Source organism: Phocoena sinus, chromosome 18 (assembly GCF_008692025.1).
Source record: "Phocoena sinus isolate mPhoSin1 chromosome 18, mPhoSin1.pri, whole genome shotgun sequence".
Lineage (NCBI taxonomy): Eukaryota > Metazoa > Chordata > Mammalia > Artiodactyla > Phocoenidae > Phocoena > Phocoena sinus.
This window is the reverse complement of record NC_045780.1, coordinates 32,763,183-33,916,615: the sequence shown is the minus strand read 5'-3', so window position 1 is coordinate 33,916,615 and position 1,153,433 is coordinate 32,763,183. Positions and strand designations below refer to the sequence as shown.

The window sequence follows — 1,153,433 nt, the reverse complement described above, 5'->3', positions numbered from 1 at the left end:
TTAATTTCATTTATCATTTCAAAGAACCAGTTCTTAGTTTCATTGATTTTTTTTCTTTTTACTCTTTATTTTATTTATTTCTGCTCTGGTAGGTGGGTCCAGTTCCTGACATGAGTGGCTGTAGGGTTCAGGGTGTCCTGAAGCTGTTCTCAACATGCTGGTGTATGGTCCCAGATCCTGAAGTGGCTGGATGAGGAGACCAAAGTGTCCCAGAACTGGTGTGCTGTCCTGTTGGTGGGTGGGGCTGGGGCCCAGGGGATCCCAAGGTTGGTGCCACCCACTGGTGGTTGAGGCCAGGTCCTGGGGCTAGTGCTGGCCCACTGGTAGGCAGAGCCATGTCCTAAGTTCTCTGGCTGTTGGGCCCGGGGGTCCCAAAGCTGGTGTCAGCTCACTGGTGGGTAGGGTCGAGGCCCAGGTGGTCCTGAATCTACTGCCAGTCCACTTGTGGGTGCAACTGGGCCCTAGGGTCTCTGGCTGCAGGGCCCTAGGGGTCCCACAATTTGTGTGTCAGCCCACTAGTGGGTGGGGCCAAGGCCCAGGGAGTCTTGGGGCTGGAATCTGCCCATTGGTGGGTGAAGCTGGTCCCAGAGCTCATGCTGGTCCACTGGTCCTGCAGGGGATGGGGTTCCCAGAGTTGGTATTGGCCTACTGGTGGGCACACTGGTATGCAGGGACAGGTCCTGGGCCCTCTGGTGGACAAGGCTAGTTCCCAGGCAGCTTGGTCGCAAAGGGTCAGGGCTAGCGTGTGGGGCTGTGTCCCTACTTGGGTAGCTGCTTGGTCTCAAGTGTCCCAGTACTGGTGCTGACAGGCTGGGGGGTAAGGCCAGGTCCCAGTCCTAATAAGCTAGAGGGAGGATTCAAAAATGGTGCTTGCCAGGACCAGTGTCCTTGTAGTTAAACGAGCTTCCAGAAATGGTTTCCAGCAGTGTCTATGACCCCACGGTGAGCTTCAGTTGCCTCTTGCCACTCCACGAGGCTCTCCAAGATAAGCAGCTGCGTTCCTTTAAAATTACTGCTTCTGCCCTGGGTCCCTGAGATTTTGTGAGAGCCTGTGAGATTTGTATGTGTGCTTTAAGAGTGGAGTCTCTTTTTCCCACAGCCTTCTGGGAAGTCCCCCTTGCCTTCAAAGCCAGACTTTCTGGGGGCTCATCTTCCTGTTGCAGGACCCTCGAGGTTGCAATGCCCAATGTGAGGCTCAGACCCCTAGCTCCTCAGGGAGAACCTCTGCAATTGTAATTATCCTCCCATTTATGGATCACCCACCCAGGGTATACATTGACTATATCACTTCCCCACACCTCATACCCATCTTGCTGTGGTTCCTTCTTTATATCTTTAGTTATAGACCTTTACTGCTAGTCTTTCCATCTTTCTCATCAGTGGTTGCTCTGCAAGTATTTGTAATTTTTGTGTGTCCATGGGAAGAGTTGAGTTCAGGGTCTTCCTACTCCACCATCTTGGCCATTCCTCCTAGACCTTTTTTTTTTGGTGGGGGGGCAGTCTTAGGCTCATAACAAAATTGATCTACAGGTACAGAGATTTCCCATATACCCCCCCATTATCAACATCCCCCATTGGAGGGGTACATTTGTTTCAGTCGATGAACTTACGTTGACAAGTCATTATCACCCAGAGTATACAGTTTACATTAGGGTTAACTCTTGGTTTTGCACAGCCCATGGATTTAGACAAATGTATAATGACATGTATCCATTAATTTGGTGTTGTACAGAATAGTGTCACTGCCCTAAACATGCTATATGCTCTATTTATCTCTCACTCTCACCCCCGCTTCTATGAATTTTATGTAAGAATGATAACTGTTACTCTAGATTTTGAGCTCAAACATCCTTGACAAATTCTTTATTGTCCAAAAAAAAGTCACATGAATAGAATATTTTCAGATATTGTTATAGATACTTACCTAAACTAGGCAGAACCTGTCTTTTATAATCAACATCTTTGTGCACATGATGGGAAAATCAGGTAGAGCAGCTCCTTGAACAGAATTCAGCCTCAAAGAGGTTTATTTCTGCCTGTGCATGTCACATGCTAAACAGTACCCTTCATGCCTCTGTACTTTTACACATGTTGCCCCCTCTTCTCACACTGCTGTCCCTCTTTTTTCTATCTGATAGAATGCTACGCATATTTTAATACTTTAGGTAACACATCGCTCTTCTATAAGGTCCTCTTGGACTCTCGAGTGAGAAATGAGTTCTCCTTTCTTTAGGCTGTACATTCTCAGTGAGGGTGACATCACATCCAAGTACGCAAACATTGATTTTGGAGAGCCAAACAAAGTCTTTTCTGTATAAAGTAGAGACTTCTATGAGGTACATAAACAGATATATAATATATGTTTGGTATAAAAATTTAATATCAGAAAAAGTGATTAGGGAAAAAATGTCTTTTAAAAGGCTCTTTTAGGGGGGTGATAATGGAAAAAAAACAAGGTTGAGAAATATTGTCCCAAGCTGACATTCTATCTGCACATAACTGAATTTCAGTCCTATAATGCTTTATTGTATTTGTTTACTTACATATCTCTATCCCCTGTAAGATTCCGAGGACAAGATCCAAGTGTTCTCTTTTCAGCACTGCCTGACACACACAGTAGACCCTTAAATACATGTTGACTAATTAATGAACAAATCATCTGAATGACTATTTGCAAAACGCAGGATGAGAGCTCTGTTGATCTGGGAAAACAATCCCCCACCCAACACTCATCTCCAGTTTAGAGAGTTGAAATTCCTGGTCCCTGAACCTCCCTTGTCAGCCCCAAATCTTTCTTTCTCTTTCTTGAAGGATGTTTTGGGCAGGGAGCAGTTGAGGGACTAGCATCCTCATGAAATTCCTGAGTGCTTTATGCACATGGAGAGTTCCCAAGGAAAGCATATGGGCTGATTACTTTCCTCCTTTCTTCTCCCCACCCTTTACAATGCTAGGTATTAATTCGGGTCATTTTAGGACAGGACTACTTGTAAGTATAGTTTTTCAAGTCATCACTAACAGCACAGAGCCAGGTCCCAAATTACTTTCCAGTTGAAAAATAGCTGAGGTCCAAAGACTACACCCTAACTGATACAATGTGTCCAAGTGAAAAAAGCAGGAACACTGCTATCAAATTGGATTTTCTGTGTCCCAAAGGCAGTGTTGTTTTCGACAGGGCTCAAAACAAAATACTTCCACACATGAAAATGTACGGCTCCCAGCACTGTCTTTACCCACAGTGTGTGGGAGGGCAACATCAGAAGCCACCCAGCGCTCATTAAAGACTGCCCTTAGAAAACATGGAGTCGCCTCCACCAGCCAACAGTAAATGAGAGACCGAGCAATATCCTCAAGGGTTTCCAAACAAGCAGTCGTCCAGCCGCCACTATTTGCTGTGCTGCGGGTAGCAACTGTCTCTCAAATGGGAATGTGCACTTGGCCTCAGATAAAGAGATTCTGAGCACTTGATGCAGCAAATGATATTAGAATAGAAATGCGGCTCTCATCACACTGTTTTGCTTTCTTGGAGAAGCCAGACTGGGGATGTGCAGGTGAAAAGCAATTAACCTTTTAATACAGACGTGGAGATTGGTGCTAGAATTGATTCTAGAAATAGCTGATTCCATTCCTTTGCCAAGATGAGAGAAGCCACTGGAGCAAGCTAGCTACCCTTTTCCCACGGAGGGAAGGTAACCTCCACGGCTCAGCCTGGGGCCTTCCTTCACCCCACACACCCCTTCCCCCACCTACAGCGGCGCTGAGCCTGTGACACGCACAGGTGACACACAAGCACAGGTGCAGGAGATTCATCAGAGCTGAGGTGGGACTGTGGCCTGTGTGACCTGTGCTCCGCGGGGAGCACAGCTCCTCTGGGCTGGAAAAGGAAGTGACCCAACCGAGGCACAGATGATAGGAAAGATTTGCTCCTTTGTTCACCCAAACTTTCATATATTCGACACTGTGCTTGATCTTAGGAACATAATAGTGGAGAGATTTTAAAAAAAACAATTTTAAAAAGTGGTCCTTTCATTCAAGGTGCTTACAGAATAGATGCAGAGATAGGAAATAAGCAGAACACTAACAAATGAGGTCATTTTGATCAAGGAGAGAACAATGAAGAAAACAAGGTGTTAGGATTGAGAGCCTAGCCTAAGTTGTTTCCACCCTGAAATTCAAGCCTTGGCAGGCAGGGGGCCTTTTCGCGAGAGCTGGCTTCCTTTGGGAAGGGGTCTGTGAGCATAAGCTTTCCCCCAGGCACCTGAGGGAGAAAATGAACATGGGAGACAGAGAAGTATGTGTTTCCTGCTATAGCCACAGACTCACCACTGCACCTGCAGAGGAAGGGGCTAAAGACAGAAGCTAAGAAACTTAGCTTCTTAGCAACATGAATGGCTGTGCTTGGGTGCCAGGTAAGAGGGAGATTCAGGGTGACAGAGGGGGCCTTGGACCCCTTCCGTGGGGAACTGGCATGGTGGTGATGTAGTGAGCTGGCCAGGGCATGCAGCGCTCTGAGCAACACAGACAGCACCCCGGACACAGCCGTCACTGCTGGGGTCACCCTGGGACTCCACTGACAGCTGCGCCCAGAGGACTTCACCTGGGTAGCTGGAGGGAAGGGACACAGGAGGGCTGTTCGTGAGCTTCTGTAAGACACTGTCCTGTTCTCGCTGTGCAGCAGCCAGGGGTGATTTTGACAGGAGGACTCATCATATTAGAGACAAAACACACTAAGAATTGCAAATACAACATAGCTACTGGTATCGTGTACCTGGCCTTTGTCAGACACTGGTAGACTTTTGGACATGTATTAACCTTCAAAGCAACTCTACGGTAGATATCAGTAGCCCCGTTTTTTGGTAAGAAAACTGAGGTTCACGAAATCCTCCAATATCACAGAGCTATTCAATATTAAGTGACAGCAAATATTCAAAATTGAGCTTTGTGCCTTCACTTCTATGGTGTGAAATAGCCAGTTCTTGGGGAAGGAGCAACACAGAGTCATGTGAAGTTCTCCTCATTAAGTCCCACATTCCTAGTCTCTCTCAGCTCCCAACTTAGACTTCAAACATTCAAACACTAAATAACAGTTATTTGTTTGATTTTCTCTCCCTCACTCTCCAGCATCCTGTCTCCTCTGCTCTGCATTCAGTGAGAACCAAAGCCTTGGTGTGAATCCTCCTTACATCTTAACTCCCTTCCACAGGACAGACGGTTATAAAAAGTAGCACGAGGATGGGCCTGTTGTCTGGTCTCACTCTATGAACTGGTAACCTCGGGTCCCAAGAAGCCGCTTTCATTAGATGGCCACCTGATCCATCTCTTAAAGAGTATGCAATTATTCTTACCCTCCATGGAGTCCATAGATTCCTAACGAATAAAGTCCCAATAAAAGATTTCTCAATCCTTCTCATTTCCTCACTCTTCTATGATGATGTTTTACTGCTTGACTTGTTTGTACAGAATCTAGAATGCCCTGTGGTATTTCTATGTTAATACATTTAAGGTCTGAGCTTGAGCCATTTTGCTTCCTTCCATTCTGCCTAAAAATGAAATAAGGATGCCATTAAGGATACACTTCTTCACAACATGGTAAATCAACTCTACTTCAATAAAATTTGTAAAAAAGAATGCACATCTTGCTACACCAATATTTTATATTCCTCTAACAAGTTTGAGGTCTAATACAAAGGATTATAGACATTACCAAGTTTTTTTTCAGATTGCATTTATATTATAGATAATATTGCATTTATATTATCTACTATATTTTTGCTAGGAAAGCACTTTACAATGAGGAGAGTCTGGAGATTATGTAAAGATGGCTATTGCCCAAAGGTCGAATGTTGCATAAAATAAAACTGCCAATTTGCAGTTGATTTTCCACAGTTATGTAGTGTTTCTACACTTGATACCTGTTATTAAATATGTATTCCTTTGCTACTATGTAATAGATGTGTGGATGATGATGATAAGGGAGATAAACATCAGACAAAGTGTTCCTGAATACCAGAAAGATAACAAATTCTTGTCCAAATATGAGTATAAAGATCTAAGAACAGGACAAATCTTCCACCTTCCTCTCTGGGGGAGCATGTTGAACCAATGTACCAGATCACCACCATCAAGCACCAATTTGTCACACAAGAAATTCATTATGAAATTAGCAGTGTTTGCTTTTCTTTAAAAAGTTGAACATCAATTCAGAGGTCAGAGTGGAACAATCTAGTAGTAGTTGGTGCATTAGCAGGAGGCTCCTAAAAGGCAGAAATAGTATAAACGTAGGAATAGATTCAGGAATCGAACACAGAAGCTTATTAAAGGCTATCAGCCCAGATGTTCACTGACTCCCTGCTACTTCGTGTACCATCTCTAGCAAATGTTCCACATGCCACAATATGAGCAGGACCCTGGTAGCTGATCAAGGTAAAAAGTGTGCAAACAGGGCTTCCCTGGTGGCGCAGTGGTTGAGAGTCCGCCTGCCGATGCAGGTGACACGGGTTCGTGCCCTGGTCCGGGAGGATCCCACATGCCGCGGAGCGGCTGGGCCCGTGAGCCATGGCCGCTGAGCCTGCGCGTCCGGAGCCTGTTCTCTGCAACGGGAGAGGCCACAACAGTGAGAGGCCCGCGTACTGCAAAAAAAAAAAAAAAAGTGTGCAAACAACCCTCTAGTTCTATATTCTCAGACAATCAACTCATAAACCGGGTACCTACTGACTCCAACACTCAGAGCTTGACTCCAGCTGACACTCAAGGCAATGAACCCACTCTTCCTTAGCCCTCATCTCTCATCAGCAGCCCCAGGAACCCCAGGACCTCCCTGATTCGTCAGCTTCCTTACCTCTTGATTTTCCCACCCATTCCCAGACAGAGTTAGGCACAAGCCACTGCAGTATACACAGAGACACACAAATATAAATAAATAAATATATATACACACACACGTATGTATATATGTAATATATATATTACATTTTATAAATAATACTTATGTTTCATAGGTGATACATATAAATATCTAAATATATATTCATCTAAAAGTATATTTTCATATTCTCTTAATATGTGCATAATCACTTATATAGCTTCGTTTTAAAAAGCAGCTGATACCAGTCATGCCCTTTCATGGATGTCAGGTATTAGTGAAATCAGCAGTTCTGCAAACACACTGTTTCTGCTCTTAGTTTCTTGGCTACTTTAACCTGCAGAATAGTTCCTGGTACATAGTGAGAGTTCAACAAATGGTAAATCAAAAGGAATGGCACAGAGGAAACATTAGACTTGGAGACAGAATATCTAGATTCAAGTTTGAGCTAATTCGCTTCAATTCTTCCTTAGCTATAAAATGGGAATAAAATCCCTTGGTTGGCTCTGTCTTCCTCAGAAAGATATTGATGATAGAAATAGTAATAGTTTCAGTAGCAGTAACAATATCAGTAGAATTGGTTTTCAGTATCAGGAACAGTGACAATAATAAGGTAGAAATTACATCTACTATAAATAGTACATTGGTATGGATTCATTGATTCAATTATACCAGGAACAGAAGACAGAGCTCCTACCCCAGGGGATCACCATCTAGATAGAGGACAAAATAGTGCATGACAGGGGAATAACTGTTTCCACATAGATACACATGGAAGTTTTCTCTGCATTCCTTGTCAGGGTGAAATGCTATAGCATAATTCTCAAGGATAGGTAACTAGCCTCTTCAATGTATTTCTTTTTCCCGCCATTTAAATTGGAACATGTTTTTTATCTTAGATAATTTTTACCTCTGCTCCTATTCACCTAGGTAAATTCATTGATTCCCCTAAGTGCCAGGCACTTTACTAAACCCTGAATTTCAAAGAAAAAAGATTCCTTCCTCTTAAGTAAAAAATTTTCCTCATTGCCAGGAAAGCAATAAGAATTCACCAAAGGGACCACTTTGAAGATAGCTAAAAGGTCACTTTGCAAATGAAATCTCAATACTGAGAAGTGAAATGTCATGATATCTAAAACTTACCTTCAAATGGCACAGCAAAAAATATGTATGTACATAGAGAAAGAGAAAATAAATACGACAAAATGTTTACAACATTGGAATGTTGAAGGTATAAGTTAATTGTATTATTTCAACTTTTCTCAGTGTTTGAAACATTTCATTATAAAAAGTGGGAGAAAAGGAGAACAAAACCTTCAATGGAGTCAGATCACCCTGGGTTGAGGTCTGGCTCCAAACAGTCAGGCAGTGTGAACTGGGAGAAGCTATTATATTAACCTTTCTAGACCTCAGTTTTCTCATCTCTAAAATAAAGACTACCATTGTATATACTAGGATGGATTGTGGTAAGCGTTAAATTAGATTACACATGTAAGTCACTTAGCAGAATCTTGATACTTAAGTAAAATAAATAAATATTAGCTACTATTATTTTAATTTAAAAACATACTTCTGTGAAGTAGTTAAAATGTTGAGATTGGGAATGTGCTGTGAATATGTCAGACTAGATGTCCAGAAAGCCCTTCTAGTACAGACCACCTGAAAATATTTTTTAAAAATCTTTATCCCACATTTTAACTACATGGCTGAGCTAATGGCAAGCTAAGGGAAATCTACAGATGCCAGGAAAAAAGTACAAAGTGTGTTTCCTAAGAGGTAAGCAAACTCTGGAGCAGGCGTTACTTTGAGAGGATATGACAATCTCTGGTGGTTTTGATCTCAAGTTGTAAAGGATCCCATGACTGAGGGGACAGGAGACAAAGCCTGGGGTTTGAAGAATGCAAAAGTTTGTATCAGAGATAATCAGATGAAGCTAGGGTTTTCACAAGGCAATATCAGTGAGTAATCTAGAGAAAAGTCCCTTTGGACAAATTGAGATGGGGAAGATACTTGCTTAGGTCTGAATAGAGCCCACATCACACACATTTAAAACTAGAAGTTATATCCCAAGCTAAAATTATTTGAAAATGGACTCAGGTTGGTAGTATTATCTAGCACTTGAAACAAACACAATCCTACAAGAGAAAAGGTACTTAAAACTCACACTTCAAAGATTTTATAGAGATAAGAAACAAAATTCATAAACATGTGAGGACCAAGGTAACATGAGCAAAAGTCAATCATAACAACAGACTACAGAATAAGATTCACAAAGCTATAAGTTTGTTATAATTAGTTTAATACATTTTAAAAATAAAAGAAGTTATTAAAAGTATGCCAATGGAACAAAGCACTTCAGAAGCACTAAGACACAAATTTGACCACTAGACATAAAAATCTAACATTAAATTAAAAATTAAATTATAGATTAAACAGCAGATAGGACACAGCATAAAAGTGATATAATGAACGAGAACATAGATCTGAAGAAACTGCCCAGAATTTAACACAATCAAAGATGCAGAAAGTACAGAATTTCAAGTGGAAAGAATGAAAAGAATAGACTAAAGGGAATATTCAAGGTGAAAATGACTGAATTTTTCCAGAATTGGTAAGACTTGTCCTCAGATTCAGAAACAACATATCTTAAACAAAAATAAGTGGAAATAAATGCATGTTATATTGTAACTGCAGAACACCAGGGACCAAGAGACTATCTTAAAAAACAGCAGGAAAAAAAAAAGAGACCAATGGCATAAATAGAAATTACAAAAGAATGAAAGAGAACCTTAATAGTCGCAATGGAAGCCAGAGGAAATGCTTTAGCATTTCAAAATGCTAAAAGAAAATAATAAAGAATTATGAGAACAAGAAAACTGTGTTAAAAAAAAAAAAACTGAGTGTTTAGTGTCAACAGAAACTCCAAAGAAATTTCCAAAGAAGGAAGAACAGAAAGAAGAAAAATTATTTCAGAAGGAAGATCTAAAATGCAAAAAGAAATCGTGAGCCTAGAAAATGATAAACATGAGGTAAACATAAATATCGACCATACAATAATCAGGAAAATGTTTAATTTTTAAGGTTTTTATAAAAGCAAAGTAAAACTAGCATACCTCAATGGCATAACACTAGCAAGCTATTAACAAGAATGCTTCCTAGGAGAAAAATAATGATATTAACTTTAGACTTGGCTAAGTTACAAAGGAACTTTAAAATCGTTAGTGAACTCACTAAGAGAAATGCAATATATAACTTCCTCACTTCACAGAGTTTTTTAAAACTTTGAAAAAACTCTACAGTTAAAAGACAAATATTTTCAAACTGGATTAAATAAAAACAAAACCCAGTACATGCTATTTCAACATCATATCAGAGGGTCTAATAATTACATTGAACATTTATTAGAACATTATCATACAAGGCACTGATTTAAGCACCTTACAGAAATTAATTTATTTAATCCACACAACATTCTATGAGATAGATGTACCTTCATCCACTTTTGCAGATGAGAAAACTCAGGTTTTATAGCTTGTCCAAGGTTAGATAGCAAGTGAATAGCAGAGGTGGGTTGACACAGACAAACTGACTCCACAATCTGTGCTCCTAACAACTAAACAACACCCTCCTAGCAAGCAAAATAGAAACAGAAGGAAATTAAAACAAAGCTCGTAAAGGAAGAAACAAAACTCAGTACCAGATGACTGCCTGCATGTAAACCCCAAAGAATGTACAGATAACATATGGGAAATACTAAGAGAGTTTAACAAGATCGATGGATACAAAATCATTACGTAAAATCCTATTGTATCTCAGTAAATCAGTAGAAGTTAGAAAAATCTGCTTTTAAAGCAATGTCATTTAAAATTGCAACAAAAAAGTGAGATGCTTAGTAATAAATCTAACAAAAGTTGTGTAAGACCTTTATTTAGAAAACCATAAAAACTCTTTAAAATATTAAAGACTTAAATAGAGAGATATATCATGTTAATGGACAGAAATAAACAATATTGTAAAGCTATCATTCTTTCCAAAATGTTCTGTAGGTTCAATGCAATTGCAATAAAAATCCTAATAGTATATTTTGTGGAACTTGCCAACCTGATTCTGAAATTTATGTGGAAGATCAATGGTCTAAGAATAACTAAAACACTCCTGAGGCAGAGGAAAAATAAGATCAGAGGTATTTGTTCTTCTGGGTATTGGCTTAATTATAGAGTAATTTAGGCACCAAAGTACTGACACAAGGATAGACAAACCATTGAATACAGTAGAGAACCCAGAAATAGACCATGCATACATAAAAACTTAATATAACAGAGAGTATCATTATAGCTAATTAGGCAAAGAATGGACTGAACAGAAAAGCTGGGAAAATTGTTACTCTTATGGGAAAAATGGATTGAAATACCCACTTCACCATTCACAAAAATCAATTCCAGATGGACCAAGGACTAAGAAATGTACAACTTTCAGGAAAAAATATCAGGGAATAACTTGATGACTTCAGTATAAGAAAGAATTTCTTTTAAATAACTCAAAAAGTAAAAATTATAAAGAAAAAGATGAATTCAACTACACTTAAAGACTTTTATTCATGAAATCTCACATACATACACAAATGCACACACACACATACACACACACACAAACAATAAAGGTAGTAAAAAGCCACACTTTCCAAGAAGATATTTGCAACATATATAACTGCTAAAAGGTTTGAATCCAGAATATATTAGTAAGTCCTACAAAACAATAAGAAAAAGATAAATAATCCTTTATAAAAATGGTCAGAATACATCAACAGGAATTTTACAGAAAAGGAAACACGAGAGGCCATTAAACATATGAAAAGATATTCAAACAATATTAATCAAGAGAAAGCAAAAAAAAAAAAAAGAGAAAACAAAGTAAAAGCACAGTGATATATCATTTTATTTCTCATGAGATTTATAAAAATTTAAAAGTATTGACTAAGATGTAAAACAAAAATATAATCTGAGACATCATTAGTGAGTTTAAATTGGTACAACTTGCAAAATAATCAGGCATTCTCTTGTAAAGTTGAATATATGCATTTTTCATGACTCTTCAATTCTATATGAGTATACATCTTAGGGAAATTCACATATGTCTACCAAGAGATATACCTAAAAATATAGCAATATTATCAAATATTTTATTATAAAATCAAAAAACTGAAAACAACCCAATTGTCCAAGTAGAGTAAAATGAAAAAAAAAAAAAAATCAGGTGTTGTAGTCATGTGATGGAATACTGTACCACAGTAAAATTGGATGAACTATATGACATTTATCAAGACATGAATGTCAAGAGTTCTGTTGAGTGAAAAGAACTAGACACATAAGAATATACACAGTATGATTCCATATATTTAAAGGTCAAAAACAAAATTAAACAATCTATTACTTAGATAAACATACCTGTGTGATAAAAAACATTTTAAAAAATAAGCAAACAGTAAACAAAATTCTGAATTGAAGTTCCCTTTTGGAGGGGAGAAGAAAGGGATGAAATTATAGAGGACATACAAGGGTATTCAAAATTAATGTTTTGTTTTATTTACTAATGAATCTCATTGTTCATTTTGCTATTTTAAAGGTATACAAACATGTTAAATATTTCTTTGTGTGTATGACCTATTTCTCTAAAATAAAATAAAAATGGAAGCTATCTGAAAACATGTACTTTGTATTTTGACAGTACTTTCTATGGTACTTAATAAAACTAGCTCAGATTTCAATATAAACTTAGTAAAAATCAAATTTTTAAAAATAAAATGGAAAAAATTTACCCTTTGTAAAATACCCAAAAGATCTAAAGAATTATTATCATTTTAGTACCTTGTCAAGTAGCTTGTGTTTGACACCATTTACCACTTGGGTAATAAAGGGAAGATGGGAACTCCTGGCTCAGGGTCTCTTCCCTCTGCTGTCACTGAACTGCCCCAGAGCCCAAGGGGAGGGCGGCCTCACTGAGGCTGCTGGCTCAAGAGGGGCCCCAGCAACTAAAGCCGTGACAGTCCTGGGGACCGTGGGCCAGATCTCTCATCCTGGGGTAAGCCAGCTGCCATGTCATGAGAACACTCAAGCAGCCCTAAGGAGAGATCCATGTGGCAAGGAACTGAGGCCTCCTACCTACAGCCACATACTTCTAAATATTTTCAAAACATTTGTATGAATTTTCATCCTCAGCAGCAGTGAATGAGATTCAAGTATTATACACATGCTTGCCAAACTTGATAATACCAGTCATTTTCATTTGAACTTTCTGGTTGTATTGGTGATGATGGAGTGCCATGAGAGATATGACTTCATTAAACAGAATAGCTTCAAGATGGTGGAAGAGTAAGACATAGAGATCACCTTCCTTCCCACAAATAAGTAAGAAATACAACTACATGTGGAACAACTCCTACAGAACACCTGCTGAACACTGGCAGAAGACCTCAGACCTCCCAAAAGGCAAGAAACTCCCCATGTACCTCGGTAGGGCAAAAGAAAAAAGAAAAAACAGTGACAAAAGAATAGGGATGGGACTTGCACCAGTGGAAGGGAGCTGTGAAAGAGGAAAGGTTTCCACACAAAAGGAAGTCCCTTCGTGGGCGGTGACTGCAGGTGGCAGAGGGGGGCAAGATTCGGAGCCACAGAGGAGAGCGCAGCAACAGGGGTGAGGAGGGCAAAGCAGAGAGATTCCCGCACAGAGGATTGGTGCCGACCAGCACTCACTCACCAGCCCGAGAGGCTTGTCTCCCCACCCGCTGGGACAGGTGGGTGCTGGGAGCTGAGGCTCCGGCTTTGGCGAGATCCCAGGGAGGGGAATGGGGTTGGCTGCATGAACACAGCCTGAAGGAGGCTGGTGCACCAGAGTTAGCCAGGAGAGAGTCTGGGAAAAAGTCTGGAACTGCCGAAGAGGCAAGAGACTTTTTCTTGCCTCTTTGTTTTGCAGTGCGCGAGGAGAGGGGATTAAGAGCATCACTTAAACGAGCTCCAGAAACGGGCGCAAGCCATGGCCATCAGCACAGACCCCAGAGATGGGCATGAGACGCTAAGGCTGCTGCTGCAGCCACCGAGAAGCCTGTGTGCAAGTAAGGTCACTATCCACACCTCTCCCCAGGGAGCCTGTGTAGCCCACCACTGCCAGGGTCCTGTGATCCAGAGACAACTTCCCCAGGAGAACACACGGTATGCCTCAGGCTGGTGCAACGTCACGTCGGCCTCTGCCACTGCAGGCTCGCCCCTCACTCCGTACCCCTACATGCCCCCAGCCTGAGTGAGCAAGAGGCCCCACTTCAGACCTAGGGACACATACAGACTGAAAGTGAGGGGATGGAAAAAAATATTCCATGCAAATGAAAATCAAAAGAAATCTGTAGTAGCAATTCTCATATCAGACAAAATAGACTTTAAAACAGTGACTATTAGAAGAGACAAAGAAGGACACTACATAATGATCAAGGGATCAATCCAAGAAGAAGATATAACAATTTAAATATTTATGCGCCCAACATAGGAGCACCTCAATACATAAGGGAAGTACTAACAGCCATAAAAGGGGAAATCGACAGTAACACAATCATAGTAGGGGACTTTAACACCCCACTTTCACCAATGGACAGATCATCCAAAATGAAAATAACTACGGAAACACAAGCTTTAAATGATACACTAAACAAGATGGACGTAATTAATATTTATAGGACATTCCATCCAAAAACAACAGAACACAATTTCTTCTCAAGGGTTCATGGAACATTCTCCAGGATAGATCATATCTTGGTTCACAAATCAAGCCTTGGTAAATTTAAGAAAAGTGAAATTGTATCAAGTATCTTTTCCAACCACAATGCTATGAGACTAGATATCAATTACAGGAAAAAATCTATAAAAAATACAAACACATGGAGGTTAAACAATACTCTATTTAATAACCAAGGGATCACTGAAGAAATCAAAGAGGAAATCAAAAACTACCTAGAAACAAATGACAATGAAAACACAATGACCCAAAACCTATGGGATGGAGCAAAACCAGTTCTAACAGGGAAGTTTATTGCAATACAATCCTACCTTAAGAAACAAGAAACATCTCAAATAAACAACTTAACCTTACACCTAAAGCAAATAGAAAAAGAAGAATCAAAAACCCCTAAAGTTAGCACAAGGAAAGAAATCATAAAGATCAGATCAGAAATAAATGAAAAAGAAATGAAGGAAATGATAGCAAAGATCAATAAAACTAAAAGCTGGTTCTTTGAGAAGATAAACAAAATTTATAAGCCATTAGCCAGACTCATCAGGAATAAAAGGGAAAAGACTCAAATCATTAGAATTAGAAATGAAAAAGGAGAAGTAACAACTGACACTGCAAAAACACAAAGGATCATGAGAGATTTCTACAAGCAACTATATGCCAATAAACTGGACAACCTGGAAGAAATGGACAAATTCTTAGAAAAGCACAACCTTCTGAGACTGAACCAGGAAGAAATAGAAAATATAAAGAGACCAATCACAAGCACTGAAATTTAGACTGTGATTAAAAATCTTCCAACAAATAAAAGTCCAGGACCAGATGGCTTCACAGGTGAATTCTATCAAACATTTAGAGAAGAGCTAACACCTATCCTTCTCAAACTCTTCCGAAATATAGCAGAGGAAGGAACACTCCCAAACTCATTCTATGAGGGCACCATAATCCTGATACCAAAACCAGAAAAAGATAACTACAAAAAAATAAAATTACAGACCAATATCACTGATGAATATAGATGCAAAAATCCTCAACAAGGGCTTCTCTGGTGGCGCAGTGGTTGAGATTCTGCCTGCCGATGCAGGGGACACGGGTTCGTGCCCCGGTCCGGGAAGATCCCACATGCCGCAGAGCACTAGGCCCATGAGCCATGGCCACTGAGCCTGTGCTTCCGGAGCCTGTGCTCTGCAATGGGAGAGGCCACAAAAGTTAGAGGCCTGCATACCGCAAAAAAAAAAAAAATCCTCAACAAAATACTAGCAAACAGAATCCAACAACACATTAAAAGGATCATACACCATGATCAAGTGGGATTTATCCCAGGGATGCAAGGATTCTTCAATATATGCACATCAATCAATGTGATATACCATATGAAAAAACTGAAGAATAAAAACCATATGATCATCTCAATAGATGCAGGAAAAGCTTTTGACAATATTCAATACCCATTTATGATAAAAACTCTCCAGAAAGTGGTCATAGAGGGAACCTACCTCAACATAATAAAGGCCACATACCACAAACCTACAGCAAACATCATTCTCAGTGGTGAAAAACTGAAAGGATTTCCTCTAAGATCAGGAATGAGACAAGGATGTCCACTCTCACCACTATTATTCAACATAGTTTAGGAAGTCCTAGCCACAGCAATCAGAGAAGAAAAAGAAATAAAAGGAATCCAAATTGGAAAAGAAGAAGTAAAACTGTCACTGTTTGCAGATGACATGATACTATACATAGAGAATCCTAAAGATGCCACCAGAAAACTACTAGAGCTAATCAATGAATTTGGTAAAGTAACAGGATACAAAATTAATGCACAGAAATCTCTGGCATTCCTATACACTAATGATGAAAAATCTGAAAGAGAAATTATGGAAACACTCCCATTTACCATTGCAACAAAAAGAAGAAAATACCTAGGAATAAACTTACCTAGGGAGACAAAAGAGCTGTATGCAGAAAATTACAGGACACTGATGAAAGAAATTAAAGATGATACAAATAGATGGAGAGATATACCATGTTTTTGGATTGGAAAAATCAACATTGTGAAAATGACTCTACTACCTAAAGCAATCTACAGATTCAATGCAATCCCTATCAAACTACCCCTGGCATTTTCCCAGAACTAGAACAAAAAATTTCACAATTTGTATGGAAACACAAAGACCCTGAATAGCCAAAGCAATCTTGAGAAAGAAAAACAGAGCTGGAGGAATCAGGTTCCCAGACTTCAGACTATACTACAAAGCTGGGACAGTAATCAAGACAGTATGGTACTGGCACAAAAACTGAAATATAGATCCATGGAACAGGATAGAAAGCCCAGAGATAAACCCACGCACATATGGTCACCTTATTTTTTATAAAGGAGGCAAGAATATACAATGGAGAAAAGACAGTCTCTTCAATAAGTGGTCCTGAGAAAACTGGAGAGCTACATGTAAAAGAATGAAATTAGAACATTGTCTGACACCACACACAAAAATAAACTCAAAATGGATTAAAGACCTAAATGTATGACCAGATACTAGAAAACTCCTAGAGGAAAACATACCCAGAACACTCTGTGACATAAATTGCAGCAATATCTTTTTGGATTCCTCTCCTAGAGTAATAGAAAAAAACAAAAATAAAGAAATGGGACCTAATTAAACTTGAAAGCTTTTGCACAGCAAAGGAAACCATAAATGAAACAAAAAGACAACACACAGAATGAGAGAAAATATTTGCAAACAATGCAACCAACAAGGGATTAATCGCCAAAATATACAAACAGCTGATACAGCTCAATATCAAAAAAACAAATAACCCAATCAATGTGCAGAAGATTTAAATAGACATTTATCCAAAGAAGACATACAGATGGACAAAAATCACATGAAAAGATGTTCCACATTGTTAATTATCAGAGAAATGCAAATCAAAACTACAATAAGGTATATCACCTCACACCAGTCAGAATGACCATCATCATAAAGTTTACAAATAATAAATGTTGGAGAGGGTGTGGAGGAAAGGGAACCCTCCTATACTGTTGGTGGGAATGTAAATTGATGCAGCCACTAGGGAGAATGGGATGGAGGTTCCTTGAAAAACTAAAAATAGAATTACCATATGACACAGCAATCCCACTCCTGGGCATATATCCAGAGAAAACCATAATTCAAAAAGATATGTGCACCCAAATGTTCATTGTAGCACTATTTACAATAGCCAAGACATGGAAGCAACCTAAATGTCCATTGACAGATGAATGTATAAAGAAGATATGGCATATTTATACAATGGAATATTACTCAGCCATAAAAAAGAATGAAATAATGCCATTTGCAGCAAGATGGATGGACCTAGAGATCATCATACCAAGTGAAGTAAGCTAGACAGAGAAAGCCAAATATCATCTGATATCGCTTACATGCAGAATCTAAAAAAAAAAAAATGATACAAATGAAATTATTTACAAAACAGAAACAGACCCACAGACATAGAAAATATATTTATGGTTACCAAAGTGGAAAGTTGGGGGAGGGATAAATTAGGAGTTTGGGATTTACATATACAAACTACCATATATAAAATAGATAACCAACAAGGACCTACTGAATAGCACAGGGAACTATACTTAATATTTTGTAATAACCTATAAGGGAAAAGAATCTGAAAAAAATAGATATATATGTATGTACAACTGAATCACTTTGCTGTACACCTGAAACTAACACAACATTGTAAATCAACTATACTTTAACAAAAATAAATTAATTTTTTTAAAAAGAAAAGAAACATGATGCAGGAGTGGAAAATAACAGTGAACAGGTGTTTAGAATAGGTTGGATCCTTCCACAGGTTGACCAGGAAGAGCCTCTCTGAAGAGAAGGCATGCAAAGTCAGATCTGAAAGAGGAGAAAGGGCCCCATTTGAAGAGTGGGACAGGCAAGGAGTTGGAGGCAAGAGGAAGGAAGATTCCAGGCCAAGAGAAGTGCACCTACCAAGGCCTGGAGGAGAGGTTTGGCATCTAAGAACTGAGGAACAGAATGGTGGAATGCTGAGAATGTCAAAAGTAGGACTGAAAAAAAGGAGGCTGAAACCAGATCATGCAGGGCCTTGAAGGCCATGCTAAGGAGGTCTGATTCTTTTTCTCAAAGATCAATAGGAAGAAATGGAATGAGTTTAAGTGTAGAAGCCACATGATTCAATTTGTGCTGTAAAAGATTACTTTGTTATTTGGTGAATAGTAGAAACAAGAAATTACTGTGATAATAGTAGAGTTGAAGAGAAGTAGAGGGTAGAACTAGGATTGTAGCAGTGTCAGAAACAAAGTGAGGAGATTGAAGGTCTGTTCTGAAAATAAAATTATGTCAGAGAAAATTACATAAAACAGTAACAGATCAAAAATGTATACAATTCTCATTCTCTAAGGATGCTTCAGTTATTTCAACTGATTTCTCTGTCTTCATAAAGTTCTACAGACATTAAAAAATAAAAACCTCCTTATTATCCATAGCACTGACAGTACTGCCCAGGCCACTCTAAGTCACACAACTTCTTCCTGGGGAAAAAACATACAACTATCAGAAACATGTCAGAATATCACAAACACTTTCGATCATCTGCATAAACTGTAAAATGTGTTATTATTTTACTTGTTCCCTAAGTTTCAAATTTTCATAGATTAAAAAGCAAAGACTTTCACTACCACAGCCAACTAACCTGTGCCCCTATTTCCCAACACATTTGTTTCTCTCTGACCCCGCTTCCTACAATAATAAAATAAGCCAATGCTTACTAGGCACCAACACTGCTCGTAACACTTGTAAATATTAACTGGTTTAACCCTGAGAGGAAGTTACTCTTAATTATCCCCATTCACTATACATGAATTCAAACATGTTTTTTGTTGTCCCAGCTTTAGGTTTTAGAAGGAGCTTGAAGCCACACTGACATCAAACAGTGCGTGTAACCTGCCTTAGTTGAACGTGCTTTGATCTTAAGTGTCTTTGCTGATTAATTTTGGTAAAAATAGCCGATCAAGATCAACAAAAATTTAGAAAACACATTGGGTAAAAGAATCAACATCTCCCCCAGCAGGCTGAGAATGAACGATTTCTCTATTACAAGGAGATAAATAGGAAATAGAAATGCAAGCAAATTTCTAAGCAAATAAACTCTTTATTACCAAGTATTTCAAATGTTGCAGAGCATACAGAACGAAACCAGCCAGGATCCAAACATCTCACTTAAAACTGGGAGAAAAAAAGAGTATAACATCTGAATATGTAAAACTCAGCTTTTATTTCAGTTTTGTTTTGTTTTTCAGCTGTCACACTCCAAAACAGATTAAACTGAAATCTCTCTTAGGAGCCGGGAGACCCACGGGAGCATGTTGACAGCCAGAGGAGCCACAGCCTTGGCACGAAGTCCTCACTTACCAGCACTTAAGTACTAAGCCTGTAATGAATGGTTCACAGTGGTGCTAAGTCTGTAAAGCACAGTTCATCGTGATTCTCAACCTTGGCAACACCTTAAAATCACCTGGAGTGCTTTCTTAAAATATCACCCCAGAGATTCTTTTCAGCTGCCCTCAGGTGGGCCCTGGGAACCGGTGCTTCTTACAAACCCCTGGGTGATTCTACTCTGCCAACAAAGCTGGAGAACCACCTCTGGAAAGCTGAGCCTCAGGGGTTGCCATGCTGCAACATGCTTTTGGGCTTATCCCTGCCTGGAAAGGCAAGAAAATCACAGGACGCTGAAGCCAGCTTCTGAGTTCCTGCAGTCGCTATAAGCACGGGGCTGAACCTCTCTCTCGCTGCTGAGCTCCCAGCGGGAGAAACCACTAAGAGCACCACCCTCTGGAAAACTTCGCTGTCAGTCAAGCTAGCCGCTGCCCACAACTTCCTCCAAAACTTACCTGCTTCAACATAACATGTTAACAATCTTTGAGCGCCAATAAAAGTATAGTTTTCTTCATTGCTAGTATGAATTAGGTAACTGTGAATTAGAGAGAGCGCTGAGTGAAGAAACTGAGTACCTAATATGTGTTAGATGTTTTACTTACTTTGCTTTCAATCCTTACCACAAATCTGTGAGGAAGGAGTTGTTTTATTTTAGTCTTCCAGGAGGAAACTGAGGCTCAGGGAGATGAGTCACTGATTTCTCAAGGTCACGGGGCTCCTGAAAGGAACAATGGGAGGAGACCCAATCTGGATTTTACTATCCCACACTGCCCCCTATGGCAGCAGGGGTCAGTGCAAGTGCAAGTTCAAAGAACTTAAAATGCTTGAAGGCGGCCAGCTTGAAGTCTTCCCGGTGGACCTAATTGGCTGTCATTGCTTTTTCCTCCCAACACTTACAGCCTTTCTGTTGGTACCACTGGCTTACAGCTGAACTCTTACCGCCTTTGGTTAATTGCCAGTTCATGTGCTTTCAGCTCATCGCGATTACAAGCAAGCTCAAACCAGTAAAGGCCGTCTTTGGTATTTTTAATCCACCTGAGAGCCTAAAATTGCCTTAGGCAATGCTTCTCAAACTATTATGGCCTTATGAATCACCTATGGACCTTGTTAAAATGCAGATTCTCATGCACCCCTCCAACCTCCATCTTACCAGCTTCATCTGTATGCCCCCATCTTTCTATGTCCCTTTTCTTTTCAGAAAAATTTGCCTGTCTCTGGCTTTTCCAGTTGGGATCCAGTCCCCTTAGAGACAGCAAAGAATTAGAAATAACAAATAACTTTACATGCACAAACACTCAGTTCTCTGTAAACACTTACTAAATTAATAAATGGTTTTGCCCTCCTGTAAACAAGTCAACCCCAATGGATCCTCAATATTGAGTTCTAGAAGTCTCTACTATTAAAAAAAAAATTAGGTGTGAAAATACGAAGAAGTAACAGGTATCTATAAAAATCCCTCTTAATTGGATTCATTTCAACCTCTTTTCACAAAGAGAAAAGAATAAATCAAAGGTACCACCAATATTTAGATGGAATTTCAGAAAGAGTGCAAGGGCAAGGACATCAGGATGTCAGAAATGCTGTTTGATACTCTTAAAGCACACATCTTCCTATGATAGTCTTAAACTATATAGAGAAACATGTAGGAAATGCCCAGCCCCGTGCAATTTGTATGATTCACTTGATACATACTAAAGTTGTCTCATGGGTGAACTGAGGATATTACCACTTCAAATATGGGTTTGTCATAAAGAGTAAAGGAAATGGCAGATGTGTTTCTTAGTAGTTACCACTAAGTAGATACTCAGTAAATGTTCAGTTACAGCTTATGTTGGTAACTGTTTTCATCCCAGGGGTATGGGGAAGAAGGGTAGCAAATACTTAGTCAACATGTTTGTTGAACTTAAAAAAAGCTCTGACCATGGCAAAGATTTTATATGTTGGGGGGGACCTTGAAGATGGCGGAAGGGTAAGACGCGGAGATCGCCTTCCTCCCCACGGATACACCAGAAATACATCCACACGTGGAACAACTCCTACAGAACTCCTACTGAAGGCTGGCAGAAGACCTCAGACCTCCCAAAAGGCAAGAAACTCCCCACGTAACTGGGTAGGGCAAAAGAAAAAACAGAGACAAAAGAATAAGGACGGCACCTGCACCAGTGGGAGGGAGCTGTGAAGGAGGAAAAGTTTCCACACACTAGGAAGCCCCTCCGCGGGCGGAGACTGCGGGAGGCAGAGGGGGGAGTTTCGGGACCGCGGAGTAGTGCACAGCGACGGGTGCGGAGGGCAAAGCGGGGAGATTCCTGCACAGACGATCGGTGCTGACCGGCACTCACCAGCCCGAGTGGCTTGTCTGCTCACCCGCCGGGGCGGGCGGGGCTGCGAGCTGAGGCTCGGGTTTTGGTTTTGGACGGAGCTCAGGGAGAGGACTGGGGTTGGCGGCTTGAACATAGCCTGAAGGGGTTAGTGCACCACGACTAGCCGGGAGGGAGTTCGGGGAAAAGCCTGCACCGGCCGAAGAGGCAAGAGACTTTTTCTTCCCTCTTTGTTTCCTGGTGCGCGAGGAGAGGGGTTTAAGAGCGCTGCTTAAAGGAACTCCAGAGACGGGCGCGAGCCGCGGCTAAAACCGCGGACCCCAGAGACGGGCGGGAGACGCTAAGGCTGCTGCTGCCGCCACCAAGGGGCCTGTGTGCGAGCACAGGTCACTCTCCACACCCCTCTTCCGCGGAGCCTGTGCAGCCCGCCACTGCCAGGTTCCCGGGATCCAGGGACAACTTCCCCGGGAGTACGCACGGCGGGTCTCAGGCTGGTGCAACATCACGCCGGCCTCTGCCGCAACGTCACGCTGCCTCTGCAGCTGCAGGCCCGCCCCGCACGTAGTGCCCCTCCTACCCCCATCCCCCAACCCCCGGCCTGAGTGAGCCGGAGCTCCCGAATCAGCGGCTCCTTTAACCCCGTCCTGTCTGAGCGAAAAAACAGACGCCCTCCAGCGACCTACACGCAGAGGCAGGGCCAAATCCAAAGCTGAGCTCCTGTGAGCTGTGAGAACAAAGAAGAGAAAGGGAAATCTCACCCAGCAGCCACAGAAGCAGCGGATTAAAGCTCCACAATCAACTTGATATACCCTGCATCTGTGGAATACCTGAATAGACAAGGAATGATCCCAAATTGAAGAGGTGGAATTTAGGAGCGAGATCTATGATTTTTTCCCTTTTCCTCTTTTTGTGAATGTGTACGTGTATGCTTCTGTGTGAGATCCTGTCTGTATACTCTTGCTTCCACCATTTGTCCTAGGGCTCTATCCGTCCATGACTTTTTTTTAAAAATTCTTTTTCTTAATAATTAAGTTTAATTGTAATAACTTTATTATACTTTGCCTTCGTTCTTTCTTTCTTTCCTTCCTTCCTTCCCTCCTTTAGACAACGAATCACCCCAAATTGAGGAGGTGGTCTCAGGGAGCAGGATTTATGATTTTTCCCCCTTTACCTCTTTTTGTGAAGGTGTATGTGTATGCTTCTGTGTAAGATTTTCTCTGTATAGCTTTGCTTCCAACATTTGTCCTAAGGTTCTATCCGTCCCTTTTTTTTTTTTTTTCTAAATATTTTTTAATTCAATAACTATATTATACTTTATTTTATTTTTACTGTATCATCTTTCTTTCTGTCTTTTTTCCTTCTTTCCCTCCTTCCTTCCTTCCTCCCTCCCTCCCTCCCTCCCTCCTTTCCTTCTTTGCTTCTTTCTTCCTTCCTTCCTTTCCTCCTTTCCTTCTTTCTTTACTCATACTTCTACTAATTCTCCCTACTTTTTCTCCCTTTTATTCTGAGCTGTGTGGATGAAAGGCTCTTGGTGCTCCAGCCAGGAGTCAAGGCTCTGCCTCTGAGGTAGGAGAGCCAACTTCAGGACACTGGTCAACAAGAGACCTCCCAGCTACACATAATATTAAACGGTGGAAATATCCCAGAGACCTCCATCTTAACACCAGCACCCAGCTTCACTCAACGACCAGCAAGCCACAGTGCTGGACAACCTATGCCAAACAACTAGCAAAACAGGAACACAACCCCACCCATTAGCAGAGAGGCTGCCTAAAATCATAATAAGGCCACAGACACCCCAAAACACACCACCAGACGTGAACCTGCCCACTAGAGAGACAAGATCCAGCCTCATCCAGCACAACACAGGCACTAGTCCCCTCCACCAGGAAGCCTACACAACCCACTGAAACAACCTTAGCCACTGGAGACAGACATCAAAAACAACGGGAAATACAAAAGTGCAGCCTGCAAAAAGGAGACCCCAAACACAGTAAGATAAGCAAAATGAGAAGACAGAAAAACACACAGCAGATGAAGGAGCAAGATAAAAACCCACCAGACCTAACAAATGAAGAGGAAATAGGCAATCTACCTGAAAAAGAATTCAGAATAATGATAGTAAGGATGATCCGAAATCTTGGAAGTAGAATGGACAAAATGCAAGAAACAGCTAACAAGGACCTACAAGAACTAAAGATGAAACAAGCAACGATGAACAATGCAATAAATGAAATTAAAATCACTCTAGATAGGATCAATAGCAGAATAACTGAGGCAGAAGAACGGATAAGTGACCTGGAAGATAAAGTAGTGGAAATAACTACTGCAGAGCAGAATAAAGAAAAAAGAATGAAAAGAACTGAGGACAGTCTCAGAGACCTCTGGGACAACATGAAACGCACCAACATTCGAATTATAGGGGTTCCAGAAGAAGAAGAAAGAAAGAAAGGGACTGAGAAAATATTTGAAGAGATTATAGTTGAAAACTTCCCTAATATGGGAAAGGAAATAGTTAATCAAGTCCAGGAAGCACAGAGGGTCCCATACAGGATAAATACAAGGAGAAATACACCAAGACACATATTAATCAAACTGTCAAAAATTAAATACAAAGAAAGCATATTAAAAGCAGCAAGGGAAAAACAACAAATAACACACAAGGGAATCCCCATAAGGTTAACAGCTGATCTCTCAGCAGAAACCCTACAAGCCAGAAGGGAGTGGCAGGACATACTGAAAGTGATGAAGGAGAATAGCCTGCAACCAAGACTACTCTACCCAGCAAGGATCTCATTCACATTTGATGGAGAAATTAAAACCTTTACAGACAAGCAAAAGCTGAGAGAGTTCAGCACCACCAAACCAGCTTTACAACAAATGCTAAAGGAACTTCTCTAGACACGAAACACAAGAGAAGGAAATGACCTATAGTAGCGAACCCAAAACAATATATAAAATGGAAATAGGAACATACATATCGATAATTACCTTAAATGTAAATGGACTAAATGCTCCCACCAAAAGACACAGATTGGCTGAATGGATACAAAAACAAGACCCTTATATATGCTGTCTACAAGAGACCCACTTCAGAACTAGAGACACATACAGACTGAAAGTAAGGGGATGGAAAAAGATATTCCATGCAAATGGAAACCAAAAGAAAGCTGGAGTAGCAATTCTCATATCAGACAAAATAGACTTTAAAATAAGGACTATTAAAAGGGACAAAGAAGGACACTACATAATGATCAAGGGATCGATCCAAGAAGAAGATATAACAATTGTAAATATTTATGCACCCAACATAGGAGCACCTCAATACATAAGGCAAATACTAACAACCATAAAAGGGGAGATCAACAGTAACACATTCATAGTAGGGGACTTTAACACCCCACTTTCACCCATGGACAGATCATCCAAAATGAAAATAAATAAGGAAACACAAGCTTTAAATGATACATTAAACAAGATGGACTTAATTGATATTTATAGGACACTCCATCCAAAAACAACAGAATACACATTTTTCTCAAGTGCTCATGGAACATTCTCCAGGATAGATCATATCTTGGGTCACAAATCAAGCCTTGGTAAATTTAAGAAAACTGAAATTGTATCAAGTATCTTTTCTGACCACAACGCCATGAGACTAGATATCAATTACAGGAAAAGATCTGTAAAAAATACAAACACATGGAAGCTAAACAATACACTACTTAATAATGAAGTGATCACTGAAGAAATCAAAGAGGAAATCAAAAAATACCTAGAAACAAATGACAATGGAGACACAACGACCCAAAACCTATGGGATGCAGCAAAAGCAGTTCTAAGGGGGAAGTTTATAGCAATACAAGCCCACCTTAAGAAGCAGGAAACATCTCGAATAAACAACCTAACCTTGCACCTCAAGCAATTAGAGAAAGAAGAACAAAAAAGCCCCAAAGCTAGCAGAAGGAAAGAAATCATAAAAATCAGATCAGAAATAAATGAAAAAGAAATGAAGGAAACAATAGCAAAGATCAATAAAACTAAAAGCTGGTTCTTTGAGAAGATAAACAAAATAGATAAACCACTAGCCAGACTCATCAAGAAAAAAAGGGAGAAGACTCAAATCAATAGAATTAGAAATGAAAAAGGAGAAGTAACAACTGACACTGCAGAAATAAAAAAAATCATGAGAGATTACTACAAGCAACTCTATGCCAATAAAATGGACAATCTGGAAGAAATGGACAAATTCTTAGAAATGCACAACCTGCCAAGACTGAATCAGGAAGAAATAGACAATATGAACAGACCAATCACAAGCACTGAAATTGAAACTGTGATTAAAAACCTTCCAACAAACAAAAGCCCAGGACCAGATGGCTTCACAGGTGAATTCTATCAAACGTTTAGAGAAGAGCTAACACCTATCCTTCTCAAACTCTTCCAAAATATAGCAGAGGGAGGAACACTCCCAAATTCCTTCTACGAAGCCACCATCACCTTGATACCGAAACCAGACAAGGATGTCACAAAGAAAGAAAACTACAGGCCAATATCACTGATGAACATAGATGCAAAAATCCTCAACAAAATACTAGCAAACAGAATCCAACAGCACATTAAAAGGATCATACACCATGATCAAGTGGGGTTTATTCCAGGAATGCAAGGATTCTTCAATATACGCAAATCTATCAATGTGATAAACCATATTAACAAATTGAAGGAGAAAAACCATATGATCATCTCAATAGATGCAGAGAAAGCTTTCGACAAAATTCAACACCCATTTATGATAAAAACCCTCCAGAAAGTAGGCATAGAGGGAACTTTCCTAAGCATAATAAAAGCCATATATGACAAGCCCACAGCAAACATCATCCTCAATGGTGAAAAACTGAAAGCATTTCCACTAAGATCAGGAACAAGACAAGGTTGCCCACTCTCACCACTCTTATTCAACATAGTTTTGGAAGTTTTAGCCACAGCAATCAGAGAAGAAAAGGAAATAAAAGGAATCCAAATCGGAAAAGAAGAAGTAAAGCTGTCACTGTTTGCAGATGACATGATACTATACATAGAGAATCCTAAAGATGCTACCAGAAAACTACTAGAGCTAATCAATGGCATTCCTATATACTAATGATGAAAAATCTGAAAGTGAAATCAAGAAAACACTCCCATTTACCATTGCAACAAAAAGAATAAAATATCTAGGAATAAACCTACCTAAGGATACGAAAGACCTGTATGCAGAAAATTATAAGACACTGATGAAAGAAATTAAAGATGATACAAATAGATGGAGAGATATACCATGTTCTTGGATGGGAAGAATCAACATTGTGAAAATGACTCTACTACCCAAAGCAATCTACAGATTCAATGCAATCCCTATCAAACTACCACTGGCATATTTCACAGAACTAGAACAAAAAATTTCGCAATTTGTATGGAAACACAAAAGACCCCGAATAGCCAAAGCAATCTTGAGAACGAAAAAAGGAGCTGGAGGAATAAAGCTCCCTGACTTCAGACTATATTACAAAGCAACAGTAATCAAGACAGTATGGTACTGGCACAAAAACAGAAAGATAGATCAGTGGAACAGGATAGAAGGCCCAGAGATAAACCCACGCACATATGGACACCTTATCTTTGATAAAGGAGGCAGGAATGTACAGTGGAGAAAGGACAGCCTCTTCAATAAATGGTGCTGGGAAAACTGGACAGGTACATGTAAAAGTATGAGATTAGATCACTCCCTAACACCATACACAAAAATAAGCTCAAAATGGATTAAAGACCTAAATGTAAGGCCAGAAACTATCAAACTCTTAGAAGAAAACATAGGAAGAACACTCTATGACATAAATCACAGCAAGATCCTTTCTGACCCACCTCCTAGAGTAATGGAAATAAAAACAAAAATAAACAAATGGGACCTAATGAAACTTCAAAGCTTTTGCACAGCAAAGGAAACCATAACCAAGACCAAAAGACAACCCTCAGAATGGGAGAAAACATTTGCAAATGAAGCAACTGACAAAGGATTAATCTCCAAAATTTACAAGCAGCTCGTGCAGCTCAATAACAAAAAAACAAACAACCCCATCCAAAAATGGGCAGAAGACCTAAATAGACATTTCTCCAAAGAAGATATACAGAATGCCAACAAACACATGAAAGAATGCTCAACATCATTAATCATTAGAGAAATGCAAATCAAAACTACAATGAGATATCATCTCACACCAGTCAGAATGGCCATCATCAAAAAATCTAGAAACAATAAATGCTGGAGAGGGTGTGGAGAAAAGGGAACCCTCTTGCACTGCTGGTGGGAATGTGAATTGGTTCAGCCACTGTGGAGAACAGTATGGAGGTTCCTTAAAAAACTACAAATAGAATTACCATATGACCCAGCAATCCCACTACTTGGCATATACCCTGAGAAAACCAAAATTCAAAAAGAGTCATGTACCAAAATGTTCATTGCAGCTCTATTTACAATAGCCAGGACATGGAAACAACCTGAGCGCCCATCATCGGATGAATGGATAAAGAAGATGTGGCACATATACACAATGGAATATTACTCAGCCTTAAAAAGAAATGAAATTGAGCTATTTGTAATGAGATGGATAGACCTAGAGTCTGTCATACAGAGTGAAGTAAGTCAGAAAGAAAAAGACAAATACCGTATGCTAACACATATATATGGAATTTAAGGGAAAAAAATGTCATGAAGAACCTAGGGGTAAGATAGGAATAAAGACGCAGACCTACTGGAGAACGGACTTGAGGGTATGGGGAGGGGGAGGGGTGAGTTTTGACAGGGCGAGAGAGAGTCATGGACATATACACACTAACAAACGTAGTAAGGTAGATAGCTGGGGGGAAGCAGCCGCAAGGCACAGGGATATTAGCTCGGTGCTTTGTGACAGCCTGGAAGGGTGGGATGGGGAGAGTGGGAGGGAGGGAGACGCAAGAGGGAAGACATATGGGAACATATGTATATGTATAGCTGATTCACTTTGTTATAAAGCAGAAACTAACACACCATTGTAAAGCAATTATACCCCAATAAAGATGTTTAATAAAAAAAAAAAAAAAAAGATTTTATATGTTAAGCAATCTTAGCTCTTGTAGCCTTCCAAAATCATATGAAAGGAGATGTCAAGTTCTAAAAAATATAGTTGTCCATGTACAATCAAATTGCACCCAGGGGCAGGGAAAGAGGGAATGATGAAAACAAACTGATGTTAGAAAAACTCCCATCACTGCAAAAAAGTTCATAGGAAAAGATCAAATCATAGCACCAGATAATAGGCACTCTAGTAAAGCAGTGACATTAAAATAACTATAAAAGAAAATCTGAAAAAGAACCTTACCTAAGGGAAAAGTAAGGAAAAGGAAACAATGATTTTTAATTGAGCAAAATTTAGCCTATATATTTAAGATAGGCAAACAAGATATCATTCTCAGAGAGAAATTATTAAAATTAAAGTCATACATAAATTGTCCAATTGAGTAACAGTCCCCACAAACAAAACTTACAGCAAGATGTCAGAGCTAAAATACTCATGGCAAATCAAAAACAAAACAAAACAAGAAAGTGCAAGATATTTTATATTATATTACACATTTACTTAGCAATAAAATCATCTTTTCTATTTCTTCCTAAAACTTTTGAGCATTCAACTAGTAATTGCCCTTAATGTACTATTGCATCTATTCAATATTTTGTTAATTAGGTTATACACAATAAAATCCAGGGGCTACAGAGAACACATTCAAAGTCGATGGGCTCAACACAAAATTCTATTATATGTGATTACATTTCTAAGGCCAGAAAGAAAGCCCATGGGAATGAAGGTAATTGCCACACTTTACACATGTGCAAAATGTCATACTATCTCCTCTCCCGGAGGTTTCTGAGGAGTGTATTTTATTCCATGGGAAGCCTGAGGCATATTAGAACCCCTCAGCCTGTGTGTACTCCCCTCCTTTGTCTCCCCTCCACAATGAGTGCGGTGCCTTAAGTGTCTATGCTCAAGACTGTACTCTAGTTTTGGTTCTGGTTTGTTTTGTGTCAGATTCACATGCCCATCTTCCTGCTGATTATCTTACTAATGCTGTAACTTTGATGAGTTACCACCACCTAGAGACCTGTGAGGTCTATTAGAAAGCGTTCTCAAATCTTGAGCCAAGAAAGAAAAGTAAGAGCTAGTTAAACATCATTAAGGACTGTTGTCTCAAAAAAGCCATTAGAGATGTACCACAGCTCAGCACATTCATTCATGTTTTCTATTGAAAAATGAAACTTTAAAAAAAGAAAATGTTAGTATTAATAATTCAAGTACTTTGTCTAACAAAGACCAACGTAAAAACTGGAGATGTCAGTTCATCTCAAGTTCAATTTCCGGATGAGGATGGGGAATCACGCCCTTGACTTCAGAACAGATCTTATGACTTCCCAGAAGAGTTATTCACCTACCTGGTAAATTCCAAAGGTTCTGGAAAATCATCCCCAACTCAACTACATCACATACCCACATCTACCAAAAATGTACTTTCTCCACATCTTGAATGATATGTATATTTTTTTTTCTTTGGTCGGGGAGGCTGGGTTTGCTCTTCATTGCTGCACACGGGCTTTCTCTAGTTGTGGTGAGTGTGGGCTACTCTTCGTTGCAGTGCACGGGCTTCTCACTGCAGTGGCTTCTCTTGCTGCGGAGCACAGGCTCTAGGTGCACGGGCTTCAGTAGTTGTGGCACGCAGGCTTAGTAGTTGTGGCACACGGGCTTGGTTGCTCTGTGGCATGTGGGATCTTCCCGGACCAGGGGTCAAACCCGTGTCCCCTGCATTGGCAGGTGGATTCTTAACCACTGCACCACTAGGGAAATCCTTTGGATGACATTTTTATTATTGTTATTAGTATTAGTATTATAGCTGCTTCTCTTGGTTTCCAGTTGTCCTCCTCTTTGATGCAGGTAGGCTTAGAAAGGTAACACTTCAAGCCTTATATACTTGCGTATTCTAAGTTATCTATCCCTTTACTGAGAGCTGCAGTGGTGAACAGATCTAATGAGGAGTGTGAGGACACAGATACCTGAGAGGAGAGCAGGAGCAGGAAGGAGCACTAAGGGTTCTGATCTCCCCACAATTTTACCTAAGGCTTCAGCAGGGCAAACACTTACGTAAATGAAATCATAAATAGAACAAAAAACATTTAAAAGAGATAAGCCCAGAGCTGTTCTGACTGATGCCACAATTGAAGCCTGGACCTCTGCCCACTGTACTTGTCCTTCCAGACCCTGAGGCAGTTCAGGGAAATGCTAGGCTCTCAGGAAAGATGCTTTGAAAACCACCAGTCCATCGGAAGTTGATATAATGAAAGAAATCCTCTCTAAGAACCATTCCTTCTCTTAAATCTTTAATCAATAATTTATGATTTCAGAAGTTAATATCTGGATAAATGGTTGGGAGGATGAATGCAAGAAAGAAAGGCATGATAAATTGTTGTTTTTCATCCAGATCCTTTTTGCTATTAGCATCTCTATTTTCAAATAACATGGGACTAGCTTAAGCAAAGGTAAGGTAGAAAGAAGGAGTCTCTCCCATCCAATGACAGGGAGGAACACTCCTCACGCTCAGATGCTAAAGACCTATGGAAACACAGCCATTCCCTTCTCTCCGTATCCTGTTGCTATGTCTGTTTTGCTGCAGAAGGGGTTTATTCTATCCTAAGTGCATGTGAAGGAAACGGTCACTGTAACTAACCCCTGATTTATACCTCCGTTCATGAAATCAGCCAGAATAATTCCAAATCCAAGTTTTCTAAAAAGTACTTTGCTCAGCCCAACTTGAGTGGAGCATCCCTGATCCAATCAGAAAAATCTGGCTGACAATTCTGCAGTGGGTAGGGCAAGTTTCAGAAAAGAAAGCAGGGCTTCCCTAGTGGCCCAGTGGTTGACAGTCCGCCTGCCGATGCAGGGGACACGGGTTTGTGCCCCGGTCCAGGAAGATCCCACATGCTGCGGAGCAGCTGGGCCCGTGAGCCATGGCCGCTGAGCCTGCGCATCCAGAGCCTGTGGTCCGCAACAGGAGAGGCCACCGCAGTGAGAGGCCCGCGTACCACAGAAAAAAAAAAGAGAGAGCAAGCACAACATTGTAAATCAACTATACTTAAATAAAATTTAAAAAAAAAACAGAAAAGAGAGCAAGGTGTTGAGAAAACTAATAATAGCAACCAACGCTTCCTTCCTGGAAGCCTATGACCCCTGATACAGCAGTGATGTGTTGGACCAGCTTGTACCAGTTGGTGAGAACTGATTCTACCCTCACTTCCCAACTCCATGTTCAATGATGTCATACTGGTAGCTCAAAATCAACTATGGTAGGAGTATTTATACCATGAAAACTGGCAAATGCTATAAATCAGGGATTCTTTTTTCAGAGAATCAGTTTACCAGCACACTGCTGTCACATAAATCTCCATGATTTGTGATTTTGGACACAGCCACATTAACTTCTACTCACACACTGTGAAGTTCTGCAGATAGCCTTAGTATGCTTTTCCTCACAAGCATAGTCCTCTAGAAGGAACTCTGTCCACCTGTTCACCCAGGTATGTTTATATGTTTAAGAAAGAAAATAAAACAAGACGTGCATCACCATGAGTCAAAGGCATCACATCTGTGATTCAACACAAAGCCTTTTGTCTACTATACTTATTATGAGGTTAGATATATGTTAGAATGATCTTGAAACTTATCCATATTCTTGGTTAAAATAGAAAATAGCAACTGGAGAAATCTAGGGCAGAAAGTATGAAGAAAGAGTAGAAGTCAGAAGAGCACTTACTGGAATACAGTAGGAGATCAATAAAGGTTTGGGAAATGATGAAGGGAAGAAAGGAAGTGGGAAAGAGGGGAGGAAGTACGGGGCAGAAGGGAGAGAGGGAGGGCAGAGAATACAAAGGGAAACAATGAGCCATTGATCAAAGGAGAAAACCTCTCACTGAGAATAGAAGCATAATAACATATTAAATGATAATATGAAAGTAGTCATTTATTCAACAAACTGTATAAAATGCTGAACCTGTGTCAGGGGCTGGGCACACAATGCTTAGTAAGACATGGTCCTGGCCTTGGGCAATGTAGAGTTTAGTGGAGGAGAGCTGCAAGTAACATCATCTCAATACTGGTAAATGTTATGCTTAGTTAACCAGGGGTGCTGAGGGAAACCACAGAAAATCTTCTACCCCAAACTTGGGAGTCAGAAAAGACCTAAGAGAGAAGGGAGCACCTAAACCAAGCCCCAGAGAACACACAAAAACTCCGTAAATGAACAGGATGAGGCCAAGGGCATTTCAGATGGAGGAGGAAAAGCAAAAAGGTTTGGTGTGAGTAGGAATTGGCAGTCATGGGTCTTAAGTAAGCTTAGACTTGCTGAGTGTAGTGTGCGAGAGAAGAAGTGGAGATAAAATCCACTGGGGGTCAAGAAGGTGTTGCGTGCATACTGTGAATTGGGACTTTAAGGACAAAAGTGAACTATCTAAGGGTTTAAAGAAAATAACACTTTAGAAAAATCACGAAGTCCTGATTATTTTATCTCCTGAGTAGCTCTCACATTAGTCATTTTGCTTCTTCACCATCACAACCTTTCTCTTTCAACAGGAATGACACCACAACCTCCAGCTGGCCTCCCTGCCCCGACTCTGTCCCACTTCTAAACTAGGGAAAGACGGGAGACCAGCTGATGGCTGCAACATCAGTTGCGTTGAGATAAAAAGATTGTGGTCGTGAAATAGGGAGGTGGAACAGTTTGAGAGCTATTCAGGGGATAAAGTAAGCAGGATTTGCTGAGTAACAGGACTCGGGAGGCAGGAGTTCAGAGAGGTTCCCAGGTCCCTGACTTGGGCAGCTGGATGGATGGTGGTGCTTTTGACTATGAGAAGAAAATTTCGTTTTAAATGGGTTTAGCGGGGTATATCAGGAATTTAATTTTGAGCTTGAGGTGCTGTGGGACATCCTGGCAGAGATGTATATAGTAGGCAGTTAACTAGAAAAAACACAAAAGAGGAATTATCATCAGTTTTTTATATCTTGGGTTTTGAGAGGTCAATTACAGGGGCATGAACAGACAGAAAAAATATCCCCTTTGATTATAGACACATGCCATGCTCATGTGAAAGGATTTCAATCTAAAATGGAACCAGAGGATATGAAATAGAGAATCTCATACACGTACCCCCAGAAGAACAGAATTTAAGAATGGAAGGACTGATTTCCTTTAAATGCTTGATTTATGGAAGACTGAGGTTTATCTCCTGACCAATGAACATCTGCCAAGAAGCTCTCCCCATCTCCAAGTCAATGAACTTACCGCTTGTGCTCTGGCTGTACTTCCTCCACTTTGCACTCCATAAATATATCCTACCCCCAACACTCAAAGGACTCGCCTGTAACTTGCTACAGCATGCGTTTCCAGAATTGCAATTCCTCAGCTGTTCCCTAATAAACTCAATTTCTCATAATTTCATCTTGCCTCAGTTTAACTCTTTACTTAGGTTGACATTTGGGAAACTTATGTTGCCAATGTTTCCTTCCTGATTTAGAGAGAATATGGTCGTCAGTCTCCAAGATGGCCCCTAAAGATCCCTGCCACCTGGTATGCATGTCCTTGTGAAGCCTTCTCCCACACTGAACAGGGCTGACTTGTGTGACCAATAAGATACTGTGAAAATGGCAAATGTGACTTCTGAGGCTAGGTTATAAAAGACGTAGCAACTTCTATCCTGCTCTCTTTTGGATCTCTCACTCTGGGGGACATGTCACGAGGTTACCCAAGCAGCCTGACAGAGAGACTCACATGGTGAGGAACTGGGGCCTCTTGCCAGCAGCCATGGGAGTGAGCCATCCTGGGAGAGACACTCCCAGTCGAGCCCCTAGCTGACTGACACTCAACCATCATCCTGACTGTAACCACATGAGAAATCCTCAGCCAGAACCACCCAGCTAAGCTGCTTCCGAATTCTTGACCCACAGAAACTGTGAGATAAAAATGTTTACTGTTTTAAGCCACTAAATTCTGAGGGTAATTTGTTACACTGCAACAGATTAATAATACAGAAACTTACTTACCAGGTCATAGCAAAAGAGCTGGAGAACTGTAGGCCTCACGGAGGGGTTCCTGCCCTGTAAAACTTAGGCAGTAGTAAAACTTCAGCATGCAACACAATCAACTGAAGGGATTATCAAAACACAGATTTCTGGTCCCCAACCAAGAGTTTCTGATTCAGTGGATCTGAGGCAGGGCCTGAAGATTTGCAATTCTGTGGTGAGTTCCAGGGATCTGATCAAGGAAAAAGATGTGACCATAAGATCATCAAGCTTTATTTGAGTGACACTTTGACATGTTTGCATGTTGGAAAAGTCCCTCACAGCATAAGTCAATCCAGAGGCTACCACCCAGAAAGGGGATCGTGTGTCTATCTGTTGTTGCTTAGCTGCCCAACAGAGAGTCTCTGGGTCACAGAGCTCTGAAGGTCACCAGGAACTTGGAGCCTTATTTATAGTTGCAGGATTTACCTTATCTTTTCTGTCGTTAGCAGAAGGGTGCAATTTCATGGGATAAACAAAGCAGGCAGGATCTATATGGCTAAAAGTCTGCTTATTAGGGCTGTACTTTAAAAAATGGACATGGGACTTCCCTGGTGGCGCAGTGGTTGAGAATCTGCCTGCCAATGCAGGGGACACGTGTTCGAGCCCTGATCTGGGAAGATCCCACATGCCGCGGAGCAACTAAGCCCGTGCGCCACAGCTACTGAGCCTGCGCGACTGGAGCCTGTGCTCTGCAACAAGAGAAGGCCGCGACAGTGAGAGGCCCGCGCACCGCGATGAAGAGTGGCCCCCGCTCTCCACAACTAGAGAAAGCCCTCGCACAGAAACGAAGACCCAACACAGCCAAAAATAAATAAATAAATAAATAAATAGATAAATTAAAAAAAAAAAAAAATGGACATGATAAAGAAAGTGTGGTGTGTATATATATATGTGTGTGTGTGTGTGTGTGTGTGTATATACATACACACACACGATGGAACATTACTCAGCCATAAGGAAGAATGAAATCTTGCCATTTGTGACAACATGGATGGACCCACTTGGTATTATGCTAAGTGAAATAAGTCAGACAGAGAAAGACAAATACCATATGATTTCACTTATATGTGGAATCTAAAAAACAAAACAAAACAAATGAACAAACAAAACAGAAACAAAGTCATAGATACAGAGAACAAACATGTGCTTGCCAGAGGGGAAGAGAAATGAGGGGGAGGGAAGAAATAGATGAGGGAGATTGAGGGGTACAAACTTCCAACTGCATAAAAATAAATGGGTCCAGGGTATGAAATGTACAGTGTGGGGAATATAGTCAATAACTATGTCATATCTTTGTATGGTGACATATCGTAACTAGATTTATCCTGGTGATCAGTTTGAAATGTGTAGAAATATTGAATCACTAGGTTGTGTAACAGAAACTAACATAGTGTTGTAGGTCAATTATACTTCAAAAACAAACAAAGTCATAAAAAAAGATCAGATTTGTGCTGCCAGAGGTGGGGGTAAGGGCAGGGAGCATAACTGGATGAAAGCATTCAAAATGTAAAAACTTCCAACTATAAGATAAATAAGTACTAGGGATGTAATGAATTAACCCTGCTGTACATTACATATGAAAGTTGTAAAGAGAGTAAATCCTAAGAGTTCTTATCACAAGAAAAATAAATTTTTCTATTTCTTTAATTTTGTATCTAGATGAGTGCTTACTAAACTTGTGATAATCAATGATGTATGCAAATCAAATCATTACGCTGTAGACTTTAAATGTATACAGTGCTGTATAACAATTAGATCTAAATAAACCTGGAAGAAAAAAATGGATAAGTAAAAATGGAGCTGGGTGCCAGTGTACATTTATGTTAACTGGTCCCAGGCTGCTGTGAAAAAGTAAACAACATAGGACCAATATACAAAGGTCATCTTTAGCTCATTTATACAACCTGTCTCCAGGGGATCCTAATGCTGCTGGTTCAAGGACACACTTTGCAAACCATTGACCTAGAGGCTTCTTGTGGGCAGAGTAGCTCTGGAAATGAGGGTGAGGGTCAGTTTCTTCTCCCAGACTGACATACCAAATAAAGTCTCGTGAACTGGAGAGAAGGAACAAGGGAAGGAGAGAGGTGTTATTGTAGTAGTTCTATGCACACAGAAGGAAGCATTAGAACTGAGGAAGAAATATTGTCCTCATATTCTAAAAAAACACACATATTTTTTTATTGGAACTTTTTTTCATTGTTGAGAAGCAGGAGCTCCAGTGGGGACTGCCTAGTTTTCTATAAACAGAAACCAGTTTCATTACCCTGACAAACAACAGTACTTTTCCTGTGGGTGGCAAAAGCTGTTTATATATTCTTACCTTTATTAAGTAATCACTGACTGAAAAGGATTATCTCACAAGTATTCTCAACAGACTTTCTTTAAATAATTCCAAGAAATACATCTATTTTCAGTGTTACAAAAGGTATATAAACTGAGATCTCCTATTAAAGCTGTTTCCTTAATTCAGTTTTTAGTTTCTTTCATTTGTCCTTCACAACATTCACGTCCCCATAATCATCCATTAGTTCAATCACTAATTTATTCATCTAGTCTTGCATTGAGAACTGCCCTGGGTGCTTTGAGCTGATGGATGTTGAAGCCACAGCTAGGAATGAAAAAACAAACAAAAACTTTTTTTTTTTCCACTGAGACCTATATAAAGAGAATTCAAGAAAATTTGGTTACTGGAAGATTTTGACATGCTGCTGTCAGCTATTTTTTTCCTTCCCTCCTCCCCTTCACATTTAAAGGAATTAACACTAAATTAGCATGAAAAATTCAAGAGGGAAAAGACAACAGAACCACCATCCTAACAAAGGAAAACTCCACCATGAGATTTAGTGAAGAGAAATGTGTCGCTTTACATGGTAGTTTTAATGACAGATGCTGAATCTTCAGTAGGTTTTGTACTTCTTCCTGGCTGAAATCTCAAGCTGGCAGGAAGCTCCAGCCTCTTCGTCCTGTCCGTGTTGATACCAGTTGCCTATGTACTGGTCATTATCCCCTATCAAGTGCCTGCTCTCCAACCTTGAACATTTCTTCTTGATTAATTATAATTAAAGAGCTAGTGTAGCCATTCAAGTTCACATTGTCAATGACCATGTAATCATCTTCCCTAGTGACCAGAATTCTTTTCTTTTTATGAGGTTACAATTCAATTTCTTCCAGCCATAAGGTCAAAAGAATCTGGAACAGTTAGCCTTCCCAGTGACTAATTACACACCTGTGACTCTGGTGCATATAAAAAAGACCTCTTAAATGGAAGGTGTCAAATTAAGAAATAATATACATTTGACTACTGAAGTCAATTAGACATAAAAATTAAAGACTGTGGATTCTTTTCCTGTTACTGGAAGTGATGCTTGACACTCCACTTATCAATTTAAGACACATCAGTGTCCCTTAGAAATGTTAAAGTAATTTGTAAGTTGGAAGAGAATTAAAATGGCTCAAAGCCTGGGAGAATACTGGCCAGGAGATTAAGATAATGTGCTCATGTCTGTTCCATATAATAACTTGTCCATCACTTTATTTTTTTCCCTTCTCAGATTTGCTTAAGTTCTTCTAAAATAGATTCTGTTACTTTCCCTACTAATGAGGCTTTTTACATTTTGTAAAGGATTCTGATTATTAGATCACTACACATGGCTAAGTGCCACGAGCAGATTTAGCCTCCGGCTTCCAAGACGTTAACACTGACCAGGGAAAACTTCTCTTTTTCCTATCATCCTGAAATTTACTATGGACCTTCCTCTTCACCTACAGATTTCAGTTTCACTTCTACACACAAATCCCTCCCCAACTCCCTGTGCCTTTATCCTTCTTTCACCTCCAAGATAGTTGTTTTCAGCAGTGAGGCTGGAAGCCTTGCAGGTCTAAGTTCAATAGGAAGTCTCTGTCAAGTCTCCATCTCTGTGTCTCAAGGGGATTTCCAGAAAGGAGGCTGCCTATGGTAGCCACAGTGCTCCTACCACCATAGCTCAAAGGGGCTGCTGGAAGGATGAGGTGTGTGACCCACAGCCAGCAACCTCCAAACTCTGCATTTCAGCTACCCTGAGATTCCAGGAAGTCAAATCGACCACCTCATCAGGAACAAAGGCAGGTGATCTTCACTCAAAAACATCTAAGTGATGACTCTGAAGAACAAACAAGATCCAGCTCCTGAACTTCTTGAAGTTGTTGCTGGCACCTCTTGGTCTCATAAGAGAAATAACTGTTGTTACTACCACCCAGAATCCACTTATTTTTCTTTAGATAACTATACCTCAATTTCCCTGTGTAACACGTTTTCCCTGCTTTCAGCCAACACGCTTTGGATCACATTTTGCATGGCTGTGGGTGCCATGCAAAATGGACTGGGTGATATGAGTTCTCTGACCTGGCAGTTCTTTGACCTATTCCTGGATAGTAACTTTCTCCTCCAGGCTATCCTTTCCCACAGCACACCATGAGCATAGATTTTGCCTGGATCTTCTGTACCTTTGAAATAACGAACCCAATACCCCATTCTCTGAGTACAGTATCAATCTTCCCAGTTGTTTCATTTAACACTTCCTCCAGGTCATAGACCCCTCTCCTCTCTATGACCATGCTCTATCTTCACATCTTCCCTACCCACCTACAATCCTTAGACCCTTGCTTCAACACTTACCTGTATCTTCCTTCCCCATTTTCCTTCTGCCTCACCAACCTGACATATCACTTATCATATATTATCCTAATTGTCTATTTAATTCTTTATCTTCCCTGTGAAACTACAGGCTATGAGAAGCATGGACTTTTTGATAACCATTGGATCCTCAGTGCCCAGCATCACTGTGCTTGACAAATAGCAGACAATTAACAAACTTATTCACCCAAAATAGATCTCTTATGAATTGACTATGGGATGGAAATTATGCTGAGTACTGAGAATGTGATGATCAGAAAATATTCAATAAGAACTCAGCCCTGCCTCACAGAGCTTAGTCTATTGGGTATAAAAGCAAAGCAGTGGCAACACTGCACTGAGTAAGACATGGTCCTGCAAGTCCAGGCAGTGACCAAGAACAAAGAGAGTGGTGTTCACTGCAGAGCAGTTTCAGAAGAACTTGCAATTCAGAGAATTAGCTGCCAAGTGGACAACTCACAGACAAATACATGATAAATAATTTCTTTCCCAAATATATTGAGGAAGTTGTCTCTTGAAATTAGAGACATTGACGCTTGCTACATATGTACTCAGAAATGGCCAAAGATCTTAAAATGAAATAAGTTTTGATATGTTTCCTTGACAACAGGGATAAGGGAGCAATACCAAAAAAGGAAGTGGCAAAACTTTTTAAAACTTTTAAAACTATTTTACTAATCTGGAATCATTTTCAACAGATTGCACTGAGCACATGTATTATGTTTTCCCCTGGGATTTCCAGACCTTGAGCCCCTCAAAGATCCATAAACATTGAACACTACTAATGGAAAAGGAGCATATAACACACCTGATGAAACATTTAGATGATAATAAACTGGGAGAATATGCAAATGCCTGAGAAAGACAGAAGAAAAAATTATAAATGGCAGTTATATAAATCCAAATAACAAAGTAACCAAATCATAAGCACATGAATTAACATATTTTAATGGCAAAAAGAAAATAGTAAAATGAGAACTGCACAATAACAAAGGCCAAATTAGATAAAAATCTTAAATACAAAAGGGTAACCATTGGACTGCTTTAAATTTCAAGGACTCAGAAAAAAAATATTGAAAAAGACCCCATGATCATATCAGGATGCACTGGTAGTGTCCCAGGAAGGTACAGGGTATTCTTGAATCTGAGTCTGGGTAGAATTTACAGTTAAATGAGGTGACGACTTAAAATACTAATTGATATGTAAACAAACAAACAAACAAATCAACGAAGAAGGGATCAGAGAGTTTCTTAGGGATTCTAGGAAAACCAAAATTCCCTGGACCCACTAGGAACATAGTATAAAATGGGCAAACTGCAAAGCGCAAGACGAACAAGAGAAAGGATTAGACAAATGTTAAGGAATTAAAGGAGATGAATATTTATGGTCTAGTTCAGGATTCATATCAAGCTGGAAAACTTGACTTTGAATGATACAGAGAAGGACTCAGACATCAGAAAAAGAGAGAAAGATATCCTTATTGGTTCTATTTCTCTGGAGAACCCCAATTAATACAGTAATCATTCTTTATATGTGTGTGTGTGCATATATATATACATATATACATACATATGGAAAGAGAGAGATACAGGGGAATAGGGAGAAAAATACATGTATATATATATAGTGTAGTTCAGTTCAAAGACCTGAGAATCAGGAGACTAATGGTAGAAGTCCGGGTCTGAGTCCAAAGTGCAGGAATCTAAAGTGCTGATGTCCAAGGGCAGGAGAAGATGGATGTCCCAACCCAAGTGAATTCAAGAGAAACTGCCTTTTGGTTCTATTCAGGCCCTCTGTGAATTAGAGGATGCCCACTCACATCTACTGACTGAATTGCTAACCTGTTCTAGAGACAATCTCACAGACACACCCAAAAATAATGTTTACCAGCTATCTAGGTATCCTTTAGCCCAGACAAGTTGACACTCAGAATTGACCTTCCCAGCTGCCATCTTCCTTCCACTGCCTTCCCCCTTTCTCTCATACTTCTGTTGGAGAAGTACCCTGACCTCCTCACATACCTTGTGTTAGGGCCACCCAAAAACAGAGCAAGAAGGAGGGCTAGCACCACTCAGCATGCTGTAGGTGAGCTCTGTGGTAGGCCTGTGAGAGGTGGAGCATTGCTCTTATCTTATATTACCAGGTGTGTGGTCTTAGGTGAATCACTCAACTACTCATACAAGATGGGGATATGACAGTTCTATTGTTTAAATAATAGTGCTTGACATGTAGTGGGTGCTCAATAAATGTTTGTTCTGTTTCCCCTTTTAATTCATAGAGCAGATCAAATAATTAAAAATGTATTCATGACAATAATACGGGGAAGAGTCTAGCATTTATCTCTATATAGATGATTTATTAAGTTCTGTTTGTGATTATCACACTGTGGGGTAAGAAAGAATGAGATTCATATTCATTATATTCTAATTATTATGTTTTGGATTATTGCAGTGAATCCGACAGCGTTTGGAACTTGTTAGCATTACCTGGTCATAAAAGTGTTTTAATTCCTAGGTAAGATAGTGTAATTGAGCCAATAATAATTAAGTCCCTGTCTCTGAATGAGCCTTAGGAGAAACTAATTTAATGAAAGCAAAACCACCACATGGGAAGTGACTCCATGCTCTGATGGAGAGAAGCAGAAGTCTATTCAGTGCAGACCTGGCCCCAAGCAGGGGTGCTCCCTCGGAGGGCACTCTGAGCCCTGACACCTCACTGGGACTTCTCCTGGGCCAGAACAGCTCCTGAAAACGGGAGCCCAGGTGGTCAATGATGTGACATTGGTAGTGAGCAACATCCGTCCTGAAGAAGGACTTTCCTGACAGACAGACAGAGCCAGGTATACAGGAGCCAGGTGTAGAGAGGGGAGTGGAAACAAATCCCTGCCATTTGTTTCTTGGGTTTGTTTCTTTTTTGCTGACTGTAGTCAGTAAGTGCATGGTTCTTGGAGTGCTCAAATCTATCAAAACATATGGATAAAAATTCACAGTACTAGGTTATCTAAAGTTATTTGCTCTTACTCTGAATGTAGGTGATATGCCTCTTTCCAGGAAATATAACCACAGCACATTCCACATCCTGTAACTGAACAGGCGCTAGTGGTGGGACGCTGAAGTGAGCAAGAGCTATTGGAGTGCAGAGCTCTCCACATGGGGACAGCAGAAGTTACCCAACAAGCCAAGGCCACCCCCTGCCCAGATCCGACAGACAGCTGGGCAGTGGGCAGCTTGGTCTTTGGCTTCCCGATGCCAGTCTCTCCAGTTGTTGCCCAGCATTCGTCCACCTAGTGTGGCACTTGCGTAAGTCCTCAGCCAAAAATGTCGCATGTGATCCTTGGCCTGAGACAGCCAGGCTGACTGACCTCTGCTGGTTCTAGCGCTGAAGGTCCTATGTCCTGAGATGTTCCAGAGTCCTGGGAAAACTGGGTTGGTTGGTCATACTACACAGCATAGTGTGTTCTGAGACCTCTCCTTAGACAGATTCCTCATGAAGTGGGATCCCCAGGCCTCACACATTAGGACATTAGGATTCGAGAGCAGATCAGACTCCCTTGGCCACTGGAGTCACCATTCACATTCTGGCCTCTTTGTTGGAGCAGCAGAGCCTGGAATGAAAGAAGCTCTGCCTCACAAAAGCCTTGCTGAGCTGGTGAGGATGTGCTGTCTCTCCTTCTGGGATCTGGTTTTGAATAGGATTATGGAATAAAAGGAGAAGAGAGGGAAATAATTTGTCCAGATTCTCGCAGTTAATTAGACAAACATACCAATTTAATTTTGCAATGAAACATATTTTCTGCAACTGAAAGATGGGTGGTGAGGCAAAGCATCTGCTTAATTACAAACAGAGCTGTAAGTCTGACTTTAGTGTTTAAGACAAAAGGCAGGCACCTAGCCACGGAGTGTGATTCATTAACATTAAACTAGTCAGATTCCATTACCGTGAACTTCCACTGACACAGAAACAAGATAGGCATTAGCTACGCCTTGTTAATCATTCGGGGGTACAGAGATTTTCAACATAAAAGCATCCATAGCTGTAGAATCCAATTGGTCCCAATTATACCAGACACTCAAGTAATGCTGTACATTGTTGATTTGTTTCAGAATGTCAAAGATGTTGATGTCAGGATTGGAGACTCTTCACCTGATAGGTATATTTATATAAGACATTAAAATAAAACCAGTGGAGAAAATAGACAAGCAACCCATATAAACAAATACTTCAAGAATATAGAAACCTCTAGACTCTAATTTGTTACTTGCCTAGAGTCATGTTTATCAGAGATAAAGTTCTGTAGAAACAAAATATTAATTTAAACCTGTTATCACAAACTGGCAGCCCACAAGATAAGGAGGCCCAGACAGTGTATAGTTCTGGTTTATTTGTTTTTAATTTCAATTAGGGTTAAACATGGCAGACCAAACACATGTGTTTACATCTACTCACTCATAAAATGTCACTAAAGTGATAGTAAAGTAATAAAAATAGCATGAACCCTGATGATGAAGAGGACAGGAAGAGAAGTGGTAGAGTATAAGAGATGTCAACAAAATTTTGGAAGACAGAAAGTGAATTGAGGAGTGCTAACAAATTTAGCAAAGAAAAAGCTGAAACTTAAGTGCTTTCAGTTGGCAACAGTAGTATTCATGCAATATGCTTTTTGGAAAGTTATAAGGTCTTAGACCTGAAAAGCAACACAGAGTTCAAAGTGCACTTGAAGTCTTAATACTGGGATGGGTGGAAAGCCTCTTTCAGGAGCAACTGGACCCTCAAGTCCCCTTTCCCAGTCTGTGTGGTTAGGCAATTCCCCTTATGCTCACCCACCGAGAAGATCAAATGTTTACTCTTTTGGGGAATTGAATCTGAGCCATCCTTGACTCAGGGACATCTGTTCAGTGTAGGGCTGAGGCAGGGGGATTAATTGAAAGTCTACATACAGAGCTATTGAGAAGTTCAAAGCCTTCTTCTCTTCTCCTGCTTAGTCCTAGAGCACCAGTAGCCAGACTCACACAACTAGGAAGTCTTCTCTGAAAACCTGAACCACCCCAAAGGAAAGACATAATGATGTTAACATTGAAGAGCTCCAAAGAAAAATCAGGTGTCGCCCAATAACCCCATGGCAAACCCACCAACCAGTCAACCCTGCCCTTGCATATAGAACTTATAAATGGCTTCTCAATGTTTCACTTTAAGTATCAATAGACCACCAAAGAGCAGCAAAACATTTGAGAAAATCCTACAACATTCAAGAGATCAAAACAAACAAAAATATTAAAAAATTAAGGACTCCAAAAAACAATTCAATGGGAGGAGCAGAAGAAACAGATAAGGATGAGATATATAACTGTAAAAATGAAAAATCAGAGATCAAGAAAGAGATCAGAAATTTTAAAATTTGAAAGCTGAAATTTTTCTTAAAAATCAATAGACGAGGGACTTCTCTGGTGGCGCAGTGGTTAAGAATCTGCTTGCCAATGCAAGGGACACAGGTTTGAGCCCTGGTCCAGGAAGATCCTATAGGCTACGGAGTAACAAAGCCCATGCGCCACAAGTACTGAGCCTGTGCTCTAGAGCCCGCAAGCCACAACTACTGAACCTGTGTGCCACATCTACTGACGCCTGCATGCCTAGAGCCCCTGCTCTGCAACAAGAGAAACCACCACAGCGAGAAGCCTGCTCACTGCAGTGAAGAGTAGCCCCCGCTCACTGCAACTAGAGAAAGCCCACACACAGCAACAAAGACCCAACGCAGCCAAAACTAAAATAATTAATTAATTTTTTAAAAAATCTATAGAAGAGATGGAAAATAAAGCCAGGAAATCTCCATGAAAGCAGAGCAAAAAGATACACAGATAGGCAACAGGGAAGAGGTAATAAGAAAGTAAGAGAATCAGTCCAGGGGATTCCACAGTCAACGATTCCAGAAAAAAAAGACATTCCAAAAAGTGATGGGGAGGTTACTATCAAGAAATTAACACAGGAAAATTTCCCACTCAGGAGTTTTTATACCTAGGGCCAACCAAGTGCCCAGCACCAATAACGAAAAGATGCCCAGGCCCCAGACATAAATGTGAACTTTCAGAACAACCAGAATAGAGAGCTTTTACAGAGGAGAAACTCAAACCACCCAAAGGATCAGGAATCAGAAATCAGAATCATTTTGGAATCCTCGATAAGAGTATAAGATGCTAAAATCCAGTCAAGTGGCCTTCAAAACTCTGAGTGAAAAAAATATTTTTCACACTCAAGTTCTTTTACCCAACCAAACTACTAAATACATGTGAAAGTAGAAATCTTCAAACATGCAAAGACAAGAAATGTCCCTCTCACACACTTTCTTTAGAAGCCAGCAGCAGCGGCACTTCAACAGAGCAAATGAGGGAACCAGACACAGGAGGAGGAGGCACCGGGATAGAGGGGCCCTAACACAGGACCTGCTAAGGGCAAACCTAGGAGCAAATGTGCACAGACATGACGAACATGACCCACTCCAGGGAGAAGTCAGGAGTGGGAGAGGGTGACCTGTCTCTATTTTATTACAGTATACATTTTCTATACCATGCGATTTTTTAACCAGTATGTGCTATTTTCATAAAAAAATAACTATCATTTTTAGAAATTTTCATTGGTTGTAATATGTAAATATTAGGAGATTTCACATAAAAATTAAAATGTATGGTTTGTATCAGTCAAGATGGGTTAGAGACACAAATGACCATAAACTCAACATTAAAGAAAAAATTCCACTTATTTCTTACTCATGCTATATGTTCTCAGTGGGCTGAAAGAGCCTCTGCTTATCTTACCACTCAAGGAGACTGACAGAGGCTTTATCCCAAAACATGTCCCCATGATTTGAAAGGAAGGAAAAAGAGCATAACAGAACCATCACTGTTCTTAAAGCTTCTGCCTGGAAGTGACACATATCACATGCCTGAGTTCATAGCATAGGATATGTAATCCATTTACAGAAGGGAACATCACTGGGCCCATGTTTATTTTTAGCAGGAGTCTGCAAGAGTTGAGTAGCTCAGCTTTATTAAATATGTCTTTATTTCTTTAAAGACATATGCACACGCAAATTTACTAAAATCTTCTTCACTACACTCTAATGTCTCCCTGACATGGAGACCAAGATTAGTTGCCATTCACTACTGCACTTGCAATTTTTTATAGTATAGTATATTTTTAAAGGTAGCAATAAGAAGAAAATGAAATATTTCTCTATACCCATAGAGGAAAAACAAAAGTAGAACAAGAGAATTGATTGTTTCAAGAAAAATGGAATAGATCTTATTTCATCATAGAAGTGAAGAATACTCCTAAAATTTCAGTCTGCAAACAAGGCATACTTTCTTGCACACTCATTTGCTTTACCTTTTTGTTATGGTTTGAATTGTCCCCCAAAATATATGTTGAACTTCTAACTCCCTATATCTCAGAATGTAACCTTATTTATAAATAGGGTCCTTGCAGATGTAATTAGTTAAAATAAGATCATCCTGGAGTAGGGTGGATCCTTAATACAATATGACTAGTCCCCTTAAAAGAAGGAAAAGAGACATAGGAGAGAATGCCATGTGACCACAGAGGCAGATTGGATTTATGCCACACAAGGCAGTGAACATCTGGGCCACCAGAAGCTGAAGGGGAAAGGAGGGATCCTCCTTCAGAGACTTCAGAGAGAGCACGGCCCTGGCAACACCTTGATTTTGGTCTAGTGCTGTCAGGGAATAAATTCCTATTGTCAAAAGCCAGCCAGGTTGTGGTACTTTTTTACAGCCGCCCTAGGAAACTAACACACTTCCTAACCACTGCAGGACCAGACCCTCCTACTTCCAATTTAGAGCACTGCTGAACCACAGAGCCAAGAGAGTTCTGCAACTGTCTCTTTGAGTGAAGACTTCCTTCTTCCATTGTATATTTAATGGTAACACAGCAGACTGCAGAAATCATTCTGATCCTGACAGTGTCAGTCAGCAAGCCATGAACCATTCACTACCAGTTAGTTCAGCTGCACATAGGACTGTGGACTTTCTAGATTAACTGCTATACAATTCACAATCCCATTAGAAAATGTGGTTCTCCAAGGAAGGACTTGTGAGCACTACAAATCACAAAAGCATGCTAAGGTCAGAGTCAAGAGTTCCGAGCAGCTAGTAGGGAGCAAGTATTCCAGGTTAGCCAGCTGGGGTTAAAATCCAAGCTGAAGGGCATGAACCAAAAGTTCATTCCAGAGGGTGAGGATGGAGTGTAGTCTAAGGCTCAGAACAAATAAGTAAATCCACATAAGGAGCACAGTGGATGATGACAATTTCTCCTAGGACAGAGACCAGCTGCCCCCTGCAGGAATAGATCTAGCAGATCTCCACTGAGAGCAGGTAAGGCAGGTAAGGCAGCTTTGCGGAGGCCCAAGGAGCATGTCCTCAGGTGATCTTCTTGCACTTTCCTCAGTGCTATTTCAGAGAAAGTTCACACCTATCAAAGCGAGGTGAGCATACTTATCTGAGTCAAGTAACTAAACCACGGCCTGGAGATTCACTAACTTACAAGATGCTATATTGTCAACAGGAAGAAATAGCTTATTTTGCCTGTAAATGCCATGTTGCTTGGGAAATGATATTTTAATTGCCTGTTGGTAGTCTAGCCTTGTTTTTTAGTCTTACAATTCAGGGCATAATGTCTTCTCATTTGTGTTGTGTCAAAACTATCCTCACAGGGCTTCCCTGGTGGCGCAGTGGTTGAGAGTCCGCCTGCCGATGTAGGGGACACGGGTTCGTGCCCCGGTCCGGGAAGATCCCACATGCCGCGGAGCGGCTGGGCCCGTGAGCCATGGCTGCTGAGCCTGCGCGTCCGGAGCCTGTGCTCCGCAGCGGGAGAGGCCACAACAGTGAGAGGCCCGCGTACCGCAAAAAAAAAAAAAAAAAAAAAAAAACTATCCTCACTGCATTGTGTTTGTTACACTTTCTCTTTTTCACAAATCACATAGTTTTTTATTAAGGGGTTCAGCTTTTATCTTTATTTTCCATGATGTTCAATCAGTTATGTCTCCTAAATCATTTCTTTCTCCTATACATACAAAGACACATCAATACTAAAGGGCTAATTAATTGGGAGTTTCATCCTGTGTTGCTTGCCTGTGCTTTTTAGTAGAATGGCCAGAGCACAGCGTTTGCTAGTCACTTTTATAATAAGCACTAATTTTCATTCTTAAATAGCTATTGATCTAAATAGCCAACCATAGGAGAATCGTTAAGAAAACTAAACTAAACAATTGCCACAATATGGAAGATTAGGCACTGCTAAGCATGATGCTTAAAAATAATTTCTCATGTCTTGAGAAAAGATTTGCAATATGATAAGTGAAAAATCAGAATATAATATACAATAATGGTATTGTTCTAATTCTGTGAAAAATGTGTGTGAAAACCTAGGCAGTATTTCTTTTGTTCATCCCTTCTCTGTTTTTCAAAATCCCAATAATAAGCAAGTATTATTTTTATAATCAGAAAAAGATAAACTATAACAAAATGTTTTGGAACATGAATGGTATTTACAATTACCTTATATTATCCTGTATTACCTCAGAAGAATTCATATTAGCATTCAAAGTCATTGAACAGGGGGCTTCCCTGGTGATGCAGTGGTTGAGAATCTGCCTGCCAATGCAGGAGACATGGGTTCAAGCCCTGGTCTAGGAAGATACCACATGCCGCAGAGCAGCTAGGCCCGTGAGCCACAACTACTGAGCCTGCGCGTCTGGAGCTTGTGCTCCGCAACAAGAGACCGCGACAGTGAGAGGCATGCACACTGTGATGAAGAGTGGTCCCTGCTCGCCACAACTAGAGAAAGCCCTCGCACAGAAAGGAAGACCCAACACAGCCAAAAATAAATAAATAAGTTAATAAATTTTAAAAAAATTATTGAACAATTTTCCCAATAAAAGATAAATAAATCTTTACATTTGTATTTAGGCCACTACATTCACACTGGGCATGTGATCTCTCAGGGAAGTTTTCCCATAACAACCCTGCAATCCAAAAGCAGAGTCTGCAAACCAATTCTTAAAAGGTGAAATAGTAAATTTTTTTTTTTAATCGGGGCATAGTTGTTTTACAATGTTGTTTTAGTTTCTATTATACAGTGAAGTAGAGTTCCCTGTGCTATACAGCAGGTTCTCATTAGTTATCTATTTTATACATATTAGTGTATATATGTTAATCCCAATAGTAAATATTTTAGGCTTTGCAGTCTATGTGGTCCTTGTTGCAACTAAGTCTACTCAGCTCTGGTGCTCTGGCCCCTTAACAGCACAAGCAATGCTTAACCAAAGGACATGGCTGTGTTCCGATAAAACTTTATTTACAAAAACAGGTGGTAGTTTGCCAATTCCTACTCTAGAGCAATGCATCTCAAACTTTAATGGGCATAAGAATCACCTGGGGATTTCGCTGAAAAGCAGATTCAGATTCAGCAGGTCTACACTGGAGCCTGAGAATGCATTTCTAACAAGCCTCCACTAGATGCCGTTGCTAATGGTCTGAGGACAATACTTTAGCAAGGCAGAGCATCCATTTTATCAGTCACATAACATATAGATTTTCCCTTAAGACAGACCTCAGTAGGAGACAATAATACACTGTGTTTACCCACAATACATTTGCATATAGTAATAATATTTTGCTTAATTTTTTTTTACCTTATGCCCTGTTTTATTGGAAATAATTAAGGACATTAAGTGGAAGATAGATGATTTTAATTTTTAAAAATAGTTTACTTAAGCAAAATGATTAATTGATTTTCATGTAGACAAAAATTCATTTATTTGTTCATTCAATAAGCATTTACTGGTTGCTTCTAGACACTAGATTGCCAATTGCTTGGAAAACAAGAATAAGGAAAACACAGTCCCTGCCTTCAAGGACTCATCATCAAAAGGGAGAGGCAAACACATGAAAAGACAATTTTATTAAAGAAAATAAGTGGGTCCAAAATAGTTTTTTCTTGGAAGAAGTCAGATCTTTTTACAAAGTTTTTAGATTGCAGAGAGATGTCATTACCCAATGCTGAAAATCCAGCCACTTATCAAACTGTGTCATGGAGGCATCCAACTTATAACAAGTCACAGCGGTCACTTCTGCAAATATTCCTTCAAAACTTGCTATTTTAAGGGCATGTTGTGAATGTAACCCATATTCCCTCAGGATTAATTACATGAGGTACTCATGAGTTCACGCTAGCTGAAAATCAGGTCTTGACATTCCAAACTCAATATGGGTAAACCAAACTCCCGAACCCCCCAAATCTGTACCACTTACATCTTTTTAACTCATCTGATGGCAACTCCATCCTTCCTATTGTTCAAGTCAGCCATCCTTGACACCTCCCTCTCTCTAGCACAACAAACTGTCTTATAGCTTTACTTGCAAAATACATCCAGAATCTAACTAGTCTTAGACTTCCACTGCTTACCACTTCCTCTGCTGCCAACTGGTCCAAGCTTCCATCTACACGACTGCAATATCACCTTAGCTGGCCTCCTAGATTGGACACTATTCTCAGCACAGCAGCCCAAGAGATCCTTTTAAACTTATCAATAAATGTGATCCTGTCATTCTCTACTCAAAACTCCACAGTATCTCTCCGTTCACTCAAATCAAGACCTTACAAAGGCACTTGTGATCCAGCCCCAGATCATTTTTCTGACCTCGTGTCATTCTACTCTCCCCCTTGTTAGTCCCCTCCAGCCACTCTGGCCTCCTTGGAGTTGCTAGAATATGCCAACCACATTCCCACCATAGGGCCATTGTTCTAGCTATACCTGCTGCATAGAACACATTTCCCTCAGGTACCTGCTTGACTAATTCCTTCACTCCTTCAATTCTTTGTTTAGATATCCCCTTCTTAATGATTCCTACTCTGACCACCTACTTTCCCCACAAATACACTCATAATCTCACTATTCTGCTCTTTAAGATATTTATTGCACATATCACTGCCTAACATACTAGGTAATATTATATTTATTATTTATTGTATTAATCAGTTTGGGCTACCATAACAAAATATACTATAGACTAGGTGACTTGAACAATGGAAATTTATTTCTCACTGTTTTGGAGGCTGGGAATTCCAAGTGAGAGCCCTTTTCCTAGTTTGCAGACACTACCTTCTCACTGTGTCCTCACTTGTGGAAAGAGAAGAAGCAAGCTCTCTGGTGTTTATACTTAAAGGGCACTAATACTATCATGAGGGTCCCACTCTTATGACTTTGTGTAATGTAGTTACCTCCCCAAAGCTCCAGGGTCAAATGCCATCACACTGTGGGATTAGGACTTCAACATGTAAAGTTTAGGGGAGCACAGTTCAGTCCATAGCATTTATCATCTCCACCCCCCCAAAACTTTGTGTAAATTCCACAAGAATAGAAATCTTTGTTTTGTTCACTGCAGCATCTCCAACCCCAAGAAAAGTGCCCAACCCAGATTTGTCAATGATTGAATGAGTTCTATCCCACTGTACCAATATAGGACATTTTGCACCCCTTGAAAGTCTTTCCCAGTAATTTGGAGAAGTTTTCAGGAGTGACTCCCATGAGTTCATGAATAGCCATTTCAGGTCTTTGCCCTGCTGATGGTTGCTGTTCATAATCATTCTTGAGGGCACCTCCCACCTACCACTGCTGCCAGCCCCACAACCACTATAACCACCCTCTGCCTATGCCGAGGACGGATGAAGCTCCTGAATCTCCAAAGCAGTAAAGCTGTGGCACATTCCCCACAGCCCTTGCTGAGGTGGACATTGTGTTTTGGAAGCAGTGGAGAGAATGCTCACCATTCTCATTTGTGGCCATGCATTGTCACTGGGGCACCACAATAGGTCTGTGCACAGAAGCCTATAGACTACTGGACCTACAGACTCCCCAAAAAGTTCAGAAATATCTGAATTCCACCAACAGAAGCAACTTCAAGTTCATCCATTCTTCAGTTCCAAGATGGTGCTTCTAAATTTTGCTGATGGATGGGCAGATAATGTAAATTTGTTACTTTGTCAAGATGTTGTCCCTTGGGTTATTGAGTACTACTCTTATAGGCTCAAGCCATTGCTGTGGTATAAAAAATGTGAAGATTAAGTGAAAAAGCGTGTATCCAACAAGCCACAGTTAACCTGAAGTGCATAAGGCATTTGTCTTGTAGTTCCTTGAAAGAAAGGCATTAAATGTATAAAGAAAACCTTTCTTGTTATACATTATTCAAAGGCAATTTGGATATACATCTTGTTATATACATTATTTAAATGTAATTTTTCGGGGCTTCCCTGGTGGCGCAGTGGTTGAGAGTCCGCCTGCTGATGCAGGGGACATGGGTTCGTGCCCCGGTCCGGGAAGATCCCACATGCCGTGGAGTGGCTAGGCCTGTGAGCCATGGCTGCTGAGCCTGCCCATTTGGAGCCTGTGCTCCGCAACGGGAGAGGCCACAACGGTGAGAGGCCCGTGTACTGCAAAAAAAAAAAAAAAAAAAAAAAAAAAAATGTAATTTTTCACAGTAACAAATAAATACTCAAAAATGTCTCACTGCCAAAGAATATATCAATATTGGATGAAGTTCATTCACAATTTATTTATTTATTTATAATTTTATTTAGAAACAACTTAAGAGTCTTTCTATTACTTTTATAAATGTAAGTTGGGTGGCTTTTTTTCTTCATTGAATTACATTTAAATTCCCTTTTCCTCAAACCAATTTAACTGCAGTGTTTCTGTTTTCATCAGAGGCAAGATAAGTGCATCAGACAGAGAATCAAAGTCCTGGCTGTGGTAACAGTGGGCTGTGTGACGGCGGACAGTCTGTGTCTCAATTTCCTTGTAGATAAAATGAAATGTTTGGATCAGATCATCTCTAATACCTTTTCCAGCAATATATTTTCTTGATTCCATGTTTTAAGAAGAACCAAAATAATTTTAAGGGTTGGAAATGACTCATTATCAGTGCACATTCAAACTCACCATTAAGTAATATATTGCAATTTCAATTCATCTTTAAGAGTTCAAAAATAATTACTTACATTGTAATTAAATTGTTTTAAATTTCTACATATATTATAGGAGAATCGCTTCTTGAAGTATGCTATACTAACATAATTATTTACATTTTACAGATGCATTTATTTGGTCAACAATTTTTGAGCACCTAGTATGTGTCAGGAATTATGTTAGGTCTTGTACACATAGTTACAACATAATCTCTGCTTTTAAGGGCTAGATGAGTAAGATAAGATAACAGCAATAAAAATGCTGTAAATCTAGGATGAATTCTATATAAGGTCCAGAGTGGACATAAGGGAAAGAAGAAGTCAATTCTATCCGGAGAGAGGGGCTGAGGAAGGCTTTCCAGAGGAAATGGGCTTGACCTGAGAGTCTTAGTGAGAAGGAGAGTGAGAAGGGTGAAGGTGTTCTGGGAAAGGAAGATACACCTGCAGAGATAGTAAAGCTTAAGGTGGCACCTTCGGGAAGGAAGATACACCTGCAGAGATAGTAAAGCTTAAGGTGGTACCTTCGGGAGGACAAGTACTCCACTAAGCATGGGGCTTCAGCAAAAGAAGAGTCAAGCAAGAGAAGATAAATGAGGACTTTCCATCTCGTGCTAAGGAGCTAGGTTTTAACTAGCCGTGATAGGGAGTCATTTAAGGATTTTAAGCAGGGAAATAATGGTTAGATGTACATTATTGGAAGCTTCCTTTAACATTGTTTTGGAAGATGAATCAGATCATGGCCAAGGAAGGCAGGGAGATGATATATTAGTTTGTCATGGCTGCCATAACAAAGTACCACAGACTGGGCAGCTTAAACGACAGAAATTTCTCACAGTTCTGGAGGTTTGAAGTCTGAGATCAAGGTGTCAGCAGGGCTGTTTCTGTTTTTTTTTTTTTTTTTTTTTTTTGGGCTGTTTCTTTTGAGGCCTCTCTGCATGCCTTGTAGACAACGGTCTTCTCTTTGACTTCACATAATCTTCCCCTTGTGTCTTTCTCTGTCCTAATCTCTTCTTATAAGGACTCAGTCATTTGTGGGATTACGGCCCATAAATATGACCTCATTTTACTTTAATGACCTATTTGAAGGCTCCATCTCCAAATACAGTTGCATTCTGAGGTACTGGGGGTTGGAACATCAGCATAGGAATTTCAGGGGTATGTAATTCAACCCATAACAGATAAATTATGTAAAGTATGCTGCAATGGTCCAGCTGATAGGAGCATGAACAAGGCAAGAGCCCTGGGGATGCAGGGGTAGTGATGGGTACAGGACACGTTAAGAAGGACCTGGTCACAACCTAGATCTGGGAAGGAAAAGCAGAAAGAGAAGAAGGAGGAATCCTAGATTTCTGGAGGATGGTAGTGCTCTCTAAGAGAAGGAGGGCCAGGTATGAGGAGGGGATTTTGAATTTTTATATGTTTTTTTAATATGTTATGATATGATATGTGTTCGTCAACTTTTGTACTTATCAACACATTGTATATACCTTAAAGAGTCACATATCACAGGTTTAAGTCAAAAAGAAGTCTTTGGCACCCACCCACCTTCTATGCCTTCTCCCCTGATCAGAAGCAATCACTTTCAACTCTTAGCTCTTTCTTCTGGTATTTACCACGATGTTTCTAAATAATACTAACGTTATGTTGATGGGGCTTAACATCATTCTGCCTTCTGAGTTCAGAACTGATTGGGAGGCAGGCACAGAAAGTCAGATGGCTGAAGATCAAAGCATCAGCTTGATTACTGACCAAAGCAGATGGGCTCCCTAGAAGTCCACCCTGAATTTAACTTGCCTGCCCAGGCATGGCAGAGGTGGACAAACTGCAGGCAGTGCATGCCCTGACAGCTTCTCTTCTCACTAGGGCAGAGGTGCAGGACTCTTGAAAACTGGATACTGTTCAAAAGATCTCAGAAGAGCCTGACCAGGCCTGGCTCCAACTCCCCAATTTACCTGTAAGATAAGGTCCAGGTAAAAGAAACAGAAAAATATTCCACCAACCAAAAAAACAATCAAAAGAGTTAAAAATAAAATCAGGAAAGAATGAAGTTGTTGATACTAAGGAATCCTTGTTAATTTTTATGTATAATGATGATACCACAGTTATACTTTTTATTTTTTTTATTTTATTATTATTTTTTTAATTTATTTTTGACTGCATTGGGTCTTTCGCTGCTGTACGCGGGTTTTCTCTAGTTGCTGAAAGTGGGGGCTACTCTTTGTTGCAGTGTGTGGGCTTCTCATTTGGTGGCTTCTCTTGCTGCAGAGCATGGGCTCTAGGCACACAGGCTTCAGTAGTTGTGGCACACGGGTTCATTAGTTGTGGCTCACGGGCTCTAGAGCGCAGGCTCAGTAGTTGTGGTGCACGGGCTTAGTTGCTCCGCGGAATGTGGGATCTTCCCGGGCCAGGGCTCAAACCCGTGTCCCCTGCATTGGCAGGCGGATTCTTAACCACTGTGCCACCAGGGAAAAGTCCTGCGATTATGCTTTTTAAAATATTTATTTTCTTTTGGCAGTACAAGCTGAAATATGCGTGGGTGAAATGAAACGATGTCTGGAATTGCTTCAAATTAATATCAGAGGGAGTAAATGAAGGTTTAGACGAAACAAGATTGGCTGTGAGTTGAAGCTGGGTGACGCTTCCGGGCCTTCATTATTTTATTTTTCTTACATTTGTATCCATTTATTAAAATTTTCCATAACAAAAGTTTTAAAGAGAAAGAGAAAGAATTAAGTTACAAAACCAAGAGATAGTGAGTTTCAAGATGGAAGCAGTCAAAAATGACAAGGCTATTGAGAAGTAAGATAATAAGGCAAAGTTCTTTGCTTTGATGATTAGAAAGATATTTATTCATTTCTTGAGCAGGTATTATGTACCTGGCACTACTCTGGGGACAGAACACACAGTGGGGAACAAAATAGAGAAGACCCCTGCCCTCTTAGAAGTTACCTTCTAATGACAGCGACCTTTCTCAGAACAGTTTCATGCAGTGGTGAAGTGTAGCTGCCTAACAGCAATAGGCACAGAGTTAGAGGGAAGTGAGGAGGTAAATATAAGGCAGAGTACACTTTTTGAGGGAAAAAGAAAAACAATGCTGTAGCTGGAAGAGGCTCTTTCTTTTTTTTTTTTTAATTTTATTTATTATTTTTATTTATTTATTTTTGGCTGTGTTGGGTCTTCATTGCTGCGCACGGGCTTTCTCTAGTTGCGGCGAGCAGGGGCTGCTCTTCGTTGCGGTGCAAGGACTTCTCATTGCGGTGGCCTCTCTAGTTGCAGAGCACTGGCTCTAGGCACGCGGGCTTCAGGAGTTGTGGTTCGTGGGCTCTAGAGCGCAGGCTCAGTAGCTGTGGCGCACGGGCTTAGTTGCTCCGCGGCATGTGGGATCTTCCCGGACCAGGGCTCGAACCCGCATCCCCTGCATTGGCAGGTGGACTCTTAGCCACTGCGCCACCAGGGAAGCCCTCTTTATTTTTTTTAATGTGAGACTTGAGAATATGGGCAGGCTATGAGGATGGAGCTGGTAGAGGGGGAGATATTGTAAAAACAGAAAGAATAATTAATAATTTCCTGGAATCGCTGGGAGAGAATTGCATCAGACCTCAGTGGAGGGATCTTCCTTGAATAAAAAAAGGCCACATTTTCCCTAAGTTTAGTGTAAAGGAGAAGGTGGATTCTGCGGAATGAAACTGGCCTGAGAAAAGTTAGACTGGTCCAGGCTATATGTATTATGTAGGAAGTGGGCACAGATGTTCCTACTCCTAAACCACCAGGAATGCTCATCTTTTCCTTCCAATTCACACCTGCTACTTAGATAACACCTATTTATATCCCATTCACTTCCTCAGAAATTCCATCCCAGACTCCATAGTTTAAATACGGTTCTCTGTATATCAGGTAGAAATGCATTCAGCTGCAAGTAGCAAAAAAAGTGAATTACTAATAACAAGGAAGCCTCTTAATGATGCTTTTAAGACTCTAGGCTTCCTCACTCTTTCTCCTCCACTATTTTAATTGATGTTTGTTTCATCCCCATGGACACAAAATGGCCGCTGTGGCACCAGACATCATGTCTCAAGTAGGAAGAAAGAGGAAAGGACAGTGCCAGAGGCATCTGTCTCTTTTATCAGAGAAAGCAAAAGGTTTTGGTTATTTTTTTTCCCCCTGAACCCTCTTACAGACTTCTGCCCATACATACTGGCCAAAACTATGTCAGCTGGCCATTCCTAGCTGCTAGAGAGTCTGGGAAAGTGTTTGCCAAACTGTAGAATTGTGAAAAAAAAAAAAAAAAAAAAAAAAAGCTAGGAGTGGAATGGCTGTAAGAAGTGATTTAACAGTATCTGTCATACCCTTATTGTACTTTCTTACTAAACTATATGCTCCCAGCAAACAAGTCTCATGTCCATGCCTCTCACCAACATATGCCATTACTGGAGCAATACCTAGAGGGGAAGAACATACCTAGAGGGGAAGAACATCTGAAATTTTTGCTGGCCGAGCATCCGTCTTTTGTGCCTTCTTTTGGTTACAGAACATTGATTTTCCTTTGGGGAATGGCCCCAGTGTATGCAATTGTGGTAGGACTGTCAGTCAAGGGGTCCTATCCTTCCCACCAAGGTGTGAGAATTGACTCAAGTTTGTCATTGTCCCATTTTCCTGGAAAGTTAAATCTTCACAGGGTGAAAAGGTTGGAAGCATGGATGCCAGGAAAGCCTCTCTCTAGCTCCTGCTGTTAGACCCTTGGAGCTTCCCTGGGTCTCGTCTTGGAGGCCTACTTGGTTCAGCTTTGCCTTCTATTCTGTGAGCCACCTTCTATCTTGACCATAAATTCTTCTATTATTTTGTTCCTTTATCAAGTGCATCAAAGAAGCCTCCCTGATAGAAGCAGGCATTTAATTATTTGCTGAATGACTATTGTTTTGACCAAAGTTAACCTATAAACCAGAGGATCCTGAAACCAAAATTAAATAAACTGAATAAGATTCCAACATTCATTTGGGGCCAAACTTCTTGATTGGCAATGTTTTACTTAAGTGACTACAAAATGTCCCTCTTTGTTAATCTCTTCATTTTAAATGTCAGTGATTATGTTTTTTATGATCTGATTTACTCTCCCATGGTGCTTCTATCCTAATCCCCACTGTCTGCCAGCCCATGCCCTCTTTGTCCTCTCTCCTCATTCCTCTTGAAAGGCATCTGTTACCTCTAGACAAGCAGCCATCAAAGGAATCTCTCTTCACACACATCTGCAAGTTGTCAGAATGACAGTCTCAGAGGGATGTTACATCGCCACCTCCAACTCTGAATGGTACATTTTCTTTTCCTTCAGGTTTGCACCTGGATGTACAGTTCTGAAGTCATCTTTGAAAACCTTTTGCTCACAGCCAAGTTGTTTCTTCTAAGGGAGAAACTTTGGGGATATTCTGTTCCAACTCCTTCCCTTTGAAGAAGAGGAGGGATGCCCAGGGCATGCTGTGACCATCCCAATGGCACGCACTCAGTTCTTAATAAAGCCAGCATGAGCACTGAGTCTGGAGACTCCCTGATGATTATTCTTTCCAGCAGACTGCACTATTTTCTTGGTCTTTACATTTGTTTATACTCCTCTAGAACTCCACACTAGAGGAGTAAGATATTAAAATACTTCCCCCTAAAATTTCTACCTCCACTTCCTAATTATTTTGTATCCTCAGCTAAAAGTGATTGCAGGTGGAGTTCTCCATGATACAGACTCTTTCACTGGTGAGTGCCCTTGGGAAAAACATCTGTGGAAGTGAGGGGAGGAAACAGAAGTGGACACAGAGAAAAGTCGAGTGGTGAGGCAGGCCCCCGAGAGCTCGGCCAAGCCCACGGAGAAGCTCTGGAGCTAGAGCAGCCCTTCAGAGTTCCCCCAAGCCGACCCAGGATGGTGGCCCCTGTCACTGCAGATCGGCCAGCCAGGAATGATGTGACCTTGGTCTCAGATGGGCTGAACGCTGAAGCTGTTGACTGACAGCACTGTGGCAGCCAGGATAGAAGTCCTCCTTTGAAGGGGATCATATCCACTGACACTCTCACCCTCCCAACAACTAACCCTAGTCGTACCAGTAGTCCTAGAAATTGTCATGATTCCTGCCCCTGAGGAGCTTGTAGTCTGGTGAGAGAAACCTTAATAAATCATGATGATAATTGAAGCATAAAATTAAACACATAAGAAAACAGACTCACAAGGAGGAGGTGATTATGTACATGCAGAAGAGGGGTGACTGAATCAGGATAGACAAGACCCAGGAAACACAAGAGCGGAGGAAGAGCCAGCAGCAGCTGCCTTTCTTTTGTTTTTTTTTTTTTAACATCTTTATTGGAGTATAATTGCTTTACAATGGTGTGTTAGTTTCTGCTTTATAACAAAGTGAATCAGCTATACATATACATATGTCCCCATGTCTCTTCCCTCTTGCATCTCCCTCCCTCCCACCCTCCCTAACCCACCCCTCTAGGTGGTCACAAACCACCGAGCTGATCTCCCTGGGCTATGCGGCTGCTTCCCACTAGCTATCTATTTTACATCTGGTAGTGTATATATGTCCATGCCACTCTCTCACTTTAACCCAGCTTATCCTTCCCTCTCCCCATGTCCTCAAGTCCATTCTCTAGTAAGTCTGCGTCTTTTTCCCGTCTTGTCCCTAGGTTCTTCATGACCATTTTTTTTTCTTGGATTCCATATATATGTGTTAGCATACGGTATTTGTTTTTCTCTTTCTAACTTACTTCACTCTGTATGACAGACTCTAGGTCCATCCACCTCACTACAAATAACTCAATTTCATTTCTTTTTATGGCTGAGTAATATTCCATTGTATATATGGAATATTATGGAATATATATGGAATATATATTCATATATATGGAATATATATGAAATATAAAGAAGATGTGCCACATCTTCTTTATCCATTCATCTGTTGATGGACACTTGGTTGCTTCCATGTCCTGCCTATTGTAAATAGCGCTGCAATGAACATTGCGGTACATGACTCTTTTTGAACTATGGTTTTCTCAGGGTATATGCCTAGTAGTGGGATTGCTGGGTCATATGGTAGTTCTATTTTTAGTTTTTTAAGGAACCTGCATACTGTTCTCCGTAGTGGCTGTATCAATTTACATTCCCACAAACAGTGCAAGAGTGTTCCCTTTTCTCCACACCCTCTCCAGCATTTATTGTTTCTAGATTTTTCGATGTTGGCCATTCTGACCAGTGCCTTTCTTGACAAATGGAATCTGCTCACGTTTACATTGGAAAGTCTCCGTTTCCTTCCTTCCTTTTAATGTCTTGCTCTCCCCAATACGTTTCCTTTGAATATAATCCTCTTAATTTCATTTCTCACTCATTTCACGCATTTTCCTTGTTTCTTCTAATGCCTAGGGAGTTATTTTTCTCTACCTAAAAAGCTAGTCCCTCAGCATGTTTTAAGGTAAACTTTAAAAACTAATTGTGTGACATTTTTGCACATTCACTGTGATTGCACACCTGGCAAACAGCATTTTCAAGGGATCTATAGAGTTAATGGGTTCAGGTTTCAAATATATATATAGTTAAATTTCTGATGTTAATAAAGGAAATATTCGAATGCTAATTAGAAATAAAACCCTGAACAGGGAGGGAAGTGGGAAATGGAGTCCTTTAACAAGTATTTACTGGTAAGGAGATTTTTAACAGGTGATGCTGCCAGATCTGAAATTTGTTATGTTGCAAATTTGACAAAGGGAATATAATCAGGAAATGCAAACTGGGACTTACAATGCCGTGGCCAAAAAAAAAAAAACAAAGGGAGGGAGGGAGGAGGGAAAGAAGAAAGAAAAAGAGACAAACAACTTGCCCTATTCAGACTTGAGAATTGGAAGAAGGGAACACACACTGAACTGCATTTGAAAATAACTGGCAGAGGCCTCCTCAGAGAGCCTGGCCACTTTCCACTTGCTGGTGGAGCTGGCCTCAGACCCACAGCGGAAGATCGTTGAAAAGTCTGGCATGCCAAGCCACCACCTCATTTCCCAGGGGAACTTCCCACACACAGTGAGAACGAGTGAGGGCAAACCTCAAACCCACAGCACACTACGCTGGAACGCTTTCAAGCCAGGCACTTGAACTGCACGCTGGCTGCAGCCTGCTGGCAAGTGACAAATGGAAAGCGGCCCGAAGCCATTGCTGTCTGTGCCAAGAAAAGCCTGTGCAGTCAGGGACCGACCTGGGTCCTGCGCCTAGAGGGTTGGGGGGGGCGGGGGGGGGGGGCAGGTAGGATGCAATCATTACAGTGAGCCAAAGTCCTCCCTCCCCTTTGACAGTGGAGTCAAGCCCAACCTGTATTTGATGGCCTGTAAGAATGGGTAATACTATTTACAACGCTTTGGGGGTGAAATGTTTTGTGAGTTGTTCGGGCCCAACTGGAGGGTTGGTAGCTGCCCTAGGCCACAGAGTCATTTCGTTAGAGCAGCTTCCGAGTAGTTTGGCCTTTACATTTGGAATCTTCTGGTTCTGAAGATGAATTACAACCTAATACAGCTGAAAGGTGTGGCAGGCCTCTCTAGATCCATGAATTGTGTGAGCTCCTGAGAGGAGGAAGCAGAGATTATTCGCAAGTTAAGGCTTTGGCATCTGTCCCTGTTGCCTCTGAGCTCGGAGTCGTACTGCAGTCCAGGAGCCGACTTTGTGACACCGAAAACCAAAGCCAAACCTCAACCACCAGCACCATGTGCTGTTAAAACAACAAAGAACAAGTATGTGTGTGTCTGTGTCCATGTCCAGGTTACCGGGGATGTGAAAACAAAGCCAAAGGAACCAAACACCCAGCTGGTACCAGAGAATGACATGTTTGCATTTAAATACTTCAACTTAAAAAGTGATTTTAAAAAATTTTTTTTAATAAATTATTCCTGAACATGGCTTTGGTGCAGGTTGCATTCATATATATAACTTTACTTTTACATTTAAACATCATTTGGGAACATCTTTTATGTATCAGGTATCATGCCAGGTGGTAGGGAAGAATAAAAAGTAAATAAATTTGGGCTTCCCTGGTGGCGCAGTGGTTGAGATTCTGCCTGCCGATGCAGGGGACACAGGTTTGTGCCCCAGTCCGGGAAGATCCCACATGCCGTGGAGCGGCTGGGCCCGTGAGCCATGGCCGCTGAGCCTGCGCGTCCGGAGCCTGTGCTCCACAGCGGGAGAGGCCGCAACAGTGAGGCCCACGTCCCCCCAAAAAAAGTAAATAAATGTAATCTCAAAAGAGCTTATATTGTAGAGACTCGTGGGAAATCGTGTTCAGAATGGTCGTAACTAAACTTTGAATCAAAACACAATTATGTCCTTCAAAGAGGCAATTTCACAGAGGCTTCTGCTCCTAGGACCTCCCTAAGTATGACCAGTTTCCCACTTTATAGCGGGGTAACTGTTTCTGTGAGTGAACTTATGAGGACAGGGAATAGTAGAGCTTTCAGTAGAGCTTTTTCCTTTTCTTGCTGCTTCCCCAAAGTAGCAGTGTGTCACACAGAGGGAGAGCAGGTAGCCCAGAGAACTTGTGAGTAACAGGCTTGAATGGGTCTTTTTATTTTTGCTGTTATAAATGGAACATGTTTTTAAAATAAGAAACCATCTATTTTAATGTTTGTGAGAATTCTTAGACAACAGCTAATACTGACTACTTAATACCACAGAGTTCAATGTTTCACATAATTTTTTCTTCTTTTAGTAGTCAATGAGGTAGGTGCAATTATTATGTCCAGGTGAGGAAACATGCTCAGAGAGGCTAAATTACCTGCATAAGGGCACACAGTTAATAAAGAATGGAACACGGATACTGACCCAGGCACTTGGACTTAGCAATTCTGCCTTCGCCTGTGGTTGGGACTTCCTTATCACTTTTCACTGGTGTCTAATAAATGGGAGAATTCTTTAAAGAATTACTAGGACCGTTTGGTTGAAAAAAGTCTCCATTTGGACACATTTATGGAGTAGCAGTTGCCAAGGCAGCCACAGATCTATGATATATACCTGCCCTCACCTTCCAGGCAGGGGCAATGTGTTCTCTTCTGGACCCCTGCACTGTTCTATTCTTCTATTATCCTCTACTGTATTATTTATTGGTATTTCTCCTCTTGTAAATGATTATACCCAGCAGGAGGGATTTTGAATTATTTATCTTTGGATTCCCAGCACCTATCACAGTGCCAGGTGTATTGTATGTACTCAATGAATGTTTAAATGACTGAATAAATGAAATAATCCAGAGACTTAAATATTAATAACATAGATCAGAACTAAAAGAAATCAGCTGAGTGGGGTACAAATGGAATTTATTGAGACTTACTATGTGCAAAGTACTGTGATTTGCTTATTTTAATTCAATTAATCCTCAGAACAAACTTGTGAGGTAAAACTATATCTCTCATTTTATAGGCAAGGTAATTAAAGTTTGGAAAGTTTTAGCAGGTTGCCCTGGGTCACATAGCTAGCAAAGAGTAGCACTGGATTTAACTCAGGTCTTCTGCTTTCAAAGCTCCTGTTTTTTTTCTGTCCTTCTTCGTCCTTTAAAGATGATCTCTACCTTTCCAATTGCTACCACCAAGTTCAAAGAATTCTGTTCTTCTTCAATTGCACCATACCTCGTTTTCTTTCTTAAACTTTGTAAGAATAGTCTCATAATGTTAATTCCTTTATAATCTAGCAGTCTCAAAAGTTAGTTAAGTTTTGAGGAAGAACCAAGATGGCGGAGTAGAAGGACGTGCTCTCACTCCCTCTTGCGAGAACACCAGAATCACAACTGGCTACTGGACAATCATTGACAGGAAGACACTGGAACTCACCAAAAAAATACCCCACATCCAAAGACAAAGGAGAGGCCACAATAAGATGGTAGGAGGGGTGGAATAACAGTAAAATCAAATCCCATAATTGGTGGGTGGGTGACTCACAGACTGGAGAACACTTATACCACAGAAGTCCACCCACTGGAGTGAAGGTTCTGAGCTGCACGTCAGGCTTCCCAACCTGGGGGTTTGGCAATGGGAGGAGGAATTCCAAGAAAGTCAGACGCTGAAACCTAGTGGGAATTGATTGCAGGACTTTGACAGGACTGGGGGAAACAGAGACTCCACACTTGGAGGGCACACACAAAGTAGTGTTCACATTGGGATCCAGGGAAAGGAGCAGTGACCCTAGGGGAGACTGAATCAGACCTACGTGCCAGTGTTGTAGGCTCTCCTGCAGAGGCGAAGGGTGTCAGTGGCTCACCGTGGGGACAATGACACTGACAGCAGAAGTTCAGGAAAGTACTCCTTGGTGGGAGCCCTCCCAGACTCTGCCATTAGGCCCAGGAAAGAGCCCAGGTAGGCTCCAGTGTTGGGTTGCCTCATGCCAAACAACCAACAGGGAGGGAACTTAGCCTTACCCATCAGCAGTCAAGTGGATTAAAGTTTTACTGAGCTCTGCCCACCAGAGCAAACCCAGCTCTACCCAACACCAGTAACTCCCATTAAGCCTCTTAGATAGGCTCATACACCAGAGGGCAGAAAGCAGGAGCAAGAAGAACTACAATCATGCAGCCTGTGGAACAAAAACCACATTCACAGAAAGATAGACAAGATGAAAAGGCAGAGGGCTACGTACCAGTTGAAGGAACAAGATAAAAACCCAGAAAAACAACTAAATGAAGTGGAGATAGGCAACCTTCTGGAAAAAGAATTCAAAATAATGATAGTGAAGATGATCCAGGACCTCAGAAAAAGAATGGAGGCAGGGCTTCCCCGGTGGCGCAGTGGTTGAGAGTCCGCCTGCCAATGCAGGGGACGCGGGTTCGTGCCCCGGTCCGGGAAGATCCCACATGCCGCGGAGCGGCTGGGCCCGTGAGCCATGGCCGCTGAGCCTGCGCGTCCGGAGCCTGTGCTCCGCAACGGGAGAGGCCACAACAGTGAGAGGCCCGCGCGTACCGCAAAAAAAAAAAAAAAAAAAAGAATGGAGGCAAAGATCCAGAACATGCAAGAAATGCTTAACAAAGACCTAGAAAAATTAAAGAACAAACAGAGATGCACATTACAATAACTGAAATGAAAACTACACTAGAAGGAATCAATAGCAGAATAACTGAGGCAGAAGAACAGATAAGTGACCTGGAAGACAGAATGGTGGAATTCTGCTGTGGAACAGAATAAAGAAAAAAGAATGAAAAGTAATGAAAACAGCATAAGAGACCTCCAGGACAGCAATAAACGCAACAATATTAGCATTATAGGGGTCCCAGAAGGAGAAGAGAGAGAGAAAGGACCAGAGAAAATATTTGAAGAGATTATATTCGAAAACTTCCCTAACATGGGAAAGGAAACAGCCACCTAAGTCCAGGAAGTGCAGAGAGTCCCAGGCAGGATAAACCCAAGGAGAAATATGCTAAGACACATAGTAATCAAATTAGCAAAAATTAAAGACAAAGAAAAATTATTGAAAGCAGCAAGGGAAAAACGAAAAATAACATACAAGGGAACTCCCATAAGGTTAACAGCTGATTTCTCAGCAGGAACTCTACAAGGCAGAAGGGAGTGGCACGATATACTTAAAGTGATGAAAGGGAAGAACCGACAACCAAGATTACTCTACCCAGCAGGACCTCATTCAGATTCGATGGTGAAATCAAAAGCTTTACAGACAAGCAAAAACTAATAGAATTCAGCACCACCAACCCAGCTCTACAACAAACGTTAAAGGAACTTCTTTAAGTGGGAAATACAGGAGAAGAAAAGGACCTACAAAAACAAACCCAAAACAATTAAGAAAATTCGTCACAGGAACATACATATCGATAATTACCTTAAACGTGAATGGATTAAATGCTCCAACCAAAAGACACAGGCTTCCTGAATGGACACAGAAACAAGACCCATATATATGCTGTCTACAAGAGACCCACTTCAGACATGGGACACATACAGACTGAAAGTGAGGGGATGGAAAAAGATACTCCATGCAAATGGAAATCAAAAGAAAGCTGGAGTAGCTATACTCATATCAGATAAAATGGACTTTAAAACAAAGAATGTTACAAGAGACAAGGAAGGACACTACATAATAATCAAGGGATCAATCCAAGAAGAAGATATAACAATTATAAATATATATGCACCCAACATAGGAGCACCTGAACACATAAGGCAACTGCTAACAGCTATAAAAGAGGAAATTGACAGTAATACAATAATACTGGGGGACGTTAACACCTCACTTACACCAATGGACAGATCATCCAAAAAGAAAATAAATAAGGAAACAGAAGCTTTAAATGACACAATAGACCAGATAGATTTAATTGATATTTATAGGACATTCCATCCAAAAACAGCAGATTACACTTTCTTCCTAAGTGCACACGGAACATTCTCCAGGATAGATCACATCTTGGATCACAAATCAAGCCTCAGTAAATTTAAGAAAATTGCAGTCACACCAAGCATCTTTTCTGACCACAACGCTATGAGATTAGAAATGAATTACAGGGAAAAAAACATAAAAAACACAGACACATGGAGGCTAAACAATACATTACTAAATAACCAAGAGATCACTGAATAAATCAAAGAGGAAATCAAAAAATACCTAGAGACCAGTGACAATGAAAGCACGATGATCCAAAACCTATGGGATGCAGAAAAAGCAGTTCTAAGAGGGAAGTTTATAGCTATACAAGCCTACCTCAAGAAACAAGAAAAATCTCAAGTAAACAATCTAACCATACACCTAAAGGAACTAGAGAAAGAAGAACAAACAAAACCCAAAGTTAGCAAAACGAAAGAAATCATAAAGATCAGAGCAGAAATAAATGAAATAGAAACAAACAAAACAATACCAAAGATCAATAAAACTAAAAGCTAGTTCTTTGAGACGATAAACAAAATTGATAAACCTTTAGCCAGACTCATCAAGAAAAAGTGGGAGAAAACTCAAATCAATAAAATTAGAAATGAAAAAGGAGAAGTTACAAGAGACACAGCAGAATAAGAAAGCATCCTAAGAGACTACTACAAGCAACTCTATGCCAATAAAATGGACAACCTGGAAGAAATGGACAAATTCTTAGAAAGGAACAACTTTCCAAGACTGAACCAGGAAGAAACAGAAAATATGAGTAGACCAATCACAAGTAATGAAATTGAAACTGTGACGAAAAATCTTCCAACAAACAAAAGTCCAGGACCAGATGGCTTCACAGGTGAATTCTACCAAGCATTTAGAGAAGAGTTAACACCCATCCTTCTCAAATTCTTCCAAAAAATTGCAGAGGGAAGAACACTACCAAACTCATTCTACGAGACCATCATCACCCGGATACCAAAACCAGACAAAGCTACTACAAAAAAAGAAAATTACAGACCAATATAATTGATGAACATAGATGCAAAAATCCTCAACAAAATACTAGCAAACAGAATCCAACAACACATTAAAAGGATCATACACCATTATCAAGTGGGATTTATCCCAGGGATGCAAGGATTCTTCAATATACGCAAATCAATCAATGTGATACACCATACCAAAAAATTGAAGAATAAAAACCATATGATCATCTCAATAGATGCAGAAAAAGCTTTTGACAAAATTCAACACCAATTTATGATAAAAACTCTCCAGAAAGTGGTCCTAGAGGGAACCTACCTCAACATAATAAAGGCCATGTAAAACAAACCCACAGCAAACATCATTCTCAGTGGTGAAAAACTGAAAGCATTTCCTCTAAGATCAGGAATGAGACAAGGATGTCCACTCTCAGCACTATTATTCAACATAGTTTTGGTAGTCCTAGCCACAGCAATCAGAGAAGAAAAAGAAATAAAAGGAATACAAATTGGAAAAGAAGAAGTAAAACTGTCACTGTTTGCAGATGACATGATACTATATGTAGATAATCCTACAAATGCCACCAGAAAACTAATAGAGCTAATCAATGAATTTGGTAAAATAGCAGGATACAAAATTAATGTACAGAAATCTCTGGCATTCCTATACACTAATGATGAAAAATCTGAAAGAGAAATTATGGAAACACTCCCATTTACCATTGCAACAAAAAGAATAAAATACCTAGGAATAAACTTACCTAGGGAGACAAAAGACCCATATGCAGAAAACTATAAGACACTGATGAAAGAAATTAAAGATGATACCAACAGATGGAGAGATATACCACGTTCTTGGATTGGAAGAATCAATATTGTGAAAACGATTATACTACACAAAGCAATCTACAGATTCAATGCAATCCCTTTCAAATTACCAATGGCATTTTTTACGGAACTAGAACAAATCATCTTAAAATTTGTATGGAGACACAAAAGACCCCAAATAGCCAAAGCAGTCTTGAAGGAAAAAAACGGAGCTGGAGGAATCAGACTCCCTGAATTCGGACTGTACTACAAAGCTACAGTAATCAAGACAATATGGTACTGGCACAAAAACAGAAACATAGATCAATGGAACAAGACAGAAAGCCCAGGGATAAACCCATGCACCTATGGTCAAGTAATCTATGACAAAGGAGGCAAAGATATACAATGGAGAAAAGGCAGCCCCTTCCATAAGTGGTGCTGGGAAAACTGGACAGCTACATGTAAAAGAATGAAATTAGTACACTCTCTAACACCGTACACAAAAATAAACTCAAAATGGATTCGATACCTAAATGTAAGATCAGACTCTATAAAACTCTTAGAGGAAAACTTTGGAAGAACATTCTTTGACATAAATCACAGCAAGATCTTTTTGATCCACCTCCTAGATTAATGGAAATGAAAACAAAAATAAACAAATGGGACCTAATGAAACTTCAAAGCTTTTGCACAACAAAGAAAACCATAAACAAGATGAAAAGACAACTCTCAGAATGGGAGAAAATATTTGCAAATGAATCAACGGACAGTAGATTAGTCTCCAAAATATATAAACAGCTCATGAAGCTCAATATTAAAGAAACAGGGGGGACCTTGAAGATGATGGAAGAGTAAGACACGGAGATCGCCTTCCTCCCCACGGATACACCACAAATACATCTACACGTGGAACAACTCCTACAGAACACCTACTGAAGGCTGGCAGAAGACCTCAGACCTCCCAAAAGGCAAGAAATTCCCCACGTACCTGGATAGGGCAAAAGAAAAAAAGAAAAAACAGAGACAAAAGAATAAGGACGGCACCTGCACCAGTGGGAGGGAGCTGTGAAGGACGAAAAGTTTCCACACACTAGGAGGCCCCTCCGTGGGCGGAGACTGCGGGAGGTGGAGAGGGGGAGCTTTGGGACCGCGGAGTAGTGCACAGCGACGGGTGCGGAGGGCAAAGCGGGGAGATTCCTGCACAGAGGATCGGTGCCGACCGGCACTCACCAGCCTGAGAGCCTTGTCTGCTCACCCGCCGGGGCGGGCGGGGCTACGAGCTGAGGCTCGGGTTTCGGTTTTGGACGGAGCGCAGAGAGAGGACTGGGGTTGGCGGCTTGAACATAGCCTGAAGGGGTTAGTGCACCACGACTAGCCGGGAGGGAGTTCGGGGAAAAGCCTGCACCTGCCGAAGAGGCAAGAGACTTTTTCTTCCCTCTTTGTTTCCTGGTGCGCGAGGAGAGGGGTTTAAGAGCGCTGCTTAAAGGAACTCCAGAGACGGGCGCGAGCCGCGGCTAAAAGCGCGGACCCCAGAGACGGGCGGGAGACGCTAAGGCTGCTGCTGCCGCCACCAAGGGGCCTGTGTGCGAGCACAGGTCACTCTCCACACCCCTCTTCCGCGGAGCCTGTGCAGCCCGCCACTGCCAGTTTCCCGGGATCCAGGGACAACTTCCCCGGGAGAACGCACGGTGGGGCTCAGGCTGGTGCAACGTCACGCCGGCCTCTGCCGCAACGTCACGCCGGCCTCTGCCGCAATGTCACGCCGCCTCTGATGCCGCAGGCCCGCCCCGCACGCAGTGCCGCTCCTTCCCCCCCCCCCCACCCCAGCCTGAGTGACCCGGAGCCCCCGAATCAGCGGCTCCTTTAACCCCATCCTGTCTGAGCAAAAAACAGACGCCCTCCAGCGACCTACACGCAGAGGCAGGGCCAAATCCAAAGCTGAGCTCCTGTGAGCTGTGAGAACAAAGAAGAGAAAGGGAAATCTCACCCAGCAGCCTCAGAAGCAGTGGATTAAAGCTCCACAATCAACTTGATATACCCTGCATCTGTGAAATATCTGAATAGACAAGGAATGATCCCAAATTGAAGAGGTGGACTTTAGGAGCGAGATCTATGATTTTTTTCCCTTTTCCTCTTTTTGTGAATGGGTACGTGTATGCTTCTGTGTGAGATCTTGTCTGTATACTCTTGCTTCCACCATTTGTCCTAGGGCTCTATCCGTCCATGGTTTTTTTTAAAAAATTTTTTTCTTAATAATTAATTTTACTTGTAATAACTTTATTATACTTTACCTTCGTTCTTTCTTTCTTTCCTTCCTTCCTTCCCTCCTTTAGACAACGAATCACCCCAAATTGAGGAGGTGGTCTCTGAGAGCAAGATTTATGATTTTTCCCCCTTTACCTCTCTTTGTGAAGGTGTATGTGTATGCTTCTGTGTAAGATTTTCTCTGTATAGCTTTGCTTCCAACATTTGTCCTAAGGTTCTATCCGTCCCTTTTTTTTTTTCTAAATATTTTTTAATTCAATAACTATATTACACTTTATTTTATTTTGACTGTATATTCTTTCTTTCTGTCTTTTTTCCTTCTTTCCCTCCTTCCTTCCTTCCTCCCTCCCTCCCTCCCTCCCTCCCTCCTTTCTTTCCTTCTTTGCTTCTTTCTTCCTTCCTTCCTTTCCTCCATTCCTTCTTTCTTTCCTCATACTTCTACTAATTCTCTCTACTTTTTCTCCCTTTTATTCTGAGCCGTGTGGATGAAAGGCTCTTGGTGCTCCAGCCAGGAGTCAGGGCTCTGCCTCTGAGGTAGGAGAGCCAACTTCAGGACACTGGTCAACAAGAGACCTCCCAGGTCCACATAATATTAAACGGCGGAAATCTCCCAGAGACCTCCATCTTAACACCAGCACCCAGCTTCACCCAACGACCAGCAAGCCACAGTGCTGGATAACCTATGCCAAACAACTAGCAAAACAGGAACACAACCCCACCCATTAGCAGAGAGGCGGCCTAAAATCAGAATAAGGCCACAGACACCCCAAAACACACCACCAGACGTGAACCTGCGCACTAGAGAGACAAGATCCAGCCTCATCCAGCACAACACAGGCACTAGTCCCCTCCGCCAGGAAGCCTACACAACCCACTGAAACAACCTTAGCCACTGGAGACAGACATCAAAAACAACGGGAACTACGAACCTGCAGCCTGCAAAAAGGAGACCCCAAACACAGTAAGATAAGCAAAATGAGAAGACAGAAAAACACACAGAAGATAAAGGAGCAAGATAAAAATGCACCAGACCTAACAAATGAAGAGGACATAGGCAGTCTACCTGAAAAAGAATTCAGAATAATGATAGTAAGGATGATCCGAAATCTTGGAAATAGAATGGACAAAATGCAAGAAACAGTTAACAAGGACCTAGAAGTAATAAAGATGAAACAAGCAACGATGAACAACACAATAAATGAAATTAAAAGTACCCTAGATGGGATCAATAGCAGAATAACTGAGGCAGAAGAACGGATAAGTGACCTGGAAGATAAAATAGTGGAAATAACTACTGCAGAGCACAATAAAGAAAAAAGAATGAAAAGAACTGAGGACAGTCTCAGAGACCTCTGGGATAACATGAAATGCACCAACATTCGAATTATAGGGGTTCCAGAAGAAGAAGAGAAAAAGAAAGGGACTGAGAAAATATTTGAAGAGATTATAGGTGAAAACTTCCCTAATATGGGAAAGGAAATAGTTAATCAAGTCCAGGAAGCACAGAGAGTCCTATACAGGATAAATCCAAGGAGAAATACACCAAGACACATATTAATCAAACTGTCAAAAATTAAATACAAAGAAAGCATATTAAAAGCAGCAAGGGAAAAACAACAAATAACACACAAGGGAATCCCCATAAGGTTAACAGCTGATCTCTCAGCAGAAACCCTACAAGCCAGAAGGGAGTGACAGGACATACTGAAAGTGATGAAGGAGAAAAACCTGCAACCAAGACTACTTTACCCAGCAAGGATCTCATTCAGATTTGATGGAGAAATTAAAACCTTTACAGACAAGCAAAAGCTGAGAGAGTTCAGCACCACCAAACCACCTTTACAACAAATGCTAAAGGAACTTCTCTAGACAAGAAACACAAGAGAAAGAAAAGACCTATAATAACAAACCCAAAACAATAGAGAAAATGGGAATAGGAACATACATACCAATAATTAACTTAAATGTAAATGGACTATATGCTCCCACCAAAAGACACAGATTGGCTGAATGGATACAAAAACAAGACCCTTATATATGCTGTCTACAAGAGACCCACTTCAGACCTAGAGACACACAGACTGAAAGTAAGGGGATGGAAAAAGATATTCCATGCAAATGGAAACCAAAAGAAAGCTGGAGTACCAATTCTCATATCAGACAAAATAGACTTTAAAATAAGGACTATTAAAAGAGACAAAGAAGGACACTACATAATGATCAAGGGATTGATCCAAGAAGAAGATATAACAATTGTAAATATTTATGCACCCAACATAGGAGCACCTCAATACATAAGGCAAATACTAACAGCCATGAAAGGGGAGATCGACAGTAACACATTCATAGTAGGGGACTTTAACACCCCACTTTCACCCATGGACAGATCATCCAAAATGAAAATAAATAAGGAAACACAAGCTTTAAATGATACATTAAACAAGATGGACTTAATTGATATTTATAGGACACTCCATCCAAAAACAACAGAATACACATTTTTCTCAAGTGCTCATGGAACATTCTCCAGGATAGATCATATCTTGGGTCACAAATCAAGCCTTGGTAAATTTAAGAAAACTGAAATTGTATCAAGTATCTTTTCTGACCACAACGCCATGAGACTAGATATCAATAACAGGAAAAGATCTGTAAAAAATACAAACACATGGAGGCTAAACAATACACTACTTAATAATGAAGTGATCACTGAAGAAATCAAAGAGGAAATTAAAAAATACCTAGAAACAAATGACAATGGAGACACAACGACCCAAAACCTATGGGATGCAGCAAAAGCAGTTCTAAGGGGGAATTTTATAGCACTACAAGCCCACCTTAAGAAGCAGGAAACATCTCTAATAAACAACCTAACCTTGCACCTCAAGCAATTAGAGAAAGAAGAACAAAAAAACCCCAAAGCTAGCAGAAGGAAAAAAATCATAAAAATCAGATCAGAAATAAATGAAAAAGAAATGAAGGAAATGATAGCAAAGATCAATAAAACTAAAAGCTGGTTCTTTGAGAAGATAAACAAAATAGATAAACCACTAGCCAGACTCATCAAGAAAAAAAGGGAGAAGACTCAAATCAATAGAATTAGAAATGAAAAAGGAGAACTAACAACTGACACTGCAGAAATAAAAAAAAATCATGAGAGATTACTACAAGCAACTCTATGCCAATAAAATGGACAATCTGGAAGAAATGGACAAATTCTTAGAAATGCACAACCTGCCAAGACTGAATCAGGAAGAAATAGAAAATATGAACAGACCAATCACAGGCACTGAAATTGAAACTGTGATTAAAAATCTTCCAACAAACAAAAGCCCAGGACCAGATGGCTTCACAGGTGAATTCTATCAAACGTTTAGAGAAGAGCTAACACCTATCCTTCTCAAACTCTTCCAAAATATAGCAGAGGGAGGAACACTCCCAAATTCCTTCTACGAGGCTACCATCACCTTAATACCAAAACCAGACAAGGATGTCACAAAGAAAGAAAACTACAGGCCAATATCACTGATGAACATAGATGCAAAAATCCTCAACAAAATACTAGCAGACAGAATCCAACAGCACATTAAAAGGATCATACACCATGATCAAGTGGGGTTTATTCCAGGAATGCAAGGATTCTTCAATATACGCAAATCTATCAATGTGGTAAACCATATTAACAAATTGAAGGAGAAAAACCATATGATCATCTCAATAGATGCAGAGAAAGCTTTCGACAAAATTCAACACCCATTTATGATAAAAACCCTCCAGAAAGTAGGCATAGAGGGAACTTTCCTCAACATAATAAAGGCCATATATGACAAGCCCACAACAAACATCATCCTCAATGGTGAAAAACTGAAAGCATTTCCACTAAGATCAGGAACAAGACAAGGTTGCCCACTCTCACCACTCTTATTCAACATAGTTTTGGAAGTTTTAGCCACAGCAATCAGAGAAGAAAAGGAAGTAAAAGGAATCCAAATCGGAAAAGAAGAAGTAAAGCTGTCACTGTTTGCAGATGACATGATACTATACATAGAGAATCCTAAAGATGCTACCAGAAAACTACTAGAGCTAATCAATGAATTTGGTAAAGTAGCAGGATACAAAATTAATGCACAGAAATCTCTGGCATTCCTATATACTAATGATGAAAAATCTGAAAGTGAAATCAAGAAAACACTCCCATTTACCATTGCAACAAAAAGAATAAAATATCTAGGAATAAACCTACCTAAGGAGACGAAAGACCTGTATGCAGAAAATTATAAGACACTGATGAAAGAAATTAAAGATGATACAAATAGATGGAGAGATATACCATGTTCTTGGATGGGAAGAATCAACATTGTGAAAATGACTCTACTACCCAAAGCAATCTACAGATTCAATGCAATCCCTATCAAACTACCACTGGCATTTTTCACAGAACTAGAACAAAAAATTTCGCAATTTGTATGGAAACACAAAAGACCCCGAATAGCCAAAGCAATCTTTAGAACGAAAAAAGGAGCTGGAGGAATCAGGCTCCCTGACTTCAGACTATACTACAAAGCTACAGTAATCAAGACAGTATGGTACTGGCACAAAAACAGAAAGATAGATCAGTGGAACAGGATAGAAAGCCCAGAGATAAACTCACGCACATATGGACATCTTATCTTTGATAAAGTTGGCAGGAATGTACAGTGGAGAAAGGACAGCCTCTTCAATAAATGGTGCTGGGAAAACTGGACAGGTACATGTAAAAGTATGAGATTAGATCACTCCCTAACACCATACACAAAAATAAGCTCAAAATGGATTAAAGACCTAAATGTAAGGCCAGAAACTATCAAACTCTTAGAGGAAAACATAGGAAGAACACTCTATGACTCTATGAGAAGACAGACTCTATAAATCACAGCAAGATCCTTTCTGACCCACCTCCTAGAGTAATGGAAATAAAAATTAAAATAAACAAATGGGACCTAATGAAACTTCAAAGCTTTTGCACAGCAAAGGAAACCATAATCAAGACCAAAAGACAACCCTCAGAATGGGAGAAAATGTTTGCAAATGAAGCAACTGACAAAGGATTAATCTCCAAAATTTACAAGCAGCTCATGCAGCTCAATAACAAAAAAACAAACAACCCAATCCAAAAATGGGCAGAAGACCTAAATAGACATTTCTCCAAAGAAGATATACAGAATGCCAACAAACACATGAAAGAATGCTCAACATCATTAATCATTAGAGAAATGCAAATCAAAACTACAATGAGATATCATCTCACACCAGTCAGAATGGCCATCATCAAAAAATCTAGAAACAATAAATGCTGGAGAGGGTGTGGAGAAAAGGGGACACTCTTGCACTGCTGGTGGGAATGTGAATTGGTTCAGCCACTGTGGAGAACAGTATGGAGGTTCCTTAAAAAACTACAAATAGAATTACCATATGACCCAGCAATCCCACTACTTGGCATATACCCTGAGAAAACCAAAATTCAAAGAGAGTCATGTACCAAAATGTTCATTGCAGCTCTATTTACAATAGCCAGGACATGGAAACAACCTAAGCGCCCATCACCGGATGAATGGATAAAGAAGATGTGGCACATATACACAATGGAATATTACTCAGCCTTAAAAAGAAATGAAATTGAGCTATTTGTAATGAGATGGATAGACCTAGAATCTGTCATACAGAGTGAAGTAAGTCAGAAAGAAAAAGACAAATACCGTATGCTAACACATATATATGGAATTTAAGGGAAAAAAATGTCATGAAGAACCTAGGGGTAAGATAGGAATAAAGACGCAGACCTACTGGAGAACGGACTTAAGGATATGGGGAGGGGGAGGGGTGAGTTTTGACAGGGCGAGAGAGAGTCATGGACATATACACACTAACAAACGTAGTAAGGTAGATAGCTGGGGGGAAGCAGCCGCAAGGCACAGGGATATTAGCTCGGTGCTTTGTGACAGCCTGGAAGGGTGGGATGGGGAGAGTGGGAGGGAGGGAGACGCAAGAGGGAAGACATATGGGAACATATGTATATGTATAGCTGATTCACTTTGTTGTAAAGCAGAAACTAACACACCATTGTAAAGCAATTATACCCCAATAAAGATGTTTAAAAAAAAAATAAATAAATAAATAAATGCTGGAAAGGGTGTGGTGAAAAGGGAACCTTCCTGCACTGTTGGTGGGAATGTAAATTGATACAACCACCATGGAAAATAGTATGGAGGTTCCTTAAAAAGCTAAAAATAGAACTACCATATGACCCATCAATCTCACTACTGAGCATGTACCCTGAGAAAACCATAATTCAAAAAGAGACATGTACCATAACATTCATTGCAGCTCTATTTACAATAGCCAGGACATGGAATCAACCTAAGTGTCCATAGATAGATGAATGGATAAAGAAGATGTGGCACATATATACAATGGAATATTTCTCAGCCATAAAAAGAAATGAAATTGAGTTATCTGTAGTGAGGTGGATGGACCTAGAGTCTGTCATACAGAATGAAATAAATCAGAAAGAGAAAAAAAAATACCATATGCTAATGCATATATATGGAATCTAAAAAAAAAAAAAAAAAGGTACTGATGAACCTAGTTGCAGGGCAGGAATAAAAAGGAAGACACAGAAAATGGACTTGGGAAATGGGGTGGGAGGGCAAAGCTGGGGCGAAGTGAGCGTAGCATCAACATATATACACTACTGAATGTAAAATAGTTGGCTGGTGGGAAGCAGCAGCATAGCACAGGGAGACTGGCTTGGTGCTTTGCGATGACCTACGGGGGGGGGATAGGGAGAATGTGAGGGAGGCTCAAGAAGAAGGGGATATGGGGACATGTGTATGGATATGGCTGATTCGCTTTGTTGTGCAACAGAAACTAACACAGTATTGTGAAGCAATTATACTCCAATAAAGATCTATTAAAAAAATAAAATTTAATTTAAAAAAATTTTTAAATGTTAGTTAAGTTTTAACTAGTGACTGAATGAATAAAATGATGGATGGACGGATGGATGGATTCATTAACACCTCTCTTATTCTTACTAATACAACAATTTAGCGGGGAAACTAGGGTTTAAACATTCAGCTGTAGAGCAGGATTTGGGTCTCTATTTGCAGAAGCATAATATCTGCAAGATTTCCTTTGGTATTTTTTAATTTGTTTAATTGATTTTACAGTAAGCATGGAAATTAAAATTTATTTTTGCCTCTATTTTCCTTAAACCATAAAGTTTGTAAGAAATTTAATTGCATTTAGCCACTTTAAAACAATACATTTAAATGTCATAATTTTAAATGAAATTGCATCTGAATTTAATAATAAAATCAAATTTTTCATATATTGTTGGAAAGTGCTAGTTAAATGAATTCTCAAAAGACAATAAGTTGCTGTTTAGTACTTTAAAAACCTGGCAACTTCTGCCTTGCTATTTGTTAAAATGTACTTTAGAATATACAATGCAATTTGAGAATTTTAATTTTGGATCATAAAGCAGTATTAAGATTTTTCTCCTGAAATTTGTTCAGTAAACTTTATTAGGTCTTCTTTTGACCCTCACTAGGGAGAAAGAAGATAAGGTCCACTCAGTGGGTGAAGACACACAGCAGAGAATTGAAATTGACAATACAAAACAAGTGGATCATTCAGACAGCAAAAGACTGGGAGTAAGTGGCAACAGGTGATTCCTTGGAGCATAAAGCATAACAGACAATGGGTTTGAGGGGGAATAGTGAAACCTGTAGTCCCTGAGTATGGGATAGTTGTCATATATGGGACATCATTAATATTGGACATGTGAGAGGGCTCAGTTTAGAGCCAAGAATGCCAGGCACTGAAGGTATGATCTCTCTTATATGTGGAATCTAAAAAAAGGAAAAACCAAGATCATAGATACAGAGAACAGACTGGTGGCTGCCAGAAGTGGGGAGTGAGCGGGGGAGGGGTTAGATGGACAAAATTGGTCAAAAGGTACCAACTTCCAGTTATAAAATGAAAAAGTCATGGAGATGTAATGTCCAACATGGTGACCATAGTTAATAATACTGTATTGTATATTTGAAAGTGGTAAAAGAAATTGTTAAAGTTCTCATCACAAGAAAAAAAAGGTAATGTTTGTTAACTAGTTATTGTTATAATCATTTTGCAATATGTACAAATATCAAATTGTGTTGTACACTGGAAACTAACATAATGTTATGTCAGTTATACCTCAATTTTACAAAATGCCGGGGGACTTCCCTGGTGGTCCAGTGGTAAAGAATCTGCCTTACAATGCAGGGGACGTAGGTTCGATCCCTGGTCAGGGTACTAAGATCCCACATGCCACGGGGCAACTAAGCCCGTACACCACAACTACTGAGCTCCTGTGCCTCAACTAGAGCCTGCATGCCACAAACTACAGAGCCCACACTCCCGGAAGCCTGAGTGCCACAACTAGAGAGAAACCCACCTGATGCAAATAAGACCCAACACAGCCAAAAATAAACAAATAAATGTTAAATAAATCTTTAATAAATAAATAAATAAATAAAATGCCGGGCACTGGATGATTAGACTGGGCTCTTGCCAGAGCGGTTACCATCTGATATGTATCTACTTCCATTAAGCCTCACAACCACCCTCTCAGTGGGTATGATTATTATGCCCTCTGAACTGAGGCTTACCTGTGAACAATGTCTCGTCAGGGAGTGGTGGACATGAGAGTCAAACTTCCAACTGCCATCTCCAAAGCTGTACTCTACAACTAAAGTGTATTCTACCAAGTTCCACTATAACCAGTTCTGCTACACTATGGAGTGTCTTCCACCAAGATCCACTCTACTGCTGAGACTTACAAGTACACTTAGTTTTCTTCTAGGTTGTCCAGATAGTTCACTGGAATAAGAATGGAGGTAAAGCAAAAGATCCTGGGATGAAGATCTATTCAGGTGTTCTTTCTTTAATACTTGAGTATAGTGATTATGGTAGTAGAATTATGAATCCTGAAAAAAAAGATATATTTGATGGATAATATATCTGTATCTCATATGATAACAGAGCATGTGAAAAAATGCTCGCAATGTTTTGCAAAGTTGTAGGAAAAATATTGGTATTAGTTTTTAAAAGGACACACACACACACACACACCAATGTTGTCTTACAAATTATACTAAATTTTTTCCACATTCAAGAATTAACTGTAGGGCTTCCCTGGTGGCACAGTGGTTGAGAGTCTGCCTGCTGATGCGGGGGACACGGGTTCATGACCCGGTCAGGGAAAATCTACATGCCACAGAGTGGCTAGGCCCGTGAGCCATGGCTGCTGAGCCTGCACGTTCAGAGCCTGTGCTCCGCAACAGGAGAGGCCACAACAGAGAGAAGCCCGCGTACCGCAAAAAAAAAAAAAAAAAAAAAGAACTAACTGTGATGAAACTATGTCCACAATAGTTCACCTGAAACATTATGGGCCAGATGTGTTTTGAATTCGAAATTTTTTGGATGTTAGTAAAGTAATAGAGTACTATATCACATGACACCTTCAAATGGCATATGAAATGTTGACCTGAAATAGACTGTCACATATTTCCCCAGCAAAGATGGGTTTATTCAGAATCAACAGTGAATTGCAATTCAGGGTCTGCAATCCTGGTGAACCACCTACAGGTCCCGGCAAGGAAGGAAGAATACTTTCACAGAGAAAAAGGAACTTGGGAGGGATATAGTAAACAGAGTCCACAGCTTTTCATTGGCTGAGTCCTTGCCAGGAAAGAAAAACTCTTTCTTCTTCCTGTTGGGCTCTGCTATTGTTGCAGGGTGTAAGCGCTCCCCATTCAGTTTCTCAAGTCTATTTAATTGAGGTCTCTGTTTATTAATTTTTTACAGAAGCAGCATCCATATCAAATATTAATATTTCTACCATGAAATATGAATATTGACACTAAGTGGGATAAATAAGTTCTATGTGAAACTTCGTGTCATTTCTGGTGAGGTTTTTTTTGTTTTTTTTTTGTTTTTTGCGGTACGCGGGCCTCTCACTGTTGTGGCCTCTCCCGTTGCAGAGCACAGGCTCCAGATGCGCAGGCTCAGCGGCCATGGTTCACGGGCCTAGCCGCTCCACGGCATGTGGGATCTTCCTGGACCGGGGCATGAACCCATGACCCCTGCATCGGCAGGCGGACCTTTAACCACTGTGCTACCAGGGAAGCCCTCTGGTGAGGTTTTGATGCCAAAAATGTTTGCCACAAATTTATTAATAAATTTTTCAGAGTTTTTTTAATTTCAAAACTAAACATATGGGGTTTTAGACTGGTATTTTCTTGAAAGACTTTATTTTGTATACATCATTAAACACTGGATTTTGTCAAAAAATGTCCACATCAAACTGCATCTTAGAGCAAATAAACATTCATTCCATTAACCATTTTCTAAATTCTTAATTCAACACATGTGACAACCTACAGAAAATAAGCCAGTTAGATCTGATACAATATTTGTGCCTTAAGACTGGTAAAATTATGAAGCTGTAGAAGTGTTTCTTCCATAACTCTTTCTCTATACTGTCAACCAAAACACAATGCAGGAGGCTGCAAATAAGAAAAGAGTTTATTCAGGGTCTTAAGAATTGCAATTCAGGAGACACAGGTTCAGGTAAAACCGAAAGAGGGTTTCAGGGAATAGAAAGAGTCAGGGGCTTATAAAGACCACAAGGTTTTTCAACTGAAAAAATGCACGACCTAAAATTTGAGAACTACCTTTTATTTGGTGGGTTTAGGATTTAAGCCCAGGATACAGCCTCTCAGGTAGCTCTGAGGAACTGTTCCAAAGAGGTGAGGGAGGAGCCAGGATATATAGGAGTTTTTGCTGAAAAAAAAAAAAATGTAGTCGAACATTAAAAGATTATTGCCAATCACAAAAAAAAACAAATGTCTCAAGTTAATGATTTTAGTGCTTTTCTATGTATGGGAAGATGCAAGAGTCTGGTCTTATTGAAATCATTCCTTTGAAATGTATGTTAACTATCAAGGGCCAGAATACTGTTTTTCTCCATCCTGAATTCCCCTCTGTGTGCACTGTTGGGGGCGGCTGCAGTGGCTGCTGGCTTTATGACCATGATATCCTTTGTTTACTGAAACGGCAGGTACCATTCTTGGTCCATAGTGCCTCCTCTTGGTCATAAATTCGACCAATGTTTGGGAGGCATTTCATGACAAATTTTGTTCCATGATGCCAAGAAGGCTCATTCCTAGATCAGGCAAACATTCTGGTGATAGACCCCTCAAGTGCTAGTTTTTGGATTAGGCCCTGTTTATAATCCAAAATTCTCTGGATCACCTGTCTTACTAGTCTACTATGATTCAGGAAATGTCTTCCCTTATTGCTTCTTCCCATATCTAGAGTTGCACTATTAAAATTATTCTATGTAGAGTTATATATGTGATTGATTGTCTCGAGACATTTAGCCATCATTACTTTTGTTGGAGGCCTGGTTACACATTGGGTAATGCAAGAGACAACAATCTTATAAAATAGACCAGATATAAGTAATACAGCTGTAACATTAATAAAGTCACAGTACAGCAGAGACAGGCACAAGGCATAACTAATTTGAAAGCAAGAGAAAACAAATTAAAACAATGTTTAGTATAACTAGTTGTAATCTGATTGCAATAAGCCATCAAGTCCATAGGGGAGCTGGCTGGAGAAACAAAATTCTGGAGGGATCAGGTAGAAAGAAAAAGATAAATGTTTCATCTTTGTTTACAAAAATATACTTTATCAAGTTGTTGTAGGTCATAGTTAACATAAGAGGAAAGTTTTCCTGGAAAACAAATATTAAATGCCAGTATTTTTCAGTAAAAATGTCATAAAATAATAAATCATATTGATCAGTTCATTCAGTCCAATGTAATTAATTCCTGTTGATCTGGATGAACCATCAGGTTTTCCATTAGAATTTTATAATTTCTTACCAGTTCAGTAATATGATCTAAGAATCATCAGAAACTCATATTTGTCAAAAAGTCCTTGTTATGAATCTTCTTGAAGATCTTAATTTTATAAAAACATCAGAGTAAAACAGTAATTGTCTATAAATGATAAAAGACTTAAAATACCATGGTTAAATATCTGATTACAATGCAATTGACAAGAAACTTGGTTATTTCTGTGACATACATTTTACGATAATAACTAGAATTATGACTAATAATATTATACCAGGACATAACAGACTTTTAGGAATTCCACATAAAATTTGGAATATCTGTTTGGACATTTATCCAAACAATATAACCAAAGATTTTATCACCACTTCTTTGAAAATGGTTCCCATGTGATTTAATGTACCAAATAAATCTAAATTGTTTATATCTCTCTTTGAGATGTTTCTGGGACTCTTTGAAGCAACTCAAAGTTAGCTGGAGGTCAAAAGAATCTTAATTAGAATTTGATATTTGGGAAGTCTGTCAAAAAATATTATCAAAAGATTTCATTTGTTATTTTTAAATAACAAGTATAATTAAAAGTATTTATTATATAATAAATAATAAATTTATTTATTAATTTATTATATTAATAATAAGTGTTTATTTATTATGTTTATTTTATTTTTTTTTTTTTTGCTGTGCTGTGTGACTTGTGGGATCCTAGTTCCCTGACCAGGGATCTAACCCAGGCCCTCAGCAGTAAAAGCACAGAGTCCTAACAACTGGACTGCCAGGGAATTCCCCTCAAAAGTTTTTTGAAACAGTTGGTCAAATAGGATCGTAGGTCACTGTGAAACAATACTTATTCACTCAACCAAAGTAACAATAAAAGTTTCTTTAAGGCAAATACAGATCATTTAGAAGGCAAAGAAACTCACAATCTGCTATCAAAAGTAGATCAACATTGCAAGAAAACTTTGTTCTCTTAACAGAGGGAGAAACCAACTCCAGTCCTGCACCAGCCCACTCTCAATAACTAAATTCATTTACCTAATTCAATTCAATTCAATTTCAGCCTAACCATGAACAAGGACCCTTTTTCAGGGCTCTCTTTCTATAAACCTTCTACAACTTTCTGTATCCATATTAGTTTGTCCCTTATTTTTCCATCCAGAAATAACCAGCTATAGGACAAAATTAATCTTTCCCCTTAACAAAATGTATTTCTATTCTTCATACCTTGTTTTGCTGAAAACACACATCCTACTCTCCTTGCAAACTAAAATGTTTCCCTTATTATTTTCAGTAGCTTTAATTACATATTACAATTTTAACCCTTAAAAACTTTGAGCTCCAGAAAAAACCTACAAGCAGCAAGTAATTGTGAACTGTTTGTCATACCAGTATTTCTTGATTGGCAAACATTTAGGAACATTCCAAAACCTCTAGAAATGTACACCTTTTCATAGTATAATTTCTTTCCTCAATGTGGTATAAGATGTGCGTCTAATAAACCTAAACATCTTCAGTTTCCCTCTCATAAGGAGACAAAGTAGGTAAATTTAGACCTGTTTAGCAATTAATGTTCCAGTATTTCATCTTATTTGAAATGACCTAGATACTCAATGAATTCCCATCATTTAACTTAACTTACAAAAACTCTAAAATTTCAACTTACCAAAAATCTGGAGAAACTATTTTAGATAGATGTACCCAAAACATAATTATTCCTAAAGAGTTCACCTGAAAACTCTTATCCCATTTACCATTATTTTATAACTTATGAAAATATCATACCAAGTTAATTTCTCCTTTCTGAAAGAACTCTGTAACAGAAATAACATGAATTTATTGACCTTTAGTAAACCTAGGTACAATAAAAGTAAGACATGTCTATATTGATTAACCCAATAAGTTTAAGCTAGTTTTAATGCAAAATATTAATTTAATATTGTATATTTACTGGATAACCTGAAATTCATTCTGGCCAGTTTTCTTTATATTTAGAAATATTTAATTTGTAAACTCTTTTAAGTCAATTAAATAGAATTCTTCTATAAATTTAATTTTGATAATATTTTCCAGAGATAGAGACATCTCATATGTATAATGTACACACAAACATGTAAACAGACAAAACTTGAGATCTCATAGCTTCACTTTAACATTTATTTAGTGATGAATAAGGTCTTATAATATAAACTTATTAGTTTCTAAAGAACAGTTGGAATACGTTAAATTTATTTGCTCAGATGACTAAGTCTTTACTATTTGTGGAAAAGACTTTTCAGATATATATTTGTTCTTGATAAATTCTTAAGGAAGCTGTGAATTAGATTTTGTGTTAGGGAGTCTTTCCAGTGGTTTGAGTTTTAAAAGGAAATTTTTTCCTTTTTCAAAAAACTTTGGTTTCATGATTGAACTAATTATACTCAGTCTCAGGTTATTGTGGGCTATATCTACATTTCTCATTTGCAAGACAAAGACAGTTGCTTTAATTCCCCAAAGAACTGGTCTGCCACATAAATGATATTAAAAGATTGATTTGCCCCACTATATTTTCATTAATTTACTTTTTTATATCAGTGAGAAGATTCCCAAATAAACTGAAAATCAAGAGTTCTATGTTCTAGAACTTTAAGGATCAATTTATCACGCTTTCAGAATTTTGCACAAGGCATTCAACAAAGGACCTCTTTTTGAGGGTACAAGTTAAACCCAGAGCAAAATAATTTCTATTATTGTATTCATTAGCCCCTGAATATTAGTTCTCAGTTTTTATTTCATATTGTTCAGGCTCAAGTAATCCTGTTGTTTTCTTTTAGTATTTTTAATTACTATTGTCTGAAGGGCACATTTATATGCCCTGTCTTATAATACCAAGGGGAGGTGAAGTACCCCAGTGAGACATAATGTCTATCCACACAATATAATTAAGCAAAAGTAATGTAACCATTTTATATAAAGCCCATTTAAATATACCAATTTTTATAAATTTTCTCAATTCTGTCAACTTTAATACCTTTAACTTTAGTTTCCATTAAGACTCCATCAACAAGCTTTGGTCTTATAAGGAATCGTAGAAGCTTTCCTTTTAATTCCCCAGCCATTTTATCTATTTTTGTATAAAGGCTTTGGGATCCCCAGTGAAAGGTTGAGCCGAGGGACTCAGGTCTTTTTGTCAATCTCTTAACTTGATTAATTGGCCTTTTGCCCCAAGCAATTGTTGATCAGATATCTCAGTGTAATTTTCTTCCAGCCTTTTAAAATATAGATTTTAACTGGGGTCAATACAGTGGACTTGTTTGGGGCCCTTTAATGTTGGGACCAATAGGGAGTCCCTTTGGCCCATCCAACCTTAGGTCATGTTGTATAAAAACCTTTTGTTTTAATCCCATTAATGTTCATTTTATTTAATGTCCTATTTCTTAATAACCATCTAAAGATTTTTATTCTTTTGAGATGAGTTCCTTTAAAATTTCCACCTTCCTGGGAAGAAGTCTTTAGACTTTCTCTTCAGTTTTTTCTTATTTCCCTGTTAACCCAGTTAACATTAATTATCCTAATGTTTTTATTAGCATCTGTAAGGCCCATTGAGGGGAAGAGGAGACCACAAATAAGGCTTCTCAAATTGGTTTTTTATCTGTTTTAAACTAAGGGAGTTCTAAGGTTAACTATATATAGAGAGAGATAGACAGATATAGATAGATAATATATATCTATATATATGATATATAGGTATATATATGATGTTCTTCTAATTTGTTTTTTTCACCAATAGGTACCAGCTATTTATAATGAGGGCTTTCTAAAAATTTACCAATTTAGAAATTTTTTCAATTTAAAGGATCTATCATCTGGTCATTGATGAGATGTATCTAAATAGCAGCTCAGGTCACAGGAGGCATCCCCACAAGAGAGTGCAATGGATGCAGCCTTCACAAGATCTAGAAAGTTTACTCCCCAAAATCACCTAAGAAAGTAAAGGGCCTTTGTTATACAGGTAATGCAACAAAAGTTAAGGTGACAAAGACCCCTGTGAGCTGGCAGAGCCAGACAAAACACTGCTCAGAATCCCAGTCTATTTGACTGGCTGCCAAATGTACACTATATGTGTACTTTCTGGATGGTAGAGATCAAGCTCTCAAAACACAGAAAAGGAAAAAACAACAACAACAACAACAGCAAACAATGCCTAAGATCTGGTAGAACATTTACATCTCAAAGACACAGGGAGAGAAATGTAAGGGTTTTTGTTTTCTTTAAGGTCAGAATTCTGAAAAGATGTTTTATGAAGCCAGTTTTCTCTAACTTAACTGTGTATGTAATAAAAGAGCCACATCTTGGGCATTTTCAGGGCAAGATTTCCTTGTAAATATAAGTTTTGTACATTCATACAAAAGCCTGGCTGGGGTATTAGTTGGAAGCTGGCAATCTGTCATTCCTTTTCTTTTGTTTTGAAAACTTTGTTCTCCATTCCAAGGTCTGCCAAGATAAATTGCTAGTGATGATCATGCAGTGGACCAATGTGCTCTTTGTGAGCTTAACTCCTCTAGGAGTTTCAGCCCTCTTACATGTCTCAGTTTCTCCCTTGGGTAGTATAAGACCACTGTGGGTGTTCAGATCACTGAGTGGCCAGCTCTCATGCGTGTCCCCAGCAGAGCAAGTTTTTAATTAAAATGAGTGGGTTTCTCTATAGGGACAGCTGCATGGTATGAGGACTTGCTGCCACCACTTTCAAAAGTTTCTCAGTTCCCAGAGAAAGCCTTCATCAGCTGGGAAGAAGATGTTCCTTATTCACAGCTGAAAGCTCTCATGAGATATCTTCACTTTTATTCCAACAAACCCTATTAAAGTAGCCAATTCAAGGAAAAATGCCAGGCCAGTCTCCCATCTAATTACCCAGACCAACCCTACTCATTGTCTAAATTAGGCAAAAATCTTCTCAGTGTCTTTCAACTGAGGATAACCCAGGTACCTCTTCTTGAAACTAAGTTTCAAGGATAACTTACTCCTCCAGAGAGGAATTTAATACGACTGAATAAAACCTAGGATCATCAGCCAATAATGGGACATCTGAAAACCAGGAGAGACTCACACAAATTTGTCTGGACTCCCTCAGGAGGCGGACAGACCCAAGAGGCCTCTGCTTGTGCCAGGTTCCAGATCTTCATAGAGTTCAGGCAAAGGAGAGACGTCTGCTCTGAATCCCTTCACTGGTTGCCAAAACTATCAACTGAAAAAAACAAAAACAAAAAAACGCACAACTTAAAAGTGGAGAATTATGTTTTATTCAGGGCATTACTGAGGGTTATAGCTTGGAAACAACCTCTCAGATAGCTCTGAGGAACTTTTCAAAAGAGGTAAGGGAGAGCCAGGATATACAGGGGTTTTTGCTGAAGAACAAAACAAAACAAAAAACATAGTCAAACGTCAAAAGATTATTGCTAATCACAAAAAATCAAACATCTCAAGTTAATGATTTTAGTGCCTTTCTATATATGAAAGATGCAAGAGTCTGGGCTCACTGAAAGTATTCCTTTGATAGGTATCTTAACTATCTAGGGCCAGTATCCTGTTTTTCTCCACCCTGAATCCCATCTGGGTGCGTTGTTGGTGGTGGCTGCAGCGGCCAATAGCTTTATGGCAGCAATATGCTTTGTTTACTGAAATGGCAGGTGACCTTCTTTGTCCATAGGTTGTTAAAAGTTGCCTGGTGAGAACTGTGATAGACTCTGACATGAATCAGAAAATATTTACCCTTAAGGAATCACAAGTTATTTTAGGGTTGGGAGTCCAACAAGTAGATAGGATGTCACCAGTTATTTTAGGGTAAGGTTCTATTAAGTATCTTGAGTTTCTGGCAGATGTTCTGGATACCTTCATTAGGACAATAATAAGTCACACTTCCTCAATGGCCTTCCAGCTCCATTCAGAGAGCTCGCTTAGCAATACCAACTCCAGTTTGATTTTCCTCCCACAATATCTCTTCTCCATCTGAGGCAAGTTTTCCCTTCATGCTGACCCAGCTGTTCCCTCAGTGGTGACTTAGCTCTTCTCCAGCTCCTCAGCCCTGTTTCTCATTCAGCACCCTCAGGGGCCTGCTCTTCACCTGAAGAGGAGCCAATGCATGCTGTCTGGTCTGAGCCTCTGCAACATCTTAGTTACTCTAAAAGCACTGATTTAGGGCTTACAAGAGCAAGATGGGTAACCATTTTAGAGATGAGAAAATGAGGTTAAAAAACAAAATAACTTGTCCCCGTTGGCAAATAGCTAGCCTAAATCTGAACCCAGCTTTTCCCCCTTCTCATATAGCCTCTAAAGTGCAAATTCATCTGGAGATCCTCTTTGTGCTGAAAGGCAAGTTGCTTAAAGTGCTACTGTTCCAGAATACTGAATTTAGAGATTTGGAGGTGGGCGGGCTCAGTACTCCTCAAATCAGACTGTGTGGATGTCCCTGACCTGCCAGTATTCAGCTCCATCCTGCTTCCCAGGGAAGCGCTGAGCCCAGGATGCAAGCAGAGTCCCAGGGTAAGGATCAGGCAGGGAAGGGAAGTGCATAGGAGGAAAGGGAAGTTTAAACACGGTGAGGTCTTTTTTAGATTTAATGTCCACTGAGAGAATATTTTAAAACATGTCAGCGAAACAAGGCAAAGGCAAGCTCTGAAGAGGGGAAAAAATAGAAAAATCACAGAGAAAAGACTTGTCCTTCCCAAGAGATGGTCGCCCCAGCAGTATTCTTCAAGAAGCTTTCCTTCACAGCCCAAATCACAGAGTTCCCACAAAGCAGTTCCCATGGTGATGAGGAAGCCGCCCACTGAGCCAGGGAATCTGGAGGCTGAGATATGCCGTCAGAGCCAACTCTGAGAGGCGGTTGTCAGGAAAAGCAGTGTGTGTCATGTCAGTGCTGGCCCTGCATTCACTAACTGGTGCCCTGGTGCCTGGATTACTACAAGCAAGTCAGAGGACGTTGTAACAGGGAAGAGCAAAATGGAACTCTATGTTGGATCTGTTTCTTTTACTTTAACCTCTGTTTTTCATTGCTTTTGTTATTATAATCACACATAATGGCCTGCCTCAGGGAGCCCTGCCCCTCTGCCTGAATGTTAAACTAAAGTGCCTTTGTTCATCTCACAGGGAGACAATCTGACCCTGTCCACCTGTGAATGGCTACAGAAAATAAGAAATTAGCACATTCCCTTCCCTGAGGCTGGCCAAGCCAGGCAAAACTAATGGCCTTTTTACTTCTTCGCCTCCTCTCCCTCTCTGTTCTATAAAAGAAACTGGCATCCAGACCCGGATAAGATGTTTTTTTGGGGACCCTAGCCCCATCTTCTTGGATGCCCAGCTTTCCAAATAAAGTCGCTGTTCCTTGCCTCAACACGTCGTCTCCCAATTTATTGGCCTGTCGTGCAGTGAGCAGAGCAAGCTTGGACTTGGTAACAAGATGACCCTGTGGCCCAAGGGGAGCCCTCACAGGCTGACCCCATGGGCCTTCAGGCAGTGGAACAGAGCTTCCCCAGTGCTGTGGATTCCCAGGGGGGTCAGGCTTACTACTTACCCTGGGGAACCTGTGTAAAGAACTATTTGCACCTGCTGGGGAAATAGCATTAAAAAAAATCTTCTTCCAACCCAGAAAACCTCTCCACAAAGGTAGTGGAGACAGAAAACAGGTACATTAATGAATAAAAGTTAAATCAGAATGTGATACACACCACAGGTAGTCTGCTGAGAAATTGCAGTGACAGAAAAAAAATCCGACCCCCTTGTATAGCCAAGCATAGAACCCATTACATACATGTTCTCAGACAAACAATAACTCGTCCTCAAGTAAGGGTACTTGACAGCACCATTTGTCACACATAGTTCATCCTTGACTTACATGGTAAATGGGGTGACTGTATTAGCTTATCAGCCGTATCTAGTGGAGAAAAAAAACTTCTCATATTTTTATGGCTGGAGGTAGTTTTGCAACTTGCAGGGGGATCCTGGAGCAGCTAAGCAAAGAGAACTTGGCCATGAAGTACTCCAGTTATCTTCTTTCATCATGACAACAAACTCACAGCCAGGCTCCATCTATCTTAGAATTCAGAAGTGAGGTGAATGTCTTAAAAGAAAGGTATTGCCATGTTTGTTTGAACTGGGGAAGAAAATAAAGTTAGGTGCTTTCTGATCCGCCAAACCTTATGCTTTTATTTGGCTGACTGGTCTGACCTGAGGACTGGCTTTGGCTAACTGATGGAAAATGACAACACTGTCCAAAAACGGAATGAGTTAAATGTGTAGCTCCAAAGCTTTGAAGAATATATGTTTCTGAGTCCAAGCTCGCTCTGCTCACTGCACAATGGCCAATAAGTTGGGAGACGAGGTGTTGAGACAAAGAATACGACTTTATTCGGGAAGCCAACTGACCAAGACGGCAGACTGAAGTCTCAAAGAAACCATCTTATTGGGGTTTGGATGCCAGTTTATTTTATAAAACAGAGAGGGGGAGGAAGTGGGGAAGTGAAATAAAAAGGCCATAAGTCTTGCCAACGTCTCCTGGAATGGCCAGCCACAGGGAGGGGATCTGTTAATTTCTTTTCTGCAGCCTTTCACAGGTGGACAGGGTCAGATTGTCTCCCTGTGAGCTGAACAAAGGCACTTTAGTTTAACATTCAGGCAGAGGGGCAGGGTTCCCTGAGGCAGGCCATTATGTGTGATTATAATAACAAAAGCAATGAAAAACAGAGGTTAAAGTAAAAGAAACAGATCCAACATGGGGTCAAAATTGGCTCTTCCCTGTTACAAATATATAAAGATATTAAAAGTACATATAAAAATTTTTTATGTCGACTTAACAATATTGTTAAAAACAAAATTCAACCAAGTAAATCTGAAGATCTAATTGGCTTTATTAGGCAATTCATAAATCAGACAGCATCCATTCTAGCAACTGGAAGAGCCTTCTGAGGGGTTGTATAAAATGGAAAGTTTTTATAGAAAGAAGGGTAGGACAAGGGAGCTATTAGCAAAAGAAAAGAAAGGATTATTTTTAGGCCAGGACATCTGCTTTTGTGGGGAAGAGAATGGCAAGGGTTTTATCATGCAGGTTGCCTCTTCTTCCTCTGGGGGATGAAGAGGGCCCACAAGACCTACTACCTCAGTGGTGCTGACCAGTAAATTTTAGACTAGTGATTAAGCTTATACTTCTGGTGACAGTTGAAACTGCAGTTAGGTCAGGTATTAAATCTAGGTTTGGCTTTAGCATAAGTGACACCATTTGAGGTCTGCAGTTTTTCTCTTTAACTGTATGCTAGAAGGTATATAGTTTTTTAGTTTTGTTCTATTTTCATGTTCAGGGAGTATGTGGACAAACATGTTATAAAGCATAGCCTGAAAGATTGGAAGGCTTGAGACCTTAAACAAACTTAGTGCCATAGAGGGCAATACAGCTCACAAGTAAAAGAGATCAAAAGAAGGAAGCATAACAACCACCCCATGGCACCACTAGCAGCAGCATCTCTATATTTGTGGTAAATATAACAAGTTCTTGAAGGGTCCTAATAAAACACTGAGAAAATTAGCGACAGTGTCAAACAATAATCAGTAACCATGGCAGCACCAGAGGTAAAGGTAAATCACTTAGGATCCCACTTCTGACGTCATGTAATGTCAAACAGTAATCAGCATCAAGGCTGCAAAGGACAAAGAGCTTTATCTGGGGTCTTAGGAATTACAATTCAGGAGACATTTATTTGGGTAAAACTGAGAGTGTTGCAAGGAAGAGAATGAGTCAGGGGCTCATAAAGGCAAATCCACAAGGTTGTTAAAGTTGCCTTGCAAGAATTATGATTAGCTGTGATGCAAAAAGGAAGATTTGCCTTTAAAGGATAGGATGTCACAAGTTATTTAGGGTAAGGAGCCAATAAGTATCTTCAGTTTCTGGAACTTTGGGCAGATGTTCTTGATGCCTGATAAGTGGTCAAAAGTTCAGATTCCATCCGGGTTGAGAAGTGCATAATTCTCACTTCCTCATTAGTCCCCCAGCTCCATTTTAGAGAGCTCTCTTAGCAATACCAACTCCAATCTGATTTTCCTTTCACATTTCCCCCTTTTGATTGAGATCTTTCTTTGGAAAGCATTGATGATCAACCAAGGACCAGCCAAAGACTTCCAGAAATATACCTGTTGTTGAACAAATTTGGTTTATTGGCTCATTGCAATGAAAGAGACCATATGTCATGGAGAACTGTGTGATGTCTTAGTAAGAAGATGCTAGAAAGGACTTGTTATAGGTATTTAAAAATGTACCTGGGATTTTGGTTTTACTCAAATTTGGTGTGGACAGCAGATTAGAAGACAAGTGCCATTGAAAAAATAGTCTATTATGCACAGTTTCCAAGAATAGGAGGACACGCCACAGGAGAGAACACAAAGGTTGGTGGCAGGCAGAGAGAGAGTGAGGGAAACTAGGAAGAGCTTTCATGTATTGTGGTTTTCCCAGGAACGGATGGGCTGACCAGGTTTACAATAGTTTAAATAATTTCAGTGGACTCTGGGGTGTAGAGGATGTCCCTATTTGTCTGATGCCTAGCCCTGGGAAGATTAGGGCAGGGGATTAGTGTCTCACGAGGGTAAGTGGACTTTGGATTGGTTAGTTTTCGTATGAAAGCAATGTCCCAGAGGTCAGCACATCAAATACAGAAACCAGAAAATGTGGTTAACACAGTAGAATTTGGCCTTGTATTATGGGACTTTTGGAATGGTACAAGAAAAGTAGGCTTTGCTCAGCGTTGGATGTTGTCAAGAAGCAGGAAAAGTCTTTGAATGGATATCTTCATACTTGTTATCTTGGTGGTGGGATGAATGAAGCAGAGCTGAAACTCTACTTGGTAAAGGAGCAGCAGTCGTTCAAATTAGCCAGAAAAGGGAGAAGTTCAGTCATTTTTGTGGTTTGGACAAATTCTTGTTTTGGTTTTGGCTCTTTAAATTATTTCTCTGGTGTTTTGGTTTCTTTTGATATTCAGACACGATTATAGAGTGTTTTTGTTTTTTCTTGCTTCTTCATTTTCCAAGTGACTTTAAGTGACTTTGTCTGCTGTTGATATTCTGTGAAATTGTGTATGGGCAAAAAGAGAGATGAGAGTTCCAGGCCAGCATCTGGCTGTCAGCAGCTGCTTCTATCTGTCTCACAATAATCCTACAAAGCAAGTCCTACTATTTTCCAAATGGGGATTAGAAAGGTTAAGCTACTTAAGTTCACAAGTCAAGAAGCGGTAGAGACTTTGATCCCAGCTACTTCATGATTCTACTTCCTCCCTGCTGTAAATAATATGCAAACATAATGCTTCTTTCTGAAAGTATGAAAGATAGGGGGAAAAGCAGTGCCAAGAGAAGGGGGCTGGATAAACAATCCAAAAGGTGTCCACTTTCTTACAAATGTGAATTAGTAAGTAATTCCACTGGTGCAGTGTTTTAGTGTTACTCTGATAGTATAAGTAGCTTCCTTTTTTTTCCCCCCCACCCCTTTTTTTTTTTTTTTTTTTTATGGTACGCGGGCCTCTCACTGTTGTGGCCTCTCCCGTTGCGGAGCACAGGCTCCAGACGCGCAGGCTCAGCGGCCATGGCTCACCGGCCCAGCCGCTCCGCGGCATGTGGGATCTTCCCGGACCGGGGCACGAACCCGCGTCCCCTGCATCGGCAGGTGGACTCTCAACCACTGCGACACCAGGGAAGCCCAGTAGCTTCCTTTTATTGGTGTCTAAAATCTAAGAATCAGATTCAGGGGTTGAAGTAGAAACATTTGAACCCAGGAAATATTAACTGAGCAACTGGACATGACCATGACACTTAAGTAGGAACTGTTCACTGTAAGGAGTCCAAGAATTAAGTTCCAAGAAGTGATATAAATGTCACCTGGAAGGAACAATTCCTGTTGGAAAAAGCTGGTTTCATATAAGCAGCTTATTTACAGCATATGGCACAATTTTCTTGTATTAAGTTGATTGAATTATTCACAGAGGAAATTATTTTAGTAGATGTCTAAACTGTAATCCGGCTTACCCAGAATCTGTTTCTACCCATGTTCATGAACGAGAAAATAGTAAATGGCCTGAATTCCCTGGGCCTTGTTATTCAGCAGGACAAAGAAATGTGTTCCCAAAACATTTTTAAGAGATACGAAGAAGAATTTAGTTGGAAATGTTTGTATATAAAGGGTATCGTTTTGCAAATACCATGAAGACATGGAAAAATTACCATGTTCCATCTCAAAATAAAGTGTTTCCTATAAAATGGTTATAAGAATCTTCAACCTTGTGATTATCACATGCATCTGAGTTTATGAGTTTTAGCATGTTATACATTGAAAGCAACAGGTTAAGACAAAATGTACGAGTTATTTATTCAGTGCACATAAACCTGAGTACCAATAACAGAAGAGTTACGATAGTGTGTAAACGCTACCACATAAATGTATTTATTTTTTAAATAAATAAATAAATTAATTAATTTAGTTTTGGCTGTGTTGAGTCTTCGTTGCTGCACGCGGGCTTTCTCTAGTTGCAGTGAGCAGGGGCTACTCTTCCTTGGGGTGTGTGGGCTTCTCATTGCGGTCTTCTCTTGTTGTGGAGCACGGGCTCTACAGGTGTGGACTTCAGTAGTTGTGGCATGGGCTCAGTAGTTGTGGTGCACGGGCTTAGTTGCTCTGTGGCATGTGGGATCTTCCCGGATCAGGGCTCGAACCCGTGTCCACTGCATTGGCAGGTGGATTCTTAACTACTGCGCCACCAGGGAAGCCCACTGTCTTTATTTTAGCATGTATATGTCATACAGATGCAATGTAAGATAGGAGGGGGAAAACTTACTTCATTTTGAAAAAGTGCCATGTAAAGTTTAGAAGAATTCAATGTACTGTAAAAATGCCAGAGTTAACCACTTATGGGTTTATTTTCCCTAAAGACCTAAAGGATTTATGAAATCAAAACAGGTACCTATTAAGTAGCAAATTAGGCCACAGGTACTAGAGTTACTTCTGTCAGTTCTTGAAAATTGTATAATAAATAAAAGGAAAAAACAAAAGGGCTCAGACAAGCAAATGTTTTCTATTAAAAACCCTAGTCCTTTTAAAGAAATGCCTGAGGCTTCTGAAAGATAAAAGTCTGAAAATAGAAAATTTAGGTACACATACATATATATAAAACCCAGGCCCCAAGAAGCCTTAGTTTAAAAGTCTAAGTAGTACTAACACAACAAAAATAACAATAATTATAATGACCTATCTGGCCTCTGAGAATTAAGAGCTTTACAAATGACAGTGGCAATTTTAAAGATTCCATATCTCTAAAATGATCATAAAGAATTAATATTTTTGAGGTTAAATATTTTCTAACAAAGCCAATTATATCTGTCAGAATACTGTCACCACAACCCAGTGAAGAGTAAAAAGTTATAATGTGACTTTTTCATTGAATGCAGCAGTAGTGTCCAGTATTATTTCAGTGAGTTAGGGGAAGAGCAAGAAAACATCCACATTGAGTTTACAATTTTTTTAAGATGTTTTATTGAGGTATGATTGGCGTATAGAAATTCTTCTCCCCCCTCTTTGTCCCTCCTTTTCCCCTCCCTCTAAGCAGGAGCATCTAGCCTCTTTCACTCAGCATAATTATTTTGAGATTCATTTCTGTTGTTGCATGAAATATTGATCAGCTCATTCCTTTTCATTGCTGAGTGGTATTTTATTTAAGGATATACTACAACTTGTTTATGCATTCACACGTTAAAGGACATTTGGGTTGTTTCCAGTTTGGGGCTATTACAAGTAAAGATACTATGAACATTTATATACAAGTCTAAGTATGAATATCTGCTTTCATTTGTCTAGGGTAAATAACTAGGAGTGGAATGACAGGGTCATACGATGGATATATATATGTTTAACTTTTTAAGAATCTGTCAAACTGTTTTCCAAGCAGTTTGTATCATTTACATTCTCACCAGCAGTGTATGGGAGTTCCATTCCTCCACATCTTTGCCAACGCTTGGTATGGAGGGTCTTTTCAATTTTGGTCATATTAATAGGTGTGTAGCGGTTACCTCATCATGGTTTTAATTTGCATTTCCTTAATGACTAATGATTTCGAGCATCTTTTCATTGTCTTATTTGCCATCTGTATATCTTTTTTGGTCAACTGTTCAAATCTTTTGCCCATTTTTCAATAAGACTGATTTCTTATTGTGTTTTGAGAACTCTTTATATATTATGTATACAAGTTTTTTTTTTTGTTTTTTTATTTTTTAAAATTTTTATTTATTTATTTATTTATTTAACCATCTTTATTGGGGTATAATTGCTTTACAATGGTGTGTTAGTTTCTGCTTTATAACAAAGTGAATCAGCTATACATATACATATGTTCCCATATGTCTTCCCTCTTGCGTCTGTATACAAGTTCTTTATCAGATATGTAATTTGCAAATATTTTTTCCAAATCTTTGGCTTGTTTTCTTTTAAATTTTCTTAACAGTGTCTTTGAGAAACATAAGTTCTTAATTTGATTAAGTACTATTTATCAGTTTGTTCTTTTATGGAGCATATTTTTGATGTTATACATAACAACTCTGTCTAAACACAAGGTCATGAAGATTTCCTGTTTTCTCCCAGATCTTTTATAGTTTTACATATTAGATTTAGGTCAAACAACATTTCTCTGGTATTCTGCCCTGCAAAATCTACCATCCCTGTCTTCCCTAAGCTCTCCCCTCTATCTCTCAACTCACAGAGACTGACAGGTACCACCTGGGTTCCTCCTCCCTTCACCATGGCCTTAAAACTTCCTCCAGGCAGTAAGCTGAAGCAATTGTAAGGCTCACCCAGTTGCTTCTCATCTCTCGAGAGTCACTGTACCTTGTTGCCCATGTCCAATGTCTTGAGTTCCAATGTCTCATGTATTTAGTCCAGTTCTTTATGTGTTTCAGGCAGGAAGGTAAAGCCTTCCTCTGTTGCTCTATCCTGACACAAGCAGAAATCCTGTGAACTCGAACTTTAACAAAATTGCCTTTCTTTTGTGACGAAAGGGCAAGAATATGACACCTGAAGTTGGAATATGTCACCACATTCCTTTTTGTTCTTTGCCTATAAACCTCAAAGCATTTAACAGCCTGTGAAAATTATGGGTATTTCTGTATCTCTTAAACCAGATGACATAAAAATAGGTATCAAAAAAAAAAAAAGTTCTGTCTGCCCTTTCATGAGGCTACATTTCCTTACTATTGCTGTTCTAAATTTATTTTTTAAAAAACTATCTAGACCCTGCAAGGTGGGCAGCTAGTCTCTCAAAGCCTTTTATAAAAGTTTCATTGAGGTTGAGCCCAGCAATCTCTGAACTGAGTCATTATATGACTTCAGTTAAGATCATCCCAATATGAAACTAAATATGATGCCATCATAATTCTCTCAAATTATAATGTCTATGACTCTGGATTATATAATGTGGACCTGACAATACCAGCAAGCAATGTCTTGATATTTTTAACCTACATGGTCAGTCTAACCATGGTCATAAAATTGACTTTCTATTATCTGGAAAGAAGACAGATGGAAAAATTAGCAAGGAAAAAAGACCTCACCATGTGCCAGAAGAATCCACGCTACTGCCCAGAGAACACCCTCAGATGACTCAGAAAAAATCTCATAACATAAGAAGTTTTAATACCAGGATTTCTACGTTCTGGATGGGGGTGGGAGTTCTCCATTATGCAGACAACCTGCCCTCTTGGAAAATGGGGGCTGAAAGTGCCTGTCTTCATTTTCAAGTATTTCCCTAAGAGTTCTTTCCTTTATTTGTATCCTTATTTTTAACTTTCCATTTTCCCTTTGACCGCTGTTTCACCCCATGCTCTTGTGGGCAGAATCTCTAATATAAGCAAATAAACAACAAAACAAACAAATAGCACCTCTTTAAGCCCCATATTCTCTAAGTAGCAACCCAGTTTTTCCTGGTATTTCTCTAGCCCAGAAGGATCCCAAATCCTTCAAAGCAGTCACTGTCCTACTAGTATGTTTCATACCTGTGCTCTCAAAGGAGAGAAATTGAATGAGAAGGAAAAAAAAAGTTCCCCAAATATGTCTCTTTCTCATTCTTGTCATTTCTCAGATTAGGAAACACTTAAAACTAATTAGTAAGCTTTGCTTTGAGAATGCAAGAGACCCTTTCAGAGGCCTCTCTTACTGAAGCAGTTGTTGATAACCCTATGTTCTTTTTTTAGTCCAGTTTTATTGAGATATAATTGAAAAACATTCTGTAAGTTTCAGGTGTATAGCAGAATGATTTGACTTACATGCATCATGAAATGATTACCACAGTAAGTTTGGTGAACATCAATCATCTCATACAGATATAAAATTAAAGAAATAGAAATATTTTTTCTTTCTGACAAGAACTCTTAGGATTTACTTTTTTAACAACTTTCATATATAACTACAGCAGGGTTAATTATATTTATCATATTGTACATTACATCCCTAGTACATATTTATCTTATAACTAGGAGTTTATATTTTTTGATCACCTCATCCAATTCCCTCCAACCCCCTTCCTCCCTCTCTGGTAATGGCAAATCTGATCTCTTTTCTTATGAATTTGTTTTTGAAGTATAATTGACCTACAATACCATGTTAGTTCACAGTACACAACATAGTAATTTGATGTTTCTGTGCATTTCAAAATGATCACCATAATAAGTCTAGTTACCATTTGTCACCATACAAAGACATTACATAATTATTGGCTATATTCCCCACACTGTACATTTCACACCCATGACTCATTTATTTTGTAACTGAAAGTCTGTACCTCTTAATCTCTCTCACCTATTTCTTTCCTCCCTCCACTCCCATTCCCTCTGGCAACCACCTGTTTGTTCTCTGTATCTATGAGTCTGTTTCTCTTTTGTTATGTTTATTCATTTGTTGTGTTTTTTAGATTCCACATATAAGTGAAATCATATGGTCTTTGTCTTTCTCTGTCTCACTTATTTCACTTAGCATAATACCCTCTAGGTCCATTCATGTCGTTGCAAATGGCAAGATTCCATTCTTTTTTTTTTTTTTGCAGTACGCAGGCCTCTCACTGTTGTGGCCTCTCACTGTTGTGGCCTCTCCCGTTGCGGAGCACAGGCTCCGGACGCACAGGCTCAGCGGCCATGGCTCACGGGCCCAGCTGCCCCGCGGCATGTGGGATCTTCCCGGACCAGGGCACGAACCCGTGTTCCCTGCATCGGCAGGTGGACTCTCAACCACTGCGCCACCAGGGAAGTCCTCTCCTTATTTCTTTTTAACTACTCACTTCTTACTTCATAGGACTAAGACTATTATTTTTGTCCTATTAAGAGTTTGTAGTTTAGACGTACTGGTTCTCTGTAATGTACATTCTGGTTGCTTCTCCAACACCTCTCCCTCTCCTTTCGGCAAGTATCCTGACTTTCAGATATATATCCTCTGCCTCAAATCGAATATGCTTCTAGGAAAGCAGATGGCCCCCACTTGTAAGGCTGGGACACTTGGATTAGGCCTAAACTAACCCACAGACCCTTGTTGAAGTTTCTGGTTCATAGGTTGAAAAGTCACACGATACAGGTAAATGTGGCCTGAGTGTGAAAGCTTCATTTCTCTTCTAAGTGCACTTCTGGAAGGGACCCCAACTGCATCCCTGGATTTAATAGCTCAGGAAGCTGTAGCCATCCTGGGCTCACATGGGGCAGCCTGCTGTAGAATGCTTATGCCAGAGAAAGCAGAAATGAGATGCAAAGAATCAGGATCTTTCATGACAACTCTGAGTCACTAAATTAAACCAGCTGAAATCTACTGTTCTTCTGGTAGTGAAGTCAGTCAGTACTTTAGTGTTTAAGCCAGTTTGAGCTGTGTTTTCTGTTATCTGCAACCAGATGCATCTTAAAAGATCCACTGCACATTTTATAAGGAAGGGAATGCCTGTTTTTCAATCAAATTACATTAATAGAGTGCTAAAACAACATATACAAGTTTTGAATATTTTTTGCTGTCATATTTAGTAGTGTTACCATACTAAGAACTGCTATTTGGCTTCAGGTTGTTTTGTAAGAAATGTGGCAAGCTGTGTAAGTCAGTTTATTCTGTAATTACAGGGAGGCATCAGTATGCTGTAATTGCCATTCTACAGAAGGCAATTAGTATGGGGTTAGTACCAGATGAACGAGAAAAATAACATTCAGCAAATAAAACATACAGCAAAACAATGTATTTAATAGTGCACTGGTTTTATTGATGGCAGAAGAAAAAATTCTTTCACTTGTAAAAGGTATTTGCTTAATTTATTGTATTTTTTCCCCCATTCTTTATGTGGGTTGAATTTTTGCCCCTAAAATCTGTCTTTTAGTTCTCCAAATAATAATATCCACCATGGCTCCATCTTATTCTGAAGGGCAAGTAGGAGGTCTATCAACAGGTTTTGACCAGGATGTTTCAGTCAAACAGCTCCTTTCTTCACAAAGACTCTATTTAAAAAGAGAGGAAGAAAGTGAAACTGGACCCTCAAATTGACTTTTCCATACGCAAGATACACTGCTGAAACTTACCTGTAAATGTGAAGTGTTTGTATAAGTATCAATAGATCACAAGTAGAGCAAATTGGACCCTGTTAATTCATAAACATACTGATTTATAAATAAACTGATTTATAATTTCTATAAATCAGTATGTAAACAAAAAGCAAAATATTTTAAATAATTTTTTCATCTAGAAATTCTTGAAGTACATATCTGTCACTGTTAGTCCCTCTATTGCTAGCATGTGCACTTCAGGAATTCGGATTAACTGAGTAGAGTTTAACAGAGGATGACCTAAAAAAGATGCAGTCTGCCAATGCACTTCTACCCCTATTCTACCCACCTCCATTTCCCCTTTGAACACCTTTGAGCTGGTTTAGTCTCACAAGTAATTTACTTGAGTCTGTCGCCTCCCCCTGCCTGCCCCCCACCTTTATCAGATACCACTCTAGTAGAAGCACTCTGGGTGGTGACAACAGAAAAGGCTGAGAGAGGTGGTGAGAGAAGCCTTGTTTGCTTCAGTCCTATTTCAGTCTCATGGATGAAAGAATGGTTGGGCAGGGATGGGTAGCATTCCCACGGCTGCATTCAAACAGCGCAAAAGTCTTCTGAGGTAAATAGTCTCCTGATTAGAAAATAAAGAGCTTTGGGTACTATTATCCTCACACGATGCCTATCCAGCTGGCATCACGGGGTCCTGTAATAATAGCTATCTTTATGGCAATCACTTCCCTGACCTTGATTTGAAAAATTTTGCAAAAAGATGCTGATCTAGATTGCCAAAAAAAAAAAAGCCATTTAAAAATCCATCTTTTACCAGCTACAAATGGTGCTAAAACCTGGACCTTAGAAAATAAACAAAGTCATGGTATTTATATAGTAGTCTATGCTTAGCTATTGGTTTCAAGGTTTCTGGTTAATATGCAAAACTGTGAAGACTACTCTTTCATGAAACAAATAAGAAACTAGAGATAAAATTAGAAGTGAGTCACCATTTATTAAACCACTTTGCATACTTAGCCTTAACCTCCATGGCACTAGGGAGCTTCCTGCTGATGTGTGTGACAAGGTCTTTCTACACAGGTCTGCCATTTCTCTCCTTTTACAGCAGGACACGAGGCTGTAACTCTTTGACTGGACCAGTGCAATAGCTTCTTAGATTCTTTCCCTCCTGGTGTTGTAATCCATCCTACATCCAACAGCAATATTTCTTTTTTTTTAATTGAGGTATTGTTAATTTACAATATTGTGTTAGTTTCAAGTGTACAGCAAAGTGCATCAACCATATGTATACATATATCTCCTCTTTTCTGGACTTCCTTCCCATTTAGGTCACCACAGAGCATTGAGTAGAGTTCCCTGTGCTATACAGTAGGTTCTCATTAGTTCTCTATTTTATACCTAGTAGTATATATATGTCATAACAGCAATATTTTTTAAGCTTAATTTTAATCATATAATTCTTATTCAGAAGTTCATGATAGCACCGAACACATCAAAGTCAAACTCTTAACGTGTCTAAAGCCGTACTCTTCTGCCACCACCAATAACTGGTATCTAATTCCTACGACTCCAATAATGTCAGAGACCTCTCCAAATGCACATAGTTCTGGTCATTTTCATTGATTAAATAACTATGTATACTTTCTCTATCCATATATGCTCTTATCTCTAAGTTGTCTGTAACAATGACGAGCCCATGAACTAGAGGTTTTGGGCCCTCTCTCCCCTCAGGGGGTGAATCTGACTTGCCAGCACTCTCTCAGACCTAGGCCTATTTCCCACATTGCCCCCAGAGACCTCCTCCTCCACTGAGCCCTAACTCCCAGCTATCTCTTGCTTTTGCTAAGCACTGATGTTGTCCTTAGTACCAGGCTCAAGCAGAATCTAATTCCCTTTCCACTTTTGGGGAAGTATATGAGTATGTAGGGGTGGGCGGTGGTGGCGATGGTATAGAAGGCTTGTAAAAAACCTTCTTAGGATAATCAAAGAATGTAAATTACACATCAACAACTTTAAATCTTTGATTTAATACATTGATTTAAAAAACACTTACTTCACAGCTACTATGGGTCATTCATCACCTAGCAAAGTACCCAAAACATAAAGATTATGACTACGAAATTATGTTCTTTGTAAGTGATAAAAGAAAGTGTCTTAAGTGTTTCTTACTATCTTGAATAATTTTAAATAACAAGATCTTACAAAAATTTCAGCATATATTAGAATTCATGCTTATATTTGCTGGAAGTCAAATGGCTGGATACAGTGTATATCTTCTTTTTAAATGTTTAAGTTAAATGGAAACCAGGAATGAGGAAATAAAAACAAAATACACTACCAAATGTAAAATAGACAGCTAGTGGGAAGCACAGGGAGATCAGCTCCGTGCTTTGTGACCACCTAGAGGGGTGGGTGGGATAGGAAGGGTGGGAGGGAGATGCAAGAGGGAGGGGATATGGGGATACATGTATGCATGTGGCTGATTCACTTTGCTGTACAACAGAAACTAACACAGTATCGTGAAGCAATTATACTCCAATAAATATGTATTAAAAATAATAAAAAAATAAAAGGCCTATGCTAAAAACCTTTCATTTAAAATTATATCTTAAGAAAAAAAAAGTAATAAATATATCAACTTAAAAAAAAAGAAAATAATATATTCAGTTGTGTGACAAAAGCAAAAAGTATAATTCTTATTGCTGAACCTCCCATTCAAAGATAGTATATTTAATTCTACTTCATAATTTTTCATAACATATGTTTGAACTAAGTACAAAAATGAATAAATTTTTTCAACCAAGATCACATGTGTCTTACTAATTAATTTTTAGAGTAAATTTTGCAGTGAGGTTTTTCTAGTGATACCATCATGGGACTGTCCCCCACCAAAATTAATTTTCTTACTGTGAGGATTTCCATGTCAACAGTATAATCCAAAGCAAGCATCTGGGAAAGATGGAAGTTTTAGCTCAGGGAACATAGAGAACCACTTAGATTGTAACGTTTTAGTTGATTAGGAACAATTTGCACTGTACAGTTTGATACGAATAAGCTACAATTACCCCAGGGCTATGGTTTATAATTTACTTTTAAGCAGTGTACTCTTTTTCAAAGGAAATTTTTGATGGAACCCTAATGTATAAAACATATGAAAGACACTAAAGAAGAGGCCAGAGGACTGAGAGTTCTACCCATTGGCTACACTCTTACTCACTCCCACCATCTTCTCTCTACTTCTAGCCCTCCCTTCAACAGCCCTAAGGCACCCTTGAAGAGCCCTAGAGTCCTGCATCCACTGTCCTAGAGCAATCAGAGGGTTGAGAACCTTTGGCCTCATTTTAAAACCTGTTTTAAACAATTTAGAAGACCCTGGAAAGCTAACAGGGAATTCTGTTTTCATTTACCTTAAATAAGATTTAATTATAAGCACACTGAGCTTATTTTAAAAGTGGATGTTCAACCGTGCACAATGTAAAGTTGCTGAAGTCCTTACGTATACTTTGATTCTGCTTTGGTCAATTCTTGCATGCTACAGAAAAATGCCCAAAGTCAAGAAGTAGCTCTTCTGTGATACTGTGGGCAAAAGGTCACGTTTGTTTACTTGACAGCCTTGTATTAAGTGCAAAGAAAAACCAACGATAAGAGGAAAAAGGTGCTATACTGGCTTACTCGGGTAAATCAGAAGTCAAATAGCATCAGGCTTCTGTTCCAGGCACACTATTACATAAGGAGCAAAGGGCTAGAAAATACAGGAAAACATTTCTTCATTTAGGATGACAGAACTAATTTTTAACCAATGAAAGAGCTTTGGGGAAGCTGCAGGAGATATAAGGCTCTGGAACAGTGCTGTCCAGAAATATAATGTGAGACATACGTAATTCTTACTTTTCTAGTAGCCACATTAAAAAGTAAAAATAAACAGGTGAAATTATTATAATAACTTTTTATTTAACCCAATCTATTAAAATATTATCATTTTGATATATAAATAATAAAAATTATTGAGTTTTTTTTCAAACTAAGTCTGAAATCTGGTATGCATTTTTTATTTATAGCACATCTCAATTCAGGCTAGCTGCATTTCAAGTGCTAAACAGTCTTGGCTGGTTTGAGAGTCACACAGTAGGGGACAAATACAATGTGGATAACAGCATTATCAGAATGAACAGCTGAAATAAGGAAATAAGGAATTGGGAACAATTTCTTAAAAATTCTCAATAGTCTTGCTACTAAGAAGAGACTAAGAAAAAAGATATAAAGTCTAAAATAGTCTTACGTGATGTATAACAAAAGCTGTAACAGGAAAACTCTAATTATTAAAAAAAAAATATTCAAAAACCCTGGCATAAGGAAAAAATAGAAATGTTACCAAAGATGGTGAAAGTATTTCTTTCTAAAAACATATTAAGAAGTAAGGTCTTTGTTCATCAAAATGAGAATGTCTTAGATTGGTCCTATAATTTGCTGACTTTGTTATATTTCTCTTCCTTCCTACTGAAGATGATTTTCAGATACCACCTCTCTTTCTGAAACTCTAAGATGAAAGTTTCTGTACTGACAGCATAAGGCCCCAAAATTACATCTCAATAAGCAGTCATGTTGTCTTCATCCAATTCCTGAAGATATATATGAAACATTTCCTCTTTCTTAAAAAGGACTGAAAGCAATTAAACAAAAAATAAACTCAATTACCCAGGTTGATAATTATTTAGTCCTTTGTTTTCTTTCATCTTCTTCCTGCTTTCAAACCTATAGTCATTTCACTGATTGTCATCACCTCCAATAGAAAAGAGTAGGTATAGAGAAAAAAGGGGATTAGGGATAGCATTTGCAGGGAAAGGTTTGGAGAAAAAGTAGTTTGTACTATGGTATTATCTTAAATACTTTATAATTGAAAGTAGTTTTAAAACATTAGTTTTCTTCTATTACAGGCAAACCCCAGAGATACTGAGGGCTCAGTTCCAGACCACCACAATAAAGTGAATATCGCAATAAAATAATCACCCTAAGTTTTTGGTTTCCCAGTGCATATAAAAGTTATATTTACACTATACTGTTGTCTATTGAGTGTGCAATGGCATTATGTCTAAAAAGCGATGTACATGTCTTAATTAAAAATACTTTACTGCTAAAAAGTGCTAACCATCATCTGAGCCTTCAGTGAGTCATAATCATTTTGCAATAGTAACATGAAAGATCACTGACTACAGATCACCATAACAAATATAATAATAGTAAGTTTGAAATATTGTGAGGATTACCAAAATGTGACACAGAGACAGAAAAGTGAGCAAATGCTGTTAGAAAAATGGCACTGATAGAATTGCTTGATGCTGGGTTGCCAGAAACTTCCAATTTGTAAAAAATGCAGTATCTGTGAAGTGCAATACAATGAAGCACAATAAAATGAGGTAGGTCTATATGTTATTATGAAATATTATATATATATAATATTTATATATTATTACATATAATAATATATTATATATAACTGGACTTATATATTTAACATGATAGTATCTTTCTTTACATGGAAAGCTCCTCACAATGTCAACTTTACCTTCTCACATTAGGTCCGAGCCCGGGGAGGTTGGTAGAACTGCTGGGTTGGCCGAGTGGATCGTCTTGGCTGGCCATCACCTCCTCTACGGAATTCAAGAGTTTGGTCATAGGTGGCTTCTTCTTCCTATTTGCAAAGAGTAGTGATTTAACATGTTCAAAACAGTTCCAAGTTTCCTACATTAAATACATTTTATGGTCCCCATTTTGATATACCCTCTTAGAAGCTGCCCTGGGATTCACATCTATCAACTTTTATAATAGTAGGCGGCAGGGGAAAGAAAAAAAAAGGCAAGGACATTGTTAAAACTCTTTTGGTCCTTGTTAATAGAAGGATGAAATTTATAGTAGTAACATTAGAATCAAATTTAATTCTAGAAAAGGAAATTATTTCCACATAATATTATGGTTATCTCCTCAAATGACTTGACACAATGTGGTGAAAACACAGAAAAGCGAGCAATGTAATACAAGTTTAATTGAATATTTGGGCTTCTAAATATTTCCAGGTATTTATCATGGAAAGGGGTTTTAGTAAGATATGGAAAAGGGACTGAGGAGCCAGAGAATGTTCACCAGCTGTTTGTCCTCATCTGATGAAATCTCCAACATCGTTAAGAACCTTACATCTAGAGACAGGAAAAAAATAATGGATTGGAATGAGGAGAGAAATACAATTTACATATAAAGAAAGCTTCATGCAAGACACAGCAATCGCCACAGTAAGACGCAAACTGTTTTCTTCTCATATTCTTTCTTACTAAGGGGGTAGAACCAGCAACTCAAGGAATGGCATGGATAAATTAGTATAAGCAGAATAAACAGCAGAAACAGTATAGTTAATTACAATATTTGAAAAGGACTTAGAAGCAACAGAAATGTAGCCAAAAGCCACACTGGTTTCTTACTGAGTGCTGCCACCCTGTTATTTTAGTGTTTTAAATTAATGCAGCTGTGAAGTATGCTCCCTTCATAGAGAGAAAAAAATTGGCTCTCATTTTTGTTTATGAAAGAAAAAGTATCTATTTCAAAAGCAGAGTTTAAATTCCAGCTGAATTATCAGAGTACAATAATTTGCATGATTTAGGAAATTTATCCTATTTCTTCCTCTTCCTCCTTAATCGTTGAATCTTCTGTCCCAAAAGATTGCTTTCCTTTGACCCTAAAAGCAAATGGAGTTATATGAAGGACTGAGTTCTATTCTTTAATTTTTACAGATCAACTATTGCAATTATACTTGATGCAAGTAGAAAGATGCTATGATAATTTGATCAAATCCTATTATTTAGAAATGATATTTAATATTTGGCACGAACATATCACTCATTAATAGGCATTCTCCACAGTATTCTTAAGAACCGTTATCTCCATTTTATATAAAGGACACTGAAGTCCAGGAAAGCTTTGTGACTTTGCCCTAATACTTCGAAGATAAATCTGAGTTTTGATTCAGACACTGATATTTAAATCCTTAAGTCTCCGTCTGCATGTAAAAGAAATAAACTAATTGCCCCAAATTAATGATCACCCTTAAGGGGCCATCATCACCTAAATAAGAGAATAGAGAAATCTGACAAAATATCTGTCATAACTCAATAACAACATTTTAGAGACAAACTTCCAGATTAGTTCTCCTTTCTCTATGCCCCTTTCATTAATAATCAATCTCAAAATGGTTAGAAGTATCAGATATTGTGTCTATAATTTAGTAAAGCAATCAAGATGCAGGAAGAAAAATTAAAGTGCTCAGGAAAGAAGAGAAATATTTTTTTATTAATATGGTCACTGCTCTGAATGATTATTGTCAAATCTTATAGCTAAATTTGAAAAGAAACTATTTATTTTTATGACATATGACATTTGCAACTGTGCATATTAAGTGAGAAGGATAAAAATATGTTTGCTGCTGTAGAAGGTGAAGTAATTATTCTAGGAATTAGAATGGAATATTATTATTCTCCACACCCAGCTGCAAAACTGGTTAGAGGACATCTAAAAACCTATATACTTTATCAATAAAATATAGTATTAAAGGTAGGACACTACATTTACTGAGTGAGTGACCTGGATTTATATAATAAATATGACATTGCTATTTGAAAAACTATCTCTACTGTTTAAAAGAATCTCAGACTATACTAGCCATAACCGATTAAATGGTTCTATAGAGATGACCAACCATGAGATTTCTTTCACATTATTTGATGTCTTCACAATTATTTTATACAAAATGGAAGCAAAAAATAAAAATAATTCTGACAGCTTGGTTTTCAGTTGTCAAAGGCACAATCTTCCTCTTTTAACTTTGAAATATTCTTCCCACAGAGTAGTCGGGGGCAAACCTGGTTACCCACAAAAATCACTTCATACAGTTTAGAGCTAGTAATTTTTAGCACTGAATGAGCACCTCTTTCCATATAACACACAGCTCAATTTAATAGATCAGTTTATTTGGAGTCATCTTTGAATGAAATTTATACCTTTATCTTCTTCCCTTAGTTTCACTACTCTGTAACGGTTTTAGAACTAAAAAAAAAAAATTAATTTCACAGTTCATGAACATTTAAAAAAAATCTGACAGTATTTTGAGCTGGCACAGCCCTGGAAGGCTATCTGGTCTGTCCCCTTAGATTTGACAGATGAGGAATCTCTAAACCCAGAGAGGTGATTTTCCCAAGTCACAGAGCTCACTAGAGGAAGAGTCCAGACCAGGGCCATTTTGTTTCTAACTCAGACAAGGTTCTTTAAAAGACTGGTGATAACGTTCATAAAAATGGAACTGACCAATGCCATCTTCACCAAAGCTTTTGAGATTTAGAACCATTTTATTGGGACTCAGATTTTTGCTCACCATGCTATCAGATTTACCTGGTTTTAAAATACTAAATAAATAATATTCAAAATGCACCCTCTTTTATGCCAATATTTAGTAGTTTATTACTCCTTTTAATGAAAAGATACATATGCAATAATCATTGTGACACCAAACATGAATGAAGTGGTATGTTGAAAGGAAAAAAAGAGTCACAGCACCAATGCAAAAAGGAGATACACAACTTCACCTATAAAACACATTTGATGGGTCACAACTACACCTTTCCTGCATATCATTTTTAGTCTCTCGTTAGCACAAACTACATCTTGAGTGAGAATACAGACAAATACATTATTTCCTCATTTATAAATGAGCTGTTGGAAAAGCTCATTGTAAATCAGTTACTTTGAACCTGGAACATACTTCAGTAGGAGGTATGAAACACATTTAAATACAGGTCAGGTTCTCTGTTCCACAAATAAAGGTGATGTGCAGATAAGCATATAAACCACCACTCTAAAGAAGGTGGTGGATCTGGTGTTTCTCAACTGGGAGTGATTTCCCTACCCCACAGTGGGGGGGTGGGAGAGGTAGCCAATGTCTGGAGACATTTTTGGTTATTACAAGTTGAAGGAGTAGGTGGGGGGAGTTGTTACTACATCCAGTAGGTAGAGGCCAAGGATGCTCTCTAGGCAAACGGACGAGGAGGAAACTTCCTATTCCTAAGTGCCAGAACAGCCTGGAAAATAATTCTGAAATTCAGGAAGTTTGGGTTTGCCACCCTTTCCCTTTTCCTTTTTGGATATTTCTTCTGCCTCTATCTCTAATGCCTAAAAGCTGCGTTTATGGAACTTCTGTGGGGAGGTCTCTATTCGCTGACAATACTATGTTTTCCTCTGCTTCAGCAACATGTTCATACTTACTTAACTTACTGAATTGCCTTATCTTACATTACCATTTCTTCAGCATTTTTGCACAGTCATGACTTTGTAAGGAGAAAACGATTATTGATTACTGGTGGGAGTAGGGAACAGGGATGGCAATTCTCTTCACAAAAAACTTGGAAAAACTTACTGATATTGTCACCTCTAATAGCTACTTTGTGTGAAATTTAATAAAAATTTTTCTAGTCAGTTCCTTTTAACAATTTGCACAGTAGTCACAAAAACACAAGCCAGCATACAAAATGTATACAACGTACCCTCAACAATAATCCTTGAACTCTGAACATTTTGAACACTGAAATCTTAATGAGTACATATCTCCTTGAGTGATTCACATATGAACTACTTATGAATTTCCAGACCACCTTTGACTGTCTGGTTAACTTGTGTAGTCAGTTTATAGAAATAGCAACTAATTTTAATATAAAACCTAAGCAAACAATAATTTTAAAGACAAACCTGCTTTCCCAAAACATCATGTAACAAAGGCAAAATAGGGACAGTAAAAAGATCATTGGTTGCCAAGGGTTGGGGGGATGGAGGGATGAATACGCAAAACACAGTAAGATTTTTAGGGCTGTGAAACTATCCTGTATGATACTATTATGGTAGATATATGTCCCAATACATTTGTCCAAACCCAATGTACACCATGAGTGAGCCCTAATGTAAACTATGGGCTCTGGAAAATAATGATGAGTTAATGTAGGTCTATCAATTGTAACATATGTACAACTGATAGATGGTGGGGGATGTTGATGAACGAGAGAGGCTTTGCATGTGTGGGGGCGAAGAGTATGTGGGAAATCCCGTACCCCTCTCAGTTTTGCTGTGAATCTAAAACTCCTCTATAAAATAAAGTCTAAAACAAACAAAAAAAAACAGGCTGTAAAGTAGGCCACATCAGTGGGATACTTTGCGCCTCATATATTGCTGATGTGGTAGATATTTGATGAAATATTTGTTGACCTGCCTTATTAAAATGGCACATCTTGATCCATTCAGATTCTTCCTGTGGTTATCCGTAACTAAAATATGAGAATTAAATTTCTTTCACCCTTGGGATGCCATCAGCATTAATTAATGTAAGAAAACCACTTTGAAGATTACTGAGCTCTCTGAATTGGCTCTAGGTTGTATATAATTTTGATTATACCTTGGATATTCATAACATTTCCTCTTGGTTTCCACTGGAAAACTCTGACCTTTGATTTTACTTTTTAGTCCAAGTAGTGAAATAAAGTACCTCTGCCCCATTCAAAAACAAAAACAAAAATTCATGTAATGGATTCCAATAGTAGAACTTAAAATATTTTAAGTAATCTATTTTAGGTCAATTATACTAATATTCTATTATATTAGAGCAACTGAAAATTGGAGAGTAATAAAGTAATTGAAGATTATGGATAACAGCTGTGCCTACAGGAGTCAAGTATTATGATTAACACTGAACCTTAGTTTACCAATTATTCTTGTTTAAAAATATATTCCAATTCCATATTTACAACTCCACCCCAAAATAAACTGGGTCTGTCTGTGGTAGCCTGGAACCACAGACTACAAAACAGATAGTTTCTGTAAAGAACAGTTAGTCCAAAAAACTAAGAAGCTATAATTTGCTCAGGTAATTAGTACCATAACTTGAGTTAGTAGGTCTTCTGAATCATAGTCCTGTCTGCCCTTCACACTATGCTTCCAAGTAATGAGGACAAGAAATACAGGCACAGTGAATGCCAGAATTGGAAGAGGATTTGGGGATAATCTAATTGAGCAAATTTAAATTTTAAAAATCATCATTATCATCATCTATTTTTGGGGTAAATGTGACACTCTTCTTTCAAATGAAATTTTATACAGAATTCCAATATAAAATAGATGGGCTCAAGTTACAGTGGGTGTTTTTACATGTGTATGTGAGCAGTATCCCCTTGGCTTTCTCTTCTTTAGTTCTTCCAAGTTCTGTAACCCCTAAAGCACAAAAACTAAAACCCAACCTGGTTCATCCTCTGCTGTACACTAGGAACCAGCTAGGTTGAGTGGCTTGATTAATATAAGAAAATGAGCTGCTGAAAGAACAGGAACGGGAACACAGGCCCCTGACTCAGTTCAGAGACCGTTGTCTTTGTGTTTTATCACAGGGAAAATCTAAACCGTGCTTTTGACTTCTATGAATTAAAATTCTCATTTGACAATACAAACTCACCTTCTATACCTAAATGGGGAAAAATAAAAATCTCAGCCTTCATTAAACATAAGCAAAATAAGCAAATTTTATGTTAATAAACTAATTTAACTGTTTTTGAAACTTTGAGTGAAATAAGATACCATTTTAGAATAAAGTGTAATGCAGCATTATAATCCCTCTTTCCCTCAGAGCAGTTCTAAGATAATCTGTTTAATATACCACATCTGGTAATAATTTATTTTAACCAAATATTTTGTGGCAGAAAAAAACCCCACACTGCTACAAGTAAAAGAATGAAATTAGAACACTCCCTAACACCATACACAAAAATAAACTCAAAATGGATTAGAGACCTAAATGTAAGACCAGACACTATAAAACTCTTAGAGGAAAACATAGGAAGAACAGTCTTTGACATAAATCACAGCAAGATCTTTTTGATCCACCTCCTAGAGTAATGGAAATAAAAACAAAAATAAACAAATGGGACCTAATGAAACTTAAAAGCTTTTGCAAAGCAAAGGAAACTACAAACAAGACAAAAAGACAATCCTCAGAATGGGAGAAAATATTTGCAAATGAATCAATGGGCAAAGGATTAATCTCTAAAATATATAAACAGCTCACGCAGCTCAATATTAAAAAAACAAACAACCCAATCAAAAAATCGGCAGAAGATCTAAATAGACATTTCTCCAAAGAAGACATACAGATGGCCAAGAGGCACATGAAAAGCTGCTCAACATCACTAATTACTAGAGAAATGCAAATCAAAACTACAATGAGGTATCACCTCACACCAGTTAGAATGGGCGTCATCAGAAAATCTACAAACAACAAATGCTGGAGAGGGTGTGGAGAAAAGGGAACCCTCTTGCACTGTTGGTGGGAATGTAAATTGATACAGCCACTATGGAGAACAGTATGGAGGTTCCTTAAAAAACTAAAAATAGAATTACCATATGACCCAGCAACCCCACTACTGGGCATATACCCAGAGAAAACCATAATTCAAAAAGACACATGCACCCCAATGTTCATTGCAGTGCTATTTTACAATAGCCAGGTCATGGAAGCTACCTAGATGCCCATCGACAGACGAATGGATAAAGAAGATGTGGTACATATACACAATGGAATATTACTCAGCCATAAAAAGGAATGAAATTGGGTCATTTGTAGAGACGTGGATGGATCTAGTGACTGTCATATAGAGTGAAGTAAGTCACAAAGAAAAAAACAAATATCGTACATTAACGCATATATGTGGAACCTAGAAAAATGGTACAGATCAACTGGTTTGCAGGGCAGAAACAGAGACACAGATGTAGAGAACAAACGTATGGACACCAAGGGGGGCAGTGGCGGGGGTAGTGGTGGTGGTGTGATGAATTAGGAGAGTGGGATTGACATATATACAGTAATATGTATAAAATGGATAACTAATAAGAACCTGCTGTATAAAAAAATAAAATTTAATTTAAAAAAACCACACTGATTCAAGACAAGAAACAAAATCGGATTCAAAATCTAATTACTAAGCAACTGGTCCAAAATGCATGGCTGAGAATATAATGTTTTTTTTTTCTTCCTTTCACTGCCATTTTAATAGAAAAAGAATATAAATTTCTATATTACAAAATATATTTCATGTTTTTTTCAATAGAAACTTAAAAAACACTAACTTTATAAAATAAATGGATGTTTAAAAGCAAATTCTGGATGGTACTGCATCAATGTGGGGAAAAAGTGTATTAGGGTACAAATACCCATTTGACTATGGGTACAAAGTATCAGTGAATACAGAGAAGAAATTCCAAGTGAATAGTGTTCTGACCGCTATGATCTTTTGATCTCTATACCACCTCAATTATGATTCAGAGGCTGATCTGTAGATCAGTTCCCCCAAATAAGCAGTGATTGCCTTCAATCTATTATTAAAGTTTTGTTCTATTTCCACTTGCCCTCCAGGCCCAGCCAAGGACGCCACCTGGTTGATATTAGCATTTCTTGGAAGAAAATAAATGATATTATTAGTCATCTTCTGGGAAAGTCTGAAAAATTTCTAAGCCATCAGGAGACATCATGGTGCTGATGTCGAAGATCTCAGCGGTGGTGTAGTGTGGTCCTCCCCAAGGAGGGCTGAGAAACACGACATCAGCCTTTAAAACGAGAAGCCAGCTGCAGGAAATCTCCACAGATGAACTCAATCTTGTCCGCTACCCCATAAACTTCTGCATTACTGTGAGCAAGATCGATCTTAACAGGATCAATATCAATGGTGATCACTCTCTTTCCTGCTAAGGCAAACTGAATGGTATTTCCTTCAACTCCACAAAATGCGTCGACTACGGTGTCACACTGGAAGGACGGGCTGACCCTGCCAGCAATGTGCTCCGTGATCTCGGGTATAACTGAAAACCAGCCCTCTCTGTCTAATCTAATCCCATCGTCAAAGGGAGAGAAGAGCCTGTATCTCTGGGCCCAGTACTTTGCCAGCTCGGGCACAGCAGTGATCTCAGGAGGCAGACCAATTCCCTTTCTTTTCTTGCTCTTCTTCTTCTTTTTATTTTCAGCTTCGGTTTCTACCTGAAGACGGTCTGGTGCAGCCTGGGTGGGGCAGTCACCCTCATCTGTCACTGCTACTTCTGTGCTGTCCCTCTCAGTTTTCTCTGTTCCCACTTCCCCAGCTGGAGACATGGCACGACGCTTTCCAGGTTCTGGCTCACTCGTCTCCGGTGGGTCATCCCCTTTTTCAACAGACACTTCTTGTTCCTCTGAACCACTGCTTGTGCAAGTATCTTGCACATTGTTATGAGAAACTGACTCCTGCGATGCTTCCTCATCCATTGGTTCATTACCCATTTTAGGAATTTTTCTACCTTACTCAAAGTTTTGCTTTTCTTGAAAAGAGTTTTTCCTGGCTCTTCAGTGAAGAAGATGTGTTTGTTTTTCATATTGACTTGTCTTCTCATGTCCAAGTACTTTGACTCGTACTTCACATTCTTGTGTGGATACCTGACCTGCCGGTGATTGAAATTTGAAATTCCACCATATTTTTGTCCTGAGCCATGCTTGAATCCTAGAAGGGAACCGTCAACATCAAAGTCTGAATCCGGGTTTTCATCAATGTCCATCCAGTTCGTGGCTCCTCTTGAATTTGCTTGGCTTCTGTTCAGGTGGATCTTTGCCATTCTCATCTCCATCAGTGCCGATGAGGTGTGGTCTGTCTTTGATTGTGTTTGCTTCTGATGACTCTTGCGAACCCTGAGCTGGTTGGCTTGTGCTTCTGTTCCCAGACAAGCTGCTTTCCTTGTTCCTCCATTACATGGTTCACTTTGGCCCTAAGCAAGGCATTCTCTTCTGCTGTCCATCACAACACACAGAGGGATCTAATCGGCTCTGTTCTACATTCTCTGAATTCAGACTTATATTACTAAGTCCATCAAGAATTTCATTATGATCTTTATCACTTGAACTAGAGCTTTCGCTATCCATTGATGAAGATGGAGAAGAAAGTTCATCTGCTTTCGTGCGATTTTCGTCTTTCTTGTTGTCAACTACTGTTTTAGACACACAAGTATCCGTATCACAGCTTTGTGAAGCATCAAAAGTCCAACCCTGGGCTTCCCAATACTGCAACTGTTCCAAATAATACCAATACAGCTGGCTATAATGCTGCTCCCATTCCGCCTTTGTATTAGGGATGTTCCAGGGTTCTGAGGACGGTGTCTGACCTGCATGCTTTTCTTGCCAGCTTTGCCACAGCAGTTCCCCCCGGTATTCCTTCCAGTACTTCTCCCAGAGCTCCGTAATTTCCAGCTGTGGAGATAATGTATTTTCAGCAGGAAGATTCTCACCTTCAATGTCTTTTTCGGTTCGAAGTTTATACCTTCTGGTGTTCTCATTCTCAGATGAAGATGGATCATCTGAAGCCAAAATGTCATCTTCCTCACATTCTTGTCTCCAAGATTCTCTCTTAATTTCATCTAAGTACTCCTTTTGATGATTTTTCTCTTTTTTAACTTTGTTTCTAGTATTCATAGATACCTCAAAATTCTTATGTGCAGAAACCCTACCAAACTGAAGTGGCAGTCCCATACTTCTCATGAGTTCAGTCTCAGAATCAAGTTCACTTTCATCTGGGCTTACGTCTTTGCTGTCACGTGACTCTGCAGTGCCCTGGGAACGACCACCTTCTTCCTCTTCTGTAGCTTGCTCTCCTGCACTGTTGCCATCGTCTTTAACGTAGTAGCCTTTTAATCCCAAACTGCACAATTTCCGATCTTCCACAAACGCCCTGGAGCAGAGGCAGAGGATGCAGGAACCCTCCCGCAGGTCTTCAAGGAAGAGACACATCTCCACCCCGGAGCTCTACTTCTCGCAGTACGTCGTAGCACCGCAGAGGAGGCGGCCACGCAGCAAACGGCGCCGGAAGGCCTCCCAGCCGCTGTTCCGCTGCTGGGGACCGAGGGGAGGACTGGAGGCGCGCCTGGCTGCCAGGGAGGAACGGCAATATAATGTTTCAGGAGAACTCTGAGACATTTCACTGTGTTCTGATATTCTCTTTTTAGAAAAGAGAATATTCTCTAAAGTTACATAAGAATTAGGCAAGGATTATTGATGATTCTATCAGATATTAGGAAATCATCTGAATCCCTACCTCAAGGGTTTTATTCTGTACTCTGCCAACTAAAGCACTACCTAAATAAGACAACTAAACTTTAACATGGAAGAAAACTGGATGTTTCAATGACAGTTAAAGCAAATACAGTACTATCCACCATTGTCTTTCCTCTAACATCGCTAAGATCTTCTACTATTTAATACAAAGTAAACAAACTATTTTTGGCAGCTTAGACACTCAAGAAAATGCAACTCAACATCAAAAGGCTGCATCCATATTTCAACTAGGAGAATATACTACAAAAAAGAGACTAGAAAATGTCACCCTTTTCAAACTTCAAATAATAAAAGTACTGATACTCTTCCATTCAAAAACACACCCAACTTTATTTAAAACTTGGAATAGAAAAAAGGGGAATGATTATTCTACTATGTGCCTGGCATTTTATCTCATTTAATCCTTGCAACAATGCTTTGAATTACTTAATCTCATCCTTCTACAGATGAACAAGCTAAGGCTCAGAGTAACTTACCCAAAGTTATGTAAGTGGCCATGCTTCAATAAGACCCCTGGGCTGTCCACTCCAAAGTTCTTTTCATGGCATCACATAGTGTATATTTTAAATTTCTTGCCTCAGACAGTTTTGCTTATTTTTTTCTAATAGCTAGCTAAAGATTAATTTTAAATAAGTAGATGGCTTCTGCCCTGAAGCTAGTATAAACAACATTTAATGGTCAGCATCTTTGTTAAAATGCTATAGTGAAGTCCAAAGAATGAATATATGATTTGTAAAAATGTGTACCTCTCTCCAACTCATTTCCTCTTTTAAAGTTAAGGTTAAATAGATTACAAAGCTTGTCCAGAAGTCAGGGTGGGAAGCATATTTCTGCTCCAAAAGATGTCAATCTACTCAGATTCCCTTGAGAGATACCTTATCATGGCATTGGTATTTAAGACCTCAGTCTGTTAGGTCAGATCTGAGTCTGAGTTTAGACTCCACCACTTCCTACATGTGTTACTCAACTTCTCTACATCTCAGTTTTCTCACATAGACAGCAACTCATAGGTTTACAAGGAGCATTACATGAGATAATACCCAAAAAGAGTTTAGCAAATAAGTCATATATGTTGTATATTATTCTGAATTAAGTAATTCTTTGACAGTAATATATACATGCTCACTTCAATTAAACTATCAAGACTCACAGATTTTGCTAAAAATCAGGTTTGCTGTAAGAATATTCCTCAAATTGCTTTGGTCAGATAAGGAAAGTGGAAAAGCCATTGAAGAAAATGAAAGAGCCAATGCAAGGAGAAAGACTCTTGTCACCTGCTTGCCTTTTATTTCTTCAGAAATTTTAAAAACATCTATACACAAAAACTAATAATTTCACATTATAAATCATTCCATTGTTACCACTGTTTTTGTTTCTTTTAGGAAGAGGTCTTCTTTTTTAATTATAGAGAAAAAGGGCAAATAAAACAAAGAAAAGGAGAAAATTAGCAAAGACACATTACTAAAAATGATTAATCAAAAGTTAAAGATATTATTTGCCTAAAATATGAATATTTTAAGAAAAAGCTAAAAATAAACGTGATTAACCTCTTTGAACATCTTGCCTTAATACCAAGACCATACCCTTAAAATTTTATCAAATGCCATAAAAAACAGAAACACTATTTAAACAGCAGAGGTATAGCAATGATGATTAATAATGAAAAATGCTTATCTATGCCTGTTGATATGTTTTCAGGTGATTGCCTATAAATTACCCTTGCAAAAGCAACTGCTTTCCCAAATATGCTAATTGAGCAAATATGTTTTAGAATATCTTACGGTTAAAACTTATGAGCACTAATCACAAGTGGTTAATCATTTCACTCCCTCATAAGTTACACTATTTTTACATCTTAAATTTGTAACTAATACAATATACTTTAAGAATGAATTAACTAATTCTTTCTCTGAAAGTAATAATTAGCACATCATAATGCCAGACTGCTTTTTATTCTAAACAGTCAGCCCAGTACATTTTATGTAACTGACCACTTGAGACAAGTACTTATGGTATGCTTCAGTGACCTGTAATACAGACTAAAGAAACAGAATTAGAAAAAAAAACTCCATGTCAAATTGATAAAATACAGGCCAGATCTTTGCCATTAAAAAGTACTGAGTGTTGGAGTAGGGAAAGGAGACGACTTGACATGCTTTATATAACTTTAAGAAAAGGTTTGCAATATCTAACAGTACAGAAAATAAAATCACTTGCTAATGTTTTCACCCCTAAGGAACATAAGATTGACAGGAAAAGAATTAAAATTTTGAATCTTATAGCAGCTATATATAAGGTTATTTATAGTTATTTATAAATTATTTATACTTATCTATAAGATTACAATGTAATAATCATTTTCACATTTAAATCCCATACATACCCAGCAACCCATATTAACAATGTCTGCATAATGAAGTAAAATGATTTCTCTTTAGTGAAACATAAAGAAAATATGTTTAAAAGTCCTTATCAATTATCAGGCTAGTTAATAAAAGCTGTAGTTTAAGAACTGTGAGGTGCCCCAGGAGTCAATGATCTGATCTACAAGGTACAAAATTCATCCCCACACATCACACACAGGTGGTGTGATGGTTCTGTCTCCTTCAAATAAGTGGTGAAGGATGCTAAGGCTTTCTCAGGCAGCCAACCCCACTCCTTTGTATCCTTCTCTAGAAAGTGCAAACTACCCGGGCTTTCTAGTTAAGCCTATGTCCTTTGCCATATGGAAGATTTTAAATTATTTTAAAACAAGTATTATGCCTTTCTCTTAGTCTTCTATTTTGTAAAATCAAAAGACTCAGTTCCTGGAATCATTTGTCAAATACCATTATTTCCACTATCTCCCATCATCTTGATCTTATTTTCCTTTATACATTTTAATATTTACTATTCTATGTAACCTAGTATTCAGAATAATATTGCATGTATGGTCTGCTTGCAACATAATACTACTATTTCCCATGATGAGCAAACTCTATATAATCATTAGTGCAATCTGACCTCGCTTTAATGTTTTTAGCAGCTGCTTGATCATTCCTTGCTCATACTGTACTTGTCATCAAACGAGATGTCTATAACCCACTCCCAGGTCTATTTCGTTATATATTTGAAGATAATTATTTTCCCAACCTAAAGTTTTAAATTTAACTGTAATTGAATATATGCACTATTGAAAGATACTACTTTGGCATAGTGTTATCATTGGTGTGTTCTGAATAGCTATATAATATTAAGTCAGTTTTTCTAAAATAATCTTGGTAATTGGTTAGTTTTTTTTTTTTGCCTAGTGGAAATTGGAGGATTACCACCTAAAACATACATGGGTGGCTAAAATGTAGTTTAACCCTGAAACTAGATTCCAGTGAAATTTAGAAGATAAAAGGAGATTCACAGTATAAGATTAAGCTCTTAGGAATAGAACTGTAGGTTAAAGGAATAGGTTGATTCTTTTTCTACTCTTTGTAAAATATTTTCTAGCCCCTTGAGAAATACCTCTTGCACAAACATCTTTGCTTCTCAATTTAAAATTCTCTAAATTTTAAGAGAGAATTAAGACTGAATGAACTAAATAGTTGATAGTTACTTTACCAAAACTGTGTATCACATATTGAGTACAAACTTACTGCTATGATGAAATTTTTATATACGTTATACAAAAAGTAGGTTGGTATCATTTATCTCCATTTACAGGTAAAGTGTAAAATCATGTGCTATGATGTCAGCAAGTCTGCAAACTGAACATCAGCTCTACAACTTACTAGCTCAATGATTTTAGGCAAGTTTCTTAATGGCTCTGAACTTGGATTTGTACTTTTTCATGTGTATTAAGTGGGAATACTAATAATTATTTCATAGGGTTCCTGTAGTTATTAAATCAGCTAACACAGACATATATGGTGCCTGGCGTATATGTTCCAGTTATAAGCAGGCATTGTATAGAAGGAACTCCAATCTTCACATTCTCAATCATTTATTCTAATTATTTCAATATGTTGGTAAAGATATAACATATCATCTTGCTGTTACCTAAGTATAAATTACTCTTAGTATGCTTAAATTTATGAGGTTTTTTTCCCTCATGTTGAGATTTCAAAATGTTCGGTATATGAAGTTAGCTTTTTTTTAAAAGAAATCATTTTCTTTCCAAGCTTAGCTTCTTTTCTCAATCATTTTTGATGGTTAGACTGTTGAAGAAAGAAAAGGTATCACAAAGCTTTTCTCCAAGAATAATAAGGGAGATAAACTCTTTTCCATCAACTTAGGTAAAGAAAAATTAGACAGTATATATCACCTGATTTAATTAAGGCTACTAAATGTATTATATTTTGCTGTAATAATACTATTTCTAGGTTTATTGAAATTCAGGAACCATCTTTTTAGTCACATGTAATTCCACACCTGAAACATCTGAGATGTTCAATAGAGGCTGGGGGAACTGATAATATACTATGGAGAATAATTTGCTCATCATCATACCCAAAGGAAAAGCAAATAAATGTTTGTTCCTACTGAATATGTAAATATTCTTGTAGTTCAAGAATGAAGCTATTGTTCCTTCTCCATTCAGCCATGGCTGGAACAATGATGGTAAGAAAAAATCAGGAAGGTACAAAGTCTCTGCATTAGAGTCAAAAGATTTTCTTGGGTGCTTCAAATACCCAAGAAATAGATCAAAATCAAGTGCTTATACAAATAGATCAAAATTTACATTTTAAATACATCATAAAATTAATAAAACAAAATGGATGTGATATCATTTAGGTGCTACAGTTCTTACTGTAAAACACAAATTATCCACAATGCTTAATATGTACCTTCTAGAAAGTATTAAGGTAAAACAGTTAACTTTTTAAAAATTCTAAATTCATCCATAAGATTATTTAAAGTGTACTCATTTATGCAACTCGAAACTCCTTCCCCTTCCTTTCACTTTCTCCCCCACATACAATGTAAGCTGCTTATTAAAATAAAAAGTAAGGCAAATAGGTCCTCTGGACAAGAAGGGACAGTAGGCTATCAGTGATGGTGTCTATATTGTACAAGAATTGGTAACACTGAGAATTACTAATTAGGGCTTAATGAGAAATCAGTAAGAGGACTTCCCTGGTGGCGCAGTGGTTAAGAATCCGCCTGCCAATGCAGGGGACATGGGTACGAGCCCTGGTCCTGGAAGATCCTACATGCCACAGAGCAACTAAGCCCATATGCCACAACTACTGAGCCTGCGCTCTGGAGCCCATGAGCCACAACTACTGAGCCCGTGTGCCACAACTACTGAAGCCCGTGTGCCTAGCACCCATGCTCTGCAACAAGAAAAGCCACGGCAATGAGAAACCCATGAACCACAACGAAGAGTAGCCCCCTCTTGCGGCAACTAGAGAAAGCCCGCACACAGCAACAAAGACCCAATGCAGCCAAAAATAAATAAATACATTTTTTTTTAAAAAGAAAAATAAATAAGACTAGTAAAGTTTATGGTACTCCTTCAGAGTGTAAAATGCATGATAAAATAGTCAAATTTCACTTTCATTATCTATGGATAAGAGCAGCACAGTCTCTTAAAAGCTGTATTGAAATGAGGAGGAAAAGCCTGTCCAGGGTTAAACACTAATTTATGCAAAAGCCCCATTTTGACAAGAATCCTGTCAATGTCAAGCAGCACGTACACAGACAGCAGGACAGGCTGAAAAGCTCTGTGTCAGAGCTGGGATGGAAGTCGCCAATTTATGAAGGCTGTTATAAACCATAGGATTTCAAAAGTGTGAAAGAAAATGATGGAAGTTTTTATAACTTTGCAGGCAATACTATTAGCTTAAAGGGAATGCAGTTCTTTCACTTTATGAGAAAAACTAGTTTACTTTAAAAGACTTGTGAATTTTTCTATTAGAGCTATATTGTAAGACTCTTAATACAAAAGTCTGTTATCCTAGTAACATTCAAACAGAAAAGAAAACTTTAACAGGAAATATAAAAGGAAAAAAAATTAATTCAAAGAAAAAGATGGTACAAGGAAGCAGTTTCAGTTTCCTTCCCAACTCCTGATCTGGAAGTCCCAAACAGTAATTGCTGCGGCAGTCAAGGGTCAACAAATATTACTCTGAGGAAGTGAACAATAAGGGAGGCTGCTATTTCTAAATTCTTGAAGGAAAAGTAAAGAAATGGAAACAAAAGTAATTAAGAACCTATGTGCCAGGCATTTCAATCATTTGATGACTGAACAAAATATTTATTGAGGAGCTACTATGTTCTTTAAGACAACCAAAAGATTATGTATCTTGCCCAGGTTATGCTGGACTCTAAAATCCATGCTCTTTCCACACATCCCAGTAGATACAGAGGCTGAAGGAGAGAATTGCCTATCATGTTAAACTTTTACAAGGCTTATATAAATAGGTCAAAATCAAGTGCTTTCCATCTCATTTACATTTTAAATACATCATGAAATTATAAAACAAAATGGGTATCATTTAGGTGTTATAGTTCTTACTATAAAACACAAATTATTCACAATGCTATCTACTCTGAGCACCGCCTACTATGAATCACTCAATGAGAGAATGAACTACCCTGAAATGGCTACACTATCAATAAGCAGCTACTATACTTTAAATAAATTAGTGTTAAGTAAAGAGCTTAGAATAATGTTGGGTACAACATTAAGTGTTCAATAAAGTTAGCTATCATTACTCCTTCACAAGTGTAAAGTTCCATTCTTTATAATGTCACATACAACACAGTTTCTCTTTTATTGGTTTGAGTCAAGCAATTTGCATTATTCTAGTGAGTTACAGAGGTTGAGAACACATAAGGCTAAACGAGCCTTGATGTGGCACTCTACATTTACAAAGTGATTTTACAATTATTGGTGCCAATAACCAATGTAATACGAAAGTGAGGCTGAGAATCTGGTCAATTAGCAGAATGTTCATTTTTCTTCCGGTGAAGAAAGGAACCCAGAGGCAATCTTCTTTACTGAGACAAATCCTACTAGCTTACCAAATACAGTACATTTGTCCTTCAATACCCATAAGTGACTGGCTCCGGGACTGCCCCATCATATCAAAATCTGTGCGTGCTTATATAAAATGGTACTATAGTATTTGCATATAACTGACACACACCCTCCTGTAGACTTTAAATGATCTCTAGAGAACTTATAATATCTATTACAATGTAAATGCTATGTAAATTGTTGCCTGCATGCAGCGAAGTTAAGTTTTACATTTTGGAACTTCCTATAATTTTTTTTTTTTTAATATTTTTGATCCACGGTCGGTGGAACCTGTGGATACAGAGGGCTCACTGTAATTGTCTTTATGAAATTCATCCAACTTAATGTCCCCCACCCTTGGTATCCACAGACATGGAGACTCTTCTGAAAAATATTACTAATGAGAAGGAAAAGTATAATAAAGCAGTAAAATTCACCAATACAAATATTTTCACACCAGATCTTTCCCATTAACTATTACATGTTCCAAGACATTTACCCTCAGAGGCTTAGATGAATACAAACAATTCTGCTTTGTATATGTAATTGGCAAGTCCCTAAATTTACCTAAGAACTTATAATACATTTTAAATAAAGGATGTTCATCAATTTCATAATTTGATAAACCTCATAGTATTGTTTCTGTTTAATGAGTGTTATCACATTCTGTGGCATAAACTTTGAATCAGACAACTTTCCTAAGCTCTCTTAGGAAAGTTGAAAGTAAGTTGTTGAGGCTCTTTTTTCAGAAATCTTTATCAATATCTTGGTATGGTAGCAATGAGAAAGGGCTGTCCACTTCAATAGCAGAATAAGAATATTCCATGGTAGCTTATAAATTATGATTGTGAACAGCATGTGTTCTTAACTGGCTTCATATTTGGATTTTGTTTTATAGTTCCATAGCTAGACAACTTTATAACTGTCATACAAATATTATGATGAGCATTTAAAAATTTTTTTTCCTTATTTAAAACTGTGTCCATGTTAGGAAAATCTCCTCCTGTAAATAGGTCAGTTAATAGAAAAGTCAATAGGTTAGGTTTTAAGAGATTAAACAGGAGTTTAAAATTTTTCTACCTTATTTTCTTCTTTTCTCTTTACTGAGATAAACCACTCTAAATGAACATTTTAGTAACTATCACAAGTTTTAAACAATGATATCTCTCACATGCTTGCACACCCAAACACACACAGGGTCACTGCATCTTCGAATGTTCAAATACCTAATTAACATTTTTATCTATTTAATGTATCACTACCTGGAATGAAGATTAGCTCAAGAAGGCCTGAAACTTTTGTTAACATTCCTAGGATTATACTAATGTTACTAGCAAGAGCTTAAAGCCATTTTCACAGGGCATTTTCCAATACTGAATTCTGCTGAGGTCGTAGGGTAATAACATAGTCATTATGACTGTGCAGACTTTCAAATATCAGGTCCTTAATGAGAACCTCTACTGAAAATGGGCTGAGTGGTTAACTTGTTAGTTTCTACTTAATAAACTTGTAAAGTTCTTCTCATTTTTATATCCACTTAAACTTTTCCTGCAGCTACTAAAAGACCAGAAACTGAGAATGAACTCTCACAGAATGCTTTGCGCGTTAAGTTTTACTAAGGGCTGAAAACTTCTGCTGTGAAAATACATCCTTGGTCAGCTTCTTCTCCCATTTTCCTGGGTGGTTGCTAAATCTTTACATCTCTCTTCAAAATTCCTCTCCTATTCTTGACCTCATTACTTTGAACAGATGACCTGCTTTTACTTGACAGAAAAGAGTTCATTAGTGAAGGATTATTCACCTTCCTTCCCTGAAACCCAGCTTACTCTCATCCACACCTATATTTACTTCCTTCCTCTCTTCTCTTTAGTACTCCTCAACATACCCAAAGTCACCCAAAGTGATCGTACCCCACTTTCTCATCACTGCCTGGATTTTTTTTAATCCTTACACCTATTTTTACAACCTCTCTTTCTCTCTTTTCTTCACTCTGCCTTTGATGTAAACATGCTTGGATTTTCACCCTGAGCTCCTTTACTCCTTATTCTCTTCTTCTATCCTCTTTATCTTCACAACCAAGATCCTATAAGTAGCCTAACCCTCATTTTCTTATGTCCCACTTACTGTCAAGAAACCACAAATTGTCATGCACATCCACCATTCCACTGAAAGTGCATTCTACAGTTATAAGAACCTGTTGATTGCCAAATCCAACAGCCACTTTTCAATTCTCATCTTCCTTGACCTTTCCAGCATTTTATACTGTGGATTAAGCATCCTTCCCCATCTGCCCAACCCCTTGTCCTCCTAAACTACGGCTACTTCTCAATGTCCCTTCCTACCCCTCAGCTGTGAAATTCTCTGAAAGTTGACCCTTGCCTTCGTCTTTTCTCTTTTTACACACTTTCCTTTTTCTTTTTACACACAATCTCACCCATACTCTTTACTTTTGCCTAGACTCTGACGACTCCAAAGTCCCCATCTCTTGCCTTAACTATTGCAATAACTGGTGTCCTTGCTCTCTGCTTTCACTGAAACCCATTTTCTATACCACAGGAAATAATCTCTTAAAGCAAAATCACATCATGACACTCCCCTACCCCAAATCCTTCATTGGTCCCTATTCTCAGATATAAATATTCCAACTCCTTACTGTAACCCACCTGACTCCCCATCCTTCAAGCCACCTGCCTTTGCAGCCAGCCTCATCTGCTGACACTTGCTACACCCAACCTATACTGCTGCCAAAATACCTCACCCTACCATGCCCTCCTACACTCTTTGCTATTCTCTCACACATGTTTTTCCCAAGCTAAGTCCTTTAAAACTTTCGAGACTCACATTAAACTTCATTCATTCAGATTTAACAAGTACTTATTGAAAGCTTTATGTTTCAGGGACTGTTCTGAATGCTCAAGTATTAGCTGAGACAAAGTCCCTGTTCTCACATTGCTTTCACTTAGGGGTTGGAAGGAGGGGCAGGATATGCAGAAAATAGAGCAGGCAAAGGGGATAGAGAGTTTGTGTGATGGCACACTGCTGTTTTATAACACGATAGTTAGGGAAGGCCTCGCCTCTTCTATGAGTCAGTTCCTGACTGAGTTAAACACGCTCCATCTATGGTGCTTTACTTGCTGGGCTCCTCTGCTAGTCTGACTCTTTTAGTGTGGAGACTGCTCATCTATGCATTGCCATTGTCCAGCATGCAATCATTCTAAGGAAATGTGTTGTGCTGGGCACTGTTCTGGGTGGAGAGATAAAGTCACATAGTAAGTGCTCAAAAAGTTTTTTGAAATAGATTAAAATATATATGAAATTATAAGTTAATAAGAAAACCTCAAATATAAAAATATCACTTTACAGTTAATATTTTAATAATGTATCAAAAAAAGGGACAAAGAGTCAAAGTATCATAATTATATACTAACATATTCCCAAAATTATGAATGTTAAGTAAGTACAGGCATACCTCTGAGATATTGCAGGTTTTGTTCCAGACCACTGCAATAAAGCAAATATCACAATAAAGGGAGTGACACTAATCTTTGGTTTCCCAGTGCGTATCAAAATTTATATTTACACTACACTGTAGTCTTTAAATGTGCAACAGCATTATGTCTAAAAAAAACAAAGCACATACCTTAATTAAAAATTACTTTATTGCTAAAAAATGCTAACCATCATCTGAGCCTTCAACGGGTTGAAATCTTTTTGCAGTAGTAACATTAATGATAACTGATCACAGATCACCACAACAAATATAATAGTAAAGTTTGAAATATTGTGAGAATTACCAAAATGTGACACAGGGACACAAAGTGAGCAAATGCTGTTGGAAAAATGGTGACAGTAGACTTGCTCGACACAGGGTTGTCACAAACCTTCAATCTGTAAAAAAAATGCAGTATCTGCAAAGCGTAATAAAGTGAAGTGCAATAAAAAAAGGTATGGGGCTTCCCTGGTGGCGCAGTGGTTGAGAGTCCGCCTGCCAATGCAGGGGACGCGGGTTCGTGCCCCGGTCCGGGAAGATCCCACATGCCGCGGAGCAGCTGGGTCCGTGAGCCATGGCCGCTGGGCCTGCGCGTCCGGAGCCTGTGCTCCGCGGCGGGAGAGGCCACAGCATTGAGAGGCCCGCGTAACGCAAAAAAAAAAAAAAAAGGTATGCCTGTACGGATTAAATAAACATTTCATAGGAGAAATGTATTTTGCTGTGCATTTGAAAGCACTTGGGAGAGACTGAATTCTGAAGTGTTCTGTGGACAGTGATTAAGAGAGAATTTTGCAAGGAATTGGCAAGTAGGTTGTATGGATAGACTGAATGAAGGTGGTAATTTGTATAGGTAAGTCTATTGGTTTAGTTGTAGGAGTATTTCATTTACTAATTATAGACAGGAACAAGTTCAAAGATCATAGTATTTTATCATGGAAAACCATAATCATGTTGTTGTTAACTTCACTGAAGGCAAAGGGCAAAATTAGAAAGAAGTTATGTTTTTATTCATATTTCTTTTTTTAAACTCCCATATTTTCAGATCCTTTTTGCAAATTTTAGGGATTTCTTTTTAAGACTAAAATTCCCTAATCATGATCAACTTTCTTCTTGCTAATTTTATTTTGCTTGCTGTTACTTTTTCAAATAAAAAATGTAATACAAAATTATAGAAAGTTTGTAAAATTGAAAAATAAGTGTATACACATATACAGAGTCTGTACATAATTCTACTACACTAAAACAACCACTATTTTGAGGGCATTCTCAACTCTATAAATTGCTTTCATTCAGTCATCATAAATATTTCCCATGATATTACAGCCTTCATAATGATCTTTTATCACAGTTGTAAAATATTTTACCCAGCTGATGAATGATGCTTTATTTTACCATTCTTATTGTTAGGCATTTAAGTAGTTTCTAGTTTTTCCTGTTATTGCTGCAATGATCATCTCTCAGAAATTCACTTATTCCTTTGATCTTTCACTAGCAGAGATGAACAACTGTGGGATTGTTAGTTTAAAGGGAATGAACACTTTTAAGGCTTGGAGAAAAATCAGAAAGATCACACCAATTTACACTGCCATCAGCAATGTATAAAAGTACTCGTGTCACTGCATCTTTGCCAGCATGAACATTATCATTTAATTTTTTCCCATTAATTCACACATTTAACATTGTTATTGTTTCAATTTGCATTTGATTGCCACCAGAGTTCAATATTTCTAATTTTTAGTTAAGAAAGATGACACTGCTACTTCAGCAAGAAACCATATTGAGCATAAGTCAATGGTTCAAGGCTGTAAAAATAAAATAAAATAAAAATTTTAAGAAAGTTAATCTAATCATGACATGAGTAACTGTTATTGAGCTCCATGGTAATTAGGCATTAATGGCAAGCAGTTAACATAAGGGGCTATTATTACTATTATTGACACATAGCCAAATCAAGCATTCTTAGATTATGTGGGAAGGCTGGATCAAGTACAGCTACAAGCTCTCGTTATGGCCTCTTAAAGATCCCTTGATCTGAAACCAGACGTGATGCAGAAGGCAAATTCTCTTTCCTCCTTAGCTCCATGCAGGCTCTATCAACTGAGCGCCCAGTAAAGACAACAGGTGTTATAAATTTAGTTTGACTGAGGGTAGGCTAGAGTTTACTGAGAATCAAAGATGAGGCCAAGTCAGATATAACTCAAAGAGCTGACCAAAGAAATGGCCACTAAATCCCTTGTCTTCTCTCCATGATTATTCCTCAACTTAGGATCTAGCTTATCAGTGAGATTTCAGAAGAAGTTTTAACTCTGAACTATTTCCATCTCCTTTCCCACAGAGAAAAAGAAAGGACAAGAGACACAATCATATTCCCATTTACCCAATCAACCTTACTAACTAATGGATAAGTGATCTGGGTAACACGATTTAAGGGACTTCTGCCAACACTGTGCGAACTTCTATGCACTGGAGATTTTTCGACGTTTCTAAGTGCACAATTCTGAGAAGATTAAAGAAGAAAGGTGAGAGTGGAAAGGGTAAAAAGGGGCAACACAATCCACACTCTACAATGAAGATTAATTTAACCAGTCTGGTTTAATATTCTTAGAATACTTAAGTCTGAAGCATGCAGAGGACAGGAATAAGAGTTCCAATATGGAGAGGATACAGGGAAAAGCAAAAGGAGTTGTCATTTTGGGCTGCTTTAAAAATGCATAGCCAAGGATACCAGACTATGGAAGAACTGGGAAGAAGAAGGCCAGGTTATGATAATAAAATTTTAAATTTCTATAGACCTTGGGAGTTTACAAAGCACATTTCCTTTGATCATATTACTTAGTCCTCACAATAACCCTGTACTGAAGCTGAGACCCAGAGACATTAAATAACTTACCCAAAGTCACATAGGTAGTAAGTGGCAGAGCCAGGACTCAACTCAGGTCTTCTGACTCCTTCTGTGCATTTCCAGCTCCCCTGGAGCTGAAGCAGGGGCAAAAAGGGAGGTGGAAGTAATTTGCCCAAGACTAGCCCTGCCCTCTCCCCTTCTTTCAAAGGCCAAGCAGAGCAGACATTTCACTCTCTCAGTGACCCCTTTTCATCAAATTCTTTCAGGATAAAGCACACAGAATCTGAAAATGTTCCTCAGCCTCAGGTCCAAGAATGGCAACTGGCAGTAGACAATGGCAGAAGTATTTTTGCCATTTATGTGAAATTTATTGGAACTTCAAAGAATAGCAATTATCATTTCAGAAAGCAAAACTTGTTCTTATAATTGAAATTATTTAAAGCAGTTTGTTTAAAAAATTTTTGTTTAGCAGTTTAAGTCAAACCTTTTAAATTATACCATAATGAAAATTATTTTGAAAAATGCTTAAGAATCAAGATACCAAATCTACATTTAACCTACTCTGTGGTCATTTTTTTTCCTATCTTAAATACCTTCCCTCAGTCATTAATTTCATTAAAGCAAATATAATCATTAGAATGAACAGAATATTCAGTCTTTTTGTAGCCAATTTTAAGTATTTTTAATAAATCAATAGGAAAATGTGCATATCATTTTCCTGAAATTTAAATCTTATATTCATTTCTAAATTATATCTAAAATGCTTTTATTGTAGCCTTTTATAAGTAATTTTCTATAAAAAAATTTAGAGTTCTCAGTCTCAAGTTTCTTGTATCATTCCTTAATTTTTCTTAGGGAATTATATATTTTAATTTTAAACACATTCAATGAGAATTTTTCTTTGCTTTGCTTATTTCCTAAGAATACAAGGATACAATTTAAATGGACTGGGCATGTGACCAACGTTTTAGCATTTCTAGATCATTTTGTAATCAGCTCCACTACATCTCAGTCTCAAACAGTCTTTCTATTTATGAGAACTACTATCAGTAAGGCCAAGTGCTTAGTATGCATTAACACTAATCAGGGCACATAAAAGATCAACCAGGGATATCTTTATTTGTGCCCAAAGCTTTTAGAGGCTTTCTGAACTACTACTCTCAAGTTCTTGATCTGTCTCCCTTTTCTATTTGCTTTAAGACTTCAATTCCATATTTTAAAAATCTAATTAAGTCTAACATTCGTTTGAGTACTGATGGTCAAATTCAGGAATTCTTAATAAGATTCATATTAACTGATCACTTTATAAGGAAAAAAATACACTAGAATACTTTTCTCCACATTATTTTAAGCCTTATTTACTTAAAACTTTTCAAGATAAAATGCTCATTATATTCTCCTTAATCATTCATTAAATAGTATCAAAAATGGCTACCAACATTAAAAAAAGATAACAAGTCCATAAATTTTAGAATTTGAACCATATAGAAACAGAATGAAACTGACTTCTAGTATCTTACTTTGAATAATAAGCTCTTGGGTAAGCATGACCAGGAGGGTTGAGCCTAATCTCCCAATCACATGATCTGGGGGAAAAAATGAGCACACTTCAGGCAAAATAAAAATTCCAATAAAAAGTTGTTAAAGTTAACACTAGTTTTAAAAAGTCAACTTTGGCCTTCCCCACTTACTTCCTTCACACCATACCATTCATTTAACAGGCATAACAAAATTATAATCAAGAACCATGCCAACAATGGTTCCCAGACTGGAACCATGCCAGCCAGATAGAGGCCTTATTAATATTTATTATGTGGCTTCTGGAAGGAAGGAAATTTATCTTCTACTTGTCTTATATCCTTTTAATTCCTTGCATATATAGGCCAATCTATTTTCTAAAGTAGCTTTGTTACAAAAAGCACTCAGAATACTTGTGGAAAAACTATCATATTAAACTGTTACACTCAGGCTTCATGTCTGAAGTAATAAGCGTGACCACTAGGACTACATTAATCATTCAACAAATAATTACTGACCTCTTTCCACTGTTTCAGCCACCAAGTCAGTTCATATGCTCACTTAAAATCAAATCCCCTTAAGCTCTAAAACAAATGGTACTTATAGTATATACCTACTGCTTATTAACAGATTCCTTTGCACTTTCACTAGCTATTATCCAACCATACATTCTGCCCTTGTTTATAATTATAAGTGCCTGGAAAGGATATGTTTCTTAAAATAAGAATTTTTTCCCCTCTAGATCTCTCAAGTGAGCTCTGGAGTTAGATCCAAGATTATCAATTCATCTTAATAACTGTTACAAGGAAAATGAGAGATCTTCTGATCTCTTGAACAGAAGATCAAGAGCAGTTAAGTTTAATAGCTTGTTTTCTCTGAGGCTTTTAACAAGCTTTTAATTAATTGAAATAATACTAGTCAAAGGCTTGAGAACACACTAGCCTATTAGTAAAGGAGCGATACAAACGTTGAAACAAAACAGAATTTTTGGTATTTTAGGAGTCCTCTTTTTCATTTAAGAATGCCCACACACTCAGTGGAATTAACTTGCTTTGATACTTTCTTTTGATTCAGTAGCCAATGTCAGTTTAACAAAAAAAAGGATTTCAGATTTTGCTTTAGGCTAGATTATTGGAGAATAACAATTACAATACCCAAACAAATCATGACAATGCCTTACTGCTAAAACATATAAAGATCATGTGGGTTATTAGGCAAGAATTAAAGAAACAGCAATATTATAAAAGCTACAATGGGAGTTTTCATGAATGAAAATTTTAAAACGTTAATACATAAATGTTTCTAGAATTAGAGTTAAGTTAAAATTAAATTAAATGACCAGTGAGTTGTGTATAATTACATGTAAAAGAAGATCTCAAATTTATTTTTATGTAATAAAACCCTACTACTAATGGCATAAGTACTTAGAAGGGACATAAATTTTCAGAAGTATATTTTGTCCTCTATTCATAGAAAGGTAAAGAATCATGGAACATGTTTGAGGAAAAATTGCCTTTTATATATTTAGTCTCTATTTATAACATAAAAGTACAATATTATATTATTAAGAAGAAGTCTGGAACATCTAAAACAGTGTTTCTGAAGATAAATCTTCACCCTATTTTAAAAATGTGAAATTTGAAAACTACAAAGAAGAAAAGAGGTACAATGTTTTTCAAAGTACCTCCTGTAGACTTTCTATAACAAATTTTATACAGGAAAAAAAAAGGGTCCCATGAGCAAATAAGTTTGTGAAGCAATAAACACTATATATGTCTCTCTCTTGGAGATTTAAAATACATATTAATCTCTTACTGGCTCAAAGAAGTCCTGTAATCAAAAAGTATACTTAATTTTTTAACCCAGCATTTTCCAAATTTATTTAACCAGGAAACAGAACTAACCCTGAGCTAGATGGACTAGGCATGAAGAAGTATGTACAAAAAAATAATAACTTTTAAATTCTTATGATGGTCTGAGCTACTTAACTAGAACCTCATCATTATGTTTACTCTTAACAAACTATATGGGATTTTTTTTTTTTTTTAAGGCAAATAAAATGTACTCACTGTTGCAGAACGTCCTGTCCCTTCTGAATGGAGCTCTCAGCCAACGACAGGCCACTACTAAGGGAGTTATTTCAAACTAAGGTGTAAAACTCTTGCCAGTATTTCCCAAGTTTAATGGAACTGAAAGCTATTAACACCAGAGTGTTTCTCATAAGGAGACAGATCAACTCCACTCTTTTTCTAGAGGTGTGATAGTGAAGCCTACTGCACATGATTCTAGAACAAACAGCATAGGTCCAGTAAAGTTCAGGAAATTAGGATCAGTAGGAAGGGGTAATAAACAAATACATCAAGAGATACCACCCACTAAATGTGAAAAGAAAATAAAGTTTAAAAAACAGAGTCAAAAGGATACAATGATGTTTAAGAAATAGAATGAAAACACAGAGAGATGACTAATAAATAAGGTGACAAAAGCAAGAGTACAGAAAAACACAAATAACCATGTAACGTTAAAAAAGAAAATGGACAACTGACGACTTGTTATGGTACGCAATCAAATGTGTATCATAAATCCTCTTTTAGCCTATCACCAACAAAGTTCACAACCACTGACTTTAGAATTGGAAAGATGCATTGTAGAAGCTCCATCTGAAAGGGAATAAAGCAACATATTTTTCTGCCTTTTTAGGTATAGATGGAAGAGGCTCAGAATTTCACTAGAAACTAAAACAGAACTGTGTGCACTGTTTTGTTTTTTTTTAATTCAAGAAAGATGCCTCTTCAGATTTATAAAAATCTTTAAAACATACTGACATGAGTGCCTAGTCAAGGCACATGCCCGATATAATACTTTAACATCTTTGGGAACAAGAAATAAAACAAAACAAAAATATTCCTCACATTCATTTATTTTACTACTTTATTTCCTGTGCAATGAGTATATTAGCAAGTCTTCTGCACACATATATAAAGGAATGTTAAAATTCAGTGCAGTTTGAAATTACAGTTTTAAAAATCCGGGTAAGTAAAGTAAATGAAAAAATAAAATTTACACTTGAAAGAGAACAAACCGTGGGTCTATTAAATCAAAAATGTCAAAGGAAAAAATAAGTTCATCTGATAATCTTAGCCCCCTTCAGCTGTAGATCATACCCAGGATGCCTCCTCAGACTACGTTGAAGAAAAAATAAAAATTATACAATATTTAGCATAAGTCTAAAGCATCTCGGAATTTACTTCTCAATTGGCCAACACCATAATTCAGGAGTCCATCCTTTAAGTTGCTATTAATAAAGGGGAGACTTAGAAGATAAAAGATTAACATAATAGCTATAGGTATTATTCATGTACACAAAAAAGATTTTTCAAACAGTTATGCTAACTTGATTCTTAATATTTAAATAATATAAGACTTAAATTGTTTTATGAATTGTAATTAAAGTTAGAAACAAATCAAAAAGACAGCACATCTTAAGTAATACCCTGCCATGTTATTTCACTTTGGGAGTTATTTTACCTTCAGTAAAAAGGAACATGAAATAATAACATGATGTACTTTCATTGCTCAATAAAGGAAAACTCAGATTACCCAGAAACCTTTTAAAGATATTTTTTATATACAGTTCCTTTGAATAGATTACAATACATTAAATTATCAAATAGCAAAATTCAAGCAGTACTTTTGTACAGGTTCTTAAAATAGCATACTATTTTCTTAGTATTAATTTAATGGTGAAATAAAATGTCTCTTGAATAATTTAGCCCGGTCAAAACTAGTCTCGAGATTTTCATAATAATCTCTTAGGTTTCATAATAATCTCAAATTCACAAAGAGAATTTGGGATTCAGGAGGTAGATGTCAACAGTATTTAAGTTGATATATCAATGTATATGGCATCATTTATGAATGAATCATCTCTCCCTCTATGTCAGAAGCCTTCGTATCTCTAGTAAAGTCCTTCTGTATAATCCACAACCTCCTGTGCGAATTGTGAAAAGCTGGGTGATAGATTAAGAAATAAATAAAGCATATCAAATACAACCAAACTTTATTAAAACAGAGCTTAAAGATATTACATGGAATCCCCCAAATTCCATCACCTATAAGGTGAAAATTATGTCCTTAAATGGGGCTGAACTAGCTGTACAGTTTCCTTTTGATTTACTCTGTGTTTACACTGCAAAAGAAAATGAGCATTGCCTATATGGCAATCTCAGAAAGGGAAGTGTCCCAAAATATGTATAGTGGAAGAAAATGTATTTCAGTATTTCACTGACCTTACTCAAATTATGCTTTTAGTGCAGAAATTTAAGTATGGTAAATTATACCCACTAATTTATTTAAGAACTTATTATCAGAAATGAAAAACCTTCTGGACTATGATCAAATAGGTGTCTGCACTTTTTACTCGATACTAATTGGCAGAACCTCACTGTTACATAATTCTAATTTCCCTTTGAAGTTAATGGTTTCTATAACAATTGTCCTCTTTTTAATATCTATTATGATCTTTGATATCAAATACAAACTAGATATAGCCTAACTTTATTACTATATCATTAAAATTACTAACATGACCTTGTTCTAATACATTTAGGATCCATTTTAAGTCATTAATTTACATATCAAAACTCTCAATCTCCTTCCTCATTAAATAGGTTAGGGGTTTTTTGGGGGGGTAATATGTTTCTCTTTAATATTTTTATTAGTGGTAGAATACTTTGCTTTTTTCCGAACATTATTTGAATTTGAAAAGGTAATTTTTAAATGTGCTTCCCAGGATGTCATTATAAAATAAATTTTGCACAAAGTTACTTCAAAAGTAAAACTTGAAACTGATAGTTCTTTTTTTAGCTAAAACTGAAAAAGATATACATTGTAATTATTTTTAAAAGAAACCCAAACCCATTTAAAAAGAAACTTACTTTTTAAATCAAGTAGATAAATAGATAGGAAATTTTAAATAGATAAAATTCATTAAACGACACTTCCTTCTGTAATAATTTTATCTTCAAATAAGGTGAAATAAAATAAAGACCTAAACATTATTTAAATTAAAAATCAGTAAACAAAAATTTTCCCACTTATATCTTGTTTTAAAGCTTCAAGAGGTAAGAATGAACACTCCCATGAGATATTTAAGTTTGTTTCATATAACTGGAAATATAACTTTCTTCTAACTTTGTGGGCAGGACTTTTGTGTGTTTTGAGTACTAACATATATTCCTCACCCAGAACAATACCTAGCACCTAACATACATACAATGAATATTTGTTGAATAAATAAATATGCTACAGAAAAACATTTAAGGTAGGTTAAAAGACAATAACGATCCATCTGTCACTTTCCAGAATTACTACCCAAGATGATGTGTATGCTAAGGTCTTAGAACTAACCATTATCAATACAATCATAATTTTTCTAGTTGGAACATTAACTGAACAAAGATCATTTCCTGATACTATGAACCTTTAAAAAGAAAGTTTAGAAATCAGCATGTTCTAAAACATTTCTTGGGATATATAAGTCTCAGTGGCATATAAGTCATAAATATTCTGGAAAATCAGGACTTGACACTGTCCTTCCAGGTTTAGAAAAGTGATTCAGAAGCAACAACACTCTAAAAACACAAAAGATTTGTCTGAGCAGCAACGCCAGGGTATTTTACAGTAATTCCAAATTGCCTGAGGCATCTTTTTACTGGTTTCCTGATATTAGTTTTAGAGTTAAAAAGAATAAATTTGAAAAGCATCTGCAGGAAACACAAATAGGTTTCCTTTGCCCCTAATGTTTTCCCATACAGTGGTCAGAAATATAAAATAATATTATGGTTTTCTCCCTACATAGTTTTACAAATAATATGAGATTCCATAATGCTTCATTTACTTTGGTAAAATAAGGAAAATCCTGCAATATACAAAGAACATTTAAAAAAAACAAGAGGATTCATCCAGTTAAGAATGAGCTGTGGGCTTCCCTGGTGGCGCAGTGGTTAAGAGTCTGCCTGCCGATGCAGGGGACACGGGTTCGTGCCCCGGTCCGGGAAGATCCCACATGCCGCGGAGCAGCTGGGCCCACTGAGCCTGCGCGTCCGGAGCCTGTGCTCCACAAAGGGAGAGGCCACAACAGTGAGAGGCCCGCGTACCGCAAAAAAAAAAAAAAAAAAAAAGATGAGCTGTGAATCTCACATTAATATATGATAGAGTTTACTATAATAAAGACACTAAAATTAAGACAGAATATTTTACCATAGTTAAAAGATCCAGGTTTAATATAGCTAGAAGAAAAAAGTCAAGTATGACATAACATAACAAAAAGTTCAGTAGATCATTTTAGAGGAAATAAAGTATTTAATCATAATCAGAACATATATTTTTACCATCTAAAATATCATCACTGAGTATGTTCTGGAAGTAAAAAGGTACATCCAGATAGAAGGGGAAAATAGAAATTTGTCTACAGACTGATTTAAGGCAATTAGTTCTTAAACTTCATGAGAAAAATATTAATAGTTAAGATTTAAACTATTAACTTGATTTTTATTCTAATTTTCCATATAAGAAACTATTAACTTAGTCATTGAATCTCATTTCATGCTTTTTATTTAATAATTTATCCTTACACCTTTAAGAGACAATACAGACAACTGATTTCTATAAAGATTTTTGGTTTATATGCAGGCTTCTTGGTTATTTTTCCTGCAAACTATTAAAAAAATTTCAATGAATGATCATTGCTACATTTAGGAAAAAAAGAGGTTTTCCATAACCTTGTGCCAATAACAAACATAAACCTTAATAAAATATACAAAATCATTTCATAATTAAAAAGAGTAATGTACATATGTAGTGCAAGAGTTAAAAAAAATTAAAAATTACACAGTCCATAGTGTGAGTGAATAATTGTGCTAAGGCTTCTAACACCTCACTATACCTTTGCAGCTCTTTAATTTTTCTAGTATGACTTATCAATTAGAGTTACCTTCTTATTGGTATAGTGAATGTTTTGCTTGGATTAACTTAAAACTTGTTACAATTCCCAAGTAACAAAAAGAAAAAGTGCTCATAGACCCCAACATCAGCACTCTCAGAGGATAAGAGAACTCTACACTAATTCTATGTTAAATGTACTGACAGCCACATAGATTTTCTTCAGAGGCTTTTTATGTATATGCGCACATATGTATTTTTTTTTTTAATGGAGATGCGTGGGCTTCCCTGGTGGCGCAGTGGTTGAGAGTCCTGCCTGCCGATGCGCGGGACGCGGGTTCGTGCCCCAATCCGGGACTATCCCACATGCCGCGGAGCGGCTGGGCCCATGAGCCATGGCCACTGAGCCTGCCCGTCTGGAGCCTATGCTCCGCAACGGGAAAGGCCACAACGGTGAGAGGGCCGCGGACCGCAAAAAAAAAAAAAAAAAAAAAAAAAGGAGATGGGTTAAGATACGTTAAGCTGGTGGCTTTTATTTATCAAGAAGGAGCTGCTTCTACAACTAAGTCAATTATTCACACAGATAAGGAAGAAAGGATGATCTTATCCTCAATAACACTGTTCATGATCCAAAAATATTTGCTGTATTAATTTATGCAAAATCATAAAACATCAACAATCACTTGGTTACTTGTAAATAGGAGAAAAGAAATACCAGAATCTCCAAAAGATTTAGTAATACTATGCTGCTTCTACCTGAAAAATATTTCACGTATCTTATGAAAGATTTTTAAGTCGACTGCAGAAAAAGTAAATAGGTTAAAAAAAAAATAGCACAATAAAGCCTAGAAGAGTATTCACAAGTAGGCAGGAAGAATATGAAAGTATTGCTGTGGTTCAGAATCACTACATGGGCTGTCACGTGATAAATTTATTGTCCAGCTAAGTTTACAAAGACCTAAAATCAATAATAAAGCAATGAGGACTATTAAGGGGAAAAAAGGAAAAGTCACTGACTGTAGAAAAAAAATGATCAGTTCAGTACCAAACACCTCTGAATGGAAAAGCTACAGTGAGGAATGAGAAATGTGCTCATAAGTTATGTCCACTCTGGAACAGAAAGAGGAAGTAGAGAAGAAACAAAGTAAAGAAACTTAAATTTTTCTTTAGGGAGAAAAGAATAAAATTAATCTTTTATTAAATCTCCTAAAAAAACACTAAATGTAAAAATTTTATTTTGACTCTGACTGTAATGGCCAAAAACACTGGGATCACATGATGAATAGCAAACTAGGGCTCAACTTCTACAAATAAAGACTCAATAAATACTTTTACCATCAAAACTACATTAAGATGTATTAATGAAAAAGAGAATAAATGAAAAGAGAATAAAAATAGCCATCACATGGGAATCAAAAGGGCAAAAGATAGTTACATCAAGTTTCTCTAAGAAAAGATATAAATTAGACATTGATGGTATTTCAGTCTTTTAGGGAAAAAGCAGCTAAACTTTAGAGGATGAGAGTAAAGGAAAGGATCTCTTAAACGTATGAATGTTGTACTGTAAAACATGAAACAATAAGCTACCTAGAAAATGATCATTTTTCTAGAAAAAAAGGTAAAGAATAAAGATCTATGGACCCAAATATGATTGCTGCTACTAGGCTTTTTGTTGTTGTTTTATTTATCTTTTTTGGGCAGGCGAGAGGGAGCAGTGACACAGAGGTCATGACAGAAAAATCTAGAAAGACCAAAGCTAAACTAAACTAAAAGCAGCTCATGAGAATGTATACTTCAATGATGAAGGCTACTGTCTAGATGATATAGTTTTCTAGTATATTTTTACATTTTAGGGAAACAGCAACAAATTAGGCTTCTAGTGATAAGTTTATTAACAGGTATCCACAAATTACAGAAAGGAAATAAATTAAAAAAAAAAAACTTTATGAAACAAATTCTAATATGCCTTGCCCTCCTGTTTTTGCCTAAATGTAGCTGAGAATCTATCTATGTAAAGTCACATAAGTTCTGTATAAAATGGACTCCATGAGGCCAATACAGTCTAAATTACATCAACAAAATCATCACAGCTTTGACATAACATTTGGCAACAAAATTAATCAAATAATTATTAAACAAAGATATTTAAATTTAATCTGCACATATACATATATAAATATACGTGTAGTAAATGGAGTATGAGTTCATATATAATTTAAAGTGTTTTTCTTAATTTTACATGTAACTAAAATAATAAAGAATATACATGTATCCAACAGAGACTTAAATTTGACAACTGCTGGACATAATTTAGTCAAATTTAAAGTAACAAACTCGGAAAGAACAAAATATGCATAAGAACCCATAAAAACATATACACATTTTTGGCCAACATATAAATAAGGGCACCTATTTCCAAAGCATAATATAACAAAGCATTATACAAGAGAAGAAATTGCAATGCATTCATTTTTACTGTAGTTCAGTGTAACTATTAAATTAAAATCTTACTTTAGGAGTAGCCGGTTTTAAGCAAATTCAAAATATTTTTCCACTGGCAAATTTCGTATTACTATGACTAATCTTTTAGAGCTATGTATTTCCTTCAAAACAGCTTATGCCTTTGTACAGAATTTGGATCACGTACCCATGCCTCTGTCTGAATGGGCCTGATGTTGCTTAGTAGCACCTCTTCATAGTTTCCATAATCAATGAATTTAACAACTGCTGTCATACCTGAAGAATGAAGAGCTTCAACTTCTGCTCGGTAAAACTGAGGAGACAAAAGGAGTTTTAAATATGACAATCAATATTGTCTACAAAGGGTGATACATGATGGAAATGTAAATACTCAAAATGTTACAATATTTGTATTTTTTGAAAGCTCATTTTTTAAATCAATTTTTACTGAGACATAATTGACATATATCACTGTATTAGTTTTAAGTGGACAACATAATGATCTGATATATGTATATATTGTGAAATAATTACCACAATCAGTCTAGTTAGCATCCATCACCACACAGTTACATTTTTTTTCTTATGATGAGAACTTTTAAGATTTACACTCTTAGCAACTTTAAAATATACAATATTTTAAAGAAAATAATTTTTAAGAGAATAATATTTTTAAGAAAGAAAGCTTACCTTTGGATAATCATAAATTGGCTAAGAAAAAGAAAGAAATTCTCTCAGCCTTGTGAGTTCTGACATACTTACACTGAGCAGTAGTAAGATTTCAGAACTAAGAGGGTCAAAAGAGAAGAACATTCACATGCTAATGGGTGTAAAAAGAACTAGTGTTATGTTTTGTTGTTAGCCATTGAAGCCCTTTGACTAACACTGGTAAGATGATTCTTATGTACTAATCAGAATATTTAAGTATGGAGCAATGTATTTAAAAAACAGAAATATATGACAAAAAAAAAAAAAAACAAAGTAAAAGGCTCATTGTTGCAGTCATACAGGCAGCTGTGGTGAAGGAAGGTTTTCAGGTAAAAAGTAAGCACATTACTTATATCCAGGATTTATAGGATTTGAGACATTGTAAGACCGGACACTTTTATTTCATCTGTTTACCCAGTGTTCCTTGGCTCTTGGAAGCAACACACATTAACAAACTCACTAGGAACTGAATTTACGTAACAACTACAATTTTTAAATTTATCTGTTGAGGTAACTGGGAGTAGGTCAACTAATTGGAGTATTCCCTCCACTATAGGTCAACCCATTCAGGACTCAAATTATACGTCTGAACGTTGCTTAGTGAATATGATATGGAAACGAAAAACTCATAAAACTCTTATTTACTCTTAAGAAATGTTTTCTTCAAACTAGGGCAGTTGATGCTCTAATATAACACTCGAACAGTAACTCTTAATATAACAGGACCCTATAGGACCTTCCCAGGACAAACACCCCTCTCCCTCCATGTCCTCCACCTGCCTCTTGTCTGCAGAGAAACTTTAGCCAAAGAATAAATTTAATCAGAGAAGTGAGAAAATGCAGAAACAAAAGAAAACAGTCAAGCAAGACAAAAAAATAATATTGATAGTTTAGCCATTAAGCAAAGTCAAGGACCTTTAGTTTCTCCTCCAGGGCTATAGATAAATATTCTGAGCTGTATCCTTTGGGCTGTTTTGCAGATACTGAAACCCCCACCAGGTAGAAAAAGTTAACCACGGGCTTCCCTGGTGGCGCAGTGGTTGAGAGTCCGCCTGCTGATGCAGGGGACACGGGTTCGTGCCCCGGTCCGAGAAGATCCCACATGCTGTGGAGCGGCTGGGCCCGTGAGCCATGGCCGCTGAGCCTGTGCGTCCAGAGCCTGTGCTCCGCAACAGGAGAGGCCACAACAGTGAGAGGCCCACGTACCGCAAAAAAAAAAAAAAAGAAAAAGTTAACCACATGATGACTGTAGCCATGACATAAGCTGTTCCATCTTACACAATTCCAAGAACTGGCCTCAAGAAAATGGGAACACACCAACGCTGGAGTTGAAGATTACTTGTACTTAAAACAATCATATGGTGCTGATCAGATCACTGCATGACCAATTTCAAGATGACTGCTAGAGCTGACTACTGTTCTGCATGTAGCTCCCCTCCACCAACCCCTCCCTCCACCCGTACATCCCTGAAAGTCCACTTTAAAAGCTCTTGCCCCCTGATCAGCAATGGAGAGTTAGTTTTTTGGGACACGAGTCTATCTTCTTCCCAGGACTGCCAGCTTTCTCAATAAAGCCATCTTTCCTTTTACTCAACACTTGTCTCTCGAGATTTGGCTTTCAAGCTATGAACAGAAAAGCCTGAGTTCAGTAACATTAATAGGCTCACCAGAATCAAAAAATACTAAACACAACAAAAACTCTTATTCTTAATCTTCTAAAATAGCAGTTACTCTGGGTATACCAGGAAAGAACCTGCTTTCACTGATTTTTTTTTTAAATAAGTGATGCTTTTATTTTTTTAAGTCTTTATTGAATTTGTTACAATATTGCTTCTGTTTTATATTTTTTGGTTTTATGGCCCCAAGGCATGTGGGATCTTAGCTCCCCGACCAAGGATCAAACCCGCACCCCTTGCATTTGAAGGTAAAGTCTTAACCACTGGACCACCAGGGAAGTCCCTGTTTTCACTGATTAACTAGTACACTTCATACTACAAAAGTTATTAAGTTAATCCATCGTATTTTCCTTTCCAGATCTGGATGCTAGCAAATTTAGAGATACCATGCTAGAATTTTCCTTATCTTAGAGTTCTTAATATACATTCACATCTCTCCCTTCCTCCTTTATTTCGTAGCCTTACTCTTCTGTGTTCTGTAAATTGCTGTATTTCTGGACCCATGCTTCAGTTGTAAGCTTCTTAGATAATTAATGTCAGCTCAGGTAAGTTCAACAGGTAAGTTCAACAATGACAGCCAGTCATAATACATCCTAGGAAAACAAATAACTTGACATCCTTTCAGGAACTACATGTGAAAAGTGAATTCTATATAATGTGGATATAATAAAGGTGTAGTGATATGGCACTTAATAAAGCTGAGGAGTTCAGGAAAAGCTTCCTGGGGCAGATGACAATGGATACGGTCTTCAAGGATGAAGAGTATTTAGCCAAGTTAAGAACTGAGGAGGGTGTTCCAGGGAAAGTTACAGAGACATAAAACATGAAGAAAAGTATAGGAAACAACAAGCAGTTTTAAATTAACTATGGCATGATATAAGAAGGGTCAACCGACAGGACAAGAAGGTAAGGACCAGCTGATAGAGGCTCTATATGCATGCTAAAGACTACAAGTGAAAGATTTTAACTAGGAAGAATGACATATGCTCTAAGACCAAGATCACAGTGTTGGCAGTTTCAGTGACAAGTTTACGAGTAATAAGATTTAAGGCAAGGAGACCAGTTTGGAGGCTGTTACAATATCCCAGTTGAAAGAGCTGAAAGAGCTGAACTAGTTATGGCAGACATACAGGGAGAAAAAGTATTGTCCCAAATGCTCAAATCCTTCTATGGAAGTAAAGCTTGAGAGAAGGCAAGATATCATGAGGAATATTTTAAATGATACTAACTGATTATTTCCAGAACATCACTACAATGCAATTAAGATTATGCTTTCTTAATGACAGTTATAGGCAATGCTTTTCTTAAATCTTTACCTTAGTCTCTGGCTAGAAAATTGGAAAGTTGCCTATTCTTGAAAAAACACTTAAAAGTTATCTCTTAAATTAGGTGGTTTCAGAATATAACTAATGCCATCTCTTTCAGAGAGTGAATATTTATCTTATTTGCTTAAAGGTGCATCTATACAGAGCCTACAGTCCTTCACTCTAAACTGAATGTATACATCCACGTAAACTCAAAGTAGTCATCTTAGACGATCATCCAATTATTCTAAGAATACTCTAAAAGCTCAAAACATTTTGGGAAATATTAGGCACTATCTTTCAGAAGCTATATGACATTAGTCTGAATATATTCATTAGAGGCAATAGATGAATTCAGTATCATTGATTTTCTGAGAAAATTACAATTGAAAGTAAAGCTTTAATAACAACCTCATCAGGTATTTGAAGGCATTTGGGTAATAGCACAGACAAAACTATCTGATATATCCCAAGCACCTAACGCTTAGCAGCTACTCAATTATGGTCTGTTGAATACTCAATATTTGTTGAAGAACTTGTCTAAGTGTAATATCTGAATATCTTAGGTCTGTTATTCTCTGTTGCTTTATTTGTTTCTGGTTTTTCGTATTCTCTCTCTCTCTCTCTCTTTGTATTTTTAACCATGCCTCATAATTTTTTATAGGATGCCAGACATTGTAGATGAAATACTATGAAGAGGATCTGTATAGAAAATGTTACTTTTCCCCAAAAGAGGATTATATTTTGGGGGGCAGGCAGACAGAGTACAAGGAGATATCCTTAATCATGTAAAGGGTTGATTTTAGGCATTGTATTGGCTTGTTTGTATTTTGCACTTACTACTAGGGCACAATCCTTATGGGATTTCAATGGAAAGCCTGAGGCTTTTAAAAAGCCTTTCAAACATTATTAATGATTAATTATTAATCATTTACTTCCTCTGCTCGTCAAGGTCACCATCAACTCCACACTGTCCAATGCAAACTAAAATTTCCATCCTCATCTTAACCTTTCACAGAAGCATCTGACAGAAGTGAACCCTCCCTCTAAGGTAGACAATGTTAGTTCTATAAACTAACACTGATTTCCAACTACTTCTTGCCTCTACCATAATGGAGAAACAGTTAAGCATAAGTAACCCCTCACTAGCCAAATCAAACAGTTGTTGTATTTTGGAAAGTGAGTGGTATCAGCTGCAAGAGTAAGAGTCTAGATAGTGAAGAATGCCTGTACTTGCTTTCCAAGTCTCCCTAATAGCCAAGGAGAAGCCAAGTGAAACAGTTCCAACCAATGAAATTTGTCTGTTGGTATTTCTGGGAAGGCTTTTGCTTTTCTTGAAAAAAAGAAAAGACAGCTAGCGCTGTCTCCTCCTCTGCTTTTAGCCTTGAATAAAAACTTGACAGTAGAGATTCTGCTTCTAGACAAATGTTATCTCACATTCATACCAAAACCTTAGAAGACTATGCCATCTAGTTGTACCTGGACCCCTCCTTGCTGCTATCATTAGATAACACCTCCTGATCCCAAGCCCTACAGCATCTTTTAAAAGATACAACCACACTTCCTAGCCTGAATTTCAGTTCCTTGAAATTTTTAGTTAACTTTATTTCCACCACTCCTTTTAGCCACACACAGGCACACCCTTATCAACTGAAACTACTCTACATAAGAAATATTTATTTCAAATATTTTTTGACTTGATCCTCACATCCACCTAGGTCCCTCACACTATGACTCACCTCTGTTTTTATTACCTTGCTAATATCTCCAGTCCCCTAACTACTCGACTTTTTTCCTGTGTAAGTGCCCCCTTGAGAATGAACTAGTTAACAAAGTCAACAAATAATTATGAAATCCCTACACTATGAGAGGAACAGGGCAAAAGAGGAAAAACTAGAGATACATGGTACTGCCTTCAAGGAACTTAGAATCATGGTAGGGGAAACAGTTATCAATGCAGGAACCAAAACCAAAAATACTTACAAACTGTAATAAGTTTTAGAAAGTGAACAAGGCACTGATTGAGAAAGACAATAATGTAGAAGGGATGAGGGGGCAGAAAAGAAGGGCTTCTTCTAGAAAGTATCTGAGCCAAGTCCTCAAGGATCAGAAGAGTAGTTGGTGGAAGAGCATGTTGGGCAGAAGGGGAAACACGTACAAAGGCCCTTCTCTCTGAGGGTCCCTCTGTCCTCTTCCCCCTCCTGTTTGCACTGTGTTGGTCTTCTCCCTCTCAGCCAGGCTCTTTTATCTGATGCACTGTATTCCTTCTCAACCTCCTCTTCTTCTTCTTTTTTTTTCACGATTTCCCTCTTTCCCTTTTAGCCAGAATATAATGTAGAACTGAAGATTGTTTAAATGATTTGTTTCTTAAATTATTTATTATTAGCTAAATAATTAACCTTCCTGCTCTTAATTTTTTTTAAAGTAGGCTGACTGTGTATTTATCTTTAAATTAAATGAAATCTGCAGAATTTGTGTCATTCAACTGATTTTCTCCCTTGTGAATTAGTATAATTTTACTAGAAAGAAAATATTAATAGTTCAGTTGATGATAACTGAAGTAACTCATCAACTTCACTTAATCACTTTTACAATACTTTTCTGATATGCAGGTGAAAATCAAACCTAACATAACCAAATCCTATGGGACTCCTAAGCCTCCATAAAAAATATTAAATATTTTGTTTTCCCTTTGATAAGTTATATATGTATACATCTATTCAAAGACTTTACAAACTAGTACAATCATAGAACACAACTCAGTCCCAAAGTAATGGCTTTCTATGGTCTCACTAGCCTGTTACATTCAGTACTATTAGTATTTAATAACTTTATAACATGCATACCTTGTTGTCTTCCCAATAAAGTGCTAAACATTCATCTCCAGGTTTCCACAGTTTTGCATACTCCATAGGAATAGATGATTCAAGTACTTTTTCTGGTTTAATTGGCCCAGATCTTCTTTTGGGCCCACTATTGTAAAATATTTTATCATCATAGGGTGTAGCTGTGATGGGTCCTGCTGGCTTAATAGGTCCTACTCGCCTTCCCTTCAGTGGCATTTCTGTCTCTCCATTTGGAACACCAATGAGACTATTTGTTCGGACAGGATTCTGGTAATCAGCATTTACATTAAAATGTTTTTCAATTTTTACACCACTAAAAGCTTCATTATTTATTGTTCGTGCTTTCCTATCATAAAAATGATCAGGATTTGCTATTTGGCTTTCTCTTTTCCCACGTTTTTGATTATTATAATCTATGGATTCTTGAGGAAGTGGATTTTCTTTTGCCTCTGCATAGGATGGAACTTTTCCTGATTTGCTTTGCATAGAGTTATCCCTTTTTTTAAATGCAGCATCATTGTGCTGGGAACTTAAAGGGTATGAAGTATCTTTAGTTCTATCATATCTAGAATATGGTCTATCACACTTGATTCTCTCTTCAGCCCATACTTCAGATCCTGAAGAAGTACTTGGTCTTTCAGAACCTCTGTTTCTAGGTAATCCACTGCCTTCTAAAACTGACTTTGAATTTTGGATGTCTCTTTGAAAACGAGGAGGTTTTTCATTCCTTGGCTGTCTGGTATCATTTCGAGGAAGATATCTTGGTTGATTATTATCTTTTACTCCATTTTGCTCAGTATTTGACAATCTGTGTTGTCCTTGATGAAGCTGCTGTGGCTGTGATTTAGGTTCTGAAAAGTAAAAGTATATCATATGCATATTAAAATGAAGACTCTGTATTAATACTTAATTATCAAACTACTATTTTAACATCTTCCACTATCTTCCCACCTCATTATCTTAATCCCTCTTTACTTTGTTAGAGTCCTGTATTTCCAATGTACAGGTTGCCTGGTTAGCCACATTAGTGAAGTAAAGCAATGATATGAACCATGAATAAATGGTGGATTCAAAAACAAGTTGTCTTTGTCACTGAATGTTTGCACTGTTATAACATAGCCAATCTATATATGCTATTCTGGTAATTCATTTCCCAAGCCAGTAATGAAACAGAACTGCAACCTGATAACACAGAAGCTGCTATAAAACGGTACAAGTACAACCCTTGCTCAAGTCCTTTCTGAATCCCAGTCCCATTTAAAATGTATAGCTATCATTGTCAGTCAAGTTCTAGTCTTTGCAAAAAAAAAATATTTCTCAAATCTTTCTGGATCTGGAATTGCCAAGTGTTTGGATTACAATTAGATATTTACTATAGACCTATCAAAGTAATTAGGAACAGGTACTACTTGGAAATACAGAAAAAAGTGTCAAAAATACGATTAAGCAAAATAGTGCAGATAATGTACAATTAGAAATCAAAATCAGTAACATGGTAAATATACACTCATAATCTGATGGTTATATTTCACATAATGATTTTTATTCTACTTCAGTTTGTACTATGTCACTTACTCTTTCTTCCTCCATTGTTTCACATAGCATGTCTATAACACTATAACCAATCATATTGACTGGTCTTTGGTGTACACATCTTGTTTCTCTTGTCATACACTATAATCAATATGCAGATCAGGATTATTCTTACATTTCTCCACGGTCACAATACTTCTTAACAGAGGCACTATTGACATTCTGGGTGAGAATGTTTCCTGTATTTGCAAGAAAATTAACTTCTTTGACCTTCAGATACTAAATCCTAAAGCATTCTCCCTCAGGATTCCTAGTCACTGTGACTACTCAAACTGTCTCCATACATTTCCAAACACCCACTGGAGAAAAAAAGGTACCAGATAAAATGTTTAGATCAATAGGAATAAAGAGAAGACCTTTAAAAGTTCCTGAATGAGAAAGCAAGTCAAGACTAAAGATCAAGGCTCAAAATGAAAAGAAACTTCTCAATGGAACCACTGGAAGCTAGAAAGCAATCTAACAGACTTTAAATGTCTTTGAAATTAAAGGAAAATTATTTTCTAAGTACAATTCTATATTCAGCCAAACCACCCATTAATTGTGACTAAGAATAAAAATTTTTTCAAATATGCAAGATCTCAAATAATAGCCAAGACCATCTACAGAGACATTTTTACAAAATCACTTTTTCCCAAGATGGGCTTTATAAATATAACACAAATATCTTATTTTTAAATCACTGTAGTCGATATTAATTTTTTCTTTAGAGAGAAGAAAAATGGACACAAATGAGCATTTTCAGCAGAAAGCATGTTTTGGCATTTGTTCCAGTCATTATTAGAGAATAAGGGCAGCAGCCGTCTCTTGCTGACAATCTGCTATGTATTAGGTACCCCACACTAGCACTTTATACACATTATCAATAGTCCCCATAGTAGTCATACAGGTATTGTGGGGTTTATTTAATAGAGAGAGGTAAAGTCCTTTATATATTGAATTGAAGAAATTTTTCAGCTTCCAAAATAAATCAAATATGAAGGCATTTTATTTCCTGACAACAAGGTTTGAATAGATATTCGGGGAGTAAGCTTTTTAGATCTGTGTTTAGGGATCAATTTTTCAAAATTATTCCAGTTAGGGACACCAAAATCTATGATGATCAGGAAATACAAATAACTTAAGTCATCATGAGAGTAACTGAGTATCCTGGACTACAAATGGCAGTTGAATAACCATATATACGGAATGAAGGCTTCAATTAGGCTTGGTAGGTGTGGGAGAATTTGATTTCAGTTCTTCTAAAAGAAGAAAAAAAGTAAAGATTTCTTAATCTATTTTAACTGAAGATGTACATTAGATTACAGAATAAAACAATTAATTTTACTACTAAAGAATATGCTTTATTTACATTATTATGCTGAGGCAATATAGTGAGAGAAGAATCTATAAAGGAAACTGCTTTTAAAATAAGAACGCCTTAAAAAAAATAAACTCGATGAGGCAGAAGATAAAATTGTGCTTTTAAAGAACATAGTTTTCGGGCTTCCCTCGTGGCACAGTGGTTGAGAGTCCGCCTGCCGATACAGGGGACACGGGTTCGTGCCCCGGTCCGGGAAGATCCCACATGCCGCGGAGCAGCTGGGCCCGTGAGCCATGGCCACTGAGCCTGTGCTCCACGACAGGAGAGGTCACAACAGTGAGAGGCCCGCGTACCGCAAAACAAAAAAACAAAAACACATAGTTTTCATATACATCCATGTAATTCCAAAATAAAATAACAGTAAGCCAAGGAAGGTCCTTAAAGGTTTCATCATTCTTGGATTTCCTTAAACCTAATACCTTTTATCTTAGGTAGTTAAGTAATGATGTCAGATATAAAGTAAATATTTTGAAACTGAACTAATCTATTAAATAAATAAAAAAATATGCTCAATCACTAAATTCTGGAACGGTGATTTTAAATAAATTAAGAAATAGCCCAAATGTCAAATAGAAAGCTCAACTCTGCATCATTCAATTCTGAATCTGCAACATTCCTCAATTCTGCATCATTCAATTCTGAATCTAGTGGCTCTCTGCCACCTTTCGTGAGGAGGCATGATCATCCCAAGCCACCAAAATACTAATTGGCACCAGGGGCCAGGTCTACAGTCACTCTAATAGGAATATACTGAGACACTCTTCTGTATAGGAAGGGGAATAAAATGCATCACTATTTTTTTCTTTTTTTTAATGACCTGAAGGGGAAAGATGAACCAAAACAAAAGCATAAATGGAAATTGGTAACATTTAATATTAAATAGGAGAAAAAAAAAAAAAGAAAATCAGCAAAAAAATGACAGAAAAATTCATCACAAAATAGACAAAACTGTGAAAACATCTAAAAAATTAAAGTGATACAAGTCCATATGATAAAATTAATCAGACTACTACATGAGTTTCATTTGCCTTGTAATAAAATGTTCCTATTAGACCAGATCATGAGTTTCAAAATTCATCTTTACAAGATAATTGATTACAATGTTTTACAGCCCCATGATTTGAAATGCAAGGATCATTAAGAACGAATTTACTAATTGTCACAAATTATTTGGGTTTGTACATAAGAATATGCTTAATTAATCAGGTATCTTAAAATATTAATACTTCTTTGCAAAGTATTCATTCTCCAGTCACAGTTGTACCTGCTTTTTATAGTAAAAAAACAGGTATATTTTGTTTCCCAGGATGACTCTTCATTTTATTCTGAGACACCTACCTGAAGAAATGACTTCATTAAGACTTTACTACGTACCTGACTCTACTTTAAGGTCTTTTGACTACATTACTTCATATAATTCTCCCAACCACGCTGAAGGGCAATATTATTATCCCCATTTTACAAGTGAATTAACAAAAAGCAAGGCTAACAGCTAGAAAATGTTGAAGCCAGAGCTTAACTCAAATCTAACTGAAGCAAAAGCCCACAATTTTCTCATTATGCCAACCTGCCTGCCCACAGGAACAAAACAGAATGTAACCAACATGTTAACTACAATTTTATCACCTACATTTGTTCATTTCTGGTGCGATGCAGAAATCACAAAAGCTCTTTGGCAAAACCAAAGGAATGGCCATTTATGGGCTAGATGCTATTTTTAAAAAGTCATAGTACCGCAGTACAACAGGTTACCTACTAATGCAGACATTAATTCAAGAAGAATGGTTAAAATTACTGCTGAGTAATCCTCAACAAATAAAGCAAAATAAAAACAAATCATTAAAGATACTTGTTACAAAAAGATGGTATTAACTGATTAGTACATGAATTCACATTAAAAAAGAAGCATAACATTTTCTAATATTTCTATGTTTATATATAAACCCGATTACATTTTTTTCACATCAAAATTTTCAACTCATTTTCTCAGTTATACAAATCAGGGCTTTTGTGTAAAATATCATTAGATATTGTGTATATTCTGTAATGATCACAAAACTCTTTGGCTATAAAATTTTATCTATCAGCTCAAAATTTATACTTTGTGTCCTCTGTAAAAAGTTACTTCCTCTATAAATTTATTCTGTATGAATTCTGACTTAGATTAAAAAGGTTAAGACAAGGAACTATGTTTCATTCTTAGCAGGTACATATAAACACAAGTGGTTATTAAATGATTATGTTCTCCATATAGTAAAAAATAAACTGTAGCCTTTAAAAAATATTATGTTATAGGAAGAGAAATTGCCCATCACCTCAAGCCTAAAGCATAACTTTTTCATGCTATATTAAATATGTCCTTTCTTACCACTCTCTTCAAAATAATCACTTTAACATCCATAGAACATTTATCTACTGGATATCCTTCAGCTTGTCTTCTAACCCCACTACTTCTCTGACACTATTTTCGTCAAGGTCTCCAATCAGTGGTGTGTTGGAGCCAGTCTGAATATTGAACAAAAACAGATTATTAAATTTTCAGAAAATCTGCAATCTGGTTGCAGATTGAAACTAGCTAATTTTTGATAGCTTGGAATTAGCCATAGTGGAATATTTACACCACAGAAATCAGGAAAAGCTAAAAATCAGAGCATCCCTCCCCTGCCTCCCACCTCTTCCCCCACAGCCAGTTGTTAAACATTCACCAGCACACTCTTAATGCTATGTAAACCCAATGGACACCTCCCATCCTTATCTCTGTTTCTACTCCTCCTACTTTTTGGCAGCTGTTTTCTCAGTTTCCTTTGCTGACTCTTCCAGCTCTATTCAATCTCTAAATTCTACTGCCTGCTGAGTATCTCTCCTTGATTTTTTAAAAACATATCTTTAAAAATTGTATTTCAAATTCACAGTAAGCCAATTTTCACCAACTTTCTATACATTACCTTTAAATTGTTTCACTAAAGTTATCCCTAAATCTACATGTAAATTTCTATATACAATTAATTTTTAAATTCAAATAACTACTAACTTTACATTAATAATCCGGACATTACCTGTGCAGCACTGTGGCATATTTTCACTTTCCACCTGCTATTTTATCTAGAACCTTAAACTACCTGGATAATGTCAGGTGCTATGCTGTCAGAATGCTTAAAAATCTAGGGACCACAATGTCATAACAACACAGATCAGAGCATTTCAAAGTAATTCTAGCTAAGGACCAGGGTTTTTGTTGTAGTTATTGGTTTTGGTTTTAATTTCCAATCAACTGTTGACTGTCACTTTTGTAAAATGCAGTAACAAATATTGAGGCATTGACAAACTGCTAAAAGAGTTTCTGAATACTTACTTCTCAATTTCAGTATTTATCTGTACTTATTCAAAATCAGACACTGTACCAGTATAGACTACAGTATCACTGGTACAGACTATTCACTGTTAAGGTAACAAGTCCACATTACAGAATTAAAAACAACTATCTCAAGTTAATCTTAAAGCACTATCTAGATATGTGGGGTAAATTTGCACTTCAAAAAAAAAAAAAAAGGAATGGTAGAAAGAAATCAGTCCTATAAGAAAAAATCAAGGACTGGGAAGGTCATACTGGTGGTTAGGGGATAGAGAAAAATTGACAGGCAGTGGATAGATAACTACACATAGCAGTCATTCATCCCTGGCTTCCAAGTAAGCATTCCACCATCAATTTCAATCAATCAGTTGCATAGGGAAATGAGGAGGAATGTTGTTTGATGCAACTGGATGTAAACATGCACAATACTCAATACATGGGCGATGTAAACATACACGATACTCAATACACGGGCAATCCTTTCTTGAGGAAATCCTTCACAAGAACATCTAGGCTAACACATACACATTCTCCTTGTCTTCTTGACCTAGTTTTCTGGCCTTCCAATAAAACTGTTACCATTCTATCACATTCCCTTCCTGTATCCCTATTCTTCATTCTTTAAAATTCAAGCTATAAATCTATAAATCAAACTATTTAAACTGACTTGAAATTTGATTAAATGAAAATAAAACAAAACCAAAAGAGACACCTACCAACCATCCAAAAAGCCTGCGACTTCATATGCATTACTCACCAACCATTAATATTATACCTGCTACCATCTAAATATATTACATCTGAATATTATGTGGAATTTGAAATTATGCAGTACCATTAACCAAGAAAAATGCTACTTCTCACAAAATCCACAGAAAACAAAGAAATGGAACTCCACAAAAATAGTATATGTAATATAATCTGAATTTTATTCTGCCAACAAGAAGAGTCAATGGAGCATTTTAAGCAAGGGGGTAGTGGGATCAAACTTGTGTCTTGAAAGATCACTGTTTGCAAAATGGAGGATGAGATGATAAAGTTCTGCAAAAAGTCAGTGGAGGGTTGATGAGGGCCTCAAGTTGGGTAGTAGGGGAGGAGATGAGGACACAATGAGTGAAGGATGCTATTGCTACTACTGCTAATCACAATGATGTTAACGATGATAGTGGTGGTGGCGGTGGTGTTAGAACTACCATTATATGGAGGCCTATGTGCCAAACACTGTGCTTAGCACTTTTATGCATAATCTAATTTGATCTTCTCAATAACTCTAAACTTAGGTGGTGCTACTGTTTCCCCATTTCCCAATAATGAAATTAAGGTTTGAGAGATTATATAACTTTCCCAAAGACATACAACTAGTAAAATACAAGAGCTGTGAGTTAAGTTAGTGGTAGAATCAGTTGTATTTATCTGTCACAGCATCCATTCAATTCTCCTCTTCCTTTGGTAAAAGAACTCTGCTTTCAGTGATAACTACTCCCTCCCCTTTAACATATAATCCAGAATCAATTAAGATGTCCTAAGCTCTCCTGACTAAGAAGGAGGCAGATATAGACATTAGAAGATGGAAGGTCTTTTTTCTGTCTGATATTCCAGGTATAAGGGCCATTTGATTGTTTCTGAGAAATATTTTTTTTTATTACTTTTTCATATTATGAATGGAGATTTGACACCAACAACTGTCAAGCAGACCATCCAAGTCTCTTTGTACTCCTATTTCAGCCGCTTCACACACACAAATGCCAGCATCTCCACTGGGAGTTGACCTTGGGGAATCAATAATCATATGATGAAAGGTATTTATCTTTTCCCAGAAAAAATGTGCTTGGAAAATTAAGATAAGTGTTTTTACGTGCCTATCTTTATATGTCATTATGCCCCCTTATATACATTGGCCTTATGCTATACCTGGTGCTACCTGGGCCAATCTTTGCTACCACGTGAAGACAGCCCATCAACACACAATTCAGAGACAGAGAAAGACCTTCCACTTATATAAGCCAATACATTACTTTTTTTGCATATTTGGATTTCTGTGGCTTACAGCTTAATGTAAACTAATTCAGAAATTAGTGCCAGGAAAAAGAGTGATACAAGTGACAGACCTAAAATGTAAAACTTGTTTAGTAAAGGAAGGGTGCAGGGTAGTGAAAGCTGCTTCATTCCCTAACAGAAGTTGGCACTCCTCATTGTTTGGTTAAACTGTAGCCTATTGTCTTGGAACTGAGACCACCTAACTAATGAGGCCAATGCTTTAGAGAACTCGGTATGAAAATGTCAGGGCAATGAAAGGTGTTGGTTACTTCTTATTGCCTTCAGTAAGTCCTACAAGAAAGCAACAAGCTGGCAAGCTTGAAAGTAGAAAGGACACAGATGGAACTAGCTATGAGGTGCTCTTCTCAGTTATACCAACAAGCCAAAAGGACTGTGACTCAGATAACCATGCTTCTTGAGAGATTACAGAATTCTATGAACCAAGGAATAAAAGAGGAAAAGTAGAAGATGAGACTGGGTCCTGGGGAAGCTTGATCACCTATGACCATGTCCAACATTTATGAATGTTGGATGAGTTCTTAGTTCCTATAATTGTTTAATTTAAATCTTATCCTTTTCATAAAAAATATCTCTATTTGAATTCTGTTCATATTTTTCTAAGTGTTTACCCTTTATACAACTGGGTCATATTCTCTAGTCTACTTTCTAAAATTTTGACACAAAATACGGAGAAACATAAATAAAACTTGTAACACATACTTAATTTACAAAATAAGCTATAGAAACAAGGAAACAGAGGAGTATGAATTTAAGAAAGTTACTCTGTCCACTTTTCTCACAATGCCTCTTGTTCCCCATTTGGAAAAATGAAGGTTTTCCTGGTTTCATTTAGATGTAAAAAGTTAAAACAGTAAAGTTACTGTCTTAAGGCAACCCCTCCCTCTATCTCTGGCCAACCCAGATATCTTCCATGATAATAGAAAGAATAAAACCTACTCTTTTTGTCCCAAGTTGAAACTTAAAATATATATTTCTAGTGGGCATTGTTTCAAATGGTAGTTATGTATTACTGAAGTAATATATTGATAAACTTAAGGTATGTAAAGTTGAAAGTTGGCCTGATAATCTGGCAATGAACTCTATCTAGTCTATGAAACCAAAAAAATTTTTAAGAGCCTATATATGAGCCTTTCAAACACAACCCTATCACAAACTCATCAGTTGAATACTGACATCAACCAACTTGACATCAAATTATTACATATCACATAGAACACTTTAGTGATCACTCTCATAAAACAATGTAATCCAACATCATTTTTTTTTTTTTTTTTTGCGGTACGCGGGCCTCTCACTGTTGTGGCCTCTCCCGTTGCGGAGCACAGGCTCCGGATGCGCAGGCTCAGCAGTCACGGGTCACGGGTCCAGCTGCTCCGCGGCATGTGGGATCTTCCCGGACCCGGGCACAAACCTGTGTCCCCTGCGTCGGCAGGCGGATTCTCAGCCACTGTGCCACCAGGGAAGCCCAACCTCATTTTTTTCAGAATATTGATAATAATGTCAACTAGAATTACATTTGACTTGAATTAAAAGACACAACAAAAACATTAATGATACAAGAAAATCTCTAGGAAAAGTACATGTGATGATCAATTATAGGCACTACTTATTTTATTGCATTTCACCTTATTGTACTTTGCCAATACTGCGTTTCTTACAAACTGAAGATCTGTGGCAACTCTGAATTTGTTAGATGATGGTTAGCATTTTTGAGCAATAAAGTAATTTTTAATTAAGGTATGTATATTGTTTTTTTAGACATAATGCTATTTCATACTTAACAGACTACTGTATAGTGTAAACATGACTTTTATACGACTGAAAAATCAAAAAAAATTTGTGTGACTCGCTTTATTGTGATGTTTGCTTTATTGTAGAAGTCTGGAACCAAACTTGCATTATCTCCAAGGTAAGCCTGTATCTCTGACGGAAATTTCTAAAAATCAGGATAAAGAAATGATAGTGCCCTTTGTTCTTTTAGAGAAAATTATATAATACAATGTGAAAGTAAATGTGTTACTTACCTGCATTAAATCTGTAAGAAACATATTCTTAGAGGATGTATTTTTTTTTTCCAACAAGCCTAACACATTACACAGAATTTGATATGACATAACAAGTCCATCCAGGCCTAGGCTTATTCAGCTAAACATGACTTTTAGGGTTACCTGAACTAAACAAAATCCTCAGACAGCTTAAATGATACAAAACATAGAAGCAAGAGAGGTTTGATAATTCAACTGAATTAGAAACAAACATTAAAAAAAAATCCAAATATACACATCATTGAATAATGATAACTTCTTTATAATCAATTTAGGTATGTAACAGACACAAATAATGACACTGATGATACAAACATGAATAAAGTTAAAAGCCCATAGTTATTTTCATTAGCTGTCCATAAGGCATTTAACCATTAAAATTTATGGAGACTCTATCCTGAAAAGCTTTCTAGATTTTCCTTAGAAAAATGGCCAATATTTTCTCCCATCAATGCAGAGTTAATTTTAGAACGTAAGATTTATGGAACAATGACCAAATTCTGAGGGAAAACCAAAGTGGAGATTCAAGTTTACAAAAGTAAGAGGTTATTCTGGGCTTTATTTTCAATTAAAAAAAGAAACATGAAATCATGAAGTAAGCAGAAAAACAATTCATTAACTTGCCTCAACTGTTTATTTTACTATGAACCTCAGCTCACCTAGGAATACCTCAATAGTACGAGAATTAATAAGAGAAGGAATAACAGAATGACCTTTTTTTTGCAAGATACCTGAGGAGGACAACACATCAAGCATTTCCATTAATCCTGTCACCTTTATTGTAACAGGACTGCATGAAGACAGAGCCAAGAGAATACAGGCACACCTTGTTTTATTGCGCTTTGCAGATATTGCTTTTTTTTTTTTTTAACAAATTGAAGGCTTGTGGCAATCCTGCATCAAGGAAGCCTACTGGCACCACTTTTCCAACAGCATTTGCTTACTTCCATTCTCTGTGTCACATTTTGGTAATTCAAAATATTTCAAACTTTTTCATTATTATTATATTTGTTATGGTGATCTGTGATCAGTGATCTTTGATGTCACTACTATGACTTGCTGAAGCCTCAGATGATGGTTAGCATTTTTTTTAACAATAAAGCATTTTTAATTAAGGCATGTACATTGTTTTTCCAGACATAATACTATTGCACACTTGACAGACTACAATATAGGATAAACTTTTTTTTTTTTTTTTTTGCGTTACGCGGGCCTCTCACTGTTGTGGCCTCTCCCGTTGGGGAGCACAGGCTCCGGACGCGCAGGCTCAGCGGCCATGGCTCACAGGCCCAGCCGCTCCGTGGCATGTGGGATCTTCCCGGACCGGGGCACGAACCCATGTCCCCTGCATCGGCAGGCGGACTCTCAACCCCTGCGCCACCAGGGAAGCCCAAACTTTTTTTTTTTTAAACGTAACTTTTATATGCACTGAGACTTGCTTTATTGCAATATTCACTTTATTGCGGTGGTCTGGAACCGAACCTGCAATATCTTCCAGGCATGCCTGCATAAGAAACATCTACAAGCATGACAATCTTCAGTCCATATATGTATCAATTTATTGTCCCGCTGCTTGTGCTCATGTTTGTTATCATTAATCTCCCCTGATGCGATGTCAGCATCATGAAAGAAAGAGTTTAGGGTGAGAAGAGCTATTACTGAAAGGGTAAGTTTCTCTGCTCAAACATTTAAAACAATGAAATAGCAAACCAAGCAGTATTTTCAAGGCTGCCTGTTTAAAGGATTTCTTAGCCATTCAAAACAACTAGTTAGCCTTATTTTGGCAATAAAACTTTGAAATAAAGAATGTAATATTATTACAGATTACAAAAATGCCAGATCAGATTTGACTGTTGTATTCAAAATACCTCTGCTAAGTCTTTATATTTTGTTTAGTGTTGCTTACACTAAGTAAATGATAAAAAGGTTTACACAAAGTAAATAATAATATTCTTTTTAATAAGCATTCCTATGACCTTTTAAATTTGTGGTTTCTTCTGTCTCACAAACTAACAGTAAGCTTCTTTGGGGCAAGAGCTACAAAATCCATCTATTACCATGAATTTTCTGAATGAGGTATTTTATTAAATTTTGTATCCCTGCTGCTTATCATAGACCAGGTACAAATAAATACTACATAAAATACTGCATATACAGAATGAACAATTTCTTACAACACATACACTTGTAGCCTCACTTCAGTCTCAATCCCATTTTCCACCTTGCCAACGGACAAATTTTTTTTCTGAAAGCACCAAACTTTGTTACTGTCATGCCACAAACCCTTTCATGGCTTTACACTGTCATTTGGATACAGTAAAAACTCCTTAGGACAATATCCTCTTGATCTGGCTCCAGACTACCACTTTTACATCTGGCCTTATACCTCTACCTCTCCCTTAACCTCCCAGGCATAGGAACTGGCGTTCTGCTGCCTCCAAGCCTGGACACGCAGAGTTCCCTACATCTGGACCGCCCTTCCCCCAACACTCCTCCTTTGACCTGTCTAAATGCCACCTACTCTAAGAAGCCTCTGCCTATCTCCCATCTTGGTTAGCTGGCCTCCCCACACAGTATTTCTAGGAAAGAACAGAAATTTGCTTCTCTGAGAACAGTGGTTATCAAGTAGGACAGAAAACTCTAATGTAAGTTGGAGAGGGTAATTTCTGGGGTTAGGATGATCAAAGGAACATGTGAATTTGGATAAAATTTAAGAGCCTCTACAAACATTAGAAATACCTAATTTTTTTTTTTTTTGGTACACGGGCCTCTCCCTTTTGTGGCCTCTCCCATTGCAGAGCACAGGCTCCGGACGCGCAGGCTCAGCGGCCATGACTCACGGGCCCAGCCGCTCCGTGGTATGTGGGATCTTCCCAGACTGGGGCACGAACCCGTGTCCCCTGCATCGGCAGGCGGACTCTCAACCACTGCGCCACCAGGGAAGCCCCAGAAATACCTAATTTTTTAATTTGGGGATTTATGAAGGTCACAGGTTATATTCCTTGTGAAAATCTAGGGTGTGAAATACTATTATAATGTCTATATCTTTCTCATATTCTAGCTGACTCTGTACCATATTAATAACAATAATGTAAATACAAAACAGTCTACTAAAACAATATCCAATATTAACATATGTGTTTATAAATTTCTGTCCCCTCAAAAGTAAATCTCTCTAACACTGATGTTTAGATTTCAGAGTATTATTCATGTCATGTATGTTAATTAACTTTAATACCTTTTCCCAAGTGGAATGCTAGTATACTACATTTTGTTGGTATAGGATATGTTCTGTGAGAACTGAAAGCTGATAGACACACAGGTCACCGTAGATTACTATTCTTGGTCTCAACTTCATTAGGATTTAGTAGAGACTCTAGGAGTCAAAAGCAAATGTAGGGAGACAGAAGGATAAAAGGAAATCAAAGGAGCTCTGATTGGGATAGTATAAAGGAAGGTTGGGACAAAAATATCTAGAAGTCAGATTTTAAGAAGCAGTAGAGATTCTCCTGCTAACCTTGCAGAAGCAAACATGTGAACTGCCTAGGGAGGAGGTCATGTGGCAAGGACCTGAGGGCTTCTAGGAGCTGAAGGCACTCCCCAGGAAACATCAAACAAGAAAGCAAGAATGTCAGTCCTACATCCACAAGGAAGTGAATATTGCTAACAACTAGCTAACTTGTAAGAGGACCTTAAGCCTGAGGCAAGATCACAGCCCCAGCTGAAATCTTGATTTTAGTATGTGAAACATTGATCAGAGATCTCAAGTAAGCTGTGTTTTGACTCCTGAACCACAGAAACTATGAGATAGTATATTTGCATTGTTTTAAGCCGCTGACCTTTTGGTAATTTGTGAAACAGCAACAGGAAATGAATTCATCATACTTTTTTTTTTTTTTGCGGTACACGGGCCTCTCACTGTTGTGGCCTCTCCCGTTGTGGAACACAGGCTCCGGACGCGCAGGCTCAGCGGCCATGGCTCACGGTAGCCGCTCCGCGGCATGTGGGATCTTCCCGGACCAGGACACGAACCCGTGTCCCCTGCATTGGCAGGCAGACTCTCAACCACTGCGCCAGCAGGGAAGCCCTCATCATACTTTAAAAGCAAGAAAATATTGCTCTTACATGTGTCTACTTACAAATCTCATCTACATTCTACATCCAACATTTGTTTTTCAAACAATGCATTATCTTTTCTTTGTCATCTAACAAAAGATTCCATTTTCATGAAATCTGTAAACTTCAAATTTGTTATAAAAGCGTTTTATCTCTGAGCTTAAATTTAATTCGAAATATATCTGAAAGAGAAAACTAAATCTAAAAGAATATTTCCCTAACTTTTTGGAATCATATATTAAAATCTTACAATTCTAGAAAATATTTATCATATTCCATACTTCAATTAAAAAATAAACATTTAACATGATGATATCTCTTTCAGTATTATGTTAATCACTAAAATATATCATACTAAGAAATATATCACAATGTGGGAGCATACTCACTCACTGTGCTCATTTAAACCTAACCATAATCACATATTTTCATACAACATGTAATATGTAGAGAAAAAAGAGACCAATTTCACAATCAAAAAAGTTATATAAAGTTATATAGTAATTTCTCCAACATAACAATATGTTTTCATAGCTAAATCTGTCATCTAGTAAACTGAGGGAAAGAGTTTGGTGATATTGCCCATCATACAGTTAGAGGGCAAAATAAGCTTTAATATTTTCAGAATGCAACAATTAAAACTTTCTTCTGTACTTTTGTCAAACAGGAAATTTGTAATTAAATAAATTTGTAAATACCCAAGAGTAGACATTCACACTGTCAGTATATTATACCTTTTTTGTACAATTCCAAATAAAGTTTGGTGTTTCAAAAAGAAATCTACTTTAGGGACTTCCCTCATGGTGCAGTGGTTAAGAATCTGCCTGCCAATGCAGGGAACATAGGTTTGAGCCCTGGTCCAGGAAGATCCGACATGCCATGAAGCAACTAAGCCCGTATGCTACAACTACTGAGCCTGCGAGCCACAACTACTGAGCCTTCATGCCACAACTACTGAAGCCTATGCGCCTAGAGGCCATGCTCCGCAACAAGAGAAGCCACCACAATGAGAAGCCCCCGCTTGCCACAACTAGAGAAAGCCCACATGCAGCAACAAAGACCCAATGCAGCCAAAAATAAATAAATAAATAAATAATAAAAAAGAAATCTACTTTAAGCTGGCTTACCTTCCACACTCAAAGTCCCCATTTTAGATTCCAAGAAGTCAAATAATGTGCTTGGTGCTGATGGCCTTGCATTTCCCAGTTCCTCTTCATCTTCAGATCTTATTCGCCCCCTGCCTTTTCCTTTACCTTAAGAAGTAAAGCAAGACATATACATTATACATGCAAAAACAAAAGAAGAATATACACTAAAATATAATCAGCAGACATCTTAAGTAGAACTTTATATATATCTTTTCATATTTTTCTGTATATTCTACATCCATTAAAACAAAAATGTTCTTAAATGACTATATTAAGTAGCACCTTTAATCCTATAAATGATCTATCTGGAAATTTGAATTTGTTCATGTAAATTATCTTTTAAGGAAAATAAATCATTTTTATATGATTTTTCTTTAACCACTTATTTTTTTTTTAATTGAAGTATAGTTGATTTACAATGTTGTGCCAATCTCTGCTGTATAGCAACCACTTTTTTTTTAAAAGAATATAGGACTGGGACTTGAAAAATCACATAATACATTTGACCATACAATAATTTTAAAATAACATTAAATAAAAGTCATGTTCCTATTAATTATTAAAAGTTTATAGACTAGTCATTTATACAAATGGCCTAGTTCTAGAAATAGTTAATAGAGCTAGTTACTTCATATTTTCTGTATTATTCATGGCCTTGTTAAATAAGGTATTAGACCTACTTTATATAAAGATGAAGACAATGAGACTAAGAATAACCTATATAAGACTGTGGTTCCCAAACTGCTGCTCCTTCCACTTACCATAATGGTAAATGAAGTTACAGCCTTCACAGCAACAAAACCCAGTCTTTGTCGACAACATATATTTCTCTGAAAATCAAATAATACTGTCTGGCACATTGCTTAATGAATTATACCTCTCAGAGGTGGACCCGTAACAGGTTTCTGTTTATTGCTGTTAAGAAGTACATTCAGTGCTGCTTCTAAGTTGTTGCCATTATCCATGAGAGCTTGCCTTGATGCTTCTTTACTAAAGCCCATTTCTGTTATGTGTCTCAGAGCCTTCTCATCAACCTGTAAAGAACGAAGAGAAAAGTTATGCTGATAGCCAATAAACAAGCAAGGTATAAGTTTTTAACTACATGCTGTTTTTTAACTAAAAATTACATCTGATGTTTATGGAAAAAATGTGATATTAATATATCACTTGCTGTTTTTTCATACCAAGAGTCAAGGAAGGATCTGTGATATGCAGGGTTGTGCCTTGAGTACTTTCTCTGTATCATTACAAATGCAAAACAAACAAAAAAGAAATTTTATATGTCAGAATAAGGCTTTTGAAAATAATACAGACAGTGAAAACTACCTAATGAAAAATTTTCATGGTTGATACTTCTCTGTCCTATGGAAGTGCAATTTATATAGCACCTCTCCAAGAATGCAAAGTATAAAAAGAAGCTAACAAAATGGTACCATCTCAGTAGCTTGTTTTTTTTTCTACTCTCTATTGTTTCAGTACTCTGCTCTATATTTATTAGCAATACTATCTATGAAGCTTTGACAGCCTGTACCCCAAATAAAAAATCTACTTTACAAATGTCAGAACCCCAAATCTTGAAAAATCTAGACCTGAGTAGAATTAAAGAACTGTTTAAGTAACATAAACATATCCCATGAAGAAATTACTGAATCATAACCAGCTGAGGAATACATAACTAACTTTTATACATTTAAGAGTTAAGATGGATAAGCTTTAAGATAGCATTACACATGGCATGCATGGTGCAGACAGCTACTCTGATACCCATGTAGACGTTGTTAAAAGCACAGCACTTTTAAAAAAATCCTGTTTTTAAAACCCTGACTTTTTTTCAAACCCTGATTTTGTGACTTCCAAAGACAAAATCCTTTCTAAATATAGTAGCAACGATCACAGATCAGAGCTGACACGTAAGAGAAAATTTACATCCCTGCTGTAGATATACTAAAGTAAATGTAAAAAGGATTAGACATTAAAACTATAATTCATCCTTCTTATTCAAAAACTTATCTAAATGTAAAAAAAAATCCTTCCAAAGCCTTTCCCTCTCCTAATGATCTCCCAAGTAAATATCTAATTAAGAATATTATCCCATACATAGAATTTAACCAAACACACTCAAGAATCAATTAATATCCAACCTTGGTATAACTTATTGTACCTTTCTTGTTAACCTGATTTGCAGTTAACCAGTTAACTCTCATTCAGTGCTGTTGGCAGGGCCATGCTCTCTCTGACAGATTTAGGGAAGAACCTTCCCTGCCTCTTCTAGTTTCTGTTATTTGCTGGCAATCCTGGGCATTCCTTAGCTTATAGATGTATCACTCCAGTCACACAGCCATCTTCTCACTGTGTGTCTTCAGGTCAACTTCCCTCTGTAAGTGTCTATCTCTGTGTCTAAATTTCCCCTCTTTATACGGAGATTAAATTAGGGTCATATTGGCTTAGGGCCCAACCTAATGACCTCTTTTTAACTTGGTATCTCTGCAAAAATCCTGTTTCCAAAGAGAGTCAGTCACATTTTAAGGTACTGGTGGTCAAGACATCAAACTATCTTGTTTGGCGGGCGGGTGACATGGGGGTGATGGATAGGACACAATTCAACCTATTATACCACCTATTATCAAAAATTATTTTAAGAACCTGTCAACTGACATCCCAATCAAGTCCTCTTTCAATTGTTGAAAATAAAGAGCTGAATACCATGCAACATGCAAAAGAACAGGGTTCCTGGTCATTAAAATTTCAAACTGTCCTTTTGATAGTCTCCTTCATTCTTTTTTTTTTTTTTTTTGCAGTACGCGGGCCTCCCACTGTTGTGGCCTCTCCCGTTGCGGAGCACAGGCTCCGGACGCGCAGGCTCAGCGGCCATGGCTCACGGGCCCAGCCACTCTGCAGCATGTGGGATCTTCCCGGACCGGGGCACGAACCTGTGTCCCCTGCATCAGCAGACGGACTCTCAACCACCACGCCACCAGGGAAGCCCTCCTTCATTCTTAAATGACAGTTTTTCTGAATACAGAATTACAGGTGAACAGTTTTTTTTTCTTTCCGTACTTTTAATATATCACCCCACTGCTTCCTTGCCTCCATACTTTCTGATGAAAAATTGGCCATTTATTTATTGAGGATCCCTTGTATTTGATGAGTTGCTTCTCTCTCACTGCTTTCAAGATTTCCTGTCTGTAGCTTCCAACAACTTGATTACGTGTCTTGGTGTGTCTCTGAGTTTATCCTATTGGAGTTCACTAAGCTTCTTAGATTTGTAGATTTCATCAAATTTGGGAATTTGGGGGCATTAGTTCTTCAAATATTTTTTCTGTCCCTTTTTCTCTTCTATTGGGAAGAGAACATACACAACATAATGTGTATGTTGGTACATTTGATGGTACCTCATAGGTCCCTTAGGCTCTATTTTTCTTCATTTTTTTCTCTTTCTGCATCTTAGACTGGGTAATTTCAATTGCCCTATATTAAAGTTCACTGATTCTTTCTTCTGCCTGCTCTAGTCTGATGTTGAACCTGACTAATGAACTGTTTTATTTCCACTACTGTACTTTCCAGTTCCAGAATTTCTATTTTGTTTATTTTTATAATTTATCTTTATTGATATTCCCTACTTGTTCATATATTGTTCTCCTGATTTCTTTTAGCTCTTTGTCAATGGTTCCTTCACACCTCTGAGCATTTCTAAGACAGTTAATTTAAGTTCTTGTTTAGTAAGCCCAATGCCTGAGCTTCTTCAGGGATAGTTCCTTTCAATTTCTTTTTTTTCCTATGAGTGGATCATACTTTCCTGTTTTATGGTATGCTTTGTAATTTTCTGTTGAGAACTTAAAATTCTGAATACTGTATTGATGGTAATTTTGGAAATCAGATTCTCCCTCCTCCTCAGGGACTGCTGTTGTTACTTAATGAAGACTGCAGCTGTAAGTTTGTTTAGCAGCTTTTCCAGATTTTCTTTTGTAAGGATTTTATTCCTTGTGATATGTGATCACTGGAGTCTTTGTTCCATTATCTCCCTGGTCAGCCAATGACCAGCCTCTTTCTTCATTAATCACCACTCTGTATGCTGCAAGAGTCTGCCTTGACTCCAGAGTTGTAAAATAGTTGCTTCAGACAATGTTTGTCAGCTTAAGAGTTGTTTTGGTGGACAGCCCAATTTCTGGAGCTTTCCATTCTGCCATCTTTGTGATATCACTTCCTTCATATGTTTTTACTCCTCACAACAATCCCAAACTGCTGGTCTTTGGTGTTCTATGGCAAGACATCCCTAGATAAGGGTTCTCAATTCACTCAAGTTTAAGAGCTTCTTGAGTTAGAGACTGTGTAGTTTTCAACTTGCTGTATCCACTCAAACCTGAAAACTGAGTTTTTTTTTTTTTTTTAAAGAAAGAGATGATCATGTATTCAAGGAAAAGATAGTCTGGCTCTGTTATAAACCTATTCTCCTTGGCTAGTGATTGATTTAGGAGTGGGCATGTGACCTAGTTCTAGTAAATGAACCATAGACGGAATTTACTGGAGATTTCCAAAATTATTTTTTTATCTGATAAAACAGATCCACACCCAGATAAATGTCCCCTTTCCTTCTTGCCTTTGAACTTTTTGCATGAAGATTTAACACACAGAGAATCCTGTAACCCAGAGAAGAAAACCAAGAAACTAGAGAGATGCTCACCAGAGCTCCAACACTGTTATACTGCTGAATTTACCAATCTTTGTAACCATCTATCTCCAAATTTCTTGTTATATGGGGTGATGAAACCCCATTATTTAAGCTAGTCTTAGCACTCTACAGACAAAATCACCCAAAGTCATTTAACCTTTAAAGGCAGGGGAAAATGAATTCCTGTCAGTTCCCTTATATCTGAGGACACTGTAGCATACCAGAAATATCTCTGACTCCTCCCATTATCTCAAAAATCCAGGAATATTTTGTAATTGAGTCTATAATATACATTTTCCATTTCAATATATTTTTCCTAAAGAACACAACAAAACAAAATCACTTTAGACAAAATTTGAGAAAAGATGTGGGGAAGGTAGGGAACGGCCCATAACTGTATGGTTCTGATGCATCATCTTTTAGAATATAATTTCTATTGAGCGTTTTCTGTTTAATTTGATGACTTTTTATCAATCCATTCTAAAAGACATCATTCAGACATTAGAAAGTTAAGTAAAATGTAAATTTTACTTAAGTAAATTATTTTTCAACCAATCCAAATTTTCCATGGAATAACTGGAAATTATTAACTGGACTCCTTAATGAAAGCCTTCTTAGAGTTATGACACCTATTTATAATATACTCAAAAAGCCAGTGGTGGTTCTGAGAAAGAATTTAAAAATCCAAGGCTATTAAAGAAAAAAAGACATAAACTTTGTGGTTGGTTCTTCAGTCTTACCAGTTCTCTATAGACACCTTCATGTTTTCCCTCTGATTTGTTTGACTTTTCTTTCTGTAAAATCTCCCTATTTCGGCTGCCAGCAGCACTCATGTTGAGATTACTTCTAGCACCACCACCACCTCCTCCAAATGTCTTGGTCTTCAGATAACAGAAAGATAAAAGAAATGTAAATAAATAACATTTTAAAAAGCTCTAAAGGCTAAGCTATGACTAAAATCTGAAGTAGTTAAGTTTCTTAATTATGTTTTACAGGAAAAAAATGAAATGTTAACTAATTCTTTCTAAATATCTACTAGTCATAATCTCACAAGTCCAGGTGAGGCAATTAAAAAAATTACATGATTATAATCTTTAAATCTCCAAGGCAAATCATCAGAATAAACTTAGGTAGACAACAATATAAAAGAAAAGAAAATAGTACAAGTATTATGGAGATTAGGTGTCAAAAATTATTCTAGGGTAAAATACTTGACTGATATCATGAGACCTGAGTTACAAATCCAGCTACATGGCAAGGCTTTCTTTAGCAAGGCACCAAACCTATCTAGGAATCTTACATTATGTTCATGATTCTATGTTCAGGATTCTAGAATGTAAGAAAGCAGACAAATAATACAAATTTTAACATGGGATTAAAAGTCTCATTACTAATTTATTATTTACATTAATTACCACATATGCTATATCTTACCAACTATGTATAAAAGCTTTAAAGTCCATATTTCTTATTTTGTCTGACTTATTTGAATAATTATATGTGTAATTAAATTTAAATTTGATCTCATTTTTGTTTTGTCAAAACTACAGTGGAAAGACTAGAACATAAACATCGGTTAGGAAAGATACAAATTCATGACTGAAAAGCATTCCGCAGTTATTTGTACAATATTAAATTAAATATCTGGTTATATAATATCTTTATAGTTTTCTAAGAGCTAATAAAAGCAGAAGCCAAGACTTGATTTTTATTAGATATAATTATCAATATTTTTTAATGTATCTTAAAATGATTACAATAAGAAAACATCCTAGATATACATTTATATGAGACTGGGAAATTATTTTGAATCAGATGAATATGTAAAGAAATAGAACCTGAAAAATAGAAAAATGATGTGAGATAAGCATCAATGGACAACATATTAAATACCACTATTAGGTAGTTGATACACCACAATATTTAAGTTTAATTCAAATCAAAATTAAAACTACATCTTCAAAGACCAAAGACCCATTACTGGATTCATTCAGTTTCTGGTTTCTGCAATTCCAGCAAAAAAAGAAAATAAATAGCTTTGAAATGTCTTGATAGCCATTGCTTACATAACCACAAGGAAAAATGTGAGTTTATATTAATGTGATACAAAGTTTATTAGATTGGGAGACAATGTAGTACAGGTAAGAATACAGGCTTAAGAGCTACACAAGGCTGGGACTAAATCTGTACTGAGCCACTTCCTAGTTCCCACCCTCAGGCAAGTCACTTAACTTCTACCCTCTGTGAACCTCGGGTTTCTCATCTTTAAAACAGGGATGAGAGAATTCCCTTGTGGTACAGTGGTTAGGACTCCACGCTTCCACTGCAGGGGGCAGGGGTTCGATCCCTGGTCAGGGAACTAAGATCCCACAAGCCACGTGGACGGCCCAAAAACACCTACCTCACTGGGATGTTGTGAGGATTAAGTGACATCATCAACATGAAGTGATGAGTTCAATAACTGGCACATAGTAAACACTCATAACAGATGGCAGTATTACTGTTTTGCTTAATATATTAGAACATAGTTACCTGAAAAGTCTGGATCCTGACCTGTTCCAAATTAAATATATTTCTGGAATTTAAATTATGTAACTCCAAAAGTGCTTTTTATTTTGGTGCCAGTGAAATAGTCCCATCTTCTGGAGGCATTTCCTTATTATTTTCTTTCCATTTTATGGATTAAGGAATAGGATAAATAGCATTTTCAGAATTGCTTTTCACTGCTTTAAAACAGTTGTTACCCACTAAACATACAAATATCTAGAAACATCACAACTTAAACATTACCCATAAGGTAACTGATGTTGTCGTGTATGAGCCACACCATCCCGTCCATATTATGTGAATTAGGCATCTGTGACATCACCACCACCATAAACCCCAAGTGGGCCTTGCTGTCTTGCAATCTTACTACATTTTCTTAGCCCATTCACCCTCCCAATCTTCTTTAGCAAGGCACCAAACCTATCTAGGAATCTGTTACATTATGTTCATGATCCAGTAATAGGATTCTAGAATCTAAGAAAGTAGACAAATAATACAAATAATAAAAACCACTATTTTACATGTTCTCCTCACTCCTCAAATCTCAAACATCTTCTCCCTCATTGTGCCTGTTTGACCATGCTTACTTCCTCACTGAAAAAATGGAAATAATCACTAAAGAACTTACATAGATTTTTACCACATCAACCCACCCACTGATATCTGCACACTTATACTTTATCTTACCAGCATCTACATGAATGATAAAGGAATGTGGAGAGAATGAATGACTCCTCTAACTCTACATTAATTCTCAGGCCACATCTTACATGAATTTTCAACAGTCTTTGATACATTCAATACATCATCCTCCATGAAATAATTTCTGTATTCTCTTGTTTTGATCCTGTCTTAGTGGTCACACCTTGGCTGGTTCAACTTCTTTCATTCAACTGGTAAGGTTGAAATGCTACAGGGTTCATTCCTTCTCCTTTTCTCTTCCCTTCAGCTCTCATTCCCTTGGTGATCTCATTTGACCTCATGATTTTAAATATAATCCATACGCCTACCACTTTCAAATGCATACATCCAATCCAAAACTCACCTTTCAGCTACACTCTTCTCTGTATTACTGCCTATTAAACATTACCACATGGATGCCTAAGATGTACCTCACTATTAATATACTAATTATATTAATAACACCCTGTTCCACCCTGGTCTTCTCCAGTACGAAGTAAGCAACTCTAACCAGCCAATTTTTCAGGCCAAAACCCTTGAAGTCATTCATGACACCTCTTTTTCTCTCAAGTTCCATCTTTAATCTCTCAGAAATTCTGATGGCTGTATTTTCAAAATACCAGAATCTGGCACCACCTACACAGCTGCCATTGCTACCAAAAAATTTTCTCCCCCTGTATTACTTCAGTAATTTCCTAACTTGTCTGATTCCCATCTTCCAGAAAATAGACATCAAACAAGATTTTGGAAAGAAAGTTTGTCTGAGAAAAATGTAAATCAAAAGAACAACTCTCCTATAATCATTAAGAAACTGATATACTCCCAATATCCTTTTCTGAAACTCCATAATTTTAACAGCTTTTTGGGAAAGAAATGCATTTTATGTAAACCGTGCAAAATGAATTAATTTCAGAAATATTAAAAATGATTTTTAAATGTCTTAGAATAGAGAAAACATTGAGGAATAGCAATAGTCACATTTACTGAAGGCTTTTAGCAAAGGACTATTTTAACTGAGGCAGTGAGACTATAATTAGGGGCTCTCAGCTTCTCAGCATTATTCCAACTCTATTTCTTAGTTAGGATATGGCTGTGATCTTATGTTTACTATGCCTGACTTCTACCCTAGTTTACCATTAACTTAGCTTAGCTTGTTGGACGAAGAAAGCTGTTGATGTATATCGAGACTGAAGATTAGTTATTCTATAGGCCTCACCCTTGTTCCTTATTCTCCAGGAACAGCTAATCAAAGATTTATGACTTAATGTTCCAACCACAAGCGAGACTTGCTAGCTACTTAGAATCATGTGATCAAGAAAAACATCCTGAAAATGGAAGACAGCCCCCTCCCCATGAGCATGTAGCCCTTTCCTCTTTCCCCTATATAATCTCCAAGCAAAACTGGCGAGTTGGGAGTTGGTTTTTTGGAACATACATCTACCTTCTCCCCAGGATTCCTGGCTTCCTCAATAAAGCTATCTTTCCTTTAACCCAACACTCTCAGCATTGGATTCTTGAGTGACAAGCTGCAGAACTGGAGTTCAGTAACTATATCATGATCTGTGCCATGCAGTATTCTAAATGTTTTAAAGATTAGCAATTTTAATTCTCACAGTTTCATAGATAAAGTAAATATGGTACAAAACTTAAGTAACCTATCCAAGGTTGTCAGCAGGACATGTTTCCTGTCTGCCTGATTCCAGAATTTGTGCTCTTGTCCCCTACATAAACAGGACAGAAAGACACTGCAGGAAGAACTACCAAAATTCAAGAAGTCTCCTACTTAAAATTTGAATTTAAATAGGAAAACAGCTGTTAGCTAAGATTTATTATTGGTTCTGAACAAAGAAACCTATTTCAATACCACTGGTTAAGAAAAATCTATCTAAGCAACGAATTCATGAACTAAAATTTCTTGTCAAAATCTAAAAATCAATAAATAACTACAGAAAACACCTATTTCAAATAAGCAAGCAATTACAAATAATGAAAAGAAAACCTTTTGATAAAGGAGGGTATGTATAAATGCACATATCATCCAAAGATAAAAATTATTTTTTTACTATACATTAGATTTAAGAATGTTAAAAATGTTAATCCTGAGCCATTGATTTACCCTCTAATGTTTACCTGAATTCCTCAAAAATTTCTATTATAGGGGAAAATTATCCTCAAAAAGTATCATCTATCCCAACTAATAATGGGAAACCCTCTGCCATTAAAAAAAAAGAAAAAAAAAAAAGTTGTGTTCATTTGTATACTGTTAAGAAGAAAAGAAAGTGGGAGAAAAGAAGGGTGGTTTGCTAGCAAAGGTAACTTAATGGAATTGTTAAGGAGACTGGAAAAGGAATGTTTATGAGTAAAATGTGTAACTATAAGACTCCAAAAGGCACCAGGGCATTTTCTACTGATGGAATGTGGAAAAAGAATGTCAAAAGTTTGTTCAATTAGTTACTTTATGTGAAAAGACAATAATGATTGTGAGTAATCTAAATAGAACATAATGGCAAGGAATAAGACAAATTCATAATGATTTAGTTTCTTACTTCTTTGCTCTTTGCAACTTCTGCAATAGCAGCAGTCCTTTGCTTTTCAAATTCATCATTATCATTTGGAGGTTTGACAGGCAATGTAACTTGTAATGTCTTTCTTCGATCAAGTTCTCTGCTATCCACTTGGACATGAGATACACACTTCTGGCAATAATAAATAAAAATAAATTGTTTCAGTAGTTCCAAAAGAGATGCAAGTTTTTCATAAGAAAGTAATGTCTTCAAAAGAAATATTTGTACCACAACAGCTAAGAGCCCATAAAAATACAATTATTTCCCATAGATTTAAAAATAAAGGTAGAAAGCTAACTGAAGTAACTTTTAAGTAATTGTAACTGGTAAATGAAAGCTACACTAAATGTAGGCAATCTAAAACAGGGCACATATTGGGTTGGCCAAAAAGTTCGTTCGGGATTTTCTGTAACATCTTATGAATGAACATGTTGGCTAACCCAATATTTAAAACATACATCAAACTAAAAGATCTAAGTTTCATTTTAGGATAATGACTTAAAATAATGTTAAATTTCAAACAGTCTAGACTATTGCACAAGAAGTAAATTCAGTTTTTTATTAAGCCCTTGATTTCCACATTATGCCACAATATCCATGAGGGTTTATAGTTATTTTAACATATAGAAAGATGTCTCTCATCTTATAAGCCGAAAGCTAAAAACATACTCCCTCCCCCTAATCAGGCTGCAAAGTTTTAGGTTTTTAGTCTCTTAAGACAAATTAAGGAAGCCATCATTGTTTAAAAATAAGTCCTGAATTCTGTTCTCTCTTCTAATTCTAGCAGCAAAAATCCTATAAAATGAACCTTTTTCAACTTGATAATTTTAAAGAGGAATAAAAATATGCTCTCAAATAAATGTGTTATACAAATATACAGATTTTTGATTTTCAATAATATAAATATAAAATAGCTGACTCTAACACACAGCCAAGCATATTCTGTCTTTAACCCATGTTCAAGGCTAAGATGCTGAATAACAAATTTTCACAATGGACTTCATAAACAAATAATATTATTTAAGCTATAACTTTTAATATACTTCCTAATACAAAAAAAGCTATAAACACACTTCAAATTCTTGAAAATAATTAAATCATAAGTCTCTGTGAGCAATTTTTGAAAGAAATATTATCACCAAAATGTTTAAGGGGAAAGAAAATTCTTACAAACACAGCATTTGTTATTTTCAAATATAAATTATTAAAATGTTTACACTCTGTTTTCATTCTTGGGGTTTTTCACTGATAGAAATAAGAATATCATCAGCACAGATCATGCCTCCTTTTATCTTGACTGTCCCATGTTCCAAATCACAATAAAAAATGACATATGTTTTAAATACTTTCAAAATAGCCACGATGCAAGAATGTCTTATTTAATTTTGAGTAGACCCTCCAAAAAGGGTTTTGAAGAGGATGCCAGTCAATTGATCCTGCCCACTTATTTTCTGATCAACTAGGTATCTGTTTTTTATACCAAATTTTTTAAAATTGTTATTGAGATATAAGTCTGTTTCCTAGCTGTTGTGTCCCCAACTCATCTTCACTTTGAGCCAGCACTCTTGAAGGAAAATAAAGCACAAATGCAAGGCAGATTACCAAGAGCTAAATTTTAGTGGCATCATGTGGCAAAGAGCAAGCAGCCACAGGGATTATTCTCAGATTCTTCAGTTATAAAGCAGGGACAAGCTGGAGGAGATTGTTTTAAAGGCAATTTGAGGCTTAGCACAACCAGGAAGACACACGATATTGGTCAGCTGAGGAGGTACCTCAAGGTAACATTTTGCAGCAAGGGGGTTGAAAGTTAGGAAACAGAAGGAAAACCTTTAGCTTATGTGAGAGAAGAATCAGGGCTGCTGTAGTTGAAAATGAAAATACTAACTGGAAATAAAATTAAGTACCTGACTGAGATGGGCATTTGGATCAAGGCTGAAGAATAGAATCTCGGAAGGGGTAGCTGGGACAGCAGGCTCTCCTAAAGTGCATTGATGCCCTTCCCTGCCTCATGTTCTCACTCTTTTGTCTCCTGTCAATCTTTCTGTTGATGCTTTTATTTTTTCTCCCTCTTTTGTTTTTAATGAACAAAGTGAGAAATTATAGCATATTTTTGTCTTCTTACTTTTGCATTTCTCTCTCAAAAAAAAATGCCCCCACCACCATCTGATATTAATTTTAAGCTGCATTTCAGGTGTGTCTCTTAACTGTTTCAATCTTTGGGTTAACAGCTTTTTTTTTTGCGGTTCGCGGGCCTCTCACTGTTGTGGCCTCTCCCACTGCGGAGCACAGGCTCCGGACACGCAGGCTCAGTGGCCATGGCTCATGGGCCCAGCCGCTCCACGGCATGTGACATCTTCTTGGACCGGGGCACGAACCCGTGTCCCCTGCATCGGCAGGCGGACTCTCAACCACTGCGCCACCAGGGAAGTCCTGGATTAACAGCTTTTGAGAAAAGAATCTACACAAAAACTTTAATTACAATAATGAGAAAAAAACCCATAATTATTGATTTCCTGTAGTTAATATATTTCCATATAACTCCTATGACCTCTGAGTGAACAGTTCAGCACAAAACTAAACACAGCTTGAATACAAATGAAAAACATTTTTTGCTGACTAAAATTCATCTGCCAAAATGAAAGTCATTACCTGTCCAAAAGGCACAAAAGGAGGTGGTCCACCTTCGGTTCCAATATTGCTTCTATTGTGCTTTGACAAGCTCTGTGAGAAAAGTTGAGTTGTAAAACAGAAATTATACATTAAAAATATATTTAACAACACTTATAATGCACCAGGAATCTACTCATTTTAGTAGATTCTTATAGGAAATAGAAAAAAAGCCTTCTATTATTAATTTCAAACTATATAAATTATCGTATTCCTAACTTCAATAACTAGGCAAAGACTCTCCGTTACTTCCCCTTTCCAAAACCCAAATTGATATGATTTTCAGAAGTATTTGCCAAGTTGCTCCCATAAGAAGAAAACACAGTTAAAACCTCTCAACAAAGATGATAAACTTTGGTAGCAAGAATTTCATTTTAATTAATTTCATTTTAATGCATAGTAAAACAATAATCTGACAGAAAAATATTATCTGGAAATTATCTTCAAAATGAAATTTTTAGACATAAAAATCTATTAGCAAAAAACATATTTGTGATACTATTATATAATAAGAAATATATATTTGGTCTTTGTCCCCAGTTCCTGGAACAGAGACCCTAAAACACTTGAAATTTCCTGAATCACAGGGTTAAGGAGCACATTTTGTTCTTCATAATAAGCACCTTTGAGCATCCTGAGTTTATATTAATGAGGTGACTATTAATGGGCCCCTAGCAAGCTCTAGGGTGGGGACTGGTAGCTGGAAAAACCAACCATGCGATTAGAGGGCTAGAGATTGAGTCAATCACCAATGGCCAGTGATTAAATCAAGCGGGCCTATGTAATGAACCTCCATTAAAACCCCATAAACGATGGGGTTCAGGGAGCTTCCAGGCTGGTGAATACATCCATGTGCCAGAAGGGTGGTACACACCGAAGTCCACAGGGACAGAAGCTCCTGTGTCCAGGACCCTTCCCGATCTTGCCCTATTAAGCTCTTCATCTGGCTATTTATCTTTTATAACATCATTTATAATAAACCAGTAATAGCAAGTAAAGTGCTTCCCTAAGTTCTGTGAGCCATTATAGCAAATTATCAAATCTGAGCAGGGGATCCTGAGAACCCCTAATTTATAGCCAAGTTGGACAGAAGAGTGGATAACATCAGGACCTACTACTTTCAATTAGCACCTGAAGTGAGGGGCAGTCTTCTGAGACTGAATTCTTAACCTACGGGGTCTGTACTAAATCCAGGTAGTTCATGTCAGAACTGAATTAAATTTTAGGACATCCACCTATATCCCAGTGGAGAGAACTGGAGAATTGCTTGATGTGGAAAAGAAAACTCCACACTAGGTGTCAGAAGTGCTGTTAACTAGAAACAGTTCATAGGAATACTGATAAAAGTGATTTCTAACTATTTAAAGAGATCAGACTGCTATAGTTTATAATATGGAGGATAATTTCAATTACAGTAAAATTTCCTTAATAAAAGTCTTGTTTTGCAAATCAATGTATACTTAAAAGAAGTATTCAACAGATTGTTCTTTAATTGAAAAAAAAAAGCTTCCAGGGCTTCCCTGGTGGCACAGTGGTTGAGAGTCCGCCTGCCGATGCAGTGGACACGGGTTCGTGCCCTGGTCCGGGAAGATCCCACATGCCGCGGAGTGGCTGGGCCCGTAAGCCATGGCCGCTGAGCCTTTGCATCTGGAGCCTGTGCTCCGCAACGGGAGAGGCCACAACAGTGAGAGGCCCGCGTACCGCATGAAAAAAAAAAAACCCTATAAACAAATGACAATGAAAACATGATGACCCAAAACCTATGGGATGCAGCAAAAGCCGTTCTAAGAAGGAAGTTTATAGCAATAAAATCCTACGGTAAGAAACAAGAAACATCTCAAATCAACAACCTAACCTTACACCTAACACAATTAGAGAAAGAAGAACAAAAAAACTCCAAAGTTAGCAGAATGAAAGAAATCATAAAGATCAGATCACAAATAAGTGAAAAAGAAATGAAGGAAACCATAACAAAGATCAATAAAAGTAAAAGCTGCTTCTTTGAGAAGATAAACAAAATTGATAAACCATTAGCCAGACTCATCAAGAAAAAAAGGGAGAAGACTCAAATCAATAGAATTAGAAATGAAAAAGGGGAAGTAACAACTGACACTGCAGAAACACAAAGGATCATGAGAGATTATTACAAGCAACTATATGCCAATAAAATGGACAACCTGGAAGAAATGGAAAAATTCTTCAAAAAGCACAACCTTCCAAGACAGAACCAGGAAGAAACAGAAAATATAAACAGACCAATCACAAGCTCTGAAATTGAAACTGTGATTAAATATCTTTCAACAAACAAAAGCCCAGGACCAGATGGTTTCACAGGCGAATTCTATCAAATATTTAGAGAAGAGCTAACACCTATCCTTCTCAAACACTTCCAAAATATAGGAGAGGGAAGAACATTCCCAAACTCATTCTACGAGGCCACCATCACCCTGATACCAAAACCGGACAAAGATGTCACAAAGAAAGAAAACTACAGGCCAGTATCACTGATGAACATAGATGCAAAAATCTTCAACAAAATACTAGCAAACAGAATCCAACAGCACATTAAAAGGATCATACACCATGATCAAGTGGGGTTTACACCAGGAATGCAAGGATTCTTCAACATACACAAATCAATCAATGTGATACACCATATTAACAAATTGAAGAAAAACCATATGATCACCTCAATAGATGCAGAAAAATCTTTCAACAAAATTCAACACCCATTTATGATAAAAACCCTCCAGAAAGTAGGCATAGAAGGAACTTACCTCAACATAATAAAGGCCATATATGACAAACCCACAGCCAACATTGTCCTCAATGGTGAAAAACTGAAACCATTTGCACTAAGATCAGGAACAAGACAAGGTTGCCCACTGTCACCACTATTATTCAACATTGTTTTGGAAGTTTCAGCCACAGCAATCAGAGAAGAAAAAGAAATAAAAGGAATCCAAATCAGAAAAGAAGAAGTAAAGCTGTCACTGTTTGCAGATGTCATGATATTATACATAGAGCATCCTAAAGATGCCATCAGAAAACTACTAGAGCTAATCAACGAATTTGGTAAAGTAGCATGATACAAAGTTAATGCACAGAAATCTCTTGCATTCCTAAACACTAACAATGAAAAATCTGAAAGTGAAATTAAGGGAACACTCCCATTTACCACTGCAACAAAAAGAATAAAATACCTAGGAGTAAACCTACCTAAGGAGACAAAAGACCTGTATGCAGAAAACTATAAGATACTGATGAAAGAAATTAAAGATGATAGAAATAGATGGAGAGATATACCATGTTCTTGGATTGGAAGAATCAACATTGTGAAAATGACTATACTACCCAAAGCAATCTACAGATTCAATGCAATCCCTATCAAACTACCACTGGCATTTTTCACAGAACTAGGACAAAACATTTCACAATTTGTATGGAAACACAAAAGACCCCGAATAGCCATAACAACCTTGAGAACGAAAAATGGAGCTGGAGGAATCACACTCCCTGACTTCAGACTATACTACAAAGCTGCAGTAATCAAGACAGTATGGTACTGGCACAAAAACAGAAATATACATCAATGGAACAGGATAGAAACCCCAGAGATAAACCCGCACACATATGGTCACCTTATTCTTGATAAAGGAGGTAAGAATATACAGAGGAAAAAAGACAGTCTCTTCAATGAGTGGTGCTGGGAAAACTGGACAGCTACATGTAAAAGAATGAAACTAGAACACTCCCTAACACCATACACAAAAATATATTCAAAATGGATTAAAGACCTAAATGTAAGGCCAGACACTATCAAACTCTTAGAGGAAAACATAGGCAGAACACTCTATGACACAATTCACAGCAAGATCCTTTTTGACCCACCTCCTAGAGAAATGGAAATTAAAAGAAAAATAAACAAATGGGACCTAGTGAAACTTAAAAGCTTTTGCACAGCAAAGGAAACCATAAACAAGATAAAAGAGAACCCTCTAAATGGGAGAAGATATCTGCAAATGAAGCAACTGACAAACGATTAATCTCCAAAATTTACAAGTAGTTCATGTAGCTCAATATCAAAAAACAAACAACCCAATCCAAAAATGGGCAGAAGACCTAAATAGACATTCCTCCAAAGAAGATATACAGGTTGCCAACAAACACATGAAAGAATGCTCAACATCATTAATCATTAGAGAAATGCAAATCAAAACTACAATGAGATACCATCTCACACCAGTCAGAATACCCATCATCAAAAAATCTATAAACAGTAAATCCTGGAGAGGGTGTGGAGAAAAGGGAATCCTCTGGCACTGTTGGTGAGAATGTAAATTGATACAGCCACTATGAAGAAGAGTATGGAGGTTCCTTAAAAAACTACAAATAGAACTACCATACGACCCAGCAATCCCACTACTGGACATATACCCTGAGAAAAGCATAATTCAAAAAGAGTCATGTACCACAATGTTCACTGCAGCTCTATTTAAAATAGCCAGGACATGGAAGCAACCTAAGTGTCCACTGACAGATGTATGGATAAAGAAGATGTGGCACATATACACAATGGAATATTACTCAGCCATAAAAAGAAACAAAATTGAGTTATTTGTTGAGTTATAGTGAGGTGGATGGACCTGGAGTCTGTCATACAGAGTGAAGTAAGTCAAAAAGAGAAAAACAAATACCATATGCTAACACATATATATGGAATATAAAGAAAAAAAAAGGGTCATGTAGAACCTAGGGGCAGGATGGGAATAATGATGCAGACCTACTAGAGAATGGACTTGAGGACACAGGGAGGGGAAAGGGTAAGCTGGAACAAAGTGAGAGCGTGGCATGGACATATATTCACTACCAAATGTAAAACCGATAGCTAGTTGGAAGCAGCCGCATAGCCCAGGGAGATCAGCTTGGTGCTTTGTGACAACCTAGAGGGGTAGGATAGGGAGGGTGGGAGGGAGGGAGACTCAAGAGGGAAGAGATATTGGGATAGATGTATATGTATAGCTGATTCCCTTTGTTATAAAGCAGAAACTAACACACCATTGTAAAGCAATTATACTCCAATGAAGATGTTAAAAAAAAAAATGCCATACGGAATCTTTTCACCCATCTAGTCCTCCTATCTGTTTTATCTTTGAGGTGTTAACATATATCTGTTAAGCACTGGTTGTCACTTAATACACCTTCTCGACTCTGAAGTTTTTTGTGCATTTTTAATGATTATTGTTATAGAAAATGTTATGTTTAAAATATTTTAAATGGTGAAAAATAAGTTAAAAAATTACCATATGTACCTTATACCTACTCTAGAGTCCCTGCATTATAAAAGGAATACTATATATTTTGTATAAGTTATATAAAAAAAACTAAGACTAAAGACAACAGTAATATTCAGTTAATTAATCAAAGAACAATTTAAACTGTATATGAATATCACATTTCTTGATAAGCTGTATTTAAGATGTTAACCTAGTTTAAGAAAAAACAGCAAATGCATAAACTTATCTAGGGGTCCTTTCCCCAGTTTTAATTTAGATTAAAGAAAAAGACCATTCAAAGAGCAATAAATCATTTCAGTTTATGCCATGACTTCCTTAAAAGTTCACATAAGCTGCCAATAATACCATCTCTCAATACACAGTATATAATTAGAAGCATATTACAGGATTTCTACTTCCCATCCTATTACTGTGTAAGAGACAAGACTTAATCTCCCTCTACAACTAGTAATCTGGACAACATGTAGGAAACAACTGTTTTAAGACATAGGGCAAGAAGTAGCACAGGACTGTAATCCCAAAGAGAAAGAGAAAAAAACAAACAAACAGGTGAACTCTGCCTTTCTGCTTGGAGGCATAATGCAGACAGACAGCACAGAGATCTGAGTTGAGAAAATGTCTCACAGCTCAAGCCAGGCTGAAATAACTGGAAGCTCTGGGGCAGAGTTTTGAAAAAGAGAGGCCTGTACAGAAATGAAGCTCCAGAAACCTGTATAGGAATTCCCTTAAGTCACTGCTGAGAACTAGGCTAAGCAAAAAGCAACTGCAAGTTATAAGCTTCCATTTATACTAGAATAAAAAAGAATAAAATACTTAGGGATAAAATTACACAAAGAAGAAGATCTATACAATGAAAACAACAAAAGATTGCTAAAAGAAATTAGACACCAATAAATGAAAAGACATCACATGGTCATGAGTTGGAAGATTTAATACTGTTAAGATGGCAATACTACTCAAACAGATCTAGAGATTCAATGCAATTCCTATCAAAATCCTAAGAATGCTTTTTGCAGAAACAGAAAAATCCATCCTAAAATTCATATGGGATCTCAAGGGACCCTGAATAGTCAAAATAATCCTGAAAAAAGCTCATACTTCTTGATTACAAACTTACTACAAAGTTACAGTAGTCAAAACAGTACTGGCATTAAGACAGACTAATAGAATAAAGAAATAAAGAAATAAAATAAAGAAAAAAAATATGGTTAAATGATTTTTGATGAGGGAGATAAGGTCATTCAATAGGGGAAGGAGATTCTCTTCAACAAATGGTGGTGGGAAAACTGGATATCCATATGCAAAAGACTTAAACCATGTACAAAAATTAATTCAAAATGGATCAAAGACCTAAATTTAAGAGCCAAAGAGCTAAACCCATAAAACTTCAGCAAGAAAACATAGAGAAAAAGCTTCATGACATTGGGATTTTGCAATTTCTTGGATATGACACCAAAAACATAGACAACAAAAGAAAAAAACAGGTAAAACTGAACTTCAATAAAATTTAAAATGCTTTTGCATCAAAGGACACTACCAACAGAGTGAAAAGGCAACCAATGGAATGTGAAAAATATTTGCAAATCATATATCAGATAAGGAACTGATATCCAGAATAAATCAAAAACTCACACAACAACAAAATTTAAAATAGACAAAGGACTTAAATACACATTTCTCCAAAGAAGATATACAAACAGCCAGTAAACATATGAAAAGATGCTAAACATCACTACGCACTAGGGAAATGCAAATCAAAACCACAATGATATTCCACTTCACACTTATTAGGATGGTTATTATCCAAAAAACATGAAATAACAAGGGTTGGCAGGGATGTCAAGAAATTGGATCATTTAAGCATTGCAGATGGGAACATAAAATGGTGCAGCTGCTGTGGAAAACAATATAGCAGTTACTCAAAATATTAAACAGAATTACTATGCAATCCAGCAATCCTACTTCTGAGTATAACCTCAAAAGAATTGAAAGCAGGAACTCAAGCAGATATTTGTACACCCATGTTCATAACACCTTTATTCACAATAGCCAAAAGGTGGAAACAACCCTAATGTCCATTAGTGGATGAATGAACAAAATGTGGCATTTACATACAACGGAATATTACTCAGCCTTAAAAAGTTAGTAAATTCTGGCACATGCTACAACATGGATGAACCTTGAAGACATTATGCTAAGTGAAATAAGCCAGACACAAAAGGGCGAATACTATATGACTATACTATTATGAGGTAGCTGGAGTACAAGGTGGCCAGAGATTGGGGGGGGATGGGAAGTTATTGTTTAATTGGTACAGAGTTTCAATCTGAGAAGATAAAAAATTCTGGAGGGAGGGGGTTGTGTAACAATAAGGATGTACTTAATGCCACTTAATTTTACACTTAAAAATGATTAAAATGTTAAACTTTGTTATGTATACTTTACAATTTTTAAAAACAGAAAAAATTTAAAAAAAATTATCTGTCATAGGAGGTGAGGGGCGGAGCACTAAAATGTTATAGAACTATATTACTTTACAAATTATATCTGCTACAGAACTCTCCAAAACCTATCTTTATCATACTTTGAGGTTTGAGTTTTTCTTTTCGTCACCTGTCTATATCCAACTTGCTAAAACTACTACACCTACACATGCTTTAAATACTATCCAATGTTCTCTTCCCCCTCTATTTATTTTGCAAGAATGCCTAGGACCCCATTACTTCCAAAATTAACTCTATGGTTTATTATTTCTATGTGTACATTTGATTTCTATGTGTTTCACCTGCCAGATGCTCAAGTAATTTGGACTCTCCATGATTTCTACAGTATTACAGTTACCAAAATCAAAAAAACTATAAAACCAAAGAGAACTATTATCATATTAAGATGTTTTTAAACTCTTTTTCATGTAAATTTTTACTGCCCCCTAACAAGAAATACTAGCATGGCTTTCAGGAAACAAAGTGCAAAAATATATAATAAAATATTACAAGAATAACTGTCAAAGTACTACTGATCCACGTATGTGTTTGTGTGTGTGTATGTGTGTGTGCTGGAGGTGAGGAAGTTCCTAGGAATGTCTGACTGACTTTACAATTAGTAAGGTAGTTCTGGCTGGGTTGTAAAAATCATGTATAATATGTTGGTCTGACTTGACAACATCTTAACACACTTTTAAAAATCTCTAATGATAATAAAAATACAATATATCAATTTGTGAAAGGAAAAGATTACATGAAATGGGTGGGATTTCTCCAGGAAATTCTAAGTTCATAAACTTGGCTATTTATATAAAACTATCAAACCACTTCTGATTTACTTGCTTGTGCAACATTTTCAATCAAACAATGCAGTTATGGAATATTATCTTATATTTCATAGTATCTTATATAGTATATAATAGTATCTTATATTTCACAGCAGCCCAAAGTGTAGCACATTAGTATCATAAGGAATGAGTACTAAGGGATAAAAAATGTGCCTAAATTTCCTTATCTATTTACATCCCAAACAGAGGCACTTCCAAACTTAGAAGATAGAAAAGAGTAATTTATCTTAAAATACCAAAAGCTTGAAATATTGTTGGGCCCCTTGACTCACTTTAGACAACAGACAAGATCTGAGAGTGGCACAAAAACATGAATTCTAACTCAAAGAGTAATTAGTGAATAGTGAAATAATTTATTTCACTATTATTTATTATGATGTTTATTACATATAAGACTCAGGGCCACCACTTTGGAGATACAGGAAGGCTCAGATCCATCACCTATTAGTGGTCTAATCATAAAATAAGTTTAACGGTTCTTAAAGCCTATTTTCTGATCCATATGGACATAACACTCTCTTATAAGACTGCTAGGTGAATTACATGATATACAGATACAGGCGCCCAGCTCAAGATCTACACACTGTTCAACAAATATTTCTAGAATTGAATAAAGATAACACAAACAAGAATTCTGACCTCAAAAAGCTTACAATCAAAGGAGATAAGAAATAAATATAATTTTAGTGCTAGATAAAAAGTAATATACTTCTTAATACAATGAATAAAGTATTCTAATAATTCAATAAAGGAGCAATTATTTCATTTTGTGAAAAAAACAAGCACTTGTTTTGAGTCTAAAAGCATGGGGATGAGAGAGAAACTAAGATGAATGTCTTAAAAGTGGGAAAATCTTTTTTCTTTTTCAAAAGTGCAACTGAGGAAAGCTTAGAGAATCAAAGAAAGAGTAAGTAGTTCCATTTAGCTAAAACAAAACCTATGTGAAAAAATTAAGAAAGTTGACAAGGTAAGCTGGAACTAGGGCTAAATTATAAATGACCTGAATCCCAGATTAAGGTATGTGAAATAAAAGCAGGGTGTAGCATGATCTGAATTATGTTGAAGATAATCTGGCAGAAGTACAATAAGTTAGAAGATGGAGAAAGGGTATATGGTGGAACCAGTTAAAAGGCTGCAAGTAGTCCAGGCCAGAGACTTAAACTACAATAATGGCAATGGAACCTGAGAGCAAGGGATTGACAAGAGATCTGACTGCAGAGGATCAATAAAACTGGTGGCTAGAAGCAAAGTAGAAGGACAATTACTAGATAACCTAGATGACTAGGAGGATAAAGATACTGGTAACATAAATGGTGAAAACATCAACTAATGTGACTAGGAAGACAAATGCAACAAGAACTCTTTCATTATAGTGAAATTCTAATTTGCTTTCACTTGTATCTGTGTGTGTGTGTGTGTGTGTGTGTAAATAAGACAAATACACATACATTATTCATATATATGCACAAACACTTGTTTTCTGAAGAAAGAATTATATACAGATACATTACACATATCTTACAACCGGTATCTTGGCAGTTTTGAAAACTCCTCAGTAAAGAATGGCCTTTAAAATATGTAATAAAATGTAACAAATACTGAAAATGACATCTGTTTTAGAAGAACAATATGGTTAAACAAAGGTAGATAGTTTCTGTAAAGATCACTGTGTTCCATTCTATTCAACTCTGGCATAAAGAACTAATTTTACTAGCCATTATAGAAAGATCCCTTAAAACAGAGAATACAATAAAAAGAGTGCAGTGTTTTAAAAGTTCAAACCATTCTTAGTTTACACTTACTCTCTGTAACTCCCATTTCTCAATAAGGTGTTCTACTTCACCGCCAAGAACTGTGGTGTTAGAATCATTCAAGAGCAGGAATCCATTTTTTATGTCCACAATGCCTGAAAGCTTAACTTTAGTTCCAGGTGGTGTGTTCAGGCTAAAGCAAAGAGAAAAAAAGAGTTAAAACATATTTAAGATCCTTCCCCAAACTGGAATTCAGTCTTATACTGTGACCTGGCAAAATTCTTCAAAATGCACTAATGTGAAAACTATTTTTCAGGTGACTGGCTATATAGTGTGAATAGGTCATCATGGAGGAAGTCAGAAGACCAGGTACAAGACTGTCATTTTCTATCTTAATTTTTTTCTACATGTAAAAAAATATGGATAGGGACTTCCCCCTCGGTGGTCCAGTGGGTAAGACTTGGTGCTCCCAATGCAGGGGGTCCAGGTTTGATCCCTGGTCGGGGAACTAGATCCCGTATGCATGTCGCAACTAAGAGTTTGCATGCTGCAACTAAGGATCCTGCATGCTGCAACGACGATCCCATGTGCTGCAACTAGACCCGGAGCAGCCAAAATAAATAAATAAATAAAAAATAAGTAAGTCAGTAAACAAACAAACAAACAAATAAAAAAATCTGGATAATAAAAATCACAGCTCACACACTTATGGTAAAGATAAATAGAGTAAAAGATATGAAAGTACTTTCTCAACCATGCCATGTTGTATAAATGTAAGATTTGCCCTTTTGTCCCCCCTCTGAGCTTTGTGCATTATTGCAAAGATATACTATATTATAAAATTAAATTTCAATACAGAAGAGATATCAAACCAGTAATAATCTTAGACATTGAACACCTATGTGAGTTACTGTAATCCACATGAAACAATGCTCTTTTTGGTTAACTATCCAGTTAAAGATCAAATGAGAGTTATTTACTCTAAAGCATACTGACTTCAAAAGTATTTTTTCATAATAGGTTAACATTATCAGATGTGGGGCAAACATTAGAACACCATGGCCCCTTTTACAAACACCAGAGAAAACACCTCCTATCAATCTTTTAATAAAGGAAACAGTGGAAGAAATCCATTCCATCACATAGGTTTATTCTAAAGTGAAAGCACATATACCAAGCCCCACTGCATCTCTTCGCACATACAGCAAGGGGTAAAGAACTCCATTAGGAATAAAGATAGTCCTAAAACACTTGGGATAAATTAGAAAATCATGCTGAAAGACTTCACATTGTCCAATTTTTTTTTTTTTTTTTTTTTTTTGCGGTACCCGGGCCTCTCACTGCTGTGGCCTCTCCCGCTGCAGAGCACAGGCTCCGGACGCGCAGGCCCAGTGGCCATGGCTCACAGGCCCAGCTGCTCCGCGGCATGTGGGATCCTCCCGGACCGGGGCATGAACCTGCGTCCCCTGCATTGGCAGGCGGACTCTCAACCACTGCGCCACCAGGGAAGCCCCCTACATTGTCACATTTTTAAAAGCTTATAAAATTCACCATGTGCCGATAAGTGCAATAGCAAATCAATGAAAGCACTGGTATCTCTGGTCTGTTTTTAAGAAAGACGGTTGATTAAATAGTTATTAACAAGAAGAAATAGAATATGCCTATTTTAAAGATTTCTAAGAGCCCATATGGAGTAAGACATTATCTGGTAAAAATTATTCTCAGGACTCCAAGCTTAATCATTCTTAGTCATCCTATGTAACTTAGAAAACAAATGGTCATAGACAGCCTTGCCTAACCTAACGCTTAAGTAGAGAGCTGTGTGGTGGTAAATGTAGGCAACTTACCACAATGTCTATCAAACTTCAAGATCAGCAACAACTGAATACACTTACACTAAGTGAAGTTTTTCCCAATTCCAGGTAATCAGCAGATACAGATTTTCTAACTCTATAGTCATCATTTAGGGATAAATAAAAAAACTAAGCACCAAGGGTACCAGGCTGCTATACTCTTTACCTCTAAAGAAATTATTAATGAATTACATCATTTATATAAGACCAATATATGTTCTTTAAAACCATTTTTCGCCAATAATTTCTAACACATTAGTAAATTGGAAATGAAATGAAAATGTAAAAAACACAAATTAGCAACATAAACTACAAAAGACCTTAAAAAATAGCAAGCAAATTACAAGGGCATTTAAATTGTGATTTTTAAAACTAAAAGCTAATCTGAAAGCAAATAATGAGCTAATTTTTTCGTAAAATAACTGTACCTTTCCCAAACTCTTTCTCTAACAGGTTAAGAAGGAAAACATGGTGAATTACTTGAAGTTGGACATACAATTTCATTAAGATAATTGATAAAGACTTCTATTCACCAAATTAAATTACAGTTCTATTCCCACAAAAGAATAAATAGGTGCTAAAATTTTAATATAATTTTTATTACATCACCTTCAGGACCATAACTAACTCTTACTCAGAGAGCATACTGTGGCTTAATTAATACTTTATTCACACTCCAAAGTTCCTTTATTCTCTCTTCATTGAAATTAAAAACAAAAACAAAAAACAGAACAAAAACAAAAATACAGTGAGAAGTGGGGCTGGAGGTAGGATAGATGAATGGAAAGAAGCACCCCAGAGAAATGCAATGTCCAGTAGAGAAAACACATTCTACACCAGTTCCTGGTTTATCCTCTCTAGTGAGTTCTTCTACCTTCCTTCTAAGATAACCAATAATCAAACTTATTTTGAAAATGGTCTCCCAGATTGTTCATATGTGAGAACACTTCTGTAAGCTGTTGTTTTAACAGCACCAAAAGTAGACATGCTACTTCAATGATGAGTGAATGAGAAAGTAGCAACATTTTTTTTTTCAACTGTCAAACTGTAATAAATTCAACAAAAGAAAACAGCATAAGGGACCCTCCTCTCTGGGTTGATCCTGTGTTTTCATTTACCTCAGAGAAATATACAGCAGTAAAATGAGAGAATGAGCCATTATATGGCAAGTCTTTCTTCTCAGGCATCTGTGAACTCCCTTGGAGGGGAACTGATTAAATTTGTCAAAGGAGGAAAGGCTGTGTTTCCTTTTATGGAAGTTTCTCCATAAAAGTAGGACTCTTTCTACTCTTCAAAAAAAAGACAACATAATCACAAAGTTAATATACGCCCCTTTGTATATGAAAATCAACATTTTAGACGAATAAATATATCTTCTAAGGAAGGAGCCTCCCTCACTAAAGGCAGACACTAGTTGAAGAAAGAAAAAAAGAAATCATTGAACATGGCATACAAGGCCTCAACCTACCACATCTCCTCCCACATACCACAATGCCAATCACCTATGCTCCTCCAAGTGTAACTTTTCACTCATCTGTTATCAGGGTACCATGTCTAGACTGCTAAACAGTATAATGGATACAACTAACTGTCAAGGAAGAAATTGTGACATATTTAAAGAAATTTTTGTTCTGAAAAGATTTTAATGACCTAAAATTTAGTGATAAAATTGAAAAGCTTATGTTCCTTGTAAGAACACCTTAAATTTCTGTTTTTAATTATTAACTTTAAAAGTAAGGAGCAACTAACTCCATTTTAAACTATTTTTCTTTACAGATAAAGTAAAAATACAAACTCTTTAATTTATTCAGAAAAACTAACATGCACTTAAGAGTTCATTCCTTCTTTTCAAAGGTCTTAAAAACAAAATCCAATGTGAACAGTACCTTTAAACACTTATAACAAATGTACACCATAAAGTGCCAATTACCTTATTTTGGACATGTAACTAAATTCTACTGCTGTACAACTTATATGACCATCAGTCATCTGCAAACGCAGCATTCTTGGGGCAGCCTGAGATTCTTCATTATCCTTTGGTGCAGCAACATTGCGAATTTTTTGAATTTGCAAAACACATGGACCTTCAAGCTGTCAAAAGACAAAGGAATAAATAGCACTTTTAGCCATAGCTTTGTTTTCACTTAAAATGTTTCTCTTTTCCTTACTTTATTATTTATAATGATAATTCAATAAAATAAGTTCAAAATTTAAACTGTTATATACATCAGGGTGGGTTTTTTTTTTCTTTTGTATTTAAAGATAAAACTTCAAAAAAGTCTCCTGAAGAATTTTTTAAATATAATTCTGAATTCATTTTCAGAAAATAACAGGAAAAAACTTCAGGGAAAAAGTTACTTTTCTGAATTAAAGGTATATTAAAAGATGTTTTCAGTCTTATGTGCTCTAAATTGTTCACATATACCCCCCCGTTCCACCCATGTACATTAACAGACATTCTAGAATTAAAGAACTTGGTAATTTTTTAAGGGACATCAATAGTTGAAAGGAATGTTTTCTGCTCAAAAACATCAAGTTTAAAGTACACCTTCTTCTGGCATTAAAAAAAAAAAAAAAATTCCAAAATTTAAACCATATAAAATCTAAGAAGTGTGAACTATACTTGACTTATTGTCACATTTCCTTTTTAAATGAGTTTAATGCTATGTTGTTATTCATTGGCAGTAAGGAGACTAAACATCCTATCTAGCCATATTTTAATCAAAGACAAAAAGAAAATTGATGGGCTAACTAGCTATTGAATATTAAGTTAAAAGTTTTTATATAATAAAACACTTATGGTATAACTGGGGAATGAGAGCAAAATCTGCTTACATGTCTGAAAAATAAATTTAACATAAAGTAACACTTTCTACATTATAAAATATTATATCCATTAAGTAGTATCATACTTACAAAGAAAAAAAAGCTTTTTGTTATAGCTTTTTAAGTAAAATCTTTCTGTATGCATTAGTTTAATTTATATTTTCAGCAAAGAGAAATGTGAAATAACATTTACACAATTTCTTGAGCTAGCATGTTCCCAGGTTGACAAATTTCTACTTCATATTTACCAGTTAATCTTTCCTGAAAAGCAGTAATTTTGTTATAAATTTAGCTCTAGAGAATATAATTAGAGAAAAGATACGAAACTTACATCTAATTTTCAAGTATGAAAAAAAAATTCTAAGTTGAAATAAGTCTAAAACCTTTAACAAATGTAAATAAGCTACTAATTCAGGATAAACTTTTTCTTTTACTTTTGCTAATGCCATTAAAATAAAGACATTTAAATTAAACCAGAGGCATATTAACGGTTCTTATAATGTTCATCATTCTCTATATTCTACTACTCCCAATATTTTTAGTCTAGACACTGACAAATATTTAGCCTTCGCTTTACTAACCACATATAACTATTTAAATTTACATTTAAATTAATTAAAACTGAGTGAAATTAAAAATTCAATTCTTCAGTCACACTGGTCACATTTTGAGTGTTCCATATCTGCACAACACATATACAAACTGTCCTACATCACTGCAAAAAGCTCTATTAGACAATCAGTGGTGATCTAGACTTATGTGTTCCACAATGATACTAGGGAGTGCACATCCATTGAAGTGTGGGAGGAAAACAATTGTTTCTATTTAATTCTTAGTAAGGAAGAAATTAAATGTTCCTAATACTTCATAATCAAAGCAACAAAGACACTCTCATTCAGTCCATATGACATACAGGTAACAAGGCATCTTTATAGAATTTGGGGAAATCTACATCTCAAGGGTGTTGACATGGCACCTTCACTGGTTTGTTTGCTTTCAATGTATTGAAAAAACTGAGAAACTGACATTTATTTGTGTACAGGTAAATGGATATACAGATATTACCTAGTTTTAACTATTAATGATCACAAAATGGACAAGTGGCTTTAAAAGATTCTGCCAAAGAAACACAAATTGAAGATAATGCCAACAATGCAATCACAGAGTGGGGAACAGGACCATTTTTGCTGATCTCCTACAACTGGTTGACTATGAGAACAAAAAGCTAGGAATGCTAGGGAGGAACACCTGCTCCCAGATCTTGATGTTTCCTAGCAAGCAGCAAGTTTACTTATTTAACTACTCCAACTCCTGGCCTCTCCATCCCTTTTAGTGTATTAAATAGTGGTCCTGCCAAAAGATATATGTCTACCTGGAACCTGTAAACATAACCCTATTTGTGAAAAGGGACTTGGCATACCTAATTAAGATCAGTATCTAAAGATGAGATGATCCTGGATTAGGAGAAATACAATGATGAGCTTCTTTAGAAGAGAAGGGGAAATAAACACAAAGACACTGGGTATAAAGGCCATGGGAAGAAAAAAAATGGGGGCAGAAATTGGAGTTACACATCTACAAGCCAAGGAACACCAAAGACTGCCCACAGCTACTGGAAGCTATGCGAGGGGTATGAAACAGACTCTCCTTCAGAGCCTCCGAAAGGAACCAACCCTGCTGACACCTTGATTTTAGACTTCTGTCCCACAGAACTGTGAAAGAATAAATTTCTGTTGTTTTATGCCACCAAGTTTGTGGGAATTTGTAACAAAAGCCTCAGGAAACTAACACACCCATTTATGAAATGACTTATCTGACTGGGAGGAATATACTGTATATTTTGGGCTCATCCTCACCCTTCCTTTCTTGGGATCTAGGTAGGGACCCTGAGGAGGAGGTACCTACTCAGCCTCTTCACTGGATTGGCACCGCAATAAGTGAGTGTACAAATCTGTCAGGTTTGTGGTTCAATTAATGCATCCATTTGGCTCTCCCACCAAGCCATATCTTCCAAATTAATTTTTATCAGTAGTAAAGTTGATACTTTGGCCCACATCTGCCACTTCTTTCTTTCTCAATCGATTCAGAACCAAAGTAAAAAAGAAGGTACTGGGCTTCCCTGGTGGCGCAGTGGTTGAGAGTCCGCCTGCCGATGCAGGGGACACGGGTTCGTGCCCCGGTCCAGGAAGATCCCACATGCCGCGGAGCGGCTGGGCCCGTGAGCCATGGCCGCTGAGCCTGCGCGTCCGGAGCCTGTCCTCCGCAACGGGAGAGGCCACAACAGTGAGAGGCCCGCGTAACGCATAAAAAAAAAAAAAAAAAAAAAAAGAAGGTACTATTTATTAGACTCTCCTTAGAAACTCCCAAATTACACACAGTCTTTTTATAATCAATTCTCAATTTGAATCAACAGGGCTTAAGACTAGTTCCACAATTCAGAAAGATTCTATAAGTAAAATTGCAGATATAACGATTTTTTTCATTATTACGTTTACAATATTCAGTTTATTATCCTCTGTAGTCAAAAAATAAATAGGGAAGTACTGGATCTAAATAAAACACAAATAGCAGAATAAAATGTTAAGATCCTAAATCCTAACTTTAACCCTAAATCTAAAATCATCTAAAAGCATCCACAAAACTGAATGAGAATTAACTTCAAAATCCTTGTTCATCTAGTATCAAGAGCAACCCCAAAGTGAAAAAAGATATCATATTTAAATGAAAATAATAAAAATCAAGGATTAATTTTGCCCAAGATTTCTTTAATGTCTGACTTTCACCTTTACATGAGCAATAAGGAGTAAGTAAAAGAAATTATTGTAAAAAATTTAAATAGTTAAGAAAAAAGATCTCTAATTCTTTTTTTTTAACATCTTTATTGGAGTATAATTGCTTTACAATGGTGTGTTAGTTTCTGCTTTATAACAAAGTGAATCAGCTATACATATACATATGTTCCCATATCTCTTCCCTCTTGCGTCTCCCTCCCTCCCACCCTCCCTATCCCAGCCCTCTAGGTGGTCACAGACCACCGAGCTGAAGATCTCTAATTCTAATAAACAATATCAAGTATACACCAGAGATATTCTCTGGGGCCAGAAAAAGTCATCCAGGCTTCATTCCTTCCTTTCCCTAGGTAGATGGACCTCTCTATCATATGACCTCCTAACTAGTCATATCAATTGACATGGAATGTCAGATTTAAATGACTGTATTAGTTTATTAATTTATTGATCATATTAAATAACATTCTTGTTTACAATCAGACTCTCCAAAGTTTGGATGACATGGAACCACTTATCTATAGTCTGATTACACCTAGATAAATGGTTAAAACTGAGAATTTTTGAGGAATCAAGAAACTATCTAAATTTAGACATTCTATGATACTATGAAAAATCTGCCAGCCATTTCTTTTTATAATCTTATCAATTTCCTTGAGAAATAAATTTCTCACTCTATCTATACCTAACAACATAAGCATCACGTTTTCCATCAACCCTAGAAATGGGGCCATATACTCAGAAGGAATCTATGAGTATGATTAAGTTCTGATAATTCTTCCATTATTATTGTAAAGTGGGTTAAAATTAAGAGAATAAAAAAGTTTCATTCTCCACAGTCCTTTATAAGTACTTAAAATCATAATTTATTTCTTTACTCTGTTACTACTTCCAAAAGCATTTCCAGTGGCTTCAGCAGAGATTTTCTAGGGCTCGTTTTTTCATCCACTCATATTTATATCAAGAGAAGTTTTTGCTGGACTATTCACATCTCTACCTGAGGATCCAAGCAACTGGGTAATGATTCAAGTAAGTTGCCTTGGAATATGAAATAGTGGTTCTGCCTACAGCTGCTTTAAACGCCTGAGGGATAAATTTTTATGACACCCTCTTTCTCATCTACTTCTTTGCTCTGTTGAAATAACTCAATATCATTTTAACAAAATTTGATATTAATAAACATGGAGGTGGGACAGGAAGAAATCAGAAATAAAGTATCATTTGTCACACCCTGTACCATCCTAAGGATAGTATCAGACTCAAGAAAACTGGAACAAAAGAGAATTGTTTATTATAATGTTAGAAATTTCAGAACTTTCCCCATGTCACCCATGCAGGCATCTATGGTAAGCTTCAATTTGGAGGACATTTTCCTCCAGAGAAAATCTGTTTGCTTCTGATCGAAACAACACTGCAATTGAGACCCTCAGCTTTCAGCTTATGGAAAAGTAGCAAAGTTAACCTTAGCCAGAATCTCAACTCACTGTCAGTTAGTAGCACCACACTAGCTCCATAATCCTTTCTATCAGCTTTCCTGATTCAGGTGCCCAAGATTTCCATGCAGAAAGATAAAGAAATATAAAATTACAAGAACATATGATACAAGGAAATAAGCTACAAAATCTGAGAATCATAAAAATATTAATGTTTAAAAAAAATTTAAGACTCTAAGGAGTTGAGAATTTGGAATTATCAAACACAGACTATAAAACAATAAGCCTAATCTAGAGAATTTATATAGAACTGTGAACCTAACAACTAGGGAAAAAATATTCCCCTTAAGCAAGCATGTGACATATAAATATATACCAAGCCATAACGTAAGCATCTTCAAATACAGCTATCTTTCAGTCCAAATTCTCTGACCACAATCTAACTGAATTAGAAATCTGTAACAAAAAGAAAAAAAAAAGATAATGTTCTATTATTAAAACAAAGAAGAAATCTTAATATAAACTGAAAAATATTTAGGACCGAATGATAATGAAAATACCATGTGTAAAACCTTTGGGATATAGTTAAAGCAATGGTAGAAGAAAAATTAATAGCCTCGAGATGCTTATATTAGAAAACAAAGTAAATAAATGAGTCGAACTAACAAGTTGGGAAAAGAACAATAGAATGAGTTCAAATAAGGTACAAGAAAGAAGAAAATAAAGATAAATTAATGAAATAGCAAACTAAAAATACAGTAAAGAGGGTTAACAAAGTCTAGCGTTGGTTCTTTGCAAAGACTGATGAAACTGATACTGAGCAAGACTGACCAGGAAGCAAAGAGTAATAATGCAAATAAACAATCTAAGGAGTAATAAGAATAATAAAAACACAAACATACTTTCAGTAGCAATGAAAAAACAATAAGAGACCTATGCATACCAATCTAAATGTCCATCAACTAGAGAATGGAAAGGAAAAAGTAAAGTCCATACAATGGAATACTACTCAGCAATAAATAGTAACAGACTACTGATACATGCTACATCATGGATTCACCTCAAAAACATGACAGTAAGTGAAAGAAGCCAGATACAACAAAGTATATATTGTGTGATCCCATTCATGTGAAGTGTCAACAAAAGGCATATTTATAGAGAAAATGTAAAATAATACACAGATATATTATTAAGAATAACAAGTACAAGATAGCAAATTTAAGATTAGCATACAATTATTGGTTACCTTTTTATGTACCCCTAACAGAGAAAAAAACAGTAATTTTTTTAAAAAACACCATTTACAACAACAAAAATAGGAAGTTCCGAGCATAAAGCTTGCATATAGATACACAACCTATATACTTTCAATAAATTATAAAACTTCATGGACAAAACTAAATAAATGAAGAGATACATCCAAAGGTGTGCTGAAGCCTGCTCAGGCCAGTTCACAAGCGCCTGTTATGAGCACTTCTTCCCAATTCCGGCTTTGGTGATTTCATAGTATAACTTATAATCAGCCACTGCAGGAATTTTTATACTACAAATAGTGGCAACTACTACATATTAGGGCTTTGCTTTTTTCTCTTCAGAGAGGCAGCTTACCAGCATTTCACTTGTAATTAGTTATCATAAAGATGTCAATTGTCTTTAAGCTGATATGCAGATTCAATGCAATTTCATTCAAAACTCTGACCCATTTTAAGAAACTTGATCATTTGATTCTAAAATGTATATTGGGGAAGGCGGTCATCAGGGACAGAATAGCCTGAGAAAGAATAATGTATGTTACAACCAAAAGATTAGAAAAATTTGATAGTATCAAGTGCCACAAAAGACATGGATCAATGGGATCTCACATACACTACTGAAGGTAATACAAATTGGTACAACCACTTTGAAAAATAATTTGGCATTATCTGGTAAAGTTGAACACTGGCTTACTCTAGCATACAATAATTCAATTCCTGGTTATATTCCCTAAAGAAACTCTTACACATATGCATCAGAAAAAATATACAATCTTGTTCCTAGACGTAGTAGTAGTGCATCTATTATTTAAAGAAAAAAAAGAAAGAAGAGGAAAAGAAACACATCTAAATATCCATCAACAGGAGAATGAATAAGTAAATTATGGTATATTTAGATAGCTTAATATTATATAAAAGTGAAAATGAATGAATATTAGGTATATACAACATGGGCATATGTTACAGCCATCACACTGAATGATAAAAGCAAGTTACGGCAGACAATCTGTTAACATTTTGTAAAGGTTAAAAACTAAACAGAAGGACCTCCCTGGTGGCGCAGTGGTTAAGAATCCACCTACCAATGCAGGGGACATGGGTTCGAGCCCTAGTCCAGGAAGATCCCACATGCCGCGGAGCAACTAGGCCCATGTGTCACGACTACCTGAGTCTGCACTCTAGAGCCCGTGTGCCACAACTACTGAAGCCCACGTGCCTAGAGACCGTGCTCCGCAACAAGAGCAGCCACTGCAATGGAAGCCCATGCACCGCAAGTAAGAGTAGCCCCCGCTCGCCGCAACTACAGAAAAGCTCATTGCAGCAGCCAAGACCCAATGCGGCCAAAAATAAATAAATAATTTTTTTAAAAAAAACCTCTCTCTTAAAAACAATATATTATACAGAAATAACTACATATGTAACTAAAATATTTCTTCTAAAAGTCAAGAAAAGCTAAAGTCAAAATTCACAACAATCATTTCTTGGTGTTTGGGAGAGGAAGAGGTAGGACAGAATGGTATTGTAACGTTCTAGTTCTCACATCAGGCTGAGGCTTCACAGGTGCTCACCTCATTTTTAAGCTTCAAAAGAGATATGTTTGTATATATCCAATATTACATTAAAATTGCTCAAATAATTTACATAACATTTTGAAATTAAGACATTGGGTAGTTCACAGAAGTGCCAGGAGTATTAGAGAACTAAGTCTGTAGACTTCACAGCAAGAATAACAGTGAAAATCAAACCACAGACTGGTTTAATGGCAGTAGTACGTTGATGAAACATTTTGGGATACGAAGGGTAGAGAAGTCCTAATTTGTAGCATTTGCCAATTTCCATGGCTGATTTCAACTACTCACCTCTAAACAGGGAAGAGATGCTGACATTCGGCCTTCATCAGTTGGAACAAGCTAGATCCAGCACACTCAAGCATCTAGCTCTACATCTTGTACTATCAATTTCACTAGCCCTGGACACTGACCCCAGCACTGTTGGCAGCTATTACCCTAGAAACTCAATCCTGCTGTAGCTTCTGCCACTACCAGAGAGGATTCACCACAGTTCCTGCTTTTTTGTGTGACTAACCCATGTCCTATGCAGCTATACCTGAACTAGTAAAGCTGAGGTACATGTGCACGGCATAGGCGCAAAGAAGGCTGGGGAAAAAGTATCCGGCATTTTCTTTTCCACCACGAAGACTTTGAAAATGGGACATTCCCCCAAACAAAGGAAGAGAATTCAGGTTCTAGGAAGTATAAATGTTACCTTACTTATCTTCCATGTATTATTATCAGGCAAGAAGATTTTGTCAAGGTCTATTTTCTATAGTTTGTATAATAAAATACCTTTTTTGGGGTAGTTTTATTTTCTAAATATAAATAATACATGTGTGTGTGTATGCATGTGTATACATATATAACCTTTACACACACACCAGATACACTCTCCCACTGTAAGATGTTAAATAGTCCCCCAAATGGGGATTTACCTATTATTCCCTTACTGAGAATTACAAGTCTAAAAACTAACAGTCTAGCAAGAAAAGCAACCTCTCCACCTCATCTCACTAAGCTTAACAAGCTGAGATGGCTACCCCTCCTTTGTATGTACTTCTGACATAGCATTTGTTCCACTATACTGACATTGTTGGTTTCTTGATCTCTTATTAGGGTATATGCTTCAAGAAGGCAGGGGCTGTCCTGTTGATCTCTGCAGCCCCTGCACTTAGCACATATATACATTCAAAAATTGCTTGATAAAGAAGTTACCTTGTGTTTTTACTATAATTTATTTAGCACTTACTAGATACACCAGAAAATGTGGCAGGATTTTTACATGTTATATTTTTTAATAAATTTATTTACTTATTTATTTTATTTTTGGCTGCATTGGGTATTTGTTGCTACACATGGGCTTTCTCTAGTTGTGGAGAGCGGGGGCTACTCTTCGTTGTGGTGCACGGGCTTCTCACTGCAGTGGCTTCTCGTTGCAGAGCATGGGCTCTAGGCGCACGGTTTCAGTAGTTGTGGCTCACAGACTCTAGAGCACAGGCTCAGCAGTTGTGGTGCAGATTTAGTTGCTCCACGGCATGTGGGATCTTCCCGGACCAGGGCTCAAACCCATGTCCCCTGCATTGACAGGCGGATTCTCAACCACTGCGCCACCAGGGAAGTCCTACATAAGTTATTTAATTTACCTCCAGAACTAAAAAGTATATTAGGATCATTTGTGTGTCTTAAATGAGAAAATTGAGAGCAGAGGATAAAGTATTTTGACAGAGGTTACCCAGCCAGTAAGAGGCAGAATTAGAATTCAAACTCAGATATGCCACACACCAAAGTCTGTCTTCTTTGTTTCATACATTCTAAAACTACGATAAAATTTGTTACATACTAAAAACATGTAGGTATAAAGGGCAGTGGGAATAACTCTTAAAAATTAATTCTGTTCAAAAGAGGTCAAGAAAATTAGAAGAGAAGTGGCATTCAAGTTGGAATTTGAAGACTAAATAGCAGTTTGCCTGACAGCTGAGGGAAGAACATTCCATTCACATGGCAATTATTAAGGCCCTATAGCAACAAAAGACTATGATTTTAGAAAAGCTGCAGTTCCCTCATCTCTAAAGTAAAACAGAGATTGGTAATGATTTCTATTTTGCAATGCTGTTCTTAAGATTACACAGATTATTTAACATGGGACCTGGCACAAAGTAGGTTATCAATAAAGAGAAAGAAGAAGTGTTTACTGAAAACCAGGGTTCTCTTAGGTAAGTTAGGGGCTTGTACCAATAAAGGGCAAGAAGAAAGCAGGTTAAAAGCAAAAGGAGGGCTTCCCTGGTGGCACAGTGGTTGAGAGTCCGCCTGCCGATGCAGGGGACACAGGTTCGTGGCGTGTCTGAAGCCTGTGCTCTGCAACAGGAGAGGCCCGTGTACTGCAAAAAAAAAAAAAAAAAAAAGCAAAAGGAACATTGAAAGAAATAGCTTTGGGAAGGTAGTCCCTAATCCTGATTTCAAATTTTTCAACTGATATTCATATACGTCAAGAGTTTAAATGGATAAATAAATAAAAATAAAAGAAAAACTTCCTGAGTCATAAATATGGTGGTATACCTACTAGAAGATCTAAAAGTTTCTACCCCTTAGAAATTTTAAAAACAGGGTATTATAAATGTCTAGTAATAGACAAAAAGACAACAAAATATTGAATAGGTTTTCCCAAACTTGAGATCGCCTGAAAAAACATCACTTTATACATCAAAGTAACAGCACAGCAGATAATTTGCTTTTATTCAATCAGGGCAAGTACAGCCAATCAATTACAAGAAAAACATTGTGGGACTCCAGGCAAAAGTAACACTTCTTTCAATGTGTCATTTGCCTATTTCCATCCTTCACTGCTATAGCTTTTCGTTTTCTGGGAGAATTAGGAAAAAAAAAAAAAAGTGAACAGTTTGTTTTTCAATTATTATTAGAGTATCTAATATATATTCTATAGATTGTTTTGTGCAGCTGTTTTCAAACTACACAGAAGTCCTACTAATAATTACCAATAAGTGCTTGTAAATAAAGCACAGTAATATCAGAATTTTAGTAATCCATTTTTCTAAAATTAAAAGTGCATGTTTAATTTTAATAACTCACTAAAAGAAACACTGGTAAATTGTATTATTTATTAACATATATAAAACATGACACAATTTATTTAACTTAAAACATTTTTCAATTATTTTTTTTCTGAAAACATCCAAGTTCTATATTGTCTGAGGGTGAGAGGGCATTCAGTTTGAATTTTAAGGCAGTGAAGCCATCTTGTGGTTGATGTTGGTGTTGCTGAGGCTTTGAGAAGGTCACTTCTATCTGGAAAAATTAGGCCTTTAATCACAGTTTCACATTTAAAAACGCATATACAGGGCTTCCCTGGTGGCACAGTGGTTGAGAGTCCGCCTGCCGATGCAGGGGACACGGGCTCGTGCCCCGGTCCGGGAGGATCCCACATGCCGCGGAGCGGCTGGTCCTGTGAGCCATGGCTCCTGAGCCTGCGCGTCCGGAGCCTGTGCTCCGCAACAGGAGAGGCCACAACAGTGAGAGGCCCACGTACCGAAAAAAAAAAAAAAAATGCATATACAGCCTGTCAGTCCTAAAACTTAGATGAAAAAAATAAACACAGATCTGGAAAGCCTTTCCTGTTAGGGCTTCACAGTAATGCATTAAAGTTCTCACACAGCTGGACTGGTAATAAAGCATTTTTACATTAACCTGTATTTTATAATTAACTTCTACACCTTGGTTCAAAGGCTAAAGCTATGAAAATAACTACAACAAAATATTAAACTTGGAGAAGAATATGAAAAATATTAAACAGTTTTATAGGAAGCATAGTTTTACTTCCATTTTGTCATGACTTCTTTCCATGATTTTAACCTTACAAGCTAAATATTCCAGAACCTTGTAATATCTAGATATACAAAGCCTGCCCTGAAAAACTCATAAGTTGCAGCACATAGCTTCCTCGGCACATATTGCTCCACTCTAAAAACCTTTATGGCCTAAAAGTCAAACATAAACTGCTTATGGGAAAATCTAGCTTAGGCTTAGAACCCTGGAGAAAAGTGTCATCTTCCCACTCTCACTACTTTTTAAATTTGTCTGAAACCTTTGCATCAATTGAGGTTATAAGCAACCTTAAGGAGAAAATATGCGAACTGCAAAATAATATTAAGAAGAGAATGGTAGAAGGGTGGGATAGGGAGGGTGGGAGGGAGGGAGATGCAAGAGGGAAGAGATATGGGAACATATGTATATGTATAACTGATTCACTTTATTATAAAGCAGAAACTAACACACCATTGTAAAGCAATTATACTGCAATAAAGATGTTAAAAAGAAAAAGTATGGGAGGAAAGAGAAAAGAATGTGAACAGAACTATTACATTAATTACTAACAAAGTTACTTGCATTTTTTTGGCCATCCTACTTCCTCACAAAATAATCAGTGATAACAGAATTATTAAGACTTCAGTTTCAAACTTCAGATGACAATGCCCTTCTGAAGGTTCCAGTTTGTCTTAGGACAAAACAGATGTAAATACAATGTTCCAGGATTAACTGTCTACTCCTAACTACAGACCTACCATCTCTCCTACCGGATCATAGCTCTCTCCACACTTCCTTTCCAAATGCTGTTATCTAAGTCTTATTAGTTATGATAATAACAATACACAGCATGTAAGCATTTACTTTTGGCCTCTCAGGAGAAGAAGTTTGAAGATTCCTCTCTACATTCCTTTAATCTACTTCTAAAGAGGATTACTGCTCTGTCTTGCAGAATCTCTAGTACATTGGATGGAGCCTGGGGCCTAATGAATAAGCTTCCAAGGGGGATAGAAGACACAGGGCTACGGCTCTTTTAAAGGACCCACACAAAACTAATGGAAGTAGCTCCTAAAAAGACAGCCTCCTCTCTTCTCTTGCTTTTTAAGGATTTGCTTCTTAAACACTGGGGCAAATGCGCTCCAATTCTTTTTTCTTTGGCTTTCTCTCTTAGGAGTGGTAATATCACAGGCAGGCATGGAACTTAGTAGAAATAAAGCAGAAATTTGACCTACTTTGATTCTATTATACTAAGATCAACCTAGCTCAAGTGATAAAGTTCTGCATTAGGGGCTGGGGCTAAAACACAGTCAATAATGAAGTATCCATTTGCCTTACTTCATTTACTGCATTCCCTTGGAGATCTCTAAGTAACAAGAAAACAAACTGAGGTAATAAACACGCACTCTTAGATCTCCAGGACAAAAATACCATCCTAAATGTCTCATAATGCTCAATACTTGCCATACACATTGCGCTACATTTAAGATGTCACATAGATTATGTCATTTAATTCTTCAATGTCATAAGGGACATAATATTTGAATGATAAGAAAATTAAAATCTGGCAAGATTAAATAACTACCAGAAGTCACAAAAACATAATAAGCAGAAGAATGAGAATTTAAATCTAGTCCAATAATTCTAAAATCTGTATCTGTCCAATATGTTACCAGCCCCTACTGTTTTCTGCTCCCTCTCCACATCGTATCTGAAGCACAGCAAAACCATGCCTCTGCTTCCTGGGACAGCTAGTCTATCTCACACTTTAAATTTTCTGTCTAAATTAGTTTTTGCAAAATTAGTTTCTAGTATGATCTATTTGGAAAATCACTAGGTAATACAGTTCTTTCTTTCATTTGCTATTTTTTTACTATTAAAAGAAAATTAGAAAATAATATTATTTTATACCAAAACCTGACATGTTCAAGGAACAGGAAGATTACTTATTCAAATACTCTGCTTATCTTATGCACAGATTAAAATAAAATTTATTTAAAATTTTTTATTTAAAATTTATTTTAAATAAGAACTATTATATAATTTTAGTGTCTAGACCCATGTCTTAATGACTCTGTCACCATTAACATGATGAAGTGCTGAGTAATAAAGCTTTCCAATAAAGGCACAAATAAAGCAACTTTTACTGTATTAGTCTTATTTTACAGATAGACACACAAGTAATTCATGTCAAAAATACATTCCTTAAACATTTACTTTTGCCTGAAAGTAGTTATATTTTTATATAATGTATGAAGTTTTAACCAAAGGCAAATAAAATGAGTAATTCCCGTGTGTTGGCTTCTAAAAATTCTATTAAAATTAATTTTCAAAACATTTTCACGAATAATGTGAAGAGAATTATACTTGGCGTCTGAAGGAAAAATATAAATGGGAAGAGCAGAAAGGCAGTTAATCCCACTCTACTTCTGTTTCATGTGAACAGAGTTTATTTTCTATCTTTTCATTTTATGTATAAACTAAATCTACATCAGCATTAAAAAAATTTCAAAGGATAAAATTTGGCAAAGAAAATTCTAGATTCAAATATTCTAAGTTATATATATATTTTTCTTAGCTACATTCAAAGGAAATTCTGAAGAGACCACTTATAAAACTTTGTGAGAAGATGGCAGAGTAGAAGGGCGTGCGCTCACTTGCCTTTGAGAGAACACCAGAATCACAGCTAACTGCTGCAAAATCGACAGGAAGACACTGGAACTCACCAAAAAAGATACGCCACATCCAAAGACAAAGGAGAAGCCGAAACAAGACAGTAGGAGAGGCGCAATCACAATAAAATCAAATCCCATAACCACTGGATGGGTGACTCACAAACTGGAGAACAATTATACCACAGAAGTCCACCCATTGGAGTGAAGGTTCTGAGCCCCACATCAGTCTTCCCAACCTGGGGGTCCGGTGACAGGAGAAGGCATTCCCAGAGAACGAGATTTTGAAGGCTAGCAGAATTTTATTACAGGACTTTGACAGGACAGGGGGAAAAAGAGACTGCACTCTTGGAGGGCACACGCAAAGTAGTGCGTGCATAATGACCCAGGGGGAAGGAGAAGTGAACCCATAGGAGAATGAACCAGACCTAGCTGCTAGTGTTGGAGGGTGTCCTGCAGAGGTGGGGGGTGGCTGTGGCTAACCACAGGGAAAAGAACACTGGCAGCAGAAGTTCTGGAAGGTACTCCTTGGCATGAGCCCTCCTGGATCTGCCATTAGCCCCACCAAAGAGCCTGTCCCTTCCAGTGCTGGGTCACCTCAGGCCAAACAAACAACAGGAAGGGAACTCAGCCCCACCCATCAGCAGACAAGTGGTTTAAAGTTCTACTGAGCTCTGCCCACCAGAGCAACACCCAGCTCTACCCACCACCAGTCCCTTCATTAGGAAGCTTGCACAAGACTCTTAGATAGCGTAATCCACCAAAGGGTAGACAGCAAAAGCAAAAAGAACTACAATCCTGCGGCCTGTGCAATGAAAACCACATTTATAGAAAGATAGAGAACATGAAAAGGCAAAGGACTATGTACCAGATGAAGGAACAAGATAAAACCCCAGAAAAACACCTAAATGAAGTGGAGATACGCAACCTTCCAGAAAAAGAATTCAGAATAATGATAGTGAAGATGATCCAGGACCTCGGAAAAAGAATGGAGTCAAAGATTGAGAAGATGCAAGAAATGTTTAATAAATACCTAGAAGAATTAAAGAACATACAAACAAAGACAAACAATACAATAACTGAAATGAAAAATACACTAGAAGGAATCAATAGCAGAATAACTGAGGCAGAAGAATGGAGAAGTGACCTGGAAGACAGAATGGTGGAATTCACTGCTGTGGAACAGAATAAAGAAAAAAGAATGAAAAGAAATGTAGACAGCCTAAGAGATGTCTGGGACAACATTAAATGCATCAACATTCACATTAAGGGGGGTCCCAAAGGAGAAGAGAGACAGAAAGGACCTGAGAAAATATTTGAAGATATTATAGTCAAAAACTTCCCTAACATGGGAAAGGAAACAGCCCCCAAGTCCAGGAAGCGCAGAGTCCCAGGCAGGATAAACCCAAGGAGATACATGCCGAGATACATAATAATCAAACTGACAAAAATTAAAGACAAAGAAAAATTATTGAAAGCAGCAAGGGAAAAACAACAAATAACATACAAGGGAACTCCCATAAGGTTAACAGCTGATTTCTTGGTAGAAACTCTACAAGCCAGAAAGGAGTGGCACAATACATTTAAAGTGATTAAAGGGAAGAACCTACAACCAAGATTACTCTACCTGAAAAGGATCTCATTCAGATACTATCGAGAAATCAAAAGCTTTACAGACAAGCAAAAGCTAAGAGAATTCAGCACCACCAAACCAAGTCTACTACAAATACTAAAGGAACTTCTCTAAGTGGGAAACACAAGAGAAGAAAAGGACCTACAAAAACAAAACTAAAACAATTAAGAAAATGGGAACAGGAACATACATATCAATAATAACCTTAAGTGTGAATGGATTAAATGCTCCAACCAAAAGAAACAGGCTTGCTGAATGGATACAAACATAATACGCATATATATGCTGTCGACAAGAGACACACTTCAGACCTAGGAACACATACAGGATGAAAGTGAGGGGATGGAAAAAGATATCCCAAGCAAATGGAAATCAAGAGAAAGCTGGAGTAGCAATACTCATATCAGATAAAATAGACTTTAAAATAAAGAATGTTACAAGAGACAAGGAAGGACACTACATAATGATCAACAGATCAATCCAAGAAGAAGATATAACAATTATAAATATACATGCACCCAACACAGAAACAACTCAATATATAAGGCAAATGCTAACAACTATAAAAGAGGAAATCGACAGTAACACAATAATAGTGGGGGACTTCAACACTGCACTTACACCAATGGACAGATCACCCAGACAAAAAACTAATAAGGGAACATAAGCTTTAAATGATACAACAGGCCAGATATTTAATTGATATTTATAGGATATTCCATCCAAAAACAGCAGATTACACTTTTTCCCAAGTGCACACAGAACATTCTCCAGGACAGATGACACTTCGGTTCACAAATCAAGCGTCAGTAAATTTAAGAAAACTGAAATCATATCAAGCAACTTTTCAGACCACAACACTATGAGATTAGAAATAAATTACAGGGGAAAAAACATAAAAAACACAAACACATGGAAGCTAAGCAATACGTTACTAAATTACCAAGAGATCACTGAAGACATCAACGAGGAAATCAAAATATACCTAGAGAAAAATGACCAGGAAAACACGATGATCCAAAACCTACAGGATGAAGCAAAAGCTGTTCTAAGAGGGAAATTTATAGCAAGAAACAAGAAAAATCTCAAATGAGCATACTAACTTTACACCTAAAGGAACTGGAGAAAAAAGAACAAACAAAACCCAAACTTAGTAGAAGGAGAGATTTCATAAATCAGAGCAGAAATAAATGAAATAGAAACAAAGACAACAATAGCAAAGATCAATAAAACTAAAAGCTGGTTCTTTGAGAAGATAAACAAAATTGAGAAACCTTTAGCCAGACTCATCAAGAAAAAAAGGAAGAGGACTCAAATCAATAAAACTAGAAATGAAAAAGGAGAAATTACAATGGACACTGCAGAAATACAAATCACCATAAGAGACTACTACAAGCAACTCTATGCCAATAAAATGGACAACCTGGAAGAAATGGACAAAAATTTAGAAAGGTACAACCTTCCAACACTGAAGCAGGAAGAAATAGAAAACATGAACAGACCAATCACAAGTAATGAAATTAAAACTGTGATTAAAAATCTTCAAAAAAAAAAAATCTTCCAACATGGATTCCCTGGTGGCGCAGTGGTTGAGAGTCTGCCTGCTGATGCAGGGGACACGGGTTCGTGCTCCGGTCCGGGAAGATCCCACATGTCGCGGAGCAGCTGGGCCCGTGAGCCATGGCCACTGAGCCTGCGCGTTCTGAGCCAGTGCTCCGCAACGGGAGAGGCCGCGACAGTGAGAGGCCCATGTAGCGCAAAAAAAAAAAAAAAAAAAAAAATCTTCCAACAAACAAAAGTCCAGGACCAGATGGCTTTACAGGTGAATTCTATCAAACATTTAGAGAAGAGCTAACACCTATCCTTCTCAAACTCTTCCAAAAATTGCAGAGAAAGGAACACTCCCAAATTCAGTCTATGAGGCCACCATCACCCTGTTACCAAAACCAAAGATACTATAAAAAAAGAAAATTACAGACCAATATCCCTGATGAATATAGATGCAAAAATCCTCAACAAAATACTAGCAAACAGAATCCAACAACACATTAAAAGGATCATACACCATGATCAAGTGGGATTTATCCCACGGATGCAAGGATTCTTCAATATATGCAAATCAATCAATGTGATATACCATATTAACAAACTGAAGAATAAAAACCATATGATCATCACAATAGATGCAGAAAAAGCTTCTGACAAAATTCAACACCCATTTATGATAAAAATCTCCAGAAAGTGGGCATAGAGGGAAGGGAACCTAACTCAACATACTAAAGGCCATATATGACAAACCCACAGCAAACGTCATTCTCAATGGTGAAAAACTTAAAGCATTTCCACTAAGATAAGGAACAAGACAAGGATGTCCACTCTCACCACTATTATTCGGCATAGCTTTGGAGGTCCTAGCCATGGCAATCAGGGAAGAAAAAGAAATAAAAGGAATACAGATTGGAAAAGAAGAAGTAAAACTGTCACTGTTTGCAGATGACATGATACTATACATAGGTAATCCTAAAGATGCAGCCAGAAAACTACTAGAGCTAATCAATGAATTTGGTAAAGTTACAGGATACAAAATTAATGCACAGAAATCTCTTGCATTCCTATACAATAACAGTGAAAGATCAGAAAGAGAAATTAAGGAAACAATCCCATTCACCCTTGCAACAAAAAGAATACATTACCTAGCAATAAACGTATGTAAGGAGGTAAAAGACCTATACTCAGGGCTTCCCTCGTGGCGCAGTGGTTGAGAGTCCACCTGTCGATGTAGGGGACACGGGTTCGTGCCCCAGTCTGGGAAGATCCCACATGCCGTGGAGCGGCTGGGCCCGTGAGCCATGGCCGCTGAGCCTGCGCGTCTGGAGCCTGTGCTCTGCAACAGGAGAGGCCACAACAGTGGGAGGCCCATGTACCACAAAAAAAAAAAAAAAAAAAAAAGACCTGTATTCAGAAAACTGTAAGACACTCGTGAAAGAAATCAAAGATGACACTAACAGATGGAGAAATATACCATGTTCTTGGAATGGAAGAATCAATATTGTGAAAAACACTATACTACCCAAAGCAATCTACAGATTCAATGCAATCCCTATCAAATTACCAATGGAATTTTTTTTACAGAACTAGAGCAAAAAATCTTAAAATTTGTATGGAGACACAAAAGACCCTGAACAGCCAAAGCAATCTTGAGGGAAAAATACGGAGCTGGAGGAATTAGGCTCCCTGACTTCAGACTATACTACAAACAGCAATCAAGACAATATGGTACTGGCAGAAAAACAGAAATATAGATCAATGCAACAGGATAGAAAGCCCAGACATAAACCCACACATCTATGGTCAACTAATCTATGACAAAGGAGGCAGGGATATACAATGGAGAAAAGACAGTCTCTTCAATAAGTGGTGCTGGGAAAACTCAGCAGCTACATGTAAAAGAATGAAATTAGAACACTCCCTAACACCATACACAGTAAATTCAAAATGGATTAAAGACATAAATGTAAGACCAGACACTATAAAACTCTTAGAGGTAAACATATGAAGGATACTCTCTGACATAAATCACAGCAAGGTCTTTTTTGACCCACCTCCTAGAGTAATGAAAATAAAAACAAAAATAAACAAATGGGACCTAATGAGACTTAAAAGCTTTTACACAGCAATGGAAACTATAAACAAGATGAAAAGACAACCCTCAGAATAGGAGAAAATATCTTCAAAGGAATCAACAAAGGATTAATCTCCAAAATATATAAGCAAACAAATCAACAGACAAATGATTGATCTCCAAAATATATAAACAGCTCATGCAGCTCAATATTGAAAAAACAAACAACCCAATCAAAAAATAGGCAGAAGACCTAGGTAGACATTTCTCCAAAGAAGACTTACAGATGGCCAAGAGGCACATGAAAAGCTGCTCAACATCACTAATTATTAGAGAAATGCAAATCAAAACTACAATGAGGTATCACCTCACACTGATTAGAGTGGGCATCATCAGAATATCTACAAACAACAAATGCTGGAGAGGGTGTGGAGAAAAGGGAACCCTCTTGCACTGTTAGTGGGAATGTAAATTGATACAGCCAAATTGATACAGCCACTATGGAGAACAGTATGGAGGTTCCTTAGAAAACTAAAAGTAGAATTACCATATGACCCAGCAATCCCACTACTGGGCATATACCCAGAGAAAACCATAATTCAAAAAGACACATGCACCTTTTGGTCTTCCCTGGTGGCACAGTGGGTAATAATCCACCCGCCAATGCAGGGGACACGGGTTCCAGCCCTGGTCCAGGAAGATCCCACATGCCACGAAGCAACTAAGCCCGTGTGCCACACTACTGAGCCTGCACTCTACAGCCTGTGAGCCATAACTACTGAGCCTGTGTGCCACAACTACTGAAGCCCACATGCCTAGAGCCTGTGCTCCACAAGAGAAGCCACCGCAATGAGAAGCCTATGCACTGCAAAGAAGAGTAGCTCTCACTCGACACAACTAGAGAAAGCCCATGCACAGCAACAAAGACCCAGCGCAGCCAAAAATAAATAAATAAATAAAATTAATTTTAAAAAAAAATACACATGCACTCCAATGTTCATTGCAGCACTATTTACAATAGCCAGGTCACGGAAGCAACCTAGTTGTCCACAGACAGATGAATAGATGAAGAAGAGATGTGGTACATATATACAATGGAATATTACTCAGCCATAAAAAGGAATGAAATTGGGCCATTGTAGAGATGTGGATGTACCTAGAGACTGTCATATAGAATGAAGTCAGAAAGAGAAAAACAAATATCGTATATTAACGCTTATATGTGGAATCTAGAAAAACGGTACAGATGAACCAGTTTGTGAGGCAGAAATAGAAACACAGATGTAGAAGACAAACGTATGGACACCAAGGGGGAAAGCGGGGCTGGGGAGCGGTGGTGGGATGAATTGGGAGATTGGGATTGATATATACACAGTAATATGTATAAAATAGATAACTGATAAAGTATTTTTTAAAAGATGCTCTGAGAAGTTGGAGGAAGAGAAAACTCTTATCAGTACCTTTCCCCATGAGCTTATAGCAGAGATAGGTTCTGAGAATCCCTAAAGACACCCGAAGAAACAATGGAAAATCGATAATCCAGAATGCTAGTTTTCTTAAATCAACTAGCATAAGGATGCGCAGCCACTGCTTTGATGTTAGTTACTTTTCCTGTAAAGAACTGCTGCATTCATTAGACCTGTCCAAGACTGCTGCATAATTTGGAGTTCTATACCCCAGAAGTTTTCTAATTATGGTTCCCAGACCAGCAGAATCAACATCCCACAGAAACTTGTTCATAATATAAATTCTCGGGCTCTATCCCAGTTCAACGGAGACAGAGGTGTGGGAGTGGGAGAGGTTAGAGGCTGGTAATGTGTGTTCTAGCCAGGCCTCAGGATGATTCTGATGTATGCTGAACTCTGAGAACTACGACCACAACCAGAAAAAGAAATGTAAGGAACTGGAGAGGACTCTGAGAAGAACAATGAAGATGAACGGAATGCCTGAGACAGAATAAACAGAGGAACCAAGACAGATGGCTTTAGCAAGAAGAAACCTGTGGTACTGACATTTACAAGGCTTCAAGTATATGAAGACTTATTCACAAGGGAAGGTAACCAGATGTTCTCTATTTCCCCTGAGGGAAGACAAAGAAGACGTTATGGACTTCAAGTTGCATCATAAGAAATTTAGGTTAAAATACAATTAAAGTTTGCTGACACAGAGTGTTGTTAAACATTAAAATGAATTGCTGAGGAGTTTGTAGAACTTTCTTCTCTGAGTATCTACTTCAAAAACTACTGTAAATTATAAAATAAACTCTTGTTTTCTTTCCAGCTAAATGATTACCATCTACTGCATAAGGGAAAATGTGAAAAATATGTTGTTACATTTCAGACCTTTTAAAATTATCTAAAATTTAAAATATCTGAGGTACAGCAACTATCTTAAATATCTGAGTGTTAAAATGATAAGAATACTTATTCAAACACAAAACATATACATTCAAAGTATTTCTTTAAACTATAGATAATGATGTTCCGTAATAGTACAAAAAGTGAGCAGTAACACATATAAAATTCTTGGTTGATGCAATTTACATGTATTTTCAAATAAAAAGAAGAAATTGAATACAAATGAATAAGAAGTAAAAGACTGACTAGTTGGTATCTAAAAATTGTATCCTTGTATTTTAAAAACATCACTGAAAAAATTCATAACATGAATACATATATGTGTTACACAAAATGATAGCAGCAACCAAATGCACAGCTTTGCCAAATTGCTCCTAACACTCTTTCCCAATCTTATAGTTTTATATTAATAAGTTCATTAAACAAATACAGTTAACAGGTAACTAAAATAAAAAGATACAAAAAGGTCCTTTTCCTGAGCACCAATAATATCTGATAAGTCTCACATGTAAAGTAAGTGTGTCATAGTTACAATTCCTGAAACAAGTTTTTTTTAAATATTGAAAAGTCACCAAAAGTTTAAGCTTTAATAATTTTCCATGTGTATAGGAAGTCACTATAATGATAACTCTGTGACTTGTTCACCTCCAAAATATTTTGAAGTTGCGGTCTTCATTGACAAAAAACAATTCCAATAATTTAGTAGATGTTCATATTTATTGTACTTAGCATAATTCAGGAAGTTAACATTTTTCATTACCTTTTCCACCTTTCCACCATTGATGTCACTGGGGAGGAATTTCTTGCCAATTGTTCTCAAGTCTGTCTAAAATAAAAATATTATTATTAACATAAAATTATAGAGAAAAGTGAATCTAAATCTAATTTCACTCACCAACAAAAGATAAAATTACTTAAGGTGTGTGGAACAAACTTTAAATAAATGTCTTTCAACTGATTATGAGATCTATATATATATAAAATCAATCTTTTCTAATAACACAGTCCCATACATACATTGTTTAAAGTACATCAAAGGCCTTATTTATATCTGGTCATACTTCTCTAGATACCCTTTTAACTGACTAAGTCTTCTTTATTAAAATCTAAAACTTGATTTTATGAAACTATATAGTCTTACCAAAAAAACTAATGCCACAATCCAAAACTAAATGACTACTTTGAACATATAAACAGAGTGTATTTTTGACAACTAAATTCTATCTAACCTTGATATGCAGAGACATGAAAACACATTACTCTATAGGTTGTGATACTTATGACATAACAAAGCTACACAACATAAAAATATCCCAGAGAACAGTACCACTCCAACAGCAAGAAATCATAAAACTATACTGTAGTAAATACTTATTTCATTTGCTTTTTAAACAAATTATAGAAACAGAAGTTGTGAACAAATGACTAACCACATGAAAATTCCCAAGTACATATTATTCAGCAAACTAAAGCAAAACAAAAAAGAACAACATAGGACTAAGATATAGTTGTAGGATTTCTGACATAAAAACAGAACTTCAACTACACAGTCTACATAAAAAAAACAGACTTTTTCAGGATTTTGTCTTCTTTAAGTAAGAAGAAGTGAAAACTAAAGGAAAAGTAAGAAATTTGTTCAGAAGAAAACTAATACTACTCATGAAAAAGGCCTAATTATTTAAGCTAAGAAATTATCTCGCTGCTTGAGATAGTGAGGTTAGATTAATAACTAAATTTGTACTGTTTTGTTATCCCTTAAATATAGTAAAGAGAAGCTCTTCATTGCCTCAAGAGCAAAACAAAACAGACTTAGAGTGCATTTAATCACAAAATTTATAAGGGAGAAATTTATATTACACTTAAGGAGAAAATACTAGATGATTAAAATTACTGTATTATAAAAGGATTACATATAGAGAAGTAGGATACTCTTCTTTGAACATCTACAATAATAGAATATCCTCTTACTTGAAATATCCATATATGGTCAGCTTAAGAAACAAGCATACATGTTATACAACCCTCACAGATCCTTTCCAGTCTTTTACTACAATGATTTATAATTTATTTCTCAATGTAATGCAAGGATCACTCCTAAGTAAAACTCACTGAATGGAACTGCCAAGTAAACTAAGCCCCAAATATTTGTTTAACAATGTTTCAGGTTTATCCTTTTTGCAGCCTCCACCCAATAATAGAGTGAAAGAATTATAAACCATACCTCAAGTTGCATGGCTTTGACTTTGAAAATACTAAGCAACATATGGGGAAAAAAATACTTTCCTATACTAGCATTTCCTATATTAGGATTGTTTTGAAGATTAAATAATGCATGTAAAGCATTCAGCACAATGACTTGCAAACAGTAAGCATTTAATGAATGTTAGCTATCATGTTTACTTTAGCGAATATAAAACATGCATATTGTTATCATCTGAACGTGTACAAGTCAATAATACAACTAACAGTTCATAAAAACATAAGTATTATCTTGAAGTCACTCAAAAGCTGAAATATTTAAATATGTATAAAAAACATAATATATAAAAATTTTATGATGCATCATGGTCCTTCATTTCTGGTTTTTATCACTAATTAAAAAATTAAAATAAAATGAGGCATTAATATAAATGAGAAATGAGCACTAGACTAAAATCCTAAACTTTGATTTACTACATACTGTAATTAACTAATATGACCTGGGACACGTCAGAAATTCTCTAAATCCAGTTAATTTATTCCTCTGTAACATGGAAAATATATTACCAATTCTATCTTACAAAGCTGTTGTCAGGCTAAAAGGAGACAATATATTCAAAGTGCCTTACACACATATAAGGAATGTTATTTCATTGTTCTTTTAGCAAGATGAAAATGACCTACCAAATCTTTAAACATCCTAAATTCAAAGTCAATTTAAGAGTTCTGCAAAGGCAATTCTATGATTCAGATGCTGTTATATCAGGGTCACTAGGATAACTGGGTCCAAAAATAAATTTATAGTGAATAAGCAATTATGCAGGAGAAATATTTAACCTATAACACGCACTTGTGCACATGCACACAAGATTCCTATTTCTTCAAGTAATTTCAACAGAATATCTATTTGGCAAATCATTTTGTATTACACAGAATCTTAAAACAAATTTAAAAATAATCTTTTAAAATTTTTACTGTTACATATTACTTAGTAATTTAAGACTAGGCTATCATTTAATTTTTTTCTGAATAATTCAGGAATTTAAACGCAAAACTACATGCTGAATTTCAAGGTTATTTCTTAATATCCTTACTCCTCATTCTACAGAGGAAAAAATTAAGAACCTCCCTCCTTTCAACATAAAAACCCATGCAGAAAAGAGTTACACAGCAGCTCTGAGGCTGCTATCTTTAGAAGGGCCAGCTTACAAAGTCGGCCCGAAGGTGTCATCTGGGAACTTGGCACTTGAACCATTCCTTAACTGAAACTGTGGTTCACTGCCTAAATTATTTGTGTTAACAATGTGATCTATGGTAAACACCTGCTTTTAAAGGGGGGGAGTCTGGAATTTTATTTCATGCTAAGCAGAGAGTACCTTCCTAAGCAGCCCAATAATAGCCTAATGGACTTCCCTGGGCAGGAAAACCATATACATACCACTGCTTTGTTCACTGCTAGATAAAGGAACAAATTCAGTGTGTTCCCACTGGCGGAAGAGAACATAAGCAAGCTTATGCATGGATTATTCTCCCAATATGTAATAAGTTATATGTAAGAACTAATAATGCAAGTCTTTCTCAATTAGTGATTAACATCCCACAATCACTCGAAAGTTAAAAAACTTCAACAGAGGGCTTCCCTGGTGGTGCAGTGGTTGAGAGTCCGCCTGCCGATGCAGGGGACACAGGTTTGTGCCCCGGTCTGGGAAGATCCCACATGCCGCCGAGCGGCTGGGCCCGTGAGTCGCTGAGCCTGCGCATCCGGAGCCTGTGCTCTGCAACGGGAGAGGCCACAACAGTGACAGACCCGTGTACCGCAAAAAAAAAAAAAACTTCAACAGAAACACTGTATATACCTGATTTTATTTAAAGGTTATAAACTTGAACCTTAGATTATTTGTCTGGTGTAGACTTCATCCCGATTAAAAGTATTTTTTTTTAATCCTATTATATCGCATAATAGCTTTGGACTGCAGTATTTAACTATATATTTTAAAGAAAATTATAAAGACAAATTAATTCACTAAGATAAAAATAATCATGTACCTCTTATGCACACAGGACAAATACTTCATGTTGACTTATTTTACTTAGTTTCATACCCAATTTATACATAGCTCAATGCTATTTACCTATGTATATAAATAAGAAAAATAAAAAAGAACAGAAGATTGTCACAAAGCCTTTTCCCTATCATCTTTAGGACTTTTTTTTAATAAACAAAGAAACTAGGGTTCTTTTTTTTTTTGTGGTATGCGGGCCTCTCACTGCTGTGGCCTCTCCTGTTGCAGAGCACAGGCTCCGGATGCACAGGCTCAGCAGCCATGGCTCACGGGCCCAGCCACTCCACGGCATGTGGGATCTTCCCGGACTAGGGCACGAACCTGTGTACCCTGCATCAGCAGGCAGACTCTCAACCACTGCGCCACCAGGGAAACCCGAAACTAGGGTTCTTTATACCATTTTTTGAAAATAAAATTCACTAATTTGGGTGCAAATCAAGGAAAGTTAAACTGTCTAGCAAATATTTCCATTTGTAGTCACAGATAACCTGTTGGTCTTATTAAATAAAATTTCAAAGCAGCTAAAAAAATCACGGGTTTCAAAATATAAATTTTATGTTTAAACCTAAGTTTAATTATGTAAATATAAATTTAAGTAATTTGAAAAGTTATACAGTTATAAATTTATTTATATTTCACATGTTCTTATCAGTTGTCACCCTTTCTGCTTTATGCTAAACCTACTTTGCAGTGACATAATGGATTTATCAGACAGTAATTCTCTTCTGAATTTCAGTGATTATGTATCATAGTATACGAAGTTGATTAATAGACTATGACTGCAAAGGTGATACAAAAAAAACTCCCATAGGGTAACTGCAAGATTGAAAAAAGAATATTAATTTACTTACATCTGTACTTCAAACAATTTTTATAACTCTTCAAAAAAATCCAAAAGTCAATCCCAATTATAGATAAGATACAACTATACAAATGGGTAGAGGGAAAGAGCTTGGAAAGAAATATACACCAAAACATTAATGGTAATTATTTGGTTTTATTATCTTACTTTTCTATATTTTCTGAAGTAGTCGTATGGTACCATATATACTACTTTTATCAACAGGAAAAGTTACTTTGAAAGAGAAAATACAACTGTCAAGAAGCTATAACCTAGCTAGAGTTTCTATGTAAATTAAATGTCAATTTGTTTTCATGAATATGATCAGTTTTTACTGCTATTACATAGCTACTGTAAATGTAATGAAATTCTGTAACTGATCACAGGGTGAAAAAAAAAGGAGTTTTAACTGCATTTTTCCCTTTTTCATTGAATTCTGAGTAATAGATGTTAAAGAAATATATATTTCTAATAATTGGCTTATATGAGATTACCAAATTCAACAAACATCCCTGCAACTTAAAATGGACAATAAAAATGCAAGATGATTTATGATTTTTTCTCATCATAAAATTCAGTTTATTCTATGAGATATTTTTCATAAATATAGCTTCCAGATTTAAAACATTTATAAGTTAATAAATAAAACTTACATTGAGAGCAATCAGGATGATGTCATTTACATTGACTTTGTCAGGAGAACTTGTGCATGCTTCAATGCCTTCATCTGAAAGATACCTGTTAAAATAAAATAAATGGCTTAATATCTTCTAAAATCAAAATTAACCAAAATTATTTTCTTAAGTCTACATGCAATTTTGTTCTCTACTATAAAATGCTTCCACTACAAATACGAGGCAAAAAGCGTCCTGGATACTCCCTGTTTATTTACTATCTGATAGAATAGGATAGACAATGCGTATTTTTCCTCTTTTATATCTTTAAAGGGATACTGTGTTAATAAAAGTACCCATATGTTTTCTGAGAAAAGCTATTTAACCATCAATATACTTCTTAAGGAATGAATGAGCTCCTCTTTACTATTATACAAATACAATATCCAATTTAAATATTTAGTAATACAGTAAACTCTTAAGAGATTGAGATGTGCTATAAAAATAGAACCAAAAACAACATAGATTTAAATATATATAGTCCAACAAACTTTCTTCTGGGCTCCTTTCTCACATTACCTTCTCAAGTCCCCTTTCTCTAACATAATGTTCCCAAGAATCTTTCAATAAATACTACTGACTCCAAATAGCACAAAGATAGGCAACTTTTTACCTTACATCTTTCACTTTTCCTGTCCCTTTTCAGATTTTTTTACTCATTGTCTTATTGCCCTTTGTTATTTTTTATTCAGTCCAAACCAACCATACATCTGTAGCAGACAATAATTAATTCAAGAGTAAAAAGATTATTGAATCCAAAGGGGGGAAAAATCATCCCTACCAATTCACCCACACCCAATAAAGTCATTTTGAAATTCTTTGATAAATTCTACAATTCAGATATCATCCCCCCAAAAGTCCACCTGTAAAAATGCCCATTAACATTCAGCATCTTTTGTAATCAGTATCAGATACTCCTGTAACCAAAGGTCTGATGCTAGCATTGCCACTGTAGACATTCTCCCACTAAAAAGATCCCACTACTGGGCATATACCCTGAGAAAACCATAATTCAAAAAGATACATGTACCCCAATGTTCCTTGCAGTACTACTTACATTAGCCAGAACACAGAAGCAACCTAAATGTCCATAGACAGATGAATGGATGAAAAAGATGTGGTACATATATATACAATGGAATATTACTGAGCCATAAAAAGGAATGAAATTGAGTCATCTGTAGTGATGTGGATGGACCTAGAGTCTGTCATACAGAGTGAAGGAAGTCAGAAAGAAAAAAGCAAATACCGTACATTAACGCATATATATGGAATCTAGAAAAATGGTACTGATGAACCTAGTGGCGGGGCAGGAACAGAGACACAGTCTTAGAGAACGGACTTGTGGACACAGGTGGGTGAGGGGAGGGTGAGCTGAACTCAGAGAGTAACACGGACATATATACACTACCATGTGTAAAACAGATAGCTAGTGGGAAGCTGCTGTATAGCACAGGGAGGTCAGCTCGGTATTTTGTGATGACCTAGAGGGGTGGGATGGGGAGGGTGGGAGGGAGGCCCAAGAGGGAGGGGATATAGGCATACATATAGCTGACTCACTTTGTTGTACGAGAGAAAGTAACACAACATTGGAAAGCAATTATAATCTAATAAAGATGAAAAAAAAAAAAAGATACAGGAGTGCTAGTCTGACAGAGCTAACTCCAGCTCTTCCTGATGGCCAGCAATTCCACCATCAACCCCCAACCTTAGGCTGATTCTAAGACACTTGTCAATGTAAACTTTACCTGAAGACAGCAACCAAAGAGCATATACCTTTAAGAAACATAGGATGAATGATTTCTCAAAAGTAAAAGGGCAAGTGAAAAGAAATGTGAATAGGAGAGTACAAAAAGCAATAGAAAATTAAAGCTGATAAACCTATGCATAAGATCAAGGAGGTAAAAGAAAGGAATGTGTATATAAATCAAAGCAAGAATGTGTTAAAAGAAGTTAGATACTATTAAAAGTTGAAGACCATGGCAGTGCTAAACTACAATGATGAATGAAGGCAAGGAGTTAAGTGGGCTACAGAGAAAAATAGAAGTGTTAAGTATGTAGATGAGTCAGTAAGAATGAATGGATGGGAGGCAGGAATAAATAGTACATGAGTGACCATGGAATACAATGTTTGCAGTCAGCATAGATGGCTAAAACACTGCTTTAATTCAGAATGGCTAAGTTCATTTCCTTATTACCCTGATAATTTTTCACCATTCATAGCCATTGACTGTATCCGGCACTAACCATCTTACAAACTCAGTTCTACAAATATTAATTAACTCCCCCTTTATGTGAAAAGCACTATGTGAACCAGTAATAAGATCAGTAAAATGATGAAAAATAAACATCTTTCTTCAAGGAGTTTACAGTCGCACATAAAGAATAACACAACATGTAAAAAGCTATCATACAATGCCAAAATAACTATAAACAAAATGTTATGGGGGCTCAAAGTGGCTGCGGAATGGAAAAGAGTGCACAGAAAGGGAATAGTGTGACCAACAACATGGAAGTAAAAAAGTATAAAGCACATTCTAGAGGTAATAACTTGGAACGTTATGGCTGGAAAATGGGGAAGAGATGAGAAGTCAGTATAGGTTGAGACATATTTTATTTACTGTAGGAAGCAACAGTGCATAGAGGGATATGGGTGCTATGTTAAATGTTGACTGAGTAATTACAAAAACACAACTTTCAAAATTCCTACAGTGGGGAAATAATATGCAATGACTAATAAAATACTTTTGTTTTCTAGAAAGGCAACTCTTTAGAATTAAAAGATTATATAGGATGTCACATGAACTGGAAATGATCTTAAAACATAATCAAAGTTTAACTCTTCAATTTTACAGATGAAGAACGCCCAAAGATGTTAACCTAAACTTGCCCCAAAATACAAACTTAAGCTATGAAAAGTTAAAACAAAAATGCCTCCTGATTCCCAGTTTAGCAGTCTTTTCATTACAACACACTATTTTTATATATTAACAACTAATGCTAATATCAGGAATATGATTTTTTTCTCATAAACAAAAGTCAACATCTATACAAATCAATTTTTTAATCAAGTAGACACTTTACCAACACACACAAAAAAGCACAACTAGGTAAATTCAATCAGTGTCTCCAAAGTATATTAAATAAGAATAGGCCTAGTTTCATAGTCAAAGATCAGGGAACTAATATTAACTATGATTAAGAGATTCAAAAATTGTTACAACAATAAAAATACCTATCCTGCAAAATATAAAAAGGAAACATCTATCTAACAAAAATTCTGAAGGCAGAAGAGATAAGGGGGGTGTAAATTTGACTTCATCCATGTATAAATCAAATATCATGTGATTTCTTCCAAACAATGCCTGGAGAAGGCTTCCAAATTATAAAATATGGCTCAGTCTCAATTTCCAAGTTTTACAAGTCTCCCTTCCTCACCCTTCACATTAAAAAAAAAAAAAAAAAATCAAAGGACTTGAGCCTCACAGTTTTACTTTGTAATTATCAAGAAACAGGAGACCCATTCACAGGTCTCCCCAGTAACATCTTGGTGATCCTTCTGTCAATACTGGACCATTTTCACAGGACTAAATCTAAATTAACTGTAACTTGAGATTTACAAATTAATCTTTCTGTTTCTGTAAACATTTAAGACTCCAATATCATCAATGAATAAAAAATGTGATAAAACTAAGGTATTATGTCCAGATCAGCTTCAAGATGCACTACAGGAACACAGCAACTGAAAGAACAAAACAACACACAATTCACCAGCCTTAATGTGGTCACTGGGAAAAAAAGGAATTGAAAATTGGCACAGGCGTGTCAGATCTGATCCCTGTGCACAACTGCACGATGGACCTCAAGGGAAGTGAGTCATAATCAGTTCCCATGTGCCGTCTTTGAGCATGCAAACCCAAGGGCATGGGCCTTAAAGAAGAAACAAACCCCAGAGAGCTCTTGACTACAACAGCCCCCAAAGCACATACTTTTTTTCTCCTCTGGTGGAGATTTGAGAACAGTAACATTATAAAACCACTCATTACTATTCTGAACTAAAAATACATTGGAATACATTTTATTGACAAGCAAGGCACTAAAGGGCTAAATTTCTACATGATACTCACAGAATAGACTAATATTTCTCCTTAATTTTACCTTCAAACAATTCCATTTTAAATCACAGTTTAATAAACACTCAAATTTTTTTAAAAGGTTTTGGAAAGTGCTTCTTATTTTCATAAATAAATGTTAAAATTCTGACTTTCTCAGAGTCATTTAATTTTAGTCCTGAGCAACTCTTCTTACTTAAGAAGTAAAAGCTTTAAAATTAAATACTATCCACCAATTTGGGGGAGAGGTGGTTTCCTATTACAAATAATGAAAATATATTCAATAAGAAGGGTCTCACTGCTAAAACCATCTTTACCTCATGTTCTAAAGTTACTTGGGCATATAAAACAGACATTCCCAAACTACAGTTCAAGAATCTCAACTGACAGAAAACTGTGATAAAAACAAATACTATTGTTTCAATATCACTTGTTAGATCCAGATAGTGGATCACCATTACCAGTAAGTGGATTCCTAACTGCAAGGGAAAAGAGTGCCAATTTTCCTTTGATCCATTCCTCTGGAAGTAGGTAAAATCCTTGAGTCTAACTTAACTACTGACTATGATGTACACATAATGAGGAGGTCAGCAACAAACTGAAGGGTACATGCCCGTCTAAAAGGGGCAGCTCCAGTGACTATCTGTATGAGGATAGGTTAAGCAGCCATTGTCAGATCTTCTCATTTTTAGCTTTTAGTTTTTTGCAAAGCAATGTACAAGCCAAACAAAACAGGCTTCAGTCTGCATGTGGCACACACACTTTGTACGTATTAATCGTATTGGTTTATTTCAGTTATCTGTTTGTTTGCTCTTATACACTTTCAACTTGTCTTTGACATGCAGGGTTGTGCCCTAAGTGTCTCTCAAATGATATAATATCCGTGGCTGACATCCTTTTCAAGCAAAAGAGGAAAAGAACTGTCTTTTAGGTCACTTTGTATGACCCCTGGACAGCAATAAACATATTTATGCATGTAAATAGTGTTCTTACCGGATTTATCATCAAATCATTTACTTTGGCCTAAATTATCTTCAAACTGCACATATGATAACTCATCCTTACCTAGATTTCCAGACTACATATATTTTTTAGGGGGAAAAATGTTCTAATTGGCCAGAAATACTAAAAAAGCACACTGAAGTTTTCTTCCCCTCCACCTACCTGTACCCGTCCAAGCAATGAATACCCATTCAAGTCTGAACTGAGACATGAATTCCTAAGATAATCAAAAACAGAATCTATCATCATGCATACAAATTAGGCTGATGACACATGAAAATTCTTTAAAATGCCAATAAGAAACTCAAGAGTGAAAACATTCTTCCCAAATGGATAGGGACTCAATCAAAAATAAAGGACATATCTGGACAATGACTGCTACAGGATGGTCTTAACTGTCTCTGAAGAAAACCCAAATCACATGGCCTCATGTGGTTTTTGTCGTCTCTGATCTATACATGATTATTTGCTGGTACATTGAGATTACTAGCCCACATAGGTTATCCAAATACCAAAATGGGAATTTTATAAATGAATCCCTACTTAGCTACAAAGAAAATAATAACTAACTCCCAATTACTCAAGCCAATAGAGGGACAGGAGAGAATAAAACATGACAGGTAATTTTTAAAATCACTTATATTAAAAGGTATCTTTCATCTTAGCAAATATGAACATTGCCAACCTACTGAAAATTCCCAGGACATTAAAAAAATAATTTTTAAAAACTACCCAAACAAAGGTCTCTCTGCATATCCTGTTTCCAGCCCCACAGTGTAAGTGGTCTGTAACATGCCTGCTGAAAATTTTGGTTTTTGCTATAGGCTTCTTATAGGCTTTTGCTGTACCCAGTCAAAAACACAGAAATAATAACTTGCTAATTCCCTCCTTTAGGATAAAGGAAAATGGCTTATGAACTCCTATTTATGAACCACAGAGTAATAAGATTAGTTAAGGTAACAAGGCTAATAAAAATTTGGGCTCAAGGACTTCCCTGGTGGTCCAGTGGTTAAGACTCCATGCTCCCAAAGCAGGGGGCCCGGGTTTGATCCCTGATCAGGGAACTAGATCTCACATGCCGCAACTAAAGATCCTGTACACGGCAACAAAGATCCCACGTGCCTCAGCTAAGACCTGATGCAGCCAAATAAATAAATATTTTTTTAAAAAACTGGGGCACAAAATTTGCTTCAAATAACCTGGTACAGACTAAATTAATATACTCAATACAATTTATAAATACATTGGTGAGGGGGCGTGGGGGGGGGAGTCACCAACCAGAATATAACTTGGTACACCAGCATTAAGTTGAATGAATTTATGGTATTAAGCACAGCAAACAGGAGGATCAGAATTCTATTAAAAGTAATTCAGAAGGGGGGAGTCCTATGACCCAAATGGCAAAAAAGGAAAAAAGAGGTCTTTTATTTCATTTCCCTAAAAAAAAGTACCAATTCTATCACTACCATTTTCTTCCCTTCTTTAGGTTAAGTGGCCACCTACTATGCCAAAATGAATACCACAATCTTTATTCCAACAATTACAATAAGGACCTGAGTCAACACTAGCTTAAAATTTAATTTTCTCTATGGTTTATGTATGAATGGATCAAATAAAGATATGTATTATATAAAGGACCTCTAAGTAACAATTAGTGTTCATCTTAGTGAGTGAACTATTTTCTATATAAGATTTATTTTATTCAAATATAAACTATCTTTAAAAATGCACCTTTTTCAGTTTTTAGTTTTTATGATTTCTTTGCATGCACAAATGTATATTACTTCCACCATTTAGTTAATATGATATTAAATTTTTTCTACACATGGGAATATCTATTCTAATTTCTTCTCTGCTAACTTTCCAAATTTTTATATTACAAAAATAAAAACACCAAAAGCAAAGACCTTAAAACCTTAACATTTTATGTGCAAATGTTTCAAAAAATTAACCTGCACAGAAATGGAAAGGATAAATATGCAAAAAGTAAAAAAAAAATCTGCTTAGTACTATATAAGGATCTTTTTTCTAAGCAAGTAACTTCAGTAGAGACGTGAAGCATTATGAAATGCCTTGATACATCATGATTAACATCCGTATTACTCAAACTTCAACATTTCAGTGGCCAGACAAAAATCTGGGGGCCCAATATTAAAGATTAAGATATGGACATCAGAAAAGCTTCTAGGGATAATCCTCTGTAAAGTCATATATAATGTAAAATATTTTAAAGTGTTTAAATTCTGAAAATTTGAAACCTAGATTTGTTTTTGTTAAGCATTTCCTTTAAAATGCTAAAGATGTATTAGAGAGCTAATTCTGAAGAATGTACTACTTGCAAACACCACTAGATGACAACCTTGCTTCACAAGCATAATATCATCAGCCCATTACTGGAAGCTAAGACTCCAAAGATGTACTAAACTGGCTTTCAAATAAGGGTTTCCAACATTTATTGGGTTTTTTTGGTGGCTAGTAGATATATCAAAAATAAAATAGACTGTTATAATTTTAGAATTTGTGTTTGCTATAAAGATCACTCAGGATTTAAAAAAGAAACTCATTTAGCAGACACTTGAGATATCTCACATGGAAAAAAAAATTGAAGCATATCAATAGACAATTTTCTCTCTTATTCTCTCCTATGCTCATCCTTTGGAAATAGAAACTTATAAAAAGTACACATAAATTACTAGAGATTAATGCTTTTTTGCTGTGGAATAGTTACAAAGAGTATTTTCAACATTATTTCAATAGTTGTTTTTCTCTGACATCAAAACAAATAATTATGACAATTTTAAGATAACTATAGGAAGACAGGTGACAACAAATCACAAACTTCTATTTTTTGATCCTTTTTCAGCAATATTTTCCCTATACATAATCCAACCCATGAAGACATTAGTCCTGGAATGTTTATTTGGTATTAAGTAATTAACATCTGAGCAAGTAAAAATTCCTTTGAAATTCCATAATTGATATACTACAAGGATTAGTGGCAATGGGAACCTAACTATGTTATTATTCATTTTTGTAAACCAAACCCTCACAACATTTTTAAAGTATAAATGAAGGCCTGGATATTTTTACTTTCATTAATTTATGTCCTTCCTCTAATTCAACATTTTCATACTTAAATTCTGAAGCAGAGCTGAAGTTAGTTTTTAATAAGTCATATTTTAAATACGTGATTTGACACTTCTGTCATCTCTACTTCAGCACAAAGGTGACAGCTATAAAACCATACATCAGGTGGAAAGACTCACTTTAGGCCTAATGCCTGTGCACTGACTACTGCAATACAGAATCAGGGCCTGTAGAGGCCAGGCCAAAGGCCTCCCAGGATTAACCCCAGACCGTGTACTTAGTTAGGTTTACATGAGAGCAGTTACTTTAAAATGTAAGATATGATAACAAATATTAGAAGGCATTTTATGAATAGCTTGGAGAGACTGTCATCTGATCTGTACTTTTTAGTGAGACGGAACTAGATGCAAATCTCAGTCTCAGCATTTAATAAATGTGGGATACAAAGCAATTTATTCAATCTTTCTGTGCCTGTTTCCTCCCCTACTTAAAAAAAAAAAAAAAACTACAGAGTTGTTCTAAAAAAATGCTAATCTTTAAGAGCTGTTCTAAGAATAAATGAAATACCTGGCATATGCCTCATATGAAGTTAGATGCTAAATAAAAACTAGTTTTCTTCCTTCTTAAACGCTGTACTCTTTGTGTCTATTCTGGAAAATATTTCCAAAACATAATGATCCTTAAAAATGCCTTCTCTGAAACTAATACAGTAATTGAATCTACTATAGTTCAAAAAAAAATTCTTCTGGGTTATTAGAAGGGAGGAGGGTGGTGGGATAAATTGGGAGATTGGGATTGACATATATACACTAATATATATAAAATAGGTAACTAATAAAAAAAAAGTAACACATGAAGTATGATTCCACTTTTGATGGGGAAAAGCTTATATTTAAAAAAGAAAAACAAAAGAAAGAAAAAAATGAAGGGAGGAAAAGAATGAAATCTGCCAACCAATAAAGGGAATTTACTTGAAGGCTACAGCTAATAGTCAAAAGTGTGTAACCTTCCTTATTAGAAAGCCTAAACTACATATTTCCAACATGCTCTTCATATGGAGCTCACTAAGAAATGAAGGAAGGTGTCAGCAAGATGAAAAGATTTTTATTATTCAATTTTTTCCAATTTTACATATTGGATGAATAGACATAGTTTTTAACAATAAGAAACAAACTTATTCCATGAGACTGTGCAAATATTTCTGCCTCAAAGAGAATTTTCAGTGCAAAATATACTGCCATCATTTTTGCTCAATCTGCCATTTATGTCAAAATTTTAAATAATGATGTCAAGAAACAGCTGGTAAGTAATAAGTTTAATATTCTATAGCACAGAATTATATTGTATTCAAATTACAATTTTAATATCTGTTTTAAAATTAGACATCTAATAATTTACACTCATAATTTATTTAAACTAATGCCATTTATTCAAAACTTTAAAAATGAAAACCTACTACTTCAATTATCATAGGCAATTATGACAAATACCTATGTTTCTATTGCATGTCATCATATAGCTTACTGTTTAATAGCATAACAATTCTCCAAAAATTAAAATGAAATGAAAATAGAATGCCTAAAATAAAAAATGGCAGTCACTTAAATATGCTACTAAGCTAATTAAGAAAATATAAATGAATTTTTTGCAAAAGAGTGAAATAGTCCCTCATACATATATCTTAGTCAATAAATATGAATAATTCTAATTTTCATTTCTTTAAAATGCATCTTAAAATATAAAATGCTTGGTGTTGATTAAATTTTTGAAATTGAAATGCTGCAAAACCATTAAAAGTTTTCTTTTTCCAGCTTAGAAAACATAATTTAAATGTATACCCATCTCTTTGCAGTGGACTGAATGGTGGTACGCCAAATGATATGTTCATATCCTAATCTCTGGGACCACTGAATGTTACTTTATTTGGAAAAATGATCTTAACAGATGTAATTAAGTTAAAGATCTTGAGACAATTAGCCAGGTGGGCCCTAAATGCAATGACAAGTGTCCTTATAAGAGAACAGCAGAGGGAATTTTGAGACATAACACACAGAAGAGACAGACACAGATGGACACAGAAACTGGAGTGATGAGGTCTCAAGCCAAGGAATGCCAGCAACCACCAGAAAGCTGTAAGCGGCAAGTAACTGATTTTCCCCTAGACCCTCTGCACACACCTTTATTTCAGACTTCTAGACTCCAGAACTGTAAGTGAGTACATTTCTATTGTTTGAACCACTCTGTTTGTGGTAATTTGGTACAGCATCCACAGGAAACTGATACACCTATTACAAATTTAAGTAATTTGAAAGTACTCATTCAATTAAATAAAAACCTATTTTTTGAAAAGCCATCCTTTAAATTAGAATCTAAAAAAAGTCCTCTATTCATTTTAAAATGCCCTGATTCATTAACTCTCCCTGAATGATCAAGTTCAGTGAACTTGATCAGTTTAAGCCTATAAATAATAACAATAGGGCTTCCCTGGTGGCGCAGTGGTTGGGAGTCCACCTGCCAATGCAGGGGACACGGGTTTGTGCCCCGGTCCGGGAGGATCCCACATGCCGCGGAGCAGCTGGGCCCGTGAGCCATGGCCGCTGGGCCTGCGCGTCCAGAGCCTGTGCTCCGCAACGGGAGAGGCCACTAGCACTGAGAGGACCGCGTACCACAAAAAAAAAATAATAATAATAAAAATACAACTTTACAGAGGTATAATAAAAAGTGAAAGTGGCCCCTCCCCAATTCTTCCAAAACATAATTATTAACAATGTTATTAACAACATTATAACAACATCCTTGTAATACACATAAATTGGGGTGGATTTTAGAAGGAAATACTTGTTTATAAAAATAGACTCATATACGTAAAAGTTTCTGCAATACATCTTTTCCCTTAAGAACAGATCATGGCCAACTTCTATTTCAAACATAGATTTCCCAATCTCATACTGTTCAATAGCTGCTTGTCCCTCAATATCTGAGCGGGACTGGTCTGAGGACCTCTGTGGTAACCAAAACTGGCAGATGTTCAATGTTCAAAATGGTGTCTAGAAATAGAACTTTCAGGATAAACTCATGATTTTATATATCAATGTATTCATTCTCATGTGTGTGCACTGTCTAGAAACAACATGTGACTCATGTAATAGTTGTATCTTCATTAATCTAATCATAAAGAAGCCTTGGTATGACTTTTAATTTTAAAAGAGCAATAAAGCATTGTTTTATAATATCTGACATATATACAATAAATTAGAAAATGCTACAGATTAATAAAATCTCAATTTTAAAAAACTGAGGTAACATTGATTTATAACATAATATGTTTCATGCATACATTGTATTTCTATTTCTGTATACCCTAACAGCATGCTCACCACCAAAAATTTAGTTTTCTTCCTTCACCATAAACTTGATCCCACCTGTTCCTCCCTCCCTGGTAAATACAAATCTGTTCTCTACATCTACATGCTTGCTTTTCTTTGGTTTGGTTTGCTTATTTATTTGGGGGGGTTTTGTTTGTTTGTTGTATATTCCACATTGAAATGAGATCTATACAATATTTGTCTTTCTCCATCTGATATAGTTCACTTAACATAATACCCTCAAGGTTCACACATATTCTCAGAAATGGCAAGATTTCATCCTTTCAATGGCTAAGTAGTATTACATTGTACATACATACTGCATCTTCTCTATCCATTCATCCACCCCCTGATGGACACTTCTGCTGTTTCCCTATCTTGCATATGGTGAATAATGCCATGATGAACAGAGGTGTACATATATTTTTTCAAATTACTGCTTTCATACTCTTCGGATGACCCAGAAGTGGGAAACCTGGATTAGTGATGTTGAGTAATTTTTCACGTGCCTGTTGGTCACATGAATGTCTTCTTTGGAAAAGTGTCTATTCAGCTCCCCTGCCCAGTTTTTAGGTTGGTTTTCTTTTTAGCTGACTTTATGAGTTCTTCATGTTTTTAATTGAAGTATAATTCACTTACAACACTATGTTGGTTCCAGGTGCACAATGCAGTGATTCAATATTTCTACACATTACAAAATGATCAAGATAAAGTCTAGTTGCCATCTGTCACCAAAGTTATTACAGTGTTATTGACTGTATTCCCCATGCTGTATATTTCATCTGCATCACTCATTTATTTTGTAACTGGAAGTCTGTACCTACCAATCCATTTCACCCATCTTGCCCAAACCCCCATATGCTTCTCCTCTGGTGACCACCAGCTTCTCCTCTGTATCTATTAGTCTGTTTCTCTCTTGTGTTGTTTGTTTTGTTTTCTAGATTCCACATATAAGTGAAAACATATGGTATTTGTCTTTCTCTGTCTGACTTATTTCACTTAGCATAATACCAACTGGGTCCATCCATGGTATCACAAATGGCAAGACTATTTTTTTTTATGGCTGAGTAATATTCTGTTGATTCTATAAATCACATCTTCTTTATCCACTCATCTATTGATGGACACTTAGTATCCTTCCATATCTTGGATACTGTAAATAATGCTGCAGTGAACATATGAGTGCATATATCTTTTTGAATTAGTATTTTTTATTCTTCAGAAAAATACCCAAAAGTGGAATTGCTGGATTGTATGATAGTTCTGTTTTTAATTTTTTGAGGAGCCTCCATATTGTTTTCCATAGTAGCTATACCAATTTACATTCCCAACAACAGTGGATGAAGTGGATGAAGGTACACTTTTCTCCATATTCCCAGCAACACTTAATTACTGTCTTTGATAACAGTCATTCTGACAGATGTAAGGTGATATCTCATTGTGATTTTGATTTCCAATTTCCTGATAATTAGTGATGTTCAGCATCTTTTCATGTATCTGTTGACCACTTGATGTCTTCCTTGGAAACATGTCTATTCAGATCCTCTGCTCATAATTTTATAATCAGGTTTTTTTTTTGACATTGAGTTGTATGAATTCTTTGTATGTTTTGGATATGTTTGCAAATACATTCTCCCATTTAGAAGGCTAGCTATGTGTTTTGTTGAGAGTTTCGTTCACTCTGCAAAAGCCAGTTTGATGCAGTCCCATTTGTTGATTTCTGTTTTTGTTTCCCTTGCCTGAGAAGACTGGTCTGAAAAAAAATTGCTAAGACCAATGTCAAAGAGCATAATGCCTATGTTTTCTTCTAGGAGTTTTATGGTTTCAAGTCTTATATTTATGTCTTTAATCCATTTTGAGTTTATTTTCATATATGTTATGAGAAAGTAGTCCAGTTTGAGTCTTCTGCATGTAGCAGTTCAGTTTTCCCAAAACCATTTATTAAAGAGGCAGTTTCTTTCCTCCATTGTATATTCTTGCATCCTTTGCCATAGATTAATTGACCATATAAGTGTGGGTTCATTTCCGGGCTCCTTTATTCTGTTCCATTGACCTATATGTCTTGTTTTATGCCAGTACCATACTGCTTCAATGACTATAGCTTTGAAGTATAGTTTCCAATCAGGGCATGTGATACCTCCAGCTTTGTTCTTCATTCTCAAGATTGATTTGGCTATTCGGCATCTTTTCTGTTTCCATACAAACTTTAGAATTATTTGCTCCATTTTTGTTAAAAAAAAAAAAGGCCATTGGTATTTTGAAAGGGAATACATTGAATCTGAACTGCTTTGGAGAGTACCGTCGTTTTAACAATATTAATTCTTCCAATCCATGAGCATGATATATCTTTCCATGTGTTTGTGTCATCTTCAATTTTTTTCATCAATGCCTTGTAATTTTTCAAGTACAGGTCTTTATTCCTAGGTATTTCATCCTTTTTGATGCAAATACACGTGGGATTGTTTTCTTAACACATTACTGACCAGGGGATTTCTGTAGAAACTAATGCCTGTGGCTGGCAATTTGTTATATAAGTGAATATTGAAACACCCGCATTTGAGTAAATATCAACAACTTTTTTGCACTTAATGCATTTATTTGATACTTTGAACATGTCTTACTACAGCATTCTAATATAGAGTGTGACAGCCAGAATAGCAGGCATCTCTATGCAGGGGAACAGAACATCTATTACAAATATACTATGGAGGCTTCCCTGGTGGCGCAGTGGTTGAGAGTCCGCCTGCTGATGCAGGGGACGCGGGTTCGTGCCCCAGTCCGGGAAGATCCCACATGCTGCGGAGTGGCTAGGCCCGTGAGCCATGGCCGCTGAGCCTGTGTGTCTGGAGCCTGTGTTCCGCAACAGGAGATGCCATAACAGTGAGAGGCCCGCGTACCGCAAAAAAAAAAAAAAAATATATATATATATATATATATATATATATATATATATATATATATATACTATGTTTCACTGTGCTTTCCCCTGGAAGAGCAGACTCTACACTTTCTGGCAGCATTTTTTTTTTTTTTAGTCCTGTGGCTATTATTTCCTCTAGAATATGTTCTTTTATTTTACCTGATAGTCGACAAGGTGGATCTTTGTGGAGGGCTCTTTTAGAAATGCCACAGAAGGACCAGGTGCGGGATCACCACTACATTCACCAGAATGGTCAGTTACCTATTCTCTAACACTGCTAACAAAAATTGTTTGTAAGTCATTTTATTCTGTTCATTAAGGCTATAATACATTTAAAATGCATTAAATAAACTGCAATTACTCAAATAGAAACCCGCTTTCTTATACCATTTTTGTGTTTTCCAGAGGATACTGAAGTTTGCAAGATATTGATCAGATCGATCAACTCCTTTCATATATTTATTATACTCTAATATACAAGTGGGCTTAGTTATCTGATGGCCAGTCCTCCTGTCTTTCTTTCCTGTAGATGCTATGGAGGCATCATGAATAGTTGTCACCATGCGGACTAGGCCTCTTGTCTTTCCATATAAGAAGAATCACTTCTCCCTTCCATAAGAATGTCATTTCTCCCCTCTATAGATTTTTAGATTTCTCCTTTAATTAGTTTGGTAGACCATGATTCTCTCTTACAGTACCATAAACTCTGGTTTTATTTTTCAACAATATTTCAGATGTGGACACACTGTTATAACAATTGTCTTGGTAAATATGGTGCCATGAACCAAGATAAGGTTGTAGGACTGATAATATTGTTTCTTGCAGTTTCTTTCCTTCACGCATGTGAATCTCAAGGTTGCATATATATCCAGTTTCACTTTCGCTAACCATCCTGACCAAAATTCCATACTTTGTAACTTTTCCAGGATTATAGGTTTTGAATCTGAGTCGTCCTGTCCACTTTATCATTGCCTTCTCAAGTGATAGCTCTTCTCTGGGTATATAGGTCGATGGAAATTTTGGTAGAAGATAATCCAAAAGAGGTTTAATTTTTGAAATTCTGTCTGCAGGAAGTGGAGTTTCTGAGATATCATTAAAGTAAAGAAATGTCATTATTTGTTCAAACCCTGCCTCATCATAATCTTTGGAAAGATAGGTGTTTCAAGTAAGGGATCAGTCAACCAGTATTCTTTCCAGTGTGACTTTATTTGTCCCATCAAAATTATTAATCCAAGAAACTTCTTCATGTCACTATGGGTTACATCAGTCCATTTTAAAGCCTTATACTTTTTATATGATTTTTCATTCTGTTGGTGACACAAGTTTGTTTGAGAAGCAACCAACTCGAAAAAGTCATTACCAAAAATTAATTCTGTTATTTCACTAACACTTGGAGGGTTATTACATTCAACAGTTACACCTGACACACCTGTAAACTCTTGCAATTTCTGTGAAACGTTGTCTTCAATCCACTCTTCTGTAGAAGCAAAGGAGCATTCTCCAAAACCGTTTCATTTTCACTTTCTGCATCAGAGTCAATCACTAAGTTTTTTGTCTTTTTGTTGGTCTAATATTCACATCATCTGAATCAGAACTATCTTCTGAAGAACTATCATCTTCTGAGACACCAGTATATATGTCACTTGGACAATCAGAGAAAGTATCTGCACAAAATTCACCAAAAAATTCTTCTTCGCTCAATTTCGCGATGTGCCATTTTTGAAAATTTTACGGTAATTAACTTGTATTTATAATATACAAGATTGGGACAAAAACCTACCAGAGCAAAATAAGTTGTATAATGAAACCTTGATCAATTTTAAGTGCTAACAACTTCGCATGGTGATGTTAATTGTATCACTCTCTAAAAACGTATTGATATGTCTCTGGTCAATAACATTTGGGTAGCAAAAGATGTATTAATACTTCTCCGGTCAATAAATTATTAACTTCTCTTTCTGAGAGTTTGTTGTTGGTGTATAGAAGCACAACAAATTTCTGTACATTAATTTTGTACCTGCACCTTTACTGAGTTAATTTACTAGTTCTAACAGTTTTTTGGTCACACCTTTAGAATATTTTATACATGGTATCATGTCATCTGCAGTGATAGTTTTACTTTTTCCTTTCTAATGTGAATTCCTTTTACTTCCCCTTCTTGTCTGACTGCTGTGGCTAGGACTTGCAATACTATGTTGAATATAAGTGGCAAGAGTGGGCATCCTTGTCTTGCTCCTGATCTTAAAGGAAATGTTTTCAGCTTTTCACTGTTGCATCTACGGTCATCAGAGATATTGACCTGTAATTTTTGTGTGTGTGGTATCTTTCTCTAGTTTTGGTATCAGAGTAATGCTGGCTTCACAGAATGAGTTCAAAAGTTTTCCTTCCTTCACAGTTTTGTGGAATAGTTTGAGATAGATGTTAAATCTTCTTTAAATATTTGGCAGTATGCATTTGTGAAGTCAACTGGCCCTGGACTTTTATTTGTTAGGCATTTTCTGATTACTGATTCAATTTCATTACTGGTAATTGGTCTGTTCAAATTTTTATTCTTCCTGATTGAGTCTTGGAAGATTAGACATTTCTAGGAATTTAACCAGTTCTTCTAGATTGTCCATTTTATTGGTTTATCATTGTTTGCAGTAATCTCTTATGATCCATTATATTTCTGTGGTGTCAATTGTAACTTTTTCATTTCTGACTTTATTTACTTGGGCAATCTCCTTTTTGCCTTGATGAGTCTGGCTAAAGGTTTATCAATTTTGTTTATCTTTTCAAAGAACCAGCTCTTAGTTTCCTTGACCTTTTCTATTGTTTACTCTTTATTCACTTATTTCTGTTCTGATCTTTAGGATTTCTTTCCTTCTACTAACTTTGGGCTTTGTTTATTGTTCTTTTTCTAGTTCCTTTAGATGTAAGGTTAGGTTGTTTATTGGAGATTTTTTCTTGTTTCCTGAGGTATGCTTGTATCATTATAAACTTCCCTCTTAGAACTGCTTTTGCTGTGTCCCATAGATTTTGGATTGCTGTGTTTCCATTTTAATTTGTCTCAAGGCATTTTTAAATTTCCTCTTTGACTTCTTCAGTGACCCACTGGTTGTACAGTAGCATACTGTTCAGCCTCCACGATTCTTTTTTGTTGTTGTTGTTGTTGTTGTTGTTTTGGCTGCACCACATCGCAGGCAGGATCTTAGCTCCCAGACCAGGGATCGAATCTACGGTTGTATTTTTTGAAGTTGTTTTTTTTTTTTTTCTTGTAGTTGATTTGTAGTCTCATATCATTGGTTGGAAAAAATGCTTGACATGATTCTTAAATTTATCGAGACTTGTTTTGTGGCCTAACATGTGATATGTCCTGGAAAATGTTCCACGTGCACTGAAGAGAATGTGTATTCTGCTGCTTTTGGGTCAAACGTTTTATACGTATATATTTATCCCATCCTGTCTCATGTGTTGTTTAAGGGTAGTGTTTCTTTATTAACTTTGTCTGGATGCCCTGTCTATTGATGTAAGTGGGGGTGTTAAAGTCCCTTACAATTATTGTGTTACTGTCAATTTCTCCCTTCATTTTGTTAATATTTGCTTTATCTATTCAGATGCTATGTTGGCTACATACATATTTATAATTGTGATACGTTCTTGTTGGACTGATCCCTTTGTCATTATGTAACATCCTTTTTGTCTTTTGTCAGTCTTTGTTTAAAAGTCTATTTAGTCTGGTATGAGTATTGCTACCCCAGCTTTCTTTTCATTTCCATTTGCATGAAATACCTTTGACCATTCCCTCATTTTCAGTGTGTGTCTTTACATCTGAAGTATCCTGTGGGTGGCATATATATGGGTCTTGTTTTTTGTTTGTTTTTTGTTTTTATACATTCAGTCATTCTACGTCTTTTGATTGGAGTATTCAGTCCATTTACATTTAAAGTAATTATTGATAAGCATATACTTATTGTCATTTTGTTAATTGTTTGGGGTTATTTTTGTAGTTCTTGCTTTTTGTCCCCTTCTTTTGCTCTCTTCCCTTGTAATTTGATGACTATTTTTAGTATTATGTTTGGATTCCTTCCTTTTTTATGTGTCTATTTCTCATAGATATTTGATTTGTAGCTACCATGAGGGTTATATATTACAACCTATATACATACATGATTATTTTAAGTTGATGATCTCTTAAGTTCAGACTCATTCTAACCATCCTGAATTTTTATTCCTCTCACAACGTTAAATGTTATGACATAATATTTCACATATTTTAGTTTTATGTACCCCTTAAATACTTACTGTAGATATTGATGGTTTTACTACTTTTGTCTTTTAATCTTCCTACTAGCCTTATAAATAGCTGATATACTACCATTACTGTATATTTGCCTTTACCAACAAGATTATTTTACTTTCATAATTGTCATATTTCTGGTGTGCTCTTTTCTTTTCACTAATAAAATCCCTTTAAAATTTCTTGTAAAGCCAGGTTAGTGGTGCTTATCTCTTTTAGCTTTTGCTTATCTATAAAACTTTTATCGCTCTTCCAAATCTGAATGACAGGCTTGCCAGGTAGATTATTCTTGATTGTAGCTTTTTTCCTTTCACCCCTTTAAATATATCATGCTACACCCTCTGGTGTGCCAAGTTTCTGCTGAAAAGTCAGCTGATAGCCTTATGGGAGTTTCCTTGTATGTAAATAGTTGCTTTTCCCTTGTTGCTTTTAGCAGTCTCTCTTTATGTCTAACTTTTGCCATTTTAATTACAATGTGTCTTGTAGTCCTCTCTGGGTTGATACTGTTTGGGACTCTGTGCTTCCTGGACCTGAACATCTGCTTCCTTTCCCAGGTTAGGTAAGTTTTCAGATATTACTTATTCAAATAAGTTCTCTGCCCCCTTCTCTCACTCTTCTCCTACAATTTGAATGTTAATATGCTTGATGTTGTCCAAGAGGTCTCTTAAACTATCCTCAGTTTCTTTTTAATTCTTTTTAGGTTTTTCTCTTCAGTTTGAGTGGTTTCCACTACTTTGTTTTCCAATTCACTGATCTGTTCCTCTGTATCATCTAATCTACTCTTGATTCCCTCTAGTGTATTTTTTATTTAAGTTATTGTATTCTTCAGCTTTGGTTTTACTTTACATTTTCTAACTCTTTGTTAACTTTGGAACTTCTCACTGTGTTCATCCATTCTTCTCCTGAGTTTGTTGAGCATCTTTAAAATCATTATCCTGAACTTTTTATCAGGTAGATTGCTTAGTTCCACTTTGCTTAGTTCTTATTCTGGGGTTTTATCTTGTTCCTTCATTCGGAACATTTTCCTTTGTCACCTCATTTTGCCTAATTCTCTGTTTTTACTTCTATGTATTAGATAGGTCTGTTACATTTCCCAATTTTGGAGAAGTGGCCTTTTGTAGGAGATGTCCTATGGGACCCCATCACATACTCCCCTCTGGCCACCAGACCTATATGTTCTAGGGGTTCCCCCCATGTGGCCTGTGTGGGCCCTTCTGTAGTGGTGGGGCTGAATGCTGTGGATGCACTGGTAGGTGGGGCTGACCCTGAGCCTGGTTGACTGCCTGGCCTTGCCTCTTGCAGATGCTGCCCACCCAATGGTGGGCAGGGTGAGGTCCTAACACAGTAGTAGGTAGGTAGGACTGAGGAAGTCTTGTGGCTGGTACCAGACTGCTGGTTGGCCAAAACAGGTCCTGGTATGGTTGGCTGCGGGGCTTGGGGGGCCTGGGGCTGGTGCTGGACTGCTGTTGGGCAGGGTTGGGTGCTTGGGAAGCTGGTGCAGGGTCAGGGCTGGTGCTGGCCCACTGGTGGATGGTGCGGGGTTCCCACATAGTTGGCTATTCAGCCTGGAGAAGGGGGGTGGGGGCTGGACTAAGTCTCAACCTTTATAAGCACAAAGTCATCACCATTTTCCAATGAAAAACATTTTTCTCACTTTCAAGTTGTACATATGAACAAAGATGATATTTAATCAAATAATACACATAAGTAAATATGTGTATTTCTATCAAACAATTATGGTAGTAACAATCCTAAAATGAATAAAGTCAAACTGGCAAGAGGTCAGGTTGTTTGAAGAAGTATTATTCTAAAGGCATGCCTATACAAAAACTGTATGTTGACAAAACTGTATTTTGTGAATCCACTTTTTTAGCTATTATAATTTAGAAAAATATGAAACCCATATTTTTACAGTACATTTATTGTGCAGGTAATTTTAAAGACAAACCTTGTTATTCTATCTGTTAAAATTCTGGTATTTCATTGAAAATGGATATAGATGCAAATATATTTCTAGTGTGTGTAATGGTACTCATATGTCAATTAGGGCACAAGAATTTGGCCTTTTACATGGCCAAAAACTTTAACAAAGGAATTTTTTTCTTTTTTGTCTCCTTTAATTCAGTCAGTCTCATGAATTCTTTTCTCCTTCCTTCAATAAAATTTTTATTTGGGACTTACTTGGCACCAAAAGCAATTCAAGTTAAAAAGCTCAGACCCACTTTCAAGAAGTCTATGATCCAGTGAACTGGTAGACATGAAAACAAGACACTATAATAAAAAGGAGCAAAAATGTTCTAAGGTACCCTATATGAATAAGATGAACTGGGCAGCTAAGTCTGTGTGGAAAGATCAGGGTAGGCTCTAAGGAGGAAGTGGTATAATGGGCTGAGATTAGAAAGAACACAACCCTGCAACTAGGACACCAAAAATGTAATGCTCAGTTTTCTTTCTCATTAGTAACAAAACTGTCAGTCATTCCTGAGAATGATAAACCTTACACGATAAAAAAAAAGCTCAGGGCTGTGAGATAAGTATACAAATTGTAGTAGTCAAAAGTATATTCTATGTCCAAACTGCAACATCAGTAATATATTCTATAACTGCAACGTTAAAATGGACATAGCATCATAAAGTCTGCAATAAGTAAGAAAGGTATCAGTTGTGAATTTTATGCCTTCCTCAACTGAACACCCTCTGCCCTAATAAAGGAAGATCTCACTCATAAATGAGGCATATTAAAACAATTCTAAGGCAGTTGATTATTATTCTACAAACTCCAGTAGATCACCATATGCTAAAACAACCAGCTTCAGGACTAAATAAGTTTGCTACAAATCTTATTGCCCTTTAAGAAAATCACAAGATAGGATAACATAACATATTAAATTCCTTGAGGAACCTGAAATAAACAACCTGTTTTCTTTCTATTTTTTTTTTTAATGCAGAGTTAATTAGATAAGGGAACCTACTTTCCCATTTAACATCCTCAGAACATATTTTGTATTAGCATTTTAGTATTTGAGGATTTAACTATTTGTAAGTAACCCAAGACTCAACATAGTAATGTGTAATTTTGCTAAAACACAAATGTGAAGCACATCTGCTGAATGGCTGCTTTGTGGGAGTGAGTCACAGAAGAACTTAGCCAACCACCAGATTATCCACATCTCAGTGCCACTTTTCAGTATTCTATATGGTAGTCACAGAGAAATCAAGCCATATCCTTCACTAATATCAATATCTACTGTAATTCCTATAAAATATAAAAACTGTATTATAAGCACAATGGCTATTTCCCTATATTTCAAAATGAAAGTATGAAGTAACACAACGTATAAATTATGCCACGTATATAACTCAACTCAGGATGCCTTACAGTAACAACAACAACAGCTAACACTGCTTGCTAGACACTGGTCTAAGTGCTTTATGTATATTAACTTAGTTAATCCCCATGACAACTTTATGAGGTAGGTAATATTATTACTCATTTTACAGATGAGGAATCTCAGGCACAAAGAGCTTAATTAAGTTGCCCATGGACACACAGCTTGCAAATGACAGAGCTGGCATGCTAACCCCAGGAGTCTGGCTCCAGTCTATACTCTTGGTAATGACACTTGAACCCAGAGTTTTAAAAAATACAGAGTCTGAAACCTGGATTCTGCACTAACTCAGTGGGACATAAGGAATTCACACTGCTGTGCTTTAGGTTAGTCATATATAAAGTAAGAGAGCTGGGTGGATTCAAGATGGCGGAGGAGTAGGTGGACATGGAGTTCATCTCTCTCCACCGATGCATCAGGAATACATCTATAGATGCAACAATTCTCACAGAACGCCAGTTGAAAACTAGCAGAAGACCTTGGACACCAGAAAGGACTATAAAGGTCCCTGCATAACTGGGTAGGATGGAAAAAAAGGAAGAAGGAGGAGGAGAGGAAGCAGGATGGGACCTGCACCCCGGGGTGGGGGAGCTGAAGGAAAAGAGAGATTCCCGAATTTGGGGAAACCCCCTCTCCGATGGGGAAACAGATTGGGACAGAAGGGAAGCATTTGAGGCTGTTGGAAGAAAAAGTGGCCAATCTGTGGCAGACAGGACAGAGTGAAAACTACACAGATGGTCCATACTGTGGCCCTACGTGCCCCGGATTGGGACGTGTGTTCACAGGTGTGCAAGGGGGCTGGGAGCTAGTGTGTGGGAAATGAAGAACAGGCCCGGAACAAGAACTGCTGTTGGCTGTGGGGAGATGGAGTGAGGGGACAGGAGGGAGGAAATCTGCAGCAGGGAATGCCTACGGAGGAAGACTGGACTGCCAGGGAAGCAGGGTGCTATTGCTGAATCACAGGCAGGGAGAAGAGTCACTATTGTAGCCTCTCTCTCCCCACATGCCAGCGCCTGCTGACGACAATAAAAAAAGCCCCCTCAGAGCTGGCCCTCACATGCCTACTGCCAGGTGCCAGAAAAACCCTGGCAAGGGCTGGCCCTCACATGCCTTATGCCGGGCACCAGAAAAGGCCCTCACTAGGGCCATATCTTTTGCGCACATGGCCACCAGCTTCCCTGTGCATTTGGCACCACTAGTGCTCCCGTGATCCAAGCAGTCATACCACCTCTGCGCCCGGCCCTCACAGAGGCAGACCCAAGAGTTCCAAGGCTGCCTCAGGACCAGACTCCTATGGGTGGACCACACAAAGGTGGGGATAAAACCAAAGTTGAACCCCAGGGATAGGGTGACTAAGGAAGATCGAAAATCTTTCCATCAGCTGTACAAGCTGCAGATAAAATCCCCATGATCAGCTAGGAAGACCCTACATCTATGGAATATCTGAATAGACAATGAGTGTTCCCACAAATGAAAACTGTCTATCTCTGGCAGCTGTGGCTTTTGGGGGCAAGCACATGCAGGAATCGGGCCAGATCAGAGTCAGAGTGGTCCCCACAAGGCACAGAGCAGGTCCAGAGACCAGTCCAGAGGCAGAGGAGGGCCTCTTGGGGAGGCGGAGGTGGGCTATGGCTCACAGTGTGTACAAGGACACTCACAGCAGACACCCAGGGAAACATAATTATTACTATTAATTTTATTATGTTTTGATTCATTCTGTTGTTGATTCTAGCTTTTTTTTTTCTTGGTTTCTTTTTCTTTCTTTTTTTGTTTGTTGTTTTTTTGTTTGTTTGCTTTTTTGGATTTTTTTAGTCTTTTGGGATCTCTGTGTTTTATAACATATTTTTAATTTTTTTAGGCATTTCTATTTTCACTTTGTTTTTCTGTTGTTCTGTGCTCTTTTCCCATATTTATTTTCCTTTCTTCAATATATTTTTCTTTCTTTTCCTTTTCATATTTCCATTTCTACTTTGCTTTTCTGACGTCCTGTGCTTTTCCTTTTAGTTTATTACTATTATTTTCTTAATCATTTTTATCCATTTCTTCTGTTTCCTTGCTTTATTCTTTACTTGGTACACTGCTTTGGTTTTGTTTTAAGATTATGTGTTTTTGTTAGTTTTAATCCTAATTGTATGATTTCATTTTTGAGTTCTTCTATTTGTCTGGTTGTTTTCTTGCTTTTTGTTTTATTTGGCTCTATTTTTGTTTCTTTTATGTGTGTGTGTGTTTCCTCATTTTGGTTTTTGTTTGTTTGATTTTGTTTTTACCATTTCCCCAGGGTTCTGTTTGTCTTTTTTTTTCTTTAATATACCCTCTATTTTACTTTTTTATATATATATATTTCTCTTTCTATGTTGCTATTCTGTTGTTCTTTTTTCCCCTTGCTCTTTTTTTTATATATATATATACATCATTTTTGCTGGTATGTTTTGTTTCTTTGCTTCATTCTTCAGTTGGAACTCTGCTTTGGTTTTTTGGTTTTGGGTTTTTGTCAGCTTTCCCCTTACTTGTTTGATTTCGTTCTTGGGTTCTTTTGTTTGCCTGCTGGATCTCTTGCAATTTACTCGGTTCTATTTTTGTTTCTTTTCTGTGTGTGCCTGTTTCCTTCTTTCTATTTGTTTAATTTTACTTTTCAACCATTGGTCTGGGGTTTTCTTAGTCTATTTTTCTTTTTTTTAATGCCCTTTATTGCCATGAAGAATGACTTGTGGGGTTCAAAAGTAGGGCCTGAGGCTCTGGAGTGGGAGCACTGAGCCCAGGACACTGCACCACTAGAGAATTCCTGGTCCCAGGAGAAATTAATTGCCAAGAGCTCTCACAGAGGCCTCTATCTGAATGCAAGAGCCAGCTCCACCCAACTACCAGCAGCTCCCAGTTCTGAACGCCTCACAACAAACAACAAACAAAAACACAAACCCACACATCAGCACACAGAGTATCTAAAGTCATATTAAGCTCACAGACACCCCAAAACATACCACCTAACATGGCCCTGCTCATCAGAGGGAAAAGACTCTGCTCCATCTATCAGAACGCAGGCACCAGTACCTCCAATAGGAAGCCTACATGAGACACTGGACTAACCCCACCACCAGGGGCAAAAACAGAAGCAAGAGGAACTACGACCCTGCAGCCTAGGGAAATGAGACCTCAAATACTGTAAATTAGAAAAAATGAGAAGAGAGACAAATATCTTACAGACAAAGGAGCAAGATAAAAAACCACAAAACCAAATAAATGAAGAGGAAATAGGGCCACTACCTGAAAGAGAATTCAGAGTAATGATAGCAAAGATATATTTAAATTGATGAAAAGGAAAAACCTACAACCAAGATTATGTTACCCAGCAAGGATGTCATTCAGATTCAATGGAGAAATCAAAAGTTTTACAAACAAACAAAAGTTAAGAGAATTCAGCACCACCAAACCAGCTTTACAACAAATGCTAAAGGAAATTCTCTAGGCAGGAAACACAAAGCAAGGAAAAGATATACAAAACCAAATCCAAAACAACTAAGAAAATGATAATAGAAACATGCACATCAATAATTACCTTAAATGTAAATGGATTAAAGGCCCCAAACAAAAGAAACAGACTAACTGAATAGATACAAAAACAAGACCCAAATATGGTGTCTACAAGAGACCCACTTCACATCTAGGGACACACAGAGACTGAAAGTGAGGGGATGGAAAAAGATATTCCATGCAAATGGAAATCAAAAGAAAGCTGTAGTAGGAATACACATATGAGACAAAACAGACTTTAAAATAAAGACTATTACAAGAGAAAAGGAAGGACACTATATGATGATCAAGGGATAAATCCATGAAAAAGATATAACAATTGTAAATTTCTATGTACCCAACATAGGAGAACCTAAAAACATAAGGTAAATGCAAACAACCATAAAAGGGGAAATCCACAGTAACACAATAATAGTAGGGGACTTTACCACCCCACTTACACCAAAGGGCACATCATATAAACAGAAAATAAGTAAGGAAACAAAAGCTTTAAATGACACATTAGAACAGATAGACTTAATTAATATTTATAGCACATTCCATCCAAAAACAACAGAATACACTTTCTTCTCAAGTGCACATGGAACATTCTCCAGGATAGACTACATCTTGAGTCATAAATCAAGCCTTGGTAAATTTAAGAAAATTGAAATCGTATCAAGTATCTTTTCCAACCACAACGTTATGAGACTAAATATCAATCACAGAGAAAAAATTGTAAAATATACAAACACATGGAGGCTAAACAATACCTACTAAACAACCAAGAGATCACTGAAAACATCAAAGAGGGAATCAAAAACTACCTAGTAACAAATGAAAATGAAAACACGACGACCCAAAACCTATGGGATGAAGCAAAAGCAGTTCTAAGAAGGAAGTTTATAGCAATAAAATCCTACATCAAGAAAGAAGAATCTCAAATAAACAACCTAAACCAATAAGACAAAGAAGAACAAACAAACAAACAAAAACACCCCAAAGTTAGCAGAAGGAAAGAAATCATAAAGATAAGATCAGAAATAAATGAAAAAGAAATGAAGGAAATGATAGCAAAGAGCAATAAAACTAAAAGCTGGTTCTTTGAGAAGATAAACAAAATTGACAAACCATTAGCCAGACTCATCAAGAAAAAAAGGGAGAAGACTCAAATCAACAGAACTAGAAATGAAAAAGAAGTAACAACTGACACCGCAGAAATACACAGGATCATGAGAGACTACTACAAGCAACTATGTGCCAATAAAATGGACAAACTGGAAGAAATGGACAAATTCTTAGAAAAGTACAGTCTTCCAAGACTGCAACAGGAAGAAACAGAAAACATGAACAGACCAATCACAAGGACTGAAACTGAAACTGTGATTGAAAATCTTCCAACAAAAGCCCAGGGGCAGATGGCTTCACAGGCGAATTCTATCAAATTTAGAGAAGAGCTAACACCTATCCTTCTCAAACTCTTCAAACATACAGCAGAGAGAGAAACATTCCCAAAATCATTCAATGAGTCCACCATCGCCCTGATACCAAAACCAGACAAGCATGTCACTCGAAGAGAAAATTACAGGCTACTATCACTGATGAACATGCATGCAAACATTCTCAATGAAATACTAGCAAACAGAATACAAGAGCACATTAATAGGATCATACACCATAATCAACTGGGTTTTATCGCAGGAATGCAAGGATTCTTCAATATACGCAAATCAATCAATGTGATACACCATATTAACAAACTGAAGAATGAAAACAATATGATAATCTCAATAGATGCAGAAAAACTTTTGACAAAATTCAATACCCATTTATGATAAAAACCCTCCAGAAAGTGGGCATAGAGGGAACCTACCTCAACATAATAAAAGCCATATATGACAAACCCACAGCCAAAATCATTCTCAGTGGTGAAAAACTGAAAGCATTTCCTCTAAGATCAGGAATAAGAGAAAGGTGCCCACTCTCACCACTATTATTCAACATAACTTCGGAAGTTTTAGCCACAACAATCAGAGAATGAAAAGAAATAAAAGGAATACAAAATGGAAAAGAAGAAGTAAAACTGCCACTGTTGGCAGATGACATGATACAATACATAGAGAATCCTAAAGATGCCACCAGAAAACTACTAGAGCTAATCAATGAATTTGGTAAAGTAGCAGGATACAAAATTAATGCACAGAAATCTCTTGCGTTCCTAAACACTAACAACGGAAGATCAGAAAGATAAATCAAGGAAACACTCATTTATCATCACAACAAAAAGAATAAAATACCGATGAATAAACCTAAGGAGGCAAAAGGGCTGTATGCAGAAAACTATCACACTGATGAAAGAAATTAAAGACGATACAAAAAGGTGGAAAGATATACCATGTTCTTGGATTGGAAAAGTCAACATTGTAAAATGACTATACTACCCAAAGCAATCTACAGATTCAGTGTAATCCCTATTAAACTACCAATGGCAATTTTCACAGAACTAAAACAAAAAATTTCACAATTTGTATGGAAAAACAAAAGACCCCAAAGAGCCAAAGCAATCTTGAGAAAGAAAAACAGAGCTAGAGGAATTAGGCTCCCTGATTTGAGACTACACTACAAAGCTATAGTAATCAAGATAGTATGGTACTGGCACAAAAGAGAAATATGGATCAGTGGAACAGGACAGAAAGCCCAGAGATAAACCCATGGACATATGGTCACCTTATCTTTGACAAAGGATGCAAGAATATACAATGGAGAAAAGACAGCCTCTTCAATAAGTGGAGGTAGGAAAGATGGACAGCTACATGTAAAAGAATGAAATTAGAACACTTCTTAACACCATACACAAAAATAAACACAAAATGGGTTAAAGAATTAAATGCAAGGCCAGTCACAAAACTCTTAGATGAAAACAAGCAGAACACTCTGACATAAATCACAGCAAGATCTTTTTTGACCCACCTCCTAGAGTAACGGAAATAAAAACAAAAATAAACAAATGGATGGGACCTAATGAAACTTCAAAGCTTTTGCACAGCAAAGGAAACCATAAACAAGACAACCCTCAGAATGGGAGAAAATATTTGCAAACAAATCAACAGACAAAGGATTAATCTCCAAAATACATAAGCAGCTCAATACTAAAAAAACAACCCTATCCAAAAATGGGTGGAAGACCTAAATAGACATTTCTCCAAAGACGACATACAGATTGCCAAAAAACACATGATATAATGCTCAACACCACTAATCATTAGATAAATGCAAATCAAAAGCACAATGAGGTATCACCTCACACTGGTCAGAATGGTCATCATCAGAAAATCTACAAACTACAAATGCTGGAGAGGATGTGGAAAAAAGGGAACCCTCCTGCACTGTTGGTGAGAATGTAAATTTATATATATATATATATATATATATATATATACAATTGATACTATGGAGAACAGTATGGAGGTTCCTTAAAAAACTAAAAATAGAACTACCATATGACCCACAAATCCCACTACTGGGCAAATACCCTGAGAAAACCATAATTCAAAACGATACATATATCACAATGTTCATTGCAGCACTATCTACAATTGTCAGGACATGGAAGCAACCTAAGTGTCCATCGACAGATGAATGGATAAAGAAGACGTGGCACATATATACAATGGAATAGTACTAAGCCATAAAAAGGAATGAAATTGAGTTATTTGTAGTGAGGTGGATGGACCTAAAATCTGTCATACAGAGTGACGTAAGTCAGAAAGAGAAAAACAAATGCAATATGCTAACACACATATATAGAATCTAAAAAAACAGTACTGATGAACCTAGTGGCAGGGCAGGAATAGAGATGCAAACATAGAGAACAGACTTGAGAATACAGGGGGCGGGGAGAGGAAGCTGGGACAAAGTGAGAGAGTAGCACTCACATATATACACTACCAAATCTAAAACTGCTGGCTAGTGGGAAGTTGCTGCATACCACAGGGAGATCAGCTGATGCTTTGTGAGGACCTAGAGGGGTGGGATAGGGAGGATGCGAGGGAGGCTGAAGAGGGAGGAGATATGGGGATATATGTATACATATAGCTGATTCACTTTGTTGTACAACAGAAACTAACACAACATTGTAAAGCAATTATACTCCAATAAAGATATTTTAAAAATAAAATTAAATAAGAAAGCTAGAAGACATGATCTTTTATGTCCCATCTGGTCTGATTAAAGCTTTCAGAAGTCACAATATATCTTATGCAGCTTCCAACAACTATAGGTTCACCTTCTAGCCTTGCTGGTCCTTTTCCTTCTTTTTCTTCAATCATTTCCTTGAAAGCACTTCATCATGCCACACTAAAACTTGAATTTTACAATTCAGGATAATGTTGAGAAAAATCTTTCTTTTGAGAAATAATCCTTTCCTCACTGAGGTTTCTATCTTTTTTTTAAACTACCAAGTGAATCAACTAGGAATGTTTTTGGCTGCATACAACAGAAAACCAGCCTGGAGGGAAGCAATACTGGAGACCGACACCAATTGGAAGGCTACTGCATCAGTCCAAATCAAACATGATGGTGGACTAGATTAGAGCAGTGATGGGGGTGGGGGGTGATATAGATTAACAGAGGCAAGAGACATTTAGACAAAAAAAATTATAGCATTTGGTGACTCAGGGGAAATGAGGGAGAGCGAGAATGGATAGTGAGAATCATTGGTGAGGAGCAGCTTTGGGAGAAGGATGATGATTTCAGTTTGGGGCAGGTTTGATTTGATATGTCTGCAAGTCAGTCAAATGGAAATGTCCTGCAGATGGCTGATGTTCAGGAGACTATTCTCAGCTAGAGAGAAACAGTGGAGAATTGTCAGCATGAAAACGGCAAATATGGCTTAATAAGATACTACGTAGCCCAGAGCAAGCATGTAAGTGAGAAGAGAGAAGCCTCTAGAACAGAAACTTCTGGCATGTAGTAGTCCTCAATACATATTCATTGAATGAATAAAAGAAGACCAACAAAGGAAAAAAAGCCGGCAAAGTCATCTACAAGGCATACAAGAAGACAACTACATACACTTTGGCTCCAGTCATCCATTCCAGCCTCATTCCCAGACGTGTCACCACCGGGCCCTGACCAACAAGTTACCTTAGACTACACTAAGTTACCAACTACTCCAAAACCATGTCATTCACCTTTACACTTTCTTTTATTTTCCCCCTTCCCTCACCCCATCTCCAACAAATCCTTAGTCGTTCCTCAAGATGTAGTTTAAAAGCCTCCTCCTCTGTTGCCTTTCTTCGATCAGGATTGGGCTTCAACTGAACATTTTTCTCAATCACTGCTCTTTCACAATTTGTCACTGTATTTTGTTACTTGTATAAAAGACCAGTCCTCTCCACTTCAGAGTTCCTTAAGGTAAGGTATCCTTAGTACCACGCTTGCCTCACAAGAAGTAGTTAATAAATATCTGATAAACTGAACACATTTTGTGAAAGGGCATACGTAAAGAAATAATTTTTTAAAGGAACTAGTTGATTTCCTTGAGCCCCCCTCTGTTTATTATCTGTAAAATGAAAATAGTACTACCTTCTTCAACAAGGTTGAAGAATAAATGTCCTAACATGTGAAAAGTGCTTACTTCAGTGCCTGTCTCACAGAAGAATTTAATAAATGAGCTTGAAAACTTAATAAATAAAATCAAGCCTGAGAAAGTCTGGCATCAAATTATAAAGTCCCTAAGAGCCCTTCATTCAGTTTGCCTCTTTTCCCAGATGAATTCCAAAATGTTAAGGCCTGCCCTGATACAGAACCCTGTAAGGTATCCCATTATTAATTTCCTTATTCAGAGCGGAATCCAGACATCCTTGACACTTTGTTGTGTTTCACGCATTTGACAGTCACACTGCCATATGATATTTCAGCTTGGGGCTTTACCCATCACTGGGGTGAAACTTCTTGAAATTTTTAAAACGTCTATTATTTAGTAGACTGGAATATGGATTCAGGGTGGGATTATATGTGAAACAAAAGAGAAGTAGGGAGAGGAGAGGAATAAGAGGGGAAAAAAGGTAAAGAAGGAAAATGGTCAACATTCTCTCACCCTCCATTACTCAAGGGCAGACTCGCAAACTCTGGCAACCAAGTATTTGTCAATAAAAAACAAAAACAACAAAAAAGAAAGGAATACACACACAGTTTTTCTTTAAAGAAACTGAATTCTCTCTGGAAAGAAACAAGATAGCAAATATGAGTACCAGGTACCACAGAACAAATAAGCCTACCCCAATTCTAGCTTTTACGGGTCCTAAAGTGAGTTATTAAGTGATCCACTTGTTCACTCCAGAGCAAAGCCTTTCAGGCTAAAAGCCCCTCCCAGTGATAAAGACTGTTTCTCCTCATTCATTCTCAAATGTGAACTAATAACCAAATACCATGGATAATTGGGGAACATCTGTAACATGAAACAGAGATCAAGAATAAAAAATAGAAAAAAAAGAAAAAATGGCACTAGAGGAAACAGAAGTAATTCAGAAAGGGAGAGGATCTCTGATTACCTACCTCAGAGAAAGTCAAGAATGATATCAAATAAAAACAGAGTGTCATGAAAATTATTAAGCATCTATAAAAGAAACATGAATAAAAGAATAGGGTGTTATGAAAAACATTAAAGAACAAAGAGGATTCCTAGAAATTAAAAATACTTACCGAAATCAAAAACCCAAGAATAAGTTTGGAAAACATCAAAGAAATCTCTCAGGGAGTAAAAGAAAAATGAGAAGCAGATGAGAGAAAATGGAAGAGAACCATTCAATTGTCCACTTTAAAATGGTTAATGTTATGTATATTTTACCTCAAAAAGTTATTTTTTAAAGGGAGGAATAATTGGCAATATAACTTAAATATCAAAGGTTAACTCTTCTAAGGATTTCAAAAGAATGGATCCTGATGCCTCACATAATCATTTTGAAAAGTTGATAATCTGAAAGGAAAAATAAGATAAAACTATTGCTCCAGGGTGCAGAGCACTTAAAGGAAGAAAAAAAAATATGAAGAGAACTTGTTTTAAAACCATGATTTTAAAACCAAGAAACTATGAAAAGTAAGTTCACCGTATCTAGATAAATATAAAGTTTATTTTCTACAACCCTGCAACTCCAACCCTAGATAAGCACTCTTGATAAAAATCTCAAACAAACGTACAAGGAGATGCATATAAGGATATTCTACAACAGTGTTTGTAATAAGAAAAATGGAAATTAGAAACAACCTAAACTGTCAATCTGTAAGGGAGTAAATTAATAAAATGTGAAATGGGGTATATTCATACAGTTGACTACTACTTAGCAGTTAAAAATAAACTATATTACTTTACCTAAGAAGTACATATACTGGGAGGACCTTCAAGATGGCGGAGGAGTAAGATGTGGAGATCACCCTCCTCCCCACAAATACATCAGAAATGCATCTACATATGGAAGAGCTCCTACAGAACACCTACTGAACCCTGGCAGAAGGCCTCAGACTTCCCCAAAGGCAAGAAAATCCCCACGTACCTGAGTAGGGCAAAAGAAAAAAGAAAAAACAGAGACAAAAGAATAGGGATGGGACCTGCACCACTGTAAGGGAGCTATGAAGGAGGAAAGGTTTCCATACACTACGAAGCCCCTTCACTGGTGGAAACAGGGTGGGAAGTGCAGGAAGCTTCGGAGCCATGGAGGAGAGCATAGAAACAAGGGTGCAGAGGGCAAAGCGGAGAGATTCTCACACAGAGGATTGGTGCCGACCAGCACTCACCAGCCTGAGAGGCTTGTTTGCTCACCCGCTGCAGCGGGCAGGGGCTGGGATCTGAGGCTCGGGCTTCAGAGGTCAGAACCCAGGGAAAGGACTGGGGTTGGCTGCATGAACACAGCCTGAAGGGGGTTAGTGGGCCACAGCTAACGAGGAGAGAGTCCGGGAAAAAGTCTGGAATTGCGTAAGAGTCAAGAGACCATTGTTTCAGGGTGTGTGAGGAGAGGAGATTCAGAACACCACCTAAATGAGCTTCAGAGACAGGCAGGCGCTGCGGCTATCAGCGCAAACATCAGAGACAAGCATGAAACGCTAAGGTTGCTGTGGCAGGCACCAAGAATCCTGTGTGCAAGCACAGGTCACTATCCACACCTCTCCTCCCAGGAGACTGTGCAGCCCACCACTGCCAGGGTCCCGTGATCCAGGGAAAACTTCACCTGGTGAACAAATGGCATGCCTCAGACTATTGGAACATCACACTGGCCTCTGAGCCAGAGGCTCTCCCCCCATTCTGTACCCCTCCCTCTCCCCAGCCTGAGTGAGCCAGAGCACCCTAATCACCTGCTCCTTTAACCCCCTCCTTTCTGGGCAAACAAGAAATGCCAGAGAGCAACCTAAATGCAGAGGCGGGGCCAAATACAAAGCCGAACACCAGGAGCTGCACAAAGAAGAGAAAGGGAAATTTCTCTGTGCAGCCTAGGAGCAGCGGATTAAATCTCCAAAATCAACTTATGTACCCTGCATCTGTGGAATACCTGAAAAGGCAACAAATCATCCCAAAATTAAGGCGGTGGACTCTGGGAGCAATTGTAGACAGGGTTTGCTGTATGTGCCTAACCAGTTTTTGATTTGTATGTTTATCTTAGCATAGTTTTTAGCATTTGTTATCATCGGTGGATTTGTTTATTGGTTTGGTGGCTCTTATTTTTAAATACATTTTTATTTTTTATTTTAATGCCTTTTTTTATTTTAATAACTTTATTTCATTTTATTTTATTTTACTTTTTTCTTTCTTTTTATTCTCCCTTTTCATCTGAGCCATGTGGCTGACAGGACCTTGGTGCTCCGGCCGGCTGTCAGGCCAGAGCCTCTGAGGTGGGAGAGACGAGTTCAGGACATTGGACCACCAGAGACCTCCTGGCCCCACAAAATATCGGTGAGAGCTCTCCCAGAGATCTCCATCTCAACGCTAAGACCCAGCTCCACTGAAAGACCAGCAAGCTCCAGTGCTGGACACCCCATGCCAAAAGCTAACAACATAGAACCACAACCCAACCCATTGGCAGAGAGGCTGCCTAAAATCATAATAAGTTCACAGACACCCCAAAACACACTACTGGACACAGTCCTGCCCACCAGAAAGACAAGATCCCACCTCATCTCCCAGAACACAAGCACCAGGAACCCTACACAACGCATAGAACAAACTTTACCCACTGGGGGCAGACATCAAAAACAACAGCAACTACAAACCTGTAGCCTACAAAAAGGAGACCCCAAACACAGTAAGTTAAACAAAATGAGAAGACATAGAAATACGCAGCAGATGAAGGAGCAAAGTAAAAACCCACCAGACCAAACAAATGAAGAAGAAATAGGCCATCTACTTGAAAAAGAATTCAGAGTAATGACAGTAAAGATGATCCAAAATCTTAGAAACAGAATGGAGAAAATGCAAGAAACGTTTAACAAGGACCTAGAAGAACTACAGAGCAAACAAATAATGACGAACAGCAAAATAAATGAAATTGAAAATTCTCTAGAAGGAATCGATAGCAGAATAACTGAGGAAGAAGAACGGATAAGTAACCTGGAAGATAAAATAATGGAAATAACCACTGCAGAGCAGAAAAAAGAAAAAAGAATTAAAAGAATTGAGGACAGTCTCAGAGACCTCTGGGACAACATTAAATGCACCAACATTTGAATTATAGGGGTCCCAGAAGAAGAGAAAAAGAAAGGGACTGAGACATTATTTGAAGAGATTATACTTGAAAACTTCCCTAATATGGGAAAAGAAATAGTCAATCAAGTGCAGGAGCATAGATAGTCCCATACAGGATAAATCCAAAGAGAAACACGTCAAGACACATATTAATCAAACTATCAAAAATTAAATACAAAGAAAAAATATTAAAAGCAGCAAGGGACAAGCAACAAATAACATACAAGGGAATCCTCATAAGGTTAACACTGATCTTTCAGCAGAAACTCTGCAAGTCAGAAGAGAGTCCAGGACATATTTAAAGTGATGAAAGGGAAAAACCTACAAACAAGTTACTCTACCCAGCAAGGATCTCATTCAGATTCGACAGAGGAAATAAAACCTTTACAGACAAGGAAAAGCTAAGAGAATTCAGCACCACCAAACCACCTTTACAACAAATGCTAAAAGAACTTCTCTAGGCAGGAAACACAAGAGAAGGGAAACACCTACAAAAACAAACCCAAAACAATTGAGAAAATGGGAATAGGAACACACATAATTAATTACCTTAATTACCTTAAATGTAAATGGATTAAATGCTCCAACCAAAAGACATAGGCTGAATGGATATGAAAACAAGACCCTTATATATGCTGTCTACAAGAGACCCATTTCAGACCTAGGGACACATACAGACTGAAACTGAGGGAGTGGAAAAAGATATTGCATGCAAATGGAAATCAAAAGAAAGCTGGAGTAGCAATTCTCTTATCACACAAAATAGACTTTAAAATACAGACTGTCACAAGAGACAAAGAAGGACACTACATAATGATCAAGGGATAAATCCAAGAAGAAGATGTAACAATTATAAATATATATGCGCTCAACATAGGAGCACCTAAATACATAAGGCAAATGCTAACAGCTATAAAAGGGGAAATCAACAGTACCACAATAATAGTAGGCAACTTTAACACTCAACTTTCACCAATGGACAGATCCTCCAAAATTAAAATAAATAAGGAAACACAAGCTTTAAATAACACATTAAACAAGATGGACTTAATTGATATTTATGGGACATTCCATCCAAAAACAACAGAATACACTTTCTTCCTAAGTGCTCATGTAACATTCTCCAGGATAGATCATATCTTGGGTCACAAATCAAGCCTTGGTAAATTTCAGGAAATTGAAATTGTATCAAGTATCTTTTCCGACCACAACACTATGAGACTAGATATCAATTACAGGAAAAAAGAACTGTAAAAATTACAAACACATGGAGGCTAAAGAATACACTACTAAATAACCAAGAGATCACTGAAAAAATCAAAGAGGACACCAAAAAGTACCTAGAGACAAATGACAATGAAAGCACGATGACCCAAAACCTATGGGATGAAGCAAAAGCAGTTCTAAGAGGGAAGTTTATAGCAATACAATCCTACCTCAAGAAACAAGAAAAATCTCAAATAAACAACCTAACCTTACACCTAAACCAATTAGAGAAAGAAGAAAAAAACCCCAAAGTTAGCAGAAGGAAAGAAATCATAAAGGTCAGATCAGAAATAAACGATAAACGAAAAACAAATGAAGGAAACGACAGCAAAGATCAATAAAACTAAAAGCTGGTTCTTTGAGAAGAAAAACAAAATTGATAAATCATGAGCCAGACTCATCAAAACAAAAAGGGAAAAGACTCAAGTCAACAGAAATAGAAATGAAAAAGGAGAAGTAACAACTGACACTGCAGAAATACAAAGGATCATGAGAGATTACTACAAGCAACTATATGCCAATAAAATGGACAACCTGGAAAAAATGGACAAATTCTTAGAAAAGCACAACCTTCTGAGACTGAACCAGGAAAAAGCAGAAAATATACACATACCAATCTCAAGCACTGAAATTAAAACTGATTAAAAATCTTCCAACAAACCAAAGCCCAATCAGATGGCTTCACAGGTGAATTCTATCAAAGATTTAGAGAAGAGCTAACACCTATCCTGCTCAAACTCTTACAAAATAGAGAACAGAGAGTAACACTCCCAACCTCATACTACTAGGCCACCATTACCCTGATACCAAAACCAGACAAAAATGTCACAAAAAAAGAAAACTATGGCCAACATCACTGTTGAATGTAGATGCAAAAATCCTCAATGAAATACTATCAAACAGAATCCAACAGCACATTAAAAGGATCATACACTGTAATCAAGTGGGTTTTACCCCAAGAATGCAAGGATTCTTCAATATACGCAAATCAATGTGATACATCATATTAACAAACTGAAGGATAAAAACCATATGATAATCTCAATAGATGCAGAATAAGCTGTCGACAAAATTCAACACAGATAAATGATAAAAACCCTCCAGAAAGTAGGCATAGAGGGAACTTACCTCAACATGATAAAGGCCATATATGACAAACCCACAGCCAACATCGTTCTCAATGGTGAAAAACTGAAAACATTTCCACTAACATCAGGAACAAGACAAGGTTGCCCACTCTCACCACTCTTATTCAACATAGTTTTGGAAGTTTTAGCCGCAGCAGTCAAAGAAAAAGAAATAAAAGGAATCCAAATCAGAAAAGAAGAAGTAAAACCATCACTGCTTGCAGATGACATGATACTATACATAGAGAATCCTAAAGATGCCACCAGAAAACTACTAGAACTAACCAATGAATTTGGTAAGATTGCAGAATACAAAATTAATGCACAAAAGTCTTTTGCATTCCTATACACTAATGATGAAAAATCTGAAAGAGACGTTAAGGAAACACTCTCATTTACCACTGCAACAAAAAGAGTAAAATATCTAGAAATAAACCTACCTAAAGAGACATAAAACCTGTATGCAGAAAACTATAAGACACTGATGAAAGAAATTAAAGAAAATACAAACAGATGGAGAGATATACCATGTTCCTGGAATGGAAGAATCAACATTATGAGGAATGGAAGAAAGTATCTGCAAATGAAGCAACTGACAAAGGATTAATCTCCAAAATATACAAGCAGCTCATACAGCTCAATATCAAAAAGACAAACAACCCAACCCAAAAATGGGTGGAAGAACTAAATAGACATTTCTCCAAAAAAGATACACAGATTGCCAACAAACACATGAAAGGATGCTCAACATCACTAATCATTAGAGAAATGCAAATCAAAACTACAATGAGGTATCACCTCACACCAGTCAGAATGGCCATCATCAAAAAATCTACAAACAATAACTGCTGGAGAGGATGTGGAGAAGGGAACCCTCTTGCACTGTTGGTGGGAATGTAAATTGATACAGCCACTATGGAGAACAGTATGGAGGTTCCTTAAAAAACTAAAAATAGATTACCATACAACCCAGCAATCCCACTACTGGACATATTCCCTAAGAAAACCATAATTCAAAAAGAGTCATGTATCACAATGTTCACTGCAGCACTATTTAAAATAGCCAGGACATGGAAGCAACCTAAGTGTCCATCGACACTTTATTCAAATGAATAAAGAAGATGTGGCACATATATACAATGGAATATTACTCAGCCATAAAAAGATACGAAATTGAATTATTTGTAGTGAGGTGGATGGACCTAGAGTCTGTCATACAGAGTGCAGTAAGTCAGAAAGAGAAAAACAAATACCATATGCTAACACATATATATGGAATCTAAAAAAAAAAGTTCTGACAAACCTAGGGCCAAGACAGGAATAAAGACACAGATGTAGAGAATGGACTTGAGGACATGGGGAGGGGGAAGGGTAAGCTGGGATGAAGTGAGAGAGTGGCGTTGATATATATACACTACCAAATGTAAAATAGATAGCTAGTGGGAAGCAGCCGCATAACACAAGATCAGCTCCGTGCTTTGTGACCACCTAGAGGGGTCGGATAGGGAAGGTGGGAGGAAGACACAAGAATGAGGGGATATGGGGATATATGCATACGTATAACTGATGCACTTTGTTATACAGCAGAAACTAACACAACATTGTAAAGTAATTATACTCCAATAAAGATGTTAAAAAAATTATTTGAAATTTTTTAAAAAGTAAAAAAAAGTTTAAAAAAATAAATACATACATCATACCTACTATATGCCAGATACTGTTCTTGGTGCTGGGGATTCCACAGTTAGTAAGACAAAGGCCCTGTCCATGGGAGCTTAGAAATAGATCTATATACACCAGCATGGACAGAAGACAGAAAAACAGGCTGTAAAACAGTAACTATATAAATTCTTAAATTATCTACTAAGCAATCCTACATGTTATTTATTTACACATATAGATAAATACACTCTTTAATGACCTTAGAGAATACATGCAAAAATCATAACAGGGTTGCTTCTGGAAAGGGAAAGAAGGGGACCAGACTGAACATGTGTAAGGGAAAGGGTAAAGGGAATTTGTATCTGAAACTTCCCTTTTTTATTTAAAATTTTAAAAAAGTCATTGAACTAGCTAACAATAGTCAATTTTGGGTATTTAAAACACTGACTTTAGTATATTAATCTCTCTGCTTTATTTATTTCCAGAAAGAAGAGAACGTAAAGGACTAATCCAGGGAGATTCTATATCCACCTAATAAAAGTTCTAAAAACAAAAAACAGTATTGAAGAAACTAGCAAAGAAAAAAATAAATAAGAGAATTTCCCAAAGCAAACATAAGACATAATTAATGACTTGAGAAAACTCAGTAAGAAGGGAAAATTCCCAATACAGTAAGTGGGGGGGGAGGGGGAGACCCCAGACATGTAACTGAATTTTCAGAATGCAAGGGATATAGAGAGGGCATACTAAAAAACTTACAGACAAAATAAAAAGAAGGAGGAAAAAGGCAAGAAGGAAGACGAGTGAGGCTGACACCAAATTTACTCTGATTAATGTCCTCAAAAAGATGAAAGAAAATGATTTCCACTTATAACCCCATAGGTATCCAAAATATCACTCAGGTGTGTGGGCAAAACATAGTTTCAGATATGGAATACCTCAGGAAATTGACCTTTATCCATTCATAGGAAATTAAATTCCATCACAGGAAATTAAATTACATAAGGTTGTAATCTAATGAGGAAATGAAATAAACTAAGAAAGAGAACAAAACCAAAAAATGGACCCAACCCAAGAAAGCTGCCCTGTGCAGAGCAGCATGTTTAGCAGCAGTCCTGAGCTCTACACACTAGATGCTACTAGCACTCCCCAAGCTGGGACAACCAAAAATGTTTCCAGACATTACCAAGTGTCCTGAAGGAGGCGGAGAGTTACGGAAATTGCTAATTGAGAACCACTATCTTAAAAGAACTGAAGGAAATGATAATACCAAGCAATGCAAGGGGAAAAAAATGGGAATTAGAAACTCCAGGAGATACAAAAGGCTGTTTAAGAAAGAATATAAAATCAGAGCTTATTTACATGATTTTTTAAAAAGAAAATTTATAGTCACATTAATAAAAACACTATAAACTTAACTGCAGCTACAGTGTCAACCAGTAGGAAAAATAACAATGATTTAACTGTAGTTACATGACAAAATGTACATATCATCTACCTTGATACTATATAAATACAGATAAGTAAGAAGGGAAGCAAGTAATTGGCTCCTAAAAATAATAATATAATTTATTAGAGAGGACAGATAAATCATAGAACAAGGCTAAATATTCATATATGGCAGATAAATAAAATTAAAACTTATAAAGTCAAGACAGCTTGATAAAAGCATATTATATATTAAAAGAAGACAACAACCATCAGAAACATTTAAGAGTTAAAGTAGGATGGGGGAGGGGGAGAAAGATGGTTAGGCCAGGAACTACTGTTTTTCCTTACAAGTCCTTCAGTATCATTTTATTTTTTTTAAAACTATAAAGGTACATTACTTTGATAGAAGTTCTAACAATCATGTTTAGAAACAATTACATTTAGAAAAATCAATGATTACCTTTTACAAGAAGAAATTTACATAAATGAAAACAGAATACTAACATAAACCACAGATACACTGAAATTGCACTGTAACCTAATTTTTAAGTGCTATAATAGAACCATTGATTCAACTTATTCAACAAATACTTAATAAAAATCTAATATAAAGTTTAAATAAGTAAAATGACTTATTTGAATACCAAAGCAAGATTTAAGTCTATGAGCAATGCAGAGAGACTCTTGAACTGGGCAGTGTCCTGATTAAAAATTCTATTTTAGGTAGATTTGTCTGAAAAGTATAAATAAACCACATGGATGGGACAGAAACTGGAGGTAATAGTATCAGTTAGGAGGCTACTGCACAAATTTAAATGCAATGTGATAAGAACTAGTGTGTAAAATATGATAGTAATTGTCAAAACAGACAAATGGAAATGATGATGGGGTGGGTATGATGATGATGCTAATGATGATAACAACTGTGACGACAATAATATCAGCAAGTATTTACTGTGCTTTTAAATGTCAGATAGCACACTAATCATTTGCCATGTATTATGTCATTTAATTGTCATAAAAGCCCTGTGAGGAAAGTACTGTTTTACTCCCATTTACAAAATAAGAAAATAATAATACCATAATAATATGGTATCTGAGAGAAATGGCAAACTCAGTAAAAGAATGGCTAAAGAATTATTACTAAAACTTTTAAGACGCTGATGAAAGAAATTGAAGATGACACGAACAGATGGAAAGATATACCGTATTCTTGGATTGGAAGAATCAATATTGTTAAAATGACCATACTACCTAAAGCAATCCACAGATTCAATGTAATCCCTATCAAAATACCAATGGCATTTTTACAGAACTAGAACAAATAATTTTAAAACTTTTGTTTTTTTATTTTTAACATCTTTATTGGAGTATAATTGCTTTACAATGGTGTGTTAGTTTCTGCTTTATAACAAAGTGAATCAGTTATACATATACAAATGTTCCCATATCTCTTCCCTCTTGCGACTCCCTCCCTCCCACCCTCCCTATCCCACCCCTCTAGGTGGTCACAAAGCACTGAGCTGATCTCCCTGTGCTATGCGGCTGCTTCCCACTAGTTATCTATTTTACGTTTGGTAGTGTATATATGTCCATGCCACTCTCTCGTAAACACAAAAGACTCCAAATAGCCAAAACAACCTTCAGAAAGAACAGAGCTGGAGGAAACAGGCTCCCTGACTTCAGACTATACTACAAAGCTACAGTCATCAAAACAGTATGGTACTGGCACAAAAACAGACACATAGATCAACGGAACAGGAGAACAAGCCCAGAAAAAACTCACACACTTATGGTCAATTAGTCTATGGCAAAGGAGGCAAGAATATACAACAGAGAAAAGATAGTCTCTTCAATAAGTGGTGCTGGGAAAAATGGACAGCCACACATAGAAAAATGAAATTAGAACATTCTCTAATACCATACACAAAAACAAACTCAAAATGGATTAAAGACCTAAATATAAGACCAGATGCTATAAAACTTACAGGAAAACATAGGCAGAACACTCTTCAACATAAAGTGCAGCAATATTTTTGTGGATCCACCTCCTAGAGTACTGAAAATAAAAACAAAAATAAAAACAAAAAAAGCAGTGGGACCTAATTAAACTTAAAAGCTTTTGCACAGCAAAGGAAACCATCTACAAACGAAAAGACAACCTACTGAATGGGAGAAAATATTTGCAAATGATACGACCGACAAGGGATTGATTTCCAAAATATAAAAACAGCTCATATAGTTTAATATCAAAAACCAAACAACCCAATCAAAAAAGGGGCAAAAGATCTAAACAGGCATTTCTCCAAAGAAGACATACAAATGGCCAAGGGGCACATGAAAAGATGCTCAATATTGCTAATTATTAGAGAAATGCAAATCAAAACTGCCATGAGGTATCACCTCACACAGTCAGAATGGCCATCCTCAAGAAATCTACAAACAGCAAATGCTGGAGAGGGTGTGGAGAAAAGGGGAACCCTCCCACACTGTTGGTAGGAATGTAAATTGGTACAACCACTATGAAGAACAGTATGGAGGTTCCTTAAAAAAACTAAAAATAGAGTTATCATATGATCCTGCAATCCCACTCCTGGGTATATATCCAGAGAAGACTCTAATTCTAAAAGATACATGCCCCACTATGTTCACAGCAGCACTCTTTACAATAGCCAAGACATGGAAGCAACCTAAGTATCCATTGACAGATGAATGAATAAAGAAGATGTGGTATACATATACAATGGAATACTACTCAGCCATAAAAAGGAATGAAATTTTGCCATTTGTAGCAACATGGATGGACTTGGAGGGCACTGTGCTAAGTGAAGTAAGTCAGACAGAGAAAGACAAATACTGTATGATATCACTTATATGGAGAATCTAAAAAATAGAACAAACTAGTGAATATAGCAAAAAAGCAGACTCACAGAAAGCAGAACAAACTAGTGGTTACCAGTTGTCAGGGGCAACATAGTGATAGGAGATAGTAAAGGTACAAACTATTGGGTGTAAGATAGGCTCAAGGATGTATTGTACAACACAAAGAATATAGAAATATTTTATAATAACTGTAAATGGAAAGTAACAGGAAGGAAGGAAGGAAGGGAGGAAGGGAGGGCTGAACACTATTCTATTAGCCTAAGGAACTGTATCAACTGGTTACTGACCCAGTAATCATACCTCCCTTCATACCATAAAGGTTTTGAGGCAGAAGGAAATAAGCAGAGTTAACTGAAGGTAGAAGGAAAGTGGAAGGAAACTTTAAATTCTGTAAGTATATTTATGGCAGATACAAGAAAAAAACGTCACGGTACTGCAATGTTCTCTGTAAAAGGTACATGAGACTCTAGTTATCTAAGGCCACTTATAACTCAGTCAACATTTCTTAGAAAAGAGTAAAGAAAAGATTGGGCCTGTGGCTTGTTTAAATAAATACATAAAATATATTTATCTTATATTTAATAAGATTTAGCCTTTATTTGCAAATATGTGCTCATTGAAAGATCCTCCTTATCTTTATTCCCATGAATTTAGCATTTTACCAGTTAGAAAAGCTTTTGGCAACCTAAAACTTTTTCTGCTGTCTTACACTCTCAATCATTTATAAAACTATCAAACAAAACTTGTGCTGGCATCTATTCCTGAAAGACTGCACTTTATATTTTTACCTTTCTCTGACTAAATAAGTGGCCATTCATTCCTAACTACTTGTTACATATCTGAAATGAAGATTAGCTTATTCTTATAATTAAAAGAAATTTAAATTATTTGCACTGGAATCATATATCTCAAAAATTAATATCACTGAAAAAAATCTAACTGGTAAAGGCAGGTATACAGTAGGTAGTAGATCAACCACTTATAAAGTTAGCATGAAAGTTATAAGTCTAAAGTAGTAAAATCAACTATAACTACAATGTTAAGGGGTACACAAAATAAAAAGATATAAAATGTGATGTAAAAAACAAAACATGGAGGGGGAGTAAAGTATTGCTGGGGGCATGTGAAATAAGTGAAGGGGATTACAAAGTACAACTTCCAGTTATAAAGTAAATAAGTCATGGGGAGGTAATGTGCAGCATAGGGAATATAGTCAATAATATTACAATAACTTTTTATGATACAGATGGTAACTAGACTCATCATGGTGACCATTTCAAAATTCATATAAATACCAAATTACTACGATGTATACCTGAACCTATTATGGTATGTCAATTATACTTCAATAAAAAAACTAATATCAAAGTCCAATTTTTGTGAAAAAGTATATTCTGCTGCATAAAACAATTCAAAGGAAAATATTATTCATGACTACTATCTATACTTTAATAACCCACTACATTCACAATATTATGTACTGTTTTAGTAAATATCTATATAACACAAATCCGTTTATATGTATATCCCATTTATATTACAAGAGATAAACACTAATAATTAATACTCCAGAGAAATAATCTGTCTTTTCTAAACATTTTAAAATTCAAATTAAATTCTGAATAAATAAAATATTCACCACAGATAAAAATCACAGAGTAGAAGTCTAAAACATATAAACATTGTGCTAAAAGACAAAAAAGCAATGGCTATAGATAACTAGATAACACACTCAAACTCATTATGACCAGCTAGAACATAAAGATATTTTCCCATGGGTAAAATAAAGGGATTGGACAACATGACAAAGTAGCTTCCTGTTCAGAACATCCGAGTCACAATTACGAAGAGATACATTCAAAATAACATTACTTTGCTCAATGATACTCTAGGGCAATGAGCTAGCCTTCGTTTTTTTCAAATTAAGAGTAGACCTAGTCAGTATTCTGCTTCAAGTGTACAAAACTTGAAACATTTAAGGAAACTGTAAGGAAATTTTAAAAGTTAAAAGAATGATTCATTGGTTATTAATTCCACATTCTTTTACCATTAAGAAAGTTCTACAAAATTAGAAATATAAAGAGAAACACTGTGTTCCACAAAGCAGCAAGAGACGGTCACTCTCAACCAAATGAACAAAATAAATTGAATGAACTACAAAATCACAGGTTTTTAAACTCATCAGAGCAATGAGGCCACAAAGAAACTTACATGAACTAAATTCTAGAGGGTGGCCAGTCCTTCATAAAAGAGACACAAAATTGTTCCATCCTTTCTGAAGAAAGAGGAATTTACCACACTTGAAGAAAGACAAATCGGCCAGACTTTCAACTTTTTACAGCCACATACAGTCTGGCTTCACAGATAAGAAAGAGAAAAACAAATATCGTATGCTAACACATATATATGGAATCTAAGGCAAAAAAAAAAAAGCATGGATTTGAGGATATGGGGAGGGGGAAGGGTAAGCTGTGACAAAGTGAGAGAGTGGCATGGACATATATACACTACCAAACGTAAAATATTTAGCTAGTGGGAAGTAGCCATATAGCACAGGGAGATCAGCTCGGTGCTTTGTGACCACCTAGAGAGGTGGGATAGGGAGGGTGGGAGGGAGGGAGATGCAAGAGGGAAGAGATATGGGAATATATGTATATGTATAACTGAATCACTTTGTTATAAAGCAGAAACTAACACACCATTGTAAAGCAATTATACTCCAATAAAGATGTTAAAAAAAAAAAAAAAGAATCCCAAGGATTTACAGCCACAAGCAAGTCTGCAATTAATGGCCAACTCTCACACAGGCTTTTACCAAGTGCTCAAGCATTGTATGCCAAAAGCTGGAGGCGGGGGAAGAGGGGGCATGGGAGGTGGTGGGGGTTGGGGGAGAGAAAGTCCATCAGAGGCAATCTGGGCTTTTAGGTACAGAAGGCAGAAGGCTGGGTCCAGAGCAGGGTATCTGAAAGGTACCCTCTGAACACTTCAGGCTTTCAACTGCAAATAACTATGGGCAGGATAAGAGAGAAGCAAGAACTTCTCATCTCCTCCCACCTTCCTCACTCCCACATCTCTAGGCACTCCAAGTTTAAACTACAGGCAGTGAGATAAGAGAGCTGAAAGAAACTATTCCAAGGCTCTCCAGGCTTTAACAGAGTAAACAGGCAAAAGGGTTTAGAGAGCAATAGAAAGTAGAACATGAATCATGAATCTGAGAGCTGGGCAGCAAAACAGAGAAACAGATCTCCCACAGTTTCATAGCTGGCAGCTTAGCTGAAGGAAGAGCAGAACTCTGGAAGTTAACACTGCTAAGATCCCAGGTTCTGCCGAAGAGAAAACTGTGATCCTATCCTCAAAGCACCTGAAACCAGTGGTGACCTGACTCAAACTAACACTGAAAAAAAGCCATCGTAACCTCAAATCTCATTACCTCAGGCTTCCCCATCCCACCCCTCTCCCAAATCTAGAAGAAGGGTATGGAAATGAATACTATTTATTTCATTTTCTACAGTTCTTTTATACAAAAAGTCTAGCCTGCAATCAAAAATTATATGGCATACCATAAAGCAAATATATATATATATATATATATATATATATATATATATATATATATAAAACAATCAAGAGATGAAATAGGCAGTAGAAACAGACCATAGATAAAGCAAATGTCAAAACTGGCAGGCACTTGAAGCTAGCTATGATAAAAATAAAAAGATCTCATGAAAAAACTGAACAGTAAGCAGGAAGAGCTGAGGATTTTCAAAGGATATATAAACTATAAAAAATAGAAATGCTAAAAATAAAACATACAAGTTAGAAATAAAGAATTCATAGATAGGTTTTGCAGTAAACATGACACAAAAGAGGAAAGGATTGGTGAACTTGAACATAGGTTAAAAAGGAAGTAGATAACTAAAAAAAGGTAGAAAATTAACAGAATGGAAAATCCAAGATAACAGAGTCTAACATGAAATGTCAGTGGAGTCCTAGAAAAGAAATAGAAGTGAAAATGAGGCAGAAGAAACGTATGAAAAGATAACACCTGCATAATTTCCAAAACCGATGAAAGATACCAAACCAAAGATGCAAAAACTCAACACTGTGGGGTTCACAGTGAATAAACACAAAGAAAACTACAGCAAGGCACATCTCAGTTAAATTGCTGGTGGAAAAAATAATAAAAAACAAATCTTAATAGAAGTGAGAGAATTAAGACACATCATATACTGAGAAAAAAATATAAGAATTTCCACTAACAATTCATTCTGGAGAAAATAAAACTGTATCTTTAAACAACTGAAAAAGATAACAACCTATAAATCTATATCCAGAGAAAATATCCTTCAAAGAGAAAAATGAAATAAGAGATTCCTAGATAAAAGCTGAGAGAAGTTACCACTAACAGACACACAATACAAGAAATGCTATAAGAGGTTATTGATCTTAAGCAAAATAATACAAGATGAAACCACAGGAAAGAATTAAAAGCATCTGAAATGGTAAACATGTAGGTAAATATAGAAAATCTTTTTAAACTACCTATGACCAGCTTTCCTGTGACCAGCTTTCCCTGACACCTTAGAAGGTAGATTTAGAAGTTCCAAAGGAGTGATTTCCAGCAGGTTCTGCCAGTGCAGGACCACAGCAACTTCTCTCCCATTCAGTACCCTCTTCAATGAGGAATGAATCTCAGACCCCAGGACAAGGCAAGTTCTTCCTCCTCAGGCGTAGTAGCTGCTCCTTATATCCTCTATTGCTATATTTTTTTAAATTCTCTTTGCTTCTTAGAACTCCTCATTACTCCAATCTCCTGTTACAGTTCATAATGTTTATATGAAATTTTCTCTGTTCAAGTTACCATGTTGGTTTCACTCTCCTTATTGGAACCAGACTGATACACTACCTTTGTCATATACTAAGTTTCCATTGTTTAGGTGTCTAAACAGGAAGTCCAATTCTGGACTTTCTGTTCTAGTTCCCCTTTTACCAAGGAGTTGTTCAATCAATTTTTAAATTTCTGGGTGGAAGAGGCTGTTTTTGCTTTTGGTAGTAAAACCTAGTTTTATTGCATTGTAATCAATAATTGTAATACTTCTACTTTATGAAAATTATTGTCTTGAGACCTAATATATAACCAATTTTGTCAATGTGTCATGGGCACTCAATAGAAACATGTATTCTCTGTTTTCAAGGTGTAGTGCTCTGTATACACCAAATACCAATCTTATTGACTCTATTATTTAGATCTTCTATCTCCTTTTTTTTTTTTTTGGTACACTTCATCTGTCTACTAATGAAAGTGGTATATTAAAATCTATTATTGGTATGTTTCTATCTATGTGTCCCTACATCTCCTGTGGGTTTTATTTCTGAAAAGTGGTTGATAAACTAAATATTCATAAGTGTAACATCTTAACTGTGGAGTGTGGGTTTAAGCATTAACCTTCTCTGTCACATTTAATGTTCTTGGACTTGAATTCTGCCATATCTGATATAAAAATCACTATCCCTGCTCTCATATTGTTTCCATTTGTCTGGTATACTGTTATCTATCCTTTTATTTTCAGCTATTCTGAATCACATTATGTCTCTTACAAACAGCATACTGGGTTTTGTTACATGAACCAACATTTTTTAAAAATTTTTCAGTAAAGCTCATTTACGTTGATCGTTATGACTGATATATTTGGTCTCAATTTCATCATCATAGTTTATAAATTGTGTATCTTGTTATTTTTAGCATGTTTCTTTATCCACAGGATGTGTATTCTTTGCTATTTTGTTAAAGAAAGTTTTTTTGGTTTTTACAAAGGTCTGTATTTTTGTTTTCATAGTGCCTTTGTACTTATACCTTTTTTAAATTCCCTTGAGTCTCATTTTCTCTTTTAAATTTTTAATGTATGATTTATCATGTTGATATTCTTAAATACCTACTGTTGATATTCTTAAATACCTAGTGCCCTATTTTCCCCCTCCCCTCTCCTTTCCCTCCTGTTTTCCAGTTACATTATTTCTAATGCTGTCACAATATATAATACTTTTATATTAGTAGTCCATTCTCACACCAATCTTGTTTTAGTGTTATATGTATATTTATACATTTTTTAAATGCTCATCATCAGTCCTTTTGGTGAATTTTTCCCAATCACCTGCTGGTTGGATGAAGCTCACCTTCTAGATTCCTCAAGAAGGACTGAGGGGTAGAGATTTCCCTAAGTTCTGGTTTGCTGAAAACTATGTTTATATAACCATATTTAAAGGCCAGCTTCACTGTATATAAAATCTGGAATTATTTTTTCATTGACTTTTTTTAAAACACTGTTCCACTTTGCCTTGCTTTGTATGTTGGTTTTGAAAAGTTTGATGCTAGTACAGTTGACCCTTGAACAACATGGGTTGTTGCTTACTTATACACAGGTCCACTTATACACAGATTTTTTTCAATAAATATTATAGTAATACTATACTATCTGTGGTTAGTTGAATCTGCAGATGCAAAACTGTGGATATAGAGGGCTGACCATGAGTTACACATGGATTTTCAACCACGTGGAGAGTCAGTACCCCTAACCCCCACATTGTTTAAAGGTTAACTATAAAATTTTTTGCCTTTCTAAGTTATTTGGGTTTTTTACATGGAGTCTTAAGGAGTTTATTATCTTTGATATATTAATATAATAATTTTACTAACATGTATTGGAGTTACATGTTGTGGATTAATTTTTCCAGGTTCTTGGTATACTTTCAATGTGTGGATTCAGATCTTTTCTATCTGGAAAGTTCTCTTGAATTACAGTTTCAGGTATTAGCTCTTTTCAATTGTTTTGGTTTTCTTCTTCAGAGATTCCAAGAAAACAAATATTATTCCTTCCCTAACTAATTCTTCCATTTCCACTACTTTTTTTCTGACATTTTTTACTTCCTTATGTCATTTTAATTCTCATGGTTACTTTCCTTTTTTTTTGATGCTCATTAAATTTTCATATTAGTCTATTATCCCTTTGGCACCTTGGAATATATTCTTCATTTCTGGAATAATTTTGACATTTTCTTCTATTTCTTTTCTGAACTCCATCAATTCTTTTTTTAATTTCTTTTTTTAATGGACAATTTTATTGTCCATTTCTGTTTTCAGTTTTTGAATTTCTGATTAAAATGATTTTTCATATTCTCAAATGTTTATTAGAGTAAATTTAATTGTGTTTGGAGTATCAACTTACAGTTTTTTTAATACTTCATGGTGTGCATTTGAGGAGAATTTTCCTCAGTTAATTTGTGTACAAATTTGTTTCCTGATTTAGAAACTTTTTTTTTCATTTTTTGTGCTGTTGACCTGTTTTACAGTATTTCTAGTCTAATGTCACCCTTTCTTATCAATACCAGGTACTATAATGGGGTGGTTGGTTGGTCTGTTTCCTTAAGTGGTGGGGAGGGGGGGGCCGAAGTAGTTTTTGTAAATCCTGCAATTTGTGATTCAGTTGTCTTGTAAGATTCTAACTTTCCCCTTATTTTTTTCCTCTTCACTATCCAAATGCCAAAGGAAACTACTTCCTACACTTTTGCCTTTTTTGTCTCCCAGAAGCTATGTATTTGTAAGATTATGCATTTGAATAGTGCTTGCTCTTTGAAATCAATCTTAACCCTTTAAATAGAGTCTATCCCTTTAAATCACATGCCTGTTCCTTTATATAACCATCTATCTCTTTAAGTTGCATGCCTGGCCCATTATACAACAACTATCTCTTTAAATCTCCCACCTGGCCCTTTATTTGGAACCTGTCCCTTTAATATATGCATAATTTGAAATACCTTCCTGACATGTCAAGTTACTTTAGTATTTTCAGTTTTAGGGTAGATTTCATCTTTCTGGTTTCACTCTCAAGCCACTGGCATCTCTCCTCTGCTTTCCCTATAGCCCTGAATCATCAAGCCCCACAGTGGGACAAGTTTGAAGTGGGAATGTGTGGAACAATGGTACTGGTGTTTGTTAACTTTCTTTCTTACCCTCAGCTATTTAATAGTTTCAGCATTCTCCACCTTCACATAATGTTGAGAGTAAGCTTTTACATAGAATTTTCTTAGGTATAGTTTGAGAGGCGATTTTGGAGGCTGTTAACTACACTACCATCATTTTCTAACTATCATAAGTTCCAGCAAGCTTTGTTCAATAAATAGGTAAGCTGATTCTAAAATTCATATGGAAATGCAAAGGATCAAGAATAGGCAAATTATACTGAAAGAAGAGATGAAAACTTGCACTAATTGATATCAATACTACTATAAAGCTTCATCCATCAAGACTGTGATATTGGCATGAGGATAGTCAGACAAAACAATGACACAGAATAGAAACTAAATATAGATGCACAAAATATGGTCAATAGATCTTCAACCAAAACGCCAAGTCAATCCAATAGGGAAAGAAAATCTTTTTAACAAATGTTACTGAAAAAAACTGAATCCTGTATAAAAAATAAAACTCAGCCTCTTTCCCACTCCACACACCAAAATTCATTTGGTCATATACGTAAATATAACCCTAAAGCTTCTGCAAGCAAATTTTAGAGCACTTTCACAAACTTAAGATAGGCAACAATTCTTGGACAGGTCATAAAATGCAATAATCATAAAAGAAAAAACTGATAAAATTGATCTTCACCAAAACTAAACATTTCTAATATCAAAAAATAACATTAGTGAAAATAAATTGAAAACCCATAGATGGAAAAAGTATTCATAGTATGTGTATCAGTCAAAAGATTTGTATCTAGAACATATAAACAACTTCTACAAATCAATATTAAAAATCCAACAATCCGGCCTTCCCTGGTGGCGCAGTGGTTGAGAGTCCGCTTGCCGATGCAGGAGAAAGGGGTTCGTGCCCCAGTCCGGGAAGATCCCACATGCCGCGGATTGGCTGGGCCCATGAGCCATGGCCGCTGAGCCTGCGCGTCCGGAGCCTGTGCTCCGCAACGGGAGAGGCCACAACAGTGAGAGGCCCGCGTACAACAACAACAAAAAAAAAATCCAACAATCCAATTTTTTAAAAAATAGGCAAAAGACTCAAATAGATACTTCAAAAGAGAATATATACACATATTTACGAAACAGACTCACAGATATAGAGAACAGATTTGTGGTTGCTGGTGAGGGGGCAGGGGGGTGAGAGAGGGAAGGATTGGGAGTTTGCAATTAGCAGATGCAAATTAGTATATACAGGATGGATAAACAACAAGGTCCTATTGTATAGCACAGGGATCTATATTCAATATCCTGTGATAAACCATAATGGAAAAGAATACAAATAAATAAATATATATATATATATATACACACACACATATAGCTGAATCATTTTGCTGTACAGCAGAAATTAACACATTATAAATCAACTATACTTCGACACAATTTTTTAAAAAGAATGTATACAAACGGCCAATAAGCACATGAAAGCATACTCAACATCTTCAGTCATCAAGCAAATGCACATTAAAACCACAATGTGATATCATTTCACTCAAGCATGAATGGCTAAAATTAAAAGGACTGAAAACACTGGTGAGGAAATAGAGAAACCAGAACTCTCATACATTGTTGGCTGGAGTGTAAAATGTCACAGCCACTTTGGAAATAAAGGTAAACATAAATCTACCCTATGGGCAACTATTTCCACTCCTTGATATTTTATCCAAGAGAAATGAAAACACACGCCCACAAAAAAACACTTGTACAAGAATGGTCACAGTCTTATTCCTAATAATCAGAAACTAGGAACAGCCAAAATGTCTATCAAGAGGAAAATGACTTAAAAATTATGCTATACTCAAACATGTAGTACTACTCAACAATAAAAAAAATAATGAACTACTGCTACAGGCAAGAACATGAATGAATCTCAAAATCATTATGTTAAGTTTCTAAAAAATCAGACAAAAAAATACTCCATTTTTATGATGTCCAATTACAGGAAAAAATTCAGGATGACAGATGTCAGAAAAAGATGACCTGGGGGCAACAGGCCAGTGGAAAGGACAGAGCATGAGAAAGCTTTCTTGGGTGATGGAAATGTTTTGTCTCTTGTTTGGGATGGTGGCTGCATAAGTGTATACAACTATCAAAACCTATTGTACTAAACACTTAAAAGCTGCACATTATAATGTATGTTAATCATGCTGAAATTTAAAAAGAAAAGTCCAATCACTTTATCTTTTTTTAATTTTATTGGAGTACAATTGATTTACAATGCTGTGTTAGTTTCTGTTGTGTTAATTTTTGCTGCTGTACAACAAAGTGAATCAGTTATACATGTATCTGCTCTTTTTTAGATTCTTTTCCCATACATGTCATTACAGAGTATTGAGTAGAGTTCCCTGTGCTATACAGTAGGTCCTTATTAGTTATCTATTTTATATACAGTAGTGTGAATATGTCAACCCCAATCTCCCAACTTACCCCTACCCTCCATTACGGCCCTGGTAACCATAAGTTGTTTTCTACTTCTGTGACTCTATTTCTGTTTTGCAAATAAGTTCATTTGAACTTTTTTTTTTTTTTAGATTCCACATATAAGTGATATCACATGATATAAATCTAATCACTTTATTCAGTAAACATCTGTTGACTCCCTACTCTGTGACAGACATTGTTCTTAGTCCTGGGAATTCAAAGATGAAAGGAACATGGTCACTGACCTCGAATAAGTTCAGTTCCAGTGATGTTTAATTAACCTGAAGAGACACATACAAATAATTATAACCCAATGAGTTAGAGCCAGAATGTTACAAGAGCTCAGAGGAAGGACCTCCCATCAGAAAAGAAGTCCAGTAACAGGTGACAGCTTAAAATGATAGGCAAGAGTGAACTCAAATGGAGAAAAGCATTATGAGAAATGGTACAATGGCAGGACACAAGATACCATATACACAAAAGATTCACAAGCAGGTTGATGTTGTTACAGCACACACTACAGGAAGAGAGGAGCAAGAAAGGAAGCCGGAGAAAGACAAGAGGCCATATAAACCTGTGTAAGGAAGACAGTGTTCATCCTGTATGTAACAAGAGATCTGAAGATTAGACAACCATTTTAGATAACTCATACTAACAGCCATAGAAAAAATGGATTTAAAAGAGGAACCAAAAAAAACAGTGAGGAGGCTACTAATGTGTTCCCAAGAATGAAGGCCTGAAGTGGAATAATATTTAGAAGGTAAACTGGCAGGACCAACACCTAATTTAAATGTAAGAGAATGGTATGAGTCAAAAATGACTCCCATGTGACTGGTAAGATGAGTGTGCCACAAACTAAGACAAAGTGTAAAGAGAAGAAGTGGGAAAGAGAAGCACAGTTAGAGGCATGGGGAGTTTGAAGTGCCTCTGTGATACCTAGTTAAGTAGCAAGTGTTTCATATACAAGGGTGCCTTTTCAAATACAGGCCTAGGCATTAGGAATCATTAGCATATAAAAATTAGTTTCAATATGAAAACAAATGAGATTTATCAGTTAAAGTAAAAAGAACGAGAAAGTGGAACAAAGACATAGTTTTGGTAGTACCAACAGGAAAGATAAGAAAAGGCAGAGAAGGGCGGGACAAGAATACCATAAAAAGACAGCAAATGAATAATCAGAAAGGGATGAAGAGAACAAGAATTCTGCAGTGTTAGGGGATACAAGGAATAGTGAATTTCAAGTAGGTTGACCAATACCATCCCATGTAGCAGAGGTCAGTAAAGAAAGGCCTGAAATGTACTTCACTGGGAGGTCACTGGTAACCTCAGCGAAAGCATTTCAGTAGCATGGAAGAAGCGCAAGCCAGACTGCAGCAGACAACAGATGGAACAGTAAATAAATAAAGATAAAAAGGTAGAAAGTAATATAAAGACTGGTTCAAAGAATTCTACATATGCACACAATCATACATGTGCTCAACATTACAAAAGTAACTTTCAAACCAAAGAAAAATACCAGAAAAGGCATTCACAAAATAATTTTTCAAAAAGAAATTCAGATCTTGAAAGAAAAGAAAGTCTTGCTTAATAAATATCTACTTATTAAACGAATGTTTTAAATATAGCCTCACTCACATATTGGCCTGGAAATAGCACTAAAATAAGAATGGAATTAGTGGTTGATCAGTTAAGAAAAATAATGTCCCTACTACTTTTCAGAAATTTAGATCTAAAAACCATTATTATGGACTTCCTCATCTTCCTTTACACTTAGAGAAATACGTTATTTATTGAAGGGATCCTTTGAAATAAAGTAGGTCATTTTTGCCATGACTTGACATCACACCATGTTAAATCTTACATCACTACTTATCAACTTACAAAGCACAATTTTTTAGGCATCCAACAAACTTATAAATCCTTATGAAAGGACACCAAGAAACAACCAGCACTAACACTAACAGAGTAAACAGTATTAACTGATTTTAGTTTTAAACTGGGGCAGAGTAGGGTAGGGAGACAAGTCAAAGACACTGACAGCCAACCAGAGTTTTCCATTTCTTCAATTCTTAAGGGAACTAAGAAAAAATTCACTGATGACATTTACCTCTAAAGACTGTTTTTCTTCAAATTGTCCCTGCCTGACAATTAACCCATGCTTGAAATAAAAGCCAGAGTGATCTTTTTAAACCCAGCAAATCTGATCTTTTCATTGCCCTGATTTAAAACTTTCCATGGGTCTCTGGACCAGGGTGGTTCCCAGGAGATCCATCAAGTCATCCATACAAAGTTTGGCCATTTGAGAAAAGAAGGCAATTTTATTTGTTTACATCTCACAATTTGACATGTAAAATTAATCATGATTTGTACAGAAAAACTAATGTATTCTTCAAATTTATTATATTATTTGTGTGGATGAATTTGTATTCTTCAAATTTATTATATTATTTGTGTGGATGAAAGATTGCCTTGGTATGTTTAACTTAGCTAGAATTCAAGGCCCAGTTTTCTCAATAATGGCATTTGCCTGTTGGTTACATTTGTTAAACGGCATGTTTGCTTATAATCACCATATTAGTTATAGCCCCAGTACACCAAAGTAGTTAGATGAAATGTAAAAGTTCTGATGAAACAGTAACTTCTGTAATCAAAGTAGTCAAAAAATGGATATTGTGCACTGGATCCCAGCAAACATGAATCTACATGGTGGGACTGGTAATTCTACAAGTGTGAGGACACATTTCCAAAAAGGAAAAATATGAATGAGGATGGCAACAGATATTGAAAAACTGCATTTTATATTAGACTGTTCATGCCTAGTCCCTGGACCACTGTTAGAAAACTTCACCAACTTTGTCAAATCAAGGCATGGAGTTATTTTTTTCATAAGTTCAATTTCTAACCTAAAAGAATCAGCTTGTTACAGATAAAACAGGCTAATTTAAATGACTGGCTACCACATATATTTTATTTAAAGACAAACTTTTATATTTTACTCAGGATTGATATGTTTTAAGAGGTTTTTCAACCTCACACCGTTTCCTTCCCTTCAGCAGTACTGATTTGATTAAAAACTACCTGTGCTCTAGGTTTTCTATAAAATCCAAAAGTTGTCCAGCTGTGATAGAAATTCTCAGTTGAAACCAATGAAGGATTTCTACCTGTCCTAGGACATAACGGAAAAGGTCTATTAAAATCATTAGACCATTTCAAAAACACCTGACAATTCTGTATTTGATAGAAAGCCCCATTGCAAGTACCGGCACATTCCTATCAAATAGTGAGGATTTACTAATCTGTGAGCCAGCACCATTCATACCAATCATTAGTAGTGAGGACAAGAACAAGAATTGTCGTTGTTTTGGAAAGTTATTTTTGCCAAATATTGGACAAGTAACATGTACTAGTTGTGCAAACTTCAGTGTTTTCTAAGTAATAATGGACTATTTTACTAATTACTTAAGGCAGACACCAGCAAACTTTTTCTGTGAAGGGTCATAGAGTAAAAATTGTAGGTTTTTGAGGCCATATGATCTCTGTCACAACTACTCAAATCTGTCCCACGGCCCAAAAGCGTGGTCTGGTTGTGTTCCAATAAAACTTTACAGAAACAAGCAGCAGGCCAAATTTGGCCCACGGGCCATAGTTTGCCAACTCCCTACTTAAGGTAAAGCTACACAATCTTTCTTTCTTCAAAAACTAGACTCAGAAGATACCTCTCTCAAAATGTATTTAATTTAAAAAAAATTATATTGTCCCATAAATTTACATATTACATAGCTGATTCCAAACATTTAATTTTTGAGGAGGACATCTCATTACTCAAGTAAAAACCTTATTTACGGGCTTCCCTGGTGGTGCAGTGGTTGAGAATCTGCCTGCCAGTGCAAAGGACACAGGTTCGAGCCCTAGTCTGGGAAGGTCCCACATGACACGGAGCAACTAGGCCCATAAGCCACAACTACTGAGCCTGCGCGTCTGGAGCTTGTGCTCCACAACAAGAGAGGCCGCGACAGTGAGAGGCCCGCGCGCTGCGATGAAGAGTGGCCCCTGCTCGCCGCAACTAGAGAAAGCCCTCACACAGAAACATAGACCCGACACAGCCAAAAATAAATAAATAAATAAAATTAAAAAAAAAAAAAACAACCTTATTTACAAAAATAAAGGCAAATACTTACTAAATTCAAATCCATAACAAGAGACTGCATATTGATAGTTTCCTCTCTCAAATGTCTTTCTATTCTTCCTTTACAAATGAAATAATTAAATATGAAATAAATATTCTATCTCTACAATTTTATCTTTAACTTGAAACACTAATTATTTATAAGATTACCAAATGATAAGAATATACTTATGAGATTCAAAATCCTTGACATAAATATTTTTTTATCAAAGGATCCCTTTTAGAGACTATATAATGTATTCTAAAACAGAGTAAAGGACAGCTTTTCCCAAAAGTGAAACAATATCAGAAATCCATATATGTGCAAATCACCTAAGTTATGAGAGTCCAGGCTTAACATACAATAGGAAGAACTGCAAGTATTTACTGAGCATTTAGCATATGACAAGCAATGTTCTAAACACTTTGTGTGTATTAACTCACTAATCCTCGTAACTATACTATGGGATAGGTGCTACAATTGACACCATTTAACAGATGAGGAAACTGAGGCAGCAAGCAGTTAATTACTGTGATCAGGCTTACAGCTGCTCAGTGGCAGAACCAGGATTGACCCTGGCTCAAGAGACGTGGACTTCAGAGCCCTTGTCTTAACCACCAACCATACTGCTTCTCAAGAAATAGGTATAAATTTGGAAATTCCCTGGCAGTCCAGTGATTAGGACTTCGCACTCTCACTGCTGAGGGCCTGGGTTTGATCCCTGGTCGGGGAATTAAGGTCCCACAAGTTGCAAGAGCACAGCCAAAAAAAAAAAAGTAGGTCTAAATCTAACTGAAGATCAAGGGTACATAGTAGTGTTTTTGTAATATTTTTTCCTCAGTAATCCCTCATGATAATCCAGTTTTGTGATATAATTCTAATTATCTAATTCTAATTAATAATTCTAATATAGACTTTTAACTATTCAAAACCATGTAATTTATTAATCTCAGTTTCAAACAAATTGATTCAAGCTTGCAAGCCTGTTTCTAGGCAATTTCACTATGCAGACTTTCTGCTGACCTATTAGTTCATGTACACTGGGTACTTAGAGGGGAAAAAAATTGGTGCTGCAGGACAACACTGGGCAGGCCAAAACAACAACAAGCATGTTGAATATAACAAAAACATTTAGTCAAACATTAGGCTACTTTCCACTTTAAAAGTATGTGTCTTTAATATGTAGAAATACATAATCATACATTTTTAAAATATACTTTTGCATAAAGCATTACCAATAACTATAAATAATTCAATTTACACATGAAAGTTATTGTGATAAGGTAAAACATTTTAAAAGACTACCAACAGTCCAATTCAATTTTATTTTCCATAAAAACATTTTGAGGCAGGAATAATTCAAACCATGTCAAGCCAATATGATAATGACACAGGTAAGTCTCATAACACCAATTGTAAATTAATATTAGTTCGTATTAATTCATAACTAAAAGTATAAGAAAGGTACAAAATACATTAGAAAGGTATCTCATAACAAACATGAACATCCTCCTTTGACATGCCATACTAGGTATCAGCAACATGATTAAACTAGGAAAGCTTACAATACCCTTTTATAAGCAAATATAATACATACATACTACTTTTATGGAATGACATATAATTAGGGAAAGAGGGCTTTGCAAGCTGAGAAGTCCTTTACAAACATAAGATTATCATTTAAAATAATATAATTTTTCAGGAATTCCCTGGTGGTCCAGTGGTTTCACTGCCGGGACCTGGGTTCAATCTCTGGTCCAGGAGCTAAGGTCCTGCAAGCCGTGCAGAGTGGCAAAAACTAAATAAAATAATATAATTTTTTAAGTAGAAGAATATTAGCAAGTAAATCAAATCAAAAAGTATGAAAGGCCAAAAATACAGTGCCTCATTCATTCATACCAATTCATGTAACATTACCATAATTTGAACAGCATCAATGAGTGAAAAATTGAAAGTGTATCCAGGTAGAATACATGACCCGTGTGTCCATGCGTCGGTGCAGTGCCAATTCTCAAACTCTTTGTTAGTGCACCATGATGGGATAAGTACAGAAACTGAGGTAAGCATTTAGAAGCAATCTGACATTGCTGAAAGATTTCACAGTTTACAAAATTACTGATCTGTGAGAAACTGGATATTTTTAAAACTGGCAGATAGTTTGAGAATCACTGAACTAAACCACATTTCTGAGAATCCCTTACAGGCAGATTGAGACGAAAGTTCTTGGAAACCAAGGACATGATGTGTGCCACCTTCCCCAACAGGGAACAATGACTCTATGGCTCTCTGCTGTCTTTCCTTTTCCTGTTACCTGAAACTCAGATAAGGCTTTGAGCATGATGACAATGACAAGGCCCTAGAGCAGTGCTTCTCAAACTTTAATGTACAGAAGAAACACTGAGAGAATCCTGTTAAAATGCAGGTACTGATTTACTAAGTCTGTAGTGGAGATCTGAGATTCTACATTACACATAAACTATAAGGTAATGCCAATGCTCTTGGTCTGAGGACCTCACTTGAAGTAGCAGGGGTAAGAGGACAACAAATCAGTAAGATGGAAGGAACCCAGGTCCCTAAATGACAGCACAAAGCACAATTCCCCATCACTTTGTTTTGTGACAGAAGAAAAGGAGGCTACATTCTTGAGCCCTCTGTAATGAGGGGCCTCTATTACAGCAGCCTAGCCTTCACTCTAACTAATACAGAGCGGTTTTCTAAATATTACAAGTGTCTATCTTGGGCCAGTTTTTGCATTTTAATTAAAATAATATCATTGTAAAATGTTCATTCACATAAATATAAACTGGCAAAAACTTCGAGGCCCTACTGCATTTTCAATCAGACTTCAGTATGTATACATGATTTCTGTCATGTATCACTCAAATATTAAGTCCTTTCTCATTACCCTGTACCCATTAAATTCTATACCACTACACTGGATTATCTTTTTCATGATGTCAAATCAAAATTTCAATTTGTTAAACTCTCAATTTGTTAAGATGTACATCTAATTTTATGAAGATAAAATTTAATTGTGAACTATCACTACAAAACAAACCTTGTCTATGTAACTGGTAGAAAATGTAATGAGTATAATGGTAGCAAAGAGCAGCTAATTATGTCTACCAACAAAGTTAAAAGTTATGTTAGGTGATCACTTTGCAACAATAAGGATGTAAACAAAGACACAAAACAGGGCACCAAAATTTCATGGTATTGGTATAGCAATTAATTAGGTATACATAATACTTTATTATTTATCAATTTTTAATTATCAAAGAAACACCTAATTAATATATGTTCATAAGAACTTCTGATGGATGTGTAACTAATTAAGTGAACAAGGGAAAAAATAGTAAAAACAAAGAAAACAACCACAGCCAGAAAAAGCAAGTCAAAAAATTTATCAGCAACCAAAATAAGGAAACAGTACATGCTGGTCCTGTAAAACTTCCAAACGTAGCAAGGAAAGAAGATTCTGATGGAGCATGGGTATTAACGTACCCCATCCGTCCCCAAGAAGCTCAACTGAGAAAAGATGTCAAATAAACATAGCCCTGAAGGAATCTCACTATTGCTCATAGATGACAGTGACACAGACTGCGAAATCAGCAAGCAGCCTGGACAAAAGATCATGGGAAACCAATAAGACTAGGAGCCCCTTTATACCAACTTGGGCTCTCAGCTCAGGCAGAAAGGGCCACTGAAAAAGGATACTGAGAAGGAGCCTATTTCACATGCTTTGTATTCTAACTAGTAACATGTACATGGTCCTTTTTGGTGTTCATAATTTAAATAACAAAAGAGCAACGTGTGCTTGGCAGTGTCTTCAGGTGGACAGGGAGCCTATGCCAGCTTACTAGACTACAAGGTGCCTAAATGCCTACTTCTTTGCCTCATCAAAGGTCCTAGAAGGAATTACAATCTCATCATCCTAACACCTTTCTAACCAGGGACCCAAAGCTAACAATTCTAAAATATCAAAAAGACAAGTAAAAATTAGTAGCATATCTCATAAAATATCTAATGTATAAAGAAATAATTAGGGCCTAGGACAAACATATACTAACTTAATGAGCTCTGAAAAGTTTCTAATTAACACTGCTTTGAGAAAGAACATTTCAAAGCCCCCACAGAAACAGCTGGTTGTCCCAAAGAAATTTTATCAACATATTCCAAAATTTACATCTAAACTTGTAAGTATATGTCTTTATATTCAGTTAGAAATAAGTATCAATAGAGAAGTATTTGTGTAAGATTATTTCCTATATTTCTGAGGAGATTACGTTCTTTATAAAACTTGTTTTTTTTTTTCATTTCACAACATTCACTTCAGAAATAACAATTTTCTACTCTACAAAAAGCTTGAAGAAATTTTGTGTTCCTGGAAAACACAAAAACAATATGATGAAAGATACCGAGACTAATTAAGACGACACTAGCATTCATTCCACAAGCATTTAAGTGTCTACTGTATACCTCACACCCTGCTAAATGCTACGAATACTACAGAAAAATGAAAAGACTTGATCCTTGCCTTACTGGAGCTTACAAAATAACAAGGCATCAATCAAACTACTTTAATTAGAAAAGCCAAATATTCATTTAGCTTGAATATAAAATCAAAAATATATCTAGAGAAAAATGTAAAATTATTTCATTAACTTTATCATGATTACCTATCAACTTTCTGGACACTTAAACTTACATACATCAACTATTTCTCAGTAACTCCCTAGCTGTCCAGTGGTTAGGACTCTGTGCTTCCACTGCACGGGGCGTGGGTTCGATCCCTGGTCCGGGAACTAAGATCTGACATGTCGCTCAGCATGGCCAAAAAAAAAAAAACTCTCTCTCTCTCAAAACAATACAATTCCAATATCCGTTATAAAATGTTGGCTTAACTTATTTAGCAACTTCTTCCATCAATACTTATGTTTAATGTCTCACATTAGGTATTTATCAAACTTCTCAAGGTCCTGCTTAGAAATTTAGCAAAATAAAAATGTTTTTTCTTAACATGTTCACTTAATATTTATGATAGATTATCTTCTGAAAAGCTGCAACTGAGTTTTACTTGCATTTTATATTTAGAGGAGTTTTGGGGGGAATTGGGGAGAATTTTTTTTAAATGACCTTCAGATACCTTAAATTTATAAAGACTGTCTTAAAAACTGCTCTCAATCTATAATACCAGCAAGTCAATAAACTAATGATGACCTAATCAAATAATCTTGTCACAGAACTCTTAAGAGATTATATCCGTTTTCTCTTCTTAGAAAAGTCAATGACTTCATATGCTTTTTCCCCCTCTGGCAGCTCCTTAAAGGCTAATTGTCCTCTAAAAATGCTGAAATACATCATTGCTTGAACCTAGCCTCTTCCTACTCAAAGCCTGGTCTTTAGATGATAGATGACTGCTGTCTAACAGAAATATAATGCAAGTCACATATGTATTTTCAATTTTCTAGTGACCACATTTTAAAAAGTAAACAGGTTAAATTAATTTAATAATATGTTTTAACACAATATATTGAGAATATTATTTCAATACTGTAAATAATATAAAACTTAATGAGAGATATTTACTAGTAAGTCTCCAAAATCAGTGTGTATTTTACATTTACATCACATCTGAATTTGGACTAGACCCGTTTCAAGTGCTCAGTGGCCACACATGGCTAATGTCTACTATATTGGACAGTGCAGCCTTAGATGACCTCATCCATGCTCTGCTTCACCATCAACTATACTCAAATGACCACAAATGTATATCTCTAACCCAGTCTTCTCTGCTGAGTGCAAGATTAGTATTTAGTTGACCAAAAAGTTCGCTTCTAAGCTGTTACGGAAAAACCTAAATGAACTTTTTGGCCAGCCCAATATTTCCTAATACCCAACTGGCATCTTACTTTAGATGACTCAAAGGCACTTCACACTCAAAAAATGTCCAACTTTGATTCAAGATCCACCCCTCAAGAATGTGGTCTACTTCTAATAGTCTAACTGTACTGTATTCAGTTCAGGTATACAAGCCAGAAACCAAGAAATCAAACCCTTGACACTTCCTTCTCTCTTACTCACATAAAGTTCTGTCAATTTTACCTCATAAAGTATCGCTCAAATCAATCTACTGCTCTCCATCTCAATCATCACCACCATCCCGTCCATCTACTCTTACCTAGCTCCAATCCATTTTCTTCAGTGCAAGGATACCTCAAAATGTAACTAAGATGTCGTTCCTACTTCAATCCTCCCACTCCCTAATAAAACTTTACGACTGATTTCTGTTGCCTAAAACTAAAAATGAAACTTACCGTGACCTACAAGGCCCAAGCTACATGATCTAGTCCCTGGGTATCTCCCAGTCCCACCTTACTACACTGCCTCTCTGTCATGACCTCCATTAATACTGGTAACTCAGTCCTTTGTACTCACCATGCTCCCTACTGCCATATGATCTCCACATACGCTGCTTTTCCCCTACTTGGTCTAAATGCCACTTATCCTCCAGGTCTCATAGAAGCATTCTCTGACCACCAGGAAGACACCAAATTTCCCTTTTATATGCTCTTATGGAGCCATATCTCTTCTCCTCTCTAATATATTTTACGGATGCAATATGTTTGAATATATAATTAATGGCTTTCTCCCCTAAGACTACACCTGATCATACTAAAAGAAAGTGCCTCGAGTGCAGACAGCAGAATCAAGAAGAACTACAATCCTGCAGCCTGTGGAACAAAAAACCAGATTCACAGAAAGATAAACAAGATGAAAAGGCAGAGGGCTATGTACCAGATGAAGGAACAAGATAGAACCCCAGAAAAAAACTAAATGAAGTGGAGATCAGCAACCTTCCTAAAAAAAATTCATAACAAAGACAGTGAAGATGATCCAGGACCTCGGAAAAAGAATGCAGGCAAAGATCAAGAAGATGCAAGAAATGTTTAACAAAGACCTAGAAGAATTAAACAACAAACAAACAGAGATGAACAATACACTAACTGAAATGAGAACTACACTAGAAGGAATCAATAGCAGAATAATTGAGGAAGAAGAAAGGATAAGTGACCTGGAAGACAGAATGGTGGAATTCACTGCTGTGGAATAGAATAAAGAAAAAAGAATGAAAAGAAATGAAGACAGCCTAAAAGACATCAGGGGCAATATTAAATGCAACAACTTTCGCATTAGAGGGGTCCCAGAAGAAGAGAAAGAGAAAGGACCAGAGAAACTATTTGAAGAGATTATAGTCCAAAACTTCCCTAACGTGGGAAAGGAAATAGCCACCCAAGTCCAGGAAGTGCAGAGAGTCCAATACAGGATAAACCCAGGTGAAACACGCCGAGACACATAGTAATCAAAATGGCAAATATTAAAGAAAAATTATTAAACGCAGCAAGGGAAAAACCACAAAGAACATGCAAGGGAACTTCCATAAGGTTAACAGCTGAGTTCTCAACAGAAACTCCACAAGCCTGAAGGGAGTGGCATGATATAATTAAAGTGATGAAAGGAAAGAACCTACAACCAAGATTATTCTACCCGGCAAGGATCTCATTCAGATTCAGTGGAAAAATCCAAACCTTTATAGTCAAGCAAAAGCTAAAAGAATTCAGCACCACCAAACCAGCTCTACAACAAATGCTAAAGGAACTTCTCTAAGTGGGAAACACAAGAGAAGAAGAGGACCTACAAAAACAAACCCAAAACAATTAAGAAAATGGGCATAGAAACATACATATTGAAAATTACCCTAAACGTGAATGATTAAATGCTCCAACCAAAAGACACAGGCTTGCTGAATGTATACAAAAACAAGACCCATATATATGCTGTCTACAAGAGACCCACTTCAGACCTAGGTACACACAGAGACGGAAAGTGAGGGGTTTGAAAAAGATATTCCATGCAAATGGAAATCAAAAGAAAGCTGGAGTAGCAATACTCATATCAGATAAAATAAACTTTAAAATAAAGAATGTTACAAGAGACAATGAAGGACACTACATAATGATCACGGGATCAATCCAAGAAGAAGATATAACAATTATAAATATATATGCACCCAACATAGGAGCACCTAAATACATAAGGCAAATGCTAACAGCTATAAAAGAGGAAATCGACAGTAACACAATAATAGTGGGAGACTTTAACACCTACCTTACACCAATGGACAGATCATTTAAACTGAAAATAGATAAGGAAACAGAAGCTTTAAAAGACACAACAGGTCAGATAGATTTAACTGATATTTATAAGACATTCCATCCAAAAACAGCAGATTAAACTTTCTTCTCAAGTGCACATGGAACGTTCTCCAGGATGGATCACATCTTGGGTCACAAATCAAGCCTCAGTAAATTTAAGAGAACTGAAATCATAGCAAGCATCTTTTCTGACCACAATACTATGAGATTAGAAATGAATTACAGAGAAAAAATGTAAAAAACACAAAAAAATGGAGGCTAAACAATACGTTACTAAATAACCAAGAGATCACTGAAGAAATCAAAGCGGAAATCAAAAAATACCTAAAGACAAATCAATGAAAACACGACAATCCAAAACCTATGGGATGCAGCAAAAGCAGTTCTAAGAGGAAGTTTATAGCTATACAAGCCTACCTCAAGAAACAAGAAAAATCTCAAACAATCTAACCTTATGCCTAAGGAACTAAAGAAAGAAAAAGAAACAAATCCCAAAGTTAGAAAAGAAAAGAAATGATAAAGATCAGAGCAAAAATAAATGAAAGAGAAACAAAGAAGACAATAGCAAAGATCAATAAAGCTGAAAGCTGGTTCTTTGAGAAGATAAACAAAATTGATAAACCATTAGCCAGATTCACCAAGAAAAAGACAGAGAGGACTCAAATCAATGAAATTAGAAATGAAAAAGGAGAAGTACAACAGACACCACAGAAACAAAAAGCATCCTAAGAGACTACTACAAGCAACTGTATGCCAATAAAGTGGACAACCTGGAAGAAATGGACAAATTCTTAGAATGTTATAACCTTCCAAGACTGAACCAGGAAGAAACAGAAAATATGAACAGACCAATCACAAGCAATGAAATTGGAACTGTGATTAAAGATCTTCCAACAAAAGTCAGGACCAGGTGGCTTCACAGGTGAATTCTATCAAACATTTAGAGAAGAGCTAACATCCATCCTTCTCAAACTTTCCAAAAAATTGTGGAGGAAGTAACACTCCCAAACTCATTCTATGAGGCCACCATCACCCTGATACCAAAAGCAGCCAAAGATACTACAAAAAAAGAAAATTAAGGACCAATATCACTAATGAATATAGATGCAGAAATCAACCACAAAATACTAGCAAACAATCCAACACCACATTAAAAGGATCATACATTATGATTAAGTGGGATTTAACCCAGGGATGCAAGGATTCTTCAAAATACGCAAATCAATCAATGGGATACACCATAGTGACAAACTGAAGAATAAAAACCATATGATCATCTCAATAGATGCAGAAAAAGCTTTTGATAAAATTCAACACCCATTTATGACAAAAAAACTCTCCAGAAAGTGGGCATAGAGATAACCTATCTCAACATAATAAAGGCCATATATGACAAAACCCACAGCAAACATCATTCTCAATGGTGAAAAACTGAAACCATTTCGTCCAAGATCAGGAATAAGACAAGGATGTCCACTCTTGCCACTATTATTCAACATAGTTTTGGAAGTCCTTGCCACAGCAGTCAGAGAAGAAAAAGAAATAAAAGGGATACAAATTGGAAAAGAAGTAAAATTGTTACTGTTTGCAGATGACCTGACAGTATACACAGAGAATCCTAAAGATGCCACCAGAAAACTACTAGAGCTAATCAATGAATTTGGTAAAGTTGCAGGATACAAAATTAATGCACAGAAATCTCTTGCATTCCTATACACTAATGATGAAAAATCTGAAAGAGAAATTAAGGAAACACTCCCATTTACCATTGCAACAAAAAGAAGAAAATACCTAGGAATAAACCTACCTAGGGAGACAAAAGACCTGTATGCAGAAAACTATAACACACTGATGAAAGAGATTAAAGATGATATCAACAGATGGAGAGATATACCATGTTCCTGGATTGGAAGAATCAATATTGTGAAAATGACTATACTACCCAAAGCAATCTATAGATTCAATGTAATCCCTATCAAATTACCAATGGCATTTTTTATGGAATTAGAACAAAAAATATTAAAATTTAGATGGAGACACAAAAGACCCCAAATAGCCAAAGCAGTCTTGAGGGGAAAAAATGGAGCTGGAGCAATCAGACTCCCTGACTTCAGACTATACTATAAACCTACAGTAATCAAGACAATATGGTACTGGCACAAAAATAGAAACATAGATGAATGGAACAAGATAGAAAGCCCAGAGATAAACCCACACACCTATGGTCATCTAATCTATGACAAAGGAGGCAAGGATATACAATGGAGAAAAGACAGTCTCTTTAATAAGTGGTGCTGGGAAAACTGGACAGCTACATGTAAAAGAATGAAATCAGAACACTCCCTAACACCATACACAAAAATAAACTCAAAATGGATTACAGACCTAAATGTAAGACCGGACACTATAAAACTCTTAGAGGAAAACATAGGAAGAACACTCTTTGACATAAATCACAGCAAGATCTTTTTTCATCCATCTCCTAGAGTAATGGAAATGAAAACAAAAAGAAACAAATGGGACCTAATGAAACTTCAAAGCTTTTGCACAGCAAAGGACACCATAAACAAGATGAAAAGACAACCCTCAGAATGGAAGAAAATATTTGCCAACGAATCAACGAAGGATTAATCTTCAAAATACATAAACAGCTCATGCAGCTCAATATCAAAGAAACAAACTCAATCCAAAAATGGGCAGAAGACCTAAATAGACATTTCTCCAAAGAAGACATATAGATGGCCCAGAAGCACATGAAGAACTGCTCAACATCACTAATTATTAGAGAAATGCAAATCAAAACTACAATGAGGTATCACCTCACACCAGTTAGAATGGGCATCATCAGAAAATCTACAAACAACAAATGCTGGAGAGGGTGTGAAAAAAAGGGAACCCTCTTGCACTGCTCGTGGGAATGATACAGCCACTAAGGAGAACAGTATGGAGGTTCCTAAAAAACCTAAAAATAGGGCTTCCCTGGTGGCACAGTGGTTGAGAGTCCGCCTGCCGATGCAGGGGACACGGGTTCGTGCCCCGGTCTGGGAAGATCCCACATGCCATGGAGCGGCTGGGCCTGTGAGCCGTGGCCGCTATGCCTGTGCGTCCAGAGCCTGTGCTCTGCAACAGGAGAGGCCACAACAGTGAGAGGCCCACGTACCACAAAAAAAAAAAAAAAACTAAAAATAGAATTACCATATGATCCAGAAATCGCATTATTGGGCATATACCCAGAAAAAACCATAATTCAAAAAGACACATGCACCCCAATGTTCATTGCAGCACTATTTACAATAGCCAGGTCATGGAAGCAAACTAAATGCCCATCAACACACAAATGGATAAAGAAGTTGTGGTAGGGCTTCCCTGGTGGTGCAGTGGTTGAGAGTCCGCCTGCCGATGCAGGGGACACGGGTTCGTGCCCCGGTCCGGGAAGATCCCACGTGCCGCGGAGCGGCTGGGCCCGTGAGCCATGGCCGCTGAGCCTGCGCATCCGGAGCCTGTGCTCTGCAACGGGAGAGGCCACACGGTGAGAGGCCCGCGTACCGCAAAAAAAAAAAAAAAAAAAAAGAAGTTGTGGTACATGTATACAATGGAATATTACCCAGCCATAAGAAGGAACGAAATTGGTTCATATGTTGAGACGTGGATGGATCTAGAGACTGTCATACAGAATGAAATAAGTCAGAAGAAGAAAAACAAATATCGTATATTAACGCATATATGTGGAACCTAGAAAAATGGTATAGATTAACTGGTTTGCAGGGCAGAAATTGAGACACAGATGTAGAGAACAAATGTATGGACACTAAGCGGGGAAAGCCGTGGTGGGGTGGAGGTGGTTGTGTGATGAATTGGGCAATTTGGGATTGACATTTATACAGTGATGTGTATAAAACTGATGACTAATAAGAACCTGCAGTATAAAATAATATATATTATTCAACTCAAAAAATAAATAAATAAATACTACTTTGTAATAAAAGGAAAACGTTTCTCCTCGACCTGATCTAGTTCTTTCTCTAATTTCAGGAAAGTGAGTGAAAATGCAGTAGAACCCTGAAAAAAAAAAAATAGAAAGTGCCTGCCAAAAAAAGATGTTCAATAATTATTTGATGAATGAGTACATCAATGAATCTGCCTTGTTTTTTTTCATAGACAAAGACTAGACACCACATTGAGTTGGCATATATAACATACCCTACTTATACATCACTAGTTTAGAAAGTCTTTCATACTTCCCAAGTGGGGGTTAACTGCTCTCAACAACACCCTGGAAGCAAAATACCAGTGTATAAAATGTTTAAATTCTGCCTGTCTTGTACATCATCCTAACAACAAACACAGTGCCTTGTGTATAAGAGGTACAAATATTTACTACTTGTATTTCAGTATACACATTACTATAGAATTACATATTTCCCTGCATTACTGCAAAGACTTACTTATTGTTGTAAAGATATCATACCTTCAGTAGCACTATACTGAGATGAAGGTAGCTATTTGTCTCCACGTTAAAGGCTGTAAAACTGTGAAATGAGTGAGAAGCGCTCACATTGCGCAGACTCACACCCATCGAGCAAGGGTGTGAAACATGCAGAGATTACAGTACTAAGGTACATGTAGGCTCTGTCCAGCCCCAGAGCACAATGTTGTTCTTTCCTCTTTCTCTACATCGCAATGTGCTTCTGCTATGAGTATCTTTGACTCACTTTATTACATTATCACCACACATTTCCTGCTATCTCTCTGCTTTTCTTTGTCATTCTATGACTTCACAATGTTTTCTCAACTTTTACAAGAAAAATTTTGCATTGCTGAAAGTGCAGTCTGCTTCTTCTAAAAATTATACAGAGATAAAGTGTTCTTCAGCTAGTTCCAGATTCTATACCTTTCAAAAAGTCAGAATTTCTAGATACATGGGACTTAACATGATAAGACAAAATGCCAATATTGTTGTTTTGTCAAAAGAAGAAAGCATAAGCCAAAATATATATATGTTATATTTTTATGGCTCTTGAAATGTTACTATGCAATTTTTACTCGATCTAGCAAATGTTGCTGTATGAGGAGAAAATTATTTTCAACTTGCTGAGGTAGCAAGTTTCTTTTTATACCCCCTTTATGCTTGAGGCAGTCAAAGACAGGCAGTTAAAACTAGATTTATAGGTTATTCACCAAAAAAAATACTGCAAATAGCACCTTCGAACCTGAAAACTTGCACAACTTAACAGAATACAGTCTTTTTTGTGTATTAATGACACTTTACAATATCAACAGAAGCAACCAGGTAATATGTAACATATTTTGAGACAGACGGTCAATAACACTTATTACATTTGAACATTATAACTTCACAAACAACATAAACCAAAGATACAATAACAAATGCTCATTAAAAAAACAGGAAATATTTCAAAATGGAAAGATGTCTCCAATAAGCTCTCCCCAAAACCAAATATAAAGCAGCTGGTTTCTTCTAGTGTTCTTCAGCACAGTCTATTATTCTGTTTCACCTAAAAAGTGTCTTAATGTTTCTGATCCTTTCCAAAAGAGAGTACCAAGAATACATGTATATCAAAGTGGTAATGATGAAGTATTTTATAATTCTAGAAAATAAAAGAATCCTGCACTTAGCACATAACCTTAGAAAGAACTACCAAAATTCTTTACAAATACACTTATGCCTAAGAGTTATGCTGGAATAATATGAGGGAACAAAACTTCTGATACCCTTTACATAAACTCTTATGCATGACTAGTACCAACAATATATTATATGAAGGTATAGTTATATTTATGACGCTACAAAGAGCGTTTCTCACTTGAAGATTGAGCTCATTTACCAGCAATCTCCTGGGGAATTGGTGTGTTTCTCAGAAAAAAAAACAAACAAGATAAGTGCAGGGGTGGCTACAGAACAGAAATCTGACTTTCTTGGTCTTGATGTGTTTTGGAGGAAGTTTCTAGGTGATGGGATGTAAAAAACAGCTCTCCATCTGTGGGTAGGTCAAAAGCTAAGAATCAGAAATCCCAGCAAAATATCCTGAAGTTGTCCCACCTCTCTAGAGCAGCTATCTCAAGGCAATATGTGGAATAGCAGGGCATGCTCCTCAAGACAAGAGAACCATCACTTTATAATCTATGCTGCCATTGTGCATCTTTTTTTCTCCATTTATCCCATAAATAAATATTCTCCTCTAGTAGTGTTTTGATACAGATATTTATACTTGTAGCCTTTCTTAGTTGTTCAAAGGTGAAACCAAGGGAGTGAAGTTTGGTATACACTTGGGCCAGAGGATATCAGTATGGGGGTAGTACCAGTAATCAAGGAGAGAGAACTCCAAAAGGGAAGGTGAAATTCAAGGGGGACAAGATAAGAAGACCTTTGTGTTCACACTCTCTTCCCCCTCCAACTTCGCCCTACCCACCAAAAAAAAAAAAAAAAAAAACCACCTCAAAGCGCAACAAAGTTAAACTTCAGATGTTAGAAACCCAGGGTTTCTTAGAAAATATGTTCTTTCAGAATAAAATGGAAACACACTACTTCTAATGCTTCCTTATGGTGTCTGCAACTCAAAACTTCTGGGTAAGGCAAATACATGCAACAGAGTACCTTACTTTTTCAGATATTCTTAGACTTCAAAAAATACAGAATTAAACAGATTTTTAGACAAGCCTAATCAGCAATTAGGTAAACCACCAAAAGGTAAAGGTTTCTTTGATTCCAACAGCATCACTCCTCAGTATAAGCACCTATCTTTCCCAAAGAGGAAAGGAAATTTACACATCACAAAAAATGCTTTAATCCACTTTTCAATTTTCAAATGTGTTATATTTGACCAACAATTTAACTTAAACATGGTCACCAGGACTCAGTGGAAATCAGTACTGAATCTTTATTCCAGACATTTGGGCTGTATTCATGGTTCTGCCGCTTATATTTCTGAGCAAACTGTTGATACCAGTGTTTCAGCTTCCTTATTTGCACACTGAGGGAGTTAAGCTATACAATCACTAATTCTATTAAAAAAAAAACTTTTTCAAAATTAAACACAGCTGATTATGTTTCCTTAACATGTTTCTATTTAAAAAAAAAAGTTCTGAAAGGCTTTAAAAAAAAAATCCAAAGGTTAATAGAAGTACAAAATTCACCCTTAAGGAAATCTCAAGAGAAAAAAAAAAGGCAAAGAGTGAAGTAAATCTGTTATGCAGACAAATCTAGAGTCAAATATCTTCTCTCAGTAGTCATTCCATGCATATAAGTAAGCATTACAAAGGACCAATGTACAATTTCCTGCAATATTTAAACATAATCACTATACTGGAAAAGTTTCTAGAACTTTTCAGTTCAGATCAGCAAACCTAACACCTTCCGTGCTACTGGCTACTAAGGAAGAACATTATTGTAAAGTCAGCCAAGGTGGCTCCTATTAGGAGTTACATTTTAAAATATAGATTTTTATGGGGGTTATAATGAAGATTAAAGACTTAAAAGAAAAAAATGAGCTCAAAAAATAACATAAACTAGAATATAGATCAGTCTATACAGATCATCTGCACCCCATGAAGATCACATTTTCAGAAACATAAGCTTTTCAGCACTAAATATTTCCCTAACCTGCTATTTTAGGTGAAGCTGACAAAACAGATAATAATAGTGTAAGTGCTTTAGCATCTATTACTTTTGAGGTCCTGCAAATAATTAAGTGAGTACTAAGTACTAAAAAAATGATTTTGTCAATGACAATAACAGAGAATCCCAAGAGTCAAAGGAAACTCAGGATGTCAGAACTGGAATGAGTTGGTCAAAGCTGCTCTATGGTCAAAAATTCTCCTTCCAGTACTCTTCTCTGCACACACCTTTGAGATTCTGTATGTTAACATAACAAATATCTACTTAAATATAAGATCTAATACAAGTCACGGATAAGACTGGGACATTCTCTTGTTTTCTTCACAAGTCTAGTGGGTTCAAGACCCATCAGGAATTACTCCTAAACTTGTAGATATATAGTCTTGTTAGCCCCACAGGTTCTTCCTGCCTTTATGAGTCCCTGCCACACAAAAGGAGCACTCTAGAGTAAGAAACATGTAAACAGATAAACTGCAACACAAAATGCCACAATATAACATTGCTGACGGTTTATAACAAAATAACAAAGACAGGAAGAACACTAAGCTTGGGTAGAGACCCTGGTTAGAGAATTCTGACTGGCAGGAGCATGGGCATCCAAGGTCCATTTCTATCAGACTTTATCAAGAATATACAAGGTAGGAGATAGGTTCAAGATGGTGGAGTAGAAGAACGCGCACTCAGAACCTCTTGCTAGAGCACTGGAATCACAACTAACTGCTGAACCATCATTGACAGGAAGACACTGCAACTCAGGAAGAAAGATACTCCACATACAAAGACAAAGGAGAAGGCACAATGAGACGGTAGGAGGGTCACAATCACAATAAAGTCAAACCCCATAACTGCTGGGTGGGTGACTCACAAACTGGAGAACACTTATACCACAGAAGTCCACCCACTGGAGTGAAGGTTCTGAGCCCCACATCAGTCTTCCCAACCTGGGGGTCCGGCAACAGGAGGATAAATTCCTGGAGAATCAGACTTTGAAGGCTAGTGGGATTTGATTTCAGGACTTCAACAAGATGGGGGGAAAAAGAGACTCCACTCTTGCAGGGCACACACAAAGTAGTGTGTGCATCGGGACCCAGGGGAAGCAGCAGTGACCCCATAGGAGACTGAACCAGACCTACCTGCTAGAGTTGGGGGGTCTCCTGCAGAGGCAGGGGGTGGCTGTGGCTCACTGTGAGGACAAGGACACTGGCAGCAGAAGTTCTGGGAAGTACTCCTTGGCATGAGCTCTCCCAGAGTCCGCTGTTAGCCCCATCAAAGAGCGGGGCAGGCTCCAGTGTTGGGTTGCCTCAGGCAAAACCACCAACAGGGAGGGAACCCAGCCCCACCCATCAGCAGACAAGCAGATTAAACTTTTACTGAGCTCTACCCACCACCAGTCCCTGCCATCAGGAAGCCTGCACAAGCCTCTTTGTTAGCCTTATCCACCAGAGGGCAGACAGCGGAAGCAAGAAGAATTACAATCCTGCAGCCTGTGGAACAAAAACCACATTCACAGAAAGACAGACAAGATGAAAAGGCAGAGGGCTATGTACCAGATGAAAGAACAAGATACAACCCCAGAAAAACAACTAAATAAGGTGGAGATAAGCAACCTTCCAGAAAAATAATTCAGAGTAATGATAAGTGAAGATGATCCAGGACCACGGAAAAAGAATGGAGGCAAAGGTCAAGAAGATGCAAGAAATGTTTAACAAAGACCTAGAAAAGTTAAAGAACAAACAAAGATGAACAATACAACTGAAATGAAAAATACACTAGACGGAATCAATAGTAGAATAACTGAGGCAGAAAAACGGGTAAGTGACCTGGAAGACAGAATGCTGGAATTCACTGCCACAGAACAGAATAAAGAAAAAAAGAATGAAAAGAAATGAAGACACCCTAAGAGACCTCCGGGACAACATTAAACTCAACAACATTCACATTATAGGGGTCCCAGAAAGACAAGAGAGAGAGAAATGACCCAAGAAAATACTGAAAGAGATTATAGTCCAAAACTTCCCTAACATGGGAAAGGAAACAGCCACTCAAGTCCAGGAAGTGCAGAGTCCCAGGCAGGATAAACCCAAGGAGAAACATGCCAAGACACATAGTAATCAAATTGACAAAAATCAAAGACAAAGAATAATTGAGAACAAGGGAGTGGCATGATATACTTAAGGTGATGAAAGGGAAGAACCTAAAACCAAGATTACTCTACGTGGCAAGGATCTCATTCAGATCTGATGGAGAAACCAAAAGCATTACAGACAAGCAAAAGCTTAGAGAATTCAGCACCACCAAACCAGCTCTACAACAAATGCTAAAGGAACTTCTCTAAGTGGGAAACCCAGAGAAGAAAAGGATCTACAAAACACAAACCCATAAAAATTAAAAAAAAGTAATAGGAACACACATATCAATAATCACCTTAAACATAAACGGATTAAATGCTCCAACCAAAAGACACAGGTTCGCTGAATGGGTACAAAAACAAGAACCATATATATGCTGTCCATAAGAGACCCACTTCAGACCTACGGACACATACAGACTGAAAGTGAGGGGATGGAAAAAGATATACCATGCAAATGGAAATCAAAAGAAAGCTGGAGTAGCAATACTCATATCAGATAAAATAGACTTAAAAATAAAAAATGTTGCAAGAGACAAGGAAGAACACTACATAATTATCAACAGATCAATCCAGAAAGAAGATATAACAATTATAAATATATATGCACCCAACATAGAAGCACCTCAATACATAAGGTAACTGCTAACAGCTATAAAAGAAATCGACAATAACACAATAATAGTGGGGGACTGTAACACCTCACTTACACCAATGGACAGATCATCCAAACAGAAAACTAATAAGGAAACACAAACTTTAAATGACACAATAGATCAGATAGATTTAATTGATATTTATAGGACATTCCATCCAAAAACAGCAGATTACACTTTCTTCTCAAGTGCACACGGAACATTCTCCAGAATGGACCACATCTTGGGTCACAAATCAAGCCTCAGTAAATTTAAGAGAATTGAAATCATATCAAGCATCTTCTTTTCTGAGCACAATGCTATGATATTAGAAATCAATTACAGGGGAAAAAAAACGTAAAAAACAAAAACACATGGAGACTAAACAATACGTTACTAAATAACCAAGAGATCACTGAAGAAATCAAAGAGGAAATCAAAAAATACCTAGAGACAAATGACAACAAAAACACAACGATCCAAAACCTATGGGATGCAGCAAAAGCAGATCTAAGAGGGAAGTTTATAGCTATACAAGCTTACCTCAAGAAACAAGAAAAATTTAAAATAAGCAATCTAACCTTACACCTAAAGGAACTAGAGAAAGAAGAACAAACAAAACCCAAAATTAGTAGAAGGAAAGATATCATAAAGATCAGAACAGAAATAAATGAAATAGAAACAAAGAAGACAATAGCAAAGATCAATAAAACTAAAAGCTGGTTCTTTGAGAAGATAAACAAAATTGATAAACCATTAGCCAGACTCATCAAGAAAAAGAGGGAGGGGACTCAAATCAATAACATTAGAAATGAAAAAGGAGAAGTTACAATGGACACTGCAGAAATACAAAGCATCCTAAGAGACTACTACAAGCAACTCTTTGCCAATAAAATGGACAACCTGGAAGAAATGGACAAATCCTTAGAAAGGTATAACCTTCCAAGACTGAACCAGGAAGAAATAGAAAATATGAACAGACCAATCACAAGTAATGAAATTGAAACTGTGATTAAAGATCTCCCAAGAAACAAAAACCCAGGAACAGATGGCTTCACAGGTGAGTTCTATCAAACATTTAGAGAAAAGCTAAACCCATCCTTCTCAAACTCTTCCAAAAAACTGCAGAGGAAGGAACACTCCCAAACTCAATCTATGAGGCCACCCTCACCCTGATACCAAAACCAAAGATACTACAAAAAAAGAAAATTACAAACCAATATCACTGATGAATATAGATGCAAAAATCTTCCACAAGATACTAGCAAACAGAATCCAACAACACATTAAAAGGATCATACAACATGATCAAGTGGGATTTAACACAGGGATGCAAGGATTCTTCAATATACGCAAATCAATCAATGTGATACACCATATTAACAAACTGAAGAATAAAAACCATATGATCATCTCAATAGATGCAGAAAAAGCTTTTGACAAAATTCGACACCCATTTATGACAAAAAAACTCTCCAGAACGTGGGTATAGAGGGAACCTACCTCAACATCATAAAGGCCATGTGTGACAAACCCACCGCAAACAACATTCTCAATGGTGAAAAACTGAAACCATTTTGCCTAACATCAGGAACAAGACAAGGATGTCTACTCTTGCCACTCTTATTCAACATAGTTTTGGAAGTCCTAGCCATGGCAATCAGAGAAGAAAAAGAAATAAAAGGAATACAAATTGGAAGAGAAGAAGTAAAACTGTCACTGTTTGCAGATGACATGATACTATACATACAGAATCCTAAAGATGCCACCAGAAAACTACTAGAGCTAAACAATGAATTTGGTAAAGTTGCAGGATACAAAATTAATTCACAGAAATCTCTTGCATTCCTATACACTAATGATGAAAAATCTGAAAGAGAAATTAAGGAAACACTCCCATTTACCATTGCAACAAAAAGAATAAAATACCTAAGAATAAACCTACCTAGGGAGACAAGAGACCTGTACGCAAAAAGCTATAAGACACTGATGAAAGAGATTAATGATGATACCAACAGATGGAGAGATATACCATGTTCCTGGATTGGAAGAATCAATATTGTGAAAATGACTATACTACCCAAAGCAATCTACAGATTCATTGCAATCCCTATCAAATTTCCAATGGCATTTTTTACGGAACTAGAACAAAAAAATCTTAAAATTTGTATGGAGACACAAATGACCCTGAATAGCCAAAACAGTCTTATGGGAAAAAAACAGAGCTGGAGAAATCAGACTCCCTTACTTCAGACTGTACTACAAAACCTACAGTAATCAAGACCCTATGTTACTGGCAGAAAAACTGAAATATAAATCAATGGAACAGGACAGAAAGCCCAGAGATAAACTCATGCACCTATGGTCAACTAATCTATGACAAAGGAGACAAGGATATACAGTGGAGAAAAGGCAGTCTCTTCAATAAGTGTTGCTGGGAAAACTCGGCAGCTACATGTAAAAGAATGAAATCAGAACACTCCCTAACACCATACACAAAAATAAACTCAAAATGGATTACAAAACTAAATGGACACTATACAGTCTTCGACATAAATCACAGCAAGATCTTTTTTGATCCACCTCCTAGAGTAATGGAAATAAAACCAAAAATAAACAAATGGGACCTAATGAAACTTAAAACCTTTTGCAAAGCAAAGGAAACTACAAACAAGATGAAAAGACAACCCTCAGAATGGCAGAAAATATTTGCAAAGGAATCAATGGACAAAGGATTAATCTCCAAAACATATAAACAGCACCTGCAGCTCAATATTAAAAAAACAAACAACCCAATCAAAAAATGGGAAGAAAAATAGACATTTCTCCAAAGAAAACATACAGATGGCCAAGAGGCACATGAAAAACTGCTCAACATCACTAATTATTAGAGAAATGCAAATCAAAACTACAATGAGGTATCACCTCACACCAGTTAGAATGGGCATCATCAGAAAATCTACAAACAACAAATGCTGGAGAGGGTGTGGAGAAAAGGGAACCCTCTTGCACTGCTGGTAGGAATGTAAATTGATACAGCCACTATGGAGAACAGTATGGAGGTTCCTGAAAACACTAAAAATAGAATTACCATATGACCCAGCAATCCCACTCCTTGGCATATACCCAGAGAAAACCATAATTCAAAAAGACACATGCACCCCAATGTTCATTGCAGCACTATTTACAATAGCCAGGTCATGGAAGCAATCTAAATGCCCATCATCAGATGAATGGATAAAGATGTGGTACATATATACAATGGAATATTACTCAGCCATTAAAAGGAACGAAACTTTGTGGAGACGTGGATGGATCTAGAGACTGTCATACAGAGTGAAATGTCAGAAAGAGAAAAACAAATATCGTATATTAACGCATATATGTGGAACCTAGAAAAATGGCACACATGGACCAGTTTGCAGGACAGAAATAGAGACACAAATGTAGAGAACAAACGTATGGACACCAAGGGGGTAAAGTGGCAGGGGTGGGGGTGCGGTGGTGGGATGAATTGGGAGATTGGGATTGACATATATACACTAATATGTATAAAATGGATAACTAATAAGAACCTGCTATATAAAAAAATAAAATTCAAAAAAAAAGAACCTACAAGGTAGTGAGCTCCCTGGCATTACAGATATACAGAAACATAAGATGCAGTTTACCCACCCTTAAGGATCTTAGAGTCCAAAAAACAATTTAGTATGTGTTTGGAATCAAAATATTGAGACTGGCCTTTCTAACAGAGGTGAGATCATGTTGGAAAGCAGTAAAAGACTGTAAACGAATTCATACAACTAGTTTGAAGAACTAAGCGTTAATCAAACGAAGAATGGGGAAAAACTCAAAAAGAGTGATCCGAGATTTTTCAGGATAGCGTTGTGAGGTAAACAAACCGAATGTAGAAATTCCAGTTAGAAGAACAATAATAAAACTGAAAAAGGTGAGTTTTTAACGCTACAGTTTGTTATGTCAATGGTGTTCTAAGCAAAAACTGTCAGAACAGTAACAGTTAAAAGCAAATACTGTCAGAACAGTAACAGTTAAAAGCACCAGAGCTGGAACCAGCCCCTCTGTGCTCACCATTCAACTCCACCACTTTCCAGTTATGTCATTTTTTTTGGAAAGTTACTTAACAATTTTGTGCCTCAATCTCTTCACGTGTAAAATGAGGTGCCAGTAGAGCCAGGCACAGCGTCTTCATAACACAGGTGTTACAGCCCTCTAATCAAAAATTTCATTCACAAAATCAAATCCATCCTTTAGGCACTTGTAGGCTCCATAACCTGGCCACAAACTTTTAAGGTCTTAATCTTCACTGGACACCCTTCTACTTCGAGGAACCATAGGGATCTAATATCAATTCTGCAAACCAATAAGCACTTTCCTACCTCTGTGCCTCATCTCCAGCGGCTCTGTATCTATAAAGCCTTCTCCTCACCATCTCCCAAAGCCCAGTTCTCCAGGAAATTAACTCTCCTTCCTCTCCAATTCCATACCACATTTGCCTGCACCTCTGTACAGTTTACCACAATTTCCCGTTTTTGTGTTTGTTGTTTTAATGCCTCCTTCCCCTCTTTTCGCTAAGATAGTGAACTTCCAGAGAGCAGGGGCAAATCTTTTTCAACCTCCTTCCCACCCTTCATCCCAGACTGTGCCCATGCAGGCCTGTTAAAGCGTTAGTAAATTAAACTGGATGTTTACAACCCTAATGGCCGAAGTTGCAGAAACTGCTTAATTCGCATAATTTTTTTTATTGTTTTCAGATCCTAAAATCTTGACATGTCTTTAAAAATCCGAACACCGTCATCTTTTCAAGAAAAGTTCTACGGAGCATCCACACGAGTTAATGTGGTCATTCTCTGCTTCAGAAGTTGTGTGTGTGCCGCAGAGGGCGGCTTTCCCCTGCTCCGTCCTGTACTTTGGAATAAGGAGGACGGAGGCGGCCCGGCAACAGCCCGGGCTGTGCTGTGCCCTCAACTTCCCGCGGGCCCGCGGGCTCCGGCCGTGCTCGTCCCTCTCCGCCGCACCCCGTTCTCCAGCCCTCGCCTCCTCTCGTCCAGCCGCGGCAACAACCCCCGGAGCGGCGCGGTGGCGCTGAGCGTCCGCCCGCTCGGCTCGGCTCGGGCCTGCGTCGCCGCCCGCCCCGCCGCCCTGCCCGCGGCCCCCGGCCTCTCCCCGGAGCGCCGCCCGCCTCCTGGGGCCCAGGCCGCGCCGCCACGCCGAGGGAAGCTGGGGGACTCGCTCGGCTCCGCGTGGCGCCGGGGGCGGAGCCGGCCCGGAGGGCCCGGGGAGAGGCCGGGGGCGGGCGGCGGCCTCCGCCTACCCCGACACGCACCCCACCGCCCCAACCCCAACCCTACTCCAGCCCGGCCCGCGCCCGCGGCCGATTATACTCGCCACTTACCAACCCGCCTGGGACAACACCGCGCCGGGGACCTCGGCCATGGTAGCTGCTTAGGCCGGGGGTGGTGGGGGGCTCGGGTGGGGGTGGGGAGAAGGCCTGCTGCTTGAGACCAAAAAAAAAAAAAAAGAAAAGAAAAAGAAAAAAGAAAGAAAAGAAAAAAACTCCTCTGGTCGGCTCTGCAACTGGGCATGCTCAGTGCGCCGGCGCTTCCGCGTGCGGGTTCCGCTCGCCGCGTTTTCCAAGCGGCCGCAGGGGCCGGCCTGGCGTGAGACTGTGAGGTTGTGGCGCGCCGACAGCGGCGATTCGCTTAGGACAGGCCGGGGCCTGCAGGTCGGGGCCAGTTTGTCAGTAAGGAGCACGGCACGGCCTCTCCGCCGAAGGCCGGTTGCTTTTCGTTCGGGGTCACTTTTCTGAGTTGCACACCGTGGAAACTAGTGGGGCGGTTCTTTGTACAGCAGAAAGTAAGGCAGCGTTTCCAGCGCCCACAGGCGGCCACCTCCGAGAGGGCAGGAAAGCGCTAGAGCTGAAACGCTCGGGCGGTGGCGGAAAAGCGCTTCCAGTTAAACGCTAATAAGGCCACATTTCGTACAGGGAAAGTCAAAGGAAGGGTGTTCCCAGTCCACTCTACACAGGAGAAAAGTTTACTTTCTTATTAAGATTCGCTCCATTTGCTCCCTTTTTCGATCTGCCCGGACACAAAGAAAAGAAATATAATCGGATTTTTTCGACTCCCCACAGCTAAATCGTACTGTCCAACTCCCACACTACGATAAAAATGAATGGGTCAACCCAGGGAAAACCTGCACTTAAGGAATATGGGGAAATCGGGTAGTTCTGTCGGTGCTTGTTTTTCCTGTCGTTCTCCCACTGGGCCCATCCAGGTCCCGGTACGGCCTTCTGATATTGGCACGGGCACTGCCAGGCCCAGTTCCCACCCGCCGCTTGCCGGTGCCCTTCTGTGGCTCTCCCGGGGACTGAAGCGTAGGGGCGGCTCTCGAGTGGGCATGCGCGGCGGCGCCGCAAGCCGCGCAGGAGACACTCCAACGCGATTGGGCGGCCGAGACTCACGCCAGCCAATCGGAGGAACAGGCGGAAGGGGCGCTGGGCCCGGGAGACGCTCACTGAGAGCTTGCTCCACCCTCCGCGGTTTTCCAGTCTTGTGGCTGCTGGGGAGAAACATTCTATCGAGTGGCTCTGGTCGCACGTGGCAAGTCGTTTGGGGAGACTGTTAAAACCTTCAACCCTATAGCAGGGGCTGCCTCATCAACGTGGACTTAGAGCAGAGACTGCGGAATTGGGCAGAGCCGCTCCTGGGACTGGGGAGGAAACTGACAGTAAGGAAGAGGATAATTACACTGGGTGGAGTTAAATTCCTTAATGCAAATTTATTTCACGATGCTTTGCTTAGTTAGCTGTGATGCTACTGAAATGTGCGTCCGAGCACGTTGCTTAGATCCTGATTTTAATGAAACATGTTTCCAAGCAGTTTTAGAATCAGAAATAACTATATCTTTGTCTCTACATTTTGCAGTAGTATACAGTGTTTAGTTCATAGATATACTACATGTGTATTTCAATTTATAGGCACCATTCAAAATATCCAGGAGTCAGGAAAAGATTTACCATTCTGAAGCTAAATAGATGACTCAAAATTAAATTGCTAATAATTTTTATTGGTTGTAGAATTTTCTCTTACCAATTGCATTTTTCAACTAGTGTAACTTGTTAACTATGAAAGTAATATGCTGTCCCAGGGCTTCCCTGGTGGCGCAGTGGTTGAGAGTACGCCTGCCGATGTAGCGGACACGGGTTCGTTCGTGCCCCGGTCCACGAAGATCCCACATGCCGCGGAGCGGCTGGGCCCGTGAGTCATGGCCGCTGAGCCTGCGCATCCGGAGCCTGTGCTCCGCAGTGGGAGAGGCCACAACAGTGAGAGGCCCGCGTACCGAAAAAACAAAAAAAACAAAAAAAATGTCCCAATCGTCAAAATTCTTTGCTGGTTAAATGTGAAGGCTTTACACATTTGGTCTCATATGCAGTGTGTACAGTAAGAATTTACCATTGTGTGGTACTTAAAATAACTTTCATAAAATGCTCCACAAAACACTAAATTCCCTTACTTCAAGAAGTGCTTTAAAGAATGGGTCAAAGATTCCCACTGGAGGAATTTGGGATAATATGAGCATCAAAAAGAATAATTACAATAGTTGAATTTTTAAAAAAGGATAAAGAAAATGCAAGAATTCAGAGTGCCAGTAAAAATAAATAAAAGGAGGGGGGATGAAACTTTTCTTTCAAAGAAATACCAGAGAATAAACATAGAACAAATAATAGAATTAGAAAATCACCATATTCCAAGTAAATCTCAATTGATTCAGCCAGAGTCCATCAGAGGATGCTAAAAGGCACTGGGTGAAAGATTGTAGGAGTATAGAATCTTCAGATGGTCTCAAAGTATCAAGCCATAACTTACTTCTTACAAAAGGGAAAAACATACCTTTACTTTAAAGAAAAATAATCATTGCCTTAAATAAGCGATCAAGGCTAGAATCACTAATGGCACAATCTGATATTATGTGCTTAGTGATATAATGCAATTAGAAATACACGTCATCTGAGAAATATTCTTTCCAAAATTGTTTAACCTGAATTTAAGCAAGCTTCTAGACAGTAGTTCACAAGCAATAAGTGGATCCCTATCCCACCCCCATTTCCTGGGCACATTTGGCATGTGTGGAGACATTTTGGTTGTCACAACCTGGTGGGAGGGGCATTCTATTAAACATCCTGCAATGAACAAGATAGCCACCTGATCCAAGATGTCAGGAGTGCCAAGGCTGAGATATGTAGGAGATGTTGGAACAAGTAAAACATAAGGAAACAGGCAAATAAATCTAGAATGTGGCATCTTCTACAAGAAACCTGGCCTGGGCTGTTCAAATGAGCCAATGAAACTAAAAAAAAAAAAATTATTCCAGATTAAAGAGAGTAAAGAGACATGACAACAACATGCAACCCTGGATTTAAAAAGAATAAGGAGAAGGAAAAGGAGGAGAGATTTTTGTAGCCAAAAGCACAAATTTAAATGGACTAGATATCAGATAGTACAATGGAATTATAATTTTCTTAGATGTGATAATATTGTCCTTAATGTTAGAAATTTTATGTCAAACATTTATGGCTGAAGAGTTGTGTCTACAACTTATTATTATATATATGTATGTTTGTATATATATATATATATATATATATATATATATGAAAGAGAGGGAGAAGGTAAATGTGGCAGAATGTTTAAAATGGGTGAATCTGATTGGAGGGTCAGGTGCTCATTATATATTTTTTAAAATTTGTATCTAAGTTTGAAACTTTTCAAAATAAAAATTTAAGGAAAAAAGCATGGATTATACTAATTTCTTTCACATCAAAAATTTTAAATTGGAATTATGTTCTGTATTGATAAGTTAGTGCCATGGGATATGGTAGGAGCTGACTAGACAAAAAATTATATTTCCATTTTTAATAGATGAATCATTGATTTACAGAAAATATAAAGTCTACAATGAACTGAAAGCTGGGGGAGAGCCTAAGGATGACAAAAGAGCTTTGTTAGGTACAAGAGGACAAAAAGGAGGAGTTAAACGTATTGGAGTCAATGGTATAAATTAACAGAAGAGAGACTGAAAATCCATTCAACTATGTTTTGCCCCTTTCGTTTCGTTCAGTTTCGTCAGAAACTTCAGGAAAAGTTTCTCAGATTGAAAATGATAGAAGACCATGGATGAGGAGGTAAAAACCACAATTAAAAAAGTGGTATTTTTACTAGCCCCTCGGAGGCACATTAAATCTTTTGACCTTAAGCCATTTACAACCCAGAGAATACTAAAATAACCTGTGAATAACTTAGATGAGCCAATGCCAGGGAGGTTTGAAGAACTGCTGAGCTTTTCAGGAAATGTGCTAGAAACCTGTAAACAGGAAAAAACTATTTTCAGTTTTAAGAAAGGGAAGAGAGTCTTTTCAACAAATGGTGCTGGGACAACTGGGTATTCACATGCAAAATAATAAAGTCAGACCCTTTTAACATCATACATAAAAATTAATTCAAAACTGATTATAGATTTAAATGCAGGGCTAAAAATATAATACTCCTAAAAGAAAATGTAAAAGCAAATCTTCATGACGATGGGTTAGGCAATAGATATGACATCCAAAACAAAATTGAAAAAAAGAAAAATTAGATAAGTCAGACTTCATCAAAATTTAAAACTTGTGACTCGAAGATCATCAAGACAGTGAAAAGACAATTTACAGAAAGGGAGAAAATAGGGGTTTGTATCAAGAATATATAAAGACTCTTAAAATTCAATAATAAAAAGACAACTCAGTTAAAAATAGGCAATGCATTTTTAACAGATATTTCTCCAAAGGAGACATACAAATGGCCAGTAAGTAAATGAAAAGGTACTCAACATCATTAGTCACTAGGCAAATACAAATCAAAAGCACATGAGATACTTCACACCCACTAGGATGGCTATGGTTAAAAAGATGATGGACAATGACAAGTGTTGGTGAGGAGAAATTTGAACCTTCATACATTGCCAGTGGGAATGTAAAATCATGTAACCACTTTGGAAAGCAGTTTGGCAGGTCTCAAAAAGTTAATGAGTTTTCATATGACTCAGCAACTCATATATACTTCTAGGTATGTATACCCAAGAGAAATGGAAACATGTCCACACAAAAACTTGTAGGTGGATGTTCATAGCATTATTCATATTAGCCAATAAGTGGAAAAAATAATCAAAGTGTCCATCAACTCATGAGAAGATCAATAAAAGGAGTGGGGTTCCACAAACTAAAGACCAAGGAATTTGCTGTTAACCCATTTGTCATGGTTCTAGAACTCATAATTTAGGAAATGATTTAGTAGGCAGAGGATTGAAATAGCTGACCTCTAAAGATTGTTTGACTCGTAGAATTCTATGAAAAAATGAACTTATTTCTTTAAAAAAAAAAAGTTTCTTAACTACTGAGTATAAGAAATAGGTGGCCATCAAGAGAGTCTGGGTTATGCCATGACAAACAACCGCAAAATATTAGTGATTTGTGATCAAAACATGTTTATTTTTCTTTCATGTTATATGTCTAATGTGGATGTCTAGAGAGTGGGGAGAAAGGCCTTGATCATTCTCACTCCAGGACCCTGACAAAGCACTAACCATCTGGAACATTGCTGATTGAAGAAGTAGGAGAAAAGAAGACTCTGGAGGATCGCACACTGGAAATTAAATGCTCTGCCAGGACTGGATATATGACAACACAGGAAGTCAAACACCAGGATCCAGAACTATTCAGTGAGCAAGATTAATGGCTGTGGTAGTCAATGTGGTGCAGTAACACCACAAAAAAAAACAAAATCCAGAAGATAAACAAAATATCTATCAAAAGGGAAATATTTAAATAAGTTATAGTGGGTACGATTGTAGACATTACCAAAAAAAAAAAAAGAAAGAAAAAAATTTAACAGATCACTATGAACTAAGATATATTAGTGAGATACATATGCGGAGTAAAAAAATAAAAGCAAGTTTTAATGTGATGAATTACTATAAATCATTAAGAAAAAGGCAAAATTCCAATAGAGAAATGGGCAAAGTATATGTATAGTCAATATACAAAAATAAAATCTAAGCATTCAGTAAATATGTGAAAATGTTTAACCACATCTATAAGCACAAAATGACAGTTAAAACAATGGGATAGGGCTTCCCTGGTGGCGCAGTGGTTGAGAGTCTGCCTGCCGATGCAGGGGACACGGGTTTGTGCCCCGGTCGGGGAGGATCCCACATGCCGCGGAGAAGCTAGGCCTGTGAGCCATGGCCACTGAGCCTGCACGTCCGGAGCCTGTGCTCCGCAGCAGGAAAGGCCACAACAGTGAGAGGCCCACGTGCCGCAAAAAAAAAAAAAAAAAAACAATGGGATATCGCTAAAATTCCATTTTCACCAAGCCAATGGTAAAAACTAGTAGACAATAATTAAACGTTGGCAAGGATATGGGGAAATTTTTAGTGCACTGGTCATGGGAGTAAAGTCGATACAACCACATGGGAGAGTATTTTGGCAATATCTGACAAAACCGAAAAGGTGCATACCTTATGATTGAGCATTTTCATTTTTAGATACGTATTCCAGAGAAAAATGTTCATTGATGCATTGTTTAAACTAGAAGAATGAAAACAACTCCAACGTCCAATTGGGGAGAAATGGATTTTAAAAAGTGTTATATATATTTTTTTCTACCAAAAAATAGAATGATCTATGCCAGTTTAAATAAATAAACTAGACCTCCTTACATGTCAGTTTGGGTGGATCTTGACAACATAATGTCAAGTTTTTAAAAAAAAAAAAGAGCAGCTTGATAAACATACTCAGGGTACTACCTTATGTGAAATTTTAAACGCACATACTAAAATACATATATTACAACAGAGCTGTGTGCAATGATGGATGTGTTCTATATCTGCACTAATATACTAGCTGCTAGTCACATGTGGCTAGTGAGCACGTGGAATATGGTTAGTGCAATAGAAGAACTGATTTTTAAAACATTTTTTTAAATTAATTTAAATTTAAATAACCACACTGGCTAGTGGCTACGTACTGGACAGCATAGATATATTTATGTTTGGATGTATAGGTGCACACAAATGTATTGTAGAAGGATGAAAACACATTTGAAGGATACCCAACAAACTCAGAATACTGGTTGAAGTGGGGAAGAAAGGGAATACATCTGAGGGGAAGTTGCCAGAGAGGAATTTTGCTTTGTTGGTAAGGTTAATTCCTTTAAAAGGAATAGAAGCAATTATGACAATATATTAGTTACTGTTCCTTGAGTAGTAAAAATATGGATTTTTAAAAATTATTATTTACACTTTTGGTTGCATTTTAAATATATCAAAAAAGCAAGTTGTAACACTGTTGTTTTACATGATACTTTAAAATAATATATGTAATACACTTTCATTTTCTACAGCATATTGTTTTATGTTGTTAATATAATGAACATATAATCAGTGTACATATACATATAATCAGTATAAAAATAACAAGGAAGAAAAAAATAAAAGGGAAAGGAGGGCAAATAAAAAGACTATAATAGTGACCTTAGAGATTTGAAATGTGGAAGGAAATAGACTTGTTCTTGTCAATCCCAGATGATAGTCCTAAGGACTATCCTAAGGACTATAGTCCTATAGTCCTAAGTCCTAAAGAAAAGATTTCAGCTTAATTTAATAAAGAATCTTAATCTAGAGGCAGTCCAACAAGGAAACAGGCAGTCTTAGAACAGGGTGAGTTCCCCAGAGTTAGACGATTCAGGCTTCCGTTAGATGATTAATTGGTACGAACATTACAGAAAAGAATCCAAGCAGTTAGACTGGTTCAGTGGATCACAAAGGATTTTCTAAGGAGCCCTAGTGGCTCCACTTGGTGCCTGAAGAACCACAGTATGTGGCAAAGAAAAGGGGCAGCAAGCTGGAGTCTAAGCCCCTAAGCCCCCTCAAAGCAGAACAGCACTTCTTTAATCTGCTTTAATTTGAATAAAGGATTCAACAATTAAAAAGAAGGTTTAGGAACCATGAGACTAGATGAGTAAGCCATTCATTCATTCAACAGGGATTTTTTGAGCCCACACTATGAGCCAACTACTGTGCCAGGCACTGCAGGTGAGATTAGCAGTCATGAGCCCTGCCTTTGAGGTTTATAGTCTATCTGAGAATAAAAACGTTAAATTAATTATATGCAGTTACTTAGTTACAATTGTAGCAAGTGCTATGAAGATATCAAACCAAACCTGAGATCTTCTGTGTAATATTATGAATCCATGTTTTCATTATTAAAATGACTAATTTTTAAGGAATTTGATTTTGTGCTATGTATTTTATGTGTGTCCTTGAATGTAACTGTTGATTGTCTATTTATGCAAATATCCTTTAACAAAAATTTACTTAGGGGCTAAGCATGGGGAGATAAAGTGATTAAGAAAATGGAATCTGCCCTCGTAGAGTTTTCTTTCTAACTGTTTAGGGGAGAAACAATTTGTTTTACTTAGTAAGTTGAATATTTTAGGTGATCACTATGGTTTTTGTCAGTTATTAAAAAATAATACAATTATTTTGCATTATATGAGCATTATATGAGCATTATTAGACACAAATACAGCAACATGAGTTGTAGGTGAAGAAAAAGATTGAAAGGGCATATGCATGAATGTTACTAGTATAGCCCTCTAGCTGATTATAGGAGGAGGATTTTATGTCCTTTTTAAATATATACATATTTTCCAATACAGTGTTACTTTTATAAGAACCAGTAAGTATATGGCAGAGTGAATTTATATGGCATCTTTTATTCTATGGAATCTTAGAGTTTCACATATACGTGCAATACTGTTGGTAGCTGTATCAATTTGAAGATTCTTCTATCTACCCTTGTTAAGGATTTTATCATCTAATACATTGCAACACTTCTTATGACATATATTTTATATTTCTGATTATGCTATTTCTCTTTGTTATGGGTATCATGAATTATATTTATATATTTGAAATACTATTTTTCTAGTTTAATACTTTACTTGACCTAGGTATTCTACATAACCTTTTTATGTAATCATTTCCTATAAATCACTGAGTCCTTCAAATATCTTATATTTCACTAAACATTTCCATAGCTGTATTAATGTAGTTTTGATATACCACTGAAAGTGCAGAACATGCAGTAGGAGTTGTCTTAGGGCTCTTTGGTTTCAGTAACACCTAAGGGAAAGTAGAATGTATGTATAAAGACAGAGGGGATTCTATTCAACCCATGAGCAGAGAAGTAGCAGACCTTAAGAAGGACTGAAAGCAATAGCTGAAAGCCACTGTATTCCCAGGCAAAATTTTGTCTCTACATCTCTGCTGTTCCATGCATACTTCTTTCTTTCTTTTTCCTTACTTCCTAATTTGCATGACAGCATATGTCCTTAACTCCTGAGTTTACATATTACAGTTCCAGGCCCCAGAGAGATTAACTCTCACTCTTGACACCAAAGGGAAATTTCACTAAAAGCACTCTGGCATGCCATGGCATGGCATGGCATGGGTAAGAAGCCCACCACAAGTTCAACCAAGATGGTCAGATGATGGGGTCACATTTCACACAGAACTGCTAGAGGATTACTACATGCAAGAAGCAGGTAACTAAGGGGATATTTACCCAAGCAGACACTCCAAAAGATATCTACCACAGCTGTATTCCTTCTAACTATATAGAAATCGATGTTTTGTCATGTATTATATTTTAAATTACTCAAAGAAACTTCCATTTAAAAGAATGCTAGTTGCACCCACTTATAAAATAAGTCACCACAATTTTAATGTATCTTCTGGATAACTTTCAGTTTTCCAATAATCACTCATTTAAATAAAAATCATTGGCAGTCACTTTCCAACAACTTTTCAACATGAGCAAGTTTCATAAGTATGTTAAAGAGGAATTAGCCTGTTTTGCTTTCATATCACAAAATTAGATTGCACATATTTTAGTTATTTCATTTAATGCACTTCAAGTACTAAATGTTGCCATATTCCTTAGAGCCATTGAACTTACCTTTTAAACTATTTAGGAAAGACACCATATGTATTTTACGTTCACAGCGTGATCTGATACAGTCCACAGGATGATATGTTTTTAAAGAGAAGTGAAAATGCTCCCCAAAAAGTCTGTAGTCTTTCAGTGTCTGATGATAAATCCTCCCTTTAGAATGGCCAGTTAAGTAATGAAATTCAATGTAAAAAGTATTTTTATCTACATTTCTTTACAGACTATTTCTTCCAGCATTCACTTTTCTTGAAGTATTAGGAAGTTTGGCCAAATATATATATATGAATCTTGTTGATGAGTAGTTTTCAGTTAAGTTAGTAAATGGTAGAGCCAAGATTCCATAGTATTCTGACTCCAAAACACATGCAGTTAGGCCTCACACTCATAAACTGGAAAGTGGTGGGATCCTTGACAAGGAGAGGAGGATGAAATGGATGTGCTGACTTCAGTCATGTCTAATCTAAAGTGACAAGATGTGCCAAATATCGAGTAGTAATTGGGCTGTAAACAGCTGAAGAGCAGATTTGGAGATACTGATGTTTGGAGTCATCTTCTTACAACAGATTGTTAAAGCCTTATAAATGAGCAGGCTTCTGAGGAATAATGTATAAACTGAGAAGAGGCTCAAAGATTGAACCTAAGGAAAAATCACAGTAAAATGTAGGAGAAAGAGGAAGTAGCAGAGAAATAGAGGAGCTATTAGTAAGTTAGATTGCTAGAAGGACTATGATGCTAGGAGGACAAACAATATGGATGGATTTTTAAAACAAAGGAACTGAAGTCAGAATGGATTTGCTTGACAACCAACCTGTAGACAATGCCTTAATAAAACAATAGAAATATATCTATAGTCCCTTCCTTAGCACCTCCTGTACATTTTTACCTTATGAGCATTATCATTATCATTTCATTATCATTACAACAAAATTTATTGACTGTGCTAAATGTTTGCTTAAATACAAATGAGAAAACAGGATTATAGTAGTAAATTTACCTTTCCATGATAGCTGTGCCATTAAATGACAAAGCTGGGATTTACATCCATGTCTATCCAGCACTCAGACCACCCTCTTAACCAATACACCATTCCCAAAATATGGGACAAGTGGAGATGGAGAACATTTCTAGATTTCTATCATGAAATTTCTGTTTCTATCATAAACATCTCTATCATGTTTGTGAACATGATATTAAATAACATTAACTTAGTAGGTATTTATTAAACCAATCATGTAGAGGAAAGTTATACCCCTTTCCAATTCTCTTTCAGTTTGTCTCATGGCCTCAAAGAGGAGGTATCAGTTTGGAGCAAGTGTTTCTAACATCCCTCTAACACTTGCCAACCTCCATTTTTAACAAAAAAGATAGCAGGCCTTAAGGTCAAAATCTTCTGTAGATGACAACTTCTAACTATAATAACATTGCTTTGTTTTCTTTGTGTTTATTTTTTATAGTTTCTGTTTATGGCAAATTATTCGGGTTTTCTATTTATAGTAGTGGGTAAAGTTTCCTGTCTAAATACACATAAGATTTTTAACAGTGGCTCTGTTCAAAAACTTATATTAAGCAAACAAAAATACTGGAAGCATGTGGATATGGCAGAATTTTGAGGGTGGCATGTAAATGACTAAAATTAGGAAAAACTACATTGTGTTAAACATCTTCCCCATCTCTGTGAAATCCTTAATCATAACCTTGGTGCCAGTGATCAGTTACTTATTTTCCTCCCTACATTCCTGTCACTCTTTCTGTAGCACTGATCCAAGCAATGCCTTCCATGTGATTATCCTGTTCATACGGTAGATTTTTTCTTTTTTTTCTTTTCTTTTACTTTTTTTTTAACCCTTGCAAAGTATAAAACAATAAATGGGACAACCAGATTGAAGAGGTTTTGGATCTCTAAATTTCAGCAACAAAAAAGCATATAATGATACTTTCAAATAGATGCTTCAGTAAATGTTTTTGAAAAGGGTAGTAAATGGAGTAATTTTATAAAACTTCTGCTTGACTCAGAGTGAATGGAAGAGAAGGTAGCAGTTCATTTTTTTAGACATAAGTTATCAAAATCATTCCTCCAAATATCCTTCAAAATTCTAAGAAGTCAAATAAAATTATTGCTAATTAAATGATAATTATAGATAGTTTATTAGTGTGATCCAAATTTTCAAGGACCTTATCTGCCAGCAGGTTCAAATGCATGTACATTAGCATTTCTACACCAATTTTACTATCACTCTTCACAACATAACTACAGGGGACTTAACGCATTACTTATTGCCACCGCAGCAAATAACAAATTCTAGTTTTGCAAAGACTCCTCAGGAGCTGCGTTAACACTTGGGCAGCAACATTCTTCCACTGTCTTCTGTTCTAGCCTCTTGTTTCGTCCACTGGCTCAAAACCCACTAGGGGAAAGTACTTGGATATTATAATCATCTCATGACCTCTCTTTTTCTCTGTTTATCTGCCTAGGAGATTGTTTATTACTGACCCCAAACCAGCAAAACCTCAACATGCCAGACCGCAATGTGTTCCCACCACCATGTCCTCTGCGTCAAGTGGGGACTGCCCCTCTCCAAATCCTGGTTGCACTTGGGACATCTGGGACCCAGAGAAGCTCTGCTTACTCAGTGGGTCTTCACTTTCCTTTTGAAACAGCAGTTGCTTCAGCCCTCAGATTCCCTAAAGCTCAAACAAGAAACTGCACAAAACAGGGTTGAGGAACAGACACTGCACTGTCCCCTCCACTCTGCTGTCTTGCTGAAGCCCCGTACCTCTCACTCATGCAAGTAGATGTCAGGGAGGTCATGAGTCAGCCTGTTTATCAGGCACATCTACACTTTTTTAACCCCAGCTGGGAAACATTCTCCTCCAATATTAGTTTCAATAATCTAGTTTTCTCATATATAAGAATTGTAATTTTTTACACAGATGGATAGTTTTAAATACATTAAGCCCATTTTTCTAATCAGTGGACAAACAGACAAATTTTATGGGATATTCATATGATAAATTACTATAGAATTGAGATTCAACAATCCTGGGTTAAACTCCTAACACTAGAATAACCAGTTGAATGGCCCCACTCAGATAATTTATTTCTCTGGGACTCTGTTTTTTCTTTAGAGGGTTTGATTTCCAAATAATTGGATTTTAAAGTCCTGCAGACCTTCCTAATTCCTATGATTTCAAGTGTAATTTTATTATTTCAAATTATTGATAGGTTGACAAATTGTTTTTTCAAAGATGGCTGCACCAATATATACACATGCTATATGCTCTTCTTACAGTATGGCACTCACATGCCTCCACTGACATGTGGAATTGATACTTCCTCCTTCTGAGTCCCTGTAACTTCCTTGACCATTTAAATGTAGCAGAAGTAAGGCTGCTTGATTTCTGAGACTAGATCATAAAAGGCAAAAACAAGCTCAGTGTAGTATCTCCCCCTCTCTCAATATCTCCCTATCTATCTTACGTGCCCTTACACCCCAACCATCATATTGTGAAGAAACTCAGGCCACACAGAGAGGGCACGTGTAGGTGTTCTGGCCAACAGCCCTAGTAAGACCCTCCTTCAGTAATCCCCAGCAACTTCCAGACATGTGAGTGAATAAGCCTTCACATGATTCAGGCTTCAGGCTTTGGCTCTTCCAGCTGAGGCCTCAGACATCATGGAGAAGAGAACAGTTGAGTCTATGGTGCCATGTCTGATTTCTGCTTCCTGACCCACAGGAACTGAAATAGGAGGGAAGGGGGCAGGGCACAACCTTTAAAAGAATGACATGACATAGCCATTAGGATAAACATAAACTGGTTAGAACCAACTAGGCCCAAGATGGTGGAAGATTTGACATCCAGGAGACTTTGAGCCTCATTAGATGCTCACTGTAATGCACTACCATGCTAAATGACACACCCACAGGGGCCATGACAGTTCCAAGGCTAAGCATAAAAAGGCCAAAAAGTGGGCAGGGCCCAAATCCTGGAAATCTCCTCCCCTTCTCCAAAATAGTTGGAATAATCCTCCCACTTATTAGCCTATGGAATTACCCAGCCCATAAAAACTAACCACGCCAAGGTTTGGGGCCTCTCGCTTCCTGAGATGGCTCACATGCTGTCTGTGGAGTGTGTTTCTCCCACGGCCACTCTCACTTTCCAAGACGACCATATGCCCTGGGGCCACACTTGCCTTTTGAGACTGTCCGCATTCTGTCTATCAAATGTGTATCTCTCTAAATAAATCCACTTCTTACCTAGCACTTTGTCTCTCACTGAATTCTTTCTGCGATGAGACATAAAGAACCTGAGCTTCAGTTAAGTCCTGACACCAGATGAGCAACTTGGACTAAAGGACAGTAGGTTCAAGTCCCAGCCCATGGGTTCAAGTTCCATCTGAGTTTTCACTGGGTTCAAATCCCATCGGAGTTGTGTGGTTTCAGAACTTTAAGAGAAAATAGGTGATTATTATTATTTTAAGCCATTAAGTTTTGGAGTAGTCTTTGAGGCAGCCAAAGTAACCAGAACCTGGGATATGAGACGCTAACATGTATGGATTGCCTACTGTGTGACAGGAACTTATTTGCATCATTTCCTCTAGTCTGCACCATGACTCAATATTTGCTTTTATGCTATATTATTGGACATACCTGTGATTTATTTTAAGCTAAGTTTTTGTCAGTAAAGCAACCCCCAGATATAACATTGTCCCTTGGGAAAAATAAGACTTTAAGATGTTCCATTTCCTAGTGCTGTCCCCGGAAATGCCCTGTGCCACCTGATTCTTACAAAGGAAAACCTACTGTGAGGTAATGAAAACTCATTTCAGGGTTAATGATCAGAGAGAATGTTTTGATGTTTTGAAAAAAAGATTTTTAAATGATTAAAATTGAACTCTAAACTGCCTTCCATCTCTAAGGTTTAATTCTGTAAAATTATCAATATATTTATTTTTGGGGTGCCACTTAAAAAGAGGAATTTTAGTTTTATAAAATATTTCTTCTTCTACCTCTTCTTTCACAATAACTAATATCCATTTTTCTTAAGCTTTGCTGAATCTAAGAAGTATAAGGGGAAAAGTGGTCAAATGAGATAGAAATATTCTCATTTATAATCTTTTAAAAATATGTTTTATAGCAAATCCTGATTTTTTACAGAAATGCAGCTGGGCTTATAGCTAGTGTTTGAAGAAGATACCTATTTCCCCCACTCAATCTCTATTATGCAAAAAAAAATCTTTATTATGCAGTAAAATTTTATGTATACACACATAGATATTGATATATATGTTTAATTTTATGCATTCATTATGATTGGTGCTAATTAGTATCAGACACAATATTATTATTTTTAATAAATATCTTAAATATTTATTACAAATATCATCATTATTATTATTGAAATACTTGGGGCAGAAATTCAACCCATGTGGAGTTCAAAGCAGCAATTCAAACTGCTTTGTTTTATCGGTCATCAACAAATGGAACAGATGCAGTGTTTTGTTGACAGATAATAGTAAGTGGTATATTGGATCTTGCGCTAGTAACACTGGTGAATATTAAAGTCATAAATAATTCAATCCTTTGTAGTGTCAGTGTATGACCTCAAAATAACCCTGTTCAATCTGAAGCTACTGGTTATGGCCCAAAGTTCAGTAAGGCCAAATCATAGCCTGCCATATATAGTAACACACTGTAATATAGAGTTTCAACAAAGAAAATACAGTTAGCATAATAATGAGGCATTAGCTGAAATGCACACGAAGTTGTTGACCTGAAACAAAAAATCTACAGAAAGGATGTGTTCTGAAGGATGCTGACAAAGTAATTTAAATAACTAGAGAAATAGACCTAGCTTAAAACTTAGCAAGTCATAAGTACTGTTTTAGTCACTTAACCTTTAGCTTGTGCTCCCTGATCCTTACAGACTATTTTAATATTCAGTTATTCAATAGAGTAAATTCAGAGTATTGTCGTATTCAATTCCAATGCTCCTGCCACAAGCACCTCTACCCCAATGCCAAACTTTGCATGATTTACATAATGTGCAATGTCTTTTCCTCTTTAGCGGCTCTTTACTTACAATGCTCTTAGCCTTGAATACCCTTCTTTTCCTTTGTGTCTCAGATTTCACATCTATGAACCCTCACTTGATTTACCCAGATACAACTGCTGCCTCCTGTCTCTGTGCTCACATGCCATTTTGTATATCCATTTTCTCCAGTTCTTACTGTAACACATTGATATCATTTGTGTATACATCCACCCATTTCTCCCTTCACATTGTGAAGTGCTTAAAGGCAGGCACTTTGATTCATCCTTTTCCTACCCAGTTAGTCACAGAGCTTGGTGGTCAACAGTATGGACTTGGAAGTTATACATCCAAGTTTGAATTCTGGCTCTACCTTTCATTAGCAGTGTGTTCCTGGAAGAGCTACTTAGCTTCTGACCCTCATTATCTCCTAATGGACCACACTAACAGGAATCCTTGAAAGATTAAATGAATTAAAACACACATACACAGAGTACTCAATAAACATTGGGTTACTGAATGTAATAAATGTTTGCTGTCATCTGATTAACTTGAAATGTTTACTCTAGGTTAGATCAGACTAATGGACTGAAATTAGTTTACAGATACCATTTGTCTTCTCTGGATTAAAAGAACTGTATGCACTTATGAATGTTACCCAACAAATTTCCAACACATCATGGGCAATAATAAAAAGAATCCATGGAGATATTATTTGACTCAATACCTTAACCTCTTCTAGAACACCCTCAAAACCACGAAATGATCATCATCATCATCATCATAGTTATCAACTTATACCAAATTCACTCCCCACAGTCTTTCCTTATTAATAAGGAGGGAGGTACATTTAAATTAATTTGGTAAAATTTAAATATAAAAATATTTTTCTATTATAGAAAATATTATTTTATTATATATGAAATATTCAAAATATATCAACTATTTAATATCTTTAGAAATAGTGACTAGTGGTAAAGAAGTAGGAACCGCGAAGGAATAGTTTTTTGTGTGTTTTCTTATATAATAGCACTGGCACCATGCTTAGCCTTATACTAAAAAATGTGGAAGTCATTATTCCAGAATATGCATCTACAGGCTCACAGGAAACATGATCACACAGTAAAAGCCACAATCAAGTTTGTGACCTGTTTGGTGCAGGAGAGCAAGTGAACTCTGCCTTGAATCTAATCATGCTCCTGCTACAGGGCCAGGAGCTTGAAACATTTTGCATTTTTCAATATCAAACTCACCTTAGAGTGAATTTAATCTGGATAACTGACTGGATCTAATCTTATTCATGGCTCTGGACAGTAATAATAGTGGGCTGCCAACTGCTCAAGCTATAGTCCTGAACAGGAGAGTGGCTGAATGAGGTGGAAATGTCTATGTAGGGCAGAGAAGTCAGAAGTCCTACTCAGGGGAACTGGAGAGTGTAAGGAAATAGAGCAAAAATGAACCTTTCTCTCCCATCCATGCCAACATTTTCTTGCATAGGGACTGAAGACACTGTTTTCGCCTCCACATGAAAAAACTAAGTAACACCAAAGACAGAGCCTACTACTTAAAAACAGCTTGGAAGAGGTAGGAGGTAAGAACAGAGCTGAATAATAATACTGTTCAACATTTCCCTCCATTATCACTGCTCTTCATTTCTTCTTGTACTTAAGCTCTTTTCAGAAATGTCAAGCAAATAGCCAGTATGGTATTACTTCGAAATGCACACTCTATCTACAAATAGTGAGGGGGTTTGATCCTTATTATATATAAACTGTTAAGGCCTTTAAAATTCAAGGCTCTTAGAAAAACCTAAGTAAATTAATTCATTCTCAAATTTAGACCTCCCAGCAAATGATAGCTTAAAAATTGATATTCTGACTTCAACAAAATGAGATTTCCCAGTAAGTATTAATAGGCAGAATTAAATGTAATGAATAAAAATGTAAATAGATTAGTATTGCTTTGAATTTATATCATTTTTGTCAACTATACCTCAAACTATTAAGTATATTTTTTGTTCTTGTTGCAGCATTGTATAGGTAATCTTTTAATCTTCATTTTAGTAATGAAAAAGTTTTATACATATATGTGTATATATATACATATGTATATATATATATTTACATATATATATATATGAAGTTAGGTAGCTGTCTTTTGGTAATTTTGATGGTGAATGCATTAAATGGAGAACTCAGGTATCCTGAGCAATTCAAGTCAATAAATGTATTAGCTCTCACAAATTCTTAACCCTAATCCTAGCTAAGAGCCTTGTTATACTAGTGACTAATTGAAAACAAGTAGGGTTGTTTTTTTTTTAATTCATCTTTGTACCACCTGTGGGTGCCATCAAGTGGCAATAAGTTAGGACTCACTAGACTTGTTACAGGAATGTAGAAACACACCTTTCTCATCAAAGAAAATACATTCAGGGACATATAGTCAAAACTTCACAGAGCTATAAATAATCTTCAAAGCTCTTCTTTCCCAGCAACACCCTGACAAAGACTTACTTTCTCCCGTTCCTCTCATCCCATTCTCACTTAAACCCATTCCATTTTGCCCCCATTACTCCATTAAAATTGCTCTTGTCAAAGTTATCACAGACCTCCATATTGCCAAATGCAGCGCTCAGTCTTTCTTTCTCACCCTTTTTGACCTATCAGCGTTGACATTTAGCACATTGATTTATCAGCCTTGACCCTGAACACAGTTGAGCACCTCTTCTTCCCTGGTACACATTCTTCACTGGGCTTGCAGGATACTACACTCTTGATTTTTCTCCTACAAGAAAAACAAAGAACTTCATAGCAATTGAACCATTTGAAAGATAAAAAAAATGTATCTATGCTCAGAGAGGCAGCCTTTGCCAATCTCCTATAATCTGAAATGCCTGAGGGTCTACTGCTCTGAAGGTTTGAAATATTATAAAAACAAAGTTCTCCGCACCAAACCAGAGAAATGCAAACAAAGCAAGAGATGGGAAAACTAGCATGAGAAGAAATTGGCATTTAAAAAAAGTCTGATGCTCAGGTTCTTCCCTAGCATCTCTTGTTATGAATTCTCTTCTTGCGAAAGGGAATAATCATTGTAATTGCAAATATTCAGTGGGCTTGCAGCTTGGGGGCTAAAAGCTGCTTAGTTATTGCCTATTCACTTGCAGACCATATGTTCACTGTGCTGTGAGACAAAGGACTAGATAAAGGTCTTGACACTGAGATCTGGGCAAATAAAGAAGAAACTGAAGGTGGTTGCTAAGAAGTACCAATCCCTGCTCAGATTCTAAGTTGAATGACTAACAAGATTAAACAGATTTGGTGATTAACCCATGGAATTGCAGACTCAGAGTCAACTAAATTTTTAGATTGCATTGCTAGAGAAATCTCAAATTTAGTAAAGAAAGGTGGTGATTGCTTAATTCCTAAGTCCTAAAAGGTGATGATTGCTTAATTCCTAAGTCCTAAGTAATCCTTAGAACTCCTCTCAGTGATTTCCTGATAAGTGGTAAAACTGGCTGCAGGGAGGGGGACCTTGATTCATAGCATTTGCTGATTTCTGTAGTATAAATACTCCCACCATGGCCATTTCAAGTTGCCAATATATGTCACTGGATTCAGAGTTGGCAAGAGATATACACAATTAGCTCTCACACCCCTGCCTTCTTTGCACCAACAGAAAGTCGGCTGCTACAGACATAACTTCACCAGAAGGGGACTTGTCCTTAATGGTCATTATCTATGGAGGATACTAGACTAGGGAGATCCTTCCAGAGAGAGAGCTAGCAGATTGTATATGACCAAGGATTTTCTTTTACTCCCCAAGCAAAAGTCCATATTGGTCCTTACCTGAAGGATGTGATATATACTACTGAATCAATGACCAGCCTTGGTCGTTTCCTATGCTATCCCCTTCTCTATATGAATTCTAAATTGAAATTAGGCTATTTTAATCTACAATTGCATTTTGAGTTAATTGGAACTACTTAGGTTTTGCATTTATCCACTGGTTCTCAGATCATGAGAATTATATCAAGATCTATTTGAAAACATGCATTATCCAGATATCTTAAATTTAGAGTTAGATGCAGTAACTGGACCAAACTCTCAGTTGTCTCCCTTTGGGAAGGACAGGAGTGTCTTTATGTGCCAAGCTAAGACATGTTTGGAAATTTATATTTGTGGAGAAAGATGAGTATTGGAGCTGAGTTACCAAAAGGTAGACGCCGCTTGATTTTCTCCATCTAACAGTCATTCTCCCTCTTTTGTTAACAGTGTTATATTTGGATTTCTTTTGGGTGCCCATTTCTCTTCATTCTCATCCATGCAGTGTGGCATAATTTTACCTTTTGTTCCAGGGAAAAGTACGTGACTCAGGCCCTTCCAAAGAGACTTCTGCTTTCCTCTAGAGAATAATTTGATCTACCATGAGAATGTGACCCCAGTTGGTCCAGTAAGAATGAAGTCTATCACGTTTGCTGAGTTACTAGCAAGAGGTATTTTCCCTTATCTTCTGGACTTGAATCTTGGAAGATATAAGCCTGGAGATCCAGAAGCCACTATTCAGTGCCTTAAAATGATACCCCACAATGAATGGCATGGTTGAAAGAGATAAATTGATTTATTTTAGCCACTAGATCAAGCCAAACCTGAAGAAATTGTTACATGGGCCAATAAGTTATTTAACCAGTTTGAATAGGATTTTTTTACCTCTTAAAACTGTTTCAAGTACATGTTTTTCTTAGCTAATTTCAAATTAAAGAGAAAAATTTTACACTAAATTATATATATTTTTTTATACTTAAGTTTTCTCAGATTCCCCTAGCCACAATCTACTTCTTTAATTAGATGGAATACTAACATTTCAAAAAAAAAATCAAATCACATTTAGGAAAGATAGAATACCGATTACTTGATTCCCTATCTGCTACCATTTCAAAAACTCCAAAAAAAATAATGCATAAAGCAAAATTTGCATATTTATGTTTATTGAATTAAGCTGAAGAATTGAGATTTCTATAGTGGCTAGTTTCTGTGATATCACCGCAGCCCTGTCATCTATTGTCAAAAATCTGTTGCCATCAAGATCTTGTCTCTGCCATGTTCCATTCAATTTTATTGACCCTCAGACCTGTCAGATTTCTTGTCGCTACAAAAATCAAGATAATAAATATCAATAGCTTATATAATTAAATAATTTATATTATTATAATAGGAGAAGAACATGCTCTAGTAAAAGATCCCTTTTTGCCATGGCACATAGAAATATTTTGGAACAACTTGACATTTTGGTGTCCCTCAAACCAAAATTGTAGTGAAACTCCCACTTTGCCAAATTGTTGCAACAATTGTAGTGACTTCTTTTAAAGGCATAAGTTAAACAAAGTGTGTCTTGAAAGAGCATGAAATTTTGATTATGACAAAGCTTTACATAAGGTAATTAAGTATCATCTGTTACAGGTAAATTATAATCCATACATAAATTAATACATCTGTTTCTTATATTTAATGATCTATAACATAAAATATATTTGATCTTTCAATGAACAAAGACATTTTTCTTTTTCTTAAACAATGAGTTTCTTTAACATTTCATCTTCCCATTCTCATACTCATAAGGAATTTTTTGTTCCTTCTAACACATAAGGGTCAGATTAATTCTCGGATTTTCTCTTGAACTATCAGAACTCAGTTGGTAGTCTCAGAAAGACATCTGTTTGAACAGAAGAAATTAGTCACCAACTTTGTATATTAAGGAAACTTAATGTAGGCACTGAATGAAATGCAGAAATCCAGGGAACATTTGTTCTTAGTCTGCTGTGCTAGGGCTAGACCAATACCCACTCAGAGCTCGGAGGGCACTTTTCAGAGCATAGATAAAATTAAGTAAAATGCTACATCTAGTCCTCTAGCTTCAAGTTCCTTCCGCATGAGATAGAAGTTGATTTACTGTGCCCAGTTTGTAAAATTTTCTAAAGAAGGATATTTTAATCTCAATAAGTTAAAACCACTGTCTCCTTCTGTTCTGCATTGGAATTCTACATATTGGGGATTTGCCTAAGGGGAACTGAGTTGGGGGTACATTTAGTTTGGGTTTGGAGACATGTATTTATGTAGTTTGTGGGCACTTCCCTGGATAGCTGTTATTGCTGGCTGTCCCAGTGTGGAATGACTTCCCGGAATCTTCCTTCATCCCACTGTGCACACCCACCCAGCATCATAATACAAGAATATCAATTACAAATTGGTTAATGAGTGCTATCAGATCAGTCACTGCTTAAGAGATCTTGAAATGCCTTGAAATCCAATAACTCATGTATAAAAGAAACTTGATAGAGGATTTTCCAAATTTAGCAACAATATTAAAATTGTATATGGACGTGATCTACAGGAGTTGTGAAGCTGAAACTTTTCTAAATTTTTAGTAAGAATAAACAAGTTTAAGTTAACTATGCTAGAGGAAAGTCTGAATTATTTTTCTATTCTCTAGATAAAAAACTATATTCTGAAACTATTGTCATATGAAGAGACCATTAATGAGTATGCTGCTAAAAAGTGTAGGGAAAAAAGTATTACAGAGATGTATCAGGAAGTCCATCAATTAAAAGAATTTTGTTAATTTTCTGGATTTTGTGATTTTTTGGTATTTCAGGCTTTTGAAATTTGTAACTTGCTGCAATTTCTACTATCTTTCTAAATTTTATATTCACAACTTTGTATTCTTTTTCTTAAAGAAATCCCCCTCCCCAAATTGCATAAGCTTCAGGATACAAAAAACCTGGATCCACATATACCTTCAAAATAAATATCAATACAATTCTATCTATTTGAGTGCAAAGTAAGAAATTTTATTATCCAGGAGTTTCCAAATATCTGGATGATTTGCTGTATTTTTAAAAATTTCTCATCAGGATGACTATCTTCTCAGATAGTCATAATCAATGAATGACATTTCAGAATTAGAATGTGATTTACAGCCTCTGCCAGTTCTCCAGGCTATGAAATCTCATTTGTTGTGAGGGTTCAATCCCACTCAAAATTAAAGAAAGTTTTAAATAACTCTGGTTATCATGGAAAATAATGTTCTGGCTCTTTGTTTCCTTATCATATAGTTCTTCTCATCTAAACACAGTAAGTTCTTCCTTTACATTTTTATTCAATATCTTTTGGCTAAGAATAAAACAGTCGCTATCAACTTCTCACCAGTTCCTGAACATTCCTAAGTTGAAATTATTTTAGAGTAGTTATTCATGGGGCTTGCAAGTTGAAATGAAAAAGCAATGAAAATCAATTTCATTATAAGCTTTGAAGTAAAGGGATGTTACATCAAAAAACTTGACTGGTTGGTAGGTGGTATTTACTTATTTTTTTCTGGAATGCTATAGAACAGCAGCTTTTAAACCACTGAAAAACCCAGCTGGTGATTTTCTGAAATGCATTCCCTGTACATAATCAGGGAAGTCTCAGCTTGACTAGGTGTTTGCACAGAATTCACTGAAAAGAATACATCGGTATTATTTCATGGCAGTGACTTCACTTATAACATTATGCACTTTCCTTCTCAGAGTGGATGCTTCAGTTAACAATCCTGTTCCATAGCAGGTTGGATATTTTCCCTGGTGAGTATCAAAATAGCGAGACTAACAAACATTTCTCAAAACCCTGCAGACAGTTCAAAACTCAACGTTTGCAGTATTTAATGGGCCAGAAGCCTAAGGTTTAAAGCCTTGCATACACGAGCAATGTGAAGTAGAGAATAGCAATTGACACTCAGAAATTTTAATAGCCCCAAGTGTTACTAACTTCTATGGGAAACCAGAGTTCTTCCCAAACCCCTTGAAAAGAGTCAAGGGCAAAATGGAGTCCCAAGTACACACAATTTATGTTTTGATATCAGGAGAGGACAATTTGGTGGAAATCACAAAGATACAGTCAACAGAATTCAAATGAGACCATCATCCTGCCTTCCTATGCCACTGAGCTGGCTTTCTACATTCTCTTCCCCCCACTGGATGAATACATCAAGGTAAAGCCTGAGGGTATTTCCTGTATGGGAATCCTACCCCACCCCAATTTAAACAGTGTAGTCCTTTGTGGGTGCTGGGATATCCAAAAGCAAACAGAGGGCTGTTTACCAGCAGAATCCTTATTGAGGATGCCCTAACTTTGTAAGGTCTAGTGGACGGCAGGGTGGGACCAGGAAGAGGAGACAGGCAAGCTCCTCTCCAGTCCTTAAAGACAGGGCTCTTGTTTTCTCTGCCATGCTTCACAGGGAAAATTTCAGGTGCTTAGGGTCAATCAAAGAAGACCTAGGAGCAAGCCCCCAAACTACCTCTGGTGTAATCTGAAGGAATTCTCATGGATCTCACGTCCAACTACTTCACCAAGCACGTGGTCAGATAGGAGTTTTGACTAAAACCCAGGCATCAGACTTGCATATTACAGTGGCTGTGGGCATCTGGCAGATAACATGACTGATCCAGGCAGCCCAGGCCTAAGGAAAGTAAAGCATGAGTGCCCTGATACAGCATCAGTGCCACCTACCTTTAAGGTCAGGGGGACAGGATGAAGTTGGGGAGCTGCCCCTCTACTCCAGGGGATTGCTGCCAGCCATCCTGATTTTTCAAGTGAAATTGGAAATCTGGATTTTCATGTGAAATCTCCTGATTTTTAAAGTTTTGTCAATTAACTGAAACTTTTTAAAAAACATGCTGGCTGATACCATGCAGGTCAAGCAAAAAATAGCTGTAAACTGGATGTTGTTTATGGGCCACCAATTTGTAGTCTCTTCCAGGTGTTTACCATATATGGGATCTTCATGTCCCCATGACTCTGTGTGGCAGTAAGTTGTTGTTTCAGGAATCAGAAGATCTGGGGTTCCTATCTCTTTATATGAGATGGTGGGACTAATACTACCTACTTAATAACAATAGATTCTAAAAACAAAATGGAGAGATTCAAATTCCAAGTAATATAATTATTATATTGCATTGAATTGGGATTGGAATTGGAATTGAAGGTGATAATTTTGCTCTCATTTTCATCTCAAAAGCTGGGTAGAGAGACAAAAACCAATAGAGAGCTATAAAATACTTAGGTTGTAATTGCCTCATGTGGATGAGATTTTGAGGATAAGTTTTTATGTAGGATAAATTACTCAATACTCTGATTTTTAGAATAGGTAATGTTAGTACCCAGAAAAAAATAAATTACTTTAAATTTGGAAGTAAGAATACGAAGTTCTATCTATAGAAAATCTGAAAGTGTACCACTATCATATGAGCTATTATAATATGATTCAACTCAGGAAAACCCAAAAAAACTATGGTACCTTTACTACATGTTACAAATATAATGAAACAAGTGCATTTATTATGGAGAAAACATGGATTAATTTCATGGAAATAAGCCACAGGCTCTTTGCAGATAATTTAAAAATAACTCACTGGAAGCTCAAGAAAATGTGTGACGTGAATTAAAAAGACCAGATTTCTGGAAGAAAAAAATTCTTCATGGTTGATTGCAATGTCTAAAATAATACAATATCAAAGATGCTGTCACAGAAAGGAATAGAGCATTTCTTTAAAAATATAAAGATTTCTCATGGGAAGATCAGGTGAAAATAAAATTATGAGAGGAAAAATTATCCAAGGCTAACTGTGAATTAATATCTCAATGATGTATAGAAGAACACACACCACAGGAGTACCAGTAAAATGGGAAATCTGAATAAAAATTGATGGATTGCTTCATGTTAACATGTTAATATCCCGGTTGTAATATTGTACTATTGTTTTGCAAGATGTTACCATCAGGGAAACTGGATAAAGTGTACATGGGATCTCTGCATATTATTTCTTACAACTGTTTGTGAATCTACAACTATCTAAAAGTAAAATTTTTAATTTCAAAACACTAATAAAATTGTAAAATATCAATGACAAGTTGTTAAAATATTGAAAGATAGGAATCTTGCTAGAGAGGCACTTAATAACCACAGTGTGATACATGTACAGAGGAGAATAGAGAGAGAATAAGTTAGTTGTTTGCTTCAATCAGAGAAAAGACTTAAGGGAACTTCTCACTTCCATGGTGTCTTTGAAAAAGAAAGGTAGCAGGTACTATATCAAATATTGGCAATCACATGTACTAGCCTCAACTTAGTAGTGAGTTCTGGTAGTTCAAGACTGTAAGGTGTCGCTGTCAGCTATTAGCCACCATGAGCCCGAGGACAGGCACACTGCTCTATTATCTTTGTATACCTATTGCCTTTGAGAGTACCTGGCACATAATAAGCATTCAATAAATGCTTATTTTTCTATAGAAAGAAAGAAGAAAGAAAGAAAGAAAGAAAGAAAGAAAGAAAGAAAGAAAGAAAGAAAGAAAGAAAGAAAGAAAAAAGAAAGAAAGAAAGAAAGGAAGGAAGGAAGAAAGAAAGGAAGGGGGAGGGAGGGAGGAAGGGAGGAAGGAAGGAAGGTGAGGGAGTAAAGGCCTGAGGATTAGTGAAATGCCAGAGCAAACATTCCTCAAGAGGCAATATAACTCATAATTAAGAGGATGGGCATTTGACTTGGACTAACTGGGTTCAAATCCTGGATCTGTTCCTAACTAGCTGGGGGGTTATGCAAACTCTTTAATCCTTGGTTACTCACCTTTGAGCTGAGGATGATGAAATAACACCACCAACTTCACAGGTTTGGGAAAACTCAGAAAAGTTTAATGCAGCAAGAGTGCACAGCACAGAGCCTAGGACACAATAAATGCTCAGTGAACATTAGCTGCTACTCTCCTTAAGGAAGAGCCCAGTGCTAGCTTTGAGCATTACAGGCCAGTAATCCTTCCATACTCAGTAAATTAGTTAACAGTGGAATAACGGTAATGACTAGCAACTAAGATAAATAGAGCAAATGCAAGAAGATAATCCTTGTGCATCTGCTGGAGTTCTTCATGAAGACAATTGTTTACTAAATACCTAGTAAATGCCAGATGCCTTATGAAGTGTTTAACTTAACTCTAACAATAACCCTAAGAGGTAGGTACTATTATTATGCCCAGTTTACACATGAAGAAAGCAAAACCAAAGAGTTCAACTAGTCAGCTAACAAAGTCAATCAACCTGAAATTGGGAAAGCCAAACTTTAAGCTGATGGGCTGCCTTGAGAGCCCACTCCTTTGGAGGATAAAGAAAATTAAAGTGTGATCAAGGATCTAAATACCAAAGGACATACTGTAGATTATCAGGCAGTACATACTTTTTTAGATAGCAAACAATAAAAACTGTGGAAAGAGGGTCTCAGGTATTAATAGAAATTATTTCTAATGGCTGTCTAACTAGTATAGAAACAGTCTTATAAATAAAATGTATGTATGGATTAACTTCCTAATGGCTCAATGATTCTAGAGAGAAGCAACTAAAATGATCAAGTAATTTCTGGAAAAATAAACAGAAAACTAGTGACTTGGCTGCCTCTGACAGAACCTGAGTGACTGGGAGGCAGAGAGGGTCAGAGATTTACTCTTCATTATACACCATTTAGACTTTTCTAATTTTTTTTTTTACCATGTATGTATTACATTTCTTAAAAAAAAAAATGAACAGGGCTTGAAGAGTATGTTTGGGTATCCAGTTTGATACTATAAAATGCTAAAGTCTCAAACAAATTATCTCTGTGTAGTTACTGGATTAGATAGACCTTGGCTTCAAACAAATATGGCATTTATGGTTTTTAAGCTTGAATTTTATTAATTACTATATTAACCTTAGACTTCACATAATCTCATTACTAAATATCTTAATATTTTTATTTCTATGCAACTTCAGTCTTTTAGTTAATATTAAAGTCTAATTAACCTTTTAGAATCTGGTCCCAATTTTATATATTTCTTTGCTTGTCTGGTATAACAGTAATGAATTTTGTGGTAGACTGAAGGATGTCCCAAAAATGTCTATGTCCTGATCCTCAGAAAGTTTTAACTTATTTACCAAGAATTTTTGTGTGTTAGCTTGTTCAGCAAAAGGGACTTTGCAGATGTGATTAAGTTAAGGACATTAAGGTGAAAGATTGTCCTGGATTATCTGGGTGGACCCAGTATAATCACACAGGTAGTTATATAAAGAAGACCAGATAGTCAGAGAAGGAGATGTGAAACAAAAACATAGATAAGAGTGATGCAGCCACAAGCCGCAGAATACAGGCAATCTCTAGAAGCTGCAAAAGGCAAGGAACAGATTTTCCCCTAGAGCGTCCAGAAGGAATGCAACCTTGTTGACACCTTGATTTTAGCTCTGTGAGACTCATTTCAGACTTCTGACCACCAGAACTGTAGGATAATAAATCTGTGTTATTTTAAGCTCCTAAATTTGTGGTGACTTGTCACAGTAACAATAGGAAACTAGTACAAATGCTTTGTTTCTAGTTCTTTTAAAACTGTAAATCAGTGAAGAGATATATGGATAATTGTAAAATCTAAAGACAATACAACACAATAAATAAAGATTTTGCTATAAACAAGAGGTTTATCCACAAAATTCAAGGTTATTATAACAGGAAGAAATAATCAACAAAATTAATTATATCAACAACAAATTTGTAAACACTAAATGTTTATCTTAGAAGTGAAAACTCATTATTACAATTAACTTTGGTTAAACAGAGATTTACTGACTTAAGCTAGGTGCCAATAAAGGCCTGAGGCCCTGGTGAGCTGATCCAGATCTACACGGCTGAGTGGAGAGCAAGAGCAGAACGTATATGAATGGGTCAGTCATGAGGCCGTGAAGGATAAGGGGGTGTTTCTGGAGGCAGAGCATGGAGGGTGGCCAGGATGCAACAGAGTGCACAGTGGAGCGAACCTGTGTGTAAGGAGAGAGCCTGCACCCACACATGTGGGTAAGGACGGAGTCTTTAGGATTTTCCCAAACACCTAGAATGGCCACAGTGATTTGCCCTGTTCAATTCATGGTTTTATCCTTTAGCTGTAACTCAGTAATCTACAGAAGGCAAGTAGACTTTTCCCATTAAGATCTACAGTATAAGAATAATTGATCTCCACAATGACCATAATGTCCATACAACAGTAAGTACATGGGAATCAGAACATGGTTTTATAAAAGAATAAAATAATCCTGACAGTTTCTTTAACTTTTTGTGTCCCTTTGTTCCCTCCATCCCCTGTCATTTGTTCTTGAGCCCAATAGACAGACTGTGAAACATTTATATGAACCTATTTGACACATCTTACTTTTAACTTTCTTTACCAAGACTTTTTGTAAATATAAGCCATAAGTGTTCCAAACATTGTATTCAGTTCAGAGCAGTTTACTGGTAATTACTCAGACATATCTTCTCTTAGAAATTAAAAATGGAAAGAAGGGAGTGTTGCTAGGTAGAATTACAATTCATCGGTAAAACAATTAACATTTGTAAGGTGCAAACACAGAGTTAAATTTCATATAGACTAATAATTTCTATTTCACTGTTTTGACTTTTCAGACAAATTTACCTAACTTTTAAAACAAAATTGAAAAAGTTAGCAGCCTTAACTCATTTAAAAGCAGGTTAGGGCTTCCTGGTGGCGCAGTGGTTAAGAATCCGCCTGTCAGTGCAGGAGACACAGGTTCGAGCCCTGGTCTGGGAAAATCCCACATGCCACAGAGCAACTAAACCCGTGTGCCACACTACTGAGCTGGCACTTTAGAGCCCATGAGCCACAACTGCTGCGCCCACCTGCCACAACTACTGAAGCCCGTACGCCTAGAGCCCGTGCTCCACAACAAGAGGAGCCACTGCACTGAGAAGCCTGCACACTGCAACAAAGAGTAGCCCCCACTCACCACAACTAGAGAAAACTTGTGCATAACAATGAAGACCCAACGCAGCCAAAAATAAATAAATTAAATAAATAAATTTATTATTTTTAAAAAAAGCATGTTAAATGTGCCATGATTAAATGGGGTAAGTCTTTAATGGATAATTCAGAGAAATATTTATATACACCATAGGGCTGTTAAAACTTAACTTGTACTTACTGTGCTCAAAGTAATCACCCTATTATCTTCATTTTACAATTCTCTACACTTAGTTAACAACCTGGCTCACAATATATTAAAGAATGATGCCTGGGCTTCCCTGGTGGCTCAGTCGTTGAGAATCTGCCTGCCGATGCAGGGGACACGGGTTCGTGCCCCGGTCCGGGAAGATCCCACATGCCGCGGAGTGGCTGGGCCTGTGAGCCATGGCTGCTGAGCCTGCGCGTCCAGAGCCTGTGCTCCGCAACGGGAGAGGCCACAACAGTGAGAGGCCCATGTAACGCAAAAAAAAAAAAAAAAAAAGAATGATGCCTGAAAATAAGAATTAGATAAGCTTATGATCAGTAAATCAAATTAAGTTGACTCTAGATTAAAGATAATAGGAGAAAAACTATTCTTACAAAGAGATAATGAATCAAGAATGTTAAGTACTGGGACTTCCCTGGTGGCACAGTGGTTAAGACACCACAATCCCAATGCAGGGGGCCTGGGCTCAATCCCTGGCCCGGGAACTAGATCCTACATGCATGTCACAACTAAGAGTTCTCATGCCACAACTAAGGAGCCCACAAGCTGCAACTAATGAGCCCACGTGTTGCAATTAAGGAGCCCACCTGCAACAACTAAGGAACCCTTAACTAAGGGTTAAGGGTAACTAAGACTCAATGCAACCAAATAAATAAATAAATATTTTTTAAAAAAAGAATGTTAAGTACTTAATACTTGCTGTGTTGTCATTTATGGAGTATTTGTACCCTACAAGTAAGGCTGAGATTGCCCCTTGACCTTGGCTATAGTTACAGGTTAATCAAACCTTTGCTCCACCTGACTTGTTTTAGAAACAGAGAAAGGTTTGTATGTTGGGCTGCTAGGAGGTATCTTGCTAGGTCCCCCTTCTGCCCTATGAATTGATTTCCCTGGCACAGTGGTGGATCCGGGCATGAGGGCGCTATTTGTGCCACCTTATTCCAGGAGATGGACAAATGACTCAAGGTGAACTCATCGAAACTTCCCCATGATCTGAAATTTTTTTTCTCCTGATAATATAAATAATTTTAAACAACCTGAGTCATGGATCAAAGAAGAGCTATAAACTGAAGTTGCAGAATTTCTAAAATGCAATGATAATGAAAACTATATATCAGTGCTCAAAAATGTCATAACCCTAAATATTTACATTACTTAAAAAAGAAGGAATAAAAATAAATGAATTAAGCTATTAACTTAGAATAAGTTAATTTTCATTTTGTAAATGGCTGTCAGCCATGAGTCATTCTCAACCTTGAGAGGCCCCTGCAGTTCCTTGCTATGTTGCCCTCTTAGAGGACCTCTAACAACAGAGAGTTTTGCTTCCTTAAGGTCAGCAGAAGACTCTCTGACATCTAAACCCCTTATTAAAGGGCTCAGCTGATTAGGTCAGACCCATTCAGGACAATCTTCCTCTTTATTAATTTAAAGTCAACTGATTAGAGACCTTAATAACATCTACAAATCTATTCACTTTTCCCATGTAATCTAATCTAATCACAGCAGTGACACCCATCATATTCACAGGTCCTGTCCACAATCAAGTGTAGGGGATTATACAGGAAGTGTACATTGAAAGGCAGGAATCTTGGGGGTCTTCTTAGAATTCTTCCTAATTCCATTTGAAGTTAAGTGAAGTATCTCAATTTTATCCAGAACGCACCCCATTTTTTCCAACACCACTCAATGAATAATTCTCTTTTTAACAGATTTCAGATGCCACATTTATTATATATTAATTTATAATATGTTTCTCAGTATCTATTTGACTGTATTTCTGGAATTCTTATTCTGATTTATTGGTTTGTCTGAAGACCTTGTAATATTTTAATATCTGGTAGGGCTAGTTCTATATCACTATTCATTTTTTTTTTAAAGAATTTTAAAAGAATTCAAAAGAATTCTAAAGAATTTTAAAGAATTCTTGCTTTTTAATTTCCTAGGTAAAATTTAGCAATAACTTGTATAGAAAAAAAAAATTTTGTTGTATTTTTACTAGGACCACATTAAATTAGCAAATTAACTTAGCAGAAACTGATTTGAATCCTAATCAAGCATATGATATGTCTTTCCATTAATTCAAGTGCTCTATATGTGTCTTTCCTTTGTATTTAAATGTTTTATTCATAGAGGACTTGCAAACTTATGAAAAAAATAGGTTTGGGATTTTACTTTTTTCCATTCTTGGAATAGTTCCAATAGCATTGGAGTTACCTTATTTTTTTCTTTTTTTTTTTTTGGTATGTGGGCCTCTCACTGTTGTGGCCTCTCCTGTCGCGGAGCACAGGCTCCGGAAGCACAGGCTCAGCGGCCATAGCTCACGGGCCCAGCCGCTCCGCAGCATGTGGGATCCTCCCAGACCAGGGCACGAACCTGTGTCCCCTGCATTGGCAGGCGGACTCTTAACCACTGTGCCACCAGGGAAGCCCGGAGTTACCATTTTTTAAGATTTTATGAAATTCTTGTAAAATTGCCTGAGTCTGGTAATGTTTTTAGACGATCATACTTTGACAGCTGCTATTTCTTTTTGAAAATTGGTCTGTTTATATATTCATTATTTTTTATGGTAATTTATTCATTCCATCCAGGTTTCTCAATTTGTTTGCATAGAGTTAAGCAGAGTAATCTCAGAATTCTTAAAAGTCCTTTCTGTGGTTACTTTCCTACTGTCATTTATCAATCTATGTAGTTATACTTCCCTTATATTTTTCCTTAACTCATTTATGTACTCTGTTATTTTCCACAAAGACTGAGGTTTTAAATTATTTATCACTTCAATTTTCTATTTTTTTAATTCATTAATTCTGCTTTTATCTTTACTAATACATCCTTCTGTTTTCTTAAGTTTATTTTGTTTTTCCTTTTCAAACCTTTTTAAGTTAATAGCTTAATGCATTTATTTTTATTCCTTCTTTTTTAAGTAATGTAAATATTTAGGGTTATGACATTTTTGAGCACTGATATATAGTTTTCATTATCATTGCATTTTAGAAATTCTGCAACTTCAGTTTATAGCTCTTCTTTGATCCATGACTCAGGTTGTTTAAAATTATTTATATTATCAGGAGAAAAAAAATTTCAGATCATGGGAAAGTTTCGATGAGTTCACCTTGAGTCATTTTGTCCATCTCCTGGAATAAGGTGGCACAAATAGCGCCCTCATGCCCGGATCCACCACTGTGCCAGGGAAATCAATTCATAGGGCAGAAGGGGAACCTAGCAAGATACCTCCTAGAAGCCCAACACACAAACCTTTCTCTGTTTCTAAAACAAGTCAGGAGGAGCAAAGGTTTGATTAACCTGTAACTATAGCCAAGGTCAAGGGGTAATCTCAGCCTTACTTGTAGGGTACAAATACTCCATAAATGACAACACAGAAATTATTAAGTGCTTAACATTCTTTTTAAAAAAATATTTATTTATTATTATTATTTTTTTAATTCTGTGAAGAATGTCATTGGTAATTTGATAGGGATTACACTGAATCTGTACATTGCTCTGGGTAGTATAGTCATTCTCACAATATTGATTCTTCTAATCCAAGAACATGGTATATTTCTCCATCTGTTTATGTCATCTGTGATTCCTTTCATCAGTGTTTTATAGTTTTCTGAGTACAGGTCTTTTGCCTCCTTAGGTAGGTTTATTCCCAGGTATTTTTTTCTTTTTGTTGCAGTGGTAAATGGGAGTGTTTCCTTAATTTGTCTTTCTGCTCTTTCATTGTTAGTGTATAGGAATGCAAGAGATTTCTGTGCATTAATTTTGTATCCTGCAACCTTACCAAATTCATTGATTAGTTCTAGTAGTTGTCTGGTGGCATCTTTAGGATTTTCTATGTATAGTATTGTGTCATTTGCAAACAGTGACAGTTTTACTTCTTCTTTTCCAATTTGGATTCCTTTTATTTCATTTTCTTCTCTGATTGCTGTGGCTAGGACTTCCAAAACTATGTTGAATAAGAGAGGCAAGAGTGGACATCCTTGTCTTTTTCCTGATATTAGAGGAAATGCTTTCAGTTTTTCACCATTGAGAATGATGTTTGCTGTGGGTTTGTTGTATGTGACCTTTATTATGTTGAGGTAGTTTTCCTCTGTGCCCATTTTCTGGAGAGTTTTAATCATAAATGGGTGTTGAATTTTGTCAAAAGCTTTTTCTGCATCTATTGAGATGATCATATGGTTTTTATTCCTTAATTTGTTAATATGGTGTATCACATTGATTGATTTGCATATACTGAAGAATCTTTGCGTTACTGGGATAAAAATCACTTGATCATGTATATCATTTTAATGTGTTGTTGGATTCTGTTTGCTAGTATTTTGTTGAGGATTTTTGCATGCATGTTCATCAGTGATATTGGTCTGTAATATTCCTTTTTTTTGACATCTTTGTCCGGTTTTGGTATCAGAGTGATGGTGGCCTTGTAGAAAGAGTTTGGGAGTGTTCCTCCCTCTGCAATTTTTTGGAAGAGCTTGAGAAAGATAGGTGTTAGCTCTTCTCTAAATGTTTGAAAGAATTCACCTGTGAAACCATCTGGTCTAATATTTTTAATTTATTTATTTTATTTTTAATTTATTTTTGGCTCCATTGGTTCTTTGTTGCTGTGTGTGGGTTCTCTCTAGTTGCGGCGAGTGAGGGCTACTCTTTGTTGCACTGCATGTGTCTCTTGTTGTGGAGCATGGTCTCTAGGCACACGGGCTTCAGTAGTTGTGGCTCACAAGCTCTAGAGTGCAGGCTCAATAGTTCTGGTGCCCAGGCTTAGTTGCTCTGCAGCATGTGGGATCTTCCAGGACCAGGGCTTAAACCCGTGTCCCCTGCATTGACATGGATTCTTAACCACTGTGTCACCAGGGAAGCCCCATTTCTAATTTTATTGATTTGCGTCCTCTCCTTTTTTTTCTTGATAAGTCTGGCTAACAGGTTATCAATTTTGTTTACCTTCTTAAAGAACCAGGTTTTAGTTTTATTGTCCTTTGCTATAGTTTTCTTCATTTCTATTTTATTTATTTCTGCTCTGATCTTTATGATTTCTTTCCTTCTCCTGACTTTGGGTTTTCTTTGTTCTTCTTTCAGTAGTTACTTTAGGTGTAAGGTTGGATTGTTTATTTGAGATTTTTCTTGTTTCTTGAGGTGAGACTGAATTGCTATAAACTTCCCTCTTAGAACTGCTTTTGCTTCATCCCATAGGTTTTGGGTCATCATTAATTTCTATGTATTTTTTTAATTTCCTCTTTCATTTCTTCAGTGATCTCTTAGTTATTTAGTAGCACACACTGTTTATCCTCCATGTTTTTGTGTTTTTTATGGGTTTTTTCCTGTAATCGATTTCTAGTCTCATAATGTTGTGATCAGAAAAAATGCTTGATATGATTTCAGTTTTTTTTAATTTACCAAGTCTTGATTTGTGACCCAGTATATGATCTATCCTGGAGAATGTTCCATGTACACTTGATAAGAATGTGTATTCTGCCACTTTTGGGTGGGATAACCTATAAATATGAAAATCTGTAGCTTGATGCAACAAGATTCATGGTCACAATAACTTTGAACACATTCATTTGCTTTTGGAGTGTGGGGGAATAATTTAAATTTTTTGTATAAATTATTTATATGTTGAGTCCAAGATGCAGTGCAATTATGACAACATTTTTTAGAAGTTTAAATTTATAAATACCTCTTTACATTTTGGTGGCACTAGATATTGTTTTCTAGAAAGCTGTATATTTTGTTTGAATAGCAGTTAGCTGTTTTCACTTTCTTTAACAGATGGAACCAAACCATTGTGAACATTTTTATTAAAACAACAAATGAAGCTATGAAAGAAGTGCCAAGTATTCATCTTGCAAATTAAATTCTACAACTTAGCAGGTGGTTTAAGTTCCCTTTAGAAATTTAATATCAGCTTATTTCATTTATCTGTGGTTTAACAGAGACACAGGTTCACTGCTGTATTCAGTTTCACAGAATCTCTTTGCATGTTTCTTAGAATTGACAGTTGGGAAAATATTTGCCAACTGTCACTCAAAACAGCTCACAAATGCCACATTCAGATGGCTGAGTCTTTGATTTCTTTCACTGTTGAAGTCTACTATTTGTCTCTGTAATCAGTTTCAAGGCCCGGATGGATCCAAAAATTTAAAGCCCACACTCAGTATGTTTTCTGGGGATTTTTTTCCTACCATTTTGATAAACATTACCATTCAGGCACTGACACTATATTATCCAATACAGAAGATTCCAATATTAGATAGTAATTGCTATAGACAGAAAATTTGTGTCTCCCCAAAATTCATATGTTGAAAACTTAATTCCCAGTGTGATAGTATCAGAAGTTGGAGCCCTTGGGAAGTGATTAGGTCATGAGGATGGAGCCCTCATGAATGGGATTAGTGCCCATATAAAAGAGACTCTAGAGAGTCTCCTCTCTCCTTCTGCCATGTGAGGACACAGTGAGAAGACATCATCTATGAACAAGGATCTGAGCTCTCACCAGACACTGAATCTTCTGGCACCTTGATCTTGAACTTCCCAGCCTCTAGAACTTTGAGAAATAAAATTTCTGTTGTTTATTAGCCACTCAGTTTACAGTATTCTGTTAGAGCAGCCTGAACCGATTCTAGCTTGGAGAACAACAGTGAAGCAATTGACACTTCCAAGTCTCTACAGGGCTGTACTGATGAACTATAGTAAATTAGATATATTAAAGTACTACCTTCTGCAGTCATTTCAGAGGTGATGAAGTAAACCTACCTTTTCAGCTTCTAAGTCAGTGCCATAAGATTAATTTCACAAAAACATCATTTTTCCTCCAAAAAAGTTTTTAATGTTTTCCCACTACCTACAGAATAAAACTTAGATTCATCATTCACAGACTTCAATTTTGCCTCCAAACTCTTTTTACAACTACTTCTCAAAAGATCTTCTTGTTCCAGATAAACTGGTCTATTTATTAATTGTCTCCCAAGCAAGTTGGTACTACTTTGCCTGCCCCTCTTTTCACTTTTTATATACCTTCCTCCTCCTCTTTGATTGTCTAAATCATTCTTTTCCCTGCAGGCACAACTTAAATCACAACACAGTGAAATCCTTCTTAACCACACTAGATTATATTTATTTCTTCTTTAAACCTCTCTAGCATCACTTATTACATGATAGCTTGTATGGTTCTTTATATTCCATGTATACATTCTACCTCCCAATTAGAATGTAAGATCCTGAGGGTAGAGATGCCATTTTACACACCAGTACCTAGGACATAGTAATCAATAATATGTGTTGATGTTGGCAGGCTACATCAAAAATATAAAACATACTTATTGGTAGCTCATAGCCCTTGGGGTTTAAAATTATAGCTGAAGTTTTGCTTGTCTAGCATCCTTTCTCACTTCCTTTCTTCAGGCTTTTTTGGGGACTTCACCCTCACTCTATGTGGAGTGTCAATTTTAGTGTTGAATTTTTAAGAACAGGCTAGTACATGAACTTGGTTATGAGTAAATTCAAGCAAAAGTTGAATTCTCACTCACACTGTGTCCAGAGTGCTTTGGTTCTGAGCTTTTCTCCACATTATCCTTACTGTGGAACCCAGGCTAAGATTTCAGCCCCTATCTGGAACAATGAAGAAGCAAAGAAATAAAGTGTGGCCAATTGTGCACTGGCTCTTAAAACTTGCTAAGGAAGTGACACACATGAACTGGCAGAAGGCTAAACATCAATGACATAGAACTGAGAACCCAGAATTAAATCTTCACATTTATCATCAATTGATTGTTGACAAAGATACAGAGAAAATTCAGTGAGAGAAAAATAGTCCTTCTAACAGATGGTGTTGGGACAATTAGATAGCCGCATAAAAAAGAATAAAGTTGAACCACTACCTCATACCATATAGAAAAATTAATTCAAAGTGGATCATAGACCTAAATGTACAAGCTAAATGTGAAATATGAAATAAAAGGTAAATGTAAAGTTAAATGTAAGAGCTGAAATTTTAAAACTCTTAAAAACAGGACTAAATCTTCAAGACCTCAGGTTTCCTCTATATGATACAAACAAAAATGTTTCCTTATATATGGCACAAACAAAAGAAAAAAAATAAATTAGACTTCATTAAAATGAAAAACTTTGAGCTTTAAAAGACTCTATCAAGAAAGTGAAAAGACAACCGAAGGAATGGGGGAACGTAATTGCAAACCATATATCTGACAAGGGACCTGTATCCAGAATATATAAAGAAGTCTTACAACTCGACAATAAAAAGACAATCCAGTTAAAAATGGGCAAAAGATTTAAATAGACATTTCTCCAAAGAAGATGTACAACTGACCAATAAGCACATGAAAAGATAGATATTCAACATTGTTAGTCATTAAAGAAATGCAAACCAAAATCACAACAAAGTACCTTCAAGAATAGTTAAATTTAAACGATAAAAAAATTAAACAATAGAAAATAAGAAGTGTTGGTGGAGAAATTGAAACCCTTATACATTGCTGGTAGGAATGTAAAATAGTTCAGCTTCTTTAGAAAACAGCTTAGCAGTCCCTCAAAAAGATAAACATAGAGTTACCACATGACCCAGCAGTCTCACTCTTAATTATATATGCAAAAGAAATAAAAAGAAACAAAAACCTGTAAACAAATGTTCGTAGCAGCATTATTCATAATAGCCAAAATGTGGAGACAATCAAAATGTCCATCAATGGGTGAACGGATAAACAAAATGTAATAGTAAATCTATACATTGAAATATTACCCGACCATAAAAAGGAATGAAATACTGATTCTGCTACAACTTGGATGAACCTTGAAAACATTATGTTAAGTGAAAGAAGCCCGTTATGAAAGGCCACACATTGTATGAAACATCCGGAATAGGCAAATCTGTATAGACAGAAAATAGGTTAGCAATGTGCAGTGGCTGGTGGGAGAGGAAAATGGGGAGTGACTGCTAATGAATATGGGGTTTCATTTTGGAGTGATGAAAACTTTCTGGCATTTGATAAAGGTGACAGATGTACAACTCTGAATATACTGAAAACCACCGAATCATACAATTGAAGATGGTGGATTTTATGGTTTGTGAATTATTCCTCAATAAGGCTGTTATTTTTTAAAGTGATATCCATTACTTCTGCTCCCTTTCATTGGTCAAAGCCACATGGCCATAAGTTACCCCCAATGAAACAAGGAAGTGCAATCCTACCTTGTGATGGAAGGAAAGTGGAAATATCTTGTGAACTGTATTAATGACTATAAGCAATGCCCTCAGCCTTTAGTTATACAGGTAAGCATGAGTCTCAGGGTAGGCCAATCATGACACTACAACCTCCTGGACACAGTGATTGGTCCTGCAGTGGGCATGTAGCATAAGCAAGGACAACAAGTCCTTTTATGGCATGGATGTATGTTACAGACAGAAAAACTGGGGTATTACTAAACAGGAGGATGGGAGTCGGGGACTATCAGAAGCCATATATAAGATACAGCCTTGTGGAGAGAACGTTCATCCAGCTATGACTTTTCACCCCCTGGATTTTCAAGATGCAGAAGAATTCTGATTAATGAGTCATTAACAAAAAAAACGGGATTCTAATCTTATAATTCTTTGCTTAACAGATGTCTCACGTTTCCTGAGAAATTCTGACAGTGTTCCTTCTTTGCCACCTTCCAGGATCTGCTCTCTTCCCCTCACTGTTTCCAATGTCTTAAGGGAAGGATTCTCCTTCTACCCAAGCTCTCATGCTCCCCCTTGCCTACAACCTCAGAATCCATCTTTGATGTTGCCCCAGATTGAAAGATTTCTAATGGGGCTCATTCCTCCTGTGTTTTACTGTCTTTGCTGAACAGCTTCTAAAATTGCTCCCAATGATCCCTAACTCTTCACATATGTATGTGTGAGGAGGGGCTGGACCCTTGAGAGTAGGCTGGACCTGGTGACCTGCCACTAGCAAATAGAATGCCGCAAAAGTGATGGGATGCCACTTCCAAGATCAGGTTAGAAATGACTCCAATTTCTGATTTGCTTGCCCTCTCTTGCTCTCTCTCTTGCTCACTCCGATAGATGGAGACACCATGTTGTCAGTTGCCCTGTGGAGAGGCCCACGTGGCAAGAAACTGAGGGCTGCCTCCAGCCAAAAATCCACAAGAAACTGAATCCTGTCACCATCACTTGGGTGAATATGGGAGTGGATACTCCCCAGTTGAGCCTTGAGATTTCTGTAGCCCAGCTGATACCTCGATTACAACCTGTGAGACACCTTGAAACAGAGGCCCCAAATAAGCCATGTCCAAGTTTCTGACACATACAAACTGTGAGATCATAAATATTGTTTTAAGTCACTAAGTTTTGGTGTAATTTGTTATGCAGTGATAGATAACCAATATAGTGCCCCTTCCTCAAAATCTTGCCACAAGATTGGGAGTCCTTATGTCTTTGTTCTAAACTACTCTCAAAAATGATCCATTCTGGGATTCCCTGGCAGTCCAGCGGTTAGGACTTGGCACTTTCACTGCCTGGGCCTGGGTTCAATCCCTGGTTGGGGAACTAAGATCCTGCAAGCCACGCAGCAAGGCCAAAAAAAAAAGTATCCATTCTCATTGACTCCTTATTCAAGGCCCTGAACCAAGCAGATTTAACCTGCTTCTCTTCCTTTGACTGAACTTCTTCCTCACCTCAGTATGCTGCCTGGGGAGATTAAAATGGGCCTCATGCCTCTTTCCTTGCTTGGTGGTCTTAACCCAGAGTTTCAGCCCAACGTGCCCCATAGTTTCTTTTCCCAGATGCCGCAAGGCTACTTTCATACTACTAGAGCCTCATTGCTCCTGGACACTCTCCAAAATGCTCCAATTTTCAGTGAGCTGTAGCTAATTACCCATTATAGGAATCTCATAATAATAAGTTTGGGGACTGGATAGAATCAGGATAGTAGTAAAGTACAGAATAGGCTTAAGTAGGCTTCTTATATGAGCAGGTGTTGGTTCTACAATAAGCATGTGATGTCATGGCTACTTTCAGTCCTCTGGTGGCCCATCCATCTCTACAGTAATGCCCCAGCTACTCAGCATTCTCCCTCTCATGCTGCCCCCACCATCCCTCCTCACATCCTGGGTCCAACCATGCTGCATTCCTTGGCGATCCCTAGACTTGCTAGGATCTCTCACGTCGGGTGTCTGGCATATGGTTCCCTCTGTCAAGAATACTCATTTCTAGATTACCGTGTGCTTCCAAACTTAGCTCATACAGCACTCTCACACTCTCCAGGGATGTCAAGGCTCCTCTCCACCCTGTCCTTCTTCCACAAACTCTCCCCCAGGGTAGAGCAATATTGTTAAAATTGGTCATTCAAAGGCATTTTACTGATCACCATGAAAGGAAAGGAGCTTTTCCTTGAGCTGAGCAAAGGGGTCAAAAGGTGAATCCACATAAGGCAGTACTGTGGTCTCCTGATGTACTGTGAAGAGGTGCAGAGAGCTCAGAGCCTGCTCCTGTAGCCTTAGCCTGCAATGACCTGAGCTAGGTGTCAGCCAGGGTGAAGGATAGAAGGAGGCAAAGGAGGACTTTGAGGCCACTTTCGTTCTAAGCAACTTGGCTTATATAATTCCCATGGTCTGTCCTAACTCATTATTTCAACTGAGTTAGGGCCAAATCTGATCATTAGTTTCTGTGCATACATTTCTCTGTGGAACATTGAAATGAAGGACTACTGATTAAAAAAGGATTGAGTAATCCAGGTCCCAGCTATATCTTTCTATGTAAACGTATATGACATCCCATTTGATGAGACTTTCTTCCTCTGGGAGGCTCTCTGTGGCTCCCAGGCTGAGCTGGGTTTGTTCGCTGGCTCCTGTAAGACTTTGTACTTACATCTGATATAACACATTACACTTTGATTATTCTTTAACTCATGTGTTTCTCCACCAGATGAAGAGCTTCTTGAGAGAAATGATCATATCATTCAACTTTGTGTCCTCAGTATCTCGTATGGTTCTTGTCCCATGGTATTTTCTCAACATTTAAAATATTTAATATATGAATTATACATATATGAATATATATATGTGAATATATTTAATACAGGAATCAATACTATATGATTCCTTAGTTCTTTTTTAAATTTTTATTTATCTATTTATTTACTTATTTATTTACTTATTTTTATTTTTTTTATTGGGGTTTAGTTGTTTTACAATGTTGTGTTAGTTTTTACTGTACAGTGAAGTGGAGTTCCCTGTGCTATACAGCATGTTCTTATTAGTTATCTATTTTATACATATTAGTTATATATGTCTATCCCAATCTCCCAATTCATCCCCCCCCACCCCAGGTGCCTTATCCCATCTTTGTCACGTGATAGCAATTGATCATTACAGTATCTTGACTTGTTCTGTTATTAGTTAGCATTTACAAGTCTCATCCCTCCATTCAGAAATCACATTCTGTCCATTTCCATTTGATGTCAATTCCTGTTCCTGTTTTATCCCCTTTCTAGGTGGTCTTGATGACTCCTCATGTCTACAGTCTGCTCTGTGCTGCTTCAAAATTAAATGAGATGATATTGAATCTGTATATCAATTTTTTCATCCAAGGAAACAATATGAGTGTGAAATATTCAAGCCCGAGACAGGGTTGGTGAGTGAGCCCATGAATCTATCTAGGAGAACCCTGTAAATAATTGGGGTTGAGGCTGCTTAACTGGCTCCTTCTGCTTGGGTTTCTAGGACTCCTCTGTCTTGGCCAACCCTTCCCACACACGGATGCCCACTCACACATTCAACTTGAACCACAGTGGTCAGAGCCCTGGCTCCCCAGGGAAGCTCAGCCAACGTGTCCTGCCAGCAGCTGGGATCTGCCCATTACCCTGCTCCTGCCAGCCCTACCCCAAGAGGATTGGGCCCAGCCTGCCCTCTCTTGATTTGGTGTTACTAGTAACATAAAAGACTTAGCCAGTGTCTAAAATATAGTAGACAGTTATCATTTCACTTCTCTCGTGTAACAAAGTGGTCAACTGGGGCCGCTTCCCCTCAGACAGTGGAAAGTCCTGTCCACAGGCCAATGCCCATCTGGACCTTCCCTGTGGTTCCCCACAGCCTCCTTCCTTCAACTCCTCTCAGAAGGCTGAACATCCATCTCTGCATTTACACCAGTTTCTACAAGAAATCCAACCAAATGAAATAGGTTGTGATTGTCTGTGGATTTTTATTCAAGCTGGGAAGCTCTGGGAGCATGAGGGTCTCCAATGCAGACTTTACTGTCTGAATCCATCTGCCTTTTTCACCCCCTGGTGTCCTCCCAGGTGACCTAACATGCTCAGCACACCCCCAGGGACGTGTGTCTGGCCCTCGTACTCACAGCAGTGCCTCTGCCAGGAGTTTTGGTTTAAAAAGTTTCCTCCTCCTTCTCGTTATACTTGTTTCCGATGTACTTTCGAGTATGATTTGGCACTGTGTCTGATAACAGTTCCTTTTCTCACCTATTCAACCACCTTCCTCCCTTCTTTCTGATGCTGGTTCTAGAATTAGGCTGCATTTGCCATGCCTTGGGTGTGTTGGCCTGTTCCCCAGCATTTGGCATCCCCTTCCCCAGCTAATCCTGAATTGTTTACCACTAAACCCCTGCTTTGGGAAAACCCTAACAATTGACTGGGACAGCAAAGCTTTTTCCATTTCATTGATGTACATGCTGAGCCCGAGGCAGTGTTTTCTCCTAGATCTGCAGCAGGGAGGCAGATTAATCAAAAAGATCTTAAGCAGGCACTGTTTGTTTTGCATGAACAAACAGCAATTGTTCTTTGTTTAAATTTAATAGTTAAAAATGAACAGTTCCGGTGATAATTACCACATATTTATATTGGTATTTTACTTTTTAAGCTCTAGAAGAACAGCAGTTTAACTCGATTGAATCACATTTATCAAGCCAAAGGTTAAGTACTACTACTGCCTTTTAACACTAGAGAAGACAGAGGATTTAGTAAGAAAATGCTCAATAATTATGTGCAATATACATGTCTTTTGTGTGGGAGGGAGTGAAGCGAGAGCTAAGAGGAACTAACAGTAGATCAAAGGAAATAAGTATAACATTTGTCTATTAATATTGGGGAACATACATAGGAAATCATCTTTGTTGCCCACATTTGCATATGGCTAACTTCTGTCATTGGATGAATGAAGCATGTTTGTCATAAAAGACACTGCAGTACAAACCAAATACTAAGCACTTCACACCACAAAACTAATCCTGCTGATGCAGCCCTTATCACGCTGTGAGAATGTCGACAGTGGCGTTTTTAATAAGAATATTGTTAATGATAATCTCATGAGTTATGAAATACATTGCTGGTTTTAGAGTCATGCTTAATTTTAATCCTGTTTCTAGGCACCAGAAAGAGGAAAGTTTCTTTTTTCATTGTGACAGTCTATTTGCACCTCTCTTTAAAATATGTCTTTCCAGTGCATGGCACACAGGTATTTAATTAAAACTCATCCATATGAAAGCTTTCTACATGCTCCTAGTAAATAATTACAAATAGAAATATTTGAAAGAGACTGAGTTACGAATTGAAAACAATTACCAATTTGGAATTAGAAATAGAGTAGATTACATAGAACACGTTTATAAAAATGTGCCTTTAGTTATTTTCACTTTAGGGATTTAAGATAACAATTTAAATTATAGAATTACAGAACTGGAAGAACTTTACAGGTTACCAAGATCAACCTCTCCTCACTCTCCTTAGATAAGGTAACAAGAGGTTAATTATATATCTGAGACTACAGACCTGGTGGGAAGGGTGGAACTAATTCAAAAAGCTCCTGATTTCTAGATTAACATTCTTTCTACAACCTCCACTAGTGTTCCAGTAGTAAATAAAGTTAATTTGAAGTATTAAGTTTCATTGTATTTTAATAGATCGATTTTCTCAATGAAATTAAGATATCAATATTTCAACCAGTCAAACCATTGACTTTGTGTGCATATATTTCATGTTTATAGTATTTTTCATATTTAAAATTCTAGATGTTCTTTTCCTAGACCTAATTTTCAGTCCCTACAATTACTCAAGGTTGAGGGAGGGATAAGACATAGACTTTAAATATTTGCATTTTTCTGCCAAATGAGAGTTCAAAAAATTAGTTCCACTGAGGTTTTAATATCAAAATATGACTTGAATTGTAGAATACATTAATAGGAAATATATATGCATTCTAAGGTAAGTAAAATGCTTAATCAGTTATTCCTAAGCTGATTTTTTTGTAGTTGTCTTGTAAGATTAGGTTGTAGATTTCCTTTTATTAGAAAAGTGCTTTACAACACTGGTTGAAGAATACTTCACGCAAATAATCTTTCTTGAGAATTTGTAATAAATCGGTGACTGTCTGACAATTAACAATAGAAATCGCCTTCATATGTTAAAAAAAAAAAAAAAAAGAAATCGCCTTCATATATCACTGTATCAGATAAGCTGCTTCCAGCTACAAGCAACAGAAATCTTAAATTAAACTGATGAAACAAGGAAATGTATTAGCTCACAAACAGAAAGGTTGCTTCGGTTGATTTTGCAGCTCAGCCATGTCATCAAGGGCTTTAGTTCCTTTAATCTCTTTGCATGAGTGTCCAAAGTGCCAGCTTCATCCTCTGTGCGGTAGATACTAGCATTATCCCCATTTTACAAATAAGGAAATTTATGACCTTAAAATTATGATGTCATGGTCCTTTGTGGTCATGATATGACCTCCAGTAACAACAAGGGCTATATTATTTCCATCCAGTGGGAGAGACAGACATTAGCTTCCTATTGTTCTCTATCAATAGAAAGGAAGGGGGGCTTCCCTGGTGGCGCAGTGGTTGAGAATCTGCCTGCTAATGTAGGGGGCACGGGTTCGAGCCCTGGTCTGGGAAGATCCCACATGCCACGGAGCAACTAGGCCCGTGAGCCACAACTATTGAGCCTGTGCATCTGGAGCCTGTGCTCCACAACAAGAGAGGTTGCGATAGTGAGAGGCCCGCGCACCGCAATGAGCAGTGGCCCCCGCTTGCCACAACTAGAGAAAGCTCTCACACAGAAACGAAGACCCAACACAGCCCAAAATAAATAAATAAATATTTTTTTAAAAAAAAGAAGAGAAGGAAGGATATTCACATAACTCACTAGTACATTTCTAGGATCTTATTGGCCAGAACTGGCCTCACATTCATTCTCGTAGCAAACATTGGTGGCAGGGGGTGGAGGACGTGGGGAGGGTTATTTTAACTTAGTCAGACCCACCCTTGAGTGAGGGTCAATTGTTCAACAAGGCATTGCTGCTACTCAGTGAGGAAGGGAGAGGTTCTGCATTGAGTAGAGGGGCCCCAACTTCCCCTCTGAAACACTCTACCCTCTTAATTTCCATGACCTCACTCTTAGCTTGCTTTCTGCCTCTCTCGTCCCCACTTCTCAGATTCCTTTTCAGGCTCCTCTTCCCCTTCCCTTTCTCTAAATGTTGGAGCTACCCATGCCCCAATCCTCAGTCTTCTTTTCCTTCTTCCTCTGACTCTCTCCCTTGGTTATCTCACGTGTTCCTGTGGCTTTGAATAGCACCCTAAATTGATAATCTCCCACCCACAACTTTCTCCTGAGCTCCAGATTCATATGTACAGCTTTATGCCATGTGGACATTCAGGTACTTCGGTTTCTTCCTTTTATGTCTCCTCTTTTGCCTAAAATAGTGGTTCTCAAACTTGAGCATGCACCAGAATCACTTGGACTAAAACATAAATTTCTTGCCTCCATCCTCAGAATTTCTGATTTAGTAGGTCTGTGTTGGGGCTAGAGAGTATGAATTTCTGACAAGCTTCTGAGTGATGCCGACACTGCCCATCTGGGACAACACTTTGAGAGCAAGTGTCCTAGAGTGTTGTCTTCATACAACCATCCAATGCTGAGTCACTGCCACAGACAGGGTGCAGCCGGTGGGAAGGGATAAAAAGAGAGGATAAAGGAAGGACATCCATTGTCTGAGGCATTGTCTCTAAAGGATTATCCAATCGTGCCTACTGACATTCTATTGGCCCCACATAAGTGAAATGAACCTGGGAAACACAAAGCAGTTGGGCATTCGTTTACCCAGCTACATTGTAGTGCTATAAAAGAAGAGGAGAATGAGTTCTGGTAGACAGCCGTAAGTCTTCACCCTCTCCAATCTTGTAATACCAACTAGTCAAGAGCCACACTTGCTTTCTTTTATTTTCTCCAGTGTTCATCAAGTGTATTTGCACTTGCTTCCACACTGCTTAGTGCCCAGGTATTAATTTATGAAGGTAGCTAAGTGACAACATGGAGAAGTTAATGCCATTGAAAGAAGATTTTTATTACTTACATTTCCCAAGAGAGAGGGGCACACGCACCACAGCACTCAAGGCAAAGCGAAAGTGCTAGGCTTTGGTCAGAAGGCAGAAGACAGGAGCCAGAGGAGAGCCTAGACCAAAGCCTTTATTGATGTTTCCACGGGAAAGACAAGGCAGGGCAGAGTAAAGAGTTGAGGATCAGCTAGTTTGGCAGGCTTTGGGCTAGAGGAGTGGTCTCTAGTTGCCTAGTACCTGGCCCTGGGATGATTTAGAGCAGGGGAAATATTGACTTGGTGTCTGAGAACTAGATAAAAGGGGGTGTTTGGGTGTATAACTTGAGGTTGGTTGCTTGGTTTGCATATGAAAGTCATGGTCCCAGCCCAGCCCTTTGCTGTCTCTAAGAATTGGCCAGGCTTGGGAGGGGCAGCATTTCCCTGGGTCTGTAAGAACCCAGAATTCGAAAACATCCTAAGACGCAAAAAATATAAAACATGATTCACACACACACACACACACACACACACACACACTCCTCTGTGCTCTGCATATAGCTGATTCATTCTCATCTTTGGTCTTAATTTATATGACCTCAATAGAGAGGTCTTTCCAGAAACACCTTGCTTTAAGTAGACATCAGTCTACTTCACAGATCCTTGTTTATTTCTTTCTCATCATTCATAGCAATGTATAATTTTACTTTTTAAAAAATTTTACTATCTTGCCAGGAGTCAGCTTCATAAGGACAGGATTTATGCCCCTTTTATTCATCTCTGTATTACTCATTTGGAAAAACAATTTTTGTTGGTGACTGAAAACCATTTCCCCTCCCCTCTTTCTTACATAGCAGACTCTGAATTTAGCTCAGGTTTTAAGAGATTCTTGATCTCAGGGAAGATGGGGCTAGTGGTCTAAGAGCAGGTAAGTAATCCAATTCTAACCATTGAGATACAACAAGAAGTTTGGAAAATCTTCTGTAAGTTATATGAGGGTGTGATATCTGGAGTTGCAGCAGCCGATTGTAATCATGCGGGAAAGTTCTAGCAAATTGCAGAGATACCAATCCTGAGACCCAACATCATTAAGCTGCTGCACATACCTAGCAAACACCAACCAATTGTTAAGGGAGATAATAGAGACCACTGTAGTTTAAGCTGCTTTCTATTACAGTGGTTAGATGGAGCCCAAAGTATTATGGTTTAGCACACTGCTTGACACATGCAAGCAATATGTGCTCAGTTAATACAGGTATTTGTTTTTGTTGAATGAATAAAAGACTACATAGCTAAGGCAAAATGAGAAAGGTTGTGAGAGGTATCCAGATAATATAATCTACATTAAAAACACAATTTTGTTTCTTGGGGTTAATCTTAGGCGGGAGAGAAGCAGGTGCAGGGCACATATTATGCAGACTGGTGATATTTATTAGCCAACTTATACAAATATTCTTTCATTCATTTAAATAAAAATGTAATGAGGACTTACTGCTTTGAAAAGTATTACATTAAGGAGGCACACAGTGTACTGTTTGAAAATACAGGCCACTAAATACTTAAACACAACTGCTTAAAGTCTGGTGACCTTAAGTTGTCACCGAATCTCATTTAACTTCAGCTTACTCCTCATCATAAAGGAAATATTCACACTTTTAAAAGGTTAGTGTGATGAGATGATACATGTAAAGTGCTCAAAATGTCCTACATGCCCATCAAATAGTAAATAATAAAGTTTTATAATTGTTATTATAATTATTAAGCATAGCTGAGAGAAATGGGACATAAAGGTGAAAAATATATCGCCTCTTTCCATAATAAAAATAACACAGAATATTTAAATAACATAAAACAACATGAGGAATGTGAAGGAAGGAAAGGTCTTTCTGCTTTGGAGGATAAGACAAGTTTTCAGTAGAAGAGAAGGCATTCGATCTGGACCTTTAAGAAAAGGTTGCATTTTCACATGCAGAGATGAACAGGGAAGCATGTATGTCACTGTGGTTGGAAAGGGAGAACTGACAAACATATTACAGGCAATAAGACATGGGGAGAGGAGGGCAGGAAAATATAAGGCAGTGTAGGTCATGGCTGATAGGATGGCTTGGCACCAGAATAGACTTAAGGAAGAGGCCCATAGAGGTGAACCCATGGAGAAAATGGAAGGGCCACATCTCATGGAGAAGTCTCAATACCTAACTAAGAAGGCTAGAGCTTTTTTGGCAGGCAATGATGTGCCATGAAAAGGTTTTAAAACAGGGCAAGAAAGTGACTTGATGAAAGTGTGACAGACACTATTAATACCTCCCCACAGCCATCCTTCCTTTGGTTTGCCCAGCCTCAAGGGATGAAGACCACCAGCTCTGACAATGTAACCCGAGTCTGAGCAATGAGTTGTAAGGAAAATCTACTGAGTGCTTCTGGAAAATAAAATTTTTTAAAAGAGGAAGATATACAAAGGGAAAAATCATTTTGCTCTCTCCTCCATCTGGTTCCGCTTACTGAACTCATCCTGTGAATACTGTTGTGTACAGATACTGTGCTTAGAGCTTCAGCAGCAATCTTGAAGAAAGATCTCTCACACACTGAGGATTCGAGAAGCCTGGGTCTTTGATAATATTATTGAACTGTTGAATCAATTCTTGGACTTCCTACTCCCAGGTGACCAGTTAAGTAAACAGTAGATACATTATAGTTTAAGCTGCTACTGGTTAGGTTTCCTGTTATTTGTGGCCACACCATTCTAACTAATGCTGAGAGAGGTGTTTTAGGAAGATTCGTAAGGGATCAATGGGATGAATTGATGCAGTGATGAAAATAAGGACAGCCAGTAGAAAAACAATTATTGAGCACATCTTGTGTACATTTTTTAAATTAAGAAACATATGTATAGCACTTACAATGCACAAAACACTATGAAACACTTTGCTAATTTAATTCTCATTAAACCTTTACGAGGTAAATACTATCATTATCACCATTTTTCAAATAAGAAGACTGAGTCATGAACTGGTGATACAGTTTGCCTAAGGACACAGAGCTAGCAGTAGTGGAGCATTTACCCAAGCAGTTCAGCTCCAGAATCTGTGCTCCTAGCCACTAATATACATTTAATTTACACACAAGCACTATCCTACCCCTATGTGACAATTCTGTGAGGGAAAATGCCACCATTATTGCCATTTTTCAAATGAGGAAACTGAAGCAGAGAGGGTAAGTAATTTAGGGTCATGCATATAACAAAGAATGGAGCAGGAAGTCAAGGCCAGTTCCACCTGACACCAGAGACACAACCTTGGTGCCAAATTTCCAACGATGAGACTGTTCCAGACTTCTGAATCAGAGGAGCGCCTCTACAAAAGTAAAAGGAGAAACTTATGCAAGACAGGGATTAGGCAAGAATTAAGGGTAGATTTTATGTTAGGGGAAAGGATGAAAGGTGATTCTGGTTTTTCAAAGCTAAGCTAAAACACAGGGATACTTAAAAAATTTATTGAAGTATAGTTGATTTACAGTGTTTACAATGTTGTTAGTTTCTGGTGTACAGCAAAGTGATTCAGATATATATATATTTTTCAGTTTGTTTTCCCATATAGGTTATTATTGAGTATAGTTGAGTATAGTTATAGTTGAGTATTATTGAGTATAGTTGAGTATAAAATATTGAGTATAGTTCCCTATCTATACAGTAGGTCCTTGTTGTTTATATATAATAGCAGGTCTATGTTACGCCCAAATTCCTAATTAGGGATACAGTTTTTAAAAAGGAGGTCTGGAAAATGAACATTTTAAATTTATATTTTGAGAGAACACTTCAAAATCCTGTCAGTACACCCCAGTGAGTTAGGTTCAACTCCAAAAGCAGATATTAAGATGAATTATCTTGTTTAAGCAGGAATTTCTATGTGCATCTAAAAATGTGGTCCAGGAGGAACGGGTTAGGGGCCTCTTCCACTTAATCCTTCTGCAATTTCAGATCCCTGAGGCAATTCTCTAAACAAAGCTCCCTGATAACCTACCTCCTCTAGAAGTAGTGCGGGATTGCCTGCCCCCCACTCAGGCCTCTGCCACTACCACACAAGGTCTCCCTCAGTGTAGGACACAAGGAATCATTTGTTTTAAGAACATAATACATGTAGTGCTGTGGAAGGAGTCTCATGATAGGAGCTATATTCCCAGGGTCTCTGTGGGCTATTTCCTGGGCTTCCCTCACAGGGCAACCTGCACCCCAGCTCCAACCCTCTATTTTTCCTCTTACAGAACCTTATTTCTACACCTTGTACAAGGCAGATGAATTTTTTTAGTTTCTGTAGTCACTGTAGAAGTTTAGCTCTAGGTGAAGGCTTTGGTTTGGCGTTAAAATGCCTTTTTCCATCTCCACCTGAAACTCTGTTTGGTGGTCTCCAGAAATTCAACTTAATTCATTCAATAAACTTCCGTTAAGAATTGACTAAGTGCCAGGCACCATGCTAGAAGCTTAAAGTTTAGGAAAGCAGTGCTTCTCGAACTGTGACTGCATAGGAAACACCTGGGCATTTGTTAAAACTGCAGGTGCAAGAGGTCAGAGGTGGGGTTGAGACTCTGCATTTCTAAAAGTCTCCCAGGTGAGTCCACTTTGAATAGCCATAGAGGAAGATTGAAATATAAACAAATAATAAAGAGTTACAGATGCTATGATAAATATGTGAGAAACTGAGAATGGAAAGAGGTTTCCCAAATTTCTCTGGTCTGCACTGCTTCCTCAGTAACCTCCCCTAGACTGCTCCTGATTCATTTCAGTATTTCTGGTCCTGCTTTAAACCTCTGCCATCAACTCCTACTCTAAACATTTGCTACACACCTGCTCCAACTATATTCTCCTGTGTCTACAAAAGCATCTTTCTGCACCACTATTTCCCTCATACTTCTCCTTTGTTTCACTTAAAGCTTTGCAGAATTCCTTCATCCTGGCTTCTAATTTCTCATCCATGGTTATCAGCCACCCTTAGGAAATTCAATTTTCCAGGCATACAATGCCAGATTCTATGATCTCATCCTCATGAACACTAGTAGTATATAAACATATATGTGTTATATATTTACACTTATATGTTGATTCTTTGTATATAATCATAATAATAGTTAACATGCATGAAAAGCTTAAAATATGCCAAGCACTGTGATATCTCATAAAAGCCTATGAAATGGGTACTCATATTATCCCATTTGAATAGAACTGAAACAGAGAGATTGAAATCACATTACCATTAACTGGTGGAACCATAGTTTAAATATTGTATCAGCAGTTAGGTCTTCAGAGGATGGTGCCATTTAAAATGAAACTAGTTACAACTAAATCTACTCACTACTGTGGTAAGTTTGGGAAGGTGTGTTAGCCATTCCTGTGGTGTGGGAAATCTCCTCCATGATGTGGAAGGAACTGGACATTTTCTCCTCTGCCTATGAGTAGAAGGAGATCTGGTGTCTATCAAATGTGCTTTCAAATCTGGTTAAATGGCTGTGTCATGGCAACTTATGGCTCTAGATGAGTCAATTAAACTCTTAAATGCAGCTCTGCCTTATATAGATGAAAGATTCACTTTTATTTGATGCTTTCTGCTCTGATCAAGCCTTTCAGTCAAGTGTCTCAAAATGCAAATGCAAATACAAATCTTGGTTTTATAAAATCATCTGGGTTTAGCAGAAGATCTGATCTCACTAGAGAATTGTATCATGTTGGGTTTCTTTTATGCTGTCTCTATAATTGAATTGCCTCTTCACCAGAAAGATTATTTTGAACTCATGGAAAACTTCTTAAAAAAATAAATGACAATGAAAGCCCAGAGGACATTCAATATGAAACCAAATTATTATAGCATTAAAGGATCTCAGTTAAATCCATGAAGGCAAGAAAATTCAAAGCAAGTTTTTACGAATAAAATTCCTTCAGTTTCATGCCTCACTGCATGTGCAGGACCACTTCCTTAAACATATAGGAGGGAGTGGAGGCAGTGAAATTATTTATCTGACGACTCCCATGGACCTTCAAATCAGTGAAGGAACTCAAAATATTGGTAACAGGAGTGGGATCAGATAATCCAAAAATAATCCAATTTTTTTTTTTTCAAACGAAGACTTTCATTATTACTATTCTCTCATCTTTTCTTTATCCTTGGTGTTTTCTTCAGCATACTTCCCAGAAGCTATCTTTTGGCCATAAAAATGATACCACAAAAGTGAGATTCCATTTTGAGTGCTATTACCACCCGTTCACCTGACCTAAGCACCTCCCACCTCTGACCCTCACTGCTTCCCAGATTCTGTCTTCTTGTCTTTATTTTCTTTCTCTCTGTTGGCCCATCCTAACAAGAACAATTGTAAGCAGCTTTTGGCAGGAAAGAGCCCTTTCTCTACAGGAGCCCCCTTCTGCTTTGTCACTAACCTTAAACCAGGCGCCCCTACACTCTAATCTTCCACTGAGCACACCTTTCAAATCTTTTGGTCACACAATACCTTGCCTAACCTGTTAGTTCTTCCCACAGATAAAAGAAGTAGAAGTAAAGAAAAAGTAACTAACAGATGACAAGATCTCTTCCCTAGCTTTCCCTTCAGTAATCTTGCCAACTGTGTGAACAAACTGAGTGAACAAGAGAGCATCTAAAGAAAAATAACAAGAAGTCAATAAGCCTGCACACAAGCCTGCACACAGTGGGGGATGGCAACGACTCTGACCCCCATCTCAGTGATTAACTGAGATTACTTCTCTTTTTCCCTTTAAATCTTTCATGGCCAAGCGTAATCTTCGGAGGTGTTTTTGGGGGACACTGAGTCCACCATCTCCCCAGATTGCCAGCATTCAATTAAAAGTAACTTTCCTATCTACCAACATTTGCCTCTCTCGAGTACTGATCTTTGAGCAGCGAGCAGCCAGATCTGATTTGGTAGCACAATCTTTCTTTGTTCTTTCCCTTTAGCCCCCTGTTGAAGCTCAAATTCAAATCCTTCACCAGATCTCCGCACCACACCGATGACAATGTCCAGCTGTTTCAACACGCGTGCATGTGGGGGGTTCTAATATAAGCAGGCAAGAAGAGCACTCCAGAATCAGCGGGCAAGTAGCAGTTTGTATCTACTGCATCAAATCATTCAAAGGCCCTGGAACTTAGTGTGCTTCATATTGAGCCTAAAAACAAATATTTCCTGGCTCTTCCTGTAACAAAGTAAATATTCTGGAGTCACTTTTATTCGTATAGGATAACTCTTTTCTGTAAGTTACAATAACCTCTGTCAGCTCCCCAGATTTCTTTTCTATGACAAGTAGAGGGTGTCCTTGCCTCATATAGGCTCTGGTGTGTACACAGTGCGGGCGTTTATCCAGAGCAATTCTCTTTTCTCTCAATTGTGTTTAGCAACCACTTTGGTTCAATCATGTACACAGCTTTGTAATTCAGAGCATCAGGCATAATTTATTTATCTTCTTCTTTCTCCCTTTGGAATCAAAACGGTCTGAAATTTGGTAAGTCCTCTTGCATGGTTTCATTCAATTCAGTACGTTAACCTTTCCTCTTTGGCTATTATCCATGCTGCAGAAAAATGTGGGAGGGTGGAAAACCCACCTACATTCTATTTCTTTTAACATTAAGTCTAGCTAAGTTAACAGAAATACGCTGATTAATCTTTATTATACACAACTCTAGCTCTAAAGCCCTTTCTCCACCTATTTCAATTTAGTCAAGTAAGGTAATACAATGCAGTTCTGCATCTTTTTCACAAGATGGCACTATAACTTTCTGTATTTATTATTGAGCAAGGAAATACAATAGAATTCTAAAATTTATAGTTTAAATTACATAAATTGTAGTTGAATACTGAAGAGAATATAATGGCATGCAACTATATTATGATCTAATTTTCTTTAAGATATTTTAATTCCCTTTAAAAAAGTAACCAGTGAAAATCAGAACTTTTTAAAAAAATTTCTCCCTTGTTTTTAATATCTATTAAATCAGTAAAGCCTTTTTTTCTTTTAGAATAATATGATATGGTATTTCCACTGGACAGAGATGCTAGACTTCTATTTAGTTTCTGCTTTCTTCGTTCAATTTTTCCAATATTGTAATAAATTCTTACCTGGAGTTCCATTGTCATTAATATACAAAGTGTCAGAATTTTTTTTTCCCAGAAATTTAAGCTGGGGAGAAATCAGAACTATGAATTCAAATTGGGATCTTATTACCATCTATAAGCACAACCCTATAAAGAGTAGACATTTTTCTAAAGGAGATAGAGATAATGGAAGTGATAGGGGAAATAAAAGAGAAAGTAAAGAATACATAATTACTTAAATTCTTCTATGTCCATGCCCTGAGGTGTGCACTACATGTAACTCCATGCAATATAATAGAGAACATTTATTGAGCTCTTATTCTATGCTAAACATATGTTGGATTCTTTACATGGACGAGCTCACTTGATTCTCAAAGCCCTATAAGGTGGTTACTATTATTATTCATATTTTAATTGGGGCAAACTGATATTCAGTAAGATCATTCATTCATTCATTTTGTCTTTCAGCAAGTGATTATTGAGTGCCTATTATGTGACCTGAACATTTGAACATGGCACAGTTAGAGTTAAACCCAGAATCTACTGAGACCAAAGCCCAAGATTACTTCACTTAATTACAGAACTATAAAGAATCAATTTCTCAGATAAGCCTAACGGGCAATTAAGTGGTGAAAAAGAGAAAAAGAAATTCCATTATAAAATGAGTAAACAAATTGACACCCCACCAAATCAGCACTGGTTTCTTGCTCTATGTGTTTTTCATAATGTTGATTTGAAGCTCCTTTATACAGGTTCAAATTGACCAGAATACAGTGTATACATTAATTATAGAACAAGTTGACAACCATTTCTTGTACACCAAATCTCTCTCAGAGTATAAAACATTTTCGGGTAGAAAAAAAGGCCTGGAATGACTTCCAGTTAAAATGGTAGGCTACACAGAAGAGGAAAACTCTATTTCTCCAACAAAAACAAAAATACAGCCATCTTAATAAAACATTTTACATCACTTTAATAGTATGTAGCCAACCTCAACACTAGAAAAAAAATCTCCAGGTTACATAAGTGAAGAAGGAATTTAAAGACTTAGAGTAAAAAGAAATAAATTTGCACTGTCCACGAGGTACCAGGATACCATAATCAGGGTCTTGATGCTTTGTGGAGATGAGACTCAAAGTGCAGATCCTTGCACAGCACATTCTCTGCCCAAAGGTAGAAGGTGAGAAGGCTGACAGCCCCGGGACAGCCATCTGCCTGGGGATGAGGAGGAAATAGTCCACATGGAGGAATCAAATCCATGCTCAAGTGAAAGGATCTAAATTCACTCTACCCACAATATGCAAAAAAACTAAAAAACATGACAATTAGTTCAGAACCTCAGTCCAGGAAATGTGAAACCACCCCTGAGGGATGCCTTCCAGGTCCATGTGAAACTGCCAGGAAAAAGGAGTCTTATGGAAAAATGAGTCTTATAAGCAGTAATTATATAAGAAATGTAGTGGCCAAAACAAGAACCCAAAGTGGAGAAACCAAAGCCCCACCAAAAACTGGAGATTTCACAAATATGACAATAAAGAAATCTAAAGTGGACTTTAATATAAACAATTTTAAAATGCTCAAAAATATAGTGTGGGTATATATATATATATATATATATATATATATATATATATATATATATGTATATTTCAATGAGCAGTTCATTAACACTGAAACAAGTTGGACTATTAAAAAAAATGATAAAAAGGAAAGAACAGAGTCACTTAAAAAAATCAATAGGGCTTCCCTGGTGGCGCAATGGTTGAGAATCTGCCTGCCAATGCAGGCGACACAGGTTCGTGCCCCGGTCCGGGAAGATCCCACATGCCGTGGAGCGGCTGGGCCCGTGAGCCATGGCCGCTGAGCCTGCGTGTCCGGAGCCTGTGCTCCACAACGGGAGAGGCCACAACAGTGAGAGGCCCATGTACCGCAAAAAAAAAAAAAAAAAAAAAAAATCAATAGATGCTAAATAGTAATTTAGATCCCTTTAGATAGAAGAAAAAATTAGTGAATTGCAAGACAAATCTATGGAGATAACTCAGAACACAGCACAGAGAAATAAAAAGATAGATGATATTAAAGAAGAGTTAGGAGAAGTAAAAGTTAGAATAAAAAGATCTGGGCATGAAGACAGATGGCTAAGAGATTTCCAGAAGTAAGTAAAGGAGCACACATTATTCTGAACAAGATAAATAAAAATAAATTACTCTTAAACACATAGTAAAATTGCAGGATAAAGTAACCAAACATAAGAACCCTATGAAAATCTTAGAAGTAAACAGAGAAAAGACAGATTAGCTTCCAAAATGGGCATTAATGTAAGCACTGGCTTTCCAGCAGCATGAGAAGATGCACTGAAAAAAAAAAGTGCCAACACTGCTAATTATCAGGGAAATGCAAATCAAAACTACAGTGTGGTACCACCTCACATGGGTCAGAATGGCCATCATTTAAAAGTCTACAAATAATAAATGCTGGAGAGGGTGTGGAGAAAAGGGAACCCCTTATGCTGTTGGTGGGAATATAAATTGGTGCAGCCACTATGAAGAACAGTATGGAGGTTCCTCAAAAAACTAAAAATAGAATTACCATATGACCCAGCAATTCCACTACTGGGCATATATCCAGACAAAGCTATAACTTGAAAAGATACATGCACCCCTATATTTATAGCAGCACTATTTACATAGCCAAGACTTAAAAACAACCTAAATGTCCATCGACAGATGAATGGATAAAGAAGATATGGTACATATATATACACAGTGGAATACTATTCTGTCATAAAAATAGAATGAAATAATGTCATTTGCAGCAACATAGATTGACCGAGAGATTGTCATAGTAAGCGAAGTAAGACAAACAGAGAAAGACAAATACCATATAATATCACTTATATGCAGAATCTAAAATATGACACAAGTGAACTTATCTGCAAAATAGAAACAGACTCACAGATGTAGAGAACAGACTTGTGGTTGCCAACGGGGAGGAGGAATGGGGGAGGGATGGATTGGGAGTTTGGGATTATCAGATCCAAACTCTTATACATAGAATGGATAAACAACTAGCTCCTACTGCATAGCACAGGGAACTATATTCAGTATCCTGTAATAAACCATAATGGAAAAGAAGAATATATATATGTAATATATATGTATAACTGATCACTTTGCTGTACAGCAGAAATTAACACATCATAAATCAACTATACTTTAATAAAATAAATAATTTTTTTAAAAGTGCCAAGAAACAATAACTGTACTGAGCTAAATTTTATCCTAAAGTGAGGGCAAATTAAAGACACTTCCAGATTTATTTATAACATCTAAAAGAAGTGTAAGTTGAACAACATTTTCCTCTTGCACAACCATGGTTTTCTTTTCAATGGAAAACTTGCCCAAAGTGGAGATAACTGACAAGTACATACAGTAAAGCCACTTGTGGTTAAGGGAATGTGTATTGTCTGTCCTGCTAAAAGAGGTTGTTAGTTGCCTTCTTAAGAAAACTCCTGTTGCATGAGTGAAAAGTAAACTAAAAAAAAAAAAATTTGTTTCAGTGAGAAAGAGGGTTAGAGAGCCATAGACTTTCAGACTTCAAAATGTCAGCAATAAAGGTTTTCCTTGAAGAATTTTGTGTATAGCTACAAACCCAATGCATTGCTTTTTTCCCAGGTGCCATATCTATCCTTTGGGCAGGACTAGACTGGGGACCTGCAACTTTTGGTGTTTTAAATTTGAAGCAAGCCAATTCTTCCTTGTGTAGATCTGTTCTGTGCATTGCATGGAGTTTGGCATCCCTGGTCTCCACCCACTAATTGCCAGTAATTCTCTCACACCACACCAGTTATTTTGACAACTAAAATTTCCCCCATATTTATGGAGACCCAGTTCCACTGCACCACAGGACTAATTGCTTTTCTTTACCAGAACTACCATCAGCACAGTGCTTATCTAAAGACCTTCTTTAGAACGTCTTATCATCTTCATCATCCATTGTCTTATCACCTAAGCATTTAAACAATGCTGGCTGCAACCAGAGCAGCAGTTTGGTTCTGATTGATGCTACTTCCCAGTCTCGGCCCAATTATAGCCAATGCAATCTATAAATGTAAATAATGTTCCTAATTAATCAATCATACTGAAGTCAATTCAAGTTATGAAAACTCAGGTTGTAGCTGAGAGGTGTGCACCCTTGTCACCTCTGCACTGTTTCTGTTCCCCGTCCATTGACAACAAGTCCTTCAGCTTGCCTTAATTCTGAGCCCTGAGTACAAAGCCTTTCAACCTCTTATACCCTGTTTGCACCTAGAAATTCAGCCTCAGATTCATATTGTGTAGAATAAATTAGGTCAAGAGTCTGGAGAAATCAGTATGTAAGCCATTTGAAAGTCGGTGAGAACATTTGGGAAGTGTAGCATTACCTCGCTCCTAGGGTCAGAGAGCATTTTCAAAATCATAAATAAATAACAGGCAGAAAAGAGGAAATGTTTCCTGCTGACCCCCACCCCCACTCCATTCCAGGCATAACCGAGCCAGGCAAGTAAGGATGTGATAAAGATCCTCAGACAGAAAACCAATCTGTCCTTTTATAACAATCTTTCCTCATGCAGATAAACATTCTCTCCGGTTAAAGAATAGAGTGAGAAAAATGCTATTGGTGAAATCAGTAACAAAGTGATGAGGTTGGCTTACTTCAGCAGACAGGGTCTTTTTGAGGCCTGTTGAGACTGTGCAGCCTTGGTATCGGAGACAGATAACACAGAAAGACCTATGTAAATAAAGGGAGAGGAAATGCAGCCAGGTGTCAGACTGAGCCGAAGCTTAGGAAGAAGCCTGCACGGGGATGACGGAGGACAAAGTAGCAGCCCCTCCATTCTGTGCTACACAGGTAAGGCGAGTATCCAGGACAAAACATGCAGGAGGACTAAGCTGCTGAAGGAAAAAGAGAGGAAACAAAATTGTGCCTACATCCAGGACATGTATACCTAGGACATCAAAGATGAGGTAATATCCAATGATTCATTCTTTCACCCAGCCATTCATTTATTCATTCAACAAGTTTTTATGGCACTGTTATTACATGCCTGGCACTGTGCAAGGTGCTGCCCAAAGATGAGCATAATAAAATCCCTGTCCTTCAGGTTTTAGTGAGGAAGACTGACAAACAAGCAGGTACAAAACAATGTGATCAAGTGCTTTAGCAGAATATAGGATGCCATGAAAACTTGGAGGAGAGAATGACTCTTTCCTGGAGTCACAGAGAAGGCTGGAAAATACTTCAGAGACCATGTCTTTACAGGGTGAATAGAAAAGTGTAGGACAGGATGCTGAGATGTAGGAGCTGCAGTTGATCAGAAGCCAAATTGCCTGTGAGACAAGGTAGAGAATGAAGCTAGAGAGGTGGGCAGAGGAGGTCTTTCATGAAAGACTTGTGCCATGATGAGGAGTCTTGATTTTATGTTGTAAGAAATCCAGAGAAAGTAAAGGATTTCAAACAAGGAGTAATATGGCCAATACTGATTAGAGAACTAACCAACAGCCGTTCCCAACTTCCTCCTTCCTTGCCCAATTCTCTCTCTCTCGAAGCTGAAAAAAACTATATATTTTCCTGGTCTCTCCTGCAGCTTACATAGCCATAGGACCCAGTTCTGGTCAATGTGACATTAGTGGAGGTCTCATGGGTAGGCTTCTAGGAAAGATTTCCCTCCCTGGCAGAAGAAGACAGGCATGTGCGAGGAGGTCTCTCACCACCCTGGCCGCTCCGTTGCTTCTTAGTTCTGAGGCCTGGAGACATGATGCTTGTGCTGCGGGAGAGAAACATCAACTAAGTGCCCTAAAATTTGAGGCTGTTGATCTAATCCCCAAACCATGTGCATCCAGGTTTTTATTACATAAACAATATTCTTATGGCTTAAGCCCTTTAAGCTTAACTCCAACTTAAGCTGGAGTTTTCTGTAATGTGCTGCCCAAAACATTCCCCTTACAGAGAATTACTAAAATGTGGTAATTCATAAACTAAACTAAACTTATTCTAGAATTTACTGAGCATTCTAAATCAGTATTCTAGTGGCTCTTATCTTTGCAAAGTGTGTTGCAGATACCTGAAATTCCTCCTACTTTCTGAAAGCATCCTTTATTGTCAGTGTGTCAACTGTGTGATGTTGGGTTGGTCCCAGTTCTCATTCACTACTACTCTTACTCTTTAATTATAGGCATACCTTGAGGATATTGCAGGTTTGGTTCCAGACCACTGCAATAAAGCGAATATCACAGCGAACACACGGAGATTTGGAGAGAACAGCAGCCTGGAAAGGGCGTGGGAGCTACAAGCCCTCTCCCTATACCTTGCCCTCTGCATCTCTCCCACCTGGCAGTTCCTGAGTTTTATCTTTTGCAATGAGCCAGTGATCTAGGTCTAAATGGACCATCTTTAAAACCATATCTATGGGAGAGGACCTTCAAGATGACAGAGGGTTAAGACATGGAGATCACCTTCCTCTCCACAAATACATCAGAAATACATCTACATGTGGAACAACTCCTACAGGACACCTACTGAACCCTGGCAGAAGACCTCAGACCTCCCAAAAGGCAAGAAATTCCCCACGTACCTGGGTAGGGCAAAAGTAAAAACAGAAAAAAAAGAAGAGGGGCAGACCTGCTCCTCTGGGAGGGAGCTGTGAAGGAGGAAAAGTTTCCACACACTAGGAAGCCCCTTCACAGGGGGAGACGGGGGTAGGTGGGGGGGGGGGGTGGGAAACTTGGGAGCCACGGAGGAGAGCGCAGCAACAGGGGTGCGGAGGGCGAAGAGGAGAGATTCCCGCACAGAGGATCGGTGCCGACCAGCACTCACCAGCCCGAGACGCTTCTCTGCTCGCCTGCCAGGGCGGGTGGGGGCTGGGAGCTGAGGTTCAGGCTTCAGAGGTCAGATCCCAGGGAGAGGACTGGGGTTGTCTGTGTGAACACAGCCTGAAGGGTGCTAGTGTACCACAGCTAGCTGGAAGGGAATCCGGGAAAATATCTGGAACTGCCTAAGAGCCAAGAGACCATTGTTTCGGGGTGCGTGAAGAGAGGGGATTCAGAGCACCGCCTAAATGAGCTCCAGAGACGGGTGCGAGTCGTGGCTATTAGCGCAGACACCAGAGACGGGCATGAGACGCTAAGGCTGCTACTGCAGCCACCAAGAAGCCTGTGTGCAAGCACAGGTCACTCTCCATACCTCTCCCCAGGGAGCCTGTGCAGCCCGCCACTGCCAGGGTCCCGTGATCCAGGGACAACTTCCCCAGGAGAACACATGGCGCACCTCAAGCTATTGCAATATCACATTCTGCAGCTGCAGGCTCGTCCCGCATTCTGTACCCCTCCTTCCCCCCGCGGCCTGAGTGAGCCAGAGCCCCCTAATCAGCTGCTACTTTAACCCCATCCTGACTGGGGAGGAACAGAAGCCCTCAGGCGACCTACACGCAGAGGTGGAGTTAACCCAAAGCTAAACCTCAGGAGCTGTGCAAACAAAAAAGAGAAAGGGAAATTTCTCCCAGCAGCCTCGGGAGCAGCAGATTAAATCTCAACAATCATCTTGATGTGCCCTGCATCTGTGGAATACCTGAAGAGACAATGAATCATCCCAAAATTGAAGCGGTAGACTTTGAGAGCAACTGTAGACTTGGGGTTTGCTGTAAGTGACTGACTGGTTTCTGGTTTGATTTTTATCTTAGCTTAGTATTTAGAGTTTATTATTATTCATAGATTTGTTTATAGATTTGGTTACTCGCTTCCTTTTTTTAATAATATATACATATTTTTTATTTCCTTTTTCTCTTTTTGTGAGTGTATGTGTATGCTTCTTTGTGTGATTTTGTCTGTATAGCTTTGCTTTTGTCATTTGTCCCAGGGTCTCTGTCTCTCCTTTCTTTGTTTTTGTTTTTTTTTTTTTTTGGAGTAGTTTTTAGTGCCTGTTACAATTGGTGAATTTGTTTTTTGGTGGGGTTACTCTCTTCTTTCTTTTTTTAAAATTACTTTTTAATTTAATTTTTAATAATTAAAAATTTTAATAACTTTATTTCTTTTTATTTTATTTTTTCCTTTCTTTCTTTCTTTTTTTCTCCCTTTTCTTCTGAGTCATGTGGCTGACAGGGTCTTGTTGCTCTGACCAGGTGTCAGGCCTGTGCCTCTGAGGTGGGAGAGCCAAGGTCAGGACATTGGTCTGCCAGAGACCTCCCAGCTCCACATATATCAAATGACAAAAGCTCTCCCAGAGATCTCCATCTCAAAGCTAAGACCCAGCTCCACTCAACAACCAACAAGTTACAGTGCAGGACACGCTATGCCAAACAACTAGCAAGACAGGAACACAAACCTACCCATTACCAGAGAGGCTGCCTAAAATCATAATAAGTTCACAGACAACCCAAAACAACACCAGATGTGGTCCTGCCCACCAGCAGGACAAGATCCAGCCTCATCCACCAGAACACAGGCACTAGTCCCCTCAACCAGGAAGCCTACACAACCCATTGAACCAACCTCACCCACTGGTGGCAGACAACAAAAACAGTGGGAACTATGAACCTGCAACCTGTAAAAAGGAGAGGGCAAACACATAAGTTAAGCAAAATGAGAAGACAGAGAAACACGCAGCAGATGAAGGAGCAAGGTAAAAATCCACCAGACCAAAGAAATGAAGAGGAAATAGAGAGTCTACCTGAAAGAAATTCAGAGTAATGATAGTAAGGATGATCCAAAATCTGGAAATAGAATGGAGAAAATACAAGAAACGTTTAACAAGGACCTAGAAGAGTTAAAGAGCAAACAAACAATGATGAAGAACACAGTAACTGAAATTAAAAATTCTCTAGAAGAAATCAATAGCAAAATAACGAGGCAGAAGAATGGATAAGTGACCCAGAAGATAAAATAGTGGAAATAACTACCACAGAGCAGAATAAAGAAAAAAGAATGAAAAAATTGAGGACAGTCTTAGAGAACTCTGGGACAACACTGAATGCACCAACATTCGAATGATAGGGGTCCCAGAAGAAGAAGAGAAAAAGAAACGGACCGAGAAAATATTTGAAGACATTATAGTTGAAAACTTCCTTAATATGGGAAAGGAAATAGTCAATCAAGTCCAGGAAGTGCAGAGATTCCCATACAGGATAAATCCAAGGAGAAACGCACCAAGATACATATAAATCAAACTATCAAAAATTAAATACAAAGAAAAGATATTAAAAGCAGCAAGAGAAAAACAACAAATCGTATAAAAGGGAATCCCCATAAGGTTAACAACCGATCTTTCAGCAAAAACTCTGCAAGCCAGAAGGCAGCAGAAAGACATATTTAAAGTGATGAAAGGGGAAAAACCTACAACCAACACTACTCTACCCAGCGAGGATCTCATTCAGATTCAACAGAGAAATAAAAACCTTTACAGACAAACAAAGGTTAAGAGAATTCAGCACCACCAAACAAGCTTTACAACAAATGATAAAGGAAGGTCTCTAGACAGGAAACACAAGAGAAGGAAAAGACCTACAATAACAAACCCAAAACAATTAATAAAATGGGAAAAGGAACATACATATTGATAATTACCTTAAAGGTAAATGGATTAAATGCTCCAACCAAAAGACATAGACTGGCAGAATGAATACAAAAACAAGACCCGTATACATGCTGTCTACAAGAGACCCACTTCACATCTAGGGACACATACAGACTGAAATTGAGGGAAAGGAAAAAGATATTCCATACAAATGGAAATCAAAAGAAAGCTGGAGTAGCAATTCTCATATTAAGCAAAATACACTTTAAAATAAAGACTAGGGCTTCCCTGGTGGCGCAGTGGTTGAGAGTCTGCCTGCCAATGTGGGGGACACGGGTTCGTGCCCCGGTCCGGGAAGATCCCGTTGCTCCGCAATGGAAGACGCCACAACAGTGAGAGGCCCATGTACAGCAAAATAAATAAAATAAAATAAAGACTATTACAAGAGACAAAAAAGGACACCACATAATGATCAAGGGAGGAATCCAAGAAGAAGATATAACAATTGTAAATATTTATGCACCTAACATAGGAGCACTTCAATACATAAGGCAAATGCTAACAGCCAGAAAAGGGGAAATCGACAGTAACACAATCATAGTAGGGGACTTTTAACACCCCACTTTCACCAATGGACAGATCATCCAAAATGAAAATAAATAAGGAAACACAAGCCTAAAATGAAACAAGGTGAACTTAACTGATATTTGTAGGACATTCCATCCAAAAAAACAGAATACACTTTCTTCTCAAGTGCCCATGGTACATTCTCCAGGATAGATCATATCTTGGGTTACAAATCAAGCCTTGGTGAATTTAAGAAAATTGAAATCATATCAAGTATCTTTTGCAACCACAACGTTATAAGACTAGATATCCATTACAGGAAAAAAACTGTAAAAATACAAACACGTGGATGCTAAACAATACACTAGTAAATAACCAAGAGATCACTGAAGAAACAAAGAGGAAATCAAACAATACCTAGAAACAAATGACAATGAAAACACAATGAACCAAAACCTATGGGAAGCAGCAAAAGCAGTTCTAACAGGGGAGTTTAGAGCAATACAATACTACCTCAAGAAACAAGAAATATCTCAAATAAACAACCTAACCTTACACCTAAATCAATTAGAGAGAGAAGAACAAAAAAATCCCAAAGTTAGCAGAAGGAAACAAATCATAAAGATCAGATGAGAAATAAATCAAAAAGAAATGAACGCTATGATACAAAGATCAGTAAAGCTAAAAGCTGGTTCTTTGAGAAGATAAACAAAATTGATAAACCATTAGCCAGACTCATCAAGAAAAAAAGGAAGAAGACTCAAATCAACAGAATTAGAAATGAAAAAGGAGAAGTAACAACTGACACTGCAGAAATACAAAGGATCATGAGAGATTACTACAAGCTACTCTATGCCAATAAAATAGACAACCTGGAAGAAATAGACAAATTCTTAGAAAAGCAAAACATTCCGAGACTGAACCAGGAAGAAATAGAAAATATAAGCAGACCAATCACAAGCGCTGAAAATGAGACTGTGATTAAAAGTCTTCCAACAAACAGAAGCCCAGGACCAGATGGCTTCACAGGCAAATTCTATCAAACATTTAGAGAAGAGCTAACACCATCCTTCTCAAACTCTTCCAAAATATAGCAGAGGGAGGAACACTCCCAAAATCATTCTACAAGGCCACCATCACCCTGTTACCAAAACCAGACAAAGGTGTCACAAAGAAAGAAAACTACAGGCCAATATCACGGATGAGCATAGATGCAAAAATCCTCAACAAAATACTATCAAACAGAATCCAACAGCACATTAAGAGGATCATACACCATGATCAAGTGGGGTTTATCCCAGGAATGCAAGGATTCTTTAATATATGTAAATCAATCAATGTGATAAACCGTATTAACAAACTGAAGGAGAAAAACCATATGGTCATCCCAATAGATGCAGAGAAAGCTTTCGACAAAATTCAACACCCATTTAGGATGAAAACCCCCAAGAAAGTAGGTATAGAGGGAAGTTACCTCAACATAATAAAGGCCATATATGACAAACCCACAGCCAACATCATTCTCAATGGTGAAAAACTGAAACCATTTCCTCTAAGATCAGGAACAAGACAAGGTTGTCCACTCTCACCACTATTATTGAACATAGTTTTGGAAGTTTTAGCCATAGTAATCAGAGAAGAAAAAGAAATAAAAGGAATCCAAATTGGAAAAGAAGTAAAGATGTCACTCTATACAGATGACATGATACTATGCCTAGAGAATCACAAAGATGCTACCAGGAAACTACTAGAGCAAATCAATGAATTTGGTAGAGTAGTAGGATACAAAATTAATGCACAGAAATCTCTTGCATTCCTAAACACTAATGAGGAAAAATCTGAAAGAGAAATTAAGGAAACACTCCCATTTACCATTGCAACAAAAAGAGTAAAATACCTAAGAATAAACCTACATAAGGAGACAAAAGACCTGTATGCAGAAAACTATAAGACACTGATGAAAAAAATTAAATATGATACAGACAGATGAAGAGATACACCATGTACTTGGATTGGAAGAATCAACATTGTGAAAATGACTATACTACCCAAAGCAATCTACAGATTTAATGCAATCCCTTTCAAACTGCCAATGTCATTTTTCACAGAACTAGAACAAAAAAATTCACAATTTACATAGAAACACAAAAGACTCCGAATAGCCAAAGCAATCTCGAGAAAGAGAAACGGAGCTGGGGGAATCAGGCTCCTGGATTTCAGACTACACTACAAAGCTACAGTAATCAAGACAGTATGGTACTGGCACAAAAACAGAAATCTAGATCAATGGAACAGCATAGAAAGCTGAGAGATAAACCCACACACATATGTTCATTTTATTTTTGATAAAAAAGGTAAGAATATACAATGGAGAAAAGACAGCATCTTCAATAAGTGGTGCTGGGAAAACTGGACAGCTACATGTAAAAGAATGAAATTAGAACACTTCTTAACACCATACACAAAAATAAACTCAAAATGGATTAAAGACCTAAATGTAAGGCCAGACACTATAAAGCTCTTAGAGGAAAACATAGGCAGAACACTCTATGACATAAACCACAGCAAGATCCTTTTTGACCCACCTCCTAGAGAAATGGAAATAAAAACAAAAATAAACACACAGGACCTAATGAAACTTAAAAGCTTTTGCACAGCATAGGAAACCTTAAACAAGATGAAAAGACAACCCTCAGAATGGGAGAAAGTATTTGCAAATGAAGCAACTGACGAAGGATTAATCTCCAAAATATACAAGCAGCACATGCAGCTCAATATCAGAAACACAAACAACCCAATCCAAAAATGGGCAGAAGACCTAAATAGACATTTGTCCAAAGAAGTTATACATATTGCCAACAAACACATGAAAGGATGCTCAACACCACTAATCAAAACTGCAATGAGGTATCACCTCACACCTGTCTAAATGGCCATCCCAAATATTCTACAAACAATAAATGCTGGAGCAGGTGTGGAGAAAAGGGAACCCTCTTGCACTGTTGGTGGGAATGTAAATTGATACAGCCACTATGGAGAACAGTATGGAGATTCCTTAAAAACTAAAAATAGAACTACAATATGACCCAGAAATCCCACTACTGGGCATATACCCTGAGAAAAGCATAATTCAAAAAGAGTCATGTACCACAATGTTCATTGCAACACTATTTACAATAACCAGGACATGGAAGCAATCTAAGTGTCCATTGACATACAGATGAATGGATAAAGAAGGTGTGGCACATATATACAATGGAATATTACTCAGCCATAAAAAGAAGTGAAATTGAGTTATTTGTAGTGAGGTGGATGGACCTAGAGACTGTCATACAGTGTGAAGTAAATCAGAAAGAGAAAAACAAATACTGTATGCTAACACATATATATGGAATCTAAAAAAAAAATTTTTTTTAAGTTTCTAAAAAAGCTAGAGGCAGGACAGGAATAAAGATGTAGACATAGAGAATGGACTTGGGGACATGGGTAGGAGGAAGGATAAGCTGGGATAAAGTGAGAGAGCGGCATGGACGTATATACTCTTCCAAATGTAAAATAGATAGCTAGTGGGAAACAGCCGCATAGCACAGGGAGATCAGCTTTTCGCTGTGACCACCTAGAGGGGTGGGATGGGGAGAGTGGGAGGGAGATGCAAGAGGGAGGAGATATGGGGATATGTGTATATGTATAGCTGATTCACTTTGTGATAAAACAGAAACTAACACACCATTGTAAAGCAATTATACCCCAATAAAGATGTTTAAAAAGAAAGTGAATATCACAATAAAGCAAGTCACACAAATTTTTTGTTTCCCAGTACATGTAAAAGTTATGTTTGCACTATACTGGAGTCTATTAAGTGTGCAATAGCATTATGTCTAAAAAAGCAATGTACTTGCATTTAATTAAAACATACTTTGTTGCTAAAATATGCTAACTATCATCTAAACTTTCAGCAAGTCATAATCTTTTTTCTGGTGGAGGGTCTTTCCTAGATTTTGATGGTTGATGACTGATCAGGTTGGTGGTTGCTCAAAACAAGACAATAATGAAGTTTGTCACATCAATTGACCAATTGATTCTTCCTTTCATGAATGATTTCTCTGTAGCATGTGGTGCTGTTTGATAACATTTTTACCACAAACTTCTTTCAAAATTGGAGTCAATCCTCTCATACCCTGTCTCTGCTTTATCAACTGAGTTTATGTAATATTCTAAATCCTTTGTTATCATTTCAATAATCTTCACAGCATCTTTATCTGTAGTAGATTCCATCTTAAAAAACCAATTTCTTTGCTTATCTGTAGGAAACAACTCATCCATTAAAGGTTCATCATGAGATTGCAGCATTTCAGTCACATCTTCAGGCTCCACTTCTAATTCTAGTTTTCATGGTCTTTTCACAACATCTGCAATTACTTCCTCCACTGAATTCTTGAACCTCTCAAAGTCATCCGTGAGAGTTGGAATCACATTCTTCCAAACTCATGTTAATGTTGATATTTTGACCTTTTCCCATGAATCAGAAATATTCTTAATGGCATCTAAAATGTGGGATCATTTCCAGAAGGTTTTCCATTGACTTTGCCCAGGTCCATCAAAGGAATCATTATCTATGGCAGCTATAGCTTTACAAAATGTACTTCTTAAATAATAAGACTAAAGTCAAAATTACTCCTTGATCTATGTGCTGCAGGCATAAAAAACAACATTAATCTCATGGTACATCTCCATCGGAGCTCTTGAGTGACCAGGTACATTGTCAATGAGCACTAATATTTTGCAAAGAATCTTTTTTTTTTTCCTGAGCAGTATTACTCAACAGTGGATTCAAAATATTCAGTAAATCATGTTGTAAACAGATGTGCCATCATTCAGGCTTTGTTCCATTTATAAAGCAAAGGCAGAATAGGTTTATCATAATTCTTAAGGGCCCTAGGATCTTCAGAATAGTAAATAAGCATTGGCTTCAACTTCAGGTCACCAGCTAGATTAGCCTCTAACAAGAGAGTCAACCTGTCCTCTGAAGCTTTGAAGCCAGACATTGACTTCTGTCTAGCTATGAAAGTCCTATATGGCATCTTCTTCCAATATAAAGCTACATTGAAAATCTGTTGTTTAATATAGCCACCTTCATTTATTATCTTGGCTATATCTTCTGGATAACTTGCTGAAGCTTCTACATCAGCATTTGCTGCTTCTCCTTACACTTTTATGTTATGGAGACAGCTTTTTGCTTTGACTTCATGAAACAACCTCTGCTGGATTCACACTTTTCTTCTGCAGTTTCCTCGCCTCTCTCAGCTTTCATAGAATTGAAGAGAGTTAGTTAGGGCCTTGTTCTAGACCAGGCTTTGGCTTAAGGGAATGTTGTGGCTGGTTTGATCTTCTATTCAAACCACTAAAACTTTCTCCATATCAGCAATAAAGTTGTTTCACTTTCTTATCATTCATGTGTTCACCAGGGTAGCACTTTTAATTTCCTTCAAGAACTTTTCCTTTGTGTTGACAGCTTGGCTAACTGTTGGTGCAAGAGGCCTAGCTTTCAGCCTATCTTGGTATTCTACATGCCTTCCTCACTAAGATTAATCATTTCTAGCTTTGGTTTAAAGTGAGAGACATGTGAGTCTTCCTTTCACTTGAACACTCAGAGGCCACTGTAGCATTATTAATTGGCCTAATTTCAATATTGTTGTGTCTCAGGGAATAGGGAGGCCCAAGAGGAAAGAGAGAGATGGAGGGTGGTGGGAAGGGAACTTCTGGCTGGAGCCATCAGCACACACACATTTATCAATAAAGCTCTCTGTCTTATAAGGACATAGTTCATGGCACTCCAAAACAATTACGATAGTAACATCAAAAGTCAGTGATCACAGATCACCATAACAAATATAATAATAATGAAAAAGTTTGAAATATTGAGAGAATTACCAAATTGTGACACAGAAATATGAAGGGAGCAAATGTTGGAAAAATGGCACAAATAGACTTGTTCTACACAGGGTTGCCACAAACTTTCAATTTGTTAAAAACACAGTATCTATGATAAACAAGTGCAATAAAACAAGGTACGCCTATCAGGACTATTGGCTTAATCGTTATCAAGTTAGTTTGTTTTGCATTCTTTGGTTAAGCTTACAGTGTAGGCTTATTTTCATTTGATCTACAGTTTTCCAAATACTAGGCTTTTGTTCAGGTGTGCATTGCGGTTCAAATAGAACTCAACCATATTGCTACTGATAAAGCAGTACCTCTCACCAAAAAACTGTTCATATAAGGGTACTTTATTGGTGATGAGCTACTTCTGGGTTTGTGATTTTTTTTAATTTACAAATATTATCAGGGTGTCATAAAATTACATATAATTACATAAGCTTAAATATGAAATCATGCTTATATTCTTCTCCTAAAGTAGAAGAAATTCATGTGAGTTATGAAATACAAATATTTGGGCTTACATTTCTCTAGAATTCTTCTCTAAGACTGCTCCCACTGGGACTGCCCAACAGCACCGCTAATCATTACTTGAAACTCAGACCCAACAGTCTACTCAATAGGCTGATACCATCTTGCTTGAGGCCACCATGTTTTTTTGGTCACTTCAGACAAGTACATCACACTGTGCAAGTATTTGAAAATTTCTCTACTGGAGCACTGACAGGGAAAGAATAAGTTTCTAGCTAACATAAAATTTTTAAATTTTGGTGCCAAAAGGAATGGCACCAGAGACTTCTATCTTCACAAGGAAGTCGGTCTTCCTTCATAGCCCATCTCTCCTGCTTACAGGACAGGTCACACCCCCTTCTTCAGCTTTTTCCATCTGAAACTCCACTCCCTTCTCCTAGGAACACGCCACATCTTTGCATAGTAAGAGACCCCATTTCCTGATTCTTTCCCTCTTCCTATCACACAATACTTCAAATATACACTTCAATCAGATGATTAGGGTTAAATCCTATTTCCGCATGTGAACATAGATACAGATTTTCTATTTTGAGTAGCTGTTTACTTTTCTGATGGTTCCTTCACCTGTAACATGCAGATAATAGTATGTATCTCACAGAGCGGCTAGGAGGATTAAGTGATAGCTCACAGCTTATAATAGTGACTGACACATAGAAATTGTTACAGAGAAGTTTGTTTTAAAGAAACAATGTGTTTCTTTGTGTTTCACTAGTGTGTTTCACACTAGTGAACTCCTTTCACTAGTGTATCTAGTTAAGTATAACTCTCAACAACAAATACTGTTTTGTTTTGTTTTCTGAAATAGAATGGTTAAGTCCTGTGCTGGGGCTATTAGTTTGTTTAAATAAGTGAATAAATAAGTAGTGAAAGGTTTAAATAGTACTATTCTAAAAAATATATATATATAAATGGGGGGGAAAAGCCGAGGCTAGAAAAGGGCATTGGGTTATATTAAAAACAACATTAAAAGAATATTTTTAAAAAAAGAATGTATGTATGTATAACTGAATCACTTTGCTATACAGCAGTAATTAACACAACATTGTAAATCAACTATACTTCAATTAAGAAAACCACAATAGTATAAATAAATGTACACTATACAATGTATTATTAGAAAACAATAAAATATAAAATTGCACACTGAAAAAAAGAAAATAATGAAATAAAAGTGAAACAGCAGAAAGGGAAAAATAGTAAGAAATTATATTATGGAGGAACAAAGAGAAAAGAGGAAGAAAGTCAAGTTGTTTGTTTCATTAAGCAAGCCTCAGAGTTAATGAATCTAGTTTCCTGTGGATTACGGCCAGGAGAAAATGAACAGTTTAGGTAACAACCAATCCTCACTGGATGCAGAGGTCCAGAAAATTGCCAAGGCAATAGCAGCTATTTATGACGTTCTGAGAAGAAAGGATATTGAGAATTTCTTTTTATTAAGTAGCTGAGACAATGGCAGGATACCATCAAATGGTGGAGGTGAGGAACAGATCATGTCCAAACCTCAGCGGAAATGCAGTCAACAGCAATACAAATGTCAAGGATGCTCTAAGTGTTTTTTTTCATTCAATTGAGTTGAACAATAAAAGAGGTGTAAGAACAATGTGAAGAAATATGGAAACCAAAGGAGAAACAGAAGGAGAAGCTCTGTGCTTTACAGCTTCTGTAAAGATGGGACATGGCTTTTAGGGCCAAAGAAAAACTTGAACTTGGCTTCAAATCCTGACCATTGGGTAAATTACTTAAATGTGAACTTCAGTTTCCTCACCTGCAAAAAGAAGATAATATTAGAAGATTGTTACAAATATGAGTGAAATAATTTTGTTTTCCCTGCCTGTTTCATTGTAAGTGTTCTATAAATTTTAGACCTCCCCCCCTTTCTGTAACTAAATAAGAAACATTTTTATAGTAGAATATGAGACTATTAAAACTTAGAAAGCATGAAACAGAAAAAAATGTTTTAATGGTTTGTGTTTGGACTACAATTAAAAGTGGAAAACAACTGAAAGGAGTCTGAGATTTATTTCAGTTCCCTAAAGTCAAAGAATTACATTACCAAGTTTAATCCTCCATGCTGTATATATTTGTAGATTTAGACTAATCTTAGAATATGATTGGCTTTTTATTATATCTAACTCAAACTTACACATCCTTGTTCTTAACTACATCTTTGCTTGAATATCTCATAGGAATCTCCAACTTTACATGTTCAAAATCAATTTCCTGAGTCTCTCAACACACAGATCTCCATAGGGATTTCTCAGAAGGCTACATGGCACCATGTTCACTTAATTAAAACACCAGACTCAAGAGGTTTCCTTGATTCATTGTTTCCTTCAGTCCCCACACCCAAGTCACCTTGAGGTCCTTTTCATCTTACCTCCCAAATCTGTCCATTATTCTTCACATCTCTTGCCATGTCTCCGCACCAAGCCAGTACCATCTCTAACCAGAAATACTGCAATAGGCTCTACTCAGCTTCTCTCATCCAGGTTTGGTACCCTTTACACAGCCATGAGAGTGATCTTTTGAAAACATATATCTGATCATGTCATTGGACACTAAAAGCCTTAGAAGGATTCCCTTTGAACTTGGAGTAAAATTCCTCTCCTGCCTACAAAGACCTAAATGATCTGACCCATGACTACACTCATCCTCATCTCCCCCAGTTTCCACCAGGCTCACAGACCTTTCACGGCTTCTAGAACCTTCCACATTTTTTTTCTGGCTTTTTATATTTGCTATTCCCTTAGTCTGGAAAGTTCTCCCCCAATTCCTGATGTAGCTGACCCCACCCTTCCTTTGGTTCCCAGACAAGCCTTTTCTGAACAACCAATGTAAAAAATTCCTCCTTTTTACTTTCAATCACGATCAGAGCCTGTAATTATTTATTGATTTATTACTTTAATTTTGAGTTATCTGTCTCTCCCATGAGAATTTTGGCTTTATCAGCACAGAGACTGTGTTTGTCTTACTGTGAAGCGGATCTCTTACATTCAGAATTTTCCTAGCACATATTAGACACTCAATAACGATATATGAAATGAAGGAATTTTTACTATATTTCCTATATTTCTATTTCTTTTAATATGTGTATGTGGATATACACATTTACACATATACTCACTGCTTAAAAAAAACAAAGTAAACCCCCCTGAGAGTGTAACCAAAAGTTTTCTTTCCTTTACTTTTATCATCAATTAAGAAATATTTGCCTTTTTTTGTTTCCATGGTTATTCAAACCAAATATGAAGATTACTTTCTCCCACAGTAGTTAGCTCCTTCTGCGAAAACTTTTCTTTTTTTTTTTAACATCTTCATAGGAGTATAATTGACTTACATTGTTGTGTTAGTTTAAGCTGTATAACAAAGTGAATCAGCTATACATATACATATATCCCCATATCCCTTCCCTCTTGCATCTCCCTCCCACCCTCCCTATCCCATCCCTCTAGATGGTCACAAAGCACGGAGCTAATCTCCCTGCGCTAAGCGGCTGCTTCCCACTAGCTATCTATTTTACATGTTGTAGTGTATATATGTCAATGCCACTCTCTCACTTTGTCCCAGATTACCCTTCCTCCTCCCTGTGTCCTCAAGTCCATTCTGTACGTCTGCATCTTTATTCCTGTCCTGCCCCTAGATTCCATATATATGTGTTAGCATACGGTATTTGTTTTCTCTTTCTGACTTACTTCACTCTGTATGACAGACTCTAGGTCCATCCACCTCACTACAAATAACCCAACTTTGTTTCTTTTTATGGCTAAGTCATATTCTATTGTATATACGTGCCACGTCTTCTTTATCCATTCATCTGATGATGGACACTTAGGTTGCTTCCATGTCCTGGCTATTGTAAATAGTGCTGCAATGAACATTGTGGTACATGACTCTTTTTGAATTATGCTTTTCTCAGGGTATATGCCCAGTAGTGGGATTTCTGGGTCATATTGTAGTTCTATTTTTAGTTTTTAAGGAATCTCCATACTGTTCTCCATAGTGGCTGTATCAATTTCCATTCCCACCAACAGTGAAAGAGGTTTCCCTTTTCTCCACACCCTCTCCAGCATTTGTTTGTAGACTTTTGATGATGGTCTTTCTGACACCTGTGAGGTTATACCCCATTATAGTTTTGATTTGCATTTCTCTAATGATAAGTGATGTTGAGCATCCTTTTACGTGTTTGTTGGCAATCTGTATATCTTCTTTGGAGAAATGTCTATTTAGGTCTTCTGCCCATTTTTGGATTGGGTTGCTTGTGTTTCTGATATTGAGCTGCATGTGCTGCTTGTATATCTTGGAGATTAATCCTTTGTCAGTTGCTTCATTTGCAAATACTTTCTCCCATTCTGAGGGTTGTCTTTTCATGTTGTTTATGGTTTCCTTTGCTGTGCAAAAGCTTTTAAGTTTCATTAGGTCCCATTTGTTTATTTTTGTTTTTATTTCCATTTCTGTAGGAGGTGGATCAAAAAGGATCTTGCTGTGATTTATGTCAGAGTGTTCTCCCCATGTTTTCCTCTAACGGTTTTATAGTGTGCGGCCTTACATTTAGGTCTTTAACCCATTTTGAGTTTAGTTTTGTTTATGATGTTAGGAAGTGTTCCAATTTCATTCTTTTACATATAGTTGTCCAGGTTTCCCAGCACCACTTATTGAAGAGGCTGTCTTTTCTCCATTGTATGTTTGTGCCTCCTTTATCAAAGATAAGGTGACCATATGTATGTGGGTTTATCTCTCTGTTTTTGTGCCACTACAATAATGTCTTGATTACTGTAGCTTTGTAGTATAGTCAGAAATATGGGAGCCTGATTACTCCAGCTCCATCTTTCTTTCTCAAGATTGCTTTGGCTATTCGGGGCCTTTTGTGTTTCCATACAAATTGTGAAATGTTTTGTTCTAGTGCTGTGAAAAATGACATTGGTAGTTTGATAGGGATTGCACTGAATCTGTAGATTGCTTTGGGTAGTATATTCATTTTCACAATGTTGATTCTTCCAGTCCAAGAACATGGTATATCTCTCCATCTGTTTGTATCGTCTTTAATTTCTTTCATATTTTTCTGCATACAGGTCTTTTGTCTCCTCAGGTAGGTTTATTCCTAGGTATTTTACTCTTCTTTTGCAATGGTAAATGGGAGTGTTTCCTTAATTTCTCTTTCAGATTTTTCCTCATTAGTGTATAGGAATGCAAGAGATTTCTGTGCATTAATTTTGTATCCTGCTACTTTACCAAATTCGTTGGTTAGCCCTAGTAGTTTTCTGGTAGCATCTTTAGGATTCTCTATGTATAGTATCATGTCATCTGCAAAGAGTGACAGCACTTCTTCTTCTTTTCAGATTTGAATTCCTTTTATTTCTTTTTCTTCTCTGATTGCTGTGGCTAAAACTTCCAAAATTATGTTGAACAATAACAGTGAGCGTGGGCAAACGTGTCTTTTTCCTGATCCTCTTGGAAATGGTTCCAGTTTTTCACCATTGAGAATGATGTTGGCTGTGGGTTTGTCATATATGGCCTTTATTATGTTGAGGTACATTCCCTCTATGCTTACTTTCTGGAGGGTTTTTATCATAAATGGGTGTTTAATTTTGTTGAAAGCTTTTTCTGCATCTATGGAGATGATCATATGGTTTTATCCTTCAGTTTGTTAATAAGGTGTACCACATTGATTGATTTTTGTATTTTGAAGAATCCTTGCATTCCTGGGGTAAACCCCACTTGATCATGGTGTATGATCCTTTTAATGTGCTGTTGGATTCTGTTTGCTGGTATTATGCTGAGGATTTTTGCATCTATGTTCATCAGTGATATTGGCCTGTAGTTTTCTTTCTTTGTGACATCTTTCTCTGGTTTTGGTTTCAGGGTGATGGTGGCCTCGTAGAATGAATTTGGGAGTGTTCCTCCCTCTGCTATATTTTGGAAGAGTTTGAAAAGGGTAGGTCTTAGCTCTTCTCTAAATCTTTGATAGAATTTGTCTGTGGAGCCACCTGGTCCTGCGCTTTTGTGTGTTGGAAGATTTTTAATCACAGTTTCAATTTCAGTGCTTGTGATATGTCTGTTCATATTTTCTATTTCTTCCTGGTTCAGTCTCGGAAGGTTTTGCTTTTCTAAGAATTTGTCCATTTCTTCCAGGTTGTCCATTTTATTGGCATAGAGTTGCTTGTAGTAATTCCTCATGATCCTTTGTATTTCTGCAGTGTCAGTTGTTACTTCTCCTTTTTCATTTCTAATTCTATTGATTTGAGTCTTCTCCATTTTTTGCTTGATGAGTCTGGCTCATGGTTTATCAATCTTATTTACCTTCTCAAAGAACCACCTTTTAGCTTTATTGATCTTTGCTATTGTTTCCTCCTTTTTTTCTCATTTATTTCTGATGTGACTTTCATGTTTTCTTTCCTTCTGCTAACTTTGGGGTGTTTTGCTTCTTCTCTCTCTAATTGCTTTAGGTGTAAGGTTAGGTTGTTTATTTGAGGTGTTTCTTGTTTCTTTAGGTAGGATTGTATTGCTGTAAACTTCCCTCTTAGAACTGCTTTTGCTACATCCCATAGGTTTTGGGTCATCATGTTTTCATTGTCATTTGTTTCTAGGTATGTTTTGATTTCCTCTTTGATTTCTTCAGTGTTCTCTTGGTTATTTAACTTGTGTATTGTTTAGCACCAATGTGTTTGCAGTTTTACAGTTTTTTTCCTGCAACTGATATCTAGTCTCATAACATTGTGGTTGGAAAAGATACTTGATACGATTTTTATTTTCTTAAATTTACCAAGGTTGATTTGTGACCCAAGATATGATCTATCCTGGAGTATGTTCCATGAGCACTTGAGAAGAAAGTTTATTCTGTTGATTTTGGATGGAATGTCCTGTAAATATCAATTAAGTCCATCTTGTTTAATGTATCATTTAAAGCTTGTGTTTCCTAATTTATTTTCATTTTGGATGCTCTGTCCATTGGTGAAAGTGGGGTGTTAAAGTCCCCTACTATGATTATGTTACTGTCGATTTCCCCTTTTCTGGCTGTTAACATTTGCCTTATGTATTGAAGTGCTCCCATGTTGGGTGCATAAATATTTACAATTGTTATATCTTCTTCTTGGATTGATCCCTTGATCATTATGTAGTGTCCTTCTTTGCCTCTTGTAGTAGTCTTTATTTTAAACTCTATTTTGTCTGTTATGAGAATTGCTACTCCAGCTTTCTTTTGATATCCATTTGCATGCAATATCTTTTTCCATCCCCTCACTTTCAGTCTGTATGTGTCCCTAGGTCTGAAGTGGGTCTCTTGTAGACAGCATATATATGGGTCTTGTTTTTGTATCCACTCAACCAGTCTATGTCTTTTGGTTGGAGCATTTAATCCATTTACATTTAAGATAATTATCAATATGTATGTTCCTATTACCATTTTCTTAATTGTTTTGCATTTGTTTTTGTAGGTCTTTCCTTCTCCTGTGTTTCCTACCTAGAGAAGTTCCTTTAGCATTTGTTGTAAAGCTTGCTTTGTGATGCTGAATTCTCTTAGCTTTTGCTTGTCTGTAAAGGTTTTAATTTCTCTGTTGAATCTGAATGAGATCCTTGCTGGGTAGAGTAGTCTTGGTTGTAGGTTTTTCTCTTTCATCACTTTAAGTATGTCCTTATACTCCCTTCTGGCTTGCAGAGTTTCTGCTGAAAGATGGGCTGTTAACCTTATGGGGATACCCTTGTATGTTATTTGTTGTTTTTCCCTTGCTTGTTTTAATATTTTTTCTTTGTATTTAATTTTTAATAGTTTGATTTGTATGTGTCTTGGTGTGTTTCTCCTTGGATTTATCCTGTATGGGAATCTCTGCACTTCCTGGAATTGACTGACTATTTCCTTTCCCATATTAGGGAAGTTTTCAACTATACTCTCTTCAAACATTTTCTCAGTCCCTTTCTTTTTCCCTTCCTCTGTTGGCACCCATATAATTCGAATGTTGGTGCATTTAAGGTTGTCCCAGAGGTCTCTGCAACTGTCCTCAATTCTCTTCATTCTTTTTACTTTATTCTGCTCTGTGGTAGTTATTTCCACTATTTTTTCTTCCAGCTTACTTATCTGTTCTTCTGCCTCAGTTATTCTGCTATTAATTCCTTCTAGAGAATTTTCAATTGCATTTATTGTGTTGTTCATCATTGTTTTTTTGCTCTTTAGTTCTTTAGGTCCTTGTTAAACGTTTCTTGTATTTTCTCCATTCTATTTCCAAGATTTTGGATCATCTTTACTATCATTACTGTGAATTGTTTTTCAGGTAGACTGCCTATTTCCTATTCATTTGTTTGGTCTGGTAGGTTTTTACTTTGCTCCTTCATGTGCTGCATATTTCTCTGTCTTCTCATTTGCTTAACTTACTGTGTTTGGGGTCTCCTTTTTGCAGGCTACAGGTTTCATAGTTTCCATTTTTTTTGATGTCTGCCCCTAGTGGGTAAGTTTGGTTCAGTGGGTTGTGTAGTCTTCCTGGTGGAGGGAACTGGTACCTGTGTTCTGGTGGATGAGGCTGGATCTTGTCTTTATGGTGGGCAGGACCACGTCTGGTGGTGTGTTTTGGTGTGTCTGTGAACTTATTATGATTTTAGGCAACCTCTCTGCTAATGAGTGGCTTTGTGTTCCTGTCTTGCTAGTTGTTTGGCATGGCATGTCCAGCACTGGAACTTGCTGGTCGTTGACTGGAGCTGGGTCTTAGCATTAAGATGGAGATCTCTGGGAGAACTCTCGTTGATTGATATTACGTGGGGCCAGGAGGTCTCTGTTGGTCCCATGTCCTGAACTCGGCTCTCCCACCTCAGAAGCTCAGGCCTGACACCTGGCCAGAGCACAAAGATCCTGTCAGCCACACAGCTCAGAAGAAAAGGGAGAGAAAAAATGAAAGAAAGAAAAATAATAAATAAATAAAATAGATAAAGTTATTAAAATAAAAAAAATAAAAAATATTTTTAAAATAAAAAAATTAAAAAGTAATTAAAAAAAGGAGAGAGCAACCAAACCAATAAACAAATCTACCAGTGAAAACAAGTTCTAAAAACTATACTAAGATAAACATAAAAATCAGAAACTAGTCAGTCACATACAGCAAACCCCAAGTCTATACTTGCTCCCAATGTCCACTGCCTCAATTTTGCGAAGATTCATTGTCTATTCAGGTATTCCACAGATGCAGGGTACATCAAGTTGATTGTGGAGATTTAACACCCTACCCCTGAGGCTGCACTGAGAAATTTCCCTTTGTGTTTTTTGTTCACACAGCTCCTGGGGTTCAGCTTTGGGTTTGGACCTGCCTCTGCATGTAGGTTGCCCTCTGGCATCTGTTCTTCATCCAGACAGTAGGGGGTTAAAGGAGTGGCTGATCAGGGGGCTGTGGCTCACTTAGGCCAGGGGGAAGGAGGGGTTCGGAATGTGGGTCAAGCCTGTGGTGGCAGAGGCCAGCACATGTTGCAACTGCCTAAGGTATGCTGTCTGTTCTCCCGGGGAAGTTTTCCCTGGATCATGGGACCCTGGCAGTGGCGGGCTGCACAGGCTTCCGGGAAGGGAGGTGCAGATAGTGACCTGTGCTTGCACGCAGGCTTCTTGGTGGCTGCAGCAGCAGACTTAGCATTTCATGCCCATCTCTGGTGTCCGCACTGATAGCCGCGGCTCGCCCCCATCTCTAGAGCTTGTTTAGGTGGTGCTCTGATTCCCTTCTCCTCACATACCCCGAAACAATGGTCTCTTGCCTCTTAGGCCATTCCAGACTTTTTCCTGGACTCCCTTCCAGCTAGCTGTGGCGCACTAGCCCCCTTCTGGCTGTGTTCACACAGCCAACCCCAGTCCTCTCCCTGGGATCTGAACTCTGAAGCCCAGGCCTCACCTCCAAACCCCCACCAGCCCCGGTGGGTGAGCAGACAACAATTATTGCTGTAGGGATGCTGAGGCAATGTCCTATTGCCCATAAGAGCACAACCTTTGAAGTTGGAGAGAAGAAATTGAGGCCCAGATCTGTTATTTATTAGCCATGTGACTGGACACTTCACTTGACCTCTGTAAATTTTCATTTTCTAATCTCTAAAAATCATAGTACTCCATAGGACCAAGAGGAGGATTAAATGAAACATCAAAGTAGAGCACTTAGCACAGTACTTGGCACCTAGTAGGTGCCAAAAATTAATATTATAAATTATTATTGCTATAATACGAGACCATACAAGTGGCAAGGCCATCAATATTTAGAAAGGATTTGTGTGTGAAAAGCCCAAGAGCCTGGATGACGTTGATCTCAATATGTCCTATGTTGGCAGCTGGATCAACAATCCATCATTAGGTCCCATGAATTCTACATCCAAAAATATACCTTCATCTATAGGTTTCTTCCTCTCTCCTTGGACATATTCTCCTACCTGGATGACAGTGATATACTCCTAACTGGTCTCCCCTATTCCTCTGTTTAAGACCCTACTGTGAAGCTTCCATACAGCAATCAAGGTAATCTTTAAAATATTTCAAAAGACCAAATCACTCCCCAGCTTTAACAACTTTCAGTGGCTTCTCACTTTATATGAGATTCAAGTATTTTACTATGACCTACAAGGCTCTGTCTATCTTTCCAACCTCATCTTCTCCCACTTCACATTGTCCTTTTGACTCAGCTTGAGTCCTTGACCTTGTTAAGTTCCTGCATGCTTCAGGAGCTTTACATGTGCTCTTTTCCTCAAATGCTTCATCTTGCTGACTCCAGCCATCCTTCAGGTCACAGCATACATCATTCCCTCACTATGGGCTTCTGTCACCTTCCTCTTCCAATTCAGTTGTGGCTTTTCCATTATTATTTCTTACAGCATCTTACTCCTCTCCTTCGCAGTTTATAATTTTATTTAGTAGGATTATATGTTTAATGTTTGTCTCTTCTGAGCGGGTTGAGCCGATGTCTGTTTTAGTCCCCATTTTATGTTCGAGTCAAACACAATCCCTACTCATAGTGTTTTTTGTTTTGTGGTACGCGGCCTCTCACTGTTGTGGCCTCTCCCGTTGCGGAGCACAGGCTCCGGACGCGCAGGCTCAGCGGCCATGGCTCACGGGCACAGCCACTCCATGGCATGTGGGATCTTCCCGGACCAGGGCATGAACCCGTGTCCCCTGCATTGGCAGGCGGACTCTCAACCACTGCATCACCAGGGAAACCCAGTTTTGTTTTGTTTTTTTAAATGTTATTTCTATATATTTTGAGAGACACTTAAGTACACAAGGAAGTGTGGAATGTTAAACAATAATGGGGGCTTGTCTAATGGAGAATCCAGTGTCCTTTCAAGAAACTGAAGATACTCAAAAGTCACTCCCCGGGGCTTCCCTGGTGGCGCAGTGGTTGAGAGTCCGCCTGCCGATGCAGGGGACACGGGTTCCTGCCCCGGTCCGGGAAGATCCCACATGCCGCGGAGCGGCTCATCCCGTGAGCCATGACCGCCGAGCCTGCGCGTCCGGAGCCTGTGCTCCGCAACGGGAGAGGCCACATCGGTGAGAGGCCCGCGTACCGCAAAAAAAAAAAACCCAAAAAAACAAAAACAAAAAAAAAGTCACTCCCCAATTTCTATAAACAACCTTCTAAAAATGAACCTCTCTATTTGATACAAATATACAAATTTAAAATGTGTGTAGTTCAGAAAAGCCTACCATTTTCAGATTGCTTATGTCCCAGAAAATATACAGTTAAAAAATACCAGAGATGTAGAGCCAAAGGCTCTCTAGACCTATACAGCAAAAATGAACATCACTTCAGCAGATAGCAATTTGCGGAGAACATGGCATCCTTGGAAACCAGTAGTACTGAAAGACAGAAGATCACAAATCTTCCAAAGATAAGATGTATATTAAGGTTCATTTTCCCCAGAATGATATTCAAGGACAAAATCTCAATACTTGAAATGCAGTGTATATCCTAATACAAAACTTCTCTCCTTAGTTGTAACACCTAACCCTACCTTCGGCATTATACCCCCCATTAAAATAGGCACATAGCCTCTCCATGTCTCAGAAATGTCTATGGGCACTAGAAAACAGCTTTCTCCTATTTCATTCCACTTTATCAGAATAGTATTTGATACTTTCTAAAAGTACTTAAAGAATCAGAATAGCCTAATTTTTAAATTTTATTTTATATTTTATCTATTAGCTGAAATAATAATATTGAGGGATTTTCATATAGTTAGATCTTTCAAAGATATATACAATACTTATAGATGAAATGACACAATGTCTAGGAATTACTTCAAGTGATTTAGGGCATTGGTGGGGGCTACAAGTTCACATGAAACAAGACTGATAATTTTTGAAGTTGAGTGATGACACGAGAATGCTCATTACGTAACAGGGAAAGGCCAGTTTTGACTCCATGTTGGATCTGCTTCTTTGACGTTAACATTTTCTTTTCATTGCTTTTGTTATTATAATCATATATAATGGCCTGTCCGGGGAACCCTGCCCCTCTGCCTGAATGTTAAACTAAAGTGCCTTTGTTCAGCTCACAGGGAGACAATCTGACCCTGTCCACCTGTGAACGGCTGCAGAAAAGAAGAAATTAACACTTCCCCTCCCTGATGCTGGCCAAGCCAGGAAAAACTAATGGCCTTCTTACTTTAATTCCTCACCTCTTCCGCTATTCTATAAAAGAAACTGACATCCAGACCCCCATAAGATGGTTTTTTGGGGGACCCTAGCCCACCATCTTCTCGGACACCTGGCTTTCCGAATAAAGTCGCTATTCCTTGCCTCAGCACCTCGTCTCCTGATTTATTGGCCTGTCGTATGGCGAACAGACCGAGCTTGGACTTGGTAACAATTTTACCATTCTCTTTATATTTTTGTATTTGAAATATTAATAATAAAAAATTAAAAAGAATTCTTACAAAATATCATTAAAGCTCCTAGATTCTTTACGCCTGGTTTTCTTTTCCCAGCCCCACCTTAGGTCACAATGCTGACCATATGGTCTTAAAACTCTAGTAAATTGAGCTATTTGTAATGAGGTGGATAGACCTAGAGTCTGTCATACAGAGTGAAGTAAGTCAGAAAGAAAAAGACAAATACCGTATGCTAACACATATATATGGAATTTAAGAAAAAAAAATTGTCATGAAGAACATGGGGTAAGACAGGAATAAAGACACAGACCTACTGGAGAACGGACTTGAGGATATGGGGAGGGGGAAGGGTGAGCTGTGACAGGGCGAGAGAGAGTCATGGACATATACACACTAACAAACGTAAGGTAGATAGCTAATGGGAAGCAGCCGCATGGCACAGGGATATCGGCCCGGTGCTTTGTGACCGCCTGGAGGGGTGGGATAGGGAGGGTGGGAGGGAGGGAGACGCAAGAGGGAAGAGATATGGGAACATATGTATATGTATAACTGATTCACTTTGTTATAAAGCAGAAACTAACACACCATTGTAAAGCAATTATACCCCAATAAAGATGTAAAAAAAAAACAAAAAACAAAAAACTTTAGTGACTGAGAGTACAGTCTGGTCAAAACTGCTACAGTTCCAAACCTGGCTCCACCACTTACTACATGTCATATTGGTACATGTTGAAAGAGGCAGCATACCCTTTCTATGGCTCAGTTTCCTTTTCTGTGAAGTGGGGAGAAAAATATCAATCTCAAATTATTTTGAAGATAAATAAAATAATGAATGTTAAATGCAGAGTCTAGCAGGTAGTAAGTGCTTATTCAGCTAATAATGACAATCAATTACAAATTAATTCAGTTGATTATTTATTGAGTACTTTTTGTAGGTCACTGTTATAAAGATAGCTATTATTATTCTCAGACTTAGCTATCAGCTGTAAATACACAGGAACACTGAATAAGAGGAGAAATTTGCAGAAACTCTAGAGTTGGACTGAAAAAGGAAAGGCATTGAAGAATCAGAATGAGGGAAAAGAAAATAAAGTCATAGGTGATAGTTTGACTATGTTTTCCTCCTTTGTCCCTGTCTCTTTATACAATGAAGGAAAGATAAGAGGACATCTTTGGTTTTTGAAGGACTTAGAACTTCACGGGCAGAAGATGTCCTTTGAGGGTCCTCTTTATAATGGATAGGAACACAATTGCCTGGTTAAAAAAAATACATCTATTCACTGGGACCCTTATCCATTCTGTAAGAACAAACCCAGGAGAATTTTTATCTCAAATTCAAATCCTTAGGGGAAAAGATTCATGAGGATTTGATATGCATTTCTTTTTCAGGCTACATCTAAGGAAAAAGCCCCTCAGCTCAGTCATGTGTCTGCATTGCTTATTTATCCCATAGCCACCTTGTCTTGAGAGAGACTCAGAAGCAAGGCAGACAGGAAGTTTTTTCCAAGGATAAAGCTACTCTGATGTGGTGAGTTCCTCTCTTCTCCATCTGCAGCTGCCCAGTCCTGTTCCTGTGCACTAATTCTCTCCAACTTCCACCTCTGGTCAGTGGCCTCAGATCCCAAGGTGTCTGAGCCCTAGTCTTCTTCTGCCTGCCTGTCCCTGGCCTGCCTGCTCTGGCCCTGCAGCCCTCCCACCCGGCACTGTCCACCTCTCTGCTCTCCAGGTCAGCAGTTCTATGCACCTGCTGCCACCTTGGGCCATGCTGCTGTCTAGAGAAAGTGTGAGCAAGAATCATAGCCTTGGAGATTAAGGCCCTTACCAATAGCAGAGTTATTGGGAGTTGTGTCACAGTCAACAAGTACAAAAGAAAAACTTTTAAAATAGCATATCAGTTTCTTAAAATGTGGAAATTTTGTTTAGGAAAATAATTATTTTAGAATTCTTTCAGAGTGCATTTGAAAGAATACCCTCTCTTAGAAAAATATAAACTTTTACAATAAGTCTCAACTACATTACCTAATTTGAGGTGAATGCAGGGCAGCTTTGCTTTTCAGGGAGTCAGGCCTCCTCTCACCTCACCATGTGGTATCTGACAAAAGAAGTTGACTACTGTATTCTTTTAAAAGTCATTTCCTCCTTTTTGATATGTGTCAAGATCTGAATTAAAGACTTTTTCTTTTAATTTCTTCTTTTCTTTCTTTGACTTCTTAAGTCAACAGTTAGGGAGAGAAGGAGAATGATCCCATAGTATTGAACAGTGACAATTATTAGCAGTTACAGGGGAGAATTTGAAACTCAGTTTGGCTGGTGTGATCTTTCAAATGTTGCTTGGAATTTTCTAAAATAAGTGATGCTTTCAATGACATATTTCCTAATTTGGGTGTAGGGGAGTAGTGGGAGTTAGTAAAATGCCCACTTTTAGAATCTTGGGGGAAATGGAAGAATTCAGATGTCTACAGGCTCAGTGTTGGTCAGTTAATATCCATCCCATGTTGATTTCCTTCTGACATCACCATTGCAGCCACTGTGGATATTGCCAACTCTCCTTAACACTCCCAAGTCCCCCTACTCCTTCCACTCTCTGCTGCTAATATCACCACTTTTCTGGAGAAATCCGGTCTCTAGAAAGTGAGCTTTCTCAGCTTTCCTCCCCTCCACTGTGATTTTCAATTTCTATATCATCTCAGTGAAGATTAAAATGTATGTGTGTGGGGAAGACAGGTGAGAATTTTTCAAAAATACCAGCAGTGATATTCTCTAGTGGGGATATTAACAAGGGATTGCTACTTCTTAAAATTTCCATCCCTTGCAAATTGTCAAGGAAGACAGTTGAAAATATTTTGATCAGAAAAAAACTCTGTTTTGCAAATGACCTGAAGAAGTATTTTTTTCTCTTCTCTTCGGTATCTCTCCCCTTTTACCTCTTCCGGCAACCCCTTCATCCCTTAAAAGACAGCCAGTATCAATTTCAGAGCAAGGGGGGGTGGGTGGGGAGGGACATTTATTTTGGAGACCTCAGAAGAAACCGTCCTTTCCCCTTGGCTCAGTTGTCACAATTTCCAGGGGCCCAATTTCCATTTATAGTCACAAGACTATCTCCCCTCCATTTTTATCCCTTGCCCCCCGGTCTTGCTCTCAGTCCCTTTTCCAGACTCTCTCCCTCATACAGCGCTGATCTTGCCCAATCCCTCACCTTTCCTGCTCTCTCTCAGCCCTTCACATGCCTTGAGGATTTCTAGATCCATGCTCAGCAAACTCCTCTCTGCCTCTAACTACTTGAATATACCTTGCACTTCTGGTCTAATGAAACCTGGCAGTTCCCTGAGGACACCACTCTTGGCAACCCTCACACTCTTTTTATCTCAGGGCTAGAAGTAAAGCATAGAGTGCTCCTCATTTCCATATGTAAGCCTTTTCTCCTCCTTTAAAGCCCAGATCCTTTGATTCTCCTGCCTTCCTTTTTGCTACATTTTCTTCACTCCTTTGGCTGTCATCTACTGACCCCCTTCCTAGGCTTCTCTCTTTGAAGATTTTTGCTCACTGTCTTCTGATGCCTACAATTGTCACCACTCTCACTGATACTTGACATCCACAAGGATGACACATCCTGGCTTTCTTGGTCTTGGCCTCCCAGCTCCAGTAAGCATTTCCTTTACCCCACCTCAGAGACCCACACCCAAGGTCAGAGTCTAGTCCTTGACCTCACAGTAATGGCACCTAAAATCAAACTTGAATATGCTTCTTCTTAAATACCACCTCCTACCTTTCCAGCTCACTTTTCCACTACATACACTGTACTAATACTTTGACACTCTTAACATTTTTAAGTGATCACTTTCTACCGTTCATCGTTCCTCTTCTGTTTTCATGTCCCTGCTTCCCAGTTTAGATTTCACGGTCCGTCACTCCCAACAACCACCTTACACACACTTGCCCTCTCTTCTTCTATCACATTCGCCTGTCAAAACCCCAACCTACTTAAACACATATCAGCACCGAAGTTGCTAATGGCTGCTAGGAAAATGATGCAGAGGACTTACGTGGTGACTGGTGGCATCCAACTCATGATTACAAACACCTGTTGAAATAATTTTCCAGGCCCAAGATGGAACTGCTTCTGCCTGGGGTGCACATCAGCAAACTGAAACTTCTTAGATAACTTTTGTTTTCTTGTAAATCCTCCCCCTGACCAGAAACACAGTCTATTCAGTCAGCCAATCCCTAGACACCAAGCTGACTCTGGGCCTTCTCACCCCAGAGTTGACAATATGGGCTCGGCCAATCAGATATTTCATTTGTCTCTTCCTTAGTCTTTATTCTTTATCCTCTACAAGCTTCCTGCCTTCCACCCCATTTTGCAGTTGTCCGAAAGGTGACTATCCACATCATGAAGTGTTACACAGTTTGTTTGCATCATCTAAATTGTCTTTTTAAACCATTTTTTTAACACCCTAACGGGCATCCAATTTCACCCAACAATCCCACTACATTTCCCTGGCAAGTTTTCTGCCCCGATATCTGAAACCGCTCTTTAGTTCACACTTTCCCCTCTCTTTCCACACTTTCTTACTCCTTCACTCCAGGATGACCTTTCCTGATTCTTCATGGGTAAAATAGAATTAAGAACTCTCTCTTCCTTCATGTTCTTTGCCTTTCTCATTTCCTCTTCCTCTTACTACCTTCCTCTTGTGTCTTGGCCACCATCTCTCTTTTTCTCAGACTTTGTTCCTTTGACTATTTCCTCTCACTGCAGCAGTATCAGTCTCTCCATTTCTACTGGCCAGTTCCCATCAGCACAATAGACATGCTCTGGTGTGTCCTTTTTAAAACATCAACCTTCCTTTACCCAACATCTCTCTCCAGATTTCTCCTTATTTCTCTTTTGCTTTTCACTGCAAAATACCCCCAAACATGTTCTACACTTACTTTTTCTCACTTCTTACTTTTTTTTCACTTCTTCATTCCCATTTTCTCTTCAAGTAATTTCACCCTGGTGTCTGCCTCCACAGTTTTTTCTACTTCAATGTCTACTGTGCATCTAAAAACTGACTTGTTCAAAGCCTTCCCCATCCCTTGAAATCATCTACCTTCTGGTCTTCCACAGTTTGGACAATGGAACCACCATCTGCCCAGATGCTCAAGCCAGAAATCTAAGGGACATTTTGTTTCATCCTGTTTTCTCCTCCTCAATCCAATCCATTAGCAAATCCTGTCATTTCTTCCTCCAAATATATATAGAATCTGCCCATTCCTCTTCCTATTTACAATTTCCACTGTCTTCCAGGATAATGCTTTCTTTCTTTTCTTTTTTCACTTTTGGCTGTGTTGGGTCTTCATTGCTGTGCACCGGTTTTCTCTAGTTGTGGTGAGCAGGGGCTACTCTTCATTGTGGTGTGTGGGTTTCTCATTGCAGTGGCTTCTCTTGTTGCAGAGCATGGGCTCTAGGTGCACAGGCTTCAGTAGTTGCAGCATGGTGGGCTCAGTAGTTGTGGCACGCAGGCCCTAGAGGGTGCAGGCTTCAGTAGTTGCAGCACGTGGGCTCAGTAGTTATGGCTCGCAAGCTCTAGAGTGCGGGCTCAGTAGTTGTGGCTCATGGGCTTAGTTGCTGCACAGCATGTGGGATTTTCCTAGACCAGGTGGATTCTTAACCACTGTGCCACAAGGGAAGTCCCGATAATTCGTTCTTAAGTGGACTTATGCTTCCACTCCTCCCCTTCTTCAATCCATTTTGCACAAAGCAGCCAGGAAGAGTGATCTGTTTAAATGAAAATTGGATCTTTTAGCACATCCTTTAATGGCACCCATTATACACATACAATACACTCCAAATCACCTTACCTCTTACTCTTCCCTTAGGGCGCAGCCCAGATGTCAATTTCTCCAGACCTGTCTTCTTTCACTCCACCCCAACTCTGAATCAGTTGCCCCTCCCAGAGTCACATAGTAGCCTTTCCTCCCCCCATAGCTCTTCCCCAACCACTCTATCCTACTATTTTTTCTTCTTTTCTGCCTCTCTCACTATGCTAAAAATTCTTTTAGAGCTGGGAATATGTTTATTTGCTCATGATTACATTGAAATCTTTTAGCAGATTGTCTAGCAGACAGGATGTCCTTGGTAAATAACCAGAATATGAATAGATAAATGTCCCAGACTTTCCTGGTGGCTAAGTGGTTAAGAATCTGCCTGCCAATGCAGGGGACATAGGTTTGATCCCTGGTCCGGGAAGATCCCACATGCTGCAGAAAACCTAAGCTTGTGTTCTACAACTACCGAGCCTGTGCTCTAGAGCCCATGAGCTACAACTACTGAGCCTGCACATCGCAACTATTGAGCCCACGCACCACAACTACTGAACCCACATGCTGCAACTACTGAGCTTGCGTGCTGCAACTACTGAAGCTCACACACCTAGAGCCTGTGCTCCGCAACAAGAGAAGCCACCACAATGAGAAGCCCACGCACCACAACGAAGAGTAACCCCTGCTCACTGCAACTAGAGAAAGCCCGCCAACGGCTATGAAGACCCAGAGCAGCCAAAAAGAAAATAAATAGATAAATGTCCCTCCCTACTATGTATGTCGCTCCCCTGTAACCACTGAAGTTCACCTATAAAAGTCACTCTGGTAGGTGCTTCTCCTCATGTTGTCCAACCCAATGATGAAATAAACTTCATATTTTATGGCAAGACAAGAAAATTTTACACATAAAATTTTTCTCTGCCCATTTAGGCCTCCGCCCTCCCTTTTAGTGTGTGTTATGCATCTGTACAACATTCACCTTAGGAGATAACCTTCCTTCTGAATCTTGTGAGGGCCCATGAAGACACATGCCCCACTACTTGCTCTGTACATGTAGACCTGAGTTGTGTAAACTGTCAATGTCATTTAGTATACAGCCCTCTTGTTTCAAAATCTCATATAACTGTGCTTTGACCACTAATGGGCAAACAGTTCTTGGAGCTTTCTGACAGGCTGTTCCTGGGTTATAGCCCAGGCTCAAATAAAATTTTCCATTTCTCTCTTAGATCTACTGATTAATGTTTTTGTTGACACCAAGTCCATGTGCCAGACTTGTGAGGTCAAGTAAACCAAAACATTGAAGCTTGGAGCAGAGAAGTGTTTATTGCAGGGCCAACCAAAGAGAACGGTTGGCTCCTGCTTAAAAAACCCAAGCTCCTCAATGGTTTTTGTGGAAGAGTTTCTAAAGGTAACATTTGGGGAAGGACTGCAGGGTACATGACTTTCTTCTGATTGGTTGGTGGTGAGGTAACAGGGTAGAGTTACAGGAATGTCAATCATCCACCTTCTGGTTGCAAGCAGTCTAGAGTCTCAGCATGTAGTTACCATCCTCCACCTGGGTGGGAGTCTTAGTTCCTGCAGAATAACTCAAAGATGTGTGTCAGATTGTTACATATATACATACCTCCCTTGAGGAAGAACTAGGACTCTTTTATCACTGAACTAGTGCTTCTTAACTGTTTTTCCTTTGTTTCTGCATTCCCTCATTTCCCTAAAGAGTAACTACTTGAATCCACTCTTTGGAACCAAGGGAAGGTCTAGGAGACTAAAGTCTTTTACTACAAACAAGAAATGGAGGACACAGAAAGGCTTTTGTAGCTGGGAGGGCCTTGTAGGGTGGTGCTTGGTTTCACTCACATGTAATTGATAAGAATCTCGTTACTGATTTAAGAGAATGTTTAGTCAATATAGGTTTATTGACCTTTATTTGTTGAACATAAGGCAAAAAACAGAAGCAAGCAACTTTTTCAGTCTGTTTAAGATTTGGAGACATGAAGGGGTCTGTGACAGAATTTTCTCCTGTAGTGCCAGCTGCCATAATTAAATGTGAAATGGTGACAAATAATTAGGATCTTTACCTTTATGTTGCTAATCACACAAAGATCTATAGGCCTACATCCAAGAAAGAGAACCAGTGAAAAAAGTAAAATTATAGTCACAACTACAAGAAAAAACTTTCAGCTTGACAGATTTTCTTCTAGGTGTTGAAAAGAAAACCACAAACCCAAAATGGCATCACTCATGCTGAAAGCCCAAGATACCAAACCTAGATTTAATACCTGATCTAATTGCAGTTTCAGCTTCTCCCAGAAATGTAATCTTAATTGACCAGTCTGGAATTTTCTAGTCAAGCACCAGTAAGGTAATTGGTCATGCAAGCCCTTTCCATTCCCCAGAGAAAGAAGAGGTAATCTGCATGATAAATCCCTTGTCATTCCCTTCCCCCAAAAAAGAAGATGTCCTGGCCTAAAAATAATCCTTTCTTTTCTTTCACTAAAATCTCCCTTGGGTTCACCCTTCTTCCTATAAAGCCTTCCATTTTGTACAACTGAAACAGGAGGGAAGAAGGCAGGAAACAACCTTTGAAAGAATGACATAGCCTAAGGACACAACATAAACTGATTAGAACCAAATAGGTCCAAGATGGCAGATAATTGACTTCCACTAGACCTTGAGCCTTAGTATGCGCTCATTGTAACACATCATCAAGCTAAATGACACACCCACAGGCGCCATGATATTTCCAAGTCTGACCATAAGAATCAAAAAGTGGGCAGTGGCCCAATTCCTGGAAATCCCCACCCCTTCCCGAAATAGCTGGAATACTCCTCCCACTCATTAGCCTATGAAATTATCCACTCCTATAAAACTTATCAACCCCATACCCTGGTATGGGCTCTTGCCTTCTGAGATGGCCCACACTCTGTCTGTGAAGTGTGTTTCTCTCTAAATAAATCCACTTCTTACCTACACTTTCTCTCACTGAATTCCTTCTGTGATGAGACATCAAGAACTTGAGCTTCATTAAGTCCTGAAACCAGGTATGTGATCTCAGTTGGAAGACCGTGGGTTATGGCCAGGTTCAAGTCCTGGACACTTGGGTTCAAGTCCCAACCTGAGATGCATGTTTTCACACCCCCTTGGATCATCCTTCCAGTTTTTCTTTGGGATGCTTCTGGATTCATGAATCTTTGAACAAGCCAATTAGGTCTTTAAATTTACTCTATTTAATTTTGTTTTTTAACATAGGTATAGCTTAAAATTAATCCAAATCTCAATGAAAAGTACATTTGAGTTCTTTTGAACTCATTTGAGATCTTTTGAACTTTAATTTTTTAAAGACACCTACAATATATATTAAAGTAGAAATAGTTTATTGTTTTAATCCATTCATTCATTATACAATCAATAAATATTTAATGAGAGCTTCTACATGTCAGACATTAGGCCAGGTACCAGTAATAAGCAGAGAAAAAGACCTAAAGTGTATCTGCCCTCAAGGAGTTTACATTCGAATAGAAAGACAGATGTTAAACTACTAATTATATAATTCATTTTTTAGCTTTAATTGTGACAAGTGCTATAAATAAGAAACCAAGAAACTATGAGTGCACATGGGGGTAGACAATCTCTCTTTGCTTTTCATGTGAGTCCTCTCCCTGTTACCACAGATGTTTTTCCAGAATCATACCCCTGCCTCTCCCTCCAATAGAAACCAATTACTCTTATTAAAGTTTCAGGAGGAAGCTGCAAAGAGAAAAAAAACAAGAACTGGTTAGAACCAACTGGGCCCAAATGGCAGAAGATTCGACTTCCAGTAGACCATGAGCCTCATTATACCTTCACTGTAATCCATTAGTTAAATGACACACCCACCAGTGCCATGAAAGTTGATGATTGCCATGACAACAATAGGAAAAGCCCAGACAAGGACTGGAAAGGAGAGTTGCCTCAGTTCTAGGTCCAAACCACACCCCTGTTCTCAGAAGACTCATGAATATTCCTCCCACTCTTTCCAAATCCCTCACTTTTACTTTGACCCTCTTATATATTTGGTGTCTCTGCCCAAATTGGGTTGAGGAGTTGATTTGTGAACTAGGTTCCAGCTTCTCCATTCTTTGGCCAGTGAATCAGCTTGTGCTCTTCCAGTCTCAGCATTGGTTTCATAACTGGCTGTGTGAATCTGATCGGAAAAAGAACCTCCCTGGCGGAGACAAGGGTCTCGGCCTGGGCTAGGACCCCAGCACGGGTCCAGTTGACTGATTCAGTAACATCCCTTCTCTGCTCTGCTCTGGTCTGGGAGGCTGACCTCTTTGGGCTACACCCATGTTTCCTTGCTCTCTGGCTTCCCTTTGTGTTCATGAGGATATAGGAGAGCAGAAGGGGATCAAGGTCAGGGTAACTACCTCCTGGGCCCCCTCTCAGTCCAACCCTGGCATGGCAGTAGTTATACTGCTCTCTTTAGGTCCTGGGAACCACTTCCTTCCCTTGTCACCCAGGCCTAGCCATGGGCACAGCTCCCACGTGACAGTCTGGCTGTCCTCACTGTACCGTAACCCTGCGTGCACGTGGTGAATCATCTTCTTCTTGAGCTCATCAGTTTTCCACGTTGAGTGTGCCACCTATTTCCTGTTAGGCTCCCGAGAACTCAGAGCAGATAGCTGGGGAATCTGACCAAATTTATTTATTTATTTATTTATTTTTCAAAATTTAGATAGAAAGGGTGAGGACAAAGAAGGCTTCCTTGAGGAAGTCATGCTTAAGCTGCCGGCTAAAGGGTGTTGCTCTCCTGGTTGGTTCTTCTTATACCTCCTCTCCTCTCCACATTAACATCCACGAGACCAGAGAAGAGTAATGGCGTCCGTCATCAATTGTTCTTTATCCCTTTGATTCCACTGCCCTCCCTCAACCCCAGCAGTGAACTTTCTCTTTCTATTTTCACTGGAATGACCCCTCCTGGGATAGGTCACCATGCGCTCTGAGATCTTTCCCCCTCCTTACTCTTTCTCCTTAATCCTCCATCTTTCCTGTCCTGTCAATATCCCTAAAATATGTGCCCTCCATGTGACCCATGCTGTGACATGTATGCCTTCTCTCACTGCTCCTGTGTATTCAGCCACACTAGACAGTTTGCTGTTCAATGCCTTTGTTCACAGTTTTTCTTCTGGATCACCCTAACCTCATCTGTCTCTTCTGTTGAAATCCCTTCCAGTTCAAATGCCACCACTGTGCAAAACCTTCCTAAAGGTCTCAGTAGGAAGTATGCACGTCAATTATTTTTTGTTCCCATAAAGACTCTTTTTTTTTTTTACCTTTTTTGATCTTCTCACATGATTTATAGTTTTGATATTTGTGAAAATGCCTTATTTCTCTCCCATGATTTTCAGCTCTGAGAAGGCAAGGACTAGTTTGCCTATGGAACATCTACAACACTGTATCTAATACAATGCCCAGCACTTAGTAAGAGACTCTGGCTTTTAGTATCCATTGATACATATTATTTGTCCTCTGTTGTAGAAAATCATAATGGAATCATTCCCTTACACAACAAAATAAATGAAAATGTTAGTGTGCTCTCTTTGTGGCCCCTGGCATGGTTACTTGCATAGTGTGCTTTTTATTGCAATGTAATTAAATTGTACAGTTAAAAGAAACATAACTAAGGGAAATAGAGCTAAGAATATTGCCTCCAGTTACAACTTGGAAGGCCTGATTTTGTCCCACCATTTCCAATCTTCTGACATTCAAGAATCAGTTATGCCACAGTATTTATCATCTCAGGAAAAAATAAAATAAAAATCTTTTAAAGCCCTCCAGATACCATATAGCTGCATAGAGTTGGATAAATAGGGACAAGGCATAGACAGATTAATTCAGGGGAAATAAAAATATGTTTCCCTGGGCTTCCCTGGTGGCGCAGTGGTTGAGAGTCCACCTACCAATGCAGGGGACATGGGTTTGAGCAGCTGGGCCCGTGAGCCACGGCTGCTGAGCCTGCGCGTCCGGAGCCTCTGCTCCGCAACGGGAGAGGCCACAACAGTGAGAGGCCCGCGTACCGTAAAAAAAAAAATAAAGTTTCCAACTGAGATTTCTAAAAGTTCTCCCCTAGGAGGCTTTTGTTATGTCTATTGTTTGGTTTGATAATGTTGGAAGATAAAGAATTTGGGAATTTTAACTCCAAAAAGACTTTTCAATTCTATGTATTCTGTGAAATTGAACTTGGTTTTAAATGGTAGTTTCTATACTTTAAAGATATATTTAAAATAAAGTTAATACTAACTACCATTTATTAATCATCCAATAACTCTTTTAACCTTATAACTAGCTCCAAAGCAGATATTATTGTCCCCATTACATAGATGAGGAAACCGAGACTCAAGATGTTCACTGCCCTGTTCTAGGGCACAGTTTTCAGGTGACAGCTCTTCCTTGGTCCAATGCTCATGTTCTTAAACACTACTGTATACCTCCTCCTGGCAATATCACTGGGGTGATGCACAATTGTTTGGCAATCCTCTGTATAGGGTACAAATGTTCTACAACCTTCTGAAACTTGTATGGTCTCAGAAAGCATCTTCCTTAGGGAGCAGAGCTTCACAAAGAGCTGGAGAAGTGATGGCCTGGAGGAAACATGACAGGGAAATGGACCAGCCCTATTCAGAGTACTGCTAGGGCTTCCTTTGCCTTTTAAACCAATAACAGCTGGGAAATGAGTCTGTTAATCTGCTGGGAAGGAGAGTCACTGGAAGGACAAGGAAGGACTTTCTGCCCTGCACACATAGGTAAGCATGCTCTGAGAGCATATATCATCTTCTATTTTAAAAATCACTCCCGAGAATGTGTGTTTTAAAGTGGTTGGGTGGTAGATTTCTTACGTTGCTTTCTGTGCATATTTAAATACAATATTTGGAGAATACAAAGGAGAAAAGATAGTCTCTTCAATAACTGGTGCTGGAAAAACTGGACAGCTACATGTAAAATGATGAAATTAGAACACTTCCTAATACCATACACAAAAATAAACTCAAAATGGATTAAAGACCTAAATGTAAGACCAGACACTATAAAATCTTAGAGGAAAACATAGGAAGAATACTCTTTGACATAAATCACAGCAAGATCTTTCTTGACCCACCTCCTAGAGTAATGAAAATAAAAACAAAAATAAACAAGTGGGACCTAAGGAAACTTAAAAGCTTTTGCACAGAAATGGAAACCATAAACAAGATGAAAAGACAACCCTCAGAATGGGACAAAATATTTGCAAATGAAGCAATGAATAAGGGATTAATCTCCAAAATATACAAGTGGTTCATGGAGTGAAATATCAAAAAAAATAAAAAACACAATTCAAAAACGGGCAGAAGACCTAAATAGACATTTCTCCAAAGAACACATACAGATGTTCAAGAAGCACATGACAAGATTCTCAACATCACTAATAATTAGAGAAATGCAAATCAAAACTACAATGAGTTATCACCTCACAACAGTCAGAATGACCATCATCAAAAAATCTACAAATAATAAATGCTCTAGAGGGTGTGGAGAAAAAGGAACCCTCCTACACTGTTGGCAGGAATGTCAATTGATATAGTCACTATATAGAACAGTATAGAGGTTCCTTATAAAACTAAAAATAGAATTACCATATGACCCAGCAATCCCACTACTGGGCATATACCCTGAGAAAACCATAATTCAAAAAGACACATGCACCCCATTGTTTATTGCAGCACTATTTACAATAGCCAGGTCATGGAAGCAATGTAAATGTCCATTGACACAAGAATGCTTAAAGAAGATGTGGTACATATATACAATGGAATATTACTCAGCCATGAAAAGGAATGGAATTGGGTCATTTGTAGAGAACGTGGATGGACCTAGATACTGTCATACAGAAAGAAGTAAGTCAGAAAGAGAAAAACAAATATTGTATATTAACACATATATGTGGAATCTAGAAAAATGATAGAGATGAACTGGTTTGCAAGGCAGAAATAGAGGCACAGAAGTAGAGAACAAACCTATGGACACCAAGGGGGGAAAGTGTGGTGGGGGGGGATAGTGGGATGAATTGGGAGATTGGGATTGACATATATACAGTAATATGTATAAAATAGATAACTAATAAGAACCTGCTGTATAAATAGATAAAATTAAAATTTAAAAAGTAAAGTGGCTGGGTGGTAGAGTTTTTACATTGCTTTCTATACATATTTAAATACATTTTTCTCCAGCTGTTAATGAAAGTTGTTTAAACATCAAAATCTTCAAAGACATAGAGACCCAAGAAAAACATTTTTTATTGAACTGAAGCTATATTTTTTTCATCGAGAAAGCAGTCATCTAAATGTTTTTTTCTATTTTCTATCTCACATATAACACCTCAATAGTAATATGAGAGACAGTATTCAGAAAGCAATTCCAAACACATTAAAAAAGCTGCTTTGGAAAAATGAGTCAAGTGAGTTTTTTCCCTCTGAAGGCCACAAAAAGAAACACCCTTCTCACAGGGCAATAGGTTGTAAAGGGGATAAGCGCTGGGACTCAATATCTCATCTAAAATCTTGCAGGAAAGAACGTTTATTACTGCAGGAAGCAGAAGGTGAGCCTAGATTATAAATGAGATCCTGCAGACAAAGGAGATGTATCTTGCTGAAGTATTACTGTACAGAACGAACCTTTAAAGCTTGGACTCTGAAGGCATAAACCGCTGTCAAATAAATCTAAACTGATGTATTCATTTTTAATAAAAGAAAATGCAGCATAGCATGGCCACAATAATACGTAATTTCATCCTTGCATTTCAGTTTGCAAGGGTTATTTAATTTTCCTTAAAACATTACAGAAAATACAAAGAGTTAGATGAAAATAAATATTCTCACCTAGAATGATAATTATTTCTCAGCATTTTCCCCACCAATGAGAAACAATAGTAGAATAGGTATATATGAAGGCCCGTCTATAGTTTATCTATACAATAATTTTAAATACCCCGATTGACATATAAATAGTTAAGAGAAGGGATGGCTAATTTTTTTCTTTTAAAATTATTTAAAGGTCTTTTATTTGAATATTTAAATTCTCTATAAAGAGGGTAAGTCCCACAGGAAAGACAAATATTAATTGTGAAAAATAAAGAGAACTGAACTGGTATAGAAGTATTCTATTAAAAATGGTTCCCATGTGAATAATCCATGGGGTTAATTGCAGCCATGAGACGAATGACTGCCAAAGCTGTTATTAAAAAACGTTTTCTTAATGTGACATTGAGTTTTTGATCTCAGTTTTTTTTCTCTCTCTCCTTTTTCCTCTTCACTGTTTTCCTTCTTGCATTCTTCTCCTGCTATTTTTAAAGTAGGGCTTAAATTAGTTATATTAAAAAATACATAGAGAAGGTGGTAAATAAAATAGAAATAAAAGTTCCCGGAAACTAATGACTTTACTACAGTCTTCTACGAAGATTGTAGAATCTTTCTGTGTAACAGACAATGCAGCTGAGTGAGTTTTATGGTGACCCAGGTAGATGTTAGGCATTCTTTTTTTTTTTTTTTTAATTGAGGTATAGTTGATGTACAATACTATGTATAAGGTGTATGACACAGTGATTCACAACTTTTAAATTTATAGCTATTATAAAATATTGGCTATATTCTGTGTTCTGTACAACATATCCTTGTAGCTTATTTTATACATAGTAGTTTGTAGTTAATCCTCTACCCCTATGTTGCCCCTCCCCTCTCCCCACTGGTAACACTAATTTGTTCTCTATATCTGTGAGTCTGTTTCTTTTTTCTTATTTTCACTAGTTTTTTGTATTAATAATGCTGCTATGAACATCGGGGTGCATGTATCTTTTTGAATTAGTGTTTTCCTTTTTTTCAGACATATACCCAGGAGTGAAATTGCTGGGTCATATGATAGTCCTATTTTTAGTTTTATGAGAAACATCCATACTGTTTTCCACAGTGGCTGCACTAATTTACATTCCCACCAATGGTGTACCAGGGTTCCCTTTTCTCTGCATCCTTGCCAACATTTGTTATCTGCATTTTTTTGATGATAGCCATTCTGACAGGTGTGAGGTGGTATGCCACTGTGGTTTTAATTTGCATTTAGGTATTCTTTTTTAACGACCAGAATCATCAGTTACTTCCTCTTCACCAGTGCCCAACATACCAGGGGAAATTCTATTATATAATCATATTTAATGTAAGGATGTCCTTCTGGAAGCTTATATCATGTGTCACTCAAAGGAACAGATATAATTAATGAAATAATGAGTTTGATTCCAAAAATCTGGACACAATTCAAGGGATATTGACTTTCAGGGATATAGTGTCTACAACTTTAGTTTTTTTTTTTTTTTTTTTGGCTCACAGGCCCAGCCACTCCGCGGCACGTGGGATCCTCCCGGACCAGGGCACGAACCCGCGTCCCCTGCATCGGCAGGCGGACCCTCAACCACTGCGCCACCAGGGAAGCCCCTACAACTTTAGTTTTTATGTTGAATAGAACCTTAAAAAGTTAAAGAGGAAAACAGCTTGGCAGCTTCTCAAAAAGTTAAACATAGAATTACCATACCACATAGGAATCCCACTCTTCAGAGTATACACAAAGGAACTGAAAACAAGTACTCCAACAAATACATGTACATGCATGTCCATATCAGCACTATTCCTAATAGCCAAAGGTGGAAACAGCTCAAATGTCCATCAATAGATGAATGGATAAACAAATGTGGTATATAAAAATACAATGGAATATTATCCAGCCATATAAAGGAATGAAGTACTGATACATGCTTTGGCAAGGACAAACCTTGAAAGCGTTGTGCAAAGAGAAAGAAGCTAGACACAGAGGTCACATATTGTATGATTCCATTTATGTGAAGTAGCCAGAAGAGGTAAATCCATAAAGACAGATGCAAACTGGTGGTTGTCAGGGGCTGGGAATGGGGAGAAGCTGCTTAATAGGTGCAATGTGATAAAAATGTTTCGGAACTAGATAGAGGTGGTGGTTTCACAATATTGTATGTGTTCTAAATGTCCCTGAAATGTTCACTTTAAAAAGTTTAAATGTTATGTTGTATTAATTTCATCTCCAAAAAAAAAGAAAAGAAAAGAAAAGAAAACCTTCCAGAAAAATCAGGAATGAAAACTCAAAGTCATTGAAACTTAAATTATAGCTCAGAAAAATATGGACAGGAGGCACTAGACAGTCAGAATTTGATGTAAATGAACATGTGATAATATCAGGAGATGGCGAAGAAAAGTGAGCCCAATAGCAAGTATATTATGAACAGAAAACTTTAATAGAAAGACATAATCAAACAAAAGCAAACCCTCTCTAAAGCAAACTTAGGAAAAGCTCTTTTTAAATGAGTGAAATATAAATAGTAGATATGTTTTTAAATTTTATATTATTGAATCAATTACATAGTAAAAGTCCAAATTTGATTTTTGTGGTAGATAATAGATAACTCATTTATAGTTTATTAAATTACATAATTATTATCAAATGTATAGTGTAATTCAGTGAGTTGGAATATGCTCCCTCAATCTATTTCTTCTGAAGTATAGTTGATTTACAATATTGTGTTTCATGTGTACAGCAAAGTGATTCAGATATATATATATATATGATATTATAAGAATATATAATACATATATTCTTTTTCAGATCCTTTTCCATTATAGGTTATTACAAAATATTAAATATAGTTCCTTGTGCTATACAGTAGATCCTTGCTGTTTATTTTATATATAGTAGTGTGTATCTATTAATTCCACAGTCCTAATTTATTCCTTCCCCTTTTTCCCTCCTTTCATCTTATTTACAGTAGAGTTTTGCTTCATACGGCTTATTTTCAGAGAGTAACGCAAAGGAAATTTTCAGTCTGTCTTTCGTCTGTTGTCCAAAAAAAAATAATCTGAGTAAGTTATGTTTAAATATTTATAGCATGCAAAACAAAGAACTGTATCAGAATAAAAGATGTAGAGCAATTCTTAAATACAAAAAGGGGACTATAAAAGCCCACATGTTGTGTTTGAGTTATAGAGATGGTATGATATAGTTATTTCAAATAATTTTAATGATTAGGGTAAAGCTAATCTGAAAAAAGGAGAAAAACAGTTTGAAAAACTGGAGACCGTGTTGAGTACAATACAGAAGGATAAGAGAGCAAATGGGAAAAGGAAACGGAAGTGTTCAGGAAGCAATTACTCGCTCTCCCAGGGTTCTGTGAATGATCTAGCAGTAGGTGCCCAGGAGTGGAAAGGGGCCACTGTGAGTGAATAGGACCTGAAGGAAGTAATCAGAGATAAGAATACGAGTATCAGAGGCACAGATACAGAATTGAGAGAGAGGATGACAAAGTTTACAGCCTGAACTTAAAGACATTGCACAATGGGAAAGAAAGCGAAAGCTGAGAATGGAATGAGGGGTCTGCTCACAAATATTATGAAAATTTAAGATGATGGAATACAAGCGCACTGAAGGAGGCAGTAAGGGCGTGTGAGAGAAGCCAGAATGAGGGGCAAAAATCAGTAGCATTATCAAAAGCATAAATGAATTTTTAGGTTTCGTGTTCAAATGCGTAGACAAGAAAGGTGAATAGGTGCTGTGGTTCAGAATATAAGTCTCAGAAGAAACAATTTTGGAAAACCACAGTCTCATTTTAACTGAAAAATAGAAAATTACTCACGGGCAATCAGGGACATACTGGGGCCAGAGTTTCTGTTCTAGAAGTTTCACAGAGATGCACTTAACAGAAACTAAAACAGAAAAACTTAGAGCCTTTCCCAAACACTGACTCTATATTTGGGAAAATATGAACAAATAGCACCAAGTAAATATTGGGGAGCTAATAACTAATAAAAATTCCATTAGAAATCATTTATTATCACATATCACATTTATAAACAAATGTGAAAATCAAGGAGCATATTTAACTATTTGAATTATACCAGAAACAGTTCTACCACCTTACAACCCCTTCAAAAATATTTATTTATGTTTTACTGTTTTAAATGTCAAATGATATGGTCTTATATACAACCTTGACTCTTTCCAGCTGTGTCCCTCATATTCCTAAGTCTCAGTTTTCCTATCTGTGGAGAGGAGCTAACAACACCTGCATAAATGAATGTCACTTGTCATTGAAAAAATGGCATGAGATAATGTCAAGATGCACTCTGCAACTTGAGAAAACACTACATCACTATTAACTTTTTTGTCACTCATCACTAATGGTCATATTGCCAGTATGCCTCAGTCAAATAACATGGAAAGGGAAAAAGGTTATGGCCCAAAACAATTGTGTCTATTTATTGTAGACTTAACATGATAGTAAAGAAAATAACAAGCTCACTTTTTTTTTCTACAGAATTTTAAATTAAATGTTATATTTTTATTAATAACCATATTTTGGCATAAAAGAGGAAAGCTGCACATTAAAAAATGCTTCAGAGAGAAATTAGTCCAGTGTAATTACTCTGAATTGTTGAAATACCAGCATATAAGAGTATATGTGCCCTATTATAAAAACCAGGTGTTTATATAAGATAAAATTGCCTCCTGAAAACAATAGGGGACTGGAGTTGAGTTGTACTTTTCAAATATAGAAAAGATTGTTTCTAATTTCTTTCTCCATAGGTACCAAATTTGTGCATTTTATAAAGGTGCTTCAAAAAGAAGTTATCAATGCAGTTGTGAACATTTGTATGCGTTTCAGCCACTCTGGATGTATCTTTGGCCCTAAGAAAGATAATTTAAATATCAATTTAGTATAGAATAATAGATGGAAAAATGCTAACCAAAATAGACAGGAAAAAATTTCCCCCAGAATCTTGAATTTAGCACAGAAATTTCTTCATAGCTTTGGACCTTAGGAAGGACATGTAAAGATGGAACAAGGTCCTGAAAGAGAGAGAAAGAGAGTGGCTCAAGAGGCAGGTGGTGGTTTTGACCTTATTAAAGGAGAAGGAAAGACAGGAGCCTCTGAGACAGGCTGAAAGGAACTGAGTGCAGATGTGAATGCAAATAGTTTATACATAGCAGGTCAGGATTTAAGAAAGGTCATGCTCAGTGGCCTCAATTTTCTTGATTAATTGGGAGGTAAGATTGTCTTTTGAGAGTGGAGCAGGCAGGGGCAAGTGGGGGAGGCTAAAATCAAAAGCAAAACCAAATGAAGCATTAGTCATTGTCACAGATCCAGGACTGGGATTAACCCCAAGAAATGGTAAACTTTCTTTTCCCTTTTATATCTTTGCCCAAAGATGTAAAAGATCACACTCTTGACTAATTTTTTTAGTCCTTTAACTGTCTATGTAGATTTCACATGCTTTCTCTCTTATATATTCTTCACTAAACTGCTAGAGATACACATAGTTTGTATCCTGCTCTGGTGGAAAAACCAATGCATTCATCTCCAGTTCTGCTGTGTTATCAACTATTGCAAAAATTGTTCGCCTCAGATTGATAAGAGAGGTCATTCCCAGGGCCCCATATATGCATGAGTCTGTCTCTCAGCAATCACATCATCATGAAACCTTGGTTCCTCCTGAATGTCTTAGTCTCTGAAGATAATATTCTGGGAGAAATGCCTGCAATTTCTACTCTAATTACTGCAGTGCTCCAAAGGAAACTCTGTTTGAAGGTGAAGTCAATTGCCCTCCTCTTTCAGTTTGCCAGGAAACAAGGATCTTGTCACTTCCATTTTTACCCAAAAAATTGCCAGATAAAGAGATGTTTTAAGTATCCTGCCAACAAAACTTACCTGTTCATTTAGCAATAACAAGCATCTTTTCACATCTCAAACATTGACAAAGATTCTCTTCTTGACCAAACTCTAATCAGGCTCCTCTGAGCTCTATTTCAACTAGGTCTCAACTTTTAGACTTCTCTGCAATGCCCAGTTTTAACAAGAATCCTGCTAAGTCCAAGTTTAGCCAGAATCCCTCATTCTCCATATCTGATCAGCCTCAATATCTAATCTCATCCTCCCCCATCAGGTGATGTCTCATCATCCTGATGCACCTTCAGCAAGAATCCTGTTAGGTCAGTTTAGCCAGAATTCCCCTCTACTCCTGATGTTTCCTCACAGCAATTTTCCACCCACTGACCCCCACCCTGCTCCTGGACTCTAAATTCCCACTTTTTGTTGTTGTATTTGGAGTTGAGCCAATCTCTCTCCCCCACTGCAAGGCCCCATTGCAGTGGTCCCTGCAGCTATCACTATAGTCTCCTGAATCAAGTCTGCCTTACCATTCTTTAGTGTCATCAATTTTTTTCTTTAATAATATCAACAGTTTAATGTGGATTTAGAAAGGTGATCCAAGCCTCAGTTCACATAACATAAACTGGACAAACCACAGTGAAGTGTGACCCATGATACTGTGACACCAGGTGAAATAATTGTCTTCCTATTGGACAAGTCCTTTAGGTGGATCCAAGATATTTCTATCAGTTTATGGCTACCTTCAAGGCAAACAAGATGTTGAACCCTCCAGGAGCAAATGTGCCACTTCTACAAGGGAGCCCCCTTGAGTCTTTGCTTAATCTTCATGAAGTCCTGGAAGAGCTGTTCAAAACAGCTGGTGCAAGAAAGCTTTTGGACTTCAGGGGCTGTAATGAATGTGAAACTATTAAACTTAAATATTATACATATGTGAGGAAGACAGGAAAATATATACCGCCTGAGTCTAACCCATACTGAAAGCACAATTTTATCACCCACCTCCATCTATAGCCAATTCACATGGAAATCAAATTTGTGGGTTGTATAGACTACAGTCATAAAGCCTAGATGGATGGTTAAGAGAAAGGAAATGATGAAGCTGCATGATGTCCTAGAAATAGCTGGGGCTGATTCAAAGCAATGGAAGCTCCATTAGTTAGAGCACAGCTTGTTCTTTACTAACAATCAGCCCACGAAGGACTTGCTGTGGCTGGTCTGACACATGTCTGAGCCTGGGACTCTGTGGCTTGATAGTGAGCATTGACTTGAGAGTCATGCATCTCGGAGATCAAGAAAACCCCAACCAAACGGCAACACCCAAGGAGAAGCAAAATGGGATGCCATAATTGGGTTTAAGCACATTTACTAACTCACCTTCCAACCATCCTTTTTTTTTTTTTTTTTTAATTTAGTAAGAGAGGAAAATGCAGAAAAAAGCCTGCAGCTCGGGGAGTCCCTTTGTTTTACCCTAGGCAAAAACAAGTGTAATCTATGATGGAACTTCTTCCTTTTTCCTTATAAAATAAGATCCTTCTGTCTGTTAATAGTAGTCTATCAGTGTCAACTTCTTGATTTTAATAATGTATTATGTTTATGAAAGAGGCTATTGACAGGGAAAACTGGGTGGAGGATACACAGAAACTCTTTTCCAACTTCTTAAGAGTCTTGTATAAAGAGGTTTTAAAAACCAACCAAACCAAACAGAAAGATCTTTCTGCATACAAATTTGTCTCAATCTGTCCCCAGTGACCTATTAGTCAGAAAAAGATTATCAGCAGAGGAAGTGGTTCTCTTTCTATCCTCCTTCTAGGAGATTTCCACCTTATTCATTTTCTCAAGATGACATAAAAGAGGTGTGAGGAAAAGGACTGGGCTATGTGGGTGCAGCTTTGGGGCAGAAATGTATTAGGGCTTTTATGTATTTGTCATCTGTGGGGAAACAAAGTTCACAAAGCCCATGGTTTATGAGGAGGTGGCACAGCTGGGCCTGGACTGAGCACAAAATATATGTCCCATACCAGGGACTGGCATCCCTCTCCAGGGTCAAGGAGAGAGGGAAGGCCAACCTGTCAGCACTTCTACCTTTTTCATTTATGTCCCTGTCCTCCCCACACACCCCCACTCAACCTCCCCAGCTAGACAAAACCAGCCCAGGACTCAGTGGCTCACCCCATTGCCCAGAGACTGGCAAGAAAGTGTCCTTCTCTGATTGGGTAATGCACACCCATTAGGCTCCTGTGGAATCCCCACTGCTCAGTACTCCAGCCCCACCCCATGACCAAGCCCTTCTCCAATTTCCCACCAGGCCAAAGCAAGGCCCTGTTATTAGTCAGGGTCTAGCTGCACATTTTTTTTTTTTAATTTGGCCTGTCTTGTCTGTGATTACTGCATTTGAAAGGACTGTACCCCAGCTACTTGGATCACCTGGTACACATGATCAGTTCATCAAAATATGTAGAAGAAAGCATTAACACTGTGCAGGTTAGCTGGCTATGTGGTTTGGCCAGTGTAGACACTGGTCCTGAGTCTCCAGGAATATGCAAGAGAGATTAATGGTAGAAGTAGGGGTCTTCATCTCCATATGCATCTGACTCCCACAATATTTTTACAGCTTAGTTACCATGTGTGGCTGGTGTGGGAAAGATCTCAGAAAGGCCATGACTAAAGCATTGGAAGAGAGTATCAGGAAGCACACTGACCAAGCCAGTTCTTCACTGTGATGATGGTATTGAAAAGTGTTGGGTGAGTATGAGGAATATAAACCAGAAATGATACAAGATGTGAGAAGACAGAAGGAGGCAACAGATAAGAAACAGAAGGGAGATGTAGACTAATAAAAGGAGGCTTGGTATGGTCTCAATTATGATTTACTACAAGAAATAAATAAGCTATGTCATGTCATTGATTAGCTCATTTATTTTGTCATTCATTTAACAATGATTTATTGAGCTTCTACTATGTTCCATGTAACATTCCAGGTGCTGGGATTCAGCAGCAAGCAGGACATCCAAGAATCTCTGCCCTCACAGAGATGACATTCTGGTAAAGAAAGACATGCAATAAATAAATTATACATATACATACACACTGAAAAGCATTAAATATACAATATGGTATGTTGGTAACATATATGTACACATATGTATGGTTAGGCCACTCAAGATGGCTGCTCTCTTGCTCTGTACATCCCCTGCTTGACCAATGCCTGCCTCACTTACACCCTACTCACCTAACTGACCTTCCTACATACTTGCCCCAGGCCCCAGCTAGTGATTGTTCTTATCAAAGGGGCGGTGAGGGCAGTGCCCCTCTGTTGGTTTCCCTGGTAACCGATGAGCCAACCTGATGTCAATTCCCCTATAACTGGCAATCTCCCCTCCCCTCGGAAGTGAAGACTGCCATGTGCTGCCCACCATCTGCTGCACATGGTGAGTGACGCTCCAGGACCTTGCTTCAGACGTGTAAGATCCCTTTATCCATTAAACCATTGATGTCTCTGTTGCTGACTCTGGGCTCTTTCTTTGGTCTTGAAGTTGGGCAAGCAGAGGCCTTGTGGGCCTGTGGGTTGCAGCCCAACAATATAATATTACTATCTATCATAGAATTTTTTTTTTTTTTGCAGTACGCAGGCCTCTCACTGTCGTGGCCTCTCCCATTGCGGAGCACAGGCTCCGGACGCACAGGCCCAGTGGCCATGGCTCATGGGCCCAGCTGCTCTGCAGCATGTGGGATCTTCCCAGAACAGGGCACGAACCCGTGTCCCCTGCACTGGCAGATGGACTCTCAACCACTGTGCCACCAGGGAAGCCCTTATAGCATTATTATCTAACATAAATCTAACACTTTATATAGCATACATATGTATATGTACATATATTTTTGTATATATAAAAATATATATATATGCACAGATAGTAAAATGTACTATAAAGAAAAATAAATAGGAAAGGAAGATACAGAGTGACAGGAAGTTATACAACTGTATGCAATTGTAAATAAGGTGATTAAGAAAGGCTTTATTGATAAGTTGACCTTTGAGCAAAGATCTAAAGGAGATAATAGAGTAAACAATGAGGATGTTTGGAAGAAGAACTTCCAGGAAGAGGGAACAGCAAAAACACTAGGTGACTCCAATGCAGTGAGCAAAGGGAAGAGTAATAGGAAATGAGTTCAAAGAAGTCAAGGGAGCCTATCCTGTGGGGCACTGTAAAGATTTTGTCTGTTGCTCTGAGGGACAAGGGAGTCATTGGAGGGTTTTGAGCAGAAGAGAACTATGCTCTGACTTACATTTTTAAAGAATTCTGGCTATTCTGTTGAAGAGACTCTTTAGGAGCAAGGGTGGGAGCAGAAAGAGGAGTTAGAAACTGTTATGGTGATTGAGGGGAGGGAGTGAGTGGTGGTGACGGAGATGGTGAGGAGTGGTCAGACTCGAGGCGTATTTTGAGGGTTGAATGAATAGTGTTTGCTGTAAGATTGGACATGGAATGTGGGAGGAAAGAGGGTCAAAGAAGACTGAAGATTTTTGTCGGAACAACTGAAAGTGATGCCGAAAGTCGGCCTCTGTGCCCTGGTGCTGAATCAAATCTTGGAGACAAAAGTTTGGGGTGAAGTAGGAAAGAATAGCTTTATTGCTTTGCCAGGCAAAGGGGGACACAGTGAGCTCATGCCCCCTCAAAACTGTGTGCCCCAACCTAGGAGTATTTGATGAGAAGTTTTTGTTTTGTTTTTTTTTTTTTGGCTGCGTTGGGTCTTTTTAGCTGCATGCGGGCTTTCTCTAGTTGCGGCGAGCGGGGGCTACTCTTCGTTGTGGTGCATGGGCTTCTCATTGTGGTGGCTTCTCTTGTTGTGGAGCACGGGCTCTAGGCCCTCGGGCTTCAGTAGCTGTGGCACACGGGCTCAGTAGTTGTGGCGTACAGACTTAGTTGCTCCGCGGCATGTGGGACCTTCCCGGACCAGGGATCGAACCTGTGTCCCCTGCATTGGCAGGCAGATCCTTAACCACTGCACCACCAGGGAAGTCCCTGATGAGGAGTTTTATAGCAATGGTGCAAGGGTGGGTTTGCTGATAAATATCAGGGTGTGTAAAGAGCCTGCATTCCTTTAATCTGGTCTCAGGTGGTCTCCTGCTGAGTTTCTGTGGTTCTCAAGGTTATAAAACTCAGCAGGACATTCTCTCTGGAATGAAGAATGCTTCATCAAGTAGTTAACATCTTCCATCTGTTGGGGGTTTTAGCTCTGCAGAAGAGCTGGAAGATATTGTTATGTGTATCCCTTGAGGCAGGACCAAGATCCTGTCCCAAGGCTGCACTATTGTTTCTTAACTGCTCTTCCCTTGTCTCTGTATCCCCTCCTTCCCTCATTAGCAACTTTTTGAACCAGCCCTTTGGAACTCAGGGAAGGACATGGAGGCTGAAAGCCTACTCCCTGAACAAGAAACAGGGAACACAGAAAGGCTTTCATGCCCAGGAGCTCCACAGGATCCTTCTCAGTTTCAAAAGCATGAAAAACTGAAAGAGTAACATGGGGAAAACTGCCATAGAAGTGAAACTGCAACCCTCAGATGGTACTTGAACCCACGTCTAGGACTCAAACCCAGCCAAAACTCAGATTGGGACTTGAACCCATGGGCTGAGAATTTTACTCAGCCAAAATGCAGACTGGGACCTATGATCTTTTAACTGAAATCACACACCTGGTCTCAGGACTTAATGAAGCTCAGGTTCTTTATGTCTCCTCACAGAATGAATTCAGCAAGAGCCAAAGTGATTGGTAAGAAGTAGATTTATTGAGAGAGATACACACTCCATAGACAGAGTGTGGCCATCTCAGAAGGTGAGAGACCCCCAAATATGGGGCGATTAGTTTTTATGGGCTGGGTAATTTCATAGGCTAATGAATGGGAGGATTATTCCAACTATTTTGGGGAAGAGGCAGGGATTTCCAGGAGTCGGGTCACTGCTCAGTTTTTGGCCATTTATGGTTGGCCTTGAAACTGTCATGGCACTTGTGGGCATGTCATTTAGCACATGCTAATGTATTACAGTGAGCATATAATGAGGCTCAAGGTCTACTGGAAGTCAAATTTTTGCCCATCTTGGACCTAGTTGGTTCTAACCAGTTTATGTTGTATCCTCAATGGCTATGTCATTCTTTTAAATGCCCCCTTCTCTCCTGTTTCAGAAGCATTTCGAGGCAGGGTGAGGGGAAATAGACTCTGAAGAGTTCGGTTTAGATTGTGTTGAATTTGAGGCATCTATTAGATATCTAAATGTTACCAAACACTAATGGTCAGTGAGGCCAAACACACTGAAACATCAGAGTTTGGAGCAGATATGTCTATTGCACGCCCAAGCAAGGAGAAAGGGTGGCTCATGCTCAAAAACCTCAAACTCCCTGATAATTTGGGGGGAAAAGTTTTATAGGCAAAATTTGGGGTGAGGGCTGCAAGGTGTGTGACTTTCTTCTGATTGGTTGGTGGTGAGGTAACAGGATGATGTTCCAGGAATTTTGTGCTCAGTCTGAAATTACCATCCTCCATCTGGGTGGAGGCCTTAGTTCCTCCAGAAGCACTCAAAAGTATTGTTATGTATATTTCTTGAGGAGGAACTAGAACCCTGCCCCAAGGCTGCAGTATTGTTTGTTGACTGCTCCTCCTTGTTTCTGCATTCTCTCCCTTCCCTGATCAACAACTGTTTGAATGAGCCCTTTGGAACTAGGGGAAGATCAAGGAGGCTGAATGAAGCCTATTTTGTACAAACAAGAAACTGGGAACATCGAAAGGTCTCCCTGCCCCAAACAGGGTCCTTCTGGGTTTCATAAGGGTCATAATATTGCTACCCCAAATCTGGGTGTGCCTCTTGGTGGGTGTCAAGCCAAAAGACACAACCAAGCCAAAGATGGGGAGAAGGAAGGATGTATTATGTGCAGCAAGTAAGGGGAACACTGGGGATCTTTCCCAAAGCTGTGTCTCCCTGAACAGCAAAGTTGGGGAAGTTTTAAGCTAAGGGCACATGGGTATTCATGAAGGGGCTTGAGCAGAGGAGAAATCAGCATAGAATTGGAGCAAATGTTGACATAGTCCAAGCTTTAGTTGATTGAAGTCACAAAGGCCAGAAAGGGTCAACATCATCATTCCTAAGGTTCGACCAGTCTGGGGTCTCAGCAAGTAGTTACCATCCTCCACCTGGGTGGGGCCTTAGTTCCTGCAGAACTCAAAGATATGTATTAGATTGTGATGCACATCCCTTGAGGAGGAACTAGGACTCTGTTTTATATCACTGAACCATTGTTTCGTGACTGCTTCTCCTTTGTTCCTGCATTCTCTTAAGATCATTGATTACTGAGACCTGTTCAAAGGCAAGCATTGTGGCCAGGCTTAGATCACAAAATGACTTAGGCCAAAAATGGCTTCTCTTATGTTAGGAAAACCATTCCTGGTTCTTTCTCAGGGGACCTACTAACCTAGACAGAATAACCTACTATTACAAAATGATAGTATTCATTCCAGAGCCAGGTCCACAAACATTTTCATATATTCATAATTTTTAAGCCCCCTCTAATTATTGCTTATATGGTTATATAAATATCTGGTGGTTTAAAATTAACTTCATTTTCATGTTAGCCCATAAGTTAACATATTCTTTTCCCAAATGAATAGGAATTATAACAACTGTCTGCAAAGAGTGTTTACAAGAATAAGAAAAGGTAGAATTTGATCCAACTTACTTTTCATACTAATCACATAATTTGGAAATCTTTGCATTAAAAAAACACACACACACACATTCTTCCATTCTGATTAATGCTGATTTCACTTCCAGAGTCATCTGTGTTGTCAAGACTATGGAAATTGAAAGCTATCGATCCCAGTTTATCCACATGTACTTGAGAAATAAAATCTGGCTCATTTCTAACTTTTTTTTAAATTCATGAGCTTATATCTGGCGTTCAGTCATGCAGGACTGTAATTTGTTACTCTTATATTCTCTTCATTTTAAAGTCAGCTTATTTGACTCTCTGGTGTCAGAACAAATGTGTCCAGAGTTCCAAAGCATGTACATCATCCCTTTCATTTCACAGAGTCCCAGAGAAGTCTAGATATGAAGCTACTAAGAAAACGGATTGTGCTGACCCCAGGCCAGTGGGTCATGGTAACCCTCATGCCCATGGATCACAGACAAATGGATCTGTAAAGCAGAAATACAATTATATTCATGTCATTATTTCTGTGATTCAACAGATTTAACTTGGCATTTTATCACATTTTCATTTGTTTCAACAGCCTTTAGGTAAATAACAGAAGAACCTTGGATTTCAATTAGCAGGAGAAATTCTTAGATGGCAAAAAGAATGAAGAGAGAAATAAGGGAAGGATGCAGTTCAGGATAAGGATAGAATATTTTTAAAAGAAAAGAATGAAGGAAGGGGGGACAGAAGGAGGGAGGGAGGGAGAGAGGGTGGAAGGGAGTGAGGGAGGAAGGAAGGAAGGAAACCAAGGACTCCTCCAAAACCAGCTTTGTGTTTATTACATTTTCCCATTTTTTTGCTGCCTCTCATTTCCTAGCCACTACTGTGCTACGTAGTTTTCAGACTCTGACTAGGCTGACTTTGTGATTTCTGTCCATTTAATCATTCCCTTTTTTTCCTATTAACCCTCCGAAAGCTTTGAAACAGATATGTTTGCCTATTGACCTAAACATAACATTTTGATCTAAGCAAAAATCCAGAGTGAATAGCTGATTATACAATTAACAGCATACACCAAATTAACCTCAAGATTACCAGGGGTTCCTTCCCAACCTCCGAAAGAAGAAACAGGTTCCTCCTAGTCAGCAAGAACAGCAATAAATCTGCAATCTTATGCTTGGGCTGCTATATGAGAATAAAACGTGTTTGAACAGGGAAGGCTGCAGACTGGTATTGTTAAACTAAATTATCCAGGTAATTGCACAGTTCTTCATATCATTACGCTATTAGCAGCTTAAGCTAAAGGCTTGTCTGCAATGCTAACTTTTTATTCTGCTTAGGTACAATCATTGAGCTTTCCTATGTTCTTTTTTAGTCACTAGACTTAAAAGTAAGGAAGAAAAAAAAAGCTAGAAAGAAGAAGGAAAGATGAGTGATTTGATCATCACAAACCCCAGAACCCTGTTAAAAGGTATTTGTACTTTAAAAAGTCTTTTTTGCTGAAAGCTTTTTCAGGAGAAATAAATTATACTGACTCTATATAAATAAAAGCAGAAAGAGCAAAGACGAACATGAACATATATTACCAATGCCATTCATCAAATATAGTTGACACTTCAATCTAATCCAGCAAATGAAAACACAGAAGTTTATAGAGTCATAGGAAGTAAGCAATTTAAACAGACCAGGGTATGAGTTCATCTAACAACACAAGAAGGAAGATGTTCCCTTTTCTTTTCTGTTTTTCTCTTTTGCATCCTTCCACTTCTCTCAGATACTGATAGATATCCATGTTTCTTGCAGGGTAAGGTGATCTTCAAATCATATAATTAATAATAGCAGTCCAAATGTTCCTGGACAATCCACCGTCCTTTAATGTCATAAAATAAAAGGACTTTTCATGCATTTCACACCATCATTATGGTGCAAGGTTTCTCTCTCCATAATAAAGTGATACATTTCTTAACTAATTAGGTCACTAATTTTAAATGTGATTCCCAGTAAAAACTCTTGGAGATAATTAATCTTTCTTAAAGTGTGTGAGGTTGTAAAAAACAGTTCCCCAAGCACTGTCACCACCAATCATTAATGGTCTGAATAGGTGAGGAAATACAGAGCTGCAAAAACACATCTCATTTGTTTTTGAAAGAAAACTTCCAAGGCCACTTTATAACCAGAAATCATATCCACGTCATGAAGATGCTGTGGTAAACTTTACAGTTCCAATTAGGAACAGACAGTTTTCAATGCACTGTTCAAACGCTTTGCTAGTCTATATGTGAATACTTCACTAAAACCACTGAACGGTGATGGTGTTCAATATTAATATCACAAATTAAAGATGACATCTGAATGCCTACTATCCAGAATAGTGATCAGAGCTCATGGCAAGGCAATAATCAGCAGCTTAAGCAACTTTCAGGCACCAAGGGGGAAAAAACAAATGTGATGGAACTTGGAAATTGCACTGGTGCATGAAGAACATACCATATTAAAGAGCAACTGCCGATTGACCTGGTGATGAAGTGGAGGATACGCCCATATGCTGCCATAAAGGACATTTGGAAACAGCTTTGAGATTGTCCCCCGAGAGCTCATGACTATTACCTGGTGGATTCCCATTAATTGACAATGTAAACTTGATCTGTAACTATGAAATAAGCTGTCAAAATAACTGCCTGTCTTCCTGGGAGGAAAGAGTTGCCTGAATAATTATCGCGCCCAGCACATTTTCCCGACAGAAATACTGAAGGTTTATGATGTCTGGATTTACCTTAAGTTCTGTAATCATTGCCTTGGAGAAAGAAATGGTTTTCACTTCTCTTTATTCCACGGATAAACTGGATGGGGAAAAATAGGTATGTTAACATGGAAATAGAAATATAAAGTCATAAGAGAGGTAAGACACAATCAATGAAAAGTTTATAATCCCAAGCACGAGGCCCTTTGCCATATGCTAAGGATACTACTCTGGGCCTGCTTCCTTTGGTAAATCATGTTTTACTTATAAAAACCAATCATACAAAGCAAGTAAGGGATTAGGCACTGATGGTCCCAGACATGAGGCCTAAATCCAAGAATCTCCCCAAAGGAAGCTATGAATCTCCCAAGACACTGCTCCCCCATTTCGTCCTTCATGTTGGGAAAACGTCAAGAAGTGAAAGTGAGCACAAATGTAAATAGACATTATTTTCTCATGACAGTGTGTGCTGGGGTCACAAGAACAGACTCTGCGGGAAAGGCTGCTGGAGTTCAAATCCTGGCCCTGCTACCTCCCAGCTCTGTGGCCTTGGGCAGGTTCCTTAATCTCTCTGTGCTTCAGCTTTCCTCTGTAAAATGTGGCTACCTCACAGACCAGGGCCTGCTCTATGTCCTATAGCTACTACCTCTTATTATTGTCTTCCTGAACCTAGAACAGTGTAGGGACATGTTGAGAGAGCAAATAAAGGATCAAAGTTTGTTCTGGCCTCAGTTCATCCTCTCTGTGCTTCAAAAATGAGAAGGGGAATTATTTTTTTAATGTCCAATGGATGAGTTGTTTTTCTTTCTTTTTTAAACTATTATTGTTGGATTCCAAATTCCATTTATTTATTTACATACTTACTTACTTATTTTTGGCCACACTGCAGCATGCGGGGATCTTGGTTCCCTGACCAGGGATCAAACCTGTGCCTCCTGCAGCGGAAGCGCAGAGTCTTAACCACTGATCGCCAGGGAAGTCCCAAGAAGGGGAATTCTGAGGCTCTCTCATGATCGCCTTTGCTGTGTCTACTGGAGAATCCTCATCCTAGCTGCTGAACCTGGACCCAGGCAGGGATGTTCCTCCACAATACCCTTTCCACCTGGGCAGAGACCTGGATGGCTGGCCAGGACCACAGTCACCTCTTCTCCTGCTGCCCTTCTCTGCACTCTGTCTTTCCACGACTCCTCTACTCCCAAGCAGGGGGAGACAGATCCAGCACCATGTGGAAAGTGGGGCCATTCCACCACTGACACCTGTTTCCCCCATGTCCCTTACCACTATGGGAAGCTGGAGTCGTTGGATTCCAAATGGCACCACCTCCCCTGGCTTCCTGGGGAAATTTTCATTAGAATCCTTGTCTCAGAGTCTTCTTCTGGGGAAACCCAAACTAAGACCTTCAGTGGGTGTCTTCTAGTGCTGTCACTAGAGTGTGAAATAGGTTAGGGAACTCCAGCGGTTACACTGGTTTGGGTGTTACAGATACTGTCAGCAGCAACCACAAAGCAGGCACCTGTGAGCAGGTGAACAAAGTAGGAAATGACCATAGACACTGGCATGCTATACTAATCCTCATGACTTTTGTCTGTGGCCTACTCTTTTTCCGAATATTCTTTTGTTCCAAGAGGCTTTCAACTAGGAGTATGAAAAGAAAAGAAACGAGATATGGAAACAGTACCAAGAGAACGCTGCTTTATGCTATAATTGCTTGAGCAGAGAGGCTATGAAGAACAGATGCCATGTCGGGTTGAGATTCTCTCCCCTGCACCTTTTCCAGGAGGCTGACGCAAATGGGAGGATGTGACACGAGAGCAGTGTCCCTGTAATAATAATCTACCATGACTGTACAATCCATAATAGCTGTAATAGAGAAAGCAACAGTAATAAAGGCACATTACCTTGCCTCTGTGAGATCAAACAATGCTCAGATTGATGGAGGGTACACTTTGATGTCTCCTGAAAAGTCCATATTTCTGGATATCGCTGAACTACCAAGGCTTTTCCTAAGGTAAGGTTAAAAAAATAATTGTGGTTTAGGCTTCTATTTCAAAAGGAGAACAAACTGCTATTTAAGTTCTGTGTGAGAACAACAGAGACCCCAAATACAGACAGTGTCTCTGACCCGCTGTGCAGCAGAAGAATAATAAAGCTGGGCCATCCATTAATACCTGCCTTGAATTCAGGAGTAGTTGGAGTGGATAGAATAGGCAGGAGGTATTATCACTTTACAATGGCTACTTTACCACAGATGTACACATGAGCATTCTTCTTGGGGAAAAAGCTCCTATTCTCTAAGACACTTGTCACTCTTCAATTAAAAACATATTTATTGTCAAGGGGTAGTAGAATATTGGTTTCCTTCCACCTGTATCTTGTCTATTGTTGAAAATCTTACATAAAGAAAAAGTTAGATGCCAAGATGAGCTTTTTCTAAGTCCAGAGTGGGGAAATACTGCCACTTAAAAAATACCATTTCTGAAAGAAAGCAGAGGTGTCAGAGACAAAGAGAAAAAGGGGAGATGTGTCAGTCAGTCAATAGTCTTTATTGAACACTCACTGTGGGGGGAGAACACAAAGGGCATAATATACACCGTGCTTGTTCTCCAGGAGCTTGGAACCAGATGGAAGGACAAGCATTAACACGAGGAAACACGCTGAAAGCATACGACTAATTGCAACTTTAGTTGTGTGTGAGTGAATGAGTGTGTATATGTGTGTATGTGTGTGTGTGTGTATTTAAAAGGAGCTTGAAAATAAGACACAGACATAGTAATGAAATCAGAGGATAAACACCATTGAACATAGGAGAAATAATACAAGAATACAAATTATCCTGTAGTACTTTTGTCTTTCAGTTGACTCTTCCCTGAGTGTAAATCAGAAGTAGAAATATAACACAAGATACCTTTCTTGTCATTGGGATGTCAAGTAACTGGCATCCTCCCATGTCTGATAGCTAACGCTTCAAAGATATGCATCACATGTATTACTGTTCCACCTCATGGAAGTGACTTGACTTGAAAATGCAATGACAGGGAGCCATATTGGGGAACAGAAATTGTTTACATAATTGCTCGGTCTGTTGGTGAATGCAGGCCTTCATTTAGAATTCATTATTTTATAAACTGCACAAAGGGATTTCCAAGTTGTCAAGCTTGGTTTGTAAAAAATAAAATAAAGATATGATAAAATGTCTGACACCAGCTTTTCTGACTTTAATTTTTTTTCCTCCGTACTATTCGTCTTCCCAGTTATAGCGGGTACTCCATCAGCTGTGATAGCTGCTATTTTCTCTGGATTTAGATCAAACAACCTCAGAACATCCATCAGGGCCATTTTTACATCCTTTCTCCTTTGATGCCAAACCCCAAAGATTCCCCATCACGTAGAGTCTGAAAGTTGTTGGACTGACAAGCATTAGTAACCTTGGAATGTCACCCAGACACCAGCTTTCATACTGGAGAAGGCTAATGAATTTTGCTGCAACCAGCTTGGTCTTGAAATGATTTTTCTTTAGGTCACCTTTCATAGTTAAAATAGTTTGCTTTCTCATAGTTTACTTTTTGTCTGCCAAGCGAACGTGGCAGAGAGGACTGAGCTGGAGGACAAGAGTCTGGAGCACAAAATTCTGCTAACATGCTTTTAACACTGTATATTTTTAAATCATCCCAGCAAAACCCTAATTTCTTACACACATATATCAAAATTATATTAAATGTATGTATATTACATGCTTTTATTATTATTTTTTTTTTTTGCGGTACGCGGGCCTCTCACTGTTGTGGCCTCTCCCATTGCGGAGCACATGCTCTGGACGCGCAGGCTCAGCGGCCATGGTTCACGGGCCCAGCCGCTCCGCGGCATGTGGGATCTTCCCAGACAGGGGCACGAACCCGTGTCCCCTGCATCGGCAGGCAGATTCTCAACCACTGTGCCACTAGGGAGGCCCTGTACACTTTTATTTTTAAAGGAGATCTTATGCTTAAAATATTGAAAACTCTAAAGTGTGGACTATACTTTTATAATCATATTTAGCAGATGAGGACCATCTAAGAAATTTAAGTATTGTCCAGATGATTAAAAAAATACAGTGTTAATAGCACATATCAGAATTTTGTGCCCCAGACTCTCTTGCTCTGGGGCTCAGTCCTCTCTGCCACCCTTACTTAGCAGACAAAAGAAAAAAACTAGAAGAAAAGAAAATGATTTTAAGTGAGAAAAATGACCTAAAGAAAAATCATTTTACACACACGCACGCACACGAGACTTTTAATTGTCAATGCAATTTTGGCATGCATAAAAATTGGCATGTCCTTCAAAATAACTGAGTTCCACGGGTTTGAGAACCACTGGTCCAGGGCTATAATACACAACTATTTCTGGTCTATAATGTACTCACATAGAGAAAAGTGCCCATGTGGCCAAGTCAAGAGTTGAAGCTTAGGATTCACTCTTTTATGTAATTAATAATATTTGTTGAAGACTAACCACATTCATTTCATCCACCATTGCTCAGGGCAGAAGAGGCGCTCAAAATTTCAATCAAAATAAATTAAAGAGTATATGTAACCTAAGTTTTCTTCTCTCTCTCCAGTTTCTAGCTACTAGCCAAGTTACCGGAATAACGGGTTCCCGCCCTCACCACCGTATAGCAGGCCTTGGGCCACTTGAAAGACCCACCCACCGGCTCTGTCTTTCTGCGCCTGCGCCCTGCGCGCGGCTCCCACGCGGAGTCGGGCCCTTGTCTCGCTCAGTGGCTCCCCGGGTCCACTGGAGGGCGCCAACGCGCTCTATCAGAAGGCGCACTCGCCCGGCTTCCAAAGCCGCAGACTAGTCATCTCAGAGGATTGTCGCGTTCTTTGCGTCACACTTTACCTGCTAGGCATCCAAAGAGGAGATGTCTCACCTAACCCCGCGTGAACAGGGCTCCCACAGCTTTGCCTGCAGCCAGTATCTCACGAGCGCATGAGGAATATCTGAGGAACCCAGATCTGAAACTCTCCAGAGCTCTCCTCCCTATGCCCACCCCCTCCCCCTGCTGCCACTTCTGGGGCAACTACAGCAGGGCATCGGAAGCTTTTATGCATCTCCATCACCTGGGGATCTCATTAAAAAGCAAATTCTGATTTAGTAAGACTGGCCTGGGCCTGCATCTATCAGGGCTGGGACTAGGCACAAAATTTAAGGGAGTGACAAAAAACTTAGTAATCAAGATAGATAATATTTTAATGCAATAGTATTTAATGCAATACTTTGAAATATATTTATTAAAATTAAATCTTGGGCTTCCCTGGTGGCGCATATGTTTGTTCTCTACATCTGTGTCTCAATTTCTGCTCTGCAAACTGGTTCATCTGTATGATTTTCTAGGTTCCACATATATGCATTAATATATGATATTTGTTTTTCTCTTTCTGACTTACTTCACTCTCTATGACAGTCTCTAGATCCATCCACATCTCTACAAATGACCCAATTTTGTTCCTTTTTATGGCTGAGTAATATTCCATTGTATATATGTGCCACATCTTTATCCATTCCTCTGTCGATGGACATTTACGTTGCTTCCATGACCTGGCTATTGTAAATAGTGCTGCAATGAACATTGGGGTGCATGTGTCTTTTTGAATTATGGTTTTCTCTGGGTATATGCGAGGCAATATTGATCTGACCACATTTTTAGCAGCAAGGCCCCATAGTCAAAAACATGTTGATTTCCTCCAAGAGGTAACACACACCCCACATTTTACCAACTGTGTACCGATCTGCTTAATTTGAGCCCATGCTAGGACCACTGATACCTATACAATATCTGTCTCACCCGTATAACAACCATGTGAAGTGGTAACTACAACTAGCTGAGGTAATACACTCTAGAGCAGTGGTTCTCAACTGGGGCAGATTTAGCAGTGCCTGGGAACATTTTGGGTTGTCACAGATCTGAAGGGTCTACTGGCATCTGGTAGGGAGATGCCAGGGATGCTACTGAGCAACATACAATGCACAGGACAGCCCCCCACAGCAAAGAATAACCTGGCCTCAAATATCAGCCCTGCCACGGCTGAGAAACCCTACTATAAAAACAGTATACCACATGTAGATTACACCCCAGATAATAGGGGGCATAACTGAGCTTGAACTCAATTTTCTGACTTTTAAATGTTTTTCTCCTCATCATCTCTGCTCTCTAGAAAGAAAGTATTTCTACTCCTGACGCTGGACATTGAGTCAATAAATAACACCTCTTTATGTATAAAGGGACAATGTAAGAAGATTAATACTCTGGAAGTTTTAGGGGAACAGCCCACTGGATGAAAAATAGAAGAGGTTAGGAAGAGTTGCTACATGTTACTAATTTAGAGCCAATTAAGGATGCAAGCTCATTGTGGTCCTGTAGAAAGTTGGCTTCAATGATGCTTAATGAAAGTAAATCTTGAACCAAGTTCTCTGGTGTGGAATTTGGAAAGTTTAACCCTTCCTGAAATTTTGTAGCATGTTATATTTGAAGCCAATAGAAACTCATCTAACTTTCTAAAATGTTGTTGTATCTGTCAGCTGATTCATAAGATCAGGTACAAAAAAAAGTTTAGAAACATAATTTAATATATATGATATATAAATATTATATGTATTATTGCATAATATATAGTTATATATACTAATTTATATCTAATACATAACCTTATTTATAATGTTAACAGAGTATTTTCATCTCATAATAATCTTTTAGGAGTATTACAAATGATGCATTTAACCTTACTCTGTACCCTTGTGATCCCAAAGCTCCAAGGCATAAAACAACTACAACTGGTTTTAAAGTCTTAAAGTAAATTTTGTCTGCTCTGTACAAAAATCTAAACACAAAGGTACTATATTAATTAATGATTATTGCAAAGCTCTGGACTGGTGATTTGCATACTGTCTCTCAGCTCCAAAGCCACCTTTCTGTGACCTGCTCTGTGATGCTGGGGCTGAGATTCTATGAACAGCACTTCCCAGGCTACCCTGGGTCCACCTTCTGTTAGGTTCCCTAATGGAGGCAGGAGGAAGGGAGAAGGTATCTATCTTGTTTTCCAGCTCCAACAGCCACCAGTCCAGCCTCAGGCGTTTTTGGCACTCCCAGCACCTCAGGAGACCAACACCAGCTGTGGGGTGAAGTGGAGGCCGCCCCTGAGGTCCTAGGTCTTGATGATCCCCTTCCCCTCTCTTTTGTTCCCCCAGGCCTAGGGATGGTAGCTGCTTCCAGAGGTTACTAACCCTAGGGCTACTTCAGCATTTTTCTCTCTGCTCTTTTAGACTTCAAACTCGTGTAAATAATTCCCTGTATGAAATTCCTCTGCTTGAAATACTTATTCTGGCATCTATTTTCCTGACTAAAAACTAGCTGATATAGGCTATTTTAACAATAAAAATAGGGACTATATAAGATACAACAACAAAATGCATGCAAGTGTGACCTTTTCAGATACAGCTTATCAATCGTGCATTTCTTAGTGACCCTACTAGAAATAACATATGTAAAACATTACATTGCATGCTTGGAACAGAGGTGTTCATAAAAGGGGTATATTTCTTTGCCAATTGTACTGTCTTTTTTCTCCACCAGAGGAAGCTGAGGATTAGGCAGATCAAAATTTTAAGAAAAAAAAAAAAAAAAAAAAAAAAAAATATTTCCAGCTGTTTGCCCAAAAAAAGCAATGTCTGGAATGTATTTCAATAATGTACCTCAACCAGATGTGAACTAGAGTTTTCTCCTTTTTAAAGAGCAACGATGCCTGTCCAAGAGGAAACACTTTAATCATCCCACTCTCCCTTTGGGACTGTGGAAAATTGTTGCTTGCAGATGCCACAGGCCTCATTGATCGTGTGTGGGTATATGTAAGTGACTGTGTGTAACTTCCATTACTCTATTTCTGACTTGCCTGTTTATTTTTAACAAATACTTGTCCACTTTTCTATATATCCTAGATGTCCTTAAGTCTTAAGGAAATTTGAATATATTGGCAACCTGGCTTCAGTCATTTAAATTATACTATGCACAGCTGTGAATGTTTTTCCTAAAATACAGAATCCTAGGAAAGTTGAAATTTTATGAATATTCTGACAATCATTTCATTTATACAAACACAGCAGTTAGTGATTTTTATACCATTCCAATGACACTTGGTAAGTAGGTAGAAGGTAAATAAAAAACTGCATTTTTATAAAGCCAGTTAGACATCTTAAAAAATATAATACCCATTGTTTGTAATATTCCTGTTAGAGGAAAATGGTTTTTTGCCTCCATCCACATTGACTGAATTGAGGGAAGTCTACAGTTCTATTTATACGGCCACTTTCTGCAGGTTACCAGTGGTCCAACACCATAAACTATCCAGTGAATGTAAAACAACATCTTGGATGCTAGTACGAGTACCAAAGGGACATAAGATATGGGCCCCTCTTTCTTAATCAATAGTCTCCAGCAGGCAGTGATGGGATAACCGTGTGTCTTTATATCAGTGTGGTAAACTTTGGAAATATATGCACATGCAGAGGGCTCTTTGTGTTGCACTGAGACATGCTTAAGTGATAGATAATTCATGGAAGAGAGGCCATGTGGAACTTAGGGGAATAACTACAGTGACCTGGGATGTTTGCCTGTAGTCTTAACCCAAGTTCCTCCTAGGAAAACAAAGCCTGAGCCCTAGGCTTTTGTGCAGGTAGTTTATTCTGTTAAGTGATCCTAGGGACCAAGAGTGAAGGACCAGAGAGAGTGAAAGCAGGAAGGAGGAGAGGGCAAATCAAGTGTTCATGACTGAGTTGGTCACAACTCTGGAGTTCTGCCCTGCGGGCACCTCCTGAGTAGCTGTGTAGAACGGTCCACCTGAAGGATCACAGCCTTTATCCACTGGCTCTAGGATCTCCCTTGGCACTCCTTTGGTTGAGAGTTGTCCACTGGGAATTAACTCCTTCTCACACCCGAGGCCTTAGATGTCGCACACTACAGGCAGGGATCCCACAGCAGGTGAGAGAAGCAATTCCTTCAGCATGCATCAGAGCTTGTGCAGACCTGTCCACAGTAGCCATGGCTTCAGCGGGAAGCAAGAAAGAGGACACGGGGCAGGGCTCAAGGGGGAGTCTGATAGGGCCAAGGAAGTCTCCTACAAAAGAGATTTCACCCTCTATGCTACAGTAAGTGTTTTCATCATAAATGCCTATCAGTAGGTCCTGATTTACATTTTCCTTTTTTTTGTAAAACATTTTATTTTCCCAGACATTTCACTACTAAGAATTAATTTACTTCTTAGCTCCTGTGTAAGTGATATCTCATCAACTTTGAAGAAGGGGAACCATTCTTGTCTTCTTTTAATCTGGCTAGAATTTTAATTCTTGTTGTTTACCACAGGGCCATCCCTACCTTGGGATGGGGGAGACAAATATTTTTTCAAAGAGAAGCTGTCTGTATAAACAACTTGAATTATCCAAAATCATCCTGGCAGCATCATTCTGGTAGCCCATACATTCCTTTGACAGAAAGACTGAACTTTCTGCAAGAACAATTTGCTCACATGGCTGCCCTCCAGGAATGGGCAACCAGCCTCAGGGCCCCAGGACAAGCCTCACCAACGTGAGTCCAGCAGTTCCCCAGAGCATATGGCTGACCCCACACTTGGGGGTTGGGAGGTGAGTATTGGAGAGCACCCCAAAGAGGAGCGATGGAGCCTGGGGCCCACACAGAGTGGTCTGGGGCAGGGCACCCTGCTGGGATGGCACTGCCACTTGGGCTGGTCACAGCCACCGGAGGAGGACTTAGATCATTTGAGGAGGTGCTCCAAGCACAAGGGGGAAGGAAGAGGAAGCAGCCGAGGTCCCCTGGCCCAAAGCCCAGAGCTTTTTGTCCAGGTCTAAGGGCAGAACTAGTTCTCCTAGTCACCTGCTTTTTCAAAAGTATCTTTTCTTGGGACCAAACCACTGTTATCCTGGCAGCCTAGACACTTGGAGAAATGGACTTTTTCTTTGTGTGCTAATGCCAAGTGTTTATAAATTGGGTTTCATGCAGTACAGAAATATGTATATATATCGGGAGCCCATTTTTATCTGCAATACAACCAAGGAAAACTCATTAGCAGTATTGAAACACCATCTTCATGCTTTATATATTACTCTCCAGGATTCACATTACACTTAGAAGACATTCCTGGTTTGAACAGAATGGAATCTCATTTTCATTTGATCTGTAACAAAATCAATAGGTAACACTGTATATTTTCTTCTTTAAAAGATGCCTCTTTGTTATTTTAACACTTGGTTAATATTTCTTCCAACCTATATTTATATCATAGATTCTACAGAAAACACCATTATCAAGGTCAGACAGTGCAGATATTATCACATACACCCTTTCTTAAGAAGACAGCGTTAATGCTGCTGTTATTGTTGAACTGTTTCTGATTTATGAGGTTAACATATAAAAATGTATTATTCATGAGATAAAATACATTACATATATTTGTCAATTGTTACTATTGTTCTAGAGGGGGAAATAAATGAAAATGGTGGTAGTTGTAGAAATGCATCCTTATTAGGATCTTAATATACAATACCTATTTAGACTACTTACCTTCTTCAACTTTACATCTTCCATTAAACTGCAAAGCTTGATGTCAGCTAAACTCTATAAATGTTAATTTAAGGTCAAGGTGCTCCTGGGAAGCATTTGAATGCTTAGAGCAGGGCCAAAGAAAACTTCTTTTCAAAGATTTATGGGATGATATGGCTCCTTTCTGAAAAATAGGAAATCTATTTCTACTTTTTCTAATTACTTTCTATTTCAAGCTCTAGGACACACTTTCTTTTATGGACCTTTCTTAGATGTTTAATAGCATCCTGGAGATGTTAAAATGCAAATATTTTCCCATGTGTAAGGTATAGAGTCTCTTCAATTTAATCTTCAGTTAGTAATGGCAAATGCTCTGTATAGTAAGGAATGAATCATCCAAAACTCGGGAGCCCCTTCGTCCATAAAGTAGCCAAGATACAAATGCATCATTTTCAATATCTAAATTATCATGAGGTAGGGTTTTTAGCCAGTAGTCTCTTTTTCTGAAACTAAATCACATACCAAAATGCATTTAAGATTTGGTTCAAAGAGGCCCAGGGTCCATTTTTCTTTGTTGCCTAAGTTACTAAATGAAATAAAGTTGGACACACAGGAATCTATACATGTTCCCCCTTTTTAGCCTACCAAAGGTTCTTTCAACCGGGATCTGGAATATTTCTGGGGGGTTGTCAGGGGGAGCAGAACGGTTTATTATTTGCCTGGAAGCCTTGAGGTCACTCCGTTCTATGCGTGAATGCAGGCTGCTGAGAGGGAGGAGAAGCAACATCGCCTCATCCACATGGCTCTTTGGGATTCGGACCAGACAGGCCACGTTCACTGCTCTCCTAGGAATCACACCCCCTGCCCGTGCCCCACCTCAGCCATCCAGCTGCTGGTCAAGGAAGGCAAGTCTCGATGGTCCCTTAAGCATTTTATATGACATTTTATGTAGCACACCATCTCCTAGAGCAAGTGACGGAAGGCCAGAAAATATTTAGGTTCCCCAGAGGTTTATTAGGTGGTTTGACACAACAGCTTTCTCCAAAAAGGGATAAGGCAGGGCAATGAGATTTTTCTCGCAGAAATTTGAAAGTGAAAAAAGCAAAACCCAGAACTGAGCAATTAGCAGAGGGGATAGAGGTGAAAGGATACACAGAGAAGGCTGTTTGGAGCGGCCATGAGGGCAGTAAAAGTTGTAAATAAGCAGAAGCTCTAATAATGCCAGAGTCATAAAGCAGGAAATGGACATTGGAGAGAAATTCCTACAAAATACCAGAAAACAAACCGTATGCATGAGGCCTATTTGTAAACCTTTTCTTAATTCCCTGAAATACTCGTTGTTCTCATTCTCTCTTTCTTGTTAATTGAGATGACCTGGATTTTTTGCTCAGGACCAACAAAAGGGGGCATGCAGATAGCTTAGTAAGCTTCCAGGTGAAGCTTGGAAATTAACTAAGGAATCTTTATCTTCTGATGGAGGACTCTTGGAATCACATGACTGACAAGAGGTTGAATCAGGCAGACTTAACAATAGTCAGTGCGTTCCTGAGGAAAGTTCTGTCTAAATAGCACCTCTTTGCTTGGTGGGGCTGCGGGCAGCTGGGGGTTGGCATGGATGTGACTACCCACAGCAGCTACAGGAATCTGGAGACGGCAGAGTAACCAATACCCTGTGGGCCTGGGGAAAGGATGCCATCCTAGACACACCCTAGTTGACACTATGAGGCCTGGCTTTCTAGATAAGAGTACATCTTACAGCCTCTCTTGGTTATCTGAGAGTGGAAGAAAGACTCCAAAATGAAATAGTCTCTTGGAGGCCTTGACACTACAAATTTGCTGCAACCTGCGTGGGCTGCCCATTAGGAACTCGTTCTCTCAGGGAAAATCTGGTCTATGATCAGAATCAAGAGGGTAGGAGTGAAAGTCCAGTGACCTCATCCAGCCTTGTTTCTGAGGTTGGGGGATGTGGTGGAAAGAGCACTGGGGCGAGAACTGGGAACCCACTTGGAACTGAGAGCACCTCACTGCACTTCTTGGGCCTCGGCTTCATCACGGGTACACTGGGTGGTGGGATTAGATAAACATTAAGATCCCAGTTCTGAGGTCTCTGATTTGACGCTGACACCTCCACAGGTTTTAGAGTTCTGTTCACTCTCCCTGGCACAAGCTCAGGCCTGGAAAGGAATATTTTTCTGCTAAGAGCTTTGTAATTGCCGGCTTTCATTACTGTACAGTAACTTCCGAGGTTGTAGACAGGTATGTAAATATTGATCCATAGTCAGCTCAGAGTCTACAGTATTTTGGCCTAATCAGGTTTGAAAGATGCATGAATATGAGAAAGGGTAGGGTTTCCTTTAGTAGGCAACATAAACGGCTGACCATCACACAGGCTAGAAGAGCCGGGGAATTGATTCCCCTCTTGAACCCTCAAGCAAAGTCTGACCAGAGCTGGTATATAACCGCCCCTCAGGTAGGATAACTTTAAGGCACATGGCCTGCCCTGGGTCCCAGAGTTTTCCTAGTGGGATTTGGCTCCAGATGCCCACAGTTTAACCACTTCTGTAAACCTGGCCCGCTGAGCCAGGGTCCACCCCCAATCTCCTGCCTGCCCAATATATCTGTATGTGTGAAATCTGAGGGCAGGTTAGTTAGTTTCAGAGAGAGAATGCACATGTGCAGAGGCCCAGGGCACAGAAAGAGATGGTGAGTTAGGAAAATGGCAAGTAGATCATTGTAACTGGAGCTTAAGGTGAGAAGCAGTGAAAGACGAGATCAGATATGGAAGCAATGGCCATTTATGCCTAATAAGCCAGACTGAGGGTTTGGATTTTAGTATGTGGCAATGGGGAGTGACTGAAGGCTTTTTAGGGGGGAAATGACATGACCAATTTTCCTTTTTGGAAAACTGCTCTGGCTGCAATGTGGATAAACAAGAGGAAGCAGCAAATGGGAGACAGGAAGACCAGCCCTGAGTCACCTGGAGAAGTTTAGATGAGAGACTCTGGGGTTTTGGATGAGGTGGTGGCAGTGGGAATGGAGAAGAGTAGACTGCTAGTCAAGCTTTCCTTGGCATCCCCAAGCAGATACAGGTGGGCTTCCTCTCTCTCTTTGAAAACTATTCGTCTCTCTGTGGTTATATTTAATGTGACCAATTATAATTGTTTGCTTGCATGTCTATTTCTTCACCAGACAGTAATTTCCTTGAGGTGAATAAATGCTTATTTTCATCTTGTGTCCAGTCTGCCCACTCTCTCCCTGGTACAGAGTAGTTTCCTAGATGTTTGTTGAAGGAGAAATGTGTATCCCTTATACATTCCACCCATTTTTCTAGTTCTACCAGTAGGCAACTGTAAGGAATATATTTAAACCCATTTTGAAAGATACATGCACCCACTATGTTCATAGCAGTACTATTCACAGTAGCCAAAACATGGAAACAACCTAAACGTCCATTGACAGATGAATGGATAAAGAAGATGTGGTATATATAGACAACGGAATATTACTCAGCCATAAAAAAGAATGAAATAATGCCATTTGCAGCAACATGGATGCAACTAGAGATTATCATACTAAGTGAAGTAAGCCAGAAAGAGAAAGACAAATACCATATGTTATCACTTAAATGTGGAATCTAAATATAGCACAAATGAACCTATCTATGAAATGGAAACAAAATCACAGACATGGAAATCAGACCTGTGGCTGCCATTGGGCGGGGGGGGGGGGGGCAGGAAAGAGGAATGGATTGGGAGTTTGGGGTTGGTAGATGCAAACTGTTATATTTAGAAAGGATAAACAACAAGGTCCTATTGTATAGCACAGGGAATTATATTCAATCTCCTGGGATAAATCATACCTATTTGCAGGGTAGGAATAGAGACATAGACATAGAGAATGGACGTGTAGACAAAGTGGGGGAAGGGGAGGGTGGGACGAGTTGGGAGATTAGGTTTGACATAAGTACACTACGATGTGTAAAAAAGATGGCTAGTGGGAACCTGCTGTATAGCACAGGGAACTCAGCTGTGTGCTCTGTGATGACCTAGGTGGGGACGGAAGAGAGGGGCAGGAGGTCCAAGAGGGAGGGGATACAGGTGTACATATAGCTGATTCACTTCATTGTACAGCAGAAACTAACACAACATTGTAAAGAAATTTTACTCCAATAACAAAAATGGGACACACTAGCCCCTTTTCAAGTGCCACTACCCACACATTGGAGGTGCAGATAAAAAATAATATCCCAGAGCCCTGAACCAAGATAGCAGAGTAGAAGGACATGCTTTCGCTCCCTCTTGTGAGAACACCAGAATCACAACTAGCTGCTGGAAAATCATCCACAGAAGGACACTGGAACTCACTAAAAAAGATACCCCACATCCAAAGACAAAGGAGAAGCCACAGTGAGATGGTAGGAGGGGCCCAATCACAGTAAAATCAAATCCCATAACTGCTGGGTGTGTGACTCACAGACTGGAGAACAGTTATACCACAGAAGTCCACCCACTGGAGTGAAGGGTCTGAGCCCCACATCAGGCTTCTCAACCTGGGGGTCCGGAAACAGGAGGAGGAATTCCTAGAGAATTAGACTTTGAAGGCTAGTGAGATTTGACTGCAGGACTTTGACAGGACTGGGGGAAACAGAGACTTCACTCTTGGAAAGCACACACAAAGCAGTGTGCACGTCGGGACCCAGGGGAAGGAGCAGTGCCCCAGGGGAGACTGAACCAGACCTACCTGCTAGTGTTGGAGGGTCTCCTGCAGAGATGGGGGGTGGCTGTGGCTCACCGCAAGAGCAAGGACACTGGCAGCAGAAGTTCCAGGAAGTACTCCTTAGTGTGAGCCCTCCCCAAGTCAGCATTAACCCCACCAAAGAGCCCAGGTAGGCTCCAGTGTTGGGTTGCCTCAGGCCAAACAACCAACAGGGAGGGAGGCCAGTCCCACACATCAGGAGTCAAGCGGATTAAAGTTTTACTGTGCTCTGCCCACCAGAGCAACAGTCAGCTCTACCCACCACCAGTCCCTCCCATCAGGAAACTTGCAGAAGCCTCATAGATAGCCACATCCACCAGAGGGCAGAGAGCACAAGCAAGAAGAATTATAATCCTGCAGCCTGTGGAACAAAAACCACATTCACAGAAAGACAGGCAAGAAGAAAAGGCAGAGGGCTATGTACCAGATGAAAGAACAAGATACAACTCCAGAAAAACAACTAAATGAAGTGGAGATCGGCAACCTTGAGAAAAAGAATTCAGAATAATGATAGTGAAGATGATCCAGGACCTCAGAAAAAGAATGGAGGCAAAGATCGAGGAGATGAAAAAAATGTTACAAAGACAAGGAAGAATTAAAGAACAAACAAACAGAGATGAACAATACAATAACTGAAATGAAAGCTACACTAGAAGGAATCAATAGCAGAATAACTGAGGCAGAAGAACGGATAAGTGACCTGGAAGACAGAATGGTGGAATTCACTTCTGTGGAACAGAATAAAGAAAGAAGAATGAAAAGAAGTGAAGACAGCCTAAGAGACATCTGGGACAACATTAAATGCAACAACATTCGCATTAGAGGGGTCCCAAAAGGAGGAGAGAGAGAGAAAGGACCCGAGAAAATATTTGAAGAGATTATAGTCAACAACTTCCCTAACATGGGAAAGGAAATAGCCATCCAAGTCCAGGAAGCACAGAGAATCCCATACAGGATAAACCCAAGGAGAAACATGCTGAGAAACATAGTAATCAAATTGGCAAAAATTAAAGACAAAGAAAAATTATTGAAAGCAGCAAGGGAAAAACAACAAATAACATAGAAGTGAACTCCCATAAGGTTTACAGCTCATTTCTCAGCAGGAACAATACAAGCCAGAGGCAGTGGCATGATATACTTAAAGTGATGAAAGGGAAGAACCTACAATCAAGATTACTCTACCTGGCAAGGATCTCATTCAGATTCGATGGAGAAATCAAAAGTTTTACAGATAAGCAAAAGCTAAGAGAATTCAGCACCACCAAACCAGCTCTACAACAAACGCTAAAAGAACTTTTCTAAGTGGGAAACACAAGAGAAGAAAAGGACCTACAAAAACAAACATATAAAAATTAAGAAAATGGTCATAGGAACATACATATCAATATTTACCTTAACTATGACTGGATTAAATGCTCCAACCAAAAGACACAGGCTTGCTGAATAGATACAAAAACAAGACCCATATATATGCTGTCTACAAGAGACCCACTTCAGACCTATGGACACATACAGACTGAAAGTGAGGGGATGGAAAAAGATATTCCATGCAAATGGAAATCAAAAGAAAGCTGGAGTAGCAATACTCATATCAGATAAAATAGACTTTAAAATAAAGAATGTTAAAAGAGACAATGAAAACACTACATAATGATCAGGGGATCAATCCAAGAAGATATAACAATTATAAATATATATGCACCCAACATAGGAGCACCTCAATACATAAAGCAACTGCTAACAGCTCTAAAAGAGGAAATCGACAGTAACAAAATAATAGTGAGGAACCTTAACACCTCACTTACACCAATGGACAGATCATCCAAAATGAAAATAAATAAGGAAACAGAAGCTTTAAATGACACAATAAACCAGATAGATTTAACTGATATTTACAGGACATTCCATCCAAAAACAGCAGATTACACTTTCTTCTCAAGTGCACACGGAACATTCTCCAGGATAGATCACATCTTGGGTCACAGATAAAGCCTCAGTAAACTTCATAAAATTGAAATCATATCAAGCATCTTTTCTGAACACAACGCTATGAGATTAGAAATGAATTATAAGGAATAAAACACAAACACATGGAGCCTAAACAATACGTTACTAAATAACCAAGAGATCACTGAAGAAATCAAAGAGGAAATCAAAAACTACTTACAGACAAATGACAATGAAAACATGACGATCCAAAACCTATGGGATGCAGCAAAAGCAGTTCTAAGAGGGAAGTTAATAGTTATTCAAACCTACCTCAAGAAACAAGAAAAATCTCAAATAAACAATCCAGCATTACACCTAAAGGAACTAGAGAAAGAAAAACAAACAAAACCCAAAGTTAGCAGAAGGAAAGAAATCATAAAGAACAGAGAAGAAATAAATGATATAGAAACAAAGAAAACAATAACAAAGATCAATAAAACTAAAAGCTGATTCTTTGAGAAGATAAACAAAATTGATAAACCATTAGCCAGGCTCATCAAGAAAATGAGGGAGAGGACTCAAATCAATAAAATTAGAAATGAAAACAGAGAAGTTACAAAAGACACCACAGGAATACAAAGCATCCTACGAGACTACTACAAGCAACTCTATGCCAATAAAAAGGGCAACCTAGAAGAAATGGACAAATTTGTAGAAAGGTATAACCTTCCAAGACTGAACCAGGAAGAAATAGAAAATATGAACAGACCAATCACAAGTAATGAAATTGAAACTGTGATTAAAAATCTTCCAACAAACAAAAGTCCAGGACCAGATGGCTTCACAGGTGAATTTTATCAAACATTTAGAGAAGAGCTAACACCCATCCTTCTCAAACTCTTCCAAAAAATTGCAGAGGAAGGAACACTCCAAAACTCATGCTATGAGGCCACCATCACCCTGATACCAAAACCAGACAAAGATACTACAAAAAAAGAGAATTACAGACAAATATCACTGATGAATATACATGCAAAAATCCTCAGCAAAACACTAGCAAACAGAATCCAACAACACATTAAAAGGTTCATACACCTTGATCAAGTGAGATTTATCCCAGGGATGAAAGGATTCTTCAATATATGCAAATCAATCAATGTGCTATACCATATTAACAAATTGAAGAATAAAAACCATATGATCATCTCAATAGATGCAGAAAAATCTTTTGAAAATATTCAACACCCATTTATGATAAAAACTCTCCAGACACTGAGTATAGAGGGAACCTACCTCAACATAATAAAGGCCATATATGACAAACTCAGAGCAAACATCATTCTCAATGGTGAAAAACTGAAAGCGTTTCCTCTAAGATCACAAACAACGCAAGGATGTCCACTCTTACCACTATTATTCAACATAGTTTTGGAAGTCCTAGCCACGGCAATCAGAGAAGAAAAAGAAATAAAAGGAATACAGATTGGAAAAGAAGAAGTAAAACTGTCACTGTTTGCAGATGACATGACACTATACATAGAGAATCCTAAAGATACCACCACAAAACTATGAGAGCTAATCAGTGAATTTGGTAGAGTTGCAAGTTAGAAAATTAGTGCACAGCAATCTCTTGCATTCCTATGCACTAATGATGAAAAGTCTGAAAGAGAAATTATGGAAACACTCCCATTTACCACTGCAACAAAAAGAATAAAATACCTAGGAATAAACGTACCTAGGGAGACAAAAGACCTGTATGCAGAAAACTATAAGACACTGATGAAAGAGATTAAAGATGATACCAAAAGATGGAGAGATATACATGTTCTTGGATTGGAAGAATCAATATTCTGAAAATGACTATAACACCCAAAACAATTTACAGATTCAATGCAATCCCTATCAAATTACCAATGGCATTTTTTAAGGAACTAGAACAAGAAGTCTTAAAATTTGGATGGAGACACAAAAGACTCCGAGTAGCCAAAGCAGTCTTGAGGGAAAAAAAATTGAGCTGGAGGAATGAGACTCCCTGACATCAGACTATACTACAAAGCTACAGTAATCAAGACAATATGGTACTGGCACAAAAACAGAAACATAGATCAATGGAAAAAGATAGAAAGCCCAGAGGTAAACCCATGCACCTATGGTCAACTAATCTATGACAAAGGAGGCTACAATATACAATGGAGAAAAGACAGTCTATTCAATAAGTGGTGCTGGGAAAACTGGACAGCTACATGTTAAAGAATGAAATCAAAACACTCCCTAACACCATACAGAAAAGTAAACTCAAAATGGTTAGAGACCTAAATGTAAGACTGGACACTCTAAAACTCTTAGAGGAAAACATAGGCAGAACAGTCTTTGACATAAATCACAGCAAGATTTTTTTTGATCCACCTCCTAAAGTAATGGAAATAAAAACAAAAATAAACAAATAGGACCCAATGAAACTTAAAAGCTTTTGCACAGAAAAGGAAACCATAAACAAGGCAAGAAGACAACCCTCAGAATGGGAGAAAATATTTGCAAATATTTTTGAATCATTGGACAAAGAATCTCCAAAATATATAAACAGTCATGCAGCTCAATATTAAAAAAACAAACAACCCAATCCAAAAATGGGCAGAAGACCAAAATAGACATTTCTCCAAAGAAGACATTCAGATGGCCAAGAAGCACATGAAAAGCTGCTCAACATCACTAATTATTAGAGAAATGCAAATCAAAACTACAATGAGTTACCACCTCACACCAGTTAGAATTGGCATCATCAGAAAATCTACAAACAACAAATGCTGGAGAGGATGTGGAGAAAAGGGAACCCTCTTGCACTGTTGGTGGGAATGTAAGTTGATACAGCCACTATGGAGAACAGTATGGAGGTTCCTTAAAAAACTAAAAATAAAATTACCATATGATCCACCAATTCCACTACTGGGCATATACCCAGAGAAAAACCATAATTCAGAGAGACACATGCACCCCAATGTTCATTGCAGCACTATTTACAATAACCAGGTCATGGAAATAACCTAAATGCCCATCGACAGATGAATGGATAAAGAAGATGTGGTACATATATATATTGTAATATTACTCAGCCATAAAAAGGAATGAAATTGGGTAATTTGTAGAGACGTGGATGGATCTAGAGACTATCATACAGAGTGAAGTAAGTCAGAAAGAGAAAAATAAATATCACATATTAATGCTTACATATGGAACCTAGTAAAATGGTAGAGATGAACGGGTTTGCAGGGCAGAAATTGAGACACAGATGTAGAGAACAAAGGTCTGGACACCAAGGGGGAGACCAGTCGGGGGGGTAGTGGTGGTGGTGTGATGAACTGGGAGATTGGGATTGACATGTATACACTGATGTGTATAAAACTGATGACTAATAAGAACCTGTTGTATAAAAAAATAAATAAAATTCAAAATTTAAGAAAAAAAAACATTATCCCAGAAAGCCCTGTTAGATAGCACTGATGCTTCACATGTTTGTCTATTTCATCAGTGAAGGCAGTGCTCTCTGTGATTGGATTTTTCAAGAAAGTTATTCCAACTTTATGTTAAAAAAAAAAGGAAAATAAAAAATCATAATGAAAAAGAATATTAAAATAGAATGTCTGTATTTGTATAACTGAGTCACTGCTGTACAGCAGAGATTGGCACAACATTGTAAATCAACTATAATTTAAAAAAAATTTTTTTAATAACCCATTTTGTATTTAAAGTCTCTTCAGAGTTCCCCTTTCCTCTTCCAGGTTCAACAACCTAATGCTTTCAATGGTTCAGTGTCTGACTTGGTTGTGAATCCTTCACCATCCTAGATCACCTAATTATGCTAAACTCCTAGGACTGGGCATTGCACTTCTGGAAACTTGAAAGAGAAAAGTCATGCTCCAGAAGATAAGTGAAACTGAAGACTCCACCCAGTACTGCCCTGTTGATCACTGTCCATGTGCTGCCTGCATTTGTCCAAGGGCCAAGCTAGAGACTAAAGTGAAAACGAAGTGAACTTTCCCAGGGAAGTTCTCCCCATGGAAGTGAACAATTTCCCCATGTATTCTACAATACTGTCCTTCATGTAAAGATTGGGGAGGGGTGGGGAGACTGTAGAGGAAGGGTCAGATGGGCAAGAGTGGATCTAGCCCCTAGCAAAGAGGACGAGGACGAACAGCCAGTTGAAATAAGAACCCCAGGGGGTCTGTGTTGTAGTTCATCCCTTTGAGGCCAAAGCACAGAGCATCAACTTCAAGCCCACTCACAAGTTACCAACCCTCTCTTTCCCACAAAACTAAAGTATTTAACATTCCTTGTCATTTTCTTTTAGATATACATGTACAAGCACATACTTTTGACAGGAGAAAGAGAGAGACAGCAATATTGAAGAAGAGAAGTTCCATTGTTCTGTTGCTTCTAAAGTAAATGATGGAAAATTATAAGCTAATTTACATATGGGAGATTAGCAGAGTATCCCTTTATTCCTATTAATATATTTTCTCTTCCTAATTATAAAGATTTGAATCTTTTTAAAACAACTTTATACAAAACATTTGTGTGGATATAAGAACTGCATGTTAAATGTTAATTCTGGATGAGTTATTTGCATAATCTCCCAAAGGAGCTAAATTGCTTGTATTTAATAATAAATAGAGAGTTTAAAAGGATTGTGGATATCTTGAGAGAATGTGAAACAGAGAAAAAATTTGCTTCTATTTTAAGATATGGACTGTTTTTTACCACTTTGAATTTAAAACTACTTGCCGCCCTCTAGGGAAAACTTGTCCTAACTTTTCGATAAGCTTAATATTTCAAGGCTCCGACAACATAACAATTCAAATACATTGAAGGTGAAGGGCTAATATGTTTTAAAATGAACAGGATAATTTTCAAAAGATAATAAATTGCATCTAAAATAGTTCTACATTTGGAAAGTGGAGACTTTTGAAGACTGTAGATTCTGTGTATGACAACAAAATGGAGAGAATTGTAGAAGTTATCCAGAGAATTCAGGGAGAATCAAAATTCATGAAGAAAGAAAAGATGGGAGACTTTTCTTTAAAGAATGTGATTTGACAGTGTTATGACTCAGCAGTTGTTATTTCTGCAGGTGAGCAGGAAAAACATGTTAGGCAGGTAAAACACGTGAAATAACAGATGCTAAATATATCTAATTTTGATTTGATGTTTATGCTTTTTGAAGTCAAGAACCAGTCTCCGTGGCATTCAATACAGCAGACCATTCATCTTTCTCCTTCTCCTCCTCTCCTCAACTCTTTGTTTTCTTGGTTTTCCTTCTGTCTCTTTGCCAATTCCTCTTCGGACTCTTTTGCAGACGCCTCTCTCTCTCTTTGACCTCTCATTCAGTCCTAAACCCTCTTTCCTTTTCTCTTATACCCTTCTCTGTTGGTGATCTTTTCAGTTTCCATGGCTTTCAATTCTATACCTATGCCTCAAATACCAAATTTACATCCTAAAACCTGTCCTCTGAGTCCTGGTTTACAGATGCTTGTCAGCCTCCTCGTTCAGATGTCTGCCCGCATCTCAAATGCAGCAAATCAGTTTAAAACTACACTCTCGATGTGGCCCACCACCCATGTCTCCCCAGTCTTCTCCACTTCAGCAACTAGCACCACATCCACCCAGTCTAGCTGCTTGATATCAACACACTTTCTCTGTCATTTCATTGAAAAAGCATGTCAAATCCTTTCACTGGTCTTCATTTTCACCACTGCCACCATAGTCTAAGTCACCATCTCACGTAGACTATTTTGTTGGCTTCTCTGCTGGCTACTGACACTCATGTCTCCTCCAACCAGTTTTTTCTCCAACCAGCTTTTCCCACAACAACAACAAAAAGTAATCATTATATGTCATTAATTATTACCAGGTGCCTTTCCTTAGAATTAACAAGCAGATTCTATAGCTACTGTAAAATAGCTACTCTGGGTTGGCACAAGTCTGACCTGGTCTATGAACATGTCACTTTTCTATTAAAACCCTGTCAGCGGCTTCCTATTACATAAGAATAAAATATAAACTCCTGACAATGGTGTTATATACCGAATGTTTGTATCCCCCCAAAATTCATATGTTGAAATCCTAACCCCTAACATGATGGTGTTAGGAGGTGGGGACTTTGGGAGGTAATTAGGTCATGAGGTTGGAACCCTCATGAATGGGATTAGAGCCCTTCTAAAAGAGACCCCAAAAGCTTTCTCACCCCCTTCTGTCATGTGAAGACACGGTGAGAAGATGGCCATTTGTCATTCAAGAAGCTGACCCTCACCAGACACTAAACCTTCTGGCACCTTGATCTTGGTCTTCCCAGCCTCCAGAACCATGAGAAATAAATGTTTGTTGTTTAAGCCACCCAGTCTATGGTATTCTGTTATAGCAGCCCAAATGGACTAAGACAAATGGTCTACAAAGATCTCACGTGATCTAGCCCTTGCCTATCTGACGAAATTCATCTCCTGCCCATCTACCTTTCTCACTTTCCTCCACCCACACTGACCTTTCAACCCCTCAGATGTTCTGTGTTTTTTCCAGTCTCAGAGACTTTACACATGCTGTTCCTTTACTGAGAATAGCCTGTCCCCTACTTTTTATGTAACTGACACTTTCAATTCTCAGCTTAAATGGCACTCCCTCAAAGGTCTTCCCTGCCTACCAGTCCTGAGTAAGCCCTTCTCTACAATGTACCATGTATCACTCTACCCTCTTTGTTTCTTTCAAAGCACTGATCATAAATTGTATTTTATATTTTTTTAATTTACTTGTGCATTGACATCCTCTTCTACTAGACTGCTAATACCCTAAGGACAGGGATTGTACATGTTTTATTATCTAAAGAGCTTAGTACAGTACCTGTCACAACCTAGGCCTTCAATAAATATTTGTAGAATGAGTGAAGAGTAAATCAGTGAGCTGAGGGCAATTACAGAGATAATGTTTTCTATAAAAATTTTTGGTGAGTGAGCAAAACTAGTCAGCTGCTCGGTATCTGAAAACTCAGTGGTGGATGGCTGTAGTTTGCTACCTGAAAACTTGATATATACTTTCGACACAGCGATCTTTCCATGTCTGGAGAATATTAAAAGTTTTGGGAAGTAGCCTTTCAAAATGTCAAGTGCCTATTGTATTGAGGTTTTTAATGTTTTCAAATGATTTAAGCTAATTTGCATTCTCATTACTTATTCCCCAAGCACTTGCATGGCCTGAAGGAATAGAGTCAAGCCCAAAAAATGAAGACACAAGGACAGCACACAGAGACTGAAGTGGGCCATCTGTGCCAGTCTCAGATTTCCCTGAGAGGAGAGGTAGAAACACCACGGCCAGGTGACTCTGGAGTAGAATTACTCACCAGTGTGGGTTCAGACCAAGTGGCTTGAACTCTGAGAGTATGTGATTCAATGACTCTCAACATAGTCAACGAGTTGATATAGCTCCTTGGACTTCTATGCTATTTTCTCTGTTCCAGTAAAGTTTTTCCTTGAGTTTTAAATATTGCTTCTGTAGTTACCTAATAATTACCTATGCAAGGATGATGTAAAATCCTTGGCAATTCCAAAAAAATGTTTTGCAACCTGCCAGGGAATAGCCTCTGCCCTGCTGATTCCACTGAGTGACATTTCAAAGCTGATTACTTAGTCCTATTCAGATAGATATCCCACTGCAATCAACATCCTTCTTGTGTTTACCTCAATAGGGATTTTGCCTTAATAAGAAATATAGAATTGGGTTCTTAGTGATAATTATGATAATAATTTTCAAAGGACAAGTCTTTCCCTTAATAAATAATCCTTCTCTAAAAGCAAGCATCCTTGAATCTTATCTCTGCTGTTTTTCAAATGAACATTCTTAAAAATCAGTTTTGATACTTGAGACTTATGCAAGGATAAGTGGAACTCATAAATGACAGATTCTGTTTTCATGTGGCTATAGATGTTTTTCTAATGCCAACAGTATGGGAAAAATAAACAAATTTGTTTACTAAGGTCCTCTTTAATCTTTCACTGGCAAAGATAACCTCAGATTCATATTAAATAAATATTTCACCATTGTCCTAAATTAATTAATTAAAATCAACAGAGGCTGCCATATCAGCATATTGTTATCGTTGGAGTTTAATACAAGGCAGGCAATGTTTGGATGGCTTGAGGCTATTTAGCACCTCCTATTTCCATCCATTATCCCCATCCATCTCCAATAATATATAATTAAGTAAAAAGAGAGCATTTGTTAGTGTTTAATTCTTCAGCCCTCCCTTAAAGTAACACTGCTGCCTCGAAGCTGTTCATATGTGGGAATTATGGACCCATCAGTGAAGACAGCAATATAGTGAGTTAGCTAAGACCATGTAAAGGTTCTGAAGGAATACGTGTAAAGTAAAATACGTGGCCAGGAGGCAGTGAGAGTCTGTACAGGATTCTCATAACACTGTCTCTGCACCATCACAGTTCAAGGCAGATGCCTGCATTTCATTGTTACAATGGTGAGAACACTGAACAAAGAGTTGAGCAAGCAGGAATCTAATTCAGTTATGCCACTAGTAGCTGTGGATCCTTACCCAAGACTTCAATTTCCTCATTTTAAAAATTGAATGCATTGTATTTCTGCTCCTGGGAACATAGAGTAAACATCATTTCCCTGTTTGTCATATAAAATAAAACTTTAAAACCCTGAACATTTTATATAAAACACGTAGGATGTCACTGAAAGGTAGAGAGAAGAAGGCAGACAAACAAGAGACTTTGGGACATGAGACAAAACATGGTGGTGGGTTCTCTAAGTTTTCTTTTAACTTCATATATCCAGACCTGGAGCTGAAGAAGCCAACAATATGGGAATGCCAATGGAGGCAAGGAAAAAAGCCACAACAAAACCTGCTTTCTCTAGCCAAGCAATAAAAAAAAGGGCAACCCATCAAGACAGAAAACAATAAAAGCCAAGCACCATAGAAAAGGCTGTGGCCCTACTCCACTAATGCTGGCAAAGACTGAGTGGAGTGAGGAGCTGGGACTTCCACTCACACACACTATAGCAAAGTGCCCCAACACCGCTACTAAGGGGATATCTGAGAAGGCCAAGCAGGAAGATGGAACATTTACCCCTGCTGACCAGTAATAAGCCCCCTCTCTTACACAATATTCCTGGAGACCATGTGAGAGTCTGTAGTTCCACCCGGGTCCAGCAATAATTAGGCACTCCTCCTCCTCCCTGTTTGGGCAGTGTCAGAAGAAGTCTAAGGAAGTGTGAGGACTTTCACCATCAACCAGCAGTAACAAGGCCATCTCCACTGTGATATCAGTGGAGATCGCAGCTGAGCTGAAAGTCCCACTCATCCAGCGAAATGAGGATCCCTCCGACCAGGTGTCAACTGAGCCTGGATGGCCACACAGGCTACCTCTATCTGGCATTAACAAGGAAGTGCCCTCCTTTTTCCCCAAAAGAACAAGTGTGTCAGAGAAAGAGAGTTAGAATAAGAGGAGTAAATAAGATCCAGAGTCTATAACAAAACAAAAAAAGATTCAGGTTTCCACTGAAAATTACTCATCATACCAAGAACAAGGAAGATCTTAAAATGATTTTAAAAGACTATTGATAAATGTCAATGCTGAAATGGCAGAGATGTTAGAATTATCTGACAAAGATTTTAAAGTAGCCATCGAAAAATGCTTCAGTGAATGATTACAAACACTCTTGAAACTTTTGAAAAATAGAAAGCCTCAGCAAAGAACTAGAAGATATAAAAAAGAACCAAATGGAAATTTTAGAACTGCAAAATACAATCACTGAAATAAAGTGGACAAAACAGCAGAAAAGAGGTGACAGAGTAAAGAATCAATGAACTGGAAGATAAAACAATAAAAATTACCCAATTTGAACAAACAGAGAGGAAATAAGCTAAAAAAATACAATGAACAGAGCCTCAGACACCTGGGGGACTATAACAAAAGATCTAACATTTGAGTCCTCCAAGTCCTGGAGGAGAGAAGAAAATGATGAGATTAAAAAAGTACTCAAAGAAATAATGATTGGAAACTGCCTAAATTTGGCAAGAGACATAAAACTACAGATTGAAAAAGCCCAAACAGGAAAAACTCTATGAAATCCATGACAAGACACATCATCATTAAACTTCTAAAAGCTAAAGACAAAGACAAAATCCTGAAAGCAGCCAGATAAAATAACACATTATCAATGAGGGAAAATAATTCAATGACAGTGGATTTCTCATCAGAAATCAGGAAGGTCAGAGGAAAGTGGTAATCGAAAAATACAATGAACAGAATGAAAAGGAAAACACAACATAAAAGTTTTGTGTGACACTCCTAAAGCAATGCTGAAAGGCAAATTTATAACACTAAAATCTCTGTTAATAAAGAAGAACATTCTCAAATCAGTAATTTAACATCCCACCTCAAGAGCCTGGAATAAAGAGAGCAAAGTAAATCCAAATCAAGCAGAAGGAAAGAAATAATAAAGAACATAAGTTGGTGAAATTCAAAACAGAAAAACAATAGAGAAAATCAATGGAACAAAGAGCTGGTTCTTTAAAAAGATCAGTAACATTGGTGAACCTTTATTATGACTGACAAAGAAAAAGAGAGAGAAGAAAAATTATCCATATCAAGACTGAAACAGAAGCTATCACTAAAAACCCCACAGACATCAAAAGATAATAAGGGAATGTTCATCAACAAATGAATGGATAAAGAAGATGTGGCATATACATACAATGGAATACTATTCAGCCATAAAAAAGAATGGAATTTTGCCATTTGCAACAACATGGATGGACTTGGAAGGTATTATGCTTAGAGAAATAAGTCAGACAGAGAAAGACAAATACTGTGTGATATCACTTACACGTAGAATCACAAACTAATGAATATAACAAAAAAGAAACACACTCACAGATATAGAAAACAAATTTGTGGTTACCAGTGGGGAGAGGGGAGGGGGAGGGGAAAGATAGGTGTAGGGGATTAAGAGGTGCAAGCTACTATGTATAAAATAAACAAGCTACAAGGATATATCGTACAGAATAGGGAATATAGCTGATGTTTTATAATAACTATAAATGGAGTATAACCTTTAAAAATTGTGAATTACTATGTTGTACACCTGAAACATATAATATTGTAAATCAACTACACCTCAATAAAAAAAGAGAAAAGAAAAATAAATAAACATTTACCACCCCCACCCTGAAAAATAGTTCACCCTTGAACAACATGGGTTTGAAGTGTGCAGGTCCACTTATGCATGGAATTTTTTCAATTGTAAATACTACAGTACTACACAATACACAATAGGTTGAATATGCTGATGTGGAATCATGGATATGGAGGGCCAATTATAGGTTATACATGGACTTTTGACTGCATGGAGAGTTGGTGCGCCTAACCCCCATGCTGTTCACAGGTCAACAGTACTAAAAACAACTCTACACAAATATATTTGACAACTTAGAGAAATGGACAGATTCCTCAAAAATCACAGATTACTACAAGTCATCCAATATGAAATAGATAATGTGAATTGCCCTAAAGCTATTAAGGATATTGAATTCATAATTTTTTTAATTACCAGAAAAGAACTCTGATCTTCGATGATTCTACTGGAGAATTCTACCAAATGCTTAAAAAAAAAAATTATCACCAATTCTACACACAAGCTCCTCCAGAAAATAGAATACCAAAGGATAGCTCCCAATTCATTTTATGAACTAGTATTACTCTGATACCAAAGCCAGAAAAAGACAGTAAAAAATAAGAAAACTGTACAACAGTACAACAATATGCCTCATGAATATAGATGCAAAATCTTTAACAAAATATTGGCAAATAGAATTCAGCAATATATTTAAAAAAAGAATTATATACTATGAGCAAGTGAGATTTATTCCATGGATGCAAGACAGTTCCAATACTTGAAAACTATTCAATGTAATCAATTTGACATAATCTACTATATTAAAAAAAGAAGAAAAAATAACATGATAAAATCAATCAATGCAGAGCAACCATTCAAAAAACTTCATGAAAAATAAGAATAAGGGGAATTTACACAACTTGATAAAAAACATCTACAAAAAAACCCTACAGCTAACCTTATGCTTAATGATACATGGCAAGGATATCTGCTTTCACCAATGTTATTCAACGTAGTGCTGTAATTTCTAGCCAGTTAAATAAGGCGAGAAAAGGAAATATGAGACATACAGATCAGAAAAGAAGAAATAGAACTGTCCCTATGACAGAAGACATGATTGACTTTGTAGAAAATTTCAAATTCTACCAAAAAAATCTCATAGAACTGATAGGTGAATGCAGCAATGTGACAAGATACAAGATCTACATACGAAACTTGATTTTTTTTTATATACTAGCAATGAACATATGAATACTGAAAAACACAACACTTGTACAATAGCTTTACAAAATCCTTATGTGTAAATCTAACAAGACATGCATAGGATTTGTATGCTAAAACTACACAATGCTGATATAAGACATTAAGGATTTAAATAAGTCGATAGAAATACAGTGTTCAAAATCAAAAAAAAGAAAAAGAAAACACCAGGTACATAATAGAAACTATCTTATTAACATCCATGAACAGTAGTTTGATTCCTATAAAGTAATTGCATTAAAAAAAGAGGGATTTCCCTCATGGTCCAGTGGCTAAGACTTCACCTTCCAATGCAGAGCGTGCGGGTTCAATACCTGGTGGGGAGCTAAGATCCCACATGCCTCATGGCCAAAAAACCAAAACATAAAACAGAAGCAATATTGTAACAAATTCAATAAAGACTTTAAAAATGGCCCACATCAAAAAAAAATCTTAAAAAAAAAAAGAACAAGAAATACAGTGTTCATGGATTAGAAGAGTCAACATAGTAAAGATATCAATTTTCCCTAAAGTGATATACAGGTTTGACACAACTCCTATAAAAATTCTAACAAGATTTTTTTGTGAGGAGATATATATATGTATGTATATATGTATATACACACACATACATATATATATCTCCTAAATTTTCTGTGGAAAGGCAGAGGAACTAGAATAGCTAAAACATTTTTGAAGAAAGAAGAATAAAATTGGTGGAATCAGTCTACTCGGTTTCAAGATGTATTACATAGCTACATCAATCAAGACTTTGTGGTATTGTTGGAGGGGTAGACAAACAGAATAGAGAGCCCAGAAATAGATCCACAAAAATATGTCCTATAGATTTTTGACAAAGATGCAAAAGTAACACAATGGGAGACAGAAAGTCCATTCAACAAATAGTGCTAAGGAAAGTGGACATCATCTGTAGAAAAAAAAAGACCCTTGGCCTAAGTATCACACCTTGTTCAAAAAAATTAACTCAAAAGGTATAACAGACAAATTTAAAGCTATAAAAATTTTAAGGAAAAAACTGAAAAATCTTGGATAACTAAGACTAAGCATAGACTTCTTTGAGTTGATGCCAAAATCATGATCCATAAAAGGAAAAATTGATAAATTAGGCTTCATCAAGGTTTTTAAATGTTTGCTTTGTGAAAGACCCTGTTAAGAAGATGAAAGGACAAATTACAGCCTGGCAGAAAATATTTTCAAATCACATATTCAACAGAGGGTTAGTATCTAAAATATATAAAGCACTCTCAAAACCAAAGAGCAAAATTCCTATTAGAAAATTGACAAAAGACATGGAGAATGCTTCCCTGGTGGCGCAGTGGTTGAGAGTCCGCCTGCCGATTCAGGGAACACGGGTTCGTGCCCTGGTCTGGGAAGATCCCACATGCCGCAGAGCGGCTGGGCCCGTGAGCCATGGCCGCTGAGCCTGCGCATCCGGAGCCTGTGCTCCGCAACGGGAGAGGCCACAACAGTGAGAGGCCCGCGTACCGAAAAAAAAAAAACACATGGAGAGACATTTCACCAAACAGGATATAATGTGGCAAATAAACACATGAAGAGCTGTTCAACCTCATCTGCCATTAGAGAAATGCAAATTAAATGACAGTTAGATATCACTATATACCTATCAGAATCCCTAAAATAAAGAATAGTGATAATACCAAATGCTGGTGAAGATATGGAGAAACTGAGTCACTCATAATATTACTGGTGGGAATGTAAAATCGTACAGTCACTGTGGAAAACAGCTTAGCAGTTTCTTAATAAAGTAAAATAAACATGCAACTACCATATGTTCTCTAGTGGAGAACAGATTAGTGGTTGGCAGCCGTTAAGGAGAGGGTGATAGTGGAGGGGACGAGCGGTGAACCTATACAAAAGTAACATATAGAATACTTGTGGCAGCAGAAGTGTTCGGCATCTTAGTATTTTGATTGTGACATTGCATTATAGTTTTATAAGATGTTACAACGGGGAGAAACTGGATAAAGGGTACACAGGATTTCTCTGCATTTTTTCTTACAATGTGAATTTACATTTATTCTGCATGTGAATAAACTGCATGTGAATTTACAATTATTTCAAAATAAAAAGTTTAACAAAAGAAGGTATCAGCTGGGTAGTTTCTCACATAACTTCTCAATTCTGAGGGACTGTCTCTCAGTTATCATTTTAGTTGAACGATTATAAATACACAGAATTGTAAACATAAGACACAAAGCTAATTTAAGCTAATACATTTTGGCATTTATGATTGAAGTAGAAATAGGTCACTAAGTTGAAAATTAATAGACTATATTCAGAATGGTAAATTCTTGCATATTTATCTCAGGTTGAGGATAGCAAATATAGGGTCAGCTTGTGAAATACTGTTTGGAATAACGCAAAAATGTCATGTTCATTTCATATAATCCTACAAAAAGCCTGCAGAAAAAAATTCTATCACAGGCATGTGGCGTAGGGTTAGACTAAGAAAGAATGAAATGACAATTTCCCATTCTCCACAAAATGTCATTCTATTTTATTTTTATTTATTTATTTTTTTGCGGTACGTGGGCCTCTCACTGTTGTGGTCTCTCCCCTTGCGGAGCACAGGCTCCAGATGCACAGGGCCAGCAGCCATGGCTCACGGGCCCAGGCTCTCCGTGGCATGTGGGATCTTCCTGGACTGGGGCACGAACCCGTGTCCCCTGCATCGGCAGGCGGACTCTCAACCACTGCACCACCAGGGAAGCCCCCACAAAATGTCATTCTAAAGAAACACAAGGTTATATAAATACTGTGTTAATCTGGCAAAAGCAAAGATAAAACAAACTCTATACATCAAAACAATATAAAAATAAAACAACGACCTATTTCCACAGCATAGCTTTCCCTAAACATAATCCATCCACTCCTGACTGCACTCTTCTCTTTCATTAGCCCAATTTGACTAGAGGGACTGAGGACCAAGGAGCTCACGATGCTCTCTGTCTAGTGCTGAACTGAGGTCAAGAATCGGCACTCAGGGTCAAGATTAATAGATAGAAAGTCAGGCAGGCAGTCTAACTGGTTTCAGCCCCAGACCCCAAAATGAGAGGCCAAGTCCAGATATGAGACAGCAGGTAAGAAACCAGGGGGAGCAGAAATTCCATCCAGAGCAGAAGAAGCCTGGAGAGACTCTCCACACCATCGGGGCAAAACCGAAGACACATTTACAAGGTGCCTGCGCTTTCACTACAAGTGAGAGAACTGCTAAAGGTTCAGGTCAGTTCAGACACATTTATTCGACAGCTATTTACTAGGAACCTCCCTGTGTGCCTGTGCCAGGCTTTGTGCTAAGTATTGAGGGAGCAAAGGCCTTTAAGTGCTTACAGTTCAGTCGAAGAGAGGGATAAGGTAGCAATGACCAGGACCTGTGAAAAGATGGAGTAAGCACTGGGTGAGGTGGGTGCCCCCAAAGAGGCATTTCTGTTGATCTGTGGGTTTGTGATGGTAGAGGGATGGAGAGGGGGGCAGGCCAGAGAAACTGTTCCTGAGATCATACCACCTGAACTGGGTCTTGAAAGGATGCATGTGAAGGAGAGAAGGATTGGGAAAGAAATTTCAGGCAAAGGAAAGGAGAAGGAATCTGTATGAGACACTGAGGCTTGAAAAACTATGATGCCACAAAAAATTTCATTTCTGAAGAAATCGACCACATTGGGGACTTGGGGGACACTAAACAGAGACCCTGATGAGAGTGAGGCACAGAACCGAAAGCAAGGGCATTAAACTGCACAAAGAAAGGTGGATCTTCCAGCCCTACTCTTCACGCAGAATGCCAGCCTCTAGGCTCTTTCGCACGAGGGAGAGGTTCATTCAAACGTTAACGCATGGACATATATACACTACCAAAGGTAAGGTAGATAGCTAGTGGGAAGTAGCCGCACAGCACAGGGATATAAGTTCGGTGCTTTGTGACCGCCTGGAGGGGTGGGATGTGGAGGGAGACGCAAGAGGGAAGAGATCTGGGAACATATGTATATGTATAACAGATTCACTTTGTTATAAAGCAGAAACTAACACACCATTGTAAAGCAATTATACCCCAATAAAGATGTTAAAAAAAAAAAAAGTTGACGTATGATTCTCTAGGGGATCTTGCTGAAACGCAGACTCTGATGCAGTAGCTTTGAGGATGGGCCTGAGATGCTGCATTTCTAACAGGCTCCTGGGATGATGCTGATTCTGCTAGTCCATAAACCACAGTATGAGCAGCAAGGGTTTAGAGCACACTAGTCTCCAGAGTGGACATGGAAATGCTCCACTGGAGTGAGGGAAGGAAACGTCAAGACATATCTATAGTCTTTATCAAAAAAGTAGGAAATTAGGAGAAGGCTGTGGTGGCGCAGCTCCGGAGGCCACAGCTGCGATGCTGGCTTTGGCCCCAGCAGCACCATGGTGACGCTCGCTGAGCTTCTCGTGCTCCTGGCCGCCCTCCTGGCCACGGTCTCGGGCTACTTCGTCAGCATCGATGCACACGCAGAGGAATGTTTCTTCAAACGGGTCACCTCGGGCACCAAGATGGGCCTCATCTTCGAGGTAGCTGAGGGCGGCTTCCTGGACATCAATGTGGAGGCTACAGGGCCTGAAAATAAAGGAATTTATAAGGGACACAGGGAGTCCAGTGGGAAATACACATTTGTTGCTCACATGGGTGGAACATATAAGTTTTGTTTTAGCAATAGGGTGTCCACCGTGACTCCAAAGATAGTGATGTACACCATTGATAATGGGGAGGCCCCCTAAGGACAAGACATGGAAACAGAAGCTCACCAGAGCAAGCTAGAAGAAATGATTAATGAGCTCGCAGTGGCAATAACAGCTGTAAAGCATGAACAGGGGAGTTTGGGAGAGAATACACAGAGCAATCAATGACAACACAAACAGCAGAGTGGTCCTTTGGTCCTTCTTTGAAGCTCTTGTTCTAGTTTCCATGACATTGGGACAGATCTACTACCTGAAGAGATTTTTTTGCAGTCCAGAGGGTTGTTTAAAAAGCCTTTTCCTGATGAGCCCAAACTCATAATTCACTGTTTACCAAACATCTTGGTCATAATAATGTCATTAGTTTCTACGTTTTTATTTTCTGAACTGCACACTCACAGCTTCTGTTTCTTTGTGATTAAGAGATATTGCGGGAAAACACTTTTTTAGGAAAGTTATAGTGAAATTTGACATGTGATTGGCATGATTTCATATTTGAATTCTGCCTTCATTATACATGTCCTTCCAGAACTCAAGCACTGTAAGTGTAATATAGGTGTATAGTCCTTATTATATCTTCTTTCCTCTTGTTTTCATCATAAAATACAGTTTGTTCAGGATAGTACTTTACTAAAATGACTGCATTCTTGGGATCCCTTGTCCTGCAGTTCAAGTCATTAAAGATTCATTTTGTTGAGTCCTTATGAGAAACAACAATCTGAATCTTGACATTTTCTATCCAGCCTAATGGCAGAGCTCTGTGACTAGAATATGCTACCAGGTTGGTACTTTTATACCTTGTCTATCTTGTTTTTGCTTTAAAGATAAGACTTAAGCCAACAACCTTTTTCCCCTTATAGTTAACTTTGAACCCTAGAACTCAATCACCTCCACTTAAAATTGTTGACACAAGCAGCTAATGACCCTTGTTTTGGTTTCTGCCTAACCTTGTAAGAAGTATCTATTAAAGCCAATTCTCTGGGTGTTGCAGTGAACGATAGTTCTTTTTCTTTCTATGCTGGCACATCCACTTTCTCTACTCTTGGCACATAGGAGGTATGCGTTCAAGTAATTGGAAAACTCTGGATTTCTGACGCCAAAGAGTTAAAAGCCTCTTGGATTTCTTTGCAGTGATATACAGCCACTGTTTTATTTTTGATCAGTGGCATTTGGCCACTGTTTAATTAGAGTACTGAACATTACTGTCAGTATTAGGGTTTCTGTTTTTGTTTTTCCTGGGTCTTTCTTTTATGGTACATGTGAATTTTGTTTTGTATAAAATAAAATGACTTTCTCTTGGTCTCTGAAGATGGGTTTGTACATTTCTTTTTTTTGGATCTTTGCAAGGGGAAAACTACAAGTAATGAGTTTTATACAACTAATTTAAATTTATTAAAAGTTTTTATGTTCAGGATAAGCAACTTTTCAACCTTGGGTGAAAATACTTGCAATAGTTTAAGGTGACTGTGTTTTACCTTAGGACAACTGTTGCATGCCAATTTGTGTGCGTGTGTGTGTGAAAACACTGCAAAACTGAGTTAAAAGATGTAAGTTTAAAATTGGTTGTGTATCTAATCTGCCCAAGGTTCAGTAAATAAACAATTATTTTTAAAAACAAAAAACAACAAGAACAAAAGTAGGAAATTAAATGTTGTACAGTAATATACGGATCAAATCTGATATCTTCACTCACTCTGTCTGCTGGACAATGGCATGTGTAATATGTAAGAAATCCTGTGGGGTGGTGGACATTCTGTAACTTGGAGGAGTTGACAATGGCACCTTTTCTCCTATGTCAAATTTCAACTTATAGTTACATACTGCAATTGTATTACTCAGTGGATTTCTGGATTATGTTACCTAATGTTAACTGAGCTTCATAAAATGGACAAGTGGCATAAAAGGATTCCTACACACAAACAACTGATCAAGAATTACACTAGGAATATAAATACAGGTGAACAATCAAGTGGCAGTGATAATGTTTCTACTATTCCTGGAATGAGGTCTTGGTAGCTACACAGTAACATCAAAATAATGATTCCAAGATCTGACTCCAAGTTTGTTAAAAATAAATCTAAATTATGAATAAGACTATTTGCACTATGTGTTTACGTGTACAAGTGTTAACAATTAACCCCACTATGACTGTATCTTGTTCCTTGGGATATTAGTGAAGCCATCATGATCAGCAGGACTTTTCAAAACAAAGCATTTCCATGGAGCAAACCTGTACTATTTTTCAGCTACATTTAAAGACATGCAACTCTCAATCTGGTACAAAATTTTTTTAAATTTGATGTTACATTTTTAGAAACCACTTTTGCATTTTCTTACATAATAGCGGAGACAAAAAGTCATGCACTGGGGAGCGACTTAGTCTTTCTGGTGTATTTCACCACCAAAAATGTACATGAAAAACAGTATGGCAACCAACACATAGAATACCAACAGTGACTCAAGGACTCCCCATCCTCTAGGTGCCAGGGTCATCTCCATTCAGCTAAAAGTTGAGAATAGTACACAGGATATTTTTGATGGGCCTAAAAATTGGCTTACATCACTTTTGCTCAGTTTCCATTCACCTGAACTCAAAACTTGACTGCAACCAACTGCAAGAGAAACTGGGAAGTATTGTCTACCAAAATTTTTAAAAGAGCTGTGTTTGAAGCCAGTATCTCTGGTGAGTAAGTAAAGCTGAGAAGAAGTGAGCCAAAGAACTATTGTATATCATTATACTTGATGGTTAAACTGTGTGCATATTGGCTTTTTGAAAATTTTTTCAAAAAATAAATAAAAACAATAATAAAAGTATAAAATAAATGGGCATCCAGTCAGACATTTAGGACTAGCAGCCAATCTGATTTGTGTATGTGATTTTCTTTTTCAGAGTTTTGTTTTGTTTTTGAGGATATAGCAGTGTCTAGCCCTATTTGAAAAATGTACATAAAGAAACAAACAGGGAAAAAATGCTTAAGGTCAGCTGGCATCTTATTCAAAATACATATAAATGACTTTTTACCAGATTCCTACAAAACTAATGACACATTACTAGATATTAGAGTGTATTATGGAGACTAAACATCAAAATGTATGAATCTAGGTGGGTTTACTTTCTTTTAAAATTAGTCTATAAACTAGTATATAAAATATACATTTCTGAATGCTTAATTGGTATCTAATAATATTCTCTAGAATTTAGGGAATTAATCTAATTAATTTTGCTAGGCTGACAACAAAATCACAGAAGACAACTCAAGAAGTGCAGACCATATAACAGATGACTGTTCTTATTATCTCTGGATATAATAGTCCCAGGGAAGATAAAACATTCATTATACTGTTGTAAAATGAATGAAAGCTGCAAATTAAAATTCCAAATCCTGATAACATAACTGTACAAGAGGGAAAAAAGTGAAATTTACAAGGAACAATTATAAATACTTAGGTTTTCAAAAATTATTTTATAATGTATTTGATTGCTGAGCTATTAAGATTTTTCTCTCATAAAATTACAATAAATTCTAGGCAGTCTGAAAACCCTATCAGCAGGAAGCATGTGTCTTTTTTTTTTTAATGCAATGTGGCTTTAAAATGAGCAATTCCCAATTATTAACCTTAAAGCCTCCCACCAGACAGAAATAGAGATAAATGCTTTGTTTTTCTGGAGCCTCACACCATGCATTTTCATCCTCTCCTCCTTCCTTCATAGGAAGCAATTAAATCTTTTCATAGAAGATTTACAAGTCTTTAGAAAAGCAAAATCATTCGAACAAAACAGTGTGGCCATTTGAAAAGCATATCAGGGTAGGTAATAACAACTGAACTTTCAGTTATTAAAGCAATAAATTTTTTAATCAATTTGGGAAGTATGAGTATCTGAAATCTTTACTTGGCATTAAATGACTTTTCTTTCCTAAGACAATCATTCTGAGACTGACCTCTTAAGGTTTCTCCAAGACCTAACTCAATTATTATTTTTTTCCTCAGACTTTCTAAAGAAATAATGTACTTTTGAAAATCAGTATGGAACAGAGTAGTAGTTACCACTCTACTAGTTACCACTAGTTAGAGTAGTTACCACTCTACTAGTTACCACTCTAGGGAGAAGGGTGTGGAGGGAGGGCAAAATGAGTAAAGGAGGTCAACTGTATGGTGATGGATGAAAGCTAAACTTTTGGTGGTGAGCATGTGGTAGTGTATACAGAAGTCAAAGTATAGTGTGGTACACATGAAACATATAATGTTATAAGCCAGTGTTACCTCAACATACTCATTATGGTATTTGTTTTATTTTGTATAATTCTTTTTTTTCTTTTTTTTTTTTTGGCAGTGCCTTGTGACATGTGGGGATCTTAGTTCCCCAACCAGGGGTTGAACTCATGCCCCTTGCAGTGGAAGTGTGGAGTCTCAACTACTGGACCTCCAGGGAAGTCCCTATTTTGTGTAATTTTTATAGAAGTTAGCTATCGTATAAGTCTTAGGATATTTATAAAAACACTTCTCCTTTTTAACCTGATGCAACATTTAGAGTTGCTAGAAGCAAGAACACCATCATTTATTGCTCTAAGCAGAGTTAAGGTTAATACATGATGATGTTTGGCAGGTCATAGTTGATGACATTATGGTGAGATGGTCCCAAAAACAAAGGAATGAAGCAAGGTACTTCAAAGGCCCAGTTTTAAAGTAAGCATACTTGAGGTTGCAGACAGGAGCTCAGAAACCAAGATTGGAATTTGTTTCAAGTCTCCTGGGAAACTCAGCTAAAGAGAGTGCAAACACACACACACACACACACACACACAAACACACACACACAAATCTTTCAGTTGTTGAACAGCTGAGTGCTGATGAATGTACACCTGAAGGGCTCACACCAGCAGATTTGCTGGATATGGTCCTGTTTGGGGGAGTCAGCACAATACTATGTACTTACGACCTGCCAGAGTCTAAGGATGGGCCATAGCCCAAAGATATGGACAGCAAAAGACACAGTTCAGAAACACACGACTATGAGTCAAGACCAATTCAAAAATGCCTCAAAATATTTTCAAAGGGATTGAACCATTTATTTCACGGTTACTTTTAAGAAACAAATAAAAATCCTGAAAATACTGCCTCTATCTTTGGCCTGACCTGTATTGGTCTAATTTGTTTTGTTTTGTTTTTTAATTTATTCATTTATTTATTTTTGGCTGCGTTGGATCTTCGTTGCTGCATGTGGGCTCTCTCTAGTTGCAGCGAGTGGGAACTACTCTTTGTTGTGGTGCATGGACTTCTCATTTTGGTGGCTTCTCTTGTTGTGGAGCACAGGCTCTAGGCACACAGGCTTCAGTAGTTGCAGCATGCAGGCTCAGTAGTTGTGGCTCATGGGCTCTAGAGTGCAAGCTCAGTAGTTGTGGCACACGGGCTTAGCTGCTCCGCAGCATGTGGGATCACCCCGTACCAGAGCTCGAACCCATGTCCCCTGCATTGGCAGGCAGATTCATACCCCCTGCGCCACCAGGGAAGTCCCGTCTGATTTGTTTTTATCCCCCCAAGCTCATATTTTAAATCCTAACCTCCAAAGGTGATAGTACTAGGAGGTAGTCCCTTTGGGAGGTGCTTACGTCATTAGCTGGAGCCCTCATAAATGGGATTAAAGCTCTTATAAAAGGAACACCACAGAGTCCTTAGCCCCCTTCCACCACATCAGGACACAACGAGAAGGCACTGGCCATGACCAGGAAGAGGGCCTTCACCAGAACGTGACCAAGCAGGTGCCTCTAGAACTGTGAGATATAAATTTCTGTTGTTTATTAGCCGCCCAGTCTGTGGTTCTTTGTTATAGCAGCCCAAACAAAGACAAACCCCTTATACCTCTTACTAGGATTATTGATGCAGCTCCTTATCTCCTTCAGTCTCTTCCATGACTTCTCAGATTTGAGTGTGAGCTCTTGCCAAGCTAGTCTTCCTAAAAATATATTTTCCCTGTTTCCTTACCTTTTCACAATATCTGTACCTCAGTGAGGTTGACCCATGTGGAAAACTGTTTACAAAAATTGCTACTCCAGGGGGCTTCCCTGGTGGTGCAGTGGTTGAGAGTCTGCTTGCCGATGCAGGGGACATGGGTTCATGCCCCGGTCCGGGAAGATCCCACATGCCGCGGAGCGGCTAGGCCCATGAGCCATGGCTGCTGAGCCTGCGCGTCCGGAGCCTGTGCTCCACACGGGAGAGGCCACAACAGTGAGAGGCCCACGTACTGCAAAAAACAAAACAAAAAAAAGGCCACTCCTTGTGGTCCACACCCTTTGCCCAGTGATTTTGCAGCTCTTCCTATTAAGAGGAGTGTAATTCCCCACCACTTTAGTCTGGCTTTGTGATTTGCATTGACCAACAGAACGTGGCAAAAATGATAGTGTGCCAGGTGTGAGTCTGGGCCTTGGCATACTTCTGCTCTTCTCTTCTCCTCTGTACCCCTACCAGGTGGGGAGGAGCATGGACTAGCCAGCTGGAGTATGAGAGACCACCATGTGGAGACCAGCCATAGCCCTTCAGCCAACAGCCAGCAAGCCTAACATGTAAGTGAGTTTTTCCAGACTAGCCAGGCCCTAGCTGACCTCTTAGCTGACTACAAGCCTAAGTGAGATCCACTAGGCCTGGCCCAGATCAGTAGAACAATAGGCAACAGCAAATGGCCTAAAGTTGGGAGGTGATTTGTTACATAAGCAACAACGGATGAACGTAGCCCCCACACATCCATGCTTATTTCCACCTCTTTGATTCTATCCTTACATTGTTCTTCCTAGAATGCCTCCTTCCCTCTCCTCCACCTTTAATCTGTCCAAACACTTCTAAGACCCAAGTCAAGTGCTATCTCACTAAGCCTTCTCTGACTACTTCAATCTATACACATATCTCCTTTTTGTTTAGTAAAAAAAAAAATTTTTTTCTCCGTAATATTTCATGTATCCTATATTCGATTATACAGACCCTGAGTTACCCCAGTCCCTAACACAGAGCTAGCTCATATTGAATGTTTAATAAAAATTCACTAGCTGAAAGCAAACAGATCTGATAGCCTTTCCACCCATCCAACCTGTGGCCTGGTTTAGGCATCAATACAATTCCCTCAACTTACCGTGTCTTGGAACTGATTAACAGGTGCAAAATTTTCCCTGTTGAAGCTCTTTATAAAGAGAATTGATGGCTATATAACTACAATTTACTTAAACCATCAATTTCCTTTAAATAAAAGAACTGTGTTAATAGATTTTTCATATATATGTATATAAAAGCTTAAGGGAATTCCTCCTTTATTAGGGCTATCAGTTTCTGTTTCTGCTTATTAAGGATGTACTTCATATTCACTTAACTTGACACTACAGGAAATTGTGCATGTCTCAGGCTACATAATTCTGAGCTTACTTCTGAAATGCTTTGTCTATTATTTCAAACTGTCACAAGGCCAGTTGACTCTTAACATATGTCAGGTAAAATAAGAAATATGTATATACATACTAATTTAAATTCCATAATAAATTCCTATATTCAGTATTATCCATGACCAACTCATGTTGTAATATCACTTATTTTTCAGAATATATTATACTTACACAAGATACTGCAAAAGTTACAACATTGGAGTTTTAGTGCAATAAACAATTATAGCATATTTACCACTTTGGATTCATTCATTACCTCAATACAATTCCAACAGTGAGACTGAGTAATTTAACTATTTAAAAACTAATTTCATTCAGTGTAGTTTTTCTTTTACTGGCTTTTTCTTAGAAATCAAGAAATGCATGCTTATTTCTTTTTTTTTAAAATAAATTTATTTATTTTATTTATTTATTTTTGGCTGCATTGGGTGGGTCTTCATTGCTGCGTATGGGCTTTCTCTAGTTGTGGTGAGCAGGGGCTACTCTTCGTTGCAGTGCACAGGCTTCTCGTTGCAGTGGCTTCTCTTGTTGCAGAGCACAGGCTCTAGATGCATGGGCTTCAGTAGTTGTAGCACGCCGGCTCAGTAGTTGTGGCGCACAGGCTTAGTTTCTCCATATCATGTGGGATCTTCCCAGACCAGGGCTCAAGCCTGTGTTGTCTGCATTGACAGGAGGATTCTTAACCACTGCACCACGAGGGGAGCCCAAGAAGTGCATGCTCATTTCTAAAAAACTTGTCTCAGCTCAAAACTCTTATGATAAGATTAGTGTTAAATAATGATATCACTGAATATTATATAAAGGCCCCTCAAGAAGTCAATCTAAGCCAATTTACAGTTTACAACTTAGCTCATGCAGAAATAGTCATCTGTTAGAAGTAGTGCTAGTTGGAAGGAGTAAGAGTAGCTCTTTCTAACTTGTGGCAACAATTTACTGAGTATTTACTATGCGTCAGTACATGGAAAGAACTTTAGCTTTATAATCTGATACAATTCTCACAATAATTCCACAAATAATATTAGTCTCATTTTTGCCAATAAGGAAACTGAGGTTCTGAGAAGTTAAGTCACTTACCCATAATCACACGGATAATGAACCATGTTTTTTTTTTTTTTTTTTTTTTTTTTTTGTACGCGGGCCTCTCACTGTTGTGGCCTCTCCCATTGCGGAGCACAGGCTCCAGACGCGCAGGCTCAGCGGCCATGGCTCAGTGGTCCAGCCGCTCCACGGTATGTGGGATCTTCCCAGACCGGGGCACGAACCCGTGTCCCCTGCATTGGCAGGCGGACTCTCAACCACTGCGCCACCAGGGAAGCCCATGAACCATGTTTTTAATATTACATTCCTCTCAAGTTGCTCTTGTTTTCCAGAAGTCCAGAACTATCTTTAAGTTTCCTCTTGAGATCATTGTGATGGCAAGTCTTCTTCCTGTTTTCACACCGTATCCCCTTTATCCAGGTAACTGCTGCCTTCTGTGCACAACCAGCCCACGAGAGTGGGTCTGCTGCATATGTAGTTTCTTTACACATATAATTTTAATTCTTATGTCTTGATATGAGTCTGCTAAACTCAGTGCTAAATTATTAGAAACTTGAGTATTAAATTTTGAAAAATACTTATGTTTTAAAAGAAGATATTCAAAGAGGAATTGCTTATCCAAAGGAAGCAGTTGCTAGTAGTAGAATTTTAGGCAGCTGTGAAGATGTAGGAATAGATCAGTGGTTCTCAGTCTTGGCAGCACATTAGATCACCTGTAGAGATTTTTTAAAAAATCTTTATCCAGTAATCCCCAGAGGTCTGATTTAACTGTTTTGTATGGTAGATTACTAGGTAGCAGTCTGTTTTATAAAAGCTTCAAAGGTAATGATAATGGTGAGCCAGGGCAGAAAACCAATAGTTTGTATAAAGAGATCACAAAATACCTACATATCTAAAAAGTTGGATTTGGTCTTGGTTTTCCTCAAATGGTGTGTCAGTCTGTGGCACTGAGCTTGCTCTCCCAATGAAACACAGATTTTTTTACCAACATTTGGGTAGATGCACTTCAGAATTAAAAAAAAACCTTTTTCTATAGTGCTAGAAAAAAACACGGGGAGAAATGTTTGTAATGCTGAAGTGTGAAATATCTGAGTTAGACATAAATCCCAGAAGCCAAGACAAAAATTTGATAAAGCTACGATACGAGCAATTATTTTTGCATAGGCAAAATAACCATAAATAAAGTCAAAAGAAAAACCTCAAACTAAGAAAAGGTATTTGCCACATGTTGACAAATGGATAATTTCTCAAAATATAAAGAGCTTGAAAGAGCTGAGAGGGCTGTGAGCAACAACACCCCAACAGCAATGAGCACACTTGGAAACCAAATCTTGGTTTCTAAATACCATCCTCCATTAAAAGGATCTAGGCTCCTTAGAGAAATGGCTGATTCCAGCACGAGAGCAGCAGAAGGATGAGGTAAGCCTGGAACATTTTTGTGCCAGAAAGTAATGAAATGTTAAAAGAACTTTGATGAGATGTCAAAAGGACAGAGGAACCAGCTTCAAGAAGATCCCACTGGCTAAATCTGGGACAATTTGAGTATCAAAATAAATACAGTAACTTATTATAATCCATTTAATAAAATAGGAGTCCACAAGTCCATGCTGAAATGAATGAATGAATGAATAAATAAATAAATAGAAACTTAGATGAGGAACAGGATATTTTTGTAATCTTAAATTATCTCCCCACAAAATACTTATTAATTAAAAAGGGAACCTGTAACTTTACAGACACCACTGTAATCAAATGATCTAAGTTAACATTTTCAGTAATGAGATAAATCAAAATCACATTCCATCTGATAGAATGCAAGGAGAACAGAGCTCTGTTTTGTGGTATTCCTGCCAAAGATGTGTAACATCAATCTTATCATGGGGAAACAAAATGAAGGGGATTCTGTTTAAAAAAATTAAAAAAACAACAACAACAAAATCCCCACAAAAATCTACTGGATTGTAATCTCATAAGTGTCAGGATCATGAAAGTCAAGAAAAGACTGAGAAACTGTTCTAAACTAAAGGAAACCATGGATACATAACAACTAAATGCCACACTTCATTTCCTACCAGATCCTTTTTCTATAAAGGACATCATTGGGACAGTTGGAAAAACTTGAAGGGGATCTGAGGACTAGATGGTAGTAAAATATCAATTTTGATCTCCTGACTTAGGTACTTGTTGTTATATAGGAATATAACCCATAAAGTATTTGGGGGATTTTAGGACATCAGGTCAGCAACTTAAGCTCAATGGTTCAGAAAAAAATCTTTGTACTGTATTTGCAATTTTTCTGTAAGTTTGAAATTGTTTCCAAAAAAATCCAGTGCACTGGAATTTATTAGGAAAGCTCAACGAGGTAGAGATGTGAATCTACATATTTTCCCCCAAGAAAAGCAGGAATAATAACAACTCTCTAGATACTAGTTATGGCTAAACTATAGAGAATTTTCTGGTATCAAAAATCCTACCTTGAGGTTCCACCAGTGATCTTACCTTGCCTTCTAACATTTAGGACTGCTGGGAGTAGAGGGATTTCTTGTAAAGGAAATGACTTTTATGTCCTCCTCAAAATTCAGTGGAAGAAGGAAGGAATCTATAAAGAGAAATATATATAAATAAATAAAGCCCCAAAGTTCCATAGTCTGAACACTTTATGTAACTGCGGTTTTTAAAAAATGTTTTTTTAATACAGACACTTATGAAGTTTCAACAAATATTTCACGAGTACAATTTTTTTTTCAGAAGTACACTAAGTTTTTTTAGAATGCTACCTCTTATCAGAGATAAGAAAAACATACTGTTCATTGAATTAGACCTTAAAGAGACCTCTGGAGCTCATCTGACCCAAATACCTCCTGCTGGATTATAACCCCCATCACTTTGCTCTGTCCTGGTAAGAGAACAGATAGAAGTCATCCTCTGATCCTGTGAGCTCTGGGGTCTGCAGGCAGAGAGCCTGCCCCCTGTGCAGACCTGTGCAGGCTTCAACCATGCCTGATTCCCCGCGGATCTCCTCCAGCCAACGTCGATATTGATGTTACGTGGTTCACAAGCTCCACGGGCAGCAACCTCTTCAGAACAGCAATGCTTACCTCCCAGCTGGTGTTGTTAATCTTCTTGAACTGTGTGGCTTGTGGACCAAGCTAAATGCAAAAGGGCAGAAACTGCCTTTCATTAAACTCTGAGGATATCTATGGGACACAAAATGGTCATATTTCACCCCTTCCCAGAGTGTAATCATCTTTCAAACAAGATTGCTTCTTAAAGTTACCTGTCCAGCTTCGCTTCCCAGACTTCACATACCCTGCAAAGAGGACATGCGTTCAATTTCATGCTCCTCCGTCCTTACCTATCCTTCTGTAAGATGTATTAACCAGTCACCCATCAAGTGGACTGACTGAATTATCCCTACATTTTTTGCTGTCACCTGATAGGAAATGAGGGCCCAATGTGGAGAGCACCACAGGAGAGGGAAGCCAAAGACAGAGATAATGGTAAAAATAGAGAAATAACTGGGGAAATCTCTCCCTGGGAATTCTGAATTCAAATGTTTTATACCTGAAATAAACCACAGGAAATCAATGAAGCTTCATAAAACCACAGAGTGGGAAAAGAGTTTATAGTCACTTGTTCTGGCTGAATCCTGTTCACCATGGATATTTACAGTTCTTGAGCTATAATCTATACTCTTCATTAGCAAAAGCTTTTTTCTTTCCTCCTTAGATCCAGAAGAAGCAAGTTTGTGTAGTGTGGCCTGTCCCTATAATTTATTAAGTCCTTAACTTATGCCTGGATAAGGATGTATAGATTCTATATCTCCTAAGCCTCTCAACCTCCTTATGAATTAGGAGCTACTATTTTCCCCTCTTTCTCAGATGAGAAAATTGATTCTTAGAAAGGTGAAGTGATTTATCCAGGGCTACACAGCCTGAGTGGCAAAGCCAGGATTTGAAGCCAAAACTGTCTGATTCTGACAAGTTATTTTAGTAATCTCATTTTGAAAAGTAATTGTACTATATGATAGGTATAGAAGATATATGTGACATATTTATAATATTCTGGTTATTTATTGCAAACCATGTGGCTTAAAACAGCAGTTTATTACTATGGCTCACAATTCTGAGCATTGATTCAGCTCAGCAGGGCAGTTCCCACTTGGGGTTCTGCATGTAGTTGCAGTCAGATGGTGCCTGGGGCTGGTGTCATCTGCAAGCTTACCTGTGCTGGGCACCCATGATGATTTCTTCACTCATATATCTGCTGCCTCAGCTGGGACAGCTGGTCAGACATCACCTTGTCTCTATGCAGCCTCTCCTTGGTTAACTTGGGCTTCCTCACAATATGGTGGTCTTGGGGTAGTTGGACTTCCTACATGGTGGCTTGCTTTCCCGGTGTGTGTGCTCTAAGAGACCAAGAAGGCAGATACAAAGTTTCTAATGACTTCGGCTTATAAGTCACATAGTGTCACTTCGGCTGCATCCTCTTGATTACATCCCCAGGTTCAGTGTGGGAAGGGATTATACAAGAGCATGAATACTGGGAAGCATGGTGCATTGGAGTTTCATCTTTGTAGACTAGTTACCAAATATAAGTCATAATGCATAATCAAAACACCAACAGCCATCAAGCCACCCTTCAAATAAAGAAGCAAAACATTACTAACACCATTGAAGCTATCGTTTGTTTCCACCTGATGCATCTTTGCGCTCTACAAGTGGTAAATACTATTCTAAATTGTGTGTTTTTATTCTCTTGCTTGTTAAAAACAAAACAACAAAAAACAGTGTGTGTGTACAAACTGTTTAATAGTGCTCACCTTAAAACTATTTGAATGGTATCATATAATGTGTAGTCTTCAGTTACTCGCTCTTTTAGTCTCAGAACTCTATTTGTAAGTTTCACCTATTCTGCTGTATGTAGACAATACTCACTCATTTTTACTGTTGTAGAATATTCTGTTTTTTGAAAGATATCACAATTCATCCATCCTTTTGTTAGTGGATATCTGGGTTGTTCCTGTTTTTTGCTACCACACGCATCACAGCTATGAACATTCTTGTGCTTGTCTCCTGAGGTACATATATTGGATGTTTTCTCAGACACATACCCAGGAAGGGATACTGGGTCATAGATCACTGGGAAGATAGTCTTTCAATCAGTTTCCCTGTCCCAGACTCACGCCCCTCTAGTCCATTCTCTACACACATGGTACAGTGAACTTTCTAAAATACAAATCTGGTGTTATTTCCCTATTTCAGGACCTTCAGTGGATGCCCACTGACGATACCAGTTATTTTCAAATTTTGTGTATGTTGGATGCAAACTTTGTGTATGTTGTCAAAAACATTAGTGTCCTGGTCCTGCCACTGAAGATTCTGATGCCATTACTAAAGGGAGACATGTGTGTTTTAACAAGTTCCCCATATAATTCTGTTGCACATCAAAATTTGAGACTCACTGGATACATGATAAAGTCCCAACTCTTTACTATAATGTTAAAACCACTCCACAATTTATTTCCTGCCTACGACTCCAGATTTATCTTTATCCCACCTTGTCAAACTCTCTCAAAGCCAGCCAGACCAAAGGGCTTAAAGTTCCCAAAATGTCTCCTCTTGCCCCAATCCCCATCCTATCTATTTCATATTGTTGCATCTGTAATTCTACAGTGTGATTATTTTTACAGTCTCTCTTTACTAAGGTGAAAGAACTTGGAAATCAAGGAATCTTGCCTATTGCCAAAATATCTCCAACATTGTGTATAGTATCTGGGTGCTTAAGGAATATTTGTCAAATTCATTGATTTTCTCAAGGTCACAAAACCAGTTAATGGTGCATCTGGAGCAAGAAACTAGAGGTCTTCATTTCTAGTCCAACGATATTTCTACACCATGTAATCGATCTTAATGACCAAATCGCACATTATCATAGTGTTCCTGGTATCTGGACCAAAAGAATGGTGACATTCATCCCCACTCTTAAGAAAGGATTGCATATTCACTCCTGAAGGAGTATATTGAAAAGAGTATGGGAATCTATGTAAATCCTCAGACCTCAATTTCTTTCCCATAGACTAAATTATGATTCTCCAAATCATAGGAAAGTTTGGTTCTATTAGCTTTGGTAAATATTTTACTTTTGAAAATTTATCAGTGCTTTTAAGGTTGCCTTTAGAAAGGTCCTATCTGCTTATTTTATCACCTTATACATTTCTCTGTATTATTTATAGTTGTTTCCATCATTTTAATAAAAACCCAAGCAGACATGTAGGACGTATACAAAACTGCTCATATTTAATAATGCATTTCGGGGAGAGGCTTTTTGGAGATTCCCCGTAGAGCAGAATGTGAATGGAGTTGTTGATGTTGTTGTTGTGTTGTTATTGATTTGGCTTCTAGCTTTAGGATTCTCTCCAAATTCTTTCTCAGTCAGACTTCTCAATTCTTCTATAATTTAGTGTTTTCATGTTTCTGAATTGCTGCTTTGTAGAAAAGCCATGCTGTATGCAACTTCAAAAAATATATAAACAACAAAAAGATTTTTCTGAAAAATCAGTTAAGGTGATTTACTGGTTAAATGAGGTTAATTCCACGCTGAAATAAGCCAAGATATTTCCCTTTATCTACAGGTCCTATTTTAATAATATGAATTCTTACCCTGACAGTGAGCCACAGAAGACAATTTGAGACAAGAATAATTAATTAAAAGATACATTTCATGAAGCAGATGACATTGACAGAGTAAGAAATGAACAAAGCAGAATTCACAATCTGAAGATGAGGCACTAAAAAAAATTCAGCCCCTTCAAGTGGTATAGGTATTTTCTTCTGATGCACAAAAATGCAGAAGGCAATTCAACCCTTTAGAGGTCTGTTTTTCATCAGTTTTGATCTTAAAATTGAGACAAGTGTTTGGAGTACTGTCGCTGATAAGGAGCAAAGTGAGGGCTGGAAGCACACTCGAACAGAATGTGGTTACTCACACCCGGAACGATTAAACACTCACGCATTTTTTTAAAAGCGAATTCCACAAGTCACACAGTTTCAGAAATCATTACTGAGAAAAAGAACACCACACACAGTACTTTCATAAGAGCAAAAGCTGTCATGACCACAGAATACCAAAGCATAAGCTCTGCACATATTCCCAGTTTCAGCTTTAGTTTTTCTTATTTGTTTCTAAACACTGTTTTCTCTGCCACCGACAGTGTTTACAGTCCCTGCCTGTCACATAATGAAACAGAAGCAGAAAGTCTTACTATGGTGCTAGTAAGGCTTTAGAAAGATACCAACATAACTGGGTATCGGATTTCCTTTGTTTTATTTTATTATGTTTTAAATTCTCTCTCCTGGGACATGCTATTTTCTTGAGCTGAGGATTCTGAGGAATCCTAGGTCAGCAGGGTTTTGGTAACTGAAAGATCATGTTCATAGCCAGTTGCATGGTTGAGATGCAATCCAGTGAGAGACCTAAATTATTAGTTTGTCCCCTAGAAGAGGAAGAGACATCCCATAAACCAACCCCTCCTTGAGTTCTGAAACCTTAGTGACCAGGCAAGGGGTAGATTGATACAGAGTGGAACTTCCTCAACTGTCCATTTCATTCAGTGCCCCTCTCCATTTCAGGGAGGCAATACTTCATACTCCACAGCTGAATAACAGAAACTTCTCACTTAGCTATTGGGCTTTAGTTTCCCGTCTTGCATTAGCAGAATGTGTGAAACCTCTTAGTGTTTGTACCTTTTTGATATTTGTGCTAAATGTGCATGTGAGACAAAGAAGTATAATTCATGAAATCATTTAAACATTACTCAGCACCCACCATGCAGCAGATACTGCAAAGCTCTGGAAGCACAAAGGGGAATATGACATAACATGTCCGGCCTCGAGCAGTCAAGGTCTAGTCAGGGAGACAGAATGGCAAACACCTAATTACAACGTAATAACAGAAAGTGGGAAATGCTATCATAGGGCCTATGTGGGGAGACGGAGGAGCAGAGAGAAGCATGAACTCATTCTGCTGAGTTTCAGGGAGAAAGGAGCCCTGGACACTGTGACAGAGGAAGAGATGTCTTTATCACCTGAGCTGAGCTCTCCAGGAAGAAAAGGCATAGAAAGCCATTCCAGAAACAGCAAACTACAAAAGCCAAGGCTAGTTGAGTGTTTGAAAAGGTGTGTGGGAAACAATTCGTTTGGAAAGTTTGTTATCAAGTGACCTTCTCGGGTAAGGGGAAACCTTGAAGAAAAGAACTAATTCCCATCTCTAACACTGGCATCCAGAGGAAAGCAGACAAAATTGACATTAGAGTTGCTTTGGAAGGGGAAAGAAGAGGTAGAGATGGTGCAAAGAGGCAACAGGCGGTGTGGGAGGGAGGGAGGGAGGAGTGTAAGAGGAGGTGAAACTGGCCCCAGGCCAGTGCCCTTCTGTTTACATACTGTTTCCATGTCCAGACCTTTATCTGGTGGGTTCTTAAATTTATTTATTTATTTAGTTAGTTATTTAGTTAGTTAGTTAGCTATGGCTGCATTGGGTCTTCGTTGCTGTGCGGGCTTTCTCCAGTTGCAGTGAGCGGGAGCTACTCTTGGTTAGGGTGCGCTGACTTCTCATTGTGGTGGCTTCTCTTGTTGAGGAGCACAGGCTCTAGGCACATGGGCTTCAGTAGTTGTGGCACGTGGGTCCAGTAATTGTGGCTCGCAGGCTCTAGAGCACAGGTTCAGTAGTTATAGCACACAGGCCTAGTTGCTCCGTGACATGTGGGGTCCTCCTGGACCAGGGCTCGAACCCGTGTCCCTTGCATTGGCAGGCATGTCCCTTGCTCTCTCCCACTGCACCACCAGGGAAGCCCTATCTGGTGGATCCTTTTTCATTTCTCCACACATTACCCTGGTGATGTGGCCTCTGAAGCAGCACTGACCCCATGAGTGACTGGAATCAGAGATGTTCCTGGCTTTGCCATATCCTAGGGACAGTGCTGTCTAAATCCTAAGAGAGACCTGTAGGCTTGAGATCTCTTCAGAAGAACAAAAATAGAAGAGAGACAAGCACTACCTCCATAGAAGTTGGGATCCTGAGGAGATCAGCTCTTTGGGAGAACCGAGCCTTTGACAGCAGTGAAATTGGGGAGAAAAGCAGAAGCCTGTTACCTGAATGACCAGGAACACTCGGCCAGACTTACTACTGATGATGGGAGCAGTGACTGAGGAGAAAGAATTTCCAATCCAATGGGGACTCGCCAAAAAGATTCAGGACAGATTGAAATTTGAAAGGAAGAAAGACATGTTCTCACTCATGTCCAGGTCTTGTTACTCCTTCTACCCCAACTGACACTGTATTACTGGTTTTTGTAAATTTAAGTTGTATTGAAACACAGCCATGCTCATTCATTTAAACATTGTCTACTGCTGCTTTTTCCCTACAGTGGCAGAGTCGAGTAGTTGTGACAGAGCTTTGTAGCCCATAAAGCCTAAAATGTTTACTATCTGGCCCTTTCCAGAAGTTTGCCAACCCCTGCTCCAGATCTATCTTACAATTTTCAGGAAATACCGTGGATATAAGATCAAGTTAAAATGGTACAACAATGATGCAATCAGCCAAATCCAGAATGTGGCACATTCTACCCAAGTTTCTTCAAGAAATAAACTGCATTAAAAAGAGGGGAGGGATATTGTAGTACACAAAAGACTTAATGAACACAAGTGCTTACAAGGGGACAAGGAGATAAGTAAATGGGTAAAATTTGCCAAATGTAAGCAAGAAGGAATGGGTGGCAGGACCTAAGTGAATTCAAATGCAGTTTTCTAAAAATGTAATGGACCCAACAAAACATGTTGACTGAATTGACCAGGCACAACTTGTGAGCTGTTTGTGTAGGTGATGAATGCTCCTTAATGCAGTTGATTATTATTATTCATTTATTTCTCAAGCTTCTTCAACTTAAATATCTGTGATTTTACGGTATTAGTTATTAATAGGTCTGTTTGTCACTCCCAAGCCCTGTAGAATTTTATCCACTTGGATTTCTTTACACTTGAAATACTAATGTTTTCCCACAATGAACATTAGTTGGTGTTTTCCCAAGATGAATCACGTCATGGTTGTTTACCCACACGTTTCTAACCTTGTTAGTTCCATATGTACCATGTTTCTATTCTTTCTTCTGTTGAAAACATCTCATTTAGTACAATCTGCAAAGTTTAATAAATTCTTTATTTATTCTCTCATAAAACTAATAAGAATATTAAATGAAACCTTTTAAATAGTAACCAGAATTTTCACAGCTCAGTCTTTGACTCTGTACGCGATCTTAGTAAAGCTGTTTAATCTCTACATACTTCTCCATTTTGGTACTTTTCACCATTGCTTTATGTTTTCCACTTATTTTATTTATTACCTTGAGTGCAATGATTTCTGAGGCTTTCTCCTGCTTTTTATAAGAATGAGTGTCAGAATTATAGAATGGACAAGTTGATATACCTTCTTCTTTAAAAATAATTTTTTGTTTGTTCTCACTAAGTAAATATCTCATGAAGGCGTTGCATGAGGGAGTCGTGCATGAATTTGTTTCTTTGATTCTGCTGTTGTCATTTAGCCACATTGTGATCAAAATGTGTTTGTAAAGTGCAAACAGTATAACTACAAAAAAATATGCAAAGTGCTGCTCTAAATTCCTTCTAAGGGAAAATATGGATTATATAAGTTAAATAAAACTATATAAGATAAATGAAAGTTTATCACATAAGCATCAGAATGTGTACAGAATTTCAAATGACACACCTATAGAAAGAAGCCTAAATTTCCTCTTTGAAAATTGAGCAATAAAGGACTGAGAACTTCGTAGAAAAATGGAGAAAAGACACAAACACAATTCACCAAAAAGATATAAAAGTGGTTCATAGTATATGAAAATAAGTTCAATAAAAATATAATGATATTATAAATATTCATTAATTAAGTGTTTTACTCATAATTAGAGAAATTCAAATTAAAACAGCACTAGAGATACAAGTTCTCACTTATGTAATTGGTGATATTACAAAGTATGACCGGGCTTCCCTGGTGGCGCAGTGGTTGAGAGTCTGCCTGCCGATGCAGGGGACATGGGTTCGTGCCCTGGTCCGGGAAGATCCCACATGCGGAGCGGCTGGGCCCATGAGCCATGGCTGCTGAGCCTGCGCGTCCGGAGCCTGTGCTCCGCAACGGGAGAGGCCACAACAGTGAGAGGCCCACGTACCGCAAAAAAAAAAAAAAAAAAAGTATGACCAAAAAATAAAATTAAATTAGAAATATGACCAAAAAAAAAAATAAATTAAAAAAAAAAAGTATGACAACATATCCTGTTGGCATAGCTATGGAGAAATAGGAACTCTCATACATTGCTGGGAGAAATTAAACTAGTACAACCATTTTGGGGGAATTTGGCAATTTCTAACAAAATCATATATATGCTTACTTTTTGACCTGATAATCCCACATCTAGGAATTTACCTTGATGATATATCTCCAATAATATGAAAAAGTATACTCACACAGCTATTAACTTCAGCATTATTTTTAACTGCAAAATATTTGAAACAACTTATGTGCCCACACACCAAAGGGTGGTTGAATAAGTATGGTATAGCCACACAGTGAAGTACTATGCAGCTGTAAAAAAAAAATGAGGAGGATCTTTATTGACTGAAATGGATTAATTTCCAGTATATACTTTTTTTTAATTTAATTTTATTTATTTTTTTATACAGCAGGTTCTTATTAGGTCATCCATTTTATACACATCAGTGTATACATGTCAATCCCAATCTCCCAACTCATCACACCACCACCACCACCTGCCACTGCTTTTCCCCCTTGGTGTCCATACATTTGTTCTCTACATCTGTGTCTCAATTTTTGCCCTGCAAACTGGTTTATCTCGACCATTTTTCTAGGTTCCACATATATGCTTTTGTTTTTCTCTTTGTGACTTACTTCACTCTGTATGACAATCTCTAGATTCATCCAAGTCTCTACAAATGACCCAATTTCGTTCCTTTTTATGGCTGAGTAATATTCCATTATATAAATGTACCACATCTTCTTTATCCATTCCTCTGTCGATGGGCATTTAGGTTGCTTCCATGACCTGGCTATTGTAAACAGTGCTGCAATGAATATTGGGGTGCATGTGTCTTTTTGAATTATGGTTTTCTCTGGGTATATGCCCAGTAGTGGGATTGCTGGGTCATATGGTAATTTTATTTTTAGTTTTTTCAGGAACCTCCATACTGTTCTCCATAGTGGCTGTATCAATTTATATTCCCACCAACACTGCAAGAGGGTTCACTTTTCTCCACACCCTTTCCAGCATTTATTTTTTCTAGATTTTCTGATGATGCCCATTCTAACTGGTGTGAGGTGATACCTCATGGTACTTTTGATTTGCATTTCTCTAATAATTAGTGATGTTGAGCAGCTTTTCATGTACTTCTTGGCCATTTGTATATCCTCTTTGGAGAAATGTCTATAAAAGTTTTCAGCCCATTTTGGATTGGGTTGTTTGTTTTTTTAATATTCAGCTCCATGAGCTGTTTACATATTTTGGAGATTTTGTCTGTTGATTTGTTTGCAAATACTTTTTCCCATTCTGAGGGTTGTATTTTTGTCTTGTGTGTAGTTTCCTTTGCTTTGCAAAAGCTTTCAAGTTTCATTGAGACCCATTTGTTTATTTTTGTTTTTATTTCCATTACTCTAGGAGGTGGAACAAAAAGGATCTGGCTGTGATTTATGTCAAAGAGTGTTCTTCCTATGTTTTTCTCTAACAGTTTTATGGTGTCTGGTCTTACATTTAGGTCTCTAGTCCATTTTGAGTTTATTTTTGTGTATAGTGTTAAGGAGTGTTCTAATTTCATTCTTTTACGTGTAGCTGTCCAGTTTTCCCAGCACCACTTATTGAAGAGACTGTCTTTTCTCCATTGTATATCCTTGCCTCCTTTGTCATAGATGAGTTGACCATAGGTGCGTGGGTGTATCCCTGGGCTTTTTATCCTGTTCCATTGATTTATATTTCTGTTTTTGTTCCAGTACCATATTATCTTAATTATTGTAGCTTTGTAGTATAGTCTGAAGTCAGGGAGTCTGATTCCTCCAGCTCCATTTTTTCCCTCAAGACTGCTTTGGCTATTCAGGGTCTTTTGTGTATCCATACAAATTTTAAGATTTTTTGTTCTAGTTCTGTAAAAAATGCCATTGGTAATTTGATAGGGATTACGTTGAATCTGTAGATTGCTTTGGGTAGTATAGTCATTTTCACAATATTGATTGTTTCAATCCAAGAACATGGTATATCTCTCCATCTGTTGTTACTATCTGTAATTTCTTTCAACAGTGTCTTACAGTTTTCTGCATACAGGTCTTTTGTCTCCCTAGGTAAGTTTATTCCTAGATATTTTATTCTTTTTGTTACAATGGTAAATGGGAGTGTTTCCTTGATTTCTCTGTGAGATTTTTCATCATTAGTGTATAGGAATAAAAAAGATTTCTGTGAATTAATTTTGTATCCTGCAACTTTACCAAATTCATCGATTAGCTCTCATAGTTTTCTGGTGGCATCTTTAGGATTCTCTATGTATAGTATCATGTCATCTGCAAAGAGTGACAGCTTTACTTCTTCTTTTCAGATTTGGATTCCTTTTATTTCTTTTTCTTCTCTGATTGCTGTGGCTAAAACTTCCAAAACTATGCTGAATAATACTGGCGAGAGTGGACATCCTTATCTTGTTCTTGATCTTAGAGGAAATGCTTTCAGTTTTTTGCCATTGAGAATGATGTTTGCTGTGGGTTTGTTATATATGGCCTTATTATGTTGAGGTAGGTTCCCTCTATGCTCACTGTTTGGAGAATTTTTATCATAAATAGGTGTTGAATATTTTCAAAGATTTTTCTGCATCTATTGAGATGATCATATGGCTTTTATTCTTCAATTTTTTAATAGGTATATCACATTAATTGATTTGCATATAGTGAGGAATCCTTGCATCCCTGGGATAAATCCCACTTGATCATGGTGTATAATCCTTTCAATGTGTTGTTGGATTCTGTTTGCTAGTATTTTGTTGAGGATTTTTGCATCTATATTGATCAGTGATATTGGTCTATAATTTCCTTTTTCTGTAGTATCTTTGTCTGGTTTTGGTATCAGGGTGATGGCCTCATAGAATGAATTTGAGAGTGTTCCTTCCTCCACAATTTTTTGGAAGAGTGTGAGAAGGATGGGTGTTAGCTCTTCTCTAAATGTTTGATAGAATTCACCTGTGAAGCCATCTGGTCCTGGGCTTTTATTTGTTGGAAGATTTTTTTTTTAACATCTTTATTGGAGTATAATTGCTTTACAATGGCGTGTTAGTTTCTGTTTTTTAACAAAGTGAATCAGTTATACACATACATATGTTCCCATATCTCTTCCCTCTTGCCTCTCCCTCCCTATCCCACCCCTCTCAATTTCATTACTTGTGATTTGTCTGCTCATATTTTCTATTTCTTCCTGGTTCAGTCTCAGAAGGTTGTGCACTTCTGAGAGTTTGTCCATTTCTTCCAGGTTGTCCACTTTATTGGCATAGAGTTGCTTGTAGTAGTCTCTTAGGATGCTTTGTATTTCTGTTGTGTCTGTTGTAACTTCTCCTTTTTCACTTCTAATTTTACTGATTTGAGTCCTCTCACTCTTTTCTCTTGATGAGTCTGGCTAATGGTTTATCAATTTTTTTATCTTCTCAAAGAACCAGCTTTTAGTTTTATTGATGTTTGCAATTGTTTTCTTTGTTTCTATTTCATTTATTTCTGCTCTGAGCTTTATGATTTCTTTCCTTCTCCTAACTTTGTATTTTGTCTGTTCTTCTTTCTCTAGTTCCTTAGGTATAAGGTTAGATTGTTTATTTGAGATTTTTCTTGTTTCTTGAGGTAGGCTTGTATAGCTATAGACTTCCCTCTTAGAACTGCTTTTGCTGCATCCCATAGGTTTTGGATCTTCATGTTTTCATTGTCATTTGTCACTAGGTATTTTTTGATTTCTTCTTTGATTTCTTCAGTGATCTCTTGGTTATTTAGTAATATATTGTTTAGCCTCCATGTGTTTGTGTTTTTTACATTTTTCTCCCTGTAATTCATTTATAATCTCATAGCATTGTGGTCAGAAAAGATGCTTGATATGATTTCAATTTTCTTAAATTTACCGAGGCTTGATGTGTGACCCAAGATGTGATCTATCCTGGAGAATGTTCCATGAGCACTTGACAAGAAAGTTTAATCTGCTCTTTTTGGATGGAATGTCCTGTAAATATCAATTAAATCTATTGTGTCATTTAAAGCTTGTGTTTCCTTATTAATGTTATGTTTGGATGATCTGTCAATTGGTGTAAGTGAGGTGTTAAAGTCCCTCACTATTATTGTGTCACTGTCGATTTCCTCTTTTATAGCTGTTAGCAGTTGCCTTATGCATTGAGGTGCTCTTATGTTGGGTGCATATGTATTTACAATTGTTATATCTTCTTCTTGGATTGATTCCTTGATCATTATGTAGTGTCCTTCCTTGTCTCTTGTAACATTCTTTATTTTAAAGTCTATTTTATCTAATATGAATATTGCTGCTCCAGCTTTCTTTAGATCTCCATTTGCATGGAATATCTTTTTCCATCCCCTCACTTTCAGTCTGTATGTGTACCTAGGTCTGAAGTGGGTCTCTTGTAGACAGCATATATATGGGTCTTGTTTTTGTATCCATTCAGCAAGCCTCTGTCTTTTGGCTGGAGCATTTAATCCATTCACGTTTAAGGTAGTTATTTATATGTATGCTCCTATGACCATTTTCTTAATTGTTTTGGGTTTGTTTCTGTAGGTCCTTTTCTTCTCTTGTGTTTCCCACTTAGAGAAGTCCCTTTAGCACTTGTTGTAGAGCTGGTTTCATTGTGCTAAATTCTCTTAGCTTTTGCTTGTCTGTAAAGCTTTTGATTTCTCCATCGAATCTGAATGAGATCCTTGTTGGGTAGAGTAATCTTGGTTGTACGTTCTTCCCTTTCATCACTTTAAGTATATCATTCCACTACCTTCTGGCTTGTAGAGTTTCTGCTGATAAATCAGCTGTAAACCTTATGGGAGTTCCCCTGTATGTTATTTGTCATTTTTCCCTTGTTGTTTTCCATAATTTTTCTTTGTCTTTAATTTTTGCCAGTTTGATTACTATGTGTCTCGGCATGTTTCTCCTTGAGTTTATCCTGTATGGGACTCTCTGTGCTTTCTGGACTTGGGTGGCTATTTCCTTTCCCATGTTAGGGAAGTTTTTGACTATAATCTCTTCAAATATTTTCTCGGGTCCTTTTCCCCTCTCTTCTCCTTCTGGAACCCCTCTAATGCAAATGTTGTTGCATTTAATGTTGTCCCAGAGGTCTGTTAGGCTGTTTTCATTTCTTTTCAATCTTTTTTCTTTATTCTGTTCTGCAGCAGTGAATTCCACCATTCTGTCTTCCAGGTCACTTATCCGTTCTTCTGCCTCAGTTATTCTGCTATTGATTCTTTCTAGTGTAGTTTTCATTTAATTTATTGTATTGTTCATCTCTGTTTGTTTGTTCTTTAATTCTTCTAGGTCTTTGTTGAACATTTCTTGCATCTTCTCAAGCTTTGCCTCCATTCTTTTTCCGAGGTCCTGGATCATCTTCACTATCATTATTATGAATTCTTTTTCTGGAAGGTTGCCTATCTCCACTTCATTTAGTTGTTTTTCTGGGGTTTTATCTTTTTCCTTCATCTAGTACATAGCTCTCTGCCTTTTCATCTTGTCTATCTTTCTGTGAATGTGGTTTTTGTTCCACAGGCTGCAGGATTGTAGTTCTTCTTGCTTCTGCTATCTGCCGTCTCCAGGATATACTTTTAAGTGAAAAGACCAGGTGCAAAAGAGTGTCATAGTATGTGTAATATACTGTGAGAAATATTCCCATATCATCTCATTCGTGCAAACAGAAACACAGGAAGCATAAACCAGAACTAATTAATTTGGTCACCTAAAGGAGGTGGGTGGGCCTAGATGGAAAGAATAGGAAAATGCGGACAGGGGAAAGGCTGAGGGAAGAATGACACTGCTCAGGGTGTAACGTTTTTGTTTTTTTTAAAGCTTTGACTTTTGGCATCATGGTAATTCTAAATGTAAGTTATACTCAATAAATAGTTAAAATGAATCAGGGAGTAGAGGAAACTCAAAGCACACACAGCAAAAATTTGGAAAACAGTGTTTGGACTATGTATTGTAAGGTTAACTACAAAGAACTGAACAATAGTAAATATTGTTACTAAATTTGTTTTTCACTGAGGTATTGGTTAGCAATTCAATAACTTCTTTACATGCCTTCCAGAATTGATTAAATAAATAAATATGTTGTGGATAATGAGAGTCTGGTTTCTCACTGCTGGAGAAAGAAATGAGGCAGGCTAGGGATTTGGAATCAGAGGTATCAGTGTGAATTCACAGTTTTTAATATATTTAGAGAGAGAGAGAGATGTAGAGGAGTGTGTGTGGAATATATGTGTTAGGCACACATGTATTTCTTATCTTTTTTCCCACAAGAGCCTAGAAACAGTGACATCTCAGCAGTGAGCCCACCTGGCACTCAGATCTTGGTTTTGTTTTTAAACCATTGTCCAATAAAAGCAGCGTGCATATTCTTGGTTGATTCCAGGACTGAGGCAAGAAAAATGCAAGAGGAGCCTGAAGTATATATTGTGGTGCCAGAGAGTGAGGAAGTGCCCCAAAACTGATGGGGGCATGTGAAAAAGACACAAGAGTTCACTTGAGGGAGCTCCCCTGGCCAAAGCTCGGGAAAGCCACAAAATAAATAATGAGACTAATAGAATATAATCTATAGAAGAAAATAAAATACCATGATCCATACTGAGAGAAAGAAATCATTAATATTTTTATGTGGACCTTTTTTCCCCCACAATATATTCTTCGATAAAAATAGAGCTAGAAATATTTACCTTGCAGTATTGTTTTGAGGTTAATTGAGGGACAGGGTTTGAAAGAACAGTTCAAAATACATGAAATTTACTATAAATTACTTTATAATTTATAAATTATTTTATTTATAATTTATAAATTATTTATAATTTATAAATTATTTTATTTTATAAATTACTTTATTTTTCTGCCTCATTTTCTTTTTACACAGAAAACCAGAATATCACAATTTTGAAGTTGAATAACTGTAGTTTTGATTTAGTTTTAGAAACATGGTCTTAGTTTATTTTTTTCTTTTAGCAGCTTCCTTCAAAATGGAAGCATCTACCTATTGACTTGTCAGTGATAGATAACCTATTGTAGAATAGTCTTTAGGAATTCATCGTCATTTCCCTGTGCATTCTGCTCCAGCTGCTTCATCCCTCCAGGTGAATTGTGGAAGTGATGCTGAGACTTGAACGGTCAAAATGCTGTGATTCTGCGGCATGCCCTGGACAGCTGGCCATTAGGGAGCACTGCAGGCTTAGAAGAGGCAACTTGTTCCCTGCTTGGAGTTCCACTCACTAGGTAGGCAGCTGTCATCTGAACAAAGACGCTGATCTCCCGCTGAAGGAGTTTCAGCTTGGCTGGAAGAGGCCTTTTTCTGTCCTAATATTTGGGTGGTCCACTTTTAGGGTTGTTAAAAGGAGTTTGATGAACATGTATTTTCTATGCATGTCGTCCTGTCCTTGAAGTAATATAATCCTTGAAGGCAGAGAATGTTTCTACTTTTCTCTGATAATCCCTTAACATCTAATTTAATAATCTGCACACTGGACTTGATGCTATCAATCCAGTTTTGGATGCAAACTAATCCTAGAAAACAGATATAAATCCAGTCTTCCTTCTGTTAGAGGGAGATAACACTACCTGCTTTTTACCTATTATATAGAGGTGTGTGGTAGCATCATTTCTAAAGTTAGACAAACACACTGTGATTTGTGAATAAGTGCTTTGGACTCTGGCATAAAGGCAAATAACTCATTGAATACACTATTACTTCACTTATTCAAAATTATATTATTATTCAAAAATATTTACCAAGCTTTCATGATACCCCTGGCACTGTTAAGTAGTGAAGATGAATAAGACTTAGGGACAAATAAATGACAGCATCTGCCCTCAATGGACTTGCAGTCAAGTAGAGTGTGATGGTCGTGTAAATATGTGTAGCAAAGTGCTGTGGTATATGTGTCATGATAACCACCTGTACAAGATACACTGGGACACAGGGAAGGTCCAGCAATTCCCCTGAAATTATTGAAAAAGCTTTCACAGAGAAACTATCAAATTGAGCTCTGTTGGAAAGATAATCTAGCAACAGCATGATGAACAGGTAAAAGGGAGGCTTGACTGCAAGCAAGGAGACCAGTGAGGGGAAAATTGCAAGAGTCCAGGCCAGAGAGAGTGAGGTCTGGAGCAGCAGATAGGTGAACACCAGCACTGTGCAGGGCTCAGACGAGGGCCTGAGTCAACATTTATAGAATGTGTGAAAGGGGAAACTAATAGAGACAATACATGTTAAAGTAGACGTGACAGGAATTAATCATTCATTTATTTAACAAATATTTACTATGCATCTACTAAATGTCAGACAGTTCTAGGTGATAAGGATATAGAGTTTATAAAACAGACTCTGCTCTCAGGAAATGTACATTCTGATGGGAAAGGTACAGTAAACAAACAGACAAATAAGTATAAGTCAGGTGTGTATAAGTGGTGTGACGAAAAATGAAGCAGGATAGGGCACTAGAGGATAGCAGGGGAGTGAGTTGCTGATTTTATGTCAGGTGGACAGGGACGGCCTTTCTGATGATTTTTGTATCAGCAGAGAGCTGAGGGAAGGAAAGTGGGGAGTCATGTGAGCATCTGGGGAAAGAAAGGTCTGGTGGAAATAAGAAGGCTAGTATTTCTGGCACAGAGGGAGTGAGGTGGAGAGAGGCAGCAGATGAGGGCAGAGAGGAAGAGTGGGATGACCTGGGCAGATCATCGTGAGATGTCCTTCCAGGAGCACAGGAGTTCTATGGGTCTGTGCGCAGATATTGAAGGGGATCCCTGGGGGTCTCCGCTGGCAGCTCCATTGATGGTGGAGGTGGCGTCTCCTAAAGAACATGGGGCTCCAGAGCCCTAGACCATTGAAAGGGGAGACTCAAGGGTGACTTCTCCTTCTTTGTTGGATTTTAGTGCCATTCAACCAGATATGTAATATAGGAAAAGCAGACTGGGAAGATGGCAAATGATTTCAATTTGGATATTTTGAGTTTGAGGTTTCTAGGGGACAGCCAAGAGAGTGAGTGGGTGGTTTACGTAGGAATCTGTAGCTCAGGAAAGACTTCAGAGCTGGAAAGGAGAGTCATGTGCTTATTAGTGATAGTGATCTCAGGGGAGTTATGTGGTCACCGAGGGAGGGAGGAGAAGAGAGTGAGTGCTGGTGTCAGACCTCGAGGATTATCAACATTTTAAGACAGGGCAGGAATAAATGAGCCTGCAAACAAGTCTGAGAAGGAAAGTTGGAAAGCAGGAGGGGAATTATGGCATCATCGAAGTCAAAGGAGAAGAGATTCCTCAAGAAGACAGGAATAATCAACATTGTCCAGTGAGCAAATGCCAATGGGAGGTGAGAACACAAAGACATTGAGCACAGACTCTTTTTCAAGAAACTTTGGTATAGGGACTTCCCTGGTGGTGCAGTGAATAAAACTCTGTGCTCCCAATACAGGGGGCCCTGCATTGGGTTTGATCTCTGGTTGGGGAACTAGATCCCACATGCATGCCACAACTAAGAGTTCACATGCCACAGCTAAGGAGCCCGCCTGCCACGACTAAGACCCAGTGCAACCAAATAAATAAATAAATATTTTAAAAAAAGAAAAAAGAGTTTCAAAATCAATATTAAAAAAGAAAAAGAAACTTTGGCGTAAAAGGAAGATCAGGGAGGTGCCCGCTGTAGCGGAGTCAAGGCAATTGAGGTGAGGCAGTCTTAGCTTTGTTTTTATTTTAAAGGTAGTTGACACTTAAGCAGTTTGTTGGCTTTGGGGAGCAAATCTTCCTTAAGAGGAAGCTGAAGATCTAGGAGAGAGAGGAAATAGCTAACTGGGCAAATTCTCACGAGAGACATGAAAATGGGAACAAGAGCTGTCCACTTGGAAGACTGGTTTACAAGTGAGAACACCCACTCTTCTTACTAAACAATAATGCTGTCATTATTTAAAATTTGGATATTTCATAAATTATGGATTTTTGCATTAATTTTGATATCTTGAAACATTGCATTAAAATATTATTTATCTTGATTATGAAGTATTTTGAAGTTTTTTCTTGCCCCTTAAATTTTGCACCAGAAGCAAGTCCACTTGCCTCAGCCCAGTCCCAGCCCTATTTGAAACAGACACACCTTATCTACCAAGGAAAATATTGTTAGGATTAATCATCCAGGAAAGAAGTTAATTCTAGAAAAGCACTGGGGAATAGGGATACATTATGGACTTAGGCAGAGATGGACACTGTCTGGGATTCAGAGGTGTGAAGAGCTTGGATTCCAGGAAAGCAGAAACGCTCAATTCCATCCCTAGAAGGACACTATACAGAAAGGCACCCACAAAGAATCCATCCCCCCACATACAAATGGGCCTGGCTTTGAATGTGAGCACATATGATAATAACCATTAGATGTCCACTAAATCATTCTTTTATGATCTAACCCTTCTAACTTCAGTAAAGTCTTCTTTCTACCTATGACAAACTGTTTACTGCCCAGCAAAAATATCCCAGACTCTAGCTAATGAGTTCACATTATTACCAAATTATGAACCCATGCAGTACATTTCTTTCTTTTAATACATTCCTTTCCTTTCACACAACACAATTTATGTCCTTCCTCTTGTGATAGCTTCTTCTCCATCTCTGTCTGATATATTCACACAATAGATTTATGAGTTTCATATCTTTACCACTTTTCTAACAGTATAAGGTGCTACCCACACAGTTGATTGATGTAGTTTTTATTTCTTGTTGAAACCTAACTTAATTCTTTACTGCTACTGATTTACAGTGTTCATTGGTGAAAAAGAGAGAACAAGGGACTCCACTTGTGACTATCGGAGTTCACAGCATTATAAAAACAGCTAGTTGATGGTGAAATGTCCCACTAGCTAGTCATGTCAATTTAACTCAGTGTTTTGTTGGGCATCTGCAAAGGAATAGACATCCATTCATACTGTCTTTGCCAAGAATGTGATGGTAAACATTTAACAACTAGCTATCCAGAAAATTAAGAAAGCCCTAATTTTGTTGTGTTCAACAATTTCCATGGTATAAATGTTCTTACCATGATTGATTTCAAGTTGCCAACCTGACATCGCTGAATGTAGAATGGGAAAGAGTCAAAAAATAGCATAACTGTCTATGAAATTTCCACCATACACATACAATGAATGCATAAAAGTACAGGTAGTTGTAAAATAACTAGTAAGTATTGAATTTTGAGTGTTTATTAGTTTAAAAAAATTTGCTTAGTTCTAAGTTTACACAATTTAATTTTTAAGAGTGGCTTGCAAAAATTTTGAAAATTTAACAGTCAGCCCTAATGAGCCTTTGTGACAGAGCTCCAGGACAACCCTACTCCTTACTACCCCTAGTGAAAAGGAGTAGGTTATGAGGAGACAGACCTGAAGCAAAACTTCCTTATTGATAGGACTAGCAGCAGCTTGGAGGGATGGTGGCTGCCTGCATTGAAGGAACAATGGCAGAGGAAATGCAAGACTGAGGAAAAAGAGATTTTTGATGCAAGGGTTCAAGAGTAAGATACATTATCATGACTGTCTTACCCTCTGAAAAATTCTTGATGCTTTGACATATCGAGTTTTGTGCTGCACACGTAGGACCATGCTACTGTATCTGCCCTACTCCACTAGTCTGCTGGGTAACTTTGTTTAGAAACGAAAAATTTTCCCCTCTAGGTTTATAAAAACCAAGGATCCCACTCTGGAGTTGGAAAATGGGAGCTCATCATAAAGATGGTTAATTTTCTCAAAAATAATACAGGGGGTTGTTATTATAAAGTAATGCCTCTAGGATCAAAGCTCCTTTTAATGAAATAAGATTTAACATCCTTGGGTTGAGGAAAAGTTCCATTCTCCCCAGTTTTATGTCAAAGTCAGAGCAGTTTAGGAAAATGTCTTTGTACCATCTCTGCTAGAGGTTCCTTCCAGATGGGCCATAATCTGGAACCACATTTCCAGTAATCAGTCACCAGGATTGAAAGGCCTGGACCTAGGACATGTACAAATTCTAACTACTGGGGGGATGCTCACTCAGGAGAGAGGCAAGAGAGCATACTGCTTATCATGGGTTGTTCCAGAGCTCCAGCCCGTCACACCTGAGGGAAAGTAGAGAATGCAGACTGGAAAATGCAGTCTTGAACCTGCAGCCATTTCTATTCCTGGTGGCAAGGCATAATACTGTAATGCAACTTTTTCATAAATGTAGCTATTATATTTTATTATGTTCTATTTATGTGCTACTTAACAAATTTCCATACTTTGAGCAAATTACATTTTGATTGCTTCTCTATTCTGGCTATGAAATCTGCCAGTCAAACAAAGCATTCTTAGCATAGGGTAGTGGTTTTCCAATGATCTTCCTGATAGCAGATGCTTCCTGAGCAGTTCCTTTCGGCTGTTGAGTTCTGAGTAGGGTTTTATTTGATAAAAGAGTTTCCTCAGCTCAAAAGTCAAGTCAGAAACCACTGGTAAGCAAGAAAAGAGTCTGTACCTGTGTTACATGACAAAAGTAAGAAAGAATTAATCTGGAAGCATTGGAACGTCATTGTTGGAATTTAGACTATGATACAAGCCAGTTGGTTTAAAGCTAAAAGAGATGTGAAGAAAGCCCTCAATATTAAATTGAAGATTGTTGTCCTGATATCATTCTTACTCTAGGACTATTGATTTTTTTAAAAATCAAACTGTTTAAAAATGTTGTGCTAAGGATGAGACCGTATTCAATGACAAATGGACTGCATAAACTGTCTTCCTGGGGCCTTATCAAAACTTTTCACATGGTGCTTGGATGGTTTGATGGGCAGAATCTGAGTCATTCACCCTTATCTGGCTTCATTATTATGGATATGAACATGGTTCCCGAGACTCTCACTGGTTCCACAGGATTTTTTTAAAAGACAGCCCGGGGGGGACCTTGAAGATGGCGGAAGAGTAAGACGCGGAGATCGCCTTCCTCCCCACGGATACACCAGAAATACATCCACACGTGGAACAACTCCTACAGAACTCCTACTGAAGGCTGGCAGAAGACCTCAGACCTCCCAAAAGGCAAGAAACTCCCCACGTAACTGGGTAGGGCAAAAGAAAAAACAGAGACAAAAGAATAAGGACGGCACCTGCACCAGTGGGAGGGAGCTGTGAAGGAGGAAAAGTTTCCACACACTAGGAAGCCCCTCCGCGGGCGGAGACTGCGGGAGGCAGAGGGGGGAGTTTCGGGACCGCGGAGTAGTGCACAGCGACGGGTGCGGAGGGCAAAGCGGGGAGATTCCTGCACAGACGATCGGTGCCGACCAGCACTCACCAACCCGAGAGGCTTGTCTGCTCACCCGCCGGGGCGGGCGGGGCTGCGAGCTGAGGCTCGGGTTTTGGTTTTGGACGGAGCTCAGGGAGAGGACTGGGGTTGGCGGCTTGAACATAGCCTGAAGGGGTTAGTGCACCACGACTAGCCGGGAGGGAGTTCGGGGAAAAGCCTGCACCGGCCGAAGAGGCAAGAGACTTTTTCTTCCCTCTTTGTTTCCTGGTGCGCGAGGAGAGGGGTTTAAGAGCGCTGCTTAAAGGAACTCCAGAGACGGGCGCGAGCCACGGCTAAAAGCGCGAACCCCAGAGACGGGCGCGAGCCGCGGCTGAGGGCGCGAGCCCCCGAGACGGGCGCGAGCCGCGGCTGAAAGCGCAAACCCCAGAGACGGGCGCGAGCCGCGGCTAAAACCGCGGACCCCAGAGACGGGCGGGAGACGCTAAGGCTGCTGCTGCCGCCACCAAGGGCCTGTGTGCGAGCACAGGTCACTCTCCACACCCCTCTTCCGCGGAGCCTGTGCAGCCCGCCACTGCCAGGTTCCCGGGATCCAGGGACAACTTCCACGGGACAGCGCACGGCGGGCCTCAGGCTGGTGCAACGTCACGCCGGCCTCTGCCGCAACGTCACGCTGCCTCGGCCGCCGCAGGCCCGCCCCGCACGCAGTGCCCCTCCTTCCCCCATCCCCCAACCCCCGGCCTGAGTGAGCCGGAGGCCCCGAATCAGCGGCTCCTTTAACCCCGTCCTGTCTGAGCGAAAAAACAGACGCCCTCCAGCGACCTACACGCAGAGGCAGGGCCAAATCCAAAGCTGAGCTCCTGTGAGCTGTGAGAACAAAGAAGAGAAAGGGAAATCTCTCCCAGCAGCCACAGAAGCAGCGGATTAAAGCTCCACAATCAACTTGATATACCCTGCATCTGTGGAATACCTGAATAGACAAGGAATGATCCCAAATTGAAGAGGTGGAATTTAGGAGCGAGATCTATGATTTTTTTCCCTTTTCCTCTTTTTGTGAATGTGTACGTGTATGCTTCTGTGTGACATCTAGTCTGTATACTCTAGCTTCCACCATTTGTCCTAGGGCTCTATCCGTCCATGACTTTTTTTTTAAAATTCTTTTTCTTAATAATTAAGTTTAATTGTAATAACTTTATTATACTTTACCTTCGTTTTTTCTTTCTTTCCTTCCTTCCCTCCCTCCTTTAGACAACGAATCACCCCAAATTGAGGAGGTGGTCTCAGGGAGCAGGATTTATGATTTTTCCCCCTTTACCTCTTTTTGTGAAGGTGTATGTGTATGCTTCTGTGTAAGATTTTCTCTGTATAGCTTTGCTTCCAACATTTGTCCTAAGGTTCTATCCGTCCCTTTTTTTTTTTTCTAAATATTTTTTAATTCAATAACTATATTATACTTTATTTTATTTTTACTGTATCATCTTTCTTTCTGTCTTTTTTTCCTTCTTTCCCTCCTTCCTTCCTTCCTCCCTCCCTCCCTCCCTCCCTCCTTTCCTTCTTTGCTTCTTTCTTCCTTCCTTCCTTTCCTCCTTTCCCTCTTTCTTTACTCATACTTCTACTAATTCTCCCTACTTTTTCTCCCTTTTATTCTGAGCTGTGTGGATGAAAGGCTCTTGGTGCTCCAGCCAGGAGTCAGGGCTCTGCCTCTGAGGTAGGAGAGCCAACTTCAGGACACTGATCAACAAGAGACCTCCCAGCTCCACATAATATTAAACGGTGGAAATATCCCAGAGACCTCCATCTTAACACCAGCACCCAGCTTCACTCAACGACCAGCAAGCCACAGTGCTGGACAACCTATGCCAAACAACTAGCAAAACAGGAACACAACCCCACCCATTAGCAGAGAGGCTGCCTAAAATCATAATAAGGCCACAGACACCCCAAAACACACCACCAGACGTGAACCTGCCCACTAGAGAGACAAGATCCAGCCTCATCCAGCACAACACAGGCACTAGTCCCCTCCACCAGGAAGCCTACACAACCCACTGAAACAACCTTAGCCACTGGAGACAGACATCAAAAACAACGGGAACTACGAAAGTGCAGCCTGCAAAAAGGAGACCCCAAACACAGTAAGATAAGCAAAATGAGAAGACAGAAAAACACACAGCAGATGAAGGAGCAAGATAAAAACCCACCAGACCTAACAAATGAAGAGGAAATAGGCAATCTACCTGAAAAAGAATTCAGAATAATGATAGTAAGGATGATCCGAAATCTTGGAAGTAGAATGGACAAAATGCAAGAAACAGTTAACAAGGACCTACAAGAACTAAGGATGAAACAAGCAACGATGAACAATGCAATAAATGAAATCAAAATCACTCTAGATAGGATCAATAGCAGAATAACTGAGGCAGAAGAACGGATAAGTGACCTGGAAGATAAAGTAGTGGAAATAACTACTGCAGAGCAGAATAAAGAAAAAAGAATGAAAAGAACTGAGGACAGTCTCAGAGACCTCTGGGACAACATGAAACGCACCAACATTCGAATTATAGGGGTTCCAGAAGAAGAAGAAAGAAAGAAAGGGACTGAGAAAATATTTGAAGAGATTATAGTTGAAAACTTCCCTAATATGGGAAAGGAAATAGTTAATCAAGTCCAGGAAGCACAGAGGGTCCCATACAGGATAAATACAAGGAGAAACACGCCAAGACACATATTAATCAAACTGTCAAAAATTAAATACAAAGAAAGCATATTAAAAGCAGCAAGGGAAAAACAACAAATAACACACAAGGGAATCCCCATAAGGTTAACAGCTGATCTCTCAGCAGAAACCCTACAAGCCAGAAGGGAGTGGCAGGACGTACTGAAAGTGATGAAGGAGAATAGCCTGCAACCAAGATTACTCTACCCAGCAAGGATCTCATTCACATTTGATGGAGAAATTAAAACCTTTACAGACAAGCAAAAGCTGAGAGAGTTCAGCACCACCAAACCAGCTTTACAACAAATGCTAAAGGAACTTCTCTAGACACGAAACACAAGAGAAGGAAATGACCTATAGTAGCGAACCCAAAACAATATATAAAATGGAAATAGGAACATACATATCAATAATTACCTTAAATGTAAATGGACTAAATGCTCCCACCAAAAGACACAGATTGGCTGAATGGATACAAAAACAAGACCCTTATATATGCTGTCTACAAGAGACCCACTTCAGAACTAGAGACACATACAGACTGAAAGTAAGGGGATGGAAAAAGATATTCCATGCAAATGGAAACCAAAAGAAAGCTGGAGTAGCAATTCTCATATCAGACAAAATAGACTTTAAAATAAGGACTATTAAAAGGGACAAAGAAGGACACTACATAATGATCAAGGGATCGATCCAAGAAGAAGATATAATAATTGTAAATATTTATGCACCCAACATAGGAGCACCTCAATACATAGGCAAATACTAACAACCATAAAAGGGGAGATCAACAGTAACACATTCATAGTAGGGGACTTTAACACCCCACTTTCACCCATGGACAGATCATCCAAAATGAAAATAAATAAGGAAACACAAGCTTTAAATGATACATTAAACAAGATGGACTTAATTGATATTTATAGGACACTCCATCCAAAAACAACAGAATACACATTTTTCTCAAGTGCTCATGGAACATTCTCCAGGATAGATCATATCTTGGGTCACAAATCAAGCCTTGGTAAATTTAAGAAAACTGAAATTGTATCAAGTATCTTTTCCGACCACAACGCCATGAGACTAGATATCAATTACAGGAAAAGATCTGTAAAAAATACAAACACATGGAGGCTAAACAATACACTACTTAATAATGAAGTGATCACTGAAGAAATCAAAGAGGAAATCAAAAAATACCTAGAAACAAATGACAATGGAGACACAACGACCCAAAACCTATGGGATGCAGCAAAAGCAGTTCTAAGGGGGAAGTTTATAGCAATACAAGCCCACCTTAAGAAGCAGGAAACATCTCGAATAAACAACCTAACCTTGCACCTCAAGCAATTAGAGAAAGAAGAACAAAAAAACCCCAAAGCTAGCAGAAGGAAAGAAATCATAAAAATCAGATCAGAAATAAATGAAAAAGAAATGAAGGAAACAATAGCAAAGATCAATAAAACTAAAAGCTGGTTCTTTGAGAAGATAAACAAAATAGATAAACCACTAGCCAGACTCATCAAGAAAAAAAGGGAGAAGACTCAAATCAATAGAATTAGAAATGAAAAAGGAGAAGTAACAACTGACACTGCAGAAATAAAAAAAATCATGAGAGATTACTACAAGCAACTCTATGCCAATAAAATGGACAATCTGGAAGAAATGGACAAATTCTTAGAAATGCACAACCTGCCAAGACTGAATCAGGAAGAAATAGAAAATATGAACAGACCAATCACAAGCACTGAAATTGAAACTGTGATTAAAAACCTTCCAACAAACAAAAGCCCAGGACCAGATGGCTTCACAGGTGAATTCTATCAAACGTTTAGAGAAGAGCTAACACCTATCCTTCTCAAACTCTTCAAAAATATAGCAGAGGGAGGAACACTCCCAAATTCCTTCTACGAAGCCACCATCACCTTGATACCAAAACCAGACAAGGATGTCACAAAGAAAGAAAACTACAGGCCAATATCACTGATGAACATAGATGCAAAAATCCTCAACAAAATACTAGCAAACAGAATCCAACAGCACATTAAAAGGATCATACACCATGATCAAGTGGGGTTTATTCCAGGAATGCAAGGATTCTTCAATATACGCAAATCTATCAATGTGATAAACCATATTAACAAATTGAAGGAGAAAAACCATATGATCATCTCAATAGATGCAGAGAAAGCTTTTGACAAAATTCAACACCCATTTATGATAAAAACCCTGCAGAAAGTAGGCATAGAGGGCACTTTCCTCAACATAATAAAGGCCATATATGACAAGCCCACAGCAAACATCATCCTCAATGGTGAAAAACTGAAAGCATTTCCACTAAGATCAGGAACAAGACAAGGTTGCCCACTCTCACCACTCTTATTCAACATAGTTTTGGAAGTTTTAGCCACAGCAATCAGAGAAGAAAAGGACATAAAAGGAATCCAAATCGGAAAAGAAGAAGTAAAGCTGTCACTGTTTGCAGATGACATGATACTATACATAGAGAATCCTAAAGATGCTACCAGAAAACTACTAGAGCTAATCAATGAATTTGGTAAAGTAGCAGGATACAAAATTAATGCACAGAAATCTCTGGCATTCCTATATACTAATGATGAAAAATCTGAAAGTGAAATCAAGAAAACACTCCCATTTACCATTGCAACAAAAAGAATAAAATATCTAGGAATAAACCTACCTAAGGAGACGAAAGACCTGTATGCAGAAAATTATAAGACACTGATGAAAGAAATTAAAGATGATACAAATAGATGGAGAGATATACCATGTTCTTGGATGGGAAGAATCAACATTGTGAAAATGACTCTACTACCCAAAGCAATCTACAGATTCAATGCAATCCCTATCAAACTACCACTGGCATTTTTCACAGAACTAGAACAAAAAATTTCGCAATTTGTATGGAAACACAAAAGACCCCGAATAGCCAAAGCAATCTTGAGAACGAAAAAAGGAGCTGGAGGAATAAGGCTCCCTGACTTCAGACTATATTACAAAGCAACAGTAATCAAGACAGTATGGTACTGGCACAAAAACAGAAAGATAGATCAGTGGAACAGGATAGAAAGCCCAGAGATAAACCCACGCACATATGGACACCTTATCTTTGATAAAGGAGGCAGGAATGTACAGTGGAGAAAGGACAGCCTCTTCAATAAATGGTGCTGGGAAAACTGGACAGGTACATGTAAAAGTATGAGATTAGATCACTCCCTAACACCATACACAAAAATAAGCTCAAAATGGATTAAAGACCTAAATGTAAGGCCAGAAACTATCAAACTCTTAGAAGAAAACATAGGAAGAACACTCTATGACATAAATCACAGCAAGATCCTTTCTGACCCACCTCCTAGAGTAATGGAAATAAAAACAAAAATAAACAAATGGGACCTAATGAAACTTCAAAGCTTTTGCACAGCAAAGGAAACCATAACCAAGACCAAAAGACAACCCTCAGAATGGGAGAAAACATTTGCAAATGAAGCAACTGACAAAGGATTAATCTCCAAAATTTACAAGCAGCTCATGCAGCTCAATAACAAAAAAACAAACAACCCCATCCAAAAATGGGCAGAAGACCTAAATAGACATTTCTCCAAAGAAGATATACAGAATGCCAACAAACACATGAAAGAATGCTCAACATCATTAATCATTAGAGAAATGCAAATCAAAACTACAATGAGATATCATCTCACACCAGTCAGAATGGCCATCATCAAAAAATCAAGAAACAATAAATGCTGGAGAGGGTGTGGAGAAAAGGGGACACTCTTGCACTGCTGGTGGGAATGTGAATTGGTTCAGCCACTGTGGAGAACAGTATGGAGGTTCCTTAAAAAACTACAAATAGAATTACCATATGACCCAGCAATCCCACTACTTGGCATATACCCTGAGAAAACCAAAATTCAAAGAGAGTCATGTACCAAAATGTTCATTGCAGCTCTATTTACAATAGCCAGGACATGGAAACAACCTAAGCGCCCATCATCGGATGAATGGATAAAGAAGATGTGGCACATATACACAATGGAATATTACTCAGCCTTAAAAAGAAATGAAATTGAGCTATTTGTAATGAGATGGATAGACCTAGAATCTGTCATACAGAGTGAAGTAAGTCAGAAAGAAAAAGACAAATACCGTATGCTAACACATATATATGGAATTTAAGGGAAAAAAATGTCATGAAGAACCTAGGGGTAAGATAGGAATAAAGACGCAGACCTACTGGAGAACGGACTTAAGGATATGGGGAGGGGGAAGGGTGAGCTTTGACAGGGCGAGAGAGAGTCATGGACATATACACACTAACAAACGTAGTAAGGTAGATAGCTAGGGGGAAGCAGCCGCAAGGCACAGGGATATTAGCTCGGTGCTTTGTGACAGCCTGGAAGGGTGGGATGGGGAGAGTGGGAGGGAGGGAGATGCAAGAGGGAAGACATGTGGGAACATATGTATGTGTGTAGCTGATTCACTTTGTTGTGGGGCAGAAACTAACACACCATTGTGAAGCAATTATACCCCAATAAAGATGTTTAAAAAAAAAAAAAAAAGAACCACCAGAAGGAGCTGATGGAGCCCAACAGGCCTGGCCTGGGAGGTGGACAGCAAGTCCCAGGGTCACTGCTTCTCAAATCATGTCCCCTCACTGAGTTTCAAAGCCCTCACTGAATATAAGGTAGTCAAGGTCTCTATCAACCCAACATTCTCTAATTTTATGCTTCAAGACTGAGCTTTTTAAACTTTTTAGTATTTTCCAGAGGCAGAAGAGTGGCTGTAAAGTCATCCTTCTTTCTTGTTTACCTCTCTCCTGCTGGGTGGCCCAGAAATTGACCAGCCCCCTTAACACGCAGGTCCTGCTAGAGGAAAAATGTCCTCCGGGCCTGTTTATCCTGTTCTTGAACAAAAGGCACAGGGGCTTTTCCAAGGCTATGACTTGGGGCAAAAGAAGTGAAGTTGGTCATATCAGGAGGAAGTAGAGAAAGAAGCTTATTTTCACTTCATTCCACGCTATGAATACCAAGCACACATTCTGGTGGTTTCTCAGGCAAACGGGATGAGTGGGAGGGGGTGAGGAAGGCTCGAAAGGGAACCTGGACCCACCACCTGAGCAGTCCAGGCTTCTGTCCTTACACTCATTCTGGGTCTTTTATAAGTTACTGTAACGCCTTCTCACACATCTCCCCAGAGTTCATTAGACACTAGAGTACGTCCAGCTGTAAGCTATCTTTAGCTGCTCTTGACTTTTACTCCAACTGGACTTTGGTAAAATGTTGAATTTGGCCAGCGTTTGTCTAATCTCTTAAAAGTTGTCATGGAACATGGAATGCCAGGGAATTGAATTAAAATAAATGAAGACCTTGCTTCATTTAGGTCAATGTTGACAGGGGAGTAGGCGGGGGAGATAAGATGGGGATGGACACGTGCCTTGGTTATGTTCCTGAGTCCAGCTCTCCATCTCTGCCCTTTGGCTGGAGAAGAGGATTAAGTCCATTCTGGCTTGGATTTTCATAGTGTAAATGGGGTAGTGGTTTGAGTGATTGGACAAATCAGCCCCTCACCCCATTTAATTCACTCCCATGACCAAAATCTGTTGAGTGCCTTCTATGTTTGAGGCATTGAAACAGGCCTTGGGGACAACAGAAGGAGCTCCCTTTACCTCTCAGCAAGTACATAATCTAGTTGAGAAGAAGCAACATGTAGTCAAGTAAATACAGTTAAAATCAACATAGGATATATTGGCACAAAATGCTGCTGGAATTCAGAAGTAGTTGCATCTGGTTGGGGGCCAGCAGGAAAGGTGGTCATGGGGTGAGTACAGGAAAGTGGCTTGGGAAGGAGACCATCTGGGTTCAATCTTGGCTCTGCATCTACTGATTGGGTGGCCTCGAGCTTGTTACTTAAAGCCCTGTCTGGAGCTTAGTTTCCACACCTGTAAAATATGACAGATTTTTAAAAGTTTTAGCAGAACTGACTGTGGTGAGGATTGAGGGTTTTTTTTTTAAGTCATTATTGAATTTGTTACAATATTGCTCCTGCTTTCTTATGTTTTGGTTTTTTGGCCTGGAGGCATGTGGGATCTTAGCTCTCTGACCAGGAAGGCATTGGAAGGCCAAGTCTTAACCACTGGACTGCCAGGGAAGTTCCTAGGATTGAGTTTTAAGAACAACAAGAAACAACAATAACAAAAATTACAAAACTTCTTAGACAGTACTGGGCATGAATGGCATGAACTTTTTTCTCATGTGTTAATTATCATTCTGTAATAATGAAATTACATTTGAAATGGACTTTGGGGAACAGGCAGGTGAATACTGAGGCATCCGTCAGTACTTCTTTATCCCAAGTACTTCTTCTGTAAAATTGGTCCAGAATTCTTCATAGCAAACTCTAGTTGCTTTTGCCCAAAGTTGGGGTTTTGGACTCACAAAAAGTTCAGACCTCTTCAGGGTTTAGAACCCAAACTGACCTAAACCAGACAGTGGGATATAAAGAATTATCTGGGACAGTCCTCCGAAGACTGTTCTCACTCTGAGTTTCTTGTGGTCTAATGCTTTCCACCTACTCCAAGTCTTCATTTTATACAACAGTTTCAACCTTGGTGTTCAATCTTGCAACATCAGAAAGAGCATTTTCTTTTTAGAATTTATTTTATTGGAGTGTGGTTTGTTCACGATGTTGTGTTGATTTCTGCTGTACAGCAGGGTGGTTCAGTTATACATATATGTATACTTTCTTCTTCATATCTTTTCCGTGATGGTTTATTATAGGATATTGAATATAGTTCTGTGTGCTACACAGTAGGACCTTGTTGTTTATCCATTCTATATATAATAGTTTGTTACCAGTTACATTTTGTCAGCCGTCTATAATTAGCACATTATTCTCCAAAGACCATGGATAATAATACTTGAAAGTAAACAAAATAAATTGAACTATGCTCCTGGCTAAAAAAAAAAAAAAAAAAAAAAGACAGCCCGATAAATTCCCCATTCAATAAGAGCCGAGAACTGTTTTATTCCACTGTACTGCAGTTTAAAGGCATGTGACCTTAGTTTCTGTAGGAAGTTGTTTTCACAGGGAGAATATTTAGGTTACAAACCTTGACTATTACTCTCCCCACCTTCTCCTCCTCCAAATCTGATTTAAGTGCTTTCCCCCCCACATTTATTTATGCAGGAGAACCTGGAATGAAAGAAAGGGATCAGCAAAGAAGGAACTGAGAACCCTTTCAAACACCTGGAAAAGCATTTTAGAGGAACCTCCAGCTCACTTCATCGCTGTATGAATTCAGATCCATCCAACTCACTTCGAAAAAAAAAAAAGAGATTAGTTTTTGATCTGAAGCCCCACAGGACCACATTTTCTACTATTGATGCTCCCCAGTTTGTGCTATTGATCTCTTATGCTTTTTTCATGACTCAGAAGTTGAAAAGGACTTAAGTTGTAGGTCAGGAAAGAAAGAAGCCTGTTACTGGGGTGAGTAATATCAGGCAAGGATATTCATTACAGGCTGGGCATTATGCAAAGGTTATCTGATTTGTTTCTTATAACAACTCCAAGGAAGGAAACCTTATTATCTCTACTTTGTAGAGTAGGAAATTGAGATTTAGAGAGATTATATGATTTACCCAAGGTCACTCAGCTAAAAAAAGGATGTGACACCCCTAGCAGTGGGATCCCAGTTCTGAGCACTTCACTGCAGATCCTACCACAGTGGAGTAAAAGGAGATGGAGGAGGAGTGTGACTCCATCAATGCAGGGATTAAGAGACAGCAGAAGGGGAAGAGCAATTGCCCTTTTCCTCATAGGGGCTATTTTAGGCCTTGCTTCTTAGCATTCATCTATGCACTAAAATACTTTTCATTTCCACACATAATACAAAATTTTCTGTGTCTCTAAAATTTTATTATGTGCCTTATGTAATAATTTGTATAAAGTCAAATTTGCATAAGTTGAGTGTTGAGCAACCCAGTGAACATCTGTACAACATTATGTGTAACTAAATAGAAAGGGAAAGGAGAAAGATGGGTAGAATAGGTTTTTTATTCGGAGGCTGAGAGAGGGAATTTATAGGGAATAAAGAAGTAGGGATGGAGAGGAAAACAGAAACTATGAGAAAGGAACCGGGTTGAAGGGGAGAACGAAACTCTTACTCAATTATAAACATGTATGTGCTAACCGTGATCCTGCTCATTTCTTTCTCTCTTTCTTTCTCCTTCCCTCCCATCCTCCCTCCCTCCCTCCCTCCCTCCCTCCTTTCCTTCCTTCCTTCCTTGTTTTGTTATTAAGCTCTTTCAGATTCTCAGGAACATAAATGTGCTCAGGGCATCTCAACTATGGTAGTTACTTGTAAGAATACTGGAGAAAATAAGGAAATAAGAAAAAAAGGGACAAGTCCAGCATTTAAACTACAAGGTCTTGGGAATAATAGCCCTCCGTTCACAGAGTCAGACCTTGAGGAGAACAGGAACAGCGCTTGTCTGCTCGCTGGGTCGCATCTCATCATCTGCCCTCCCCCACATCAGCAAAGCCTCTGGAGTCTCTGTCTCAGCTTCTACTTCTCTTGTAACCACGTATTCTACTTACTTTCTTCCTACCTCATGGCTTTTTCTTACTCTTGACTTTGACTGCCTCATGGCTTTGTCTTCCTTCTGTATATATCACAGCTTTTGACAAACCATACAAGAAAGTCTAGTTTACTCGTTCTTTTATTCAAAGAATATTTAGCATGAATTAGACACCTCTCTTATATGTTCCCTTGACACCCATTTCTTCCCTGTATTAAATGTTTTTTAGAACATCTGACCAGTTCACAAGAATCCCCTTAACTATCCCATCTACCCCCTTGTGGACCCAACAGTCATTTTGTACATGCCTATCAGACAGACCAGTCCCAAGATCAGCCAATCAGAGTTTCTTTTCTGGCAACATGAAATAGGAGCAAAGAGAATGAGTCTCTCCAGGTGGCTGGGACACTAACTTGTGTAACTTGGCTGTCTTCCTCTTGCCTATTCATGGACTGTCTCATTTTGCTCCAACCCAGACAGAACTCAGCTCTCTATCACCATTTTCATTACAAGTATCTGGTCATTGAGTATCTTTTAACTTTTGTAGTCTTTGTTGTTAATGAGGTGAAGGGTAGAGAGGTCATTCAGTCTCTTCTCTAAACCCTCTCCTTCCCAACTGTCTCTCCTGGGTCACACCCATTCTTCTTGTTTTATGCACAGAGCTGACAGCAATCAGCTTGTGCAACTCGAGCATGCCCTGAGGGCTCACCCACTCAACCTACCAACTTATCCAAGGACTACTTCATACTAGATATTCCTCCTCAGAGGAATTCTGGTCAGTTTGATTATCTTCCTCAGACAGGTTTGTTCTTGGAAGCTGTGACCAATTTTATAACTGTGACCTGTGCTTTAGAGCAGCACTCAGACTGGGGAGCAGTCATTGGGAAAAGATAAAGAGAAGCAGAGAGGAGAGTCAGAAAGAACACTTCTGGGTGGACAATGTCTCTCCAGTTCTTGTCCCTGTCCTCACTAAGGCTAGGCTGCATTCTTCCCCTTGGGTTCTGTGAAATAGCCCGTTAGTTAATAATTCCCTTCTTTGCTTAGATTAGCTACGCTATCTATTTGTTGCCCAATAACCCTAATTAAATACTCCTCTATCAAGCATCACTTTTTATTACCATTGCCGGTTATGTCTGTGCTCTCTCTTGATTGAAATCTTCTTAAGGAAAAGGACTGCAATTGTCTTGCTCACTGTTTTATTCCCAGCACTTAGCATGTTTCCTGGATACTTAATAAATGTATTTGGAATGACTCTGCAGTTATTGATTACCAACAGTACCAAGCACTACTTCACGCACTGCGATTATAAAGATGAAAGACATGATCCTTGACCTCACATTGCTCAGAGTCTAGTTACTTCTAAATCAGTCCAGTTCTGCTTCTACTTTAAGTGCCCCTTGTATTAGTTAGGACTCTTTGAGCTTTGGTGAAGGGGGCAGGGTTGGCTCAAGTGACCAAATCTCACAAGGGCCAAGGATAAAACTGGGCCATAGGAACAGCTAGAACCAGGGACAAATGTGGTCAGGACTTTTCTCCCTCTCTTGTTTCTATCTGTGGGTTGACTTCTCCATGTCAGACTTATTTCCTCCTGAGTATGGAAGAGTAAAAACCAGTGGTTTTCACTCTTACATTCTTCCAGCTTTACCATGATTTTCCATGTTTCCAACTTGAAAAATCCTGGGGAGGCCTTCCAATTGGCTCAGATTTTGTTAAGAGTACTTCTCTGGGCCAATCACTGTGGAGAGAAGGCACCAGGATTATTTTACTTTGGGTTTCCATCCCTACACCAATCAGAACCAGCAGGACCTGTCAGATGGTAGCATGCTCCAATCTTAGCCACATGAATGGGGCCTGACCAGAAAGGGGGTGGGAACTCTTCTGGGAAGACAAACTAATAGATGTCTGCCTACTCCATCTCCTTAGCCTCACATGCATCAACTCCTTTCCCTGACTTTAACAAATATCTATTAAATGCTCATTTAATGCAAAGCATTGTGCTAGGCCCTTAGACTAAGCATTTACATTTTATGTATCAAAATTAATTTTTTTAAAGGAAAGCAAACATCTTTCCTTAATCCCCACAGTCATAACCCAATCTTTCCTGCATTTATTTTTCAGAGTCACAGTATAGCAAAACCTTCAAGCACTGGTTTATTTGGACCATCCCAGTGCACATGAATCAGGTGATTTTTATCTTTTGTTCCTATCCTTGCCATGCCTAATCTGTCAGGCAGTCCTAATCTATACAATCAGGCTTGTTTGTTCTACTTCTCTATTCTTTTATCATGGTTCCATTAACTCACGTCCAAGGATGTCAAGAGAATAAATAGCCCAATAAAACAAAAGAATATACTTCCAGATTTGAAAAGAAAGAAACATATAAGAAATACATAAATCATACTGTGTGACAATAGCCTAGAAGATTGCATGGGAGGATTTTCGTGTTTTTTATAGAAGAAAAGAAAAATGGAATTTTCATGCCTTGCATCAACACTTGACAGCTGTATATTGGACACTAAAAGGAGGGATGGGCATTAGGAATAATTTTGCCTGAAATACGCACAATTCCATGGAGGATGACTGCACATTTTCTCTGGTGATCATCTTATAACTCAGGATAATTTAAACATGAGCCTAATTTTGTCTAAGAAATTCTTAATCATGAACATTTCCTCCTCATAAAACATGGTCCCTTACAACATGGGCTTGGCATGCCAACTTCCTATCACTTAACGTCACACCTACGTAATGGACACTCATGTCTCAATGAACTCTTCCCAGATAAACAGAAGGCTCTTGTCCAAGAGTAATAAACACCTGGTACACAGGTTGCTAAGAGCACAAATAAAGGTAAATTTGTTAGTCTGACCTAAATGTTCTCTGGATCTCAAATTAATCTAATGTTATCTGACATTCGGCACTTTATCTATCTATCCCAAAAAGACCACTCTATTGTCAGGGTCTCATCACTCTTTTTCAAGAAGTAATTGTTCTTTTGCCTCCTGGTTCTTCTCTGCCGCTTCAGTGGGGTACATTGTGAGCTCCAAATGTAGCACCCAGATTCAAGCAGAATGTAATTCAAGGTTATTCAAAATCAAATGTTTGGTTCCTGGAGTCAATGCTGTTCTAAGGCTAAGCCTAACATCTAAGGGGAATTTTTTTTCTCTTTTGAGATTCTCTACATGGCTTGAATTAGAAATAAATTATATCAGCATTTAAACATGCACTTTAGCGTTCTCAATTTAAAATCATAGTTTTACAGTTGAGGAAACTCAGACACCAAGATCTAATTTCCCCAAGGTCACACAGACCTTAGTGAGTGCCAACTTATGCTAGAACATTCAAAATATGTTCTATACATCTTAATATGTTTAGTTATGACAAACAAAGAAATTTTCTCTTTCAGTAGAAAGCTGGATTGGTGAGCAGCCAACAAGGTTACCTGCCAGCTTCTATAGATTCACAAGTCAACAATTACTTTACCTTTCTAGGAAATAAAGATTCTGTACACCAAGTTCTGAGAAGAAGAGAATGCAGAGGTGAGAGGAACCACTGAGAAGGTCACCAGCTGTAGGTACAGAAAACACATGCTCCAATCTCCCCATTAAATAAGAACAGACTTACACACTAATATTATTACTACTATTACTATTTAACATAATCTAACCTCTGATGTCCTCCCAGAGCAAGCTCTGAAATGTGGTTTATAGCTCTTAGAAATCGATTCTCCTTTTCCAACCTAAGTCTGTTAGCTGTAGTCTGAAAGCCTGGTGTTTGAAAACAGCAGCTTACTGACAGCTAAGACTGAAATGAAACCTTTTCCTCATCACTTCTATTTGAACCTAATCTAATCTTCTGCCTGAAACAGGCAAGATGGCTGTACAATAGGACAGAACAGACCACTGGAGTCACACTGCATGTGCCTCAAACCCACAACTCCAAAGGGCTGTGTGATCACTGTGTGCTCCCTGCAAACCCTCCTGGACTTGCAAATTTCCCTTGTTTACCACTTTGGCCAACTGGTCAATCCCTCTACTTCATGGTTCTGCCTACCCTCTCCACAGGATTATCATACAATGCTACAGATTTTCCCAAACATCTGCCCATTTTATTTATTCAGAAGCAACAGCTCTCCAGCTGACTACATCTGACGTCTTATCAAGACCAAATAGTCTGAGGGAAATTCTTTTTTTATTATTTTAAACTTCCTCCTCTCAAGATAGTTTATTTAATCATGCATGTGTTTAACATCAGAGTGAAATTTAAATAAAAGGAAATTTGTTAACCTTTCTACATTCTGCAGGAGGCAGATTACAGGAATTGTAAATCCACATTGTAAATTGACAATACTACACAGCACTGAAACAGAATGGATTCTAGACACATGCATATCATGGAGGAATCTCCCAGTTGTAATACTGAGCAAGAGAAGGGGGCACAAAAGAGTACATGCTGAATAATCCCATGTTTGTCAAGTTCAAACGCAGCAAACCTAAGTCTATGGTGATACAGGTCTGATAGTTGTTGCCTTTGGCTGGGTTATCAACTGTGAGTGGGCACCAAGAGCCTGATGGTACTGCCAGAAAAGTTCTGTCTTGATCTGGGCAGTGGCAAAATTAACTTATACTTATGTAAATATCCACCTAGTTGTAGGCTTGGATTGTGTACTTTTCTATATGTAAATATGTATGCAATATGCTGTAATATCAAAAATTGTAAAAACATGTTATATCTTAAAAACTTCTGTTAAAAGATCCAGTGATGTGCTCCAGTCTCTGATTCATATAAGGAGCATTCCTCAAGGTCACCATTCCTGTAATTATAAATTTCCTTTTCATAGTACACAGTCTGTTGTCCTAGCCTTGGTCAGTGGGAAGGCCCACATCTCACCCCCCTGGTCTGGCTGCACCTCCAGGAGACAATCTTGGCCAGGCTGCTCTGCAGAGGATGTAGGCACCCTACCTCACTGCACTTGGCTACATCTTTCAGTGTTGCTATGATCCTGGTCAGAATCATTTTCTAGACTGAGTATCCACACATCTTTCTTTATATGCTAGACATATCCAAAGGAACACTCAGAAATCCTCCTTCAAGTATTTTCAAAATGTTTTAAATATAACGACATCACAATACTAAAGAACATTGTGGTTGATTCATAATCTTCATAATTAATGCAATTATGAGGAGGAGTGGGATACCAACGATTATACCATGTTAGTGAATCACTTGGTTTCCTGTGTCCATGTTCTTTGTCTCCTTGTATATATATAAAAATAATTTTAAAGATATAATCATATATTGGCATTAAAAATAGGCACATAGATCAACAGAACAGAATAGACAGCCTTTCCAATTTGGATTACTTTTATTTCATTTTCTTGCCTACTTGCTCTAACTAGTACTTCTAGTACAATATTGAGTAGATGTGGTAAAAGCAGATATTCTTTTATTATTCCTGATCTTGGGGGATCTAGTTTTCCATCATTAAGTATGATGTTAGCTTTGGATTTTTAGAGATGGCCTGTATTAGGTTGAGGGAGTTCCCTTCTACTTTCAGTTTATTGAGTGTTTTTTTCATGAAAGGGTATTGGATTTCATCAAATGCTTTTTCTGCGTCTATTGAGATGATATGTTGCTTTTTCCCTTCATTGCATTAATGTGGTATGTTATATTTACCCATGATTTTTTGAGATAAATCCTACTTGGTCATGGTGTATTATATTTTTATATGTTGTAGGATTTCGTTTGCTAGTATCTTGTTGAAGATTTTTGCATCTGTATTTATAAAACATATTGGTCTATAGTTTTCTTGTGATGTTTTTGTCTGGTTTTGGTATCAGGGTCATACTGGCCTCATAGAATGAGTAAGAAAGGGTTCCCTCCTCTTCTATCTTTTAGAAGGGTTTGTAAAGGATTGATGTTAATTCTCCTTTAAATGTTTGGTAGAATCCACCAGTATATAATTTCCTTGACACATTTAAATGGTACGGTATTAACACAATGTATTTTAACTGGAATTTCTTTGGTAACTAACAAGGTTAAACATTTTCCCATATGTTTGCTTGCTAATTATCTCTGTTGGTATGTCCTGTTTGTTCATATCCTTTGCTCATTTTTATATTGGGGTCTCAGTGTTTTTCTTATCAATTTTAATGAGCTTTTAGAGTAGTAACCCTCAGAACATTATATTTTAATCTACTAATTTTTCATCATCCAGAAATGTTAAAGTATTTTAGGCATAGGGAGGATAAATCAGGTTTTAGAAGCACTTCTGCTTACAGTAATTTTCTCACAACTTTATCCTGTTGGCATGCAAAAGTATTCCATATTTAATGGGGAAAACAGGAGGTCACAAATCTAATTAAAAATAAATTTAGATTCCTTGATGCCCAGGCCAATTTTTTTAAATTTATTTTCTTGAATATTTATTTGTTTTTACTATGCCAAGCCAGGCACATATATCAGACATACCCAACCCATAAGGTTTTATCCTCCCTCTGATTTCTTGCTGATGGTTCCATTTAGTGAGTCTGACTTACTATCATGCCTACAGGCTCAGTTCAGCATCAAATTCAACTTCCCCAACTTTTTTTACCCCAGGAAAACATCAAAATGAGAACCAATTTAACCAATAAGTACCTTGAAAAATTAAGTCTGTTCACTATTCTAATGAAAAACTCATGAAGAGGATTTGATGAGTCTCCTATAGTGTCAAGCATTTGATTAAGAAGGCCAGTTGGCATAAGGTCTGCTTAAAGGATTTTTAGCTAAAATATCATTCCTTATAAGCCTATCACAATGCCTGGACATCCCCCATTAGAACTGTATTATTTGTGATTAGATTTAGAGAAGACTTAATCTATATATATTTTGTGTGGGTTATGTGTGTGTGTCTGAGGGTGAGTGGATTGTGGGTGTGTGAGTTTAAATGAAGGAAAAGGGAATAAAACACACAGAGGCTCAAAGGTGTATTTTTGCTAGCACAAAGTAGGAATCAAATCACTCTTAAAGTCAGCCTGAAGAAAGTAATTTAAACTACCTAGTGTAGATTTTGCTTGGCTCTTTGCACTGTCATTGGAAACAAAACTGCTGTTTGTGTTAGGAGATTTTTACCTCCTACTCTCTTGTCATTTTAGATGAGCACACAGACCGTTACACAATGTCTTTTCATTCCAAACCTATAGAAATAATACACATGCTGAATATATGGAAGGTGTTTTCATCATTCTTGGGTTTTTCACTCCTCTTTGGTCCATTTCTTGTGATCATAAATTGATGCTATTCGTATACATTTTATTCCTTGAAGAAGTATCCCCACATATTTTTATGTGCAATTTAATAAAGTATAGCTATCTCTAGAAGCTTGCTAGACAATGTATTAAATAAAATTCTACTTTTTACCCCTAAGTTATCATTCTCATTCCATTTTTTGAACTATACAAGGCTGCAAGCTCTGTCATTTATGTCTATGTGATCCTTGTACAAAGTACCTAACCTCTCCGGGTCTCAGTTTCCCCATTCATAGTAGGATGATAACTCTTTCAAGATTGTTGAGAGGTTCTACCAAACTTTTGCTCCAGCCATCTTAGCAGACGTTGCAAGAAGAGAGGACACTTTCCAAAGGGCAGCAGCATAGGACCAAGGAGCATCATCAAGGAAAAAACCCTGTCCTCTCTGCTGTCCAGATGATTCATAGTCCTTGCCCATTAACTGAAAAATCACCCTGGGTGAAAGGAAGGAGAAAAGAGAGAAATAAAGTGCTGTGTCTAGGGCAAACCATGAGTAACCAAGAAAACACTGGATTGACCAAGTCCACCATGAATTGCCCAGATTGACTTTTCTACATTAACCTGCAGTGGTGAGGCACCTTCCTTAGAGACCAATAAATACCAGCGGTCTATTGTCTTCAGTCACAGCTGGATCTAGTTTGACGGAATGGTTGGAAGATTTGGGAAGGAGGTTAATTAAAGACTGTTTCTGTAGCCTTTCCTCTTATTATTATGTCTTTCATGGATACCCTATCCATTAGTAGATCCGAAGTGTTGACATTAATACATAGACACCCGCTTCTTTTTGAAGCAGACAACTGTGTGAGTCACTGCTGGAAAACTTTTCTCCAACCTTAAGTCACGAGGAGCTTCAAGACGGCAGAAGAGTAAGACATGGAGATAACCTTCCTCTCCACAAATACATCAGAAATACATCTACATGTGGAACAGCTCCTATAGAACACCTACTGAATGCTGGCAGAAGACCTCAGACCTCCCAAAAGGCAAGAAACTCCCCACGTACCTGGGTAGGGCAAAAGAAAAAAGAAAAAACAGAGACAAAAGAATGGGGACGGGACCTGCACCAGTGGGAGGGAGCTGTGAAGGAGGAAAGGTTTCCACACACTAGGAAGCCCCTTCGCGGGCGGAGACTGCGGGTGGCGGAGGGGAAGCTTGAGAGCCACGGAGGAGAGGGCAGCAACAGGGGTGCAGAGGGCAAAACAGAGAGATTCCCACACAGAGGTTCGGTGCCGACCAGCACTCACCAGCCCGAGAGGCTTGTCTGCTCACCCGCCGGGGTGGGCGGGGGCTGGGAGCTGAGGCTCGGGCTTCGGTCACGTCGCAGGGAGAGGACTGGGGTTAGCTGCGTGAACACGGCTTGAAGGGGGCTAGTGCACCACAACTAGCCGGGAGGGAGTCCGGGAAAAAGTCTGGAGCTGCCAAAGAGGCAAGAGACTTTTTCTTGCTTCTTTGTTTCCTGGTGCGTGAGGAGAGGAGATTAACAGCGCTGCTTAGAGGAGCTCCAGAGACTGGCACAGGCCGTGGCTATCAGCACGGACCCCAGAGATGGGCATGAGACGCCAAGGCTGCTGCTGCCGCCACCAAGAAGCCTGTGTGCAAGCACAGGTCACTATCCACACCTCCGCTCCCGGGAGCCTGTGCAGCCCCCCACTACCAGGGTCCCGGGATCCAGGGACAGCTCCCCCAGGAGAACGCACAGCGCGCCTCAGGCTGGTGCAACGTCACGCTGACCTCTGCCGCCTCAGGCTCAACCCGCAGCCGTACCCCTCCCTCCCCCAGGCCTGAGTGACACAGAGCCCCCGAATCAGCTGCTCCTTTAAACCCGTCCTGTCTGAGCGAAGAACAGATGCCCTCAGATGACCTACTCGCAGAGGCGGGGCCAAATCGAAACCTGAACCCCAGGGAGCCGTGCAAACAAAGAAGAGAAAGGGAAATTTCTCCAAGCAGCCTCAGGAGCAGTGGATTAAATCTCCACAATCAAGCTGATGTACCCTGCATCTGTGGAATACCTGAATAGAGAACGAATCATCCCAAATTGAGGATGTGGACTTTGGGAGCAAAGATTTTTTTTTTCCCTTTTTCTCTTTTTGTGAGTGTGTATGTGTATGCTTCTGCATGTGATTTTGTCTATATAGCTTTGCTTTTACCATTTGTCCTATGGTTCTGTTGGTCCATCTTTTAAATTTTTTACTTAAAAATTTTTTTTCTTAATAATTATTTTTTATTTTAATAACTTTATTTTATTTTATCTTCTTTCTTTCCTTCTTTCTATTTTTTCTCCCTTTTATTCTGAACTGTGTGGATGAAAGGCTCTTGGTGCTCCAGCCAGGAGTCAGTGCTGTGCATCTGAGATGGGAGAGCCAACTTCAGGACACTGGTCAACAAGAGACCTCCCAGCTCCATGTAATATCAAATGGCGAAAATCTCCCAGAGATCCCCATCTCAACACCAAGAGCCAGCTTCACTCAATGACCAGCAAGCTACAGTGCTGACCAGCCTAAGCCAAAAAACTACCAAGACAGGAACACAAATCCATCCATTAGCAGAGATGCTGCCTAAAATCATAATAAGGGCACAGACACCCCAAACAAACCACCAGACATGGACCAGCCCACCAGAAAGACAAGATCCACCCTCATCCACCAGAACACAGGCACTAGTTCCCTCCACCAGGAAGCCTACACAACCCACTGAAACAACCTTAGCCACTGGGGACAGACACCAGAAACAACGGGAACTATGAATCTGTAGCCTGTGAAAAGGAGACCCCAAACACAGTAAGGTAAGCAAAATAAGAAGACAGTAAAACACACAGCCGATGAAGGAGCAAGGTAAAAACCCACAAGACTTAACAAATGAAGAGGAAATAGGCAGTCTACCTGAAAAAGAATTCAGAATAATGATAGTGAAAATAATCCAAAATCTTGGAAATATAATAGAGAAAATACAAGAATCGTTAAACAAGGACCTAGAAGAACCAAAGAGCAAACAAACAATGATGAACAACACAATAAATGAAATTATAAATTCTCTAGAAGGGATCAATAGCAGAATAACTGAGGCAGAAGAACGGATAAGTGATCTGGAAGATAAAATAGTGGAAATAACTACTGCAGAGCAGAATAAAGAAAAAAGGATGAAAAGAACTGAGACAGTCTCAGAGACTTCTGGGACAACATTAAATGCACCAACGTTTGAATTATACGGGTGCCAACAGAGGAAGGGAAAAAGAAAGGGACTGAGAAAATATTTGAAGAGACTATAGTTGAAAACGTCCCTAATATGGGAAAGGAAATATCTAATCAAGTCCAGGAAGCACAGAGAGTCCCATACAGGATAAATCCAAGGAGAAACATGCCAAGACATATATTAATCAAACTATCAAAAATTAAATACAAAGAAAAAATATTAAAAGCAGCAAAGGAAAAACAACAAATAACACACAAGGGAATTCCCATAAGATTAACCGCTGATCTTTCAGCAGAAACTCTGCAAGCCAGAAGGGAGTGGCAGGACATATTTAAAGTGATGAAAGTGAAAAACCTACAACCATGATTACTCTACCCAGCAAGGATCTCATTCAAATTTGAGGCAGAAATTAAAACCTTTACAGATAAGCAAAAGCTAAGAGAATTCAGCACCTCCAAACCACCTTTACAACAAAAGCTAAGGGAACTTCTCTAGGCAGGAAACACAAAAGAAGGAAAAAACCTACAATAACAAACCCAAAACAATTAAGAAAATGGGAATAGGAACATACATATCGATAATTACCCTAAATGTAAATGGATTAAATGCTCCAACCAAAAGACATAGACTGGCTGAATGGGTAGAAAAACAAGACCCATATATATGCTGTCTACAAGAGACCCACTTCAGACCTACGGGCACATACAGACTGAAAGTGAGGGGATACAAAAAGATATTCCATGCAAATGGAAATCAAAAGAAAGTTGGAGTAGCAATACTCATATCAGAAAAATACACTTTAAAACAAGGAATGTTGCAAGAGACAAGGAAGGACACTATATAATGATCAAAGGATCAATCCAAGAAGAAGATATAACAATTGTAAATATTTATGCACCCAACATAGGAGAACCTCAATACATAAGGCAAATACTAACAGCCATAAAAGGGGAAAACCACAGTAACACAATCATAGTAGGGGACTTTAACACCCCACTTTCTCTGATGGACAGATCATCTAAAATGAAAATAAATATGGAAACACAAGCTTTAAATGATACATTAAATAAGATGGACTTAACTGATATTTATACAACATTCCATCCAAAAACAATAGAATACACATTCTTGTCAAGTGCTCATGGAACATTCTCCAGGATAGATCATATCTTGGGTCACAAATCAACCCTTGGTAAATTTAAGAAAATTGAAATCATATCAAGTATCTTTTCCGACCACAACGCTATGAGACTAGATATCAATTACAGGAAAAAATCTATTAAAAATATAAGCACATGGAGGCTAAAGAATACACTACTTAATAACCAAGATATCACTGAAGAAATCAAAGAGGAAATCAAAAAATACCTAGAAACAAATGACAATGAAAACACGATGACCCAAAACCTATGGGATACAGCAAAAGCAGTTCTAAGAGGGAAGTTTATAGCAATACAATCCTACCTTAAGAAACAAGAAATATCTCAAATAAACAACCTAACCTTACACCTAAAGCAATTAGAGAAAGAAGAACCAAAAGAACCCCAAAGTCAGCAGAAAGAAAGAAATCATAAAGATCAGATCAGAAATAAATGAAAAAGAAATGAAGGAAACGATAGCAAAGATCAATAAAACTAAAAGCTGGTTCTTTGAGAAGACAAACAAAATTGATAAACCATTAGCCAGACTCATCAAGAAAGAAAGGGAGAAGACTCAAATCAATAGAACTAGAAATGAAAAAGGAGAAGTAGCAACTGACACTGCAGAAATACAAAGGATCATGAGAGATTACTACAAGCAACTCTATGCCAATAAAATGGACAACCTGGAAGAAATGGACAAATTCTTAGAAGTGCACAACCTTCTGAGACTGAACCAAGAAGAAACAGAAAATATGAACAGACCAATCACAAGCACTGAAATTGAAACTGTGATTAAAAATCTTCCAACAAACAAAAGCCCAGGACCAGGTGGCTCCACAGATGTATTCTATCAAACATTTAGAGAAGAGCTAACACCTATCCTTCTCAAACTCTTCCAAAATATAGCAGAGGGAGGAACACTCCCAAACTCATTCTACGAGGCCACCATCACCCTGATACCAAAACTAGACAAAGATTCACAAAGAAAGAAAGCTAAAGGCCAATATCACTGATGAACATAGATGCAAAATCCTCAACAAAATACTAGCAAACAGAATCCAACAGCACATTAAAAGGATCATACACCATGATCAAGTGGGGTTCATCCCAGGAATGCAAGGATTCTTCAATATATGCAAATCAATCAATGTGATACACCATATTAACAAATTGAAGGAGAAAAACCATATGATCATCTCAATTGATGCAGAGAAAGCTATCGACAAATTCAACACCCATTTATGATAAAAACCCTTATTTTTGACCTATTGCTAATGGAAATATTCTACCCAAAGTCCAGGAAAAATATACCCTTTATTCACCTTACTCACATAATCATCAAATTATGAAAGTATCTACAGTCCTAAGCATATCAACATTGCCAATAACTTCAACTAGGTCGTCAGAGCTTGAAATTGATAATAAGCATTATCAACAGCAAGAGCCCATAAAGCAGAGATCAAGAGTTAGTTAGGTCTTCATACAAACTAAAGGCTTCTAAAATCTTTAGCATAGGAAACTGTTTATCAGCTCTTTCCATCCAGTGACATGGATATGCTTTATTCATCTATGGAGTACACATTGATGCTGTGAAACAAGCACTTCCTTCCCTGTAGACAACTTTCTTATCACCATCAGTGATGAATCTTCTGTTAAGAGTTAACACAGTGTCTTCACATTATCTCTTTCTACAACTGTGAGCCCTTCTCAGCACATCAGCAAGAGCAGGAAAATGAAGAGCAAATGAAAACCTGAAAACAAGTTGGAAATGGAAGCACCTCATTTAATTGAACTGAAAAGTTCTTCCTAAGCTTGCTGCAAACTCACTTGGCAGCAAAGCCTGAACTGATATAAGACTGTTTAAAGACTATTTATCCTACTTATAGTATGACTATTCATTCAGTTTTCTGCAGAAATAACAATACGGTTGATTATAGGGCACAGACCTGTTGGGGAGGTTATATTACATATCAGCACATTACATAAGTTATATGCATTTAATTACCTTCTGAAACTCAAAAATCTCTGAATTCTAAAATACTTGTAACCTCAAAGCTTTGAGATAAGGAAGTATGGATTTGTACTCATTTTTCTAATTAGGTTATACAGAATTATTCTAGACACTTTATTTCATATGGCAATATACTTGGTCCATATTCCTGATTCTAGTTTCCTCATCTGTATCCATAACTTATATCTCATCTTAACTGGAATACTAGGTAATTAATGATAGCTAAGCACTTAACATGATAATATGTGTATATACATATATAAAAGATATATATGTTTATGTGTTTTCAAATACACACACAGAACTGCTATGGAAATCACTTCAAATTTAGTAAACACAGGTTTATAATTGATACTTTCAATCAACAATCTATTTCTCAGAAGCGAAGCTTAAATCAAGAACCCTGGCAGTGATAGGATACCACTGAAATGTCTGGTTTTAAAGAGGCTATCTTCAGGCGGAGAACTCCCAGATCTCTCTTCAAATTGCTGAATACCTTAAAGGAATTTGATCGTCATACTGGAAATCAATCTATCTGTATATTGTTTAAAGAGCTTCTATGTGACATCCACATCTACATTTAGCACTGCAAGCATTTCTTCTTGATTGTATTGCAGGAATAGCTTAGGTTTATATTATGTTTTTCAAAGAACTGTAAAATGTATTTTCTATATTTGATTTTGTATAATGAGGGTAATAATAGACACAGGGGCTTCCCTCGTGGTGCAGTGGTTGGGAGTTCGCCTGCCGATGCAGGGGACACGGGTTTGTGCCCCGGTCCGGGAGGATCCCACAATCCACGGAGCAGCTGGGCCCGTGACCCATGGCCGCTGAGCCTGCGTGTCCGGAGCCTGTGCTCCGCAACGGGAGAGGTCACAACGGTGAGAGGCCCACATACCACAAAAAAATAAAATTAAAAAAAATAATAGACACATCAAGAGTTGTTTTGAGGGTTAGATAACACATTAAATGTCAATCCCAATGCATTCCACATGGTACCACTGTGAGGTAGTATAGCTAGCATCATTGTCCCCAGTTTCCAGATGGCGCCCAGAAATTGTAGATGGCTTATTCAAGGTCACATGACTAGCATACTGGAAAACTGACACTTGATCTCATTTTGCCAGCAGCTAGTTCAGTGTTCTATCCACACCGTCTCACTATCTAAAATAAATGATAGTATTTTTACCATAGCTTTTTGCAAAATGGAAACAGCTTTGTTATTTTTGCTGATTATTCAAATAATACATGCGCATTGCAGATCTAAAATTGGATAGGTGTAAAGAAAAAGAGTACAGAAAAATCACATCCTCCAATCAGCCAGAAAGACCCATGTTTAAATTAATTAGGAGCATAAACTTTAAACGTTTTTCTATGCATAAACACATGTAAATACAATATAGCAATTAAAATAGGATAACATATTTTTATAGTGTGTTTTCTCATATAATAAATTATAGCTATATTTACATATTAATAAAGGTAAGTTTTAGTTATTAATTTCAAAATATTTACTGAAGTGTATGAAACTTACAGTAAAATACTGCTTAATTTATTCTGAAAACCCACAGCTAGTAGAAAAGTCAACCTTGGCAATTCATGGTAGACTCAGTCCACTGTTTTCTTGGTTACTCATGGTTTGACATAGTCACAGAACTTCAGGATTTTTTTTTTTCTCCTTCGCTTAACCCAGGGTGACTTTTTGGTTAATGGTCAAGGGCTATGAGTCATCTTGGCAGAAGAAAACCAAGGTTAGATCCTTAATGATCCTCCTCTGTCTTATGCTGCCTTTTATCTGCCCTTTAGGCAGCAGTTTTCATTCTTGTCACATCTGGTCAAAGGTTTGGAATCATTCCTTGACATCTGGCTGTCAGATTGTACATTCTCCATGCACTTTATACCAAACACAAGGTCTCTTCAAGTCTGCCCATCTGCCTTAGCCTGCTATATCTGAATATACTATAGACTGAGTGGCTTAAACAATAAACAGTTATTTTTCACAGTTCTGGAGGCCGGGAAGTCCAAGATCAAGGTGCCAGTAGATTCAGTGTCTGTTGAGAGCCCACTTCTTGTTCATAGACAGCTATCTTCTCACGGTGTCCTCACATGGTAGAAGGGGCAAGGCAGCTTTCTGGAGCCTTCTTTATAAGGGCACTAATACCATTTATGAGGGCTCCACCCTCATAACCTAATTACCTCTCAAAGACCCCACCTCCTAATACTATCACCTTTCAGGGTTATGATTTCACAGATGAATTTCGAAGGGACACAAACATCCACTGCTTAACATCACCTGTGCCCTGTCAGCTGTTTTTCCAATGCCAAACTGACATTACCCTTGGGACCACGTGCTGACACATCTAATACAGTCATTTCTATTCTGCTGCTAGTGTACCATGTTATAATGGCCCCCAAAGATATTCACATTCTCATCATCAGAACTTGTTATTATGTTACTTTACATGGTAAAAAGGACTTCACAGGTGTGATTAAGTTAAAGATCTTTACAAACAGAGATGATATTGGATTCTCTTGGTAGGCCCAACATAATCATAAGACCCTTATAAAAGGGAAGCAGGAAGATCAGAAGCTGAAAATGAGATATAATAATAGAAGCAGAGAGAGGGAGAGGCTGGAAGATGCTACACTGCTGGCTTTAGAGATGAGAAAGGGGTCTTGAGCACATGAATGTAGGTAGACTCTAGAATCTAGAAGAGGCAAGAGATAGATTCTCCCTTAAAGACTTCAGAAGGAATGTAGCCTTCCCAACAACCTTGATTTTAGCACACTGAGACTAATTTTGTTCTTCTGACCTCCAGAATTATGAGGTAATAAATTGTATTGTTTTAAGTCACCAAGTTTCTGGTAATTTGTTATAGCAGCAATTTGAAACTAATACACACACTAAACATAGAGTTTCTTTAAAAGACCTGCAGTGTCCCTGGGGTGTACTTAGAGAAGTAAAACCTAGGTACCCTCTTCATTGGTGCACCTTAAGTGAAATTGGATTTCTATTCTCCCCACTCATCCCACTTTCAAAGCTTAGTCAACAGGAATGCAGAGAACTATATTCCTTATCAGAGACAACTGATAGCAGCCAAGTTTATTACTCTACTCTATGTCTGTGAAAAATAAACTTGTTTCTTTGCCCAGAAAGGAGAATAAACTCACCAGACAATCATCCAAATCTATCATTTGTTTGAACACTTCAGAGCTTTGGCTTCTAATATGCAAAGCCAAACTTTTCAAGCTAAACATCGTTCTCTCACAAACTCCAGCTCTTAAAAACCTAAACTTTTTATTTTTTGCCTTTATTTTATTTTATTTTATTTTTAAACGTCTTTATTGGAGTATAATTGCTTTACAATGGTGTGTTAGTTTCTGCTGTATAACAAAATGAATCAGCTATACATAAACATATATCTCCTCCCTCTTGCATCTCCCTTCCACCCTCCCTATCCCACCGAGCTGATCTCCCTGTGCTATGTGGCTGCTTCCCACTAGCTATTTTATATTTGGTAGTGTATATATGTCCATGCCACTCTCTCACTTCATCCCAGCTTCCCCTTCCCCTTCCCCGTGTCCTCTAATCCATTCTCTATGTCTGCATCTTTATTCCTGTCCTGCCCCTAGGTTCTTCAGAACCACTTTTTTTTTTTTAAGACTCCATATATATATGTTAGCATATAGTATTTGTTTTTCTCTTTCTGACTTATTTCACTCTGTATAACAGTCTCTAGGTCCATCCTCCTCACTACAAATAACTCAATTTCATTTCTTTTTATGGCTGAGTAATATTCCATTGTATATGTGTACCACATCTTCTAAAACCTAAACTTCTTGATTTAAGTTTAAAATTTCATTCACATGCATATGTATTATGTTATATTTGCCCTCCTCCTGAGCCACTAAATGCATTGATTCAATGATATGTGGAGAGAGAACCTGGGTTAATATAACCATAATTTAACTCTGTTTATATAAACCTCCATCAACATTTTTTTTATTGAACTATAGTTGATTTACAATGTTGTGTTAATTACTGCCATACAGCAAAGTGATTCAGTTTATATATATATATATATATATGTATATATATAATATATCTATAGTATATATATTCTTTTTTAAAATATTCTTTTCCATTATGGTTTATCATAGGATATTGAAGATAGTTATCTCTGTTATACAGTAGGAACTTGATGTTTATCCATTCTATATATAAAAGCTTACATCTGCTAACCCCAGCCTCCCACTCCATCCCTCCCATAACCCCCTCCCCTTCACAACCACCCATCTGTTTTCTATGTCTTTGATTCTGTTCCTGTTTCATAGATAGGGTCGTTTTTTGTCATATTTTAGATTCCACATGTAAGTGATAGAATAAGGTATTTGTCTCTCTCTTTCTGACTTACTTCACTTAGTATGATAATCTCTAGGTGCATCCTTGTTGCTGCAAATGGCATTATTTCATTCTTTTTTATGGCTGAGTAGTATTCAATTGTATATATGTACTACATCTTCTTTATCCATTCATCTGTCATCCATCAATATTTTTAATGATAGTAGAATATTCTCTATTATATGGTTACTCTGGAATTTATTTACCTAATTCCCTTTTGATGGACATTTTGATTGTTGCCAAGTGTTTATTAATATAAAAATGCAGGGACTTCCCTGGTGGTCCAGTGGCTAAAACTCTGTGTTCCCAATGCAGGGGACCCGGGTTTGGTCCCTGGTCAGGGAAGTAGGTCCCACATGCCACAACTAAGAGTTAGTATGCTGCAACTAAAGGTCCTACATGCCTCAATTAAAGATCCCACATGCCACAACTAGAGATCCTACATGCCGCAACTAAGATTGAAGATCCCATGTTCCATGACTAAGACCCAGCACAGCCAAATAAATAAATAAACAAATAAATATTTTTTTAAAACGCAGAAATGAATTCTGATCAGTTATGAAATCATTTATTTAAAAAAAAAAGCCTTAGGAACAGATTTTCTAGGTCAAAGTGTATGCACATTTTACACTTGGAAACTTGTTACCAAATTGATTTTCTTTTATGGTGGAAGTAAAAATGAATTGTCCCTTTCATTGTACCAATTTTTCTTTTGTGTATACCCAAGTGTATGAGAGTCCTAGTTTATCCATGCTCTGTCCAATCATAGGAGTTAATAATTTTTCTTTATGCACAATGGATCAACAATAATATCAAATTGTTATTTTACTTTGTATGTCTTTGATTATTAGATTAAATATTTACTGGTCATTTTTATTCCTTCTCTAGATTCATCAATCATATCCTCGGTTCATTTTTTTACATTGCCTTCTTCATATAAGCCTTTACATGCCATCACAACAGTTTTCCCCATCCTTGTCACTTATCTTTTTCCTTGTATTTATTTTTACTTTTCATTTTACTTTTATGGTTTCTCTGCCCCCATGAGATTGTCAAGTATGTCAGTCATTCTTTTAAATGTTCTGATATAGCTAGTACTTCAGCTTTTAATTTTAGTACTGTTTGTGATTTGCAGAATGTGATATCTGAATGGATTAAGCAGGAACATTTAGAAATAAAAACTTTTCCTTTTTTTCCCCCCAGAGAATATTTATTTATTTATTTATTTATTTATTTATTTGACACAGTTGCATTTAGGTCTCCAATCTTACTATTACTTACTTTCAAAAATTGAATTATAATTGACATACCATATTATATTAGTGTCAGGTGTACAACAGAGTGATTTGATATTTTTATATATTTCTAAAATGATCACCATGCTAATGTCCAGTTACCATGTCACCATACAAAATTATTGCAATACCATTGACTATATTCCCTATGCTGTATACTATATCCCTATGACTTATTTATTTTATAGCTGGAAGTTTGTACCTCTTAATATCTCTCACTTATTTCACTCAACCCCCTACCCTTCTCCCCTCTGACAGTTTGTCCTCTGTATCTATGAGTCTGGTTCTGTTTTGATTCACTTGTTCATTTGTTTTGCTTTTTAGATTCCACATAGAAGCGAAATCATATGCTATTTGTCTTTCTCTGCCTGACTTACTTCACTTAGCATAATATTATCTACATCCACCCATGTTGTTGCAAGTGACAAGATTTCATTCTTTTTTATGCTGAGTGAAATATTACATATATATGGAATATTATTTATTTATTATATATATACACCACATTTTTTTCCATAGTGACTGTACCAATTTACATTCCCACTAAAAGTGCATGAGGGTTCCCTTTTCTCCACATCCTCTCCAACACTTGTTATTCATTGTCTTTTTTTTTTTTTTTTTTTTTTTTTTTGCAGTAGCGGGCCTCTCACTATTGTGGCCTCTCCCATTGTGGAGCACAGGTTCTGGATGCGCAGGCTCAGCGGCCATGGCTCATGGGCCTAGCAGCTCCACGGCATGTGGGATCTTCCCGGACTGGGGCACGAACCTGTGTCCCCTGCATTGACAGGTGGACTCTCAACCACTGCGCCACCAGGGAAGCCCTCGTTGACTTTTTGATAATAGCTATTCTGAAAGGTGTGAGGTGATATCTCATTGTGGTTTTGATTTGCATTTCTCTGATAATGAGTGGTGTTGAGCATCTTTTCATGTGTCTGTTGGCCACCTGTTTGTTTTCTTTGGGAAAATGTCTATCTGGATCTTCTTCCCATTTTTTAATCAGATTGCTTGCTTTTTTTATGTTGAGTTATGAGTTTTTTGTATATTTTGGATACTAACCTGTTATCAGATATATTGTTTGCAAATGTCTTCTTCCACTCAGTACGTAGTCTGTTTGTTTTGTTGAGTGTTTCCTTCATTGTACAAAAGCTTTTTAGTTTGATACAGTTCCATTTGGGTTTTTCATTTGTTTTCTGTCTTTTGGGGTTTTGTGTCTCTGTGTGTGTATGTATGTGTGTGTGTGTGTGTGTGTTTGCTTTTGTTTCCTTTGCCTGAGGAGATAGACTGAAAAAAAATTGCTAAGACCAATGTCAAAGAGCATACAGCCTATGTTTTCTTCCAAGAGATTTACAGTTTCAAGCCTTACATTTAATTCTTTCTTTCATTTTGAGTTTATTTATGGATATGGTGTGAGAAAGTAATCAGTTTGATACTTTTGCTTGTAGCTATCCAGTTTTACCAATGTCATTATTGAAGAAGTTGTCTTTTCCACATTGTATATTCCTGCCTCCTTTGTCGTAGACTAATTGACCATATAAGCATTGGTTTATTTCTGGGCTCTCTATCCTGTTCCATTGTTCTATATGTCTATTTTTATGCCAGCACCATACTGTTTTGACTACTGTGTCTTTGTACAATAGTTTAAAATCAGGAAGCATGATTCCTCTAGCTTTGTTCTTCTTTCTCTATTCGTGTTTCCATAAAATTTTAGAATTATTTGTTCTAGTTCTGTGAAAAAATGAGTTTGGTATTTTGAGAGATATTGCATTGAATCTGTATTTTGCTTTAGGTAGTACGATCAATTTAACAATATTAATCGACCCATGAACACATTTTCAACATCTTACAGTTTTCCAAGTATATGTCTGTTACCCCCTTGGTTAGATTTATTCTTAGGTATTTTACTGTACTTAATGCAATTGTAAATGGGATTGCTTTCCCAATTTCTCTTTCTGATAATTCACTGTTAGTGTATAGAATGCAGTAGATTTCTGTATATTAATTTTATATCCTGTAAATTTGATGAATTCATTTATTAGTTCTAATAGTTTTTGGTGGTGTCTGTAGGAATTTCTATATATAGTATCATGCCATCTGCAAACAGTGACAGTTTTACATCTTCCTTTCCAGTTTGGATTCCTTTTATTTCCTTTTCTTACCTGATTGCTGTGGCTATGACTTCCAAAGCTATGTTGAATAAAAGCTGTGAGAGTGGCCATCTTTGCCTTGTTTCTGATCTTAGAGAAAATGCTTTCAGCTTGTCACTATTGAGCATGATGTTAACTGTGGCCTTTATTATTTTGAGATGTGTTCCCTCTACACCCACTTTGTTGAGAATTTTTGAGAAATTTTGCATTTTGTCAAAAGCTTTCTCTGCATCTACTGAAATGATCATATGATTATTATCCTTCAGTTTGTTAATTTCGTGTATCACATCAATCAATATGTAGATGTTGAACTATACCTGCATCCCTGGGATAAATCCCCACCTGATTATGGTGTATGATTCTTTTAATATATTGTTGAATTCAGTTTGCTAATATTTTGTTGAGGATTTTTGTATCTGTATTTATCAGTGATGTTGGCCTGTAATTTGTGTGTGTGGGTGTGTGGGTGTAGTGTCTTTGTCCGGTTTTGTTATCAGATAAGATATAAATTCTGGCCTGGTAGAATGAGTTCAGAAGTTTTCCTTCCTCTGCAATTTTTTTGGAATAGTTTGAGAAGGTTAAGTGTTAACTTTTCTTTAAATGTTTGGTAGAATTCACCTGTGATACTTTCTGGTCCTGGGCTTTCATTTGTTGGGAGGTTTTTTTGTTTTGTTTTCTAACTCAGTTTAATTCTGTTCATATTGTGTATTTATTACTGACTCAGTCTTAGGAGATTTGTAAGAATTTATCTATTTCTTCTTGGTTATCCACTTTATTGGCATATAACTGTTTGTTGTAATCTCTTATGATACTTTGTATTTCTGTGCTGTTGGTTGTAACTTCTCCTCTTTCATTTCTAATTGTATTTGGGTTCTCAATCTTTTTTTCTTGATGAGTCTGGCTAAAAGTTTATCCGTTTTGTTTATCTTTTCAAAGAAACAGCTATTAGTTTCCTTGATCTTTTCTATTTTTTTAAGTCTTTATTGATTTGTTATAATATTGCTTGTTTTATGTTTTGGGTTTTTGGCTGCAAGGCTTGTGGGACCTTAGCTCCCCAATCAAGGATTGAACCCACACCCCCTGTATTGGAAAGCAAAGTCTCAACAACTGGACTGCCAGGTAAGTCCCTCTATTTTTTTTAAGTTGCTATTTCATTTAATTCTGCTCTGATCTTTATGACTTCTTTCCTTCTACTAACTTATATTTGGTTTGTTCTTAATTTTCTAGTTCCTTTAGGTGTAAACTTAGTTAGTTTATTTGAGATTTTTCTTGTTTCTTGTGGTAGGCTTGTATCACGATAACCTTCTCTCTTAGACATGCTTTTGCTGCATCCCACAGATTTTGGATCATTATGTTTTTGTTTTTACTCATCTCTAGGTATTTTTTATTTCCTTTTTGATTTCTTCAGTGACTGATTTGTTGTTTAGTCACGTATTATTTAGCCTGCAAAAGTATACACACACACACACACACACACACATATATATATCATTGTTTACTATATATATGTAAAACAGTTAATATTATGTAATGTCTTTTGTGTCTTATAATCTTTCTTTTTTAAAGTCTATTTTGCCTATTATCAATATTCCTACCCTAGCTTTCTTTCCTTTCCTTTTGCATGGAATACCATTTTCCATCCTTCACTTGCAGTCTGTGTGTCTTTTTTTTTCCCCTTTGGTCATGCCACATAGCAGGTAGGATCTTAGTTCCCCGACCCTGTGCTTCCTGCATTGGAAGTGTGGATTCTTAACCACTGGATGGCCAGGGACGTCTCCTGTGTGTCTTTAGATTGAAGAGAGTCTCTGGTAGCACATATATGGGTCTAGTTTTTATAGCCATTCAGCTACCCTATATCTTTGGATTGGAGTATTTAATCCATTTACATTTAATTATTCATTAGGTATGTACGTATTTTCATTTTGTTACTTGCTTTCTGGTTGTTTTTGGAGTTCTTCTCTGTTTCTAGCTTCTCTTCGTCTCTGCCATTGTGATTTGATGACTTTCTTTAGTGCTATGTTTGTATTCTTTTTTCTTTATTCTTTTGTGTATCTGTCATAGGTTTGTGGTTACCATGACATTCATATATACAAGCATATATGTGTGTGTGTGTGTATATGTATATCATCAACTTAAAATAATTATGCATATATATACATAATTGTATTATACAATTATATATAATTATATATATTATATATAATATATATTATGCATATATGTCAATATTATTATGTACATAATATGTTATGTACACATATTATGTATATTTCATATGTATATTTTATATATACATATATGATATATATTAATTTATAATATTTACATATATTTTATTATACCAATTATATAATATATATAATATATGAATAATATACTACATATTATTTATAATATATTATTTATAATTATATACTATACTATATATATTAAAATAATAGTAATAAAATAAATATATAGTATACTATATATACGAAAATAATATTTTAATTACATAATTATATATTATATATAACATTAGATATTTCATATAATATATGATTATATATTATTATATGTTATACAATATAATTATATTTTATGTATACTTATATATATCATATATATTAAATATAATATATAATTTTAATGATATATAATATATATAGCATAATATTAAATATATATTACACATACATAAAATAATATTTTATATATAATGCATATTTATATATAAATATTGTATATACAATATGTTTTGTATATTATATATTATATTATACATTATTATGTATTATATATAATATACTGTAGATAATACAGTTTTTAAAATATATAGTATTGGGCTTCCCTGGTGGCGCAGTGGTTGAGAGTCCGCCTGCCGATGCAGGGGACACGGGCTCGTGCCCCGGTCCGGGAAGATCCCACATGCCGTGGAGCGGCTGGGTCTGTGAGCCATGGCCACTGAGCCTGTGCGTCCGGAGCCTGTGCTCCGCAACGGGAGAGGCCACAACAGTGAGAGGCCTGCATACCACAAAAAATAAATAAATAAAAAAAATAAAATATATAGTATCATATAAATATTATATATTAGGTATATTATTTATTAATATATTATTATATAATATATTATAAATATAATGTTTGCATATTATATTTCATAATATACAATACTGTATAATATTATTATGTTATATATTATGATATATATTATATATTACAATATATAATTATATATAATATATGTTATAGTATATATAATATCTATTAAGATATAATATCTAATATTAGTGTATATTTAATTTTTATTATTTGTATTATTAATATTTATAATATAATATATTAATATATAATATATAATTATCACATTATAATGTACATAATATACAACATATATGACATTATGCAATATGTATAATATACATAATATATATTATTACATTAAAATATATATTACATATAGTTATATGTAATACTTTATATTATTTATAATATAAGTTAAATTATATTATAATATGTAATTTACTTTATTATACATAATTTATACATAAAAATTTATAAATGCTTCAGAAATTATATATATAAATTATATATAATATATATAGATTATATATATAAATAAATTATGTATATAAATTATATACAATTTACTCATTATATATAATTATATATGTAAATTATATATAATTATATATACTTGATTATTTTCAGGTAGTTATTCCTTAAGGTTGAACAAACTCTAACAACCCTGCATTTTTACTCTCCACCTCCCTATGTTTAATGTTTTTTAGTTCAGATTTTAATGTTTTGTGTATCCCTTAACTACTTATTGTGGATTTAGATGATTTTGCTGTTAATACTTTGTCTTTTAACTCTTCTACTAGTTTCCTAAGTGGTTTTTCTACTACCTTTATTATATGTTTGCCAGTGAGATTTTTTCTTTTCATAATTTTCACATTTCTAGTTGCAGTTGTTTATGTTCAGCGAAGTTCCTTTAACACTCTTGTCAATCCAGTTTAATGGAGCTGAGCTGTTTTAACTTTTGTTTGTCTGTAAAATTCTTCCTTTTCTTCAGAGCTGTATGATGGCCTTGCTGAGTAGAACATTCTTCTTATAGTTTTTTTTTTTTTCATTACTTTTATTATATTATTCCACTGCCTTCTGGCCTGAAAAATTTCTCCTGAAAAGTCAGCTGATAGTCTTATGGGAGTTCCACTTCACCAAAATAGTTGCTTTCTCCTGCTGCTTTTAAGATTCTCTCTTGATCTTTAACTTTTGCCATTTTAATTAGAATGTCTTGTTGTGGACTTCTTTGGGTTTATCTTGTTTGGGATTCTCTGTGCTTCTTGGACCTGGATCTTGTTTCCTTTCCCAGTTTAGGAAAGTTTTCAGCTATTGTTTATTCAAATAAGTTCTCTGCCCCTTTCTCTTTCTCTTTCTATTTCTTGATATTTTAACACACTGTTGCCCTTGGTTCTCTGAGGTTTGTGTGTGTAAGTGAGTTTGTGTGTGTCTGTATGTTGGGGAGATGCAAGTAGTAAAGAGAGAAATTCAAGCATGTAATTGTTTTATAGATAAACGTGTTTTGACATGGGATTTTTTTTCAAATATCAGTAACTCCTTCAAAGACAGTCTTGATGAACTGATATGAATAAACAATTATCTAAATAAATACTACTATAATTATGTTCCAGATAACTTACATGTCCCTACTTAAAATAACTAAGTAAACGATACTGTAGAATATTACATAGCTATTAAAAAGAATGAACATAAATTTAAAATTCATACTTGTTGAACTTTTCCCTCATGTACGTCTAACAATTGAAATGTACTTCAGCCAGCTGATAAACATATTCAAGAATTGTCAAGCTGTGAATGGAAACAAATTCCACTTATTTTTAAAAAAATAACTTTGACTCAGAAACTATTATATTGAATATTTCTAATTCAATCTAATTGAATTTCTGATCTAATTTCTATCTTCAATACTAGAAATCTTTAATTTACTTTTGCTAAAACAGCTTGGTTAAATATTGAGTAGTATGTTTTTTCCACAGATAAATTCAAATAGCTTGTATGAAAACTATCTGATATATTTTCATCTTATAATCTTTACTACAGACATTCAGAAAGCTTTGATTTCTCTTGGCCACATTCCATTTAATCAAACTCATTTTGTCCAATAAAACGTTCAGGAAGGCTGCATGGAAATACTATGAATGTTGAAATACCAGACATTTTCTAGATAATTCTATAGAAAAGATAATTCTGAATAGGATTTTTTTTATCTTGATAATGTGCTGTTATTCATTTTTCTTGGAACCATTTTTTTCTAATACATAGTTTTCCTCCTGTAGTGGTGAAACCATTATTTTGTTAATAGTTAACAATATATCTCCCAGTTGGTCATTTCCCCTGCTTTGGTTCTTTGACCTTTCTCTTCAGCAGCGAAAAATTATTTTCAACAAATTCTTTCTAAAGATATCCACTAGCTTTTAACAATGAGGTTTGCAAGGAACTCAACAAACTCTGTCTAATTGCTTTTCACCTCTGACCAGCCAGTCATTTTAGGCTGCTGATTTATATGTGTCCAGAATACCTAAATTCCTTATCATGCTTGTTATCACTTGTTACTTTGACAAGATCTTCATTATTTCTAAATTGCAAAAATTCCTCTTCATTTTCCTTGTTAAAGAAAAATAAAAAAAAACAATTTCAGTGTCATAGGACATAATTGATCTCATGCTTGTCCTCATTTATTAGTAAGCTTGCTTACTTTCTTTGTAATTCCTCCCCCCGATATATTTGTTAACACCGTGCTGATTAGTGTTAATCCTTTATATTATTAGAATATTTTGCTTGCTTGCAAACATATATCTTTTCAACTAAAATTGTCTCCTTATGTGTTTACTTTGCTTCCTTGTCATCTCATTTCCCAAATAGATTTCATTCGTCAAAATCTTTTAGTGGTATGTGCTCAAGACACTTGTTCTATAGAGTTCTCACTCCTTAAGGAGTTAAATGTTACGCTGGGTTTTCATTAAAATCTCTTAGATTGAACATTTCCTTCACACCTCTTGATTTTAACATATTTTTTTCTCTGCACTTGGATTAGTTGGGTATTTTTTTTTCATGAATCATTATATAGTCAAGTCTCTACTGTTATACTGGAGTTGTTAATTTTCTCTACTCATATCTGCTTTTATATCCATAATGTTGTATAAAATACTTATATTTCAACAACAGTATATCTTTTAAAAATTCCTGAAAAGACAGGCATTGTCTTCCATCTCTTCTGTAACACCTTAAGAATCTAAAATTTAAGATAAAGAACTAATTTAAGAACATAATGATTCATCTGAGGATTATTTGGATTTAACCTGTTGAAATGGAAAAATCACAAAATCTATTTTAAAAAATGTTTGAGTCTTAATACTGCAATTTACTAACTATTATCTTGGTTGGGTTACATAAGTGATCTGTGTCTAGTCTTCATCTATAAATGTTAATATGAAGTAATTTTGAGAATAAAATAAGCACACGTTATTGAAAGAGCTATGTAAGTTGCAACACATTCTACATAAATTAAGTTTTATTAACACTCCCTCATTGTTTATGTAAGGGATCAGGAAATCTGATGTTAATTGATTTATAGGTAAAGGTTTGTTCTGGGGGAAAGTGTACACATTAAAATAAGATTAGGTGTTAGTTACTGAGGTTAGAGAAACAAGGAAAAAGAGAGGCCTTCCCTTCTTCTTTTGAAGACTTAGTTCTCTTTTTTTCTCTTCTCAGTAGTTAAAGTTAATTAAGAGAGCTTCTCTATTCTCTCCCACTATCTCTCTTTTCTACCTAGCCCAGAACAGCTGTTACCTCAAGCTGGAGAATGCAGCCAGGGTATACTGACTGTATAGGACAGGGTGTCACTTTCCCTGCCCCAAAGATCCTTTACATACATTTTATACCTAATCACCTCTCCCACATGAAAGTTTAGTAGTACAGATTTAGTGTATATCTGTTTCTGTACTGTGGCCATTTAGACAGCTACAAACCATTGTAACTAGTTAAATACTTTTTTGCCCTTATGTACCAATTTTCACCCTCTACAAGGTTATTATTGCCTCTGTGGAGAATTTGTGCTATGGGGGACACATGGGAGGATCAGTATTTCAAGCTCATCCTCCCCCTTCTGTCCATTCTCACAGTAAATCTCCCCTTAGCTGAAAACAACTGAAAGCAGGTGACAGAGGAGTTCACAGATATAGTTTATGCAGGTCACCCTCCTAGGGCACAGGGCTGGGTAGAGAAGTGTGATGAGTAGACCTGGATGGGTGAATAGAAGATATTAACACAGACAACACACCAGTAGCCATGAAATACATCTTCTATGTGTGGTGGCTTTGAGAACAGGCAAAGTCGAAAGTCAGAGGAGGTGTGTTCTGAAGGAGACAGAGCAGAAAGGCAGTCAGAGTAATAAAAAGAGAGCTTAACACAAACAACAAGCTAACAGAAATGGCTAGGATATTTCAAGACCTAGTTCTTCTTCCCAAACTTTAAATGCATGAGTCCTTAAGTCTCATTCCAGGATTGACACTCTCCTGCTCTTGTCTTGGGCTCTTAGTTCATTAAGGTTCTGTCAGGGATGTGGTACAAAACGGTTGAGTACAACATTTCATTTAATGAAAGGATTAATGAGGCTTAAGAGAAGATGTGATGTGGAAGAATTAGAACTTTTGTCTAATCTCTAATAGATCCCAGGACCTTCCTGGTATATCACATTATACCACTACATTTCTCTGACTGACCCAGATTTCCCAGCTCCCTCCCTTCTACTTAATTCTTTCCCATTTCACTTGACTTCTCTTTAGATTTTACAAATAGTATTGACAGTTATAAACTTTTATGTTGGGAAATTACGCCTAATAAATTATTCTCAAGCATTCACACATTTGACTTTTTCACTTATCACTAATTATGAATGACCTCAAATTTGCATGTCATATAATAATTTGTCATTTTGCTGCAGGTGTTATTTTTAGTTCTTTGTCTTATAATGTAGCTGTCCCTTAGCGAGTAAGTAAGGCTAGCTTACCAACCCACATACACATTTAAATCAGCCTTGTGTTTAGCAACTTTCAGGGCCACCCACAAAGTGATTCATAAACACAAAACATTTGTGTGCAGTGATTTATATATTCATTTTCTGGTGCAAATTATGCATAAAGGTGGTTTTTAGAAATAGAGCAATTTGCAGAGATATAGTGAGGGTCCACTACAGTTGAAAATCTAAGGTTATAAAACAAAAAAGAATGAGATTTCTCACAAGATTTTAATTTTGTTATTTTTTTTAGATGGCACATAAGAGAAGTCTTCAAAAAATGTAGGTAGAAAGAAAAAAGGAGAGAGTCTTAGTCATTATTCTCTTTCTGATAAAGTCCTAGAACAAACAGAGTTTTCTCAATTTATCTAACACTCTTTATAAGAGGCACAAAAATGAAACAAATGGTAATTTTAAGAGAATAAATACTGACTCTTTTCTGCTTAAAATAAAATTACATATTCCCTTGTAAAAGAAAAGATGTCAGAGTTAGCACAGAAGAATGAATTCATGTTATTAAGGATTCACAATTAAAATATTAAAATTCTGACATTATAAAAATGCTCATAAACCCACAACCATCTTTTGATGTCAGGATGATATTATAGTCATTAAAAAGTAATATTACCTAGAAATTCCATCTGAACAAAGAAATTACACAGAAGAATTTTATTAAATAAAATTAGCATTCCTAAAGATTTTTGAAATCTACTTTGAGTAACTTTTATGATTGTGAACTGTAAATATGAGCATTAAGTACATATTTCAACCTGGTGAGGTACAATCACTTTTTATTTTGATACATCTTGAGATCTGCAATTTGTAGGAAATACTAGCAAACTTATATTCAGATCAGCTTTCAATGTTTATGAGTGTATTTAAACACGTTAAAGGTACAATTCTTAGCAATGTGACACCTCAGTAGGCACTATATATAGTGAACTTAGCACTACGGGTGAATTTTATTCACCTATATGCTCATCAGTAAAATACAGAACATGCTTATTTATTTGTTTTTGTCTGCATGGTACAGTAGCATTGGCAGATGGTCAACCTTTAAATGAAAGTCTGAACCTATCCTTTAGCTTTACTTTACCTGGCATTAGAAGCAAGAATTGACTAGTGAAACAGTTTATACAGAGTTGGAAACATGTAGTATAACTGCAAACTTATTTACTAACACAAATGATAGTATAACAACAATAAATGGACATTTTAAAAGTATATTTTTCCCTATGCCATGTAAAATAGAAAAATTCATCTACAGACCATTATGAAATTTCATTTGCCAAGTTTCCTTCCATTCTGTGCTGTATGTATTAGCAATGAAATTCTCAAAATTTGTTAATGGAGGTATTTTTCTGTGGAAAAATGTCTTTTTCCCTTACGACGGAGAAAATGATATTCACCACTTCACAGAATATGACACTTGGCTTTATCATACTGCAAATGTGGAAATAAGGATTTTATGATTTTAGGGGATGGTTAAATTTTGTATAACAAAATTATCATTTTCAATATACTCCAGTAAACTGTTATTTTCACTATCTTCATACATATATCGACTCTCTAAGGAAACATTTGAAATCTCAGGGTTCATATATTCAGTTTAACCAGAAATATCTTTGCAAACCTTACCAAATTAATTTTTTCCATGCCTACTTTTAGTCCTAGTAGTATACATTTCTTTGAGGTAACTATCTGCCTTAATTTGTAAATGAGACAAATTATAAATTATGCTATAAGAATATTTTAGTTACTTATAAGTAAAATATGTGAGACATAGGACATCCTGTCCCCAGTTATTTATTCTACCTCTATGATTAAGAATTAATGTTCTATGTTTTCATTTTCATTGCCACCTACATAATACCTTGCTCTGCTTGGTCAAGTATATTCCTCACCTTCTTCACCACCTTACTGAAATCATATTGAGGCAGGAGATAGATGGGCCCCAGGTTAGACATTTACAACTGCCCTTCTGCTTATATTTCATGGGGCAGGAAAAAGTGGACTTCAGGCCAGACACTTACAACTAGTCTCCTGTTTGCATTTCCTGAGACAGGAGATAGATGGTCTCCAGGTTAAACATTTAAAATCAGCCTCCAATTTACTCTCTGAAATGGAAGCAACAGAGACAGGGTAAATAGCCAGGCTTTGTCTCTTATGGATGTCTTAATATAACAGTCATGGTAAGAACAAAGAGGGGGCAAAACCTTGTTTGAGTAAAGGATCAAGGGCTCTCCGCTTCCCCCCTCCTTGGGGCAAGGGAAGCACTACATATGCTCAGAAAGGCTCCTCGGGGGTCAAAAGTCAGGGGACAACACCAGGCCATAACAAGTCTTGCTTCCCCCAGACTCCTTTGCATCGAGATCCATCTTGGCTGAGAAGTGCATGTGCACCTAAGGGAAGGGTCCTGAGACAGACTAGGCAGGGAAGACAAATCAAGATGATTGGCCAGAAGGAAGACAAAGACCCGGAAAACTGCCCCCTTATAAAGGATTTAAACTTCCCAAAGGCGCGACTTTCTAAGTTCACCTGTGTGTCTTTCCGCATGTACTTTGCTTTTCCAATAAACTTTTTACTTTTCTCTTTACCTTCTGCCTCCTTGCCTGAATTTTTTCTTGACAAGGCAGGCAAGAACTGGGGATCCAGGTCCTAGCCGCTGGCCTCTGTGGTCTAGTGGTTAGGATTCCTGGTCCGGGAACTAAGATCTTGTTTCCAGCTACTGCTCCCTGTTGCTTGTGTGCATACGAAATCACTATCACACTTCCATAAACTTTTTCCAAAACTGTAGAATTGTACAATTGCCCTTCCTGATAAATGGCAATGGGTATTGACCACTGTGGAAAGCAGAATAATGGCCCCACAAAGATGTCAATGTTCTAATCTCTGGAATCTGTGAATACGTAAATTTACAGGGCAAAAGAAAATTCAGGGTGCGGATGAAGTTAAAGTTGCTAATCAGCTGACCTTAAAATAATGAGATTATACTTAATAATTGGGGTGAATCCTTAAAAACAGAGGACAAGACTAAGGAGTCACATGACTGCACATGACAGATGTTATGACACATGAAGAGGCAGGTGAGATTTGAAGCATGAGTGGGACTTGATCTGCAGTTACTGGGTTTAAGATGGAGGGAGAGGGCCATGAGCTGAGGCATGTGAGTCATCTCTAGAAGCTGGGACCAACCTTCAGTTGACAGCCAGGAAGAAATGGGAATCTCAGTCTGCAACAGAAAGATATGGATTTTGCCAACAACTTGCATGAGTCTAGACATGCCTTCTCCTCCAGAGCCTCCAGAAAAGAATGGGCTCTGTTGACACCTTAATTTCAGCCTAGTGAGACCTATTTTGAACTGACTTCCAGAACTGTAAGATAATAAATTTCTGTTGTTTTAAGCTTAGTTTGTGGTAATTTGTGTGATAACAATAGGAAACTAATACAATCACATTCACCTCCAACCATTAATGTATTAATTAATTTAGTTATTCTACAAGTATCCATTAACTGTCTTGTAGATAGATAGGGTTGGTTCTGTTCCACTGTGACCAACTGGGTGAAGGGATTTAGCTCCTATTCTTCCCAGAATTCTATTGAAATATTAGTAAAGAAGCAAATAGGAGAATACATTCATTAAAGAATCAAAAAGAAGAGTGGGAACATCAACAGATAAGAGAGTTTAGAAGACAGAGAGTAGTTTGGAGCATATTTATGAGTAATCTGGACTGGAAGAATCTACAGACCAATACCTGCACAGGAAATCTTATAGGGGGAATGAGTATGGTTATTTCCTGCCAAGTAATGGGAGACTTCAGATTCTGTATTGGACAGTTTAAAAATAGAGTGAGAGGGAAATCAAGGTGATTATGTGAAGCAAAGTCTATAGAACAGCTGTGCAATTTTCCTCATTTGCATCTCTACGTTAAAAATAAATGGGGTAACCTGCCAAAGGAGGGCTAAGGATCTAGTGTGGGAATTATCCACCAGAATAAGCCTCCCTCAGACTGAAAGATGGGAGAGAAGAGGACTCCCTGCCTATTCCTTCCCTTAAAGTGAAGAGAGTCAATAGATGTAATTATATTTGTCAGGTAAATGTTATAAATGTTGACAATGTAAAGACAGTAGTCTAAATGATAGAAACGGCGGAGGGGGTGCTGCTGAGAGAGGTGGAAGGAGCTAATTTCCTCATTTTATGGTAGTTGAGAGATGTCATCTAAAGATGTTGAAATAAGAAACAAGATTTAAGTATGCATATTATTTAAAATTATGAATGTAACATATTGTGGTAGGCAGCCTCTAAGTAGCCCCAGTAATCCCTATTTCCTGGTATTCACATCTTTGTGTAATCTCCTAACCTTGAGTGTGGGCTAGGGTTATTGATTAACTTCTAATAGAATACAGCAGAAACGACAGGATGTGAATTTGAGATAGATTATTAAAAAAAGACTGTGATTTTAACCCTGAGTGCTTCCTTGGATTGCTCAGCTGCCAGGTTGTGAGACAATGTGGTGAAAAGTCCTGCAAGTGATCCTTTCCCCATCAGTGAACCTTCAGACAACACTGATGTCCTGGTTGGTAATTTGACTGCAACCACAGGAAAAGTTTTAAGTTTTGTATAGTCAAATAGATCTCATCCTTTTTGCCAGAAATTTTATTTTCCTATCCATAGATTATACATAGAGTATCGAAGATTTTTGTGTAAGAATGTTTTTTTAGTTTTACAGCTATAACTTTAATTCATATGAAATTTATTTTTTGTCTAGAAGAGTTTCCAATTTGACTTTTCCTGTAAGCCTAGTCAGTTTTACCAGAAAAATTTATTAAATAATCCATCATTTTGCCACTTATGTAAACAAACAAAATAAATTTAATCAATTATCATATGTACTTGGATTTGTTTTTGAAGGCTATTCTGTTATGCAGATCTATTTGTTTCTTCCTATACCAACCAATATCTTACTGATTTGCTGAATGCACATTCTAGCTAATTAGTAAAGCAAGTTCTGACCCCATCCAAATTGCTTTTCCTTCTACATTTTTTGGCTAGTCAAAATATAATGTACAAAGAGCTCAAGATGGACAAGAAAAAGACACCTCAATTTTTTAAATGACCAAAGAACACAAAAAAAGGTTATTTACAAATAGCAAATTCAAATGACCAACAAACATAAAACTCTCCAATGTTCAATAATAGTCAATTAAATTAACAATAAGATATAACCTTACCTTATCTGACTGACAACAATTTAAGAGTTCTAATTTCTATTTCCAGTGAGAATGCAAAGTAAAAGGATACTTACCTTAGTGACAAGGGACTGAAATATGCATTGTTACGGCCTTTGGTGAAGCTATCTAGATATCTAAGAGTATACATTTGACCTAGCAGTTCCACTCTTGGGAATCTATATCATAGAAATAAATCAAATAGTACTTAAGACTATTTCTACAAAATGTTTATTCAGCAATGATCATTGTGGCAGAAAGCTAAAAACGTTTTTCATGACCATTAGTAAAGGCATGGTTCAAGAAATCATAGTACATGTATATTATGAAATTTTCAACTAGTTAAAAAGAATCTCTTACAATTATACTAATCAATTTAAAGATATTTCCACAAAAAAATGAGTGAGAAGATGAAAATGCAGAAAAGTGTAGGTAACATGATCTCAATTTTGTAAAATAAACAATGACCAGAAGAACTTCTACAGTATCATCTCTTTGCATGTAGAGTAAGACCATAAAAAATGACTGTGCAAGCTGAAACCATACGCGTTGGTTTAATAATCAATAGAGAAAACTAAGATTGTTCTGAAACCCTTAACAAGTTTAGTCAAAACATTAAAATTGCTCTTACTGTCAATTAGGTATAGAGAAATTAGCAAATGTAAAACGATATATTTAGTACACTGTAAGTTAAAACATTAGGAGCATTAAGAATTAAATCGTTTTATCTCATTGTAAAAAACTTATAAAACAAACTTATCAAGGATGATTGGAAGACTACTGCCTTCTCCATTGGATAACTTACTATATGGAGTAAGTATCTTTTCTATGCCTTAGCAAATTATCATTCTTCTTTTTTTTGAATTTTTTTCTTTTGGCCATGCCGTGCTGCTTGTCCTATCTCAGTTCCCTAAATAGGGATTGAACCCGGGCCATGCCAGTAGGCCACCAGGGAACTCACGTCATTCTTCTTTTTAAGATTGATTCAGCTTCTGACATTTTATCCTTTCAGTGTTGTGAAATATCTCCAGAAATGCTTTTAACGTGAAGTTTTTTTTATTGGCATCACTTCCTCAGGGATATCATTCTTTTTATTACAATCACTTTCCTTATTTATGTTGATAAGTTCATCTTCACTAAGTCCTTCTGGCTGCACAGCTAGAGTCTCTTGAATGGCAGCAGTGTCAGCATTCCAATGGCCAGTTATTTCTTTCACGACTCGATTTATGTTCAGTTGGAATTTCACTACCAGCATTATGACTTTTCCTTTTATGGCTGCACTTTGATCTTTGTTGTCCATTTCCATTTTTGATTATTCATTTTGTAAAATGTCGTGTAGTTTTATCACGGGGAGACAAGGACACAACACACTACATGCTTTGCTGCCTGTGCATGACCTGAATAAAAGACGTGCAGTGACCAATCAAACAACAGATTTTGAAAAAAGTGCCATGATTGGTTATGATCATGGTGTACAGTTGTTATTTACAAGATGGTTTGTAGACTGACAAGTTAGCAGTGAACTTTATACTTTTTTTAATATAAAATTATTTATTTTTGGCTGCGTTAGGTCTTCGTTGCTGCTCGCGGGCTTTCCCTAGTTGTGACAAGAGGGGGTTACTCTTTGTTGCGGTGTGCAGGCTTCTCATTGTGGTGGCTTCTCTTGTTGCAGAGCATGGGCTCTAAGCGTGTTGGCTTCAGTAGTCGTGGCATGCAGGCTCAGTAGTTGTGGCTCATGGGCTCTAGAGTACAGGCTCAGTAGTTGCGGCACATGGGCTTAGTTGCTCCCTGGCATGTGGGGTCTTCCCATACCAGGGCTCGAACCTGTGTCCCTTGCATTGGCAGGCGGATTCTTAACCACTGCACCACCAGGGAATTCCTGAAGTTTGTACTTTATGCAATCATTCACAGTTAATATACTGTGGCAACTGAAATTTAAACCATGTTCTTGGGAGACTGGTGTTATTCAACTGAACTGGGGTAAGTGAAATTTGTTTATGTAGGAACTGTGCAAAGTGAAGACTTCCTATATATGAACATATGTGTATGATTATATAATCATGTATTTTTTAAATTTCTAAATTTTGGTAAAAACACATAACATAAATTTTACTCATTCCAACCATTTTAAGTGTGTAGTTCAGTAGTGTTAAGCATATCCACATTATTATACAATAGATCTCCAGAAATTTTTCTTCTTGCAAAACTGAAACTCTATATCCATTGAGCAATGTGTATGTTTTACATGATTATAAAATCATGAAGAAATATCAAAAGATTCTTTATAGGCTGTAAACATTTGTTAATGGAAAGGGACTGTGTTTCTGAATAAAGGGAGGGAAAATTAGGCAAAAAAAAAAAAAAAGAAAGAAAAAACTGCACTAAGATAAAAGATATACTATATTATCACATTTATGTATTATAAATGTAAAAATATTTGTGTATATATGTAAATAAAAACAAAGGTAACTAATTAAATAGAAATAAAAGTTAAATTAGCAAACCTTGGAGTGAGGAGGTAGTAGAAGGGGTAGCGGTAAGCTAATTTTCTCATCTTTCATAATTGAGTCAGTTGATACTGTTGAGTACTTATAAATTGCAAAAACAAGATGTAAGTGTAATATTCAGTATTACAGAAGTAATGACCAAAGGAACTTGAAATAAAAACAGTTAAATGTGGTTATCTCTGCTAAACAGAAGTAGGAGTAAAGAATGGGAGATTTTTGCTTTGTGCTTTATAATCTTCTGTAAACTGGATTTTTTTATTACCATATTTATTTTATTTTTATAGCTTAAAAAAATGGTAAACTGAGTACATATTCTCTGGGTGATTACCATCAAGTTACACACCACATAAGAATTAAAGTACCACACACGGCAGTAATCACTCAACTGCATAATTATCTGTTTTGAAATATGTATATAATATAATCATTTTTTCTTAAGAAGTGAAGTTTAGTAGCAGCATTAATGAGGAGAGAGGAGGCACTACATCTAAAACTTCTGCGCTCATTATGCAAACAGTAATGTCCAACGCCATAAAATACTAAGATAAATTAAGGTAAGTAGCAGGACAGCAGTAAGAACATTAACCTAAAATTTGAAACCAATTTAAATATTCTATGGTCAGCTCTACTATATAATGGAAAACCGTGTCAGTTTCCTCATTAAGTGGATCAAGGAACTTTAGCATTACTACTATCGGGCAGACATAACAGAAAAATGGGTCCTGATCTAAAAAGTTTTCTAAAACATGCTTGATGTTGAGTAATTTTAGTAGAAGTCATTCATTTCATTCAAAACTAGTCACATTTAAATCATGGCTTTAAACATAATTGTGGGCAAATTTCCAGACTTCCAGAGAATGTGTGAATATGCATGAATATGTTGGGGGTTGGGAGAGTGACTGAATTTGCCAGAATTTACGAGTAAAAATAAGATACACTTTTATAGATGTTAAATACCTTGGAGAGCATGATAGTGTGATAGCCGCTGTGTTTTTTTGCTTTGCTGCTGCTGTTCTTTGAAGGGTGTGTGTTGGTATTTTTGTATGGAGCTAAAGAATATTTATTTGTGCATGATATAAAGTTGTGGTTGGTAAAAAACATTCTTCTCCCTAAGTTTTGGCATTGAAAGATGACATATTAATGTGAGAAATTAGATTTTGTTTTTCAAGAGGAGCAGAAGAGGGCTTCCCTGGTGGCACAGTGGTTGAGAGTCCACCTGCTGATGCAGGGGACACGGGTTCAAGCCCCGGTCCGGGAAGATCCCACATGCTGCGGAGCGGCTGGGCCCGTGAGCCATGGCCGCTGAGCCTGCGCGTCCAGAGCCCGTGCTCCGCAACGGGAGAGGCCACAACAGTGAGAGGCCCGCGTACGGCAAAAAAAAAAAAAGAGGAGCAGAAGATTGTTACACTTTCTCAATACTCATTTTCAGAATGGATCGTGTAAATGGACAGAAAGAATGAAATAAATTAGCAAACCACATGTAAGAAAACATCTGTTGTCTAATCTTATACATGACAATTAAGGCAAATAGACTATTTGCTTGGTCCCAGCTATCTCTGAATGCATGTGAAAATCCATCTTGCAGCTATGACTCTTGCTTCTCCAGAACTATTACAAAAGCGTTGTCTCCTCAGAGTTTGAGAGAGAGAGAGAGAGAGATTGGTTATATATGTAACACTTAGCATGATTTCTTCATGAAAAAATAAAGGATTAAATATATACAGAGGAGGTTCCATGAACCAGTGCATATAAAACTCTATATTTTCAATTATATGATTTATTTTGCAACCACACACACACAAACCTACTAATCACCTACCATGATTGAATTCTTTTTCCTTCTTAGTTTAGTTCTCAAGATATAGTCCATATTAACAAAAGTAAAGCAGAGAAAAGAATCAAGTTAGTTAAATAGATAATTTTCAAAATGTTTAGCTTTTAAGATGACTGGCTATTTACATTAGTGATTGTGCAGTTCTCCTTGTTATCCTGACTATGTAACAAAAACAAAATGTTGATTCTACCTTTATGTTTTTCTTTTATTAATTCTCTTGTCTATAATAAATTCCCTATTCAGCTCTTCCTAGAAATTAAACTTAATTCCTTTCTCTCTGAGAGTGTGAAGAGCCTCTTTCTATTCTTCATAAACTTTCAATAATGCATGGGCGAAGGTGTAGCCAGTATACCCATGTGTAAAAGAAAGGAAACTCTATATAGTTCAAAAGCTGAATGAAAAAGGCAAAGAAATGAAACAGTCTGGATACCTGAATAGATAATGGCAGGTAGGGAATGTCTATAAAAGAGATTCTTAGAATTCTTAGGAAAGTTATACTTGGTAAATTTTAAAAATTCCCTCTTGTTATTTCCAAATCTTCAGAAGAGATTTGTTTATCATGGCAGACTGTCCATCTGTACTGAGGGGAATTAAGGGACAGATCAAATCTTTACAAATAATGTGCACTGGCTCTACTTATGAAACCTGCTCTGGAGAAGAGTAATAGTCTTCACATTGTAAACACAAGTTTCTTGTCACTGCCCTTCCATTTGTCCTCCAGCTTTCTCTCAACCGTTTCTTTTTGTTGTTTTTTTAAAATTTTATTTAGTTTATTTTTGGCTGCATTGGGTCTTCATTGCTGTGCGCGGGCTTTCTCTAGTTGCGGCGATTGGGGGCTACTCTTCTTTGCGGTGCGTGGGCTTCTCATTGCGGTGGCTTCTCTTGTTGTGGAGCATGGACTCTAGGCGCACAGGCTTCAGTAGTTGTGGCACACAGGCTCAGTAGTTGCGGCTCGCGGGCTCTAGAGCGCAGGCTCAGTAGTTGTGGTGCACGGGCTTAGTTGCTCCGCGGCATGTGGGATCTTCCCGGACCAGGGCTCGAACCCATGTCCCCTGCATTGGCAGGTGGATTCTTAACCACTAAGCCACCAGGGAAGCCCCTCAACCGTTTCTCATGTGAGTTTTGCAGAAAAGCTTTAGAGCCAGCCAGACTCACTGTGCAGTTTATCTTTTTATATATAAATCCAAAAACTGTACCACTATCCCAAATTAATGATGACATTTTTATACCCTGTGATGCACACTTACATTAGAGAATGTAAAATAAACTAATATTTACTGAATGTCCATACTATAGTATTAATCATCTCACATAATCTTTACACTGTGGATCAGAAAGATTAAAAAACTACAAACAATAAGGATGACAAGTCAAACCCAATGGGTTTTATGTGGATATTTCAGTTTTGCCTACTCAGGATACTGTTCCATCTCATCTTTATTAGTGCAAGCATCCCAATTTTCTTTAAGGAACTCCACAACAATTCCTTGTGATTTGAATGCATCTGCCCACCCCATTCTCTCACTTGGGTAACTCCACCTCTCCCCTGCTGGGTCCCCTCAACAAACCTAGGCATTTCACTCAGATATGACCAGTCGGAGCCCTCTCTAAACATTATTTGCTTGAATTAGCAAAGAAGACTGGCTCAGCCATTGCAGTAGGAAAGAATGAGGAAAACATGAAAAAAGAAACAGAGAAAAGTGAATGTGAGAGATGTCAGGGAGAAAGAGAGAAGGAAGGTCCTGGTTGACTTGAATCTCTAGCACACCATCTTCATGGGCATACAACCTGCATGTCACACAGGATTCTGAACTTGGAAGGGCCTCACACATAATGTTGACTGCTCTGATGTAGTCATCTTGAAATTCTTAATAATTTTTGAACAGGGCATCTTGCTTTTTCATTATGCAAATTATGTAGCCAATCCTGATCTCCAGGCCCAGCTTCTGAGATCTAGTTCTTTTTATTATGTGAACTTCCTTAGTATTTTTTTGTTATCCGAAAAGACATGCCCTTCTGTGCTTCAGCTAGTCTGAGCTGAGAATTTGTGACTTGCAACGGAAACAGTTGTGACAAACATACCTTCAAACCTGCACTTTCTATCAGTCTTCAGGTTGTGATACCATCAACCCTTGATCATATGTGAAGGGTAAGGTATTCACTCATGAATGATTTATGACACAGTTTTAACACTAAGTGCTGTTTTCTGGCCATCTGTCATGCTTTCAGCTAGCTTCACAACATCAATTTGATAGTCCATGGAATGAAAACTAATGTTAACAACTCCTAAAAATATATATGTTTCATTTATATAAAATACTTAAAATATATTTTAAAAAAAGCATATCTGATACCTATATAGCATGTGGCAAATACATGCCAGGGAAAATTATAATATATATATACTTTAGAGTGATTTTCAATTTATAAAATGTTTATACATACAACATATTACTATAAGAAGTTCTCTATTTTGAATAGAGCTACTGGGCCTATTGATAGGTAAACTATTTTGCATTTTAGTATTTTAAAAACAAATGAAAATTGTATCCACTGCCTTACAGAAGCATGGTTTACCTACATCTGAAATTCAGTTTGTGGTACTGGTAATTATAAGTTAGTAAAGATTTGGACAAGTAGGGAAAAATTCATCTATGATCAACCAAAACAGCTGAAGGGGTTGGCTGCTGCTGTACTGAGACAAGAACTCAAAGACAGAAATTCTTTCAAGTGGAAGAGAGAAAACTAAGAGAGGACATGGTCAAAATACACGAAATCACATATATGAATTAGATCAAAAAGAACATGTGCTTTACATTCTGAAATATTAAAATGAGGTCCTGTCTTCTAAAACCTCAGTTTAGAAAGTTAGGTTGAACTAGAAGTACTACTTAATTTCAAAAAGCATTTGAGCAAATTTATTAAGGACAGAGAAACACGTGGTTACTAAAAGTAAACAGACTAAGACTGAACACTAAGGTTTAACACAGGTTTGGTGGAGGGCTAACACATGTTTCCATAGCCCTGTGGTTTTATCTGTCAAAAATATAAAAATTAGGAGAAAAAAAAATTCTGGGCTGGAGTCCCCTGTGTGTCCATCCCACCTGAAGACTTTAACAGGGCCTGGTGTACCCAGCTGTCTCTTCAGCCTCCTTCTGAGCTCTCCTCATTTCTTCCTTTGCCAGCCTAGTTTGTCCTTGCTCAAGACCACTTTTCAGGAAATGGGTGAGGTGCAGCTCTTCCTTGTCATAGCATAAATGAAGAGAGGATGTTTTATTTTGCTTACAACAGTTCACTCCCTCCTGGTAGTAAGAAGTGAAAATTAGGTCTAGGGAATCACATAACTGAGAGAGGTGAAAATAGAGTTAGAGAAATGGCAGGACCTTAAAAGGAATTCAGGATTTAGTAACCATCTGAAGGACAATAACAGATGGTAAGTTTAGAGGTGTACAAATATAATGGGAAGAGGTCAGATGAATTTCGATAGCAATCGCAGGAGAACTGCGTGATAGTTTTGAGGAATAAAGAAGAGAAGAGAAACCATACGGTGAGATGACAATTAGCCTCCAGCATTTGCCTTTAAGAAAAGAAAAATCTTGGAAACTTATTTATGAAGATGTAACCTGGGGTAAAGGTAAAGATTTATCGGAAAATAGAAGAAAGAGAGATGACATTATGAGTCTAAATTGCAGAATCTTGAAGAGATTTTACAGTAAAATTAAAACTAGGAAAATAAGTAAAGGAAAAACAGTAATTTAAACAACACAGAGCTATGAATCAGGCTTCCTAATGATAGGAAGAGTAGAATAGTACTGAGAAATTGAACAGAGTTCCCAAAGAAATTTTTTTTTCTTTTTCTTTTTCTTTTTCTTTTTGTCGGTACGCAGGCCTCTCACTGTTGTGGCCTCTCCCGTTGCGGAGCACAGGCTCTGGACCCGCAGGCTCAGCAGCCATGGCTCACGGGCCCAGCCGCTCCGCGGCACGTGGGATCTTCCCGGACCGGGGCATGAACCCATGTCCCCTGCATCGGCAGGCGGACTCTCAAGCACTGCGCCACCCTGGAAGCCCCCAAGTTTTCTTTTAAGGTTAAGAGAAGGTAGATGTTTCATATCAGGAAACTAGTTAAAATGTTTTTCCGCTGCCCATTCTCCAGTCAAGGCAATGCGTATGCCACATTGGTTTATGGCAGTTTCTGCTTGAGAGGTTTCTAGTCTTATTCTTCTAAAGTATCAGAGAGTTGTGATAGCTGGAGGAGCTGGATTTTAAACCCGAGGAGAAACTAGGCAATCAGATAACCTTTTCAGAGAGAGCTCTGTGGCAGCAGCCTCTAGGATGCACTGGTGGGACCAGAGCGGAGTCTGAGAAGGCAGTCAGAAGCTGGTTCAGCCGTGCAGGAGAATAGTGTCTGAGGCAGGGCAATGGTGTGGAGAGAATGGATTTGAGGCGTGTTAAGGGCTAGGAATTGACAGGATTTAGAGACTGGATGCCAAAGGGAGCAGGTTTCTGCTAAGGTAAGTGGGTAGGCCGTGTTGCTATCTGCTGAGGTGACTTGACTGGGTGAGAGGCAGGTAAAGAGACAAAGAGACTTTTGTATGTGTTGGATTTTAGGTATCTATGATCCGGATAGTCTCATTTTTTCCCCTCTCCAGTTCTGACTGCCCACCTTCTGATGAATATTTTTCTTTACATGGATTAATATACCCGTGAAGTCAAAGTTATCAGTCCTTTAACGTAGGAAAAAACCCCAACAATTTCTGATTATATGTTAATTTAATTAGTTTGATTATCAGAAGGGCAAACATTCCTCCTTTTCAGATTTTGGGGTGGTGCTCACTGTTCACCCTGTACCACCATGACTTGGGTGTAATTTGTCAAAGAGAAGAAACGTCAAAGAGAACTTTCAGGATTGCTGTCTGGAATATTGAAGAACAGCGGTGGTGCTGGCAAACATTAACAACTGGGGTGGAGATTGTGAGAGCTTCAGTTTTGTTATATGCCTAAATTGGGAATATACTAGAATTGAGATATCATAGAATGTCAAAATGGATGGGACTTTCAAGGAGAAGGAAAAATAACATTGAGTATATAATACGTACCTAGCACTTTGCTAAAACACTTTTGTATATGTTACTTCAATTAATCTTGATAATATGCTTGTAAGTTATTTCTCCTGTTTTGTAAATGGAAATAGAGATTCTCAGAGGATAGTAAGTAGCTCAAAGTGACCCAGTTAGTTATGTAGTGGATTATTTAGATCATTTAGAGGATGGGAAGGGAGCCGATATCACCCTTGGTACCTCATGCCAAAGGTATGAAAACTGGCTCTTAGGGGGCAAAAAAAGGTCTCTGTTTATGTCTAAAGCACTGATAAATACATGGCATATCTAAAGTATTAAAATTTTACAGGGAGGCATTTAGGAAAATCGTCTACAATGGCTCCTTAAGGGAAAGATAATAAAAAAAAAGATTGAGAAAAACTGATTTAGACTCCATTTCATTTAATAATTTTTTTTACTTTTTTCCAAATCCTTTTTTCTTCCACATGAAACCTCATGTTGAAGAATTCTATGTACAAGTAAAAGCAGTGTTGGTTTAAATGTATCTTGGGAGAGGGCCCAGAATCATTCCATTTCCTTTTTCCTCCCCTTCTGTGGTGGCCCTGGAGGTACTGATATGAAAGATTAGAGCTCTGAGCATCTTAGTTGGAATATCTGAAGAACAATTTAACCTCTTCATTTTTCAGATGAGTAAACTGAGGCATGTATGTACCGCAGAAGCATGAATTCCACCAGTCATTTGTTATTTGGAGGCCCTGCAAAAAGTGGAACTGAATTAGATTTTCTACCTTGAGGCATACTATGGAGTGAGATGCTGTCCCGAGCAAAGGTCAGGGAAAGAATGTTTAGAGAGATGATGAGAGAAATAAGCGAGTAGAGATGTTGAAGAAGGATACTCATCACAAGAAAAAAATTTTTTTGTAACTGTATAAAGTGACAGATGTTAAGTAGACTTATTGTGGAATCATTTCAAAATATATACAGGGGATTCCCTGGTGGTCAGTGGTTAGGACTCTGTGCTCTCACTGCCAAGGGCCCGGGTTCAATCCTTGGTTAGGGAACTAAAATCCCACAAGCCACGTGGCACAGCCAAAAAAAAAATATATATATATATATATATGTACAAAATCAAATTATTATATTGTATACCTGAAACTAATACAACATTATATGTCAAAAAAGGAAAATAAAGAGAATGCTGTTATCAATGGCAGCAAATGGAGAGGTGATCAAGGATTGAGACCTGACAGCATAAAATTTTCTGGTCACTTGTGACTGCAGTTTCAGAACAGGGTGAGGGCAGAGCTTGATTTCACAGGAAACTGTAAATATTTCAGACAATCATAGGCAAAAAACCTAAGGATGCTAACTTTGCTAACCATTGCAACTAATTATACAATACCCTCTCACGACCAGATAGAGACATCAATAGGTTAATCACGGCAAACTGACAAAACTGTATTTATTCTATTGTATTAGGATGGGCTCAGCTAAAGAATTAGAACCAAAGCAAATAATACACACAAAAGAATGCCTTCAGGAGAGAGCTCAATAAAGACAGGCTTTATGTACATTTGATTTTACAGAATGTCCAAAACACAGAAATTCATCTGAGGTTAAAAAAAGAAAAACATATATGGTGATGAGAAAGAGACATTAATGAAAGAAAAAGAATATTTGAAAATCTCTATAGGGTACCATAGAATTCTAGCTTATTTTACATGTATTTTTAGCTTTGAGTTACATAGTTACTATTTGCTATTATTAGACAAATTATTATCCAAGTGACTCAACAAATTATATGTGGGTGTTAGTAATTGTGTTTTAATACGAAAGAATTAAACTGTAATCTTACAACAGTCTTAATGATTTCTTAATTCCTTTTTGCTACTTATTTCAAATATTGGGAGTGTGATCTGGTAGTGACATCTAACACTTTCAACTGAACCTTAGTTAAATGTTAATATTAGTTAATGCAAGTTAGTTAATATTAAGGAATATTCCTGTTCCCTTTTAAATGGCTCTATCATCTACAAACATGGGCAAATTAATTTTCTAATCAAAATCTGATAGTTTCTAATCCCAGGAAACTATTAAGCATGACATTAAACTGTGTTAATATATTAACTATATTCCCTATGAAAAATTTCTATCTGAACTTACAGCATAAGGCCCTGGAGAAAACTTAGCAGAGCACAAATTACTTAAATGTGTTTTAAGAAGAATCACATATCTATATAATAATTTTCCTTTTCACACCTACCTTGAATCAACTGTTCTCCACAGTGACTCATTATGGTAGCAAGATCTTCTTGGCCTTGCTAAACAGACTTAAAAGAAACTGTTAAAGCCTGTGTAAATGTGTAATACGGCAAAGGGAAGAATGTGGCTCTATCATGAACATTTGTCCAAAATTAATATTTGCTTCTTACTGGAATACTACTCTCATTGAAGAAAAATAAATAATCGAACAAAACAAATTGTGATACACCAAGGGGGAAAAATAATTTAGCAGGGGTCAGAAAATATTTTTCTGTAAAGGGCCAGATAGTAAACATTTTAGGCTTTGCAGGCCATATGGTCTCTGTCCCAAGTATGCTACAGTTGTAGAGCAAAAGCAGCTACAGACAATATGTAAAAGAACAGGCATAGTTGTATTTCAGTAACATTTTCTTTACAAAAAATAAGCAGCATATCAAAATTACAATGAGATACCACTCCACACACACTAGCATAGCTAAGTTCAAAAAGTCAGGTAAAAAAAAAAAATTGTTGGCAAGAATGTGGGGAAATTGGAACCATCCCTGTTGATGGGACTGTAGGATGGTGCAGCTACTTTGGAAAAGTCTGATAGTTCCTTAAACTGTTAGAATATGACCCAGCGATTTCTCTCCTGTGCATGTATCCAAGAGAAGAAATACTTTTGTCCACACAAAAACCTGTACATGAATATTTATAGCATCATTCTTCATAATAGTCAAAAGGTAGAAAAAAATCCAAATGACCATCAACTGATGAATGGATAAACAAAATGTGCTATATCCATACAGTGAAATATTCCTCAGCCCTTCAGGGATACTTGGCCATGCTTGGGGAAATTTTTGGTGACAACTAGTGGGTAAAAGTCAGGAATGCTGCTACACATCCTACAGTATATAGGACAGTCCCTCCCATAACAAGGAGTTATCCAGCTCCAGAAGTTAATAGTGCCGAGGCTGAGAAACACTGGTGTAGACACATGCATCATATAACTGTATCAGTGGTCATTCTGAGGATGTGATTTGCTTTTTTCTCATCTAACATTCTATTGTAAAACAGAAGCAATTTTAACCAAGACGGACAAGCATGTGGAAAGTGTGGAAGAAGCCATGCCTCATATCCCGTCCGGGAGGCAACACTGTTTTATCTTGTCATTGAGGGTTCGGAATGAAAGCGCAAAGTCGGTGCTAATGGCCAGACAATTATTTGAATACACTGTCATTAAGCACAAAATGCTACAGAATTTATGTACAGTGAGGCATTCCTCCACTGTAGTCAGGTGGTAAAGCAATGATGAAAATGATAAAGTTAAATTACTTAGGCTTGAATTAGGCTTGTTATTAAGTGGTTCTTGTTTTAATGCACTGACCACTTGGAAAGTATTCATGGCAAAGAACTGAACTTGTAGTTTAACTGAAAGAGGGAAATGTAGCGGTTTTCCTTGTTTCCTAGCTCTCCACCTCTGTGCTAATTTAAGGGAGAGAAGGGAAATTCATGTGAGAAGAGAGGACAGAAAAAAAAGTGGAAAGGCAGGTGGAGGAGGAAATATGACTGATTACTCAAAATTAAAAAAAAAAATTAAAGTCATCCTAAAAGAAAATTAATTTTTCCTTACATGAACTTAATAGCTCATTGTGGTCTCAATGCCAACAAACTAAAATTTTCTGAAGGAATAGGAAGAGTTAAGGGAGCTATTTCTAAAGTTACTTTATTTCTGTTAGCTTATGTATTTTGTTAAAAACCTTATATAGGGCTTCCCTGGTGGCGCAGTGGTTAAGAGTCCACCTGCCGATGCAGGGGACATGGGTTCGTGCCCCGGTCCGGGAAGATCCCACATGCCGCGGAGCAGCTAGGCCCGTGAGCCATGGCCACTGAGCCTGCGTGTCCGGAGCCTGTGCTCCGCAACGGGAGAGGCCACAGCAGTGAGAGGCCCGCGTACCGCAAAAAAAAAAAAAAACAAAAACAAAAAACCTTATATATAAAAAACTTATTTTCAACCCCCCAAAAAATCCTTAATATGAAACATTTCCAATAAACAGAAAATTACAGAAAATAATAAAAAATAAAATAGACACAAATATACCCACCATTGAGATTAAATGTGTTAACATTCTGCTAGATTTACTTCAGATGTTTCACTTTTAATAGATAAAAACATTTACCAATACTTCAGCTATAACATTTCAGCTTTAATTCCTTCCTTCTTCTTTCTTCCTTTCCTCTTTGGAACTAGATGACGTTGTTGTGTTTATTTCCCTCGTGTTTTTGCAGTGTTATCACGCACATACACATTACATTTATATATATATGTATATATATATATATATATTTTGCCACTTGATTTTCCTCTTTATTTTTGAGATTTATCCAGATATTCCCTGACTGCAGGATGGCTAAATGCTTTACCCTTTTTTGCTCTTACAGATGTTCAGGAAATACTTTGTACGGCATCTTTGCCTTCTCCAGGGAGACTTTAGACATGGAATTGCTGGGTCATAGGTACATGCACCTTCACCATTACTAGGTGTTTCCAAGTTGCTGCCCAAACTGGCTGTACCAGTTTTGCACTCTTATCATCTACGAAGAAATCCCTACATCTTGGTCAAAACTTGGTGATGTGGAACTTTGTAATATTTGCCAGTTTGATGAGGGTAAAATGGTATCTCATAAAATTGTTTGTCACTAAAAAAAAATTTTGAATGGGAATGATCCATCCCTTCCCTCAACTTTTCACAACTTTCTCTCTTATATAGTCATTAAGAGTGAACCCTCACAAGGATTGCATTACTAATTGTCTAGATGTTTAGAATGAACAGACATGATAAAGGAAAGAAACATATTCCTGGATTCCAAGCTTCTCCAGGTCTGCCTTTGGTGCCATTCAACTTTGTCCCAGCCCTGGGTACCAAGGTTGGCACAAGGTATCACTTCCAAAATTGTTGACTCAGTAGGGTATATTACATCCTTCTTGTTGGGACATCAGAACGAGGGGCAGTGCATACTGTTGCGATGTCTAAATAATAAACACATATAAAATGTACTTTAAAAATGTGAAATTTAGACAAATGTATTATTTTCACAGGTGCATTGTGGTTGCAAAGAATTTCTATGAGAAAAATGTCAGAGTGATCTATGTAAAGCCTGAAAATCAATTATAACAGCTCCTGCTTATTTATATTTAGTACCATCTACATGCCAAGGACCTGAGAAAGAAAAAAGCAGCCCTTGACATGAGGGAACTAGTTGCCACTTCCAGCTGGGCCTCAGTGTTTTTAGAAGCTGGCCTGACACTCACAGATAGGCCCTGTTGTTCTTCTCAAGGAAATAACCAATCTTACAGAATAAGGTCAGTGGGCAAATCACTAAATACCAAACCTCCCAAGACTATCAATGACTGCACCTCCTTTGTCAGTTACAGCTTTAGCCTCATTCTTTAGCCTGCCATCCTTCTAGATAAGATTTACTAAGCTACACACTCATCGAACTGTCCGCAATCCCTGACAGCGCTGAAATTCAGAGTAACCCTTCTCATTCTTTTTCTGGACTCTTACTGAGAAACCCCATCCCATAGTGCATGTCCTCATTCTTTATGAGTAACAAACTCCACTGGTTCAACTACACATGTTCCTCCTGGTGGTCTTTGGTGGGAGAGGCTTTCACAGACATTTCTAAGAACTTTACATATGCTACCTCATTTAAGCCTGACAACACTGCTTGTTAGGTATTATTATCATCCCCTTTTGCATATGGAAAGGCAACAGAAAGAAATTTTAACATCACCTCCAACATCACATAGCTAGTAAATAACAGGAATAAAATTTGCACCTGGGTCTAACGGTCACCAATACATAGGAACTACTTGCAGTTCTCCTGAACTTTCTGTTCTCCTGGACTTTCCCCTAAAAACAAGGTGATTTTTGAGGACAGAGACTGGCACAGAAAGTTTGGTAAACAAATATAAAAACAAATAAACATAAAACAAACAAACAACCCCCCCCCCCAAAAAAAAACTGTAGTGTGAAGACTTACTTGAAACTAAGGCCCATTTTCTCAACCTCTGTGCTAATCTCCTGAGTTCTTAGAGTTGTTTCTTGTACCCAAATCAGTACTGCATGTTTACCCACACCACCTCCATGGAGTAAGAAGATGGGTAGCTTAAGGAAATAGTTCAAAGGGAGAGACTGCTTTTAAAGGGGAAAGAAAGCACGCTTGTGTGTGGGAAAACCGCTTTGGCCTTGTATCTCGACCTTGGCTATACACAATAAACTCTTCGGAATGGTTTCGCTCGAGGCCCTTCATTACATGCCCTTGAAGTTTTTTCAACTCTTTGATCTTCACTCCTCTTGGCCTTGCTCCTGCCTGGAACGTCTTTTATCTGAAAGTCCTGCCACTCTTTTCTGTTCAGAGAAAATCTAGGCATCCTTCCTTTCGTCTTTCCAAATCCCCTCCTTCAGATTTAATGTCAATTCCTCTCTCTTTTGTTCTCAATGAACTTTTAAAATAACTGCTATAACATTTACATTATTTTGTTATTTGTGTAAGGATTTGTGAAGCACATTAGACTGTGAGCTCCCTAAGGGCGTGGCCCAGCGCTGATTTTTGGTGGCCGTCTCTGCCACCCTGAGCGGGCTCGCAGCACTCCGGCACTCAGCAGGCGTTTTGACAATCTGTCGAGAAAGCATCCTTATGGAGCGCCGTGGGCGCTGTGGTTCTCTCCCGCTTAGCACCCCTTCAAGTACGGGTCCCAGAACTACTTTTCTCAGTGGCCATCGCACCGAGACCTCCCAAGACTTGCAGAGAAGGTTAGCAGATGATTTCACATCCCAGCGCTGCTCATATGGTGGTGTAGGGCGGGTCTCGCCAGACTCCCAGGTTAGCAAGAACCCATTCTCCAAATTCCAAATACACCCAGACAAGAGACTTCCCCATAAATTCTCCACGCTTCCCGAAACCCAATCCCGCCCAGTTTCCTTAAGCTGGGCTGCCTGGACCAACAGAAGCTTGAACAGCGAAAAGAACGGGCGGAACGGCCAATCACGTTTCTTTTTAACCGGAAGGGGCGGCTCCCGGGAGCGTCACTGACCGCGCAGCGCGCGATTGGCGGGTCCCGGGCGGTCAGCGGCGGCGGGAATTTTCGGATGTGTTGGATGCGGCCCGGGTGGCAGCGGTTGGGCTGAACCCAACTGGCGGCGTGGGCGGCGGAACCGGGAAGGCGAGTGCGCCGCAGACCCCTGGGCTCCCGCCTGTGCCTTGTAGAGCTGCCGCCTTCTTTCTTCTCCTACTCCCCCGGAGCTGCGGGGAAGCATGGATCGGTACCGGCCACGGCTGCACCCCGCGGCGCAGGGCTCGGCCGCCGGGGCCCCCTATCCCTCCTCCGCCTCGTTCCGCAGCTGCCGGGACCGCAAGATGCCGCGCAGGAAGGGCCTCCAGCACCCTCCGCCGCCCGGAGGCCCCGATGAGCCTGGAGAGAAACGCCCTAAGTTTGTAAGTTAGGGGGGTGAAGCTGGGGGGTGGGGCAGCTCCCACAGTGCCGGTAGGCTGCGGCTCGGTCCCGGGTCCTTCAGTGTCATTCAGCTCTGACCTGACTGACAACGTGGGTGGGCCCACAGGGCCTAACTGGGGGCTACATTTTGTTCTAGATTGTCAGAGTTGCCAATCTCTTCGTAGACTTATGACGGCAGGGTCCAATTCTATTTGGATCCTTTGACAAATACTCTGATCATCGTGTTGCCCCAGATTTTTTAAGGCTGACGTGAGAAGCAGTTCAAATGTCTGAGTATTGACGTCACTATGGACTTTGCATTTTTTTAAGTTAAACTTTTCCTTTCCCCCCGCAGCATCTAAGGGTATGAGATATATCAAAGTGAACTTTTAGGTGATAGTATTTCTTTTTCTGTTTAATATTTAAGTCCCATGAAGAATTTTTAAAAGTAGATTATGATTTTCCAAGTTGAAACAGCTCGTTTAAAATTGGCGGGTCATGTGGTCACTGCTAAAGAATGTTTTGTTTAGTTTGGAAAGAAGTCTAAGTATTTGAAACCTCCTGTTCTGGTTGCTTCTCTGACTCACTTCAACAGTCAAAGGAAGTGTCATGATTAGCACCTTGTAAATCTTTCTGTTGGCATCAACTAGTGAAAGAATAGACAGTGAAGATTGTTTTGTTGTGTGTGTGTAAATAAATCACAAATTAATCACATAGAGAGTGGATACATTTGGGGTGGGACCAACAGAATTGAAAATTTAATACTAACCCCTCCATTTTACTTAGGAATATGGAAAAACATTTTAGTCATAGGTGAAATTTTACAGCACAACATGTGCCTTCTGTGAACAAATGAAAGTTGTTAGGAATGTAAGTCAGGATACACAAATTAAGGGAATAAAGTCTTCTGGAGGAGGAGTGAGTAGCTACATATAACAATTAAAAATGATAGATGAATAAAACTGAGAGCAGAGCTAAGAGATGTATCAGAATACTGAAAATGAGGGACAACATGGATTAATTACACAAAATTAAGTATCAACATGGCCATAGGAATGGTGAAATTTCACTGGAGGATCAACTATGTTGTTGATTGTTATCTTGACAGAGCTGAGGAATAAATAAGATAGGGTTAGACTGGCAATGAAAGATTCTATCCCATATGAGAAGAATCCACTGGGCAATGACTTTTCTTCCTGTTACAGTTTACCATCTGGGTTAATGTTGTCATTCCATTTTGTCTCCGACTTCTGTGCTCCAGAATACATGAAGTGTAATTTTCTGTGACTCATTCCAGCACGGAGGTCATGAAAACAGAACCTAAGATAATATTTAAGTTTAGTTTCCTTGAGAAAAGTATCAGGTGATATGAGTTCTAGGGTCTGTGCTGTTTTTCATTTCTTAGGTATGTTGTAAAGATGAAAAAAATGTCTGAAGACATTTTTCTTAGGTATGTTGTAAAGATGAAAAAAATGTCTGAACACTTTTAAGGCTTAAATTTAATAAACACATCTAAAATACTGTGTGTTTTTAGATAGAGGTCTGATTTGAATCAAAACTTTAAATTAATTTAGAAGTAATTTGGATTCTTTGTAATCTCGCAAACTAATTTAGATTCTTGCTTACATGGTAATTTCTTGGTATTTTACATTTCACTAATTTTGTTATCAGCTATGTCTAATCTATTTAACTTGTGAATATGTGTGTTATCAATTATTTTTTATTTCTGTAAGTTCCATTTGCTTCTTTTTCCAATCTGCCTGGTTACTGTATTCCTGATATTCCTTGTTTCTTATTCCTTTATTTCTTTAGACAATTCCTACTTTACTCTTTTTATTCTTTATTTGGCAGTTCTGGTATGTGCATCTTTGAACTGTCTGACATTGACTTGCACCCATGGTAGCTTGGTCTCTCCCTCTGCGCTTGTTAAACTTTATATTTCAATAATTGCAAATTCAGTAATTTCATTGCTTTGTCTTAAACCTGTCTTCTAGGAGGCCTAACCGGGGAGGGTTTTCTCTGGAGATGATCTGAGTCTGTTTCCACCAGGAGCCTGGGGGTGCCACCTCCCTATTGAACTGGACTCTTAGAGGGCCTGGGGTTCCAGGCTCAGCTCTAACTCTGTCCTGGCCTAGACTCAGTATCCCAATCTCAAGGTTACCTTCTGAGCAGCCCTTCCCAGTCTGCCTACTTCTCACTGTTCTCAGTCCCACTCCAGTAACACTTGTTAATGGGTTGGAGGGTGATCTTTGGAGACCACCTCTTCCTCGCGAGATCTCTGCAATGCCTCAAAAAATGATTGTTCGGTTGTTCAGTCTGCTGTACTGCCAGACATCAGGTTGGTTCTTGGCTTTCTCTTGATTTGAGATGAAGTGATGCTAGCTAGCCTGAATCTCTCCAGGTCACCTAGTCATCATTAGGTCATGTAGTTGCCTGGGGCAGCTGCTTTTGACTGGAACAAGTAGTGCGGGTTGGTGATGGGACAGGAGTAGGGATAATGTAGGTGCTTGGTGTTTGCAACCACAAAGCTACAGACTGGTAGTGGAACTCAGGGCTAACCTGGCCACTGACTCCTGTCTTAGTGTAAGAAGGCAGGAGCTCTGGTCCCCACTGAAATCCTGTTTTACTTTGAACCTGGATAAAGCAGACAAACAAATCCTTGTTTTCTACTGCATGTTTGGTTGTGGGCCTCAAGTTACTTCTGAATTGTTTATAAACATCTCTAGCATAGAACTTCTCCCCAAAGATGTGTGTAAATAGTAGAAGTCTGTCTATTATAAACGTAGGATAGTTTGGCTGCGTAATGAATCAACTTCTTTTGGGCTGCTTGCGAACTAACCAACTTGGTTTCAGCAGGGAATATGGCAAGCAGTGTGTGTGTATTAAGTTACTGGGATAGTTACTGGGAGGCTGGAGTGGAGGCTGGAAGGACAGTGCAAGAACCTGGGTGAAGACTGTGAAGGTGAATAGAATTCAGTAGGATCATTAAACTTGTACCTGCCCTAGGTCACAGCGTCAGTACCTGGACCTGAGTCCTATTTCCCTTCTAGAACAAAACAAAACAGTTTCTTACTCGTCGTGAAAAGCCTGTCAGTGATTCTGGGCATTCCATTCTTACCTCCCACTATTAGAAACACACAGTACGCACAGTGGTGGCCACCAGATCCAGAGTGAGAGCAGGACGTGTGGCTTCTGGGGAAGTTTCCGTCTCTAGGATGTGTGCCAGCCCTTTGAAAGGGGGCCAGTAAATTCCATTATCCAAGCTGGAAGAGTAGCTCTTCTTTTTCAATTAGGAATATCCTTTAAGTTCTCACAGACTTTAGTGTAAATCTGGCATCTATCTAATCATGGTTTCCATTGTATAGATTGTTATTGTCCAGTTATGTCATTACAGTACCATCAGTTTTGGTTGTGAGAGGTTTTTCACCATGTCCATTAATATCTGTATGTCTACTGTGTTTGGTCATTGTTAGCAATAACAGTTAACCTTAGTGAGCCGAGCACTGTTCTAGGTGCTTCATAACTTTCAAGTGCTTTAATCCTTATAACAACCCTATGAGGTAGATAATATTAATTAGCCTTGTTTGCTAGAAGGGGAAGCTGAGGTACAGAGGTTAAATTGCCTTTGGTTGTACAGCTGCCAGTGGGTGAGGCTGGGATTTGAACCTAGGCAAGCTGGCTTCAGAGTACACATCCTTAATCCCTATCCTGTATTACTCTCCCGTGCTAGTGGGAGTTTTACTGTTTTACTGCTTCTTTTTTCATTCAGGAACCATTAATAATAGTTAGTAATGCCTTTAATGAATATAGAATTAGTGATTTCCTGATTATAGGCAGATTGTGAGGTGGGAAGAGGTATCAGGTTGGAGAACTTTTGCTTATTGTTCTGGGAACTTGAGAGTTGAAATTGTAGTGGGCTTGGTGAGAATAGTGCCTGCTCACCTTATTTCCTTAGGCTTATTTGGAGGCAGGTGTGGTAGGCTGAATAATGATCTCCCAAAGTTATTCACGTCTTAACATTCACGTTAATTCCTGGAACCTGTGAATGTTACCTTATGACAAAAAAAGGACATTGCAGGCATGATTAAGTTAAGTTTTAAAAAATGGGGATAATTTCCTGGATTATCAGGGTGGACCCTAAATGCAAACACACTTCCTTATGAGAAGGAGGCAGAGGAAGATTTGACTACAGAAAGGGAGAAGGTGAGGTGACTACAAGGCAGAGAGATTGGGGTTGCAGCCACATGCCAAAGAATGCTGGCAGCCATCAGACACTGGAAGAGGCAAGGAACCCTTCTCCCATATCAGGAGATCGGCCCTGCTGACACCTTGATTTTAGCCCAGTTGAACACATTTCTGCTGTTTTAAGCCATCAGGTTTGTGGTAATTTGTTATGGCAGGCACAGGAAACTAACAGCAGTTATGAGGATGACCACATTGAAAGTTTTGGTTTCACAGTTCATAAATGTATGTTTTAGGAGAACCATCAGATTCATTTAAATCTCTTCCTGTGGTATCGTTTATTTTGGAAGATTTGTGCTTTGAGCGAATATTAGATAACCACAGTTTGGTTTCCTGGAATAATGACTAGAACCTTCATTCATCTTGCTATGCTGTATCATTATCATAAAGCAAGTATGATAATGATACAGGTGATCTCTATGTGCTCTTTTTGAATTTATTTCTTCATTGAGTCCTCAGTTAAAGTGATGCTCTCAGTTGTCCTAGAGTTACACTGTCAAGAATTGGAGATGGTGTTCTTAGTTGAAGGCTTTAGGCACCTGAGTTTTATTCATGTCAAAATTCCACCTAACCTAGCAGGCACTGAAACCTTCATAAGGTAAAAATCACTTTATTCAGTCCAGTCTTCTAAGTATAGTCGTCCTTCGTTATCCACGGGGCGTTGGCTCCAGGACCCTCCTTGGATACTAAAATCCATGGATGCTCAAGTCCCCTACATAAAATGGCATAGTGTTTGCATATAACCTATGCACATTCTACAGTAAATCATTTCTAGATTACTTATAATACCTAATACAATGTAAATGCTATATATATAGTTGTAAATACAATGTAAATGCTTTGTAAATAGTTGCTAGTGTGTGGCAAATTCAAGTTTTGCTTTTTGGAACTGCCTGGAACTTTTTTTCCCCAAATATTTTTGATCTGTGTTTGGTTGACTAGTCAGATTCAGAACCAGCGGATACAGAGCGTTGAATGTAAATTGCTCTGAATCATCCCAGACTTTCTTTTCTTCTATCCTTCTAACAGGAAAAATAAGTTTACTTTTATTTGTTAATAGATGATTTATCAAGAGAACAAAATATATCAAGTGGCTTTTGGGGAGTATATTTAGCTGCTGAAAATAGATAATATATGGTATTTATTACTTCTGGATCACTCTGGATCTTTTCTTTGTGAGTAAAAAGGGGTGGGAGCAGGGATAATTGTCTTAGATTTAGAGCAAGGCTTAATTGCTTTTTTCAAAGACTTGGGTCTTTAATTATGAAGAAGCAAACTGACATACATTTATTGCACTGTGAAACCTTGCATCTCATCTAGTCTGTCTTGTAACAATTGCTTCTGAACAGATGTTACCTGAAATACCTTTGCGCAGTTGGTAGAATGTGAAAATTTGTCATGTTTTTATTATTGTTGTCTTAAATTAACTCTACTATATGGTATAACTTTATTGCTGTGTCCTAGAATCTTTATATATCTACTGCCTTATAGATTGGATTTAAAATTGGCTTTTTACCTAGAATGTAAATTAACCTGTGTATAACTTGTTTATGCTTGCAGAATAATACAAGAAAAAACTGCTATGTATTACACTAACGTAATTGTCTTTAACTCAGCACATAGTATCCTCCAAACTAGGAATGAAATGAATGCTACAGAATATGCTTACCATCACACTCTGCTTGTTTATCCCAGAAACTAATTTGACTTTTAGGTCTATAAAATATAGATTAAGCATAACCTTTTACTTTATGAGATATTAAGGATCAAAGCACGAGCTTTCTTTGAACAGGATCTACAAAGGTAACTTTCTCTCAATAGCAGCAGGGTGGCATTGAAATACCTTACCACTGGGAGTAATTTTCTCAAATAGCAAATCACATAATCATTATTAACTTAGAGGAGAATTTAAGAGTTTCAGTAAGTTAAGTTTTGGTGCTGGAGTATTCAAGTTTCTATCTAATTAATGAAAAGTACTCGGAAATGCTTTGCCATAGATTTTATTCTTCAAAGGACCCACTGCCAACCTTTCTCACAGTTTTTTGTAGAAGAGGCATTATGAATGATGTTTACAAGCAGTGACTTGTACCATTTTTAGGGCTTCGATTCCAGCTATGTCACATATTAGCTGTGTGAACTTGGGTGAACTTAGCCTCTCTCTGTGCCTGTTTCCTCATGTGTAAAATGGGGTTGTTGGGAAGATTAAAAGTTAATGTGATGGGCGGAGAACAGGACCTGTAACAGCACTGTAACCTCTAAATATTTACCATTTATAGGTTTGTTGTTGTCATCATTAGTAGTAATAGTAGTAGTAGTACAATTTTGGTCTAGATTTTAGGGCATTGGGGATGTTACATTGGATATTGGAATAACTTTCTTATACTGGGAAATCTTAATTGGAGCAGACTTTTTCCTCACGTTGAGGCGGAGGCATTCTGTTCCCAGGTCTTATCCTGGCAGGTCAGGTGGTGACATGTGCATTAATGCAGACTTCTGGTTCTTATGGCTGAAAGGTCAGAGCAAGTTTCTGGAGCTTTCTGAGGGGTATGTTCTTATTTGTAAAACGAGTTTTATGCAACTATGAAACTTAGGTACCAACGAAACTTACAAAAAGAAACTGGCAAAGGAAATGACCTCAAACTTAGAAAAAAAAAATTCTTGTGATACTCCATTGTGGATTGAATGATAGTAAAAATGTTACTTATATATGTATAGATATAAAACCAAGTATAACTCTTTATGCTTATGGCTCTTTTACAAAACAGATTTACATATAAAATCCAAAACAAAGGTATAAAACCCATAAAATTTAAATTAACAACATTCATGTGATTGATAATTATTTTTGTTGAAATTAAGTCATCACTGTTGGATTTAATACTGGAAAGATATGTGTGTGGTTTGCTGTTTTCCTTTTTGTCAACTTGACTCTTGGGTAGAAATGGAATTCCAGAGCTGAGGAGGCTAAGCACAGACTGATGGCTCCAAAGATCTGGCTGCACACTGTTGGTGGAGGCCTGTTATCTAACATCCCTGTTATTTTCACAAGGTCTGGACTTGAGGTTCTGGGTGAAGTAATGAACTCTTATGATAAAAAGAAAAGAGCCATATGTAAATTTTTTTTTTTTTTTTTTTTTTTAGTAAATTATATGAAACTGTTGATAAAGAGCATAAAGAATTGGAGCCAAGACCACCAGCCTCTATATTCATTTTTCTCTTGAAATTTAACTTTCCATAGCTTTGGGTATATCGTTCCTTGAATAGTGTCATTTTGGAATTAGAACTTTTCGAAACTGAATTCTTCTTAAGTGCAGGAGCTTGTGAACCGTACGTGGCATGATGTCCATGTTGTTGGGCCTGCTGATACCATATTGGTAGAGCACACAGATGCAGGCATGGTCACCAAAAGTGCCTGATGGAACGAGGTTCTAGAGGGGTCATTCAGATTGTACAGAATGTGCTTGCTTTATTTCTAACGTTTAATATAATCTTGGAAAAATACAAAGTTTCAAAAGTCTGATAGAATCGGAGAGTCTGTGGAAGGGCCCTGCAGACCTCAGTTTGAGGAACCTGGAGATGCCTTAAGACAAGACGTTAGGAGAGTCCTTGAACAGGCAAAGGTTTTGCACCTTTGTTTAGTCTTTTGTTTCGTGAAGAGCGAAAAGTGATTAGTAAGTATTTATCAGTAGTGAAGGATGCATACAATGTGCTTTAAAACAGTTTACCTCTAAGTGCTTTTCTAAGGGTCAACATTTCCCTTGCAATCTTTAAACAATATACTTTCTCATACAAAAGAGGTATAGAACACAATGTAACTGCTCACCAGTAAGCTTCAGAAATGAAACATCATAAATTCTATTGAAATGTTCATTTCTTCCCTTTCTATTTATATCTCCTTATAATATTTACTCTTCATTTCTTTGAAGTAAGGGCTTACAGGATTTAATTTTTAAAAAATTTTGATTAGTATTTTTGTTGTTGTTGTGGGGGGTTCCAATATATATCTCTCTCTTTTCCGTGAAAATAGATACATGAATGGAATTAATACCTAATAACCTTCTAATCCCTCCATCTTTGAGCATCATAGCCCATCTTAAATACCAGAAAAAAAGGGTATTTTTCCCTAAAAATAGATCCATGAATGGAATTAATATCCAATAACTTTCTAATCTCTCCATCTTTGAGCATCATAGCCCATCTTAAATAACAGAAATAAAGGGGGCACTGGGATTTAATGTATCAAACGTGTACTAAGAGCATCCTGTGTGCTGAGGGCCTTGGGGTATACCCAAGTAGCTGTGGTCTACGTCAAACCTTCATGGATTAAAGATGGCTAAATAACCTGCTCAAAGCTCTCCAAGGAAATTATTGCTAATTCTAGGTCATTCTAGATGTTAAAAGAAAAAAAAAAAAGTATATGCCTTTTCTGGGGTTAAGGTGTAGAATTTCTTGAAACTCTCAGTAAGATACGTGGATTAATCTAATTGTAAGATCTGTAATGTTACATTTCTTTAGCTAATTTTATTGTGAGGTGTCTTCCCAAGATGCGGGGGAGTTTATCCTGTAATTGCTGCATTTTCCTGAGGCAGGCTATTTGGGTGTCATAAAAATGAAACTTTGTAACATTCAGTTTTTAACCAGGATTTACAAATTGGTGACATTGATTATGGACTGTACTATAGTATTAAACTGTTTTTGTTTATAAAAACATTGGATAGAATGCAATTCATAAAGACAATTACAATTCATTTCTAATGAAAAATTGACAGCCCGAGAAATGAACATGAAAAATAGAATGCACATAATCTACATTCAGAAACTCAGTATGGGGGGGACCTTGAAGATGGCGGAAGAGTAAGACGCGGAGATCGCCTTCCTCCCCACGGATACACCAGAAATACATCCACACGTGGAACAACTCCTACAGAACTCCTACTGAAGGCTGGCAGAAGACCTCAGACCTCCCAAAAGGCAAGAAACTCCCCACGTAACTGGGTAGGGCAAAAGAAAAAACAGAGACAAAAGAATAAGGACGGCACCTGCACCAGTGGGAGGGAGCTGTGAAGGAGGAAAAGTTTCCACACACTAGGAAGCCCCTCCGCGGGCGGAGACTGCGGGAGGCGGAGGGGGGAGCTTCGGGACCGCGGAGTAGTGCACAGCGACGGGTGCGGAGGGCAAAGCGGGGAGATTCCTGCACAGACGATCGGTGCCGACCGGCACTCACCAACCCGAGAGGCTTGCTGCTCACCCACCGGGGCGGGCGGGGCTGCGAGCTGAGGCTCGGGTTTTGGTTTTGGACGGAGCTCAGGGAGAGGACTGGGGTTGGCGGCTTGAACATAGCCTGAAAGGGTTAGTGCACCACGACTAGCCCGGAGGGAGTTCGGGGAAAAGCCTGCACCGGCCGAAGAGGCAAGAGACTTTTTCTTCCCTCTTTGTCTCCTGGTGCGCGAGGAGAGGGGTCTAAGAGCGCTGCTTAAAGGAACTCCAGAGACGGGCGCGAGCCGCGGCTAAAAGCGCGAACCCCAGAGACGGGCGCGAGCCGCGGCTGAGGGCGCGAGCCCCCGAGACGGGCGCGAGCCGCGGCTGAAAGCACAAACCCCAGAGACGGGCGCGAGCCGCGGCTGAGGGCGCAAGCCCCCGAGACGGGCGCAAGCCGCGGCTGAAAGCGCAAACCCCAGAGACGGGCGCGAGCCGCGGCTAAAACCGCGGACCCCAGAGACGGGCGGGAGACGCTAAGGCTGCTGCTGCCGCCACCAAGGGGCCTGTGTGCGAGCACAGGTCACTCTCCACACCCCTCTTCCGCGGAGCCTGTGCAGCCCGCCACTGCCAGGTTCCCGGGATCCAGGGACAACTTCCCCGGGACAGCGCACGGCGGGCCTCAGGCTGGTGCAACGTCACGCCGGCCTCTGCCGCAACGTCACGCTGCCTCTGCCGCCGCAGGCCGGCCCCGCACGCAGTGCCCCTCCTTCCCCCATCCCCCAACCCCCGGCCTGAGTGAGCCGGAGGCCCCGAATCAGCGGCTCCTTTAACCCCGTCCTGTCTGAGCGAAAAAACAGACGCCCTCCAGCGACCTACACGCAGAGGCAGGGCCAAATCCAAAGCTGAGCTCCTGTGAGCTGTGAAAACAAAGAAGAGAAAGGGAGATCTCTCCCAGCAGCCACAGAAGCAGCGGATTAAAGCTCCACAATCAACTTGATATACCCTGCATCTGTGGAATACCTGAATAGACAAGGAATGATCCCAAATTGAAGAGGTGGAATTTAGGAGCGAAATCTATGATTTTTTTCCCTTTTCCTCTTTTTGTGAAGGTGTACGTGTATGCTCCTGTGTGACATCTAGTCTGTATACTCTAGCTTCCACCATTTGTCCTAGGGCTCTATCCGTCCATGACTTTTTTTTAAAAAATTCTTAATAATTAAGTTTAATTGTAATAACTTTATTATACTTTACCTTCGTTCTTTCTTTCTTTCCTTCCTTCCCTCCCTCCTTTAGACAACGAATCACCCCAAATTGAGGAGGTGGTCTCAGGGAGCAGGATTTATGATTTTTCCCCCTTTACCTCTTTTTGTGAAGGTGTATGTGTATGCTTCTGTGTAAGATTTTCTCTGTATAGCTTTGCTTCCAACATTTGTCCTAAGGTTCTATCCGTCCCTTTTTTTTTTTTTTTTCTAAATATTTTTTAATTCAATAACTATATTATACTTTATTTTATTTTTACTGTATCATCTTTCTTTCTGTCTTTTTTCCTTCTTTCCCTCCTTCCTTCCTTCCTCCCTCCCTCCCTCCCTCCCTCCTTTCTTTCCTTCTTTGCTTCTTTCTTCCTTCCTTCCTTTCCTCCTTTCCTTCTTTCTTTACTCATACTTCTACTAATTCTCCCTACTTTTTCTCCCTTTTATTCTGAGCTGTGTGGATGAAAGGCTCTTGGTGCTCCAGCCAGGAGTCAGGGCTCTGCCTCTGAGGTAGGAGAGCCAACTTCAGGACACTGGTCAACAAGAGACCTCCCAGCTCCACATAATATTAAACGGTGGAAATATCCCAGAGACCTCCATCTTAACACCAGCACCCAGCTTCACTCAACGACCAGCAAGCCACAGTGCTGGACAACCTATGCCAAACAACTAGCAAAACAGGAACACAACCCCACCCTTTAGCAGAGAGGCTGCCTAAAATCATAATAAGGCCACAGACACCCCAAAACACACCACCAGACGTGAACCTGCCCACTAGAGAGACAAGATCCAGCCTCATCCAGCACAACACAGGCACTAGTCCCCTCCACCAGGAAGCCTACACAACCCACTGAAACAACCTTAGCCACTGGAGACAGACATCAAAAACAACGGGAACTACGAAAGTGCAGCCTGCAAAAAGGAGACCCCAAACACAGTAAGATAAGCAAAATGAGAAGACAGAAAAACACACAGCAGATGAAGGAGCAGGATAAAAACCCACCAGACCTAACAAATGAAGAGGAAATAGGCAATCTACCTGAAAAAGAATTCAGAATAATGATAGTAAGGATGATCCGAAATCTTGGAAGTAGAATGGACAAAATGCAAGAAACAGTTAACAAGGACCTACAAGAACTAAAGATGAAACAAGCAACGATGAACAATGCAATAAATGAAATTAAAATCACTCTAGATAGGATCAATAGCAGAATAACTGAGGCAGAAGAACGGATAAGTGACCTGGAAGATAAAGTAGTGGAAATAACTACTGCAGAGCAGAATAAAGAAAAAAGAATGAAAAGAACTGAGGACAGTCTCAGAGACCTCTGGGACAACATGAAACGCACCAACATTCGAATTATAGGGGTTCCAGAAGAAGAAGAAAGAAAGAAAGGGACTGAGAAAATATTTGAAGAGATCATAGTTGAAAACTTCCCTAATATGGGAAAGGAAATAGTTAATCAAGTCCAGGAAGCACAGAGGGTCCCATACAGGATAAATACAAGGAGAAACACGCCAAGACACATATTAATCAAACTGTCAAAAATTAAATACAAAGAAAGCATATTAAAAGCAGCAAGGGAAAAACAACAAATAACACACAAGGGAATCCCCATAAGGTTAACAGCTGATCTCTCAGCAGAAACCCTACAAGCCAGAAGGGAGTGGCAGGACATACTGAAAGTGATGAAGGAGAATAGCCTGAAACCAAGACTACTCTACCCAGCAAGGATCTCATTCACATTTGATGGAGAAATTAAAACCTTTACAGACAAGCAAAAGCTGAGAGAGTTCAGCACCACCAAACCAGCTTTACAACAAATGCTAAAGGAACTTCTCTAGACACGAAACACAAGAGAAGGAAATGACCTATAGTAGCGAACCCAAAACAATATATAAAATGGAAATAGGAACATACATATCAATAATTACCTTAAATGTAAATGGACTAAATGCTCCCACCAAAAGACACAGATTGGCTGAATGGATACAAAAACAAGACCCTTATATATGCTGTCTACAAGAGACCCACTTCAGAACTAGAGACACATACAGACTGAAAGTAAGGGGATGGAAAAAGATATTCCATGCAAATGGAAACCAAAAGAAAGCTGGAGTAGCAATTCTCATATCAGACAAAATAGACTTTAAAATAAGGACTATTAAAAGGGACAAAGAAGGACACTACATAATGATCAAGGGATCGATCCAAGAAGAAGATATAACAATTGTAAATATTTATGCACCCAACATAGGAGCACCTCAATACATAAGGCAAATACTAACAACCATAAAAGGGGAGATCAACAGTAACACATTCATAGTAGGGGACTTTAACACCCCACTTTCACCCATGGACAGATCATCCAAAATGAAAATAAATAAGGAAACACAAGCTTTAAATGATACATTAAACAAGATGGACTTAATTGATGTTTATAGGACACTCCATCCAAAAACAACAGAATACACATTTTTCTCAAGTGCTCATGGAACATTCTCCAGGATAGATCATATCTTGGGTCACAAATCAAGCCTTGGTAAATTTAAGAAAACTGAAATTGTATCAAGTATCTTTTCCGACCACAACGCCATGAGACTAGATATCAATTACAGGAAAAGATCTGTAAAAAATACAAACACATGGAGGCTAAACAATACACTACTTAATAATGAAGTGATCACTGAAGAAATCAAAGAGGAAATAAAAAAATACCTAGAAACAAATGACAATGGAGACACAACGACCCAAAACCTATGGGATGCAGCAAAAGCAGTTCTAAGGGGGAAGTTTATAGCAATACAAGCCCACCTTAAGAAGCAGGAAACATCTCGAATAAACAACCTAACCTTGCACCTCAAGCAATTAGAGAAAGAAGAACAAAAAAACCCCAAAGCTAGCAGAAGGAAAGAAATCATAAAAATCAGATCAGAAATAAATGAAAAAGAAATGAAGGAAACAATAGCAAAGATCAATAAAACTAAAAGCTGGTTCTTTGAGAAGATAAACAAAATAGATAAACCACTAGCCAGACTCATCAAGAAAAAAAGGGAGAAGACTCAAATCAATAGAATTAGAAATGAAAAAGGAGAAGTAACAACTGACACTGCAGAAATAAAAAAAATCATGAGAGATTACTACAAGCAACTCTATGCCAATAAAATGGACAATCTGGAAGAAATGGACAAATTCTTAGAAATGCACAACCTGCCAAGACTGAATCAGGAAGAAATAGAAAATATGAACAGACCAATCACAAGCACTGAAATTGAAACTGTGATTAAAAACCTTCCAACAAACAAAAGCCCAGGACCAGATGGCTTCACAGGTGAATTCTATCAAACGTTTAGAGAAGAGCTAACACCTATCCTTCTCAAACTCTTCCAAAATATAGCAGAGGGAGGAACACTCCCAAATTCCTTCTACGAAGCCACCATCACCTTGATACCAAAACCAGACAAGGATGTCACAAAGAAAGAAAACTACAGGCCAATATCACTGATGAACATAGATGCAAAAATCCTCAACAAAATACTAGCAAACAGAATCCAACAGCACATTAAAAGGATCATACACCATGATCAAGTGGGGTTTATTCCAGGAATGCAAGGATTCTTCAATATACGCAAATCTATCAATGTGATAAACTATATTAACAAATTGAAGGAGAAAAACCATATGATCATCTCAATAGATGCAGAGAAAGCTTTCGACAAAATTCAACACCCATTTATGATAAAAACCCTCCAGAAAGTAGGCATAGAGGGAACTTTCCTAAACATAATAAAAGCCATATATGACAAGCCCACAGCAAACATCATCCTCAATGGTGAAAAACTGAAAGCATTTCCACTAAGATCAGGAACAAGACAAGGTTGCCCACTCTCACCACTCTTATTCAACATAGTTTTGGAAGTTTTAGCCACAGCAATCAGAGAAGAAAAGGACATAAAAGGAATCCAAATTGGACAAGAAGAAGTAAAGCTGTCACTGTTTGCAGATGACATGATACTATACATAGAGAATCCTAAAGATGCTACCAGAAAACTACTAGAGCTAATCAATGAATTTGGTAAAGTAGCAGGATACAAAATTAATGCACAGAAATCTCTGGCATTCCTATATACTAATGATGAAAAATCTGAAAGTGAAATCAAGAAAACACTCCCATTTACCATTGCAACAAAAAGAATAAAATATCTAGGAATAAACCTACCTAAGGATACGAAAGACCTGTATGCAGAAAATTATAAGACACTGATGAAAGAAATTAAAGATGATACAAATAGATGGAGAGATATACCATGTTCTTGGATGGGAAGAATCAACATTGTGAAAATGACTCTACTACCCAAAGCAATCTACAGATTCAATGCAATCCCTATCAAACTACCACTGGCATTTTTCACAGAACTAGAACAAAAAATTTCGCAATTTGTATGGAAACACAAAAGACCCCGAATAGCCAAAGCAATCTTGAGAACGAAAAAAGGAGCTGGAGGAATCAGGCTCCCTGACTTCAGACTATATTACAAAGCAACAGTAATCAAGACAGTATGGTACTGGCACAAAAACAGAAAGACAGATCAGTGGAACAGGATAGAAAGCCCAGAGATAAACCCACGCACATATGGACACCTTATCTTTGATAAAGGAGGCAGGAATGTACAGTGGAGAAAGGACAGCCTCTTCAATAAATGGTGCTGGGAAAACTGGACAGGTACATGTAAAAGTATGAGATTAGATCACTCCCTAACACCATACACAAAAATAAGCTCAAAATGGATTAAAGACCTAAATGTAAGGCCAGAAACTATCAAACTCTTAGAAGAAAACATAGGAAGAACACTCTATGACATAAATCACAGCAAGATCCTTTCTGACCCACCTCCTAGAGTAATGGAAATAAAAACAAAAATAAACAAATGGGACCTAATGAAACTTCAAAGCTTTTGCACAGCAAAGGAAACCATAACCAAGACCAAAAGACAACCCTCAGAATGGGAGAAAACATTTGCAAATGAAGCAACTGACAAAGGATTAATCTCCAAAATTTACAAGCAGCTCATGCAGCTCAATAACAAAAAAACAAACAACCCCATCCAAAAATGGGCAGAAGACCTAAATAGACATTTCTCCAAAGAAGATATACAGAATGCCAACAAACACATGAAAGAATGCTCAACATCATTAATCATTAGAGAAATGCAAATCAAAACTACAATGAGATATCATCTCACACCAGTCAGAATGGCCATCATCAAAAAATCAAGAAACAATAAATGCTGGAGAGGGTGTGGAGAAAAGGGGACACTCTTGCACTGCTGGTGGGAATGTGAATTGGTTCAGCCACTGTGGAGAACAGTATGGAGGTTCCTTAAAAAACTACAAATAGAATTACCATATGACCCAGCAATCCCACTACTTGGCATATACCCTGAGAAAACCAAAATTCAAAGAGAGTCATGTACCAAAATGTTCATTGCAGCTCTATTTACAATAGCCAGGACATGGAAACAACCTAAGCGCCCATCATCGGATGAATGGATAAAGAAGATGTGGCACATATACACAATGGAATATTACTCAGCCTTAAAAAGAAATGAAATTGAGCTATTTGTAATGAGATGGATAGACCTAGAATCTGTCATACAGAGTGAAGTAAGTCAGAAAGACAAAGACAAATACCGTATGCTAACACATATATATGGAATTTAAGGGAAAAAAATGTCATGAAGAACCTAGGGGTAAGATAGGAATAAAGACGCAGACCTACTGGAGAACGGACTTAAGGATATGGGGAGGGGGAAGGGTGAGTTTTGACAGGGCGAGAGAGAGTCATGGACATATACACACTAACAAACGTAGTAAGGTAGATAGCTGGGGGGAAGCAGCCGCAAGGCACAGGGATATTAGCTCGGTGCTTTGTGACAGCCTGGAAGGGTGGGATGGGGAGAGTGGGAGGGAGGGAGACGCAAGAGGGAAGACATATGGGAACATATGTATATGTATAGCTGATTCACTTTGTTGTAAAGCAGAAACTAACACACCATTGTAAAGCAATTATACCCCAATAAAGATGTTTAAAAAAAAAAAAAAAAAAAAAAGAAACTCAGTATGACAGCTTCATTTCTTTATAAAAGGTGATGGTCTTCATTAAAACCATGTTCTAATTGCACTCATCCTATCTTCTGAGGGTATCATTTTGCTCTTATTGATATGTTATCTCGAGCCTGCTTTCAGTTGCTGTATGCAAATGTTTGTAAGCTTTTGGAAGTCACTTTCTCTCATGGTGGTGCCTGATATAGGCTTGAGCTTATGATGTGAACACTTGGCTAATTGAAAATCTATGCAAAACTACTCTTGTAACCTTACACCACCTGGTTCATTAATCTATTCATGATTAATTTTAATTTAAATAATATTGATATACCCTAAATGTCCATTTTATTTTTATAAAAGATTGCAGTGGTGGTGGGTGAGGGCATGTAAAGACTACCAGAAACATCTGGGTCATTGGAGAACTGAACCTGCCAACTCAAGCTCCTCCAGGGGCCTGGCAGCGTGGCTTTAGAACACCCCCTCCAACCCTCCAACCACTGTGATAAAGAGGGCTTGGGCTGGATTCAAATATGGCTGTATGTCCTTGGGAGAATTAACTTCTGTGCCTCAGTTATCCTATCTGTAAAATGGAATAGATAATCGTAGTATTGTGATGATTAGTTGAGGTAATGCATGTTACAATAGCTTGGGCACAGAGCCTAAGAGTTAATACATGACAGTTGTTATTCCAGATCTTTCTGGATTTACCATGTGGTTGGGACCCAATAAACCTGTTGTAAGTTGAAAATATAATAAAAAATGCATGGAATATGCCTAACTTACTGAACATTATAGCTTAGCCTAGGCTACTTTAAACGTGCTCGGAAAACTTAACATTGGCCTATGGTCAAGCAAACTCATCTAACACAAAGCCTATTTTATAATAAAGTGTTGAATATCTCATGTATTGAATACTGTACTGAAAGTGAAAAACAGACTGGTTGTGTGGGTCCAGAGTGATTGTTTCTCTCGTGATCGCATGGCTGATGGGAGCTGCGGCTGCTCTCCGCCCAGCATCACGAGGGAGTATCCTACCACCTATCTATCACTAGCCTAGGAAAGGATCAAAATTTAAAATTTGAAGTACAGTTTCTATTGAATGAGTATAGTTTTCACATCATCGTAAAGTTGCAACTTTGTAAGTGGGAGACTGTAGTTTTATTCTTTTGGTTCCCGAACCCCAAAATAGGGGAGATTCCATCTCTGTAGTGTTGAATTCTCTCAGGCTGGACATCTTGAAGGGCATGTGACATGATCTCAGTTATTGACAGCATTTTGACCTTTCTTCTGCTTCCCCCCTCCCTCCTCCTTCCTCCATTCCTGCTGGACGCCTGCATTGTGTCCAGGGACCTGACCTTAATTCCAGTGGGGAACATGCCAAGAGACTTGGTCCCTGGACATATATCCCCTCCTTTCTGTTTTATCTAGACCTCCATCCCTTGACCTTGCCTCTCTTTCTTTCTCTGTCAGCCTCCTGCTGACAACACTTGCTCTACACTAAACCCACACCCTATGAAAGTAACCCAGGGCTTCCTTTTGAACTAGGATGCCTTCACGTTCCTCGCCTCCTCAAACCTGCCATAAGGTAGAATATAAATAGATAAAGCAGCTCTGGCCTTCTTGTCCACTTGCCTCCTATCTCCAAGCCTGGAACAACCTGATAGGCTTCTCTGTGGCTGACCCGTGCTGCTGCATCCTGGTGGAAACCCCTCCAGCTCTGTGAATTGACGCCCTTAGACATCAGGAATCTACAGACTCACTGATTAGCACGGTCTTCAGAGATGTTGATCACAGTCATCATCATGACAGCTATGCTAATTCAGCTCTCTTGGTGGGCTGGATACTCTTTTAATCACTTAGTCCTAATACAATGCTTTGAAGTAGGTACCCTTGTGTTACACTTGATGGAACTGAGGCAGGGAGAGAGGTTTGGGGATGGTCCTGAGGTGCTGCAGCTGGGAACAGGGAATGATGGATGTGAACGCAGCCAGGCTGGGCCAGAGTCCTGGCTTTGAACTAGCTTTTTGGTTACGTCCTTTTTTACTTCTCTCAGCATTTATGCTGAGACTGTATGTATTCACTCTTTTTACCTTCTCTATGGGCCTGATTCCTTTTTGTTGTAAATCGTTTTTTAAATTGAAAAAGTAATGTATGAAACTCTTAAAAAGCCCAACAGTGTATGAGTTCAGAGTGAAATTCACTAAGACTCCCTTACATCCTAGACCACCAGTTCAGATTTTCCCCATACAGAGGCAATGATGACTTTTATCATTTTCTTTTGGATCCTTTAATGATATTCTCTGTGTGTGTGAAGCTCCCACTTGATACTGCACAGGAACATGCCACAGCATTTGCTGAAATGATCTTAGAGATGGTTTCTCATGACTCTTCACACTCACCTTGACACATTCTTCAGAGAGAAAATAAAGGCCGTACTGCTTGAACTGGCTCAATTTCCTGCTACTGCTGCTGTAATCTTCTATATCTGCAACTCTTCATCCTTTCTCTTCCAATATCCACAGAAGAAGTGTCTGTTTTTCTATTCAAGGTTAATCCCTTTGCCACTGATCTTGATCCAGTCCCATTCCATGAAGCTGTTTCACTCTTCACAGGCTCCATCCTGTAAGAATGCTCAGATATCTTCCATTCTGAAAGAAAAAGCAGAAGCAAAACCAAACAACCTCCCTCTCCAACTTTCCCATGACCCTGTGACCCACTCAATACCATGCTGTCTCCTTCCCTTATAGCCAAATTCTGTGAATTAACTGTTTTCATTTATTCTGTAAATATTTGAATGGCCTTTAATACCAAGCATAGCACAGGTGGGTACAGTTTGGTTCTTGACTTCAAGAGGCTCCCATTCAGTCTGGCATGGAGAATAGTGGTACAGACCAAGTGTGTGGTATTACCAGGGAGTCCATATTGTGTAATTTTAAAGAACTCGGGCCCTGAAGTTAACCTGGGTTTAAGTCCTGGCTCTGAAATTGGTAGCTGTGTGACCTTGGGAAATTACTTTTGTTGTTGTTGTTTGTTTCTTCATCTATGATGTGGGAACAGTAGTACCCGTATTATAGGTTAGACATGATGTTTCAATGTGTTATAATGGGGGTTAACATGTAAGTACTAAATAGCTCTTATCTTGCTGCTGCTGTCATGATGGCATCGGCCGAGGGTAGAGTGCGCTCATAAGGGAGGGATTCAGACACCTCCCATAGGCTCCTCAACCTGTCTTTGCTTCTGTCATTCCACTGAAATTGCTTTGGCAGATCAACAACTGCCAACCCAGTGGCTGATTTTCAAGCTTCGTCTTACTAGATGTCAAGGTATTAGCACTGATCCCTCACTTCTTCAAACCTTTGCTGTAACTTATTCTTCTCTTCTAATCTTTGCTCATCCCTCTTCCTACCCTCTTAGTGTTCCCAAGTACTGTCTCTTTGATCTTTTACTTTTTTTACTTGATACCTCCTTCCAGCATGAGCTCATTCATTTCATTAGCTTTTACTACCACCTAGATCAGTGCTGTTAAGTACAACTTTCTGTGATGATGGAAATGTTCTGTTCTGCTGTGTCCGATTTGATATTCACTAGTCATATGTGGCTAATACTACCAAAGGGCTGACTTTTTAATTTGAATTAACTTTTGAAATAGCCATATGTGGCTAGTGGCTAATGCTAGACTTTAGCCCACATTCATGTTTAAATGGACTGCCTGTGGCCTCAGGCACAGGCCATCTACAGGTCAGACTGCCTTCCAATGATGTGACAGTTTATTCCTGCTGGATAACTTGTACATCTTGTTCAGGCAAAGATGATACACTTTCTTAGCCTCTGAAGCTACCCTCAATGATGGGTTTATGAGCAAAACGACATCAACGATGACAGAAACAGGCATGGGATCACACCTGTTAGAATGGCTGTCATCAAGAGGAGAGAACAAGTGTTGGTGAGAATGTGGAGAAAAGGCAACCCTTGTGCGCTGTTGGTGGGAATGTAAACTGGTTCAGCCACTATGGAAAACAGTACGGAGGTTTTCCAGAAATTAAAAATAGAACTATCATATGACTCATCAATCCTAGTTCTGGGTATATATCCAAAGGAAACGAAAACTGGACCTCTAAAAGGTACCTGGACTCCCATGTTTATTGCAGTATTATTCACAATAGCCAAGATATGGAAGCAACCTAAGTGTCCATCAACAGTTGAATGGATAAAGAAGATATGGTATATATATATATATATATATACACACACACACACAATAGAATGTTTATTCACCTGTGAGAAAGAAAGACATTCTGCCCTTTGTGACAACATGGTTGGACCTTGAGGGCATTATGCTAAGTGAGATAAGCCAGAGGGAGAAAGACAAATACTATATGATATTACCTATATGTGGAATCTGAAAAAGAAGGGTGGGGGAATGTGTTAAGGGAGATAAACTTTGGGGAGATGAGTTAAAGGGTATAAACTTACAATCAGAAGATAAGTTCTGGAGATCTAATGTATAGCATAGTGATTATAGTCAACCATACTGTATCATAAACTTCCGAGTTGCTAAGAGACTAGATCTTAAGTGTTCTCCACACAAAAAAGAAATGATAATTATGTGAAGTGATAGAGGTGGTTAGCTAAAGCTACTGTGGCAATCATATTGCAAAATATAAATGTATCAGATCAACACATTGTATGTCTTTAACTTACACAATGTTATATGTAAGTTATACCCGCAGTCCTTGGTCATTTGCAATAGGTTATTAGGGTCACTGGGGGCCTTCCCATGCCTGTTGCTGTCAGCTGCTGACTTCCCCATAAACCTTGTTGACTCGTTTTATTAGTGTGTTTGAATCGTGCGATGATCAATATGAAATGTGAAATTATGAATATGAATCAATATGAAACTATGTGTTTTCAGAAGTCCTTTACAAATATACTTGGGTTATTACTAGAGAGTCATCACTGAAGTCTCCTTGGTGTTGTTGGAAGATTGCCAAGGGCAGTTTAGGCTGTAGTTTCTTGAGCCTGCAGCTTGACTACAGAAATTGGTGTGTTCAAAACCTAAGTTGTGAGATAGAATTTTATGTGTTGGAATTTCACTATGTCATCGTGTGACATAGTGTAAGTTTGATATAGTATTGGACTGCTCTGTATGTAACCCCATTCAAGGATTTTTCTCTCCAAATTCCCCAAATTTCTTTGGGTGAGAAGTGCAGTGAAAAGTATTAAGGTGAGGAACCCATGTATTTCTGCGTGTGTAGCAGTGGCGTGATGGTTACTTATGTTACACTATTTTTGAATCACTGAAAAGGGAAAATAAGTGACCCAGGTTATTTATGTTTTCCTCTAGAACCTATTGAATTGTAAACTCCTTCAGGGCAGGTGCTGTATTTTATAGTTCTTTATATACCAGGCCGGGCATGATGTTTTGTTAGCTTAGATGCTCAATAATGATATCTGGCTTGGTTAGTCTTTCTAAGAGATGTAAAACATAACCACATTTTATGTATAGTACTGGGACTGCATGTAAGAGCTGGAATTGTGCTTTTTCCTCCTTTTTCAGATATTAAATTTGTAAATATGCAATCACCTTTTTGACTTAAGTGACAAACCAATTTAGAGGGTAGTAATAAAGAGTAGTAATCAAATTATGCAGGAAAACTTAGTGGTGATTTAATTATTTAAAAAAGAGTTTAACCATCAATAAGTTAAAAATTAAATTTTCTTTATTTAGCTTTTGCCCTGTAATTAATTTCGGACAAGTATGTGTGTGTGTTTTTTTGAATGAGATTTTGAAATGTGGATATTTTTGTGGCTCATGTTTAGTCTGATTTGGAAGGACATGGTGTATAAGGCTTGTGGCATGTACTAACGCTTAAATTCTACAAATAAAAATATAAAAACTATTGATTACATTTCTATTTTACACTTAAGCAACTTTAAAAAAAATAAAGGGGGAAACTCCCTAGCAAAACATATATTTTTGTGTTAGTCAGTTTTCAGAAATTACAATCCCCCCAGCTTCTTATCACCTCAACTTTTAAGATAAGACTTTGTACTCAGTGTTATAACACTTAATAACCGTTCAATTGGAATTATACTTATCTTTCTTTTTATTTATTTTATTATTTTATTTTATTTATTTTTTTGGGCTGTGTTGGGTCTTCACTGCTGCGCATGGTGAGTGGGGGCTACTCTTTGTTGCGGTGAGTGGGCTTCTCATTGTGGTGGCTTCTCTTGTTGCGGAGCACGGGCTCTAGGTGCATAGGCTTCAGTAGTTGTGGCATGTGGGCTCAGTAGTTGTGGCTCATGGGCTATAGAGCACAGGCTCAGTAGTCGTGGCTCAGGGGCTTAGGTGCTCCGTGGCATGTGACATCTTCCCGGACCAGGGCTTGAACCTGTGTCTCCTTCATTGGCAGGTGGCTTCTTAACCACTGCACCACCAGGGAAGCCCTATGCTTATCTTTCTTGTTAAAATTTCATTTCCAATTCCTTTGCCTCATAAACAACTCAGAAACTGCTTCATTTCTACTGTAAGTCTTCCTCCCTAGGTTTGAAACAGCTGCTGTCCCACGGAGCGGCGAGGACTGAGGGAAGGGAAGGGAAGGGAAGGAAATTGAGCCTGGGTTTGGGGTCACAGTGACCAAGGTTCCATTCCCAGCCCGGCCACTCATCCGCTCTGGCAGATCACTTTTGTGACACTCAATTTACTGATCGGTAAGATGGGATAATGGCTGATGTATAGGATTGTTGGGTGTATTAGTAACTATGGTAATGCTCAGTAGGTGACGGTGGAAATGGTGATGATGTGGGCTATATGATATGGTTACTTAGGGATCTATTTTGCATCTTGGGTTCTGTCTCAGTCAAGGCCTCTTTTGGCTTAAAGGAACATAACAATATCTAGTTTAACCTTAGAAAGGGCAGTTGTAAAGATGCACAGGGCTATCGCCTGGGATCAAGCACAGTGAGTTTAGCTGCTTCACTTGGATTGGAGCTGAGAACTGAAAACGGGCAGCTTGTCTCATTCCCTTTTCTGGGATCATACATTTTTGTGGTGCTTCTTACCAGGCATTGCTCCACTGTTGTATCTCTGCATTGTATCGCTTCTGCTACCTTGATTTTCACACAGCCAAGCCCAGAGTCTCACAGTTCCAGGTATACATATATGTTCTTGGTCCTGATTCTCATCTCTGAATCCCAAGTCCACATTTCTGGGAGAGTGAGGATTTAATTGGCTTTGCTTGGATTTAAGTGTTGACCTCTGCTCACCTCAGCTGTGGCAGGGCTGGCTCACAAAGAATGATGAAGATTGCTGGTCCCACCCCTATGACATAGAGAAGGGATTGTGTGCACGAGACAGATAAACCCAACAGGTGTCTGCCATATCTGCACATGCGGGACTTTGGTGATGCTAGGCACTGGAAGACTGAGCTTGCCCAATTTAGTTGTTTCTAACCCTGGCTGTATATTAGAGTCACCTTGGGGGTAGCTTAAGTACTTATGGCAGGCCCTATCTTTGGGTATTCTGATTCAGTTGGTTTGGTATATTACTCAGGTACTTGTATTAGGAAAAGAAAACAAAAACTCTTCAGGTGATTCTCATATTCAGATTGGAAAACCACTGGCCTAAATGTTCCCTGTGCTGTGATATGTCTAGGAGTTCAAAGATAAGGGAAACAAGGTCCCTGCCACTTTTAAAAAAAAGGAAAGAAGAAAAAAAAGACAAACCCACAAACTGCAAGACAGTGAGTGATCAATGACGCAAAGGAATTTTTTTTTTTATATACACAGAACATTTTTATTACAGGATAAGGATATAGCACAGCAATAGCAGAAGGATATGCAGTGAAAGGGGTCTGGCGATCTCAGGCATAGGCTGACACACAGGACACGTGCTGTCCGCAGGTCTTGAACCACCACCGGCATACATGCAAAGCATTTTGGTACCAGGATGCCCCAAGTTTGTTCATGCTGGGGCTCTCTTACCTACATGACCAGCTTCCCCATCACCACCTGAAAGGAATAAGAATGACTCAGTGGGTCAACTCCTTTTTTTGGGTAACTTTTATTTATTTATTTTAGTTTTGGCTGCGTTGGATCTTCGTTGCTGCACGTGGGCTTTATCTAGTTGTGGCGAGCGGGGGCTACTCTTCGTTGCGGTGCGCGGGCTTCTCATTGTGGTGGCTTCTCTTGTTGTGGAGCACGGGCTCCAGAGTGCGGGCTCAGTAGTTGTGGCGCACGGGCTCAGTTGCTCTGCGGGAAGATCGTGTGGGATCTTCCCGGACCAGGGCCAAGAAACTGTAAACAAAAGGGCTATGGGCGACGGAATTGGGATCTTCATTTCTTGATGATACTGAAGGTTCACCCACCCTTACTGTAAATTTATATGTGCAATACCTACTCAGTCTGTTTTCTTCCCTCACATTGTATTCTCCCCTTTAGCTGTCAGTCTCCTGAGGCCCAGGCAACATGCTGGCTGTAGGGATGGTGCTGGGAAACTGCCACTGCTTGGAGTTCTCAGCCCCAAAGAAAAATCACAGCATGTGAGAGGCCCCAGCAGCTGAAAGGAGGGTGGTCCAATACAACTGACACCCAGCAAAGCAGAGCTGCTGGCAAAGTGGATTCAACTGTTATTTACTAGTTAAGCTGATTACTTATAACATGTTTTTATGCATAAACATTTGTGACTGTTCTGTTAGAAGAATAAAAGCCCATGTCCTTAAGATGGCCTGGGATGGATCTGCCCCTCCTTCCTCTTTGATTTGTTTCATGTTGCTGTTGCCACACTGGCTCCCTCCTTCCCTGAACCCTAGAGGTGCTCTTTCTTAATGGCCATTGTTCTCCCTGCTCTTTTATCTGAAACACTTTCCCTGATTCCTTAGTCCGCTCCAGTCTGCTCAGATGCCACCTTCCCATTCAGACTTATGCCTACCCCAATTCCCACGTTTTAAATTGCAACCCTGCTTTCTGGGCCTGCCTTACTTTGTGCTAATTTTCATTTTTAGCAGAGCTCTCATCACCTTCTAACATCCTTTATAACTTATTAATGTGTTTGTTGTCTGTTCCCCAATAGAAGGTAAGCTTCTTTAGGACAGGAATCTTTGTTTTATTTACTGATGGTTCCCTTGTCAATACATAGAAATGTTTAATATTTGTTGAATGAATGAATGTTTTAGGAATCTGTCATTGTGTAAAAATGACAAATTCTGTACTACCACTTTTACCTAAATCATGGCTTAATTTGACTTTAGGTTTAGTTCATTGCTATAATGTTTGCATGTTCATTAGCAAGTATTCATGCACATATGATTAACAATGCTGCCTTTTCTTCCTGTCAGCATTAAATACCTCTGTTATGGTGCTTATCCCACTGTCTTGCATTTTGGTTATTCATCTACTTGTCTTGCTGCTCCTTTGGTTGTAAGCTCATAAGGGCAGGGACTGGGTCCTCTTTTTATATATATATATATATATATATATATATATATATATATATATATATATATATATATATTTTGGCCCTAGACAGCCCCCCATCCCTTATGTCTCTGACTCTACCTCCTAGCACTCTTCTTTTTTTCTTTTAAAATTTATTTATTTATTTATTTATTGGCTGCAGCAGGTCTTAGTTCTGGCACGTGGGATCTTTTGTTGCAGTGTGTGGACTCTTTGTTGTGGCATGCGGGCGTCTCTCTAGTTGTGGCGCTCAAACTCCAGAGTGCATGGGCTCAGTAGTTACGGCACATGAGCTTTCTAGTTGTGGCACATGCCTTCTCTCTAGTTGTGGTGTGCAGGCTCTTTGTTGCAGCATGTGGGCTTGTCTCTAGTTGTGGTGCGTGGCTTTTCTCTAGTTGTGGTGCGTGGGCTTCTCTCTAGTTATGGCGCTCAGGCTCCAGAGTGCACGGCCTCAGTAGTTGTGGCACGTGAGTTCTCTAGTTGTGGCATTTGGTTTCTCTCTAGTTGTGGTATGTAGGCTCTTTGTTGCGGTGTGTGGGCTTCTCTCTAGTTGTGGTGTGTGGCTTCTCTCTAGGTGTGGTGCGCAGGCTTCTCTCTAGTTGTGGTGCTCGGGCTCCAGAGCACACGGGCTCAGTAGTTGCAGCATGTGAGCTCTCTAGTTGTGGCACGTGGGCTCCAGAGTGCATAGGCTCAGTAGTTGTGGCGTGTAGGCTCCAGAGCGATTGGGCTCTGTAGTTGCAGCATGTGGACTCTCTAGATGTGGCACGCAGGCTCAGTAGTTGCAGCACGTGGGTTTAGTTGCCCTGCAGCATGTGGGATCTTAGTTCCCTGACCAGAGATCGAACCTGCGTCCCCTGCATTGGAAGGTGGATTCTTAACCACTGGGTGGGTCTTCTTTGTATTTAATATAGTGTCTTGCACATGTTGGCAGCCTAATTGTATTGTGTAGTAGAAAAATAGGGTTATGAGGGACTTCTCTGGTGGTCCAGTGGTTAAGAATCCACCTTCCAATGCAGGGGACGTGGGTTCGATCCCTGGTCGGGGAACTAAGATTCCACATGCCGCAGGGCAACTAAGCCTGTGTGTTGCAACTACTGAGCCCCCGCACCACAACTAGAGAGAATCCCGCATGCCGCAACGAAAGAGCCTGCGTACAACAACTAAGACCCAGCACAGCCAGATAAACAAACAAACAAATAAATAAATAAAAGAAAAAAGAAAAAAAGGATTATGAGACTAGGTCTTACTTGAGCAATCATGTCTTATTTCTTATACTTTGTTATCATGTCTTCATTTGCATTGAGTTATCAAGTGAGTGATATTTATCTTAGCTTTCTTTTTTAAATTTATTTATTTATTTTTGGCTGTGTTGGGTCTTCGTTTCTGTGCAAGGGCTTTCTCCAGTTGCAGCAAGCCTGGGCCACTCCATCGTGGTGCGTGGGCCTCTCACTATCGCGGCCTCTCCTGTTGGGAGCACGGGCTCCAGACGCGCAGGCTCAGCAGTTGTGGCTCACGGGCCCAGTTGCTCCGCGGCATGCGGGATCCTCCCAGACCAGGGCTCGAACCCACGTCCCCTGCATTGGCAGGCAGATTCTCGACCACTGCGCCACCAGGGAAGCCCTACCTTAGCTTTCTTAAGATGGCATGAGATAGTTTACATTTATAATAAGGAAAAATGATAGATTTCTTTTATTTCTGACATTAATAAGTGTCAAAGTAGAAAAATAAAGCTAAGTCAATATATTATTGTTGCCACAGAAATTGAATTTGTGTCAAAAGGATTTGTGCTTGTGATGTAGTGATTCATATAGTTTTCTTGGAATTAAGTCTCTAGCAGGTGACAACATCAATAATTCACAAAACCAAGGAGACTTTTCAGATTGGTTAATTTATATATGTGGCCTAGAAAACAAATGAATAATGTACTTAATGTATTCTGATGTATTTGAAAATATGCATTAAAAATCCAGCCTATTAAAAAGTCTCTGTTCACAGTATTTATTAGATTTTTTAGATTTTTATTTCTTTTACTGTCTCATACATACATTTTTGTTTGAAAAGGAACAAATCTATATTTTCTGTTTAGCGTGAAAAGTATTATCCATAGTAATTAAAAAAAACTTTTCTCATTATAAAAATAAATATGCTCATTCCAGACAGCTAAGAAAATACAGAAAAATGTAAAAAAAAATTGTTTCAAATCCCACAATCCAGATATATAAAATTAACAGTGGTTCCTGTCTGTTTTTTTTCCATAAATGTGTATATTAATGAAGTTAGAATTATATTGCAAATGCAATTTTAAATACAGCTTTGTTTCATGTAACATTATATTGTAAGCATTTTTGCTATGGTAAGACTGTAATTTAATCTTTCACATATTCTGGGAAGTTTTAGGTTGATTACAATTCTAGCTATTTAAAATAATGCTGTAGTGATATATATCTATGTATAAGAATACTTGATTGTATTTCTTATTTCCTAAGTATAGATTCTACAAATAGAATTACTAGGTTAAAGAGTAATTACTAGTAGAATTACTAGGTTGAACATAGGATTTGTTTCACCAAATTGTTCTCTCAGAAGGTTTCACCAGATTTATTTCCTTATGGTGATGCTAAAATGTAAACAAATAAAATCCTTCTCAAATATAGAGCAGTGTGATGCGTGGTACTATATAAGTCTCAGGAATATCCAGTCTAAATTCGTGTCTTAGACATGACATCTAAGAGGCTGAGGCACTCTCAGAAATAACAAAGTAATTAGATAAACTTCAGGGTGATTTTGGAAGCTCTGGGACCATTTAAATCCATCTACAGCTAATATCTTACTTTTCAGCCTTCTCCAGATAATGAAAAACGTCTTGGGTTCTGATGACCTCGAACCAGACCTACCTTGTAAAGGGGTTCAGGGATTTGAATTGTCTTTTCCTGGACCCATTGGAGAAGAGTTTTTGATCTGGTAATTTAGTGAAAGAAACTGGAACAGCTTGAAGAGAATATCTTAAAATAGGTATGAAGGCTGTGTTACTAGGATTAGTCATTATGTTTTCTCTTTGAAAGAAAAGGAGCACTAGAGTTCTGCTAGAATAAAAAATGACTTGTTAGGTGTTCAGCCCCTGTGATGTGTAATTCAGGTGAGAGTTACAAGTAGCAATTTGAGAATTGGTTTTTCTGGAGAGGTGGTTGTTTTCGAGCAGTTATGTGGTAGACTTTTGATCCTTTTGAAAACCTTGTGCCCTCAGAAATGAATCTTTTCATGTCCGTAAATGGTTGAATGATGCCTCCTTCTGAAACCTGGTCTTTCACAAAGAAGGAGTCATGGAGAAGGCAGGTCTGGATTCTTGGATGCTAAGGTGCATAAGCCTTGGAAAATGGGCAGTGGACAGGTGTTTATCATCCTAAGATGGGCAGGATTACAATTTTGAGTAAATGAACAGATTAAAAGATGCTGGTGAGCTTTTTCTGATTCTCACCTGTTCGTAACATCTCTCTTTTCTCCACCTCAAACTAAAAAAATGACCACATGAAGAGCGAGGCAGCTTAAAAGCTTTACTTTATAGTATCAAAGAGCCAGCTCTACTCTTGTCCTCAGAGCTGGGAAAGCTTCAGTATTATTTTTGGACCCTCCTGAGCTGTTAAATCTGGAGCCCTTGAAGAACAATATTTTCAGATCTAGGTGTGTTGTGTGGTTGCTGGGGAGATACCTCTTCGACCCATCCACAGGTGTGTTTAGTGTCACAGTTGCTAGTAGTATTATTTTACATTGCTACAATCTTTATAATTGGCATTGATATTAAAATAAAGACAGGTGTGTGGATAAGAAATGTTACTAGATTAAAACACGTATTTATAAGTGTATTAGTGGAAGGGAATAAGCTGGACTTTAAAACAAAACTGAGCAGATTATAATTATGATTAAACAGATTACGATTAAGAGAGGACTGAGCCTGGCCCTTTCCCCTTAAGGTGTAACTGTGTTCTGTTGATCAGAACCTGTCACCCGTTTTTTCAAGCAAATAGTGTCATGTCGTGGTTTGATATAATGAACAATTTTTGATACTTAAGTACTAAATATATGCTTATGAGATTGAATTATTGTACCTTAGAGAGAGACTAAGTATTTGAATAAGTGATGCAATTGGTGATTCATCCTGCACTCAGAGATTGTTGAATTTTCTTAAATCAGTGCTAATTGGTGCCAGTCACTTCAGGGCACTAAAGCCTGTCCCAACCGTACCAGCTCCCTGTCTCTCACTTCTTTAAAATCCTCTGTGCTTCCTGTCTGCACCCTTTTTTTCATTTGTTTCTGCGACATAGATTTTAAATGAGGCACATGACAGACGTTGGTCTGTGTGCAGCCCAGGGGATGTTTAATGCTGATAGTGGTGGAGTGTGGTCCCAGACTCGCTGCAGCAGCAGTGCCCTCGAGCCCCTTAAGTGTACAGGTTCCTAAGCCCCACCTTAGACCTACTGCACCAGGCTCTTGGGAAGCTGAGGTCCTGCCATCTACTTTTACAAAGAAAGTCTTGGTGTTTTTCTTGTGCACACTAACACGCTGAAAACCACTTGGTTTGGAGGGTCTAGTTTATGAGAATTGGGTCCAAGTCACTTGTGTTCGGAGGCTTTAATCTTTTTAATTTTTCCTCTTGTTGCTAATTTCTCATAATGACCCAGTTAAGTGGTGTAAACTTAATAGAATTAAATTGCAACAGCTAAAGATTATTCTAAAATATTACTGTGTATTGCCTCTGCTGACAGTGATCCGAGCCTGCTAGCTTGATGCCTGGTGGGCCTTCACGTGTCTAAGGACATCAGTGGACAGAGCCTTTGCTGTCTGCTAATCCACATGTGCCAACCAATGAAAGAAAATGTAAAATTTGCTAAAACGCTTAGGTTACAGCTTGGAATCTTTTTTTCATTGCATGTGAACCTCAGGGGTTTGTATGTTGCTTTGTATTACATAATTTATTTGGTCTTTGTTACTTATTTGTCAACTAAGCTGGTGGTGGTGTTCTCCATACCTCGATATTGACAGCATTTTGCACAGTGCTCTGTAAGCTCTGGATCTATTTTTTGACATTATGTACTGTCTTCAATAAAGGTTTTGATGCCTTGCTTAAATGGGAATATAGAGGACGATGCTCTGTGTTTCTGTCAAAACTGCCCCCCCCCTTTTTGATTCTATGTTCTTTTGAAGAAAAATCTATAAAGACTTGTTCTCTCTTTCAATTCCAGAGTGATCCTCTTGACCATTCATCCTAGGAACTGTCATTAGCAGAAAACCCGTCTACATGTAGAGCTGCTTTCTTTTTAGGGAGAAATAGAATTAGCAGTTTGAGAAACATAGGGCCACATGAAGAAGGGTGAGGTTTGGCTTGGGAAAAGAGCCCCAGTGTGCTTTAGTACCACACCTTAGCCAATTAATTACCAGTGGTCCTGTGTTCAGAGTTGTTTATATTTTGATATTATCACCACTTTTATTCTATCTCATTGTCATAAAGCATTAACACTATAGAGTCATAGGCCAGATAATGTAACTAAAGGTCACAAAGTCACATCTAGGTGTAAGTGTTTTAATATATCTAAAATTGTATGCTTTTAACTTTTTTCTCCCCTGGCAAATATAACCCTAATGTTGCTATCAGGTTGTTATTTTTAAGAGTGTTCCTATTTGATTCCATTTAATAGTGGTTTTATGATTCTGTTTCCTACTTGGTATGAATGTTAGCAAATTCTACCCATGAACTGGATTGATATGGGCAGTTCCTGTTTTCCCCAACCAGACCATGTAGTAAAGAGCATGCTGGTAGCTATAAAACAGAAATACTTCATTTATTTAAGTGTCTTAGTTAACCAGACATTTGAACAGTATTTCAAGTACTAGTATAAAAGCAATACTTTTTTTTTTTTTTGCGGTACACGGGCCTCTCACTGTTGTGGCCTCTCCCGCTGCGGAGCACAGGCTCCGGACGCGCAGGCCCAGCGGCCATGGCCCACGGGCGCAGCCGCTCGGTGGCATGTGGGATCTTCCCGGACCGGGGCACGAACCCGTGTCCCCTGCATCGGCAGGCGGACTCTCAACCACTGTGCCACCAGGGAAGCCCAAAAGCAATACTTTTTTATAATAAAGTTTTTTTTTCTTTTATACATTAAGGATGTCACCCTTGTAGTTTTTTATCTCCAAAAGCAAGGCCAAAACCCCACAGAGTTATCTGAGGATTTTATGTCAGTCGTCCTCTTCTCCCTCTCACTCCACTTTTTAGAAGTCTGTAATCTAAACAGGTAGGACTTTGAGATAATGTAAACTTTACAATAAACTTGAATTAATATTAGCATTCAAAGATCCTACAAAAGGATGCCACTTGATCTAACCTTTACATTTTTTCACTAAATAGTGTTTCTTTCTTTTTTTTCCCCCAATCATATTTGAAGTGGACTGTGATTAGACATTTAAGTTTGTAGGGGAAATTACTCACACTTAGATCTACTCAAATTTTTTAATGCTAGCTTGTGTTTAGTGGTTTCTTTCAGATTGCATGTGGGTAAACAAATACCTATGTAATCTCTGTTTTCTGAAAGCTGAATCTTGAATCGAAACTTATTCTGTCTCTACTGTTTGGATATAGAAACCAACATTTTTAGATGAGTTTTCCAGCTGTTTACTCTGTCAGTCAATATCTCTAGTTCTGTCATGGGCCCTTGAATTTGCTGTCATCATGCCCTACTGGCTTATCTTGCTGGTGGTAAGAATTGATAGATAAGTGTTTCCCAGAAGAGAAGGAATAGTGAACCTGACCTTAACTTCTTGCTTGTCTCTCAGACTGTTAAACTTCCCACGCTTACATCCCTTTGAGTTTTCTTATTTTTCTATGTAAGCATTATAATTCTGTTGTAATTCATTGCGTGTTCTTTTTTGTGAAAGATTGTGTATAATAATATAGCTTGTAATTGGACTTACATGCATGCCTGTATAGTGTTTAAAAAACAGGCCAAGCATTTAACAAATTAATTGAGTTGCTAGATCCTCAATGAAATAGTTTAAGGATATTAAAAAAAAATTAAAAAAATACTATGACCAAAAAAATGAATCCTTATGTGTCTTGTTTCTACTCAAGAGTGACTACTCTTTTTCTGTAAGTTATGAGTCCAACTCTAATTTAAAAGCCTGTCCTATTTTAGGCCATTGAAGGTAAATAAAAATGTTCCTCTTGGTTATTTACATCTTCTGAATTTTACATCATGTAACCTACATTCCCTACGTTTTCTGTATAGTACTTTCTGTATCTTCTGTGCAGTTTTTAGTTCATAAATCTTACATAGGCCCTAGTGTCATTTCTCTTAAAATTGTTTGTCTGCTTTCATTGTTTCTTTTCTCTTCTTTAACATCACTTTATGGCATTTTCCTCAAGGCAACTCAAACTGGCATTTTGGAATATTTCACTTGTGTTAGTACATGTTTTCGCTTTATTGTGGCATACTATTCCAAGTAGGATTTCTGCATGATACTTTTTCATTAGCCTTTCTTTTCAAGCATTAGGCCACTTAGAATGCTGTTGTGTCAGAAGTTGGCTCTATTCCTTTTTTCTTGTCAGAGGAACTTGAAATTATCCCTTTCAGGTGTGATGTGAGTTGTGACTGGGGTGATACCTCTGGTTGGAGAGGGAGAGAGCAATGTGGTTAACCAAATGCAGTGGGCTGGAAATCTCTACTGGTGGGAAAGCACACATACAGTAGCCATGTGGATTTGGGTTCAATTCTAGTCATGCTCTCTGGGATGAGATTGTGACCCTAAGTGCCTCAGGATCACACCCACTCTCACGGGCCTCTGTGCATACTTGTTAATTTCAACTGCTGAAGTTAATAGTGATTAAAAGTAAATTTTACAACCCAGGATTCAACATTAAACTTTTGTTAATCCAGTATTATTATTTCTTTGCTCCTAGGTCAGCATATGTGGTCTACTGATCACGTAATTCAGTCTAGAACTGGCATGATCACTTATCCAGCTGCATTCTCTTTAGTATAAGCGAAGCTCATGCTGTGTCCCTCCAGTTACTGTTTTTCCTGCCGTAGAAGAAGGAACATCTTCTCTGAAAGGGTGGAGAATCTGGGATAGTGATTTACACTGTACAAATTTTTAACCTGGATCATCATCGAGGTAGATTCATGAGCATAAAAGTGCCATCATCAAAAAATCTACAAACAAATGCTGGAGAGGGTGTGGAGAAAAGGGAACCCTCATACACTGTTGGTGGGAATGTAAATTGATACAGCCGCTATGGAGAACAGTATGGAGGTTCCTCAAAAAACTAAAAATAGAACTACCATATGACCTAGCAATCCCACTACTGGGCATATACCCTGAGAAAAGCATAATTCAAAAAGAGTCATGTACCACAATGTTCATTGCAGTTCTATTTACAATAGCCAGGACGTGGAAGCAACCTAAGTGTCCATCAACAGATGAATGGATAAAGAAGATGTGGCACATATATACAATGGAATATTACTTAGCCATAAAAAGAAACGAAACTGAGTTATTTGTAGTGAGGTGGATGGACCTAGAGTCTGTCATACAGAGTGAAGTAAGTCAGAAAGAGAAAAACAAATACCATATGCTAACATATATATATGGAATCTAAGAAAAAGGAAAAAAAAGGTCATGAAGAACCCAGGGTCAAGACGAGAATAAAGACGCAGACCTACTAGAAAATGGACTTGAGTATACGGGGAGGGGGAAGGGTAAGCTGGGACAAAGTGAGAGAGTGGCATGGACATATATACACTACCACATGTAAAATAGATAGCTAGCGGGAAGCAGCCGCATAGCACAGGGAGATCAGCTCGGTGCTTTGTGACCACCTAGAGGGGTGGGATAGGGAGCGTGGGAGGGAGGCGCAAGGGGGTGTAGATATGGGGATATATGTATATGTATAACTGATTCACTTTGTTTTAAAGCAGAAACTATCACACCAGTGTAAAGCAATTATACTCCAATAAAGATGTTAAAAAAAAAAGTGCATTCTAGTTACAAGCCTGAATGATAAATTTCATTCTGTCAATAAATATTGAATTTATTGATACCTATTTGCCACTTATTCCATTAGATGATGATTGCTAACACATATCCTTTTATACTTTTCGTAGACCTGACCTAATTTCCCGTTTAGGAAATGTGCTTGACACTTTTCTCTGCCCTTTTAAAGGTCTAATGCTACAATGAATAAGAAGAAGGAGAATTGGAAATTGATTCCAGCTACTTAAATACAAAATCTTCCCCAGCTCCAGAATTTATAAAAACTTGGATTGTTTTTTCCCCCTAAATGCTTAATATTGCTTTCGCACTCCACTTTGCAGGAAACTAATTTATTCACTTTCTAAAGTGGCCTTGTGTATGTCTAGCAAGGAAATTGGCAAAAGTGTTCTCAAAGAAGTAGCAATGAAATTGAAAAGTGTCTACTGTCAATAACTGGTGATAAATCAAACCGATGTTAAAGATGCAAATAGTCATTCCAGTACTCTCTTCTCTTTTATTAGAATTGTTTAAGTTAATTAGCCAGCAAAGTACTTCATTATGTATTATGCTGCATGCTAATGGTAGATTTAAAGTTTCACTTTTATAATTTGAAAAAATTTCTGAAAATCTTATTTAAACCCCTATATCCATTGCATTCTAAGTCTGTATGGTAGCTAATACTATTATTTGGGAGAATATATTTATTGTACTACAGTGCGGTTTCTAGTTTGTGAGGTTTACAAAGATAAGAAATTTTAGGAGACTATCACATTCAAGGTAATTTTTGTCCATCTTTTTGAGAAAGTGATTAAAACAATATATAATGCATTTTTATTAGACTGTCAGAAATTGAATTACATTCAACTTAGTGTTGTAGGATTTTAAATGTACTCTATTAACTAATATTAAAAAAGCTGTTATAAATTACTGATATGATTGGTTTCTTTCATTTGCAGCATTTAAATATTAGGACACTGACAGATGATATGGTAAGATTATCCTTGATGTTTCCTTTGTTGTGAATCTTAACTAACCACGTAATGTTGATGGTGTGCTGCACTAACACCTTTGAAATTGCTACAAACTGCATGTTTTGGAAATGGACTCTTTTTATAGTGCTAAAGTAAGAGGTAGAACTGGTTGTGAAATACATTAGATTGTTGCTTTCAAATAGTAAAAGGAACTAGTCAATATGTTAATTTAAAAATTTTGTTTAATCACAAGTTGTTAGTCAACTTGGAATCATTCAAATCATCTCTCTTTCTTTGAGGGTGAATCGCACACTTCAAAAAGAGGTACAAAGGATAGCTAAAGACATGTCAGCTTTTCAAAAATATGTAGTTGCTAATTAAAGTAAACCAGACTAAAATATCACACATATATTTTTAAAAAGTTTTGTTTAAAAACGAGAGAACTAAGCATGCCTTATCCTATATTCTGCATGCTGAAAATAGTCAGCTTTCTTGTAAGTACGTAACATTTTATATCACCGTTACAGATTCTTATATATTCAAATGAATTTTTCTGAGAAGTATATTTTTGAATGTAACTCTTGGTTAACGGTAAAAAGTAACAATGAGAATAACAACAAGACCCAAATAAACAGTAGCACCAAAAATACAGAAGCATGATAAGGAGGACCAAGCACAGCACTTCGACAACTAGGATTTGAATTCAGCTTCACTTTATGTCAAATATGAGACAGTGCCTAGAACTCACTGAGCACTCAAAAAGTGTTTAGCACCCCCAATATCCAAAGTAACATCTTAGTCACGTGGTTTAGGTGGGCATAAAAAGATGAATGAGATGTAGATCTGGACATGCACGATTTAAAAAATTGAATCAGAATGCTATGTTTTATTCCTCTGGATAGTATCTAAGAAAAGGATATTTATGTAAACTTTTCTGGATAACATTTATTTCTCATAGGATAATATTCAGAAATGGTAGTAATATTGAGCACTTATGCAGATTATGTATATAACTTCTCACCCTGCAAGGTGGGTGATGTACTTATTGTAGTGCGGAGTGCTTTGGGGCTCAGGCAGCCTAAGTAGGTAGCTTACCCAAGTATGCACAGCTCTCAAGTGGTGTAGCTGTGGCTTGAGTCTTGTTCCATGTAGCTCCAAACCCACACACTTGCTGTGCTGACTTAGCCTTCAGATGGCTCCTAAGGCCAATAATAAAACCATGTGCAATTATTAAGTATTAACTTTTATGAGAATCTACAGTGGTATATTTGCAGAGCCTTATTGAGGTATAATTCACATAGCATGTAGTTCACCCATTTAAAGTGTATGATTCAATGGTTTTTAGTATATTTGCAGAGCTATAGAACCATCACCACAATCAATTTAAGAACATTTTCATTACCCAAAAAGAATATATATATATATATTCTTTTTATATAGAATATACTATATAGAATTTTTATATAAAATATACTATACCTGTGAATAGTCTCTCCCGAATTATTCCCAACTCGCTCAGCCCTAGGCAATGTCCAGTCTACTTTCTGTCTATAAATTTGCCTCTTCTGGACATTTTATATAAATGGAGTCTTACGTGCGCTTTTGTGACTGAATTCTTCTACTGGGCATAATGTTTTCAAGGCTCATCCATGTTGTGGTGTGTGTGAGTGCTTCCTTTCTGTTGAGGAATAGTATTCTATGTTATGATATTCTTGAGGTTTGTTCATATTTTGTGGGCACTCTACAGTTTTTTTTTCCCTCTTTTCATTCAGACCCCACCCTTACCTTTGTTTCATGACTCTGTCTCTGCACTTTGCCAACCCATAATCTCTATTCCAGGTTCTAGAAACAGAGTCATGTTGTGGAGTGGCTTCAGTGGGCCACTCTGGAAGCCATCGTGATCTGATCTTACATTAGTAAATGGGTTCCTCCTCAGTGAAGACTTTCTCTGTCCATCCTATCTCCACTCCTTGCCTCTCCCCTCATCCTTGCCCCTGGTCTTGGTAGGGTCAGAACTTTTGGGTTTTACCATAGTGCCCTGTGCATATTTTTATCAAAGCAGTACATGATTTATGGTCTGTCTTTTTTTTTTTTAATTTTTATTGGAGTATAGGTGACTTACAATGTTGTGTTAATTTCAGATATACAGCAAAGTGAATCAGTTATATATATACATATATCCATTCTTTTTCAGATTCTTTTCCCATATAGGTTATTACAGAATATTGAGTAGAGTTCCCTGTGTTATACAGTAAGTCCTTATTAGTTATCTGTTTTATATATAGTAGTGTGTATATGTTAATCCCAATCTCCTAATTTATCGCTTCCTGCCACATTTCCCCTTTGGTAACCATAAGTTTGACTTCCAGATCTGTGAGTCAGTTTTTGTTTTGTAAATAAGTTCCTTTGTATCATTTTTATTAGATTCCACATATAATATCATATAATATTTGTCTTTCTCTGTCTGACTTACTTCACCTAGTATGATAATCTCTAGGTCCAGCCATGTTGCTGCAAATGGCATTATTTAGTTCTTTTTTATGGCTGAGTAAAATTCCGTTGTATATATGTACCACATCTTCTTTATCCTTTCCTCTGTCGATGGACATTTAGGTTGCTTCCATGTCTTGGCTATTGTGAATAGTGCTGCAGTGAACATTGGGGTGCATGTATCTTTTCGAATTATGGTTTTCTCCAGATATATGCCCAAGAGTGGGATTGCTAGATCATATGGTAGCTCTATATTTAGTTTTTTAAGGAACCTCCATACTGGTCTCCATAATGGTTATACCAATTTACATTCCCAATTTACAGTGTAGGAGGGTTCCCTTTTCTCCATACCCTTTCCACCATCTATTTGTTTGTAGATTTTTTTTGATGTTGGCCTATGGTCTGTCTTTCTCACTGGTTTAAACCTTTTGAACACAGAGACAGTGTGTTGTTATTAATACTTCCAGGCATGTTGTCTGGCACATGTTAAGCATTTTCATAAATTATTTCAACAAATGAAAGAACAAGTCTCTCTTTTGATAACCTGCCTGGTATTGTGGTTTCCTGGGATCTGGGCCTGGCTTGGTCCTGGTCAAGCTTCCTGGAGATGGAGTCTTGCCTTTGCACAGAGTAGAGAAGCTTTGACCAGCACCTGATGTCAGCCTTTCTGACCACCTGGCTGGATTTCTGACTGTTGCCTTGACCTACCTTCATCTTAGATGTTCACATGATTGACTGTCCTGGATTCCTTGCTACCCTCTCCTTCCAGGGAAAGATTGAGCAGGCAGTCTAGTTTAGGCAGCTGGCCCATTGTTGTGGAGGTCAGAGAATAAGCACGGCTCTCTTGAACAGGAGACACCGACAACTCAGTTCTTTCTTGGTCATTGTTGATTGATGCCGTGTGGAAAGAGAATCGGACTTGGAATCAGAAGACTCTCGGTGGAAGACAGAACTTCACTTCTTAGCTCTGTGACCTTGGCAGATCAATTATTAGATTGTTCACTTGTCAGTGAAGCAGGACTTATTTTATACCTTCTCTGCCTTCCTCACAGGGTTTTGGTGAGTCTCATTTAAGCTCAAGTATCTTGACTACTGCATTCAGTTCTGTCCATTTTTACCCCCTTTAAAAAATACTTCCCGATGTATGGACAGAGGGGTGGTGTGACTGACTTATTTGCAGTTGACCCTTACAGGGTATGTGTGTTACAGAGCAATGCAGAGCTTTGAGGAGGGAGAGGATAGCTGGATATTTTGAGGGCTCTTTAAACTATTTCTGGTGAGTTAGAGCGCAGGGAAGCATTTGCCATTATGCTTTGATGTGTGCTAGCGATATGTTTTGTAATTAAAGTTTGCCACCCCTGCAACGTGTTGCATGTGTGCTTTTAATTTAGAACTTCCTAAAGTGAATAGCCTTTTTTGGGCAGGACTTGAGAGAAGAAATATAAGAATGGCATCTGCTGTAGTCATATGTTTGAATAACAGCATTTTAAAAACATTAAATTGAAACATCCTGGGAAACATTAATGTTAGAAACCCATCTCTTTAGGTTGCTCTGTTAAAGGCCTGCAAAAGTACTTCACATTTCAAGGTTATTTCTTAAATTACTGTCAGAATTTAATTTCATAGGACACTGTTGGGTTAAAGGAATGAAGTATTACTGTAGCCTTGAGGCCCCTAGGCAGATTTAATATACTTTAAACAGCGTTTGCTCTACGAATATTTGGGCGCCCATTAGGTATAAAGTGCTGTCCAAGGTGCTAGGGTAATACAAACATGAAAAAAATCATTTTGCTTACAACGCTTCATTGTTTATACCTGGGTTGAAGGGAAAGCTTTCCTTGTAGAGGCAAAAAGGTTGGGAGGAGGACAGTGAAGGGGGGCACGTGTGAAAAGGTAAGCTGGACGAAATTGAATGTGGGTGTCAGAATGCTGAGTTTTCCATCAAAGTGTCCACTGGGTGTTTCTGTGGGGCAGGCGTTATTTTTGACCTGCTTTTTTCTCCCTTGTCCCTCACAACTATTTGCCTAAAGTACAGCGCTCCTGCTGATCTTCATCTCTCCTTTCATCTCTCTGCAGCCAACGTTACTGTCATAATCCCTTGTGTGGCCTGCAGCGATGGTTTTAAAGCTTTTTTGACTAGGACCCACAGTGAGAAACACACTTTATTTTGTAGCCCAGCACACATACAGAAATTCTCTCTGTCAAAACGAAAGTTTTTTTAAGAACCAATATTTAATGTTTCTAAGCATAATGAACTCTAATCATTTTCTTTTCCTTCCTTTCTACTCCTTTTTTTTTTTGCGGTACGTGGGCCTCTCACTGTTGTGGTCTCTCCCGTTGCGGAGCACAGGCTCCGGACGTGCAGGCTCAGCGGCCATGCCTCACGGGCCCAGCTGCTCCGCGGCATGTTGGATCCTCCCGGACCGGGTCACAAACCCGTGTCCCCTGCATCGTCAGGTGGACTCTCAACCACTGCGCCACCAGGGAAGCCCCTTTCTACTCCTTTTTACTCCTCTCCATTCCATGAAAAAAGAGAAAGGTGATCCATTCCACTAAATTGACTTCAAGACACCGGATAGTCCACAATTACAGCTAGCAGACATCGTCCTGTACAGCAACTAGAGGAAGTTCTGAGATCTCCATTAGTGTGTGCTCTTCATTACATGTAGGTGAATGTAGGGGAGCGGGGTTTGGGTGCCAGCTCTGCCATGTACTAGCTTTGAATGTCATTTAGCTTTTGAGCCTTGGCATCCTTGTTTATAGGGGTTTTTATAAGAGCTAAATTAAGTAATATATACTAAAATGCTTGGTAAACCATGCATTCACAATATTAGTGATTAGTAATATGTACTTTTAAAAATTGAGGTATGATTTACATATAATATAATGTATTAATTTTAAAAGTGCAGTCTGAATTTTGACAAATGTATACAATCATGCATACACTACAGTTATATAAAACATTTCCATCACCTCAGAAAGTTTCCGCTGTGTCCTTTGCAGTCAGTTCTCTTCCCCCTTCCCAGCTCTTGGAAAATACTGATCAGTTTTCTGAACTATACAGTAGTTCATTTTCTAGAATTTCATATAAATGGCATTACATTGTATTTTGCCATTGTGTCTGGCTTCTTTTACTTAGCATAATGCTTTTGAGACTCATCTAGTGATTGGGTGTACCAGAAATTTGTTCTTTTTGTTACTGAATAGTATTCCCTTGTTTGATAATACTAAAGTTGGTTTATATATTCAACAGTTTGGGTTGTTTGCAGTTTTTGGCTGTTAGGAAAAACTGCTATGAACATTTGAGTGCAGTTGTTTTTGGACATATGTTTTCATTTTGGAGGGCGAGTCATGTGTTTTTAACTTTATAAGACACTGACAGATTGTTTCCTCCAGTGACTAATTATGTTGGACATCTTTTCATGTGTTTATTTGCCATTCCTATCTTGTTTGAAATGAAATGTCTATTACTAAATATAGGACTATTCAAATTTTCTGTTTCTTCTTGAGTGAGACCTGGTAGTTTGTCTTTTAAGGAATTCTTTTCCATATTACCTATGTTGTTGAATTATGAATTATTTGTGATATTTCCTTATCTTTTTAATGTAGGATCTCTATTTATTTCCCTTTTCCAATTCTGATATTGATAATTTGTCTTCTGTTTTTCCCCTGATTAGTTTGTCTAGAGGTTTGTCAATTTTATTTATATTTTCAAAGAACCAGGTTTTGGTTTCACTGATTTTCTTTATTTTATTTTCATTTATTTGTTAATCTTTATCATTTCTATACTTTTGCTTTATTCTTTTTCTGGCTTCTTAAGGTGGAAGCTTAAATAATTGAGAACTTTGTTTTCTAATAAGAATTTTATGCTATAAATTTCCTTCTGAGAGCTGCTTTAGCTGCTAATCTTCTGAATATTCAAAATAGTTTTAAATTTCCTGTTGATTTCTTCTTTTACCCATTGATTATTTAGGTATATGTTGTTTAATTTTCAAATATTTGATTTTCCTGATATCTTTATGTTACTGATTTGTAATTTAATTCCCTTGTGGCCAGTGACCATACTTTGTGTGATTTCAGTCTTTTTCAATTTGAGTCTTGCTTTCTGTCCCAGAATGTGGTCTGTCCTGGTGGATGTTCCATGTATATTCTGCTTTTGTTAGAATTGGTCCATAAATAGTTAATAGGCCAAGTTGGTCGATAGTGTTGTTCACATCTTCTATATTCTGATTTTCCGTCTGCTTTTTCTAAAAATTATTGAGGAGTGTTGAAATCTCCAAGTATAATTTTGGATTTAAAATTTTTTCTTTTTAGTTCTTTCAGCTTTTGCTTCATGTTTTATGAAGCTCTGCAACTGAGTGCATATACATTTTGGAGTGTTGTTTCAATTTATCATTATAAAATAATCCTTTTTATCCCCAGTGATATTCATTACTTTTTAGTCTTTGGAAGTTTAATGGATTTCTCTGCTCTGCCTGATACAGTTATTTCCTTCCTCTTTGAAAAACAAAGATTTCTTGGCTTCTGTGGCACCAAACTATAGGTTTTCATATCCCTCTGATTTTTCCTTTTCTATCTGTATTGTGTGTGTTTTTCCTTTGCCTATCTTAAAACTATTGTCATTTCTCAGGTTGCTTTCCTGAAGCCGTTGCTCCTCTCCTGTGTATATAGTACTTGACTTGGTATATCTTTGTGTATATCTCTGTCTATGATCTTTCCCTCAAGTTGAGACATTCATGCATTGACCTAGAATACCTTCACATGGATGTCTCATTTGTACTTGAAACTCTATGTGCCCCAAATTAAACGCTTTACTTCCCTCTTAAACACATTTCTATTCCTATATTTTCATAGATGGTAACTTCACCCTTCCAGTGTTTCTGATTATTTCTTGAATATATTCTCTTCTCTCAAGTCTTCTATGAGAGCACCAGTCCCTTTATTATCTCGTCAGGACTCTCACAACTTTCTATTGCTTCCTAAAAAGCCAACCTCCTGCACAGAAACCAGAGTGACCTATCTAAATTGCATGTCTGACCATATTTTATCCTATTTGAAACTGCTTAATTGCAGTTTCTGTTATCTATAGGTCAAGCCTAAAGCTTTTTGACGTGGCACATAAGGACTCCGTGGTAGAACCCTGCTTCTCTAACTTGGTATACGTCTCTCAGTCAACATGCAGGAATCTTCCAGGGAATAGAAAGATGTAAGATAAGTTGCTGGAGAATTTACTTAGAGAATGTAGAAACACAGCTGCTGATCGGAAAAAGGAGTGTTATGTGATGGTAAGGACAGTTAATTACTAACTATGTGCCAAGTAGCATTCCAAATGTTAGCTTTATAAACACATTCAGTTTTCACAACAAGCCTCTGAGTGGGCATTATTATTATTCCCTTTTTCAAATACAGAGAAACTGAGGCAAGAGATAGTATAAGAAACTTGTTCAAAGTCACATGAGGCAGCTGGGAAAACTGGCAGACTGGCCCCAGAGAACATGATCTTTACCAAGAGAGTTATACTGCCACTTAAGTCCTATCCCTTTCTCCACTCAGAGTGCCAGTGTAAAATCTAGACGTATTCAATATATCTCCTTATTTTCTGCTTTTCTCTTGCAGCCACCAATATGAGACTACTGACCTTGAAACTGATAAGGGAAAGTTGTATCATAACCATCGATCTTAATCCTGAGAAAATTATAATTGTAAAGACATATTGTATCTAAGAATTTTTCTGTGATAAGAAATGAGCTGTTTTGAATATTTCTAGTAAACAAAACTGAAAAGGTCTGTCCGAAAGGAATAATGATATATGTGTGACTGAGAGATGGCAACAGGTAAAGGATATAAGGTTTCTTAATTGCAAAGGACGTAGAAAAACTTCTGTATGGAAATCACAGATCTAGCAACAACGGCAGCCTGCTGCCAGGTATATGTGCAGGCTTTCCTGGTTCCCCTCGGGAATGGGGTCTTAGAGACGCTGAGGGGTTCATGGTCTGTGTGTGCATTCTGATGGGTGCTTTGAGAAGCTTTCCCTGTTCTCTGTGGGCCTTCAGACTCACTCAGTATAACTAACTGCTGCGAGACCACTCCAGCATATTCCTGGGTGTTTTCTGTGAGACTGGTTCACTCGAAGATGAGTTTCCAGATGGATGTGCCTGACAGGCTTGGATTTTGTCTACCTGCAGAGTATTCCTGTGCCTACCTAGATGTGCTGTGTCTTATGGGATATATGTTAAATTAGATGTCATACTTATGAAAGAAAATAAAATGATTTTGATTATCTGAATTTGTGTCTAACTCGCAAGTACGGTCACGGGACCTAAATCATTAACTTTACAAAAAATGCTCAATGGAAAAGAATAATTTAAAATAATTATATTGGCCTAGTAAGATATAAAGCTTTCTGTACTATAATTTGTTTATTTTTATTCTTATTTTTCCTTTTTAAGTTAAAAACGAATGATAAAGCAAAAAGTATGATAATATATTCTACAGCTTTTCTGTAAAACTATATATTCAAAATATTCTGTCTAAAGTAGGTATACCAGCATGGACTGGGACAACTGAGTATACGTGAAAATAAGTTCTATAAAACTTAAACTATTTACTAAGTTGGGTGGGCCTTTCTGAGTCCATTAATATGAGTTAATTAGAGCTTCCTGTACTTAGATTTTCAGTAGTAACACTTAAGTGCTATCTTGGACTTTTTAAATATTTATGGGCTGGTTTAGAGAGCTCCTCTTCAAATCAGTAGAAACTTGGGAATAAGATCAAGAGCTCTCAGAGTTGAATATGCTAAGATGTAGTAGGGTATGCAGACTTGTTTATTCATCCTTTTATCCATTCATTCATGAAGCCTTTATTGAGGGCTTAGTACTAGTATAGGAATACAGAAATGAATAATCTGTCTCTGCCCTCTGGGAGCAGTGGGGAAACAGATGTGTACACAACCAGTGTACAGTTGTAGTGCAGTGGTATGGGCTGGAATGGCACAGTGGTGTGGTCAACTTTGGTCTTTGAGAAGACTTCATAGAGAAGGTGACTTTTCAGCTGAGTTTTAAAGGACAGGTTGGAATACAGGCTGGCAGGAGTAGTAGTAATTTTTTTACCCTGTAATAATTTTACTTCCTGGATATCAGTGGAATGGATTCCTAGTGGAAGTGTCATGTTGGCAAGTAGAAAGCCATTGTTGATGTCTTCAGATAATTTTTGTGTATGGGTAGTATTGGTCTATGTCTTAAAAATAGTGTGATACTTATTTACAGAGCTAATTTATATTTCCTTTCACGCATATAGTATTATAATATTTGAATATATGCAATTAGAAACTATTTGAGTAGATGTGGGTATATATAACTTTGAGGTATTTTGAATATTAAATTCTTTTAAAATGTATTTGTGCTCTTTTCCTTTGAGTGGGTATTTTCCTTACTATCTTATACCATGGTATTAAATTACAGAAATTCATACTTGTTTTTAGTGTAGGGGACTGCACTTTGAAATAACAGTGTTGGGAAGAGTCTGGGTTTTTAAATTTAATATATAAAAGGCATAATGTCTGGCATTCTCCGTGATACGCTGTGTTAATTATTCCTTATTTAAAATATCGTTGAGAAGGATTTAGAAGTGCAAGATGCAGTAGCTTGTGTCCTGGGCATGGAAGGTAGGAAGCTCTTCATTAATTAACCCAGTTAACAAATATTAATAGAACACCCACTACATGCTTAGGACCATGCCAAGTTCCAGGAACATTTAGTGAATAAAATAACAATTCTTGTTCTCAAGGAGTTAAAGGTTTGTTGAGTAAACATATGTATGATGAAAGGCAGTTTCAGAGTAGTATACATATAATATAATGGAAAGCACTAGGTCTGTGGGCATCTAATCCAGTCTTGAGGTGTCAGAAAGGCTCCTATGTGAGAGGTAGTTCAAACTGAAAGCTAAGGATTGAGTTGAAATTAGCTAGATAAAGGGGATGGGATAGGAGTTGTGGGTGTGGATAGGTTCTAGGCATGAGGGATAGCTTGTGCATGTGTAGAAGACTCTAGGTTATTCATTACATCTAGATCATATAAGGGTGGTGGAGTAGTGAAGAGATTGTCTGGAGAGGAAGTAAGATTTAGATTAAAGTGGACCTTTGAGCCATGGTAAGATATTTGAGGGTCATCCTCTGAGTAATGGGGTTACAAAGGCTGAAGGTTTTAAGCACAGGAGTGAGAGACATGATTTGATTTGCATTTCGGTAAGATCAAATTGACATCAGTGCAGAGAGTAGCTCGGGGAGGGGTAGAGGTAGGGGGCAGTGAAGACACAGGAACAAGTTAGGAGGCTGCAGCAATTGTCCAGGTGGCCTGAACTAGGGTAGTGGCAGTAGGGGCAGAGGGCAGAGAGAAGATAAATTGAGAAGATACAGTCCACATGGTTTGATTTATGTTTCCTAGTTAATTTTCATTAAAATTATTACAATTAAAATCACTTTTCTACTGACCAGAGTCAACATCAGAAGTCATAATCAATCCACATCTTCACTAAGCACCTATGTGCTTCTCCCTCATCCAGGTCTGTTTCTCCCAACTTCTCCAGCCTTCGAAAACCCTCCTACTTTGCTCTTTGGAACTCAAAGCCTGTTATCTTTGAATGTTTGCTTTCCTCTTGCTCTACTTGAAACCTAGGGGTTATTTGAGGACTTTATTTTCCTGGTAGCTCTTCATTCAGAAACTTCCAGTGCTTCTTGAGCATTTTTATTTCATTTCTCCATGTTGGTTTCAACTGTAGGTCATCTAGTCCCTCCCATTGATTCACTGCAAGCATTAGAACTTGAATTGCTTTCCTTTCCACCACTATTTCTGTTATTATTCCACATCTACCTACCAGGGACTCTTAACCTGTGGTCCATGGACCACCAAGGGGTCTGTGGTAGAATTCATGGTGTTATTGAACTTAATGGGAAAGGATTAAATCTTTTAATTAACCTTTAAGTGAAACTTAGTATTTAAAAAAATTATAAACATAGGCAAAACAAAAAAACAAATGAGAAACCGAACACATACACGGTAGGATTGGACTTGTGACTTTATCACAGATAAAGAAAGACTGAGGCCTTCTTTCTTCCCTACGTGGGCATTTCCATTGGCTGCTCTGCACATGGCACTTGGCTGTGGAATACATATTGCATGTGGTAACTTATTTTCAAGCAATTTAAAGGAATTCAATAATATAATGTTTTTTATTTAATATTAAAATACTATATGAAATCTAAATGTGAGCAAATCATTGTAAGTAGTTAATTTTTTTGGGGGGGTGGTACTTTTTCATCTTTTCAAAGAAGCGTCTGGCTAAAGAACTTCTCATAAATTTCAATAATACAAGTTAAAAGTGGGAAATGCCCATTTGTAATATTTAGGAACATTGAAGGTAGAATGAGGTAGTTGGTGGGTTTGTGGGAATTGTTATTGGGTGAACCTATGACTGGGGTGGTTAGCTTATCACACCTGAAACAGTGAACGGCCAGTTTTCCTCCCCACGACGATGTCTCTTTGTAATAGTGATGTCACTTGCATTTTAGTAAAGACCATGGAAAAACGCAGGTATACTGCTTAGCTTGTAACATGCACCATCTCCTGTAATTCTCATATCAGTCTCACCAGATTCCCTGTGTATCCCCCTTCCAAAGCCTCTCTTGAGGTTCCTTCTCAACCCCAGAATTAATCGCTGGTCTCTATCTGTTGCTAATTTACTTATGATTTTCTTGAGGGCATTTACAATACTTTATTTGTAATTATATTTTTCCCTTAAGTAGTAAACATTTGTGGGATGGCACTATGTTTTATGTGTTTTATCTCTAGTAATTGCTTATTTATCCATACCTTCAAGTACTTATTGACTGCTAGCTTTCTGCCAGCAACTGTTCCATAGGCTGAACACACAACAGTGGCTGTAAAAGTTACCTGCTGCTGTGTAACAAACTAAGCCAAAACAGCAAACATTTATTATCTCATATTGTTTCTGTGGGTCAGGAGTTTGGAATTTGCTTAGCTGGGTGGTTCTGACTTGGTGTCTCAGGAGGTTGCGGTGAAGAGGTTGTCTAGAGCTCTCATATCTGAAGGTTTGACTGGGGCTTCTGGGATGGCTTAAGCACATGGCTGTTGGCAAGATGCCTCCCTGCTTCTCTAGCTTCTTTAGCTCAGTTCTTTGCCCATTGGGCCTCCCCCTAGGTCTTCTTCAGTGTCCTCGTGATCTGGCAGCTGGCATATCCTAGAGTGAGTGATCCAAGAGGGAGCAACACAAAAGCTGTAATGTCTCTTATGACCTAGTCTTGGAAATGACACTCCATAATTTTCACAGTGTGCTGTTGATTACACAAGTCAGGGGATCATTGGGGGCTGTCCTAGAGACTGGCCACCACAACTAAGACAGTTGATGGTTTGTCTAGCATGGAACTTACATTTTGGTGGGAAAGAGGCAGAGTCAACAATTACAAAATATATGAAAATTATAGGTTTTTGTAAGTCATATGTCAGGATGTATGAAGGAAATAAACCGTGTGCTGTGACAGAGAAAGGGGAGTGGGTGAGCTGATGTTCTACTTTAGATAGAGTGATCAGTCTTTTAACCTGAAGCTGAAAGGTGAGAAGTAGTTTTATTTCCTATTAACAACTCACTGTCATATTAATTAAGTGTGGTGTACCACCTCCGAATAGCACTATAATAGAATTCCCTCAGTCTTCTGTATATCTAACCAGTTCTTCACCAAAGATACTATCGTGGAAATTTTAATTAGTTTGGTTAGGGTAACCGATGCAAGCAAGGGGCTGGGCAGGATTCAGAAGTCAGACTCTGGAGCCATGTTTTTAATCAGCAAGTTGCCTGGTTAATAATAAAGATAATTAAAAAGCCAAGTTATTTTAGCTGTTAAGGTTTTTCCTCCTCTTAAATGTAGTACAAAATTGCATGAAAATTGATAATTTTAAGTGATATATTTTTCTGGATTTCAGGTATATGTGTTCAAATAGAACTTTTAAAAAATATTTATTTATTTATTTATTTACTTGGTCGTACCCGGTCTTAGTTGCGGCTCGCCGGCTCCTTAGTTGTGGAATGCGAACTCTTAGTTGAGGCATGCATGTGGGATCTAGTTTGCTGACCAGGGATCGAACCCAGGCCCCCTGCATTGGGAGCACAGAGTCTTAACCGCTGCGCCACCAGGGAAGTCCCTCAAATAGAATTAATTCATTACTTAAAATGAACTGTTATTTGCTTAATAATTCTCCTGCGTTGCATGAAAATAATCCCTTCTGGGTTCTAAGGAAGTATGTTTATGATCACAAATAGTTTTTCTGACTTTTCAAATTCTAAGATGACTAATAATTACATATCTCCCTTTTTTTAACATCTTTATTAGAGTATAATTGCTTTACAATGGTGTGTTAGTTTCTGCTTTATAACAAAGTGAATCAATTATATACATATGTCCCCATATCTCTTCCCTCTTGCACCTCCCTCCCTCCCACCCTCCCTATCCCACCCCTCTAGGTTGGTCACAAAACACCAAGCTGATCTCCCTGTGCTATGCGGCTGCTTCCCACTAGCTATCTATTTTAAGTTTGGTAGTGTATATATGTCCATGCCACTCTCTCACTTTGTCCCACCTTACCCTTCCCCCTCCCCGTATACTCAAGTCCATTCTCTAGTAGGTCTGCATCTTTATTCCCATCTTGCCCCTAGGTTCTTCTGACCATTTTTTCCCTTTTTTTTAGATTCCATATATATGTGTTAGCATACGGTATTTGTTTTCCTCTTTCTGACTTACTTCACTCTGTATGACAGTCTCTAGGTCCACCCACCTCACTACAAATAACTCAGTTTCGTTCCTTTTTATGGCTGAGTAATATTCTATTGTATATATGTGCCATGTCTTCTTTATCCATTCATCTGTTGATGGACACTTAGATTGCTTCCATGTCCTGGCTACTGTAAATAGAGCTGCAGTGAACATTTTGGTATATGACTCTTTTTGAATTATGGTTTTCTCAGGGTATATGCCCAGTAGTGGGATTGCTGTGTCGTAAGGTAGTTCTATTTTCAGTTTTTCAAGGAACCTCCATACTGTTCTCCAGAGTGGCTGTATCAATTTACATACCCACAAACAGTGCAAGAGCGTTCCCTTTTCTCCACACCCTCTCCAGCATTTATTGTTTGTAGATTTTTTGATGATGGCCATTCTGACTGGTGTGAGATGATATCTCATGGTAGTTTTGATTTGCATTTCTCTAATGATTAATGATGTTGAGCATTCTTTCATGTGTTTGTTGGCAATCTGTATATCTTCTTTGGAGAAATGTCTATTTAGGTCTTCTGCCCATTTTTGGATTGGGTTATTTATTTTTATTTTTATTTTTTTGCGGTACGTGGGCCTCTCACTGTTGTGGCCTCTCCCATTGTGGAGTACAGGCTCCGGACGTGCAGGCTCAGCGGCCATGGCTCACGGGCTTAGCCGCTCCGCGGCATGTGGGATCTTCCCAGACCGGGGCACAAACCCATGTCCCCTGCATCAGCAGGCGAACTCTCAACCACTGTGCCACCAGGGAGCCCATGGGTTATTTGTTTTCTTGGTATTGAGCTGCATCTGTTGCTTGTATGTTTTGGAGATTAATGCTTTGTCAGTTGCTTCATTTGCAAATATTTTCTCCCATTCTGAGGGTTGTCTTTTCATCTTGTTTATGGTTTCCTTTGCTGTGCAAAACCTTTTAAGTTTCATTAGGTCCCATTTGTTTATTTTTGTTTTTATTTCCATTTCTCTAGGAGGTGGCTGTAAAAGGATCTTGCTGTGATTTATGTCATAGAGTGTTCTGCCTATGTTTTCCTCTAAGAGTTTGATGGTGTCTGGCCTTACATTTAGATCTTTAATCCATTTTGAGCTTATTTTTGTGTATGGTGTTAGAGAGTGTTCTAATTTCATTCTTTTACATGTAGCTGTCCAGTTTTCCCAGCACCACTTATTGAAGAGGCAGTCTTTTCTCCACTGTATATTCTTGCCTCCTTTATCGAAGATAAGGTGACCATCTGTGCATGCGGTTATCTCTGGGCTTTCTATCCTGTTCCATTGATCTGTATTTCTGTTTTTGTGCCGGTACCATACTCTCTTGATTTCTGTAGCTTTGTAGTATAGTCTGAATTCAGGGAGCCTGATTCCTCCAGCTCTGTTTTTCTTTCTCAAGATTGCTTTGGCTATTCGGGGTCTTTTGTGTTTCCATACAAATTGTAAATTTTTTGTTTTAGTTCTGTGAAAAATGCCAGTGGTAGTTTGATAGGGATTGCATTGAATCTGTAGATTGCTTTGGGTAGTAGACTCATTTTCACCATGTTGATTCTTCCAATCCAAGAACATGGTATATTTCTCCATCTATTTGTATCATCTTTAATTGCTTTCATCAGTGTCTTATAATTTTTTGCATACAGGTCTTTTGTCTCCTTAGGTAGGTTTATTCCCAGGTATTTTATTCTTTTTGTTGCAATGGTGATGGGAGTGTTTTCTTAATTTCACTTTCAGATTTTTCATCATTAGTGTATAGGAATGCAAGAGATTTCTGTGCATTAATTTTGTATCCTGCTACTTTACCAAATTCATTGATTAGCTCTAGTAGTTTTCTGGTGGCATCTTTAGGATTCTCTACGTATAGTATCATGCCACCTGCAAACAGTGACAGCTTTACTTCTTTTGTGTTTTGGATTCCTTTTATTTCTTTTTCTTCTCTGATTGCTGTGGCTAAAATTTCCAAAACTATGTTGAATAATAGTGGTGAGAGTGGGCACACTTGTCTTGTTCCTGATCTTTGTGGAAATGGTTTCAGTTTTTCACAATTGAGAATGATGTTGGCTGTGGGTTTGTCATATATGGCCTTTATTATGTTGAGGAAATTTCCCTCTATGCCTACTTTCTGGAGGCTTTTTTTTTTATCATAAATAGGTGTTGAATTTTGTCAAAAGTTTTTTCTGCATCTATTGATATGATCATATGGTTTTTCTCCTTTAGTTTGTTAATATGGTGTATTACATTGATTGGTTTGTGTATATTGAAGAATCCTTGCATTCCTGGGGTAAACCCCACTTGATCATAGTGTATGATCCTTTTAATACACTGTTGGGTTCTCTTTGCTAGTTTTTTGTTGAGGTTTTTTGCATCTATGTTTGTCAGTGATATTGGCCTGTAGTTTTCTTTCTTTGTGACCTCTTTGGTTTTGGTATCAGAGTGATGGTGGCCTTGTAGAATGAGTTTGGGGGTGTTCCTCCCTCTGCTATATTTTGGAAGAGTTTGAGAGGGATAGGTGTTAGCTCTTCTCTAAATGTTTGATAGAATTCGCCTGTGAAGGCATCTGGTCCTGGACTTCTGTGTGTTGGAAGATTTTCAATCACAGTTTCAATTTCAGTGCTTGTGATTGGTCTGTTCATACTTTGTATTTCTTCCTGGGTTCAGTGTCAGAAGGTTGTGCATTTCTAAGAATTTTTCCATTTCTTCCCGGTTGTCCATTTTATTGGCATAGAGTTGGTTGTAGTAATCTCTCATGATTATTTGTATTTCTGCAGTGTCAGTTGTTACTTCTCCTTTTTCATTTCTAATTCTATTGTTTTGAGTCTTCTCCCTGTTTTTCTTGGTAAGTCTGGCTAATGGTTTATCAATTTTGTTTATCTTCTCAAAGAACCAACTTTTTACTAAGGTTTTTTTTTTTTTTGCGGTACACGGGCCTCTCATTGTTGTGGCCTCTCCCGTTGTGGAGCACAGGCTCTGGACGCCCAGGCTCAGTGGCCGTGGCTCACGGGCCCAGCTGCTCCGCAGCATGTGGGATCTTCCTGGACCGGGGCACGAACCTGTCTCCCCTGCATCGGCAGGCGGACTCTCAACCACTGCGCCACCAGGGAAGCCCAGAACCAGGTTTTAATTTTATTGATCTTTGCTATCGTTTCCTTCATTTCTTTTCCATTTATTTCTGATCTGATCTTTATGATTTCTTTCCTTCTGCTAACTTTGGGGGTTTTTTTGGTATTCTTTCTGTAATTGCTTTAGGTGTAAGGTTAGATTGTTTATTTGAGATGTTTCTTAAGGTAGGCTTGTATAGCTATAAAGTTACCTCTTAGAACTGCTTTTGCTGCATCCCATAGCTTTTGGGTCATTGTGTTTTCATTGTCATTTGTTTCTAGGTATTTTTTGATGTCCTGTTTGATTTCTACAGTGATCTCTTGGTTATTAAGTAGTGTGTTGTTTAGCCTCCATGTGTTTGTATTTCTTACAGATTTTTTTCCTGTAATTGATATATAGTCCCATAGTGTTGTGGTTGGAAAAGATACTTGATACAATTTCAATTTTCTTAAATTTACCAAGGCTTGATTTGTGACCCAAGATAGGATCTATCCTGGAGAATGTTCCATGAGCACTTCACAAGAATGTGTATTCTGTTGTTTTTGGATGGAATATCCTATAAATATCAATTAAGTCTATCTTGTTTAATGTATCATTTAAAGCTTGTATTTCCTCATTTATTTTCATTTTGGATGATCTGTTCATTGGTGAAAGTGGGGTGGTAAAGTCCCCTACTATTATTGTGTTACTGTGGATTTCCCATTTTATGGCTGTTAGTATTTGCCTTATGTATTGAGGTGCTCCCATGTTGGGTGCATAAATATTTACAATTGTTATATCTTCTTCTTGGATTGATCCCTTGATCATTATGTAGTGTCCTTCCTTGTCTCTTGTAATAGTCTTTGTTTTAAAGTCTATTTTGTCTGATATGAGAATTGCTACTCCAGCTTTCTTGTGATTTCCATTTGCATGGAATATCTTTTTCCATCCCCTCATTTTCAGTATATATGTGTCCCAGGTCTGAAGTGGGTCTCTTGTAGACAGCATATATATGTGTCTTGTTTTTGTATCCACTCAACCAGTCTATGTCTTTTGGTTGGAGCATTTAATCCATTTACATTTAAGGTAATTATCGATATGTATGTTCCTATTACCATGTTCTTAATTGTTTTGGGTTTATTATTGTAGGTCTTTTCCTTCTCTTGTGTTTCCTTCCTAGAGAAGTTCCTATAGCATTTGTTGCAAAGCTGGTTTGGTGATGCTGAGTTCTCTTAGCTTTTGCTTGTCTATAAAAGTTTTAATTTCTCCATCAAATCTGAATGAGATCCTTGCTGGGTAGAGTAATCTTGGTTGTAGGTTTTTCTCCTTCATCACTTTCAGTATGTCCTGCCACTCACTTCTGGCTTGCAGAAGTTCTGCTGAAAGATCAGCTGTTAACCTTATGCGGATTCCCTTACGTGTTGTTTTTCCATTGCTGCTTTTAATATTTTTTCTTTGTATTTAATTTTTGATAGTTTGATTAATATGTGTCTTGGCATGTTTCTCCTTGGATTTATCTTGTATGGGACTCTGTGCTTCCTGGACTTGATTAACTATTTCCTTTCCCATATTAGGGAAGTTTTCAACTATAATCTCTTCAAATATTTTCTCAGTCCCTTTCTTTTTCTCTTCTTCTTCTGGAACCCCTATAATTCGAATGTTGGTGTGTTTAATGTTGTCCCAGACGTCTCTGAGACTGTCCTCAATTCTTTTCATTCCTTTTTCTTTATTGTGCTCTGCAGTAGTTATTTGCACTGTTTTATCTTCTAGGTCACGTATCCGTTTTTCTGCCTCAGTTATTCTGCTATTGATCTCTTCTAGATAATTTTAAATTTCATTTATTGTGGTGTTCATCATTGTTTGTTTGCTCTTTAGTTCTTCTAGGTCCTTGTTAAATGATTTTTGTATTTTCTCTATTCTATTTTCAAGATTTTGGATCATCTTTACTATCATTACTCTGAATTCTTTTTTAGGTAGACTGCCTATTTCCTCTCCATTTATTTGGTCTGGTGGGTTTTTACTTTGCTCCTTCATCTGCTGCATATTTCTCTGTCTTCTCATTTTGCTTATCTTACTGTGTTTGGGGTCTCCTTTTTGTAGGCTGCAGGTTCGTAGTTCCCGTTGTTTTTGGTGTCTGTCCCCAGTGGCTAAGGTTGGTTCAGTGGGTTGTGTAGGCTTCCTCGTGGAGGGGAATGGTGCCTGTATTCTGGTGGATGGGGCTGGATCTTGTCTTTCTGGTGGCAGGTCCACATCTGGTGGTATGTTTGGGGTGTCTGTGGCCTTATTATTATTTTAGGCAGCCTCTCTGCTAATGGATGGTGTTGTGTTCCTGTCTTGGTAGTTGTTTGGCATAGGGTGTCCAGCAGTGTAGCTTGCTGGTCATTGAGTGAAGCTGGGTCTTGGCCTTGAGATGGAGATCTCAGCGAGATTTTTGCCATTTGATATTATGTGCAGCTGGGAGGTCTGTTGTGGAGCAGTGTCCTGAACTTGGCTGTCACACCTAGTGGCCCCACTGTGATGCCTGGCTGGAGCACCAAGAGCCTTTCCATCCACATGGCTCAGAATAAAAGGGAGAAAAAATAAGAAAGAAGAAGATTAAAATAAAATAAAATAAAATAAAGTTATTAAAATAAAAAAAGTATTAAGAAAAAAAATTTAATTAAAAAAAATAAGAACAACAAAAAAACGGACAGACAGAACCCTAGGTCAAATGGTAAAAGCAAAGCTATACAGACAAAATCACACACAGAAACATACACATACACACTCACAAAAAGAGAAAAAGGGAAAAATATATATACATCATTGCTCCCAAAGTCCACCTCCTCAATTTCGGATGGTTCCTTGTCTATTCAGGTTTTACACAGATGTGGGGTAAATCAAGTTGATTGTGGAGATTTAATCCACTGCTTCTGAGGCTGCTGGGAAAAATTTCCCTTTCTCTTGTTTGTTCGCACAGCTTCCAGAGTTCAGGTTTGGATTTGGCCCCGCCTCTGCGTGTAGATCTCCTGCAGGCGTCTGTTCTTCGCTCAGACAGGATGGGGTTAAAGGAGCAGCTGATTCGGGGGTTCTGTCTCACTCAGGCCTAGGGGAGGGAGGGGTACGGATGCAGGGCGAGCCTGCGGTGGCAGAGCCATTGTGACATTGCACTAGCCTGAGGTGCGCCATGTGTTCTCCCGGGGAAGTTGTCCCTGGATCTTGGGACCCTGGCAGAGGCGGGCTGCACAGGCTCCTGGGAGGGGCTGTGTGGATAGTGACCTGTGCTTGCACACAGGCTTCTTGGTGGCGGCAGCAGCAGCCGCCTTAGCGTCTCATGCCCGTCCCTGGGGTCTGTGCTAATAGCCGCGGCTCACACCCGTCTCCTGAGCTCCTTTAAGTGGCGCTCTTAATCCCCTCTCCTCACGCACCAGGAAACAAAGAGGCAAGAAAAAGTCTCTTGCCTCTTCGGCAGCTCCAGACTTTCCCGGACTCCCTCCTGGCTACCTATGGCGCACTAGTCCCCTTCAGGCTTTCACACAGCCAGGCCCAGTTCTCTCCCAGTGATCAGACCGAAGCCCAAGCCTCAGCTCCCAGCCCCCACCCGCCCCGGCGGGTGAGCAGACAAGCCTCTAGGGTTGGTGAGTGCTGGTCGGCACCGATCCTCTGTGTGGGAATCTCTCCGCTTTGCCCTCTGCACCCCTGTTGCTGTGCTCTCCTCTGCGGCTCCGAAGATTCCCCCTCCGCCACCCGCAGTCTCCGCCCGCGAAGGGGCTTCCTAGTGTGTGGAAACCTTTTCTCCTTCACAGCTCCCTCCCACTGGTGCAGGTCCCATCCCTATTCTTTTTGTCTCTGTTCTTTTTTTCTTTTGCCCTGCCCAGGTACGTGGGGGAGTTTCTTGCCTTTTGGGAGGTCTGAGGTCTTCTGTCAGCGTTCAATAGGTGTTTTGTAGCAGTTGTTCCACATGTAGATGTATTTCTGAGGTATTTGTGGGGAGGAAGGTGATCTCCACGCCTTACTTTCTGCCATCTTGAAGCTCCTCCCCTTCCTTTTGTTTTTAAATTAAAAACAATCACTGCTCTGTTAGCATTTAAAACATTGTAACAGTAAAAACTGTTTTTTCACTCTTACAGTGTTATACAATAGCTAAACATCCAGATAGAGTTTTAAATTTTTTAAAACTGTCGTTACTGATTATCAGTATGAGATAATACTCAGTAGAGTGCTCATTTACCTTCCCCTGAAGATAAGTGATATTAATTTACAAAACCCAGTACACCCCAGACACAGCTGAAGCCATATTAATCGTGTTGTGTACCACCTCCAAACAGCATTATAATAGGATTCCCCGAGTCTTCTGTGTATTTAACCAGTTCTTCAACAAAGGCAGATTGTGTACTTCACCTGCTTGGGTTGTGTTTCTAGCTGAACTTTAAGAGAATTTCAGGTGAAATTAGGAGTAGCAGTCCAAGTGCACATTGTAAAACACATACACTTGCAGTGAAATTGCCAAATTAAATAACAATCGACTTACAGTTAGTATGATGGGGATTTCTATCGTGTTTTTATGTACAAAAGTGTTTTAAAAGTTTGCTTTTATGTTCTCTTGTGTCTTGGTTTAAGCAAATTGTATGTGTAATTCCATGAAAGATAAATTAGGAGTGTTTTTTTTCCCCCCCATTTACGTGTGGAGTCATAGTATCATCCCTTAAAATAAATGAAAATTCTTTAGAACATTTACACTGATTTGATAGTAATGTTCACTCTGTACCTAGCTTGTAATAGTGCCCAGATTATTTGGAAACTACTTGTAGTGCTCAATAGAGCATCACATACCTGGGAATGCTTTTTACTTTAAGCCTGAGGTATTCAACAAATTCAGTTTACTGTTCTAATATAGAAGGATTGTATTTATTTTTCTCCCACGGCTCCTTCCTTATTTTGTTTTTCATTCCTTTCTAATCAGGGAAAATAAATAAAAGCATTGAAATTATGAAACACTGATTTTTTTCATCTTTATAGAGTTAGAAGTTGGAAAAGAAATATGCCAATTTTTCCTATCTTGCCTTTATCTAGCTAGGCTAGTGGTCCAGTGCACATTTGTTTTAACACTTGGATAGAAGGCACCCCTCCTGCAGAGTTTAGGTGCTAAGCATGTGGGGGAGGTGTGCTGATTTTGTATTATTGTACAAATTCTGGTATTGTTTATTGATACAAATGCAGTCCTACATCTAAAAACATAATGGGTTGATTTTTTTTTTTCTTTATGCTATTTTTTAGGCTAAATACTATGGCATTTTTATGTTTAAAAGTGTTCTGGAGCTTGTTCTTTAAACATACAGTTTCCTCATTGAAGGATTAAACAAATACATTCAACTTGATGCTTCATTTCAAGCTCTTAGCACAGTGTATAGATATAGAAGGGGCTCAATAAATATTAGTCATTGTTATTTTTATGACTTTCAGAGATTTTTATTTAAAAAAATTTTGACTTTTGGTGAAAACTAAAATTTTGATTTCTTCTACACTGTTGGAAGTTAAGTATTCACAAATTAGCTTGTGAATTGCTTAAACTTACTATTCCCGTTCATTGACATGTTTACATTTATAATATTGATGTTGCATTGATGATGTTTTGCTTAATTTCACTTCATTATGTTTAGCATATTAATTAACTTTTTTTGTGTGTGTGTGGTGTGTGAAGAGGAGTTAGCATAGTTTCTACACTCAAGAATTGATATTACATGTGTAGAAATGATGGCAGTGAAGTAGTGATTCAGAAGATAGACAGAGGAACCAGCCCCATTTCTTAAAACAGCTGTTGGGTGTCCCTAGTTTTTTAAAACAAGTATCAAGGATTGGAGTACTGATGTACATAGAGAAATAACTTCTGGACATATATTCATGTGGAGATAATTTTATGTTTCTGGGTTATTTCAAAGCAGGGAAAGTTTATGTTGGTGAGTTAGAGGGCCCTCTTCTTTGCTACTGTGATACACTGTATACACTTCTTGCTGCATTGTCTACATGGCTTTATAATTACCTGTCTATGTACTTGTCTCCTCCACTGGACTGTTGTTATTTACGTTCTAAATAGCTCATTTATCTTTGTATCACCAACTTCTAAAAGAGCAACCTCTCCATTGCTCTTCATTTCTTTTTGTAAATATGGGATTCCATTTCCATCAATTCTGCCTGAAAAGCTTCTTTTGACACTTTTTGTGGAGGAGATCTGCAGCCGACAGATTCTCTAGCTTTTGTCTGTCTGGAAATGTCTTTCTTTTGCTTCTATTTATGAAAAGTATTTTTATTAAACATAGAATTCTAGGATAAGGGTATTTTTCTTTCAGTACCTCAAAGATGTCATTCCATTGTCTTTTGCTGGCATTGTTTCTGGTGAGAAATTTTCATTTGTATCATTTTTGTTTTATATATAATGTCTTCTTTTCTCTGGCTGTACTTTTGTGGTTTGCCATTTATTTTTAATTTTCAGCAGTTTGACTATGAGGCTCCTAGCTGTTTTTGTTTGTTTGGTTTTTGTTTGTTATTTTAGTATTCTTTCTGGGGTTTGCTGAGCTTCTTGGATCTGTGAATTGATATATGTATATGTCTGTCTATCTATCTATCTATCTATCCTCTCTCTTCTGCTTCTGGACTCCAGTTACACCTATGTTACAACATTTAATATTGTATCACGGATTGTGGTTACTCTATTCTTTTTTTTCGCTTTTCCCATTTTTTTTTCCTTTTTGTTTCAGTTTAGATTCTTTCTATTGATATGTGTTTAGGTTCACCAATTCTTTCCTCAGCAATGTTCAGGTTCTGTTAAGGCCATCTAATGAACTCTTCATTTCTGATACATTTTTCATTCTAATTGTTAAAAAAAAATAGTATCCATGGTTTGCTGCTGAAATTCTCCATCCTTCATGCATGATGGCCACTCTTCATTATATCCTTTAGCATATTTTTATAAATCTTATTTTAAGTAGTCTGTTTAGTAATTCTACCCTCTGGGCCATCTCTAGGTGATTTCTTTTGACTATGGGCGCATTTCTCGCTTCTTTGTGTGTCTAGCAATATTTGATTGTATGGTGGACATTTTATTTAATTACAGTAGAAATTAAATAATATTTGCTTCCAAGAAAGGGCATGCCCTTCTTTCAGGCTGTTGGAATGGGGTCTGAGTCACTATAATCTCTAGTTGAGCTGCATTTGGTTTCCTGCTGCTTTGGTTTTTTATTCAGCTCATCTGTGGCCTCAGATGTTTTGAGGGCTTAGGATCTGAGTGCTAATGAGATTCTGGAAATCTGCTTTTTGACATTACAACTGAACTTTAGCTTTGAAAACCGTGGAATATTTCTTTCTGCTTTAAAGTCCTGATGCCCATCTTTAGGGTTACTGTAGCATTCTCTTTTTTGTTTTCAGTTCCATTGCTGTCTCTCTGTTTCTTCAGAGAGACCTGTTATCCTGCTCCCAGCCTTCGTGTGCTCTCTGTCAGCTGTGCTCAGCTGTTGTGTGCTCTGAGAAGGCCTAGATTTCTCTCAGGTCTTCTGTCTGGTCCAGAGCCTTCGGAGAGCAGCTCCTTTGCATTGGGAGAGACCTTTCATGCCTCAGGGAGCAAGCATCCCGCTCAACTTTCCTGCTCTGCCCCCAGCCATTGGCCTCCTACCCCGTGTAGCTGGTGAAGACTTGAGGGAAAGAGTTGGTAGGAGGGTGCAGACTTGCTGCATGGTTGGAGCTTCATGACCGAGGCCCTTGGAATTCTAATCTCTCATGCCAGTACCCATGCAGCTGTCAAAGTTCATAAAAAAGACTTGGCTGGTTTTTCTTTACCTTTATTTTTCTTCAGCTGTTCGTCAGGGATAAAAGCAGTTTGTCACGTCCCAGTATTTAGTTCTTACAGGTTTTCTTGTTTCCTCAGCTTCCCGATGGGTTGAAAACAGTAGCAAGTACAATTTTGTAGGGTATCTGGCTTCTTTTGTTGTTAGGATGAGAGCAGTGGTGTTTTGTGACTACTTTGTAATCCTGCCAGAAGCTGTCATATTGTTAGTACTTTAATGTTTAGTTCATGTTAGATGGACCATGTGTGAGTGTATAGTACATGGTGTTTTTCCTAGGGATTATCTCCAAAGTGAACTTCAAGACCTATTTTGAAAGATAAACATTATTATCTTTGCATATCATTATTTGAAAAAAGTCCTATTTCTTTAGTGAATTGAATAATCAATACTGTGACTTACTGTCCTTTTAAACAGAATTTTAAGTGTTATATTTCTTTAATGGGCTGTAGTAGCCCTATCCAGTAGAACCTTCTGTCATGATAGAAATGTACTTTGTGTGCTTTGACCAATACGGGAACCACTAGTCTCTTGTGGTTCTTGAGCACTTGGTATGTGACTAGGGCAACTAAGGAACTGAATTAAAAAATTTAATTTACATTTAAATAACCACACATAGCTAGTAGCTACTACAGTGAATAGTACAGGACTATGTACTACACATATATATGGTGAAAATAGTAGCTTAATGTGTGCACAGTTATGCTGAATAATTCCAGAATCATTGTGCTTTTTAAGTACACACTTCTTTACCTTTTTTGCTGGTTACCACTTGAAACACTGTATGTGTCTAGGTTCTCTGTTAGGAATAGAACTTGTGAAATTCAAGCAATTTTCAATGAATGAACAATTAACTTTGTAAACTAGTCTATGCATTTTCAAATATCCGTGGACTATTTGATGATATAATTGTAGAAGAAATCTCATTGCAGCAAAAATCCAGTTTTATTTCCTGAGGCTTTAGCTACTCTATAGTTGTTCATGAAGTTCAAATACAGACCAACCTGAATAAAGAGAAATGTGATGTCTCTCAGGCCAACAAGTTATGGAGGTGTAAGTAAAAGTCAATTTTTAAAATGCCTAAATCATGCCCTGCTCCCCCACCTCCCCACCCCATAGTCTGTACTATGAAAAGGACACTGGATGAGGGGCTGGGGGGCAGGACACTGAGTACTAGTTAGAATGCCAACCACTAAATTAGCTAAGTTACCTTTGTAAAAATGCTTAATTTGTTAATCTGTAAAGCAAATGTCACTCATTAGACTCTTAATTCTATAATCTTAAGATTAGAAGGAATCTTTTGAGGTTGTGTATCTCTTCTGCCTTTAGACAGGATGGTTATGAAGACTCTTATATTTATTATTTCTTTTAATTTTAAAGATTAAGTGCTGAATTAATTGAAAGCCTCCTGATGAAATCACAGTGATAATGTAATTGACCCTGTTTGTTTTTTCATTTTGGGAATTAGGTAAATAATGTTGGAGAAGAGAATACTTACGTGTGTGCTATTTATTTTATCTTTCTTCATAGCTGGACAGATTTGCCAGCATAAGAATTCCAGGGAGCAAGAAAGAAAGGACTCCACTTTCCAACCTGAAGACTGCATTTTCAAGCAATGATTGCACTTCAGAGATGAATGAAAACATTCCAAAGCCACTGTCAGAGAAGGAAATCTTAGAGCTTTTTGAAACGATGATGGTAAGAATTTTGATTCCTTATATAACGTTTGATGTAAAAAAAAGCCTTTGCTTCGGCTTATGTTAATGGAACCACACATGTCTGAAACTCAGGTTCCATAGGTGATTTCTGATGTCACTAAGATAGTACTTAAGGCATAGAGAGTTGTAGGATTACAAAATTAAGAATCCGAAGAAAAATGTCATACCAGTTGTTTTACACAGAAATACATAAAAACGTAAACCTCTAAAGTATCAAATGATATACTTTTTGCCTTAAATGGATTATCTAAGTGGTCTGTCTGGGTCGGTTGCATTTGAGAATGACGGTCACAGCTCTCTGCTGTGTGCATTAAGTGTGCTGATTTTTGGACCTTAGAGTCCTTTCTCAGTTCTCACGATAACCAGGTTTGCATAGTCCTGCAACAGTTAAATCTGCACTTGAGCTCACTGAATTTGGGGTGTGCCTTTGTAATTCTTTTATCACCACAAGTTGATATAATTTCAGTCTAGAACAAAAGAATGTAACCATTTTTGCTAGCCTTTGCATCTGTCAATGAGACTTGTATAAGGTAGATTTCTTCAAGACTACCTTTGAGGACTCAAGATAATAAAGTGCCCCCTCATTCACGTATCATATGTGGAACCACTACCTAAATTATCTGTGAGATTCTGGAATGGTACTTTTTTGGTTCACTTGTGACTACCTTGTTAAGAAAAATTTTTCTTTTGGTTCATAATTGCTGGTGTCATCTGAGTAAGTAAAGCAAGTAGGCCAGTGATGTTAGACATTTATGGAGGCTTACCACAGCTAGTAGTTGTTAAAGTACAACTACCTAGGAAGTACAGAACACAGTTGATGGTATTCTGTTCTGAACATGATGACTTTAGAAGTATGTTTCTGTTAGGCTTTCTTACCCTTCTCCTAGCTAAGAGTATCAATTTTAATTGTATGAACAGGGCAGATGGATTTTGGCATTTTTGAAGTGTTTACACATTTTAATAACTGGGCCAGATCACTTGTTAAATCTTTTTTTAAAAAATTTTACATTAATTAATTAATTTTATTTATTTATATTTTTGGCTGTGTTGGGTCTTTGTTGCTGCCCGCGGGCTTTCTCTAGTTGTGGTGAGTGGGGGCCACTCTTTGTTGCAGTGTGCGGGCTTCTCATTGCAGTGGCTTCTCTTGTTGTGGAGCACAGGCTCTAGGCGCGCGGGCTTCAGTAGTTGTGGCTTGCGGGCTCTAGAGCGCAGGCTCAGTAGTTGTGGTGCACGGGCTTAGTTGCTCCGTGACATGTGGGATCTTCCTGGACCAGGGCTTAAACCTGTGTTCCCTGCATTGTCAGGCGGATTCCTAACCACTGCGCTACCAGGGAAGCCCCACTTGTTAAATCTTAAACAGGTCTCCTTGTTGGCAGAAGATCTTTTGTAGTCAAACTCACTTTACTCAGCAGAAGTAAAATGAATGATTGATTTCTCAGGGCTGCCCAATTTGCTAATGAGTGAGTTTGTCACAACTAAAGGCTTTAAAAAAAATAAAGGTTTTTTTTTTTTTTTTCTTTTTCTCCCCTTCTGATACCTTGACCACATCACAGTGGTCAATGCAGGGAAAACCTGCTGGAGATTCTAAAGCTGAGAAGGGTCTTTCGCCTTTAAATGTGGACTAGTGATATTTCTCAGGCTTGTCAGGTGGGATACCACACCTTTGACAAATTTAAAGCTGTTTTTATATCTGGGGAGGATGCTAGATTTAGGTTGGGTTTTATTTTTGGCTTGCACCTATCTGTACCATTTTTATTAATAAAAATTCTTTTGAGGAAGCAACATTGAATAATCTGCCATTTTCATTTTTTGGCATTTGCCAAAATGAGGTTTCATTTAGAAGTTGTATCTAGATTCTTTGTTTTGGCATTGTACAGTTTAAAAAAATCTTGTTTAACGTTATCAAAGGTACTTAGATGATTTTTTTCATGAAGTAAAATCTTTGTTTTGAAGAACACCTCTTTTCCCTCCTCAAGATGGTCCTTTGAAAGACAGTGTGTCGACTTGATTACTTAATGAATGCAAAGTACAGTGTAATCCTTCAACATTTGTACTCATTTCACTTTTATTTAGGAAATTAATTTAGTTGGTCGCTGGGTAACATTTTCAGTGCACTTTTTAAAAGTAGTGATGAATTTTTAGTTATGCTACTTCTTAAGGGCTTTTTTTCCCTGTGTGTCATCCAGTGAAAGCAGAGTTTTTATCTGAAAGCTCATCTTGGTTTCTCTTTAGATCTTAGGTATGTGAAATAGTTGTGTGAGCATTGCTGTGTATACAGCTTTGATTTATGGACGTCAAATTTCAGTGGTTGCTCTTGAACTCACAGTAGATCTGTGTAGCTGGCTTTTTGACCGAGGTGAACATGGTAGGTACAGATTGAAAGTGACTTGTTTGTTCCAGCCATTGCCCCTTTAAACCAGCTCTTTCAGCTTATTCTTTCCTACCCCTGGATAAAATTTACTGTAGGTGCCAGAGTTTTCTGTTTGCTTTCAGATAATGAAAACCCTAGTTTAATTTAAATAAGTTAACTTTTATCCAGAGAAAGTCTCTCACTTTCCCTCTTTCAAGGCTGCTCCACTTAAAGCCTCCAGTGCAGGCTGTGGTCGTGGCTGTGGTCGTGGCCATGCTTGGGGCCGTGGTCAGGCCCGTGCTTGGGGCCGTGGTCAGGCCCGTGCTTGGGGCTGTGGTTGTGGCTGCGCTTGGGGCTGTGGTAGTGGCTGTGCTTGGGGCCGTGGTTGTGGCTGTGGTTGTGGCTGTGCTTGGGGCCGTGGTTGTGGCTGTAGTCGGGGCCGTGCTTGGGGCCATGCTTGGGGCCGTGGTGGTGGCTGTGCTTGGGGCTGTGGTGGTGGCTGTGCTTGGGGCCGTGGTTGTGGCTGTGCTTGGGGCCGTGGTTGTGGCTGTGCTTGGGGCCGTGCTTGGGGCTGTAGTCGGGGCCATGCTTGGGGCCGTGGTCGTGGCTGTGCTTGGGGCCATGCTTGGGGCTGTGCTTGGGGCTCTGGTGGGCTCTGCTCTGTTTCCCCACACTGCAGTTCCCTTCTTTCCTGCTCTCCAGACTGAACCTATCTCCTCCAGGATGACATTGGAGATGAGGGGAGGAGGAATAAAAATACTTTGCTGGCTGAGGGTATTTATAATCTAGCACTGGTGCCGTGGGGTGTTGTGTTAGTTTTATTGCTGGCCGTGACAAATTGCCACAGATTTGATGGCTAAAACCACACCACTGTATTGTCTCATAGTTCTGTAGGCTGAAGTCCAGGTCGACTTAGTTGGTTTCTGTAGGCTGACAAGGCTGAAGTCAGTGTCAGAGGCTCTTATCAGAGGCTTTGGGGAGAATCCTCTTCTGATTTCATTTTGTTGGCAGAGTCCAGTTCCCTGATGTTGTAGGACTGAGGTCCCGGTTTTCTCCCTGATTGTCCTCTGGGGGCTGCCTTAGCTTTGAGAGGCCTCTTTCCTATCCTTCACATGGGCCCTTACATCTCAGATACATCACAACATCTCACACTTAGAATTTCTCTGAATTCCCCTTCTGTGGCATCTCTTGCCTCCATCTGGAGAAAGTCCTCTGCTTTTTAGGGTTTATGTATTAGCTTGGGCTCACCCAGAAAATCCAAAATAATTTACCTGTTTTAAAGTTTGTAACCTTAATTACATCTGCAGAGTCCCTTTTGCCATGTCATCTGATGTATTTACAGAAGCTAGGGCTTAGGGCATGAATATCTTTGGGGGACCATTTTGCCTGTCAGAGGTTAGGGGATTACAAATGTGGATTCCTTTCTCCTGTGGTATTTTCATGGCTCCCCTGCTCCCAGTCTCACCTATAATTCCCTTGTCACTGGTGACGTCTCCTTTGGCCTTCTGCCCCAGGCTTCCATGAGACCATTCCTCTGGTGGGGTCACCTTCGGGATGCAGTATCTCTTAGATGGCCCGGGCCTGCTTCTCCCTGGGATCCATATCCTGTCCATGGGAAGCTCATGTGTCCTTTACCACAGCTCCTGTCCTTTATCTTGTTCCATTCAGAGCCTGTCCTCCACAAGAATAGTTTACTCTGGCTCTTTCTACCAATAGCTTTTCATTTTGCTGTTGTTTTGCTGTAGGTGTTTACCCCTCTAACTCTAAGTGGCTTTCCAATCATCAGATCCTGTTTGCAACATGTAACACAGCACAGCTGACCTCTTGTTTGTGTTTCTCTTTTTCCTTTGGGTACCGTGACACTTTTTTCCTTTTCCTGATTTTTCTCCTCTCTAGCCAATTCATGCCAGTTTACTTTCCATGCCTCCTCTTCTTTTTATTTCCTCTGAATGTTGCCTCTGTCCCTCTTGTCTTTTCTTTATCAATTGTTCCCTACACACTCCTTCTAGGGGATTGGAGCCCTTTCATACTGTAGAATATTCCCTATATTCTGACCCTTTGCTCTGTCTTCTACAAAGAGCAGCTATAGTCAAGCTCTCTAAGAAATGTTAAACCTCAACAAACTAGAAACTGAACTTATTTTCTTATTTTTTTCCAGTTTTATTGAGATAAAATTGGCATTTAACATCGTGTAAACTTAAAGTATACAATGTGATGATTTGATAGAGGTATTTTTTTTTTTTTTTTGCGATACGCGGGCCTCTCACTGTTGTGGCCTCTCCCGTTGTGGAGCACAGGCTCCGGACGTGCAGGCTCAGCGGCCATGGCTCACGGGCCCAGCCGCTCTGCGGCATGTGGGATCTTCCCAGACCGGGACACGAACCCGCGTCCCCTGCATCGGCAGGCAGACTCTCAACCACTGCGCCACCAGGGAAGCCCTGATAGAGGTATATTTTTTAAGGTGATTGCCACAGGAAGGTCAGTTAACACGTCCATCACCTCACATAATTATCATTTTTTTCCCTGTGGTGAGAACTTTAAGGTTTACTCTCTTAGCAAATTTCAACTATATAATATTTTTTTAAACTAGAGTCACCATTCTGTACATTACATCCTGAGAATTTATTCATTTTATAACTGTAAATTTGTATCCTTTGAAGTGGAATTGTTGGATCATATGATAGTTCTATTTTTAATTTTTTGAGGAACCTCCGTACTATTTTCCATAGTGGTCATAACAATTTACACTCTACCAGCAATGCGTAAGGGTTCTTTTTTTTCACATCCTCCCCAGCACTTGATATATATATTTTTGAAAACAGCCATTCTGACTATGTGAGGTGATATAACCATTGTGGTTCTGATTTGCATTTCCCTGATGATTAATGACGTTGAGTCCCTTTTCATGTACCTATTGGCCATGTGTTTAACCTTTTTGGAAAAATGTTTATTTAGTTCTTCCCATTTTTAATCAGATTTTGTTTCTTTGCTTTTGAGTTATATGTGTTCCTTATTTATTTTGGATATTAACTTACCAGATATGTCGTTTGCAAATATTTTCTCCCATTTCATAAGTTGCCTTTTAATTTTGTTGATTTTTTATTTTTGCTGTGCAGAAGCTGTTTAATTTGATGAAATCCTTCATGTTTATTTTTGTTTTTGTTGCTTGTGCTTTTGGTGTCATGTTCAAAAAACTCATTGCCAAAACCAACATGAAGGAGCTTTTCCTCTATGTTTCCTTCTAGGAGTTTTAGTGTTTCAGGTCTTAAATTTAAGTCTTTAATCCATTTTGAGTTAATTTTTGTGAGTGGTATAAGGTGGAGTCCAGTTTCTTTCTTTTCTTGCTTTTATTTTGCATGTGATTATCCAGTTTTTCCTCCTTTATTGAGGAGACTATCTCTCCCCATTGAGTATTGTTGGTTCCCATTTCAAATATTAGTTGACCATATATGCATGGGTTTATTTCTGGACTCTTGATTCTGTTCTGTTGTTCTTTGTGTTTGTTTTCATACCAGTACCATAATGTTTTGATTACTATAGCTTTGTAATATAGTTTGAAATTGAGAAGTGTGATGTCTCCAGCTTTGTTCTTTTTCAAGATTGCTTTGGTTATTCATGGTTTTTGGTGGTTCCATACAAATTGTAGGACTGTTTCTCTAAAAATGCCATTGGAATCTTGATAGGGATTGCATTGAATATACAGATGGCTTTGAGTAGGATGAACATTTTAACAATACTAATTCTTCCAACCCAAGAACACAGAACATTTTTCCTTTTATTTGTGTCTTCTGCAGCTTTTTTCATCAGTGACTTACAGTGTTCAGTGTACAGATCTTTCACCCCTCAGAGCTGTTTGTGTATAAGTCCCTTGTGTAATTTATCCTTTATTTATTATTTTGATATGTCTCTCTGTTAGATTAAATCCATGCAGCATCATCCAACTGGTTTATCATCGCAAATAACTGCCTGTTGAATTAGGTACATCTTTCTAACTTTTAAGATTTCTAAGACTACATTTCTTTTCACCTTCAATACTGTGTTTAGGTGGAAATTAGCTTTAATTGCCAGTTTGCTAAATAACACAAAACTATTAAAATAATGAATAGGAAGAGAGATTTCATGCATTCATATCTTTTTTTGTTTTCTCACTTTCACTATCTGTTGAGAGAACGAAAGCTGCAAGAAAGGTCATCTATCAAGATGTGATCATCAGCAGGCATTAAATGAATGCCAATGATGACAGAATTACTCTAACAAAAATTATTTAAATTCTGGACTTCCTGTCATCATTTGTAAGCATGGAAGAAATGGTCTAATAAAGTTGCACGAATACTTAAGTATGAATAGTAATGATCTAATCTTTTCTTGGGAAGATGTTTACTAGGCTCTATTGTAATGTAGGAGGGAGCACATTTATAAAATGCCATCAGCTTTATCTCTTAAGCATGTGTTTGAAGTGTTTATTGGCATTAAGAGCTTAGATGACCTACTATTAATACATATTTTAGCTTTTAGTGTGGGGAAACATAGTATAGATAATCCTAAAGGCATTCAAAAGTTAATTTTGAAACAATTTTCAGTATGTACTTTCAAGTTGAATCTATTTTTGTTCAGTGGTATTTTTAAATAGGGTATGTGAGGTATACAAAAAAGGATAGAACATATATAATTAATTGAAATACTTTGTGTACTCCTTTCAATCACATTCTTCTTTAATTCCCGAAGGTGAACAATACCCTGAATCTGTTGGTTTTATTCCTATATGTTAAAAAAAAAGAAGTTTTCTGTGTCTTAATTATAAATGTACAGGAAAAAACCTTTTTTTCTGAACTACTTACTGGTAAGTTGCTGACTCAATGTCTCATAACCCCTTAATATTTTAGTATTAGTCTACAAAAAAGGACATCCTCCTACTTAACCACAATATAACCACCACCATCAGGAGGCTAACACTGATCAATTTCTGTCAACTAATCCTCACGCTCTTAAGTTTTACCAGTAGTACCAGCAGTGCTCTTTATAGCAAAAGAATCCTGTTCAAAACTGTGTGTTGTATTCAGTTGTCATGTTTTAAAATCTCCTCAGTCTAGAAGAGGTCCTTAATCTTGTATCTTATGAATTCGACACTCGAAGATTCCACCTGATTAATTTGTAGAATGTCACTGAGTTTGCAGTGGTATAATAAGGCTTTTTAAGTTTTGAAAGTCTGTTGGATATAAACAGGTTACCTAATACTTTAAACAATTTTTTTTTCTTTGATCATAAGTGAGGTTGAACATTTCTTGACACACTTATTGGCCCTTTGGTTTACTCTTCTGTGAATTTCTTGTTCATATCTTTTGCCAGTTTTTTCCATTGAGGTTTTTTTCTTTTTCCTATTGATTTGTAGAATTCATCACATATCCTTAATGCTCGTGTCAGTTTATATGAGTTGTAAGTATCTTGTCCCAGTCTGAGTCTTGTCTTTTTACTTCCTTTTGGGGGTGGTAGGATGGATGAAAGTATAGAAATGTAAAAATCAATGTGGCCAGATTTATAAATCCTTTTATGGTTTCTGCTTTTTGTATTGTTAACCAAAATTTCAGAAACAGAGACCTGATTGAATAAACAGGTGTTTATTTAGGGTTTGTTAGGATTGTAGCCCAGGAGATAAAGATTCAAGGACCATTTGAATTGTGTTCCTTTGGACCACAAAATTGGGGAGGGTTATAAAGGCAAAAAAGCTGCAAGGTTATTTACATAAGTTGTCTGTCAAGAATTAGGACTGGAGTTAGAAAGAAGTAAGGGTGCTTGTTAATCAGGGATTGGCTGGGGTCTGAACTGATTACATAACTGTGAAGGGGAACAGACTTTGAAACTGCTACGGAGTCCAAGCTGCTAACTTGCTCCTTGCATGACAGGCCAATAAATGGAGAGACTGAGGTGCTGGGGCAAAGAATAGTGACTTTATTCAGAAAGCCAGGAGACCTAGAAGATGGTGGACTAGGGTCCCAAAGAACCATCTTACCCAAGTTAGAATTCAGGCTTCTATACTAAAAAAGGTGGAGGTGTGGCTGGTTTTGCAAACTTCTTGGTGCAGGAATCCCTTGTTCTTGCAGCTGTCCACTTAGGTCTGATCACAATGTTCCTGTAAATCTTCAACAAGACAAATGTTATTTCTGTTCCCGAACATTTTAATCTCTGTAGGAATGAAAGTTTTATACCTTAAAGGTCAAGCCTGGGAGGCAGACCCTTAAGAATGGGCTATCATGTATATTTCAGGCTATAGGCAACTTCTTTTACAAAGGTGCACAGTCATCATGACTAAGCAAGGCAACAGAGCACAAAGGTTAGAGCTAAAGGAATAGATACAATATGGAGTCAGGTTTGTTATTCTCTGTTAGAAAACTACAAGGGTGCAGCTAGCAGATACTAGGAGATACTGTTTTGAAATGGCTGGTCCTGTTCTTGAGTTTGATACAGTTCAGAGAAAATTCAAATTCTTAGAGTTGCAGGAATGTGTCTGAAACCACATCAACAATGGTCTGGCGCCATTTTGGATGCCTGAGCCATAGTTGCTCCATTTTGATTTTTAAACAGTCTTAAATATGTCATAAGTATATTATTTAAGAAATCCTTCTCTATCCTGACATTATAGATCTGTTCTTCTACATTCCTAAAATTGTTAGAATTATGATATCTTAGTGTCTGATGTGAGAGATTGGATCCAATACTTTTCCTACATGGATAACTAGTTTTTCTAGCAGAATTTATTGAATAGCTATTCTTGTCCATCATTTGTAATATCACCACTGTTATACATCAAGGTATTGCTCATATGTAGGTTTGTTTCTGAGGTTTGATTTTGTCCATTGGTCTGTTTGTCTAGCTCTGCATTTATATCCATTGTCTTAATTAATATAACTGTATAATAAGCCTTCATATCTAAGACCCCCTTCCCTTCTTCAAAATTGTCCTGGCTCTTCTTGGCCCCTTTGTGATTTTATATTAATTTTACAATCAATTAATTAAGTTTTATTATAAACCCTGTTGGGATCTTGACTGGAATAGCAATAAATTTATTGATTTAGACAGGATAAATGCCTTTGTGATATTAAATTTTTCTGTGAACATTGGATATCTTATATCTATTTATTTATTTCGATTTTCTCTGTTCCTGAACTGTAAAGTTTATAATTTTCTCCCTAGAGGTCGTGTACATCTTTTATGAGCTTTATTCCTTGGTTTATTTCTAAAATGTAACTAGTATTTTAAAAAAATTAACATTTTTACTAAGATTATTAATTTGTGTGTTGCTTTTGGTATTCAGTAATCCTATTGAATTCTCAGTTTTTATTCTTTGTAGGGTTCCTCATAGTTTTCTATGTATGTAATCAGAATATCTGTGACTAATTTTTATATCTTTTCCTATTCTTATTCCTTTCTTTTTCCTTAGGAAACCCCCGAGTTAATTTTTTTTTTTCCTGTTCCTGAAGTATTTGGTAAACGCCTTTTTTTCATTTTACATTTCAGTTATTTGAATTAAGTTGGCTAGCCCTTCACTAGACTCGCCTTCCAATGAGGTAGACGTGTAGTTCTGCTAATTTTTATCCTTTAAACTGAGTATATCCTCCATTACTGATTAAATGAGTGACTATGTATGATACATTTCTGTTTTCTTTTATTTTTTATGTCATTAGATCAGTTTTCTAATCTTTTCATAAGAACTCTTTTATGGGACTATGAACATTTAACTTTATTCATCTTTGTTCCCTTTGTGTCTTCACAGTGCTTACTTCATGTATTGTTGAATGAGTTAGTCTGTTTCTTCTGCTTTGGTGAATACCATGTCTAAGCAAGAAAAGATATAAATTAGTACACATAGAGTTAAATACTGAGATGTCTTTGTGTTCTTTGCTTTGTAGTCAACTCAGATATCTGAAACTAAGGTCCAGAGGAAGAAAGAAGAGCTCAAGTGAACTGATAAAATTGAATTTGATTCTTTTTGGTACAGTTGGTGGGAGGAGGGTTCTTACTGCTATCTTTATTCCACATTGCCACTCTTTGAGTACACGCTAAAGATAATTTTTCTTTTTAAATCTTTTTTTCTGCTTTCATTGTTGGTGTTAAAGGTTTATGCATAGCTATTTCTTCAGTCAGACAAATGAACACCTATTGTGTTGGATGTGTAAGTGATGTCTTAAGGGTCACCAGGAGTCTGAATGAAACACCAAGGAAAACTCGTTTGTGTTAGTTCTTTAAGGGCTAATTGACTGCTATAGATTCCTACTAGCAGTTCGCTTATTTCAAGTATTAGCATTTTTTACAAATCTACTTTTCCGTATCATGGGTGTTTTTTATTTCTTATAAACTATAAAAGTATATTTTGGGTTGACCAGATAAAACGAGAGAGGTTCTATGGTAATGCTTTGTTCTGATCTATTAGTTGTCACCCATCTCCCTCTCCTTCAGGTAGAAATTGAAAAATTCAGGGAAAGATTGTTTAAAAGCAATCCAAATAATAATCCAAATGGAGGAGGAGGAAGAGAGGGTAGAAGTGTAAGGCTATTGTCAACTTGATTCATGGGTTGTGTTTGTCAGGGGGATAATGTCAGTGCCTCGTTGTTTCTTCTAGATCCAGATAAATGAGAAAATAAATGATTTAGGAGCCTTAGATTTTGCCTGGTGGGAGTTCGTGGAACCAGTCAAATGATTAGAAAGGAGAGTTTTAAAAGGATAAAGGTTATGTTAATGTTTAAGCTTGCTCTTTCACTAATTAGGAAGTGTGCAGGTACAGCCTTTCCAAACGATGAAGGCTTTTTTTTATTCTTATTTTCTTCTCTAGAAAAGTCAGCCTTTGTGCTTTGTGAAATAACCATTTTATCCTTTATGTAATTTATGAAGGAATGGCCATTTGTTTAGAAAAGTTGAAAAGCAAATAAGTGAATGAAACCCTTTTTATAAGTAGCAGTGTTCTTTTCTGCTGAATTACGTAACAGTTGCCTGTGATTGTAGGTGCTTATGCATAAGCTTGAACAGTTTCAGCCAGATTATATTCCAAAGTAGAGTTGTGCAGCATGCTGCATATTCATCTTATTTCTTGTCTATTCTGCTAAAATTTATAGCATGTGAGAAAAGAAGTTATATTTAAGTTTCTTCTCTGTTTATTCCCTGATACCGGCATTAGGTTAAATTGTAATTTGGTTTCAAATTGAAATAGTTTGCACTCTTTCTATAAGCTCCAGTTAGAATATTCGGTCGAATAACAACGTTTATGAGTTTGTTGTCAGTCTCTGGGTAAATGCTATTTTATGGCTGCTGTCCTGTTAATGAGCTAGCTATCTGATTTCCTGTTAATTTTAATTGGGATTGAATAAGGACATTGTGGATAGAACAGTGAATCCAACCCCACTATTGGTGAAACCAAAAAATCTGACCTCTTTATTTTTTTATTTTTTTTAAACATCTTTATTGGGGTATAATTGCTTTACAATGGTGTGTTAGTTTCTGCTTTATAACAAAGTGAATCAGCTATACATATACATATGTTCCCATATGTCTTCCCTCTTGCGTCTCCCTCCCTACCACTCTCCCCATCCCACCCTTCCAGGCTGTCACAAAGCACCGAGCTAATATCCCTGTGCCTTGCGGCTGCTTCCCCCCAGCTATCTACCTTACTACGTTTGTTAGTGTGTATATGTCCATGACTCTCTCTAGCCCTGTCAAAACTCACCCTTCCCCCTCCCCATATCCTCAAGTCCGTTCTCCAGTAGGTCTGCGTCTTTATTCCTATCTTACCCCTAGGTTCTTCATGACATTTTTTTCCCTTAAATTCCATATATATGTGTTAGCATACGGTATTTGTCTTTTTCTTTCTGACTTACTTCACTCTGTATGACAGACTCTAGGTCTATCCATCTCATTACAAATAGCTCAATTTCACTTCTTTTTAAGGCTGAGTAATATTCCATTGTGTATATGTGCCACATCTTCTTTATCCATTCATCCGATGATGGGCGCTTAGGTTGTTTCCATGTCCTGGCTATTGTAAATAGAGCTGCAATGAACATTTTGGTACATGACTCTTTTTGAATTTTGGTTTTCTCAGGGTATATGCCAAGTAGTGGGATTGCTGGGTCATATGGTAATTCTATTTGTAGTTTTTTAAGGAACCTCCATACTGTTCTCCACAGTGGCTGAACCAATTCACATTCCCACCAGCAGTGCAAGAGTGTCCCCTTTTCTCCACACCCTCTCCAGCATTTATTGTTTCTAGATTTTTTGATGATGGCCATTCTGACTGGTGTGAGATGATATCTCATTGTAGTTTTGATTTGCATTTCTCTAATGATTAATGATGTTGAGCATTCTTTCATGTGTTTGTTGGCATTCTGTATATCTTCTTTGGAGAAATGTCTATTTAGATCTTCTGCCCATTTTTGGATGGGGTTGTTTGTTTTTTTGTTATTGAGCTGCATGAGCTGCTTGTAAATTTTGGAGATTAATCCTTTGTCAGTTGCTTCATTTGCAAATGTTTTCTCCCATTCTGAGGGTTGTCTTTTGGTCTTGGTTATGGTTTCCTTTGCTGTGCAAAAGCTTTGAAGTTTCATTAGGTCCCATTTGTTTTTATTTCCATTACTCTAGGAGGTGGGTCAGAAAGGATCTTGCTGTGATTTATGTCATAGAGTGTTCTTCCTATGTTTTCTTCTAAGAGTTTGATAGTTTCTGGCCTTACATTTAGGTCTTTAATCCATTTTGAGCTTATTTTTGTGTGTGGTGTTAGGGAGTGATCTAATCTCATACTTTTACATGTACCTGTCCAGTTTTCCCAGCACCATTTATTGAAGAGGCTGTCCTTTCTCCACTGTACATTCCTGCCTCCTTTATCAAAGATAAGGTGTCCATATGTGCGTGGGTTTATCTCTGGGCTTTCTATCCTGTTCCACTGATCTATCTTTCTGTTTTTGTGCCAGTACCATACTGTCTTGATTACTGTTGCTTTGTAATATAGTCTGAAGTCAGGGAGCCTTATTCCTCCAGCTCCTTTTTTCGTTCTCAAGATTGCTTTGGCTATTCGGGGTCTTTTGTGTTTCCATACAAATTGCGAAATTTTTTGTTCTAGTTCTGTGAAAAATGCCAGTGGTAGTTTGATAGGGATTGCATTGAATCTGTAGATTGCTTTGGGTAGTAGAGTCATTTTCACAATGTTGATTCTTCCCATCCAAGAACATGGTATATCTCTCCATCTATTTGTATCATCTTTAATTTCTTTCATCAGTGTCTTATAATTTTCTGCATACAGGTCTTTCGTCTCCTTAGGTAGGTTTATTCCTAGATATTTTATTCTTTTTGTTGCAATGGTAAATGGGAGTGTTTTCTTGATTTCACTTTCAGATTTTTCATCATTAGTATATAGGAATGCCAGAGATTTCTGTGCATTAATTTTGTATCCTGCTACTTTACCAAATTCATTGATTAGCTCTAGTAGTTTTCTGGTAGCATCTTTAGGATTCTCTATGTATAGTATCATGTCATCTGCAAACAGTGACAGCTTTACTTCTTCTTTTCCGATTTGGATTCCTTTTATGTCCTTTTCTTCTCTGATTGCTGTGGCTAAAACTTCCAAAACTATGTTGAATAAGAGTGGTGAGAGTGGGCAACCTTGTCTTGTTCCTGATCTTAGTGGAAATGCTTTCAGTTTTTCACCATTGAGGATGATGTTTGCTGTGGGCTTGTCATATATGGCTTTTATTATGTTTAGGAAAGTTCCCTCTATGCCTACTTTCTGGAGGGTTTTTATCATAAATGGGTGTTGAATTTTGTCGAAAGCTTTCTCTGCATCTATTGAGATGATCATATGGTTTTTCTCCTTCAATTTGTTAATATGGTTTATCACATTGATAGATTTGCGTATATTGAAGAATCCTTGCATTCCTGGAATAAACCCCACTTGATCATGGTGTATGATCCTTTTAATGTGCTGTTGGATTCTGTTTGCTAGTATTTTGTTGAGGATTTTTGCATCTATGTTCATCAGTGATATTGGCCTGTAGTTTTCTTTCTTTGTGACATCCTTGTCTGGTTTTGGTATAAAGGTGATGGTGGCTTCGTAGAAGGAATTTGGGAGTGTTCCTCCCTCTGCTATAGTTTGGAAGAGTTCGAGAAGGATAGGTGTTAGCTCTTCTCTAAACGTTTGATAGAATTCTCCTGTGAAGCCATCTGGTCCTGGGCTTTTGTTTGTTGGAAGGTTTTTAATCACAGTTTCAATTTCAGTGCTTGTGATTGGTCTGTTCATATTTTCTATTTCTTCCTGATTCAGTCTTGGCAGGTTGTGCATTTCTAAGAATTTGTCCATTTCTTCCAGATTGTCCATTTTATTGGCATAGAGTTGCTTGTAGTAATCTCTCATGATTTTTTTTATTTCTGCAGTGTCAGTTGTTACTTCTCCTTTTTCATTTCTAATTCTATTGATTTGAGTCTTCTCCCTTTTTTTCTTGATGAGTCTGGCTAGTGGTTTATCTATTTTGTTTATCTTCTCAAAGAACCAGCTTTTAGTTTTATTGATCTTTGCTATTGTTTCCTTCATTTCTTTGTCATTTATTTCTGATCTGATTTTTATGATTTCTTTCCTTCTGCTAGCTTTGGGGTTTTTTTGTTCTTCTTTCTCTAATTGCTTGAGGTGCAAGGTTAGGTTGTTTATTCGAGATGTTTCCTGCTTCTTAAGGTGGGCTTGTATTGCTATAAACTTCCCCCTTAGAACTGCTTTTGCTGCATCCCATAGGTTTTGGGTCGTTGTGTCTCCATTGTCATTTGTTTCTAGGTATTTTTTGATTTCCTCTTTGATTTCTTCAGTGATCACTTCATTATTAAGTAGTGTATTGTTTAGCCTCCATGTGTTTGTATTTTTTACAGATCTTTTCCTGTAATTGATATCTAGTCTCATGGCGTTGTGGTCGGAAAAGATACTTGATACAATTTCAGTTTTCTTAAATTTACCAAGGCTTGATTTGTGACCCAAGATATGATCTATCCTGGAGAATGTTCCATGAGCACTTGAGAAAAATGTGTATTCTGTTGTTTTTGGATGGAGTGTCCTATAAATATCAATTAAGTCCATCTTGTTTAATGTATCATTTAAAGCTTGTGTTTCCTTATTTATTTTCATTTTGGATGATCTGTCCATGGGTGAAAGTGGGGTGTTAAAGTCCCCTACTATGAATGTGTTACTGTTGATCTCCCCTTTTATGGTTGTTAGTATTTGCCTTATGTATTGAGGTGCTCCTATGTTGGGTGCATAAATATTTACAATTGTTATATCTTCTTCTTGGATCGATCCCTTGATCATTATGTAGTGTCCTTCTTTGTCCCTTTTAATAGTCCTTATTTTAAAGTCTATTTTGTCTGATATGAGAATTGCTACTCCAGCTTTCTTTTGGTTTCCATTTGCATGGAATATCTTTTTCCATCCCCTTACTTTCAGTCTGTATGTGTCTCTAGTTCTGAAGTGGGTGTCTTGTAGACAGCATATATAAGGGTCTTGTTTTTGTATCCATTCAGCCAATCTGTGTCTCTTGGTGGGAGCATTTAGTCCATTTACATTTAAGGTAATTATCGATATGTATGTTCCTATTTCCATTTTATATATTGTTTTGGGTTCGCTACTATAGGTCATTTCCTTCTCTTGTGTTTCGTGTCTAGAGAAGTTCCTTTAGCATTTGTTGTAAAGCTGGTTTGGTGGTGCTGAACTCTCTCAGCTTTTGCTTGTCTGTAAAGGTTTTAATTTCTCCATCAAATGTGAATGAGATCCTTGCTGGGTAGAGTAGTCTTGGTTTCAGGCTATTCTCCTTCATCACTTTCAGTATGTCCTGCCACTCCCTTCTGGCTTGTAGGGTTTCTGCTGAGAGATCAGCTGTTAACCTTATGGGGATTCCCTTGTGTGTTATTTGTTGTTTTTCCCTTGCTGCTTTTAATATGCTTTCTTTGTATTTAATTTTTGACAGTTTGATTAATATGTGTCTTGGTGTGTTTCTCCTTGTATTTATCCTGTATGGGACCCTCTGTGCTTCCTGGACTTGATTAACTATTTCCTTTCCCATATTAGGGAAGTTTTCAACTATAATCTCTTCAAATATTTTCTCAGTCCCTTTCTTTCTTTCTTCTTCTTCTGGAACCCCTATAATTCGAATGTTGGTGCGTTTCATGTTGTCCCAGAGGTCTCTAAGACTGTCCTCAGTTCTTTTCATTCTTTTTTCTTTATTCTGCTCTGCAGTAGTTATTTCCACTACTTTATCTTCCAGGTCACTTATCCGTTCTTCTGCCTCAGTTATTCTGCTATTGATCCTATCTAGAGTGATTTTAATTTCATTTATTGCATTGTTCATCGTTGCTTGTTTCATCTTTAGTTCTTGTAGGTCCTTGTTAACTGTTTCTTGCATTTTGTCCATTCTACTTCCAAGATTTCGGATCATCCTTACTATCATTATTCTGAATTCTTTTTCAGGTAGATTGCCTATTTCCTCTTCATTTGTTAGGTCTGGTGGGTTTTTATCTTGCTCCTTCATCTGCTGTGTGTTTTTCTGTCTTCTCATTTTGCTTATCTTACTGTGTTTGGGGTCTCCTTTTTGCAGGCTGCACTTTCGTAGTTCCCGTTGTTTTTGATGTCTGTCTCCAGTGGCTAAGGTTGTTTCAGTGGGTTGTGTAGGCTTCCTGGTGGAGGGGACTAGTGCCTGTGTTGTGCTGGATGAGGCTGGATCTTGTCTCTCTAGTGGGCAGGTTCACGTCTGGTGGTGTGTTTTGGGGTGTCTGTGGCCTTATTATGATTTTAGGCAGCCTCTCTGCTAATGGGTGGGGTTGTGTTCCTGTTTTGCTAGTTGTTTGGCATAGGTTGTCCAGCACTGTGGCTTGCTGGTCGTTGAGTGAAGCTGGGTGCTGGTGTTAAGATGGAGGTCTCTGGGATATTTCCACCGTTTAATATTATGTGGAGCTGGGAGGTCTCTTGTTGACCAGTGTCCTGAAGTTGGCTCTCCTACCTCAGAGGCAGAGCCCTGACTCCTGGCTGGAGCACCAAGAGCCTTTCACCCACACAGCTCAGAATAAAAGGGAGAAAAAGTAGGGAGAATTAGTAGAAGTATGAGTAAAGAAAGAAGGAAAGGAGGAAAGGAAGGAAGGAAGAAAGAAGCAAAGAAGGAAAGAAAGGAGGGAGGGAGGGAGGGAGGGAGGAAGGAAGGAAGGAGGGAAAGAAGGAAAAAAGACAGAAAGAAAGATGATACAGTAAAAATAAAATAAAGTATAATATAGTTATTGAATTAAAAAATATTTAGAAAAAAAAAAAGGGACGGATAGAACCTTAGGACAAATGTTGGAAGCAAAGCTATACAGAGAAAATCTTACACAGAAGCATACACATACACCTTCACAAAAAGAGGTAAAGGGGGAAAAATCATAAATCCTGCTCCCTGAGACCACCTCCTCAATTTGGGGTGATTCGTTGTCTAAAGGAGGGAAGGAAGGAAGGAAAGAAAGAAAGAACGAAGGTAAAGTATAATAAAGTTATCACAATTAAACTTAATTATTAAGAAAAAGAATTTTTAAAAAAAAGTCATGGACGGATAGAGCCCTAGGACAAATGGTGGAAGCAAGAGTATACAGACAGGATCTCACACAGAAGCATACACGTACACATTCACAAAAAGAGGAAAAGGGAAAAAAATCATAGATCTCGCTCCTAAATTCCACCTCTTCAATTTGGGATCATTCCTTGTCTATTCAGGTATTCCACAGATGCAGGGTATATCAAGTTGATTGTGGAGCTTTAATCCGCTGCTTCTGTGGCTGCTGGGAGAGATTACCCTTTCTCTTCTTTGTTCTCACAGCTCACAGGAGCTCAGCTTTGGATTTGGCCCTGCCTCTGCGTGTAGGTCGCTGGAGGGCGTCTGTTTTTTCGCTCAGACAGGACGGGGTTAAAGGAGCCGCTGATTCGGGGCCTCCGGCTCACTCAGGCCGGGGGTTGGGGGATGGGGGTAGGAGGGGCACTACGTGCGGGGCGGGCCTGCAGCTGCAGAGGCAGCGTGACGTTGCGGCAGAGGCCGGCGTGATGTTGCACCAGCCTGAGACCCGCCGTGCGTACTCCCGGGGAATTTGTCCCTGGATCCCGGGAACCTGGCAGTGGCGGGCTGCACAGGCTCCGCGGAAGAGGGGTGTGGAGAGTGACCTGTGCTCGCACACAGGCCCTTGGTGGCGGCAGCAGCAGCCTTAGCGTCTCCCGCCCGTCTCTGGTGTCCGCGGTTTTAGCCGCGGCTCGCGCCCGTCTCTGGGGTTTGCGCTTTCAGCCGCGGCTCGCGCCCGTCTCGGGGGCTCGCGCCCTCAGCCGCGGCTCGCGCCAGTCTCTGGGGTTCGCGCTTTTAGCCGCGGCTCGCGCCCTTCTCTGGAGATCCTTTAAGCAGCGCTCTTAAACCCCTCTCCTCGCGCACCAGGAAACAAAGAGGGAAGAAAAAGTCTCTTGCCTCTTCGGCCGGTGCAGGCTTTTCCCCGAACTCCCTCCCGGCTAGTCGTGGTGCACTAACCCCTTCAGGCTATGTTCAAGCCGCCAACCCCAGTCCTCTCCCTGAGCTCCGTCCAAAACCAAAACCCGAGCCTCAGCTCGCAGCCCCGCCCGCCCCGGCGGGTGAGCAGACAAGCCTCTCGGGTTGGTGAGTGCCGGTCGGCACCGATCGTCTGTGCAGGAATCTCCCCGCTTTGCCCTCCGCACCCGTCGCTGTGCACTACTCCGCGGTCCCGAAACTCCCCCCTCTGCCTCCCGCAGTCTCCGCCCGCGGAGGGGCTTCCTAGTGTGTGGAAACTTTTCCTCCTTCACAGCTCCCTCCCACTGGTGCAGGTGCCGTCCTTATTCTTTTGTCTGTTTTTTCTTTTGCCCTACCCAGTTACGTGGGGAGTTTCTTGCCTTTTGGGAGGTCTGAGGTCTTCTGCCAGCCTTCAGTAGGAGTTCTGTAGGAGTTGTTCCACGTGTGGATGTATTTCTGGTGTATCCGTGGGGAGGAAGGCGATCTCCGCGTCTTACTCTTCCGCCATCTTCAAGGTCCCTCTGACCTCTTTATAATCAAAGTTGTGTAAAGGAAATGAAACGATTATATAAAGGTTAATATAAGAACGTAGTAAAAAATGATGGGCAAAGAAAGATAAGCTGTTTTATAGCTTTAGCATATTTATGGGCATCTTCAATATAAAGTAGTAATAGGGCTTCCCTGGTGGCTCAGTGGTTAAGAATCCGCCTGCCAATGTAGGGGACACGGGTTTGAGCCCTGGTCCGGGAAGATCCCACATGCCACGGAGCAACTAAGCCCGTGCGTCACAACTACTGTGCTCTAGAGCCCGCGAACCGCAACTACTGAGCCCGTGTGCCACAACTGCTGAAGCCTGCGCACGTAGAGCCCATGCTCTGCAACAAGAGAAGCCACCGCCATGAGAAGCCCGCGCACTGCAAGGAAGAGTAGCCCCCGCTCCCTGCAACTAGAGAAAGCCCACACGCAGCAATGAAGACCCAACGCAGCCAAAAGTAAATAAAACAAACAAACAAAAAAAATAAATTTATTTTAAAAAAAGTAGTGATAAAGTTAATTCCAAGTTCCAGGGTTTTGGTTGTATTTATCTTTTACAGGTTTTCTAATTTTACTTAAGCCTAATCTAAGAATACAATATATTAAATTGCAGAACTACATGAGATTCAGTTAATGTGCACTATTTGGGAGTATATAATTAACTGGAATGAGATCATGAAATCTTTGATGTTTTTATTTGGCACTAAACCACTCATGGTAGTAAGAACATTCCTCAGTAGGGATACACATCAGCAAGACCTTTTGACATTGTGTGATATGGAAGATGAATTCCAGTGTGGTGAAGGACAGAATTATACTTTTAGAAGAAGTATGGGTAAAATTGCTCTTGTAGGATGTTGAGCTCTGAGGTCCCAGGAGAAGTAATTAGGGGATCATTGTGGACCTCTTAAAATGTATAACCAATTTGTGGCTGTAGTGAAAAAAAACATTAGCAAAACTGCTACCAAGAACAATTATTTTGGCTTTAACCCATGAAACAAAGCATTGAACACTACTGAAATGAGATGATAGCTGTTGACAATAAGAGTGTTTGGTTTTGATATTGCTGTGCTTCCAATTTTTACCTTTTAATATTATGCTTATTGATCCTTATGAATGTTTTGATCCATTATTGTACTGTTTTTCCAGGATCCGTTTTATAACTCTAGTCGTGCTTCTGCCTGTCTGTAGTGTTTTCCCTCTTTGGGTAAATTTCCTCACACCTGACCATCTTCAATTTGCTGCTTGTATATTCACTTAATTCTCCAAATAAGTCAATCATTTTAAATTTAGTCTGACCCTCCATGGAATTAACTATCCCACTCAGCTTGATGTATGTAAATTTAATGAACATGCTGTCTTGTAAAATCCACATCCATGAATGAAAATAGTGAGTCTTATGTTTGTAATTCAGTTGAAAAAATGTCCACTCTCTGCCATTCTCTGCTTGATTACACCTTGGTGCTCACTAGTTGCATGTATGTGCATTAGTATTAAGATTACATCTTTTTTTCTCTCTCAGTTTTGCCAGAGAAGAAGTAGAAGGTATTTATTTTGTATTGGTGTTTTATCAGCCTAGGATGGAGTCAAGGTGTCTAAAGATAGTAGAAAACTTGGATTTTCCTGGTTTGTGGGAACTTCTGATCCCATCTGACACATAGGAAAAATCCTCTGGAGCATCTTAAAAGCTGCTGGCTTGACTACGTGTCATTGACCTGGTTTCCAGGTCAGGGCCACAGCTACCCATCTGGTGTCCTTGTGCAAGTTAGAAAAATGTGTACAGCTTCTTTCCTCTGAGAGGACACAACACCACACAAAGTCACACAGCCTGGTGAGTGAAGTCTTGGTAGGATCTCAGTGTTATTCACCTCTCAAGCAGGTGCTGCTTTGCACAGCTCAACCACACACTGACGGTTCCAGGTCACAGAGGTTGTGTGTGGTTCTGCTAGTGCTCCCTGAAGACATGATGGATTTTAGCTTGGCCAGTTTTACCTGTGCCAGTGCCACTGCCTGGAGACCCTGCCTCTGGAGGTGGACTTTGTTTCCATTACTCCTCAAGGCTGGGGCTGTGAGTGTTATCTCTGGCTCCAGCTCCATTTCCCAGAAAATTACCTGCATTTCATGTTTGTCCCAAAATAGGATTAGCAAATTATATTTGGGAAGTTTTGTTGTATCTCATTTGACAAATATCTAAAAAGTATATGCAATGTAAAAGAGACAGCAAGTGTAGAAAAAAGTTCTTTTAAAAATTATCTGTGAAGGAGGAAAAAGAAAGGCATATACAAAGGAGAGCTAGGGTTGAGGGGAGGCTTTTTTCTTTTAATTTTTAATCCATTAAGGATTAACATGTTTATATACTGAGACCCAACCAACTGAGAAGAATTTAGTGAAACAGGATTAAAATAGGGTAACTGATGTGCAGTGCCCTTTTAGGAGGTGAAAGGAAAGAGGATCCAGAGCATAAATGAATGGGATTATCTTTGGATAGAGGCAAGAGTTGGCACAGAAAAATTAGTGTGCAAATAAATTGGTAATAGAGGAAACAGGAAATTGAATTATAGTTTCCTTTTCATGGAGGAAATTAAAATTTGCTTACTGAAAATGGTAGGTAGAAGCAATGGTTTCATAGCTCCTGGAAATGGCAAGTTTGAAATGAGTACTCTAGGGAACGTGAGGAGAGACCACTAGGATTTTCCATCAGTGTTGTAGGAAGTGATGGACCATAAGAGACTAATTGGGAGAAAATGGAGAGGGTCACGACACTGGAGGTTTTATTGAGGTCAAAAAATAGGTGGCTTGGGAGTGGGAGAAGTGAAAAGATAGAAGATTGAGGTCAGAAAAAAGGATCTTGGGGATTATGATGATACTAGAGGTGGAACAGTTTTTAGCTAATGAAAAGGCTCAGGTGTGGTCATGAAGACCGAGGCTGAGGAAAGTGGAAATGAAGATTGCTGGTTGTGGGTGTGAAGGCATGGACTGGCAGAGGAGTCAACGCAAGGTGTTGGCGACCGAGCATGTCAGATGGCATTAGACCCAGAGGAAGTAGGATTTTATTTATTTTATTTTATTTTTATTTTAATTTTTTGCGGTACATGGGCCTCTCACTGTTGTGGCCTCTCCCGTTGCAGAGCACAGGCTCCGGACGCGCAGGCTCAGCGGCCATGGCTCACGGGCCCAGCCGCTCTGCAGCATGTGGGATCCCCCCGGACCGGGGCACGAACCCGTGTCCCCTGCATCGGCAGGCGGACTCTCAACCACTGCGCCACCAGGGAAGCCCGGAAGTGGGATTTTAGATAATGGAGATAAATAATATGGAAATAAGAATGGAGAGACAAATCTAAGCTATAGGACTGTGGCCAACTTACAGGATTTCCCTAAGTTTTAGTTCTCTCATCAATAAAGAGAGGATAGTACATACCTCAAAGGGTTATTACTGAGTATTAAATAAATTGTGCTTATAAGTGTTTTAGCACAGTGCCTGGCTCAGACTTAACCGTTATTTAAGATTATAGAAATACCAGGTCCTTGTGAAAAGGTGTAGCAAGTGTTGCTTTGAGAATGAGTGAGAAGGATGGTTCAGAGAGTAGATTTGGAATGAAAATGGGAAGACATGTGAGCAACTTGAACTTTGTGTTTTGGAAAATTCCGAAGGATGCCTGACCTTTAAAAGATTTTGAATGGACTTCTGTTACCTGTGTCTTAACTCTTCCTCTCGGTAGCCTCAGATTTGTCTTGATAGTGGTTTCTTTAGTTCCCTCCCCTCCATCAAGTTTGTGTGTATTTATTGTGGCCAATACACTACAAACATTTATTTAGTGGACGTTTAAAAAAATACTGTATTTTTAAAGAATGTAGGATGTTCTATTTTTCTTGTTCTTTTCAAATTATTTTTTTAAAGCAGAAGTTTTATGAATATTTTAATTTAGTTTTTAAAAAACTTTATTTTGAAATAATCTTAGACTTACAGAAGAGTTGCAAAAATAGTACAAAGAATTCTTTTATACCCTTCACCCAACGTCCTCTAATGCCAGCATCTTATATAACTTTAGTGCAATTATTAATACTAAGAAATTAATGTTGGTACAGTAGTTACCAAACCACAGACTTTATTCAGATTTTAGCAGTTTTCTCACTGATGTGCTTTTCCTGTTCTAGGTTACAGCCCAGCGTCACATCTTATGTTTGGTTTGCCATGTTTCTTTCATCTCCTGATCAGTGGTACTTCCTCATCTCTCATGACCTTGACACTTTCTAAGAATCCTGCTTATTTTAGCATGCCCCTTAATTTTTTTTCTTCAGTATTTCCTCCCTTTATTTCTGAAATCTGCCCCTAGTGCCAGTCAGACTCACATAGTGAAGTAGCACAGTGATTCAATTTAAGTATAGTTTTTAATTAGAAAGTAATTAACTAGAGGAAAATTACTTTTTGATGCTGCAACTCCCAATTTCCCCAAGGCAAAAAACTGTGTTTAAGCATGTATAGGAAGGTAGTGCTATAAGTGAGTTAATTCATTATGTATGTTGCTAAGGTATTAATAGAACTTTCACAACAAAACCAATAATTACTCTTCAGATTGACAGACACTAAAGTTTTGATTGATGACTACTCAAAAAATATTTTTAAATGAGCTATATTCAGTTAAATAGCCAACTGATAAGGTTTTTCCATTTAAAGAAATAGATATTTATCTCATACCCACTGAAATATTAGCCTCATTCAAATCATTCCTCAGGCCTTGTACAGTTATGTGTTCTATGTATTTCCTGTTTATTATTTTATTTATTGAGATATTTATTGAGTTACATATATATCAATATATAGATATATATATTGAAGTAAGCTGTTTTTCAGGGCTGTTATAAAATCTGTAGCTACAGTATCATTCTGTATCCATACAGTGTACTACATGTCCTGACCTATGTTTGAATGGAAGAACTGGTTAACACACAGAGGTTTATATTGCTTGTGTAGGCCATAAATGTGGGTTTCTGTATTATTCAGTTCTGCTAAGAAAGAAGCCTTATTATAATATAAAGTAAGTTATTTTCAAAGTGGACACTGTTGGTGCCCCTCCAAGACCCCCTTCACCAGGCTGGTTACGGGCGTACCCAGGTGTGAGTGTTGGCTCCTGGTGGTTCACATCTGCCCTCTTAATCCAGAGATTTGGCCTCAGGGAACTGGGGTCCTGCAGCTAATGGCTGACTGACTTGGGTGGTGTCAAGGCTGGCCTCTCCCTCCAGGTACTATCTACTGCTGTGCACTTCAGGCTGAAGCGAGAATCCAGCTGAGGCCACATTTTCGAATGTCCCTGTCTCAGTCCCCTTTTCCTGAGAGCATCCCCCTCATTAATCACCTGCACCTGCATCCCTGTCCCAGGTCTGCCTCTAGGGAACGTGCCCTAAGACAACGGAAATGCGATATGATCATACTAACCAGCTGTGAACTCACTAATGTGAAAACTGATGACTTGCTCACAAGAGACCCTTTACAGTTATCTGGAAACTGCACTAGACTGGGTGTCTGGGCTCCAGTTCTCAAGCTTCTAACAACCAGATAGCTCTGAAAAGTCATTTCATTTCTATGAGCCTGTATTTTCTGTTGTGTAATACATACATGGAGTTTAGACTATGTGATATTCAAAATCTCATGCTGAAGGTTTTGCCTTAAGGCAGGGGCTTATTAAATAGAGATGCTTGGCTCCCGCATTGCCTCCCACCTCCAGGTTCTTGGATAGCTTTGGAAGATGTTCAGCTTAACTTGAATTGGAACTATAACATAAAATATGGATGTGCATTTTCTGGGAAGGAGCTTCCAATACATTTCACTAGGACTCTGTGACCCTCAGAGGTTCAGTGCCAGTGTCTTGTAGAGTTTTCTTCTTTTTTAGCCCTGTTCTCCACTGAAAAAGATTCAAAATCCATTCTAAAAATCCTGTACCCTATTCCATAGATACATACATTTTTTTTCTTTCCATCACTCCCTTATTTCTCTTTTTCCTTTTGTAAAGGGCAGAACTTTTCTTACTCTTTCGAGTGCCATTTCTTCCTGGATGTAAAGAGAAGGACCATCTGTTAGATGAAGTTACATACCTAGTGAGTGATCCTGGAAGGTTTGTGCGATTATGTAGGTGATTCCAAACTTCTCTGTAGTATCATTTCTTCTTTGTTTCCTCTTATTTTTAAGCAGCCACTGTCATTAAACTTTCGTTATGGAGTTGAGTGTCATATTTAGACAAGAGAGGTGGGGTAAGCCAGAGGAAAGAAGTTGGGAGAACTCTGGGTTTCTTTCTTAATTCCAAACATACAACTTTTGTGTATAAGCTCATGTTATCTTGAAGATGCCTTTCCAGAAAGAAAGCAGTAGTCTTTTCTTTCTTACAACTCTCCACCTTAAAATTTTATTTTGATTTCAGCCACAGCTAATGGGTTTTCTGTTTTTTAGTTTTCTATATCTATTAAGTATTTTAATTTGCTGGTTAAAGAGGCTGGGTCACATTTGGCCATTAGACAGAAAATAAAAAATACAGTGAATAATTTAAAACAGATGTTCTCTGTGCTCTTAGGTGCCCCTCACACACACCTTTTATGGCAATTGCTCCTTAACTTCCTCATTACTTTTTCTTAGTTCAATTCTTTATAGATTATATAAACTATCTCCACTCATAATTTAAAAAAAATCAACATATAATGCCTACTGTACTATATAATAAAACAGTATGTATTTCATTGTAAACAGTCGGCCATCGACTACTCAAGAAGGCACAATAAAGTCACATTCTGGAGTCTTTGCTTCATGCCACTGTGAGTACAACAGCTACGATGTAGGTTGATATAGGTGTGTTGTTCTGTTGATTCAGAAACCACAAGCAGCATTGTCCTGGGATACCTAAATTTCAGAAATGGAACACAAATGATGGTAAAGCTTAAAACAAAAACAGTGTAACTATAATTTACAGAGTAGTTGGATTCTTGGAAAATTCAATGTATATTAAGTTACATAATATATAAAGTATTAAATATGTAACAATTTACATATTAATTCTGTTGTACATCTAATTTCATTGAATTAGAGTCTAGGCGTAGATAATTATGATTTTCCCTCTCTCGTTCTCTCTGTGTATCTCTCTGTGGGATGCAGGGCAGTTTCTTATTGTGTAGGATTAGCTCATGTGTTGCAGAATGTGTAGTACACCTTTCCCCTGTAAATGCTGGTAGCATCACCGCAGTCACCATGACAACCAAGATGCCCCGAGACATTTCCAGAATGCTTCCTAAGTGGTGTTAAGGTGTATTGAAAATCACTGGCTTAGAGAAAAAAAAAGAAACAAACTAAACCATTATTCACATAATAGGATATTTCTAACCAGAATAGCCAAGAGTGACATTACTAATTGCTACCTTTTATTGGAGTATCAAACGGGACAACTTCTAAGATCTTAAATTTTGTATCAAGGTGAAATGAAGGGAATTTTGACTTTTAATTGCTTCACAGTTTTGGTAGCCAAAAACGGAGTCAGCTAAAGGCATAAACTACAGTGTCTGAATTGTAGAACCCTTATAAAACTTAGAAGAAATTTAACTTTCTGGGCTCCCTAGGTGATCCAAAGTCCTGATTTTTATGGGCACGTTTCTGAGTGGATATGTAGTTTATATACATTAAGATGTCCTACATTGCACACAGATGACCCAAGGCTAAGATCAGGAGGAAATCCATTTGAGCTGCCCTCTCCTTCAGCCATTTTTGTCTTACCTCAGCCTCCCTTCCTTTGTCAACTGAGCTGATAGATTCTGGTCGCAATCCATATCTTTATGTGGATATTATTGACTTGCAGTTTTTAGTCAGAATTAGGCCTGTAGCAAGATCTAGCTTACCTAAACCTTTATTTTGATTGGTGCTGTTGAGAAATGTTAGGTTTTTAGGTGGTAATTCTTTTTATGAGTGCCACTTTTATGTGATTTAGAACATGCAATAAATTAATTAATGAATATTTTTGATAGGGGTGGAGAAGAGACAGTTAAAGCTGTAGGATGCTTCACCTTTTGCTAGGATCAGTATTAGGTATTTGGTATGTGCTTGTCGCTTATCAGAATCTGAAAAGGGATTGGCTTATTTAACTTTTAATTCTTATGATATATGGAGGAGCGCTTTCAGAATGGTGCAAGATGGCTTCAGGTACAGCTGTTGTAAAAATATGTTTATATTTTAAAATATATTTATATAAATTATAAATATTATATATTGACTATAATATATATAATTTATATAGATAAATATATTTTTATATGTAATATATATATTTCACAATTATATATAAATTGTGAATCCTAATAAGCTTATGGAAGGCAGAAATCTTCAACTGTCTAATTATCTATAGTGATGTGAATGTAATTTTACTAGCCTGCTGTGAATTTAAAAAGTTTTTCTGCTAAGTGTTTTACCTGCTAAAATGATCTAGAATACTCTGTTCTCTGTATCTCCAGGTCCTTTCTCTTTTTTCTCCTGGCAGAGCTACATGTAAATAATTCCAAAACAGTTAATGCTGCTTTAGTCACAAATTATTGATTTTCTGTTCATTGTGTATGTAGAACTGTTGCTCTACTTAGATTCTAAAACGAGGCTTTTTAATTGTGTTTTCCAGGAAGATATGAATTTAAATGAAGATAAAAAGGCACCTTTGCGGGAAAAGGACTTCAGTATCAAAAAAGAAATGGTGATGCAGTACATTAATACTGCTTCCAAGACAGTAAGTAAAACTGTCAAGTTGAGAAGTACTGCTGAAGCATGTTGTGGTATGGAAAACAATACCTTTGCCTAATGAAGTGCCTAAGTTTGCGGGCAACTGTAATCATAGAGCTTTTGTATGTATAATTAAAGGTACAAGTATTATAATAAGTTTGTTTAATTTGAAAGTATTTCTCACCTTATAACTTTTAAACTGCTTTTGCTGTTTGGCCACTCAGACTGTTAAGAAGCACTGTGGTTGCTTGGTCCACTCACTCTAGGACACCCCTCCTTGTTAGTGAATTAAGATGGGTATTGATTTCTAATGTCACTTATAAACTGGGATAATACTTGTATTGTAGAAAAGTGAGACTGATTTTACTCTAACCACCTAAATCAGGATACATAATAGTGGCTTAGAGGCCTATCTTTAATGTGAGTTTCCCTGTGGATAAAATTAGCTTGTAACAAATTATAAATGTAGACACTGAAAGGAGCATTAAGAATCCACGTGGCTGCCACTTTTCTAGGGAAACATGAAATATGTGGGTGGAAGTAATAACTAAATGTCTGAGAAACATGACCAGCACACAGAATCAATTATATTTATTTCATGGAACAACAAATGAGCTTTGTTGTCATAAAAAAAATTGCGACTAAGTGGATTGGATGAAAAATATAAGATGGAAGCTAATGAAGAAGCAAGGCTCGGTAGAAAGACAGTAGAAAATGCTTTTGGCTGAACATAAAATAGAATTGGATTGGAGAAAAATAACTAAACACACTGTAGTTTTCACTGAATACTTTAACCCAAGGGCAGCTTATAAGAATATAAGTTATTTATACTTTAACTCCATTTATCTACTAGACCAGTCAGTGATTCTGAGGTATTTCTTTTGGAGGAAAGACTCAAGTGATGTTTAATTTTTAAACATGTCTCATTTTTTGGCTGCCTGATGTTCAGATGTAGAATTCACTGAGTACTGTGCTTTTCCCAGTTCTTTCTATGGGCTCTGTATCTTGCCATTGAGATGTGAATTGCTTTTGTCCCTTGATGATACTTGGCCATCACAAATTAACAGTGGGGATTTAGGAGTCAGAGCTCCATGTTTTGGATTGACTATTTATCCTCTGTTTGATCTTGGACATCTTATTTTATCTTTCTGATCCTCAATCCCCTCGTCCATAAGATGGGGCTAATACCTACACCATAGGCTTGTTGTTAGAATTAAATTGTTTATTCTATGATTAGAACGTAACAGATTTTTAACTGGTGGCTGCCTCTTGTGGTAGCAGTGGTTGTAGTAGCAATTGTTTGTTTTTTATTATTCTTTTTTTTTTTTTTGTTTTTTATTATTCTTTGTGATTTACTGTTGAAATTCCTACTGTTGAAATCATTACACCACAATTAAAAATATAAGTAAATGTACCTCAGTAAAAATACAAATTTCTTATTAGTGAGTCTACATTTCTAAGACGTTCATTTGTTCACTCAACACATTTATTAAGCGTCTGTATGTCAGGCACTTAATAAAAGTGTCTGTATTTAAGGCCCCGGCGACTGAGCACCAAGATAGTGTGTCATTGTATCCTATGGAGCAATGAGACACACATGACAGAAACACACAAACACATGTAATGGGACACACATGACAGAAACACACAAACACATGTAATGGGAGGTGAAATGTGATGTGGGGAAAAAAATGCAGGGGGAGTGGAGATGGTGTACCTGTTTTATTAGAGTCATCAGGGCAGAGTCTCCTGTTAGGGAATTTTAAATCCAACAAGCATGAATCCACTTAATATAATTACAAGAGATAATACATTAGTTAGAACTGGTATAGAAAACCCTAGCATAATAGTGCAGTTTAATTCTGGAATTTCAGATAAACAGACTTTTTTATAGAATAAAACATTTTGAACTCCTTCACAGTGGATCTGTTTCAGCTTACATTCACTGATTTTAAAGTTTAATACTCTATTTTAGACTTGGGCTGGAATTTATTTACCAGAATTAAGTAATTAGGTTATCAGGATTGAAATAGATTAGTTATCTAAAGTATGATTAAAGCATTTAATTGGTGTGTAGAGAGTCATGGCTTTTCCTAGGAGGGTTCTGAATAATTCAGCAAATGGTTAACATTGTAGAAAGTTCAAGCTGACCAGTCATCTGTTTTTGCTCTGGAAGTAAAAACACATTTTATTAACTCTAGGATATGGACTTTATTATGCCAGTATATTTAGGTCAATGAGTACTGAAAAAGTTTCTCTGAGAAAAACAAAGTTCATAGATAGGTTGTTCTAGAGAGGATGTGGGGACTTTGTCAGATGTTAACGTTTTAGCCTTAGAATTTGCTTTGAGATTCTCTTTTGTGGGTAAGCATTAATATTATTTTTTGGAAAATAGTATTGATGCCTACAGTTGATTTTTTGAAAATGCTTTTGAAATGTTAACACTCAAAGTAGCCCTAAAGTAGATCAGCTTGGTTTTAAAATAGGAAGAAACAAAAAAAACAATAAAAACCATCGATCAAACTAGGTTGTTTCCAAGATCTTAGTAGGTTTCAGTTTAGGTGGCCAAATAGTAAGACTGAATTTCTTCAGTTAGGAAAGATTATTAAAATTTACTAAGCAAATATCATACTTGAGGCTAAAAATGCCAGATTCACGTGTTTCTAAGTTCCTAGGGCATGGGTATGTGATCCAGGTTTGGCCAGTACAGTCTGATGGCCAGGTCTGGTGGGGCCTTCTGAGAAAGGTTTCTCTCCCTCATAAAAGGGTCCAGAGCAGGAAAGCTGCCATTCCCTGCTACTTGTCGTGGCTGTGAGGGGGTGTGGGGTGCTTGACGCCTGACGTCATGGAGCTGCTGCTCTGGCCCAGTGCAGTCCTGCCTCCCAACTCTTCCATTATATGAGGTGATGCCAGTTCTTACTGAAGCTGCTTTAAGCTGGGTTTTTGCTTTGCTGCTGTAAACATCCTGATAGACCATCCAGATACACTTTGGCCTATGTGGGCTATCTCTTTAATTCACTCTGGAAATTTCTTTTTCCATCCAAAGGAGTATCTTAAAAGATCCTCCCCTCACCCAGTATACTCAGAGCATAGATGGGGAGGCACTACAAGGCCAGGTGCCCATCCCTTGGTAAATGACTTGTGCTTAGCAGCAAGTTTATTGGAGAAAACTTCTTTCAAGAAAGAACGATACAGATTTTACCTATGTACTATGACTTGCTGGAGGGTAAGACTATTCTACAATTAGTGGTAAGGACCTTATAAGTAGGATGTGACATGATAGTCCAAATGGAAGAGAACCCACAGTTCCTGAACAAGGTAGGATGAAGAAAATTCTAGAACAAGAGAGGATCTCTTAAACCACAATTGCCAAAGAATTTTCCTATTTTCTAAATGGAAGTGAGCTAGAATTTAAATTACAAATCTACCATATAAATGTATTTAATTATGCTTAACCCAACTGTGAGTATAATTCTTTTATTACGTGTGGTTCAATTATTTTTAATCCTTTTTTTCCTTAAACATTTTTAAAAGCCCCCTTCAGATATTAAGTGATGATTTTTGTAGTCAAGATTCTTTTGAGTGGAACCAACCAGGCTTGGGAGATATATCCTAATAGAGTTGCTGCCTTCACCAAGTTTTCCTTTTCTTATTTCTTCTTTGTTTAGGTGTATCATACCCTTTATCTGTGACATCAGTGTATATGTTGTGTTCATTTTCTGGGTGTATTTTTTCTGGCTAATATGGAAGTCTCCCATGACAGGGTTAACAGAAAACCATGGATTAATTTATATGCAACTAAAGAATGTGTTAAAGAGGATAGCTGTAGAGAGTAGGATTTAGATCAATGAGTTGCCTACACCCCCCTACTCCCACCCCAACGCGTTGCAAAGGATTAGTAAAAATAAAATCTCTTTTCTATTTGTTGAGAAGAAAAAATTTGCAGTTCCACTTCTAGGTTTTTTCAGGGTGATGCGTGGCAATTCAAAACTAGAGACAACTTAGAGAGGCCAAAACATATATCCCAGAAAGTGAAAGGAGGAAGAGGAGAATCATCCAGGCGTGTTTGAGCGATAGGACAGGAGAACCAGAAAGATATCTGGTCCTCTGTGGGGAGGTGGAGTTTCAGGGGGAGAGAGAGAGAGACATTTAAAGAGTTTTGAGGGACATTTTGTTTTATGCTGTGTAGTATAACACCTTTATGATGTCTTTAAGAACGATTATGTCTCTAAGAACCATTCATCTTCTTTTTTTCCTAATTTATTTTTATACATTGAGATGACGACACTGTCCAGGCAGTTTACTTCTATACAGACTACAACCACTACAACTATGACTTATCAGCACATGGTCTTTTTTGGCTGTACCATTAGGTGTGGATATAATGCTTTAAAAATCTCTCTTCAAAATGCATACTTCTAGTTCCTGAGGATTGCACTAGGTTGGAATCCAAAGTTCTTACAGGCTCCTTGACATCCCCCACTGCCGCCCAATATGTCATTGGAAACTGTATCCCAGCTGCAAGTAACAAGCTCATTTTAGGTGGGCTGACATGAAATAAAAAAGGCCTAATCTCACATTTCTGAGGTGCATAATTATAACATCCATCCTTTATTCCCTATTTGTATTTAGTTTTTTCCTTTTTGATTTCTTTTTCCAGGGAATGAAGCAGAAATCCTCTTTTATAAGTGCTCCTGGAAGTTTACTAGTTTCTTTGACTTTGTTTCTAATTTTTTTCCTTCCTAGTCAATCTAGACTGCAGTCAAGTGACTTCAAGGGCTCCTCCGAGGCATTTGTTAGAAAAGTTTGGATGGCGTTTAGCTTTACTCCTTGAATCCTGTCTTAAGTATTTCTGTAGTTCTTGCTTAGTCTTCTTTAACAAAAAATAAAGTTAAATAACAAGTATTATAGAACATAATTTTAAAAGGCACATAGAAAGATTGTAACAAAAGTTTCTCATGATTAAATGGCTGAGTGTAAATTGAGTTCGTAAGCGCAGTATTATAGACTTTCACGTATGTGTATGTATGTAGGTGTGTATATGTAGTGTTCAAAAGTATTTTGAAAGGTATTATCACTTGTTCTAGCTCAGTAGGTCATGGTGTTCTCAAACACGGAGGACAGAGTTTTCTGCAGTATCAGCCTTCTAGGCATATTTTGATCAGACGAGAACTGTGTTTTGAGAAAATATTAGTTGTGTGTTCATTTGTATGTATGAACGTTTTCTCCAAGTAGAAAATCTAGACTTGATTAAGGGTGTTTTCATAACTTTCAGTGTGTGTTTTATTTTTTAGATTTAGTTTCATATGTAAATTTTGGAAACATTGTCAGATACAGGTAAATCAAGTTGTTGTTGTCCTTGTTTTATTTCCTCTATTTTTTGTCATCGTTGTTATTTAAAAAGCTTATATATTTTAACCACTAGAAACTTAGATGAACCATAAATAGTTACACATTCTTGGTAAAATAAACACAGGTTATTTTTTGGCTTACATTTCAGGTTAGGGATTTGGTCAAAGCATCCCTGCCACATAAAAACTTGGTAAAAGTGGCTGGAGCTCAGTATTAGACATTTACCTGTTTATCATCAGTACCCTTACAATACTTTGCCTGTTTGTCTCCAGGTCTTGCTTGCTGACTAGGAGAAAATTTCAGAGCCTCAGGGCAATGAACCAACTTCTTCTTGAGAGTATTTCCTAATCTGTCTGGCATTTTAATTTCCATTTGTGCCTATATAGGACAGGTTTTATTTATGTACAATTAAAATTATCTTCTAACAGCTCAGATTCATCCAGCTTTCTTACACGTCGTTCCAAGCAGCACCAGTGGTGTACAGTGTTCTCTGATGTAACTACATTGTGTTTTTGTTTAGGCAGGAGATGAATATGAAGAAAGCAGTCATCTTTTCTTTTTTTATATAGGATGAAATTATATTAGGTTCAAACTAGAATTGTGTATTTTGGGTCTTTTAAAAATGTTATGGCTCGTTAAGACATCTTTTCTTTCATTATAGCACTTTTTAAAAGATTCGCCAGATATAGAAACATTGTTAGTTACTAGTAAAATTTACTAGAATTTTAGAGCCTGACAGGGCCAATGGTGCATATACCAGTTGCAGCATTAGAGGTCATCTGAGGTTGTTTTCATCTTGGTTATTGAGTTGTTTCTTGATCTAAGATATTTTTCTATGTTCATGCTTACTTTTTAGACTTTAATGAATATAATTAAGCTTATTTCTGATAACTGCAAAAGTAGTGAAAACTTTGAAAGTGCCAGAAAGGAGAGGAATGTGATTATAATGGAGGTGAAAGTGAAGAGCAAATATCCATATGGAATGGACCTTTTGAAAGAAGGAACAGTTCTGAAGGAATAAGTGAAAAATTGAGAAAAATGCTATGTATTATGTACAGTTGTTTTTCAGTGAATGAAGGGAAAAGGTATGTCAGTGGAAATAATCAATAAATGATCTATAATGGGAATAGAAAAGAGTTTTATTTGACCCAAACTGAAGACCATAGCTTGGGAGACAGCCTCTCAGATAACTCTGAGGAACTGCTCTGGAGAAGCATGGTTTTCAGCACAGTTTTATGTCTCGTCAGAACAAAGAACATCAAACAACTCAGGGATACATTCCTTCAGGGTTTCAAAAAAATACCCAAAACACAGATCAGCATGTACACAGTATGGCCTTGGCATCTGGGAAGGGAGTCTTATCATTTAAGGAGTATCAGCATTGGCCTCCCATGTAGGGAGGCATTTAATCTTTATTTTTAACATGGACATTCTTTACTCCTGGTCAGTGCACACTTTTCTTTAATGATTAAAGCAAATGTACAATGTATGTTTGATAGGCGACAAACAGACTGTTTTAGTCAGCATAAAATACAAATTAACTCATGTATAAACCAGAATAATGTCCCCGTACCTCAATATGTGAAAATTTCGTCTTTTAGGTAATTGAAGAAATAGGAAAAAAAGTTGCCAGGAGCAGTGCCGCTCAACCTTGATATCCATTAGAATCATCTGGGGAGCTTTAAAAATCTTGATATCTGGGTCCTGTCATTTACAATTAAGTCAGGTGGGCCCCAGGCATCAGTATTTAGTAACGTTCTCTCGGTGTTTCTAGGGTGCAGTCAAGGATGAGAACTGGGCTGGACAAGATGAGAGTCTTTTAGTGTAACTAAGCTTCACTAAGAATAATAATATTAAAAATAATATATCACTTAGTTAATTGAGCCAAAGACTAGAAGTTAATAGGATTGAAAGGCTGAACATGGTGAACATTACTCATAAAACTCTTATCAAGCCATTGTAGGTTCCACGCTAGTTTGCACGTGCATAATGTCAAAATGAGTGTTCAAAGGGCATACTGTAGCTACGAAGAAATTCTCCGACACTTGGCCTCTTGTAAAAATCATCAAAGGGGGGAAGGTTATCTACTGTAACAGATGGAAGAACTTGGTCTTTTTTGGAAAAGGATGCCCAGTAGAACACGTATGAACAAGGAGGAGAAGAGTGTGTCTGGTTTTAAAGCTTTAATGGTGGCAGGAAACTTAAACCCCTCTTTATTTTGGTTTGTACTTGAGAGACATCCTTTCAGTTCTTACTTATTCCTAAAGAGAATAAATTCTATACATACTTTAAAAATCCATAATGGGTTAATCATCTTGATGTACAAAAGGTATTCATTCCTAATTTCATGCTTCCCTGATTTACTACCATTTCCTAACTGGTACAATATAATGGTTTCTCCCCACCCTCAAGAAAATAAGTGTGGTTGGTATAGCTTCTTACCCTCAATGTAAAAATTATTTCAAATTCTTTTACTGTCAGAAGTTTTCCAGGGTAGTTTACATAAACTGGGAACCCTGCCCTTGGGATTCTTTGAGGTATGAAAATAAAATTGTCCAAAAGAAAATTCGGGCAGTCTTAGGTTTTGTCTACTCCTTGTATATTATTACTGTTACGCTAGATTTTTTGCTTTCTTTTTTCTTTGGTAGCCTTTGGGAAAGCTGTATTGCATTGTTTTGGTGAGTTAAAAATCATCTTCTGGCTTTTTTTTTGTTGTTGTTAAGGATGGCTTTGTTATACTCTTTCATTTAGTAGAGATTTTTGTAGTTACTGAGGTGGTTTTTTTTTTTTTTTTTCTGCGGTACGCGGGCCTCACACTGTTGTGGCCTCTCCCATTGCGGAGCACAGGCTCCGGATGCGCAGGGCCAGCGGCCATGGCTCACAGGCCCAGCCGCCTCGCGGCATGTGGGATCCTCCCGGACCGGGCACGAACCCGTGTCCCCTGCATCGGCAGGCGGACTCTCAACCACTGCGCCACCAGGGAAGCCCTGAGGTGGTTTTTAATTTATATTAGGTCTGGAATTATCTTAGAGCATCTCTACATTTTGCAAATGAAGTGTGCAACAGCCCCCAGTTAGTAGCTAGGACTAGAAACCAGGGTTTCTGATTTTTTTAACTTTTGATTTATAAAATGAAACACAGTTATAGAAAACACCAACAAATAAATATGTAGCTTAATAAGTTATCATAAGAACACCACCCAGATCAGTAAAGAGAACGTTGTCAGCCAACTTAGAAAGCCCTCCATCTACCCTGTCTCAAATCTTGCTTTTTTCCTAAATCACTACCTTGACTTTTTTTTTTTTTTACCTTGACTTTTATAGGAACTACTTCCTTGACTTTCTTTAATTTTATCTCCCAAAATTATACCACTAGACATCATAGTTTATTGTTGCTTATATTTTAAAATTGGAATATCTTTAACTTTTTTTAATCTTCAGGTTGCCTTTATCTAAGGTAGTCTGTATTTTGCCGATTGCATACTCGTGGTAAAGTTAACATGTTTCTCTTTCCTTTGCATTTCCTGCAAAGCCGCAGCTAGATCCAGAGGCTTGATCAGACTCAGGTTTGATCCCTTTGGTAAGACTGTAGGAGGTATGTTCTGTATTAGGGAGTACTTCATATCCAGTTTATCATTAAAATTCTGTAATTTTATTTTCATTTATTAGTTGGAATATATTTATAAAGAGACATTTTCTCACAAATACTGATTACCTTATGATATAGGAAATTTAGGATAAATGCTTGATTCTTTTATTTGCCAGTTTTCAAGGTATTGAATTGGTTCCCTATCATCCTCTAAAGGTGATATATTATTTTTAATATTATTATTCTTAGTGAAGCTTAAATTGTCCCATCTCCAACCAGTGGGACCTTGTCCAGTTGGCTTCTAGTCATTTTGGTTGGCATGGCCCTGTTATTTTACATTGTTTCATTTCTATCTGGTAAGGTAAGGTTACGCAGACTCCCCTCTTTTCCCACACTAGACCTGGAATCTGTCATTTCTTTTAGTGGGAAATGATATTTCAAGAACAATCTGGGGGTCAAGGATACTTATTGCTATTGGGTTAATCACTGTTTGTAGGCCTTTTCAGTGGAGAGAGAGCAAAGGAAAAAAGTATGCATATGTATTTAAAATTTTTTTCTTTCGCATGTGCTGCCCACATCTCCAGCTGTTGTTTTTCTTGTTGTACTAATGGAGCATATAGCCATTACATTTTATACTCCTTTAGCATTTACTAACTGTGTTTAACCCCTATTTAGTCTTTAATTCTGTGAGTAACTGTATTTTAATGCTCACAACCAGTCCTTTTGTTAATATTTCTCTTAGTCATTTTGTTTGTCTGAAGTTAGTTCTTTAGTAGATTTGTCTGAAGAGGTCATGGAAACAGTATTCCCTGAGTTTTTCATGTTGATAACAGTATTTGCCCATTATTGTTTAGTCAGTTTTACTGGATATAAAAACTTTGGCTCACATGTTTTTTTCCTGTAGGATCTTAAATTTACAATTTTTTTCCCTTTTCTTTTTTTTTAAATTTTATTTTTATTTTTGGCCTTGTGGCATGTGGGACCTTAGTTCCCTGACCAGGGATTGAACACATGCCCCCTGCAGTGGAAGCACAGATTCTTAACCACTGGACTGCCAGGGAAGTCCCACAATTTAAACATTTTTCTAGCATAAAGCATGACAGCATTGCTCTTAAAAGGTCTAATTTTCATTCCCTATAGATTACTAGCTCTCTTTATTTATATGTCTGACTTGGGATTATAAAATATGCAGATACCCTTTCATTATGTACTTACTTTGGTTTTCTTCTTCATGGATCCTATTATCGGTATGTTGGATTTTTATATATCTTCAATATGCCACTTTTCCCCAAATCCTTTTACCTTATTCATTTCTTTTTGATTTTTTTGAAAAAAATTTCTGTATTTCATTTCTAAATCTCTTATAATATGATTTATTATTTTTTGTTCTTATATTTCTTCTAGTTCAAGCTTCATTTCTGAAGTGATTTATTTCCATTCTTTTTCCTGAGTTTGCTCTCCTCACTTGTCTTAGTTTTTCTAATTCTGCTTTAGGTATTTTTTTTCATGTTTTATATATCTTTTAAATGTCTCTTAGTTCATTTTGAAATCATAAGTGACAGTTTGCTGTGTTTTATGGTTATGTTTTTGCGGTCAGTAGGAATGTTTAGCTCCGTGTTGATTTCACTCTCAACACTTTCTCCACATTGTGGGGTGCTGTCCTGGAAGGGAACCCTGACCTCAGTGTTGGGACTCAGAGGATATTGACAGTTCCAGTCTCTTCAGCTCTTTTCTGCTTCCTACGCTCACCCACAGCTGGTGTGGGCCAAACCCCAATCATTTTCAGCTGCTGTTCTCAAATTGCTAAAGAATACCTCTGGGCTACTTTAGAATTCTCCTGTTTTCACATCATCAGACATCTTGTTTATTTCTCTGCCTCTTTCCACACAGACCGTGATGCTGTGCAGATCGTGTGACTGTTAGTGGTTTCTCTCCAGCTGCTTGTATTTTGAGGATCATGGAGATACCTTATTGCTCAATATTGTTAGGTTTTTGGTTTTGCTATTTAGTTGTTTTGTTTCTTTTTCTGTGGAGATCCAGGCACTTTCAGAAACTATGCTCCTGCTGCCATCTGCCCAGGTCCTTTAGTCTTCTGATTTTTGAATTATTTTCCTCATTTTAGGTCAGTTTATATGTTTGGTTAAAAAACCGTTTCTGGATTGTTGGTATTCTTCCTCTTGCTCTCCCCCAGCCCCTCTTGACTTTCAGTGGAGAAAATGATGATATATTAATGCATGACTTTTTCCTGTATAATGTCAAATGATAGCTCTAGATTTTGCTGTTTATTTTACCAGTAAACTGTCATCAAACCTCTTAATGGTCCATGACCTACAAATAGAATTAAATAAAACACTAGTTTTAGTCTTAATTTCTATATTATGTTTGTGCAGTGCTATCATCTTATATAATTTAAATAAGTTATGCAAAATGCATTCTTTCTTATATCCCACTGATAGTTGGGAAATTCAGACTGTCCTTCAGTACTTTAACCCCACCCCTGGCAAAATAGGTCTCATCTGCTTGTGTGTGTCTATAAATTAGTGAGTGTGTTAAATCTATCACAGCATGAAATCACTTCAAGTGCTGAAAGACTATCTTAAAGAATTTAAATTGATTGCAGATGTTGGTGCAATTAAGCAGGCCTGATGAGCCTCAGAATCATGTTTCTCAGATTTGAATATGAATGCATTTAAAAAATTATAGTGATGTACTCCATGTAAATGGAGTTCATAGGCATCTGAGAGTTTCTATCACCTTGTGCTTTAAAATGGTTTAGCAATGTGAGAAGTGATGTGTGACCCCTTATGCAGATACCTGTATTACTTAGAATGAAGATGTATTATTCATCTTACGTATGTACTTCCGTGCCATCCTTAACCAACTAGAATTGACTTTGAATGATTATTTTCCTTCGTTATTTCATTTGTCTACCAATTTTTCTACCTTTTATGCATGTAATTCATTTAAAAATCATTCTATAGACAGAGAAGGAAGTATAATGTTACTTCATTTGCATTTTTAAGAAGAAAAAGAGTATAACAAGCCGGATGTGTTGGTTTAGATAATAAAAGCATAGGACTTTTTTTCCCCTTGAGGTCAGATCTTTTGACTAGTAGGACTCTTCTTACCTTTAGTTGCTTTGGCTTTAAACTGCTGAGATGTAAAAGAAAGTTTTCTATTTATTATTTTAAAATATAACCTACTGGGTTGCAAATTAGGAAGTGAATTTTGAAACAAGTTTGTAACAAGATTAAGTAGAGTGTACGGCATGCTCATTTTCAATTTATTTCAAATTGATCTGTGCACATTAAGTAATTAAACTCATCAATTTCTGTAACACATTGTAAAATGTTATGGACATTAGGACTTTATTATATATATAGTAGTAAAATAAATTACAAAAATGGTGAGTATATTTAGATACTATTTTTAAATACTAAGAAAATTACTGAAATAGTATAGTAATATTAATGATTTGAAATAGGAACAAAGAATACATTATATTTTTTCTGGATGGTGTGAATTAAAGCTGCGTTCTACAATATTTTATAAAAGGTTATTTTATTCATCACGGCACACTATACTTCGTTTTTAGGAGTTGAGAATCCAGCTTTGCTACTTCTAGCTTTGTGATTTCAGAAAATTCATTATGCCTCTTGAAAACTTAGTTTACCAAATAATAAAATTTAGGAGTGTTTTTATGAGAATTATGGTATGAGAAGTAGGGCAATGATTAAATAAAGTCTCTTATGTTATCTTTATCTTAAATCTCTTGATAAGTCATCTTATCAAAGTGTAAAATGGGACTCTGTGAATGCTACAGATGAAGCATTCTTAAATCTGATTATATTGGAAGAAAAAGTTAAATACAAATTATTAAAACTGGTCATCATAAAAAAATACATACAATCTTTTTTCTACTTAGAACATAAAATTATATGTTCACATCTCAGTATTTGAATACAGAGCCAAGCCCTTTTCTTTGAGTAGGAGTTGTTCCTACTTTGATTTTTCCTACATAAAGCATGAAGCATCATCTGTGATCACCACTTGTGAATTTTAATTCAGCCAAGAACTTATACTTGTAAAAACAGTCTAAGTTCAGACCTATGAGAATTTGTATGATTTTTACAGTGAGATCTTTTCAGTTCTCTTGATCATACCTAATTTGAAAACAAGTTTTTTTTAAAGCAACTCAGCCTAATCTTGATGTTTCTAAGCATTAATTTGTTACAGAAACAACTCTTTTCATTCTCGTATATTATTACATTAACAAGAATGATATTATCATACTTCATAAACAGTTTGGGGTTTATTTAAAAAAATCACCTCTTGGTATTTACAGAATTTGATTCATAGGAGTAACTGTGTCGCCTACAGCATACTTTGGTCATCAATCACTATTACAGACTAGTGGAAAGCCTGATACTGGATGTCTGTCTCTAGCACCTTAAACAAGTCACACTCCAGTGAACTTTATTTTTTTCTTTCCTTTCTCTCTCCAGTGGGGTCATAAAAATACAATTTTCTGTAACTTATTTGTTACCCTATGTGAATGTTCTACCCTCTGTTAGAAGTGACCGACTCAGCTCCAAGTGACTCAGAAAAACAGGAACACGTTGGTTCCTGCATCTGGGAGGCCCTGGGATATGCTGGCTTCAGGCCGGCCTGGATCTAAGTTCTCAGGTGATGTAAGGACTCGGTCTTCCGTGTCTCTTAGCACTGTTTTGCTATGTCTTGGCTTTATTCACGCAGGTTCTTTCCATGGTATATCTAGATGGTTAACAGAAGCTTCTGGCTTGTTTCCTGTATTTTAGGTCAGCAGTCTCCAAAATTTTTTGATCACTTACCCTATCAATTAAAAAAAAAGCTGATCATATATGCCACTAAGCCAATAAACGTTTATTATAAACATGTCCATTTTATTAATACTTCATATATATTACAGTAAGTCCCCTACATACGATTGAGTTCTATTCGGAGAGTGCATTCGTAAGAGTCCAATTTGTTTGTAAGTCCAACAAAGTTAGCCTAGGTACCCAGCTAACACAATCGGCTATATAGTACTCTACTATAGTAGACTTATAATACTTTCCACACAAATAATACATTAAAAAACAAACACAACAAATAAAGAAAACATTTTTAATCTTACAGTACAGTACCTTGAAAAGTACAGTGGTACAGTACAACAGCTGGCATACAGGGGCTGGCATCAAGTGAACAGGCAAGAAGAGTTACTGACTAGAGGAGGGGAAGGAGGTGGGAGATGGTAGAGCTGAAGGATTGTCAGCAATAGGAGATGGAGGGAAAGCTGCAATTTCACTCACACCTTACGTGATTGGACATGCGAACGCACATTTGCATCTTTGAAAGTTCACAACTTGAAGGTTCGTATGTAGGGGACTTACTGTAATATAAATTAATGTATTAATATTTTATCCCTAATATATAATATGAATTGAAGATATCATTAAGATTTATAAATCAAAGTTTTAATAATTCATTAGAAAATTTTGCCTCATTCACAAACCCATTTGGTTTTTCTTTTTAGTTTTTTTTTTTTTTTGCGGTACGCGGGCCTCTCACTGTTGTGGCCTCTCCCGTTGCAGACCACAGGCTCCGGATGCGCAAGTTCAGAGGCCATGGCTCACGGCCCCAGCCGCTCCGCGGCATGTGGGATCTTCCTGGACCTGGGCACGAACCCGTGTCCCCTGCATCGGCAGGCGGACTCTCAACCACTGCACCACCAGGGAAGCCCTTTTGTTCATTTTTTATCACACTTTAACTATGCTAGATTCATGACAGACAGATAAATATGCCTTTTTCCCCTACTCACATAATTTTGCACAACCTACAAATTACTTGATGACTTGTTATTTTCAAGAACTATACAAATTTCTGGGCTTGGTGCCTTTTTAAAAGTAAACTTTTAACTTAAAAATTTTTTTTAATCAGTTTTCTAAAAATTATACTCTAATTTAGTTACCCATTATATTCATCCTCTTATAATGGAATCTATCATACCTACTCAGGAATGTTCTGGGAGCATGTCCAAACCTGCAGTAACCTTTGTTCATGGGGAAACCTTTGTTCCCCGAAGTTCCTGTTGACTTCCATCTTGTCCACATCAACTCTTTTTTGTTCTTGCCTGTACTAGTTCCTCTATTCTTGTACCGCTATCTAGCTCCCATCCTCCACTTAGCCACATTTAATTAAAGACTCAGTTTGTGCTGTTTTGACCTCAGTACTGCCACTCTCTTTGCCAATTTGGTTAGTGCTTGAGGGCCCAGAGAAGGTACAACGTGCCCTGGCTCTGCCTTTGTGTATTGTACTTGGAGGAAAAAGACAGAAGAAAGACATGCATCGAGCTCATGAGTTATCTGGACAAGGTAGATTCCTTTATGACAGTATTACCTTTGTGAATTCATGACTGTCTATAGGTGATGGATTTTGAAGCCTCACAAACATTCTAAGACTCAGTATGTATTTTGTGGGCAGGTATACAATCTAAGCTAATAGGGACTGATGTATTTAAATCCAAATATCACTTTAACAATCCGTAATCAGAAATACTATTATTAAGGAGAAAATTCTTATATTTTCTTCTCTCTTTTTAGGCTAGTCTATATTGGATGCCAAATGACAGAGAGTTGCTTACTTGGTTTGTCGATGATCCACTATGAGGATAACGGGGTGTGTGCCCATAGCATCATATGCTTTTCCTATCTGAACTGTCCTCATACTTCATGTATAAATTAAATTAGTTGAGTTAATGTGATGGACTAGAAACCCCATGAAGGCAGGGAATACATGGTGCAGCACAAATTAGATGATTGTGTTAATATTTCTGGCACCTCTTTTCCTGGGGAGTCTTGGTGGGGCTCTCTGAAGAACTCTGGGTCTCTGGACATGTCTGCAGGTAGGCCTGCAGACTGCTTCCGCTTATAGCACATACTCATGACTGTTAGAGTACCCTGCAATTCTGGAGGCCATACTTTTTATTGTAATTAAAATAAATTCTTGATCTTGGTGCACATGTGTAATCTCTTGGGTCATTTTAATAGGAGGCTAATTATCTGTTATATTTTGATTTTTCCTAATTCATTATCTGAAGTCAGTTGTAATTTAAGATATGGGGGTATCTTAACAGTTGGTAAAATGTACCTCCCTTGAGGTTCACTTCTTAACTCCTTTTACAGGAGAAAGTGACAGGAACTGGTGTCCTCATTTTACTCTTTCACTAAGAATTTTTATTTTTATAGCTTCTGATCTTTATATATTTCCCCCTGTCATTTAAAAAAAATTTCTTAGGAGACAAAGGCTGTTTAAATAATCAAAATGATTAGAAATTCTAAGATCAACTTATTTAGTAATCAAGTAACATTTTAAGTGTCATTCATTTATTCAGATGCTCAAATTTTAAATTATTAAAATCAAAGATACATCTTAAAAAGCTAGAGTATCACTTAATGAGGTGGTCTTCAACCCATATGGTACTATCCTGTTGTTTTGTCTGTTCTTCCTTACTGAGAAAAGTATATGATTTCTAAATACTTTTCACATTAAAAGTTCTGTAGAGGCTTGTTTTCTTGTGAGATATGATCAGAATTCAAATATCATCTTAAAACAAAATAGAAATAAATAAATGAATGAATAGAATGGCTGTAAGCAATTATTTACTTTTGTATAAAGCTTATTTAAAGTTAATAACAAAATCTAAGTTAAGAATGTGACTAATGGGGATTGGACTGAATAAAGGTACTTAAACTGTAACAATTTTAACAATCTTTTTTTTCTTATTTCAAAAATAATGCATTGTTACAGAAAATTTAGGAAGTATAAGACATTATAAAGAAGGAAAGAAAAAAAAATCTATCAACCCAAGATAAGGCACTCAGCTACAGTATTAAGGCTCTTTTGATTCTGAAAAAGTCTAAAAAGGAATTATTATAACAGTAAAACTAAGGTTTCTATAGCAGAAATATTAAATGTGACTTCTACTGTGTTAACATTTTGGCAGAAGTACAAAGGCCAAGGATAGCAAGTGGGCTAATGATAGCAGATACCAGAGCAGTGTGGCCATGAAAAGTGATTGTGAAATGGATTGTGCTACCATTAGCTCGTTCAATTCCAGGCTCTATAAGAATAGGTTAACAAATATGTAAAGAATAGAAGATTGATAGAGGCTTTCTTTGGAGATACAGGTGTCAGCTACGGCATTATCTCCGACACCTTTTAAGGGAGTAGAACCAAATGAGTGGACATTTGAGAGAAGCTGACTGTATCCTTTCCAATTTAAGGACATAGGAATTAGAAACTGGCTCTATTTGTGAATGGTGGCTCTAAAGGTAAGGGCTATGTGAACTGCTTTGGTGGCAGAGCAAGGAGAAAGGCTTAGACCTATTGTTGGAACAAGTTGGACTTGTACCAGAACATTGACTGGATGTGGACCTCTCCAAAGGGAGTTGACTTTGAGTTGTCTTGGAAGGAGTTTTACCCAAGGGGCCCACCTGCACGTGCAATGACCCCCAACAGAGAGAGTCTATGTGGAGTGGACTGCCAAGTCTCAGCAAGGGAGTCTGAGTAACCCACATGCGCATCCCACAGAAGGAGGCAGCATTTGCCTATCAGCCATATCCAGAGGACAGTGGCACCGGCGTGTAACAGTGATACCTGATTACAGCAGTTTTCTACATCTTAACTTTCTTTCCTCCCTACTCTCTCTCTTTTCAGCCCTGAAGGTGTTGGAGGAAACGTGGTGAGTAGGGATGATGGAATTGAAGGACAAGGTGGGAAGATAGTGAAGATCCACAGCCCTGTTCAACATTATAGATTTCCTAGTCCGAGTGAGGGCCACACTGAGGAAAGGGGAACTTTAAGTTAGTTAAGATTGAAGTTTTACGATTAGGCCTATCTCTTCAGTAAGAAAAACTCATCTTTGCTAGGCTGAGTAAGTTATATGAAATGTAGAATATCATTCTGGGGTGATATTACTAAAAGTAATCTTGGAGTGAGACAGTGTTTTTAAGCAAGTTTAAATCCAGAAATTGTAAAGGAAAAGATGGGTACATTTGTTAATATAATAACTCAAAACTTCTCTATGGGCAGTGACAGGGAGAGGGAGGGAGTAAACAAAGTTAGAAGACATAAAAAACTGGAAGAAAATAGTTGCTAACGTATCACTAACGTGTAAAGAACACCTACAAATCATTAGGAAAAAGATGAATAACCCAATAGGAAATTTTTTACTTAGTATGAGTAAGCAATTTGCCCAAGGAAAATACAAATGGCAAGCAGCCACTTGAAAAGATGTTCAATCTCAATATGTAAATTAAAATAGGTATGGAGAGCATTTTTCATCTGTCAAAATAGAAAAGCTAAAAAAGAGTGCTGACAGTAAGTGTTTGGTGAGGGTGTAGAAATATAAAGCAATTCAACATTTTGGGAGTATAATTTGGCAGTATCTTTCAAAATAAAAAACTTGCATACCCTACTGATCTAACAGTCCCAGATTTTGAATCTGTTTTTATCAATAGCTTTAATATTTAAAGATCTATGTATGAGGTTGTCCCTTGTAGCACTGGGTAAAATGTCAAAGAAACTTAAAATAACCAAAATAACCATCAATGGAGAAGTGATTAAGTAACTTATAGCACATTCATGTAGTGATTGATAATACAGCTATTAAAATGAATGAGTTTATGATTTGGAAAGTTAGCTGATATAGAAAGTGATACAGAAGCACATGTATAGTATGAACCACTTTTTGTTTAAAGAAAGTTGTTGTGTGAGGATGTACATGTATATGTGAATGAGTTGGTACCTGTGTGTATTTATTCATTTAAAGGAAAACTCTTTATGTATTCTAACCAAACTTGTTAAAACACTCACAGTTGTCTGTCACTTTGGCCTAGAATTGGAGAAACTGAGGCAAGAATTCCCATTTTCTCTCATACTCAAACAAAAAGGAGTAGTAGGATTATGGGTGACCTGTTTTTTTGATGTTTTTGTGTATTTCTCAAGATGAACAGGGTTTTTTTTTTGGACAAAAAGCAAAGAGGATGATGTGGGGGGAAGAGCAGGACAACCATCTACCAGATTATATCAGACTTTTGCATGTTGCCAGGTGCTTGCTCCTTGATTTTAAGCTGGAGTGATCTGGTCTTTCTTCTACTACATGCGAGAAACTTGGGGAAGCTAATGTCAGTTAAGACAAGGTCTCAAGTACATCAAGGAGCTCACAGTTTAGTAGAGACAAAATGTATCGGCAGGTGAAACGAGTACGGTGGAATACATGGGCCCTAAGTGCATGTTAAAGTGCTGGATTGTTGCCTGCAGCCATGTTGAGAAGGACTCATACTCTGTCTTGGGGGGGTTAGTGGGGAGACCCTGGACTCTCCGCAGTCTCCTACAGCCTGCTCCTACTGCGACTTCCTTTATCCAAGTTTTCGGTACTGGTACCAGAAACTGTCTTTTTAGAATAATATTTTCTTAGCAGAAACAAAATCTGATGTTGTTGCTAACAGAAAATACCATTTTTATCTTGTTTACCAAGTCATTTTGCCATGGCGCAGATGGCCTGATAACACGGACCACATTTCAATTAGGAAAATAAAAACAAATCAGCAGAGCTAATAGTATGCTGTTTGCAGAGCTTCTAAATGTAACTTGGAATAGCACACAGATTCATTTTACATTCTTATAGTAAATTGGCACTCATTTAATAATCACTTTTATTTACAGAACTTACGTTTTGGAAACATCTGGATAAATCTATGAATAATTTAAATGTTCAGTTTGTGATCATTGCCAAATAGTGTTTATTAAGCACTTACCTATGCGTGACAATGCTGGATGATGAAAATACCATAATAAATGAAAAATATAGGAAACCTTGGAGACTTGACTCATAAGAGGTGTATTACTACATTAAATTATATGAAAAGAATTATTTATACTTGAAGTATTTCATGTGATTTTTCTGTCTGCCTTAGAATTTATTAAGTATTACTAAAATTGATTTTTTTTCAATATGAAAAATTAGGGGGCTAGATCTGATAACATCTAAGTTACCTTTCATTTCTGAAAATTCTTTGATTCCTTCCTTTACCAGGAAATGTTTCTCAGTTAGATTTCCTGCTTTCAAAAACTTGATGTCTTCATCTTAATACGTTTCAAAAGTAATATATAATCATTGCAGAAAATACATATAAACCAAAAAGAAAAAAATGAAAACCATCCACAATTTCTTCACCAGAGATAACTGTTGTTAAACATTTTTGGTTACTTTTATTCAGAATGGAAAATGTGGTTGAGAATACCAACCTCAAGATGTAGTTGTGGAAAGAATGAAATATGGAGTGTTATTACTATACACATGGTGTCTGGTATATATGTTAGGTAAAGCATCTATTAGTACTAATGAAAGGTATATTCTTTGTTTTTTAAAGTGTCAGCATTATTTCTGATGTTTTTCTTTTTTTTTCTTTTAATGTTTTCTTAATTATGTTCCAACTCCTTTTGTTCTGAGACTGGTTAGAGACCCTTAGTAACTGTAATTTATAGTAAGTAGTATAAGATACTCTTTGTAAAAAATACATTTGTCCTCTAAGTGTTTTTTGGCATTATCCAATGTCCCATTTCAAGAAAATTTTAGTGTTTGTGTATATAGAAGTTCAAGAAGTACATATTTTTTCCTAAAATTCATGAATTTGGTCATGGCATGTCAGAAATTGGTCATGCCGGAGATTAGTTTTCATGTTTTTTGGTATAAAGACATGGTTGAAAACTTCTCAATGAAGTTAACTTAGCAAGAAGAGAGAAATGATGGAACCATTGTGAAAGCTTCTGTTAAGTGAATAGAGGAGGAGATTCTGGAAAGGTGCTACAGCTGTATCTTCATCTAGAGATATGATATAGACAGCTAGAGAAGAATTAGAAGGGATAGTCTAGGGAGAGGAGGGCTCAGGTGGAAAAATGCAAAAAAAGTTTTGCTTCGGGGAGACTAGCAGAGGGGGACCGAAAAGAGACATGGATTAGGAGTTCCCTGATGGTCATTTGTAAGAGAAACTCTGGGAGAGGGCTGATGAGGGCAGAGGTAACCAAATCTATGAAGGCTTAAGAAGTGAATGCATATTGAGGAAGGGGGGATAGTGAATACACACCATACTTGTCAGTGTTTTAGTGGTGATAGAAAAAAAGAAATGAATTAGTAGCCTGAGGGGAAGCAGAATAGAGGGAGGTTTGGGTGAGAGGGTGGGTCTGGTTGAAAGGTTTGTAGAAAAGGAATCACTACAGAGAAAGAGGGGAATAAGGACTGGGATTAGACTGATAGTTTAATGTTAAAAGTCATAAGAATAAAGAAGCACACATGTTTTTCTGGGCAGGGAGTCTGGTAAAGATAGAAGAAAACTGGTTTCCTTGATGGAAGAGGAAAGTGGAGTCAACTGCCTAGTTTCACTGTTCTTAGTGAATTAAGGAGCAAAGTCATAACGCTAAGAATAGGGCAGAGATAGGGATAGAGCTTTGAAAAGAGCCGATGGGATTTAAACAGGTATTGAAGGGATGGAATATGAATAAAAATATCTGAAAGCTTCTTGAGGGCCCATGTGAGGTTAGAAAATATAAACAAATACTAATGAAAATTCTCTTTAGTGTAAGAACCTTTTTGTAACTATATAGTCTTAGCTCCCTCACTACTCCCTCATCATATGTCAAAAATAAAAGTGGATCTGTTCTGTTGAAAAAGAGTAGTGGGCCTTAGAGGCCATGGTTAACCCTCCTGTGGTCAACTCTGACCACGTCTACAGAAGCCTAGAGTTCCAGGGGATACAGTATAGACTAATACAGCCTGTCCTGATAGGGGACAAGTAGAAGGCACAGTAAATGAAGATGATAAATTAGAACTTTGATATCATCTTCCCTTTGACTACAAATGGGCCAGAACAATTCTGATCTGGCAAATAGCACCAGTTCAAGTGACTCCGAGGTTAAGGCCAGGCTGAGGAGCAAGTAAATACCAGAAGGTCAAGTAAGAAGCTAGAATACGTGCCTAGGAAATCATCCAAAGAAGGGAGCAACATGTGGTTCTGAGGGGTTCATGTTAAGCAAGTGCTTCCAGGAGTCTGGGAGTCAAAGAGAACTTGTGCAGAAACAGTATAACGGATGAGGTCAGTACTGAGTGACTGGCCGTCATCCCATCTTTGTGATACCACTGGGTATGGATAAGTCTGAGTGTGGTGTTGGTGTTGGGAATGAGGTCTGGGGACTAAAGACAAATGTTGCCTCTGGATTTATGTTTGGCCATTGTTGAGAGGAGGTGTCTGGAGGCTTCCTCAATATCCCCTTGCGTGGGTGCTACAAACAGCGCTCAGTGCTTCCGTGAGTCTGCTGCTGCCTTGAAATGTGGCTTGTAAAGCTCAGGGAAGGCCTTGCAATAGCCCATCAAGTTGTGTAAATAAAGTGTGGGCTTTATTAAAACTTCCTAGAGATCTTGATAGGGGTTCATGGCTCTGTTTTTGCCCAGATTCAGAGCTCCTGTGTGCTGAGCCTGCGTGTCTGAATTCTCACTCCTTTCCTCCCAGCATGAGAGGATCTCAGCACTGGGTATTTGGGGCAGCAAAATGTTGACATAAATTTTGCCTTATGTGGTTGTTATTAAATGGTTATTATGTAGCCCAACTTTCTTTTCTCATCTTCCTCTAATTGTTAAGAGGAAGAATGGTAGAATTATATATATAGGAACAAGGCCTTCAGGAATCTTAAGTTTTAAAATGAGAACAACCATGTAAAATTGTACTTTCTAAAATTAAGGATTAGGCATCATATCCATAACTTTCTAGCCCAGTATCTGGAAATGAAGCTTACTTCACTTATGGTATAAAAAGATAGAAAATTCAAAGGATAAAAATTGTGTGAAATTGTGTGCTAAGAAAAAGACACATTTTTCAAATGGAAACTCTGAGTGTACTTTTACTGTAGTTCTTAAGGGTAATTTAAATAATACTGTCAATTATACATAAGTTTCAAAAGCTTTAGCTGTTGTGCATTAAGAAATAATTAGATTCATTTTTCTTAAACCATGTAGTGATATTTTCTATTTATAAATAGGTGGAGACTTAGGAACATTGACATGGGTAATGAGAATAGGAAATAATTGATATAGTACTGATTTTCTGGTACTGTCATAAAATCCACATTGTATCAAACTTAGCAATTCATTTGGGTAAGAACATTGCAGTATTAATCAAATCTCTTTTAGTTGTCAGTGATAGAAGCCTACCTTGAACTAACTTGAGCAAAAAAGGCAATTTATTGATTTATTGACTCCTACTTGGAAGAGAAGGGATGGCTAAAATGAAGATCTAATGCCAGGACCTTCTCTTCCCTTTCCCCTTGGCCTCTGAACATTGGTGTTGTCTTCTGACTACAGAACAGCTTTCTCTCAGAAATGGAAACCTTGAAACTGTAAAAGAAAACATAGGCATAATCAAGTGTTCAAAGAAGAATTTGTATAGCAAACTAAGCATAGGTAAAAGACAATAGATGTAGTAAAAAATATTACTAATGATTTTGACAAAGGGCTAATACCTTTTACCCTACGGTGAGCTTTCATGAGTTGACTAGAAAAAAATCCAATAGAAAAATGGGCTAAGGACAATTTAAGAAGAACAAATCCAAGAAGATAAATACATATGTAAAGATTTGTAGTTATGGATATTCAAATTAAAGTAACTATATCCATCAGATATTTACTGTTTAAGTGGGAATGTGGGGAAAAAGTACCTTCATATGTTGCTGGTGGAGCTGTAAAATGAATAGAGCATTTTTGGAAAGCTATCTTAAATGTTTATGAAAAAAGGAAAATATACATGCTCTTTGACCCAGGGATTCCACTCCTGGGAATCTGTGAAGAAGGAGCAAAAGCACTAACAGATGAGGACATATGCACAAGGATGCTTCTTTCATTATTATTTACTAAGTTAAAAACCTGGAAACAAAAGGCAATGGCTAAATAAATTATGGGTAGCCATACCGGGGAGTATTATGCCAGTATTAAAAACAATGAATTGAAGTTATGCTAGATAATTTGAGAAACTTCCATGAGGTTTAAATCACAGAAAAGCAAGATGCAGAAAATTGTGTAAGATGAGGCATGGATAGCTCTCCCTACTAGGAAATCTTTCAGTGGTTGCTGGGACCTGCCCTGCTGGCCCGGGAGGGTGCAGATAGGTGCCCCCACTAGGAAATTTGCCCAGAAGAGGGGCTGAAACCACAGCTGAGCCCCAGGGGCTATGTGACTAAGGGAAAAGAGCTGAAATCTCTCCTTGTGGCTGCATGAACTGCAGAGTTACACCCCTGCTGATGGCTTCCTAAATTCAGCGGCTGTGAAACATCCGAATGGACAAGTGCTCCTGCAGCTGGGACGGGTCTGGCTTTAGCAGCTGTGGGCTCTGTGGGTGCGTACTCATGGGGGTTGGGCCAGGCCAGAGTTCAAGCGGCCTCCATAGCTCCCACAGCGGGTCCAGGTGCATGACTGGTGCAGCACTGGGACCTGACCTCAGTGGACCTGTGCTGGTGGCCCAGTGAAAACAACTCCTGAGGGTCACCAGGGCCAATTGCCGGCCTAACCCCAGTTAAGGCAGGACTGAGAGCAGTGCCAACAACAGTGTACTTTGTGAGCCTGCGCAACAGGTGAAAGGCGACACAACAGAGCGCATTCACAGGTGAACAGCTCCAAAGGGAGAAAACTCAGTGGCTTCTCTCCTAGTGGGAGTGCTCCATTCCCACTTACCTCACACTGTAGATCAGAATCACAGCTGAGAAACAGATCCGGGGGCCTCAACTGCAGCAACTAGGGAGCAGCCCCTGCCCCTGACAGTGACAACCACAGAACAAAGGGGAGGCCCCACTCAATCTCTAGGGCAGGCTCTGGTCACCACAACAAAACCCCCCTATCAAGGGGATAACAGCACAAGCCTCTGGACCAACCTCACCCACCAGGGGGCAGACACCAGAAGCAAGAGGAGCTGCAATCCTGCAGCCTGTGGAAAGGAGACCACAAACACAGTAAAGTTTGACAAAATGAGATGATAAAGAAATATGTTGCAGACAAAGGAGTAAGATAAAAACCTACAAGAACAACTAAATGAAAAGGAGACAATCAATCTGAAAAAGAATTCCGAGTAATGATAGTAAAGATGATTCAAGATTTTGGGAAAAGAATGGAGGCATGGATTGAGAAGATAACAAGAAAAGTTTAACAAGGACCTAGAAGAACTAAAGCACAAACAAACAGAGATGAACAAGACAATAACTGAAAAGAAAATTATGTAAGATGATAACATTAAAAAATAAACTTTCTGGGCTTCCCTGGTGGCGCAGTGGTTGAGAGTCCGCCTGCCAATGCAGGGGACACGGGTTCGTGCCCCGGTCCGGGAAGATCCCACATGCCGCGGAGCGGCTAGGCCCGTGAGCCATGGCCACTGAGCCTGCGCGTCCGGAGCCTGTGCTCTGCAATGGGAGAGGCCACAGCAGTGAGAGGCCCGCGTACCTCAAAAAAGAAATGTATATGCCTAATGAATCTCTCTCTCTCTCTCTTTCTCTCTCTCTCTCTCTCACTCTCTCACACACACACACACACACACACACACACACCAGGCATGCTCGTGCTCCCCCTCCCCCATGCCATATATAAAATGCTTAATAATATTGGTTGAGTAAATGTATTGGAAGATGCAAATTAAAAGAGAATCAGACTTTTAGAAAGAAAATAATTAAAAAAAAGTAATTTAGAGTACTGATTACATACATGTAATAAGCATAAGACTCTTAGGAAGAAATCTTTAAATCATTGTCACTTTGCTATATTTAGGTTAACTTGTTACTTAATATTGAGACAGGATGAAGTGAGATTGGTGGTTGAGCAACCTAAAATGAATATTAGCTGTTGCAAATGTGAAGATGAAAGAAATATGTTTGTTTTAGATTTTTAAGTAATTTGAAATTCACATGCCATTGTGCCATTCCGATTTTCACAAGAACTCTAATTTCACTGAAGGCAGGAATTGTGTAATTTTTATCATGCCTCCATGTACAGTAAGTTACTGATGAATAAATCCATGATTTATAAGTACAGTATGTGCCAAACACAAATTAGTCTAGCACAGTGTATTTTTCACTGGTGGTCTAGAGCCAGTTTCTCTGTCACATTTGGTGGCATTGCATTTGTTGCTTGTAATCGGCCATTTGGGAGTACTTACATCCCATACATTGGCAAATACTACCAATAAGTTGTTTTTCTTTCCCTGAGAGATGGTTGTAAAACATTTACCAGCAACGCCACTGTATTTAATTATAAGTCATGACCTGTGAGGTGGTAGCTGTAAAAAAGGGAAAACCAATTATATATTCCAGAATTTAGTTTTTTTATCAGGAATTCAAGTGTAACATGTTTATAACATATAGGATATTTGCTTTTCTTATACTTAAAACTTTATAATTTTGTTTTATGCATTCTTACTTAAAATTCAAGTGTGAATTTATTGCCTTTCCATTAATACATTTGGGTGTGGTAGTACTTCAATGATAAACCCAGTTTATGCTTAGTAAGTGGCCTATGCTTATGATACATATCAGTGAATGGAAATGGCATTAAAATTATATTCTTGTAAATTAATATTATCTACTTGAATTTCCTTAGCCTGTTTATCAAGAAATATGTTTTATTAAAAGTCATATTTTATTTTGCTATTTAGTAATAATTTGTAGGGAATGTATAAGTTTCTACAGATCGTGAGCATTATTCATCATTCTGAAATATATCAATCAAAGCAGTGATTAAATAATGCCTTTTCAGGACCACTGTATTTTCTCATTGGTTTTCTGTTGACAAATTAGATACTTAATTACCTTATCTTCTTCCTATACGTGAATGTGTACAGTTCTTTATGGAGCACTGTGTTTTGTTGCTCAAAGCTACGACGAGTGGATTTACCCTCCTCTTGTGTTAGCAGTGATGACAGTACAAGTTAATGACAGGGGCTGGGAAGGTAGCCTATTTATAAACTACCCAGGGGATTTTTGAAAAAAATTTATTTAATTAATTTATTTTTGGCTGCATTGGGTCTTCGTTGCTGTGTGGGCTTTCTCTAGTTTCAGCGAGCAGGGGCTTCTCTTTGTTGTGGTGCCCACGGGCTTCTCATTGTGGTGGTTTCTCCTGTTGCGGAGCATGGGGTCTAGATGTGTGGACCTCAGTAGTTGTGGCATGCAGGCTCAGTAGTTGTGGCCCGCAGGCTTTAGAGCACAGGCTCAGTAGTTGTGGCATGAGGGCTTAGTTGCACCATGGCGTGTGGGATCTTCCTGGACCAGGGATCGAACCCGTGTCCCCTGTATTGGCAGGCGGATTCTTAACCACTGTGCCACCAGGGAAGCCCCGAAAATTGTTTTTTAAGATCCAGTCCAGAGATGAAAAATGTTGATGGATTGACACAGGGCTGGTCTCCAAGTCATGATCTTTATTTTGAGTCATTATAGTACCAGTGTATCTCTTAGGATAATAGAGATGTTTAACTCTCATTCATTCGTCCATTCATTAATTCATTTTTTTTTTTTCTTTAAAGAAATACTGCTCTGTGCCCGGCACTGTTGTAGGCAGTAGGGTTATTGTGATGAACAAAGCTGACCATATCCCTGCTCTCATGTAGCCTGTACTTTAATAGAGGAGACAGATAATCAATAAATATGTAATATAAGGTCGGGTCTGAGAACACGAGGAACTTGTATTAATTATTTTTTACTAGTAGTATTTATGTTCATATTCTTCCAGACTACCACAAAGTTTGAGAATCTGACATGTTTATCCTTTTTACCAGGACAGATATTCTTATTTATCCATAAGGTTCATGAGGGGCAGTGCTTGGTAGATACCTGAAGGAAAGGTTTAGGAGGTAATTGAAAGGAAATATGCTGAATCGCTGTCTAAGTAGTAGTGATACTGGAACTACTCTGGGAAGGAAAGAATTACCTACCAAATAGGTAAAAATCTCAGGAGTATATTTCCAAAACTTAATAGGAAGTTTTGATGGTTTTGTTCATTTCACTATTTTTAACATATAGAACACTGCCTGCATGTAATAGATGCTCTGCAAATATTTTTGAATGAATGAATGAGTGTAACTATTGTTTTAACCAACCGCCCTAATGTATTAATAGTTTTGATGAAGGTAAGATTTTTAAATTTCTTAAATGGTTTGAGTTCCTGTTTTCTGGGATGCATATAAACATATAAAGCCAACATTTATCTTATTCCCAAGGAGTTTTTAATCTGGTAGAAGTCATAAAATGTATAAATATGTTAATGAAACCAGGCAGAATAATTAAAGTACAATAGGAGAAATAAGTGAATAAGAAAGTGGGAATTTGGAGGTTTTCATGGGAAGGTGGCATGAGTAAGAATGGAGGACAGGTAGGATTTAAACATATGGAGGTGCAGGGATGTGGAGGTATAGCAGGCTGTAGGAAACACACCAGCAAAGATGCATGTATGTGGGGAAAACTGTGATGTGCACATGTGGATGGGAATTTGTTCTTTTGTCTTCAGTGAAGTTCCTATGAAAGAGAACAGTGGGATATGGGGTTGAAAGGTAGGCTTGGAAAAATATATATATTTTTTCTTTGGTAGAGCATTGAATATTTTTGAGAAGAGTGGGATGTTTAGAGAGAAAGTCCTTTGTGTCTAATTACAGGAGAAATGATTCTTCCTGTATTTTGTCTCAAGTGCCTTGGAGACCGAACGTGTTAGGTTTCCTTAATGTGAGGTGAACCCACTTTTGTGACCAACTCTAGTAACTCATTCATTCATCCCTCCCTCCTTCCCTCTCTCTCCTTCTCTCTGCTTTTCTGTCTGTCTGTCTGCCTCTTCTTTTTAAGGTTATAATAGAGCTGAGAAGATGAGTTCTATCTTACAAGTTCTGAACTGGCCTTGTCTCTCTAAACTTATAAGCGTTCTAGAGGCTCACATTTCTGCCTTCCTCACTATTGCCAGAGTATCTGTCTAACATACAGCTTATTGTATTTTATTTCCAATTCTGCAGTGACTTCCTATTATATGTGGGTGAAAGTCTACTTTCCTTGGTGTGAAGTAGGCACCTTGTGTGTTCTGGTTCCTGTGTATTTTCTGACTGCATTCTCTCTCCTCCCTACACCACCAGTGATGTATGTAGACATGTAGTTCCTGAAAGGCACTGGCTCTTTCACCTAACTGTTGTCTGTATTATTCTACTTTGCATTCCCCATCCTTTAAGATTTGGTTCTTGAATGATCTCTAATGGGCAGCCTTCCCTGATTATCTACATGACAGTTGGGACATCCTCCCTTCTGCTTATTGAGAATGGATTCATATCCAGCCTCCCCCATCTTACAACTGTTTAGATGCTCTTTCTTGCCTGATGACGAGCACCTCATGGACAGGATTTTCTCCTAACTTGATTTTAAGTCTCGGTGTTCATAATAATGGTTGGTACATAAAAGATACAGATGGTTATTATTGAATCAATTCTTAGATGGATAGATAGGTTTTATAGAACATCCTAGAAATTATCAACTTGTAAAATTGTTACCGTGCTACTATCAAAGTTTTTAACCTTTTTTGGATGTTGTTAGCAGGAACACAGAAGTTGCTCAGTCAATTCAGATCCATTACCCTCTTTACTTTCTCATTTATTTAAGAAGCATTTATATAGTATCTGCTTAGAACATAATAAGGCCAGGGATTCTGGGAAATACTAAGAAATTTGAGACAGTTTCAGCCTTTTCATATCTATATACTTAGTTTCAAGGAGGGTGAACATCTAACCCCTTTTGGACTTGAGTTGCTTCTCCTCATTTTGATGAATTCATTAGTTCATGTGGCTCCTTCTCTCACCCACTCTACAGAATGTGAGTCCTTCCTTCCTTTGCTTTGATCTGTATACTGCACAGCTTTAAAACATAATTTAAGGGAAGGGAATATTTATTTATTATGACAAAATCAGATAATACAGGTATATTTCAAGTGTGTTACAGTTGCACAGCTTCCTCCACTCTATAAGCACTGTAAATATTTTACACCGAGGAAATCATAGGTCACAGTGGAATGTGATGCAAAGATCTTGTTTCTTCGTCTCTGCTATTTATTTTTGTCCTATACTTAGCTGTTAATGTTATTTATAAGAAGAATAATCTCAGAAGTGTATTAGATTTTGTGCTGTTATATGGTTTTGAGCTTTTTACTAACATAAACAGATTAGATTTGTAGGCTAGCATGTATATATGAGGAGGCAGGGTGGTTTTCTTCTATAAATCAAGAAAAAGAAAGAAGAAACAAAGGAAGATGGGCTTACACTATAAATGTGACGGTGACACTTGAAAGTAGTATTCAGAATTGTGGAGGCAAATAATTGTGTAATTACCTGGAGGGGTGGAAAAACAAATTGCCTAATTTTAAAGACTGGAACAGCTGGTGTTTTCTAACCCCTCATCCCACTACAACCTTTCTCAGTAAATGCCCAATGAAGTTTTGTTGTGTTTTTTCTTTCTACATAAACATAATCAACACAGTAAAGAAGATAAGGAACCAATGACTAAGAGCATCAGCACATTTTTTTCTTTCTGTTCAGATATGCCAAATAAATCTTTATCCTTCATTGAACCGTCAAACAGAGACTGGCAAATTAGAACATCCATGTTTATTTAATCAGCTCCCTCGACCCCCAAATTTGGGCTTTTTTCCCCCCAGTTCCAAAAAATATACTGAAGATGCTAAATAAAAACAAGTTGGCCTTATTTGACTTAGTGTAACTTTTTTCATTTAATTTAATGTTTTAGCAGGGAAATATACTATATTCTGTTTAAAATATTTTAAATGGCATTTTTAACATCTTTATTGGAGTATAATTGCTTTACAATGGTGTGTTACTTTCTGCTTTATAACAAAATTAATCAGCTATACATATACATATGTCCCCATATCTCTTCCCTCTTGCGTCTCCCTCCCTCCCACCCTCCCTATCCCACCCCTCTAGGTGGTCACAAAGCACCGAGCTGATCTCCCTGTGCTATGTGGCTGCTTCCCACTAGCTATCTGTTTTAAGTTTGGTAGGGTATATGTATCCATGCCACTCTCTCACTTAGTCCCAGCTTACCCTTCCCCCTCCCCGTGTCCTCAAGTCCATTCTCTAGTAAGTCTGTGTCTTTATTCCCGTCTTGCCCCTAGGTTCTTCATGACCATTGTTATTATTTTTATATTCCATATATACGTGTTAGCATACAGTATTTATTTTTCTCTTTCTGACTTTAGTCTGTATTACAGAATCTAGGTCCATCCACCTCACTACAAATAACTCAATTTCGTTTCTTTTTATGGCTAATATTCCATTGGATATATGTGCCACATCTTCTTTATCCATTCATCTGTTGATGGGCACTTAGGTTGCTTCCATGTCCTGGCTAAATAGAGCTGCAGTGAACATTTTGGTACATGACTCTTTTTGAATTATGGTTTTCTCAGGGTATATGCCCAGTAGTGGGATGGCTGGGTTGTATGGTAGTTCTATTTTTAGTTTTTTAAGGAACCTCCATACTGTTCTCCAGAGTGGCTGTATCAATTTACATTCCCACCAGCAGTGCAAGAGGGTTCCCTTTTCTCCACACCCTCTCCAACATTTATTGTTTTACATTTTTTGATGATGACCATTCTGACCAGTGTGAGGTGATACCTCATTGTAGTTTTGATTTGCATTTCTCTGATGATTAGTGATGTTGAGCATCCTTTCATGTGTTTATTGGCAATCTGTATATCTTTTTGGAGAAATGTCTATTTAGGATTTCTGCCCATTTTTGGATTGGGTTGTTTGATTTTTTGATATTGAGCTGCATGAGCTGCTTGTAAATGAGATTAATGCTTTGTCAGTTGCTTCATTTGCAAATATTTTCTCCCATTCTAAGTGTTGTCTTTTCGTCTTGTTTATGGTTTCCTTTGCTGTGCAAAAGCTTTTAAGTTTTATTAGGTCCCATTTGTTTATTTTTGTTTTTATTTCCATTTCTCTAGGAGGTGGGTCAAAAAGGATCTTGCTGTGATTTATGTCATAAAGTGTTCTGCCTATATTTTCCTCTAAGAGTTTTATAGTGTCTGGCCTTACATTTAGGTCTTTAATCCGTTTTGAGTTTATTTTTGTGTATGGTGTTAGGGAGTGTTCTAATTTCATTCTTTAACATGTAGCTGTCCAGTTTTCCCAGCACCACTTACTGAAGAGGTGGTCTTAACTCCACTGTATATTCTTGCCTCCTTTATCAAAGATAAGGTGCCCATATGTGCGTGAGTTTATCTCTGGGCTTTCCATCCTGTTCCACTGATCTATATTTCTGTTTTTGTGCCAGTACCATACTGTCTTGATTACTGTAGCTTTGTAGTAGAGTCTGAAGTCAGGGAGCCTGATTCCTCCAGCTCTGTTTTTCTTTCTCAAGATCGCTTTGGCTATTCAGGGTCTTCTGTGTTTCCATACAAATTGTGAAATTTCTTGTTGTAGTTCTGTGAAAAATGCCAGTGGTAGTTTGATAGGGATTGCATTGAATCTGTAGATTGCTTTGGGTAGTATAGTCATTTTCACAATGTTGATTCTTCCAATCCAAGACCATGGTATATCTCTCCATCTATTTGTATCATCTTTAATTTCTTTTATCAGTGTCTTATAATTTTCTGTATACAGGTCTTTTGTCTCCTTAGGTAGGTTTATTCCTAGATATTTTATTCTTTTTGTTGCAATGGTAAATGGGAGTGTTTTCTTTCTTTTTTTTTTTAAACATCTTTATTTGGGGTATAATTGCTTTACAATGGTGTGTTAGTTTCTGCTTTATAACAAAGTGAATCAGCTATACATATACATATGTTCCCATATGTCTTCCCTCTTGCGTCTCCCTCCCTCCCACTCTCCCCATCCCACCCCTCCAGGCTGTCCCAAAGCCCCGAGCTAATATCCCTGTGCCTTGCGGCTGCTTCCCCCTAGCTATCTACCTTACTACGTTTGTTAGTGTGTATATGTCCATGACTCTCCCTCGCCCTGTCAAAACTCACCCTTCCCCCTCCCCATATCCTCAAGTCCGTTCTCCAGTAGGTCTGCGTCTTTATTCCTGTCTTACCCCTAGGTTCTTCATGACATTTTTTCCCCTTAAATTCCATATATATGTGTTAGCATACGGTATTTGTCTTTTTCTTTCTGACTTACTTCACTCTGTATGACAGACTCTAGGTCTATCCATCTCATTACAAAGAGCTCAATTTCATTTCTTTTTAAGGCTGAGTAATATTCCATTGTGTATATGTGCCACATCTTCTTTATCCATTCATCGGATGATGGGCGCTTAGGTTGTTTCCATGTCCTGGCTATTGTAAATAGAGCTGCAATGAACATTTTGGTACATGACTCTTTTTGAATTTTGGTTTTCTCAGGGTATATGCCCAGTAGTGGGATTGCTGGGTCATATGGTAATTCTATTTGTAGTTTTTTAAGGAACCTCCATACTGTTCTCCATAGTGGCTGAACCAATTCACATTCCCACCAGCAGTGCAAGAGTGTACCCTTTTCTCCACACCCTCTCCAGCATTTATTGTTTCTAGATTTTTTGATGATGGCCATTCTGACTGGTGTGAGATGATATCTCATTGTAGTTTTGATTTGCATTTCTCTAATGATTAATGATGTTGAGCATTCTTTCATGTGTTAGTTGGCATTCTGTATATCTTCTTTGGAGAAATGTCTTTTTAGGTCTTCTGCCCATTTTTGGATGGGGTTGTTTGTTTTTTTGTTATTGAGCTGCATGAGCTGCTTGTAAATTTTGGAGATTAATCCTTTGTCAGTTGCTTCATTTGCAAATGTTTTCTCCCATTCTGAGGGTTGTCGGGAGTGTTTTCTTGATTTCACTTTCAGATTTTTCATCCTTAGTGTATAGGAATGCCAGAGATTTCTGTGCATTAATTTTGTATCCTGCTACTTTACCAAATTCATTGATTAGCTCGAGTAGTTTTCTGGTAGCATCTTTAGGATTCTCTATGTATAGTATCATGTCATCTGCAAACAGTGACAGCTTTACTTCTTCTTTTCCAATTTGGATTCCTTTTATTTCTTTTTCTTCTCTGATTGCTGTGGCTAAAACTTCCAAAACTATGTTGAATAATAGTGGTGAGAGTGGGCAACCTTGTCTTGTTCCTGATATTAGTGGAAATGGTTTCAGTTTTTCACCATTGAGGATGATGTTGGCTGTGGGTTTGTCATATATGGCCTTTATTATGTTGAGGAAAGTTCCCTCTATGCCTACTTTCTGGAGGGTTTTTATCGTAAATAGGTGTTGAATTTTATCAAAAGCTTTCTTTGCATCTATTGAGATGATCATATGGTTTTTCTCCTTCAATTTGTTAATATGGTGTATCACATTGATTGATTTGTGTATATTGAAGAATCCTTGCATTCCTGGGATAAACCCCACTTGATCATGGTGTATGATCCTTTTAATGTGCTGTTGGATTCTGTTTGCTCAGTGTTTTGTTGAGAATTTTTGCATCTATGTTCATCAGTGATATTGGCCTGTAGTTTTCTTCTTTGTGACATCTTTGTCTGGTTGTGGTTTCAGGGTGATGGTGGCCTCGTAGAATGAGTTTGGGAGTGTTCCTCCCTCTGCTATATTTTGGAAGAGTTTGAGAAGCATAGGTGTTAGCTCTTCTCTAAACGTTTGATAGAATTCGCCTGTGAGGCCGTCTGGTCCTGGGCTTTTGTTTGTTGCAAGATTTTAAATCACACCTTCAATTTCATCACTTGTGATTGGTCTGTTCATATTTTCTGTTTCTTCCTGGTTCAGTCTGAGAAGGTTGTGCAATTCTATGAATTTGTCAATTTCTTCCAGGTTGTCCATTTTTTTGGCATAGAGTTGCTTGTAGTAATCTCTCATGATCCTTTGTATTTCTGCAATGTCAGTTGTTACTTCTTTTTCATTTCTAATTTTGTTGATTTAAGTCTTCTTCCTTTTTTCTTGATGAATCTGGCTATTGGTTTATCAATTTTGTTTATCCTCTTAAAGAACCAGCTTTTAGTTTTACTGATTTTTGCTATCGTTTCATTTCATTTTCATTTATTTCTGATCCTCTCTTTATGATTTCTTTCCTTCTGCTAACTTTGGGGTTTTTTGTTTCTTCTTTCTCTAATTTTTTAGGTGTAAGGTTAGGTTGTTCATTTGAGATGTTTCTTGTTTCTTAAGGTAGAATTGTATTGCTATAAACTTCCCTCTTAGAACTGCTTTTGCTGTATCCCATAGGTTTTGGGTCATCGTGTTTTCATTGTCATTTGTTTCTAGATATTTTTTGCTTGCCTCTTTGATTTCTTCAGTGATCTCTTGGTTATTAAGTAGTGTATTGATAACCTCCATGTGTTTGTATTTTTTTTACCGATTTTTCCCTGTAATTGATATCTACTCTCATAGCATTGTGGTTGGAAAAGGTACTTGATATGATTTCAGTTTTCTTAAATTTTTCAAGGCTTGATTTGTGACCCAAGATGTGATCTATCCTGGAGAATGTTCCATTAGCACTTGACAAGAATGTCTATTCTGTTGTTTTTGGTTGGAATGTCCTATAAATATCAGTTAAGTCCATCTTGTTTAATGTATCATTTAAAGCTTGTGTTTCCTTATTTATTTTCATTTTGGATGATATGTCTATCGGTGAAAGTGGGGTGTTAAAGTCCCCTACTATAATTGTGTTACTGTTGATTTCACCATTTATGGCTGTTAGTATTTGCCTTATGTGTTGAGGTGCTCCTATGTTGGATGCATAAATATTTATAATTGTTATATCTTCTTCTTGGATTGATCCCTTGATCATTATGTAGTGTCCTTCTTTGTCTCTTGTAATAGTCTTTGTTTTAAAGTCTATTTTGTCTCATATGAGAATTGCTACTCCAGCTTTCTTTTGATTTCCATTTGCATGGAATATCTTTTTCCATCCCCTCACTTTCAGTCTGTATGTGTCCCTAGGTCTGAAGTGGGTCCCTCATAGACAGCATATATACGGGTCTTGTTTTTGTATCCATTCAGCCAGTCTATGTCTTTTGGTTGAAGCATTTGATCCATTTACATTTAAGGTAATTATCTATATATATGGTTCTATTCCCATTTTCTTAATTGTTTTGGGTTTGTTATTGTAGGTCTTTTCGTTCTCTTGTGTTTCCTGCCTAGAGAAGTTCCTTTAGCATTTGTTGTAGAGCTGGTGCTGTATTCTCTTAGCTTTTGCTTGTCTGTAAAGGTTTTAATTTTTCCGTCAAATCTGAATGAGATCCTTGCTGGGTAGAGTAATCTTGATTGTAGGTTTTTTTCCTTCGTAGCTTTAAATATGTCCTGCCATTCCCTTCTGGCTTGTAGAGTTTCTGCTGAAAGATCAGCTGTTATCCTTATGGGGATTCCCTTGTGTGTTATTTGTTGTTTTTCCCTTGCTGCTTTTAATATTTTTTCTTTGTATTTCATTTTTGATAGTTTGATTAGTATGTGTCTTGGCGTGTTTCTCCTTGGATTTATCCTGTATGGGACTCTCTGTGCTTCCTGGACTTGATTAACTGTTTCCTTTCCCGTATTAGGGAAGTTTTCAACTATAATCTCTTCAAATATTTTCTCAGTCCCTTTCTTTTTCTCTTCTTCTTCTGGGACCCCTGTAATTTGAATGTTGGTGCATTTAATGTTGTCCCAGAGGTCTCTGAGACTGTCCTCAATTCTTTTCATTCTTTTTTCTTTATTTTGCTGTGCAGTAGATATTTCCACTATTTTATCTTCCAGGTCACTTATCTGTTCTTCTGCCTCAGTTATTCTGCTATTGATCCCTTCTAGAGAATTTTTAATTTCATTTATTGTGTTGTTCATAACTGTTTATTTGCTCTTTAGTTCTTCTAGGTCCTTGTTAAACGTTTCTTGTATTTTCTCCGTTCTATTTCCAAGATTTTGGATCATCTTTATTATCAGTATTCTGAATTCTTTTTCAGGTAGACTGCCTATTTCCTCTTCATTTGTTAGGTCTGGTGTGTTTTCACCTTGCTCCTTCATCTGCTGTGTGTTTCTCTGTATTCTCATTTTGCTTAACTTACTGTGTTTGGTGTCTCCTCTTCACAGGCTGCAGGTTTATAGTTCCCGGTGTTTTTGGTGTCTGTCCCCAGTAGGTTAATTTGCTTCAGTGGGTGTTGTAGGCTTCCTGGTGGAGGGGGCTAGTGCCTGTTTTCTGGTGGGCGAGGGTGGATATTGTCTTTGTAGTGGGCAGGTCCACGTCTGGTGGTGTGTTTTGGGGTTTCTCTGGCCTTATTATGATTTTAGGCAGCCTCTCTGCTAATGGGTGGGGTTGTGTTCCTGTCTTGGTAGTTGTTTGGCATAGGGTGTCCAGCACTGTAGCTTGCTGGTTGTTACGTGGAGCTGCGTCTTGGTGTTGAGATGGAGATCTCTGGGAGATTTTCACCGTTTTATATTCCATGAAGCTGGGCGGTCTCTTGTGAACCAGTGTCCTGAACTTGACTCTGCCACCTCAGAGGCACAGCCCTGATGCCTGGCTTGAGCATTAAGAGCCTGTCATCCCCACGGCTCAGAATAAAAGGGAGAAAAAGAAAGAACGAATGGAAGAAGAAGATAAAATGAAATAAGATAAAATAAAGTTATTAAAGTAAAAAAAAAATTATTAAAAAAATATTTTAAAAAAGTAATTAAAAAAAAAATGGAGAGACAGAACCCTAGGAGAAATGGTAATAGCAAAGCTATACAGACAAAATCACACAGAAGCATACAGATACACACTCACAAAAAGAGGAAAAGGGAAAAAGTATATATATTGTTGCTCCCAAAGTCCACCTCCTCAATTTGGGATGATTCATTGTCTATTCAGGTATTCCACAGATGCGGGGTACATCAAGTTGATTCTGCAGATTTAATCCGCTGTTCCTGATGCTGCTGGGAGAGATTTCTCTTTCTCTTCTTTGTTTGCACAGCACCTGATGTTCAGCTTTGGATTTGGACCTGCGTCTGTGTGTAGGTCACCTGAGGCCGTCTGTTCTTCATTCAGACAGGATGGGGTTAAAGGAGCAGCTGTTTCTGGGGCTCTCTCTCACTGAGGCCGTGGGGAGGGAGGGGTACGGATGTGGGGCGAGCCTGCGGTGGCAGAGGCCAGTGTGACGTTGCACCAGCGTGAGGCACGCTGTGAGTTCTCCTGGGGAAGTTGTCCGTGGATCACGGGACCCTGGCAGTGGTCGGCTGCACAGGCTCCTGGGAGGGGAGGTGTGGGGAGTGACCTGTGCTTGCACACAGGCTTCTTGGTGGCAGCAGCAGCAGCCTTAGCGTCCCATGCCCGTCTCTGGGGTTCGCGCTCTTAATCTCCTCTCCTCGTGCACCAGGAAACAAAGAGGGAGGAAAAAATGTCTTGCCTCTTCGGCAGCTCCAGACTTTTTCCCGGACTCTCTCCTGGCTAGCTGTGGCACGCTAGCCCCCTTTAGGCTGTATTCAGGCAACCAACCCTATTTCTCTCCCTGGGATCTGACCTCCGAAGCCCGAGCCTCAGCTCCCAGCCCCCACCCATCTTGGCCGGTGAGCAGACAAGCCTTTCGGGCTCGTGAATGCTGGTCGGCACCGATACTCTGTGCGGGAATCTCTCCGCTTTGCCCTCTGCACCCCTGTTGTTGCGCTCTCCTCCGTGGCTTCGAAGGTTCCCCCTTCCACCACCGCAGTCTCCGCCTGCAAAGTGGCTTCCTATTGTGTAGAAACCTTTCCTCCTTAACAGCTCCCTTCCACTGGTGCAGGTCCCGTCCATATTTTATTTTATTTTTTGCGGTACACGGGCCTCTCACCATCGCAGCCTCTCCCGTTGCGGAGCACAGGCTCCGGACGCACAGGCCCAGCGGCCATGGCCCAGGGGCCCAGCTGCTCCGCGGCATGTGGGATCGATCCTCCCGGACCGGGGCACGAACCCGTGTCCCCTGCATCGGCAGGCGGACTCCCAACCACTGCGCCACCAGGGAAGACCCCTTCCCTATTCTTTTGTCTCTGTTTTTTCTTTTGCCCTACCCAGGTATGTGGGGAGTTTCTTGCCTTTTGGGAGGTCTGAGGTCTTCTGCCAGCATTCAGTAGGTGTTCTGTAGGTGTTGTTCCACATGTAGATATATGTTTGATGTATTTGTGGGGAGGAAGGTGATCTCCACATCTTACTCTTCTGCCATCTTGAAGCTCCTCCTAAATGGCATGATTTTTAAATGTAAATTAAAGATTTAAAAGGAATTCTATTTGCATGTACCTGTCTAACTTTAGAAATAGCATAAGACATCAAACTTAGCAAATTTGAAAATGGCTTTTTAGTACTCTACATTCATAAAGTCCACATATCTTTAGTCTAGTGCTAGATAAACTATTACAGAGTAAATGCACCCATGTAATCAGGACTCAGCTGGAGAACTAGGACTGCAGTAGCAAGCTCCAGTGTCCCAGTCATTCCCCTTCCTCCTCCCCAAGATATTTCCTGTTCTGACTTCTAACAGAACAAATTTATTTTTTTCTGTTTTATAAATTTTTTAAAAGTTTCTTGTGGTGATATAAAATTCATCATTTTAACCATTTTATAGTGTACAATTCATTGGCATTTATTATCTTCACAGTGTTGTACAAACATTACTACCATCTAGTTCCAGAATATTTTCATCAGCTGCAAAGGAGACCACATGTCCTTTAAGCAGTCACTCTACATCCCCTACCCCCCCTTTATATTTGACCAGTAGAAACCCTTTCAAGCCGGTTCTTCTGTCCTTTGGCATATCCCCTTCATTCTTTGAGCACTTCCTTACTGTCTTGCATAAATCTTCCAAGATCATCTTGTTCTGTCCTAGCCCTTATCCTTTTTGTGGAGAATGCAATTTAAAAATCATTATCTGGGTTCTAGGTCTTCTACTAATAGGATGGCTTTACTTCTAGGCCCTTCAGGCAGAGCTAGGACATAAACATGTGTATGTATGTGCATGTAGACATACATACATACATGTATATGCTTGTATGTATGACACGTATATATAGTGTGCATATTTGGATATTGCATATATGTATGTATAATGTATACATATATAATATATGTATATCCATATGTGGAAAACACATGATATGTGTATACAGACATGGATCTTACATATATTTCATTCCCTATCTTTATCTATTTATGTATCTCTCTGTCTCTGTATCTATCTAAATACCCCCCTCCCAAAACCACACCTTCAAATTTCATATTCTTGCTTATTTCTCTGCCATTATTATCCATTTGAAATCCATTTGTATTTGGATTCATTTCATTTTAGGATTTTCTTCCCATTGTTCTTGATTTTTTTCTTTATGAGTATATGAAACATCACCATAGTTCCAAAAATCTGAACTATACAAAAAGGTATATCCTGAGACTTGTCACTTACCGTCCTTTCTCTTAGGTGTCCTACTACCCCATCTTATCTACTATGTTCCCTTTCACCCCTGGAAGGGATAGTCTCATTAGTTCCTGGTTATTCCTTCCTGTGTCTTCCTGTACAAATAAACAGATATATGTATATTTTCTTATTTCTCTTTTATAATATATAAAGTGTTATACTACAGATATTCTTTTATAATTTTTCCACTTCAAAATATGTTCTGATAAGCATGCCATGTCAGTTCATAGTGATATCTTCATTCTTTATAACTGCATGTTGTATTTCATGCTATGTGTTCACGGTGTGTGGTGCTATAGTTTTTGCAGTGTGTTTGTGGGGTATGGCTCACCGTGGTTTATTCAGTAACTAGTCTCTGGTAGAAGCAGCTGACTGTTAACTGTTATGGTATATCCTTTTTGAGGCTTAAAAGCTAAAGAACACCTTAGTTCTGGTCATGGTAAGCAGGTGGAAATGTTATAATGCATTCAGCAGTTGGAGCAACTCTTTTTAAATACATAAAATTGTGTAAATAGTCAAGTGTCTTTTGAAGGCAATGGGCCAGCAAAGGAAAGCTTTCCTTGTGAATGGAAGGGAAATCGATGCTAGTTAGGTATTGATGGATAATAAGAGAAATATAGTGTGTTGAATTTCTTTTATTATTTATTCAAGTTAACTTCTTAGTGACTAAAATTAGTATGGGGTCAATCAGTTTTTTTTTTTTTTTCCCTCTATAAAGATATTTTAGAAACTGACAGGGGGAAGAGCAGTAGATTTTCTGTATTTTATCATGTTTCTTTGTAAAATGTACTTGGTAATTCTAAACTTTTAACATATGTTATTGTTACTGTACACGAAAAGCAGCTTTCAAAATTACAGGCAGAATTTTTGGTTCATAATGGTGTTCATTAAATGCTTATGGAAAAAAAATAACTCGTTAAGGGAGTTCTTTGCTAAACTTAATTTTGTTAGTGAATGCTCCTTTCTGCAGTACTTTTCATCGCTCATTGTTTCTACTATGAAACAATATCTTAATATAATATAGCATAATAGCATAATATCATCTCTGAATGACAGGTTTTATTGGCAGTGGAGATCTATTGGGATCACAAATGTTCTGAAAACAAGTAATTCATACTGCAGTGACAGGTTGGTGTTTCTTTTGATCAGTAACATTAGAGATGCTAGAAATCATTTGAAAAATGCAAGGAAATTGTCACAATGCATTTTAATAGCAATATACATGATAGTAATTTAGATTTTAATTACCCGCTTGGCAGCAACTGTGCCACCCCTTTTTTGTACAGTGGTGACTCTGCTGTTTTCTTAAAATGTTGTCATTATCAATGCAAACTTTTTCTTTAAATAGTCTCCATATTTCATATTATCTTATTTATCTTCACAAGTATCATCATCTGAATAGGTACCAGGAATTTGGGAATTGCAATGCTAAAGAGAATCTGAGACAGTTAATTTGTTACTGACATAAACAGACATAGAGATAGACATATACACACCCATGCAAGAGTACACATACTCATTACTATGAGAACTTAAGTGTTTTGACTATTTTGGCTTTTTGTTTATGGAATTTTTCTGTATTCTGAAGTTAACCTGCTGAAAATTACAAAGTGAATGTCATGGAGAAGGATCTTGAGTCTAGTAACTCTTCATATCTTCATACAAAAAGCACTTAAATCTTCAATCTAGTTTTACAGTCCCCCAATATTTTAATTTTTTAATCTTTAGAGGCTATATTTTGGGTCTTCATGTTAAGAAATGCTGATTTTTCTTGATAGGTTTAGGTATAATAAAAAAACTAAACAATTCCCTGCAGTTGGAGATGCTGCATGGTGAATTTTGGTATAGGCTACCTACTTTCTGAGAGGAATAAGATATGATTTAACAAGTTGAGCAATAGTTTACAGTGATTGGAATAGTATTTTAAGGATACAGTTCCTGAATTCTGTGATGTCTCAGATAATGTAGGCAAAGTTTTGCTTAAAGCAACCTACCATGTGTTAAACACTCTACTACGGACTAAAAGGCCATTGTCCTCACCCACATGGGCATTATGCTGTGTCGGCTTCCTGCAGAGCATGCAGACTTTCTAGATTTAGCTTTTTACTTTTATTATTTTAAAAATCAGGTCATCATTAAGTGGTGGGTTCACCGTGGTTGTATAGAAATAATTCAGTTATTTGAAAAAGGAAAGAAAGTCAGCTCTTTAGTACTTTTCACTAGTAACTCGGAAATACAACAAAACAAAATACAACACAGTATTTTTAATTTGTCATAGAAATGGTATTCCAAATTACTCTCCAAACAAATAAATGAGACAGAATAATGAAGAAATATGCTGAATAAGTCTTATACCTAAACCAAGATGAAACGCAGGCATCGAGGCAGGTACAAATGAATCTGTTCTAAGACAGGTCAAAGGAAATGGTTACTATTACCTTTAATAGTTACATAGCAAAAGAATGAATGTTTGATTTTAGAGAAATAGAACAGGTAAGGGAAATAAGTTGTGAAAGGGTATATTACTTTTTGTACCTTAGAATATTTTTTAATAAAAAATGACAGGAGTGGTGTATGTACTTTTCTTTTTATCCTGCGTATGGTATTTTAGAGTAAAATTTACTAAGGGATTAAAAAAGGTTTAAAAACTATGTTGGATAAATATCATTCTAATTTTTGTGATGTCAGGCGGACATCCTTCTCTCGCTAATGTGTTTTGATGCCACGGGATAAAGCTTTCTAAGTATTTTCATTTTCATGGCTAATGGACTTAGAGATAGGCAGACGTGAGTATCCTCCTCTTCCTGGCTGCCTGCTTCCTTTGAAGTTATTTAAAATGAAAGAAACACTGGAAGGGCTTTGTTTAAAAGGAATATTTCTGATTACTCATGTAACATAATATTTTCTCCCCTCAATTTCCTTTCTTTTGTACCTGTATTTTGATAGTAATATAATAAAAGGGGGGAAATGGTGCTGAAAACTAATCTCCCAATTATCTGGTCTATTTCCTATGTCTTTACATTGAAATAGTCCTTTCTAGCTAAGCATTCATTCTTCAGAATTTTTTTTTGGTGTGACTTATCTGCCCCTCCTTTCTTGTTGTAATCCTTAGTCCATGTGTGCCTTCCATTTTATAACCTCATTCATTCATTGAATGCTAGGCACTTAACCAGGGACTGATGACGCAGTGCTGAATTAGGCTCCCAGAAGCAGACGCTGCCCTAGTAGATGTGTTCTAATGGAGAAGATGATACCACACAGAGGTGCTGACTGTTCCCAGGAGGTTTGCTGACCTAGCTTATTGCTTTTCTTCCTGCTCCCTCCACTGTCATCATCCTTCCTGACTTGATCATTCACATAGATGATCAAACTAATATTCCATTCTCTTATCTCCTTGACTTTATCACTCCCATCAATCTTTGTTTTTCCACCCAATCTCACCCACCCATTACCTTGGATAATATTGATAAAATACCACCTCTAAATATGGTTTACAATCTTCCTTTCCTGACCTACTTACTTACTTAACATTCCCATGTTAAGAATTCTATAACCCTTTTAGAACTGCTAATCTGTTGACTCTGCCATTTTTTCATGTCCATCTCCTCCCCACCCTCACCATGCTCTTACTTCTTGTATTATTGACCTTAGACACAGTCCTTTGTTATCTTACATAAATCTTCAGTTCATTTGCCTCTCTGTTCATATAAACTCTGCCCTTGGTTAAATGGAACTTCCCACTTCCTCTGCATTTGCACGTCAGCACAGCATACATCTGGGAGGAAGCAAACAGCCACACTGACTAGTGTTTTCTGAATGACCACAGTTGGCAAAGCAAGCCTTTAGCAGATTACGTTAACAGATATTCTACCACATGGCCTTTGTCAGCGTGCTTTTTTACTTTCTGAAAATGATTTCATATCTCCTCTCATACCTTTAGCTCTGCATCCTCACTTTTAGCTGGTTATATTGCCGCTTCTATCACCGAGACTGTTGATGTAATCAGAATAGAACTGCCGTACCTTACTTCCTAGTCACCAGATCTAACAAGCTACCAGAATCTGTTCCCTTAGATTCTGCTTTTGCTCTTCTTAGAATGATCCACTTTCCCTGCAATTGTGTAAGGTCAATCCTTCCTTTTGTATAGTAGGTCACATCCTCTGTCACCTACTTAAGAGTTTTTTGTTGTTGTTCACTTGTTTGTTTTCCTGCATCGATACCTATGCTTTGCATCATCAGTTTCTTCCTCTTTGCTTGGTTATTCCCATCAGCATGCAAACATGTTGTGGTTTTCCCCGCAACACCCCAAATCACACTGCAGGTTCCTTTCTAGCTACTGCCCTTGTTCTTTGCTCCCATTTACAGAATCTTCTCAAGAGTTGTCCATTCTTCTTCTTGCTTTCTCCCTTGAATTCCTGTTCAGGCTTATCTCCGATCCACCATTCAAGCTGCTCTTGTCAGGGTCACAGTAATCAGAAGATGGTGACACCATTCCCTTAGTTGTTGAGAACAAAAGCTTTGTCATCATCTTTGAATTTTAATTCTTTCACACCTCACCCCTCACATCCAAACTATCAGTAAGTCTGATCTGATCTTCCTTCATACTGAGCAAATCTATGCCTTCCATCACTGACGTCATATCATGACGTCATGTCAACTCTTTTTTTTTTTTTTTTTTTTTGCGGTACGCAGGCCTCTCAATGTTGTGGTCTCTCCTCTTGCGGAGCACAGGCTCCGGACGCGCAGGCCCAGTGGCCATGGCTCATGGGTCCAGCCGCTCCGCGGCATGTGGGATCTTCCCGGACCGGGGCACAAACCCATGTCCCCTGCATCGGCAGGTGGACTCTCAACCACTGCGCCACCAGGGAAGCCCTGCTGTCAACTCTTGACCAGACAATGTAGAAGGCTTCTAATTTGTTTCCTTGTTTCATGTTTTGCCACTTAGAGTCTGGTGCCACACAGTAGTTAGAATAATCTTCTAAAAATGTTTGCTCTATCTTATAATTTCTATGCATGTTTTTCCATACACTTAGAATACAAGCTAAAATCTCTACCATGGTTTTTAAGACCTTATCAGGGGCCAGTAAACTTTTTCTTAAATGGCCAGATCATAAACATTTTAGGCTAGGGTGTTATGTATGCCTTCAGTTGTTTCTGCTGCTGTTTCTTTCTCTTCTTTCTCTGCCTTCTCCTCCTCTTCCTTTTCTTTTTTACAAGCTTTCAAAATGTGAAAACCATTCTTAGCTCAACTCATACAAAAACATTTGGCTGTGGTTTGTCAGTCCCCTGCTTCCAGGATTAGATGTCTGCCTGTCTTATCTGTCCTTGTCATCTATAACTCTTTGTCACACTCACTGGGATTTAGATGAATTTTCTTGCTGTCCTTCAAATATGCCAAGTTCATTCCTACCTTAGGGCTTTGTATTTGCTTTTCTGTTTGCTTGAAATACCCTTCTTCCAGAATGCCCATGTTCCCTGCTTTTCTTTATTTTGGTCTCTGCTCAGATTTTATTTCCTAGACAGAAAAAAATGTCATTTGATCAAACTTACGACTTTTAAATAGCTGCTTCCTCTATTACTCATTCTTTTTCTTCCACCTTTCCCATTTAAGTAGTTAGCACTACGTTTTGGCTTAGGCCCCAAACCTAGGAGTCATCTTTGACTTTTATTTCACCAGTGTAGCCACATCATATAAACAATGTCGGCACACAGTAGGTACTCAATATATCCTTTAAGCAATAAATAGCAATTAAAGTTATTACAATACAGAGTGGTGAGTGTTTTGAAAAAGGAATCCATAGATGGGATGGGGGGGACTCAGTTTGTGTGGCTTATAAAAAAATCCTTCCGGGAAGTTAGTTTTGGCCCAGATCTAACTGATGTCTGGGAGTAGCCAGCACGAGGAACCTGCATAGTAGTGATGATGCGGGTTTGGGTAAGAGGGGAGGGTGTTAAGGCAGGAATCTCAGGTGAAAATGCAGAGACCTTTACACAGTAAATGTTTCAAACTGGAAAAACCTAATATGGTTGAAATAAAGAATTATTTTTTGCCAGTAAGTTAATTCTTTTTTTCCTAGTGTTTATTGGGAAAGTCTACTTGTTGCCCCATTTAAGATGTTGTCTGCGTTTACCTTCATTCTCTAATCAAACACACAGATAATTAACAGCTCAGCTTCTATGTCTTGAACCAGAGTGGCCCCAGAGAAAAGATTGACAGATTGGTCTCGGTCTTTCCTATAAAGGGAACCATACCTTATGTTCTATTTTTTGTTTTGACTTCTTTAACTCAGCATAGTTTGTTGGATTCATCTATCTTGTTCCATTATCAGTGGTGAAGTTTTTTATTGTTACATAGTATTCCATTGTATGGATATACAACAACTTGTTGATAAATGCTTGCATTGTTCCCAGTCTTTGGCTTTTATGAATAAAGCTGTTCTGAATGTTGTATGGATTTTTTCCCCTCCTGCTTAACAACTAGTTGTGCACTTGCTGAGTCAGTGTATATTTAACTTTAAAAGAAATCTCTAAACTGTTTTATAAGTGGTGGTACTGTTTTACATCTCCACTAGTTGTGTAGGAGAGTTCCAGGTGCTTCACACCCTCACCGTGCCAGGAGATATGTAGCACTATTTTGTTTTTGGTTTTATTTTGCATTTCCCTGATGACAGATGATCTTGAACATCATTTCATGTGCTTATTGGCCATTCATACTTTGCAAAGTCTGTTATTCACGTTTTTAAATTGACTGTTTGTCTTATTACTATTGAATTGTAGGAGTTCATTAAATGGTTTCATCTGCCGCTCCCCATCACTTGCATTACTGCCTGAACCATCCCCCCAAGCCCCTCCTTCTGTGGAAAAATTGTGTTCCACGAAACTGGTCCCTGGTGCCAAAAAGGTTGGGGACTGCTGTTTATGAGATATATTTATCGTTGGGAGAGCCAGTCTACCATGGGCCCTGGATATCCCTTTATATTCTTTCTGGTTATGCCAACATGCAAGGCCTGACCATTCTTTATCCAGGTCATTTCTCAGGACAGCATTTACAGTGAAGCAACTTTAGAGATGAAGTTATATCTCTGTGGATAATGAGCGGGTTTGTTACTGTTCACTGTAAAAGTGGTGATTGCCCCAAGCTCAGTGTTCTTCCGTTGTTATACAGTCCACTGTGTGTGTAGGTATCCGTCATTCATCAGGGATCTCTGCGTCATCCCTGTGGGTTGGTGGGTTAGGGAACCAACATCTATAATAGAGTCCTTTTGTCTCTAACTGAGGAGTCTTGTGTTTATTGTCAGAATTCATGAAACAGTAACAGGCTAACTTAGCTTGTATGTATGGTAAAATCTCAGCCTCTGCACAGTTCTTGACATGTATTGCAATGTTTTCTCAGTCTGTGGCTTACCTTTCATTTTCTTAATGAAGCTATCTTAATAAAAAAAGAGGTTTTTGAAAAGTGGAAGGTTTACATTTTGATGAAATCCAACTTTATAGTTGGTGCTTTTGTATCCTAAGAAACCTTTGCCTTCCTCAGGGTAGTGAAGATTTTCATTATGTGTTCTTCTAGACATTTTATAATTTTAGCTTTTACATTTAGGTCTAGAATTTAGGTTCACATTCTTTCATGTGGATATTCAATTATTCTAACACCAGTTGTTGAAAAGATTCTTCTTACCCCATTGAATTACATTGAGATCTTTGTTGAGAATCATTGACTACATAGATTCAATATATTTCTGTACTCTCTTCTGTTCTGTTAATGTTCCATTAATTCTACTTTGATTACTGTAGCTTTTCAGTAAATCTTGAAATCAGATAAAGTAAGCCCCTAACTTTATTCTTTTTCAAAATTGTTCTACTGTAGGTTCTCTGCATTTCCATATTAATTTTAGAACCTCCTTCTCAATTTCTTCAAAAAAGCTTGCTGGAACATTGATGGTGATTATATTGAATCTATAAATTATTATTTTTTAAATGTATTTATTAATGGATTTCTTGATACTGAGTCATCTGATGCAGGAACATGGTATAGCATCTTCATTTATTTAGGTCGTTTTTCTCTCCACAATGTTTTATAGTTTTCAGTGTATAGATATTTCCTTTCTTTTGTTAAAAATTTTCCTAATGATTTTGTATTTTTTTGATGCTGTTAGAAAATGATATATTTAAAAGTTTTATTTTCTAATTGCTGTTCGTAGTTAGAAAAAAAATTGTTTTTCTATATTGAATTTTATTCTGTGAGTTTGCTAAATTCATGTACATAATCATCTCATTTGCTAGTAGACATATCTACTTCTTCCTTTCTAATCTGTGTGTCTGTTGTTGCTACTGCCTTACTGCACTATCTAGGAGCTTCACTACAATACTGAATAGGAATGGTGAGAGCTAACATTTCTTCTCTTGTTCCCAATTTTAGGGGGACCAACATGCTGATTTGACCAACATAGAAGTTATAATAGCTGGAAGACTTTATTAATGGGGACATTCCATTCATTAAGTGCCCTATTCTGGGTCATTAAAGCGAATTAAAGCATTGTTAGGGTTTTTGGATGCCTGAACTCATCTCTTTAGGAACTTTGCTGTAAGGACCCCATAGAATGTGGATTCAGTTAGCTCCCATTTCATGGAATGGCATATTTTTCTTTAGTAAATTATGACTTGCTATTTATGAAAATCAGCTGTTTCCCAGGGCTAATTTGTTTTGCATTATTGGGAATGTTTCCTTGTGCAATGCTGTAGCTAATTAATAAAAATAAAAAGAAATGAAAAAATACATCTAATTTCCTACCATCTCAACTTAGCTGCTTTTGGGCATGTACAGTTCCTTTTCTTCCCATTAGATTTGTAATCTGTAATTTAAATAGATATAATTCTGGAGTTTATTATTAGTTGGGCATCCTCATCATTTCCCATCTGGACTATACACATACCTTCTCAACAGGTCTTTCTGCTTCTGATGCTTCTGATCTCAGAGTAAAAGTCAAGTTCTTTGGTGGCCTGTAAGGCCTGCAGTCCCCTCCATCACAAATTTTTTCCAGATATCTGCATGTTTAGAGCTCTCACCTCCTTCAAACCTTTATTCTAACATTCAGGTTTGAGGCCTTCAGAGTCTTTTCTGTGAGACTTTATTTTTTCTTCGACCACCCTGTTTGAAATTGCATCCCACCTCCTAATGCTGCTTATTTCTCCTCCTGTTTTTATTTTTCTCTATAGCACTTAACACTACAGTGAGATGTATGTTAATTATTTTACATTTATTGTCTGTCATTCTTTATTCTTCCCTGTGGAGAATAAAGCTCCGTGCAGGTAGGTATCTTTGTCTCTTGTTCACTGGTCTTTCTTCAGCACTTAGCACAGCGACAGGCACTTAGGGAATTAATGTTTGTTGAATAATGAATGAACTCCAGCTCTTCTCATATGTATTTCATACTGCTGTCAGTGTGATCCTTCCAAACCCCCTGGAAAAGCTGTTTGTGTGGTAGTGCTCTACCACTCCAGGACCTGGCATCTATCCTCAGTTATATGTGCTATGTGCTTTTGTTTTTCTTTTTGGGTGTGTGCTTTTGTGTGATGTTTTAGCCTGAACGGTATTCTTGTCTAAGTCTTTGCCTCCCTCTTACTTACCTTCCCCTTGGCTTCCCTTGTCTGTTCTGCCAAGTTGGGTGTTCCTCCTTTGGTCCCTTGGTGGCATGTTAGAGGAATTAGACTGCTCTGAATAGTACTGTTTCCTTGCTTGCGTTTCTCCTTCCAGACTTAGGTTTTGATAATCTCTGTCTGTATTGCCTAGAACTAGGTGCTTAAAGATTTACAGGTTTTTCTGTGTTGCTTGGAATATTAATTTTAATAGGGTCATTCTGGTATTAAGTTTTGGTTTTTATTTTGCATGTGCCTAAAACACATTGGTATATTTTCAGATATTTCCTATGTTTTCCATGATAGTCTGGATTTGACAAAGCAATTATCTTAATTTGAAAACCTTTTGATATTATGTTGCTATCTTTTGTGGATACCATGGATTATGAATTTATAGATTTATGGGCAGAAGTAAGGAAATCATCCTCTCAAAATAATGCTACTCAGAGTAGTTGTGTGCTGCTGTTAATATGAAAGGTGGGATTAATGTAGTTACTATTTTAATGGATAATCTTCACACAACATGAATTAAAAATTTTTAACTTATTTTACAGGGAAGTGTTAAGAGTAGTCGACAGATCTCACCTCAGGAATTCATCCATGAACTGAAGATGGAGTCTGCAGATGAAAGGCTCTTCACGTGCCTGGAGTCCCTCCGCGTGTCTTTGACGAGTAATCCCGTGAGGTAATTCGTCTTTCTGAACATGAGGGCATATTACTGAATTAAACAGATGCCATGATCTGCCACTTTTATGCAGTACTTCATGGTGCCTGTGAGTAAATAGGTGGTCTACCTCAACAACTTCTCAAGGTAAAAATTGAATACATAATTTTTGTATGCATGTGGAAATACAGTCTCCATAGTACCTTTTGTGTTTATTACTGAGTGATATATAGCCTGTGGACTTTAAAAAAAGTCATTCTTTTTTTTTTCTTAGACTTTTTAAAAACTTAAGGCGTTTTTCAAAAGAGAACAGTCATCAGAAACTGTCAATTTAATGGGGCTGAGTTTCACTCTGAATTTTGGTATTGTACATATATATTGGCTCATTCCTGTTTGATATACAAGAAATACCATTAATTTATTATTTCCTTTAATTGGTATCTTTATAGGAGCCCATAGGAGGTTAGTGTTGTCAGACTTAGCAAATAAAAATATAGGACGCCCAGTAAAATCTGGGTTTTAGACGTAGTTACGCTAAAAAATTATTTGTTGTTTTTCCAGAATTCCACATTTAACTGGCTGCCCTGTATCTAGCCACACTACAATAGGTGTCTTGCTAAATCAGTTTTTAGGCCTTTTAGTCCAGCATATTCTTGAAAAATTTTAAGTAGGAATTGTTATAAAATGTCTGAACAGTCATAGAATCAGAATTTCTGAGCTGCAAGAGTCTAAGGTAGATTAGTTTTGATTTATTGTATAATGAATGCTTATTTCTGCATAAATATATATAAATATTTTCTAGCCTTCTCTCTCTATACATATATATGTGTGTGTGTGTGTGTGTGTATATATATATATATATATATATATGCATATATGTGTGTGTGTGAGTATAAAATATAGACAAAGGGCTAGAGGACCAGAATGAAAAACTATGATTGGAGGTTAATGATATATAAAAGACTTTTTTTTGATATTCTGATATTCCGGATGTTTCTGAAGTTTGGCTATAGTATGATAAAGATCCTTGACAGTATAAGTATTTAAAATAAAAAGACCCTACCTGCTGAGAGACATGAAAGTGAGGTTGAAGTAAGGAGCATGAAGAGTAAACAAAGAATCTCTATTATTTCAATTTTATCTTTATTTTTCCATATTTTACCACTTTCAGTGTGTTCTCTAGGCTGTAAATTAATGGTGGGCATGAGACCAGGGATTTCATATGTCTTATATACCTCTCTTTACCAGGCACAGTGCTTTTAGCACATAGAAAGTGCTCAGTGAAGTTTTGATTGAAACAATTTTAACCTTCTTCTGTTTTATGTTGGCTATTGCTAGAAACTAAGTTGAATTAGGAGTTTGTTTATTTGACAGGTATAGTCATACATGAAGAACTCTGGTCTCCATCTTAATCTTTACCTATTAAATGTTTTCATTTAAAAAATGGTTATTGAGCACCTTCTCTTTTCCAAGTACCAATGTTTTGTTTCCAAGTACCATCTTAGATGTGGGGCTTGAGTAAATAGCAAAGCAGGTCCAGGCCCTGTTCCTGTGGAGTTTAAATGTAGGAAGAGGGTATTTTGGGGTCAACTGGGGAGCTACAGTCATTTTTCAGTTTATCTGGCAGCTACTGGGCACTGGAAATAACCATGGAATTTTAGTATAATAAGAAATAGACCCTGCCATTACCTCTTCTAATTTTTCATATTTTGAGTAGATGAACATGATAGTGAAAGAAAAACTGTGAGAGGATTTTATGTATGAATTCAGGCATATTACAATTATTTATTGTGATTCCATATAAAGACAGTGGGAAATAATGCTGTATGTTTCTTTCATTTGAAAGAATAAATATTTCAAAAATAAAAATTTGTGGAATTATTTTCCTGAGAGTGGCCAATTCTATTGAGCCAATATACGTACAATAGAATATATTATCAGCAATTCACAAGTGTTGCTGTTTCCTACGAAATAGTCTTTTTAATTGGAAAGAATAGAAAACCATATAATTGGAGAAATTTTTCTGAAATCATGGCACTTTATGTAGATAGAAAATTGAGACATGAGTATTTCTGTGCCCAGTGCTCCAATTAGAGGAATGACTTAGCTGAACATGTAAAACTTGAAGCTATTTCTGATCAAATCTTTGGACTTTGCAGTTAGTTATGATGTGTCTGCTGATAAAGTCAGTTTTCATATTTTCTTTTTTATGTACAGTATGTGACTAAATTTCAAGAGAGAAGGAATTCCAACTTTTTGTAAGCTTTTGAGATTATTATTAGATCTGTAGTATTATTGAGAAAATCAGAGTGAAATTCTTTAATGTCTGTGAATACAATTGAAAAAGAAGCAAGTGAAGTAATTAATGACAGTTCTCCAATGCTGGTTTGGGATCAGGATTTATTTAAATTAAAAATCAAGGAGGGCTTCCCTGGTGGCGCAGTGGTTGAGAGTCCGCCTGCCGATGCAGGGGACACGGGCTCGTGCCCTGGTCCGGGAAGATCCCACATGCCGCGGAGCGGCTGGGCCCGTGAGCCGTGGCTGCTGAGCCTGCGCGTCCGGAGCCTGTGCTCTGCAACGGGAGAGGCCACAGCAGTGAGAGGCCCGCGTACCGCAAAAAAAAAAAAAAAAAAAAATCAAGGAAAGAGTAGAGCACCCCTGCACCACCCCATCCCTGATATGCAGTATTTTAGAGCCATTCACCAACCTCTGAAACTCTGCGTAACGATTATGAGACATGTCATCCTTTGACTATCTGCATAGTGAATTATGTGAAAACCAACGCTTTAAATACCAAATTATTGGCCTTGTTTTATAAAGACTTGATTTGAAGATCACATAGTTCTTCTGTTTGAAGTTTTATTGATTATTCAACATCAAGGACAGTTTTGAGCTTAAAGACATAGAAGTTTTATTTTTGGGACACAAGTGAAAAGACCAATTTCTTCAAATTATCAAACATAACTTTTAGTGGATCTCAACACGGTCAACAGTTATGTTTGAGCTTTCAAATACGTGGAGGTAGAAACATAAAAAGGTAGACACTAACATCATTATGATTGATATTAAGCGTTTTAGTCCATTACTCATCTTTGCATATAGCAAATTAGTTATAGAATGCATCTTCATTTGCTCAAGTTGATGTGGTCGTCAAGGATAAGGTTTCTGTCTCAGAAATACCAGTCTTCGTAGATTTTTGTGATATTAGGCATTATCTTTTTTTAAAAAAAATATTTATTTATTTATATATTTTTGCTGTGTTGGGTCTTCATTTCTGTGCGTGGGCTTTCTCTAGTTGCGGCAAGTGGGGGCCACTGCTCATCGCGGTGCGCGGGCCTCTCACTATCACGGCCTCTCTTGTTGCGGAGCAAAGGCTCCAGACGCGCAGGCTCAGTAATTGTGGCTCACGGGGCTAGTTGCTCCGCGGCACGTGGGATCTTCCCAGACCAGTGCTCGAACCCGTGTCCCCTGCATTGGCAGGCAGATTCTCAACCACTGCGCCACCAGGGAAGCCCTAGGCATTATCTTCCTTTACTCATGCTTAATGTGTGCATTTTGAAGTTTACAAGAGATATTTTACAATTTATCATTTTGTTAGAAGATTTCTAAGGAGGTTTTGGAACAGATTTGATTAAGTTAACTGTAACTTGGAGAAGATCACTTTAGAAAATTTTGCAGTAAAATATATGTTTACTGCAGAGCAAGTAAGCAGCCTGTATGTGTCATTATTCCATTTAATCAGTGCTATGTTTAGAGTGTAGTTTTCCTGCATTTCTGGGCTTTAAAACATAAAGCTGGTAGGAGAGCTTATCTTTGGAGTTGCTGAATGTTTTGTGCCACGTACTGCACATGAGGATAGAGACAGGAGGCTTGTGGCAAGCAACGAGATCACTGTATTCCTTGGTGTCAACCTGATCTGAAGAGAAAAAGTCAAGACAAAAATTTGAAGTTACTAATAGTTTGACTTACTATAAAAATTATTTTTATAAAATGTTAAACATATAAAAAAAGGCTGTTTGTCATTATAGTGAAATAAGTGCCCACTCACCTACTAATGAGGCTAGCATATAGATTACTGCCTATAACTTTGAAGCTTCTATGCCTCCCTCCTTAATTCAGTGTCCCTTTCTTCACTATTCCGTGGTGACCACTGTCCTGAATTTTGGATTTCTTTGCATTATAGATTACCATATATGTATTCCTAATATATTGCTTGGTTTTATATCTTTTTGAACGTTATTTAAATGGCATCATCTTCTATGTGCTCTTTGAAGACTTGCATTTTCCTCTCAGTATTTCATATATTTATGTATGCTGTGTGCAACTACTCACATTTTATCACAATTAATCATTTTTCATACCTTGTTCTTATATTTTAGGAACATCCATTGTAAATAGTACATGGATGCTTTTAAAACGAATCTTGTCTGATAATCTTTGTTCATATCAATTGTAGAAATATATTGGGATTTATATGACATTCCATTTAAAATTTTCAGTTTATGCTGCTTTTCCATGTTCCTCTTCCTCCTCCTCCTGCTCACCCCTCCCCCATTCTTTTCTGTATTCTTCCTTCTTCCTCAAATTCTTTTGATAGATTTTAAATTTCTCATTTCACTTTTCCTCATTTACTAATTTGGAAGACATTCTCTTCGATCTGAAAACAGAAGAGAAATTTAACATGCACACGCTTAAAAAGGAAACTGTACATGCGTGTACTTAAAAGGGACACAAAAAAGCAGTCTCTCTTCCTCTGAACTTAAAATACGTTAACACCAATCATCCTCTCTTGATTTGTATGCTAGTTCTGTGTGATATTTAAATTTTCTGTTTTTTCTTTTTTCGTATTGTAAATTAGCTATTGTTACTACTGAGATATACTACAAATATGTATTTATGTATATGTGTTTATACACATACATACTCATCCTTTTTTGGTTCTTGCACATTTTTTTCTGATTTTACTTTTTGCTCAAGTATATCATTACATTCCTGTAGTGAGAGTCCTTTGATGGTAAAACTCTGTTTTATTTGTTTGAAAGTGACTTTATTTACCTTTACTTTTGAAGAATAGTTTTCCTAAGGGCATGAAATTAAGGTTTTCTGATATCTTTTCTTAGTCCATTGAAGATATTATTCTTTCTTCTGCCTTACATTGCTGTTTTTGAGAGGTAGGCTCTTTTATCTAAAACTCATGCTCTTCTAGGTAATCTGCCCTTTCTCTCTGGTTTTATTATGTTTTGTTTTTGGTGTTCTATAGTGTGTTCTATGTGTCTAGGTGGAATTTCTTTCTTATTTGTTTTTACTAGGGCGTTTTTTGGACTTCCTGAATATGATTAGTGTCTTTCATAAGTTCTGTGAAAATGTCAGCCATTAACTCTTTGAATATTGATTCCCCCCTCTCTCAGTTTTGTATGTTAGAGCTTCTTACTCCATACACCATTATTTCCTAATCTCTTTGAAGTTTCCATCTGTTTGTCTCTCTGTACTGTATTCTGGGAATACTTTGTAATATCTTCTAGTTTCCTAATTATTTCTTCACCATTGTCTAATCTGCTATTTAATTTATAAGTTGTATTTTAAATTTCCATTATTATAATTTCATCCTCATAATATTTTTGGCTGTTTCAAAACTCCTTATCTTTTTTTCATAATGCTCCTTGCTTAGTTTTTATTTTTTTATTTTTTATTTTTTTGGTATGCGGGCACATCACTGTTGTGGCCTCTCCTGTTGTGGAGCACAGGCTCCAGATGCGCAGGCTCAGCGGCCATGGCTCACGGGCCCAGCCACTCCGCGGCATGTGGGATCCTCCCGGACTGGGGCACGAACCCATGTCCTCCGCATCGGCAGGTGGACTCTCAACCACTGCGCCACCAGGGAAGCCCCTCCTTGCTTATTTTTATCCTGTTTATTATTTCTCTAAACATATTAAATATTTTATATTCTCTGTAATTTTAGTAAATAAAGGTCTCCTAGGCCTACTCCTGGTGTTGGTTATTTGTTTATTTATTTTTTTCACCTTTACTCATTTCTTGTTTCTTTGTGTGTTTTGTAATTTTAGAGTGTGACCTCCTATTCCTTGGAACTTTTTCTTTGAGATTTATTGTGAAGATATTTTGCTAGAATGAATTAATGCTTTTCTACTACTAGGAACGTAATGATCCAGGGCTGCCTTAAACTAAAATGACCAGTTTGAGGTTTTTGTTTTTTCGTTTTTTTTTCCTCCTCATATGTGTGTGACTGGGTTATGAATTATCAGAAGAAATTTGCCTTGATGTCCTCCTTTACTGGGCAGGTTTATTGCTAGGTCACCTTCTTACTTAAGGTGTGGCCTTTTGAGAGCCTTGCTTTTTGCTGGCGTTTCTCAGGCTTGAGGCTGTAACACTTGTTCTAATAGCTCTGCTTAGCTACCACAAAGGAGATGTTGGGTTTCCAGGGCTTCATGTTTGTCCCCCAGAGCAGATGAGGCTTGAGGCAGGCTTACCTGTCTAAATTCCTCTCTCTTTCTCTCTCTTTAAATTTTGCTTTTGAGGAGACTGTACTTTCTTGTCACCTCAGACACAATTTTAAAATCATGTCTCAGTGACTGTTGTTGGGAGGGTGGTCATGGATATCTAGTTTAATACCAGGAAAAAGAAAGTTGGTTAAGAAATTTTAAATTATAAAGGCATTGTATTCTTATGTCAAAAATCTGAATTTCTTAGATGGGTATAACCAGAAAAGAAAAAGTCTTCATCTCTTTTGTCATTTGATTATCAAAGCCTGCTGCTCAGTGGTGAACTGTTAATAGGGTCTTGTGTGCCTTTGCCCTAAATTTTTAATGCATATGTTAGTATTATGTTATTTTACCTTACTGTTGCTTGCTTTTTAAATTTTTATTTTTTAAAGATAAACCCCAGAAGTTGCACGTTTATTGCCCTGCAGGATATTAATTAGTTTTATATTTAAATTATTGTTCTTCTTCTACTATCCTTTCTTTAAGTCATTATATATCTTCTGATGTTTTTCCAATTCTTTTTGAACCAGCCTCACCATCTTGCTGGTTCTCTCATTAATGTGGTAAGTATTTGACACTGCTGGCTTTATTTGGGTGAGCAATGTTTTTATCTTTCTGAAAATCATACTTTGACATTAGACATTTGTGGGTGTGTTAATATTCCTCAGAAACATCCAAGAAATTCATGGAGAGAGTGAACCCGGTAAAAGTCTGGGTTTCCTACATCCCCTCTCCCTCCCATAGTTGAGGGAAGGGACAATGAATATGATGTAGAGGTACTTGAGTGAGGAAGGCTTCTTGTCCCTCCTTTATTATCACTGCCAATCCCCCCAGGCCTTCATCCTTCAACCGTGCCTGCAGAGTCCCTCGTCTTGGTCAGTGGATTCTATCAATGACATTGTGGTGGGGTAAGGGTGGTGCAGGCTATTTAGAGCACTCAAACTAAAACATCTACAAGTCAAACGTTTCTCTTCTTAAAGCTTTATTATACCATATTATGATTCTTAAAGAGTTTCTGTTCCTTTCCTTGTTCTTACCAAAGATGCTTTCCTAGGAAGAAGTTGGAGATGAAATCGGAATCAAACTGTCATGCACACATATGTATATGTGTGTATTATACACGTTGTCAGGGTCCTGAGAGGAAAACAGGAACCAGAGCGCATGCTATACGCTTTTTAAAAAAGAAGTTAATGCCAGAAATTGGTTAAATGGGTGATGGAAAGACTGAGAAACCAAATAGGGAGCAGTGAGGTAGTGGAGGTTCGCAACAGCCGGAAGTTGCTCCACCCCTGTGCTGGAGGGAAAGGCAATGCTCTGGAAGCTCACAGCCTGGTGTTGAATGGAAGAAACTGGATCCATGGGGAAGATGCAACTGTTGCAGAGAAACTGCCAAGGGAGAGAGAGAGGGAGAGAAACATCCTTGTTATTCTTTCTTCACCTTCCCTCTGGTCAAACCTAGCAGAGAGCAGTTGATTACAAAGCCTGGGAACTGCAGCCTGCAGGTTCAGCCCCTTTGAGACAGGAACAGAACAGAATAGAAGTGGGGAAGGGGAGTGAGAAGAAATGGGCTGAGTATCAGTGCATTATTTATTGGGATACATAATAGGTCAATAAGTGTTAAATTTTTGTTTTTTTCCAGTTTTTAGTTTCATTGGACATTTAGGTTCTTTATTTTAGTATTAGAAGATGTAAACAAAAGTGCTTTTATAGTGTGCCTCAGGACTTGAATCAGGTCAAAAACTTTCTAAGATACAAAGGGTTACCCTGCTCTGAATTTCTTGAAACGACCTCTACTTAAACACAGTCAACTTGGTCAAGTGAAATAAACAGTCATCTCTCAGGTCCTGCATTTGCTTCAGCACTTTTTCAGTATCTTTCTTTTGCTTGGCCTCCCAAAGTCTTCTTTCTCTATGACTCACCCCTAAATCCCACAAAAAAGAGACCTGTTACCATTTATTCAGTTTCCTGTAATTCAACTCCTGTCCTGTTTGACACGTACACATGCAAAATACTGGGTTTTATGGTGATGCTAATTACACCGTCTTTTTGCTTTTGCATTCTGAAATACATTTAAAAAGTAGATACAGAAGCAGGGTAAGAAACAAAATCAGCTGTACTGCTGGAAAAGCTAAGAGTGAAAAGCAAAACTGGGGCTTGAAGGTGAAATATACTTCTTACTTCTTCCCACTGAATCACTTATCATGTAGTAATAGGTAGAGAGAATAGGTAACTGCAGGCCAGGTTCCTATGCAGGTAGGAGCGTTCTGTTTTTTTCTCTACTTTCACCAATTTGATAAAGTAATTTTTCCTGGGGGATATTCCAATAACGAGGTAGAGGGAGTGACCAGAAGTAACCCCCAATGTTGCTTTATGGGGAATATAGTAGAAGACCTCTCCTTTTGTAGAAATGAGGGAAGGAGGATAATGTTCTTTAATAATATGCTCCAGTTTATTTTTATTCTCGTGGTGTTTTGGAATTTAAATTAAGACATCAGATAAAAAGTTTTTTTTGAAAATCAGCCTTAGAAAAACTAGCAGTTTATACATATTTACAGTGATAATTTCTGAATGGGCAAGAGGAGTAAAGGTGTTCCTTGGTAATGTACATTCTTGTAGTTTTCGTCTTTCATTTTCCTTTTCTGTCTTTCTCTTTCTTTCTCTTCAGTAATGATGTCAGGAAGGTTAGTAATGTAGATGACTCTGTGTTTTCTTTCCTGTGCTGTTCAATACAGTAGCTACTAGTCACTTGTGGCTATTTAAATTTAATTAATTAAAGTTTAATGAAAAAAAGGGCAACATTTCACGTGCTCAGTAGACACATGTGGCTGTGGCTACCATATTGGACAACACATACATACCATTTCTGTTATATTTTATTATGCAGTGCTGCTTAAATGCCTTGGTTCTTCTGAGTAGCTGCATATTTCTTTGATATATTTATTGCATGATTATTATTTTCTCAAAGTTATGTTCAAGACTATGAGAATACATATGAAGTTAAAGTCTTAAAGATTAAAGCTTATATTTTAAAACCTCCAAGGATGAGTAGACATTCGTATCAAGAGAATCAAAGAGTGATCTAAGGGAGGCTGCCTACAGCAGGGACTATAGTCTTGGTGGGATAAGGCTAAGGGAGTGGGCTTCATACCAACTATAAAAAGTAGGAAAGGAAAGGAGAGGCTGGTCTGACAGAGTGCTATAGCTTTGGTCCATGGTGGCCTTCACTTTGGCTACCTGTGGTCAGGATGAGGAAATTGGCAATATGGCACATCATAGAAGTCATAGAAACATCCCCTTTGGTAGATTAAAAATATTAGTGAGGTTCGTGTTTTTTTTTAAACAGAAATTTCCTCAGAGATGTGCTTACTTTTACCTCTTACAAGCATTTTTTCCAGGTTGTTTTCCAGTAAGAAGTCAAAGCGTAAGGTAGGATGTTAATATTCTTCTTTACCTCTTTAGACATTGCCATATATCTTGGGATATGCCTTGCATTATTTATGTGTAAATTATCATTCAGGATTTGTAACTTTTATGACAGTATTGCTTATTAAAGAAATATTTGTTGAGAATTACCTCTAATTTTAGGCCATTTTGCTTGCTGTTGTTTCCAAAGTGCTTTAAATGAATGAAATATTAATAAAACATGCCCTGGAAGAAAATAGTTATTAATGTTTTCAAATGAATACTAACTTGATATTTTTGAAGGGCAAGCCATTTCTTTCCAATGCATTTTTCACAACAGCTCCAAAGCTGGTGTCATTTTTCTGAGAGACTCTCTAGAAGGTTGAATGTTCCCCACTGGTTGGGAGGCTTTCTCCTTTGTGTATTGTCATTCATACTGTAGCTTGGCTTTGGCTCATAGATATATTAAGATGTATTATAATTATTTGGTTTCAAAGTTAACTTTACCTGTATCTTAAAGCTTTGACTTTGAATGCAAGGTTAACAATAAAAGTAGAGTACATCGAAAATAGAGTAATTGCTTTTAACAGAGAAATACATATTTTCTGCAAATGGTGAATAAGAGCTATATAGCTCAGTTTATACTTGACATGAAAAGTCGTAGAATTGTAAAGTGCTGCCAATCTATTTAAAAATATATGTCTCCCAGTCTATTCAAAGTGAAATATAAATTGCTGTTTGAATAGCCAAGATTAATTTTAAAAAATCCTATTCAAATATAAAGTCAGTTACAATGTAACATAGAGTCTCAAATTTTTGCTTTTAAAATAGAGTAGTTTGATATTCAGGCATAAAAGAGAGAATATATGAATGAAAACTATTTGAAAAGATTTGATTACTGCAATTTGGGGAAAAAAAACTGCTGTTAATCTTAAACAATTTCTTATGGATGTAAAGGCAAAATATAAGAAACTTTCTTCTTTTAGGTGATAATTGTCTGCGTTTTCAGAAATATAAACCTTCTGTGTTCAAATCTATAATAGCTATCAGTATGATGTTATTTACTGAATACTTTGGTTTCTTTGGTAAAGATAAATATTTTCAGTGGAAAAATTATTTGTACTGCAGGCACTAAAGCTTCTAGTTATTTGGTATCCTACAAATGAAAATTTATATAGTTTAGTTCTGAGACTAATTTTTTGGTCTTGACATTATGTGTTGAGTATATTGCTGAGTGGGTTAAGTAAAGAATTTAAGTAAGTTGATCCTTGTCTTGATATTCTCTGACATAACTCTACTAGAGAAATATATAACTATAAATAAAGAAAGGCCTTAATATTAAAGGAGGCACAATATATTGGCAATAGAAGGAAGTTTTAATTTCTTTGATTCAGAAAATCGTATAGAGTAAAACTCAATTTTATACTGACCACAGATTTCTGTTTATTTTGTTACAGGTGTAATGTACATCAGAAAGAAATAGGTATACTTTTCATATGTTAAACATCTTTTGTATGTTAAAATTTATAAAAGGTAACAGAAAAGAAACACTCACATTAAGCTTAGAACCAGGAAGGTCACCTGGAGTGTCTCTGCAGGGCCAAAGAGAAATTAGGCTCATTTGAACAGAAGTCCAGTAACTTTGTACAGCGATGGAAATGCGCTGTGTCTTTGGTGTTTCGAACTCATCACAGGTGGCTGTCAAGCACTTGAAATGTGGCTACTGTGACTGAGCAATCAAATTTTAATTAATTTAAATTTAAGTATACACACGTCGCTAGTGGCTACCTATTGGACAACACAGTTGTAGAGATCAGAAATTCATGTAATTTTCCTTGTGCATTTGTTTTGAGCCTTTTCACTCTTGAGTCTAGGTATGGCTGCTTCCTCTGTCATGCTGTGAATTTCTGAGGAGGGGGACAAAATGCTCTGTTGTTGTAGAACCTTAATATGGGGCTCAGAAGAGAATATCAGAGCACAGGTTAAATGAACTTAAATAGTAAGGAGAGAATAGGGAACTTAAAGCATGAAATGAAGTGATATGCATGAGCTTGTCTTGCTCATTCTTCAGGGTAGAAGGCCAGGTACTTTAGTGTCTATATGGACCTCCCTGTTACAAAGCTAGAAGAGGTGCAAGCACTTCTCCTGGTCCTCACATTGCTCAGATTCCATTTGGAGAGAAATGCCTAACAAACACTAAAGAATAAATGTACCACCAGCTCTTATCTAATTAAGTCCTTAAGTATGTGTCATGGATAACATGCCACTAGAGTACAGCCGAGGGTGTAATATTCTACCTGTGTGAGGTACCACAGTAACAAGAGGCATACTGGGGAAAGTCATAGAAAATAGAAGTAAATAAAAGATATCATCAGTTCAGTCAAGAAAAAGTATGGGACCAACAGTAAAGCATAGAGAGCTTTTAGATGCAAGCTGGTCAGAGAAAGTCTGAGATGGTGAAGTTTAAGAGATCAGGAGGACAAGGAACTAGATAAGAGAAGCTTAGGCATTGGTGCTGGTCCTGGAGCATCTCCTGGGCAGCAGAGACCTGAGGTGGAGAAACAGTGGCAGGCGGATGGGACCGTCAGAGAGGTGGGCAGTGGCCAGGTCATGAGGGTCTTAAAGTCATGGTAGGGAAATTGGATTTTTATTCTAAGTAAGTGGGAGGCTATTAAGGAGTTTAAAGCAGGAAGTGATGTATTCTAACTTACCTGTTTAAAAAGATCACTCCTGCTCTGTGGAGAGAATAGATTCAAGATGGGAGAGAGTGGACAGGGAGAGCAGAAGGGAGGCTGTGGAAGTAGCCACAGGAGGGATGAGGGGGCTTGGATAAGGATTGTAGTAGTGGGCGAGGAGCTGGGTGGATTTTGCAGATAAAGTGAAGTAGAAACAGTAGGACATGTTGATGGATTGGATGTGGGCTGTGAATGAAAAAAAACCTGGATTTTTGACTTGAGCAAAGAGGTCGATAGCAGTGCTGTTAACTGGTGTTGACTGAAAAAAAAATTGCACAACCTAAAAGTTGAGAGTTATGTTTTATTTAGCAGACTTACTGAGGACTTAAGCCCAGGAGACAGCCTCTCAGCTAGCTCTGAGGGACTGTTCGGAAGAGGTAAGGGAGGAGCCGGGATATATAGGAGTTTTTGTAAAAGAAAAAAACCCCAGGTAGTCAGAATATCTAAAAATTACTGCTAATTAAAGAAAACCAGACATCTCAATTAATGAATTTAGCAGCTTTCTGTGTATGGGAAGATGCAAGAGTCTGGGCTTGTTGAAATTGTTCCTTTGATATGCACCTTAACTATCCAGGGCCAGTATCATGTTTTTCTCCATCCTGAATCCCCTCAAGGTGCACCACTGGGGGTGGCTACAGAGGCTGATGTCTACAACATCCTTCGTGCATGGCAGGCGACATTCATCATCCATGCTGGGAGAGAGGAAAATGATTGTTACTGATTCCATGCATTTTGGAGAAGAAAATCAAATATCTCTTTTAAACATGTTAAGTTTGATATGTCCAAGAGTTTCACAATTTGAGATATCGGGCAAGGAGCCAGATATGTGAGTCTGCAGCTCAGTGGGGAAATGTGGAGTGGAGATATGTACTGTTGTTTATATGTGGATTGTACATAAAGCTCTGAGAATGGCAGAGATCCAGGGCTGGGGTGTGTGTATCTGTGCACATGCATCTGGAAAGAGAGCAAGGTACAGAAGAGTTCCTGGAAGAAGCTCTGAGGAACTCAGCAATTATTTGTGGCCCAGAAAGGGAGGAGAAGCCAGGAAAACAGATTGAGCTCTGGCTGGTGGGGAGGAGGAAAAACCAGGAGGCTGATTTCCTGAACCTAAGAGAGGAAGAGTGTTTCAAAAGAAGGGGGTGGCAAACCACATAGAATGCTGCTGAGGTGGGGCAAGGTAATACAGTGGGAATTAGCAAGGGGAGGGCTGTTAGTGACCTTTGAGAAAAGTAATTTTGTGGAGACTGCGTGGCAGAAGCCAGATTGAAGTGAGATGGAGTGAATGGATGAAGATGTACTGATTACACCTGTGATGAAATCATTTGAGACCTTCTGCTATAAAAGAAAGGAGAGAAATAAATGGGCAGTAACTGGAGGAATATCTGGGATCACGGCAATGAAACCCTTTGAGCAAATGGAGAAACTTAAATTAGTGAGAGTTCAAACAAGGAGGAAATTTGAACTGGCCCTTGAAAGATGAAATTGTTTCATTGGTTAGAGAAGAGGTAATTCTGTGGAGGGGAGCATTATGAGTGAAGCTAGGAATGAACTTGACAGAATCAAGGGCAGATTATGGACTTAATAGTTAAATTTATGGACTGATCTGATCTGTTGGACTAGTATTGGGTAGTAGTAGCAAGTATTTAGGGTGGGAACAGATGGTGGAAGGCCTGAAGTGTGATGACAATTTTTCTTTCCCCATTTGTTGGCTGTCAAATTAGTCTGTATTTAAAATGAATAATTCAGTTAATGCTTTCCTAAAGTAATGATGCATTTGATACTAAGAAATTTGCTTACTAATACTTAAACTATTTAATAGTTTTAAACTATTTCAATTTCTGCAATGTTACTTTTAATAGTAGGCTTAAGTTTTCATTAGAGTACATAGTGATTATGTTATTTTAAATCTGTAGTTCTCTTACTATCTTTTCATCTAAAGATAAAGAGCTCATGTTTCTTGTATAAGGTGCTTTGTTTTTCGTCATTGCAGTTTATCTGGTTGTCTTTACATTTTATTTGGAATAATTTCTCTAGACATTTTATCCCCTTGAATATGTTGTAGCTAAAAAGTAACTATGAGAATGGATTATTCAGTTTGTTACTTCATTATTTCATCTAATATTAGAGGGGGGAATAAATAGCTAGTTTTAAATACATAATTTCTTTAAAAGTCAATTCCTAGAAAATATACATGTTAATGGTTGTATTTTGAAGTTTGGTAGATTTTACAATCAGAACATTATTTAGTTCCTAAATTCCCTATCCGCCTGTATAATTTAGTGTCATTTTTGTGGATGGCCTGTTGAATGGGATGTAGGTGTATGTTTGTTTTGCCCTACAGAGCATGTTAATTGCTTTGTACTCTCCCCAGAACTCTTCATCTTAAGTAATTAGTCACCTTGCTAAGAGTAGGTAAAAATGAAAGCTTAAAATAAGCTATAATTATATTCAGCATTGGTGATATATTGCTCTGACATAGTAATGTAAATTGGATCTGGATATTATACATATTAAAGCTGACCTTCTAAGTTTAAGGTCTGAAATTTGTTACTTTGTCAAATGTGACCAGTGATGTATTTTTTCCTCTTTCAAGAAACTCCTTATGTTGATTTTTAGCAAAATAACTTTGTGCTTCCCTAGGCGTTCATGTAAAATTATTGTTTTTTGTAATTAAAAAATGCTGTCTTACTATTAAAAATATAAATTCATGGCAGGAAAATAAACAATACACAAAAGCAAAATGAAGGAGAAATGAATAGCATCACCTACTTGGACACTGTAACTTCTTGGGTAGGAGTGGGTGTGTGTGAGGAGGTTCTCTTGTTTACCTCTATTGCTGTTTATTTGAAAAAAGTTGGTTAAAGCAGGGAATCATAAACTAAATGATTCACATATACCCTTTTTTTTTTTAAAAGTTCAAAACATAAACATCCATTTTTTTCTGTAGATATTCGATGTGGAACCCAGAGCTGTTCTTGGAGGAGACAAAGGCTGACTGCATAAACCATAGTCATGATGCATTGTTGCCCTCATGATGGTGTTTTACTGGGGAACAGGAAAGTGGGGGCTCTACAAAGTAACCTGAAAATAGAATTCTTACTCTTTAAAAAAAAATCTTTTTGATGATCTCTCAATATATTTACGCTTGTGTCTACATCTACTTCTATAGCACTGTTTAAATGTCATCTTTTAAAAAATGTTTCCAAAGCATTAGACTTAATTTTCATAGGAACAGCAACACTTTTCCCAATGATATGTTGTCTGTTTATGTAGTTTAAATTACATAATTATAGCAATAAGTACAACTGGCAAAAATGGATTTGGAAACCAATCCATCTGATTCTTGGTGGGAGCAGAAGCATGTGGATGTATGAGAGAGTAGAACACTTGCCTGGAATGCTCATTTTGCCATGGATGTTAGCCAGTGTTTCATACATGGATTGGAAACCAGCAGGTAAATGAGTGAGCTGATTAGGTAGGAGATAATTAAGAATGTGTCTGTATAGCTCCGCATACGTGACACATTTCCTATAAAGGAACAAAAACACATATTTTTGAAAAAAAGTAGAAATTACCATATCTGCTTTTTAAACTGAAGATATGTTAGCATCTTTCCATGTGAAGACTGTAGGCATAAAATTTTCTTTGAGGATTTTTTTCTAGCCCCTGCCACATTAGGTAGTTACCTTACTTGCTTCTTTAGCATCCTTTGCTTACGTTTGTCCTAATGCTTGTTATACCCTATTTTAATTATTTGTTTGTTTTACCTCTTCTTGTTTCTCCTTCAGATTTTTCCCATCAAATCTTTATCCCCTATTACATTTATTATGTCTATTCTAACCACCCTTTTTCTTTTTTTAATTCTTCTGCAATCAGAATTTTACTATTACAGAGTTATTTATAAACTGGTCTTGAATTCAGCTTTTAATGGTTCTTTTCAGTTTCTATTTGACCTCACTTCAGCAGTTGACCCTTGACTCTTATCTATTTTCTCTCTTCTTATGATTTTTTTTAAAAAAATTATTTATGAAGTATTGGTTTACAATGTTGTATTAGTTTCTGGTGTATTCCTTAAGATTTGTTATGTCACCTTCACTGCCTTTTCTCAGGTGCCTTGGTTGGGAGTTTCTGCCTATTCTCACATGTTAACTGTAGATGTTTCAAACTTGTGTTTCTAAGAAGATGGAGTAGATGTACTTTTACCTGTTCCTCACTAAGCACAACTAAAAAAATAAGACATTGTATATGAAATAAATACAAAATGGCACGTAGGCTAGGGAACTTGGGACCCAAGGAACAACATGGTGGTGAGTTCTGTGAATTTTCTTTTTGCCTCTTTGATCCCAGATTTGGACCTAAAGAAGTCAGCAACCTAGAAATACTAATAAGCATAGACAAAATCCCAGTAAAAGGCTACTACTACTCTTAAGCCAGGGGACCATGAAAGGGGCAGCCAGCAAGACAGAAAAACTCATTAGGTAAATCAAAATGGAATTCTAAAACATGTTGAAGTAAACCATGGGAAGTCAGGAAAAAGAAGATAAAGTGGACAAACAAAAACCAAAAAAAAAAAAAATGGTTGACTGAAACCTTAGCATATCAATAATTACATTAGGTGTAAATGGTTATATGCTAATTAAAGGAGATTTGCAAACTGGATTAAAATATCACTAGTTATATATTTTCTATTAGAAATTTACTTCAAATATATTGATATAGGCAAATGGAAAGTAAAAGCATAATAGACATATATATAAATGTTAATCAAAAGAAAGCAGTTGTGGCTATTTTTAATATAATTTAGACCTCAGAGTAAGGAAGTAAAAGAGATTGATTCTATATAATAAGAGTCAAACCACCAAAAGCTCAATCCTAAATGTGTATGTGTCAAATCACAGATATGCAAAACACATGAAACAAGAAATAATAGAACTGAAAGGAAAAATAGATAAATCCACAATTAGATATGGAGACTTAACAACTAAGTCAACAATTGATACAACGTGTGGACAGAAAATCACTAAGGGTATAAAAAATTCAACACCACCATCAAGCAAAAGCATATATTTATAGAAGACTCCATCCAATGATAAAAGAATACACATTCTTTTCTTATTACCACAGAACATATACCGAGACAGACCATATCCTGGGCTATAGAGCAAACCTCATCAAATTTAAAAGAACTGAAATCATACTAAATGTGTTCTCTCACCAAAATGGACTCAAACTAGAAATCACTAACAGAAAGATAACAGGAAGACTTCTGAACATTTGGAAAGTAAACAACACACTTCTATATAGTCCTTGGGTCAAAGAAGAAGCCTCGAAAGAAACAAAAAATATACCAAGCATAATGAAAATGAGAATACCACATTTCAAAATTTGTGGGACACATCTAAAGCATTACTATAGCACTAAACACATACATTAGAAAAGAGGAAAAGGCTCACATTAGTAATTTCAGTTATCACCTTAAGAATCTAAAAAAAATAGGGAATTTCCTGGCGGTCCAGTGGTTAGGACTCCGTGCTCTCACTGCCAAGGCCTTGGGTTCAATCCCTGGTCAGGGAACTAAGATCCCGCGAGCTGTGTGGTACCGCCAAAAAAAAAGAATCTTAAAAAAAAAAGAAAAGCAAGTAAGCCCAAAGCAAGCAGAAGGAGGGAAATAATAAACAGCAGAAATCAATTAAATTGAAACCAGAAGAACAATAGAGTAAATCAGTGAAACAAGGAGCTGGCTCTTTGGAGAGATTAATAAAATTGACAAGCCTTTGTTAATATTGATGAGGAAAAAAAGAGAAGACACAAATTACCAATATCAGGAATGAAACAGAGAATATCACTATAGACCCTACATCAAGAGGGTAATAAGGGAATGCTACAAACAACTGTAAACACACAAAATTGACAACTTGGATGAAAAAGACCAATTCTTTGAAAAGCATAAAGTACTACAACATCCCCAATATGAGATAGAAAATTTGAATAGTCCTCTATTAAGGAAATTGAATTACTAATTTGAAACTCCTTGAAAGATCAAGTACAGATGATTTCACTAGAGAATTTTACCAAATATTTGAAGAAAAATAATATCAATTCTACACAGTCTCTTCCAGAAAATACAAGAGCAGGGAACAGTTTGCAATTTATGAAGCGTGTACAGATAGCAAAACCAGACAAAAACAATAACAAGACAAAACAAAAACAAACCTGAAACCTCCACCTTTACAGAGCAATGTCCATCATGAATATAGACACAAAAATCCTTATTTTAATATGCTATATGGACAAGGCTAGAGAAGAACAGTCGCCTGATCATATCAATTGATGCAGACAAAGCATTTGATAAAACTTAACCCCTATTTCATGATAAAAACTGTCATAAAAATAAGAATAGATGTTATGGATTGGATTGTGTTCCCCAGAAAGATATGTTTAAGTTCTAACTTGCACCTTAGAAATGTGACTTTATTGCAGATTAATTAAGATGGGATCATAGGGAGTAGAATGGGCTCTTAATCTGATATAACAGGTGTCCTTATAAGAAGAAAAGAGACGTCGGGAGCACACAACGTGATGACAGAGGTATGGGAATCCTAGATTAACAGCTACCACCAGAAGCTAAGAGGAGGCAAAGAAGGATTCTATCCATAGCCTCAGTGGGAGCCTGATTCTGCTGACAATTTAATTTTGAGCTTCCAGACTCCAGAGCTATGAGAATAAGTTTGTTGTTTTAAGTCACCCACTGTGTGATACTTTGTTATAGCAACCCTAGGAAACTAATACAGAGGGTACTTTAACTGGATAACATGAATCTACATAAATCCTGTAGCTACTATGGTATATAGTGGTGAAATACTGAATGCTTTTCCCCTCTGACTGGGAACAAAGCAGGGACTTTCCCTCTTAACGCTCTTAACACAGTGCTAGAAGTTCTCACCAGAGCAATGAGGCCACAATGAAATAAAACGCATATGAATCAGAAAGGAAGAAATAAAACTGTCCCTATTTACAGGTGACAGTTGTTTACACAGAAAAGTTCAAAGAACTTTTTGAACTAGAACTAATCACTGAGTTCAGCAAGATTTCAGGATTCAGGATAAACAAAAATCAATTGTGTTTCACAAGAGGAAAAGTTTTAGAGCTCTGTTGTACAACAGTGGGAATGCAGTTGACAGTACTGTACTGAACACTTAAATATTCAGAGGGTAAATTTATATTATCTGTTTTTTACCTGAACAAAACGATCAATTGTATTTCTATATTCTAGCAATGACTTTTGGAAAACAACACTATTTACCACTGCTCCAAAACAAACAAACAAACAAAATACTCTGGTGTAAGTCTAAACAAATTGTGTACAGGACTTTTATGCTGAAAACTACAAAATCATGGTGAAGGAAATCAGAGAAGGTCTTAATAAATGGAGACATGTTGTGTGTTCAAGAATGAGGAGACTCAACCCTGTTTGCTTGATCATTTGGGTTATTAGCAGAATTCAATTCCCTGCATTCGTGAGATTGGCATCCCTGTTTCCTTGCTAGCTGTCAGTTTAGGGTTGTCTCAGCTTTTTAGATTCCACCCACATTCCTTGGTTCATATTCCCCTTCCTCCATCTTTAAAGCCTGTAAAGGCAGGTTGAGTCCATCTCATGCTTTGAATCTCTTCTTTCTTCCATTTCATCTCTCTAACCCACCTGGGAAAGGGTCTCAGCTTTAATGAATTATGTAATTAGATTTGGTCCATCTGGATAATCTAGAGTAATCTCCCTATTTTAAAATCATCTGGTAGCAACCATAATTCCATTTTTAATTCCCCCTTTGCTATGTAGGGTATTCATAGGTTCTGATGTTGGGACATGGCCATCTTTGAGGGGTAGGGGTGGGATTACTCTGTCTACCATGTATGCCTAACCCTGTAGTGGCTTCTTATTGCCCATGGCATTGTTCAGTCATCCCTTGGTATCTGTGGGGGATCAGTACCAAAATCTGAGGATGCGCAAGTTCCTTACATAAAATAGTATAGTATTTGCATATAACCTATGTACATTCTCCTGTATACTTTAAATCATCTCTAGATTACTTATAATACCTAATAATGTAAAGGCTAGGCAAATAGTTGTAAATACAACAGAAATGCTATGTAAATAGTTGCTGGTGTGTGGCAAGTTCAACTTTTGCCTTTTGAACTTTTTGGAATTTTCTTTTTTTCAAATGTTTTCGATCTGCAATTTGTTGATCCCATGGATATGGAGTGCTGACTGTATATAGGTTTTTCACAGGCTCCTTCCTACCTGTTTGTTTTTTTATCTCAGATACAGCCACTTGTGCTTAGCACAGGCCATGCCTTTCATATTTAATGTTTTTGCATGTATTCCCTCTGGCTTAGCGACTTCTCTTTCTTTCTGTGACTTATCCATCAAGACTCAGGGCAGACATCAGCTGCTTTGTTCCCAGGAGAGGTAGATGCTGCACCTTCTTTCTGTTCCCTTAGCACCATGATTATAGCATGTCTTACATTATGGAAATAATTTTGCTCGACATTTGTTTCAACCAGTAGTCTGTGAATTTTTTCAAGGGCAAAGAACATGTTTTATTCAGCTTTGTATTTCTCATCCCTAGTGCAGTATCGAGCACACAGTGCGCCCCTACTAAAGGCTGACTGACTTAGTTAATGAGCATTTGTTTTAGTAGTGGTGAAACATCATCCTTTGAGCAGCAGTCAGTCAAGTCCTAAAGTGTGATGTAGGACAGGGACTCAGATTTATCCTTCTTGGTTAAGTATGTATAAGTACCAGTTCTAGAGTCAGAATTGATGTTTCTGACATGAAGATTGAAACAGTGTCAGTGATGTTGCGTGGAATGCGTCATCACTTGGTGCCTTTTTCTGAATATATAAAGTTAAGGTCATGAGCCAGGGCATGCATCGGCAGACTTAGTGCTATTTCTAAGCGACCTTAACTTCTCTCTGTGTCCTTTTCCTTATACAGTTGACCCTTGAACAACATAGGTTTGAACTACATGGGTCCACTTATAAGCAGATTTCTTTCAATTGTAGATACTACTATACTACACAATCTGAGGTTGGTTGAATGAGGATGCTGAACCGCAGATATGGAGGTACTGCAGATACAGATGTGGAGGGCTTACTATAAGTTATACACCGATTTTTGACTAAATGGAGGGTCAGTGGTCTTAAGCCCTGTGTTGTTCAAGGGTCAGCTGTATATAGAAGTGGAAGGAGTTTCACTTTCATTCCAAAACTATTTTAGTGCTTAATATGTGCTAGGTGCTGGGATTTAAAGACAAATAAGAAATAGTCCCTGTCCTGCAGGTGTATGTAACAGGTGAGGTTGCGTTTATGATCTGGTAGGTTTATTCCAACTCTGACAATCCATGATGCATTTGTCTTTCTCTTTCTTAGAACACACTTGGGAAGAGAGGTAATAACTTTAACTTTAGTCTATGGGAAACATATAGATGGTGATTTGTTCCTTTGGCCAGGAAGTAAATTTGAGACCTGATTACCATTTCTGCTTTATGAGGTGACTGTGTTTGCTTCATAAACCCAAAATTACACTGTAAACCACTCTGCACTTTTGATTTCCTCCTCTGTCTCTGGAAGCAATAACAATTTCCAATCCTAAGCTGCTTTGAACATTTGAAGGTGGTTTGAACATTTAATCCTAGATACCAGTTGCCCCTCTTCCTCTTTTTATTTCTTCTGTCACCTTTTCACCTCTTTTTTTCTCCTACATTGAGACCCCTACTAGGAAGTGCTAAATGGTAATACACTTAGAAGTTTTTCTTGAAGCAATTAAAAGAGAAGAGTTCGGTATTTCCAGTTATGGAACTTTTTTTTTTAAACATCTTTATTGGAGTATAATTGCTTTACACTGGTGTGTTAGTTTCTGCTGTATAACAGCAGTGAATCAGCTATACATATACATATATCCCCATATCCGCTCCCCCTTGCATCTCCCTCCCACCCTCCCTATCCCACCTTTCTAGGGGGTCACAAAGCACCAAGCTGATCTCCCTGTGAGATGCAGGTGCTTCCCACTAGCTATCTGTTTTACATTTGGTAGTGTATATATGTCAGTGCTGCTCTCTCACTTCATCCCAGCTTACCCTTCCCCCTCCCTGTGTCCTCATGTCCATCCTCTATGTCTGCATCTTTATTCCTGTCCTGCCCCTAGGTTCGTCAGAACAATTTTTTTTTTTTTAGATTCCATATATATGTGTTAGAATATTGTATTTGATTTTCTCTTTCTGACTTACTTCACTCTGTATGACAGGCTCTAGGTCCCTCCACCTCACCACAAATAACTCAATTTCATTTCTTTTTATGGCTGAGTAATAGTCCATTGTATATATGTGCCACATCTTCTTTATCCATTCGTCTGTCGATAGACACTTAGGTTGCTTCCGTGTCCTGGCTATTGTAAATAGTGCTGCAATGAACATTGGCGTGCATGTGTCTTTTTGAATTATGGTTTTCTCAGGGTATATGCCAAGTAGTGGGATTGGTGGGTCATATGGTAGTTCTATTTTTAGTTTATTAAGGAACCTCCATGCTGATCTCCATAGTGGCTATATCAATTTACATTCCCACCAACAGTGCAAGAAGGTTCCCTTTTCTCCACACCCTCTCCAGCATTTATTGTTTGTAGATTTTTTTATGATGGCCATTCTTACTGGTGTGAGGTGATACTTCATTGTAGTTTTGATTTGCATTTCTCTAATGATTAGTGATATTGAGCATTCTTTCACGTGTTTGTTGGCAATCTGTATATCTTTTTTGGAGAAATGTCTATTTAGATCTTCTGCCCATTTTTGGACTGGGTTGTTTGCTTTTTTGATATTGAGCTGCATGAGCTGCTTGTATATTTTGGAGATTAACCCTTTGTCAGTTGCTTCTTTTGCAAATATTTTCTCCCATTCTGAGGGTTGTCTTTTCGTCTTGTTTATGGTTTCTTTGGCTGTGCAAAAGCTTTTAAGTTTCATTAGGTCCCATTTGTTTATTTTTGTTTTTATTTCCATTTCTCTAGGAGGTGGGTCAAAAAGGATCTTGCTGTGATTTATGTCAAAGAGTGTTCCTCCTAACTTTTTCTCTAAAGAGTTTGACAGTGTCTGGCCTTACATTTAGGTCTTTAATCCATTTTGAGTTTATTTCTGTGTATGGTGTTACAAAATGTTCTAATTTTATTCTTTTATATGTAGCTGTCCAGTTTTCCCAGCACCACTTATTAAAGGGGCTGTCTTTTCTGCATTGTATTTTGCTGCCTCCTTTGTCAAAGATAAGGTGACCATATATGCATGGGTTTATGTCTGGGCTTTCTATCCTGTTCCACTGATCTATATTTCTGTTTTTGTGCCAGTACCATACTGTCTTGATTACTGTAGCTTTGTAGTATAGTCTGAATTCAGGGAGCCTGATTCCTCCAGCTCTGTTTTTCTTTCTCAAGATTGCTTTGGCTATTCGGGGTCTTTTGTGTTTCCATACAAATTGTGAAAGTTTTTGTTCTAGTTCTGTGAAAAATGCCAGTAGTAGTTTGATAGGGATTTCATTGAATCTGTAGATTGCTTTGGGTAGTATAGTCATTTTCACAATGTTGATTCTTCCAATCCAAGAATATGGTATATCTCTCCATCTATTTGTATCATGTTTGGTTTCATTCATCAGTGTCTTATAGTTTTCTGCATACGGGTCTTTTTTTTTCCTTAGGTAGGTTTATTCCTTGGTATTTTTTCTTTTTGTTGCAATGGTAAATGGCAGTGTTTCCTTAATTTCTTTTCAGATTTTTTCCTCATTAGTATATAGGAATGCAAGAGATTTCTGTGCATTAATTTTTTATCCTGCTACTTTACCAGATTCATTGATTAGCTCTAGTAGTTTCCTGGTAGCATCTTTAGGATTCTCTATGTACAGTATCATGTCATCTGCAAACAGTGACAGCTTTACTTCTTCTTTTCCGATTTGGATTCCTTTTATTTCTTTTTCTTCTCTGATTGCTGTGGCTAAAACTTCCAAAACTATGTTGAATAATAGTGGTGAGAGTGGGCATCCTTGTCTTGTTCCTGATGTTAGAGAAAATGGTTTCAGTTTTTCACCATTGATAACGATGTTGGCTGTGGGTTTGCCATATATGGCTTTTATTATGTTGAAGTAAGTTCCCTCTATGCCTACTTTTCTGGACAGTTTTTATCATAAATGGGTGTTGAATTTCGTCAAGAGCTTTTTCTGCATCTATTGAGATTATCGTATGGTTTTTATCCTTCAGTTTGTTAATATGGTGTATCACATTGATAGATTTGCGTATATTGTAGAATCCTCTCATCCGTGTGATAAACCCCACTTGGTCATAGTGTATGACCTTTTTAATGTGCTGTTGGATTCTGTTTGCTAGTATTTTGTTGAGGATTTTTGCATCTATGTTCAGAGTGATATTGGTTTGTAGTTTTCCTTTTTTGTGATATCTTTGTCTGGTTTTGGTATCTGGGTGATGGTCGCCTCGTAGAATGATTATGGGAGTGTTCCTCCCTCTGCTATATTTTGGAAGAGTTTGAGTAGGATAGCTGTTAGCTCTTCTCTAAAAGTTTGATAGAATTCGCCTGTAAAGGCATCTGGTCCTGGGCTTTTGTTTTTTGGAAGATTTTAAAAAAAAATAAATTTATTTATTTAATTTATTTATTTTTGGCTGTTTTGGGTCTTTCATGCCGCCTGCAGGCTTCTTGTTGTGGAGGCTTCTCTTGCTGTGGGGCACGGATTCTAGGTGCATTGGCTCAGTAGTTGTGGCTGACGGGCTCTAGAGCATAGGCTTAGTAGTTATGCCACACGTGGCATGTGGGATCTTCCCGGACCAGGGATCGAACCTGTGTCCCCTGCATTGGCAGACGGCTTCTCACCCAGTGCGCCACCAGCAAAATCCTGTTGGAAGATTTTTAATCACAGTTTCAATTTCATTACTTGTGATTGGTCTGTCCATATTTTCCATTTCTTCCTAGTTCAGTTTTGGAAGGTTGTGCCTTTCTAAGAATTTGTCCATTTCTTCCAGGTTGTCGATTCTATTGGCATAAAGTTGCTTGTAGTAATCTCTCATGATCCTTTGTATTTCTGCAGTGTCAGTTGTTACTTCTCTCTTTTCATTTCTAATTCTGTTGACTTGAGTCTTCTCCCTTTTTTTCTTGATGAGTCTGGCTTGTGGTTTATCAATTTTGTTTTTCTTCTCAAAGAACCAGCTTTTAGTTTTATTGATCTTTGCTATTGTGTTCTTCATTTCTTTTTCATTTATTTCTGATCTGATCTTTATGAGTTCTTTCCTTCTTCTAACTTTGGGGTTTTTTGTTTCTTCTTTCTCTAATTGCTTTAGGTGTAAGGTTAGGTTGTTTATTTGTTTCTAGGTATTTTTTAATGTCCTCTTTGATTTCTTCAGTGATCTCTTTGTTATTTAGTACTGTATTGTTTACCCTCCTTGTGTTTATGTTTTTTACAGTTTTTTCCCCCTGTAATTGATATCTAGTCTTAAAGAGTTGTGGTGGGAAAAGACACTTGATATGATTTCAATTATCTTAAATTTACCAAGGCTTGATCTGTGACCGAAGATATGATCTGTCCTGGAGAAAATTCCATGAGCACTTGAGAAGAAAGTGTATTCTGTTGTTTTTGGGTGGAATGTCCTATAAATATCAGTTAAGTCCATCTTGTTTAATGTGTCTTTTAAAGGTTGTGTTTCCTTATCTACTTTCATTTTGGATGATGTGTCCATTGGTGAAATGGGGTGTTAAAGTCCCCTACTATTATTGTGTTACTGTCAATTTCCCCTTTTTTGGCTGTCAGCATTTGCATTATGTATTGAGGTGCTCCTATGTTGGGTGCATAAATATTTACAATTGTTATATCTCCTTGGATTGATCCCTTGATCATTATGTAGTGTCCTTCTTTGTCTCTTGTAATAATGTTTATTTTAAAGTCTATTTTGTCTGATGAGAATTGCTACTCCAGCTTTCTTTTGATTTCCATTTCATGGAATATCTTTTTCCATCCTCTTACTTTCAGTATGTATGTGTCCCTAGGTCTGAAGTGGGTCTCTTGTAGACAGCATATATATGGGTCTTGTTTTTGCATTCATTCAGCCGTCTATATCTTTTGGTTGGGACATTTACTCCATATTCATTTAAGGTAATTATTGATATGTATGTTCCTATTACCACTTTCTTAATTATTTTGGGTTTGTTTTTGTAGGTCTTTTCCTTTTTTTGTGCTTACTGCCTAGAGAAGTTCCTTTAGTATTTGTTGTAAAGCTGGTTTGGTGGTGCTGAATATTCTTAGCTTTTGCTTGTCTGTAAATGTTTTAATTTCACTGTCAAATCTGAATGAGATCCTTGCTGGGTAGAGTAATCTTGGTTGTAGGTTTTTCTCCTTCATCACTTTAAATATGTCCTGCCACTCCCTTCTGGCTTGCAGAGTTTCTGCTGAAAGATCAGTTGTTAACCTTAAACCTTATGGCGATTCCCTTGTATGTTATTTGTTGTTTTTCCCTTGCTGCTTTTAATATTTTTTCTTTGTATTTAATTTTTGACAGTTCAATTAATATGTGTCTTTGCGTGTTACTCCTTGGAATTATCCTGTGTGGGACTCTCTGTGCTTCCTGGACTTAACTATTTCCTTTCCCACGTTAGGGAAATTTTCAACTATAATCTCTTCAAATATTTCTCAGACCCTTTCTTTTTCTCTTCTTCTTCTTGGATCCCTATAATTTGAATGTTGGTGCATTTAATGTTGTCCCAGAAGTCTCTGAGACTGCCCTCAATTCTTTTCATTCTTATTTCTTTATTCTGCTCTGTGGTAGTTATTTCCACTATTTTATCTTCCACTTTGCTTATCCATTTTTTTCTGCCTCAGTTATTCTTCTACTGGTTCCTTCTAGAGAATTTTTAATTTCACTTGTTATGTTGTTCATCATTGTTTGTTTGCTCTTTAGTTCTTCTCCGTCCTTGTTAAGTGTTTCTTGTATTTTCTCCATTCTGTTTCCAACATTTTGGATCATCTTTACTATCATTACTCTGAATTCTTTTTCAGATAGACTGCCTATTTCCTCTTCATTTGTTTGGTCTGGTGGGTTTTTATCTTGCTCCTTCATCTGCTGCATATTTCTCTGTCTTCCCATTTTGCTTAACTTAACTGTGTTTGGGGTCTCCTTTTTGCAGGCTTCAGGTTCATAGCTCCTGTTGCTTTTGGTGTCTGCACCCAGTGGGTAAGGTTGGTTCAGTGGCTTGTGTAGGCTTCCTGGTGGAGGGGACTGGTGCCTGTGTTCTGGTGGGTGTGGCTGCATCTTGTCATTCTGGTGGGCAGGGCTGTGTCACATGGTGTGTTTTGTGATGTCTGTTAACTTATTACGATTTTAGGGAGCCCCTCTGCCTAAAGGATTGTTTTCCTGTCTTGCTAGTTGTTTGGCTTGGGGTGTCCAGCACTGGAGCTTGCTGGCCATTGGGTGGAGTTGGGTCTTAGGTCTCTGGGGGAGCTCTCACTGATTGATATTACATCGGGCCAGGAGGTCTCTGGTGGTCCAGTGTCCTGAGCTCCACTCTCCTACCTCAGAGGCTCATGCCTCACACCAGGCTGGAGCACCAAGACCCTGTCAGTCACATGGGCATGTACGTGGGGATTTTCTTACCCTTTGGGATGTTTGAGGTCCTCTGCCAGCATTCTGTAGGTGTTCTGTAGGAGTTGTTCCACACATAGATGTATATTTCATGTACTTGTGGGGAGGAAGGTGGTCTCCATGTCTTACTTCTCCACCATTTTGAAGGTCCACCCTAGCAGTAGTTTTTTAATGGATAGTTCCATTGTGAAATCTCTAGAAAATACAAGTTGCTCACAAACCACAGGATTAACATCTGAATGTCCTCTCTGTGATCACCCTCTCTGAGGAATGGGGACCGTAAGGCATCCCTCTCTCTTCAAAAAGAGGGCTTCTAATAGTAGCTGCTGTCCGGTTAAGAGAGTTGTTGTCAGTTTTCATTTCTCAGATTCGTCCTTGATGGAATCAAGACAAAGTTTCCTTCTAATTTGCTGCAACATTCTTCCAAAGTCAACGCTTTCTGCCAATCCTCTTCCTGTGAAAGAAGTTGTGTCTGATGTACTGCACCCATATCATTGAGCTCTGTATCTCGATCTTTCAGTTCTCCAGTGAGCAGCTGCAGCTCATTTCCGTTGTTTCTCAATAGTGGAAATCTCACCTTCTCCCGTTATGGAATTTTAAGAGGTAGATTTTGTGTTAAATTAGTACTCAGCACATTACTTTCTGCTGTTTTAAAGCGTTTTTTTTCCCATTACACATCATACTAATCCCTGTCATTTCTATTCACAAATAAAAAAACATTTGCCCAGTGCTTATTCATCCATGAATGCAGGTGTTTTAGTTAAACCACATAATGCCCTATGGCACTATGCTGTCAGGCACAGAATAAATAGCACAGATTTTGTTTCCTGAATATTGATCATTTATAGAGCAGTTGATAATTTTTTTCCAGGTTGCTTCTTACATTGATGATGAGAAATTTTTCACTTCTGTAGAAAGCTATCGATTTTAATAAACCTCTGTCAGCACTGCAGACCTGCCTACTCAATATCACTTTTTTATCTTGAACATCTTTTCCAGAAGAGATAGGAAATGATATTTGCTCCTATTCTTAAAAATAACATTGCTGAAAATAATAGGCGTGAGGGCAAGGGTTTTGAGAGAATGGGTTTGTGAATGATAACTTGTTAATACAAGAATATGTTGGCCTTGCAAAATTTTTAAGAAAAACATGGAAACTTTTTATGCACATTTAGTTTGTATTATAATATTACCTTTTCAGTAAGTATTTTCATCAGCTTTCTTTTTATGTTTACATATTAGTGTTTCTTTTGTTATCAAGCATCTTATCTTCCTTTCCCTGCACCCTGTCTGACTTTCCTTGTTATTGATATATTTTATGATGTAAAGTATAGTCTGGCTTTCAGAAGGCTGTTGCCAATCTCTCTGATATTATCAGTCAAGAAATTAATTCCCACCGTGAGTTAAAAGGTTGTAGTGTAAAGTAATTGGGTATAATGCTTCTTTACATTCAACCTTAGTAAGTTTCTTTTATAGAGAATTAGTTCATATGTAATATGCATGAGTGGACATAAGTTTTACTTTAATGACTCATGTTCTGCATTGTAGAAGAGAGTTATTTAGTGGGTCCAGAAATAGTTGATTTGAGAAATTCTGTGGGTCCCAGTATTGTATAGTTAAATAGTTGTTATAATAGGGTGATAAATCTTCAAAATAACTGTGTTCTATTATTTATTACTCAGACTTGATTTACCTGGATTGATATGCTTCCTGAATTTTATAGTGGGCTCCAACATGAGCATATCATGTGCAAGAAAATCTTTTTGTTACATTAACATAATTTTAAAATACTTTGTATATTTTGTTATAAGGCAGTTTTAGGAATAGTAACTTTATTCTGTATGATGATTGAAGGTGATAGCAGTATGAAGAATCCTAAACCATTTATATTAGCTTCACGATATCTTAATGGATATACTTTTGAATATAGAGATTGTTGAGAAACACTTCAAACAAAATACTGAAGTCTTACTGTGAGGTACTAAGACAGGAGGGTCTGATGAACAGTCTGTCCACACATCTCAGTTCCAGCCCAAGCAAAACGTTCAAATTACTCCTTGCATGTTTGATTTCAAGCTTCCCTGTTGCAAGTGAAATAAGAATAAATACAGAATTGGATGTCAACAAGGCAAACAGTTAAGTGGGATGCTGTAGGCGTTTTCATGAAATATGAAAGCAAGATTTGAAATGCCTACAAGTAATCTGTGCGATGCTGATAGTGGAGAGTAAACTCTTAACTTTTGAAGTAGCATCCTGGTTTGAAAACACCAACTTATATTGAACTTTTTTTCTTCACCTTAGCTATAATAGTGATCTTCAGTCTTTTCTTTTACATGGAGTATCTTTCCTGTTTAAGTGCATTCTTGAATTAGTTATTCTGTGGTTTTCATAGAGAAGAGATGAGTAAAATAGTCTGAGATGAGTCTGCCAATCTAAATGGCAAATTCTTTTCTTTGTGGGGGGGTGGTTAAAATCAGAAACTCTGACTATTTGTAGGTGATTAAGCCATGTTCACAGAAGTGTACAAGTGAAGAAGAGGGAATTTTTTTTTTTTAAATTTTTGGTCACACCATGCCAGAAATGTGGGCTCTTAGTTCCACAACCAGGGATCAAACCTGCGCCCCTTGCAGTGGAAGTGCCGAGTCTTAACCACTGGACCACCAGGGAAGTCCCTGGAATTTTTAAAATAATATTTTTATTTTTCATGCAAATATATTACATTTGGTGTTTACTCTTATTTTCTAAGGAATTAATATTGTGTCTTAAGTAAGAAAATGGCAGTATAAGCTGGTATGTGACTTAAATTTTTTATTCTTTATAACATCCTGCTTTTGATTATTGGATGAAAGTTTGTTATTAATACTCCATTTTTCGAAGGCTACACACAGACACACATACACACATAAAATCATACATACAAACAAATATGTATACAAGCACATATATACAAAGAAATACACATATATAGCATATTATATCTTTTTCTTTCCTCTACTTTTTGGAAGACTTATTGTTAACATTATTTTATTTATTGTGCTAGGCTTTCCAAATCAACACTGATTTGTCCTAAGGTAGTTTTCCTATAGTCAAGGTGAGCTGTTGTCTATTGGCACTCCTATCCTAATTACATACATACTTTGATTATATTAATGGGTTTAATGGAATAGAGGTGGTTGGGTCAAGATGAAAATATTTATTTAAAAATAATGATAGGGCTTCCCTGGTGGCACAGTGGTTGAGAGTCCACCTGCCAATGCAGGAGACACGGGTTCGTGCCCCGGTCCAGGAAGATCCCACATGCCGCGGAGCGGCTGGGCCCGTGAGCCATGGCCGCTGAGCCTGCGCATCTGGAGCCTGTGCTCCGCAACGGGAGAGGCCACAACAGTGAGAGGCCCGTGTACCGCAAAAAAAAAAACCAAAAAAAAAAAATAATAAATAAATAATAAATAAAAATAATGATAAAGCTCTTTTTAAAAGTACAACTGAACGTTGAAATTTAAGAAATTGTTAACATTTATAAAGATGTATTTTAGTGGTTTGGAAAATTATCCTAGAACATGCTTTTACAATATTTTGACTTATTTTTTCAGTAATCTTTTTCTTTATGTAGACCGGAATCTTTTCTCTTTAAATATTGCTCCCTTGCCCAATTTCTGCTCTTTGGAATAGTCCAGAGTGAGGCTTATCCAGTGGTGTGCTATTAAATGTTTAACAGCCAGCTCTGGGTGAGGGGATACTCTGATTGGCAGCATTTGCTGATTTCTGTAGTGTCAATACTTCCAACATGGCAGGTTTTAAGCTACTAACATGATGTCAATGGACATGGGGCATGGAAGAGCTGGGCACACTCAGCTCTCACAAGCCAAGTGCAAGCTGGGTTCAGCACATCACTGGCTTATCACATCATCGCTCCTTTTTTCACAAAGATTATGAATCATGAATGATTTTACACATAGTGTTATTCTTTTATTGTATTTATGACTAGAATATAACAAGTGTAAAATATTTGTGAGTATATAGCGTTATTGTGATATTCCAAACTAGAATACTGACTTAATATATGACTACCCTTTCTTCTGTTTTTCAGTTGGGTGGAGAGCTTTGGACATGAGGGGCTTGGATTATTACTGGACATTTTGGAAAAGCTAATTAGTGGCAAAATGTAGGTATTGCTAATCATTATTTCTAATTAAGCTACATTTGCATGTCCAGTGATGATTCCAACATTGATATCTTTTATGCAGACAAGAAAAAATTATAAAGAAGAATCAGCACAAAGTCATACAGTGTCTAAAGGCCTTGATGAACACCCAGGTATGTACATAGGTAATTGTAGTTGTTCTTTATCAGTTATTACAGAAGTTCTTATGAAAGAAGAGTTATGTAATATAGAATTTGCACTAAAGTGATGCATTGCTTTGATAAACTCTTTAGTATATAATGGAAAAAATATTGAAGTATTGATTTCTAGTTTTCTATCAAATCAACTCTCTCAACAGGAGAAACTTGGGGATGAATAGATCCTTTTCTGGTGCTTAACCCTTCATGCGCAGATTAATTTTCTTTTCCTCCTGTCCTTCCTCCCTACCTCTCTACATCCTTATCTGTCTTCTTTTTTGTTCCCTTTTCTCCCTTCCCTCTTCTCTTTTAATTTTCAGAAGTATAGCATGAATCAGCTTTGAAATCATAAATGATTATTAAATGTGGTCTGCAGTAATACTTATTACCAAAGAATTAAGTTAGAAAGACTTCGTTTTTATAGTCTAGAGATTTATATTTTTAATGAAATTAATGTGAACAGATATGAACAGGTCCCAGAGGTGGAGGAGCAATGATGCTTAATGCAAGTACAGTTGACCCTTGAACAATATGTGTTTGAACTGCACTGGTTCACTTATATGTGGATTTTTAAAAATAAATACATATTTGTACTGTAAGTGTATTATTTCTTCCTTCTGCTTTTTTTAAAATCTTTTCTCTACCTTTATTGTAAGAATATAGTATATAATACATATAACATACAAAATACGTGTTAATCAACTCTGGGTTATTGGTAAGACTTCTGGTCAAGAGTAGGCTATGTGTAGTTAAGTCTTGGGGAAGTCAGAAATTATACTCGGATTTTTGACTGCATGAGGAGTTGGTGCCCCTAACTCCTGTGATGTTCAAGAGTCAACTGTAATATTGAAACCAAATATAATATGGCAGGACTGCAGTTTGAATATTTAAAGAGGATACATTAGAAGAGAGAAATGGTTTATGCTCTGTACTGAAGCTGGGTTTATCTAACTGTGTTTCCTTTTTTTCATACTGTTAATTGCAGAAATTAGCTCTATTCCATGCCATGTCTCTAGCTCTAACATCTAATCATATCTATCTCATGATGTGTGCAGTAATGATAGGTGTTTTCATTCATTAGACAGCGGGAGAGGAACTTTTGTCTATGTTGGGTGATGATTTGTGTTTTATAGCAAAACTGTGTATTTCTGATTAATTTTAATATTTTTGCCTTATCCTTATTTATTTATTTTTTGAAGATGTTGGGGGTAGGAGTTAATTAATTAATTTATTTATTTTTGCTGCGTTGGGTCTTCGTTTCTGTGCGAGGGCTTTCTCCAGTTATGGCAAGCAGGGGCCACTCTTCATCGTGGTGCGCGGGCCTCTCACTATCGCGGCCTCTCTTTTTGCGGAGCACAGGCTCCAGACGCGCAGGCTCAGTAGTTGTGGCTCATGGGCCTAGTTGATCCGTGGCATGCGGGATCCTCCCAGACCAGGGCTGGAACCTGTGTCCCCTGCATTAGTAGGGAGATTCTCAACCACTGCACCACCAGGGAAACCCTATCCTCATTTTTAAAATAAACTTTTAGAGAACTTCATATTTAAGTACTTGTACTTAAATTATTAACATTTACATTTCTTTTTATTAAATTCAGCAAATATTTACTAATTATTTTTTAATTGAATTATTTATGGATTTTTTCATCATTTTCTGGAGTTAAGTTTTCTATTTTTAACCAATGAAATATTTTTCACCTCCCTGCTTCCTCCAATCAGATACGATTTTCAGGGAAAATATCTGATGTAGAAATCACAAGTACTTTCTGTACTGAACTCACTGTTCTGTGAAAATTCGATTTTAGATATATTATGTAGCCTTTGTAGAGTATGTTTTAAGAGTGAGTGAATAAAGGAATCAAATTGCTCATAGGGAGACATCTTTTCACACTGAGTATATAACACTTGCTTTCAGGCGGAGTGGGGGGGCTTCTAAAATAAGAATATAGCAACTGGAAATTTCACTGGTGATGGGAAGGCTAAAAGCAGCGAAAACCCAGGAACATTTTTCCAAAACAAAGGGGCATGGGGCATTTGAATTTAAGAAATGTCATGGTTAAAGTGAAGTGGTATATAGAAGATAATATTCCTACTTGGTTTAAGACTGAATTGGAAAGGGAGTAAACTTTATGTATTTGTATTCTAATTAATATAATGTGATTTACTGTTAAATAATGGATTATTTTGTTTACAGTTTATGTGGAGCTGGAATATATTCCATTTGCATTTATTACTGTCATGCTGCTATGAATAAAAAGTTACTGATACTTGGAATTATAATGTCTGAATTCTAAACATAATTATATGTGAAATTTTTTGGTAAATATATTTTTTCCAGGATTGGTTGATGGTTTTTCCTCTACCTTACTGTGCAATCTTTATAAAAGTTCATTGAATGATGAAAAATATAGGCTTTAAGAGAAAAAAATGTATGTACTAGTACCTTATTTGGTACTAGTAATTAATCATATAATTGATATTATGAGTGAATCTGATATCATTGTATGAAATTGAATTTTTCTATAATACTAAATTGAACTTTATAGTAGTGTTTAAATAGAAGAAGATTTTGAATATTTATTAGGAAGAAAATAAAAGTTAAGATGAAAAGTTAAATACCTTTAAATTAAGAGGTAGTCAAAACAGGGGTTTCTTTTTGGTCAGTTAACTTTTTGTGTTAAGGTGTGTACCCTCAGCGAGGGTGCCTTTTTCCTGAAGCCAGCCCCCTCCCTACGTTATCTCTGCTGCTGGTATTAACTCAACGTGGGTAGTCATTCAGCACCAATGTTCATGTAGGGCATCTGACACAGGGATTTAGGGTATTCACCTTCCCCTGCCTAACACACCTTCAGTGGCCTGTAGTACTATGAGGTAATAATAGGCCTCAAGTAAAATGCAAAGGGAACCTATCACTGGTCCTCAGTTTAGAATATTTGAGTTTTCCTAAACTCTGGAGTGGATCCTTGACATTCAGTGGAGAGACAGACCTTCCAAAATTGGTCACTATCTCTCTAACCTTGTAATAGCCTTCATTTAATGCACTTTAAGTGCCATTACTGGTAAGTTGACTATTTCTCTCACAGAGTCAACGGGTTTAGTTTTGCTTTGTTTTTTTAAATAATTGAATGAGTAATCTTATACAAGTAGGCAGCAGTTCAGTCTTTAATTCTAGATACAGTAGTGGTAACCTGGCCTCATTCCAGTCTCAAAATGAGCACCGTACAATTTTCCATTAGCGAAGTCAGAGAATATTGCCAGTGATGCAGCTTTGAGTTCACAGGACACTGGTCGAAACTAGATCAGAGAATGCTCCTGTTCCACTCTTGACACATGGTTTAGGGTCAGAGGGCCTGACAGAGAAGGTAGGTGGTATCCCTTAGAGGAAATCAGTATGAGTTGCTTTGAATGGCTGGAGGAGCCACAGGATTCTGATTCCAGAAGGGCAGGTGCTGGCTCAGGCCAGCCCAGAGTGGGGGAAGTGAAGGAGGAAGTGCTGAAGGCAAGCTTTACTCAGTCTCAGGTTTATTAGGACAGAGCTAGCCCTTTGGTACTTGGTAATCATTGGCTGGTTGACTTTTTGAATTGGGTCTAAGTGGTACATTACAAAACTCTGACAATTCCCTGGAATGATTGTCGAGGCATATTGTAGTCTCTGGCCCCATGCCTGCTTTTCTTTGTTTCCAGTTATGAAACAGCCCAGAGTACCACAAAAGTGAGCATTTCCTGGTTGGTTTAGCTGTTTCCTTGTAAACGTTTCCCTGTCACCAACAGGGCAGAGAAGTCCCTTCAAAAATCATACCCTGGGGCCCTTGACCCTTCTGTTTGTACTTCCTTCTTTGTACCTGTGTTCTTTAGATAGTGGTTTAAAGCAAGTGCAATATTTCACCACAGTGTGAAGCTTCTTTACGTAAATGCGATATACAAGACAGGAAACTTATAAATAAATTTTCATAACATTCATAACGTTCAAAGCATTTGGATTTAAGCTTGTTATAGATTTTATTTTGATACCAATACCTAGTGCTAATTTTGAGTTTGTAGGTCTGTAATTGAGATTAAGTTCCTTTTTAGTGCTTAGTAGTAATTCTAATCAGCTAAATTCTCACTCTTTAAAAGGATCCTCTGGGATGTATGGTAGATAAATACTACTGTTTTATTGCTTCTATTCATCCTCTGTTATTTGATACTTATCTTCCATAGATTGTAAGTAGACCCTAAGAGATGTATACACCCTTAAATCAAAACACTAAGTCATTAACATAACTCCTATATTCCAATTGAATGTGACATCCTGGCAGTAGCAAACTTTGGCCTCATTCAAAATCATTCCATTTATATAATGTGTTTACAACTGCATTGTCTTTTTGATAACAAAATATCGTTCAGATCAGAATACACATGTTCTTATGGCAGTTTCTACGTGGTATCAGCCCGAATCACCCTTCAGCTTTTGCCTGTTTATGAACTAAGTGTTGCTATCTAGGCCCGCACTGTGTGATGTGGTTGCCACATGTGGCTACTGAGCCCTTGAAATGTGGCTAGTCTGAACTGAGATGTGCTGTAAGTGTACAATACACACTAGATTTTGAATACTTAGGAAGAAAAAAAAAGTAAAAATATCTCATCAATAAATGTTCTATATTGATTATATGTTAAAATGATAATATTTTGGGTATATCAGAATAATTCTATTAAAATCAGTTTTACTTTTTGTTTGAAATTTTACATTGCACATGTGGCTCACATTATATTTCTCTGGGATAGTGATCTGTGCATTTATTTGTGGTACCTCTTACCAACCTTCCTTCCCAGTAGAGCTCCTCACGGCCTCAGTGTCTGGTTCAGTATCAGTCTGTTCATTTTGTATGTTCCTGTTGGGAATCTCAGTATTCCTCACTGCTTCTCTCTTTCTCTAGTTGGCCACTTATCTATCTTAGTAATTATCAGTCATATTGCTATCAAATTACCTTTGAGGGGTTATCTATATTTGATTGATTCTCATAGTTCTTAATGTAAAGGGAATACTTCTATGAATTTTTTTAGGATGTTATGCATTCTTTATATTTTCTGGCTTTACTACATGTACACGTATATTATCTTATAAACATTTTAACTGCATTTCCTTCAGGGCACTAGTTTTTCAACTAACCACTAAAATTTAACCTCTTATTTCCAAAATGTTGTAGTATGGCTTGGAAAGAATTATGAGTGAAGAGAGGAGTCTTTCTTTGTTAGCCAGAGCCATTGATCCTGAGAAGCCCAGTATGATGACGGATGTGGTTAAACTCCTTTCTGCAGTGTGCATTGTAGGGGAGGAAAGCATGTAAGTCTTCTCAACTTATTTCTCTCATTACATAATAATTTAATACAGTTTGAGCCATATAATGTTTTCATTATTCTATTTTAGTCTAGAATTTACTTTAAAAAAATGAACTATACTTAAGCATGTGATTTAGATTTATATTGGCTGAACAGAAGTGTTTGAGTAGTAATTTTTTTCTCTTAATCAATATAGTAGTTACGGGCTAACATGTTTCTATGAAAAATGGATTTCTTCATTATATTTAAACTGTTCTGAACTCAAAACCTAAATAAACATTCTAAATGGAGACTTTGAAAAATATACAAATTGGTTCTGTTTCTTATTTATTTATTTACTTTTTGGATAGAATTAATTCAATAATAAGTGTGTAATTGATAATGTAATGGTTGAGGGTGCAAGGTCCTTGACAGTAAAGTACATACTAAAGTTTTAACTTTAAAGACATTATCCACAATTGCTAGAGCTGTAACTAAAAGACCATTACATACATATTAAAAGATAAATAAAAATAAACCTGTTTTTCTTTTTAAGGAAAATTAGTGTTCTTATTACAAGACAGCATTTAAAATTTATTTAAAATACTTTTTATAAATGATAAAGATATACAAACTGAACAACCAAAAGAACAAACAGAAATGACCCTCCCTCCTGTAAGGGTAGGCAGAGCCCTGTAAGTGAAACCTCCTGCACACATTTAAAAATTGTCCATGTAGAAGTCCTGTGGGGCTGATGACTGTTGCGCCGCTCAGTTTGGACTTAGTTGGAGAGTCAACAGGCACCACTCAGCCCTGGCCCTCTGCCCCCATATGTAGCTATAGTGTGTATCCCTGGATGAGGCCATGCCTGCTGCAGTCCCAGCTGCAAAGCCAGGCGTACAGCTTCTGCACTTTCCCATTTTAAAAAGGCCATGTTAATTTTGGTGCAGAAACCTGTGTGTGAGTTTAATGTCGACACATAAGATACTTGCTGTTCTCCCCCAACTCCTTTCTGCTCCTCCTCCATCCTCCTCCCTTGGCTCCCCTCCTTCCTCTTCCCCCCTCTCTCCCTTACTTCTTGTTTCTTCTATCTCTTTTCTCTTCTTCCCTTTTCCTTCCCTATCCCTTCCTCCCTCCTTTCCTTTCTTCTTGTCCTTCTCCTTTACCTTCTCTTTCTTAATCCTCTTCCTCTTTTTCCTCCTCCCTCTTCTACTCCTCCTCCTCCACTTCCATATTATTTTTATTATTTCTTGACTTCAGGATAGGTCATCAAAATGAGTAAATAACTCTTAGGACTAAAGTGTCTACGTCCACAAGCTGTGTGAACTTTTACAGTATGCTGGGTACTGTTAGCATAAGCATTCTTTAAAGAAGTAGCAAGTATACTTCTTGCATAACCATTATTCTTTATATTTGACTGTAATTCCTTAGTACTATATTTTTTTTTTTTTTTTTTTTTTTAGTACTATATGTTTTGGGGCACCAGAGCTTCATTTATTTATACTCAAGACAGAGTAGGGTTGTAGTGGTTAAGAGAATTTATATAGTGCTCACTACACAGGTTTATCATTTAGTAGACCTGAGACCCTAAACAAATGGCTTAACCTTTTTCTTCCTCAGTTTCCTAACCTATAATATGGCATAAAAATAATTATCCCATATTATAGAGTTCATAGAATTATATACATTAAAAAATGGTTAATATTTGTAAACCAGTTTAAATAGTGCCTGATGTGTAGTAAGTACTATATAAATGCTTGGTAAATAAACATGATCGTAGGGTTATTATGAGGAATAAATGAATTAAAACATGTAACATAGTTCATGCTTGATATGTGCTATATGATCAGTAAGCTACTTTTAAAATGTTATTGGTTGCCTAGGAGTAGTCACTCTGGAGTTTAGTAGATTAAGCTATTGTATTGGGTTATTTGGGTTATTTGCTGTTTGTAATTTACTTTATAATTTCAAATTTTCCAATAGCCTTGAAGAAGTTTTAGAAGCTTTAACATCATCTGGAGAAGAAAGAAAAATTGACAGATTTTCTTGTATTGTGGAAGGTCTTCGGCACAATTCAGTTCAATTGCAAGTAGGTTTCATGTTTATCATTCATAGTGTTTTTTGTAACTGTTTCCTGATTGACTTATATTTAATACTGTAGTATGAAACCCCACATGCCATTTAATATTTTATAGCATTTTAAATAAATACAGAATTCTAACATACCATAATTTATCTTATAGATACAAATTTATGTACACCTATAATTATTTCCTTAGGTTCCTAGAAGTTGACTTACTAGATTTCTCTGTGAAATATATAATCATAGTCCATGAATTGTTATCTCAATTGTTGATTTTTATAATTTTTTAAGAAGTCTAGGCAATTGAGTGAATTGTGGCTTTTCGTTGTATTAGTTTTATATCTGAAAAGTTGAGAGTGTCCATGAGTAAAAAGACCAAGATACACTTAGAAAAATCCTTTCAAAGATTTTTTTTTCTTTCAAAGATTTTTAAGCACTCCCAAAAAGTCACATTTAGACTTGAAACACTATAGTACCCAAGCTGCATGTCTAATATTCATTTAATTTCTCCCTTTTCTTAAAGACACAAGAATTTTATTGCTAGAACTATTGTTACAATCATTGCTAATCAAACCTAAGTATTTTTAAGGAATTATCGATGACTGATTCCTACCTTCAAATTAAAAAAAAATTAATTGGTGTGGTTGGGACCTGGCTATTGGGATTTTTGAAAGATCCTCAGGTGATTCTAATGTGCAGTAAAATTTGGAAAGCAAGGTGTTAATAGCTATGAAGTAAATCTGTTTCACACTTAATAGTAAAATATTATAGTTTTAATTTTTACTTGAAAGCTCTGTGTACCTTAGCCATTTAATTGTTTCTCATTGTGGTAGGAATGGAAAAGCCAGATCTTAGTGATGTTAATAAAAAATAAACATGGTATTTGATGAAAAATCAGAAAATGTTAGGGACTGTCATATTAATAATTTATTATGAGATTTCTGAAGACGGTATTTTGTGAATCTGCTTCTGGTGACAGTGTTTGTGAATGGTGGTGAGGAACCCTGTGTGACTGGTTTCTCGGGACATATGCAGACTTGAAGATCTGAGTACGTGTATGGTCACTATTGCGTGGGTCCAGTTCCTGGAGCTTCTGGAAAAGAGCTCCTCCTTCCACATCTGGGAGTGGGGGCCTGGGCTTTGTGTCCATCGCTGACCTCAACCCTGCTCCTTCAGTTCCTCGGTGGGCTGGGGTCTGTTAATCCATTTACCATTACCCTCATTTCCCTTTCCTTCTCATTTCTCATTGGCCCCAGATTTCCTGTTCACCACAGGAGTAATGAAGAGTGAGCCTAAAAGAAACTGTGTAGAGAAAAGCTAAACAATTACTTTATCTGGGTTTTCCGCTAGTACTCATGTAACTTTTACTTGCACAGTGTTTGTGCAAATACCAGTAGGTTATTATATTAATTTTGGTAATTTGTGCAGCTTATTAGAAATTATGTCTAGTTTAAAAATCTCACCATGAAATGTAATAGTCCCATGCAAAGTTTATTCCCTAAGTAAAGACCTTTTGGTCCTAATGCATACTTTTTGTATTTAATGACACACATGTTACAGGAATGATGAAAACAATAGAGTTCTGAGTCAGGCAGCCTTGAATTTGAGTCCCAGCTCTTCACATCGTAGCTTTAGTGACTCTGGATCAGTTCCCAAATCTTTTCTATACTTCAGTTTTCTCAGTTGCAAGATGGCAATAATCTCAGTACCTAGCTCATTGTTGATGCAAGGATTACATAGGATATAGGTTTAAATGCTTAGTACGCTGCTTGGTTCATTAGCAGAAGCGTTCAGTAAATGCTAGCTTTAAAAAGTAATTTTGGTAAATTAAAAAAATAAAGTCAGTGGAGATTAAATGTGATCTTCATTTTTTAAAGAAACATTACCAGTGTTGATATTAAAATTGATATTTTACTATACAACCCAGCATTTAATGAAAACTTGCTAATGAAAACTTATGTTCACACAAAACTGCATGCACAAATTTTTATAGCAGGTTTATTTGTCATAGCCCCAGACTGGGAACAACCCCGTGTCCCTCAACAGGTGAATGGTTACACTGTGGTACACCGTACATATAATACTATTCCACATCAAAGAGGAATGAACTACTGACTTAACGCAACTTGTGTGAATCTTCAGAGAATTATGCAGATTGAAAAATGCCAGTCCTAAAAGGTTACACACTGTTGAAAAATGCCAGTCCTAAAAGGTTGCCCAGTGTGGTTTCATTTATATAACATTATTTATTTATTTATTTTTTCTGTACGTGGGCCTTTCATTGTTGTGGCCTCTCCCGCTGCGGAGCACAGGCTCTGGTCGCGCAGCCGTTCCGCGGCATGTGGGATCCTCCTGGACCGGGGCACGAACCCGTGTCCCCTGCATCGGCAGGCGGACTCTCAACCACTGCGCCACCAGGGAAGCCTTATATAACATTCTTGAAATAACCAGATTATAGAGAACAGTTCTCTAAGAACAGTTTACTGCTTTACTGGTTGCCAAAGATTTGGATTGGGGTCTGGGAAAGTGTTGGGCGTGGCTGTAAATAAATAGCAGGAAGGAGTGTCGTGCAATTAAAGCAGTTCTGTATCTTGATTGCGGTGATGGTTACACAAATCTATACGTGATGAAATTGCATAGAACTGTACACGCATACACAGATGAGTGTAAAGCTGGTAAAATCTGAAAAGCTCTGTGGATTGTACCAATTTCAGCTTCTTGGTTTTGGTATTGTACTATAATGATGCAGGATGTTACCAATGGGAGGAATTGTGTGAAGAGTACTCAGGACCAACCTGTACGTATTTTTTTTTTTTTTTTCAACTTCCAATGAATCTATAATTATTTCAAAATAAAAGTTTTAAAAAATCTTGATAAAATTGGGCTTCCAACTTTTTTTACAACATTATTACATCATTTGATGTTTGAAAGCTGTGAGGGAAAGGATAAAGAAGGGCTCTTTAAGAACGAAGTCAAGTTTTGCCTAGGTAAATGACATGATTGACTCATTAATTGGAAAGTTTGACTATTGCAACATTAAAATTCTTGGTTATTTGTCATATTAAATTTGTTTTGGCTACCAGACATTAAACTAAATCTATCTGGTCTTTTAAAATCCTGATTACTGTATGAACTTGAAGGCAAACTGCATGAGTCAAAAAAATTCTTGGGTAAATTTATTCATTTCTATTATGGGTAGTTACTCTGATTTTACTGAAGGTGCTAAGTTATGGAAAAATAACTTTATAGTTATGATAAAATATGATAAAAAGAACTATTAATTAAAAACTATAAATTAAGATTACTATTCCATAGAAGACAGTAAGACTTGAAGAAATGAAAATATATTCGTCTAGAGAATTGATATAATTTTGAAATGATTTTTTAAACAGTTTTATTGAGATAAAATTTATTCATTTAAAGTGTACAATTCCATGTTTTTTTATGTATATTCAGAACGGTGCAATTTTCACCACAGTCAATTTTAGTACATTTTCATCATCCCCAAAAGAAAGCCCTCATGCCCTGGCCGTCACCCCTCGGTGCCCTCATTATCTCTAGCTGTAGGCAGCCAATACTCTACTTTCTCCCTCTATAGAGTTTCGTATTCCAGATGTTTGTTATCAGTGAAATCACAGCGTATGTGGTCTTTTCTTCCTTCTTTCACTTAGCATAGTATTTTCAAGGTTCATCCATGCTGTAGGATGTATCAGAGCCTCATTTTGTTGTGGTTGTTGTTGATGCCGTGTATGATGCTGCTGTATGGTATCCGGCATTTCGTTTATCAGTTGTCAGGTGGTGGGCATGTGGACTGTTTTAAACTTTTTGGTTATTATGAACAATGCTACTGTGAATATTTGTGGGGACGATTTCTTTCTTAATGACGGCTTATTTGCCATATTTAGTGTTAAGGCATTAAGGGTGGAGAGGAGGGGCTAGCAGCAGCCTCTCTCTGGACAGCTGTGGAAATTGCTTGAGGAATTTTTATCAGGATACAGGTGGCTGATTATATTAGCTTTTATGAAACTAATTGCTTAAGTTGTAATTAAGTATATTTTCTGTTACACTTAGTAGTGTCATTTTTTTTTGTGTGTGTGTGTTTTTTTTTTTTTTTTTTTTGCGGTACGCAGGTCTCTCACTGTCGTGGCCTGTCCCGTTGCGGAGCACAGGCTCCGGACGTGCAGGCCCAGCGGCCATGGCTCACGGGCCCAGCTGCTCTGCGGCACGTGGGATCTTCCCGGACCGGGGCATGAACCCGCGTCCCCTGCATCGGCAGGCGGACTCCCAGCCACTGCGCCACCAGGGAAGCCCTTGTCATTGTTTTTTGATGTCCTATAAACACTATAATTTCTTGATAGAGTTTTTAAAGTTTAATTTTCAGTGAGAAGTGAAAGGTCATTTTAGCATCATTTAAATTCATTTCTTGTGAATTGTTCTCAATTGAACAATTCAAAGAATTGTTCTCAATTCTAATATTCCCTACTAAACCATTTTGTTGTGTGTTTATACTCTAATGGATGTTTCTTCTTCCTGTTAAGTCAAATGTATGAAATAGCTAGCAGGTAGCAAGCTTAAGTTAAGAGTAAAGTTATTGTTTTCCTGATAGCTAACTTAGGGGGAAAAAAGTAAGTAGATTCTCTTTTCTGGGGTTGCTAATTCTATTTCACTTAAAATGATCAAGCAGTACTTTAGTAATATCTAAATACTTTTCTCTCTGTGTGTTTCTAAAGTTAACAAAAAAAAAAAATGTTTTAGAACTAGCTGATTATCAATTTTCCCATAAAGCTATTGCTCTAAGTACCCATTTTATTCCATTAGCTATTTAAGTTGCATTTATTAAAATGTACTAGTCAGGGGTGATATTAGCAAATGAAATTAAAAATAAAACTTGTTTGTTTGTCTCTGAATAAAATAGAAACCAATTGTTTGCTTTTAAATTGGAGAAAATGGGAGATAGTAAAATTAAAAAATTCCTCATTGTTCTCTTAGTGCAAAGTATATTTATTCCAAAGTACTTTTTAAGGGAGGATTGTTACATTTACTTAAGTCTGCTAATAATAATGATGAAGATAACGTGACTACCTCTGATTCTGATAGGGTCCAGTCTTCATGTGTGTGATTAGCTCCTTGTGATGCCTGGGTCTTCCTTAGAAGAGGGTTGGAATAATGTGAGTGCACCAATCTCTAGTATCTGTCACACTTTGATTTTCATTGTTATTTTCATTTCTATCCTCTTATTATTATTTTTTCTTTCTATGTGTGTCTTCTTTCTTCTCTTGTTAGAGCCATACTTTGCTAGAGTGTCAGAAGCATTATCTAGATCCTAAAGAGTTTGTTCAAACCCATGTTGTTGGGCATAGGGCTGATGGGATTGTGGTAGATTTTTGTCAGGAAAGGAATCAAAGTGTGGGAATCCTGGAGTTTTTGGGGTTGGCTATTTGACTTTTCCTCTGCATCTGTGTCCTCAGTGACGGCACGCTGTACCTTCCCTTCCTATGGTGTCTTCCTGGACTCTTGGAGTGTCAAGAACACAAAGGATCTGTGGTTTTATGCCACTTGTAAACTACCGTGTTAGTCTGCCACACTTGTATGGGTGCTGCTGTCAAAAGACACGAACTCCTAGGTCAAAAACAAAGGACTCGGGCTTCCCTGGTGGCGCAGTGGTTGAGAGTCCGCCTGCCGATGCAGGGGACACGGGCTCGTGCCCCGGTCCGGGAAGATCCCACATGCCGCGGAGCGGCTGGGCCCGTGAGCCATGGCCACTGAGCCTGCGCGTCCAGAGCCTGTGCTCTGCAACGGGAGAGGCCACAACAGTGAGAGGCCCGCACACTGCAAAAAAAAAAAAAAAAAAACAACAAAGGACTTCAGTTACCTACAGCCATAGCAGTAGCTCAAGTATCAGCTTTGTCAACCCCAGTTTCCAGTTTCAGTGGGTTGTGTTATAGGGACGACACCCTGAGCTTAGAGAATCCAAGTCTGCTATCATGGGCAGCAGTTACTCTGACTGATACAGGCTGTGATGAGCTCCATTCCATTTGTCTCCCAGAGTATTTAATTAAGCCTGCTGGTCAGCAGTGCTTCAAGCAGCAGGTTGAGGCTGCCCTGCAGTACTGACTTCAGGCATGCCTTCCAGGTCCCAGATCCCATCAGCTGAACAAATCCTGTAAACCGTCAGGGTCTATCTTAGGACACCAGGAGGCTTTCTTATCTTCTTCTGTTGCTTTTTCACTCGGCCTGAGGTATTAATGATTGCACAGACTTCCCTTTGTTCAGCAAGGAGGACATCTGGCGCAACTCCTTCATCTGTAACAACCCTGCCAGTGAGTGAAAGCTGACCTGAGTGCCTTGCAGGGCTGATGCAGTGTCACTGATTACTTCAGCTAAAACCAGGGACACATTTCGTATCATCTGTTCTAATTCAGTGACTCATCGTAGGGATAACTGTCTGCAGGTGCACGTATGTAGTGATCAGTGTTCTCTCCAGGAAACTCCCCAGAGTAACCAAAGTTCGCCTGGGTGTGGAGAGATGGCCACAGTTGTCTGAGGCTGTACGTGTGCTGATACTGTTTCCTCACACACCTGAGCATCTCTTATGAGCACCTCTGAGGTGTAAGTCATGGTGTTTTGGGAGAGAGAGGCATGTTAATGCCTGGCTTCCCCACAAGATACATAGTTTTGAAGGTGCACATGGTGTTCCTGGAAGGAACATGTTGTTTATAGTTGTTGGGGACCCCCAATTGGGATCTCTATCAGTTGGGCTACCAGGTGACAGTGCTTTCAACAAGGCCTCCCAGCCAGCTGATAAATTTTTGGATTCTCAGTTCAGGAAATAATTGAGTCCAGTCTTTATTTTGGAGGGACTGTCTGAAGACATGGCTGCAATGGCAGGTCGTGTTACAGGAGCTTGGAAAACACAGATCTTTCAGAATGGGCTGTGGGTCTGCCTGCCCTTTTGCTCTGGAGGGGAGATGCTGTCTCTGTCTTCCAAGATGGTTTGCTATACAGACATCCTTGTCAAGGTCTTGCAGAAGAAAAGCCATCTGTACCTCTACTTGCAATACATGCAGAGACACAGAGAGAATTGCCTGGCAGCAGAGAGCAGACCGTTGCACCTCCTTCTGCCACCTTTTTGGCTTCTTTTCCTTCAGCCTGATGCTCCTGGTGTTGTTCCTGTATACACAAAGGTGTGCGTTTGTTGTACCTTGATGTTGAGTGAATGGAACAAAACCTTCACTATTTTCGGTTCATATGATACTACAGAGTAGTAGTACAAAGTACTCTGTACTTTGAAATATGTTACTTGGCAATAATCGACAAATATGACATTGAAACAAATCAGTTACAATGCCTTTTTGAATTTAGCCAAGGTTATTAGCTTCTGTTTGTTTTGTTTCCCTTACCCCTTAAATGCTCAAAATGTACCCAAGTTTAATTTTGCACGAGACCAAGCCAAGGTCTTCCTATAATGAATAGTCATATCTTGATTTACTGTTTCTTTTTGTTTCAAGTATCTCCTACCCCCTCAAAAATGTCAGTGTTAACTAGAGTTATTTTTAATATCAAGTAAGTCGTTCGCACATTTAATGAAGGATACAGAGTGTACTAGAACGTTTATCTTTAGGATCACTGTTGGGGCATTCCAGAGGGATGCAGAGATCAATTTATTTTAATTCCTCTCTTTTTCTACCACTACTTTTATTGAGGTTTGCAGCAGTTTGGTTACTGTATCTATATGAATCAAACTGTTAAACATATTAAAATGGACTAGTAAATATTATGCCATTAAGCTAATAAACATTAAAGAAACAGTAAAATAACACACTAACGTGAACTCATATTGTCATGTGGAGCACACACCTACTAAACTAAAAAAATCATTTTTGTCCTAGAGTATACTGCCAATTTTCTGAGTCTGTGTAATACATTTTTTCACTTATGCTACAATAGACCACCAAAAAGATAACACTTAATTCATGACTCAAGGTAACTGCAAAATTTCATAATTAACCAGTCAATTAGTTAATTATTCAGAGATTGTGGTTCAGGGTTCTGCTAGATATTAGAACTATAAAGATGAATGAAATACACTGCTTAAGTCCTTAAGAAGCTTATACTCAGGAATTTATAGCTGGCTAATGTTTCATATGAAAATTGCGGTACTAGGAGTTTCAACAAAATGGGAGAACACAGAAGAAATTCATGATGTCTCAGGGTGAGTGTCTGAATAAACCTTTAAAAATCCAAGTTCTGTCTTGAATCCAACTGTTCCTGTTCATATAAATTAGGGCCTCTTGAATCCTTCAGTTTATTTCTCTGCATCTGTATGAGATATATGCAGTTACCTCAAGCTCTGACTTGTCCTCTTACTGTGTTCATTTACCGAATATTTAATTGGAAATATAAGTAAAATTATAGGACTTTACATATGCTGATATACTTCACTCTTTCTGTGTTTGTCTACATAATGTAATAGTCTATTTTAGTTTATATTCTGAATTAATGCATGAGATTTTAAAATTCTTTGGAGTTTCTTTAGTTGCACTGGAGGCAAGATATTTCTCTATAAGCATCATTTACTCATTTTAACTTGATAATGTAGAATTTGATTGTGCAAAGAGAGACAGATGATTTCTGCTATGGGGTAGAAAAGATGAATAGCGGTCTGACCTGTGTCTTCCAGGCCCAGATAGTAAGTATTCACAGGTTCTGATAGGATTTTTATTTAAGTACTTTACTGGTGCTTGTTTCCAGTCTGAATTTAGCTTCGGAAGCTGATATGTTTTCAGTGTAGTATAGCCATCATTTTACATGTGAAAACATGTTATATTCAGGATGAATATGTTGACCAAGTGTGAACTTTCTAAAGAATGTTTGCTTTTGCTGTTTGTTGGATACCTTTTCAATTCCTTCCACATAATCGTGGAGAAAGCATCTGTGCTGGTGGCCTTTGAAAAACCTGGACAGGCCTGTGTTCGAGGCTCAAGCATCACTGCTGTTAGTATACCTGGCATTTTGTACTTAAACTTGTTTGTCTGAAAAGGGTTGGAAACCAAAGGTTAAATATGCATAAAGTGTTTATTTTTTCTCCTGTTTGTGTTGCACGTAGTGATAGACAGCAGTAAATTAAATTGTGTACTAGAGGAACTTTAGGTGATGCATATTCACATGTGAAGAAACCTTCTCACTTCATTTTCAAGGGCAGAAAGCTGCTTTGCTGATTAAGTGATGAAAATTCCAGCATGTGTCTTTGTCTTGCTGTTTAACCCCTTTCTACTTCTAATGATTTTCCTTTGATCATTTGCCTTGTTCTTAAGATTGCCTTTGACAAGCTCTATCCCTCATATTGAATATCTTTGAGATTTTTGCTTACAGTTTATCTACTTTGTCCCCTGTTACATGTCTTTACCCCTCTAGTTTACAACATTGCTGACATTTGTCCCACTATTTGTAATTACTGTTTTGGCTGCTTATTTTCCTAATCCTTGGCTATGTGGGGTTTGCTGGTCTCAGCTTTTGTAGGACATTTTCAGTCTGTTGCTGTTCTTGAGGAAATCCTCAACTGTCCCGAATTCTAGCTGGATATGTGCGTGCCTGTGTGTGCAGACACATCTTTATAGCTAGAAGTTATGTTAAAAATACCTTTTCTCATGTAAGGCTCCTTATTGATAATTGGGGCAAGAGTAACAAATGAGGTTACAGCATTTACTTTCCATATCATTAGAACTGAGTACATATCTAACACCTAAAGATGTGTCTTACTTATAAGCCTTGTTTAAACCAAAGGTTAATGAGCAGTATTTCTAAAATATAAAGGTACATTTGGAGCAAGGAGAATATTTTAGAGCCAGTTTTAATTGTATGCTTTCATTTACTGGTTGCATATGGTACATGTGAGAAGGAAAATGTTTTCCATGTGCAGCAGCAGTTCTGTCCCTTTGTAGAAACTTCTCGTCAAGTCACCAATTTGCCAGATGCAGTGGTAATTATCTTATTTGACCTATTAGAGCATTTGACACAGTTGATCACTCTCCCTGTTGACACACTTTTCTCCCATTCTTCCAGGACACCACAATCTCTTCATTTATCTTCTACCACATTGATAGCTTTTTACTTTTCTTTAACTCATTTCCTCAACCTTCAAATCAAAACCTACAATTGAAATGTCCCAACCAGTTCTTGTACCTCCTCTTCTCTCTCTCTTTACTACTCTCTCGGTGATTCCATCTAAGATCTTGGTTTTTACATACAAATGCTATGGTAATCTCTTTCTCCAACTGGAGTCTCCTATATCCAATTTCCTTTTCTAGTTTTTTCGATGAGGATCAATAATAGACAATATTTCCAACTTAACATCTCCAAAACTTAAGTCCTGATCTTTCTTCCCAAGCCTGTTTCCTCTGTTTATGCTGATTTTTTTCTAGCTTAATAAATGTCAGCCTTTGAATTGCCCAGGCAATTCAAACTGTGGATTCAATCTTGCCTCCTCTCTTTCTATAGTAGTGATTTCTGTCTTTTTCATTTCATAGCTGCATCCCTGGTACCAAGAAGTGCTTAGTAGACATCATTAACAGGCTTGGAAGGAATGAAATGAATGAGCTAGTAAACAGAGAAGGTCTTGTGCTCAAAGATAGAACCTTCAGATAAGTTAGGATGCTCCCAGGAGGGCAGAAACTCTTGTTTTCTTACCCTCGTCAGTTCCAGAGGAAGGTGACTTTTGCCTGCTGTTGAAACTGTTAGTATGGCATAATTAGTGCAAATTAATGGAGATCATATATGCTACATTTTGGGAACATCAAACAGAACATGGTGGTTAATTCTTTATGATGAATATCACAATTTCATTATTTCCTTGAGTTTCTGTTAATATTCCAGCATTCACTAATTTCTTAAATGAATGTATGATTCCTAATGTACATTTCAATCTCAGAATTTTAGAAGCAGGATTTATCCTATTCTCCTGTGAAATTTGTTTCTTTCCTTGCATTTTATGTCTCTGTTAATGGTCCCACCTCCTATCTAGTTGAACAGCAAAGGTGGGAGGACTTGTAAATTCTTTTCTTTTGCCTCAACCACATGTTCACCCAGCCATCAAATGTTTTTCAAATGTTGTTCAAGACCTCCTCATCGCTCAACGAAGCTACTTGTATGATAGCTTCTTAACTTGAATCTATTACCTCTATTATCGCCGCTCCTGCATAAAATCCTTTATGATTTCCCCTATTTCCAGCTGAGTCAGAAAGTTCTGATTCGGCACATGAAGCTGTGCCTCCTCTGTCTGGCTTCATCTTTATTGGGTCCTTCCCCTGTTCTCCCACTTCCCGCCTTACAAACTGCGCAGGAAATCTGAATTCCTTGTAACTCAGCAAGAGCCCAGATCTTTGAACATGTAAACTGCTCTGCTTTAAACATCTTGGTCCTCCTTTTCATCTGGCTGTCTCCCTATTAATCCTTAAGAGTCAGTACTGTTCCTCAGCTTTCCTTGTTTTTATTTACTGTCTCCACATTCTCATCATATACTGAACACATCTCTTACAGTACATAGTATATTTGTGTTACTGAACCTGCTTATCTTCACTAGGGGAGGCAACATGTCCTATTTTACCTTTTTAGTTCCTGAGCCTTTTCTACTGTCTCTAGGAATTGAGTTATATGGGATAGATGCCAGATTGGCTCCCACTTATGCTGCTATGCTATACCAGTGTGAAATCATGTGATAAAAAAGGTCTAAATGTCTCAATATCTGTATTAGAAATCTAGAAGGAACTCTTTGGTCTTTATCTTGATTATAGAATTTTTTATCTCTAAAGATGTAAATCAATACATTTTACTGTATGTAGACATATGTTTACATGATATAAATTAATCAAAGAGTGGTTGTAGGTCATGATAGTGGCAAATTACTGTTACAGTTGGGAAGGGATCCTAAAGAATTAAATTCATTATTTCGGCTTAAGTCAGTTCCTAGTTTTATTTTTATGAAAAATTGCCTTTTAAAACGTTTCCTGGGAATAATTTGGATGATTCTTTTCCCTTCTTTCTCCTCAATTTCATGCTAATATTATTCTACACATATCAACTTTCCATTTAGGTGATATTTGCTGCTAATTTTTATGTTGTTTATTTTTGCTTCTTTCTTTGAGTTGTCTATAATTTGCATCTTTTCCTGGAAACCTGGTGACTAATACTAATTTAATTTCTCTGAACATAGAGAAATTAAATTAGTATGCTAATTTAAATATTTGTATGCTGTTTGAGATCTTTTAAAATGCTGAAAAAAACATTTGTGGGTATTGGGTAATGACTGGCAAGGAAGTGGAAAGAAAGCATTTTAAACTTGACTTTCTGACATGAACTGGTTACAGCTGAGTGAACGTGTACTGGAAAGGTAGACGCCGTTTTAAGTTTTTTCTTTTTTCCTTTTAAATATGTTTTCCTTTTCCCTCTCTTTCAAGTTTTGACAGTAGAGGCATGCTGGCCAGATTTTAGTGTTTAGATATCAAATAGAACAATTATAATATATTTCAACCAGCAGGAACTGAGACCCCTGTTGGTGTCTTAATCCCAAAATGGCATTTTAAATTCATATAACCTTGCCTTAAGGGATGGAGAAAGGACAATTTAGGGAACAGCATGAGGTTAAACACATTGATCAGTAAGCTGGTCTTTCTTGTTAGATTTTGGTAGAATGTGGACTTAGAAAAATAACATCATCAACAACAGCAAAGAATTCTTTGCTTCTCTAGAAGCAACCTCTTTTGCTTCCACTATATAGATTTTGGATAATGAAAGATATAATTCAGCCAGGGATTAAAAAAAAAAGGAGATCCAGGTTGAAAGTTGGATTGTTAAATATGAATGGGAAAATACAGCGATTTTTAATTTTCATCATTTAAGTTATATACTAAAGCATTTAGTTAGCTATGTTATTTCTTTATGTCTTCTTAATAAGTGTAACACACAGTAAGCTGAATTTTTGTCAAAGTGTAGGAACCATTGCCTGATAAGTTAACTTCTAGTAATTAGCTGTGCAATGTTCATAATATAATTTTTGGTTATAACAACCCCATTAACTAGTTTCAGGCCTTTGCTAACTCTCATTGACTTAAAGTCTTTAGGTTTCTCTTGATGAATGGGAAATTATTTTATTATCCTATTTTAGGATAGGATCTATCTAAGGATATTTATAGTTTTTCAACTAGTGTGTGTTCAGTTTATGTCTTATGTGTATGGAATATTTTTGGAGAAGAACTTAACTTTTGGTTGGAGTGAATTAAAAAGTCCCCTGAAACTATATTTCTTGTCTAATTTGTAATTGACTAAAATATTTTACATACAAATTATCATTTTAATAGACTCACCTGTGAAGGAAGATATTTTTTTTTTTTTTTTTTTTTTTTTTTTTTTTTTTTTTTTTTTTTTTTTTTTTTTTTATGCGTTACGCGGGCCTCTCACTGTTGTGGCCTCTCCCGTTGCGGAGGACAGGCTCCGGACGCGCAGGCCCAGCGGCCATGGCTCACGGGCCCAGCCGCTCCGCGGCATGTGGGATCTTCCCGGACCGGGGCACGAACCCGTGTCCCCTGCATCGGCAGGCGGACTCTCAACCACTGCGCCACCAGGGAAGCCCTGAAGGAAGATATTTGATAATACTTGGAACACAGCCTTGATGTTTCAGTTCTATTACTCCTTTAATGTCAGAATCCAAGTCTAAGTCTTGCTGTGTAATTTATTGTAGGTAGCATGTATGCAGCTTATCAATGCCCTTGTTACATCTCCTGATGATTTGGACTTCAGGCTTCACATCAGAAATGAATTTATGCGTTGTGGATTGAAAGAGATATTGCCAGTAAGTGCCCTGCAGTCTCCTTATTAATATTTAAATTAGAGAAGTACTTGAGTAGGGGGAAATTTAGATAAATTACCTTCAAGAATAATTTATCTGTGGGAAAAAAGGCTTGAGTATAAAATCTATTTTTGAAATAGATGATAAGGTTTGAGTATTATTTAACACTTTAAGTGTTTGAATGCTGTAAATCAAGTTGAATGGTTGGTTTATTGTTTATGTTTTTCATTAATTTTTTGCATCGTTAAAAACAAAACTGTTCCTTATAACTCCTATTTAATACCTCTAGAATTTAAAACGTATTAAGAATGATGGCCTGGATATCCAACTTAAAGTCTTTGACGAGCATAAGGAAGAAGATTTGATTGAGTTCTTCCATCGCCTCGAAGATGTTAGAGCTGAACTTGAATATCCTTTTGTTCTGAAGTCTAATCAAATATGTAAAATTACTGCTAACCCTTAAACAGCCCCCACCCCATAAAATATTAAACTTCTGAAGCCATTTCTAGATAAACGATATAAAATCAAACCTTTATTGAATCAGAAGGATGTTTGTATAAACCTTTTTTATTTTATTAGTTTATGTGCGTTTTTGTGAATACATGCATATGCAAATGGATGTTACAATCTACAAATGGATGCTTTTTAGACAAGCCTCTTATGTACACATGTACAATCTGTTCTTTTTGTTTGGCACCTCCCCTCCCCCTAGTGCCTTCATCATTAGGAATAGGTGCCCTTAGCCTGCTGGTTAGTTCCTACCCTGTACCTTGGGTGTATCCTCATACGGGCCTTTGTTAATTCTGTGCATCTGCAGATGTCTGTGCTTGTCCAGAGATCTGCCACCTTTCTGTCTTCCACTGGGGCTGCTCCATGGTAGGTAACGCCTGGCACCAGCCCTCTTGGTCAGGGCTCCCCCAGAACCCAAAGACTTCATTAACAGCCAGCTGCCCACTACTCTTTCTGCCAGCAGTATCTTGGCTCAAGAGAGGAATACTGGTTGGAGTTGATTGTGGAGGAGAAGCCAGGAAGTGTCAGGTCAGGTTGTCATTTGCACATAGTTTTCCCTCTATTCTCATTCCTAACTACATGTGTTTTATTATATGCTGAGTATATATGATGCCTATTTTAGGTTAAGATACACAGTAATCTTTCGAAGCCTTACAGAGCAGATTCCGTGTCACATTATTGCAGTTGTTCGGTATAGAGGATAAATAAATCCACATATTCCTTAATCAGTTTACTGAAGCGAATGATCTTCACAACATGGTGTGGAACACAGTTAAGGAAACCAGAGCAGAGGGATATTTCATTTCAATTCTGCAGCATCTTTTGCTGATTCGAAATGATTATTTTATAAGGTAAGAGGAAGCTATATTCTAATATTTTCTTTCACTAATAAAATTCTATTAATTGTGAAATTCACCTGATGTTTGATTTGGGCAAGCAAATATTTTTAAGTTTTGTATTTCTTTCATAATATTGATTCATAGAATGCACTGTTTCCTCTGGGCATATATTTAGGTAGAAGATGGTATAAAATGATATTACTATTACTTTCTAAGCTCCAGCAGATTCTTGGTTACAACTTTTCAGCTGAATAAAAATGCAAACTAGCAACAAATTACTAGTTTACTGCGTGATGAATAATGTTTTCTGGTTAGTCCGTAGGCAGTAGGAATGGCAGATACTAAACATCACTTTTATTAGTGTTTAAGTAGCTAGCAAGTTCCTTAATAATACAGTTGTGTTTAATGTTGCTACTGTATCAGAACGCTAGACAAATGACTTCTCAAGTTTGATTATATCCTAGACATCTTGAGCGTAACAAATTGTTTAAAGAAAATAATTGTTTATCCATGTTTATCTGTAGTTATATATGGATAGTAACACTTGAGCTGCTGGACTGTTATGAAGATTAAAATGGTAACATGAGTGAGACTCCTAGCCAAATATCTGGCGTATGGTGTATGCTCAATAAATGTCCTCTATACCCTCTTAACTCTTTTATTACTGTTTTATGAAGGAAGCTGAGATCTTTGAATATAAAACCATTTTGGTCACCTTTAATTTAATTTTGCTGAAATTTATTCTCAAATACTATGGGTAATGTGTCTTTTCTTACTCTAATTTCAAGTAGAAGGAGTTGCTAGATAGTCTCATTCAGGCTGTGTCCTCTAGGTGATGTCAGAGGGTGCAATTTAGGTTTTTGATGTACCTAACAAGTGAATAGAATAAAAGTCCAAATGTGGTAAAACTTTAGGTTCTTCGAGATGAGTACAGATCATCCACCCTACCTCTTTCCTTTGTAGAATTGGGAAGTCCCCGTGGTATTCTAAAATAGAGTTCAGGAACCTGTTTTGAGTCTTCATTTGCTTCTTTCTCATATTTTATTAAAATAAGACACTTTAAATATTTAACCACTCTATAAATGCTAGATAAAAAATACTAATACTTGATTAATAATATTTTTAAGTATCATAGGTACCCCACTAATTGTAATACTATACTCTCCTGAAGATTTACCTAAAAATAAACTTGGAACTTCCATTTATTCTAAAGTAGCCCCATCCTTTTCTTGATACCTGTGTGGTTGGTCTTGTCAACCTCTGATTTTTTGCTGCTTGAATTTCCAAGAATTTAAGACTGCTGTTTGCTTTTGAAGCGTTGAATGTGTCTGCAGTGTAACAAAGGGGGTTATTTAATCCCTTCATCTGTGTTCCAGGGAGCATGTGGTTGTGTCTAACTTCAAAACAGATTAAAAAGCACAACTGTAGTGGGGCACACTCAGGCGAGCCTTTCACTTTAGTGGAATCAAGAGTCTAAAGAAATATTACATTGTAGCATTACCAAAGTGACATTAGTGAAGCATAGAAGTTCATCTAGTTTGGTCATTTTTTGAGTAACACCTTTTAAGTTTGATACTCGTCTGTGTTGCCTTCTTTCTTGGCTCTTTAAGCCCGAGGCCCTTGGTCTTTGTTCCAGATATGGTTGCTATGAAGGCAGAATTCTTCCCATGACTGCCGTAGTGAAGGTGATCCCATCGATTCTTTCCTATGTTCCAAAATTCTCAGTTATTTATTACTATTATTGTTGTTGTTGATTCTTATAGTGAGTATACATTTATTACAAGATAGAGTCAGAATTGTGGTCACTTACATAATACTTTTATTATATATTCATCCTTTTACTTAACATACAGTAAATTTTACTCTTTTTGCTGTGTAGTCCAAGATTCATAAATCTTGTTCTTTTGGTTTTACCTTCATTTTTCGGTTTTACTATCTCGAATGGACCTAGATTTCACCTTTCAGAAATATTCAGTTATCTGAACATTTTCGACTGATGAACATTTAAAATTAATATTGACATTAATAAATACAACTTTTGAAGTTTTTTATTAGTTAATTTTCATTGTAGAATGCAAAATATTGTCATTTAAAAGAACTAGTGCATAGGAAAATTAAAATCTTTGCTTACTTTCACATCTGGAACAAAAGGAAATTTTACTGAAATGGAACTTGATTGGAGAATGTACATCAAAGGTCCCGCAGAAAAATCAAATGCAGTAAGATAATTGGAAGGTGGATAGAAGATCAAATTCAATTCTGTAACAAATTACTAATGGCTTATTGTGTGCAGAATAGCATGTTAGTTGAATGTGCATGGGAGATAATTTCTGATATTTGGTAAAAAAGAAAACTGCAGAGAAAGTGAAGGTGATTTCAAAATATTCTCCAACAAAAATGACTTTTATTAATGAAGTAATGACATTTATGTTTATCCCCTAATTACGCTGTTTACATATTCCTCTGACATATTCACTACCTTACCAATATCACTCATAGAGATTATTTTCTAGATTTACATTTCTGAATTCCAGACGTACATTGTTCTTTACTAGTATTGCCTTACTGAAAGAGTTTTTGCATGAATTTTCAGCTACATTATAAATGAGCTCATAATTTAGGGTGGTGGAAGTGAGAAAACACTTAATGACATTATGTTTTTTAAAAACATTATACACAATAGCTGGTGTTAATTTAAGCCATGTTTTTATTAAAACAACATCAAGATAACATTAAATTAGAGTTAAAAAAGGGACAGAGTGCGTCATCTCAGTTTTTAAATGTGATAGCTAGAAACGTGTGTGCAATTTATGTACCTCAAGTGTAAATGTGGTTATTATAGCTAAAATATTAGGGAATGGGAGATTATTTCATTGAAAGAAGTTGAGAAAATTGAGGAAAGCATTGATAATACCTTCTTGCTTTAATTTGTATCCAAGAACACTATGTCTTGAATATTTTTACTCTATGACAATTAATGAACATTGTCTTATTTGCTAATGTTAAGCTGTAGTGAATTTTATTCAGCATCATGGATGGTTTATTAGGTACCAGGTAAATGGTCCAGGGCAGTAGGTCATAGTATACAGGGAAGGAAGTCTCAAGTAGCTGGAGGCATCGTCACATACGTGGTGAGAAGGGGTTGGAGAGGAAAACTATGCAAAAAGTCATTGAGAAGAAATAGTCCTAAGTGGTGGTTCGGATGGAGGACTGTATTCATTAGAATATTACCCACCCTCTCTATCACTCTCTCTATCACTGTAGTTTGGTTTTGTTTGTAAAATCTTCTGGATATTTCTTTCACGTTTGTTGGCTTGAGTTTTAAGGGATGTATTTTAGCTTATTACTAACACAGGTGGATTGAACTTAATTGTACTAACACATGAAGCCTATTTGGGGATTTTAATTAAATTTAAATTTTGGACAAAAATTGTTATGCTGAAGTTTTCTAGCTTTCTTTTGAGTAAGGAACATTCATTTGATATTGTTTATAATTCACAGTATCACAAACATTCTAAAAACAGTGAACTGTATGTTTTTAAGAACCTTCCAGATAATTTTTTAGAAAATATATCTTTTGGTTTGTATTAGTAAAATGAATTAATGGTAGCTCTTTCAGTATGGTACAGTGATAGGTTGATGATCTCTGCTGAGGACTGCTTTTAAGTACATATCACTTCATTTTAATATTCTATTTCTTACTGCCTACTAATTAAGTCAAGATTCTGACCTTTGCAAGAAAATGATCTTTAAAGCACACTCTATTTATAGCTAAAAGATCATAAAAAATGTAATGTGTTAAAATCATTAGAAAGAACGTGGCAGTTGTATTTACTCTCACTCCCATGTTAAATCTATATGTCAACTGTTGAAACTATACAATTGTATATTATTGAAGTAGAAATCGAGCTACTGAAATGTTTTGATGTAAAGTTACACTAATAGAGTGTACATTTATTCTTTTCCTTGGTTCTAGGCAACAGTACTTCAAATTAATTGATGAGTGTGTATCCCAGATTGTACTGCACAGAGATGGGATGGATCCAGACTTCACATATCGAAAAAGACTAGACTTAGATTTAAGTCAGTTTGTTGGTGAGTGTTTCTCTGTTATTTAAATGAAAATACCTTATGTCCCTTACCCATGGGTTAGTGCTAGAGTGTTGTTTCTCACAGTGTGGGCTGTAGACTCCAGAGGGTCCTGGATACCTTTCAGGAGGTCCTAATAGTCAAAACTATTTTCATAACAATACTGAGACAGTTATTTGGCATTTTTACTCTGTTGATATTTTCAGAGCAATATTGGGAAAACTGCTGGTACTTTGTTGTGAATCAAGGCAGTGGCACCAAACTGTATTAGTAGCCATGGGATTCTTTATTCTCAGTAAAACAAAAGAAATGAAACAAAAAAAGTGCCATTTTTTATTTAAGAATGTCCTTGATAAAGAACTAAAAAAATGTTAAGTTTATTAAATATCTACCTTTGCACACACATCATTTCAATATTCTGTGTGAATATATTCAATATTCAATATATTGTGTGTGTGAATCACTTGTGCTGCAAACCAGAGTCCAATTGGAAATACTTGTGTAATCGTCTGAGCTGCCAGCTGAAATGCCTGCATTTTTTTTTTAACTTTGAAAAAAGGATCGTCATACAAATTGTGGCTACTCAGATGTGAGTGTTTGGCACACACTTTCCTAAAAATGAAATAATATGTGTCTGTAGCTTCAATGAAAATGATAGAATATGTTACCAATGATAAAATTGGAATATTCAAGTAAATATTTGAGTTTTGGAAAACTTGTACTTGCTACCATCATCTTGGCAGCTTTGCGGTCCTAAATTTTTTTCTGATGAGATCAGTGGTGGTATTACCCTATCTGTTTATTTTGATATTGTATGATGAGATGTGTCACCATTTGGAGGATCTGCATGACTCTGCAAACCACTCTTTCCCAAATGACCAGGGCTTGATGTGTCTAAATGATTTAAAGGTAACAGTACAAAATGGTCATTGACATCATACCCGATTCCACATTGTAACTAATGTTTAAGAAGTTACCGTATGTCAAATCTTGGTTTAGCATTAAAAAGGAATATCTATTATTTGCATGAAGTTGTTTTTTCTTCATATAATATTTGAGTTCAGGAAGAAGTGTGGAATGTATAGAATGAGAAAGGAGTAGATAATACTAGTGAGACTGATAAAGTGAATATTTGTTTCTCTCTGAAGGAGAGAAGAAATTAGGAGTTCTTGGGTGTGGGAGGGACATAGAAATGAAGAAAAATATGCTCTAAATATGTAGCAAACTAAAATGTGGAATGATTCTGAATAGTGTCCGAAGAGAAAACTTTTTCTACCTGGACATTAGGAATATTTTTTCTTGAGTAGGTGAGAGGTTTTGACATTGAATTCTTGAGAAGGAAATACTATATAATCTTTGAATACTTCTCGGCTATATAAGTGAAACATGTTACATAGTTATAATAAGTCCATTGTGTTTATTTATTGTAAATGTTTAGAATAAACTTATAGACACAATGCAGAAGACTTAAGTACAGAAGAGAGTGTCCCTGTATTTACACGCTTAGGTGAGAGAGGACAGTAGGGGAGACAGATATTGGAAAGTATAGGGCACAGATAACTCCATATATTAAAAGAGGGATTCAAGAGATGCTGTCTGTGCAACAGGAATCAGAGGATTAAGTATTAATTTAGTGCTATAGAGCCAGCCAAATGAAAGTAAAATTATCAAAAATTGGGATTAGATGGGAAACAGTGTTTTCTTATTTCATAGTAGGAAGTTATCTATAATGTCCTAAATAGTTAAATCAGAAAATAATGGTGTACATACTTTATTTAGAGTTAGGAAGCTAACCACCAGAGTTGTAAGAGGAAACATTTAGGAAGCGGGACTGAGTTTTGGATGCAATGATTTGGTTGACTTTTGCTTCTTCTAACTTGTTCTGTGGTATATTTTCTTAAACCATGTTCATTATTACTTTCATTAAAAAAAGAAAGAAGGGATACAATACATTCATGAGACATCCATAATGAATTCATTCATAATATGAATTACTTCTCCTGCAAAGTATCCCATCATGTGGATACATATCAGAGCTTATTAGTCAATCTATTATTGGTGGACATTTAAGTTATTTGCAGTTTTTTGCTAACATAATTTTTTTTTTTTTTTTTTTTTTTGCGGTACGCGGGCCTTTCACTGTTGTGGCTTCTCCCGTTGCGGAGCACAGGCTCCGGACGCGCAGGCCCAGCAGCCATGGCTCACGGGCCCAGCCACTCCGCGGTATGTGGGATCTTCCCAAACCGGGGCATGAACCCGTGTCCCCTGCATCGGCAGGCGGACTCTCAACCACTGCGCCACCAGGGAAGCCCTAACATAATATTTTAATGAATATTCTTGCTTAAAGGCAAAGTCCTAGAAATACATTACTAGGTGAAAGAAAATATTAATTTTAAGTTTTAGTACATATTGCATCGTTTCTCATCAGCAAAGTTCCTTAATTATACTTCCACTGTTTTTAGGAGAGTAGGGTTCCCTGTGCTATCTCCAATACTTGACATTAGGGATCATTTAATCTTTGCTTATTTCTCATTAAAACTTTTTATATTTTCATATTACTAGGAAAAATCAAGTATCTGTTCTTATGATTTAGCAATTTTTAACTTTTTTATTCCTAATTTTCTGCTCATTACTATTGCACATTTTCCTAGTTGGTATTGACTATCCTCTTCTCTTTTTTCAAAATATTTATGAATTGAGGATAGCAGCCTTTTAGTATTGTATGTTACAGTTGAACTCCCTCCTCCTTTTGCCTAATACAAGGTTAGAATTGTAATTTGGTTTATCTTTCTCCTTATATTTTGTGACCTTGGTATCATGCTTAGAAAATCCTCCATTCCAACATTATATGTTTCACCATTTTGTTTATTTTATTACTGACACTATTTCTAATTTTTCTGTTTTTTTTCTTTTTGAACTTTTAAAGTAACAATGAATTTAATAAAAATTTTGTCATTGCAATTTTAGATATTTGCATGTATCAGGTGAAACTAGAAGAGTTTGAAGAGAAAATATCAGAACTTAGCAAGAAAGTAAGTAATTTGACTAACTTTGCAAGACTATATGGGGGCTCCTGCAGCTCTGCTTCTGCCACATGGACTCTGTGCCTTCTTCTCACTTCCTTCTTTACCTCCTTCAGGTATTTGCACAAATGCCATTCTCTGAGGAGGACTTCCTGGACCATTATATTTAAACATTTAAACTCCCCACTCCCAACTCTGACCCTCCCTGTGCTCCTTTACTTGTTTTTCTACTGTTGTATTTATCACCATCTGATATGTTGCATAATTTAGGTATCTATGTGTGTATATACAAATGTCTTGTTTATTTCTCCCTCTGGAATAAACTTTATGAGGGATTTGTGTTTGCTTTATTCACTATCCTGGCACCTAGAACAATTCCTGGACCGAGAACTAAAACATATTCTTTGAATGAGTTGAATGAATAAATGATTGACAATGTATAGAGTCAGCATTTTAAGATTGGAGTATTTCTCAAGACATCATATAATTCAGGCCCTTAAGATTGAAATTATGTCTAAAAATTTTAAGAGAAAAAGTTTAACTTGCTTTCTGTTTTGATTAAAGTTACTTCATTAGACTAAGAGGAACCACATAAAATTATCATTTTCATAGATAAAAAGTATTGAATGTCAGCAGTTTCATTTGTTTCTGGTCAATAGCATTGCTGACCATCTAGCCATTCCCCACTTTTCTTTAAGGTACTGTTTTGTGCTTTTATCTCTACTTAATGGGTATCTATTGGACTTTTTCTCTGTTTTTAAAATTTTACTTTTAAATTTTATTATTTTTTGTTGTTGTTGGATTCTTTACATTTTAAGTAGTCATTCTGATTTGAATTCTTAGGGCTGGTTCCTCACATTCAAAGAATCATGGTAATTACTGCTACCACCACCTCAATGAACACATACAAAAGGAACAGTTACACTGAGTTAGGCACTATTCCAGAGAGTCTACATTTTTGATGTGTCAGGCCCTAAATGAATCTTGAGAGAATTGTACATTTTTTATAGACTTTTAAGATAAAACATAACTTGCAAATGGTAGACACTTTCATAAGTTATTTGTAACTTATGAAAAACTTTGTAAGTATCCTGTCCAAGAAGTCCTACGTTTCATCAAATACTTAGTGAGATGATATTATCTCCCAGGCCTTTGGCTGTAGGCTTGGATTACAGCTGTGGATATATCACCATTGCTACGAAGCAACTTAGTTTACAGGGGGAAACAAATTATTAGATCCTTTAAATTAAGTGTCATAAGTGTTCCAGTTGATAAATGTTTGTGTTGTATGGTGACCTTTCACCCCACTGACTCTGTATTCCAAGCTCAGTAAATACTTCAATTCATCGTGGGAAAGTAGTAGCAAACTTTCAAGTGTTTGATTTGAGTGCATCCCAGATAGTTTAAATTTCCTTTTTTTTAAAAACATCTTTATGGAGTATGATTGCTTTACAATGTTGTGTTAGTTTCTGCTTTATAACAAAGTGAATCAGCTACACATATACATATATCCCCATATCTCCTGCCTCTTGTGTCTCCCTCCCACCCTCCCTGTCCCACCCCTCTAGGTGGTCACAAAGCACCGAGCTGATTTCCCTGTGCTATGCGGCTGCTTCCCACTAGCTATCTATTTTACATTTGGTAGTATATGTAAGTCCATGCCAATCTCTCACTTCATCCCAGCTTACCCTTCCCCCTCCCCATGTCCTCAAGTCCATTCTCTAGTAAGTCTGTGTCTTTATTCCCATCTTGCTCCTAGGTTCTTCATGACCATTATTATTTTTTTTTTAGATTCCATATATATGTGTTAGCATATGGTATTTGTTTTTCTCTTTCTGACTTCACTCTGTATGACAGAATATAGGTTCATCCACCTCACTACAAATAACTCAATTTCGTTTCTTTTTATGGATGAGTAATATTCCACTGTATATATGTGCCACATCTTCTTTATCCATTCATCTGTCGATGGACACTTAGGTTGCTTCCATGTCCTGGCTATTGTAAATAGAGCTGCAGTGAACACTCTGGTACATGACTCTTTTTGAATTATGGTTTTCTCAGGGTATATGCCCAGGAGTGGGATTGCTGGGCCATATGTTAGTTCTATTTTTAGTGTTTTAGGAATCTCCATACTGTTCTCCATAGTGGCTGTATCAATTTACATTTCCACCAACAGTGCAACAGAGTTCTCTTTTCTCCACACCACCTCCAGCATTTATTGTTTGTAGATTTTCTGATGATGGCCATTCTGACCAGTGTGAGGTGATACCTCACTGTAGTTTTGATTTGCATTTCTCTAATGATTAGTGATGTTGAGCATTCTTTCACGTGTTTGTTGGCAATCTATATATCTTTTTTGGAGAAATGTCTATTTAGGTCTTCTGACCATTTTTGGATTGGGTTGTTCATTTTTTTGATATTGAGCTCCATGAGCTGCTTGTATATTTTGGAGATTTATCCTTTGCCAGTTGCTTCATTTGCAAATATTTTCTCCCATTCTGAGGGTTGTCTTTTTGTCTTGTTTATGGTTTCCTTTGCTGTGCAAAAGCTTTTAAGTTGCATTAGGCCCCATTTGTTTATTTTTGTTTGTATTTCCATTTCTGTAGGAGGTGCATCAAAAAGGATCTTGCCGTGATTTCTGTCATAGAGTGTTCTGCCTATGTTTTCCTCTAAGAGTTTTATAGTGTTTGGCCTTACATTTAGGTCTTGAATCAATTTTGAGTTTATTTTTGTGTATGGTGTTAGGGAGTGTTCTAATTTCATTCTTTTACATGTAGCTGTCCAGTTTTCCCAGCACCACTTATTGAAGAGGCTGTCTTTTCTCCATTGTATATTCTTGCCTCCTTTATCAAAAATAAGGTGACCATATGGACGGGAGTTTATGTCTGGGCTTTCTGTCCTGTTCCATTGATCTATATTTCTGTTTTTCTGCCAATACCATACTGTCTTGATTACTGTAGCTTTGAGTATAGTCTGAACTCAGGAAGCCTGATTCCTCCAGCTCCGTTTTTCTTTCTCAAGATTGCTTTGGCTATTCGGGGACTTTTGTGTTTCCATATAAATTGTGAAATTTTTTGTTGGTAGTATCATCATTTTGACAATGTTGCTTCTTCCAATCCAAGAACATGGTATATCTCTCCATCTGTTTGTATCATCTTTAATTTCTTTCATCAGTGTCTTATAGTTTTCTGCATAGAGGTCTTTTGTCTCCTTAGGTAGGTTTATTCCTAGGTATTTTATTCTTTTTGTTGCAGTGGTAAATGGGATTGTTTCCTTATTTCACTAACTGATTTTTCGTTGTAGGTATATAGGAATGCCAGAGATTTTGTGCATTAATTTTGTATCCTGCAACCTTACCAAATTCATTGATTAGTTCTAGTAGTTTTCTGGTGGCATCTTTAGGATTCTCTATGTATAGTATCATGTCATCTGAAACAGTGACAGTTTTACTTCTTCTTTGCCAATTCGTATTCCTTTTATTTCTTTTTCTTCTCTGCTTGCTGTGGCTAGGACTTCCAATACTATGTTAAATAAGAGTGGCGAGAATGAACATCCTTGTCTTGTTCCTGATCTTAGTGGAAATGCTTTCAGTTTTTCACAATTGAGTATGCTACTTGTGGTGGGTTTGTCATATATGGTGTTTATTATGTTGAGGTAGGTTCCCTCTGTGCCTACTTTCCGGAGAGTTTTTATCATAAATCAGTGTTGAATTTTGTCAAAAGCTTTATCTGTATCTGTTGCGATGATCATATGGTTTTCCTCCTTCAGTTTGTTAATATGGTTTATCACATTGATTGATTTGCGTATATTGAAGAATTCTTGCATTCCAGGGATAAACGCCACTTGATCATGGTGTATGATCCTTTTAACATCCTGTTGAATTCTGTTTGCTAGTATTTTGTTGAGGATTTTTACATCTATGTTCATCAGTGATACTGGCCTATAGTTTTCTTCCTTTGTGACATCTTTGTCTGGTTTTGGTGTCAGGGTGATGGTGGCCTAGTAGAATGAGTTTGGGATTGTTCCTCCCTCTGCTATATTTTGGAGGAGTTTTAGAAGGATAGGTGTTAGCTCTCTAAATCCTTGATAGAATTCACCTGTGAAGCCCTCTGGTTGTGGGCTTTTGTTTGTTGGAGGATTTTTTATCACAGTCTCAATTTCAGTGCTTGTGACTGGTGTGTTTATATTTTCTATTTCTTCCTGGTTCAGTCTCGGAAGGTTGTACTTTTCTAAGAATTTGTCCATTTCTTCCAGGTTGTCCATTTTATCGGCATATAGCTGCTTGTAGTAATCTCTCATGATCCTTTGTATTTCTGCATTGTGAGTTGTTACTTCTCCTTTTTTCTTTCTAATTCTATTGATTTGAGTCTTATCCCTTTTTTTCTTGATGAGTCTGGCTAATGGTTTATCAATTTTGTTTATCTTCTTAAGGAACCAGCTTTTAGTTTTATTGATCTTTTCTATTGTTTCTTTCATTTCTTTTTCATTTATTTCTGATCTGATCATTATGATATCTTTCCTTCTGCTAACTTTGAGGGCTTTTTGTTCTTCTTTCTCTAATTGCTTTAGGGGTAAGTTTAGGTTGTTTATTTGAGATATTTCTTGTTTCTTGAGGTAGAATTGTATTGCTATAAACTTTCCTCTCAGAACTGCTTTTGCTGCATCCCACAGGTATTGGGTTGGCGTGTTTTCATTTTCCTTTGTTTCTAGGTATTTTTGATTTCTTTTCTGATTTCTTCAGTGATCTCTTGTTTATTATTAAGGAGTGTATTGTTTAGCCTCTATGTGTTTGTATTTTTTACAGACTTTTTCCTGTAATTGATATGCAGTCTCACAGCATTGTGATCGGAAAAGATATTTGATGCAATTTCAATTTTCTTAAATTTACCGAGGCTTGATTTGTGACCCAGGGTATGATCTATCCTGGAAAATGTTCCATGAGCACTTGAGAAGAATGTGCATTGTGTTGTTTTTGGATGGAATGTCCTATAAATATCAATTAAGTCCATCTTGTTTAATGTATCATATGAAGCTTGTGTTTCATTATTTAGTTTCATCTTGGATGATCTGTCCATTGGTGAAAGTGGGGAAATTTTCAACTTCCCTACTATGAGTGTGTTACTGTCCATTTCTCCTTTTATGGCTGTTAGCATTTTCCTTATGTATTGAGGTGCTCTCATGTTGGGTGCATAAATATCTACAGTTGTTATATCTTCTTCTCGGATTGATCCCTTGATCATTATGTAATGTCCTTCTTTGTCTCTTATAATAGTCTTTATTTTAAAGTCCGTTTGTCTGATATGAAAATTGGTACTCCAGCTTTCTTTTGATTTCCATTTGCATGGAGTATCTTTTCCATCCCCTCACTTTCAGTCTTTATGTGTCCCTAGGTCTGAAGTGGGTCTCTTTTAGATAGCATCTATACGGGTCTTGTTTTGTATCCATTCAGCCAGTCTGTGTTTTGGTTGGAGCATTTAATCCATTTACATTTAAGGTAATTATCGATATGTATGTTCCTATTACCATTTTATTAATTGAATTGCGTTTGTTATTGTAGGTCTTTTCCTTCTCTTGTGTTTCCTGCCTAGAGAAGTTCCTTTAGCATTTGTTGTGAAGCTGGTTTGGAGGTGCTGAGTTCTCTTAGCCTTTGCTTATCTATAAAGGTTTTAATTTCTGCATCGAATCTGATTCAGATCTTTGCTGGGTAGAGTAATCTTGGTTTTAGGTTTTTCCCTTTCATCACTTTAAATGTGTCCTGCCACTCCCTTCTGGCTTGCAGAGTTTCTGCTGAGAGATCAGCTATTAACCTTATGGACATTCCCTTGTGTGTTATTTGTTGTTTTTCCCTTGCTGCTTTTAATATTTGTTCTTTGTATTTAATAGTTGATAGTTTAGTATGTGTCTTGGCATGTTTCTCCTTGGATTTATCCTATGGGGAACTCTCTGTGCTTCCTGGACTATTTCCTTTCCCCTATTAGTGAAATTTTCAACTGTAATCTCTTCAAATATTTTCTCAGACCCTTTCTTTTTCTTTTCTTCTTCTTGGACCCGTATAATTCGAACATTGGTCCATTTAATGTTGTCTCAGAGGTCTCTGAGGTTGTCCTCAATTCTCTTCATTCGTTTTTCTTCTTTCTGTTCTTCAGTAGTTATTTGCACTATTTCGTATTCCAGGTCACTTCTGCGTTCTTCTGCCTCAGTTATTCTGCTATCACTTCCTTCTAGAGAATTTTTAATTTCATTTATTGAGTTGTTCATCATTGTTTGTTTGCTCTTTAGTTCTTCTTGGTCCTTGTTAATCATTTCTTGAATTTCTCCATTCTATTTCCAAGATTTTGGATTATCTTTACTGTCATTACTCTGAATTCTTTTTCAGGTAGAGTGCCTATTTCCTCTTCATTTGTATGGTCTGATGGATTTTTACCTTGCTCCTTCATCTGCTGTGTGTTTCTCTGTCTTCTCATTTTGCTTAATTTACTGTGTTTGGGGTCTCCTTTTCGCAGGCTGCAGGTTCATAGTTCCCGTTGTTTTTGGTTCCTGCCTCCAGTGGCTAAGGTTGTTTCAGTGGGTTGTGTAGGCTTCCTGGTGGAGGGGACTACTGCCTGTTTTCTGGTGGATGAGGCTGGATCTTGTCTTTCTGTCTTGCAGGACTGCCTCTGGTGGTGTGTTTTGGGGTGTCTGTGACCTTATTATGATTTTTAGGCAGCTTCTCTGCTAATGAGTGGGGTTGTGTTCCTGTCTTGCTAGTTGTTTGGCATAGGGTGTCCAGTACTGTAGCTTGCTGGTTGTTGACTGGACCTGGGTTTTAACATTCAGATGGAGATCTCCGGGAGAGCTTTTGCTGTTTGATATTACATGGAGACAGGAGTTCTCTGGTGGACCGATGTCCTGAACTCAGCTTTCCCACCTTAGAGGTGCTGGCCTGACACCTGGATGGAGCACCAAGACCCTGTCATCCACACGGCTCAGAAGCAAAGGGAGAAAAATATAGAAAAATCAAATCAAATCAAATAATTAAAAAAAAATTATTAAAAATAAAAAAAGTTAAAAAGTAATAGAAAGAAGAAAGAAAAAGAGAGTAACCAAACCAAAAAACACCAATGATAACAAGCGCTAAAAGCTATACTTTAAAAAAAAAAAAAGGATAGACAGAACTCTAGTAGAAATGGTAAAAGCAAAGCTATACAGACAAAATCACACAAAGAAGCATACACATATACACTAAAAAAAAGAGAAAAACGAAAAAAATATATATCTATATATAAAAAAAGAAAAAAAAGGAGGAAGAGTGCAACCAAATCAATAAACAAATCTACCAATGATAATAAACTCTAAATACTAAACTAAGATAAACGTAAAACCAGGAACAAATTAGATGCAGAAAGCAAACCCCAAGTCTACATTTGCTCCCAAAGTTCACTGCCTCAGTTTTGGGATGATTCGTTGTCCATTCAGGTATTCCACAGATGCAGCCTACATCAAGTTGACTGTGAAGATATAATCTGCTGCTCCTGAGGCTGCTGGGAGAAATTTCCCTTTCTGTTCGTTGTTTGCACAGCTCCTGGGGTTCAGTTTTGGATTAGCTCCGCCTCTGCGTGTAGGTCACCCTCTGGCGTCAGTTCTTCGCTTAGACAGGAAAGGTTAAAGTAGCAGCTGATTCGTGGGCTCTCGCTCACTCAGGCGGGGAGGAGGGAGGGGTACGGAATGCGGGCAGAGCCTGCAGCTGCAGAGGGCTGAGGATGTTGCAACAGCTTGAGGCGAGCCGTGTGTTCTCCTGGGGAAGTTGTCCCTGGATCATGGGACCCTGGCAGTGGTGAGCTGCACAGACTCCCGGGAGGGGAGGTGTGGATAGTGACCTGTGCGTGCACACAGGCTTCTTGGTGGCTGCAGCAGCAGCCTTAGCGTTTCATGCTTGTCTCTGGTGTTCGTGCTGATAGCCATGGCTTTTGCCTATCTCTGGAGCTCGTTTAGGTGGTGCTCTGAATCCCCTCTCCTCACGCACCCAGAAACAATGTCTTGCCTCTTAGGCAGGTCCAGACTTTTTCCTGGACTCCCTCCTGGCTCACTGTGGCCCCCTAGCCCCCTTCAGGCTGTGTTCACGCAGCCAACCCGTCCTCTCCCTGGGATCTGACCTCCGAAGCCCAAGCCTCAGCTCCCAGCCCCCACCTGCCCCGGTGGATGAGCAGACAAGCCTTTCGGGCTGGTGAGTGCTGGTCGGTACCGATCCTCTGTGCGGGAGTCTCTCCACTTTGCCCTCTGCATCCCTGTTGCTGCGCTCTCCTCCGTGGCTCCGAAGCTTTCCCCCCGCCACTCCCCGTCTCCACCAGTGAAGGGGCTTTGCAGTGTGTGAGAACTTTTCCTCCTTCACACCTCCCTCCCAGAGGTGCAGGTACTGTCCCTATTCTTTTGTCTCTGTTTTTTCTTTTGCCCTACCCAGGTACCTGGGGAGTTTCTTGCCTTTGGGATGTCTGAGGTCTTCTGACAGCGTTCAGTAGGTGTTTTCAAGAAGTTGTTCCACATGTAGATGTATTTCTGATGTATTTGTGGGGAGGAAAGTGATCTCCAAGTCTTACTCCTCTGCCATCTTGAAGGTCTCCCCTACATTTGCTTTTATAATCATTTTTATGTATACAGTATTCATATATGACTGGTGTTAAACTTGATATCTTTCTTAAGACATTGTTTTAAAATTGTATGCTTTTCATGTAAATAGAAGAAAGAACTTGTTCAAGGTTAGTTGTCTCCTTTTAGTCAGCAGTTATATGTGTTAGGTATATTCAGAAAATATTTTCTGCTCCATAGAAGATTTCTGTTGCCACACCATTTTGTATGTGTCAGCAAGAATTTTTTTCTGATAGCTTTATAAGGACACATGTAAATACTTTGCTTTAGGCAGGAAGCTATCATGGTTGCTAGACACATTCTTTATTTTAGTGCATAAATTTGAAAAATGAAGACCAGAAATGTCAGAAAGTACATAGAGTATATTGAGTTATCCACCTTCTTGTACAGATGCACTAATATATTTACCCTAGGGAATGAAATTAAGCAGAGCTTCAACCTTAACTGTGTTTCTTGACATTTTTGCATGTAATTTTGTAAGCATAATACTGCTCTGCTAACTCTTTTGGAGAAGAAGGCTATCATATCAGTTTTTATAAAGTACGTCTTTAATGGAGATTCATTTTATCCCCAAGGCTACTGTGATTTGACTATAGATATAAAAATGCTAACACTTTATATTTCGTCTGATCGTTTTATAGGGGAAGATGTAGAAATTTATCTCTTTGGTAAGTAATACAGATACTGTCAGTATGGTCAAGTTAATTTTAATAAGTTTTCTTTGAGTGTACTAATTATGACTGGTTGTTTTTATAGTTTTATTTTTATTCCTATAAATAATTCTTTTTCCTTTTGCATCTTATTGTAAGGCCTATAAGATAGGATAGTGTACATATTGATATTGTGAAAAAGACTTCTTCATTCTTAATCTCCTAAGAATTTAGTTTTTTATTTCTTGCTAAGTAGCAGTAAACATTGGCTGAGCAGTCGTATAAAGGAGAGTAGAGAAAATGACCTCTCAAAGATTTTTGAGGCTGGGAGATTGAGGACCTAAAGGTATATATGATATTGACGTGGTTATACAACATATAAAGGAAGGTGTGACAGAAACAGTCTCATGACTTCACTCAACAAATATTTATTGAGTTTAATTATAAGTATAAAGCTTTGGAAAGGTGATGAATAAAATAGAAAAGGTTCTCACTATTAGTGAGCTTCCAGGTTGGTGGGTATTATTGAGGTGTGTGATACTACATTTTGATAATTTTGTATTACAGTGTGATAATTGTTGTGGTAGGAAAACCCTGTGTGGTTTGTAAGCCTATAGATCTTGTGTGGCCAGGGAAGACTTACCCAAGGAAGTAAGAGCTAATGTGAGCCCTGATGTATTAGTGTGAGGCAACAAGGTGAGATGGCCGAGGAGGAGGCATATATAAATTTTTTCTTTTTAATAAATTTATTTTTTAATTTTTATTTTTGGCTGCATTGGGTCTTTGTTGCTGTGCGCGGGCTTTCTCTGGTTGCGGAGAGTGGGGGCTGCTCTTCGTTGCAGTGCACAGCCTTCTCATTGCAGTGGCTTCTCTTGTCGCGGAGCACAGGCTCTAGGCACGTGGACTTCAGTAGTTGTGGCACGTGGGCTCAGTAGTTGTGGCATGCAAGCTCTATTGTGCAGACTCAGTAGTTGTGACACACGGGCTTAGTTGCTCTGTGGCATGTGGGATCTTCCTGGACCAGGGCTTGAACCCATGCCCCTGCGTTCGCAGGCAGATTCTTAACCACTCCATCACCAAGGAAGTCGTGGAGGCATATATAAATTTATTTTGAATTTCCCATAAGTATCTGAAGCTTAATACCTTCAAAACCAAATTCATCGTTCTTGCCCATAAGTATGTCATTCCCTCAAATTATAGTACTTTGTTGCCGGCTTGCAAAGCAACAGAACAATGTCGTGATCTTAGATATATTCCCCTCACTCATTTACTTTGTTCAGTCAGACACTAATATTTTGGATTGTGTTTATATATATATATATAATATATATATATATTTTTCTTTTCTTTCCGTTACCCTATTTTCTACCTTCATTTAGGAAGGGCTTCAGTTCTTGCTTGGATAACTTCAGTAGCTCTACACTCATTTCTATGCCTCTAGTATTTATCTTTCAGTCCATTGTCCACACTGCTGCTGGTTGGGTTTTCCAAAGTGCAAATTTGATTATGTTGTTTTCTTATGATAAATACTCTAATAGCTCTCTACAGTTTTTAGGTTTTACAAAAAAGAAAAAAGCTTCTTGGTTTATTGTGAAATTTCTTTCAACAGTTTCACTCCTGTCTACCTCCAGCTTCATCCTGTGCAGTTTGTTCTCATACCTCCTTTTGTGCCCCTTACAGGGGATGGCTTGCCATTCATGTACACCCTGTGCTAGTCACTCTAGTTGAAATGCAAGCTACACTTCTCAGCTAATGACTCAAGTTCTTTAAACCTGAGATCAAGCCTCATTCCTCCAGGAATGACGCACATGCCTCCAGTCTTTCTCTCTTTATTGCTGGTAATTTTCATAGATTTTGGGTGGTTAGTTTGCTTTGACTTTGCCACCAGACACTATGCTTACTAAACACAGTGATCATACTCTCTTAAACTCTGTACCCCTAGTCCCTGCTATTCTGAGAAACACATAATAGTCATGCTATTAGGTATTTATTGAATAAAGGAAAATGATGGTATGGGACCAGATATCAGGGGATACTTAGATATTAGGTTAATGAGTGTGGCTTTTATAATGAAGCCACTAAAGGTTTAAGAGCAAAGGAGTCATGATATATGTGCTATCTTTTAGATGGAACAGCAGTATTCAAAAATCGAAGTTTGTAGAGAAGATGATAATATTGGCTTTGAAAATACTGGAATGCTTTCTTAGTCTTGAAAAATGTTCATTAAGTTGGAAATATATTTATAGACTGGTTTACAGTTTGGAGTGCAGATGTGAAGCTGAGCTGGTGATAGGGACTTGGAAGCCATCAGTGTATGGAATCCCTAATCCTAACCCTGAGCCCAACCCTAACTCTCTCAAGGCTACATTTGTGAAATATTTGTATTTTCTTAAATTATTATTATTTTTATTTTTAAAAGGCAGTCAAATACTTGTTCTTGATTATGAGACAGTACTCTATTTGAATTCACCTCTGCTAGTAGAGGTTTTTAGTCATGATGATGGTGAGGTGAAGGTGTTTGAATACAGGATGGTGACTTGTGATGAGCGGCTGTATCAATTAGAAAACTCATTCGATTCACCAAATTTTATTATTTGCCTTCCTCCCACAAAGTGTTGCACTAAGGACTTTGAAAGACTAATTTATCATTAATTTCCCAAAGATTAGTGATAAATAAAATGGACTTTATCCTCTTAAACTGTTGTTGAAGGTTAGAGCCTGCATCAGGTCCTTAAACCACATGATGTTGTAGTAAGAAAAAAGAAAGTAATTGATGCATTTACAAAGTGGAGTTATTTATTGATAAATAAATATTAAAGTGGAATTCTTTTAAATCATGTTGATAAACTTCAGACAAGTTTCAAGTATAAGTTTTTGCAGGTAGGGGTCAGGGAATTCAGTACAATGCCTAGCTCTCTATTATTTTACACAAAGTTGCAATGATATTTAGGGACTTTTAAGAAAAATGCCAGGGTTCTGGATAACTGTGGGCCCAGTTTGTTCTGCTGAGAGGAGATGGTCACAGATTTCATTTCTGGCTTTGTCTGCTCCTTTGCAAATGAATGATTTTGGTGGGACCTAGAGGGACTTAGAGAAAAGCTGTGGGTGATTTAGCAAAAATCTACCACTCCTTTCATAAAAGTTTATGTTCTACCAACAGATCATTAGAATCAAATTTCTAGATGAAGAATAGTGCTTTGTATTTTCATCTTTCTCTCTTTCTTGTGTGTTTTTGTTTCTTTTTCTTTTTTCCTTTTCAGTTTGAAAAAGAGTTTACCGACCACCAAGAAACTCAGGCTCAATTGCAGAAAAAAGAGGCACAGATTAATGAGCTTCAAGCAGAGTTACAAGCTTTTAAATCACAGGTAAAATACCATCTACCTGGAGTGAATTTGGGTATTGAAAGCTCACCAGGGGAGCAAAGGTCGTATCATATCTTCATAGCATCAAAATGTTGAAACTTTAATTTCCCTTGTATGTTTTCATATTATTGTTTATATGTATTTCTATTCTGCTGTGTTTATTTTTAAAATGATTTTGCCCCTTTTCTTCTGCTTGCATTTTTAAGAATGTCTAAACTTTTACTAATCTACTTCCTTATGTTTCGTTTGGGTTTTGTACCTGATGTCACGTGTTTGCTAGCTAATTAAGCGTTAAGGGTAAGAAAGTCTTTTATTCTTAGATTTGTCATTCATCACTGATCTTTATCCCACTACAGAAAATTATTGCTCAAGCTATTTATTTTTTGAAAACCTTCAGCCTATGGGTACCTTGCACTGAAAGATAACCTCTAGCTGAATGAGAACATTTTCTGATAATTTTTCAATTTCCAAAAGTAAACAGATTTAAAACATGACAAAAAAGAGAGCAAATCTGGATTATGGAGCAGATAATACATACACTCACATACACTCTCTACACATAAAGCATTTAGGTAGCAAGAAATACATCATCTACATGTTTTAAATGGATGAAAGTAAGGAAGTAGAATTTTCACAGCTAAATTTTTTCATGTAGATTTACACATAAGATGATGAGCAATAAGTATAGTTTTGCTGTTTTCCTTTCATCCTAATTTATGGTTATGTTGAAATAGTCTTAGGTATACTATTTCTTATGTTATTTTGAGAGTTTGTTTTCTTTTATACTTTAGTGTATAGTTTTGTTGCAGAGTCTGTCTGAAGATACCCTAAGAGCTATATGTTAGTGTTCAGTTTTGGAAAAAAAAAAATAGAATCTATCTACAAGAAAATTCTCACTGATCATCTTTCTTTAGTGCTGCAAAAGAAGGTGCCACAATTTATTGAAAGTTTTCATCTTTCTTATGTGGCTCCTTGTCTCTCATATTAAAAAAACGTTTGTGTTTTTTAATTTCAGATTGAGTTATAGACAATGGCTGAAATATTCATGAAAAGTTTTTCCTGGTCTGGGCTAGTATAAATTTAGACTTTCCTTTCTTTTTAATTTTTCCCAGTTGAAGCATTACTCGTAAATCTACTCTAGAAAATTTCAATTTATAGAAAACATATTCACCATCTTTGGATATGTTATTGCTGCATGTGCTTTTATATAAAATGGGAATATATTTACATTTTGAAGCAGATTAAATCAAGGAATCTCCTGTGTTGTTTTAAACTGTGTACAGTGATGACCTTTGTTTATGTCTATTAGAGGAAAGCCTGTAATTAGAGACTTGACACCGGCCACAGTATTCATTTTTGAATAACAACTGACAAATACTTCCTTTGGATAAGTTTGTATTTCTCATGAAATCTATGCATTTGTCTTAATATACTTCTCTTTGATCAAAGCTATGCTGATTATAAAGGTTATGAATAAAATATGTTTTATTATCTGTGACTTCATTCCTTCAGTCACTTAACAGCCAAGTACTGTTAGGTGCTGGGGATAGAATGGGGGGCAAGGTGGTCACAGTGTCTGGCCCCATCAGTGATAAGTCTGTCACACCCATCAAAATCTAGAGCAGAAATTCAACCATACCTTTGTTTTAAGACATTACTTGTTAACCATAAATGTATACTGAGTGTGAGTATAATGTACATACATCCTTAACATTGAGAGGGCTGTGCTATTCATGATCACAGCAACCCAGCATAACACTAAAGTGATTCTTCTTTATACTTAATGTTTTTGATAAGGCATGTTTTTTGACTGTGGTCTCAACTTCTCTTAAATACTTTTTCTTTGTGCTGACCTTGGATATCGATTTCAAGCCTTTATACATGATCTATTTCCCATAATTGTGCCATAAAACTTTTAAATGATTTATTAATACTCCTATAGCTATATGGGTCAGAGTTGAAGTTAGTATTTCAGGAAATAACCATATCACAAAGAATTATTTATCAACCCAGATCACCTTTATGATAGTAAAAATGTATCTATTGTTATTATGCCATGGAAACATAAGGACAGAAGTGCCTAGTGGTCACAGGGACCAGATCGTGACATGCTCTGAAGGTCCTACTAAGAATCTTAGATTTTTTTTCTCAAGGGCAAAGGCACGATGTGCCAATATTATTTACCTCTCTTTTTCTGGATCTTATTTTTTTTTACTTACCACTTAAATGCTGGTGTCCTGTAGAATTCTGTATATAAACCTTTCCTCATGCTGCATACCCTGGGTGAACATATCTACACCCATGGCTTCTTCAGCTGTCCTGTAGAGACTGCTGACTTTCAAATCTTTTAGGCCCATGTTGCCATTTGCCTCCTGGACATCTCCACCTGGTTGGCCATAACTACCTCAAAACGGGGAGTAATATTTCTGACAATTACATTTTTATGAAAACAAAAGCTATAATATTCTTAAATTGGGGAAAAAATCTTTGAAATTTTGTTTTTAGGTTAAACCACATGACGTTACTGAAATTCAGTTGTTTTTGGTTTAAAATAATACCTTATTTTTGAGAAAAGTGTACTTTAATGTGTTTTATAGAGAGTTCTTTGTCATATTTCTTCTTTTTCTTTCCCCTATAGTTCGGTGCCTTGCCACCGGGTACCTATTTGCCTTCTTCAAAAGAAAATGGAACTGGCCACGCAGCAGCACTTCCTCCACCGCAGCCACTGCCCTCTTGTGGAGACTTGCCCTCTCCCCCCCCACCTGCACCCCCTCCCCCCCCCACCTGCACCCCCTCCCCTTCCAGGAATGCCCATGCCATTTGGTGGTGGTCCTGTGCCTCCACCACCTCCCCTGGGATTTCTCTGTGGACGAACCTCTCCTCCGCCACCAACCCTGCCTTTTGGGTTAAAACCAAAGAAAGAATTTAAACCAGAGACCAGCATGAGAAGATTGAATTGGTTAAAGGTAAAACAGAAATAAATAGAGAAATAATACTGTTACCTAGATTAAAACTTAAATATTATTGTATTTAGTTTCCAATGGGATCCCTATTCAAAATGACATTAAATAAACAGGCATTATTTTAAATAAAAATGTTGAGTCAAAGCCCTTTGCTATTGACTAAAGCTCTCTGGTTTATAAATTGGGTAGGAATTGATGTTAGTTGTTACAATGGGATTTGATTGTAATTAAATTGCCAATTCAACATTATTGTGGTTATACTCTGTATTTTGAAGTGTTTTTCAAAAGTACCAAAAAAATAGTATTCTTAGAACCTTTTTTATATTGATAGCTATTGGGAAAAGTATTACTACTTGTCAGAAGTGGATAGTTAGTCGAGACATAGGAATTCTGAATCCTGCAGAATGATGGTTCCATGGTCACATAAATTGAGCATTGCTGAAGACTAGGAGAAGTATAATTGAGAAGAAACAAACTTCATTTCATTCAACTTCAAATTCCCAACTATTTGAGAGCGGAACCTTTTTTTTTTTTCTCCCTAATAACACATTAACTTCCTGCAGAACTTGTATTTCATTGAACATACTTTGGGAAAAAAATCTTACAGAGATTACTTCATAAACATCTGCTGGCAGCTCTGGGGCACTGGGTGTATACATGGTGATTGGGTGTGGGGGACAGATGAAGCACTCAACTGTGTGTGAATCTGTCTTCTCTCTGGCTGCAGATCAGACCTCAAGAAATGACTGAAGACTGTTTCTGGGTAAAAGCAAATGAAAATAAGTATGAAAATGTGGATTTGCTTTGTAAACTTGAGAATATGTTTTGTTGCCAACCAAAAGGTAAGTTTAATATCTTGGTTATTTGTTACTCTTAGTATTTTAATATTGTAACTTTTTATATGCTTACCTTTAGAAAGTATTATTTGTGTCATATAAATGGTATTTTTTTATGTTACTAATGGATAAATGAATAATCCAATGAATAATCTGAAGTTAATTTTTTATATAGAGTATCAACTGAACAATTTTTAAAAAACAAATGATTTAATACAAAACTTAAAAAAATTTCTTTATAATACCTTCTTTGAAGATATTCTAAATTAGACTTTCGTAAAGGAGGGTATTTTCAGAGAAAATTTTGGTGTGAAAATTCCCTGTAGTCAATGAGAAATAGAAAAATGAAAACAAAATGTAAGTCTTCCTCTAGTCAGAATTTTCCCACCCTTTAATGTTACAGTGACTATTACATAATTAATTAGTATGACTCACATGGGATAGAAATATCAAATTTATAGAGCATCTTGAAAATTAGTTTGAAATAGAATCTATGAGTAGATTATAACATCTTTTCATTAAATGCAATGGAATTAATTTTCAAAAGCCATCACAGATAGCTTTTACCTGTGCAGTGTGATTTTTCTCTTTTTAACAATTATATTTAGGAATTACTCTTGTCTGAAATTTGATTTTTTCTCATCCAGTGTCATGGGCCTACCACTTATGTTTCAGGGCTGATATGCACATATACTGTTCAGTTCATTTTTAAGTAACACATTTTAGGTTTGTAGTACAAGGCACTTAGGTCAGTCGTCATCTTTTTTTGTTTGTTTTAATTATTTTTTAAAATTATTAGTTTTTAAATTTTTGGCTGCGTTGGGTCTTTGCTGTGCGCGGGCTTTTCTCCATCTGGATGGAGATGGGAAGGCTTGGTATAGACAGAAGAATTGATTTCTTAAAGTGCCCACTGTGTACTAGGCACCATGCTAGATGCTTTATATACGTGATTTAACTTGATCATCACAGCGACCAAGGGATGTTGGCAGATAGCAAAAAAATCATTTGCTTTCCTTTGAAATGCTTTCTAAAATATAAATTAAAAACTTAAAAAAAATAATTGTAAGTTAGAAACTCTGAAAGGTAATTGTAAATTAGATTTCTAGAATTTGTGTTAAATCCAAAGCCTTTATCAGATATTTTGGAACACCATTGGTCTTGACCAAAAGAGTAAAAATGATATATTTTGATCTTTGAAAACCAGGGGCATTTTCTTAGCAAGCTTACCATAGGAAAACTTGTGAAGTAAGCAGATCTTAATTTTATCTTTTGATTATGGAGAATCAAAATTTTCTTTGAATAAGATTAGTGCACTCTTCAGGCAATCAGGGAAAATATATGGCAGTTAAAATGTGTATTTACATGTAGAACACTTCAGAATTTCAGATTTCATAATCTGGAATTGATTAGTTTTCCCTCTGCTTTTCTAGTAGGTAGAAAGGGTGGTACCTAAAAGCTATTTAAGTAATTCTGGGATCCAGCTTCTCTATTTTTTTTCCCTCTTTACTCTGATTACTTTCTTAATTAATGAGGCTCAAAAGGGAAACTTGTTAGCATGTCTTTAATTTAGCTGTAGTGTTAGCCCTAAATGAAATAATTGGACCTTTAAAAAATTCTTGTCATCTAACTTTAGTCTTACGATTTAAGGTTGAAAAAAATCAACATATTTGCTCAATCTAATACTAGTTGTAAAGGTTAAGGTGAGGAAATAATGGTCCTTTTCTGAATATTCCATATTATCAGTGCCTCTCTGGATTGGTGCATGCATCCACACTGCCCTGAATCTCCTTGGTTTGACTTAGAGGCTGGCAGAGGCTATGACTTCTTTTCTCTCAGCTCAAATGCTACTTCCTCTTTTCTGGTACAGTAGATGATATTTCCATGATCAACAGAAAGATAGGGAAGCCCAGGGTTGTAACGCGGGGCAGTGCCAACATTTCACAATGCCAACAGGTGGCGAGCTGAGAAGGTGACTATTTTTGGTTCGGATTTTAAGGAATAATTCCTAGAAAGCATTATTTGAGGAGCCTTAAGTGTTCTTTTTGGCATTATTAGTATTTCATTAGAAAAGGCTATTCATTGCTGCTTTCAGAAAGACAGGATTTCAGTAGATATTTTATAGGAAAGGTCAGAAAGGAAGGTAAGAGAGGGGTGCTTAGAAAACTTGGACAAGACAGAGGGCTGGTGGATAGGTTGCTCCTTGTCTCTTTATTCGTGGCCTGGCTGCGAATATTTGCCTGTTTCACGTGACACCAAAGGTTACTTTGAATCAATTTTGTCATTTCTGCAGAATTCAAAATTAAACCTATTATTCATTGTTGAGTTCCAGGTAGAAATATAGTTGCTCTCCACTCTCTAGCAGGCAGGAGGAGATAGAGGCATGGGCTGCTAGTTGATTGTCATCGTTGGCTTGCATCACAATTTGGCAGGGAAGGACAAAGAATTCAGATTACTGAAGAGTTGTGGATTTCTAGAGAAAAGATTTTTTTAAATTTTTTTAATTGAAGTACCTGTTTGGACTAAGAACCAGGGCTCTTTCTCTGACATAGTTGAATGTTCCATTCCAGGCATTTTAAATGGTAGATGCCAATCTTTGTGCTTCCTAAGCATTTGAAATTGGCAGAAAGGAAAAAGAAAGAAAGGAACTGAATCCAATAATCTAAAAAGAACCGTGGGATTTTCTCTCATGTTCTTTATTTTTTGTCCTAAGTATGGCTATTTATTTTACACTGCTTTAGGTTTATGAGACATTTAGGTTAAGATTGTTGGGTTTCAGAGGTCTCATAACCTGGGAGTTGGAAGAGGAAGAGGAACTAATAATCCCTATTGAGTACCTGTGGTATACCAGCCCTGAGCTGCATCTTCTTCATGTGACTTTGTTTAAACTTTACCACATCTCTGCTGAGGTTTTTCTCTTGGTCTACGATTGCAAAACAGTTCTAACTCCCCACAACAGCACCCTGCCCCACTGACTCATAGATGGAGCAAGATGTTCTTGGTAAGCGAGTTGGACATTCCCTCTTAACTCATGTTGCCCTTTATTATATTTCTTCCTTTTTTTCCAGTTAGATTTTACTTACTTTGCTTTCTAAACTAATCCTCTCCCTGTGACTTTTATAGCATTGCTTCAATGAAGTGTGCCTTGTGTCATACCTTTTTTTTTTTTGCGGAGCACAGGCTCCAGACGCGCAGGCTCAGCGGCCATGGCTCACGGGCCTAGCAGCTCCGCGGCACGTGGGATCTTCCCGGACCGGGGCACGAACCCGTGTCCCCTGCTTCGGCAGGTGGACTCGCAACCACTGCGCCACCAGGGAAGCCCCCTTGTGTCATATCTTAAGGAGTACGGAAACCCCCCTCTAAGCCATTTCCTATGAAATCAACATTTTTTTTTCTGATTCAGTAGTATCATTTTCTTTTTTATACTTTATTTCCCTATTAAGTATCTCACTTTGCTTTCCTTGCTTCTCTCCATCCTAAACTTTTGAGATACATCTTAGCTTTCCATAGTTTAGATTCTTTTGAAAATAACATGTAGACATTTTTCCTGATCATCTTTTTCTTTATTTTTCTCATCTGCCTCTTTAATTTCTTCTGCTTTTTCTCTTTATCCTATTTGGCTACCATTGTTCAAGTCGACAAGTATTTACAGGGGACACGTTGAATGTGAGGCCTTGTGTTTAGCACTGGGGACACTGTGGTGAGGGGCCCTGTACTCATGTTACTCTGTGGCCTTGGTGAAGTGCAGTCAAGTTCGCAGGTGAAGTCTGAGAACAAGGAGTGGGACAACCAGTACTGATCTTGATTGTAGAAAAGACTGCCATGTTTTACTGTCTCTGGCTTCTGTTAAGACTTAACAAGGTTATAAAAGAACATTGTTTGTATATCTCTCAGAAATTTAATCACAATGTTCATATACTATATTGAACATTTGGTATCATCAAAATAATGCTAATGACCTGCATATTTTTTACCAGAGTGGAAGCATCTGTTGGTTAATTTTTACAGGCTGTTGGAAAATGGATTAACGTATACTAACGGGTTATTGGTGTTGGATTTATGGACTAAAATTAATATTAATTACTTTCATTATTCACAAACTGTTAACTTAATAGGGATTAAAGGGCTTTCTGAAAGTATATGAATAGTCTAATTCTCATAGACTGATTTATTATGAAAATGTGATTCCACAATTGTTAGCTTTCTGAAGTAATCAAATTTTATAACAGGTGCATCATATTTGCCAGATAGGGCCAATAAACTGGTTTATAAATAATTTCTCAACTGAACAGTTATGGCATATGGAAACAGTTAATGGATTATGTACTTAAAAACAAATCAAGCTTCGATTTCTGACATCATAGTTCAGTGGACAAAGTATTGGGATAGGGAGTGATAAACCATGGAGTATCCCAGTGACTTGGCTGTGTTCAGTTTGTTGCTTTGTATCTGAAACACAATTTATTCCTCTGTATGAACCAAAGTGTATAAAAAATCCTGAACTACCTCAGAAGCCTACATTAAAGTGAACAATATAATTTATAACAGAAGTATGGTTCTTGAGAGCATGTTAATATAGAGATGATGCTAAAATGAATGTAACATATCTTCAACATCTTAAAGGTTTCTGAAAAGACATTTGACAAACACTAGTTTGGGAAGATTGGACAGGAAGTCAGTGGCAAATTAAATATTTCTCTAGGGATTTATTTTGGTTCTTGTCTGTGGCTGAATCTGGAAAGAACTTAAGGAAATTATGAGATAGGTCAGGAATGTCTTGCTTGTTTCACCATTAGAGAGTATCTCATTGTTACCAATTATATTCTCTGTTGGGTTGCAAAAGAAACAGAAATTTATCCTGAAAGCTTTAGAGAAATAAAACCTATAGAGAGAGCATAAAGAAAGGGGTTATTTAGGTTGGAGCCACAGGCAACTTTCAAGTCCACAAAATGCTTCAGTTACACACTTAGTTACCCAGCATATCTTTGGCATGGTGTGATAGAAGGTTTAAAGGTCCCTGTAAATAGGCATGTTTCTTATATATTGTACTGATGCTATAAACAGAAAAGGAGGAGGCTTGGACTTGTATGTATTGTATTGGGGGGGGTATGCCCATAAACATGGCTTTTTTTCTTTCCTTTTTTCTATTCTCTTTTTTTCTTCTTCCACTGGAGAAAAGAATGGTATTAGGGCACTGGATTCAACTAGTGTCACTTGACTAGTGGTAGATTGGGGGATGCTGTCTCTCTTCCATATTACAAGTAGCTCATCATGGTATTTTAATTCTGGTAGCAGTTTTCAGTGGTGCGCCTGTAGCTGTCAAACCTTAACAAAATTGTAAGGTCATTACATGCCATTGTCATCGCTTAGGATTTTGTCTCTTAGGATTTCTCTTCCATTTCCTGCATTTCCTTCTTCTGTCTTCTTCCCCATTTACCCTGGCATCTCTTGTTGCCCTCTGATTGCTCAAAGTGCATTTTTCGACTGCCTTGTCTGCAATATGTTCTATCACTCAGCACTCCCACTCATAGTTAGTGCACACCATTGTTCTTCTGAAAATATAAATGAGGCTCCTCCTTCTGAATGTGCTATTTTAATCTTAAAGTAGTATTTTGTAAATCTGGCCATTCACTTCCTCTCTTCTCTACTCTCTCTGACCCCCATGCCCTCCTCCACACACACCACTTGCCAGGCTTGGAAGAGAGAGAATCACATGGAGTTAGCACTGTACCTGGATCCATCCCTGGAGCACAAGGAGGGAGTGGGATCATGGTAGGAGAGTCATAAGGTGATAAGCGCTTCTTGCTGTATTCTATGCTATAGGAATTTGATATTAAATAAACAGTGTAGTAAATTCTTTTGTAACAGAAAAAAAAACTTTCTGTGTAAATAACTTTATTGTAATTTTATAACTTTGAATTTCATAACTTAGGTTTGGAGGTGATTATATATTCATGTGTTTAGGTAAGCTGGGTGGTGGTGTTGTTGTTTTCTTGGTCCCTCAAGGTTAGGTCATTTGGGCATATGCTCTGATACCTTGAACATGTTCTGTGTTTACCACAAGCTTTCATGGCTGTCATGGCATCTGAGGAGAATGCCAGTTTAGAGACCTTTGCTTATCACAGCTCTGACTTGTCTGAGTAGGTGTCTGTGCCTTAAAAGAATGGGTATTTCAAAGTCAGACACACACTACACCAGGAGTCCTTAACTTGAGGCCTATGAACTTGGCTAAGAAAAAAAAAAATTTAGCATCATCACTTTCATTAACCTCTAACTGAAATTTAGTTTTTCCTTCAATGATAAATATAGGCAACAAACGCAGCAGTACCTATGTCATTTCTACCTGTAAGGTTCATACGTACTTTCATATCACATGAGAATTGCTTCAGGTACATTGAAATATCATTGAAACTCATCACTACTTCAAAATTAGAGTAGTTATTAGACCTGCAGCTAGACCTTGTTACTTAAGACATTAATAAAGAAGCATATTTTGTCTGTTGGGTCCTCCAGGAAGCAGATGCTGAGATGCTGACGTGCAGGAGGGTTTTTTTAAAGGGGCAAGGGATGGGTAATGTATGTGTAAGGTAAAGGCAGTTGAGAGCAGGACTAGGCAGGAAGAACCTGGGACTGTGATGCAAATCTGAGAAATTTTCTCAGCCAGCGCAGCTGGGAGGGAGTGCTGGAGCCCAGAATGCCTGTCAGAGGAGTCCCAGGTTGGGCCGTGATGGCCAGGCCTGGTTACTTCTGCTGTGCTCAGTCCTTGGCTGGGGCTCCAAAACTGAGGAGGGTCCTGAGGGTGCTCATGGCTTGGAGCCTGTCAGCTAAGTGTGTTCCTTTGTAACCGAGTGGAAAATTCTTTCCTTAAGGGAGATCTGAGCAGTCCATCTCCATGGTTGCCATACATGTTTGTTACCAGTCCATAAACAGTGCATTTTAATAACTGCGTTCGAGAACAATTTGCTTCCTTTGAAATCTTATGTATTTAAATTACACATTTAAAAATTATTCTGAGAAGGGGTCCACTTCTCTGATTGCCGATGGGGCTCCATGGCAAAAAAGGTTAAGGACCCTGCTGCAGCACGTAGAGGTGGGAGTGAGGTGGAGGTCAGGGGCCTCGCCTCAACTGCTGCCTATTCACAGGTATGTGGTTTTTGGGTTTGTTTTGTAATTTAAAGGGCTAGCTAGTGTGTTATTTGTAATGAGATATTTTATCCAGCTTAGAATAAGTTTTTATGGTGGTTCCAACATCTGGCCATCCATTTTTTAAATCCATGTTAACAGGCCATAATGCATTTGTTAATAAAAGCATATATCAAAAATGGAAAAAATAGAAAACTTATTCCCTAATTAGACAGTAACAAAACAACAGTATTAATAATGTGTCTTTCTTTTTAGCAGTTATGTTTACTTCATTTATATCGTTTTATTTGTTCCTCAAAACAATTCTGCAAAGGGCCCCAGGCAAATGTTGTATACATTTTATCAGTAAGAAAAAGTTGTGCTCTTCAAGTGAAGTTCAGCTAAAAGGAGCCGCCACTGTGAATGGAATACAGATCTGAGTCTAAAGCCATTGCTCCTTCTGCTATGCCATGCTGCTTCTCTGATTAAAAGAAATCCTATTATGTTTTATTTAAAGTGCTCTTCTTTGATTTAAAATAATTTTCCTCTCATCTCCTGCCACCTTACCACTGCCCCACAGCAGTTCATCCTCATCCCACAATTTATATTAAAGGCTTTAAAAACCTGCCGTTTTTTATTAAGACCATCTTTCATCATTTGGTACCTCTCTTTACTTCTGTAAGTATTTGAACTGTAAATACTAACATCACGCTGTGGAGTCTGCAGGAGAAGTGAGGTACTGTGGAATTCACCTATAAGTGTGCGACCCCAGCCCTTACAGCTGTAGGTCTTTCCTCTCTAAAATGGGGGAGATAAGATCCAGCTCATAAGTTTATTGTGAGGATTATATGATGAATATTTTAAAACATATTTTGCAATGCCCAGTTCATTGTAGCAGCAGTTGTGGCTCGCGGGCTCTAGAGTGCAGGCTCAGTAGTTGTGGCGCACGGGCTTAGTTGCTCCGTGGCATGTGGGATCTTCCCGGACCAGGCCTCAAACCCTTGTCCTCTCACTGGAAGGTGGATTCTTAACCACTGTGCACCAGGGAAGTCCCTGGCCTTATTTCCAAATGAAGCTTTCTAAACATGAAAACTGCTCTGTGAATGGACCTATGTTAATAGCCATTTAGGAAGACTTTTAGAATACTGGTCTATACCTCTTGTTTCTTTCATTTTTGTGTACATCTTAACTGTCAAATGCTTTATTAAGTTTCTGTAGAGAAGGATCTGTTGAATCAGGAATAAATGTAAAGACCTGTTTGGGATTTTATTTCCCTCTTTTTTTAAAAGTTTTTCTGTGATTTTTTTTTTTTTCTTTCAGTTTATGTCATTAGTGGAGCTGGTACCCATTAATGGAGCTGGTGTGCAATTTCATGAACTTTAAAAATTGAAAAATTTAACTTTGTTTTTCTTGGTGTGATTCTGTTTAGAGCATTGAGCTGATGATTCGAGAGTGATCTTGGAAAGCTCATTCATTTCTTTATAAAACCTTACTGGATCGTGTTAATAATTCTTTTTTTTTTTTTTTTTTTTTTTTTTTTGCGGTGCGTGAGCCTCTCACTGTTGTGGCCTCTCCCGTTGCAGAGCACAGGCTCCAGACTCGCAGGCTCAGCGGCCATGGCTCATGGGCCCAGCCGCTCCACGGCATGTGGTATCTTCCCGGACCGGGACACAAACCCGTGTCTCCTGCATCGACAGGCGGACTCTCAACCACTGTGCCACCAGGGAAGCCCAATAATTCATTATTTTTGACACTTATTTACAGTTTCAACCTAACGAGGATGGTACGGACGGCTTAATGTCATTGTGGAACTGGGGCGCATTAAGGCGTAGGGAACCTTTAGTTGATAGGCAAATAAGAGTACCAAGTAGAGCTGATGGCCTAAATTCCCCCCAGGGTTTGCAGGAAGAATGATAACTGTTCATTTTCTTCGTTTCATAGAGTGTTAGCATGATGTTCACAGGAGAGAGAATTTCTCAAGAATAGGTTACTCCTCCAGCTCTGTGATGTAAGCTAAAGAAATTATTTAGGTCAACTGTATGCAATTGTATTTATACATATGGTTTAGCCTAACTCTTGTTTCCTGAACTGATGACAAACTAAGGAAATACATGAACAGATGTCTGGAACTTAATTGAAAATGGGTGTTGGTATTTCTTCTTCTCTGACAGCCTGTCTAGTAATAGATAGGGGAGGCAAAACTCTTGAAGTGAAAAAGTGTTTATCTTAGAATGACTCACAGCCCCCAAATCTAAGATTGGATGATGAACTTAGAAACTTACATGCTGCATTCGTGTATATAAATCGATCTTTTCTGGTGACTCTGTGAGAAAGTTTGCCTGCGGGAGACAGTACCCAGTTAAAAGTGATTTAAAAGGGAAGTCTGGTGGTTGGTAGTCCCAGAGTTAGTAAATTCAGTATCCCAGTGATGTCAGGACTCTAGATTGGCTTCTCATCCGTTTTCCTCTCTTTCCCTCCAGTTTCAGCATAGTTTAGCTGGCAAAGGTGGGAGGAATTATTATGCTCACAGGTGGGGCTTTGTCTTAGTTTTTTATTGCTGCTCTAACAAATTACTCCAAATTTAGCAGCTTAAATAATGCAAATTTACCATCTTACAGTTCTGTAGGTTAGTCTCACTGGGTTAAAATCAAGGGCTATGTTCTGGAGGCTCTCAGGAGAATCTGTCCCTTGCCTTTTCCAGCTTCCAGAGGCTGCCCACATTCCTCAGTCTGTGGCCTCCTTCTAGATTCTTCAAAACCAGCAGCAGTGAGCTGAGTCTTCCCCACCTGATTTCCTTGAGTACATGCTTCTCAGATTCTGACCTATGTCAGGAGAGGTTCTTTAAAGACTCATGTGATTAAATTGGGCCCATCTGGATCGTCCAGGAGACTCTCCTAATCTTAGGGTCTTTAACCTTAACCACACTGGCAAAGTTCCCTTTTCCATGTAAGGTAAGATATTCACAGACTCCAAGGATTAGGACGTGGACACTTCTGACAGAGGACGGGTTTGGGATAACTGGATGCCATAAAATTGCAGCATTTCACAAGGTACTTGGCCCTGTTGATTCCGCTCATTAAAATTATGCCAGTCTCCTTTAGCCCTGCATTCCCTTTATAGGAATGTCATTTTTGGGTCCTGGGGCATTTTGGCTTAACTGTTTAAATCATTTGTTCTGTTCACTAAATGTTTATTGAGCTTTGGATCTTTACTAATCACACCAACATATGTTTTTGTTACCACAGCCAAGTGCCTTTCCGGAGTTTTAGAAAAAATCCTCATATCATGTCTTAAGTGCCAGGAGTGATTTTTCCTCTTCTTTATTTAAATATACTATATTAAATTAATGTGAAAAGGTATCACAGCCTACTGTATATTTTCCAGTTTGTAATGTATACTATTAATTTCATTTTTTCTAAGATGTTAGTAAATTCTGTATATATGTTTTTACTTAATTTTTTTTTTTTCCAAGCCAGAAATACCCTTCAAAAAGCTAGGGTAAAGAACCACTGGTATTTAAAAACAAATTGGTTCTTGACTTTCACTTGTTACTATGTAAGGAAGAAAGAAAGACTGGTTCTAATTTAGAAAAAGAAATGTGTTATATTTTATACATTATAAACTTGTGGGAGATGACTGTTTCTATATTGCCTTGTTGAAAAACTTAATTCCCTCACCTTAAAGTTTAATTATATTTTAAAATACAGATTGTTACTCTTGTTTTACGATGTTTCACAACATTTTTATCTGAATCATATTTATTATATTTATGTAATATTTATATATTTATAAATATTTATATAATATTTATATAATAGGGACCTTTTCCTAGTCCAAATATTACTCAGACCTAATACGAACATACAGTTTCATTACAGGCTGGGAAATGTTATTATAATTGCATATTTCACTGGATAATTTAAATGCAATATATAAAAAGTTTATTTTAATTGGAAAAATTTCACCACTGAGGGATATCACATTTATCAAAAGATCTAATACAACCACATTTCACACAAAGTAAGCAATTTATTTTAATTTAACTGTTGGCTCAGTTACTTGCCAGTCTACTCTTCTGTCATCGTATTGTCTGAGACTTTTTCCTCCTGAAGCAGGGCTCTTCTCCCTTCTTTAATCTTCTTTTCTTTTTCAATTAGAGAACCAATTATTTTTGAGGGTTTCACAGGTCACAATGGGATAGTTTGGCGTTCTTGGTCCCGTTAGTGTAAGATTCAACCCAGAAGCGTTGAAATAGCCAGTGGGATAATTGTGTTTGTTTTTAAATGATGGACATTAGTTTTCAGAGCTTTTAAGTTTTTGTTTAAAAATTATCCTTTTTCTGAATAATATTTTTTAATTTTCCCAAGTTTTATTTAACTTCATTTAAAATCTTATCTATCTGTAAAAGTGAATAGGAGTTTTTAAAATTGACCAGTCATTTGTATTTCCATTAAACTTAAGCAGATTTATCTGCTTTTAATACCAATAGCAAGGAAAACTGCAGTTTGTATCAACTTCAGTGTGGTAACAGTACTTTTGTAATAGAATTTACTCTATATGTGTGTATACATACATATATGTATATATACACATATATGTATATATCTGAAAGAATACTGTTCTGTAGACTAGGCAATCCAAAAATGACTAATCAGTGGATTACTGGTTTTTTCTTTTTTAGCTATCATTTTTCCTCAGCAGGATTGTTGAGTGCAGAGAATGAAACTGACATGATGGTCCCATGCCCACTTTTGTATCTCTGAGGTGTGCTTTGTCAAAAGAGCCATTTTCGTCAGTGTGTTCTTCATGAATAAGCATAACCTACAATGTCAGTAAATCAAAATTTCTCATTATTCTTTTTTTTTTTTTTTTTTTTTTTTTTGTTTCTTTTTTTTGCGGTACGTGGGCCTCTCACTGTTGTGGCCTCTCCCGTTACAGAGCACAGGCTCCGGACGCGCAGGCTCAGCGGCCATGGCTCATGGGCCCAGCCGCTCCGCGGCATGTGGGATCTTCCCGGACCGGGGCACGAACCCGAGTCCCCTGCATCGGCAGGCGGACTCTCAACCACTGCGCCACCAGGGAAGCCCTCATTATTCTTGATTATTCTAGAGTTATAAGAAGGCTAGAACAGCTGGTGGAAGCAAACAAGAATGAGAGAAAGGAACTGACTTACAAAGTAAAGAAGTGGGTGCTTGCTCAGCTCCTAACTGGGCCCGGTCTTCACATTATAAGAGTTAGTGTGAGAAGCTGTTGCCTGGAGAAGTTAAAAATCTAATCCTCAAGGTAGCATCATTAGAAAGAAGTTGAAAGTCAAGGGTTTACTTCTTAACTTCATGCCTCATGTTCGTTCCTCTCTCTCCTGTTGGGACACTAGAGAAAAGGAGGGAGGGAAAGGCGTGGGAGCATGTTGGGGGGAGCCTGGGTTGAAGTCGATACGCATCGGTGTGGAAATGACCTTGAGACCAGCTACCGTGACTAACAGTTCAGCATAATGACGTATCTTCTGTTTTGGTCCTTTAAACTTTAGAAGCCATGATAGCCATTTCACTCATTATGTACTTTCTTCAAATCTTTTTTTTTGTATTGTTTTCTCATAGTCTTTCTGTTTTTAAGACAGTAATATAAACTGTCTTCAGATTTATCGTCCCTACAGGTCTCCCACATGTGCATTCATTCTAAGGGATTAAAAGAAAAAAGACCTTCCCTGTCTGGCATTTGTAGCCTTCTGCATAGGTCCAAATTGTATTTTTAGCTGTATACTTCTTGCTATTTTTCTATTCTACACACCATTCTCTGGTAAATTTGGTCTACTTTTTCCATTAAATTTGGCCATGCATTGCATTGCCTCTCTCTGTGTCATCACTTACTCTGAATGTTTTAATTTGCAGTCCCTACCCATTCTTTATCTCCTAGGAAAATTCCCCATGGGAGCCTCTGCTGCCTTGTTGCCGATGTGTCCTTCACCAGGTTAGCACTGGAGAGCCTGCCTGGCCTCCACCTCTGTGCAGCCATCCTGTCTGCCGTTACATGGGCCAGCCCTTTCTGCTGGGAGAGGGCTGAAGCTTTGGAAACCACTCTCACTCCTGCTCCTCTGCTTTCTCACTTCCTTGCTACACTGCAGTCACACTGGAGAGCCTCTGTGATTCATCTCAGACATAACGGGTAGACTCCTGCCTTGGGCTCTTTCCTGCCTGGAGCACTGTTGTTCCAGGTGTCTGCTCGAGTCAGCCCCTTACCACCTCCAAGTCTTGATTTAAATGTCACCTTCTCAATGAGGCTCCTGTACTTACCCCCAGTTTAGTACTGCCACACTGCCTGTGTTCGCCCACAACCTCTCCAACCCAACTCTCCCTACCTTGTTTTTCTTTTTTTAAAATACCATTTATCACCTTCTAACATATTGTTTATTACTTATTTAGTAGGTATACATTTGTCTTTTTCTCTCTCCGCACCAATTGGAATTTAAACTCCTTTAGGAGAGGGATCTTTGTTTTGTCCTAAGTACCTAAGGAACTGCCTGGCACCTAGTGGGCACCAAATTAATGTTGGCTGAAATTAATGTTTTTTTATTCCTTTAAAGCAGAAATATAATAATTTCAACCTCCTCAAGCAAACTGTCTTTTTTCACTTTAAGCAAATAGGAATTTTGGAAGGAGAGTAGAATTATTTAAATGATCTAGATTCCAATTAACTCTACCACTGATGACTTTAGCTCTAAGTGAATAACAGGCTAAATTAGGTAAAAAATACAGAGAATAATGAAGGTGGTTGAGAGTGGGGTAAGTTCAGAATCTAGATGCTAAAATGCTTCACCCTTTTTTCCTGTTTTAGCAGCAAGAATCTGTATAAGAAGGAGGAAAAAGTTTAGGTAAATTCTGTTATCGTTGGATGGACCTTGATTTGATGTCTACAAACCCCAGGAATAACTGTTAGCAAACAGATTGTAACACATTTTATTGTTCTTAGTTTTTTTTTTCCTTAAAATCGCTCCTTTGTTGAGTATTGATTTTTTTATAGTTGTTGTTAATTGAGGTACAATTCACATCACATAAAATTAACCAAAGTATACAATTCAGTGGCATTTAGTACATGTGCCACCACCCCCTCTATCTAGTTACAGATGATTTGCATCAGTCCAAAGTAAAACCCTGTACCATTAACCAGTTTCTCCCCATTGTCTCTTCCCTCCAGCCCTGGCAACCACCAGTCTGTTTTCTGTCTCTGAATTGATCTAAGCTGGGTGTTTGATTTAGATGGGATCATGCCATACGTGGCCTTTTGTATCTGGCTTCTTTCAGCTATCAGTTTTGAGAATCGTCCACATTGTAACATATATCACTACTACGTTCCTTTTAATGGCTGCATAATATTCCCTTGTATGTATTATACCATAATTTGTTTATCCATTCTTTCTTTGATGGATTTGTGCTGTTTCCTCCTTTTGGCTATTGTGAATAGTGCTGCTCTGAACATTTTTGTACGTGTATTTGTTTGAGTACCTGATTTCAACCCTTTTGGGTTGATTTTTTTTGAGTGGAATTGCTGTATCCTATGGTAATTCTATGTTTAGTTTTTTGAGGAACTGCCAGCTGTTTTCCAAAGCAGCTGAATTACTTTATATTCCCACCAGCAACATACAGGGGTTCCAGTTTCTCTACACCCTTGCTAATATTTCTTTTTCTTTCTTTTTTTTTTGATATAAATAATATTTAAATATAACAAGTTTATTGAGTGAAATGTGGTATAGGATTCAAAGGTATTATAACTGGGAAGCTTGCAATTTTACATGAAAGATAAATGTTTTATGGGTTATTCTGTATTATAACTATAAAGTATTATATGTGTGTTAGTAATCAAGCAACAAAATATTACTTACATTTTTATTAAAATTATGTAAAGATAATTCACTTAACTATTTAAACTGCTATAAAACTATTATGTTAGAGAAAATTTAGAAGTGGCTGAAAGAAAAAATACTACCCTAAACTCTACTACCTTACTTGAATTAATTATAGGATTTGACTGTATTTCCTTTTATCCTTTCAACATTTGTATATGCAGTATAATTTTTTGTTACCTGCATACATACTTTCTATGCTAAGTAGCTTTTATCATATCTTGACTGACCATATTACATCAAGTCATTATATCACAACTATTAGACATATTTAAAAATCTGTTGATTTACACTGGGGTAATTAGAAAAGACCTTATGAAGGAGGTAGCTTCACCTTGCTGACCCCATACATAACTCATTTCTTGGCTTATGTGTCATTTTCTTAGAGACATGCCTTCTCTAGCTTCCCAGATTAGGGTAGATCCCTTTGTAATTCAGTCCCACATTGCCCTTTGTTTTTCATTCATTACACTGGTTTGTGATTCAAGTAAAATTCATATCTGTTTGTTTATTTAATGTTTCTTTTCCTATTAGATTGTAATCTTTCCATGTGCAGATACATATCTTCTCCCTATTGCATTCCCTTTACTCAGGCCAGTGTCTGATGTTAATTGTGCTTTATAAGCCAGTTGGATGGATGAGTGAATGAACACGCAAGGAGAGGGAGCTGAAACTGTGAACATGTTTGCTGGGCACGTTTGGCAAATATGTAGGCTTGGAAGTTAAGAGTACTGATGGAGTGTACTTCAGTCTTTGTGGGGATGGGGAGATGGATGGGGCAATGATGAACCTGGAAGATGAACCTGGAAAGAGGTTCATGTCACTCATTTATATATATTAAGTTAATAATTTAAAATATTAAATATATTAAATTCTATCACAATGGTTGGACTGTTTTGAATAAATGTGTAACATGATATAATCTATGCTTTGGCATGAAAATTCAGTATCGAGCTGCTCTGTGACATAGAAAGTCCAGGGGCTGGAATATCAGAGACTAATTTAATTACCAGGGGATTGGTGATGAAGTCCTGAATCTAGGATACTTCCATGGGAATGCATACATATGAGAGAGATTTGTGGATGTATAATCAACCAAGTTTAGATAATCATTAGCTGATGGACTTTGGAAAGAATTGTAGAACCATGGGGTAATTTAGGTTTATAGCATGAATTAAGCTGGTGTCTATAGATTCTAGGCTGAAGACAAATGGGTTTTTATCCAGTTGACTTGAGATGCTGTTATGGATCTCCAGCATAGGGTGGCAAAGCTTTTCTATAAAAGGTGAAATAGTAACTATTTTAGTCTCTGTGGGCTTATAGCTTCTGTCATACTTATGCCCCTGTGCTGTTGTAGTACAGAAGTAGCCACAGACCCTATTTTAACTGTTGGTCATGGCTGTGTTCCAGTTAATAATTTGTTTACAAAACAAGTGGCAGATGGGCCTTAGCCCATGGGCCTATGGTTTGCTGACCCCTGGGTTATGTTACTGAGGTCTTATTTTAGATCATATTGAATATTATTAAAGCATAGTGGATCCCAATGTAGGTTATGTGATTTCCTTCAACAAGGATCACTAATTGGAAATAGGACTGCAGAAACGGACATTGTATTTACTTAGGTTTGGTGATCCACCTCCCACACATTTGTGGTTAAATGTCAAATAAGCAAGACGGAAAAGACATAGTAGGAGCTACCTTAAGAAGTTTGATCTGGAAATCTAAGGTGGGTGGTGAAAGAAATAAAGGCTGGTGGAGTGTCAGAGGGAAACTAGGTAGAACTACAGGGTTAGAGATTTTATGAATGCTAAGAGCAGGTTTCTTGGACATGAGAAGAGTAGAAAACTGTGGAACATTAAGTGCTGTGTCTTGGAATGCAGTTAAGTCCCCTACATACAAACCTTAACGTTGTGAACTTTCAAAGATGTGAATGTGCATTTTGTTCCAGCAAGGAACCAGAACCTGTGCCATCAATGTCAGGCGTGAGTGAAATTGCAGCTTGTCCTCTGTCTCCTATTGCTGATGATCCTTCAGCTCTACCATCTCCCACCTCCTCCCCCTCCTCCAGTCAGTAACTCTTCTTGCCTGTTCGCTCAATGCCAGCTCCTGTATGCCAGCTGTTGTACTGTACCTCTGTACTTTTCAAGGTACTGTAAGATTAAAAATGTTTCATTTTTTGTGTTTGTTTTTTATATATTATTTGTGTGAAAAGTATTATAAACCTCTTACGGTACAGTACTGTGAAGCCAATTGTGTTAGTTGGGTACCTAGGCCAGCTTTGTTGGACTTACGAACAAATTGGACTTATGAATGAGCTCTCGGAATGGAGCTCGTAGGGGACTTACTATAAAAACCTTGCAGAGATAGGTCTAATTCTAACAATCTTGTGGCCAGAATGTTAAAATGAAATAATGGAAATAGAAACAAGATTCTAATGCAGAAATTAACAGTGAAAACCTTCAGCTTTTGAATCAGACTGCCTGATTGGAATCCTATCTCTGTTTTTTCTTTTTCTGTTTGTTTGGGTTTTCTTTGACTTTGGATACATTTTCACTCTTTTTCAGATTAACTTCAATTTTCTCATTTGAAAAAGAAGGTTAATAGCTTCTTAAAGTATTATTAAGAGACTGTGTCTATTGAATACCTAGCATGATACCTGATTCACATTACTTCATAAATGGCAACTAATTTATCATTATCATATTAATTTCATTTTATTTGTATTGCATCATGGCAAAGAAGTAGAGTAGCTGTTGAAGCTTTTATTAATGGGACATTGGACTGGATATTCTCTAAGCTCCCTTCTATATCTAGGATTTCTTTTTATTGATATCATTCCAGGTTTCTTCAGTGGTATTAATTTCTCTGAATTCACTTTTTTTTTTGCCGTATGCGGGCCTCTCACTGCTGTGGCCTCTCCTGTTGCGGAGCACAGGCTCCGGATGTGCAGGCTCAGTGGCCATGGCTCACGGGCCCAGCTGCTCCGCGTCATGTGGGATCTTCCCGGACTGGGTCACGAACCCGTGTCCCCTGCATCGGCAGGCGTACTCTCAACCACTGCGCCACCAGGGAAGCCCTGGATTCACGTTTTTAAAGTACAGTATTTAGTTCCACTGTTTTTAATAAACAATAATCTTATGAGATTTATTACAAAACAATGTTATTAGAAAGATGTGAAACTCTCCCTTCCCTCTTGATAGTCTTTAACTTAGATCATAGGTTTAGATTATGTCAGATGGTACTGCATCAAAATTATTGCTTCTGTTAATGCAATGGTGCAGTAACTGGGGTCGATGGCTGCCACTGGTTTATTTCAAAACAGTAAAGTGTTAAAAGAACCAGACAGTGGGCCATGCAGAGTTAAAGTTAGGATCACTGTTTTTGCTAATGACATTTTCTTAACTTTTTTTGAAAACTATTGAACATGAGCATATGAGTTTTTATACTAATTGTAATGCATTACTGTACCCCATAATCTATGAGAGTGTTCACCTCTGCACTCTGCCTGTCCAGCTGTTGTCTTGAACAATTATCAGCGAATTATTATTCTGGTATGAGCTGTGTCATGCTTGAAAGTGGTATGAAAAAAATGTTAATGAGTGTGCATGAATGTTGGTTGATGAAGGTTAAGTGGTTGCAGATATGCTCTCTGCATTCTTTCCTGTGAATGTTCAGACTGAGGCAATGGGTTCTGATGAGGGATTACAAACAAATGGTGCTGATTGACAGTTTTTGATTGAACATTATAGTGGTATATAAAGGCAGATTGTGTGTTTCAGCTGAACAATAGACACAGTGTTGTTGACCCCCAGTGCAGCACCACACTTCAGCCATCAGTTTTATTTTACAATTTCCATTTTTTTCTATTGTACTAGATTTTCACATTCTCTCATTTTATATTACACATTATTTTAAAGATGTGCCTGGCAGTGGTGGTGTCGTTTAACAAATTTTTCAACATGTCTATTATGTACTTATGTTTTTTTAGACTAATAACTGCAATTTTAAGTATGATCAAATTATTTTATCCAGTAGCTGTTCATGTTGATAAGCCTGGGCCAATATTCATCAGCAACATGTCCTTTCCTTTGTGTCTGTTTGCCTGTATTTTGTTATTTGTATACTAATTAAAATTAGCTGTGTATATATTCTTTTGGAATCTTTCGGGTTGATTTTTGCTAACATTGCATTTCATGTGCTATATATTGAACAAGAACTGTACATTTTTTTTTTTTAAAGAAATGACAGTATAAGGAACAATATGAAGTAGTATTGATAGGGCTTTTGTTTCCTCATCATTTTCTTCATTACTGATAAACTGGAACTTGGTGTTCCAACTGGAAACTGTGCTTTGTAAAGTGTAAAACGTTATACAGATATTTGTTTTTAACCTTTTTAGATGAAAGGACCACCCATAACGATCATAGTGCTTTGCATCTTGTAACAGAAAAAGTAGGAATGTTTGTTAAATAAACATTAACTGGTAAAGTTAATAGGATCTATAGTTATGATTTAATAGGTGAAAAATTTGATGGCTAAACTTAGTAGACTTAAAGCCTTTGCCAATAGAACTGTCATTGGATGCATTTGGGTTATTTGTTGATCATTGAGAAATATTTTCTTTCTTTTTTATATTCCCTATAATTCATTGCCTACTTAATGTAAGAGATTTTAATAATAACCCAGAAGGTTATTCTTAATTTTTTTATATAAGCATATTTTGAATGTGTAAAGCTTGCTTTTAAAATTTAATTTATAGGTTTAAATAAAAATTAATTCATGATTATTATAGAAAATACTCATGCACACACCCTGAGTTCTGAAAGAAACAGGACAGGAATACCCACCCGTACCTCTTGGCACTTGTTCCCACATCTATTCTGCGGATCGATACTCCTCTGCAGAAGAGGGTCCTTCTTATCTCTAGCCCAGCAGCTTTGTGCTTAAGGACTATTTCTCCTCAGAGCTCTGTAATCCTTATTGTATTAAGTGCTTAAGTTTTCGTGCTCCTGTGGCTTTTTTTCTGTCAGTGAGTGAAATTGGATATACAAATCATACTCCCTCAGGGCTAGCTACTTCTTAATTCTATGACTAGGATTGCAGTTATCTGCCATCAGCAAGCAATGGCTCTGGTTTTGGTTATTGAATAAATCATGGTAAATCATGCAGCTCAGTCGACCAGCCAGCTGACCAAACAACCAGTCAGCCAAACAACAGATAATATTGGATGTCTCCCCTATAAAAGGTACTGTGCTATCTCCTGAGATGCAGTGCTGAGCAAGACAGATACAGATCCTGCCTTCGTGTAGTGTATTTTCAAATGAAGAAGATAGAAAATGAATAGGTAGATAAAGAAAAATAACCATAGTTTTTGAATGTGCTCTGAAAGTAATGAGCAAGTTGTGATAGGTGCTGGATTGGAGAGGATGGTCATGGAAAGCCTCTGAGGTCATGACATTTAAATGGAGACTCAAAAAGAAGTAGGAATTTGCCAGGCAAGGGATCAAGGGACAAGATCTCCAGATGCAGGAAATCGCACGTTCAAAGTTCCTCAGGTTGGAAGAAAGAATCTGTAACCTAGGATCCATCAAGTTCAGTATGGCTTGGGCACATTATATGAAGTGGAAAATGGCAGGAGATGAAGTCTGAAGCCTGGACTGTTTGGAAAATCTGAGTTGTTCTGAAGGATGACTATGATTTTTGAAAGCAGGGAGGAAGGAGAACGCTGTTCCTGCAGAAGGAATGGTGGGGGCAGAGGAAGAACTGACACACTATTGAAATGCCTGCTAACTTAGGCATAGGAAGGTAGATGGTGATGATGATGGCATTGCTGGCCAGGTTGGGTGGTGGTGGTGTTACAAAGCTAGGAAGTGGCCTGCTACGAACCTAGAAAGATTGATGCTAACGGCAAGTTCTTTTTAGAAGCTTTGCCTCTCTTAAAAGAGGTGAAAAGGTCTATAGCCCCTTTATTTCTAACACACAGAAAAGTTTGGTTGAAACTAATTAGTTTTTGAGTCAACTCTGCATTAATAAATAAATATATTTAAATAAATAAACTATCAAAAATCCCATTGCATACAAATCATGGTGTCCATTGCTTTAGTTCTGCTTCCCTGTAAGGATTGGTTTCTCTTTTGTCTCAGAGATTCACGAGGAGTTCATGTATGATGATAATTCTTAAATTAAACCCTCCTGTTCTGCAGCTGCCTTAAGTGCAATAAGACTGGAAACAGCCAAGGCTCTTGCTCTTTGGATTTGTTTCTTACTCAACTTTCCTTCTACATTCTATAGAAACCTTATTCAGGACTATATTTTACTATATTGTGTGTATATACAAATTCATATATTTATATACAGAAAGCGACTATTTATGGGGGTGAGAGAAAATGAATGCATTCTAGTCCTGTCTATTCATCTTTTAAGGCCCACATCTGATACCCCTTGCTCCATGAAGATTTCCCTGATCAATCTGGCCATATGTTATTCTTTTTGCTTCTCTGAACCTCCATGCATCTTTTTCTTGATTGGCCTCATTTCTTTTAGTCATTCAAAATTTTACTAATTTTTCAATAAACTCTTTTTCTGGGCTTTTGATTGGTTATGTATCAAATGATGCTGACTTCTCTAAAACTTTCTACTTTATGTAAGTGATTGTATTATTCTATAATTTTATCTCTGCCCATCTTATTGCTCCAACTTTAACTAAAATTCTTTAAGGACAGGGACTGTTTTACTTTCCCAGTTCTTCTGTGGATAGCCTCAGTGCCTTCTGAGTGAGTGAGTGAAACTTAAGATTGTCTTTATAGTGGCAAAGACATCCTTGGGGAACTCCATACTGACAACCATTACAGGTCCAGTTGTTATCACTGCTCTGACAGGGCTCTCTGCCCTGGATGTCCTCTTCCAGGAAGTGGAGTATGGTACAGTGAGAATGGCCTAGAATCAAGCTGGATTCTAGTCTTGAATCTACCACTAGGTAGTTGTATGGCCTTAGAAAGGTTAGTTCTCCTGGCCTCAGTTACATATCAGTAAAATCAGAGTTTATTTTAGTTTAATATTTATAAGCTACCGAAATAAATTTTTAAAAATCTGTTTTATCCAGGTAGTAGAAGAACTGTGCTAATAGTGATAAATTGACCATACTTCTTTTTTTCATATAAGGGAATGAGATTATCACTTAGGCACAGTTAAAAGTAGACACAAAAAGCTTATACACATAGGAAAAAATATATGTATAAGGATGTTCACTGTAATGACATTTTTGATACCAAAAGTTTAGAAACAACTTAAATACTCACCAATAAGGAAAATAGTTAAATTATGATATTGTTGAATTACGGTACCTAGGAGATATACTATGAAGCTGTTAAAAAGAATGTGGTCAATCCATAAATATGAATATAGAAAAATATTAAGGGTTTATTGCTTTGTGAAAAAAGTAAAATATAATATATGGTAAAAGCTAATTTGGTTAAAAAGAAAAAAAAACCTAAAATATAGTTTGGTATGCACGTAACATACATCTGTTTGTGTTTATACTCATACCCATTTTATGTGTAGCCTTTTAGAAGACTACCAGTAGCAGTTTTTGTTACCAGTAACTATCATTACCAGTACTCATTATCTTTGGGGAATATTTATAGTAACGTGTAAAGGAACCTTCACTTTATGTACTTTTATACTGTTTGAATTGTTTTATAATGAATTTTAAAATTAATTTCTTTTTCCTAGAGAACAATTCCAGAATAATTTGGCAATTAGCTGGAATAGTATGTTCAGTCTTTTTTTTAAAAAAATTCTTATATATTTTATATGTGTATTGTTTAACTAGAAGGTAAAAGGGTGACTTTGCCTTAGTCAATGTAAATGAATCCCCAAACTTGTAACAAGATATGTAAGTCATTTGTTTTATTTTTAAACAGTCACAGCTTAGGAATGACCTTAGGTTTCTGAAGTGGAAGAAATTTTTATCAAGTATATTACATACACAAGGTTCCATTAATTCAGTAAACTGCATTCAGAAGGCAATATATTTTGATAGTTAATTATTCCAAATGGTGCCAGTGATCAAAAGAGACACCCATTTGTAATACAGAGAATCTGTGTAATGGTTATTCCTGAAGAATGTTTGCTCACCTGTGAGGACAGAAGTAATTGATGAAGTGAAAAGTTGCATATATCTTCCTCAGGCTTAGAAGGAGCAGTTTGTGAAAAGCTGAGAAAGCATTGTGAGTATTCAAGTAACCTAGGAGGACTAAGTATTGGGATACGATTTTAAATTTGATAATTTGAGGTCAAGTTTTATGTGTCAATAGAAAAGTATATTTTACATGTTACTTTCCTTTGGGGCATTTGTATGTACATATTGGGAAGAAATATTTTTTTGCAGTTCCTCTCACCGACTTAGTCTTTAAAGTTTAGAATATAATATTTACTGCTAGTATAGATTGTTTTCCTATTAGAATTGCAGGGGAATTTACATCCAGTGTGAATTTCTCAATCATTATTTGAGAAGTCTAATGTAGTAGAGCACATATTTCTGAAAATATGTCTACTGATGCTTTAGCACTTGCACGCCCCTGTTTACAGAGCAAGATACTCTTACAGGCGCCCTCACTGTCTAAATGTGTGGGCGCCATTCTTCTCCAGCGCTTGCCCTGTGTTGGTAAAAGGCCACTGAGAGACAGTCTGCTCTGAGGTTTCCAAACCCTCTTTGGTGTCTCTTTACTCCCCAGGCCTCTCCCCCAGCCCACTTCCATCTGTGGCAGGAGGAGGGGAACACACCCTCCACAGTTAGGTCTAAAATCTGATCCCCTACAAATTCTCCATTGGCCCAAGAAGGGTTTTTTTGTCTTCCCTGTGTCTAAGATTTCGTGCTTCCCTTACATTCTGCATCTTTCCTTTCCACTGCTCGTGGGATCCTGTCCTCAGTTTTATGTAGTTAAAGGAAAATTCTGCAAATGCATTAAAATTTTTTTCCCTCTAAGTACTCAGTTCTTGCAATTGAACCACATGGCTTTCAAGATTTTGTCTCACTGTGGATATTAACAGTAATCTAATTTTATACTCAGTGTTGAGGGATGACCTCTTATTCTAAGTGTTATCTTCACCTCAGAGGAAATAAATGCCATTGATCCTGAAATGGCAAGGCTGTGGGAAAAATCTCAGCAAAGAAAAAAAAAATTAATCTTCAGTTATCATCTCTGATTATTATCTGGCTCTACTTTCTCTGCAGGGTAGAGTGACTCCCCGCCTTTAATTCTGTTCACTTCTCACATCATCACATTTTCAGTTTCTACTGATAGGTAGACTAGATAGGTTTCAGGCGGCCAGGATGGTAAAATTTCCAGTGGAATAAGCACAAGAACAGGAGTCCGGAATCCTGATGTGCATTTGTCAGACTCTTAGCCTCACTCTGCTTTAGTTTTCTTGTTGTAAATTGAGATTTTTATTAGATGATTTTTTTACTATCCATTTTAATTGGGGGAAAAAAGGATTTGAAGCTTTCAGAAATTCAAGTAATCATTTGATATATGGAGTTGATGTTTCTGCATGAAGTAGAATAGTCTTAAGAATAGAAATACAATATATTAAAACACTTTCAAGATTAGGAATTTTGACATGCACCAGAGAGCCCCAATTAATAGGTGTTCCTAGATGTCAGAATTGTTGTTTTGTTTAATATTTCATTTCCTGTTCTGCATTGGCTTGTTGGTATATGTCTTTTGTTCATTAACTTTTAATGTCTGAGATTTTCATACAGCATTTAAACTAGAGATAGTTTTTAATTAGTAAGTTTAGATAGTTTACAGTAAGTGAGTGATGTTTCAGTTCCTGTAGATTCTTCTCCACTAAGATGTTAATGCTTCTCTGCTCAAGTGTCAGGTGGCCCAACATAATTGTGAAGTAATTGAGTTTAAAGTGAGATTCTCTAATAAAATTTAAGCCACTGCATTCCCATTAATGAAATGTTTCTTCCCTTCCCCTTTCACAGAATGGTCTGTTGAGTAGTTTCTTTTTTCCTTTTAATAGCACATTTGGTTAGTCTACTAAAGGTAAGATGGTTTTCAGGAGGCAGGCTGGAAGACATTGGGAAATTATGATTTAAAAACCAGTAACTCTAAATATAGACATTTGGAAGGAGGTGGAAATTATGTTCCTCTTAAATTCTGAGGAATTTTTGTTGGGCTTGGAGATTATAAAGCATCAGGGGTTTCTGAATCCAGTCTTGGATCAGCTCTCCTTTCTCCTTTTTATATAGTAAGATATACCCATAGGTATCCACAGCACAGGAAGATAAAACCATTTTATTACAGTGGCTTTTGTCCTGAATCTATGCTTAAATAGGACTCTGGCCTCAGGTAAGTGGTGTGTGAGGCCAAGAACCCATGTAGCAGCTGCCTAGATGGAGCAGCAACAAAGGAGATGAGAGGGTCAATTCCGGTGCTGGAAAATGTCAGGCTCTCTTACCTGTGCCAACTCTTAAGCAAGGAAGGAATTAAAAGGTGGAGGACTACACTGTGTGCCTAACCTCTTAAGTGGAGGGATAGAAGAAGTGAGAAGAGGAATTAGATCTCCTTTTGTATAAAAATCCACCTTGTTTTCTCCCCTTGTCATCTCTAATTGCAGAGTAGTTGACATAGGCTACATATTCTTAAGAAATCTGAGAGCTGGTTTTGACATTCACAGAAAATGGAAGATGATTAGGTAACTTAAAACACTGAATCGCCCAAGAATTAAATTCCTTGTAGCAATTTGAAGAGATAATCCAGGGTGAGGGTAAGAGAGGAAGGATTCTTTGTAGCAGTATTTTCTGTGTGTCATCAGAGAAGTAGTCAAACCACTGTATATGTGTGGGGGTATTGTGCAGAGTAAATACCATCTTGGCCTCACCACTTCTTGGGAAAGTGGGAAAAAACCATAGTGCATTTTGAGTGATCCCAGCTTGGTCTGGTTCAAGAATTTTGGAATCACTTAGATTTCTGTTTCTTCTATTTAAAAAAAAAAGTTTGTACTCATTCCTACATATATTTCCAAATCAGAAGAGGTCAAATTAATATTATTAAAAAAATGGTTTGAAATCCAGCCTTAATAAATAGTTTTCCTATTTTTGAAAATTGTGGTTAATTTACATAACAGAATTTTACAATTTAAATTATTTTGAAGCACAGTTCTATGGCATTAAATACATTCACATTGTTGCACAGCCATTACCACCATCCATCACTAGAACTTTTTCATCTTCTCCAACTGACACTCTGTAACCATCAAGCACTAACTCCCCCAATTCTGTTCTGCCAAATAAAGATCATTTTTAGAACAGTTTCCCAGTTACAGTATAACATGTACCCTCCTAGTGCTCCCTTAACCACTTCCCTATAGTGGAGAAGGTATATATGGAACATTTGGGTTGCATCAAAGGAAGGTGATGCACGGAAAACAGGTGTGTACGTGAGCCAAAGTTCAGGTGGTTATGGGAAGGAAATTAGCACATAATAGTTGATTCTAGAAAATAGCCCAGACAAATAATGGAGCTCCATTTTAGGTAGAACACCAGAATGACCTAGAACATGGGCAGTATCGTGGAACACAGAGGAATAAAGATTCAATAACTGAGAAATCAGGCAAATAACTTGAATTTTTAACTGAGCTATCGGAGACAGGAATATAAAATCAGAGGGACAGGATAACTACTTATCAGAAAGACTGTATAATTAAGGTTGAATTGAATTGAGTAAACATCTAGGCATTGTCTCCATCTCTTCTTCCCTATACTGGCTCCCGTGCACACAACACACACACACACACACACACACACACACACACACACACACACACACACACTACGGCATCTTTTTGATTAGAGACAACATATATACCCCTTTCCCAGGGCAATGCCAAACCCATAGTTGTAGAAAAGTCCAAGGTTTTTATGATAGAGTACCAGAGCTTCATTTTTTCTTTTCCTAACGCTAAATGTTTAATGTGAAATTTGTGTGTATCCTCCACACTCTGATTAGTTTTTTGCAAAAATACAAGATCCTAAAGAATGTAAGCATCCTGTCATTGAATAGAATTATGTTCATTTTAAAATTCTGCTCTCTTTTTTTTTTTTTTCTTTGCGGGTACGTGGGCCTCTCACTGTTGTGGCCTCTCCCGTTGCGGAGCAACAGGCTCCAGACGCGCAGGCTCAGCGGCCATGGCTGACGGGCGCAGCCGCTACGCGGCATGTGGGATTTTTCCGGAACGGGGCAAGAACCCGTGTCCCCTGCATCGGCAGGCGGACTCTCAACCCACTGCGCCACCAGGGAAGCCCTCTGCTTCTTAAAACTGAAATTCTTCTCAGTATTTTTGAATAATGGTTCATTTAATGTCTGATCACATCTCCTACCAGGTTTTGGATAGTCTTGCAGGCCACTCTGATGAAACTCTGTATTGTTTTCCCTGCACACTGATACATCAGGGATGACCTGCTCCCTATTTATTTATTTATTTATATTACTACTTTTTTTTTTATGTTTACTTCTAATTTTTTTTCTTATTACTCATGTATTTTATACACATCAGTGTATACATGTCAATCCCAATCTCCGAATTCATCACACCCCCACCCCCAGTCCCTGCAGCTTTCCCCGCTTGGTGTCCATATGTTTGTTCTCTACATCTGTGTCTCAATTTCTGCTCGGCAGACCAGTTCATCTGTTCCATTTTATAGGTTCCACATATATGCATTAATATACGATACTTGTTTTTCTCTTTCTGGCTTACTTCCTCTGTATGACAGTCTCTAGGTCCATCCACATCTCTACAAATGACCCAATTTAGTTCCTTTTTATGGCTGAGTAATATTCCATTGTATATATGCACCACATCTTTATCCATTCATCTGTCGATGGGCATTTAGGTTGCTTCCGTGACCTGGCTATTGTAAATAGTGCTGCAATGAACATTGGTGTGCATGTGTCTTTTTGAAGTATGGTTTTCTCTGGGTATATGCCCAGTAGTGGGATTGCTGGGTCACATGGTAATTTTATTCTTAGTTTTTTAAGGAACCTCCATACTGTTCTCCATAGTGGCTGTATCAGTTTACATTCCCAACAACAGTGCAAGAGGGTTCCCTTTTCTCCACACCCTCTCCAGCATTTGTTGTTTGTAGATTTTCTGATGATGCCCATTCTAACTGGTGTGAGGTGATACCTCATTGTAGTTTTGATTTGCATTTCTCTAATAATTAGTGATGTTGAGCAACTTTTCACGTGCTTCTTGGCCATCTGTATGTGTTCTTTGGAGAAGTATCTATTTAGGTCTTCTGCCCATTTCTGGATTGGGTGCTTGTTTTTTTTAATATTGAGCCAGATGAGCTGTTTATATATTTTGGAGATTAATCCTTTGTCCGATGATTCATTTGCAAATATTTCCTCCCATTCTGAGGGTTGTCTTTTAGTCTTGTTTATGGTTTCCTTGGCTGTGCAAAAGATTTTAAGTTGTGTTAGGTCCCGTTTGTTTCTTTTTGTTTTTATTTACATTATTCTAAGAGGTGGATCAAAAAATATCTTGCTGTGATTTATGTCAAAGAGTGTTTTTCTTATGTTTACCTCTAAGAGGTTTATAGTTCCCAGACTTACATTTACGTCTCTAATCCACTTTGAGTTTATTTTTGTGTATGGTGTTAGGAGGTGTTGTAATTTCATTCTTTTACATGTAGCTGTCCAGTTTTCCCAGCACCAGTTATGAAGAGACTGTCTTTTCTCCATTGTATATCCTTGCCTCCTTTGTTAGAGATTAGTTGACCATAGGTGCGTGGATTTATCTCTGGGCTTTCTATCCTGTTGCATTGATCTATATTTCTGTTTTTGTGCCATTACCATATTGTCTTGATTCCTGTAGCTTTGTAGTATAGTCCGAAGTCAGGGAGTCTGATTCCTCAAGCTCTGCTTTTTTCCCTCAAGACTGCTTTGGCTATTTGAGGTCTTTTGTGTCTCCATACAAATTTTAAGACTTTTCGTTCTAGTTCTGTAAAAAATGCCATTGGTAATTTCATAGGGATTGCATTGAATCTGAAGATTGCTTTGGGTAGTGTAGTCATTTTCACAATATTGATTCTTCCAGTCCAAGAACATGGTATATCTCTCATCTGTTGCTATCATCCTTAATTTCTTTTATCAGTGTCTTTTTTTTTTTTACATCTTTATTAGAGTATAAGTGCTTTACAATGGTGTGTTAGTTTCTGCTTTATAAAAAAGTGAATCAGTTATACATATACATAGGTTCCCATATCTCTTCCCTCTTGCATCTCCCTCCCTCCCACCCTCCCTAACCCACCCCTCTAGGTGGTCACAAAGCACCGAACTGATCCCCCTGTGTTATGTGGCTGCTTCCCACTAGCTATCGGTTTTACGTATGGTAGTGTATATATGTCCATGCCACTCTCTCACTTTGTCACAGCTTACCCTTCCCCCTCCCCGTGTCCTCAAGTCCATTCTCTAGTAGGTCTGTGCCTTTATTCCTGTCTTGCCCCTAGGTTCTTCATGACATTTTTTTTTCTTAAATTCCATATATATGTGTGAGCATACGGTATTTGTCTTTCTATTTCTGACTTACTTCACTCTGTATGAGAGACTCTAGGTCCATCCACCTCATTACAAATAGCTCAATTTTGTTTCTTTTTATGGCTGAGTGATATTCCATTGTATATATGTGCCACATCTTCTTTATCCATTCATCCGATGATGGACACTTAGGTTGTTTCCATCTCCGGGCTATTGTAAATAGAGCTGCAATGAACATTTTGGTTTGTGACCCTGTTTGAATTATGGTTTTCTCAGGGTATATGCCCAGTAGTGGGATTGCTGGGTCATATGGTAGTTCTATTTGTAATTTTTTAGGAACCTCCGTAAAGTTCTCCATAGTGGCTGTACCAATTCACATTTCCACCAGCAGTGCAAGAGTGTTCCCTTTTCTGCACACCCTCTCCAGCATTTACTGTTTCTAGATTTTTTGATGATGGCCATTCTGACTGGTGTGAGATGATATCTCATTGTAGTTTTGATTTGTATTTCTCTAATGATTAATGATGTTGAGCATTCTTTCATGTGTTTGTTGGCAGTCTGTTTATCTTCTTTGGAGAAATGTCTATTTAGGTCTTCTGCCCATTTTTGGATTGGGTTGTTTGTTTTTTTGTTATTGAGCTGCATGAGCTGCTTGTAAATTTTGGAGATTAATCCTTTGTCAGTTGCTTCATTTGCAAATATTTTCTCCCATTCTGAGGGTTGTCTTTTGGTCTTGTTTATGGTTTCCTTTGCTGTGCAAAAGCTTTGAAGTTTCATTAGGTCCCATTTGTTTACTTTTGTTTTTATTTCCATTTCTCTTGGAAGTGGGTCAAAAAGGATCTTACTGTGATTTATGTCATAGAGTGTTCTTCCTATGTTTTCTTCTAAGAGTTTGATAGTTTCTGGCCTTACATTTAGCTCTTTAATCCATTTTGAGCTTATTTTTGTGTATGGTGTTAAGGAGTGATCTAATCTCATACTTTTACTTGTACCTGTCCAGTTTTCCCATCACCACTTATTGAAGAGACTGTCCTTTCTCCACTGTCCATTCCTAACTCCTTTATCAAAGATGAGGTGACCTTATGTGTGTGGGTTTATCTCTGGGCTTTCTGTCCTGTTCCATTGATCTATATTTCTGTTTTTGTGCCAGTACCATACTGTCTTGATTACTGTAGCTTTGTAGTATAGTCTGAAGTCAGGGAGCCTGATTCCTCCAGCTTTGTTTTTCGTTCTCAAGATTGCTTTGGCTATTCGGGGTCTTCTGTGTTTCCATACAAATTGTGAAATATTTTATTCTAGTTCTGTGAAAAATGCCATTGGTAGTTTGATAGGGATTGCATTGAATCTGTAGGTTGCTTTGTGTAGTAGAGTCATTTTCACAGTGTTGATTCTTCCAATCCAAGAACATAGTATATCTCTCCATCTATTTGTATCATCTTTAATTTCTTTCATCAGTGTCTTATAATTTTCTGCATACAGGTCTTTTGTCTCCTTAGGTAGGTTTATTCCTAGATATTTTATTTTTTTGTTGTTGCAGTGGTAAAGGGGAGTGCTTTCTTGATTTCACTTTCAGATTTTTCATCCTTAGCATGCAGGAATGCCAGAGATTTCTGTGCATTAATTTTGTATCCTGCTACTTTACCAAATTCATTGATTAGCTCTAGTAGTTTTCTGGTAGCATCTTTAGGATTCTCTATGTATAGTATCATGTCATCTGCAAACAGTGACAGCTTTACTTCTTCTTTTCTGATTTGGATTCCTTTTATTTCCTTTTCTTCTCTGATTGCTGTGGCTAAAACTTCCAAAATGATGTTGAATAAGAGTGTTGAGAGTGGGTAACCTTGTCTTGTTCCTGACCTTAGTGAAAATGCTTTCAGTTTTTCACAATTGAGGACGATGTTGGCTGTGGGTTTGTCCTATATGGCCTTTATTATGTTGAGGAAAGTTCCCTCTATGCCTACTTTCTGCAGGGTTTTTATCATAAATGGGTGTTGAATTTTGTCGAAAGCTTTCTCTGCATCTATTGAGATGACCATATGTTTATTCTCCTTCAGTTTGTTAATATGGTGTATCACATTGATTGATTTGTGTATATTGAAGAATCCTTGCATTCCTGGAATAAACCTGACTTGATCATGGTTTATGTTCCTTTTATTGTGCTGTTGGATTCTGTTTGCTAGTATTTTGTTGAGGATTTTTGCATCTATGTTCATCAGTGATATTGGCCTGTAGTTTTCTTTCTTTGTGACATCCTTGTCTGGTTTTGGTATCAGGGTGATGGTAGCCTCATAGAATGAGTTTGGGAGTGTTCCTCCCTCTGCTATATTTTGGAAGAGTTTGAGAAGGATAGGTGTTAGCTCTTCTCTAAATGTTTGATAGAATTCGCCTGTGAAGCCGTCTGGTCCTGGGCTTTTGTTTGTTGGAAGACTTTTAATCACAGCTTCAATTTCAGTGCTTGTGATTGGTCTGTTCATATTTTCTATGTCTTCCTGATTCAGTCTTGGTAGGTTGTGCATTTCTAAGAATTTGTCCGTTTCTTCCAGGTTGTCCATTTTATTGGCATAGGGTTGCTTGTAGTAATCTCTCATGGTCTTTTGTATTTCTGCAGTGTCAGTTTTTACTTCTCCTTTTTCATTTCTAATTCTATTGATTTGAGTCTTCTCCCTTTTTTTCTTGATGAGTCTGGTTAATGGTTTATTAAGTTTGTTTATCTTCTCAAGGAACCAGCTTTTAGTTTTATTGATCTTTGCTATTGTTTCCTTCATTTCTTTTTTATTTATTTCTGATCTTATCTTTATGATTTCTTTCCTTCTGCTAACTTTGGAGTTTTTCTTGTTCTTCTTTCTCTAATTGCTTAGGTGCAAAGTTAGGTTGTTTATTCGAGATGTTTCCTGTTTCTTAAGGTAGGATTGTATTGCTATAAACTTCCCTCATAGAAGTGCTTTTGCTGCATCCCATAGGTTTTGGTTCGTCTTGTCTCCGTTGTCATTTGTTTCTAGGTAATTTTTGATTTCCTCTTTGATTTCTTCAGTGATCACTTCGTTATTAGGTAGTGTATTGTTTATCCTCCATGCGTTTGTATTTTTTACAGATCTTTTCCTGTAATTGATATCTAGTCTCATAGCGTTGTGGTTGGAACGGATACTTGATACAATTTCAGTTTTCTTAAATTTACCAAGGCTTTATTTGTGACCTAATATATGATCTATCCTGGAGAATGTTCCATGAGCACTTGAGAAAAATGTGTATTCTGTTGTTTTTGAATGGAATGTCCTATAAATATCAGTTAAGTCCATCTTGTTTAATGTATCATTTAAAGCTTGTGTTTCCTTATTTATTTTCATTTTGGATGATCTGTTCATTGGTGAAAGTGGGGTGTTAAAGTCCCCTACTATTAATGTGTTACTGTCGATTTCCCCTTTTATGGTTGTTAGTATTTGCCTTATGTATTGAGGTGCTCCTATGTTGGGTGCATAAATATTTACAATAGTTATATCTTCTTCTTGGATCGATCCCTTGATCATTATGTAGTGTCCTTCTTTGTCTCTTGTAATAGTTTTTATTTTAAGGTCTATTTTGTCAGATATGAGAATTGCTACTCCAGCTTTCTTTTCTTTTTTTTTGTGTTTCATGGGCCTCTCACTATTGTGGCCTCTCCCGCTGTGGAGCACAGGCTCCAGACGCGCAGGCTCAACCGCCATGGCTCACGGGCCCAGCCCCTCTGCGGCATATGGGATCCTCCCGGACCGGGGCAAGAACCCATGTCCCCTGCATCGGCAGGTGGACTCTCAACCACTCCGCCACCAGGGAACCCCCCGAGCATTCTTTCGGTTTCCATTTACATGGAATATCTTTTTCCAGCCCCTCACTTTCAGTCTGTATGTGTCTCTAGGTCTGAAGTGTGTCTTTTGTAGACAGCATATATATGGGTCTTCTTTTTGTATCCATTCAGCCGGTCTGTGTCTTTTGGTGGCAGCATTTAATCCATTTACATTTAAGGTAATTATCAATATGTGTGTTCCTATTCCCATTTTCTTAATTGATTTGGGTTTATTATTGTAGGTCTTTTCCTTATCTTGTGTTTCTTGTCTAGAGAAGATCCTTTATTTAGCATTTTTTGTAAAGCTGGTGGTGGTGAACTCTCTCATCTTTTGCTTGTCTGTTAACGGTTTAGTTTCTCCATCAAATCTGAATGAGATCCTTGCTGGGTAGAATAATCTTGGTTGTAGGTTTTTCTCCTTCATCACTTTAAATATGTCCTGCCAGTCCCTTCTGGCTTGCAGAGTTTCTGCTGAAAGATCAGCTGTTAACTTTATGGGGATTCCCTTGTGTGTTATTTGTTGTTTTTCCCTTGCTGCTTTTAATATGTTTTCTTTGTATTTAATTTTTGACAGTTTGATTAATATGTGTCTTGGCGTGTTTCTCCTTGGATTTATCCTGTATGGGACTCTCTGTGCTTCCTGGAGTTGGGTGGCCATTTCCTTTTCCATGTTAGGGAAGTTTTTGACTATAATCTCTTCAAATATTTTCTTGGGTCCTTTCTCTCTGTCTTCTCCTTCTGGGAGCCCTATAACGTTAATGTTGTTGTGTTTAATGTTGTCCCAGAGGTCTCTTAGGCTGTCTTCATGTCTTTTCTTTCCTTTTTCTGTATTCTGTTCCGCAGCAGTGAATTCCACCATTCTGTCTTCCAGGTCACTTATCCGTTCTTCTGCCTCAGTTATTCTGCTATCGATTTCTTCTAGGGTATTTTTCATTTCAGTTATTGTATTCATCTCTGTTTGTTTGTTCTTTAATTCTTCTAGATCTTTGTTAAACAATTCTTGCATCTTTTTGATCTTTGCCACCATTCTTTTCCCGAGTGCCTTGATCATCTTCACTATCATTATTCTGAATTCTTTTTCTGGAAGATTGCCTATCTCCATTTCATTTAGTTGTTTTTCTGGGATTTTATCTTGTTCCTTCATCTGGTACATAGCCCTCTGCCTCTTCATCTCGTCTATCTTTCTGTGAATGTGGTTTTTGTTCCAGAGGCTGCAGGATGGTAGTTCTTCTTGCTTCTGCTGTGTGCCCTCTGGTGGATGAGGCTCTCTAAGAGGCTTTTGGAAGCTTCCTGATGGGAGGGACTGGTGGTGGGTAGAGCTATCTGTTGCTCTGGTGGGCAGAGCTCAGTAAAACTGTAATCCGCTTGTGTGCTGATGGGTGGGGCAGGGTTCCTTCCCTGTTGATTGTTTGGTCTGAAGCTACCCATCACTGTAGCCTACCCGGCCTCTTTGTTGTGGCTAATGGTGGACCCTGGGAGGGCTCACGCCAAGGAGTATTTCCCAGAACTTCTGCCAGTGTTCTTGTCCCTTGGTGAGCCACATCCACACCCCACCTATGCAAGAGACCCTCCAACACTAGCAGGTAGGTCTGGTGCAGTCTCTTATGGGGTCACTGCTCCTTCTCTGGGTTCTGATGCACACACTACATTTTGTGTGTCCTGAGTGGAGTCTCTCTTTCCCCTAGTTGTGCCGAAATCCTGCAATTAAATCTCGCTAGCCTTCAAAGTCTTATTCTCTAGGAATTCCTCCTCCCATTTCCAGATCCCCAGGTTGGGAAGCCTGATATAGGGCTCAGAACCTTCACTCCAGTGGGTGGACTTCTGTGGTATAAGTTGTCTCCAGTTTGTGAGTCACCCACCCAGCAGTTATGGGATTTGATTTTATTTTGAAAGTGCCCTTCCTACAATCTCATTGTGGCTTCTCCTTTGTCTTTCCATGTGGGGTATGTTTTTTGGTGAGTTCCAGTGTCTTCCTGTCGATGATTGTTCAGCAGTTAGTTGTGATTCTGGTGTTCTCGAAAGAGGGAGTGAGAGCATCGACCTTCTCCCTATTTAATATGGCATTGCTTTATATCTGTCAGTTAATATAATTTGTTACTTTTTCTATTCCCAGGTTACTTAGCACTGTGTGTACAAATACTAATAAGTTGGCTTATTAAGTCTTTCCATTCTACAGCATGCTAGATATCCTGAATAACCTGTGTCCTCATTTGGACTTAATCCTTCTTTTAAATTAGGAATGTACACTGAGTTCTCATTCTTTTCATAATAAGGTTCTTTTCCCCTTCAGTTGATTCTCTTGTGTATGCATTAGCATGTCATACATTAACTTTTATTCTTTGCTTTGTAATTTCTTTAGCAGAGGTATATTTCTACTTTCTAATATCATCAGAGGATATATGGGAGTAGCTTGTACTGGCAAAAACAATAGTTAGAAAAAATATTTTTTATGAATACACATATTATTCTATGAATGGGAAACAGCAGCATTCAGAAATAATTCATAGGGGTCAGTTCTAGAAACATTCCTTATAGTGGGGAGATTTTTAGGATACAATTTAGGGATGTTTTTATAAGAAGTGATGAGCTAAGAAAGATCATGTGAGAATGGGCTTCATTCTCTGGTAGCTGAGTGATTCCTTTTATTTTCTTCCCTCATACCTATGGTTTATTCGATCAAAACTCATCTCAATTTGTAACTAATTTAATTAAAACAATTAACACTAAGTTATACATGATAAATAGGCTTAACTGTCCTAGGGTTATTTTTCACCCCAGCAAAGCTTGTTGAGTTAAAAAAAGTTGTTGAATATGTGATTTTGAAGGGTGTTGATAATTTTATTTGGTTTGAACTCCTGTTTTTCTGCTATTTAAGTCTTTGGTCATTAAGGGGTGTTTACACGCAAGGGAACCTGAAGAAAGTGGTTCTTTTAGTTTGTAGTGGTAATACTTTTGAGATGAGCAATATTGCTTATTTCTGTGGTTGCAAAGGTCCTTAGAGATGAAGTAGTTTTTATAACAGTTTGTTTTTATCAGCTTGTCTTTTCATATAGGAAAAAGAGATGCAGAAAACAAATTGCTTTTAGTTAAGTATGTAGAAATCATGTGATCACTTTGAAGTATATGTTTATGTTTTGTTTTTTATAAAGTGTATTCTCAATGCCTTAATAATCCTTTTGTACATCATTTAAAAAAAAATCTAGCTACACCTCTAGTTCAAGGCTTGTTAAGTAGTGAAATCCCTCTCCCTTATCCATATAGGACTTGAGTTATAGAGAAAAAGTCCTTCAAGAAAAGTTGTTTTATACCCTTGTCTTCTAATTGTATAGAGAAATGTGCATTTATTTGCTATACTTTTGATCGTTACTGATGTTGAAATCATCTATTCCATAAGATTTTATTTAGTGGTTCAACTAGTCTTCTTATATACTATATAATTCTTAGCCTTGGGTTGCCAAACAGACATCTTTTTGCTAGTAAAATGCTCTGATTAGTTATGGCAGTCATATATTAATATTTGAGTAAAAAAATAATCTGTTCCTGCCCTATTTATTTTCTTTGCAGTTAGGCACATAGCCATTTATTTTTGTGCCTAGAAATATTAAAACTGGGTTTGACAGATCAGATATGACTAAAGCTATTTATACAATTATAGTTTTCAGTACCAAAGTGTTTACTTTGATATTTTGCGAAGGGGATAGTGCCAACTTAAAAAATGCTAATTTATTCCAAGTTTTCACTTTTTTCTATGGATTTTGTATGTATCTTCTGTCTTCGAGCTGCCTAAATCTTCCTTGAAACCATATCGTCCTATCACAACTCCAGCAGTACTAACTCTCAGAAATCTGCTTTGTTTTCTCAACCATTCACCTGTTCTCAATACCACCCCTAAGACTTCCATTCCGTTCACCCCATGTAGCTGAATAACTGCGCCTCATCCAAAGGGAGCCACCATGTGAGAGTAGTGATGGGTGAATTCTCGACTTTCCCTTTGGAAGTATAGTTTTTTTCCATAACTTTAAATTCTGCTCATTGTGTTCAGGAGACCAAGCATTTGTCTTCCTTCCCTGGGTCCACTCACTGCCTCACCTACTCTCCCAGTAAACATGTACAGCAAAGGAAAATTCCATTACCTGAAAAAGCAACGCTTGGGGAGTTAACTTCCTCTTATGAGCTTGGTTGCAGACTGTTTTCCTGCTGCAGATTCCCTGTCCCAGAGCTGCTCTGGGCCTGTGATGCAGTGGTCAGTGTTCTTGTCTAGGATCTGGTGACAGCCGAGGCCTTTGTGTGACCTCGTGCAAGTAACTCACATTTTCTCTACTTAGGTTTCCTCACTGATAGATGAGGTAGTTAAACTTCATATTCAAGGGCTGTTTGCTTCTAAATTTCGGCCCAATAAATTTTTGATACTCTTTATTGGCCTCTTAGAACCTCAGTAGTTAGAAAAGTCAGGAAGAAAAACAACCACAATTGTGCAAATAATCTCTAGTTTATAGCTCTCTCCCTGCCCCCACCTTTCACCCTATTTGAAGGTTGTGGTAGGCCTCAGTTTTCATTTCCTAATCATATGATTTATGTTCGCTTTATTTCTGTAGTTGAGATGATTTTTATTGGCTTCTTTCAGTGTCATAGAGAATGGTTATTTAATCATTCAGTCACTTCCTTTTATCCTCTGAAGGCTAGTGCTATAATAATCTAATGAACAAAAAAAACGTAATTTATTTTAAACATACAACATGTAAAATTTAATAGCACTTGTACTAAATGAAAACCAGAAAAAATTAAAATGCTTAGTATTTTAAAAACGTTGTCATAAGACAGTTACCCAGGAAGCTCTGACAAAAATAGAATAAAAAATTATTATTCACATTTACTGATTTAAAATACTCAACTGTGGAAAGAGAAACTATAGTATTTATTACATTTTGTGCTTCTACTAGGTACTCACACGTTTAGAATTGTGAGAATTGTGCACATTCTAGAATTGTTTGCAGTGGTTAAATAATGTACCGTAAAATTTATGTGGAATCCTATTCCTAGAAAAAGGTCACATTTTTAATAAATCTGATTAGAAAATAATGGAAAATGAACTAGAGTAAGATGTATAACCATGTACCATGGAACTGTGATATTTAATGGAAAATTTAGTATGAAAGAAAAGATTTTGAAAGGAGATTCTTTATATAATTTTGCTGCTATTTTTGAAACTTTGAAAATAGGAAAAGAATAAAGAGAAAATGTAATTAAAAAAGACTTTTTCAGTTCATAGCTCTCGGCAACAAAGAGTTTTGTCATCTTTGACTCCTTTCTGACATAAAACCCTCATGAAATGCGGCATATGCTGTGTTAGTGATCAGAACCATTCTTGAACAGGATTAATCTTCTCTCGGAAAAATGTAGCCTTACTCAACATCTCTAGGAAGTAAGGTTAAACACGGACTTCTAATGGCAGAAAAGCTAGATCACAAGTACAGATGGCACTAATAATCTGACTTTATGACTCATACTTGAGGAGAGCTAGTCTTTTAGTGAAAATGTGTTGGTACTGGGTTTAGAATAGGAGCTCCACCAGTGGATGGGATGAATCTAAAATGTGCTCGCCTCTGGGCTCCTGAGCTGTGGTCAGGCACTCTGTTTCTTATCCCTTTTTTCTCTGTCACTGCAGAGGTAGGGGATGGTTTCAGGAAGGTAATGATCATTTCACTTCATTCTCACAAGTCCTTAGAGGGCCAGTGTCTCCAGGTGAGGGATGTAAGCCGCAGTGGACTCTGTCTGGTACTCTGTGGGGCCAGGATGGCAGAACGTGGCATTGAGATTCCAAGCCTGAGTTCCCTGCAGGACCCTGCACTCTCCTGGCTAGTATTCCACAGAGATACTGTCAGCATGGGAAACTGAAACAGGATTTTGTGAAAAAATTTCATTCCTGCTAAACAGCCTCCTTTATTCCTATTCCTCTTTAATGCATCCCTGTTGTTGTCAACATGTATATCCTGCTTTATCAGTGACATTTGCATAAACATTTTCACTGGTTTTACTCTGATTTGAGGCAGTCCATTATCTGGCTGTGTTTTTTCCCCAGCAGTACTTTTCATTATTTCTCAGTATGAAAGATTTTAACCAAATCAGTCTGTTTGGATAATAAACTGATTATCTGGTTTATCTACATAAGCATATTTCTACCTTTTTATTTTGAATCTTGTTTTCTGTCTTAGAAAACTCTGCTTCTTTCCCCCTTTACCCTATTTCCATTCCATCTTTCCCCAGCCATCCTTTGACTATGTGGAGCAGATAGCCATGATTTCATTGCATTATGGGCATGCTGATACATTAAACTCAATAAGAGTCTAATTTGTCATTTTTATAAAAAAGCCGAATTGGTTAAAATTGCTTCAGTTTCTGATTTGCAGGTTAAAGTGGTCAAGATTGCTAGATAAACTTTTTTCTTTTTTTAATGTGACACCTAACATATTTTACAACTAGTGGAAAGAATATTAGAGTCAAAGTGTAATGACCCTTATTCTTTTATCAGATCTGTTGCTTTTAAAGCTACTTACCTTAAGCATTATCTTTCTCATCATGATTATGATGGTGATGATAGTAGTCACAGAAATAGTATTACTCTTATGAGAATTATATAAGCAAGTGCAACAGAAAGTGTTCAGTGCAATGCCTGGTAGATGTTCAGTCAATATTATTTAAAATTTAAGGTTATTCGTTTCTTAGACTTTTTTCTTTATGTAGACCAGAAAATGTTTCAGAATGTGGCAGGTTACTGCTGTTGAGAAATAAACTGATTTTTAAAAACTTAGAATCAGCCTTTTTCTTGAGGATAAAGATAGGAAAATAAAATGTATACATTTTCTAACGAGTAAAGGATTGCCATTTGGTCAGGTTGAGGAAAGGAAGTTCACTAATAAAATTTTTACTCGCGTTCATCTGAAAATTTTAACCAGTATAACAAGACAAGGAAAAGATTTCAATACTAGGAATAAGGAGACAAATGTGTCATTATTTGCTGATACTTGGAGAACCTGTGACAGTCAGTAGAATAATTATTAGGACTGATACCTGTATCATTGTTTCAGGTTTCTCTTCTGTACATTCAGCTGCCTCTTGTACATGACTATGTGGAGATAAAAGAGCTCCTCAAACTACACATGTTTAAAACTGGACTAGGTCAAAACTGTTCCTCATTTGTTGCTGAATTAAATAAACAGCACCACCATCATCTGCCTGGTTACTTAAACCCTTCTTTCTCCTTTAGTCTGCAGGTACATACATACCTATAGACATTTACTGAGCTTCTGTTACGTTCCAGGCTTGATGCTCAGTATACAACGGTGAACAAAGTTCCTGCCTCTAGCAACTTGCTTTCTAATGGGGGAAGAGAGACAGTATCAGATTTATGATATGTGAGGAGTAAGTGCTTTGGAGGAGAAAAAAGGCAGAGTGATGTTGATAGAAAATACTGGGCGGGGGTTGGTGTGCTATTCTGTATAAGGAAGTGAGAGAAGTAAACCTTTTCTGTTAAGGTTTAACAGGAGTCTTTTGCTGCGTTGTGGTGAAGAGACTGCAGTTGGTCAAGCTTGGAAATGGGGAGACTAGTTAGAAAGCAATTGTGATCCAGGTGAGAAAGGATGGTAGCCACAAGCAGGGGAGTATAGTAGCCCCTGCTTATTTTAGTGAATATTAAATTTTAAATCTAATATTAAATTTTAGTGAATATTTTAGAGTTAGAATTGATGGGGTTCACTGATGGACTAAATGTAGTTTTGGGTTAATGGAAAGAGGATGACTTCAAGCTTTGTGACTTGAGCAATTGCAATAAGAGCATTCCCATTTCTAAGATGAGGAAAATTCCAGGAAGAGCAGCATGGAGGTGTGTGAATGTGGGTTTTGGACACGTGAAGTTGAAGGTGCCCATTAGACATCCAAGTAGAGGTGTGAGAGTAGGCAGTTGGATAGTCAAGTTGGAGCTCAAGAGATGGGTCTGGACTGGATTCTGCTTTGAGGGCTCATCTATTCTCTCCATCCTGGTGGTCTGGGTGAGGTCCCATTTTTTTCTCATTTGGATTACTACAACTCCCTTCTGTCTTGCCCTTCTACAATTATTTTTGCCACTCTTTCAATAAACCTTCAGTAAGCTGAGTTTTTTCTAAAATTCAGTTCTTTTGATGTCTCTCATGCTTAAGCCTTCACTGGCTCCACATTGCTCGGAGGATAAAAGCCAGAATTCTTATCATGGCTTAAAAGGTCTTGCATGATCTGATGTCTGATTAATTTCTGGTGTCATTTATTTACACCCAATATTCTTTGCTCTTCTTCTTTTTTAAAAAATTATTTATTTATTTTTGGCTGTGTTGGGTCTTCGTTGCGCGCACGGGCTTTCTCTAGTTGTGGTGAACTGGTGTTACTCTTTGTTGTGGCGTGCGGGCTTCTCATTGCGGTGGCTTCTCTTATTGTGGAGCATGGACTATAGGCACGTGGGCTTCAGTAGTTGTGGCACGCAGTCTCAGTAGTTGTGGCTTGTGGTCTCTAGAGCACAGGCTCAGTAGCTGTGGCACATGCACTTAGTTGCTCCGTGGCATGTGGGATCTTCCTGGACCAGGGATCGAACCCGTATCCCCTGCATTGGTAGGCAGATTCTTAACCACTGCACTGCCAAGGAAGTCCAGCTCTTGTTATTCTTTTTTTTTTTTTTTTTTTTTTGTGGTACGCAAGCCTCTCACTGTTGTGGCCTCTCCCGTTGCGGAGCACAGGCTCCGGACGTGCAGGCCCAGTGTCCATGGCTCACAGGCCCAGCCGCTCCGCGGCATGTGGGGTCTTCCCGGACTGGGGCATGAACCCGTGTCCCCTGCATCGGCAGGTGGACTCTCAACCACTGCGCCCCCAGGGAAGACCCCAGCTCTTATTATTCTTAATTCTTTCTGTGCCCTTCAAGTTCTTGCAGAACCTGAAACACTATCCTTCTGTTATCTGTGTCCTTCCTTCCCGCACCCTAAAACTTTCTCACCTGGCTAACTTCTTTTCGCTTTCTAGCTTTTGCTTAGATATCATGAAGACTGTCTCTGGCAAGTAGAGATTAATTTTCTTTAATATCCTGTGGTTCTTACCCAAACACTGAAGATATATCTATGTACTGAAATTGCCATTTACTTTGCAGTCCTCTCTATTGATCCTTAAATTCTTTGAGGTCAAGACATCTCCATTTTGTCTAGCATGGTCTTTTTTAATTGGTGCTTAATAAATACTTCTTACTTGAATGAAAGAATAAATAAGTAAAGTGAATGATTATAAAACATATATGTAAAATTCAACAGTTTCTGTATTCCAGCAGTAACTAGTTGCAAAGTATAGTGGGGAAATGTAGAATTAATCAGTACCCCGAGGAGTATAATAGGAGTGTAATAGACATACTTAGGATACCTAACACTAACAATAAATACACAGGATGCCTACACAGAGTGCTGTGTTAAATTGAAAAGTTATAGACACATGTCATGTTCATGATTAGGAAGTTTAGAAATTGTCAACATATCAAATTTGCCTGAATCTGTTTACAAACGCCTTGCAATTCAAATACAATTCAAGTGGATTTTATTTTTGGAACTTCGGAATTACTCTAAGGTTCCTGTGGAAAAATAAATGAGAAAAGTGAAGCAAGTTTAGAAAAGGATGAAAAGTAATTTGAACAGCCAATTATATAGTAAGATATATCATAAATCCTATAGTGCTTAAGACAGAATGATAATAACACAAGAGTAGTACATGGAACAGTGGAGCAGAATTAGAAGTCCAGGAAAACACATAGAATAAAAGTGTAATATAAAATCAGTTGAGGAAGATGGTTGATTATTCATAAAATGATAGAGATAATTAGTTAATAAACATTTTGAAAAGTATAAAATTTGATCCCTATTTCACACTATGTACCTAAACATGTAATTATAATGCTTTTCTGATATACAAAGAATTTAATTATAATGTGCTATCTTGTATATGAAGATTGTTTTTGAAGTTATTCTTCTTCAACATTAGTGATTTATTTGTACGTATCTAACTAAACAATTTGATCCGTTGTTCTTTGTTATCAAGATCCTAATTTTGTAAAGATGACTTACGTTCATCAGAAGTGCTGTCAACGTATGCAAAAGAGAGGAGAGGAAAGATGACAGGATCGCTTTATTGGTTACAGCTGTTAACCTTGACTATCATGTGCTGTGCTATAATCACAGTTCATATATTGTTGTTTAGCATGATGTATTTATTCTCTTACTTATTTTTTAGCAAAGACAGAGAGGTTAAATGCATTTGCTGAGTTTTAAAAGCTCAGATAAAGTAGGTTGATTATCAAAATTTGAATATTTTTCAAAGATTTGGAAAACGAATTGTAAACATTCTACTCTTCAAGTTTTATATGAGCTGTCTTTTTAAATGAACAAGGTATATCAAACGTAAAACAGCTGGGTGTTTGTCTTTGTTTAGCGCTCTTAGAGCTAACTCCTTAACCTATCCTAAGTGTAATACATTTACTTTTATAATTGTGTACTGTACATTGTTCCAAGGAGCTAACTGTACTTATTCTTCACCTGATAGCATTGGTTTCCATGGTGCACATCAGCTTTGTTTTTGTTTTTGCTGTTTAGACCTCTAAATATTTACTCTTAGTAGTTTTTCTAGGGAAAGAGCCGCCACTCCCTATCTGAAATAGTTTAGGGCTTGGGATATCTATTATTCTATTATTTTTATAACTGATTTAAATGATTTATATCTTTTTTTAGATTCTTTTATGACAAAGTTCATATCCTGTCTTTTGGCAATTGAGTGCCTACCACCCTTAACATGGATCTATCCTTGGTTTTACAGAGAGAAGAGAAGAAGATTTTGAAGAGAAGAAAGCTATTAAGAAAAGAATTAAAGAACTTAAATTTCTAGATTCTAAAGTTGCCCAGAACCTTTGTAAGTATCAGATTTCAATACAATTAAATTAGTGAGACACACCACTGAACACACTGGTTCCTTTAAATTATTTCATTTTCTTTTTGACTTGCTTTTCATTTTATGTTAATTTTATTATTATCATTTATAATAAATTCAAAGATAATTTTCCTTTCCTTTAGGTAAATTATGAGTCAAATTCTTCAAAAGATTAATGCATATTAGAAGATAAAACTAAGAAAGGGAAATATATTTCCCGTAACTGAAAAGAGACCTACCCTTTAAAGTCTTTCTTTTAAGTATAACAGTAAAGAATTATGGAATTTAGGTGATGACATAATATTTTGAAAAATATTGGTAGTGGATTATTTCTTCTATACCGCTGAATCTCTATTATTTGTGATACTTGATCACACACAAAGGAGGTTGGAATGTTAATGGAAATAAGGATGATGATTAAAATGAATTCTGTTATCCCATCTGAGCAGTTCAAAGCCTTTCCTCAAAAGTACTGACTGGAAATATTTTAGATTTAATTATTGTTACAGGAGCTAAATTCTTAGTATTGAATTGTTTTCCTGACTGAATTATTGTGGGAGAAGAGGGCAAATAGTTTTGCTTCTGACTGATTTCTAACTGCATCTTAAATGCATCAAAGATAGTTCTATTTGGAACTGAGATAGTATGATCTGGATATATTACTTTTCTGATGCTATAAGAGGGATAAAATATGGAGAGTCTAGAGGCATGAAGAGCTAACATGGCTTTTAGTCTGCTTTTCAATTATTACATTCCTCAAGTGAGCTTTTTGCAAGTATTGGGACAAAACAATTCTTGATGAGAGGATAAAGATCCATGCTATTGATTAAAGAGGGAGTTAAGTTAGTGTACAGAGAAGGCAGAGTTGACATTCCTTTTGTGAAAGGTTTGGAACCCTCTTGCTTTGCAACTCATTATGGCAGAGGGCCATCTCTTTTCTGCAGTGTAAGCCTGACAGAATCCCCACGGGCAGTGTGCAGACATTAGTGCTATTGGCCAATACACAGTTTTCTATTTCTGGGCACATACCTGCCCCTTTCAAGTTAGGTGGTACCATGTGACCTGCTTGGGCCAATGAAAATATCAATGGGGATGAGGTAACTTATGTGTGGAAGCGTTAATTGCTGATGGGAGCAGTGCTCTCTGCTCCGCACCCAGAGTGGTGTTCATCATCCTGATATGAGGATGATAAGTAAAAGAGCCTGTCTTCCTGGTGTGTGATGGACATGTAGTCTGAATTAGAAATATGTTTTGCAGGGGAGGTTAGACCAGTGAAATTTTGGGGTTTGTTATGTGATACAGATATTTCAGGGCATTTCCTTCTTAAAGGAACATTGTCTCTGTTAAAAGAATTAGTAACTTAGATAATGTCAAAAAGTTCTATACTCTGTGATTTGAAAGATGATTTTTGTCTTGAAAAATGTTTATGACCTGCGTTACAAATTGTCTTGTTAGGTAGGTGTCCTAAAGAAATATCATTTTGAGTATAATTCTTTTTAGATGGGTTAGCCATGATAAGATAGCCTAAATAGCCATCTCAAAGTTGAATACTTGACTTGTTGAATAGGATTCTACTTACATATTACACACATGTGCTAAATGGGATTTCAAATTTAACTGTAATAGCTGGTGTGCTAGTTCTGTATTTAGCTCTTTAACCTTTACTACAGTCTCATCATGTAGGTAGTAGTATTGACATTGTAAGTAGGGTATCTGGTGGGTGTAGCAGTTCAGTGACTTGAAAAAGATTGCTGATTTTGAAAATGGCCAGTAGGTATAGGGCATATTTATTCCTGTTTAGAGATAACAAAATTATATTATCATAAAGAAGGATATTGTTGTCTGGGTTGCTGTAGCTAGGGCATATGTATTCATTCATTTAATTGTTATACATGTTTTAACGTATAAGATCAAAAGGTCAGAATTCATACCAGGTCATCATATTATGAGGTAATCCATCTCAGATTATTCTTACCCTCTCTGATTGTAGCAAGTGTTATGATTTAAGCTTTAAGAAGCTTTAGCAGCCTATAATCTTTACTGTAATTATAGTCTGATTCACAGCTGGTTTTTGTCTAGGAAATTCAGAGTCTTCTGAGATACTGAATTCTGAGAAGAGTCTTGTGATGGTGACAAGACTCTATCATATCACTTAGAAATCTAAGATACTTTCTCTTAGATTTCCCTTAACTGAAATATTTCACAGAGTTTTGCAGAAAGGATCTAAAATCCACAGATTTATTTACCTATTTATTTAAAGGTGGGTTGGGATCCGTATATTTTGAGTTTGTAAAGGTTTTGGCAGACTCTGGGCTCAGTTTAAGAGATAGAATTCTAGCCATTCTAGGATCAAGAGATGGCTCAGGAGTTTTACAAGGTTCATATGCTTTACCAGATTTTTTGGAGTGGGTAGTAGAGCTATAAAGGGAGGAACCCTGAAACCTAGGAATTAATGTAAAGGTTTAAATATTTATAAGTTCCCTTGCAAAAAACATGTGTGACTGGTTCCAAAATCTGCACATTTTACACTCCTTCACTGCATTCAAAGCTTCCCACTGGGGTCAATATAATCACATTTTGAAGGATAAAATGCATGGTAGTACAAAGATTCAGTTTAATGGATATTTTTTAAGCTTTAAATGAGTATCTCATTATTCTCAATAACTTAAAAATTTTTTTAAAGGTCTATGCTTATTTTCTGATTTGTGTTATGCATTAGGCATTTTCAACTCTTCTGTAGTTTATTTGCCCTTAGTTATAGCAAATGTTTTCCCCAAAACTTATTCATAAACTATAAAAAAAACATAGTTCAATCTTTATAAATACATCTGTTTAATATATATGTTAATTATGGAATAATACCTGAAAGTAGTGGATGAATTACAAATATAGAAGAAAGTTAATGAATAAGTTACGTCTGTCTGCAAAGTAGGTTTTTCTATTCACATTTAATTTTTTCTTTCATGTATTATTGTATGTTGTTAAACATGTATTATTAATTGTACATTATGTTATTTATGTTTATATAGTTACGTAATTGTATAAGTGAGATCATATAGTTGTTTTATTTGCAAAGTTAGGGGGTCCCCAAGACTACCTTTACTTCTGACACCAGTTGCAAATTTGGGGGTCCCTAAGACCACTCTTAAGTTTGATAATTTGTTAGAAGGACTCACAGAATTGACTGAAAGCTGTTTTACTCATGGTTATAGTTTATTACAGCAAAATGGTACAGATTAAAATTGGCAAAGGGAAGAGGCATGTGGAGCAGGGTCCAGGAGAGTTGTAAGCATAAAGTTTGTAGTTGTCCTCTCCCAGTGGAGCCATGGACAGTAGTAGCTTCTCCAAGCAATGATGTGTGACAGTTCTCACAGATTATTGCCAATAGAGATGCTCACCCTAGCCTTGGTGTTCAGAGTTTTTACTGGGTCTCGATTATAGCTGAACTCCCATATGATGGCCTTAGTTCCCAGCCCCTCCACAGCTCAAGCTAATATTGTGTGACCCAAAGCCCCCACCATAAATCACATTATTAGCATAAACTGTCTGGTGTGGTCCAGTGAATGCCCCCTGTAAACAAAGACACTTTTTTCACACAGAGCATTAGGGCTTACAGAATACCTCATAGGAGCCAGACCTTACTTGGGTAAACTTAATCCTTTACCACACAGTATGTCATCTTTTTCCAAAACTTAATCCTTTACCACACAGTATGTCACCATTTTCCACCAGATGCATTTTGTTTTCATATTATTCATTTAAATTTGTTTTAAATATATTGTTATATTATACATACGAGAGAATATATGAAATGCATGATATATAAATCAAACATTCATACCTAAAGAAATGGAACATTACTAATACTTAGGGACTTATATATGACCCTCTCTAATCTTATCCCCCTTCCTGTGAGAAGTAACCTTATCCTGAATCTTGAGTTAAATATTCCCTTCCTTTTTTCTCTACAGTTTTACCAACCACATACATGTTCCTAAACAATAAGTTGTTGGTTTTGACTAATATTGAATATTACATGTACAAAATCATACCATGTTAATGCATCTAGCTGTAGTGTATTCATTTTCATTGCAGTTTAGTGTGTATAACATTCTTTGAATATTATACTTTATTTCATTCGACCTCTGGGTTGTTTCCTACTTTTGGTGATACTAAGGGTGTGGCTTACTATAGTTCTCAGGCTAAATGTCATCCATTGCCTGCTTTTTTAAACAGGTTTTATTGGAACTTAGCCAGGGCCGTCTTTTACATATTATCTGTGGCTGCTTTGGGGGCTGCAATAGCAGAGTTGAGTAGTTGTGATAGACTGTATAGCTCACAAAACCTAAAATATTTACCATGTAGCCGTTTACAGAAAAAGTTTGGCTTTTCTCTAAGTATACCTCTACCCTAAGTATATATACCTGTTCTGCATTCGTACCAATTTTCTCTTCCAGTATCAAAGCTTGAGTGTTCCCACTGTACAAACTCTCCCATGCTTGGTGTTTTACAAGAAGCTAATGTAGCTTTAAAGAAAAAATTATGTTTAGGACTTGTTGAGCCTCCTTGTTCTGATGATTTGTCTCTCTCTAAAATTCTGGAAAATGACATTTTCTCTTTAAATATCCTTCTTCCCTGGTGTGTGTGTGTGTGTGTGTGTGTGTGTGTGCGTGCGTGTACGTGCGTGTGCGTGCGTGTGCGTGCGTGTGCGCACGCACGCGCGCGCGTCTGTGTATGTGCATGTGTTCCTTTTGGAACTCCAAGAAGACATTTTTAGGTGTCCTTACTCATCTTCTATGTCTCTTAACCTAGTACTTTTCCATCTCTTTGTCTTTGTGTTTTGGGTAGCTTCTCTGCCTATGTCACCAATTTTCTCTTTATCTCATGTCTAATCCATGTGAGTTTTCCATTTCAGTAGCTAAATATATATATTTTTATTTTTAAAGTTTTTTTCTCCCTCAAATCTTTGTTTCTCTTTAATAATGTTCTTTTCTTTCCTGTCCAGTGTTTCAAACTTTTCTTTCATTTCTTTAAATAATTATTTCATTTTCTTCAGGATTTCTATTTTCCTTTCTTTCACTACAGCTCAGAAATAGATTTAAGATTAAGATAAAAAATAACTTTTAAAAAATATTTCAAGGTTCTCTGTCTACTTTGCCATGCTGCCTGAAATACAAAATTTCTTTCTCTCAATTACTATATTATACCTTGGTATAATTCTTTCCTTTTAATCTTGCTATTTAACATTATAACCTTTTCTATGTTTTGTTATTGTGTCCATGGTTAGGTTTCTTGAGTAGAATTTACTGTCTCTCAAAGGGAATTTTAAGGATTCTGATTAATCTTACTATCTTTCTAAGTTTGCAATACAGGTACTATCTTAACAATTTGCCTTCTCAATTTGCTTACTTCTGATGTTTAACATATTATTTATTATTTTTTGTAACTTTTTTCTTATTCCTTTGCGTTTTCATACATTTTTCTCATTTTCCTATTTGGACCTCATTGTTTTCTTTTTCTTTTTTTTTTTGGACCTCATTATTTTCTAAATGAAGTGGGAGAAAGCCCTCTGAATTTTGAGGCAGGTTTATCCCCCCAATTTCCTTGCTTTCTAATTGTTTTAAGTGCTTTTAATTGTTTTAGTGTTTTCTTTTTATTTTTTCAGATATCAATCTTTTCATATGTTTTTCTCTAACCATAAATGAGCTAATTTGCCATGCTAAATTTCTTTTAGTATTCCTATTTGTTAATATTTATATTTAATCCTACAATCATATGCAACTTGTTTTATACATGATGTACAGATTTAGATTTTATTCCCTCTCTATCAATTATTCATTGATTATCTCTTTGAGATCATATAGTTATTATATTTTTGTGCTTTCTAATGTCTATAATGGGGTTATCCTTTTATAATTCCACTAATCTCTATCTTTTACAATATCATTTAGCTCCTTTGTTCCACCTTATGCTTGGGATATTGAGGATTATACACATTTATAATTTCTAGCACTATTATCCCACATTTATGACTGTGTGAGTTCAAAATGTGTGAATGAAGCTGATGATAACACAGATGGTGCTCTCATTGTTCGTCTGTAATTGATCCATGGTATCCTCAGGAATACAGCCTTACTCCAAGAAAGATCATGTTTTCTCTGTCTTATGTAAAATAGTGTTTTTATATGAAAATACCTACAAGTGAAATGATATGTTTGGTATATAAAACAAAGTAGTAAGTAGTGGTAGCAAGGTCTGTGTGTGTTCAAGAAGTGACATCTGTCACTGGACAGAAGAAACAATAATACTAGTCAAATAAGGGGTAAACAGTAAAAGCATTAAATCTAATGCTATGAAAATATTCTTATATACTTTTGAAATCATTGTGTTTTAACATAAGATGTATGAGGTATAAAAATGGAAATAATGTTGAAATTCTCAGTAATAACATATTATCCCATCTAGTCCATTTGGACAGTTTTCCATTGAAATTTGTGTTCTAATATTGCATATTTAAGCTTTAGTTACATAAAAAAGGTATTTCTCTGGCATATTGTCTACAATATTTCTGAACAGTGAAGTGCTATTATAACTTGGAAAAGTGTTAATGCACTGCTTAGCAGTTTTCTTAAAAAAATTTTTTTCCTGAACTATTTAGTAAGGCCAGAAGAAATTATGCAGGCTAATAACACACATGAGTAGATAAATATTACATGTACATATTGAGGTTTTATGGTTCTTTTCATTACAGTGTGATATCTCTATAGTGTTCTAAACATATTTCAGTTTTCTAAAATCACATCAAAATTGGCACCATTCCTATGTTAGGCTAATAACTAAGCATTAAAAATTAACCTCAGAACCAGCATAATAATATAGGACTGTTGTTTAAACACTAGTTCTAAAACTGGAGAAGGGTATAAAATGTGGTAATGAAAGTTTCCCCCACAGTAATTATATTAAATAATTAAAATCTCTCACTTTATGAATTATTTTTGATTTTATATATAGAACTACATCTCAAATTGTTTTCTTACCTTCTTCATTATGAACCTTTTTTTTCCTCTTCCTCTTAGCAATCTTCCTGAGTTCTTTTCGGGTGCCATATGAGGAAATCAAAATGATGATATTGGAAGTGGATGAATCACAGTTGGGAGAGTCTATGATTCAGGTAAACAAACAGGCAGAGAGCTTAAATTCCAATATTTCATTGCAAGCTTCTCATTAAATAGAAATCTGTAAGTGAAGCAAAATTCTTAAACTAAATCATTCAACTGGAAAATCATTGCTGCATAATTAGTTTGAGCATAACTTCTGCATTGCCAGGAGATAAAGCTCTGCATCTTCTCTTAACTGCAAACTAAATATAATGCTATCAAATGATTACATTTCAATTATTTCAAATGACTGTTTTTGAAAGGCAAATTGTTTACTTTTACATGTATGTTTATGTTTTTGTTACAGTTAAGCCTAGTAATATGCTAATTTAAATATATTTGTATAATCCTTATAGAATGTATTTTTCTTGGGCTTGTATGTCTTATAAAGGTATATTATTGTTTGGTATAGAATACTGAGGGAATTTTCTCTTTATTTAGAGTTATCTTGATTAACGACCCTTACTTGAGTCATTTGTGTTCCCATGAATTCTAGAAATTTGTTTGCATGGTATTCTGAATCATTCAGAAGGCTGGAAGATTTTTAAAATATTTTCTACTCACAGGATTATTTAATGAGTGCTAGTATGGTTTCAGAATTACTTGCTGAATTCTATACATAAGGTACAGTAATGCATGTCTTGACAGAATTTAAAGTTGGAGAAGCAGACCACAAATCATACAGTGGGAGAATAACATCTTCAGTTTGCTATCTTTTATTCTTATTAGTTATGTTAACAACTGATTAAAAATATTCTAGATGTTTTAATCCATCAGTAAGTGGTATCCTTGGAAGTTCTTGGTTTTGTCTGTCCCATCTTCTAAGTGTGGTGGTAATATATAATCCCATCAGTGATTTGTGCTGAGTCTCAGACTCATAAACTACCTAATTCAACAAACCTTTTTCAAGCATTTTTTTTCCCTCTAGTAGTTTCTCTTTACTACATTTTGTGTTTATTGCTGTTGATCGTGAATGTGCTTTGTTCTTGAGAGTAGATTTGTAAGTCCTTCAACAGAATATTTCTACTTAATGCATATGTATTTTTTACAATGTATTTGTTAAATATTTACAGAGTAGCTTTTAAGTTGATTATATGAATATTTTGGATGATCATGTGGCTTTTGTTGTTTGAGATGGAAAAAAGTTTGCATTTTAAAATTCATGTCCTAAGAACATTCAGTTCCATATAATTTATTAATATATTAGTTTTCTATTACTGCTTTAACAATTTACCACAAATCTAGTGGCTTACTATAAAACAAATGTATTACATTTTTGTAGAACAGAAGTCTGGTGTGGGCCTTACCGTGCCAAAGTCCAGGTGTCAGCAGACTTGCATTCCTTTCCGAAGGCTTCAGAGGAGAGTTCATTTCTTTGTCTTTTCCAGCTCCTCATGGTTGCCTGCATTCCTTGGCTGGTTGATGCCTCCCTTTAATTTCCAAGCCAGCAATGTTGCAGCTCTCTGTTCCTGTCTTATATAGTCACATCTTCCTCTTACTCTGTTATTCTCTCCCTCTTCCACTTTTAATGACCTTTGTGATTACATTGGGCACATTGGATAATCCAGGATAATCTCTCTAGTTTAGGGTCAGCTGATAGCAACTTTAATTCCATCCCAAACCCTAATTCCCTTTGTCATGTAACCTAATATTTCACAGGTTCTGAGGATTAGGTGTGAACATTTTAGTGGGATTGGGGCATTATTCTGGTTATCACACTTGCTAAATATAAAACCAATCTTATGAATTTAAAATCTAAAAATTTAGTTTAGACATATGCAAAGTCTTCAAATATTCATTAACAATAAGAATTTTATGCTATTTGAAGTCTTGTTTTTAATTTTAAAAATACTTTCTAATTGTAAAGTGAAGAACTTGCCTGTTTTGAACAGGGCATGGAAAAAGCATTACTTTGTAATAGTCATTATTTTGGTAGGCTTTGTTCATTGTCATGATCTTATTATGGCATATCTAGTTATTTATTCATATATAACAAGATGTCAGTATTGATGTCATCTTTGCATGTTATTTTTCCACCTCGTTGTTACCCATTTACCTTTGTCCCATCAGTCTTTAATTAATTAATTAATTTAGCACGTATTTCATGGTGCTCACCATGTGCAGGGCATGGTGTTAGGCTCAATCGGACATAGACTTTACCTTTCTGGAGTGGCAAGGGAGATGGCATTTATATATAACTATAATACAGGATAAACATGGCTGTGTTGAGGTTGTTTTAGAACTAGGTAATGTGCTAAGTGTGCGTATCTGTGTGTAAGTGTCCTTAAAGGTTGAATATGGCATGTATGTAGAAAAAAGCAGAGGGATCATGTGAGGGAAAAGCTGGGTGTGTGGGGGCAACTGAAGAATTTAGTTCAATAGGAGCTTAGGATGGGAAATATGATGCAGGGAGAGACAAAGGAAGGTCGGGCCTGTACTCTTACAAATCACAATAGTTTCATTACTTTAGAAAGCAAAAATAATGAAGTGAAAAATTAATGAATTTGTGATGAAAGATGAAAACTTAAGTATATATTAACTAAAAATACTTAAGGGGATATGATGATTATCTGAAAGGATGCTGAAGAAATTCAGAAGCCCAATGTAATAAATAGATCAGATGTCAACTAGAATGATTAAAAGAAAATATTAATAACCAGGTGTTTTGATCTCAGGCAATTCTACTAAGGGAAGCTTCTGTTTATATGGGAAAATCATATACCTTTATTGTTTTTATTCAGTTTGATAGTATTAATGGTGAATACTTTTTTTAGGGATGATCTTAAATTGCCACTTTTTTGTTTGTTTTTGGCCAGTCAACCAAGTTTATGTCCAAAGGTACACAGTGAGTCAAAAACTTGTTCTTTGATCTAACTCTTTGATATGTAACATTCTCTAACATTATTTTTTAACTAATAACACCTTTGGGGTTATTTTTCCTCCTTAAATATATTCAGCATGATATAGGGTTAATTATAATTTGTACTTGACTTTGGGCTTGTACAGAGTTTATAGATGGTGTAATTTGGAATTGTGAGCACCAACCACTCTTTTCTTTCTTAATTTTAATATCCGTATACTAACTCGCTATAATACTATTATAGTCGATTATATTTTGATTATATTTTGATACAGAGGATCTATATAGACTTTGTCTAAGGGATGGTTTAACAGAGAAGTGTAATTATATTTATTCCCTTGGTCTTTCTCCATTGGGAGTGTTTCTGTTGTCTAAGTGTGTGGCTTGTGACATGTTGACATGTCCTGAAATGGAAGTGATCCATATCTGTGGCTGTGCGTGGACAAAGGAGCCAGAACAACCAAATGAACCTGTGGTTTCTGGGCTGCAGGTGATATAGGCAAAGGGCTGTTACAGCCATGGCACTTAAGTTCTCTCTATATGCTTTCATCTGCAAGGTGTATCATCCTGTGTCTTCAATGCCTTTTCAAATTTTCTTTCACATCAGAAAAGTTACTTTGTTTTAGAGATGTCTTCATTTTTATTATTAAAACTGTAATCATATTGGTTAAATCTTGTAAATGCTGTCATTAAAATTCCCTTGATTTCTTTTCCATTCTTTACCTTGCCTATTAATAGCAATATGATGATTTCTTTTATCCCTGTGAGTGAAGTGCTAAAATATGTTTGGCTTTGCCTGAAATTTATGACATTTAATTCCCTAAAGCTGAAATGTAATTGATCACATTTATCCAGGTGAGAAAGCTGTTCCTTTGGTATAGGTTGAATTCTTCTTTCTCCAATATATAGCTACTCAAATAAACATTCAGTAGTACTTGATTTGAATATATAATAACCCTGGATAGAGAAGAGGAAAATTTTTGTTTTCAAGGTGCAGAGAATGTAGCTTAAGGTTTAGTATTAGGGAGGTTACCTAGAAATAAAACTAAAGATTAACTTCTTCAATGATTTCCTTCCCATAGTTTATTAAAAATTTTTCCTAGAATTTAAGAAGCATATTTAGTGAAGATATTTTCTTTTGGTTTTAATTTTTAGAACTTAATGAAGCATCTTCCTGATCAAGAACAGTTAAATTCACTGTCTCAATTCAAGAGTGACTATAACAACTTATGTGAACCCGAGCAGTTTGCTGTTGTGGTAAGTACTGTCTCTCAGTGTCAGCTCTCTTTGGAGGGGATTTTTATACTGTGCAAAAACAGAGAAAAGGAAATGTAAGGCTTTTCATTTCACATCATCATTGCTCAAAAACATTTAATGTCCATCTTGCATATTTTTTTAAACCTGAGGATATTTATGGGAAATTATCTTGATTTTAAAATATATATTGAAATTCTAGCCATAAATGAAGTCCAAGGATTTTTTTCAAAAGCATAAACATGATTTTTTTTAAAGTTCTCCTTTTAATGTCAAAATGTAAAATGAAACCTGTACTCCTAAGACTAGAGAGTATATTTGTGATTTATTCTAGAGCTGTGTATTCCAACATATTGCAAGAGTAGCTTCAGTTTTTCATTCTAATCATTCACTTCAGTTCATCTCATATTTTAGACTCTGAAATTAGAAATATAGTCTCTTTCTTGGCAATGAGGGTGAAAAATGAATACATTTTAGAAAATCTTCAAGACACCTTGATAATCACCTTGTTCCGGCTTCCTACTTTATAGAAGTTGGGGTCTAAAGAGGTGAAAAAAGACTTTCCAGTGTTATATATTAGTGGTATTGTAACTTTAAGATTTTTTATCAAGCTTTCTTTTCTCCTGCTCTTTCCTTCTACCATTAAATTATCATTTTGAGATTGGTTACACTCAGCCATCATGATGATATTTTAAAGTAGTATTTCATTTTTTTTAATATATAAGGTTATTTTTTTCCTGCAGCCTTCAGCTATATTATTACCAACTTCCAGGGACATGATGGAATTGTATTTGATATAATTTTGAAAATTTGGGTTGGATAACTAAAGGACTATGTCTACATACTATATTTAGCATGTTGTCGACGTTTGCTCTTAAACTCCTTCCTCTGTCTTCATGAACCCATTCTACTCAGCCCTCCCTACAGCACCTCCCCTCCTCCCTCACCCCTCCATCCTGAACCCAAAGTTCACAAACTCAGAAGAAAAAAAAGCACCTTTTTCCTGTTCACAGCCTTATAATTTTTATTATAAAACTTTTAAATTTATTATCTTTAGAAAAATGCTTTTTTTTACCCAATTCTCCAGAGTACTCTTTCCTCTTCATCTTGTTTTTCTCTTTTCTTTTTTTTTAATTTCCTTATTTATTTTCTTTCACCTGGTCACTCTGTCGTTCTCTTGATCCCTATTTGGCATAATATCTTCCATATGAGACACAAGAGAATTTGCATTACATTTTTAACCGCAGACTACTTAGAGTTTTGATTTTTGCCCATCTTTTTTGACTCTTGAATGAAAAGCATAACATGTAAAATTATAATTTTGAAATATTCCCATCCACATTAAGCCTGAAACACATGCAAACTTATGTGAAAATGTCTATTTAACGAGTAACCTTTTATGTTGCATATCATCACAGAGATTTAAAACTATTCCCATGTTCTTTCTAGTGATTGTCACGGAAGAATGAACTCAAACTTGCAGATATTTCAGGTTTATTTAAATAGCCAGGTTATGCCCGCCTTTGAAAACGAGAGTTCACATCAAAGAGATATGATTTACAAGCAGTGTGCTCAGAGGGATCAGAAAGTTAAAACAATTATATTCCCAGATACCAGAGCTAGAGGTTATAGTTTTGATTTTAAGACAGAAATGGATCACTTCCATTTCAGGACAGGTCAACACAAACTTGACCTTGACTCTCCACATTCCATGCTGGATCATACCTGACTACAAATGGAATATAATGAGAAAGGAGTGACGCTGTTGAAAACCATCTGCTATGGAAATATGAACAGAGCTTCATTACCTGTTGATTATGAATATTCCTAAAAATATTGTTTCAAGTTCTGGTTTGTGTTGTACTAACATTGTAAAATATAATTGTCTTGGTGAAGAAAGCAGAAAGACAGTTGAAGAAAAAATGAGGGGGAGGGGGTGACAAATGGTAATGTTCTTCAACTTCACCTTTTTTTCCATATCAATTATTCACCATTTCCAATCTGGCTCTCCCTACGTCTCAAACTCCCGCCCCTCCCCCAAAAGACAGGAAAATTTGCTTAGAGTTCTGAACAATACTTGAGAGTTACCCAAAAAATGATGAACAGCATGGAATGCCTTGAAGTTTTCTGTTCTCCTTTCTGGATTAAAAGCTCAATAAGTTCACTAATTCATTAAAGAGTGATGTGTTTTCAATTTATCGACATTGTATAAATGATATAAATTTGGTGGTTTTAGGAAACTGATTATAATTACCAGGTACATTTTTAAAGATTCCTATAATGCTGTTTTATTTTTATTATTATTTTTGCGGTACGCGGGTGTCTCACTGCCGTGGCCTCTCCCATTACGGAGCACAGGCTCCGGACGCACAGGCCCAGCGGCCATTGTTCACGGGCCCAGCCGCTCCGCGGCATGCGGGATCCTCCCAGACCGGGGAACGAAACCGCGCCCCCCGCATCGGCAGGCGGACCCTCAACCACTGCGCCACCAGGGAAGCCCTGTTTTATTTTAAAAGTTATATGCTTAATGTAATTGTGTATATGTCAAAGACGGGCTGTTATCTTGAGTTAAGCTAAACTGCAGATTCCTACAAGACTTTTCTCTTGTAGAAAAGCCTTTACTTATTGACTAAACCTAAAGTGCTAATCATTTCTAGATGAAAACTCATCACAGAGTCATAAACAAGGAGGAGTCAAAGGTTGGGATAATCTTTGCACCCAAATAGGGCCAAAGCTTGCCTTTTTATTTGTTTTCACTATAGATAGACTTGCTGTTAGCTCTGTTTCATCTTCAGGTTCTATACACTGATATTGTGATTTCTAGCATTGTTTTCATTTTAACAAAAATCAGTTAAAACCCTGCAGTTGTGTTACTTGCCAGTCAGTTTACATTTTTCTTTTATCCAGTTATGTAAATTCATTAATTTGACTCATGTGAATTACAGAAGTATTCTTTTTAAATAAACACTCAAATTTGATACAATCGATAAAGTCACTGAGGTTGTTTGCATTATATAATCAACTTTAATTCCAAACAAGAATTATGTAAAATAGTAAATAAACAAAATGCAGCTTACCTGGACATCTGTGTTTGTTTACATTATTTCTCTTTGGTAGAAAGGCAGTGTTCAAAAGTAACACATCTAAAATGCTAATAACCAATGTCAATTAAAGACCAAATAGAATGGATAAAATATAACATATAAATTAGAAATATGTTCTACTTTTGTCATGTATTACATACAACTATCCAGGGTTCTATGTCCTATAGAGTATGGTATACAAATATAGTATTCAGAAATATGTGAATATCCATTAAGTTGTACATCCTTTAAGCTTTCTTTCAACCACTAAACCATTTGCTATGTCTATATTCTTTCCAGTTTTCCTGTAATACAGAGTTTCATATCCACTTTTATTTATTTCTCCCTTGAAATTGGAAGCAAAATTCTTTAATCCTGATATTATCTCTATTCTTTAAAAAACAGTCTTAATGCAGGTGTACTAGACCTGGGTACTTTTATGGTTCTAAGGGTTTAGTCACTCATCTGTTATTACTGGTAATTCAGAATCTTAAGGTATCTCCCTGAACTAATTCTCCCTGCAGCCCTTCTGACTCGGGCATTGGCCAGTTTGAGCAGGACAGTTCTCAGGTGTTCCAGAGCTGGCCCTGTCTATGCCTTGTAGTCTAGTAGTGGTGTTGACATGGTGGTGGCTGGTACCTTTTAGAACTGATATCCAGTGCTGTGAATTCAGGACCTAGTAGTTTAATGCTATTATTGACTTGTTTTGTGGCTGATAGTGTATTTATATGTCCTTTGTTTTCCAGGGGATTTTGGCATAAGAAAAACAATAACCCATCAAAAAGTCTGAACAAGCTGTCATTTAATGTTGAGAGACTAAGTGTTCTAGTCAAATGGTATTTTGTTATTTTAGAGGAGCGTTCTGGGAGGTGGTTCATCTCTATATCTTTCTGTGTGACTTGAAATGAATGAGACAGTTTACATGCTAATTTTATTTGTTGGTTTAGGTTTTGGGCAGAAGACACTGAGTACTAACCGATGTGTTGAACTTGAAATATTCTTTTCCCTGGATAGTCCAGGACACAAATTTTTGCTGAGAAATTGGTTCATATTTGCTATGTCCTTGCCTCATGCTTTATTCAACTTAATTTTCTATCAATAAGATTTAGAAATGAAAATATTCTTCCTAGAAACTCTCACTCATTGGATCAGTTACCTGTCTCTTTTCTTGGATTCTTCCCTTCCCTCTTTAGCCCCAGAACCTTCTCATTTATTTCCCCAAAATATTGCCTACTTACCAAAAGTTGGTTCCCATTGTGTAGAACCTGATTTTAGTTACGTGACTGTATTTTTTGTATTAGCAGTGATCTTCCGATCAATAAGCCATTAGGTAAAATCACTGTGCTCACAGTAGCATGGTTAACTGTGTGAGAAATAAGATATGTAAATATTCAGTGGGATTACAAGATTTAGCTGAAGTTTAGAAAGAGGCCTACAATTTGCATTTGAAACTTGGTGTACTAGACTTTCTTTGATTAAAAATTCTAGGTTTTTGAGTATTTGTTTCCACATTATTTAGTTCTGTTAAGCTGCCAATTCTTCAAAGGAATCATAATGTTTATAGGAAATTGAATTAAACAATGTTCTGTTTGTGTACTGTATTTTGATCTACCACCATTTGGTGTCACTGTAGGGCAGGGCTTTTAAACTTTGTGCAGTAGAGACCTGTTTTGTTTTGTTTTTTAATCAAAAAATATTGTAGGAAGTTCATGCAAATTTCCCTGCATTAAAAATGCCTCATTTTAAAATACACCTAAATATTCGTGTTATAAAACATTTAAATAGCATATAAAAATATTGAATACAATGTAGAAGCTCCTTGTATCTCACTACCCACTGCATTCCATATAAATGATCATTTTTAACATTTTGTTGACTTTCCGATCCTATTTCTTTGTATTTACAAATGTATGCATGTTCATAAGCACATTGTTCTGAAAGTTTTCACCGTGAAATATGTTTTGGAGGCTTTTAGTTTTATAATGTGTTGTTTTGAAATTCCCATGTGGTATTTCATGGTCCCTACTATGACTTTTTCTGTAACTATTCCCTTAATGAAGGATAGTTGAAAGAAAGCTTCAAGGACGTACAATTTAATGGATATTCACATATTTCTGAATACTATATTTGTATACCATACTCTATAGGACGTAGAACCCTGGTTAGTTGTATGTAAGTAATACATGACAAAAGTAAAACATATTTCTCATTTACATGTTATATTTTATATATTCTATTTGGTCTTTAATTGACATTGGTTATTAGCATTTTGGATGTGTTACTTTTGAACACTGCCTTTCTACCAAAGATAAATAATGTAAACAAACACAGATGTCCAGGTAAGCTGCATTTTGTTTGTTTACTATTTTACATAATTCTTGTTTGGAATTAAAGTTGATTATATAATGCAAACAACCTTAGTGACTTTATCGATTGTATCAAATTTGAGTGTTTATTTAAATAGAAGACATCTGTAATTCACATGAGTGAATTGAAGATCCACATTACTTACTTAAAGGAACGTTCTGTGTTTTGGGAGAAGCTTGGTTCTTTGCACATAATAGGAACGTGATAAATAGCAGTTGATTAAGTCTTTCGTTTGATTGTGTGGAACATCTTGTAAAGTTGTAAAATAAGCAATGAAATGCCACTGACCATCCCTCACTAGCTCCCTAAACTGCTTCAGTTGCTTCCCATAACTTTTACATGGACGTCTAAAATTTTTAGAATAGCATTAAAGTTTTAAAAACAAACAAACCAACAAAACTTCATTGAGCTATAATTGACATACAGTAAAATGCACATATTTAAAATTTGCAGAACTTGATTAATTTTGACATAAGTACACTCATGAAACCATCACCATAATTAAGATAATGAACATACCGATCACCCCCAAGTGTTTCCTCAGACTTCTCCATAATCCCCTCCTTCCTAGCCACCCAGTCACCCAGCATTAGGTCTTTAAGGAGGTAATTCCTGCCCCGTCCACTGTCTTACTTTCTGCTTGTGCTTCGTCTTTCCTCCACAACTTGCTGTGCTCTCAAGGCACCACACTCAGGGCTGTCAATAGGCTGCTTTTCCTTTCTTTTTGCTTTGAGGAAGCCCTTTCTGGAATTCTTTCCCTAGCATTTCTGTTATTCCCTGTAGAATTCAGGATCCTGCCTCTTTGCTACCATAATGCCCAGTGTATATATCTAAATGGTTCTTATTACCCTGGAATATAGTCACAGTATTCATGTATGCTTGGAACTTTTTGACATGGTATACTACACAGACACATCATAATTGTCCAAAGTCCATAGATTACCTTAGGGTTCACTCTTTTTTTTTTTTTTAACATCTTTATTGGAGTATAATTGGTTTACAATGGTGTGTTAGTTTCTGCTTTATAACAAATTGAATCAGCTATACATATACATATATCTCCATATCTCCTCCCTCTTGTGTCTCCCTTCCACCCTCACTATAGGGTTCACTCTTGGTGTTGTGCATTCTGTGGATTTGGACAAATATATAATGACATGTATCCATCATTATGGTATAATACAGAGTATTTTTTTTAAATCACATTTTGAAATGAAAATGTTAGATACTTTTGAGATAGTTTTTTTGTTTTTGTTTGTTTTTGTTTTTGTTTTTTGTGGTACGCAGGCCTCTCCTGTTGCGGAGCACAGGTTCCGGACACGCAGGCTCAGCGGCCATGGCTCACGGGCCTAGCTGCTGCGCGGCATGTGGGATATTCCCGGACCGGGGCACGAACCTGCGTCCCCTGCATCGGCAGGCGGACTCTCAACCACTGCGCCACCAGGGAAGCCCTGAGATAGTTATTTTAATTTTTGTTAAAATGGGTCTCCAGACAATTATTTCTCTGGGTAAGAATGGGTTAATTCAGAAGTAGACCAAGTACCCAACACTTTTGGGCATAAAAGTATAATTTCACACTTTTTTTCAAAACAGAATATAATCACCCTATATGATTCTGCCACCTAACTTGTAGACTTGTCACACTATTCCACTTTTCTCCTGGTACCACACCTACGTTGGACCTTTTCCTGATCCTTCTTTAACTCAGAAGGCCATGGTGTTTAAGTCTGTCAATACTCAGGTACTCAGTGGTTGTATATTCTAAAAAGTGTTGAGGAAATTGTGATTTGGTATAAGAATCACAGCTTATTGAAACAATTTAAGAAAAGACTGATGAAGATTGGTGAGGGAACTGAAAGAAGATGTCCACTGAGCCATCGCTTTCCCATATTTAAAGTATCCATCCCTCTCATTCCTCAAGTGCTGATTATTTTGAGTGCTTTGCAAATGTCCAGATAAAAAATCATTCATGTTTCACAGAATTATCACTTTAAAACTTAACAAAAGACATGGAATTAGTGCAATACAGTGTCTTCTTCAAGGACCCACTTTGGCTTCTTATAATTACTATTTCCTTTACTGTTTAATAATTCATCTTCAGTTTTGTCTGTCAGTGGCATAAATCTTGCCAGTCTCTCCTCCTGGAAAATATGAAGTTCTATTTGTCTTCAGTTGCTGCTTTTTGGTACCTGTCCAGCTGTCCCAGGTCCTTCACATTCCATGATGCTCTAGATAGCACTCTGGCAGTCTCATCTGCAAATCTACCCAGGAGGACATTTGTTTAGAATAATAAACTGTTATAACTCTATCCATAGCTATTTAAATCTTAGAGGTCTGCTTCTCTTAAGATCACAAACGTTCAGCTGTTGTTCAGTTATTCTTGTCACTTTGCTTTGCAACCTTCTTGACATGCTTCTACCAGGATCCAGGACTTAATATAGGCTCACTAGCACAGATGGCTTTTCTTCCACCTAGTTTAGGGCTTATTAATTTAGCTTGCTTTCAATTGTCATTGATCTGTAGCCTGAAATTCTTCAGACATGTAATACTTCTATCATTTTCCTTATGATCTGATTTCTGCTTTTCATCTCCTTTAGCAGTCTAAGTCAAAATGATCACAGTGCCATTTGAATTTTTAGTGAAACTTATAGAAATTCTGTTGGTTTAAGTAGTTAAACATCCGTTGTCAGCTAATGTCTGTTGGTTTAAGTAGTTAAACATCAGTTGTCAGCTAATATCTGTCTTGCCCATCGTAGTATTTTCTCTGAAGATCTTTTCTCTCACAGATTTCTTCTTAATTCTGCCTACATATGACACAATGGGGGTACATGTTGACAGAACTCTTAAAAGGCCATTTACACCTTTTTCTTTACATGTTTAACAGGTAGTATAAAATACTGTGTAACAGATTTATCGATTTAGGCAAATATACTGAAATTCACAGAAAATTAGAGGCTTTTTTATGGTTGAACTTAACATAGCTTCACTGCTGATAGACTGAGTATATTTAAGAACATCTCTGGTATTGATCTGAGTTCTCATTAGATGCTTCTGAGGAAATAGCTTCGGGTCCATTAGTGTTGCCTCAGCCTTTTGGTGTTACAGGGGTCTGGATTACCAGGTGTTTTATGGATGAATTTAGACCTTGAGATTATATTGGTAACTGTACTGCTGTCTCATGTGTTTTATTTCAATACCCGTCTCCTTGGTTCAGCAATGATTCATTCGTTTGTTCATTTATTTGGCAAATATTTATAGAACACCTACTGTGTGCTGGGCATTGCTCTGGACTCTGAGTTTGTTGCAGTGAACATGTCTCTTACTCCTTCTTGGTCTTACATTTTGGTTGAGTATAGTAACAATATACACAGAAACAAAAACGTGATGTAATATCAAGTAATACTAAGTACTCCTCAGGAAGTGGTGGCATGAGGGTGGTGCATACATGTGAGATTAACATGGCTGGGGAAGGCCTCTCTCATCTGAGCAGAAGCCTGTGTGGCTGTCTTGGGGAAGCATGTTATAGACAGAGGAGACCACAAGCGCCAGGCTTTGAGGGGTATGTGAGTGTGACACAGCTGAGGCCGGGGCTGTGGCAAAGTGAATGAGGGGGTGTGGGGATAGGAGGGGACATCAGAGAGATGCCACCAGGACCTTGCAGCCATGTTGTGAGGCCCGTGGACATTATCCTGAGAAAGCCATTGGAGAGTTTTAAACAAAGAAGTGGAATTATCCTATCTGTGCTTTAGATTTAGATCAGATTGATTATTCTGGCAGCTGTGTGAGGAACAGATTGCGGGGTGGGGGCATAAATTGAAGGCAGTGGCCAGTTAACATGTTATGACAATGATTAAGGTGAGACATAGTGGTAGCTTGATAGGCTTGATGGCAGTGTCTCTGGTGAGAAGGGCAGATTCCATATGTATTTTGTAAGTAGGGAAGCCGGGATTTCTGACAGATTGGATTTAGGGTATGAGAGGGAGTCAAGGATGACCCCCAAGGTGCTTGGCCTGTATAATTTGAAAGATAGGAGATCCTGTTTACAGAGAAGAGGAAAAGACTTGTAAGAGAGACAGACTTTGGGAGGGAAGATCACTTAAAACACCTATAGACATCTAAGTGGACCTATGAAATATGTAGTTAGGATGTAAGCTGGGAGTTCAGGGCTGGAGGCATAAATTTGGGAGCCAGTCACGTACATGTGGAATTTAAAGCTGTGGGACTGGATGAGATCAGCCAGGGAGTGAATTAGAAATGTAACACAGGAGACAGTGAAGGGTAAGGCAAAATATGCAAAGCTTACTGGTTTTCTCAATCTTCTCCCTTGAGAGAGACTCATCGTCAGCAACGTTTTGTTTGCTTTTGCTGCTGGTTACCACCTCTCTGAGGAAAATTGCAATCCATGGTCTAGGGAATTGTACAAGGTGATTTTATAATGTGACACTATTGCAGTTTGTTTCAAAAACTAAGCATGAGGAAGGGTGAGAGGGCTGTTTGGCATTTGTGGAATATAATTCATCAGGGACCTTTGGAAAGAAGCTAGTGGTCATGAGAATGTGTATCTGTGGAAAGGAAGAAAAGACTACTTTTGCCTCTAGATTTTGCTCTCATATGAAAGAAAATGGAATGATTTCTAATATATCATAATAATAAATGTATAGCGCCTATATTATGAACTAAGATAAAGTTAAAATGCCAAAAGTGTGCAGGCATATTCTGTGATAAAGTCTTGTTTAATCAAGGGATTGAGTTCATTTAGTTCAAATCTACATCAAAATAGTAATATCAAATCCTGCCATTAATGGGAAAAAATCACTTACATACTACCAATTGTGTTCTCTGTAGAGTGGGAGGATAAGTGGAATTGAACTCTGAATGAATTCTCTTATGAACTTTTGTTACCTTTGTTCCCCTGAAATTAGTAGAATGTCAGCTATATTAAATAACTTTGCAATTCTTTAATTTATTAGAACGAATAAAAACACAGCATGATCAGAATGATATGCTATTTCATTGAGTTGCCAACTCTAGTAAATTTCTCAAAAACGGAATTGTCAACTGTGATTTATATTGATCTTACCCCTTTTTTCATGTGGTGGCAAAAGATACGCAATTTTGTTTGTGTTCTATCTAACATGAAAGTAAAATGTAAAATGTTGTGAAATAATTTGATAATATTAAGAAGTGATATTTATGTCAACTTATCTATATCACAGTCTGTTCTTAACACAGCAGCTAGTGACATAAGGCAGATAATGTTCTGTCTCTACCTGTAACCTTATACTGACTTCCCACCTCAGAGGAGGAGCCTAAATCCCTGCTATAGTTGACAAGGTTCTGCATACGTGCCCCTGCCTCGCTGTTTCGTGCCTCATTTTCTACCACTCTCCCCTAACTCAGCTTTAACCACGTGGCCTCTGTACTGTTCTTCAAACATGCCAATCACATTCTTGGGAGGTTTACATTGGCTGTTTATTCTCCTTGGACTTATTTCCTACATATATCCAAATGGCTTGCTTCCTCATGTCCTTTATGATCTTTCTTCCTATGTCAACTTTTGGAGGTCTTCTCTGAGTACCCTATTTGAAATTGCCCATAACACTTCTTTTCCTCTTCCCTGCTTTATCTTTCCCTCAAGCACTCATTACCTTCTCATTTACTATATTGTGTTCTGTCCATTAATCTGTCTATTAGTTTATCATAAGAATGACCGTGATCATGGCAGGAATCATTCTCTGAGACACCTACTGGTGAATTTCTAATGTCTTGAACAATACCTGGCATGTAATAATCACTAATAAATATCTGATAGATGGATAAATAACTTTCCCTAAGGTGCTTTATGGTTTATTTTAAATACTGAAAAACTAAAACCATTTAGCTCTTGGCTTACTGAGACTTGCCATGCCACATGTTCCTAGTACTGAAACACAAATCTGGGTTAAAATGACTTTGTCTTGGTATTCCAGGTTCCTTCAAATATCCTTCATTGCATTTCTATTCTAATTAGACAGACTTGGGTTTGAATTCTTAAAGTACCATATACTGGCTATAAAATTTGGGGGAAGTTTCTTAATACCCCTCAATTTAATTTTCTTTATTTATAAAATGTATGTGAATTTAGAGCCTATCTCTTTAGGTTGTAGTGAGATTTAAGGGAGAGCGTGCATGTGTGGAGTCAATAGTGAATAATAAGTGCTCAATTCTGTTGAGCTGTTTCATACCCTCCTCTTTCTCAATGATTTTATTCACTCCACAATTGTTTTCTAATAACTCTCTTTGACCATTTTTTTAGATCTCCCAGACTTTTTTGTACTTTGACTTTTAAATATACACAATTTAATGTCCAAAGCAGCAAAGATCATGGGTTAGGAGTGTGGCCTAAAGGCCAATTCTGACTCATGAACCGTCTCAGTTATGATCAGCTATCATGACTTCCAGGTCTCATGATGAGATATGGTGCTGGAGTATTTATTTTCTGTTCGTGGGACCAGTTTTCAGGGGGACAATTCAAATTACTGAAAACCTGATTAGGATGAACGTCTCGTATTAGTGGCACGTGTTGGAGCCAGAAATAACCTCTAGCTCTCTGACTAGGTATATCCAACTGAGGGTCTCTGCCTTAGGAATCTCCTGAAATTAAAATCACCCAGTTGCATATGATAATAGCTTGATGGTTATTATAGAAAGTGTGCTCAAGGACCAAAAAGTACTCCCAAATTCATTTTAATTATCTGAGATATTATAATATAGCAGGTTAACCTTCTGCTTGTAAATCATGTCATGCAATAGGAGAGCTAGAGGAGATTAAAAACTTACTCTACATTAGTTTAGTCTGATTATTTTTTAATATGGTTTCTGAGACTTATTACACTTAGAAGATGCGAGTTTGGATAATAGGAGCAAGGAGAGAGATTAATTTTGGAGTTTCAGGTCAGTGACATAGGTATTGTATCAAATTAGCAACTATACCACAGTCAAGTAATTACATGACAATTATATTATTTGGCTTTAGTGATGCACAGTTCACAAGGTATATTTATATACATTGACCTGGTAGATCTATCCCTCTGATACGACAGCCTCTTAGGCTTGTAAGAACTGAAACTCATATAGAACAGGTGACAACCCAGAACCACCCCCACACACACCTCATAAACAGAAGAGAAGGATTCAGACTCAGGATTTCTGACTCCACATTTCCATATTTTATTTTGTTTCCTCCATACCATGTTGCTTCTAAATACAAGATTCCTGATCTATTGGTAAAGAATTGTATATATACGAGAGGTGGGAAAGGCTAATGAATGCAAAGGGAAGGTTTTTAAAGGTAGACTTTAGCCTACATTGCACTTGGGCTCAGGACTAGTCCCGTCCCTGCTTTTCTTTGTAGAAACTAAATGCTAACCATTTTTTATCTTTAGAAACTCAGGGCCCAAATGGGAGGGAAATCTTCTGTCCTTCCTTGAAGAGCCTGGAATATAAACTGCCTTATCTGGCTCCATCCCTCTGTGAGCACTCACTTCACTTGAGAAGCCTTCTCCTCATTTTCTGTCCCCTAGTTGACAGGGAATTGGTGTTAAGAGCCCTTGAAAATATCTTTGGGATACCCAGAACCTCAACTGCGTAAGTTTTATTCATTTTAATTTGCTTGTGGCTCCTGGCACAGAGGATGGCGGTGTTTCAGTCCTGTTTATTTGGTTCTTTACACACTTGTCTGGGCTTTAAAAACTTTTTTTGTTGTTGCTTTTTGGTTCTTTTCCCTCTTTACTTACATTTTTATTTTGTATTAAATTGTATGTTTCATTAAACATCCTTATCTTCCATACCAGACTTGGCTCTTTTGAAAGGATAAGTGTATTTGTTTTCTTTTCTCTAACATTGGGTCAAGTTTCCTGTCCTGAAACTTAGCTATTATCAGTTATTAATGCTATTTTTCTTTCTTTACCAAGAATGCCAATTTTGTGTCCAAGTTGACATATTTATTTAAGGAATAAGATGGGGAACAAAGTAACTCTTTTCCCCTTTAGTGAAAAGCTAAGGTCCATACCACCAATATCACCGCTACCAAATCATTTGACTTTTATTTTTGTCCGAATTTCCATCTGCTAGAAATATCTAATTCTGAGTGTGTGTATGTGTACTGTACCACTTATTGACTTAACGTTATTGACCACCACTGACTTACATTAATATATTGAATAGTCAATTCAGTATAAATTTTAATATGTTTGAGTTCTCATAGTTTGTGGCTTTATGCTGAAACTGATTGGACTAGTATTCTGTCAATGTTTTGTTCATTGGTGTCACATTATGGGTTTCTTCCTGTAGAAAGAAATTCAGGATTTTTGAGTCCACATTTCCATATTTTATTTTGTTTCCTCCATACCATGTTGCTTCTAAATACAAGATTCCTGAGCTATTGGTAAAGAATTGTATATATACGAGAGGTGGGAAAGGCTAATGAATGCAAAGGGAAGGTTTTTAAAGGTAGACTTTAGCCTACATTGCATTTTTGCTCAGGACTAGTCCCGTCCCTGCTTTACTGAAGTTTTGTGCTATGGGCAAGTAGTCTTTCAGTCCTCTTTTATCAGTGTTTACTTTGTAAGTAGCTCCACTTGGAACTACTCACCACAGTAAAGCACCTCAGTCATTCTGATCAATTGAATGCTGGTATATTCTGAAAGGATTTAAGGTTCCAGTAGCTTTGTATTATGGGTTTCCTCGACACTATCGTTATTTATGCTTTTCCTAATTTCTGACCCAGAGTTTTTTGAGGCATTCTATATATATATATATATATATATATATTTTTTTTTTTTTTTTTTTTTTTCCCCAGTATGCGGGCCTCTCACTGTTGTGGCCTCTCCCGTTGCGGAGCACAGGCTCCAGACGCGCAGGCTCAGCAGCCATGGCTCATGGGCCCAGCTGCTGCGCGGCATGTGGAATCTTCCCGGACCGGGGCACGAACCCATGTCCCCTGCATCGGCAGGCGGACTCTCAACCACTGCGCCACCAGGGAATCCCGAGGCATTCTATATTTTGAATGCAATTAAGAAGAAACTAGTTCAGTTAGCTTCATGACAGTCCTTTCCTTTATTGCTTAATTGTCTGTTTGCTATTCTGTTCTCATTCTATTACTTTATGCACTCTTTTTGCCTTTTTTTTTTTTTTTTTTTGTTTTGCTTGTTCTTAGCCTCTTATTTCTTAGTGGATTTTTATAATCTCCTTTGGAACTCTCTCATTCTGACTGTTGGCTTTAGTAATTACCTCTTTTGCCAGTTGAAGACTACTTTTTCCCCTCAACTTTAACCACCCCAAAATTCAGGTTTCCATCTATTTTTTTCTAACCACGGGTCTTAGCTGTAGCCTAATCCTTTGTTAGTTATGTGCCTTGCCTAAATCCTGCCTTCACACTTTCCTTTGTCTTACCACACCTTAGTCAGTATCCACATAATTCTCCCATTTTGCCTGAAGTGCAGATCACAGACCTGGGCCCTCTGGCATCTTCAGACAAAGCAATAGACATACTTTATTACTGAAGGGCAGAAGAGTTGCCTGAAAAATGTATCAGGGTGATTTGATTTGAACGCTCTCAAAACGCACCCACCAAATCAATGAATGGCTTGAACTGAAGCATGAACCCAAACACTGAATGAATTTCTGAAAGGCCATTGATTTGCTTTTAGAAGCCCCTGAATGAACTGTATTTGTCCTAATGTAGAAACAGAATAAAAACTGCAAGCAATCAATACTAAGAGGTGTCATTCCTAATGGGTTTCAGTTTGGAATAAATACAGAAACAGCTTTGCCATTAATATTCTGGTATTAGAGAAGGAGCAAGAAATTGTAAAATGGCATAGGAAAAAATAAAGTCGAGGCAAAGAGTCGATCATTTAAGGGTATTTTGAGGAGAGTTATTATTTTAAAATATGACTCAGATAACAAATGTTACCGGAAAAGGCCCTCTTATTCTTTATTACTTTTGAGTAAGCTAATCTATGCCATAGTTTTTCCTGTGTCACTTTCTCTTACTTCCACTACCCTGACCCTGCCACCCTGAAGTACCACCCCAAACTTTAGTGCCCGCTAGTGAGGTCAGCTTCTGGAGATAGAGATAAAAGGGTCAGCTGGCTGGCATCGCATCCAAGGATCCGAGTTTGACTTTTTGATGTCCAGCTCCAACTTTCCCTTTTACTCTGTGACTAACCTTTACCTGGTCCACTGATTAATCTTGAACATGTAATTAATTAACCACTTGTGAGTTTAGGGGATTTAGCCAAAGTGCCTCTTGAATGTAAGTATCTTGTTTATGGTATTTTAATGATTTCTCATAATCCCTCTTTTGTTAAATGAAATTCTGAAAGTCAGGCAGGGGTTGCCATGCCTAAGGTGCTTTTGTTTCATACATGTTAATGAATGGCAACGGGAAGACAAATTTAAAGTAGAATAAAGCATGGGTATTCATTTTTTTTTTTTTTTTTTTTTTTGGGTATTCATTTTAGAATAATATTGTTGAGAAAGGATAAAATCTCAGGGGTGGTAATGCTGGGTCAGCCCATCATAACTGTGTATATTTTTGTGTTTGCCATTTGTTGATAACCTATTGTGTTTCAGGCCCTATGCCTCATGTTTTGAATGCTCTGTCCTTTTCCACATAGCAGCTAGAGATCTTTTAATATAAAAGTAAATGTGTGCTTCCCTGGTGGTGCAGTGGTTGAGAGTCCACCTGCCGATGCAGGGGACGCGGTTTCGTGCCCCAGTCCGGGAGGATCCTGCGTGCCGTGGAGCGGCTGGGCCCGTGGGCCGTGGCTGCTGGGCCTGCACGTCCGGAGCCTGTGCTCAGCCGCGGGAGAGGCCACAGCGGTGAGGGGCAGAGTCTTAAAAGTAGATGTGATTATGTCACTTCCAAGCTTAAAATACTCTAATGGTCTGAAGTTTACTTTGTGTTATATTAATATAGCCAGTCCAGCTTTATTTTGATTAGTGATAACTAATTTTTGTCCTTTTCCTTTTAACCTACTGTTGTTACAGGCAGCATATTAGTTGAGTATTGCTTTTTTTTTTTTTAAATCCAGTGTGATGATTTCTCTTTTTTAACTAGAGGGACGATTTTCTGTTAATGTGGTTATTAATATGGTGGGATTTGAATCTCCCATCTTGTTATTTATTTTCTATTTATCTCATCTATTCTTTGGTATTCTTTTTCTCTTGGATTGAGTATTTTAATAACTTTATTTTTCTGTTGGTTAATTAGTTATTACTTTTTGTTTTATTTATGGTTGCTTTAGTGTTTACATAATATATTTTTAACTACCTTCAAAGGATATGATACCACCTTAAGTGTGGTGTGAAACCTCACAACAATGTTCTCCCATTTTGGGCTGTGTGCACTTGTTATCACACATCTTACCTTGGCGTATGTTTAAACTCATAACATTCTGTTATTTTTACTTTCAGCAAATCAGTTGTCTTTTTTATCTACATACTCCAGCATTCTTCACTCTATTGTGTACATCTTCCATCTGGAATCATCTTTCTTCTGCCTGAAAAATTGCCTGTAACATTTCTTCCAGTGCTAATGAATTCTTTCAGTTTTTATATGTCTGAGGAAGTCTTTTTTAACCTTCATTCTGAAGTGTTTTCATGGGTATGAAATTCCAAGTTGATAGTTCTTTCTTTCAGCACTTTAAACATGTTACTGCACTGTCTTCTTGTTTGAATTATTTGGGCAGGAAATCTGCCATCACCCTTAACTTTGCTCCTCTGTACATGTTTCTTTTTTTCTCTGGTTGTTTTTTGAAGATTTTCTTTATTGGTTGTTTTGAATAATTTGATTATGATGTACCTTGGGTGTAGTTTTTATCATATTTTTGTCCTTGGGTTTCATTGAGTTTCTTGGATCTGTTGGTTTATAATTCTCTTTAAATTTGGAATTTTTTTAGCCATTATTTTTGTCAGATATCTTTTCTATACCTCCCTTCTCTCCTCTATATCAGAGACTTAAGTTACACATATATTTTTCTATTATTACATATATGTTAGGCTTCTTAAACTTGTTCCACAGCTCATTGATGCCCTTTTTATTTTCTTTTTCCTCTTTTTTCATTTTGGACATGCATTCCAGTTCACTAATCTTTTCTTTTATGGTGTTTAATTTGCTGTTTTTCCTATTTAGTCAGCTCAGATATCATAGCTTTCTATTCTAGAAATTCAGTTCAGGTATTTTTGAAAAAATACCTCTCATGTCTCAGCTTAAAATCCTTGATCTTTCCTCAACCTTCTCAAACATATGAAATATAATAACTTTAAACTTTCCCATCTAGTATTTCTATCATCTGTGCATTTGTAGGTCTGTTTTTATCAAATTTTTTCCTCATTGTTTGTATTTTCCTGATCCTTTGGGCTCCAAACAAAAATTTTACCATGCTGTACTCTAGATACCTTTGTATTCTTATAAATATTCTTGAACTTTGTTTTAGGAGGCAATTAAATTACTTGGAAACCGTTTCAGACTTTTATAGCTTGTTTTTAAACTTTGTTACATGGTATCAGAGTAGCCTTGAGACTAGACCTTATTTTTCCCCACAACTAAGGCAATACCCTTCTGAGTACCCTACTCAATGTCCCATGAATTATGAGGTTTTTCCACTCTGCCTGTTGAGAACAAATAAGTGTTCTCAGCTTTGTCTGAGAATCGGGCACTATTACCTCCAGTGCTTTTGACTGATTCTTTCCCCAGCCTTCAGTAGTTTTCTCACATGTATGTGGTGGATACTACAGTTAAAGACATGAGCGGGAGACTCTTGAGATCTCTGGAGCTTTCTGTCTGTGCTACTCTTTCCTTTCTGATACTCTGTCCTGAGAACTCTAGCTGCCTTGGCATTCCCAGACTCTCACCTCCCTCTCAATCATGGACACCTCCTGCTCCACCTGGGTTCCTTCTTCCTGTGCTGCAGTTTGGAAACTCTTTCTAAACAGTAAGCTGGGATGGTCACGGGGCACACCTGTTTCCCCTTTCTCAGGCACCACCATCCCACACTGCCTGGAGTCAGTGCCTGAAAACTGTTGCCTCAGGGCAACAGGGGGAAGGGAGATAAGTCCAGTCCCTGTTTTTCCATCTTTGGCCAGAAGGGGAATTTCCTTCTGGTCATTCTAATGGTTTCTACTTTCATTATAATTTGTGAGATAATCTTGTGTCTGTTTCTTCAGTCTCATATTTTTTTTTTTTTTTTTTTTTGCGGTATGCGGGCCTCTCACTGTTGTGGCCTCTCCCGTTGTGGAGCACAGGCTCTGGACGCGCAGGCTCAGTGGCCATGGCTCATGGGCGCAGCCGCTCCGCGGCATGTGAGATCTTCCCGGACCGGGGCACGAACCCGTCTCCCCTGCATCGGCAGGCGGACTCTCAACCACTGCGCCACCAGGAAAGCCCCAGTCTCATATTTTACCACTGCCTTCATTGTCCGCTGTGTCTCAGCCACATTCGTTTTTTGCTCCCACCTCAGATTTGCACTTACTCCTGCTGCAACCTCTGCTTCAGCCCAGGTGCCACTTTCCTGTGGTAGGGCTCATCATCCTGGTGTCCCCCCCACCATCATCCTACTTATTCATGAGCACTTATCCTTAACTACAGTGATCCTGTCTATTTGTTTTATTGTTTTTCTGTCTTTTTCTCTCCCTTTCTCCATCTGTTTACTTTAGTACAGCCATTTGGACCAGGTCCCTCTCATCTTTTCAGTGTGATTCCCCAAGGCCTTAAACAGAGTTTGGTACATAATAAGTATTCAGTAAATACTCTGATACATAAATAAATGAGTAATTATATCTGCCTCTCACATAACTCCAGAAATAGGCATTACCATTTCAGAGCTGAGGCAACTTGTTCACTCAACTAGTAACTAGTACAGCTCAGCTGTGAACCATAGTTTTTTGACATTAAAGGATGTCCTTCATTTTTTATGGTGGCAGTCACTCTTGTGTGTTTGTTTGCTGTAGGTGCCCACTGTACTCGAAGTTGCTTTTAGCACTGGTTTCTGTATCTTCATCACTGGAGAAAATTTATTTTTGATATTTAAAGATTAACTTGAGTTAATAATAAGTACAAATTACTTAGTATGTTTATGTAGGAGCTTAAATTATTGAGTTGTTGAACTTGAAATTAAGTTTTTGGAAATTTTGTCAGTTACTCCTTTTTCTTCTTTGGGATTTTAAATCTTCTAAATAGGCAACTAAAAAGTGGGGCATTGGGCTTCCCTGGTGGTGCAGTGGTTGAGAGTCCGCCTGCCGATGCAGGGGATGTGGGTTCGTGCCCCGGTCCCGGAGGATCCCACATGCCATTGAGCGGCTGGGCCCATGAGCCATGGCCGCTGAGCTTGCGCGTCTGGAGCCTGTGTTCCGCAACGGGAGAGGCCACAACAGTGAGAGGCCCGCGTACCGAAAAAAAAAAAAAAGTAGGGCATTTGAGTCCATAATAGGAATTATGGTTGTTTTTTGGTATAGAAACGTGATGCTTTCTAGTTAGACCATCTATGTAGTATTGAAATTTTATGGCACAATCTGCTTAATGTGTTTCATTTGCAAAAATGAAACAAAACATCATTATAGTCACATACTAATTACTAGCCATGCATCATTCATTTGAAATAAAGCCTAAAGCATTTTGTAGTTGTAAGCAAAAAGGTCTCTTATGATTCATCACTTTGCAAACAACATTGTTTTAAGGTTGCTTTTTAGATCTGAGTATCATCTAGTGCCTGAGAAGCATTTCCTGTATTCTGCAAATCTCATCATACAGGTCTCGATATTCTCTTCTAAGACTACTTTGGAAACATAATGGAAAAGGGAGACTGGACTAATGAAACTAAGTTACTCTAGAGTTAGGCAGTTTTATCGCAGTGGTGGCTTAAGGTGTAATTGTTGTAGATATAGACTGGCTTATTTTATATCTCATTCTTGACGCCATCTGGAAAGGTCTGTAAAGTGTATTTTTAATAAAGTTCAGTAAATACTATAACCAGTATTCTACTTAATGGCTCTCCCCATTAACACAAAGGTGAAAATTTGATGAAAATAAGTTGGATGCATACTATATTTATATAGTCTCAAAGCATCTTCCTGTAAGTAACATTAATTATATAGGGAATATGTTGTAACTTTACATTGATTGGAAAAACTGGTGGATATAACCGTAGCTAAATATTTATGTATTATATTATAGTATGTATACACATATGTATTTCCTTTATAATACATATATGTGAAGAGGAAGAGAGAGAATATGATGGAGCAAATGATACAAAATGGAAACACTTGGTTAATCTGGGTAAAGAGTTTTTTGTATTCTTAAAACTGAAATTGTAATAAAAAGGTTTTAAAATTCCATTTACAGTAACAAAACTATAAAATACTTAGGAATACATTTTTTAAAAGCTGGGTAAACCACTAACAATGATAAAATGGATAAAATATTCAGGTCCTCCATTTTAAGGCCATAGACAACCAGTAGAAGAAAACTGCAAGCTTTGGGAGAATAGAAACTGCATGAACTTGTGAATGCCCAGCTTTTGGTCTGGTGAAAGTTTTCCGATAATAGCACAGAGAGCTGGGGTTTGAGCAGAAAGTGTGGTTTTCTCTGGAGCGTGGAAGCAGGGATCAGAATTTATAGCAGCTGAAACAGGGCAGGCCATTATAGGGGAATGAACTGTGCAGAAAGGGACTCCAGTTTTCCATGTGGGAGTCTCCCTGGAGTCTGTGCCTGGAGGCTGAGCTGTTCATATACTGAGCAAGATTTGCCAGATAGCACCTGCTGCACAGTGAGAGTAGAAGAGAGATACTAGGGGTCCACATTCCTAGGAGGCGTTGGAGTTCTGGCCCTGCCAGAATAGAGATAGCTTCTTGACACCTCATTAACTTACTTGGTATTCATTCAAACAACTGGAAAGGTTATACCTTAGGAAAGAAGACCAACATCCTAAAGGAGTACCTACTCTAGACTCACCCTAAGAAAACCTATAATCAAGTCTACAGGCTTCTCTGGGAAGAAAGAGTCCTACCAAGTTAGAGGGGCTAGAGAAACAACTCCCACTTTCCACAGAGCCACACTAACAAAGTATGAGCTCAAGCCTATTAAACCTCTAAATAAGCCTACTGAGAAATTTAAGGTGATCACCCAATGACTGATTTGCCTGCTAAAACAAGAAGGAACATTCTTCAAAGGAATATTACAACTCAAGAGTGGTTATAACATTTCATTAAGAAGTAAAGATTAATAAAATGGGATGTATTGTAAAAAACAGTCAAATAAACAAGACAGCCCAGGTTTTAGATTTCAAATGCAAAGACTTTAATGTGCATATTATAAATATGTTCAAAGAACTAAAGCAAATTATCTTTCAAGAATTGAAGGAAAACATGATCTTAATTAAGGAATCTTTGCAGGGAAATGAAAACTATAAAAATTTGCCATATGGGAATTCTCAAACTGAAAAGTTCAATAACTGAATTAAAATATTCAGTATATGGGTTAATAGTATATTGGAGATAAACAGTCTAAAACACCTGTAATTGTAGTCCCAAAAGAAGAAAGTGAGATTGTGGCTGGCAAAATATTTGAAGAAATACGGGCCAAGAAATGCCAAATTGAGTGGAAAATATAAACTTATGGTTCAAGGACCTCAGCAAAACCCAGTCAGGGTAAATATAAAGAGAAAGACACTTTGGTACATTCTAGTCAAACTGCTGAAAGACAAAGACAAAGTCATGAAAGTGATTTGAGGAGGGGAAAACATGTAAGAAAACGAGGAGAGAGATTTAGCTGCCCTTGCAGAAATAATGGAAAGCAGAAGTCAACATTAGGGTGTATTTTAAATGTTGAAATAAAGAAACTCTGTAAACTCAAAATTATCTCTTTAGTAGATACCCTTCCCAAAATAGGGTAAAATAAATACATTTTTAGTTCTGTGAAAACAGAGAGTTTGTGACCATCAGACCTGCCCTACAAGAAATGCGAAAGTTGTCCTGCAGGCCAAATGGAAATGATACTAAATGAAAAGTGATATCCACAAAAAGGAATGGAAACCATGTGAAAGAATCAACGAACTATGTTTTCTTTCTTCTCATAATTTACTTAAAACTAATAATTAAAAAAATAACATTGCAGGATGAGGTTTGTATGTATATAGAAGTAAAAGATATGATAGTAGCACGAATGATTGGGTAGGACAAATGAAATTATGCTGTTGTAACATTATAACACACATGAAATGCCAGAAGGTGGGAAGTGTGAGTGAAATGCTGGAAGGGGGAGGCAGGAAATGAAACCTATGAACAGGCACAATACTGACTTAATAGTCACTCTAAGTAGACTACATAAAGAGGCGTATTGGTAGTCCTAGAGCAACCAGGAAAATATAGTAAAGAGATATAGTTAAGAAGCCAGTAGAAGAAATAAAATGGAATACTAAAAATTGCTTGATAAACACAAAAGCAGGAAGGAATAAAAGAGAGGTAAAAAGCAGAAAGGACACATGGAAAATAGATACTAGACAATAAGAAAAGTAGCATAGCTTTGTATATTTCAGAGAATGTATATTTCAAGGCAAATCATATTATAAGAAATAGAGGCATTACACAAGGATACAAGGAGTAATTTACAAGAAACAATCATCTTAAATATGCATGCACCTAATAAAGAACATTAAAATTCATGAAGCAAAACCTGTAGAATTAAATGGAGAAATAGATAACTTCACAATCATAATGAGACTTTAATGCCCCCTTTCAGTAAACTCTAGAAAAAGTAGATCAAGAGACAAATCAGTAAATAATTAGAAAATCAAGACAGTTCTATCAACCAGCTTGTTCTAATTGGTATTTATAGAACATTGCCCATATAACTGCAGAATATACATTCGTTTCAAATACACATGGAACATTCACCAAGGTAGACTATATGGGAACATAAAATAAGTCTCAGTAATTTTCAAAAGACTGAAATCTTGTAGAGTATGTTTTCTATGTAAATTGGAATTAAATTGGACAACAAAAATAATAGAACATCTCTCACTGTTTGAAAATTGGATAACATAGTTTTAAATTATTTATGGGTCAAAGAAGAAATAATTTTAAACCTAATGAAAATGAAAGCACTGAAAAAGAAAACTAAATTCTCATATTTCCATCAGGAATCAAAGAACGGAATCTACTACAGAAAATTAGAGACCCATATCATACATAAACATATATATAAAAATTGTCAAAATATTTTTGTATCAAATAGTGCAATGCCTAAAAAGGAGAGTGTGTCATTACCAAGCTGTGCAAGGTTGGTTTAACATTTGAAAATTAATGTAGTTGACCATATTATCAGAAAATAGGGAGAAAAACCATATAATTATCTAGATACAAAATAAAAAGCATTTGACAGAATTGTATCTTGTTTATGATATATAAAAACTCTTAGCAAGTAGAAAAAGAAGGAAAGTTTCTCAACCTGATAAAGGACATCTATGGAAGACATGGAGCTATCCTCATACTTAGTTGGGAAAGATTAAATTCTTTGTCATTTATGATTGGAAACCAGGCAAGGATATCTATTTTTGTCACTTTTCTGCATTATAATATATGTTCTAACTTGTGTAATAAAAAAAATATGAGATAAAAGGCCTGTACATTGAAAATTATGTAAGTGAACTTATTATCTATGTAAATACATAAGGAATCTGTAGTAAACTTTGTTAGAAGGTCACAAAATAGTCACTGTACCAAAATCAGTTGTATTTTTCTCTATAAGCAATGATATATTGGAAAGCAAAATAAAAATAGTACTGTTTTCAATAGCATCAAAAAATGTAAAATACTTAAGGATGCATTTCCCTGAACATACACAAATTTTCTACACTGCAAACTACAAATTATTGGTGAGGGAACTTGAAGAAGTTGTAAATAAATGGTGATACATACCATGCTCCTGGAGTGGAAGACTCAATTTGTTAAGATCTCATTTTTCCCTCAAATGATCTGTAGATTCCTAATACACATACGATACACATTCTCAATCAATCCCAGCAGGTCTTATAATAGTAACTGACAAGATATCACAAAAATTCATATGGCATGCAAAGGACCTGGAATGGACAAAATCAATTTTGAAAAACAAACTGGGAGGACCTAGACTACTGATTTGATATCAAGACAGTAAGGTTTTGGTTTAAGGATATATAAGTGTTTTTCTCAAAAGTATAGAAATAGATTTACAAAGATACCATCAATTGATTTTTCAACAAAGACTTTAGGGCTAGTGAGTAGAGAAAGGAACTTCTTTGTATCAAATGATGCTGCGAAACTTGGATATTCTATTGACTAAAATGAATCTCAACTCCTTCATCACACCACGCAGAACAGTTAATGAGGGATGGAATATAGACCTAAATGTGCAAAGATAAAAGCTTCAAGAATAAAGCATAACATTGGCAAAGGGGGCGTAAAATGTCATAAGCCACTTTGTAAAAAGTTTGACAATTTATTGTAAGGTTAAGTATGCATTTACACTATACTATTTAATGGAAATGAAAAGACTCATACAAGAATATTCATAATCTCCTGTATTAGTTTCCCTGGGCTGCCATAACAAATGTCCACAACGTTAGTGATTTAAAACAACAGTAATTTATTCTGTCATATTTCTGGAGACCAAAAGTCCTACATCAAGCTGTTGGCAGGGTTGGTTCCTTCTGGAGACTCTGAGGAAGAATCTGTTCCATGCCTCTCCCTTAGCATCTGGTAGCTGCTTGTAGCCTTTGGTATTTCTTGACTTTTAGCATCACTCCAGTCTCTGCCTCCATCTTCACAGTCTTCATGTTGCCTCCTCCTGTGTGTGACTTTCTCCTTTCTTGTAAAATGACATGGCATTAGATTTAGGGATCTCCCTGAATCCTGCATGATCTCACCTGGAAATCTTTAACTTAATTACATCTGTAAAGACCCTATTTCTACATAAGGTCACCTTCACAGATACCTGGTTTAGGACTTATCCTTCCAATGCCTATTCATTCCAACCCACTACACAGCGCCAAACTGGGAAGAAACCAAAAAGTCCATCAACGCTTTGGTTTGGGAAAGAGGCTAAACAAATTTTGGTGTATTCTTGCAATGAAATATTGCTCATTCTTGCAATGAAATATTAATAAAAAGGAACACAGTACTCAATCATACTCACATGTGTGTGAATCTCAAAGTCATTTTATTGAGTGAAAGAAGCCAGACACCAAAAGTGTTTCCTGAAAGTTTCATTTATATAAATTTCAAGAACAGGCAAAACTTAGTTATAGTGATAGCAATCAAAACATTGGTTTCCTGTGTTAGGGTGGGGATTGTCTGGAAGCAGACATGAATGAATTTAAGACACCAGAAAGGTTCTGGGTTTTATGCCAGCTTTTTAATTCATCAGATATGAAACTTATGTGTTGAGTGTTTGCTAAGACTGCCAAATTAAATAAGAAGTCTCTCGCTCTCTAACTTTACCACTTTCAGATCCTGAGTATCTGTGGAACTCATTTGGACCTCCTGTGAAATCCTTCGTGGTCCAGAATTGATAAGCATTTGTAGACAAAGAGAAAGCATATCTGATGTCTATAGCTAATTGTCTATTTCTTGACTACCTGGAGGAATATACATTTTATCCTTTTAATTTTTTTTTTCTTTCTGTATAATTCTTGGCTTTACCTTGCTCCTTTGGAAAAATGTAAAAAATGCGACTTTGGGGCTTCGCTGGTGGCGCAGTGGTTGAGAGTCCGCCTGCCGATGCAGGGGACACGGGTTCGTGCCCCTCTCTGGGAGGATCCCATATGCCGCGGAGTGACTGGGCCTGTGAGCCATGGCCGCTGAGCCTGTGCGTCCAGAGCCTGTGCTCTGCAACGGGAGAGGCCACAGCAGTGAGAGGCCTGTGTACCGCAAAAAAAAAAAAAAAAAAAAATGCGACTTTGCCACAGCAAAGTACAAAAAATGTACTTTGCTGTTGTGTAGTTTTAAAAAAAATAATTTTAGCTTATGAGTTTTATTATCATAAGAGCACATTTATTTTAAAAATACTCTTGATATTCTAAGCACTACCCAGGCATAAGGCACTTGAATAGCTATGTTTTTGATGCCTTTCCTAAAGTGAAATGAACTTTTTTTCCTGAGAATTCTGGAGATTATGAAAATATTGGCCAGCTAACAGTAAAGGGAAGACATTTTTCATATAGTTTAATTAGAAAAATCAAGTTCAAAACTTTTTCCTAAGTGTCTTAAGTCTGTTGTTAGATCACCTTCCTTTCTCAGATGTCACTTTTCTCCCTCAACCCTTTGTCGTTTTCTCTAGTCTTGTCTTTCACAAAGATGCACTCGTTTTTTCAGTCTCTTTGCTTCTCACACCTCTCTTACGGGGAGTGGAAGAATTAGCAAATATGGAAATAAGAGTGGAGAGTGCCGTGTAATGGGACAACAAAAGTGGATCTGGAAACATACAGGGGTAGTTAGGTATACCAAGAAGAAAGGAAAGAAATATGAAGTAGTAGCAGGCAGAGCTCACAGCAGGGTCAACCTGTCTTCATAGTGATTTGTCTGATAACTACCATGGGGAAATTAAAGTCTCTTCCTACTCATAGGAAAACATAGTAGAAGTATTGATAGTTTGAGTATCAGGTGGCTTTTAAGTTGCGGTTATTAATTTCCACATTGTGATTCTCTGAGTGGCATGCACAGTTAGTTGGCAACAAGTTAGCTCTAGGCTCATGCCCTACTGTCCCTGTGCCCTTGAAGGAGTCATTTAACCTTACAGAAATGCCGTCCCATTATTCCTTATAATTATGTATTTACAACATGTATAACGTAAAGGTTTAGAGTAGTAAATCAATTAAGACTCAAGCTAGTAGCTTTTCAATCAGCAGGTTACTTGTATTGGAAGGAAAGCTGAATGATTAATTAGTCTTAGCACAACTTTAGGGAAGAATAATGAAGATACAGAGGATGTTCTCAAATTTCTTTTGAGGTGCACCTACACAAGGCTGCAGGCAAGAAGTGGGGGAAAACCCAACAAGTTTTGAATAAGTTGGCTTCTGAAAATCTCATATTTATAAAAGAAACTGAATAAAGAGGATATAGTGTTAAATGTAGTTGGTATAAAAATATCAGATGGATTCTGTTTTTTCCCCCTGTGAAATAATGGATAAACTTAAAATTATATGAGAAAAAGATAACCATAGTGAGATTATGGGAGAGTACATCTCCCTGAAGACTTTTTCTCCTTTTTGCCCTTTAAGACAGATGGAAAGAATTCAGTGATATAAGGGCAGCAACTACCACTTCTGTGCCTTTCGCAGCACTGAGTGGGCACCCAGTCAATGCTTGTTGGTTCACAGATTTTCTCAAGGTCTTTTCATCTTACTTTGTACCTGCTCCAACAATGTGTATATTGCCAACAAACAAAATTTTGAAATAAAAATTACCCCTAGTGTTCTGGATATTGTTTGTTGATTTTATCCAGTCACTGTTCTTAAGGTGTTTTCATTCAGGCACATGACATCTGCAGTGGTGTGTTGGGGTGGTTGCCGGAGTACTGCTGCCTGCTTTCAAAAAATAGTAATAAAACCAAAATATTTTTACTTTCTTTTTTATGCCTTTAGGTTGGTCTTCAGACTATAACTCATTATTGTCAGATTTTGGTGCTATGTGTTTACATTGCTAGGACTCTGTACTAATAAATGTAAAGGATACCTCTGTAAAACTGAATTCTAATTTCTTCTAACATTCTAATTATTAACTGTCTTACAGTTAAACTTTGGCAGTAACCCTTCCTTTCTTCATCTCTTTTTTAATGACTTTCTGTTACCATTGAGAATATTATTTGAGCATCATAGCTCTCCATTTATGCCTTCAGTCTAGTCTTCGGCAGACAAGTCATAGTTCTAGATTCTTGGGCAAGCAAACAATGCAAATGTCCAGTGGTTTTTTAAAAATATTTATTCATTTGGCTGCATCGAGTCTTAGTTGTGGCGCATGGGCTCCAGAGGCGTGGGCTCCCCAGTTGTGGCACGCAGGCTCCACAGTGCACAGGCTTAGTTGCCCTGTGGCACTTGGGATCCCAGTTCCCTGAACAGGGATCAAACCCACGTCCCCTGCATTGGAAGGCCGACTCTTAACCACTGGACCACCAGGGAAGTCCCAGCAAATATCTAGTGTTGATAGAATATGTGAGGGGGTGAAGAAACATTCTTCAGGATTTAAAATATATATATATTTTTTCCCTTTTTTTACCTTTTTTCTTTGATCCCATCTGAAGAAATAGAATTTGATTTGCCCAGTGAGAAAAATAACTCTGCCATTATCTTCATAGATTACAAGATCTTAGAACATTAGCTTTCATTGACTTTTTTTTGTTGTTGTTATTTTTAAAATAAAAGGGGCAGCCATTTGGCCTAGGGGATTAGTGTAGGCTAAATGGTAGACCCTGGACAGGATCTAGTTCTGGTGATCTCTCAAATTCCTTTCCAGTACAGTAATTTTGTTCACTAAAATGCATTTGTTTCTTATCAGCCAAAATACTCACTTTTCAAAATTTGGAAGAAAGAACAATATGAAAAGGACATCTAATTTAAAAAGGTGTTCAAAGATCTGTTTAGGTTACCTTTCCTGACTTGGCTTTGTCAGGGTATTTGATAAACTCATAGCACTTTGTTCTGCATTACATCACAGACTTACTCTATTTTTTCAAGGTACCTGTCCCTAGTGCCAGGTAGACTCATTACTCATACAAATCTAGGTTATATTTTTCTAGGAAAATTAATTACTTTGTACTGGCTACATATGGTTAGCTTGTCAGCAGGAAAGCTTTAACATACTTTGGGGTAGTTTTTTTTTTTTTTTTTGCGGTATGCGGGCCTCTCTCTGTTGTGGCCTCTCCTGTTGCGGAGCACAGGCTCTGGACGTGCAGGCTCAGCGGCCGTGGCTCACGGGCCTAGCCGCTCCACGGCATGTGGGATCTTCCCGGACCAGAACACAAACCCGGGTCCCCTGCATCGGCAGGCGGACTCTCAACCACTGCGCCACCAGGGAAGCCCCAGGGTAGTTTAATGTAGACATTTAAGTAGTCTTTTTTCTCTTTGCACATGAAGTAGTACATTAATATATGTTAAAATTAATATATTTTGCAATACTAATGTTTTGCATGGGGTACTGGAGAATTCTTCTCTTGTTATTGCAAAGTACCAAATACCTGATTTCATAATCATGAATGAGGGCATAGGCTGAAAGCAGAGATGCTGTGGGCCCATCATACACCTTCTGAATGGCCATAACTGTATGAGCTCATGTGAGTGTTCCCTTATATGTCTTAGTATTCTAAAGGATAAATTAAATGTAACAGAGCATGGTACAGCCTTGGTCTAGTATAATATGAATGTGTACAAATATTACATTTGTAATATTTAAGTAAGGGTACAAGTTCCAGGTAAGTGAGTCCATTTGGGAGCATTTTAAAACAAGTGAAATGACTTTATCAGAAGTAATCGCTGCTTACCTCTACTTTGTGTGCTAGACATACAATGTCCAAACAATGATTCATGCCCACTAAGAATTGGTATTCTAATAAGGTCTCACTTTGTCTTTCATACATTTTTATATTACTAAAATATATTTTATAAAACCATTATTAGTAATGTTTCTTTGTACTTTAAAAAAATGTCATTTTTGAGCTTACAGTTTCTTTACTCTGTTCTAGGAGAAAAAGTTTTATTTTCTCTAGATGGGATTTTGAAGACATTTCTTGAATTCAAGGAATTTTAAGACATTCCTTAGAATACTTTGTAGAGGAGACTTCTTACTAATTATATTAGTTGAGCTCTTGGAGTCTTGGTTGCATACACATAAGCATTTAACACATCAAGTTGCTGGGGAGAATGCTGTATGTAAATTAGATATATTATTTGCTGAGAAACTATTTAGTGACTGTAAGAACTTGGTTCCTCTGAAGATATTCTCTCAGAGGTATCTACTGAGAGCTCTTTATTGCTCCGATTTTGTTAGATGAGTAAACTGGGTTATGTTGTTAAGTCATTAAAGCAGTGCCTGTAGTATCCTATTGGAATCTAATAAGTTCAGGCTTTTGTATGGTACAGTTTATTTTAAATAACAATCATTATATTATGAGCAGTTAGTTTTTAACAGAAATCCTATAAGCTTCATCTGGCATTGTTTTTTAGCTTTTCCTTGAGGGTCAGTGATTAACAGAACTATTCCCTATTTTGATCCTATCATGTTCTGTCACTGTTTTTTTTTTTTTTCTGACCTTGCCTCAAAGTGCTTTTGATGTTTTTAATCGTTGTTGAAGTTCACCTGTTTTACCACTGCTGCCCCATCAATCTAAGTCTCAAATTCCTAACATGTTTGGTCAAGGAATTCACATGTAACTTAAATGTGGTATGTCTCCAGCCTTCAGGCTCTACCCCCTCACGTGTGTTGCTAGCACATGGTTCGGGGGTAAATTTAAGGCAAGAAGTTGCTGACCCTCTAGCCCTTTTGTTCTTTCAACATTTTCAACCCCCTTTATACCCAGTAAGGAAACGCAGAGTCCCAAACGGGGCTAACCTGGCACGTGGTAGACCTGTGGCTTTGCACGGCTTCTGTCTCCTGCTCTGCCCATGTTTTCTAACTCTGTCTCTGCTAATTTAGCATGTGTCAGGAGTCATTCTGCTGTCCTGTGTTTCTGAAGAAAGTCAATTTAGTACAGATTGGGACCTATTTACTCTCCTTCAATCTAACACATACTGTTAGTCAGCAGGGCTCCTGTGGACATCAATTGCTATTTGAGGAAACAAACCCTCTTTATACCTTTCTGAATATGTTTTAAACATGACCCAGCATATTTCAGTATTGAACAAAAATTAAAGCAGTGCTATGAATGCTTTGTAATTTGTTGCCTCTGTATCCTGTTACCTTTTAAAAATTCAGTTTTTTAAAAAAAAAAGATATATGTACTTTATTTCTTAAACTTTGTCATTTAAGTAAAGCTCTCTTTTCATCGAGCATCTAAATTTTTAATGTTTTCTTTGAGTGATGACTCAGGATTCCTCACAAAAACACGCAGGGCTTTTCTCTCTTCCTGCTATCAGTTTCAGGGGACATATTGCTTTTTCCATACTGTCATACCAATAAATCATCCCAGATTACTTGCAGCCGCACAGTACTAAAGTATACCATGCATTTTAAAGGAAATCTGCTATTTTCTTTTCAATCAGATGAGCAATGTGAAGAGACTACGGCCACGGCTCAGTGCTATTCTCTTTAAGCTTCAGTTTGAAGAGCAGGTGAACAACATCAAACCTGACATCATGGCTGTCAGTACTGCCTGCGAAGAGATAAAGAAGAGCAGGAGCTTTAGCAAGTTGCTGGAACTTGTGTTGCTAATGGGAAACTACATGAATGCTGGCTCCCGGAATGCTCAAACCTTCGGATTTAACCTTAGCTCTCTCTGTAAAGTGAGTTTGTTTTTTCAGAACATATAATTTGCCTGAACACTTATTCTTAAATGTCAGCCCTGATTACATTACTTATTTTTTATTTTGATGTGCTCATTGTCAAGAACTTAAACTGAACCATCAACCCAAACCCAGAGTGAACTGAGCTCAACTCAGCCTCTGAACTAAATCCAAATGTTAATTTTCTCTGATCTGCAAATTCAACTGAAGAATTTTGTTTAACTGCAAAATTATGTTGTAAACCTGTGCTTTCTCGAACTGATGAAATGGAACATCAAAATATTATTTAAACCTAATATTCATTCAATATAAATACGTGCATATGACAGTATATATATTGAGCATTGCTTGGAATTGCCACTAAAATCTTTACCTTTAACTATTTAAATATTTCTTTGCATTTTTCTTTTTTGAAAGCTGACTAAAGGGAGAGAAAAGTGAGACTGCTTTATATAAAGGGAAAATCATTATATTAGGAATAGACATAACTCGGATGTTATTAATTATTTTGAAATGTTTCTATCTAAATATAATTTTAGAGGAGATGAAAATTGAGTAAGTTTAGAGATTTTTTTTCTTCCAGGTTCTTCCATAGTTTAAATTTTCTTACAGCAAATGTATTCAGTGTTGTATATAACAGAGCTCTCTGTCTTAAGAAGTGGGCCATAGTAACAGTGCTTTATTGATCAGCTTACAACAAATTCTTCTCAGTTACACATCACAAGAAAAGCTTTCTCTTGTTCTTGACCTCGTAACATCTACACTCCCTGATTAAGGAATTTGATTATTGCGATTACCGGTTAGATTGGAAGGTGAGAAACAAGTTCAGCTTTAGCTATGGGTTTACTGAATAGTTGATCTCTTCATGCTTTCATGGCTTTTCTTACACAATTTCCCTGGCTTATGCTTTCTGTTGGTATTGGTGACTTGTGAGCTTTTCCCCTCTCCCATCTCCATCTTTTTATTTTCCTCTCCTTGCTTTTCTTAGCCTGCTGTGTTCAGTTAAGATTCCTAGCAAGTATTATGATGTGATTCATAAGACTGCACATTTATAGAATGCTTACTTACCCCGTGCCAAATGCTTGACCTGATCATCTCATTTAATGTATGTGATTAATATTTACCTGGGATAATGGGACTCATATTTTTCACATGTAAGCCATTAATTATGCTTAGATATTTTAATGGCGCTCTATACTAAAGTTATGGCAGCAGAGTTAAGAGAGAGTGGCTAGCTTGGCTAAGGAAGGGCAGGTTCACACTCAGAGAGGATCAGGAATTTGAGCTGGATCTGGAAGGATGAGTGGATGTTCCCTGAGAGGAAAGGGCATTCTAAGCAAGTGTCAACAGTTCACATTAAGGGTTATATCATGGCACAGTTGGAGCCTGGATGGAAGAGGAGTGGAGAAAATGGAAATGTGATAGTAGATGGGTCTAGATGGTGAAGAGCTTCAAATGTCACACCTTATACTGAAGGTTTTATGGAGACATGTTACTTCTGTAAGTCAAGTGATATTATCATCTGTCTTCCAGGAAGATAATTCTAACAGCAGTATGGAAGAAAGGTAAGCTGCACTTCCCAGTACTGTCACCATTAGCCATACATATTTAAATTTAAATCAATTACTATTTAAATAAAATTAAAAATTTAATTCCTCACACTTACCATGTTTCAAGTGAGTCAGTGTCCATACATGCTGGCAGCAAATATGGCACATTTCCATCATTGCTGGAAGTTCTATTGGACAGCGCTGGGTTGGGGGTGGGGGGTATAGTGGGGATAGACTCGGTGATGGGCTGACCTGTGTCATGTGACCTGGGAAGATGCCAGAGGAAATGGAGCTGAGAAGATAGATGGGAATGAAGGAAAAAGGGAGGGGTCAAAATAACTCCTTGCTACCGACATGTTTGAAGTAGTTGCTCAAAAGAGAAGAGTTCAGGCTGATTTTGGTGTGTCCTTCTCCTAGCTTACCTCAGTGTCTTAGAAGGCATCTGGTAAAACATTATTCAAATGTTTTACCAAATATTTGAGTGTCCACTATGAAACTGTCACTGTGCTTTGAGATGTTGGAGGTCTGAGCTAAGGTAGTGGTAAAGGCGTAGAAGGGGAAAGGGGATGGAGGGAAGTGTACACATTTATTTAAGGAACATCTAGTTATTGTCAGGGCATGGTGATTATTAACTTGGAGGCTGAAGGATAAGGAGGCAAGTAAGACTGCCAGGTTCAGGCTTTTTCTGAGAAGGGAAGCAAAGGAAGAAAAACAGGATGAGGAGCGAGGTGGGGGAGAAGTTAATTCCACACGTACAGACCTACTGGAGTTTGTTTCATAGTGCCAAGTGTCTGTTCCTCTTTAGATTTTGCATCTCAGAACTACAGCCAACTCACAAGAAGTTGACCACATACCCTCCCTTATTTCTGCCTTGAAAGAGAAGTGTAGACAAGAGATTAGGTCTGATTAATGAGGTGGAATTCCCTAATACAGTACTTGGTACATAGTAAATACTGAACAAATAGCTGTTGAATGGGTAACAGTGCAGTGGACACAATGCAGTACATACAGTGTTGTGTAGAGACAATGTTATTATGTAGCTGAAAATAGAAATCCTCTCATGTTTATATACAGTCACTGATGCATAGTGATTTAAAACCTCTTACAAATACAATGCATGCTGCTACGATTTTACTATAGTCATGCTGCAAACCAGTTAATCTGTCTCCAGGTAATAGAGTTGACTGTATTTTCAGTCAACGGTACTGGCTATTTTGATCATCCCTATAAGGAGCCTTATGTTGTACAAGAAACAAAATAAATACTACAACTTCATATTTTTTTATTAGCCTACATGTCAAGTAGGCTATATAAGCATATATTGAACAAGATGACATCTCATCATGTTTGTCATCAGAAGTAGCAGCTTGATCGTTGACCATTGTGATTTTCACACCGAGTGTAAAACATTTGGTTTGATGATAAGCCCCCACACAGGGAATTCCATATTTATTTGACAGTAGAAAGACAGGGTAATATTTTAATCTGTTCGAACATGCTGGGTAATTATATGACATTTACTATTCTATATCCAAAATCTTTACTTGTAAATGCCCTTTATAAATTTAGCTTAAGTATGAACAGTGTGTGAAAATTCATATTAAATTGTTAACTTTGCGTTGTTTAGAAATAAATACATGAGTCATGAATCCCGTATGCATTGTAGTTTGGTTTTAGGGTTTATATTATATCTTTGTATACATTTGTAATTGAGATGACTAATTACAATAAATGAGTTCAGAGAGAAAAGATTTTACTTTCTTTTACTTAAAGATTCGATAGGGTCTGTGATAAATAAATATAAATGTTAAATATGAGATATAAAGTAACCATAGACTAGAATGTATTAAGGTGTAAACATAAATTAAAGTAGACGTATAGGTTTGAGGCTTTCGGATGGAAAAAGTGAAGTGCAAAACATGGTCATGAAACTTTTCATGAGCTAAAAATTGTGGTTTCTCTTATTAGCCAAAGCTGAACTTCACGAGAAATTTTGCATTTATGTCATTATAAAGGGAAAATACAGTGTTGAGCAGTGTTCCTTTAAACAGCAAGTGAAAAAATCCATTTCATGAGGTTCTTTCTTTTAGAACCATCTCCCCTTCTCTCCTCCATCTTCCTCTCCCCTCCCGTCCCCTGACAAATACGTACTCAGAGCCTCTTATGGGGTAACACTCCAAGAGAACCCTCATAGTAAGATACATATGTACTTTTCAGTTACAGTAATGCTATCCCTAGTTTAATCAAAATGGTGTAAGTATTCAATACCTTGCTTTCTGGCGACTTGGCTTTTTAAAAGGATAAACCTCAGACTATATAGAAGAATGGACAGACTGCTTGTCATTCATAAAATCCTCCAAAGATATTGCTAAACTTTAGATAAATTTGGATAATAAGCAGTTTGAGATTATATTCTTTTTTCAGGACCTGTATTGGTTAATTTGTATCCTTAGAAATACAAGCAGCAAATAGTAGGTGCTTGCCTGACCAGAATGCCCACCTAGAAAAATTTGTATGTCATTAGTGTTGAAATTAGTAATTATAGTGAATCTGTGCGTAGAGCCAAGTAGATCAGCATTCTAGCACAAAATGAGTTGACTCAACCATCAAAGTTCAACACCATATTAGATATATGAGATGATTTTAACTTGTTATTTAAAAAGCAGACATTATTAATCCATGCACAATGACTATAACATGTGTTTGATAATGTTTACTAATGTCTACTGAAATGTTTGATTCCTGAGTAACAAATCATCTCAATCAATACAACTGGATGATGGAGCTGTAAATTGTAGCTCTTTGTTCTGTATAACTAAATAAAGTGACTACCTGTATTGGGATACTAAATATAAATTTTGAAAGAGTTTACCAATTGTAATAACTTATTTCTATCAGTTTATGCTGTCATTTGGGGGGAAAATTGCAGAAAAATTCACTATTGATTTCCTCTATAAATTTATCCATATCATTACTTTGTAGGAGATTTTCTGTTATCAATAGAATATGCGATTAGTTCCTCTCAAAGGTGAAATTATCAAAGGATACATAGTAATGGGGCTGTTGGTGTTGGGAGTTAGGTGATAAAAGGCAGTGGTGGCAGGTCAGATTGATTTTTGTCTAAGTTATCTTTTCTAGTGCATGAAATTCTTATCTGGTCTGTATATTTCTTTCACGAGCACAGGCTAACCGAAAGTAGAATAACTTCACCAAAGCTGTGATGGGGAAGATTTTTTAGAAAAAATGTTTAGTTTCCTCATTCTTTAATGCTGTCACCAACTCTAGTGAGTGATTTCTTAAAGTTGTGAACAGCTCTCCTTGTGGGACATCGATTCTCAACCCACAGTGCCCTTTAAAAAATACCGATGCATCAGCCTCACGTCAGATCAATTACTTCAGCATGTATGCATGTGGATCCTGTTTAGTGGCATTTTTAAAAAGCTCCCCCAGGTGATTTTAATGCACAGACTGAACTGAAAATCACTTTGTCTGTCTTCTGCCCTGCTTACTTATCCCAGAATGAGAACCCCCCAATTGGTGGCCTGGAACCAACCAACCAACAAACACAAAAGCAAAACCTAACCAACACAAGAACAAAATCAGAAATGAAACAACTCTACTTCCTCACTTAAGGATGAGAGGTGAAAATATTCCCAAAACTGCTGCTTTTCTTTCATGCCACGCTGGACATTATTCTGAAAGGGAAGAAAGGGAGTGAAAGGAGTATGAATCTCAGGCACATGGTGGAACTGAAATAAGTTGATGGTCAGTGTTCTGAGTTATTTTGCAGGACTTGACCTTGGAAAGTAGAGTTTCAGTGATTATGAAAAGCAGGAGGCAAATCCCTCTGCCTGTCACAGACAGTTTCTATTTCATAAGCCTGTCACAGTCACGTGGGTTGCCACTGTGAATCTTTGTGAAATTTTGATTCTTGTATATCACCTTTTCCTTTACTCCATGAAGTTATTTTTAAGAAAGACTTCTCCCAAACAAATCCATTGTTCCATCTGCATTTACTGTTTTATAAGGATTTTAGAGGGCTTTTTATTCTTTATCAGATTGGAAAACCACCCTAGTAAGTTTTGGCACCCTTCGAAAATAAAGCAGTTTTTGGCCAAAGACTTACAGATAACAAATGCCATTCTTATTTTACATCCAGCCAATTAAATCACTGAAAAAGACTGACTTCCAAAGCAATGTGAAACTATTTAGAGTCCTTAACCCTCTTTGACTCATTCGTTAACACATTTAGTCTGTAGCATTTTCCAGGAATTATTTAATTAGCTTTACTAAGTAGTTTTTGGTAAATTTATTCACATTACCTTTGTTTTTTCAGTTACTATTAAACATTGTAAATTAGAATTATTCCTTTAATCAAATCATAAAAGATAAGTGGCTTTGCTCATGAACAGCAAATGCACTGCTTATGTGCTGTCGTCTCAAAACCAGCAATGCTAATCTGTCAAACTTCCTTTCCCTGAAGCAGACAGCCTCAGAATCCTCCTTAACACCACGCTTAGAGATAGCTACTACCCATCAGAGGTAGTAATGAATCTTACCAGCCATCTTTGGTTCAATCTAGTCTCCTGTTTTTATACATTTTATAAATGAAAATAAAAAATTAAACAAGATACCCCATTCCTGATACTCTAGGAGGCTTTCTTTTATCAAAGGTCTGGATCAGAGACAAAACATGCAACACTATTATCTGTATAGTAATACTTAGCCAATAGTATTTGTGAACATATGTGCTTAGGTAGCAGGGAAGAGTCTGATGATGAAATGAGTGCACACCAAAACCAGACAAAGACATTATAATAAAGGGAACTTATAGACCAATATCTCTTATGAACGTAGATGCAAAAATCCTCAACAAAATATTATAAATCAAAGCCAACAATATGTAAAAAAGAATCAGATACCATGACCAAGAAGGATATATTCCAAGTATGGAAGGCTGGTTTAACATTTGAAAATCAATTAATGTAATTTATCAAATCAACAGGCTCTAAAGGAGAAAAACCATTTGACCATATCAATATATGCAGAAAAGGCAGCTAATCAAGTACAATACCCATTCATGACAAAAACTTTCAACAAACTAGAAATACAGGGGAATTTCCTTAAGTTGATAAAGAACATCTATAAAAACTACAGAGAGCATCATACTTAATGATAAGAAACTAAATATTTTTCCCCTAAGATCAGGAACAAGGAAACATGTCCCTTCTCACCATTTCTATTCAGCATTGTACTAGAGGTCCTGGCTTAATGCAACAAGACAAGAAAAGGACATAAAAGTATACAGATTGGGAAGGAATAAATAAAATTGTCTTTGCTCATAAGTAAAATGATTGCCTATGTAGAAAATCCCCCAAAATTGATCAAAAAAAAGAAAGAAAGAAAAACACTTTCTGGAACTTAATAAGCAATTAGAACAAAGTTTCTGGATATGAGATTGGCATTAAAATGTTGACTACATTTTTAATATCAGCAATGAAAAATTAGAATTTGAAACAAAAAATGGAATATCATTTACTTTAGCACCAAAAATTTTCTACAATATTTGTATGAGGAAGATGACAAAACTTTGATGAAAGAAATAAAAAAAAAATCTGATAAAGAAATAGATATCCCATGTTCATGGAAAGGAATATTCAATATTGTTAAGGTATCAGCTCTTCCCAGCTTGATCCATGTAGTCAATGAAATTCCAATCACAATCTCAGCAAGTAATTTTGTGGGTATTGACAGATTGATTCTAAATTTTATATGGATATGTGAAAGACTCAGAATAGTCAATACAACACTGAAGAAGGAGGAAGAAAAGGAGGAGGAGGAAGGGGAAGGACGGACTTCAAGACTTACTATAAAATTACAGTAATCAAAACTGTGGTATTGGGGGGAAAAAGATAGACAGTCAGTGGAACAGAATAGAGAGCCCAGAAACAGACCCACACAGGTATAGTCAACTGATCCTGGACAAAGCAGCACAGATAATTCAATGGAAAAGAATCGTTTTTTAAAGAAATGATGCTGGAAAAACTGGACATTTATAAGTTAGCCACTATTTGAATTTAAAAACTTCTGCTCTTTGAAGTGAAAAGACAGTCCATAGAGTGGGATAATATCTTTGCAAAACACCTATCTGACAAAAGACTTGTATCCAAAATATACAAAGAACTCTAAAACTCAACAATAAGAAAACAACCCAATTTTTTTTTTTTTTTTAACCTCTCACTGTTGTGGCCTCTCCCGTTGCGGAGCACAGGCTCCGGACACGCAGGCTCAGCGGCCATGGCCCACGGGCCCAGCCGCTCCGCGGCATGTGGGATCCTCCCGGACTGGGGCACGAACCCGTGTGCCCTGCATCGGCAGGCGGACTCTCAACCACTGCGCCACCAGGGAAGCCCAACAACCCAGTTTTTTAAAAAAGGCCTGAACAGACATCTTACTGAAGATTTACAAATGACAAATAACTGTATGAAAATATACTCAACATCATATGTCGTGAGGGAATTGCAAATTAAAAAAACGAGACACCATTACACATCTATTAGAATGGCTAAAATCCAAATCACTGACAGCACCAAATGCTACTGAGGATGTGACACAACAGGATCACTCATTCACTGATGAAAGGAATGCAAGATAGTACAGCATCTTTAGAAGACTGGCAGTTACAAAGCTAAACATAGATTTAACATAGGATTCAGTAATCACATTCCTGTTTACCCCAAGGAGTAAAAAACCTGCATACAAATGTTTATAGCAGTTTTATTCTTGGTTGCCAAAATTTGGAAGCAACTCGAGAAGTCCTTCAATAGCTGAATGGATAAAGCCCACTGATATAGTCATACATATAGTCATACAATAGACCAGCGATGGGGAACGACAGGGGGTGGCAGATGAAGCTTCACTTGCTCGCCTCCCTGCTGCTCACCTCCTGCTGTGCGGCCAGGTTCCTAACAGGCTGTGGACCCATACTGGTCTGTGGCCTGAGCGTTGGGGACCCCTGCAATAGACTATTAAATCAGTCATAAAAAGAAAATCTTTTAAGCCAAGAAAAGACATGGAGAAATGCATAATACTAAGTGAAAGAAGCCAATCTGAAAAGCCTCCATACTCTGATTCCAACTATATGACATTCTGGAAAGGACAAAATTATAGAGATAGTAAAAAATTCAGTGGTTTCTGGAGGTTTGGGGGGAGGGGGAAGAAGGAAGAGATGAATAGGTGGAGGACAGGGGATTTTTCAGGATGTTGAAACTATTCCCTATGACTCAGTAATGGGAGATACGTGACATTATGCATTTGGCAAAACCCATACAACTTAGAACACAGAGTGAACCCAAAAGTAAACTGAGGTTAATAATTAATAATAATGTATCAATATCATCAATAAAGGTACATAAATTTTAACAAATGTAACACATTAATGCAAAATGTTACTGATAGGGGAATTTGTGTATGTGGAGGGGAGAGTATATGGGAATCTGTCTTTTCTGCTCTATTTGTCTTAAAGTGAAACTGCTCTAGAATATAAAGTCTGTTAATTAAAAAAATTAAGAAGTATAAAAACTATTTAATTTAAAATTAATGTATTTGAGCCATTTATATCAACTAAAGAACACTGAGCTATTTTAAATCTCTTGTGAAATAAGGGAATAGTGTAAATAATAGAACATTGAACAATATAATAATGCAGCAAGATAAAATTTTACTAAAATGCAAAAATGCTTTTCATGCTGAAGTGCTCACTGAAATCCAAGAGAAATATGTTTAAAATATAATTCAGAGATAGTGTGTCTATGGAGATATAGTAGAAGTAAGTTTAATTATAGAAGCTGACATTATTTAAAGCATTTTCTTCCTTATTTAATGTTTCAACTCTCATCATTTTAAAATGAAAACTAAGCAATAAATATGTTTTTTAATATGTGAATGCTATAAATTTATCTAATATCTATTTTACCTAATATTAGTTTATCGCTACCTATCTTTAAAATCACTATGAAAGTTTTATTATAGGTATTAATAGTGACAGCAGTGACATAGATGATGCAAAGCATATTGTTTAATTTATGTTAAGATTTAAAATTTCCATTCGTTTAGGAGGGATACACAGTATTTTTAAAAATTTAATCAGCACAGTGATTGATTTTTAAAAATGTATTTATATATATCAGGAAACAGTTCATTCTATAATTGTAGTTGGTTTCACTAGTGAATTTAAACCTACGCATTGACTTTTTGAGCTTCATATCTGAGCAATTATGATATATTCTTTGGCAGTTCATATCCACACATCCATTTTCATGTGGATACATGTAACTTACACTTAGAGATGTTTCAAACATATACAAAGCACCTTATTCTGCAAATGATTTAAGATGGAGTATGATGTTAGTAGATATACTTGGTTGGGTCTGTTAAAGATGAAACTTTACAGTTTCATTCAACCATATTTTTATCATATTTTGTGAGCACTGATCTATTAGCAATATGGAAAGACTTTGCATTTGAGGTAAGATTCAGGTAGCATTTTATTAATTGTATAGATAAAACAATAGAAAGAATGCCATGCTTTTAGAACTAGAAGTGACCTCAGGATAGGGGTGTAGAGGCTTTCCAGGCTAAAATTAGCAGGTTATAGGGCTTCAGTATTTTATATTGCATTAATGAACACTATTTTACTGTTTTACTACTATTTTTATCCACTGTGTTTTTGAGAATTTTGTTTCTTTTGATGCATAATAATCTATATTAAATAAAGATTTTGTAGAGGAACTGCATTTTATAGTGGTTAAGAGCTTTGGATTCACACAGAAGTGGGTTCAAATAAATCTTGGCTGTACTGTATAGTAGCTATGTGATCTGGGGTATGCTACATGATGTTTCACATCTCTTTTGCCCTCTTAATACCAGTTCCTTCCTCATAAGGATGGTGTGCATTTCAAGCACTTAACAGGTATTGTATTATTTGGCCAATCCCTGTCTCTTAGGAAGTGCCACACAAATAAGAGTGGCTGCTGTTGTCCTCAGCATTCATACTGTTTACAAGATAGGGTCTTCTAGAATGTTCATGGAGTCATTACAGACCCTCATAATTTTGTCATTTTTTTGGTGTTCAGTAATGTCTACAACATCCAAAGAGTCAATGCTGTCTGGATAATGTAATTGAAGTATAGGAACATGATAATGGGGAACAGCTACTAGTTTGACAATATTCTTAAGATAAAGTTTTATTATTCAGAGTGTAAGGGGTTGTAGTTCTTTGGATTCTGAAAATCACCAAGACGATACTTAGTTTTTATTTTAGGAATTTTCTCTCTTGTGACTAAAACAATGGAATTTTCTTTAAATGTCATCCAAGTTCGTGCTGAATAGCTTAAAAATATTCCCAAACCTTGCATTGTAGCTACAAAGGAGTTCTATCCAGACTGACAACTAGGCCATGATTTATTACAGGATCAGCTTTTAACATTATTTTGTCTGGAATGAACAGTGCGGTTGAAGAAACTCCATCCATCTTTTTGTTTATTTGACATCTATGCCACATTAAATGTTCCTTAAGAAACAATATATAAACAAGAAATTCTCCTTAACAGTGACGATTACTCATCAGTAAGATAAATCTCTTGACAGTGATACCAAAGGAATCCTGTCAAGCAATGTCGTTGAAAATTTTAAAAAAGCATATTTTTTAAACTTAAGAATAAATTTTTAAGCCAGATATTTTAGCTTCATTTTCTTTCCAAGAGTTAGCACTACAGAGTATGCTCAAGTTGTTTTTTTCTCTTCAACAAAATTAGCACCATCTCTCAAGCTCTCCTTGTTCTAGCTCAATCGCTGATTATGTAGATATGAATAATTAGTAGAAATAGAGTGTGCCCTTTTTGTTGTTAATGTTTATCAAAAGGTGAAAAAATACTGAGCAAGTAAATGAAGACTGTGATAAATATATTTTGCTCTGCTTTCATATATTTTCATGTGCTTTCTGGGAGGGTTTTTTTGTTTGGTTTTTGTTTCGGGTTTTTTTTTTTTTTTTTTTTTTTAGTGATTTGGGGGATGGAAGGAAGGAAGGGAATAGAGTAATTGAGGCAGGAAGAATACCTTCCCGGCACTGTGCAGTTTTTCCTGAGAACGTTAGGAACTGAATGAAGAATCTCTGTCCTGGAATTTAGAGCAACTAGTAGTTTGTAAGTAACCATGCATTGTCAACAAATAGTCACTCTCTGTGTTTCTTAACTTCTTATCTTTTATTAGGTATATTTTCAGATTTATTTATTTGGGAATTTGAGTGTTTTTTTTTTAAGTCTCCTGGTTGTTAAATATAGATTCTGTTCTGGAGGGATGGGAGAATTCTACTTATTATTCAGTGAGTATATTTTAAATATTAGTCTGTGACCAGTGTGTGAGTTGCTAACCAGTTGATGTTTTCAATAGTACAGCCAGGATAGCAACCTCCTCCATAAGTTAGTGTTTAGCTTTATGATTGTCTCTAAATATTTGAATCTGTGTTTGACCTGCATCCTTAACATTTATTAAATTGGTAGATGCTATATAGGTTATAGAATTCTAATTCTGAATTCTTATTGCTCATGAATAAAGATCAAGATTGATCCAGTTGCTTATTGTTGGATCATAGAGATCTCTTGATATATTAATCCTAGCAATTGCTGGCCATTTAGCTATATCACAAATAGCCCTGGAAAGCTCTTTCCAGGTGCTTGTCTTAATCGACATTCCACACAGGACATGTGTCTAGTTTCACATGAATGGAGCATGATAAGAAAGGTGTAAATTGGTGACAGTCAGGAACTGGGAGTCCACCAAAGGAACAGTATTCTCTAGTCATTGCTGTAAAGAGGGAGGTGGGGGAACAGAAGAGTTAACCATTAGAGTGCTTTAAAAAAAATAGCAAAATTAAAATCAAAGGACAGTTTTTATACTGACTGATGGTTGTACCAGGGAAAACTATTATATTTGTAAAAGTTTGCTACTTTTACCCTAACCTTATCCATTAAAGATGATAGTATGAATGAAATTGTAGAGTTGAAAGGTAACTTTTATAAATCGAATTAACATTCTCAGTGTATGTGAAAGCTGAAACCAAAAGATTTTAACTGACCCAAGCATGCAAAAATAACTTCTGGACTGAGATTATAACTAGGTTTTGTCATTTTTATTCTAGTATTTTTTAAAAATAGATTTTGCAATGTCTACTAACACAAGTCCACTGTAAAGTATATTTAATATTTTTGGAGTGGAAAGTGAATTTAGAGTTTCCTTTTCCTGTCCAGTTCCATATTCTCACTTTATTTATGTGAATCTGAGGTCCAGTAACTTGCCCAAGGTGACATAGCTAGTTAAAGGCCAGTTTTAGTGTTATGTTTTAGCAGGTCATTCATACGTTAGTGGCAATCAGTCTAGCTAGTGATCAGAGTCAGTTTTTGAGGAATAATTTTTCAGAACACTCAGATGAATGTTGTGATTTATGTTCCTTTTAAGAGGCATCAAATAATGGACTCTGTTCATATCAGTCAGTTTTTAAAGTGCCAGGAACAATTGCTGCTGAATGGTTTGCATGCCGAATAGGCCAGTGCAGCATTTGAACCTGTTATAAGAGTAATCATGTGAAAGCCTGGCTGTCTATAGTAGGGTAGCTCTGTGTTTCCAGGGACAAGATAGTTTGTGCATTAATAAGTCATGTGTGTTAATATTTGTGATGGCACAGAATATCTCCTTCTGCCACAATCAGATAGTAACTTTCATTTGATATTTTTCTGATAGTGATATAATACTTAGTGACATAGAGTTTGAAAAAAATACATATGGATATACATGTGTATGTGTGTGTATACACTTATTTTAAGGTAGGAAATTGTTGGAAAGGAAGCAATAGGGTTGTGCACAGTTAAGTATACCAAGAATTTCCAACTCTAAATTAAATCCTGGTGTGAAAAGAGCGATTTTTTCTCCCCTTATATGTGTATCTGATCTGGATGATTACTCATTTGTAGGGAACACTATCAGATTACGTATTTGCCCTGTGTTCACACCCAACACCCCCTACCCCCATCACTCACAAAAGCTAGGCTGACCTCTATTTGTACCTAGGTTGTAGCCTAGCCCTTCTCCCTTCTGATTCATTCCTCGGCCTTTTCAGATTAGGATTGGTCCATCCTGGCCTTCTCTTCAGGCCTCTGTTCTCCTTTCTTTTATGCTGTGTACTTATTTGTGTTTATTTGGTCAACGTTTTAGCTTTGGAGGCTAAGAGCTCACAAACCGGTACTCCTAGAATAAGTTCTCACTATGTATTCTCTACAGTTTATCACCCTCAAGGGATGGAAAATTCGTTCTCGGGGAGCACAAATATCTTTCCTATCTGCCTCTGTTTTTATGTGTAAAACACAGATGTACATGCAGTACATAAACAGATATACAGTATATGTATCATTTTAAAATTTCATAGGTGCAAATGATTCGGAAAAATACGCCTAAAAAAACTTAGCCAGCGGGCTTCCCTGGTGGCACAGTGGTTGGGAGTCCGCCTGCCGATGCAGGGGACACGGGTTCGTGCCCCGGTCCGGGAAGATCCCACATGCCGCGGAGCGGCTGGGCCCGTGAGCCATGGCCGCTGAGCCTGCGCGTCTGGAGCCTGTGCTCCGCAGCGGGAGAGGCCACAGCAGTAAGAGGCCCGCGTACCGCAAAAAAAAAAAAAAAAACAAAAAAAAACTTAGCCAGCAATAATGAAATAAAGGTTGAGAACACTGTTCTACACCTATATATATCTATATCCTTTCCCAGCGTCTCCACTTAGATGTTATTCAAAAACTTCAAGTTCACTTGTCCCAAACTGAAACAATTCTTTTTTCTCCACCCCACCCAAATCTTCTTCTCATTCTTTCTGTCCCGTTTCAATAGATGTCATCATGTGGGTTTCCATGCCCACCCTGTCCCATTATCTCATGCCTAAGGCATTACCTCATCTCAGGCTGTTTTCTTTCCCTGCCTGGATTATTGCTACAGCTTTTAAAATTATTCTTCTTGCTCTGTTTTTACCCTTGCTCTAATCTTTTATCCACACTGTGCTACAAGGAGCTTTCTAAAATGTACGTCTGATTAGGTCTCATCTAGTTTAAAACCTCCCAGTTCTTAGGGACCAGAATCCTATATCCATAGCATGGTCTGCCTTTCTTTTAATTTTCTGGCCTTCTCCTCATATTTCTTTCTACTCTCCCTACTTCCCCCTCCCCGCAACATGTACTTTTATTTTGGAGTCACGTGGACTCCTCTAAAGTGCCACTTTCTTCCTCATCTATGGTCTTTTTCAAATGCTGCTCCATCTGCCTCTGATACTGTGACTTTGAGTTTTTTCCTTCCCTTCCCCAACCCATACAACTTCCTGCCTGCTGGTGTTCAGTTCAGGTGCCCTGTCCTCCTAGGCATACTGTATGATTATTTTTAGTATACTCTTTGTCACACAGGGGAAATGCATATTTTCTGGGGTTTCCCCCCCGCCCCCACTAAATGGCTTCTTGAGGAATGACTTATTGGTTGTTGCGTCTCCGACTCCTGCCGTACCCAGTAGGCATTCTATAAATCTGTGCCAAATGAAAAAATGAGCAAGCATGTGGGATTGTTTCAAGTGTTGATATTATATACATTCCCAGGTTGTCCTGTTTTCCTGGGCATTTCACCATATTTTTTTTCCCCCATGCAACATTGCATACTAGATTGAATTAAGCTTATTCCTTCTTTACAGTAAATATTAATGACTTAGACCAAACAACAGTATATGAAGAGTAGCTTTTCAAGTGTTTAAATAGTGGCTTTTCAAAAATAGCATTAACTAATTTTACAGCTCATTTATTTCTTATCTATAAAAAACAGTATTAACATTATTTAAGTAGAGAGACTATCAACATATTTTTGACTCTCTGTATTTTTTCTCCCTCTCATTCTGTTTAGCTAAAGGACACAAAATCAGCAGATCAGAAAACAACACTACTACATTTTCTTGTGCAAATATGTGAAGAAAACTACCCTGATATCCTCAATTTTGTGAATGATTTGGAACATTTGGACAAAGCTAGTAAAGGTTTGTGCTTTTACAGAAAAGACTTTCGTGCTCTGGGTCTTCAGTTGGTACAGAAAATAATGTCTTTTATTTGAACATACTTGCCACTTTGTCACTGTGTTTTCATACTGAATATGCCATTTTAAAAATAGAGAGAAAGTTGTAGGACATTTACTTTATCAATTGTCATTATTGAAGCTATGACTTTAATTTTCTGACTGGATAGTGAGGCCCTATATACAAAAACATATCATTTTGCAGTTGTTTTTTTTTTTTAACATCTTTACCAGAGTATAATTGCTTTACAATGTCAAGTTAGTTGCTGCTGTATAACAAAGTGAATCAGCTATATCTATACATATAACCCCATATCTCCTCCCACTTGCGTCTCCCTCCCACCCTCGCTATCCCACCCCTCTAGGTGGTCACAAAGCACCGAGCTGATCTCCCTGTGCTCTATGGCTGCTTCCCACTAGCTATCTATTTTATATTTGGTGGTGTATATATGTCCATGCCACTCTCTCACTTTGCACCAGCTTACCCTTCCCCCGCCCCATGTCCTCAAGTCCATTCTCTACCTCTGGGTTTTTATTCCTGTCCTGCCCCTAGGTTCTTCATAACCATTTTTTTTTTTTTTTTAGATTCCATATATACGTGTTAGCATATGGTAGTTGTTTTTCTCTTTCTGACTTACTTCACTCTGTATGACAGACTCTAGGTCCATCCACCTCACTACAAATAACTCAATTTTGTTTCTTTTTACGGCTGATTAATATTCCATTGTGTATATGTACCACATCTTCTTTATCCATTCACCTGTCAATGGACACTTAGGTTGCTTCCATGGCCTGGCTATTGTAAATAGTACTGCAATGAACATGGTGGTGTATGTTGCTTTTTGAATTATGGTTTTCTCAGGGTATATGCCCAGTAGTGGGGTTGCTGGGTAATATGGTAGTTCTATTTTTAGTTTTTTAAGGAACCTCCATACTGTTCTCCATAGTGGCTATATCAGTTTACATTCCCACCAACAGTGCAAGAGGGTTCCCTTTTCTCCACATCTTCTCCAGCATTTATTGTTTGTAGATTTTCTGATGATGGCCATTCTGACCAGTGTGAGGTGATACCTCATTGTAGTTTTGATTTGCATTTCTCTAATGATTGGCGATGTTGAGCATCCTTTCATGTGTTGTTGGCAATCTGTATATATTCTTTGGAGAAATGTCTATTTAGGTCTTCTGCCCATTTTTGGATTGGGTTGTTTGTTTTTTTCATATTGAGCTGCATAAGCTGCTTGTATATTTTGGAGATTAATCCTTTGTCCGTTGCTTTGTTTGCAAATATTAGCTAAAGGACACAAATTTCTCCGATTTCTCCCATTCTGAGTGTTGTCTTTTCATCTTGTTTATGGTGTCCTTTGCTGTGCAAAAGTTTTTAAGTTTCATTAGGTCCCATTTGTTTGTTTTTATTTCCATTTCTCTAGAAGGTGGGTCAAAAAGGATCTTGCTGTGATTTATGTCATAGAGTGTTCTGCCTATGTTTTCCTCTAAGAGTTTGATAGTGTCTGGTCTTACATTTAGGTCTTTAATCCATTTTGAGTTTATTTTTGTGTATGGTGTTAGGGAGTGTTCTAATTTTATTCGTTTACATGTAGCTGTCCAGTTTTCCCAGCACCACTTATTGAAGAAGCTGTCTTTTCTCCATTGTATATTCTTGCCTCCTTTATCAAAGGTAAGGTGACCATATGTGTGTGGGTTTATGTCTGGGCTTTCTATCCTGTTCCATTGATCTATATTTCTGTTTTTCTGCCTGTATCATACTGTCTTGATTACTGTAGCTTATAGTATAGTCTGAAGTCTGGGAGCTTTATTCCTCCAGCTCCGTTTTTCTTTCCCAAGATTGCTTTGGCTATTCAGGGCCTTTTGTGTTTCCATACAAATTGTGCAATTTTTTGTTCTAGTTCTGTGAAAAATGCCATTGGTAGTTTGATAGGAATTGCATTGAATCTGTAGATTGCTATGGGCAGTATAGTCAGTTTCACAGTGTTGATTCTTCCAATCCAAGAGCATGGTATATCTCTCCATATTAACAAATTGAAGGAGAAAAACAATATGATCATCTCAGTAGATGCAGAAAAAGCTTTCGGCAAAATTCAACACCCATTTATGATAAAAACTCTCCAGAAAGTAGGCATAGAGGGAACTTACCTCAACATGATAAAGGCCATATATGACAAACCCACAGCCAACATCTTTCTCAATGGTGAAAAACTGAAACCATTTCCACTAAGATCAGGAACAAGGCAAGGTTGCCCACTCTCACCACTCTTATTCAGCATCGTTTTCGAAGTTTTAGCCACAGCAATCAGAGGAGAAAAAGAAATAAAAGGAATCCAAAACAGAAAAGAAGAAGTAAAACTGTCACTGTTTGCAGGTGACATGATACTATACTTAGAGAAAATTAAAGATGCTACCAGAAAACTACTAGAGCTAATCAATGAATTTGGTAAAGTTGCAGGATACAAAATTAATGCACAAAAATCTCGTGCATTCCTATACACTAGTCATGAAAAATCAGAAAGAGAAATTAAGGAAACACATCCATTTACCATTGCAACAAAAAGAATAAAATACTTAGGAATAAACCTACCTAAGGAGACAAAAGACCTGTATGCAGAAAACTATGAGACACTGATGAAAGAAATAGAAATTAAAGAGGATACAAACAGATGAAGAGATATACCATGTTCTTGCATTGGAAGTTTTGCAGTTTAAACCTTCTGAATACCTGCCAGCCCCACCTTCTGCTGCTAAGCCACTTCCACTGTGTCCAGTGCAGTTCTCTTTGGATGAGTCATTCATAAGCACCTGGGATGATTATGCATCTGAGCCAAGCACCTGTAGTCAGTGTCCCCCTTGGCCTGATTCTGAATCTCCATCTGCCTACCTTGCAAGTAGAGCCCGCTTCCTTTGCCCCAGTAGGCACCAAACTGCCATAGATTCCAGTCACTCCTTCGTAATAGCTCAGTTTCTAAGCTCCTTCTTAGCCCCTGCTGTGGGCTTAGATCTGGTTACAGAAAGGGTCAGAGAAAGGATAGTCCTATTATTTATATTTGGTTTGAATATGACTTATGCAGTTTTTTGAACATCTGAAGCATCCAGGTTATATATCACATCAGTTCTGTGGGAAAAAAACTTTACTTGCCTCAAAAAAAAAATGAATTTACAAATACACATTTGGGTGAATATATACAAATGTATAGATATACATTTTGGAAGACATCTCATTTGGTCTGGGAGAGTATCTCTATTCTTTTTGTACAGGCCAATGGTCATTTGTCAACTTAAAGAAAGATACTTTGTTCCAGTAGTATAGTGAATTTTTCTTTTAAATTAAAAAAAAATCACTTTTATCATTTCATACCCTGTTTATTTTTTTGAATTTAATTTTATTTATTTTTTATATACAGCAGGGTGTTATTAGTCATCAGTTTTATACACATCAGTGTATACATGTCGATCCCAATCTCACAATTCATCACACCGCCAACCCCAACCAACACCCACTGCTTTCCCCCCTTGATGTCCATACGTTTGTTCTCTATGTCTGTGTCTCAATTTCTGCCCTGCAAACCGCTTCATCTGTACCATTTATCTAGGTTCCACATATATGCGTTAATGTACGATATTTGTTTTTCTCTTTCTGACTTACTTCACTCTGTATGACAGTCTCTAGATCCATCCACGTCTCAAAAAATGACCCAATTTGGTTCCTTTTTATGGCTGAGTAATATTCCATTGTATATATGTACCACATCTTCTTTATCCATTCATCTGTCAGTGGGCATATAGGTTGCCTTCCATGACCTGGCTATTGTAAATAGTGCTGCAATGAATATTGGGGTGCATGTGTCTTTTTGAATTATGGTTTTCTCAGGGTATATGCCCAGTAGTGGGATTGCTGGATCATATGGTAATACTATTTTTAGTTTTTTAAGGAACCTCCATACTGTTCTCCATAGTGGCTGTATCAATTTACATTCCCACTAACAGTGCAAGAGGGTTCCCTTTTCTCCACACCCTCTCCAGCATTTGTTGTTTGTAGATTTTCTGATGATGCCTATTCCAACTGGTGGGAGGTGATACCTCATTGTAGTTTTGGGTTTTTTTTTTAATTATTTATTTATGGCTGTGTTGGGTCTTCGTTTCTGTGCGAGGGCTTTCTCCTGTTGTGGCAAGCGGGGGCCACTCTTCATCACGGTGCTCAGGCCTCTCACTATCGCAGCCTCTCTTGTTGCGGAGCACAGGCTCCAGACGCGCAGGCTCAGTAGTTGTGGCTCACGGGCCTAGTTGCTCCGCGGCATGTGGGATCTTCCCAGACCAGGGCTCGAACCCATGTCCCCTGCATTGGCAGGCAGATTCTCAACCACTGCGCCACCAGGGAAGCCCTCATTGTAGTTTTGATTTGCATTTCTCTAATAATTAGTGATGTTGAGCAGCTTTTCATGTGCTTCTTTGCCATCTGTATGTCTTCTTTAGAGAAATGTCTATTTAGGTCTTCTACCCATTTTTGGATTGGGTTGTTTGTTTTTTTAATATTGAGCTGCATGAGCTGTTTATATATTTTGGAGATTTATCCTTTGTCCGTTGATTCATTTGCAAATATTTCTCCCAGTCTGAGGGCTGTCTTTTCGTCTTCTTTATGGTTTCCTTTGCTGTGCAAAAGCTTTGAAGTTTCATTAGGTCCCATTTGTTTATTTTTATTTTTATTTGCATTACTCTAGGATGTGGGTCAAAAAACATCTTGCTGTGATTTATGTCAAAGAGTGTTATTCCTGTGTTTTCCTCTAAAGGTTTAATAGTGTCCGGTCTTAAATTTAGGTCTCTAATCCATTTTGAGTTATTTTTGTCTATGGTGTTAGGGAACGTTCTAATTTCACTCTTTTACATGTAGCTGTCCAGTTTTCCCAGCACCACTTATTGAAGAGACTGTCTTTTCTCCATTGTATATCCTTGCCTCCTTTGTCATACATTAGTTGACCATAGGTGTGTGGGTTTATTGCTGGGCTTTCTATCTTGTTCCACTGATCTGTTTCTGTTTTTGTGCCAGTACCGTATTGTATTGATTATTGTAGCTTTGTAGTATAGTCAGAAGTCAGGGAATCTGATTCCTCCAGCTCCATTATTTTCCCTCAAGTCTGCTTTGGCTATTCGGGGTCTTTTGTGTCTCCATACAAATTTTAAGATTTTTTGTTCTAGTCCCATAAAAAATGCCATTGGTAATTTGATAGTGTTTGCACTGGATCTGTAGATTGCTTTGGGTAGTATAGTCATTTTCACAATATTGATTCTTCCAATCCAAGAACATGGTATATCTCTCCATCTGTTGGTATCATCCTTAATTTCTTTCATCATTATCTTATAGTTTTCTGCATGCAGGTCTTTTGTCTCCCTAGGTAGGTTTATTCTTAGGTATTTTATTCTTTTTGTTGCAATGGTAAATGGGAGTGTTTCCTTAATTTCTCTTTCAGATTTTTCATCATTCGTGTATAGGAATGCACGAGATTTCTGTGCATGAACTTTGTATCCTGCAACATTACCGAATTCATTGATTAGCTCTAGTAGTTTTCTGGTGGCATCTTTAGGATTCTCTATTTATAATATCATGTCATCTACAAACAGTGATAGTTTTACTCCTTCTTTTCCAATTTGTATTCCTTTTATTTCTTTTTCTTCTCTGAGTGCTGTGGCTAGGACTTCCAAAACTGTGTTGAATAATAGTGGTGAGTGTGGACATCCTTGTCTTGTTCCTGATCTTACAGGAAATGCTTTCAGTTTTTCACCATTGTGAATGATGTTTGCTGTGTGTTTGTCATATATGGCCTTTATTATGCTGAAGTAGGTTCCCTCTATGCCCAGTCTCTGGAGAGTTTTTATCATAATTGGGTGTTGAATTCTGTCAAAAGCTTTTTCTGCATCTATTGAGATGATCATATGGTTTTTATTCTTCAGTTTGTTAATATGGTGTATCACATTGATTGATTTGCATATATTGAAGAATCCTTGCATCCCTGGGATAAATCCCACTTGATCGTGGTGTATGACCCTTTTAATGTGTTGCTGGATTCTGTTTGCTAGTATTTTGTTGAGGACGTTTGCATGTATATTCATCAGTGATATTGGTCTGTAATTTTTTTTTTTTTTTTGATAGTATCTTTGTCTGGTTTTGGTATCAGGGTGATGGTGGCCTCATAGAATGCGTTTCCGAGGGTTTCTTCCTCTGCAATTTTTTGGAAGTGTTTGAGAAAGATGGGTGTTAGCTCTTCTCTAAATGATTGAAATAATTCACCTGTGAAGCCATCTGGTCCTGGACTTTTGTTTGTTGGAAGATTTTTAATCACTGTTTCAATTTCATTACTTGTAATTGGTCTGTTCATATTTTGTTTTTCCTCCTGGTTCAGTCTTGGATGGTTATACTTTTCTAAGAATTTGTTCATTTCTTCCAGTTTGTCCATTTTATTGGCATAGAGTTGCTTTTAGTAGTCTCTAGGTTGCTTTTATTTCTACATTGTCTGTTGTAACTTCTCCTTTTTCATTTCTAATTTTATTGATTTGAGTCCTCTCCCTCTTCTTTGTGAAGAGTCTGGCTAATGGTTTATCAATTTTGTTTATCTTCTCAAAGAACCAGCTTTTATTTTTATTGATCTGTGCTATTGTTTTCTTTGTTTTTATTTCATTTATTTCTGCTCTGATATTTATGATTTCTTTCCTTCTGCTAACTTTGTGTTTTGTTTGTTCTTCTTTCTCTAGTCCCTTTAGGTGTAAGGTTAGATTTTTTAGTTGAGATTTTTCTTGTTTCTTGACGTAGGCTTGTATAGCTATAAACTTCCCTCTTAGAACTGCTTTTGCTGCATCCCATAGGTTTTGGATCGTTGTGTTTTCATTGTCGTTTGTCTCTAGGTATTTTCTGATTTCCCCTTTGATTTCTTCAGTGATCTCTTGGTTATTTAGTAATGTATTATTTAGCTTCCATGTGTTTGTGTATTTTACGTGTTTTTCCCTGCAATTGATATCTAATCTCATAGCGTTGTGGTCAGAAAAGATGCTTGATATGATTTCAGTTTTCTTAAATTTACTGAGAGTTGAATTGTGACCCAAGATGTAATCTCTCCTGGAGAATGTTCTGTACACACTTGAGAAGAAAGTGAAATCTGCTGTTTTGGAGTGGAATGTCCTGTAAACATCAGTAAATCTACTATTGTGTCATTTAAAGCTTGTGTTTCCTTATTAATTTTTTGTTTGGATGATCTGTCCATTGGTGTAAGTGAGGTGTTAAAGTCCCCCACTATTATTGTGTTACTTTCGATTTCCTCCTTTATAGGTGTTAGCAGTTGCCTTATGTATTGAGGTGCTCCTATGTTGGGTGCATATATATTTATAATTGCTATATCTTCTTCTTTTTGGATTGATCCCTTGATCATTATGTAGTGTCCTTCTTTGTCTCTTGTAACATTCTTTATTTTAAAGTCTGTTTTATCTGATATGAGTATTGCTACTCCAGCTTTCTTTTGAATTCCACTTGCATGGAATATCTTTTTCCATCCCCTCACTTTCAGTCTGTATGTGTCCTTAGGTTTTGAGTGGGTCTCTTGTAGACAGCATATATATGGGTCTTGTTTTTGTATCCATTCAGCAAGCCTGTGTCTTTTGGTTGGAGCATTTAGTCCATTCACGTTTAAGGTAATTATCAATATGTATGTTCTTATGACCATTTTCTTAATTGTTTTGGGTTTGTTTTTTTAGGTCCTTTTCTTCTCTTTTGTTTTCTGCTTAGAGAAGTTCCTTTAGCATTTGTTGTAGATCTGGTTTGGTGGTGCTGAATTCTCTTAGCTTTTGCTTTTCTGTAAAGCTTTTGCTTTTCTGTAAAGCTTTTGATTTCTCCATCGAATCTGAGTGAGATCCTTGCTGACTAGAATAATCTTGGTTGTAGGTTTTTCTCTTTCAACACTTTAAATATATCATGCCGCTCCCTTCTGGCTTGTAGAGTTTCTGCTGAGAAATCAGCTGTTAACCTTATGGGAGTTCCCTTGTATGTTATTTGTCGTTTTTCCCTTGCTGCTTTCCATAATTTTTCTTTGTCTTTAATTTTTGCCAATTTGATTACTATGTGTCTTGGCTTGTTTCTCCTTGGGTCTATCCTGTATGGGACTCTCTGCACTTCCTGGACTTGGGTCGCTATTTATTTTCCCACGTTAGGGAAGTTTTCGACTTTAATCTCTTCACATATTTTCTCTGATCCTTTCTCCTCTCTTTTCCTTTTGGGACCCCTGTAATGTGAATGTCGTTGCATTTAATGTTTTCCTAGAGGTCTCTTAGGCTGTCTTCATTTCTTTTCTTTCTTTGTTCTTTATTCCGTTCTGTGGCAGTGACTTCCACCATTCTTTCCTGCAGGTCACTTATCTGTTCTTCTGCCTCAGTTATTCTGCTATTGATTCCTTCTAGTGTAGTTTTCATTTCAGTTATTGTATTTTTCATCTCTGTTTGTTTGTTCTTTAATTCTTCTAGGTCTTTGTTAAACATTTCTTGCATCATCTCGATCTTTGCCTCCATTCTTTTTCCAAGATCCTGGATCATCTTCACTATCATTATTCTGAATTCTTTTTCTGGGAGGTTGCCTATCTCCACTTCATTTAGTTGTTTTTCTGGGGTTTTTTCTTGTTCCTTCATCTGGTACATAGCCCTCTGCCTTTTCATCTTGTCTATGTTTCTGTGAATGTAGTTTTTATTCCACTGGCTGCAGAATTGTAGTTCTTCTTGCTTCTGCTGTCCTCATACCCTGTTTAAATTGTTTCTTCTATAAAGTGGGGATTGTAGCACTTTTTTTTGCAGAGAGGTATGTGATTGGATGAGATGTTCTTTCACACTTTTTCCTGAGATATATGTTTCTTTGAAATGTATATCTCATATAGTCTGTTGAAAAATTAATTTGGAAACAATTAATATGGATCTTTAAGGCAAAAAATAAGTCTTTTAACTTTTCACTCTTGCATCCTAATGTTCTAATGGATTACTCCTTACTTTGCCCTTGTGTACCTTAAAATGTTCATGGCATAGTAAGATAATGTCCCTTTGTATAGCTGTAAGTGTTTTAAGGGAATTTAAGAAGGGAAAATAATCCAAATCATCTTCTCATATTAAACAATGTGAGACTGGGCAAAAAGGCACAGAGGAAAAGAACATTAAAAATAACTCACAGAGGGCTTCCCTGGTGCACAGTGGTTGAGAGTCTGCCTGCCAATGCAGGGGACACGGGTTCGTGCCCCAGTCCGGGAAGATCCCACGTGCCATGGAGCGGCTGGGCCCGTGAGCCATGGCTGCTGAGCCTGCGCGTCCGGAGCCCGTGCTCCGCAATGGGAGAGGCCACAACTGTGAGAGGCCCACGTACCAAAAAACTAAATAAATAACTCACAGATACTCGCAATAGCTTTTACGTGATTAGTTCATTAACTCAAGGAAGGCACCTTTCTTAAAATGAGTTTTCTGGAATTCTGGAATAAAATTTAAGTAAATGGGATGAAAAGGAATTGAAAATACATGTTCTTGATGAATATTTAGCTTGATAAGCAACAGAGTACTAGGTGAAGAAGTGCTACCTTCAAGTGCCTTGAAATATAGAGCAATTTCTTTTTCTGGGGAATAGATGGTTAAGTAGTTAATAGCTTACATCAGCATTAGGTTTTTAGCAAAGATAAAATCAATGTGGGCATTTTCTCATAATAGCAGTTTGAATTTCTGGTCACTTTACTATTTTTCCTACTAGTTCTTAAACAAAATAGTAAGCTGGAACATACTTCTCTTTCAGATGTATTTTTTATTGTATAATACATTTTCTAGCAGTTTTTGCATGAATTAAGATAAATGTCATTTATCTATTTTGACTCATTTGATTGTACTTAAAATTCTGTATAAATATTATAATATTTTGCTTTTGAAAAGTATGTAACTTTCAGAAGGGTTTGCTTGCAGAGTTGTAACTTGGTAATGATATTCTTCTGTTTGTTTTCTTTTTTGGTGTTTCTGTGGGGCATTTTGGGGCCTTTAGGGGTTTTAGTTTCCATCTTTTACAGCGGAGGCATGCATATGTGTATGGGCCAGCAGATACTGAGAATATGTTTCACAGGGAGCAGCCAACTTCATATTTGAAATAGAAAAGCCATTGCTGAGAGATTTTTTTTACAGTGTAGGTGATTGTTGAGCTAGATTTCTTTTCATGAGTTTATTACCCTATTAATGAATGAGATTTTAGAGGAATTAATGTAGTCTTGGATGAAATAAGTCTATGTTTTCTTTGGAAAATTTCAGTGCTCTTATATTATACATCATCATTTGAAAGTTTCCAGATTTGAAATCTCCTCAGTGAGCTATCACATGAATTTAAAAGTACCTTTGTTTTTGAGACATAACATATCCTGGCCATTAGGTACTCCTGGATCAGCAGGGGGAGCTTTCATTGTAACTAATGAGCTTACCCGTATGACAGTTTTCAAGAATCTACTTCATTAGGGCTGCTTCTTTGCTAAAAGATAATGGCTTACAGCTTTTCTGTTGTATTTCAGTGAAAATATTTTTTGATCATTATTGTATTTCTGTATACCATTGTAATATTTCTTTTCTTTATGGACTTCTAAGGGTTGAGTACGTTTTTCCCTTGTCTAAACAGTTGAAATTAATGAACTCTAATCTATGATGGTTTTATTGATTTTTTTCACAATAACCTGTTTCATATTAATTTGGAATGACGTTTTATTAATGAATAGAAAATATGACCAAACTTTGGGGGGATTTGGAGTGTATTAAAATAATACCAAGGTAAATTTACAATGTCACCTTGTTCAGCCCGTGTCTTTTTTAAGGTATTATAGCTCTTCCATATATTTCCATTTTTCCCTAAATAGTTAACTCTGAATTCTAGAGATACCATGCTAGTCTAGTCTGTAACTCACTTGTTCACTCATTCATTTAACAAGCATGTGTTGTGTGATTACTGTGTCAGAAACTGTGCTCTGTCTTGCTGCTGGTCCAAGGTGTGGTTTCTGTGTCTTGGTGCAGCCCCGGTTACCTCACTCACATCTGACTTCTGTCCCAACTGTCTCCTTTCTTTATATACGCAACTTCCTCCCCTTTTTCTATGCACCCTCTAAGTATTGCTTATATTATTAGCCTAATACTGAGTCCTTCTCTTTTTTCTCTCTGTAGCTTCTCCTTAGGTGATCTCTTTAGTCTCCAAGGGCTTAAATAGCATCGTTACATTAATGACTTACAGATTTATATCCCAGACTTCCTTCTGAGCTCCACACTTGCATATCCAGCAGCTTACTTGCCATCTCCAGCTACACTTCAGTGTGTATATCATGATGTGCTGTAAAATGTGGCTCTTGATTCCTACTCCCTTACTCTGTCCTCCCCAGATTTTATTTACTTGAGAAAAATCCTTTTTGACTCAGTTTCTTCTGATTTCCTTTTTCTCATTTCCCCTGCCTCCTAGCCTTCAGCACATCAGCTGAGAGCTGTGTGGTAGGTTCTGTGGGAAGTGGCAGCTGTGGCCTAGAATGTTGTCTAGATCTCTCCTTTGTCAGGTACCTTAAAGCAAATGTCCCTTTCCCTTTGGTACTTTTTCCTGATGCTTGCTGGGAACCTCACCTAAGTTTATGTGTATTCCAATCTTTCTTTAATGATAAATTCATAGGTTTTCCAGAAAATCTTAAACCACTATTCAAGAACTACTACTCTAGATTAGAGACTATTCCTGGAACTGCTGGGAATGAAATTAGCTTCTTGAGAAAGGACAGTATTCAGTGTATTATCAGAGTGGATTTAATGATTGCCCATTTTTAATTTTTTTCACTTTTTCCATTTCCACATTTTCAACTTTCAGGAGCATTCTTTGATGTTTTATATTTGAGTTTTTGTTTGCTCTGTTTTATAGACCTCTCTGCTTTTAAGATTGTTTGTTTGCTTTTCGCTAGTAATACCTTGGTCTGGCCCAAATATTTGTCTAGTCAAATACATCTCCTGGTTTTCAATTCCTCATGACTTTCCAACATTTTATGATAAATGCCTTACTAAATACTGAATGCTTGTCTTTTATTCACCTATTGTGAGCACTTAGAATGCTTAATTTCCAGGTGGCTGTCACCTGGAAATGCAGAGTGTTTGAAAATTTCAAATTCATCTGCTGTAACAAGCAAAAAGCATTTTCAAAGGCTTCCGTTAACCTCCTTATGCTATAGACTTCCAAAAATGCCGATTAAAATGTATTAGCAAGTTGGATATATATTTTAGATATTCAGTATTAGTTATTAATTCAACTGCATTTTATATTTTAAGTGTATATTGTAAATATATAAAAATGTTTATTATGCAACAAAATTAACAACACAACCAACATGGTGTTAGTTGGAACCATTAAGTCATGGAGATTAAAGTTGGGGCCTCATAATTTTGCAAGATAAATAAATTCTTTTGATATTTTAAACCAATTGTAAAGTATTAAGAGTTTTATGAAAATACACATTCTTAGTGTATATTTCTGGCAATACAATGAAATAATTTGACAGGACACATTGTTGATGGTGGGGGCATTTATAGTAAGATAATTTAGTTACAGAAGACAACCATGTAGGATATTGCTTTAATTGTCAATAAAGAGCACAAAATATATTCTGTTATGGGCTGAATTCTGTCCCCATATATTGACGCCCTTTGTTTGTTGAAACCCTGACCCCTGGTACCTCAGAATGTGACTGTATATGGAGAGAGGGTCTTTAAAGTGGTGCTTAAGTTAAAATGGGACCCATAGGGTGAGCCCTAGTACAATCTGACCTGTGTGCTTATAAGAAGAGGAAATTTAGACCCAGAGAGACATCAGGAGTGTGCATACCAGACCAGCCATGTGAGGACACAGAGAGAAGGTGGCTACCTACAAGCCAAGGAGAGATGTTTCAGAAGAAATCAAACTTACCAACATTTTGAACTGTGAGAAAATAAATTCTATTGTTTAAACCACCCAGTCTGTGGCATTTTGTGATGGCAGCCCTAGCAAACTAATCCAATAATTTAAGACATTCTTCTTGCTTAGTTTTTTGGCTTTAGAATAGAGTGGCCTATACTGCATGATTTTTTACTTTATCAGATAAGTTGAAGAAACAGCCCTAGACCTGCTGTGTTGGATGTTCACTAGTAATCAGTTTAGGAATAGCAAAGGTTCTTACACAAGCCATGAATTATCACATGATTTTAAGTAATTCCAAGTATGCCTCAATTCCTTTTTATGAATAGACGACACATAAATTAGTACATATATGAGGAAATATTGAGGCATTCTAAATAAATATATTCATGAGCATTTACATTTAATTTTCAGGGTGAGATCTGTGGCATCTCCTGGATCTTATTTTAAAATGCATTCATTTACACTGAACTAAGTGTACTAGGTTTTTGTTTTGTTTTATCATGTCTTTTACTCATTATATCCCTACATATATTTCTTTACCACTTCTCCCTGTTTTACTACTTTAATAGTTGTAATTTTCTTATAAGCAAGTAGTTAACAAAGACTAGTAACACTCTGAACTATCTGTTGACAGTTTTCTAAATGTGAGGTATAAATAGATGGTTTTACCTTTTTTTTTTCCATTGTCCTGTGGAAATAGTGAAAGTATTCGATGTCTCCTACTTGTGTACCATTGATTCCACATATAGATGAAGAGTAAGAAGCTATGTCTGGAAAGCTAGTTTATGACTCCTATGTAGTTATATCTCAAATATTTTGACTGTCTGTAGCCATCTAATACATATACTCAGGGACTGTAAAACAATTTTAATATTACTACAAGCTAAATATAATTTAAAAATAAATTTATTTTTAAAAGGCAATTCACATGTAGGTTTCCATATACTTACTAAAAGGGCTATATATATAAAATTTTACATTCAGCAAATTAATACTTTTAACATAAAAAGTTATGATGAAATATAACTGAACCATTCCAAGGTAATTGCAGGATTTATGAAAAATATTTATAGTGTACTGGGAGTGCAGTGTACTGGTAAAGAGCCACTAGGTCCAAGTTGTTTGATGAGCAACATTTTATTTAAGTCCTGCCAGTTTATTTCCAAGGATTATCTATGTAGATTGGCATCAGAAGTTTAAATTGGAGACCTGAGTGTGATAAGGTTGTATTACACTATTTTATGGTGCAAATATAAACTATTTTGGAAGGCAGCAGAAAGGAATATAGACAGAACATGGCCAAAATCTCTAGAAGGATTAAGGCTTCTTTAGAGTGACGTTGAAGAACACTGACATGGAGGAACTACTTGCAGCTAAAGATTGCTTTTTAAGATACTGAGCTAGGAACATTTCCTGAATTGGCTGCTGCTTGGGCTGATAGATGATGATGAAGGAGAAAACCACACCAGGAAGACCTCTGTATCTTTTTTGGAGGTTAGCAGACTGAAAGTGGCATCAATACAGCATTAATCTTTTCAAGAAACTAACAGTTTACAGTGTTTGCAGATTTTTGGCCAGCTACAGATTTGAAATAGCTATTTGAATAGTTCTATCAGTGTCACCTATGAGCCATAGCTAACATCAAGTAACAGGACAGGATCAACAGTGACGACCAAGGTCTTGGAGCTTTCTTAGACTGCTGGCTGGGAAGCAGTATTTATTGCACTTCAGTTTTGCAACATGAAGTGAGAAATTACAAACCAGGTAGATGAAAGAAAATTTTCCAGCATTTTGAAGGATAGCTTAACATAACAAATCTGTATACTATAAAGAAACCTAAGCAGTGGATGGAGCAAACACAGTTATGGCTGTCTGTTGAATCTCATTGCTCACAAAACTGACATGTTACCAACTGGGTGAAGAGGCATGGAGCTGATAAGATGCTGAAGGTAGAATTGCCAGCTGCTTCCCAAAACCAGACTGTGTTTATATAGCTTGCAAAATCTTGAATTAGTAGTTTTAGTTTCCTAGGGCTGCCATAAACTATCGCCACATACCAGGTCACTTTAAACAACATAAATTTATTCTCTAACTGTTCAGGAATACAGAAATCTGAAATCAAGGTGTCGGTAGGATTGGTTTCTTCTGTAGTCTCTCGGGAGAAACCATCCAATGCCTCTCTCTAAGCTTCTAGTGGCTGCCAGCAATCCTTGGCATCCCTGTGCCTCTATTTTTATATTGCTTTCTTCTCCATGTCTTTGTATCCTCACATCTCTTTTTAATGACAGCAATCACTTGATTTAGGGCCCACCCTAGATCCAGGATGGTTTCATCTTGAGATCTTTAACTAATTCTCTTTGCAAGACCCTGTTTCAAAATAAGTCACTTTCTGATGTTCTAGATGGACATGGAGTTTGGGGGACACTATTCAACCTGCTCCAGTCATCCTTGTCATCACTCCTATAAGTGCATGGAGGCAGCACCATCATCTCTGAGTATTATGAAATAGTTAAGGGTAACTGCACTGTTAGCTTTATATATAGAAAGCGTTTATATTATGTTGTGAAATGTTTTGGTGTTTAAGGGTTATTGTTGATGATGAGCTTCGAAATACCTTTTTCTTATATCATCATATGCAAATACTGAAGCAGTTAAAGCTGAAATTCATAATATGCCGCTGAATTTAAGGAGTTTTTATTGATAGACAGTGACAATTACAGTAATTCCAATAAATGATTTCAGTGGTGAAATAAAAACGTGATAGAGGCATTATATTATAGGAGAGGCTGTTGTTACAATCTTGGACTCTGGAGCTAGACACCTGGGGTTCAAACCCCAACTCTGCCCATTGCCAGAGGAATAACCTTGGATGAGTTTCTTATCCTCTCTAGGACTCAGTTTTCTTATATATAAAATGGGGATAATAGTAGTATTAATTTAGAGGTTTGGTGTGATGATTAAATAGGGTTGTATGTGTACATATTTATAAAGGTTGTATGTAGCACCTAGTAAGCACCATGTAAATATTCTCTACATTTGTTGTAGTTGTTTTTCAGTGATTATTTTTTTTTAACATCTTTATTGGAGTATAATTGCTTTACAATGGTGTGTTAGTTTCTGCTTTATAACAAAGTGAATCAGCTATACATATACATATGTCCCCATATCTCTTCCCTCTTGCGTCTCCCTCCCTCCCACCTTCCCTATCCCACCCCTCTAGGTGGTCACAAAGCACCAAGCTGATTTCCCTGTGCAATGCGGCTGCTTCCCACTAGCTGTCTGTTTTACGTTTGGTAGTGTATATGTGTCCATGCCACTCTCTCACTTTGTCACAGCTTACCCTTCCCCCTCCCCATATGCTCAAGTCCATTCTCTAGTAGGTGTGCATCTTTATTCCTGTCTTGCCCCTTGTTTACACATATCTGCCTATGCTGTCATTAATGATGCAGGTAAACATGGATATAATATATTATTATAGAATTTTAATATATATTCTCGAAAATTGTTTGAACGGATTCCAACTGTCTTGCCTAAAAATCATGCAAGTTTTAGAGTACAAGACCAAGAATTCTGTAGATTTGTGTTATTGAAAAACTGTTGTACTTTCTAAAAATTAGATAATAATATACATAGAGGAAATTGCATAAATCATAAATGTACAGCTCAATGCATTTTCTCCAATTGGACATAATAGCATAAGGAATGGAATATGGAAAGTGGATTCTATTTACCCTTCTGTGCTTCAGCCTGACACTATTTTTAATTCATATTTTGAACTTTGGTATAAAATTTCTTTTGAAAAAGGGTTCCTACTACTAAACAACCTTTGAAAACAACTAGTCTCCAGCAACTCTTCAACAACTTATAGTTATTTTTTTCCTGGAGGTATTTGCATGTTATGTAAAATCAAATTTATCAGCTCAGAATTATTGAGGAGTGCCATATGGAAATATGAACTAATACTGAAGATAGATGATAGAAGTAATAAAAACATCTAAACAGATGTTTACTCTCCTTCATAGGAAAACCTAAAGAAAACGTCTTTTTAGATAATCTTCCCCTCTGTCCTCAGAAGCAAAGATTTAAAACTGATCAGTTGGGAGACCCTTGTGTCACGTAAATATGTCTGTCACCTTGATGGCAGCTTCTCAGTAGCTGTCTGTCAAACTATATATTTTATGGAAAAAAGAACTAGTGCTTATTAATAGTTTTTGATGTTTTGACCCTATCAGGAAAGAATTCTTTCCAAAAAGTTTATCCACCTCTTGCTGCATGGCAGACACTGTCCTAGGCACTTGTATTAATAAGGATTAGACAAACACAAAAAACCAAAAACAACCAAACAAAAAAGAATAAGCATTAGACTGACTTTAAGTGACAGGAAAAAAAGTAACAGTGGTTTAAATAAGATTCGTTCATTCAGTATTTCATGAGTTGTTTTCTGAATGACTCTTCTGTCTCAGGTTCCATTTGGGGTACTGGATAGAGTAGTATATGAACACAAAGGAAAAAGTCTCTACTCTCTTGAAATTTACATTTTAGGTAGTGGATACAGAACAAAGAAAGAAGTCAATGTATATTATGTCAGGTGGTTAGCTGTGGAATCCTAGGCCAGATGTTTTTTTGTTTGTTTTTTGGAATGTAGGTTGGGAGGTCAGAGAAGGCCCCATAGAGAAGGCCTTTGCGTGAAAGCCTGACAGAGGAGTGAGGAGACATGACAAGGTATGTGAGAGAAGCACTCTAGGCAGAGGGAAGAGCAGGTGCCTAAGCCCTAGATATGGATGTGAGACTGGATCAGAGGGAGGCGGGGGTGGGGAGGGCATAATAGGAGATACGGTCAGAAAGGTAGCAGATCCAATAGGACATTATTGGCCATTATAAGGATTTTGACTTGGCTCTGAGATGGGGAGCCATTGGAAGGGCTTTGAGCAAAAGAGTGACATCTGACTTGCATTTTCAAAGGATTGCTTTGGCTGCTTCTTTGGGGAAAAATGTAGAGGAACAATGGGCAGATGCAGTGAAACCAGTTTGATGCTGTAAGAATAATCCAGGGGAGAGAGCATGTTGGCTGGGACCAAGAGGTTGTAGCAAGGGTGGTGAGAAGGATTTAGGCAATGCACCTACATTGAAGGTAGAAATCAACAGCATTTACTCTGTGATTGGCTGTGTGGGGTATGAGGGAAAGAGAGGAGTCATAACACCAATCATTTACTGAGGTGCAGGAGCAGATTCCAGAAGGAAGATAAGTTCCAATTTGAAAATGTGAGTTTAAGATGCCTATCAAATATTAAGTAAACATACTCAGTGGGCAGTTGGAGTTCAGGGGAATTCCAAGCAGGATCTAAGCAGGAGAAAAAATTTGGAATTTTTCAAGTTTAGAGATATGCATGCAGTCTAGGACTTGTTAGGCTGCATGGTCTCCAGTAGCCATACATGAAAACTCATCTCATAATTTGCATGTCAGTTAGTCTATCCTTAATATTTATCATGGGACACATTAAAAGCAGCCACACCTCCCTCCCACAAACATGCACACAAAACCATTATCTTGAGGGAATATTTTGAATATTGTTACAAACATCTCTATTATGGGCCTCTTTTCTTTAATATTTACCATTTTCTTGAACATCTTATTTGCAGAAAGGAGTTTTCAAATTCTTATAGGTAAACATGATTTTCCATTAGATAGGCTTCTCCCACTAATATTGTTTTCTCTTGTAAAAAGGTTGTTATGCCTTTAGCACCCTCTTTATAGTCAGAGAGGACAAGGCTACTTCTTTTCTGCCCAGAGTGGGGGAAATGGGTCAGCAGAACCGACTGGAGCCCTTTCACTGGTTGTGCTTGTCATTTCCTCTGCTTGCCTTCTGCCTACCTGTCCTCTCTCCAGACTCCATAACAAATATAGGCAATTCCCTTGCAGTGTGATGTATATAAAAAAGGTAACAGCAAAACCATCATTGCATGTATAGATCTTCCTTGACTTATGATGATGTTACATCCAGATAAACCCATTGCAAGTTGAAAATACCATAAGTTGAAAATTCATTGAATACACCTAACCTACCAAAGTTCATAGCTTAGCCTGGCCTAACTTACACATGTTCAGAACACTTACATTAACCTATAGTTAGGTAAAATCATCTAACACTAAGCCTATTTTATAATAAGGTGTTGAATAGCTCATGTAATTTATTGAATACTGTGCTGAAAGTGAAAACCAGAATGGTTCTCTGGGTACAGAATGGTTTGTAAGCGTATCGATTGTTTACTCTTGCATGGCTGACTAGAAACTGCGGCTTACTGTCCATCATCACAAAAGTGTGTACCACATATTGCTATCCTGGGAAAAGGTCAGCATTCAGTGTATGAAGTATGGTTTCTATTGAATGCATAGCTCTCCCCACCGTCGTAAAGTTGAAAAATTGTTAAGTGGAACGTAAGTCAGGTCCTCTGTAGTACTGGGTTGGACAAAAAGTTCATTCGGATTTTTCTGTAACATCTTATGGAAAAACCCAAACAAGCTTTTTGGCCAACCCAATATAATAAGTTAATTAGGGAATGCAAATTATAATGTATTATTATGTGGAGTTCCATCAAGAATCAGAACAATGGGAAGAAGGAAAAGCTGAGCAGAAGACAAGCTGAGGGTGACTGGCCAGTCACTTAGCATTGCTTCTTTCAGTTTACACCTTTGCCTGTTATAAACCAAGCTGCAATTTATTTTGAGTTTCTGCTTTTTTTACCATCTTATTTCAGTTTTATGCTTTTCCATCAACATAATGAATGTTATAATGATACTGTAGATCTTAGATTTTGTTCTAGGCCTATTTAATGTTAGGGATTTCTTTTAATGGTACTGAGGTTTTTGTCCATCTTGTCCATTCATTTTATTATTTTTAATGTGCATTTGTGAAATATTCTTACAGCTTTATTAATACCTTTATTATTACATATGTCTAGGAAAAATCACTATGTTGAAAGCTTGAAATGCTATAGGCCCTAGTTTCTCTCACAGAACAATTGTGTCTGGGAGCATAGGGAGGGTAATTTAGTTTGAATGTTTACAGTTTTTTGTTAATAAGTTGCTGTTTAAGCATTCTTTAAAGGAATCAACTTCCCTGAAATGTATCATGGTATGTAAGAATGACTGTGACATTTCTTAGTAAGCTTGTTATAAAATAATGACCAATACCTCCAGGAGATATTCATAGACAATTATTATTTAATTACAGAGATTACTTAAATGTATACAATTTCTCCTTTTTTATTTGAAATCTTAATGTGGTAAATCATAGAGGCCATCATATTACGGAGAGCCTATATTCATGATTTCTGTAAATCTAAATATTTATGGTTGTGATTTTGACTTTTATTCAGAACTTTTCTAACACCTCTAGTGTATAATTATCATAATAACTAGGCACTTGGAGAAAAGTCTGTCTTGGATTTTAAGGTTTTAGATATTTAATCTGTTATATTTTCCCATTTTTAATGCTTTTATCTCAAGAGGTTAAAGTTAAATACAAAATCCATTCCTTCAACAAACATTTGAGTATCTGTACTATGTTATGTAACCCAAGGTACAAAGATGAGTAAAATATGGCTCTCTTCCCTTAGGAATCCCCAGTTAGTTGGGAAAGGAAGATACATAAAACGATAAAAGTAATAGAGTGTAGTAATTGCAAAGATAGAGATAATTACCAGGTATGATACGTAGGGAAGGCACGTCACCAGGGGCCTGACCGGGGTTTTGGAATCATATTGTAGAGTATGAATAAGAATGACTTGGGTGGAGTGGGCAAGGCAAATAGACACGGTATTTCCAGCATCAGGTACGGAATAGATGAAAGGGTTTGGGAGGAAGGGAGCTCAAGCAGGACTGTTGTAAAGTGTAAAGTGTGTAACTGTAAAGTGTTGTAAACTGTAAAGTGTGGCTGATTAGGAGGTAGAGCCAAGTTGTGGGTGGAACTCCGATGTTGTCATGTAAGCGGTTTATTGTCTGGTTTTTTTTTTATGATTTTTTTTTTTTTTTTTTTTTTTTTGTGGTACGCGGGCCTCTCACTGTTGCGGCCTCTCCCGTTGCGGAGCACAGGCTCCGGACGCGCAGGCCCAGCGGCCATGGGTCACGGGCCCAGCCGCTCCGCGGCATGTGGGATCCTCCCGGACCGGGGCACGAACCCACGTCCCCTGCATCGGCAGGAAGACTCTCAACCACTGCGCCACCAGGGAAGCCCTATTGTCTGGTTTTTAAGCAGGGAAGAGACATCTTTAAATTAATGTTTGTCTGGAAACTTCCATGTACAGTGTGGATATGGCTCTGAGAGAAACAATAGGAGACAAGAGGGCAGAGAAAAGTGTTCCAGATGCCTTGAATAGTGTTCAACCTAGCAAGGAAGTAGGTCCTATTTGTCAAGTAAAATGTGAGGAATGTCACGATCCTTTGGATCTGAGGGTTCAGGAGAGGGAAGGGTCAAGACTAGCAGGTTTCTAGCACAGGAAACAGAATTTATGGTTCTGCTGCCCACTAACGTGTGGAGATTACAGATGGGCAGTTAGCTGGGGACAGAGATACATGGTATCTGAGGTGACATCCCATCTGATTGAATATTGAGTAAAATGCAAAAATTGAAATTACCTTAAAAAAATCTAGTGAATTCTGTTTGATGATGGCTATGTTTTGTTACTTCTAAATAATGAAAAGGAATTAAAAATAAGATTAATTTCTTGGTTAAGAAATGTGACAAAGTTGAAAGATAAAATTCATACACAGGTCAGATACAGAGACACCAGTAAATTAACACTTCTTTGAGGGTGTACAATTTAAAATTCTGTGCTCCAGTTGCGATTTCTAATACAAAAAATTAGAGTCACTGACCTCAAAAAACTTGACACATGAGAAAAGTGTGGCTAAATAATGTTCACGGATGTCTAAAGGTGCTATCTTTGTGAACATAATTGCTGAAAAAGAAAAACACCAAAGAAATTCTTAAATACTCTTTAGTTTTACCCATCAGATGGCCCCAAACATTGGATATTTTATTCTCCTAGAACTTGCACACACGTTTCTTTCTTTCAGTTGTGCTTTGGTCTTCATTTAAAAGCCAGCAGTGAAAAGTTGATCAATCACACTTAAATTCTCTTAACGATAATACATAAATGTAATCAGATAGTGCTGATGAAGCTTAAATAATGGTGTAATGGGATTTCTATCTGTAGAGTAGCCACAGAACCATTTTTTAAGACAACCTGCTTACTCCTTATGATGTCAACCTTAAATGTTTGAATATGCCCCAAAGCTTCCTAACATCCCAAACATTTTGCTCTTGAAATTAGCAACTTTTCTTTTTAGCCTGAGTTCTACAACACTGTTCCTGGCATGTTGATGATGATGATGATGGTGATGATGACGATTTTCTTTTTAAGTTTCCTTAGATTCTAATATTACTGACTTTAATCTTTAAGGTCTTCATGTCTTACTGAGTTCTAAGAATAAGAGTAACATCTCATAATCCATTTTATTTAAAAAAAATTCTTCATCCTATATCATAGCATTTGATCTTTATGAAATAGCAGTGAGGTAAAGGTATGAGGTGAGATTCTTCCTATTTCACTCATGTGGAAATTGAGCCAGTGAGAAGTTGCTTCATATCACAGTGATAGAACGTAGTCCCTGACCCACTGCTACCAATGAGTTGGAAGAGGCTCAGAGGATCCCCTGATAAGCCTTTCATCTGAACCTGAAGCCCTTCTCTCTTCCCACTGAGAAGCACTCACTCACTGGGATAGCTTTATGTTCAATTACAAGCAGCTGGTCTCCTATGAGGGCTGCCCAGGCTATTAGGCAGCTCTGAGGGTGACAACTCATAAATCAAAAACGTACTCATCTTATACCTCCTCACAGGTACTGGAGTTCTGCCTTCTGACCAGACATGCACTTCAGTGTCCATGTGGCAGAGTAAAAACTATATATTGGGTCTTATTCCTGATTCCTAAAATCTTTCTTAAATGATGAGAGTGTATTTTGTATGCTACTGAGATGACTCAAGGTAGATGGGGGGAGGGCCAGCTTAGGGAACTTCAGGATGGGGGCACTGGTTGACAGAGGTACCAACCATGTGATTAGAGGGTTAGAACTTTCAGCCCACCCTCTGAGCTCCAGTTCAGTCACCAATCGCCAGTGATGTACTCAATTGTGCCTGTGTCGTGAAAGCTGCGATGAGACTGAAATGACGAAGCTAAGGGAGCTTCTGCTGTAGTGAGCACAGGGACATGCTGGGAGGGCAGCGTACCTGGAGAGAGCATGGAGACTGTGCTACCCCTCCCTCCCCATTCCTTGCCCTATGCATGTCTTCCATTGGCTATTCCTGAGTTATATCCTTTATAAGAAAAACTGTAGTAGCAAGTATAGTAAGTACTTCCCTGAGTTCTGTGAGGGAACTCACATTATAATTTTTCACATTATAAAAAATAAATGGGTTGGTGGGGAGGGCATGGGAACCCTTGAATTTATCATTGGTTAGAAGTATGGGTGATCCCTGGGACTTGTGACTGTCCTGTGAAGTGAGGGCAGTCTTGTGAGACTAAGTCCTTAAACCTGTGGGTTCTGGGCTAACTCCAGGCAATGCATGTCAGGATTGAAGTGAATTGGGAGACACCCAGTTGGCGTTGGAGAATTGGTAGCTATTGGAATGAAGTATTAGGTGTCAGAAAAAAACAAATAATCCACCTATGTTCCTTCCCAGTGTTTGCCTTGTGCGTTTTGTTACATGGGAGTTCCTCAGATTTTATTTGTCTTTTCACTAGGTGTTTCCCAAATTTGATGTGTGTGTGTAATAAAATTTGATCAGCAAGCTTAATCATAATGTTTTAAGTATGTGATTTTGTCCAATGGTGTGCTAACACATTCAATTTAAATGTTAATTAAAAATTATAGTATATCTGTCTTCCATCCAGCCATATATCCATCCATCCTGGGTTTAGCTGTATGTGAAATCACTTGTGATTTGCACTGGGCAAGAATGTACACACAAAAAAATCTTTATTAGTTAATAAACACAGATTGTCCTCATAGTACCACTGAAGAAAGTTTGACATTTGTTTCACATGTTATTCAGATAACCCCTGATACCTTTTCATTCCTGTCATGGGAGACCTTGAACAGAAGAGCATACTTTCCCCATGTTTTCCATGTATATTTTATTTTTCCCTCTCAAAAGATCATGATTTTGAAAAATGCTAAAATTATATTGAAATAGTGTTAATTTTAAAAACATTGTCTTTCTTTGCCTTCTTTTGCTGAATAGACTGTTTATTTTGTTTTGTTTGTAGAGGTCAAGGACTGATTTTCAGCAAAAAGTATTTCTTTTTTTTTTTTTTTTTGCGATACGCGGGCCTCTCACTGCTGTGGCCTCTCCCGTCGCGGAGCACAGGCTCCGGACGCGCAGGCTCAGCGGCCATGGCTCACGGGCCCAGCCGCTGCCGCGGCATGTGGGATCTTCCCGGACCGGGACACGAACCCATGTCCCCTGCATCGGCAGGCGGACTCCCAACCACTGCGCCACCAGGGAAGCCCCAAAAAGTATTTCTTGAATGTGGTTTGTACATGTGAGCTTTTCCTAAATTTCATCTTCTGTTTTAAATAATCTTTTATTAAATTTTCTTCATTTCTGGATTTAAAAATCAAAAAATTTAAATGAAATTTACCTTTCATTTATTTTAGTGGATTTCCATTATTATTTTAAGGTTTTTCACAAATGTTTTGTTTCTAGAGTGTTTTACTTTTTTATATTATAATTCTGTCCTTCTAATGCGTATAATATTCTCTCTCTTAGTTTCTGTAGAAACGCTGGAAAAGAATTTGAAGCAGATGGGAAGGCAGCTTCAACAGCTTGAGAAAGATTTGAAAATCTTTCCCCCTCCTGAGGACTTGCATGATAAGTTTGTGACAAAGATGTCCATATCCTTTGATATCTAAATAACTTAAGTCACTAGTCAATTAGGAGTACGATTTACTTAACATTTTAAGTATACTTGCATAACCAGAGATCACCCTACAGAGCCAAATTATAGAAGGTTTAACCTTTGCCTTCTTGCAAGGAAATTTATCAAGGCTTTTACCTATCAAGAATAATATAGAAGTTTATTGATTTCAATCCTTTTTTCCTTTTTATTAATATGAATAATATGTTGTCTCATCTTTTTCCTTCCATATGCCCTATTTCCTTCTGATGTTCATGGTAAACTGAAAGGATAGGAAAACTCAATTTGAGGAAGTTTGAATCTAATGTCATGTTGTGATTTAGATACTTTTGAAATGTTTTAGGAAGCAGATGAAGACTTTATAAACTGTTGTGACTAGTCAGCTTAATTTCAAGAGTTGTTATATATTAAAAATTAACTCATATTCAAGAAGCTTTAAAATCTCCTTTAGAAATACGACATGGTTCCAAAATCAGAACCGAACCTATCCCAATCACTACTGGTGTAGGTATTCTCTAGACCCAAAATAACATTGACAAAATATGTGTGTGTGTATGTTTATGTGGAAGTGTGTGTGTGGATATACATATATACATAAAAACTAATAGCATTAGGATTGTGTCCTGCTTAATTTAAGGTTCCTTGAAATTCATTTATCTTCGGTTTCACTAAGTTTGTCAGTTAATCTCTAATGAGTGATTGAAGTAGTAAACTTTTTTTTTTTATTTCCGGAAACTAATGTTTAGTTGCTTTCCAAACCATTCTGTGAAATTAGATATCTTTTGCCTTCAAATAAAGTATTACTACTATGCATTATCAAAATTCCATATGGACTTCAGAATTCTATATGAAAGGATAACCCACTTCTAAACGAGCTCTTATAAATAGATACTCCTAATATTTTATTTTAAACTGAGATACTTGAAATAAAGTAACTACTTTTCCTCTTTCTATCTCTTCTCCCCTGAGATTTGTCAAATCACAAAATTATTACCTGGCTTGTCATAGATTTTATTGTATTATATACTTTCAGCTTAATTGTTAATTAGTTCAATTTTAGCTTTCTTCACTGTCTCTTTTGGGAGATATCATAAAAATGCACTCCAGCAACAATCAATTCAGGCTAATGTGTTTGTTTCCCTTCATATGTTTCCTGTCCACCCAGTTTCTTCTTTTATTAGGCAGGATGCCTTTATCACTACGTTTGAGAAGGTTGTTTTTTTAAAACTAAAATCTGTGTTTATCCATCAAATATATATTTGCCACACCTTCTGATTTGGCAAAGTATGCTTTTTAAACAAAATTTGTTATTGCAGAATTGTATCAGATTCATCATTCTTAGCTTCCCCCACCCCAGTTTTATCAAATTAAAATATTCATATGTGACAATTGTAATCATTAAGAACTGTTCACTGAGGCACTTTTTATTGTTCCCTATAGATAGAAAGCATTTTATAAAAGGTTTTGCTTGCATACAGTTTCTGGTAATATACGGTATGTGTACTAATTATGAAGCTCAGTTACCTGGAACATAGGACCTGAGATAAATTCCTGAGCTTAGAATAAAGGTGGTAGAATCCTGCTCAGCAGATGATCTCAGGACCTATGCATACTTGTGTTCATATGACACAGAAGCTGAATGATGTCAGCTTCTTGAAAGGCATGTAGCTCATAAAAAGCAATGAGCAGGAAATCAGAAATAGGAAGGATGAAGCTTTGTTGGAAACAATTTTTCATTCTGAGTACAATTACACTCCATGGACAAGAAAGCTTCTACATCCTGTCGCTAAATATCACAACCTAGAAGCCTCTAATGAACTGATTAGCATTCATGTATCTCTTGGAAGTCAGATATATGAACAGTTGGTGCACTTTGCTATTGACAAAGCTTATAATCATAAATATTCTTTGCTGAGATTAGATTGTACTCGTTTGCTTTTCATCTTAGTTAGACATACTAGTTTCAAAGTAATTAAATTCATTCATTGCAAAGCTTTGTTTACTTTAATTAGGACTGACAACAAGTCAGATTTTGAATATTAAATGCATTTATACAGATCTTATTAAAATGGCAAATTGTGAGCTTCTTACATTTAGAAACTGGAAGAATTTGGAAACTAAATGCACAATGAATAAAAATGTGTTTAAAGTTTGGGTTGTTAACACTGGAATTTTATGTTTTAAATATTAGTGCTTATTAGCTAAAGCACATATCAAATGTTTGGATCATCAACAAATTCTGAAAGCATATGTGTGTTACCTAAGTTGTTAAGAATGCATTTTTGCAAATAGATATTTACATTAAACAATCATGATTTAGTGAACTTTTAATCTGTTAACTGAATTGTTTTAAACTATAGTGTACAATTTTGTTATAATTTTACGAAATGAAATTTCACGAATAGCACTCAACTATAGTATACTGTATTTTTATTCTGCAAGTACTTGCTTTCTTTACATACACTTCTTAATATTAAAAAATACAAATTTAGTACATTCTTTAAAAAGCATGCACAATTATTTCATATATATCACATTGACTTTTCAGTAATTATTATGTTACTTTTCGATTGCAAAGCCTGGTCAAAAGTATAATTAGAGTAGAGTAGTTTCACTGTAAATATTTGCTTGAAAATGTGTAATGTGTTTTGTGGTAGGGTCACCAATATTGTTATATATAAAGTATTATATGTGAGGTATACACATTTATTAAATTCTTTATCAGTGAGAAAATTAGGAAAATGCCAGGATTGGTGTCATGCGATGCTTTTTCATTTCTTCTGACCTTTACATTCTGGAATATATGTTATTTTGAGGAAAATAGAAAATAGATCCTAGAGCATCACCCTTGAAATTCTCCTTGCACAAGGCTTTACCTTTCTCTTTTCTCCTCATCCTACCCCCTCTCCCAAGTCTCTTAGGAAAAATCATTTTGCTAGACATTTCTATATTTTTGTATTTGTCACACAACTTACGTGACACGTTATTCGACTCTTCTCCATTTTATAGTCTTTAAATTTCTTCATTGTTATTGCACTTTATTTTCACACTTTCTTTTTTGTTATTACACTGTATAGCAATATTTTGGATGCTCCTCAAATTACTATGTAGATGCTAAAACTGAGAGAAAGTCTTGCATCTTCCTTATATCTATATTCCACACTGCATAAAGCACAGCATTTTTCAGGTAAATGAATTTAGTACATTTTTATTTAATTGAACTGTGGTTAGGAGTAAAATAGAAGAGTAAAATGGGTGAGATGTAAACTAGTATAATACATGGTCCATTTGCAAGAGTGGGAAGTTACGTAATTGAGTGATTTGTAAGAGGAGAGTTTTTCTTTTGAATTAGTCTTCTTTCCTCCCTTGCCTGTTTTCTCTCTCACCTGTTTTCCATTTAACCCATTCTTAATAAACTTTTAAGTCTCAGATTAAAATATCCTGCTCAAGAGCCCTTCAAGATGGCAGAGTAGTAAGACGTGGAGATCACCTTCCTTCCCACAAATACATCAGAAATACATGTACATGTGGAACAGCTCCTACAAAACACCTACTGAACGCTGCCAGAAGACCTCAGACCTCCCAAAAGGCAAGAAACTCCCCACGTACCTGTGTAGGGCAAAAGAAAAAAGAAAAAACAGAGACAAAACAATAGGGATGGGACTTGCACCTCTGGGAGGGAGCTGTGAAGGAGGAAATGTTTCCACACACTAAGAAGCCCCTTCGCTGGTGGAGACAGGGGGTGGGCAGAGGGGAAGCTTCGGAGCCACGGAGGAGAGTGCAGCAACAGGGGTGCAGAGGGCAAAGTGGAGAGATTCCCGCAGAGGATCGGTGCCGATCAGCACTCACCAGCCCGAGAGGCTTGTCTGCTCACCCGCCGGGGCGGGTGGGAGCTGGGAGCTGAGTCTCGGGCTTCGGAGTTCGGTTTCCAGGGAGAGGACTGGGGTTGGCTGCATAAACACAGTCTGAAGGGGGCTAGTGTGCCTGGAGGGAGTCCGGGAAAAGTCTGGAACTACCTATGAGGCAAGAGTCATTCTTTCAGGGTGTGCGAGGAGAGGGGATTAAGAGCACCGCCTAGGGCTTCCCAGGTGGCACAGTGGTTGAGAGTCCGCCTGCCAATGCAGGGGACACGGGTTCGTGCCCCGGTCCAGGAAGATCCCACATGCTGCGGAGCAGCTGGGCCTGTGAGCCAAGGCTGCTGAGCCTGCGCGTCCGGAGCCTGTACTCCACAACAGGAGAGGCCACAACAATGAGAGGCCCGCATACCGCAAAAAAAAAAAAGAGCATCGCCTAAACGAGCTCCAGAGATGGGCGCGAGCCGCGACTATCAGCACAAACACCAGAGACAGGCATGAGGCGCTAAGGCTGCTGCTGCAGCCACCAAGAAGCCTCTGTGCAAGCACAGGTCACTATCCACACCTCCCTCCTGGGAGCCTGTGCAGCCCGCCACTGCCAGGGTCCCGTGATCCAGGGACAACTTCCCCAGGAGAACACACGGTGCACCTCAGGCTGTTGCAACGTCATGGTGGCCTCTGCCACTGCAGGCTCGCTCCACACTCCGTACCCTTCCCTCCCCATGGCCTGAGTGAGCCAGAGACCCCAAATCAGCTGCTGCTTTAATCCCGTCCTGTCTGAGCGAAGAACGGACGCCCTCAGACAACCTACAGGCAGAGGCAGGGCCAAATCCAAAGCTGAACCACAGGAGCTGTGCGAACAAAGAAGAGAAGGATCTCCCAGCAGCCTCAGGAGAAGCAGATTAAATCCCCACAATCAACTTGATGTACCCAGCATCTCTCGAATACCTGAATAGACAACAAATCATCCCAAAATTGAGGCAGTGGACTTTTGGAGCAACTGTAGACTTAGGGTTTGCTTTCCGCATCTAATTTCTTTTTGGTTTTATGTTTACATTACTTTAGTATTTACCCTATATTATCATTGGTAGATTTCTTTATTGATTTGGTTGCTCTCTTCCTTTTCTTTAATATATATATATATATATACTTTTTACTTTTTCTCTTTTTGTGAGTGTGTATGTGTATGCTTCTTTGTGTGATTTTTGTCTGTATAGCTTTGCTTTTACCATAAATCCTAGGGTTCTGTCTGTCCTTTTTTTTTCTAGTGCTGGTTATCATTTATGGCTTTGTTTTTTGGTTTGGTTGCTCTCTTCTTTCTTTCTGTCTTTTTTTTTCTTTCTTTCTTTTTTTATTGCATTTTAATTTTTTTAATCTTTATTTTAATAACTATATTTTCTTTCTATCTTTCTCTCTCTCACTCTTTCTTTCTTTCTTTCTCTTTTTCTTTCTTTTCTTCTCTTTCTCCCTTTTCTTCTGAGCCGTGTGGCTGACAGGGTCTTGGTGCTCCAGCCAGATGTCAGGCCTGTGCCTCTTAAGGTGGGAGATCTGAGTTCAGGGCATTGGTCCACCAGAGACCTCCTGGCTCCATGTAATGTCAAACAGTGAAAGCTCTCCCAGAGATCTCTATCTCAACTCTAAGACCCAGCTCCACTCAATGACCAGCAAGCTACAGTGCTGGCCACTCTATGCCAAACAACTAGCAAGACAAGAACACAACCCCACCCATTAGCAGAGAGGCTGCCTAAAGGCAAAATACTTAACAGACACCCCAAAACACACCACTGGATGTGGTCCTGCCCACCAGAAAGACAAGGTCCAGCCTCATCACCAGAATACAGGCACCAGTCCCCTCCACCAGGAAGCCTACACAACCCACTGAACCAACCTTAGCCACTGGGGACAGACACCAAATGCAACGGGAACTATGAACCTGCAGCCTGCGAAAAGGAGACCCCCAAACACAGTAGGTTAAGCGAAATGAGAAGACAAAGAAACACAGCAGATGAAGGAGCAAGGTAAAAACCCACCAAACCAAACAAATGAAGAGGAAATACACAGTCTACCTGAAAAAGAATTCAGGGTAATGATAATAGAGATGATCCAAAGTCTTGGAAATAGAATGGAGAATAAACAAGAAATGTTTAACAAGGACCTAGAAGAACTAAAGAGCAAACAAACAATGATGAACAACACACTAAATGAAATTTAAAATTCTCTAGAAGGAATCAATAGCAGAATAACTGAGGCAGAGAACGGATAAGTGACCTGCAAGATAAAATAGTGGAAATAACTACCGCAGAGCAGAATAAAGAGAAAAGAATGAAAAGAATTGAGGACAGTCTTAGAGACTTCTGGGACAACATTAAACACACCAACATTCGAATGATAGGCGTCCCAGAAGAAGAAGAGAAAAAGAAAGGGACTGAGAAAATATTAGAAGAGATTATAGTTGAAAACTTCCCCAATATGGGATAGGGAATAGTCAATTAAGTTAAGGAAGCACAGAGTTTCCCAAACAGGATAAATCCAAGGAGAAACATGCCAAAATACATATAAATCAAACTATGAAAAGTTAAATGCAAAGAAAAAATATTAAAAGCAACAACAGTAAAACAACAAATAACATACAGCAGAATCCCCATAAGGTTAATAGCTGATCTTTCAGCAGAGACTCTGCAAGCCAGAAGGGAGAGGCAGGACATATTTAAAGTGATCAAAGGGAAAAACCAAGAATACTCTACCCAGCAAGGATCTCATTCAGATTCCACAGAGAAATTAAAACCTTTACAGACAAGCAAAGGCTAAGAGAATTCAGCAGCACCAAACCAGCTTTACAACAAATGTTAAATGAACTTCTCTATGTAGGAAACACAGGAGAAGGAAAAGACCTACAATAACAAACTCAAAACAAATAAGAAAATGGTACTCGGAACATGCATATCGATAACTACCTTAAATGTTAATGGATTAAATGCTCCAACCAAAAGACATAGACTGGCTGAATGGATACAAAAACAAGACCCGTATATATGCTGTCTAGAAGAGACCCACTTCAGACCTAGGGACACATACAGATTGAAAGTGAGGGGATGGAAAAAGATATTTCGTGCAAATGGAAATCAAAGGAATACTGCAGTAGCAATTCTCATATCAGACAAACTAGACTTTAAAATAAAGACTATTTCTAGAGACAAAGAAGGACACTACGTAATGATCAAGGGATCAATCCAAGAAGAAAATATAACAATTGTAAATATTTATGCCCCCAACATAGGTGCACGTCAATACACAAGGCAAATGCTAACAGCCATAGTAGGGGAAATCGACAGTAACACAATCATAGTAGGGTACTTTAACACCCCGCGTTCACCAATGGACAGATCATCCAAAATGAAAATAAGGAAACAGGCTTTAATTGACACATTTAACAAGATGGACTTAATTGATACTTATAGGACATTCCATCCACAAACCACAGAATACACTTTCTTCTCAAGAGTTCATGGAACATTTTCCAGTAGAGATCATATCTTGGGTCACAAATCAAGCCTTGGTAAATTTAACAAAATTGAACTCGTATCAAGTATCTTTTCTGACTACAACGCTATGAGACAAGATATCAATAACAGGAAAAAGATCTGGAAAGAATACAAACACATGGAGGCTAAACAATACACTCCTAAATAACCAAGAGATCACTGAGGAAATCAAAGAATACCTAGAAACATATGACAGTGGAAACACGATGACCCAAAACCTATGGGATGCAGCAAAAGCATTTCTAAGAAGGAAGTTTATAGCAATTCAATCCTACCTCAAGAAACAAGAAACATCTCAATTAAACAACCTAACCTTACACCTAAAGCAATTAGAGACTGAAGAACAAAAAAAACCCAAAGTTAGCAGAAGGAAAGAAAGCATAGAGATCAGATCAGAAATAAATGAAAAAGAAATGGAGGAAACAATAGCAAACATCAATAAAACTGAAAGCTGATTTTTTGAGAAGACAAAAAAGATTTATAAACCATTACCTGGACTCATCAAGAAAAAAAAGGGAGAAGATGCAAATCAATAGAATTACAAATGAAAAAGGAGAAGTAACAACTCACACTGCAGTAATACAAAGGATTATGAGAGATTGCAATGGGCAACTATATGCCAATAAAATGCACAACCTGGAAGACATGGACAAATTCTTAGAAAAGCACAACCTTCGAAGACTGAACCAGGAAGAAATAGAAAATAGAAACAGACAAATAGAAATAGAAAATATAAACAGACCAATCACAAGCACTGAAATTGAGACTGTGATTAAAAGTCTTCCAGCAAACAAAAGCCCAGGACCAGATGGCTTCACAGGTGAATTCTATCAAGCATTTAGAGAAGAGCTCACACTTATCCTTCTCAAATTCATCCAAAATATATCAGAGGGGGGAACACTCCCTAACTCATTGTACAAGGTGACCATCACCCTGATACCTAAACCAGACAAAGATGTCACAAAGAAAGATAACTACAGGTCAATATGACGTATGAACATATATGCAAAAATTCTCAACAAAATACTAGCAGACAGAATCCAACAGCACATTAAAAGAGTCATACACCCTGATCAAGTGGGGTTAATCCCAGAAATGCAAGGATTTTTCAGTATATGCAAATCAATCAGTGTTATAAACCATATAAATAAATTGAAGGGAAAAAAATATGATCATCTCAATAGATGCAGAAAAGCTTTCAACAAAATTGAACAACGATTTATGATAAAAATGCTCCAGAAAGTAGGCATATAGGGAATTTACCTCAACATAATAAAGGGCATATATAACAAGCCACAGCCAACATCTTTTCAGTGGTGAGAAACTAAAACCATTTCCTCTTAAGATCAGGAAGAAGACAAGGTTGTCCACTCTCACCACTGTTTTTCAACATAGTTTTGGAAGTTTTAGCCACAACAATCAGAGAAGAAAAAGAAATAAAAGGAATCCAAATCGGAAAAGAAGAAGTAAAGCTGTCAGTGTTTGCAGACGACATGATAATATACATAGAGAATCCTAAAGATGCTACCAGAAAACTACTAGAGCTAATCAATGAATTTGGTAAAGTAGCAGGATACAAAATTAATGCACAGAAATATCTTGCATTCCTATACACTAATGACGAAAAATCTGAAAGAGAAGTTAAGGAAACACACCCATACACCACTGCAACAAAAGTATAAAATATCTAGGAATAAACCTACCTAAGGAGACAAAAGACCTGTATGCAGAAAACTATAAGACACTGATGAAAGAAATTAACGATGATACAAAATGATGGAGAGATATACAATGTTCTTGGATTGGAAGAATCAACATTGTGAAAATGACTATACTACCCAAAGCAAGTTACAGATTCAGTGCAGTCCCTATCAAACGAGCAATGGCATTTTTCACAAAACTAGAACAAGAAATTTCACAATTTGTATGGAAACACAAAAGACCCCGAATAACCAAGGCAATCTTGAGAAGGAAACATAGAGCTGGAGGAATCAGGTTCCCTGCTTCAGACTATACTACAAAGCTACAGTAATCAAGACAGTATGGTACTGGCACAAAACAGAAATATTGATCAATGGAACAAGATAGAAAGCCCAGAGATAAGCCCACACACATATGGTCACCTTATCTTTGATAAAAGAGGCAAGAATATACAATGGAGAAAAGACAGCCTCTTCAATAAGTGGTGCTGGGAAAACTGTACAGCTACATGTAAAAGAATGAAATTAGAACACTCCCTAACACCACACACAAAAGTAAACTAAAAATGGATTAAAAACCTAAATGTAAGCCCAGACACTATAATACTCTTAGAGGAAAAATAGGCTGAACACTCTGACATAAATCACAGGAAGTTCCCCACCTCCTAGAAAAATGGAAATAAAAACAAACTAATGGGACCTAATGAAACTTAAAAGCTTTTACACAGCAAAGGAAACCATAAACAAGATGAAAAGACAACCCTCTGAATGGCAGACAGTATTTGCAATGAAACAACTGACAAAGGATTAATCTCCAAAATATACAAGCAGCTCATGCAGCTCAATATCAGTAAAACAAACAACCCAATCCAAAAATGGGCAGAAGACCTAAACAGACATTTCTCCAAAGAAGATATACAGATTGCCAACAAACACATGAAAGGATCCTCAACATCACTAATCATTAGAGAAATGCAAATAGCAATTACAATGAGGTATCATCTCACACCAGTCAGAATGGCCATCATCAAAAAATCTACAAACAATAAATGCTGGAGAGGGTGTGGAGAAAAGGGAACCCTATTGCACTGTTGGTGGGAACGTAGATTGATACAGCCACTATGGAGAACAGTATGGAGGTTCCTTAAAAAACTAAAAATAGAACTACCATGTGACCCAGCAACCCCACTACTGGGCATATACCCTGAGAAAACCATAATTCAAAAAGAGTCATCTACCACAGTGTTCATTGCAGCACTATTTACAATAGTCAAGACATGGAAGCAACCTAAGTGTCCATCGACAGATGAATGGTTAAGCAATATGTGGCACATATATACAACGGAATATTACTCAGCCATAAAAGGAAACGAAATTGAGGTATTTGTAGTGAGGTGGATGGATCTAGAGTCTGTCATACAGAGTGAAGTAAGTCAGAAAGAGAAAAACAAATACCGTATGCTAACACATATATGTGGAATGTAAAAAATATATATATATTGCTTTGAAGAGCATAGAGGCAGGACAGGGTTAAAGACACAAACATAGAGAATGGCCTTGAGGGGGAAGGGTGAGCTGGGACAAAGTGAGAGAGTGGCATGCACATGTATATACTACCTAATGTAAAGTAGATAGTGGTAAGCAGCCATATAGCACAGGTAGATCAGCTTGGTGCTTTGTGACCACCTAGAGGGGTGGGATAGGGAGGGTAGGAGGGAAACACAAGAGGGAGGAGATATGGGGATATATGTATATGCATAGCTGGTTCAGTTTGTTGTAAAGCAGAAACTAACACACCATTGTAAGGCAAGTCTACTCCGGTAAAGATGATAAAAAAAAAAAAAAAATCTACAAGCAGTAAATGCTTGGGGGGTGTGGAGAAAAGGGAACCCTCTAGCACTGTTGATGGGAATATAAATTGATACAGCCACTATGTAGAACAGTATAGAAGTTCCTTAAAAACCTAAAAATAGAACTACCATATGACCCAGCAATCCCACTACTGGGCATATACCCTGAGAAAACCATAATTCAAAAGGAGACATGTACCACAATGTTTATTGCAGCTCTATTTACAATAGCTAGGACATGGAAGAAACCTAAGTGTCCATCGACAGTTGAATTGATAAACAAGATGTGGCACATATGTACAATGGAATGTTATCCATAAAACGAAACGAAATTGAGTTATTTGTAGTGAGGTGGATCACCTAGAGTTTGTCATACAGAGTGAAGTAAGTCAGAAAGAGAAAAACAAATAGTGTATGCTAACACATATATATGGAATCTAAAAAAATGGTTCTGAAAACTCTAGGGGCAGGACAGGAATAAAGGTGCAGACATAGAGAATGGACTTGAGGATATGGGGAGGGGGAAGGGTAAGCTGGGACAAAGTGAGAGGGTGGCATGGACATATATATACTACCAAATTTAAAATAGATAGCTAGTGGGAAGCAGCCATATAGCACAGGGAGATAGGCTTGGTGCTTTTTGACCACCTAGAGGGATGGGTTAAGGAGGGTGGGAGGGAGACGCAAGAGGCAGGAGATATGGGGATATATGTACATGTATAGCTGATTCACTTTGTTATAAATCAGGAACTAACACACCATTGTAAAGCAATTATACTCCAATAAATATGTTTAAAAATTGTATATACTTCTCATCCTGTATGAATCCTCAAGTCTATGATGATCTCTTTCTTCTCAGAAGTCTTACTACATTTATAACGTCGTGTTCACGGCTTCCTGACAGTCATGCTTCAGTCACTGCCACCTTCTCTGCCAGGACTTCCCAGACTACGCAGCATAAGTTAGCCTCTGTCACTGTATACAATATCACACACAAACTTTTGTTTTCTTCATCATGCTTATTATTGTCTGAATATCTCATTAATTTTCTTCTTTATTACCTGTTCACCACACTCTAGAATTCATGTTTCATGAAAGCAGGGACTTTGCTTACCTTGTTAACTACTCGTTTTCCTCATGTCTAGAAGAGTGGTACTTAGTGGTGTTTAGTGACTACTTATAGATTGGCTGCCAACCTGGCTGGCTGGCTGGCCAGACCCTGGGTACTGAAGAAGATCTATAAAATGTTTTAGATTATAGGGCTTCCCTGGTGGTGCAGTGGTTGAGAGTACGCCTGCGGATGCAGGGGACACGGGTTCATTCCCCGGTCCGGGAAGATCCCACATGCCGCAGAGCGGCTGGGCCCGTGAACCATGGCCGCTGAGCCTGTGTGTCCGGAGCCTATGCTCCGCAACGGGAGAGGCCACAACAGTGAGAGGCCCGTGTACCGAAAAAAAAAAAAAAAAATTTTTAGACTATAAACATTGTAGGACTGATTGAAGCTGGTCCTTGTAAGATGATTAATGGAAGTAATAGACATCGTTGGTGGGGAAGGTGCAATAATGGGGGCAAAACATGAGAATAAATGTAGATTTACATTTAGAATAAATTTATGCTGGGTGGCTGGGTGGCTTGGGAATGAACAGTACTTGCTAACCAGGAGTTAAATCCCACATCTCATTCTGACTACTTAGTTGGCCAACACAACATTTTTGGTTCAATGTGTGTGAACACAGTTCTGGTTGTCATGTACCTTCACATGGGAAAATTATACTTGTTCAAGTAGAAATTAATCAGAATTTGGCCTTAGTCCTGGTAAAGGAAAAGAAAATAAATTTTACAAAAATATCAAGTAGTTGGATATATATCAATATTTCTGTAATGAATTTTATCAGAGTTTAATTTTGTTGTATAGCTCACCTATTTTTCTCAAGCTCTTTACAAATATAGAACTTTCTGGGGGAAAAAATAAAGCCTTATGACTACTATGGATATGGGCATTAACTTCTAGCTGGAGTTTAACAGTTGGCACAAGAACATCTGTGTTTGTTTTTTTCTTTTGGATAATGATGATTTTTTATGTGAATGTTCCCTCATCTGTTAATGAGAAAGTACCCAGCAGTAATGATGTAGAGTGCCTCATTAAGGTACCCATTTATTCCATTCTATCAAAGAGTCATTTTAAACTTCTGAGAATTTATTTGGCTATTTCCAGAATTGTTTCAGTTCAATCACAATTTTACTGTTTTTCTGGGTAATTCCACTTATTTAAAGCTCTACTTACTTTCCTTTGGGAGCAAATTGTTTTGTAGATAAAAATGATAAGAAAGTTAACTCTCTAGCTGTTAAAACAAGACCATGTAATTTCCATCGTTCTGGCTCTTGGTCTTCTTTCCCATCACATCATTTAATAGAATTTTACTGTTTTATTTAAGTATGCTCAAGCATACTTCTGATATGTCATTAACTTTTGATTCTTAACCTACAATCTAAAAAGTGTTATTGAGTAATAGGGCTTTATTTTAACCTATTTGCCAAACTGATTCCTGTGAATGGGCATATTCCCAGGTATTAGAATAAAATTACTCATATTTATTAAAACTCAAAGCCTTATAAGCAGTGATAAGGGCAAAAAAGGAGTAGCTGTAGAACCATACAATTAGAAATACCCACCATAGTAATGCAGCCTGTTGTCCAGGGTAACTACTTTTTAGGAACTCTGTTAGCTCTTAACATTACATCCAAATTGTATGTGTTCGTGTGTGTGTGTGAATGTGTATATGTGCAATTTTATGAAGAGAAGTTCCTTGACTTACATCAGACTTTTGAGGAGGCCTGCTACTCTTCCCACCGAAGTTTGAGTGATGACAGTAGGGTGAAATAAGTCATTGGCACCAATGTAGTTTGCAGATGATTAGACTTAATACAGCATCTAGAAAAAGGGCTAATAATCACAGGTGATCACATGGCAAAAACAAAACACTACTAGGGGATTGTACTAGAAGGGAAAACAGAGAACTTCATTACAGAGATACCTGGACTAAAAGTGCTATATATTCAGTGGAAGAAATGATCACTCATAGTTGCAGAGATTAGAGAAGGTGGCTTCATGGAAGAGGAAGAATTGAACCAAACTTGGAACGATAGATTTGGACAAGCAAAGGCAGAAAATGATTCCTCTTTTAGGCAGGAGTTAAGGATATATAAATAATCCATGTGGATATAGTCTCTATCTGGGACATAAATTTTAGGTGAGAGTTTATAGATGGAATATATAAACCAATGTTGATTTCTCAATTTGCTAGGTAAATGAAGGGATACTTACTGCACATTACAAATCAATCACCATATGTTCCATTTAATGATAGTTTCTGAATGCATTTCAAGTGTGATTTTTATTTACATAAATTTACTTACAGCATTTCACAAATATGGATGTTTCACGAGACAAAGTATATGGAAACGTGTGACTGTATTATAATTTCTTGTGATTTTACTAATACAAAATCTTTTGTTCATCCAAGGATTAAAAAATGATGCTACATATAAATGCATCGACCACTGATACTATTATGATCTAGATTCTTAGAAAGTATGAGGAGGCATTTTGCTGCTTAAACTAGCCAAAGAAAGATCCATAGATTTTCTAAGCTCATTAGAAAAAAAAAATCAAAATCACCTCTTGCATTAGAATCTAGACTCCTTACATTCTAGTCTGTTCTTCTAAAATACTATATATTTAACTAAGCAGAGCATGGTATTAAAAAACAAACAAAAAAAAACAGGCATGGAAGGGCAGTATGTAATCTGTAGATTGACCGTAGACATGGGTACAGGTGATTGATGGGGATGCCTTTTTTCCTTGTGGGAGCAGCATTCTTCTCTGCCCCAGGTTCACCACATATCTGGCAACAGTGCTACCTCTTTCTTTCATTCTTTTTCTCAAAACAGAGGGCCTGTATCATTTTCCTTATTTCATCTTGTACTGGAGAATGCTCTGACCAGAGGAACCATATCTTTTTGAAATTGTGGAAAATTTTTCTTTTTAGACATAAACATTCCATTTTTTTATTTTCTCCCAGTCTGAGTCTAGTTATTCTTATTTTCTGACTTCTGAAAAAATGTGTTAATATCTGTTTATCTTTTTGTGTTAGAGACAATATAATGACTTCAGTAAGTTTAATGTCCCAGTTTAAAAGAGCCATAGATAATTATGACTGATGCTGTAGCGGAGTCATCTTTTCAGAATGTGGTATGGAGATTTTTTATCTGGCTACCACAGCAATCTGTCACACCACAAAAGAAATTCTATTGTTTGTTTAGAAAATGTGTTCTAATGCCACCACCACATTCACAGAAAGTTAGTCTTCTCAGTCTCAGTGTGCTTTCAACTAATTGTCATAAATAAGTGAGAAAAGAACATTTCTGTGTGTGTATGTAATCATAATTTTAAATCATGTAATTCATAGAAGAAATTGTATACCAATTTTCCAAAGAAGTTAAAACATGAATTTACTTATACAATATAAGAAGTTTTTAATGTAACTCTTAAAAAATTTATTGCTTTTAGAACCTTAAGTAGAGCTTAAATTGAATAAGTGGGCAATAATAAGACCAAGTATTTATATGTATTACGAAATGCCATTTTTCTAAGAACTTTGTATGTATTAACTCATTAGTCCTCATAACAGCCCTATAAGTGATGTTATTATTATTATTCCCATTTTACAGGTGACAAAATTGTGGCACAGAGAAATGAAGGCATTTGTCCACAGGCACAATACTACCAAGTGCAGGAGCTAGAAATTGACCCCAGGTTGTCCAGTTTAACTACTATGCAAAATGCCTATGTTATTGATTTCAATATCATTGAAACTACTGAACTATAATTTTAAATCATATTGCATGATCTGATAGGATAGGCAAATTGGAAGAAAAATTTCCTTGAACTTAATTGTAAAAGAGACATATTAAATATATAAATAACTTTTCTGATAACTTCACCAGTGTTAATTAGGAAGCACACTTAAGATTTCATCACTGTACAGTGTAGATTGAATTGTAAGAATGGTTAACTATTAGAGCTAATTTTGGCATTTTGGAGATATGTAATAATGGCTAACAATTAAATTAAAACATTGGACTTATAGGATTTTTTTTCCCCTAAAGCATTACTTTGTAAACTTCAGAATACCTTAACTGTAATATACATCTTTGTTATCAGTGCAAAAGAACACTATGAGAAACTTTCAAAATTACATGAAAACATGGACAAGTTATACCAGAGTATAATGGGGTACTATGCCATCGATGTGAAGAAGGTGTCTGTGGAAGACTTTTTGACTGATTTGAATAACTTCAGAACCATGTTCATGGTATGTTAAAAATCTTAATTTGTTTTTTAAAAGTATTTGTATCTATATTACTATTATTATATTACTATAATATATTACTATATTACATATTATAATTATATATTCATTATATATTATATTATATATATAATATAATATATTACTATCTATTATTACTCTTATTACTTCATTCTACTCTTGTTGTCTGTAGTAAAATCTACCTTTTCTGATATTGAAAGTTAGCTTTAAAAATTTCAGATTTTTAAATCTATTGAAAAATGTGTTTTGTCCTTTTTTTGGCCTTCCCAACATTAAGCTGTAATCAGAAATTTTGATTGAAAAAGTGACAAATTCTGAAGCTTTTCATAAAGACTCGCCTCCTGGCTGACTACAAAGCACTTTTGTAGTAAGTGTTTGGCTATGAATTTGTTTCTTTATACTTAAGATCAATTTGTATTTTTGTGGTATAATTTTACCAAATTCTGTGCAGTTCTTATGAAGCTTTTTTCCCCTTTTCTTAATGCATTGTATAATAAGCTACCTGCGATTTGCCTTTGAATGGATTTTACATTCCTAGGGTTTCCTTTAGATACTATAATAGGGAGGTCAGGTCTCTGATGTGGAATCCTTTCATTTAGGCATTAAAAAGATCTTTTGAAAAGTATTAGCTGATTAGACGGGGGAGAAAACCACACACGTATTAAAGTGAGAAAGCATTGTTTCCTCTAGGGAAACTGGTAATACATTTCTGCAATGAAAAATTACGTTATTCTTAATAGATGGGTGAGTCACTTTTGTGTTTCAGCAAATGTTGTGGGGATTAAAAAGTTTTGAGGTGTAAAGAAAAAGAAGGTTGAATTTAAAGAAGTTTGAATTGCTTTTTAATCTCCAGAAAACTTTATTGCTGAATTTATTGGACTTGATTATAATCACCTGGTTGTGACAAGATACCCTTTCAATAAAAACTCAATATTTTAAATGAAAACTGGTCTACAATGAATGCACATTTGCTCACAGCTCTAGTTTATTTCCTCCACAAATTCAAAGTGATTTTTTAAATTATTTTTTCACTACCAGAAATGAATCTATTAAATATATTTATTATGTGCCTATATTCGTGATGTATAATATACTACTTTAATTTTTATAATATTTTATGAGACAACATGGCTTAGTGGAAGTAGCAAAGGCTTTGCAGTTTGAGAGAGCAAGGTTTGGATTCCACACTAGTTAATATATGACTATGAATCCTTTTAACCTTCTCGAGCCTCAGTTTCCATATTTGTAAAAGGGGATGTTAATTCCTTTCTCATGAGAGTATTTAAATATTAAATGAGATAATATATATTAAGTATCATAGCTCCTGGTGCATGGTAGTTGCTTAATAAATTATTATGCAGTAAAGGGTTAACTCAGTGGGCTTAAGGTACTCAAACCCTGTACATTTTAGAGAAAGTAGTGGCCCTTGACTGGCTCTGGAGAGAGCAGCTGTGAGCCTTGGAATATCCTGCCCGGTATGGCCATCTTTGTATACCTGGGGCCTTGGGCCAAGCTAGATAGTTTATGCAAAAAATGTGATTTACGGTGAACACCTACTTTTGTTCACCAGGGGCCTTGGGCCACGCTGTGTCAGTTCGTCGTCTGTGGGGTGCTGGAGACTGAGTAGCCAAGGTCATTCATGCAGGGAGTCTATATTCATGCCTGCATGACTGACCTCAATAAGTCTTATTATTTATTTATTTAAATTTTATTTATTTTTTGGCTGCATTGTGTCTTAGTTGCGGCACGTGGGATCTTTTGTTGTGGTGCATGGGCTTCTCTCTAGTTGTGGCATGCAGGTTTTCCCTTCTCTAGTTGTGGCGCACAGGCTCCAGGGTGAGTGGGCTCTGTATTTTTGGCATGCGGGCTTTCTAGTAGAGGCACCCGAGCTCAGTAGTTGGCTTAGTTGTCCTGAGGCATATGGGATCTTAGTTCCCCAACCAGGGATCGAACCCATGTCCCCTGCATTGGAAGGTGTATTCTTTACAACTGGACCACCAGGGAAGTCCCCTCAGTAACTCTTGACATCAAGGCTTGGGTAAGCTTCCCTGGTTGGCAGTACATCACACGTGTTGTCACACATTGTTGCTGGAATAATGAAAGTCCACTGGGAGAAGACAACTGTGATTTTAATCTATATCCTTTCACTGTAAGAAACTGTTAACAGTGAGTGTAACAACTTTTCTGAGTTCTGTGAGTCCTTCCAACAAATTATCAAGCCTGAGGGTGGTCTTGGGGACCCATGACATAATTATGCATAAAATTATAAAATGCATATATAAAATAATAATACCCATCAGATATTGAGTATTTTCTATGAACCAGACATTTTTCCAAATGCCTAACATATATTACCTCAGTCAATCTTCATGATAATTCTGTATCTTTTCGTTGTTTCTATCCCCCTTTGGCAAATGAAGAAAGAGACCAAGGCTGTATTGTCTGGTTTTGAAACCAGATCTAATTCCACATCTTCCTGAGATCTGGTAGGAGTTCTCTGGGTGACTTGGCATTTCTGTTACTAGGTGGTGGGCAGAGAGAGAAAATGTTTGAATGGAGAAGGGTTCAAGGTGGAGGGTCACAGAGTGACAGCTATACTTTGCCTATTTCAGAGTTTACATGGGTCCTAGAAGTAGCTGCTATCACACACACATACATATAGACACAGACACACACACACACTCATATACACATTGTACTAAATTAAAATCATTAGAGCTAAGTATAAAACACTTTATCTAAATAAGTAATATGGAGAGGGAATTTTCTTTAGAATAAAAATAAGCATAAAGAAGACTGTAAGGGAAGTATAATTTCACACACAAATTTTTTCTTCCTTTCTTTATGGTTATACTCCTTGAATTTTGGACATTGTATCTTTAAAAAGACCACAGCGTCAAGACTGATAGAAATTACTGACAAATAGATGTCTATTTGTCAATGTCTTCTGATCTCTTAAGTTGCTATTTAATTCCATATAATTCAATTGTGAAAACCAGGCTAATTTCAATGAGTTAGTATGAAAATATTGGGGATAGATGTGGACCTTTAATATGTTGAAGGTTTGTTCTGGAAAGCCACATTAATACAATAGGCAAAAAATATATTTTCTCTTTAAGATACACTTAAGATATGTTTACATTGTTAAGTATAGTTGATACATTAAACTATGTTTACACTATTACTTCATCCACTGACATTCATGATCCCTGGTCATGAATGAGCAGCAAATGTTCTGGTAAATTGGAGGTCCGTTTTGTATTACACAAGAAGTTGGAGCACTGTCCTCATTCTACACCTGCCCTCCACTACAGCAGCTTACCATGGAATGTTTTCTCTCAAGTTCTGGCCACTCTGCTCGTTGTTCCCTATGCCTGGCACACTCCCTCCATATTTTGCCGGACTAAATTATTGTACTCGCACTTCTAATCTGTGCTCAGAATTTCCTTCATCTAGTATCAGATGCCCCCATCTACGGTGGGTGGCATTCTCTAATAGCTAACACATATACTGCCAACCAAGTGCCAGGTGTTCTCATTCTCATTTGTTACAACAACAAACAGATGTGGTATGTGTACTGGATTATTCCCATTTTACAAATGAGGAAACTGAGGCTTAGATAGATAGTAACAGCTAGCAGGTGACTGAACGGAGATGCTAAGCCAGGGAGTCTCACCAGTGTTAACTAGGATCTCTCAACTAATTTGCAGAGATAGAGCTGTGCAGCATCTTCCCTTCCTTCCTTCCTTCCTTCCTTCCTTCCTTCCTTCCTGCCCTCCTTCCTTCCTTCCTGCCCTCCTTCCTTTTGTCTCCCTGAGAGACTTTTTACAATAGGTAACAAAGGAACATCCGTTTCAGTCTGCTACCTCAAGCCCAGTAGACCAAGGGGGGAAGCTTTCATGATCTTGTGGCTTCCTCTGAAGAACAGCTATTCATTGTGACAGTTTAACTTACCCCTTTTCTATCATCTTCAACCAAATACAGCTGCCACTGATGGAATTGCTAAGACCCTGTGCTAGGTGCTCTTCATGTGTCATCCCATTTAGTCTTCACAACATTTTTATGAGGTACAGAATGTTACCTGGAGGGAACTACAGGCCAGAGAAAGAAAATCCATGCCTTGGCAGACGCACTTAAGAATTGGCAGGGGCAGGATTAAATGGAAGCCTGACCTGCCTGACTCCAAAGCCTGTACTTTTTTTTTTTTTTTACCATTTCCAAGTACATTGCTCTCAGAGAGTTTGTAAGAACAATCAAAATGTAATTTTTAAGGGTGTTTTTTATAACTTACTAGAGGGAATCAGCACAAGGCTCACCTTATTTCCTCACCCCTTGATAGAATAACTTTCTATTTACATTGATGAGCTCACGATAGAAAAATGTTTGCAGGTCTGGTTCTATTTCAAAGCATAAAATGTTCACTTTTAAAATTATAGGCCTATTAATGCAAAGCCTTGTGGCTGGGATGAGGGTTAAGGTGAGCGGTACAGAGTCAGCACCTCTCTGTAATAGATTTTTATTTCCCATAGGACTCATGTGAGGCATAAAGTTCAAATTGGAGGTACTAGGTGGAAATGTTTGGCCTCACACTATAGGCTGAGCAAATTGGTGACCCACCAGGAATCAAACTTCACCAAACGAAATTCGTGCCTTCAGTCGTGTAGTGATACATAGCAATCATCGTTTTCCACTGTGGTCTGGTTTTAGACTCATTGTTATATGCCATTACCAATGCACCTGTTATTAAAAGAGATAACATACTTCTCCAGGATGAATTGAGCTCATTATGGAATTTTGGTTGGATCTTACAAGGAGCCTCTTGTCCCCCTTTATATATGTATTTTTAACATCTTTATTGGAGTATAATTACTTTCAATGGTGTTAGTTTCTGCTTTATAACACTATATCCCCATATCTCCTCCCTCTTGCGTCTCCCTCCCACCCTCCCTATCCCACCCCTCTAGGTGGTCACAGAGCACCGAGCTGATCTCCCTGTGTTATGTGGCTGCTTCCCACTAGCTACCTATTTTACATTTGGTAGTATATATATGTCCATGCCACTCTCTCACTTCGTCCCAGCTTACCCTTTCCACTCCCCATGTCCTCAAGTCCATTCGCTACATCTGTGTCTTTATTCCTGTCCTGATCCTAGGTTCTTCAGAACCATTTTTTTTTTTTTTTTAGATTCCATATATATGTGTTAGCATACGATATTTGTTTTTCTCTTTCTGACTTACTTCCCTTTATCTTATCCAACAGCTGTAGCAGGCTCATGTTTGTCATTTGAGTTTAAAACTAATTTTTGTGTCTCTCGTTGGTCACTGTGGCTTTGAAGCATATGTATGTCCTGGTCCCACCTCCCACTCATCTTTATTACACAGTCTTGCTCAAACTGCTTTTACTCCCTTGGGACCAAATTACATGGTTTCTTCTTCAACACACTCATGTCTTATCCTGATGATGCTTCTTTTTTATCATTGGAAGGTCTTTTGCTATTTTCTTTCTTTACCCAGAATTATTAGCACAGTACAACAACACTCTTAACTCCTTGAGCAAATTTCACCTGACACCTCATTTATTTTACTTAACATCTCATCTTAGAGAAATACTTCCGAACGCTTAGGATTCCTTTGTTATTTGTCTTCTTATAAGTAACATGTTTGAAAACAAATTTTCTAATAAGTTTTACTTATTAAGAATATGTCATTTTTCTGTTTTAATTAGACATATGTAACTATGTAGACCCTTTGAGTTTACAATATTATATATTCATGTATAGAGTTGATGTGATTACACTTAAAGAAGTCAAACTTTTAGGTTCATGTAGCTTTTATCCTGAGCACATAAACATTCTCTGTTGGGATGTTGAAGTACTAGAAAAGTCACTAGACATCCTTCTTTATTAATAGGTTCAAAGACCCTGCATATCTGGACACCCCGCTTTAGCGTTAGGATTTTGAGGATAGCAGAAAGCAATCCCTGCCTTAAAAGGGATTACTGTTGCATACACAAAAGGTGGAGGAGCCTTGTATTTTTTTTTTTTTTTTTGCACTGGGTTTAGGTATATGTGCTGAACTTTGCAGTTATTAAAGTCCAATTTGTTTCTCCCTAAATTTTGTTTTCCACATATATACCTCCCATCTGAATTGTGTGATGACAGTCAAAGAAAAATAATTTCCTCTGATTTCTTCACATTTTAAATGATTGCTGAATTCTGCCTATGATAAGCCTCACCCTTTGTTTGTTTTTAATAGTGATGTTTTTCCTGTCCACATCACTACTGGGGAGACAGCAGTGGCTGGGAGTGCAGGCTTTGGCATCCGAGTGCCTTGGGTGTTATGACTTAGGCAGATTACTTAACCTCCTGAGTCTCAGCTCCCCATTAATAACAGCATGTGTTTCTTAAGGATGTTACAGTTTGAAGATCAAGTAACATAATGTTCATATACCCTCAAAATAAGTGATCTCTCTACATAGGATAGAAGTAATTTTCACCTTTCCCATTTCATTTTAATAAGATCTATAGTTTAAGGATTTTACCTCTTTTTAATTTTATGCTTCCATATAAAATACTCTGAAATAAATAAATGGCTACCTATTTTCCATCAATAGCTTTGTCTTTAGATTATGTCTACAGTTTTGTTAAAGTTATGTTTCATCTAGTTAAAGATTTATCATTCATGCTGTTTGCAGACTTTAAGTTGATTTTTGGTTCACACAATTGAAAGATACCGTGTAGTAAACAAATATAAAATCAGTTATAACTCATTTTGTCTTGCTGCATGTGTTGATCAAATACAATTTATCCTTCTAGTGAATACTCAGACTAAAGTAGTGATTTGCCAAACAAAAATGAAATCATCCAATGAGAGGGTATTTTTAGTGTAAATTTTTTTCATATAGCGTACAGCTAGAACAAAACTCATTTTGCCAAATCATTTAAATTACCCCAATTTGATGCTTCTCAACTCTAAATGTCACTTCTGATGATTACTATATAGACCAACTAGGTGACCAGCAGGAACTCCAAGGCATTAAGCATTTTCTGTATGCTCCTTAAATCTTGTAGATGGACTCATTATACACTATTAGAGAAAAGAAAATCATGTAAAAGTCCTGTGATTGGATGTTGAGCCAGCTTATGTAATTATAATAAGAAGTATCTTCTATCCTTGCTGATTTGGGTGAGGTTACGACTTGAAAATTATCTTCACTGGCACCATTGTTATTCTGAGATCGTACTTAGAAGTATAAAGCTCCAAACCTAGAACAAAATAAATATTCTAACTATAGAATCTTCTTTTCTTCTTACCTGTTAGCATCTGTTTATTTAAAGAACTAGATCAATTCCAGGTGCTGAATATTTGGGTTTGCAGCCTTGAAAATTAATTCTGTTAGGTTCTTCTAATCTTTGTTCTTTAGGCTTTTCACAATAAAAACACACCTAGATTACTTGGCTTAATTTTTCTCTTTACTGATAAGATTTATTCTTAGTATGCATTGCTTAGTGGGATAATAAATGCATTTTACTGACAGATTTCTGTATGACTAAATGACTGGTGATTTGTATATCCCTTTTACATTTTAAGTATTTTATATATGGAAATAATATAGCAAAAAGTAAAGACTGGATTATTTTAATACAGTAATAAGAACAACAATTGATAATGGAGAAAAAAGAAATCAACTACATAACTGATACAGCATAATAAGTATATTAACCCATGTAATTGGAAAGATAACACTAAACTAGGATACCACAAATGAAAATGAATAAAATGGCATATTCTTTGTATATCAGATATACTGGTCTTCCATGTCCTGAACAAGAGAGGACAGGGGCTTCCCTGGTGGCGCAGTGGTTGAGAGTCCGCCTGCTGATGCAGGGGACACGGGTTCGTGCCCCGGTCCGGGAAGATCCCACATGCCGCGGAGCGCCTGGGCCCGTGAGCCATGGCCGCTGAGCCTGCGCGTCCGGAGCCTGTGCTCTGCGGCGGTAGAGGTCACAACAGTGAGAGGCCCGTGTACCGAAAAAAAAAAAAAGAGAGAGAGAGAAGGACAGAAAAAACACTATTGGCTTAAGGCTACTTTTTGTGTTATGTTTAAACATTACCATGTTTATATGGAATATTGTTGGGCTTTGGTTGGATATTTTCCTTGAAGAGCTGATTAGCAATAGCTCAAAAAAAAAAAAAATGCTGTCCTATCAACAGGCCTATCTTTAAGCACCATTCTTCATGGCTGCTGTCTTGTGCCTAATCGTGCCTTTATTTAGCCTCATGATTGGCAGATAAAAAGAAAAAGAATATTTTTTATAGTATATCACTTCAGAACACAAGAGAAGAGAACATATTTAATGGAAAAATCAAGTTCTACTTTGGGAAAACCTTAATTGTGAACATTTCATATTTATTTATTAAAGACATTGTTTAATAGTTTGAAAAATCTCATTTGCTTGAAAATTTTGCAAAGTACTTGGACGAATTACAAACAAACTCATGGCATAATTATGAAGGGCCAGTAATGTTAAGTCCCTGATGGGCTAATAAGTAATTTGGTGTTTCATCTGAGACTGACTTTACAATAAAGAGCAACTTGAAGCTAAAACTGTTTAATCATCAGCACCTGTACATCCTTTGGGACATTCTCAAAGGACAGTTTTCCATTTTCATAAGTTTCACGGGTCATAGAAAGTTCAACTAAAAACACTTTGTCTTGAATGTTAAGATGATGAAGCGTTGGTGCCGGTGTATAGTATATCATGCTTTCCTGTTCTCACTGATAGCATTTTTTAATTGGATTTGGTAATACCAGAGAAAATAATTTGATTAATTTTTACTGTCATTCTAGATTCCTTTCTAAAGCATCTACCTTATAATTATTGCAAATAAAGTTTTCTAAGAATAAACGTATTTTCCATGAGGCAGTTATAATCTATTTAGTTAAAAAAGTAATTTTGATGGAAAGCTGATAAGTACATCACATACCTTGTACATTCTTAGAGACTTTTATGACTGGTATTAATTATCTAAATGTTTTTTCTTTCATGTTGTGTATATACAGGAGTACAGGAATGCATTTTTAAAGTAGTCCTCAGGAATTTCCGGGAAGCAGTCATTCCATATGGCTGAGTGTTGCCTCTTCTTAAGGTTAGGTAAAGTCCTAACAAGCATTTAGTAGGAATGTGCTGGACTCTTATGTAGTTGTTTACTTTGAGAGAATTAGCCTATGTCTTCATAGTCCTAACATCCACCTCTTTGGAAGGCATGCAGATTTAAATTCAGTTTGTCTAATCTCATTTTAGGGACTTGAGACAAAATTTAATACTTAGGCAAGAAGAAAAGATTTTTGAGTTTAGTAAAAACTGTATTAAGAGATCCCTGGCTGACATAGCTTAAATATCCATTAATGGTGAAAGAAATATAACTCTGAACAAGAAGACACTTATAAACTTAATATTTTTTTCATTTAATAAAATTGCCAAAATTTTCTGTTACAAAAATAGACAAGACATTATCATATGTTGAAAAATGTTGAGTTGGACAGATTAAACTATTTAAATAAGCTAAGAATCAAATGGAGAAGTGCAATCAAAAAGTCAGGATCGGGCTTCCCTGGTGGCACAGTGGTTGAGAATCTGCCTGTTAATGCAGGGGACACGGGTTCGAGCCCTGTTCTGGGAGGATCCCACATGCCGTGGAGCAACTAGGCCCGTGAGCCACAACTACTGAGCCTGTGCGTCTGGAGCCTGTGCTCCGCAACAAGAGAGGCCGCGATAGTGAGAGGCCCGCGCACCGCAATGAAGAGGGGCCCCCACTTGCCACAACTAGAGAAAGCCCTCGCACAGAAACGAAGACCCAACACAGCAAAAATAAATAAATAAACTAATAAACTCCTACCCCCACCATCTTCTTTAAAAAAAAAAAAAAAAGGATCTGTGGAAGTCTGCTTGTGTCTTATACTCAAAATTTTATTTTACTACAATTTTATCTTATAACTTAAGGCTAATATATTTGTCAAGTAAAGGCATAGTTGGAATATAGACTATTTCTTAGACTTTTTGGGGAGGGGGTAATATGCACATTGTTTTTTTTAATTTTACTTTTGGGGAAAATAAAACAACTATTAATTGTATAATTGGGCAATGTTTTAAGTTAGTTTATCAGAAAAGTCAAATTTCAAGTGAGGAATTTATTGGGGGGAAGAACACAGGAAACTAAACTCTTTTCCAGAAAAAAATCTCTTAAAGCTTACCAGAGTATTAAAAACAATGTCTGTGTGTGTGTGTATGCCAGGCACTTCTGTAAGCCATTTACATGTATTAGGTCATTTAATTCTTAAAATATCCCTATAAGCTGTGTATGTGTACATTTATATATAATTCATATATATATATATGTATTAAATTTTTAGCAGTAAATAGCTAGACTTGAGGTCGAGAGTACACCTAGCTTCCATGTTTAGTTCATCTCTTTATCTTCCCTGCCAAGTAATCTAGCTGTATTGGATGCATGCCTTGATGGTACTTCCTATCAACTCCATGTACAATCATATTCCAATGTCTCTGTATGGAAGGAATTTATATTCTCATAAGATCTGTGAAAATTGGCATCCCACCTTTTTCTTGATAGAAACATATAAATGATGTAAGCTAGAAATTGCTCTTCATTGATTTGTTACTGGATAAATAATTGTGTGTTTGAGGTATTTGGTTAATGACATAGTAATAATGAAAATAATTTTATAAGTTTGTAATAATATAATATTACTACTAATAATATTAATAATTGCTAACATTTATATAGGTCCTACGATGTGCCAGGCACTTCTGTAAGCCATTTTCATGCATTAATTTATTTAATTCTTAAAATATCCTCATAAAGTAAGTATTATTTTACCCATTTTACTGAAGAGGAAGCTGAGATACAAGTCACACAGCTATTGTCAGGTGGAGATTCAAACAAAGACAATATGACTTCAGATTTCCTCCTTCTAACCAGTATGCTCTTTCTAATATACAGTAATAAGCTCAGATAGATTTTTAAAAATAATTTCTGAAAGCAGTGAAAGGTCATATTTACTGTATTTTTTAAGACATTCTTTTCATTCAGCAAACTGTTTTGAGTGCCTGCCTAGGACTGACTTTATATGGCAGTGCAATGTTAAATTGTTTACCTTTAGATTCTAAAACATACATGTGTAATGTACCCAGGGAGAAATATACAGTGTATAAGAACTGCCACATTATACAAAAGTATTTAAAAATTTATTTTTCATTTTATTTATTTATTTTTAAATTTATTTATTTTTGGTTGCGTTGGGTCTTTCATTGCTGCGCGCAGGCTTTCTCTAGTTGCTGTGAACCAGGGCTATTCTTCGTTGCAGTGTGCGGGCTCCTCATTGAGGTGGCCTCTCTCGTTGCAGAGCCGGGGCTCCAGGCACGCGAGCCTCAGTAGTTTGGGCATGCCGGCTCAGTAATTGAGGCGCATGGGCTTAATTGCTCCGCAGCGGGTGGGATCTTCCCAGACAAGGGATCGAACCCGTGTCGCCAGCATTGGCAGGCGGATTCTTAACCACTGCACCACCAGGGAAGTCCCTACGAAAGTATTTAAGAAATAAAGATTATGTGTTGGTCAACCTTCTATAAGAACAAACTTTTGAGGACTTTGCTTTTCACAATATGTTAATAGGAATTCCTTTTTTTTTAAACATCTTTATTGGAGTATAATTGCTTTACATTGTTGTGTTAGTTGCTGCTTTATAACAAAGTGAATCATCTATACATGTACATATATCCCCATATCACCTCCCTTTTGCATCTCCCTCCCACCCTCCCTATCCCACCACTCTAGGTGGTCACACAGCACCAAGCTGATCTCCCTGTGCTATGTGGCTGCTTCCCACTAGCTATCTATTTTATGTTTGGTAGTATATGTAAGTCCATGCCACTCTCTCACTTTGTCCCAGATTACCCTTCCCCCTCCCTGTGTCCTCAAGTCCATTCTCTACATCTGCGTCTTTATTCCTGTCCTGCCCCTAGGTTCTTCATAACCATTTTAAAAAAACTTTTTAGATTCCATATATATGTGTTAGCATACAGTATTTGTTTTTCTCTTTCTGACTTACTTCACTCTGTATGACAGACTCTAGTTCCATCTACCTCACTACAAATAACCCAATTTCGTTTCTTTTTATGGCTGAGTAATATTCCATTGTATATATGTGCCACATCTTCTTTATCCATTCACCTGTCGATGGACACTTATGTTGCTTCCATGTCCTAGCTATTGTAAATAGTGCTGCAATGAACATGGTGGTACGTGACTCTTTTTGAATTGTGGTTTTCTCAGGGTATATGCCCAGTAGTGGGGTTTCTGGGTCATATGGTAGTTCTATTTTTCATTTTTTAAGGAACCTCCATACTGTTCTCCATAGTGGCTGTATCAATTTACATTCCCACCAACAGTGCAAGAGGGTTCCCTTTTCTCCACACCTTCTCCAGCATTTATTGTTTGTAGATTTTTTGATGATGGTCATTCTGACCGGTGTGAGGTGATACCTCATTGTAGTTTTGATTTGCATTTCTCTAATGATTAGCGATGTTGAGCATCCTTTCATGTGTTTGTTGGCAATCTGTATATCTTCTTTGGAGAAATGTCTGTTTAGGTCTTCTGCCCATTTTTGGATTGGGTTGTTTGTTTTATCGCTATTGAGTTGCATGAGCTGCTTGTATATTTTGGAGATTAATCCTTTGTTAGTTGCTTCATTTGCAAATATTTCCTCCTGTTCTGAGGGTTGTCTTTTCACCTTGCTCATTGTTTCCTTTACTGTGCAAGAGCTTTTAAGTTTCATTAGGTCCCATTTGTTTATTTTTGTTTTTATTTCCATTTCTCTAGGAGGTGGGTCACAAAGGATCTTGCTGTGATTTATGTCATAGAGTGTTCTGCCTGTGTTTTCCTCTAAAAAAATGTGTCTGGCCTTACATTTAGGTCTTTAATCCATTTACAGTTTACTTTTTTGTATGGTGTCAAGGAGTGTTCTAATTTCATTCCTTTACATGTAGCTGTCCAGTTTTCCCAGCACCACGTATTGAAGAGGCTGTCTTTTCTCCATTGTATATTCTTGCCTCCTTTTTCAAAGATAAGGTGACCGTATGTGCGTGGGTTTATCTCTGGGCTTTCTATCCTGTTCCATTGATCTGTTAATATGGATTCTTAAATATCCATCCCACTGCAATACAACAAAGCATTTTAAAACATGGCTGTTTTGTGTGAAAGCAAGGGAGATCTCTGAGGGTAAAAAGGGTTAAAGAGAAAAGGACAAAGCTGAAACTTACATGTTGAACATAACATAGGTATACAAGGGGGAAAGCCAGGCTTGCCCTGGGATGCCAAGATTAAGGGCTAAATGCAGGTTAGGTACACTGCGTAAGATTTATGTGCCAAGCCTAGGACAAAAGAAAATTAAACTTATACAGGTTACAAATGATACCTGATTATTTACAGAAGCAAATTAAAAACTCTGTGCAAGAGGCAATTACAATTTTAATCCTCTAGATTCTTGCAAATTAAGGTTAATCAAATAAGAGCACTTAATCGCAATCAACAAACACACAAAGAAACAAGGCGTTGTGTGGTGAAATGATCATGATAGAACAGAACAATAGATATAACCCCCCAAGACTCTAGATATTGAATAACAATTTTTGATGTTGAAGTAAATAACAGATGAGATTAAAGAGAGAGAAAGAAACAGGAAATTACCAAAAATGACGAAGTAGGTTTGAAAAAGAATTAAGATAGAATTTAAGGAAATGGAAGCATGATGGTTGAAATTAAACATGTATTAAACAGCAGACTACATTCAGCTGAAGAAAGAAATGGCAAATTAGACAATAGATCTAAAGAAATTGTCCAATGCAATCCAGGGAGACAATAAGATTAGAAGTGTAAAAGACATGTTAAGAAACATGGAGGGCAGGGTGAGAAGGGCTACCCCTTGTACCATGAGAGTCTCAGAAAGATAGACTCGAAGGAATGAATGAAAGACAATATTCAGAATGATGGCTGTGAGTTTTCCAGATCAAGAATCCATAGAATAGGAAGTACAACCTACACCAAGCCAGATGAATAAAATGAAATTCACTTAAAAAATATTGTAGTGAAACTGTAGAACACTAAAAGACAAAATCTTAAAAGCAGCCAAAGAGAAAGATACAATCACTAATGCAACAACAGTTAGATACAGATGACTTCTCATTAGCAAAAATGAAAAATAGAAGAAAGTGAGATATTTTCAAGTGTTGAAAAAAAATTACTGTTCTCTTAATTTGGGGTATTCAGCATAAGCTCTTTATAGAACAAGGGCAAAATTTAAACTAATTTCATATAAACAGATAATAAAGGTGTTTTCTGTGAATATCCCTTTGTTAAAAGACCTTCTAAAGCAGAGATTGGCAGACTTTTCAATGGGCCAGATATTAAATATATTCAGCCTCTGTTGCAACTACTTAGCTCTGCTATAGCCATGCAAAATCAGCCATGGTCAGTAGGTAAATGAATGGGTGCAGCTATGTTCCAATAAAACTCCATTTACAAAAATAGGTGGCCGAACAAGTATTGTAGTTTGCTCACCCCTGCTCTGAAGGATGCATTTAAAGAAGCAGAATTTTTACTTAAAGAGAAATTTGAGAGACAAGAAGGCATACCTACCATGAAACTAAATGTATAGAAATGAAGTATACAATAAAACAATGTGTAGCTTGTTTTGCAGAGAAGGGGAGACAGAGCTTAACTATTGGACAAATTGTTAAGTAAATTGAATGATATGTTTGGAGTTCAGGTATTTTATATTCTCTGTATTGTTCAAAGGGGAGAAAGGGAGGTTAAGATATCAATTAACTTTAAACATCATTAATTTGTGTGATAAAATTACAAGTATAGTCAGTAAAAAATAGTATAAGTTCCAAACTATAGGGTGAGAAATGGACTAAGAAAGACATATGAAGTAAAACAAACAGACAAAAACTACACGTAAAAGGAGGATAGATTAAACAGGACAAATAGAAGAAATAATGTAAGTTGTGGACACAAATATTTTACAAATTATAATAACATTTTAAAAGACCATAAGATTGGACAAAAAACAAAACATAGTCTTATGCTGTTTATAAGAAACTAACCAATAACCCAAGGATATGGAAAAGTTTGAAGTAACAAAACAGTTAATGAAATACAAGGCAAATATTAATTAAAAGAAAAAGGGAAACTATGTTAATAACAGATAAAATAGACTTAAGGGAATATTATTTCATGATAAAAAGCTTAATTCACCAGAAAGATACGATTCAAAAATTTGCATGTGCATTATAACATGGCATCAAAATAAACATGTAAATTATGGTAAACTATAGGAATAAGTTGACAGATAGCATTATATTGGAAAACTTCAACAAAGTTCTCTAACTTATTGATGTGTCAAGCATAAAAATATTGCCAAAGATATGGGAGCTTTAAACAATTCAATTAATAGGTTTGATTTGATACATGTTTATAGAACCCAACCCAGCAATTAAAGAACACATATTCTTCTCAATCACAGGTAGACCTTTTGTCAAGTTAATCGCATACTAGAGATTGTGAAACAAATCTTGATAAATTTGTATGTTTCAGGTTTATTCATTGACCACAATAACATGAAGTTAGAAATAAAATTTTAAAAGGGTGACCTTTTAAAACCTTTTTTAAAAATTCTAAAAACATAGTAAATAACTCATGTATCAAGGAAGAAATCATAGAAAAAAACAGACCTGAAAGTACTGAAAATACATCAGAATTTGTGGGCCAAAATAATAGTGGTGTAAAGAAATTTATACCCTAAGTCTTTATATTAAAAAATCAGAAAGACAGGGCTTCCCTGGTGGCACAGTGGTTGAGAGTTCGCCTGCTGATGCAGGGGACACGGGTTCGTGCCCCGGTCCGGGAAGATCCCACATGCTGCAGAGCTGCTGGGCCCATGAGCCATGGCCGCTGAGCCTGCGTGTCTGGAGCCTCTGCTCCACAACGGGAGAGGCCACAAGAGTGAGAGGCCCGCATACCACAAAAAAAAAAAAAAAAAAAAAAATCAGAAAGACAAAGTTAATAAGGTAAGCATCTGACTTCAGAAATTTAAAAACAATTATACAATCCAGAAAAAATGGAAGGAAATGAAGGAGAAAAATGACTTAAGAGAGTTTTTAAGAACCAAAATGTGCTTATTTCGATAAGACAAGTTAATTAGATAAATTTCTGAAGAGATTAATCAAGAAAAAAGAGAATATTGAGAATGTAAGGAATATAACTATAGATATAGAAGATACTAAAAAAAAGAGCATACTGTAAAAATTTGTAGAACTGGAAAGGTCGATGAAATGGATAAGTTCCTAGGAAAAAAATTACATATTGAAACTGACTTTAAAATAAATAGAAAGCTTGAATAGGTCTATGACTAATTTTTAATTTAATGACTTCAAATCTTCCAACAAATTAAATACTTGGCCCAGAAAGTTTTACAAATGAGTTTTCCCAAATTTTAATTAAACAATTATTCCAAACTAATAGAGTGTAAAAAAAATTATGACCAAATGTTCAAAAAGGTAAATTCTTCATGTCCAAGTTGAGCTTATCTCAGAAATGGAAGTGTGGTTTAGTATTAGAATATCCATGTCACTACATTAAGAGTTTCAATAGATTGAGAAAACATTTGATAAAATTCAACCGTTCAGATTTTAAAGCAAGAACAATAAACTGGTTGAACCCTCTATCCCTAAATATGAAATGTAGGACAAAGGGAACCTTCTTTACCTAATAATGGAAATTTAACTTTTAGCTACTACAGTACAATAAGACAAGAATGAAAAGTATAAAAACTGAAAAGGAAGAAACTAATCGTGCATTATGTATTTCTTATTTTTAATAATTTTAATAATTTTCCTGTAGGTTCCTTTTTGCATTATTCCTAGGAATAATTCATAGGAATAATGCAAAAATGAACCTACAGGAAAATTATTAAAAATAAGAAATTGTATCAATGGAATGTATAGAATCAACTATATTTTTACACATTAGTTACAAAATATTGAAAAATCATAATTTTTAAAACATACATCATTTATAAGAAATAGGAAGAGAAGATACAGACAATAAATCTAACAAAAGATGTCCAAGACCTGAATGGGGTAAATTCTAAGTATTTTCAATAGACTTTTAAAAGATGAAACTTAATGGAGAGCCACATCATGTTCATAAATAGAAAGATTCAATATTGATATAAAGATATTGATATAAAGATATCAATTCTCAATTAATCTACAGAATCAGCAATTCTGTTCAAAATCCTAATAAGCTTTTTCAAAACACTTAATAAGTCTATTCCGAAATATAGATGACAAAGCAAAGGCCCAAGAATAGTGCAGTCATTTCTAAAGAAGAAAAGGAAGAAGAAAAAGAATATATAAGCTATCATAATTAAGACAGAGTGTTATTGGTGCAAACATGGATACATTGATCAAATGTACTGAAACAGCCCCAAAACATCAACATGTATATGGACACTTGAAATCCAGAAGAGATGGCTTTGTAGATCAGTGGGGGAAAGGATAGGCTACTTGTGAAATTGTTATGGGTCAACTCATTTTTAATATGAAAAAATTAAATCGGATTCCCAGCTTATTTTATTCACAACTGTATTCACAAATGTTGATCCCAGTTAAATAAAGTAGGTACTGAAATGTGAGCATCATTTAAAATTTTAAGAAGAAAATATGGAGGAATATTGTTGTCTTTGATGTAGGGAAGGATTTCTTAAATAATATATTAAAGGTATCAACAATAAGGGAAAAGAGATTTTTGACTACTACATAAATTTGAGAACTTCTGTTTACTGCAAGACAATATACATAAAGTACAATGACATTTACAATCCAGGATATATTTAAAAAGCATAAAGCTAACCAAAGATTAGTATCCAAAATATTTGAAGAACTACAGTCATTAAGAAAATGGTAACCTAATGGAACAGTGGATAAGAGATAGGAATAGGCATTTCATAGAATGGGAAATACAAATATTTTATAAACATGTGAGAAAATACTTAAATTAATAACATAGATATACAAGTTAAAAGCATGATGTGATACTATTATATACCTTCCATATAGGTAAAAACTGATGATAACAGTCTTGGTGAGTATGTAGGCTATGATTATGTACTGATGGTGGGGGTGTACTTTGGCTCAACCACTTTGAAAACACTTTCACCTCACCTAGTGAGACTGAAGACAACCCTCTCCTTTCATTTATCAGTTGTGCTCCTATCCTAGAAAGCAGTGGCTTTCAAGGTATTTGACCCTAACCCACGTTGTAAAATAATATTTTATAATGGGACCCAGAACTCTTATATTTATATATTTTTTGAACAGAAACAAGCAATACTTATCCTCACTGCTTATGTTATGTTCTAAAATGTTCTGTTCTCTTTCACTTAAAGAGTATCTTTCAACAATTTCTAAACAGATCTAAGAGCCAACCTGCCATTAAAAAAAAAACTCTTACACATATACACAGGGAAACATACAAAAATGTTTGTAACTGCATGGTTCATCATAGTCCCAAATTGGAAACAACCCAAATCCCACTGATAGGAGAATAAATAATAAAACACAAGTTATACATAAAAATATGGATGAATCTTAGAAACGTAGAGTGAAAAAAGCAAGTCATAGAAGTTTACAATAAAGGATAATGCAAATATAAAAAACTCAAAGATAACATTTATGATAATAGCCACAATTTCTGGAGGATTATACTCTGCAAGACTTCTAAATTTTACATACATACACATACACACATTCATTTAAACTTACTGGCTTTGGTTTATTTTGCTTTCTCTGAGAGAAAATGTGTTGTATAATGCTATAATGTGTATTTAAACTAGTAGTGGGAAAGTTCTTGTTATTACATTTAGTTATGTAGAAAACAAACTCTAGGAGGAAAACAATTGTGAACTGGTGTATTTTATTTTCTTCCAAAACACACAGACATGAGCACATACAGACACACGTATATTTGTTAACATATATCTATATATTTTTGTATGTACATTTATTAATATACCTCTGTATTTTTTAGAGATATTTTAGAATCTTCTATTACCATAAAAAGCACGTGAGCCTTAGGAACCCAGGTAAATTATTGGTTATACCTTTGAAGTGAACAGTCAAAATGTGACTGATGTTTTAAAATCCTCTAGGCTGGTAAGCCCATAGATCTTTCAGACAAGAGCATGTACCAGGCTATGTCTGGAAGTTTTGCAAGCACTCAAAGAATTTCTTTTGGCATTACATAGATGAAAGTAGTCAGTGGCAGTGCAATTTATTTACCAACTGACTATATGGAAAACCAGGTCAAGAATAAGTTGATTAAAAAAGAAATTGTTTTCTTATAGATAACTATGTATATGGTTCACCCTTAACTTTCCTTTCTGGCTTCAAATTTTAGAATTGAAGTAACTAAGAGGCAATGGTATCTAGAATAATGCGGTTTTCTAAACTTTTCTGTTTTAGGCTGCTTTTACTTCTCAAAATTTAGAATAAAAGAAAACTCCAAATTACTATTTGAACTGAGATAGTATTTTCAGACTAACTGCCTATTTCTATGCTGTCTGTTGGTATTTTTCCAGCTAAAATTCTTCTAATAGTTATAACGTTAGAATAAGATATGTTTTCAATGAGATAGGCTTTTAAATGAAACTCTATAGTGCATTTTCCATAAAACAGAATAGCTTTAAGAACTACTTCAGACCTTATTTCTAAAGGTAAACATTATTTTTATAGATCCTAAGAAGTAAATTTGACTTTTTATTGCCCAATGGAATATTAAAAGGGTGTGGCAATTATATCTGGTAATAGGTGATCTATTCAATGTTCTCATTGAAATGCATCCAGTCATTAAAGTAGAAAATTCACATCTGGAAATTGTATGCTTTAATAAGTTTGAAAAATAAGCTACATGATATATTTTTTGTCTATTACCCGTTCCTCTTACTCATTTCCCTCAAACAAGAAATAAGCTTTGATTCCCAAATATTTGCCTAACCTTTGTCCTCCACAATCCACCTTTCCTTTCCCATCTCCCTTATACATACATACACAGGTGCACATGCACACACACATACAGATATACACACTTGTCTGTGAAACCACACATCTTTTCTTTATAATAGATCTTTATTGAGTATAATTGCTTCACAATGCTATGTTAGTTTCTGTTGCACAACAAAGCGAATCAGCCATATGCATATACATGTCCCCATATCCCCTCCCTCTTAAGCCTCCCTCCGCTCCTCCCTGTCTCACCCTCTAGGTCATTGCAAAGCACCGAGTCTATCTCCCTGTGCTATGCTGCTGCTTCCCACCAGCCAACTATTTTCCGTTCGGTAGTGTATATATGTCTATGCTACGCTCACTTCGCTCCAGCTTCACCCTCCCACCCCATGTCCTCAAGTCCCTTTTCTATGTTTACCTCTTTATTGCTGTCTTACAACTAGGTTCATCAATACCATGTTTTATTGTTTGTTTTTTAGATTCCATATATATGTATTAGCATATGGTATTTGTTTTTCTCTCTCTGACTTACTTCATTCACTCTGTATGGCAGACTCTTAAGTCCATCGACCTCACTACAAATAACTCAATTTCATTTCTTTTTATGGCTGAGTAATATTCCCTTGTGTATATATATGCCATATCTTCTTTATCCACTCATCTGTCAGGGGACACTTAGGTTGCTTCCATGTCCTGGCTAAATAGAGCTGCAGTGAACATTTTGGTACATGACTCTTTTTGAATTATGGTTTTCTCAGGATATGTGCCCAGTACTGGGATTGCTGGGTCATATGGTAGTTCTATTTTTAGTTTTTTAAGGAACCTCCATAATGTTTCCCATAGTGGTTGTATCAATTTACATTCCCACCAACAGTGCAACAGGATTCCCTTTTCACCACACCCTTTCCAGCATTTATTGTTTCTAGATTTTTTGATAATGGCAATTCTGACCTGCATGGGTTGATACCTCATTGTAGTTTTGATTTGCATTTCTCTAATAATTAGTGATGTTGAACATCTTTTCATGTGCCTCTTGGCCAACTGTATGTCTTTGTTGGTGAAATGTCTATTTAGGTCTTCCGCCCATTTTTTAACTGGATTGTTTGTTTTTTTGATATTGAGCTCCATGAGCTATTTGTATATTTTGGAGTTTAATCATTTGTCTCTTATTTCATTTGCAAATATTTTCTCCCATTCTGAGGGCTGTCTTTTTGTCTTGTTTATGGTTTACTTTGCTGTGCAAACGCTTTTAAGTTTAATTAAGTCCCGTATGTTTATTTTTCTTTTTATTTCCATTACTCTAGGAGGTGGGTCAAAAAAGATCTTGCTGTGGTTTATGTCAAAGAGTGTTTTTCCTCTAAGAGTTTTATAGTGTCTGGTCTTACATTTAAGTGTTTAATCCATTTGAAGTTTATTTTTGTGTATGGTGTTATGTAGTGCTCTAATTTCATTCTTTTACGTGTAGCTGTCCAGTTTTCCCAGCACCACTTATTGAAGAGGCTGTCTTCTCTCCATTGTATTTTCTTGCCTCCTTTGTCATAGATTAGGTGCCCATATGTGCGTGGGTTTATCTCTGGGCATTCTATGCTGTACCATTGATTTATATGTCTGTTTTTGTACCAGTACCATTCTGTATTACTGTAGCTTTGTGGTATAGTTTGAAGTTGGGGAGCTTGATTCCTCCAGCTCCATTTTTCTTTCTCAAGATTGTTTTGGCTATTAGGGGTCTTTTGTGTTTCCATATGAACTGTAAAATTTTTTGTTCTAATTTTGTGAAGAATGCCATTAGTAGTTTGATAGGAATTGCATTGAATCTGTAGATTGCTTTGGGTAGTATAGTCATTTTCACAATATTGATTCTTCCAGTCCAAGAACATGGTCTATTTCTCCATCTGTTTATGGCATCTTTGATTTCTTTCATCAGTGTTTTATAGTTTTCTGAGTACAAGTCTTTTGCCTCCTTAGGCAGGTTTATTCCTAGATATTGTGTTCTTTTAATTGCAGTGGTAAATGGGAGTGTTTCCTTAATTTCACTTTCTGATTTTTCGTTGTTGGTGTATAGGATGCCAGAGATTTTGTGCATTAATTTAGTATCCTGCAACCTTACCAAATTCATTGATTAGTTCTAGTAGTTTTCTGGTGTCATCTTTAGGATTTTCTATGTATAATATCATGTCATCGGCAAACAGTGATAGTCTTACTTCTTCTTTTCCAATTTGTATTCCTTTTATTTCTTTTTCTTCTCTGATTGCCATGGCTCAGACTTCCAAAACGATGTTGAATAATAGTGGCGAGAGTGGACATCCTTATCTTCTTCCTGATCTTAGAGGAAATGCTTTCAGTTTTTCACCTTTGAGTATGATGCTTGTTGTGGGTTTGTCATATATGGCCTTTATTATGTTGAGATAGGTTCCCTCTATGCCCACTTTCTGGAGAGTTTTTATCATAAATGGGTGTTGAATTTTGTCAAAAGCTTTTTCTGCATCTATTGAGATGATCATACGGTTTTTATTCCTTAATTTGTTAATGTGGTATATCACATTGATTGATTTGCATATATTGAAGAATCCTTGCATCCCTGGGATAAATCCCACTTGATCACGGTGTATGGTCCTTTTAATGTGCTGTTGGATTCTGTTTGCTAGTATTTTGTTCAGGACTTTTGCATCCATGTTCATCAGTGATATTGGTCTATAGTTTTCTTTTTTTGTGATTTCTTTTTCTGGTTTTGGTATCAGAGTGATGGTGGCTTTGTAGAATGGATTTGGGAGTGTTTCTCCATCTGCAGTTTTTCGGAAGAGTTTGAGAAGGATCGGTGATCTTCTCTAAAAGTTTGATTGAATTTGCCTGTGAAGCCATCTGACCCTGGACTTTTGTTTGTTGGAAGATTTTTTTTTTTTTTTGCGGTACGTGGGCCTCTCACCGTTGTGGCCTCTCCCGTCGCGGAGCACAGGCTCCGGACGCGCAGGCTCAGCGGCCATGGCTCACGGGCCCAGCCGCTCTGCGGCATGTGGGATCTTCCCGGACCAGAGCACGAACCCGTGTCCCCTGCATCGGCAGGCGGACTCTCAACCACTGCGCCACCAGGAAAGCCCTGGAAGATTTTTAATTATGGTTTCAATTTCATTACTTGTGATAGGTCTGCTTATATTTTCTAATTCTTCCTGCTTCAGTCTTAGGAAATTATACCTTTCTAAGAATTTGTCCATTTATTCGTGGTTGTCCATTTTATAGGTTGCCTTCTCTTTTCCTAACTTATGTTGACTTTTTAGCAGCTGTCGTCTTATAGCTGGTGCTTAACGTATGCTGCCTCAATATGAAGCCACATGGTGGAAAAAATATAAACTGTAGCTAGCTTTCAAGTCTTGCTTCTGCCTCTTACTTTCATTGTAGTGAACAAGCACACAATCATTCTGAGTCAGAATGGAGGATGCAGATTCCATTTTGAGGAAAGGAGGGATTGCATATTAAAATATGTATTATTGCAGCTGGTATTTCATAGCTTAGCAATAATATTTAGTGTTACTATATGTCACAAACTGTGAAGAATCTGAGAATTTATCAAAGTTTCATGATTTCCAAAGTTTTGTGGTTGTTGGTAAAGACAAAAGACCATGGGGTCAGAAACAAAGAATGGTTTATTACAGCACTAGTCATAGCTATAATAAATAATTTCATAGATTACTGATCTCAGGTTCCCACAGGGCAATGTGAAGAGGGCTGGGTTTAATACCTACACACATAGTGCTTTGTATTACTGGAAGGAAATCCTGAATTTAGGGAACCCAATCGTTTTTCAGAATTAGTAAGACTATTTGACCTTTGCTCCAGTTTATCATACTGGACAGTAAACAAATCCATTTGCTTAAGAGGTAGACACTACCTCTACCAAGAGTGTTCATTATATAAATATCTTTGAAAAGATAGTTTGGAACAAAGGTGCTTCATTAGTACTTGTAACTTAGAGTACTTAGTTTCGCATTCTCTTACTTGAAAGTCTTTAGTTGTTTCCTACTTCCTTGAAAGAAACTCTAACCCCCTATCTTGTTCTAGAAGATCCTAAATGATCAGGCCCCAGCATATCTTCTGACCTTATCTAACACCACCATACTGGCCTCTTTCTTCTCTCTCCAACCCATCAACAGCCTTTGCATTTGTTTTCTCCCAGATCATTATCTGGGTAGCTCCTTGACTTTGAGCTTGAATCAAATCAGAAAGGGAAGCCTTATCTGACCACCTAATGTAAGTTAACTGTCCAGGCATTCTATCAAATCATTCTTTTAATTTTTTTTCTGTAGTACTATATTTATTAAAGATTTTAATTGTTTATCGTCTGTCTTTTCCTCCTGTCCCATCCTATCACACAGAATGTAAACTTGTTTTAGAACTATATCTCTATTTCCCAAGTCTTTAGCTTAGTACCATTTACTATTCAGTCTCTCAGTAAATGTTTATTGCATGGATGGATAAATGGATGAGTTTAATATTCCCTTTATTCTGTGCTTTTTATTCCTCCTTTTTTCTTTGCAATTTTCCTTTTATTGTTTTGATCAATAATACTTTATTTTGTTTTTTTATTTTATTTCTAAAGAAGAACTTGCGTTATCCCTAGGGTAAAGAAAAAAGAAGAATATTATAGTAAAGAAGAAATTAAAGCCTCCCCCCAAAATAACATGCCACCTACTTGCTAAAGTTTAATTATATACTTTTCTACTTAGTTCTATTAGTGATAAACTAGCAATTAGATAACCTGTTTGGATTCATTGGTCCTGAGAATATGGTCTCCACAGGAGAGTGTAATATGATACCATGCTGTTTTTTGGCACTTTGAAAAATCTATGATTACCTGCTCATTCCCACAAATGCCACATGAGTGGCATTTCTTGATTTGCATAAAACTTTAAAAAATAAGAATGTAACTAATCACATATCTATTGAGATCTTCTTATGGTTCACATGTCATTATTGGTTTTGATGAACAGTCAGAGGGCCTGACTTTGAAATGCTAAATATTTCTTTAGTCATCCTTATGACACTTCTCTCTGTATGAAAGAAATTGTTAAATAATGGCTTGTAATATAAGGTAGCCATTACAAAATTTCAGCTCTTTTCTATCATTTCTTCCGTGATTATTTTTCTCGTACTCAATAGTTTACTTAGCAGAGGAGGTACGGGAGACTAATACATATTCTAGACACTCTTTTGGAAGTATGTGTAGGAAAATGGTTTTGATTTGTAAATTAAATGCTCTTTTATCTTTAGTTTCTGTCTTCTCTTAGTTGATTTCACTAATATGCAGGTGTTTTAAATATAACAGTTGTATTTTTACATACATAACACATTTAACAAAGGTTCATGTGCTAATAGTTTAAAAGATTGTGTTACTAATATAAGAAGTAGCCATTACTTAAAGGACATTTAATCACAATTCTACAGATTAATAATTTTCCATTTTCTTTGTGGAATCACTGTGGTTAATATTGATCATTTTCCAAAATTTGTTTGTAATAGCAAGCAATGAAGGACAATTTCAAAAAAAGAGAAGCAGAGGAAAAAGAAAAACGTGCCAGGATGGCCAAAGAATTGGCAGAGAAGGAAAGACTTGAACGCCAACAAAAGAAAAAGCGACTATTAGAAATGAAGACTGGTGAGTACTATCAAATTTGCTACTTATACTGTGTACACCAAGATTAATATGGGTTACTTTATCAGCAGTTTAATATACTTCTGTGAAAAAGGAAGACATGATCGCTTATTTGAATACCTAAACAGTAGAGCAATTCTTTCTTTTATGGGCTTTCCCCACTTTAGTTTACTAACAAGTAGTGTTTTAATTCTGATATTGGTCATAGGTGATTTTGGTCCTCTGGTGTACTGTTGTAGTTCCATTATATTAGCAGTTCTTTGGCAACTACTTAAATAACCAGTTCTTTGGCTACTACTTAAATAACCAATCTGCAAGAATTTATGTCAGTGAATAAATTAACTATAGGAAACTGTGGGAAATTCTCTGGGACAAGTAACCTGTCTTCTTTAACAAAATACTCTTAAGGAAGGGGAAAATATGATGGAGGGGAAACTTACTGATTAAAAGAGACTTAAAGAGACATATCGACTAATTGTAATAAATGAAACTTATATATACTCTGATCCAAACAAATGTAGAAAAAAGTAGTCTGAAAAATTTCAATACTTTATTTTTTCTTGTAGACGTGACAACATTGTTGTGAATATGTTTTAAAGTCTCTTTTAGAGACTTGTACTGAAAGTTTATAGATGAAAAGATATTATATCTGGGATTTCAGTCAAAATAGCCTAGCATGACTGGAAAGTAGGCAGGTGTATAGATGACACAAGATTGGCTGTAAATAATACGTGGTAAAGTTGGGTGATGGGTACTTGGAGGGTTGGATGTGTTCACTATACCATTTTCTCTACCTTTGTATTTTGAAATTTTCTGTTTTTATAAAAAAAATTATTTTATTTATTTTTGGCTGCGTTGGGTCTTTGTTGGTGCGCACAGGCTTTCTCTAGTTGCTGCGAGCGGGGGCTACTCTTCGTTGCGGTGCGGTGGTTTCTCTTGTTGTGGAGCACGGGCTCTAGGCACGCGGGCTTCAGTAGTTGTGGTACATGCGCTCAGTAGTTGTGGCTCACGGGCTCTAGAGCGCAGGCTGAGTAGTTGTGGCGCACTGGCTTAGTTGCTGTGTGGCATGTAGCATCTTCCTGGACCAGGAATCGAACCTGTGTCCCCTGCATTGGCAGGTGGATTCTTATCCACTGCGCCACCAGGGCAGTCCCTGAAATTTTCTTTATTAAAACATTCTTGGGGGCTTCCCTGGTGGTGCAGTGGTTGGGAGTCCTACTGCTGATGCAGGGCACGTGGGTTTGTGCCCCGGTCCGGGAGGATCCCACATGCCACGGAGCGGCTGGGCCCGTGAGCCATGGCCGCTGAGCCTGTGCGTCCGGATCCTGTGCTCCGCAACGGGAGAGGCCACAACAGTGAGAGGCCCGCATACAGCCAAAAAAAAAAAAACGTTCTTGGAAAAAATTTAAAAGAAAACGTAGAAAAACTACTGTTTTACAGAGACGTATATGTATATTTTCTAAAGCTAAAAGTTACCACTAAGTCAGAAGCAAAAGAATTAAGTAAATTGTAGTTATATTTTTACCCTCTCAAAATTCTGTCTCTTCCACCTCCAAGCCACTAAGGATTGCAGAAAACTTTAATTAAAATCCATCAACTTCACTTCTCAATTACCATAGTTTACAACTCAGGGCTGCAAATTCATCTAAGGTTTCCCTGGGGTAAACCGAGATGCCTTTTTTGCCTTCTTTACTTTCACTTTTACAGGCATATTTTATCTTTAATAAAGCAAGCTGAGTATCTTAATGTATTGTACACGTTTCTTCTAGGGGAAAAAATTATCCAAGCACAATTTCTTGTTCACAGGAGTACATTTGAAATTCAGGAAGTGTTCTCAAAAGTATCTTAAAGTGTTAACAAAATGGAGATCAGGAAAACTTAGCAATGATTTTTAAAAGAAACTTCTGGACACCTTTTTAAAATAATGTATTACTGCCTAATTTACCAGACATTCTGATATTGAACATTAGCTCATTTTGTGTTGGTTAACAAGTCATCTAGATGAGTTACTTGATGGCAGATTGGCTGTGTACTGTTTGTGGGTTTTACCTAGGGGTCTGTCACACAGAGCCTTTTTAGCAATCAGTCTGGAAAGTTAAAACCTGACAGGAAGCAAAAATTTTAATGAAACCTCACATCCAATGTAATCTTAATAATGTTTTCATTTAAATTTCTATTTCTCCTGAAGGAAGTTTCCATTTTTAAAAATAACTAATTTTATTTTCCAATTTGAAAATAATATTTTCATGTTATAGAAAATCACCTAAAAAGTATTGGATCAAAGACCATTATCCATAATCCAAAGAATCACTGTTAATATTTTGACACATTTTTCCTTCAGTTTTAAAAGCTTGTACCTTTTAACAACGTGAGTTTAGTGTCTCACATTACCTTGCTGAACTTCCTGAATATTTCATGTTTTACATAACTTGTGATTTTTAATTTGTAATATCTATGTTGTTGCCTCCACTGGATATACCATGTTGCATTAGTCAATGTGAGGTCATAGAAAAATAGTTATTTCCAACTTTTCATTGTGATATTTATTTATTTATAACTAATTGAAAATGTTTGTAATTATTAGAATATGGAATAGAAAAGGGTAAATATTTTTAAGACTTTTGGTGCATGTTACCAAATTGATTTCCAGAAGTATTATTCTAATTTCACCAACTTTTAATGTTTAGTTAGTTTATGAATGTGTCTTAGTTGAGTATTCTCATTTTTTAAGGTTTTTGTTAATTTAATGGACTAAAAAGTTGTATTTTTTAATCTCCACTTGCATTTCTTTGAATATTACTGAATCTGGACATTTTTTCAAGTGTTTATGGTGGATTTGTATATCCTCCTTTGTGAATTATGCTGTCTTAGTCTTTTTCCTAATTGATTTATGTGTTAGTTTATTATGCATCAATATTTACCTTTTAAATAGATTTTCTCAATTTGGCTTTTTATTTTTATATCTTGACATGTGTTTCTTTTTATGTAATGTTTTATTATAATCTTTGTTTTTGTGATTTTTTTTCTATCATCTTTAGGTTTAGAAAATCATCCCTTCAGCAATTTCATATTCCGCTTCAATCTTTTTTTAGTTTAAGTTATTCATAATACTATTCTGCTCCATTTATTTGTAATTCTTTCTTAATCATTCATATATTTGATATATAATTTTTAATATACTAGGGTCTGTTTCTGAATTCTATCAAAACTGTTCTAAAATTTGACGATCAATTATGGCTAATAACTGGTTTATTTTGTTTTCAGATAGGTAATTTTATGTTGAGGTTGTTACTTTTCTATTCTTAATTATTAAAATAAATTTGAATATTTTTGATTTTTCAAATAAATTTAAGGAAAGTTTTCTATTACATCTTTTGTAAATTGGAGCTCATCTTATTCGACCTATTGGATTATTTTATGAAATTTTTCTATACTATCTCTTCCCAAACATGGTCTGGAAATTATCGTAGATGGGTTTCAAATAAATGTAAGGCTCTCACTTGATGGGAGCTCCCAAAGCCTTTATATGCAGAGATCCATATGTACCATACATTTTGACATTTTCTGGGAGAGTATTCTTCAAAGGATAGTCTGGCTAACATTGATTTATATAAACAATATTAAATAAATACTTTAATACTATATATTATGTGAATATTTTAATAGATTTAATCAATCATTTGATAAAAGATCATACAGCATTTGATACAATAGAAAGCTATGATGCAGTTCTTTTGAAAATTTTGGAAATCAACTTTGAATTATTTTCCTGTACTATAGAATTTTAAAGAATTTAGGGCTATATCCCAAATTTCCTAGCACCTAAATATATAATTTTCTCACCAAAGTAAAAGACCTCTTCTAAAATCCCAGTAAATGATGATTATTCTGAATGTCTTTAATTTTTCTTTAACCATAACATGATTATTAGCATAGAAAAACAAAATATTCAGTCTCAGTATTAATGTAGTGTTTATAGCCAAGTAAGTCATATAAGAATCAAATATATTATTACTATTCGTTGATACCTTTTTTCATATTTAAAAATAGTACTGTTTTAAAAATAGTACAAATATGAAGTCACCTTTTTCTTTCCACATTAGATGTAGAATATGCTTTTTGTCAATACAGTATATTATTATGAAAAATATAATTGCTATGGTCTTCCATTATTATTTTATTGGTACAGAAAAAATTAATAGTTAGGCCACTTTTGTTTCTTTTATTCATCAACAGTTTTTTTTTCCTATATGCTGTGATTGCAGTGATAAATAAGGATAAATAAGGTTTCTGCTGTGATGAAGTTTATAATTATAATGAGTGAATCAGACAACCACATATGTAAGATAATTTCAGATTATAAAAAGTTATGAGAAGTAAAGTAAGACAGGATAATGAGATGAAAATAGAGACTGGCTGTGTTGTGTGCTGGAGATGAAATTTGGTCTTCAGAGCTAAAGAGAATATTAATGTATATCAAACTTATTCATTTAAAATATTGGTTTTAAAACTCCTTATAAACTGATAGGATAACCAGTCTCATGTATATTTACTATGCTATATATGCTAATAGTAGGAATTTTTTAAACATCTTATTGTGAGGATCAGCTAAAACTTTATATTATTTTTCTTTCTGGGTGTTATATTTTCATACAGAATATGGTATTGCTCTAATCTTTGTAGAAGCTGTTGCCCTGGCTTTCCTTTTTTCAAAAGAATGTAGAAGGGCAAATTGTTCAATTTATAGTAGTGTTTTGCCACCTCTCTGGACCAGGAACTTCTTGTTTTTTCTTATTTCTGTATGTAGAACACATACCCCTGAATGATAGAGAAGGAGAAAAATCTTCACATAACCCTACCCTAAACCCACAGGAAGCTTCCTTCCGTATATTTTCATTACTTTAGTATTTTCACCATGCAAATAAGAACTGTGTTTTTTCACAGATGTACAAATTCTTGTACCATCACCCGAGGCAGTAGAGTAAATTCAATCCCTGCTTTTCTTATCCATCAAAATCACTACTTGCCCTTGGCAAGACAGCAAGCAACTATTTTCAAGTCTACTATTTATTATCACTATCATTTCAGAATGTTATTTTTGTTAGTAGAATGAAAATAAACATGGGATAGTGGGCTGTTTCCCTAAGAAGAAAAATGAAGCATTAAAAATCCTTTTGAGCAGCAAAACTAAGAAGCACAGCATCTTGTATTATGTAATGGCATTAAAAGGTCATTTGTCTCATTTTTGTTTTCTTTAAAAATGATAAGCCTGGAGGTCTCTTAAATATTCACATATGTAGTTGTGGTTATTTCTGTTGAATGATTTGGTATTACATTAAACAAACAAGCAAATTAACTACATTTTCATCATGTCCTTGTTTAATTGGTTGAAGTTTGAATACATTCTCTGAGGTTGATGTTTAAATTTGAATTATTTTTATTTAGAAGATACTGAAAGTATTAAACATCTGATGTAGAAATTAAAGTGTAGACAGTGAAATTTATTTAAAGCGTGTAGCTATCCTTATGTGTGATCATTTCTAGTAAGACAAATAGTGATTTTATGTGATTATGTACAACTTTTTCAAAGCTGCACTTCTGTTTCTTAATCATGGAAATGAATAGGGCGTTTGATAATAGAATTCAAATATTATGCTTTAAGACTTCCTGAGTATTTAAGTTGATTCACTTAATTTTTAAATAGCACATCAGAATGGTCTTGAAATGGACCCAGTGTTGTATAATTATGTTTTGTGAAGGAAGTAAATAAGAGCTTATTTAATGGAGCAATAAAAACTGTATGAGCAGCTTCTATATTTTAGTCTTTAGGTTACAATTTGTTTATTATTTATTAAACTTAAATGTCTCATTTGGTACAACTTCAGTCTATTAAATAAAGAGATAATTAGCTTTTAGAAATCTGTTGTTTACCTACATGGCCAAAACTGCTCCTTTGTTTTCCATTCTGCAATTTAGAATAACTAAGCAATTAGGCCTCCATTTTAGAGGAAATACATATTACAGAAATACTACTTGGGAATGTCTCTGCCAGTCTCAAAGTTATGCAATTAATGTGTATACTTGCTTTCAAAGGCTTGACAATTACCGTGTCCTCTACATATATCGTAAAACTTAGATTATTTTCCATAATTGCATATATTCTAGATTTATAGAGTAGTGCTTTCAGTTTTTTAGCATCTTTTGGCCATTTATGCATATCAAACAGTAGTTTTAATTATTTCTCTACTTAGAAGAATAAATAAATTAGATTGCATTGGCAGTGATTATTTCTCTTTTCTTACCTTCATCTTTTAAGGAATAATAATAATTATAATAATACTAATAATAAAAGCAACAACACCCACTACTACTGCTATCATTACCACTACCACCACCATTTTATGTATCACATATTTGCCAGGCTCTGTATGTGTTCATTATTGCATGTAATAGTTGCAGTGATCTTAGAAGACTATTTTTATCAAAGAGTCAGTTAATTCCTTTTGTACATGGTCACAGTTTTAGCAAGAAGTGAAGCCAAGACTCATGTTTTCTGACCAGAGGTCATGTTTTTATTTTTAGTTCTTTAAATTTTTTTAATTGAACTATGGTTGATTTACAATATTGTGTTATTTCAGGTGTACAGCTTTAGGTTCTTTTTCATGATAGGTTAGTACAAGATATTGAATATAGTTCCCTGTGCTATACAGTAAATCCTTATTATTTATCTATTTTATATATAGTGGTGTGTAGCTGTTAGTTCCATAATGCTAATTTATCCCTCCCCCTTCTCCTTTCCCCTGTGGTAACGATAAGTTTGTTTTCTATGTCTGTGAGTTTGTTTCTGTTTTATAAATAAGTTGATTTATATTATTGTTTTAGATTTCATCTCTAAGTGATATACTTTTCTCTCTCCATCTGACTTACTTCACTTAATATGATAGTCCCAGAAGTCATATTTTTAACTATTGTGCTGTTATTCCTTTACCACTGATGACTTAACCATAATGCAGAAAAAAGAGACCAAAACAATTTTAGTAATTGGTTACTGGCACTAGACTATACCTATGTATTGTATATATTTGTTGAGAATTGTCTTCCCTGAAAACCTGTGAGAAGGACAACTGTCTCTTTAGTGCCATATCAATGGTTTTAAACTAGATAACCTCTTCCTCTGTCTTGGGAAGTTTTGAGAGAATTGCCAAATTAGAAATGCTTCCCAAATGCTTCAGATTCTACTTTGATTCTTCTGCTTATCCAAAGATTTGTATATCCCAATGCCTAGAACTAGCACCTCCCTGCCCCACTTTTTCTTTTTAATTTTTTTATTGAAGTATACATGATTTACAAGAGGTTTAATTTTTTTTAATTTTTATTTTATATTGGAGTATAGTTGATTTATAGTGTTGTGTTAGTTTCAGGTGTACATCAAGGTGATTCAGTGATACATATACATATATCCATTATTTTTCAGATTCTTTTCCCATATAGGTCATTACAGAATATTGACTAGAGCTCCCTGTGCCATACAGTAGGTCCTTGTTGATTATCTATTTTATATAAGGTAGTGTGTATATATAATCCCAAACTCCTAATTTATCCCTCCCCCCACCCCACATTTCCCCTTTGTAACCATAGCTTGTTTTTGAAGTCTGTGAGTCTGTTTCGATTTTGTAAATAAGTTCATTTGTATCTTTTTTTTTTGAATTTTATTTTATTTATTTTTTTACATAGTAGGTTCTTATTATCTATTTTATACATATTAGTGTATATATGTCAATCCCAATCTCCCAATTTATCCCCCCACCCTCACCCCACTTTCCCCCCTTTGCATCCATACATTTGTTCTCTACATCTTTGGCTCTATTTCTGCCTTGCAAACTGGTTCATCTGTACCATTTTTCTAGATTCCACATACATGCATTAATATAAGATAGTTGTTTTTCTCTTTCTGAGTTACTTCACTCTGTATGACAGTCTCTAGGTCCAAACACATCTCTGCAAATGACCCAATTTTGTTCCCTTTTATGGCTGAGTAATATTCCATTGTATATATATACCACATCTTCTTTATCCGTTCATCTGTCAATGGGCATTTAGGTTGCTTCCATGACCTGGCTATTGTAAATAGTGCTGCAGTGAACATTGGGGCACGTGTGTCTTTTTGAATTATGGTTTTCTCTGGGTATATGCCCAGTAGTGGGATTGCTGGGTCATATGGTAATTCTATTTTTAGCTTTTTAAAGAACCTCCATACTGTTCTCCATAGTGGCTGTATCAATTTACATTCCCACCAACAGTGCAAGAGGGTTCCCTTTTCTCCACACCCTCTCCAGCATTTGTTGTTTGTAGATTTTCTGATGATGCCCATTCTGACCAGTGTGAGGTGATACCTCATTGTAGTTTTGATTTGCATTTCTCTAATAATTAGTGACGTTGAGCATCTTTTCATATACCTCTTACCCATCTGTATGTCTTCTTTGGAGAAATGTCTATTTAGGTCTTCTGCTCCACCCTGCCCCTCTTGAAGGAGGGATTTTTCAATAGTCTAAATAGTTCTGGGCCCAGAGCTCAACAGCTCTGAAAGGGGTGAAAATGTCTTCAGTATTTTCACTGTTTGACCCAGGTTAGAAGTTAAGGACCCAGGGAACTTGCAGTATAGTATTTTTGAAAGGGCACAAACACCTTAGTGTGCTTTACTGGAGCACAAATGCCCTGAGACACCCCGTCTCCACCCCCCATCTCTACCACGTGACATTTTTTTTTTTTCTGATGGTATTAAGAGGCTGAGACCCCATGAATAGTATCAAGAGGTGTCTGGTGGGAGACTTTTCCTAGAGAGTCTCACTAATAGTTATACAGGTTTTCATTTGTATGCAGGAGTCTCTCACTGCAAAACACAGCTTCAATTTGTGGAAACTCATTTAGAGAATAGCTTTTGTGTGCACTCATAGATGGCTTCTCTGTGTAGCTGTGCAAGGCTCACATACCATTTTGTCTCCTTCCAAAATGCCCCAGAGAAGAGAAATTAGGAGAGGAGGCTGGCTCTCAGACTTCTCTAGCACAACATATCTTGAAACCTTGATTATTATTATTTTTTTTAACTTTGAGCTATGTGTGTAGTTTTTTGTTAAACATCATTATGGTACATCCTCACACTGATTGGTTTACTGCTCATCCAGTATTTAAAAACCAGGGCTTCCCTGGTGGCGCAGTGGTGGAGAGTCCACCTGCTGATGCAGGGGACACGGGTTCGTGCCCTGGTCCGGGAAGATCCCACGTGCCGCGGAGTGGCTAGGCCCGTGAGCCATGGCCGCTGAGTCTGAGCATCCGGAGCCTGTGCTCCGCAACGGGAGAGGCCACAACAGTGAGAGGCACACATACCGCAAAAAATAAAAAAATAAATAAAAATCATCTTCATTGCCCTTTTTATGAATATTATATAATATTAACTACATGCCAAGTAGAAAATAGACTCCAATTTTTGTTGTTTAGGTTTGTTTTGGAGTGAGAGATTAAATGCCGATCATCGGGGAAAAATCATTTAAATCTTTATTGTATAGCACAGATTTCTTTTACGAATTTTACCAAAGAAATCTTTATATTAACATCAGTTATTCATAAATTTTTGTATTACTAAGCCTAGATTCACCCTGTTTATATTCTAGGCAGAAATCATATCAATCAGTAATTTTGATCTTATTACAATATGGAGATGCTATAACTTTGATAACATCAGTTACACTTATTGTACTGTAATTGAGGACTCAATCACAGTAGCATCTTCTTTGTGTATAACATTGAGTACTCCTTAGATAACTATCTCCCTAATCAGTAGTTATTTATACAGTGTACACTTTCCAAGCCGGTGGATTGTTGTCACCATGAGCCCTTCCAAGTCAGATTGCCAGTTCTGAGTGGAATTATTATTTGTATTTGATGGGAAGTTGTTCTCTTCAATTTCAGAGATAGACATTGAATGTTGTCTTATTTCAGGCATAATCACAAATCTCTTTGTCTTTTAACAGACTTATCTTGTTTCTGTAATCTAATGTATTCCCTTTAAACATTTTTTAAACCTCTGTTTTTAACATTTACCCTGAGAAACAGAGGCCTCCATAAACCTCCAATTGTTTTAGATCCATAGAAGATAGACTTTTGAACCTGGTTGTTACCTTAATAGAGTCCAACCCAACACTTTACACTATATATATACACACACACATATATATGCACATATGTATGTACATACATATGTATACATGTATATGTATGTATATACATACGTGTGTGTGTGTATAATATATATATATACACACACACACGTACCAAGGATGGTATAAATTTTACCTTTTTTCCAATTGTTATATATATGTGTGCGTGTGTGTGTGTGTGTGTGTGTGTATGCTAGTCAAAAAAACTATAGCAATCAGACAAAATTGCAACCAAAACAGAATTTCTGGGCTTCCCTGGTGGCGCAGTGGTTGAGAGTCCGCCTGCTGATGCTGGGGACACGGGTTCGTGCCCCGGTACGGGAAGATCCCACATGACGCGGAGTGACTGGGCCTGTGAGCCATGGCCGCTGGGCCTGTGCGTCCAGAGCCTGTGCTCCGCAATGGGAGAGACCACATCAGTGAAAGGCCAGCGTACCGCAAAAAAAAAAAAAAAAAAAAAAAAAAAAAAAAAAAAAAAACAGAATTTCTTGGGTCCTTCAAGCAGTTAAATATATCTACATCCCCTTTTATAATTCAAAAATGCAGGATGCTCTGAAAACCAAAATTTTTAAAGTAACTTTAGTGTCCAAACTGATTTGATGCCAAATCTGACCTGAACTGATAAGAGGTTCCATCTAATGTGAATATTCATGCTGCAGAAATAATAAAATTTTTAATTAGAGGATGCTGCTCTAAGTTGCTCTGGGTGTATTATGATTTTACGGCATATACACCTTTTTGACCTTTCTGCAGTCTGAAAAACTTCAATTCTGAAATATCTGACTGAAGAGGTTACAGATAAGAGACCATGAACTTGACATTCTCAGTGACTGTCCTCTGTCTCTGTTGAACTGGTTATACTATCCAGTGTACCTCTGGCATAGTTATTCCTACTTCTCTGAATTTATTTCTGATGTTCTCTCTCCCATGAATACCTTTTCTCTAATTCTTAACTGACTGAATCTAACAAAATGTGATTTAACAATTCTTGCATTCTCCAAAAAGTCTTCTCCTAATATTTGCTCTTGATAATAGTCTATTTTTTATAAACCATTATAGTCTTGCCATATAAATTATGTGTAGAATATTTGGTTATCCTCATTTTATTTGCTTTAGTCCTGTGCTTCTAATAGTTTGTGCATTTTTCAAGAATATGGCCTTATGCGTTCTTCTCGTAGGACTTAGCACACTGTGTGCACATAGTAAATACCATGGAAGGCAGTCAGAAGATTTGGCAAACAAATGATACATATTTAATTGGCTGAAAGACATCTCTTCCATTTTGTGTTCAGTTGAGCATATTGTTATCTATATGTAAAGTAAAAATGTAGATCAAACTACAGCCCTTGAGCCAAATCAACCTGCACCTCTTTTTGTAAGTAAAGTTTTGTTGGAAAATAGACACACTCATTTCTTTACACATTGTCTGTGGCTGCCTTTTTGCTACAAGTGCAGAGTTGAGTAATTGGGACACAGACCATTTGCCCCATATTTGCTATCTGGTCCTTTACAGAAGAAGTTTGCCAACTCCTAATATAAATAATCTATAGAGACTATTCTTTTGAGTTTTATGACACAAAGTAAAAAAATTGTTCTGTTAACTTTTTTCTTATCTTCCTATAGCCAAAGCATGCATTTGCAAAATGGCTGATCTGTGTTGCAAAACGAGGATCTAGTAGTTAAATGAGTAAAAATATTGACACAAATCATGGTAATTGTTAGGGAAAACTTAATCTTTCAACACATTTCCAACAGCAGAAAAATTACCTGACTTTTAGATTCTGTTAATTTGAAATGGAAAGTTGTGCACTTGAACTTTTGAAATGCTAACAAGAGCCTGGGCTGTCAATTGTTCCAGTAACCAACCTAGCACAACCATTGTGCTCCTATGCTTTTATCCCAGCTTTTGTCCCCAGTATTTCTATACTATTGTTTGTATATCTTTTGAGATGAAAATATCAATGTGTCAAAAGGTCATAGGGGGAGCCAGCTTTTTCTTTATTAATAGGCTGTCTCTTTTCTCTTCCTATTTTTGGTCATTTTGACATTAAATCCTTAAAGTTGAAGGAAATCCATTCAGTGGTGTTGAACTTGGTCATGAAGGTTGCTCAAAGTCTGAAGTGATTATCTTGCTGAGTAAAAGAGGAACTCAGTAATATTTGGCTTTTGATGATAAATAAGTATACCCTAGGGCAGACTGGGAAAATTAAGCAGAGAAATTGAATATTTATGTGTTACTTGAAAGTAGTATAAATAGGCATTAGTGTTTAGATGAAATTAGACATTATTTTGTGATAGGATTTTAAAATATTGTTTCCTGAATAGCTTCCTTCCTCAGGTACCCAATGTTCTTCAAGAAAATTAGAAGCAGCATAATATTAACGAAGTCAACATTGAGGGCAGCCTTAACACAGGAGAGGATGCCCCAAGGCAGGAAGAATTTGACAGACTAGTGTAATACAGAAAACAGATGACTGACTGTTTTTGGAACAAGCAACTCTTGGGAGACATTACTGGCTAGAATAAATTGTGTCACCGTAGAACTTTCACCAGTAATTATCATTAATGGGTAAAAGTGACAGTAATTTTAGTAATATAATCCTTTGAATGTTCATTTTTAAACTATTAGTGGTATTCACGCAGCAACTCTTGCAAAGTGGAAACATTTTTTGTCAAATTAGTGTTGAGTCAGAGGCTCCATCACTAACTTTCAAGAGGGTTGTGTAAAGGATCACTGCATTAGGAGGCTGGTTAGTTTCCCTCCAAAGCCATTCCCACTCTGATTCTTTGACTTGCCGTTAGTTCTAAGCTTCTAAATGTGCAGCAACAGTTCCTCTTTTTTAAGTTAACTCAGAATAGCCTTCAAATGTCATAAAGTCAAGAAGATTGGTGAACAAAAGGGACTCTCTGTATTCAAAAGCTACGAATTAAGAAAAAGGGGGTTTTTCTATTGCACTTCAGATATATTTTATAACTATTGATTGTGTTAGTGCTGAATTGCAGTTATTAGCTCGTTTCAGTGGATATTCTCAATGCTAATTAGATTATATTTTCTGTTGGTTTCATGAGTGAATAAAAGTACTTTCTTTTCATTTTCTTTGCCCTCCATTATTTATTTTAAATGGAACAATGTTAAGCTCTCAAAAAAACATGGCAACTTTTTTTTTTTTTTTTTTTTTTTTATTTATTTATTTTTGGGTGTGTTGAGTCTTCGTTTCTGTGAGAGGGCTTTCTGTAGTTGCGGTGAGCCGGGACCACTCTTCATCGCGGTGCGTGGGCCTCTGACTGTTGTGGCCTCTCCCGTTGTGGAGCACAGGCTCCGGACGCGCAGGCTCAGCAGCCATGGCTCACGGGCCCAGCCGCTCTGCGGCATGCGGGATCCTCCCAGACCAGGGCTCGAACCCGTGTCCCCTGCGTTGGCAGGCGGACCCTCAACCACTGCGCCACCAGGGAAGCCCCATGGCAACTTTTGATAGTAGTCGCTCACTATTTCTTGTTTGCATGGAGTATTTTTATTAGATAGATATTAAATCAGTAAGTAAATAAATAGATCTATTAAATGTTTTAATAGATGATTCTACCATCTTGCTGTGCCTCTATCATTATCCTCTGATTTCAACTTTGTTAGATGAAAATATCATTTATGATCATTGGAAGCACCTTTCATCCTTGCAGAAAGACCCTAATGTTGCTCACCTTCCCTGTAGACTACAGCCCTTGGAGAGCTTTTCCGTGGGATGCTCAAGGAACTTGGTCCAAGGAAACATGGGGTTGGGGTTATACTGTGTCCTAACTGATTTTCCCATTTCACTTTTCTGTGCCCAGCATTGCAGTCTGAGGAAGTGATGTTTCCTAAATCATCTGCTGGGATTGAACATAAAATGGCTTCATGTTATATTTGGAGGCATAGTAGGGAGTTTATGAACTATTTCTTCTCTGCCTGGAAAATTAGAAGAGCCCAAATGACATCAAGCTTTGTTCAGAACTACTGCACTCATGTCATAAGGGAGAGCTTGGGAAGGAGTGTTGTTTTTCCAATCTTTCCTCCTCCCGGGGAGGAAATTCCCATTTTATGTTAGGCACCATCCTATTCCTAAAGCAGTGCACTTTGGTGGAATAGAAATGGAATACCAACTCAGTTGCCATCTATCAACTTTAAAAAGAGAAAGGTAAGAAGAGAAGGGAGAAATATCTGCAACAGTGGTTACATTGTTAGAATCTGAGGAACTCTTCAAGGTAGAAAAATTTCCATCTGAGAATTACAGCTTAGCTAAGGGAGGCCTGTGTGTGTGTGCATGCTTTTAGCCTTCTGCAATCTGAGGTCAGTTAATTATGAAAATAAAAATCAAAAAATTTGAGAATTTGTTGTATTCCTCCTAAAAACTTATCAGAGGCCTCTTTGGAGTAAAAGGTTTATCTCATTTCACTAATAGATATTTATCTTCTATAAAATGTGAAAAAAGAAGAAAATGACATGAAACATTTGCTATAGTTATTTGGAATGATACTTCAATTAATGTTCTGATTTAGCTATAAAAAATCTGCTTCTTTATACATGAAAATCAAACATACTATTATTTCTCAAGAAATCTCACAAAAACAAAATTCTTTCATACAAAATTAGTCATGTTTAAAAAAACAATAAACCTTTCAAAGTGAGTTTCTGTTTCTAATATAATATCTTTCCCTAGTAGGTATTCAATAAGCACTTTTAAAATATTTATGGAATTCATGTCTGCAGGACAAAAATTCCTCAATTGTACATATTCTATTTGAGCAGACTCACTTAAAGGTAAATTGACCCAATCCTAAGATGAGATATGACATCTGTCATGTTGGTTTTGTTTTGTTGCTTTTATAGTATTGGTAGCAAATAGGTATTTCAGTCAAGAGAACAAATCCATGTGTAATATTTCTATAGATGTAATAGAAATATTACACGCAAAGATGTAATATTTCTATAAATACAGTTTAATTTCTGACTCTGAACCACCAGCCTGCCTAATGGTAAACAACTTAGTCAATTCTCTGTCTCTGTGTGTTTTAGCTCAGTAATTCCAGTGTAGAATTCAGTTATTCATGTTTGAAATTCCCTGCCAAGCTCTCTCCCTAAAGGGGTCCCCAAGCTTGAAAGTCGGCTTGGGGTACACATCTAAGAATGTGCATTCTTCTTGGTTCTGTTCTGTCTGGGCCCAGAACACCCTCCCTACTTCCACATAATTTCTCCTGCCTGCTTTTGGTAAAGGTGATGTCTGTTTTGCTCTTGTATGGTGATGCCAGAGATCTGTCAGATTGCTCATAGATACCTACCTCCTTTGCTCCCTGACATTGGTGATTCTCAGGAGTATATCCACGTTCTTTGGTTGGACTTTCTCTCTAACTTCCTTTCTCCCCAGCTAGTGCCCATAGGGAGTTCCTGTGTTCCTCCCACAGCTCTCAAGTCCTAGGAGGGCTTCTGCAGCCCTCTTGTGCCTAGACTTGTTCCCGGGCCACCTCTCGGGAGCACACGATGCATCCGCACGATGCTTCCCTGGATCCGCCACTCTCCCAGATCTGCTCGTTGGACACAAGATGCTTCCACTCCTGGATTCCACTCTCTGTGACTCCATGGGAAATTCTGCCCTTTAGTCCCATATCCTTCTGGAATGAGGAGCAGTGTGCTGGGATCCTATGCTGCATGGACTCTCCTCATTTTCTAGTCTCTCTCCCAGCAGATGGGGGCATCTTTTTCATTTATAACCCAAGTATGGGGACTTCCCTGGTAGTCCAGTGGTTAAGACTCCACACTTCCAATGCAAGGGGTGTGGGTTTGATCCCTGGTCAGGGAACTAAGATCCCGCGTGCCACGTGACCAAAAAAAAAAAAAAAACACCCAAGTATGTGGTTTGCGTCCCCTCCTATGTGGATAGGCCCTATATTTTAAAGGTCCTTTTGGCTTCCACATTATGGTGGAAGAAGGGAGGTGGGCTGACATCTGAGCAGTAGTGGTCAGACCTCTACTGGTACTTAGAAATTCAGAATCTTGAATTAGGTGGATACCAAGTGAACACAAACTGAAATAAGTCAGGGCTTCCACTGAGCCTTCCAATAAGCCTTGGAATCCACTGGGCTAAATTAAGACACAGAGACATCAAATTCATATTTGGACAGCAATAAACAGTGTAGCAGGCCTGGAATGATCATTGAGTAGAGCTGTGGGGAAAGGTGAAGCTAAATTGGAAGACTGGGGAGTGTGTTGTTTTGGGTTTCTGCTTCATCCTCCAAGGGCATTGTCTTCTTTTAGAGAGATGGATCTCATGGCAAAAAGGCAGATGGATGAGTATATGTAGAGGGAGTAGAAAGGCTGAGACCAGTTAGGAATCCGTTGCAATTTTGCAGGAGTTAAATGCCAAAGGCCCAAAATGTACTGAAAACAGGAAGACAAGATAGATTGGAAAGGCAGTTAGAGGTAGTACCAATAGGTCTGTGTCGCTGATTGGGTGTGGGGAGGCAGGGAGAAACTTCCACGACAGGGTGGATGATGCCTATACTAGCTTTAGGACACGTTGAGTTTGCATCTCCAATTTAAAGCCTTTTTTATTTGGGGGGTAATTTTACCTGAAAGGGCCTGGCATAGATTATGAAACACAACAACTGCACATGTTAGCTTCTTTCTTAGAGGAAAGAAACAAACTTCTTTGTTAACAAAGACAGTTTAGGTGTTTTAGTAACTACACTAACCAAGAACATTTAAAAACAAATCATGTTAGCTCATAAGGATAAGCTGGGGGCACCCTTCCCCTGGAGTCTGACAGAGGCTTGGGATGCCGGTAAAGTAAGACAGAGAATGTGTCCCATTCTCCCCTTTGAAGGAAAATGGGTCACTCCTCCTCCTTCCACTTCAGCTGGTATCAACTCAGATATTCAGTTCCAAGGCTCTGGGATTCTCAGTATTAAAATTTGTTTTCTTGTTTATTTACCTGGCATATGCGATGTTTCAGTATTTTGTGATTTTTTTAAAGCATTAATCACACCTTATATAGCATAACAAAAGACATTCCTAAGGTTCCTGTGTGATTTGCTCTTGTGGTTTTAAATTTCTGACCAAAAATTTATAAAAATTGGCAGTGGAGTGCCTTCCTTCATTAATAGAATTATTACTGTAATGGTGAAAAATATCCTTCCTATCAAAATGTTGCCTTCATTTAACAAATATTTATTGAACACATATTATGTCACGGCACTATAAAATGAGCAAACATCCCTGCCACTTGAGGGCTTGTATCCTGGTGGAGAAGACAGTGTTTAAGATAAATATACTATAGTGTTAGAAGTCAGTAAGTTCTGAGGAGAATAAAATAGAGCAGGGTCGTGGGGACTGGAAGCGTGGGAAGGGGTAACATTTTATATAGGCTAGTTTTTTTTAATTTGCCCCAGTTCACCATGTTGTGGACAGTGCTGTTATCCCCTTGGACTATGAGCAGCCTGGTACAGTGCTGAGTGGCCCAGCCTAGTGGTCAGCGTGACCAGGTTTGCAGACCAGGTAGCTTCCCAGAACAGAAGTCTTCTCATCCATAAAATAAGGTTCCTTTGGCCTCCGAAATCTCATTTATAGTCTGCAAATTAATTTTTAAGTAAAAAAACGAGCCTTGTTAGAGCCCAGGCAATCAAACTTTGTTTAGTTCTCCACTCACTTATTCTACAACACTGTCCTCTATTAAAATACAAACTCTATTATGGTAAGACTCTTTCCATTTGGCAGTAAATAGGAGTCTTCTCTCCATGTGCAGTGTATTGTTTTTGTTTTGCTTCCCATTTGGTTATAGGACAAATGTATTTGAAAGCTAACCTGTTTCGAACGTTTTCTCCACATTTTTGATCAGTAAGAGAGAGACCTGAGTTTAGAAAAAGTTACTGATATGGGGAACTTAGGGAAATACGTATATATGCAGATATGTATGTATGTATGTATATGGACAAATCTTTTCAGTAATGAATTGTCTCATGTCAATTACTAGTTTGCTTCTATGCTATCTTAATTTTCTGAATGGAACGTGGTTAGTATGTATGTAGAACAGAAATGAAAATGCCATTTATTATAGAACCGGTTGACCTTTTTACAGATTGACAACTTCTCATCTTCCCTGACAAATACTCAATCAGCACTTCAGTCTATTAAAAGCAGAACTCATTAACATGCATAAACTAGCAGCCTGATCTAGTTATAATGCATCTTTAATGTGTGACTTATACAGCGTAGTGTAGGTCCTCAGTCTTGTAATAAAACGTAGAGTAGCCTCCAGTGAGCAACAAGGTTCCGAGATCAATTTAACCTGGGTAAAACCTTTATCCATAAAAACTGTCATTAGGAATGACTAACATTTCACTAATTAGCTCACCATTTACAACCCATAAGCTTCTCACAGATGGTGAATGTTTATAAACACCCACAGATGTGTGCACAGCTGACTCCCAGTTATCCGCAGGAGTAGGGGACATAGATAATTTAGATTCGCTTACAATGCAAACCCCTCATTTTAGCTAGTTTCAAGCTCCTTTCTCTTTGGACTTTTTACCACAGCTGTTAATGAAGTAGCAAATTAACTAATCTTATTTCAGCTTCTCCTCTTACTGATGCATATACCCCCTGGTGAAAGCACTAATATGTACAAATGTGATCACAAGATGGCTGGCAAGAGGATGAAAATGGGAAGTTCACGCTTAGATGAATATGTGGAGCATGGAAAATCATCAGATATGTTTGTAGCTGTGTGTCTAGTAAAAGGTTTCAAGTTGTGAAAGCACAGCAAGGTTCCCATTCCAACAGTGTTAAACCTAAACTCCCAGAAATAGAAGAGAATATCTTCTTAAATTTGAGAAAAAGGAAAGGACACCATTTCCCTTTCCCATCAGGCAGTCTGATCCTGTGTTAATTGTTTCTTTTCCAATAACTCTGTAATTTGGTCTCAAGTTTGCATTGTAACTTAAGCCTCTTTACTGTCTGGTGCTGAATTAAGATGAGGAGATGTAAATATGATAAGTTGAGTACCATGAAGTTATTTATTTCCCTTATTTTCTTCAGTCTAAAGAGTCTTAGATCTTGCTCTTCTCTTGTAGGTTCTTAATCTGAAACTTTTCTTCATTCTCCTTTGTGCACTGGGCTGTATTTTACTTGTCCAAGCAGTTTAAAGGCATTGTTTGATTGAGCACACCCAGAGTCAGGAGTCATGTGGAGATAACTGAGGTCCACAGACCATTTACAGCAGTGCTCCCCAACCTTTCTGGCACCAGGGACCAGTTTCACGGAAGACAGTTTTTCCACGGAAGGGGGGTGGGGGGATGGTTTCAGGATGATTCAGGCGCATTACATTTATTGTGCACTTTATTTCTATTATTATTACATTGTCATATATAATGAAATAGTTATACAACTCACCATAATGCAGAGTCAGTGGGAGCCCTGAGCTTGTTTTCCTGCAACTAGATGGTCCCATCTGGAGGTGATGGGAGACAGTGACACCCGAAGTCTGTTGCTTATGTCTAGTCTACTCCGTAAGATGCAGCTTAATTGTCACTTGCCACTCACTGATAGGGTTTTGATATTAGTCTGCAGGCAATTGATTTATTATGGTCTCTGTGCAGTCAAACCTCTCTGCTAATGATAATCTGTATTTGCAGCTGCTCCCCAGCGCTAGCATCACCTCCTCAGCTCCACCTCAGGTCATCAGGTATTAGATTCTCATAAGGAGCACACAACCTAGATCCCTCACGTGAGCAGTTTACAATAGGGTTTATGCTCCTATGAGAATCTAATTCTGCCGCTGACCTGATAGGAGGCGGAGCTCAGGCGGTAATGTGAGCAATGGGGAGCAGCTGTAAATACAGATGAAGCTTCTCTCACTCGCCCTCGGCTCACCTCCTGCTGTGCGGCCCGGTTCCTAACAGACCATGGACTGGTATCAGTCTGTGGCTCAGGGGCTGGGGACCCCAGATTTACAGAATAAGCTGTGAAGGGCAACCATTTTGCTTCCCAGTGACCTGCAGGATATGTACCATGTCTTCAGGCTGAGGTATTCATAAGTTAATACAAGCTGTTTCCCAGAGTTTCCTTACTCGAGAAACATTGCTTTATTTTAGCTTATTGAAGAGGAAAATTAACCATTCCATAACAGCATGTTAGAAATATCCAAAGGAGTTTAAAGAAGAAATTTTATAAATTTTATAATTTTATAATTTATAAAATTAGTGTCAAGAACATGAATGGCAAAAGAACGTGGCACCGGCATCGAGGAAAGTAATGTTGCCCCACTGGAGCTCTCCAGTAGATCTGTAACTTTTCAGATAAAAGATACATTAGTTTTTGTTGTTTTTTCATTGGGGAGAATTTGTAAGTGCTAACAGGTTCTACAGGAAACTTACTGGATATTTCCCCAGTAAGAAAAGAGACTGGGAGCTCAGTGCTTTGAGATAGAGAGATCCTTCTATGTATACCTGTCTTCAACAGTTGCCATCTGACTTTAACAGGTGGTGCCCTTCACTGAGATAAGGAACACCAGGACAAGATGAAGTTTGGGGGAAATGGTGATGAAGTATTTGTAGGACACCTGAGTTACCATGTCTAGTGAATGACTGGGTATGATCTAGGGTGCCCAACTCATCCCAGTTTGCCTGAGCCTTTCCCAGTTTTAACACTGTAAGCCCTGTATTCCAGGAAACCCCTTAGTCTTTGGCAAATGGGGATTGTTGGTCACTGTAGCCAGAGCTCAGGAGTAGAGCTTGTGCTCTGGTGATGGAAGCTTGGAGTTCGCAACATGCAAAGCTGTGGGAGTTAAAATGCCAGTGGAGACTGTGAGGAATGGTGTACGTGTAGGCAGAGGAAGAGGTGCCGGGAAGAGAGTGTGAGAAGGAGTCGCCGTGGAGGTGGGAGGGGAACTAAGAAATTCTGGTATCATGAAGCCCAGGGAAGAGACCATTTCAAAGGAGAAAGGGTAGTCAATATTGTCAAATGCTGCCAAGAGATCACAGAATAAACAGACTGACAATTGTCCCATTGACATCAGCCCTAAGGAGAGAGGAGAGGGTTGTTAAATGAGTATGGGAAGGGAGGCTGAGATGTAAGAAAGGCAGTAGCTAGAGGGGTTTGGTGTCGAGAGGGCAAAGCATGTGTTTGAATTTGTTTAATTGTAGGTTGGGGAAAATGAGGAAGGAAAGGAGGTTGGGGAAGAATGATACTCAATAGAGCAAGGTCCTGAGGGCAGCTGGAAAGAGTGTGGAGGATGAGATATCAGCACAGGTGGAGGAAGTTGTCTTGGAAAGTGACATGCTCTGCTAATGTGATGAGTGGGAAGGAGAAAAAGCTGGGCCCAGGTGCAGATACATTTGTAGATTTGATGGTAGGAAGTTGTTTTCTTCATCAAGTAGTTTCTATTTTATATATGAAATAGAGCAAGTGCTCTGCTGAGGAAGGGTAGTCGGTTGAAAGCCTTGAAAGAAGCATTGAAACAGCCCCTCTCAGGGAGTGGAAGTGAGAGCCTCCAGGTAAAACATAGATGGTGTGTTGGATAGTACTAAGAATCCAGTTGAGGTTGGTAGCTGTGATTATGTCCCAGCCCTGATCCTGCAGTATTATTTTTCACCACAGTTATTCAGCAGCTAGTGTGTAGTGCCAAGAAGATAGAATTTTCAGTTCATTTAAGTTTCACCAGTAGTCTGAGAAAGGACCGTAATGGAGGAGGAAAATAAGATATTGGCCAGTGAACCGTGGTCAAAGTGATGAACCACGGATAGGCAAGAAAGTGAAGACAGTGGGGCCAGGGTGTAGGAGATTTCCGTGGATAGATGACAGGACGAGGGTTAGGGGGAGGGAGAGGGACAAAGAGAGAGAAAATAAGGACAAATGGCTTGTATGAATCCAAATTAATAGAAATAAAATAGTTGTGGATGGTAGTAAAGTTCAGATTATGGATGTGAGGGTGGGTGATGGAAAGTAGGGAGAAAGGATTCATCCCTGGAGATGAGGGAGGTCAAGGAACTCATTTGCTGTTGGATTAGTAGTTCACATGGAGTTGAATTCATGCAGGATGATGGCAAGACTTGACTGGCAGAGGAAGACTGAATCAGGTGACAAAGTCAGATGACAAAGAAGTATGAGAGGATGAGCAATGTCAGCTAGAAGGGGGCAGGGAGATCATCCCTCCAGTTTTCCAGTTGCAATGAAAGGAGTGTTCATTGAAGACATCAAGATAGTAGAGAAGTTGCTTATGTTAATAAATACTGGAAGAAATAGGGATCAGAAAGAACTTATCTCTTAGATGGAGTAACTGAGAATGATCGTGATAGTGGTTTGACTGGCCTCAAGGTTTTAATCCAACTGTAACAGTTGTCCAGTAGGTGGCTTGTAGGGAGGGACCAGGAGGCCACTGCAGACTGGACTGATTCTAGTATGTCCAGGTGCTCCTGGTCCTGGGAGAAGGAAGATGTCTCTGGCCTCTCCCTATAAGGAAGGAGTCATCAGTGACCTGCATCTCATTTATCACCTGGTTCTGGAGAAAGGTGCCTGGCTCCCAGTGAATTTGGGGAGGCCTAATCTGTGCTTGTTGGTTGAGTTCCCAGCTATGAAAGCCACTGTCTCTTTGTGCCCTGAGGCATTTCCTAAAGCAACTCTAAGTACAGCTCAACAAAGCTGAGGGTCTGAGTACTTCTCAGTTATCACACAACGCAGATGCAGAGTATCTAGAGGATCGTAGTATCAGTGTGTCACAATACAGAGGGTCAAGAAAAGTGAGTGTAATGGAAAGAATGTCAGCTTCAGAATCAAAAGATTTTGGTTCAAACCTCCCCTTTGCTACCTACCTGTTGTAGGGCTTTTGGTGCATTACTTTACCTCTGTGGGCTTCAGGTTCCCTGGCTTTAAAATGGATCTGATAATAGCTACCTTGCAGGGCTGGAGACTTATATCAGAAAATCTAGGTAAAATGCTCCACACAGATCCTAGTACATGGGCATTCAATGATGTTTCCTCATATATCTAACTCACATTTAGTTTATGTTCGTTTTGTTATGCATTTTTTCTTTTCTAAATAAAATTGTTCTCAAACTTACCTAATATCAGTTTTTATTTAGGGGCTTCTGTATTCATTTTGTCAGCTTTTTGTAGCTGAGGGAAAAACTTCCATTGTTCTATTGAGAGAGTTTAGCACATTTTTGCCTCCAGTTTCTTTGCAATTGTTAATGAGTTAATCAAAAGTTCAGTTGTCTCCCATTTTCTTTTCTTTTCTGTGTTATTTGCTTTCTCAAAGCATATGTCAATTCCTTTTCCTCCTCACTTTCCACTCATTCAGACTTGCCTTATTATCTTTTCTGACTTCCTTTCTTTCAAAAATATGTTGCTGTTAACCTGATTAGGATTTTTAAATATCTTCAGTTTGTAATATTAATGTAATAATTCCTGCATCTGATTGGGAAAGGAATACTACATTTGTGCAGAAGAAATCTGTATTTCTCCTTTGAAATGAACTGAAAAAATAATGAATACTTAATACTTTGAACCACAAATTCATATTCGAAATGAGCCTAGAACCTGAATCTAGTAAAATTACTTTGGGCAGGATTGGCAGTAGTGAGGTGGCACTTGACTAAGAACGTTCTTGGCACCCAAAATACTAATACACAAATTTCCACTGTTTACTGTGCTATCTATAGGGTCATGTGTTTTAAAGTACAAATAAAACCTATCTTCAGAAATTTAAGTGCAAATACAAGTACAGGTACCAAAGAATAACCCCTGAAATCATCACTGGGCAGCCATAGCTATACCTCTAACCTACTGTCTCTGTATTAAGCAATTTCACACCACTTGGCTTTCTTTTTTGGAACATTCGTCATACAGGTAGCGACGAATTATGTGTTGAAATTGCCCTAAGACTGCAAGTCCCGTGAGAACAGGGCAGGGCCTGGTTTTAGTGCCTGCCACATATTCCTTGGTGCACACTTGTAAGATTGAATTGAACTACAGACTTTATAGTTTTATATTTCCAACTACTTCCTGGACAAAAGAGTTTGACTATTCTGCCAGCACCTCAAAATCAGTTCATCTAAAACCTACCTTGTCATGTTCCACATAAAACCTGATTTTTATGTTCTCATTTTGGGTTAACGATACCACTGTTTTCCCAGTCACCCAGGCTTGACACCTTCACACTGTGCCAGCTTTAATCATAGTGAAGTCCAATTTTGATTATTTCACACCGTTCAAAAACATTCTATGGCAGTTCTTCAGCCTTGAATCCAAGCTCCTTCAGCCTCCCTTCCTGACCTTATTTTCCCCTTCTTCCAGTATGCACCATATGCTGCTGTCACAGCATGACTGGTGGTTCCCTCTGGGCCCCATTCACTCTTCCAGGTACCGCTGGTTGAGAGTGGCCTCTCATGGCCTCAAGTCCGTTTGTCCCAGCTTCTCCTGAAAGAAAATTCCTGCAAAATCACCTCTATTCCCTAGCTTAGCCTCCCCTTGATTCTTGGTATTGAATAAGCATTTTTATTTTCTCTCTCTGAAATCATTTCACTCTTTGTTCAAAAACTTCATGAGGAACAAAGCCATTGAAAAGTCTTTTCAGATTTTTCTAATATATGAAAATATTAAAACAAGTTTAAAATACATCTAATATATTTTCAACAGGAAGTAAGCAATTGCCGAGCTTAAGCACTGTCAGACTAATTTCTCAGGATAAAATGAAGCTCTTGTGGGTGACAAGTTAAGCTTCTGCTTAGAATGGTGGTGTTCTACAGTGTAATTAACCTTTTCCTCTGTGGGTTACTCTGTGATTATAGGGTCATGGGTGTTCACTGTGAGTGATAGTCACATCTTGTTAAATGTCATTATCATTTCACGTCTACATATGTATTTAAATAGATACATTATTTTTCCCCAGACACTCTGTACTTTTGCATCTGAAGACCTCTGTTCAGCACCCTCAGCCCTGTACAACACACAACTTTGGCAGCGTTCTTTTTGCCAGGGAGTCAATACTGGTTTTAAATTTTGTTTTCTTTAGTAATTGTTAGAAAAGGTCACTGTGAACAAGCTAATCAGAGTTGGTCACTTGGATACTTACATGGGAGATATTTTAACAAACATTTAACACAGAAAGAATGATTAGTTAGTGCCATTCTTCAACATCATGTGGTGGAGTAATTGCTAAGCAGGAAGTCAGGAAATTTATCCTCTGCTTTGTAGCTAATAGCCGTGAGTGATCATAGAAAGGTCTGTACTCAATGTCCTCATTGATAAGTGATTGGCTTTTTTCACTTACTATGTTTTGGATATGGTCCATATCAACAATTTAAATATGCTTCATTATTTTTTCCTCATCTCAGCATATTTTAGTATATGAATGTCATAGTTTATTAAGTCTGTCTCTTGCAGATGGGCATTTAGGTCATTTTCAATCACTTGTTATTATAAACATTGTAATAAACATCCTTGTACATATGCCCTTGCACTCATGAGTTATAAGTAAGATAATTTTCTTAGAAAAAAATCATTTCATCAAATGGTATGTGCAGTTTTATTTCTGATACAGATTGCCAAATTGCATTCCCAAGAGGTTGCATTAGTTTTATATTTCCACCAATAATGTGTGGAATGATCTGTTTTCCAACCTTTACCAATTATCCTCAGTTGTTATTATTGCCATGCTGATAGGTAAAAATGATCTCTCATTGATGTACTTGGAAAATCTTTAATTATGAATGACGTTGTGGGTTGTATCCTCTATATAAAAGCCCTATTTGTTTGTCTTTATGATGGATTTCCTGAACACATTAGTTGCCTGATTTTTTGTTATTTTTTTATTGATGATTTTTTTTTTTTTTCCTGAGTCATAATGTTCTTTATTTCAAGAAAATCAGTTTTAGGGAATACCTGTTTTCAATTTTTTTTTTTTCCTGGTTTCTCCTTTCATTGTTTATGTGTAGACTTTGTTCTTATTGTTCTTGTGATTTATAGACATTTATTATAGTACAAACTATATGACATTTGGGTATTCAGATTTTTCCCAGGAAAATCGTCTCCTTTCAGAACCAATGAAAAATATACTTTTCTATACTGTCTGCTATATTTTGCAATTTAATTTTTTCATGTTGAAATAGTTGATCCACTGGGATTTATTTTGGTGTAAATAGCAGGGTGGGATCCAAATAAACTACCATCATAGTAGTTATTGAATCTTTTCTTATCCTCTACTGATTTGAAATGCCACATTTATCATGAATCATGAATTGAGTTTTCTTAGTCAATGTGAAATTCAACCATGAATTTCGTTTCAATACTCAATATGAACTGCCAAGAGCAATATATACTATACATTATTTTCCAAGCATATCTGACAACAGAACCGCCCTACTTCCCCCACAGTACACATACATGGACACACACACAGAGCTTCTCATGGGTCTAGCGTTCTGTGGTACACATTTTGGGAAATTCTGTCTGTCTGATTGAAGTTGTGTTTTGGTGTATTTTTTTTTTTAATGTTGGATGTCTATTTAATACAGCACAACTAAGTTTTTGCTATAATATTTCGTAATGACAAACTCATTCATTGACTATATGGTTTCTTTAAATTTTGTGCCTTAAGTGTGCTTACATTCTAAAAGTGGTTGTGCCCTTTTTATTTGAGAGGAGAATTAAGTGAGCAGACAAGTAACTTATTTTTCTGGAATTTGGTCAATTGTTTATATTAGTTTTTAAAATGAAAGAACTTTCATAAAAAATTCCAGAAGAAGGTAAATTAGATATCTTCATGAGTTAGGCTGAATGACTATGATGCCCAAATCACTTTCTTACAACAGAATCTAGATCATAAGAAATTTGGAGATTAAAAGTTAATAACAATACACAATACACTTTGATTTATATATAACAGTATATTTATTTTACCGCTTTTTCTTAGTGGTTTGTATAATTAGAATAGAACCATGCTTTATATATGACATCCAGTAATGGATTTTTTTTTTCTTTTTGAGACTGGAGAGTTCATATAAGAAAAATTCTTTATTTTACAAATATCTCTATAACTCTACTTACTATAAGACATGAAATCATTTAGATTCCAATCTGAATACAATGTAATAAATAGTATAATAATTATGGTTTACACATTCAAATGTATCTGCAAAATAGTTTTCACTCAAGCTTTGAAAAATATAGCCTTATATTTTATCCAGAGCAACTAAAAGAATGGCCCCGTGGTCTGTGCTCAGAGTTATGATGACTGTCACAGGTCCAAGCATATTCAAGGTAGCGAGAAGGGGTAGCAACGTGCGATGGCAGCCACAGCTGTCACAGCTCCGGTAGATATTCAAGATAGGAGGAAGGGGGAGAGTGGCTATCAGCATCTGCCTCTTCTGTTTCTAGCAGCACCATACAGGTGATCACTTACACTTTATCAGTCAGAAATGCATCATAGGGCCACCCTCAGCTTCACTACAAGGAAGCTTTGGAAAATGAGGTTTTAACTTTTCCAGCCTCTGTAGTGGAAGCAGACAAAGAGAGGGTAGGGAATGGATGTGTTGCACTGGCCATTCAGCAATGTGTGCCATATTAGTGAAAAAGAAGAGTCATCATAATATTAAAAATAATAGTAATATTTGTTGAAGCCTTACTGTGTGTGAGGCATTATCCTAAGCTCTTTACATGTATTAGCTCACTTAATCCTCACAACAGCCTTTTGAGGAGCGTACTGTTATTATCCCCATCTTATAGAGGAGGAAATAGGGAGGCACAAGATGGTCTTTAAGGGGCACACAGCTGGCAAGAGCCAAGATTTAAGCCCAACACTTTGGCTCCTTGACTTTGCTCTTAAGTTTCTTTTGGAAAAAAGAAAAACAACCTTACTTCATTGTAAAAGATTCTCCATTTTTCCTTCTAACTTGTAACAGGAAATATATTTAATTCAAGATATGCAAATACTGAAGAATACTGAATAAAACCAGAAATATTAAAGTACTGGGTTTCTAAATATAAAATTCCACTTCTCATGGTTGAGCCAGTCATTATAATATACAAGAGAACTGTTCTAATTATCGTTTTATCATGAATGAAAATTGGCTTTCTAATTCCCTTGACTCAAATAAATTTTCAGTTTCACATCTAGATTAAGACATGTTCGAAGATGTTGTTTTGTGTTATTCCTGTCTTTTTGCTGTCTAGGTTAAGTAGTATTTTGAGCTTTGTTCTAGAAGGTTAAAGACTGAACTAGGTTAGCAAGTAAATCAAATACAGCTTTGTCCCCAGAAGGTCTATAACTAGCAGCATGAACAGTAAATTCATGTAATTTTGTTGGGGCAACTGTCTTGTGTTTCTTTTAGAAAGAGGTGGGTTAAATTCTGAGTCTCTGAATTTTGAGTATCAGCTGCACACTTTCAACAATTCTTTGGAGAAACTGAGCTTTCCTTCCCTATCCTCTTGCCAAATTCCAGGTGGTTATTATATGTCTTACTACTACTAAAGTCATATCAAATGTGATGAGACTTAAAGAAAGTGTGCCAGAGACTGTGGGAGTGAAAAGGGGAGCTCTGGAAGCACGTGCAAAGTGAACACAATGGAAAATGGTCACAGGTTGAGAACAGTTGGTTCTTCCTAAAATCCCCTTTGCATATTAGCTTGCCATGTGGCTTCCCCTCAGCTCTTTCCTTATGTCTAACACATATCCTTCCTAACAGAACTCATGCTCTGCCATAACATCAGTAATGATCAGTAAAGATTAACTGTTATTAAGTTCTTATGATGTGCCAGGCACTCTGCTGAGTGTCACACATGATTTATCTCCTTTAATCCTCCCAATAATATTATGAAGTAGGCGCTATTATTAATCACACATCAAAGTTGAGGAAAAAAGAATGGAGGTTAGTAAGGTTAAGTAATTTGCCCAAAGCCACACTGATTTCTAATTGGAAAGCCAGAATTTAAATACAGGTTGTCTAAATTCAAAACTTGTGTTCATTACCATTTCACTATGCTTATGTTCTTTTCTATAGCTTCCAGTATGACCAGTATGCTTCTAAGTTCAACTTGTTAGTATAATTAATTCCTCTCCCCGAAGTTTTAAACCTGTGAAACCATCATCCTTCTAGACACCTTTAATCACCTGCAGTTGGATATCTCATGAAGATCTCAACATATCCAAACTGAATTCTTCTCTTGTCTCAGCCCCGTTCTACCATGAAACAAAAATAATTCAGTACTTGGTGAATAATACCAACATATATCCAACTGGCCAAACCAGATACGTGGAAATTAGCCTCGACTTCATTTTTTAGTACTCACATTCACGCAGACCAAGATTTTTCCGTTTTTCCTCCTTTCTCTTTTCCTTTTTCACCTTCTGTTCTTTACCTGATTCCCACAATCGCATTTTGCCTGGACTTAAACCAGGAAACCTGCCTTCTCCTTATTTTCCTTGCCCTTTGTCTTGTCTCTTCTCAGAGTGATCTTTGTAAAGTAGAAATTTGACCATGTTAATTCTTCATTTAAAATAAGTTAATGGCTCCCTTCCAAACTCCACAGTCTGGCATGTTCTTCAGCGCTTGGTGATTTGGCCACTACCTGTCTCCTCAGCATCACCTCTCAGTAACCCCTACTGTAACCTGCCCTCCTTTCCCATGGACATGAGAGTTCTCCCAAGTGTTTCATGTCCCCTGTACAGCTTTTCTGTGAACTCTGCAGAGCCTTCCCTCTTCAGGAAGCTCTGGCAAATGTAAAGACTCCTTTAAGTCTTAGGTCTTCAGGAGGCCTTCTGTGACGGCTTTCCCTTCTCCCTCTGCCCTATGCCAGGTGTCCTTCCTGGGTGGAGATCTCCATCACAATGCTCATCATTGTATATTGGACCATTTGTTACCTGTCTTCTTCCCCTTGTCATAGGAAAGCACGTTAAGGTCAAGAAGCAACTTCTTTCTCTCCTCTTCCTCCTTCTTGGTTGCCTCTTCCTGTCAGGAATTTTCTAGTTTCTTTGTGTTTATCAGTGTGATTTCCACACATTCCTAAATGAAATACAGTAGGCTTATAGCAAAATAAAATACACTCTCCTTCACCGTCTCAACTTCCTCCCCTTTCCCAGAGGCAACCACTTTTAATTCTTAGTGGGTTTTTTTTTTTTCTGATATTTACCTCTTCCTTATTTCTAGATAATGTACTTAGATTATTATTTGTCAGTTTTTCATTTTAGTCATTGAGTTCCTAAGTGGTAGAAGGTTTAGTTCCCTTATACCCTCTCCCCGCTTATACTTTCCTCGTATACCCCTTCTCCTTTACCTCTGCTGTCTTCACGTTATAATGTTATCATACCTGATGGTCAAACGAATAGCCAGTGTTTATAATAGTGCAATGGTGTAAATATTCCTCACCCCTCCAGTTAGCATGCCATGATTACTTCCTATTGGACAACAATATTATTTCTAGGTTTATACTAATATCTTTTTTAAAAATGTGCTGGGTATTTGTGTATATATACCTGTCACTGTTTTATCCAAATTCTCTGACAGGTCTGTGAAATAAGGAACAATCCTTTTTCCAAATGGTCAACCCAGCAGATTTGCTTTTAGTTTCTCAGCCACTGTTCTCTCCTATGGCCCAGTTGTCTCCCATGTGATCTCCTTAGCAGATCCCCCTCTGCCTGTCCTCACATCCTCTTGATTCTCCTTTAAAAATATCTCATCCCTACCTCTCCCTTCTCCATTTCCCTTGATGCTGTGCGACTTCTTAAAATACGATTTACAAATTAAACAAGGTGATATGTTATTCACACAAAGCACAGCTTTGACTATTGCAGTTAGTCTATTTATTTAAAAGAGTTTTAACAGCAGGAGAGAGACTATAATAAAGATTTTGAATATCAATTGACTTGTAGTTAAAGAAGTTGAATTCTAGTCTACAATAAAAATGGCTAGTTTTTATTTCTCTGGTTTGTATTAGAATAATGTAAATATGAGTCCTTTAAATACTTTATTGTACCTCACTTTTGTTTTTATTTATAACTTTTGCCTTTGAACCTGCTATCTCTTCTGCCAGGTATGCTTTTCCCACCCCGGTCCCTGCCATGGTCAAATCCTGCTTGTTCACCAGGTCATAATTCACTAGGAAAACTTACATCTCCGATAGAACCCTCCCATAGCTAGCACACTGTTCTGCTTCTGGAGAGCTGAAAACGTTTCTTGTTAATTCTTGGGATCTAGATATCCTTCATGCCTAGTAATGTTCTGGCGCATCATAGCCCTCAATAAACATGTGTCAAATGAATATTCTAAATGCATTTTCAGCGTTTGGAAAAACATCTTCATTTTATGTCTCCATCTTACACATTGGATTGTTTTAAGAGTCTACCTGTATTTCTGATCAGAGCTTCCCTTAGAAATGATGTTATTAATCACATATGCTATTAAAGAGTTACTTAATTTATAATGGATCTAAAACAATGCTGAAAACCTAATCAGATATTACATAAACTCCCTATAGTGCACTATGGAGTTCATTTATGAATTTATTTCCCTACATTTTCTATCTCTTAGCAATTTACCACTGCTTTCATTTGTATGATCTCATTTGATCCTCTCATCAACCCTAGATAGGTATTATCTCTATTACACATGTCAGGAACATGTAGGAACATGTAGCCAGTTGACAGCTCAGACTAGAATGCAGATCTCCTTTCTCTGATACACTATTCTTTCCATTGTGGGAGTGGGGAATGAAGGCCAAGCAAAGCCATTAGCTCTGGGGGACAAGACCGAGGATAGAAGTTCCAGGTAGAGACTGATGGATGGGAGAGAAAATGTTTGTGGAGAATCACAGGCAGTTGCCTTTAGCTGAAGAACAGATTGTGATGTTGGAAACCAGAGATAAGATTTAGAAAGCAGTTGGAGTCAGTGTCAGGGCCAAGAGAAAGAGTTGGGACTTTATATTGTGGGAAGTGAGTGGTATTGAAAATTTTTGACCAGGGGATCATGATTCCGCTTTAGTGCTCTATGGGCTGAATTAGAATTAGGGAGAAACGAGAAGCAACATCATTTTAGGCAACTCATGCGATATTTCAGGTGAAAAATAATTCAGTTCTGGACCACCAACATTAAGTTTAGGCAGAAAAGGAAACAATGGATCACTTCTTGGGATACTGACATGTACATGAGCAAGGTCTGGCAACTGAATGGTTGTGTGAGCCCAGGGAAAGGAGGGAACAAAGCTGTGCTGTTTACAGTGGTGGTGGGAATGTGCTCCCGCTGGTTCCCTCCCCATTGTGACCTTTATTCTTCTACGTGGTGACTCCTTCCAGCTGACCATGCTAGTGCTTCATTTGTTAATATAGTCAGCATACGTTAATGAACACTTTCTTTGCTCGGTGTTAGAGATAAATGGAAACCACAATCCCTGCCCTCGACAAACTCTCTGTGGTAGAAACCATCAAGTAAACAATATTGTAAAGGATTTATTGCTATATGTACCACAAGTCATTAGGACACAGAGGGGCAACCAGTTCAGCACACACAGCTCAGGAAAGGATTCTCAGTTATCTATCTTGAAGGAGAAGGAGTTAGATTGGTGCAGAAAGTGGGAAGGATGTTCTGTGTAAACAAAACAGCATGATCAAAGGCATGAAATTGGGAACGTGGAACTGTGATGTAAGTTGTTTAGTGAGCATGAACATGTCAGCATCTATCTCCTAAGAACAGTGACATTATCCTCCCTGATCATAATATAATTATCAAACTCAGGTAACCAACATTGGTACAATGTAATTACCTAATACCCAGCAAATTTAAAATTTGTCTAATTATCCCAATAATGTCATCTGTGACTTTTTTACAATCCGAGAGCTAATGGAAGATTGTGTGTTGCATTTAGTTGCCATGTCTATTTAATCTCCTCTAAGCTAGAATGCTGTTTCCCTAAGCTTTTCTCCTCTCTTTCTCTTGCTTGGTCTTTCATGATATTGATGATTTTTAAGAAACCAGACCAGTTGTTTCACAGAATGTCGCTCACTTTGGATTTGTAAGATGGTTTCCTTAACGTTTAGATGCAGGTTAAATTTTTTTGTTGTTTGTTTGTTTTTGACCTTTTTTTGGTTTGTTTCTGTTAAAGATGGTTTTAAGCTTTTGTTTATTTATTTATTTATTTTGGCCATGCCGCACGGCTTGTGGGATCTTAGTTCCCCAGCCAGGGATCAAACCTGTGCCCCCAGCAATGGAAGTGCGTAGTCCTAACCATTGGACCTCCAGGGAATTCCCAGGTTAAATATTTTTACACAGTTTATATTGTGTCCATCTCAGTGCATCATTTCAGGAGACAATTATTGTCAGTGTGCCCCATTACTGGTGATGTCAAATTTGATTAGTTGGGTAAGGTGATATCTTTGAGATTTCTCCACACCATGTTCCTCCATAACCTTACATACAATGGGTTTTGTAACCATTGATGATTTCTGCCTAATTAATTCTTACTGTGTGAGTTGTGATATGGTGAATTTTCTGTTTCCCTTATCTATCTCTTATATTAATGGAACTCGGTCCTCTTTATATCTTTGACATCTATTGGTTGACATTCTTATTTAAAGCAGAGCTTTTTCTTCCCCGATATTTAATAAATTTTAAAATTTTCAGCATCAGTATGGATGCATGATTCTTTTTTCCAGTGTGTAATAATCCATTCCCATCATTACCCATTCAGTGCTCAAATTGTCCTAAATTTGGCCAAGGCTATCCTTCAGTCTGGCTCCTCTGCCCTTTTGATATATCCCTGTCTGTCTTTGAGCACTTTCTTATTTTCTGGCACAGTAATATTTTCTCAACTCATTTCATACTTTCTTGATCTCAGTCCTAGAATCAGCCATTTTTCTAAGTATTCCGGTTCCTATTAGTGAGTAATAATATTTAGAAACCAAGATCTGAGGGCCAGCTGTGCTCATTGCTACTGTAGTGTCATTACTTCTAGGCTCTTTTGGGCCACGAAGCTAGAAAAGGCGTTTTTCTTAAAGCTTGATCTTCTATGATACCTTTAGATCCAATCCAGCACTTCATGGTTCTTCCTCTCCTTCTCCCACTCCATAGTTGTATCTCGCATCCCACAGCAAGCATCCCTGTTGCCAACAGCATCAGCATGTTTACCCATCTGCTCAGGCTTATAATACACATGTAATACTTTCACAATCACGTCATCAGTGCCACTAACAGCAGCAAACTTACAAAAGAATGTTCAGTGTTTCCTTTTACTAATGAAATATATTCACAACCTTAAATATTTAGCTTTACCTGGAGTTCTTTTTAGAAAAATTATAGTTGAGTTTGAGTGTAAATTTTCAAAGATAGTTACTAAAGTGTCTGAAATATTTGACATATTTTAATTAAAATAGCCATCAAGCCACTTTAGAATTAAATTAACGTGTAAGTTAACAACCTCCAAATACTCTGTTTCTCACCCACCTGTTTTTGGATTACACCTACGAGGTTTAGTACTTCTCTAAAAATGAAACAGAACCAGATTGAAAAGGGCTGACACATGTTTATATTCACATATCTGTTTATAAACTGTAAATGAATGTGTTATTTGTACTCTACTGCATTCATTTGTCATCTGTTCCCTATAAAGGGATTGCGTTTCAAAAAAAGAAATAAAAAATCCAGAGGAAAATAGTTTTCTAGTACTTTACACATGACGGTATACCAGACATACAATTTCATAGAGAATGCCTGAAAATAACTTCTAAGGGACAAAAAAAATCTTTGGCATTTTCATGAATTTAGGTTGATCCAATAGTTTCTTTGAAGCTTTTTTTTTTAACCACTTCCTTTAAATAACATTTATCATTGACAACTGTAAATAGCTATAGATTATTACAAGATAACCAGATAGAGAGAAATGGCTCTATAACCACATCTTCATCAATTATATACAGAATATCAATTTAAACTAATCATAATGTGATATAATCATTTAGATTTTTGAGAGCCTCTTTTGGTTTATTTTTCATTGTAGAAGACAAACTTTTCATACATTCTGTAAAAGTTTGCAGTGATTGTTCTGTGTCACCTAAAGTCTGGGGACAATTATCCTGATATGAAGAATCAATTGTTGGGAGCACGTTCACAGAAATTAGCCTGGAAATATAATTTTGTATAAGTTTAGACAGCAGAATCTCAATAACGACAACAGAAATACTCTCCCACACCTGGTCAATTTTAGAAAAGGAGCCGATGCCTTGAAAATAACCCATTTCTACGAGGGAAATGTGATTTATGATAACCTGAGACACAGATATGACTAGAACCACCTTCCATTTAAAGTTATTTTGCCACCAGACTATAAAAGCAGTGCTCTGAAGTGAATCAGTCGAACTCGGTTCTCTTTAGTGGACAGTAACACGGACACTAATGAGACAGATTTCATTAAAAGATATTTGATTTATGAGAGAGTTAAGTCATATCATATATTGAAATTGCTGGCTTAGTCCTGGCATCTGATCTTTTTTCCCCCTACCATACCATCACCAGTTTCTGCGCATGCTTTGACATTGCTATGGTAACCCCGAGGGCTGATGGAATTCCTGCATCTCTTTTCACAGAGGGTGATGAGACAGGAGTGATGGATAGTCTGCTGGAGGCCTTGCAGTCGGGGGCTGCCTTCCGCGACCGAAGGAAAAGGACACCGAAGCCGAAAGGTGAACATTACACTTGTTTCCTGTTCCTTTCTAGGGGACTATCACAAAGAACAACCCCCCCCCCACCCAGCACCCCGCGCGCGCCAGCATCCCCCCGCCCCCACTTTTTGTAATTCTTTTAAAGTCATGTGTCAAGAATGCAGAGCTGTGGGCAACAACTCTTCAGAAGTTTTATAAGTTTGTTTAATCCTTCCCTTGCAAGTGTCAGAGAGAGAAGCGTTCCAGTTGGCCAGTGTCAGTAGCGCATTAACAGATCAATGCACTGAACCTGGAAAAGCCTGATTAGTGTGACAGGTCTCATCTAAAGAACCATATGTACCTTATCCCAGTGGAGTTCACAGTAGCATAATTAAATGAGAAGTAAAAGTCATAACATTATTGCTTCAAGTATTTCAGGGTATTGAAGCATTGCTTTGCTTCCAGAAATACTTAACCTTGGAAATACGTCGAATACTGTTATACTTCCTGAGATGAACAGACCTCTATATTAAGATTCTTTTATATATATTTTTTTAACAGATATTCGGCGAAGTCTCAGTCCAGCGTCTCAGCCTGTTCTGAAAGTTTGTAACCATGGTAATAAACTGTATTCATAAATTGCACATTCTCCTTATCTACTTTTATCCTCTTGATCTGTGATTTTAGTAGGTTGCTGTGAAGTTCTCGAGTTTCAGTATGACTAAAATAGTAAAAATGTGTGGATGTACATATTTGCGATGCGATTGTGCACTCATATTTTCCATCCTTCCATTATTGCCTTGAGGTAGTGTCGAGGATTCTTCTTTCAGGTCTCAAGTGCACGTTTTACTTTTAATATTATTATTTGAAGTTATCTCACACATTTCTGATCAGTGTTGTCCAGTGTATCCTTTCAAAAGCATTGTGCTTTCTTAGAACTATTTTAAGTAGTGGATTTGCTTTACATTAAGATACAATTTGAAATATTGAATTGTTACCTGTTTTACTGTACCGTATTTGCCAGTACAGTGTGAAACACTGTGACCAGCATTTTGGCAAAATCTTTAATACAGATGAGCTTCACGTGATATTATTGTGGCGGGATGTGCTAGAATCACTAAAAAGAAGGTGAGTTAACTTAGTCTCCAATATTTATCTGAGACTGACTCCTTTCAGACATCTCTAACTGGCTCCTGAACACGCAACCTCATGGAGCCCTCTTCCTGTCTTCAAGATGCCATTTTGTGTTGATTGGGTTTTGTTTACTTTGGTTCCCTTTCCCTCACTGTTATGTATTACAGGGTTCTGCTTACCTTTCATAGTCAAAGTCAAATTCATCCATCGTGATTGCCGTTTATTCAGTGAGATTGTTACCAAAGTTTACCAGATTTAGAAATGAAAAGATACTTGACAGATTTTTTTCGAGAGTTGTTTTGGGTACAGATGAATTACGTTCTAGAAGTATTAATGTCTGACTGAGTAGAGAAACTTAAGTAGAATTTCTAGGATAACATAAAAAAGAGTATGCGGTAAATAAGAAAAAGACATGAATGTAATGATCTTTTAATAGCTGTGTAGATCCTTACTGCTCAAGGTAAAGTATACATGCTTAATAAATGAGAGAAAAGGTAAAAATCTACACCAAAATTTTAAATAGATCTTTTGACTTTTTTCAATAGTATGTTTTTATTGTTTTGCCTTTTCCTAGTCTAACAATAGGAAGAAAAAATTGTAATAAGTCAGAAAAATTCATTGTGGATAATTAATCCCTAGCTTTGGTTTATTATTTAGAGTCATTGTGATATACTAAATAATGGCAAAAACTGTAGAGGACAGAGAAACTCAGAGAGGCTGAAAACTTTCTTAGAGTACAGAGCTTTTTAGTGACACAACCATAATATAGTTTTGATTTCCATCATGTTTCTTGTTTGATTGAATATAGGTACTTAGATTTTTAAATTATTATTATCAATACAATATATGAAATAAACAACTCAGCCCCCATTGTAAGTCATTAAAGAAAAGACCCACAGCCATGATATGATATGATTATAATGGCATACATATACCCATGCTGTGTTTAATTTAAAATAAATATTTTGGCCATTATGCAGGGGGAAATTATTTAAGATAAGTTTGTGTACTGGCCTTGAGAAACACAGTCCTTCTGTGACTGTAATGTCAGTAAAGTATCCAGGCTACAAAGTTTCATCTATAATTGTAAATTGTGATACTTTTGGTCCAGATGAAAAAAGCAGGTGAGCATTACATTTCTGTCTCTACCAAGGCCAATGTACTATCGTAAGTTCTAAGGCTTTTGTGATAATTAAGCAAGTAGATTATACAGCAAACCAAAGGAGATATACCATAAAGATCAAATTCTCCGTTCTAATAAAAATGTAGTGGATTAAAGTATTTTAAAAACTTATTTTCATTGATATTTCTTTTGTTTTCCCTTTATACTTCTAACCAAGTGAAAAAAATTCAAACCACCAGACTAATCTTTAAGGGTTGTATGTATAAAGATAGATTTATCCGACTAGACATTGAAAAATGCAGAATTTGGTTAAGGACATTGCAACAAGCATCATGCATATTTTTTAGAAAAAGATGACATTTCAGAGTTCATTTTGAAATCTTTTTCTAAAAATTAGTGTGTTTTCACTGAAAGTACTAACCCTACAACTGAACTATGCAACTGAAATGTAACATGGAAACCCCGTTTATTTTTTAATTTGCTTTCATGTACTTAAACAAAACTAACACCTGATATTTATATTTTCTAAAAATATATAGTAGTTGATATTATCTCATTAGTTTTAAAAGATATGTGAGATTTTCTACAATTATTTTAAATTTGTTTGCATCCTAAATAAAATAATAATATTAATAGTAATAATAATAAGTTAATATTTACTGTTACTTTGCTTATTGAGTTATTTAAGTTAAAAGCCAAGCAATATGTTGAAATGCTTTATACATATCCCATTTAATCTTCTCAATAATCCTATCAGATAGTCAATGTTTTTATCTCTATTTTATAGTCAAAAATAACCAAGGATTGAACAGGTCTGATAGTTTGTGTCCAGTCCTATGACCAAATTTCAAACCCAGGTCCATCTGACTTTTGAGTCCAAGCTCTTAATCTCTCTCCCACGTCGTGCTCTGAATACAACTGCTTGAATCCCTATCTTTTCCTCTTCCCATCATCTGGGTGAACCACGTGTGTATATTTTTTTCTCTTGTGACATAAGTTCGAGCTATTGAGATACACCCTCACACCCTTTCAGAGGTTTTCTAGCCTCCGGTCTATCTTCTCCCTTGTTCTCAGATTGAACCACTAGATAGCATTCTTTTCTTTATCTGAGGCTTGGATTACAAGGATAAACCACCTTCTTGAATGAGGACCACTATTTATTTCTTTTAATAAACTCTCTATTAAAAGATCTAAATTAATCTAATAAGTTTATACTCTGTTAGAAAGATCATGGAAATTTTAGATTATAAATATAGACTTAGACTATATATGTGTGTGTGTGTAGAGAGAGAGAGAGAGAGAGATCATCTTTTATTGCAGAATGAGAAAATCCTGATAAAGTATCCTGTGAGACCTTGGGGCTAAAATATCACGGAATATATTTTGACAAAAGATGACCTCAAAAGTACAATATTCTAACTCCAGAAATTGTACACACTGAATAATTCAGCCCTTGTGTTATGCTCCAAATCTCTACCCAAAATACTTTGGTTAAAACCTTTCCCTGTTTTATCTTTTGCTTTGTCTGTTAAGACCTAGGAAGAAATTATTATTTGGTATTTTTCCTTGCTAAACCTTCACTCATTCATTTATTTAGCAAAATGTATTAAGCACTTGCTGGGCACTTAATATGTAGTGATTCCCTCTAAGAATCCACTATCCAGTTGAGAGACAGATGAGCAACAATTCTCATATATCTGATTAATGCCAAGATAGCGGTAATGCACAGAGCTTTTGGAACACCAAGAAGTCTGAAAGACCAATCCAGACTTTACGAGGACAATTCAAACTTGGCTTCTAGAAGGACCTGAAATCAAAGCTAAGTTTTGAAGGATAAGTAGAAATGAGGCAAAACCCTGAGGGCAAGCGTGAGCGAAGAAGCAGAAGCAGCATGCACACACTTTCCCAGGAGGTCTTTTCTGAACCTTAGTCTGAACCCTGTAAAACTGTATGCTCTTATAAGCACCTATATGCTCTTACTAGCACCCTGGTTTTTCCTATTATGCAACACACGTTTGCCTTAAAATGTTCTTATTCAGTGTCTGCCACACTACTCCTGAGTCCCATCAGGGTGCAGACAAGACAATAAAGGAGGGTTTCTGGCTTGTTTACTGCTGTAACCCCAGTTCTTCCACGGGTTGGTGCCTGACACATGGATATTTAGTAAGAATGTGTTGAATGAACAGACATGCTTATGTTTAGGCTTGCATAGAACAATTAGTGTACATTGAGCAAAATCGGGTCTGCGGTTGTCACCCAAATAAGTAGGACTTAGTATGCCAATTGCTAAAGCTCTATCTGTAGCTAGAAGGAGTTATCCTTCTCATCTTCTCCCTAATATGTTATCTGTCATCAAAAGGAGCTATTTGATCATCACAGGTTTGAAGGTTGTTGCGTTAGATGTGAAGGGTTAGGCTCAATCTTGATTGGATTATTTACTCCTTAGCAGTGGAGAGTTACTTATTAATTAGATTTCTTTCCCTTGCTTAATCAAGCAAAGTTTAACAACAGTAAATAAATGAAAGCATCTGCTAACGAGTACAGGGCATTATCTCATTTCTTTACTTAATACAGCGCATTTGAAATCTAAAGATTTTCTATAGTTTGTAGAAAATAGTAAGTCAAGGTAATCAAAGTTTTTATTAATGCATTTTAATAAAATCATACCATATTTGGGTGTTGGTGAATCAGTGTTAGTGAATCACCTGGCCTGGTTAAAAATAAAGGACCAGATAGGGAATAAGTATATTGAGAGTCTGATGCCAGACCAAGAACTTGGACTACTGAGGTTTTTGAGCAGGAAAATGACAGGTCTGAGCAGTTTGTATGGAGTCAAAGTGACAAATGTTAGAGAGAAGAAAGAATCGAAAGGACTTAGTAGCCGCTTTGAGCCGACATGGTTTGGCTGCAAGGAATGGGGAGAGTTAGAGAGCTGATCAAGGTGCGAGGGGAGAAGCCAAGTCTAGAGCTCTGTGTTGATACCCTCACAAAGACTTGCTAACACTGCATAAGCAGATGAGTTACCTGCAGGAAATCTTCAAAGCTGGAGAATGCAAGTCAAGGACTGAGCCTTAGGAATGGACACAGGTGAGTAACAGAGTGAGTGAGAGACAGAAAAAGGATGAAGATGGGAAGGATTGCATAATAGTGGAGCCTACATTTTGAAGGTTGAAAGAAGACTTTCAAGGACTTGGTATGACTCCAAGTCCTTGAAATGACTTGGTATGACTCCCATTTCTTTTCCTTTGGTTGTTTCTTTCTTTTTTTCTTTATAAAACTGAGTGGTATTACCACTGAGTGACTAGTGTTTTTCAGGGTACAGTGATTTCTACCCTCTTCAGGGACTTCTTTTCCCTTGTAGACTCTGTAAAGTGTTTGTGACAAAGCTTTCACAAATATGAATTGTTCGGCCACACCTTATGGTGCATCTGCCTGCAGTTTGATTGCATCTCATTAGATGGTTCTCTTTTCATTAAGTGGTACAGTGGGATTTTTTTTTTTTTAATTAACTGGATATAGAGTAATCAGAAAGAATTCTATAAACTATATGCAATTAAAATCCCTAATGATAAAACTATTTAACTGTGACAAAATAAGATAAAACATAATCAAAATTTTAGGCAAACAAGGATTACTCATTTTCAGTGAGCATCCATAACCTAAACAAAATCTTGCTATATTATCTTTACACCAAATCAATTCTTAATAGCCTTAATTTGGATTTGATTATCTATTTTGACTCTTCCACTTATGTATGGAGCTTTGAGAGATTTTTATAGAAATAAGATTGTATTGCCTCCAGGCACAGCTGCTCTGCCACTCCAAGACTGGAAGTCAGAATTAAATGTGAAGCTAGGTAGATATCTTTGAATTGGCATTATTTCCCACAAAATAACACTAAGGGGGGCGCACAAGACAGGCTTTGTTGTTGATATATTAAAACTTCACACACAACCATCCCCCCTCCCGGCTTGACTCAGCCTTGGGTCCCCTTATTTCTTGACCTACCTTTTTCCGAAACAGCAAGAATTTGTCTTGAGGCAGAATTATGAAATTTGTAAGGTTTTCAGTGGTGTCTATTGAGCACTAACTACCATAAGGCTTTTCTGAAAACAGTGAGGACGACACCAAACCAGTCTTTGTCTAGAAAACCTTATCTATCAAAGTAGTAAATGGTGACAACTACCATTTCCATTTTTTTTTAACTGTATCCTATTTTAAAGTAGAAAGAGCATAAAGGATAATATAGTCAAATTATATGATTTTGCTAAATGTCATTGGCTTATTTTCTTGAGAATCTTTTTTGTTCTCTTTCTGATGAATTTGTGCCTGCCTAAGGAAGGGAACTATTAAAATACTAATTGTTTTTGACACCCTTACACTTGGGCTTTCAAGCAGAATTAAGTACTACCTGTAAGTGTCAAAAGACTTAAACATTTTTTAAGGAGACTTTTCTAGCCCACAGATATAAAACAATTTGGGTGATTTCACATTTTATTCAAACATCAGTCTCTGCTATTTACTATGTAGTCAAGCAAAAGGAAGAACAAACTCAGCAGGGCTCCTGCCTGGGTAAGGATGCCCTGTGGGTAGACAGAAAGGCCTTTCTAATTTATAGTCAGGGCAGGACAACCTTTTGGCTAGTCATTGTCAAACAGACTCTTAAGCATGAACAGGTTAGAAAGTTCTCAAGTAGTGAGGACCTCAAGTTGTTTTAAAAGGACATTTATGCAAGAAATAGCAAATGCCTCTCATTTAATGAGTACTCACAGATGTAAGTTGAAGGCTGAGACTAAATTGAGTGAAAGGAGATAAAGAACTCTTGTATAAGAAAAGTTATGTCCTTGACTTCTCTGAAATAGTTGTTATGATTAATATGTCTCTTGTTCTGTTTGTGTTACACAGTGGACTATAATTGTTATCTTTAAATTTTGGGGCCCATTCTAAATCTCTCCTTTTCTTATAGCATAGGTTCAGAGTCTGGATTTATAAGGAGTCAATGGATAGACTCTAGAAGCTCCTTTAACTCTGTACTTTCATTTTAGATTTTGTGCTTGGGCATATTTTTTTTCCTGCTCAAAGGATCTGTTGATTTTATCAAATTCTCCAAAGAATAAAAAATAATTATTTTATTGTTTTATTACTGGTTTGTTACAAATTTTCTCTATTTTTACAGGTTACATTTTTATGCATATATACATGACATGTTTTCCCCATTTGTGACTATGTCAATAAGAGTCTAGTTCTCAAATGACTTTTACTGTTATTTTTTTGTCATTAGAAAACTAAACTTTCATTGACATAATCACAAATGTGGAAAACATATCAAATGGTTGGTGGATCTACAATTTTAGTGACAAATAAATTGTTTAGGATAAACAGTTAAGGTCCAGTGAACTTGTGCTACTGTGGAGGTTCACTCAGGAGGCAGGGAGGAGAAGACATCACCTGTACCCAGGACTGTCATTAGTCCTGCTAGATCTCCCAGGCAGGAAGGTGTGTGTGCAGGGCTCACTGGGTTATGCAGCTGGGAAAGAGCAGTCTCCCAGAGACCAAGAGAAAGAGCAGTCAGCAAAGCCACAGGCTTCAGAAAGGCCAGGTAAGGAAAGGATGGAGGAGCGCCCAGGCACAGATTGGATTGAAGGGCACAGGTGTCACTGTTCACCTCTGGAAGAGCAGCTGTGGTAGAATAGTAGAGACTGAAGCCAGACAGTGTTGGCTAGAGTAGTGGAGGCTGTCCTTTCTAAAAGCCTGGGTATGAAAGAATGAAACAAAAGGGAAATAGCTGGAACTAGAACAGGTTGTAGTTCAATGAAGGGGTTGTGTTTCTTTGCCTTTCGTATGGCTCTGGCTTTACTGTCTGTATTCTGAAGGGAGGGATGAGTGTTTGGTTGGGCAGTATTGAGGGTGAGGTTGCTGGGGGATGGGATGGGAGAGCACAGATGCGGAGCACCTGGACGGCGGAAAGAAAGGATATATGGAGAGAAGTGGATACAAATATTGAGTAAGGGAGTTTGGAGGTCTCACGTGATGAAGTCTTTTTTTCTCTGAGAACTAGGATGTAAGGTGTCCTCCTGAAAGTGACAGTCTCTGGGTGAGGAAGGAAGGTAAGGGCAGTGGAGAATGGCATGTCTCCTAGATGGATTGTGAGAGGTTACTGCTCAGGGAGATGCAAGATAATTTTTGCATCAATGGCCCAGCTGAAAAAAGAGGCTATTACTTGTGTAATAATAGCTGTCCGTAAAGTCTGAGGGAAAGAAAAGTAGCCCAGGTGCTTCACAGGCACTGCGACAAAGGGCATTTTGTTCTCCAACTGCCTAAAAGTTCTAAAGGTTAATCTCCAGATGTAACCATAGGGGTCAGCAGTAGGCCAACTGAGTGTGCTTTAGAGCAGGAGTCCCCAACCCCCAGGCCACGGACCAGTACCGGTCCGCGGACTGTTAGGAACCGGACTATACAGCAGGAGGTGAGCAGCGAGCGAAGCTTCATCTGCCGCTCCCCATGCTCTCATTACCGCCCGAACCACACCCCCACCCACCGTCCCTGGAAAAATTTTCTTCCATGAAACTGGTCCCTGGTGCCAAAAAGGTTGGGGACTGCTGCTTTAGAGCACCAGCCAAGCAGAGTCATCCCTTTTTTAGAGGATAAGGTATTTCATGTTTTAAAATAGCATAGTACTTAATTAGGAAAATAATGGACACTCTGTTGGAACATCTATGCCATCTAAGCACAATGCTGAAACAGTGTGTTTAAGCATTGTTTGGGTGTCGTGCTACATATGAGGAAGGCACTCTAGCAGGGATGGTGGGGACCCTAATGCAGCTGGTTTTCCTCCAGGCATGTGCCAACTACATCATGTGTCTGAGATCTTTTCCTACAAAAACAACACTTGGTGCTAAACCCAATATTTCTAAGGTACTACTAGATTTACTTTTATATTTTATTTTATTTGCCCCTCATTAAAGTTCAGTCTGGAGTAGCCACAGATACAGAAACCACTTTTCAAGATTGTCATCAGTATCAGAAATAAAGGTTTTGCCAAGTGCCTGTCAGGTATTGTAATTACTTAAAAAATAGCAATAGCTGTTCTTACTCACTGACTATTTGTGAAAGCATAAAACTAGCCAGATTCTTGAATCCTGTTTATAGAAGCCTTGGGTGATCTGGTCAAACAGTATGACTTGAAAACAGCATGGAGTCAGGCTCGGGCTTTAGAGGCAGACAGGCCTTGGTTTGACTACTTGACTTAATAAAAGGGTGACCCTAGCAGCTTATTTAACCTTTGGATTTCCTTTTCCTCAGCTGTAAGAGAAATTACACTATGTGCTTCATAGACTATTTGGAAGATTAAATAGGGACTATACTAAAGTACCTACAGTTGAGTAGATAGTTAATAAATTCAATAGATGTTAGTTCCTCCTCATTCTTCCCCTTCTCTGCCTACCTTCCATGATGCATGTGTCAATAGAAAGATTCTAAATTCTTGAGCAAAGTGACAGTAGTATGCAGAATGGGTGTGCTAATTGGAGAGATTGAAATTAATTCTGTTACTATGAATAGATCCTATACTGCACTTAAAGTGCATTAATTGGCATGAATTAGTTTAGAAAAGAAAAAGACAAAAAATTAAAAGTCTATAGAGACTTTTGGTTTTAAAATAAAATAATAAAGGTATTTTTACCTCCTTTTCCCCATGAGAGTCACCACAAAGCCACAAGGAAAAGGAGTAACGAAAACCAGTGTCAACTTCTATGAAGTCAAGAAATGTTTAACCTGGAACAACCGCATATAAAGACAGGGAAGCAGATGATGCGGGAGAGGGGAAATTGGAATCCAGGTGTATTCATTTCCAAGGCTACCAAACAAATTACCGCAAACTGGGGGCCTTAAAACAACAGAAAATTGTTCTCTCACAATTCCAGAGGCTAGAAGTCCGAAATCAAGGTGTTGGCAGTGTTGGTTCTTCCTGGAGGCTCTGAGGGAGGACCCGTTACCCCTCTCTCATTTCTGGAGGTGGCCGGCAGTCCTCGGTGTTCCTGGGCTTGTGGCTGCATCACTCTCATCTCAGACTCCGTCTTCTCATGGCCTCCCTGTGTGTCTCTGTGTCTTCACATGCCCTTCTTATACGGCCACGAATCATTTGGTTAGGGCTCACCCTAATCTAGTGTGACCCCACCTTAGCTTGATTACATCTGCAAAAGCCCTATTTCCAAATAAGGTCACATTCACAGGTACCAGGTGTTAGGACTTCAACATAAATTTTGGGTGACACTGTTCAACCCCCAACAGTGGGGGATCCCAATGAGAAACAGACTGATGTGCTCCTCACAGCATCACATAAGGGCTCAGGAGTCACGGGTGCCAGGAACCACTGACAAGAGGAATGAGACATCCAGCTGAAAGCGGGGGTGATGGCAAAGGAGCAGGTCAACCTCCATTCAGGCAGCATGGCTCCCAAGTCCAGACTTGTGACCCTCCGGCTGCACTTCCCTCCCTTCCTTTCCTCCTCCCCTCCAGGAGGTGGGAGGTACAGATGTTATTTGGAAAAATTGTGCTGGAAACTATAAATGGGGTGCAAGCCAGAGGTGAGGTACTGCACTGGAAACAGGGGTTACCTGAACACAGAGGTGGATCTCCGGGAGAAAAGAGGAGACGTGAATGGCACAGTCCTCTTCTGGCCCCTGCCACCACTCAGTGGAAGCCAAGCTTATACTCCAAGCAGATGACAGAAGATTTTTCTGGAGATAATGAACAGTCTAGAGAAAAGGCCTTCAGATACTGGCATTACGGGCCCCCTTCCCTCAAAAAATGCTAACTTACTGCAAGAGCATTCCACAGAGAAGCCCACTAGTTAACAAGCCTACTCACACAAATTATTTTCTCTGAAATATTAATTTGGCCCAAGGACTCATCAGCTGACATTTGAGGAAAACATTCAACATGAAAAAAGAAGGGAAACAAACCAGAGGAACTCTTAGTAAACAGAGAATAACACCATAATAATTGCAAAGATGTCAAATATTTCAACGATGAAAAGAATAGGATGATATATGTCATATATATAAGATATATATATATGTATAAAAGGATTAGAAACAAAAATCTTTTGGATATGAAAAATATAGTAGCAGAAAAAACAGTACAGGTTTTTGAAAAGCATAAACATACAGAGTTCTAGGGAAGAAAAGGGGGAAAATGTAGAATTTACAGATAATCTGACTGTACAATTTTTAGTATATTTTTATAACTATACGACTGTGTACAATCGTATAATTGTATTATGAAGCTTTGGGGACAAGTATGGAAAGAGTGATAGGCAATAGGAAGATAAGAAGCAATTGTTAATTCTAGAAAAAAGTGATATACAGTTGACCCTTGAACAACATGAGTTTGAACTACATGGGTTCACTTATATGCACATTTTTTTTTCAATAGTAAACATTATAATACTACACGATCTGCTGTTGGTTGAGTCCATGAATGCGGAACCACAGTTGGGAGGAACCTCGTGTATGGAGGGCTGACTATAAATCCTATGCAGAGTTTCAAATGCGTGGAGGGTCAGGGCCCCTATCCCCGTGCTGTACAGGGGTCAACTGTATAATCATGGTACACTACTGGAATCTGGCATGGCCTTGTATGCTATTTTACAGTCATAATAGTAAAAGCACTGTGGTAGGCAGATTCCAAGATGGCCCTCGGTGATCGCTGCCTCCTGCTGTTCTTTCTCATGTAACCCACCCCCCAAACATTTTCCAGCATTAGTCTGTATAACCAGCGGAATGGGGTAGAAATGATAGTATGTCACGTCTGAGATTAGGTTACAAAAGATACTGTGACTTTCGTCTTGGGTGCTGTGTCTCCCCGTTTCTTGGTTCTGGGGGAAGCTATGTTGTGAGCAGCCCTATGGAGAGACCCAAGCTGTGAGGATATTAAGCTTCAATCTATCACAATAGAAAATCAATAAGTAATGTCTATAATTGATGAATCAAGAGATAGCAGGAGAAGCATCAATAAGGAAGAGTCAGGGACAGTGGACTGCTGTATTTCATTGGAAGCCTTTTGGATTTCTTCATAAAGTAACCATTAACTTTAAAGAAAGTTAAAGTTAGAAGTAGGAAACATCTAAATGGGCAGCAGGTGGGCAGTCAGGATGGCGAAACACCTAATGACTCAGTTTATCCCTATTGAGAATAACCAGAAGCTAAAATCTCTCGTAAGTTGTCTATCTCCTTCTTGACTAAAATACACAGATTTTACTTTTATTTTTCATTTTTCTTTTTCACTTTCTCTCTTCTAATAACTGTGTATAAAGGAGACTTCTCTCTGTTCTAGCTTCCAGCTTTTCATCTTTATGTGATCAGGAGACTAAAGTGCTCTTCACTATGCATTCTTAAAGAGTGATGATATGGGTGATGAGAGTGAGTTACGGTGGTACCTCTAGCTCAGGATAATGACTGTGCTTCTCCATATAAATCAGACAGTCTTCCCACTTTTTTTGTGTCCTGTAGATAGCATTGGCCAGTGATTTTGCAGCACATATCTGAATATATTTGTCCTTTGTAATTCTTAATGTGAGAGAAAATGATGGAAATGCATAATAGAGAAAATCAAGCACCACTCTATTTTTTTTCTTTTTTCTTTTTTTTTTTTTTTTTTGCCTTTTAGAGCAAAAGTAGCCTTCTGGTGCTGCATAAGAACTTGATGGCTAATCTGTATTCACTGAATCCTTAGAAAACAAGAGAATGGGATGAGATTTGCATTTGGAATTCATATTAGTTACAGTTATTGATTGAGTGTTTTTAAATTAGTGTCTTAATACATTACACTGGCCTCATGAAAGCCAAGGATATAGCTAATGTAGCTAGAAGAACTATTTGTGCTTTGGAGGGGAATGATGGTATGACTACTTGTTATGTAGTCTAGGTAAGGAGGTAAATATTTTTCTACTTTATGAGGGTCTATAAATTTATTTAAGAAAGCATTGACATGCATTAAGAAAGCTGCATGTCCCACTGATTCCCAAGTAAATTAGAAATTATTAGTGTTAGCCATGATGTACATTATTGTGATATGACAGCATTTGGCTTAAACAGTTTCACCATTTATTAGCTCTGATATTAGAATAAATGACAATGATCATTAAATGCTATGTACATTATCATTTAACTAATTATGCTCGCAATCTCCTTCTATTAGTCAAACATCTTTGGGTTAATTAGAGGAGCTGCCTAATCCCGATTTCTAGAGGAATAATGAAATAAAGGAACATTGAAGTATGCTAAAGAAAGTGTTAGTGCATCACCATTTACCTTATATATCGACTTCATGTATCCTCACCCAGTGCATTATCGTAGCCTCAAGGTTAAAAGATTCTGGCAATTCTTTTTATTTTGAAATATGATTAGGTCGTTAAATTATATGTTCATACTTTTCCCATTAAAGCATGTATGCAGCAGAAAAGTGCTAATATGCAAATGAAAACAAAATTCTCCTACCCATATTGAAAGATGAACCAAAAAACACTGTTTAGATTAAGCATTAAAAATGTTAATAACACCTTGTACTTTGATTCTGACAAGCTAATAACTCAAAATCCATAGAATTTTAAGGTTACAAGTATAAGACACAACCAAGAAACTTATTATTAGTCCTTTTATTTCTTATTCTTGTTAATATAGTTAGGCTAAGGTATTCTTAAGCTGATGTTTGTTAAACCATGAGCAGGGTTTTATTTAATCCACAGTATATTTTATCATTGGGTGAAAAGTATAATTTCATCCCTTTGTCTTAGTTTTCCCCATGTCCCAAAGGAGGAGAAAAAAAGAGAAAAGTATCTTTTAAAATTCATTGTGACCTGTCATGAGGCAACTTCTCAAATAATGATGATGAGGCTCTATTTTTGAACGTGCAGGCAGAAATAAATGAAGGGCGTAGGGCGTGAAGAGGTAACTAGTACAGTCTCCCAGGCAGAGAGAAGCGCTGCCCAAGAGAGCCGCTGGGATCCCTGCTACACTTGCAGCCGTTGGCAGCAGTATCCTCTCTAATAAGTCTCAAGGTTTTCATCACTTCCTGAACACTGCTCTGTCTGTTTGCTACTCATTTGCTGGAAACTGGACAAGGCCTATTACTCTCCATTCTATTAACCTCCTTTCTCTTCATTCACTGATCCCCATTCCCTTTCCTCACCTAAATATAAAAAGACATGATCTGCTCAGGGTGAGAGATAAATATATTCAGTAATGGAACTAAGTAGGCAGAGTCAATAACTCTAGGTACTATGTCATAGTAACTTGTAATGTTTCCTAGAAATTAACTCTGTGTCTTCTACATATTTGTTTGTTTTAAAGCCAGGAAAAGGGAAGGTTTTGAGAGTAATGTTTTTAATTATTAGTTTGTGATGAGTTTTCATGTCTTGCTGGTATGCTCTCTTTGTGGTAGTTTCTCTGCCCCTGGGTCCATGCCTGTCTGTTTTGAAAAGTGTGATTTATTTGTTTCCATGTTGTAGACCTATAGGGTTAGTCACGTGTTCCTCTTCTAAACAGATCTGTAGTCCTACCTAGAATGTCTTTATAGTTTTACACTAAGATCTTCTTTAACCCTTCCCTGTCCTCTTTCAAGAAATACCAAATACTATTTCTACTTTCTTTTTTTTAAGTAAAATTATTCTTTATTATTTGAAAAAATTTTAAATTTAATTTTTATTTTATATGGGAGTATAGTTAATTTACAATGTTGTGTTAGTTTCAGGTGTACAGTAAAGTGATTCCGTTATCGCTTCTCAGCCTTTTGGCTAAGATCAAGTGTAGTATCTGTTCTTATTAGTATTTCAAAATCAGGAATAAAAGACAAATTGTTGCCTCAGCAAAGCCCTCTCCTTGTTTCAGTAAAGTACTTGGCACTATGCATTTCACTGCACTGGGAAGTATTATTTAGTTTTGTTTAAACATTTCTTATACTCTTATACTTCTTACTGCATTTTAAATGTATACTGTATATAGAAGAATAACATATAGAAAAGTACACACTTCCTGAGTATCTGGCTTGATGAATGCTCGTAAAGTAAGCTTACCTATGTAACCAATACCCAGATCAAGAAACAACGTTGTTAGAAACACAGAGCCCCTTGCAGATTCTCCCTTTCATAGCCTCGCATCCCACACATATCCTGACTGTGACAGCAGTAACTAGACTTACTTTGTCCTTTTTATAAATACAGTCTTACACTTTGTATCCATGTTGTTGTGTGAGGTTGTAATTTGTTTGTTCTAATGGTTATTTAGCATTCCACTCTGAATATGTGAATTTTTTTTTCTTTTGTTCGTGGATATTTATATTGTTTCTAGATTTGGGCTGTGACAAATAGTGCTGCTAAGAACATTCTTATACATGTCTTCTGGCTCTGTCAGAAATATACCTATTGAGCTGCATGAGCTGTTTGTATATTTTGGAAATTAATCCTTTGTCTGTTGCTTCATTTGCAAATATTTTCTCCCATTCTGTGGGTTGTCTTATTTATGGTTTCCTTTGCTGTGCAAAAGCTTTTAAGTTTCATTAGGTCCCACTTGCCTATTTTTGTTTTTATTTTCATTAGGAGGTGTGTCATAAAAGATCTTGCTGTGATTCATGTCAGAGTGTTTTTCTTATGTTTTCCTCTAAGAGTTTTATAGTGTCTGGTCTTACGTTTAGGTATTTAATCCATTTTGAGTTTATTTTTTTGTATGGTGTTAAGGAGTGTTCTAATTTCATTCTTTTACATGTAGTTGTCCAGTTTTCCCAGCACCATTTATTGAAGAGGCTGTCTTTTCTCCATTTTATATTCTTGCCTCCTTTGTCATAGATTAGTTGACCATAGGGGCATGGGTTTGTCCCTGGGCTTTCTATCCTGTACCATTGATCTATATTTCTGTTTTTGTGCCCTACAAACAATAAATGCTGGAGAGGGTGCGGAGAAAAGGGAATCCTCTTGCACTGTTGGTGGGAATGTGAATTGATACAGCCACTATGGAGAATAGTATGGAGGCTCCTTAAAAAACTAAAAATAGAACTACCATATGACCCAGCAATCCCACTACTGGGCATATACCCTGAGAAAGCCATAATTCAAAAAAACACATGTACCCCAATGTTCATTGCAGTACTATTTACAATAGCCAGGACGTGGAAACAACTTAAATGCCATCGACAGATGAATGGATAAAGAAGATGTGGTACATATATATAATGCAATTTATTCAGCCATACAAAGAAATGGAATTGGGTCATTTGTAGAGATGTGGATGGGCCTAGAGTCTGTCATACAGAGTGAAGTAAGTCAGAAAGAGGAAAACAAATATTGTATATTAACGCATACATGTAGAATCTAGAAAAATGGTACAGATGAACATATTTGTAGGGCAGGAATAGAAACAGAGAACTAGAGAATGGATGTGTGGACACAGGGGGGAAGGGGAGGGTGGGATGAATTGGGAGAATAGGTTTGACATAAATACACTACCATGTGTAAAATAGATAGCTAGTGGGAACCTGTGGTATAGCACCGGGAGCTAAGCTTGGTGCTCTGTGATGACTTACATGGGTGGGATGTGTGTGTGTGGTGGGGGATGTCCACGAGGGAGGGGATATATGTATACGTATAGCTGATTCACTTCACTGTACAGCAGAAACTAACACCACATTGTAAAGCAAATATACTCCAAAAAAAAAAAAAAAAAAAAGGAAATATACCTAGATGTGTAATTGCTGTTTCAGTGGATAAGCGTATCTTCAGCTTTAGCAGATACTGACCAACAGTTTTCTAAAATGATTGTACCAGTTTATACTTCCATCAGCAGTGTATGAGAGTTTTCATTTCAGCAGTTCTGGTAGGATAGCTCATTGTGGTTTTGATTTGCCTTTCCCTCATGAGTAACTTGAATACCATTCCATGTTCTTTTGGCTTTTTGAATATCTTATTATGTGAAGTGCCTATTCAAGTCTTTTGCATATTTTTCTATTGGCTTGTAGGTGTTTTTCATATTGAGAATAAATAGATTTTGATACAACTTAGAACTCCATTGTAACACTTATGTCAAACTGCCCATTAAAGGAAAGACTGTGTTACTTTCTAGTAATATAATATTCCACATCACTCAGATGTTCTAGTGAGAGACCTTAGAATGACAGGTCTGGTCAATATATGTTAAAAGAGCAAGCATGTTGTAGACTCTGCTGCTTATTTACCCTCTTCTGTTAAATTCCCTTTGGTGTACCTGTCCATTGTCTTTTCCTCCTTGTTGTCATGTGAGACCAATTCAGGGCCCCTCTAACTTTTCTGACTGAACTAGGGACACTACAAGAACATTATTCTAGAAAAGCTATGTCATGGTAAAACTTCAGAAAACCATTTGTAAGATGAATGAATGAATAAATGAGTGAATGAGTGAATACATGAGTGAATATGTGAATACATGGAAGAAAGAATAAACACATGATAGCATAACTGGGTCTTGAAGTTGGGCCTTACAACGCTAATCCTGATATAAATTCCATTATGCCCTAATATTTACTATTAATCAGGAAATATTGAGTATGGTAAACTATTGCCGTAAAACCTTGTCCTCAACTTGTAACTCACAAACGTGTATCAGAGGTGAACTCTCAAAGTAACAAACTTGTGATGCATTTAGATTTAATTTTATGATAAAATTTGAGTAGCTTTTTTTATAAACTATTTTTGAATACATAGTCTATTACCAAAGAAAAAATTCAGTTCAATGCACATGATTCTACTATTGATGAGTTAGATCCAGATTAAGTGAATAAATGTATACATTTCTCCTAGAAGATCACTGTCATTTATATGTCACAAAAAAATGTATCATATCTTCCAAGGTCAAATATCAACATATTAAGGTAGTTTTAAACTGATACAGAATTAATATGAATTAGAAGCTACTCTTAGTTTTTATTTATTTATTTTTATTAAATTTTTTTTAAATTGTGGTTTAAAAAACACATAAAATTTACTATCTTAATAATTTCTAAGTGTATAGGTCAGTAATGTTAAGTATATTCACACTGTTGCACAAACAGATCTCCAGAACATTTTCATCTTGCAAAACTCAAGCTCTATAACTCATTAAACAACAACTCTCCATTTCCACCTTCCCTCAGCCCCTGGCAACCACCATTCTACTTTCTGTTTTTATGAACTTAATTACTATAGGTACTCATATAAGTGGAATCATACAGCATCTGTCTTTTTGTGACTGGCTTATTTCACTTAGCATAATGTCCTTAAGGTTCATCCATGTTGTAGCATGCGTCAGGATTTCCTTCCTTTTTAAGGCTGAATAATATTCCATAGTATATATGTACAACATTTTGTTTATCCAGTTATCTGTTGATGAACATTTGGGTTGCTTCCACTTCTTGGCTATTGTGAATAGCGCTTCGATGAACACAAGAATGCAAATATCTCTTCAAGATCCTGCTTTCGATTCTTTTGGATATATACCCAGAAATGGGATTACTGGATCATATGGCAGTTCTATTTTTAATTTTTTGAGAAACCACCAAACTGTTTTCCGTAGCAGTTGAACCATACTCTTAGTTTTTAAATGTTGATTCTAATTTATGGAAGGGGGAAAATGATATGTAGTTTACTAAGTATGTGTTCTTAAGTTCATTACTTACCATGCTTCCTTCTCTATAAAATGTGGTATTAGACTATCCCATAGTAAGGATGGGCCCTACATTTTTTTTTTTTTTTTTTTTTTTTTTTTTTTGCGTTATGCGGGCCTCTCACTGTTGTGGCCTCTCCCGTTGCGGAGGACAGGCTCCGGACGCGCAGGCCCAGCGGCCATGGCTCGCGGGCCCAGCCGCTCCGCGGCACGTGGCATCCTCCCAGACCAGGGCACGAACCCGCGTCCCCTGCATCGGCAGGCGGACTCTCAACCACTGCGCCACCAGGGAAGCCCGGGCCCTACATTTTTAACCAGCTTCTTTAGGGTTTTACCTTTACATGGTTTAAAATTTTTTACTGTTTAATAAACAGCACTATTTATTCAGGACAAGTTAACAGATATGAACAATTTTAAGGCTTTGTTATTCATATTGCCACACTGACGTGGGAACAGTGAAGAGATTATACTAATTTATACTCCTACCAGCATCCAGTGACTGTGTCCATTCCTCAAACCTTCAACAGCACTAGATGTGTTTCACAATTTTCAGCAATTAGGCAAAATCGTTTCTTATTGTTTTGCATTTTTAATTAGCAATTAAATTATATCTTTTTGTCTTTTATTATAACTGACAAAATGTGAGGGGCAGGGAGATCAGAAACAGAGGAGGAGGAAAGAAACTTTCTCAGTATTTCTTTTCAAAATATGTCATCCATTAAGGAAAAACCATACATTTTAATGTTGTTATCTCTTCTGTCTTATTTCTCAGCTAGGAGGAGTTATTATTACTGTTTATTTGTGATGATTTTTCAATGCTGCTAGTCCAGGAGTAGGTTTTTTTTTTTACATTTTGGTTGTTAATAACAATACATATAACCATCTCTTGATTTATTGGAGTAATGAGGTAGAGATAGAGGGATGGAAATCAGAGACAGACCTAAATCCCAGTGGCACATAAGTGGTAAAGGGAAAGCTAAAATCTCAGGTGGACTCACACCTCCTTCCCTGGGGGTTTTGGGCCATTAGGCAGCAGCTAATAGATCTGTATAGATGCTTGTGACTAAACTTAGTCTACTTGATGCCAGCAGAGCCAGTTGAAAGGTAAAGAAACTGAGCCAACCAACAAACTGCTTCGGGACAATTTTGGCAGCAATTTTAACAGATTTTTTTTTCACTGAATTTATCACATGAATCCTTTTAATAAAAGGTATTTCAGTAATGAAGGCATTATACATTATGAGCACTTGGCTAAAATGTGAGTTTTTAAAAATTTATAGTTTATATACCTTACTTACTTCTAGGAAGAATTTGGGATGGCTTACAAAAGAAAGCATATAACAATCCTAATTGTAATTATAAGAGAAAACAGACGCTGTAAGAAAACTTGGTTCTCAACTTTAGCATCTATCAGAATCCCTTGAGAGGCTTAACCAAACACAGGTTGCTAGGTCTACCCCAGAGTTACGGATTCAGGAGGTTTGTGGTGGGCATGAGAATTTGCATTTCTCATAAATTCCCAGAGGCTGCTCATCCAGGAACTATACTTGGAGAACCACAGATCTTCTATCATCATGTTTCTTGAGTATTTGGAATCATGATTGATTAATATTAGATTTTTTTTATTAAATAGCTTCTTTTTGTGAACTTATATCTCACTATCTAATCACACATAACAGCTGTGATATTATTTTCATAAGGCTCTTCATATGGCTATAAAGGATATGATTGGTTATAATTTCCAGTCATTTTGAACCTTGGCCACATTAAATACACCTAGAGAGTTTTTAAATAACACCAATATAGAACCTTATTTCCATGGATTCTGATTTAATTGGTCCATGATGAACAATATTTTTTAAAACTTTCCTTGTGATTCCGAAGTGCAGCCAGAGTTGTAAGACACTGATAGGTAGAGAGAAGAATAGCCCATATTGCCAACAGATAATCAGGTTGTTTCATTTGGGGCTTGGGTTTTTTTTTTCCCCCCCATCAATTTGCCTAGCTACTCATTCCCATTTTTATCTGTGTGGTATGCTTTTGGTTCTTAAGTATGCCATTTTGTTCTTCTCTTAATTGAACTTTATCTGTTTTTGATGAACTATTTCTCTAATCTATCAAGGTCATTTTAAATTGTATTTCTTTCTTCGAAAGTGTGTAACCCCTGCCCAACTAAGTATCATCTGCAAGTTTAATGAGCAGATTTTCAATTTCCTAATTGAGATTGTACTCATTACGTTTTAATATTTTATAATTTTATTGCAAATTATTTCTAGCGTGCGTGTGATGCTACCTTGACTTTGCCCTGGCCGTGCACATTTTCTTCATTATCAGTGAACATTTATTTAGTGCTTACAGGTTGTGTGTTATTGAATCAAGTTCCGTGACTTCTAAATAGTTGAAAATAAGTGCTGAATCTGACTCTATGTAGTTTTAACTCTAAGGAGAATGTGTATGTAACATGAGCTGCATGAACAACACAGGACATATAAGCATTTAAACACAAAAATTGAACATTGAATCTACAGTTCATTGGTCAGGTGGATGTTGTGACACTAACTGTGGCTGTAGAGAATAGAGGTCAAGAGTACCATCTGCCTCTTATTAGTTGTGTAACCTTGAGCAAGTTACTTGCTCCTTGTGCCTCAGTTATGTCATCCATAAAATGTGATTCTAATCATTTCTGCCTTGGTTTGTTGTAAAAATTTGTGTCAGATAATGCATGGAAGATTCTCAGCACAGCCTAATACATAGCAACAGTTCAAAGAAATAGTAATGATTAAGAATCATTTAATTGAGGAATTGATAGTGGAAGGTATTTAAGGTTTGGTTTGACAAGACTGATCGTTAACAATTTAAGTGACACAGAGATGATTGGTCTGGGATCTGTCCCTAATCTGGAACTTTTGATTTTTACAAGTTTAAGCATGTTTTTATGTAAGCAAATAGTTTAGATTTTCATTCTTAATGTGCTATGTTTATTATTGGAAAGGGTTCTTTTGCAGATAATTATAACTACTGAGTGGCAGAGCCAGGATTCAAACTCAGGACTTCTGTCTACAAGATGCTAATTGCTAAACGGTAGAAACAGAGAGAATAGATTGCCCCAGACATAAAGGGTGAGAGGAGTGAGAATCTATTTCAAAAAATAAGATTCCATAAAGAATAAAGCAGCCAGTATTTGACCACTTACTACGTGTTAGACATTGTTGAGTACATTATTTACATTGTCTCATTCAGAGGCTCAAAAAGGTTAAGTAATCCTTGCCCCAAATCATAAAGCTGGTAAATGGCAGAGCTAGGAATTGAACCCAGATATGTGACAGCAAATTCCATTCTCTGAATCACTTCAATAAACTGCCCATCCTTGAATAGAATCAGATTACTTTTTTCTAGAATAGAAGATGCACTCAAAAATATGATTTAGGGTACAGAAAGATAAGGTGGAGACAAAAGTTGTGTTTACTTCCTGTTTTGTGACAGAGTAAATTGGAACAGTCAACTGAGGAATTTTGCCTTGAGTTCAGCATGTATTTAAATTGTTTAAAAATAGCTGAAAAGTGAAGGTGTCCCAGGAGAAGAAGGCTAGAGATGGCCTAGATGAGGGTTTTAGAAATAGAGATAGATTGGAAGGGGTGGGTTAGAAGCGGAGGCAATTTATGTACTTCATCTTCTTTTCTCCACTGATTTACTTAAAATAAGTAAACATCAAGAGTGATTTCTTTGAGCTTTTGAAAGCTAACACATTTTTGATGAAACACACATTTTTATGTCACATTTACAGTTTTCAGAGGGCTTTCACATACATTCCTTTAATTATTTTATCTTGTATTGGTGGGCACTTTTACAATTTTGCTTCTATTATCCTAAAATATTCGTAAGTACAAGAAACATTTATACCAAATTGAATAGAAGCTACAACTGCACTGAGTTTCTTTGCACGTACCTTTTTAATGTGTTTATTTCATTATAAATGACGTTTAATTATGGTCAAATTAAACGTAGGTATTATTTGGAAAATAGTGGCCATCAGGCAGTATCAGGGAGGATCTTGCTTTTCTCCCCTGTCATTTTACACATTGTTTTTCTATCTCAAAAATCTCGATAGTGCCACTGCTCAAACATGTTCAAAATGAAGTAATTTTCCCTATGTAATACAGTTTTGAGTCCCAAAATATCAGTTTGATAAAAAGCTATATTTTTCAGACTTCCATTACTATAGCATTTTTTATGACTATAAAAAAAGATCACTTTGTACTGCATTTTGTCTGAAGTTTAATGATTTACAAAAACTCTTGTTTTCTTAAATTAGAATTACATAAATAAATATCTAGTGATTCATGAAAGTAGAAGCTGAATTTCCTGGAAAGTCTTCTAATATTTGCCCTTTACCATTAGATTGGACTAAAATTAGACTTAGTCAAGTTTATTTATCTACATATATAAACAATTTTTTTAACTCTAAAATTATTTGTTTTTGTTCTTTGACCTGGCATTAACTGAAGTGCTAAGTAATACTGTATGACCTGAACTCTGGAGGTATCATTTAAAAACTATAAAGCAGGATTATTTCTACCATACAATAAAATAATCTTACTTTTCATTAACAGCTATTTACTACTAATAAAGTGTTTACTTTTTAAAATAATCTTTTATGGGCTTCCCTGGTGGCACAGTGGTTAAGAATCCGCCTGCCATTGCAGGGGACACGCGTTCGAGCCCTAGTCCGGGAAGATCCCACATGCCGTGGAGCAACTAAGCTTGTGCGCCACAACTACTGAGCCTGCGCTCTAGAGCCCGTGTTCTGTAACAAGAGAAGCCACTGCAATGAGAAGCTCGCACACCACAACAAAGAGTAGCCCCCGCTCGCCACAACTAGAGAAAGCCCGCACGCAGCAACGAAGACCCAACGCAGCCAAAAATAAATAAATAAATAATAAATTTAAAAATAATCTTTTATAAAATGAAAATAAATGTCTACATAAGTTAAGGGTTATAATTTCTGGTCAGATTGTTTGTATGTATGTTTTCAGACATTTTGTACCAAAACCAGTAACTAATATGCTCAGTGAGAGTTCCTCTCTCTCTCTCTTCACACCGACTAATCCATATCCCCAGATAATTAAGAAATATGACTAAATTGAGCATCATTATGCTTATTATATGTACTGCTAATTTTGTTTTCATTTAGACTTTTCCCATTTTAGAATTTGTACTTACTGTTGTTCTCAAAAAAGACTGAAGCTTTAAAATTACTACATTAGTAGTTGTGGTGTAACACAATATAGCTGAAATAAAGAGAATACTATAGGATAGACCTAGTTTTGAGTTTCAGCTTTTCTGCTTATATGCTGGCAGTTACTGAATCTCTTTGCACCTTGGTTTCATCATATGTCAGTGGGTGGAAACTATGCCCACCTTATAGGGTAATTGTGAAAACTGAATTTAACAAGCCATACAAAACACTGTGCATTCAATAAATGTTCACTGTTATTATTGATGATAATATTTGGTCCCGTGCTGACAGGAATGTTGGTTTGGGAGGGGGAAATATTTGAGTTTTGGAAATTTTAGAAAAGAGGATCGTCATCTGCCAAATAATAGCAACTAACCTCATTGTCCCATGCTGCCTGTACATCCTCCCCTTCATGGCTCACTAAAAAGTGCTCCTGGATCATATCCACAGAATGGTTTACATGACTATGCGTGGGGCTGATCCAATTATGTAGCTTGAATGCAGAGCCATTTAATGGTAGCCAAGGTAGCTTATTTCTGTGTCATTTAGATTAATTTTTTCCATTTTACTTGTATTACTACCAAACCGATTTCAAGACATTTTCAGCTTTCTGCTTTAAAAGTTTACTTTAAAAACAGTGATAAACAGGCTTCTGTTTGATTTTAAATGATTTTCTATAACTGTACGATTGTAGCTCTTGATATAAATTGCTTAGATATTGTTGTTCCTTCCTAAAATTACACACAGCTAAGGCTTGGTTGAATATCCATCCAGGTGTAAGGAAGCTCCTGTTAATTTTTCAAACATTGTATACATTTCTATCATAGCAACTGATTGAGGGAAAAATGAGTTTGTAAATAACACTGTTAACAGCAATATAAGTAAAGCCTGCCTCTTAAGGTAGGAAATAGAAAAATCAAGTTAAGACGAATCTAATGTGATCACCTAATGTGATCACTCTAATTATTTTACTGGAGTTTTAAAAGAATGGATCAATAATGATACTTTGTTTCAGGCTATTAGCAGCCAGAACCTTGTCTTACAAAATTAAGAAATCAGCTCTCGTTAATTAAACTTAAATATGGTGGCAGAGATCTTTGTGCCGTGAAGCGAGAGCCTGATCTCTGGCTATTTTGTTCTGTTCTTGGTATAATGCAGTACACTATTCTCAGCCAAAGCCCTATGTTGTCTGGGCAACTCCCGTTGCCATAGCAATGAAATTCTTTTGCGAGAGCAGGGCGAATGCTAATTGTAGCCATTTGTTGTTCCTTCTGTCGATCCCTTAACTAGCACAGTTGTAGAGCAGCCAGAGACTCTGGGTGAACAGCACGAAGTGCCCCCAAAAGCATTGCTGCTGAAGGCAACCGGCTGCTCTGCTTAAAAAATTATTTGAGTAGCTGACAGTGCTGACAGTGCCACTGTGGGCAGAAGCACAGCTTGACTCAGACCCTGACAACTGTTGATCTGGGACTTAGAGAAAAAGAGAAGACTGTTTAAAACCTGTTGAGAAGGTACTGATGACATGGAGATTAATTTGACACCAGTCCCTCAGAGGTAGGTGGTAGGCATATCATAACAACTGTTTATCCAGGCTAAATGCAGTACTGGAATGCCCAGAGGCTGTAGGAGACAGATCAATGGTTCTTCCTTTTATTTCCATCTGAAACTGCAGTACTGTGGCCTAAGGTAAAATAATTCATTTGGCTAGAACCAACCAATTGTAATTCATATAGGTATTAGATTCAGTTAATACTGGTAACTCCCCCCTCTCTTTATAAAACCTTATTTTTAGAGACTTATGATTTAGTTGCCAGAAATGTGTTGAAACTGAAAATCAACTCAACATAAATGAGAACAGACCCCTTTTGAAAAATAAATGACCAAGTGATATCTACCAATTGCGTGGTCTATCGTGCTACTTTAATTTGAGAAAATGTTATTAACCTGGCTCATAATTCATTGTAAAGCCTAATTGTTATAGGTACTTGGGGAAGAAAAAAATATTATAATGGTAAGAGAAAACATGTGAGGCACAATTATACTATTATAGCTTCCCTTTAAAAGTGTGTTGATCCTTAGAAATAGTCAAGTTCATGAGATTTTTAAAAGCAGCTACTGTATAAACATAGTAATAAATTTCAAAGTATTTTTTTAGGTATAAATTTAACGTATGTGTCTCTTAATTGAATAGACTAAAGGTACATCCTGGCTGAAATGTCCTTAAAATGTAGAGGAACTAGTATCGTAGGCTTGTTTTAGCAAGCTATTCCTCACCATAGCTTTATATTTGTTTGTATTGAGATGGTCAGAATTGGTATAAAGATAGCCCTATCATAACTACAGATTCCTCTTTTTACTGGCAAGTAGGGAAAGAAGGCCTTTCAATTCAATGTTGGTTTTTTTTTCTTCCTTGAAAGAACTCTATGTGTATTTAATAATTTTATTGCTTGTCCTGCTCTTTCCAGGGAGGCAACTACCTGAATATCATTCAGTGCCCTGAAAGAAATTAGTGTCCTATGATAGTGAGCATAGTAAGTCATTTGTGTGCTTCAAACACTAAACAAATTAGTCCCATCCCACTGGTTAGATATTCAGTCCATAAATTCCAAGGAGGAAAGACTTGAAATTTACTTGTTGAAATTTTCTAAGATGTGCTATTTTCTTCTTTTAATAATTTTTAATTAAGACAAGAAAATACCTATAAACTATATAATAAATATTGTTTTTTTTATTTATTTTTTTTTTGCGGTACGCGGGCCTCTCACCGTTGTGGCCTCTCCCGTTGCGGAGCACAGGCTCCAGCGGCCATGGTTTGTGGGCCCAGCCGCTCCGCGGCATGTGGGATCCTCCTGGACCGGGGCACAAACTCGTGTCCCCTGCATCGGCAGGAGGACTCTCAACCACTGCGCCACCAGGGAAGCCCATAAATAATATTTTTTAAATGTATATATCTTTTTTGTGAATTTTATATATAAGGTATCTCAGATATTCCTTAATAAGCTTTTTTGGAATATTCTTTTAAAGGTTATTTTTACTAAATCCTCAACTTTAAAATATTTGGTTGTACTTCTAAAACACTGCATTCTCAGTATAATAAATGAGAAAAGAGCTTATTTGTTATTAATGCTGTTAATTCCTCAGTCAACAAAGTTCCTTACTGTCAAATTTACTACCAATCATGACTTCTCCCATAGTGTTCAGAGAATAAATGAAGTCTAACCTTACCATGAGGCTGCGCATCCATTTTTTTTCTTTTATTTTTTTGGTAGAGAGAATTTGTGTTAACATATAGCTTAGCAGTGGACTGGATGATAAACGGCACGGTAGATTTCCATCACGATTGGTCTACAGTAGCCCTCTGGAGAAATCAGAGTAGACCATCCATCCTCACTCAACCAAAGTTCTTTCTCTTAATGGCCAGAGAGATGAAAGTCCTAAAATCTGAATCTGGGATGAGGAGTGCTCTGATATCAAGCAGTGTTCTGAAAGCACATCGTATGAATGTTAAACCTCATCCGGAAAGCCAGCTCTTTGTGGTACCTAGAGCCCCCACCAACTTTCTTCCAGGGGCAGACCCAGACCACTGCTGATTGTGTTCCAGAGCCTCCCAGTGTAGAAACCTGCAGCCCAGCTTGTCTTATTGGGTTCTCTGTAGGCCTTTGCTTTTAGTGATACAGGATGCCAACATCTTGCTCACTTGGGCCAAACAAACCAAAGCATTCCCAAACAACTTCTAGTGGACGTGACAGTACACAGGCTTTTAGAATCAGGTTACTTGATTGGAGTGAGTCTTACAAAAAGGACTATCACCTGGGAAGGAGGAGTTGACTATGAGGAGACGGAATCCAGGGCCCAAGCTGCTTCTCCTGGCCCCAGTCTGGTGTGGGTGACAGGATAATCACTTCCTGAAATGATAGATCACATGTGAGATAGTTGGCCTCTTGAAGAGAGAGCGCCTGCTAGGGTGTGTGCCAGGAAACCCGAGAGGAGATGTGTCTGAGCAGTCATGAAGTTAGGTGGCCCTCCATTTCAGCTTGAGATTTCTTCTGAGGTGGGTGGGCGTCAGCGGGGAAGACAGAGCCTGATGGCTTAAAAGAACCACCCCACTGGGAAAATGAGGGAATGAGTGACCTAAGTTTTAAAATTCGTTTTTACCCCCGGCTCAGACCACTCACTCCTTGCCCCTTCTTTTAAATCAAGGAAGCTCAAAGAAGGTATGTCCCACTGTGTTTCTCCCTGGAAGACTGATGAACCATTCTAGCAATACATAGATGGAGGCAGCCTGACTTAAAAATGTAGCTGCAAAATCTGTACCTCATATGGGTATTTATTAGAAGATTCTTTTTCTATGCCACAGTCAAGCCTTCCAAGGACATTATCGGGAAGTCCATTCCTTAAGTACATACACCTCACTGACAGTCCTGAATAATGGTGGCGTTTTTTGTGTTTTTTTTTTTCATGTATTGGTAATTGGTAACATGGATCACCTTGGCAACCTGTTAGATATTTTTTAGTAGTTTTGTGGTTTACAGTTTGGCTCATTTTTACAGTTATTTCTCAATTACTTTTAGCCAAACATGTCTTATTCACAGTTCAACATTCTTTTTCATTGTGCCCAGCATTTGCTCCTAAGAAAACTGGTGAAAAATTAATGATTCCACCTACTAATTATATATTCTTTTTTCCTTTTTCTTTTTTGAAACTTAGCATGATTTTATAACTTTTGGATGATAGTTCAAGGTTAAATTTTTAAAAGTTAGACTCATTTTTTTCTTGTCAGTCATTACATGAAAATGATTAGTCAAAAGCCAGAAACTAGCACTCTATAAATTATACATAATGAGAAAAACTATCAGTGGTTCCAAACCTTGCTGTGTGTCATAATCATTGGGAAGCCTCATTCCAGACCTACTGAAGCAGAGCCTCTGGGGGTAGGTTCTCTGTTTCTCAATAAATTTCTAAGATGATTATTGTGTTCGTAAGATACCCCTAGTTGGAGAAAGAACATTTTGGAAACAATGGTCTGGGGGTAATCTCTCTTACCTTTTAATATCAGGTTTCAATGTGAAAAAAAAAGTCTTAAAATGTTGATGTCAATTCCAGAAATATTCACAACTGACTGGCTCATATTTTTCATTTTGGTTCTTTTTTGATGTTTGTTTTTCTTTAAAATGAAAATATTTCCAATATCTGATTATAACAGATATATAAAATTAAAAAACGATGTTAAATAGGTAATGTAAGTCTTATTGACTGGAAATAAATTTTTAGCAATACAGAACATGGACAGAATTGCTGTTTTTAAGGTATTAAAAAGTTCTTTAAAAAGCACACCCCAGGGCTTCCCTGGTGGCGCAGTGGTTGAGGGTCCGCCTGCCGATGCAGGGGACACGGGTTCGTGCCCCGGTCCGGGAAGATCCCACATGCCGCGGAGCAGCTGGGCCAGTGAGCCATGGCCGCTGGGCCTGCGCGTCTGGAGCCTGTGCTCCGCAGCAGGAGAGGCCACAGCAGTGAGAGGCCCGCGTACCGCAAAAAAACAAAACAAAACAAAACAAAAAAAAGCATACCCCAGAGTACAAAAAAAAAATAATTGTGACTGCATGAACCAGTAGATTGAAAAGATTCATTTTCAATCCATATCCTTCCAGACTATTTACTTAGACTAGCTTGAAACATATTTTCAACATTAGCGGAAACTGCCAAACAAACACAACAGACATAATTGGCTAAAATTTCATTAGAAAATTTCTTCGTTTAAAAAATAATTTTTAGAAAACCCTAAAGTGTGCATTGATTATATGCATTCATTTTTAGTCAGTTTACTAGTGACAGTTCACCTAGAGCTGAGAAGGACGACTCTAGGTCCAGCCTGCAGTTTCCGAGCTATTAGCAGCTCATTGTTTCAACAAAGTCTGGGCTATTGGGAATGGGACTATACTGAGTGACAACTTAATCTATATTTATACGTAGGTACAACCTCGTTTTTGGTTTTTTTTGAATTTTATTTATATTTTTACAGCAGGCTCTTATTAATTATCCATTTTATACATATTAGTGTATATATGTCAATCCCAATCTCCCAGTTCATCACACCTCCACCCCTACCCCACCACTTTTCCCCCTTGGCATCCATATGTTTGTTATCTACATCTGTATCTCTATTTCTGCTGTGCAAACTAGTTCATCTGTACCATTTTTCTATGTTCCACATATATGTGTTAATATACGATATTTCTTTTTGTCTTTCTGACTTCACTCTGTATGACAGTCTCTAGATCCATCCACGTCTATACAAATGACCCAATTTCATTCCTTTTTATGGCTGAGTAATATTCCATTGTATATGTGTACCACATATTCTTTATCCATTGACCTGTCGATGAGCATTTAGATTGCTTCCATGACCTGGTCATTGTAAATAGTGCTGCAGTGAACATTGGGGTGCATGTGTCTTTTTGAATTATGGTTTTCTCTGGGTATATGCCCAGTAGTGGGATTGCTAGATCATATGGTAATTCTATTTTTAGTTTTTTAAGGAACCTCCATAGTGTTTTCCCTAGTGGCTGTATCAAATTATATTCCCAGCAACACTGCAAGAGGGTTTCCTTTTCTCCACACCCTCTCCAGCATTTGTTGTTTGTAGATTTTGTGATGATGCCCATTCTAACTGGTGTGAGGTGATACTTCATTGTAGTTTTGATTTGCATTTCTCTAATAATTAGTGATGTTGAGCAGCTTTTCATGTGCTTCTTGGCCATCTGTATGTCTTCTTTGGAGAAATGTCTAGGTCTTTTGAACATTTTTCAATTGAGTTGTTTGTTTTTTTAATATTGAGCTGCATGAGCTGTTTATATATTTTGGAGATTAATCCTTTGTCCGTTGATTCGTTTGTAAATACTTTCTCCCATTCTGAGGGTTGTCTTTTCATCTTCTTTGTAGTTTCCTTTGCTTTGCAAAAGCATTTAAGTTTCATTAGGTCCCATTTGCTTATTTTTGTTTTAATTTCCATTACTCTAGGAGGTGGATCAAACAAGATCTTGCTGTGATTTACATCAAAGAGTGTTCTTCCTATGTTGTCCTCTAAGAGTTTTATAGTGGCCGGTCTCAAATCCATTTTGAGTTTATTTTTGTATATGGTGTTAGGGAGTGTTCTAATTCCATTCTTTTACATGTAGCTGTCCAGTTTTCCCAGCACCACTTATTGAAGAAGCTGTCTTTTCTCCATTGTATATTCTTGCCTCCTTTGTCATACATTAGTTGACCATAGGTGCATGAGTTTATCTCTGGGTTTTATATCCTGTTCCATTGATCTATATTTCTGTTTTTGTGCCAGTACCATATTGTCTTGATTACTACTGTAGCTTTCTAGTATAGTCTGAAGTCAGGAAGTCTGATTCCTCCAGCTCCGTTTTTTTCCCTCAGGACTGCTTTGGCTATTCGGGGTCTTTCATGTCTCCATTCAAATTTTAAGATTTTTTGTTCTAGGTCTGTAAAAAATGCCATTGGTAATTTGATAGAGATTGCATTGAGTCTGTAGATTGCTTTGGGTAGTATACACATTTTCACAATATTGATTCTTCCAATATGAGAACATGGTATATCTCTCCATCTGTTTGCATCATCTTTAATTTCTTTCATTAGTGTCTCACAGTTTTCTGCATACAGGTCTTTTGTCTCCCTAGGTAGGTTTATTCCTAGGTATTTTATTCCTTTTGTTGCAGTGGTAAATGGGAGTGTTTCCTTAATTTCTCTTACAGATTTTTCATCATTAGTGTATAGGAATGAAAGAGATTTCTGTGCATTAATTTTCTATCCTGCAACTTTACCAAATTCATTGATTAGCTCTGCTAGTTTTCTGGTGGCATCTTTAGGATTATCTGTGTATAGTATCATGTCATCTGCAAACAGTGACACTTTTACTTCTTCTTTTCCAATTTGTATTCCTTTTATTTATTTTTCTTCTCTGATTCCCAAAATCAGAGAAGACTTTCAAAACTATGTTGAATAATAGTGGTGAGAGTGGACATCCTTGTCTTGTTCCTGATCTTAGAGGAAATATTTTCAGTTTTTCACCATTGAGAATGATGTTTGCTGTGGGTTTGTCATATATGGCCTTATTATGTTGAGGTAGGTTCCCCCTATGCCCAGTTTCTGGAGAGTTTTTATCATAAATGGGTGTTGAATTTTGTCAAAAGCTTTTTCTGCATCTGTTGAAATGATCTTTTTTTTTTTCTTTAACTTGTTAATATGGTGGATCACATTGACTGATTTGCATATATTGAAGAATCCTTGCATCCCTGGCATAAATCCCATTGATCATGGTGTATGATCCTTTTAATGTGCTATTGAATTATATTTGCTAGTATTTCGTTGAGGATTTTTGCATGTATATTCATCAGTGATATTGTTCTGTAATTTTATTTTTTTGTAGTGTCTTTGTCTGGTTTTGGTATCAGGGTGACGGTGACCTCATAGAATGAGTTTGGGAGTTTTCCTTTCTCTGCAATTTTTTGGAAGAGTTTGAGAAGGATGGGTGTTAGCTCTTCTATAAATGTTGGTAGAATTCACCTGTGAAGCCATCTAGTCCTGGATTTTGTTTGTTGGTAGATTTTTAAACGCAGTTTCAATTTCATTACTTGTGATTGTTCTGTTCATATTTTCTTTCTTCTGGTTTCAGTCTTGGAAGAAATACAAAGGATGCTTTGTATTTCTGCGGTGTCTGTTTTAACTTCTCCTTTTTCATTTCTAATTTTATTGATTTGAGTCCTCACCCTCTTTTTCTTTTTTTTTTTTTGGTACACAGGACTCTCACTGTTGTGACCTTTCCCGTTGTGGAGCACAGGTTCCGGATGCGCAGGCTCTGCGGCCATGGCTCATGGGCCCAGCCGCTCCGCGGCATGTGGGATCATCCCAGACCGGGGCACGAACCCGTGTCCCCTGCATCGGCAGGCGGACTCTCAACCACTGGGCCACCAGGGAAGCCCTCACCCTCTTTTTTTTAATGAGTCTAGCTAATGGTTTATCAATTTTGTTTATCTTCTCAGAGAACCAGCTTTTAGTTTTATTGATCTTTGTTATTGTTTTCTTTGTTTCTATTGCATTTAATTCTGCTCTGATCTTTATGATTTCTTTCCTTCTCCTAACTTTGGGTTTTGTTTGTTGTTCTTTCCCTAGTTCCTTTAAGTGTAAGGTTAGATTGCTTATTTGAGATTTTTCTTCTTTCTTGAGGTAGCCTTGTATTGCTATAAACTTCCCTCTTAGCACGGCTTTTGCTGCATCCCATAGGTTTTGGATCATCATATTTTCGTTGTCATTTGTCTCTAGGTATTTTTTGATTTCCTCTTTGATTTCTTCGGTGATCTCTTAGTTATTTTGTAATGTAATGTTTAGCCTCCACTTGTTTGTGTTTTTTATGCTTTTTTTCCCTGTAATTGATTTCTAATCTCAGAGTGATGGGCCTGATATGATTTCAATTTTCTTAAATTTACTGAGGCTTGATTTGTGATTCAAGATGTGATCTTTCCTGGAGAATGTTCTGTGTGCACTTGAGAAGAAAGTGTAATCTGCTGTTTTGGAATGGAATGTCCTATAAATATCAATTAAATCTATCTGGTCAATTGTGTCATTTAAAGCTTGTGTCTCCTTATTAATTTTCTGTCTTGATCATCTGTCCATTGGTGTAAGTGAGGTGTTAAAGTCCACCACTAATGTTGTGTTACTGTCTATTTCCACTTTTATAGCTGTTAGCAGTTACCTTATATATTGTGGTGCTCCTGTGTTGGGTGCATATATATTTATAATTTTCATGTCTTCTTCTTGAATTGATCCCTTGATCTTTGTGTAGTGTCCTTCCTTGCCTCTTGTAACTTTCTGTATTTTAAAGTCTATTTTACCTGATATGAGTGTGGCTGCTCCAGCTTTCTTTTGATTTCTATTTGCATGGAATATAGCCTTTTCCATCCCCTCACTTTCAGTCTGTACACTTTCAGTCCCTAAGTCTCAAGTGGACCTCTTGTAGACAGCATTTATATGGGTCTTGTTTTTGTGTCCATCCAGCAAGCTCTGTCTTTTGGTTGGAGCATTTAATCCATTCACGGTTAAGGTAATTATTGATATGTATGTTCCTATTACCATTTTCTTAATTGTTATGGGTTTGTTTCTGTAGGTCCTTTTCTTCTCTTGTGTTTCCCACTTAGAGAAGTTCCTTTAGCATTTTTTGTAGAGCTGGTTTGGTGGTGCTGAATTCTCTTAGCTTTTGCTTGTCTGTAAAGCTTTTGATTTCTCTGTGGAATCTGAATGAGATCCTTGCCGGTTAGAGTAATCGTGGTTCTAGGTTCTTCCCTTTCATCACTTTAAATATATCATGCTACTCCCTTCTGACTTGTAGAGTTTCTACTGAGAAATCAGCTTTTAACCTTATGGGACTTCCCTTGTATGTTATTTGTTGTTTTTCTCTTGTTGCTTTCAATAATTTTTCTTTGTCTTTAATGTTTGTCAGTTTGATTACTGTGTTTCTCAGCATGTTTCTCCTTGGGTTTATGCTGCCTGGGACTCTCTGCACTTCCTGGACTTGGGTGGCAATTTCTTTTCCCACGTTAGGGAAGTTTTCAACTATAATCTCTTCAAATATCTTCTCGGGTCTTTTCTCTCTTTCTTCTCCTTCTGGCACCCCTATAATGCAAATGTTGTTGTGTTTAATGTTGTCCCAAAGGTCTCTTAGGCTGTCCTCATTTGTTTTCATCCTTTTTTCTTTATTTTGTTCTGCAGCAGTGAATTCCACCATTCTGTCTTCCAGGTCACTTATCCGTTCTTCTGCCTCAGTTATTCTGCTATTGATTCCTTCTAGTGTAGTTTTCAATTCAGTTATTGTATTGTTCATCTCTGTTTGTTTGTTCTTTAATTCTTCTAGGTGTTCGTTCTTTAACTCTTCTAGGTCTTTGTTAAACATTTCTTGCATCTTCTCGATCTTTGCCTCCATTCTTTTTCTGAGGTCCTGTATCATCTTCACTATCATTATTCTGAATTCTTTTTCTGGAAGGTTGCCTACCTCCACTTCACTTAGTTGTTTTTCTGGGTTTTTATCTTGTTCCTTCATCTGGTACAAAGCCCTCTGCCTTTTCTTGTCTGTCTTTCTGTAAATGTGTTTTTTGTTCCACAGGCTACAGGATTGTAGTTATTCTTGCTTCTGCTGTGTCTACTCTGGTGGATGAGGCTATCTAAGAGGCTTGTGCAAGTTTCCTGATGGGAGGGATGGTGGTGCGTAGAGCTGGGTGTTGCACTGCTGGGAAGAGCTCAGTAAAACTTTAATCTGCTTTTCTGCTGATGGGTGGGGCTGGTTTCCCTCCCTGTTGCTTGTTTGGCCTGAGTCAACCCAACGCTGGAGCCTACCAGGCTCTTTGGTGGGGCTAATGGCAGACTCTGGGAGGGCTCACACCAAGAAGTACTTCCCAGAACTTCTGCTGCCAGGGTCCTTGTCTGCACGGTGAGCCACAGCCACCCCCCTGCCTCTGCAGGAGCCCCTCCAACACTAGCAGGTAGGTCTGGTTCAGTCTCCTATGGGGTCACTGCTCCTTCACCTGGGTCCCAATGCGCACACTACTTTGTGTGTGCCTTCCAGGAGTGGAGTCCCTGTTTCCCCCAGTCCTGTGGAAGTCTTGCAATCAAATCCCGCTAACCTTCAAACTCTGATTCTCTTGGAATTCCTCCTCCCGTTGCCGGACCCCCAGGTTGGGAAGCCTGATGTGGGGCTCAGAACCTTCACTCCAGTGGGTGGGCATCTGTGTTATAAGTGTTCTCCAGTTTGTGCGTCACCCACCCAGCAGTTATGGGATTTGATTTTATTGTGATTGCGCCCCTCCTACCACCTCACTGTGGCTTCTCCTTTGTCTTTGGATGTGGATATCTTTTTTGGTCAGTTCCAGTGTCTTCCTTTCTATGACTGTTTAGCAGTTAGTTGTGATTCCAGTGCTCTCGCAAGAGGGAGTGAGCACACATCCTTCTACTCCGCCATCTTGAACCAATCTACAACACCAAGTCTTCATCCTCAATGGAGAATCCGAGGAGTCATGGTTTCAGATCCTTCTAAGCTGATTATGGTTCTTAGAGGTAAGGGAACCAAGGCTTTCCATAATCCAGACAATGCAGAGCTTGTCTTTTGGAGTACCAGCACTGGATAAATACTAATCAATTCGCAACCTCGTTTTGCCTCATATATTACATACACTTGGGAACTGGTAACCATTGGCTCGCAGGTAATTCTCAGTTGAACAAGGAATATCTCTATTGCACACACCAGTGTCAACTGAAAAAGAAAAAAGAAAAGAAAGCACAGAAGCCTGCAAGTAAAAAAAGAGTTTATATGGGGTCTTAAGAATTATAATTTGGGAGACACAGATTCAGGGAAGAGAAGTAGTTGTGTTTATAAAGCAATAGCCGTGAAGCGGTACTCTGACACAAGAAAGGAAATATTTGTCCTTGAGGAATGGCTGTTCTTTCAGGAATGTCCCAAGTTCTTTCAGGACAAGAGTCTGATAAGTATTTTGAGTTTCTGGCTAATGTTCTGGATGCCTTAATTAGGACAGTAAGTGGTAAAAAGATGAGATTCCATGCAGACTGGGACATGTGTAAGCTACGCTTCCTCAATGGCTTCTGGCCTCCATCTTAGAGAGTTCGCTTAGCAACACTGTCTCCATTGTGAGTTTCCTTCCACACCAGCCATTAGTGAATGGCTTTACTTCCCTTTACCGTTTCTTCCCTTTACCCACTAAAATTATAAGGGAACTCAGTACCCTTGAACTATTTATCTGAAATACTTATTCCAAGTGCTCCTCTAGTATTGGAAGGATCACCCTCCAGATATAGCAGAAGAATTGCTAAAAACCTTTTGCATTCTGTTTTTAAAAGATAGTTAACCCCTAGGTTAAACAATATTCACACTTGAAATAGTACTGGCCCCTGCCATGTTGGGTTTTGGTCCTTTCTCCCTTCTATTTCTCCATCTTTTTTTTTTCTTTTGCTTTGTTCTTGTTTAGCATGCTGACAAACCTCAGGCTGTGTGTTAAAGCCAGAGGAAAAAGAAAGACAACAAAAAAGTAACTAAGTTTTAAAATACTTACTTCCAGGCAGGATAAAGTTGTCAGGTCTTATGAAAGCAAGTGCAGCAAGAAACCTTTCTGGAACAAAAATGCCCTGAGTTTTACAAGTTGTCCATCAACTCGACTCTACTCGTCCCTAACTAAAATATTTTAGTCGCTCCATATCTTACTCCCTGAGATTCTTTTTCTCCCTTGTCAGGCACATACATCGTTTCAAAGCTCCCTTTCAGATGTTACCTTCCAGGCCCACCTCCCATCCCACTCCTGGTCAAAGAAAAATAATCCCAGCTGCTCTGTGCTGCTCCCTGTGCCACCTGGTTATTTGTCGATGCAGTTGTCATTCTTACTGGAATAGTAACTCCTGGAGGGCGGGGACCATCGTCTTCATTTCCCATTCCCTAATACCTAGCAGAGTGCCCAGAAGATATATGTATTAAGTGACCTTAATGGTTATTATTATTTCTACCCATAATGTAATTTGTCTCTAGATCATAATTTTTCGGATAATTGACTGGTATCAGAATCCAGATATTGGATATTACATCTTCATGGAGTATCACACTTTTAATCATTTTAAAAGTTGAGGTTTTAGTTTTAGTTGCTGCAATTTTCTTATTTAATTTTTCATACGTGCAGAAGATGCACAAATCATGAGTTCAGTGTATTTCCTCAAAATGAACTCACCATGTAACCAGCACCCATATGGTTTTTCAGCAGTATAGAAACTTAAAGAATTGATTCTAATACAAACTTAGTGTAAGAAATGGTTTGCCACCGGTTTACTTGATTGTGTGTGTGTGTGTGTGTGTGTGTGTGTATGTTTTGAGACAAGGAAGTGACAGTGATACCTGTAGTGTGTAGTTTTTTCCTCTATTAAAGTGCTTTTTAAATTCTCCCTTTTGCATTCCCTTGGTAATTTCAAAGGAAATTGAATTTAAATGTGTTTTTCTAGCTGCATTTAAATGTATGTAAATGGATTGTAAATAAAAACTTTAAAGGAAATGAAAATGTTTTACAAATATCCCATTAATTCCCCAAGCATCCCTATATGACTCTGAAAAGAGCAGTTGTCACAGAATCAAAAGGCTACAGGAGACCCTTCAGTAGATGTATGAGTAGCCATTACAGAAAGATAATTGGCCACTTTCTCTTTAAAATGTTCAGAAAAGGAAACTTCATACTTTTTCAGGACAGTCCTCAGTTTGGGCTGTCATGCAGACCTGTAAGTGTTGAGGCTAGGATGAGAGAGTTCTCTCCGTGGGGAGTCATTCCTCAGGCACCTCCACCACATGGTGCATCTGGAGCCTCTTATCCTACATCCTAACTCCTGCTAACCCAACCTTTATTACCATCCCTATGATGGAAACCTCCTCCCTTGCTTTGTCACCTCCACTACCACATGCACACAGCATTCGTCACCAAGTACAGTTTATCCCACTTCCATGAGGTTGCTCACACCTGGCCTTCCCTCTCTTTGAACACCATTGCCTTCTTCCCATCCATCCTCATTTCTAGATGGTTGGTTTTATTATAGTATCCCCATTACTCTCCTTCCCTCCAGGTTTCCTCCCATCCACTTAACTCCTCTGCACTACTAATACTAAAGAGATCATCCAAAAATACAGACATTTTCATGCTCTGTGTAAATGCCAGTGGTTCAGAATGTAACCCCTCACGTGATCCTGCCTGTACCTCCCCAGCCTCACCTTTCTGCGCTCCGTCACCGGACTCCACGACTTGGCTATACTTGAGCCATTTGCAGTTCCCAGTGTGACCCAAACTTTTCAACTTGTGCAGTTTCTTCCTGTTCTCGGAATGGTGCCTCTGTATTTCACATTCAACATTTCATTAAGATTAAAAATGTGAACTCCCACTCTGAGCACTGCCACCTTCAAAGTCTATCATTTCTTCAATTCTGAAGAATCTTGTCATAATTCGTGAAGGGTGAATTGTCAAAGCTGCTTCAATATAAACATAAAATATGATAAAATAAAGTAAAAACATGACCTACTGTGTTGAGTAGACATGTCTTGATCTGTTCTTTTTCTCTTTTTTTCCCTCCTTTTAGCAGGATCTGTATTCAAATCACACGCTGGTCTTTTTAGATTACTACTCATTTGTGGATTGCTGGAAATAGTATGAGGAGGGATTGAGATGGGTGGGTGGTGACAGTGAGTTCGTGTAGTCTCAGGCTGAGATTCAAATCTCTTCAAATATTTTCTTATTGCCCTGGGTCTTCTCTTGCTTTTCAGTGTCCAGGTAGTTGTGGCTTGTGGTAATGCTTCTTATGTCACAGGCTTTTTGTCTTGGAACCTAGTGTTGTCACTGCTTTGCCTGTAACTGTCTCCCTTGGCTAGGAAGGTGGTATGTCACCATTATTTCTCCTTCAAGCCCACATTCTGTACTGTATTGTGGTGTCTGACTTGTCTCTGCTTTGCCCCAGCCATTTCTTCATTTGGCTTTTGAATCAAATACTGTTCAGGACTCTGAAACTTAAATTTAGAGAATTTGTGTTTGCTGAAAATCTGCAGGGGTATGTGTCAGCAATTAGCATCCTCCATTTCAGTGTTTTACAGATAAGCCTTTTAGTGCATTATGATTCTTTCCATTATTTCATTGAAAATTGAGGATTTTTTTACATTGTCATTTAACTGTTTTCTACTTTAAGTTTTAATGTGCTGTTTCATTTTTGAACTTTTTACTGAAATATTACATACATGCAGAAAAAGGTACAAATTGTAGAAGTATATAGCTCAGTATATTTTCTCAAAATAAACATGCCATGTAACCTCACTCATACCAAGGAACAGAGCATCACCAATACCCCCAGAAGCCCCATTACTAGACCCTTCCAGTCCCTAACTCCTCTGCTCCCTCCCCCCACCATCACCTCTCAAGGATAACCATTCTGTGCCTTCCAAGACTATTGGGTACTGTTGCTTCTTTTTGAACATCGTATAAATGGAGTATTAGTCTGTTCTTTTTGGAATTTGCCTTCTTCCACTCAACATGTCTATTATAGTCAATCGTGATGTTACACAGAACAACTGTTTGCTAATTCTTACTGCTAATGTTCCATTATTTGAATGGTCTATAACTTGTCCATTCTGCTGTTGAAGTACCTTTGGTTGGTTTCCAGTTTGGAGCTATTCTGAATAGTACTACTATGAACATCCTCAAACATGCCTTTTGGTGCACAGATATATGCATTCCTATCAAGTAAACACCTAGGAGTGGAATTGCTGGATAATAGTGTACGCTAATGTTTAGCTTTCACGAATACTACCAGAAGATTTTCCAAATAAATCTTACTAATTTATACTTCGATCAGCAGTGAATGAAATTACAGTTGCCTCATATTCTCAGCAACACTTGGTGTTGCCAGTCTTTTAAAGTTCTTTTTTATTTTAACCATTCTACTGGTGTGTATTGGTGTTACATTGGGGCTTTAACTTGTATTTCCTTTAATTTTGTAACCTCTTTCATGAAATACCTGATTAAGTCTTTGTCCCTTTTTCTATTAAGTTGTCTTTTTCCTATTAATTTGAGAAGTTCTGGATATATTCTGGACCCAAGTCCTCTGGTGGATATATGTAATACAAATATTTTCTTCCACCCTGTAGCTTGTCTTTTTCACTTTTTCATTTTTTTAAAACAAAAAGACCTTAATTTTAATGTAGTCCAATTAATTGAACCTTTCTTTATGGTTAACACTTTTAGTGTCCTGTTTAAGAAATCTTGCCTACCTCAAGGTCATAAATGTTATTTTCTTCTAAAAGCTTTTTTAAAAAGATTTTTTTTAATCTCCTATATTTAATGCTACTATTCAGAATATGAAGTCTTTAATCTTCTATTTTTTATTCCTTTTATTTACATCTTTATCTTGTATTTTTCATCCTTTTTCTCATATATGTATTTTTTACTGTAGTAAAATATATGTAACATAAAATTAACCATTTTAACCATTTTTAAGTGTACAGCTCTGTGGCATTAAATGCATTCATATTGTTGTGCAAACATCACCACTCTCCATCTTCAGAACTTTTCAGTCTTCTCTAACTAAACTCTCTCTCTACTCGGTAAGCCTTAGCTTCACATCCTATGTATATATTTTAAACAATAATACGTTTAATTCTTCCCACTTTTCTTGTAACATTAATACCAGATCTGCATACAAAAACATATTTTGCTCTTAATTCCAAATTTTTACAATTTCTAATTCATAACTTTAAAGTGCAAACTGTCAAAAAAGAGCAAAGTGTAAATATTTGAAAATTTTTTGTTGTTCATATATTTTTTACTTTACACTACATGAATTTGATTTAGCATTATTTTGTTGAAACTACATAGAGGAGGCTGAAAAATATTCTTATGTCAATTTAAGGTAGTGCTCACGACAAAAAATCAAATAAGAAATCATGAATAATTTCCCCAGTAATTTCCACAGACTTCTTTTCTTCTATTTATAAATCATGTTATATTGAATAATATTCAAAGGTCCAATTTTGGAATTTAAGAGACTTTATTTTATAAACTTTTACTCTAGGCATATTAGCTATATTTGAATTGGGCTAAAGATTTTACTCTTGTATGAAATCTTTATCAGTCTAGCTAATCATTTTTAATTTATTTAAGATTATGTAAATAACTTAGCATTATAAAGTGGAATATATATCTAAATAAGTAACATTTTGCAACCCTGTCTCTAATTGCTAGCAATACTTACAGTTCCCTGATTGCTAGCAATTCCTTTCATTGGTATTCTTCTTTCTAAAATACTCTTAAGTCTGTAATATTAAATTTGTAGTATTATGCAGATATGAGAAATTCAAATAAGTAGTATAATAGCATAAGGACTATTAGAATTTTTTCTTTTCCCTTTATATTTACTCACATTTTCTCTTTGTGTTTTTGTCTTCCATGCACGTACTCCTAAAATATCCCTGTAAAGGGAGGAAATTCAAGGAGAAAAAAACAACTTCTCTGTGTATTTCTTCTTTCCTAATTACCCTATCCCTTTTACCTATTATCTTTCTTTTAAATAGCACCTGCTTGATTTTAAATTTTTCTTTAAGGTGATCATGTTTGTCTTGTCAGGGATGACAGGTGGTTAAACTGTAAAAATGACCTGTTAATGGCTAGAGTGGGGCACAGGAAATAACTAGCCCCCTTGCTCCCCTACAATTCCAGGTCACCTCTTAACCTCACCCCAGTTTGCTCACCATCCCCATTGTTCCTTTTCCCTTCCTGGCCTTAGTTGTGGATACCTAGAGCTACTCCACTATTCACCAGCTCAGAGAAAATGCCCTCCATGCTTTTGGGCGACACCTTCTCTATTCATCTTCTTGTTCCACTATCTCCTTCTCCTCTTCCCTTATAGTGTGAAAAATATGAGAGGAGGAGTAAATATATTGTTTCTCTAATATAGATCAAATGATTCTAACTTATAAAGGAAAGATAGATAAGTTATCTAATTCAAGCTCGTTAAGTTTCTTGAACCTTTACATACAACTTGATGACATTTTTCTCAAGATACCAAAGCTAGAATTTAACTTGCTTTCACTTTCTTCCATGACATTTTTATTACTTCTTAGATGTTCATCGTTTGCTAATTTTACAGTTTCTAGAAGGCCTTGGTCCAGGGTGTTAGACATAGCATGTGGGAAATCCCAGTACACAGGCTAATTAAATGTCATTAGTACTATCATTGTAATTAATATTAGAAGGCACCGTTTACTGAGCGTTCTCTATGTGACAGGCACTGTGTACTTACTTATCTTAACTCTTACAATGATGCTGTGAAGCAAGTCAGACTATTCCTATTTCCAAGGTAAAGAGTGGTGAAATCATTAATATATGGTCTCATAGGTAGAGTATGGTAGGGATGGATTGGAATTTGGATCTTTCTGACTGCAAAGTAGGTATCTCTTGAGTTCTGTGCTTAAAATGTCCCTTAATTGTTCTTAGACAAGAGTATGTTTTCAAAGGAAACAAAGAAAGAATATTCTGAGATGATTCTGCAACCTAACCTTGAATAAGTAGGTGAGAAGGGTGCATACACGGTATCAAAAAGGTGCGTGGTGCATGTCTGCTAAACTTCCATGATTGGCATGTAAGTACGTACACTCTTGTGTATTTTCCAGTGCCCTTGGTTGCATTTTTGTAGTGCTTAACAGAAGTCAGTGTAGCACTGTGGTAAGAGGATATGCATTGGGATAAGCAGACCGGGGTTCAAATCCCAGCTTTGACATTTACTTAATGTTTACTCTCTCTATGCCTCAAGGATCCTCGTCTTTAAAATCCATAAAATGCATGTATTTTTTAGATTGCTGTAGGTATTAATTAAATTCTGTGTTTCAAAGCTTTTCACAGAATGCTTGGTCCAGATGATACTTACAGACCTGAAAAACCGTAGATGGTATTGTACTTCTGATGCTACTGGCACTGGTGGTATTGTCATTGGTCCTCTGAACAGCACCAGGAGCCACACATGCTGATATTAGTATTCCCAGTTAATAAATGAGAAAATGGGTACTCGGAGTAGTTAACTATCTCACGTGGGTACATAGAGAATAAAGAATTTCTAATTCTTGCATCTAATGTGGGTTTTCTACTATACCTTGCAGCTTCCAGTAGTATTAGAATGTCAAATACATTCAAGATTCAAATTACAATTCAGTAGATGAAATGTCATTAGTTTATTTTCATACAGCACATTATTCTAGAGGATCACCTTCTTAACAAAATGCAGATTCAAAACTTCAAATCCCTTTAATAATCCCTCTATTAACAGTGGTCAGTTTTGATACTTTGGACCTAAGCATGAGGGAGATAGATCCTTACAGCATGGTCAGGAGAAATGGAAGGCCAGTAAGGAGAGAATTTAAACTTCACCCCTGAAATGTTCTTAATCTGAAGTTGAATTGCTTCACTGCTGTTTGACCAAAAAACAAGGAAAGAAAAAACTTCCAGAAGTGGGAAAGCCATTGGTTGTGAACACAGTCAAGTTTTTGTGGACAGATGATGTATTGGTAAAAATATTTCAGTATAAAAGAGACATAGGTAATAATGTTCAATTGTTGACTATCTAAAATTTAGTAAGAGAAATTCAGGTCAATCTGTAACTGTTATTGTAACAGATGCAGAACTGACTTGATCTACAGAATTCCCTTATGGCACTTAAATCTATCTTCATGGGTTAGTGGAATTATAGGTTTTAATTATATAATATTGAGGAATATAGTCTCTTGTGCATATTTTCTTCTTGGTAGTCATAGTATTTGACAGTCTGGCAAATCTTTACCAGTTGGGGGCTGCCTAACGTAACAGCCCCTTCCCTTTCCAGCAGAAGGAGAGAGGAAGTGCACTGAAGGGAACACGACAAGCCTTAAGCACCTTAGATACTGCTTTAGCAAGTCTGCATCTTCTGGGTCTGGCCAACATGTAGAGCACAGTCCTCCTGGAGGCAGCTCTGCTGAGCCCTTCCTACTTCTTCAGCAGCCACTCCAGGTGCTGAGACCCCATTCTTCACCCTCTTACTGCTGTGGTCCCTGTACTTTCACAGGCCACCTTCCTGACGAAGATCTTTATTAAAATGACCTCAAACCATCGTTACCACGGGTACCAGTTTTGGTCAGGGAATTCTATAAATCAGGTAATTTTACATTTTAAGTGAAGAAGGTAGGTCTTGTACGTTTCTGAGGATTGGCAACTAAACTTGGAAGGTGTTTGAAGGTGAGGATTTGTGTATAAAGGGGAAGTGAAAGTAATATTTAATGAGCAACTATCAAATGCCCAGTGTTTTCTTGAATAGGTTAATTCATTTCAAACTCAAATCAACCTTTTTGAGGTAAATCCATTTTTATAGGTGAGAAAAAGGCAAGCTAGGAGAGTAGCTTATCCCAGATCATGTATCTAGTTAGCTGAACTGAGATTTAAATCAAGCTTTGTGAGTACATACATGTTGGGGTTTGGAGCTGGTAGAACTGTTACTGCCTTACTCACTGCGATGCTCTCTTTTTATATCCATGGCTGCTACAACCTCTCTGGTTTGGTGTCTGTTTTGTTTACCTGTAGTCCCCGTGCCTGTGTTTTATTCATTTTTCTATGTCTGATGCTTAGTTTAGCATAGAGCACATAATAGGTTCTCAATTAGTAGTAAGTAAATGATAAATGAACATACAAAGAATATAGGCATTGAAATCAGGTTGAACTGACTTCAAATTCAGTTTGACATGCCCCTATGTCCTTTTTTGAAAATTGGAATAAAAATGTCTACCTTAGGTGTTTGAGGAGCCAATGAAATCATGTATATAAAGGCCCTATCAGTGCCTTATGTAAAATACGTCCTTAATGTTTCTTCCCTTTCCTTCTCCTCTCCCCTTATATAAATGCTTGTGTTATTATGAGTGATCTTTGTTTTACTTTTATTGTGCAAGATTCCTGCAAGAATCATTCATTCCCGCTTAAATGAGCTTGCTACCTAAGTGATGCCAGATGTATCCAGGTTTTTTATTAGGTATTTTTTGATGTTGAAAATTGCATAGTGAGGTGTCACAAATTCTCAAAGTGTTCTCCAAGTTCTACAAATTCAATCAGGGTTGTTTTCTTTTCCTTCAAATAACTCAGTGTTATTCAACTTCACAAAATATGTAAAGGGCACTAGTCTTAGTCCATAAGTAATAACTTTTGCAGAAAAAAATTATGTATGCATATCTGCAAAGTACAGTCTTCCACATGCAATTAATATTCAATGCTTATTGACTGATATTTGCTTATAATATTGTATTTAAATGTTTAGTCCATTTTATAATGTCATAGCTAAATAGTAAAAAAAAAAATCTGGTTTGGGGAGATTTTGTTGAAATATTTCTTAAGTAGTCATTTAAATACATGATGTCGGATCTGAAATAATCTAAAAGGAAATGTCATTTGTCTCTATTATACATAAAATTGTAGCATTTGAACCTAAAATTTCCTCTTGCAAAGTTTTAGTGGTGTTTTAGTCATTCACCTTAAAAATGAAATTAAAGAATAAGAACATTATGTGGTGTTAAATTCTGAGATTACTTTCATGTAATATTAGATACTTCAAGAAATAAACTTTAGGCATTAATCTACCTTAATAGTTATATATTTTTTAAATTTGAAAAGAAAATGAGGCCAGATGGACTAAAGAGAGTTGCCAGCACCTTTCTGCCTGGTGGAATTGCTATTGATTTATGACAAATTCCAGTAAGAGCAGGCTGGGACTGGTTTGTTGCTGTCAGATGAGAACTGAAAGCAGACAGGTTTTGTTATCAATCACTGGTTGGCCGTGTCAGACAGCAATGGCTGTTATAATTGTTTTGATGGCTCCGAATGACTTGAGCTTTAGTGACCAAAGCAGATTGTGGCAACTCAGCCATGCAAGACATTGACATGAAGAGGAGGTGACACGAGCCCTCAGAGGCAAAGTCAGATGGTCTAGAGGGGCAAATTTACTCATCAATTCAATAATTCACAAACTTTAACTTTTTTTTTTTTTCTTTTTTGCGGTATGCGGGCCTCTCACTCTTGTGGCCTCTCCCGTTGCGGAGCACAGGCTCCGGACGCGCAGGCTCAGCGGCCATGGCTCACGGGCCCAGCCGCTCCGTGGCATGTGGGATCTTCCCGGACCGGGGCACGAACCCATGTCCCTTGCATCGGCAGACGGACTCTCAACCACTGCACCACCAGGGAAGCCCGCAAACTTTAACTTTTGATATGAGATGATGTTGATGAGCAAAAAGAGAAAATTAGGTTTTTGTTTTTGACAGACTTTATGGTGCTTTTTGTTGGGTTAGACTAGCCTTTCATGTTTTTCTTTTTACCCCAAGACTCTGTTACCTATAAGTAATACTTACTATATTTGTTTTAATGCAGAACATCATGTATTATATATCACTTCCATTACTAAGCCATTTGATGGGAATGTGTGCTTTAATGGGGAGCAAAGAAAGGGAGATAATATGGACCAGATATCTACCTTCATATATGACCTTGATTCCTGAATTTGAAGAATATAAATAAGTTGAGTTTCCATGAATAAAGCACCTTCAGGAACTAAACACAGTAGAAGGTTTGAATTACTGACTATATCTGCCTCATTGTCTGAATGAAAACAGATTTCTGAAGGCATGTATATATCAGTCAGTTGGGCAAACATACAGGTGTGTGTGTGTGTGCATGTGTGTTGACACCACGCACCGCAACGAAGAGTAGCCCCTGCACACGGCAACAAAGACCCAATGCAGCCAATAATTAATTAATTAATTAATTATAAAGAAAAGTTAATGCAAACCCCACAGTCTCCTGTTAAGATGTAAGAGAAATTGAGCTCCAGGCCTTCAAGGAATGTATAGACTGAAATGTAAACAGGACAAACACAATTGTATATATTACATCATTAACAACCAACCTTCTTAATATCAGATTATAACAAATAAAATTATAAATACTTAGATTATACTAACGAGAAAGCATATGGATAGACTAAAAAACTTTATAAACAAAATGTTATTTGAACTAAATTTTGAAGGAGTAGGGAAAGGTAATTTTTTTTTCTGGAAAAGGACTGCTTAGGAAAGATGTTTTAATAGCATTCTGTACAGATAAAGAAAACATGACAAATCAAATTTTACAGAACAATGAGGGTCAAAGTTGGAGATTGTTAACTCACTGTTGTGGTTCTAAATTACTCTAATATCCTACAAAGTTTCAGCGTAGTTTAGCACAATGATCAGAACATTGATCAGATCAATGTTCTCATAATAATAGGCTTTTAAAATATTTTCAGTGACGTAGACACCAGGGTTCTGACAGATGATCAGTAAAGACTATCTAGATGTTAAAAGTCTTCAAATTCAAGTAAAACAAGCAGAAAATAAGCTAGAAATCTTTCTAAATTTAGGTACAAACATTTTCATTTCAGCTAAGAAAAGGCAAGCAACCTGACTTTCTGTTTCTTCTTGCTGTTTTCCTTTTTTTTTTTTTTTTAGAATAATTATATGGAACTATAGATAACAAGCAGGCTTGCATGGTCTTTGAATATGGCAGTTACGTCTTCTACGTTGATTTACTAGCTCATTCTCTTTCTAAGCTTTTTAACTGTGGTGATCGTTGTAATTACAGAGCTGCCTGTATTGTGTGAAGGTACAATTTGTAGGTCAAAAGTGTTATACAGAAGTAGGTATGGTGGCTGTCTAATTAGATTGCTTAATATTTTTCAAAATGGCACTGTTTTTTGTTGTTGTGCTTTGTTTGTCTCAGTGTTCCAAATGTTCTCTTTTAATATAATTACATGATTGGATTTTCTTTTGAACTTTATGAAACATTAATTAGCGTTAAACATTTAAGCCTGAAATATGATTTGCCGTTGGACAAAATTCTACAGTTTCTTCATCTACGTTTTGTAGTCGAATGCTGAGAATTCACTCAATAGATAGATGTTCATTGTGCAGCTCCGGGTAGCATCTGTCGTAGATGCTGGGGCTCTAGCTATTTTTGCCATTATGGACCTTACAAAGTTCACCTTCTCTTGCAGCAGCATTCTGTATTGGTGGAAATTCTAAAGTCCACACCTTGCCAGGAAACCTGGTGCTTTTTTTCTTCACCATGTGAATGTTTTGGTCACAAGCTGTTCCAACTTACTCCACCAAGTGCATTATTGTGCCTTCTGAGTATCTCATGATTAGTGACGTCCTCCAGAGATTTCAGCTCCCTGGAGCTGAGAGCAGTTCAGTGAGCAGAGTCTACTCTCCTGCCAAAATACTGGGTTATCTGACCTCTTGCAGCCCTCCTTTGGAACTCTTCCTACTTCTTGCAATATATCCTGTCTTTGTGGAACTATGTTCCTTACTTATAGTGCCCTAAATAGATGCTTCTCTATTTTATACAGGTGGAGAAAAATTCACCTACATAAGTGTATTGGCTTTTTTTCATTAGGTATAAATACTTCCCTATGGAACAAGGATCAAATCCAGTTTATAAATCATATATACAAGAGATGTAAGATGACTCCCGAACACCCCATCCCAGACACGTGGTCTTGTGTTGTCACTGCAGTTGGTGGCTGGGCCTCCCTTTAACATCAACGTTCAGAAGAGAGTGCATTGTATTGTTCTCAGTCAGGGACAGAATTTAGAATCTTTGGTATTGACCGCTGAAAATCAGGGCATTCGGTTGTATGCGTGATCTGACTCAACCCAGTCCCTTCTGTCACAATTAATGTTTTCTGGTTACATTAAGAGCATTAAATTTCCACAGGGCAGATTCCCATTTCAACAAGGTGTGTACAACACACTAATGATGTTCTCAAATGAGAAAGCGGTGTGCATCCATACAAATTGAGATCACACCTCCATCCTTGGAATATAGTTGTGATTACATTAAAGACACATTACAAGTCAACAACAAAAAACTTCCTTATGTATTAAATTAGTAAAAATTTATATATCTTATTATAGTCACCTGTTTTTGTGTTACTTCATGTCCTATATATTAATTTTCCATTTTAATTGTCACAATTGACTACTGTTTATACATACTTAACTTATTCTACTAAGCCATGATTGTATTTATTTTATAATTAATTTCATTTTTAATAGATAGTACACTCTTATGGTCCAAAATTAAAACTTTATAAAACTTTCACTCCCACCCTTGTCCTTTATACACAGTTTCTTTTCAGAGTCAACTAATGTTACCAGTATCTTTTCTCTCTTTTAATTTTTATATATCTTACATCTCTTTATATCCTTTTCCTATTTTTGTTGTGTTATTTGGTCTTTTTCCTACTTTTTTCTAGGAATTCTTTATGTATTAGTTCATAAAGATATCAGTCAACATTAAGTCATTTACAATAAAATTATCCATAGAATTTTTTTTAGAAATAGATAAGCTAATTCAAATGGAAAAACAAAGAAGCAAAAACTAGAAAAAATATTAAAAAAAAAAAAAAGAGAGAGAGAGAGGCCAGTGGAGGTCTAGCCTTACCAGATATTATGACACAAAGCAACAACAAGAAACTCAGAGAATATATTTCAACTCCCAAAAGACTAATTTCTCTGTTTTCTTTTTGATGCCCAAATTGTCAGACTTGTCCAGTAAGAACCGTCTTCAAGTTTCTGTATCCTTTTAACACTGACCCAGGCATTTTTTAATGTGTCCTTACATTTTGGCAACAAGATGCTCCAGGCTCATTTTGAGTATTTTTTTTCCCTGCTGTAGAACTTGGAATCACTTTCTTTAATGGAGAAGACTGTTAGAGACCAAAATGTGAACATTAGTGCTGCATGTCAAATTATGTACAATTGGCCCTCCATATCCACGGATTCAACCCAGTTCCAGAAAGAAAATATTTTTAAAATTCCAGAAAGTTCCAGAAAACAAAACTTGAATTTGCAGCAGGCTAGCAACTATTTATATAGCATTTACATTGTATTTACAACTATTTGCATAGCATTTACATTGGTTCAGGTATTTTAAGTAATCTAGAGATGAGTTAAAGTATACCGAGGATGTTGGAGGATGTTCCAGGATTACATAAGTTATATGTAAATACTATGCCATTATATATAAGGGACTTGAGCATCCATGGATTTTGGTATCCATAGGGTTCCTGGAGCCCAGGGTTCCTCGTATCCTTGGATACCAAGTGACAACTATATATGGTGGTAGGCTGGCTGCATAAGACCATAACCAGCCCACTTTAGTAATAGACTAGACAAGAAATTCCTTTTTTAAGTGCATAAGTTCACGATGGTTTATTTTCTCTACATCACATCTTCCTAACAATAGAAATAACAGCCAACATTTATGTAGCTCTTACTATATAGCTAGGTAGTGTTTTGCCCTTACATGTAGTAACTCACTCCATCATCACAAAAATCCCATAAGGCATAGATATTTATATTTGTGTGTGTGTGTGTGTGTGTGTGTGTGTGTGTGTGTGTATGTATAAAAGAGGGACTTCACAGAAAGTTGTTAAATAACTTGCTCAAGTTTAAATAACTAGTAAGTGTCCAAGGTGGGATTCAAACCCATGCATTTGTCCATATCCTTTACTTGAGAAAAATGGATGAATGAGTATAAGGACTCCTATGGGAAAGAGTTCCAAATTTCCCGGTTCATTTCAGGCAAACATTTGGGAAAGAGGCTGACTGTGTGTCAGCCCAGACAAGTTCTAATAGTCCTTTTCCCTGAATATTAAATAATTGTTTACTATGCTTTATGTGAACTCAAGGATATAAGACCTAATTATTATCCCAGTTTCTTAAACAACAACCTATACCCCTAAGGATTTGAGCACCTAGCTGTTGCCAGGGGGAAGTAAACACTCCTTTGTTCCTGCAGGTCACAGTGACCTTACAAGAAATCAACAGAGGTTGGCTTTGTTTTTGAAGAGGCTTCTTTAGATAGAATTAATTCACTGCCTCCACTGAGAGACACGGTAAAGAATAAAATATTTAATGTGAAAAAGAGACCCTCTTTCTTTGAAGGTCTTCAGTCTTTTTGTAGAAAAGATAATTTGTATGAAATGCCTTTATCAACTGAGTACATTTTATTATCATCATTGATTTCTAGCCTCTAATCTCTTATACATTCATTGGGAGCTCTTAGCCAAAAGTCATACATTATTATTTTTAATGTATTTGTGTTTACTTCTCTGTATTACCTAAGGCTAATTTTATTATTATTACCATCATTATTAGTAAATTGCATTTTAACACCCACTTGCCTGTTTTTCTCAAATGTCTAGTGAGGATAGTTAACTCTGAGACAGGAAGAGTCCAAAAGATCAACACTCTTATGAGTGAGGGGTCGCGAGATCAGCTATCTGAAGACTCTCACACTAGATCTGTGCCTCAGTGAATTGGAAGAAATACAGAAAGGGTTGGGGATTCCTTAGTTGGTTAGCTGGACCAGGAGGCTTAATTATCTCATGAGGCCCTGAAGTAGATATAAGGATCTATACACATAGTACAGAGCCCAGCGATGGCGAGGTCAGAGAAATGAGAGCAGGCAAATGGACCCCACCACTGCCTGGGGGTGATGGTTACCCTATCCCGAGGTGTTATGTTTAGATTAGCTAGTTCTATCTGTGAACAACATATTCACAGAAATTCAGAATCATTTGATTCATTAATGCCTGTCTTATTGTATGTGCATGCTGGAGAAAACATCAGTTGCATATAAAGAATTACATATATGTATACATATGTAGGTCCATACATATACATGCACACACAGTTATTATTTATATAGGGGTGGAAATAACTGGCTTTGTACAACATTCTTCCTATCAATTTGGTTATATGAAATAATATATGTAAATCTATATATTTAATTCTAGAATACAACACTTGTAAAGTGAAGTTCTAGTTTATGTGATAGAATGGACCTCGTAATCTGTTAAATATGGCAGCTATGTTTTCAAAAGAAATACTTTCTCCCCAAGTTAATAATAATCAAGGTTTGAGTTTTAATAAGTAATTATAAAATTTTAGCAGAGAAAAGACATTGGTCAGCAAAGCGTATGATGCTATTTTTTTCCTGTCTTTTATCTTTGTAATAAGCCATTTTTCTTAAGTCACTTTCTGCCGTTGAAAATGGTAGTATTCGTGTTCTAGCAATAATTGTAGAGGTTTGAGTTATTATAAACTTTGAATATCAATTCCCCCCTTCTGTGACAGTTCTACCACTAGGGAAGTCAGGCTTGCAAGGTCTAATTACTGCAGCGTTTTGATATCCCCAGCTACAATATTGGCAGGAATTTAAGCCATGGTAGAATTCATTGGTGACACCATTGTAACTAAAAAGCACAGAATCTGTTTTTAAGCTTGTTCAGGGTGGAAAAAAGTATTGGATGATGTCAAATAGTCTTGCTGTAAGTTCAGAAGTGCCTTGGATGATTCTAATATGAAATGCTAATTATTTGCAATAGGATGTAAATAAGGTGGCACCAAGTCTTATTTGCAGTGACTAATGAAAGCTGTTGTACTGTAATCAGTGAGATACAGAGCAACAGGGCAATTCATTAGGAAAACCATAGTTGACAAGCAGTTAATGCATGCCAGTCTGGACCTTTCCTCTTGCTTCTGTTTGCTTCTGTTATTTCTCGTTGATAATAATAAGTCCCATATGGAAAATATATAACAAGGATAGGAAGAAACTAGCAGCTAAATTTTGCCAAGCTAGGCCGAATATCTACAGGCTGTAAGTCTCCCTTTAGCTTTTCTTTGCCTATGAAAAACAACTGCCATATTAGGCTGATTGAAAATACAGTGATTTTCTAGTCAGCAAACTGCTAGTCTGAGAATTTTTCATGTTATCTCTCCAGACTTGAGCAAAACTTAACTATGCTGCAAATTATTTTATATTCCAGATATATATTACATTTCAAAGTTTAACCACATTTTCACTTCTCATACTTTAGTAACAGAATACTTTTAAGAAATAAAAACACAAAACTGCTTGATATACTGCTCTCTTCTCTGTGTTATCCAGTACATGCCTTAGTAAATAAAAGTTGAAACTCTGGAATAGCTTTTCTGCTCTGGGTTGTACGTTCATCACAGCAGCAATAGTGTAGGACACTACACTCTTTTAAAGCTTGTATAGCCAAATTTCTAACATATAGCTATTAAAGTAAAGGAAATAATTATGTTTTATTCCCCACAGGTGGAAAAATTAGGAAGGTGACTACTGTTGTCTGTAATTTTTAGAGCTGTTTCTATCACTGATTATCCATGACTACCATAAAGGAAAGCCAGCTCATTTGATTCAGTAAGCATTTTATGGTCCCTCTCTTTTTTAAAAGATTTTAAGGTACCTTGTCTATTTAAAGCATGGAGAAGTAACTGAAAAGTCAGTACTGTGATTTATTTCTGAGCTTCCTGACAGACAGTGGGAAGAAAGGAAGCAGAGCTGGTTCTAGAGTACCAAAACTTGGGCTACATCCTCTGGGCAAGAGAATACTTGAATTTAGGTTCAAGGAAACAAAACCCAGGAAATACCAAGGGTCTAAGGCCAATGGAGAGTTTACTTTAGTCTTTATTCCCCATTATTTAAAATGCCATGAATTATCCACACTGAGCTCTTTCATTTTATCTGGAGGTGTCTTAAGTCCTTTAGACAATCTCGGACCCCTAAGCTTGGTATAGAATAAGATCACTCTGCAGTGGTAGTGCATGCAAGGAGTTTTGCACAAGTAGGATTGCCAGATAAAACACAGATGGTCAGTTAAATTTGAATTCTAATAAACAATGAATACTTTTTTAATATCAGTATTTCCCATAAATACTTTAAAAATATTATATAAATATATCCCAAATATTACGTGGGACCTACTGATACTAAAGATATTATTTGTTATCTATCTGAAACAATTGTTAACCTGAAATTCAAATTTTTGTCCTAAATCTGGCAACCCTACCCATAGCCTGCAGGCTAAGCCTCACAAACTGTAATAGGGAACTGTCCCTTTATCACAAAAACTTAGTCTTTTTTTTCCTTCTTTTAACCTTTGTTGAGATGTTGATGGTGATAGATAGAAAAAACATTATTTTCTAGCAAGGAGAGACTTAACAAAGGAGCTTTAAGCCGTACATGATAATCAACCACAAAAGGAAGCTTTATCAAGGGGCTATTTCAAGTGAGGTATGGATTGGTAGGGAAAGAACACACACACACACACACACACACACACACACACACACACACACACAGAGTACAGTTAAATTAAGCTTCCAGTTAAAATTGCCAGAGAGATAGCATCTTATGGGAAGTTGGAAGTCTGTATGGTGGGAGTGTGTATAGCGTATCTCAATACCCCATTGCCTCCGGAAACTGATAGGGGCCTGCAGCTTCAGAAATACAGTCCTGGGAAGTAGGGTCTCGCTGACTCTGAAAAGCTTAGTTCTTATTGTACTTACTGTTCTTTTATCCTTGGGGTTTTAAATCTTGGATATTATTCTGGAAGTACTTCTACTAACAATCTGGACACTTTGCATCAAGGAACTGTTTTAAACATTGGCCTCTCATCCTTGAACACATGTCAACGTCACCAAGAGCACAAAAGATTCTGAGTGCAGGAGAGCTGAGTAGCATCCTTTAGTCCCTGAACATTATTTTGAAGTGCTCCCTTCCCTATAGACTTTGAACCCTGTATTGCTCTTCCTCTCCACTACAAACTGGAAATTTATTTCTTGGAAGGAGTATGTATGTGCTGGCACGTGTTTAGATCGAGGTTCAGCTTGAGACCAGAATTCAGTTTAAGCAGAGAAGTACTGATAATGGCATATTAAATGGATTGCAGTATCATTGGGAGAAATGAAGAAGCACTCTAGATTGAGTTTTATGAATAATATCCAAAGCCAGGACACAGGCCATCAAGGCAATTGCTCCCTCCTCTGTGAGACAGAACTGCCTGCTCAATTGGGAAGCTGCTGCTCTAGAACCTCACCGCCACTCCTGACACAAAGTCCCTATGATCTGGAAGCTACCGTCATTACTGCCAGCTACAGAACTGCACAGGGCCCTTGCTGTCTACCCCAACATAGCAGATACCCATCTTCCCTTTCAGCACCCACAAAGCTAGTGACCAGATACTGGGAACTTGCTGATGCTTCCAAAGTCACATTTGTGAGCAAAAACACGGCCTCTACTTTACTTCCACCTTTCTAAGCCTTGAGCAGTTTGGAGACTGGCCAAACCAAATCATATCCAAACTGTGAGGGGATCTTTGAGATGGTTCTTAGCTTTCCAGCCAGTATAATACAGGAAGGCACTGTAGTAGGTGGCTAAAATGGACGTTGACTGTCAGTTCTCCATAACCTTGTTCACAAGTAATCATCACATCTTATTGATTAATCTGCCCCCTACAGAAGGGAAAAATCAGTAAAGACCATGTCATAAGGCTGTCAGACGCTTTTTGGAAAATGTTTCTGAGGACCTTCTGTAAGTTAGATCATTAGTATTTCCGTCTGTAAGGTCATATACCAATTCTTGAACAGTGGCAAGTTTTTTTTTCTGACCTTGAATTCCTAAGGGCTTTGAACACAGAATCTTTGACAGGGGTAATGACATGTCTTATGTACAATGTTCTGACAACAGTTTTATGTCATGCTTCTTTATATGGTTGTATCTTTATTCAGAAGTGTTTGCCTTGCTTCTGATGCTCCTGAAAGGGCATGAGCTGCCAGCACCATTCTGGCCGTTACTTTGATGGTGCTCAGAAACTGTTCTCAGAACTAATCTACCTTGTTTCTGTTTTGGTTCCTCCAGACACAAGCAAGTAACCTGATGGGACTGGAATTCCTTCCCTTTTCACCTACTGTTATGGCTGGATTGATGCCAAGTGGGGCATACGCAAATCCACCCAAGTTTTCTTTGGATGGTACATCCTCTTTTCTCTGTCATTAACCATTATTTTTCAATTAGACCCAAAGCGAAAAGGTTCCTAAGGCAATAGTGAGAGGCAAATAGGGTAGAATTAGTGATAGTCCAGAAATACTTACAGGGTTATTTACAGGACTGGATTTTCATTTGGTAGGAATTAGAGAAACCCACATCATTGATTCACCTGGTTCTTATACAGTTGTGGAAATGTTGACAAATAACTTTAAAAGAAACATGAGTTAACAGCTTGAGTACTGAAGTATGGTTCCTCCTTTTATATTACTTGAGGAGCCATTGTTGTATAAAAATCACAGTGCAATAAATGCAATAAAAATCATCTTTATTTATCAAAATAATATTTATTACCGAGACATGAAAAAAAATGAAACTGACAAAGTAAGTTACACATTACTATCAATCTTTTGCAAGTTTCATGGATTCTTTCAGTAAAAAGGCCATACTTGCAAATTCCACTTGAGCTTTTCTAATCAAATTTTCATATAAGTTGGTTATAATTGTTAACAATCCCTTGTGGGAAAACGGATGATTTTTTTTTCTTAAATAGAACAAAAAAAGATGTGCTATAGTATAAATGTAAAATATAATTCAAAAATCTTGACTTATGTAATGTTTAGAGAGTTATTTGTGGAATTTTTCAATATGAAAATTCAGCCAAGTATACATTTAGTAAGTTGCATTATTTTGGATTGCTTTAATAGGGTAAAAATCTTAGAAAAATAAAAATCATGGGAATTAGGGCTAAGTTCCTACAATACTTCTTTAATAGCACCTGTATGCCTCACCCCACATAAATACTTCTTAAAATTTCATTTGGGATTGTTACATATGCTAGTCAGTCAATGAAAATGAGTTATTGGGGCAGATAAATAAATGGGCTTAAAATATTTACTTACTAGCTTAAATAACTACCAAGAACTGTATTCTGCTAAGCTTCGAAAATTCTAGTCATTTTCCTCTCTGTTTGCCTAAAGTCTTTCTCATACATTCAGCTTTATAGATAACTGACAGGCACATACAGAGGAGAACCCTTGCGTTGGTGATATATTTTATGACATTTTATTCGTTCAACCAGCATTTTTGAGCACCAACCACATGTGGAACCTGCCTTTGTTACAAAGGTGACACAGCGTTTCCTGGCCTGATGTACTTCCGTGTTTTACAGAAGAAACTATTGAGGTTTATATTATTATACATTGCCCATATTTATTAAAATAAGTTATTTCCAGATTTTTATGAACTTTTTTCATAGAATAAACCTAAATGTTTTCATTAAATGTTAATAGTTTGTAATATTTCAGACATAGTATTTTATTAATAATTTAAGAATCTATATTTTAATTAATTTTAATTTTTGCTAAGTAAAACATTCACATGGTTCAAATTGAGAATTTCAAAAGAAGATGCAGTGGTGTGAACAATCCCCCTCCCCTTTGTCCTCCAACCAGCCAGGTTCCCCCTCCCCAGCAAAAATGCATATTGGTTAAGATTAGGTTCAAGTGCATGTAAGAGAAAACTCAAATATCATTGACTTAAATACTTCAGTTAGAGAAATTCAAAGGTGTCGGTCTGATACTTATATGGAAGTTCCACAATGTCATCAGGGACTTGGACTCCTGTCTTTTTTGTTTGTAGTTTTATAACTTTATTTGACAGTGGTTAGCTCTTATCCACACTGACTGTAGATTTTTGAAGGTGATGACAGGAACATTAATAACCAACATATAGAGCTTGTTTGGTGAGTCTTCATCCTCATTACGTTTTCTAAACAACCACACATGGATCCAGTATGGGACATTCTGATTCCTTTGGCCCAGACAGCTTTGTTGAGCCTGATGTCAATGTGCACATCTGGAGTTCCCATCTCCTTCATGGAGAACTTCTAATTTTTTTGAGTGTCTGAGGGGCAGGCGTCTTGAACCCCAGTCCATGGATGTGCTTGTGAATGTTGATGGTATATTCTCTGGTCACCACTTCATTGATGGCAGTCCCTCTTCTTGCCACCCTTCTTTGCAGGAGTCGTTCTTCCAGGCCCAGGTTGGAAAGGATGAGGGTGAGGGATTATCTCCTTCGGTCTTGATGCTTACCATCTTTAACCTTTAGCGTTTAGTCTGGAGGCTGCCCCCTGGTCCAGTTCGGCTAGTGGAATGCCATGTCATTTCTGTATTCCAGGGAGGAGAAAGAAGTCAATAAGAGCCAAAAGTCATGGCTCTATAAACAGGTTTCCCCAACATGAAGAAAAGGAGATGTAGAGAGAAGTTTACCTCACAGGGTACCCATGTGAAAGAAATGCCTGTAGCAGATAGGACATGAACAGCTTGAGAGAAAGTATTCCCTGGAACAGAACATCACCAGGGACAGCAGTGGCCAAAGGCAGACTTCACGTATTTTACTTTCTTGTTTAGGACCAACCTTTTTAAATAACTTACACGTATCATAGTTTGTTAATACATTATTCATCAAATCATAGTATCTTATTTGTAAACTGAAATTTTACCTAGAAATGTGACATGGAACTGATATTAAATGTTGTATTTGATAGATATTTTCCCTAAGTAAGAATATTGCTCTTTATTCATTCTATGGTTCAGCCCAAATTACATAAGTACCCAGGTCCCATTTCACTTATACAGTGTTTTTCGAGCAGGACATTTTATTTCATGGCTTAAGTTCAAGGGGAAAAATATTCTGGAAGGAAGGCATTATATGGGGTGTTACAGAAAAAGAGCAGCCTACTGTTTTTTGTACTAAAGAAAACAAAGGACTTTTTAGAAAGATGTGTTTCTTATCAGAGGCAGACCATGAGCTAAATCTCAGGTAAAGAGATGCACTATCAGTGGTTGTCACAGTATACTTGTTTCAGGTTTGGATTCTGAATATACTTTCTATAAATTATCAGTAGAGTTGGGGGGAAAAAAGCTTTTTATGAGGTGGCACTCTCATTAAAGTATATGAATGTGAGGTATCTGTTACTTCTCACAAAAGCCGTAATAAATTATATGGAAAACTATTCTCCAGTCTTTTTTCAGCTTTTATGAGTTACAGTTGACATATAAAACTGTAAGATGTCTAAAGTGTACAACGTAATGATTTGACATACGTATACATTGCAACAGCGCCCCCGTTGAGTTAATTCATGCATCCATCACCTCACATATTTCACATATTCATCTTTCTTTCTTTTTTGGCAAAAACATTTAAGGTTTTCTTTCTTAGCAAATTACGATTATACAATGCAGTGTTATCAACTGTAGTCACCATGTTATACATTAGATCCCCTGACCTTATTCATTTTATTACTGAAAGTTTGTGCCCTTTTACCAATCTTTCCCTGTTTGTCCCACCCCCACCTCCTACTCCTGGAACCACTTTTTTACTCTCTGTTTCCATGAGTTTCTTTTTTTATTTTTCTTTTTTAGATTCCACAGAGAAGTAATTCCATGTGGTACTTTCTGCCTAGCTTCTTTCACTTAGCATAATGCACTCCAGATTCATCCATGTTGCCAGGATGAAATGGCAGGATTTCCTTATTTTTAAGGCTGAATAATATTCCATTACATATTGTGTACATATATATACACACCACATTTTCTTGATCCATTCATTCATTGATGAGCACTTAGGTTGTTTCCATACCTTGGCTGTCATGAATAATGCTGTAATGAACATGAGAGTACAGATATCTCCTTGACATAAGGGTTTCGTTTCCTCTCTAACCTTATTGATAATTAAAAACCAGCTCAGAGCCAGCTCTACCACCACCAGTCCCTCCCATCAGCAAACTTGCACAAGACTCTTAGATAGCCACACCCAACAGAGGGCAGACAGCAGAAGCAAGAAGAACTACAATCCTGCAGCCTGTGGAACAAAAACCACATTCACAGAAACATAGACAAGATGAAAAGGCAGAGGGCTATCTACCAGATGAAGGAACAAGATAAAACCCAAGAAAAACAGCTAAATGAAGTGGAGATAGGCAACCTTCCAGAAAAAGAATTCAGAATAATGATAGTGAAGATGATCCAGTAACTCGGAAAAAGAATGGAGGCAAAGATCGAGAAGATGCAAAAAATGTTTAACAAAGACCTAGAAGAATAAAGAACAAACAAACAGAGATGAAAAATACAATAACTGAAATGAAAACTACACTAGAAGGAATCAATAGCAGAATAACTGAGGCAGAAGAACGGATAAGTGACCTGGAAGACAGAATGGTGGAATTCACTGCTGCAGAACAGAATAAAGAAAAAAGAATGAAAAGAAATGAAGACAGCCTAAGAGACCTCTGGGACAACATTAAACGCAACAACATTTGCATTATAGGGGTCCCAAAAGGACGCGAGAGAGAAAGGACCCGAGAGAGAAAGGACCCGAGAAAATATTTGAAGGGATTATAGCTGAAAACTTCCCTAACGTGGGAAAGGAAATAGCCACCAAAGTCCAGGAAGGGCAGCGAGTCCTAGGCAGGATAAATCCAAGGAGAAACATACCGAAACACATAGTAATCAAATTGGCAAAAATTAAAGACAAAGAAAAATTATTGAAAGCAACAACAGAAGAACAACAAATAATATACAAGGGAACTCCCATAAGGTTAACAGCTAATTTCTCAGCAGAAACTCTACAAGCCAGAAGGGAGTGGCATGATATACTTAAAGTGATGAAAGGGAAGAACCTACAACCAAGATTACTCTACCCGGCAAGAATCTCATAAAGATTCAATGGAGAAATCAAAAGTTTTCCAGACAAGCAAAAGCTAAGAGAATTCAGCACCACCAAACCAGCTCTACAACAAATGCTAAAGGAACTTCTCTAAGTGGGAAACACAGAGAAGAAAAGAATCTACAAAAACAAACCCAAAACAATTAAGAAAATGGTCACAGGAACATACATATTGATAATTACCTTAAACGTGAATGGATTAAATGCTCCAACCAAAGCACACAGGCTTGCTGAATGGAAACAAAAACAAGACCCATCAATATGCTGTCTACAAGAGACCCACTCCAGACCTAGGGACACATACAGACTGAAAGTGAGGGGTTGTGATAAGATATTCCATGCAAATGAAAATCAAAAGAAACATGGAGTAGCAATACTCATATCAGATCAGATAGACTTTAGGGGCTTCTCTGGTGGCGCAGTGGTTGAGAGTCCACCTGCCAATGCAGGAGACATGGGTTCGTGCCCCGGTCTGGGAAGATCCCACATGCTGCAGAGTGTCTGGGCCAACGAGCCATGGCTGCTGAGCCTGCACATCCGGAGCCTGTGCTCCGCAACAGGAGAGGCCACAACAATGAGAAGCCCGTGTAAAGCAAAAAAAAAAAAAAAAAAAAAAAAACACTTTAAAATAAAGAATGTTACAAGAGACAAGGAAGAACACTACATAATGATCAAGGGATCAATCCAAGAAGAAGATATAACAATTATACATATATATGCACCCAACATAGGAGCACCTCAATACATAAGGCAACTGCTAACAGCTCTAAAAGAGGATATCGACAATAACACAATAACAGCGGAGGACTTCAACACCTCACTTACTTGAATGGACAGATCATTCAAAATGAAAATAAATAGTGAAACAGAAGCTTTAAATGACACAATAGACCAGATAAATTTAACTGATACCTACAGGACATTCCATCCAAACCAGCAGATTACACTTTCTTCTCAAGTGGGCACGGAACATTCTCCAGGATAGATCACATCTTGGGTCACAAGTCAAACCTCAGTAAATTTAAGAAAATTGAAATCATATCAGGCATCTTTTCTGACCAAAATGCTATGAGATTTGAAATGAAATACAGGGGGGAAAACGTATAAAACACAAACACATGGAGGCTAAACAATACGTTACTAAATAACCAAGAGATCACTGAAGAAATCAAAGAGGAAATCAAAAAATACCTAGAGACAAATGACAGTGAAAACACGGTGATCCAAAACCTATGGGATGCAGCAAAAGCAGTTCTTAAAAGGAATTTTATAGCTATACAAGCCTACCTCAAGAAACAAGAAAACTCTCAAATAAACAATCTAACCTTACACCTGAAGGGACTAGAGAAAGTGAACAAACAAAACACAAAGTTAGCAGACGGAAAGAAAACATAAAGATCAGAGCAGAAATAAATGAAATAGAAACAAAGAAACAATAGCAAAGATCAATAAAACTAAAAGCTGGTTCTTTGAGAAGATAAACAAACTTGATAAACCATTAGCTAGGCTCATTAAGAAAAAGAGGGAGAGGACTCAAATCAATAAAATTAGAAATGAAAAAGAAGTTACAGCGACACCACAGAAATACAAAGCATCCTAAGAGACTACTACAAGCAATTCTATGCCACTAAAATGGACAACCGGGAAGAAATGGACAAATTCTTAGAAAGGTATAACCTTCCAAGACTGAACCAGGAAAGACAGAGAATATGACCAGGGGCTTCCCTGGTGGTGCAGCGTTTGAGAGTCCGCCTGCCGATGCAGGGGACATGGGTTCATGCCCCGGTCTGGGAAGATCCCACATGCCGCAGAGCAGCTAGGCCCGTGAGCCATGGCTACTGAGCCTGCACGTCGGGAGCCTGTGCTCCACAACAGGAGAGGCCCGTGTACCACAAAAAATAAATAAATAAAAATAAAAAAGAAAACATGAACAGACCAATCACACATAATGAAACTGAAACTCTGATTAAAAAGCTTCCAACAAACAAAAGTCCAGGACCAGATGGCTTCACAGGTGAATTCTATCAAACATTTAGAGAAGAGCTAACACCCATCCTTCTCAAATTCTTCCAAAAAATTGCAGAGGAAGGAACACTCCAAAACTCATTCTATGAGGCCACCGTCACCATGATACCAAAACCAGACAAAGATACTACAAAAAAAGGAAATTATAGACCAATATCACTGTGGAATATACATGCAAAAATCCTCAACAAAATACTAGCAAACAGAATCCAACAGCACATTAAAAGGATCATACACCATGATCAAGTGGGATTTATCCCAGGGATGCAAGGATTCTTCAATATACACAAACCAATCAATGTGATACACCATATTAACAAATTGAAGAATAAAAACCGTACGATCATCTCAATAGATGCAGAAAAAGCTTTTGACAAAATTCAACACCAGTTTATGATAAAAACTCTACAGAAAGTGTGCATAGAGGGAACCTACCTCAACATAATAAAGGCCATATATGACAAACCCACAGCAAACATCATTCTCAATGGTAGAAAACTGAAAGCATTTCCTCTAAGATCAAGAACAAGACAAGGATGTCCAGTCTCACCACTATTATTCAACATAGTTTTGGAAGTCCTAGCCACGGCAATCAGAGAAGAAAAAGAAATAAAAGGAATACAAATTGGAAAAGAAGAAGTAAAACTGTCACTGTTTGAAGATGACATGATACTATACATAGAGAATTCTAAACATGCCACCAGAAAACTAGTAGAGCTAATCAATGAATTTGGTAAAGTTAAAGGATAGAAAATTAATGCACAGAAATCTCTTTCATTCCTATACACTAATGATAAAAAATCTGAAAGAGAAATTAAGGAAACACTCCCATTTACCATTGCAACAAAAAGAATAAAATACCTAGGAATAAACCTACCTAAGGAGACGAAAGACCTGTATGCAGAAAACTATAAGACACTGATGAAAGAAATTAAAGATGATACAAACAGATGGAGAGATATACCATGTTCTTGGATTGGAAGAATCAATATTGTGAAAATGACTCTACTACCCAAAGCAATCTACAGATTCAATGCAATCCCTATCAAATTACCAATGGCATTTTATACAGAACTAGAACAAAAAATCTTAAAATTTGTGTGGAGACACAAAAGACCCCAAAAGGCCAAAGCAGTTTTGAGGGAAAAAAACGGAGCTGGAGGAATGAGACTCCTTGACTTCAGACTATGCTACAAAGCTACAGTAATCAAGACAATATAGTACTGGCACAAAAACAGAAACTTAGACCAATGGAACAAGATAGAAAGCCCAGAGGTAAACCCACGCACCTATGGTCAACTAATCTCTAACAAAGGAGGCAAGGATATACAATAGAGAAAAGACAATCTCTTCAGCAAGTGGTGCTGGGAAAAATGGACAGCTACATGTAAAAGAATGAAATTAGAACACTCCCTAACACCATACACAAAAACAAATTCTAAATGCATTCGAGACCTAAATGTAAGACCGGACACTATAAAACTCTTAGAGGAAAACATAGGAAGAACACTCTTTGACACAAATCACAGCAAGACCTTTTTTGATCCACCTCCTAGAGTAATGGAAATAAAAACAAAAATAAACAAATGGGACCTAATGAAACTTCAAAGCTTTTGCACAGCAAAGGAAACCATAAACAAGACGAAAAGACAACCCTCAGAATGGGAGAAAATATTTGCAAACGAATCAACAGACAAAGGATTAATCTCCAAAATATATAAACAGCTCCTGCAGCTCAATATTAAGAAAACAAGCAACCCAATCCAAAAATGGGCAGAAGACCTAAATAGACATTTCTCCAAAGAAGACATACAGATGGCCAAGAAGCACATTAAAAGATGCTCAACATCACTAATTATTAGAGAAATGCAAACCAAAACTACAGTGAGGTATCACCTCACACCAGTTCGAATGGGCAGCATCAGAAAATCTACAAGCAACAAATGCTGGAGAGGGTGTGGAGAAATGGGCACCCTCTTACACTGTTGGTGGGAATGTAAATTGATACAGCCACTATGGAGAACAGTATGGAGGTTCCTTTAAAAAGTAAAAATAGGATTACCATATGATCCAGCAATCCCAGTCCTGGGCATGTACCCAGAGATAACCATAATTCAAAAAGACACATGCACCCCAATGTTCATTGCAGCACTACTTACAATAGCCAGGTCATGGAAGCAACCTATATGCCCATCGACAGACGAATGGATAAAGAAGATGTGGTACATATGTACAATGGAATATTACTCAGCCATAAAAATGAACGAAATTGAGTCATTTGTTGAGACGTGTATGGATCTAGAGACTGTCATACAGAGTGAAGTAAGTCAGAAAGAGAAAAACAAGTATTGTATATTAACACATATATGTGGAACCTAGAAAAATGGTAGAGATGAACCGGTTTGCAGGGCAGAAACTGAGACACAGATGTAGAGAACAAACGTATGGACACCAAGGGGGGAAAGCCGCAGGGGGTTGGGGGTGGTGGTGTGATGAATTGGGCGATTGGGATTGACATGTATACACTGATGTGTATAAAATTGATGACTAATAAGAACCTTCTGTATAAAAAAAAATTAAATTTAAAAAAAAGTAATCATATTAGACACTACAAGACCAAATATGTAGACTTTAATCTGGGAGAAATCAAAATGCTTTGTATGCTAAAATCATCTCAAGAAAATCTGGCCACACTTTCTCTCACTTCTGTTAGAACTAAACGAAATTATGTTTTTTTTCCACAACTTTATTGGATTATAATTGCTTTACAATGTTGTGTTAGTTTCTGCTGTGTAACAAAGTGAATCAGCTATACATATACATATATTCCCATATCTCCTCCCTCTTGCGTCTCCCTCCCACCCTCGCTATCCCACCCCTCTAGGTGTTCACAGTGCACCGAGCTGGTCTCCCCGTTCTATGTGGCTGCTTCCCACTAGCTATCTATTTTACATTTCATAGTGTACATATGTCCATGCCTCTCTCTCACTTCGTCCCAGCTTACCCTTCCCCTCCAGCCCCCCCCACCAAAAAAAAAAACAGCTCCAAGGGTTACTGTATTGGATTACAGTCTACTGAAAGGATTTAACAAATAATCATTACTTTTTTAAAACAGATATTACTTTTTTCTGCCTTTCTCATCATTTCGCTATCAAAGATGTCTCAATTACACATACTGTATAGTACATGCAGAGTTTGTCTTTAAGAGATATTATTAGAAGACAGGACCATCTGACTTTCGAAACTTGGTTATGGTGATCTCCTTTCTTCCTGTTATCATCTTAATAGTCTCATGGCATTAAGCTAATTCTTTTAGTACTTCCCATTCAGTAACTGTGAATAGGATTAGGTAGTCTGTTTTATTTAGGCCAGCAATACTCTGGTCTTTATAATTTATAATGCTTTTCCCTGAATAAAACACTATCTATGTTTCTGAAAATTTGGATGGATTGTCAAGTGCTAGACAGCTTTGATTTTCTTTTTGAGCTATTCAAACATAGAATATAGAACAAGAGGAATTTAGCTTTGTAATTACAAGGACTTATCACAGTACCTTCTCTAAAGTTTTAGGACATGTTAGAGTGGTTTATGTTCAATAATATTCTTTTTAAAGGGAGGAGAGTTTAGTGTGAGTTTTTCCTCACCACAGGCAACATCGTGTCAGGAAGGTAGCCAACAACATAACCTTGACCTTTAAGCCTGTTTGCTCACCATAACACTGAAATAACAATTCCAACCATAAAAGATTGTTATGAGTCGGAAAATGAATATATAAGGGACCTGGCTAGTGCCTGGTATATGCCAGTTCAGTAATTATTGATTTTTCTTTCTGCTGTTAAATTTCCCTGTTGTGGTTTAGTGTTCTCTGTAGAGATGGATTAGAGATTAAAAGTTCAATATGATTAGTGACATATAGGACTGTCTATTTTAATAATTGGTTTTTTGTTTTGTTTTCTTTTTACCCTTGGAACTCAGAGGGCAGCACTTTGGAAGATTTATCCTCCTATACTATAATTCTCTTCATTACTATCAACTCAATGGTGGTAATATTGAGGTGGGTTTATGGTTATAGGGAAAAGTTACCAATGTTTCTCTTGCATAGGTAACTGGAAACATAATGTAACCATTATGGGTTTTGTGGGGGGTTTAGTTCTATAAAGATAGTATTTTCGTTATATAATATTCATTATTAAGTACATGGCCAAAAAGTAAGATTTGTCCCAAAGGGTCTGAGTGAGTAGTCAGACTTGGCCTTGGTTGGACCAGGAGGAGTGAGCTGTTGGGTGACAAATTAATGCAGGACTTGGAATTAGATGAAGCAACAGAGACCACAGGTTCCTTCCACCATGGATCACTGGATGGCACTGAAGGTGGCTGGCTGACAGATGGCTACCCTCTGTGCAAACTGTAAAGTAGGCCCCTAAGAAAGTGCTTGCAGCTTAAATAAATGCATATAGATTAAAAATTGAAAATTTAAAAATTGTACCCCATATATTATAAATTTTTAACATTTAAATGATGGTTAAGAGTTTTAATTGTTTCACAGCAAACTCAGAGTAGTTCTAAGCAGTGTTTTTCTAAAATTATACCAGCCCTTGTTGATCCTATATTTTGATTACTATTTAAAATGTCAACACTCCTGGACAGTTATGTTGCAGAGCTTTTGAATGTATCTTGTCAGTGGTTTTGAAAATATTACATTCGTGCTTGATATATACCGTTCTGTGTTTCTGGGTGCATTTTGTGAGAGTTACTCCAGTGTACAAAATTTTTTTTAAAAAATTAAATTAGAATGTTTTTATTAGTATTACCTTTTATTTTTTTAATAGGCATACCAGTCACTAGTCACAGTCATCATAAAGGAGAGATGATGTAATAATGTGAGCTAGTCACATATTCCCCTATTGGTAGATAATGTCATTTAAAATAGAATTCAGTGAGTGAATATATTTTATAATAATTCTCTCAGACCCACTTATTTTATGTGTTAAGGAACCAATAGAGGGAATATAGCATCAAAGACCAGGTTTCAAATTCAGCCTTAGCCACTTATAGTGTGACCTTATTTGAGTAAATTAAGCTATCTTAGGTTCAGTATCATATTTATAAAATGGAAATGTTAATAATAATATCTACTTCAGAAGGTTTCTGTGAGCACATAAAGCTATTTAGATGTGAGTAGTTTGGTATGTTGCCTGGCACAGAGCACTTCTCCATGAGAGGTACCTGTATTTTTGTTGTCAACATCATCTTCATTATCATCGCTTTTGAATTAACATTTCTTGGATGTCCAAGTCCAGCATTATTCCTGTGAATGTAAGAAAAGTGGAATCACGAATATTTATGCATTTCAATATAAAAATTTTCATCAAGAGACTAATACGGCTCTAGACATTATAACCCATATATAACTGAGGTTATTTGTTAAATGACGTATCTGTGCATTAAGATTTTTAATCTAATTGATATTAATATGGCTGGTCCACTTTACAGTGTAGTTTTTGAACACTTACTCTCATCCTTTTGCAAAAGGTAATCTTTAGAAGTGCTCAGTGGTGTCATCTTCGTGCACACCTTAAAAAACTGCTTACGTGCCAGCAAGCGCTGTGTGTGCTCACTTATGTTATCTCATTTATTTTTTACAATGAGTGTGGCAGGTGAAGATTGTCATTCTCGTCTTAGATAAAGAGAACATCAGTCTCAGATTGTTTATAGGACTTATTCAAAGTTTTACCTCGTCTTGTGTCACTAGGTCACTCTTAATTCCATCAAACTTCCACTACTTTTCTTTAAAGGGCCATAATTGGGACAGACTATGGGAATTTCCTCTGTTAACTGGGGAACAGATTTTGTCTCACTCTAAAGAAGACCATTTTAACAGTCAGGACTGTATAATGACAGGCTGACCTCCCTTAGCACGGAACGACCTCTTTACCAGTTGTAAGATTCAAGCACAGGCAGAATTGTTGTTTGGCAGGAATGTTATGAAGAAATTGAGGTTTATATGAAGGACTGGGTTTAGTATCTAATAAATACCTTCCAAAGCTCAAAATTGTACCTTCTAGTGATTTATTTCCTCACCCCCTCCTCTAATCAGATGCTGTATCCTGAAGATTTTACCTTCACAAAGTTTCAGAACCCTCATAAATATTATGCTAGAGAACAGATGCATTAAACAAATATTTGATTGCCTACCATGTGCTGGGAACTTCGCTAAGCAGATAATTTGTGATGTCTTCTTAAGGTGAATTCTGAATAATTCTTTGAGGGCAGAGAAAGTGATGTGCTCTCATTAACATCTAAGTAATAGATGGTTATATGATGAACAGTAGCTACTATTGGATGGATAAAAGGAAGGAAAACAACCATATGCCTCATATAGATAGATAAAGGGGGAAATAGGGTCTATCCTACTTGCTGGTACATAAGCATCTCAGTTTATAAGAAGTTTTCATTAAAAGAAAGAAAATTATTTCAGTACTGCCCCTCCTCATTTGTCTCCCAGTTTTCTTATTGTATTGGGGGGAGGGGGAATTTAATTGGAGAGTTTTTTTGATGGGTAGAATACTTATTTATGTTCACTTTTCATATAAAATAGAGCTGTATGTTACATGTTAGGAAATGGGATTTCATGCTCTTCGTACCCCAGCCAGCTCCCTGAGAGCCCCAGTCAGCCATCTCATGAAGCCAAGAAAGCTGAGATTTCTTGATAACTGAGATAATAAATACACCTCTTATTTAAGTCACTTTAATAAGTAATGTGTCTCTTAAAGTTGGAGCATGCTAACTTATTTGGATGGGATGAGTGGAAAAAGCCCTGTGAAGGTAAACTTTACCTTCACAGTTGAGAATATGACATCTTATTGGAGGAAGAGGGACAGAGGTTTAAGATCTCGACTTTTTTTTTTTTTTAAGTAAAACTTATTTTTAGTTTAATCTTTATAAAGCCTTCAACAATGTCATCAAGGATTTGGACTCTTTTTAACCTTCCTCTTTGCTCTCCATGGCTGTTTTTTCTTGGGCTCATCAATTTATGCTTGCAAGGTAACTGGCATCACAGCCACACACAGCCATGTCCAGAGATGTCAGGGTCTGGGAAAGGGATCTCTTCTTTTGAGTCTCTGCTCTCAGGAAGGAAAAATCTATCCCGACAATCCTTTAACTGACTTCTCTGTCAGAACTAAAACACGTGGCCATATGGGAGGCTGTCTCTGCCATTAAAAAAGCCTCTCAGGGATTCCCTGGTGGCACAGTGGTTGAGAGTCCGCCTGCCGATGCAGGGGACACGGGTTCGTGCCCCGGTCCGGGAAGATCCCACATGCTGCGGATCGGCTGGGCCCATGAACTATGGCCGCTGAGCCTGCGCGTCCAGAGCCTGTGCTCCGCGACGGGAGAGGCCACAACAGGTGAGAGGCCCGCGTACCGCAAAAAAAAAAAAAAAAAAAAGCCTCTCACATGTAGTGTTCTAATTGCACCCCTGCTCTTCCTTCTTCGAGTCTTAACACTCCTTAGTCCATCCACTGCCACCAAATTTTTCTACCTAAAGCACAGATCTGATCAGGTCATTCTACCACTTAAAGATTGTCAGTGGTTTCCCTTTAGATACTGAAGGCACTCTACCTCCCACCCCTTCCCCATCCCAGATCACTCTGCACAGTACATGTATGATGTCAGTCCTCCATGGAGGTGGGCTAGTTTCTAGTTCTGTTTGTAAACACTTTCAGATCATACCTTGAGTGTTTTCTTTTTTTTAGGTTTCTAGAAACAGAGACCTTCAGGATACTGCAGATGATGTGTTATGTGAAGAAATAGTCATCAGTATTTATTAAGCAAATATTTATTGTATACTCCTTCTGGGTCAGGCACTGTACTTGGAGTATAGGATTGAACAAAACAAACACAGTATTGTCTTCAAGGAGCCTGTGATCTAGAAACAGAGACTTGTTAAATTGAACAAGTAATTCTAAGTCAGCGTGACAAGTGTTAGAAAAATAGCGAATGTCAAAAGACTCACTAACAGGAGGACCAACCCCACTCTGAGGGTGAGCTTCCCCAAAGGAAGTGTTTTAAATGAGAGATGAGTAAGTCCTAGCCAAGTGCAGAAGGTGGGGCTGGAAGGCCAGCCATGTGGAGAATGGATGGAGATTGGCTGGAACTTGCCATGATCCAGACAGGAGATGGTGGTGGGCTCGACCAGAACTGAAGCAGTGAGGATAGAGAGAAAATACAGAACACGATACGGGATTGTATGTGGGGAATAAACATGTGACTTGAGCAGATGGATGAGACTGTTGTATTCTGAGAAAAGGATTGGTGCTTGGATGGCAAAAGAGGAACCAGAAAGAGTTTGAAAGAGCACGTTGGCAGCCTCGGCATCAGTCAGCCACTTGGAGTACAGAGTGATGTTCAGGTTATTGCCATTGCCTCAAGGGTGCTGTGCCATCCAAATGATGTGTCCTCTGTCTCTGCCGCTGTTGTTACTACCAGCAGATATAATGCTTTTTACCTTTTTGGCTTATGTTTACACCGATTTTCTTGACTTTATGACTCTACCCCATTGCCTTCTCTCTTGTCCTTTTAGTGTTCCTATACTATGTGTGCCCCTCTCTCTGTGTTTCATTGTCCCACAAAAGGAATTTACAGGGTGAGCTAGATAATATCAAGTCTAGAATATCCTGTCAGTCAGCATCTCCTGCCAGTTGTCCAGTGAACCCTTACCACTGCTTCATGACCCAAAGCGTGGCAACTTTTATTTATCCATTCATGCAACAAATAATTTTTTAGTATTAGCTCTGTGCCAGTGATACACTAGGCCATGGTAAGAACATGTGCTTTGTAGTTATTAAAACTTTGATCTAAATTCTGGCTTTCTCATTCACCAAATACATGAACATAGGCCAAAAACTATTCTTAAGTTCTCTGTGCCTTGATTTCCTCATCTATAAAACAACACATCTCAAGTTGTTGTGAGGATTAAATGGAATAATGTAAGTAAAGGGCTTAATTTATTCATATCGATCATGAGGAGGGGTATAAGGGTAATGGCGGTGGCCGTGATAGCAGGAAAGGGAATCGTTGAGGCAGTGGGAACGTGTGGTGGAAATGGAGGCAAGGGTAGAGACTTTGATCATGAGAGGTGACGGGGTGGTGATAGTTGGTTACAGGCACAACGTATCTAAAGGGAACCTACTGCCCTTGGCTGCTTTGCTCAGAAGAGCTGTGGATAAGAAAGGTGCTCAAAGCTTCAAGGACTGTCCAGTACAAAGGAGTTTTTAAATTTAGTTGGGCTCTATTGTTAAGAAACAAATCACTGTGCTCACTTAAACTTGGACCTTGGAGAGTATATTTTATGAGTTCAACACAGAATTACTTTCACAGTTCAAGAACACTGACAAAGTGACTTAAAAGTGTACAACAATTATCTACTTCAGATGGGGGGGAAAGTCTATATTAAAATGGAAAGAACAGTGCTCACCTGCATGTACTTTAAAGAGCAAGTTAAAGCCCCACTTCTTGGCCAGGGTGCATTATGGTCGTTCAGTTACATCCTCTGAGCATTTTGTCTTTTTGACAGAACAAACTGATTTCAAAGTATAGCTTTGTTCTCTGTAATGAACTGTATTGCTTAAAAACTTTCAGGCAGAATTCAGAGCTCAGTGTGAATATTCTCTTTGTTTTAATTATTTTTGTTACTTGTTCATTTGAATAGCTCTGGTGAAAAAAAAAACTTCTTAGGAAAAAAACAAGATGTAGTAAACAAATTTAAGAAATTAAATATAATGGTAATAATAGCTAATATTTGTTAAGTCCTTAGTTTATAGATCAGGCACTGTGCTAAGGTATTTACGTGTATTCTCTTACTTAGTAATCACTGTCATGAGATGAGAGCCAGCCTTATCTTCGTTTTACAGATAAAGAAACTAAAACTTAGACTGCCCCATGCTCACACAACTTGGAAGAGACAGAGCCAGCATTCACACCCCATGTTTTTAACCATGTTGTTAGTTGAACAAGTTCTTTATTATTCCTTCACCCTGTTTGTTTAGCAATAATTGGATAAGGATTGAGTTCAAATTCAGTAGAAGTTGGATTGTATACTTTTTTGAGAGTTGAATCACCATTTTGTTATTACATCCCCAATCTCCTTCCATGTTTTAAATTGCATGCCTTTTTCAAATTGTAGTTTTGATTATCATGTGTTGTGTCATTTTTTTAAACTAACTTTAAATGTAGAGAATACATCTGAAATAACAATAATGAAGGATTTTTTTTCCTTGAAGTCTGTAATAAGATATTTGCAGATATACTATAATTTTTTAAAGCACAAATTTTCTGTCATCCATCTGTTATTTTTCAAAAAGACCAACTTAATAAAAGTGAATCATGTTAAACTAATGCTTCTATAAAATTACAGGCTCACTCAGAAATAAAAGTTATTCAATAAAAATATGAAAGAGCACAAAATTATGTGCCCATTTAAAAACATTTTATCAGTTACTATTTTGTTTCAAATGGGCATAGATCCTCTTTATTTCTTCATAGACTTTAATGAATTTGTATGTGTATGAATATAGTTAGACCTAGGTTATGGGAGAACAGGTGATTTATTCATTTTTATAGCCCTCATACCTAGCAGTTAAGAAAATCATACATGTCGATAAAGGTTTTTTGAATGAATGCACTTTTAAATTAGTTTTTTTTTAAATAAATTTATTTATTTTATTTACTTACTTTTGGCTACGTTGGGTCTTCATTGCTGCACCTGGGCTTTTTCTAGTTGCGGCGAGCGGGGGCTACTCTTCTTTGCAGTGCGCGGGCTTCTTATTGCAGGGGCTTCTCATTGCGGTAGCTTCTCTTGTTGTGGAGCATGGGCTCTAGGTGCACAGGCTTCAGTAGTTGTGGTGTGCGGGCTCAGCAGTTGTGGCTCATGGGCTCTAGAGCACAATCTCAGTAGTTGTGGTGCACGGGCTTAGTTGCTCCGCGGCATGTGGGATCTTCCCTGACCAGGGATGGAACCCGTGTCCCCTGCATTGTCAGGCAGATTCTTAACCACTGCATCACCAGGGAAGCCCTAAATTCGTTTTTGATTGTCCACAATAAATAGAGTCCTTTTTTTTTTTTTTTTTTTTTTTTTTAACTCTGGAAGAAAGGCAGCATGGGAGGTGGGGGGAGATTATAAAAACAATACAGCTTTAAAATATTCAGAACATGCATACCAAATATAGGTCAGGCCTGTGGAGGTATAAATTTGGGAATTCTCAGTAGGCAAATGGTATTTAAACAGTGAGACTGAGTAGCTGACTTTGGAAGTAAGTGTGGGCAGAAAGATAATGTTCAGGGCCTGAGCTCTGGGACTGGCTAACATTAAGGTCTCAGGATGAGCAGGACACACATCAGAACACTGAGCAGGAAGACGAAGCATTCTGATGTCCTGGAAGCCAAAGGAAGGTGATCTCAGGAAGGAGGCAGTGATGCCTGTGTCCACCACTGACGAGGGGTCAAGTAAGGTGAGAACTGAGAAGTGACGGTTGGATTTATTATCACGGAGGTGACTGTGCAGTGGGTAGGACGGATACCTGATTGAAATGGGTTCAAAAGGGAATAAGGGGAACTAGAAACTGAGATTATAGATAACTTTTTCTAGGAAGTTTGCTATAAAAGGAAGGAGACAAATGGGTTGGTAGTTTGAGGATGAATTGGGGTCCAGGAAAGGGCATTTGTCTAAGATGAGAGAAACAGTGGCACGTTTGTTTGCTAAAGAGAAGAATCCAATGACGTTGGGAGAAATTGATGGTGTTAGAAAATGGTGAGTGGGTCACTGGAGTCTTGTCCTTGAATGATAAGCTGTGTGGTCTGGGTTGCAGGGGATGGGTTGGCCCTGTTAGAGCTCGGACAGTTCATGGGTGGAAATGGGAGGGAAGGTAGGGTGTGTGGGACAGTGAGGTAGGTGGAAAGATGTCACCAGTGAAGGGAGATTGTGGAAGTTCTTGTCTCACTGGTTTATAAGTAATTTTCATTTCTTCTTTTCTAGTTTAAGAATTTTATGAAAAGCTTTTTCTGAATTGTACAGTTCATATAAACTACCTTCGTGGAAATATTGAACCTTGACATGAAATGTATCATCCACTCTTTTAAGTTGTAAACTGTGGGGGATTTAAACTTTCCAGAAATAACAGATTTTTACTTCAATCCCTTTGAGTCCAATTGCCTTTAATATGTTCACCCAATTTTAACTTTCTAAAGCCTTATTCAGCAGTTTTCTTCCTGATATGTTGTAACTGAGAAAGTCCATTTTATTTCTCTGAGCTTTCACAGTTAACTTGAGAAAGCCCTGTTTTCCAGATATTTAACCAGTTTCTAAATTACTTAACCTGGTGCCAGCGTACTACATTTAATGTACCAAGTAATGATTACTGATTGCTGGTCAATCCATATTCTAATTGCCTTTCTCCTCAAGGTATTGTTCTCTTGGGGGAAATTGTCAGCTGTTCAATGTTTTGAGACCAGAAACATTTAAAAATGCATGAAAACTTAAACTCTGAGCTTGGTAGAAACACATTTAGCTGGCTTTACTACTAGGTTCTGATCATTTTTTTCATGCAATGAATATGACTTCATTTTGTGTTAAAGTCTGTTTTCTCAGACGGATATAACCATTTTCTGAAATTATTTCCACAATAACTGCTAATAATAGAATCATAATTACTTCCTTCCATTTATACGTATGTGTCAATTCTTCTCAATCAAAATAGTCCCATAGAAAATATGTTATTAATATAAAATATTTTTGTTGGTAGTTTCAATTTGAAGAAATCAATTTTAACTTTCTTACTGTCCAAAAATGCTCATATGACTAACCTAAATTATCGATAGTAATCTGCGAATGACTAACAGGAGAGAGAAGGAGGAGAAGGAAGAGAGGTGACCTCTCAGGGGACTACTTTATTTCCTGGTATTAGTAACAGATCTCTCACAGCTAAAGCTTATTTTGTTCAAGAATCTAGGTAGCAAAAGAAATAGCCTCTTAAAGTGGTTGCATGTGGCTTTGGACACTTTTGAGTATCTCTTCATTTTGGGTCTTCTCATAGTTTATAAATTAAAATATCAGAACATTCTTCAAAGTATATTAAGAAAATATATTGAATTAACTTAAGCACCATTATTTGCAGCCAACTTTCAGCTTCATAGTTTGTATTTTACTCATGTTCCTAATGATTCTCATTTCTTCTTCTCTGTTTGATCTACTGACTCCTCAACTGAAGTTGGGAAGAGGTGGCTTTATTTCCTTACTTTTTTTTTTTTTTTTTTTTTTTTTTTTTTTTTTTTTTAATTTTTTTTAAACATCTTTATTGGGGTATAATTGCTTTACAATGGTGTGTTAGTTTCTGCTTTATAACAAAGTGAATCAGCTATACATATACATATGTTCCCATATGTCTTCCCTCTTGCGTCTCCCTCCCTCCCACTCTCCCCATCCCACCCTTCCAGGCTGTCACAAAGCACCGAGCTAATATCCCTGTGCCTTGCGGCTGCTTCCCCCCAGCTATCTACCTTACTACGTTTGTTAGTGTGTATATGTCCATGACTCTCTCTCGCCCTATCAAAACTCACCCCTCCCCCTCCCCATACCCTCAAGTCCGTTCTCCAGTAGGTCTGCGTCTTTATTCCTATCTTACCCCTAGGTTCTTCATGACATTTTTTTCCCTTAAATTCCATATATATGTGTTAGCATACGGTATTTGTCTTTTTCTTTCTGACTTACTTCACTCTGTATGACAGACTCTAGGTCTATCCATCTCATTACAAATAGCTCAATTTCATTTCTTTTTAAGGCTGAGTAATATTCCATTGTGTATATGTGCCACATCTTCTTTATCCATTCATCCGATGATGGGCGCTTAGGTTGTTTCCATGTCCTGGCTATTGTAAATAGAGCTGCAATGAACATTTTGGTACATGACTATTTTTGAATTTTGGTTTTCTCAGGGTATATGCCAAGTAGTGGGATTGCTGGGTCATATGGTAATTCTATCTGTAGTTTTTTAAGGAACCTCCATAGTGTTCTCCACAGTGGCTGAACCAATTCACATTCCCACCAGCAGTGCAAGAGTGTCCCCTTTTCTCCACACCCTCTCCAGCATTTACTGTTTCTAGATTTTTTGATGATGGCCATTCTGACTGGTGTGAAATGATATCTCATTGTAGTTTTGATTTGCATTTCTCTAATGATTAATGATGTTGAGCATTCTTTCATGTGTTTGTTGGCATTCTGTATATCTTCTTTGGAGAAATGTCTATTTAGGTCTTCTGCCCATTTTTGGATGGGGTTGTTTGTTTTTTTGTTATTGAGCTGCATGAGCTGCTTGTAAATTTTGGAGATTAATCCTTTGTCAGTTGCTTCATTTGCAAATGTTTTCTCCCATTCTGAGGGTTGTCTTTTGGTCTTGGTTATGGTTTCCTTTGCTGTGCAAAAGCTTTGAAGTTTCATTAGGTCCCATTTGTTTATTTTTGTTTTTATTTCCATTACTCTAGGAGGTGGGTCAGAAAGGAGCTTGCTGTGATTTATGTCATAGAGTGTTCTTCCTATGTTTTCTTCTAAGAGTTTGATAGTTTCTGGCCTTACATTGAGGTCTTTAATCCATTTTGAGCTTATTTTTGTGTATGGTGTTAGGGAGTGATCTAATCTCATACTTTTACATGTACCTGTCCAGTTTTCCCAGCACCATTTATTGAAGAGGCTGTCCTTTCTCCACTGTACATTCCTGCCTCCTTTATCAAAGATAAGGTGTCCATATGTGCGTGGGTTTATCTCTGGGCTTTCTATCCTGTTCCACTGATCTATCTTTCTGTTTTTGTGCCAGTACCATACTGTCTTGATTACTGTTGCTTTGTAATATAGTCTGAAGTCAGGGAGCCTTATTCCTCCAGCTCCTTTTTTCGTTCTCAAGATTGCTTTGGCTATTCGGGGTCTTTTGTGTTTCCATACAAATTGCGAAATTTTTTGTTCTAGTTCTGTGAAAAATGCCAGTGGTAGTTTGATAGGGATTGCATTGAATCTGTAGATTGCTTTGGGTAGTAGAGTCATTTTCACAATGTTGATTCTTCCCATCCAAGAACATGGTATATCTCTCCATCTATTTGTATCATCTTTAATTTCTTTCATCAGTGTCTTATAATTTTCTGCATACAGGTCTTTCGTCTCCTTAGGTAGGTTTATTCCTAGATATTTTATTCTTTTTGTTGCAATGGTAAATGGGAGTGTTTTCTTGATTTCACTTTCAGATTTTTCATCATTAGTATATAGGAATGCCAGAGATTTCTGTGCATTAATTTTGTATCCTGCTACTTTACCAAATTCATTGATTAGCTCTAGTAGTTTTCTGGTAGCATCTTTAGGATTCTCTATGTATAGTATCATGTCATCTGCAAACAGTGACAGCTTTACTTCTTCTTTTCCGATTTGGATTCCTTTTATTTCCTTTTCTTCTCTGATTGCTGTGGCTAAAACTTCCAAAACTATGTTGAATAAGAGTGGTGAGAGTGGGCAACCTTGTCTTGTTCCTGATCTTAGTGGAAATGCTTTCAGTTTTTCACCATTGAGGATGATGTTTGCTGTGGGCTTGTCATATATGGCTTTTATTATGTTTAGGAAAGTTCCCTCTATGCCTACTTTCTGGAGGGTTTTTATCATAAATGGGTGTTGAATTTTGTCGAAAGCTTTCTCTGCATCTATTGAGATGATCATATGGTTTTTCTCCTTCAATTTGTTAATATGGTTTATCACATTGATAGATTTGCGTATATTGAAGAATCCTTGCATTCCTGGAATAAACCCCACTTGATCATGGTGTATGATCCTTTTAATGTGCTGTTGGATTCTGTTTGCTAGTATTTTGTTGAGGATTTTTGCATCTATGTTCATCAGTGATATTGGCCTGTAGTTTTCTTTCTTTGTGACATCCTTGTCTGGTTTTGGTATCAAGGTGATGGTGGCTTCGTAGAAGGAATTTGGGAGTGTTCCTCCCTCTGCTATATTTTGGAAGAGTTTGAGAAGGATAGGTGTTAGCTCTTCTCTAAACGTTTGATAGAATTCACCTGTGAAGCCATCTGGTCCTGGGCTTTTGTTTGTTGGAAGGTTTTTAATCACAGTTTCAATTTCAGTGCTTGTGATTGGTCTGTTCATATTTTCTATTTCTTCCTGATTCAGTCTTGGCAGGTTGTGCATTTCTAAGAATTTGTCCATTTCTTCCAGATTATCCATTTTATTGGCATAGAGTTGCTTGTAGTAATCTCTCATGATTTTTTTTATTTCTGCAGTGTCAGTTGTTACTTCTCCTTTTTCATTTCTAATTCTATTGATTTGAGTCTTCTCCCTTTTTTTCTTGATGAGTCTGGCTAGTGGTTTATCTATTTTGTTTATCTTCTCAAAGAACCAGCTTTTAGTTTTATTGATCTTTGCTATTGTTTCCTTCATTTCTTTTTCATTTATTTCTGATCTGATTTTTATGATTTCTTTCCTTCTGCTAGCTTTGGGGTTTTTTTGTTCTTCTTTCTCTAATTGCTTGAGGTGCAAGGTTAGGTTGTTTATTCGAGATGTTTCCTGCTTCTTAAGGTGGGCTTGTATTGCTATAAACTTCCCCCTTAGAACTGCTTTTGCTGCATCCCATAGGTTTTGGGTCGTTGTGTCTCCATTGTCATTTGTTTCTAGGTATTTTTTTATTTCCTCTTTGATTTCTTCAGTGATCACTTCATTATTAAGTAGTGTATTGTTTAGCCTCCATGTGTTTGTATTTTTTAAAGATCTTTTCCTGTAATTGATATCTAGTCTCATGGCGTTGTGGTCGGAAAAGATACTTGATACAATTTCAGTTTTCTTAAATTTACCAAGGCTTGATTTGTGACCCAAGATATGATCTATCCTGGAGAATGTTCCATGAGCACTTGAGAAAAATGTGTATTCTGTTGTTTTTGGATGGAGTGTCCTATAAATATCAATTAAGTCCATCTTGTTTAATGTATCATTTAAAGCTTGTGTTTCCTTATTTATTTTCATTTTGGATGATCTGTCCATGGGTGAAAGTGGGGTGTTAAAGTCCCCTACTATGAATGTGTTACTGTTGATCTCCCCTTTTATGGTTGTTAGTATTTGCCTTATGTATTGAGGTGCTCCTATGTTGGGTGCATAAATATTTACAATTGTTATATCTTCTTCTTGGATCGATCCCTTGATCATTATGTAGTGTCCTTCTTTGTCCCTTTTAATAGTCCTTATTTTAAAGTCTATTTTGTCTGATATGAGAATTGCTACTCCAGCTTTCTTTTGGTTTCCATTTGCATGGAATATCTTTTTCCATCCCCTTACTTTCAGTCTGTATGTGTCTCTAGTTCTGAAGTGGGTCTCTTGTAGACAGCATATATAAGGGTCTTGTTTTTGTATCCATTCAGCCAATCTGTGTCTTTTGGTGGGAGCATTTAGTCCATTTACATTTAAGGTAATTATCGATATGTATGTTCCTATTTCCATTTTATATATTGTTTTGGGTTCGCTACTATAGGTCATTTCCTTCTTTTGTGTTTCGTGTCTAGAGAAGTTCCTTTAGCATTTGTTGTAAAGCTGGTTTGGTGGTGCTGAACTCTCTCAGCTTTTGCTTGTCTGTAAAGGTTTTAATTTCTCCATCAAATCTGAATGAGATCCTTGCTGGGTAGAGTAGTCTTGGTTGCAGGCTATTCTCCTTCAGCACTTTCAGTATGTCCTGCCACTCCCTTCTGGCTTGTAGGGTTTCTGCTGAGAGATCAGCTGTTAACCTTATGGGGATTCCCTTGTGTGTTATTTGTTGTTTTTCCCTTGCTGCTTTTAATATGCTTTCTTTGTATTTAATTTTTGACAGTTTGATTAATATGTGTCTTGGTGTGTTTCTCCTTGTATTTATCCTGTATGGGACCCTCTGTGCTTCCTGGACTTGATTAACTATTTCCTTTCCCATATTAGGGAAGTTTTCAACTATAACCTCTTCAAATATTTTCTCAGTCCCTTTCTTTCTTTCTTCTTCTTCTGGAACCCCTATAATTCGAATGTTGGTGCGTTTCATGTTGTCCCAGAGGTCTCTGAGACTGTCCTCAGTTCTTTTCATTCTTTTTTCTTTATTCTGCTCTGCAGTAGTTATTTCCACTACTTTATCTTCCAGGTCACTTATCCGTTCTTCTGCCTCAGTTATTCTGCTATTGATCCTATCTAGAGTGATTTTAATTTCATTTATTGCATTGTTCATCGTTGCTTGTTTCATCTTTAGTTCTTGTAGGTCCTTGTTAACTGTTTCTTGCATTTTGTCCATTCTACTTCCAAGATTTCGGATCATCCTTACTATCATTATTCTGAATTCTTTTTCAGGTAGATTGCCTATTTCCTCTTCATTTGTTAGGTCTGGTGGGTTTTTATCTTGCTCCTTCATCTGCTGTGTGTTTTTCTGTCTTCTCATTTTGCTTATCTTACTGTGTTTGGGGTCTCCTTTTTGCAGGCTGCAGGTTCGTAGTTCCCGTTGTTTTTGATGTCTGTCTCCAGTGGCTAAGGTTGTTTCAGTGGGTTGTGTAGGCTTCCTGGTGGAGGGGACTAGTGCCTGTGTTGTGCTGGATGAGGCTGGATCTTGTCTCTCTAGTGGGCAGGTTCACGTCTGGTGGTGTGTTTTGGGGTGTCTGTGGCCTTATTATGATTTTAGGCAGCCTCTCTGCTAATGGGTGGGGTTGTGTTCCTGTTTTGCTAGTTGTTTGGCATAGGTTGTCCAGCACTGTGGCTTGCTGGTCGTTGAGTGAAGCTGGGTGCTGGTGTTAAGATGGAGGTCTCTGGGATATTTCCACCGTTTAATATTATGTGGAGCTGGGAGGTCTCTTGTTGACCAGTGTCCTGAAGTTGGCTCTCCTACCTCAGAGGCAGAGCCCTGACTCCTGGCTGGAGCACCAAGAGCCTTTCATCCACACAGCTCAGAATAAAAGGGAGAAAAAGTAGGGAGAATTAGTAGAAGTATGAGTAAAGAAAGAAGGAAAGGAGGAAAGGAAGGAAGGAAGAAAGAAGCAAAGAAGGAAAGAAAGGAGGGAGGGAGGGAGGGAGGGAGGAAGGAAGGAAGGAGGGAAAGTAGGAAAAAAGACAGCAAGAAAGATGATACAGTAAAAATAAAATAAAGTATAATATAGTTATTGAATTAAAAAATATTTAGAAAAAAAAAAAAAAGGGACGGATAGAACCTTAGGACAAATGTTGGAAGCAAAGCTATACAGAGAAAATCTTACACAGAAGCATACACATACACCTTCACAAAAAGAGGTAAAGGGGGATAAATCATAAATCCTGCTCCCTGAGACCACCTCCTCAATTTGGGGTGATTCGTTGTCTAAAGGAGGGAAGGAAGGAAGGAAAGAAAGAAAGAACGAAGGTAAAGTATAATAAAGTTATTACAATTAAACTTAATTATTAAGAAAAAGAATTTTTAAAAAAAAGTCATGGACGGATAGAGCCCTAGGACAAATGGTGGAAGCAAGAGTATACAGACAGGATCTCACACAGAAGCATACACGTACACATTCACAAAAAGAGGAAAAGAGAAAAAAATCATAGATCTCGCTCCTAAATTCCACCTCTTCAATTTGGGATCATTCCTTGTCTATTCAGGTATTCCACAGATGCAGGGTATATCAAGTTGATTGTGGAGCTTTAATCCGCTGCTTCTGTGGCTGCTGGGAGAGATTTCCCTTTCTCTTCTTTGTTCTCACAGCTCACAGGAGCTCAGCTTTGGATTTGGCCCTGCCTCTGCGTGTAGGTCGCTGGAGGGCGTCTGTTTTTTCGCTCAGACAGGACGGGGTTAAAGGAGCCGCTGATTCGGGGCCTCCGGCTCACTCAGGCCGGGGGTTGGGGGATGGGGGTAGGAGGGGCACTTCGTGCGGGGCGGGCCTGCGGCTGCAGAGGCAGCGTGACGTTGCGGCAGAGGCCGGCGTGATGTTGCACCAGCCTGAGACCCGCCGTGCGTACTCCCGGGGAAGTTGTCCCTGGATCCCGGGAATCTGGCAGTGGCGGGCTGCACAGGCTCCGCGGAAGAGGGGTGTGGAGAGTGACCTGTGCTCGCACACAGGCCCCTTGGTGGCGGCAGCAGCAGCCTTAGCGTCTCCCGCCCGTCTCTGGAGTCCGCGGTTTTAGCCGCGGCTCGCGCCCGTCTCTGGGGTTTGCGCTTTCAGCCGCGGCTCGCGCCCGTCTCTGGGGTTCGCGCTTTTAGCCGCGGCTCGCGCCCGTCTCTGGAGTTCCTTTAAGCAGCGCTCTTAAACCCCTCTCCTCGCGCACCAGGAAACAAAGAGGGAAGAAAAAGTCTCTTGCCTCTTCGGCCGGTGCAGGCTTTTCCCCGAACTCCCTCCCGGCTAGTCGTGGTGCACTAACCCCTTCAGGTTATGTTCAAGCCGCCAACCCCAGTCCTCCCCCTGAGCTCCGTCCAAAACCAAAACCCGAGCCTCAGCTCGCAGCCCCTCCCGCCCCGGCGGGTGAGCAGACAAGCCACTCGGGCTGGTGAGTGCCGGTCAGCACCGATCGTCTGTGCAGGAATCTCCCCGCTTTGCCCTCCGCACCCGTCGCTGTGCACTACTGCGCGGTCCCGAAACTCCCCCCTCTGCCTCCCGCAGTCTCCGCCCGCGGAGGGGCTTCCTAGTGTGTGGAAACTTTTCCTCCTTCACAGCTCCCTCCCACTGGTGCAGGTGCCGTCCTTATTCTTTTTTCTCTGTTTTTTCTTTTGCCCTACCCAGTTACGTGGGGAGTTTCTTGCCTTTTGGGAGGTCTGAGGTCTTCTGCCAGCCTTCAGTAGGAGCTCTGTAGGAGTTGTTCCACGTGTGGATGTATTTCTGGTGTATCCGTGGGGAGGAAGGCGATCTCCGCGTCTTACTCTTCCGCCATCTTCAAGGTCCCCTCCACTTTTTTTTTTTTAATATGTATTATTGTTTAACTTTGAGGGTGATTCAGAATTGTAAGATGTAAAAAATACATGCAGACTTGTATCTAAGTGGATAACAAAGATATCAACAGTAAGGAAACCTATGAACAGTATGGACACAGTTCAGTCTCATGAAACACAGAATTGTTAGAGACCTGCTTAGTGACACTAGCACAGCAAAGTGTTGCATTCTAAGCTGGGACATACAGACTTTGTTTGTTTGTTTTTTTGTGGGGTGTTTGGTTTGTTTGTTTGTTTTGCTCAATCCTTTTTTTGGTTGAAATATAGTCGATATACAATATTATGTTAGTTTCAGGTGTACTGCACAATGATTTGACATTTGCATACATTGTGAAATGATCACCATGATATCTAGTAAAGGCTTTGTAAACTCTAAATAATTTCATCTAGGGCTTACCTGGTGGCACAGTGGTTGAGAGTCCGCCTGCCAGTGCAGGGGACACGGGCTCGTGCCCCGGTCCGGGAGGATCCCACATGCCGCAGAGCGGCTGTGCCCGTGAGCCATGGCCGCTGGGCCTGTGCGTCGGGAGCCTGTGCTCCGCAATGGGAGAGGCCACAGCAGTGAGAGGCCCACGTACTGCAAAAAAAAAAAAAATTTCATCTACCATAACAATTCCTAGACTTCTCTGTATTCTTAATATTTTAGTTCTTCCATGTATTCTTAATTCTTACCTTCCAATGGGCATTGTATACTTTGAAAATTATATGTTAAACCATAGGACTAAACTAATGAAACAAAACACTAAAATACTTATTTCAACAGTATTTTCACTCTTATGAATTTTCCAGTTTCTTGAAATTGCGTTCAGAGCCAGTTTACAAACCATACAAGAATTCCCAGGAGCAGTTTTTCAGAGCTATCTGAAACACTGTCTCCCAGGCTGCAGTACTCATTTTGCTCCAAATAAAACCTAACTCCAAAAAAAAAAATAAAACAGAATTCCCGTTTACCACACAGTCTTCCCTTCACTGATCAGAAATGATTTTATGAGTTTCCTTTTTCATCAAACCTCACTCCAAAGGGATTCTTTTTTTTTTTTCTAAAGCCAAGCCTACTTTCAAGGGGAAAATGTTTTGCCACCATTGAAAATTAAGATGCTGCTGGCCCTGAAGCCCATTATAAAAAAGTTGACAGATTGTTCTGAGCAGAATCAGAGGGACGTCAAGGGAGTGAGAGTATAACTTCCCACAGAAACTTTTGAAGGAGTTGTTGTTAATCAGGGTCCTTAGAGGTTTAAAGATTCATGGTTGCTCTCTTGTCATGCCAAGAAAGTACGTTTTGTTTTTTTGGTAGAATGAATATTTCTCGGAGGGGTAAATCGGTTCGTCTTTACTTAAGAATCACTTTTATTCAGGCTTCTCTTATCTTACCAATGCAGTAGTCACAAATTCATTCTTTTATTCTTTCCATGTATTTTGAGAACTGAAGATGCAGATGTAAAACAACTGACAAAACTCCAGTTCTCCTGGAGGATATGTTCTACTGAAGCAAGAAGGTGATAAACTAAGAAAATAAAATACATAGTGTGTTAGATGGTGAAGTGTGCTCTGGAAAAAATAATAAAGCAAACCTCTGCTTCTGGGTGAGGGTGGAGCTGGTGGCAGGTCATCATCCCTAAGGCTGGAGACTGGAGGCTGGGAATCTTGCCTTGGCCCCAGAAAGAGGGCGGCTACTTCAGAGCAGCAAAACCAGTCAAGTTCTGGCAGTTGTGTGGTGCTGGACTGGCAGAAAAGGAGCCTGGAAGGTCCTCAGCACAGAGCCAGTTTCCCCTTTGTGACATTTACTGTATTCCGAAGCTGTGGGAGGTTAGGAGTTGCAGGAGACTAAAAGTCTAAGCAGAAAACACCTTGTTGAGGACATCACAACCTGCCAGGCTGTCATTCAAAAACTCTAGAGGACAATGCCCTAGGAACTGGGGAAATCAGAGTAGACTGAGTCTTACTAAAACTACAGCTTAGGCTGGGGTCAGTTCAGTCCCTGATTGAGTGAATCCTAAGGTAGTCACTCACTCATTCTTCCTAGGAGAGGAGAGTGTGAACCCTCAGGGAGAAGCATTATCATCAGGGCATAAGTATATACTTAACATATAGATTGCAATAAAATGTTTCTAGTTATGACAAGAGATCAGGACGTATGAACACACTCACACTAGAAATAGATACACAGATGATCCAGACATTAGAGTTATTAGACAAGGACTTTAAATGAGATTAAAATATTCAAGAAAATAAAGGAAAAGAAAAATAGATAAGAAGATGGAGTGATTTGCTGAAGAATTAAAATCTATAAAAAGAATTAAATGGAAATTCTAGAGTTGAAAAATACAGAATATGAAAACAAGTTGATGGGTAAAATGATGGTTGAAATGTCAATATAGACAAAACAGAATTGGTGAACTAGAAGACAGGTCATTAGAAAATATCCAATCAGGAACACAGAGAGGAAAAAAAAGGAGAAAAAATGTAATGAACATGAAACACCCAAAAATGTTTAAGAGCACTGTCCAATAGACATAAGATGGCAGAATACATATTAACTTAAAGAGTTGAAATTAATTTAAAAATATATTTTAGGGCTTCCCTGGTGGCGCAATGGTTGAGAGTCTGCCTGCCGATGCAGGGGACACGGGTTCGTGCCCAGGTCCGGGAAGATCCCACGTGCTGCGCAGTGGCTGGGCCCGTGAGCCATGGCTGCTGAGCCTGCGCGTCCGGAGCCTGTGCTCTGCAACAGGAGAGGCCACAACAGTGAGAGGCCCACGTACCGCAAAAAAAAAAAGAAAAATGTTAAAAATATATTTTATTTGACCCATTATTTAGTAAAATATTATTTCAACATGTAATTAATATGAAGATATTGTTAATCAGACACTTCACTTTCTTTTATTCATGCAAAGTCTTTGAAATCAATGTGTGTTTTACACTCGGCCACATCTCATTCTAGACTCTCCATGTGGCTGTCACATGCGGCTGTGGCTGCCATACTGGCAGCTCAGGTTTACATGTGTGTAATTAGAACCCCAGAAGGAGGAGAGGAAAGGAGTCAGAAGTAATATTTTTTTGAAGATTAGGTAGGAAAAGGGATAGAGAATGCTAAATATTGGTAGTGGGGACATGAGGAGGTATATGGTTTTAAAGAAAGAAATGAGGGAAGGCCTCCCTAAGAGCAATATTTGAGGATAGACATGAAGGAGATGAAGGAGTAGGTGACTTTTGCAGATGGAGAAAACAAGAAGATTGAAGGCAGGGTCATGAGGCTGGAGTATGCTGGCATTTTTTAAAAAAACATCAAGGGACCTGGTATGTGATGGAGGGATTATCTGGGAGAGAGAAGATTTAGGGTCAGAGAAGCAAAGGGGGACCGAGCATGTAAAGCTTTGAAGCCTTGATAGACTTTTTAAAGTTTATCTAGAGATAAAGAATATATGGGCATACCTCACGAACACTGTGTTTTTGTGTGTCTTTGGTTTTTTGGTTTTGGGTTTTTTTATTTTACCAATTGAAAGTTTGTGGCAACCGTGCATAGAAGAAACATATTGGCACCATTTGCTCACTTCATGTCTCTGTGTCACATTTGGTAATTCTCTCAGTATTTCAAACTTTTCATTATGATTATATTTGTTATAGTGATCTGTGATCAGTGGTCTTTGATGTTACTGCCACTCACTTGAAGGCTCAGATGATGATTTTTTAGCAATGTTGTATTTTTAAATTAAGGTATGTGCATTTTTAAGACATAATGCTATCACACATTTAAATAGACTACAGTATAGTGTAAACATAATTTTTATATGCACTGAGAAACCAAAAGAATTGTGTGACTTCCTTTATTGCTTTACTGCAGTAGTCTGGAACCAAACCCATAATATTTCTGACATATGCCTTATGTTTACATTTTTATGTTTTGTTTACTCACTTCGTATTGTTGATCTAAAATAAATAGACTGCCAGTTATTTCTCCACCAAAAATGGGTTTGTTCGGGATCAATAAAGAATTGTAATTCAGGATTTGCAACCATGGCAAGCCATGTGCAGTTCCCACACAGCAAGGAGAGTCCTCTTTTAAAAAGGGAAAGGAAACTGGAAGGGCTATAGTAAATAAAGAGCCTATGTGAGGATTTGAGAATTTGAGGTATAGTGGCTTTTCCTTGGCTGAGTTGTGATAAAACAACTGCTGTGGTTAAAAAACTGCTGCTGGTAAAAAAAAAAAAAAGAGTACCCAGATTCCTCTCATTGTCTGAGTCCTTACCAGGCAAGAAAGGTAGTCTTTCTTCTTCCTATTGAGCTCTGCTATCGTCATAGGGTGTGAGAGCTTCCCCTTTGGCCTCCCAACTCAATTTTAAGTGAGGTTTCTGTTTATTAAGTTTTACAATATTAAGGGGTGGGGGAAATCTTAAGCCTTAAAAATTAGCTTTGGTTTTTCTTCTGTTGTTAATTAAAAAAATACTTCCTAAGAGTGACTGACTGTGATACCATCATAATTGTGCCACTAAATGTGCAATGTGAAGAGTCAGGGAAAGCGTGTGTTTGTTTTCAGGTTGGCTTTCAGAAATCCTTTTCCCCTAGTCCCTAGGATATGATCAAGGCTTGTTAGCATAAGTTTTTTTAAATAACAACTTTTCCACAGTGAATGTAATAACTAGCAAGAAAATCAATATAGTTATTCATTTTTTAAATTCTTACATTTTGTTTTCTATTTTAAAGATTGAAAATAACCACATTCAATTAGTTAAGCATGGATTTTTTAAATTATAAGTAGCTTATTCTTCAGTATATTGTATGTTAGGGGACAGGAAGATACCTGGTTAGAAGGATATGGCATTTCTTCTCCTGACAAATGAAGATATTAAAATGAATGATACCTGAGTGTTATATATTGTCTTCCTGCTCAAAGATGTGTAAATATGTAATTCTTAGAGCCAAGATGGGAAAATAAATATGAATCTTCATTTGCTGAGGTTGAATGAGAGGATTAATTATGGTAAAGGAACTTTCTTAGACAAGGAAAACAAAAGGTAAGAAGAAAAGGTTGAAAAGTTTAAGGACTAGGTCTCTTCAGGGATTGATATTAGCTCTAGGCTTACTTAACACTTTTATAAATAATCTGGAGAAAGACAGTTCTTGGTCAAATATCAGAGGTTTTAGAGAACGCAAAACTTTCCAGTAGGAAAGAGTCAATAAATTGGTGAGTGTCCTCAGGGAGGCCCAGGCAGCTCTGTGGAGGTGGGCAGTGAGTGTTGAAATGGGCAGATGCAACAACACAGAACTGGTCATCGAGAGTCCTGTGTATGTGTGCCTGTGTGCATGTGTGTGTGTGTGTGTGTGACTTTAAGGCAGTGGCTTTTTCCCTTTTTGAAGAGTACCCAGATTCTTCTGAAAATCTGATTAAAGTTATGAATCTTCTCCTTAGGAAAAAGCTAATAATCCCCACAGTAAGAAGTCATGTTCCAAGGTGGTGGTCTTGAACTAGCTTAAAAATTCAAAAATAATTTTCCTTAATCCATTCAGTACGGGAGCAAATATTTATTGAGCTTCAGTTATAATCTTGGCCCTATATTAAGTACTGGAAAGACAAACTTGGTATCTGACCTCACATAGGTTACAATTTTGGGACAGAGATAGACAGTCAAGCATTTGTGCTGTAATGTGATAACTGTTCCCATCCCCATGCTAAAGGGCTGTAAGAGACCCTGGAGAGGCACCTAATTCAGACGTTAGAGGAGAAACGGAGATTTCAGAGATGGCTGTGAGGGGACATCTAATTGACATCCAGGGGTTACCTTCAGTCAAAATTTCACCCAAAAAAGTCCAGAAACAGAAATTTATTATAGCTATATTGCAAACATTTAGTATCTGTAGGTCTGATACACCTCAAGATAGGTTCAATGGAATAAAGCAAGTAATATGAACAGAAGGACAAGAGCAATTTTTAAGTGTGATATTTTTGGACTAGAGGCAGAAGCTAAGTAATATGTGTATACACACACACACACACACACACACACACACACACATTTGAGAAAACGAGAGAGTCAATGTAATGTTAGCAAAAACTTACTTACCAAATCCCTCAATACTAGAATAAAAGATATATAGCCTTGAAACTTGATCTGGGTAACTTCCTTTACTAAGTAAAGAAATTTCTGGACTCATTATCCTAAAGATGATACCAGAAGGAAATATTAATGGAAATTAAGATTTTAGAGAAATTTTAGAATGACACGAGTACTAAAATAATCTATTTCACCTTTAACGTTGACTTACCAAGGGTACCCAATATTTATTAGTCAGGGTAATGATGACTTAACTGTCATAGCAAACAAACCCTGGAATCTCACTGACTTAACACAGTACAAGTTTATTTCTCTCCCACATGAGGTCCAGCGTAGGTTAGGAGACCTCCTTCCATCATGTAGCTACACTCTCTGGAAGACCACAGTCTCTGCCGAAGGGAAGGAGGAAAGGAGGAGACACTTTGTCTCTTAACTGCCTCATCCCCAATGTGACACACATCACTTCAACTCATACTCAGAGACCAGAACTAGTCACATGACCCCAACATAATTGCAGAGCATTCCGGGGAATGTAGGAATGCACATGGAATATTTGGTGAGCACTGTATCTGCCACACCTTCCAATACTACATTCTTCCTGGACAGTTGTTTGCCAAAATATCACTGTGGCCTAACAAAGGAATTTGTGTGTACCTGTGTGTGCACCCCTACACACACACATGGCTCACTCTTTTCTAGGGTTCTCCAAAACAAGAAGCTCCTGCCAGAAAAATATCTGGCTACTATTACAAAGAGTTCTACCTGAGTGATTGCTGGATAAAAGGGAAGCGGACAATTCGTTGTAGAGAAATATGCTGTTAGAATTCCTGTTCCCTCCCCTTTGTCCTTCCCCAGGATAGAACTACTGCAAGGGGCTAAGCAGGAAAATGGCAGTACCACTAAACAAAAATGTGAAGGTAAGGAAGAAGAGCAGGTGTTTCTCCCAGGGAGAAACTAAGTCTGCTTTTAGACATGAGGAAGTTGAAGGAGGAGGTGGCATTCTATACCCAGATAGAAACTGAGATCTGCAACTCAGAAAAGTGTTTAGCATAGAGGTGTAAAGTTTGTAGCCAAAAACCTACAGTTGAAACCATGGGCATAGGTGAGCTCTCTAGAAGAAAGTGCCAACATTTAAAGTTGACAGAGAGAATGTGAGGTTGGAGCTCAGAGGATCACAGGGTAAAAGAAGTGAAGAAGCCATATGACTTTAGGGGCAGCAAGGATATAACAAGAAGTTTGGAAGGAAAAGGAAGAAAAAGAATAGCTCTTTCCATCCAATTTACAGATTAGAAAATCCAAGTGAGGGAATTCCCAGTGGTCCAGGGGTGAAGACTTCACCTTCCAATGCAGGGGGTGCAGGTTCGATCCCTGGTCGGGGAGCTAAGATCCCACGTGCTTCACGGCCAAAAAACTAAAACATAAAACAGAAGCAATAATGTAACAAATTCAATAAAGACTTTTAAAAATGGTCCACATCAAAAAAGAAAATCTTAAAAAAAAAAAAGAAAAGAAAATCCAAGTGAGGCCATCATGCTAATTCCGCTCCAGCAGTCAGTGCAAGGTCACTAACTGCCCAGCGGGCTCTGCTTCCCTGGAGAAAGTCCAGCTACAGATTGTGATGGAGTGGATGACTGAAATCACTTTCTAACAAAAACCTGGAATTAAGACCAGTCTCTGCCTAAAAGAATTCCTCAAAAGTGTGGGATGCTGGGAAATAAATTTAAAAGTCTATTAAAAATTGCTGTTGAATCGACATCTCGTGTTTTCTCTGGACCTCTTAGGAAGGAGAGCAAATCTAGTCACATCTTCTGTCACATGGATTATTGGAATCACCTCTTAACTGGCTTCCTGGACTCCACCCTCGTCCTCCTCTGGTCTGTTCTGAACACAGCAGCCAGGGTGAGCTTGTTCAAGTGTAGGTCAGACTGGATGCTTTTCATCTGAAAACCTTCCAGTGGGACAAGAGACGTACAAGGCCAAACCATCTACCCTCCTCGTGTCTCTGACCTCATTTCTGCTGCTTCTGCCCTGGCTTACTTGTCAGCTGACCCAGCCACCTTGCCACCCCTAGAACATGTTAGTCTGTACCTGCTGTTCCTTCTGCCCGGAATGTTTTTTCCTTCCAAAATTATGCATGCTCATCCAGTTTTCCTGCAGATCACCGCTCCGTTTTCTCTTGATCTGAGAAAGTTATTCTGACCGTTCTTTGTAAAATAGCCACCCCAGCCCTCAGTGCATTTACTTTGCCCTTTTTCTCCATTATGCCAACCACCCTCTGACATATGATACATTTACTTGTTTTGTTTGTGTCTTGTGAGCCTACCTACTGCCTTCCCCCAGAATTCAAGGTCCATGAGGGCAGGAACCTTTTCAGTTTTACTGTCTGTTCTTTCTAGAACAGAGCCTGACCAATAATAGAAGTTTAGTTACTAACTGTTGAATGAATGAATGGATAGAAAAATGATCCTTTGTAGTCACCTATATTTCATTTTTTTAAATTGAAACATAGTTGATTTATAATGTGTTAGTTCTAGCTATACAGCAAAGTGATTTAGTTATATATTTTATTTTTCAGATTATTTTCCATTATAGGTTATTACAGGGTATTGAATATGGTTCCCTATGCCATTCAGTAAATCCTTGATGCTTACCTATTTTATGTACAGTAGTTTGTATCTGTTAATCCCAAATTCCTAATTTACCCTCCCCTCCCTCCCACCTTCCCCTTTGGTAACCATAAGTTTGTTTTCTATGTCTGTGTCTGTTTCTGTTTTGTATATAGATTCATTTGTATTATTTTTTAGATTCCACATATAAGTGATATCATATAATATTTGTCTTTCTCTGTTACACATATATTTCACTTTTAATAAGAATATTTTAACACCCCCAAGAAAAAGACATATGGTAATTTTACATTTATATAAATTTAGCTTCAGGAATCATTATTTTTGTCACTTTGCCTCAGTGAATACTTGCGAGCACTATCGAGGACCTCTTTACCATGCCATCCTAATTCTCTTAGACCTATTAATCCTTGCCGTGTAGTATTTGTGTTGTTCATAGGAAATAAATTGCTTCAAGCTGATTTAAGGAAATAAGAATATTGCTTACTTCCTATTTTTAAGGAAAGCAGGAATAGGGCTTATTGTGCTATTCTTTTTGTCAAAATATACAATTACAATACTTTTTTATGTACTAATTTAGCAACACTTGTTTTTTGCATATTTATTCCATAATGTTTTCAAGACAAATTTTAGAAAAACAGATGAAAGGAATATTTGTTGGTGCTTTGTTATCTTTAGTATCATTAAATATTATTTTCATAGTCAAGTTGCTTAAATAATTGCTGTGTTCTAAAGTTCCGATTTCCAGATGTATCAGGTTGTCATAGAAAGTTTGTTGTTAGTACTTTTGTTTTTTCTCCTTTTCTTTTATTAGTTGTTTTGAGGCAGTAAAATAGTCCTGTGTTCCTTCATTAGAAAGACATCACTTTAAATTATTTTCAGTCCTTGAAAAGACCACTTTACCACAGGGAATCAGAGACAGCAGACGGGAAAAGACTTTAAAACCCCATATTAAGCTCAGAGTGAAATTGTAATCAGACAACCAATTATTTAATTTTCTTAACGATGCACTTTATAAATGTCAATGCAATAACTTGTAAAGAGAAAAATAGTAAGAGTATGAAATATATTGATAAGTATAAAAAGGAAGAAGACAGATCTTTGAAAGATGCTGCCCCTGTTTCAATAGTCGTAAAATAAGCTTTGTTTTATGCATATTTGGTCAAATGTACTTTATTGAACTTTCCTAGGTGTTTAGTTCTTACCAACACATAACAGAATTTTCCTTTCTTTGACTACCAGCACTTAAAATATTAGTAGAAAAAAAGCCAGGGGCATTATTTATTTCTAAACAAAATTTTTTATAGAAGTAACCATTTTATAAAATACAAGCACAATTAACATCTGACAATGAAAGCCTAATCATTCACTATTTCTAACCCCTTTCTTGTAAATATAAAAAGGTTAGTGTAATAAACAAGTAGTTGATAATTAGTTGGGTGATTTAAAGTTGTTTTTAAACATCATGAATGCTTGTCGTTCTTTGCTTTAATCAAAAGGTAGTCTTTATTCATAGCTTGTATGGAAGTGAAACCTCAGACTCCAGATTGTTCCATTGGTAAGCCTGAAACAGGAGTCACAGTCATGAAAGGGAGGAATGATTCTTAGATCTGTCACACGTTTACAATACATGTCTGTTGAGGCCAAAGAGGCAATACAGTCTCCTAGTAGCTATGATGAATAATGGGCACTCACACATTGCCTGTTTGTGGTGATATTTAAATATACTGTGTGTGTGTGTGTGTGTATATATATACACACACACACACACACACACACAAATTATCGATGTTGGTACATGAACCTCAATTCCTTCTTTCAAAAGCCTTTCTGCCCTCTTGCCTGTTACTGTCAAAATGTAGAGTACTATGAGGAGGTATTACTAATAATATTTCACGTTGATGTGTCTGAATTTTTACAACTATCATTGGGTTATATAGCCTTAATATACCACATGCTAGTCAACTTAAATGATTCAGAGATTTAGAATGAGATAATCCAGATCTCTTGGGATGTGATTTCTTAATCTATTTGAAATACAATTAAAAGTTTTGTTTTACAATAGGATAGAATTACAAGCCTGTACATATCAATTAATACATCTTAACTAATAAAATGAGAAGATTTTTTGGTTTCTTTATTAAGGGTTGGCATAAAATCAGGAGCCTACTTATCACATACAAATAGAGAAAAGGTAAAGCACTGTAGAAAATTCAATTTAGCATTACAGAGATTACAGCAATGCAACAGCTCTTTATCTGTACTAGTATATAAAAGCACCCCTAACAGTGCATCAATTTTCACAGCCATTTAGTAGATTAGAAAGCAATTGTAAACAGTGTAAAACACACATTAACTCTTGTCAACATCCTGCCTCTTTGCTCAGTTATGGATTTGTTTGAAATAACAGTGAGATCTAAAGTGATTGCATCGACATCACAGATTGTATTATAAATTTGAATGAACCTATTGTAACAGGATGCATAGCACTATATGGCAGGCGTTTGTCCTCCCTATCATGGTAACAGGTTTGTGACATAAGGGAACATGGCATTGACTCTAAGAAATAACTCCACATGTTCTCAAATGATAATCATATCGACTGACAGGTTTTCAGATTGCCCCAAATTTTGTATTCTAATATTCCACCATTACTAGTCATATGTTGTTAAATGTTTAAAAATCAATCTAGATTATATGAAATCCCTTGAACTATTTCTCAAAAGTGATTATTAATTTAAATAATATGCCATTTTTTTAAACATCTTTATTGGGGTATAATTGCTTTACAATGGTGTGTTAGTTTCTGCTTTATAACAAAGTGAATCAGTTATACATATACATTTGTTCCCATATCTCTTCCCTCTTGCGTCTCCCTCCCTCCCACCCTCCCTATCCCACCCCTCCAGGCTGTCACAAAGCCCCGAGCTAATATCCCTGTGCCATGCGGCTGCTTCCCACTAGCTATCTACCTTACTACGTTTGTTAGTGTGTATATGTCCATGACTCTCTCTCGCCTGTCAAAGCTCACCCTTCCCCCTCCCCATATCCTCAAGTCCGTTCTCCAGTAGGTCTGCGTCTTTATTCCTGTCTTACCCCTAGGTTCTTCATGACACTTTTTTTTTCTTAAATTCCATATATATGTGTTAGCATACGGTATTTGTCTTTTTCTTTCTGACTTACTTCACTCTGTATGACAGACTCTAGGTCTATCCATCTCATTACAAATAGCTCAATTTCGTTTCTTTTTAAGGCTGAGTAATATTCCACTGTATATATGTGCCACATCTTCTTTATCCATTCATCCGATGATGGACACATAGGTTGTTTCCATCTCCAGGCTATTGTAAATAAAGCTGCAATGAACATTTTGGTACATGACTCTTTAAATTTTGGTTTTCTCAGGGTATATGCCCAGTAGTGGGATTGCTGGGTCATATGGTAATTCTATTTGTAGTTTTTTAAGGAACCTCCATACTGTTCTCCATAGTGGCTGAACCAATTCACATTCCCACCAGCAGTGCAAGAGTGTTCCCTTTTCTCCACACCCTCTCCAGCATTTACTGTTTCTAGATTTTTTGATGATGGCCATTCTGACTGGTGTGAGATGATATCTCATTGTAGTTTTGATTTGCATTTCTCTAATGATTAATGATGTTGAGCATTCTTTCATGTGTTTGTTGGCATTCTGTATATCTTCTTTGGAGAAATGTCTATTTAGGTCTTCTGCCCATTTTTGGATTGGGTTGTTTGTTTTTTTGTTATTGAGCTGCATGAGCTGCTTGTAAATTTTGGAGATTAATCCTTTGTCAGTTGCTTCATTTGCAAATATTTTCTCCCATTCTGAGGGTTGTCTTTTGGTCTTGTTTATGGTTTCCTTTGCTGTGCAAAAGCTTTGAAGTTTCATTAGGTCCCATTTGTTTATTTTTGTTTTTACTTCCATTACTCTAGCAGGTGGGTCAGAAAGGAGCTTGCTGTGATTTATGTCATAGAGTGTTCTGCCTATGTTTTCCTCTAAGAGTTTGATAGTTTCTGGCCTTACATTTAGATCTTTAATCCATTTTGAGCTTATTTTTGTGTATGGTGTTAGGGAGTGATCTAAACTCATACTTTTACATGTACCTGTCCAGTTTTCCCAGCACCATTTATTGAAGAGGCTGTCCTTTCTCCACTGTACATTCCTGCCACCTTTATCAAAGATAAGGTGTCCATATGTGCGTGGGTTTACTCTGGGCTTTCTATCCTGTTCCATTGATCTATCTTTCTGTTTTTGTGCCAGTACCATATTGTCTTGATTACTGTAGCTTTGTAGTATAGTCTGAAGTCAGGGAGCCTGATTCCTCCAGCTCCTTTTTTCGTTCTCAAGATTGCTTTGGCTATTCGGGGTCTTTTGTGTTTCCATACAAATTGCAAAATTTTTTGTTCTAGTTCTGTGAAAAATGCCAGTGGTAGTTTGATAGGGATTGCATTGAATCTGTAGATTGCTTTGGGTAGTAGAGTCATTTTCACAATGTTGATTCTTCCCATCCAAGAACATGGTATATCTCTCCATCTATTTGTATCATCTTTAATTTCTTTCATCAGTGTCTTATAATTTTCTGCAAACAGGTCTTTCATCTCCTTAGGTAGGTTTATTCCTAGATATTTTATTCTTTTTGTTGCAATGGTAAATGGCAGTGTTGTCTTGATTTCACTTTCAGATTTTTCATCATTAGTATACAGGAATGCCAGAGGTTTCTGTGCATTAATTTTGTATCCTGCTACTTTACCAAATTCATTGATTAGTTCTAGTAGTTTTCTGGTAGCATCTTTAGGATTCTCTATGTATAGTATCATGTCATCTGCAAACAGTGACAGCTTTACTTCTTCTTTTCCGATTTGGATTCCTTTTATTTCCTTTTCTTCTCTGATTGCTGTGGCTAAAACTTCCAAAACTATGTTGAATAAGAGTGGTGAGAGTGAGCAACCTTGTCTTGTTCCTGATCTTAGTGGAAATGCTTTCAGTTTTTCACCATTGAGGATGATGTTTGCTGTGGGCTTGTCATATATGGCCTTTATTATGTTGAGGAAAGTGCCCTCTATGCCTACTTTCTGCAGGGTTTTTATCATAAATGGGTGTTGAATTTTGTCGAAAGCTTTCTCTGCATCTATTGAGATAATCATATGGTTTTTCTCCTTCAATTTGTTAATATGGTTTATCACATTGATAGATTTGCGTGTATTGAAGAATCCTTGCATTCCTGGAATAAACCCCACTTGATCATGGTGTATGATCCTTTGAATGTGCTGCTGGATTCTGTTTGCTAGTATTTTGTTGAGGATTTTTGCATCTATGTTCATCAGTGATATTGGCCTGTAGTTTTCTTTCTTTGTGACATCATTGTCTGGTTTTGGTATCAAGGTGATGGTGGCCTCGTAGAAGGAATTTGGGAGTGTTCCTCCCTCTGCTATATTTTGGAAGAGTTTGAGAAGGACAGGTGTTAGCGCTTCTCTAAACGTTTGATAGAATTCACGTGTGAAGCCATCTGGTCCTGGGCTTTTGTTTGTTGGAAGATTTTTAATCACAGTTTCAATTTCAGTGCTTGTGATTGGTCTGTTCATATTTTCTATTTCTTCCTGATTCAGTCTTGGCAGGTTGTGCATTTCTAAGAATTTGTCCATTTCTTCCAGATTATCCATTTTTTTGGCATAGAATTGCTTGTAGTAATCTCTCATGATTTTTTTTATTTCTGCAGTGTCAGTTGTTACTTCTCCTTTTTCATTTCGAATTCTATTGATTTGAGTCTTCTCCCGTTTTTTCTTGATGAGTCTGGCTAGTGGTTTATCTATTTTGTTTATCTTCTCAAAGAACCAGCTTTTAGTTTTATTGATCTTTGCTATCCTTTCCTTCATTTCTTTTTCATTTATTTCTGATCTGATTTTTATGATTTCTTTCCTTCTGCTGGCTGTGCGTTTTTTTTGTTCTTCTTTCTCTAATTGCTTGAGGTGCAAGGTTAGGTTGTTTATTCGAGATGTTTCCTGCTTCTTAAGGTGGGCTTGTATTGCTATAAACTTCTCCCTTAGAACTGCTTTTGCTGCATCCCATAGATTTTGGGTCATTGTGTCTCCACTGTCATTTGTTTCTAGGTATTTTTTTATTTCCTCTTTGATTTCTTCAGTGATCACTTCATTATTAAGTAGTGTATTGTTTAGCCTCCATGTGTTTGTATTTTTTACAGATCTTTTCCTGTAATTGATATCTAGTCTCATGGCGTTGTGGTCAGAAAAGATACTTGATACAATTTCCATTTTCTTAAATTTACCAAGGCTTGATTTGTGACCCAAGATATGATCTATCCTGGAGAATGTTCCATGAGCACTTGAGAAAAATGTGTATTCTGTTGTTTTTGGATGGAGTGTCCTATAAATATCAATTAAGTCCATCTTGTTTAATGTATCATTTAAAGCTTGTGTTTCCTTATTTATTTTCATTTTGGATGATCTGTCCATGGGTGAAAGTGGGGTGTTAAAGTCCCCTACTATGAATGTGTTACTGTCGATCTCCCCTTTTATGGCTGTTAGTATTTGCCTTATGTATTGAGGTGCTCCTATGTTGGGTGCATAAATATTTACAATTGTTATATCTTCTTCTTGGATCGATCCCTTGATCATTATGTAGTGTCCTTCTTTTTCTCTTTTAATAGTCCTTATTTTAAAGTCTATTTTGTCTGATATGAGAATTGCTACTCCAGCTTTCTTTTGGTTTCCATTTGCATGGAATATCTTTTTCCATCCCCTTACTTTCAGTCTGTATGTGTCTCTAGGTCTGAAGTGGGTCTCTTGTAGACAGCATATATAAGGGTCTTGTTTTTGTATCCATTCAGCCAATCTGTGTCTTTTGGTGGGAGCGTTTAGTCCATTTATATTTAAGGTAATTATCGATATGTATGTTCCTATTCCCATTTTCTAAATTGTTTTGGGTTCGTTTTTATAGGTCTTTTCCTTCTCTTGTGTTTCTTGCCTAGAGAAGTTCCTTTAGCATTTGTTGTAAAGCTGGTTTGGTGGTGCTGAACTCTCTCAGCTTTTGCTTGTCTGTAAAGGTTTTAATTTCTCCATCAAATCTGACTGAGATCCTTGCTGGGTAGAGTAGTCTTGGTTGCAGGTTTTTCTCCTTCATCACTTTCAGTATGTCCTGCCACTCCCTTCTGGCCTGTAGGGTTTCTGCTGAGAGATCAGCTATTAACCTTATGGGGATTCCCTTGTGTGTTATTTGTTGTTTTTCCCTTGCTGCTTTTAATATGCTTTCTTTGTATTTAATTTTTGACAGTTTGATAAATATGTGTCTTGGCGTATTTCTCCTTGTATTTATCCTGTATGGGACTCTCTGTGCTTCCTGGACTTGATTAACTATTTCCTTTCCCATATTAGGGAAGTTTTCAACTAAAATCTCTTCAAATATTTTCTCAGTCCCTTTCTTTTTCTCTTCTTCTTCTGGAACCCCTGTAATTCGAATGTTGGTGCGTTTAATGTTGTCCCAGAGGTCTCTGAGACTGTCCTCAGTTATTTTCATTCTTTTTTCTTTATTCTTCTCTGCAGTAGTTATTTCCACTACTTTATCTCCCAGGTTACTTATCCGTTCTTCTGCCTCAGTTATTCTGCTATTGATCCCTTCTAGAGTATTTTTAATTTCATTAATTGCGTTGTTCATCGTTGCTTGTTTCATCTTTATTTCTTCTAGGTCCTTGTGAACTGTTTCTTGCATTTTGTCCATTGTATTTCCAAGATTTCGGATCATCCTTACTATCATTATTCTGAATTCTTTTTCAGGTAGACTGCCTATTTCCTCTTCATTAGTTAGGTCTGGTGCATTTTTATCTTGCTCCTTCATCTGCTCTGTGTTTTTCTGTCTTCTCATTTTGCTTATCTTACTGTGTTTGGGGTCTCCTTTTTGCAGGCTGCAGGTTCGTAGTTCCCGTTGTTTTTGATGTCTGTCTCCAGTGGCTAAGGTTGTTTCAGTGGGTTGTGTAGGCTTCCTGGTGGAGGGGACTAGTGCCTGTGTTGTGCTGGATGAGGCTGGATCTTGTCTCTCTAGTGGGCGTGTTTTGGGGTGTCTGTGGCCTTATTATGATTTTAGGCAGCCTCTCTGCTAATGGGTGGGGTTGTGTTCCTGTTTTGCTAGTTGTTTGGCATAGGTTGTCCAGCACTGTGGCTTGCTGGTCGTTGACTGAAGCTGGGTGCTGGTGTTAAGATGGAGGTCTCTGGGAGATTTCCGCCGTTTAATATCATGTGGGGCTGGGAGGTCTCTTGTTGACCAGTGTCCTGAAGTTGGCTCTCCTACCTCAGAGGCAGAGCCCTGACTCCTGTCTGGAGCACCAAGAGCCTTTCATCCACACGGCTCAGAATAAAAGGGAGAAAAAGTAGAGAGAATTAGTAGAAGTATGAGGAAAGAAAGAAGGAAAGGAGGAAAGGAAGGAAGGAAGAAAGAAACAAAGAAGGAAAGAAAGGAGGGAGGGAAGGAGGGAGGGAGGAAGGAAGGAGGGAAGAAGGAAAAAAGACAGAAAGAAAGAAGATACAGTAAAAATAAAATAAAGTATAATATACTTATTGAATTAAAAAATATTTAGAAAAAAAAAAGGGACGGATAGAACCTTAGGACAAATGTTGGAAGCAAAGCTATACAGAGAAAATCTTACACAGAAGCATACACATACACCCTCACAAAAAAAGAGGTAAAGGGGGAAAAATCATAAATCTTGCTCTCAGAGACCACCTCCTCAATTTGGGGTGATTCGTTGTCTAAAGGAGGGAAGGAAGGAAGGAAAGAAAGAAAGAAATAAAGAAGGTAAAGTATAATAAAGTTATTACAATTAAAATTAATTATTAAGAAAAAAAGTTTTTAAAAAAAACCATGGACGGATAGAGACCTAGGACAAATGGTGGAAGCAAGACTATACAGACAAGATCTCACACAGAAGCATACATGCACACATTCACAAAAAGAGGAAAAGGGAAAAAAATCATAGATCTCGCTCCTAAATTCCACCTCTTCAATTTGGGATCATTCCTTGTCTATTCAGGTATTCCACAGATGCAGGGTATATCAAGTTGATTGTGGAAGCTTTAATCCGCTGCTTCTGAGGCTGCTGGGAGAGATTTCCCTTTCTCTTCTTTGTTCTCACAGCTCACAGGAGCTCAGCTTTGGATTTGGCCCTGCCTCTGCGTGTAGGTCGCTGGAGGGCGTCTGTTTTTTGCTGACAGGACGGGGTTAAAGGAGCCGCTGATTCGGGGGCTCCGGCTCACTCAGGCCGGGCGTGGGGGTGGGGGAGGGGCACTGCGTGCGGGGCGGGCCTGAGGCGGCAGAGGCCGGCGTGACGTTGCTCCAGCCTGAGGCCCGCCGTGCGTTCTCCCGGGGAAGATGTCCCTGGATCCCGGGAACCTGGCAGTGGGGAGCTGCACAGGCTCCGCGGAAGAGGGGTGTGGAGAGTGACCTGTGCTCGCACACAGGCCCCTTGGTGGTGGCAGCAGCAGCCTTAGCGTCTCCCACCCGTCTCTGGGGTTCGCGCTTTTAGCCACGGCTCGCGCCCGTCTCTGGAGTTCCTTTAAGCAGCGCTCTTAAACCCCTCTCCTCGCGCACCAGGAAACAAAGAAGGAAGAAAAAGTCTCTTGCCTCTTTGGCAGGTGCAGGCTTTTCCCCGGACTCCCTCCCGGCTAGTCGTGGTGCACTAATCCCTTCAGGCTATGTTCAAGCCGCCAACCCCAGTCCTCTCTCTGCGCTCCGTCCGAAACCTGAGCCTCAGCTCGCAGCCCCGCCCGCCCCGGCGGGTGAGCAGACAAGCCTCTCGGGTTGGTGAGTGCTGGTCGGCACCGATCCTCTGTGCGGGAATCTCCCCGCTTTGCCCTCCGCACCCATCACTGTGCACTCCTCCGCGGTTCCGAAGCTCCCCCCTCCGCCTCCCGCAGTCTCCGCCTGCGAAGGGGCTTCCTAGTGTGTGGAAACTTTTTCTCCTTCACAGCTCCCTCCCACTGGTGCAGGTGCCGTCCTTATTCTTTTGTCTCTGTTTTTTCTTTTTTTCTTTTGCCCTACCCAGGTACGTGGGGAGTTTCTTGCCTTTTGGGAGGTCTGAGATCTTCTGCCAGCCTTCAGTAGGTGTTCTGTAGGTGTTGTTCCACGTGTAGATGTATTTCTGGTGTATCCGTGGGGAGGAAGGCGATCTCTGCGTCTTACTCTTCCGCCATCTTCAAGCCGTCCCCCAATATGCCATTTTGGTTTTAGTAGATTATCTTGATTGATCTCTGGCTAAAAGCATAAGATCAAGTAACCATCTCATCTGAATAGAAACTAGTGAATGTGATTGGGTACAGCTAAAATGGAAATTCTTTTGAGTGAAAGACAAGAGTTGCTGCATCCTTACCTTTCAAGCCTCAGTAAGGATTTAGTAAGCTGCTGTTTTCTTGTGTTTGGAAGATGAGAGTATATCATAGTCTCTGATTTTTGTTTTGTTTTTAAAGATAACCACACTGAGAGGATTTGGTGGTGGAACAAGGAATTTTTTTTAAAGCCATTTTTTCCATACTGTTAGATTAGAAGAAAATGTACCAGTGCATATCTTTTTAATTGCTTGATTCAGCTTGAATTGTCATTCTTTTTTAGATAAGGGTCATTTTATCCTACTACTTAATGTCCTTTTGTTAGAATACTCTTACTCTTATAAAAGGTTAGTACTAACTTAAGTACATCTTTTAGTCTTCAGAAAGAATAAATGCTCGTTTCAGTATCAGAACCGTGAATCCAATTGGGTTGTGACAGTTCACTTAATAGGAGATGATTTACCTGTTTGCTGACCCCTCTTCTTTGTTAGGAACTTTGCTGTTAAGTTTTCTGATGCTTAGCGGAGTGGGCAAGTGGGCACCTGATGGAAATATTTCTTTTGTGACTTTTACATAAGAAGTACCATGCTTAATGCTTTACATACATTCTATTATCTCATTTAATACAGTCTCCTTTTAACTTGTAAATATTTGAAGGGGGGAATTATCCGAACATATTAAACAGTGGTTTATTTCCAAATACACAGTTTATTTGCAAAAGCAAGCCCCAGGAGAGAGAATATAGGATTTAGTATTACTCCCCCTGGCTTTTCTCATCCTAACTCTAGCCATCACCTGAGTTCCAGAACCAGGGAAGATGAGGAAAGCCCCACAGTGCTCATCTCTGAGGGAGAGACACCCATGCTTACCTTCAAGTAAACATCTGCTACACCCAGGAATATTAACTCCTACCTGCCTTTCCCTATAGATGGGACTGGCCCCATCATATCTACGGGAATCCTGTTCTTCAAGTTGAGACTGCGTGCACGATGAAACCTAACTAGAAATCTACAAAATATATTCACTAGACGCTATGGCAGTGGTTCAAAGTTAGAAAGATGATTAGTATATTCATTTTTATCCACTGTAGTACTTTATGATGCTTATGGAAATATTCTTGGTAAATTATTCAATCAAATAAATTTTGCATGAGGGTTTTACTAACAAGTCTAAAAAATTATTTTCAACTAAATTCAGTCAGACAGATGGATTTTGTTCTCCAGGTGCTTGCGTATTTTTTGCTTGATAACCTATTTGGCAGCACTCTTTTGAACCTGTGAATATTTATATTTCAGGGCCTTCTCAATAATTAAGAAATCCACATTCAGTACCAGATGTTTCAGATGACTAAACAAGTTTGTTTCATTCTAGAACTATAACTTTTTTTTTACTCTCTTTTTTTTTGTTGTTTTTAGTAAAATTTTCCTAAAAATTGGAGACTAAGCAAGTATTTACTAAAGTCTTATATTCACCAAGAAGCTATGTTAAGGCTAATTTCCTTTATTAAGCAGAAACATAAGTATCCCAAGAGCATTATTTATTTAACAATCAGGTATTTTAGAAGCTATAAATATCAGCTGGTTTATGATGTTTTCAGTTCTTAGGTTGTTAAAGTACCCAACTAAGAAACGAATTTAACTTTAGAAACTATGAAAATATGCTTTCCTCCAGTGTATTATGTAACTTTTTGATGTAGAGCTTTACATTTTTCTGTTAGGAATTGTACTACAAATAAAAAATGACATGTCCTCCTTTCTCATAAGCTAGACAAAAATCAAAATGTATCAACTTCATAAACTTATTCCTAGAATAAAAACCCTAACCTGAGAAGAGATTCTTGATTCCTATAGCAAATAAATCTTGAGTGTCCTATGGAGGTTGGTGGTCATACACAATTCTCTGAGTTTTTGCCAGTCTCTGATTTTGTTTTATCTTGATTAGATCCATTCAAAGACTTTTTTTTTTATTTAATTAGTTTATTTATTTATTTATTTATTTGGCTGCATCGGGTCTTAGTTGCAGCACGTGAGATCTTTGTTGCAGCATGCAGGCTTCTCTCTAGTTGCAGCTTGCAGGCTCAGTAGTTGTGGTGCAGGATTAGTTGCATGTGGGATCTTAGTTCCCCGACCAGGGATCAAACCCATGTCCCCTGCATTGGAAGGCGATTCTTAACCACTAGACCACCAGGGAAGTCCCAACTTATTTTTTTTAGTATTATTGAGGTTGATTATTGGTTATTAATTTCAAGGCCAAAAAATTTAATAGCGTCTCATATCTGTCTTTCTCTACAAAGGTAGGCAAATTGAAGGTGGAGTATTTGGCACCTGTGGTTTATATATAGCACCACAGGAATAATTCAGGATCACCAAAACAAAGCCACTTATTTGAACAATCACCTTTCAGGATATTGCTAAGGATTTTTCTTTATGGTGAATTTAGAATGTTGTATACTAAACAGATTGTCATTTCAGAAAGTTTATTTCAGAAAATATTTCACTGAAAATTCACTTTTGGCCTTTTAAAATAAGAATTATAAAGATCCTTTAAAATTCAGACTAGAAAATACAATTTCCGAAGTCTGTGAGTCTGTTTCTGTTTTGTAAATAAGTTCATTTATATCATCTTTTTAGGTTCCACATATAAGTGATATCATACATTTGTTTCTGTCTGACTTACTTTACTTAGTATGATAATCTCTAGATCCATCCATATTGCTACAAAGGGCATCATTTCATTCTTTTTTTATGGCTGAGTAATATTCCATTGTATATATGTACCACATCTTCTTTATCTGTTCCTCTGTTGATGGACATTTAGGTTGTTTCCATGTCTTGGCTATTGTAAATAGTGCTGCAATGAACATTGGGGTGCATGTATCTTTTCGAGTGGGATTCCTGGCTCACAGATTTCGAAAACAAACTTATGCTTACCAAAGAGGAAAGGTGGGGGGGGGGATAAATTAGGAGTTTGGGATTAACATATACACACTACTATATATAAAATAGATAACAAGGACCTACTGTATAGCACAGGGAACTCTACTCAATATTCTGTAATAACCTATATGGGAAAAGAATTTGAAAAAGAACAGATATATGAAAATGAATCACTTTGCAGTATACTTGAAACTAACACAACATTGTAAATCAACTATACTCCAATATAAAATAAAAATTAAATTTAAAAAAAGAAAAAGAAAATACAATTTCCAATATAAATTATGCCTCCAGTTTTACTTTGCAACTCATAAGATACTCAAATTTGTCATATCATTTTGTAACAATTTCCTTTGTTTTTTTATAAAAAACACTATATAGTTTTCACTATTTTGAAGATATCACATACGTTGTGAATTTTGCACAAGCTTTGTTACTTTTCTCTAAGATTGGGATGTATGCTATTTTTGTTCTGCAGTTTGTTTTCATGTTAGATTGCAACACTAGGGTACTTTATATGATGCTACATAAAGATTATCAAAAGAGCACTTGCCTTGAATTGTTTTTACAAATAAGAGAGAAGACTTTGCACTGTTAACTCTATTCATTCTTTGGACTCAGGACATATACTTTAAAAGCTGAGTTCTAGGGCTTCCCTGGTGGCGCAGTGGTTGAGAATCTGCCTGCTAATGCAGGGGGCACGGGTTCGAGCCCTGGTCTGGGAAGATCCCACATGCCGCGGAGCAACTGGGCCCGTGAGCCACAACTACTGAGCCTGCGCGTCTGGAGCTCATGCTCCGCAACAAGAGGCCGCAACAGTGAGAGGCCCGCGCACCGCGATGAAGAGTAGCCCCCGCTTGCCACACCTAGAGGAAGCCCTCACACAGAAACGAAGACGCAACACAGCCAACATAAATAAATAAATAAATTTATTTAAAAAAAAAAAAAAAAAGCTGAGTTCTAGTCAGTTATCCATTTTAAATATAGTGGTGTTTACCAACAGGGACCTACTGTATAGCACAGGGAACTCTGCTCAATATTATATAACAATCTAAATGGGAAAAGAATTGGAAAAAGAATAGATATATGTATATGTATTACTGAATCACTTTGCTGTACACCTGAAACTAGCACAACATTGTTAATCATCTATACTCCAATATAAAATAAAAAGTTAAAAAAAAACCCTGAGTTTTATGACAAGGACCATCAGAGAAATGCACATCTGGATAGGTCACACTCCTGCTTAACATCTGTTAGTGGCATCCCATGGTTCTTAGAATAAAATTCCAGACCTCTGCAATCTCAGTTGAGTGAGTCACTCTTACTTTTGGTCACTACATTCTAACCACAAGAGTCTTCCACCCAAGGGCTTTATGTAGATCCTTCTGCCTGGAATGCAGTTCTCCCATTAAACCTGTCTCACTAACTCTTTAATTATCTTTCTGGTCTCAAGTATTATTTTCTCACTGAAGCATTCCTATAACTGCCTTGTCTCTGAAACTTAAGTCAGGTCCCCCGTTACACTTCATAATCGCATCCTTTACTTTTCCTTCATTGCATTTACAAATTATAATTACATATTTGTTGGATTATTTGTTTAATGCCTGCCTCTCCCAATAGAATATAAGCTCTGTGATTAAAGAAAGAGTTGGAGTCAGAGGAAAGACTTTATTATATACAGTATTTCATACTTTTGACAGGTAAAATATTTCCTAGGGAACAACACACAGCCTGCAAACCATAAAATCAAGGAGCAGCTCTGTAGTGTCATTGAGGTGCACAGACTGATTTTCAGAGGCCTCAAAGAGGAAGGGGTGCTGGTGGTTGGTGTGTTTTATATGGAAAGCATGTACCATGACTGTTCATTTGGGGCATGTCTCTTGACCACTCTGGGCTTCAGTTTCCTTGTCAGTAAAAGAAAACCTAAAGTTCCGTGACTATAATATAGTCAGCCTCAAACAGAATAGAGTGAGGCTTGGGCTCTAGTACTGTTTGGTTTCTAGAAGGTGGGTTATAGTTGGGAATCATGCTAAGGATTCCAGACAGCCGAGAATATAGAGCTTCTTGCAGGAAGGGTGGTATGTAGAAGGGCTGGAGGAGGGACACAACTAGAAACTAATAACCTCTTTGGCTCCAAATTTACAATGAGTTATTTATCATTCACACCCCTTCTTAGCACACTAGTCCTAAACCTAACCCTCCTTTCTGTCACCAAAATTTCACTGATAAATTCTCAGGATTTGGGAAAATAGCCATGAAAGCCAGTAATTTCTCAAAGCTATGAGGAATCTGTACCAAGTAAGATAGGAAAAACATAAAATTTCATTCTGTTTTTAGTTACCAAAAACATAGAACAGATTACTAACCACTACAGCTGGGGTATCCTACATTCTAAATGCTGTGAGTGGCTTTTTTAAATGCTTTTTAACTTGCCTTAGGCTCAATGAAGTCCTAACGTGTACCTTGTGTAAGCGTTACACTGAAGGGTCAAGATTATTTTTAACTAGTGTTTACAGTGGATCAGTGGACTGTATCCTTTTGTTTATATTACACTTGAAAGAAATATAGTTTACTTAGTCCTAAACACTCTCCTTCAGCCCTCTGCAAGTGGATCATGTACTTGAATATTAAAAAGTTCCTTGTAAACTTAAAAGGTACTTGAGCTGAAACATTCTTTCCTTTTTGTTTCTTTCTTTACCTTTCTCTAGCTTTGCTTCCTTTCTTTTGTTTACGTATATGCATTAACTAAAATTGATCTGTGTACAGACTGAAATGTTGGATGAACTTTTATTCTGAATCTTCCTGAAGCATGTGTTTACAGTGAGACAGTTTCATATAGTGAAAAGGATTATAATTTTGCTCATATAAAGAACATTAGTTTAACAGAAGCAAGCATAAGGAAATGGTTAAAATATGCCAATTTTTATTTTAAATGCTGATCCTTTATCATATTTCCTTAAACACTAAATATCATTAGGCAAGCTTTTATCATCTTTGATTTGATATAGTTCAGCAAAAGATTGGTGACAGTTAATAATATAACACGTGGAGTTAAAAACAATACTAATGAAATGAGTAGGTAGAAATCTCCATCTTCTGTGCAAGCCAGGGATCTATTTAACTTTCTTGATCTAGCCATCCTCTTTCCTTTGGAAAATCCAAGATGATAAGATAATCCAAGAGGCCCCAATATGGACCAATTTTGCTTATATACTAATTTTGATCCTTTCTTTTTTGGGGGGTGGGGGTGGGGTTCACATTTGCTAGAGAGTGAATTTTTTTCTCTGTATTTTAAGAAGTATAGTTGATTTACAGTGTTGTGTTAGCTTCAAGTGTACAGCAAAGTGATTCAATTATGCATATGTGTGTGTGTGTGTGTGTGTGTGTGTGTGTGTGTGTATATTCTTTTTCAGATTCTTTTGCCTTATAGGTTATTACAAATTATCGAGTATAGTTCCCTGTGCTTCTTTCTTATTCCCTGCACACCTTAAGCACATTTTATAGTCTGCATTTCACAGATTACCATATGTTTTTTTCTTCTTGGTATCAAGAAAAAGGTCCTTGTTGATCATCTATTTTATTTATAGTAGTGTGTATATTTTAATCCCAAACTCCTAATTTATTCCTTTCACCCCTCCACCTTTCCCCTTTGGTAACTGTAAGTTTGTTTTCTATGTCTGTGGGTCTGTGTCTGTTCTGTTTTGTATATAAGTTCATCTGTATCACTTTTTTTTTTAGATTCCATATATAGGCGATATCGTATATTTGTCTTTCTCTGTCTGGCTTACTTCACTTAGTATGATAATCTCTAGGCCCATCTATGTTGCTGCAAGTGGCATTATTTCATTTTTTTTATGGCTAAGTAATATGCCATTCTGTCAATATACCATATCAACCTACAGAATGGAAGAAAATATTTGCAAACAATGTGACCAACAAGAGATTAATCTCCAGAATATACAAACGGCTCATACAACACAATATCCAAAAAAAAAAAAAAAAACTACCCTCTCCCTTTTTTTTCTTAATGAGTCTGGCTAAAGGTTTGTCAATTTTATCTTTTCAAAGAACCAGCTTTTAGTTTCATTGATCTTTTCTATTGATTTCTTCATTTCTATTTCATTTATTTCTGCTCTGATCTTTATGATTTCTTTCCTTCTACTAACTTTGGGTTTTGTTTGTTCTTCTTTCTCTAGTTGCCTTAGGTATAAGGTTAGGTTTTTATTTGTGATTTTTCTTGTTTCCTCAGGGTAAATTGTATTGCTACAAACTTCCCCTTTGAACCCCCTTTGCTGCATCCCATAGGTTTTGGATCCTTGTGCTTTCATTTTCATTTCTCTCTAGGTATTTTTTTATTTCCTCTTTGATTTCTTCAGTGATCCATTGGTTGTTTAGTAGCATATTGTCTAGCCTCCACATGTTTGTATTTTTGACAGGGTTTTTCTTGTTGATTTCTAGTCTCATAACATTGTGATCAGAAAAGATGTTTGATATGATTTCAGTTTTCTTAAATTTACCAAGGCTCGCTTTGTGGCCCAGCATGTGATCAATCCTGGAGAATGTTCCATGTACACATGAGAAGAACGTGTATTCTGCTGCTTTTGGATGGAATGCTCTATAAATATCAATTAAGTCCATCTTGTCTAATGTGTCATTTAAAGCCTGTGTTTCCTTACTGATTTTCTATCTGGATGATCTCTCCATTGGTGTAAGTGGGGTGTTAAAGTCCCCCACTATTATTGTGTTACTGTTGATTTCTCCTTTTATGGCTGTTAGTATTTGCCTTATATATTGAGGTGCTCCTATGTTGGGTGCATATATATTTACAATTGTTATATCTTCTTCTTGGATTGATCCCTTGATCATTATGTAGTGTCCTTCTTTGTCTCTTGTAAGGGTCTTTCTTTTCTTTTTTTTAAAACATTATTCTTATTTAGTTGCTAGAATCTTCCCCCCATATTTTAGACCTTAATCTAACCTAGCACTAACCTTCTATTTTGATTCCATTGTTGACAAATACAGAGCATTCATTTTTTGATAACCACATGACTTACTCCCTTATTTCCCTCAAGTCTTTTTTTTTTTTTTCAAGTATCCAATTATATTCTGGGGTGAGCATAAAAATAAACATCACAACACAAAGTTTTAACAGACAGTTCCAGTATAATAGCTGCTGGAAGCACCAGACATTATTGGAATCTGTGGGGTTTTTTTTTGGGGGGGGGGGTTTCTTCATTTTTTTTAAACTTTTTATTATATATTGGAGTATAGCTGATCAACAACGTTGTGATAGCTTCAGGTGCACAGCAAAGCGAAGAGTCTTTATTTTAAACTCTATTTTGTCTTCTATGAGTATTGCTACTCCAGTTTTCTTTTGATTTGCATTTGCATGGAATATCTTTTTCCATCCCCTCACTTTCAGTCTGTATGTGTCCCTACATCTAAAGTAGGTCTCTTATAGACAGCATATATATGGGTCTTATTTTTGTATTCATTCAGCCAGTCTGTGTCTTTGGGTTGGAGCCTCTAATCCATTTTCGTTTAAGGTAATTATTGACATGTTTGTTCTTATTCCCATTTTGTTAATTGTTTTGAATTTGTTTTTGTATGTTTTTTTCTTCCCTTCCTCTTTTGTTCTCTTGTGATTTGAAGACTGACTTTAGTGTTGTGTTTTATTTGATTCCTTTTTCTTTTTTGTGTGCATATCTGTTGTAGATTTTTGGTTTATGGTTACCATGAGGTTTTGATATAGCAGCCTATATATAAACAAGATTGTTTTACATTGCTGGTCTTTTAATTTCAAATGTATTTCCAATATCCTGCATTTGTGCTCTCCTCTTCTCATAATTGCTGTTTTGATATCATGTTTGTGTTTAGATGATTTCCTACATTTACTATATGTTTGCTTTTACTGGTGAGCTTTTCCATTCATAATTTTCTTGTCTCTAGTTGTAGCCTTTTCTTTTCTGCTTAGAGAAGTTTCTTTAGCATTTGTTGCAAAGATTTTTCAATATCCACAAATCAATCAGTGTGATACACCACATCAACAAGTTGAAGAATAAAAACCATATGATCATCCCAATAGATGCTGAAAAAGCTTCTGACAAAATTATACACCCATTTATGATAAAAACTCTCCAGAGATTGGGCTTAGAGGAAACCTACCTCAACATATTAAACATATGTGACAGCACTACAGCTGACATCGTACTCAATGGTGAAAAGTTGAAAGCATTTCCTCTCAGATCAGTGGACAAGGATGTCCACTCTCACCACTTTTACTCAGCATAGTTTTGGAAGTCCTAGCTACAGCAATCAGAAGAAAAAGAAATAAGAGGAATCAAAATTGGAAAAGAAGAAGTAAAACTGTCACTTTTTGCAGGTGACATGATACTATACATAGAAAATCCTAAAGATGCTACCAGAAAACTAGTAGAGCTCAACAATGAATTTGGTAAAGTTGCAGGATGCAAAATTAATACCCAGTAATCTGTTGCATTTCTATACACTAACAATGAAAGATCAGAAAGAGAAATTAAGGAAACAATCCCATTTACCATCTCATCAAAAAGAATAAAATACCAGGGAATAAACCTACCTAAGGAGACAAAAGACCTGTACTCCAAAAACTGTAAGATGCTGATGAAAGAAATTGAAGATGACACAAAGAGATGGAAAGATATGCCATATTTTTGGATTGGAAGAATCAATATTGTCAAAATGACTAAACTCCCCAGGGCAATCTACAGAGTCAGTGCAATCCCAGTCGAATTACCAATGGCATTTTTCACAGAACTAGAACAAAACGTCTTAAAATTTGTATGGAAACACAAAAGACCACAAATAGCCAAAGCAATCTTGAGAAAGAAAAATGGAGCTGGAGGAGTCAGGCTCCCTGACTTCAGACTATACTGCAAAACTACAGTCATCAAAACAGTGTGGTACTGGCACAAAAACAGAAATATAGTTCAATGGAACAGAACAGAAAGCCCAGAAATAAACCCACGCACCTATGGTCAATTAATCTATGACAGAAGAGGCAAGACTATACAATGGAGGAAAGATAGTCTCTTCAATAAATGGTGTGGGGAAAACTGGACAGCTACATGTTAAAAAAAAAAAGAAAAAATTTAGAACATTCTTTAACACCATACACAAAAGTAAACTCAAAATGGATTAAAGAACTAAATGTAAGACCGAATACTATAAAACTCTTAGAGGAAAACATAGGCAGAACACTCTTTGACATAAATTACAGCAATATATTTTTTGAGCCATCTCCTAGAGTAATGGAAATAAAAACAAACAGGACCTAATCAAACTTACAAGCTTTTGTACAGTAAAGGAAACCATAAACAAAAAGAAAAGACAGACAACCCACAGAATGGGAGAAGATATTTGCAAACAGTGCGACTGACAAGGGATTAGTCTCCAAAATTTATAAACAGCTCATACAGCTCCTTCAGCTCAATATCAAAAAAGCCAATAGCACAATCAAAAAAATAGGCAGAAGAACTAAGTAGACATTTCTCCAAAGGAAACATACAGATGGCCAAGAGGCACATGAAAAGCTGCTCAACATCACTAATTATTAGAGAAATGCCAATCAAAACTACAGTGAGATATAACCTCACCCCAGTTAGAATGGCCATCATCAAAAAATCTACAAACAATGAATGCTGAAGAGGGTGTGGAGAAAAGGGAACCCTTTTGCACTGTTGGTGGGAATATAAATTGATACAACCACTATGCAGAACAGTATGGAGGTTGCTTAAAAAACTAAAATCAGAGAACAATATGATCCAGCAATCCCACTCCTGGGCATATATCCAGAGGAAGACATGGTTTGAAAGGATATATGCACCCCAGTCTTCGTTGTAGTGCTATTTACAATAGCCAAGACATGGAAGCAACCTAAATGTTCATTGACAGATGAATGATTTTCTTTATTAGTCCTTTCTCCAGCAGTTAAGTTTTTATGAATAAAAAGCATCTTGACAGTGCACAGCCCAACTCCTTCTGCCAGTATTCCTGCCATCATTTCCCCAAACCCACCAGACCCTTTCACATCTGGTATTTTGTTTCTGCTCCTCTTACCTGAGATGCCCTCCTCCCTTTCTTTATGTGATAGACTTGAACTCATTTGTCAAGACTCGACACAAATGTTACTTCCACCATCAGTCCTTTGGAGGCTTAGTTCCTCTGTCCTCTTTGCTCCAGCAGCATTTTTCCCCATAACTCTGTTTTAGCACTTATTTATAATTTATTTGTTTTAATAATGTGCTTCTCCCTGCTAGATAGGAGTGCCTCAAGGTCTAGGACCTCCTTCACCTATGCATTCTCAGCCCCAGCACCATGACTGGTAGGTGTGTAGTAGGCAACCTGTTACTGTTTCTTCAATGCATGAATTAAGTAACCAATTATGTGAAATGTCTGAGGGACAGTCTTCTGCTTTGAAACCACTTATATTCCCAAAGTTAATTTTTAAATCTGTTGTTTTGGAACTCACAAAGCAATTTCCCACAGAAACAATGTTATAAATGTTACAAATGGTGGGTAGGTTCCCAGGCTAGACCTCAAGAGTCTGTTTAACCCATAATGTAGCTAAAACACTATGCAATTGTAATGAAAAATAGCAGAAAGCAACAGTGGTACAAATGTGCAGTACTTTCATTACATTAAGTAAATAAATTCCTCTTCTGTGTAGAAACTGAATTCCAGGGCAAATTATACCGATGGGCAAGCGTAACGTGACCCAGCAACAAGAGCTGCATATAGGCCAAGCTTCTTTCACTACCTTGCCTCATAAGTTGCTTGACTTGACTATCCCTGAGTTTCTACATCTTTCCCCCCCAGCTTGGTATTTCTTGCCTGCTCCCCCTGAAGAAAGAGCAAGGTATAAGTACATATTGAAACATATAGGGGGAACACTGTATAAGTGCAATGTGTGTCATGGTATAAAGTACCTACAGACAAATGAAATTAAACTGAATTATAAACATTTAATGGAGTAAACCTGAGGTTTAAACCTCATTTGGCCTGCCCCCGAAGCTGGGAGTTGGACAACCATCATGTTACCCTCCTTCCATAATGTCCAGCTCTAGGACCTTTGAGTTAATCTTTCTGGGCCTTAGTTTCCTCTTGGGCAAAGTGACACTGGAGTTGATGACCTTCCAGTTCTGAATGTTGTCTATCCTTAATATTATTTGGACAGAGTGGTAACTTTGGTAGGATTTTAAAATGTCCTGGAGGGCTAATAAATATGCTCTCAGTTTCTTCAATTTTCTCTTCTGTCATGGGTTTGCTTCAAGCTCCACTTTGCATACTTTATATCTTTACTGCTTTATGCAGTTGTTTCCTTAGTGTGCCTACCTTAAAAGCAATGTGTTCCCCAACACCTGCCATGGGATTCTACATAGAAACTAACTTCTGTCACATAGCGTCTCCACCCAAACTTAAAGAATAGCTCTCTTCTTGTTCCTTACCCAGAATTCTGGTTTGTCCCAGGAAGAAGAAACTTTCTCCATTGATTCTGGAGCAGTAGATACATGCTCCAACTAACTGTCTGATCCAACTTTCTTCTCTATTAGGAGCCATCTGTTTGCCAATGACTACTCTGTTTTTTATTTTAGTGCAAGCCATTTTAGCTCCTTCGTCTGTTTTTACCATGCCACCTGTGCTTCCCACTTTCCCCACTCATTCATTCCTTTATTTTGTGTGCGTGCCAGAGGGGACAGAGTGTGATGGATCAGCAGGGGTCTGCTGTCCTCCAAACAAAATGCTGGAGACTCAACCCCTTCTCTCTGACTGGCTGGAATGCTTCCATCCTCAGTCTGTCCAAACCCTCTTTATTTTCTGCCCTATATTTAAGCTTCCCCAGAATATTTGTGGCCTTTCAAGAGACTTTCCTGGAACAAAAGAAAGAAGTTGGTAAATTCTTGAAATTTTTAACTTTCTGTAACAGGAGGTTCACATTTGTCTCTCCCTCAGTCATTGCTTTCCTTCTGTGCCTGAGGGTCCAATAGTATGTAATAAACGTGTAACCCTTTCTGTGGAAACAGTCGTTATTGGGTCAAACACCATTAGAAAAACGTTTTCTGTGTGATATTCCTGACACAATTTGATATTAAAAATGTTAGTATTTGATGACCCATGTTATGTTTTCTTGATTGCCTTCATATGTTCATCTGCATGAGTGTCACTTGTCCTGAACCTTAAGATCTACTAGGTTGGACCTTTGTAACATTTTTTAGTAAATTTCCCCTTAAGTGGGGTGCTCTGCAAATTGTTTCTGAAGTGTCTTAAGTCCTAAGTAAAAAGTGTCTTTTTACTGCAAAGCGCAGCTGAGTCCCTGCCATTGTGAAGCCTGCCTTCACTTAAACTATCCCCAGGTACACCTCACTCCTCTGAAATCCTAGTGCGTTTGCTGTGTGCACAACTCATCTGGTACTTCCCTAACACTAAAAAATGAGCCCAATAAGCACTTCTTTTGTCCACGGTCCCTTTCAGACCAGCAACAGTACCTTCAACTTCTTGGTAGTATGTAACTCTGTAGCTCATACATGTAGGTCACTGTAAACCTTCATCGATTCATTATTCAATTACATATTGACTTATTTGTTAAGTTGAAGTTTTCAGCGGATTCTTCATTTTTTGACCTTTTCTGCTATTAGTTTTTTTGTCAGTGTTTTTGATTACTCAGTTGCATTTTTGCCATCAATAGGTTATGTCTATAAATAGAGGTGTAGAGACATTTTTTTTTTTTTTTTTTTTTTGCGGTACGCGGGCCTCTCACTGCTGCGGCCTCTCCCGTTGCAGAGCACAGGCTCCGGACGCGCAGGCTCAGCGGCCATGGCTCACGGGTCCAGCCGCTCCGCAGCATGTGGGATCCTCCCAGACCGGGGCACGAACCCGTATCCCCTGCATCGGCAGGCGGACTCCCAACCACTGCGCCACCAGGGAAGCCCAAGAGACATTTTTAATGTGTTTGGGAAGAAGTTCAGATTTTAAAATTGCAGATGAATATTGTGTTAGTGATTAACTGTAGCAAACATATTTTGAAGCAGTTTATCTAGCTGAGAAAAAGACAACAATAAAGCCATCCCTTGTGACTGGAGTTTCAATGGCTTCCTTCAAAAACAGTCATTTTAAAGTTTGTGTTTCCTTTTCTTTTAATCTCTCATGTCATGAATAATATTTAGTTGAACTCCCAAAGCAACTGTGGAAAGAAAATCTGTGCTGGTGATTTTGGATAAAATATGAGACATTTACTTTTGTGAATTTTAATCTCAGGAGACTTGAACACAATCTTTTGTTCTCTGGTCTCTTGGGTCATTCAAAGATTTAAATTTAAATCTTTGTGTTTTTGACCATAAGAAAGCCCACTGAAACACGTAAGTATGACAGTTTTAGTCATTAGTATCTATAGAAGTTCAGTACTCTTTTAGTTACCATTTTAGCAACTTCCAGATGGGTAATACCTGTCCTTCTGTAGGCAGTTTATAGAATAATCATCCTAATGTTATACTATGTTGCAGTTCATTATTTCTCTGAGCTTTCTGTTTTACTCATATTTGCTTAGCAGCCAAGGTAATTGTTCAAAAATTATCATTCTGGGCTTCCCTGGTGGCGCAGTAGTTGAGAGTCCGCCTGCCGATGCAGGGGACACGGGTTCGTGCCCTGGTCCAGGAAGATCCCACATGCCGCGGAGCGGCTAGGCCCATGAGCCATGGCCGCTGAGCCTGCGCTTCCGGAGCCTGTGCTCCGCAACGGGAGAGGCCACAACAGTGAGAGGCTGATGTACCGCAAAAAAAAAAATAATTATCATTCTAATTAATTATGCTCTGAATCCTTTAGATGTATCATTTCAAAGCACTGAGATGTGAGATTTTGTCCTGACTTGTCAAAGAGTTAACACTCTACTTCCTACATTTTTGACCTTATAAAGTCCTTTCTTGCTACAAATTTCAAAACTTATTGATCACAAAGTACACTAATAGATCTGAAAATTCATGTGTTCTTTAAAAATATGTACTTGTCGAGGACATATATTAGATCAAAAGTTTTGTCAGCTGTAATTCCCTTTTATAATTGTTTTTTAAAAGTCCAAACTAAGTTACTTCTCTCTGGTTTAAACATGTTGGCTGATTTTTAGACTTGGATGAATTTCACTGTAAATTGCTGTTTGATGTGACTTGAGTACCCAGGAGCTGTCAGGATGGCTCAGTGATTTAACGTTGGTGTCCTGCAGCTTTGACTGTAATCAGCAGATGCTGTGGTATTACCATAAATGTTTTCCTAACTGCTTCTGTCAAAAAGAGAAAATTCTTCCTGCCCCGAGTCTGCTGCTTCTGATTAAATTCAGTTTGCCTTCTTTTGCATAATTAATATCCCATGATAATCTCTAACCTTTTGTTTTTAATATTGCCTTTTGGTCTAGACTCACTCTTTCTGGGGAGGCTCCACTAAGAGCAGACAAGGAGAAAGGGATGTTGCTTTTACATGAACCCCAGCACCTCCATGGCTCTGAAGTTGTTACTGTTTTCTGTACCATCACTTGTCAAAGATCATGAAAGGTTCTGGTCTCTGCAATGTTTTTCATTGTTGTGCCACTGCTCTGTTCTACTTCTGAAGGCTGTTTCTGCAATGCTTTGGTGTACATGGTTTTACATGAGGATGTGTGGTGATGGAATCTGCTTTAGAATGTGCTCACCCTGGGTGTATAAACTGTGATAAACTTCTGACACCAACCAGGCAAAAGGCTTATTAGCCTGCAAAACTTTCTGCACCTCTAACCCAAAGCAGATCAGAAAACTGTATGTGGCACAACAAAGTAAATGTCTACAAAATATAAGTATGTTAAAAATGAAAGCCCTGTTTTGTCAGTGAAAGCATTCTTTATATTATCTCAATGGGAAAAAGGTCCTTGAATTTCTTAAATAGCAGTAACTTTTCCCTGAAGAGCCCAAAGTGCCTCATCATTTTCCTATTTATTCTTTTATAACCTGTGAGTACTCCTGCTGGTAACCACCTGTGATTGTTTTTTCTTTTCCTAGTAGAACATTGATGTAAATAGATAGCCTTTGTGATGTTATTCTTACAGTGTAAGATAAAAAGTATACGTGATATCTCTAAGGTACTAAATCCAGCCAATAGTAACTGGCAAATTTACATCTTAGAAATAGTCTGTCATGTTATCATCTGAAATTAGGATTCTGCATGCTCCTTTGTTTCAGAAGAAAGGATAAAAGGCTGAGCGTCACATTTTCTGTGGTTTATCTACTTCTTTCTCATATAGGAGATTCTACTAACAAATATTTATCACATTATTTTTAGTATCATTTTCTTCATTGAATCAAAGAACTTTAAAATGGAAAAGGATCTTAGAAAAGCATTCCTTTTGGCACTGACCAAGCTGAGCCTAAATGTCATAAAGCCACAGGTAGTGGCACATTTTGTTTGGGGATTTCCAGCTCTTAACTATTGAAATGTTAACTTTGAATATAGATTTTTGTTTATCTCAAATTAAAAGCAAATAAGAGAAACAGGGGAATTTCAGAATAAACCTATCGATCCCCAAACAGATTCCACATAAAAGCAAGAGTTATGATCAACAAAATTCTTTTTTTCTTACTCAAGCTCTGTTGCTACAAAGTCTTTAAGCTCATAGCTGCTTAGATCTCCTGAAACTCCACTATATTCTTTTTTTTCCTACACAACCTCCAGCAATACCACTTTTCCATATCTGTTCATATTAGCCAACCACTTCTACAATAAAGAGCACTCCCTTCAGCAAAACAGCTAATCTGTGACCCAGAAGACGATGGCAGGGTCTCACATAAGACAGAAAGACTTTTAAGTGTTCATTCTGCCTCTGCTTTTTCCTCACTGTGCCACTGGAGTAATCCACTTAATGTCTGGGCTCAATTTCCTTGTCGGTAAATGGGGATAAACAATAACCACCTCACAGGAGGATTAAATGGATGCCATGTGTGCTAATGTGTCCACACACCTGCTTCTTTGAGACCTGTATTTGATAGCCAAGGAGAATGAGGAAGACACTTGGAAAAGGTGAGAATACAAGAACAAGAGTGCTTATATTTAATTAGAGATTTCAATGGTTCTTCTTAGTCTGTTTCCTCATTCCCAGTTAATTCGTGAACATAATGTTAGTTACTACTCAAAAAGACAAAAAGTCACAGATATGTCTCTTTCAGGTTAGTTGAACGTGAGAGTAGAAGGAAGTCACTTAGAAAAGCACCAACATTTTAGAGAAATGTGAACTATTTATCTGGCTCTACGAATGAAAAAATCTCCTTTCTACCCCAAGTGCCACACCCCCCCAAAAAAAAAGCTTTTCATAATCTCTTTCTTAATAGGTAGAGGCCCTGAAATCCTCAAATTTGATTCTTAAATGTACTGCTGTTATCATGCTTTAAGAGGAAGCTGCCAGCTTAGTTTAAATGACGAAGAGCTATAATTCATAAGTAGTGCAGCTGCCATTCTCATGAGATATAGTCAGAATTTGGATATCCACCCACCTATTCCCAGAAAATTAACACATAAATACACATGAGTGGATTTATGACTTTAACCACGAATTTAATGATACATGTAAGTATCGCCAGTTTGCTGATGAAATGGATTATGCTGAAAATATTAGAAATGAATTTTTCTTTTTGTTTTTTACATTAAAAGACATATCTTGATCAATTATTCCAAAAGCATCTATGCCTCTGTTTTTACTCAGAGTTATATGACTTCAGGAGTATGTGTTACTAATCTTTATGCTGTAAACATCAGATAAGAGGCTGAAACACAGCCACGTTCAAGATTTGTGATGAGTGGACCCTTACAATGCTGTACATTTGTGTGGTGATCTGTCCATCTAAGAGCTTTCATACATATTGTTTTTGTCACAAATATCCTGTGTAGATTTGGCTTATTTAATCAGGGCCAGTAAACAAAGAAAGATGCTGAAGTTAACAGAGATTAAAAGAATCATTCCAGGATATAAAAAGTGAATGATAGTGCTAAAAAGAAACCCTTACAATTTTTCCTTTTAGATATAAACTAACCCCATAATAGAGCACCTTCTGACCCAAGTTGTCACAAATGTGGAGTTTGCAGCTAGCCAGATGAGCCAGGGAAAATTGGTGTTGGTTCTCTTTCACATAAATCCAAAGAAACAAATCAATGAGCATACAGCTTGATAAACAAAAAGGCTGTTCCACGGTGGTAAGCTCAGTTAAAACCAAATCTGTAGAGAGCAGTGGAAGGAGTAAAGCTAAACTTGCCTCCCACAAAAAGGCCTTTAACCTGCCTGAGGAGATCATCACAGCCTCTCCAAGAGACGGGGAAGAGTCACAGCAGCAAAGCCAAGAGCATTGTCATGGTCTGACAGATCAGTGGCTGACCTCTTGGCCTTGATTATCTTCCTGTATAATGGGGATATCAACAACAGCTTCGGGCTTCCCTGGTGGCGCAGTGGTTGAGCGTCTGCCTGCCGATGCAGGGGATACGGGTTCGTGCCCCGGTCTGGGAAGATCCCATATGCCGCGGAGCAGCTGGGCCCGTGAGCCATGGCCGCTGAGCCTGCGCGTCCGGAGCCTGTGCTCCGCAACGGGAGAGGCCACAACAGTGAGAGGCCAGCGTACCGCAAAAAAAAAAAAAAAAAAAACCAGCTTCGCAGAGTGTGTGAGAATGACCTGGGGAAATGTTATTAAAGACCCCTCCAATCATGTCTAGCACACAGAGGCATACTAAATGGTAGCAGTTTCATCATTACTATTTGGCTGAGACCCGGTGAGAGATATTTTTGGTAGAATGTAGTGGAGAAAACATATTAAATATGCAATTACACAAACACATCATGTTTATAGTAAGTGCAGAAGGAAAAGAACTGTGAGAATGAACAGCAGGGATGGAGGGGCCGGGGTTAAGGAGGCTTCCGGGGGAGTGACTTCCTGTGACCTGGTTTCAGGCTGACCGGAGAGAATGAAAAACTAGAACACCAGTGTCTTAAGAGTGGGCGAGGTGGAATGATGAATTCGGGTCATAATTCTCCCTTTTAATACAGTGTTGACAACAAGGAGAATAATAGGACTTTAACTGCAAGGAAAGAACAGTGGAGGCAGCCACCATTCTCAACTACATCTGGAGCAAAAGTGTCTCGAACTCAGAACTTCTGATTACAAATCCATCTCCTTCTTCATGTGGTATTTCCCAAATCCTGCCCAATTCACCCTTTATAAACTATTCCTGATTTGATCAGCTCCTTACCTGCATTTCTACATAGGCTCTTTTTTTCCCTCCCTGTCTCTTGCCTGTCAGTCCATCTCGCAAGTAGCCTAGTTCATTCGCTCTCCTTAGATTTTCTCTGATTAGGCCCTGTTACCTTCAACACTGCTTCTGTTCCCTTCTTCATCATCTCCTACAAGTGACATATCCCCCTGCACCCTACGCATTCTCTTTTGAAATCTAACACACCCACAGGACTTAAACATTTGTGTTTATTATTTAAGAGACATGGATCTTAGTTTTGCTAAAAGCCGTAACAGATACCAAATCCAATAATGCATTAAAAAAGTGAGAGACATAATTGACAGCTCAGAACACTTTGAGCAGTTCTTGCTATTTCTGTTTGCTATATATGGAAGATAATAAGGAAATATCTCTATGAATATAGATATGTCAAGGCAGTTAGATGGCAGGCTTCCTGAAGGCAGGAACCATGTCTGCTTATTCTCTGCTGTATTCCTGACACTTAGCATAGCGTGGCCCACTGTACATACTCAGCGTTTTTTGACTAAAGGAGTGAAAGCAGTTGTCCATCTTGTATCCTACATCATGCCCAATAATGATGGAACATAGACTCTGCCCCCTTGACTCTTATGATGAAATACAACACACATTTGCATATAAAGCACTGCGTCTAACACCACGAGGGATTAGAAAAACACAGATCCTACTCCCAGTATTTTATGGTCTTGTCACTCGACTCTGGCCTGTAGCAGGGACACAAAAAACTATAACACTAAGCAAACAGGATGTGTAACACATGAAAGAAGTACAGCAGAAGGCAAGGGACGTCACAACCTTTTGAGAAATCAGGAGGTAGCATTTGATGAGACTCGAGGGATTATAGATTATTGTAGGCAATGCTTAGGACAGAGGAATAGAGATGGGTAGAAGAATTGCATATAGAGTTCACTGCATAAGTACAGCTAAAAAAATGCATGTCTTAGTTTAAGGAATAGTAATTTCCTCAATTATGGATTGCTAGTAAGAGAAAAATATATGCAAAAATTTTCTAATTTAAGATAGAATTGAGGCATTTGTGGTTAGTTCATTTTATTTTTTAAAAAACTAGAAAATTTTATAACTCTGGACTCTCCTTGGTACAAATTTGGGTAGTATCAATTAAAATGTAAAGTTATTACATGTAATAATGTCAAAATAACTAGCTTTACCTATTTTCTAATGTACTAGTGAATCTGGGCTATAGATTTTTCTTCTATGAATAACTAGTTATATTGCAGTTTTAAGTACAGGCAGTACTTTATACCATACAAGAAAAAACCCTGGAAAAGTATATTCCTGGTTCATTTCAACTAGAGAGCTCAATAAATTTTTAAGGTATTTGTCAGAAACAATATTGGTAAAAGTGAAGTGTCTCGTAGTTCCTTTTTGGTTCCTTGTGCTAATATAGGAATACTGTCTGCTTCTCCTTCAGCATTTGTAGCTTTTTTTTTTTTTTTTTCAGTTAGATAACAGTGCTATAGTTTGAAGCCTGGAGCTGAATCTGGCTCCAATTGTGCTTGAATCCTCCCTCCACCTTCACTTTCCTCCTGACCTTGGGCAATTTTCTTAACCCCTCAATGCATCCCTTCCTCAACTGTGAAACGGGGAGAATAAATATCACACTCCATTAGATTGTATGATGACTCATGTAAAACACCTCGTGCAGACAGGCACTTAAGTGCTCAAACACATTAGTATTGTTTTTATTATTAGTCTTTTATAAAACAAAACCTGAAGTGGGGGGGGAACTTACATACAATTATTTTATTAATTGTAATTTTATTCATCATAATAAGATGGTGATAATGACTATATTTTTGTTGGAACTAAACCTGAGTTCCATCTTCGCAGATTGTGTTATAGTTGAAAATTTTGTTGTTGTTTTTTTTAACCAATATTTTTGGTTTGTCACATAGTAAACCTCATTGGACAGATGAGGAGTGACCCACTCCTTCATTATAATTACTTCTTTCCTCTAATAAGATGTAAGATGATAAGGCTTGTATACCCCAGGAGAAAACAGACACAAGCTATTACATTAGAGAAATAAAGTCATTCATGTTGGAAGGGCCGTGAATGTTAGGGTCACCAAATGGACTTGGTAAAACTGCAGAACACAGCACTTCTCTGTTATACTGCAGAAGAACCCTTTTTATGTTGTGGGATTCCATTATTTGCAATGGATTCTTTCCTCTTCCAATCAAGTGAGAGCCCATATGGAAAGCTAGTACCACTGCAAAATCTAAGACCATTAGAAATAGAATAGTCAATTAGCAGACATATTATTACTATATTGTAACAGTTGTAAAAGAATGTATTATGTTCCATATTTTTAAGTCACTAAAAGTTATTCAAAGTGCTATAATACCAACTTAATGATTAGTGACAGGTGTAACTGTGTGACCTCTAGTGGCTATAGCTCATTGCTGCACCTCAGTTGATGGGTTAAAAAAACAACAACAAACTAAGACTATGGAAAGAAATCTCAGCTTCTAATAATAGAGTTATACGAGTGAGTGTATAGAAAATTTTATAACTAGAAATTATAGTTGCTCTGAATTTCTCCTGCTCTTGAGTTTTGGGGTGCTGCCTCAAAGGACAGAGTCCAGAACCAGCTTTGTGAATCTCTGAGTTCAGGTGCTTGAAATGTGTCAGCAGATGCTGTCCTGAGCCCAGTAGTCAGGTTTCTCTACAAAAATTTTTTTTTTTTTTTCGGTACGCGGGCCTCTCACTGTTGTGACCTCTACCGCCGCGGAGCACAGGCTCCGGACGCGCAGGCTCAGCGGCCATGGCTCACGGGCCCAGCCGCTCCGCGGCATGTGGGATCTTCCCGGACCACGGCACGAACCCGTGTCCCCTGCATCAGCAGGCGGACTCTCAACCACTGGGCCACTAGGGAAGCCCTCTCTACAGCATTTTTTTTTTTTTTTTTTTTTTTTTTTTTTCCGGTACGCGGGCCTCTCACTGTTGTGGCCTCTCCCGTTGTGGAGCACAGGCTCCGGACGCGCAGGCTCAGCGGCCTTGGCTCACGGGCCCAGACGCTCCGCGGCATGTGGGATCTTCCTGGACCGGGGCACGAACCCGCGTCCCCTGCATCGGCAGGCGGACTCTCAACCACTGCGCCACCAGGGAAGCCCTCTACAGCATTTTTAATAGACATTCTGAAGTTCATAGCAAGCTTCCAGCATCGATGTTCAGCATTATTTTATAGTTTTGCACGAAATTTTTTTAGAATAGCTATCAAATGTCTATATGAATAATATGTCTTTCATAATGTGCAGATGTTATAGGTTTATGTGAATATTTTCTGATTCAAATTGAATAGCATTACCGTTCCTTATATACTTCATCACAAGTTAAGGATGCTGTTTGTAAACAGGAAGCAGATAAGAATTGACCAACAATTTGGGGAGATGAACTGATTATACTAAAACACTGAACTAAATAGACTTAGATATTCCGTTTAGTATGGTGCCCCAAACTGAAAAAGACTAAAAAAATTCACATTATCTTAAGGCTGAATAATAAAAAATGAGTACTATCATACTGCCATATGATAGTAACATATTTTCCTGTCTTTAACATAAACCATTTTGGAATATTTGATTTAATTTTTTTTTCTTTTCGTACTTGGTATCTCAATTAACTGAATACTTTCATCTCAATAGTTTAATGAACTATAAATTGCTGGACATATATGGCTAGTGTGGATCTGCAGTAATTTTTTTTAAATTTCAAATACCGTGAGGATTATAAAGTTCCATATACTTTAAGGCTTCTTCTGTGCTAACACTTGTAGCTCTTTAAGGAGAATATACAAGAAATGGAACAGCTAACAATTGCTCCATCTTGTTCTCTGTCCATTTTCCTGCAGTCAGCACCTTCTTTAGCTTGCTAAGAGTACTGCACTCTAATTTCTTTCCTGCCTGCTGTACAGTACATTTCTACTGCTTTGTGTTTCGTGTTACCATAGAGACAGGAGGTGCTCCAAAGCCCTGGGAAGATGGGTAGAAGCGGGTCTTTGAGGAAACAGTCCCTGCTGGCTAGCAAAGCCTGAGGCAGGAATCTATAGCAGTAAATGGAAAGAGGGAATTACGTGGTCAGATCCGACTGTGCGTCCACAGGGTCTTAGGAAGTGCAGGCCCAGCCTGTGCTGCATTCAAAATGAGTTGTTTACAGAAACCAGTTTTTCAGAGATCTCAATGCAGTGTGAGGTTTCATAGGAACCGAGCTTAGGGTTTTATTTGCAAGAAAATAACTGAAGTGACATTGACTTATTCCTTTTACTGTTTCCTCATTAAAAGGGAGCAGCTTCTAAGAAAGGTCCTCTTTGCCTGACTTATTTTGCCAATCAAAAATTTCACCTTTAAAATGCAGATCAATATTCTTTGACTCAGCTGAAACCATCAGAAGTCAGATTGCAGGCTGAGCACAAGGGACTGTACATCCAGCACCCAAGTCATTGATCCAAATATGCTAGTTCTAAAACTGAGTAGTTTTTACCCTAAATTGTCATGTACCCCTTCCATATTTTAGAAACGTAACTTCAAGCTTTTAAACATTTCTGTTCTATGTCCTACTATATTATTTTAGCTCATACTTGTTAATATTTTTTTATTTAGGAGAAATCTATAATATTTCAAAATAATATAGTTTTTTTTCTTGCCTTTTCCTTCTGATATGTATGTGGAAATTATTGTTAAAGGCAGCTTTTTTTTTTTTTTTTAGTGGATAAGATCCATACTCAGAGTATTTGTTGGATTTTTGTCACATATGTAGTAGTCTAAGCAGGGAAAGAATTCAGAGAAATTCAGAAAACATCAACATGTCTTCCTAGGTTACCAGTCCAAGGGCATAGTATGCAGAATTGTACTTTGGATGAAGAAGGCCAGCAATCTGTAAATCTGTAAAAAAGGAATATGGTTGAGGAAGGTCCTCTGAGGTACTTCTTTCCTCAAACTGACAGTAGGAGGCAGTAGTTTACTAGCCTGAACTCTCTATGGTAATGCCAATGACTTGTGCCAAATTTTTTTTTTACTCATTTTCTAGAAATACAAGAAACCAAAATCTTAGAAGTAGTTTAAGATTTCATAATGAAACTTGGTACCATTAATACAGTACATAATAATGCTGCTGGGCTATGAATAGAACAATCAAAAAAGGCAGGTGTTTCAGCCTTAATAGTGGCGCCTCTGTGCACCTGGTCCCAATGTAGGTCCTGTTCCAATTTGAATAGGAGAGTGACAAGAAATAAAGGTCAATCTCATTTTGGAAAGAAGGAGAGTCACATTTAATATGTTAGATCCTTCTAGTTTTCACTGATTTACTAAAATGTCTACAGAACTATGAAGTAAAAATAGAAGAGTCTGAATGGTAACCTGGTCTCCCTATGCCTTGGGGGCTAGATAAACATATGTCAAAATAGAGATAGTAGAAACAGTAGGTATGTCATTATAGCAATCAATTTCATGATTGCATTTTGAATCTTTAGCCATTGTCTGTTTTACCATTCACAGAAGCCACGTAAATCCAAATTACCTAGGAATGTACAACTGTGTCTTCCTTTCTGTATAAAACAAAATCACAGTGAAATGCTAAATTTTGGAATATTGCATTCTTTCATTTGATTGTTTTTCATGTAGCTAAAAAAGTAATGTTTGAAAAGCATTTTACTTCTGTAATAACTGATTCCATTCATACGTTATCTTTCACTTATTGACCTAATCTCAATAAGGTATGTATTTTGGGATTTTTTTTTTTCCTCAGTATTAGGGTTATATTTATATCTGCAATTTATTTCCCTATGTAATTCAAACAGCACATATTTATTTGGTAACTAATTATGATTATTATACAACCTGTGACCATAGAATGAAGGTAAGATTACTAGTCTGAATTACACAGGGAAATAAATTGCTGATATAAATGCATCCCTGATACTGAGGAGAAAAGTTCCAATGTGCATATCCATATAAGGTTGGGGCCTGTGATCTTGATATTACTTATTTTTGCTTTAGCCCTGTGAACCATACATCCCTATATGGTGTCTTATAACAAATTATAGAAGTATTTTTAGTAAATATGGGGAAATGAACAATATTAATTTCCACTAGGATATGAATTATTCCAATTTGAATGTCTAACTAAAGTTTAAAAAATTATAATTCCTAAATTATTTTTAATAATAATTATTAGCTATCAGTACAAAATCCAACTGAGATTGTTACCCATCACTGGAATTTTCTATGAAGACATCTGACTCAAAAATTTATAGGTATGAGCACTGTAGGAACTCCAGGTTACTGTGCTACCAATATAGTAGCCAATAGTCATATGTGGCTCTTGAGCTCTCGAAATGTGGCTAGTCTGATTTAAGATGATCTCTAAGTGTACAATACATATTTGATTTTGAAGGCTTAGTACAAGAAAAAAGTTAAAGATTTCATTAATACATTTTTTATTTTGCTTACATATTGAAATAATAGTTGAAATTTGGTTAAGTAAAATATATTGTTAAAATTAGTTACACCTGATTTTCTTTCCCAATATTTAATGTGACTACTAGAAAATTTTAAGTAGCTTATGTAGCCCGCTTTCCTGACACTCATATTTCTATTGGACAGAGCTATTCTAGACTCAAGGCTAGGTCCTCAAGAGGCCAGAAAGCACAAAAATATACATTAAATAAAAATGACATGTAATCAGTTTGTTATTCAGGGAATGTTATTCTGAAGTGTTTTCTTTGGGAAGGATTAATATGAAACAAGGTGGTAAAATTATGCCATGCTTAGGTTCAGTCACTCAAGAAATTATGTTTTAAACACTCATTATAAAGCAGGCACTATTCTAAGTACTGTTTTATTCTAAGTGAATAAAACAAAGATTTTTGCCTTTGTGGAGCTTACATTCTAGCAAGTTAGATCAGAATTAGATGGATATGAGTTTGTTTTTCTTGTTCCTTGAACATATTACTATCTCCTGGATATAGCTAGTGACATTTATATTTAGTGACAGGCTGGAGAGAAGTAAGGGAACGTTTCTATATATAAAGTCATACATAAAATTATTTCATTTAAAATCATCTTCATTACAAATGTATCCCAGGATTGAATTCTCTAATGAATAAAAACAGATAGTTTTAAGCAGCTTTTATTAGGCTGAAAATCAACTTCAAGTTTTTTCTTTTTTTTTAATTGTTCAATTTTATTTTATTTATTTTTTTATAGCAGGTTCTTATTAGTCATCAATTTTATACACATCAGTGTATACATGTCAATCCCAATCGCCCAATTCAGAACACCACCATCCCCACCCCACCGCAGTTTTCCCCCCTTGGTGTCCATACGTTTGTTCTCTACATCTGCATCTCAACTTCTGCCCTGCAAACCGGTTCATCTGTACCATTTTTCTAGGTTCCACATACATGCGTTAATATACGACATTTGTTTTTCTCTTTCTGACTTACTTCACTCTGTATGACAGTCTCTAGATCCAGCCATGTCTCAACAAATGACCCAATTTCGTTCCTTTTTATGGCTGAGTAATATTCCATTGTATATATGCACCACAACTTCTTTAATCATTCGTCTGTTGATGGGCATTTAGGTTGCTTCTAAGACCTGGCTATTGTAAATAGTGCTGCAATGAACATTGGGGTGCATGTGTCTTTTTGAACTATGGTTTTCTCTGGGTATATGCCCAGTAATGGGATTGCTGGATCGTATGGTAATTCTATTTTTAGGTTTTTAAGGAACATCCATACTCTTCTCCAGAGTGGCTGTATCAATTTGCATTCCCACCAACAGTGCAAGAGGGTTCCCTTTTCTCCACACCCTCTCCAGCATTTGTTCTTTGTAGATTTTCTGATGATGCCCATTCTAACTGGTGTGAGGTGATACCTCATGGTACTTTTGATTTGCATTTCTCTAATAATTAGTGATGTTGAGCAGCTTTTCATGTGCTTCTCGGCCATCTGTATGTCTTCTTTGGAGAAATGCCTATTTAGGTCTTCTGCCCATTTTTGGATTGGGTTGTTTGTTTCTTTAATATTGAGCTGCAGGAGCTGTTTATATATGTTGGAGATTAATCCTTTTTCTGTTGATTCGTTTGCAAATATTTTCTCCCATTCTGAGGGTTGTCTTTTCGTCTTGTTTATGGTTTCCTTTGTTGTGCAAAAGCTTTTAAGTTTCATTAGGTCCCATTTGTTTATTTTTGTTTTTATTTCCATTACTCTAGGAGGTGGATCAAAAAAGGTCTTGCTGTGATTTATGTCAAAGAGTGTTCTTCCTATGTTTTCCTCTAAGAGTTTTATAGTGTCTGGTTTTACATTTAGGTCTCGAATCCATTTTGAGTTTATTTTTGTTTATGGTGTTAGGGAGTGTTCTAATTTCATTCTTTTACATGTAGCTGTCCAGTATTCCCATCACTACTTATTGAAGAGACTGTCTTTTCTCCATTGTATATCCTTGCCTCCTTTTCCATAGATTAGTTCACCATAGGTGCTTGGGTTTGTCTCTGGGCTTTCTATCTTGTTCCATTGATCTATGTTTCTGTTTTTGTGCCAGTACCATATTGTCTTGATTACTGTAGCTTTGTAGTATAGTCTGAAGTCAGGGAGTCTGATTCCTCATGCTCCTTTTTTTTCCCTCAAGACTGCTTTGGCTATTCGGGGTCTTTTGTGTCTCCATACAAATTTTAAGATTTTTTTGTTCAACTTCTGTAAAAAATGCCATTGGTAATTTGATAGGGATTGCATTGAATCTCTAGATTGCTTTGGGTAGTATAGTCATTTTCACAATATTGATTCTTCCAATACAAGAACATGGTATATGTCTCCATCTGTTGGTACCATCTTTAATTTCTTTCAACAGTGTCTTATAGTTTTCTGCATACAGGTCTTTTTTTCTCCCTAGTTAGGTTTATTCCTAGGTATTTTATTCTTTTAGTTGCAGTGGTAAATGGGAGTGTTTCCTTAATTTATCTTTCACATTTTTCATCAGCGTATAGGAATGCAAGAGATTGCTGTGCAATGATTTTGTATCCTGCAGCTTTACCAAATTCATTGATTAGCTCTAGTAGTTTTCTGGTGACATCTTTAGGATTCTCTATGTATAGTATCATGTCATGTGCAAACAGTTACAGTTTTACTTCTTCTTGTCTAATTTGCATTCCTTTTATTTCTCTTTCTTCTCTGATTGCCATGGCTAGGACTTCCAAAACTATGTTGAATAATAGTGGTGAGAGTGGACATCCTTGTCTTCTTCCTGATCTTAGAGGAAATGCTTTCAGTTTTTCACCATTGAGAATGATGTTTGCTGTGGGTTTGTCATATATGGCCTTTATTATGTTGAGGTAGGTTCCCCCTATGCCCACTTTCTGTAGAGTTTTTATCATAAATTGGTGTTGAATTTTGTCAAAAGCTTTTTCTGCATCTATTGAGATGATCATATGGTTTTAATTCTTCAATTTGTTAATATGATATATCACATTGATTGATTTGCATATACTGAAGAATGCTTGCATCCCTGGGATAAATACCACTTGATCATGGTGTATGAGCCTTTTAATGTGTTGTTGGATTCTGTTTGCTAGTATTTTGTTGAGGACTTTTGCATCTATATTCATCATGATATTGGTCTGTAATTTTCTTTTTTTGTAGTCTCTTTGTCTGGCTTTGGTATCAGGCTGATGGTGGCCTCGTAGAATGAGTTTGGGAGTGTTCCTTCCTCTGCAATTTTTTGGAAGAGTTTGAGAAGGATGAGTCCTAGCTCTTCTCTAAATGTTTGATAGAATTCGCCTGTGAAGCCATCTGGTCCTAGACTTTTGTTCGTTGGAAGATTTTTAATCACAGTTTCAATTTCATTGCTTGTGTTTGGTCTGTTCATATTTTCTACTTTTTTCTGGTTCAGTCTTGAAAGGTTATACCTTTCGGAGAATTTGTCCATTTCTTCCAGGTTGTCCATTTTATTGGCAACTGCTTGTAGTAGTCTCTTAGGCTGCTTTGTATTTCTACGGTGTCTGTTGTAACTTCTCCTTTTTCATTTCTAGTTTTATTGATTTGAGTCCTCTTCCTCTTTTTCTTGATGAGTCTGGCTAATGGTTTATCAATTTTGTTTGTCTTCTCAAAGAACCAGCTTTTAGTTTTATTGATCTTTGCTATGGTTTTCTTTGTTTCTATTTCATTTATGATCTTTATGATTTCATCTTTATGATTTCTCTCCTGCTAACTTTGGGTTTTGTTTGCTCTTCTTTCTCTAGTTCCTTTAGGTGTAAGGTTTAGATTGTTTATTTGAGATTTTCCTTGTTTCTTGAGGTAGGCTTGTATAGCTATCAACTTCCCTCTTAGAACTGCTTTTGCTGCATCACATAGGTTTTGGATTGTCGTGTTTTCATTGTCATTTGTGTCTAGGTATTTTTTGATTTCCTCTTTGATTTCTTCAGTGATCTCTTGGTTATTTAGTAACGTATTGTTCAGCCTCCATGTGTTTGTGTTTTTAATGTTTTCTTTTCCCTGTAATTCATTTCTAATCTCATAGCATTTTGGTCAGAGAAGATGTCTGATATGATTTCAATTTTCTTAAATTTACTGAGCTTGATTTGTGACCCAAGATGTGATCTATCCTGGAGAATGTTCCATGCGCACTTGAGAAGAAAGTGTAATCTGCTTTTTTGGGATGAAATGTCCTATAAATATCAATTAAATCTATCTGGTCTATTGTGTCATTTAAAGCTTGTGTTTCTTTATTAATTTTCTGTCTGGATGATCTGTCCGTTGGTGTAATTGAGGTGTTAAAGTCCCCCACTATTACTGTGTTACTGTCGGATTTCCTCTTTTAGAGCTGTTATCAGTTGCCTTATGTATTGAGGTGCTCTTATGTTGGGTGCATATATATTTATAATTGTTATATGTTTTTCTTGGATTGATCCTTTGATCACTATGTAGTGTCCTTCCTTGTCTCTTGTAACATTCTTTATTTTAAAGTCTATTTTATATGATATGAGTATTGCTACTCCAGCTTTCTTTTGATTTCCATTTGCATGGAATATCTTTTTCAAACCCCTCACTTTCCGTCTCTATGTGTACCTAGGTCTGAAGTGGGTCTCTTGTAGACAGCATATATATGGGTCATGTTTTTGTATCCATTCAGCAAGCCTGTGTCTTTTGGTCGGAGCATTTAATCCATTCATGTTTAAGGTAATTATCGATATGTATGTTCCTATGAACATTTTCTTAATTGTTTTTGGTTTGTTTTTGTAGGTCCTTTTCTTCTCTTGTGTTTCCCACTTAGAGAAGTTCCTTTATCATTTGTTGTAGAGCTGGTTTGGTGGTACTGAATTCTCTTAGCTTTTGCTTGTCTGTAAAGCTTTTGATTTCTCCTTCGAATCTTTATGAGATTCTTGCTGGGTAGAGTAATCTTGGTTGTAGGTTCTTCCCTTTCATCACTTTAAGTATATCATTCCACTCCCTTCTGGCTTGTAGAGTTTCTGCTGAGAAATCAGCTGTTAAACTTATGGAAGTTTCCTTGTATGTTATTCATCACTTTTCCCTCCTGCTTTCAATAATTTTTCTTTGTCTTTAATTTTTGCCAATTTGATTACTATGTGTCTCGGCATGTTTCTCCTTGGATTTATCCTGCCTGGGACTCGCTGTGCTTCCTGGACTTTGGTGGCTATTTCCTTTCCCACGTTAGGGAAGTTTTCGCTATAATCCCTTCAAATATTTTCTCGGGTCCTTTCTCTCTCTCTTGTCCTTCTGGGACCCCCATAATGCAAATGTTGTTACGTTTAATGTTATCCTAGAGGACCCTTAGGCTGTCTTCATTTCTTTTCATTCTTTTTTCTTTATTCTGTTCCACAGCAGTGAATTCCACCATTCTGTCTTCCAGGTCACTTATCCGTTCTTCGGCTTCAGTTATTCTGCTATTGATTCCTTCTAGTGTAGTTTTCATTTCAGTTATTGTATTTTTCATCTCTGTTTGTTTGTTCTTTAATTCTTCTAGGTCTTTGTTAATCATTTCTTACATCTTCTCGATCTTTGCCTCCATTCTTTTTCCGAGGTCCTGGATCATCTTCACTATCATTATTCTGAATTCTTTTTCTGGAATGTTGCCTATCTCCACCTCACTTCGTTGTTTTTCTTGGATTTTATCTTGTTCCTTCATCTGCTACATACCCCTCTGCATTTAATCTTGTCTTTCTGTGAATGTGGTTTTTGTTCCACAGGCTGCTGGATTGTAGTTCTTCTTGTTTTTTCTGTCTGCCCTCTGGTGGATGAGGCTGTCTAAGAGGCTTGTGTAAGTTTCCTGATAGGAGGGACTTGTGGTGGGTAGAGCTGGCTCTTGCTCTGGTGGGCAGAGCTCAGTAAAACTTTAATCATCTTGATTGTTGTTGGGTTGGGCTGGGTTCCCTCCCTGTTGGTTGTTTGGCCTGAGGCAACCCAACACTGGAGCCTACCTGGGCTCTTTGGTGGGGCTAATGACAGACTTGGGAGGGCTCACACCAAGGATTACTTCCCAGAACTTCTGCTGCCAGTGACCTTGTCCCCACAGTGAGCCACAGCCACCCCCCACCTCTGCAGGAGACCCACCAACACTAGCAGGTAGGTCTGATTCAGTCTCCCCTGGGGTCATTGATCCCTCCCCTGGGTCCTGATGTGCACACTACTTTGTGTGTGCCCTCCAAGAGTGGAGTCTCTCTTTCCCCCAGTCCTGTCGAAGTCCTGCAGTCAATTCCCACTAGGCTTCAAAGTCTGATTCTCTAGGAATTCCTCCTCCCGTTGCCAGACCCCCAGGTTGGGAAGCCTGACGTGGGGCTCAGAACCTTCACTCCAGTGGGTGGACTTCTGTCATATAAGTGTTCCCCAGTCTATGAGACACCCACCCAGCAGTTATGGGATTTGATTTTACTGTGATTGTGCCCCTTCTACCGTCTCACTGTGGCTTCTCCTTTGTCTTTGGATGCGGGGTATCTTTTTTGGTGAGTTCCAGTGTCTTCCTGTCAATGATTGTCTAGCAGTTAGTTGTGATTCTGGCTTTCTCGCAAGAGGGGGTGAGAGCACGTCCTTCTACTCTGCTATCTTGGTTCCTGTCCAACTTCAAGTATTAAGTCTATATGGAAATTTTTTAAAGGTTATATTCAAAAGGATTCTCTGAGCAAATTATTCTTTTGTGTTATAGTACTGGATACACTAGTTGGATTTGTTTTTTTTCCATAATTTTGAACTACTAAATGAATATGGTTTTGTATGTTCATAGAAATGACAGGACCCTAAATGTTTCAAGGACTCAGCACCTAGCATGGTGTATAAGTACACAGCAGGTTACCTAATGAGTTGACTTAACCATAACTTCAGCTCATGATCTCTGGAGGGACAGTTGAAGAAATTGTGGCTGTTTGGCTTGGCAAAGATTTGGGGAGTGTGATAGCTGTCTTTAAGTATTTGAAGGGCTGGTGAGTGGAAGAGAAATTAGACTCTTAATATAGCCCTAGTGGGAAAATCAGTAGGGCTAGTGACTAAGACTTCAGGGGAACAAACACTAGATAAATATAAAGTAAAACATTTAATTAGTAGAGGAATATATTGCCTTGTGAGATTGTGAGGCTATGACTGGAGGTCTTCAAACTTAGGCTAGAGAGCCACTTGACAGAATGCTGAGTGAATGGAATTCAAGCATTGGATAGGTGGTTCTACCAACTAACTCAGGGCTTTCCAATCCTGAGATTACATGATTCTATATTATATGATTCTATGAAAGTGAAATGGAGTTGAAATAGGATACATTACTCATTCAGAAAAAAAAAAATCTGTACATTCGAAATATCTAATAAATATTGAATTAGGAAATATAAAAAGTAAAGAAAAATACTTGAAAGCACACTGTAAGATACTACTTAGAAATGGCTTCAGGATAACAGCTTCCTTCCTGGTCATTAGCACTGGGAATAGGCCTGTCCTCAAACCCCAGAATATAAAGTGCTCTTTACCTTTCACAGTATCTTTTTGCCATGGCCTCGTCATGTGCCCCCAGAGCCATGCATGGAGGAATAAGATTTGGATTGGGTTTCCCAGAAGCAAATATCAAAGTCTGTGTGGCCTTGACAGTTCATGAACTTCTCTAAGCCTCAATTTCCTCACTTATGAAACAGTTGGTAATACCTATATTTTAGTGTTGTTGGAAAAATTTTTAAATAACATGTAAAGGGTTTAATATATAGTATGTGTTCAATAACTGTAATATCAAACCATATCCCTGTGTAATTTTCCTACCTTCTTGTCCTTATAAACCACCAGACCAACCGACTATTTATAAGTTATAAATAAATTATTTATTATCTGGTATCTATTAGCTGACAGGCAATTGCATACTTTAGAAACCATTTATTTAATAGCTACTAAGCCACACACTGGTGACCACAAGTGCCTGGTAGCTGAGACAACTGTCAGTGACAGATAGCAGGACTGGTAAACAGATGCTATGATTGGTTTTGGTATGTTAGTATAAAAAGGAAGTTGCTTTGAATGTGAAAGTTTGACTCGAAAATGTGTTGTGTGATTATGGTAGGGAGTTTAGGTGGAAATGCTGAGATAGGCACAGTACCAAAACTCTCCCATTAGGGCTGGAGATGCAGATGTGGGTGTCTCCTTCCTAGAGGAGATGGTTGAAGTTGTAAGATCTTGGTAAAGAGAATGTAGAAAGGACAGAAATGAGCCACGGATCTAACCATGAGAAATGGCCACACGAAGAGAGGTATCCTTGTGTTTGGGAGGTCTGAGAAGGTAAAGTAAATTAGAGGACTAAGAATGAATCATCAGCAGGTTGAAGAGTAAGCATGGTAAAGGGCCTTGTCATGATGGAAGGTGCTAACCAGGGGTTTGAAGACTTGAGTTTTGTCTCTGGCTCTGCCTGAAAGTTATGTCTGCTGCCTCAACTCTATGTAAAACAAGGTAAATACATCCATGTCACTTATCTCACAGGAGTGTTATAAGAGTAAAATGAGTAGATGTGTGGGGAATTGCTTGCAAGCTATAGCATATCTATGCATAAAGGTAAGGCGATGATACTAATGTTAAGTTATAGATAACATATAATGTATCTGTAATGTAATGACTTATTACATTACAATTACAATTGTACATTACAATTACTTATTACAGCTGGACGCCAGCTGTCCAGAGTTAGACCAAACTTTACAAGTCACAGTCCTCTAAAAGACTGCCCTTACTTCAAACACTAGCTGCAAGTTTGAGGGCTCCCAAGTCCTCCCACACTTCTGACCAGCTGGGTACAAATTTAGGGGTTTTCACTATCTCCTCAGTTCAGTAATTCGCTAGAATGACTCCTAGAATTCAAGAAAATGCTCTACTTACTATTGCAGCTTTGTTGTAGCAAAAGGACACAAGCCAGAACTAGCCAAACAAGTTCCTAACATAAAACTTCTGCTGTCCTCAGGGATATATTACCCTCCACCCCCCAGCGCATCAATGTGTGACAATATACATCATATTGTCAGTGTGTGATACTACTTATTGCCAACCAAGAAAACTCACCTGATCCTCAGTGCCCATAGTTTGTACTGAGGCTTCATTACTTGGGCATGATTGATAGGCCACATGATTGAACTCAGTCTCCACCTCCCAATCCTCCAGTCACATGATTGGTGTTTCTGATTTGGCCATCCCCCATTCTGAATCACTCATTACCACAAACTAAATAGGGTCCCGTCATGAGTCACCTCATTAGCATAAATTATTAGGCATGGTCTGAGGGGCTCAGGAGTGGGAAAAGACTAGCCAAATTCTTTATTACACACACTCTGAAGTGTTGCAATTGTAAGAGAAAATGAGGCATGGGAAAATTCCATTGAGTTGAGGGATTTTGAGGCTTCTGATAATCTTGTAAGGAGAAGTTTTAACAGAGAGGTATGGCTGAAAGCCAAATTAGAATTTGCTAATAACTGGGTAGAAAGGTGAGAAAAAGGGAAGCAAATATAGAGTGAGACATTCAATTCAGGTAATATATTGCAAATCAGAAAGATAAGCAGTTGACTGGAAGGGTTTGCAATACTATTCCCTTTAGAGAAAAGAGCTGGATTTATCCTGGTTGTCCTGTGCCCAGGAGCCTGCAGCATCTCTAGTTCCTTCTCACACTGTGTCAAATTAGGAAGGCCAGTATAGGAAATTGTAAAATGGCAGCGCTGTCTTTAAATTTTTATTTAAAGGGCAGTGAGATAGACCAAGACTGAATAGAAGTGTATATATGACGAGTTTATGCAAAAAACCTTCTAATTTAATTGTCAGTTATCTCCTTTATTCAGAAATAACTTGCATCTATCATCTCTGTCTTGTCTGTTTTGTAGAATTAGGGGAGTAACTGCTTTGTTTTGTTGTTTCTGTTTCTACATAACTGGTTTCAATAAGAGTTTCTTGGCACTCCTAAAAAATTTTTACTATATACAAAATGCCCTTTTTGCTCTTTTTATCATTTTTATATATTTTCAATACAAAAGATAAAATAAACAGCAAAATGAAGAAAGGGAAGACAATTATTTATAGCATCAGTAAATCAACAGTAAGAAAAACCACAGGGATATGGGCTGCTGGCGGCCAGCACTAACTTCAGTTATTGCATAGATTAAAAACATATATTTGTCACACATTTTACTATCATGTAGACCCAGTAGTGCTTTAAAAATTATATTTATGGGTCATTTTCTTCTCCTGTCAAAGTAATGGCATTGCTGGGGTGAAACAAACAGCTACTTAGTAGGTCAAAGTAATAGTTAAGAGCAAAAGGTAAAGAATTGTAAGGAGAGATCAAATTTCGGGAAGACTGAATAGATGCAGTCAATTTAGAACACCAGAGTTGTATATTCTTACTCCTGTCAAAACTGCCACAGCCTCACCATTGACCACAAAAGGCAGGAGCTCAATTTTATATTTCATCTGAGAGTTGGCACTTCTGAGAAGCCAGTGCCCATTAGAACCACAATGTGATGGAGGATCAATACCGACTTAAAGGGAATAATGCCTCTTTCTGAACCATAACTGAGATTTTCTGTAGCAGAGAGGGTTTTCCGCAAGGGCTGTCAGCCAGGGCCTTAGCCTTGCCTTCTTAGCTCAGGAAGCATAACAGCTGTTGGCTGAAATATTTTCTCATTTAGATGCCAAGTTGCATATGTTTATATTTTCGTTTTTGTCAGCAACTTTCCTGGTTCCTATGTCTTTCGTGTTACTTAAGAAACAAGGCACGGGGCTTCCCTGGTGGTGCAGTGGTTGAGAGTCCGCCTGCCGATGCAGGGGACGCGGGTTCGTGCCCCGGTCCGGGAAGATCCCACATGCCGCGGAGTGGCTGGACCCGTGAGCCATGGCCGCTGGGCCTGCGCGTCCGGAGCCTGTGCTCCGCAACGGGAGAGGCCACAGCAGTGAGAGGCCCGTGTACCGCGGGGGGAAAAAAAAAAAAAAATGAAACAAGGCACGGACTTCCCTGGTGGCGCAGTGGTTAAGAATCCGCCTGCCAATGCAGGGGACACGGGTTCGAGCCCTTGTCTGGGAAGATTCCACATGCCTCAGAGCAACTAAGCCCGTGCGCCACAACTACTGAAGCCTGCGCTCTAGAGCCTGCAAGCCACAAGTACTGAGCCCACGTGCCACCACTACTGAAACCTGCGCGCCTAGAGCCCATGCTCCACAACAAGAGAAGCCACCACAATGAGAAGCCCGTGCACCACAAAGAAGAGGAGCCCCCGCTCGCTGCAACTAGAGAAAGCCTGTGCACAGCAACAAAAACCCAATGCAGCCATAAATAAATTTATTTATTTATTTTTTAAAAAAGAAACAATGCAAAAGTTAGCTCAGGATGGTGGGTTTGGGGGGGGGGGGGGTTTGTTTGTTTGTTTGTTTTTAGCTTTATTTGTCATCCAAATCTGTAGTCTGCCAAGGTCATATGGGATCCAGCCCCGGATGTGGTTTAAGGCTTTTATTCTCTCTCTCTCTCTCTCTCTCTCTCGCTCGCTCTCTCTTTCTCTCTCTCTTTTTTAAGTCTAGTGGGTTCTCTGTATTTGAGAGCCATTCAACTTTTCAACAATTTTCAACTTTTCATTTAATTTCAGGAAAAAGCTGTTGTGGGATTCCAGAATCAATTCTTATAGTAAGAATCATATGAGGAATTAAATTGAAATAAGTGAGTTTTCCTATCTTAAAGGAAAACAGCATGTATTCTCACCCTGTTTAATATTTCCACAGGATTCCCTTACTGACCTAGCACTAAGAAAGGCAGCTGGTCCTTGCCCATCTGTACTCCAATCACCAAGGGCCTGGATATTGGCAATAGTCCTAGATAGATCATACTTCTCTTCACAAACATCGATTATAGTGTCTTAAAGGCAAAAACAAAAAACAACCTTGGATTCAATCCATAAAATAATAGCACAAGCTTCCTATCTTTGGAGAGTTAAGCAATCATTCTACTCTGCCTTAATGTTTTTTGTTTCCATTTAAAAATGTGTATTGGTAAGGATTTGACTTGAGGGGAAATAGAAAATGCTTCTCTTTTTATTGACATCCAGCCTTATCTTCCACTGAAAGAGTCCATGTGTCCAAGTGTGTCATCTTGTATTTAGAACTAATTTCATATAAAAAAGGTTATGAGCCCACTGGCCTCCAATTACAATTTATTTCATACCTCTGAATACCTATATAGAGTTTTCGCCAACTTGCAGGGCTGTGGTATCCCACTGATGTTTGAAGTGAAATATTTATAAACTAAGTGCATGTTTTTGTGTAGAATTTGGGTCTCCAGTTCAACCCACGTGAAACCACCAATAGTGGACTCTCAAAATAATAGTAATGGCAAAAGACACCTGGCCTTGAACCAACATTGTAATAAAATTTCTGTATAAAAGTGAACTTGCAACTTGAGAGCTTTCTCTACTTGTAAACATTTTCTCTAGTTTGCAGTGGGACAGGAGATTCATTCTCCAACCCAACTTCATTTGTCATTTTGCAGTTTAGGGTGTGACTTCCTCAGTTCCACAGTTTGGGCCTCCCAAGGCTGGGGACCCAGATGGGGGCTGTTGGGATGCTGAGAGATAAATGTGAGGGCTGGAGTGAAGAAGTGTTATCTAGGAATTTCTAACAGCTATAAGCTCATTCTAAAATAAGCCCCTCACTTTCTTTTTTATTTCTTCAGTGGTCTCAGGAATGACCTCTTTCCATTTCATACTATCTTGTCTATTGCTTCTCATGAAAGATTCTCCACCTAAAACCACAGAAGAGTTACATGCCAGCTTGGTTTTTCTTCTTATCATTTTGTCCCTAAAGCTAGCCCACAACTATCTGGAGTTTTCTCAGTAGGGTGGAAACACTTTTGCCTGCATTGGCCACCCATTGTTATCCACCTAAGGGTCCAAAGAAGTTCAAAGAGCAAACAGTAAAGAAAAACCCAGACTCTGCTGGGCATTTCATCCTTGGATCTGGTATAGGTCGAGTAAAGGAGGACAAAAATATTCAAGTGTGTATACAGGTCTTGTTTTTGGCAACACTAGTTTATTAGTGACCTTGGCGAGAACTGTTTCAGAAGAGTAAAGTGTCAAAAGCATGACTGGAGTGAGTTCAAGAGAAAAATGGGAAGAGAGGAAATGAGACAGTAGTATGGGCAATTCTTCTGAGATGTTTTGCTACAAAGGCAGTCAACAACGGAAGCAGTAAATGGAGCAGGATGTGGAATCAAATAGAGATTTTTTCTCTAAAGATTGGGACTGTTACTACACAGTATTTACATGCTGAGGGGAATGATTGCATGAAGAAGGAAACCTTTATGACGCAGTAGAGAGAGGGCACAGCTGCCAGAGGGATGGACAAGCTGGCACCCACCTTGAGGGGTTGGTTGTCCTCAGAGGGGAGCACAGGAGATCCCCAGGAGGGAAGAAGTGGGCGTGCCTGCAATCAGCGTATAGGTGTCGGGGGCACAGGAAGCTTATGGGGGTTCTCTTCTGATTGCTTCTATGAGTGAGTGAAATGAGAGTGAAGGAGAACAGGTTGGGTGTTTGATGGGAGAGAAGAAGGGCTGAAAGGGTTGTCTAGGAGAATGGACAGTGAGTGCTAGGGAACTGTAGTGAATAAAGGTCGAACTTGAAGTTCGCAGTCAGGAACTTAAGTAATACCAGGAGAGAAAAGGAGTCCATGTGTGACCTTGGAGATACAGTGCTGAGGTAGTTTACATAGGTATACTATCTGCTTTACAATGTTATTGGGCGTATTAAATTTGTCAGAAAGCATTTTGAAGTATAAGTACAGGATATCGTTATTATGAAACTTAGCTTTGAATTACTTAGCACTTTTTCTTGGCAAAAAGCTTTTTAAATTTCTTTAAGACAGCCTTACTATCTCCAGAGACAGCATTTGGCTTCTGCCACTGATTTACTTAGTAACTAAGTCTAAGCAAATGACTTAACCTCCTTTTGCTTTTTACCTCTCAGTCTATAAAATGACAGTGGCAATGTTTCAAGTGCAACAGATGCTTTAGAAATAAAGGTGCTACATAAATACAAGCTATTAATAGAATGGCATTTCAGCTCTCATGGGTATGGTCACCAGAAAGTCAGAAAGGTCAGAGCATCTGAACAAGCCTTGGGTGGTAGAAGCCTCCCTTGGAAAGCTTGGAGGGAGGTACCTCAAAGGAGGTGTCACCCACATCCTTTCCTTTAGTTCTGGTGGAGATTGATTATTAGAACCTGAGACTCAAAGAGGTGAGATAACTTGTTAGGGCCAAGGGGTTGGATTTCAACCCAGATTTACCTTAAAATCCCATGCTCTTTTCACTTTGCCACATGTGGAATTGGGCTTGATACATTATAGCCAGGGAAGGTATGGAATACTTTACTTATGTATATTACAGACCCATATTTTAGCCAATTTAATCTCTTCTCTGTCGTCAAAAATGTAATGAGAGTCGCCCAGCGGCAGAATAAACTAGCTTGTTGGAGATATCATCATGATGGAGTTGTTTACAAGAAATCAAATGACAAGAAAAGGTAGGAACGTTTTTGGGGAAGGAGCAGTAAGCTGACTAAAAATTTGCACTTAGCTACGATGCAGTTTTCAAACACCTTGGGGCAGGAGAGTGGGTGCTAGAAAATAAATAAATTTGTGCAGTCATGGAAACTGTAGGAATAGAGTGTCAGCTGTGCTTTTTTACTGCAAGCATGATATGTACATTATAAACTATAGAGCATAAACAGCTCTAAGAGAAAGTCACTGAACTGTTAGTAACTTTTGAGTAACAATTGCCCACCTGATAGGGAAGGTGATGATAGGAAAAGTGTATTTATTTTCTTCCAAGAGCTAAAAAGTGATCAGACTTCTAAATCTTGTTGAGATTGTCCAGGAAAGTGTGTAAAATACTCATCCATCATCGGAAGCCCCTGGTCAGGAAATGACAGTGCAGTAAATATCTTCAGCAGTCACCTTTTAATGTACAAGCTGTTTTCGGTTGGAATTTTCAGCACTCACATAAAACACACTGTCATGAGTGACTGCTTCTGCTCCTGTAATCACTATTGGGATAATGGAACATCTCTCTGCAAATAACCAAAAAACTTTAAATGTCATGTCAAGTTTGTTGAAGCCATTTTCAAGCTCTGTTCAAGGTTACATGAATATTGAGGGTGTCTGTTTTTTTTTTTTTAATTTGAGATCTACGAGAGAGATCACTTATAAGGTTGTGCAATGTGAGAGTCAAGTTAATTAAAAGAAAATCTGTTGCTCTTTGGGAAAGTCAATCAGCTAGCACCATTTAGCCGTTAGCTATTAAACCTCTCTCCTCACAACCTGGATAAGTCCGGATCACTGTCACTTACCAATGAAAGAATATATATGTGTGTATAGGTTATAGGTCTGTATGAATATATGGGTACGTGTTTGGCAAATTATGACATTATTTTGATTTGCTAGGAAGTTTTAACAATTTGCCTGCCAAATTCAGTATTTTTTTTAAAAGAAAGCATTGAATTTTAAAATTCCTATTAGAAACTTTCCTCCTTAGATTTGTTTAAAAAGGAAATTAATCTTTTTATTATTCAAACTAACGCCTGTCTTGGGTCATAGAGTATGGAAATAAATTCTTTGCCCAATGCATATTTACTGAGCATTCACTGTGCTCCACGGCCATCCTAGGCACCGATGTTACAGCAGTATTTAGAACAATGTCCTTGCTATCTTGGAGCTTACATTCTAGTGAAGAGATAGACAACAGACAAGTAAACAAGTATATGATGTGTCCGGTGGTTATAAGTTCTGTGAAGGGAAAGATGAGTGTAAGAAGATAAGAGAGATGAAAAGGTGAGTGCTATCTTAGATGGATGGTCAGAGACGGCCTCTCTCGATAGCATTTGAGCAGGGACCTAAATGAAATGCAGAGCCAAGCCTTGCTAATAACTGAGTGATGGGCATTTCAGGCACAGAAGAAGTAGGAAATAAGTGTTAATGCTAATGAAATTGTTGTCTATTTATATTTCTTAGCTTATTCTTAACCTCTGTGTGTTTATTTATTTATTTTTTTCCAATTCAGCATTTATTTAAAAAATTTTTTTAATTTATTTACTTTTAAAATTAGTTAATTAATTTTAATTGAAGTATAGTTGATATACAAAATTATATGTTACAGGTGTACAATATACTGATTCACGATTTTTAAAGGTTATATTCCATTTATAGTTATTATAAAATATTGGCTATATTTTCTGTTATGCAATATATCCTTTTAGCTTATTTTATACCTAATAATTTGTACCTCTTAATACTCTACCCCTATATTGCTCCTCCCCACTTCCCTCTCCTCACTGGTAACCCCTAGTTTGTTCTCCATATCCGTGTCTGCTAATGAAATAGTTGTCTATTTATATTTTTTAGCTTATTCTTAACCTCTGCGTGTTTATTTTAAATCTACCTTACTCTTTTGAATATTTTTTAGTTTAGTCTGTCTAAGAGGACTTGTTTGTTGAGAATAATTACTTTAATGTTTCATAATGTGCACAGTGCTTGCTTATCACAGTGATAAGTTTTATGTTTCTTTCTTCCTTACTGTAGAAAATCAGAAGTTGCAGTTGACAGAAGGGTCACATTCACACTACAGTATCAATTGCAGTTCCACAAGGACTGCAGTCACCAAGGAGCTTAATTATAATCTAGACACTCACACGTCTACCGAGAGGATCAAGGCAGCTGAGAAGAAGGAAGCCTGTAATGTAGAAAGCAACAGAAAAAAGGAAATGGAACTTCTTGGCTCTGTTTCTAAAAACGAATCCATTCCCGAAGTTGAAGCCCTGCTGGCAAGATTACGAGCTTTATAAATTAAAGTGGTAAAAATGATTAAGCCAAATATAAAGCCATGCTCTAAGCTATACCACTTGAAAAAATTGCTTCTTATATAAGTGACTTTATATGGTTTTAAATTATGATATATATTAGAAAAATAAAACTCAATACATGATTGCAGTGCTTTTCCTATGTACTTGAGGTCTTGGCTTATTCAAGATTGTAATGGGCTTTAATGCTTTTTTTGTCTCCTGGTGTTCATGTGTTCTGTATTTGGTGGTTGAATTTTCATATAATGCTTTAGAGAGCAGGTAGGTGGCCATGTGTTCAGCAGTGTGTCCTTAAGGAAATACCATCTTCCCAAGTCACTGTAATTTTTACTTTAGTATTTTCCAACATTAATGAACATCAAATCATCAACCTCAAGTCTTGCTACATACCCCATGTATATTTCATTTATGTTATTTATATAGGCCCAGGTTTCTCTTTAATTGGGATCTGTATGCTATCAGCGTAGCACGGAAAACATAAAACTGAATATAACATCTAAGAGGAAATGATTGGTAAGCTCATTATCATCATTGTTGAATTCATGTTAATTAGACCCTGTAGGAGACTAACAGCAATTGAACACAGTTCCAAAAATGATAAATAGGAATATATGCTCTCTCTTTGCAAAATGTACATGCCTTTGTATAAAGTGGGTGTACACAGTATTACAGCGCTGCCGAAACTCTTAGCCGGGAGAGCATTCCCCCCGCGCCACCCCGCCCCCCACCCGGTAATTATGACTCTAGGATCGAATTGCCATTTTGAAACTTCCCAAGTAAGGAATTTTTTAATTTCTGTGAACAAACTAGAAATTGCAGATTCTCTGATCTGACAATCAATAACTTTAACAAAGATCTGAAGTGTTTCAAGGAAAGCTTTCCTATGCAAATGTTGCAATTTTACCTCACTGGGGGCATAAAGTTAACTGTTAATTCTATATCAAAGAAAATAAACTTGTTACTTGCACTAAATGAAAAAAATTGCTTCTTTTTTTTTGTAATTACCATATTCCCTGGATTAGCTGGAAACAGACTGTGCTCTGCAGTCTATCTCAGCATCTCTTCTGCTTTATGACGTACAATAAGCAAGTGACTGTTCTTTTACCTCCAGTTAAAAAGCACTTACATAGGGGCTTCCCTGGTGGCGCAGTGGTTGGGAGTCCGCCTGCCGATGTAGGGGACGCGGGTTCGTGCCCGGGTCCGGGAGGATCCCATGTGCCGCGGAGCGGCTGGGCCTGTGAGCCATGGCTGCTGGGCCTGCGAGTCCGGAGCCTGTGCTCCGCAGCAGAAGAGGCCACAACAGTGAGAGGCCCGCGTACCGCAAAAAAAAGCAGTTACATGGAACTAGTCTGCGAGGTCCACTGCCTTTTATTTCCTTGTTTAAGTTGTCACCTCCTTTCAGCTCCAAGTTAATAAAGTTAATTAATTAGAACTCTGAGCCAGGCCCTGGTTATAGACATTGGGGAACAGAGTGTTATCCACAGCCAAGGTGGGAATAAGTTGTTCTCATCTGTATCGCTGAAATGTGCATTTTGCCCTCCAGTTGCAATTCCTGTTTTCCTGAGAGCAAATCTTAAAAATCAGGAAAGGTGAAGGACATTTAAGCAGATGGAAGACCTAACCACAAAGAAAGAAGTTAAATGAAGGAATTCTGACTGTTCTTAACATAATTTTGCAAAGACTTGTGATTATCAGAAATAAAACTGAAATTCAACCCAGTAGTTTGGACACACCAGACGGCAGGTAAATACTCTGTTAACTTAGGGCCAGGGAGCAGACACAGGGGAGAAGCAGCCTGGCCAGTAAAGGGAAGTGAAGATGACACAACCTCCCAGGGGCAGAGGAAGGCAAGGAAGTCCCGAAACTGAGCAATCAGCCCCCAGAGCATCTGTCTGCAGAGGCTGAAGGACAACCTTCAGGCGAGGGCCAGTAGCCGGGAACTGTACACACCTGTACTGCCTCGCCCTTGCTGAGGGATCCTGTTCTGAACAGGCCTGAATAGGAGGCCTATAGCTATGAGGAGGAAAACACAAAACAAAGAGTTGACAAAGGTAAGAGCCAACCAAGAAACATTGGTTTCTGTTGCAGATATTTCTTTCAACAATAGACGGGGGTTATAATTAGGGTTTTAAAATTCATAGTATTCCTTTAGTCAACTACAGATGGAAACTGTAGAGATGACCTTTAATTTGAAGGCGGACATTGCGGTACAAGGGTGTGTTTCTGAGCAAACAGATTTTGTTCATTTGAATTAGTGGATAAAAGGCACACTGGTCGGTGCCTTGATGAGGGTGTTCCATCCAGGCTAGTGACAAGCCCCGAATAGATTCCCTTCCCCTTTCTCTCACATCAGGGGAGAGAATTTGGCAAGAACACAGACCACTAAGTGATCACTGAGTGGTCCAAAAGCAAAGACTTGTTGCTAACAAGTTTCCCAATCAAATATTTAAAGTAATTTAAAAATAAGGGGGCAATCTAATCATATATGCATGTATGTCCTTTTTTGTTAACATACTTGAATATTTAAACAAAATGTGCCAAACACCTAGTGTTTATATGAGGAAGTAAACATTTCAGTAATTTATATGAAAAAATGCAATTATTTATACCAAGTAACTCCAAAACTCTTTTAGTTGTTACCATACAACTAAAACCATTATTCAAAAACAGGAGTTATTAATGACTTCAAAATGTTAGTTTAGCCGCAAATGATTATTTCCTGGGTGATTCGTTCTCATTTTAAAGTATCATAATCAAATGTAGATCTGAGTTTACTAGTTAGAAACTAAATCTATAATGTACATATCTGTGCTACATTTCATCTTATTAATTAAACTTTCATTTATAGATAAACAGGTGCACTGGGAGCATATTTGGTGATTAGTTTTGTGACAACCTTTTGTACAGAATGTAACTTTTGGAAAGTTGTAGGTCCTAATATAAACTGCTAATATGAATGAAAATTTTTAAAAGTGGCATTCATTGTCTCTTTCTTCATATTAAAAATTTTGAGATCCAGGAATTGTAGCTGGCAGTGACTCATTTTTGTCTGGTGAATTGTTGAATGGTAGCTGTTACCTGCCCTTGCCAGGCATGACTGTTCTTAAAATACGTCCTAGGGCCAAACTGTTCAACTATTTTGCTCAAGAGCTACTGTTTAGCAAAACACGTGGAGCTGCCAAAGAACCACAGAGACTGGATGGCATTTCAGAACTGAATCCAAATCTCCCTATAAAATGAAAATAATGGAACCTTAAACCATAAAAATTCATTATTTCTAAATAGACCATTGACTTTTGTGTGTGTGTGTGGTACGCGGGCCTCTCTCACTGTTGTGACCTCTCCCGTTGCGGAGCACAGGCTCCGGACGCGCAGGCTCAGCGGCCATGGCTCAGGGGCACAGCCGCTCCACGGTTTGTGGGATCTTCCCAGACCAAGATACGAACCCGCGTACCCTGCATCGGCAGGCGGACTCTCAACCACTGCGCCACTAGGGAAGCCCAGACCATTGCCTTTTAAAATAGGTATGAAGGAAGAGGTTACAGCTAAGGTGGGGATGGGGTTTGAGTTAGAATGAAAGTTAGCTGTGCCCCTAATTAGGGTTTGGCTGTGGTAGGCTCTTCGACTCCTACTCACCTAGTTAGAGTTGAGTGTCACATTTGTCTGCAACCATACTCTCCCTTCAGCATCTCCAAGAGACAAGAACTTAAAAGGAATCTTAATTTATTTCAGGAAACCTTAAAAAATGATAGATTTTTTCCCCCTCTACTATTCATTTTGAAACTCCAACCATTGGATAAAAGATGTTTTGAAAATTCCAGAAATTGCCTCCTTCCAATGAATATCACTAACATGCTCCAGGTTCTGGCAGATCTATGTTGTTATACATTTTTTAAGCTATTTGAAATATAATTTTTTTAAAGGGATTCTGTTGATGAAATTAGAAGCCGAATTTTTGGATTATCACTTCAGGACTGCCTATTCATTTTCTTTTACAACAGCCTTTTAACATATTTTAGTAAGTCTATTATTTACCTTAGTTTTTTTTTTTAATTGTATCTGAAGTTTGAGACTTTACATTTTTTCTTGGCATTTTTATTCCATGTTATGTTTGGATTAAAAACCTATTTATAAAAATTTCTCCTTTTTCCTTGCTTTCTAACTATGCGTTATTAAATATTTATTTTAAACATGAATCTCCAATGACAATCTAATGTTAATATTTTATATATAATCTGACTGGGTGTGATTGATGGTCAAACATTAAGATGCCAGAATAAAATAATTAAACAGATTGAATCAAGCATTCTGATGAATTATTTCTTGAGAGGGAGACCAAGTGCTCAGATGGGTATATTCCAGTTAATTTTTCCCCAAAATATCTGTTTTCACAGGCATGGCTGATCCTGGTGGAACAGGTCTATCTTTGCATAAAAGATTAACAGGTCTATCTTTGCATAAAAGATTAACCATAAATATTTAATAACATGCATATTTGATTTAATATACTTAATAACATGTATAAAGGCAAATTATAGTTGTACAGATATATTAATAATATGGATATTTTTATTTACATGCTTTGTCATAATTTTAAAGTTCAATATGTGTAAAGCATTCTCTGTTAAAATATATCACAATCTGGCAACAACATTTAGACATCATTATTAAAGTATCCGACCTCTGAGGGAAGGTTGATTTTTAAATGAGGTATTTCTTCCCTTCCCTTCTATCAGGCACAGATGGCCCTTTCCATGCAAAACCAAGCAGTTGCCTAATAAAAACAAACAAGTGCCTCTCCAGCCTGAAAAAAACGGCATTTCTTTGGAGGGTCTCATCTTGACTCCTTTCCTTTCCTTAATGACCTAACAAGGGCCATTCTGCTGATTGTGAGAGCCGTGACTGACATCCCACACCTGTGGCCCACACAGAGCGTCAGAGTCCAATTTGGGGTAATAAATAAAATCTTGTCGTACTATTATAGGATGTTTGGCAAGGACAAGAATTAAGGCACTTTTATAACTCCCCAAGGAATCTGGTGATATTTCTAACATGATCTCACACATCATTCTGTCCTGCCTGACCTTCCTTGTATCACCCTCCTGAATTATAGCTTGTATCCGTTACCCTCCCCTCCTTCCACAGCCTCTCCCCCAAATAAAGGAGTGCTGACCCGAAGAAAACATCTGATTTTTTTTTTTTTTTAACTTTATAAGAAAGTCAGTTAAAATGTCCTGGAACTTACTCCATATGTTTTCTGCAGAATATTTACTGCCCCCATTAGATTAAATTTATGTCTCACATTATGAAATGAATACTGAAGGTCTCTTAGAGATTGAAGAAGTGTCCAGAGTGTCCACCGAGAAGTGTCCAGCAGCTTCATGCCTTAGTAACTTCTGGGGTCTCAGGATGTTATAGGAAACATGTATTCACCAAGTTCACCAATGTACCACCCACTTTTTCAACGATTAGTTCCTTTATCCTGACAGTCACTTGGAAGTGTTGCCTCTCAGGCACTTTCTCATGATTCCACTTCGGGAGTTTTTTGATATGTTGTAATAGCTCTCCTCATACTCTACAGAGAAGCTTAACAGCTTCTGTCTGATGAGCCGGAGGAGAACACAATTACGTAAGAACAGGCACACTTCAAGGACACTGTTAAGCATAAAGATATTAGTGGCTCATGGGAACGGCAGCCATGCCTGTGGAGACCAGATGCCCTGTTCAGGAGGGTGACCTCGGTCAGGATGACCGTTCTCTGGGCATGCCCCAGGTAGAGCATGAGGAAGGGAAGTTTGATTTTGATAAGCCCCAGTGTTCCTGAGAAGCTGGGCTTCTGCCATCCTTTTGGCTTCTCCTCCTCTATACTTGAACCTCCTTTGAGTTCTTTAAAGTGTATAGTAACAGCAGTGTTACCCTTCGTTGAGGGCATATGCATTTTACATCTGACCTGTAAGGGTTGAAGGCCTACTGATGGAGAACTGAGAAGCAACAAAATGAGGGAATCTATGCCCACACATTGAACGGAACGCTGCATCCCAACTTCCCCTTGTTTCAGTCTGAATAGCATTGTCGCCACCATCTTGTCTTCAAGGGGAGCCAATTCCCCTTTAATGCTGCGGTCAAAACATGGACAAGAGTCCCTTTCCTCCATCCTCCTGCAGAGTTGAGACAAGATAGGATTTTGAAAACACTTCACAGAGCTCTGAGTAGAAAAGCAGAGGGATAGATTGAGGCAGGAAGAAATAGAAAGGCATCCAAGTGAATAAGCAATAGTTACCCTCCACAGCAAACACATACCCCCACCCCGTGCCATTTTGAGGAGAAGCTGGTGGGCACAGTCCTCTGGTAGGACAGCATGTGAGGGAGGGGTCTAGTGGCCCATTTCTTAGGAACAACACAGCCCTCTTACAGCTTTGGATATCCTACAGAATGGCAACCAGATTCATTCCCAGAATTATGGCTCACATACCCATTGGGATTGTCGGCATTTTGGCCGTCCCTAAAGCTCAGAAACAAGACACCATGCCTTGCCTGAACTATAAAGTGTTGTCAACCAACACTATACAGACTCTGGGTTGACTGACATCTTTGTTGATTTGGGTTTGGGATGGTGCATTGACTGGAGGGTGTGGGTGGGAACAGAGGCCATGCACACATGTGGGGAGTTAGGAGGAGGGCAGAATAGGCCACCGAGATCAGAGAAGATTTGCTGAGCAGTGCTAGAAGGGAGGTCTCCACGGTGAGGGCTGGAAGCAATACTGACGCACAGTGTGTCTGTGTTCAGAGCACGGGAGGACTCAGAGGACAGGACAGCTGCCTTCAAATCCTTCAAAGATTAGTATGGAAAAGATAATGAACGTATCCTGTGTGTCTCCAGAGGATAGAGCAGGGGCCAACAACCTCTATGGGAAAGTATTTTAACAATAGAGCCGCCCAGTGAGAGGCTGCCCTTCAAGGTTATGAAGTCATCGAGACTTAAAATTCAAACAAGTCCTTATGAGAGACATTGGAGGTCACCTAATTCAGACCCCTTATTCTTCATCTGAGGGATGAACGGACTTGCTCCCCCATCGGAGCCCCTGTCTCCTTGCTCTTTGTACTCCCTGCCCTTATTACACAGCCTCCTTCACCAACTTACTTCAGCAAGAAAAGGCCAGTCTCTGTTTGATTGGGATGTAATGAAGGAATCTATTAGGTAGAAGGTTAGCATATATGAGCCCTGGAGGATTTTATCACTCCCAGAATCTGTGTTCTGTGACTTTATGAAATCATAAGTGGGCACCCTAGCCTTGGGCTTATCACCTTCGCTCCATCACACACTCCGCTTTGCTTATCTGAGGGTCATAATAACTGTCCTGGTTTATTCATGTACCTGCACCAGGTCTTGCAACTGAAATAAATCAGCCCTATCCTAGAAAGAAGGGGTCTGGAAAGGCAAAAAGCCTAGTGGGAAAGCATAGCTGCTAAGGATCTGGGCTGGTGTGCTGCCTCTGTCATTCCCAGCATGTGGAAAACATTCATGTGGGCTAAGCACTGTTCCAAGCATGTTATGTGTCTTATCTCACTTTATGTGTGTAACACCCTCATGAAGAAGAGTTGCTTTTGGAGCCCATTTCACCAGTGAATGAGTAGAGAAGTTAAATAATTTATCCATGGTCATCAGCCAGTAAGGATTGAACTCATAATTAAAATCTAAGCATTCGAAAACTCCAGACCCTGTGATCTTAAGCTATACTGGCTCCTTTTGCAATTCTAAAATGCCTTCTAGAAAAACAGTGGAGATGTAAGACTCAAACACCCTGCCTGCTCCATGTTTTGCAGACAGTTTTGTACTTGCCCTTAGAGATGACTCACCACTCAGCTTCATTATTTTGTTTCAAAATGTTATGATTTCCCAGAATCTCCTATACCTATATATCAAAGATGAAAATAGATAATTTTATGAAATATTTTCTCATTTGAATTCCTGTCATCAATGCTTCTCTTTGAGTACAGTATTGTTAAATAATCACACATAAGGCGACTAAGTTTAAACATGAACATTTGCTGCCATTGTTGGTCAAAGACAGAAATGTTGGGTCCTCTGAGGTTAGTTGACTTTGCAGACACTGCTCCCACTAGGAATGCTTTCTCTGCACAGATGAACAGCTTGTCAAGCCCTCCGTGTTTTGAAGACTCGTGAGATTTCTGTTAGTATGGTATGTACAAAAGATGAGTTCTTCCCAAACCGTTAGCCTCTCAGCAAAATAACAATGTACATCATTTTTGGTTTTCCCTTGGCTTCCTTTTTTCTTTCTGAATTTAGGGGGAAATGGAAGTACAATACATAAGTTGTAACTTTGATAAGACTTATTTTTTGCCAAAACAATCACTTTGTTTAAAATAGGCCTTTTAATAATATCTAGAAAATTGAGTACATTTGAGCTTGGGGTTTTTTAAAAAATAAATTCAGAATGTGTAAAGTTTTTAGTTTTCAGTTCACTCATCAAGGTATTTCTCATACCTTTGATTAGTAGTAAGCTGTGCATTTTGGATTAACATTTTTTGAGAGGTTTCTGAATTCCATTATTTGGATGAGCAGCAATTTATGTTCCAATCATACTGAAGATAAGAGATTTATTGTACATGAACTGAACTAGGTATTGGCCTCCCATATGTATGCTTTTTCCATTCTATAGTCAGCAATAATAACAAATAAATAATTGAATTTTTAAAAGACAACTTAAATGAAAAGCAAACTTGCCTGTTATTACTAAAACATTCCAGTATAAAGTTTCTATCTGTCCATCCTTTTTGTTCCCAAATTCAATCCTTTAAAGTTAAGAGTTGCTGACATTATCCTTACACACAAATCTAGTGGCATACGTCTCCAGTATCTGACTTGTTTACAGAAAACAAGCTCTATGTTTTGTTAATTACCGTATCTTCAGTGTCCTGCATGATACCATAAAGCTTAATAAAATTTACTTCAACTGTGTTGCAAATAATTAATGAACAATTCATTTAATGAAAGAAAACTGAAGGATCTGTCAGAGAATGATATTGGTTTATTCTTGGACAACTCTGACCGTTTTGCTAAATTCCAGCTGTGCATATAAAATATCAATTAGATGCAAGAGCCAATCATAAGCTGTTCAGATATCAGTCCTTACCATAAACCCACTCAATCAGTAATGCCAGGGACTCTGCTAAAAACTGGGGATATAAGGCTCAAGAAACAGAGCCTCTGCCATTGAGGGGTGTATAAGTCACCAAGGAAGACAGAGTAAGTGTGCATGGTCTAGGAAACAGGCTTTAGGACAATGGGAGGCTAACTGTGTTGATGGGGGGTCAGGGAAGCTCTCCTGGGTAGTGACAATTCACGTGGAGAGAATGGTAAACTAGGCAGACAGAGAGAGCTCCAGGTAGAGGGAACAATATAGACAGAGGCCCTGAAGATGGAAACAGCATGAAATTTTCATTTGGGGACAAAAAATAAGTCTGAAGTTGAGCGGCAGGTAACCAAGCCAGCATCCTACTTTGTCTATAACAACACACAGACATATATTTTTCTTGAACCATTAGAATTTTTTTTTTTTTTTTTTTGCGGTACGCGGGCCTCTCACCGTTGTGGCCTCTCCCGTTGCGGAGCACAGGCTCCGGACGCGCAGGCCCAGCGGCCATGGCTCACGGGCCCAGCCGCTCTGCGGCATGTGGGATCCTCCCGGACTGGGGCACGAACCCGTGTCCCCTGCTTCCGCAGGCGGACTCTCAACCACTGCGCCACCAGGGAAGCCCAGAATTTTTTTTTTTAATTTGACAGGAGGTTGTATAAATTTTGTTAAGCCACCTACAAAAGGAAAATAACTAACAATTACTCATGGTATCAAACATCCTAAGTTTTATTTCATCTTCATAAAAGCAAAATCTAACTAAATTAGGAGGCTTCACATTTTTATTAATTTTACATGCATCAAGATTTATATTTGAGGTATTCCAAGGTGAACATCTGTTACTATATTAATTATGGCAAAAATCAGCCCGTACTAAATTATCTTGGTATTTAAGGCAAGCATATCACCTTCCTACTTGATACATTTTCAGTATATGCTTTCCTGTGTTTATTTTAGAAAATAACCATAGCGTTTGAGATTGTCTGTCACTCTAATTTATTTATTTATTTATTTATTTAATTCATTTATTACTTTTGGCTGTGTTGGGTCTTCGTTGCTCCACGCGGGCTTTCTCTAGTTGTGACGAGCGGGGGCTACTCTTCATTGCAGTGCACGGGCTTCTCATTGTGGTGGGTTCTCTTGTTGCAGAACACAGGCTCTAGGCACACAGGCTTCAGTAGTTGTGGCGCACGGGCTCTAGATCGCGGGCTCGGTAGTTGTGGTGCCCGGGCTTAGTTGCTCCGTGGCATGTGGGATCTTCCCAGACCAGGGCTCGAACCTGTGTCCCCTGCATTGGCAGGCGGATTCTTAATCACTGCGCCACCAGAGAAGCCCTGTCACTCTAATTTTTAACACTACTGGTACATGCCATTAGATCACCCACATCACTGTGGGACATACATTCTTTAGAAATGATGGGGAGAGAAATAAGAATATGTAGAAATAAACATCTTGTCTGATTTTTCAGAGAACTGAAAAAAAATTTTTTTTTTCTCCACAGATGCATACTTTTCTGACAAATGCTAACAGTGGTGTTTTATCTAAGATCCATGCAGACAAGGTTGTATCCACTAGGGAGCTTCCCAAAGACAGTCATTTACGAACAATAGAGCAACAATGCACAGATCAGCCAACTAATTTATGCTTCATCAATTTTACACACCCAGAAAGCATGAAACTTTAATATGATCTCACCAAAGTCAAATAAACCAAACAGAAGCTACCAAAACAGGCCTGCCGCTTTTATCTAAACAAGCTCTATCAACGCGGCCTTGGAGAGCACAGTGTGTTCTGAAAGGGCAGGCCAGCCTTGCTCCTACACGCATGTTCTACTAGACGGCAGAGAACTACAGAGGACGCTCAGAGCAAAGTGTCTGGGAACCCAAGCTGATTAATGTGTAGCTTTATTTCACTTCAGGGTAAAGCACTAGAGGGAAAAAAGACCATAAGCTCATTTGACAGCTGTAAAGGTCACAAAGGAAATGATTGTAGGAAACATGAAGTTGTCAGCGAGGCCGGGGACCCCGCACTCAGAATGCGAGGGCAGAGGCTGCAGGAGTGAGTTGCCAGGCGGGCTGCCAGCCAGTGAGGGCTCGAGGACAAATGAAAAGGGCAACAGAAACATGAGCCCCCTAGAACCCCAAATTCTAGTTCGTGGCCCTCTTCCCCAGCAAGTGAAATGAAGAGAATTGTCTGACACTAGGATTCTCAGCTCCTAGGGCTTCAGTGTGGTCAGTGTATTGTAAGTGTCTGACAGTAAGCTTTTGACTGCTGGGCATCCGTTTCACAACCATCCACCTCAAATTAACATATTTGAGCTACACAAGTATGTAAGGAATCAGGCCGCCCCACCCATGAAGTTCTCCTTTGAGAAAGCCCTGCGTAACTAGATAACTGACCACTTAGGGGACCCTGTTTCTCTCTTCCTGTGCTCTTATGTTTTAAATTTGCCAATAGAGTGAACCCCTGACACCCTAGACACCCTACCTTTGGACCCTAATGAAGGCAGGCCCCAGGTCCACATTCCTTCCCTCTCACTCTGTGCCGTGTACCCACCAGGACATGTGAGTAATAAATCTTATTCCTCAAGTTCCCTGACGATGTGTTACTAGAGGGCATCCTGCAGTCATAAGGACCACAGAGGCTGGTCCAGCCACCACATTGGCCCTGGTGGCAGAGGGGAGCGTTCCCTGGGGCTCACTACAAGTCCTGTGGACGTTCCTAGCTGAGAACACTGCTAACATCAGACTGGGACCAAACAGAAAAGGCGGATATCTTCTAATCTCCTGCTCTCACTGGCTCATGGAAATCAGCTTGACACAGACCTGAGGGTCACTGAGAGCTAGAAATGGTAGTGCTAGTTAATGCCCATCATTCCCTATTGCAGAGCAAGAATTTGGACAGAACCACAGCCATCAGAGGGCTAAGACAGGCGCTTCCACTGGTTTGCTTTTTGTCTGCAGACAAGGAAATACCCTGTTCCTTTATTTCTCTAAGTCTTCAGGCAAACAACCTGAAGAGGTACCTGTCCTCAAAGATCATATAAAGATGGACAAATGAGCCTTACACAACCTTGATTTTAGGACCTCCATAGAATGAGAGTTCTGGGGAAAATGGAAATAAACTGAACAATTCCCAACCCCTTCTGTCAGTGGCCTGGAGCATTAGCCTCCGAAACTGGTAACTAAGAATTACAACTGACATTGGTAGAGATCAAAGCCTCACCCCTCAATTTCTGGGCCTTGCACTTCCCTAAAACCTTCCCAATTCATTTAGCTAAGGGCTGTGGGTCTGTTGGAGAACTAAGAGCTTCTTCCTAAAAAGTGGAAAGAGCATAGAAAAGAATCATCTGATCAATACAATCCCACAAAGCTCACATATCAGTATGATAGGGACAAAAAAATTAATGTGGAAGAATTCACTCACACCCTCTTTCCTACCAACCCGCATCCCTTTGCTTGGATATTTCCACGGAGATCAGGGAGCTGAGTGAGGGGTGGATATTTGGGGAATCTGTAGAATAGGGTAGCAGGATTTACACTGAAAAGAACAGAGAGGGATGAGCAAAAGGCAGCAGAGGACAGAGGAGGAAAATGTAGAGATTTCCACAGTGAGAGGTGCTTTTGCAGCCACTGTAGGTATCTGGTGGAGATGGAGGGTGAAGAGGCGTCAGAAGGCATTTTTCTGTGTGTACCATGTTTGAAGCCCTGCAGCGCTCCTTCCTAAAGACCTTAAGAAATATCCATATGATTTCTCAAGGCATCCGGTGTCAAATTTGTGGGATGTGTATAAACGGCTTCAGCTATACTTGGATAACATCTGAGACAGACTCAAGAAGAGCCATCAAAACAGGAGACGACTCTTCTGAAATTCCTGCATCCTATTCCAGAACAGCCATGTCGTTTAGTTTCTGTATAATTCTAGTTTTAAACCTTTTGTTTCCTGTAAATATATGACTTGTTGCTGCTATTTTTGCACTCTCAGAACTGCGGCTTCAGCTTCCAGATCACATTTCCATCCGTAATTGTAACAAACCAAATGGTTCTAGTGGAAAATACCGCTCTGCTTAACTTTTGGCATCTGAGATGTACCCCACAGAGTGTGCCTCTGTATCACACTGAGTGAAAAGAAGAACAGTTCCGCACCCAGGAGATCAAATTAACTAATGAGGTAAATCTGACATTCATGGGTGAAACACCACACAGTGTTTAAGAATTCATCTGAAAAGAACTTTAGAGAAAATCATTAGAGAACGAAGTTTCATTCTCAGGCTATTAGGAGCAACTCTTGAAAATGTGCCACTCGTTGAGTTAGGGTAGGAAGACAGTGCAAACAAAGAGACCCGAAGACTCAGGGCTCAAGACGCTGGCAGTTCACGTCCTGCTCCCCTCACAACCCAGAGCGGTTAAGGGCTGGCCTGCAGGTGGGGCGGGATGCCCCACAAGTCTTTCAGAGCCAAGGCTGGCAATGGCTTTGCCACTTCAGCATCTGGCTCTGGGGTTGCTGCTGGTGAGGAGGTGGGGAGAGTGGGGGACAGGCAGCTTAAGGAGAAAAAGACCATGAAGGAGGGGACACCAGAGGTTTTCCTGGCCAGGCCTGGGAGTAGCGGACACCATTTGTGGTTCACGTCCCAGTGACAAGAAGCGAATCACCTCGCTACAGGGAAAGCTTAGAACTGTAACCGCGGCTGTGCGCCCAAAGGAGGGGAGAAGAGTGGGAAAATGGATGATCTCCACCACAGCCGCTTCCCTGATCTTCCCTTCTGCCTTTAGGGATATTATTTCCTGGAGAAATTTATTTGTATTTAATATTGAACAACTAGTTATATGTATAAAGGAAGGGGAAGAATCATGACTCCTGGCCCAAGAAATTGAAAACGATGATGGTGCCATCGATGAAAATGAAAGAACTGGAAGTGTGCACATGTGGGGGGGGGGGCGGGGCATGTGTGAGTGTTGGGAGGGGAGGGCTGAAAAGGATGGAGGGTAGAGGCGTTTTGGCAATGAGGAGAAAATAAACAACAGGATAGTAGTTAGAACAGGTAAAAATGATCGAAAAAAATATTATTTACATGTATTAATAATTACAGAAGGCCCACAATATGGGAGTCCTCTGTGGTAAGATGACATAGTTTTAAGATGCGGTTAGGGCTTCCCTGGTGGCGCAGTGGTTGAGAGTCAGCCTGCCGATGCAGAGGACGCGGGTTCGTGCCCCGGTCCGGGAAGATCCCACATGCCGTGGAGCAGCTGGGCCCGTGAGCCATGGTTGCTGAGCCTGCGCGTCTGGAGCCTGTGCTCTGCAATGGGAGAGGCCACAACAGTGAGAGGCCCGTGTACCGCAAAAAAAAAAAAAAAAAAAAAAATGTGGCTAGATGACACATTCGTGTCGCAGCATGAATGTGGTTTTATTAAAATGATCTCTTGAGAGAAGAATGATTGCTAAATACTAACCCATGTAGGAAAGGTATCTAGGGAATTACAAACATTGGCCCTTTCAAAACACGGAAAATTCCCTTTGTTGTGTCCTGCAGTCAGATAAATTTAGTTTCATACATATCTTAGTTTTATGTAAATATTATAAATATAAATATGAAGAAACTGACAAATACCTGAAATTTCACTAAGAGTCATCACCACTAACATTTTGGGATGAAGGTGCTCCTGAAAACTGGTCCTCATGCGCCCTCCTCCCCAGCTCTGCCCTGGGTAGTCCAAGACCATCCTGCTGGCAACTCCACTGAGCCCCGACTAGCGGCCACACTTTGTGTCCAGTCTCCACAAGCTTTCTCTGTGGGTTTTTCGTATGTGTATATATTCCTAAAAATTGCATTTTAGTCCTGTTCTACCCCACCCCCAACTTTTCTCACTTCATTTCTTTCCTCTGTCTGTTTGAAAGTTACACTCTATTCTTTTAGTAGTTTCCCTATTTTGATAGCTTTATCTTTAAAAGTTAATTAATTATTCTTTGTAACTGAAAAACTCATTTTTTTTCTTCCTATGCAGGGAAAAACCCAATTTTTCACTTTTGCGTTTTCCTCCTGTGACTCTCATTTACTACTCACACAGGACGCTTCTGACACTTCTGGTCACCAAATGTGTGGGGTTTTTCCCACAACAACAAGCAAGTCTCAGACACCAGCTGGGTGTCCTCCAATTTAATTTGATTCTGATACTATCTACCTGGAGATAGCATCATATCCCACAGGTTGAGGGCTCAGTCCCACAAATTACCACCCTCCCAAACACACACACACACACACACACATACACACTTTAGAACTCAATCAAAAGCCCAGGTTATCACCTGCTTTTCTGACCAACCACCTAGAGATCAGAGGCTCCAATGACCCTCTCCATGGGTTTGCTTAATTTGCTAGAGCGACTCACAGAACTCAGGGAAATGCTTACCATTACCAGTTTATTAAAGATGATCATAAAAGATACAGACAAATAGCCGAATGAAGAGATACATAGGGCAAGGTCTGGGAGGGTCCTGAGCACCGGACCTTCTGTCTCTGTGGAGTTGGGGTGTGTCACCTTCCCAGCATGGATAAGCTCATAAACCTAGAAGACTCCCCAAACCCCCAATTATTGGGATTTTCATGGAGGCTTCCTCATGTAGGCATGATCAATTATTGACTCCATCTCCAGCCCTTCTCCTCTCTCTGGAGAAAGGGGGGTGAGGTTGCAAATTCCAAGCTTCTCATCATGGTGTGGTCTTTCTGGTGATCAGCCTCCATCCAGGAATCCACATGGAGTCACCGCATTAGAACTAAAGATGCTCCTAGCACCCTTATCACTTAGGAATTCACAAGAGCTTAGGAGCCCTGTGTCAGGGACAGGGTCAAAGAAAGACTAAATGTTAGAACAAGGGATGCTCCTTGCACTCTTATCACCCATAAAATTACAAGGGTCTGTGCCGGGAACCACGGGCAGAGACGTATATATATATATATATATATTTTTTTTTTTTCATTGTTTAACTCTTCTTCCAAATAATACAACTTCTTAAATACTTTAACATCAACTAGACCCTTCAAAACTACATACACTCTTTCTTTTTAACTCCATAAATTAGTGTTATCACCGTTTTACACATTTTTTTCATTTATGCTATATTTATCAGTATCATTTCTTCTTTATTTCAAACTCTTCTGGAATCATTTTGCATCTACCTTCAGAATTTCCTTAAGTAAGAATCTATCAGTAGTAAACAGTTTTTGAGAAGTTCTCTTTATTTCACTCTCACTCTTGAAAGACGTATTTTATGTTTGCGTATTTTCTTTGAGCACAATGATGGTATCATTCCACAAATTGCATTTTTGCTATTGAGATATTGGTTGTCAGTCTAACTACTGTTCTTTAGAGGTAATCTTGCTTTTCTTGCTGAATATTTTTATATTTATCTTTGAGGCTCTGCAGTTTCACTATGACCTATATAGGTATGGCTTTGTTTTTATTTATTCTCCCCAAGATTCATTTAATTTCCTGAATTTGAACTTTGTTGTCTCTCCACAATTCTGAAAACTTCTGGCCGTTTTCTCATTGGGTATGTTTTCTCTTTTGTTCTATCATCTTTTGGAAAATTAGATATGTCCAAGATGTTGTCTATCTTCCATGTCTCTTAACTGTACTTTTGGATAATTTCTTCCAATCTATCTTCCAGGACAGTAATTTCTCTCCAGCTGGTGTTAATCTTCGGTTTAATCCACCCACTGTTTCTAACATTAACTATTATATGGTTCATTTTAGAAATCTGTTTGCTTCTTTTTCTAGTCTGCTTGGTTGTATCTAGTACCCTGCTGTTTCTTTCATATTATTATTATTATTATTATTACTATTATTATTTGCGGTACGCAGGCCTCTCACTGTTGTGGCCTCTCCCGTTGCGGAGCACAGGCTCCGGATGCGCAGGCTCAGCGGCCATGGCTCACGGGCCCAGCCGCTGCGTGGCATGTAGGATCTTCCCGGACTGGGGCACGAACCCGTGTCCCCTGCATTGGCAGGCGGACTCTCAACCACTGCGCCACCAGGGAAGCCCCTCCTTTCATATTTTTATTCTCTTTTATTTACCAACACATATTAAATACACTATTTTAGAGTTTATATCTGATAATGCTGATGTCTAAACATTTTGGAATCTTATCTCTAAGAGTTCATTGAGGCTTGGGTTGAATTTTCATGCCTTCAGAGAGAATCTGTACTTGCTTCTGCCTGTTGCCTGGGGTCACTGCCAGCTGGAACCTTTTTGGACTAACTGTACCAGAAAATGAGAATTCTGGGTGCAGAACCCCAGGAAGGCTGGCAAATCCTCAGGGTAGGATTTTTCCATTCAGTGGAAATGGACTGGTCCATGCAGTGCCAAGGCAGTGGCAGGCAAGTTTCCCTGCTCTCTCCTTCTACACAACAGGCCTTAGTTCTTGTTCACTCTTACAGGGAAAGGTATAACCTTAGTGCTCCCAGTCAGGCCTTTGCTTTATCTTGTCCCCTTCTCCTTGTAGAAGCAACAAAAAGAGAAGATCTGGGTCATAAGGGTTGGCAGACACTCTCAGAATGAAAACTGTTTCAGTCCTCACTTATCTCACAGGGTTCTACTACAATTACACTTTTGACCTCTGGAAACTCCTTAGTTTTATCCCAGCTCAGTAATATATTTAAAGAGTTTTAACAATTTTTAATCCAGCATTTTTAGTTGTTTTCAGCAGAAAAAAAATCAGGCTATGTATTCCACAATACTGCCAGTAAGTTCTCTATACATAGAGAATCCTAAAGATCCATCAGACAACTACTAGAGCTAATCGATGAATTTGGTAAAGTTGCAGGATACAAAATTAATGCACAGAAATCTCTTGTATTCCTATACACTAATGAGGAAAAATCTGATAGACAAATTAAGGAAACACTCCCATTTACCATCGCAACAAAAAGAATAAAATACCTAGGAATAAACCTACCTAGGGAGACAAAAGACATGTATGCAGAAAATTATAAGACACTGTTGAAAGAAATTAAAGATGATAACAACAAATGGAGAGATATACCATGCTCTTGGATTGGAAGAATCAATATTGTGAAAATGACTCTACTACCCAAAGCAATCTACAGATTCAATGCAATCCCTATCAAATTACCAATGGCATTTTTTACAGAACTAGAATAAAAAATCTTAAAATTTGTATGGAGACACAAAAGACCCCGAATAGCCAAAGCAGTCTTGAGGGAAAATAATGGAGCTGGAGGAATCAGACTCCCTGACTTCAGACAATACTATAAAGCTACAGTAATCAAGACAATATGGTACTGGCACAAAAACAGAAACATAGATCAATGGAACAAGATAGAAAACCCAGAGATAAACCCACGCACCTATGGTCAACTAATCTCTGACAAAGGAGGCAAGGATATACAATGGAGAAAAGACAGTCTCTTCAATAAGTGGTGCTGGGAAAACTGGACAGCTACATGTAAAAGAATGAAATTAGAACAGTCCCTAACACCATACACAAAAATAAACTCAAAATGGATTCGAGACCTATATGTAAGACCAGACACTCTAAAACTCTTAGAGAAAATCATAGGAAGAACACTCTTTGACATAAATCACAGCAAAATCTTTTTTGATCCACCTCCTAGAGTAATGGAAATAAAAACAAAAATAAACACATGGGACTTAATGAAACTTCAAAGCTTTTGCACAGCAAAGGAAATGATAAACAAGACGAAAAGACAACCCTCAGAATGGGAGAAAATATTTGCAAACGAATCAACGGGCAAAGGATTAATCTCTAAAATATATAAACAGCTCATGCAGCTCAATATTAAAGAAACTAAAAACCCAATCCAAAAATGGGCAGAAGACCTAAATAGACATTTCTCCAAAGAAGACATACAGATGGCCAAGAGACACATGAAAAGCTGCTCAACATCACTAATTATTAGAGAAATGCAAATCAAAAGTACCATGAGGTATCACCTCACACCAGCTAGAATGGGCATCATCAGAAAATCTACAAAGAACAAATGCTGGAGAGGGTGTGGAGAAAAGGGAACCCTCTTGCACTGTTGATGGGAATGTAAATTGATACAGCCACTATGGAGAACAGCATGGAAGTTCCTTAAAGAACTAAAAATAGAGTTACCATATGATCCAACAAGCTCACTACTGGGCATATATCACCCAGAGAAACCCATAATTCAAAAAGACACATGCACCCCAATGTTCATTGCAGCACTATTTACAGTAGCCAGGTCATGGATGCAAGGTAAATTTCCCTCAACAGATGAATGGATAAAGAAGATGTGGTACATATATACAATGGAATATTATTCAGCCATAAAAAGGAATGAAATTGGGTCATTTGTTGAGACGTGGATGGATCTAGAGACTGTCATACAGAGTGAAGTAAGTCAGAAAGAAAAACAAATATTGTATATTAACGCATGTATATGGAACCTAGAAAAATGGTACAGATGAACCGGTTTGCAGGGCAGAAGTTGATACACAGATGTAGAGAACAAACATATGGACACCAAGGGGGGAAAGTGGTGGGGGGGTGGGGGTGGGGGGGTGATGAATTGGGCAATTGGGTTTGACATGTATACACTGATGTGTGTAAAATTGATGACTAATAAGAACCTGCTGTATAAAAATATAAATAAAATAAAAATTTAAAAAAAAATTTTTCCCTCATATATATACTGTGGAGTTTTTCTTAAGTATACAGAATTTTGTATTTTACATAACAATTAAGAATGAAAACTATATTATTTCATATTTACTTGACATGATTAGAAACAACCATAAACAATTGCTCCAAGATTATAAATTATGTTCTTTGAGTATTTTTATTGTTTGGTTTTTTTCCCATTAAAATCTTTGATTTCTCTGCAATGTGTTGTGATATAAGTAATGAGGTTGGGAATCCAGTTTTTTACTTTTTACAAATGGCTGGCCAGTTACCCTAAATCTTTTTACTAAATAATCATTATTTTCCCTAATGATTGGAAATACTACCATTTTCATACATTCCTCAACACTTTCCCCACATTTTTTGTGTGGATTTCTAGACTCTCTATTCTCTTTAACTCATCTGTCTTCTGCTCTTGCACAAGTGTTAATTTGTTTCAATTTGTGAAATATTAAAATCAATTGACATATCTGCTAAATTGAGAGCTCTTTCATTGCTTTTGCTTTTTAAATATGTTTCAGAAAATTTTGGACTATGTGCTTGAATACTTTTTCTTCCAGATGAAATTCAGGTTTATTCTATCAAGTTTCTTTGGTGTGCTCCAGGGACAAAGAACAAGATAAGCTCAAAGGGCCAATATTGCCAGAACAAAAAGTTACAGGACTCCTAACACTGTCATAATGCGACCATTGCAATGTCTCAGAGCCTTCCCAAGCAGCATGCCCTGTCCCTTTCCCATCCTACATAAGGAAAGACATTTGCCACATTTTTCTCCCGCTCAGCACACTGAAAGTATACGTACTCTGCCCAGTCAACAGATGACTTGCAGCTTCCCTGGCTATAAAAACAGACAAGAAACCCATGCTCATTGTCGACTTTCCCTGGCTACCAGGAAGTCAGCCACTGTTCTTGCAGCCATCCTTTTCTTTAATAAACTCTATCTTCCTTACGTTCTGCCTTATGTCCGGATTTCCAACCCACGCTCAGACCACAACAGTTTCTATCAAGTTATTCTATCAAATTTCCCAATAGTCCTGTTCAAATTGTGACTAGGATATACATAGTTATTTCCATACTTCCCTTTACATATTTTTAGATGGGTATCATTAAAATATTGCCCTGGTCTCCTTCAAGGAGCAGTCAGAAAGCAAAGGTACCTTCAAAGGGTTTCACTGAAGAGAAGTTAATGAAAGGACTACTTCCAGAGGTGTGGCCAGGTATGAAAGAGATGGCAGAGCATGGGGAAGCACCAGGGGCAAAGAGTGGGAAGCCATTTAGTGCCCCTGAGTCTGCAGGGGCAAAGGAAGAGACACTGAGACCCGAGCCCACAGGAGGGGCCACATGGCAAAACACAGCCACTGCTCAAACTTTGGCAGGGAAAGGACAGGTACCCTGGCCTCCCTCATCCTGTCCTCTGATCTCCTGCTGGCACCCCCTATTGGACAAGCCTAATCAGAAACCAGAGAACAAGGAGATTTGGTGAAAGAGTTTTTAAATGTCAGCCTCCTGCAGCACAGAGAAGGTGGGAAAATGGATCTGCAGGGGCAAAGGCAAATGACAGCACAGCTTAATTTACGGCCTGGTAGCTTTTATACCTGCAACACTGTAGTGTTAAAGTTTGAAATGTATTCACAAACTCCATGAGAAGTCATTCTAGAAAAATAACTGACTCATTATTCTGTAGCCAGATGACTTTGTGAAAATCACATACGTTGTTAACTGAATTGGTAACAGTTGTTTTTCACTTGAGGCATGACTTGTTCCAGGCTGCAAACCTTTCTTGTTAGATGGTAAAGTTGAGATTTTTCTGGTGACAGAGAACAGCAGCAGGCAGATAGCCTGTTTTCTCCATCCCTTCCCTCTGCAGACACAGAGCCTTACATTCCATCTATTACAGGACATGCTCTCATTAGCTTCAAATTTGAAATGCAGTTTTCTACTTTCTGATTGTAAAATCCCCAGCGACGCTGCAGAAGATTTTAATTTTTTCTTCCATAAAATGCAGAATGGTAAATCTTTCATAAAGAGAATCCAAAGAAACTAATAAACAGTCATTTGAATTCAAGAGTACCTGGAAAGTGTGCAGAGATCAGCAGGTGAGGATAAATTGGGCCCTTTCCAGGAAAGGTTATTTAGGATCATTGCTTTCCTCCTTTTGCTAATTTCTCTGCTGGCCTAACCACATGAATCTGCAGTCAAAGGCCTCTGACTTAGAGAGTGAGAGGTAAAAAATCCAGTGAAATCAGCCTTTGTCAGTCCTCTGCGAATGGACCAAGAAAAAGTATTCAAGCACATAGTCCAAAATTTTCTGGGACCAAGAAGGATGCTGAGCCTTTGTTCTAAGAACAAACACAGCCCACTCTTCCTGGGAATGCAGGGCAGCATGATAGCACAGTGCCAATAGGCTTCAGCTGAAGGACAGACGTGAGCTGCAGTGAACTCTCTGCTCTCGCATTATCGCCAGTCATCTCCCCTGTTATATGCCAACAGGGTGGTATTAACCACGAGCCATTGTTTTCTGTGGAACTAACCGCCTTTGGTCATGATAATGTGCTTTGGCATCAGAGCATCAAAGCAAATGCAGAGAATGCCCCTGTGCAATCCCCGGCTGCACTGATAAATCAGCCATCGATGGAGTCTCAGAGAGAGACAAGAGCAAATGAACAGATTATCGAATTTTTTCAGGTCATTTGACATATGCAAGCCTGCCTAGGATAAAGAAAGCAAATAGGTCTGTTGCTTTTCTGTGTCACGTTCGTTCTTCTTTTTTTTTTTTAACCTCTGCATTTTTAAAATTAATCAATTAATTTAATATCTTTATTGGAGTATAACTGCATTACAGTGTTGCGTATTTTCTGCTGTATAACAAAGTGAATCAGCTATATGCATATGTATATCCCCATATCCCCTCCCTCTTGTGTCTCCCTCCCACCCTCCTTATGCCACCCCTCTGTGTGGTCGCAAAGCACAAAGGTGATTACCATGTGCCATGCAGCTGCTTCCCACTAGCTATCTATTTTACATCTGGTAGTGTGTATATGTCAATGATACTCTCTCACTTTGTCCCAGCTTACCCTTCCCCCTCCCCGTGTGCTCAAGTCCATTTTCTATGTCTGTGTCTTTATTCCTGTCCTGCCCCTAGGTTCATCAGAACCATTTTTTTTTTTTTTAGATTCCATATATATGTGTTAGCATACAGTATATCTTTTTCTCTTTCTGACTTACTTCACTCTATATGACAGACTCTAGGCCCATCCACCTCACTACAGATAACTCAATTTTGTTTCCTTTTATGGCTGAGTAATATTCCATTGTTTATATGTGCCGCATCTTCTTTACCCATTCATCTATCGATGGATACTTAGGTTGCTTCCATGTCCTGGATATTGTAAATAGTGCTGCAATGAACACTGTAGTATATGACTCTTTTTAAATTATAGTTTTCTCACAGTATATGCCCAGTACTGGGATGGCTGTGTCATATAGTAATTCTATTTTTAGTTTTTTAACGAACCCCCATACTGTTCTCCAGAGTGCCTGTAATAATTTACATTCCCACCAACAGTGAAAGAGGGTGCCCTTTTCTCCACACCCTCTCCAGCATTTATTGTTTGTAGATTTTTTTTTTTTTTTTTTGCAGTACGCGGGCCTCTCACCGTTGTGGCCTCTCCCGTTGTGGAGCACAGGCTCCAGACGTGCAGGATCAGCAGCCATGGCTCATGGGCCCAGCCGCTCTGTGGCATGTGGGATCCTCCTGGACTGGGGCACGAACCCGTGTCCGCTGCATCGGCAGGCAGATTCTCAACCACTGCACCACCAGGGAAGCCCGGTTTGTAGATTTTTTAATGATGGCCATTTTGACTAGTGTGAGGTGATACCTCATTGTAAGTTTGATTTGCATTTTTCTAATGATTAGCGATTTTGAGCGTCTTTTCATGTGTTTGCTGGCAATATGTATATCTTCTTTGAAGAAATGTCTATTTAGGTCTTCTGCTCATTTTGGGATTGGGTTGTTTGTTTTTTTGATATTTAGCTGCATGAGCTGCTTTTATATTTTGGAGATTAATCCTTTGTCAGTTGCTTCATTTGCAAATATTTTCTCCCATTCTGAGGGTTGTCTTTTCATCTTGTTTATGGTTTCCTTTGCTGTGCAAAAGCTTTTAAGTTTCATTAGGTCTCATTTGTTTATTTTTGTTTTTATTTCCATTTCTCTAGGAGGTTAGTCAAAAAGGAACTTGTTGTAATTCATGTCATAGTGTGTTTAAGAGTTTTATAGTGTCTGGCCTTACATTTAGGTCTTTAATCAACTTTGAGTTTATTTTTGTGTATGGTGTTAGGAAGTGTACTAATTTCATTCTTTTACATGTAGCTGTCCAGTTTTCCCAGCACCACTTATTGAAGAGGCTGTCTTTTCTCCATTGTATACTCTTGCCTCCTTCATCAAAGATAAGGTGACCATATCTGCATGGGTTTATCTCTGGGCTTTCTATCCTGTTCCATTGACCTATATTTCTGCTTTTGTACCAGTACCATACTGTCTTGATTACTGTAGCTTTGTAGCATAGTCTGAAGTCCAGGAGCCTGATTCCTCCAGCTCCATTTTTCTTTCTCATGATTGTTTTGGCTATTCAGGGTCTTTTGTGTTTCCATACAAATTGTGCAATTTTTTGTTCTATTTCTGTGAAAAATGCCATTGGTAGTTTGATAGGGATTGCATTGAATCTGTAGATTGCTTTGGGTAGTATAGTTATTTTCACAATGTTGGTTCTTCCAATACAAGAACATGGTATATCTCTACATCTGTTTGTATCACCTTTAATTTCTTTCATCAGTGTCCTATAGTTTTCTACATACATGTTTGTCTCCTTAGGTAGGTTTATTCCTAGGTGTTTTATTCTTTTTGTTGCAATGGTAAATGAGAGTGTTTCCTTAATTTCTATTTCAGATTTTTCATCATTAGTGTATAGGAATACAAGAGATTTCTGTGCATTAATTTTGTATCCTGTTACTCTACCAAATTCATTGATTAGCTCTAATAGTTTTCTGGTAGCGTCTTTAGGATTCTCTCTGTATAGTATCATGTCATCTGCAAAGAGTGACAGTTTTACTTCTTCTTTTCCAATTTGGATTCTTTCTATTTCTTTTTCTTCTCTGATTGCTGTGGCTAAAACTTGCAAAGCTGTGTTGAATAATCGTGGTGAGAGTGGGCAACCTTGCATTGTGCCTGATCTTAGAGGAAATGGTTTCAGTTTTTTACCATTGAGAATGATGTTGGCTGTGTGTTTGTTATATATGGCCTTTATTATGTTGAGGTAGGTTCCCTCTATACCTACTTTCTGGAGGGTTTTTATCATAAATGGGTGTTGAATTTTGTCAAACGTTTTGCTACATCTATTGTGATTATTATATAGTTTTTATCCTTCAATTTGTTAATATGGTATATCACATTGATTGATTTGCATATGTTGAAGAATCATTGCATTCCTGAGATAAAACCCACTTGATCATGGTGTATGATCCTTTTAATGTGCCATTGGATTCCGTTGACTAGTGTTTTGTTAAGGATTTTGCATCTATGTTCATCAGAGATATTGGCCTGTAGTTTTCGTTTTTTGTGACATCTTTGTCTGGTTTTGGTGTCAGGGTGATGGTTGTCTCATAGAATGTGTTCGAGAGTATTCCTCCCTCTGCTATACTTTGGAAGAGTTTGAGAAGGATAGATGTTAACTCTTGTCTAAATGTTTGATAGAATTCACCTGTGAAGCCATCTGGTCCTGGGCTTTTGTTTGTTGGAAGATTTTTAATCACAGTTTCAATTTCATTACTTGTGATTGGTCTGTTTATATTTTCTACTTCTTCCCGGTTCAGTCTCTGAAGGTTGTGCTCTTCTAAGAATTTGTCCATTTCTTCCAGGTGGTCCATTTTATTGACATATAGTTGCTTGTAATAATCTCTCATGATCCTTTGTATTTTTGCAGTGTCAATTGTTACTTCTCCTTTTTCATTTCTAATTCTGTTGATTTGAGTCTTCTCCCTTTTTTTCTTGATGAGTCTGGTTAATGGTTTATCAATTTTGTTTATCTTCTCAAAGAACCAGCTTTTAGTTTTATTGATCTTTGCTATTGTTTCCTTCTTTTTTTTTTCATTTATTTCTAATCTGATCTTTATGATTTCTTTCTTTCTGCTAACTTTAGGGTTTTTTTGTTCTTCTTTCTCTAATTGCTTTAGGTGTAAGGGTAGGTTGTTTATTTGAGATGTTTCTTGTTTCTTGAGGTAAGATTGTATTGCTGTAAACTTCCCTCTTAGAACTACTTTTGCTGCATCCCACACATTTTGGGTCGTCATGTTTTCATTTGTTTCTAAGTATTTTTTTTATTTCTTCAGTGATATCTTGGTTATTTAGTAGCATATTGTTTAGCCTCCATGTGTTTGTATTTTTTAGAGTTTTATTCCTGTAATTGATACCTAGTCTCATGGCACTGTGGTAGGAAAAGATATCTGATACAATTTCAATTTTCTTAAATTTACCAAGGCTTGATTTGTGACCCAAGATATGATCTATCCTGGAGAATGTTCCATGAGCACTTGAGAAGAAAGTGTAGTCTGTTGTTTTTGGATGGAATGTTCTATAAATATCAATTAAGTCCATCTTGTTTAATGTGTCAATTATAGCTTGTGTTTCTTTATTTATTTTCATTTTGGATGATCTGTTCATTGGTGACAGTGGGGTGTTAAAATCCCCTACTGTGATTGTGTTACTGTTGATTTCCCATCTTATGGCTGGTAACATTTGCCTTATGTACTGAGGTGCTCTTATGTTGGGCACATAAATATTTACAATTGTTATATCATCTTCTTGGATTGATCCCTTGATCATTATGTAGTGTCTTTCTTTGTCTCTTGTAATAGTCTTTAATTTAAAGTTTATTTTTTCTGATATGAGAATTGCTACTCCAGCTTTCTTTTAATTTCCATTTGCATGGAATATCTTTTTCCATCCCCTCACTTTCAGTCTGTATGTGTGCCTAGGTCTGAAGTGGGTCTCTTGTAGACAGCATATGTACAGGTCTTGTTTTTGTATCCATTCAGCTGGTCTATCTTTTGGTTGGAGTCTTTAATCCATTTACATTTAAGGTAATTATCGATATGTATGTTCCAAGTACCATTTTCTTAATTGTTTTGGGTTTGTTTTTGTAGGTCTTTTCCTTCTCTTGTGTTTCCTGCCTAGAGAAGTTCCTTTAGCGTTTGTTGTAAAGCTGGTTTGGTGGTGCTGAATTCTCTTAACTTTTGCTTATCTGTAAAAGTTTTAATTTCTCCATTGAAGCTGAATGAGATCCTTGCTGGGTAGAATAATCTTGGTTGTAGGTTTTTCCCTTTCATCAGTTTAAATATGTCCTGCCACTCTCTTCTGGCTTGCAGAGTTTCTGCTGAAAGATCAGCTGTTAATCTTATGGGTATTCCTTTGTATGTTATTTGTTGCTTTTCCCTCGATGCTTTTAATATTTTTTCTTTGTATTATTTTTTGATAGTTTGATTAATATGTATCTCAGTGTGTTTCTCTTTGAGTTTATCCTGTATGGTACACTCTGTGCTTCCTGGACTTGATTGACTATTTCCTTTCCCATATTAAGGAAGTTTCTGACTATAATCTCTTCAAATATTTTCTCAGACCTTTTCTTTTTTCTTCTTCTGGGACCCTTATAATTTGAATGTCGGTGCTTTTAACATTGTCCCAGAGGTCTCTGAGACTGTCCTCAATTCTTTTCATTATTTTTTCTTTATTCTGCTCCCTGGCAGTTATTTCCACCATTTTATCTTCCAGATCACTTATCTGTTCTTCTGCCTCAGTTATTCTGTTATTGATTCCTTCTAGAGTGTTTTTAATTTCAGTAATTGTGTTGTTCATCACTGTTTGCTTGCTCTTTAGTTCTTCTAGATCCTTGTTAAATGTTTCTTGTATTTTCTCCATTCTGTTTCCGAGATTTTGGATCATCTTTACTGTCATTACTCTGAATTCTTTTTCAGGCAGGTTGCCTATTTTGTCTTCATTTATTTGGTCTTGTAGGTTTTTACCTTGCTCCTTCATCTGTAACATGTTTTTTGTCGTTTCATTTTTTTTTTTTTGATGGGTGGTGCTGTATTCCAGTCTTACTGGTTGTTTGGCCTGAGATGTCCAGCACTGGAGTTTGCAGGCAGTTAGATAGAGCTGGGCCTTGGTGCTGAGATTAGGACCTCTGGGAGGCCTCATTCCAATTGATATTCCCTGGGGTCTGAGGTTCTCTGTTAGTTCAGCAGTTTGGACTTGGAGCTCCCACCACAGGAGCTCAGATACAACCTCTGGCCTGGGAACCAAGATCCCACAAGCTGGTAACTGGGCATTCCTCCTGTCTCCTTAGGTGTCCATGGTCCCCAACCGATGCCTGGTAGTTACCCTAGTTGTGAGGAGATGTGAATTCCACATCCTCCTAGGACACTATCTTGACTCCGTCCCTCATGTTCATTCTTGAATAGAACAGAGTGGTACCAACCTTAAGGCCAGTCTCACTCAGGCTAATTTTTGTGCATCATTTCTGGTTAATGCACCATGTTATGAATATAGTTTAAAAAATAATTCCAGAAACAGATTTGTTTTTTTTTGGCTTTCTGGACAGGAATTTGTTTGGGCCTGATTTCACCTTTCCTTGTGGGACCTTCCCTGTTTGCTTCCCATGGCCTCTGCTATCCTGGGTCACTTACTAACACTTTCTTCCTCTACTCAGTGTCTCAGTGAAGATCATCGCCAACATCTGTCTTCAGGCACCATGCCCTCCCTCTCTCCACTCGCTCAGGCTTTCACCCAAGTCTGCATCCACAGCACAGATCCCTAGCTTGAACCCTAAATTTTCTCTCATCTGTTATATATCCCATTGTATGTTCTCCTCTTACCTAAACTGCACATGTGAGAACTCAGCTGGCCATTTTCCCTCAACACCAAAGCTTTCTTCCTCCTCACTTGCCTGTTCCTTCCCTACTAGCCTTGCACCATTTTCTAATACTCAGGATGAAGACCTCAGACTTAATATTTCAGTTTCCCTTATTGCTTCATGTTCATTCTTTTCAAGTAAGGCTCTTATCATCTCTTATCTAGATTATTATTATTACAATAGACACCCAAGTGCTCCTCTCTGTGTCTCTAATCTCTTCTGATTCAGGGATCAGAGGATGCTGCCAGATTAACCATACTAAAAACACCACTTTAATCACATACCTTCATTATCTAAAACTTGCTATGGCTTTTTGGGCCATATGTAGGCCTATTACCTGTCTGGTAACTTATTGAATCCACAGTTTAGAATTCAGGGTGCTGTACCAGCCTCAAATGGATGGTAACCCTCTCATTATTCCCTGGACCAGGGGCCAGCAGACTGCAAACCACTGGCCAAATTTGGTCCATTACCTATTTTTAATTAATTAATTAATTAATTTTTTGGTTGCATTGGGTCTTCATTGCTGTGCGCGGGCTTCCTCTAGTTGCAGCGAGCGGGGGCTACTCTTTGTTGCTGTGCACAGGCTTCTCACTGTGTTGGCTTCTCTTTGTTGCAGAGCATGGGCTCTAGGTGTGCGGGCTTCAGTAGTTGTGGCTCGTGGGCTTAGTGGCTCCGCGGCATGTGGGATCTTCCCAGACCAGGACTAGAACCTGTGTCCCCTGCACTGGCAGGTGGATTCTTAACTACTGCGCCACCAGGGAAGTCCCCATCATCTATTTTTGTAAATAAAGTTTTGTTAGAACACAAGCACACCCACCTGTTCACATGCCATCTATGTCACATTTCACACTGCAGTGGCAGAGCTGAGTAGTTGCCACAGAGACTCCATGGCTCAGAAAGCCTAAAATCTTTGCTATTTAGCCCCTTACAGATAAGTTGGTGGATCCCTGCCCAAGACATATCCTTATATTAAACTAAACTCTGTTATTTGCCATGTTCCAAGCAGTAAGCACTGAACTTCCCATTTATACATTCTTCACTCTTCTGGAACGTTTTTCCTGCCCCAACTCTACCAATTCTTCAAAATTTTCCTCAAATGTCACCTCCTACAGAAACTTTCATCTGGTTGCTCTTGTTATTTCATCATTGAATCACTTGTTTGGCAAATGCCTTTATTGAACATCTATCATCCAGGCACTGTGATAAGCCATGCGGGCATTGTGGGAAATAATAGCCCCGATGAACTTGCTGTTTACTAGCAAAGAACCACTTCAAACAACTACACACCTAAGGTGTGTGACGGCAAACTGTAATAAATGGTATAAAGAAATGTTATGGTGCTATGAAAGAATCAAGAGAATCTTCTTTGAGTCTGAGACCTAACTGGTGAAAAAATTGGGGGTGAGAGGGTTCCAGGCTCGGGGAGTAACTGGGGAGGTGGCCTTGGGCTAGGACAGAGCTTGGCATAACTGAGGAACTAAACGTGGATTCATGTGGTTGGTGCCTTTCCAGGAAGCAAGGAAGAATATGTACACGACAAGGTTGAGAGGCAGGCAGTGGCCCAGTCAGAAGGAGATTTGAAGGCCATACTAGGAGTTCAATTATTTTTTTTTTTTCATGAAAAACCACTGTATAGTTTTGAGCCTGAAAGAACATACTCAGAATTTTTTAAAACTTATTTTGGCTTCTGTGTGGAGAATAGATTGGAGAGGATGGCAAGGTACATTCTCTGTCATCTAACTCGCAGTGCACTTTGTTAAGCCTCTTTTATGACCTCCATCACCTTCTACCTTGTCTTATTGTTAGTTGTGTAATAGTTATGTGTGAACATGTCCTGTGGCCCTGCTAGATGCTCACAAACTGCATCCTGGATTCTCTTACCCATCTTAGAATCTTCTGCACCATCCACCACAGTACACTGCACAAAGTAAACACATAATATTTGATGAATTAGGTTGAATTAGTTGTCCAGATTGCCCTGACGTTACAAACTTCCAAATTTTTCTGACCCCAAATTTTTAGGCTCAGCTCAATTCATTAATCTCATTGGAAAGGAACAGAATTTCCCCTGGATGTCTCCATAGGCAGAAGCAGGACTGATGGGGAAAAGTTATAGACAGTCAATTTGGGCACAATATTGGGCACAGTAAGAAGACTCTCTTTATGAAATTTGAATTTAGCAAAGATGGAATCACCTGCCTTGTGAGGGAAGGAGTAGCTAATCATTAAAGGTTTGTGCTGTGATGGCCAGAGACACCATGGATGATGTTGTGGGTTGAATGGTGGCTCCCAAAAGGTCTGTCCATGTCCTAACCCCAAGAACCTGTGAATATGACCTTATTTGGAAAAAGGATCTCTGCAGATATAAATAAATTAAGATCATCCTGGATTATCTGGGTGGGCACTAAATCCAATGAGAACAGTCCTTGTGAAAGACAAAAGGTGAGAGGATGCAAAGCCAGTGGAGAAGGCCATGTGAAGATGGAGGCAGAGATTGGAGTGATGCTGTCACAAACCAAGGAATGCCTGAAGCCACCAGAAACTGGAAGAGGCAGGAAAGACTCTCCCACAGAGCCTCTGGAGCAAACTGGCCTTGCTGACACCTTGATTTCAGACTTCTGTCCTCCAGAACTGTGAAAAAAATGAATTTCTGTAGTTTTAAAGTTTGTGGTAATTTATTACAGCAGCAATAGGAACTAACACAGAGGGGGTTCCTGGATAGGGAAATATGTTTCCCTAGATCTATGGTTTTCAAGCAACTTTTTCAAGGTTTAGATCCTTTAGTTCAAGTGGAATATTACCTGGAAGATGAGAGGTAAAACACATAGAAATTCCCCTGCTCTAGCTGAAGAAAATGGCCAGAGTCCTGATTTCTTGCCCTTCCTCCACCCCCAAAGGTCTGTCAGGAGCTAGATGATTTGGAAGGTCCCGTGCAACTCTATGATTCAATAGGAAGACAGAAGTCCAGGAAACATGGGTGAGTTAGGTTGGGTACCCCCAGAAGCCAACCTTGAGTTTATTTGGGAAG

At 37.6% G+C, this 1,153,433-nt stretch overlaps 3 protein-coding genes, 1 long non-coding RNA gene and 2 pseudogenes across 5 annotated transcripts; 3 read left to right on the top strand and 3 right to left on the bottom strand.

The window, feature by feature from the left end:
- Positions 1 to 101,899: 101,899 nt before the first annotated feature.
- On the bottom strand, positions 101,900 to 303,313 carry TDRD3 (tudor domain containing 3). Of its 2 annotated transcripts, none has more exons than XM_032611497.1 (14): positions 302,354 to 303,313; positions 219,927 to 220,011; positions 214,931 to 214,996; positions 192,150 to 192,310; positions 188,418 to 188,559; positions 177,970 to 178,041; positions 175,303 to 175,452; positions 170,269 to 170,409; positions 165,737 to 165,893; positions 164,839 to 164,964; positions 149,188 to 150,038; positions 142,841 to 142,966; positions 107,782 to 107,907; positions 101,900 to 102,164 (listed from the first exon to the last, which is right to left on the bottom strand). In XM_032611497.1, exons 1-13 carry the CDS (start codon positions 302,392 to 302,394, stop codon positions 107,791 to 107,793), a joined length of 2,235 nt encoding a protein of 744 aa, XP_032467388.1. In that variant the 5' UTR covers positions 302,395 to 303,313; the 3' UTR covers positions 101,900 to 102,164; positions 107,782 to 107,790. The 2 variants fall into 2 exon arrangements, with proteins under 2 accessions (XP_032467388.1, XP_032467389.1); XM_032611498.1 differs by lacking the exon at positions 302,354 to 303,313 and adding an exon at positions 265,922 to 265,992.
- On the bottom strand, positions 115,472 to 118,354 carry LOC116743182 (trimethylguanosine synthase-like). Its single transcript, XM_032611496.1, is given in 7 exon segments — positions 115,472 to 115,783; positions 115,785 to 115,895; positions 115,897 to 116,585; positions 116,588 to 116,861; positions 116,863 to 117,038; positions 117,041 to 117,093; positions 117,095 to 118,354. Coding segments are annotated over 7 exon segments (2,481 nt in total). The 5' UTR covers positions 118,084 to 118,354; the 3' UTR covers positions 115,472 to 115,594.
- A 107,083-nt stretch (positions 303,314 to 410,396) lies between the features above and the next one.
- LOC116742891 lies at positions 410,397 to 419,862 on the bottom strand. Its single transcript, XR_004346619.1, has 4 exons — positions 419,769 to 419,862; positions 419,549 to 419,690; positions 417,904 to 417,970; positions 410,397 to 410,483 (listed from the first exon to the last, which is right to left on the bottom strand). It is a non-coding gene; the product is annotated as an uncharacterized LOC116742891 (long non-coding RNA).
- Positions 419,863 to 451,990: 32,128 nt separating this feature from the next.
- Positions 451,991 to 452,621, top strand: LOC116742947 (annotated as a pseudogene).
- A 95,542-nt stretch (positions 452,622 to 548,163) lies between these two features.
- Positions 548,164 to 1,122,713, top strand: DIAPH3 (diaphanous related formin 3). Its single transcript, XM_032611534.1, is given in 29 exon segments — positions 548,164 to 548,552; positions 584,775 to 584,807; positions 611,517 to 611,684; positions 639,766 to 639,870; positions 690,496 to 690,626; positions 722,994 to 723,068; positions 723,151 to 723,220; positions 728,428 to 728,564; positions 730,523 to 730,628; positions 744,355 to 744,465; positions 744,752 to 744,870; positions 745,707 to 745,823; positions 749,788 to 749,906; positions 752,868 to 752,932; positions 765,459 to 765,563; positions 768,199 to 768,333; positions 768,335 to 768,526; positions 769,251 to 769,365; positions 813,611 to 813,703; positions 820,798 to 820,892; positions 824,894 to 824,995; positions 856,713 to 856,952; positions 872,480 to 872,609; positions 897,431 to 897,555; positions 913,735 to 913,899; positions 939,569 to 939,704; positions 975,502 to 975,597; positions 976,117 to 976,173; positions 1,121,320 to 1,122,713. Coding segments are annotated over 29 exon segments (3,585 nt in total). The 5' UTR covers positions 548,164 to 548,372; the 3' UTR covers positions 1,121,583 to 1,122,713.
- Positions 990,586 to 990,756, top strand: LOC116743353 (annotated as a pseudogene).
- Positions 1,122,714 to 1,153,433: the final 30,720 nt, after the last annotated feature.

Excerpts from the sequence above, each read along its gene's own strand:
- TDRD3 (XM_032611497.1), bottom strand. The coding sequence starts at position 302,394 with ATGGCCGAGGTCCCCGGCGCGGTGTTGTCCCAGGCGGGTTG. Across the intron at positions 175,453-177,969 it reads CTTTTGTGCCTTTTGGACAG|AAGTGTGTATCTCATGTCCA; the intron begins GTAATGACTTTC and ends TATTATTGCCAG. Across the intron at positions 164,965-165,736 it reads TACGGGTCCACCTCTGAGAG|GTAAAGGAAAAGGCAGGGGG; the intron begins GTATAATTCATT and ends TTACTTCTTAAG.